The sequence below is a fragment of the Moschus berezovskii genome, chromosome 18 (genome assembly GCF_049115385.1).
Source record: "Moschus berezovskii isolate FMDL1 chromosome 18, NW_MosBer_1.0, whole genome shotgun sequence".
NCBI lineage: Eukaryota > Metazoa > Chordata > Mammalia > Artiodactyla > Moschidae > Moschus > Moschus berezovskii.
In genome coordinates, this window is record NC_142477.1 from 14,902,086 (window position 1) to 16,055,518 (window position 1,153,433).

A 1,153,433-nucleotide genomic window follows, 5' to 3' on the forward strand; every position below is an offset into this window, starting at 1 on the left:
CAGTCGTGTCCAACTCTCTGCAGCCCCATGGACTGCAGCACACCAGCCCTCCCTGTCCTTCACCATCTCCTGGAGTTTGCTCAAACTCTTGTCCATTGAGTCGATGATGCCATCCACCCATCTCACCCTCCCCGCCCACTTCTCCTTTTGCCTTCAGTCTTTCCCAGCATCAGGGTCTTTTCCAATGAGTTGGCTGCTCACATCAGGTGGCCAAAGTACTGGAGCTTCAGCTTCAGCATCAGTCCTTCCAGCATATGCTCCGGTAGAGAGGGAAGGTACTGTCGTGGGGAGAGAACACAGCTGGAACTACATCTGGGAGCAGCTAGAAGGACTGGATCCAGGGCCAGTGCTGGCTGGCCTTAGGCGACAGTGTGGACCTTTCACTGACTGCGTGTTTTCTCAGGTCTGGCTGCACCTAAGGATCACCCTGGGGACTCTGAGAAACTGCCAGTGCCCAGCCACATCTCAGATCACTTATATCGGTGCATCGATTTAATGAAATCAGCCATTGTTTGCCATGTTTCCAGATCTACTTTCAGTTCAGTTCAGTTCAATCGTGCCCGACTCTTTGCGACCCCATGGGTCTAAAGTTCCACTTTAGAATCAATTTATATTTTATTTGAACATCCCAGAGTCAGTGAGAGAGGCTGTCTAACCTAGATTCCTAGTTCACAGGCAGTGTTATTGGGGAGGGAGGCTCAGGGAGCGTCAGTTTCATTAGTGGTCATATAGTTAGTTGATTTTTGTGGCTATTGTTAGTTATGGCATTTATTTTCTTTTAAAATATTTTGACTACAAGGAATCAGATAATAAACCAGGGAATAAATGTATTCCTTGGGCTTCCCAGGGGGTGCTAGTGGTAAAGAACCTGCCTGCTGATGCAGGAGACATAAAAGATGCTGGCTCGATCCCTGGGTCAGAAAGATCCCCTGGAGGAGGGCATGGCAACCCACTCCAGTATTCTTGCCTGGAGAATCTCCTGGAGAGAGGAGCCTGGTGGGCTACAGTCCATGGTGTTATAAAGAGTCGGACATGACTGAAGCAACTTAGCACGCACAAGCACATATGTATTCCTAGTTTATTCTTATCAGGATAAGAGTAATAGCAACAACATATTCTTTATATTATATATATACTATATGATATACTATATAATATATATACTATATAATGTATAGTAACTAGTGTTATTGTACATTAACATTAGTTTTTGCTGGGTAGGGGAATTACTGGTTTTGTTTTCTTTCCACTTTGACAGCTTCTGCCATAAGCATATGTAATTTTCATCACCAGAATAAAACCCAAATGAACCTGTTTTCATTAAAAAGAAAAAAGATATGGAAAACAGTATGGCTGCTCCTCAAAAAATTAAAAACAGAATTATCATATAATCCAGCAATTCCAGCTCTGGTTATATATTCAAAAGAATTGAAAATAGAGTCTCAGATATTTGTACACCTACGTTCATAGCGGTATTATTCCTTAAGACCAAAAGGAAGAAGAAACCAAAGTGTTCATCAACAGATCATGAATACATAAAATGTGGCCAATAGATACAATCGAGTATTATTCATCTTAAAAAAAAAAGAAAGAAATTCTGACACAGGCTACAACGTCTCTGGGGACTCTCAGCTCAGTGAAATAAGCCAGGACAAAATATTGTACGAGTCCACTTGCCTGAGGGTTCTGGAGCAATCAAACTCATAGAAACAGAAAGTAAAATGATGGTTGCCTGGGGCTGGGGGTGGGAGAGAAGGGAGTGAGGGGCTGTTGTTTAACAGGTACAGAATTTCATTTCAGCAAAACAAAAAGTCCTGGAGATTGGTTGTCCAATAATATGAATAGACTTAATGTTTTGGTACTGCACACTTAAAAATTATTTAGATGGTAAATTTCAATGTTATGTGTATTCTATCACAATTTAAAAAATCTAAAAAGATAGAAGAAGGAGAATGTTAGCTAGCTGCATTTCTGGGACGTGACTGCGTCTGTAGGTCCGGTGGGCACTGGGACATGGGAACTCTCTAGATGTCCTCCGAAGATCGCCTTTAGTTTTGAGAACCTGTAAAATGCTAGAAATCTTTTCTCATGCTCAAAAAGAATTCAACTCATTAAAAGGATTTTCATCCCATGATTTGTAACCTATATTTTGAGTTAACCTATATTTTGAGACCCAGCGTACTTCAACAGCCTCATATGAATACAAGATTTGAAACTTTGGCGAGCTCAGTGAGAGGGGAAAAATGGATTTTTTTTGGATTCGTTTTCAATGTAATCTATTTTTCCAGTCTCTGGTGTACAGTGTGATTCATTTCAAAGGGGCTCTATTTCAGGCCATGCAGCTCTAAGTAGGACTTACACAAAACGAAGGCACTGCATCTAATTTATCATTTAGGAACCCAGACTTCATGATTATGTGGCCAACTACGTCCCATCATGAGTCAGCTGTGAGTCTAAATAGAAGCGTTCACCCACTTCAATGATAGAAGTCCCTCTTATTGGGAAGACTGTAATTACTCTGACAGTCCTCATCACTGGCTCTCTTTCACGTTTCAGGGGAAGCTTCTCTCTAAGAGGTGGAACCATGCTGCAGGCTCCACACTACGCTTGCTAACTCCATCACGGGTGGACCACCTCAGGACCGGAAACATGGTGGGTCTTCTCACCAAGGCATGAGGACAAGGCTCTCGCTGGCTTCCTCTCGTGGTACCTGGAATACAGACATTATTACTCAGAGGCTGCTCTTTAAGAAATGCATCCTCAAGAGGCCACACAGTCCAACCTGTTATGTATTAATATTGGAGCTGCAGACTAGACAAGAGCAGTGCAGTTTTTGTAGATTACGGGTTCATGCTTGTGTGTTTTTTTTTTTTTTTTTTAGCTACTGAAACTTCAAAAGCAATACATCCTCCCCATAAAAATTCAAACACTGCAGAAAAGTTTAAAGTCAAATTTAAAATGTTCTTGTTGGGGACTTCCCTGGTGGTACAGTGGTTAAGAATCCACCTGGTAATAAAGATGCCACGGGTTTGATCCCTGGTCCGGGAAGAATACTCATGCCATGGGGTAACTAAGCCTGTGAGCCACAACTACTGAAGCCCATGGACCCTAGAGCCAGTGCTCCACAACAAGATGTCTGAGCCCCGAAACGAAAAATAGGCCCCTCTCGCTGCAACTAGAGAAAGCCTGTATGCAGTAATGAAGACCCAGCACAGCCATAAATAAATAAAATGTTCCCATCCCTCCTTCTAACTACCCATGATGTAATTTAGGTACACAATGTAAGCAATTAAGTACATTTTTCTTCTGCACTCTTCTCTTTGCTTATACAAACATATATTTGAATATTCATTTTACTTTTACTGCATCATACTAAATAAAGTATTTATTAATTTTTTTTCCCTTGAAAAATATAGTCCTTTGACTGTATCACAGGCATCGCTTATGAAACGAATGTTTGTATCTCTTCCAACATCTTAGGTTAAAGAACTTATCCCCATGGTGATGGGATTGGGAGATGAGGCCCATGGGAGGGAATTAGGTTTAGATGAGGTCATGAGAGGGCGGCCCCAGGGATGTGGTTAGTGCCCTTATAGGGAGATGAAGGAACTGGAGCTTTCTCTTATGAAAAGGAGGTCAACTGCATGCTTGGAGGAGAAAGTTCATGAAAGCCATATGACTCTTGCCCATGACTTGGGGACCTCTCAGGGCAGAGTTGCTCCTCATGCACTTGCTGTGGAGACTGAGTGATGGCAGGTATATCACGGTAAAGTGTGAGAGCACAGGACCCCCTGCAGAAGTCAGGGCCCTGCGTCCAAGTGTCCCAGAAACGCTACCGCCAGAAAGAAGTCCATGAAAAGAGTGTGTCACAGCCTTTAGAAGTAGCACGTCTTGAACATGGAGGAAAGAGGTGACTGGTCAGATCTGGAAGGGCAACCTTATTTCTTCCAATGTAAGATCTTGCTTATTTTACAGCACATCCTGGTTTCAGAGATGGTAATGTTAAAAACACACGTCTCTCAATCAGTATTTTCAATGACTTACCCTATATTGGGGAGCAGGGAATAAGTAGACAGAACCAAGAACTAGCTGAGTTGACGTGATGAAAATATAATATATCTGCAAACAAGCACATTATTGAATACACAGCTCTGATTTTCTAAAAATTCTCATCAGGAGAGCAGGACTCTTTATATTTTAGCTTTTCGCTTTTTGCTGCTTATGATTGCCCTACACAATTTTTAGCTACTGACAGGTTCCACAGAGCACCTCATTTCAACCTGGCATTATAATGGAGCATTGTTACATTTTGTGAAATTGCCAACCTGCACTGAATTACCATTACCCAGAACCATAAAATTGACGACTGTACTAAAAAAATTTTTTTTTTAAAAATCAGGGCTTTATTTTAGGTAAAAAAGAAATTTCTTTTTTGCTACTGGACTATAGTAGACTAATGATGACTGCTCATGCTCTTGAAAACAGAAAAGATCCTGGGTGGTTTTCCCCATGTGGTGCCCTTAGGGAAACAAATTTTAAGGGTCACTATTTGCCCATGTCTTTTTCAGCTTCTACAATGAACTGAATCACCTGCCCTCCAAGCCAGAAAGTACTGAATCAATCTCCCTTTCCACATGCCCCAACCCTACTTCCTGCTCCAATAATTAGCTGGTTCTAGCACAATTTTGAAATAAGTGACATGTGTCTCCTCTCTTTTCAGATCTTCTTTATCGTTGGTCCTGATTTTCACCTTGACTTTCTAGACTCTCTGCCATCCCAGAGGGGTTGGCATTCTCCTCCGTCCGCTTTCCCATTCGTGTTCTCATCAGCCTCCACTTCCTGTCCTCGGCCTTGGCTCCTCTCCTGCTGCTTGCTTCCAGCAAAGGTGTAAATGACGGCGGTGACTCAGTGACTTCACTCTCTTCCTCCGCCAGAACATGAGTCTGTGTCACAGGAGAGACTGATGGAATGACCTCGTAGTTTTCAGCCCGGTCCGCACATTAGAATCACCTGAAGCACTTTAAAAATGATCAGAGGTCTACCCTCCCATTCATGGTCTGATTTAATATGTCCAGGGTGGGACCCAGGTGAAAAAAAAGGTGAAAGTGTTAGTCCCTCAGTCGTGTCCGACTCTTTGTGACCCCATGAACTCCTCTGTCCATGGGATTCTCCAGGCACAAATACTGGAGTCGGGTAGCCATTCCCTTCTCCAGGGGATCTTCTTGACTCAGAGATCGAACCCAGGTCCCCTGCATTGCAGGCGGATTCTTTACTGTCTGAGTCACAATAAATCCTCCCCACATGACTCAAATGCAAAAGCAGAAATTAGAAATCACTACTCAGCCCAAGAAAGGGAGACCTAGGATGACTGCAGGGCTGTGGTGAGTTAGACTGGAGGTCCGGGATCAGGAGGAGGCCTCCAGTCTCACCAGGTTGGCAACTGGCTACTTCAGTCAAAAACGCATTCGTGTCCTTGCTTATCGATAGAAGTAATTTCTTATAGGTCTCTTCTAATGATGAAAAATCAAATTATCTTTCTCTGATCAACGTCTCTATCAAAGATCTTTGAGTTGGCAAAAATATAATCACTCCCATGGCATGATACCTTTTAAGAGTTCCGTCTCTTCCAAGACTCAGGTCATCCCATCTCTTGCTTCAGAGGAGCGCGGATCTCTCTGTCTTTTGTGCTCCCCAAAGAAGCAAGTTACAAATAAGTTTTTGTTTGTTTATCCTTCTTATTCCAGAACTGGGCACCAAAGAAGACACTGTTCAGAGTAAGAGAGACCAGAAGACAAGAAGTACAGCAAAGGAAGAGAAAGTCAAACTTTTCCAGCTTCTCTGATTCCATCAGACCTCGACAAACTTATAGAAGTAGATCCAAGTTCCTTTCAGTGACCAGTCATCTTTGCTAATAATCATATTATTTCTTCAGTAGGAAATGCCTATCAAATTTTCTTTCCACTGTCTGTGTCAGCCCTACTATCAACAGCATGTAAAAGTAAAACATGGTGAAGTTGAATCCTTTTTTCACATGATCTGAAGAAATGTCATGCTCTGGATTTCCCTCCTAAGGATATTATTTGTGTCCCATATGCTGATGCCGTTTTTCAGTTAGAATTACACACCATCCTGGATCAGCTTGAACTGACATTGCTGGTGACATAGCGTTGCAGTCTTGGAATGTTTCCTGGAAGGTGAACATGCTTAATGGCCCTGGTCAGGAAAACACGACAGGTGTTAAGTGATCACATATTAGATCCATGTATTCAAAAAGCATCCCTGTGTAAACATTAAGGGGAACAGAAAGAGCTCCCAGAAAAAAACAAATGAAAACATATAGAAGGAGATTTCAAAGGATTAAAAAAGTATTCTTTCTGCATAGTCTGAAACCTTTTAGCTCATTTTCAGAGGTTTTATGAATTTCTGAAAGAGCCATTTTTAAAGAACCTTTTCTATGTTATTGCTCTACTATATCTTCCTATGGCCACTCTGTAGAGAGGGTACTAGAAGCCGTCACAAAAATATATGCTTGTATCTTCTGTTAAAATTTGTGCAGTTGAGCTGGGTGAGTTTGGAGGAACTTAACTGTTAAGAATACTGGCTTTAAAAAGTCTTACTGATAATACCTATAAATTGTCAAACTTGTGAGTCTAATTAAAGTCAATGGAATGAAAAATGAGACTTTTACACCATCTCATAGCTCGGAGCCTAAAGAACTTGTCAAGATATGATATGTGTTGTGATGAAGGCATTTGCTCTGTGAGTGTATTTATTGCTCAACCTGCCCCACTTTCTTCCATCCTCCCTCAAGTTGGTGAAATGCAAGTACATTACTGCTTTCAGTCTGAATTGAATAGATGCATTTCCTGTACTCTCCTCCCAGACTCTAGGGGTCTTTCCAGTTGTAGAGACTAGGTGTGGCAACAGACACTCCATCATTTCATGCAGAAAAGTGGGGGCCAAAAGCCTGCGGACAAAGCCTTCAGTGCTCTGATCATCGTCCACTTGCTGGCTTCCACTCTTTGCTTACTTTGTGGTTGTTCAGTCACTAAGTCGTGTCTGATTCTTTGCAAGCTCACGGGCTGCAGCGGGCCAGGCTGCCCTGTCCTTCACTATCACCTGGCCTTTGCTCAAACTCATGTCCATTGAGTCGGTGATGCCATCCAGCCATCTCATCCTCTGTCGTCCCCTTCTCCTCCTGCCCTCAATCTTTCCCAGCATCAGAGTCTTTTCCAGTGAGTCAGCTCCTCGCATCTGGTGCCCAAAGGATTGGAGCTTCAGCTTCAGCATCAGTCCTTCCAATGAATATTCAGGGTTAACTGACTTTAGAATTGACTGGTTTCATCTCCTTGCTGTCCAAGGGACTCTTAAGAGTATTCTCTAGTTCAAAAGCATCGATTCTTTGGCTCTCAGCTTTCTTTATGGTCCAAGTCTCACATCCATACATGACTACTGGAAAAACCATAGCTTTGACTCTATGGACCTTTGTTGGAAAAGTGATGTCTTTGCTTTTTAATATGCTGTCTAGGTTTGTCATCGCTTATGTTGACCTTCGGCATTGTTCCCTGTTATCCGGGTCCTTGTGTTCTCAAACACTTTGGTTATTAAAGGTCTCTGTAAGTGTTTCAGGGACAAGTAATGAGTGAGCAAGCTGAACGAGTGAGTTTTGGGGAGGATAAACCAACCAAGTTCAAAGGGAAAGGAAAACAGTGGAGTCTATTTGAACATCAGGAAGAGAATCATCAAAGCTGGCCATGGTTCCCATTACCAACAACCTTCCTCTGTATCTCAGTGAAATATCATAAAACAGACTTTCCCACATTCAGATTCCTGACACTATAAGCTGATTAATCCCAGAGCTTCTGATTTCTCATTTTTGTCATTTTCTTCTTTCTAATTACCATTTCTTCTTTGTCTTCAATGGGAATTTTTTTCTCCTATATTATCTGAGTTGGACATGCATGCCATCCATTTAAAAACTCTTTTGTAACCCTAAGTGTCAATCATGCATGGGAGGTTACGGGACTGAATAAGTTAGGAGTTTCTGGAATTTATAAATAATCATGCTTGACATTTGAACAGTGGATTGCAGTTTACAAAGCACCTTCATACTCAAGATGTTGATTCTTACCATGACCCTATGAAACAGACAAGGAGTCACTAAAGAAACAGATCCAGGGAGGTTGTCCAGGATCACGTGATGTCTGATATTACCTGTTCTGGGTCTCCTTTCTGTTCCGCCAGTCTTCTGACTTAAGAAGGCAGAATTGTCTGACAGTTTGTTGGTTGCTGTTTACTAATACCCTGATGAAGGTTCAGAATAGCAGACAGAGTAGACCCACAAGTTACTACATCAAAGATCTTTATTTCACTTCCCCTGAACTTAACAGAACTTTTTCCTCTTTGGCATTGGATAAGAATTTGTAATTCAGAAATAAACTTTTTTTTTAAATGTACTTTTTAAAATATGATACCACCCTTATGGCAGAAAATGAAGAGGATCTAAAAAGCCTCTTGATGAAAGTGAAAGAGGAGACTGAAAAAGCTGGCTTAAAACTCAGCATTCAAGAAATGAGGATCATGGCATCCAGTCCCACCACTTGTCCCACCACTTCATGGCAAATAGATGGGGAAACAATGGAAACAGTGAGGCACTTTATTTTCTTGGGATCCAAAATCACTGCAGATGGTGACTGTAGCCATGCAATTAAAAGACGCTTGCTCCTTGGAAAAAAAGCTATGACCAACCTAAACAGTATATTAAAAAGCAGAGACATTATTTTGCCAACAAAAGTACATCTAGTCAAAGCTATGATTTTTCCAGCAGTCATGTATGGATATGAGAGTTGGACCATAAAGAAAGCTGAGCACTGAAGAATTGATGCATTTGAACTGTGGTGTTAGAGAAGACTCTTGAGAGCCCCTTGGACTGCAAGGAGATCAAACCAGTCAATCCTGAAGAAAATCAGTCCTGAATATTCATTGGAGGGACAGATGCTGAAGCTGAAGCCCCAATACTTTGGCCACCTGATGCCAACAACTGACTCATTGGAAAAGATCCTGATGCTGGGAAAGATTGAAGGCAGGAGGAGAAGGGGACGATAGAGGATGAGATGGTTGAATGGCATCATCGACTCGGTGGACATGAGTTTGAGCAAACTCAAGTAATTGGTGATGGACAGGAAGGCCTGGCGTGCTGCAGCCCATGGGGTCACAAAGAGTCAGACATGACTGAGCGACTGAACTGAACTGAACTGACTTTTAAAATAATTTTATGTATTTGTTTTTGGCTCTGCTGGGTCTTCATGGCTGCACAGGCTTTTCTCTTGTGGAAAATGGGGGCTGCTCTCTAGTTGTCGTGTGCAGGCATCTCATTGCTGTGGCTCCTCTTGTTGCAGAACACAGGTTCCAGGTATGCGGGTTTCAATAGTTGCGGCTCCTGTGCTCTAGAGCACAGGCTCAATAGTTGCGGTGTACCTGCTTAGTTGTTTCACAGCTTGTAGGGTCTTCCCGGATCAGGGATCAACCCCATGACTCTTGCATTGGCAGGCAGATTCTTTACCACTCTCTCTTAGCTCAGTTGGTAAAGAATCCACCTGCAATGCAGGAGACCCCGGTTTGATTCCTGGGTCAGGAAGATCCCCTGAAGAAGGCATAGGCTACCCACTCCAGTATTCTTGGGCTTCCCTTGTGGCTTAGCTGGTAAAGGATTCACCTGCAATGTGGGAGACCTGGGTTCGATCCCTGGGTTGGGAAGATCCCCTGAGAAGGGAAAGGTTATCCACTCCAGTATTCTGGCCTGGAGAATTTCATGGACTGTATAGTCCATGGGGTCTCAAAGAGTAGGACACGACTGAGCTTGGCTGATGATGAGTTCTTTACTACCGAGCCACCTGGGAAGCCCCATATTGAATTTTATTTTTTTATTTTTATTTTTTTTCCAATTTTATTTATTTATTTTTTTCAAGTTGAACAGACTAAATTTCTTTAAACAAACTTACTTATACTCCAGAGTCCTTTAAAAACTTAATAGCATTTATACATTGAAGGTATTTGATTTTCTTGTAACTAGCACTTCAAATGCAACAAGCATTTGAAGCAACAAGCATTTGACCCAACAAGTAAAACTTTCTACAGTTCATAACTTTTATAAATAAAATAAATTAAATGTACAGTGAATAAGTTCTCTGAAATATTTCAATATTTCTGCAGGTTTAGTAACATCGTAAAATACATTTCAACTAAAATTCACAAATCTAAAAACCTGTTAGGCATTTTTAGGCGTTTTAAGATGGAAATGAAGACCAATGTTACATCGTAATATGCCAATTACAAATAGTACTTCAAATAGCAAATACTACAGTTTGTCCCAAACTTTAAAAACTATTCATGAACTCAACACTGAACTATTGATGGCTATGAGAATTGTTTCCTAGCCTTTTTGAAAATTTCAACCCATTTACGTTTAAGGTAATTATTGATAAGTACGATCCCGTAGCCATTTTCTTTATTGCTTTGGGTTCAAGTTTATACACTTTTTCTGTGTTTCCTGTCTATAGAAGATCCTTTAGCATTTGTTGGAGAGCTGGTTTGGTGATGCTGAATTCCCTCAGCTTCTGCTTGTCTGTAAAGCTTTTGATTTCTCCTTCATATTTGAATGAGATCCTTGCTGGGTATAGTAATCTGGGCTGTAGGGTATTTTCTTTCATCACTTTAAGTATGTCTTGCCACTCCCTTCTGGCCTGAAGAGTTTCTGTTGAAAGATCAGCTGTTATCCTTATGGGAATCCCCTTATGTGTTATTTGCTGCTTTTCCCTTGCTGCTTTTAATATTTGTTCTTGTGTTTGATCTTTGTTAATTTGATTAATATGTGTCTTGGAGTATTTCGCCTTGGGTTTATCCTGTTGGGGACTCTCTGGGTTTCTTGGACTTGGGTGATTATTTCTTTCCCCATTTTAGGGAAGTTTTCAACTATTATCTCCTCAAGTATTCTCTCATGGTCTTTCTTTTTGTCTTCTTCTTCTGGGACTCCTATGATTCGAATGTTGGAGCGTTTAACATTGTCCCAGAGGTCTCTAATATTGTCCTCATTTCTTTTAATTTGTTTTTCTTTTTTCCTCTCTGTTTCATTTATTTCTACAATTCTATCTTCTAGTTCGCTTATCCTGTCTTCTGCCTCTGTTATTCTACTGTTTGTTCCCTCCAGAGTGTTTCTGATCTCATCTATTGCATTATTCATTGTATATTGACTCTTTTTTATTTCTTCTAAGTCCTTATTAAATCTTTCTTCCATCTTCTCAATCCTTTTCTCCAGGTTATTTATCTGTAACTCCATTTTGCTTTCAAGATTTTGAATCATTTTCACCATCAAAATTTGAAATTCTTTATCAGGTAAATTCCCTATATCTTGTTCTTTTGTTTGTGTTGGTGGGCAATTATCTTGTTCCTTTACTTGCTGGGTATTTCTCTGCCTCTTCATCTTGCTTATATTGCTTTGCTTGGGGTGGCCTTTCCCTCTTCTTGCAGTTTGTGGAGTTCTCTTTATTATGTAGTTTCTTCGCTGTGTGTGGGGTTGGACGGGTGACTTGTCCGGGTTCCCTGGTTAGGAGAGCATGTGTCGGTGTTCTGGTGGGTGGAGCTGGATTTCTTCTCTCTCCTTTAGAAGACAATGGGCTGCTTTTCTGGGAGCCTGATGTCCTCTGCCAGTATTCAGAAGTTGTTTTGTGGACTTTACTCCGCGTTCAAATGTTCTTTTGATGAATTTGTGGGGGAGAAAGTGGTCTTGCCATCTTATCCCTCTGCCATCTTGTTCCTTCCTCCCCAGAACACTGGATTCTTATATTCCACTTGGTCGTGGAGTATCTCTTCCCAGCTGCTCCAGCAAGGCGCAGCCACTGTACCTTACCTTGGACGAGGGGTATCTCCTCAAGGCCGTGCCTCCTGCTTTGAATGTAGATCAGCTCCTCTCAGCCCTCTGGTGCCCAAGCAGCCACCACCTCCTGAACGTGGTACAGCTCCTCTCGGCCACCGCCCTAACCCTGGGCGCGGGGTAGCTCATCTCAGCCACGATTCTGCACGTGGTCGGTTGCACCGGAGCCGGGCGTCTCCCGCGTCTGCGCCGCCGGAGCCCCATATTGAATTTTAAAATCACACGCAAACATGGTTAGACTCAGTCATCTGTGAAGGGACACATTTCATCAGGGTTTCGGCTATAGCCTTCTCAAAAGTCATTGCCCTCATAAAAATTCACAGTGAACTCACTCCACATCGCTTGCCAGCAGGACCTCTAGCCTTTCCCGGAGTTACTGGTAGGATGCACAGCATCTGCTTCTATTAAATGGGCTCTAAGTTCTCCAAAAAGCAAAGGTTCCTATAGAAAATTAAAGTTAGTGGAAAGAGATAATGTGTACTATGCTTCTGCTCCGCTTGCATGCGTGCATCTCAGTCACTTCAGTCATGTCTGAATCTTTGAGCCCTCATGGACTGTAGCCCACCAGGCCCCTCTGAACGTGGGATTCTTCAGGCAAGAATACTGAAAGTGGAAGTCTCTCAGCCTGTGTCCAACTCTTTGTGACACCCATGGACCATACAGTCCATGGAATTGTCCAGGCCAGAATATTGGAGTGGTTGCCATTTCCTCCTCCAGGGGAATCTTCCTGACCGAACCCAAGTTCAGTCTTCCTGATTGAACCCGAGTTTCCTGCAGGTCCTGCATTGCAGGCAGATTCTTTACCCCTGAGCCCCCAGGGAAGCCCCTCTGTTCAACTAACCAGCCACTTTTCACCAGGCCTGCGCAGAGTTGCAGAAGTCTGAAGCCTGCCCATCAACACACGGGTGTGAGCAAATAGGCTTCCTCTCCAAGTCAAGACTCAAAGGGACCACAACAGGATAAAACCACAGACTGGCCTAACAGGATGAGCTGTCCGTTGAAGTTAGAGTTTATAAATATAAGCTTCAAAAGAGCAATTGCTCAAATACAGAATAAGACATGAATCCACAGGAATAAGTGGGGGAAAATTTCCAGGATTTCAAGTCAACACTGAGAGTGCAGTAAGAGGCAGAGTCCTGTGTCCAGCATCGGGCTGCCTGAATGGAAGTCGTGTGTCCTGAACGCGGAAGACGAGCATTCCTTCCCAACAGGACCTGCTAAACTGTGCTCGAGGGCTGGGTTTGTTTTCCGCTGTACCTTTTAGAAGCAATGCAGTCAGGACAGGAGGCATGCAGGGAATGAACCAAGCTCATCAGGCCTGACTCAATGGTGATGGTAAATACTTGTTGAATGGTTGATACACGAGGAATAAATATGAGGGATTGTAGGAGGAATTGGACCTGTTCATTCTGGTTAATGGGCTTCCCTGGTGGCTCAGATGGTAAAGAAACCACCTGCCATGCAGGAGACCCAGGTTCAGTCTCTGGATAAAGAAGATCCTCTGGAGAAAGGCATGCCAACCCACTCTAATATTCTTGCATGGAGAATCCCATGGGCAGAGGAGCCTGGCGGACTACAGTCCATGCGGTCGTGAAGAACTGGACATGACTGAGCGACTTTCACTGAAAGTGATTAACACAAGATTTGGGGAAGCTCAATAAAGAAATGATGCACTCAGATCCTTTGAGAAGCCAATGTCAAGGCAGGCATTACGTGCGAGGATTTTATCTGGGGAAGTAGCCCGCAGCTCCATAGCTTCGGTAAATACACAGCACAAAGTAATGCCCAGGGATTCTTTACACATGTGCTTAATTTTTTAAGCTTTAGGATTTTCTATTTACTTTTTGTTTATGATTTTTAGAAAAATTTTACTGAGGCCAAAGGCCATATATAATTTCTATGCTTTCAATTTTGTTGAGATGCTTTATAGCACAGAATACGGACATTCTGGGTAACTGTTTCTCATGTATTTACCATAAAGCGATGAGCAAGCTGGTAGCGTTGTAGGGTAGTGTTGTTTATGTGACAACTACTTTATATTCGTTACTCATGTTGTTTCTGCCTTGTGTCTTTGCCTTCCCCGTCTGTGCTATCATTACTGAGAGAATTTGTTAAAATCTCCGTGATGGCACATATCTATTTTTCCTTTCTAGCTTTTGCTTTATACATTTTGAAGCTATATTAAAAGTATTACAAGTGTTTCTTTATCTCTAGTAGCATCTTAACTTAAAAACTGCTTTGATGCTCATATACCAACCACAGTTCTTTGCAGGGTGGTCGATATTAATACGGCCTATGTTTCCATCCTTTTCTTTCAACTGCTGCAGTTCCTATATTTCAAGTTAATCTCTTGTAAGCAGTATTGTTACTGTTGTCATGTAGTCAAGAAGTCATGTCCGACTTTTTTGTGCCCCCATGGATTGGAACCTGCCAGGCTCCTCTGTCCATGGGATTTCCCAGGCAAGGATACTGGAGTGGGTTGACATTTTCTTCTCTAGGGGATCTCCCCAACCCAGGGATTGAATCTACATCTCCTGCATTGACATGAGGATTCTTTACCACTGAGTGACCAGGGAAACCTGCAAGCAGTGTTAGTATTATTTTCTTAATATAGTCTTTTATATTTTTCATGAAAATATTTGATCATTTTACATTTATGTAATTATTGATACATTTGATTTACAGATGCCACCTTCTATTTATTTTCCATTTGTCCTGGTTGTTTATGTTTCTTTCCTTGTCCTACATTATTTTGCAATTTTCATGTACTTTTTAACTGTTTCATTTACCCTCTATTAATTTTCTAGTTGTATATTTTCTACTATTCTTACTCTAGAGAATACTAGGTATATCCTTAATTTACTAAAATCTAAAATAACTTAATAGTGCTAAATCATTACACTATATTAGTCTACTTCCTGGACAAGGAAGCACAGTAGAAAACTTTATCTTTTAACATTTATAACATGTTATCTTTCATATTATTGTCATCCTATATTTAATTTCATATATTTCTAAATTTTATGAAACATTATTGTTATTGTTTTACACTGTTAGTATTCATGCAGATTTATTCACATTTTAGATTTTATTTTCCTTTTAGTTCTTCCTACAGTTCCATGCTTTTGGCTAATATCTTGTTTCTTCTACCTGAAAAAAATTTCTCTTTAGGTTAGTTCAGGTTTTCTGTTGAAAAATATTTATTTTATCCTTAATCTTAGTTCTGTGGTGGCAATTACTTTCTTGTATTATTTTAAATATGCCACTACATTGTCTTTTGGCTTCAGTCTCAATTGTATTAAGAAGTCTGTTGTCCATCTTTTTGTTTTTGGAAAGATAATATGTTTTTTCCATTCTCTGGCTGTTCTTGAGATTTTTTCATTGTCTTTGCTTTTCAGCTGTGATGTTCTTAAATTCAGTTTTCCATGTATTCCAGTTGCTGAGTTTATATTATTTTAAAAATCTATAGTCTGATTTCTTTTGTCATTTAAAAAAATTCTTTTTCAAGTATTTTTCTTATGTGGATATTGTAAAAGTCTTTACTGAATTTGTTACAATATTGCTTCTGTTTTATGTTTTGGTTTTTTGGCAGTAAGGCCAGTGGGATCTACGCTCCCTGATCAAGGACTGAACCCACAACCCCTGCTTTGGAAGGTGAAATTGTAACCATTGCACTGCCAGGGAAGTTCCTCTTTTGTCAGTTTTAGAAAATTCTCTGCTCTCACATCAAATATTACTCTGTTCTCTCTCTCCTCCATTTCGGAGACTCCAGTATACATATTACAGGCCTTTTCATCAGGTCCCATAGGAAATAATAAAAGGGAGGGTAAGAACATGAAAATTATGGGACCAACTGACAGCTACAGAGCTCTGATAAGAAACCAACTCTGATGACACCTTGATCTTGAACTCGTGGCTTCTAGAACTGTGAGACTGTATACTTAGGTTGTCTAAACCAACCAGTTTTTAATCCAACTGGCCCTTGAACAATGTGGGGATTACAGATGCTGGCCTTTGGCATAATTTAAACAGTTGTTTTTCATATCCTTAGTTCTGCACCTGCAGATTCAACCTGCTGCAAATCGTGTAGTCCTGTAGTCTGTATTTATTGACAAAAATTTAGGTATATGTGGACTCATGGCAGTTCAAACTCCTATTATCCAAGGGTCAGCTGTCCATCATTATGGCATCATACCTACATTTATCTTTTTCTAATCCTAAGAATTCAGTTCAGTTTAGTCACTCAGTCGTGTTTGACTCTTTGCTACCCCACGGACTGCAGCACGCCAGGCCTCCCTGTCCATCACCAACTCCCAGAGTTTACTCAAACTCATGTCCATCACGTTGGTGATACCTCCAATCATCTCATCCTCTGTCATCCCTTTCTCCTCCTGCCTTCAAACTTTCCCAGCATCAGTTCAGTTCAGTTCAGTTCAGTCGCTCAGTCGTGTCCGACTCTCCGCGACCCCATGAATCACAGCACGCCAGGCCTCCCTGTCCATCACCAACTCCCGGAGTACACTCAAACTCATGTCCACAGAGTCGGTGATGCCATCCAGCCATCTCATTCTCGGTCATCCCCTTCTCCTCCCACCCCCAACCTTTCCCAGCATCAGAGTCTTTTCCAGTGAGTCAACTCGTCGCATGAGGTGGACAAAGTATTGCAGTTTCAGCTTCAGCATCAGTCCCTCCAATGAACACCCAGGATCGATCTCCCTTAGAATGGACTGGTTGGATCTCCTTGCCGTACAAGGGACTCTCAAGAGTCTTCTCCAACACCACAGTTCAAAAGCATCAATTCTTCGGCAATCAGCCTTCTTCACAGTCCAACTCTCACATCCATACATGACCACGGGAAAAACCAGGGTCTTTACAAATGAGTCAGTTCTTTGCATCAGGTGGCCGAAGTATTGGAGTTTCAGCTTCAACATCAGTCCTTCCAATGAATATTCAGGACTGATTTCCTTTAGGATGGACCGGTTGGATCTCCTTGGGTCGAAGGGACTCAAAAGAATCTTTTCCAACACCACAGTTCAAAAGCATCAATAGTAGGCAGCTTTTTTTTTTTTCTCATGATAATAGGGCAAAATAATAAATGTTCAGAAATGTATAGGCAGAGATATATGCTTCCCCTCTGCATGTCGTTTAGTCACTCAGGGTTATTTTTCCCATACAGCAGCATGTTATCATTGTTGACATGGGGCCAGGGACTTGCCAGGGGCTGTTCTTCCAGCTGTCACCCAAACAGCTGGTATCTCCCCAGCAATGAAGGAAGTGGCTTATGGTGCATTTGTGATTCTGGAGGTTAACAAATTGCACCAGGTTTGAAAGGAGGGGATTTTGCACAGCTTGTGTCATAAATTAAATTTCTAAAAGCATCACAAAGCTATCTCTTACTGTCAACAATAGGTTCACCAGTAGAGAGAACAAAAATTGAAACGATCGAATTTTCAGAGGTTATTTATTGAAAATCGGATTCAGTGGTTTATAGACGCTACCAGAACACAGGACAAAGCAAATGCACTTTCTATTTTCCCTGAAGGTTAAAGACTATAGTTGTGAAAGAGCTGGCTTGAAGATTCTAAAGAAGGAGATGTGAAAAGTAGAAATTTGTGACGTGCTGAAACAGTGGCAGAGTTCGAAGTATCCATCTCTTCATGTGACAAGTTCTTTCATATACAATAAAAGGCTGCAAAGGTCATTCAAGGAGTTAGTTATCTGCATCTAGATTTCAGGACCTGATGTGTCTCCATCACCTTCAACAATTATTTATCCCATTTCTAACATCTGTTTGGACCAGGGGCAGCAATGACCAGTGAAAGCCTCCTGAAATTGAGGGTCAGGAAAACCAAGAATCAGGTGAAACTTTCCTTGAGCTGATGCTATGTCCATTGTCTCTCACCATTGCATTTCCACCATTTTAAATGTCTTCAGAATGTATCATCATCTCTGTCTTTTCTTTAGTGAGAGGAGATGATGAAATGGATGAATAACATTCTTATCTTACTTCCATAACCTAATGCTTCATAAAGATATTGCAAAGCATATGTAAAAATTAAATAGTATATAGATAAACCAAGCAAATAAATAACATGCAATAAATAAAATATTCACAGGTAGAATAAAACTACTAAATAATAACAGTACAACACTAGGCTGGCACCAGACGGTTCCCAGAGACATCTAGTTCCAGGGGTAAATGTCCAGGATGAGAGCTCACTTCAGTCCCCAACCAACACTAAGGGTCAGCAATGCTGGGAGATTGTGTATTTTGAATTTATTATTATTTTTATGAAATATTTCTCTTTTTTTCTTTGTTATTTGTCCACATTTAAGTTTGTCCAGTAGACATTTATTGAGCCTTTGCTATGTGTTGGGTACTGAAGGATAATAAAGGTAGCCAGTGTTTGTACTTTTCTTTAGAGCTTAAAAATACTGTTGCATATGTTCGTCTCTTGGATATAACATGGGTGCCTGTGTGCTCAGTTGTGTCCAGCTCTTTGCAACTACATGGACTGTAGCCTGCCAGGCTCCTCAGTCTATGGGATTTCCCAGACAAGAATACTGGAGTGAATACAAGAATTCTGTCTCCAGGTACAATATGAGTTCTGCTGTCCAATTAATTACAGTGACATAATGAAAATGCCCTGTGTACCTGAAGTCAGGAGCTTGAGCAAAATGAAACGGTGCTGAGAGGTGGAGGGTTTAACCTCACAAGGAGAGCAGGCTTTTAAACGCACAGAAGACAGTTCTTCAAAATAGCAAAAGGGATTAGGCTTAATGCCGCCCGTTAATGAAGGGATTCCAAATGAGTGGCCCTGTAGTTTTTAATAGACCAAGACATTCTATTCAGAAAAATGAAGAATTAAAATGACAGACAGCCTTGCTTGCTTATTTTTGTCCTTTGGAAAATGTGCTTCTTTGTGGAGAGAAGAGCAGTGATGACAACCCACAGAAGTGACGGGTGCTGGGGGTCACGGGTCTGCTTTAGGACTGCCAGGAAAGCTATTGTTTGGATTTGCTGCCGTGGCCTGCAGCAAAGCAAGTCTGTAATTTTTGCTCTGGAAATAGTGTTTACTTCAAGGTAAGGGAAAATAGTGTAAGCATCTGTCGCTTCAGCATACATTCTGCTTTTGACAAACTCTTCTCAGTTGTATCATTTGGATACACTAGGGTGGCATAGAGCTATGTAAAGTTCTTTGATATTAACTCTTAAATTAAACCTCTCTGGGAAAACTAGGGTCTTCCAAGATGGCTCTTCCTGCCAATGCTTGAGACGCAGGAGACTCAGATTTGATCTCTGGGTCGGGAAGATCCCCTAGAGAAGGAAATTGCAACTCACTCCAGTATTTTTGCTTGGAAAATTCCACGGACAGTGGAGCCTGGCAGACAACAGTCCATGGACTTTCAAAGAGTCGGATATGACTGAACAACTAATTGAGCATGGGGGAACGTAAGTTCGTGATGAGTTGAGGGCAGTGCCATGAGGGTGTCGGTTCAGTAGTACTTAGGATGCAAAGAATCTTTTTGGCAGAACAAATGAGATCAACGCATGGCAATGTATTAGGATGTTATTTCTGGGTAATTATGAAAATGCTGTGTTTGGATTTTGAAATTGGCACACGATGCTGGTTGTGGGCTCTCAGTAAGACAAGAACCCAGTGGAAGCAGATGCTTCAGGGAGGGGTTAGGAAGGGCTTGGCTGCCTGGTGGTCTAAGAAAATTCTGAATCTGGCAACTTGCTTAGGATTCTTCAAATTCAAGGAAGCTGAGTCTGCCCCCGAGGAAGCTGTCTCCCTGAGTTGAGAAGACTGAGGCTGGAGTCCAGGGAACCCAGAGCAGCTAGAATTAACAGAAGTCAAGGTGATTAGGACAATAAAGCTGTTGACAGAAAGAGGTAACCTTCCCATTGTTTCTGTCTTTGGGGCCGTAATTCTTTTTCTTTTTTTTCATATTCTTCTCCATTATGGTTTATAACAGGCTATTGAATACAGTTCCCTATGCTATATAGCAGGACTTTGTTTATCCATCTCTCCTCCCATTCTGTATATAATAGAATATAGCATTCTATATATAATAATTTGCATCTTATAATCTCAAACTCTAATTCAGCCGTCACTCCCCTCCTTGGCAACCACAAGTCAGTTCTTTATATCTGTGAGCCTATTTCTGTTTCTTAGATAAGTTCATTTGTGTCGTGTTTTAGACTCCACATATAAATGATATCTGGTGTTTGTGTTCTCTTTCTGACTCGCTTCAGTTGGTGTGATCATTTCTAGGTCCATCCATGTTGCTACAAATGATACTATTTTCATTCCTTTTTCTGGCTGAGTAGTATTCCGCTCTATTTATCTACCACATGTTTTTTCCATTCATCTGTAGATGGAATTTAGCTTGCTTCCATGTCTGGGCCACTGTGAATAGTGCTGCTGTGAATACTGGGGTGCATGCAGTTTTTGAGTTATAGCTTTGTCCAGATATATGCCCAGGAGTGGGATTGCTGGATCATATGGGGACTCTATTTTTAATTTTTTGAGGACCCTCCATACTGTTCTCTGCAGTGGCTGCACCAATTTACATTCTAACCAGTAGTGTAGGAGGGTTCCTTTGCTTCACATCCTCTCCATCATTTGTGATTTGCAGACTTTTTGATGATGACCATTCTGACAGGTGTGAAGTGATAGCTCATTGTAGTTTTGATGTGCAGTTCTCTAATAGTTAGCAATGTTGAGGATCTTTTCATGTGCTTACTGGGGGCCTTAATTCTTAAGGTGTGATGGTTAGCCTTATATTTGGGGATTTGTGAGCCAGCCACCAGCCTCCATGCTGTTTCCCATCACTCTTTGGTAACCAATGGTTTTAATGAGGCAGACTGAAGTTTATGCGTCTCCACTGAGACTCTGGACACTGCTGATGAGCAGATGTAATGGTGCTGTTGTTGTTTAGTTGCTAAACTGTGTCCAGGTCTTTGAAGCCCCAGAGACTGTAGCTTGCCAGGCTCCTCTATGAGATTTCCCGTCCAAGAAGGCTGCAGTGATTCTTCCTGACCCAGGGATTGAACCTGTGTTTCTGGCACTGGCAGGTGGTTTCTTTACTGCTGAGCCACTGGGGAATTTCGTGAAGACTATTCTGGAACTTCTACGTTTTGGAAGGTGAGGCTTGGGTCAGTGTATCTGGTTATGAATCATCCTGAATCATGCTGAGTCTAAGTGAATGTCTCAAATACACAAGAGTGAATGTCCTTGGTTTGGTAACATTTGGAGTGTTCGCTTCCGTCATGGTGCCCAGACCAAAGACAGCTTTACAAGAAGAGGTAGTTGGCTTCGTTTCGATGTAACCACCGTCTCAGCTCTAACAGCTGAGTGGGTGGTCACATGTTCTCCAAAGTTCTTTAAGAATCACATGGGGCCCATTCCTCCCTGCACAGAGGCTAAAATGGGTGAAGAAAAGAATGTGGACTTCATGACTTAGATATCTTCCAGTTCAATTATTCCATTTTTGCATGGGCTTTTTCACCCAACACAGTTTCATGTAGAAAAGGTTTTTGAGAATGAGCGTTGGAAACTAATATGCTGAGATACTGCTAGAAGCTCTTTAAATAATGAGATTTTTAATTTCAAGAGTCAGGAATAAGAAATTCAGCAACACATTCCTTTCAGGAGAAGTCACAGCTCTGAGATTTTGCCTCTTACAGTAACTTGAAGGCAGTTGTAATTCTTCACTAATTAGGAGGTGGACATGGAGACTTGTCATTTTCATTTTTCTCCTGGCACATATTGTTCATCCCTTTTTGGTTTCATCAGTACTTCAGGTTTAAAGAAGAAGGTGCATCTTAAAGGCAGGTGAGATCAAGGCTTAGTTTCTTTGCCTCAACAATGAAATGTGTCATCTTTAAGACAAACTCATGACCAGTAATGGGCTTCAGAAGCATCTCTGGATCAAGAGATGAGTGTTGAGTACAGGAATGGGTCATTTCTCATTTGGTTTTGGGAAGCATTCCTCCTTATTCTTCCCTGGAGATTTTGTGGCTGTTGTTCAGTCCCTAAGGGAAAGACAAAGTGGGACAGGAGGGACCTGGCGTCTTGGGTGGGTTGCAACATGGCCTCTTCGGTGTCTATTTCTGGTAGCTCTGAGCCCTCACAGAGGATATACAGGAGGCGTGGAGGAGGCTCAGGGTCTAGACAGAGATGATAGAAACTTCTTTAGTATCCTCTAGGTTGCATGGGGATTGTGTATTCTCCCCAAACTTGCAAGCTCACCCTAGTGCCTGACTATTTGTAAGACACACAGAAGTGTCTTGTAAATGGGGATGCAAGAGGACCTGACACAATATTCAAGTGACTTTTGAACTGTTTTTTACATTAAGAAAGAAAGAAGGACAGTTAGTCACTTGGTCATGTCTGACTCTTTGCAGCCCCATGGACTGTAGCCCTCCAGACGCCTCTGTTCATGGACTTCTTCAGGCAAGAATACTGGAGTGGGTTGCCATTTCCTTCTCCAGGGGAGCTTCCCAACCCGGGGATCGAACCCAGGTCTTCTGCGGTGCTGGACTCTTTGCTGACTGAGCCACCAGGGACTTAATTCCAATTCAGAGTTTACTGTACTTCAGATACACAGAGATAGAACTGTTGATGCGAGAATGTGGACTCAAACTCTTATTGTCTGCCTCAAGCTAACATTAGTATTAGTATTGGAAAATCCACAGTCATTTACCTCTGCATCCTATCTCCCAGTTTTCCAATGTGTATCACCAACAGTGATGGAAGAAGTAGGAAAAGAATGGAAGAGAAATCAAGAGAGAAGTGAGCACGAAAGTGAAGATTGGAAAGAGGTTAGAATGGAAGAGAAGATGAGTCTTTCTAGGATTGAAGGGAGTGAAAAAGAAGGCTGCTGGTTTTGTTGTTGTTCAGTCACTAAACCATGTCCAACTCTGCAACCTCATGGACAGCAGCACACCGACTCTCCTGTCCTTCATTGTCTCCTGGAGTTTGCTCAGATTCGTGTCCCTGGTCTCTGCTTTTCATAGCTGTCAGCTATCTTCTCAGTTTTACTATTAAAAAAAAATGAAGCCATGAGAAAGAAGATAATTTCTTTTTAAACTGAGAAGAGCCTCTCCATAGCTGAGCCCTTCTGTACTTGACATACTGTTGGGAACTGCATTCACTTGATAGTAACTGTTGTTTAGTTGCTAAGTCATGTCCAGCTCTTTGTGACCCCATGGACTGCAGCACGCCAGGCTTCCCTGTCCTTCACTGTCTCCATGAGTTTGCTCAAACTCATGCCCACTGAGTCAGTGATGCCATCCAACCATCTCATTCCCTGTCATCCCCTTCTCCTCCTGCCCTCAATCTTTCCCAGCATCAGGGTCTTTTCTAATGAGTCAGTTCTTTGCATCAGGTGGCCAAACTATCAGAGCTTCAGCTTCAGTATCAGTCCTTCCAATGAACATTCAGGGTTGATTTCCTTTAGGATTGATTGGTTTGATCTCCTTGCTTTCCAAGGGACTCTCAAGAGTCTTCTCCAGTACCACAATTCAGAAGCATCAATTCTTCAGCACTCAGCCTTCTTTATGAACCAGTTCTCACACCCGTACATGACTACTGAAAAAACCACAGCTTTGACTATATGGACCTTTGTCAGCAAAGTGATGTCTCCGCTTTTTAATATGCTGTCTAGGTTTGTCATGACTTTCTTTCCCAGGAGCAAGAGTCTTTTAATTTCATGGCTGGAGTCACCATCTGCAGTGATTTTGGAGTCCAAGAAGATAAAAGGTTTAAGAGGATCTAATCTGTGGTCTCTCCTGCTTGGCCTTGAAAGGGGTCACACGCTTTCTTCATAGGTCTTTACTTACCACCCCTCCTATCTAAAACTTATTTTAATTGGATCATAATCTTTCCTTCTTCCTTCAAAGGGAAGCACATAACTCTCCTGCAATGGGAGAAGAAGACTGGATGCAGAAGAACTTAGATTGTTTAATTATCAGAGCACTTTAGATATTTCAGGGTTTCTGTATCAGCAATTCTGAATACAAGTTGCTTTTCTCACCAGAAGCTATTTTTTTAATTAAGTTAAAGTTGTCCACTGTCTCACTGCTGGTTTTCATCTTTTTTAAATCGTGCCAGACCTTCCTGTAAGCAACTTCAGAATATCCTCTTTTCACATTTAGGGTGGCAGTAATTAGGCCCAGATTTGCTGAGCCTGTGAGAATCTTACAACCAAAGTGATCTTAATGGCATTTTAATGTCTGAACTCCTCTGTTCTTATGTGTGAGGTTACCAACCGGATAAAAGAAATGGCTTTGACATTCTGGTGGTTATTGGAGTTTGGAAAATGCCCATGAAGGGTGGAAGGTTGGTAAATTTCTCTTTACTAAATGAGAAACAGTTAAACCACTGAACCTGTATTGGTATCCACAATGCTTTAGAGGTTTCTTTTTTTTTTTGGTCTCTTCGTATTGTAGGTACATTGAGATATTGTCAGGGAAATGCTTATGTTAGAGGGAATAAAGATCTTATGGATGGCAATACCTCATAAATCAAGACGCTGTTAAAAAAAATGAAAGTTTCAGTGTTTTAAAAATAGGAGAGATATTGTGGCTTCAGAGGAAAAGTTTGTATCCTCCTAATAGAGGTGTAGTCGAGTTTGGGATTATTTGAAAAGACTTAACATAAAATTTATTTTTTATTTTATAGAGTATTCAAAAACCACCCTGTTCAAAGAATAGAGGTCAGTTTTATTGGTGTTATATCTACATATGATTGGGCTTCCCTGGTGGCTTAGATGGTAAGGAGTCTGCCTGCAATGCAGAAGATCCGGGTTTGATCCTTGGGTCAGGAAGATCCCCTGGGGGAGGAAATGGCTATTCACTCCATTATTCTTGCCTGAGAAATCTCATGGACAGAGGAGCCTGGTGGGCCACAGTCCATGGGGTCACAAAGAGTTGGACACGACTGAGCAACTAACACACACACACACACACACACACACACACAGACACACACCCCCAACATGAGATTCTGATCAGTGGTCTAAGGAAAATGGAGAATGAGCCCAAAGAAGCCAACCAAAGTATGAAGTCATCATGGTTTTCAGTCTGTTATCTCGACGAAAATCTCTCCTCCTATCTTAGGGGTCCAAGAACTGTCACCTGGCCAATTTCTAAGTCAAATGCTGCTCCTGTGCCCCAGATTTATATGTGTCACTTTAATTGCAATAGTACAGTTCCTTGCTGATTGTTTCCTTTGATATGTCCAAGTCTTCTGCATGTGATATAATTTCTGAGACCCATCTCAAGTGACCCGCCCCCGCCCAGCAATTCCACGGAGCAACTCACCATACTGAGCACTGTTAACATGCCAGGCTTCGTGGCAGAAGCTTAGGTCATCAAGATGCCCAGCGCGGACTTCAAATTGCCTTCCGTTCTGGAAAGAGCCAAGCCAACCAGTGGTTGCAACACAGAGTAGAAAGGACGTGACAGAGCATGAAGAGACACTGTAGAAGGGGGCGAAGGCGAAGGTGAAAGCTGCTCAGTCGCGTCCGACTCTTTGCGACCCATGGACATAGTCCACAGAACTCTCCAGGCCAGAATACTAAAGTGGGTAGCCTTTCCCTTCTCCAGGAGATCTTGCCAACCCAGGGATCGAACCCAGGCCTCCCACATTGCAGGCAGATTCTTTACGAGCTGAGCCACAGGGGAAGGGGAGAGAGGTCCAAATCAGATCACAGCACCAGAGAACCCTTCCTAAAGGGGACGGTGTTTAGTCTGAGCCCTGATGGACTTGAAAAGTGGCCATGGGCATTCCAGAGGTACAGGACTGCAGTCATGGGGACCACTGTGTCATGGCCAGTTGCTTGGGACAGTTGTAAGGACAGGTATGGTAGAAAATTTCTTTAATTTTGCTTTTAAAAATTACTTATTTGCTTATTTGTGTTGGGTCTTAATTGCAGCAAGTGGGATCTTTTTTTTTTTTCGGTATGCAAGATCTAGTTCCCTGAGCCGGGATTGAACTGGGGCCCTCTGCATTGGCAGCACAGAGTCTTAGCCACTGGACCACCAAGGAAGTCCTGGTAGAAGGTTTCAGGAGCTACTGTGGAAGGAAGTTCTGACCGAATTTCTTGAAATTCAGATGTTATGCTGGAAGTTCTCAGAAAGGAATTGAAAAGCAGGGCAGCAATACGGGTTGATTTATGTTGCTCAAGAGTACATCTGGCCAAAGTGTAGAATATAGGTTGGAGGGGGAGCTTCTAGAGAAAGGGAAGTCAATGAAGATGCTGTTTTCAAGAGTCCAGGTGAAAAGGAATAAAGGCTTGAAAAGGCGGATTCAGTGGGAAGTAAGGAACATATAGGACTGAGAAACTTCAAGGCAATGGAATTGATTACTGATATGGGCAGAGGAGGGAGGAGGGTTTAGAATGACTGTCACTACTGCACGGGCAGTGGGGATATCTTCTGGGCTGGGAGATGCAGGGAAGGGGAGGTTACCAGGGAATTGGAGGAAAATGAATCATTTGCATGCCTGTGAGATGTTCAGGGGAGAAGTGATGAAGACACTCACATTTAAAGTCTGGAGCTTGGGGTACAGTCTTGGCAAGAGATATGAACTTGAAGGTATCCAGTAGACAAATGATGGCTCAATCATCGATTTGTATAAACAGAGGGCAGAGAGCAAGAAGAGGTGAGGTTTGAGGATGATCAACGTTTAGGGAGTGAATGGAGGAAGAAGAATCCAAGGCAACACCAGGAAAGGAATTGTCAGGGAAATGGAGGAAGGACGAGGCTTGTTCCAAATTTCCACACCCCAGGTGGATTGCTGTGAAGCTGACGTGACTTTCTTCTCTGCCCACCATTTCCTTTCCTTTCCTCTTGTGACTTTTTAAGAAGAATGGAAATACTTCCTTTCACTGTACAAGCCCCCACACTTGGCTAATATTCTTATCCTGATGGGACCTCTCAGTGACCTATGGAATTATGTAGCTCTATGTGGCATCTGGTCCCATCACTTCATGGGGAATAGATGGGGAAACAGTGGAAACAGTGTCAGATTTTATTTTTGGGGGGCTCCAAAATCACTGCAGATGCTGATTGCAGCCATGAAATTAAAAGACGCTTACTCCTTGGAAGGAAAGTTATGACCAGCCTAGATAGCATATTAAAAAGCAGAGACATTACTTTGCCAACCAAGGTCCGTCTAGTCAAGGCTATGGTTTTTCCCATGGTCATGTATGGATGTGAGAGTTGGACTGTAAAGAGAGCTGATCGCCGAAGAATTGATGCTTTTGAACTGTGGTGTTGGAGAAGACTCTTGAGAGTCCCTTGGACTGCAAGGAGATCCAACCAGTCCATTCTGAAGGAGATCAATCCTGGGTGTTCATTGGAAGGACTGATGCTAAAGCTGAAACTGCAATACTTTGGCCACCTTATGCGACGAGTTGACTCACTGGAAAAGACTCTGATGCTGGGAAAGGTTGGGGGCGGGAGGAGAAGGGGACGACCGAGAATGAGATGGCTGGATGGCATCACTGACTCTGTGGACATGAGTTTGAGTGAACTCCGGAAGTTGGTGATGGGCAGGGAGGCCTGGCATGCTGTGATTCATGGGGTTGCGGAAAGTCGGACACGACTGAGCGACTGAACTGAACTGAACTGAACTGATGTATCCATAGTTCTTTTGGTTCTATGTCCTTAAAAAGGGCTACTTTGTCTTAGGATATAATTAAAATAACCTTCTATGGGAACAGAGTGAGCATACCAATTACTGACAATTGATAAATGCTTTTTAAAGAATGGTGCACTAAATAGAGAAAATGTGAACAAATAAAAAGTCAGCTACGGTTAGCCTGGGAGACAGCCTCCCAGATAGCTTTGAGGAACTGCTCCAAAGAGTTAGAACAGAAGGTCATCATCAGAGTATGTGATGTTAGTGAGGGAGGTACGTGTGGTCAGGCCCTCATTTTGGCAAAGACTTGTTTCCAAACACGAGGAGCAGCTGTCACCATCATTGACCAGTGCTTTCCTAACTCTGAGATAATGCAAGAATCGAGGCTGAAAAACTCATCTCCTCAGAGTATCTAACTATCTGAGAGCCCATCCTGCCAAGTTTTCCCAGAGCAAAGCGCCTCATTCCTTTCTGGTGGGTGTGAAAGATCAGCGGTCGCCATGGCTAGTGACTTGCTCCTTGTAGAGGCAGGTGGCGAGCACTGATTTTTAGCTGGCAGTTTGCAAATAAACCTTGGAAATTCATGATGCCCTTTGGCATGTGTGAAACAAAAAGCCCCAAGTAACTTGCCTAACGTCGCTCAGCATTTCTCATCCTGTTGTCCACAGAACCAGGAATGTCAGAGGCCACACTGAGAAGAAAGGATCTGTAAAAACGCCCCCGTCTTCCTGCGTGATGAGCGGGCGTTAAAGCAGGTTGGAAAATCAGCACAAAACGAGGCAGTGGAGTGATTCAATTGGTACATCAGTTCAGTTCAGTCGCTCAGTCGTGTCCGACTCTCCGCGACCCCATGAATCACAGCACGCCAGGCCTCCCTGTCCATCACCAACTCCCGGAGTACACTCAAACTCATGTCCACAGAGTCGGTGATGCCATCCAGCCATCTCATTCTCTGTCGTCCCCTTCTCCTCCCGCCCCCAACCTTTCCCAGCATCAGAGTCTTTTCCAGTGAGTCAACTCGTCGCATGAGGTGGCCAAAGTATTGCAGTTTCAGCTTTAGCATCAGTCCCTCCAATGGGTACATCAGGAGTGCTTTAATAGCAACTACTGGAAAACGCAACTTAAACCTTAGCAGAAGGGAAATTATAGGTTCATTTATTTAAAAGCTTCAGGTTAGATCTGCTTCGGGTGGGGTTTGGCCCTTCAATAGCAAGCGATAGGAAAGTCAACTCAAACGTAAGCAGAAAATGGGGCGTTACTGGTCCATTTACTAAAATCCTCAAGGTGAGACTTGGCCAAGGCAATCGAAGATAGCCATCTGAGACTTGCGTCGATCCCCTGGCTCTGAATTCTGCTTCTTTAGCTTCATTCTTCCCTGGTGGCGCTAGTGGTAAGGAATCCACCTGCCAACGCAGGAGACACAAGTGTACAAGGATTTTATCCCTGGGTCGGGAAGATCCCCCTGGGGCAGGAAATGGCAACACACTCTAACACACACACACACACACACACTCAGGAAGATCCCCCTGGGGCAGGAAATGGCAACACACTCTAACACACACACAGACACACACAGTCACACACACACACACACACACACACACACACGGAGCTTCATTCTCAGCTAGCAGCTGGTTCTCATCGTCCTTACTGCTAAGAAGCCATCAGGAATGGTCTTACATTCGCTGGCTCTGATTGGATGATATGATCATCTCTGAACCAATCAGAGTGACTAGGGAGATACCATCCTCTGATTGGTCAGATCTGAGTCCTGGGCTAGGAGAAGGGCCAACTCTCATCCCAATGTGCAGATCAGAGGGTGGGGAAGGTAGCAAGCCCCAGAGGAAAACGGTATCATTATTACCCAAAGCAGAAGGTGTTTCATGGCCAGAACCTAACATATATCCACTGCAACGGAGAGGAACACATTAGCTGGGTTGTATCTTGGTCTTTCTTTATATTTTTAAAGTAATTTAGTTTCATAGATGAGCACAAAAATTGTTCCTGAAGATTCTCAGACTGCTGCAGGTAATGATGCCTGCAGATATGTTGAAATTCAAAAGGAAGAAGATGTTGCCAGGATATGGAGCAAAGGTTACCTGCTGAAAACATGACCATCCAAAATGTACCTTATGGAGTGAGTCAGAAGTACACGTTCCTTACCAAGCTGACTTCCTTAACCGGACGTTCCACACTTAGTGACATGCTTGGAGCAGAAAGCCTGCTTAGAAGACCATTTTAGACTAAATTAATTAAGACATTTGCAGAAGAAACTCAAAGAATGATCTTTCTAAAAAGTATGACCTGGAGCACACAGGAAACACGCTTGTGCTAATTGAGGAAATCTGTAGCCTAGTAGTTGCTCCTTAATACGTCTGAAAACTGTATGAAAATCAGTGTGTTGGGCTAGGAGAAGTCCAGCCAGGGAGGGCAAGGCAAGGACTTTTCAGGGTCTTGGGAGAGGGGCACTGTTTAACTTATCTTGTGCAGTTTCCTTCTCTCCTCTCTCTGCCCACAAACTCAGATCCCCTTTGCCTCCCCAAACTTGAGCTCTCCTCAACTCAGCCAGGTTCTTGCCCTGGTGCCATCCTGGGGCCATTCTGTTTCCTTCCTCTTGTGGATGATAATCCCAGGTAGCTCTCGGTCCAAATCTTTACTGAACATATCTTGTCCAGTCTCCCAGGTGTTGACGATGGGAGGATAAACCAGGTTCCTGTCATCCTATCTCAGCCTTTAGCATTGGAACACTTTCTGTCTGGCCTGGAAGGAGGGAGGCCAGGCCTAAGGAAGGCAAATGGAATGGATGGAAGAAGCAGGGGCATCTGATAGGCTACAAGGTTCTGACATTTGGCTGTCCTACTCACAGCTTCTCCTAGCTTGCTGATGAATGCAATGGGTAGACATGATTTTTAAGAACCCAGCTGTGGTTGATTGATAATATTATGACAGTCTCACGCGCACAGCCTCAGAGTCTTCTCCATTATGGTGCTCAGTCACTCAGTTGTGACCCACCGTTTGCAGCCCCGTGGGCTGTAGCCCACCAGGCTCCTCTGTCCAAGAATTTCCCAGGCAAGAGTACTGGAGTGGGTTGCCACTTCTTACTCCAGGGGATCTTCCCCACCTGGGAATTGAACCTGTATCTCCCACGTCTCTTGCACTGGTAGGTGGAATCTTTACCACTGAGCCACCTGGGTAGCTGAATATAGTTTCCTGTGTTATACATTCAGTTCAGTTCAGTCACTCAGTCGTGTCTGACTCTTTGCGACCCCATGACTGCAGCACGCCAGGCCTCCCTGTCCATCACCAACTCTAGGAGTTTACTCAAACTCATGTCCATTGAGTCAGTGGTGCCATCCAACCATCTCATCATCTGTCATCCCCTTCTCCTCCCACCCTCAATCTTTCCCAGCATCAGGGTCTTTTCCAGTGAGTCAGTTCTTCGCATCACGTGGCCAAAGTATTGGAGTTTCAGCTTCAGGATCAGTCCTTTCAATGAATATTCAGGACTGATCTCCTTTAGGATGGGCTGGTTGGATCTCCTTGCAGTCCAAGGGACTCTCAAGAGTCTTCTCCAGCACCACAGTTCAAAAGCATCAATTCTTCAGTGCTCAGCTTTCTTTACAGTCCAGCTCTCACATGCATACATGGCCACTGGAAAAACCATAGCTTTGACTAGACGGACCTTTGTTGGCAACGTCGTCTCTGCTTTTTACATTAGCTCCTTGTTGTTTATGTATTTTATATACAGTAGGGTGTATCTGTTAATCCCAACCTCGTAATTTATCCCTCTCCCTCCCCTTCTCCCTATGGTAATCATAAGCTTGTTTTCTGTGTCTGTGAGTCTGCTTCCATTTTGTAAATACTTCCTTTGGATTATTTTTTTATTCCACTTAGAAGTGATATCATATGATACTTGTCTTTCTCTGACTAACTTTACGTAGTATGATAATCTCTAGGTTCATGCATGTTGCTGCGAATGGCATTGTTTCAGTCTTTATGATGACTAACATCCTATTGTATTTAAATAGCACATCTTCTTTATCCCTTCCTCTGATGATGGACATTTAGGTTGTATCGTGCTGCTATGAACATTGGGATACACGTGTCATTTTCAATTAAGTTTTGTCCAGCTATATATCCAAAGGTGGGATTTCGGATCATATGGTAACTCTATTTTTAGTTTTTTCAAGTTAGAGGTAATTTTAATCCTCAAGGATGTCCTAGTGGCATTTGTCATTTTGCCTGGAGGTGGGACACTCTTAGGACATCTTGCTTGGGCTGAGTCCAGCCTTCCCAAGGCACGGACTGGAATGTTCAAACCCTGAGCCATCTTTGAAGCATCAGTGCAAACATGTGACCTGAGTTCGACCCCCCCGCCTCCACCACGGAAGGAGGGTGGCTCTGGGCAGAATCCATTCTCCTAGCACAGCTGGGTGCACAGATGTTGGGCAAGATCCCTCTCTGACGCAGAAGCAGCAGAGGCAGGTGCCATCAGCGCTGCTTCCTTGCGTGTGCCCAGAGGCAGCAGCGGAAGCGTGTTCCTCAATAGGCGCCTCTGATGTTGGTTTCTAGGTATCTGGAATCTTAACCTCAATTCTGTTTCATTAGCCCTCCAAACAGTCCTGTAAAAGCATTCTTTTTCTACTCTATCAGCCAGAATCAATTACTTTTTTTTTTCTAGCCTTGTCACGGGGCTTATGAGATCTTAGTTCCACAACCAGGGATTGAACCAGCAGTGAGAGCACAGAGTCCTAACCTCTGGACTGCCAGGGAAGTCCCGCAAATCACTGACGCTTATTTTGACAACTCTTTGTCTGGGTGGTATCATTGTTTGATCGAATAGAGGGCTATAACCTAAGGTACACAAAATAATTGGAGATCACTTTATCCATAAGAGGAAAGGCTAAATTCACGTAACTTCTTCCAAGTAGATCGGAGCCCTTACTTAAAGCTCCCTGTGTTTGTGTCTGCTTCCCAGGTGGTGCAGTGATAAAGAATCTGCCTGGCAAGGCAGGAGATGCAGGAGACGTGGGTTTGATTCCTGGGTCAGGAAGATCCCCTGGTGAAGGAAATGGCAAACTTCTCCAGTATTCTCGCCTGGAAAATTCCATGAACAGAGGAGCCTGGCGGGCTACAGTCCATGGGATCGCAAAGAGCTGGACATGACTGAGCACGCATGCACATGTCTGTCATGGACAGATGCTTAAGACCAGAAAAAAAAGTGAAGGCATTACTTATTCCAGGTCTTATTTCTTGTTCTCTCCAACTATATTAATTTTCCTGTTTGAAATAAAATCTCCTGTTAGTCCAGTGATGGTTATTGGATATTTTATTGACCTGTGTCAGTCCTATCCAAGTCAGAGATTTTCTGGAACAAGTTTCCAGGATTCATCAACATTTCCATAGCTGGAACATTTGCAATCAAGTTGTAGGAGGTATTCAGTTGATAAATGGCTTTGTCTATAGGAGCTTTGGAAACAGCTGGATTCATTAATTTTATAACATCTCTTTCTTTTACGTTCATAAGCTAAACATGTACTTACTTCACTTGCTGTTCATTCTTTTGAAAGAGGAGCCAAACTTGGCATGGTGCAGAGAAAAATGGATAAATGCTCATGTTTTTAAAGCAGCATCAGTAGTGGTGCCTGGTAGTGGCAATCCTGATAGACCCAAAAATGTGTCAGCCAAACCAGAATGCTAGCAGAGAACGCAGCTCCCAGGAGTCAACTCGACAAGATGTGGTCACGGAAGATAGGAAATGCTATTTTAATAAAGTCCCATTGACTCTTTGTCTTTATAACGGAAAATAACCTATTCCTGGCCTGTAATTGAAAGCATATCACTTGGAGTTTCTGGTGGGAATTGCTTTGAGTCGAGGTATATATTCAAATGTCTGAAAGGTACACTTCAGTTATCTCTAAGAATTACCCAGAGAGATTTCTCTGGACAGGCAAGGAGCTACTTTGACGTGCAAACCTTTGAAACGAAATGAGAGGGAATGAAACAAATCTACAAGCAAGTAAATGGATGGACTGTAAATGTACTAGGTGGGACACTGAACTGCTGTTGTCTAAACTTGCAGGAAATTGAGGGTATTTTAAAAATAGTGTTGAAATTCAAAACCAAACCATGAGAGCAAGAAGTGAAAGCTTTGTTGAGCATTTGGTTGTGTGAGAAGCACAGCCAGAGATTTCAAAGAATAAATTTGCAGGAGGGGGAGCCTTGATGCCCCTGTAGGGCAATACTCTCATTTTGCCAGTGGAGGAAACTGAGGTCCTGGCAAGAAAAGGGTCTGCCCAAGATCACTTACTAGGTTGTGAGACAGCGCAAGTTCAAAAGGCCATATCATAAGGACAGAGCGTGTGACAAGGTTAAGACTAGTGTTCAGTCATTCAGGCCGACTCTTTGTGACCCTGTGGACTGCTGCATGCCAGGCTTCCCAGTCCTTCACCGTATCCCAGAGACGAGATGGTTAAGACAAAGATGCTAGTATTAATTACCTCTATAATGCATCCGTTTTGATGAGTAAAAATCTAGGAGATATTTACAAGCCAAGGAGCACAGATCTGAGCTGCAAATGGCAAGGTGAGCCATATTCCTCACTGATAAAATTTTTGATTCTGAAAAGTCACCTGCGGGGTTTGCTCCTATTGAACATGGGACCAGAATGAAGCCCTGCAGGGTCAGGTTTATGGCGCTGAGAGGTGCCTGATTCCTTGAATGCTGACTCAGGATGCAGAAAGACAGGTGAAACAGGCAAGGTGAAATCCAAGTGCAATTAAAAAGGTCAAAATTTTAAAGAGAAAGTCCTAATTATAGTAATTCATAGTTGCAAGAACAAAGATAGCAACCCCGCCCCCCAGATAAAGGAGACAGAGTTTTAATGAATTCCATGGACAGAGAAAGCCTGGCAGGCAACAGTCCGTGGGGTCGCAATGAGTCGGACACGATTGAGTGACTAACACTTTCACTTTCAAAGGAAAAATGAGGGTTTGGTGTCAAAAAGACCTAGGGGATGGAACGTACAGGGGAATGGATGCCAGTTCAGCGTAAGAGGGACCTTTCTGCTGCTCACTGGATTCGATTGGGCTGATTTTATTCTGGGTCCTTCCCTGGAAGGCTGTGAACATCTGGGAGAACATATGTGAAGGACGCTGGAAGTATGATTCTGCTTTGGGCTAAACGGCTCCCAAGCCCCACTTAACTGTGTGCATGCGTGCATGCTAAGTCGCTTCAGTCATGTCCAACTCTTTGCGGCCCCATGGACTGTAGCCCTCCAGGCTCCTCTGTCCATGGGACTCTTCAGGCAAGAATACTAGAGTGGGTTGCTATGCCCTCCTCCAGGGGCTCTTCCCATCCAAGGGGTTGAACCCATGTCTCTTGTGTCTCCTGCATTGGCAGGTGGATTTTTTACAACTAGCGCCACCTGGGAAGCTCATACCTCAAGTATATGAATCCAAACACTCATATAACTCTCTGAAGTGAAAGTCGCTCAGTTGTGTCCAACTGTTTGCAATCCCATGGACTATATAGTCCATGGAATTCTCCAGGCCAGAATACTGAAGTGGGGTAGCCGTTCCCTTCTCCAGGGGATTTTCCCAACCCAGGGACTGAACCCAGATCTCCCACATTCAGGTGGATTCTTTACCAGCTGAGCCACCAGGGAAGCCCTAAATCCCACCACTTACTGTGTGACCTTGAAGAAGGCATTTAACCTCTCTGAGCCTCTCTTTTCTTGACTATAAGATCAAATATTTTAACAAATATTTCAAAGTATATTTTAATGTTGGGATTTTAAAAAGGCTTTAAGAAATACACAGGAAAGCTCTTAGTCTGGTGCTTGGTATGTAATAATTTTTAAACAGTTTGTATCTTTAGAGCTTTCCATTCTTCCATCTATAGTAACTCATTCAGGGATAAGCCTGGGACCCTATAACAACTAATGAGATGCCCTGAGACTTTCTCTGAGGCTTCTTGGAGTTATTCTGGCTTAATGGATTTACAGTTGAGAGGACAAGATTCTTAGAGAGTTTGTGACATCTGCACCTGGTTGTTACAGCCAAAAGCTCTGAAGACAGAGTTAAGAGTTAGAGAGAAGCAGGTCCATGGTGACTTTATCTGGCTTCTGAATCCAGCCATGCCTGAAGCCTGCTGACTTCTGGAATTTCTGTTGACATGAGTAAATTAATTCCATTTTGCTTGTTGCAGTCTGGGTCAAGGTTTCAGTTACGTGCAACCAAAATATTGTGACAGATGTGGTTCTCAAGTGAGAGAGAGCCATTTTTCTTCTTTTTTTTTTTTTTTGTTGTTTAGTCACTCAGTCGTGTCCGACTCTTTGGCCATGGACTGTAGACTGCCAGGCTCCTCTGTCTATGGGATTATCTAGGCAATAATACTGGAGTGAGTTGCCATCCACTTCTTTATAGGTTTATTATTCCTACTTAATGTGAACTCTCAACCTGGCAGCTCCTCTTTTCTTCTATGCAGGGAGCGATGGAGCCACTGGGAGCACTGTTTTCCTTGATCGTTTCTTCCAAGAGCCCAGGGCAGCTGACTTTGATCCCTTAAAGAGGAGATGACCTGGAAAGTTTGCTTGTTATTTTTGGCAAGTCTTAACTTAGAGATGGTACCTTTGAAACCACAGCTGCTCCTTTAGTTCTCTCTGTTGCTGCCAAAAACCCAATCAATAATGAATACCTTGAATGTCTTCAAACTTAATTTAGCATCTGGCCCGAGGAGGTGAATGCCAAGTCCTAGACTCATGGCAAGCAGAAATTGGAACCAAAGCAGAAATGCGTCATCACCTTGGAGATCCAAAGGAGCCTTCTTTTTTTTTTATTGTTGCATTGCTGCCATCATCTGCTTGCTGATTAAGTTAACCTTGTCAAAACTTGCTAAAAATTGGGTTAAAGCTGAAATCAGATGACACCAAATCTGTGGTGCCATCATGGACAAGGTTCTCAGAGACGCTGACTGATTCTTTCTGATGTCAGCTTGTCTTAATGACCTCTAGAATTCTTCTCATGAACTGAGGAAAGAGGCAGGTCGGGTGGTGGACATGAAGGCTGGTGTCCCAGGTGTTGAAGAAAAGTTGTAGGTCCTATTGGTTTCTGTAGATGTCAGTCATTCAATGCCAGTGTCTTCCCTCTTTAGTGTTGTCTAGTTTCTCTGCAAAAGCACCAAGCACCCAACAGGTCTGATGGGAAGAAAGGGTTTTATAATCAAACGTGACTCGGAAACTCTAGGATTGAGAGTCGAGGGTAAACAAAAGTACAGAGCTGTCGTTATTTCAGGACTTCTCAGAAATTTTGCAACTTATTTTGCTTTGTGACTCCAAGAGGAAGAAGATTAATGTGCAGTATTTCCTAGATGTTTTCACCATGCAAGCTCAAAAAAAATTATTTTTTTTAAACTTTCGGACTTCCCTGGTGGACCAGTGGTTTAAGAATCTGTTTGCCGATGCAGGAGACACAGGTTCTATCCCTGCTCTGGGAAGATTTCCCATGCCTTGAGGCAGTTCAGTGCATGCCACACAACTACTGAGCCTGAGCTCTAGAGCCTGAAAGCCACAACTACGGAAACCTGGGTGCCCCAGAGCGCATGCTCTGCACCAAGAGAAGCCACCACCCTGAGAAGCCCACGCACCACACCTGGAGAGTGGCCCTTGCTCGCGGCGTCTAGAGGAAACCCGAGTGTAGAAACAAAGACCCAGCAGAACCCAAAGTAAATTAACAATAACATTCTGTAAAAGTTTCTTTGAACTTTTTACTTTTTGCAAAGGACTCATGAATGTTCCATAAGTCTTTGGGACTGAGCTTGTTTAGTGCCCTGACTTCTGAGCTGGCCATTCACTATTAAAAAATGAATTAAAATGAATTAACACCACATTGTAAATCAGCTATCCCTCAGTTGAAAACTGATAAAAGTTAATTAATAAAATGGATTTGGAATACCAAATGGCCATTGTCTTTAGAAAGAATATACAACATCCCTCACATATACTTACTATTACATTCAAGTGCATACATTATGTTGAAATAAAAAGTACTAATTTATTTCAAAGCATTAATAAATTCAGAGCAACTTTGCTATTATGCGTTTCTGTAATCACTGGATATTGAAAGTATGCTGCTGCTAAGTGAACTCATGGTCTACCTAGGAGTCTGTCCAGATACAGGGCTGAAGGGGAAGGGAGAGTGAGACTTAAAAAATGTCATCAGTGAGAGATCAAGTCTCTCATTGATGACCAACCTAGACAGCATATTAAAAAGCAAAGACATTACTTTGCCAACAAAGGTCCATCTAGTCAAAGCTATGGTTTTTCCAGTAGTCATGTATGCATGTGAGAGTTGGACCATAAAGAAAGCTGAGTGCCGAGGAATTGATGCTTTTGAACTGTGGTGTTGGAGAAGACTCTTGAGTGTCCCTTGGACTGCAAGGAGATCCAACCAGTCTGATTTCCAACTGATTTGGAACTGAGATCCAACTGAGATATGAATATTCATTGGAATGACTGATGCTGAAGCTGAAGCTCCAGTACTTTGGCCACTCGATGTGAAGAACTGATCACTAGAAAAGACCGTGATGCAGGGAAAGATTGAAGGCAGGAGGAGAAGGGGACGACAGAGGATGAGATGGTTGGATGGCATCACGACTCTATGGACATGAGTTTGAGCAGGCTCCAAGAGTTGGTGATGGACAGGGAGGTCAGGCATGCTGCAGTCCATGGGGTTGCAAAGAGTTGGACACGACTGAGTGACTGAACTGAACTGAGAGATGAAGAGCAAGGTCAGATTTTATCAGTTAAATGGAATCTTGCCTGAACAAAGTGTGTTGGTTTCCCAGGGCTCCTGTCAAAAGTTAACGCGACTCGAATGCCTCAAAACAATAGGAATGTATCCTCTCACAGCCTGGAGGCTGTGCTGTGTGCTCTGCTCAGTCTCTCAGTCATGAGGACCCTCTGTCCATGGGTTTCTCCAGGCAAGAAGACTGGAGTGGGTAGCCATTCCCTTCTGCAGGCGATCTTCCCGATCCAGGGATCGAACCTACGTCTCCTGCATTTGAAGGCAGATTCTTTACTGCCAAGCCACCAGGGAAGCTCCAATGAATATGGTTAAATAACATAAATACATTTAGCAAAAGAAATCTTAAAAAAAACACAGCTAGAAATATGTATGAGAATTGCCACCTGTTCAGTGATTTTGGAACTGTACAAGTGTAAAAATAAATGAATTTCATTCTCCACCCCACCCCCTCACCCCACAAAGCACATACCATGAGCTAGATTATTTTAGGGTCTTTTTCTAGGAATTTAGATATCAACACAGCAAGGAACTATTTGAAAAAAAGTTTTTTTTTTTTTTGGTATGGTCTCTATATGACTCTACAGCAAAGCCAGAGGTAATAGACAGGATAAAGTCCTCCCAGAGCTGTCTGCATCCTCATCCACAGGCTGGTGAGTATGTTGGCTTACCTGGCAAAACAGACTTTGCAGATGTAATTGAGTTAAAGAGAGCAAGATGGGGAGATTGTCAGTGTAATTACAAAGGTTCTTATAAGGGAGAGAGGGAGACACGAGACTAAGGTTAAGAGAGACAGAGAAAGCAGGAGAGCCAGTCAGGTAGAGATTTGTCTGAAGATACTGTGCTGCTGACTTTAAAGATGGTGCTGAGGAAAGCAGGTGACCTGTAGAAGCTGCAAAGAGTAAAGAAACCGATTCTCCCCTGAAGTCCCCAAAGGAATACAACTCTGCCCACCTATCTTGAACTTCTGACCTCTGCAGGTAACACATTTCTGTTTTTAAATCATTGACTATGTGGTGATTTGCTATGGCAGCTGTAGAAAAATTTTGCCATGAAAATCCTTTCCACTGTTATCTGAAAGTCAAATATAATTGGGTATCTTGCATTTTACCTGGCAACCCTGATTTAACCTATATTTCTGCCATTATTTTTCTGGGTAGTACTGCTTTATAGAAAAGTAAATATCAATTCCAGAATCCACTACTTGATTAATCTTCATTGTTTGATATATATACACACACACACACACACACACAAATACTGTTCATGGCATTCTAGAAGCAATAATACTGAAATGGTTTGCCATTCCCTTCTCCAGTGGACCACATTTTGTCAGAGCTCTCCACCATGACCCGTCTGTCTTGGGTGGCCCTACACAGCACGGCTCATAGTTTCATTGATTTGACAAGGCTGTGGTCCATGTGATCATTTTGGTTAGGTTTCTGTGATTGTGGTTTTTGTTCTGGAGGCTCTGGGGTTATAGTTTAAACTTCTGTCTGCTCTCTGATGGATGAGGATAAGAGGCTTGTGCCAGCTTCTTGATGGGAGGAACTGGCTGTGGGAAAACTGGGTCTTGTTCTGGTGGACAGGGCCATGCTCAGCAAATCTTTAATCCAGTTGTCTGCTGACAGGTCGGGCTCCCTGTTAGTTGTTTGGCCTGAACAACAACAGCAATATACAAATAATTATATATATATAGTTTATATAATGCTGAAAACACAGAGTTAGGATTCAAAAACCCTGTTTGAATAAGCTAGGTAATGCCTGGGTCTCTCTTTCCGTGTTAGTAAAGGGGGGTGGTAATGTATGTTATGCTCCCATCTTGCAAGTCTTGTGAAGATCAGATTGAGCCACAGTAATTCACTTACTGTAACAGCCAGAAGCAGCTGTGTATCGTTGTCACCAGGTAGCAGGAGCACTTATTTGCCTCAACACAGCCAAGGCTGGAAACAGAGTTCTACCTTATTTTTCTAAAACAAGAGGTGCCACAACTGTCATCTTTATGATGGCTTTTTCTCCCCTCCCCTGGAGGAGAGCGTGGCAATCCACTCCAGTATTCTCACTTGGAGAATTCCACGGACAGAGGAGCCTGGTGGGCTGCACAGGCCATCGGGTTGTGAAGTCTGACACAATGGAGCAACTAACACTTCCTCTCTTCTGGGCTTGTTCTTTGCAGAATCAGGTTTAAAGACTCCAGGAAAATGGGGAGCCCAGGTTCTAAATCCATCCCTGCTCCAGTTGCTCCTGGTCCAGTACTGGGTCTGGGCAGGGAGATGCCTTCCAATTCATGAATCCTTCTTCTCCACAACTCTGTTCTCTAATTCTTCTCCACATGCCTAGCCTTGGCAGCCTTCTGTTGCTCTGCCCTCCACAGAGCTTTCCAGACTCCGGGAGTTGCCCCCCCTCTCCCCTCAAGTCCATCTCTCTCTCCAGGGCAGGGCACATGCTCCTACCCCCACTAGCATGGGTGACGGCCAGCACTGCCCTCCGCCCCTTGGTTAACTGTCTCCTTCACCCAGATCTGCACCCTTAGAAAAATGTCCATGCTTCTGCATTGCACTGTTTTCCTTGTTGTGTGTTTTCCAAGAATTTTTTTAGTGTGCCTCTTACATGGTAACTTCCGTCAATGCTGGTAAATGAGTTTATAACCTATGTTTAGATTGCAGTTCACAGTGTCCTAAGCAGTCATACATAGGTCCAAGAGCTGGGCTGTGTCAGCAGGAATTTGCAAAATGATGGTTAAATGCAGCAATTATTCAGTATCATGTTATCTAGACTTAGATTAATTATGCAGCAAATAATGGTAATTATTACTTGGAATCCATCACAACCTAATTATTTCACTACATTTTACTATTACTTGTGCTCTTGAGATTATTTATTTATATCTGCTTTATCTGTACCCTGGAGATAATATATTGGTTTATTGCCAACAGAGCACCATTTTTGATTCTGCGTTTGTGACATCATACCACCAACTTGAAATTGGGTGTGTGCATTTGCGTCATAGAAACTGGCAAACACTGTAAATCAAGCAACTTTTCTTTTCATTTTGTGGAGAGTCAGTTGTCAAATATTCACCAGCGTGCTGATCATAAGCCGAATCTGATCTTCACAGAAATTGCAGAGGGGAAGCATAACATATATTATCACCCCTTGTTTACTAATAAGGAAGACAGGTTTCTGAGCCCTAACTCTGTGTTTTCACCACTATATGTATTACATACATATGTGTGTGTATATATATATATAAAATGTATAATTATGTATATATAAACGTGCTGAACTGAACACATGTAAAATAATTAAGATTAATCAAGTAATAAAGTCTGGAATTCATTTTTACTTTTCTATAAGCATTACTCCTTAGAAAAACAATGGCAGAAATATAGGTCAAATTAGGGCTGTCAGATAAAGTGAAGATGTTCAATTATATTTGAATTTTAAATAACAATGAAAAACAATTTTACTGTAAATATGTTCCAAGTATTGCATGAAACATACTTAGGTTTAAAAGATTATTGGCTATTTCATTGAAAGTTAATTTTCACTGGTGTTCTTTTTTTAATTTGCTAATTCTGGTAACCTTAATTGAATATTGGTTAACATTTTAAAAATATGAGAAGATTTCTTGCTGCAGTCCTATTAAATTATGAAAAATATAGCTCTATCTTTCAAACTGTAGTAGGGTCAAAATTAATTGCAGATAAAAGTTTATGATGTCCTCATAACTGGGCTTGGGACTGCGCTTCCAGTGAACGTCCACCCAAAAGGGACTGCCAGTCTCCTCTCTGGCTTTTTGGACATCTCTGGAATAGTCTAAAGCAAAAGAGGATTGTTACAAAACCTAAGTTTCCTTGTCCTTTCATGTCCATTTCATAGGCGCTTTGCTTTAATTACCTCCTGGGTCCTAATAGCACCCTTCCAATGCCATGAGCACATCTGTTACCAGTTCTGTGATCAACAGCTTCTTTTCAAAAAAGGTTTATGGTAAACTCTTGGGCTTCCCAGCTGGCTCAGTGGTAAAGAATCTACCTGCCCATGAAGGAGATGCAGGTTCGATCCCTGAGTCGGAATGATTCCCTGGAGGAGGAAATGGCGACCCACTCCAGTATTCTTGCCTGGAAAATTCCATGGACAGAGGAGCCTGGCGGGCTATAGTCCGTGGGGTCACAAAGAGGCATACATGACTGAGCATGCATGCACACATGGTAAACTCTTGGGAAGTAAAGATTCTGCCCTTCAGAATCTTGCGTGAGTGGAACGCCTGGATGAGACGCTTCTGTAATTGAACTTGTGAATGGTCTGGGGAGCTGTTGGCAGAGCCTGTGCTTGGATAGCCAGAGTCATTCGTCTGTAGCAACGTTTCATTGTTACGAACTTCTTTAGAGTTAGCTTTGGGTCTTCTTTAGAGGGGCTCAGGTACCAGTGTCAATGAGTTTGCCTTGAGACCGGGAATCATGGAAACAGAGAAGGCAGTAATTACATTGTGCTGATAATTTAGGTGGCATGTGTTAGCAGTAGAGGAAGTGACAAAAGGAGATGTAATGAGACATTCCCATTCAGAAACTACACATTCCCAAAGATGACACGACTCAGAAGAAAGCTGTATCAATCAACGTTCAATACATCAGACCTATGTTACTCCTTAGTTGTTTCAACCCTCTAATCAGCTTTCATTTGTTCTCATTAGATCATGAGCCCATGGAGAATACAGCTGCTTAAGAACCGGAAATTCCTCGAATACTGATAGTGTATTGAGGCAGTAACAGAATTCCAGGCCCATTCAGTTATGAAACTGTACCATATATGACTGGTCATTAAAGAACAGGACAGAACGATGACTAGAGAAAGTGTCTACAGAATGCCTTTCTGTTTACTAAAATTAACACTTAAAAAAATCATCTATTTTCTTGTCTTCATAAAAGCATATACCTATTTGGAGGATGGACTTTCCTGGTGGCTCTGATAGTAAAAATCCCTGCCTGCTGATGCAGGAGACATTAGAGACTCAGTTTCTATCCCTGGGTTGGGAAGATCCTTTGAAGAAGGAAATGGCAACCCATTATTCCAGTATTCTTGCCTGGGAAATCCCACAGATAGAGGAGCCTGGCCAACTTCTGTCTGTGGGGTTGCACAGAGTCAGACATGACTGAAGCGACTTAGCATGCAGGCAATCTGAGGACATGATGGCGTGAATATAAGTCTTGGTATTAAGATTTCTTTCATCTGTTCAGCCTTGTTACTTCATAGGAGATGGCAAGAGAGAGTTTCTAGAATGTGGGTATAACGGCTTAGTGATGGCCCATTTGGGAATATTTGGGAAAAGTGATGCCCTTCAAGTGATTTCAGAGAAGAGTCCAATTCTTTCAATCTCTCTAACCTGCTGTCCTCAGCTTTGACTTCAATTTATTCCGGTCCCCTCGTGGTTGTCTTCTGGCTGCCAGGAACCACACTTCCATGATTGCATTCAGCTGAAGAGACACACAAACCCAAGACCTTCCTTCTGACGTTAAGAATATGATTTTTTTATCCCATTTTTGTTAGCTATATTATTTGGTTTTTACTTCTTATAAGAAGACATTGCTTTTTCCATTATTAAGAAATGTTGGCTACACATTAAGGAAGATGAATTTCTTAAAGCAAAATGTTCTCAGTGTCACAGTCCACGGGTAGACTGTGTCAGAAAGACAACAGTGGTGTAGTATCTCCAGTGTTACAGCCTCTGCCATCATGTTGCCGCCGCTGCTCCCCTTCTCGCCCCAGATATGGAGCCTCTTTCCACCCTTGTCCCTGTGGAACTGAGTAATATTTTGCAATTGCATTGACTAGTGGAATCCCTCTCGGCTTGTGCCTAATTCTTTTTCTTGGGATATAGATTTTGGGAACCTTGAGATGACCTGTAAGATGTTTCTAAAGCATCTCTGCTGGACAGAGCATGTGGAGAGACCTCATAGGATGACTGTGTACATGTGTGCTTTATTGCTCAGTCATGTCTGACTCTTTGCAACCCCATGGACTGTAGCCCTCCAGGCTTCTCTGTCCATGGAATTTTCCAGGCAAGAATACTGGAATGGGTTGCCATATCCTCCTCCAGGGGATCTTCCCAACCCAGGGATTGAACCCATGTCTCCTGCATCTCTTTGGCAGATGGATTCTTTACCGCTGAGCCACCTGGGAAAACCACGGGTGTCTGAAGGGCTGCAGTTTTTCCAGCCCTCAGCTACTCAGGCCCAGGAGCTGGGTGTTTACATGATTGAGTTGTAAGTAAGTCCAGGTTCCAGCCTCTGAGCTTCAGTGGCTGATTCTGAGTGGAGCAGAGCTGACTTGTCCTCAGGGAGCCCAGCCCTGGCTGAGAATCTCCTGAGTGAAAACACCATGTCTTCTTACAGTCAAACCTCATTTCTCAGGGACATAGCTCTCAGATACAGGTAGAAAGCATTAGTCACTGAAGAAGAGCTGTAGTAAGAGAAATAAAAGGGACCAAATAAATTTGTACATGCACATGAGGGCTTCCCTGGTGTCTCAGTGGTAAAGCATCCATCTGCCAATGCAGGACATGTGGGTTTGGTCCCTGGGTGGGGAAGATTCCCTGGGGAAGGAAATGGCAACCCACTCCAGTATTCTTGCCCGGGAAATCCCAAAGACAGAGGAGTCTGTGGTCTACAGTCCATGGGGTCGCAAAGAGTCGGACATGACTTAACCACCAAACAAGAACATTATATATATATATATGAATTTAAGCACTTTCATTTTTTCCTAGCAGTTTCCCATAATGTCTGAGTCTTATTAACAAAAATTGGATAGTCACTGGTTAACGTCCTCATCAAGTATAACGTGACATCTTGGTCACCCTCATTCTCCTAAACCTGTCTGATATTTTATTGTCTAACTCATGATTGACAATGAGGACTGAACTAGTTAATTGTGGTATTAAATAAAATCAATATAAAAATCTTAACATTTTCACAGGGGTAGAAAATGTTCCTTTTAGTGTTCCTTAAAGTGGTCCTACTCCGATGAAAATATTAAGATTTTTCATACTTGGAGCTAATGGTAAAGAACCCACCTACCAATGCCGGAGACATAAGAGACATGGGTTCAGTCCCTGGGTTGGGAAGATCCCCTGGAGGAGGGAATGGCGACCCACTCCAGTATTCTTCCCTTAAAAATTCCATGGACAGAGGAGCCTGGCGGGCTACAGTCCATGGGGTTGCAAAGAGGCAGACGTGACTGAAGCGACTTAGTACACACACACACATGAAGTGTTCTATTAGGCCCTGGTGATCAAAGCTCTCAAATGAATTTTTTTTTCATATATAATGTTTGGATTTCGCATCCTATTGAATACGTTGGGTGTATCCCTGGTCCACCATAAGGACTGAGAGGAAATTTTTATTTCCTTTTTTTCGTCTCTTTTCCTCTGAAAGACACCAGTCCCATTTCAGTAGACAATCCAAGGTCTAGAGGCTCTTGTTGACCCAAGAGGCAGCCACTTATGGGGGCAGGGTCACACTTGGTCACTTCAGCACAGTGAAAGCAAAAGCAATGTTTCTTGCCACTTTGAACTTTTGTCCAATACACCCATGTTATAAATAATAAACCATCTGCTGATCAACCTTTACTGCCAAGGAGAAGGATGGGCTCTGGCCACGTCACACTTCAGATGAAGCCTCATCATCTATCATCTATCCATCCACCATCATCTCTCTATCCATCTGTTCCTCTCTCTACTTATAATCTATCATCATCTGTCCTTTCTCTCTCTCCCTGCGTTTGTGTGTGAGTGTGATAAAATGATGAAAAGAATGCAACCTGAGTAACTACGAACAATTTGAATTGACTTTCTCCTAGCTCTAACTCTGGCTCCGGAGGCTTCTAGCTGAATCCTTTCATGTCAGCCTGGTGCAATGTGCTCTCATAGGACCACAGGCAGCAGAGACATCTGTCTTCAAAGGTTGCCAATGCTGGACCACACAGGCTCAGCGTCACAGGAAATACCTAGCTCCTGCTAGGATAAGGGCTCTGGGACACACATTAACTTCTCCCTGCACAACGTAAGCCCGGGGATGTCTTACTGATTCCTTTTGGAGAAGCTACACCAGCTATTCATTTATGCAAAAATCATGTCCATACCTCGTCTCTGCCTTGATGACCTTTACTGTTTCATTCTATGACAGGAATGGAATGGAAACACTGCCCCTGAAGCTACATATTTATCTCTAGGGCTCAGACGGTAAAGCGTCTGTCTACAATGTGGGAGACCCGGGTTCGATCCCTGGGTTGGGAAGATCCCCTGGAGAAGGAAATGGCAATCCACTCCAGTACTATTGCCTGGAAAGTCCCATGGACAGAGGAGCCTGGTAGGTTACAGTCCATGGGGTCGCAAAGAGTCAGACACGACTGAGCAACTTCACTTTCACTTTCACAGGGGCTGGGGACTTCCCTGGTGGCTCAGATGGTAAAGTGTCTGCCTACAATGTGGCAGACCTGGGTTCGACCCGTGGGTTGGGAAAATCCTCTGGAGAAGGAATGGCAACCCGCTCCAGCACTCTTGCCTGGAAAATCCCATGGACAGAGGAGCCTGGTAGGATACAGTTCATGGGATCACAGAGAGTTGGACACGACTGAGCGACTAAACTTTCACTTTCACAGGGGCTGGAGCCTTCCTGGGAGGGGAGTCAGAAATGTGTCTTCCTATAGTAAACAGTGCAAGAAGGTCCAGCTTGTGAGTAACTGTAGGACAATTGATATGAAAATGTTTGTCTCCTGCTCTGTCCTGGAAATGAGTTTTGCATTTGCACAACCATGCATGAACAAGAAATCTTTTGGTTGCTATTAAATTTGGAGAAAGAACCATGAATTTTAGACTCTGAGCTGAATTAAATTATGTAGAAGCGAAGGGGAGAAAGTTTTAAAGGAAGATGGCAGCCAATTTCTTTTGTTATTTAATGTTTTATTTTTTCAAGAACAGTTAACATTTACTAGGCACCTATTGGCCTCAGTCACTTGCATCTAAAGAGCAAAGCTAAGTTACCCCCAGCCCGTGTCCTTTTGAATGGTTAGCCTTAACTTCTTAGCTCTGTTAACCACTATTCTACCATTAGCTTCAAGTTCGCTTTTAATCATCTAAATCCGTAATTGTCTACTGCTCCCTGCCACACGAACAAAAAAGTTTCAGGGGGGAATAAGGCGAGCAGTTTACATTTTCTGTGGATATTTCAAGTAATTGGCCCCAAAGTGAAATTATTGAGTTGGCCATGGTTTTATCATGTTCTGAGGGCATTAAACATGAAAGGAAATGGGCATGTAGAAAGGCTTGGTATCCAAGAATGTGTGAATATGTGAAAATCCTATAACTTTACTTCCACTGGCCTAATATCCTGAGTCACTAGATGGTCAGAGAGAGAGAGAGTACAAAAGGAACAAACTGATGTACATTTATACTAAAAAGCAAAAACAAAGTTTGTACAAGATGAATAGCAAATGAAATTGCTTCTATCAAAATAAAATCTCACACAGGTCATTTTTGTACATACGTGGACACACACCCACACACGCACAGACACACAAGCAAGAATGCGTATTTTTGTCAGATAGGTCCTTGGAAATAGACATTCTTAGCAAATATGGATGACAGATCAATTGTAATTTATTTTCTTTTAACACTGTATCATCATAAAGAAAACTGGTATAAATGAAAAAATCTATTTCAAATATCTACATCTAAAATTTTAGGCAGTGAAAAAGCACTTTGTTGACAAGGAGTGTGGAATGATGGATGTTAAATTGTCAGAAACTGCTGAATGCCTTGTTTAGTTGCCACAAACAAATTCACATATCAGAACGAACAATACTGCTAAATATTCCTTTTTTTTCCCCATTTTTTTTTCCCTGTTAAAACTTTACTGGGAGGAAGAAAAAAGAAAAACTGGAAATCCATACATCTTTCAAAAGTTTGAAATTGAAGCAATATTTAGAACCATTGATGAGGAGTCGCCGAGGCATTGGTGTAATATACACAATGCTCTTGTCTTCTTTAATCTGTAATGTACATCGAATACTTTACAACAATGCATTAACAAAAGGCAAGAAACGTCTTGCTGTACAGAGGAACCCCAATGCAACTTGAAGCCTAGAATCACAACGGATGAAGAGAGTAAACAAAGCGTGACAAGCCGTCCCTCTAAAGTGTGTGAACTATGTCACCGCCTCTGTGCTTATTACCTTCGTGCCCCGTCACCCCGACCGCCTCCCGTGCTGCCTTCGGCCACATCCCGTGGAAAGCACTTTTTAAGACTCTACAGCCCGAACTAGAAAGGTGTCGCCCGATGTCAGATTAAGGATTACTTCCTATTGACTTTCAAGTGAACGTTCATGGAGCTTTCTAAAATAGCTCTTAAATGTTTCCTTCCTGGCTATCCCAGCCTTCCTATGGAACAGGCTTTAACAAACTAAATTTGCAGGGAAAAAATAGCAATGTCTGTGGTCTGCATGCACATGCACGGCTCCCGGGGTGCCCGCCTCACACCCAGGAGTCGGGGGAGGCCGGGTAGTGGCTCGTTTCATAGTTCAGTTCGCTGTAGGGTCGGGCGGCCGAGTAGAAGTCGACGTAGTTGCCGGTGGACTTGAGCCCCAGGTGCATGGTGTACTCGCTGGCGGGAGGGCGGTGGTGGACCTGGTCCTCGAAGAAGGACTCGTCGTAGGTTCTCGTGGAATTCGGAAACGGCTGGTAGGTCTCGTAATCTTTTCTGCTGGGCTCCTGTGGGGCTGGCTGTGCTGAAACCTGCCCAGGAAAGGAGGAACACCTGGGTTAGCACGTTTACCCTTGACCCGCCCTTGACCCCCACGGCCGACGCCCTTGACCCTCCCTCTAAGTCAAGGCTCTGAGTGTCCTCCATGCGGTCAGTTGCCAGGACTGCACTTCCCTGATTGACTTTCTGTTTCAGAGTTGGCTCCTGAGTCCACGTGTTGTTATTCCAGATAACCTTTTTATAAAATTACTATTCTGGCAAAGTACACATAACATAAAAGTTACCATGTTCATCATGTTATGTATAACTCGGCGGAATCAAGTACTTAAGTTGCCTGGGCCACCATCAATACCAAACGTTTTCAGAACTTTTTCATCACTGCAAACAAAAACTTGTATCCATTCAGCATAAATCCCCATCTCCCCTTTTCTTAGCTCATGGCAATCACCATTCTATTGATATTTTCCATCTCTGTGAATTTGACTAGTCTACATACCTCACATAATTGGAATAATACAGTAGTTGTCCTTTTGTGTTTGGCTTCTTCCACTTAACCTCCCCAAAGTTATAGGTTATAATGTCCTCAAGGTTAATCCATGTTACAGCAAGTGACAACTTCCTTGCTCTTTACGACTAAATCATATTGTATGGAGATTCTGTGTTTGTTTACGTATTCATCCATAGATGACAATCGTGATTTCTACTTCTTGAATAATGTTATGAACATGGAACCACTAGGATTTGTTTGGCTCCCTGCTTTCAATTTCTGGGGGTGGTGATGTCGTAAAAGAGTTGGACACCACTTGGTGACTACACAACATCAATAGCAAACAACGTACCAAGAAGTAGAACTGTTGGATCTGATGGCATTCTATGTTTAATTTTTTGAGACGCAGCCCAAACTTCCAAGGCAGTTGAATCATTTTACCAGCTGTCGTTGTTGTTCAGTTGCTAAGTCAGTTGTGTCTGACTCTTTGTGACCCCATGGACTGCAGCACGCCAGGCTTCCCTGTCCAACACCAACTCCCAGAGGGAGTTGCTGCAAAAGGGCATCCACAAAACTCATATCCATTGAGTCAGTGATGCCATCCAAACATCTCATCCTCTGTTGCCTCCTTCTCCTGCCCTCAATGTTGCCCAGCATCAGGGCCCCAGTGAGTTGGCTCTTTGCATCAGGTGGCCAAAGTACTGGAGCTTCAGCTTCAGCATCGGTCCTTCCAGAGAATATCCATGATTGATTTCCTTTAGGGTTGACTGTTTTGATCTCTTTGCTGCCCCCGGGACTCTCTTAACCTTTCCTAAATTAAAGATGTACACACTAGATTCCACAGAACACAAACAGCTTCTATTCATCTTCCCTGCGTTTTTCTCCATCACACCTTGGGGCTGTAATCCCAGATGAAGAGAAAGTGAAGGTGTACAAGGTCTCAGGGTCACTTGGGCATCTTTCTGCCAGCTCGGAGGGCTGTGTTCAATACCTCTCTGGAGGATGGAGGCTTCTTACTAATAGGGCCATCCCATCACACCAGTGATGTACCACAGCCTTAGAAGGAATCCATTCAAAATAGTCTACGCCAGCAGTTCCCAAACTTTATGGCACCAGGGACCCATTTCATGGAAGACAATTTTTCCACAGACAGCTGTTGGGGGGAGGATGGTTTCAGGATGATTCAAATGCTTTACATTTATTGTGCACTTTTTTCTATTATTATTACATCAGCTCCACCTCAGATCATTGGGCATGAGATCCACGGTCTACACTCTGAAAGACCAAAATGTTTCCTAACTTGGTTCATTTAAGAATTGATGTGATGGGAATCCAAACAATATTGTAAAGCAATTATTCTTCAATTAAAAATAAATTTAAAAAATTGATGGGGCTCGAGAATAACATGGGATTATGAAGCCTTTGGTTGGGGGGCAGGGGTCTTCAGAATTGCCCAGTGTCCTCCAGCCCCCGCAGTGCTCCCTGTTTCCACTCTGTCCTCTGAAGGCTGTTGTCTGATCAAGGGGGCCTTGAGGGGCTAAAGGGATCACAGGAGCCTTTGGAGCAGAGAAGTCTAGAGTTAGTTCTCTCCCTTCCCCTTGGCTTTAAGGACAGTGTTCATAGGCTAGTAATTAGCACTTACATGTGGGGGCCTGGCTTCCTCTGCCTCTGGGGTCCCTTCCTAAGCTCCCACAGTGAGGATACCCTCAAGGCATGGGGCAAGGACCATCCTCAGGGTTGCTGCATAAGAGCATCCACAAAACCCACAGGGAATGATCTGTGTGTGTTGCGGGGAAGGTCTGGTGGGAATGATGGAATCTGAATGAAGAACATTTTGATCACTTTGGAGTGGCCCTGGTAATTCCCTGCTAATTTAACTAAGGCTCGGCATGGAAACATCCTCTAGACATCTTCGTTAATAGATAATGATTTGCAATTAGTACGTTGTGTGTGAATGAATGCTTCTAATGACCTGCCCATAATTCTTCTCTTAAGTAAGCAAAACTCCCTCTTTCATATGTAATTGATTTACACGAGTGAGTCGCAGAACTGCTCTTCAGAGAAGTGAACTTCATCACAGCTGCCATGCAGGAGGGCTCACACTTCCAGTTCATGGTGGCTGAAAGAATGAGGTTCCCGTCCATCTGTGACAGCCCACAGAGCTCAGACGTGTGTCAGCCTAAGAGCCTGGGCACGAAGGGGGACTTCAGGATCTGCAATTAAACGTTGCTGAGGCCAGCTGCTCCCGATCATGGGATAGGCTAAGGTGCCCTTGGCTGGTCTCTGAAAAGCTGGTGCCATGTGGAACTTCTCCACTCTGACGCAGGGCTGCTATGCAAGTGTGGAGCACGCAGAGGGTTAGATTTGGGAGGTTTGGAAAAATTACATGGGGAGGGAACTAAGACTGTTTCTACTTCAGCAGGCACTACATTCAAAATTAAACAAATTTTTCTTTATTTAGTCTTGTGTATATATATATGAAGAGTTGACTCATTGGAAAAGACTGATGCTGGGAGGGATTGGGGGCAGGAGGAGAAGGGGATGACAGAGGATGAGATGGTTGGATGGCATCACTGACTCGATGGACATGAGTTTGAGTGAACTCCGGGAGTTGGTGATGGACAGGGAGGCCTGGCATACTGCAGTCCATGGGGTCGCAAAGAGTCGGACACGACTGAGCAACTGAACTGAACTGATACACATACATATATATATGTATGTACCATTACAGATACATATTGAATGTTTATGTCTGTCTATATCTATCCATCTTTCTATTTATCCGTGTGTGTGTGTGAAGTCGCTTCAGTTGTGTCTGACTCTTCGTGATCCCGTGGACTGCAGCCTGCCAGGCTCCTGTGTCCATGGGGATTCTCCAGGCAAGAATACTGGAGTGGGTTGCATGCCCTCCTCCAGGAGATCTTCCCAACCCAGGGACTGAACTCAAGTCTCCCGGGTCTCCTGCACTGGCAAGTGGTTCTTTACCGCTAGCGCCACCTGGGAAGCGCATTCGCCGATCTGTCATCCGCCTCTTCATCTATCTAAGCTAGCTCCTCCTCTCCCTGTTTCTCCCTCTCTACCTCCCTCCTTCACTTTCTTCTTTCCTTCCTTCCTTTTTTCTCTTTTCCTTCCTCCCCCTTCTTCTCATCCATCCTTCCATCCAATCCCCACTTTATAGGTAAAGAAATGGAAGGTCAGAGAAGCTAAGAAACGTGTGCAGGATGCCACGGCTCAGGCTGGGGTAGGGCTGGGATTTGAATGCACGCCTGGCTGACTCCACGGTCCACATCCTTTCCAAGAGAGGGGTACAGTCTTGGTTGAGCTGAAGTGGCCCCCCCTCGGGGTGTCAGCCTCACTGAGTTGACTGTCAAAAGAAGGGAGGCTGGTAGACAAAGGAGAAGCGATCTGACTTTTCTGTGCTGGTCTCAGTGGCCGGGGAGGCACTGCCAACGTTTGGGGGGTCTTCTAGGAAAGTTACATGCAAGGCTTGTAGCCCTCCTCCATTGTGGCTGCTGGTTTCATTTTTTCTTTTCACAACATGTTTCAAATTTCTTTCTGTTGCTATGTTCTCTCTGGATGGTGGACCTTTTTGGCAGAAGCTCATTTTAGTCTCTTATATTGGGGAGTTACCTTCTTCAGTTCAACTGTATTGGTCATAACAGCCCATGTCAACCCCTTCTCAGGTTGAGTTCTGCAGTTCTGAGAGCTTTTGTGAACGAATCACCTAGGATGGTGATGGCAGCTGAGGCGGAAGGGATCAGATTTGCTCACTGGCCCCGTGGTCCGGCCATCGGTTGATGAGATACATTCACTGTGGAGGTATGTTGGTTGTATTTGATCATTCGGGTGGTGCCAACGGTCCAAAAACAGCACATTTCCCTTCCATGTCTCCTTTCATCTGGCTACGGCGATCAAGCAAGCAGCTTCCAGGCATATCTTTCCGGTACAACCTTCCTGACACAGGGCAGGAGTGTGGAGCTTCAGCAGAAGCCAGCTCTGACAATGAAGGCCAGTGGCCAAGAGCTATAAAGACTGTCAGTCCTTCTGTGACGACCACCAAGGGGCAGGACAAGGGAGAAGTTATAATTCAATAAAGGAGCAGAGGAGATGCCCTCCTGTTTTCACAATTCCCACAGAACCACAGAGAAAATGAGCCGTCAAGGAATATTTGCTAAATAACACACACACACACACAGATAGATTCTTAAGTGTCTACCAGCCAAGGCTCCTCAAACTTGAACAGTCACGCAAATCACCTAGACACCTAGCTAAAATGCAACTCTGATGGAGAAGACCCTGAATGCGTGAGGGTTATGAGGCCAGAGAGGTGTCTCTTCTGTGTTCCCAACAAGCTCCCAGGTGATGTTGATGCTGCCGGTTGGCCCACGTGCCTGAGCAGTGAGGCACAACACAACGCCTTTCATTCAGCTGCTCACATTCAACTTGATGTGTCTATTTCACTGGTAACTGTCACGTGCAAGGAATGCTTTCTTCTGAATGAGAACTGGCTGGGTTACAGGAGCGCCTTAATCTGCACCTAGTAATCAGACAGTCTGTCTAGTAACCAGCATCTTATGCTTGTACATTTGGGGCTTTCTTTCAGGTTTTGCATCACAGTAGGATGGTGGTGTTTCTACCACCAGATAATGCATGGGGTTGCAGTGAAACAAAGATTGCTTTCAAATTCGAGGCTGTTCTGTTGACTGCCACCACCCACGTGGATATGGTCTCACACATGAGTGGAGAGCAATGGGGGACGTTATTTTCTTTTTCTGTTTTTTTTCAGTCATGTCTGATTCTTTGTGATCCCATGGACTATAGCCTACCAGGCTCTTGTATCCATGGATTTTTCCAGCAAGAATATTGGTTGTGATTTCCTCCTCCAGGGGACCTTCCTGACCCAGGGATCGAACCCATGTCTCTTGCATCTCCTGCACTGGCAGGCAGACTCTTTACCAACTATGCCACCTGGCAAGCCCTTTAATGCATGTTAAATAGAAGCTAACTTCTCTTTTATGATTCCAAGCGATTTCACAGGAGACAAAGGCAGAAAGGAACACCAACGTGCTGCTTCTCCTTTACCTGGTTATGCTTGATGTCTTCAGCGGGCGCACCATATGAATTCCTATACAAAGTGGAAATTCCAGTAGTTTGAGCTGAAAGGGAAACAAAAGTATTAGCAAAGAACGCAGGACTTCAAAGGAGGAATGATGGTTATCGAGGCCAGGTTTTGCCCTGACCACGCTTGTTGTCACATGGACCATTCCAAATGGAAGAAGTTCTTTCGCCCTGAACACCTCATTTTACATACCGATATTAAGAAAGAAGTTATTCACTAATATAAGATCCCTACAGCCTGTCAGCCTCTTGCAATAACATTCAGCTTGGAGACGGGGTCAGGGCAGGTGCGGCAAACAGATGGTCATCTTGCCAGTGCTGTGGTCTTCTCTGTTTTTTCCTGGTGAACACCGGCAGATAATAAAAGCCTGTCACCTGCACTGAAGCATGCAGGAATCTGGGTCGGCTGTTCAGCTTTTAGCCAGCGAATGACAAGAATGAAATTTCTAATTTGAGCTCACAGAAGGGCCTGATCATCGCTGAGACAGTTCATTTCTCAGCAGTCTGATGGACAGGCAGGAAGTCCCGCCCGCGCTGGTCCCGCATGTCTGCAGCACTGGAGTCCTGTTCCATGCAGAGACGGAAGCCCCGCATCCTGGCTTGTGACCAGCCTGTGGTCTAGACAAAAGGCAGGAAAGGTCTCCTCCAGCTGCCAGCAGCATCCAAAGACCTGGGCAAGATGCCCACCTGCCTGCTTCCTCACCTGGGGCCCTCAAGATGCCTGCCGCAGGCCCTGAGGAAGGGCCCAGGGCAAGACGCCCCATTATAGCTGCCAAAAAGTCCCAGTTTAAGAAAGCTCTGGAAAACATTGCCTGTCGAGTGTCAGCAGGCTTATAAAACACTCCTGTTGTGTTTTGTCACTAAGTTGTGCCCAATTATTTCGTGACCCCATGGACTCTATAGGCTGCTCTGTCCATGTAAATTTCCAGGCAATACTAGACACAGGGTCAAGGAGGAGACCTTTGAGCTGAAGCCTGAATACCTGTATTCCTGTCCATGAACAAAATTTCACGGACATTTCCTCCTCCAGGGGAAACCTGTCATTTCCTCCTCCAGGGGACCTTCCCAGGACTCGAACCCACCTCTCGTGCATTGGCAGGTGGCTTCTTTATCTCTGAGGCACCAGGGAAGCCCATAAAACACTTCAGATAGCAACCAAAACTTACCTTTTGCTTCCAGTATCCATGGGATCATGAAATAGGATGTCTTATCATCTCTTCTCTCACAGACACCAGTCACTACAGACACTAAATCAGCATAATCTATCACTCTGCCCATGATTTTTACTAAAAGCACATAATAGCTGTGCAACAAAATTCTTCTTGGGAAATTCTGCTTATAATGTGGGAGCTGACAGCCCATTTCCCACTTTAAAGCCACTCTGAGAGACTCTGGTTGAATGCCCATCGCTCCTGTCTTTGCATTCCCATGGAAACCACCATCCCTTGCCTGGACCACTGCTACAGCATCCTCCTCAACAGCCCGACTTCCACTCTGCCTAACCTGCTCCTCCATCCACTCTGGTCCCAGCAGCTAAGCCATCATCTTGTTAGAAAGACTGGACTATGTCACTGCAATGCCCTGCTCTCTGTGATTATGGTAAAAGCTGAGCTCCCATTACTGTCTCTGAAGCTCCGTGTGATCTGAACCCCACCTGACTTCCTGTAGCATTTCCCATTCTTCTTCCCTGGTTCAGGGGGCTACCCTGGCCCTCCTTCCTGGCCTGAGCATCCAAGTTTATTTTGCATCCGGGATGTTAGACTTCCTGAGCCTTCTCCAGTCTCTGGACTACCTCTCCTTATTGGTATTCAGGTTTCAGCTCAAAGGACTCCTCCTTGACCTTGTTAGTTAAAGGAACCCCGCCCACTTGCTACCCTCTGTCTCGTGACCCCATTTATTTTCTCCATCACACCCAACGCTGTTTACTATTACCTTGTTAACAAGCTTGTCCCATTGTTTACCTTGTGTATTACTTCCTGTTACCTGGGAGACAAGAAGCTCCTTGAGGACAGAGCTCCGTCCGTCCTGCCACTTTTGTAGGTTTCCCCAGCCTCTGGGACAGTGCCTGGGCTCAGGGCATGCTCACAGAGTGGGTGCTTTATTTGCTGAGTGAATGAGTGAATGAATAAAGCTTAGAAAAATCTGCCTTTGGAGGCATCATCTGCCGATGGAAAATGTCACTTCAAGGACAAGGTGAAATTTTTTTTCCTGTTACTCAGAATAAAATGCACTTTTGGGGGGGCAGAATGTGCATTTTTATCGTCTCGGCCTCCCTCCCTGTCATGGCTTCTGAGCTACAGATGTTTCTACTGGAAGTTCCTCCCTCCTGCTCTTCGGCTCACTTCCCCTGTTTAAAGGAGACCGTGTAGCTGAGACTGAACTTGTGGCCTCTCCAGACACGTGAGGCACATGTCCCTCCCGGGTGCTCTGCCCTTCATGCATCTGAGCAAAGAGTAGACTGGTAGGAAAATGCCTTTCTTTCTTTGTAGAGTCCCCAATTTTGCTCAGTTGGTAAAGAATCTGCCTGCAATGCAGAAGACCTGGGTTCGATTCCTGGGTCGGGAAGATCCCCTGGAGAAGGAAATGGCAACCCACTCTAGTATTCTTCCTGGAGAACCCCCATGGACAGAGGAGACTGACAGGCTATAGTCCATGGGGTCGCAAGAGTCGGACGTGATTTGGCGACTGAACCACCACCACCACCAATCTCCAGCTGAATCAACATACTGAAGATTAGAATGGCTTTAAAGCCATAACAGAGACAGAGCCAAAACGGGATCGACCACTGGATGCTAAGGTATTTGGGAAGCTCAGGTGGGAGGGCAAAATCCCCAGGTGAATTCTGAAGTCAGGCTGTGCAGCTGCTGGGATCACACAGCCCTCCTCCGATGCGTGCTTCTGAACACGTAATGCTCCCAGGGAATCATGACCTCGAGAAATAGCTATAACAGTTCTGCATGCCTGAGTGAACAGCAGACTCTGGCTTTCCGAGGGCCCTTCAGTGGCAGATAAACAGGAGAGAAATGAGACGCCCCCTAAGCCAGAAAATGAATACAGAGAAGGTTGGGGCGGGGGAGCCTGGAATAAAAACCCAGATGGATCTGCATTTCTGAGAGCTCAGGAGAGGGGATGATAACCCAGGCAAGAAACTGCTTTTCATGTTAAAGCTTTTACATGGTGCATTTTGAGGGTGAAGCTTCCCATGGTTTTCCCCTGCAAGTGGGGGAACGGTCTAGGATGTTTTCTGATGCCTGAGAAATAAGGAAGATGGCAGCTTGTCAGCTATTTTTTCAATGCACTGAACTTTGAATGCCCCCTAGATTTACTGGGGAAGAAGAAAAAGTACTGCATTGGATATGCAAGTTCTAAGAAATCTGATCTGCAAGTAAACACTGAAATGACGGGTATTTGCTAAAGGGAAGCTGAGCAGAGGTTGCCAATTCATCATGTGCATTCCTACATGGAATGCTGATGCCTGCCCAGCTTGGCTGGGGACTTGTTCATACCAACCTGTGAAAGTGAAAGGTACTCAGTTGTGTCGACCCCAGGAACTGTAGCCTCTCAGGCTCCTCTGTCTATGGAATTCTCCAGGAAAGGATACTGGAGTGGGTAGCCCTTCCCTTCTCCAGGGGATCTTCCCAACCCAGGAATCGAACCGGGGTCTCCTGAATTGGAGGTGGATTCTTTACCAGCTGAGCTGCCAGGGAAGCCCTTAAAAGAGGGCAAACACACCCTCCAATCTCACCACCACCACCGTGATCACCAACAGCCTTACTCCCAATATCCCCACCTCCTCCTCAGCAGCACCACGCCCATCATCACCCCCACTATCACCATCAACGTCACAGCGATAACAACTAACTTTTACGCAGGACTTGTTGGCTTAAAGGGAACCTTCTCGTATAAATATATTATTCAGTGATGATCTCATGTACTTCTAGGCCTGCTGCAAGACTGATAGTAGAGTGTTGAACTGCGTTTTTAAGTATAGAGAGAAGGGTTTAAGCCTCTAAATAAGTTTGAAAAATGACATCTATCTCAACATTGGAGTTTTCAAGGTTCCTGCCATTTTCTAGGAAGATTAAACATCTAGAAATATGTTAGGTTTTATTTCTTATTCTCCGATGTCTGCAGGAAATGATCATATACCACTGGAACTATTTCAACGAGAACACACCCACGCTGAAAAACCTTTTGAATGATTCTACTGGGTGAGAGAGTTAAAGACAAAAGGTCAACAACAAGGCAGACGATATCACAATTATTCCCATAATTATAGTCTCAATTTTTCAGCCCTGCCTGATGGTGATGTGGTTACCTGGGGCAATAATAATCAAAAAAAGAAGGCTCAGGTGAATTTTACTCCACTGCTCTGGAGTAATCAGTACAGGATTCTCAGCTGCTCAGCATTCAGGATTCATAAGCGCCTTTGTTTATGCTCATCGACCACAGGGGGCGACACTCATGGGGATAAATGAACCAGAGAATGAGAATCAAAAGGTACAGCCCACGCTGGACTTCCCCTGTGGCCCAGAGGGGAAGACTCCACGCTCCCACTGCAGGGGGCAGAGGTTCAGTCTCCAGGGGGAAAGGTAAGATCTCACATGCCGTGGCCACAAGAAGGTATGTCCTCTGCATTGCGTTCAGATCCCCCATCCAGGAGATGTTTCTGGCGTGAGGGTGAGGAGTTCCCTGGTGGTATACACGGAGGCAGGGCCCTGAGCTAAGCATGGGGCTCACGAGCATCTGTTTATGATGCTTTTCGTTTGGCAGCCGGGTAGAATTGCTATGGAAAAACACTGCCTCTGGGGTAAATACAGTTCCCATTAGAAAAATTCATCTTAGACGCCCTGGATCCAGAAGACAAGTTAATAAATCATCCAATTTGTCTGTTCTGCTTCCCTGCAGCTCTACACCTAAACAATATCAGAGAATCACAGCTCAAACTCTTAGGAGTCTTCGGATAAGGGGGCGCTCAGTGTCTGTTTAGGACTGCACCCTGGTACCCCAGTTTTATGAACGCCCTAATCTGACCTGTTCTGTTGAAGTCCTTATGGTCTATTTTCAGGAGGGGCCCATCTCCACACCCGCTTGGCAAAGGGTGTGGGATCCTGGGTTAGAAGAGATCTCGATGGTTCTGGCAGCTCTGCTTTCAAGGCATATCCCAGCCCCTACCCCTGCCACACACACACACACACACACATATCAATATGGCAAGTCCTGCTCCCAGAGGAGGGGCAAACCTGGGGTGGGAGGGAGGTGAGTGGGACGATGGACGTGGACATGGAGCCCCAGCCAAGGAAACTGTACAGAATAGGAGGAGGGCTGCGGTCAAGGCTGGTCACTAGGCAGGCTGGCCCAGGTGGCCTGGGTGGATGGTACCAATTTTGGCCTCTGCAGAGTCTGAGCTGATGAGCCAACGGGCGTGACGGGGGGAGTGAAGGATGAAGGGCATGACAGATCAATGCCTCTTGAAGGGAAACTGAGGTCAGCGGTTCTCATGAGCCTTCTTGGGAGTTTGCCATGTTAAGAGGTTGGTTTCATGTCAAGAGGGGAAAATGTCTCAACAGCAGTTCTGGGCATTTCCCTGAGTTCCTCTTCTGTTGCTTCTCTTCCATCCCTTCCCCTCCCATCTCCCCTCCCCATCTCTCTCTTCCCCACTCCTAATGGGCAAAGCTTGACCACCATCTTGGGTTATGCCAACTGGGAAGAGATCTATGGTGACCTCCTTCTCTGAGAGAATATCATGAGCTGGACAATGGAGAAGGAAATGGCAACCCACTCCAGTATTCCTGCCTGGGAAATCCCATGGACAGAGGAGCCTGGTCGGTTATACAGTCCATGGGGGTCGCAAAAGAGTCAGACACAACTTAGTGACTAGACAACAAACAGCAGCATGATCTGGCAAAGTAAGAAGGAAAGGGGGAGGGAAAGAAAGACCGAGGAGTCTCCCAGCTCCTCCAGGAACAAGATGCTCCGTGTTACACCCCCAGCTTCATCTCATTGCCAGTCCCTGGGAACCCTGGCGGTCGAGCTCTCACATCCTGCCGAGCTGCTGAGCTGAAGCCTGATGTCCCCACCCACTGCCCTGCCCCGAGTCCCGTCAGCAGCTCCTCGGAGCGAGCTCGCACAGCTGGGCTCACCTGTCATGGTATCCTTCCTGGAAGCGTGTTCTCCTTTAGTTCCGTGGTAAGTGGCGTTGCTGCCAGTGGACTCATAGTCTGCTTTCCTTTCTTTGAGGCTGATCATTTCCCGAGGTGAAGCTGGGGCACTTGCTACATAAAGAAATCGAAAGGGTCACTTTCTGCGTGTCGTCCCACAGCACATACAGCTTCTCACACAAACACGTGAAGTCATGAGGGCACCGGGCTCAGCACAGGTCAGTATGTGTACACGGATCTGTCGATTGATTTTTATTTTTGTTCTTTTGACTCTTCTCTTTCCCCCTCCCCTTACTGCATGTCATGCAGTGCTTTCTAGTTAAGGGGCCATGCAACTTGGAGGCAGGGAAGTAAATACTATATCCTGGGAGCATCTTCCCAAGAGAGACACCCTTGTGGGGCTGTGACCTGCTCAAGGAATATGGGACAGTTTTAAGAACGAGATTTGTCTTGGCTTCTTTTTCTTTCTTTTCTCTTTTCTTTCCCTTTCTCTCCTTTCCTTTCTTCTTCCTTCCTTTTAAAAAATTAGATGTGTTTCAGAAGAGTGATGACTGATATTGAAGAATCTCTGATTAAATCAGATGAGTTTTACTTAAATTCTGAGTCATGCAGAAATGGCTGTAAAGGAAGGCAGAGACTATTTGTGGGGCCAGTGTAGCCCCACCTCCAAGATCCTCTCCATCAACCTGCAGAGTGGCTGGGGGCACGGTATGAGGAGGGCGCTGTCTTCTGATGAGTGTCCTTGCTTCATTTCAAATGCCCCCAACAATCTTGCACACACACTCTACACCCTTGATATTATCTGCCTGTCAGACCTGGAAACTAAGCCCTGTCAAACCTTTGGGTCTTCATTTCTAAAATGACAGGTGGTAATTAGACTTCCCTGGGTTTAACAAACTGGTCCCAGAACAGAGGAAAAGACTTATTTGGACTAAAGGAAACAAACAAAAAGAAGTTTTGCTTTTTAAAAAGATTAGATGGAGTGAGAGCAACTAAGCAATGTGGAGAAGTGGAGGTTAAGTGAGTGTGCTGGTGCTAAGGCAGCCATTGTGTGCACATCTTACAGGCTGACCTCAGATTGGTCTCCATGCTCCTTAGTGAGGCCACTCGCATCCCAAGCTGAGTCAGTTGCATCTCACTAGAGTGCAGGCATGGAGTCTGCCCCATCTTCCATGCCTCAGGGCACCGCTTCATAAACTTGCTTAACCTTGAGACTTACCTGAGAACCTGGGGACCCTAAAACCAGATCCCTGAAATTTTGAATCTGAATTTTCAGTCTATGGGCCTAGGAATCCATATTTAATAAGTACACTTGGTGATTATTAAGGCTAGGGAATCTCTGGGGAGCTCTGACTTTTAGGATAAATCTCTCTTTCTTTTACTGGTGTCCAAGCCCCTCCCCAGTCAAACCTCAGTTTACCCTCCTGCTTTTGGATCTACATCCTTTGCAGGGTCCCCCAGGTCCAGCCCAAGGGCTTGTTCCCTGAGTCACTTGATTCATTTCATTGAACTTAGTATCTTCTATGGACAAAGCCCCGTGCCAGACACTGGGGACAGAAACACGAGTCACGGCCCACTCTCTGAACTTGAGGAGCTCTTTGTCAGGTCAGGAAATAAAGCCAGAATAAATAAGAGAGAGAGGTTCAGTGGATGTCTCGGCCCAGTGATGGGAAGTTAACAGAAGGGGCCTTTACCCATCCTTCCCTGAAAGGCCCCTACCTACCTCTCAGACCTGTCAAATAAAATCAAGGCTCACTGCTCAGCTCTTGAAACCCTTAGAGGTTTCCAGTTCTGACTACTCATCAGAATTAATTACCTGAAATACTCAAAAATACATGGATGCTACACCTGGCCCCCTCCCTCTAGTGAGTTGGGCCGGAATCTCTGGGTGTAAATCCGATGGGAAACCAGGGAAAAAACTTGCAACTGTTCCAGGTAACAACCGGGCCCTGGGTCCAGTTTCTGCACATCCTCAGCACCCAGGCTGCTGCGTCTCGCTCACCCCTTCCACCTCTGCCCTCTCTCCTCTGTTCTCTCTCCATCTTCCTCTCCTGGGAGAGTCCCTTCCTGCCCCTGCTCCTCTGTTCCCAGGTCTACTGCATAAAGATTGACCTTTTGTGAGTCACTGCCAACAGTCACGAAGGGACAACATTTTGGAGCCTCCTGAACAAAGCTTTTAAAATGAGAATCTAATATTGCACAGGTGGTGGGCTTTATGAAACTATGTCAAGTGTGTAATTATTTCCTGAGACCTCACACACAGTGGTCCGAGTCTCCGGTAAACTAGGATGATACTCCTGGAAAAATCAAATCGCGCCCACGAGTGTTTATTGGGTGCCTTCGATGTGCTGTGCCAGGGGACTACCAGCTGGGACTCGAGCTGCATCCCAGGGATGCTGGCCTCCTGAAAGGCAGTGCTTCTCTTCCTGGGCAGCTTCAGTTTATTATATGATTCCATCTTCCTAACACGGACTGGTTCTTCATAATCAGAGCTCTTAGAAAGACAGCATCCTTGAGCTTCCCAAACTCACTGACCTTTATCTTTTTGTTGTTCAGATGCTCAGTCGTGTCCGACTCTCTGTGACCCCTGCACACGCCAGGCTTCCCTGTCCATCACCATCTCCCGGAGCTTGCTCAAACTCATGTCCCTCGAGTCAGTGACGCCATCCCACCATCTCATCCTCTGTCATCCCCTTCTCCTCCTGCCCTCAACCTTTCCCAGCACCAGGGTCTTTCCCGATGACTTAGCTTTTTGCATCAGGTGGCCAAAGGACTGGAGTTTCAGCTTCAGCATCAGTCCTTCCAGTGAATATTCAGGGTTGATTTCCTGAATTAGAATTGACTGGTTTGATCTCCTTATCTTTTTAAGAACTATGAAAATACGATGTGTAAAAGGCCACCTCTATGCTTCTGAGGCAAGTGGCACTTTCTTGAATTACACGGCGTTTCCTAATTCTTGTTCAGTGTGAAGCTAAATGTTACAAGCAATAACACAGCATTAAAAATAAAAGCTTTCAAGGGGCTGGGAGAAGGTAATTTATTTCAATCAAATACTCCCCATTCATTGCTGATTTTCCCCACTGCTCTTATGGTAAAGCATGATGTAAAGTTTCATGACAACGTGCTCAAGGGCAGAGGGGACGCCCTGCTGAGAGCGCTCTGTATTGTGTCCTTTGAGATGTGGTTCCAGAAAATATAGTTTCCCTGGCAGAAGGAGGGCAGTGAAGGGCAAGAAAAAACTTTCGTTAAATAAGGGCTTATATACCTGCATGTGTGAGTCCAATTATTCATTGCATGCTAGAATAAACCAACAATAAAATCTATGCCACTTATATACTAAGCACTATGTTCATATTTTTCCTTCAATGAGTTCTTTAATCTTTGGCATTACATAAAGTGACTGAAAAAAGGTTTAAAAACAAGGTGTCTTTACAAGCAGATAAGAAAAGCTAGTTCCCAAGTTAAGCAATAAAACTGAGACAAAGGCAGGGGTGATATAGAAGTAGGGGGTTAGAAGGTGTAAATTATTTTGTATAAAATGAGCCAGAAGGATATATTGTACAACACAGGGAATATAGCTAATATTATACAATAATATAAATGGAGCATAATGTTTAAGAATCGTGAATCACTATATTGTACACCTGTAACATATAATGTTGCATACCAATTATATTTCAATAAAAATTTTTGTAAAACAATGAAACAAAATTAGAAGAAATTGAATGTTTTAAAAGTCACGATTGGTTATAATATGAATATACAAATGACTTATCTGCTGGTTTACAGATGATAATAAAAACCTAATCAGGTATAGAACAGTTATGAAAGCGGCAACGATAGCTCTCCAAAGAACGTCATTCTCAAGGAGGGGAGACCACACCCTCTTTACCCTACTGAGTATCCCAATTACAATCAATAAAATGCAACTTAAACCACCTGAAGTTGGAGAAATGTCTATGGGAAACCCTGACCTGCAAACACTTGGCGGTTCTATTTATTCTTATTCCTCCCTGAATGAAGGTCCAGGATGTGTATTTCATGCCTATGACACCTCTTAGAGATTTATAGAACTCTATCAGAAAGATGTCTGTTCTGAGTTTGTGCATATAGAACACAGAGTCACCCCTGCTATAGAAAGAAAACAGAAATGCATTTGACATTTCTAGCAGATGTCCCAGTTGGGATGGCCCTCTGGTCTGTGGGGTCAGCTAAGGGCCAGGGAGGGGGGCTTGGATCCAAGGGAAGCAGATAGCTGGCCCCGGGACCCTCTTACCTGAGCGGTTGTTAGGGGACACGCGCACGGGGGAGATGGAGGGCGTGCGGGACGAGGAGTAGGGTCTTTGCCGATCCCTCTCGATGGTTGAAGATGAGGCTACGAAGTGATACTGTGACCATCCGTCCTGCAACAGACAGCACAGCACGCGCCCATCACGTGGGGAAGGCACGGCGATTCCTCACCTCCTGACACTGGGTGTTCAGAGCATTCAGCTTTGCAAAATGTTTCTCCAGTCTGTCAGGGTAGATCTCAGATCTCTGCTTCTCCATCACGCATCACGCAGGTTAACAGAGAGCAGTGTTCACTGAGACCCACCTCCTGCCCACTCCAGACAGCCGGATGCGGGGAGGGCCTGCTCTGAGTGCTGCTTTTCCTCTCCAGGCGTGCAGTAAGTGATCCCTTTGCAACTCTGCTTTGGCCTGAAGACTGTATTTAAATGAAAATAGGATGCTCGGAGGTGCTTCCCAGGTGGTGTGAGTGGTAAGAACCTGCCTGCCAGTGCAGGAGACGTAAGAGACACGGGTTTGATCCCTGGGTTGGGAAGATCCCCTGGAGAAGGGCATGGCAACCCACTCCAGTATTCTTGCCTGGAGAATCCCACGCACAGGGGAGCTTGGCGGGCTACAGTCCATAGGGTCGGCTGAAGTGACTTAGCATGCATGCACAAAAGATGTTCAGAATGACCCTGAAACCACGTTTTGCCTACCAGGCTCCAGCTCTGTCTGGCCCTCTTTCCAGCAACTTTAAAGTTTTCCAAAGTCTTGACACCAATCCATTGGTGATCAGAATGCCGAGGACCACTGTCCCTTCTGGTTTATCTCTCTTACCCTGTTTTGAGCCTCTTTTCTGCCACAAATGCCCCCATCCCCACCAGCTCAAGGCCTTCAGCATGATTGGTGCTGAGTAGTCACACCTAGGTTGCTATGTTCTCTGAATTATTAGAGCATATTAAAAGTCTGCTTAGTCACGTAGTCGTTTCTGACCCTTTGTGACCCCACGGACTGCCAGGCTCCTCTGTCCATAGAATTCTCCAGGCAAGAAAACCAGAGCGGGTTGCCATTTCTTTCACCTATTAATTAATTCTCCATTCACCTTCCAACATTTGGTTACTATAGGAAAAGCATATATACCATTTTTTCATTATGAAAACTAAACAAGTACATCATGGATCATTTTGTATTTAGAAAGCACAAAGAAGAAAATAAAAATAACCAACAGTTCTACTCTCTCCTCTTCCCCTGAGAACTCCTGTTAAGATGTCACAGTATTTCTTTTTTCTTTCATTTTTTTTTCTTTTTTAATTCAACTTCAGTTTTATCAAAGCAAGATATCAAACAGTACGGGCATTATCAAGGAAAATCAGAAACCTGCCCCACTCTTAACTCCTGCTTCACAGATACAACAATTTTCAACTCTTTTGCCTTTTTTTCCTGACTTTTCTTAGGGACTCAATTCTCTATAAGGAATCATTGCAAACATAATGAGATGAAAGTTAACCAAGAACAGAATTTATACTCATTTCAATATTTGTGTCTTTCTTTACATAATTCTCATTATTGCTCTATTTGACTGGTAGGATAAAGCCAAAATTAGAAATATGCTATTTTAAAAGCTATTACCTAACACTTACTGAGTGTTTACTCTACAACAAGATTTTCTCAACAGTCTCATGGGTTGGATACTATTATTATCTCCATTTTACAAAGGAAGAATCTGAGCTTTAGAAAGTTAATAGGCCACCCAAAGTCAAACAGTAAAGGAGTGAAAACTCATGGTAATACTACAATGAGACATACTGAAAACATGAAAACTCTAATTTGAAAAGATACCTGCACCTTGGGTTCACGGCAGCACTGTTTACAGCAGCCAAGACATGGAAGCAGTCTCAGCGTTCATCGCCAGGTGAGTGGATAGACAAGATGTGGTGATTACACACAAAGATGCAGTGGAGCGCGGCTCAGCCATAAAAGGGGTGAAGTAAGGTGATCTGCAGCAACGCAGATGGACCAAGATCCTCTCACACTAAGTAAAGTCAGACAGAGAAAGGCCAATATCACACGGTATCACCTATGTGTGGAAACTAAAGGACTGATGCAAATAAACTCATCTGCAAAACGGAAAAAACTCACAGACACAGAAATCAAATTTGTGGTTATCAAAGGGAAAAGCAGGGGAGGGATAAATTAGGAGTCTGGAATTAAAGATACACACCACTATTTATAAAATAAACAAGGACCTACTATACAGCAGCCCTGATTGCTCAGTTGGTAAAGAATCTGCCTGCAATGCAGGAGACCCCAGTTCGACTCCTGGGTCGGGAAGATCCGCTGGAGAAGGGATAGGCTACCCACTCTGGTATTCCTGGGCTTCCCTGGTGGCTTAGCTGGTAAAGAGTCTGCCCTCAATGCAGGAGACCTGGGTTCAATCCCTGGGTTGGGAAGATCCAGGAGAAGGGAATGACTACCCACTCCAGTATTCTGGTCTGGAGAATTCCATGGACTGTACAGCCCATGGGGTCGCAAAGAGTTGGACACGACTGAGCAACTTTCACTTTACTATACAGCACAAAGAACTATACTGTAAAAATCTATAACGGAATAACTTGTAATAACCTATAATGGAAAAGAATCTGAAATAGTATACATATATATAGAACTGAATCACTTTGCTGTACACCTGGAACATTGCAAATCAACTTCAACTCAGTAAAAAGATGTGGCCTATTGATAAGTTCCTGAAAGCAAGGTGAGAGAGTTGAGAAGTGCAGGTGGGGAGCTGCTATTCCAAGGCTTGTGGTTGGCCAAGTACTCCGGGAACAGTCAACAAGGCAGCAGGGACCTGGCCGACGGCGAGAAGCCAGACACTGAAGACACAGGCTGGGGTTTCCAAGCCAAGAGAGGAGCAGAGACGAAGGTCCTGGGGTGGGAAAGGTCTGGGCTGCTGTGAGGGGAAGAGAAAGTCTCTGTGATGGAAGGGGAGTGAGCAGGAGGCAATCAGGAAATAGGACGCCTTAAGGGTGTCAGGGCAGCCTGGGGAGAGTCAAGCAGCAACAGGGAGACAAGGTAAGGAGCCTTTCCACTAGAGTCAAGGAGAGATGAACCTGGCCTGAGTGCGGGCCAGTGGTGAGCAAGGGGCTGGTCTGGCATCTATGGTTGGAGGATCTGCTGATGCCTGGGCTACTGGGTATGGAAGTGTGTGTGTGTGTGTGTGTGTGTGTTAGTCGCTCAGTCGTGTCTGACTCTTTGCAACCCCATGGACTGTAGCCCACCAGGCTTCTCTGTCCATGGGATTCTTCCAGCGAAAATACTGGAGTGGGTTGCCATTTTCTTCTCCAGGGGATCTTCCCAACCCAGAGACTGAATCTGGGTCTTCTGCATTGCAGGTGGCTGTGGAAGAGATAAACCTGAGCTTGATGCTGCTGGTGTGAACAACGGGGGCTGGAGATGCCATTCACTGAGACAGGGGCCATGGGAAAGGGAGTGGCTTTAGGAGGTGAGATCAACAGTATCATCTGGGACGTGCTGAGTTCGAGATGCCCGCGGGACATGACAGAAAAGAGAATAAAGCAGAAGCGGAAAACTGGAATTTCAGGAGTGATGTCAGACCCGAGGCGAAATTTTGGAGTTCTGTATACAGATATCATATGAAGTTAAGAGAACAGACGGAAGCCGTGCGTATGAGTGCAAAGAGAAGAAAGCAGAGGACGCAGGGCTGGGACACTGCAATACTGAGTTGGCACAGAGAGCAAGGCAAACAGTTCACAGGACACTGGGAAGCACCAGGATAAGCTGGGAGCGGAACTAGAAAGGTGTGATGTCAGGCAAGATCAGGAAAGAAGGACCGAAAACGGACCACCGGGCTTGGGAAGATGGAAGTCAGCACCACTGAAATGAAAGCTGTTTCTCTGGTCTAGTTGGTAAATCTCCTAACTCAGGTGGGCTCAAAAGATAGTGAGAATTGATGGAAGAGAAACGGTGAGTACAGCCAGCCTTTGGCAAAGGCTGACTATTATAGGGAGCAGAGAAATGGGGCTTGAAGAGCTACAGCAGCTCAGAGATGCTTTAATACACCCCCTGGAGGAGACTGCAGTGTTTCGCATGCTGATGGGACTGTCTCGACACAGGGGAGGAAAAACCTGGGATGCAGGAGAGAAGGAAACAGTTCTTAAAAGGGGGGTCTTGTTTTCTGACATTTCCTGAAGGGGCGGGGTGGGGGGGAGAAGCGCGGTCATCTGCTGAGAGTGAGGATCAGCTGGAGTTCGGAGGATGGAGGAGGAGACGCGAAGGCAGGGAAGAGGCAGGAGGGGAGGAAGAAGAGACGCGTGAGACGGCTCTCAAGGTACGCAGGGAGCAGGGTGGCCGTCGCCAGGCGGGCCCGTGGCGGAAGCGGAGACAGAACTTGAGGCTGGTGGCAGTGAATTCATGGGTATGGGACGACTCCTACACCCAGGGCGGCGTGTTTCCTCTCCAGCCACATTCGGCTGCCCCAGAGCAGGTGTCAGGAGATGGAATTGGATGGGCGTGGTCAGGAGACTGACCTGGAAGGAGGCAGGGACAAAGAGATGCAAAGGGCAGGTCACGGAAGCTCTCGGAATCTAAGCTGGGTAGAGAGGAAAGTGGAGGTTGGGTAAGGAGATGGCGAATGCATCTCCTTACTGGTCAGTGGAGTGAGGATCTTCAGAGGGTCGGGGCACTTCACAGGAGCTGGGGGTTCCTTGATGGAAGGCAGAGGAGAACTTTCTGGAAACAGCAATCCATAAAGAGACATAAGAAACATGAGTCTGATTCCTGGATTCAGAAGATCCCCTGGAGGAGGGCACGGCAACCCATTCCAGTATTCTTGGCTGGAGAATCTCATGGACAGAGGAGCCTGGCAGGCTACAGTCCACGGGGTCACAAAGAGTCAGACACAACTGAAGCGACTTAGCACGCACGTATGCAGGGGTACTGGATACAGGGGGTCCTGTTGACAGCAGACCAAGGGTTCAAGGGTGAAAGGACGGGAGGTGGGAAGGAGGAAGGGGGAATCCCAGAGAGACGGCTGGCTGTGTAGAGCCTCTGAGTGAGACGAGTCCAGAAGTGACGGCTGACCCAGCAGTCTTGGGCAGCTGGTGGTGACCAAGGTAAGGAGGGTCTAGGAGCAAACAGCTAAAACCATCACAGGGAGGAAGGGAGCCATGGGAAGAGGCAGCTGTCTGGGTAGGAGAAGAAAATGTACTGTCTCTGCAGGAATTCGGGGCATTTCTCTTAAATTATCAGGGGGTGGGGTACGGTGGGGAGGAAGGGAAGGGACGTCTTACAGAAGCATGTAAAGTATTTCAGAAGGGAATGGACCCATTGCTCACATATGGAAACAACTTACAAATTTGTCTTAAAACGATATTCCTTTCTTTTGAAGGGAACACTTTGTTGACAGCAAATGTCCTTAAATAGGTCCCAATAGAGGCAGATTATTTTATGTTTGTCTCACCTGCAATTTCAAAGATGATGTACGGTGTGTGTATGTGCGGAGTGTTCTAGGCAGTGGCTCAGGAAATTGCTTTAACCAAAACCTTGGCTTCTTTGGTCATGAGTAACTAATGATACTCCAAAGGTGGGCACAGTACTTCATAATAAGAATACTGGCTAATATCGGATCTGTTCTAAGACCTATGGAGACATCAGGGATAAACATGGCCGAATTCTAGCCAGGTTTGACTTGGGCAGTAACACTCTATTACTCGGCATCTCCCTCTTACACAGGTAAGTACAGATGCTCAACAGATGCCAATGCACGAGGTAAGAGAAATGGGTTCGATCCTTAGGTTGGGAAGATCCTCTGGAGCAGAGCATGGCAACCCACTCCAATATTCTTGCCTGGAGAATCCCATGGACAGAGGAGCCTGGTGGGCTGCAGTCCATGGGTCACAGAGAGTCGGACAGGACTGAAGCGACTTAGTTTACACAGCAGATTCCACTGAGACCAGCTAAGTATTTAAATCTCTGGAAGTGTCAGGAAAGGGGCTGTAATAATAAAACTGCTTATGAAGGAGGAAAGGGTAAAAAAGCTTTCAAAAAAAGCTTTCAAATCCTTCATGAGATCCATTTCTGAGAATGTAGACACATGACAGAGATGAGCCATGCAGGCGACTTGTCTGTGGGCAGTGAGATCGGTGGACACTTGATGATGATAGGGGTGTTAGAGGCACCTCGAATGCCCCCCCCCAACCGGCCAGACACCTTTGTGTAAGGCCAGCGCCCATATACACCGAGCACAGAAACTCTGGATGAAGGTCGGAGGTGGGAACCTGGGGAACAATACAAGGTGGAAACCCAGTGAAGGCTCTGGGTTACAGCAGTGTCCTGAGCCACAGCTTGCGAGCCCCTGGGATGCGAGGAAGGTGACCTGGTTACCGCTTCATCTCCAACTTCCCCTCAACCACTCATGCGGAGTGAAACGTGTGATGAAAAAAACAAAGCCCTCCAATATCGCTGCAGTCACCCACGCCCAGAGGGGATCTCAGCTTTAATTCTGAAGGCACATCCTTCCACACACCATGGAAAGTGTAACCTCAGAGGCTGGAGACCAGGGCACAGACGAATCAACACTCGTCTTATTGATGCTGAATAATTTCCTGGAGGGTAGATCTCATGGCCCTACACATCTTTTACTGCATGAAATTTTTAGTCATTCAACCGAAAAAAAAAAAAAAATATATATATATATATATTTTGCTTTCTAAGGAATAAGGAACATGAAGACATATCTTCTTTGAGAAAGTTATTCTGAGCTAACATTTTCTTTTATCCAACTAGCCCTGGACATCCTTGCTGTTTAGCCAGCCTGCAATCAGTTTATGATTCATTGACTTCCCACTGTCATTCAGAAAGACTTGAAAGGGGTTTACAAGAAACACACACAACTTGGGCACACAGGCTTTGAATCATTATTTGCCTCTTTGATGACCATGTTTTAATGTTTTAACTCTCTGTAGACCAGAGGCTGTGCCCCAAATTCTACTGGGTGCTTCGCCACAGTTCCCCTTCATACCATCCCTTTCGCTTAGACAGGAAAGTTCAGGGAAGGAAATGGAATGAAGAATCGCCGCAGTAACTGGGGCGGGGCCGCTCATCCTTAATGTTGACGATAAAGGACTCTTCACGCCTGTCTTTCACCTCCAGCAGAATGACCGCCAAGCCGTGCCCTTCAGCTCGAGACCCAGCCAAGCTGTCAAAAATGTGATATGAGAGCCGCACCTCAAATTGGTTTTTATTTTTAACGCATTAAACTTAAAACTGGAGGTTGTTAAATTGTTCCAAGTATATAGAGATAGAAATCCAAAAGAGAAGACGGGTTCAAAGTCATTGAACTTTAAATTGCCACCAGAAATAATCTGATTTTCTTTATCTTACCCTTTTGCTGTCCTTCCACCACTTTCAGCTTCTGTGTGAAAGTTCCTGGTGTGTTTCTTTATGAAATTGTTTTATTCCCCAAAGCTACTCTCATCCACATCATTACTTTCAATGGTCCAGAAAGTGGGAGAATCAAGGGAACTTTCTTCACAGCCTCACGACCATTAGATCCTCATGGTTTGTCTAGATGGTGGTCACTGTATTATTTCCTACCAATCTTCCCCTTCTGTATTTTGAGGTCCCTGAATTTATAACCATCTCTGTCTTACATGCTTTTCAGTTCAGTTCAGTTCAGTTCAGTCGCTCAGTCGTGTCCGACTCTCTGTGACCCCATGAACCACAGCACGCCAGGCCTCCCTGTCCATCACCAACTCCCGGAGTTCACTCAAACTCATGTCCATCGAGTCGGTGATGCCATCCAGCCATCTCATTCTCTGTCGTCCCCTTCTCCTCCCACCCCCAATCCCTCCCAGCATCAGACTCTTTTCCAGTGAGTCAACTCGTCGCATGAGGTGGCCAAAGTATTGGAGTTTCAGCTTTAGCCCACAAACATCTCCACCAAGACTGTGCTACTGGAGAAACTTCCACCATCAGAGTTGGGATGAAAGATCTAAGTGACTTTCAGGCCTGTCTACACGAGGTTAGTACAATACACACTCACCCCGTAGTCTTTTTTTCTGGAAATTGTGCAGCGTATTCAATTTAGATCAGCACATGAATATGTTAGGTTTGTGTGGAAAGAATGAATGGAGCTGTTTGTCAAGGCTCAGAACTGCTTTCACCGTGGGTCTCTCTGTTGATAGAGGTATAATGAGACAACTGTCCAAGTCAGCCCACCTCTCCCAGGATCCACTGGGCACACGATGACTGGTCAGTTCTGTCTTCATTTCTTTTCCAGAAATTAAGGGCAGAATGATTCAATCAGCTTCAAATATAAACTATATTTTTATATATTATATATATATATATAAAGTTTTAAATATAGTTTTTAAATATATATTTAAAACATATATTTATTTTTAATAAATATTTTATTTATTTAAATATCTAAGTTTTAAATATAGTTCTGCCTAGGCCTCAGGCTCTGAGATCCTGTTTAAATTGTTCTGAGTAGGATCTGGGCATTGGTATTTTCCAAATGAAGAGCGTGGCTGGGAACAACTAGCTTGGAGTTTGTATGCATACCTGGCAGTGATTAATAGGGATATAGAATACATTTTAAAGGGCAAAATCCTAGGAGGTCCTTAGGGTTCCGACTCCATTTGGCAGTGTCAGATATGGCATTCCCAAGGTTGATTTCCACAGGAACAAAAATAAGTCCAACTCAGGCCAGAGAGGTGCCACCCCACCCCCCGACATCCCGCTCATACCTGATTACCCAACGATCACCACGTGGCTCATTTTCACAGCCTGCACCTTTGATCAGGCAGCTCTGAGACCTCACACAACACCTGCTCTTTTTCTACCTGTCAAATCTTACTCATCCCACTCAGTGTGGAGCCAGGCAAACAGGAGGTGGGGCAATACATGTTCTATAAATCACTGTTAATAAACGGATTACGACTCTGAGGTTCGGGGGAGATTTTAGCAGTGCTGGCGTGCTTTTACTTGCCTTGTTGTTGTTGATGTTGGTCCCTTGCTCAGTCGTGTCCTACTCTTTGTGACCTCACAGACTATAGGATGCCAGGCTTTTCTGTCCATGAGATATTCCCAGACAAGAATACTGGAGTGGGTTGCCATTTCCTTCTCCAGGGGAGCTTCCCAACTCAGGGATCGAACTCATGTCTTCTGCATTGGCAGGTGGATTCTTCACCATCGAGCCACTAGGGAAGCCCTTCCCTTGCCTGTTATGAACAAAATGGTATGACCTTTCATTTCTGTCTGCTGCAAGCCTGTCCGTCTGCCCAGCTGTGAGGCAGGGCTGGGCCTTGTTTATTTCCTTGCTATTTCCTGGTCTCTAGCATGGTTCCTGCAACACAGAGGTACCTAACAGATTCTGCCAGTTGAAGACAATGAATTAAGATGACCGCATTAGTTATTACAAATGCAGTGATAATCGATGCCACAGTCTTTATTGCTAACGCTACAGTTCTTACGCTCTTACAGTTCTATAACAAATGAAGGTTATCAGAGCCTTATGGGTTTTTAAAAAATATTTTAGCTGAGAGCAACCTCATCCGCTGCTATTGGTATATCTGTCCTTTCTGACATACTGCTGGGCTGAAGGCAGTGCTAGTTTAGGTAAAATGGTACCTAGAAAAAAAGAGAAAAGAAAGAGAAAAAAGTAGCCTATGTCTTGCCCACTCCACTTTTGATGGTAAAGTCTCTCTGTCCTCTGTGTTTCAACGTGAGGATATAAAACCGTCTCCTCTTTAACCAACTGTGTAGCTAATTCTAGAGCATCATTGTATCTGCCACACCTGGGCCTTGAATTGGTGCTGATTCCACGCACAGCTCTAAGAGCACATACCTCTTGCACACACTGCCCCTCCCCCAATCTCTACTGCTTATTGCATCCTGCAGCTCAGAAACCACGAGGCCCTGTCCACAGCAAAGACACTCAGTTTTCCCCAAACACAAACTTTAGCAGAACTGGGGGAAAAGGAGGAGAAGGGAGAGAGCATCCTGTTTCTCACTGGACACAGTCCGACTTCCTTTAGGTTGGATATGGCAGCCCACGTCTGCTGCGAGGTATGCCATGTGCCCACTGGAATGAAGGGCTCACCTTGGGGGAATGTTCTTGGGCGGGGACCACCGAAGACCAGAGTTGCTGCTCTGGAGCAGAAGCTGGGTGCTGTGCATGCCGACAGGAGGTGTGCAGAGCCTGTGGATGTGATGGAATGAAGTGTGTGAAGCAAGAGTGTTCCCACATCTCTTCCTTCCCTGGACCAGACCGCTAGAGAGCACCCTGTCTCTGCCAGCTGAGCAGGGCGGTGAGCCCTTCCCCCAGTGCTGGAACAGAGAAGGGATGGAGAAACACAGTGCCAGCTGGACCAGCAGGGAACGGGGATTAGGGAGAGGACTTGTTCAATGTGTGTAATGAAGAGCTTACAGCAAAAATGGAGAGGAAGGACAATATCTCAAGGATTGTTTGGAGAATCTGGTGATGAGGGAGTCTAAAGAAAAGGGGTTAAGTACCAAATCTTCATCAACACACTTCAGGAGGTGAGATGGGTGGGGATGGGGGGGGTATATGTATAACAGATTCACTTTGCTGTACAGCAGAAACACAACATTTTCAATCAACTATATGCCAATGAAATGAAATGAAATTGGGTCATTTGTAGTGATGTAGGTAAACCCAGATTTTGTCATACAGAGGGCTTCCCTGGTGGCTCAGAGGGTAAGGAATCCTCCTGCAGTGCAGGAGACCTGAGTTCAATCCCTGGGTTGGGAAGATCCCTTGTAGGAGGGCATGGCAACCCACTCCAGTATTCTGGCCTGGGGAATCCCCATGGACAGAGAGGAGCCTGGTGGGTTAAAGTCCAAGGGGTTGCAAAGAGTCAGATACGACTGAGCGACTAAGCACAAGGCCGTGATGTGGATGGATGTAGACTGTGTCATACAGAGTGAATTCAGTCAGAAAGAGAGGAAACAAACATTGTGTATTAATGTATGTACATGGAATCTAGAAAAATGGTACAGATGAACCTATTGGCAGGAATAGCGAGGCAGACGTAGAAAATGGACCTGTGGACACTGTGGGAAGGAGAGGGTGGGACAAATAGAGACAGTGGCAGTGACACACACACCCCGCCAGGTGTGACACAGAGAGCGAGCGGGGAGCTGCTGCCCAGCACAGGCAGCTCAGCTCTGTGGTGACCTGGGGGTGGACGAAGGGCTGGGAGGGAGGCTTAAGAGGGAGGGGATATATGGATCAGTCAGTCAGTCAGTTCAGTCGCTCAGTCATTTGCAACTCTTTGCAACCCCATGGACTGCAGCACGCCAGGCTTCCCTGTCTATCACCAATTTCCGGAACTTGCTCAAACTCATGTCCATTGAGTTGGTGATGCCATCCAACCATCCCATCCTCTGCCATCCCCTTCTCCTCCCACCTTCAATCTTTCCCAGCATCAGGGTCTTTTCCAATGAGTCAGTTCTTTGCATCAGGTGGCCAAAGTATTGGAGTTTCAGCTTCAACATCAGTCCTTCCAATGAACACCCAGGACTGATCTCCTTTAGGATGGACTGGTTGGATTTCCTTGCTGTCCAAGGGACTCTCAAGAGTCTTCTCCAACACCACAGTTCAAAAGTATCACTTCTTTGGTGCTCAACTTTCTTTATAGTCCAACTCTCACATGCATACATGACTAGTGGAAAAACCGTAGCCTTGACTAGACGGACCTTTGTTGGCAAAGTAATGTCTCTGCTTTTTAATATGTTGTCTAGGTTGGGCATAATTTTTCTTCCAAGGAGCAAGCGTCTTTTAATTTCATGTCTGCAGTCACCATCTGCAGTGATTTTAGATATATGTACATGTATACTTAGAGCAATGGCAAGCCACTCCAGTACTCTTGCCTAGAAAATCCCATGGACGGAGGAGCCTGGTGGGCTGCAGTCCATGGGGTCGCTACGAGTCAGACACGACTGAGAGACTTCACTTTCACTTTCACACATTGGAGAAGGAAATGGCAACCCACTCCAGTGTTCTTGCCTGGAGAATCCCAGGGACGGGGGAGCCTGGTGGGCTGCTGTCTATGGGGTCACACAGAGTCGGACACGACTGAAGTGACTTAGCAGCAGCAGCATACTTAGAGCTGATTCACAATGCAGTACAGCAGAAACTGACACAACACTGTAAAGCAATCATCCTCCAAATATAAAACAAAGAGGGCATGGGGTTTCATGCTACTTTTTCTGTGATCTCTGACCTCTGGAAGAGGAACCCTTTAGGGAATAGACAGTGATGGGGCAGAAAGTGACAAAGTTAGTGAATATTTACAGTTGTGATGGTAAGTTACATGGGGAGTGTCCCATTTGCACTTCTGTTTTCAAAGTGAGATTTGGAAGTTCTATCTTCTATACTTAGAATTTAGAAGCAACAAATCTTTTCTAGTGATAAATGACATCTCTGACTTGGACAAAAGCTTCAATAAATAATTAACCTTGAAAATGGAGACTAGTATTTCTTTCTACAGATATTCGCTGGCACCCAAAATAGACATGAGGACACTGTCAGCTAGTATATGATTTTCCTCTCTTTGAAAACAGTTTTGGAACTACTTTAATCTGGTAGATTTAGTTCGAATCTAAACAAGGATTTCTCAGTAGGCATAGAGAGACTCTTTAGTTCTGAAGTAACAAATACATGTTTTTATCTTTTGTGTTAGCTGTCCTTGAAGGCTCTTGTCGCATAAAACTTGTCAATTCTAATTTGCTATGAGTGACTTGAGATATAAAGAAAGGGTGGTGTAAATCCTTGGAGCTTTTAAGCAACTCAAGTTCATCCACTCATTCAACCTAGGACATTTACAGCTTGTACTTCAATCACTTCATCAGGAACCTATTTTTTAAATGAAAGTTAAAATTTGAATTGTTGCCATGCACTGAAAAAGGTAACCAGCTGAGACATTGCTCACTTAAGAAAAATTTGATTGCTCAAAATTGTGCCAGTTTTCCAGTCATTTTTTAAGTGGAATAAACCTGTTGATGTAATCACATGAAGCAGAGAAAGAAAAGATTCCAAATTAGTGGTAGCTATACAAACATTTGGACTGTGAAGAAAGCTGAGTGCCGAAGAATTGACGCTTTTGAACTGTGGTGCTGGAGAAGACTCTTGAGAGTCCCTTGGACTGCAAGGAGATCCAACCAGTCCATTCTAATGGAGATCAATCCTGGGTGTTCATTGGAAGGACTGATGCTAAAGCTGAAACTCCAATACTTTGGCCACCTCATGTGATGAGTTGACTCACTGGAAAAGACTCTGATGCTAGGAGGGATTGGGGGTGGGAGGAGACGGGGACGACAGAGAATGAGATGGCTGGATGGCATCACCGACTCGATGGACATGAGTTTGAGTGAACTCCGGGAGTTGGGGATGGACAGGGAGGCCTGGCGTGCTGTGATTCATGGGGTTGCAAAGAGTCAGACATGACTGAGCGACTGAACTGAACTGAAATGATACAAACATTCTTATTTCAACACAAGGTATTATATATAGAGAAAAAAAATGGAAACAGAATATTCAGAGTCTATGTGATTGAAGACCAAGCCAGAATTTCCCTGAGGATAAACTCACAGTTCCTCTTCACTATAATAAAACAAGCTTCCATCTATTTTTAAGGTAAACTGTTTGTTAAAACAGTCATTAAAACTAATTCCATCAACAATTCCAAAAGCTATTAGAATTAAATATTTAGACTAAATCTTCAAGGACCAAAAGGGAGTATTTGCCGTTTAATGCAAAAATAAATACCACCTGACACACCGCTTTCTTTCATTAGTTTGTTTCAGCTCCAGTGCTTCTAATGAAATTAATTAAATTGATTTGGCTACTTAAAGGTACAGTATATATAATGATAAGTCTTTCACAGTATGTACCGTCTTTTAAGGGCTCCCCAGGTGGCGTTAGCGGTAAAGAACCTGCCTATCAATACAGGAGACACAAGAGACTTGTGTTTAATTCCTGGTTCAGGAAGCTCCCCTGGAAGAGGGCATGGCAAACCACTCCAGTATGCCTGCTTGGAGAATCCCATGGACAGAAGAGCCTGTTGGGTTCCAGTTCATAAGGTTGCAAAGAATCAGACATGATGAAGTGACTTTACACACACACATCATCTTTTAAATGGAAATATTGAGTAAATCAGTCTTAGGAATTCAATTTAACATCATTGAACTAATTCTAAAGAATCTCTATCACTAGGAAGATTTGACAAGCTAGAAACTGATATAATTTGGTCGAAGAAAGAATGTCATGGTTAACTACCAGGAGTTAACTGGTACCAAACAGAAGCATGGTGGGATCTCTCAAAATGAAGTTTTTATTAAGAACTGGGTATAGTGATCGAGAGGACCACTGCCATCAGCGCGTGCATAACGTTCTTGGGCATAAACATCTAGGTAGACTTTCCTCTCATTTTCCCACTTTGTAATAGAAACTGTTTTTCATTTGGACCCATTTCTCAGCTTCCCTTGCTGGGAGATTTGGCCATGTGATGAAGCTCTGAAAGTATTTACAAAGGCACCCCCCACCCCCACCTGAAAAAAAAAAAGGATGCCTTTCCCCACCCTTTTCCACTGGAATGTGGACAGGTTGAGGTCAAGAAGGAGAACGCAGGTGAGGGCAACCCTCCAGAGATGGTGATCACAGAGTCTGAAGAAGCCAAAACCCTGGTCCGGAAGGTGTGATTCCAGATCCGGACAATTAGACTCTAACGTGACAGGGCGTGATTGGCTAAATAATATGCTTCCCCCACCAAAGACACCCACATCCTGCTTACCTAGAAACTGTGACAGGCTACATTATGTAGCAAAGGGACTCTGCAGGTGTGGTGAAGTTAAAAATCTTGAAAGAGGGAGAATATACTGAATTATCCAAGTGGGCCCAATGCAGCCACAAAGGTGTTCAAAGAGAGATACAGGAGGAAGGCATTCAGAGAAGGTGATGTGACCACAGAAGCAGAGACAGAAAATCAAAGAAGCCATGCTGCCTGCTTAGATGGTGGAGCAAGGGGGCAAATGGCCAAAGGGAGCAGTGACCTCTATAAGCTGGAAAAGGCAAGGAAATGGATTCTCTAGATGGTTTCAGGAGGGGGTGCATCCAGGACCAACAGTGGTTTTTTTTTTTTTACTTTAATATTATATTTATTTAATCCTATATATCTAAAATGTCTTTTAACACAATAAACATGACAAGTATTCACTAAATACCTAAAAGAAAAAAGTAAGCTAAGTCTTTGAGATCTGGTTTGTGTTTTATGCTTATTGTTGTTGTTGGGTGGTTTAGTTGCTAAGTCATGTCCAACTCTTTTGTGACTCCATGGACTGTGGCCTCTCAGGCTCCTACAGCCATGGGACTTCCCAGGCAAGAATACTGGAGTGGACTGCCATGATCTTCTCCAGGGGATTTTCTTGACCCAGGGATTGAACTCGAGTCTCCTGCATTGTCAGGCAATTCTTTACCACTGAACCCAGAACATATCTCAAAGAGGGCTAATCATATTTCAAATATTCAATAGCCAACCCCTCACTAATGGCTACTATGCTGACCCTTGGATCCCAAGGAGATCCAACCAGTCAATCCTGAAGGAAATCAACCCTGAATATTCACTGGGAGGACTGATGCTGAAGCTCCAATCCTTTGGCCACTTGATGCGAAGAGCTGACTAATTAGAAAAGACCCTGATGATGGGAAAGATTGAGGGCAGGAGGAGAAGGGGGTGACAGAGGATGAGATGGTTGGGTGGCACCACTAATTCAATGGACATGAGCTTGAGCAAGCTCTGGGGGATGGTGAAGGACAGGGAAGCCTGGCGTGCTATAGTCCATGGGGCTGTAGAGTCAGACATGACTTGGTGACTGGCTGACAACAACATAACAATGCTGAACATCTCAGCTCCAGACTTAAAGAGATGACAGGGAGAAGCAGGTGAGGCAGGCATAGGACACTGTGCCAACCGGGCAGGGATGACAGAAGAAAGGAGTCAAATCCCCCTTCTTGGCTCCTCTTCTTTTTGTCCCCAACCCAGCTGCGGGAGTTCCCCAAAGCTCCACTTTTACTCACTGCAGAGCCAACACTTTGATTTCAGCCCAGTGAGACCTACTTTTCACTTCTGCCCTGAAGAACTGTTCAGATCATGAATTTGTGTTTAAGCCACTGAGTTTGTTGTAATCTGTTAATGCAGCAACAGGAAACTAACAGAGGGTGATTAATTTCTAACTGCTGTAAGCTGTGTTTATTTGGGGTGCGAGACACAGTTGATTAGACCTGAGGACAACTTTAGACGATTAAATACCTGCAACAGGGTACTGTGACGGGATGTTAATATGATTTTCTTCCATTGCCTGTGTTTTGGCTAAGGTCCCAAAGCAGGGAACAATAGATGTCCCATTGTTCCACATATATTCTCAAAGTAAAGAATTAGATCATCCATTCATCCTTGTGAACGTGGAGAATAAAATAAGGTTCTGCAGTATTAACACATGCCCCGCCTCCAGATTACATGAGTTCAGGCTGAGAATTCACTAGTGGGTGGAGAACGCTGGTGGCGAGGGCTTCCTTGAAGGCAGTTGATGGGCTGGGCATTCCCCAGCCTACCCCTGCCCCCATCTCCTGAAGCCTGGGAAGTGAGCTCCTTATTTTGTCTGGTCACGGGCTCTCTGGAGTTCGGGGGTTGTAGGATTACCATGATCAGGGTGAAGCACAGACTCAGTGCCGGGGCGGACCAACCATGGAGCTCAAGAAGCTTAGGTTTCAGGATCGCCCACTGGATGAGCCCCCTCCAAGGCCTGTAGGAAATTTTATATTCAGAAAGTATATTCTTCTTAAACAGGAGTTCCCACACTAAGCTACGGGGTGGAAAATGTGTATCTGCTCTGGTCTCAGTGCAGGGTAGTGGAAGCCTTAGGTGCATGGAGAGCCTGGAGCAGTTAGCTGGAAGAGGTCAGGTCCAGGCCAGCAGTCCTCAGCTGGAGGTTGGTATTAAATACTGAGCCTGCCTGCTAATGCAGGAGACATGAGAGATTCAGATTTGATTCCTGGGTTGGGAAGATCCCCTGGAGGAGGGCACAGCAACACACTCCAGTATGCCTGCCTGGAGAATCCCATAGGCAGAGGAGCCTGGCAGGCTATGGTCCATAGGGTTGCAAAAGTTGGACACGACTGAAGCCACTAAGCATGAATGCATGAGCAAACCACACCACTGTCCTCATGAGAGAAGGAGCCAGCACGCGGGCATCTATTGTAGGCTGGGTGTACCAAGGCCAGGGTACAACTGTGTGGGCCAGGGTCTCTCTCCTCTCTGCTGATCCCCCTTTCCTGGCAAAACCTGGGAGGAGGGTGGGGGTGCAGGGCACTGGGACACAAGAAGGAGTAGCTTATGAGAGGGGAAGCAGGTGAGGCGGGAAGAAACAAGAAACTGATCACGTCCTTTCTCCCCAAGCAAATGAAAGTGCTGTTAGATGGAGCTCATCCCATCTACTAGAAGAAGGAAGGGTGAGCTTGAGTGTATTGCCCAAAATAACAAGAATGGTGGTAGATTTACATTAAACTTAGCTTTTTTTCTAATTCAAAAAGGGACTTGTACCTTAAAGTTCATAGTGTCACTATTCACAGTAGCCAAGAAATGGAAGAAACCTAAGTTCCATCAACAGATGAACGGATAAAAAAAGATGTGGTACATATATACAAGGAATATTTGTTGTTTAGACGCTAAGTTATTTCTGACTCTTTGTGACCCCAGGGACTGTAGCCTGTCAGGCTCCTCTGTCCATGGGATTTCCCAGGCAAAAATACTGGAGTGGGTTGCCATTTACTTCTCCAGGGGATCGTCCTGACCCAGAGATCAAACTGGCAACTCCTGCATTGTTAGGTGGATTCTTTACCACTGAGCCACCTGAGAAACCCATAGGGAATATAGACCAGCCTTAAAAAGAAGGAAATAATGCCATTTGCAGCAATATGGATGGACACAGAGAATCTCATACTAAGTGAAGTCAGTTACACAGAGAAAGACAAATATCATACCACTTGCAGATGGAATCTTAAAAAATGATACAAATGAACTTATTTACAAAACAGAAATAGACTCACAGACATAGAAAGCAAATTTATGGCTACCAAAGGAGAAATGGGGGAATAAATTAGAAGTTTGAAATTAATGGATACACACTGTTCAATAGAAAAATAGATAAATAAAAAAATAAGGTCCTATTGTATAGCATAGGGAACGATATTCAGTGCCTTGTAATAATCTATAATGGAAAAGAATCTAAATGAGAATATAAAAGTGAAAGTGATAGTTGCTCAGTCATGTCCAACTCTTTGCAATCCCACAGACTGCAGCTTGCCAGACTCCTCTGTCCATGGAAGTCTGCATTGCAGGCAGATTTTTTTTTTTTTTTTTAACAACTGAGTCACCAGGAAAGTCCTCAAAATACTGGAGTGGGTAGCCATTCTTTTCTCCAGGGGATCTTCCTGATCCAGGGATCAAACCCAGGTCTCCCACACTGCAGGCGGATCCTTTACCGTCTGAGCCACCAGGGAAGCCCACGAATATATGGTCTTCCCTGGTGACTCAGTAGTAAAGAATCTACATGCAATGAAGGAGCTGCAGGAGACATGGGTTCGATCCCTGTGTTGGGAAGATCCCCTGGAGGAGGGCCTGGCAACCCACTCCAGTATTCTTGCCTGGAGAAACCCATGGACAGAGGAGCCTGTCCATGGTTCTGCTACAGTTCATGGGGGTCACAAAAGAACTGGACACGACTTAGAGACTAAACAACAGTATATATACGTATAACTGAATCCCTTTGCTGTACACCTGAGACTCACACAACACTGAAAATCAACTGCAGTTCCAAAAAAAGAAAAGTTTAGTGAGTTTTCTAGTCCCCAATTCAATCCTTTTCCCCTGCCTTTTGTCTCTGGGGTACTTTTGGAAGTTCTGATTTAAAATGCTATAGTAAAGCCGCCTGGGAGAGCAGAGGCGGAAAGGAAACATTGAACTTAGATGCTGCTCCGGTAGAATTTCCCCAGCTGGGAGGTCCAGCCCCACAGCAGCTCTAACTTAGTCACTTCTTGTTTAGCAACTGCCATGTGCATCGATTTCCACTTCTGCACAATTGATTTTTGCTTCTGTTCCCATTTGTGCCTTTGTTTTTGGACAGATATCATATGATGAGTGTCTGAGAATGGTCTCCGAGAGGTCAGCGGACCTCATGAAGGAGGGCCTTATTTGTCGATACAAAAATCAACACGCAAACGCCCTGATTTATGGAGGAGACAGCATCATCAGTGAGTTTAACCTCAGCCTCTTTGTTTCCTACCCGAGCTTGATGTGCAGTGATTTAGAAAAGAACTCGAGCTACAGTTGTAAATCTGGAGGACACAGCATTCAGATTATTTAAGAGCCTGACCATAAGCATGGCTGATTCATGTTGTCGTAGGGCAGAAACCAACACAACATTGTAAAGCAATTTTCCTCCAATTATAGAAAATTACATCACCACATGTAAAATAGGCAGTCAACGGGAATTTGTTGTATGACTCAGGAAACTCAAACAGGGGCTCGATATCAACCTAGAGGGATGGGATGGGAAGGGAGATGGGAGGGAGGTTCAAAAGGGAGGGGATATATGTACACCGATGGTTGATTCACTTTGAGGTTTGACAGAAAACAACAAAATTCTGTAAAGCAATTATCCTTCAATTAAAAAATAAATTAAAACATTGATTAATTAAAAAATGCACGAAAGAAGACTCTGATCAAAAGTTTTCATGTGCTTCCAGTCATTTGTTGGTGAAGAATTTTCCAGTACAGTAGAAAGATGAATAAATTCCTGGTGGGCAATTTCCTTGATAGAGTGACAGCTCTACACTCAGTCATTTATTTCTATAAAGGATTTACTGCTTTTCCATCACCATCTTAACTACTCGCTAAGGAAAAACACCTATTCTTTCTCAAGATGGCAACACGCTACAGCAAGTATAAAAGTATTTCTTGCTCTTCTTGCTGCAAACCTTGGAGATAAAAAATTTGAATTTTGATCATCTTGTGTGTTTTCCTGGACAATATTTCAAAATATCTTTCTAGTTCTTGCTGCAATCCAGTATTAATTTTTAAATGTCCAGCAAGTGAGAGTCATGAGGGATGTGAACTGTGAACCGTGGCTTCAGTTCACAGGGATCAGGACCACTGACTCATCGAGGTGCAGAGGCCAGTTTCCTGGAAGCAGCGAAAGGCACCGCGAGCACTGTGTCCACTCGCTCACCCGCTGTGGTTTGGTCATTTGAGGAAATCTGCAGGCATCCCTTCCCTATCCATAATTACTTATTGATTTCTCGTTTTGTGAGTGCAACAGTGGCGGGACCAATGAAATGAATCCCACGGCAGTAGGAAAAGAGAGTCCTGAGTGATTCAGGCCGTGAAGGGCATGACTTCACCCCCATCAAAGCTCATTATTCACTGGCTGAATGGTACCTGCAGCCGAGAGTCTGTCTTCCCGACAATAAAAGGAAGGACATTTAAAGATTAGCTTTATGCTTTGTTTCTCTCATCCAGACGGTAACAGTGAATACAATATCTCTATCCACAGAAACACTACCTCGTTTGGTTTCAAGTTTTCAAGCACGGGTGGTTTGGCATTCTTTGAGACACAAGCTCACCGTGCAAGATCCCAAGGGGTAAGGGTGGGAAGGTTGCGGGGGGAGTGGGGAGGGGAGGCGTGGGAGGGTCAAGGGGTGTTGGGGAGGGGTGGGAGGGGGACCCCACAGGAGCACAACTATAAAAACACAGGACCATGACTATTCGTGGGGGAGAATGAATCTGGTTTCTAACCTTGGTGACCATCAGCAGAGTTTGATTCTGATATCTGACCTGTCTTTGATCTGATCCAGGCATTTATGAACAAAGGACTTTGTTCACAGAGTGGCTGAGTAGATGCTGTTCTTTCTGGAGCTCTTTGCGATACTTAGAGCAAAATAATGAGCCTAAGCATTATAAGCTGAATGCCAGAAAAACTGTCTCTCTCTACTTGACAACAGGGGCTGCCCTGATGCTGTGTCCTGGCCTTAAGTTCTAAGTTTTGCACAGTGATGAAAATGTAACTTTCAATTTTTAGGTTTTGCTTTTTTTTTTTGCCAGCTGTAATAATAATAAATGTTGCTATCCCTACAACTGAAAAGGGATGACCTTGTGGAGACGTGATGACTGACTTCAAAAATAGGAAGGCTATCCTAGAGAAGAGAAAGTAGATTTTTCAGTAGAGCGTTGGAGGACAGATAATACACATATGGAGATTTTTACTTCATATAAGAGTTCAGAAAAATCATAGCCACCCACAAATGGAATAATATGTCCCCTTAGTGATTTGCAATGGATAGTTAAGATACTCGGTTAGCCAGAAAGTTTGTTTGGGTTTTTCTACACGACGTTACAGAAAAATCAGAATAAACTTTTTGGCTAACCCGACATTTAAACAAAAGGAAATGATTCCTGGAGCTGATACGACACCTTCCTTCTTTTAGTAAAATAACTCCCTCCTCCTGCCACCAAGTTTCAGCAGGGTTCCTGGTGGCTCACTTTTCCTACCCTCCCTCACAGCCGGGTATGTGGCTGTGGCCACATGATTGAGTTCATGGTCATGGCAGGGGAGCAGAAGGTTGGTCCCTTTTGTATCACGTGCTTCAGAGAACATCACTTGCCCTCACTTTTCCTATGGGCTGCAATGAGAGGGGAAGAGCTTAGTTAGGGAGCTTGGTACACACAGGCAACAATGATACCCTAGTACAAGGCAGGATAACAAGACAGGTCCCAGGGTCACTGCTAACTCTGGACCACCTGCCTAACCAGGTACAGGCCCATGAAACATAAAGGGATACTTGTTTAGCTTGCATTTCTGAATTTTTGAGTCTACCTGTTAAGAGTAACTTAGTCTGTATCCCAAACAATATAACTATATATATTTTTTGAGATGTGTATATGATTAAGCTATTATGTAGGTGTTTATAAGAAATGCTTTCTGCAATTTTATAATTCTATGTCCCCACCCCACCCCAAATTTATCTTTCTTTCAAAACCAGTTGTCCCAACAAACCCTACCATCATCAAACATAATCACGCTGTCAGTCACGACCTCGACTTTTTCTTTTAAGTACCAGTGTTCAAAAAGTCAAGAACTTTCGATTGACTGCTTTTCTTTCAGCCCTCTATCAAGTCTGCTCTAAGGCTCACCTTTTTTCTGTTTAGAAAATATCCTTTGCAAAAATACAGATGATAAAGATATTTGAAACTTCTCTTTGTGGTTATCTAATCTTAAGGATTTTTTTTTTTAAAGGTGACGCATTATTTAGCCTTTGTGTGATAACATTCTTCTGTTTCTTTTCATTTAGGGGAGAAAAATCAGAAGTCCAGACCTCATTGAAGTTGAAGGTTTGGATGATGCAAATCCATTTTGGCTCACAATGTGTCTGGACTCCAACATATTGTGGTCAACACACCCAGCCAAAAGAATATTCTGATTTATTAAATGGATCTCTAAGTGAAATAAAGTAGTTGAGCTAAGGAAATGTGGTTCTGGCCTCTGTGCTTGGGTCCCAAGGAGGAAATAAGCCAATGACAGGTGGATCTTTAATTCCGTTCCATAGATACGCCATTGCTATTTCAATTTACATCAACCTGTGTTTTTTCCTCTTGTCCATACGCTCTTTTACTCTTATCTCCTAATTCATGCAAACTCTATAGATTCTTCAAGATTTTTCTCTGTAATTTTCTTGCTCTTAATTTATCCAGTAAACCCATAATACTTAAATCTGAACCTAATGCAGTTGCCAATCACTGTTCCACATTTCACTTTCATCCGCAATAGCTGCTCCACATGTCACGTTTTCTTTGGAACTCTTCCTTTCCTAAGCCTATAATAGGTATTTAATAAACAGGTTAGAAGCACGAATAATTATAGATATGGATCAGGCATTTAGAAAATAATCTCTCACTGTCAGTGAAGAACAAAATAGAAATCTATTGCCTCACTGATTAAAAACAATTCAGAAGGACAGGTGAATTTGGATTTTCTCAGCACAGAACCTTTCAAAAAGAAAAGCTTTTGTAAACTTTGAGTTTTGCCACTGTAGCACTTGTACTGAGCACAAAGTCCTCATTTCATTTCACAACTGCAAAATTTGGAAATCATTAAGAACAACAGCTCTTTCTCCATATTTTAAAATCATGGATCAACTGAAAACATCACCTTCAGCTTCTCCAGCCCGTCTTTCTTGAATCTACTCACATTAAGACACATTTTAAACCCTCTTTAGCTCTTGAGTTTTTGCTCCATTAAATTTCTGACAACATACTCTTTTCCCCCCAACCATGGCAAGTGAAAGACAATTACACTTTCTGAACCCTACTACCAACACAGAAAAAACTAAAATGGAAAACTCATACTACGATTCAACAAATAACTTGTGGGATCTCTAAAAGTCGTTTCCCTTCAATGCACAGAAGTATGAGAAGGTGTATCCCAGCAAAGAAATGGTTGGAATTCAGGGAAAGTGGAGTTTATTTGAGGCAGTAATCTTTCATTGAACTTCCAGAGCCACTGATTCAGAACGTCCAGCTCTTTTAAATTTATAGTCTGTTCTTCGTGTCTGGCTGCCTGTTTAGCCAAAGGATCCTGTCCCTGGAGGGAATTCATTTGGCTTCCGAAAGAGTCCCAGAAGGAACCAAGGGATGTGCATTTCAAACAAAACAGGCAGAATGGAACCCAAAACACTTCAGACAAATAGCAAGATATTTAGGAAAGGATATAATTAATCCAAAACACTTCTGCAATATTTCAGCCTAAACATACTTCCTCTTAAGGAACAGAAAAATCTTGAAAGAGATTTCTCAAATATATGGGCTAAACTTTAAACTGAAGTACAAAGCAAGGAGCTTGCAGGAAATAGGAAGACCTTGGAGAAATCTAGAAATAGATTCTAACTTAGTAGAGTCGGTCATTAAATGTTTCACTTTCTCCCACAGGCTTAGAAAAAGGCCAATTTTCCCTCTGGCAAGATGGATCTCACCCTCTCTTACCCCTCTTGAGCCTCTTGCTGTAGCCCCACCTTCCACCCCAAGACTGGGATGCTGGGGACCAACGTGGCAGTGATTCTTGGCTTCCCCCTCCTCCATGCAGGCTGCCAGGGGAGGCAAGGAGGTGCTCTGGGAAATTGATGATGAAGCCCTGTTTTTTCCTGCTTCTTCACTGATTTACTTGTTTTACTTGGGTTTCAATTGCTCAAACTCTCAGACAAGGTTCCTTTGTATCTGTGACACATCTTGTTACGACCAAATATTGTCTTTAGGCTCAGGGTCTGTGTGCAGTTCACGAGCCAAGAAGGTAAAGCAAACCTTACCTTTTTGTAGAGACTCCTCAGATCTCGGTACTGCCACATGCTGTTGAGGACCTGTGATGCTGCCTTGACCACCTTCGGAGAGTGTCTGATGAAGAAAAGACAGCACACACAAGTGGTGAGCGGGACAGCTGGGCTTCAAATGACTTGTCAGGAAGCAGCAAGAATAAAGAGAATAAAAGCCTCATGGCTTTTCTGACCCTATTCTTTCTCCAGTATGGACAGTGCAAAGGATGCAGGTCACCAGTGTCCAACCTCATTCTCCCCCCGACACCCATGGCAGTGGGCAGGGTTGGGGTCGGGGGAGGAAGGTATTGTAATCTGGCAAAGAACTTTCACAATGCAAACCCAAGAGAAGTGCATTGAGTCAGAATGCAGGATCAGCACTGGACTAGAAAATGGAACAGAAATCTTGACCAGGAAAGGCAAGATTACGGGGTTTTAATAGCTGTGTTGTCTAACCTGTGTAAATGGCTCAGTGGGTAAAGAATCTGCTACAGTGCAGGAGACACAGGAGACTTGGGTTCGATCCTTGGGTTAGGAAGATCCCCTGGGGGAGGGAAGGATAACCCACTCCAGTATTCTTGCCTGGGAAATCCCATGGACAGAGGAGCCTGGCAGGCAGTAGAAAGGGCTGCAAAGAGTTGGACATGACTGAGCGCAAGCAAGGAGTAAGGAGAAAAAAAGATACTCATTTTCTCAGCTGAAGCGTGACAGCGTGCATAGCGTTTGCTCTACTGCCTGAGGGGTACAGGGAACTGCGTTCCATTGGCTGAGGAAGCCAAGCACAGGTGACTGGCATGGAGATGACCTGTGCACTCACTGGCACACAGGCTCTCTTGCGTTTGTGTGGAGGAATGAAAATGGATGACAGAATCTATACACAAAGCCCTTCATGCAATTCACGTTTTGTCCTCCAGACCAGAGTGGGAAACTCAGGTCAAGTAAACCTTTGGACTAGCGGTTCTTTCCATTTTTTTTTCGAGTCATGGCTTTGAAATCCTTATGAATCTATTGCTAAATAATGGTTCGTGCCAACCTGCGTCTCAGGTCAGACTCTAGGTCGAGACACCTGTGTTGATTCAATTCAATCCGATTCTTGGAAATCACTTGGATGAGTGGTGAGGGCCCTGCTAACTACCTGCGGATTCTTTGCTCCAATGGGCTGAGTCCACAACCAGCCTCACGACCTGAGTGGCTGACATGGCATTGTGCCTGATCTCAAGGGCTGGCACACTTTTGCTATAAAGGGTCAGCTATCAAATATCCTTTGATTTGTGGGCCATATGGACTCGGCTGCAGCTACTCAACTCTGCCACTGCAGGACGAGAGGAGTCATAAATAATACATAAACGAATGGAAGTGGCTGTGTTCCAGTCAAGTGTTATTTACAAGAAAGGGTGGATAGTGGGATTTGGATCATAGCTGGCTGATCCTTGGTTCATGCGGCGACTCCTGGAGTTGGGCAGGTTGTAACTACACGTGAGGATGCCAAGGCTTTCAGTCCACCCCTGAAGCTGACCCATGGTGTAGTGGCCCACAGATTCCCCAAAGAGAACATGTGAATTGAGACCAAAACTGCTTTTAACATAAAATAGTCTTTAAAATGGAAAGTGAGCAGATGGTGAGTCAAGTTGAGGTTGGACTTGAGAGGAAGAATAAATGGATGTGTGCCTGCTAAGTCAGTTCAGTCGTGTCCAGCTCTTTGTGACCCTATGGAGTACAGCCTGGCAGCCTTCTCCAGGCAAGAATACTGGAGTGGGTTGCCGTGCCCTCCTCCAGGGGATCTTCCTGACCCAGTGACCTGACCAACATCTCTTATGTCTGCCTGCATTGGCAGGCAGGTTCTTCACCACTAGTGCCACCTGGGAAGCAAGGACCAGTATTTTGTAATGAAATGATGGGACCTTAATATGTGATCAATTAAATGCCTGCTATTTTCCTGGGTCTTCAAGTGTGCAATGTAGAATAACTACGCTTACGATTTCTTCATCCATTTACTTACTGGAAACCGGAACAGTCACTCTTACTATTATTATTGCTGACTTGGAATTCAACTTTGGCTGTGCTTGAAAACCTCTTAGTTAATATTGTATACTTTTAAAAGGGAAAATATAATACTCTTGTAAATTAAAAAAATTTTTCTCTATGAGATGAGCTATATTTAAGGAAAACACATATCTTCTTTACCTAAAATGGACAGTTGCTAAATGATTTCACATTTACGCTAGTATCATGCTCTAAATATATTGAATTCTCTTGACAGAGAATTCCAGATCTTTTCATGGATATAGATACAGGTACACTTTATTCTTTTTTTTTTAAAAAATGAATTATAATTGACCCACAACACTCTGTTAGTTGCTGGTGGTCTGATAGCTATATGCATTGCAAAATAACCACTATCGTAATTCTATTAACCGTCTGGCACGACACAAAACTATTACAATATTATTGACTATATTCCGCCTGCTGTGTGGTCTGATAGCTATATGCATTGCAAAATAACCACTATCGTAATTCTATTAACCGTCTGGCACGACACAAAACTATTACAATATTATTGACTATATTCCGCCTGCTGTGTGTTTCATCCCTGTGGTTCCCTTATTTTGCCACTGAAATTTTGTCTCCTTTAATCTCCCTCACCCATTTCACTCATTGCCCAAACCTCTCTCCTCTGGCAGCTACCTGTTTGTTCTCTGTATCTTTGAGTCTGCTCCTGTTTGGTTATGCTTGTCCTTCTGTTTTGTTTTTCAGATTTCACATACGAGTGAAATCATATGGTATTTGTATTTTTCTCACTTATTTCACTTAGCATCATACCCTCTAGGTCCATCTATACTGTTGAAAATGACAATATTTTATTCTTTTTTATGGCCAAGTAATATTCTCTTGTGTATATGTATCTCTTGATACATATTGTAGTAAATAATATATTTACTACATGTACATATACAATATATACATATATATTGTAATAAATATGCTTCCCTGGTGGTTCAGATGGTAAAGCGTCTGCCTGCAATGTGGGAGACCTGGGTTCGAGCCCTGGGTTGGGAAGATCCCCTGGAGAAGGAAATTGTAATAAATAATGCTGCAATGAACACTGAAGTTCATATACTTTTTTTTTCTTTAGAAAACTATACAGAACTGGAATTGCTGCATCAAATGGTGGTTCAATTTTTAATTTTTGAGGACCCTCCATACTGCTTTCTATAGTGGCTGTACCAATTCATATCCCCACCAACAGTGTACAAGAGTCCCCTTTTCTTCACATCTTTGCCAATACTTGTTTGTTTTGTCCTTTTTAATAGCCATTCTGACAGCCATCCTGACAGCTGTGAGGTGACATCTCATTGCGGTTTTGATTTGCATTTCCCTGATGACTAGTGATGTCGAGCATCTTTTCATGTGCCTGTTGGCCATCTGTAAGTCTTCTTTCAGTCTTCTGCCTACTTTTAATTGGGTTGTTTATTGAGTTGTATGATACATGTATATAATATATTATATATATAACTTGGATACTAACCCCTGTTGGTTCTATCACTTGTGAATTGTTTTTCCCATTCAATAGGCTGTCTTTCACTTTGTTGATGGTCTCCTTTGCTGTGCAAAAGCTTTTAAGCTTAATTAGGTTCCCTTTGCTTATTTTTGCCCCTCTCTTCTGCTCTGCAATATCAGCTGAGAGACTTATTGGAGTTCCCCTGTGCATCCTTAATTGCTTTTCTATTGCTGCTTTTAAAATTCTGTCTTTATCTCTAGTTTTTGCCATCTTAATTACAATGTGTCTTGGTGAGGACTTCTTTGGGTTCATTTTGTTTGGGACTCACCGTACTTCTTGGACCTGGATGTCTGTTTTCTTTCCCAGGTTGGAGAAATTTTCAGCTATTAATATTATTCCTTCAAATAAATTCTCTGCCCCATTCTTTCTCTTTTCCTTCTGGACCCCTACAATGCCAGTATTAGTATGCTTGATGTTGTCCTAAAGGTATCTTAAACTGTGCTCATTTAAAAATGTTTTATTTGTTTAGCTTGGTTGATTTCCACTGCTGTCTTCCAGTTTGCCATTCCATTTTTCTGTATCATCTAATATACTACTCATTCTTTCTAGTGTATTTTTTAAAAATTTCAGTTATACAAAAATATTCAAAGCTATACAAGTATACTCAAAGCTACAGTTTTTCCAGGAGTCATGTACAGATGTGAGAGCTGGACCATAAAGAAGGCTGAGCGCTGAACAATTGATGCTTTTGAACTGTGGTGTTGGAGAAGACTCTTGAGAGTCCCTTGGACTTCAAGGAGCTCCAACCTGTCAATCTTGAAGGAAATCAGTCCTGAATATTCACTGGAAGGACTGATGTTGAAGCTGATGCTCCAGTATTTTGGCCACCTGATGTGAAGAGCCACTGGAAAAGACCCTGATGCTGGGAAAGATCGAAGGCAGGAGGAGAAGGGGGCGACAGAGGATGACACGGTTGGATGGCATCACCGACTCGATGGACATGAGTGTGGGAGACAGTCAAGGACGGGGAAGCCTGGTGAGCTGCAGTCCATGGGATCACAAAGAGTCAGAAAGAAGAGCAACTGCACAACAACAGTTGTACCCTTCAGGACTGTATGATTCTTCTTTCTATTTTCTGACTCTGTGTTACACCTGTTACTGAGTTCATTCTCCTGAGCATCTTTATGATTATGACCTTCAGCTCTTCATTGGGTAGATCATTTCTACTTCCCTCAGTTCTTCTTCTGAGGCTTTATCTTGTTCCTTTATTTGGAATATATTCCTCTGTCACTTCATTTTGCTTTACTGTCTGCTTTTATTTCTACGTATTAAGCAGGTCTGAAGTTACATTTCCTGATCTTGGAGAAGCGGCCTTGTGTAGATATCCTATGAGGCCCAGGAGCATACTCTCCTGTGGTCACCACACCTGTATGCTCTTGGGGTGCCTCCTTGTGGGCCATATGAGCCCTTCTTTTGGGGGGGGTGGCAACTACCATGGGTGCACTGGTAGGTGGACTGGACCGTGGTCTGGTTGGCTGCCAGGCCCTGTATGGATGCTACTGGCCGTGACACAGCTAGCTTCTCAGCCTAGGGAGAACCAGGAGTGAGGCTGACTGGCTGGTGGGCAAGTAAGCCCCTGGTGCCAATAAACTAGAAGGAGGACTCCAAAATGGCACTTGCTAGCACCAGTGTCTGCAAGGGAGAACCTGCTTCCCAAAGAGGCTGCTGCTAGCATCTCTGTCCCCAGAGGGAGTCTCAGCTGCCCCCTGCCTCTCTGAGACACTCTCTAAGATCATTAAGTGCTCTGACCCAGGCTCTTTTCAAACTATTGCTTCAGTGTTCAGTCTTGAAATGAGATTGTGAGTGAGCCCCTTAAGAGCAGAGTCCATGTTTCCTACAGCCCTGCAGCTCTCCCATCTGGAAGCTGGTCCTCCTGGTGCTGGGGAGTTGATGTAGGCTCCTTGGGGATAAGCTCTGCAATTCTGATGATCCTCACATACTATTCTTATATAATCAATGCTGCTGCTACTGCTAAGTCACTTCAGTCGTGTCCGACTCTGTGTGACCCCATAGACGGAAGCCCACCAGGCTCCCCCGTCCCTGGGATTCTCCAGGCAAGAACACAGGAGTGGGTTGCCATTTCCTTCTCCAATGTGTGAAAGTGAAGTCGCTCAGTCGTGTCCGACCCTTAGCGACCCCATGGACTGCAGCCTACCAGGCTTCTCCGTCCATGGGATTTTCTAGGCAATAGTACTGGAATGGCTTGCCATTGCCTTCTCCGAATCAATGCTGAGCAAAGATTAAATGCTATGTTTTGCTGGATTTTATCACTCCTAGCCAGATATGTATCTATGACAAAAGTCAAGCAACTCTAGAGGAACATATCTTAATATTCAGGTGGTGATAATCCAGTTGAAAATTTTAGCATGCCAAAAGTTCTCTGATGCTAATTTTTTTCCTGCTTCTTGCTTAGTTTCAAAATGAGAATGAGAACGTGGAGTGAACTGCAGCTTTTAACCTCTCAATTAATACGCCAGTATACTACAGTGTTATAAACACTGGTGAAGGTCAAAGAAATGCTGCTTTCTTTTTAGACTTTAATTTTGATTCATCCCCTAGACCAGGCTGATGCAATGGCTACTTGAAAACCTATAACTGTTGATTGAAGGACTTGAACGACTGAGTGCTTCTAATGTGACAAGTGATTATAACCCCAGCCACAAACACAGTTCCTTACTGACAAGTAACAGTTGAGACTGTTAATGGCTTTTCTGTCTTATGACAAAATACAGTGACACAGTCAACACTATTTCCTACACAACTGTTAAAATCTGAAAAAACACAAATGTACTTTTGAAACAGATGGATATGACAGAATGTCGACGTTGTGTGTTTAAAGTGATGTGAAAAGAATAATATAAGTTATCAAGACTTCAAAAATGGTAAGTATAGGATTCCTATAAGAGTCATTAACAATTATACAATGTTTGATCTTCACTAGAGTTGTCAAATTAGGGGTGGCTGAGAATCTCAGTTGGTGTCATTTCATTGTGGGTTTTCAGCACGGTCATTCCAGCTGCAGGATTCCAGAATAATTGCTCCAGTGTATTGGCAAGATGCAATGAGTTATACAGTTCAAACACATCTTGATTGGCACTTGCAATCTGACTCATCAAAATCATAGCATATTTAAGCTTGTGCATATTTAGAAATAAAACCTATAAATACATAGAAGGGAGAATCATAGCTATACATGTTCTTGTTTTCTCATGTGGTCACAAAATTTTGAGTAGTTTTGGGAGGAGGGCAAGTCTGCAAGCATTTTATGAATTAACTAGAGCAAACTGATATTACTCCCTTTTCCAATTATTAAATCATCTTCAATTCCAAAAAATTTATTTTCAATAAAATATTTTTATTTCATTAAAACAATTCTAGAAGGCCATGGGAATCTCAGATATACTATCATGATAGAATTGAGTGACAAATGGTGAGTTTAGTGCTAAGACCCAGCGTAATTCTTCTGGATGCATTTTAAGAGCAGTGAGAAGAGAAAATCCAACTGAAGTGCAGGTGGGAGATGAGGATATGGGCAATTACAAAAACCTTGCTTTGACCCCCAAATGAGTCACTATCTAAAAGAGCTAAACCACATAATAGGATGGGTGAGACTAAGCAGGAGAATTCTAAATGGGAAATGCTTGACTCAAGTGGATTCAACACTCCTTATTAAACTCATAAATCCAGACTGCTAAGCATTGAGGGAAAAGGTAAAGAAACCATGATAGGAAATGAGTATCTATTCCATGAAGAAATTTTCAGTCAATTTAAAGCATATATTTGAGATTATTTGTAGTAAAAGGAACCTCCCGTCAGCAAAAATTCAGACAGGAACAGACCTAATAGGACTATTTTCTGGATTGGCAATGTCGATATACACGACTTCATGGATAGTTTCTTCAAATGAGTTTTTAATTAGTTTTATCAAATAATCTTCTTTGACTATAGGACTGATAAAACTTTTTTTTCTCTTTAAGGCCCAATAGGGATGCTCACACAGATGGAAGGGATTCGTATAACAACCTCCCAAAACTTGACAGTTTTTTGATTTAGGGACAATACTTTCTTCTCTGAACGTCTCATGAACATAGACAATTATATCAGAGTGGACCATGGTTTTATTGTGTATGCATGTGTGTTTGCTTAAGAAAAACATCAACATACTCAGTTTCTAATGCCCAAAACAGGTATGCATTTCAATTAGAGATGTCCAAGGTCCACTAAAGCCATGTGAAGCTAAGTGAAGGACAGGAAAGCCTGGAGTGCTGCAGTCCATGGGGTCACAAAGACGCAGACATGACTGGGTGACTGAACAATAACAACTACTGAAGCCACGTGAAAAAGAAATCTGAGGCTTCCCTGGTGGCTCAGTGGGGAAGAATCCACCTCCCACGACAGGAGACACGGGTTTGATCCCTGATCCAGGAAGATCCCACGTGCCCTGGAACAACTCAGCCTGTGTGCCACAGATACCGAGGCTGTGAGTCAGAGCCTGGGAGCTTCAACTACTGAAGCCCGCGGACCCTGGAGTCCATAGCAACAGAAGCCACCGCAATAGGAAGCCCAGGCACCGCAACTGGGGAGTAGCCCTGCCTGCTGCAACCAGAGAAAAGCCGGGGTGCAGCAACAAAGACCCAGCACAGCCAAAAATAAAGACAGAAAATCAAGCCTGTGGCACTTTCCCTGACCTTGCTGGTGGCCCCAGGATAAGCCCTGCAGGCTCAGCCCACAGGAAGCCTCAGGGAAAGACTACCCCTCGACCCAGTCCTAAAAAAATAGATAAAAGAGAGAACCACATGGTTTCCTGCCAATGGAGAAGAGCATTTTACGGTAAGTACAACATTATAGAGTATAATTCAAGTCAACCATCTGTACTGTGCAATTATTCCATAAGTCCAATGGGGTTTCTCTATATTTGATATGGAAAAGTTCAAATCCTAATACTGAACTGTTGATTGAACCTATCTGGAGGTCTCAGGGTGCTTAAACAGAACCCCTGAAACTTCTTTTTATTGCACAATGATAGTATCTCGAATTAAATTAAATGAGAGAATATCCAAAAGCCTTGAAGTGCATCCTTTAAAGCCTTTAATAACAAAAGAAAACTTATTTAGCGTTTAGATGTAAAGGGAATGAAGTCAAGAAGTAGACCCTTGATAACAAAAGGTTTGCCCTGTTAATCTTATTTGATTACATTGAGGGACTTCCAGAAGTCGAAATTTAATTAAGGTTAGTGAATGTTTTGGTAAAATTGACAGCTCATGGATATACCAGCCCTGTGACTGGTGAAGATATGTTTTAAGTTACATACAATAAAATACCACTGGTTCTTAAATCTAACTGGGAACATTACTATTTGTGGTGGTGGCATTCCTTTGACATAAACCCTTTCTCTCTATTCCATTGGCATAAAAGCCCTCCTTCCTCACTTCTTCCATCCCTGGGAAAATCCTACTCAGTATTTAAGACGTGATTATTACTTCTTCCAGGAAGTCTTTTATGACAGTCCCTCCTGCTGTCTTTAGATTGGAAAGTATGAGCATGATGACTTGTTAAATGACATAGTTTGTCCCAAACACACAGTTGGTAAGGGAAGGTGGTAGATAAGCACTAAGTTTTCTCTGACTCTGTCACTGTTTTCTCTCCCATCCTCCCTGCATGCCTTGCTACGCAGAACTGAAGAGGCACAGATAAAGGATGTGGATCCATCATCAACACTTGGATTTGTAGCCACACTGAAACAACCACCACAAAATAACTTCATGAATCTGGGTCGTCTCCTGCATATGAAAAGTGAAAGTCGCTCAGTCCTGTCTGACTCTTTGTGACCCCATGGACTATACAGACCATAGAATTCTCCAGGCCTGAATACTAGAGTAGGTAGGCATTCCCTTCTCCAGGGGATCTTCCCAACCCAGGGATTGAACCCAGGTCTCCTGCATTGCAGGCGGATTCTTTACCAGCTGAACCACAAGGGAAGCCCAAGAATACTGGAATGGGTAGCTATCCCTTCTCCAGGGGAATCTTCCCAACCCAGGAATCGAACTGGGGTCTCCTGCGTTGCAGGCAGATTCTTTACCAACTGAGCTATCAGGGAAGCCTACATGCAGGTCACTAAAGTGGATGCTGGATTGTCAAGCCCATCTTATCAACATCCCAGGAGTCACCAAGTCATGAGTTATTTGTCAAATCAAAATTACTAGTAAGACTAGCTTTCCTTGTGGGGTGGGAAGACTGGAAACCATCTGCTGTCTTCCATCTCTTGACGATCAGACAGCAATGCTTCTCAGTGACATTTAGTAGTGTTGCCCAAAACCAAGGGTCATCGGGCACACTTGGAACTGTGTCTGTGCAGGTGTGAGTGCATGCTCAGTCATGTCCAGCTCTTTGTGACCCCATGGACTGTAGCCTGCCAGGCTCCTCTGTCCCTGGGATATCCCAGGCAACAATACTGGAGGGGGTTGTCTTTTCCTTCTCCAGGGGATCTTCCTGACCTAGGGATCAAACCCCTGTCTCTTGTGTCTCCTGCACTGGCAAGCAGACACTTTACCGCAGTGCCACTCGGGAAGCCCTAGACCCATACCAACCAACACTAGCTGTACGCGTTAGGAGGCCACTGCCTGACTTACTTGTCTCCTTTGCTTTTGGAGATGCCGACCAGCTTCTCGATGCCCCCGGCGTCCCGTAAGGCCTTGGCGTTCTCCATGTTCTTGGTGATCACCTCGTGAAGGGTGCAGCACACGGCCGTCACCGTGTCGTCCGACATGGCCTTGCTCGCTGCGTTGTTGCTGTTGTTCCCGCCCGGGAGCCGGTGGACCAGGTCTCGCATGGCGTATTTGCCTTCGGGAAAGAAGATGAAGGGAAGAGCTGAAATGTGGTCAGAACAGAGGAGGCGGGGACTGGGGTGAAAAAGAGAAGACAAGAGGCCACGCTAACACAACGCTGTCTGTTTTCGCCACTGATGATCCTCTACACGGGTACTGTGGGCACATACACAGACAGAACGTGGTGAGTGCATGGCTTGCGGTACTGGAGAAATGTGGGACTGACTCTCTGGACAAGTTATTTCAGGCCTCTGAGCCTCAGCTTTTCAAATCATGAAGCAAGAAGGACAGTACACCTACCCTCACTAGGTTGTGGCCAAGATTTAATGAGTAAATGTGTGGGAAGCACTGAACACACGGCGATGACCCTGGACTCAGGACTCAGGAGAGGTTAGTTATCAGTGGGTTCCTGCTTGCTATTCAAAGAAGTCGGGAAAACATATGGTGACTCTGATACAACCTCAAAAATCCCCTGATGGGAGCTATGTTGGCAACTGTATTATTTAACAAGTAAAAGTCAAAGCCGAAAAATGTATGTATATATGAAATCTGCATTCTGGTCCAAGAGAAACATTCAAAGCAGGAGAGGGAAACTTTACAAATAATATATAAAATGAGGTGTCCTTTGAACTAGGGCAACTGGGTGAACTGTTTGTCTCTCTGATGGGGTTTAATTGAATGGCTCTGCCATATAACATTTACTAATGTGATATGTTTTACTTCCTGTGAAAAAAATAAGGTAACATACAACTTTGTTTTCTTCATTTGCTTTATCAATCATGCTCCTCCCAATGATAGAGGTACTCACAGTGACATCTTTATGGAGTACTTTTAGTTTACAAAGCCATTTAGGTATTACCAATAACCCTCAAGACAATTAATTCATCCCACCTGCAGATTCCAGTTCTGTGCTACTGATTTACTTTTGGAACTAAGTACAAGAGTGGCTGCAGCAAAGTTGGCTCTTCTTAAATTTTCCAATTGGGTGGAATTGGCATGTGTCCAAAGTTCAACTCCTGCCTTGTCTCCCACCCCCTAATCAGAAATATTTAGGTAGCTCCTAAAACCCATTTGGAATATTCTTCCTCCTTACAACTCTCTAAAGGATGACTTCTTTGGCTATTTAAGTTTCTGGCACACGGAGCTGGGGGGCAGGAAATGGAACCCCATGGGAGGAGGCAATGATATCTTAATCCTCAGCAGTAATAAATAAAACATAGGACTTCATAATTTTAGTATCAGCTCTTATCCTATGTTTAGGTGGCTTATTTTAGCTTGAACATTAAAAAAAATTGCTGAAGTCTAAATTACTGAAATAGGAAATTGTCTTCATTCAACTGACGACAGCTGAGACGTGTCTGACAGGAACTCTGCCTGAAAACCCCCAAATGCAGCGTATTTATTTTCCAATGACAGCACTTAAAACAGGCTGGAGAAGATCCTTGGTACAAGATACTCCTCTGAGCATGTTGCTTTATCTGTTTATCTTTAAACTGCACTCACCTCTGGCTGCAAGTTTAATTCTGTTGAGCTCAGCATGCTGGTGACTTTATCATTAACCCCCACAATTCACTGTCAGACAAACTTGATTTACAAAAGTGTGAAGATGGGCAGGTTCTTTTCCTTTATCATGAAATTGATGGAGAGAGGAGACAACAAACTCGGTTCTCGTGCATACAGGGGCATTCCCACTTCTGAGTGAATATGGAAGACTGGTTCTGTGACCCTGGACATTGCCAAGGTTGAAAGCAAAACCAAGGAGAGGAAGAGGATTTGACTAGAGCATTTTTTAAAAAAGTTTATGTAGTGTGTATGCACTTTCAGTCCTGTCTGACTCTTTTAGACCCCACGGACCATAGCCCGCCCAGACTCCTCTGTCCACGGGATTCTCCAGGCAAGAATACTGGAGTGGGTTGCCATTTCCTCCGCCAGGGGATCTTTCTGACCCAGGGATAGAACCTGCATCTCCTGCATTGACAGGCAGATTCTTTGTGACCCCATGAATTGCAGCACGCCAGGCCTCCCTGTCCATCACCAACTCCCGGAGTTCACTCAAACTCATGTCCATCGAGTTGGTGATGCCATCCAGCCATCTCATCCTCTGTCCTTCCCTTCTCCTCCTGCCCCCAATCCCTCCCAGCATCAGAGTCTTTTCCACTGAGTCAGCTCTTCCCATGAGGTGGCCAAAGTGCTGGAGTTTCAGCTTTAGCATCAGTCCTTCCAATGAACACCCAGGACTGATCTCCTTTAGGATGGACAGGGTGGATCTCCTTGCAGTCCAAGGGACTCTCAAGAGTCCTCTCCAGCACCACAGTTCAAAAGCATCAATTCTTCGGCGATCAGCTTTCTTCATAGTCCAACTCTCACATCCATACATGACCACGGGAAAAACCATTGCCTTGACTAGACGGACCTTTGTTGGCAAAGTAATGTCTCTGTTTGTTAATATGCTGTCTAGGTTGGTCATAACTTTCCTTCCAAGGAGCAAGCGTCTTTTAATTTTATGACTGCAATCAGCATCTGCAGTGATTTTGGAGCCCAAAAAATAAAGTCTGACACTGTTTCCACTGTTTCCCCATCTATTCCCCATGAAGTGATGGGACCAGATGCCATGATCTTAGTTTTCTGAATGTTGAGCTTTAAGCCAACTTTTTCACTCTCACTTTCATCAAGAGGCTCTTTAGTTCTTCTTCACTTTCTGCCATAAGGGTGGTGTCATCTGAATGCCTTAGTTTATGTTATTATCATTTAAAAAATTACTTCAGGCAGAAAGTATGGTTTCCCAACCCGTGAGCTCTGAATGAGAAGCAAGGTCCCCATTATGTTCAAGTGGCAGAAACTGCTACTCTCCCCAACATAAAGGTCATTCTGTCTTGCTCAAATTCTCAACAGAAATGAATCCTTGGGTCAGTTCTTCTAAGTTAGCCTCTCATGAAAATAACTTTATCTCTGACTTTTGCAATACTGATATGAGATGACTGCTGGAAGGATTACAGTTATGTTAAAAACCACACAAACTACTGCTTCTGTTAGTGAGATACTAACTGCAACCTTGTAACTTTGCTTCCCTTCCTCCTCACACAGGTGTGTGTGGGCACCTCTGTTTGTAAATTGGGAGTAAAAACTAGTTTCTCTTTCTGCTTCTTTTTTTGGGTTTCTGTTTAGAGTTGGGCACACTGAGGTGAGTGGATGGACTCAGGAGACCTGACAAAGTGTGCTGCCCCAGAAGGGCACTCCTTGAGAACTTCACAATGGGCTAACAGAGCTTTGTTCTCACCAACTGTGCCTATTTCTTGATTATTTGCTTTTAACTGTCTGTATTTCAGGACTAAGTCTATTTCTGGTATTCATTTGTGCACTACCCATTGGTTTCCCTGTGGGTGGCGGGCAACGTTGAGCAGTGAGTGGCTTTATGGTCTAACCACCTGTGCTCCTGAATCCGTTCCTAAACTGACTGTCCATCACTCTGGATCACTGATACAGTCCTCTGTTTTTTCTTTTAATTTATTTATTTTGATTGGAGGCTAATTACTTTACAATATTGTGGTAGTTTTGCCATACATTGACATGAATCAGCTATGGGTGTACAGGTGTTCCCCATCCTGAACCCCCCTCCCTCCCCTTCCATCCCTCACGGTCATCCCAGGGCACCAGCCCTGAGCACCGTCTCATGCATTGAACCTGGACTGGTGATCTGTTTCACATATGCTAATATACATGTTTCAGTGCTATTCTCTCAGATCATCCCACCCTCACCTTCTCCCATGGAGTCCAAAAGACTGTTCTGTACATCTGTGTCTCTTTTGCTGTCTCGTATACAGGGTCATCGTTACCATCTTGATACAGGCCTCTGTTACAGCTGATCTTTGTGACCATGGTAACTCAGATCTCTCACACCAGCATCAGAGGTGTGCTCATGCTAAGCTGCTTCAGTCGTGTCCAGCTCTGCGCAACCCCATGGACGGCAGCCCACCAGGCTCCTCTGTCCGTGGGATGCTCCAGGCAAGAATACTGGAATGGGTTGCCATGCCCTCCTCCAAGGGATCCTCCCAACCCAGGGATCAAACCCGTGTCTCTTACATCTACTTGCGCTGGCAGGCGGCTTCTTTACCACTAGCACCGCCTCGGAAGGCCAACATTAGAGGAAAGATGTTTTAAGAAAAAGGTCAGCTGAGAACAGCCCTAGATCAGGAACATGACAACTCTTTCGTCTATGAGGCTTTAGCACCTCTTTGACATCCCTGTTTCTAGCGCCGCTAAACCTGACCTGTGAGTTTTTGCTGAGTTGTTCCAAATTAGTATTTTTCTTCCATTTTTTATGGTGGTAAAATACACATAATAAAATTTACAATCTTTCCCATTTTTACATGTACAGTTCAGTGATTCTGAGTAAATTCATACTGTTTTGCAAACATTGCCACTGTATATCTCCAGAGCTCTTCATCTTGCAAAACTAAAATTCTATTAAACTCTACTTAACCTTTAAACAATAACTCCCCGTCCCTCCATCCACTAACAACCAACATTCTACTTTCTATCTCTGTGATTCCGACAACTCTTTTTGTTGTTGTTCAGTTGCTAAGTCAGGTCCTTGTGACCCCGTGGACTGCATGGCGCCAGGCCACCCTTCCTTCACTGTCTCCTGGAGTTTGTTCAAACGCGTGTCCATTGAGTTGACAACTCGAAGCATCTTATGTAAGTGGAATCATACTGTGTGTCTTTATTTTCCTCAGCATAACGCTTCCCGGTGTCACTCGTATTGTAGAATATATCAGAATTTCCTTTTCAAAACGTCTGGATGCTATTCCATTGTATGCATATACCATGTTCTGTTTATCCATTCATCTACTCCAGGACACTGGGCTTGCTTCTTTATTTCTTACTGTGAATGATGCTACTATGAGCAGAAGTGTAAAAATATCCTTTCTCTTTCAGTCTACGTGTCTGTGGATCTAAAATGAGTCTCTTGTAGACAGCACATAGTTGGATCATAGCTTTTTTTGCTTTCCATTCTGCCAACCTCTGTCTTTGGATTGCAGAGTTAAACCCTTTTGTATTTAAAATAATTATTGTAAGAAGGGGGGACCTTAACGTGTGTTGTTTTTCTATTTTTTTTTTCCTACATGCCTTCTAGGTTTTTTGGTCCCTCATTTCCCAAATTATGCTCCTCAGTGTTTGATTTTTTCTTTTTGCAGTGAAATGTTTTAAGCCCTTTCTCATTTCCTTTGGTGTATATTTTGTAACTATTTTCTTAGTGGTTACAGTGTGGACTACATTTAACATACTAAAATTGTAACAGTCTAATTTAAATTTATACCAATTTAACTTCAATAATGTACAAAACCCCTGCTTGTTTACAGTTACACCCCAACACTTTCAGTTACAAAACTATACAAATATATACAAACTATACTTTCAGATACAAATCTAAATCTTCACTTGTGTCCAAAAATATAAAATGATGGTTGTTTTATCAATGCATCATTTTCATAAAGTATAAAGAAAATAAAACACAGACTTTAAGCCAAAGGTACAAGAATACTAGCTTTTAGACTAATAATTTAAAAAAATGTATTATTTTCTTGAATCATGTAAAAAACAAAAAGTGGAGTTACAAACTGGTTTTACAATAATACTAAGCTACTGTAATTATCCAGTGTTTTCAAGTCTTTGTCTAGCAATTCTGCCATTTGGTCTTTCTCAGGGAAGCTTCTGTTGGTTCATTTATTTTTCCTTGAAATGGGCTATAATTCCCGATTTCTTTGTATCCACTGTGCTTTTGCTGTTGTTCAAAACTAGACATTGCAACCTAACAATGAAGCAACCCTGGAAATCAGATTCTTCCCCTTCCTGAGGTTTGCTGGCTTTTGTTTTTTAATTGTAGGATGTCTGTTTGCTGAGGTGTCAACCTTAGGTCTCAGGTCTTTCCTGAACCTGTACCTTTCTCTGGGCATGCATGGTGACTTTCTAATTTTCTCCACATGGGCATTTGTTTTGGAATGTCTTAATATCTGACTTCCAAAAGGGGAAAAAGACAGCAATGAAGGGGGAGGGAAGGGCACCAACCCCTTAACTCCCGGAAGCCAACTCAGCTGGAAAGTGAGGGGTGTTCAACAAATGGGGGTGCACAACAACAGCTGCCTCTGTGTCTGTGACTCCATGATCAGTAACAGCGATCCAAACACAGATCCCCCAATATCCGGAGGACAGAGTCTTCGCTGCCCACCCTAGCTCCCACCAGCCGCATACAAGCTGCTCTGTGAACACATGTATAGCTTCCTGCTGAGGGCTGGAGATAAGAAAAGGGTAGCTGCTACTCTGCTAAGAGCTGACAATGACCTAAAATAACCATAATCTACCATCCAAGCTTTCCTCTGATGGTTGCAAGCCCTCATCAGACTCCAGAGTTCCAAAATAGTTACACTGGACAGATTCTGCCAGTGAGGTTGCTGTCTGTGTAGGGGTACAGAATCCTACTACCCACCATCTCCCAGAATCTTCTCTCTGCTCTGAATTTACATGGCTCAGGGGTTGAACATGTGAATGCTGATTTCCCTGTGACTGTGCATCTACAGGTTTAGTGTGAAAAGAGTCTTTCTCTCCTTTGCCAAAGGAAAATTATTAGTCCTGACTAAGGATCAGGACAGCGAGGCCTGGCGTGCTGTGATTCATGGGGTCGCAAAGAGTCGGACACGACTGAGCGACTGAACTGAACTGAACTGAAGGATCAGCAGGACAGTACTCTGTGGGTGGTCACAGCTCTGTCTGCAATGCACACAGCTAGTTCCTTTTTCTCCTTCCTTTCTTGGAAAGGAGCTTTTCTTGTTTGGAGCTTAATGTTTCCTAAAAATGTGCCACTTTAAAGATATCTAACATAAACAGTTTATGAAAGCAAATGTAAAACATCTCTATTTTAAATCTGGCTTATGTGGTTTTTCAGACCAAAGAGGAGAGGCATTCAAGATGGCATAGTTGGGTTATTGAAAAAGTCTGCACACTTGTTTACACAGGAAAGTTCTGAACCGAGCTGCAGCTATCTTCTGTCTTTAGGCACTAAGAACTCATATCTTGTGTCTCCTGATAGCTCTTTTTGAAATTGCCTTCCCCAAATCTGCACCCCATAGTCAAACTAATAAAACTTTAAAAAAATGTATTTTATATCTAAACCATCTCTGGCATTTCCCAGGGTGCTACTGGGTAACATCAAAGAGCTTTCTTCATCATCTTATGAGATAGGGGATGCTAGAAATAATTAGGTACTTTTGGCATTCTGTAAGTTTTTATTTGGCTTATTACTATTGTAAGAGCTGTCCTATTTATAAAGCCTTCAGTTAAAAAAAAAAAAAAAGACCTGGCAAATGAAAAAAAGAGAAACTCAACCTCCTCAAGGATGACATGTCTTATAAAGATGCTTCAGCAGTTATGAGCCTTTCAGTTTGGTAAGAGGTATGCTCTCTTTCACGATAAAGAATGGCATGATCATGGCCAATGAGTTTTTAAAAGAAATATTCTATTTCTAGGTTTAAAAGGCCCTTTTCAGTTGGTGGGAATCCTAACACTCTTCGTGGGACAAGTTAAAAGATCCTGGAGAGTTTTCAGTGCCCTCACTGTCTGTAATATATACTAACTCTAATGGGAGTCACTGACTAGCTTCTTCATTTTTTGAGTTTTTTTTTGGGGGATGTACCAAATTTTTACTATCCTTTCCTATCATGTGTTACAAATCAACAACAAAAAATGACTCTCCAAATAAACATAGTTAAAAGTCATGAAGAAGAAATTCACAGAAGAATTAAAAAGTTCAGTCTTCTAAGAACCAAAGAAATGCGTTAAAATGATCCTCTTTCCTAAGAGTTCTTGTCACAAGGAAAAAACATATATATAGCTGAAACTCCAATACTTTGGCCACCTGATGTGAAGAACTGACTCATTGGAAAAGACTCTGATGCTGGGAAAGATTGAAGGCATGAGAAGGGGACGACAGAGGATGAGATGGTTGGATGGCATCACCAACTTGATGGACATGAGTTTGAGCAAGCTCTGGGAGTTGGTGATGGACAGGGAAGCCTGGTGTGCTACAGTCCATGGGGTCGAAAACAGTCGGATACAACCGAGCAACTGAACTGAACTGATATTATATTTCTATTTCATTAATGCTGTATCTGACCCTGATGCTGGTAAAGACTGAAGGCAAAATGAGAAGGGGGTGGCAGAGAATGAGATGGTTAGATAGCATCACTAACTCAATGGACAGGAATTTGAGGAAATTATGGGAGACACTGAAGGACAGAGAAGCCTGGCATGCTGCAGTCCAGGGAGTTGCAAAGAGTTGGACGTGACTTAGCAACCGAGCAACAATAATGTTGCAGCTATATGAGATGATGGATATTCACCAAACCCACTGACTGACTAACTTCTTATAATACTTAACTTGTCTCGAGTTTGATATTGTTGGTTGTGATGAGAAAATACTCAGAGCAACTCGGCCTTATCATCAGCACGTGGTTTCTGATTTTTTCTCACGCTCTCCTAAACACCCTGCCAGAGCCACAGGTCAGTAACTGGGTCTCTTAGAAGAAACATCAAAAGAGCCTGATCAAAGAACTCTAACGTGTACCATTAACACGACACAATGGAAAACAGGCTCTTGGTTACACACAGTCCTGTAAAGCTGACAGACTCACAACTAACGAACGTTTTTCAGACTACCAAGAGATAGAATCAGGGTTCCAGAACTCACTCACTGTGAGAATCTGGACTTCAAACTAACCCAAGATCAAGAGAACAAGGACTAATCACCTAGACTAAATGAAACAAGTTGTGGTTAATGTCTCCCATTTTGAACTAGGATTTTTATAAAATCCTTCTTTCTGGCTCCTCAGTCTTTTCTGCTTGATTTAACAGGTTATGCTTATAAAAAACTAGGTGAAATTCTCTTTTAGTGGAATCTCATTCTAATTAATTCTTCAAAATTCAGGAAAAAAATCTCTTAAAAATTTTAATACACAATAAGCTGTCAGGAAAAGGTAATAATAATAATAATCCCTTTAGTGTAATACTATATGTTGAGTGATCCTGTCTGTACCACTGAAAATAATAGTTAAATAATATAAAAAATGCCCCATGTCTAATCGACTTACCTTCTTTGACTACAAGTTTTTATAGACTGAACTAGAATCTGTCCTCCTTTCTACTAGAACATAACTGAAAAAAATCAAATCTGTATCCATGACCATACCATAGGTGTCATGTATAAAGGCATGACAAGTCCTTAAAAACAAGTAGATTTCATATATGGGATTGACATCTACAGTATCCTCCTAGGACACTAGGTTGGCTTGCGTCGCATGGCTTAAGGTATCCTAGCCCTACAGTCAACATGGCCAGGAGCACTGGACACTTGGAGCTCACAGAGATGGAATAATCCCCGAGTTACAGGTCATGGAGGCAGAGACGGGCAGAAGTGCCTTGGCCAGTCAGTGCTGGGTCACAGACCCCAGTAGACGAGGAGAAAGGAAAGAAAAGATTTCTGCAACATAAAGGAAACAAGATTACAGACCTCAGATCTACAAACAAAACAAAAGTTAACTTAAGATTTATCATCAATAGGTCATGAGATGCTTGGATAGCGTCACCGACTGACTGGACGTGAGTTTGAGTGAACTCTGGGAGTTGGTGATGGGCAGAGAGGCCTGGCGTGCTGTGGTCCATGGGGTCACAAAGAGTCGGACACGACTGAGCGACTGAACTGAACTGAACTGAAGTCTAGTTTTGATAATCATGAACAGAGGTCTCTGTGAATGAACCCACATTGTTTGATACACCTATGTCTGGACAACTGGTCAACCATCAAATTAATGGTCAGAACTGAGGAAACTGCTCAACCACAAACATCAGTGGTTAAATCTGTGCAGTCGGGTAAGAATTCCAACAGCAGGAAGGACTGAGGAGGAAGCCTAGCACCTTGTTCTGACTCCGTCATGAACGCCTACATCATGTGTTCATCAAAACTCAGAGCCAGGGAAACAGCACGGCAAGAAACCAGTGCAGGGAAAGAAATCCAAAAAGCAAAAAGGAAAAGAAACACAGGCTCACCCTTCTAGCCCTAGCCCCAATTAACCTAATCTTTAATAATTTTCTGCAATCAACTTCATCTCTGATGTTTGCAACATTGATATATGACACAGGGGCTGATTATCTTGTGAAAAAACTGCTGTCTGTTCACCACGAATGGATTAAACGTGACCTTACAAACCGTGCTAAATTTGTGCTTTTTAAATTTTAAACATGGAAGGGTGGTTTTTCTTAAGCCTGGGTCCCTTGCAACAATTTGTTATTAATAGTAAACACCCCTTTCTCTTGATGCTTTTGTCTGTGTACTTTCCTTTCTCAGACTGGAAAGTCGCTGCGGCAATACTAACCCTTGGTTTAATCACGCCAGCACCCCTTTCCCCAGAATGAGAGCCGTTCATCTCTACATCTGCCCCTTTGCTCCATTAAGTAAAAAAAAAGAAAATTAATGAAATGCACTGATTTTTAAAAAATGAACCTTCTTTTATGTATCTGCTAGTTGCTTCCATTGATTAACGATCTATCCAAATAAACAGAGAGAAAGGAAAAGTCACAGTAAGAAGAGATTAGCTGGAGACGAGGAACCAGTGGTTGCTGTGGGTAGAGGCTGAGACAAATTCCAGAAGAAACACTAAAGGTCCTTATGCTTTTTTTTCTAACAACTATGATTTGGAAACAAAACAAAACAAAAACAAGCACAACCTTATGAGACATACCAGAATCTATTTCACAGGCCAGAATTGGTAAGCAGTTAGTTTGAGAAAATGATTCAGGCAGTAACTCAACCCTCTAAATAGAAATAATGTTGAGTAAAGCAAATCTTACAGGTGTGCAGTATATAGTATGCAGTTCTTCCCAGAGTTATCACCTCCAAATGAATAACCAATTCCCTCTGTTTGGAAGACAAAAGGAATTGTATTTTTCAGCACCTTAAGATCTTATGCAAAGGATTTCAGTGAATCAGGCTCTGAGAAATTCTCACATTGTTGAAATGTCAAGAAGTAAGATAATGAGCAGAAATATGGACAAGAAGGTGGCAAAGATATGCCTGTTTAATTTGTATAAGAATCATTCTAAAAAAAAATTGCAGTTAATTAACAGGGGGTTTCTGAAACACCTTTTTGAACTAGAAATAAAGTAACAGTTGAGAAATACTGAAAATGAGGCAAGTAGCTGGTATAATATGCTTCAATAGGAAGTAAATAATTTGATGAAATATTGAGCCTGATAGCAAAAAGTTATTATCTCAGTTTGTTGCCCCATTTTGAAAGCAGAAAGGAAGTAAAGGTACAAATCTAAACACTGATGATTCTAGCTTCAGGGGAGAAACCTAGGAACGTTTTTTATTTTTAGGTAAAGATTGCTATCTAACACAGACCCAGTAACTCTCCCAGGACAAAAATTTCAGAGGGTAGTGTCAGGGCTATAGAAGTGGCTTCCCAAGTGGCTCAGTGGTAAAGAATCTGCCTGCCAATGCAGGAGGTGCAAGAGATAAGGGTTCGATCCCTGGGTCGGGAAGATCCCCTGGAGGAGGCAATGGCAACCCACTCCAGTATTCTTACCTGGGAAATCCCAAGGACAGGGAAGCCTGGCGGGCTGCAGTCTACGGGTCCGCAAAGAGTCAGACACGACTGAGTGACTGAACTGAACTGAACTGAACTGATCTGCTCTTGAGAAATCTGTATGCAGGTTAGGAAGCAACAGTTAGAACTGGACATGGAACAACAGACTGGTTCCAAATAGGAAAAGGAGTACATCAAGGCTGTATATTATCACCCAGCTTATTTAACTTATATGCAGAGTACATCATGAGAAACACTGGGCTGGAAGAAGCACAAGCTGGAATCAAGATTGCCACGAGAAATATCAATAACCTCAAATATGCAGATGACACCACCCTTATGGCAGAAAGCAAAGAAGAACTAAAGAGCCTCTTGATGAAAGTGAAAGAGGAGAGTCAAAAAGTTGGCTTAAAGCTCAACATTCAGAAAACTAAGATCATTGCGTACAGTCCCATCACTTCATGGCAAATAGATGGGGAAACAGTGGAAACAGTGTCAGACTTTATTTTTTGGGGCTCCAAAATCACTGCAGATGGTGATTGCAGCCATGAAATTAAAAGACACTTACTCCTTGGAAAGAAAGTTACGACCAACCTAGACAGCATATTGAAAAGTAGAGACATAACTTAGCCAACAAGGGTCTATCTAGTTAAGGCAATGGTTCTAGTAGTTATGTATAAAAATGCGAGTTGGACTATAAAAAAGCTCAGTGCCGAAGAATTGATGCTTTTGAACTGTAGAGTTGGAGAAGACTCTTGAGAGTCCCTTGGACTGCAAGGAGATCCAACCTGTCCATCCTAAAGGAAATCAGTCCTGAATATTCATTGGAAGGACTGATGTTGAACCTGAAAGTCCAATACTTTGGCCACCTGATGCTAAGAACGGACTTATTTGAAAAGATCCTGATGCTGAGAAGGACTGAAGGCAGCAGGAGAAGGGGACGACAGAGGATGAGATGGCTGGATGGCATCACCTACTTGATTGACATGAGTTTGAGTGAACTCCAGGAGTTGGTGATGGACAGGGAGGCCTGGCGTTCTGCAGTCCAGGGGGTCGCAAAGAGTCGGACATATCTGAGTGACTGAACTGAAATGGGAAGGAAATCATTAAAGAGGGGTTATATGTACATATATGGGCTTCCCTGGTGGCTCAGTGGTAAAGAATCTGCCTGCCAAAGCAGGAGATGAGGGCGGCAAAAGTCTCAAGTTTGGTCCCTGGGCCGGGAAGATCCCCTGGAGAAGGAAATGGCAACCCACTCTCTAGTATTCTTGTTGGGGAAATCCCAAGGACAGAGGAGCCTTGTGGGCTACAGTCCATGGGGTCCCAAAGAGTCGGACATGACTAAGCGACTAAACAACAACAACACATGTATATGTATAGCTGATTCACTTTGCGTCCAGTAAAAACTAACACAACATTGTACAGAAACTATATTCCAATGAAAATTAACCAAGAAACAATTAGGAGTCTGCATATGACAGAAAAGTTATTCTCCGAACATCTTATTATCCAGTATGAACAGTCTCTGCTAGCTTATTTTCAAAATCAGCAGAGACTTGGAGTGTGCTTGTTAGCAGGTATAGACCATTAGCTTGTTTGAAGGCAGGAAGAGTCAGTGGTCCTCCTTTGGGCTAGCACAGTTCCATGAGCTGCCTGGAGGTCTCATGGTGACAAACTGCAAAAGTCAAATGCGGGGTGCTGAGAGGTGGGCGGGGACTGGAATAAATAGCCCTGGTCGGGGAATGACTTGGGAAAGAACACAGAACCATCTGGTGGTTCTGATCTTTCTCCAGGAAGTTAGACCAGAGCAAAGTCAGAGAGGACCCCGGGACTTCACAGGGGTGTCCCCTTAGCCACCGTGGGTGATATTCTGGGTGTTAAGAGACCCATTTCCATCAGGAATTCATTTTCTCACACTTCTCCAGGCCCGAAGTCTGAAATCAAGGTGTCAGCAGCGCCACCGTCTGAGGGCTTCTGGAATTTACTGACTTGCGCCTGCACAGGGCTCCAGGCTCCGCCTCCAACCACACAGGGGCCACCTCTTCTGAGTTTCCAGGTCAAACCCAAAACCTGTCTCTTTGAGGACACATATTATTGGTTTCAGGGTCCACCTGGGTGATCAGGATGCTCTCCTCTCAAGATCCTGAACTTGATTACATTTGCAAAGACTTTTTCCAAATAAGGTCACACGCACACACTCTAGGGACTTGGACGTAGACATCTATTTGGGGATACACTGTTCAATTCACTTCTTCCTTTCTCTTTGCCCTTCATGTTTCTTAAAGAACATGCTTCCCCCGTATCTGTCTTCTCTTCTTTCTTTCCTTCCTTAACTGGAGATTCAGGACATCCATCCTTGCTGGTTCTAACCAGAAACATTAAAATGGGAGCTGACCCCTGTCCTGTGGTGAAGGGCAGAGGGGCCGCTTACTAAGCAGCTGACAGGGCTCCGTGGGGTGAAACGGGGTAGAGACAGGAATGCTGCTGCTCACAGCTGTTGCTGTGCATCTCCCTCACCCTACTCCTATGCTGAGATCCTAGACCCTGTTCCTCCAGAATGGGGTCTTATCTGCAAGTGAAGTCATGCCGATGTCATTATTGAAGATGAGGTCATACTGGAACAAGGTAGGTCCCTACTCTAGTACGAGTGGTGTCTTTATAAAAGGGAGAAACTCAGAGAAAGACACATATACAGGGAGCATGTTTGCTAAGTCGATTCAGTCGTGTCCGACTCTGTGAAACCGTATGGACTGTAGCCCACCAGGCTCCTCTGTCCATGGGGATTCTCCAGGCAAGAATACTGGAGGGGGTTGCCATGCCCTCCTCCAGGGCATCTTCCCGATCCAGGGATTGAACCCACATTTCTTATATCTCTTGGATTGGCAGGTGGGTTTTTTACCACTAGTGCCACCTGGGAAGTCCATATACAGGGAGAACACCATGTAAAGATGAAGGCAGAGATCAAGGTCATGCTTCTACAGTTCAAGGAACTCGGAAGAGGGCCAGAATATACCAGAAACTGGGGGAGAGGCCTGAGACCGATTCTCCAGCCCAGCCTCAGAAGGAACCAGCCCTGCCTACTGATACCTTCTCACCTCCAGAACCCTGAGACAATAATATCTGTGGTTCTATCCACCCAGTGAGTGGTACTTTCTTAGAGCAGCCAAAGAAAACGAATACACTGGGCAACATCCATTTGGATTTAGGCTCAGGTTTAGAGCAGCTCCTTTGACGAGGAGACCACAGGTAACAGTTAGCTATCTCGTTTTATTTGACAAATAGTCACATATCCTCTGTTGTATGTGATCCTCTGCAATCTGCAATTTCACTTTTAGTGCACTTAGAAATCTTGAAGGACCTCCCCACCTTCCAGGTCCCTAAGATTAGAGTTGGAGACAAAATAAGCAAAGTCAAATTAAGGTTACCTAAATAAAAATGATGGTTCAGCCATGACACCAGCTGTGATCATCACTGCCCTTACCCCTGGATTCTGCTTCGTCCTACTCTGTGAGAAGGAAAACTGGCTCTGCGTTCCCCGGAGTCAACAGTACACAGGTCTGGCTCAGGACACAAAGATGAGCTCCAGGCTGATCTCTCTAGAAGGTCCTGAGCAGCAGCAGAAAGCCCAGGTGTCTTCCTGGGGGTACTCTCTCACGTGACCGAGAACAGAAAGTCAAGTTCAAATTCTGTCCTCATGAATTTCAGGAGCGTTAATAGATTTCATTTGGGTGACTACCTCTGTGTAGAAGGTCATGGCTCTCTCTGGGAAGTGAGTGATGGTAAAGGGTGTCTACTCTGGAAATGAAAGGCTGAGCTCTGCATGCTGCAGAGAAGCAGAGGAAACTGCAAGGCACACCTCCACCCGTCCAGGGAGGTGATACACACAAAGGAGCTGGGACAATGATTCTGAAGGACACAGGAAATAAGTCACGTCAGATTCACTTCCCTACCAACAGCAAGACATAAAAAGTGCTTCCTGTTCCCCCCACCCCCATATGAAAGGGATTATGCCAGGCTCTGGGTTTATAGCCAGGCCAGGAACAACCAAGGGGTTTCTCATCTACCCAAGGGAGGGATGGAAGGTGTGCAGAGTTAGGACAGGAAGCATATGTCAATATTGTGACTGTGCTCATTGAGAGGGCCATAAAAACAGGAAAATCAAATCTATCTGATCTGTGGATAGATTTATCCAAATCTGCTCGATCCTGTGGAAGAGGTCTGAATATGCCTCAATAAATGCAAATGAGTATGATTTTCATCCCAGAAGAATTAACTGGGGGGCTTCCCTGATAGCTCAGTTGGTAAAGAATCCGCCTGCAATGCAGGAGATCCCAGTTCGATTCCTGGGTTGGATAGATCCACTGGAGAAGGGATAGGCTACCCATTCCAGTATTCTTGGGCTTCCCTTGGAGCTCAGCTGGCAAAGAATCTGCCTGCAATGCGGGAGACCTGGTTCGATTCCTGGGTTGGGAAGATCCCCTGGAGAAGAGAAAGGCTACCCACTCTAGTATTCTGGCCTGGAAAATTCCAAGGACTGTATAGACCATGGGGTTGCAAATGGTGGCTCAGATGGTAAAGAGTCTGCCTGCTGTGTGGGGGACCCTGGGTTGGGAAGATCCCCTGGAGAAGGAAATGGCAACCCATGCCAGTATTCTTGCCTGGAAAATCCCATGGATGGGGGAGCCTGGCAGATTACAGTCCATGGGGTCACGAAGAGTCAGACATGACTGAGCAACTTCATTTCTTCTTCTTAGAATTAACTGGGAGCATGCGTCAGTGTGTGTCACTCTGCCTCTGACCACATCCATGGCACCCCCTCCCTTACCAGATGAAACACACTCATCTGGGACTGGCTGTCAGAACCTCTGCAGGTTGTGGGAGCTCTCTCCTCCCTCCGGGAGATCCTCTTGTAATTCTGTGAATACTGCATAGGAGTTGAGTCTCCGGGGTGTAACTACTGTTGTTCCTGCTCTTGTTCCCCTGTGGTTTGTCCCTTTGTCTGGTTACCTCTGACTTGTCCAGACTCGGCTCGGGGGTCACATAGTTTAGGAGGTTGCTCCCGTATCCTCTTCTCCCAAAGATGCTCCAGCTCCCCTGCCCCCTCCAATCCAAGCCTATCTCTTGTAGAACGCAAGGGTCTGTTCATCTCAGTAACCTCCTTGAGGACCTTATCACCTGAGCTCCTGGTACCTGGGACTGGCCTGGATGGAGGCAGGCATTCCACAAACACTGCACTGAACAATGCACCACCCAAGCCCTGAATCTAAACAGGAGCCATGAATAAACAAAGCACAACCTGTTCAACCCCAACCGATGCAAATGCCAGTAAAGAAAGTGAAAGTGAAGTCGCTCAGTCGTGTCCAACTCTTTGCGACCCCATGGACTGTAGCCCACCAGTCTCCTCCATCCATAGGATTTTCCAGGCAAGAGTACTGGAGTAGGTTGCCATTTCCTTCTCCAGCAAATGCCAGTAAGGCATCCCCAAATAGGACTTAAAACTGAAGCACACTCTCTTCTCCAAGTGAAGGGAGTTGCTTCCAGAGCTTTGAATGATCTCGAATGCTAGTCCCAAATTTAACGTGATGTTGTTTTATTTTTATCATCAAAATCTTGCAGGCATATATTTTTTGGTAATGTGTTGAGTTGCCCGGGGAAACCCCAAGGGTCTAAGCAGAGCAAGAGAAATGGTTTGAAGAGAACTGGTCACAGGAAGGCTTTAGGAGCGTTCTCTCTTGGTGCCAGCAGCCACCCCAGGGATGCCCATCATACCCATGTGAGCTGCTGGAACTCCCCCTGTGCCCTGGGGTGAGCCCACAGGGAGAGGACAGTGTGCTGACTCAAGCAGGGGTGAGGGGCTACAGCTCCACCACTTGCAGGGGCCGTGCCTGCTATTTCCAGCTCAAGTCATCTGGCCTCACAAGCAGTGCTTTGAAGGGTTTCCTAGACAAAGCACCTAGTCAGAGTGGTTTCTGGAATTATCAGACAAAGACAGGAGTTAATAATGCTGTTGAGGAGAAGTGGGGTTTGCCAGGGCTTTTGGGGAGATGTCTGTACCAAACGTGGAGTCATTTCCCTCAGTTTTGGCATTATGGCTCTTTGGGGCTCAACTCCGTTCAGTTCAGTTCAGTCGCTCAGTCGTGTCTGACACTTAGCGACCCCGTGGACTGCAGCCCACCAAGCCTCCCTGTCCATCCCCAACTCCCAGAGTTCACTCAAACTCATGTCCATGGAGTCGATGATGCCATCCAACCATCTCACCCTCTGTCGTCCCTTCTCCTCCTGCCTTCAATCTTTCCCAGCATCAGGTTTTTTTCAAATGAGTCAGCTCTTCGCATCAGGTGGCCAAAAGATTGGAGTTTCAGCTTCAACATCAGTCCTTCCAAAGAACACTCAGGATTGATCTCCTTTAGGATGGACTGGTTGGATCTCCTTGCAGTCCAAGGGATTCATAAGAGTCTTCTCCAACACCACAGTTCAAAAGCATCAATTCTTTGGTGCTCAGCTTTCTTTACAGTCCAACTCTCACATCCATACATGACTGACTGCATCGTGCTTTACTGTGGGTGGGGGGCGGGGGGAATGTCCTGTATGCTGGATGGCCAGCAGCATCCCTGACCAATACATACTAGATGCCAGAAGCAAACCCACTATACCAACAAAAGCATCTCCAGATTTGGCCAAATATTGCCTGTGGGCAGGGGGGATGCGGGTGCAGCATGGTGTCTTGTTGAGAGTCACTGCTCTGGAGACTCAGGAGAAACAGATCTTCGTCATCTTGGGCTGCTGTGTGACATAATAATACAGACTGGGCAGCTTAGCTGAAGAGGGGCAGTCCAAGACTAAGGTGCTGGTAGGCAGGGTTCCTGGCATTCCAGGTCTGTAGACGGCACTTTTCTCTGTGTGCTCACATGGCCTTTCCCCGGCTTTGTGCATCCTCTCCTTGTAAGAGCACTAATCCCATCAGGAGAGCCTCACCCTCATGATCTCATCCAAACATAATCACCTCCTAGTGGTCCCATCTCTGAATACAGTCAAACTGGGGGTGAAGGCTTCACTGGATGGATTCTGGCCGGGGGGGTGGTGACACAAACATTTACCTTATAATACCAGGTAACCAGGCTTCCCACCAGGGGCTCAGAGGTAAAAATCCACCAGCTGTGCAGGAGCCACAGAAGATGTGCGTTCCATCCCTGAGCTGGGAAGATCCCCTGGAGGAGGACATGGCAACCCCGACAGTATTCTTGCCTGAAGAATCCCATGGACAGAGGAGCCTGGCAGGCTACTGCCCATGGGGTTGCAAGGAATCGGGCATGACTGAAGCAACTTAGCACACACCAGGGAACCCCTAGAGATGGGTGAAGGTGAGTCACTTTCTAAACATCATGGGACAGTCATAGCAAGTTACTGATGAGAAGATACTGTTTGCTAACGTCTCCTTGTGTCTTTTCCATACTTCTCGGTAACCTCATGAGCCCCTGGAACTTCACGCCTCATGGGCTTTGTGTGATTAGAGGGGCAGACATGGGCTGTGATTTGGTGTAACTGACATAACACAAATTGCTTGTCAAACTTCCTTTCTCACTTGTCTCCAGAGTGTAATATAAGAAAAATAAATGTCTAAACATGCATTGGCATGGCATAACTTTCAACCTGACAAATAGAAATGTTAAGACTTGTCAAATGTGTTATGATAACTCCCTTGCTCACCAGCCACAGGGAAATAGCACCCTCCCCAAGAAGACCCCAGGGAGCCCTTGAGTTTTTTCCATGCACAAGGCACATTCGCCATCTACCAATGCAAGGCTGGGGCTTCCCACATGGCTCAGTGGGTAAAGAATCCACTTGCAATGCAGGAGACACAGGCAGACACAGGGTTCAATTCCCAGGTCAGGAAGATCTCCTGGAGGAGGGCATGGCAACCCACTCCAGTATTCTTGCCTGGAGAATCCCATGGACAGAGCAGCCTGGTAGGCTACAGTCCATAGGGTTGCACAGAGCTGGACATGACTGAGCACACATATATGCAATGCGATGCTGATGCATGCGTCCATCTCTTATCTACAAGGCTTCCTAAAATTCCTTCAAGTCTGGAAATACTTTCCTTGGGCATGTATGTGTTCAATAAATAATTGGTTTCAAGACCAATTACTGTGCAAAAGGAACATAAAGAGTGCTTTTTCCTTAAGCAAGGATTATCTCACTGTGTATCTCTCCTGGAAGTTAGTCATTTCATTTAAATATTAAATTTGTTGGCCCTAGCTATTCAGTCTTAGCGAAAATATACAGTGTTTTCCCCTGTGTGATTATAGACTGCAGTTAACAAATAATAGTGGAGATATTTCCAATGCCAGGCACATAATGCGGTCCAACAAATGTTCAATGAAAGAATCTAATGACTTCAATAAAGCACCTTTTCAATAATCTCTTCTTAGCAATTTGTTTTTTAAGTGGTTTAGACAAAAGAATTGTGTACGTGTTATTAGTCTGTGGAGTTCTAACCGAATGCTTTTTCCTTCCCTCTCTACCAAACTCTAATGTATTTCTTTCTTCTTGCAAACCATACATTTCTTTCCTCTTTCTTCACCATGGTCTGCTGGTCCCTAGACCTTAAGACCAAGAATTCATGAATACCTTTTTTGCAAGAAACCATCCATACTCAGGGGTATCCACCAACCCAGGTCCCAGTGGAAAGCAGATCCACAGAGCCAAGTTATGCTGACTCTTCCCCATGGGCTAACGCTCTGGTTGGGCTTCTCAGGTGACTTGGTGGTAAAGAATCTGCCTGCCAATACAGAAGACACAGGAGAGGCAGGTTCAATCCCTGGGTCAGGAAGATACCCTGGAGTAGGAAACAGCAAGCCCGACAGTATTCTTGCCTGAAAAATTCCATGGACAGAGGAGCCTGGTGGGCTGTATTCTGGGGGGCCCCAAAGAGTCAGGTCTGACTGAGCAGCTGAGCACCCACGCATGCACACAACAGCTTGGTTCTTATATTTTCTGCACAGTTGATGCCCACTGCTACAGACTGGGCTATCTTTTGATAGAGAAGGGAGAAAAAAAAATCTATGGCAGAAAATTTACTCCAAATCACCTGGTTATGTTTAGTTTTATTTCAACTAAAATGCAATTTTTAAAATAACACTTAAAATCAGAGCTTTGTTACAAGTTTCACATATATCCCCACGGACAGAAGGAACGTACAAATGGACAGTGGTCGGACCAGATATAAAAGCAGAACTTTGATCCACAACCTGAAGCAACCTGCCCAGGAAAACAGCCCTTTACAGAGTGAACTCAGGAAGCCAGCCCGCTCTAAGGTACACTTGCAGGAAAGTGACGTTATCTCTCATGACAATCCGGAAAGCTAAACAGCCACTTCTGGAACAACTGTCCTCAAATGGCTAGTACTTGATTAATAACGAGCAGCTTGAGCTTCCCAGGTGGTGCAGTGGTAAAGAATCTGCCTGTCAATGCAGGAGACACAAGAGATGTGATTTCAACCCCTGGGGTGGGAAGATTCCCTTGGAGGTGGAAATGGCAACCCACTCCAGTATTCTTGCCTGAAAAATCCCATGGACAGAGGAGCCTGGCGGGCTACAGTCTATGGGGTCACAAAGAGTCAACCTGGGGACCAGCTGCAAACCAACCAGAGAAAGTCAAACATGCACCCCTCATTAATCACATGGGCTGGTCCACTTCTCCTTGGCCCTCCTCCAGCTTCCTCAGGGCAGCAACCTCTCATCGGGGTCCCCGGAAGTCTCTCCTTTTCTCTGCCATGAAGCTTTCCAACTACTCTGCCTGCCTATGAGTCTTGGTCAAACACAAGTGATGGTGGCTGACTCCCCTGCTACAAGATGCTTAGGACAGACAGCCTTTTTTTTTTCTCATTTGGTTGGTCTTTGTTCATTTCTATATCACCCACTCCACCAGCATGAGCAGGTGTGCATTCCTATGCAAACCTCCAGGTGGGCTGGTAGCTCTCCTTCCCAAGGGTCTCAAGGAGGTTCTTTATTAAAATATGCTGTCATCTCTAGGATGGATGTAGAACATGCAGAAAGATAAAAGAGCTAATGGAAATTGAAGAGAATTCTGGATGGGAGACAATCAGCCATACTACAACCCGACCAGGACCAGGAGCATGTGAAAGCCGGACACACAACTAACTCCACGGTTGACTTCACTCATCATGGTAGGGCGTGCAGATGAATGGACCGGAACCTGGGCCTTGATGGACAGGAGCTTCAACCACACAGTGAATCACAGATTCAATCCATGCATTTGAAACTTCTCCTGGCATGCCTACTTCTAGTGGGAAAAAAAGTGAGAAATCGAAAATACAGACCTTTAACACTAATAAATAAGTCTGTAGGGTATATGGAAATGTTCTAACATTAGGAAAACAGGATGACAAGAGATTTTTTTAATGAGAACTCAGACATTCCTTTCTGCTCTTATAGAATTAGATTTTTTTTTTTTTTTGTAGCTACAGATTCTGTAATGTGTAAGCCCTGTGAACTTAAAGCATGACACTAGTTGTTTGTTCATTCAACAAATATTTATTGATATCTGAGATTTTCTTGGCCTTGCTGTTCAGCCACTAAGTCGTGTCTGACTCTTGCAGACCCATGGGGTATAGGCTGCTAGGCTCCTCTGCCCATGGGATTACCCAGGCCATATCCTCCTCCAGGGGATCTTCCTGACCCATGGATAGAATTCGCTTCTTTTATGTTTCCTGCATTGACAGGCTGGTTCTTTACCACTAGTGCCACATGGGAAGCTCCAAACAAACTTCTAGAGAGTGTCATACGGAGTGAAATAAGTCAGACAGAGTAGGAGAAATAGCATATGATATTCCTTACAGGTGGAATCTAAACAGAAGTGATACAAATGAACCCACTTGCAAAACAGAAAGAGTCTCACAGACTTAGGGAACAATCTTATGGTTGTCAAGGGGAAGAATGGGGGAAGGGATAGTGAGGGAGTTTGGGATGGACATGGACACACTGCTACACCGAAAATGGATAACCAACAAGGACCTCCTGTACAGCACAGGGAGCTCTGCTCAGTGTCGTGTGGCCGCCTGGATGGGAGGGGAGTTTGGGGGAGAATGGATGCACGTATAGCTGAGTCCCTTCCCTGGTCACCTGAAACTGTCACAACACTGTTAACTGGCTATATCCCAACACAAAATCAAAAGTTAAGAAAAACAAGCTTCCAAAAGCCCTGATATCACCTCTCCCTCCTGAGACACCGACAAAGCTCCCCTGAGTGGTGCTGTCCTTTGCCAAACTGAGCAGGAAACAGCTTGGTTTCACTAACAACTGTTCTAACGAGATTGCGGGAACCAGCCTCAGACGCCATTTGCACTTTGCCTTCATTAGGTGTGCTATAAAAATTACCAATATTATAGAACGCTTAAGTTCTATTTTCATTAACCAAGTGTTACTTTTGGTCTGTGCCTATAGCACTTCCCCCCTGCCCATGAGTTGATTTTATATTTTTCTTATTCAGACTACGCAAGACACAAACAGGACAACAGTTTGGTTTTTGATTCGATCAGCCTCTTAACGACATGACTGGATGTACACAGTTTTCCAAAAGTTTCAAAGAGAAGTTAGAACAGGAAAAGGGTGACACACACAATGGGCTGTAAAGCTCACTGCCAGGCCAACTTCACCTTATATGGCTCATCGATTTGGTCTCATTTGAAACTTACACTAAAGGTGCTTTGCTTTTTTTCTTGTCAAATAATTTCTTTCCAGGCTTTGATGGTTTTGTAAGTGGAGGCAAGCTGATCAAAGAAGTATCAGAGCAAAAGAAAAAGCTTAAATGGTGCCATGAGTGAAATAGATGAATTTCAGTGTCTGTAGGAGGAGGCTGAGCTCTTTGGTATAAAGCAGAGCAGATTCAATACCAAAGAAAGAATTCAACTACACTGGAAAATGCAGTCAAATCCACCCAGGGAATCCTCATCTCAAAGGGATTTGCCTAAAAATGTGCATTTTACCTGCAATTTTTTTGTGGTTCACTGGAGACACCATGAGATGGTCCTTCTCGTTGCACCACAAAGATGGTACGTGGACAAGAGCATATCAAAGGGAGACACGGATGGAGCCCCGTGGAGGGTGTGAGCGAAAGTGAGTCAAAGTCGCTCAGTTGTGTCTGACTCTTTGCAACCCCATGGGCTTTCCAGTCCATGGAATTCTCCAGGCCAGAACACTGGAGTGGGTAGCCTTTCCCTTCTCCAGGGGATCTTCCCGACCCAGGGATCAAACCCAGGTCTCCCGCATTGCAGGCAGATTCTTTACCAGCTGAGCCACAAGTACCCGGTCACAAAACACATTTGATCTGCTACTTTGCACTCATGTGTCTGAATCTGTTTCAGGCATGCTTGTTTTAGTCATTAAGCCTTAGAGTTCTTGGCATTCCTTCCTCTTAAAATTAAGGAATAACAAAACAGGTTCTTTCTTTTTATCAAGCTCTGCACACGTGCAGGTGAATATAATGATAGGTACCAGGGGTTCCAGCTCCTTGTGTCGTTTCCCGTTCTGCTTTGCCAACACTTTCTCTCAGTGTCCCGTCATTTGCCAGTGGGCTCCTTGGGAGAATGGAGATATGATGGCACAACAGAAAGTCTTCGTGACAGGAGTATGTTTTTCATTGGGAAAGAAATTCTAAGCATCTGCATAAAAAAAGATTTGTGTCTACAATAAAGTGAAAAATGGGCTTTGGAAAAAAAGGCCTCATTGCAATAGGACTGAGATAACTTTAAACTGAGAACTTTTAACCTGTTTCTCATAGAACAGACACATGGAATAACCATGGCCTAGGAGCCTCCGCTGGACTAGGGGAAACCCATGCAGGTGCCAAAGCAAGTCAGACACTACTACTAGAAATGATACTAGTTAGAGCTAGTGGTGCTGCTGTTGTCATGAGGCATAAGACTAGTGATAACTCAGCTAACTAGTGGTTAATTCAGGGTCTCGAGTATGGTTCTGAGTACTCTTTATGTCTTTATTTCTCATGACTGTCCTATGAGATCGACACTACGTTTATCCCCATTTCAAACACGAATAATCAAAGACACAGAGAAGTGAAAGTAGCCTGCCCAAGTGATTTAAGCAAGAAAGTGAACAATAACACCTCCGATCACTGAGCCAGAAATAAAAGGTCAGCACGGAGAAGTCAGTCAGCTAGAGAAAGACACACACCACATCATACCACCCATATGTGGAATCTAAGAAATGACATAAACAACTGATTTATAACACAGAAACAGACAGACTCAGAGACTTAGAAAACAAACTTATGGTTACCAAAGGAAAAAGTGGGGCAGGGAAGAATAAATTATGAGGTTGTGATGAACATGTACACACCACTATGTATACAACTGATAACCAACAAGGGCCTACTGTACAGCACAGGGAGCTCTACTGAATATTCTGTAATAACCTATATGGATAAAGGATCTGAAAAAGAATGGATATATGTATAACTAAACCACTTTGCTGTAGACCTGAAACCATCCAACACTGTAAATCAACTATACGACAATATAAAATTTAAAAAAATTAAAAAGGTCATCAATAGGAAAAGATAACGAAAGATAATATCAGAGCTACTAAGGGCAAGAAACACATTTCTGGTTACCTCCATCAGGGGTCCCCTGCAAAACCCCATCTCATGGCTCCAGCCCACGTGCATCAACTCTCAGGCCCACCTCCCATCCTCTGAATCACTATTTCCTCCCTTGGAAAGAGAACTCACCCTTGGTCTGGCTCTGCTGGGAGTGAAGTTTGTAAAAGTTGAAGGCTTGCTACACAGTAAATACAATTCAGTATTTTGTAGATGATTCTGGGTCTCTGTGAGAGGCACCATTTATTTTTCTGTATTAAAAGAATATTATCATAAAGAGCTATTTGCGCCACTCTGCTGTTTAGTCACTAAGTCCTGTCTGACTCTTCCGTGACCCCATGGACTGTAGTCCTCTGTCCATGGGATTTCCTAGGCAAGAATACTGGAGTGGGTTGCCATTTCCTCCTCCAGGGGATCTTCCCAACCCAGGGATTGAACCCGCAGCTCTTATGTCTCCTGCACTAGCAGGCAGCTTACCACTAGCGCCACCTGGGAAGCCTAGCTTGAGGTCTAGCAAGACCTAAATCATCTCTCTCCCCACACTGAGGAATGAATGAAGTGGAAAGGTCTGAGGAAATGGGATTTTTTCTGAGAAAAAATGAGAAAAAGGACATAGGAACTGGAGCTACAAATAAGGCTCGCTAAACAAATACTAAGACAATATTAAAGGGGCACAGCGGAATGACACAAAGATTATTTTAAACGGGAGATGTCTGGGATTCAGAGACAAGCCTTTCAGAGCCCCCCTTATCTGACTAATCGCAGAGCTTTTTGAGAAGGAAGCTCTCAACCAAGGTTGAAGCTGCCATCAACCCTCTCTCTGGGGAGCTTCCAGCCAAGAAGGAGAATGACCGTTGGCATGGCGATGAGAACTTGCATATATACACATTACAGACGCTTGCAGACCCTCCATTTATTCCCCCTAGAAGCCCCATTTCCTCCTCCTTTCCATTATTACGCTGATATATAAATCATTATTCTTGGCTGTTCAGTGAATTACTCACATTATTGAGCACCCTGCAAGCATGTGAATAGACACTGTCTGTTCTCCTGCTACTCTATTGTCAATTAACTTGCATTCCCTCTCGTTGCCCCTGACCACTAAGACCCAAGTTGGTAGAAAAGCTTTCCTCCCACAATCTGATCTGAAGCCAGTCGCAGGGTATATCGAGGCAAGCCCGTGGTGGCTGTTTTAGAGGTTGACTGTGCTTGGTGATACCACACTAAGTGGTCTTTTGGCTTTGGAGAAAGAATGTCATGACGAGCAAAGGCTGGAGAGATCAAACTGCTACTGGCCCACATGTGAGACTGCTGGGGATGGTGATATGCGTCCGGACCACAGACAGGAATACCACAACCGTCTGGCCAGACAGGGCTCAGGGTGGGCTCACTGATGGGAGGGCAACTGCACCACCAAGTTGCTGCTGAGCTGGTTTCCTGGCTGCAGAAAGAAGCTGGTGCCCAAGGTCACAGCACAAGTGGTCGTGTGGGTTCTTAGACACACCAGCTCTTGAGGATTGGGTCCTGGGCTGGGGACCCTAGGCCATGGAGCTAGGACTGGGCTGTCTCCCACAATTCTGCCTTTGCTAAGAATATTCTGGAATTAAAATTAGGTGTCTTGGAGAAGGAAATGGCAACCCACTCCAGTATTTTTGCCTGGAAAAGTCCTTGGACAGAGGAGCCTGGCGGACTGCAGTCCATGGGGTTATGTGACTGAGCATGCGTACATGAGGGTGGTGGGAGAGGGGTTGGGAGCAATAAACTGGTAGAACTAAAAAAAAAATTAGGTGTCTGAGCAACAGATTTTATTTCTGAGAATAAGTCCTTCACATCTCAATATTATTAGTGAATCTTCTTTTGAGAATTTAAATAAATGCCATCTTTGAATCTTAGCCTCCCGGGTGGCTCAGATGTAAAGAATCTGCTTGCAATGCAGGAGACCCAGGTTTGATCCCTGGGTTGGGAAGATTCCTTGGAGAAGGGAATGGCAACCTACTCTAGTATTCTTGCTGGGAGAATTCCACGGACAGGGCAGCCTGGTGCGCTACAGTCCATGGGGTTGCAAAGAGTTGGACACGACTGAGCGACTAACACTTTCACTTTCAATCATAGCACCTAGCAGGAAGCCTTTAATATGCTTATCACTCAGTGAATATCACTGAGTGAGTTAACTTGGATTATTACTAAAGAAATATTGAAAAACAGACTTACAGATATTGAAAAACTTATGGCTACCAAAGGGGAAATGTGGGGAGAGAGGGACAAAGTAAGAGCTTGGGATTAACGTACACATACTACTTAACAAGGGCCTACTGTTAACACAGGAAACTCAATATTCTGTGATAACCTATATGAGAAAAGAATCTGAAAATGAATGAGTACATGTAGAAGTGAATCACTTTGCTCTATACCTGAAACTAGCACAATACTGTAAATCAACTATAATCCAGTAAAACTTAAGGAAAGAAATATTGACAAGTGAGATGCAGAATGAATTTAAATGAATCTGGGAAAAGTTTAGTCTTACTCCTATATTTAATGTGTTATAGAATCTGATATAGTTTATATCAGTTCAGCTCAGTCGCTCAGTCGTATCTGACTCTTTGCAACCCCATGGACGGCAGCACGCCAGGCTTCCCTGTCCATCACCAATTCCTGGAGCTTGCGCAAACTCTTGTCCATCGAGTCAGTGATGCCATCACCTTATTTCAAAATAATGACATTTCCTCTCTAAGTTGCTTGTATTTCTTTTCAAAGTCCCTGATTGTTTCATTGTTTTTAGTTTTTATACATTTTGTTTTAATAAGACCCATATGTTACAGTTGGTCAATCGGTCACTTAAATTTCTTATTTTTTAAGTTTCTTTTTAAAATTAAATTACAGTTGATTTGTAATTTGTGTTAGTTTCAGGTTACAGCAAAGTGATTTTGTTATACATATACATATTTTCCTTTTTTCAATTATTTTCCATTATAGGTTACTACAAGATTTTGACTATAGTTCCCTCTGTTACACAGTAAATCCTCATTGTTTATCTATTTTTCACATGGTAGTATGCAACTGCTAATCCCATACTCCCCATTTATCCCTCTATCACTTCCCCTTTGGTAACCATGTTTTCTTCTACAAAAATAAGAAATTCTTCACTAATTTGTGTGTCACCCTTGCACAAGGGCTGTGCTAATCTCTGTATCATTCCAATTTTAGTGCACGTATTGCAGAAGTGAGCATTGCTTCTGTATTTTAAATTCATGGGCTCCTTGAACAACCTTAGTGGCACTTGACCTAAGTCTTCTGAAGATACTAATGCCCTTTAGTAAATAAACATTTCAAAGTGGCCCAGCGAGCATGAAAAGGGCAGTATGTGTTCATAAGAGGAAATCGCTGGCTTAGTGGGAGCTAATACAGTAGAGTGACCAGGATCTCTGCCCTGACTGGTGCTAGAACTGCCTGTGGGGCTTTGGAGACAGAGATGATCAGGCTCCACACCAGAGACTCGGCCTTAAGAAGTCTGGGGTCAAATCAGGACATGTGTCCAGGCTGTTCCCAAAGGTGATTCCATGTTGAGCCTTTCTCAATTAGTCTCGGTGGGTGGAGTCCTTGTCTGGGCTGCATTGCTGTGACATAAGTCTATCTATATGCTCATGACTTCATCCTTTAATCTGCATTATGGAAAACCACATGCATCTGCCAACACCCTCCCTCCAGCCTCTTCGTATGTGGCAGCTGTTTCAGGGTGCTGTCAAGACCAGAAACAGCCTCATTCATGGAGCAGCGAGGAAGGTAGAGGAAACAGGAAGCTTACAGGGAGAATATGGACTGCTTAATGGGGTGGGCTGTGTGGACCATCAATACTGCGGAGCTGGGTCTCAATTATGAGCAAACAAACATACAAACGCTGTTGGGAATTTGAAAGTAGAACCCCCATGACGTCCCATTTGTGCACGTGTCACATGAATCTCTCAAAATGGCCTGGGAATAAAAATCACATTGCTTACGAAAACTCTGGTGGCCTACAAAACCCAGTTATACATAATATTAAGAAAATCATTCATCCACAGTCAATTAAAATTCAGATGAATGAAAACAGTACTCAATTTACAAGAAAAAGTCACAAAACTCTGCTTCTGATAGCAATATCTGTATCCATGTGTGCAGGCTCAGTGGCTCAGTCGTGTCCGACTCTTTGTGACCCCAAGGACTGTAGCCCGCCAGTCTCCTCTGTTTATGGGATTCTCCAGGCAAGAACACTGGAGTGGGTTGCCATTTCGTCCTCCAGGGGATCTTCCCGACCCAGGGAGCAAACCCACAACTCCTGTGTCTCCTGTACTGGGAGGCACCATTGGACCACCACAGAAGTAATCTCTATCTATATCTGGACCCATCTCTCTCTATCTATAAAGAGAACTATAATTTAGTTGAACCTTACTTAGAATTGCAAAAGAAAGAAGAAGCAAATTTTTTTTTTCCTGCCAAATAAGGTAAGCTTGGCTACAAGTGTCTCCAGTGGTCTTCTATCAATTAGATTTATATCTCTTGGAAGCATTTCTGTCACTGTAGGTTATTCTCACTTCTAAATGTTTGACAAACTCTCCTGCTAAGACCCGCACACAAGTGAAAAATGGAAGATAAGTTCACTACCAGACCATTTGTATGGATGGTATCAAGGGGAGGTAGCTACTCCTGCTGTGTTTATAAATGTACTAGCAAAGAAGCATTTCCATTCATTTTCATTAAAATATACTCCACGGATAAGTAACTTGGCATTTCACATATGCATCCATAAAACAATTTCTGCCACATGGAAAACTGAACAAGACAGAATGAGTAGGGATACTGTCTTATTCGCAGGGATTCATTGATTCCCAGAGGCACTATGATAAGGGATGACTGCATACACACACAAATTATTTGACAGATGAAAATTTCAGTAGTAAAATGTGACTATGCAGAATAACGAGCCTTAGGAAATAAAAGCAAAGCAAATAATACCCAAGGAGAGAGTCTAGACCAGTGGATGGAAATCCATACTGCTCACCAATCTCAGCTGACCGCCCCTCTCCCCACCCCACCACCATGTTTTCTCCTGGGATGGATCTATAGGCCTGATACCTCAACAGCAGTTGAATGTTGTGTGCGTTTAGTTGCCAAGTCATGTCCGACTCTTTGTGACCCCAAGGACTATAGTCTTGGACACTGCCAGGCACCACTGTCCCTGGGATTTTCCAGGCAAGAATACTGGAGTGGGTTGTCATTTCCTTCTCCAGAGTGTCTTCTGCACCCAGGAATTGAACGTGCAGCTCCTGATGTGTTCCCCTACATCGCAGGCAGATTCTTTACCACTGAGCTACTGGGGAGGCTGTGTATGAATAAGCTCTACTTACTGTCCCTAAACAAGTAAGACAAACTTCAAAGTGCTCCACAAATATGACCTACAGATAATTCTAAAATTATTTGAATGTATATGGTCTTATATTTGTCAGTAGCACTCACAAAAGAAACAATACTATCTCTTGTCTGTTTTACTCAAAGGGGAAAAGAAAGAATACAATTATGGAAGAAACTTATCTTTAGTTAATGAGTCAAGAAATGCCTGTCCACCTGTGGCTAGGCATTTTATTTTTGGATTAGGCTTCCTGTAGCTGCTTCTGCATTTAGGGAATTAAAATAATTGGACCATGACTTTAAAGATCTTTTTTCCCCCACTGATGATACACCTATGAATATATCAGCTATGAGTATCATAACTGATCTCCTCCATTTTCTACTGGGCATTTCCTCTTTTGCATCTAACAGACATTTCAAACTTTTAGCCCTAAACCAAACTCCTGATTCTATTAGCTTGTGTCCAGTTTCCTCTTCCTGTCTATAGTGTTTTGCATCCCATTCATTGAGGCCTGCTGGCTCCTCCCCCTTTGCTACAGCTCTGGACCATGATACCATGATCTCCTTCCCAGACTCTGAAGTCAAGTCCTCACTGACCTTCTTGCTTTCCGACAGTCTTGTCTCTGACCGGCAACCAAAGAGGACTTCAAGGACCATAAATTCCATCATGTTCGTACATCAAAAATCTTCAGGTACCCTCTCGAGGCTTAAAGTCTTCTTTCACTCACCGTCACCACCTCCAACTGCTCCTGCCTCATTTACTGAATGGAAAACACCGACCTTCTCACCACCTCAGGCACACGCCAAGCTCCCTTCTGCAGCACAGTTTTTGTTCTGCTACTTCTTTTGCCCATAAAACTCTTTCTCCAATAGTTTAACATCTGGCTCTTGTCCATCACTGAGGATTTGCTTGGATGTCACCTGGGAGAGGCCTTTCCTGAGCACTCACTCAACAGTTTCCTGCCCTTCAGTTCAGTTCAGTTCAGTCGCTCAGTCGTGTCCGACTCTTTGCGACCCCATGAATCACAGCACGCCAGGCCTCCCTGTCCATCACCAACTCCCGGAGTTCACTCAAACTCATGTCCATCGAGTCGGTGATGCCATCCAGCCATCTCATTCTCTGTCATCCCCTTCTCCTCCCGCCCCCAATCCCTCCCAGCATCAGAGTCTTTTCCAGTGAGTCAGCTCGTCGCATGAGGTGGCCAAACTATTCCTGCCCTTGTTACACTCTAATCTAGTAAACTATTTTGGTTGTATCCAATGCGGAAGGTGAATACTATTTGCTTCCTTTTGTGACTGTTTGCATTCTTGGACCATACAGTCTGGGAGGCAGAAACTTTGATGCTCTACTGGAATGAACACATAGTAGGCACACAATTTGCTGTTCCTGTTCAGTCGCTAAGTCGAGATGGACTCTTTGCAACCCCATGGACTGCAGTACGCCAAGCTTCCCTGTCCTTCACTATCTCTCTGAGCTTGTTCAAACTCATGTCCATTAAGTCAGAGATGCCATCTAACCATCTCATCCTCGGCTGCCCCCTTCTCCTCCTGCCTTCAATCTTTCCCAGCATCAGGATCTTTTCCAGTGAGTCTGCTCTTCACATCAGGTGGCCAAAGTATCGGAGTTTCAGCTTCAGCATCAGTCCTTCCAATGAATATTCAGGGTTGATTTCCTGTAGAATTGACTGGTTGGATCTCCTTGCAGTCCAAAGGACTCTCAAGAGTCTTCTCCAATACCACAGTTCAAAAGCATCAATTCTTCAGCACTCAGCCTTCTTTAAGTCCAACTTTCACATACATACAAGATTACTGGAAAAATCATAGCTTTGACTAGATGGACCTTTCTTGGAAAAGTAATGTCTCTGCTTTTTAATATGCTGTCTAGGTTTGTCATAGCTTTCCTTCCAAGGAGTGAGTGTCTTTTAATTTCATGGCTGTAGTCACCATTCTTAGTGATTTTGGAGCCCAAGAAAATAAAATCTGTCACTGTTTCCACTTTTTTCCCCATCTATTTGCCATGAAGTGATGGGAACGATGGGATTGATGCCATGATAAATATTGGCCAAATGATGAATGAGGAGATAATTAATTCCACATTTCCAAAGCCAGCAGACAAGGAGAGAATTATACTCACCCCTTGAAGCATCCAGCTATTTCTTAGTACAATATCTTGGCAACTGTACTAAACCATCACATCAGACATTTATGGTATGAGGACTGAATTGTGGAGCTTCCAGTCTGAGAGCCAGACTTCTTTCTATTTAATTAGTCCCCAGGAAGTTTCAAATACTCTGCTTATTGTCTCAATAATGATACTTTCTATGTAGATAAGAAATTATGATTGAGCATAAAATTCATACTGTAGTCTTAATTAGCTTCAAATGTAATCCTTAAATCTTGCCTGGTGTTTCTCAGCACGCAGTTGGCTGCTTTTCTCTATGTGGTAAAGCTCCCCCTAGGGAACCGCAGCTCAAAAATGGAGTGTGAGGAAACAGCTTGTCAAAACACAGCAAATCCATCAGAGAAGCACATTCTCCCAGCATCCACCCTGGCCAGGTGGGAGCAATGGGAAGGTCATATCTGGAGTCTGCCAGGGTCATGCTACCCTGTGGCAAAGGTCTCCAAACTGGGTCCTACGTGCCTGGGGACTTCGTGAAGATTCTCTGAGGGAACACAGGGCTTGAGATTTTCGGGGACTCCATTTTTCAGGTCCTTGGTTCCCCTATGAACTCTTCCAATAAGCCTGATCTGCTGGAAGATCCACCCGCATGCATGTTCACAGCCTCCCTCACCTCACTGGACAAAAGTCAAGCCCCTCCCTGCTCCTGAGTGGCAAACATTCCCTGAGTCCATTCTGCTTAAAAATGATCTAAATAGACATTTTCCCAAAGAAGACACCCAAACAGCCGGACTCACTGATTTGTTTGTCTAGTTAGATTAACTGGTATTCTAGGCAGCCGCCATTTATTTATTCTGCATCCAGTGGAAGCCAGGCCCCCAGCTTCCTTCCAGAAGCAGGAGCGGGTGGTTAGCAGATGAAGCCTGGGCCAGCGCTGTGGTTGCTGCTGTCAATGGTATTGTCTCTCGTCTGTGGTTTTGGTTTTCCTCCCCGATACTGCTCTCCAAGGATCACGCTCACTCCAAATCCCTAAATCCTCTGCTCCATCCTGCCCAGGGCCCACCTGCTCAGCTGGTTGGGGGTGATTCTGAGAGCCAGCTGGGAAGCTGAAAAGCAGGGCGGCTGGACATGCTGCCTTAAGCAGACGTGGGAAGAACACAAAGCCTGACTCGGTCGTCTGTCCCTTCCCATTTGTCTCTAATTACCATGGATGCAACCCTGTTTACACATCGCAGGTCACTTACCCTTTTGAGATGGGCTTCCTTGCAAATTGTACTTAATTATGGAATACTTGGCATGCATTGTCTGTTGCTCACAGATCATTACTATCCAGCTGAGTAGCATAGCACAGTCACTTGCTTACCATTTAAAATATTGATCCAGAGAGGTGCTCTGCTTTCTAATTCAAATGTTTTTAGTTTAGCTGTGGTCCTTTGCATCATGGAAAATAGGTAAGTGAACAATTCCTCTACTTCCCCCTATAACGATGCTTCAGAAACAATACCCTGTACCTTCACTCAAGAATTATCTTTGTCAATATTCATCCCCCACCCTACCTCTTTCTATCTCCTAGCTCTTCTCCCCCAGCCTGGACCAGTAGTGGGAACTGGCGAGAAGGGAGCAGTATTGGTTCTTGGAATAAGTAAGCGAGGCGTCACAGAGGGAGGTGTGTGTGACACTAGGATATACAGCATCAGGTCACGGGAGGAATGTGCAATGAGCCAGCGGAGCTACTCCCTGGTCTCCCCATTGCCCAACACCCCTTAGTTCAGTAGATTAGCATCCTGCCAAGAAATCAAGGTCAAAGGTGGCATCCTCAAGGGAAGCCATTAGCTTCTCCCCTTAGCCAATGCAGCCTTCACACCAAACCCCAGAGATCTCAGATTTGAAAGCAACTTAAAACACACACTGCCTAACATCACCTCTGCATATCAAAGAAAACACATTTCAATAAATCATCCAGGCAGAGGTATAAGGTAGCAGCCAAGGAGAGTATATTTGGGAAGTGATAAATAGCTTCAGCTCAGGAAAAAGCAGCTCTCAGAAAGGTAATGCTAACTCTCTCACTTTTTGAAGGATGCTTTTGAGGCTGGGTTATATCTCAAAGTATTAATTTGTATATTTTCTATTTATTGTTCTTCTTCTTTGCTTGCTCATTGGTACCCTGTGGTCATTTTTTTCCTTCAACACTTGCAGGCTTCTCAAATGATGGAGAACTCAGACACCCTGAGTGGGGAAGGGTAGTCCCAAGTGGACACCCTACCACTATCAGAAAAACTGAGACAGTCCTTGTAGTCTGCTCAGCCCTGAGCTCTACTGGCAGCCTTAGACTTGAATTTGATGTTTTTAACAGCTCTTTACACTCATCCCCATGATTCAATTAGTCTTTCGTCATAAGGGGCTTTATTAAATGGAAAAGTAAGGTTAGAATCCTTTGTCAAACTGAAGAGACTCATGACTTCTTCAACAGCATGTGTGTTATGAAAGATTATCCAACAGAAAATAGCTGATGTGCTCTGCTAAATCACTTCAGTCTGTCCGACTCTTTGTGATCCCATGGACTGTAGCTCGCCAGACTCCTGTGTCCATGGGATTATCCAGGCAAGAATACTGGTAGGTTGTCATTTCCTCCCCTAGGGAATCTTCCTGACCCAGGGATTGAACCCACATCTCTTAGGTCTCCTGCAGGCAGGTTCTTTACCAGTAGCTCCTCCTGGGAAGCCTATATATTTGCAAGAATTCATCCTTTGTTTTGACTCCAGCTATCAATCAACTTAGTGGCAATGTTAACTGAAATCAGCTATTTCAAAGTCATTATCATTACATCCAATAATGTAAGGAGGAAGCCTGAATCAGAATCATTATTGGAAAAAAAATGTCTGTGTCTCGTGCAATCAAAGAAAGAGAATGTCTCAGAGAAAATTACTCAGGCGATAATGACTTCAGGTTTAGACTGTAGTCATTATGAAACATTTCAAAATTGGGAGAAGACAGTTTTCCAGATTAGCCGGCTGTTTTTATTTCTGATGGGTCTTACAGAGCTTTCAAGCAGTAGCTCTCAACCCTGGCTAGATATTACAACCCCCCAGGAAGCTTAAAAATAAGTGCTAATAACTGAGCGTCTCTGGGGGTGGGCTTGGGTGACTCCAGGATACAACTGCAACCAAAGAATCACAGTCTGAAAAAGCGTTTTTCATCTGCTTTGGTTCACATAGCAGAAACAAGGCTTGGAGCTCCAGATTTAGGGACGCAGTGTCGATGCTGTGTTCACAGTGAGGGAAGAGAGTGAGAGTTGGTAAGTAAAGGAGTGTTAGTCCCTCAGTCGTGTCCAGCTCTTTGCGACCCCATGGACTGTGGCCCACCAGGCTCCTCTGTCCATGGGATTCTCCAGGCAAGAATGCTGGAGTGCGTTACCGTGTCCTTCTCCACTTACTTACTTGTAGGTCTCATTTGTCAGAGACGTTACGCGATAGGTTATCACTGCCAAACAATATTGAATAATCAGGTAAATTGACAAGTAACAATGGGAATTTAGTTACTGAAACTACAATATTATGACTTCAATCTACTGTGCATTCAAATGAAACCTCAGAAGTATCTGCTAGATGTTGGAACTGCCCCGTTCTGGGGCTTTCATCAACAAATAAGTAAGTATCTCCCCCTGGCTCCCTTGGAGCTCATATTCTAGCAGAACAATTCAACACCTCTCTGAGGCTGTGATCACATTCACGGAATTCGAGGCACAGTGAGGACTCTCAAAAGAAGCAAAAAAAGAAAGAAAGAAAACAGAGAAAGATGTTTTTTCCCTGTTCCTAAAGAGTTATCAGCTTGGGTGAGACGATACTACTGCACCCGAAGTGTTGCACACTCATGCGGATCTTGACCCAATATTCCTTACGTGCTAAGTTTGGGGGAATATGTTGTTCAACACAAAGAGAGTGCAAAACTAAACATGGAGTTCTCAGGGAAGCTTTGTAAAAGGGGTGGAATCTTGCATATAAGATCCACCATTTCCGTCTTTCTAAATTCCATGTACATGCATTAATATACTGTATTGGTGTTTCTCTCTCTGACTTACCTCACTCTATATGCAAGGCAGCAAAAGAGACACAGATGTAAAGAACAGACTTCTGGACTCTGTGGGAGATGATCTGAGAGAACAGCACTGAAACATGCATATTACCATATTAAAATACATGACCAGTGCAAGTTCAAGGCATGAAGCAGGGCACTCAGAGCTGGTGCTCTGGGACAACCCAGGGGGATGGGCTGGGGAGGGAGGTGGGAGGGGCGCTTGGGATGGGGGACACATGTACACCCGTGACTGATTCATGTCGATGTATGGCAAAAACCACCACAGTACTGTAAAGTAATTAGCCTCCAATTAAAGTAAAATTTAAAAAAAAAAAGGAAATAAAGGGGGTGGAACCTGAATTTGCCTTCGAGGACAGGTAAGGACTGGATCAGAGGGAGGTGTTGAAAGGGAAACTGTGGGAACTGGAGGTAGAAAAGTTCATGCGGAAAGAGAAGGGTAAGAGCACGGACAGGTGGGGAGAGCCCAGCTGGAAGGATGGCTGTGAACTAAGGAACCGTATCGGGGTTGGATGCACACTGTGAGAGCAGAATTGTTTAAGGTCTGAAAAATGTAGACGATGCAGAGATCTAGACATCTCCTCTGACTGAGAAACGCATGATTGGGCTGTGATGCACAGAGAAATATTCAGAATTCGTGTGTGCTCTGCTTCTAAAACCAACTAACTGGTGGTTAAATACTGATCATGCTCTTGAAACATTTGAACGCAGTGGTAAAAGCTGAATTTAACTAAAGCCCAGGTACAGTTAAAATACACATTAGATTAACTCAGCCCTCCACCTTAGCAGACCAATAGAAATAATGGGGTGCTTTGGTGGGGTATGTATTACCTACAACTCTACTATTTTAAGACACAATATCTAGCATAAATAGGAAATCACAAGACATGCAGAGGAACAGGAAAACGTGACTGAAAATTAAGAGAAAGGATAGTCAATACAGGCAAATCCACAAATAACCCAGATAGCAGAATAATAGACAAGTTTAACTACTATACAAATGCTAAGTATCGAGTGGGGAAATGGACAACATGCATCAAAAAAAAAAAAAAAAAAAAAAACAACCAACAAATAAATTCAGCAGAGAAATGGAAACTATAAGAAAGAACCACAAAGTAGGAATTCCAGAACTGGAAAATACAATTTAAGAAATAAAGAACTGATATGATAAGCTTTACAGAAGACTGACCCAGAACAGAGCCTTGAAGTAGAGTAGAGGAGAAAAAAACAAAGGAAAAGAAAGGAAGAAAATGAGAAAATTTCTCTTAGAAACCATGATATATGAGTATTTCACATACTTTGGAGGTTGGAGTAAGATTAAGAGAGACACGTCCAGACTAGGAAGTATGGAGACTCTTGGAGGAGCCTTAATACAAACTGCTTTATTGAAAAATAAAGTCAGGCAGCAGAGTTCACGCTGTGTCATTCATGTCATGGAAACACTGAATATTCCTTTACTGGAGGACTTTACAAAGATCAAGGTGGCAGTTGTGATTTGATGGTGGGAACTCAGAAAGGGTGAGAGCGACACAGTGACCCAGGCAAGAGACCATGGGCATGTCCTGGACTCGCCATGCTGCGGGCTGAGACTGAAAGGGGGAGTACACATGAAGGGAAATGAATTAAAGAAAACTCCCTGAAGAAGTAGCAGCAAGACATCCTGAAGGGTTTCCTGTCTAAGGATAAAGAAAAGAAAGAAAGCCCTCCCCGCTCCCCCGCCACCAGATTATCCATTTCTGTTCATTTTCCATTTCTGGAAAAATGAGGGCAGATACAAAGCTAGGGTTTGGGTTACAATGAGGAGCAAAGGGGAGGCTGACTTGAAAGTTCAAACTTCTGAGTTTCAGACAGAATGACAGAAAGCAGCTGTCTCAGGCTGGGCTGTGCAGGAGGGAGGCTTGTATCGGACAGAATTTCTAAACTGTTTCCTCAGCATGTTGAAAACGCTAACGCATCCTGGGGTCAGAGCTAAGCCCTGCTGGGGGCTACAGATCCAGGTGTTTGCTTCCAAGACCTTCCTGTGGCCCAAGCACACTCCATGGCCCGTTTGTGGCACACAGTGTGGAGAACTGCAGTCTGAGGAAGCGAGTTGAGGCACTGTTCCCTGCAGGAGACCCCGTGGTCCAAAATGATTTGCCCGTGAGAAAGCCTGTGGGTCATCTCTCTCACACACCCTCTATTCTAACATTTTAAGAGTAACAAGGTGGCTAAATAGATGTTTTTCCAAAGAAGACATAGAGATGAAACAGGCACGTGAAAAGATGCTCAACATCACTAACTATTAGAGAAATAAACATCAAAACCACAACGGGGTATCACCTCACACCAGTCAGAACTGTTGTTGTTTTAGTTCATAAGTCATGTCCGACTCTTGTGTGACCCCATGGACTGTAGCCCACCTGGCTTCTCTGTCCATGGGATTCTCCAGGCAAGAATACTGGAGTGGGTTGCCGTTTCCTTCTCCAGGGGATCTTCCTGATGTAGGGATTGAACTCTTGTCTCCTGCACTGGCAGGCAGATTCTTTGCCACTGAACCACCCGGGAAGCCCTTTCGGGAGCATCTGACAGGTTAATCTTTCCCACTCTAAGCACTAAGAATAATAATTCACCATATTAGCTCCTTAAAAAGAATAGTTGTTATCAAAAGCTCTACAAATAATAAATGCTGGAGAGGATGAGGAGAAAGGGGAACCCTCCTACACTGTTGGTGGGAATGTAAACTGGTGCAGCCACTATGGAGGTGCCTCCAAAAACTAAAAATAGAGCCACGATATGATCCTGCAATCCCATTCTTGGGCATAAACCCCTCAAAAGATGAAAACTCTAATCTGAAAAGACACATGCACCCGTGTTCATTATGGCACTATTTACATGCCAGGGCACGGAAGCAACCTAAGTGTCCATAGACAGATGAGTGGATAGAGAAGATGTGGTATGCATATACACTGGAGTATTACTCAGTCATAAAAAAGAATCCACACCAACATGGATGGACCTAACTATTGTGTTAAATGAAGTCAATCAGACAAATACTATATAGCATCACTTACATGCAGAATCTAAAACATAAAAGTGACTTTATTCATAAAACAGAAGGACTCAAGACATAGAAAACAACTTGTGGTTACCAATAGGGAAGGTGGAGGAGGGATAAATCACTAATATGGGATTAACCGGTACACACTACTATATAAAATATATAAACAGCAAGGTCCTACTGTATAGCACAGGAAACTATATTCAATATCATAATACCTTAAAATAGAAAAAGAGTCTGAAAGAATGCATCACTGAATCACTTTGTTGTATGCCTGAAACTAACACAGTATTGTAAATCAACTATCCTTCAATTTTCGAAGAGTAACCTCCTTCAGTTCAGTTCAGTTCAGTCACTCAGTCATGTCCGACTCTCTGTGACCCCATGAATCACAGCACACCAGGCCTCCCTGTCCATCACCAACTCCCAGAGTTCATTCAAACTCATGTCCATCGAGTCGGTGATGCCATCTAGCCATCTCATTCTCTGTCGTCCCCTTCTCCTCCCGCCCCCAATCCCTCCCATCATCAGACTCTTTTCCAGTGAGTCAACTCGTCGCATGAGGTGGCCAAAGTATTGGAGTAACCCCCTTGCCTCCCCCCAAAAGAAGAGAGTAACAAGGTCACTTGCAATGAATCTGACTCACAGAAACACCAGGCAGTATCAGTCTGTGAAGTTAATATTCAGTTAAAAAGTTTAATACCATGTGCCATTTCATAGCTGTGACTCTCTGATGGGTAAATTAAACTGTTGAAGTCTGCAAATGAGGACCGTGGGAATTTCTTATCCTTTAATCTACCTTGAATACCCTCTAAGGTTGATGCTGGGATATTAGTGACTCCTAATGAAATCAACACCTTGTACATTACCATATGCCTGCACCAGCCGGGTCTGTACTGTCTCAAGTTCAGTTGCCTGCATTAAATAGTCAGGATGATAAAATGTGGGATCCAAAGGATATTACATGTTTTCAGAAACAAGTCGTTTGTCTTTTTTCATTCCACGCCAAAGCCGCTATTTTACCTGACATTGTTCAAAGACATTATCGTATGCAAAATTGAATAGGGAATTTCATTTTAAGTTTGAAAAAAATGAGTGTGTCTCAGACACAGTAAATTTTTATAAACTTTCTTGGCTCTAAGTGAAGGAATCTCTAAATTGCAACTAAGCGTTTTGAAAGAACTCTTAGGACTTTTTGAGGAGAGACTTCTGGGAACTGCCTGATTCTCTTGCTCTTTGATCCCAGTCTGGCAGAAGGGCTTTCTCTTCTCAAAGCATCTCAAGAAAAAGCCTGCTTTTTCTCAAGTGGCAAAATCTATAGCTCCTGGCCTGGATGCCCAGATGCTGGGGGAGCCGCCCTTCCGTTCGGCCATCACCTCCTGGGTCCCTGGCTTCTTCTGGGCTTCGCTGGGCCCTTTTGCCTGGCCTGGACGCCTCACCACTCTAGAGTGCCTGCCTCCTCCTCATCTTATTGTCTCGTGCGTCCTCCGGGTCAGAACCACTGGTCCATTCAATTTATGGTCTATGCACAACCCTACCCCAGTTACACGTGTCCTTGTCTGCTCTGCAATTCCTCGAGATCCAGGATACCAAATACAATCAAACACAAGGCAGAATGGCTAAAAGAGTATTCATTTTCAAACTTTTAAAGTACTTTCTAATCTAGTATTTTTAGTATTCCTGAGTAAAAATAACAACTTATTTCTACATGATGAAATTCCCCCCTACCACCCACCCACTTCTGGTAAGGAGAAAAGATAGCAGTTAATGTGAAGAAGGAATACAACTTAAAAACATGATTCTATTAAAATCCTCTTTTCTGTTTCTCAAGAATTGGGGTATTTGGGAGAGGCATTTCATTTCTAACGCATGCTCTCCTTCGAAGTTTTTCTTCTGAAACTGTTTGGCATCACAATAAATGCTGAAATGGTCCAAGTAAACTTAGGTTTCTTTTTCTCTCTCTCTCTTTTCTTTGAGGTCTTTAAGCAGAGGTCCTAAAGTCTGAATCAACCGCAAATTGCTCAGTTTTGCCTTTTCCCCACATGGAATATTTCCAAGGGGCCAATCGTTAAGTCTTGTTTAATAAAATAATCATTGGCTCTTCAAATTATTTACCACGTGCCCTTCCAAGGAATTCTTATCTGCCAGACCCAGCCGCCAAAATTCCCCAACAGGTGTCTGAAGTTAATTAACAAAGAACCCAAGTCTTTGCTGGAAAGGGAGGCAGCATTCATGAGATTAGGCTCTGGGGTTTGGGAGATGAGGGTTCTAACATAGGCGCTTAATCTGAAGATACCAAGTTTTGGCCAAAGCACACAGCTCTCTGGCTGCTAGAATTTGGCTCCAGAAATCAAGTTATTAAAAATTAGTCAGCAAAGGGTGCTCTGAAAAAGGACCTTGTCTGGAAAAGCGGGCTTCTTTTAAAAATACTAATTGAAATTACATGTGTTTTAATTAAAACAACATCTGCCAGGGTCTGAAGAAACATGTTTTGAAATGCAGAGAAGGTATGCCTCTAAAAATGTCCTCAAACCTACTTAATAAAGTAAAGCTTACACATTTCCCAGGAATAAAAATAACACACTGCCTCCCAGGTTGCACTGAGGTTTTCAGAGACTCGAGTCTTTCCCCGGGCACAAGTGGGATTCCCAGGGTCGGGAATGCAGATAAAGAAGGTGCCCATGAGGCTGTGGTGAGTGGCCTGTGACAGGTCTGCCCTCCAGGAGCGGATCCCCACACCCCAGGGGGTTCTGCTACCTGGAAGCCACTGGCATGAGATGAGAAAGTAATAAAACACACACATGCGTGTACTTAAAAGGTAGTGCCATACCTCTGAAGAGCCCCAGGAGATGCTGTGAGTACACCGTGATATTCTAAAGACACAGAGGGCGAAGACCAGGACGTGATTCATTCCTACTGCTGTTCAGTTGCTAAGTCGTGTCTGGCTCCTTGTGATCCTATGGACTGCAGCCCGCCAGGCTTCCCTGTCCTTCACTATCTCCCAGAGTTTGCTCAAACTCATGCCGTTGAGTCAGTGATGCCATCCAACCATCTCATGCTTTGTTGCCCTCTTCTCCTCCTGCCCTCAATCTCTCCTAGCTTGAGGGCGTTTTCCAAAGAATTTAGACAAACTTTGAGGCACGATCTCCCAAGCAGCATCTGGAATGCAGCTTCATGGAGAAGGAGCACAGGCTTAGGTTTCTATCCTGGTCGGGAAGATCCCCTGGTGAAGGGAGTAGCAATCCACTCCAGTATTCTTGCCTGGAGATCCCCTTGGACAGAGGAGCCCGGCAGGTTACAGTCCATGCGGTCACAAGAGTGGACACAACTGAGCAAGTACCACCACCATGCCCTCATGATTCAAGAACTGGGTAAAATATACCCCAAAGTCGGGAGGGAGACCGTGCTGCCTGCTAAGTCTCTTCAGGCAGGTCTGACTCTGCGACCTCATGGACTATAGCCCCCAGGTTCCTCTGTCCATGGGATTCTCCAAGCAAGAATACTGGAGTGGGTTGCCATTTCTTTCTCCAGGGGAATCTTCCTGACCCAGGGATCAAACCCATGTCTCCTGCACTGGCAGGCTGATTCTCTACCCCTGGACTACCTGGTGAAGATCAGTGCTACCAAGTCTAGAATTCCATGGGTATACACCTTGAAATTTCAGCTGTGAGATCATTAAATAAAAGAGAATGTTTACAAAGTGGCACGACATTTAGCGCAGTTTGGATACAATGACGGTTCCCCCACACTTTTCCCCTCCCGTGTCTCCAAAAACAAGACATTTCTCACCAAGTAAAGATCTGACACAAGGGTAGCAGTTGGGGGGAAGGGGTGATTCTCATTCCATCAACATTACCATTTTCTTTATTCTGTCTTCATTTCCACTTAAAGACAACATTTTTATGGTGTCCTTCAAATATAATCAGCAACCACTGTCTACAAAGAATCATCAGAGTGGTGAGATAAAATCTTTTATCTTAGTATTTCAAACAGATTAGGGCAAGAAAAAAAAAAAAGCCAGGAAGGGAATACCCTCCCTAGAATGAATGAAAGGGATGATCAGACAGCCTTGAGGGGTGAGGGAAATAGCAGTAGATTTGATGCTTCAATAATACTTAATTCCTTGGCAAGAAACTCCGCTTATTTTGTTTGTAATTTTGTGAGTCTAGGAAAGTGTGTGATGTGCACTGCTACGTGACCCTGGAGATTTGGGGGTCCCTTCTCCTCCGTCTCTCTTGGGGGACAGCAATGTTTGGGAGCCAGCAGACTTCTCTGGGAAATAGCCCTTCCTGATGCCAGCAAGAGTCAGAGTCTGGCGTTCCCTTTGAGGCTGGATCGGGTTGAGAAGGTGTTGGATAGAAGAAGCTCGGACAGTTGCTAACATCTTATGAAAAGATGAAAAGATGGTCGGCCCCATGTCAAGAATGGGTCAGATCATATGATTGGATGGAGGCATCCGTCTATGATTCCAAATGTGGTGACCCAATCTCCAGATGATGACAGAGCACAGGGAAAGGATCACGCAGGGCAGAGAGGACGTGACTACAGGACTGAGATGAGCTGGGGAAGGAAGGGCCAGGTTCACACAGCAGCGGAAGGTCCTTCTCTTCAGTCCAGGGAGGGCAGTGAGGCAGCCAGGAGGATGCTCCCAGCGTCCGAGCCTGGCTTGCCTGCCTGAAAGGGTGGTAGGCAACCATCTCCCAGGGAAGTGAAAGGAGGGTGCTCTGTGAGCTCTGCCAATACCACCCGCGGGGTGCAGCGGTTCTTCCAACCTTTAGGAATTGTCAGGGCACACGCACAAAGCACTGCTATTTCCCACCCAACTCAAGCCTCTTCCCAAGTGGCAATGGAATGAGTTTGACTCGAGTCCAGGATTTCTGGCAGCATCTGAGCATCTTTCTTTCCTCTCTTCCCTGGATGCTGTGAAAAGAGCATCCTCTTCCCTGCCCTCTCTCTACGTGGGATTCCCCAAACCTCCTCTAGATCTGCTCTCCAGAATAAATAATCCACGTTATTCACCCACCAGAGAATTAGTTCAGCAACTGTGTCCTGAGCACAACAAAGGGCTAGGCAAGGCAGGACACAGAAATAAACATGGTGCCTGACTCCTGCTTATTATCTTGTTGGGAGGAGATGCAATGCAGTGCAAAAAAAGTGAAAGACAGCACAAAAAATAAAATTATATAATGGAAATCTGCTTCCCCGGTGGCTCTGCTGTTGTTCAGTCACTCAGTCATGCTCGACTCTTTGTGACCCCATGGACTGCAGCACACCAGGCTTCCCTGTCCTTCACCATCTTCTGAAGCTTGCACAAACTCATGTCCATTGAGTTGCTGGTGCCATCCAACCATCCTTGGTCACCCCCTATTTCTCCTACCCTCAAAGATAAATTAAAAGATTTTCTTAATCAAGTAGGTACCATCTACCTCTGTTCTGTGTTCAAGGAGCCGTGTTCATCGGGGCTCTGAGTGATGACTGGGTGTGTATGTTGGGGGGTAGGTGGGTAAATACACAGAGATGAAAGCATGGGCCAGGGAAGGGAACTGCTCAGGTAAAGTTTTATGAGCAGGGACAATGGTACCAAGGCTGGTCTGGATGAAGAATTCATCAGAAAGAGTGGTTAGAGATAAGAGGCAGTTGGTGATACCACGCCAGTATCTTTCCCATCTAGTTGTCACATGTGAAAAGCTTTTCGTTTTGTTAGAGTTTTGCTTGTTCGCTTGATGGCAGAAGAAATACCTGCCGCCTTCATCAGGAACTGTCTGTGTGCTGAAATGGATGACATTTTGGTAAAGGTGCTAGAGCAGGACACTACTGTTTGTCTTTTTGGCCAAAGCTAATTATCACCATGAAAAAGAAACCCTTTCTGAATGATGAAATAATGTTTTACACAGGAGAACAATTAATATTTTTGGTTCATTAAAAATATATATATTTTTAATTTTTAAAACTTTAATTGGAGGCTAATTACTTTACATTATTGTATTGGTTTTGCCATACATTGACATGAATCCACCCCGGGTGTACATGTGTTCCCCATTTTGAACCCCACTCCCACCTCCCTCCCCATCCCATCCCTCTGGGTCATCCCAGTGCACCAGCCCCGAGCATCCTGTATCATGCATCTAACCTGGACTGGCAATTCGTTTCACATATGATAATATACATGTTTCAATGCCATTCTCCCAAATCATCCCACCCTCCCCCTCTCCCACAGAGTCCAAAAGACTGTTCTATACACCTGTGTCTCTTTTGCTATCTCGCATACAGGGTTATCATTACCATCTTTCTAAATTCCATATATATGCGTTAGTATATTGTATTGTTTTTCTTTCTGGCTTACTTCACTCTGTATAATAGGCTCCAGTTTCATCCACCTCATTAGAACTGATTCTTTTTAATGGCTGAGTAATACTCCATTGTGTATATGTACCACAGCTTTCTTATCCATTCGTCTGCAGATGGACATCTAGTTTGCTTCCATGTCCTGGCTATTATAAACAGTGCTGCGATGAACATTGGGGTACATGTGTCTCTTTCAATTCTGGTTTCCTCGGTGTGTATGCCCAGAAGAAAATCTTCCAGCAAACAAAAGCCCAGGTCCAGATGGCTTCACAGCTGAATTCTGCTAAAAATTTAGAGAAGAGCTAACACCTATCCTAGTAAAACTCTTTGAAAATAATTAACGTTTCTGGAAGTCTGCAAAGAAGTGGATGATGTGCAGTCACCTGGACCACAGCACTACGTCATTCAGAAGAACACAAAGATCTCCCCGTAGCCTACTTATCACCTGATACAGAGATATCCACTGAACCATGGACACAGCCTGAATGGGAAGACAGGGAGAGGCAGAAGAGGTCACACTCCTTTTAGTACTACCTTTTTTTTAAGAGGAAATAAAAAATACCTGGAGAGAAATGAAAATGAAAGCACAAAAATCCCAAACCCATGGGACGCAGCAAAAGCAGCTGTAAGAGAGAAGTTGATAGTAATACTATCTTACCTTAGGAAATCAGAAAAATCACAAATAAACAACCTAATCTTACACGTAAAGCAACTAGAGAAAGAATAAATAAAACACAAAGCTAGCAGAAGAAATCATGACGATCAGAGCAGAAATAAATGGTATAGAGACGAAGAAAACAATAGAAGAGGTCAATTTAACTAAAAGCTGATCTTTGAAAAGATAAAATTGATAAACCTTCAGCCAGACTCATCAAGAAAAAAACAAAAAGGAGAGGACTCAAATCAATAAAATTACAAATGAAAAAGAAGTTAAAATGGACATCACAGAAATACAAAGGATCATAAGAGATTGTTTACTGCAAGAGCCTCTTGGACAGCAAGGAGATTAAACCAATCAATCCTAAAGGAAATCAACTGTGAATATTCATTGGAAGGACTAATATTGAAGTTGAAACTCCAATACTTGGGCTACCGAAAGCAAAGAGCCAACCCACTAGAAAAGACCCTGATGCTGGGAAAGACTGAGGGCAGGAGGAGAAGGGGGCGACAGAGGATGAGATGGTTGGATGACGTCATCGACTCAATGGACAGGATATTGAGCAAACTCCAGGCGACAGTGAAGGACAGGGAAGCCTGGCGTGGTGCAGTCCATGGGGTCACAAAGAGCCAGACATGACTTAGGGACTGAATGACAACAACTATATGCCATAAAATGAACAACTTGGAAGAAACAGACAAATTCTAAAAAGGCACAATCTCCTAAAATTGAACCAGGAAGAAACAGAAAATATGAACAGACCATCACAAGTGCTGAAACTGAATTTGTGATTCAAAAATTCCCAACGAACAAAAGCCCGGGACCAGATGGTTTCACAGGCAAATTTTATCAGCCATTTAGAGAAGAGCTGACATCTATCCTTCTCAAAAGCTTCTGAAAAATTGCAGAGGAAAGAGTACTTCCAAAGTCATTCTATGAGGCTACCATCACTCTGATACCAAAATCAAAGATACCACAAAAAAGGAAAATTATATACCAATATCACTCATGAACATAGATGCAAAAATCCTCAACAAATATTAGCAAACGAATCTGACAACATATTAAAAGGATCATACACCATGATCAAGTGGAATTTATTCTATCAGATCCTCATTAGAGCTTTATGGGGTGGAGTAATTATTGTTCAATAGTTTATTTGAATTTTTTCTTATCATGGAGTCCAAGGAAGATGAACCATTCCTTAACCAGAGTTATGGTAGCTGTCCCTCCTTCCACCCTTAATTAAAAGAACAATCTAAGAAGAGATGTAATTTAAACTGGACCCCCGTGATGGAAACAACTGGATTCCTTTTGAAATTATGAGTGTCTGTATACATCTAGTAAACTTTAGTAGGATAATGAACTGATTTTTGGATGATTTTCTTTATTAATATAAAATCTTTTTCTTTAGTTAATATTTTATTTTTGCTTACTTCAAGTTTTGCTGATTTGCAGTTCACTATAACATGATGGCCAGACAGGAAAAAATCATTAATAATTCAGTTATTCATTCAGCAAATATTGATGAATCCCTGGTATGGGTCAGGTGCTGTTCTAGGTACACGATCTACATCAGTAAACACAAAAGATGGAACCTCCTCCTTTTAGTAGGGTGGCATTCCGGTTCAGGGAGACGGACAAGAAACAAGATAAATAAATAATATGTTCCATGTCAGAGGGTAATTAGTGCTGTGAAGATCGATAAAGCAGTAAAAGGGGGAAGGATTTTAAGAAGAGGCACCAGAAAAGGTTGTTTTGGGAAAGTAACACTTGAGTAAGACCTGAGGGGTTAAGGAATAACCACATGGACATCTAAAGGAAGTGGAGATGGGGTGCAGGGAGCCACACGTTCAAGGGCCCTGAGGCAGGCTCGTGGCTTAGGTCATGAAGGGACCACAGTGAAGCAGCGCCCAGTGAGAAAGGAGGTGGGGCTGGAGAGGGAACAGAGCTGGATCGTACAGTTGCGACTGCCTTACAAAGACTTTTACCTTCACACTAGAGAAATGAGGAGCTGATGCAGGGTTTTAAAAGGAGAACACACGTGGTAAGGTTTTGACAGGACCACTCCAGCTGCTCTTTGAGAGTAGATGGTGGCACTGGGGTGGGGGCAAAAAGACCTGGAAAGTGGCCATGGTGATGACCCAGGTGAAAGAGGATGAGGTTTGCGGGGGGGGGGGGGTACAGGCAATGAAGATGAGAAGGGTCAGGTTCTGGGAAAATTCAGAAGGAAGCCAGACCTGCTGATGGATTGGGTATGAGAGTGCAGAATCAAAGGACCATGGCAAGGACAGGTCACTGCGGGGAAGCCTGTGGAAGGACTGGGCTTGGGAGAGAAGACAAGGAACTCAGGTATGGAGATATTATATTTGAGATGCCTGTCAGACCCCCCCTGCGGGTGGCAGACAGACTATTGCAGGCAGAGATGTGAGATTTATGCCAGAGGTAGCTACCTGGGAGTTTTCAGACTATCTTTAATTCCAGGTCACGGAAGCTTTGGGGCTTCCCAAGTAGCACAGGTGGTAAAGAACCCACCTGCCAGGGCAGGTAGATGTAAGAGATGCAGGTTTGATCCCTGGGTCGGGAAGAGACTCTGGCGGAGGGCATGGCAACCCGCTCCAGGATTCTTGCCTGGAGAGCCCCATGGACAGAGAAGCCTGGAGAGGTACGGTCCATGGCGTCACGAAGAGTCAGACGTGACTAAAGCATTAGCATACATACACACCCCAAAGTTTTGATTAAGTTGATAAAGAAAAGTCCAAGTTCAATTTTGTTTTGGTTCTTGGTTCAAAGTCACTGCAGCTTTCTTTTCAATAGATAAAGTTCTGTATAGCATTGTCTCATTAAAACCCATTACTTTGATACAATATTTAAAGCAAAAGAGTTAGCAAAGGTCATATTTCCTTTCTCCCAGACAGAAGAGAATAGTGTGCTGTTTTGTTCAATTCTGCTTTTCTTACTCAAGGAGAAAAGATATTGATTCCTTAAAGCCTATGGCTGAGATATTTTCACTCCTATTTTTAAACGGCTGGCTCCCTTTCCTGTCTGATGACATTTGATAGGAGAGGCTTAATTTAACATGGGCAATATGGACTTCCAAATGTTCCTGCTTCAGAGACAGTTCTAGAGAACTGACTTCCTGGAGAGAAGAGATGCCTTGAAGCTAGAAAATCAATCAATAGTTCCATACTTTGTTATATTTTAATCCACCAAAAGAGATAAAACACACAAATGCACAACACCTAGTAGTTCGTATCCAAGTAGCAGAGTGATTAGCTATTGATTTTTCCTCCATGTTACAGAGGAGCCCTAGGATTTGATTGGAAGCCACGGCTCTATCCTGTCTGAAACAAACAAGTAAGGAAAGGGAAAGCAAATACACAGAGGGCTAACGATGTAGTTTAAATATGCAACAGCTACCACCCACATTTAAATTCAAACTAAGTATAAATATCAAGTTGTGAGCTTATTTCATGCCTGATGATGCACTGCAAGCATAACAAATAACTGCATTTATTAGACACAGATTTGAAATCTGGTCCCTGTGAACGAATAAGTGGCTTAGAGACCCGCAAGGTCTTCCCCAGTGGCTCAATTGGTAAAGAATCTGCCTACAATGCAGGAGACCAGGTTTGATCCTTGAGTCAGGAGGGTCCCCTGGAGAATGAAATAGCAACCCACTTCAGTATTCTCGCCTAGGAAATCTCATGGACAGAGGAGCCTGGTGGGCTTCAGCCCACTGGGTCACAAAAGAGTCAGACATGACTTAGGCCCTAAACCAAAAGAGACTGCAAACACTTGATGTTTATTGGAGGATATGATGGGCATCGTGGGGTGGAAAGTGGCTGGTTCCCAGATCACCAAGGGCCTAGTACGTCACCCTCAGGAACCTGGATAGAAGAAATAGGCCACTGTCTCCATGCATAGTCTGTGTATGAAATTTGAACCCGTGCCTGGTGTTCCAACTGCCCCAGGAATGGAGTCATCCCTCTTCACTCACCCTCACCTGCTTCCCCCAGACCCCCTGAGAGCGCATAACCAGAACCTTTGCCACGATGCGTGGTCCAGCTCCCTGCTGTCTGATCCCCGCTGATACCTATTACCTGTGGTCAAACTGGTCAGGCTTCATGCTGCATTGATCAACCACCCATCCGGAGTCATCTCTTTCACCCCAGGAGGTCAATGGTCTATGGGGAGGTCGTGTCTCTCCCTGGGCAGGTCCTGGAGGTTCATCAGTTCTCCAGGCATCAATCAACCTTGGCCTGAGCATCCTCTCAGTTACAGGAGGAGGGATCCAGAGCATCTCTTCAACCTGGACGCCCATCACCCACTATGCACCAGGCACACTAGGCCCCCAGAGACCTTGAACCCACAATCAGCCTGCTCCCAGATCCCCTGCTGGAGGGTTGTCTGCAGAGGCCACTCCTCCAGCTTAGATAGTCTTCCCCTGGAAGAACCACAGGGCCCCATCTCATTGGCTTCAAGTCTTTGCTCAAATGTTAGCTTTGCAACAGCTGTCACCTTGACTTTGACCTCTCAAATCGACAATCCCTGATGTTAATTGAAAGAAGCTGGATACAAAAGCTCACATCTTACATGATTCCATTTACATGAAATATCCAGAATAAGAAAATCCACAGAAACAAAAAGCAGACTGCCGGCTTCCAGGGGATGTGAGGAGGGGGAAATAGGGAGTGACCACTTAATAGGTGCACAGTTTGGGGGCTTCCCAGGTGGTGCTAGTGGGAAAGAACCCACCTGCCAATGTAGAAGACAAAAGAGACATGAGTTCGATCTTGGAACTCCAGGAAGATCCCCTGGAGGAGGGCATGACAGCCCACTCCAGAACTCTTGCCTGGAGAATCCCAAGGACAGAGAAGCCTGGTGGGCTACGAGTCCATAAGGTCGCAAAGAGTTGGACACAACTGAAGCGACTTACCATGCACAGGGTTTTCTTCAGGGTCACAAAAACGTTTTGGAACTTGACACAGGCGGTGGTTGTACAACACTATAAATACTAAATGCCATCCAAAAGGTACATTTTAAAGTGATTGATTTTATGCAATGTAAATTTCACTTCAATTTAAAATGATTGCAACCTCACCAGTGACAGCGTGCCTGACCCAGCACCACTTTCTCCCACAGAACATTTCAACCACACCGTGGGATTCATGTGTGTCTTTTGTTGGTTGCCCCTGTCCAGAATGTAAACTCCACAAGGGCAAGGCCTTCTATTTTGATACCATCTCTAGACCTAGAGGGCTTCCCCTGTAGCTCAGCAGTAAAGAATCCGCCTGCAATGCAGGAGACCTGGGTTCAATTCCTGGGTTGGGAAGATCCCCTGGATGAGGGAATGGCAACCCACTCCAGTATTCTTGCCTGGAGAATCCCATGGACAGAGGAGCCTGTCTATAAGCTACAGTCCATAGGGTCACAAAGAGCTGGACATGACTGAAACGACTGAGCACTCATGAACACTAGGCATAGAACAGGCCTGGAACAAAGTAGGTCATGGACAAACATTTGTTGAATTGACAGACCTATGGATGATCTCTTTAATGCTTCATTAATGAAAGATCCTCCCTTCCTTGATTACTTAACTAAAGGGAGATGATTCTTGAAAAATAGGACTGGAGAGCCAATCTGGTCTAATGCAAAAATAAACTTTAACACAGAGAGGAGAAGAAGAGGCCTGTATCCCATTAGAATTCCAGTTCACGACATGGAAAGCAAACAAACAGCCTGGCAAGGATTTAGAGGATCAGGACAACGGTATCCAGTGCGCAGCACTTCAGTTGTTTTTAATTTGCAAGGATTAGGAATGTCAACAAGCTTCACATTTTCCTCTAAATTCTAAAAGATAAATTAGCGCATTGATTTCCGCTAGAAGGAGGGCTGGAAAAACAAGGTCTCTAACACATGCTGTGTTTCTGCATGCGCATGTATGTTCTGCATGTGGGTTCAAACACAGGAAATGCATTATACTTCGATTTAGAAGAACAAAGTGGAGACGCGGTGAGTCGGAGGGGACGTACCAATGAGCTCCTTATTCCTGACGTCCAGGGCCATGTTCCGGAGCGCGGTGGCCACTGCGCACACCACACGGTCACTGTCGATCCGCAGCAGCTCCACAAGGATGGGCAGGCCTTTCTCTTTCCGGACAGCAGCTCGGATATATACCGACCACTGCAAATGAGCGGAGGCCAAGGCATTAGAGGCTGGGGTGGGTGGAAACCCTCCAAGCAAACAGCGCCTGTGGGTGTTCAGACTGTCATCCACAGGTGCCAGAAAGTTTGAATTATCAAGACCTCCTTGTAGAATAGGTTGAGCATGTTAGACAGGTATTTAAAGGTTTTAACTTTATTTCTGCCTCCAACATATGATAGAGGGCTCAGGGTTAATCAGTTCATCACACTTCATTTCTCTGGTCCCAGGTTTCTCAGTCCAAGAGTTAGAAAGACATTTGTGTGGTGCCTTTATACCTGATACTTTAAGATATGGAGGTTTGGGACAGGAAGGGCTGGTTATTGACATGAAGAGGAAAGGAAATCCTGGAAAAAGTAGAAAATGATAAAAGGTTGCACACAGGTGATTTTAAAAAAACAAACAAACTTGAATTTGGAAGTGGGGCAGAGAGATCTTACAGAAATTACTGTCAATTAAGTTGTTTGCTGAATAATTAGGAGGAAATAATCAGAAAACAGTACGGCCGAGGAGAGGTACATATGACATCAAAGACGAAGAGTGAAAATCATAAAATTCAAAAAAATTGAAATATATCCAGGGCCAAAATTCAATGTCAAATTTATAAGGTAAGTACACAATTTGTTTTGAGTTAGTGGTGGTTGGCCTTAGTAGAGCATATCTAAGACTTTTTATGGAAATGTATTTGCCGTATCAGGACAATAAAGCATTCAGATTCATTGAACTGAATATGGGTAGGCTCAGGTTTTCTAGACATTTGAGTATACACACTTTATACTCCTGTACTGTGTTCCAGAGAAGACCGTGTGCCACAAAAATCAACCAGTATAAGGGTTTAATCCGTTGCAATTTCATTTATGAGCTAAGAAAAAGAAATTCATAACACAAGATTCCGGATTCTGTGGCAGAGTCCTCCTGGGGACCACTGAAGGTGGACAGAGTCCCCACCCTCCCCTCCAGGCCCCACCCCCCTTTCCCCATCAGGACAGGCACCCCAGAGCTGGCTCTCACCTGTGGCAGGCAGGGAGCCCCCTCTGGCAGTGAACGTAGGGCATTTGCCATGCCTGCCACATCCTCAGCCCAGCCCTGCATGAAATATGAGATTAAAAAAACACACAACTTCATCCTGTCCTACGTTAGAGAAGTCACATTCACATAGTTTCTTATCCCCATCAACTTGGACCGTTCATTTTCTCCTGACCCTACACTGTGGTTCAGTCTCTAGGAGGTGTGAGGGGGTGGGGGAGCAGAGGGAATTCACGACAGCATCTCTTGACTGCAATTAACTATTTCATAGCCCCAGTCTCAGGAAGCAAAGGAACGGATGGTCAGAAAGTCTTAGACATGGAAAAAAAAATCTCAAGGTTTGGAAACCGCTTCTTGAAATTTAGCTGTCAGGATGGGATATCCCTTCCAAGGAAAGGAGCTTCATGAAGCCAGTTCAAACCCTGCATCGTATCCATGGGAAACTTCATTTGCAATTTGACATGCTGAGACACGATTTTCATCTACCCCTCCACTATTGCTAAGCCTTCTGATTTCCGGGTCCAGGAGCAGACTAGACACCTGAGCTTCTGCAGCCCACTCACTGTTGGGTTCTTCCCTAAAACTAAGGAAAACGGAAATCAGAGAGTGGAGTCAACGTTTGCGTATGGTAAGATGAACGTCAACAGTGCGTTTTAACACTGGGGAGATATTCTGTGCCTTTTGGGAGACCAGGGTGGATATTTTTGGAACTCAGGCAGGTTGAACTCAGGCCCAAAGATGACCTCTTTCCCAGAACCACCTCACCCTAGACTCCAGATGCTGGCCTGTCCATTTTTGGTTTCTTCTAATCCCCAAATTCCTGGGAGAATGACACTATTGTTCTTATTTTATAGATGAGGAGATCTAGACTCAAAGATGTTAGCTGCCCACAGGTCTCCTGTGCCCTTGACCCCCAGTCCTCGCCCCCTAACTCCACTCTCCACAATTCTGACTGCATTCCCTCCTCACCATCATCTCATTGTCTCACCTAAACCTCTGCACTCAGACCTTTCCCTCCCTTCCATTCTTCCCAGTGTCACAGAAGAGAATCTGGCCATGTTTGAAACAAACCAGGAAAGGTCCCCTACTTTTCCTCCTTAGAAGCCTAGCTATTATATACCTTCCTGTTGGATGGAAAGATGGTTTGGTGTTTGTAAAATGATGAGTCCTTCAGCTTCACCGAGAATTGATTTGAGAGGAATACAAATGGCTATGCATGGTCAAAACCGTGCACGAGTTGTAGATATACTTTTCTGGTATGAGAAAATGGTACATAGTGATATGCTCTAGGTGAAAAGGGAAAAACAGGACAATGGGTTTGACCTTATGTGAGCGACACATAGAAAACAGCCTTTATTTTGAAACTTTTAGTTGTGAGTGTGTTTGTGTGGGTATGGAAAATCCCCAGTATTAGCTCAGCATGTGATGATTCACAATCAATTATTAACAATTCATTCAAAAGATGTTGCAAGCTTCTAAAGTTTTCTTGACATGCAAGGATTTATGATAGTGATGCTTTTTAAAAACACAATTATTTATTTAACTTTTAGCCACATCGTGCGGTATGTGGGATCTTAGTTTCCTGATCAGGGATTGAACCTGCACCCCTTGAGTTGGAAGGCAGTCTTAACTACTGGGCCCTGGGGGACATCCCAGAATAGTGATGCTTTTTAAGTAGCAGCTGAGCAGTCTTGGAGCAGGTCATGTATAACCCCCATGTGAACCTTTGTGTGACCCAATAAGAAGGAATAAAGCAGTGAAAAGAGAGCAGGGCATGACGCGATATTTGGGAGAGAGGGAATGTTTCCCAGGCGCACTGAACACAGAAGTGCGAGACTCATATAGAGTTTTTCCAAAAGAGAAGTGAGTTGCCTTGGACAGTACTGCAGCCCATGGGGTGTTAGTAAAGTATATGAGTTGCCAAGAGCTTCGTAAGTGAAACAAAAGTAGACGCATCACTGGCGTGAAAACAGATGAACAAGAAAGAAAAGGTTATGGCAATCCATTGTGACTGAGGTGAAAATCTTTGGACAGAACTTGATGTTTTTGCAAACAGAATGATAGCATCGTGTACTGAGCCCACCAGTAAGGAGGGAAGGGACAAGGCAGGTGTGGACCTGCCTGGCTTTAGGAATGGTCCATGAGCTGAAGAGAGGATGCATGATGATTCAAAAGGAGAAGAAGGAAGAAAAGGAAGAGGAGGGGGGATGAGAAAGAAGAGACGAAGAAGCAGGAGGAGAGGGAAGAGGAGAAACAGGAGGCAGAGGAGAGGAGTCAGGGGAGGAGGAAGAGGAAGGCTGGTTCAGCAGGAAACACGGCCCAGGCTAAGGACCTGAGGCTGCAGGAGGCTTCGTTGGCCAGTTGACTGGGAGGCATCGGAATGGCAGGCATTGGACTACGGCCACCTGAGTTAAGGAGAGGGTGTGCTGCGTCTCAAGGGAGCTCGACAGGGGGAAAGGCGGTGGTGGGCTGGGAGAGCATCTTGGGCCAGAGATCGTCCAATCACCAACTGCCCCACCCCAGCTGAGAACCCCACAGGACAAGGAGGCTTGTCCTGGGCAAGAGGAAACACAGGAGAGAAGCGATTCCAGACAGAAATGAATACTTGATCTCCACCCCCTGCAGGGATACGCCGGGAAGAGCCCCAGGTTTAGTGCCAACCACAGAGGGCATGAGAAGATGAAGTCTGACAAGTGTAGCTACCTGAGGGAAGTTACCAAGTCACATTCATCTCTTTATGTTAATTGTCTTCTAATTTCTGGCTCACAGATGGAAATTAAAAATGTTTAACTGGTAAAAGAAAATGTCAGGTTGATTTCTAGTACCAAGTGTGTGCTATTTAAGAACAGCATTTTCTCCACTGAAAGGAACTATATAAAAAGGACCAAGTGAAAGTTGCTCAGTTGCGTCCGACTCTTTGTGACCCCATGGACTATATAGTCCATGGAATTCTCCAGGCCGGAATACTGGAGTGGGTAGCCTTTCCCTTCTTCAGGGGATCTTCCCAACCCAGGGATCGAACCCAGGCCCCCCCGCATTGCAGGCAGATTCTTTACCAGATAAGACATAAGGGAAGCCCAAGAATACTGGAGTGGGTAGCCTTTCCCTTCTTCAGGGGATCTTCCCAACCCAGGGATCGAACCCAAGCCCCCCTGCATTGCAGGCAGATTCTTTACCAGATAAGACATAAGGGAAGCCCAAGAATACTGGAGTGGGTAGCCTATCCCTTCTCCAGGGGATCTTCCCAACCGAGGAATTGAACCAGGGTCTCCTGCATTGCAGGTGGATTCTTTACCAACTGAACTATGAGGGAAGCCCCAAAAGGACCAAAGCAACTGCAATTATAGACAGGACCAGTGAGTTGAAGATTCCTCTGGAGGAGGAAATGGCAACCCACTCTAGTATTCTTGCCTGGAGAATTCCATGGACAGAAGAGCCTTGTGGGCTACAGTCCACAGGGTTGCAAAAAAGTCAGACATGGCTGAGTGACTGAGCACAGCACAACAAGTTCTAACCGATTCTACAAAAGTGTAATCAGAGTTTGAAATGATCATACATCTCTTTGGGAGTCTCTCCTAAAGCCACACTCATCCTTAATTCTCTGTATGGGGACTTCTGGTGTAGGGTTTAGGAATAGTTGCTTGTCCTCAGGGCTGGAAGGACACAATACTGAGTTTCATGTCCTGGGCCATCACAGCTCTGATCATGTCGGGACACTCAAACTGAAGTTTGCATGTTAGAATTCCTCTGTGTCCCCACTGCTTGGGTAATTAACCATGGCAGCTCCCAGGCTAGCCCAGATCTTAAGCTGGGCTCAGAAAGGATTTCTTCTACAGATAGTTTTACAGCTGCTCTAGGAATCTTTGGAATTTCCTATGGAGATTAGTTGTACCTGCGAGGTACCAAGCCCAAATCAACTTTATACACGAATGGGCCCAACAGGTTTAAAGATGGTGCCACAGTGTCTTCTCGCTGGCATTACTGCTGGTGAAAAATCAGCTGTCATCCTTATCTTTGTATGCAACATGTCTTTTCCTCTGGCTGCTTTTAAGATTTTCTCTTTATTACTGATTTTGAGCCATTTGATTATGAAGCACCTTGGTATAGTTTCTTCATGTTTCTTAGGCTTGGATTGGTGAGTTTGTGGTTTTCATTAAATTTGAAAAATATGGAACCATTTGGAAGATTTTTCAACCATCATTTCTTCAATTTTTTTTTTTCTGTTTTCTTTCTCCTTTCTCTCACCTCTCCTTGGGGAACTTTAATTGCATGTATATTAGACCATTTGAAGCTCATGGATGATTGGTAGCTTTGTTTTTTTCTCTCATCATTTCATTTTGTATAGTTTCCAGGGTTATATTTAAATTCATTAATCTTTTCTTCAACAATGTGTAACCTGCTCTTAATCCCATTCCACGTGGCTTTTTTTCCCTCCAGTTCAGTTTATTTCAACTCTAGAAGTTTTATTTGGGCCTTTCGTATATTTTCTACATTTCTAACAAACTTTTTCAACACATGGAATAGAGTTATAATAACTGCTTGTCTGATATTTTTAACATCTTGGTTGGTTTTGAACTGCTTTTGAATGATTGATTTTTCTCCTCATTATGAATCACATTTTCTTGTTTATTTTCAATTGGATGTCAGACATTCTCAATTTTAATGCATTGGATGCTGGGTACTTTTGTATTCCTAGAAGTATTTTTAAACTTTAGTCTAGGATGCAGTTAATTTACTTGCAAACTATTGATCCTCTGCATCTCACTTTTAAGATCTGATAGGGAAGACTAGAGCATATTTAGTCCAGGGCAGCTGCTGCTGCTGCTAAGTCACTTCAATCGTGTCCAACTCTGTGCGAACCCCATAGACGGCAGCCCACCAGGCTCCCCCATCCCTGGGATTCTCCAGGCAAGAATGCTGAAGTGGGTTTCCATTTTCTCCTCCAATGCAGGAAAGTGAAAAGTGAAAGTGAAGTCGCTCAGTCGTGTCCGACTCTTAGCGACCCCGTGGACTGCAGCCCACCAGGCTCCTCCCTCCATGGGATTTTCCAGGCAAGAGTACTGGAGTGGGGTGCCATTGCCTTCTCCAAGTCCAGGGCTAATTATACCTAATTACCGAGGCAAGACTCTGAGAGTGCTGTGCTCAAGGATCCACGAATCACAAGGTTTTCCTGTGTGGCTCTTGGGAACAGACACTACATCCATTCCCATGTAAGTGCCAAGCTTCATTGTTGTCTAATAATTTCAGGAATTTTTTTCTTCGGCCTTGGGTACTTCCTTCTCATGCATGCACTGACAGCTCTCTCCTGAATATCTGAAGGGGATCCTCTGAAGATTTCCGGGGTTCTTTCTGGGTGTGATTTTCTCTTCTTTGGTGTTGTCCTTAAGCTCTGGGCTTCCCTATAGCTCAGACAGTAAAGAACCCGCCTGCAATGTGGGAGACCTGGGTTCGATCCCTGGGTTGGGAAGATTCCCTGGAGAAGGGAATGGCTACCCACTCCAGTGTTCTTTCCTGGAGAACTCCAAGGACAAAGGAGCCTGGCAGGCTATAGTCCGTGGGGTCACAAAGAGTGGGACGCAACTGAATGACTTTGACTTTCACTGTAACTTCTAGTCGCCTTGGTCTCCCTGGATTCCCAGTGGTATCCCCTTAGCTCTGAGAGTCCGCTGAGCTTCTCCTGGGTTTCTGATCTTTGTGCCATGGTCTGCAAATTCTCTCAAGACAGCGATCAGTTTCTCAGAGCTCTCTTTCTTCATTGACTAATGCTTAGTGTTTTAACAACCATTGTTTCATGTATTTATCTGGTTTGTTTATGTTGCTGCTGTTATTGCTTCTTAAAAGTACTTGGTACTCCATCTTGGCTGGAAGGCAAAATCCCTCAGTTTTAGCTGTTTCTATAATTTCTGAATGTAATTCTATCACTCAGCACTTTGCTATTCAATGACACTGATGAAAGTAAGCCAGACTGTCCAAAAATGGGCTTACTCTCTAGTCAGTTTGGATGTGTGTGGCATTTATAACACAGACGCAGCCCTTACCATCAGGACTGCTTAGTGGGGTCTTAGGAGAAACCACTAGGTACTGTGTGGTTAGAACCAGTGACCTGGTTTTGATCCTACTCCTCCCTATCTCCTGCTGAGGTTGGATCATCCTTGTCCTGACTCAGGCTGGTCATCACGTCCAAATGAACGCATTGTGTCTAGGAGCCTACTAACTGGGCAGAGTCCTCAGATAACCTCTGTTTATTCTGACCCAATTACTAACCCATGAGGCATAATGCCTCATGCCCCATTTTTTCATCATAATTGTTTACGACTCTGTTTTTTTGCATTTAAACCTTATGCTTTATACACCACTGTTAACTGGGACAACGATCTTTGTCTTAGATGTTCAGTTCAGTTCGGTTCAGTCGCTCAGTCGTGTCTGACTCTTTGTGACCCCATGAAATGCAGCACGCCGAAAGCCATGATATTTACTGTTATGTGTTACACTCCACTCATTTAGCCTGATTCATTTTTAATGATACACCAATTGCTAAGCCACACTAAATTCAATGCCCCTCTTAAGTTCCCTGTCCTTAGGAACAAGTCTCAAATTTCCCAATTCTCTTTATTTTTTATTCATTTGGGCCACGTGGCCAGAGATTCTGTTTCCTTCTCACTAAATCTACGTCGCTCTCATGTTACTTCATTAAATATTAACAGATTAATATCCAAGTATCTCTTTATTTCCTCTAACTCTGAACATAAATGGGAAAATAATAGACACTCTGAGAATAGTCACATTTTAGGGAGAAAACTAACCACACAAAGATATCTAAAATGTTTGATTTAAAAGCAATAGAACAGATGTATTTTGACAGTTCTAATCCTGAGTTTCCATAGAGTTCAACTACGATAAAAATAAACCACAAATGGGAGCATTCATTCACATTTTGGAACTCTCCAAACTACTACATCCAACTGTTTTAATATTCTGTGACAAAATCGTCTTACTGTAAATGAGGAAAAGGTAACTGAAGTCCATGTTAGCTAAGAAAAATATTTCACTTTGCTTCTGCCATTATGTTTTTCTGATGCTCACAAACCAAGTAATGAGAGTTTTAAAGTTTAAAAAGTATGTGGGGCCATTATGAAGATCTAGTTTGCTAGTCAATTTGTCACAGAAAAGTGTGCTGCACATCTCCCCATAAAGAGAAGTTATTGTTTCAGATGATGAGGTCTATAAAAAGCTCTCTCCATGTAAAATTCGGGTGTTTTACCTTCACATTTCTGCTTTTGTTTTGATCATAAAAGTTAAGGACACTTAAAGAACACCACTAAATTTCAACAGTTGCTATAAAAAACACATACTTAGAACCCTCAATTTTAGATGGCAATGTGGTCTTCATGAAATCTGATGCTGTTTGTGTGTCCTCAGTCAATCTTTTAATTGCTCAAGTTTGTTTGGTTTTGGTATAAGCTATTCTCATCTTTTGGAGAAGGAAATGGCAACCCACTCCAGTGTTCTTGCCTGGAGAATCCCAGGGACGGTGGAGCCTGGTGGGCTGCTATCTATGGGGTCGCACAGGATCGGACATGACTGAAGTGACTTAGCAGCAGCAGCATTCTCATCTTTAAAAAGTAATAACTATTTATCAGTGTTGACTTAATGACAGTCTTCTCAAATCACTCCTATAGCTTATCGATCTTCCCTTCCCACATAGTTTCCTACCATTTAACATGGTACCTTACTAAATTATACAAAGAATGATGATAATGTGATACTGAGCTTTATGCATGCTGTGTATTTGTATTTTTATAAGAAAATTCTTATACAAGCACATACATTTATAACTATGCACAAATATGCCCTAAAGGCCCTTTGCCTTGACCAAGGATTATCCCCTTTTTCTAAAGCCATCAGGAAGGCCAGTGCTCTGTATAAGCAAGGATGACACCCTGAGAGTCAAAATTCTACTTTAACCATTGGAATAAAAGTCTTTCTAAAATGCTTTGTCTTCTAAAATTACTAGTAATCATTTAACATTTTCTTGATGACAGTCAGCATTAGAACCATAAGTGATTAGAATAAATGAAATAGCCAAAACACTGAATGGCCTCTGACATTTTTAAATTTCTTGCATCCTTATATTTACTTCTTCTAACTCTTCTATCTTTTCACTTTGCCATCAGGATATCTATTTGCCCTTCTTACCACAGATCTGTGTGCCTGCTTACAAGAGTAACTCCTTGCATTTTTAAATTTGTTGCCTGAAATCTGATGAAGGCTGGGAAATCCAATGGTCACAGTTGTTAAGCTTTGTCTAAAATACAGAATGACACTTGTGATGTTGATTTTAGCTGTTGTAGACCATTCTGCCTCTAATTCAGTAGTCTCTATTAATAACAAAAAATTACCAATTCAAAGCATCTGGATATGTGGGGATGGATTTTACACTGGGGATAACTAATGTTCAGGTTAATGCACTGAAAACAGTCAGAAAGATTTTACTGCTAGAAAATTCTGAGAATTTTTATCAGACTTCTTCCTTAATTCTCATTATATAACCCAAAGCAGGAGAGAATTTTTGAATATCAGAATACTATAAATCAGTATAAAATTGTATACATTGTAAATTTATTGTTTTATTATTCCAAACACCTAAAGACCCAGACATATCTCAGCAGCTCGCCCAGCTGATCTGGTCATGTGAGACACAGAGCCTGTGTCTTTCATCACCAAATTAAATACAAAGTCCAATGCTTCAGGAATCGTGGAACTGGGCAATGACATCAAAATATGCATCCTAAAAAATACTGATGAGTCTGAAAACTGAAAAGAAAACAGTTCTCCCACAACTCCTTTCTATCAATTTTATATCCTATTGACTACATATTCCTGTCTGAATCAAAGGATCAAAAAAAGAATCATAAATTGTGATCATCTGAAGATGCACTGCTGCTGCTGCTGCTAAGTCACTTCAGTCGTGTCCGACTCTGTGTGACCCCATAGGTGGAAGCCCACCAGGCTCCCCCGTCCCTGGGATTCTCCAGGCAAGAACACTGGAGTGCACTACTAAGTGCTTAGTGACTGACGGATGTTTATAAATACAAAAGACTGCTATTCATAAGATAGACATATGGACATGGACACTAGTTCAGTTAAATGTTTGTGTCTCACCATTGTTGCTCAGCCAAGCATAGGGCTTAGCAGTGGGGTACAAAGAAATAAATGGAACCTGGTTTCTGCCCTTAGAGGTCTTACAGACCAGATTCTTTTCTAGAGGACATCCTTAGTAACTTAACAAGGAATAATTGAATAACTGGAGATATTTATCCTTAAATAGGACGTGGAGATGTACAGTTCTTGGTATGTGACATGTCTTTTTTCTCTGACTGCTTTTAAGATTATCTCTTTATTTCTGATTTTGAGCAATTTGATTATAATGTACCTTGGTATAACTTTTTTATGCTCTGGTAGTTTCCTGAGTTGCTTGGATGTGTGAGTTTGTGGTTTTCATTAGATCTGGAACGTTTTCAATCCTTATTTCTTCAAATAGTTTTCTCTTTCTCCTTTCTCTCTCGTCTTGTTTTGGACTCCATTAATACACATATATCAGGCCACTTCAAGCTCACTGATGCACTGTCCATTTTTTTCCTTTTTTTCCCTGTGTATTTCATTTGATGTAGTTTACAATCACTGTCTTTCCGTTCACTAAACTTTTCTTCTGCAATGTCTAATCTGCTATTGATTCCATTCCACGTATTTTTCATTTAAGATGCCACATTTTAAACTCCAAAAGTTTTATTTGCATCTTTATAAATTTTTCAGGTTTCTCATTAATTTTCTGAACATATGAAATACAGAACTTAACTTTTGAAGCAAAGGTTGAAGTCTTACAATCAACATCTTATAGTGCTCAAAGACATTTCTCCATTTTTAACTTGTTTTTATAAGAACCTAACTATTTGGCAATTAAAAATAATGATTCATTAAAAAAATAAAAATATGTCAAACTTGCCATCATCTAGATGGCTTTGCATTTCAGATCAGACTCTGCTCTAGAGAGCATCCCTTCCCATCCCCTTTAATCCATCCTCCAAAGCAAGGGAGGTGGGTGGGGGCTTGCAGCAACTTAGTGTTATTGGGTGTTCAGTGACAACCCTTTGGCCTCTGACATCCTGCATCTTTGAATTCAGCTTTGTGACTAACCTACATGATATAGGGGGAAGCCGCCCATGACTGCTTCTGCTTAAAGACAATGCACCTGGGACATACTGAGATGCTTTAACTTTCCCAGAGCCACAGAGCTTAGAAAAGTTTTGAACTGTGACCGGAGTCAAAGCCTCCTAACTTTAGATGGAAGTTAAGACTCAGGACAAGTTCAAGGAACTGACTTCCATGACTGTCTTTTCCCTAGCTCTGCAAGGCTATCCTCTGGCATTCTGCCTGGTGAGACTCTAATTTTCAAACTTTTCTTTGGTTGAAAGCAAAGGACAAATTCACTTTAATCTCCTCTCCACCTGAATTCTTAAGGGATAACATTAGGGATGCCTTAAGGGCAGAGAGGGAACAGAATAATTCTGTTCATTCCTAAAACTCTTAAGAGAAGAGGTGGGCCTGCCATGAATGAGTAAGTAGCCAGCTCCTGGGAAGTATCATCAGGGGCTGGGTCCCAAGATCTGCACCCCAAGAGCTGGAAGGTCACACCTGGGAAAGATGGTGCTGCAGCTGAGACTGTAGCAATGGAAAAGACAATGGCAGAGACCCAGAAGTGACAAGAGACAAGTGTCGGAAGATCTGATAAGAAGAGAAGGTGTTATTACAGGATAATGCTGAAGCCAGTATGTGTGGTACCCGTGGTACTGAGCTTCTGAGTAATCTAGAGCTGTGAGTCTATATCAATATTGTTTTGAAGAAAAAATGAATGGTAAAGAAAGGAGTGATGTATGAATACTCCAAAACTCCAAGCATTGATATTAAATGAATGGAAAATGAAGGCTGAGATTTAAACTCCCTCTCTTGATATTTTCCCCAAATTCCTTCATTCTTCTAAGAGGTTAACACTTCTTTTATGCAAAAAGGCAATTTAGCTCATGGAGATAGCAGTGACCAAACTCAAGAATTCTTGGTCATCATGAATCCCTTCTTTCTACCCAAAAGGAAGGTCATGAAAACTTTCTATGAGAACCCATCAGGAAGACTGTGTGTTTATAAAAATCCAGAGAAAAAGACCCTTCTAGTATCTTTCCCAACCATACAATTGCTTTAATTTAACATTTTGCCAAAGATAATTAGTAACACTATTCTTCCCTGTGATCCCATAATTTAAAAATGCAAGCGGTTCTTTTCCTTTGGGGACAAGACCAGCTACGATATTACAGGATTCACAGGGGTTTTTATACGAGATGTTTGGGTATCAGCTTTGTCAGTGACAGTGCTTTGAAAAGCCTCGACATGTTCCCAGTCACCTCTGAAAATAAAGGAACTCAGCTACACAGACAGGATGGAAGGCATATCACAGCATCTTCCATGACTATACTGATATCTATTCCGCTGTGTTCTGCAGGCATCTTCAGGACCTCCTTAAGAAGACTTTTTCAAAGAAATATATTTCTAAGTCCAACAGTTCAATGGAACTCTTTTTTCTCTAACATCCTTAGAAAACTTGATTAGAATAGCACTCCTCTAAACTGGACTTCTCTTATTTTCTAAGACCCATCTCGTGCTTCCAGATTTCTTTCTTATTGTAACAAACCAGTCATACCTTCCAGCTCCCTGCAGCCAAGTTCTGCAGGGCGCCCGCTGCCCCTTCCAGCGTGTCTGCATTTGAGCACTCAGAGAGCAGTGTGAGGTAGGGTTTGACTATGGATGGGTGCCACAGCATCTGGATCCCTTTTGGTGGTTCTGCACAGTCTGGAAGAGGTCCTACTCCATCCCACTGGTGGAAGAGAAATGAGAGAGTAAACGTCTTTAACATCATCACACTTCCCAACATTGCCCTCTGCAAACATCAAAGACAAAAACCCAAGCAGGGTGTCATGACATTCGGAGAACTGCAGGCAGGATACAGCATCAGCGCTCCAAGGACTACCAAAAACGGGAGAGCCATTCCTGCCCACGGAGAGCTTCTGTGGAGGGTGGAGCAGGTACACAAGTGAATGCAATTGGCAGTGGAACTGTTAAGTCCTCTGAGAACAATTCTAGCAACTGCTACAGGGAGGAGGGGGAAAAGGTACGCTAGTTTTGATTGGGAGGATGGAGGATGACTTCAGATCAAGACAGCATACTTTACAGTAAGCTAAGCATACGACAGGCATAGCATTGGAGTTAGAGACTATCAAGTGCCCTCACTTCTCACACGTAAGTGTTCACTGTGGTACATTTCTAAATCGCTTATAAAATACATATTTTGTCATTGCATCTATGAGCATCAACTAATGACAGAATGTACAAAAGAGAAAAGATTGTTACGGTTTATTAGATACTCTGCCTTGAGCTATAGGCAAATTTTGATCTTATAGAAATTCTGACATTTGCCTTGAATTGAGTCTAATGAGTTAACAAAGTATGTAATTAAAAATTAACTTCACATACATTTTAAGTTATGGATTATATGCAAAAGGCAAATGAATAGAGCCTCACAAATGACAGTTATGAAGATCATGTAGCAATTTGGATCAATGTCTACAATAGAAGTTAAATAAACAAAGCAGCACACAAAGAAAGCTGTAAGGGGTTTGTGCTGGGTACCAAGTAAAATGCATCATAAAAAAACGTGAGGATAATAAATATTTATTTATAAAGTATGTATGTCTTTCATTTTTTTCTACATTTCTAATAGCCTGTTCTATTACTCTTATAATTTAAAAAATATTCAGTTCCAATAATGATTCTGATCTTTGATCACATTTAGCCTTTATCTTTCATAAAAAATAAAGGCAATGGTCTAATGAAGGTAGAAACGAAGTAATATGCGTAGAAAATATATTCCCATATTCATTTTTGAGAAAAGCCATAGGAAAACAGAGGGATTATTTTATAGTACTACATCGGGAATATTAAGTTATTTAACTCTTTATTTGTATTTATTAATGATTGCTGAACATACAATCTAAATGACATATATATTAAACTTTCTCACAGATATTTTATGTACATATATGTGCATCTGTGTCCATATGTATGTATGTATATCTATGAAGACAAAATTGTATTTCAGAATCCGTTAGTGTCTTCATTCTGAAATTTTACCTGGAAGAAAATACAGCTCATGTTGTATCCTTGTAACAAAAATAGAAGTGTTGAAAGAAATAATAAAAGTTTTTTTAACAGCCATTAAGAATTGCAAGAATCTCATCACTTATTTTCCAAGAGAAAAATTAAAAAGCCATACCTTCTTTTTCTCTATTATGATACAGCTTAACTTAAGGCTAAAGCACAGAGATGAATGACATTCCATCAATGGGTGAGACATCTGATTAAAGGTCACTTTCAACGAGAGTGTCACTCAATCTCAACTTTATAACAAGAACACTCAAAGTGGAGACCTTCCTGTTCTTTCAACCTAAGCCACTTCTAAACTGTTCAAAGAAGACTTTACACCTGTGTACAGCCTATCAATGAAACCAGTCCATCTCTTTTAAATACATAAAAAAAAAATGAAAGTGAACCAGACTTGTCACATTGCTCCTGGTTCATTATTTGAGACTGGCTCACTGCACTGGATAGAAAGAGAGCAGTACGCAAAAGGAAACAGTCCTTTCACAGATTTGTTAACTTCGGTGCTGAAGCAGGAGTGATGTTGGCTTCTCAAAAGAAACCAGCTGTGGGGACTGAATTTCTCTGCTACCACAACAGGAAATGGAAAATTCTTTCTTTTTTTTTTTTTTCATTTTTGTAGTGACCCAAGGACAAAAGAGCAGACAAAACCAAGGGGGGTCTTGGAATGCAGGAATGGAAACAACAGACCCTTATCATCTTTCCCTCCCCCACGTTGTAACTATTAGTGGAACAGTATAACCCGTCTCCCCTCCTACCCCGGAGGGAGGAGGTATTTGCCTACTCTTCCCCCCACCCAGTATACCTGCCTCATCCAATCAGCAAATGACCCTCAAGACCCCCATCCCGCTCCTTGCACCCTGGTTATAAAAGTGAACTAAGGACCCTGTTCAATGCTGGTTCTCCCTTGAGCTGGCCCGGTGTTCTAACAGCGTCTCCCATTCTAATAAACTTTATTTCCCTCTCATTCTGTCTCATGTTTGGAAATTCTTTTCCAACCTGCGCCTGGACCACAATTTTGTCATCTCCTTAAAACTCTGAAGCTACCATGTTAGATTTCACATAAACATTCAGCTCAACATGGATGAAATTTCCCTCTCCTGTAGGAGCCAGGAGGTACACAGAAGCCATATTTGCGTGCTCATTACAGCATGTGACAGACAAACCATAAAAAGTGCAAAAGAAAAGCTCTGTTGTCATTTGCTGGGTTTCATCTGGTTCTTTTTTTCTAACTTCTGTGCAACAGAACAGGATAGACGGCTGAATCAGTGGACAGTTTTCCTCCATTCTGACGTGTGATCTATGTAGATCTTAAATACCTTTCATTACAATCCTTTCTCAGTGGCTACAGAGAGAATCTGAAGGCAATAAAAGGAAAGCTGATGTGAATACAGATAGCCTTTGACAGCAACGATAGGCGTTCAAAGGGGATTCTGTGCTGCTTCAGAACGCTGATGACACCCTGGCCCATCAATACAGAGGAAAAAGAACTATCTGAAAGCCATGGTATGCCGCCTTTATCTGGGTACTTTCCTCAAACTTTTATTGAGTTAACAGAAAAAGAAGTATCGATCGACTGTCCATTATAAAATAGATTTTGATCACCTATATAAGACGGGAAGTCTTCTTTACGAGCTGTGCTAACACCTGATGTCATGTCGCCTAGCCGGTCAGTACCCACAGGACTACAGGGTCATGGTGACACCAGAATCAGACTGAAAGCATGAAACAATCCCGCAGTTGTACACTGTTAATGCCAGCCTTCTCCTAGAGCAAAGATCCACAAGAACTCAAGGGGTATGCAACTCTTTTACCAAAATACTGGAAATACATCATTTATGAATTTAAATACAACATGCATTTATCCTAAAATTTCTTCAAAACTGCCACAGGGGTTGAAGAAGCACTGGCTAAGTCTTTAACACAGCCAAAACACTGATCACCCAGCTATTTTTAGTCCTAAGAGCACAGAACTCAAATTTATAAGTAAGCCTTATGCAAACTGTATATGTTTTTTAACTCTTTGCTTTTAACTTTTAACAGGGCATATTACCGAAGTTTTCCTAAGAACTTGAAATATGAAAATAATACATAAAGAAACAAAAGGCTGCCTGGTCAGGAGGGAGAACTTTCTGTGTCCTGAACTCAAGGCACAACCAACAGAGAAGGTATTTCCAAAAAAGCAACAGGGTTTTTGTGGATCATATTGGCTGCATCATTGCAAGTGGCGCCATACCAACACACTCACACACAGGGAAAGAGGCTCTCAATAGACATGGCGTCTGCCAGCCCCTTGGACCTCCCGCCTCCAGAACTGTGAGGAATAAACGTTTGCTGTGTAAGCCATGCAGTCTAGGCCATTTTGTTGCAGCAGCCTGAGCCGAGCAAGAGCATCACCACAGCAAAGCACTGAGTCAATGCGGTCTCAGAGACAGGAGGACCCCCAGCTACACCACGACTTTCTTGCCATGGAACTTTCCTGAGGACAGGCTGGTAGCAAAGAAGTGTGGAAGGCAGGATATTGAGAGTAGATCACAGAACAAACAGGCTGGTTTGTCATCCCAAGTAGCACCACATTCAATACCATATCATCAGAACTTTTTTTCAGTTATATGTGTATTTATCAGACTATTTTGCACTGTAAATTATTACAAGATATAGAACATAGTTCTCTGTTGTTGTTGAGTTGGTAAGTCAGACTCTTTTGTAACCCCATAGACTGTAGCCTGCCAGCTCCGCTGTCCATGGGATTTCCCAGGCAAGAATACTGGAGTGGGTGGACATTTCCTAACCCTAACCCTAAATCTTCTCCAGGGGATCTTCTGCACGGGCAGGTGGGTTCTTTATCACTGAAACACCAGGGAAACCCACAGTTCTCTGTGCTATGTAGTAAATCCTTATTGTGCTTATATTTTATATGTAGTAGTGTAGTATTCTTGCATGGAGAATCCCCATGGACAGAGAAGACTGACAGGCTACAGTTCATGGGGTTGCAGAGTTGGACATGACTGAGTGACTAGCCACATCACAGTGTATATCTGTTAATACCGTATTCCTAATTTATCCCTCCTCCATATCCCCTTTGGTAACCATAAGCTTGTCTTCTGTGTCTGTGAGTCTGTTTTGTAAATCCCCTCACTTCTACTATTTTTTAGATTCTATATGTAAGTGATAACGTAGATTTGTCTCTGTCTGACTTACTTCACTTAGTATGATCATCTGCAGGTCCGTCTATGTTGCTATAAATGGCATTATTTTGTTCTTTTTCTATATACCAGTATTTTTCTTTACTGGCTTTAAATGAATGACTGATATCAATAAGATGAATCAGTGAAATATTTATATCATTTACTTTTAAAAAATTGCCAGAATTGAAAATATGTATTCTCCCTCTCTCTGAGAGGTAGTGCCCAAATATTTTTAAAAAGGAAGAGAAGACGATGCCCCCATATTACATTCCAAGTGGCTGCTGAAATCTGTACATGATGCTTTTTGATGTCATCCTGGTTAGGGAAGAAGAGACACACTGGCCACTGACTGTAAGGAGCATCTGCTGAGGAAGAAAAATACAGAACTGAGAGAATGGGCTCTATGTGATTTTTTTTTTTAAACCTTTCTTTAGAATGGCTTTTAATACTTTTACTTCTCCTTGGGACTTAAATTCTATTTACAAGATTTTTCTCTGGACTTCCCTGGTAGTCCAGTGGTTAAGACTCCACCTTGCAGTGTAGGCAACTCGAGTTTAATCCCAGGTCTGGGAACTGGTGGCTTCACAGGTGTTACATTAGTAAAGAATCTGCCTGCCAGTGAAGGAGACGTAAGAGACTCGGGTTCAATCCCTGGGTCTGGAAGATCCCCTGGAGGAGGGCATGGCAGCCTACTCCAGTATTCTTGCCTGGAGAATCCCATGGACAGAGGAGTCTGGTGGGCTACAGTCCATGGGATCACAAAGAGTCAGACACAACTACAGCAACTTAGCACTCATGCAGGCATGGGGACTAAGGTCCCACATGCGGTGGGGCAACCAAGCCCACAAGCCACAACTACTCAGTCTGCAGCAACAGCTAGAGAGTAGCCCGTGCCAGGCAACTGAGACTTGATGCAGCCAAATAAATAAACACGTATTGAAAAAAGATTCTTCTCTCGGTGCTTTGAGGATGGAATCATGGAAGCCATCTGTTCCTCATATGAAGAGAAAGGTCTGACTTAGAGATAAAAATCGGAAAGTTAAAAAACTGGAAATTAACGACGTCCATAAAACACTCACTGCACACATGGGATTTTTTAGGGCATGGCGGCTCACAAGTCCAGTTTTTACATTCATAAAAGTCCCTACTGAATAGAAGAATTAACAAGGGAGTTTCAGCTGCGTCCTCTGCAAAAGCTTACAACCACTGCAGTCTCTACTTTCAAGGCGCTGGGCTGGGTACCATGGAGGACAGCCTACACAGGAAAGAGGTACAGAACGGTCTCGCCTACACAGAAGAAGAATTTACATTTCGGGAGGAGTGCTAAAATACACAGCTCCTTCTACCACGGATGTCACAGCCATTCCAGTCTATGTACAGAAAAGCACTTTCACTGCTGTGTCTCTGGAACACAAACAGAAAAGGCCTCTTCACCAGCGGAATGTATCTCTTCTGTCGAAATTTCTCCACCAAGGAGAGAGCATGACAGTCCACGTGTGTGTGGGTTCGCTTTTCTTTTCAAGGGATTTCAGCAAAATAAATCTGCCAGGGATACTGCAAGAGAGAGGGAGTGGATTCGCAGCAACAGGAAAATACTCGAATTTGAAAATCTCACTCCTGCCTCCCAGCTGAAGTCACACATCAGAGATGCAGGATGAGGAGATGACTCTAAAGTGGCAAACCGTCAGGGAATGTTCCTTCGTGCAGGGTTTGGGTAAATCTGGCTGCAGTCGGGACTGACTGCTTTAAAAAGCAACACCCTAGATGCAGACAGCTCACTTGGTAAAGAAACCAGCTGCAGTGCAGGAGAGCCTGGTTCAATTCCTGGGTCAGGAAGATCCGCTGGAGAAGGGATAGGCTACTCACTCCAGTATTCTTGAGTTTGCCTTGTGGCTCAGCTTGTAAAGAATCCGTCTGTAATGTGGGAGACCTGGGTTCGATCCCTGGGTTGGGAAGCTCCCCTGGAGAAGGGAAAGGCTGCCCACTCCAGTATTCTGGCCTGGAGAGTTCCATGGGCTGTATATTCCATGGGGTTGCAAAGAGTCGGACACAACTGAGCGACTTTCGCTTAGACCAGGTCTATCCCCTCTTGACCACTTCCGCTTGATTTGGTTTGAACAGCAGTTACTAAGTGATTTTGTCCTGACAGGGTTTTATTATCCCATTCAGCTAATGGGGGGAAGGGAGGTGGAAAGGGAGGGGAAGCAGGGAATAATGGTTATTTTAAAAACGCCAAGCAGGGACTTCCCTTCTGGTTCAGGGAATAAGACTCTGAGCTCCCAACGCAGGGACCCAGGTCTGCCCCCTGGTCAGGAAAGTAGATCCCACATGCTGCAACTAAGAGTTCAGTAAAAGGACAACAGTAGAAATGACAGACGGCAGCTTTTGACCACGGCAGGCTAGGTAACTCAGACTGCCTTTCCCACTGATAACAAACCGGGTCAAGTATTTCAAAATATCTGCATGCAGGAGCCGGAAAGCTCACAAGACAGTGATCTTTCGGGAGGAAAGCTATTGAGGTGGGCAGCTATTGACCCTCAAGGGCCATTCCTGACCAGAGCAGGGACTAAAAGACAGGGAAAATGACAAACAAATTTAATGACCTAAGGGCATAAAAGGAATCTAGCCTCACTTAAAAAAAGAAAAAGCCAAGTAGCTTGGCGAATCTTTCACGTTGTAGTTTAGGATCACATAGGCAGACCCTCTAGGAATAGTGATGACCTTAAATTGCTTAAATCCCTATAATAAAATTAAGTTAAACTGAGACTGCCATTGACTCAAGCCTCCTGCCAGAATTAAGCATGAAGACTTTCCAGAATCAAACATGAACACTCTCTGGAAAAGATCATATCATCCTAGGCCTCAAGTTATTTTGATAGTTTTTCATATAAAATGTCTCAGATTTAATAAAAAAATAACCAGGAACATGAGGAAGAAAGACTGTGTGGATGAAAAGTAATAAAGTCGACCACAGACATAGAAAACATTTCATAAGAATCTGGATAAGGGAGCTATTTGAACCAGACTTTAAAACAACTAAGATTATTACATTCAATAAAGAAAAGATTGAGAACTTTGTTAGAGTACGAATACAGTTGAAAACATAATCATTGGAGTTACAAAACCCCTTGTATGAGTATGAAAGAAGATTAGATGTATTTCGAGAGAAAAATAGTAAACTAAAATAAATCAGAAGGAAATATCCAGACTGAATATAAAGAACCACAATTACACACACACACAAAAAAAAAAAAAGGAAAAAGAAATATACAGAGTGGAGGGTAGTATGTATAAGAAATGGAATAAGGGAGTCTAATAAATAGGGAATTGGAGTTCAAGAGGAGACTATAGGAAGAACTAGGCAGAAGCAATATTTGAAGATATGGTGCCTGAGAGTTTCACAAAGCTTAAAAAGACATTAAGTCACAGATTCAAGAAGCTCTGCCAATGACAGAAAGAAGAAGAAATAAAAAGGTCAGAAATTCTCCCATCCCTAAAGAAAACCGTTTTCATAACATGATCTTATTGCCTGCTATTCCTTCTATCATGAAGTGTAGTGTATTGTGTAATTTCTTCAAAATTCCCCAGAGTCAACATGAAAATCATCTCTCTTTTGGCTTTTGACAGTCGGCTGGAGTTTTTTGTTTGTTCAGTATTTATTTGGCCACACTGGGTCTCAGCTACTGCACGCGTGATCTTTCATCTTTATTTCGGCATGTGGGGTCTTTCAGTTGTGGCAGGCAGAATCTTGTTTTTAGCTGCAGCATGCCAGATCTTTAGTTGCGGCACACAAACTCTTAGCATTTTGAAGAAATTCCCAAGAATTTCTTGGGAAGAAATTTCTTCTCAGGTGGCTCGGGTATCTGACTTCTCCTGGGAGATGTTCTAAAGAGGATGATTACAGGGCAGCTGGACCGTGGAAAGAGTGGACAGAAGCGATGGCCAGTGACTTGTCTTCACGCGGCACACCAGTCTCCAGGCGCTCCTTGTAAAAGATGCAGGGCGTTTTGCGCTTGAGAGATTAGAAACCTGTCTTAAAGGCAAGATTGGCGAGGGTGCTTCCCAAACAAGGCTTCAGAACAAGAGATTCAGGGACAGCCTTGCTGACTCACCTCTGTGCCCCTGTGGATGCTCGCCCCTTAGGAGGTGGCTGGAGGGAGGCTGGTGATGCTGTGGACTCCAGAGATGGGATCAAGTGGCCGCTGTGCCCACAGAGGAGTTTGTCAAGGCTGGTCCACATCACTGGGCTTGCCTGTCGTTTCCCCAAGTCATCCTGATAGAACCAGCTGGAACGCTAGTCAAGCTCACGTTGAATTCACTCTGCTCCTAACTTCTCATTCACACTTAGGAATAACTCACCCCATTACCTGCCTTTTCAAGGGGCTCTGTCCCAGACTTGCCACCTTCCTTCACGTAGTCCTGCAGTCTTGTCGGTTTATATCTTTGGTGATACATCCCTCAAAGACTGTCTAATATAGTGGTTTTCAACTGGGGTGATTTTAACACCCAAGGGGACAACGGGCAACGTCTGGAGACACTTCTGGTTGTCACAAGTAGGAAAAGGGGTGCAACTGATTGGTGTCTACTGGGGAGAAGCCAGGGATGCGGATAAACACCCCACAGCGCCCAGGAGAGTGCCATAACAGGGAACTGCCAGCGTGCTCAGTCGCTCAGCTGTGTCCGACTCTTTGCAACCCCATGGACTGTAGCCCTCCAGGCTCCTCTGTCTGTGGGATTCTCCAGGCAAGAATACTGGAGTGGGCTGCCATGTCCTTCTCCAAGGGATCTTCCTGACACAGGGATCCAAACCACGTCTCTTGCAACTCCTGCACTGGCAGGTGGATTCTTTGCCACTGAACCACTTGGGAAGCCTCACAACAGGGAACCACCCCAGCTTCTAGTGTGAACAGTGTCGAGGCTGAGACACCCAGATCTAGTCTGCAAGACAGAGTATTGATTGATGGTGTGGAGTACTGAATGATAAAGTGTAAATACAAACCAAACGGGACACCAAAAATAGAGAGCTGAGTCTGTAACGTCACGGAGACCGGAAGAGCAGCATTTCTGGGTGATGGGATCTGTTTCATACGGGAGGCGTGTAAGGAGGAGAAGCGTCTCACTCATTCATGGGGAGCGGCAAAGGTCAGTCACCAGACAACAACACGGAGCTGTGATCCTGATGGGCGCAAACGATTTAGTGCTTCGAGGACATGAAATATCACGCCTTGAGTCACCAAGCTCCTGGCATATGGTGAGGTGACAGCTGAGTGAGACGACACTGCCACCAACCATGAGGGATAAGCGGCAGCTGAAATCAGCAGATGGCTGGAAAGGAACTGGCCGCAAACGGGGAAGTACGGTTACTGATGAGGGAACGAAAGCCCCCTGGAAGGAAGAAAAACAACCTGGGATGCTAGGAAACGAGGCCGTAAGAGCATCAGGAATGTCACAAAGGGCAGACCCGTCACGTGAGGATAAAGCAAATCACGAGGGGCTCACACTGCCGCTGGCATCCGGAGCGATGAGACAACTTTCGGCTTGTGTGCCCGAAACCTCAGAAGCAGTCTTTGGTCTCAATGCTCCACTTTCAAGATTTTATCCTTGAGAAGCGATTACGCATGTTCAGTTCAGTTCAGTTCAGTTCAGTCGCTCAGTCGTGCCCAACTCTCCGCGACCCCATGAATCACAGCACGCCAGGCCTCCCTGTCCATCACCAACGCCCGGAGTTCACTCAAACTCATGTCCATCGAGTCGGTGATGCCATCCAGCCATCTCATTCTCTGTCGTCCCCTTCTCCTCCTACCCCCAATTCCTCCCAGCATCAGAGTCTTTTCCAGTGAGTCAACTTGTCGCATGAGGTGGCCAAAGTATTGGAGTTTCAGCTTCAACATCAATCCTTCCAATGAACACCCAGGATTGATCTCCTTTAGAATGGACTGGTTGGATCTCCTTGTAGTCCAAGGGACTCTCAAGAGTCTTCTCCAGCACCACAGTTCAAAAGCATCAATTCTTTGGCGCTCAGCTTTCTTCACAGTCCAACTCTCACATCCATACATGACCACGGGAAAAACCATAGCCTTGACTAGATGGACCTTGGTTGGCAAAGTAATGTCTCTGCTTTTTAATATGCTATCTAGGTTGGTCATAGCTTTTCTTCCAAGGAGTAAGCATCTTTTAATTTCATGGCTGCAATCAGCATCTGCAGTGATTTTGGAGCCCCCAAAAATAAAAGTCTGACACTGTTTCCACTGTTTCCCCATCTATTTCCCATGAAGTGATGGGATCAGATGCCATGATCTTTGCTTTCTGAATGTTTAGCTTCAAGCCAAACTTTTCACTCTCACTTTCATCAAGAGGCCTTTGAGTTCCTCTTCACTTTCTTCCATAAGGGTGGTGTTACCTGCATATCTGAGGTTATTGATATTTCTCCCGGCATTCTTGATTCCAGCTTGTGCTTCTTCCAGGCCAGCATTCCTCATGATGTACTCTGCATATAAGTTAAATAAGCAGGGTGACAATATACAACCTTGACGTACTCCTTTCCCTATTTGGAACCAGTCTGTTGTTCCATGTCCAGTTCTGTTGCTTCCTGACCTGCATACAGGTTTCTCAAGAGGCAGGTCAGGTGGTCTGGTAAGCATGCAGGCAAGACTTAAACTACATGGATGAACACGTGTACACCTGTGGTGGATTCATGTCGATGTATGGCAAAACCAATACAATATTGTAAAGTAATTAGCCTCAAATTAAAATAAATAAATTTATATTAAAAAAAACTACATGAACATTTACTACAGTTTACATTAGTTAAAATTTGGAAGCAATCTAATTTCCTGATCATCAGAGACTGGTTCGTACAAAATGGTGGACCCCTACACTGGAATTCTTGGTAGCCCTTCCACATTCTAGGACTCAGACAATAAAGAATCTGCCTGCAATGCAGGAGATACACAAGACACGGGTTTGAGCCCTGGGTTGGGGAGATCCCGTGGAGTAGGAAACGGCAATCCATTTCAGTATTCTTGCCTGGAGACTTTCATGGACAGAGGAGCCTGGCAGGCTACAATCCATGGGTTCGCAGAGTTGGACATGGCTGAGTGACGAACATTTTCCAGCTTCTGGTGCAGATGACTATTTATTGGCAAGGAGAGAGGTCACACAGAGCCAAGTGATAACATGTTGACAGTGGCACGCAGAGCGAGGCAGGGGAGGCCGGGTGGGCACTGTGCCCACACCTGTTCTTCCCTTCAGTGGAGCACCAGTCATCCGCATACAGGGAATCAGGGGCAACCCTGTCTGCAGTGGATATGCATGCCTTCTCAGTGGTGTCCAACTCTTTGGACCCCATGGACAGTAGCCCACCAGGTTCCTCTGTCCATGGGATTCTCCAGACAGGAATACTGGAGTGGGTTGCCATTCCCTTCTCCAGGGGATCCTCCTGACCTCGGGATTGAACCCGGGTCTCCTTCATGGCAGGCAGATTCTTTATCGTCTGAGCCACCAGGGAAGTTTAAAATTCAAATTCCAATATACTGATTTAAACCAGCAATAAATTCATTTTTGTGCTTTAGAACTCTGTGTAGTCTCAGAGCCTCGCTCCTGAGCCAACAGCATCCATGTGGCACAGTGGGTACAGCTGAGGTTCTTGAGGTGACCCCAGATACAACATCCTGAAATGCCAAGGAAACCTTTCAGGGGACGGGATTCCATGGCATCTAATCCCATTTATGGATGTCACATGCTGACACCTTCAGAACTAAGCATTTTGTCATCTGGCGTGATTGAAGTACTGCTTCTCCAGGGGCACTCTGAGATACAGACAGACATGCTTGTTGACATGAATTGTAAATGCTCAGATGATTATCCTGATCTAGAACATTCTTGAGGTTTGGTGGTGAGCACAGAGTCAGAATGTAATAAAATGCGGCGTTGCTCCTGGATGGGCTTCCCAGGTGGCACTAGCAGTTAAGAACCCACCTGCCAATGCAAGAGACATACGAGACCCAGGTTCGATCCCTGGGTTGGGTAGATTCCCTGGAGCAGAGCCTGGCAACCCATATCTGATACTCTTGCCTGGAGAAACCCCGTGGACAGAGAAGCCTGGTGAGCATGGGGTTGCAAAGAGTTGCAACCGACAGAAGCGACTGAGCACGCAACACTCTGAAGAGAAGGGAAGGTTTGGGGAGAATGGATACATGTACACGCATGACTGAGTCCCTTCGCTGTCCACCCGAGCCTGTCACAACGTTGTTAATTGGCTACACTCTGATACAACATGAAAGGTTTTAAACAAATAAAACAGCACTGTCATGAGAAGCTGAGGAGTAGCTTGAGTCACAGACGGAAACTTAAAGGCTATGGACTCGTGCCCACCGCGAGACACAAAAATCAATCAATATAAGAGCTACGGAGTACTCCTTTCTCACAGCGGCCCTGGAAAGCACAGTGCCCTGAGAAGAACACTGAGGAGGCAGGGACCAGGCACAGCTATGAACACCCACCGGAAACAGCCCCACAGCAAGAGCTAGAGGCCCTTCTGGACCACAGATCGACTGCCACTCAGCACAGCTGGTGCTGGGCCTTGGGCCAGAAGTCAGACGGAAAGAAGGCCCGCACAGTCCTTCCCCTTAGGAAACTCTCTCTCGAGGAGACCCACTGCTGTAAATGACTCATGATGTGAAAAGCCTTGGAGGAGATAAACAGAACCACGCCGATGTGATTAGAGAGTGATGTACTTATCTTTGGTAGAAGTCTTGAGAGCATGGAGGTGGCCTTTTGCCTGGTTTTGAAGGATGATTCTCCAAAAGGGGAAGGAGGTAAGAGGACAGAGGAGCAGCATGAGTGGAAGCTGGGAGCCTGGCCTGTGGGGTGTTGTGATGGGCCAGGAAAGTGTGCGGGGGAAAGGCCTTGGGCTTCTGCTATGTGCGTGCTAAATTACTCAGTCGTGTCCAACTGTGCCACCCCATGAACAGCAGCCCACCAGGCTTCTCTGTCCATGGGATTCTCCAGGCAGGAATACTGGAGTGGGTTGCCATTTCCTTCTCCAGGTGATCTTCCCAACCCAGGGATCGAACCTGTGTCTCTTATGTCTCCTGCATTGGCAGACGGGTTCTTTACCACTAGCGCCACCTGGGAAGCCCAGGTTTCTGCTGAATGTGAAAGTGAAGTCACTCAGTCATGTCCGATTCTTTGCAACCCCATGGACTATTGCCTACAAGGTTCCTCCATCCATGGAATTTTCCAGGCAAGAGTACTGGAGTAGGTTGCCATTTCCTTCTCCAGGGGATCTTCCCGACCCAGGGATCGAACCCGGGTCTCCCACATTGCAGGCAGATGCTTTTACTGTCTGAGCCACCAGGGAAGCTCCCTGGTTTCTACTGAGACATGTGTATTAACATGGAAGAAGTAAGGGGTCTTAGAGGCTTCACACAGAAGCCCATTACTAGTGCTTTTGCGGCTATCAAGCTGATATATTAAGTAAAACTTACCACTAATCTATGCATTTGGCATCAACAACCTAGGAAAGAGATAAAAAAGACTAATAATACAGGAAGTCCCCTATTTACCAACCTTCAAGTTGGTAGAACTTACAAGAACTTTCGAAGATGTGAATATGCGTTTGCAAGCCCAACCACATCAGGAGTGAGTGCAACTGCAGCTGGCCCTCTGGCTCCCATTGCTGCCGCTCCTTCACTTTCACAGTCTCCCACCTCCTTTCCGTCCCCTGGTCATCAACTCTTCTTGCCTGTGCACTCGATCCCAGCCCCTGTGTGCCAGCTGTTGTACTGCTACTACTGTACTTTTCAAAGTACTGTATTATGGGATTAAAAATGACTTATTTTTGTGTTTGCTTTTTACGTGTTATTTGTGTGAAAAGCATTATAAACCGGTTATAGCTCAGTGTTGTACGGCCAATTGTGTTAGTTGGAGGTCTAGGCTAACTTTGCTGGACTTACGAACAAACTGGATTTATGAGCAAACTGGACTGAACGAATGTGCTCTCAGAACAGAATTTGTTTGTATGTAGGGAACTTACTGGATACTCTTAAATTGACTTCAGCTAACTAAACAAAGATTATCAGGAGAGAGAGAATGTCTATCATATAAAAACGCTGGGCCAGAATCCTCTTTGAATCTGATAGGTTTATATACCTACCCATGTGGATACATATACGTCCATGTGAACTAAAACACTCACAGGTGATATCAGCAGAAGAGAGATGCTGAGTTCTAGGGGATCTTGCTTGTTTTTCGCTGCGGATTTCTTGGTACTCACTCAAGTTCACATAGGGCAGGCCTTGAAGGCTCAGGTGTGCTCTGGCCAGCTGCCAGTGCTGTCTGTTACCTCTAATCTATGTTTGAGCACCACTGATCCCCGGACACCATCGCAGGAACCTTGGCCATATCCCAAATGGAAAAACAAACAAAAATGCTTATTTTTACAAAAGGTGGAAAAGTAGAAAAATTTTGCCTACTGGTGGCTTAGATGGTCAAGAATCCGTTTGCAATGCAGGAGAGAACCTGGGTTCGATCCCTGGGTTGGGAAGATCCCCTGGAAAAGGGAATGGCAACCCACTCCAATACTGCCTGGAGAATCTCATGGACAGAGGAGCCTGGCGGGCTACAGTCCATAGGGTTGCACAGAGTTGGACACGACTGAAGCGAATAGGCACACACACTTCCCTGGACCTCAGCCTTCAGAGGACTGCCACTCTGCCCCGCTGTGCCAGGCTGCTGGCAGGAAATCCTGCCAGAGGCAGGGAGGACCCTACTGGGTGAGATGTGTCTCTTGGCACATGACATACACACTGCTTTGGGGGAAGTTCTACTTACAAAGAGTTTCCAGAGAAACTAACAATTTCTTATAATTTAGCAATAGGCACTGAGCACAAAGTCAGAAATTAATGAATTTGCAACATCCTTTTGGACCAAAATATGATTCATCAAAGACTTCCTTGGTGGTTCAGCGGTAAAGAACCTGCCTACTAAGGCAGGAGACACTGGTTCAATCTCTGGGTCTGGAAGATCCCTAGGAGAAGGAAATGGTAACCACTCCAGTATTCTTGTCTAAAGAATTTCATGGACAGAGGAGCCTGGCGGGCTATAGTCCATGGGGCTGCACAGAGCTGGACAGGGCTGAGTAACTAACACTTTCACTTTGTGCCTCTCTAAGGCATCTTAAATTTAAGAGAACATATGAATTTGCACAAACACTGACTTGGTCAGTTAGTGCCTTTTTGGATTTTATTTTTTTCAATAATATTTGAAAAGATCACAAATGTAATGCCCATCATAGAAAATTTACAAATACATAAGTACAAGAAGAGTCCATCAGTGTCTTTTGCCGTTGATGTTACTGCATTTTTTCTAGAAACATACATTGTTGTACATGCATGTATTTTATATTTGCCTATGCCATAGTTTTACTAAATTGGACAGGTTTTATCTACATATATCTATGTCTATATACACACCTGCTTTTACATTTTTCTTCACTTTCTATTACACACTTTCTCTAATCACTTTCTATTCTTTAAAACCTGACTTTATGAGCAGTAGAGATTCCAAACAATGCATTATATCTGATCATTTACATAGCCATAAAGCTAGAATTCTATCTATTTACATCCTCATTAAACTTGATACTGTATTTTCTGGCACTTCAAAATATTTTTGTATTATGTAGGAGCACAGTTTGAAAGAAAACCTTTTGAAAAACTATCATTTGGTTGAAGTAACTTTGAAGCCTCTTTATAAACCACAAAGTTCCTTTGTATTTTAACTTATGATGGTTTCTGCAAAACTTTCTTAAAGAAATTCTTTGTCATCCCCTGCCCCCTTAAAAGAATACTGTAAGAAGAACAATCAAACTGTACAGATTTTCATTTAGACTTCTGGAAAAAATCGTTACGATTCTATTAATCATTTTAAGCTTCCTCAACTTAGGAAAGAATCACTGATCTCATAAATTACAATGTGAAGTCCAGCATTCTAAGGTGGGAATTCACACACCATAACGTTTCATGGAAGCAGCTAACCTCATGGAAGAAGGGCTCTATCTTGGGTGATGTCCATGAGTGTTCTATTCTGACCCCTGGCTTCTCTGGCCCCTGTCAGCTATATCTGCACACCTTAGCAGAGTTGGGGAAAGGGTTTGGTGTCAGGGCAGAATCTTACTAAATGGACACCAGTGCAGGCATGGAAGCCATTAGAGGAATGTGCTTCAAAACCCAAGCCACAGACTAGAGGGAAAACCCGGAAGTCAGAGTGAATTTAACCTTAAAGTTTTTCTCCCTTTCCTTTTTCCTTCCTTCCTTCTTCTCTCTCTTTCCCTCCGTCACTCCCATACTCTCTTTCTTTTTCTCCTTCTTTCCCTCTCTCTCCACCCTCCTTTTCCCCCACCTCCCTCTCTTTCCTCTTGGCCAAGCCTAACATCATATTACCGTGTATGTGTGCTTAGTCGTGTCCGGCTGTTTTGTAACCCCATGGACTGTAGCCTGCCAAGCTCCTTTGTTCATGGGATTTCCCAGGCAACAATACTGGAATGGGCTGCCATTTCCTTCTCCAGGAGATCTTCCCGATCCAGGGACTGAACCCATGTCTCTTGCATCTCCTCCATTGGCAGGATGATTCTTTACCACCACGCCACCTGGGAGGCCATATTATTGGACTTTCACAAATTGGATTTCCAAAGTTGCCTGGGCCCCTCCATCCCAGAGGTTCTGAGTCATTAGGGTGCATGTGAGACTCAGGTGGTAATGACCACAGGGCAGACTGGAGACCACTATACTCTCACATGTAGGCTTTTCTTCCTTCTGGCTTTACTAAGCTTGCTTCCCAGGGTAAAGCAGTGTAGGGACTGGGCCCCATGATATACAGTGCCTCAAAGGAACCCAAGAGAAGAACCCATATACCTTTGTTTGACCATCTTTAACTTATTTTATAATTAACATGTTCAGAACTCATCATGGTCTGGTGCCCAGAAGTACCAGGTGGGATAACTGAGGTGCCTGACATCTCTTCGTACAACACCTGGTACGTGGTAGGAGCTGGCCGACTGGTCCATTCCCCTAGTGGGAGAGTTCTAAGTGGTTGAATTAAGAACCCCAGCTCAGGGACTTCCCCGGTGATCCAGTGATTAGGAATCTGCCATGCAATGCAGGGCACATGGGTTTGATTCTTGGTTGGGGAACTAAGATCCCACATGCTGCGAGGCAACTAAGCTTGTGCACTGCAACTTCAGCCTGTGCTCTGGAGGCTTCGAGCTGCAACTAAGGCCTGACACGAGGGAGACAAATAAATATTGAAAAAAAATATTTTTTTTCAAAGATACACCATTCAATCCTCCCAAAAGGCAAAAGCTCCTGTGAATCAGAGAGAGATGCAAGACACAGAGCACTGACCCAGGGCAGGAGAAAAAGCAGCATTGGGGGTTTGCTTCTCAGAGTGGAAGGTCACAGTCAAAGAGGCAATGAGCCTGTGTCTCCTAAATGATAGGTAAGTTTAAACAGGAACACACAGTTACAGAAGCTGTAGAAGGACCTGGAGCAGCCCTCAGGGACTGCAAATAGCTTGAGAACCAGAGCCTACAGAAATGCTAATGCTGACACATCTGGGTTACATGTAGGAATTATATTTCAGGATGCACTTCCATTAATCCTGATAAAATAGTTCCTTTAACACTCACTCAAAGTAAAACGATTTCAAAAATAGTTTAGCAAATAGCATGCTGTGATCTAAACAGATACTTTCGCATATTTATTTTGATTAAAAACCTGGCAAGAAGGCATGTTGGGGATTCCGTTCTACTTTCTCAGCCATCTACTCCTGAGTATACTCAGATCTTGGGTCCATAGGACCCTGAGGATCTGGAGTCAGAGGAGATGGAAAAACCTCAGTAACAAGGGTTTCCAGCAACCACAGGATGGGTGCTTTTTCACATTACTCCCTTATTTGGGGGCCTGCCTGGTGGGTGAGGGGTTCTGCCTCCCAGAAGAGGAGTGGAGGCCTTTCTGATGCTGCCAAGGCTGACAGTCATAGCCCATGGGCCTTTACTGCAGGGCAACCAACCGACTTACAGCTGACCTAGGTAAATGTCATTACATTTTGGAGAGGTCTCTCCAGCTGGACGGCTTTCTGAGTTCATCAGAATTGTCCCTTCTGATGTCATTCTGTTTGGAAGGGCTGTGAATCACTCCATTTCCCAACAATAAGTGCAAGACTGCATATCCAAAAGTTCCCCAAAGAGCTGTAAAATACGTTGGGTTTTAGTGCCTCTCTCCTCAGCGTCCCTCGTCAGGCCACACCTATTCTGTGCAACTGTTCCACCTGCAAGGCGCCCGCCTGAAGACCTCAATAGATTTGTAAATCAACACAAAAGAATCTGCAGCTGCATCTGACTCGATTCTGTGAGCTGGCAACTCAGAGCCTGCCCGGGACTCGAGGGCCTCTTCCTCTTTTTGAAATTTCCTATCTTGGCTTGAGATTCCTGGTGGCTCAGACGGTAAAGCGTCTGCCTACAATGTGGGAGACCCGACTTCAATTCCTGGGTCAGAAAGATCTCCTGGAGAAGGAAATGGCAACCCATTCCAGTATTCTTGCCTGGGAAATCCCATGGACGGAGGAACCTGGTGGGCTACAGTCCATGGGGTCACAAAGAGTCAGAGGACAAGACTGAATGACTTCACTTTATCTTGGCTTGGCTGGAGAACATGAGGGGAATCATTTAATGCTCCCCTGACTCAGCTGTGAAATCCCCAAGGGAAAACTGTGCAGATGCATGAGTGATTTGACCGCGTGCTAGAATCACAGAGCTCTGTACCTGCAGACACAGACAAAACAACCGTGCTGTAATTAGGGGAGGGGATAATTGCATGCAGCTGCGAGTCACCAATATCACCTGATCTTGGGATTTCTTTTTCTTCTTCTTCTTTCCCCAGCACCCGGAACTCTCCGCATCTTTGCCATTGGCCTCACCGCAGAGCAGCCCGTCCAGCTCATCGGTGCCCATGTGCTGTCCCTGAGACGTTTCTGCTGCCAGCCGGTATGAAAGATTTCTTAAAATGCACACACAGTTTTCAACGGTCTGGAGAATAAAAACAAAAAACAAAACAAAACAAAAAATGAGGAATGAATAAAAACTAACCAGTACTCCTCCACCCGCAAAAGCCATCCATCTTCACACAGACATTTTTTTCTTTGGATGCATTTAACCGTGGCTCCTAAAGGCTCCCTTGACAGCCACAATGGAAAGAATTTAGAGAAGCTTGGAAAAGTCTGAAGATCTTTCTTCCTCTCAAAGAAACCACTTAGCAATAAGAGTTCCTGATAAACAGCTATCGTTGTTGACTGAAATTCACTTGTGACCAAGAAAGAACCCATATTCAGGTGCGGTCCCAGGTGGCGTCCACTTATGGACAAGAGCCATCTGGGGACTAAGGCTCAGAACCGTTGAGAGCAAGGATAATTGGATTTGCGTTAGCTCTGGGAGGATGACACTAACATTTACTATCTACCAGGGCACTTTCTCTGAGAAGGCAATGGCACCCCACTCCAGTGCTCTTGCCTGGAAAATTCCATGGACGGAGGGGCCTGGTGGGCTGCAGTCCATGGGGTCGCTAGTAGTCAGACACGACTGAGTGACTTCACTTTCACTTTTCACTTTCATGCATTGGAGAAGGAAATGGCAACCCACTCCAGTGTTCTTGCCTGGAGAATCCCAGGGACGGGAGAGCCTGGTGGGCTGCCATCTGTGGGGTCACACAGAGTCGGAGACGACCGAAGTGACTTAGCAAGAAGTGACTTAGCAGCAGCAGGGCACTTTCTTAGTGAGGGGCAGGTGAGCCTGGTGTGCTGCAGTCCATGGGGTCACAAAGAGTTGGACACGACTCAGTGACTGAACAACAAGGGTACTTTCTGGGAGGAATACAGAGCAAGAAGTGCAAACCAGGCTTATTCCAGGCAAGCCAGGTTCTGCAGCCACCTGGGGACATACACGTTTCCAACCTACTGATTTTCTTCAAGATTGCTGGTGCTCCTATTTCCTAAGCACAAGAGCTAAGCAGTGATTAGGGATGTGGGAAGAGCTGGACATCTGTAGAACCCTAGGTCTCTGACTACTGGACATGTGACTTGGACAATCCACCCATAACATCCTCTGTAAGACGGTCAAAGTAGCGGCCAATAGCCTGCTGTGTGGATTTGGGGAATTAGAGAATACATATGTGATAGACAGAATAAAGCTCTCTGCTCCAAACATGTCCACATTTGGAACGTGTGAATGTGTTAGGTTATGGGATGGAGGGTACTCATCGGTGGGGCCTTCAGATGGCGGATTATCCTGGATTGTCCAGGTGGGCCCATGGAATCACGGGGGTCCTGTGAGCAAGAGAGGGAGGCAGAGAGAGTGAAACTGTGAGAAGGATAGGATCTGGCATTTTTAGCTTTAGAGATGGAGGAAGGGGCCACGAGCCAAGGAACGTGGGAGCCTCTAGAAGCTGTTAAAGACAAGGAAACAGATGCTTCCTTACAGTTGCCAGAAGGAATGCAGTCCTGTTGACACCTCGATTTTACCCCAATAAGACCCACTCTGGGGGCTTCCCTGGTGCTCTAGTCTGATCCCTGCTTGAGACTTCACCTTCCAATGCCAGGGCTGTGGGTTTGATCCCTGGTGAGGGAGCAAAGATCCCACATGCTTCTCAGCCAAAAAAAACAAACAAAACATAAAACAGAAGCAATATTAAAACAAATTCAATAAAGACTTTAAAAATGGTCCACATTTTTTTTTTTTAAAAAAAAGGAAAATGAAAGAAAAAAAGAGACCCATTCTGGACTTCTAAATGGTAAGATGATAAGTTTGTGTTTCTTAAATTTATTTTTGGCTGTGCTGGGTCTTCGTGGATGCATGGGCTTTTCTCAAGTTGCAACAAGTGGGGGCTACTCTCGAGTTGCAAGGCATGGGCTTTTCTGTGGGGGGGCCTATCTTGTGGAGCACAGGCTATAGGTACAGGCTTTGGTAGTTGTGGCTCCCGGGCTCCAGAGCACACGCTCAATAGTTACACACAGGCTTAGCTGTTCCTTGGCACTGGGGATCTTTCTGGACCCGGGATCAAACCGTGTCTCCTGCATCGGTGGATGGAGTCTTTACCACTGAGCCATCAGGGAAGCCCAGGTTTGTGTTGTTAAACCACCACGTTTGTGGCCATTTGCTGCAGCAGCAACAGGAAACTAACCCAGTACGTACATACTGAGAAGAGTTCCTGGCACACAGCAAGTGCTATACAAGGATTTATGTCACCAACAAAGGTGGAGATGGTCCCTCTGTGGAGTGTGCAGAGCTTGTGACCTAGAGCTAATGGGTCCGTGATGGAGTCTTGGCTCCACCATTTAATGAGCCATGTGACCCTGATCAAAGTGCTCAATCTCTTAGTGCTTCGATTTCCTCCCAAAGTCCCCACTGCCAAGTTGGAGGTGAAGTCTCAACATATAAATCTTGGAGGAATCAAACATTTAGTCTGGGACATCAACCTTTTGACCTTTGTTCTGGATTTGAGGAACCGAGGGAAGAGGGGAAAAAAAAATACCCAATTTTCAGAAAAAAATTTTTTACTGTTTTAATTGAAAAATCCTTTGGTTTTTTTCCTTCTTAAATATTCATTTATATATTTGGCTGTGTGTGGGGTCTTGGTTGTGGTACACAGGATCCTTGTTGCGGTGTGTGAGGCTGTGAAGTAAGGGGCTTAGCATTTTCAGCTCGAGAGCTTAGACACCCCTTGGCACGGGGGATCTTAGTTCCCCAACCAGGGAATGAACCCGAGTCCTCTGCACTGCAAGGTGGAGTCTTAACCGCTAGATCACCAGGGAAGTCCCCCAGTTTTTAAAAAGGACAAAATCATGGTGGAAAGTGAAACTGAAAGTTGCTCAGTCGTGTCCGACTCTTTGCGACCCCATGGACTATACAGTCCATGGAATTCTCCAGGCCAGAATACTGGAGTGGGTTGCCTTTCTCTTCTCCAGGGGACCTTCCCAACCCAGGGATCGAACCCAGGTCTCCTGCATTGCAGGAGGATTCTTTACCAGCTGATCCACCAGGGAAGCCCAACTTTTATTATTTTTTTTTAAGCTTAAGCGTTACTTTGAATTATAGTTGATTTACAAGGTCATGTTAGTTTCAGGCGTACAAAATCTCAAAAAGAAGAGACAAGTTTTCTTTTGAAAAGTATGCCAACTTGCCTGTCACTTTTCAGGCACCAAGTATGTGACAGCCACCATTCAAGGAAAGGAACATGGTTCCATTTTAGAGACGAAGGAAACGAGGTCTGAGGCTGTTGGTAACTCATCCCACTCACCCCTACAGACTAGAGACCATACCATTTTCTCTAGTCCTGGGCTGGGACTGGAAATGGGGTGGGGACTGCCAGAGTTCAGATCCTGCACTACTCCCACTTGTGATGGGGATCTGGTAAAAGGCAGCATGTAACTTTGACCTGACTACTGGAGGCATGAAAAATCAAGCAGGAAAACCAGTTTTCAGGGTGTATTTCTGGAGCCTTTGCGATTCCAGACCTTTCAGGTCAGCTTTTCAAGGTTTCATGGGCTGCTAATCCCACAGGCTTTCAGTCAACTTGATTTTTCTATTTCAAGCATCCTCTCAGCATCAAAAAAAAGGAACCAGCATGAAAGCAGGTAAACACAGGACGACACTCGAGAGAGAGCAGTCTCTCCCTGAAAGGAAAATGCTGTGGCATAAGTCAGAACGATTTTCAAATCAGCTCAGAATGATTTTTCTTACATCAAAGACCTGGGAGAATAAACTTCTTTCTCACCCTCTTGTTCCCCTTCCCTGGGGCACATGCATGCCTCTGTTTAACAAATGAGACTGCAGAATACACCCGCAGTTTCGGGAAGTGCTTTATAACCCACCTGAGGCTGAGTGATATACTGGGGAGAAGCCGGATGCAGAGAGAGAAGATAGGGAGAACGGGGGCGGGTAGGCGGTGGGGGGGGGGGCTTCCCTGGTAGCTCAGTTAGTAAAGAATCCGCCTGCCATGCAGGGGACCCTGGTTCGATTCCTAGGTTGGGAAGATCCCCTGGAGAAGGGACAGGCTACCCACTCCAGTATTCTTGGGCTTCCCTGGTGGCTCAGCTGGGAAAGAATCTGCCTGCAACGCAGGAGACCTGGGTTCAACCCCTGGGTGGGTAAGATCCCCCTGGAGACTGGAAAGGCTACTCACTCCAGTATTCTGGCCTGGAGAATTTCATGGACTGTATAGTCCATGGGGTCTCCAAAGAGTTGGACATGACCTTTCCTTTCACTTTTCACTTTCAGGAGAGGGGAAGAGAGACAGGAGGTTGCAGAGAGGGACAGAACGGGGGTGGCCCCAGGGATTGAACTCATCTCTCTCCTTAAGCCTGGTTTGGGAGGGTGACCAAGTCAAGTGCTTTTCCCTGTAAGGGCAGGGAGAAAAAGAGAATGGCCACTGCCCTTCTTGGGGATACCAGCAGACGGTGTGTGGCAGCTGGTGGTTTGGGTTTCAACATCCATTGCTGTCAACAGAGCTTTCGGCAGTTCCTCTTGGTCACCAGGGTCATTTTGAGTCCTCATTTGCTATTAGAAAGGGCTAATTTGGAAGCCGTTTGAAGAAGGCGCCACCATATGTTAGGCATTCAACAAACTGTCCCAATTACAGGAGCCGAGCCGAGCGTGAGCGTGGCATCCAGGCTCTTTGACTCATTAACTCCAGTGGCCTCAAAGACAGCATGCGCACATTTCTCCCTCCTCTAGCTTGTCACTGTGAAAGCTTAGAAGCGGCCAAGCAGAGGGCTGAGTGGAAAAACGATGGGGCAATAATAATACGTTAAAACTCAATAGCACCTTCTGGCCAGCAAAGCACTGTCGAGTAATTTATCACATTTGATCTCTCAACAGCTCTAAGGGTCCTCCTTGTCTCGAAGCTGAGGTCACTCGGGTGCTGTCCTCTGGTCATAGGGAGGAGGAGATGGTACACTTTCCAGTACGCTCCTGGGGCCACGCTGGGTGCTCTGGATACTCAATCAGGAATAGCTGAGTCTCCTTTTTGTTTTCTTTTAATTTTTAGTTTATATTGGAACATAGTTGATGAACAACACTGTCTTCATTTCAGGTATACAGCAAAGTGATTCAGCTCTACATAGACAGGCATCTACTCTTTTTCCAAATCTTTTCCTATTTAGGCCATTGCAGAACATTGAGCAGAGTCCCCTGTGCTATGGAGTAGGTCCTTGTTGATTACTGATTTTCAATACAGTGGTGTGTACATGTCAATCCCAAACTCCCAATTTATCCCCCACACCAACCTTTCCCGATTGGTAACCATAAATTTTTCACTTCCAACCATAAGTTTGTTTTCTGTGAACCTGTTTCTGTTTTTGTAAATAAGTTCATTTGTATTATTTTTTTGATTCTACATATGAGCAATATCATATATTTGTCTTCCTCTGACAATTTTCACTTAGTCTGATCACCTTGGGATCCATCTATGTTGCTGCAAATGGCTTTATTTCAATATGTTGCTGCAAATGGCTTTATTTCAAGGCATATCTGAGTCTTCTGACACCAGCCCTAAATGGTCTTCATTTTTCTGGTTTCCATTTTGTGGGGAAATGTGGTCACTAACAAAGAGAATCTTCAATGTTTTTCAAGAGTTTGAGGAGTCTGGTCCTCTGACACATCAGAAAAAAGATGTGTGTGCTTCACAGCACTCTGATTTTGGACCACACTCCTGAAGGTTGCCTTACCCACCATGATGGTGTTATGGGACCAGGGCAAGACTCATATTTTATTGTCAACTAGAAGGCCCAGACAGTATTAAAGATTGCTTGGTATCCATAAGGCTTAAAGCCCCGATGCCTTAGTATTTACCACTCTGAATATTAAGATCCTTGGCATTGCAGCTTCCATGAATTATGAATTACCTTGAGCAGCTCTTTTAAAAAATCCTGTGTCCCAATATAATATTGTAAAATAATTAGCCTCCAATAAAAAATAAATAAATTAATTAATTAAAAAAAAATCCTGTGTCTATTGTGTTAGTAGGTCTCTATAAATACTCTATAAAGGCATCTTGACTATTCCCTTTTTTAGAGACTTAATTCTGTCAGTGATATTAAAAGGTTTACAATGGCTGTTAAGGGCATTTACAAGAGAGGTTGATTAAATCTTTTCTATCATATTTCACTTTGGATATTGATGTCATGCACACAGTAAATCAATGGTTGCAAATGTCACTAACAGGCAGTGATAAGATGACAAACAGCTCATAATTGGATTCAGCTAGTACTCAAAGGATTTGAGTCCCAGAAGTACCATGGACTTCTGGTCCATGGGAGCAGGGCTCCCCCATAAGTAATTTTCTAAATTTGTCAGTCACTCCAATGTGCAGGCAAGGTTGAGAAGTGCCATGCTAAACCACCCCATGCCAAAGAGTAACTGAACGGATGCAATCACTCTTACTTATTCCTTAACTGACCTTACAACTAAAACAACTAAACTACAGTGTGCTGGGTCCCCGACTAGAGTCTATTTTAAAGCTGTATCTACTAAGGTGGGTTTTTCAATCCAAGATGCACATGGAATCATCTTATGAACTTCCAGAGGAACAGAAATCAGAGATAAGAACTAAACATCTGGATTCAGGGGGGCTGTGAAGGGGTCTAGGCACATGCATTTATCAAATGCTCCAAAGGCAATTCCAGTGAAGAGCTGGCATTAAAAACCATGGGTTTATCAATATGTTTTAAGAGGAAAGCATGCCAGGTTTAGGTGAGATGGTCTTGAAGTAAGAACCGGATGCCAGACACAGTTTATTTATGGAAACCTCAATGATTCAAGGGCCTGGAGCCAGAAGGCAGACATGTATTGTGTAGGTGGATGGCTTGCTGATTAAGCTCTGGACATTGATTATGATAAAAATGTTGACCGGAAATCATTTGATAGAGTGCTATGTACAATTAATAAATTGTGTCCTGTGCAATAGTAACCATTTGACTTCATGAATATGTGTATTGCCTAGGATGTACTAGGTTTTGATTATGTAATATCTTATGTAATATCAATAAACCAATGCACATGCATATATAAATTAAAAAACAAACTGTGGGATTGGGCTTTGGTTCACAACCAGGGCCAATATTTGGCTCCCCACAGTGCATCTGGAAATGTCGGGAGACATTTTTGTTTGGCACAACTCGGGTGGGGGAAGGAAGGTACTGGCATCTAGCGGGTGGAGACCTGTAATGCTGCCCAAAGCCCTAAAGCCCACAGGACAGTCCACAGCAAAGAAGTGGCCTGAAATACTGAGAGAGTGGCTCTGAGAAAGGACTCACTGAGGCGTCACTTTCATCATGTGCATACTTTAGTGTCTCGGTAAAGTCTGCGCTTATATCAGGATATTATGAAATTACAGATTTTTTATGTAAAGTGAACCCAAACTAAGTCAAAAGACAAAAGAAGACAAAACAAAATAGCCCAAACACTGTCAAAAATCCACCCAATTCTATTTTGGTTTGTGAACTAAAACACTGAATAGACACTGATGATCAATGTTTTGACAGGGTCATTTATGCAGCATTTTGACAGCATTTATTTAGACTTCATTGGGCATTCTTGAAATGGCATTGGGCAGTATTAAGCTGTTCAAAAGCTATCTTGTAAGAATATAGGATTATTTAAATCTCAGGTAGCTTGAATATTTCTTTTTGCCAGTGAATTTTAGAAAATGAAGCTAGAAGCTCATGGGCAACTTGCTATGTGCAAGTTTATACACTCATCTGGAACACCTGTAGCTGGAGTAATTTAATCTAAAATTTTACTTGCTGCTAATCAAGAATTAAGTGTCTAGTTCTAGGCCAGGATTAGAAGTCAATACATATTTCAGAGTGAAAGTATTAAGTGTTGCATTAACTCTCCATCCTTGTTAGCCATTGTTTGATCCCCCGGGGAATCTTTGTTCTCTAAGATGCTTCATCTATGCAAATACGACAAACCTTGCTATCGATCTCGCTGCTCCCCAGCGCAGACTGAATCACATAAAGCAGCGCGTCCGTGAGCCCGTCACATTCCCGCATTCTCCTGCGGGCCTCCTCTCCGGCTGAACTAACATTCCTGCAAAGCAAAAGGAAGTATCAGCACCCTTCACAGTGGCCACCGAAAGAACGTTCTTCCATGTCCATCTCTTCTCATTTGTTCTTCTTTAGTCCGTGACATATAGCATGCGGGATCTTAGTACCATGCCCAGAAATCCAACTCGTGTCCCCTGCATCGGGAGGCCAGAGTCTTAACCACTGGATCACCACGGAAGTCCCTTCCTCTCAGTTTTAATGAAAACACTTTGCTAGCCTTTCAGAAGGTTTACCAAGAATGTAGTTTTAATGAGGGGGGAATGGCCTCCACAAACGGATTCTAGAATTGGATGAGCCACAGATATCTGCATCAAAACAGAGAATGCAGAATTCAGAACATGTGATCCGTGAGAGTTCTGTGACCACTAAGAAAGGAGACTTTGTAAAAGTCTTCAAGGTCTGCTTCTTTTACAATCGACGAGGGAATAAGAAGCTCTTTGATTCAAAGGGCTGTTCTTCTTTGAAAAGTTTGAAATACTTTTCAAAGACAAAGTTTCCAACTTACTGACATATCTTAGAGGTCTAATTTCACCTGTCTCAAAAAATATATCTACTTTGGCCCTGACAGAGGAAAATTCTAGAAGTTTAAGGACACAGAGATTTCTCTGAGAATTTAGTCATCAGAATACCCATGGCACCTTTTATGTAGGAGTGGCCAAGCTCCTTCCTACAATGGCACGAGCTGAGCTAAAGGCAACAGAAGGGGCCTCTTTAATGGAATGCACAGCTGGGAGGGGAGTGAACTTCCATACCCACAAAAGACATCAGACGATCCAGACAAAGGTGAATCTCCTGAGTGCTTTTATTACCCTACTACCTGAGAAGGCCTTCTTCCTCTCCCAACCATGGCCAGGATTTGGTTCTAGCAGAAAACTTTTGCAGGGCTTCCCAGGTGGTGCTAGTGGTAAAGAACCTTCCTGCCAAAGCAGGAGACATTAAGACTAGGGTCCAAGCCCTGGGTCTGGAAGATCCCCTGAAGGAGGGCATGACAACTCACTCCAGTATTCTTGCCTGGAGAGTCCTAAGGACGGGGAAGCCTGGAAGCACATAGGGTCACAAAGTGTCGGACACAAGGGAAGTGGTGTGAGCACAGAAAACTTTTGCAGCAACTGATTCACAAACAGCACAGCCTGCTGGAGGGAGGCTGGAGGAGGTGAGGAGACAGAAGGTACAAAGAGGCTGAAAAGTTTAGGAACTGTGGGAAAGGGTGGTGGAAAGAGATAATGATCTAGGCAAGGCAATAATTCTCCAGTTACGTAGCATTAGAACTGCCTGGAGGGTGTGTTCATGTGGACGGTTGGGCCCCATGTTGGCATCAGAGGTGGAGGTGGATAACTTGCATATTTGGTGATGCTGACGTTGAAGATCTACACTAAACTAGAGCTGTAATGGGGAAGAGTCAATTTCGACTCATCCGTGCTAGATCTGTTTCTTTGACTTTAACCCTGTTTTTTTTTTTTTTTGCCCTTTTTTTGTTATTATAATCATACATGATGGCCTGCCTCTGAGAGTGGGGCGCTTTGCCTGACTGTTAAGCTAAAGTGCCTTTGTTCAGAATCCTGTCCACCTGTAGATGGCTGGAAGAAAGTAATTAACACATTCCCCCTGCCTGACTGTAGGAGATATTTGCAAGATTAATGGCCTTTTTTAAACTTTGTTTCCTCGCCTCCCCCTTTCTCTGATTTATAAAAGAATCTGGCATCCAGACTCTGGCAAGATGGTTATTCTGAGACCTTAGTCTGCCATCCTCTTGGTCAGCTGGCTTTCCAGATAAAGCTGTATTCCTTGCTTCAACACCTCCGCTCTCAGATTCACTGGCCTTTCCTGCAGTGAGCAGGGAGAGCTTAGACTCAGTAACAGCATTACCTCTAGTTCTAGGGGTGGGGCTGGAGTTTGGTTGGGGAGGGTACTGTTCTTTGCTGGAGCCTGCCATGTGGTAGATTCTAAGAGTCTGTGGCCACAGGAGTAGCTGAACGGAACGAATCTCAGAACCCATGCTACAGTTGACACAACTATTCTCATTTCATTTCCCCAACATCCTTCCCTGTCACATTTCATTGTTTTACAGATGAGAAAGGCAGGCTCAGATGGGGTGTCCAAGGCCCCACAGGCGGTAAAAATGGAGATGTTAGAACAAAACCCAGGTCTGTGAAGGAGAGAAAAACAAGGGGCTTCGAGTTCAACGCACAACATGGACTACAATTTTTCAGGAATTAAATCAAAATAAAATATATTTGATTCCAAAATGCTACTGAACATTCATGTTTTCTTTAATATCTAAAAAGTTCTGCAGACATGTTTAAAGAGGATCTATCAGCATTTTAATGTAACAGCACTGGGAAAGGTTATTCAATGAAAATTAGAAGTTTTGGCATTTGCTGATCTTGAAATATAATCAAAACTCCTCAGTGCCTCAGACAATGTAACTGAGCAAATGTGGGCAGCATTTTTATGTAAAGTGTTACAGATTCCACCTTGGGATGGCCAACCCTTTCCTGGCAGCATCCCTGGGAGGGAAGAAGACATCTTTCTGTGAAAGAAGTGGTGACAGGCACACTGGTATTATTATTAAAAGGACGGCCTTTGCAGGAGAGCATTTTTAGACCCAGAAGCGATTTTTACCACATTGAGTTCTGATGCTGTTAGAGCCCAGTCAGACCTCTTTGGTCAGAAAAGTGCTGAGTGCAATGAATGACTACCTTTTCCTGCCTTGACGAGGTCACGTTTCCAAAGACAGAATGACAGAAAGTTAGACTTGAAAGGACTGTAGACACAGACAGCTCATGTGCAGCTTAGTCTCAAACATCCTCTATCCCTTTTCCTTACCCATGAATACTCAGTCTTTCCTGGGACGGCTGCCTCCTAATTCACAAATAATCATCACTATGATCAGCCCTGTTTTCACTGGTCTTCAATGAATGGGCAGGGCCAGTCAATGGGAAAGATCAAGAATTAACAACTTTGTCAACATCATACCTTTTCAATACTAATTTTGCTTGCGTTTCTGTTTGATTTTAATCCAGTCTCTGCCAAAATTTTTAAACAGTTATTAACAGGCTACAATAAGAAAATGTGTAATATACTGAGAAATAAGAAAGACTGAAGCTTTTGAACTGTGGTGCTGGAGAAGACTCTTGAGAGTCCCTTGGACTGCAAGGAGATCCAACCAGTCCATTCTAAAGGAGATCAATCCTGGGTGTTCATTGGAAGGACTGATGCTGAAGCTGAAACTGCAATACTTTGGCCACCTCATGCGACGAGTTGACTCATTGGAAAAGACTCTGAGGCTGGGAAGGATTTGGGGTGGGAGGAGAAGGGGACCACAGAGAATGAGATGGCTGGATGGCATCACCGACTTGATGGATATGAGTTTGAGTGAACTCCGGGAGTTGGTGATGGACAGGGAGGCCTGGTGTGCTGTGATTCATGGGGTCACAAAGAGTCGGACACGACTGAGCAACTGAACTGAACTGAATGAGGTCCCAAGAGGGACAAGGAAGTGATTAGGACACACACCTAAATCTCCCCCCACCCCCTCTCCAGTGATGCAGGGTGGGTGGGTGGGCAGGAAGGTCCCATAGTGCCTGCACTATGATGGGGTATCATATATGTTAATATTTTTAAGTGAACTGAGGTGAGAACATGTCTCTCTTTCAATGGCTAAGAGCATCCTACAAGCCTTTGGAGTTGGGTTTCCACTTTATTCAAGAATGAGTGAAACATTTCAGAAGATTACCTTTGATCTTTACCCCCTTCCCAACACGAAATTTACTGTACTTGTGAATTTCACTGTTTAAAAATGAAAATTCCAATAACCTTGTGTGTTGGTCACTGGTTGTAGTTATGGTCCTATATAAGTGACTGCATAAGAATCTGATAAACAGCCAGTGTCCAGCCTACAAAGTTCCTACCCTCCTGCTGTACTTAAACCAACTTTTACTAATTTTGAGGGAGGTGATTTCCAAATCTGGCTAGAAGCTGGTGCAGCAAAATTTCTATCCATAAAAGTTAACACTGAAACAAAGTCTTGTAGATATTTTGTTTTTTAAAAAAAGCTCAATGATACTGTAATATCTATTTCTTAGAAATAATCACTATAATCTTGATCGAACTGTCAGTTGATACAGTCCCTTGGACTGCAAGGAGATTCAACCAGTCCATCCTAAAGGAAATCAGTCCTGAATATTCATTGGAAGGACTGATGTTGAAGCTGAAACTCCAATACTTTGGCCACCTGATGCGAAGAGCAGACTCATTTGAAAATACCCTGATGCTGGGAAAAATTGAAGGGGATGAGAGAGGGGAGGAGAAAGGGATGACAGAGGATGAGATGGTTGGATGGTATCACCAACTCAATGGGCATGAGTTTGAGTAGACTCCAGGAGTTGGTGATGGACAGGGAGGCCTGGTATGCTGCATTCCGTGGGGTCACAAAGAGTTGGATATGACTGAGTGACTGAACTGAACTGAATGTAATTTGGAAATTTCTGCTTAAAGTAGATTCTATCATCTTTTCACCTCTCTCCTTTTCTCCACCCAGCCTGATCCTTTGCATTTATAACTGGCCTCCATTGAAGGTCTTCTCATACCTGCCCCACCTCCAGCCCCTTGAGCCCTGGGTTCCACCCCTGTTAAAATTCCTCACCATCCTTCCTACAGCCCCACACAACTCTGGACTGTTGATTACCAGGCAACTTTGCCTCATCTCCCAGCTTATAATTAGCAGAGCCCAGATGTTATGTCTCTGCAGAATCTAGGCTGGGTTCCTGAGACTCTATACGTGTGAAGAGGGGCATGGGGCTGCCAGAGGGCTTCAGAGAGCAGAGCTGAGATCACTTCAAGGAACACAGGTAGTCTGGAGGCAAAACTGAAATATGAAGCCACTCACTGTCCTGATGCCAGTCCACCGGGACAGGCATGGGGAGAGACAGAATCCACAGAGATGACAGCACAGACCTGATGTTCAAGCTGGTCCCTCCCTGATGTGGGGGAGGGGTGGGGCACATTCTCCACATTGAGCTGCTGGCAGCCCAGGTGGGTTGCTCTGAGTGCCAGGCAGTGCAGCACCAGACCCTCCTCCTGCCTGGTCTAGATCAGCCGGAGCAAGCAGGTAAACACTTAGGACATTTGGGTTCCCCTGCACCTGCCTGGTGAACTCAAGTCTTTCTAGAAGCATTTCCTTCTAGTGTTGCCTTTTTCTGACATCTCACCCAGACAGCAGAACCAAGGATGACAGAGGATAAGTCCCTGGCTTTGAAACCTTGCAACTGGGATCTGCTGGGCTGGGTTTCCAAGCTGCTTTGCCCAGCACTCCATTTTATTTTCCACGTCTCTGTTTCTGGAAGTGGGATGTCTATAACTATTACCCCCTGCCTGTTCCAACACTGTATGCTGGGGGCAAATAAGCTGTTTCTTTAGAATCATAGGTTCACAGGTGGAGAGGAACTCTTCCCCAGCAGCTATACTTTATGGGTCACTCATGTACTTCATGGTTACTCATCTACACCCGATTAGATGATTCTGGTTTTGAACTTCTGAGCTGAAGAGATTTAGGACCTTAAGTTGATGTTGTAATCGGGATGAAAAGACATGGGGTGGATGTGGATCTTTGGGGACCAGAGGATGGACTCGGGTGGACCAAATAATATCCCCCAAAGATGTATGTGTCCTAATCCCTGGAAACTGAATGGATTACTTTACATGGAAAAAGGGACTTTGCAGATGGAATTAAGGTTATAGACTTTAAAATAGGGAGCCTGATAAGAACAGATACTACACTTGATCTTAGTTAATGTATGGCAAAACCAACCAATATAATATTGTAAAATAATTAGCCTCCAATAAAAAATAAATAAATAAAATAAAATAGGGAGCCTGTCCTGGATGATCTCTATGGACCCAGTCTAATCACATGAACCTTAAAAGCAGAGAACATTCTCTAGCTGAGTCAGAGAGATCCCAGCAGGAGAGCTCAACTCCCTCTCTGGTGCTGGTTCTGACGTATGTGGACCACATGCAGAGGTGAAAGAGAGAGGAAGCTGGCTCCTAGCTGACAGCTGGCAAAGAGACAGACACCTCAGTCTGACAGCCACAAGGAACTCGATTCTGGCAACAACCTGAAGGAGCTTGGAAGAAGACTCTCTCCAGAGCCCTTAGTAATAACCTGATAACCCTGATAACACCTTGACTTTAAGTTAGTAAAATCAGCATTAGATTTTCAACCCACAGAAAATGTAAGATAATCAATTCTGTTGTTCTAAGTCACTAAACTTGTAGTAATTTGTTACAGCAGCAATAAGAAACTAATACACAGCGTTTGACTCATTTGACTCAAGGGCAAATGGAATTCTTCTCAACACCATCTGTAAAATTTTCACACACAGACACACACACCCCTTCCCTTTGTTGTTGTTATGGACTGCAGCACACTAGCCTCCTCTGTCCTCCACTATCTCCTGGAGTTTGCTCAAACTCATGTCCATTGAGTTGGTGATGTCATCTAACCATCTCATCCTCTGTCGCCTCCCTCTCCTCCTGCTCCCAATCTTTCCCAATATCAGGATCTTTTCCAATGAGTTGGTTCTTTGCATCAGATGATCAAAGTATTGGAGCTTCAGCTTCAGCATCAGTCCTTCCAATGAATACGCTGAGTTGATTTCCTTTAGGATTGACTGGTTTGATCTCCTTGCAGTCCAGGGGACTCTCAAGAGCCTTCTCCAGCACCACAATTCAAAAGCATCAGTTCTTCAGCACTCAGCCTTCCTTATGGTCCCTTCCCTAGAAAACTGTTTATCTGCAGTGGGCTCATGCAAGCTTTAAGAAGGTATTTCTAGATAATCAAATAATTGTATAGATTTGATTAAGACCCAAATAACCCATGTATAAGAAAATAAAAATTATGCCTATTGGGGTGAGGTGCTACTCTTGACTGTGAAAGATCAGGAGATAGTCTATGTAACTCAGAGCATACTAAGGCCCTCTGCACAGGAAATACTGATGGAATAGGATGATGCACCTTTTGAGGCAAAAGTACGCTGCTTTTATTTATTTTGCCCCCTTGCTGAGCTGATTAAACACAAGAGTGCCACCAAGTCAGTGGGCATCAGCTTGGCCCAGCTTGCTCTCCTGCCTGGTTGACATCCTTCACTTCTTCCAGTCCTCTTTCTGGCAGACGCGGCCCCCCAAACCTCAGTCTTTACAGCTTCCAGGGAACAGAGTGCTCTGGCTGGTGCTCAGCACTGCGTGGGAAATGAGTGGACTGTAGGGAGAGGAATGAGTCAGCTTCTCAGCGCTGCTTGAGTGAAGTCTGCACTGCAGCCTTGTTGCTTTAAGTGAGTTCCCGGAACATCATCTGAAACACTAACCCTAAGTACCAAATGGTAGGAACCGCATCAGGAATAGCCTCACTTCAATAAACTTTAATTGGGTACGAATAACGGGAGGTTGAATATACTTGAAAAACTTTTGACTTCTCTGTCTACATATGTTTTTAAAATGGGTACTTCATTATAGCCAAGTCAAAACAATTTCCAGAGAAATCAATTTCCCTTTTTCAAATTTTTTTAATTTTTAAGATTAGCCGAGTCCTGCTGCTTGGATTCCTGCTATGCAACTTGCTGTCTTCTCCCAAGGAAGGCAATTTCTTTATAAGTCAGGACACTGATGGCTTGGAGATTGCTTTGCTGAGCTGCAGAGGCAGAATGCTTCGGTGGCCTAAAGACCAACTACCTCCTGTACTGGCGGTAAACCCTACTGCCAAGCTGTCCCTGATGACACCCCCGCCCACCTATGAATGGAAACCAGTGAAGACAGACGGAGGAGCCCCTCTGACGTGGACTATGCCATGCTGCCCCTTTCCAGGACTACCCAGACACGTGCCTTCTGGAATCAGCCACACACCTCACACACAGTTCCAAAGATGCCCAGAGCGGAACCAGAAGCGCCTGAGTTAACAGACACCCTATTGCTGCCAAGGACTACCTAGGGTCTCAGCTCCTCGATTCTAATTAAAATTGATGAGCACCACAGAGTTAAGTGCTCTATGAAATGTCTGCTCAAAGTTTCCCGTTGGGCTAAATTACAAGGAAATCTCAGGGAAGAAAAGGGTGAAGGCTGTGTGGCTAAAACGGTGAACTGTGGTTCTTTGGGCTCTGTGAACACCCACAATTGTTTTCTAGCTTGCAGCACTCGGGGCGGAAGCTGAGGATCTAACATCTCGATTTTAGAGCAGTGTTGGGTAGCCCAATCCTCTGGCCATGGATGCCCACCTGCCCTGTATTCCACTAACTTCTGAAACATTTCACTAGGGTATGTTTGTGGTAGGCCCTTCTTTCTAGAGCATCGACTCCAAATCAGGATGCATCTCATACTGGAGGCCCACACATCCCACCTCTGTCCTGGCACCTCAGCATCCCATCAAGGCTTTGTACCACCATCACCACCACTGCACCGAGCATTTCCAAAGAACAAAACCAAGCCAGCTCTGCCTCGATTACAAATGCAACAACAGCCAAAAGAAGATGTCACGGATCAACATGCAAATGAAGTTCAAACATGACTGGAACAATATTTTAAACATGAAAACAGCGTTTCTTCTTTTTTATGCTAAACCAATCATCGACCAGCTCGATTTAAGGTACATCACAAAACCTGAGCTTTAAAACACATTAATATACTAATATGTCAGGAAACTGTGAAGTAGAAAGTACAATATTCACTTCAGACAGCAGGCAGCTTCCAGAAAAATGAGCATCGTGGCTAAATAAATAATGAGTAATGCCAAGGCCATCCAATCCTGTGTATTCTGAGTCTTCTGTTTTCTAAGACGTAGGAGAACAAAACTGACTAATAAGGGATTGTAGCTAACTGGCTGCTTGCCTTTTAAATGTAAGATTGTGGGTTTGAAGACTTTCAAGATTTGGCATTATGTTCCAGATTATTAATAATTATTATGAAAACCACCTTTCTAACTTGCATTCCAATTTATCTCTTAATTCCCCATAGGCAGTCAGGTAATCTTTCAGTTTATTTACCTACAGGAAATTTTAGCAGATTGGACTTCAAAGACATATTAAAGTTGGGAACCCATGTGATTTTTTAAAAGCTCCCTCACCGAGATGGTACATGTTCCTCAAGCTGCAGTCTTCGTTTTCATAATTGCTTTGATCATGCATGGATACCATACTGAGCCACAACAACAACGATAAGAACACTTAAAGCACCGAACGCCACCGGAGGCAAAGGGGTGCACTTGGTCCGGGTCTCCCTCTTCCTTCTGCGTCTAACCCATCTGTCTCAGTGCAGTCCCCCAGCCTCTCCCAAATATGGTTCTGCTCTGGGTGTTGACTGTCAGACTGTTGCCATCAGCATTCCTCTAAGCTGAGGTCTCACTGTCCTTGCCCAGCAAGAGAAGGTTCAGTTCAGTTCAGTTCAGGCGCTCAGTCGTGTCTGACTCATTGCGACCCCATGAACCACAGCACGCCAGGCCTCCCTGTCCATCACCAACTCCCGGAGTTCACTCACACTCATATCCATCGAGTCGGAGATGCCGTCCAGCCATCTCATTCTCTGTGGTCCCCTTCTCCTCCCGCCCCCAATCCTTCCCAGCATCAGAGTCTTTTCCAGTGAGTCAACTCGTCGCATGAGGTGGCCAAAGTATTGGAGTTTCAGCTTCAGCATCAGTCCTTCCAATGAACACCCAGGATTGATCTCCTTTAGAATGGACTGGTTGGATCTCCTTGCAGTCCAAGGGACTCTCAAGAGTCTTCTCCAGCACCACAGTTCAAAAACATCAATTCTTCGGCGATCAGCCTTCTTTATAGTCCAACTCTCACATCCACACATGACCAAGGTTAAGTTTTTAGAAAAAGGGGCCACAGGAGACAGAAGGCAAAGCCCCTGTAACTTTGTTGCTCCAGGGCAGATGCCTGAGGTAACCATCCCTTTCTGGTTTAAACATGTTTTTTGGTTTGTTTTCTTACATTTCTTTTTTGGAAAATGTCTCCTTAAATTTGTGGCCAAAATGCTAAGAAAAATAGTCCCTGGATCAAAACTGCTTAAGCCTCATGTCCAAATGGGAAGGAAGTGATTAAAAATAAAAATACATTTTCCCTTTAATCTCTTAAAACGTACCCATCTTGTCTAATTGCTATTTCATGGCTTTAGAAGTTTTGATGACTCACTCGGCAGTCTTTTATTTGGGCCAAAGTGAAAGTGTTAGTTGCTCAATGGTGTCCGACTCTTTTCGATTCCATGGACTGAAGCCCACCAGGCTTCTCTATCCATGGGATTCTCCAGGCAAGAGTACTGGAGTTGGTAGCCACTTCCTTCTTCAGGGGATCTTTCTGACCCAGGCATCAAACCTGGGTTTCCTTTTCTGCTGGCAGATTCTTTACCATCTCAGCTACCAGGGAAGCCAAAGAACATGATAAATGATGCAAAGTCCAGACTCCAGTTAACTTGGCCAGAGATTACTATATAGTTCTAAGCTAACTGAAATGAACAAATAAAGCCAATGATTGTTTGGCCAAAAATGAACTAAAACTACAGAAGGTGTCTGTGGACCACTCTCTTTTCTTCTCGTTTTAGAATGGAAATATCTAGTGTAGGAGTGGTGGGGGACAGGAAGGAGAAAAACTCTAAGAATACATTATATAATTTGCATAAGAAAAAAAATACATACAGAAAATTCAGCAAAACTATGATCCCTTGCCTTTTAAGCTTTCTCTGAAAGGGAGAAGAGAATACATTTAATCTTATATATTGAAACATCTTTCAGTTTCTGGGAAGAAATTTATGAAGCACTTATTAAAAGAAAGCAGGAGTCAGCTTTTTAAAGATGAGTGCCAATGTGGACTTTCAACTTTATGCACTGATCTTAATCACAATTAGGAATAGTGCTGGAAAAATCGGTATCAGAACTGTTCAAAGAAACTCGTTTAAAATCAAGTTTAATTGTCTGCTTCCATTATCATTATGACTTTTTCTTCTTGGTTGTGGGAGGGAAAAATTCTAAAGATGTCTGTTCACTAGCATATGATATCACTCATATGTGGAACCTAATTTTAAAAAATGACACAAATGAACTTCTTTACAAAACAGAAACAGACGTACAGATATCAAAAACTAAACTTACAGACAAAGGGGAAATGTGCTGAGGGGACCAGATAAATCAGGAGCTTGGGATGAACACACACACACTACTATATATAAGACAGATAACCAACAAGGACCTCCTGTATAGCACAGGGAACTCAACTCAATATTCTGTAATAACCTATATGAGAAAAGAACCTGAAAAAGAGTGAATACATGTACATGTATGGCAGGGTTTCCCAGGTGGCACAGTGGTAAAGAATCCATCTGCCAGTGCAGGAGACTTAGGAAATGTGGGTCAGGAAGATCCCCTGGAGGAGGAAATGGCAACCCACTCGTGTTCTTGCCTTGAGAATCCCAGGGGCGGGGGAGCCTGGTGGGCTTCCGTCTATGGGGTCGCACAGAGTTGGACATGACTGAAGTGACTTAGCGGCAGCAGCAGACACCTTGATTTTGGACTTGTGAGACTTCAAGCAGAGAAAAACTAGCCAAGCTTCCCAGACTGCTGAGGTAGACCACTCTGAGATCATACATTTGTGTTGTTCCAAACCTCCTTTTTTGTTGTTCAGTGGTTAGATTGGGTCCAACTCTGTGACCCCATGAACTGCAGCATGCCAGGCTTCCTTGTCCTTCACCATCTCCCAGAGTTTGGTCAAACTCATGCCCATTGAGTCGGTGATGCCATCCAACTATCTCATCCTCTGTCGTCCCCTTCTCTTCCTGCCCTCAGCCTTTCCCAGCATCAGGGTCTTTTCCAATGAGTCTGCTTTTTGCATCAGGTAGCTAAAGTATTGGAGCTTCAGCTTCAGCATCAGTCCTTTCAATGAATATTCAGAGTTGATTTCCTTTAGGATTGACTAGTTTGATCTCCTTTTGGTTCAAGGCACTCTCAAGAGTCTTCTCGAACACCACAATTTGAAAGCATCTATTCTTTGGTGCTCAGCCTTCTTTATGGTCCAACTCTCACATCCACACATGACTGCTGGAAAAACCATAGCTTTGTGACTGTACAGACCTTTGTCAGCAAAGTAATGTCTCTGCTTTTTAATATGCTATCTAGGTTTGTCATAGCTTTCCTTCCAAGGAGCAAACGTCTTTTAATTTCATGGCTGTAGTCACTGTCGGGAGTGATTTTAGAGTGCAAGAAAGTAAAGTCTGTCACTGTTTCCGTTTTCTCCCCCATCTATTTGCCATTAAGTGATGAGACTGGATGCCATGATCTTAGTTTTTTGAATGCTGAGTTTTAAGTCGGTTTTCTCACCCTCCCCTTTTAGCTTCATCAAGAGGCTCTTTAGTCCGTCACTTTCCGCCGTTAGGTTGGAAACCTGCGTATCTGAGGTTTGTGGTAATTTGTTGGCAGTGATGGTAAAACCACTTCATTTGCACATTCACAGAAAAAAAAATTCATATTTTTCACAAATGTTCATTTTAACATCTGTGCCAAATTATTTCAAAACTTTGAGGCAAACCTTTTGCATCCTCCAGTGGAGGCACTTTAGATGTTTTGAATGATGAGACACCATTGTTAGGATTTTTAGATGCCTCTTGCTGCAGGAGTAGTAAGCTAAACACATCTCTCACCAACTCCAGGTAACCTCATGTGACTTTTCTTGGTTTACTACTACCAGATGGCTTGTCATCAGCACGAGTACAGGATAAGGGCACCACTGGGTGCAAATTTCCTTTAAATGCTTTAGTGGTGAAGGGAGTAATGCTTCAAAAAAATGAAAGAATTATAACGTTGCATAGAAAGGTCACACAGCAAAGACACTTTGAGCAGCCACAGAGTCTCATTAAAAGCAGCTCACAGGTTGGCAATGAAGAGTCTGGCTTTACTGTCTCTCCTCGTCACTTTAAATAAGCACTTCAATTGGAGGACCTCTTGCCTGTTACCATACCGGTGACATTCTCCTGATGCTGAGCAAATGTTAAGGTTTTATTTAAAAACTGGAGCCTTAATCAGCTCAGTGGCCACCCTCCACCATTGGCCCAGGGCACGTTGTTGTCCAGCTTCACCGACCTTTGTAAATGATAATGGTTCTCGGAATTCTGGCACAAGACACAGAAAATGACTTCACGGGGGAAAATGTCAAGCCATTGATGTACCATGAAAATAATCTAGAAAATATAATTTGGAAACACAAGTTTCCTCTAAACACTCACTTTAATTCAGTTACACTTATGATCAGTCCTCTTGGATCTGCTAATGTGGAAAGGTTTTCATCAGCTAATTACCAAATAAAAAAGTTACAGAAAAGATAAGATGATTCTGAAACAGGAGGAAGGTGGGAAGGGCACCGCATTTAAAAGAATGACAGAGCCATAGGACACAACGTAAGTGGTTAGAATCATCTAGGTCCAAGATGGCAGACGAGTTGACTTCCACTAGACCTCGAACCTCAGTGTATGCTCACTGTAAAACATCACCTTGCTAACTGACACACCTACTGTGCCATGACAGTTCCAAGGCCAACCATAAAAGGTGAAAAAGTGGGTAGTGGCCCAATTCCTGGAAATCTCCACTACCTCCCCCCCAAACAGCTAGACTACCCCTCCCACTTATTAGCCCATGAAATTACCCATTCCTATAAAATATGACAATCCTGTACCCTGACGCTGCTCCTGCTTCTAAGATGGACCATATTTTGTCATGGAGTATGTTTCTCTCTCAATGAGTCCACTTCTTACCTACCAGTTTGCCTCTCCCTGAATTCTTTCTGAGACATCAAGAACCTGAGCTTCATTAAGTCTTGGGACCAGATGTGATCTCAGTTAAAAGACTGTGGATTCATGTCCCAATCTGAGTTACATGGTTTCAACTCCATTTTTTTGTGCAAAAGGGAAACAGGGAGAGGAATCCTTCTATATTATAGAAAATCACCACCTGTTGGATCAGTAGACCCAGGGATCGAATCCAGTATTTCCCATAATCCAATAATCCCTTAAAATTCCCTCAGAGACACAATGTACTGCTTTAGTTTTAATCACAAATACTCACCATAGAGCATTTATTATAGCACATGTCAAAAATCAAATATATATAGTTTATTCCAATGCCAAAGCAGTTTAGAACGGCTGCAGGCTTAAAGTAACAATTTCCTCTTTTTCTCCTACATGGACACACCTCAAGGACGGGTGCCCATGACTGATAGCCTCCCATCAGCACTGTCCAGTGGTGGTGTCGGAGCTGTGGAGGGCTTTGGGTTACCAGCAGGAACAAGCCAGCCAGCCACAGCTACACCGCCATTCTCCCTCTGGTCTGCAGCACAGTGGGTGGGCAGAGACACTTAATGTCTACATCAGTGCTGACTGTCTCTTTCTGCTTGGTTTCAGTTCTGATTTCCCTCACCAGGGAGCCCCTGAATTATACGGGGGATGAACAGAATACGAAGAATGAGGATGACAATGAACCTCTGCAAAGTGTATTTGTGGTTCCAGTGATCAAGAGGCGAAGGAGGAAGAAATCTTAAATGCAAGGGAAAAAAAAACAGACAAAAAGTAGAGAAAGAAAAGTAGTGCTAACTGGAACCTGTTTGGGGGGGGGTGTGCTGGGACGGGGGGAGGCTTCCTTACAGGTTATTTTGCTGTGCACCAAATGCTTTAAATGTCTGGATAAATACGATGTTGATCACCCTCAAATCTTACCTTACCTGCACATCTACATTCAATCAGCCAGCACATCAGTCAGCTCCAATATCAAAGCATCTTCAGAATCCTGCTCCATGGCCACTGCTGGGCCCACAGCACTGGCATCTCTTGTCTCTTAATCGGTCTCTCTGCTTCTGTCCTCATTCTGAAACCAAGCAGGACCCTGTGGGGCTCCTGGGCACAAAAGCCTTTCTGTGTCCCCCAGTTTTCTTGTTTATAGCAAACAGGCTTCATTCAGCCTCCAAGACCTTCTCTGAGTTCTAAAGGGTGGGTTCAAACAGCTTCTGATTAGGGAAGAGAGGGGCTGCAAAGAATTGGACATGACTGAGCAACTGAACTGATCTGGGGATGCAAAGACAAAGGCAGAGCAGCCAAGAAACAATAGTGCAGCCCTGGGGCAGGGTGCTGGTTCCTGTCAAGGGAGGTACACAGAAATATCTTTGAGCTGTTTTGCAGATACTAAAACCCTACCAGGTCAAAGAAGCTAACTGTATGCTGCCCACCAGAAGGTTAATGATACTGATTCCCGATTACTTCACCACCAACCAGAAGAATGTCCATGCCCTGGTCATGCCCTCTGAACCATCACTATAAAGCTCCTCACCTCCCACTCCTGGTCAGGACACAGCACACTTTTGCGGGCATTAGCCTGCTGTGGCCCCTCTTGCCTGGCAGAGCAATAAAGATCTTCTTTTCTGCTTCGCCCAAAACTCTGCCTTTGAGATTCAATTTGGTACTGGTGTACAGAGATGGGATTTGGGCTATAATTCCCCCACATTCCAGGGAAGCTCCAGTGATTCTTCTAAGATGTACATCAGCACAAAAGTCTACCACTCTAAGACCTTCCACTGTCCTCAGAGCCAGACTCAAGGTCCTGTTCATAGCATCTGTCTGGGAACTCTTCCGTGTTTGTCACTTGGCCAAGTCCTACTCATCTTTTCTGTCTTTTTCACAGGGAGGCTTCCCCTGCCTGCTGCCCGGGTGAAACCCCTTTGTTCTATGCTCCTTCACTGAACACTCTCATAATTCTCATCCTACTTATATTACTTGCTTCCTGCCCCTTGGCATCTGATTATGGTCATTCCATACTCTGGTCATGGAGCATCATGCTATCCTGGGGAAGAGCTAGAGGCTGGGCAGCTGGCCTGCAAGAAGGGTGGCCGTGGGAATGATGGCCAGCCATGCGAGCTGACAAAGTGAATGCAATCTCTGATTAGGGTTAGGAGGGACCAGGCAGACGCCCTCGGCCAGCTGTGTCTGTACTCAGATGCACAGGCTGGCAGCAGGCAGCGCTCGGCGGTTCCACGTCTCTGCCCAGGGCTGATTTTGGCCTGTGACTAAATCCACACAGCAGCTTGTGGCTGATTTCTTTGCTTGTCAAATGGGTAATAACTTTCTAGAACAGGAAGGAGACAGAAGGACTAAGGGACAGCAATGCTAATGTACTGAAGCCACAGAGAGGACTTAAAAGTGGAAGCCCGCACCCAAAGCAGACGCCGGCTGACCGCTCCTCCTCCAGCCCTGGTCCATAGAGAGCTGAGTGACAGAGCAAGGCACATTCGTATCTCATTTAAGGAATTTCAGGCAAGAGACTCTGCAGTTGGAGGCACTGGGGATTCTTGGGGAGCCAGGGAGAAGGATGATCATAGGAGGAGGACACCCCAGGAATACCTCCACACCTATCTCTTAGAAGGTCCTGATTTCTATAATATAATGTCTGTGATTACCGGCATTTATTTGTAATGAATGGAAGTAGTTTATGCTTTGCAAGTCAGTCTGGGGAGTAGAAAACCATTGATGTCAAATTTCAGCTCTGATGCTGGAGAGGGTATGGAGAAAAGGGAACCCTCCTTACACTGTTGGTGGGAATGCAAACTAGTACAGCCACTCTGGAGAACAGTGTGGAGATTCCTTAAAAAACTGGAAATAGAACTGCCCTATGACCCAGCAATCCCACTGCTGGGCATACACACCGAGGAAACCAGAATTGAAAGAGACACGTGTACTCCAGTGTTCATTGCAGCACTGTTTATAATAGCCAGGACATGGAAGCAACCTAGATGTCCATCTGCAGACGAATGGATAAGAAAGCTGTGGTACATATACACAATGGAGTATTACTCAGCCATTAAAAAGAATGCATTTGAACCAGTTCTAATGAGGTGGATGAAACTGGAGCCTATTATACAGAGTGAAGTAAGCCAGAAAGAAAAACACCAATACAGTATACTAACGCATATATATGGAATTTAGAAAGATGGTAATGAGAACCTTGTATGTGAGACAGCAAAAGAGACACAGATGTACAGAACAGTCTTTTGGACTCTGTGGGAGAGGGCGAGGGTGGGATGATTTGGGAGAATGGCATTGAAACATGTATATTATCATATGTGAAACGAATTGCCAGTCCAGGTTCAATGCATGATACATGATGCTCGGGGCTGGTGCACTGGGATGACCCAGAGGGATGGGATGGGGAGGGAGGTGGGAGGGGGGTTCAAGATGGGGAACACATGTACATCCGGGGTGGATTCATGCCAGTGTATGGAGAAACCAATATAATATTGTAAAGTAGCCTCCAATTAAAATAAATAAATTTAATAAATATTTTTGGCTCCGATATTATCAACCTTGCCTTGGGCAACACATTTAAGTTCTCTGACCTTCAGTTTGTCCATCTGTAAAGTGGGCTCATGTTTTGAGACAATTGGACAAGGTAAAGTCTGTAAGAGGATTAGGTGGTTGTATGGCATCACCGACTCAACGGATATGAGTTTGAGTAAACTCTGGGAGCTGGTGATGGACAGGGAGGCCTGGCATGCTGCAGTCCATGGGGTCACAAAGAGTTGGGACACGACTGAGTGACTTAACCAAACTGCGTTGAACTGAAAGTCTGTAAAGTACTTAGGAGCCTATGGAGACCCAACATTCAGCCCTCACCTCTTCCCTGATCATTCCCAGTAGCTCCCAAGACTTTCACTGCATTTGCATGATGGTTACTATACAGGGTCAGCAGCCATCAGTTGAAGCAAGTTTCCTATTAGTTCAGTTTCCTATAGGCCAAGTCTTATGCCAAGCTATTAATATTTCTGTGCATGACTGCAAGGGTGAGATGCGTTAGGACTTCATTCAATGCAAAATTTGGTGGCGGGGGGGTACCAAAAAAATTCACTTATCATCAGAAATAACAGACACTTTTAAAATCTGGTAAACTATAAGTAACAAAATTTATCACCTTAGACATTTTTTACTGTACAGTTCAGTTGTGTTAAGCACTTTTACATTGTTTTACTAAATAATATTTTAATGCAATATTTCTCCATCAAAATTAGTGGAAAAAATCCATGATGAACACAATATCAAAATTTTATTTATATTTTAAAATTAACTAGTCCTTATGGGACAACTGTGCCTGTCTGTTATTAATGTCAGATCTCTGGTGCTTTTAGGCACTGGAGTTCTAGAATGCTGGTGCTAACAAGATCATTTCCTGTTTTATTCTTTTTAATGTTTTAATTTTTTTGGCCTCACCACGCAGCTCATGGGATTTTCGTTTCCCGGCCCAGGGACTGAACTTGGCAGTGAAAGCGCTAAGTCCAAACCACTGGGCCACCAGGGAATTCCTCCAAATATCAAAATTTTAAATAAAAGAGGGCTCTAACTTGGCATGTGAGTTGGAGCCAACTCTGGGAGATGGCGAAGGACAGGGAAGGGCCTGCTGCAGTCCGTGGGGTCGCAGAGACTGGACACGACTTAAGAGACTGAACGACAACAACCTGCCACGGCTCAGCCCTCCTCGCCTCGTCCTCGCCCCAGCCCCGCTTGACCACCACCACCGTCGTTCACAGATGGAGAAACAGGCTGGGAGAGGCCACCTTGGGTGCTCAAGATCATACAACTAGCAAGTTTCCGGTCAGATCTGGATTTGAAGCCAGCAGCCTCTTGGTTTGGACGTTACACTTAACAATGATATCCTGTCCCAACATCACACCGATCGCAAAGACAGTGTGTCAAAGCTTCATGTACAGTCCGTATGGGCCCAGGCTCAGCACACAGAGCCAGCGCCCTCACAGCTCCTCGGGCCCCTCTGCCTGCTCCACGATCCCCGCAGCTGGCCTCTCCCCTGCCCTCACCCATCCTCCTTCCAGTGGGCACAGCACGGGGAACACGGTGTCTGTGACTTCCTACCCTCCCGGGGGTCTCCGTGGCCTACAAAAATCAAGAAACCTTTTTGAAATGTCCCTCCCTCCCAATGCTTCTCAATTGGCTCCCAAAAGGCCCTTCCCATTGCTGGGACCTCTTGGGTCCTTCCCTGCCAACCACATCCTGACTAGTCCCCCTCAGCCACCCACCCCAGTCTGTCCCCTCTACCCCTTCCCCTGAAACCTCACCTGCCTCCCAGGGCAGGCCCCTGGCAGTCTTCCTGAAGTCCTTCACATGGAATCTGTGATTCCTTCACTCAGAGGCCCTCCAGAAATTCTGCATACACTTTTGTCATGGCACTAAGTGCAAGCATTATGCACTATAGCTCAGAAGCCTTTCTATCCTTTTAGCCATGAGTATGATGTCTTATGGGGGCTTCCCAGGTGGCTCAGAATCCCTGTAGCTCAGATGGTAAAGAATCTGCCTGCAGTGCAGGAGACCCAGGTTCGATCCCTGGGTCAGGAAGATCCTCTGGAGAAGGGAACGGCAATCCACTCCAGTGTTCTTGCCTGGAGAATCCCACGGACAGAGGAACCTGGCGGGCTATAGTCCGTGGGGTCACGACTGAGCGACTAACTCTACACTACTACTGGTGACCAGAAGAACCTGCCTGTAATGTGGGAAAGCCAGGTTGATCCCTGGGTTGAAAGACCCCCTGGAGAAGGGAATGGCTACTCACCGCAGCGTCATGTCCTGTTCATGCATCATGTCATATTCATGTGTGTTTCTCTGGTACCTGGGCACATACTAGAAGTTTAATATATGTTTGTGCGGAAAACCAGATATCACCCATGTTATTTACGCTGTTGATTTAGCACTTGGCCAAGGAGGCAATGAAGATATGGTTATGAATCTTCTAATTATTTACAAGTAAGACGGGCTGGCTGCAGGGTTGAGTGCTAACTGGCTGATTCCTAGGAAGTAATGTCATGGCAGAGCATTCTGCTTGGATTCAGAAAGTCCAGATTTAAATCCTGGCTCACAGTTTATACCATGAGCTCTGAGACACATTGCTAGACCTCTATAAGCTGCATTTTCTTCTTACTTAAAATTGGGGTGGTGGGGGAAGCATACACAATAACCTATCATACGTAAAGTTCTCATGAGAATGAGGTGATGTTTAGCGTCCATATTTGTTATCTAACTTTATTGATAAACCAATAAATGAGTGGGATGATGAATTCAGCATCTTAAGAACCCGGGGCAGTAAGAGTGAAATACAAGGACAAACAGAACTAAAGAGAAGAAAAGAAATTCTGCCATTTGGTCAAACTGATGGATGTGGCAGTTTTATTTATCAGAAATATCACAAACACACTGGAGAACGAGCAGGTAGATGGCTCTAACTAAGCAACTGATCTCCTGGGGAAACTGGTGATCAAGAAAGGGACATCATCTCTGCAACTGGCAAGATTTTATGAGCAGCCAGGAGAGTTAAAAGGTTCCTTGCTTTGGTGAAAGTTAGTACCGGACACTTTTTAGGCAGCTGCGAAGCATCATCATTCCTTCTCTCATTCAGCTAAAAGTTATTTACAGGGGTCTGTCAGGGCCAGAGGGCATTCTGGGGCAGTACAAACTATGACAATGAAAGACATGATTCTCATATAGATAAAAAATGTAGGCTGTTGGAGCAACTGACCTGACACACACAAATACACAGGCAAAGACATCACTTCAAATTGTCAGAAGATCCGATCAAGAGCCCAGTTCAGTTCAGTTCAGTTCAGTCGCTCAGTCGTGTCCAACTCTCCGCGACCCCATGAATCACAGCACGCCAGGCCTCCCTGTCCATCACCAACTCCCTGAGTACACTCAAACTCATGTCCACAGAGTCGGTGATGCCATCCAGCCATCTCATTCTCCGTCGTCCCCTTCTCCTCCCGCCCCCAAACTTTCCCAGCATCAGTCTTTTCCAGCCATTAGGGAGGGAGGATGTTAAGGAAGGTGTCTCTGAATAGAAGATATTTAAACTGAGGCTTCGGAGAAGGCGATGGTACCCCACTCCAGTACTTTTGCCTGGAAAATCCCAGGGATGGGGGAGCCTGATGGGCTGCTGTCTATGGGGTCGCACAGAGTCAGACACGACTGAAGCGACTTAGCAGCAGCAGTAGCAGCAAACTGAGGCTTCCCAGGTGGCGCTGGTGACAAAGGACCTGCCTGCCAGTGCAGGAGATGTAAGAGACATGGGTTTGACCCCTGGGTTGGGATCCTCTGGAGGAGGGCATGGCAACCAACTCCAGTATTCTTGCCTGGAGAATCCCATGGACAGAGGAGTCCGGAGAGCTACAATGCATAGGGTTGCACAGGGTCAGACATGACTGAAGCAACTTAGCACGCACAGATACTGAGCCTAAAGGTAAAGAAGAGAAAATAAAGTCTTCCAGGGGCTGGGAGTCACATGCAAAGGTCCTGAGGTAGAAAAGATCAGTGTGCAGATCAGAAAAGAGGCTGGTACTGCAAAAATAAGGAGGGCAGAGGGGTCCAGGGTGGGGCTGGAGACTCGGAGGGTCTGGCCAGCTTTGATCATGAAGCTGCAGTGAGTTCTTACCAGTCCTCAGAGTTTTAAAGTGAAAGCAGTAATACTCACATAGTGCATTTCTTCTAAGGACTCATGCAGAGTCATATAAAGATAAATGGCCTTAATAATCCAACGGTTGAAGAGAAAACCTCTCTGGAATGAATAGACAAAAGAGGAGGCAAACTATTTTGAGAGAAAGAGAATAGTCTGGCTCAGAAAATACAATGGAATGGACACATGAAATGGGTAGGTTAACAGTTTGACAGTCCTCAAAACGTTATCCACGAAAGACTGTTGCTGTTTAGTAGCTAAGTTGTGTTCAACTCTTAGAGACCTCATGGACTGCAGCATGCCAGGCTCCTCTGTCCTTCATTATCTTCTGGAGTTTACTCAGATTCATGCCCATTGAGTCGGTGATGCTATCTAACCATCTCATCCTCTGTCGCACCCTTCTCCTCTTGCCCTCAATCGTTTCCAGCATCAGGGACTTTTCCAAAGAATCGGCTCTTGGCATCAGGTGGCCCAAGTACTGGAGCTGGAGCATCAGTCCTTCCAATGAGTAATTAGGACTGATCTCCTTTAGGATGGACTGGTTGGATCTCCTTGCAGTCCAAGGGACTCTCAAGAGTCTTCTCCAACACCACAGTTCAAAAGCATTAATTCTTTGGTCCTCAGCTTTCTTTATGATCCGACTCTCACATCCATACATGACTACTGGAAAAAGCACAACTTTTGACTAGATGGACCTTTGTCAGCAAAGTGATACCTCTGCTTTTTAACAGTGTCTAGGTTTGTCATAGCTTTATGATCCAGCAATTCTGCTCCTAAACGTATGCCTACTAAAATAATGAAAACAGAGGCTCAGACAAATACAGAGATATGTTAATAGCATCATTAGTCACAGTAGCCAAAGGGCAGACACAGCCCCAGTGACCACTGGTGGATGAATGGATAAACAGAACGCAGTATATCCAAGCAAAGAAACATTCATTAGTCCACTATAACAAAGAAGAAAGTACTCTTCCATGTGCAGCATGGATGAACCTTGAAAACATTACGCTGAGTGAAAGAAGCCAGTCACAAAAGGCTATATATTCCAAGACTTCATTTAAATGAAATATTCAGAATAGGTAAATCCATAATGACAGAACATAGACTGGTGGTCAGTAGCACCACCAGGAGGGAGAATGGATCCAGTTACTCGGTCCGGAATTTCTCTCTGGGGTCCTGAAAACGTTCTGGAACCACACACAGGTGACTGCACTACACTGTGGATGGACTAAATGCCACTGGACCGTTCCCTTCTAAATGGTTCATTTTATGTTGTTGCGTTTGGTCGCTCAGTCATGTCCATATGTTTGCGACCCCATGGACTATAGCCTGCCAGCCTTCTTTGTCCATGGGATTCTCCAGGGAAGAATATTGGAGTGGGTTGCCATGCCCTCCTCCAGGGGGATCTTCCCAGGGATCTGACCCAGGTCTCTCACATTGCAGGCAGATTGTTTATTGCTGAACCACCAGGGAAGCCCAAATTAAAGCCTATGGAGTATAAAAAGTTCCTATACAAAGAAGTTTACAGGACCTGAGAGGTGACAGGTATGGCCTCCCTTTCTCCAATGGTATTATTGCCTCAGTGGCTACTTGGGTGCTTTGGGCTCACAGCTTTGCCCTTCTGAGCTGCGGTCCCCTGCTAGCCTCCGCAGAGGGATACTCAGACATTTGTCTTCCAGGGGTCTCTATCTAAGCTTGCAGGGGATCCTGGCTGAGTGCTTGAGAGGAAACAGAAGGATAATCTGTCTCAATCACCTGTCTTCAAATAGGAAGGAGCCCTGTACAATCCTAATAAACCCCAGCTTGATTTCCTTTGTGAGTTTCTATTCCCACAGGCTCTGGCTGTGGACACTTGGCTCCTTCTGATTTGGGAAGCACCAGCCACTTCATCTATTTCAGCTGCTTAAAAGTGACAGGGGTCAAGGACAAATGACATTTAATCAGGTTTTCTAGGCAGGATGACAGTGCTGCCTGCAGAGAAGAAATAAGTGAAGTTCCTTTATGTTCTAGGAAGAAACTTATCAGCACTTCCTTCATACGTGCTAAGGAAAAACAGCCCTTCAAGTCCTGATGAGCTTCTAAGTAAACACCTGAAACCAGCTTCATCTAAAACAAGAGAAGGAGGACTCACTCCATACAACAGGTCACAAGCCATGCTTCCTGGCAGGCTTCACAAGGGCATGGTGCTTTTGCTTCTCTGAAATAATTATTTTTTGCAGTAAGCGTCATTGGCTGCAACCACTTGACCTAAACTTGTGCAAAATAGAGAGCTCTTAGAGCCTTGAGTACCAACTGCAATGACAATGCTTTTATTTGGCAGGGCCCTCATTTGTTTATATAAATTAGCCTGCAATTACCAATTACATTGTTGGTCCAAAATAAGGTCAGGCCAAATGCAACCCTGGGAAGAACAGTCATCTGGACACGAAAGTCCAGACAGGGCTATTATGGAGAATTATGGGGGATGATTAATTAGGTGGCCTCTTCCTAGGGATTACCATTCTCACATAACATCTTTGTGCTAACACAGCTACTTTCTGGTGATAAGTTACTTTAAGAGAAATGTAATTAGTTGTTGGGATTCATTAGCCCCAGTCAGCGTGTCCACGGCACAGCATCTCCTTGCTACTTGAGGGCCTGTTAATAGGGAATGATGATGCATTTGAATCTCTGTGGGGTAATAACAAAGGACACAGGCTTAGTCTGAAGTCCGGGCATGTTCGTCCTTTCACTCAGCAGACTGAAAAACTGAAAGTGAACTTATGACACAGATTTATAGCAGGAAAAGCACAGTGTCCTGAAGGACCCGTGTTGACAGCTGTCAACCCATTAGTGTGTTACTACCAACTATTACTTTTTTGGCTTAAACCTTTTGGAGGCAAGAAAAGGTAGACCAACCATGCAAGCTAGACAAAGGTGCCCTCTTTTTGACTTTCCTCAGTTTAGTGGGTACTTTCAGAAGCTTCTGCCAGCTCAGAATAAGAATTTTCTAATAAGAATTGAAAAGAATTGTATTTACTTTCAGTAGCTTCCCCTGTTCTCAGGGTCTGGAATGAGCAACCTTCTACAGGATGACAAAGATCCCATCACAGAGAGACAATCTGGAGGTCCACGATGCAGGTCCCACAAGTGATAACTGTTTGTGTTCTCCCCACCTGCATCTCTGCTTCCTGTGATCCCCAAGAGGCCATAGCTCTCTGAGTTCTGGGACTCCATTTCTCATTCCTGCCTAACACAGCTCCAAGGGTGATGGAGAGGAACCCAGGGATCCAGCCATCCCACGCAGCCTGCCCCACAGCTGTCTGTCAAACGCCCTGTAGCATACAGTTATGGATGTCTGCAGGAGGAAATCACTAACCCAGGAAAGGGGGGCCCGTGAGAACGTTTCTCCTCCACTTCAAATGTTCTTGGTCACCTAAGGAAGAAATGAAATTTGTTCGAAACATTCTTTGTTAATTAAGGAACATGTGGACTCAAGGAAGAGGAAGAGGAGACCAGAAGACTTGAGAGACGGCCTGGGCAGGGCAGAATTGGACACCCAGCTCTTCACTCTGAATTTGTAAGATGGTGGCTAGGAAGGTGTGCTCTGAACTGGTGTCTTTGGAAAATGTTATTATTTTTTTGTTTTGTTTTCAATATTTAACTTTATTTATTTTTTTGGGGGGTAATTATTTTTTTATTGGAGGCAAATTATTTTACAATATTATATTGGTTGGTTTTGCCATACATTGACATGAATTTGCCCCGGGTTTACATAAGTTCCCCCTCCTGAACCCCCCTCCCACCTCCCTCCTCCCTTTATCCTCCCTCTGGATCATCCCCGCATGCCAGCCCCGAGCATCCTATAACATGCATTGACCCTGAACTAGTGATTTGTTTCACATATGACAACATACGTGTTTCAATGCCATTCTCCCAAATCATCCCACCCTCACCCTCTCCCATAGAGTCCCAAAGACTGTTCTATACATCTGTGTCTCTTTTGCTGTCTCGTATACAGGGTTATCATTTGCATCTTTCTAAATTCCATATATATGTGTTAGTATACTGTATTGGTGTTTTTCTTTCTGGCTTACTTCACTCTGTATAATAGGCTCCAGTTTCATCCACCTCATTAGAACTGATTCAAATGTATTCTTTTTAATGGCTGAATAATACTCCATTGTGTATATGTACCAAAGCTTTCTTATCCATTCGTCTGCAGATGGACATCTAGGTTGCTTCCATGTCCTGGCTATTATAAACAGTGCTGCAATGAACATTGGAGTACACGTGTCTCTTTCAATTCTGGTTTCCTCGGTGTGTATGCCCAGGAGTGCGATTGCTGGATCATATGGCAGTTCTATTTCCAATTTTTTGAGGAATCTCCACACTGTTCTCCATAGTGGCTGTACTAGTTTGCATTCCCACCAACAGTGTAAGAGGGTTCCCTTCCCTCCACACCCTCTCCAGCATTTATTGCATGTAGACTTTTGGATAGCAGCCATTCTGACTGGTGTGAAATGGTATCTCATTGTGGTTTTGATTTGCATTTCTCTGATGATGAGGGATGTTGAGCATTTTTTCATGTGTTTGTTAGCCATCTGTATGTCTTCTTTGGAGAAATGTCTGTTTAGTTCTTTGGAAAATGTTATTCATGGCTCTCTTTGCTTATGTTTCTCTTTCCTCCAAGGGCAAGCATAACCACAAGCTGGGGATCGTCCCCAGTGTTGCTGAACATGGGCTAGCCTCCACCTGTTCTGTGAACTGTACTCATCCTCTGGGCTGTTTTGTACCAACTCTGGTAAACGCTGGCTCTATTTCAAAATAAACATCATTTTGAAAAGGGAAAGGAGAAATGATATGAAAATACATGTATTAAAATATTGGAGAGGCTTAATATGTAAGCAAGAAGTAAAACTGCCAAGCTCTTTCTTCTTCAATTTATGATTAATAGACTTCTTTGTTTTTCCTCCAGGGAAGCTACTTCTGATGTAATGTAATATAATTTGGGAGGTAGAAGAAGGAAAAATTATATTCTTAATATCAAGAAATTACAAAAGATTCTAAGAAGGAACCAGCTTTTTACTTATCCTTTATAACCCAATGGTTTATGTCAATAAATATGAAGCACCATTGTCTACCAATTAAATGAAAATAAACTTCTTCATTTAATCTTTTCTCAAAGGAAGTAATCTGTTCATACTAATGGAAGATTTGACTGGTCAGACTCTAACAGGAAGTATGACTACTCATACAGAAAAGATAAAATTTAATATTTGCCTGTTCTTTTAAAAGAAGTCCAAATTTGCAACCAAATTATAGAATAAGTAATTAAATACAAATTTTAGCTAGCTCCTGCATTTTTTTAAATTTTTATTTAATAAATGGTACAAAACACAATGCCTGCATATTTTTAAAATTAAGTGGATCAGAATTTTCAGAAATAAGTAATGAAAACTTTAAGAAGGAAAAGCATGATGGGGTATTTTATATTAATCATTTACACTTAAGGTGAATTCAAACTCTCACTTTCTCTAGCTTAGGGAAATAAAATAATGTTTTGGGAGAAATGATCTATGCTATTTCATGGAACATAAATGCCAGGAAGAACCCAGTGAAATTATAGTTAGTTTTCTTGGGGCACAGAAAGGTCTTCAAAAAGAAATGAAAACTCAATTTTTTTTCATACTTTTCCTAATAGAAAAGATAAAAGAAATGCAAAATCCTGAAGAGAGAGAAAGCTTCAGGGCCACAAGATATAACAATAAACCAACTGAAGGCAAAAAGCTTGTTCAGCCATGAAAATATTGAAAAAAAAAAAAGATATGGCTTTCCAAAGCATGATTTAGGAAAAGCACACTGCAATTCATCCAGTTTTATGGTAGCCTAATGGGACTCAAAGGCATCAGGCTGTTTTAATGATACTGTCCATTGCTTTCAATGGCTAACTCCATAGACTGTCTAGCCCCTGCTCTCATGCCTCATGCCTACCAGAGGGCTTGTTGTTTACTCGTTAAGTTGTGTCTGACTCACCCAGTGGACTGTAGCCCACCAGGCTCCTCTGTGCATGGGATTTCCCAAACAAGAATACTGGAGTGGGTTGCCATTTCCTTTTCCAGGGGACCTTCCCAACCCAGGGATTGAACCCACATCTGCATTGGCCAGTGTATTATTTACCACTGAGCCACCAGGGAAGCCTACCAGAGGGCTTATCACACTGTAAAAAGAATAGATGTTGAGAGAATAAAACTTGCATTCAATATGTCTAACTCCTCTTGTTTGGATTCTATACCACCAAGCGACCTCCTAATCCAAGTGTGGCTTTTGAGTGGCTAGACTAGAATGAACAAAAGCACTGGGAAAGGATTCAGTTCAGTCCAGTTCAGTCGCTCAGTCGTGTCCGACTCTTTGCGACCCCATGAATCACAGCACGCCAGGCCTCCCTGTCCATCACCAACTCCTGGAGTTCACTCAGCTTATGGAATATCCCTGAAAATGCACCCACGCAGATTTCTTAATACAAGAGCATCACTGATCGATGCCAGCTGTCCAGCTGCTGTGCCCTGAAATCTGTCACTCTGTTTGCCTTCCTGCAGAGACCTCACCTCCCACGGATGATCCCAGTCAGCAGCTGAGCTTGGCAGTCGCGACAAGGCAAGCCCATTCCTGGGAAATGTGGGACTCCTTGGAAGGATGGCTTGGGCTCAGAACTCTCCAGTGGCCCCTTAGAGTCTAAGACATTTCAGTCACGCTCCCTCCCTTCCTCCCCTTCTTCCACCCTCCCTTCTCTCCTTCCTTGCTCCCTCTTTCCCTTCCCTTCTTCTTCCCTGCCTCCTATCCTTCCTTCCTCTCTCCCCTCCTTCGTTCCTTCCCTTGGGGTCAGACCTGCATCATGGTTTAACGGCTCCAAGCTCCTCTGGTCCCTGCCCACTTTTTTTCTTGGGTGTTGCCCATAATTAAATATTTCGCGTGGATTCTAATGTGTCACCGTCATCTCCATGCCGATGTACGCTTTTTACGGGATCCCAGCTGAGTCAGCATCATCTCCTCTGTGTAAACAAATACATGTGTTCTTCAGCTCTTTGTCATCTCTGGCTTATGAAATATGGTGAAGCGGGAAGAACCCAACTGCAGCATTCTGCATCCTGGGGCTTAACATCACTGTTCAGTCTCTTACAAGTTGTGTGACTTGGGGTAACTTAATCTTGCCCTTAGGGGTATCAGTTTCTGAGTTTGTAAAATAGGGTAGGAATTCCCACCTCAGACTATTGGGACAACTGCATTAACAGTATGCAAATTAAAGAAGCACAGTACATGATGGGCTGACTCACTGGAAAAGTCCCTGATACTGGGAAGGATTGAGGGCAGAAGGAGAAGAGGGCAGCAGAGGATGAGATGGCATCACCGATGTGATGGACATGGACTTGGGCAGACTTCAGGAGATGGTGAGGGACAGGGAGGCCTGGTGAGCTGCAGTCCATGGGATCGCAAAGGGTCGGACACGACTGGGCGACTACACAATGACGACAACATGCGGAGAATGCTCAGTCACAGCTCAGTCACCCCACGGACTACAGACCACCAGGCTCCTCTATTCATGGAACTGTCCAGACCCCTCTGTCCATGGAATTTTCCAGGGAAGATTACTGGAGCAGGTTGTCATTTCCCACTCCAGAGGATCGTCCCGATTGAGGGATCAAGCCCATGTCTCCTGCATCTCCTGCATTGGCAGGTGGATTCTTTACCCCTGTGCCATCTGGGCTTCCCAGTAGGTGCTAAACTGAGCACTAACTTCCTCCTGATGACCTTGCAGCTTGTAGGTCAAGTTTCTTACCATGTAAAGACAAAGGCCAGGCTCTAGAGCCTGTGGTGCTCAAGGGTGATGCCTTCCTTGAGGATACTTCCTTTGGGATGGTTTTTTTGGGGGGAATTCCAACTTGGGGTCAGCTAGCAAATACCCTGGCCATGCTTTACTTTTTTTTTCCCCCCATTTCATCAAGGACATCTAGGCCAAACCACTCCTTTACAGACACGGAATTTGACGCCAAGATAATGTAGCCTAGTTTCCCTCAAGACAATGGACAAGATGTATCAAAGCTAAAGCTCAAATCAGATCTCCTAATTTCAAATCAAAGGTCATTTCATGTACATTCAATAATTAGGATTTAAGATGAATAGATTTTCTAAGATTCCTCTTTGTTAAGTTACTGATTTCATCAAAGTATAAGAATGAAACATAGTTCAGTAGGTAAACCCCAATTCAAGAACAAATTCACTAATTGGCTTTTAGGATTCTTATGCTGCTATGTAATTTCTTGAAGTTAAATTAATGACAATGGAAAAAAGGAAAAGTGTCTACCTGCAGCATATTTGTATGATTACTTCCACTTGAAAATAGAGACAAGAAGCTAACATGAGCTTATTTTTTCCCCCTGACTAAGAAATAAGCTTGATTTTGGTTTTATTATACAATAAATTACAATATGCTTCACACTGGTCAACATGACCTTGCTAGAAGAATGTTTTATTAAAACTTATTTCCCAAAGTGAGAACAAACAGTGAAAGCCAACTATTAAAGAGTTTTATTATCCGCTGAATTATGTCCCTCCCAAGCTCAGATGTTAGATCTTAACTCCCAGCTCCTCAGAATGTTACTGCATTTAGAAACGGTCTTTGAAGCAGTAATTAAGATAATATGAGGTCTTTGGCCTGGGCCCTAATCCAGTATGACTGGTGTCCTTAGAGGAAGAGGAGATCAGGATGTAGACCCACAGAGGGAAGAGCAAATGAGGACATGGCCAGAAGGTGACCACCTACAAGCTGAGGACTGAGGCCTCCGGGAACCAGCCCTAACCCTCAGGACTGGGAGACAATCACTGCCTGCTGTTTAAACCACCCTGTCTGTGGCGCTCTGTTACGACAGCCTGAGCAAGGTAATGAGGAGATAAGCCACCACCTCCTTCTGATCAGGCAGGAGGCAGTGAGTTTGAAGCGCTGTGGTGAACCATGTGACGCTGGAGCCCCCATCACCAACGGAGCTGCAGGGATGGGCTCCGAAGACCCCCTGGACCTTCTGCCTCCTGTGGATTCTGTTCCCATCGTTCAAAGAGCACCTTCACTGAATCAGAGCTCGAGAAAACCATTCATCTGCAGCTAAAATAGACACACTGATCAGGAGTGGAGGACTGCTCAGGTGCTGGAGGAGCAGTGCTGGAGGAGCAGTGTGGGAGGACGGAGGGTGGGCGGGGTGAGTGGTGTCACGTCTGTTCTCAGCATCCACGTGGACTACGCCCTTCCCTTTTCAGTACCTGAGCTAGAGTACTCCATTCAGTGGCAGCACAAAACTGGGATAAATTCAGGGCTCATGCTACAAGATTTAAACATACTTCTAAAGGCAGATTCTTTTTATTAGATGCCTGATAATGGCAAGTGGCTGAATGTAAGGTAAAAATCATAACTCCTCTTCTTTCCTGCATCTAATTCAAGAGTAAACCAGATAAAATAAATTTCCTAGGCTCTTTCCAGCCAGAGTGTGATTATCACTGGTATTACTTTGTGATGGGATTTTCTCAAGGTCAATCCAGAATTAGCGGCACCACGGGACCAAGCGCTCATCCATTATATGGGTTAAAATGACTAATTGAGGGTCTGAGTTTAATTATACTCATAAGCAAAGGCACAGTGCAGCTCCTTTGACGGCCTTAATAACATTCCCCTGTACACAAAGATAGATGGGAAAAATTAGGGTTGTATATTGTTGTCCTTCAGGACAAGATGCTGAAGTGGGAATAGAATAATAGGCTGGTGCATGGGGATGACTTGGAGGGAGGATATGGGGAAGAGGGAGGTGGGAGGGGGGTTCAAGAAAGGGAACACATGTACACCCGGGGCGGATTCATGTCAATGTATGGCAAAACCAACCAATATATTAATGTAAGGTAATTTGCCTCCAATAAAATAAATTAAAAAAAAAAAAAGAAATGGGTCGGTGGCACTAGGAAATGAGCTGTGGATGTTAGCAACACCAGCCTCATACAAATACTTCAGCTGGAGATAAAGCCCTATGTGCTTGCGACTAAATGTAACACAGCCAGACGGTAAGGCCCATCTGAGTTGTCGTTTTGAGCAGGCAGACTTTTAAAGAGTGAAAAAAGGATACTCGGGAAGGCATTACCTGTAGTTCACGATGAAATGATGATCAAGGACATGAAGCGATCATTAGGATATTGATTTGTGATATTTTAAATGGAAAAATGCAGTCATGCTTTGCACTAAATCCTGAAAGCATTAATTCTGCACTCAGCCATGGGAACGGACCTCCTTAAATGAGACTTCAGTCACGTCACGTGCTCTGTGTGAGACTTGAGAATGATTGTGGACTGTCATGTGTACATACTAAGTCACTTCAGTCCTGTCCGACTCTTTGCAACTGTATGAATTGTAGCCCACCAGGCTCCTCTGCCCATGGGATTCTCCGTGGCATGGGTTGCCACGCCCTCCTCCAGGGCATCTTCCTGACCCAGGGATCGAACCCGCATCTCTTTTGTCTCCTGCACTGGCAACTGGTTTCTTTACCACTATTTAAAAATTTTTTTGTGTATTTTTCCAACACTGGTTTTAAGCAAACGGTAATAGTAGAAATTTCCTGAAACTTTTCATCTGCTGAGTCTTTCTTTATATGACAAATTCATTTTAGCCCTTTCCCAGAGCTGTTTTCTTCCCCTGTTAGTCCAATCTGCTCATTAATGTAGAATGGTTCATAAACATATTTAAATAAGAGATTAAAAACTCCTATTTCTTTGTATAAGAAGGGAAATGTAATGGAGCAGGACCCTATGGGGTCCTTCCCAGAACAGACCCTCATCTTTGTTTCCCACTGGCCTTTTGTCTGTAGAAAAACTTTAGTCAAAGAATAAATTTAATCAGAGAAGTAAGAAGATGCAGAAAGAAAGGAAAACAGTAATACAAGACAAAATAATACTTCAGCCATTAAACAAAGTCAAGGACCTTTAGTTCCTCCTCAAGGACTATAGATTATATTCTGAGCCATGTCCTTTGAGCTGCTTTGCAGATATTGAAACTCCCACCAGTGGGAGAAGTTAACTGTATGCTGCCCACAAGCACGTAGACCCTAGACCGGTTGGAACCAGAAGGTTGATGGGGCTGACTCCAGATTACCTCGCCACCAACCAATCAGAGGATGTCCATGAGCTGATCATGCCCTGCTCCTTGAGAGCGAGACCTGTTCCTTAAGACCCCTCACTATCCCTCTTCAGGGTGGGGCAGTCCTCAGGGCATTAAACCATTGTGGCCCCCTCTGCCTAGAAAAGCAATAAAGCTATTTCTTTCTACTCCACCCCAAACTCTGTCTTTGCCTTTCTATTTGGCACCAGTGAACAGAGCCTGAGTTTTGGCAACAGAAGGAGCTTAATGAATTAAGAGGGAAGTGAAATAGTCACCATATTTTGATAGACCTTACTTTGTCTCTCACATGATAAACACTGAAAAGTGGGAAAAACCCTAAGCCTGGTTTCATGTGGCTAAGAAAAGCCACTTAGGCTACAGGAAACTTTCTGAGTCAGATGTCCTCCTGTTTGCTTCCTATGAGGTGGGCAGTCCTGGCTTGAAAGCAGAAGCAGCACTGGTCAAGCCTCGTGTTTGTGAATTTGGCCAGATGACCTAGAGGGGAGCCATGAACCTTCACTAGTCTGGTTTCTTCATTTGACTTTTATCAAATGAAGCTGAATGTTCATATATCAGTATCCTTCATCCTTAAATCAAACATCATGAATATATAATTACATTACTATATAGTTTATACAGAATATTAACTGATGGAGCTAAACTGATCTTTATTAACTATATGTCTGCAGCTGGTTCTGAAGCACTTCCCTCCATGATCCTTATTAGGAACAATGACACTCTTTACAAGTCAAGGATGTTAAGAAAGGAAAACTACCAGTAATAGTTGCATATAACCAAAATAGAAAAGTGAGGTAGAAAGGGTCTGAAATGCCCATAGTTTTAGCTTTGGATGAGCTATATTTCTTCTAGTAGGGCAGGAGGTTTCTGAAGAATCATAGAATTTAAGAGGTTATAAAATGGATGTCTCAAAAGTGGGGTTTAGAGAACTATAAATTTGGCTTATGGTGGAGCCTACCCAGAGAAATCATGTCAAAAGATCATTATTTCATGACCTTGAGGAAAAGCAAAATTGCTGGAGGGTTTCCTATTCCTGTCCGTGAAAGCACACTGATATTTATGGAGGCCAGCTCTGTTTAGCTCCCTTTATGCACGCACATTCACACAAACGCACACACCCTTCTCAAGACTGGAGGCTAAGAGTATTGTTATGAATATTCATGAGAACTTTATCATTAATGTCACTGAAGTGACTTTGTTTCTTCTCAGTTGAGACTGGTACTTACACCTAGAAACTGATCAACTGTAAGAGAAGTGGCAGCTTTGAGGTGGCCCAGCTAAAGCAACTCTGTACATTTTACTTTTGAAATACAGACTATTTGACTAGGTATCTTAAACCACATTTATCCCACCATTAAGTTAAACTGGCAGAGATTTCTCACTTTCGTACAATGTACAATATCCTTGGGAACACCATTTCTAGAGATTAGAATAAGCATACCTTAATTATTATATTTTTTTTCTAAGAGCAAAAACTAAACGGGACATGTAAAACATCTCAAGAGATTTCTGGGTGATGAGTTTTAAAAAAACACATTGGGAGATAATTACAACACATTTTCTACTTTTATTATTTAAAAAAGACATTTCACACCACAGGCCTTATTAAAGAGCTATTTTTAAGAATTACAAGCTCTAGCAGTCACATTGAAAATTTTTAAAAGTAAAAAAGATACCAGAGACAGTTACTGTGATCCCTATGTATTTGTCATAGACTCTCCCAACCAGTTGGTCTGCCTGGTTATTGTATATGCATGATATGTCACAACACTTGTTTTCAATCAAAGAAAACTATATTTGGTTGTGATGACAACATTTATTTATGTATTTTTTGCCTAAGATCTAAGAAAACATGTTAAATAAGTCAAATGCTGGGGTAGGTACAGGGCAGAGGAAGATGAATATACCTCTTCAGTACCACGTTAGAAATGACTTTTGCTAGCTTCTTGCACTCTATTGCCATAAGAATGTTCCAGGACATTCTGCTCCTCAGTAAAACAGCACAGAAAAAAAAGCACCTGAAGACAGGAGGAAGTGACGATGACACGGGACTCACCTTAGGCATCCAGTGGCGTTTCGCAGCACTTGTGAGGAATGCAGCTGTATCTTCCGATCGTCCTGAAGAGGTGAGTTTTCCCAGCCTGAGTGTGGGATAATCACTGCGTTGGTCAACACTGCCAGGGTGTCCTGGATGATTGGCATTTTGAGTGCATCGCAAGATGAGAGATTCCAAAGAACTCCTGCAAGATACACACAGAGGTTTGGACGGTCACCGTTTTCCTTAATCAAGTTAACAGCATAAGCAGGAGAGACTAAGATAGTGTAAGCACGTGTTGTAGAGCGTGCCCTTCACTTTAAAGCATTTGTGTGAACCCATTACAGAAGTGCTATGAAAATCTCACACGTAGGCAGAGGAACTGTAACATGATTATATTCATCCCATCATGGACAGTAATTTAGGGTGAGAGCACCAGTGGAATTGAGGATATCAACCCTGCTTCCATTCACAATTAGTACAATGAATCCAAGTCCCAAATTCTAACCAAGACCAAAAAGTTCCGAAAGTGAGCTGAAATGGACTAGTAAGACATCTGAAATAGACAGGGAAGACATCTTTGTTTTATCCAAGATCTCAACATGCACCTGTGGTCTATTGGATTCACTTAGTTTCCTATAGAACCAGCCATCATTGTGCAGGACCTTTCAAGGATCCAGTATAGGGTCTGGTGCTCATGGGCTCAACAAGAAATTAAAATTTGCTGCCACTGGTTCTGTTAGCTTTTCTCTTAAAACAATGCTCATGGAGGACCTAGAGATTGTTCTTCCTTATGTAACAGCAAAGAGAGCAGCAGAAATGGAAGAGTGTGTCAATAACAGAGAGCTTAAACTGGAATTAATTTCAGAAAAGGGCTAATAATTACATACACATTATAATATTATTTGAAATGCTTTTAAAATAATTGCTATTTTTGTTGTTCAAAATTGTACACATAAAAATAAAAAAAAAGAAAAAAAAAAGAATAATATTCTCTTTTCCTGTGAAAGGCTGCATTTTCCCCAAGGCCAATTTAAATAGACATCATCACTGCAGATACTGAGAATAAAATATCATAGCTGTATTTAGAAACACAACTTGTAGTTTACTTATTTAGTAACTTTTCAACCGATTTTAAAATGAGATTGTGCTTCATCTATCTCGTTATTAATAAAGAGAACTCACTTATTTCTTGAATTTGTTTTATTAGTTTCTTGCTTTGCTCATATCGAACTATCCAAAGGCATTAATAATACTAACCTGAAAGTCAGTGATATCTGATTAATAACTAAAATCATACTTTTAAATCAGTTCTACAAAAATGTGACTTTAGAAACAAACTTTTCCACTGGTCTTTCAAAAGAACATTTTCTGGGAATTTTATTTAGGTAAATGCAAGAGAAACAAAATGTTTTTGGTACTTTGAATGTACAAATGAATTGTTAGCATAGGGGGTTGGCTTGAGGGTGAATCCTGTCTTCTGCTTTTATAAATAAAGTTTTACTGGAACACAGCTCTGTCTGCTCATTTACATATTGTCAATGGCTGCTTGTGTTCTACAAGGGAAAAGCTGAGATTTTGGGACCAAGATACTATGGTTCCCAAGCCTAAACAAATTACTAGTTGGCCATTTTCTATATACTTCGGTGTGCATGTTTGCATTGCCATTAGCATCCTGTATAAAAATGCTTATTGATGCACAGAAACTGCTCAAAATATATTCTGACTTGAACAGATGTGAAATTCTAGGAGCATTATCATGTGCATTTATTTTGATTTAAATAATATATGAAGCTGCTTTTTAATTCATTCCATTAGGAAACATTTTACTGAATTTTGGATGATCAAAATAATCAAGATGAATACTTTCATATATTCATAGCCTCACAACAATATTCTTATTTCTAGTAAAATAAATACTTTCCAGTTTTAAAAAAGCACATTTAAATGAAATTACTATCTACCCCCAAGTTTGAGGATAACTTTAAAAAATATCACATTAAAGGGTTTGCATATTTCTTTAATTGAAGTATAGTTGATTTACAATGTTGCATTAGTTTTAGATGTACTGCAAGGTGATTCATAGATATATATACACACACACATTTATATACATATATATACATTTTTTCAGATTATTTTCCATTATAGGTTATTCTGTTTTTCTAAGTATACAACACACACATACAGACATAAAACACTGAATTTTTCCATTACTAAATCCTGATTTGAAAGTACCAATACGGGGAGGAACAAGATGGTGGAGGAATAGGACGGCGAGACCACTCTCTCCTCCACAAATTCATCAAAAGAACTTTTGAACGCTAGTAAAGTCCACAAAACAACTTCTGAATGCTGGCAGAGGACGTCAGGCACCCAGAAAAGCAGCCCATTGTCTTCGAAAGGAGGTAGGAAAAAACATAAAAGATAAAAAGCGAAACAAAAGAAGTAAGGACGGAGCTCCGTCCCGGGAAGGGAGGCTTTAAAAAGAGAGAAGTTTCCAAACACCAGGAAACATTCTCACTGGCGATTCTGTGGCGAGCCTTGGAAGCTCAGAGGGCCACATAACCCTCTTTTTTTTTTTTAAGATTTTTTAAAAACCCACAGATTACCCGCCAAACGGTAACTCCCAGCGGAGAAGCAGCTCAGACGCCTGCATACACCATTAGCAAGCGGGGGCTGGGCAGGGAGGAGCCGGCTGAACTGCTTAGAGAGAGGACTGGGCTTGAATGCCGCGAGAACAATTTGAGAGAACTGGGGAGAGCAAAGCAGACTGTGGGATAGCTTCCCCACGAAAAGGCGGAAAGCTCTAACCTATGACTCGGCCAGCCCCGCTCACAGAATAAAGGACTGAGCAGAGCGAGCCGGCTGTGGTTGGCCCATCCCCGATCCCCCGCCGAGACAGGCAGGGAGCGCAGCCACAGCCGGAGCGGGCAACCGCGAACCCAGAAAGGCATCTGATACAAACTGCAGGCAGGCTTGTTGCTATTCAGGACTTCTTGGGCTCGGGCCGGTCGATATCCCCCTGAGAAGGTGCGCCGGTTGTACACCCAGAAAACTGAGTGGCGGGGACTGGGGAGGCGATAAGTCGCAGAGACCGCGCTCGCCAAACACCTGGTCCCCTGAGCTGCTCGGACTGGGGAAGGCACAAAACGCAGGCCCAACCAAGTCTGCGCCTTTGTGGAGTACCTGAGAACCTGAACTTGAGCCGCTCAGACCTGGGAAGTCCTTCAACCCGGTGCCGGCCTCGGACAGTTCCCGGCAGAGCAACCTAGAGCCTGTGCAGTGTAGACTGGGACAGCATACGTGCTGTGAGCGGGGGCAAACCCAGTGTGGCCGAGACGCTGCGAGCACTCCCCACAGACGCCAGAGATAATCGACTGCAGCGTTCCTCCCTTCCCAGAACAGGACTGAACAACTGAGCCTTAAAAAGTGTCCACCCACCCCCTAGTATCAGGGCGGAAATTAGACACTGAAGAGACCAGCAGACAGAAGCTAAAACAGAGGGAACCACCTTGGAAATGACAGATAGAGACGTCTAGAGACTACTCCAAGAATAAGACCAAAAACCAGAGGCAAGAGGCTTAAGCCCGAATCCTGAGAACACCAGAGAAGTCCTGACTCCAGGGAACATTAATCGATAGGAGCTCATCAAACGTCTCCATACCTACGCTAAACCCAAGGGTCAACAAGTTCCAGAGCAAGACATACCACGCAAATTCTCCAGTAACACAGGAAACTAGCCCTGAGCTTCAATATACAGGCTGCCCAAAGTCACTCCAAACCCACTGACATCTCATAACTCATTACTGGACACTTCATTGCACTCCAGAGAGAACAAATCCAGCTCCACCCACCAGAACACCGACACAAGCTTCCATAACCAGGGAACCTTGACAAGTCACCTGTCCAACCCCACACACAGCAAGGAAACTACATAATAAAGAGAACTCCACAAACGGCCAGAAGAGGGAAAGGCCACCCCAAGCAAAGCATTATAAGCAAGATGAAGAAGCAGAGAAATACCCAGCAAGTAAAGGAACAAGATAAATGCCCACCAACACAAACAAAAGAGGAAGATATAGGGAATCTACATGAAAAAGAATTTCGAATTTTGGTGGTGAAAATGATTCAAAATCTTGAAAGCAAAATGGAGTTACAGATAAATAACCTGGAGAAAAGGATTGAGAAGATGGAAGAAAGGTTTAATAAGGACTTAGAGGAAATAAAAAAGAGTCAATATACAATGAATAATACAATAGATGAGATCAGAAACACTCTGGAGGGAACAAACAGTAGAATAACAGAGGCAGAAGACAGGATAAGCGAGCTAGAAGATAGAATTGTAGAAATAAATGAAACAGAGAGGAAAAAAGAAAAACAAATTAAAAGAAATGAGAACAATATTAGAGACCTCTGGGACAATGTTAAACGCTCCAACATTCGAATCATAGGAATCCCAGAAGAAGAAGACAAAAAGAAAGACCATGAGAGAATACTTGAGGAGATAAGAGTTGAAAACTTCCCTAAAATAGGGAAAGAAATAATCACCCAAGTCCAAGAAACCCAGAGAGTCCCCAACAGGATAAACCCAAGGCGAAATACTCCTAGACACATATTAATCAAATTAACAAAGATCAAACACAAAGAACAAATATTAAAAGCAGCAAGGGAAAAACAGCAAATAACACACAAGGGGATTCCCATAAGGATAACAGCTGATCTTTCAACAGAAACTCTTCAGGCCAGGAGGGAATGGCAAGACATACTTAAAGTGATGAAAGAAAATAACCTACAGCCCAGACTACTGTACCCAGCAAGGATCTCATTCAAATATGAAGGAGAAATCAAAAGCTTTACAGACAAGCAAAAGCTGAGAGAATTCAGCATTACCAAACCAGCTCTCCAACAAATGCTAAAGGATCTTTTCTAGACAGGAAACACAGAAAGGGTGTATAAACTCGAACCCAAAGCAATAAAGAAAATGGCTACGGGATCGTACTTATCAATAATTACCTTAAACGTAAATGGGTTGAACGCCCCAACCAAAAGACAAAGGCTGGCTGAATGGATACAAAAACAAGACCCCCATATATGTTGTCTGCAAGAGACCCACCTCAAAACGAGGGACACATACAGACTGAAAGTGAAGGGCTGGAAAAAGATATTCCATGCAAATAGAGACCAAAAGAAAGCAGGAGTAGCAATACTCATATCAGATAAAATAGACTTTAAAACAAAGGCTGTGAAAAGAGACAAAGAAGGAAACTACATAATGATCAAAGGATCAATCCAAGATGAAGATATAACAATTATAAATATTTATGCACCCAACATTGGAGCACCGCAATATGTAAGACAATTACTAACAAGTATGAAAGGGGAAATTAACAATAATGCAATAATAGTGGGAGATTTTAATACCCCACTTACATCTATGGATAGATCAACTAAACAGAAAATTAACAAGGAAACACAATATTTAAATGATACAATAGACCAGTTAGACCTAATTGATATCTATAGGACATTTCACCCCAAAACAATGAATTTCACCTTTTTCTCAAGTGCACATGGAACCTTTTCCAGGATAGATCACATCCTGAGCCATAAATCTAGCCTTGGTAAATTCAAAAAAATTGAAATCATTCCATGCATCTTTTCTGACCACAATGCAGTAAAATTAGATCTCAATTATGGGAGAAAAACTATTAAACATGCCAACATATGGAGGCTGAACAACCCGCTGCTGAACAACGAACAAATCATAGAAGAAATCAAAAGAGAAATAAAAATATGCATAGAAATGAATGAAAATGAAAACACAACAACCCAAAACCTCTGGGACACTGTAAAAGCAGTGCTAAGGGGGAAGTTCATAGCAATACAGGCACACCTCAAGAAACAAGAAAAAAGTCAACTAAATAACCTAACTCTACATCTAAAGCAACTAGAAAAGGAAGAAATGAAGAACCCCAGGGTCAGTAGAAGGAAAGAAATTGTAAAAATTAGGGCAGAGATAAATGCAAAAGAAACAAAAGAGACTATAGCAAAAATCAACAAAGCCAAAAGCTGGTTCTTTGAGAAGGTAAATAAAATTGACAAACCACTAGCCAGACTTATCAAGAAACAAAGGGAGAAGAACCAAATCAATAAAATTAGAAATGAAAATGGAGAGATCACAACTGACAACACAGAAATACAAAGGATTATTAGAGAATACTATCAGCAATTATATGGCAATAAAATGAATAACCTGGAAGAAATGGACAAATTCCTAGAAAAATACAACTTTCCAAAACTGAACCAGGAAGAAATAGAAAATCTGAACAGAACCATCACAAGCACGGAAATTGAAACTGTAATCAAAAATCTCCCAGCAAACAAAAGCCCAGGTCCAGACGGCTTCACAGCTGAATTCTACCAAAAATTTAGAGAAGAGCTAACACCTATTCTACTCAAACTCTTCCAGAAAATTGCTGAGGAAGGGAAACTTCCAAACTCATTCTATGAGGCCACCATCACCCTAATCCCAAAACCTGGTAAAGACCCCACAAAAAAAGAAAACTACAGGCCAATATCACTGATGAACATAGATGCAAAAATCCTTAACAAAATTCTAGCAATCAGAATCCAACAGCATATTAAGAAGATCATACATCATGACCAAGTGGGCTTTATCCCAGGAATGCAAGGATTCTTCAATAGCCGCAAATCAGTCAACGTAATACACCACATTAACAAACTGAAAAATAAAAATCATATGATTATCTCAATAGATGCAGAGAAAGCCTTCGACAAAATTCAACATCCATTTATGATAAAAACCCTCCAGAAAGTGGGAATAGAAGGGACATACTTCAGCATAATAAAAGCTATATATGACAAACCCACAGCAAACATTATCCTCAATGGTGAAAAACTGAAAGCATTTCCCCTAAAGTCAGGAACAAGACAAGGGTGCCCACTCTCACCACTACTATTCAACATAGTTCTGGAAGTTTTGGCCACAGCAATCAGAGCAGAAAAAGACATAAAAGGAATACAAATTGGAAAAGAAGAAGTAAAACTTTCACTGTTCGCTGATGACATGATCCTCTACACAGAAAACCCTAGAGACTCTACCAGAAAACTACTAGAGCTAATCAATGATTACAGTAACGTTGCAGGATATAAAATCAACACATAGAAATCCCTTGCATTCCTATACACTAATAATGAGAAAATAGAAAGAGAAATTAAGGAAACTATTCCATTCACTGTTGCAACGAAAAGAATTAAATACTTAGGAATATATCTACCTAAGGAAACAAAAGACTTGTACATAGAAAACTATAAAACACTACTGAAAGCAATCAAAGAGGACACTAATAGATGGAGAAATATACCATGTTCATGGATTGGAAGAATAAATATTGTAAAAATGAGTATACTACCCAAAATAATTTATACATTCAATGCAATCCCTATCAAGCTACCAAAGATATTTTTCACAGAACTAGAACAAATAATCTCACAGTTTGTATGGAAATACAAAAAACCTCGAATAGCCAAAGCAATCTTGAGGAAGAAAAATGGAACTGGGGGAATTAACCTGCCGGACTTCAGGCTCTACTACAAAGCCACAGTCATCAAGACAGTATGGTACTGGCATAAAGACAGAAATATAGATCAATGGAACAAAATAGAAAGCCCAGAGATAAATCCACGCATCTATGGACACCTCATCTTTGACAAAGGAGGCAAGAATATCAAATGGAGAAAAGACAGTCTCTTTAACAAGTGGTGCTGGGAAAACTGGTCAGCCACTTGTAAAAGAATGAAAATAGAACACTTCCTAACACCATACACCAAAATAAACTCAAAATGGATTAGAGAGCTAAATGTAAGACCAGAAACTATAAAACTCCTAGAGGAGAACGTAGGCAAAACACTCTCCGACATAAATCACAGCAGGATCCTCCATGACCCACCTCCCAGAATATTGGAAATAAAAGCAAAAATAAACAAATGGGACCTAATTAAAATCAAAAGCTTCTGCACAGCAAAGGAAACTATAAGCAAGGTGAAAAGACAGCCTTCAGAATGGGAGAAAATAATAGCAAATGAAGCAACTGATAAAGGATTAATCTCCAAATTATACAAGCAGCTCCTGCAGCTCAATTCCAGAAAAATAAATGACCCAATCAAAAAATGGGCCAAAGAACTAAACAGAAGTTTCTCCAAAGAAGACATAAAGATGGCTAACAAACACATGAAAAAATGCTCAACATCCCTCATAATCAGAGAGATGCAAATCAAAACCACAATGAGATACCATTTCACACCAGTCAGAATGGCTGCTATCCAAAAGTCTACATGCAATAAATGCTGGAGAGGATGTGGAGAGAAAGGAACCCTCTTACACTGTTGGTGGGAATGCAAACTAGTACAGCCACTATGGAGAACAGTGTGGAGATTCCTCAAAAAATTGGAAATAGAACTGCCATATGATCTAACAATCGCACTCCTGGGCATACACACCGAGGAAACCAGAATTGAAAGAGACACGTGTACTCCAATGTTCATTGCAGCACTGTTTATAATAGCCAGGACATGGAAGCAACCTAGATGTCCATCTGCAGACGAATGGATAAGAAAGCTTTGGTACATATACACAATGGAGTATTATTCAGCCATTAAAAAGAGTGCATTTGAATCAGTTCTAATGAGGTGGATGAAACTGGAGCCTATTATACAGAGTGAAGTAAGCCAGAAAGAAAAACACCAATACAGTATACTAACACATATATATGGAATTTAGAAAGATGCAAATGATAACCCTGTATACGAGACAGCAAAAGAGACACAGATGTATAGAACAGTCTTTGGGACTCTATGGGAGAGGGTGAGGGTGAGGGTGGGATGATTTGGGAGAATGGCATTGAAACACGTATGTTGTCATATGTGAAACGAATCACTAGTTCAGGGTCGATGCATGTTATAGGATGCTCGGGGCTGGCATGCGGGGATGACCCAGAGGGAGGATAAAGGGAGGAGGGAGGTGGGAGGGGGGTTCAGGAGGGGGAACTTATGTAAACCCGGGGCAAATTCATATCAATGTATGGCAAAACCAACCAATATAATATTGTAAAATAATTTGCCTCCAATAAAAAATAAATTAACTACAAAAAAAACCAAAAAACAAAAACTAACCTAAAAAAAAAAATAAATAAAATCTTTGAAGTGTTTCATCGTAAAAAAAAAAAAAAAAAAAGAAAGTACCAATACATGAAAATTGAGGCTTGTAAATGTTTTAAAACATGGGTTCCATATTTTGCTATGAAATACATCTCCTCTAAAGACTAAACAGTAAAAGACTTTTCCATTTTAATCATTCAATGAATTTAAAAGACTCTAAATGACTCAATGGACATGAGTTTGAGTGAACTCCCGGAGTTGGTGATGGACAGGGAGGCCTGGCGTGCTGTGATTCATGGGGTCGCGGAGAGTCGGACACGACTGAGCGACTGGACTGAACTGAACTGAACGTACAGAAAAGAGGTAGGGAGGGAAAGGAGGAAATCAAGGATGAGGTGAAGGCCTCACATACTATCTGATAAGGAGTGAAACACGGGGAAGGAAGAGACATTTCAGCGGACTCTTCATCTGGCTGTTCTGCCCCACCTTTCTTATTAATTCATTCATCAGTGTAACCTAATTCCGAATCAGGCTCGGACAGAAGTTTCCTGTTCATGTCCCTCCGCCTCTCCAGACGGGCTCCATCTGTGTTTCACGGGCTGATCAACTTACCGCAGTGCTTGACCCAAAGCTCTAAACGTTCTCTCCTGGTTTCTGTCCACAGCCCGCACGGGCTCCCTGGACTCTGAGCAACTCGGGTATCTCCGGTCAGGGACACATTTTACCACGTCTGCTTGGATGAGGACTTGGTAAAGTGGATGCAACGCTGCAGAAGTTCTTTTGGGGGAAATTCAGCAAATCGGTTAGCGGCAGGGGGCCCTCCAAACTTGGACTTTGGTTTATGCTATTCGGACAGAGATGAGCTGGAGTGTAGAGGCAGCGGTCTCTGGGGACACTGGTTGGATGGCATCACCAACTCAATGGACATGAGTTTGAGTAAACTCCGGGAGTTGGTGATGGACAGGGAGACCTCGACTGCTGCAGTCCATGGGGTCGCAAAGAGTCGGACACGACTGAGCGAGTGAACTGCGCTGAACTGAAGTCATTATGCGGCCCTGGTAACTAACGTCCCTTCCTGTCACGTCCCTCTCCTCCTCCTCTGTCTACCGGACTCACTTCTCCCCTTCACAGCACTTTCTCCTTGTTACACTTCTCACTCTGACTTTGATTCACTCGTTTTCTAATTCTCTACAACTCCTCCGGCCTCTTCTAAAGTCGATTGTGAGAGGACAGAAGATACAGGAAGGGGCTCTAAACCTTGTAACGAAATCTAAAATGCATTTTAATTTGGGTGACAAATAATATTTAACTTTTAAGAATGTATTCTTCTTCATATCTGGGACTTACGAAATGGCCAAACACTGTCTTTACTTTGTAATCATGTTGTATTAGTCTCCTACTGCTGCTGTGACAAGTGACTGCAAATGCAGTGCTTATAATAAGGCACATGTATTATCTTACAGTTCTGGAGGCCTGGAGTCTAAAATGGACCAGTGGAACACAGCAGACAGTGCTCCTCATGTAGGCTCTAGGGGAGAATTTCCTTGCCTTTTTACGCTTCTAAAGGCTGCTCGGGTTCCATGGTCAAAGCCTGCATCACCTCAACCTCAGCGTCCATGATCGCCTCCTCTTCTCTGATTGAACCTCCTCCCTCACTGTTGTAAGGACACCTGTGATCACATTAAGCCTGCCTGGATAACCCAAGATCAACTCCCCCTACCCACTTCAAGATCCTTCACTTAATCCCAACTGCACAGTCCCTTTTACTGCGTAAGATAATATTCACTGGCTCTGAGAATTAGGACTATGGACATCTTCAGGGGTTACTGTCCAGTCTACCATACACCCCTTAAAATATTCTGTTGTGCTTAAAATAAATTTCTGACTGTAGTTTCATGATCAGGCCTCTCCCTCATTCTCTAAAATCATTTTGAATCAGGACCTTTGGTTTATTCATTTACTCCGTCCACAGAGACCCACTGTGCAGCAGGCTCTGTTTAATACAGAGGGGACATTAGTAAACAAACCAAAAAGTCCCTGCCTGCATGGCTCTCGCATCAATGCAACTCAGTATGCGTGTCTCAGTCTCATTTCTTGTCCTTGAGCAACAAGCTCATTTGTAACTCACATTTCTTGGACTTGTTCTTCCAATCTGGAACATTGTTCTCCAGACCTTTCCAAGGCTGATCCTTCCTTCTACTCACATGTAACTTAAATGCACTAAACTTAGAGAAGTTTTTTTGGCTCATTCTAAACTACCTTCCCGGGACTTCCCTGGTGGCTCAGATGGTAAAGCGTCTGTCTACAATGCGGGAGACCTGGGTTCAAGCCCTGGGTTGGAAAGATCCCCTGGAGAAGGAAAGAGCAATCCACTCCAGTACTATTGCCTGGAAAATCCCATGGACAGAGGAGCCTGGTAGGCTACAGTCCATGGGGTCGCAAAGAGTCGGACACGACTGAGTGACTTCACCTTCACCTTCAAACTACCTTCCCAGGTGGCTCAGTGGTAAAGAATCTACCCGCCAATGCAAGGGACCCAGAAGATGCAGCTTCAGTCCCTGGGTTGGGAAGATTCCCTGGAGAAGGAAATTGCAACCCACTCTAGTATTCTTGTTTGGGAAATCTCATGGCCAGAGGAGCCTGGTGAGCTACAATCCATGGGGGTGGCAAAGAGAGTCAGACACGACGGAGTGCACACAAACACACACACGCGCGCGCACAAACTATCTTTCCAGACTCTTGCTATCAGATCTCCTATTTTAATTTTTATCAGAGACCTCATCATCATCTCACATTTCCCAAGCTTTCTTCTCCCCATCCTTATTTTATGAAGATATTATTGGCATGCAGCATTCTATGAATTTAAGCTGTACAGCATAATGATCTAGCTTATATACACCACAAAATGATGACCACAATAGGTTTCGTGAACATCCATCATCTCATAAAGACAAAACATTGACAATATAGAAAAATATTTTTTCTTGTAATGAGAACTCTGAGGACATAACATACAGCAGTGTTAACTATATCCTGCTGTATGTTATAACCCTAGTACTGATTTATCTTATAATTGGACTTTTGTATCTTGATGGCCATCATCTAATTCCCCCTGCGCTTGCTTCTGGTAACCACAAATCCGATCTCTATTTCAATGAGTTGCTCTGTTTCTGAAGTATAATTGACCTACAACACTATGCTAAATCCTGCTACACAACACAGTGATTTGACATTTCTATGCATTTTGAAGTGATTACTGTAAGTCTCGCTGTCATCTGTCACCACACAAAGATACCACATAATTGCTGACTGTATTCCCAACACTATTTCATGCCTGTGACATTTATTTTGTAACTCAAAGTTCATGCCTCTCACTCCCTGCTCACCTGTTCCTCTCCTTCCTCCACCCGCTCCTATGCTTTTTCATTACTTGGTTTTCTGTCGTTCGCTCACTGCTCTTTGCCACAACAAGGTACCACCCAACAAATGAAAGCAAGGACCCTGAGCATTTGCAGCAGACAGAATATGTTCAGACACACACTCGGTGCTCACCAAACAGCTGCACAATGATCACAAGAAATAACAATGGAATTACATGACCCTTAAAGGATGATCTCACTTTTTATTTTTATTTTGAGTTTATTTATTTTAATTAGAGGCTAATTAAATTGGTTTCTGCCATGCATCAACATGAATCAGTCACAGGTATACATATGCACCCTCCCTCCTGAATACCTCTCCCATCTCCCACCCCATCTCACCCCTCTAGGGTGTCACAGAGCTCTGGGTTGAGCTCCCTGTGTCACACAGCACATTCCCACCTGCTATCTCTTTCACATATGGTAATGCAGTTATTTTACATGCTATCCTCTCATAGTAGCATACTGCTAGCAAAAGGAAGTACTGATTTGAAAGAATAGAACAGCAGATGCAAGATGCAATGTTAAAAATAACAAATCTCAATGAGAACATAGAAATGCTGTTTACGTGAGAATATAACCCTTGACTCCACAGAAATTCTACTTTTACTAAGCAGAGAAGAATTTTTATCACTAAAAAACAAGCAGTTTATCATTAGAGGGCTTATTTCTAGTGCGTTATTTGGGTAATTTTCCTATATTAATTCCCTGATAATTCTACATTAGCCAAGGTAATATTAAAATTTCAATTCATGGAAAAACTGTGGAAAAAAATTAAATTCACAATGGTTCTCAGAAGCCATAAGCCACCCTGTTTATTCTTATCTAAATATAAAATAAAGATGTTTTAGTATTTTGGTTGATGGTCACTAGCAAATTTTAATTTACCTGATGAAATAATGCTAATTTCTCCCAGATTATAATCTGTCATAAAATTGTTTTATAGCATCTTTCCTCTAATTATATGTATTCAATAGCTTTCCTTTATCGGTATAAAATTACTGCTGCTTCAAACATAATTTTGACAGTAGGTTTAGTTGAGATGACATTTAAATAACTAATTATGTATACTAAATATATTTCAAATATAGTTTATTTTTATTTCAGGCACAGGATGGCTTTTTTTTCCCTTAAGATTATCCATATTCATGAGAGGTAATTGGTTTATTAAAATTTCTTTAATAAAATCTTAATTACTTTCATTGGATCCTTTACTCTGTTTTAATAGAGGGTAATTGTGAGGTTTTTTTTCTGAAAGGAGACATGGACTCTATTTAAAAAAAAGGAATCAGATTGACTAGAAAGAGGTATTTAATAATTACAAGTCTTAAAGCATGATAAAATCAAACGCTGTCTTGTGACGATATAAGACTTTCTTATGACCTCCTCACTTTAATTTTTAAACCTGAAACACAATCCCTGAACACAGGTGAGGCTCAAGCCTTCTCTCCCCGAGAGAAGGCAATGGCAACTCACTTCAGTATTCTTGCCTGGAGAAGAGTCTGGCGGGCTACCGTCCGTGGGGTCGAAAAGAGTTCGGTATGACTGAGCGATTAACACTTTTACTTTTTAAAAACATGTTTATAAAGGAAATGTGCATTCGTCAAGATGTCTCCTCTTATGCCAAGAAGGGAAGATTCTTAACAACCCAAATGCGGTGAACACACTGACCTCAATATGCATCACAGACCTAAATATACAGCCCTTGTTCTCCATACTTCTCCTGATCACTCTTGCATAACTTACCTCCACTCCCAAGAGGCCCACACTCCTTTTCCTTTACTTACTCTAAAATGGTATATAACCCCAAGTTCTACCTTCACTCATCAATGGGTACTCCCATATTTATATGCCCTGTACACGTTAATAAACGTCAGTTTTTCTCCTGTTAATCTGTCATTTGTCTAAATTATGGGGCCTCAACTGGAGAACCTAAGATGGGCAGAGGGAAGAATTTCCTCCCCTGCAGATGTCAGCGTCTGATAGTAACCATCTGTGAAAGTCACAGTTCATGTTTGATCACAGCATTCTGTAAACGAACCATAGAATTTTCTATTTCTCAATTCCCAAGAGATCAAGTTAGGAATATAAAATTGGGCTTGTATGAAACTATATCCTTCCTCGATGACCTTGGATATGCCAGAACCTTGAAAAAATGTCACCAAAGCACCCAGACTGAGTGTTATATCCGGAAACTGGCCCTGGGCCTCTTTTTCTAAAGGTGATTGCATTTTCTAAAAATGATGTCCTTTTTCTGACAATAATCACATTCTTGTATGTGCTAATAAAAATAATTTCTTATACTTTGGTTGTACATCTCAGCAATTTTGTGCCCCTTAACTACATGCATAAAATAAAGGAGCTTAAGTCTGGGCCTGTGTGTGTGTGTGTGTGTGTGTGTGTGTGTGTGCAGGGAGGGTCAAAGACAAATATTCTATTGTATAATGATTGGGGGAAAAATGTGAGAGATAAGCCACCAAAAATTCTGATACAAACTATTAGGTATAAAATAAACTGATGGGATACACACAGGGAATATAGCCAATATTTCATAATAACTATAAATGATGTAAAACCTTTTAAAATCGTAAGCAAGAGAGTTTCAGAAAAACATATATTTCTGATTCATTGACTATGCCAAAGCCTTTGACTGTGTCGATCACAATAAACTGTGGAACATTCTGAAAGAGATGGGAATCCCAGACCACCTGACCTGCCTCTTGAGAAACCTGTATGCAGGTCAGGAAGCAACAGTTAGAACCGGACATGGAACAACAGACTGGTTCCAAATAGGAAAAGGTGTACGTCAAGGTTGTATATTGTCACCTTGCTTATTTAACTTATATGCAGAGTACATCATGAGGAACGCTGGGCTGGAAGAAGCACAAGCTGGAATCAAGATTGCCGGGAGAAATATCAATAACCTCAGATACGCAGATGACACTACCCTTATGGCAGAAAGTGAAGAGGAACTCAAAAGCCTCTTGATGAAAGTGAAAGAGGAAAGTGAAAAGGTTGGTTTGAAGCTCAACATTCAGAAAACAAAGATCATGGCATCTGGTCCCATCACTTCATGGGAAATAGATGGAAAAACAGTGGAAACAGTGTCAGACTTTGTTTTTTTGGGCTCCAAAATCACTGCAGATGCTGATTGCAGCCATGAAATTAAAAGACGCTTGCTCCTTGGAAGGAAAGTTATGACCAACCTTGATAGTATATTAAAAAGCAGAGACATTACTTTGCCAACCAAGGTCCGTCTAGTCAAGGCAATGGTTTTTCCCGTGGTCATGTATGGATGTGAGAGTTGGACTGTGAAGAAGGCTGATCGCCGAAGAATCGATGCTTTTGAACTGTGGTGTTGGAGAAGACTCTTGAGAGTCCCTTATACTGCAAGGAGATCCAACAAGTCCATTCTAAAGGAGATCAATCCTGGATGTTCATTGGAGGGACTGATGCTAAAGCTGCAACTCCAATACTTTGGCCACCTCATGCGACCAGTTGACTCACTGGAAAAGACTCTGATGCTGGGAAAGGTTGGGGGCGGGAGGAGAAGGGGACGACCGAGAATGAGATGGCTGGATGGCATCACCGACTCTGTGGACATGAGTTTGAGTGAACTCCGGGAGTTGGTGATGGACAGGGAGGCCTGGCGTGCTGTGATTCATGGGGTCGCGGAGAGTCGGACACGACTGAGCGACTGAACTGAACTGAACTGATATGTGAATTATATAACATGCATGTGTGCTAAGTCGCTTCAGTTGTGTCCAACTCTTTGCAACCCTGGACCGTAGCCTGCCAGGCTATTCTGTCCACGGGATTCTCCAGGCAAGAATATTGCAATGGATTGCCATGCCCTCCTCCAGGGGATCTTCCTGACCCAGGGATTGAATCCACATCTCTTAGGTCTGCTGCATTGGTAGGCAGGTTCTTTACTTCTAGCGCCATCTGGGAAGCCCTAAACTATGTAACACCATACAGCAACTATATACTTCAATAAAAAAATTCTTTTTTAAAGCACACCCTTAGTTTCTTTGACTCTCAAAGAAAAGCAATCTTGATGAATACATAGATGGGAGAATAAAAAACAGCTGGGAATAAGAGACTGAAATTTCAATTCAGCTCTCCCATGAACAGGATTAAAAAGAATTTGGCTTTTAGTAGGCTTTCCCTGGGTATTCCTGAAAAGATGAATAACTGAATGAATGAGCAGTAAATGAATGAAGTTCTTGGGTTATGATGAGGGTAATGTACACGGGTCTCAGATTTTCAGGGTGTGTGGTTGAGCTGCTGCTGCTGCTAAGTCACTTCAGTCGTGTCCGACTCTGTGGTTGAGCTAGGCATTCAAAATAAGATCACATTTAAAAAATATGCATAATAACAAAAAATATCTAACATTTTTGAGTTTTTGTTATACACTAGGGTCTTTGCTAATCACCTTGCATCTATTAACGCAAGTAAAATATCAATCAACTCTGTTTTACAGATGAGGAAACAGACACAGAGAAAACGCGTTGCCCTCATCCTGGGGCACTGCCTCATCCAGGGGCACTGCCCTCATCCAGGGGCACTGCCCTTGTAGGTGAAAGTGAAAGTCAGATAACAGTCTGACCATGATCCATATGAACAATCCAACAAACGTCAGGAACATAAATCCGCTACTTGAAATTGGAGACAGGTGGTGCGGCACGCAATCCTTTGAAGCAGAATACATGCACAGGAGAGAATGTTCTCCTTTTCATCTTTTGCCAGCTTCTTTTTAGCCTCAGGTCATGTAACTTGAGAAATTTCAAGAAGTCATTTGAGTTCACAGAAAGAAGTACATTCAGTTCTGAAACAACTTTTACAAATAATTTTTCTTGCAAACATTTAATTCTGCGGTCTTCTGACAAAAATATTATACATATACAGCTACAATTATCCATGGAAAATACTGAAGCAAAAATCAAACTGAGATAAAGGGTAACTTTAAAACTCAATCCTTCCTCTGTCCACCATAATAATTTTAAAACTAGGTCTTATTTGCAGTTACATCAAAATTGTCTGACACTGGGGCTTCATCGTAGTGATACTAACAGTAATCATAAGTCCTCATTTACTGGGCAAATATCAAGTCACATGCACCGTTCCATTAAATCCTTACCCCAAGCCAGGGAGGGAGGGACTGCTATTGATTTCACTTTACAGATTCATAACTAAAGATTTAAGAAGTTACAAAATCCCCCAAGGACAGGTAACAAACAAGAGAGACAGAACTAGGCTATAAATACAGGCTGTCATACTCCAAATTATCTTGCCTCTTAGAGACACTCCATTGAGAGGTTATTTTTCATGGAAAATATGACTGTGAATCAGAACATTAAGACTCAACTTTAAACTCTGATGATCATTCTCAAGTTTTTATTTCTGAGTTTCATTTCCATAACTACAAGTTTGAACTTTCATTATTGCATATTTTCCTTCAAATATATTTTCTTCTCTCTCATGTTCTTCAGGAAAATCTATTACCCAAATCAGAGATTAGGGAAAATGTGCATTTTTTTGTGTCATTTCTATGGTTTTCATTTTCAGCAGACATGCCGAGTGCCTAAAAACAAGGTATTACTAGGAACTCTGGGTAGTCTAGAGTAAATTAAGCAAAGTCTACTTGGGAAGATAAAAGTACACTTGTCTGATGAAAAATGAAATTTACACTATAGAGTTACACATGATAAAACCCATTAACTGTCAGAAATGATATACCGTGAAAATTCAGGCAACAAAAGATCACCAAGGGAGGGGATCAGAAAGGCTATATGGGGTGGGGGGTCTTTAATGAGCCCTTAAAGGATGAGAAGAATTCAGGAAATCTGAGCATGGCATCTAGGTGGACAGAAAGAGGAAGCAAATCCTTGCAGGTGTGAATAGGTAACGGATGAGAGTCAATGTCCATGGACCTACTGTATGGTAGACACCCACTAAAATGTCACTGAGTGAAAAAATACATTCCTCAACAATCAAATGGATGCTTATTTAGACAATCATAGTGGTTGTTACCCTAGACATAATGGGGAAATTCAGAATACTGACACACAGTCACCACCTCTGGAGATTCTGATATAAGTGGTCTCAGGTAGGCCCTGACAGCAGCATTTTTTTAAGTAGCCAGAGTGAAGAATCACTAGAAATTATTATATCTCAGCCTTGGTGAATATAACTGAGTTAAGGTCAATTTCTTCCGTGATGACTTCTCTTGATCAACACAGAAAAACCACCAATTATGATGAAGGGAAAGTGATTAGTGAGCTTCATAGTTTGAGATCTTTGTATGTGAACATCATCATGACCCAATGGGATCGTTCAATCCTTTTTCTGTTCATTCATTTGATTATTCTTGCATCCAGTCAACAGAACATTCTTTGTCTAGTAGACATGTTTCAAGCCTTAGAGTGAGCAAGTCACCTACAAATTTGGTTCCACAACATTCAGCAGTTTTGGAGCTGAACTGGAGAGGGGAAATACACATAGGACAGCAGAGGTCTCAAGTGTCAAGGAGTTTTGCTGGAACTACTGAGACTAGGATGCCAAAAGGTCTTGTAAAGGTCGAACCAGACAGAGACCATCCTCTTCAGGAAAGACAAGAAAGGTCTGTATGGCTGACGGTGTTTGGGTGAGACAATGGGCACTCCATTCGCTCCCTCTCTTCTAAGTGATTCTCACAAAGGACAACACAGTTGATGGCAAGACTACAGGAAGAGAGTAAGACGTAGGCATCCCATATTTAGGGTCCAAGAAAAATCCCTGTGCTTTTGTTTTCTAAGTGTCTAGATAGAAAGTGAAAAAGTGAAAGTGCAAGTCACTCAGTCATGTCTGACTCTTTGCAGCCCCATGGACTGTACAGTACATGGAATTCTCTAGGCCAGAACACTGGAGTGGGTAGACTTTCCCTTCTCCAGAGGATATTCGCACCCCAGGGATTGAACTCAGGTTTCTCGCATTGCAGGCAGATTCTTTACCAGCTGAGCCACAAGGGAAGCCCAAGAATACCGGAGAGGGTAGCCTATCCCTTCTCCAGTGGATCTTCCCGACCCAGGAATCAAACTGGCGTCTCCTGCATTGCAGGTGGATTCTTTACCAATTGAGCTAGCAGGGAAGCCCAAGACATGTTAAATGCTAAAGACAAGGTATGTGATGTCCACTTTCCTACCAAATTCATGTCTGCAGCACTATAATACCTAATGCTGTCTGTAGTCAGGGCTCATATTAAAAAAAATCACCTGTGCCCTTGTGCTGAATCTCCCAGGCACCCTTGCCCTTGAACATGCAGTTTGGTTCAGCCAGTAGAGGAATCTGTGTGAGATCAGAAGGCCTGATGCAAGAGAGCTCGGGGTATTCTGCTGTCCATGACCCTTCCGCCTTGCTCACACCTGTAAAGCTGAGACAGTCAGTAGAACAACCCAACTCCAAGGCTCCTGAACTCCTGGGGTCTGGAAACACCATTTCGCCCTACTGCTTCCACTGATGAGACATTGGCAACTTGTCCACCCCGATGCAGTCCCTTAGCACTGCCCACACCTTGGAAAAGAGTCCCTTGATATAAGACTCTCCAGCATTCAAGCTGAATGTGCCTTCCCCCTGATGAAAGCAGGTGAGCAGCAGGTACATCCTAAAAAGGGTCTTGGGGACCATGGCCAGCAGTTCCTGTTTCCTCAGTAAGTGCAGGGACACATCACTGAACAGTAGCTGTCAGGACTGGATCTTTGTTTTACAAGGTCTCATTCTCTCCTGGCACACCTACAGTATTCAAAGATGAAGTACAACACAAATTCTCAGCTGGTAACCCAGCTACTGGGTAACTTTCTTAGAATCTTTTCTTTTAATTATTAAAATAAAATTCACACAATTAACCATGAAAGTATTAATATAAATCAGTGACACTCATGATGATTTGCAAACTATCAGCTCCCTCCATTCCAAAACGTTTCCATCACCCCCAAAAGACAGTTGGTTTCTAGAGACACCATTCTGGAAGTTTTCAGCAGAGAATGGGCTAAAATGAGGTAAAGAGGACCAGATCAGGGAGAAGGCTACTCCAGATTTTCAGGGAAGACACAGCCTAGTCAGCAGAGATGCAGGTGGTCATGTCAGACATATGACGTCTGGCCTGGGTGGAGGTATTGAGGAACCAGAGATGTTTTGGCCTCGTGCAACAGAGGTGCGAAGGACTGGAGGAGAAAGAAGTCCGGAGGGAAAGAGTGATTGTAGGCTTAGACGTGTTTTCTTGGAGATGCCAATTAGACACTTTGGAGATGTCAAGAAGTAGCTGGAGATGGGAGTCTGGAGCTCAGAATTCAAGAGATAAACTTAGAGCCCTCTGCAGTGAGATGGGATTCAAACCTACAAGATTGGGTAAAGTCACAGAGATAGACTTCATGCCACGAACCGAAAGCCCATGGCTGGCTGGTCCGAAGTACTCTGATGTTTAGAGTCTGCTGGTGAAGGCATTTTGGCATGAAGAAGAAAAGCACTAGAGAAGAACTTGCTGCACAAACTCCTTTGAGTCTGAGATGACACCTTCCTCTGTGAGTTACTGAGTTTGTTTGCTTGTTTGTTTTGTTTTTTAATCCACAGGTAATCTAAAAGATCAAGTGTTCCTTTTATTATGCACACTCAAGCAAAACTGAGCCACAGTTCTCATTTAAAAGCATCTGTTTTAGGCCCATCAGTGGGTTGATTGAGGACAAATGAAAACGAGTTATCCAGCTGATCATTCCAGCATGTATTCAGTGACTATAAGCAGAACAAATGCCATGAGAGGATAAAATCACTTATTTTAGGTATTTCACGAATCAAAGCAATAACAACAAAACCAGCACATGGCAAAGCATGCATAATGGCAAAGCCTCTATTATGACTAGAATGTAAGACGTAATAGCGTTTTCAGAAAACAATTTAGGAAAAGTGACAATCTCGCTTATTTAAATGCTATGTGACATTCAGCATCGCTCCTTCAGGTAAAATTACAAAATTGATAAAATGACTTTTAGAGACACTGTTGAATATGCTAAACAAACATAATGCATTTATCTGTTGACTAACCTTTAGGTTAGTGAAAAAACTACCATTTCCTAAGAATTGAAGGCAGCTTTTACTGAGTTATTAGGCCAAAACTTTGGAGTTTCCACACTGTCTATTTCACATCAAATTTTAGAATGCATCTGTTTTTTGACATTAGTATTTTCTCTGTATGGATACATGGAGTATAAGATGAATTCTTTTACAGTGTAGTCAATTTTTATCATTTTAAGTTCCCCCAATGCACACGTGTGGCTATGGTTTTTCCCGTGGTCATGTATGGATGTGAGAGTTGGACTGTGAAGAAAGCTGATTGCTGAAGAATTGAAGCTTTTGAACTGTGGTGTTGGAGAAGACTCTTGAGAGTCCCTTGTACCGCAAGGAGATCCAACCAGTCCATTCTAAAGGAGATCAATCCTGGGTGTTCATTGGAAGGACTGATGCTAAAGCTGAAACTCCAATACTTTGGCCACCTCATGGGACGAGTTGACTCACTGGAAAAGACTCTGATGCTAGGAAAGGTTGGGGGCGGGAGGAGAAGGGGACGACAGAGAATGAGATGGCTGGATGGCATTACCGACTCTGTGGACATGAGTTTGAGTGAACTCCGGGAGTTGGTGATGGACAGGGAGGCCTGGCATGCTGTGATTCATGGGGTCGCGGAGAGTCAGACACGACTGAGTGACTGAACTGAGCTGAACTGAACTGAACTGAATATAATAATTATTATTTTTCTGATTATAAAATTAACACAGGGTAAGCTCAAAATCATGTGTATTAAAAATGATGACAGATGAAGGGGGAAAAAAGGAAAATAAATCTACCTAGAGATATTCAAATGTGAGGGAACACTTTTTTGCACATTTCTCTATGCTTATCATGCACTCACATGTGTCATTTTATCAAACACAACCACAGCAAAGCACCGTTAAAGATGCTTTTTGTATTCAACTTACGTCATGGATATATAACAGATATAAACAGAAACCTAGACACATCTTAATTTTTAATGCCTAGTAGTCCTGGATGTTCATTGGAGGGACTGATGCTAAAGCTGAAACTGCAATACTTTGCCCACCTCATGCGATGAATTGACTCACTGGAAAAGACTCTGATGCTGGGAAAGGTTGGGGGCGGGAGGAGAAGGGGACGACGGAGAATGAGATGGCTGGATGGCATCACCGACTCTGTGGACATGAGTTTGAGTGAACTCCGGGAGTTGGTGATGGACAGGGAGGCCTGGCGTGCTGTGATTCATGGGGTCGCGGAGAGTCAGACACAACTGAGCGACTGAACTGAACTGAACTGAACTGAAGTGTTCTATTTAATGTACTGCTTTTTTTCCCATCCAACTGTATACAGATTGACATTTAGAGTGCTTCTATTTTTTTTTGGCTGACATTGGAGCCTACTATGTGCCAGAGAATATTTTCAATCCCTTTCACATATTAACTTATTGTCTCTGAGGATTTTTCTTAATAGCTCCTCAACATAATTCCTAAAATTTGAATTGCTAGGTAAAGGGTCTTTACATTTTTTTTGGGGAGGGAATGCAGCATGTGGAATCTTAGTTTCTCAACCAGGAATCGAACCTATGCCCCGTGCAGTGGGAGCACAGAGTCTTCACCACTGGACCACTGGGGAAGATCCCAATGGTCTTTGCACTTTATTTATTTATTTTTTGGTCTTTGCACTTTAAATATTGAGGCACATTGACAAAATTCTCTCTAGAAAGATGGCAGTCAGGACACATTCACCAGCAGTTCCTATTCTGCTGGGCTTAGCCAACGCTGAATGCCACTAATCATCGTTATTTTTGGAGATGCAACACAAAACATATATTCCTTTAAAATAAACCATGGGCATTCTATAGCTTACACTGAATGGTGTTGTATTTGTGATCTCCAAAGAATAAAATTTGTCTTTGGGACCAAAGACGTGGCTTCAGTCACTCAGAGTTTCATGTGGCAAAAGATTTATTACAGTGAACATGGGACAGAGAAAGCTTCTGACACAGATATCAGAAGGGGGCAGGGAGGGCCGCAGTCACTGGTTATACACTTTTTCAGTTGGTTACTAACAATAGAAAGGTCTTACCAGACCCACTCCCACAACATTCATCTTAAGATAACAGGATTAGTCAGAGGTACTTCTTAAGTCCTCCAGCAAGATATATTATTGTTATATAATCATTAGTACAGAGCTTAAGAATACACAGGAGAACTACACAAAAAAGATTTTCACAACTCAGATAACAACGATGGTGTGATCACCCACCCAGAGCCAGACATCCTGGAATGCAAAGTCAAGTGGATCTTAGGAAGCATCACTATGAACAAAGATAGTGGAGGTGATGGAATTCCAGTGGAGCTATTTGAAATCCTAAAAGATGATGCTGTGAAAGTGTTATACTCAATATGCCAGCAAATTTGGACAACTCAGCAGTGGCCACAGGACTGGAAAAGGTCAGTCTTCATTCCAATCCCAAAGAAAGGCAATGCCAAAGAATGCCCAAACTACCGCACAGTTGCACTCATCTCACACGCTAGCAAACTAATGCTCAAAATTTTCTAAGCCAGGCTTCAACAGTACGTGAACCATGAACTTCCAGATGTTCAAGCTGGATTTAGAAAAGGCAGAGGCACCAGAGATCAAATTGCCAACATCCGTTGGATCATCAAAAAAAAAGCAAGAGAGTTCCAGAAAAACATCTATTTCTGCTTTATTGACTACACAAAACCTTTGACTGTGTGGAACACAACAAACTGCAAAATTCTGAAAGAGATGGGAATACCAGACTACCTGACCTGCCTCCTGAGAAACCTGTATGCAGGTCAAGAAGCAACAGTTAGAACTGGACATGGAACAACAGACTGGTTCCAAATTGGGAAAGGAGTAAATCAAGGCTGTATATTGTCACCCAGCTTATTTAACTTATATACAGAGTATATCATGAGAAATGCTGGGCTGGAGGAAGCACAAGCTGGAATCAAGATTGCCGGGAGAAAAATCAGTAACCTCAGATATGCAGATGACACCACCCTTATGGCAAAAAGTGAAGAACTAAAGAGCCTCTTGATGAAAGTGAAAGAGGAGGTGAAAAAGTTGGTTTAAAGCTCCACATTCAGAAAACTAAGATCATGGAATCTGGTTCCATCACTTCATGGCAAATATATGCGGAAACAATGGAAACAGTGACAGACTTTGTTTTTGGCAGGGGGCAGGGGAGGGGGGCTCCAAAATCACTGAAGATGGTGATTGCAGCCATGAAATTAAAAGATGCTTACTCCTTGGAAGAAAAGTTATAACCAACTAGACAGCATATTAAAAAGCAGAGACATTATTTGGCCAACAAAGGTACATCCAGTCAAAGCTATGGGTTTTCCAGTAGTTATGTATGGATGTGAGAGTTGGAATATAAAGAAAGCTGAGCACCAAAGAATTGATGCTTTTCAACTGTGGTGTTGGAGAAGCCTCTCAAGTGTCCCTTGGGCTGCAAGGAGATCCAACCAGTCCATCCAAAGGAAATCAGTCCTGGATATTCATTGGAAGGACTGATGTTGAAGCTGAAACTCCAATATTTTGGCTACCTGATGGGAAGAACTGACTTGCTTGAAAAGACCCTGATGCTGGGAAAGACTGAAGGTGGGAGGAGACGGGGACGACAGAGGATGAGATGCTTAGATGGCATCACCGACGCAATGGATGTGAGTTTGAGCAAACTCTGGAAGATGGTGAAACACAGGGAAGCCTGACATGCTGCAGTCCATGGGGTCACAAAGAGCCAGACACGACTGAGCGACTGAACTGAACTGACAGAGCTTAAGGTAAAACATACCCTTGATCAAGATTAGTTGTTTTGTTGTGTAATCATTAGCTGGGCTTAAAGAAAGTTAGTCTTAGAAGAAATAGACTGTTGCCATAACAACTCAGAACTTAAAAAAAAAAATCTTATGTAACTAAGAGTCGAAGGAATGTAGAAAAAAAAATGTTTGTCCCTTTCTACTCCTCGAGGGCCCCGGATCCCTTTCTCCTTCTCAAGGGCCCCAGACTCCTTATCAACCTACCTAAGAAATAACCCTGTCAATTCCTTTTAATTAAACTTGAGCATATGAGCTTCTTGCATCCTGCTTTCTGAAATGTCAGTTCATATTTTTGTTACTGTATTTTCCAGTTGTGTCATGCATTGGAATAAACACATAAATAAAACTACTAAAAGTTGCAAACTTGTGAAGATCCTGAAGAATTTAGATGGGATCAGAAGCAGTATTGATGCCCACAATCACTACTTATTTTTGTTATTTCTAACCCTTAACTTTGTGACCCTTAATCTACCGATACCTACATTTCACTTTTAATGGCATCTTTTAATTCATTTGTTTTCTGTGAGTAACACTTCTTTTTGAAATCCAGGTGATATTTGTCTTTGCTGTTTCCCCTGACATGATTTGAGGAACCAGAGATCAAACTGCCAACATTCGCTGGGTGATGGAAGAAGCAAGAGAGTTCCAGAAAAGCATCTATTTCTGCTTCATTGACTATGCCAAAGCCTTTGACTGTGTGAATCACAATAAGCTGTGGAAAATTCTGAAAGAGATGGGAATACCGGACCACCTGACCTGCCTCTTGAGAAACCTGTATGCAGGTCAGGAAGCAACAGTTAGAACTGGTCATGGAACAACAGACTGGTTCCAAATAGGAAAAGGAGTACGTCAAGGTTGTATATTGTCACCCTGCTTATTTAACTTCTATGCAGAGTACATCATGAGGAACGCTGGGCTGGAAGAAGCACAAGCTGGAATCAAGATTGCCGGGAGAAATATCAATAAACTCAGATATGCAGATGACACCACCTTTATGGCAGAAAGTAAAGAGGAACTAAAAAGCCTCTTGATCAAAGTGAAAGAGGAGAGTGAAAAGGTTGGCTTGAAGTTCAACATTCAGAAAACAAAGATCATGGCATCTGGTCCCATCACTTCATGGGAAATAGATGGAAAAACAGTGGAAACAGTGTCAGACTTTATTTTTTTGGGCTCCAAAATCACTGCAGTTGCTAATTGCAGCCATGAAATTAAAAGACGCTTACTCCTTGGAAGGAAAGTTATGACCAACCTAGATAGCATATGAAAAAGCAGAGACATTACTTTGCCAACCAAGGTCCATCTAGTCAAGGCTACGGTTTTTCCCGTGGTCATGTATGGATGTGAGAATTGGACTGTGAAGAAAGCTGATCGCCGAAGAATCGATGCTTTTCAACTGTGGTGTTGGAGAAGACTCTTGAGAGTCCCTTGGACTGCAAGGAGATCCAACCAGTCCATTCTAGAGGAGATCAATCCTGGGTGTTCATTGGAGGGACTGATGCTAAAGCTGAAACTACAATACTTTGGCCACCTCATGCGACAAGTTGACTCACTGGAAAAGACTCTGATGCTGGGAGGGATTGGGGGCGGAAGGAGAAGGGGACGACAGAGAATGAGATGGCTCGATGGCATCACCGACTCTGTGGACATGAGTTTGAGTGAACTCCGGGAGTTGGTGATGGACAGGGAGGCCTGGCGTGCTGTGATTCATGGGGTCACAAAGAGTCGGACACAACTGAGCGACTGAACTGAACTGAACTGACATGATTTGTCTAACTCGTGTTCTGCTAGGAGTAAGCTGAGACAATTATCAACAGAATGTGTAAAAAGATTCTGGGAACCTGCAGCCAACATTCACGTACAGGGTTGACAATGGATGCTCACATTTTCACATTGCTTCCATTGCAAACTCTTTTTTTTTTAAACGTTTTATCTTGTAGTGTGGTGTAGCCAATTAACACAACACTTTATGATAGTTTCAGAAGAACAGCAAAGGGACTCAAACATATATATACATGTAACCATTCTCCCCTAAACTCCCCATCCAGGTGGCCACATAGCATTCAATAGCAAACTCTTTCCTCTGCTGCCAGAGTCTAAGGCCATAAAGCTCTAAACATGCACATTAGTTAAGTATATCCCCGTTGCAATGTATCTGTAGGTTGAGGGTGGTAATGCTGGTACAGTTGCAGAGCAGGATGAACTCAACCCATGAAATGAGGTCCTGCTTCAGTTCAGTTCAGTTCAGTGGCTCAGTCGTGTCCGACTCTTTGCGACCCCATGAATCACAGCACGCCAGGCCTCCCTGTCAATCACCAACTCCCGGAGTTCACTCAAACTCATGTCCACAGAGTCGGTGATGCCATCCAGCCATCTCATTCTCTGTTGTCCCCTTCTCCTCCCGCCCCCAATCCTTCCCAGCATCAGAGTCTTTTCCAGTGAGTCAACTCGTCGCATGAGGTGGCCAAAGTCTTGGAGTTTCAGCTTTAGCATCAGTCCTTCCAATGAACACCCAGGATTGATCTCCTTTAGAATGGACTGGTTGGATCTCCTTGCAGTCCAAGGGACTCTCAAGAGTCTTCTCCAGCACCACAGTTCAGAAGCATCAATTCACCCGGTAATTTCTACTCCTCTCTGCACACCCTGCCACTCTGAGAAGTCCCGTTTCTCTACTCCAACTTGCAATAATGGAACTCAGGAGCCAGGATCATCCTAATTGGATTCTGCTGTTATGATTCTGATTCATTATTTCCAGCTTAAAATACCACATCGTTTCTAGCTTGGAATACCACGATAACCCAACTGTTCTCACTACCTCTGTTTATCCCTAACCAGGTTATTTACTCCAATCCATCATGTCACCACTGTCAGATGCATGTTCTTACCCAGCAGTAGGGATTCATGTCACTGCCCTACTCAACAACCATTTGTTTGTCCTCATGCCCAATCGATTTAAGAAAAGAATGATATAAAAGGGAGAAAATGACATAAGAGCAAGGTGGTAGGTTTTGCTGATATGTTTCTCATACTGGTTTCTTATATAAATTCTTAATAAGCATTAAGGATGATAACATTAAAATATAAGCTCTCTTCTGGGGTCTGAAATAATAGGGTCCAAGTACACAATCCTGTAACTGAATGTTATAGACAGAGTTTATAACACCTGCAAACTTGAGTGAGTATTATACCTCTTCGCTAACCTCAACAAATTCTTAAATACTTAGATTTTCAGCATAGAATAAAATAAGAACTTAGAGTTCACAGAAAAATAGGCTGAAGATATTGTGTGCCTTAGAAGAAAATCCTGTGCTTTGGTTTCTAGGCGTCTAGAGAAGAAAGCTGAGTGTTCAGTTACAAAACTCAAGGTATTGGATTTTCAGTTTCCTATCAACTCTATCTACAGTGTGGTGATATCTAACATGCTATCTGTGAGTCAGGATTCACACTGTTATTAAAAACTACAAACAGGAAACAAGTTCTTGTCTACTCAAGGATCAGAGGCACTACTTGGACTCTAGAGTTTTTAACAGAAAAAATGATCAAAATATATACATAACATACATGCACTGCAAATGATTAGAAACAACTTTTACCTACCATCTCCTATACACTGAAAAAATATTTATGAGAAGCAAGACACTGAGTGGTATCATTTCTTTGGGTCTTGCTCAGAGTGATTAGATGTATAGTGCTGTGATTCATGGGGTCGCGGAGAGTCGGACACGACTGAGCGACTGAACTGAACTGAACTGAACTGATCATTAAATTACATGGAATTAACTATTAGAACGAAATGTTTGTATCGTTCATTTACATTCTGAAAAGTCTCTTGCAGAAACACAGGCTGTGATCTTTGACGCTGAGTTGCTCTTTATGGCAATATTCAGACAGCATTGTCAATTATTTTCCCAAGTGAATTATGCTTTGCGATAATAAAATTATATAATTCAATGGAAAATATTCTCAATGTTATTACAGGAAAACATGCATCAATTAATCTAAACACTACGTTAAGTTGTTTACATCGGATACACGTATATAAGGTAACACACTGAACCCCGGGAGCCAGTGTACGGTGGTGGTGGAGACGGTGGCGGTGGTCACAGTGATGGCGTAGAGTGGGAGATGATGGTGCAGGTGGAAGTGATGGTGGAGGTGGAGGTGGTGGAGGTGGTGACAGAGGTAGCACTGAAAGCAGTGCTCAGAAAAGGGCTGAGGCAGACAGAAAGTTGGCCTTTTAAAAACTTAGCCGAGTTCCCACTGTCTGAAGTAGCCGTGAGATCTCTCTCTGCCCATTCTGACCCCCGCAGTGTTCCGGTGTTCTCCACAGAAGGCTTAATATACTTTCACCCAGCAGGCCCTGACTCTGAAACCAGAGACAGATGAGCAGTCAGTGGACAGGAGCAAGTCCACCGCTGCTCCGATCCTCTCTCTCAACGACTAAAAGGAGAAGAGAACAGCGGTCACTGGGGGCGGAGTGTGTTTGAGAGGAGATGCCCGGCTTAATAAGGATAAAACCAGAACAGAGTTTCCAAACAAATTAATGCAGGAGGGCTTTCCTGAGCCCCAGCTCTGTGCCGGGCTGCGCCTCGTGGGTGCACAGATGACTTCCGCCCCTGCCCTCGAGGAGCCTGTGGGTTAAAGTTCACAGGAGCACAGGATATGAAATGCCTGCAACGCCACAAAAATGGGAAATCCTGTCGTATCCACACTGGCTGGGGGGAGAACGACTGATAATGTCTCAGGATGGAAGACGGAACCCGCAGAATGAGGCTCAGGGCGAATAAGGAAGCCTGGTGGGGCTGAGAGGACAGGAGTCAACAGAGCCTTGCAGAATTTTGTGATTTTTAAAAGTGCACTTAAAATTAGAAGTTCATAGTATATAAATTTTTGTCATTAAAATTAATTAGACTCAGAGGAATCATGACATTTAATCAGTTCAACCTGGAAAAGAATACAATAATTTTTATCAAGTTAGTGTACAAGGAAGACAAATATATCATGAATCCTCTATTTAAACTTTGCTGTTCGAAAGACATGTCTTAAAAAAAAAAGACCTATGTTTTAGTGTTCTTTTTCAGACTACATAAAAACTATATTTCACAGCTCGAATGTTTTTACTTAAAATTACCCCACAGAGATAACTCATATATTTTACAATTATTTATTAATTATGGAGTTGGTTGGTATGTTCAGTAATAAGCAATTTTTCATATTTTGATTAATTTTTTTCTCCATTTCAGATGGCTATAATTTCCTCAATAGAAACATTTCAAGATAAATCACATGTACATTCATTTTAAAGATAAATGTGGAGCACTCTGCTATATTTTCTAAAACAAGACTACAATTTAAATTATAGACTATGCCTTTAAATACATATATTTACAGACACATAACACTGATATTCTGTAATACCTACAATTCTTCACACGAAGGGATGTTCTGTTATAGGAGATGTGGTTATATCAAATCATATTCTGACCTTCACTCCTAAAACTTAGTAAGTTTGAGGTCTGAAAGCATTTCATCTTATTTACATCCTCCAGTTAAATCTGTAAATAATCTGAGAATAGATAAGCCTGGATGATATCTACTTTTATATATACATGTGATTGGCTTAGAGAAAGCGTGTATTGGAGTTCTAAATTGATTTTATTGAAACAAGAAGGAACTTTTGCTTTGGGATATACGATGTTAACTTTTCAATGGTCCCTTCTCATCCCAACATGAGGATAATGACAATGACACACTTCTCACCTGCTGGGTATAATGAACTCAGGACTCTGCTTTTTGACAGGGAAATAAGTTACAACCCTGACCTTCATGGGAGGAATGCTGAGCCTAGAGCATTCATTCTGTAACTAGCAAAGAAAGTAGGATAATGGGGGCTTAAATTGTAAGATACTTATTTGGAAGGTAGTGTGTTAGTCCCTCAGTCATGTTTGACTCTTTGCGACCCCATGGACTATAGCCCACCAGGCTCCTCTGTCCATGGGGATTCTTCAGGCAAGAATACTGGAGTGGGTTGCCATTCCTTTCTCCAGGGGATCTCCCCGACCCAGGAATTGAACCTGGGTCTCTGGTATTGCTGGCAGATTCTTTACCGTCTGAGCTACCAGGGAAGCTGAAGTCTAGGTTAATATTTAAAACATTGAAAGCAAAAAAGAAAACAAGACAATTGAGGCTGGTTGAGAGCTGACTTTAAAAATTTTAGACACTGAGTCATACAAATGATGCTCATGTTTCTAGCATCTCTGCCTCATGGTGCCTGCAGAGCAGCGGGCTAAGCTACCGAGGTCCCGGCCCCCCAAGCCAGGTAACACCAATCGCTTCTCCATCTCTGCCCAAGAGCTCAGCTGGACAAGACTTTCCCAGTCCTGCTACTCCATAGCAAACATGGAAAAGCAAGCTGATTCCTCTGAGAACCAAACTGAAATAGGCACACTTGTTATGGTGTAAGCTGACCACTGCCATAAAGGATTCACATGTGACTGGCATGCTGGCGAGCATCTTAGCTGACACTCTCATTGCCTGCTGAGTTCGGACAAGACTGGGCACTCCTGGCAGCTTGGAGACGTGGGGCTGGCAGAATCTGAGAATACCCAGAAGGTTCCGGGGGAAAACTCAAGCTCTGTGCACCATGGGGACGTGGGTGTATCTGAGGAGGTCAGTCAGGCTAGGCAGAAACTGACACGTGGGGTAGAAAAGCCTCTGAGAACAGAAGTGACTTGAGTGGGAACCAGCCATCAGGTACCATGAGCAGGAGGCAGTGGTGGGGAGCAGGGACTCGGTAACCAGAGTGGAAGGCTTTACTGGATCTGTCCCCAGCCCGGTAATTGGTTGCCATGGAGGTAAAGATGGGAAAAGCTATTTTTGTAATGCGTGGGGCATATGAATCCCTACTGGGGAATTTCAGGACAAACTCGAAGCAGAGGGCAGAAGGTCATTTCTCCTCTCTGGGTCACATACCACTGCTCAGCGACAGCCTCCTGGGGGCTCAGGACAGACACCTCTGGGTACCAGCAGAGCAGGACACACTGTGCCAAGGGAAGCTGTGCTGACCAGCGGGGTGGGTGGGGGTGGGTGGGGGAACTGCAAAGCTCTGCTGGAAAATTATAAGGTCCCAACTAAGTCCAGTGTATAAAACAGCTGCACAAAGGAAGCCAGGGACAGTGGTCCTTCTAAGGCAGAACTGTGCCTGGCAAAGCAAGGGCTGTGCAAGGGACATAAATGTGTGATAAATCTGAGGTTCTTCGCATGTGTATGTCAGCGTGTGTGTGTGTGTGTGCATGCCGGCATGTGTGTGGGGGCACGCCTGTATCGGTGTGTGCATGCCTACACTTGCATGTATACCAGTGTCTTTTAAATTTTGAAGAGGGATGAGTGGAGACAGGTGGCATCTTCCATAGTTACGACTTGACATCAGCCTCTCTGTTTTCCCATCCCATGTCTGGGTAACTTTATTCTCCCACAGCCCCCAGAGCTCTCAAAACTTCCTGCAGGTGATTCCCTCAATTCCCTGCCTTCAGCTCTTACAACTAGCGATCTCTTCTAAGGATTCAATAGTGATTTTATAAAACAGATACAGCAAAAAAAAACCACAACAACTGGGGACAGTTAGAAGGAAGACACAGTGCTGAGAGTGGCTGTGGGCTAGAACCCTTGCAAATTTCGTATGTCAGACTTTCTGTGGCCTAATGATTTTTAAAAAGTAATTTGCATAGATAGAACTGTTTCTATAGCAACTCAGAGAGTGGTACATTACATCTCAGTCCTAATGGCAGCTTTAGCAAAGCTACCTAGAGATGGCAAGGGGATTCCCTGGGGTAAAAAGACTTTTAATGAGATTCTGATGTTTGGAGGTTTATCGGCAAACTGTAGTGACATACCCCTTTCTTTTCAGTGACTGCGCGGCTTAATCAGACAGTGCGTGCTTTTGGGAAAGTTCCATCCTGGAGTCATATGGTCCTTTCTTTTCAATACCATTTTCATTCAGTTCAAGTTATTAATATAAATACCTAGTTGTGTTCAAAGCGAAGTTTACACATGACAATAACATTTCACATCTGTGCTTATACACTCCAATAACTAAGTTAATAGCAGGGGCACTTTTGCAGAAAATTATTAAATTGATAAACTGCTTGGAAATCCTAAATGATCCATGTTCATCTCATAACCATAGCTGTGTGTTAAATACAAATTTCTACTTCCTGTTAATTTAACAAAGCTTTGGGAAGTCTCCTGAAAAGGGCAAGGGGCATAAAGCAAATTAACCCCATCCTGCCTATAAATGTCCTTTGTGAAGGATACACACAGTGGTGGGTGTGTGTGAATGATTACATGTATCAGAAAATGCCTCCAGAGTCAAAGGAAAAACTGAGCATCTGGGAAAGGCGCCCTGGAGCTGAGGTTCCACCGCCAAAGTAAAACAAATGTACTTGGTTTTCTTCCTCTCTCTCTTCTCTAAACTCTTTTCCTCCATTGCCCTGAGCCTGGTTGGAATCAATATGAAATTAAACATCTGCTCCATCCAGACTATAAAGTCACTTAAAAAACAAGAAACAAAACAAAATCCACCATGGTTAATGGCCAAGATCCTCTTTTTATTAATAAAAAAATGTTTTCCGACTGCTTTGGAATTCGTATTTTCCAGCCTTAGATTCCAAGCATGTTACTACCTCTTACTAACTTAAGAGGAAAAAGATTTTTGAATAAAGAATAAATGATGGGGAATAATGTCATTTATCTCAATCTAAAATGTGAGGAATGGAAGTAGCCTTTTTACTACTGATACCTATGAATGCAAAATATGAATACGCTGTGATAAGTTGCTTCTGTTTTGTCTGACTCTTTGCGACCTATGGACTGTAGCCCACCAGGCTCCTCTATCCGTGGGATTCTCCAGGCAAGGATACTGGAGTGGGTTGCCATGCCCTCCTCCAGGAGATCTTTGTGACCCAGGGATTGAACTCAAGCCTCTTACATCTCCTGCTTTGGCAGACAGGTTCTTTACCACTAGTGCCACCTGGGAAACCCTAAAATAGGGTTCTAACTGTCAAATATGTCTGGGGATCAGATTAGAGGACCAGCTCGTGTTTGCTTTTAATGAGTAACTGGGAAGATAAGCTTCGAAACTATATTTGTGACCTAAGCAGATACGCCACTTGAAGATGGAAATGAGTTTGTGAATTAAAATCCATTTTCTTGAACAAAAGAAATCCAACATGCGTGAAAGCCAAACAGAATGTAGGGCAGGTGGCTCTTTCGGCCAATATGTACCATTATTTTAAGCTCTTAATGTGTTTGTTACAGGACTGCTCAGGGTGAAGTACTGAATACTTTTATGCTCAAGTTTCCATGGTTTAAAAATTATTTGAAAAAACTGCCAAACTTTTAAGTTGGACAACTTCCATTTGCACAGTAAATGAGTTCCTAACCACTGTTTGTTTGTGAACTAACGGTGTGTGCACACTTTCTCAGTGATGAGAACAATGCTGGCCCTGGGGGGACCTCCAGCAATATTTGGGTGAAGGACGTAAAGTTATGGAGAGGGGAGCCCCCCAAGGTTTTTGGCACCAGGGTCCAGTTCCATAAAAGACAATTTTTTTCACAGAATGGGGATGAGGGGGGTGGTTTCTCAGTGATTTTCATAAGGAGTGCCCAACCGAGATCCCTCACTGTGCAGTCCACAGTAGGGTTCACAATCCTATGAGAGTCTAATACTGCCGCTGATCTGATAGGAGGCAGAGCTCAGGCGGTAATGCAAGCGATGGGGAGCGGCTATAAATACAGATGAAGCTGTATTAGCTCTTGCTCACTCACCACTCACCTTCTGCTGTACAGCCCATTTCCTAACAGGGAGTTGGGGACCTCTGCCATAGAGAATTATAAGGCACCATCCAACGATATCCTCCCCCTGAAAGGCGCTTGGCTTCTCAAAGGGTAAGAGATTAAAAGGCAAATACGGATGGAGAGAAAAGACCAGAACTCTTTGAAGTAGGTGGCGTTGGGCCTTGATCCCAGGAGGGTGGCATCAGCAAATACAGAAGGGACCATTTGTGGGGACATGTGTGCGGGAGGGTGCCTGCTCCCCATGCATATATACGAATGACCTACTCAGTTCATCCTGATTGGAGGAGAGGGGATTCTAGGTTCATATATGGGGGCTTTCTCCCCACTGCCTTTCTGACTCATGTTTTATTCTCTTGCTCCCATTACCTGAAAGCCAAACTCATGGCCATCTCTGCAACCGGATGCAGTCATCCCCCTTGATCTGAGGGGGATGAGTTCCAAGATTCCCAGTGATGAGAGACGGAAGAAGATGGGGGAGCAGTAAGATGGGGGGTCACCTGACTCCCCATAATACATTAAAAGTTCATCAGAATTTGGAACAATTCCTACCGAACAACATTTAAAGGACAGCAGAAGATCCCAAACCTCCAAAAAGGCAAGCCAATCTCCTTAGAACAAGGTAGGACCAAAGGTGAAGACATAAAAAGATTCCCATTGGATGCCTGAAACCAGATAGTAGCAAATCCTATATATATATACACCATTCATATGTTTTTTTCTATACATATGTGCAAGGATTAGTTGCTCAGTCGTGTCTGACTCTTTGCGATCCCATGGACTGTAGCCCACCAGGTTCCTCCGTCTATGGGATTTCCCATGCAAGAATACTGAAGTGGGTCACCATTCCTTTCTCCAGGGGATGTTCCTGATCCAGGGATAGAAACCAGGTCTTCTGCATTGCAGGCATATTCCTTATCATTTGAGTCACCAGGTAACTTATAAATTTGGCACTGTAAGAGAATATCTGAATTGCCAGCATCACTATTCTTCCTGAGCCAGCTGTGTGTGGATGTGTGTGTGCTCAGCTGTGTCTGACTCTTTGTGATCCTATGGACTGCAGCCTGCCAGGCTCCTTTGCCCAGGGAATTTTTCAGGCAAGAATAATGAAGTGGGTTGCCATTTACTACCCCAGATAAGCCAACTAATGGACAGGGCATGATGGACAAAGGGGCGATTCACTCCCAGGTGTGAAGATTTCATCACACTGCCCAGAATGGCACACAATTTAAAGCTCATCAGTTGCTTATTCCTGGAATTTTTAAATATTTTGAGACCATTGTTGACTGCAGGTAACCAAAACTTCAGAAAGGAAAACTTCAGGTAAGAGGGGACTACTGTTCAAACACCACTTTCCTCAGTGAAAGTGAAGTCGCTCAGTTGTATCTGACTCTTTGCGATGCCCTGGACTGTAGCCTACCACGCTCCTCCGTCCACTTCCCTCAGCTGAGAATTCTCTCTGCTCCTCTAAGCTCTTCTGGCCCTTTCTCAGTGCTTACTTTGTGCCCACGTCTCCTCTCTTAAGACTTGATTGACAGCTCCTTGGGGAAAGAGCTCACACCTACATCATCTTTATATTTTATATCGTCCACTCAATCTTGCCTGCAGTGTTGCTCAGAAGTACACTGGAGAACACAGAAAAGAAAGATGGACATGAAGACCAGCTGCTCAGGACTATTTCTTTATTTCCCTGGCATCACAGGTCTCCATGATACAGGTCCCTGTGCTAAGAAATCATTTCAGAGATTCTTCTGAGCATTCCCATGGGAGGGAACCTCACTGATAGCATCCAGCTGCCACGATGGCAAATAGACTCTCACTCATGATGGGCAGGCCACGTGCAGAGTGAGTCCCTACATGAAGACAGCTTGGCACGTGCAAACCCAAACCAAAACGTCTCTCCTCCAGGCTGAGTTTCAGCCTCTAAGGGACAACCAGGAAGGAAGTTTGTTTTTGAACATTTCATGGAGAACAACAAATAAAAACATCTGCTGGAAAGGAAACCAGGTGTTGGGCTAGGGAGGCAGACATTCTTTAATTCTCTCCTCTCCTCCAGGATCCAGTGGGGATTTCGATGTTGTGTTCGCTAACACTAGCTAATGTAATTTTTGTGATAATTGTGGAGCAAATAGAGCAAACTCTCAAATATAATTAGGGAAAAGTGCTTCTAATTAACTTGTAACTCGTGGGTTGCAAAGTAGAGTCACAAATCAGTTATGCATTGTCAGACCTAACAAGTAAAACACACTGTACATTTCCACCCGGGCAAATAAACAAAGAACGACAAAACGCCCCTGGTAAATACTTTCCTTTGAACCTTTACAACATGCGGGAATGCTCTGGAACTTAATTGCAGGTAAGCTGAGGTACATTTCACATCACCAGCAACCCGTGATCATGGTGAAGAGAAATGAAAACGACCCCAGACAGTGTGGGAACAGCCTACACGCTACCTCAGCAGCATGGAAAAGGGATACACTCATGCAATCGGCTCAGATGGGCGGACGGAGGTCCTGAGCAAACCCCAAGAGGCTTTGCAGGGAAGTAGAGGGTGAGGATAGTGGCAAACCCCCTTCCAGCCCAAAGTAACAGCAACACCAGTTACTTACTGCGGGCTCTACGTTAGGGAACCTACGTTATTGGCAATGTCTGCTACATTTGTTAGAAGTCACCCCACAGCTTCTCTGTCACAGGGCAAGCACATTAGAATAAGCAGTAACCTCAAATTATTTTTAATTTGTAAAAAATGGTAGAGGAGATACACATTTTCATCATTTAGTTACTATCAGCAACGAATTATTTTGACATTTCTCAAAAATGTCCATGTCACCCACTGAGGGTTAACTGCTGGCTTGGAGAAAAGACAAAGTGAGGTTCCTGAAACATCCATCCATGATCATGAGAACTGCTGTCGGAGCTTATTAAAAATGAGTCCCAGGCTACGATCATAGATTTCTGGGGCCTGGAGATCGGTACTGATTGCAGGGGGTTGGGGATGGGAAGTCATGGTATAAGGCAGGCGGGCTGTGGGGACAGAAGAACAGGCATGTCAGCGGTGACACTGACACTTTAAATCTGGGCTCAGGGGACCACGAGGCGTGTTGTGTTCAGGGCACCCAGCATGATGACCAGTAAGTGGTGGGTGTTCAGGAATGTTTGTTCATCCCTTTTGGGGATCCGAGAATGCGGAGAATGCCTCAATTCTCAGGTCAGGCCGGAAGAATGTAGAACACAGGAAACAATGTGATAGGACAGCTTTTGATAAATCCACTGGTGCGCGACTCTGGAATGTGTACTAAAGAAAGGCTGTGAGACGGGTACCAGTCAACAGACATTATCTTACCATAACACAAGGCCGTATAAACTCCTTTAAAACCACTGTATATCGAAATGCCTGGCTCACTGGAACACAGCTGTCACCATCCTGGTCATTAACCTAAGAGAGCGAGACCCTAAAGAAGACTATCCTCCTCCCAGGGAGGCTTGCTTTCTGAAGACAAGGACCAGAGCTGTGTGATCACCCACAACCTCCAGACTTCATTTACAGGAGCGAGAAAGACACTTCCATCTCAGTGAATACACCTTTATGGGGGGGCTTTTCATTTCTTTAAACTGAGCTTCATTCCAAGTAATGAATTCCCATCACTTTCTAGGGTCTTGAACCAGCTTCACTTTTCATGACAGAATTTGTCATTTCCCGGAATTATAGGTTCATCGTCTGTCTTGTCCACCACCTCACACACTGTCTGGGAGCAGGTCTCTGAGTTTTCAGCATGAAACATTCCACAACGGTCCTGTTGATGACATTGAAATTACACTTAAGAGTCTTGATAGTTCACTTTTTACTTAGAAATTAACTGAAATCCAAGATCTCTCTCAACTGTGCCTTTTCTTTCTCTTGTCTCCATCTGGCTCCCTGGAACATAGGTGCCACCATCTTGGCCACTGGGAAGAGTGCCACATCCTGAGGATGGTCTCTGGTGAGAAGGTACCTGGGTATTTACCCCAGAATCTCAAGCAACTGAACCTCACTGCTTCATGGCAGACATCCCACAAGCATTTGCTTAATGAATGAACGGATGAATTAGACCCAGAGCCTACAGAGCTGCTTCAGTCTCCAGGACTAAGAGTGGGGGTGGGCAGGAAGTTCATGGTCTGAATTTCCTAATTTGAATAGACTTGACCTGGTTGTAGCCAAGGAGAGGCAGAAGAGGGTGCCAGGCTATTCTCATGCGTGCCCACTGGCCCTGTCCCTCCTCTGCTTCATATCCAGGTTTTCTTCCTTGTCTGTACCTGGCCACCGAGGTCAACTTTAGCCCCAGCACCAGACACAGAGGTAGAGCCTTCTTCAAATTTCTTCACCAGCTCCCTTGGGGTGTCACGTCTCCTCTTAATAATAAACCCCCTTTCCCATGTCATTCATTCTTCTCGCTCTTCTCTGGTCAAACCCCAGCTGACACACCCAGTGAAGCCATCTAAATGTTGGCCAGATGGCAGCAATATTTACAATCCTACCTTCCCAAGGAAGAGACAAGATGTATGAATGCATGATACGCTAATTAACCTTTTGCTGGGAATTTTTTATTGTGACTCAATGTAAGTTCATCCATTGTGAACTCCGGAAGACAGGGACTGCCAGACATGGCCTCAGCTGACTCAATAAATACAAGGAGATCTTCATTTACTTGTCTCCTCTCTGATGCTGTGGTTGGCAGAATGATGGTCCTCCAAAAATAGTCACATCTTAATTCTCAGAACCCGTGAATATGGTACTTTACATGGTAAAAGGAACTTGGAGGCTGTGATTCATTTAAGGATCTCGAGGACAGTCTCTGGGATTATCCAGGTGGGCTCAGTCTAATCACTCCGGTCTTTCAGAGGACCATTCCTGGCAGCAGTCATGAGCAATGTGATGATGGAAAACTCATTGGAGACACCATGTCTCCAGCTTTTAAGAGAGTGGAAGTGGGTCACAGTCAAGGGATGTGGACATCCACTAGAAGCTGGAAAAGGCAAGATCTGTCCCCCTTAAAATCTTCAGGAAGGAACACAGCCCTGTGGACACCTTGATTTTAGCCATGTAAAAGCCCAGTATGACTTGTGTTGGGCTTCTGACCTCCAGATCTAGAGGATAATAAATTTGCATTAAGTGGCTAAATCTACGGAAATGTGTTGGAGCGGGCAATCAATATGAACTTGGTCTGCCATGGTCTTGGTATTCTGGTCCTCGGTGCATACCTGTGTCTGGGATAACTGCTCTTGTGGGCTTAGGGTAGCTTTTTCCCTAAAGGTGATGGGTACACGCTAGGATTCACATCCCTAAACAGGAAGGTGCGTGGGAGCTGACGCTGAAATAACACATCTCCTGAGGCCCTGAAAGTATGTCACCAATTCCAGTGCGAGGCAGCCCCTGCTGCTGAAGAAACCAAACCCCAGAGAACTCTTCCGGCAGGGCTGCAAATTATTTAAGAGGAAGGAAAAATCCAACTAGTCTGACTCAGAATAAAAAAGTTGGGGAGGATGGTTTTTACACTTTAGTTAACTAAAGAATTGTGGACTTTGAACTTTAACACACAATGGCAAGAGATATCGATTTTTAGACTTTAATTCCTTTGAACTTTAATGTCTTTGGACTTCAACATGAAAGTGGACTTAAACTTTGATTTTTAATTTCTCCTTGGGAATTTAGTATTTGGTGGGGATTATATTAAAATTCAAAGCATCTCTACATTGCTGGCGTTTCATTCCTGGCATATCCCTGTTCATTTTTATCTTTCGGGTGTTGTTTAATATTACTGCAAAACCTCAGATGTGCTATGTTGGATAACATGGCTGGACATTATTTGGGATAAGAAATAAATCTGGGATTTAATTTGAAATCGTGGGAAGACAGTGACCCTGGATTTGATTTAAATAACATGCCCTTCTGACCCACTTCAATACCTCTTAGTATAATTTATAAAATGCCCACCAGGAGTCCCAGATGATCCCCCCCAAAACCCCATGAAGATGGAGGAAAGGCTGTCTTGACAAAATGTTTGACTCCTGCTTTAGGAGCTTCCCTGGTGGCTCAGACAGTAAAAAGTGTGCTTGCAATGCAGGAGACCAGATTCAATACCTTGATCGGGAAGATTCCCCTGGAGAAGGGAATGGAAACCCACTCCAGTATTCTTTCTTGCCTGGAAAATTCCATGGACATAGGAGGCTGGCAGGGTATAGTCCAAGGGGTTTCAAAGAGTCAGACATGACTGAATGATTAACACTTTCACTTTCTTGCTTTGGAGAGATGAGCCATGTCTCCAGCTGATCATACAAATAAAATAAGAGGGAAACAATAAGCTGGAGGGTGTTAGTGGGGAAAAATGCTTCTCCTCTGTTCCACTGTCTCCTTCCATAAAGGGTGTTTACCCTCCAGAGTTGGTTAACATCTCACCCCAGAAATCGTTTGAAACAGTTAAGTTCGTTGGCTAGCAGACACAGAGTAATTAATGCTGCCAACTTGGCTTCTACAGGCAGTAGAGATAATGTTTAGTACTATTTACGCTTTGCCTACCAAACTGTTCAAAACTCATGCAGGGAAGATGTTATTTATTAGGGACATAAAGAAATAAAGAAGAGACCAGGAGTCATTCAGCAGATGAGATATTTCATCTCATTTCTTTGAGCTACAGAATAGATGGAGCGGAGTTGGCTGATGACACTGATGAGGGAGCCAGCACAGTGCAAGACCCGGACACAGAAGACTCCATCCTGAGGACCCAGTGCAGTGGCTGACTGTCCTTGCAGAATCTAAGACCCCTCCCTCCAGGCAGAAGAACAAATGAGACAAACAAGCAACTCAAGAAGAATATTCTCCAAAGAGATTAACTGCATTAGGGAAGAAGTAAAAAGCTAATGTGGATATCTGACGCTCAGAGAAAAACTCCCCTCATCAAGATACTTGAGGATCCCACATATAACAACTCAGCTCCTACCTGCTCACCTGAAGTCAAGCTCACAGTTCACAAACTTCACCAATGTGCTCAGAGTTCAGACAAACTCTCTACTCCTTCCTTCTTAAAAATAAGCAGAGAACTGAGTTCGTGGGTAGTAGTGAAAGCCACTCATTTGTGTCCAACTCTTTGCAACCCCATGGACTACACTGTCCATGGTATTCTCCAGGCCAGAATACTGGAGTGGGCAGCCTTTCCCTTCTCCAGGGGAATCTTCCCAACCCAGGGGTTACCATATACTTAAAGTAAGTCTGCAAAATCAATGAGGAAGGCTCCCATACAAACAGACAGAAAAAAAAACTTGACACCACAGCAAAGTGAGATGATTCATGATAAAGAGAAAACAAACCTTAGTTCTAAATAATATTCTTAGAGAAATTCAGTAATAGTCAACATTCAAAAAACAAGAGCAGAGGTAATTAAAAAAATGCAAAAAGTTCTTAGAACTAAAATGCTACTACCACTGGAATCTCCTTCAGTACAGTTCAGTTCAGTTCAGTTGCTCAGTCGTGTCCGACTCTTTGCAACCCCATGAATCAAAGCACGCCAGGCCTCCCTGTCCATCACCAACTCCCGGAGTTCATTCAAACTCATGTCCATCGAGTCGGTGATGCCATCCAGCCATCTCATTCTCTGTCGTCCCCGTCTCCTCCCACCCCCAATCCCTCCTAGCATCAGAGTCTTTTCCAGTGAGTCAACGCATCGCATGAGGTGGCCAAAGTATTGCAGTTTCAGCTTTAGCATCAGTCCTTCCAATGAACACCCAGGACTGATCTCCTTTAGGATGGACTAGTTGGATCTCCTTGCAGTCCAAGGGACTCTCAAGAGTCTTCTCCAGCACCACAGTTCAAAAGCATCAATTCTTCGGCGATCAGCTTTCTTCACAGTCCAACTCTCACATCCATACATGACCACGGGAAAAACCATAGCCTTGACTAGACGGACCTTGGTTGGCAAAGTAATGTCTCTGTTTTTTAATATGCTATCTAGGCTGGTCATAACTTTCCTTCCAAGGAGTAAGCGTCTTTTAATTTCATGGCTGCAATCAGCATCTGCAGTGATTTTGGAGCCCCCAAAAATAAAGTCTGACACTGTTTCCACTGTTTACCCACCTATTTGCCATAAAGTGATGGGACCAGATGCCATGATCTTCGTTTTCTGAATGTTGAGCTTCAAGCCAACCTTGGATTTATCTCTGGGCTTTCTATTTTGTTCCATTGATCTATATTTCTGTCTTTATGCCAGTACCATACTGTCTTGATGACTGTGGCTTTGTAGTAGAGCATGAAGTCCAGCAGGTTAATTCCCCCAGTTCCATTTTTCTTCCTCAAGATTGCTTTGGCTATTCGAGGTTTTTTGTATTTCCATACAAATTGTGAGATTATTTGTTCTAGTTCTGTGAAAAATATCGTTGGTAGCTTGATAGGGATTGCATTGAATGTATAAATTACTAGCAATACTTTTAAGGAAGCCTACACGGTCCTGCATTTATTTGCATTGTTTTATCTACCTGACCCACAAGTATCTGCTCACGGTTGGGAACAGATGGACAGCCTTGAGGTGGGTCTGCATTCATTTCCTGGGGCTGCCATCACAAAGTACCATAGACTGATGGTTTAAATAACAGAAACTTATTGACTAATGATCTCAGAGGCTAGAAGTCCAAGATGAAGGCGTCAGCAGCGTTGGTTCCTTCTGAGGCTGTGGGGGAGAATCTGGTTCATGCCTCTCTCCTGGCTTCTGGTGGTTTGCTGGCCATCTTTGGTGTTCCCTGGCTCATAGAAGTATCAGCCCAGCCTTTGCCTTCATCTTCACAAGGCATTCTCCCTGTGTGTGTCTATGTCCAAATTTCCTTCATCCATAAAGACATCAGCTGTATCAGATTAGAGGCCCATTTTACTTTAGCACCCTAACATAACTACATCTGAGTCACAATTTGAGGGTCTATGGGTTAGGATCTTAACATATACATTTTGAGGGCATATAACTCAACTTTGGAGCCATTTGGAGACTGACTGAATTAAATCAACTGACCCAATGCTAGTAAGTAAATAGTTAATTGAAGCCTGTCACCTTAATTAAAAGGAAAGACTACTTGGGTTACATGAAGCATAAAATGAAAAAATACACTCTGCTCTTGGAGAAGTAGAAGTCTTAAGGACACCTGCTTTCACCTGAAATAAAACTTATTTATTTTTACGGTTTAATAAAGACTGCTTTATTATGATTTGTAAAGCATTCTGAAATCTTTAGTTGGGCCTTTCAAAATTTAGGTTGATTATTTCCATCTTTAGAGAGAAAGAAATTGTATTAGTCAAGCCCAAATGACATGCAGCACTTCTAATAAAGTTTATTTACTTTGGAACATTTCAAGTAATGGCTAGCATATAACTGCTTCAACTGGTTTTAAATAAAATTCTGATCATCATCTCGTAATTACTGCATAGGAAGAAAATTATTTATTGCAAGGTCTAACAGGCAGTGGCAAAATATATTCTGCTGTGAAGACATAATGTAGTACAAACAGGCAGCTGTATTTTTTTTTTAAGCATGCACTGTTATGGGTTGAATGTAAATACATGTAACCACCTCAAGTTTTAACATTTTATTATTGTTCAAACAGTTTGCCAAGGAATACTCAGTAAATATTTTAAAGCTCTGCAAGATCACTTTTTTCCCTTTATCTTTCATTGTTTATAATTTGGTGCTCTCAATCCTTCTGGATATAGACCCTAAGTCTGGTTTACAAACATGCTTTATTTATTTATTTATTTATTTTGTAATCACTAAAATTGTTCCTTCGAATATTTGTTTACAAATCATCCTAGTTTGTAAATATCTAGAGAGGAATTCAAAGCATATGTCACCCTCGCTTCCCTTTTTTTTCAGTACACATCTGTTTTCACCAACTCACTAACAGGCAGGAAGGAAACTACAACAGAAAAATCTCTGCTACTAGAGGGGCCTGGAATGTCCTTGCTTCTTGCTGAACAATTAGCTTGGCTGCAAGGAGGTCCAACCAGTCCATTCTAAAGGAGATTAATCCTGGGTGTTCATTGGAAGGACTGATGCTAAAGCTGAAACTGCAATACTTTGGCCACCTCATGCGACGAGTTGACTCACTGGAAAAGACTCTGATGCTGGGAAAGGTTGGGGGCGGGAGGAGAAGGGGACGACAGAGAATGAGATGGCTGGATGGCATCACCGACTCTGTGGACATGAGTTTGAGTGAACTCTGGGAGTTGGTGATGGACAGGGAGGCCTGGCGTGCTGTGGTTCATGGGGTCGCGAAGAGTCGGACACGACTGAGCGACTGAACTGAACTGAACTGAAGGATTACAAAAGAAGTAAAGGGCACAGTTGTTACATTTGAATCAGTTGTTTTTTTTTTTAATTCATGTATGAGTGTCTGGGGGTTTCCAGGCTGCTAGGTGGTAAAGAATCTGCCAGCTAATGCAGAAGGTGTAAGAGACATGGGTTCAATCCCTGGGTCGGGAAGATCTCCTGGAGGAGGAAATGGCAATCCACTCCATATTCTTGCCTAAACAAATTTCATGGACTGAGGAGTCTGGAGGGTTGCAGTCCAGTTGGGGCCTCAAAGAGTTGGGCAGGACTGAGGACGCATGGACACACACACACACACAAGTATCTAACCTCACTCCAAAAAGGTTTTGTGCAGGGTCCTTGTGACAAGGGAAGTGAAATGATCCTTTTAACTTCTTACTCTCTACTCCACTCTTCTAGCCATCATCTCTTTTTCTGCTTGTCTCGTTAAGTTTCTAAAACATCAACACATTTGCCAGGGACATCTCTTTTAATGATCAGCAGCCAGCGATGCCAGAGTGTGGCAATTGACAACAGGGCCCTAAACCATCACAGAGGCCACCAGCGGAAGCTGTGTGTGGTTGGTCAGCTGACTGTCAAGCCTGTGTATGCAGATATGCCGGGAGAAATATCAATAACCTCAGATATGCAGATGAGACCACCCTTATGGCAGAAAGTGAAGAGGAACTCAAAAGCCTCTTGATGAAAGTGAAAGAGGAGAGTGAAAAAGTTGGCTTGAAGCTCAACATTCAGAAAACTAAGATCATGGCATCTGGTCCCATCACTTTATGGCAAATAGGTGGGTAAACAGTGGAAACAGTGTCAGACTTTATTTTTTTGGGCTCCACAATCACTGCAGATGGTGACTGCAGCCATGAAATTAAAAGACGCTTACTCCTTGGAAGGAAAGTTATGACCAACCTAGATAGTATATTAAAAAGCAGAGACATTACTTTGCCAACCAAGGTCCGTCTAGTCAAGGCTATGGTTTTTCCCGTGGTCATGTATGGATGTGAGAGTTGGACTGTGAAGAAAGCTGATCGCCGAAGAATTGATACTTTGAACTGTGGTGCTGGAGAAGACTCTTGAGAGTCCCTTGGACTACAAGGAGATCCAACCAGTCCATTCTAAAGGAGATCAATCCTCTGCGTTCATTGGAAGGTCTGATGCTAAAGCTGAAACTCCAATACTTTGTCCACCTCATGCGATGCATTGACTCACTGGAAGACTCTGATGCTGGGAGGGATTGGGGGCGGGAGGAGAAGGGGATGACAGAGAGTGAGATGGCTGGATGGCATCACCGACTCTGTGGACATGAGTTTGAGTGTACTCCGGGAGTTGGTGATGGACAGGGAGGCCTGGCGTGCTGTGATTCATGGGGTCGCAAAGAGTCGGTCACAACTGAGAGACTGAACTGAACTGAAGGCTTAGCACACACCCAACACCACAGGAATCCACATGCATTTGAGAAATGAGCGACTAAGGAATGAGTGAAGGGCCTGGACTCACACAGAAAAGCTTATTGGAGTGAAAAGCTCATCAAACTTGGGCAAAGACTGACACTGAACAGGACCCTGTAGGGCTTTTGGGCACAGATGGCTTTCTGTGTCTCCCATTCCTTGTTTGCAGGGAACAGACTCCAGCCTCCATGACCTTCCTGAGTCTGGAAGGGCAGATTAAAACAACTGCTAATCAGGGAAGGGTGGGGATGCAGAGATAACGGAGGGGAAGCCAAGAAGGAACATTGCAGCCTCGCGGCGGGGTCCTCCTTCCACCTCAGGAATGTACATGACTGTATCTTCTGAGCTCCTTGGAGAGCTAGTCAGCCAGCTCGGTTCAGTCGCTCAGTCGTGTCCGACTCTTTGCCACCCCATGGATGGCAGCACGCCAGGCCTCCCTGTACATCACCAACTCCCGGAGTTCACTCAAACTCATGTCCACAGAGTCGGTGATGCCATCCAGCCATCTCATCCTCTGTCGTCCCTTCTCCTCCTGCTCCCGATCCGTCCCAGCATCAGAGTCTTTTCAAACGAGTCAGCTCTTCGCATCAGGTGGCCAAAGAATTGGAGTTTCAGCTTCAACATCAGACCTTCCAATGAACACTCAAGAATGATCTCCTTTAGGATGGACTGGTTGGATCTCCTTGCAGTCCAAGGGACTCTCAAGAGTCTTCTCCAACACCACAGTTCAAAAGCATCAATTCTTCAGCACTCAGCTTTCTTTATAGTCCAACTCTCACATCTATACATGACCATGGGAAAAAACATAGCCTTGACTAGATGGACCTTTGTTGGCAAAGTAATGTCTCTGCTTTTTAATATGCTGTCTAGGTCACAGCTTTTCTTCCAAGGAGCAAGCACCTTTTAATTTCATGGCTGCAGTCACCATCTGCAGTGATTTTGGAGCCCCCCCCCCAAAAAAAAAAAAAAATGTCTGTCATTGTTTTCCCATCTGTTTGCCATAAAGAAATAAAACCCCAATCAATCAAAGATGTCAGCATTCTTTATTCTGGAGAAGACCACCTGAAGTCAATTAAGGAATCAGAGAAGCTCATCAAGAGAATGCTGCTGCTGCTGCTGCTGTGTCACTTCAGTCGTGTCCGACTCTGTGTGACCCCATAGACGGAAGCCCACCAGGCTCCCCTGTCCCTAGGATTCTCCAGGCAAGAACACTAGAGTGGGTTGCCATTTCCTTCTCCAATGTGTGAAAGTGAAAAGTGAAAGTGAAGTTGCTCAGTCGTGTCTGACCCTTAGCGACCCCACAGACTGCAGCCTACCAGGCTCCTCCATCCATGGGATTTTCTAGGCAAGAGTACTGGAGTGGCTTGCCATTGCCTTCTCCGCATCAAGAGAATACCTGTCTCTAAAGAAGTGCACATACCCAAATCTTAACAGCAACTTTTCCCTTGAACCTATGCTGTAAAACTAATGGAATCCTCCCAGGTTAGGACACAGAGTTTTTGAGGGTAGGAGTCCTCTTTGTCCCCCTTGGCCTGGCAAACCTATAATGCTATTCTTTTCTACCTCACCCAAAACTCTGTGTCTGATATTCTATTCAACAACAGTGCACAGAGGCCAGGTCCAAGACTCAGAAGGCAGAGAATAACACATAAGAGAAATGGAGGCTTGGGTGACCCTGAAGTTACATCAGATTGCTGTTGTTCAGTCACTAAGTTGTCTCTAACTCTTTGCAACCCCACGGACTGCAGCATACCAGGCTTCCCTGTCCTTCACTATCTCCGGGTTTGCTCAATCGCATGTGTATAGAGTCAGTGATGCTATCTAACCACATCATCCTCTGTCACTCCCTTCTCCTCCTGCCCTTAATCTTCCCCAGCATTGGGGTCTTTTCCAATGAGTCAGGTCTCTTCATCAGGCCTACTAAAATACTGGATTTGCAAAGTTCTGCAGGAGCCAACAGAACCCTAGCTTTCACAGCTCACTTTGGCAGTTGACCATGGCTGGTGCTGAAGATGAACACGAGTCTCTAAGCCTCTTGGAGCTGAATTCATTTGCCTTATTTGACTTTTGCTTCAGGAAGTGGAGTTAGCTTTGGCCTGATCTGCATCTGGATGCTCTGTCTAAACAGAGCTCAAGGAGTCTTGCAGGCGTACAGGCCCCCTCAGGTGTCAGCCAGCATGGACATTTAGAAGGCTTCGTTACCACAGACTGGGGGCAGCGGCAATTCCTTCCATGTGGGATGCTCTTCTAGATGTTTTTCTCAAGTGGGAGTTTGGCCAAGTGCTTCTTATTTTTCAGTAGTATCCACCATAGCAATTCCAGAAACCAGGAGCTTCAGCAAGTCTAAATATTTCGACAACACATTTTTCTTTGAAAAAGGTGAAACTCAAGCCTTAAGTTCAGCCAGGTACAATAAGGCGTTGCCTCTGGAAAGATGCAAGTGCGTGCTAAGTCACTTAAGTCATGTCCGACTCTGTACGACCCCATGGACTGTATGTAGCCTGTGAGGCTCCTCTATCCATGGGATTCTCCAGACAAAAATACTGGAGTGGGTTGCCTTCCTTCTCCAAGGGATCTTCCTGACCCAGGGATTGAACGTGCATCTCTTACGTCTCCTGCATTGGCAGACGGGTTCTTTAATAGTAGCACCACCTGGGAAGTTCATTTCTGGGAAGACAGAGAACATCTATTTAGAAGCAACCACTGTCGCCCTGAATGCTTTTGGCTCTGATGCTTGGACAGTGTCATGGCAGAAGACAGCACTTCTTCTAGGAGACAGTCTGGACCACCAACTCATGCTGCTGAAGAAACAGTGGGTTATGATATGACAGTGGGCGCAAACTTCTGTTCTACCCACAAAAGGGGCAGAATAAGGCATCTGTTCTCTCTGTATAACACATGTACCATCTTTCTTACAGCCAAAGCTTCACCAGAAGGAGAAATGTGCTGACATTTGGAACAATATCTCTGCTCTTGATGTTTCCAAACGGGGCTCACATAGAAATTCTGGATGTTGCTCAGGGGCACACAATGGGTGACATCCAGCATCTTTAGAAGCAGTGTTGAAGACTCAGGAGGAGCTCAGCTGTCATGTCCTGCATCACAGCTTCAAACATCCTAAGGAGTACAGGGCGTGCTCTGGTGGATGGTCTCATGGGACCACACACAGCTGCATCTCCTTTCTGATTGAAGCCATCAGTCACTTCACCCTTCTCCACAGAGCTGAGTTTCTTTGGCAATGAGCGAAGCCACCACAGACAGTGCTTCTAGACAAGGGATTTGTGTTGGAGCAAAACAAAATTTTAGTTAAATCCAATTCCTTTCAAATCAAGAACTGAAAGTGCAGGTACACAGGAGGGTGCTTCTTTGGTTGTGCTTGCCTCATAAATCCACTGGGCTTCCCAGGTGGTGCTAGTGGTAAAGAACCCGCCTGCCAGTCCAGGAGATGTAAGAGATGCAGGTTCGATCCTTGGGTCAGGAAGATCCCCTGGAGGAGGGCATGACAACCCACTCCAGTATTCTTGTCTGGAGAATCCCATGGACAGAGGAGCCTGGTGGGCTACAGTCTATAGGTTGCAAAGAGTCGGACACATGGCTGAAGCAACTTGGCAGCAACATACATCAATTAGCTTGGTCTTAAGGCACAGAGGCATCCACACTGAGTTCTTTCTCTTACAGGCATTTCCAGTTGAAACACAATTCATGACAATAGGGCAGGTGGGACTTCCCTGGTGGTCCAGGGGCTAAGACTCTGCCCTCCCAGCGCAGCGGATGCAAGTTCAATCTGTGGTCGGGGAACTAGATCCCACATGCTGCAACTAAAGATACCCATGCCACAAGAAAGACCTGACACACCAGCCAAATAAATACATATCTTTTTTAAAAAAAGGAAACAAAAACAAGTATTAATAACTATAATGGCAGGTTGTATTTTCAGTTTTTAACTCACCCCAAACTATCCTATATATCATAATATGTGCAACAGGTGTAAGTCATGTCACCCGATGCTAGTTCAGTGTGAAAGATTACTATCATAACACAACAACCCTTCACAACATCTTTTTCCCCTACAAAGATGATCTTCCACTTAGAGAAAGAAAAAATAAAAGAAAAGGAAAAGGAAAAACAGAAGGAAAAAAATATGAGAGTCTAGTTCTAATTTAGCTAAGAACATAAAGGAGCTGTGCCCATGATCTGAAAGGATGCTAAGTTAAAGACAATATGCTGAAGCTGGGAGTCTTGACCCAAGAATGAACAAATATTTATGACTCTGTCTTCGGTAATGTATTTTCTTAAATGAGCAAGTGCACATATGCTTATCAGCATAGCTTCAGGGAAATTTTAGCGCCGAGACAGAAGGTCAGTGGAATCGTGGGCACTTAAAAGATCTTTTTTTGAGAATCAGTCTTGCAATCCTCTTGACAAAGACTTGCCTGAAGGAGAAAAAATGTGTGCATACAGGAGTTTGTCCTTCCCCAACTGTGTCACCCCATGTTAGTTCAGCGTGAAACACTACTCTCAAAACATGACAACCCTTCCCAACACTTTTTTTCCCCACAAAGACAATCTACCACTTAGAGAAAGCAAAATGCAAAGAAAAGGAAACGAAATATGAACCAAAAATGAAATATCCCAAAGAACAGCAACAGCAATATGTATACTGGATACATAACATATAGACATTATATACCAGGTAGGCCAAAAAGTTTGTTCAAGTTTTCTGTAACATCTTACGGAATATACATAAAACTCAATATATAAAAACCTGGAAGAACTTTTTGGCCAACCCAGTATAATCAGAAGAGTGATTTGAAATTCCATACTGAGCTCACCAATAACCTTAGACCCCTCAACAAGTAAAACTTCACATTTAAAAAGTGAGAGGCAATAGTAAACGACTAATGCTTCCTATGTCCATACATAGTCCATGAAGGTATGTGTTAAAGGTTTACATAATCTCATGGATTAATCCCATGGCTTTATAAGGTAATATAGTTATCATAATTATGTTCAAATGAACATAATTATCTTGAAACTCAAAAGTCCTATGCTCATGGATAAGGGTTTCTCTCATGATCACTTTAGAAAGAAAACTGCTTAACCTGTAATATTATAAAATTGGAGGCTTTTACTAAGCATCAATATTTTATTCAAGAAATTAACTGTTAAGGACAATAATCTCTCTGCTGCTAAGCACAGTATTATATACCTTATTACCAATAACTCGACGCTTAGCCTTTCACCACTTATGATTAAAGTCATTCTAATGATGACTCAGGGGTATTGTAAGATGTCAATATTTAACCAAGTGACAAAGACTGAAAAGCAGTCAAAAAATCTTAGCTGGGTCATGTTTATTGGATGCTAATTATTTAACATGACACATCTACCAGTATGACACCTGATACCCTTTTACTTAAGCCTGTCATTTGCAAACATGCAAATATTTATTCCCAGGATGGCTGGTGTGATTAGCCCTTGGACAGGCCGGGACCATAACCCTTGGTTAGCACATCGCTACCATGCAGGATGATGAAATTCATCGTGAGCATCAGCCACGGTGTTAACAAAGAATTCTGACCTGTGACCAGCTCCCGGATCTCCAAGTCGCTGGTCTTGCGGAGCAGTCGCACCAGGGCTGGGATCCCACCACAGTTCTTCAGGGCGATTTTGTTGTCGTCATTGGCCTTCCCGTACACCAAGTTTCTCAAGGCGCCGCAGGCACTACGGTGGACTTCAGTCATCCGATGGTCCAGCAAGTCCACCAGGAGCTGGATGCCCCCTTGTCTCCTTATCTGGAGAAATGAAGGAGAGAGGAAGGTTTTACTACTTAAACCCCAATGGGTTTTTCGTATGAGGTCACTGCTACAATTCACTGCACTGAACAGAAGGCCTTTTGCAAAGGGAAAAGAAAACAAATTATTCTTCTCTGTAGATTCTATTGCTTTTACTTATTTTCATATCCTCCTGATAAAAATTCAAAAGCATTTCCTTTCAAGTCATAGAATTTTGAAAAGATGATTTTAACCTCCTAATGGGTGTTCTCTCTATAAAATTATGCTACATACTCAGGGCATGAAGCAGACAGATGGGCAAAAGGATCTCACTCCTAAGACTTAAGAAATGTAACCACTGTCTAAAAGGGCTGCAGGCTTGATGTACACAATGTGAAAATTATGTGGAATGGGGAGATGCTCCAACCTTTCCAAGGAACCAGAAGCCAAATGAGCAAGCAGAAGTCAGACAAGGCTATTCATTTGAGAAGACCTGGAAAATAAGAACGTCACTCACAATGACACTTGTTCTATACAAGGAACAAGTATGTTCTGCTTAACTTAGGCATTTGACTAATAACAAAAAATAACATTTAATCTGGGTGGTTTTCTAATCAAAGAAAATGTTTTAATGAGTAAATGAAGAAAAAACTTTGCGATATGTTTCTAGATGGGTTTTCTCTTGGCTGCTGCTGCTAAGTCTCTAAGTGACTAAGTCATGTCCAACTCTTTGCAACACCATTGACTGTAGCCCGCCAGGCTCCTCTGTCCGTGGGGTTCTCCAGGCAAGAATACTGGAGTGGGTTGCCATTCTCTCCTCCAGGGGAATCTTCCCAACCCAGGGACTAAACCTGCATCTTTTATGTCTCCTGCATTGGCAGGCGGGTTCTTTTCCACTATCGCCACCTGGGAAGCCCCTTGTCTACTTTCTAGAAGTATTTTAAAATTTGAACTGCAAACAAACTGTCTAGTTAACATACAGACCATTTCATGGAGTTTTCTCTTTTTTTAATATAAATTTATTCATTTTAATTGGAGGCTAATTACTTTACAATGTTGTATTGGTTTTGCCATTTCATGGAGTTTTCATTGGCAGAGCTGTATTTGAATATTGCTGCATTTGGAAAAAGAATACATACAATTCACTTAAATTCTTTTCTTTTTTAACTTCAAAAAGTTAAAAGGGTCGAAGGGTTCTAATTTGGCATGAATGAATATAATTTGGCACCTTTCCCATTTGGCTTTCTTTCTTTTTTCAGTTTTTGGCTGCACCAAGCAGCACGTGGGGGCCTTAGTTTTCTGACCAGCGAGCAAACTCACGTCCCGTGCAGTGGAAGCATGGAGTCTTAGCCACTGGACCACCAGGGAAGTCCTCCTACTTAGTTTTCTGATTATAAAAGACTCATTCATCCCACAGATGAGCAGGGACACAGGCTAGATCCCTTGACTCATTCAAAGCTTCTCAAATGCTGTGTTGTCTACAAGGTTACTCCAACCACACTATTTAAAACTGCCACCTGAACCACACCACCTCCCTAACCTAGCAGGCTTTTTTCACCTTAATCTATTACAGAATCTTTCATAGTCCTGCTGGGCTCTAACTTCTTTATTATGTTTCTTGTGATTGTCTGTCTTCTGCTAGAATGTACACTCGTGGAAGGCAAGTCTCTTTCTTTGTTCATTGATCGATCCCCATCCCTAGGCCAAGTGCAATGCCAGGCACATAATAGAAGCTTGGTAAGTATCTGAACAAATGGCGGGGGGAGCCGGTATTACTTGTTACAGCACATTTCTTTGTCAGGTGAGTGATATCAGCTTTTAAAGAGGGAATAATATTCTTCCTTGAAGGGAAAAAAAAAGCACTTGTGAACATCTCAGAATAACTCCAAGGGGCCAATGCATCTCTTTTGAAACCAGTTTACAAAAAATGAAGACATGCATCTCACACACAAGGTGGACAATCTCATGATTCAGAATATGCCTAGAGGAGTTATTTTTATCCATCAACCAAATGAAAACAGAGAAACCTGAAATCCTCCCAGAATCCATGGACTCGAACTTTCTAATTTAGAAAACATGAGTATGGGATTGCACTGCCAGTGAGATCAGGACCAAGGACAGAGGAGACGACTACCCCTCCCTCTACCCCCACACCCCACCCCGCCTCTGCTGCAGAGGGGCCAGGGTTGCAGAGATAGGTACTTATGTCCCTGAGATGCCCTACAGTCTGCGGCGGTGCCAGCATGGGGAGAAGCGGCTAAAAGGATCACTGGGTCAATCAGAATAAACTAAGAAAGGTTCAAAAAACAACTTTTCCCAACTTACAGTTTTACCCTGGTCCTGTTTGGCTTTCCATTCATCTGATAAATATTTATAGATTTCAAGAGAGATGAAATCTATCACTATATACATATGTCCCATACATACATCTGAGCTTTAAAACACCCATTTATTCCCATTTGTATGAAAAGGTTAAACTATGAATGTCATTTTATTGATGTGTGTGTCTTTGAACGTGTGTACTTTACAAATTATCTAGGTTTAACTATTTTAATAATGATGAAGCTATTGTAAAAGAGGTAATAGAGCCATTCATACAGTTCATTGATTGCTTATGTATAAACAGTAGAGTAAACCTACCTCTCTCTACCTTAGCTATTCTGTATATCACAGTTCAGTTCAGTTCAGTCGCTCAGTCGTGTCCGACTCTCCGCGACCCCATGAATCATAGCACGCCAGGCCTCCCTGTCCATCACCAACTCCCGGAGTACACTCAAACTCATGTCCACAGAGTCGGTGATGCCATCCAGCCATCTCATTCTCCGTTGTCCCCTTCTCCTCCCGCCCCCAACCTTTCCCAGCATCAGAGTCTTTTCCAGTGAGTCAACTCGTCGCATGAGTTAAGACTCCTTATTTCCCATTCATATAATTTCATGAATTAAGCTATTAAAATATTATTCCAAAGATTTAAAGGGGAAAATGAATTCAAAGTGAGGGCAATATCAATTCTTAATGGTATCATGAGACAATGATGTTTTCAGTGTGACCCTAATTAATGCCATATACCCACATGTATAATGAAATCTTCAATTCTATTTTAATCTAATTAGAGCAACACAAGTAAGATGATAAACTTTTTCATTTGCTCTTATCTTGAGGGTCACTGGATCATCAATTCTAAAACAACAACAACAACAAAAAACTTTTCTCGGGGTTGAATAATATCTAATAAGAGAGAACCCTACTTCAGCTTTCTGAAGCCAAACATCAGTCAGGGATAATGTTCACACATGTGAAATGTGATGGTACTTGGTTCTGCCTCCTCCCAGACCCACTCCGCTCCCAGCAGCACCAGAAAAGGAGCCACGGGGCAGACTTTCAATTTTCTTGCAGGGTCTTCATTCCCTGTAGGAACTCTGGGTGGGATGGATGGGTCTGCAGGCTGCCTTCTTCCCTTCCCTTCCGCTTTTCTCCTGGGTCCTCCCTCCCTTTCACTGGTCCTGGCATCCAGTTCCTCTAGTTTCTTCTTGTTTCCAGCCTTAAACTCTCACAAGGCTCCAAACAAACCCACGGCAAACATTAAGACAGCACAACTCTCTTCAAAAGATGATCAGGGGAAAGTCTCTTCTTTGAAAAGGCACCTTCACCTCCTCTCTCACCAAATGGCCAGAGATCTATTTTTCTTTAATTCTCCCCATCAGTCACTTCACATCCAATAGGTGAGGCCCTGGTGTGGGTCCACTCAGTATCATCTGAGACCAGTGTATCCTTTCTTCCTCCTCCCTTCATCATCACGCAGAATTCCCCACAAGTCAAATCTTAAAGGGAATCAGGTTTAATATTACTGAAGCAAAGTCAGCAAAATACTACATAATATTATAGTCAACATGCATAAGATGTAAGAATATCAAATCCACTAGAAGGATGCCAGTCATATGGTACTGAGCCAATAAATATTTATAAGATGAATGAAAGAATGCTGCAGTGCTTATCACATATTGGTTTCCTTCTCTCTTTTTTTTAAAAAAAATATTTTTAGAAAGATGGTATACTTTTAGAGCAGTTTTATGTTCACAACAAAATCCGGCAGAAAGAACAGAGGTTTTTCTATAGACCACTGTTCTTATACGGGCACAGCCTCCTCCATTATCACCATCCCCCAAGAGCCATGCATCTGTGAACCTACACTGACACACCATTATCACCCGAAGTGCAGAGTTTACATTAGGGTTCACTCTTGGGTGTTGTATAGGCCTTGACAAAAGTATAACAACACATGTCTACCATTACAGTATCACATAGAATATTTTCACTGCCCTAAAAGTCCTCTTTGCTCTGCCTGCTCATCCCTCCCTGCATCACCCCTCCTCCCTAAGCCCTGGAGAAATCGCTGATCTTTTTATGGTGCCCATGGTTTTGCCTTTTCCAGAATGTCACAGAGTTGGGATCATCCAGTAAGCAGCCTTTTTCAGACTGGCTTCTTTCACCCCATCCACACACTTAAGCTTCCCCCATGTCTTTTCATAGCTTGACAGCTCATTTCTTTTTAGTAGCGAATAGTATTTCACCATCTAGATGTAACATATTGATCTATTCACCTACGAAAAGACATGTTGGTTGCTTCTGAGTTTTGGCAATTAGGAAGAAGTTGTTGTACAAGCTGCTATCTGTGTGCAAATTTCTGTGCGGACATAAAATTTCAACTTCTTTGGGTAAATAGCAAGGAGAGCTGTGGCTGGGTTGGACAGTGAGAAGATGTTTACTTTGGAAAGAAACCACCAAATTGTCTTCCAAAGTGTCTGTGTCATTCTGCATCTGAATGAGAGCTTCTGTCCCTCCAGACACTCACCATCGCTTGGCGCTATCAGTGTTCTGCATCTTGGCCATTCTGTTAATACTAGACTGTGCGTGCATGTTGAGTTGCTCAGTCGCATCCCAATTCTTTGCGACCCATGGACTGTAGCCAGCCAGGCTCCTCTCTCCAAGGGATTCTCCAGGCAAGAATACTAGAGTGGTTGCCATGCCCTACTCCAGGGGATTTTCCTGACCCAGGGACCCAACCCACTTCCCCTGCACCTCTCCTGCATTGGCAAGCAGGTTTTTTATTGCTGAGCCACTGGGGAAGCGCCCACGTGACTGCAATTGTTATCTTAATGCTGTGTTTCCTTCTCTTTTCATTCTGTGTGATTCCAATTTATTTCAGTTCAGTTCAGTCACTCAGTCATGTCCGACTCTCTGCGACCCCATGAATCACAGCACACCAGGCCTCCCTGTCCATCACCAACTCCTGGAGTTCACTCAAACTCATGTCCATCGAGTCGGTGATGCCATCCAGCCATCTCATTCTCTGTCGTCCCCTTCTCCTCCCGCCCCCAATCCTTCCCAGCATCAGAGTCTTTTCCAGTGAGTCAACTCGTCACATGAGGTGGCCAAAGTATTGCAGTTTCAGCTTTAGCATCAGTCCTTCCAATGAACACCCAGGATTGATCTCCTTTAGAATGGATTGGTTGGATCTCCTTGCAGTCCAAGGGACTCTCAAGAGTCTTCTCCAGCACCACAGTTCAAAAGCATCAATTCTTCAGCGATCAGCTTTCTTCACAGTCCAACTCTCACATCCATACATGACCACGGGAAAAACCATAGCCTTGACTAGACGGACCTTGGTTGGCAAAGTAATGTCTCTGCTTTTTAATATACTATCTAGGTTGGTCATAACTTTCCTTCCAAGGAGTAAGCGTCTTTTAATTTCATGGCTGCAATCAGGAGATGGCAAGAGTGAACACAGACATTCTAGGAATCAGTTAATTAAAATGGACTGGAATGGGTGAATTTAACTCAGAAGACCATTATATCTACTACTGTGGGCAGGAATCCCTTAGAAGAAATGGATCCTTCATGGTCAACAAAAGAGTCCGAAATGCAGTACTTGGATGCAATCTTAAAAATGACAGAATGATTTCTGTTCGTTTTCAAGGCAAACCATTTAATATTACAGTAATCCAGGCCTATGCCCCAACCAGTAACGCTAAAGAAGCCGAAGTTGAACAGTTCTATGAAGACCTACAAGACCTTTTAGAACTAACACCCAAAAAAGATGTCCTTTTCATTATAGGGGACTGGAATGCAAAAGTAGGAAGTCAAGAAACACCTGGAGTAACAGGCAAATTTGGCCTTGGAGCACGGAATGAAGCAGGGCAAAGGCTAATAGAGTTTTGTCAAGAGAACACAATGGTCATAGCAAACACCCTCTTCCAACAACACAAGAGAAGACTCTACACATGGACATCACTAGATGGTCAACACCGAAATCAGATTGATTATATTCTTTGCAGCCAAAGATGGAGAAGCTGTATACAGTTAGCGAAAACAAGACCAGGAGCTGACTGTGGCTCAGATCATGAACTCCTTATTGCCAAATTCAGACTGAAATTGAAGAAAGCAGGGAAAACCACTAGACCATTCAGATATGACCTAAATCAAATCCCTTATGATTATACAGTGGAAGTGAGAAATAGATTTAAGGGACTAGATCTGATAGATAGAGTGCCTGATGAACTCTGGACAGAGGTTTGTGACATTGTACAGGAGACAGGGACCAAGACCATCCCCATGGAAAAGAAATGCAAAAAAGCAAAATGGCTGTCTGAGGAGGCCTTACAAATAGCTGTGAAAAGAAGAGAAGCGAAAAGCAAAGGAGAAAAGGAAAGATATAAGCATCTGAATGCAGAGTTCCAAAGAATAGCAAGGAGAGATAAGAAAGACTTCCTCAGTGATCAATGCAAAGAAATAGAGGAAAACAACAGAATAGGAAAAACAAGAGACCTCTTCAAGAAAATTAGAGATTCCAAAGGAACATTTCATGCAAAGATGGGCTCGATAAAGGACAGGAATGGTATGGACCTAACAGAAGCAGAAGATATTAAGAAGAGGTGGCAAGAATACACAGAAGAACTGTACAAAAAAGATCTTCACGACCAAGATAGTCACGATAACGTGATCACTGACCTAGAGCCAGACATCTTGGAATGTGAAGTCAAGTGGGCCTTAGAAAGCATCACTACGAACAAAGCTAGTAGAGGTGATGGAATTCCAGTTGAGCTATTTCAAATCTTGAAAGATGATGCTGTGAAAGTGCTGCACTCAATATGCCAGCAAATTTGGAAAACTCAGCAGTGGCCACAGGACTGGAAGAGGTCAGTCTTCATTCCAATCCCAAAGAAAGGCAATGCCAAAGAATGCTCAAACTACCGCACAATTGCACTCATCTCACACGCTAGTAAAGTCATGCTCAAAATTCTCCAAGCCAGGCTTCAGCAATATGTGAACCATGAACTTTCAGATGTTCAAGCAGGTTTTAGAAAAGGCAGAGATCAAATTGCCAACATCCGCTGGATCATGGAGAAAGCAAGAGAGTTCCAGAAGAGCATCTATTTCTGCTTCATTGACTATGCCAAAGCCTTTGACTGTGTGGATCACAATAAACTGTGGAGAATTCTGAAAGAGATGGGAATCCCAGACCACCTGACCTGCCTCTTGAGAAACCTGTATGCAGGTCGGGAAGCAACAGTCAGAACTGGACATGGAACAACGGACTGGTTCCAAATAGGAAAAGGCTGTATATTGTCACCTTGCTTATTTAACTTATATGCAGAGTACATCATGAGGAACGCTGGGCTGGAAGAAGCACCAGCTGGAATCAAGATTGCAGGGAGAAATATCAATAACCTCAGATGCAGATGACACTACCCTTATGGCAGAAAGTGAAGAGGAACTCAAAAGCCTCTTGATGAAAGTGAAAGAGGAGAGTGAAAAGGTTGGCTTGAAGCTCAACATTTAGAAAACAAAGATCATGGCATCTGGTCCCATCACTTCATGGGAAATAGATGGAAAGACAGTGGAAACAGTGTCAGACTTTATTTTTTGGGCTCCAATTTATTTACATTTATACAAATCATTGAAACAAACAAACAAAAACTATCAATAATGCGATACATATAGGGCAACAATAGCTTTAATTTGACCTGGACTGAACAAATCTCACATCTCCCACTTTTCCTGAACTTGACAGGGAATGACTGGGAAGTGCTTTTCATATACAACCTAATTAGGCGATATTATATTTGTTTTATTAAACAACTCTTTGATACATAGTTTAGTTCCTATGTCAATAGCTCACATTTATTTTTCTGCTTAGCTGGGAGCTTCAGGAATTTAGATGGAGAGAGCAGTGCATAAGAAGTAAGGAAAATGGAGCTGATGGACCCTGTACACAGAGCAATAAAAAGGGAAGCTGATGGACCCTGTACACAGAGCAATAAAAAGGGAAGCTGATGGACCCTGTACACAGAGCAATAAAAAGGGAAGCTGATGGACCCTGTACACAGAGAAATAAAAAGGGAAGCTGATGGACCCTGTACACAGAGCAATAAAAAGGGAAGCTGATGGACCCTGTACACAGAGCAATAAAAAGGGAAGCTGATGGACCCTGTACACAGAGCAATAAAAAGGGAAGCTGATGGACCCTATACACAGAGAAATAAAAAGGGAAGCTGATGGACCCTGTACACAGAGCAATAAAAAGGGAAGCTGATGGACCCTGTACACAGAGCAATAAAAAGGGAAGCTGATGGACCCTGTACACAGAGCAATAAAAAGGGAAGCTGATGGACCCTGTACACAGAGAAATAAAAAGGGAAGCTGATGGACCCTGTACACAGAGCAATAAAAAGGGAAGCTGATGGACCCTGTACACAGAGAAATAAAAAGGGAAGCTGATGGACCCTGTACACAGAGCAATAAAAAGGGAAGCTGATGGACCCTGTACACAGAGCAATAAAAAGGGAAGCTGATGGACCCTGTACACAGAGCAATAAAAAGGGAAGCTGATGGACCCTGTACACAGAGCAATAAAAAGGGAAGCTGATGGACCCTGTACACAGAGAAATAAAAAGGGAAGCTGATGGACCCTGTACACAGAGCAATAAAAAGGGAAGCTGATGGACCCTGTACACAGAGCAATAAAAAGGGAAGCTGATGGACCCTGTACACAGAGAAATAAAAAGGGAAGCTGATGGACCCTGTACACAGAGCAATAAAAAGGGAAGCTGATGGACCCTGTACACAGAGCAATAAAAAGGGAAGCTGATGGACCCTGTACACAGAGAAATAAAAAGGGAAGCTGATGGACCCTGTACACAGAGCAATAAAAAGGGAAGCTGATGGACCCTGTACACAGAGCAATAAAAAGGGAAGCTGATGGACCCTGTACACAGAGCAATAAAAAGGGAAGCTGATGGACCCTGTACACAGAGCAATAAAAAGGGAAGCTGATGGACCCTGTACACAGAGCAATAAAAAGGGAAGCTGATGGACCCTGTACACAGAGCAATAAAAAGGGAAGCTGATGGACCCTGTACACAGAGCAATAAAAAGGGAAGCTGATGGACCCTGTACACAGAGCAATAAAAAGGGAAGCTGATGGACCCTGTACACAGAGAAATAAAAAGGGAAGCTGATGGACCCTGTACACAGAGCAATAAAAAGGGAAGCTGATGGACCCTGTACACAGAGCAATAAAAAGGGAAGCTGATGGACCCTGTACACAGAGAAATAAAAAGGGAAGCTGATGGACCCTGTACACAGAGCAATAAAAAGGGAAGCTGATGGACCCTGTACACAGAGCAATAAAAAGGGAAGCGGATGGACCCTGTACACAGAGCAATAAAAAGGGAAGCTGATGGACCCTGTACACAGAGCAATAAAAAGGGAAGCTGATGGACCCTGTACACAGAGCAATAAAAAGGGAAGCTGATGGACCCTGTACACAGAGAAATAAAAAGGGAAGCTGATGGACCCTGTACACAGAGCAATAAAAAGGGAAGCTGATGGACCCTGTACACAGAGCAATAAAAAGGGAAGCTGATGGACCCTGTACACAGAGAAATAAAAAGGGAAGCTGATGGACCCTGTACACAGAGCAATAAAAAGGGAAGCTGATGGACCCTGTACACAGAGAAATAAAAAGGGAAGCTGATGGACCCTGTACACAGAGCAATAAAAAGGGAAGCTGATGGACCCTGTACACAGAGAAATAAAAAGGGAAGCTGATGGACCCTGTACACAGAGCAAATAAAAAGGGAAGCTGATGGACCCTGTACACAGAGAAATAAAAAGGGAAGCTGATGGACCCTGTACACAGAGCAATAAAAAGGGAAGCTGATGGACCCTGTACACAGAGAAATAAAAAGGGAAGCTGATGGACCCTGTACACAGAGAAATAAAAAGGGAAGCTGATGGACCCTATACACAGAGCAATAAAAAGGGAAGCTGATGGACCCTGTACACAGAGCAATAAAAAGGGAAGCTGATGGACCCTGTACACAGAGAAATAAAAAGGGAAGCTGATGGACCCTATACACAGAGCAATAAAAAGGGAAGCTGATGGACCCTATACACAGAGCAATAAAAAGGGAAGCTGATGGACCCTGTACACAGAGCAATAAAAAGGGAAGCTGATGGACCCTGTACACAGAGAAATAAAAAGGGAAGCTGATGGACCCTGTACACAGAGAAATAAAAAGGGAAGCTGATGGACCCTGTACACAGAGCAATAAAAAGGGAAGCTGATGGACCCTGTACACAGAGAAATAAAAAGGGAAGCTGATGGACCCTGTACACAGAGAAATAAAAAGGGAAGCTGATGGACCCTGTACACAGAGAAATAAAAAGGGAAGCTGATGGACCCTGTACACAGAGAAATAAAAAGGGAAGCTGATGGACCCTGTACACAGAGAAATAAAAAGGGAAGCTGATGGACCCTGTACACAGAGAAATAAAAAGGGAAGCTGATGGACCCTGTACACAGAGAAATAAAAAGGGAAGCTGATGGACCCTGTACACAGAGAAATAAAAAGGGAAGCTGATGGACCCTGTACACAGAGAAATAAAAAGGGAAGCTGATGGACCCTGTACACAGAGAAATAAAAAGGGAAGCTGATGGACCCTGTACACAGAGCAATAAAAAGGGAAGCTGATGGACCCTGTACACAGAGAAATAAAAAGGGAAGCTGATGGACCCTGTACACAGAGAAATAAAAAGGGAAGCTGATGGACCCTGTACACAGAGAAATAAAAAGGGAAGCTGATGGACCCTGTACACAGAGCAATAAAAAGGGAAGCTGATGGACCCTGTACACAGAGCAAATAAAAATGGAAGCTGATGGACCCTATACACAGAGAAATAAAAAGGGAAGCTGATGGACCCTGTACACAGAGAAATAAAAAGGGAAGCTGATGGACCCTGTACACAGAGAAATAAAAAGGGAAGCTGATGGACCCTGTACACAGAGAAATAAAAAGGGAAGCTGATGGACCCTGTACACAGAGAAATAAAAAGGGAAGCTGATGGACCCTGTACACAGAGCAATAAAAAGGGAAGCTGATGGACCCTGTACACAGAGCAAATAAAAAGGGAAGCTGATGGACCCTGTACACAGAGAAATAAAAAGGGAAGCTGATGGACCCTGTACACAGAGAAATAAAAAGGGAAGCTGATGGACCCTGTACACAGAGAAATAAAAAGGGAAGCTGATGGACCCTGTACACAGAGAAATAAAAAGGGAAGCTGATGGACCCTGTACACAGAGCAATAAAAAGGGAAGCTGATGGACCCTGTACACAGAGCAAATAAAAATGGAAGCTGATGGACCCTATACACAGAGAAATAAAAAGGGAAGCTGATGGACCCTGTACACAGAGAAATAAAAAGGGAAGCTGATGGACCCTGTACACAGAGAAATAAAAAGGGAAGCTGATGGACCCTGTACACAGAGAAATAAAAAGGGAAGCTGATGGACCCTGTACACAGAGAAATAAAAAGGGAAGCTGATGGACCCTGTACACAGAGCAATAAAAAGGGAAGCTGATGGACCCTGTACACAGAGCAAATAAAAAGGGAAGCTGATGGACCCTGTACACAGAGAAATAAAAAGGGAAGCTGATGGACCCTATACACAGAGCAATAAAAAGGGAAGCTGATGGACCCTGTACACAGAGCAAATAAAAAGGGAAGCTGATGGACCCTGTACACAGAGAAATAAAAAGGGAAGCTGATGGACCCTGTACACAGAGCAAATAAAAAGGGAAGCTGATGGACCCTGTACACAGAGAAATAAAAAGGGAAGCTGATGGACCCTATACACAGAGCAAATAAAAAGGGAAGCTGATGGACCCTATACACAGAGCAAATAAAAAGGGAAGCTGATGGACCCTATACACAGAGAAATAAAAAGGGAAGCTGATGGACCCTGTACACAGAGAAATAAAAAGGGAAGCTGATGGACCCTATACACAGAGAAATAAAAAGGGAAGCTGATGGGCCCTATACACAGAGCAAATAAAAAGGGAAGCTGATGGACCCTATACACAGAGCAAATAAAAAGGGAAGCTGATGGACCCTATACACAGAGAAATAAAAAGGGAAGCTGATGGACCCTATACACAGAGCAATAAAAAGGGAAGCTGATGGACCCTGTACACAGAGCAAATAAAAAGGGAAGCTGATGGACCCTGTACACAGAGAAATAAAAAGGGAAGCTGATGGACCCTGTACACAGAGCAAATAAAAAGGGAAGCTGATGGACCCTGTACACAGAGAAATAAAAAGGGAAGCTGATGGACCCTATACACAGAGCAAATAAAAAGGGAAGCTGATGGACCCTATACACAGAGCAAATAAAAAGGGAAGCTGATGGACCCTATACACAGAGAAATAAAAAGGGAAGCTGATGGACCCTGTACACAGAGAAATAAAAAGGGAAGCTGATGGACCCTATACACAGAGAAATAAAAAGGGAAGCTGATGGGCCCTATACACAGAGCAAATAAAAAGGGAAGCTGATGGACCCTATACACAGAGCAAATAAAAAGGGAAGCTGATGGACCCTATACACAGAGAAATAAAAAGGGAAGCTGATGGACCCTGTACACAGAGAAATAAAAAGGGAAGCTGATGGACCCTATACACAGAGAAATAAAAAGGGAAGCTGATGGACCCTATACACAGAGCAAATAAAAAGGGAAGCTGATGGACCCTATACACAGAGCAAATAAAAAGGGAAGCTGATGGACCCTATACACAGAGAAATAAAAAGGGAAGCTGATGGACCCTGTACACAGAGAAATAAAAAGGGAAGCTGATGGACCCTATACATAGAGAAATAAAAAGGGAAGCTGATGGACCCTATACACAGAGCAAATAAAAAGGGAAGCTGATGGACCCTATACACAGAGCAAATAAAAAGGGAAGCTGATGGACCCTGTACACAGAGAAATAAAAAGGGAAGCTGATGGACCCTATACACAGAGAAATAAAAAGGGAAGCTGATGGACCCTATACACAGAGAAATAAAAAGGGAAGCTGATGGACCCTATACACAGAGCAAATAAAAAGGGAAGCTGATGGACCCTATACACAGAGAAATAAAAAGGGAAGCTGATGGACCCTATACACAGAGCAAATAAAAAGGGAAGCTGATGGACCCTATACACAGAGCAAATAAAAAGGGAAGCTGATGGACCCTATACACAGAGCAAATAAAAAGGGAAGCTGATGGACCCTATACACAGAGAAATAAAAAGGGAAGCTGATGGACCCTGTACACAGAGAAATAAAAAGGGAAGCTGATGGACCCTGTACACAGAGAAATAAAAAGGGAAGCTGATGGACCCTGTACACAGAGAAATAAAAAGGGAAGCTGATGGACCCTATACACAGAGCAAATAAAAAGGGAAGCTGATGGACCCTATACACAGAGCAAATAAAAAGGGAAGCTGATGGACCCTATACACAGAGAAATAAAAAGGGAAGCTGATGGACCCTGTTATACACAGAGCAAATAAAAAGGGAAGCTGATGGACCCTATACACAGAGCAAATAAAAAGGGAAGCTGATGGACCCTATACACAGAGAAATAAAAAGGGAAGCTGATGGACCCTGTACACAGAGAAATAAAAAGGGAAGCTGATGGACCCTATACACAGAGAAATAAAAAGGGAAGCTGATGGGCCCTATACACAGAGCAAATAAAAAGGGAAGCTGATGGACCCTATACACAGAGCAAATAAAAAGGGAAGCTGATGGACCCTATACACAGAGAAATAAAAAGGGAAGCTGATGGACCCTGTACACAGAGAAATAAAAAGGGAAGCTGATGGACCCTATACACAGAGAAATAAAAAGGGAAGCTGATGGACCCTATACACAGAGCAAATAAAAAGGGAAGCTGATGGACCCTATACACAGAGCAAATAAAAAGGGAAGCTGATGGACCCTATACACAGAGAAATAAAAGGGAAGCTGATGGACCCTGTACACAGAGAAATAAAAAGGGAAGCTGATGGACCCTATACACAGAGAAATAAAAAGGGAAGCTGATGGACCCTATACACAGAGCAAATAAAAAGGGAAGCTGATGGACCCTATACACAGAGCAAATAAAAAGGGAAGCTGATGGACCCTGTACACAGAGAAATAAAAAGGGAAGCTGATGGACCCTATACACAGAGAAATAAAAAGGGAAGCTGATGGACCCTATACACAGAGAAATAAAAAGGGAAGCTGATGGACCCTATACACAGAGCAAATAAAAAGGGAAGCTGATGGACCCTATACACAGAGAAATAAAAAGGGAAGCTGATGGACCCTATACACAGAGCAAATAAAAAGGGAAGCTGATGGACCCTATACACAGAGCAAATAAAAAGGGAAGCTGATGGACCCTATACACAGAGCAAATAAAAAGGGAAGCTGATGGACCCTATACACAGAGCAAATAAAAAGGGAAGCTGATGGACCCTATACACAGAGCAAATAAAAAGGGAAGCTGATGGACCCTATACACAGAGCAAATAAAAAGGGAAGCTGATGGACCCTATACACAGAGCAAATAAAAAGGGAAGCTGATGGACCCTGTACACAGAGAAATAAAAATGAATTAACCAGTCAAACAAAGCAAAACTATACCCTGCTGTCCGTCAGTTTAGGTTGTTTACAAAGAGAACCTTCTTAAGCCTAATAGTCTCTTCGGAGAAGGCAATGGCAACCCACTCCAGTACTCTTGCCTGGAAAATCCCATGGACAGAGGAGCCTGGTAGGCTGCAGTCCATGGGGTCGCTATGAGTCGGACATGACTGAGTGACTTCACTTTCATTTTTCATTTTCATGCATTGGAGAAGGAAATGGCAACCCACTCCAGTGTTCTCGCCTGGAGAATCCCCTGGACAGGGGAGCCTGGTGGGCTGTCGTCTGTGGGGTCACACAGAGTCGGACACGACTGAAGCAACTTAGCAGCAGCAGCAGCAGATAGTCTCTTGGGGATGAAAACTGAGAGGCATGTGCAAAGAATCAGTAAAAGTTCACTCAGTTTGCACCAGGGAAGAATAAAAAGAGCTTATACACTTTTGCTATAAAATCCACTGTTTAAAGAGTTTTTATTTATTTTTTTGAATTTTGTACTGTTCTTTTATCTTTTTTTAAATTTTTAAATTGGAGGCTAATTACTTTACAATATTGTGGTGGTTTTGCCATACATTGACATGAATCAGCCATGGGTGTACATGTGTCCCCCATCCTGAACCCCCCTCCCACCTTCCTCCCCATCCCATCCCTCAGTGTCATCCCAGTGCACCAGCCCTGAGCACCTTGTCTCATGCATCGAACCTGGACTGGCGATCTATTTCACATATGACAATATACATGTTTCAATGCTATTCTCTCAGATCATCCCACTCTCACCTTGTCCGACAGAGTCCAAAAGTCTGTTCTTTACATCTGTGTCTCTTTTGCTGTCTCGCATATAGGGTCATCGTTACCATCTTTCTAAATTCCATATATATGCGTTAGTATACTGTATTGGTGTTTTTCTTTCTGACTTACTTCACTCTGTATAATAGGCTCCAGTTTCATCCACCTCATTAGAACTGATTCAAATGCATTCTTTTTAAAAGCTGAGTAGTATTCCATTGTGTATATGTACCACAGCTTTCTTATCCATTTGTCTGCCAATGGACATCTAGGTTGCTTCCATGTCCTGGCTATTGTAAACAGTGCTGTGATGAACACTGGGGTACAGGTAGGTGTCTTTAAACTCTGGGACTACAATTATCTAAACATCATCCAGGAGTAGGATGTGGTTTTCTTCCTTGCCCTTCCAAGACGAGGGAGAATATATACAACCCTTTTGATTCAGGAAACAAAAGGCTGGGCAATTAAATACAAGGAAAATGCAAGTAACACATCACTCGTTGCAAGAAAAATGAGGCCTCACCGTTTAATGGATCTAGTACTCCAAGCATTATCTGCATTTATTGAGAATAAGCTATATTTACCAAATGAATTAGCTATTATCATTAAACTGGTATCACAATCAGTGAATAATTTAGAACACATCCAAGTAAAGCAGCGGTTGTGCGTTCATGACAGGCTTCATAAAACTTTAATGATGATGATGATGTACAGAGGGTTGAAGAGTTAACAGGGGACAGAATTCCTCATGGGCGGTACCTGTCTTCATGGAGAAAAAGACTTTAAAAAACTGCTTTCTGCATTGCTTCCCTCTGTATAACAGGCTCTAGGTTCATCCACCTCCCTAGAACTGAATGAGCCTAGAGCCTGTGATCACATACAGAGTGATGTGATTCAGAAAGGAAAAAAAAAAACCCCAAGTATTATATTTGTTTTATATTATATATATTTGTTCCATATACACATATTACACGTGGATGGAATACAGAAAAATGGTATTATTTGCAGGGCAAGAAAAGAGACAAAGAGGACAGACTTATGGACACAGCGGGGGAAGGAGAGGGTGGGACGAATTGAGAGCATGGCCCTGAAATATACAGGTTACCACGTGTAAACGAGACAGCTAAGGGGAATTTGCTGTATGATGCAAGGAGCTCAGCCTGGTGCTCTGTGACAGCCTAGGGGGTGAGACGGGGTGGGTGGGGAGGGAGGGGACATGTGTATACCTGGCCACTACAAACGGGCACTTGCTAAGAGCATTGCCAGCGACTGAACAGCAAGGGCCTTTGCCATCTGCCTCTGTGCAGACTGAACCGAATCCTGTGCTGCTGCAGCTGCCGACCTTCAATGCCCCGAGGGACTTCAGGGTGGAGTGAGGCACTCTGTGCTCCAGGGAATCTGATGGAGCAGGTCGTTATTAGATAGTTGGATATTTGGGGGAACTGATTTCAGGATCCCAATCTGTGCATCTCTCCACATCTAGAAAAGCACTAAATCCCTTCATGGTGACATCAGCTCCTCATGTCTAGCAGAAAGCCTTGTGTAAAGTAAGCACGTGACTACACTGACCTTCCCCTTCACCAAAATCACCAAAATAACTAAGGTCACTTAGAGATCGACCTTCCCCCACTGCCTCTTCGGAGCAGTCTCTCAGAGCTACTTGAAGTGCTATCTTCCGGGCTGCAGTCCTCACTCTGCCCCAAATCAAAATTACTTCGCAACTCTCAAGTTGGGCATCTTTTTTAGTCAACATACCTATGGTTGATTCATGTGGACGTATGCCAGAAACCAACATAACAGGGTAGAACAATTATCCTCCAATTAAAAAATAAATAAATTTAAAAAGAAAAAATTGCTTTGAGGATTCCAAGACCCTGAGAGCATGGGCTCTAAGCGTTCATGGCAACAAAATAAATTGCTCGCCTACTCTGCATTTAAAAGGGAGCTAGAATTAAGACAAGCTGGAGTAGCCTTTTGTTAACCTACTAGTTGGTGAGATAAGGACCTGCAACAGGTCAGGACCTGAGCATACATTTCTCTGACTCTCTGGGATCTAGTCCGTTGGACGCAAATGGATGCATCTTTGGGCTTCTGTGTGCATGCTAAGTTGCTTCAGTTGTGTCTGACTCTTTGTGACCTCATAGACTGTAGTCTGCCAGGCTCCTCTGTCCATGCGGTTCTCCACGCAAGAATTCTGGAGTGGGTTGCCATGCCCTCCTCCAGGGGATCTTCCTGACCCGGGGATGGAACCCAAGTCTCTGATGTCTCCTGTATTGGCTGGCAGGTTCTTTACCACTAGCACTACTTGTGCTTCTGGCTTAGTGCTAAGAGAGACTAAGCTGGATCTGAGATGCAAAGTAAATTTAAATACTAGTCTGCAGGACAACCAACACAGTAATTCCTCTGGCTTTTGACATTTATGATCAAGTCATAATGTCTGAGAACGGGTTTATAGAAAGTTGACTAAAGACAAGTCCTATGGACTTCGTGACTTTGGTAAAATTTCGATTAACTATTACTTTCAACGGTGTTGGTTAGAAACAAAAAATTAATAGATACAGTTGTTTATATTCCTTTCTCTGCTTAAAAAGCTACTGGACAATACAAAGTTTGTGGATCTGAAACCAGAGGCTTAACCAGATGTAACTGAACCTCACCAGAAATTACAAAATTGTCAGTTTGTAAAATATCAATACATATTTTACCTCAATGAGCTCCACCCCTGGTCTTTATATTACAGTCAGCTAAACAAGCAGGGTTTGTGTATAATTTGAGTCAATGCATGGACATGTATTTGCCTTTGAGCAAAACAGAAATACAACTCTTCGAGGCCAATATCTTGCTTAGTCTTATGGTAGAAACTATTTTTGAGAATTTTGAGAGAAAATACATCTCTCTCCACAGTTGCAGGAAATGATCTACTTTCTCCATTCAAGAGGTAAACCAAGATGGATTGTCCTTCTTTATAAATTATGTTTTAGAAAGAGGGTCTATGTCAGTGTTTGGTGGTGCCAGCTTTGAAGCTGGAGCAACTGGGTTCAAATCATTCCTCCTTCTCGTAAAACCTGTGTCCCCGGCGGCAAGTCACTTAAATATCTTTAAGACATAAACAAAACGTAAACCTGTCTCATAGGGTTGTTTTCAGGGTACAACATATGATACAATTAGGGAAAGGCATATAATTCAGAGATATAACTTCATCAATGTCATTGTGTATAAACAATATTGTCAAATATGTCATTATTCCAATCTAATGTACAACTACTAAGATTATAAGGGATATAATTGTTCTAAAGTGAACTGTGTGAATTAACTGGTCATGTGAAAAGTGACATTGAAATGTGTTGCATCATTATTTAGAAAGTTCACATGTTCTAAAGAGAACTGTGTGAATTATCCTGGTCATGTGAAAAGCAGTATCAAAGTGTGTTGCATCATTATTGATGCATCAAAAGTAATATCAAAGTGTGATATTTTGCTAGATATATTTCCAGGGCAAGTACAATGAATTAATTAGCCTATATTTTAAAAAGAACAGAAATGAAATACTTTGTCCTATTATAGTAACTTAACAGACCAGAAAAAAAAAGGCGTTCAAACAATTTTGAGGTGATACCAGTTCTTGGAAAAAGAGATTTTTTTCCCCTGAAACAGAATTATTAGGCAAAAAGAGAGGACTATGTCTTGGTTTTACTAATAAGTTAGCTCTAATAAACATAAAAAATGTGACCAGTGTCAAAACATATAACCTGAAGGTTCTAGTGTCATGTAGATTTTCCCAGATGCTCCTCCTGCCACAGCAAGGGATATGCAGGCGTTTTGGTTTTATCTTGGTGTCTAGCACAAAGTTCTTTGGTTTTTTAAACTGACATGGAATGGATAAAGAAATCTATAAGTACATTATTACTGTTATTCAATTACCCTTACTTTTCTAATCCAAAAGCCCCCATATTCCTACTCTTTTTGTCACCCTGGGCATCTTTGCAAGTCCAGCTCCCACCCCACTGAACTTTACCTAAAGACCATCTAAGAGTAACCACATGAGCAGATAACAAAATGACTATCTGGAAGGGGAGAATCTGAACAGTTTTTTCCTTTTCTACTACCCTCAATTTTTTTTTTTTTTGAGAAAAATCTGAAAAATATTTTATTTATTTATTTTTTTAATTTGCATTTTTTTTTTTATTTTACAATATTATATTGGTTGGTTTTGCCATACATTGATATGAATTCGCCCCGGGTTTACATAAGTTCCCCCTCCTGAACCCCCCTCCCACCTCCCTCCTCCCTTTATCCTCCCTCTGGGTCATCCCCGCATGCCAGCCCCGAGCATCCTATAACATGCATTGACCCTGAACTAGTGATTCGTTTCACATATGACAACATACGTGTTTCAATGCCATTCTCCCAAATCATCACCCTCAATTTTAAGAGAAGTAACTGGTATTGTACTAGTTACATATTTGAAAGGTTCATATCTCTGGTTAAAGAACACTGCTGCTGCTAAGTCACTTCAGTCATGTCTGACTCTGTGTGACCCCAGATGGAAGCCCACCAGGTTCCCCCTTCCCTGGGATTCTCCAGGCAAGAACACTGGAGTGGGTTGCCATTTCCTTCTCCAATGTGTGAAAGTGAAAAGTGAAAGTGAAGTTGCTCAGTCGTGTCTGACCCTTAGTGACCCCACGGACTGCAGCCCACCAGGCTCCTCTGTCCATGGGATTTTCTAGGCACGAGTACTGCAGTGACTTGCCATTGCCTTCTCCGTAAAGAGCACTATTTTGCATCAAAATCCTGAAAAGATCTATTTTAGAACTTTCACGTTCTCATCACCATCATGATCCTATCATTTAAAGAGATAAAGGCTAAAGGGCAAAGCCCTTTCTTTTGCTTTGAATGTGAATCATTACTATCCTCAGAGATACATTTCACAGGACACTTTAAGAGGAAAAAAGAACACCTGAATCATTGCAAATAAATTACATATACCAGGGTCCTTGGCCCTTAAAATTCCCCTCTTGTTAACTGGATCATGAGCAGAGAAGTTTCCTAGACGTTCCCCAATAGCAGAATGAAATAGTCTAAATGGACGAAAAGCTGGCAGTGGGGTTCTCTATTGAAAACCTTGCAGCCACCAGCGAAGCGGGCAGGAGGTCAAAAGGGGTCTCAGAGCTGTCCATCTGGAGGCTGGGAGCTGACGTCCTCCACAGACACTCCTGGGCACTCAGAATAGCTGCGAGTTTCAACATTATTCTGCAAGAGCACTCAGGAGGCCCCCTCTTTTCTTTTTTTTTAACAAGCAAGAATTTTAAGTGATTTCACCCATTTCTTTTCTAAAGACACCATTCAGACACGTTCAACTTGTTCCAAATATGCCTAAGGGTTTCCATTACCTGACATAAGTTCTGAGCTGTCCTTGCAGATACAGGATACAAAATCACAAAATCACTAAGGAGTGACAATTACAAAGAATGCCTCCAATAAAAGTCTCCCTTGTTTTGTTCCAAACTGAACTGAATCCAACATACTGTGAGTGACAGTGCTAAATTCAGACACTGTTCAGCATCTCAAAAGAGAATTTTAGATGAATGTACATAAATGTTGAAAACACACACCTGTGTAAAGCAGATGTATAACAACTAGTTAAAAATTGTCAAAAGATCTCAGAATGTGAAGATAGGAAGCCCACAAATATTATGCCCAAAGTTTCCACTGTTGTACAGATTGGACAGTCCCCCCTTGACTAATGGTTATGGAATGCATAGTGTGTTCGGGTGCTGGGCTCAGAGGTGTATCTGTACATATATAATAGTAATAATAATAACAATCCCCCTAATATTTGGGTAAATTTGTACCCCCTAATTTTGGGTACAAGAAGATGTACCACCATGCAGTACACTGATGCCTACCTTTTCCCTATAACCCTACTGTAGCCCACATATCTTAGAGGAACCAGAAATTAAAGAAGCCAGCAAAGAACCTATGGGATCATGTCAGTAGTGAAATACAGAAGCAGCTTTACCTCAAGTTGGACCAAGCAATTTCCTAGTTAGAATCTTGTTTCTTAAAGAAGATCCATCAAATTGCAGAAACTTTAAGCCCCTCAAACCCCAGGTCATCCCTGGTGATAAGAACCATCTAGAAGACAGGGAAAGAGAAAGAGGATAGAGCGTGCAGGAAGGCACTGTACAGGGCCGATCAGGGTACCATGAGCAGGAAACCTCTGAGCAGAGACCAGAAACGTGAGGGGCTGACGGCGGATCCCCAAGGAAGGGCAAGGGGGCCAGCGTGGCTGGAGTAGAGAGGAGAGACGAGTCTTGGGGGACAGCTGGGTGGTGTCACTCCAGGGCAGGATCTGGGGACTTTTGGCTACTAGGGTATTGGATGTACTCTGAAGAAGATGGGAATTATGTTGACCCAATGAGCTTATTTTAAAACTGTGACACTGTATAGTTTGCGTTTTAAATTTCTGAAAATCAACGCAGCTGCTATTTCTTCCAGAAGTAGTCCCTCCACTCCACTTCCCAAGGAGACTGGGAAGGGCATGAAACCAGTCTCCCTGGAGAGTATTATACAGTGCAGAGTATGACCAAATTCTAAAAAGGTTGGGGAAGTCCACGCTTATAAAGTGGGTGACAAGCTACGGTAGGGTTGTAGGCAAAGAGGAGGCATCAGTGTGTTTGATGGTGGTACATCTTCTTGGCCCTTAAATTTATCCAAAGATTAGGGGGGCTGGTTAATATAACTATTATTTTACAATCAGACTTGGACACTTTATGATGTCAGAATATAAGACTTGTGAGTTTTATTTTTGAATCACTGACTTTAAGGGAATGGGACTTTTGTAGGGGGCTTCCCTGGTGGCTCAGACGTGAAGAATCCACCTGCAATGCAGGAGACCTGGGTTCAGTCCCTGGAATGGGAAGATCCCCTGGAGGAGGCAATGGCAACCCACTCCAGTTATCTTGCCTGGAGAATTTCATGGACAGAGGAACCGGGTGGGCTACAGTCCATGGGGCTGCAGTCAGACACACCTGAGCCACTAACACACCCCTACACGCCTGTAGGAAGTTTCTGTGGCCAACAGCCCAGAATTCCTACAACTTACATGGATGGATGATGGTCACGAAGAGGGCTCAGCAGTGGGAGGTGAGGAGTATGGGAGGCAAGGAGAGGGGCATGTGTCTGCAGACAGCGCCTCCCAGAGGCGGGACACAGGAAGTGCTGGCCTTCAGACAAAGGGCCAGGCAGGGGGCTGGCACAGAAAAACCACAGGAACAAGGAAAAGTTGAAGTGCTACGATCTGGAGACACTCTCATGCTTTTTGAGCAGAGGGTGTATAGGAAGTTTTGGCAATGAGGTAAGAGAATTAACTTGATCGCATTAAAAAGGCCTTATGGATCATGCAGAGGTATATCCTGGTTATCAAACATCTTCTGACACCTTTTCTGGGAATGTATAGAGTGTAACAGGCATGCTTGATTTCCCGCATCTCTCATCGTTTGTTTAAATTAACTATGATCTTCTTATTTTGCTGACCCGGGGTTCTGTGCGCCAACGAGGTAACTGGAGAAGTCCATCTTCTAATTCTCCAGTTAGCTCTGTGCCCAGAATCAGAGTGGAGGTGCAGGTTCCCAGATGCTGAGTAAAAGGCAAAACTGTATGTTCCAATACTCAGAGCTCCCCATCCTTCAGGTTCAACTGCTGGGACTGGCTCTTTTGAGAATCCACAAACCGGAACATGTCAAGCTCATTTCCTCTCCTGTTTCTCTTGAACACAAAGAAAGCTGTTACCGGGGAAATTCATCCGCAGCATGGCATGTTGAAATACCAGTGATTCAATGATACTGCTCAATGGATTCAGTGTTCCTCACCCTTCATTACGTTCATCAGCCCAAGCAGAACATTTATATGACATTTGGATCTTGGTGTAATAAGAAAACATACTTGTCAGGAGCATCTGTGACCTTTGAAATTTTAAAAATTATGTATTAAGAAATCCCATCAAGTGCAACGTAGTGCAGCCTGAACCCCTGTGTCATCCTTAATGAAGAAATAGACTTTATTCTAGGCATCACATGAATGGTTATCTCAGAAATTCTGTCAGCATGACAACTGTTCTAATAATTTTTGTAAGGTGGTAGTACGAAATCACACCTGTGTCTATAATGTTATATACATATATGTTATAATACTACACACACATAATGATACATAACAAATATTCTTGTCATTTAGTCATTAAGTTATGACTCTTCTGCAACCCCATGGACCACAGCCCTCCAGGCTCCTCTGTCCATGGGATTTCTCAGGCAAGAATACTGGAATGGGTTGCCATTTCCTTTTCCAGGGGACCTTCCTTGCCCAGGGATCAAATCCATGTCTCCTGTACTGGCAGCTAGGCTCTGTACCACTGAGCCACCAGGGAAGACCCATAATAAATATAGGTACCAATAAATATATATATATGTATAAACAAATAAGTACACACATATATACACACACATGCCTACAAGCAAACCTCATTTTGTTGCGTCAATACTTCAGCTTACTGTGCTCCTTAGACACTGTCTTTCACGAATTGAAAGTTTGTGGCAACCCTGTGCTGAGCGCGTCACAGGTCCTATTTTTCCAATAGCACTTGATCACTGCGTGTCTCTAAGCCACATTTTGGTAATTCTTGCAAAATCTCAAACTTTTTCATTATTATGATAACTGTTATGGTGATGTCTGATCAATGATCCATTACAAAAAGCTTATGACTTGCTGAAGACTTACGCACTGGCTAGCACTTTTTAGCAATAAATTATTTTTTAATTAAGGTATGGTCATTGCTTTTTTATGTACAATACTATTTCACATTTACTAGACTATAGTATAAATATAGTCTATATATATAAAACAAAACAACAACAAAAAACCTTGTGTGACTTGCTTTACTTTGATGCACAATTTTTTATGGCGGTCTGGAATCGAATCCATAATATTTCTGAGCTACATCTGTATGGATATACTTACAAGGGAAAGCCATTCAGATATGTCTCCTTTCATTTCCCCCACCAACACGGGATGAATTTCAATTATTGTATTACCATTTAAATTTCGTAGCATTGATTTTTCTTATTTTTATAACTTATCAATTGTGAGCTCAAAGGACCTACTCAGTAGGCATTCTACTTTCTAATAAATAAAAGCCACAGAGATTGAGAACATTATTTCTCTAAATTAATAATTTCAGTCCAAAGATCTTCATTCCTGGAATATACCAGATTAAATGATGCTTTTGAACTGTGGTGATGGAGAAGACTCTTGAGAGTCCCTTGGACTGCAAGGAGATCAAACCAGTCAATCGGAAAGGAAGTTGGTCCTAAATAGTCATTGGAAAGATTGATGCTGAAGCTGAAACTCCAATACTTTGGCCACCAAAGTATTGATGCAATCCAAGTACTGACTCCTTGGAAAAGACTCTGATCTTGGGAAAGATCAAAAGTAGGAGGAGAAGGGGACGACAGAAGATGAGATGGTTGGGTGGCAACTCAATGGACATGAGTTTGAGCAAGCTCTGGGAGTTGGTGAAGGACAGGGAAGCCTGGTGTGCTGCAGTCCATGGGGTTGCAAAGAGTCAGACAAAACTGAGTGACTGAACTGAAATGACTAGAATACCAATTTGAAATAATGCAGTATTCTGATTTTATTCTATTTTCAGGTTTTAGCTCATTGCATAGTTTATCAATACTCTTTTAAAAAAATCTTGAACATATAAAATACCGGGTTAAAAAAAAGGTTGTATGCCTTATTCATTGACTTTCTAATTATGCATTTAAAACATGCTAGATTTATAAATATCGTGGTTTGCAATTTTAATTCTTTAAGAATTTTCAAGTGAATTATGTGTGCTATTGCATACATTTTTTTTCCAAACCAGAAGGAAAGTGATGGCTATATACTCTCTCAGTTTTTAATGGGCTGGTAGATTTGGAGCACTAATAACGAAGCAGGGACTTAAGGGAGAATTCCGCTTTGCTTTAAAAGTTTGCACACACAGTAGTCAGAGTCCACTCAACCTGATAAACCACCAAAGACAGCACATCCAGCCCTTCCCCATCCCTCCTCTCCTGGTCCACCTTCGTGCTCTAGGTTCCTCCTTTGCTCTCATTCATCGCCCAGTACATTTCATATTCCTGCAGGCTGATTTTCTGCCCCACTCCCACCCACAAAGATATGTCAGTGAGAGCAGAGATCTCACCTGATTTGTTCAACACTGAATCCCCAGGGCTGAGAGAGGTACTTGGCACACAGGTGATCCATATAATTCTGACAGAATGCAGTTTCAGCCATGAACTTTGAAATTTGGAAATAAAGCCCAATTTTCACAGTCCATCCTTCAGGAGAAATGTCATGTGCCAAGCAAACTAGTATTACTCAGGAGCAAAGACTTCCAGTGCCTAAGAAGAGATCTTAGTACCTTAGAATATGATCCGACTGTGAATATAATGACATTGGTCCAGCATATATTATGCACATTTAAAGAATATTTTTCTTATAACCTTATCTTTTCACTTCACTGAGTAAGAGTACTTTTCCCCAAAAGTAAAAGCCAATACTATGTATAAAATGCTTCTGTGCTACATACACCTGTGTCTTGTTTATAGGAGCCAATGCTGAATATATTAGCTAATTATAGATATGCAGATTTCTTGTTTTCTTTAATGCAAAAAAATATATAAAGCAGGTGAAAGAGTGTACTACTCAGACCAATGATTGAATATCCAATTTCCATTAGATGAACTTGGGCTAAATGGTAAAGAGACAGATAAAAGTCAGAACAATAAGGAAGATTATTCATAATTCAAAATCTTCACATTCTGCTGTCACTCTTCAGGGCTTAAGACACTAAAATGGAAAAGTCTAAATTGCAAAACAAATTATCATCTATTGATTCATTTCTCAGGGTACTTATTGCAGAAAAATTAAATCCAGAGCCTGGAAGACTAGCAAAAATGGGGACAATGTTAGCTTTGCAATTTCTGAGAGATAATACGAAAAACTGTGAAATATTTATTACTATAGATATTCATACTTACAGGGGTGGGGATCTGGCAAGTTTGAATGCCAAAATTAAGAAATATTAAAATATTTCAAAGGGAATTTTCACAACAAGCTCTGGTACCTGCCCAATGACTCTTGAAAGTCCCCTGGACTGTAAGATCAAATCAGTCAGTCCTAATTCAGGAAATCAACCCTGAATATTCATTGGAAGGACTGATTCTGAAGCTAAATGTCTAGCATTTTGGCCACCTGATGTGAAGAGCTGACTCACTGGAAAAGACCCTCATGCTGGGAAAGAGCGAAAGCAAAAGCAGAAGAGCGGGGCAGAGGATGAGATGGTTAGATAGCATCAACAACTCAATGGACATGAATCTGAGCCAACTCCGGGAGATAGTAAAGGACAAGGAAACCAGGAGTGCTGCAGTTCACAGGATCGCAAAGAGTCACACACGACTCAGTGACTGAACAACAGCATCACATTAACAATGCACTTGCTTTCAAGACCTTGTGGTCATCAGGATGAAAGTGATGTGATAAAGCCAACCTAGTCACAGGGAAAAGCCATGTTATTCGGAATCCAGAATCTTATCTGTAAACAGAGAGCTCTACAGAGCAGGAGGTGCCCAGGCATCCTTCAGTCAGAGGTGTGACTTCCCAGGGTTTCTTTGCTCTAATATGTTATGTAGGCAGAATAATGCCACTATCCCACCCCAAAGATGTCCACATTCTCATCCCTGAAGCCTACGAACTGTACACTCCAGGGCAAAGGGGAATGAAGGTTGCAGACGGAATTAAGGCTGCTGATCAGCTGACCTTAAAGAATTTAACTGAGTTTTCTGGGTGGGCCCAGTGTCTTCATGAAGTTCTTTTACGTAGAGGAAGAGGGAGGTAAAATAGCCAGAATCAGGAAGATGGCAGCATGAGAAAGAGTCGCGGAGCTACCAGTGTCCTTGAAGATCGAAGCAGCCATAAACCAAGGGATGTGAGAAGCCTTAGAAACTAGAGAAGATAAAAAAAAAAGGGGGGGGTTTCTTCCCTAGAGCCTCCAGAAAGAAATGCATGCCTGGATTTAAGCCCAGTGAGACCAAGTTTGGCCTTCTGAACTCCAGAGCTATTAGATAATAAAGTTATATTCTATTAAAGTACTAACTAGGTCCGTCTAGTCAAGGCTATGGTTTTTCCTGTGGTCATGTATGGAAGTGAGAGTTGGACTGTGAAGAAAGCTGATCTCCGAAGAATTGATGCTTTTGAACTGCGGTGCTGGAGAAGACTCTTTAGAGTCCGTCGGACTGCAAGGAGATCCAACCTGGGTGTTCATTGGAAGGACTGATGCTAAAGCTGAATCTCCAACACTTTGGCCACCTCATGCGACGAGTTGACTCACTGGAAAGACTCTGATGCTGGGAAGGATTGGGGGCGGGAGGAGAAGGGGACGACTGAGAATGTGATGGCTGGATGGCATCACCGACTCAATGGACGTGAGTTTGAGTGAACTCTGGGAGTTGGTGATGGACAGGGAGGCCTGGCGTGCTGTGATTCATGGGATCGCAAAGAGTCGGACACAACTGAGCTGAACTGAACTGAAGAAGTATTTAAAGCACTAAGTTTTAATGCCTGCAATGCAGGAGACCCGGGTTTGATTCCTGGGTCAGGAAGATCCCCTGGAGAAGGGAATGGCAACCCACCCCAGTATTCTGGCCTGGGAAATCCCATGGACAGAGGAGCCTGGTGGGCTACAGTCCGTGGGGCTGCAAAGAGTTGGACACGACTGAGCAACCTACACAGAGCACTAACTCAGTGTATTAACAAGCTGTTACAGCAGCAATAGGAAGCCTACACACAGGCGGACTCAGTCAACCTGCTGTAGATGTACTATCTATCTATCACGAGTTCATGAGCAGCCCTTCAGGCTTCACTGCTTCTATCAGCCCACTTGTGGGCAGCACAGAGCTGCTCTGTCCATCTGCTTCCAATGCCCACGTTACTGTCTGTATAGTGAGGACCAACATATGATCTGCTGACCAACCACCAGGGCTTATTCTTTGGCTAAGGTGTATCTCGATCACATGGACAAATTTAAGTCTGGAAGGACCAAGGCAGTCTCGTATCTCTCTGTATAACGAAGTACCAAGGACAGGGCTTTTTCACTCTCTACCCAATTTCATGACTCAGTGGCTAACCCACTGGTTGCTTTCCACCAGTCAGTGTTATGTGAGCCTCTCTTCAGATAACTTCAAAGAGGAAGGACAGAAAGAGTCTTCCTAATGGGGCAGGTTGCACACTGGATGGTCGACCCCGTCTATACAAGCAATGAATGACCCACTATAAAACAGTATCTTTTCAGATGATCACTTAGAAGAACACAGCATGGCCAACCAGGAAGATGAACTCCGGTGTTTTGGGTTTTGTCCTGTAAGCATTATGTTTTTTAAAAACTAGGTTGGAAGGAGGAAGCCTTCCCAAAGTGTTCCTCCTCCATTGCTTTAGTGCTCATCTTCAAGTCCTATTCCTGCTGGACTTGTTCTGATAAGGAATCGTAGCCTGGGCCCATGATTGCTCTATAGAAGAGGATAAAAAAAAAAAGAGATAAAGCAGGGAATCCAGTGTTAAGGAATTCTGTTCTTCCACTGAGTGGACACCTTTGATATAACCAAATTTAGAGATCCTTGATCAAATCCTTCCACTAGAGAGTGTTTGAAGGGACCCCTTCTTATGTCAGCATTTTTTCCCAAGGTTTAACAAGAATTTCAGGCCTCAAATGTCCCTTAGAGATGAAAACAACTCTACCAGTGTCCAGTAGCAAGTCACTGACACCCTCTTACAAAGCAAATATCTAAAGGTGGAGTGTGGAAGCCAGTGCATTCAAAACTTTAAGGTTGTCCTTCTGAGGCCATAAACTCCAGCCTCATTGGGTATTTATCACTGTTTGTGTAAAGACTAGATTTTAGGCATCTGAGGTTATACTCAATACTCTTATCCACTGAAGACATTAGGGAGATTTTGTTGTTGGGATGATCTTCAAAAGCAACTCTTTTTCCTTCTTTCCTAATGGAATATGAGAATATCCCCAGATATGAGATATGATTTTCCCCAGGACCCCAGGAGTTCTACCAAATATTATGTTTCTTATTCATTTCAGGGTGGCCTCAGGGGAATATTTTTCAACAGATGAAAAATATTCCTGATTCTTCAAATATTCCCTATTGGGTCACTCCTTATAATTCTATAATTTAGAAGCCTGCTTCACTTTGTCATGAGTCACCCTAGTTCCAATTCTGTTGGCCTGCTCTTTTATAGGCCTGATAATCATTACATCATTGAAGTCATATATCAGAATATCTTTTATCATCAGTAAATGCAAGTCCCTGACAGGAATTTTGGGCACGGGTAAGGGAATTAACATATCCTTGTATGAGAAATGTGACAATAAACTGTATGATCTCTTGGGTGAAAGTCAATTGAGATTGGCTCTTTCTCAGAAATCGAAATTGGGGGAAAAAAAGAATTGCACAGATTGATGGTAGCACTGAAATTCCCTGGTGCCCACTGGCTTGTCTTATTAGCCTGAACTATATTGGATAATGTCAAAGCCATAGGGAGAACACTCTGTTTAGACCCTTGTAATCTATAAAGCCAATGGAGAAAAGCTGACTCCTTTGGTCAAGTAGGTTCTTTGTATAAAGAGGTATTGGGAGCCAGGGACCAGTTCCTAGCACCTCCTTTGCTAATATAGATACCACCAGCACCTCTCTGGAAAATCTATATTGTTTTAGCTTTGAACACGTTGGACTTTGGTTGGCCAAGGGTTTTCACTCAGTTTACATAATCACAGCTGGATTATGCCACCATTAACATGGTGTTAAAAATGTATGTGTGTGTTATGGGTGTATGAACTCACAGCAGTTACACACCCACTCCCCATGTGTGTTATGGGAGTGTGAACTCACAGCAGCCTGCATATGTGGTATGTCCAGACCGCTGGGTATGAAAAATCACCCTTTGTTTCTGAGCAACTATCTTACCATTTCTCGTTCCAAATGATCTTTAATTTTTTTAGTACAATGGCTAAATTACATCGATTAAGCCCAAATAATATGGTTTCCAGACTCTTGCCACTCAAACAAGCCACAGCTTGTGGCCTCAACTGTATCACTAGAGTGTTCCAAGGGTGACCCAGCCTCCCCACCCCCTTGCAGGAATTTGTTACAGCAGCAAAAGGAAGCCAGTATAACCTATAGAACAACTGTTTCTCCATTTCTTTTTTTTAATGACCAGTCAAACACCTCCCGAATCTAATCTGTCCTTGGCTGCCCTACCCCATTTTGTCCAGCCTTACTGTGGCCTGTGATTCCTCATCTTCTCATGGCTGTCTGCACCAGCTTAGACACAGAATCCACTAGCCTCTTTCATGGTAAGTTAATCAAGAGTGCCCTGACTTCCTCTTCGACATCTTCAACTAATTATAAAACTAAGAAATGTGGAGGTCCTCTTGAAGAGGGCTCCTCAAATCACAGTATCACCTGTTGTTTGATCCAAAAGGATACTTGGTCCCATTTGATTTGAGGCGTGGCCACAGATCAATCCAAGTTGGCATCATCTATCTATATCAACTCTCTTCAGGATCAATGATTGGATTGGAGGTAATACAGAGAATTCTACCCACTGGGGTAAGCCTTGTACACCAGGTCAGAGGGACATAGTCTTGGAGTAGAGACAAAAGCCTTAGGTTGCATGGCTACTACCTCTGATTAATTCTTATTCTACTTGAAGCCTGATATCACTAATATTCATTGGAGACTACTAGTCTTTGGTTCATTATGTCTCAATATCTCTGGTAATGTTTTTTACCTGAATCTTTGCCTATATTTATTGGAAAAATTTCTGAGTTCTTTTGTTCCCATAGAGTCCCATAGCTGTGGCTTTTCAGATATATCTATTAATGACAGATGGGTCTGAAGGAAGGCATTACTCTTTGAAGAGGCAAGATCACCCATTACACCTGCCACACTTGTCTACAATATAGATAGATACTGGCACACCAACTTCTATTTTCATGTATTTTTGCATGTCAGATTATATATATATATATCCTTGTTAAATGCCTCCAACATCTCTGCTTGCTTGGTAAGACCCAATGGAAAAAATCTTTTCTTTTTGGATTATAATTTGTACACAGTATAATGTTGCAAACCATCCAGAATCAAGGGCAGAGTGGACATATTTCACTGAAATAGTTCCTTTCTTTGACAGATGTCAAGCTGTATGGTTTCAGAATCATCTGGTCACCAAGATGGGGTTACAAAATCCTGTGAGGTCTGGGGACACAGAGCTGACCTCCTGGTCCTCACATCTGTTTATTTTCCAACCTCCTAGAATCCAGTTTTTGATCCTCGTCACCTGCCCTCCTTCATGGGGTCTACACAATGGAGTCTCAAAGATGTTACTGCTTTCCTTTCATCTGTCCCTACTTTCCTTGAGCCCCTGCCCCAGACAGTATGGTTTGTAGCAGGGGTGGTGCTCACTCCTGAAACCCACAGGGAAGGGACAGGGAATGTGCCTTCTAAGCACAGTGCTGGAGATGAGAGCCCAGAATTCCTACTGGAGCACTTTATGCTTTTCCTCATGAATACAAAGAGACAGAATATTATAATACTGTTCACCCACTGCTGCAATTTCACCCACTTGCTCTTGTTCAGGGACATTTTGGGTTAGTGAGGCTTATCTGAGCTGTCCTGGGGAGACTGGTCTCCTTATATAACCACTGTTTCCATGGAAAATACATTTCAATGGTAAGATTCTTTCCTGCAAACAATCTTTGAAAATTGAAGACAGCTTGGACAGATCCAAAGGAATGCACAAATTATCCCATACATACAATCAAACACAAATAAGAAGAGAACTAATGCCCAGTTAGTGCTTCCCTTTTTATTCCAGAGCCAAATTAATGAAGCAGGATTGTAAATACAGAAGACCTCTTTGAATTATGGAGAGTCCCTAACAAAAAATAATTTTTTTTTTCTTTCACATACATTAAAGGTTTGGTTTAAAAAATGCACAGGAGCTACCAAACATGAACCGTTATCATATAATCACCACCTGTACCTTTCCTTGAAACATTTAAAAACAGTTTTAATAATGAAGTGCACCTAAATAGGGAAGAGCTGTGACAGAACACCTACAGGATCGTTTGAGTATAAAGATACATTTCTTTCGATGAGAACCTGATTCTGAATGACTGAAATACAAGCTAGAAACCCAGATACACTTAGAATAAGTCAGAGAGGCTCTTGCTCTTCATGGTATCTGGCTCCAGTGATGTTTCCATTTCCAAGATGGTGCACATAAGCACGTGGAGCAGGGCCATTAATGAACACGACAGTGTCACCAGCTTGACAATGTCTGATGGAGTTAGAATGAATTGGAACAACAACCTTGGTGAAGCTGGAAAAGTGATCAAATGCTCAAAAGAGGTGAGAGCAAGATCATTTACTTAGAGTGGATGAATGAAACGGATCACAGCAATAGAGGCAAGCACAGAACCACAATGAAATCATGAAAAGGAAAGGTGGGCACCGTAATCTGTGTATGAGCCTAATACGACGTAGAGGCTTCTCTGTGGTTTCTGCTAGTGTTTTGAGAAAATGTTCTCTCTAGTTCTCTGTGCCAGGAAAATCAGAGACCGTTTGGAAGGGAAAAATCAAAAGGATGACAAATAAACACTATGCCTCTTCCTCAGTTCAACGATTTAGAGATTTCTCAGCCACAACAAGGTCTAATGGTGAAGAATTGGCAGCAGTACGGAAGGAAAGTGTTACCAGAACAGAGACTGGGTGTTTCCTGCTGCCTCTCCTAAGGACGCAAAAAAACGTGACTTTACTGCTGGCTGAAGAAGCTTAAGTTGGATATACAGTTGGACTATGGTCCTGAATGAGGGATTCACTCTTCAGCTAGAGGTCTTCTTTTTTTTTTAATATTTATATTTTTGGCAGCATTGGGTCTTAGTTGTGGCACGAGGGCTTCTCTCCAGTTGCGGTCCATGGGCTCCAGAGCATGCAGACAGTATTTGCGGCACTTGGGTGGTCTGTGGGCTAAGTTACCCCTCGGCATATAGGATCTTAGTTCCCTAACACAGGGATTGAACCTGTGTCACCTGCATTGAAAGATGAATTCTTAACCACTGGACCACCAGGGAAGTTCACTTCTTTTCTAAAGATATGATATAGGAGCTCTCACTTGGAATGTGGCAAGGAAAAAATGCCTGGTGAAAAATCACTCAGTTAGACTGGGATAATCGTATCTACCTGTGATACAAATGTGAATGGGCTGACATTTAGGTAGGTCATCTATTTCTTCTGTTAATTATCAAAAAGAATACAAACTGATTCAGGGCGGGCAGATAAAAAGATAATTCGTTAAAATAGAAGGAGAGCGTGGTACAAAGAAGAAATGAAAATAACCCAAGTGAATTTTAGCCATCCCAACAGGGAAACTTGAAAGATTGCAGAAAAATACCTGCTGCACCACTGTTCCTGAGTCCTGACCCAGCAGACTGTTCTCTGGCTCGTCACTGTCCCATCGGGAGGACCTTCCGTACTTGGTGGTTTTAATCAGGATGCTCACTGCAGGCTGGCTCCATTTCAACACAGGTCTGGTCTGATCGCTTCATTTTCATTCATTTCAGTTATTAAAATGGTCTCACTCCAAGTCAGAGAATGATGCTTGACCATTTTACTCCAGTCCCAGTCTCCTGCCCATCCTGCAACATCCCAGCCTCCAGGAGCTGGCTGGACCACGACCTCCAGCCCCTGGTGCTCTTCTCCCCTCCCGCCTCCTGGATCTTTCCCTTGTGCTTCAGCGGGGAGGGAGAAGAGATGTCTCCATGCACAGAGGCAGCCCAAGACCATCTCTGATGTTTGTCTTCTCTGCCCACGTGGTCCATGACTATTAGAAGTGGTGCCGCCAGGTGGCTGGAGGTCTCTGCCACCCCTAGAGGATGGCCTCGCTCAGCTTCTTCTGAGCCGGTCTTACCTCACCCTGAGCTTCCAGAGTCCTACAGGGACACACCCACATTCCCGACCTCCTGGGGTCTTCTCCTCTGCAGTGGTCCACCTTTCTTGAAGGCACCTTCAAGGAAGGAAAACAGTCTCTGCCCACTACATCTGACCATACCTCTCTGTTGTCTCTGCCTTGTGTTCTGAGGGCACAAGGCAAGTCACCATCTCGGAAGGTGAGCTGACAGCAAGCCTGGGAAGGACACGCCTATCTTTCTCGTTGCTGCAACTATGGGGCTATTCTTATCTGTATGACCATTCTCTCCCTAACATGACTGGCCTCGTTCTCCCAGTTCTCTTGTTGGACTCAACAGATAAGGGCATTGAACCACAGAGATCTCTGCAGCCTCTAGGGAGACTAGTCTTCCATCAAGAATGGGGCCATCTTTGAGCTCAGTTCTGGTAATGACCACCTTATATTATCATGGGGAACCATGTCTCCTGCAGTCTTTATTCAGCGACTCCAGCGCCAGGAGGAGGTCTTCGCTGGTACACCACACAGAATAGACACACTGGTATCTGATCCTTCCCTGACCCTAGGGAGGAGAGGCCTTTGCCAGGGGATCCTGCAGTCTCTTTAGCATTTGGAGAACGTCACCAAGGCCAGAACGAGCCTCTGGAAAGTCAATGAATGACAGGCTAAGGTGAGGAAGGAAAAGAGAAAGAAGAACGAAAGTGGGCAGGGGCTGGAGCCAGCAGGGCAGAGAGGTGCCAAGTGTCAAAGAGAGAGGTGTGCGTGGCAGGGGGTGGGCACTGTCAACAAGCCCCCCAGCACGCCTGCCAGTCCATCACTCCCATTCATCTTTAAGTGAAAAAGGCCACCAAATCATCCCCATTTACTGGATCCTTCTGTCTGCTTCTTTACCCAAATCCCCAAAGACCATGATTCTGACTTCCCCTCCGTGGCACGGGAACACAACCACAAAGTTGATATATACCCCAGTGGGATCATACCTGCCCTCGTTAGCTGTAAATTCTGTTCCAGCCTGTTAGCAATACTGCCTACTTACGATCTCCTCCACTGAGGATGACTCACGGCCCTTTCTGCTGGGAGCCCTGGTTCCATAACTCTCAATTCTGCCTCTTTCATCACCTTTCGTGTGTGAAGGACCAAGGCTACACAGAAGCAAGAAAAAAAAAAAAATACATGGGCTGTTTCCTTCATTCTTTCTGGTTTAGCTTCCAGCTGCGAAGCAACTCAGCACAGATCACTTTTCACATCGCTCCTGCGCTAATGAAGGTTGCAGCCCCTGAGAACCTTAGCTTCTCCATCTAGCCAACACCTCCCCAAGACCCAGAACCAAACCTGCTCCTCTGATTAGCACTCCCTTCTCCAACAGCACTGCCCTGTTGCTGTCTGCTTTCTCCTGCTGCCCTGATGGGACTGAAAAATGGAAACGGGTCTGTTAGGTATGGTGTGATATGATTTCAAACCCATGTGCTTATGACTTTAGTCATTTTAATGCCAGGAATATTGCCTTCTCGTCTGTGGTTGCTATTAGGCTCTTAGTGGCATACCTGCTGAGGGATCCGCTGGGAGCTTATCAATAACTTGTGGAGAGAAGCAAGGGGACATTTAGACTCTGACTCCAAGAGCTGGTGAGGAACATTCTAAGAGTTTCAGTCTGGACAAATCTGTCTTTGGCTGCTCTAGCTCTCTGAAGGTCTGGAGACACCTGCTCCTGCCGAGGCCAGGCTACTCTGGGCTGGCAGTGGTGTTGACATGATTGGCAGCGCCTTAGGAAGAGAAGGGATGGGACACTGTTACTACCTCAGCCACACACTCAGGTAGGCAATGGCAGCCCTGCAGTCATTCCTGAAGTGCTAACCCCGGCCTGCCCGCCTACTCAGGTGCCCTCACTCCCGAGCAACTGGCCTTAGCAACAAGGGATTTGGGTTTTGACCTGGCAGCTGGAAGTCAAATCCCGTTTGCTGAAACCGGCTCTCTTGAGAAAACAAACTCATATAAAAGGTACACTTCAACTTAATTGAGACTCTGATTTCTGTCAGGTCCCCTTGCCTAGAACAACAGCGTAATTAATCCATCATTTGTTGGCAGGATGTTATTTCTCTATTGGTTCATTAAGAGACATTATCCTCTCTGCTAATAGCTTGTGAAATGATTACAAACCCCACTGTGCACCTGTGTTAAATAAACTATAGGCAAGGACAGTTTCAGGCTCTGAGCATAATTTGCTACCATCCCCCCGTACCCACCCCAAATAAATGCAGGAGACATGGATTTGATCCTTCGGTCAGGAAGAGCACCTAGAGAAGGAAATGGCAACTCATCCTAGTATACTTGCTTGAAAAATTCCATGGACAGAGGAGCCTGAGAGAGCTACAGTCCACAGGTTTGCAAAGAGCCAGACATGACTTCGCAACTGAGCCTGCGTGCTCCAAATAAAACAAATTCTTAGAGCTTAGCTTGTTAAAGTCACTGCCTTCCTCCGTTTTCTTTATGCAGACCTCATGGTCACTTGTCTGCAGCTGTTTCCACCTCCTCAAGCTCCCTCACCTGCCTCTCAGCTCCTGGTCACCTCTCCCCTGTGTTGTCCTGGAAGGGCATGAGCCAGTTGCCCGGCCACCCCTCCTGTGGTCCAAGAGCCTCTTACATCTAAGTCTTCCTCCTTAACATTAGAGTCTTCCAAACACTCCCATGGCCTCTCAGAACCCACCCACAGTTCCCTCAGATCCAACGGCCACATTGTTTTCATTTCCCTCTTTCTCAATCACTTTGAGATCACCACAAGGCGCGACCTAGAAGGTTGCCTGCCTTCTCTTTCTGGCTTCTTCTCAGAAGGTCACCTTTTGTATGGTTTCTGGGACAATCCCGCCCACTTCATAGATCCACTGACCATCTCTTTTCGTGTTACTCATTTTTTTTTTTTTTTGTAACCAGTTCCCTTCTCCTTTGAAACCATTTCATAGGTTCCAAATCTCCCTAAGTCTCTTTTCTTGAAATGTACTACTTCCCAAAATACCCTTCCAAAAAGCAGGCCCCAGATTTATCTTCTCTGAAAGCAAGGCCTTTGACACGCAAAGTCTACATGACCCAACCCCAGACACTCACCCACTGCTCTCATCTCTTTCCCTTCTCCACTCTTTTCCAAGGTTCCAGCCACACTCCTTGTTAAGTCAGGGTCATGGGTTGAGTTTTGCCCTCCCAAAGATACACTGGAACCCTAAGCCCAGGTACCTTTGAAAGTGAACTCATTTTAAAAACAGGGTCTTCATGGATGTAATCAACTTAACATCAAGGTGAGATGGTTGGATGGCATCACCTACTCAATGGACAAGAGTTTGAGCAAATTCCTGGAGATAGTGAAGGACAGGGAAGCCTGGCGTGCTGCAGTCCATGGAGTCACAAAATGCTGGATAAGACTTAGCAACTGAACAACAAACAACTAGGATATGCCCTAATCCAATGTGACTGGTGTCCCTACAAGAGGAGAAGAGACGCAGAAACACAGAGAAAGGAAAAGGCCACGTGATGTCAGAGGCGTAAATTGCAGCAATGCATCAAAACATCAGGATTAAGGGCCAACGCCAGAAGCCAGGCAGAGGCAAGCAGGCATTCATTCCACCAGAACTGCCGAGGGAACCTGGCCCTGCTCACACCTTGATCTTGGACTTCTAGCTCCAGAAGTGTAGAGAATCAAGCTCTGTTGTTTTAGGCCCTCCAGTGTGTGGTACTTTGTTCCAGAAGCCAACCCTAGGGGACCAACACACTCCTGGAACACACACAGTCCAGCCTGCCCTGGCCTGCTTTGTGTACAGGGTATGGCGGGATATTTCTCCTCAGAGATTTGTGATTTTCTCACTGCTTCCAGCTCTCCTCAAACACTGTTCCTGAGATGACCTTCCTGCCCATCTTCCATGAAACAGGAGTTCATTCCTAATCTCTTCCCACCCCATCGTCCTCTCCCCTCATCTCCTGTTTTTTTTCACGGCAGCTCCCCATCTGACAAACGATAGATCTATGCTTTTGCTTCCTGTCGCTTCCTCCTTACTGATCTGATCTAGTTTGTTCACTACTATATCCCCAGGGCTAAGAACAGAGCCTGGAACTTCAGACCTGATCGGTGAATACCTGTTGAATGGACATACTCATGGACTCCACTTTCACATAATATCAACGGATTCAGCATTGGGACCTCTTTGTGTGTTCTTTTAGCTGGCATGTGCAAAGGGTTCTTTGATTCTAACTTCCCAAAGGCAGTTTTTTTGTTTGTTTGTTTCAACAATGGCTCCACACAGGGTCACACACAACACAGGCTTTTGACATGTGCTAGAGACCATAACGGATTTCGGCATGTGAACTGCAACCACTACAAGTAAGGCAGATACATTATGAGACTGTCAGGAGGAGGTTTCCTTCATCTGTGTCTCACGTGTACCAGCAAAAACCTCCAGGTCTCAGCCCACTGACTGGCTGGCACTGCATGTACATTCTCTCCACAGCGATGCAGATCCGCCGTACAGTCTGGGAGACCAAGGCTCAGAGAGGTAGAGAAACCTGCCCAAAACCACAGAGCTGGTTTGCAGGAGAGGAGCCAGGATTGAAAGGGCCCATGCTGTCAGCTCAATGGGATGCTGTCGACTGACACCTCAAAACTAATAGAGGCTCTTTCTCAGAAACTGTGGGACCATTTATGCTAATGGAAAGAGAAGAAATGATTCAAAAGTAATCACCTGAAGAGATGGATGGCACCTTCTCTTGAACTCTGTGAGGTGGAAAGAAGCAAGAATAAAATAGAAATTATGAAGCACTTTAAGTGTAGTAGACAGGAACAAGTCTGAATTTTTTTTTTTTAACACATGAAAGGTTGTCAGTCAGTCTGAGTAAAATAAAATGTATGGGAGAGGGGGACAGCTGCATATTTTAAAACTCAGTTTCTATGTTCCAGTTAATATTACAAAAGAAAACAATGATGTTGGGAAAAATGAGTATAAATGATACAAATATATTGAAACTTTATGGACATCACACACACACACACACACACAAACTCCAGAGGACTAATGTCCTTAAGTCTAATTCCTACTCTATCAAGTCTAAGTTAGTATGACTTATGCTATATTTTCTGGCAACTTCTAATTTAAATTCAGTGCACTCATCACTGTAGGAAGTAGGAATTTTTCTTTGACTCCGCAGGCTGGATTTTAAGTATTTGTAAACACTCTCACAAGCTTTTCCACGGAGCTTATTAGCACATGGTATTATACTGCCCTCTTTACATGTTGCCCATCTATGTGGGTTCATTACAAGTATGATCTGCGTGTCCTTAATATTTGGTTCCACTACTAACTCCAAAACAAGCTGTCAATAAACTCTTCTTTCTTCTAGAACTGGAAATTCCATTTCTTTAAAAACAGAAAGTATTTTACCAATAGTGAGAAGGATGGAAACTGGAAAGAGTTGTGCTGGGAGTTAGTAAAATATTGAATAAAATCAATGCTGGTTTCCTAGAGAAATTGTTCTCATCTTCAATTTGCATATCTTGACTCTCGAAGATCTACAAACACCTTGGTTACACATTTTTTGGCTGAAGACAATTTTTCATATACAAAGAGGCTGTTGGGACAAAATCTGAACTAAATAAGTGGTAGTCACCAGCCATTCATTCATTACAGAGACATGGATGTAAGTCCATCTCACATGGAACATCACATAACAAAGTCTGAGTTTTTAAAAAGGCACACTATTTAAGTGAATGGTCTTATGTTTAAGAAATACATTTTAAAATTATTTAAATGTTTAGATGTAATTGTATTAGTTTAAATTTTATTAGATCTAATTCATTAATTTAGAGTGAAACAAAGTATTCAGACATTTTAAAATAATCACTTCGTCACTTGAAAAATGAGCAAATACGTTTTTATCTCTAGACAACAGACTGCTTTGAATTCCAGCATGTAGCACCCCCATGCACACATATCATATGCCCCTGTGTGTATGCCTGTCCAGCGTGAACTCAGGGTGCCCACCTGCCTGCTCTATTTGTGCAAGAGAAGAAATGGGGAGGGAGCACAGGAAGGAGGAACATCAGTCAGTTCAGTTTACTTCAATCGCTCAGTTGTATCCAACTCTTTGCCACCTCATGGAATGCAGCACGCCAGGCCTCCCTGTCCATCACCAACTCCTAGAGTTTAGCCAAACTCATATCTATCGAGTTGGTGATGGCATCCAACTATCTCGTCCTCTGTTGTCACCTTCTCCTCCTGCCCTCAATCTTTCCCAGCATCAGGGACTTTTCAAATGAGTCAGCTATTCGCATCAGGTGGCCAAAGTATTGGAGTTTCAGCTTTAACATGAGTCCTTCCAACGAACATCCAGGACTGATCTCCTTTAGAATGGACTGGTTGAATCTCCTTGCAGTCCAAGGGACTCACAAGAGTCTTCTCCAACACCACAGTTCAAAAGCATCAATTCTTCGGCGCTCAGCTTTCTTTATATTCCAACTCTCACATCTATACATGACTATTGGAAAAACCACAGCCTTGACTAGACGGACCTTTGTTGGCAAAGTAATGTCTCTCCTTTTTAATATGCTGCCTAGGTTGGAAAAACTTTCTTTCCAAGGAGTAAGTGTCTTTTAATTTCATGGCTCAAGTCACCACCTGCAGTGATTTTGGAGCCCCCCAAAATAAAGTCAGCCACTGTTTCCCCATCTATTTGCTGTGAAGTGATGGGACCAGATGCCACGATCTTAGTTTTCTGAATGTTGAGCTTTAAGCCAACTTTTTCACTCTCCTCTTTCACTTTCATCAAGAGGCTCTTTAGTCCTTCTTCACTTTCTGTCATAAGGGTGGTGTCATCTGCATATCTGAGGTTATTGATAGTTCTCCCAACAATAAGCCCAAATCATTACAACTCATGAAAGGCACTTAGTGTTATCCCTAAATCAATGGGATGTTCTTAATATTCTTAACTGATGAAGGTTCCCAGAAAGAATGAGAAAAAGCTTTTTGAAAAAACATAAGATAATTATCAACATTTAGGTCAGTTCAGTTCAGTTCAGTCTGTCAGTCATGTCCGACTCTTTGCGACCCCATGAACCACAGCACGCCAGGCCTCCCTGTCCATCACCAACTCCCGGAGTTCACTCAAACTCATGTCCATCGAGTCGGTGATGCCATCCAGCCATCTCATTCTCTGTTGTCCCCGTCTCCTCCTACTCCCAATCCCTCCCAGCATCAGAGTCTTTTCCAGTGAGTCAACTCGTCGCATGAGGTGGCCAAAGTATTGCAGTTTCAGCTTTAGCATCAGTCCTTCCAATGAACACCCAGGACTGATATCCTTTAGAATGGACTGGTTGGATCTCCTTGCAGTCCAAGGGACTCTCAAGAGTCTTCTCCAGCACCACAGTTCAAAAGCATCAATTCTTCGGCGATCAGCTTTCTTCACAGTCCAACTCTCACATCCATACATGACCACGGGAAAAACCATAGCCTTGACTAGACAGACCTTGGTTGGCAAAGTAATGTCTCTGCTTTTTAATATGCTATCTAGGCTGGTCATAACTTTCCTTCCAAGGAGTAAGCGTCTTTTAATTTCATGGCTGCAATAAGCATCCGCAGTGATTTTGGAGCTCCAAAAAATAAAGTCTGACACTGCTTCCACTGTTTCCCCATCTATTTCCCATGAAGTGATGGGACCAGATGCCATGATCTTTGTTTTCTGAATGTTGAGCTTCAAGCCAACCTTTTCACTCTCCTCTTTCACTTTCATCAAGAGGCCTTTGAGTTCCTCTTCACTTTCTGCCATAAGGGTGGTATCATCTGCATATCTGAGGTTATTGATATTTCTCCCGGCAATCTTGATTCCATCTTGTGCTTCTTCCAGCCCAGCGTTCCTCATGATGTACTCTGCATATAAGTTAAATAAGCAGGGTGACAATATACAACCTTGACGTACTCCTTTTCCTATTTGGAACCAGTCTGTTGTTCCATGTCCAGTTCTGACAGGTTTCTCAAGAGGCAGGTCAGGTGGTCTGGGATTCCCATCTCTTTCAGAATTTTCCACAGTTTGTTGTGATCCACACAGTCAAAGGCTTTGGCATAGTCAATGAAGCAGAAATATATGTTTTTCTGGAACTCTCTTGCTTTCTCCATAATCCAGCGGATGTTGGCGATTTGATCTCTGGTTCCTCTGCCTTTTCTAAACCCCGCTTGAACATTTGGAAGTTCAATATTCAAATGAGAACTTTGAAGGCCGAAGTGGAGAAGGGTTCCATGTGAACAGCAGTTGAACATGGGTCAGTCGGTCCTGAGAGATGGGCAAGCGCCATTCCGAAGGGACGGGCGATGGCCTCCATTTCCCTCAGCCGATCAACATTTAGGCACCTCCCAAAAGATGCTTATCATATATACACACATGAGCAGATTTTCATGTCTAAAAACTACCTACATTATCTAAAACTCAATGTATGATGTTCCTTACAATTCAGGAGACAGTGTGGATGGAGACATAGTTCAAACATAACTGACAACCATCCACACCCATCACGCCTCGTTCCCTTTAAAGCAGGAGAACCTGCCTACAGATCAGTCACTCATCATCCATGGAAATGAGCTGCCCCAATACGGTGTGTCTGCTACAATGACTGGACTCTCTCCTTCCACTTTTTCTTTGCTCCACCCTATTTCATTATTTTTTAAAAAATATTTATTTGGCTGCACTGAGTCTCAGTTGCAGCTATGGGATCTAATTTCCTGATCAGAGATGAAACCTAGGTCCCCTGCACTGGGAGCATGGAGTCTTAGCCACGGGACCACCAGGGAAGGCCTCCCTCTTTCATTTTTTCAACTGCTTTTCTTCTGATCTTTTCTCAGTCTAACTTTGAACTCTTGTTTGCATGATATCCTCCTACTCCAATTTTAGGACACTTGCTGGTCTTCAAAGCATTTCCTAACTGAGTGTCCTGGCCCAGGTCAAGGCACCCAGTGGACTGCAGACTCTCCTTCGGTCACTGGTGGTTCCTCAACTGACCACACCCATTCTTCTCCCCTCAGTTCCACCTCCTTGCTGTCAGGGAACAAGCAGTCTGCCTTAAACCCAAGTTCACTGGATCAGTAGGAAAAGTTAGGGACAGTGCTTCTGTCTGCTGATTTATGGGAGTGAATTCTCAACTTTATACCTATGAGATCTGGCATCATCATGAACAAAGCTGAATTTCTTGGCTTCATTAAATGAAAACTGTACAAAGCACCGTAATAAGGAATGAGAAAGGCATGATTTATGACCCTCTACATACAGGAGATTTAATTCTGCCTTTTGCTCAATGGCCTATCCATTGTGCGGGCAAAGTCAATACCAATAATGAAATGTAGACTGAAGGGCTAAATCAATTCAATAAAATGCAATAGAAAGACTAGAGGACTGAGTAAATTTGGAAAGGCTGGTGCCTGCAAGATTAGTATTTGGACAACAGGTAATTACAAAAATCAATGCCTGTATATGAAAACATGAGAGGCAGCCATCTGTCATGAAGGGAGAACCACTACTAATGGTTTAGGCTTGAATTAGGATGAGAGAACAAAATAGATGTGCGCAAAGTCCTGAGTGTGTACACACCTGAGTGTGTGTGTGTACGCATGAGCACACACTTGTACTCCCTGGGTGACTGAAGGAGAGATGAAGGGAAACTCCACGTGGCTCACTCTGCATTTTACCTAGGCCTCCTGCATTTGCCCAGCTCCGCTGGCCCATTTTTACCAACTCTGATCTCATTTTGTCAGGCTGTATGCTACGTCACCCTTTCCTTCCTGTCATCACAGTCTCCCAGGTACCCCAGGCACCATTATCATGAGGGCCTGGCCATGTCTGCAGTCTTTAGTAGGTGGAGCAGAGGAACAAATTCCACTTGAACCACAGCTCTAAGAACCAGGTGTCAGGAGAATCTCCGGGCAGTAAGAAGTGATACAGGCAACCTCAAGGGCACCTACAGCAAAATTAAAAACTGATTACAGGTACACACAACCTACACATACATGTGCACACATGCTTAGTCGTGTCCAACTCCTTGTGACTCTATGGACAGTAGCCCTCCAGGCTCCTTCGTCCACGGACTCTTCCAGGCAAGAATACTAGAGTGGTTTGCATGCCCTCCTCCAGGGGATTTTCCCAACCCAGGGATTAAACTCCCATCTCTTGTGTCTCCTGCATGGCAGGCAGATTCTTCACCACTGCACCATCTGAGAAGCTCAGCTATATATACATATGTAAGATAAAACAGTATCTTAAATGTCTAACTGTGCTCCTGGCCAAAGATGTATATGAATGAATGAATACATCACCACTTAGCAGTTTGCATCCATTAAGTCATTTAGTCCCTATAAGGACTCTACAGGGGAGGGATCAGCATCTCTGTTTTAAAGATAAGAAAGGAGGCTTGAGTGGACAGTTCTGTTCAAGGAGACATAGCTGGTGAGCAGGGAAGTGATGTTGGATGATGTATCTTTCTGACACTGGTGAGTGTGCTGGTCACCCCCTCCTTACCACCGTTTTGTCTCCCACAGAACCCAGGGATGCTTCTAATGTGACCACACACAAGTCCATGTTGGGCACCACTGCTATGGAGAAGTTTCAAGGCTGGTAATGGCTCACACAGACAAAGGCAATGACTTTGAACTTGCCCAGGTAATGGCATCTGCATGGACCACATGACGGCCTTGTTTGATATGTGGCCTGACAGCTCTGCCCCTTCTGCTCACATCTGAGCAAGCTGATGACAAAGCTCTGATGCCTCCTCCTTTGGTACCAGTAGGAAGTTCAAACCATAGAAATCTTGTCCCCAGGTAAGAACCCCATCCAGGGGCAGGCCATATCTACCGCCTAATCCCCTAGCCATCCTTTCCCGAGCTCTCCACTCAAGTTCAGTCCCATGTGGAAGCCACTATGCTCAGCCACATAAGCCTCATTATGTGAGTAACTGGACTTTTCATACCCTCATGGGGTGTGTGTGCTGTCCTCTGTCTTGACATCAGAACCAAATTTGGGAATGAGTCCGTCCTGCTGCTGTGGTTGCCACAATATCTGTGAATCTACTTTACGTCCATCAAGGGATGAGATTCTTTCATGGCCTCTAGAGAAGCCTTCAAAGTTATAATCTCTGCAAAGTGATGGCATGTGATCCCTCAATCAGAAATCTCTCCTTCATTTTAAATGGTTATTTTGTTTTCTACTAAAGGCCGAGAATGACTAAGAGAACTGCCACTTGGGACAAGAGCCACATAATTTAATTTATCCTTAGATCATTTTAATAATATTTTTGATATCTATATTAAAAATAATTAAAAATTAAAATAGTAAAAAAATAAATAAATCTATCTTAGATGAACAATAATTTCTTTTATCTCAGCTTTGGCACTACTGATACTTAGTACTGGATAATTCTTTTTTCAGGCTGCCCCTCCATTACAGAATGTTTTGCAAGCATTCTTTGTAATTGAACAGGACCATATGGTGCCTGTTGGGGACAGATCCTCCATTTTTTTCCACCTGCTTCTTTGTAGAAAAACTTTAGCCAAAGAATAAATTTAATCAGAGAAGTGAGAAAATACAGAAAGGAAAACTGTCAAGTGAGACAAAATAATAATAGTTTAGCCATTTAACATAGTCAAGGACCTTTAGTTCCTCCTTAAGAGCTATACATAATATTCTGAGTCACATCCTCTGAGCTGTTTTGCAGATACTAAAACTCCTGCCAGGTGGAAGGAGCTGATTACATGATGACCAGACTGTAGCCATCACATAAGTTGCTCCATCTTACACAATTCCAAGAACTGACCTCAAGGAAACAGGAACAAACTGACCCTGGAAGTGAAGATGAACTATACTTAAAATAATCAAGATGATGCTGATCAGATCACTGCATGACCAATGTCATGATGACTACAGGGCGGACTGTGCTGTTTCTCCATGTAACCCCCCTCCCCAACCTGTAACCCTGGAAATCCCCCTTTAAAGCTCTTGCTTCCTGATCAGCAGTTGGGAGTTGGTTTTTGGACATGAGTCCACCTTCTCCCAGGATGCCAGTCTCCTGAATAAAGCAACCTTTTCTTTCCTGCCAACACTTGTCTCTCGAGTACTGACTTTTCAGAGGTGAACAGCCCAGCCTGAGTTGGGTAACACATGATTCAGTTCAGTTCAGTTCAGTTCAGTCGCTCAGTCGTGTCTGACTCTTTGTGACCCCATGAATCACAGCATGCCAGGCTTCCCTGTCCATCACCAACTCCCGGAGTTCACTCAAACTCATGTCCATCGAGTTGGTGATGCCATCCAGCCATCTCACTCTCTGTCGTCCCCTTCTCCTCCCACCCCCAATCTTTCCCAGCATCAGAGTCTTTTCTAGTGAGTCAACTCTTCACATGAGGTGGCCAAAGTATTGGAGTTTCAGCTTTAGCATCAGTCCCTCCAATGAACACCCAGGATTGATCTCCTTTAGAATGAACTGGTTGGATCTCCTTGCAGTCCAAGGGACTCTCAAGAGTCTTCTCCAACACCACAGTTCAAAAGCATCAATTCTTCGGCGATCAGCTTTCTTCACAGATTGCCACCCACTAAATGCTAATGGCACACCACAAAGGTTTTCAGTTCTTACACCAAAGATGGCTCTAGATGTTGTGACGTGTCCCTTGGGAGGCAAAATTACACCTGGTTGTGAATCACCGCCTTACATTCATTCCACAAAGAAATAGGACTTTTCTGATAAGAAAAAGCATGGGTCAAGCCCTTTGTAGTCCCAGGGGAAGAGAAACAGGAAAAAAAAAAGACAAAAAGCTGCTAGTCTATACATATCCCAATGCAAGCAAGCACCATCTATAATAAATTGCAATTATATCTTCAAATCTCTGCTTTCTACCCTTAAACTAATTTAGACTCATCTCCCAAATTCCTTACATGCTATGGAGATGACTCTTAACAGTTTATAAAATCTTTTTTAAAAATTTGATTACTCAGCTGCTCATATGCAAATACTTGTCCCTTGTCTAAAATAAAATCAGAGTTGGCTGTGCTGACCACTGTGATTTTCCAGAAATATCACATACCACAATTTGTGAACTTTGAAGTATTCCAAAAATTTTGAGCATGTTAACAATTGTTGACATGATGAACACAGAGAATAGATTCTTTAATGATATATCTATATCATATCCACTGGTATATTTATAAATGGTTCAGAAAGTTTGGTTATAACACAAAGGTGGTTTATTGCCTAAAATTTCCCTCTTATCAATAAGTTTTCCAGGAGGACAGATGATACCATAAACTGATGTAGCAATCTTGATGTAATTTGAGGAGAACATGAAGATGCTTTGCATTTCTTTAGAATTTAGGAGCAGACATGACTCCAGAGATGGATTGGGAAGAAAAATGCAAATTACATCAAAAGTTTAGCATTTGATACTCTCATCTCTGTGGATATTCGTGTAGTGTATATAATTGGTCCTCTACTCCTTCAGTATTCAAATATTAAAAAAGAAGAATGTATATATAGGCATGCCAAACTCTTAGATGAAAAGTGCTATGCTTCAGTCATAAGTGTGGATCTAAGTTTTGATAGCATAAGTTTAAGTTTCGAATTTTTTCCCCTCATTCAACAGTACTCTGAAACCTAAGTGATGATTAATCTGACACCAGTCATTCATGACTCCAAGTAGTGCTTACCTCGGCTTTAATTTTGTTGTCTCCAAAACACAGGTGCTGTAAATAGGCTGCAGCATTGGACTGGACCGAAGGAAACTGGTGTTGCAACATCTGTATCACTTCAGGCAGCTCCGGGTCTCTCCATCCGAATTCTCTGAACAAAAGGAAAGCAGAAGAACATGAGAGAACTCCTGCAACTGGTGGCCTGTGGCCAACTCATTTATGTGACGCCTGTGAGAGTTTACACAGGAGGATTTCACAACTGATTGTTCTGGTTTTCTTACACATGTTGTTGCTTAGTCGTTGTGTCCAACTATTGCGATCCCCCTCCCCCCAGGACTGCAGCACGCCAGAGGCTCTTCTGTCCTCCATTGTCTTCTAGAGTTTGCTCACATTCATGTCCATAGAGACAGTGATACCACCTAACCATCTCATCCTCTTAGATTTCTTACACGTGCACTGCCTTAAAGAAGGATTTGAAAGGATCTCCTTGAGCAAATGGTTTGTAAGTGTATATATATATATATATATATATATATACACACACACACACATATATATATGTATATACACATCTGGGGCTTCCCAGGTGGTACAATGGTAAAGAATCTGCCCATCAATGCAGGAGATGAAAGAGACATAGGTTCAAGCCCTGGGTCAGGAAGATCCCCTGGAGTGGGAAATGGCAAACTACTCAAATATTCTTGCCTGGAAAATTCCATGGACAGAGGAGGCTAGCAGGCTGCAGTCCATGGTGTTGTTAAAGAGTCAGATACAACTAAGTATTCATGCACATATATTTATATAATCTTAAATGTATCACTAAAGTTACCATGTTTATGAAGACTAAAATAAAAGGACTTAAACTGGCGCGATCTTATTAATATAGATATGTTCATTTGGACTTCAGTAAATAATTTACAAGATCACATTTATTTTCCAAAATGTTATTTCAACAGTCTTGTGCAGGTATACCATTTAGTTAAATTATCAGATAAGAGAAAATATAATTGAATGAGTCCAACCTAAAATGTCCTGATACCAGTTATGCCATTTTTGTTATATTTATGGTTAATATTATCATTATCATAATCTCTTCTTTTAAAAACATACAGATTCCCTAAACTATTTTCTGAAGATAAAAGTATAGTAACAAGAAGCCTTCATAAAAGGAAATTATTTATTTAAAATGTTAGGTTTATTCAAACAAAGTTTATGCATGGTACATTCGTTTTCTATATCCTCTTGTTTATATCTGAGCTACTCCAAGAAGCAAGTTGTTTATTTAATTTTAAGAAACATGCTCCAGGATACTTAAATCCATTATAAAACACAAGGGTGACTGTACCATTACGCATATGAATACTCTTTCATGAAATTCATCAACTCAACCAATTAGAGCAGCAACCCCCAACCTTTCCGGCACCAGGGATTGGTTTCATGCAAGACAATTTTTCCATGGACCGGGGGGTGGGGTGGGGTTTCAAGCACATTACATTTATTGTGCACTTTATTTGTATTACTACATCAGTTCCACCTCAGATCATCAGGCATTAGATCCTGGAAGTTGGGGACCCTTGAATTAGAACATGACACTGACATGGTTGGATGTAAGGATTCCATTTTTGAAGCAGTGAATCAATTCTTAACAGAGAAATAAAAAAGCAACCCGTGAGGCCACAGATGAAAACCTGACCCCTTGAACCACAAAAGGCTACTGTTTATCTGAAGGATAGGCTAGAAGAGACTTGAGACAGCTTGGCAGCACCCACTTGACTCCCAGAGAACAACTCTAAAGCATACATCCCATTGATGCCAGGTCAGTGCTGTCATCTCAGAAGAGAAGTCATGAAAAATGGGACAGAAATGGAGCAGACAAAGGTTAAAAGTTTCCTCGCAGATTCTAACCTGCTCTCTTTATCTTTTCTCTATCACGCCTGGTAGAGGTTGTCAAGTAAATCTTGAAGCATGTTGGTGCTGCCTTACTGCTATTGAAGACAATATGGAACAGGATTCCTTTTGAACTGGCTCAGTTCTTATAGGACTGGTTGGTGTGAGATCACGAAAGAACTGAGCCAACTGGAAAGATAAGGCATTTGACTTAATACACATAAGGTATCTCAAAATTTACATAAAATCTTAGGCAGACACACATTTTCAAAAGGGACATACTCAAATGGTTGCTGATAATGGACCAACTATTGGATCTCCTTTGGCTAGGTGATCACAGTAGAAAAACAATTATGGATGAAAACACAGGAAGCTTGTTTTTCTTTTTAATTGAATTTTCTTTCACTGCATGATTCTAAACCACCTCAATGTGCAACATCCAGATAGCACAGTCTTTTTTCTTATAATAGCAGCCTTTTAAAATTATATCCTTTGTTCAAGTGAAATAAAAACCTACAGAACACCTATAAATTAAAATTAGAAATGTCATGTGAATACACTGGATGACTAATATGAATTCAGGTAAGCCCATGCTATTGGAAAGTGATTAGTAAAGGATTCATTTCAGTCTATTTTACTAACCAGATGAGAACTGCTCTATTAGGCTTATATGGAACAGATGATAAAGTCTTTGAACAAGAGCACAGGAGGAACAGTCTGAGGGCACTTGGCTTGCTTGTATCAGTGCATATACACACAGATGCATACCAGACTACATACATACACATCGAGCCTAGGATCAACAGAAGGACAATTTCAAGAGTCACACAAGCCTCTTTTTCTGGAATGGTTTTGTTTCACTTAAAAGAGATTCTACTCACATTTTCTGTTTCCCATGGAGATGAACTCTAGAGAAGAGCTGGACAAAATAAAATGTCTGTCTTATTTGGGCCAGAATTCAGTACAAGGCATGAATTCTTTATACAAGGTCTTTTTTTTTTAACTGAAGTATAGTTTATTTACAGTGTTTTGTTATTTTCAGGTGTACAGCAAAGTGATTGATATATAATATATATATTCTCTTTCAGATTCTTTTCACTGATAGGTTATTACAAAATACTGAATATAGTTCCCCATGCTATACTTGCTCCTTGCTGGTTGTCCCACACATGAGATTTTAATCCTGAAGGACAAGCAACACTCATAAGACAAAAGAGTTCTGGTAAAAACAAAATCAGCAAAAGAACAGCACAAGGAGAGACACTGGGTCATAGAAGGCCGACAGATTCAGGGAAGGTGTGCATTCAGCCAGGATGGCTGAGACAGGAGGCTGCAGGAAGAGGGTTACCCAGGAAGGGGGCGGTGGAAATGAAGCTGGAAAGCAAGGTTGGTGTGAGATCGCGAAGAGCTTTGCACTTCAGTACAAAACGTCCAGGCTGCTCTGTGGTCAGAATCGTAACAAAGAAATCTAAGGAAATTTAGACATGTTCAGGCTAATAGAACAGACATCTTAGGTGATACTGTGAGTGTGGACTAAAAGTCAGTGCCAAGATTCCCTGTTCACGTGGTGTCATGCTTTAATCCTTAACTAGAAATGGCAACCCACTCCAGTGTTCTTGCCTGGAGAATCCCAGGGATGGGGGAGCCTGGTGGGCTTCCGTCTATGGGGTCACACAGAGTCGGACACGACTGAAGTGACTTAGCAGCAGCAGCAGCAGCCTTATGTACTTTCCTTTCATTTCATGCAGGAGGAAGTTAATAGATTTAGAGATGTTCATAAACTTAAGAGGTGGAGCAGAAATAAAACTCTGGCCATCTGCTTTCGAATAGATATAATCATATAACAATGATGCCTACTGTAATTCCTGTCTTGAAATAAAGTCTAAAAGTCTAAAAAATAAATACACCTAAAACTGTGTCCCCAGGGGACAACTGACAAGGTCAGAAGACAGTTTTGGTTGTCACAACTGGAAGATGGTGTTGACATCCAGAGAGCAGACTCCAGGAATCCTGCTCAATATCCTATATTGCACAGACAATTCCATACAACAAAGAATTACCTGCCCCAAAATATCACTAGAGCTAATATTGAGATATCCTGGTCTAAACAGGTTCTGTTATCTGATCATCTTTTTAAAAAATTTATTGTAGTATAGCTGCTTTATGATGTTATGTTAGTATCTGCTATACAGCAAAGTGAATCAGCCATATGTATATACATCACCTCCTCGTTTTTGGATTTCCTTCCATTTAGGTTACCACAGAGCACTGAACAGAGTTCCCTGGGCTATACAGTAGGTTGACATTAGTTATCTATTCAGTTATAAAAAGGAATGAAATTGTGATATTTGCAGAGATATGGATGGGCCTTAGAGACTGTCATATAGAATGAAGTAAGTCAGAAAGAGAAAAATGAATATCATATATTAACACATATATTTGAACTCTAGAAAAATGATACAGATGAACCCATTAGAAAAGTAGAAATATTTGATCATTTTTTGTTGAGCATGTTATAAATCTCTTATTTCTTGATGACTGCAGTACAAGAGGCACAGGATTTGGTATCCAAATAATTAAGAAAGACTTTAGAACTTGAACATCTGGCTTTCTCCCTTCTAGATTACAAATATATATAGGAGAGCCCCTCAGTGCTTGCTGGTATTGGTTTCCATGGATCAAACACAGAGAATAACGCCATCTATTTTACAGAACTTCCTTTTAAAAGACAGCAAAAAATATGAAAGTGAAAGTTATGGACAAACTATTAAAAGCTAAATGTGTGTGTGATGTTAAGTCACTTCAGTCATGTTTGACTCTGTGTGACCCCATGGACTGTAGCCCGCCAGGCTCCTCTGTCCATGGGATTCTCCAGGCAAGAATACTGGAGTGGGTTGCTGTGCCCTCCTCCAGGGAATCTTCCTGACCCAGGGATGGAACCCGTATCTCTTAAGTCTCCTGCATTGGCAGGAGGGTTCTTTCACCACTAGCGCCTCCTGGGAAACCCCAAAAGCTAGGTATATACTACTAACTGTTATTCTAAGACTTCTAAGGGACACACACATACGCACACACAGACACATATTTAAACTTTATGTAATAACACTTACTTTTTCTTAAAATAAACTTTTACTCTTGTACATTATACTTATCGGAAGGAATCTAAGTGTAAGAAGAGACACTGCTTTAGTCGGCAGTAAAATCTGTGCATTAGAACGTGCCACTGTGAAACAATTTTTCCACCTAGCCCCTTCAGAGGCAAATTATTAGCTCAAGAAAACTTCTTTGTACGCAGAGTTGGTTCAAATCCTGCTCCACTATGAATTCTCCTCTTCTATGTATCTTGCTTGATGTTGATCTACCACTGGCTGGCGTAAATATCCACAGAGTTCATTTGTTACCGTGAGATAATAATTCCTACCTTAGAGTATTGTGGGATGATTAGAATTAATACATATGAACCCCTTGGAGCAATGTCCAGCACAGTGTGGGCCTTCCAGAAATGTCAGGTATTACATATAATTAGACGAAGAAAAGAAGAATAGGAACTAAGAACCATCTACAGTTTTCTACAGAAGCCCAGCTCATATCTCTCATTCGTTACAGGGTTTCTCTTTAGAAACGTTTACGGAACTGAAGAATATGTAAATGTAACCTTTTCTCCATTAAAATTGTCACACAGACCAGCAATATTGTGACTTGGTCCTCACTCTTATAAGGACTCTCTGAGTTGTTAAAATTACAAGGCACTTAGCACACAGCTAAACAGCAAACAGTCTGAAATTTGTTACCATGTTAGGCTGGCACCGAAACCAAAGAGTTGATGTCCTGTCACAACATTTTTATCAAGTTTACTTCTGTGTTGCAAAGAGCCCCAGGACAATCAAGAGTCTTCGGGAATTCACACTGAGATTTTCAGCAAAGCTTTATGTCAGAGGGACAGAATTCAATTTGATTGCAAGGTCAATAGACTCCATGGGAAGCCAGGCTATGGATATTATTTAAATCTATGAAAATCTCAACCATTTAGAATCATCTGAACTCTAACTAAAAGTTTCAAAGACCATACTGGCTTTCCTTTACCATCCAGAGACCACAAGGTGAGACATTTTGTTTTTTGACTTTGTCTTGTTGACAAGATAGAGTGAAGAGGCTGCAGAGCCAGTGGTCACAAGAATAAGTTAGATGGAAAGATTTCTTTGTTTTACAAAATGGAGGTATCTTCTTGCTTGTTGATCAATAAGAACTTATCCAATGATAAACACACAGGACCAGGAATATTTTCATCCCTGAAGAGTGTGTCCCCCAAAAAAAAGCTGCTCTATATGGTTAATCACTACAAAGCAGAGACATCACTTTGTCAACAAAGGTCTGTCGAGTCAAAGCTACGGTTTTTCCCATAGTCATGTACGGAATTGAGAGTTGGACCATAAAGAAGGCTGAGCACCAAAGAATTGATGCTTTCAAAATGTGGTGCTGGAGAAGACTCTCGAGAGTTCCTTGGATAGCAAAGAGATCAAACCAGTCCATCCTAAAGAACATCAACACTGGATATTCATTGGAAGGACTGATGCTGAAGCTGATGCTCTAATACTTTGGCCACTTGATGCAAAGAGCCGACTCACTGGAAAAGACCCTGATGCTGGGAAAGACTGAAGGCAAAAGGAGAATGGGGCAGCAAAAGATGAGAAAGATGGTATCACAGACTCAAAGGACATGAATTTGAGCAAACTCTGGGAGATAGCGGAAGACAGAAAAGTCTGGCATGCTGCAGTCCATGGGGTCAGCTTATTTCAGTAAGGCCAGTAGCCATCACCTCCTGCCATATTCCTACAAGCTGCCTGGCTGCCTGCCTGACTTTGGAATTCACTCTTGCAGCCAACTGGAGAGGCCATGAGGGGTGCACAGTGGACATGACAAAACTTCCAGTCCTCGGAGAACCTTCTAATGGTAACTGGGAATTAATTACTGAAAGCAGAAATATATTATTTGCCAGATAGTGACAAACGTGCATTGGGTTGATCAATATTCCTCCAAAATTCGTGTCCACTTGGAACCTCAGAATGTAACCTTACTTGAAATAGGGTCTTTGCAGACGTAATAAAGGGTCAAGAAGAGATCTCACTGGATGAGGATGGGCCCTAAATCCAATGACAGTGTCCTTACAAGAGACAGAAAAGGACATGCAGGGACAGAGGGAGCAAGATGATCTGAAGATGGAGACAGAGACTGTAGGGATGTGGCTGCAAGTGAAGGAAGGACAAGGATGGTCAGAAGGAGAAGGGAGGCCAAGCCTGGTTTCTCTTTCAGAACATCTAGATGGAGCCAATCCTGCCCACACCTTGATTCGGACTTACGATCTCCAGAACTCTAAAAGCCTAACTTCTGCTATTTTAAGCCGCCAAGTTTGTGGTACTTTGTTACATTAGCCGCAGGAAACTAACACAAGTGTGATGGGAAAGATGAAGCTGAGCAGATATAGGCAAAACGTGTGTGTGTGTGCACGCTTGTGTGTTTGTGTGTGTGTGGAGGGGGTTGTTACTGCCAGCACAGTGGCTATGGAAGACCTCCCTGAGAAGGTGACCTGGGGCACAGACCTACATGTGGTGCTGGGTTGAAGGAATGTTCCAGAAAGGGAGAACGGTGACAAGACCCTGAGGCAGGTGCTTGCTCGGCATGTCAGAGATGAGAAGGCCAGGGTGGAAAGCCAGGGTGTAAACTGGAGCATGTCCTGGAGACCATGATGGGACAGGCAGTGGGGTCCAGATCACAAGCCTTTGTGAGCCTCAGCAGGCTTCTGGCTTTTGCTCCAGCTGATTCGGGAGCCATCCCAAAGTCATGATCTGGTTCATATTTTTAGAGGATCACTTTGTCACTGCTTGCATGAATGTATACATCTGTCAAAGCTCATACACAGCAGGTCTGATCTTATATTGGGTTGGGCAAACAATTCCTTTGGGTTTTTCCATAAGATGGTATGAAAAACCCAACCAAACCTTTTGACCAACCCAATATCTTGCTAAAGCTGGGCTTACAATGGGGATCCCTCTGCCTGTGGTGTTGAGAACAGACTCTAGGCAGGCAGGATGGAGGCAGAGGCTTCTGCAGGGGTCCTGGTGGGGGTGACGGTGGCTCAGCAGAGGGTGGTGAGAAGTGGAGGGAGTTTGGATGCATCCTGAAGGCAGAGCCTGTAGGCTGCGTGTGACAGAAAGAGACGCCCAGTGGATCCCTCCTATAAGCCCTGTCTTCCCCCAACAACTGGTCCACATGAACAGGTGACCCCTGCTGCCTTGCATCTCAGGCACAGTCTGGAGGCAACATGGGGGACTGGAGTTTATTATTTCAGAATAGGAAGTTTCAACTGCTAAACATTCCGCTAAGCTGAAGTGGAGAGAGACAAACAGTAAAATGAGAAAATTGGTTATTTCTGAACTATTATGGGTACTAGGTGCCTTGAGATTCCAGAGAGGCTCAGAGGGCTCACACAAAACCGTGAGTACATCAGGACCCAGAGACTCCACAGAGGCTGTGCTAGAACTGATGTTGAGTGCTTGGGTATCTCCTGCAGAGGCACAGGGCAGCAGCAGCCTTCCGCAGGGGCAGGGGCTCTGGGTGCAGCAGTCCTGGGTCCCACAGCATGTGGCATAAGCTCTCTTGGAGGAGGTCACCATTAACCCCACCACAGAGCCACTGAGCAGATGACCCACAAACCACAGAACAATTAAATCAAATAAATTCTCACACTGTTAAGAAAGTTCTAGAACCCACAACAGATTTCCCAACCTGGGGATCTGACAAAGGGACTGAGAAACCCCAGGAAATGTGACTTTTCAGGCCAGTGAGATTTGACTCCAGAACTTACACAGGACTAGGGAAACAGACTCCTGGAGGGCACAAACAAAACCTTGTGCACCCAAGGACCCAGGAGAAAGGAGCAATGACCCCACAAGAGACTGACCCAGACTTGCCTGTAAGTGTCCAGGACTCTCCAGTGGAGGCATGGGTCAACAGTGGCCTGCTACAGGGTCAGGGGCACTGAATACAACAATGCGTGCACAAGATCTTTTGAAGGAGGTCACCACTATCTTCATTACCTCCACCATAGTTTGGTCTCAGGTCAAACAACAGGGAGCGAACACAGCCCCACCCATCAACAGAAAATTGGATTAAGATTTATTGAGCATGGCCCTGCCCATCAGAACAACACCCAGTTTCCCCCACAGTCAGTCTGCGCCATCAGGAAGCTTCCATAAGCCTCTTGACAGAGGACTGACAGAATGAAAATCACAATCACAGACAACTAAACAAGTTGATGACATGGACCACAGCCTTGTCTAACTCAATGAAACTATGAGACGTGCTGTGTAAGGCCCCCCAATACAGATGGGTTATGGTAGAGAGTTCCGACAAAATGTGGTCCACTGGAGAAGGCGATGGCAAACCACTTCAGTATTCTTGCCTTGAGAACCCTATGAACAGTATGAAAAGGCACAAAGATATGACACTGAAGCATGAACTCCCCAGGTCGGTAGGTGCCCAATATGCTACTGGAGAAGAGCAGAGACATAGATACAGAAAGAATGGAGATGGAGCCAAAGTGAAAACAATGCCCAGTTGTGGAAGTGATTGGTGATGGAAGTAAAATCTGATGCTGTAAAGAACAATATTGCATAGGAACCTGGAATGTTAGGTCCATGAATCAAGGCAAATTGGAAGTGGTCAAACAGAGGATGGCAAGAGTGAACATTGACATTTTATGAATCAGTGAACTAAAATGGACTGGAAAGAGTGAATTTAATTCAGATGGTTATATCTACTACAGTTGGCAAGAATCCCATAGAAGAAATGGAGTAGCCCTCATAGTCAATGAAAGAGTCCAAAACACAGTACTTGGGTGCAACCTCAAAAATGACAGAATGATCTCTGTTTGTTTTCAAAGCAAACCACTCAATATCACAGTGATCCAAGTCTATGCTCCAACCACTAATGCTAAAGAGGCTGAAGTTGAATGGTTCTCTGAAGACCTACAAGACCTTCTAGAACTAATAAACAAAAAAGATATCCTTATCTTCATAGGGGACTGGAATGCCAAAGAAGGAAGTCAAGAAATACCTGGAGTAACAGGCAAGTTTGGCCTTGGAGTACAAAATGAAGGAGGGAAAAGGCTAACAGACTTTTGCCAAGAGAACGCACTGGTCATAGCAAACACCCTCTTCCAACAACACAAGAGAAGACTCTACACACAGACATCAGCAGATGTTCAATAGCGAAATCAGATTGATTATATTATTGCAACCAAAGATGGAGAGACTCTATATAGTCAGTAAAAACAAGACTGGGAGCTGACTGTGGCTCAGATCATGAACTCCTTATTGCAAAATTCAGACTGACGTTGAAGAAAGTAGGGAAAACCACTAGAGCATTCAGGTATAACCTAAATAAAATCTCTTATGATTATACAGTGGAAAGGACAAATAGATTTAAGGGATTAGAACTGATAGAGTGCCTGAAGAACTATGGACAGAGGTTCATGACATTGTGTAGGAGGCAGGGATCAAGATTATCCTCCAGAAAAAGAAATGCAAAAAGGCAAAATGGTTGTCTCAGGAGGCCTTACAAATAGATGTTCAAGCAGGTTTTAGAAAAGGCAGAGGCACCAGAGATCAAATTGCCAACATCCGCTGGATCATGGAGAAAGCAAGAGAGTTCCAGAAAAACATCTATTTCTGCTTCATTGACTATGCCAAAGCCTTTGACTGTGTGGATCACAATAAACTGTGGAACATTCTTAAAGAAATGGGAATACCAGACCACCTGACCTGTCTCTTGAGAAACCTGTATGCAGGTCAGGAAGCAACAGTTAGAACTGGACATGGAACAACAGACTGGTTCCAAACAGGAAAAGGACTATGTCAAGGCTGTATATTGTCACCCTGCTTATTTAACTTATATGCAGAGTACATCATGAGGAACGCTGGGCTGGAAGAAGCACAAGCTGGAATCAAGATTGCCGCGAGAAATATCAATAACCTCAGATATGCAGATGACACCCCCCCCACCATGGCAGAAAGTGAAGAAGAACTAAAGGACCTCTTGATGAAAGTGAAAGAGGAGAGCGAAAAATCTGGCTTAAAACTCAGCATTCAAGAAACTAAGATCATGGCATCTGGTCCCATCACTTCATTGAAAATAGATGGGGAAACAGTGGAAATAGCAAGAGACTTTATTTTCTTGGGCTCCCAAATCACTACAGATGGTGACCACAGCCATAAAATTAAAAGACGCTTGTGCCTTGGAAGATAAGCTATGGCCAACCTAGATAGCATATTAAAAGGGACAGACATCACTTTGCCAACACAGGTCCATCTAGTCAAAGCTATGGTTTTTCCAATGGTCATGTATGGATGTGAAAGTTGGACTACAAAGAAAGCTAAGCGCTGAAGAATTGATGCTTTTGAACTGTGGTGTTGGAGAAGACTCTTGACAGTCCTTTGGACTACTAGAAGATCCAACCAATCCATCCTAAAGGTAATCAGTTCTGAATATTTATTGTAAGGACTGCTGCTGAAGCTGAAACTGCAATACTTTGGGCCCCAATGCGAAGAACTGACTCCCTGGAAAAAACCCTGATGCTGGGAAAGATTGAAGGTGGGAGCAGAAGGGGATGACAGAGGATGAGATTGTTGGATGGCATCACCGACTCGATGGACACAAGTTTGAGGAAACTCTGGGAGCTGGTAATGGACAGGGAAACCTGGCGTGCTCAAGTTCATGGGGTTGCAAATTTCAGACACGATTGAATTGAACTGAACTGAACTTAGGTACCTTGAATAAATCTTAGTCCAGCAATGGGCTTCTAGGAGTTGAGAGGTGAAAATAAGGTGAAATGATCACAGAAAATTTATGCCAATATTTACCATTTTTAATCACATGTGTTTTAACTATCAGTGAATTTCTGCTTCTACGGAAGACTTCTAAAAACCCATTAGATTAGAAAGAACATTATCACTTTTATGTTAATACCTATTCAATAACAATTAAGTTTTAAATAGTACTTATTTATTCATTATACAAACATGCTTTTCCAATAAAAATATGCCCCACAATGAGAAATTAACTTCATACATACCAGCATTTAATTGCCCTGGAAATTCTAACAGGGTATGCTTAGTGATAATGGCTCAAGGATAAAAATTATAAATTAGTACCCATAGACTCCTTGCAAGCCATAATGACTTTATGGAAAATTATATTCTATGACCATGGATCCATTTTAAAATTAACAATCCATGATACTTAGAAAAATCATCTCTGATCCTTCAGTGTCAACAAGAGGGATGGCATTTGATGCCCAAGATCTAGGTTAGGACTACATGAATCAAATGGTTTTAAGCAAGTATTTTTCTTGTCAATATCAGGAGAAGATCAGGATTTTGCCTCAGGAATAGATCAAGAATTTGAGAAAAAGCCACAGAGGTGTTGATCATCCTCGAAAGATTTTACGTATTGTGTGTGTGTGTGTGTGTGTGTATTAAAGGGAACTGAATATTAAATAGTTGACTAGAAATACACTGTGTAGAAATCATAGAATGCAGCACACTTATAAATTAGGTAGTCTGACAATTCTGTGAGAGAAAATTGAAAGTGTTTTAATGATTCTTTTTATGAAAACTTCTGAACTGTTAACAGAAGTCACAGTTATACTGGGAGATGTGTTCTAAACACAGAGACACCATCTCTTAAGATTCTACAGGAAGCTCCACATTGCTGGAAGGGACAATGTGTCCCATGGCATCTGTCATGGTGTCTTTACAAAGTAAACTGTAAGCACACATGTGAGGGCTGATTGATGAGTCCAGTCTGGGCGACAGCATTTTTTTTTACCATACCCATTGTTGATTTTAGTCCTGCAAATATTTGAAGCATATTTCACACATACAATTTCATCTCTGTTACCTTATTTTCATTCTTCAAAGGATGACAACTTAATTTCCTTCAGATAACATTGAACAGAGATACTTCCTTTAAATAAACTCTTGCATGCTACATGCTAAGTCGCTTCAGTCATGTCCAACTCTTTGGAACTCTATGGACTGTAGCCCTCCAGGTTCCTCTGTCCATGGGATTCTCCAGGCAAGAATACTGGAGTGGGTTGGCATTTTCACTTTCAAGGGATCATCTTGACCCAGGGATGGAACTCATATCTCCTATGTCTTGAATTCAAGGAAGCAGGACTGTTATGGGTTGGTTCCTGCCCAGATGAGGGAGACGTTCTGTGACTGAATATCCTGAAGATTCTTACTGAGAAGCAGCAAAGTCCAAACCATGATTGGTGAAGAAACTGCATTCATTCTAAAGGACCAGAGTAGGTGGTTGTTTTCATCAGTTCTTTGGTTCAGACAATGTTCCTGTTTTGTCTGTGTTCAGACATAATTACAAGGGGTGGCGGGGGGGCTTGATTGTGTCTTGAACCATCAGTGTGGTTCATCAGAGTGGCCTCATGTAATGCTGACGTTCTGTGAAATCATTTATGCTCAAGAGGAAAGCACCAAGGCCTCACTGTGGATGCCTGATCAGCTCTGCTCCTCCCTGGCCGTGAGGTGTGGGCTGCCCATGAGGAGAACCAGGGGCTCAGAAAGAGGGAAAGCAAGATGCCAAAGACAAGTGTTCTTTCCTGACTCTGGCTGCTTCCTCAGAAGGGGCACTGTGAGGGTTAACATGGTATTCGGAAGTTCCATCAGCATGATATCAAATCCACACATGAAAAAGAAAGAAAGGAGAAGAAACCAGTGGCTCTGCCTCCATGAAGCCACCCTCCAGTTCTTTTTGTATCACTGATGGGAATCTGGTTATTTTGAAATCTTGCAGACAGCAAGTCTAACCCTTGGGTATAAACTCCTGATGAATGACTTCATGTACCACGTCTGTTAGTATTTCTACTCTTGTGGTTATTACCTCAAATATCTTAAGAATGGGAGGAAAACATCTAGGTGTTGTTCCTTAGTGGCCAGAACAGGGAAAAATACAAACTTCAACTATCAACATTTAGTTAGGTCTGCAGTTCCTAGTGTCCATGCCAAAAACATGCCTAGCTGGGTCTATTATTTTACCTTGCCCTTAGAGCGATTCTAGAGCTGTGACTACTCTGGGTAAACTCTTAGTATTAACCCTCCCTCCAAAAAACGAATTAAATATCTATGTACAAATCCACAATTATTTATCATGATTAGACATTATGTGCAAATGAATTCCATCCATAAATATTCTCTTTCATCATATTTCACAGTGCCTTTGCCACAAAACTATTAGTTTACCTCCATTTCTGATATTTGGATATATCTGAGTATAAAATGTAAGGAATAAATTAACCTTTAATTTTGAATAAAACAATCCACACTGGCTGTTTATTAGTAGTTCTTACAGATAATGGGTGACAGGAGTAGGGGCCAGACAGCTGTATACTATTATACCAGAAGATTCCATATATGGGCAACTGAATACATCAGAGCTTCTTTATAAAGTGCCATGGTTTTAAAAAAAAAAAAGGTGTTTCTTTCAAGATTATAGTATTCAATTACCTTTAATTTCTACACATTAATGAAGTCTTAGATTCTTAGACTAGGCTTTTATTGCCTCTCTGTCTGCCTAACTCTCAGTAGAATGGCTGTGACTAATTTGAAAATTAACTGAAAACTTTGCAATGAGTTTAAAGTCCGTGTCTATTATCATTGCGATAGACTTTTACTATTGAAGGTGAGGGAGATGGGTGGACAGGGCTGATGAAAGAGTTTTGATCACAGGAGAAAAGAGCAAGTGGCAGATAAATATAGTTTTCTTTAGGGAAATAATAAAAGCATACAGTATTTCTTTTATCTTTTCTTTTTTTACTAATTAACAACTATAATATAACTGAATCATTCTGCTGCACACCTAAAACACAACATTTTAAATAACTATACTTCACTAAAAAATAATTAGAAAACAATATATTTTCTTCAGTAAGCATTTATTTATTCCCTAGAAAAACATTAAGTTCCACAGCAAACTGAAGCCACAGGGAAACAAATAATTTGGCTCTTGAAGAAAACTAATTTAATATTTAATTGTATAATCAAGTTATTTTTTCTTTGTGAAAAGTGACGGGATACAACAAATGGGCAGAACTTGACTTTATTTAATTTCAGAGGTTCTCAGAGGTTCCCAAACTTCATGGCTCCCTCTGTGTCTGTAAGATTTTCCCATGGTGCCCTTGGACCAAAAGAGATGCCTGAACGTTTCATTATAAGGAATCAGGTGAGAGGGGCAGGTGGGGAAGATAAATTAGAGGTTTGGTATTAACAGATCAGATATACATTACTATATATAAAATAATAAACAATAAGATCCTATTGTATAGCACAGGGAACTATACTAAGTATCTTGTAATAACTTAAAATGGAAACAAATCTGAAAAAAGAATACATATGCATATATATACACACACACACACACACACACATAAATATATGTACACATGGAGTTTCCCCCATGGCTCAGCATGTAAAGAATTCATTTGCAATGCAGGAGTCAGAGGAGACACAGGTTCGATCGTTGGGTCGGGAAGGTGCCCTGGAGGAGAAAATGGCAACCAACTCCTGTATTCTTGCCTGGAAAATCCCATGGATAGAGCCTGGCGGGCTACAGTCCAAAGGGTTACAAAGAGTCGGACAGGACTTAGCACACAACACCCCCATGTACACACATATATATGCAGATGCATATACACGGGTGTGTATACACACAAACACACAACTGAATCACTCTGCCATACTGAAACTAACACAGCACTGAACATCTCAAACCTGGATCTCCTGCATTGCAGGCAGATTCCTTACTGTCTGAGCAACCAGGAAAGAGCCTAAATCAACTACATGTGGATAAACATTTTCTTTTTAAGTGTCTGGTCCAAACAACTTAAGAATTGTCTCTTTCCTGATGAGCTAGAGCCTTCTGGGCCACACACAACTTCTTAGACCTTGGTGTCAGACACTGCTGTCTTCAGCTCCTCTTGTATCAATGTTCACAGGGTACTTGCTTTTACAACAGAAACGTCTGCAAATCCAGGTTTGCAAAGCTATGACATCATCCAACGAGGCACAACTGAACTTTGAAACTGAACCAGTTTGAGCTCACACTTCCCTGGCATCTGGAAGATGCTGCGTCTCCCTCAAAAACGTAAAGCACCCGGAGGAGCCACTCTGAGGGTTTGCTATGTCACCCTCTGGGGATCCTTGGAACACAATTTGGGAAATCAGCAAATGATCCTTTCAACAGCTATGACCTAAACCTAACTAAAGAATTTCACCATAATGAACAACTGTTAGGGGGAAGGGGAGATGATTACACAGAAATAGGAAGCTTACAAATTTACATTTAGAATTTCACTTGCGTGACACAGTAGATACATTCCATGAACACATACGCTAGTCATTTTGGAAAATATTCTTGGTCATTTGTAGTAACTTTTCCTTGTGTAAATACTTTCCAATGTATTATTTTATGACTTTTAAAGATCTGAATGTCAGCATTACTGAATGATTCTTCAGGTATTTAAAAGATGCTTACAACAATTTAGGGAGATACCAACATTTAAAATTGCCTTCTCCCTCTCTCGCTCTTTTTCTCCACCTTATCAAGAATACGGTAAATAGACTCAAGAAATGTTCACACAAAAAAATTCCACTTTAGTGCCAGTGGCATTACTGAAAACACTTCATTTTGTTATACCCAGCATGCTCTTCACTGTCTCAAACTGCTGTTAAAGTTTGCATTCTTGCCTTGATTCTGATGGACCTCTGCATACCCACTTCCTGCCCTTGCTCCAGGGTCTCGGTTGGGCTCTGTGGACTTAAACTGCAGGATAAGAGGTCACGTGAGCAACCAGACAGACACAGAAAACAAATGGGCTCAGTGATGTGAAAACTTCTCTCTGGTGAATGTAACAGAAGCTCTTTCTAGATCTGACTGTGCTGAGTAATCAGAGATTGTACAGAGAAAATACTATATCCGCCACCTACAGAGAGAATTATAGATTTAATAATCAGGGAGAATATCTCCTTACACAACATGACTTGACAATAAACACTGGGGTGATTGTCATTTACACAAGGATACCAAGGGGAAAGGGGATGAACTGGGTGATTGGTATTGACATATATTCACTATTGATACTGTGTATAAAACGGACAACTAATGGAACCTACTGTACAGCCCAGGGAACTCTACTGAGTACTCTGTGGTGATCTAAATGGGAAATAAATTCAGAAAAGGGGATACATGTATACTTGTAGCTGATTCATTTAACAAAACATTGTAAAGCAAGCATATTCCAATAAAAATTAATTTAAAAAATGTGTATGGCTAGTATAAAGTCAGTGCTGGTATTCACTTTTTTTCCTAAAAATATATCTGTTTTTAAAAATCTAAAACTCTTTACAGTCCCCCATCAAGTACACGATAGTTTATGTTTTGTGTTCTCAAGATCTAAAGTCACTTAAATTATCAAGTTGCCAAGCAATGCTTTCTCAAAGAGATCTATGTTCTTTTTTTTATTTGTTTTATTGCATTTTTAAAAATTTATTTATTTTATTTGGAGGCTAATTACTTTACATTATTGTATTAGTTTCTCCATAAGAACAGCTTACAATTAATATTTTTTTTAGATTAAAAAAGAAGACATGTTAGGAAGCAACTGGCCCAAGGCCATAGAGAGAGCCAGAAGCATAAATACAACTCGATAACCCATCTTCCCATCCAACTATTCATGCCTTTGTTCAACTGCCATTTATTGAGACCATCATGAGGATCACACAGCAGGCTAAACACTGAAGAATTTATGCTCTCAAATTATAGCATTGGAGAAGACTCTCGAGAGTCCCTTGGACTGCAGGGAGATCCAACCAGTCCATCCTAAAGGAAATCAACACTGAATATCCATTGGAAGGACTGATGCTGAAGCTGATGCTCCAGTACTTTGGCCACCTGGTGGGTAGAGCTGACTCACTGGAAAAGACCCTGATGCTGGGAAAGACTGAGGGCAGGAGGAGAAGGGGATGACAGAGGATGAGAAGGCTGGATGACATCACCGACTCGATGGACATGAGTTTAAGCAAACTCCAGGAGATAGTGAAGGACAGAGGAGCCTGGTGTGCTGCAGTCCATGAGGTCGTAGAGCTGGCCACGACTGAGAAACTCAACACACACAAACATATACGTGAAGAAACTAATGTGAAATTGTAAAACAACTGCCAATAAAATTTTTTAAATTTTCAAAGAAAAATTAAAGCAAACAAAACAAGCAGCAAATTACAGAAGCCAACACAGTAAGAATTAATGTTTATTGGGCCCCTCCTGTATACTCGGAACTGCTCTGGATACTTTACCCACTTCATACTCACTGCTGTTATGCTGTTTGTGATGTGATAAATAACATTTTCTAGATAGAACACATTTTCCTAATTTCTATGCTTCTACTAACCTTAGTGTTCTTGTTTTAAGTCTTCATAGAAAATAAGGGATTTTCTATGCCAGTCAAAATCTGCTGGTTGGAATTAAATCCAAATATGTTCTTTAAATAAGGTCTGCTATAAAACACGATCTTTCTTTACCCAAATGATATTCATTTACTTTTATTTATTTACCTGACGTAATATATTACCTTGTCCCCAAACTATTTAGTACAATCTATCAAAATAACTAGGATGACCAGTTAAAAGCTTTCCATTGAGTGGATATTTGGAAAATGATGACTTGTTGAAATCTAATAAGCTAAAATCTTGACTAGATGTTTAAAATCTACATGAATCACCACAATTTTAATATATCTAGCTCAGCAGCGTGATAGACTATTGTAGTTGCTGAATAATTATTGTAGTCAATTCTGTTTTCTTCCCAAGGGTCCTATAAGATAGGGTCTATGATTATCTTTACTTATGCGAGATCAAGGTTCAGAGAGTTTAAGTGATCTGCCCGAAGTTGGTAGAAGGAAGTCCCAAGAATTAACTTGGGTTGCCAAGAGTCTATCCCCTGGTCACTGTGTGGAGAGCCCATGCCACCCACGACTGTGGTTCTCAGGAACAGTAAAGGAAGCTGGAATTCATCTGGGCACAAGAGAGTAGTTTATCATAGGCAGTGAAAGGAACAGTGTTCCTATTTTTCAAGACAGCATTGAACACACTTTAAGTTCCTGGTGTTCTTCAGGGAGTGCCTGACTTCCGCCTGAGTGTGAGAGCTGCAGTGCTCAGAGGCAAGATCACAGAGATCTTCCATCTTCCTCGAGGTCACAGGGGAGGCACGTTTCCTGAAGTTACGAGAGCATTCAGGTTCATTCTACAGGGGATGACAAAATGCAAAAGCAGATTTGATGTAGACTCTTCTGTTTTGAAAATTCCAATAGACGTGCGTAAGATCCATGAGATAGTTCTTGGGCTTAGTAGATGCAGGCATTGTCCTCTTCTGCAAATTTGAAAAGACTCATGACTGATTAAAATATTATGTTCAGTTTGACAGTCCAGACATCAGTTGTAAAAGGCACTACTTAGCTGAAAAACACTGACGAGACAGCTGTTTTCTCAGTGTCTTCATTTCTTAGAGCAATGCCCAGTGCTTTGAGTGGCTGTTCCAACTTAAAATTCAGACTCAGGATGATGCCAGAGCTCAGCTTAGGGATCAGTTTTAAACGCCTTTTCTTCATCCCCTATTATGTATGTGCCATCGATGAGTTTTTCTAAACATGCCTTGGCCTAGTTATGTTGAGTCTCTGAACTATTTCAGACTGTAAGTTTACTGCCTATTGTGTGATTCAATGCTCCCTTTGTGGTTAAACAGAAGAGGAGAAAGACGCTTGAGTCAGCAAAGTCGGGGAGGCAAAGAAACAAAACTAAACCTTATCTATGGAAAACGTGGGCCTTTTCATTACAGCCAAGGCTCCCAGGTCTGGGCTCCTTCCTGCTACGCTCAGGCCTCCAGCTCTTTCAGAACCTCCTTCCCAGAGAGCAGACTTTGCATTTGCTGCTTTTACATACAACCCAACTTTAAGCAGGCAAAGTGCTCATCATTCAGTCGTGTCTGACTCTTTGTGACCCCATGGATGGAAGCCTCTGTCCATGGGATTCTCCAGGCAAGGATACTGGAGTGGGTTGCCATTCCCTTCTCCAGGGGATCTTTCTGACCCAGGGATTGAACCCAGGTCTCCCACGTTGCAGGCAGATTCCTGACCGTCTGAGTTATCAGGGAAGTCTATGACAAAAAAGCATCTTTGGATCCTAGCCATTTTTGGGTCCATTTTGCAGCTAGAAGATATCAAATATTTGTTGGGGAAAAGACTCTTAGAACTAAAATCACCCTAATATTATAACACAGAGAAAAATTCATCCTTGTCTCATTTTCTCTGAAAGGTAAACACCAAAGGTTGCCATGAATGTGATGGTTACTCAATCTACAAAGTATACTGATGAATGGACCAGCAGGCACTATTATCCGGGAAGAACACAAATATTTATAAAGGACTATTTCTTCATTAACAGTTGGGAAAAAAATATCACTGTAAATAAAAGAGTGGTTATTCAGTTCCTCCATCGCTCAACAGGCAGTATCCAATCAGACACGCGAACTATCAGTTCAATTTCCATAACAGCACCATTGCTGGAGCCGAGGCCCAGGGCTTCATTACCTCTTGCTTTGAAAACTGTGATGCTTCTTAACTGCCTCCTTACTCCAGGCTGGAACCCCAGTTTACCATGAACACCATCACTGGTGTGCTTTATAAGCTACAATGCTTCTAAAGCAAACCTGAACATCTTATGGACCTTCTAGAAACTCTCCACTTACAGAATTTTGCACCAGAAAAATCCCGAGATAGTGGCCCCTGTCTCCTCCCCCTGCTGTACTGTTTGCAATTCCTACTCAGGCCTGGCAGTGTGCTTCTTCCACTGCTAAGCTGGCCCATTTCCCATCTGTCTGGCAAATGCTACTCTGCACAAGCATTGTGTGCGCGCACACTAAGTCACTTCAGTCATGTCCGACTCTTCGCCATCCTACGGGCTGTAGCCCACCAGGCTCCTCTGTCCAGACAAGAATACTAGAGTGGGTTGCCATGCCCTCCTCCAGGGGAATCTTCCCAATCCAGGAACCTGTGTCTCCTGTGGCTACCTACACTGCAGGCAAATTCTCTACTACTGAGCCACCAGGGAAGCCTTGCACAAGCCTCTAAAGGCCCTTTACTGATGACAAAGAAATTAATATTTATAGGCGATATTGGTGTGTTATCACCTGTGGATCACACCACCATGGAGAAAATGGTATCCATTTCCGACACTATGGAAATTTCCCTGGCTTCTCTTGTGGCAGGCAGACAAAATTTGTAGCATTTGTCACGCTGAAATTTTACACGCATCTGTGTGATTGGTTAATGACGGCTTTCTTCACTAGAGAAGTAAACCCCAGCAAGCAGGGATCATGTTTCTTGAGCTCATTGTCATGTTCCTGGTGTCTGCACATGGCTTATAGATGGCAGGTACTCAGTGAACAAATTAAACTATTCCAAAGTAAAAAACATCTCAAAGATAAGCAGTAGCAATGATAGAAAGCATGGAGATGCAAATACCATCTAAGTGCTAACTGATTGGTTACCTGCACCCTTGCTTACCACACCTACCTGACTGCATCCCTTCATTCTACACTATCCACTGAGAGTCAACAAGCCACAGTGAACAGTGTAAGCCCCCAGTGTAAACAGGCCCCCAGGAGCCTCTGTCTGGGAGGCTGAGGATGGAGGTAAGTGGGATTAGACACACGACTAAGGCAGGGCCACTCAGCCTTGGCTCTCCGGACTTTGGAGGCTGGAGAAGTCTGGGTTAGGGTAGGGAGGGGCTTCATTGCGCTGTAAGATGTTTTGCAACATCCCTGGTGTCTTCCAACGAGATGCCAGTAAAGACACCTCTGGGTCTTCTGAGGTGGCTCAGCAGTAAAGAATCTGTCTGCAATGCAGGAGCTGCAGGTTTGATTCCTAGGTCTGGAAGATCCCCTGGAGGTGGGCATGGCAACCCACTCCAGAATTCTTGCCTGGAGAATCCCATGGAGAGAGGAGCCTGATGGGCTACAGTCCATGGGGTTGCAAAGAGTCCGACAGGACTGAAGCAACTGAGCACACATACACAGGTACCCCCACTTTCCCCAAGTTTGCTTTATACTACTTTGCTTTTAAGAAAAACCTACATGAGTTATCTAGGAAAGATCTACTTTAGTTATCTGATTTGCCAACCGAAATAAATCCGAAGAGGCTTTTTTCTTTTATAAAAAAAAAAAAGGGAGGGGGCAGAAAATGAAAAATTCTCCATTGTTTTACACCATTTGGGCTTACAAAAGGTTTCCCAGGAACACTTTATATCAAGAGAGAGAGAAAAGCAGTATCTCCTCTCTAGTTGTTAACAACTCAAAATATCCCCAGGTATTGCCAAATATCATGGGGATAGTGCTGAAGAATCATCCCCTGTTGAGAACCCCCAATATAAGGAATAGTTTTGATGCCACCAGAGAAAGTCCACAGGAAACTAGTTGGCTGTCATCCTATCACACAGGCCTCTGGCAACTCCTTCCCTGCCGATAAAGTTGCCGAAAGAGGGAATAGGTTTCTTGTACGGGATTTCGGGGAGCTCTGGTCTAGAGTTGCGGGTTGGAAGGAAAGAGTGGGTGAAGGTGTACAGTCAAGACCTCTTTTACTTTTGGGTCAGGCACCTAAGTGAACGAACGGGCCTCAGCCCTGCAAGAGGCGCAGAGAATGACACGGGGATGGAGAGGGGGTATTCCAGGAGTTCACTAACCACTCTGGCGGCAGCCTGATGGCCAACAGGCTGTCCAGAGCACAGTCTGCCTTCTTAGAACTCAGGATAACCATGGGTGAAGGGATGACTATGTTTAAATATATATATATATATATATATATATATATATTATAAACATTTTTGGCCACATCAAGTGGCATGCAGGATCTTAGTTTCCCAACCAGGGATTGAACCCATGCCCCCAGCAGTAGAAGAGTCTTAATGCAATGAGTCTTAACCACTGGACCGCCAGGGAAGTCCCGAGAGATGACTATTTTATGCTGGTTGCCCACAGGCAGCTTGGCAGTCTGTGCATGTATCTGCAAGAAAAGGTACCTGGGTGTCCTGGTTCTAAATAACTTCATGCCTTTTTAACATCACCGTCATTCTCCCTGCTAGACCCTCCTCCATCAAAGAATAGAGCTAGGGTGGCATTTTTAATCGCTGTATTCCTGGGGTGAATAATGTTCCTCCACTGATCTGGTGTCTCAGTCAAACTTAGATCTCACTGAAAGTCAAACCCTTTTAGTCCCGCTTCCATGAGCACTGTGATGGCAGGAAGCCAGCCTGGTACCTCAGGCTTAATGGATTTCCTATAATAAACCCCAGACATCAGAGCAGCGCAAAACCCTTCCCATCAGGGATCCTGTCATATGCTGCCTGGTAACAAGGGCCATAGCTAAGACAGACAACAGACATATGGTCCAGAGGGGCTGGAACACTGGCCAAGCTGAAAGCATTTGGAGGGGCTCGCTTGGACCCTGCTCTCCTTAACTCTGTCTCCCTGTAAACAGAGTGGCTTCCATCTGGTCACCCCAAACCCTTTCAAACACTAACTTGTCAACATTGTAAAATAAGCATATGCTCAGGCACTGACTAGGCAGGTGAACGATTCAAGGTCACATAGAAAAATCTTGAAGAAGTTGAAAAAGATTTTCACGTTCTCATTCCTTCTCCAAGGCAACAGCATCTGGTCATCACATCATCCTTATTAAGAGAAAATCCCCCAATCTTGGTAAGTTTCACTTTTTTGGCTACTCTTCATTTTTGCACACAAAATTGGTCTTTAAAATTTTAATTAAAGAGGTTATACAAGACACAAAGATTTTTCATCTTTGGAATGAAAGATGTCATTGTATCTGAGATAAAGGATAAAAAAGAAAGAAAATAATCTTCACCATGATCAAGAAAAAAAGCAGTCATGCTTCTGAAGTTTGGGAAATTAAAAAATAAAATAAAATCCCAAGAATTTCAGGTCATTTAAAACTGTATTCCTATTTTTAGATTTCATTAGGTTTTAACCAAGTTTCATTTTAACAGAAAAGGTCTGAGCATTCTCTATAATCTTTTATTTTTTTACTTCTGGTTTTCCTTTGCATCCAAAAGATCAGCCAATGAGAAGATCCTTGTGTGCTTCTCTTGTTTTTTATTTAGTTCTCCTACCTGAACCACTGTGTCTTTTCCATAGACTTTGTGAAAGTTGGTTTTACATGCCAATTTGTCTACGTTACCGCATCCAGTTATTCAATCAAACACTAATTTAGGTGCTGCCTTGAAGGTATTTTATAGATGGGGTTAATATTTATAATCAGTTGACCTTGCATGTATGTCCAGTCGTGTCTGACACTTTATGACCCCATGGTCTGTAGCCCACTAGACTCCTCTGTCCATGTGAATTCTCCAAGCAAGAATACTGGAGTGGGTTGCCATTCCCTTCTCCAGGGGATCTTCCCCGACCCAGGGATTGAACTCAGGCCTCCTGCATTGCAGGCTGATTCTTTACTAGTCTGAATTACCAGGGAAGCCCTACCTGCAGGGTCGAGTGGAAGAAAAATTGGTAGAAATCTGTTTTCTTTCTTTCTGAACTTAGATTAGCAAGAGAAAATATCTGGGGAATTAATTTCTTAGACAGCCACTCTGACACTGAACCTTTTCCTCCCTGAGATGGTCACTGTTCGTCTTTGTTTTTTATGTCACTTGTCATAATAAGGCAGAACAGTAAGCACAGGCCCTATAAATCTGCTGTTCCAGCCGGCCTCACAGTCTGGTGAGTTAATGGTTCTCACTAGACAGGCATTCATTAAGACTGACTTCGCTGTGAGTTCCCCAAGCGAAAAAGCAGATGAGGTGTTTCCTTTCACTTTGCTCTGTGTCCTGAGAGCTTGGCCTTATGACCATCTGGAGAGTGTAATTACAGGACAAGAAGAGGGCATCAGAGGATGAGATGGTTGGATGGCATCACTGACTCCACATGAGTTTGAGCAAACTCCAGGAAGGATAGGGAATCTTGTCCCTGCAGTTTGTGGGGTCGCAAAGAGTAGAACACAACTTAGAGACTGAACAGCAACAACTCTGGAGACCAGTCAGAGACTAAATAAGGTTCTGAAACACAAACTCATGGGCAGCACTTTCTTTGTCCAGCTGTGCCAGTTCTTGGGGAGTTTGGAATAAGGAGATCCAATCCATTAGGGGCCTTTGCTGTCTCAGTCCATGCTGCTTTGCTAATGCTGGAAAAATCCCATTCCAGGAGCTCCTGCCAGGTGTCACAGATTAGCAGGTTTCTATCTGGAAACACGGTTTTCACTATACCATTCCTATCACCTGTTACAAGGAAGGGCTTTTACTTTCTTAGACTAACTCTCAGAGTCAACTTCTGGATCTCGTGAGGACTGCCTACTCTTCTGTGAGACACCTCTCGTATCTCCAGTTAAGCCATAACAAAGGCTCATTGGTTTGAGTCATTATTTGAGATTAATATGGGATCCTTACTTGTCAATGGCCAGATGATGAATCCTTTGAATTGGTATATTTAAAAAGAAAAAAATTTAGAGAGTTGTTACCCTAAAATCAAATTAAAAAGTGGATTAAAATATATATATATATATATATCTCCACGAACAGAGGAGCCTGATGGGCTACAGTCCACGGGCTCAGAAAGAGTCAGACAGGACTGAGCAACTAACACTTTCACTTTCTTTCACACGCATACATAATATATATGTGCTAACCTTAGGGACATATTAACTGGATGAAGGAACAAAAACTAGGCTGAAAAAAAAATCCAATGTAAATATAGCCTCAGCAATTCCCCCAGGTCCTCCTGGATCAGAAATAATCAGAAAATGGATCAGCTGGAAGCCAATATTCAAAGGTTAACAGAAGTCATTGCGTTTGTCTTGCAAATCTCTACAACCTGAAGTGCAAGTCAAGGCACACATATCTTCATCAATTCCCAAACCCTGTCTATTTCTCTCAAAATGCTTGTAGATAACCATGATATTGGAACCAAAACTGTCCATTACTGAAAAAAAATTGAATAGTAATTCCCCTAAGATTTGAGAGTAGACAAATATGCTCCAACATTCCTAGGAGAAAGCATCTTTTCTATCTCTGTCCCTTGAAGGTGTAAATCCTACTGTGTCTTTAAAATGTAAACACAGCCCACAGTTACCGGAGAATAAAAGAAAAACAAAGTGGGTGGGGAGAAAGTCTCACAATCTCTTTAAGGTTACTTGTCAAAGGTAAACACAAATCTTAGAAATATTCTCCACAAAGAATAAAAGACTTTAGCCACCACAGAGTGAACTTTATTCTGTTAGCTACAAACTAGTGAATTTCATATTGTACCTGATTCATGACAAAACTTTTAAAATGGAAAGTAAGAGATCTATGCTTCTGTCTATATGTCAACGTATGTACATTATAGACATAGTATTTTTCTGCTTTCAGATGGTATTGCCAAAATTGTTTTGTAAAAGAGCTCTATTTAATTGGCTTAAAGATAAAGAAGTGCTTATATGAATAAAGTATAAGAGAAACCAACCCAAATGCTTTACAAGTCTAAGATTAACCTTCAGTAAGCTGGAGCTAGTTTAAGTATGTTGGTTTAAATTAAAGCAGGCACACTTTAAAGTTACTGAAATTGAAATATAATGGAAATATGCAACTTTTTATACTACCTGAGCTTATTGATCAAATAAGTTCACATTACAAAATTTGTTAGCAAAGAAAGTAACTTGGAATGATGAAATGTTCATAAGCAATCTAAACCTAATTGCTGAAAACAAATAAACAGATGTAACTGGGATAAAAGGTTTTCTGGCAATTTTTAATTAATAATTATTTTATGGTATATCTACTTGAAAATAATTACCCAAATCTCTCTGGCTACTTAAGAAGTTTGCTAAGTTAAATTAAATGATAAAATTTCACTGAATATATAGAACATTTCTAAAAAGGATAAAATATTAGAACATTAATTCCTCAACATAGGTTAATCTACTTTTGGCTTTCCTTCAGAAAAGAAGTAAACATATCTGGATATAGTAAACATGTTTTATGACATACTGAGAAATCTTATGTAAGAAAGGACATCTTTCTAGAAATTATAAAGATTATTTATGTTTGCTAACTCACAGAATGTTAATGTAAAAGACAGTTTATAATTGCTTACTTTTTAGTTTTCACTAGCCATTAAAGGCTAGGGGCTAAAAATTCTAATATATGTGATTAAAGGTCCTAGGAATAATAAGAGAAGTGATTCTGTATGCAAGGAAAATAAAGTACATTTTGGGAAAAGAAAAGGTATGACATATAGAGATGCAAGGAAAAAGAAAAGTATTAAAGCTTATTAGTTTATGAATGGGAAAAATAAGGAACAAACTAACATGGACATAGAATGTTATAGAGCTTTTTTGAAAAGGAACCTTGGGAAAGAAATTCTATATGTGATGAAGTTGTGCTGCATGCATGCTACGTTTCTTCAGTCACATCTGACTCTGTGCGATCCTATGGACTGCAGCCCATCATGCTCTTCTGTCCGTGGGATTCTCCAGGCAAGAATATTGGAGTGGCTGGCCATGCCCTCCTCCAGGGGATCCTCCCAACCCAGGGATCAAACCCACATCTCCTCTCTTAAGTCTCCTGAATTGGCAGGCAGGTTCTTTACCACTAGCACCACTAAAGTTCAATAATATTTAATGAATTTGTTATAAAGGTTTTAAAAAATGTTTTAATATCATTAGTGTATTTATGTAAACATGGAATTTAATTTTTTTCAACTGCTAAAAGGATAAACTTTGCTTATACTATTGATTTGCTCCTGGTAAGAGATTATAAAGGTTTTCTTTATCTTTTATAGTAACCTGCCTATAAGCAAAACAAAAGTAAAGATTCTGTATTTTTTCAAAATAATATCTTGTGTTTGTTGTCTTTATCAGGCTTTTGATTACTTTAGTAAATGTGTCTTTTCAATATTAAAAGAGCAAAGACTTTTGACAACTATTTAATTTCTGCATTGTTTCACAGTGACTATGATCCTATTTGACCATGTGTTTTAAAACTTTTTGATATTTTGGACAAACTTCCCCTAATCAAATTTTAAATGAAGTCTTATTGATCTGGAAATAATTTGTGAGTTTCCAGATGGTTCCTGAACACTAAAAAATCTGTTTTATCTCTTTATAAAACGGACATACTAAACTAAATAGGCTTATTTGGCACATTAAAATACATGGGAAGCATTGTCAAGTAAGTGATGATAAGTCTTCTTAGGTTATATTGTGTTCATAAATGTTCAGTTCAGTTCAGTCACTCAGTTGTGTCCGACTCTTTGGGACCCCATGGACTGCAGCATGCTAGGACTCCCTGTCCATCACCAACTTCCAGAGCTTACACAGTTCATGTCCATTGAGTTGGTGATGCCATCCAACCATCTCATCCTCTGTCATCCCCCCTCCTCCCACCTTAAATCTTTCCTAGCATCAGGGTCTTTTCAAATGAGTCAGTTCTTTGCATCAGGTGACCAAAGTATTGGAGTTTCAGCTTCAGCATCAGTCCTTCCAATGAATATTCAGGACTGATTTCCTTTAGGATGAACTGGTTGGATCTCCTTGCAGTCCAAGCGACTCTCAAGAGTCTTCTCCAACACCACAGTTCAAAAGTATCACTTCTTCAGCAATCAGCTTTCTTTATAGTCCAACTCTCACATCCATACATGACTACTGGAAAAACCACAGCTTTGACTAGACAGACTTCTGTTGGCAAAGTAATGTCTCTTCTTTTTAATATGCTGTCTAGTTGGTCACAGCTTTTCTTCCAAGGAGCAAGCATCTTTTAATTTCATGGCTGCAGTCACCATCTGTAGTGATTTTGGAGCCCCCCAAAATAAAGTCTGTCACTTTTTCCATTGTTTCCCCATCTTTTTGACATGAAGTGATAGGACCAGATGCTATTATCTTAGTTTTCTGAATGCTGAGTTTTAAGCCAACTTTTTCACTCTCCTCTTTCACTTTCATCAAAAGGCTCTTTAGTTTCTCTTCACTTTCTGCCATAAGGGTGGTGTCATCTGCATATCTGAGGTTATTGATATTTCTCCCAGCAATCTTTATTCCAGCTTGTGCTTCATCCAGCCTGGCATTTTGCATGATGTACTCTGCAATTAAGTTACATAAGCAGGGTGATAATACACAGCCTTGATGTACTCCTTTCCTGATTTGGAACCAGTCTGTTGCTCCATGTCCAGTTCTAACTATTGTTTCTTGACCTGCATACAGATTTCTCAGGAGGCAGGTCAGGTGGTCTGGTATTCCCATCTCTTGAAGAATTTTCCAGTTTGTTGTGATCCACACAGTCAAAGGATTTGGTGTTGTCAATAAATTAGAAGTAGATGTTTTTCTGGAACTCTCTTGTTTTTTCAATGATCCAACAGATATTGGCAATTTGATCTCTGGTTCCTCTGCCTTTTCTAAATCCAGCTTGAACATCTGGAAGTTCATGGTTCATGCACTGTTGAAGCCTGGCTTGGAGAATTTTGAGCATTACTTTGCTAGCATGTCAGATGAGTGCAATTGTGCAGTAGTTTGAGCATTCTTTCGCATTGCCTTTCTTTGGGATTGTAATGAAAAATGACCTTCTCCAGTCCTGTGGCCACTGCTTAGTTGTCCATATTTGCTGGCATATTAAGTGCAGCACTTTCACAACATCATCTTCTAGGATTTGAAATAGCTCAACTGGAATTCCATCACTTCCATTAGCTTTGTTCGTAGTGATGCTTCCTAAGGCCCACTGACTTTGCATTCCAGGATATCTGGCTTTAGGTGAGTGATCACATCATTGTGGCTATCTGGGTCATGAAGATCTTTTTGTATAGTTCTTCTGTGTATTGTTGCCACCTCTTCTTAATATCTTCTGCTTCTGTTAGGTCCATACCATTTCTGTCCTTTATTGAGCCCATCTTTGCATGAAATATTTCCTTGGTATCTCTAATTTTCTGGAAGAGATCTCTGGTCTTTCTCACTCTATTGTTTTCCTCTATTTCTTTGCACTGATCGCTGAGGAAGGCTTTCTTATCTCTCCTTGCTATTCTTTGGAACTCTGCATTCAAATGGGTATATCTTTCCTTTTCCCTTTGCCTTTCACTTCTCTTCTTTTCACAGCTATTTGTAAGCCCTCCTCAGACAACCATTTTGCTTTTTTGCATTTCTTTTTTTTGGGGGATGGTCTTGATCACTGCCTCTTGTACAATGTCACGAACCTCCACCATAGTTCTTCAGGCACTCCATCAGATCTAAAACCTTGGATCGATTTGTCACTTCCACTGTATAATTGTAAGGGATTTAATTTAGGTCATACCTGACTGGTGTAGCGGTTTAACATAAATATTACAGAAATTATACGAAATTTCTAAAATTTGTAGGTTGTAGTATAATGTTATCATTCCCAATTGTAGTCATTGTCCTAAATAACCAAATTTCCCTGTCAGTTCCATCATAGTGAATCAGATCTTTAATAATAGATATTTAAAAATCTTTTATCATTTACAGTTATTTTTTCACTCAGATGCTTTTACCAACGCTTCTTGCTAATGGGTTTTATATTCAGAGAAATTCATGAGAGGGGACCTAAGACGTATTCTAGAATACAAGTTTCTGATAGCTTTTAAATCATAACACTGAACTGTCTAAACATTTACAAAACTCTAATTGGGAAACAATACCAAGAACAACAAACTTATGACTTCATAAAACTCCTAACAAAAGAACAAGCAGCAAGAGAATTAATTACATGGACATGAATAAACTGATGAGGATGACCATTAACCTTTAGGTTTTCTCTTTTAAATCTGAAACTGATGATTTTGTTTTGTTTTCCCAGATTTAAAGAAACTTTCTGCTCTTTTCTCTTAAACTAACTATGACTTGGAGCAATTTGGTAAATTATACCTTTGTAAGTAGAATAGAAACATTTACCTTTCTCCCTTACTGATCTCTCCAAAATTTGGAAAATCTCAGTGAGTGTTCTTATTTTCTTGAAAATATAGTTATTTACACAAATTCAGTAAGAATCTGTTCTCCTTTTGACACGGCACGATAGGAAACTGGTCAAGGCTTTGACCAAATGTCATATCTTAAAAAGACATACGTAGAATTAGATATGATGAGACAATTTTCAGAAGCTAAGACTGACATTATGAAGCCTTACAGTAAAGCCCCTTGGAAAACTGATCTAGTATCTTGCTTACAGGACTCCCAGCAGGATTATAAGTTGAATAAGGAAGGTCCCTTTCTGACAGGTCCAGGAACCTCAGGATATTTTAGAAACCTCAAGAAGAAAGGAATTCACTCAAATTTATAGGTATTGCAAGGCAAGGTCTGATGGCAAATATTTCACTTGGCTTCTTAGGTTTAAGAGCTTAATAAAAGTTCAATCTGGAGATATTTTTATTAAAAGTTCTAGGAAAACAAATTTAAAAGGGCCTATGCAATCAATCAACCATTATTTGTGCTGCACTTATGTGAATAACTAGGCCAAGCTTACTAAATCTAGACTTAACTTTGGAAAGCAGTTAGTCTTAACTTGGCTATCTTTGGTAAAAATGGAGACGATTTTAAAGAAAAAAAATTATGTTTCAATAGAAACAATAATATACATTTATGGATATCAGACTCTAGTTCTATTAAACCTCTTTCAGTCTTTGTTTTCTACCCGTAAATTGCACTGGATCCTGAACTGTTCTACTTTCCTAAAATCCCTACAATATTTGACTACGACTATCTAAGCTAACGTTTCCAATATTTTTCTCCCTTCCGCAACTTAAAGAGAAATAAACTTGAAATCACTGAGGACAAAAAGAGACCTTTTTCCGGAAGACCTGCAAACTGAAGCCAGATGAGTCAACGTAATCTTCAGAGAAGTTGTCACAAGAGTTATGTTTAGATCTCTTCTCTGTGCCTGTTGCTGTGTGAGCCACTCAGAAGTTTGCCTGAATACCTGATGACATCAACAGAGCCACTTCAAACTGCAAAAGGTGCTTTGACCCTGACATCTAGAAATCTCCTGACTAACTGCCCCCCCGGGCTCCAGAAACTGGAACAGAGTGGGCTCCAATCATTAACCTTTGTTTTCTTCTGTTTCCATAGATACACCTCTTGTTAAATACCTGATTGCTACGTAAGGCAGCTGACCTGCCTTGCAGCCTCCTGAAATGAACTGAACTGACCTACTCTCAAGCCTAGGAAAGTGATTCAGTGAAATGACAGAGCAATGTACCAGCTCAGGCTGTAATAAGTGAAACTTCCAGGAATGTTTCAGAGGAGGAAACTATTGGGGTTTAGGGCAAGCTGTCTCCAAATATGCCAAAGTGGCACATTGATTATCTTGAATTAAAATTACAATATTTAAGAAATAGCCAGTGCCAGAAGGACATTCTGACCCTCCCTTCGGTCTCCCTGAAGTGAAGTCGCTCAGTCGTGTCCAACTCCTAGCAACCCCACGGACTGCAGCCTACCAGGCTCCTCCGTCCATGGGATTTTCCAGGCAAGAGTACTGGAGTGGGGTGCCAGTGCCTTCTCCCGTCTCCCTGAAAGCAGGAAATAAATCTTCCCTCCCTGCATCAGGAGGTAGAGACATTCCTATCACTAGATAAAGGGAGTTGATACAAGCTGAGAAAACCTGTGGAAACAAACCTTGTTACTTCCTCACTAAGTTACTGTCCCCAGCTCAAGCTTCCTTGTCTTGGTTCTTCACAAATTTATTCTTTGTCTAAAAGCTTTTTTGTATAAAAGCTACCTCTTGGGCCACTTCTTGGGTTCCACATCTATGAGCTCTCTATAGGTCCAAATACTTTTTTTATTTTTCTCCGAATATGCCTTGTGTCAATTTAATCATCAAAGCAACGAAAACAACTCAGGAAGGGTAGGGGAAAACTTTCCCTCCCCAACACCCTTAGTAACATGAGTGCGTCTCATCCCATCAACTGAAAGTCTGTAAGAGGAAAAACTGAGGTTTCCGGAAGTAATTCTGTCTTAGAACTGCAGTTGTAACTCATGTCTGATTTCCACCCTCCTGGCCTGTCCTACACATTCCAGACCTGAAAACCACAATTGCATGACACGATTTCTTAAAATCTCTCTCTCTCAATGCGAGTGTGTGCGCACATGTATGAATGCACATGTGTATAATATACAGAAGTATCTACACACACACACACGCAAAGATGGAAAGAGAGAACAGGAAACCTTGGAGAAGACTCTTGAGAGTCCCTTGGACTGCAAGGAGATCCAACCAGTCCATTCTAAAGGAGATCAATCCTGGGTGTTCATTGGAAGGACTGATGCTAAAGCTGAAACTGCAATACTTTGGCCACCTCATGCGACGAGTTGACTCACTGGAGAAGACTCTGATGCTGGGAAAGGTTGGGGGCGGGAGGAGAAGGGGACGACAGAGGATGAGATGGCTGGATGGCATCACCGACTCTGTGGACATGAGTTTGAGTGAACTCCGGGAGTTGGTGATGGACAGGGAGGCCTGGCGTGCTGTGATTCGTGGGGTCGCAGAGAGTCAGACATGACTGAGCGACTGAACTGAACTGAACTGATATCAGATTTTGAATAACAGCTATATTTGTGGTGGCAGGAAGTCAAAGAAGCTGCCAGCTCCTTTCCTGTCCTATGTTCACTAACTGATCACATCAGGAGATAAAGTGTCACTGTCTCCCTGCTCCCTTCCCCCAGCACTCCCCATGACTGGGGCTGGGCTAAGTGATTTGCCTGCATTAACAGAATATGGCTCTGAGGTCAGATCATAGTGTTGTGGCTTCCATCTCCGTCTCTCGGAATGTTCACTCTCAGAGACCCCCTCTTGGATCCCAGCCACTAGGCCAAGAGAGCCCGAGCCACGTGCTGTAGACGTGCTGGTCAAGCCCCCTCCAGACAAGTTTCAGATGGTATCTGAAATTAAGTGCCTGTTTGAGAGGTACCACCTTGGAGGCCAAAGAGCAGTAGAGTGTGCCACCCCAGGAAAGGCTGCTTTGGCAAGATAATTATTTTGAGCTGATTATTTTTGAGAAATGACAGACACAGGCACCAAAGGATGTTCAAACTACCGCACAATTGCACTCACTTCACATGCTGGCGAGGTAATGTTTAAAATCCTACAAGCTAGACTTCAACAGTACGTGAACTGAGAACTTCTAGATGTAAAAGCTGGATTTAGAAAAGGCAGAAGAACCAGAGATCAAATTGTCAACATCCGCTGGATCATAAAAACAGCAAGGGAGTTCCAGAAAAATATCTACTTCTCCTTCATTGGCAACGCTAAAGACTTTGTGACTGTGTGGATCACAATAAACTGTGGAAAATTCTTCAAGAGATGGAAATACCAGCCACCTGACCTGCCTCCTGGGAAACCTGTATGCACGTCAAGAAGCAACAGTTAGAACTGGACATGGAACAACAGACTGGTTCCAGATTGGGAAAGGACAGGTATAGGAGATGCACTGAAAGCAATGTAGAAGTCGTCCTTTTGTAACAAACATTCAAATTTATAAAAGAAACCTCCATTTGTAAGTGCATCTTCCTCTCTGTAACATGAAGAGTAAGACGACACGAAACACAAGAAATGTGTCAACAGGGAAGGCAGAGACTTAAAATCTGCATTAAAAGACCTTGCCCTTACTTACCATACTTTCCTGGTACCCTCCCATATTTGATCATGTCCCCACCCCAACATCATTTTTATCTTTAGCTAAAGATGGTATCCTGGAGAAGGCACTGGCAAGCCACTCCAGTACTCTTGCCTAGAAAACCCCGTGGGTGGAGGAGCCTGGTAGGCTGCAGGCCGTGGGGTCGCTAAGGGTCGGACACGACTGAGCGAGTTCACTTCCACACATTGGAGAAGGAAATGGCAACCCACTCCAGTGTTCTTGCCTGGAGAATCCCAGGGACGGGGGAGCCTGGTGGGCTTCCGTCTATGGGGTCGCACAGAGTCGGACACGACTGAAGTGACTTAGCAGCAGCAAAGATGGTATCAGAGTGATGGCATGGGCCATCTCGGGAAGCTACTCATTTTTTCCTGGGATCTTCCATGTATACATGAAGTATACATGTCAATAAACTTTTTGTTTTTTTCTTGCTATTCTTTTATTACCAGGGGTGGGGGAGATTCAGCCAATAACTCAGAAGGGTGGTGGTTGTTGACAGTCGTGTTTGACTCTTTGTGACCCCATGGACTGAAGCATACCAGGCTTCCCTGTCCTTCTTAATCTCCCAGACTTTGTTCAAACTTATGCCCATCGAGTTGGTGATGCCATCCAACCATCTCATCCTCTGTTATCTCCTTCTCCTCCTGCCTTCAATCTTTGCCAGCATCAGGGTCTTTTCCAATGAGAAAGGTAGACAGAAAGAGAACGATTTTTCCTCCCCTACAAAATCCAGCCTTGTGAGACCATTACATAACACCAGTCACACCAGTCTCTCACCAAATCCTTATGATACCCAAGAAAACTTCTAGCAAAGCCCAGTCTACCCAGAGAACTGCAGACCAAGAATGCTTCCTGCCACATCACTAAACAAAGCCTGTTGCAGCCATCAGTAACTGCAGCCACCTCCAATGGTGAGCCCTGAGGGAACTCAGGATGAAAATAAGGAATACCTGCCAATGACTAGAATCCATAAGGCAAGAGAGAAATTTGGACACAGATACTCAGAGAAGATCATGTGAAGATGGGCACAGTGTGATGCTATGTGACTACAGAGGCACAGATTGGAGTTGTGCTTTTGCAAGCCAAAGACACCAAGGGCTTGCAACCACCAGAAGCTGGAAGAGGCCTCCCCTAGACCCTTCAGAGAGAATAGGGCTCTGCTGACATCATGGCCTCAGATTTCCAGCCTCTGAAGTGTCAGACAATAACTATCCAAGTTGGTAGTAATTTTTCATGGCCATTTTAGGAAATTACTCTATTGGGAAAAGTGTCATGATTATATTTTTATAGTCAACACTTGCTTAAATGATAAATAATGCCTTTACTTTAGAAAATATTTTTAAAGAAAAATATTCTGATTAACTTGAGGACTTAATGATACTTCATCTAATGTGTTCTTCATAGCTGATTTTCTAATGATGAAGTAGAACTGGATTTAACAGAATAATATTTAAATAATAGTTGTCAGCATATACTGAATGCTTGCAGTGTGACAAGCATTATGTTGAAACTCCTTATAAACGTATTACATATGTACTGTTGCTGAAGCCAAAGCTCCAATACTTTGGACACCTGATGCTAAGACCGAACTCATTGGAAAAGACCCTGGTGCTGGGAAAGATTGAAGCCAAAAGGAGAAAGGGGCAACAGTGAATGGATACTTGTGAACTGTGGTGTTGGGGAAGACTCTTGAGAGTCCCTTGAACTGCAAGGTGATCAAACCAGTCAATCCTAAAGGAAACCAACCCTGAATATTCATTGGAAGGACTGATGCTGAAGCTGAAGCTCCAGTACTCTGGCCACCTGATGGGTAGAGCTGACTCACTGGAAAAGACCCTGATGCTGGGAAAGACTGAGGGCATGAGGAGAAGGGGCCAACAGAGGATGAGATGGTTAGATAGCATCATAGATACGATAGGTATGAATTTGAGCAAACTCCAGGAGATAGTGGGAGAAGACAATGGCAAGCCACTCCAGTACTCTTGCCTGGAAAATCCCACGGATGGAGGAGCCTGGTAGGCTGCAGTCCATGGGGTTGCGAAGAGTTGGACACGACTGAAGTGACTTAGCAGTAGCAGGAGACAGTGAAGGATAGGGGAGCGTGGCATGCTGCAGTTCATGGGGTCTCAAAGAGTCAGACTCGCCTTAGCGACTGAACAAGAACAATGAACACACATGCATGTAGGTCATATTATACACAAATCTATTTTTATACGTTTTATACACTAACACACAAATTTAATATTCCATCTGGGGATTAGGAAACCATTCCTGTTAAGAGATGAGAAATATTTTAGAGATCGCCACACAATCTCTGTCACATCTACTCAGCTGGGCAGCTGCAGCTCAAGAGCAGCCACAGAAGAAATGTAAGAACTGGGTATGGCTGTGTTCCAATAAAACTTTATTTACAAAAACAGGTGGTGAGTCAGATTTGGCCCCAGGGCTATGGCTTGCTGACCCTGCTATAACACTTTGAGGAGGATAATCATGTTTTTACTAGTTCACAGGTGAGGTTGAAAGTTAAAAACTTTGTGCAAAGTCACACAGTTACTGTAGGGTAGTTCTGGAGACCCAGCCAGACATTAAATCTTCAGAAACTATGGCTATAATTATTCAGTGACACGGTCTCATCTCATAGGCAAGAACAGCTTCATGCCTTCCTCAAAAGGAAACTTAAAGAAACTTTCTGATGCCAATATTATCTTGGCATAAAGAAAAATAATAACATGTTACAAACAAGATGAAGACAGTCTAAATTTTATGAATTCAAAAAAGAAACTGATATAAATTCTGTAAAGAGCATACAGATATGTCAGAAAAGACTTAGAAAATTCAAGTTAAAAGTCAAGGTTATGGACGGTTAGTATCTCAAACAATCTATGTGTAAGACCACACTGCAATAATGGAAGTGCAAAAAGAGAAAATATTAATAGATATTTAAAGGAATCAGTAAAAGGTTGATGCACATCTCAAAATTTCTGATGGTTTTCTAGAGGAAAAAAAGCAATTCAAGGGGATTTTCACAGTTTCCTGGAAACACAGAAGAAATAGTGAGGTGTGACTTCCCGCAGCATCAGCCCCTTCCTTTTGCTGGACAGGCACATCCTCTGTAAGGGACTCTCTTCAGCAAGTCCTTTCAACGCTCAGTGCCTTGTTAGATTCTTCCAGACCCCATGGGTGTGCAACTGGGTGTCAAGCCATTCTGTGCAGGAGACCCGTGAACATTGCATTTTCTGAAATCAGCTGAAAAACCACTCAGTATCACTGTATGTATTCCCTATTTTTTTTTTTTTTAATATTCACTCTCATTTAGCTGATTCAGGTGACTTTGATCAATGAACACAGGAAACCCAGCTTACCGATAAGACTCTGGCCGAAAGGATTAAATGACTGAGTATTTCTTAATGTACTCACAGCGCGAGGATAACATCTCACGGATCCTCTTGGAACAAAAGCCATATGACTGCCACTTGAGCTTGTTTGGATTCTGAGCAAAAAGAATTTATTTCCCAGAATATAGCTTTCGTTGAGCTTGGCAGAATCACACTGGGAAGACAGATTCTTGGCTCATTTTCATAATGATCATAAATGCATACAGAAGCATAAATAAAGAATAAAGAATTAACTCCACATATATACTTGGGACAGGACATAAAGCGGCAGAGTGGCAACGCATTTAACTCTCTGCTGTAATAAATGCCACAGACAAATAGAGTTAAATGGGTTAATTAGTCACCAGTGGCCATTTTAATTGCGGTATTGAAATCAGAGACAAGCGCTAGAAGAATTCTCATCATCAGGGTTACCTGGGCTTTTAATGGGAGGGTTCGCCGGGGACAGCAGCATCTCTACAACATCATGTAACCGATTATCTCCCTTCCTCTCCTTTACATTTCATAATCAGCGGCACAGTGTTAACTTAGTGCACATTCATCTACAACAATTCAATTCAGACTGTGAAGAATCTTTCTAGTCTATAATTACACTTCAGCTTAATTAGCACAATCTCCATTGCACATATTTTAATAAAGAAGCTACCATGATGGGCTGGCTCGCCATGAGGGACCTCTTCCAGTGATCATCAGAAGGGAAGACAAACACCTCCTACCTGTGGACTGCCACAAAGGCACTGAGATGATCTGAAGCCTACTCTTCACGAGAGACAAACATGTGGAAGGGAACAGAGGGGACCTGAGGGAATCTCCCAAACTGTCCTGGAGTGCTAAGGGGAGGAGCAGTCCTCACCTTCCATCAGGACCAACTGTGATGATGTAATGATGTCGACAGGGTCACATGGTGCTGGGGCTTGACCTCATCAGTCTGTAAAAGTCTAGCATGGTTCCAAATCGGGAACCTGATTGGAACTTAGATGCAGAGTACATCACGCGAAATGCCAGGCTGGATGAAGCACAAGCTGAAATCAAGATTGCCAGGAGAAATATCAATAACCTCAGATATGCAGATGACACCATCCTCATGGCAGAAAACAAAGAAGAACAAAAGAGCCTTTTGATGAAAGTGAAAGAGAAGAGTGAAAAAGTTGGCTTAAAACTCAACATTCAAAAAACTACTATCATGGCATCTGGTTCCACCACTTCATGGCAAATAGATGGGGAAACAATGGAAAAAGTGACAGACTTTATTTTGGGGGGCTCCAACATCACTGCAGATGGTGACTGCAGTCATGAAATTGAAAGACGCTTACTCCTTGGAAGAAAAGTTATGACCAACCTAGACAGCATATTAAAAAGCAAAGACATTACTTTGCCAACAAAGGTCCATCCAGTCAAAGCTATGGTTTTTCCAGTAGTCATGTATGGATGTGAGAGTTGGACTATAAAGAAAGCTGAGCGCCGAAGAAGTGATGCTTTTGAACTGTGGTACTGGAGAAGACTCTTGAGAGTCCCTTGGACTGCAAGGAGATCCAACCAGTCCATCCTAAAGGAAGTCAGTCTGGAATATTCATTGGAAGGACTGATGCTGAAGCTGAAACTCCAATACTTTGGCCACCTGATGAGAAGAACTAGAAAAGACCCTGTGCTGGGAAAGATTGAAGGCAGGAGGGGAAGGGGATGATAGAGGATGAGATGGTTGGATGACATCACCGATGTGATATACATGAGTTTAACCAAGCTCCAGGAGTTGGTGATGGACAGGGAAGCCTGGTATGCTACAGTCCACGGGGTCCCAAAGAGTCAGACATGACTGGGTGACTGGACTGAACTGAACTGAGGTATGAAAACATATAAATACAGTTTATTTTGCATCTTGATCTGCAGGGGATGGTCATTTGAGTGCCTCAAATCCACCTACCACTAGATGTCATCAGTCATTAATTGAGACACAGATAAATGAAGTCTTCAAGAGATTTTAAGAACATAAGCAACTCGGTCCCTCCCCGAGGGCTCACTTAAGGGAGACCAACTAACCATGAGAGGGAGCCATCTCACCCACCTGGCACCAAAATGGCAAATACCTACTGTGTGATATTAATAATAATTAATAATAGTGCACTCCTTTCACAAGCACTGCAAATTGGTTCTAATAGTAACCAAAGCCATCTGATTTAAAGGCAAGTCTTCAGTTCTAGCAGGTCATTATATTTTGCATAGTATCAGACAACGGCTAAGAGGAAGAGTCTAGAGGGGAGAGAGAAATATTTGCTGTTGTGCCACTCAAAAGAGAAAACTCTAGAGGAAGAAGAGGAATCAAGCCTATGTTGGTGAAACCCAAGAAACTCTGTGTAAGTAAAAGTGCCCATGGCAGAAGGTGTGATTCAGAGGTCTTGTATGAAGTGACAGTTTTCAGTGCCATCCCTGATTATTCCATGAGACACACGACATGTGTCTCCTCTACTTCAAGTATTTCCATATTTCCTTTTCTAGGTGTATATTAGAGATTTAAAGAAAATTCCGAATGAGCTTTAAGAGGCACTTCAGTTAGGTGCCTAAATATTTTCTCAATCACCAAAGGAAGGAAAGAAGTGAAAGTTGCCCAGTTGTGTCCGACTTTTTGCGACCCCATGGACTGCACAGTCCATGGAATTCTCCAGGCGAGAATACTGGAGTGGGTAGCCTTTCCCTTCTCCAGGGGATCTTCCCAACCCAGGGATTGAACCCAGGTCTCCTGCATTGCAGGTGGACTCTTTACCAGCTGAGCCACAGGGGAACCAAAGGTACAACTTAAAAATAACAAATGCCTCCTACTTGAGGATTGCCACAAAGGCACTGAGATGGCCTGAAGCCTACTTTCCGTGAGAGACAAACGTTAGGAAGGGCATGGAGGGGTCCTGCTCCCCTCCAAGCATCATCACACAATTTACATGAAACAAAATGAAAATTACATAATGAAGGCTCAGTTCAGTTCAGTTCAGTTGCTCAGTCGTGTCCGACTCTTTGCGACACCATGAATCATTGACCACAATTTGTATTTTTTCACAGCGTCACTTTTTGACCAGTTAGAGCTCATGTGTCTCGTGAATAGTTACTTAAATTTGTACTTATTTCTTCCAAATTATGGGTAAGTTTGTTTTCTTATGAAAGCAACAGCGCTTTCATAACAGTGAGCAATCAAAATATTGATCTTGTTCCAATAGCATTCTCGTAAGTCTGAAGACATACCGGGAGTTCATTAACCAAGCCAAGCTGTCTTCATTCCAACCACCATATCAACACTTACTATGTTCCTTTTCTCTTTTTTATCAAAACGTTTCATTTAAAAATACATCATGGCTCAAAGCCTGGCCTCTGGAGGCAACCTGCCTTGGGTGCAACTGAGATCTTCTACTTATTGACTGTGAGACCGTGGGCCAGGTACATGGGCTCCTTGGGACTTAGCTTGCACATCAGCAAAATGGGGAGATGCCAGCACCCAGCCTACATATTTTCAGAGACGTGCAGGAAGTATCACATGGAAAGAGCTTAGAACGATGCCCAACCCAGCAAGTGACACTGAAATCACTCATCTTTCATCAATCCCTGGGCTTGAAAAATATAAGAGGACAGCTTTGTAACACTTGGGGCCCTTAAATTTGAATAATTTGCAATCTATTCTGGGTTATACTGGAAAAGCTAGAAAAAATGTTTTCTTTGGTTTACTGATCTTGACTTTAATACAGTCTTTAATTTAAAAAGGTCAGATTGTTTCCTCACTTAAAAATTTCAACTTACATTTATGTTGTGTCCATACCTCATGGACTGCAGCACATCTTGAACTTGTACTATTGTCAGAGGGTGGAATGAATTGACACAGATTTACATGTGTAATGAAAGAAACCAGTGTCCTGGTCTCAACAAAGAGTGTATGTACATGTCTGGCATAAATGTAAGCACTTACAAAAAGGGTGACTCTCTTTGAAATTGCTACCAGAGTTCCTCTCTAGGCTTGCCCTTTGAAACTCTGCAGAATAATTTTTATAGGAGTAAGGCCTCCCTCTCAGAATATGTAGGACATCATCAGCATTTGCCTTCACATAATGTAAACAAACCAAAAGGCAGAAATGTTCAGAAAGTTAGATGTCTATCTATGAACTATAGGATAAAAAAAATAGTAGCAATGGAATAGTATTAAACATGAAGCCTGGAAATGGATGATTATGTTAACCCTGGCAGTATTAATCACATAATAATTATTTTCAAAAGCTTCTATGCTTGTAAAACACTAACATTCACACTGTACTTCACCACTTCTGAATTTCAAGTCTCCAACAAAATTTTCATGAGGACCTTGAGTGAAATTTGTATTTAAAGCCTCAATTTCGAGTTCACTTTCCACAACATTGGAGTTTACTAGAATTTGTTCCTTCTAGAAGAACTTCTCCAATGTGGAGCTGTTTTTATTTTGCTCACAAAGAAAAACTGCAAGTATGGTAGAATTTTGCATCTACATTATTTCTCAAGTTCTAAAAAGCAATTGGTAATTTCACATACCCAGAGACCCACACATTAAGTAATACATTTATATGTAGTTAATACGTTGTTGTTTAGTTGCTAATTCATGTCTGACTCTTTTGTAACCCTGTGGACTGTAGTCTGCCAGGCTCCCTCTGTCCAAGGGATGTCCCAGGCAAGAATCCTGAAGTGGGTTGCTATTTCCTCCTCCAAGGGATCTTCCCGACCCAGGGATCGAACCTGCATCTCCTATCTCCAGCATTGGCAGGTAGATCCTTTACCACTGATTCACCAGAGAAACCCATGTATTAATAGTTAGTATACACTGGCCAATATCAATTGGCGAATAATTATACAACTTCTTGGGTACATTATTGCATTTCTATAAGCTTACTCTTTGTATTTATTCAAAAGAAAATAATAAGGTAGAAAACACACAAAAAAATCCACTGTAGTATTTGGACTGTGAGAATTCTCATGCTTTTGCAGTGTCGGATTTCTGGCTGGATTGATTTTTATTCAACAGGAGACAATAGATTATGTAATGCTCATAAAAAATACATGATCCCTGCTTCAACACATGGCATCATTAGAAGCAGTATTACTGAGGATTAAACTCTTTTCTCCCTAAATCAGAGTTCAACATTATACTTCCAGGCTATATCTCTTAATACCTTCTTTGATTGGTGTTACTGGATTATTGCAACCCAATCCTGAGCCTTATTATCACAAGGAAGCCTAAAATAGCAGATAAGAAACCTATAACAAGCAGCAGATAGGAAAAGCTAACTAAATAATAGTTCATGTGAATGCCATGTGGAACCAAACATATGAGTATTTGCCTAAATTAAATTATATGATGCATTTCCAGAAGTTAATGTACTAATCATCATGCTTTGGTGTTTGGCAATAAAACACACCATATTTAGGAGAATATAAGGCACATGTTAATCACTGCTGTCACTGGAACTTCGTGCTGTTTCTCAGGATCGTTTAGCAATGAGCCACAATGTGAGACATTTACACTACAGCTCTGCTCACACACACCCAGACACACAATAATGTCTATGTAAGTAAGTGGGGGAGAAGGTATCTTGATGAAGGTCCATGCATTTGACATACTCTGTTAAGTTCTTTTCAATTATTTTCCAAACCACTGTTCACGACCAATGAAAGGCTTTTACTGCCCACTAGGGATTGTGGGTGGGAGGAGATGGGGACGACAGAGAATGAGATGGCTGGATGGCATCACCGACTCCATGGACATGAGTTTGAGTGAACTCCGGGAGTTGGTGATGGACAGGGAGGCCTGGCATGCTGTGATTCATGGAGTCACAAAGAGTCGGACCTGACTGAGTGACTGAACTGAACTGAAGGGGTCATAATGTGTACTTTAAATAGCATCTATAAAAATGCTTCTGGTGTTAAAAAAAGCAAAAATTTAAATTTTAAAAAAGCATGTATATTTAAAAAGTATGTATACATACACATATATAGGTATAGAGGCACACACACCTATATACAAACATCTATGTACAAATGTATATACAATATATGTATATATTAATATATGAGAGCTAGGTAATCATGCATACACATATCACATATAAGTATTGCATATGAAATCATAATTGTTTAACAATTTAGGTGGTCATTAACTTTAAAGGCTAAAATTAGATGGGAAAAAGATGATTTTAACTTTATTTAAATTTCGAGTTTTCTCAGCACTCCTCCACACATGTGAAAGCTTTCAGAAACACATGAAGATAATGATAAGGACAGTGACAGTGATCATATTGGCCACTTCCATGTGGACACTGGCCTCAATTCTCAGGTGGGCCCTACCGTCCTTAAGAAATATCTTATACTCAAATGAAGAGCAAACACTAGGCTTCGATGATCCACATGGAAAGACCATGTTGTCCTGTTGAGTAGCTCATATTACCTGCAAATTTAGCCCCAAATACTGGGGAGTCCCTACCAAGGACTGGCTGAATAAGAAATGAAAGGCACTGTCACATGGAGTGAAGTGAGTCAGAAGGAAAAAACAAAGTCGGTACACTGATGCGTAAGTGGAATCTGAAAAAATTGGTCTAATGATCTTAACTTACAAAGCAGAAATAAAAGACACAGAGAAAAAAAGTTATGGATATCAAAGGGAAAAGGTGGGGATGAATGAGTTGGGAGATTAGGATTGGACATATATATACTATTGCTACTATGGAAAAATAAATAATGAGATAACTAATATAGATATCTAATAGATGACTACTGTAAAGCACAGGAAACCTTACTCAATACTCTGTGGTGACTAAATGGGGGGAAAATCCAAAAAAGAGAAGATATACGCTGATGCACTCTGCTGTATAGCAGAAATTAACATTGTAAAGCAGCCATACTCCAATCAATGTTCTTTAAAAAGAGGTGAATGGGAGGTTGAAATTAAGAGACAGAAGAGATTGAGCTACAAATCATCTCACTTAACAGAAGGAGAAAACAACTTTTACAGAGGAGACAAATTGTGTAAAATACGATGCCGAAACTGTTTTCAGAATGTGAACTAACATACTTAAAAATGCTTTTTTACAACTATGGCTTCTATTTTCTAATAAAGACATGTAGTTATAATTTTTTAAATACCAATTCCTAACAAATAAACAGAACAGGAGTTTAGATTATTTTTGCTCTCAAATTTGTGGATTGATTCAAAAAACACTGACAGCACTGTGAGATTATTTTCCTGACAGAATTATACCATTTCTTCCTCTGATCACTGATCATCTACTGTGGAAAACACTACACCATAGCCACTCAAATTAATAGATACTCATCAGTTATGACATAATTTATTAGCATTGGATAGCTGAGTTAGTTGATAATGTTGTTACTCTATCAGCATCTAGGATATTATTTTTAACGTATTAGTTTGAGAAAGTAAGTACTTTTCAGCATTTTGCATACATTTTGCATTAAGATCCACAATAAAAATATATCTTAGGCTTACAGAGACACACACACACACACACATATACTTCTATGTCTGACATCACTTTTCCAAGACACCAAACCAAACTTTGCTTACTATTGGCCATGTGAACACTTTAGTCTACCTTATTCAATCTTTTTAATGCTAGTCAACAACCTCTAAGACGATTTGACTGCTCACTCATGGGTGGTCCCCAGTTGGAAAACAAACTGTACTAATCCAATCAGGCCATGGATTCCTGAATTCAATAGGAGATAAACAGATAGAGGAGACTATAAAAAGAATGCATCTATAGTGGTGCTGGAGAAGACTCTTGAGAGTCCCTTGGACTGCAAGGAAATCCAACCTATCCATTCTAGAGGAGATCAATCCTGGGTGTTCATTGGAAGGACTGATGCTAAAACTGAAACTCCAATACTTTGGCCACCTCATGCGACGAGTTGACTCACTGGAAAAGACTCTGATGCTGGGAGGGATTGGGGTGGGAGGAGACGGGGATGACAGAGGATGAGATGGCTGGATGGCATCACCAACTCGATGGACATGAGTTTAAGTGAACTCTGGGAGTTGGTGATGGACAGGGAGGCCTGGCGTGCTGTGATTCATGGGGTCGCGGAGAGTCGGACACGACTGAGCGACTGAACTGAATCTCATAAAAAATCATAGAAATTCATGTTAATCATTTAGACTCAAAGGGCTACAGTATTAAAACACATGTGGGCAAAATATCTACTTTCATATTTATGAGAAAAATATCAGAATTACAAGCATAAGCAGATAAAATCAAGGATGTCTTAGTACCTGGGCCAAATCCAGGCCACCTTCTAAGTTTGTAAGGACTGCCAGATAGACATGGCTTTAAGAGATAAACATTTACAATAAAACTGATGACAGGGAACATTAAAACCTTGAACCCAGTTACAGAAATGTTATCTTTCCCTAACAGCCCCATTCTTATTAAAAAATGTTATCACTGACATCATTATATTTTGGATTTCATTAATGATGATTTTGTAGAAATCTGTTTCTGCTCTTCTTATGTAGGTATCTAAGTACCTTGTCCCTTGGCCTACAAAGACTAAAATACTATCTGACCCATTTACAGAAAGTTTGCTGATCCATGCATAAGAGTGTCATTTTTTTTTTAAAGAAAATTTTACATGGAAATCTCTCGGTGCTTTTTCCCTTTGATTTTTTAAAATTAATTTTTATTGAAGGGTGAGTTGCTATATAATATTGTGTTAGTTCCTGCTGCTGCTAAGTCACTTCAGTCGTGTCTGACTCTGTGTGACCCCATAGACGGAAGCCCTACTGCACAGCAAAGTGAATCAGCTATACATAGTATATACATCCCCTCTTTTTTGGACTTTCTTTTCACTGGGGTCACCACAGAGTACCAAGCAGGGTTCCCTGTGCTGCACAGTTGGTTCTCATTACATACATTTTATTTGTTGCTGTTGTTATTTAGTTGCTAAGTCATGTCCAAGTTTTTGTCACTCCATGGACTGTAGCCCACCAAGCTCCTCTGTCCATGGGATTCTCCAGGCAAGAATACTGGAGTTGGTTGCCATTTCCTCCTCCAGGGGATCTTCCTGACCCAGGGATCCAACCCACATCTCCTGTATTGCTAGGTGGACTCTTCACCACTGAACCACCGAGGAAGCTCTATCTAATGTACGCATTGTTATCAATAGTGTTTGTATGTCAACTCTAACATGGGAGTGTCACTTTAAAATTGTTACAGCTATTAATATTAATACTAAGTAAAATTAAACAGTGATCTGGCTGCACCCTCTGGTGCCCAGGTGAGCACACAGGTGATGGATGCTCCAGGTTCACGATAAAGCTCAGGAATCCCCCCTCCCCACCCTCCCCACCCTCCAGCTTCAGATGTGAAATAATCCCTTTGGTTCTAGGGAAAACCATTCCTCTGAAGGGGAGAATCTCTCTGCAACCAAGGCAACTCAGATGTGAAAAATAACTTTGCTTTTGTTTTATTAACAGCCGTAAGCTCAGAGGGAAGTTGGGCTTTTCTCTCAATGAAATTACTTCTCACCTAACTTCCGTGATGTCACAGAAGGGGCTCAGAGCTGCAGCAGGAGCCCGTGTATTTAATCAGCATCTCAGAAAAATGAATACTTCCTGTCTCCTCACCACGGCAACTGCATCCTGAATAACTACGGGCCCAGAAAAATGGGGTTACTGAACAACCTCATGTTTATTACATTTAAGAAATTCCCATTTATTTTCAGGTTGACATGAAGCAGCAAGCTGGTTGGGCTCTCTCTCTGTGTGTATATTTTCCACTAGGGAAAAAAAAAAGCTTGACTCTATCCTGATACACAGTAAATTTTCCTTAAAAGATGTTTTGCCCTTTTGGGTATTAAGATTTTAAAATTGAGCACCAGATAAACACGATTTGAATGAATACACAGATTTTCCAGTGAACTCCGGGAGTTGGTGATGGACAGGGAGACCTGGCATGCTGTGATTCATGGGGTCGTGGAGAGTCGGACACGACTGAGCGACTGAACTAACTAACTAAATTTACATTTTCTGCTTTTAATTTTTACCATGTTTTACTCTGACTGCTCCTGATTCTTTCTCTCCTCATCTAACATCGTCTTAAATACTTCCCTTTAGAACATGCTTAATGGAAAACCTTGAAAAAACACTGCCATCAAAATTCATCTCTTGTTCTCCTATTAACAGGGCCTCCCTGGTGGCTCAGCGGTAAAGGAATCTGTCTGTGATGCAGGAGATAGGGTTCGATCCGTGGGTAGGGAAGATCCCCTGTAGGAAGAAATAGCAACTCACTTCAGTATTCTTGCCTGGGAAATCCCATGGACAGAGGAGCCTGGTGGGTACAGTCCACGGGTTCCCAAAAGAGCCGGAAACGACTTAGCAACTAAACAACAACTCATATTAACCAGGGAGTGAGCCAAGGTGTTCCTTACTGGTATAATCAACAACCGTGTTACTTATCTTGCAGGCAATATTTTACAACTTCATGAAAATCTTAATTTTCATATGACATATATTAATTAAAGCCTTGTTACAAAGGCTTTGGCTTTACATGTATGTGGCAATCTGTACATCTGCTTTGGGTATGTATTAAATTTTTGTTGATCGTATGTCTGTTTTAACAACAAATAATAACTTTTTCCTGTAAAACCACTATGTTGTTAGATCTTCATTTTATGTGAACACACAGTGAGGCTCATAATAAAAATGTTAGAGAAAATATTTACAAACTAAAAATTGCAGTCAAACATATTTTGTAGAGCAATTAGAAAATAAACATGTATAAACAAAACAATTTCAACAAAAAGCTGCTTGTATAAAAAGACAGTAAGAAAACATTAAAAATTTCCCCAGAACAAGATTTGTTCAAGATTTATTTAACATGGTCATGGCACATAGATTAAATTAAGTGTGATCTCTCTGGAAATAGATTTTAAACTCAACTAGTCAAGTCTAATAATTAATGATTGTTTTCTCCCTGAATAAAATACAGCTTCCTTGAATAAATTATAGCTCCTGTTTGTTCTTTGGCCTTGTATAAAAATATGCTTTTTTTTTTCCCAAACAAAGATTTTTTGTTGTTGTTAAACAAAGAATTGGTTTTCTATGCCCCAGAATTAGGAAGATGTAACGCTACACGTGTAGCAGTTTTGAAGTTTTTGTTGTTCATAGCTGAGGCACATCTCAAAACTCTTTGTACTGAAATGAAAACAATACATGTTGGGCTGGACGGGCATTGGTCCTCTCAGGGCGTTCTCCAGTTTTAGCCATGTCATCATACAGGGTTTGAGGAAGAGGTCAAAGAGCCGGCTCTCACAGTCTTTACCTGAGGAAACACCCCCTTGAGAGAGAAGGGTGGCAGCAGGTACCCTCAACAGCTCTTCTCAGCCTGGTCACTGTGGCAAGTGCTTTATGTGTAACTCGATCATTTAATCTTCACACACGTCTGTGAGGGAGGTGCTAACATCATCCCCACTGTACAGATGGGGAAACTGAGGCCCAAAGGAAGCCACTCAAGGTCATGGAGAGAGCAAGCAGCAGAGGCGGGATTCAAACCCTGGCATCTCGCGCCAGACGCAGGCCTCTCAACTACCTCACAGCTCCGTCTCTTTCTCTCTTTTTTAAAATTAATTTTTGCTGGACCATGGTTGCTTTACAGTGTTTGTTTGTTTCTGTTGTACCCCAGAGTGAATCAGTTATATGTACACACGTAGCCTCTCTCTTTTTTTTTTTTTAAGATTCAGTTCCCGTTTAGGCCACCACAGAGTATTAAGGAGAGCTCCCTGTGCTATACAGTAGGTTCCTGTTAGTTATCCACTTTCTATAAGGTCGTGTGACATCTGTCAGTCCCAATCTCCCGACTCATCCCACCTCTCCTTTCCCCCCTTGGCAACTGTAAGTTTGTTCTCTACATCTGGGACTCTATTTCTGTTTTGCAAATAAGTTCATCTGTACCGTTGTTCCAGGTACCACATACAAGCAGTATTAGATGACATCAGCCCTGTCTCTTGATCAGCACTCAGGTTCAAGAGCGCGGATGGTGGAGTCAGAACAGGAACCCAGTTTCTGATTTCTGCTCTGTCTTCACCCTCAAGCCATTGAGAGCACAGATAGACAGTCATGGGTCAGAGGCACCAGGGCCAAATCCTGCCCCTGTGGGTTCCCAGCTGTGCTCTGGGCCACGTCAGGGACTCATCCCGGTTCTCAGTCACTTCAACAACGAGGCAGGTGAGACCCAATCCACCTTCCTGAGCTGTTCTGATAATGAATGAAACTCCATGGTGAGAGCACTTTTCATCAAGTCAATGCTGAATACACATCATTCCCTCCACCTGACACCACACATCATAAACCATCTCTCTGTTTCCAGCTCACTCACAAACCCCTACAGCTCTACGTTCAAGGGAAATAGTCATTTGAAACACGTGGAACTGAAGTTTGCCTTCAAATTAATCAGGAGTCTAATCCTCGCCAGCCCGTGGCGAATGCACTGAACGAAATGCATTTCTTCAAAAGACATTTTCCTGATTGTGTTTTCTAGTCAATTTACTGTCAGCAGGAGAAACATACAACTTGCAGACTGCTGAATATCTGGTTTTAATGCCCAAGTCGTCCATTAGTTATATATGATCTAGAAAATGCAATTAAAGAATGGACTTAGTTGTTTCTCTGAAACTCAAAACTACCTTATTTACTTATATAATTACTTTAAGTGGCGCAGTTCTCCAGAACACAAAATAACTGCACACAAGAAGCAAATCACATGTCAAATTACAAAATGACATGCAGTGGGTTGCAGAGTGGCCCCTGAACACGTATGTCCACATCCTAATCTTCAGTACCCACGAATGTGACTATATTTGAAACAGGGTCATTGTATATGTGGTTAATGGTCCCAACACAAAACCATCCTGGATTTAAGGTGGGTCCTCAATCCAGTGGCTGGTGTTCACATAAGGGAAAGGAGAGGGGAATCTGAGACGCACACAGACACACAAGAAGGTGACGTGAAGTTGTAGGCAGAGGCTGGAGTGATGGAGCCACAAACCAAAGAACACCTGGAGGAACCTGGAGCTGAGGGAGGAGAGGAAGGATTCCAACTTCTGGGTTCCAGAACAGGGAGGACCTAAAGTTCTCTCAGTTCCATGATAATCTGTTGTGGCAGCCCTACAAAACGAATGCACTATATTTTTGAAGAGAAAAAGAAAGAAAACATGGAATGAAAATATTCTTTAACGTACAGAATCACCTGAACATGCCTCCTTGCCTATTTTCTCTTAAATAATCCTAAAAGCATACTCTAAGTATACAACTCAGTAGACAAGCAGGTTCTGTAACATTCTTTAAGAAAATGTAAGCATTTAAACTCATTTGTAAAGACCCTGATGTTGGGAAAGATTGAAGGCAGGAGGAGAAGGGGGCGACAGAGGATGAGATGGTTGGATGGCATCACCGATTCAATGGACATGAGTGTGAGTGAACTCCGGGAGTTGGTGATGGACAGGGAGGCCTGGTGTGCTGCAGTCCATGGGGTCGTAAAAAGTTGGACACAACTGAGCGACTGAACTGAAGCATTTAAAACTACTATTTTAATGAAGAAAACAGAAATGACTGTGTGGGTTTTTCTGATTTTATAGTTTCCCTCTTTAAGGAAGAATAAATGATTGACTTAAAAAAATAAAACATGTTGAGCTCATTCATGAGTTAAAAAAAGAAAACCATAGAATAGCTTTAGTCCCAGAAACCACAAGGGCCACCTTCCCAGTGCTGCCGGGGATGGACGTGGTGTGGGTGCTCTGGCCCTTTACACTTTGCTGTTGCTGCGCTTGGGTGGCGGCGGCTTTCCTCTGCCCCATCCTCCCCGGATACCCAACCTCCCCACGGTCCCTCCCTGACCTGTGCCGAAAGCCTGTCCCCACATCCCTGCATCTCACCCTGCTCACCTCTACTCTTGCCAACCTCCCCTCCCCACCTACACTTTCTGTTCTGCTCCAGCATCTTCTCAAAAAGCCCTGCGTCCTCCCCTACCCCGGTCCTGTGAACCACAATGGACTCCTTAGTTTTTCAGCAGCTCGGTCTTCCTGTGCCATGACACCTGGACATTGCTATCAGTGGTCGTCTCCAGGGATGTGCGAACCCAGCTCTACTGTGGCCTGGCCATTCAATTCAACCTTTCTGCAACACGGATGAGCTTTCCTTCGATCAATGGCAGCCTGTGAACTACCCTTGTCTCTCTCCTGACTCTGACCCCTCTCTGGGCTTCCTTCCCAGGGCCTGTTTCTTTTCGGGTCGCTCACTTATTCAAATATATTCACAGGGCATCTGTTTTGTGTGCCAGGCATGGCAACAAATGGAGGAAGAGTCCTTCCCCATGGAGCTAGCATCCTTTGGGGGAGGCAAGAGGTAGGGGAGATATAAAAGCCTGTCTGGAGTCCTAAGCGCCAAAGACCATGAGTGGGGCTTTCCCCATGGGAAAGGGCTGCTGTAAAAGCCAGTGTCCAGGGGGAGCCTCTGATGAGGAGGCAGCGTCTGTGGAGGTGTTACCCTGGCTGCTGTCAGGATAGGAGACGGGGCAGGGGCACAGATGGAAGGAGGGAGGTCAGTTTAGAAGGTCGAGGTGTCTGCAGGTGAGTCACTGTTACACAGATGGGGACGTAAGCCTTGGGCCTGGATGAGCTTGGGGGAAATGAATGAAGACGGACAGAGAAGATGCCTAAAGCTTGTGCCTTGGGGGCCCCGTTAGTCACCGCACCTTCTCAGTGCACTGTATTCTGGGACCTGAGCCCCTCTCCCGGTCGCCTCCGTTCACAGCCCCTTTCCCTGCCTGCTTTGCTGGCCTCCCTCACTGCCTGACCTCTAAGAGACGGCGTTCCCAGGGCTCATCCCGCTGCTCTTCTCTTCCTCACCTTCACCCCCTCCCCTGGGGCTCCCATCTCATGTCACGACTTTCATCAGACTAGGGGCAGACAGCGGTTGACAGTGCAACTTGTTGTCAAAACTGGTTCACTTCTGAGACTGATAATGACACTGGGGAATGAAGACACTGGATTGTCTTGGGCACCTGAGAAAGTACAGCTGCTTGGTTCTCTATACTAATGCCTCTTGGTTTTACACTGCCGATCCAGAACTCCCTGTCTTCAAAAACTGGCTACCTGAGCCTCTGAGATCCTCCCCTCAGACACGTATGTGACATTTTACATATAACGTGACCGAACAGTGACTGTGAAATTGCCTCTGGAACCATTCCCCTCACTCTCTCCAGCATCTCAATGAATGACAGCCCAGCCTTGCAGTGGCCTGGACCTAAAGCCCACTTTGAGATGCCAGCAAAGTCTGTCTCCTCGACCTTCAAAATATACGTGTAACCTAATCACTGCTGCCCCTCAGTCCTGCACCAGAAAGACCCAAGCTACCATCAGCTCTACCCCAGATTTCTGCAACAGCCTCCTCAGCTGCAGGCCTGCCTTCTTCGAATCTTTCCTTTTAAGTCTAGTTTCAAGTAAGGCAGCTGGAGCAATCCACCCCCCAAAGCTAAGTAAGGTCTAAAAGTCTAGTGAACTTCTATTACTTGTATTATGGAACTTAAGCTTGCTTTCCCCTCTGCATCACCTCGATAAGCAACATTTATTGTAAATTTCAGAAACTTACAATCCAGAAATACCTTAGTGTACATGGCAAGGGGCACACAGAGGCCAGCAAGTATGCACATCAACCTACTAAAAGCACACCAATATCCTGGGTGGACTAACAGATGGCCTAGTCTAGTGGGGCTGCCATAACAAAGGACCACAGGCCTAGTGACTTAAACAGTACACATGTCACAGTTCTGCAGGCTGGGAGGTCGAAGATCAGGGTGCCAGTCTGATGGAGCTCTGGTGAGGGCTCTCTTCTTGGTTTGCAGATGGCCACCTTCCTACTGCTTCCTCCCAGGGTGCCGGAGGGAGAGAGCTTTGGCATATTTCCTCTTTCACAGAGACACCTGTTTCACCAGACCAGGACTCCAACTTATGACCTCATCTAACCTAATCACTTCTTCAAAGACTCTGTCTCCAAATACAGTCACATGCTGGGACGGGAGGGCTGTTAAGGCTTCTACATATATGTTTCTCAAAGAGATGGCTCGCTCCGTAGTGACAGGTTAAAATGTCCTCTTCCACGTTTCTCTTTTACCCTGTTACAGTCACCAAATGCTTTCAGTTGTGCCCCTGGGGCCTCTTGTTGTTTAGTTGCTCCGTCATGTCCGACTCTTTGCAACTCCGTGGGCTGCAGTACACCAGGGTTCCCTGTCCTTCACTACCTCCCAGAGCTTGCTCAAACTCATGACCATTGAGTCGGTGATGCCATCCAACCATCTCATCCTCTGTCATCCCCTTCTCCTCCTGCCCTCAATCCTTCCCAGCATCTGGGTCTTTTTCAATAAGTCGAGCCTCTTTCTCCCTCCAGCTTTTCTGTCAAGATTTCACTGGGCCCCAACCCTGAAGACTCTATTAACTAGCTCAGTCTCCTTCTCTTGCACAACCCCAAACCCCTTCAACTGTGTGTCTCCAACTCCCAGGACACAACAATGAGCCAACAGGGAAGGGATGTGGATAGTAGTCGCTGGAGAAAGGCTTACTCCTGACCCAGGTGGGAGCAGGTACAGCAGCTTGGTATTGCCCCAAAAATAGTGGCTAAGAAGTAACAAGAATATCAAGATTTATCCTCCTTGAAATAATACATGGTTCCCTCATGTGAAATCCTCAAGATAAGTTAGAATGAACATGTAGATTGTTGGCTTCAAAAAAACAAAAAACACTATCCAACACTTTATCTTTTGAGTCTTTCGGTAGCAGCATTTTGCTCCTTGGGACAAATGTTTTCTTTACCTTTCAGAAATAATTACACAAGCCCAGTGAATTTCCCAGGAGATAAGTTCCATGAGGGAAGGAAAGGTCATGTGTGTTTATACTGCTGACTAAAAGAGATTCAGTCAAGTCATGTTTAAGGAGAAGTTCATGAAATCCACCAGCTTTTGTAAACTGTTCCTTTGACTGACATTGTTACCCTACAAAAGGTGTTTTGTGTGTGTGTTTGTTAGTTGCTCAGTGGTGTTCTACTCTTTGTGACCCTATGGACCACAGCTGCCAGGCTCCCCTGTCCATGGAGTTCTCCCAGCAAGAACACTGGAGTGGGTTGCCATGCCCTCCCTCCAGGGGATCTTTTCGACTCAAGGACTGAACTCAGATTTCCTGCATTTCAGGCAGATTCTTTACCATATTAGTCACCAGGGAAGCCCCACACAATATGTTAGTGCTACTGAAGTCAGACAGTCATAGGAAACACCATTCCATGAAGCAACAGAAAATGAACAGCCAACGGCAAAAACTTGAAGGACTGTACAAATAAAGTCAAGCTTTGGAGACTGAATCTGTTTTCCCATTATGTGTTTTGGTTTGCAAAGGCCGTTGTAACAAAATAAAACAGACTGGGTGGCTTAAACAATGTGCATTTGTTTTCTCACAGTTCTAAAGGCTGGAAGTCCAGCAAAGACCAAGATTTCAGCAGATGTGGTTTCTTCTTTTTTTTAAATGAAGTAACATTGGTTTATAACATTATATAAGTTTACATGTACACTACACTTTGACTTCTTGATACACTGTAGCATGCTTGTCACCAAAAAATATGGATGCTTCATGAATTTGCATGGGGCCTTTGCTTAAGGACCATGCTCATCTCTGTATCCTTCCAATTTCATTACATAAGTTGCTAAAGTGAGCACAGGGTTGGTTTCTCCTGAGGCCCTCTCCTTGGCTTGCAGATGGATGTCTTCTTTCTGTGTCCTTCAGTTCAGTTCAGGTCAGGTCAGTCGCTCAGTCGTGTCTGACTCTTTGCGACCCCATGAATCACAGCATGCCAGGCCTCCCTGTACATCACCAACTCCCAGAGTTCACTCAAACTCATGTTCATCGAGTCGGTGATGCCATCCAGTCATCTCATCCTCTGTCGTCCCCTTCTCCTCCCTCCTCCAATCCATCCCAGAATCAGAGTCTTTTCCAGTGAGTCAACTCTTCGCATGAGGTGGCCAAAGTATTGGAATTTCAGCTTTAGCATCAGTCCTTCCAATGAACACCCAGGATTGATCTCCTTTAGAATGGACTGGTTGGATCTCCTTGCAGTCCAAGGGACTCTCAAGAGTCTTCTCCAGCACCACAGTTCAAATGCATCAATTCTTCAGCGATCAGCTTTCTTCACAGTCCAACTCTCACATCCATACATGTGACTCATGGAAAAAACAATAGCCTTGACTAGACGGACCTTTGTTGGCAAAGTAATGTCTCTGCTTTTTAATATGCTATCTAGGTTGGTCATAACTTTCCTTCCAAGGAGCAAGCGTCATTTAATTTCATGGCTGCAATCAGCATCCGCAGTGATTTTGGAGCCCAAAAAAATAAAGTCTGACACTGTTTCCACTGTTTCCCCATCTATTTCCCATGAAGTGATGGGACCAGATGTCATGATCTTTGTTTTCTGAATGTTGAGCTTCAAGCCAACCTTTTCACTTTCATCAGAGGCCTTTGAGTTCCTCTTCACTTTCTGCCATAAGGGTGGTGTCATCTGCATATCTGAGGTTATTGGTATTTCTCCCGCAATCCTGATTCCAGCCTGTGCTTCTCCAGCCCCGCGCTCCTCATGATGGACTCTGCATAGAAGTTGAATAAGCAGGGTGCAGTCTCTTTTCTGTGCCTACACGCCCCTGTATTCTCAGGTTCAAAATCTCAAGGACCCAACAGATTAGAGCACAGCCTAATGATCTCATTTAAACATAATCATTTTTCAAAAATCTTACGTCCAAATACAGTCCCATTCCAAGGTATCAGGGGTAAGTCTTCAAAACATGAATTTGGTGGGACCCAATTCAGCCCATAACGTAGTACCTAACAAACACTCCAAAACTCAGTAGCTTGAAACAACAGTCATTTATTCTATGTACAAATCTAACCTGGGCAGGGTTCAGCAGGGCTGGCTCCTCTCTGCTCCAGGCTGGGTCATGTGAGGAGACTCAGGTAAGGTTAGACAATCCTCTCTCCAGATGATTCAATACCACGGCTGGCAGGCTGATGGATGTGGATGTTACCTGGGCACTCAGTGTGGGGCAGGGGTGATGGGTTAGGATCTCTGTCCCATTAGCGTCAACAGAAAACATTCTTGGACCCCAAGAGGTAGCAGCTCAAACCTCCTGCCTGACAGTCCTGACCTTCCAGCAGGGTGACTGGTACGAAGCAGATGTTAAATAAACACTGGATTTTTGTTTTTAATAGATTTTATTACTTAGAGTAGTTTTATAAACTAAGTCATTAGTAAAACTGAGTAAAAGATACAGAGATTTCTTCTATGTCCCTGTCCCCATACCTGCACAGCATCCCTGGTTATCAACACCCCCACCAGAGTGGTACCTTTGCTACAAATGTTGAGCCGAAGCGGACACACATCATAATCACCCAAACTCCATAGTTTGCCTGGGGTCACTCTTGATGATGTAGAAGCTATGGGTTTGGACAAACGAATAGGGAGTGACACATACCTACCATTACAGTATCATACCATGTAGTTTCACGGCCCTAAAAATACTGGTTTTTAAATAACCAAAGAAGGTATACTTAATAGGGAGACTCAAGAGGGTTGGCCATTAATATACTACTCGCCCTTCTAGAAAGAAATGTCTAATTTGGGGGATGTTATGGGCCAGGGAATCACATGCTCTTTCAAAAAGCATTCTTTTAAAAGCATCTTTGAAAAAGTGGGTTCTAAGAAGCTCCAAGACCTCATTGAGATGAACACCGTGGTTTTGGTTTACAGAGGACGATGAGTGACCATCTGAAACCAGCACACCAAGCACCCGCTTTCACGGTATGACTGCTGTGCCTTCCAAGGGGCTAGGACTGAACACTGATTTAGGTCAACCAGGTGGGTGTGGCTTAATCTCTTTCTTTGAATCAGTTAATTGTGATTAAAAAAGAAATTAAACTTTCATGATTCAATTTTTTTTCATGATTTAAATCTAAGGCTTGCATTTGATACTTACAGAACAATGAACCATGAGGAAATATTATGTTGCTAAATTATTACTTTTTATTTTTATTTGTTGCTATATAAATTTAACTACAACCTTAACTAACAACAGCGACTATGCCACTACCGTGCCATCCACATGATAATATACTTTCGCCAGAGGACGCTCATGTTCAAACCTGTTGCAATGTAGCATTTCTTCTTCCTCAAATTTTTGAAGATGAAAGAGAGATAAATGAAGGCTCTAGAGCGAAGGTAACATGCTCCCCTGCTCTAATCTTCAATTGCTAGTCTTCAAACCCTCAAAAAATGCCATTACCTCTACAATGGCTCTTCTTTTACCTCAGCCTCTTAGTAATTTCCCACCTGTGGACCTCCTCACTCCACTCCTCGGCTATAAATGCCTCCGATTTCTTGGATTCAGAACTGAGCTCAAGTCTAGACTTGGGTCTACCTTTCTACCATTGCAATAACTCCTGCATAAAGTCTGTTTCTGCTCCTTTAACAGCGGTCAGCTCTGGTTCTGTTTGGCAAACCTCTGTCTAAAAGTTTTCCTGAACAAGGACAGAGGCAGATCAAAGCTCACGGGTACATCCGATGTCTGATGCTTAGTACAATCTCGCCTACGCTTATGAACCCACCCTCCTCCCTGTGTACACCCTCCTCACGTCCACCCACTGAATCCGCAGGACTGCCTTTAATCTGGTGGGCAGCTGTGCAGTTACAGACTTCACGTGTCTCTATCCTCTGCACTTCACAACATTTCTTTCAAAAAGGAATCAGTGTTCTTGCTGGTGGCTCCTTCTGTATTTAATGCACGCTGCAGAAGGAAAAACAAAACACCTAAGGTGGGACTAAAAGCAAAGACCGAGGTATAAAGAGGCCGTTGGATGGATTAAACCAGAAGATACTATTTTCAGAATTAACTTGTAATGATTAGAACTGGAAAGTCACATAATATGTACTAAGTTTTCTAGCCCCTGATTCTGTTACCAAATAAAAACTATATTTTAGGTTCTAATCCTCCTCCAGTATGTTTTTTCTCCTCTGCAATGTTTTATCATATGTATCATTATTAGTTTTTGGATGACTTTCACAGTCCATCCCTTAGTGTTAGGAAATAGTAGACATTTGAGAACTTTAAGAAATATTGAAAGGTGGGTGCATCAGAGCATTAGTGAAAAACACGGCTTATATCCTTTGTGCAGTGTAAGCACACAATCACTTTGGGTTTCAAAAGACAGGTTTCAAAGTAGGTATACTAGTCCGACAGCTAGGGTGCATTCAATGAAAGAAAAGTCTCTGACACAAAAAACAGGTTTCTGTAAGTCTAAACAAAAACTTACCCTCGAAAATCAAACACAAGTCTTAAGAGTTTTAGAGAAGTTTCCAAGAGCCACAGGACTGGGAGGAGTCCAAGCTGACATCGTGCCAGGACTCTCTCTGGACTGAGAGAAGGGCTCTGGAAAAGACTGGAGGAGAAAACCAAGAGGCCGTGGATGCTCCTGTGAGGTGCTAGACCATATTCTTTGCCCTTTAAGTTTAGGTTCCCAAAGAGAGGAGGATTTTCCATCTTCAATCCAGAGGCCCAAGGGGAAAAAGTGGAAGCAGTGACAGTCTTTATCTTCTTGGGCTCCAAAATCACTGCAAATGGTGACTGCAGTCATGTAACTAAAAAATGCTTGCTCCTTGGAAGGAAAGCCATGACAAACCTAGACAGCATATTAAAAGCAGAGACCACTTTGCTGACAAAGGTGCGTATAGTCAAAGCTATGGTTTTTCCAGTAGTCATGTACAGATGTGAGAGTTGGACCATAAAGAAGGCTGAGCACCGAAGAACTGATGCTTTTAAACTGTGGTGTTGGAGAAGACTCTTAAGAGTCCCTTGGACTGTGAGGAGGTCAAACCAATCAATCCTAAAGGTAATCAACCCTGAATATTCATTGGAAGGACTGGTGCTGAAGCTGAAGCTTCAACACTGTGGTAACCTGACGAGAAGAGCTGACTTATTGGAAAAGACCGTGATGCTGGGAAAGACTGAAGGCAGAGAAGACGGGGGCAACAGAGGATGAGATGGTTGGATGGCATCACCAACTCAATGGACATGAGTTTGAGCAAACTCTGGAAGACAGTGAAGGATAGGGAAGCCTGCTGCAGTCCATGGCATCACAAAGAGTTGGACACGACTTAGTGACTGAACAACAACATCAACATATCTATTTAGTATGATGTTGTTATGGTTAATTTTAGATGCCAATATGTACTCAGATATTTGGTCAAACATTACCCCAGATAGTTCTGTGAAGTTATTTTTTAGATGAACAGACTTTGAGCAAAGCAGACTGCTCTCCATAATGTAGGTGGGCCTCGTCGAATCAGCTGAAGGTCTGAAAAGAAGACTGACTTTTCAGGAAGGAGAGGAAATTCTGCCAGCAGACCCTCTTCAGACTTAAACTGCAACTCTTCTCTGGGTCTCCAGACTGATGAATTATCCTGCAAATTTTGGACTAGCCCACTGGTCACAATTAAATTAGTCAATTCCTGAAATAAATCTCTCTATCTGCACATCCTGTTGGCTCTGTTTCTTTGGAAAAGCTTGACTCACTGAGATGCTGATGGATAACTGTCACAAAAGGACAGAGTAGTTTATGGACACACATATGTGGATGACATGCCGAGGGTTGTGCAAAATGATGGTCTTTATTTCTCAGTGTAATAATGATTGGACCATATACAACCTTCATGGCACTGCAGAGAATGGTTTAAAACTCCCATTAACATGCAAGAAGTGCTGTGGGACGGACTTAGAAAATTCTGAGTGCTGCATTTCAAGTGAGTTTCATTTCTCAGGAAAGTGAATATGCCTCATTTTCCTGCATGAGAAGAAGATGACTTGATTTTCCTCAATTATAATTTAAATCACTGGACCAGTTCTAAAAACCATACTGAAGCGTTACATCAGAATATAAACTTCATGTCAATCAGTTGATTCAATCAATGCAAATTACCCATTTTCCTGGGCTGTTGTTATTTTATTTTGCAACAGAAAAAATAATTTATCTCCCGATATGTATTATATTTTACAATGTGTCTTTTCATTATGAATTAGAGAAAAATATGCTGTGCTGGTTTCTGGACCATGTCAGACATCATTCAGGTATGAACTTAAATAATTCAGTGCATTCTCAGTTATGTTACTCTAGGCAGATTCACGGCTGCAGGTTATTTCTCTTTTTACATGAAACATTATGTCAATATTTTAAGGCGATGTGGCATGAGAACCACCTGCTATATATTTAAAGCCCTATGAGACCAGAACCACAAAAGAAATACAAATGCTAAGTGACACTGACATATTAAAAATCATCTACAGTCATGTTCTTGTTTTTGTATAGAAATAGCTCATAAAATGTTTTCCAGTGTGCCTTCAAGAAATTTCTTTAAAGATGACTTGGGAAAAACAATTGCTAATTAATTTTAACACCATGTCAATTATGTTAATAAAATTCTAATTAAAATCCTTGTGATGTAAATCAGTCTTTCTTTCTGTGTTGTATGTGTATATGTCTGTTAATTATTACACAGGCTGTCAGCTGTCAGATACTTACTAGCTTTATCATGAATCTATACAGTGGGCTTGCCTGTATACAGATCTTTTGGCTTATGCAGTTCTGCCTGCTATAAGCATTGGGTAAATTAATGGTGAAAGCCGAATATTTATGGTGCCAGGGAGGTCAGCTAATTGATGCACTTTAGGAAAATGAAACAAGAAGGAGAAATTAGCTTTTTTGAAGGACTAGAAACAGAGGATAGGGCAATTTGGACATTATCATATTTCAGGTTGATTACATGTGATTGTACAATGAAAAATATATAAACCTATAGCAACTTCTATGCTGTAAGATATGAGGGTTCGGGTATTTGTGCTGCCCTGTGGGTCAACAGGTAAAGAATTTACCTGCAAGTTCAGGTTCGTTCCCTTGGTGGGGAAGATCCCCTGGATAAGAGAATGGCAATCCACTCCATTCCTCTTGCCTGGAGAAAGAATCTCATGGACAGAGGAGCCTGGCGGGCTACAGTCCATGGGGCTGCAAGAGTTGGTCATGACTTAGTGACTACACCATCACCAACAAGGGGGTAAGTTGGAATGTGTTCAGGACTTTCTAACTTGAGATGCTGCTAAATGTGGAAACACCAGCAAAGCAAGTATGTCCATTTCAGCCCCTCCTACTTGCCTGGCCCTGTGCTTGGTTGTGGGGACACCACAAAACCAGACACAGACAGACCCAGGGATGGAAGCAATAAGCTGCAAAGTGGAATACAGACTCTGCTGGGCTATAAAGAGCACCTCATTCCGGCTGAGAATCAAGGAGGGCTTCCTGGAGGAGACTGCACTTGAGCATAGTTTTAAATGTCATGGTGGCTGACAAAGATGGGGCAGGAAGGCATTTTACATAAGAAGCAGCATTTCCTAAAGGCTCCTAAGTGAGAGAGAGCAATTTTACTGGGGGAACTGATATCTACCATCTGTTGAAAAACCCCCTCTTCGATTGGCAAGTGAATTTGGAAAGCAGCATGGCTCTTGGGTGGTAGAAAAGTAACACCTGGTTTCAGGTTCCCTAGCTGCCAACCCTCATGGGTAGGAAGAGAATAGATGGGGAAAAGACCTGGCACCTCCACAAAGTAAACACTTTTTTCGATGATGGGGTAGCCAAGCGGATAGTGAAAGTGCTTATATTTATATCCACAACAGCAATCAGCTCAAGACACTATCTTGTCATGAGTCACAGAAGCTAATTAGGATAATGAAACTTCCCAGCTTCTCCACTGCACATGTGCAACTGGTCAACCCACTGTTGTCTACAAAAGTGAATTCTGGGAAACCACACACAACACATAAATCTGAAAAGCCTATAATTAGGATATTGCCACTTTTAAATTCCACTGCTGTTGGAAGAAAATGTTCAAAACCTAATGAGAGCAGAGAAGGTCACAAAGGCACTAAATCTCCTCTACGTTTATGGAAACACTCGGAATTGAATCCTCATTTCAAAAGCAGATGCGCCGGATGGACGTGTGCTCTGGAAAAGATCATCTATGTGGGCCTCTTCTCCACGAGGAACCCAAGTTCTTGGTGATTTATCCTTCCCGTTGGCAGTATCCGTAATTCCCAGGCTGCCTTTACTACTGGATTCCTGAATTGATGAGAAATCATGGATGTAATCTCTGTGCTCAGCATTCTTCCAAAATACATACATAATTCAAATATGATAGAAAGGAATTTTCTTCTGAGTAGAAAACAAATAATTTTCACTTGTAAATACAGTTTTATAATACTAAAAAATGTGGACACTCAAGGGAGTATCAGATAAATTAGTCCAACTGAAGAACAAGCCAGAAAGTCTGCAAACTAAAATCCATGGATCCTGGAAGGAGCAGGCTGTTAGGATTCAGGATGTTGCATTTCATCCCTGCTTTTGTTATTTCATAGACCTTGTTGCTGCTGTTCAGTCGCTAAGTCACATCTGACTCTTTGAGACACCATGGATTGCAGCATGTTAGGCTTCCCTTTTCTTCACCATCTCCTGGAGTTTGCCCAAGTTAATGTCCATTGAGTTGGTGATGCCATCCATTTCATCTTCTGTCATCCCCTTCTCCTCCTGCCTTCCATCTTTGCTAGAATCAGGGTCTTTTCCAATGATTGGCTCTTCACATAACGTGGCCAAAGTATTGGAGCTTCTGCTTCAGCATCAGTCAGTCGTTCCAAAGAATATTCAGGGTTGATTTCCTCTAGGATTGACTGGTTTGATCTCCTCTCAGTCCAAGGGACTCTCAAGAGTCTTCTCCAACACCACAGTTCGAAAGCATCAATTCTTCAGCGCTCAGCCTTCTTTATGGTCCAACTCTCACATCCCTACATGACGACTGGAAAAACCATAGCTTTGACTAGACGGACCCTTGTCGGCAAAGTGATGAGAAGCTCCCAAGTCCAAGGCTGTGTGACAGACACGAGAGACACGCGGGGCAGAGAAGAAGATTCTCAGTCCCTCATGTCCCACGTCTGATTTCAGCCACCACTGCAGGGGATGTCTCCCTGTAGCTCAGATGATACCGGAGTATCTGTCATGGTCTTGTACCAAACGACACCAGCCCACTTGGCTCCAAGTAAGCACAGCCCAGAAGTGCAGGGAAGTTAATGTCCCCAGGGAACCCGAAACCACTGGAGGCTGATGGATAAACAGCCGCCTCCCTGGACCACGAGAGGAAGCGTTCCTCTGCTTCCTGCAGTTCAGCCCCTCACTCAGCACCCTGGCAGTGACCTGGATGGTCAGCGCTTCAGTTACTTTTCCTCCTTCCCTGCCTCACTCTCCCGCTTTCTGGGATCACCTAAGACATACACTAAGGCTTTGTCTCAGTGTGGACTTTAGGGGTCCCAACTTTGTTGGACCAGAGCTAGAGAAGAGATCACCAAACTGGTCTGAATCACCAAGTGGCCTGGCAAAAGCAGGAGGTTTCGACTTACGTTTTGTCTAAGACTTCGGGGCAGAGAGAACAAACCGAGCTGAAGAAGCAGCAGGAGGGGAGGCTGGGGGTGGGGAGGTGAACAGCGGGCCTGTGATGAGATGCTGAGATGCTGGCTTGCAGGCGGTCAGGATTCACCTTGTCCTGAGCATCCATCTCGAATTCTGAGAACCCTGCTGTTTCCCAAGCAGCCAAGCAGTCCGCTAACCTCACTTCCGCTGGGACACAGTGCCCAGACAGCCTGCTGCTGGTTTTCCCACTTTTTTCTTGCAACCTAGGCTAGGAAATACATTTTGCTTGGCAGCCAGAGCTTATGTACATGTACACATACATATGCATATTTATATTTATTAGGTATTTACTGGGTACATAAATGAACAAAAAGGTCATAAACTTCATTCTTACTACATGTGATGCAAGTAACCCCGTCCATTCTGTCATGTTCTCTCATTCTCTCTGACTCTTGTTTTACAAAACTGATTTCACAACCCTGACTAATTGGTTGCAATCTGCAGCTTAAAAATCACAGGTCTAGACCAGTCTTCCTAGAATTCCGAGAAACCACCTCTCCTTTCTGTGCCTTGCTTGGTCAAATAATGAAGAGGAAACGGTCTGATGATAGAAGCTCTTTCTGCCTTTCAGAGAGTTTTATGTGTCGATGTCAAATTCATAATAAAATGTCAGGTCATACACCCCATATTCCATTAATTTCAGTAGCTAACAGAAGACACAATTTGAATGAAAGGGCTAGGTGCTGTGTTATATTTTTTTTCCAGAAAATATGTTTGCTAAGATGTTACATATCCTTTTAGCAGTATTATAATGGATATTCAAAATTAGGATACACAGTAAGTACCCTACACACGAATCTGCGAGCTGTAAACTTTCAAAGCTGCGAATGTGCAGTCCACCAACGTCAGGCGTGAGGGCAATCGCGGCTGGCCCTCCGTCTCCTATCGCTGATGATCCTTCGGCTCTGCCATCTCCCACCTCTTCTCCCTCCTCCAATCACTAACCCGGCCTGTTCACTCGATGCCAGCCCCAGTGTGCCAGCTGGTTTACTGTACTTTTCAAGATACTGTAAGATTAAAAAATCTTTATTTTTTGTCTCTCTTTGTTTTTTATGTATTACTTGTGTCAAAGTATCATAAACCTATTACAGCACAGTATCATACAGCCTATTGTGGGCTTCCCTGGTGGCTCAGAGGTTAAAGCGTCTGCCTCCAATTACGGGAGACCAGGGTTCGATCCCTGGGTCGGGAAGATCCCCTGGAGAAGGAAATGGTAACCCACTCCAGTATTCTTGCCTGGAGAATCCCATGGACAGAGAAGCCTGGTAGGCTACAGTCCACGGGGTCGCAAAGAGTCGGACACGACTGAGTGACTGAACAGAACAGAACAGAACATTGTGTTAGCCGGGTACCTAGGCTAACTTTGTTGGACTGATGAACACATTCAACTCATGAACACGCTCTTGGAACGGAATTTGCTTTCATGCAGGGGACTTTTCATTTCTTTATCTCTGATCTATTTGAGGCATTAAAGAAATCAGTTCTGCTTCTCACACCGTTCTCCTCACTCTTGGCCTAACAGCGATCACGTGCCTTTATAGTTAACAGTCTCCTCCGTCCAGCCACAGACATTCTGCCAGGCTCAGCTGGGAAGCTCTCCCTTCCTGCCCTCCTCCTTGGCTGTGTCCCCACACCACTGTAGTCTCATCAGATCCTGGGGTTCTTCTGTTTATGCGGCTCTGAGAACTTGAAGAACAGAACCTGTTATTCTCAGGACTCAGATCACCTAATGTAGTACCTAACACAATGCAGGGACCAGAAAACATCTACAATAGGAATGAAATACATCCTGTCTTTGATAGTTTCACTCGGATGTTCCCAGGTGCTCATATCTCAAGCCCTGATGCCATTTCTCACGGAAAGAGCAACTGTTTACTAGCACAGTGAAAATACTCTGCACTTTCCAATTAGACTGCCTATGGCATCGTCTTTATTGAATTGAATTTGGTCAGAAGAACAGTCGTTGAGTATTGGGGGAGTTATTTATAGTCTACTCAGAAGGGAGCAGCTCCGCACGCTCCCCACTGTGCCTCAGGAACATATACTCATTCTCCTGAAGTTCAAGTTCTGAAGTGTCTTTTGTGTCAATCAGGATCCTTTGCTCACAAGTGACAACAATGCAAGCAAAAAACAAAATGCAAGCAAACAACAATAGTGGCTCCCCATGCCGGGGGAGCTCACACCAGGCTCCTGTAACCTCCAGAAGGGCAGGCTCAGAAGGAGCCCACAGCCCCTCTTTCCTGGGTCCCCATCACTGCCTCTCTGCAGATGTTGCACCTCATCTCTTCTAAGGACTCCTCTGCTCCAGCTCCTCACTCTTCACCACCAGAGATAAGCGCACATCACCCTTTTTGATCCCAAGTCCAGATATTCCAGGGAAGGGCTCCCTTGGGCTCCACCCGGGTGAGCTGCTGCACTCTGGAACACCACCATCAGCAGGCGGTGGGACGCCGTGATTGGTCACCTCTGGAAAAACCACCATCCTCCTGAGAAAAACCACCATCCTCAGAAAATGGCTGCTCCCCTGGCAACCACATGGATGGAGCACAGAGAAACACATTTCTTAGAAGAGAAGCAGCTACTGTTCCAGACACAGAAACCAATGGATGTCTACAGAAGAGTCTGGGAGCGTAACTCCATTTTCACATCCTTTTATGATATTCATTCATAGCAATTTCCCCCACTATGGGCAAACATCCACTCTTTTACTATACAAGCCTCTTTAAGTAATTTAAATTTGCATCTCAGCCCTTAAACCAGGTTTTAAGCTGTATGGGAAGAAAGTGGGCTTTTAATTTTGTTTAGAACCAATCACAGTGACTGTGCCTTCTCAGCCCTTTCAATTTGGTGCCCACATGGCGACGACAGTGCCTTCTGCACCCAACTTCAGTTTCAACAACAGTCTTGGATAATTTCTACTTCCACCATGTCTTTATTCCTTCAAATAATCACTTTTACGTTGAGATACATTTTATGCATATATACCCAATCTCATAGGAATAAATATCCCTAACTTCATGGTGTTAGATAAACAAACGATCCTGAATGCAACCAGAATTGACCTTCAGAGAGGACCTTTAAAAACTACAAAAGGGGTCATATAAAAGGATGTGTCATTGAGGACATTGGTTTGACTCAATATCAGTTTTTCTACATGATTTCTGGAGTTGCCCCTCACTCTCAGATCCTTCTTTTACATGAAAAGACAGAAGTCAAAATCGGAGTCTTTAAAAAAGACTCTTATGGGCTTAGCAAAAAAGTAACCTTAGCTATTTCTTTAACTTAATGTAGTAAAGCAGGATGTGCTTCCCTTGGGGCTTGGTTGTAAAGAATCCACCTGTAATGCAGAAGCTGCAGGAGAGGGAGGTTCGATCCCTGGGTTGGGAATATCCTCGGGAGAAGGAAATGGCAACCCATTCCAGTATTCTCGCCTGGAGAATCCCATGGAGAGAGGAGCCTGTTTGGCTACAGACCACAGGGTCACAAAGACTCGGACACAACTGAAGAGACTTAGCACACATGCTCAGTAAAGCAGGATATGCTGGGCCCTAAATAAGGGACATGGGATGGCAGCTAGTTTGATGAGGTTTAAGATCCCCTGGAGAAGGAAATGGCAACCCGCTCCAGCACTCTTGCCTGGAAATTTCTAAGGACAGAGGAGCCTTGTAGGCTACAGTCCATGGGGTCGCAAAGAGTAGGACACGACTGAGCGACTTCACTTCACTTCAATCGTGCCGCTGACTTGAGCAGAGTTCCAGGGAAGTAACATTTCGCCGGCATTAAGTCTGGACACATGAAGTTAAGCTACTGGAGAGAAAGAAGCTGAACGTGTGCAGAGAAGCTAAAACAGAGGGATCAAGCATTAGCCATCTTCGGGGTGTCGTGGCTGGTGTTGGATACTTCCCTGACATCACTAGGTGGCTGCATCTAACCCAGGTTCCCTCCAAGTGGGATTCCTCCACCTGGCAGGTGATGTCAACTGAAGGCAAAAGGCTTCTTTCCACAAATCTGCTACCTCTAAATTTCCCTTTCTCAATATTTTTCCACAGTACCAGGTTTTCCCATTATTCGAAGCCAGAAATATTGGAGTAAATTTCAATTGTCTTCTCCCTGTTTATGTTCAGTATCCAAATACCATCATGATTTCTGCACAGGTCTTCTCTTCTTCTTTGGGATGATTTTTCCCTTCCTGTGGGTGAATCTATCATCTTTCTGAGTTCCCTGTGCCAGTTAGTGCCCACCATTTCCAACTCCTTATGCAATCATTTCCAAATTAGTCTTCCTAAAATGCAGTCCTGCACACGCCAATTACCTGCTCAAAGCCCTCAGTGCTTTCCTGTTGCCTTTAGAGAAAAAATTCAAGAAAAAAGTCTGGTCCTCTGCTACTTGGCTCCAACCTATGTCTCCAGATGAATCTCTTGAATTCCCTCACAGCTGTTGTCAACCCAGTTTATTCATTTTTCTCCAAACATGTCTCTAGTTTTACAAACTGTCAATTTCCCAAATCTTCGATAACTTGAAACAAAAATTACCTGAATGCCTGGCACAAAACAGTCAGCCTACAAATGTCCGTGGAATGAATGAAACGATTCATAACAATATAAGAATGAAACCATATGTCCATGACACACAGACCAAATGGTTTTATTTTTTTCCTTGGATGACCGGCAGAATTTTATCTCAATCCCATGTTTCTCATTAGGATTTCATTTACAATTTTTACTTGATATACCGACCAGATACAAAAAAATTTTCTAAATTATGAAAATAAAGTACTCCCCTGATCCCTCCAACTCTGCTCCTCCTTTTGAGTTTCTACGTCAGTCCACAGCTGTTATATTTTGATCCAGTTGTCAAAATCAGAACCTCAGGACTGTCCTTAGTTCTACCCTCGCCCAATCACATTTAATAGTTACCTACATTGCAATATGATTTAAAAAAAAACACAGAAAAACCTTATATTCACTGTGATTGTTTTTGTTCAGTCACTCGGTCATGTCTGACTCTTTGCGACCCCATGGACTGCAGCACACCAGGCTTCCCTGTCCTTCATCATCCCTGTCCTTGCTTAAATTCACATCCATTGAGTCGGTGATGCCATCCAACCATCTTGTCCTCTGTCATCCCCTTCTCCTCCTGCCTTCAGTCTTTCCCAGTATCAGGGTCTTTTTGAGCTTAGTAAATGCTATGGGTTGAGCTGTATCGCCCCCAAATCCATCTGTTGAAGTCCTAACTCCAAGTACTACAGAATGCATCTCCAGGGACATCCCAGGTGGTCCAGTGGAACCCACCTTGCAAGGCAGAGGATACAGTTTGGATCCTTAGGGAACTAAGATGCCACATGCCACAGAGCAACTAAGCCTCCACACCGCAACTGGACAGTCTGCGTGCAACTAAGATTTGAGATACCCAAATGTATAACGAAATAAAATGAAAACAAACGAACAAAGACCAAAAAAAGGCATCTCTATTAGGCACAATTAGTTAAGATGAGGTCCTCCCACAGTAGGTCCGGTATGACTGGCTGGAGTCCTTGTAACAAGGGGCCTTTTGGGCACTTAATATTTTGGCCACCTTATGTGAAGAGCTGACTCATTGGTAAAGACCTTGATGCTGGGAAAGACTGAAGGAGAGGGGGCATCAGAGGATGAGATGGTTAGAACATGACTTTTGAGCAAACTCTGGGAGACAGCAGAGGACAGAGGAGGATGGTGTGCTGCAGTCCATGGGTGTTGCAAAGAGTCAGACACAACTGAGCACCAAGCAACATGTGGGCATAGACATGCACACGGGGAAAACACCACATGCAGTCTGGTGTTTCCTGAAGCTACTAGAAGATTCTCCCTTAGCACCTTCAGGAGGAACATGACCTTGCCAACACCTTGACCTCAGACTTCCAGCTTCCAGAACTGCAAAACAGTCCATTTTTATCGTGTAAGCCCCTCGGTTCGCAGCACTCTGCTTTGCAACCCTACTAAACCGATACAAAGCCCTAGCTAGTGGGCTAGGAGGTTTTTCAGACTGACAGTTCTTTCATACTCACAGTAGCCAGGGAGTCACCTACAGTTAGGGCATCACACAACATTACCCCATTTTCTAGTTGGAAACAAATGCTCAGAAAGATTAAGTACTAAAGCTATCACCCAGATATAGATAGCAGAGCAAGCCAAAATATCTGTGATTCTGAAACTCAAGTTTTATCCACTCCATTTCTGGCCCCTGGAAGACCTCTCCTGACACTGTTCCAGGCTGGGACAAGGTCACACAGGTGACCATTCCACTGTTCCAGTTCTCTATACTACAGAGTTTCCATTTATGACATTCCTTAAGGTGGCTCCGGAGAAGGCAATGGCACCCCACTCTAGTACTCTTGCCTGGAAAATCCCATGGATGGAGGAGCCTGGTAGGCTGCATTCCATGGGATCTCTAAGAGTCAGACACGACTGAGCGACTTCACTTTCATTTTTCACTCTCATGCATTGGAGAAGGAAATGGCAACACACTCCAGTGTTCTTGCCTGGAGAATCCCAGGGACGGGGGAGCCTGGTAGGAGGCCATCTGTGGGGTCACACAGAGTCGGACACTACTGAAGTGACTTAGCAGCAGCAGCAGCAAGGTGGCTCAGCTGGTAAAGAATCTGCCTGCAATTTGGGGGACCTGGGTTCGACCCTTGGGTTGAGAAGATCCCCTGGAGAAAGGAAAAGCTACCCAGTACAGTATTCTGGCCTGGAGAATTCCGTGAACTGTATAGTCCATGGGATCACAGAGTCTGACACGACTGAGCGACTTTCCTGTTCACTAAGGTGCCGCATGGAAATAGAAACTTGAATAAGATCATTCACTGCATTTTAGATGAAGCCCATGTTCGCCAAAAGGTCCCAAAGACAACCTTATTTTTATCTAATTTATCAGACATGCTATTCAAAATGAAGCAAGTCATAAACACATTGAACATGCTTGGCTGCACCTTTTTTTACTGTTTCTTTTGTGAGGCAAACACGCTTGTGCTCAAAGAAATTAAAATGGTAGCATCGCACTGTGCAGAAATAATGAAAATTAAATTCTGAAACATCTCAAAGTTGGTATTTGGTCTTACTATGTACTGTGTGAATGAATGAAACTACAATCAACAATCCAAAGACTGATGCGCTATGTCAAAGAGAGGAAGGATGGAAACTACTGAATACAGAATGTGACTGCCTTTTCTCTAAGCATTAACTTAAATTCTACTGGAAGAAATGCGTGCTTTTTTATTTTTTTTTAATATCCTAGGGCAGAGTTGTGAGTTTTTCCGTAAACTTCTCTTTGAGGGAAAACAGTACTCAACACAACACAGACCAGGGTTAATCCAGAAAGGGCAGTTCTCAAAGCCTGGTGTAGGAACCCCTGGACTCCTTCCTGGGAATCTTGTAAGGTAAGGCTACTGTCAGATGGATAGTTAAGATTTTATTTGCACTTTCAACTCTGTGGACGTTCCCACTGAAACTGTAGAAACAATGGTGGGTAGAACGGCCAGTACCTTCAAAGGAATCAAGCCAGTGACATGACACTGTCTTGGAGCTGTTGTATCCTTCATTGTCACATGCTTGCAGTAAAAAAAAAAAGAAAGAAAAAAAAAAAAGCCAGTTCCAATTAAGAATGTCCTTGACATGCAGTAAAAGTTGATTAATTTTATTACATCTTGACCCTTGATTGCACTTCTCTTTAACATTCTGGGTGATAAAATGGAAAACACGTATAAAGTTCTGCTTTATGATGGTTTTCTCCTGGAGAAGCACTTACTTGTGTGTTGAGTTGTGAAATGAACTAGCTGCTCTTTTCATGAGACACTAATTTTACCTGAAAGAAAAGACTGACAGACAAGCTATAGTTACTCAGTCGTGGGTGGGTGCAGGCATTTTCTTATGGATCTGATGACACAGGAAGGGTCTCTCATCAAGTAACTAATAGTATTCAAGCATTCATGAGAATATTAGCATGTGGAAAAGCCTGGAATGCCGACCTTGAATTTAAACATTTCCCAGTACTTACAGACTTTCTGAGATTGTTGGTAAAACTAACAAACATGACTTGCAAAAATGTGTCATTTAATGAAATACATCAACATTTAGAATATCTTCATAAGCAGCTATATATGCCAACACACCCATGCATAAAAGATCCATTTAATGCATTTATGATACATTCAAGATACAGCAATGGATTTTAGGTAACATAAAGTTCACTGCAATATTTGAAAACTCCTTACTTCTACTAACCTTTAAGAAACTACAACTTACAGAATTTTGGTATAGTATCATAAAATATCTACCATTACCTAAAAAGCTATGAAAATAACCCTTCATTTTCCCACTATATATCTGTGTGAGATCAGATTTTCTTCTTGTATTTCAAATGAAATATATTATAACAGACTAAACAAAGAAGCAGATATAAGACCACAGTTGTCTTCTATTAAGACAGACAGTAGAATATATAAAATAATCGACAAGGACCTACCGTATAGCACAGGAAACATGAACCAGCACTCTGTAACAATCTATAAAGGAAAAGGAGCTATAAAGGAACAGATACACATATATGTATAACTGATTTGCTTTGCTGGGGTTCCCTGGTGACTCAGCGGTAAAGAACCTGCCTGCAATGCAGGAGACCCGGGTTTGATCCCTGAATTGGGAAGATCCCCTGGAGGAGGGCATGGCAACACACTCCAGAATTCTTGCCTGGAGAATCCCAGAGGAGCCTGGCAGGCTATAGTCCATGGGGTCACAAAAAGCTGAACACGACAGCAATGACTTAGCCTGCACACTTGAAACTAATACAACATTGCAAATCAACTCTAACCCAATATAATATTTTTAGAAGGCAACAGACTGAATTTTGGGGGATCCTTGTGTTAAGTTACTCAGTCGTGTCTGACTCTTGCGACCCCATGGCCTGCCAGGCTCCTCTGTCCATGGATTCTCCAGGAGAGCACACTGGAGTGGGCTGCCATTTCCTTCTCCATAGGGGGATCCTTATATTACTCCTATTTGGCTTTTTCTCGTTGGTCAGAGAAGCCCTTTCATAACCCCTAGAAAAGTTCCTAAGAAATGATTTGAAAGTCAACAATTTAATACATCTGAGAGAGTCATGTAATTTGAAAGTCAACAATTTAATATGTCTGAGAGAGTCATGTAAGTTCTAAAACCTAAGAAACTAGTCACTGTTAAATTATTATGAAAGTATCAGCAAAAAAGTCACACAGTTTTCAAAAACATAAAAGAATGCCATATTTCAGAAAATATATTTATTTTAAAAGAAATATTTACTTAGATATATAATGGGTTTATTATGACTTTAAAATGAATTCCTAATGAATATGTTACACTGCATATTTAAGCTTTTCAATTTTAACATCAGATACAGTAAATATTAGAGGCTTCCCAGGTGTCTCAGCAGTAAAGAATCTACCTGCATTGGCAGGAGAGGCAGGAGGCATACGTTCAATCCCTGGGTCAAGAAGATTCCTTGGAGGAGGAAATGGCAACCCACTCCAGTATTCTTGCCTGGGAAACCCATGGATAGAGGAGCTTGGAGAGCTATAGTCCATAGGGGCGCAGAGAGTCGGACATAACTGAGCGACTGACCATGAATGCACGGTATATATTCATAGATGTAACTCACATAGACAAAAGCTTTTTGAGTTTTTCTGTATTTATTTAGCCTGCTGTAGAGGTGGAAAGAGCAACATGTCTGAGAACCACTGACCCAGAGGATTTGGGTGGGAGGAGTGAGGGACTAGGAAGCAATCGGCTGAAGTACACAGCAGTCTGAATTTTATTCCAGGACACAGAAATGTATTAATATTGCACCCCCATCAGCAAACCAATTTCCAAGGGACCCCTGTTTTTGGTTATTTTCACCTTAGAATGCACAGTGATAATTGAGATGAAATGAAAACACCATCCACCCTAACGTTTAAAATGTTTAAATACCAATTAGCACCTTACACCCTGCAGTCCATGGGGTTGCAAAGGTCAGGCATGACTTAGTGACTGAACAACACCCTGGACAAGCTGGCTGACAGAGGAGTTTGGTGCCAAGAACAGCCTTACAAAGTCGTCTTTCTTTTGGCCAAGGACATAGCATTTCTAAGTTAACAACTTTCACATAAGGAACTAAGCCACTGAAACTGCATCCGGTCATCAAAGGTTCATACCTTACCAAAAACATGACTATTTTAAAATTATAACAAAATCCTTAGGAAGTAATTGGTTGTCTTTTGTTTTCTATATTGTTGTTTAATTGCTAAGTTGCGTCAGACTCTGCGACGCCAGGGACTGCAGCCCACCAGGCTCTTCTCTCCATGGGATTTCCCAGGCCAGAATACTGGAGTGGGTTACCATTTCCTCCTCTTGAGGATCTTTCTGACCCAGAGGTTAAACCTACGTCTCCTGAATCTCCTGAATTGGCAGGTGGATTCTTTGCCGGTGAGCCACCTGGGAAGTCCCCTTTTGTTTCCTAAATAGATGCTAAAGCTTGGTAATAAATGTATAAGTTGAAGAGTAAAATTCCCTTTCTCCTAAACGCTTTTTAAACTATCCAAATAATTAGATTAACTCTCATTAAGCGATGTCTCTCATCAAGCCAGCTCTATTAATTCTATGATCTTGTTTTTCTGGCGATCTTATCTACAAACACGTTCCTTATGGGGAATTTTGCAATTGTTTCTACCAGGTCTATTTACACAGTCAATATAAAAATGTGTTTCGGAGCACAGGTTATAACCATGAATCCAAACTCCGCTCAGCAAGTGACATGTGTGTCTGCATCTCAGCCTCCTCTGTGATGAAGTGGGGCTACTGAGAGCACTTCACAGGGTCTGCTGAGAACTAACGTGAGTTCTGTTCGGTGAGCACTTCAGAACAACGCCTGGTGTGTGGAGGTCACTTATTGCAACACAGCTGATAAACATATTTACTTGGGTCATCTTTCTATTACCAGAAACTCTTGTACAGATGGATAATTGCTCCCTCTGGCTATGAGTTAAGAGTCTCTCTAGTGGATTATGTTGGGAGAGGATAAAATGATACATTTGCATCTCCATCAGCTCCCAGTCAACTCTTTAGGCCGTCTTTCTATTTGCTTCTCGTCTTCGTTGCTGTTCAGGCGCTCAGTCATGTCTGACTCTTTGCGACCCCATGGACTGCAGCACTCCAGGCTTCCCTGTCCTTCACCATCTCCTGGAGCTTGCTCAAACTCATGAGCAAGTATCTGTCTTGTTCACTCACAGTTCATAGGCTTTGGATTGGCTACTCTGCACTGTTTTGTCTAAATTTCAATATTCAACTTGTGAAAGTTTAACTATCATTTCTGTACTTGTCACACACACGAGCACATACCAAGCTCTTTTCACATCTGTTATCGCAAGAAGCTGACACCTCAACACAGTCACCACCACCTCACAGCTGAGAAAATGAGCACAGGAAGAGTTCCGCCCAAGGTCACAAAGCTCAAAGTAGCTGACTCGAGACAGAACTCAAGCTTTATGGCTCCCAATTCACATGTGCCCAGGACACACTGTGTTGTGCTGACATTCCTGAAGAGCAACAGCCTTTCCTGCTGCCATATGTCACAGAGTCCTTGTGAGCGTTTCTATTCTCCACTTTCATCACCTTGAGAGAATCTGCCTCTGAACCTACCAGCAGGATCTGTGGGTTGTCTAGGGTAGACACCGCCATATTGTTTCTCTGCTGAGGTGGGTCTGGTTCCTAGCTGAGGGCCCTTCCAGATTAAGGCCACCAAGGAAAATAACTGCAAAGCTTTGACGATTAGAATGCTGGGGGCCTTGGCCAGCCAGGAGGAGACTGCAGATAGCTCAGATCCTTAATCACAGGGTGGTGAGGGAGATTCAGAAGGGGCAGGCACCATCAGTGTGTCTCATCACTCATGCATCTTGTAAAAACGGCGGCCTTTATGTTTGCTGATTGATGGGTATGAAACATAAACAAGAAAACATTGCACAGGATGCTTTCAAAAGGAACAGTTAGGTTTCCTGGTTGTTGTCATTCAACTGTTCACTTCTAAGCTTGATCATCTTGAGTGCTATGGAGTCTGTGGTCTCTGGGGGAGCAAGACCCCCCTTCAGGAGGAATCTCAACCACTTAGGCCTTTGGCATCATGAATCCTATGGATAACACTCAGATTCTCTGAATGGGAAAATAGATAAGATTCCCCAGTCTTATGAGAAGAGAGTAGTATGATGGTCCTGGAGGAAGAATGTGTTGGAAACTTCACTGAAAGTCACGGTAGGTAGAGGAAACACAAGGTTTTGTTATGTCTGGGGAAATTTAAGTGGAGAAAACTATACTGCCTCATGGGCCTCTAGCCCTTGGTCATCACTGGCAACCTCAGAATGCTTGGTGTCATATTTTCACGATTCCTTGGGTGAAAATTCCTCCCCACTGGCTCCATCTCTCCTGGGGGTTTCCAACGTGAGGACCAAGCTAGGACCTCCCCGATCATAGAACCCCCTCATCATCCACACCCTCATTCAGCCCAGAAGTTTCCGGATTTAGCAAATAAATATACAGGATTCCCAATTAAACTTCCATTTCAGACAAACAAGATTTTAGTGTAAGTATGCCCCATACAATATTCAGGACATAGTTATACTAAAATGTGTCTGTATTTCTGATCTTTAAACTCATGGTTGCTGGGGGGTGGGGCAGGAAGGGATAGTTAGGAACTTTGGGAAGGTCACGTACACACTGCTATATTTAAAATGGACAACCAACAAAGTTCTGCGTAGCACATGGAACTCTGCTTAATGTTACATGCCAGTCTGGATGGGAGGGGTGTTTGAGGGAGAATGAATGCATGGATATGTATAGCTGAGACCCTTCTCTCTTCACCTGAAACTAGCACAACACTGTTTATCGGCAAACCCCAATACAAAATGATTTTGCTATTAAAAAAAAATTGCATGTCCCATCTGTTGTCTGGCAACCCTAGACCCATCCACTATCTTTCCAGCCCCTCCTCCTCCTCCACCTCGAGCAGCCCCATCCTCCCAGTGCCATCCCCTGAAGGGAACAGGCTTGTGGAAATAGGGAGCAGGCAGGTATGGTCTCCTCAGACAACATGGGCCCGAAGCTCAGTCTTGCGCAGGAATTACAGATGGTGGAGGGGGAGGGAAAAAAAAAGCCAAACAATAACTAAGAACTTACTGTACGAGCCTCCCACATCTGCTTCCTCATGTGTTGCTATTGTTTAGTCACTAAGTCACGTCTGACTCTTTGCAACCCCATGAACTGCAGCGCGCTAGGCTTCCCTGTCCTCCACCATCTCCCAGAGTTTGCTCAAACTCATGTCCATTGAGTTGGTGATGCCATCCAAGCATCTCATCCTCTGCTGCCCTCTTCTCCTTTTGCCTTCAATCTTTCCCAGCATCAGGGTCTTTTCCAATGTGTCAGTTCTTTGTATCAGGTGGCCAAAGTTTTGGAACTTCAACTTCAGTAGCACCCCTTCCAATGAGTATTCAGGGTTGATTTCCTTTAGGATGGACTGGTTGGATCTCCTTTCAGTCCAAGGGACTCTCAAGAATCTTCTCCAACATCACAGTTCAAAAGCATCAGTTCTTCAGGACTCACCCTTCTTTATGACCCAACTCTCACATCCATACATGACTACTGGGAAAACCAGAGCTTTGACTGGATGGACCTTTGTCAGTGTCCAGCAAACAGGAAACAGCTTAGTCCTCTCAACTGGAGTACCTAAATGAACTAGGAGATTAAGTAGATTCACAAAGAAGATTCCAAAGTCTGTGATTCCAAGGGTTGAGGTGTGAATCACAACAGATCTATATTATCACTGGAAAAATTTAATGCAAACAACTGTGAACAGATTGCTTTTAAAGGAGTTTCTCAAACTTTATGCTCTTTCCCCTTTCTGCTCTTCTCCAAGATGCCAAAAGGGATAAAACAATATATTCTTCCTGAAGATTCATCATTGAGAAACAAGAAATCACATTTCTAGATCTTCACCCTTCACGACAATGAAGGACCATTTGCAAGCAGGCAGGGAGTGAGTGAAAACAGTTGTTCCAATGCTAAAATGTGCATTTTTATATTAAAACCGCATACTACAGGTCTATTACAAACATCAGAAGCTTTGCCTGGTCTTGCCCCTCCTACCTCAGAAAAGAAGAAAAGGTTCCATTCTTTGAAGACTCAGTTGCCCTGGATTTTCCTATCATGTCTCCTACAGAAAAGACTCTTCCCTTGGAACACATTGACCTTTCCTGCCCTGTCATGTTCTATTCCTGGTTGGTTTCAACTTGAATGACTGCGTCCTCAGGACAATGGGTAAATCAGAGGAGGGCAGGGATGATCCTCTGAAAGAACGTGAGCAGCTGGAGCCAGATCTTGGAGCGCTTGGGACTGGTACGGGAATGAGAACCCTGCTCAATCAGAAACATACCCTAAATACCACTTCCTAGACTTGTGTCTCTGGCTTTTGCTTTGTCACTAATTGGTTGGCTCCCTGTGGTTTTTGGATACAATTCCTCCCTGCAAGGTTCACCTGTCTCATCTTTTCAAGAAGGATGAGGGAAGGAGGGCTGCATTTCTCCGGGTGAGCAGTCCTCTCCTAGCACCTGGGTATGACCTTCCCCTCTGATCAGAAGGATGGCCAGCAGCACAGGGAAAGGTCCAGGGAGACAGATGGAGGGGGTGTGGTTCGTACAGAGCCCTCTTCCCTCCTGGAGATGGCTGTTCTCATCCTGGGGATTCTCTGGGCTGAAATCTGGGAGGTGTGTGTATGCAGGTTTCCAGACAGAAAGTTGTTCTTTTATATCCCACAGTCTGCTCCTATGCCAATTATTTATATGGGGTTGTGGGATGGAGCAGGAAATAGTGGACACACTTATCAGGGGTGAGACTGGAGGCTGCAACAAATCCCATAAACACTGAACGGGAGCAGAACAGAGCTCACCACCCTCTGGATGACTTAGAGACCGGCAGCAAAGCAAAGCCTCCCCAAGGTCTTCGCCTTCCCTGACCCCTCCCTTGCTCAATACCCTGCAGCTAATGGACTGGAAACCACGCTGAAGAGACATGTGTGATGACAGAGGTGGCCTCAGCACCCCAGCTCTGCCAAGCTGCCTGGGACCACTGATAGCAGCAGGTGAAATCCACCTCCTGGCAAAAGGAGGAGGTGAAAATAGCTGGCATCTGCTGCCTGCACCCTGAGGCATCGCCTGGCGGTTTCACCAATGCAGAAGGGAGTCAGGGACCCACTGCACAGGTCCCTTCTCGTCCAGGGACCCTGCCCCTGCCCTTGGAGGGATGAGGGGTCCAGGAGGGAAGCTTAAGGATGCCAGTGGGCTTTTAGTGAAGAGTGTGATTTATCTGGGGAGGTGGTGGCGAGAGCAAGAATATTCTCTCCTGCACCCGAGAGCCAAGGAGGGCTAGTCCCGGGAGAAGGGTGGGACACGAGGAATGCCCGTGGGAAGTCCTTGAGGTGGAAATGAAACCTGCCCGATGAAGGCACCACAAAAGAAGGCCTCCCAGGCTGGTTCATGATGCTCTGGGTGAAGGGGGATGGGGCACGCGGTGAGGCGAGATCCAGGCAGGCTGAGCCAGGCACAGTTTCAGGGGGTATTTTTTTGGGATTACTTCAGATCTTGATCTTAAATGTCATGGCAAGACACTGAAGGATTTGTGCTGGGGAGGGGCAAGCTGGTTTCCATAACTGCAGAGTAAATATCCTGTCTTCAGTGAGAAGAAGGGGTTAGAAAGGAGCCAAGCAAGAATCGGGAAGAAGACAGTTAGAAGGCTGGTCTGCAATAGTCCAGGCAGGTGGTCATGTCAGCTCAGAGCAGGGCCATGCAGTCCCCTGAAAGTGACTGAATGGATCTGCACTTAAGTTGGAAGGTGTTGTTATTATTTAGTCACTAAGTCATATCTGACTCTTTGGGACCCCATGAACTGCAGCCCGCCAGCTCCTCTGTCCATGGGATTTTCCAGCCAAGAATACTGGAATGGGTTGCCATTTCTTTCTCCAAGGGATCTTTCTGACCCAGGGATCAAACCCATGTCTCCTTCATTGGCAATCAGAGCCTTTTCCACTGGGTCACACGGGAAGCTCAAGTTGGGTAAATCTAGTCCAAGAGGGTAGATTTGTGCAAAACGGTTGTCTTCAATCAACATCTGTTTTGTAAATTTAATAATGGGCTCTTGGCCTAATCTTCTTCTTTTATTTATCCTGCTTCTAGATTTATATTTCTAAAATTAAGTCTGATATCACTCTGCCTGCAAGATAATTCCCACATTTCTGAAAATGGTAATTTCTAAAGCCTCAGTATTGTCCTCCAACCTGCCTGTCTTTTTTTCCCATCAGAGAACCAAGCCACCGTCAGTTATCAGCACTCCCCAAAGGGACCCCTTGCCACCATCATAGAGCATCCGTCCCACTCCACATCTGCCGGGTTCCCATTCCCCTCTACCTGTTTGCCTCCATATCCTATTCACCCTTCAAAGTTTGGTGGAAATGCCTAGTCTGTAGCTTCTCTAAGCCCCCACTGTGAGTTCATCACTCTTTCTCCTCTTTTCTCCACCAGCACATTTTCTCAAGAATATATAAGCCAAGCTAAATGAGGTGGCAGAACAGATCCCACACAATTAGTATGATGACACATGATACATAGTTATCAGATTATCTCTCTCTTTTGTCTGACTAGTTTCTTGGCAACAGATCAGAAACCGGATGCTTCCATCGATGTTGTCTGGACCAGCATCAGGTGAATCCAGGGATGTCTTCTTTCCTAAGGCCATTTTCTAATTGAAAAGGTACCAGAATCATCATTATTATCCATTGGATTGAGAATCAAGCTATTTGTCATTCTGTTGCCTTGGAAACAGAAAAAAAATTAGCGTTCTTGATCTGCTAGCTTTTCGGAGGGCACAGGTTCACCTTGGGCCCTCTTATGCAAGGCACAGCTATCTTTTACAGGAGTGTGCTTTACGTCTGCATATGTGCACAGGACTGTTTGACGTTCTGATCTTTCACCATGTTGCTAAGTCACAATGCCAAGCTGCCTCTAAGGTCTGCCTTGCACTGTGTTTAAATGAAACGGCAAAGTGGACCAAGTTCAAGCCCAAATTCATCCAATTCAGTCTTCTACCATTGGTGACAGTGCCACAGCCTGCCCCAAAACTGAGGATCGCCACCTTCCCTGGGACTGTGTTTCCCTCAGGATCCCTCTCTGGGTCCATGCTCATGGTCTGAGGGCAGGGCTCATCCAGGCAACCTGGCGTGTGTGCATGCGTCATCAATTTTGTCCAGCTCTTAGAGACCCCATGGACTGTACCCGCCAGGTTCCTCTGTCCATGGGATTTCCCAGACAAGAATACTGGAGTGGGGTGCCATTTCCTTTTCCAGGGGATCTTCCCGACCCAGGCATTGAACCCGCATCTCCCATGTCTCCTGCATTGGCAGGAGAATCCTTTACAGCCTGAACTACCTGGGAAGCCCGTGTGACCTGGAGGTGGTGTTTAATCAGTGTTCCAGGAGGTGCCCACTGATGTGACTGTCACCTCTGATGTGAATGGTCCCCTGAGAAGGCCACATGCTAGTTAAACAAGGCTATTTTGCTCAAGGTGTGACCTCAACACTCTCTCTGAACTGCTTCTAGAGTCATTATCGTTCCTCAAGGTCAAATGAGTCTTTATGGCTATAGCGGTTCTTTCTGCCTGCCAGACTCAGAAGTATGTTCATCTTGTTTCCCTGCTTTTGAGTCAGTCATAAAGTGAGCGTAGATCAGAGGTTCACGTCACTGAGAAAGTGCCACAAACCATGAAGGAGTGTGTGCCTGTGTGTGTATAAGCCTATGGCCACATGGCCACATGTGCGCGTGTGTATTCATGGGCATGGGTTACAAAGTGAAGGAGCCCATCGGTGGAGGCCACCAGATGGAAGGAAAGCCTTCGTGTTTGAGCAGGAGATAGACCACGTGAGACCCGACTCTTGACGAATGTCTTTAAAACAAAAATAACAGAGGCCAAGGGGCCGAGGGAAGTTCCATTTGTTGAGGGCTATCTATGTATGCTGCCCAATACATACATACAGATATATATATATCCACACTTCCCAGGTGGCTCAGTGGTAAAGAATCCGCCTGCCAATGCAGGAGACACAGGAGATGTAGGTTCGATCCCTGGGTGGGGAGATCCCCTGGAGAAGGGAATGGCTACCCACCCCAGTATTCTTGCCTGGAGAATCCCATGGACAGAGGAGCCTGACGGGCTATATATAGTCCGTCGGGTCGCAAAGAGTCACACATGACTAAGCGACTAACACACACTAACCCCCTCGTAGGGCTCCTGCTCCACGGAGCCTGATGCTCTCAGCGCTGTGTTCATAGCAACTCCATCGCTAGGGCAGGCGGGGCGCCTAGTGGGTGTTCAAACCATCTTTCTTGATAAACTGAGTTGCGATATCCTATTTGACACATCTGAAGAGAATCCTCTTCTTCCCCTCAAACTTAATTTCTCCTTCTGCCTTCATCGCTTCTATTTATAACCTTGTTTTCCAAGGTTTGAAACCCCGAAGTCATCATTGGTGACAGCCTGCAGATCCATCCGTTCACTCCGTCCTACTCGTTATAATAACTGTAATCTGCCTACAACCCAGCTCTGATTCTGTCAGTCCTTGTTCATAACACCTGGGGAGTTGTCCTTCACTTTCCAAAGCAAAGGCCCCTGCTCTCAGGGCTCCCCAGCGCTGAGATTTACCTGTGTTCTCCTTCCAGTTGGGGAATGGCTCGCCCTCCCACCCACATCCCCCTGGGGTCCCTCCTGTGAGACACGGGACCTCACATGCTCCCGCAGCACCTTGGACAGCCTGCCTTTTGGCACACACCCCTGTATTTTCTAAATAGCTTTTTGCTTGGTGTTTCATCCTTCGAGAATAACGTTATCTGCCTTTCAAAACAGCAGTAAAAATCAGTTTGCACTCCCTTCCTCCGTGGAGAATGGCAGGGGCTCTGCTCGCTCTCTGTCCTTATCACACCCTGCCGGAGCAGGTGGAAATCACAACATTACTAATCTCTGGTGCAAAAGTGGGAGGGCCTCTTCTTCCTCGAAATAAACTCCCACGGGTTCCACAGTTTCTCTGTGCTGGGGCTTGACACCCTCTCCCATTTGGTTTAGAACCTGGTGTCTTTGGAGTCAACTCCTAGAGATGTGTCTGATTTTCAGCCTTGTCACCCAGAGATAAACCCTCACGTTGTTGAAGAATGTCTTCCCCTCCCTCCTCTTCTCTGAGCAGAACCTGGGTCGTGGGCAGGAAGTGGGGTTCAGGTGTCCACTGTGTCTGGGTCCAAGGGCAGCACAGGCTCCAACAAGGACCCACGGACCGCACCCCTCGTGGTCTTCCTGGTGCTGACACCCTCCTTCAGGAGCCTGATACTCTGGACCTTCTACAGGGATCCTGTGGATACGTCAGGAATTCCTGCAGCTGACCCCACCAGGCCAGGCTGTCATCCTGCTGAACTACCTGGGCCCTCCCAGAACACCACACAGGAGCAGCCACCCTCTGATGGGCTTCTGATGTGGCAACTCTTACCCGTCTTGGCAGAACCTTGGCGGGTGGGTGCCTTCCCAGACTCACCCTCTCGCTGAATTTCTTGACTTTCTGATTCCTGCTCAATCGTTCAACTTCTTTCCAGAATTCAGGAAATCTGCTTCAATGTTCTCTCTGGATTCCCTGCCTGCTCTCTGGTCAGGCTTCCTGCTGTGGTTTGCTGTCCTAAGTCACTTCAGCTGTGTCCAACTCTTTGTGACCCCATGGGCTGTATAGCCCACCAGGCTCCTCTGTCCATGGTATTTTCCAAGTAAGAATACTGGAGTGGGTTGCAATTTCCTTCTCCAGGGGATCTTCCCTGCCCAGGGATCGAAGCTGTATCTCTTAACGTCTCCTGCATTGGCAGATGGGTTTTTCACCACTAGTGCCATAAATCTTGCCTCATCTGTATCACAGCCTGGCTTTTTAAAATCAAAGAATCTCACTGGATATACATATATATATATGTAAATCTCACTGGCGCACCAGAATGTCGCTAACCACTTTCGAATATCTGTTTAAAGTTTAGAGCTGAGCAATCACCTTCCAGTTCTTAGATTCCTATTTTAATGAAGGAGTGAGTGACTTGACTGCAGTGTGGGAGGGGGCAACCAGGTGTGGATGGTGGGGTTGCCAGACAAAATACAGGATGTTCAGTTAAATGTGAATTTCAGATAAACAACTGATAGATGTTTAGTACAAGTATTACATCCAAATATTGCATAGATCATAATATACTAAGTATAACTGACTGTCTAACTGAAATTTAAATTTAACTAAGTGTCATGTATTTAAATTTGGGTCTTCCCAGGTGACCCAGAGGTAAAGAATTTGTCTGCCAGTTCAGGAGATGCAGGAGACATGAGCCCGATCCACAAGCTGGCAAAATCCCCTGGAGGGAGAAATGACAACCCACTCCAGTATTCTTGCCTGGGAAATCTCATGGACAGAGAAGCCTGGTGGGCTACAGTTCATGGGGTCACAGAGAGTTGTATACAACTTAGCAACTGAACAACAGTACAATAAGAACTCTTAATAGAAACAAGTATGTCTAGCAGCAGAGGAGTCACCAGGAATTAAATACATCAGTTAATATTTTCAAAATTATGGTCTTTTTTATACTATCAGTTCAGTTCAGTTCAGTCGCTCAGTCGTGTCCAACTCTTTGCGACCCCATGAATCACAGCATGCCAGGCCTCCCTGTCCATCACCAACTCCCGGAGTTTAAACTCATGTCCATCGAGTCGGTGATGCCATCCAGCCATCTCATTCTCTGTCGTCCCCATCTCCTCCCACCCCCAATACCTCCTAGCATCAGACTCTTTTCCAGTGAGTCAACTCATCGCATGAGGTGGCCAAAGTATTGGAGTTTCAGCTTTAGCATCAGACCTTCCAATGAACACCCAGGATTGATCTTTAGAATAGACTGGTTGGATCTCCTTGCATTCCAAGGGACTCTCAAGAGTCTTCTCCAGCACCACAGTTCAAAAGCATCAATTATTCGGTGATCAGCTTTCTTCATAGTCCAACTCTCACATCCATACATGACCACTGGAAAAACCATAGCCTTGACTAGACGGACCTTTGTTGGCAAAGTAATGTCTCTGCTTTTTAATATACTATACTTAACTATAAAAAGTGGAGCAGATACAGCAAAAACCCCATATGACAATCTGTTTAATAAAAGAGTAAGGCTACTTTTTATCATTTTAGATGATATAATATAGAAATTAGCTTACACTCTAGAATAAAATTATTTTATACCCCATGTTTCTAAAATTAACTTATATACAATTCTATACTGTTGGATTCTTTTTTGTATTTGTGCCTTTCACCAACTTTTATGGTAAAAATTTACACTAAAGGAGTTTTCAGTTTAGAATTACCATTGTTCATACAATTTGACAGAGCAACTGGGAAATTATGATGAATAATCTTTTGATTTATGCTGTTATTAAAATGTAAACGAGAATATCTATTTATGTCAAACACAGGAAATTCATAGATCAATTGATGTGGCTGGGTAATAATGATAGAGGATTAGATGGTTGGATGGCATCATGACTCAATGGACGGGAATCTGAGCAAACTCAGAGACAGTGAAGGCCAGGGAAGCCTGGCATGCTGCAGTCTGCATTCATGCATGCTCTGTCGCTTCGGTCCTGTCTGACTCTTTGTGACCCCATGGACTATAGCCTGCCAAGATTCTCTATCCATGGGCTTCTCCAGGCAAGAATAGTGGAATTGTTGCCATGCCCTCCTCCAGGGGATCTTCCTGACCCAGGGATTGAACCAGCCTCTCCTATGTCTCTTGTATTGGTAGGTGGGTTCTTTACCACTAGTGCCACCTGGGAAGCCCAATGCTGCAGTCTCTGAGGTGCCAAAGAGTCAGACACAGCTGAGCCGTTGAACAACAACAGTAAGAAATTCATAGCTTTTCAACTTTTCCTCTCAGTAATTCTGAGAGCTAATTAATTTTATAGAATGTGTTGGAGTTCTGCTGTTAAATACTTCAGTTTCCGGTTTTCTAGTTCAATGACATACTCTTTGGTCTAGATTGTCAGGGTTTGTCTCCGTCATGGAAACAGATGGTTAAAGTTTGTAATCTTTGGTTGGTCCTACACAGTAAGCCTGACAACAGAGTTTGACTTGAGTGAACTTATAAATCACATTGGGCTGGAACACTGAGACCTCCTGTAGACAGAAATTAATTTCAAATAATCTTTGAGCAAATAATAAAAAAGGCCACTTCTGGCCATTACCTACCTGGACAAATGTACCTCCAGAGACTAAGCAGTTAAGAGACATTTGATTTCATTAATTTTGATTTTTTTAAAGTTCTTTTTATTAACAAGATTTCTAAATATTAAAACTGATTTCAGATCTTAACTAGAAGGTTATAGCCAAGGGGAACAAACTAGTACCTTTAGAATACCTAATTAGGTTATTTTTTAAGATTTTTTTCTTTTGATGTGAACTGCTTTTAAAGATTTTATTGAATTTGTTACAATATTGCTTCTGTTTCATGTTTTGGTTTTTTGGCTGTGAGGAATGTGGGAATTTAGCTCCCCGACCAGGTCAAACCCACACCCCCTGCACTGGAAGACAAAGTCTTAATCACTGGACCACCAGGGAAGTCCCCAGGTTTTATTTTAAAGTTGAAAATCAAGATGTAACAGCTACTATTTATGGACCCCTTATTAGCTGCCAGATATATACTCTATACTGGCTTCCCTGATGGCTCAGATGGTAAAGCGTCTGTGCAATTTGGGAGACCAGAGTTCGATCCCTGAGTTGGGAAGATCCCCTGGAGAAGGAAATGTCAACCCACTCCAGTATTCTTGCCTGGAAAATCCCATGGACAGAGGAGGCTGGTAGGCTACATTCCATGGGGTTGCAAAGGGTTGGACACGACTGAGCAACTTCACTTATACTCTATACACTTGAGATGCCTTATCTCTTTTAATCCTAAAAAAGATCTCAATGAGGTAGGTATCAAAATTGTTATTTTATCCCTATGTTACAAGTTTATGGAGGTTTATTACGAAGTTCAGGGTCACACAGCCAGTTAGTAGCAAATGAAGCTATGAACCCATTCACTGTAGATTTCCTAGTTTTACTTGCTAAACACCACTTCCTACAACTTTTTTTCCACTGATAACAGTTTCATGGTGTCTCTGGTAGTGTAGCCAGCTAGAAAAGTAATACTTTAATACCCAAGAAGCACACTTAGATGGGTACATTCTTGCATAATTTCTAAATATTATTACTACTCATTTTCCTTTTCCCTACAATATATAAAAGGTTCCAAATTACCCACTGGATTAAAATTTGAACATGTCATAAACCTTTATATAATCCTATATTGTACTTTGTCCTTTTAAAGTATAGTTCTTAAGCTAATTATATGTAATTTTTAATTATCTTTTAATTTCAACTAATAGAGCATTTCCTAGACAAAGCATTTTTCAGTTCTGATATCACCACCATTTTAACATTCAAAAGATAATCACTATTTTATGGGATATGTAATGAAGAATTGTAAAGCAAGGTTTCTCAACATGGAGTTCTATGGATAGGATTCCCTGGCCACTAGGAAACATTCACATTGTATGTGGACTTTTGACAGGATATCTGAATACATGCAATGTTGGTAACGTTAAGGTTCTCACAGCTTTCATCATATAATTCCAGAGTCCATGACTTCAAGTACTGAATGGGTTATGATATTAAACCAACATCTGGATTTAGATGTTTCTCTGTACTAGAGTTCCTGCCGAAGCTGGACATAGTCCTTGGGTTAAGAGTTAGCTGAAGCCCTTGGACAACTGCTGGGGCCATGGGTGGAGAGCTCATGCTCAGAGGTGCTCAGAGGTGCCTGGGAGACCTCTATAATTCCTGGTGAAACTTCGGGATTTGAGGCTCACGACCCCTGACTTTGGAAGACTCACGCACACACGCATGGTCAGTTGCTCAGTCATGTTCAACTCCTGCGACCCGATGAACTGTAGGTTCCTGTCTATGGGATTCTCCATGAGAGAACACTGGAGTGGGTTGCCATGTCCTCCTCCAGGGGATCTTCCTGACCCAGGGATTAAACCTGTGTCTTCTGCATTGGCAGATGGATTCTTTACCACCGACTCACCTGGGAAGACCTTGGTAGACCCAGGGAATCTGGAAAAACAAAGAAACCTCCAACCCAGGGATCCTCTCCCATATTCCCCATCTATCACCTATGCGTTGCTCCTGCACGCTGGCCATCCCCACCAGCCAACAGCCAACACCCCCATGGTGTCTGCCCCTTCACTGAGTCACCTTGCAAAACCTCTAGCCTGGTGACACTGGGCTGCCTGCCTTCTCTTCCGGGGGTCTTAAACATGACTGAAGACAAAGCCCAAACAAAACCACAGGTTCCTCCCTCCCCACTTTAGTTTGTAATCACTCACCTCAAGTGGGCTCTCAGTCCCGCCCAAATCTCATATCTGACCTCCAGTTCTCGAACCTCCTCCCCACCACGGGATGGGTAAGCACACACCTGCCCCTCAAGCCCCCAGCTCCTAAAGCCCTTGCCCCCTCCCCTCAGACTCAACTGAGGAGCTGGCGTTTATCTCAGCTAAAAGCAAAAGCAGTCGCAGATCTCCACCAGATTTTCCAAGACAGCTGTGTCTGTGCCAGTCCCCTCTGCTGATCCTTTTCTTCAAATTAATGAAGAGTCCCTGATCCCTTTGGTACCACTCCATCCCCCCCTTCTTCCACGTGTAAGATCCTTACCTAAAATCCTCCTTCTCCTGCACCACTAAGGTTTCATCCTTCTTCTAGGGCATTCCCACCAGCATTAAAACATGTTGTACAATCTCCTATCCGAAATAAAACAAAGCAAGCCACCACACATATGCACTGAACCCCATGTGCATTCCAAGTTGCTTCAGTCATGTCTGACTCTGTGACCCCACAGACTGTAGCCCACAAGGCTTCTCTGTCCATGGGATTCTCCAGGCAGGAATACTGGTGTGGGTTGCCATTCCCTTCTCCAGGGGATCTTCCCAACCCAGGGATGGAACCCAGGTCTCCTGTGTTACAGGCATATTCTTTACAGTCTGAACCACCAGGGAAGCCCTACTTGACCCCACATGGACATCTAAACACTGTGCTATTTTCCTTTCCCTGCTTTTCCTAGAAAAAAAAAAAATTCCAAGAAATGCTTAAAATGATAACAGTACCAAAAATAATAACGATAGCAAACACCTATGTCACGCAAACACTGTTTTCAGTAGTTTGCACATATTACCCTAATGACTCCACACAAGAATCCTATAATTATTAACAATAAAGAAAGAGTTATTTAATATGACATTAACATTTAACATCCTCATTTAACATGTGACCAAACCAAGTCACAAAGAACTTAACTGACTACTCCAAGGTCACATCAGCCGGGACCCAGACGAGCTAAAGTTCAAACCAAGGTAGTTCATACTCTCAACCTTCTCTATGAATTTTATCTACACTTCTTTCCTGCATTTCTTCACCCTTATTCTGGCGAATCTGATAAATCAGGATTTAGCACCCCACCCCTGAAAGCTCACAATGTAAATCCAATGGTTAATTCTCAGCTTTCCTCATAGAGGTCCTGCCAGCCACGTGGGACAATTGTGATTACTTCCTCTTTCTTTGGCTATTTTCTTCTCGATGTCAGAACCCAGCATTGTCCTGGGTCTACTGGTTTGCTTGATTTTCTCTGCTAGACCCTCTTCTCTGCAAAGCCTTTACATGCTTTAGGGGATCCTGCTCATCTCCTCTGGTCTCTGGAGATTCTAATCTCATGGGATGCACATACTGATGACTCTCACAGTTTTCTCCCACCTAGGCACTGAGTGCCGTTGAAGGCGATGGCACCCCACTCCAGTACTCTTGCCTGGAAAATCCCATGGACGGAGGAGCCTGGTGGGCTGCAGTCCATGGGGTCGCTAAGAGTCGGACACGACTGAGCGACTTCACTTTCACTTTTCACTTTCATGCACTGGAGAAGGAAATGGCAACCCACTCCTGTGTTCTTGCCTGGAGAATCCCAGGGACGGGGGAGCCTGTTGGGCTAACGTCTGTGGGGTCGCACAGAGTCGGACACGACTGAAGCGACTTAGCAGCAGCAGCAGGCACTGAGTGCCAGCTTCCAGTCTCCACTTGGATAGAAAATATTAGGTTGGCCAAAAAGCTCATTTTCAGTACCATCAAATGAACTTTTTGGCCAATCCAATAGTAACTCAAAATAGATAGGCCCCAAACTGTTTTCACTTACCCCTTCCTGCTGCCTCCCAACCTATCTCCTGGAATCTCCCACCTTAGGAAATGAAAACCCTGTTCTTCTGGTCACTTGGGACAAAACCACTGCAACTGTCTTTACCTCTTCCCTTTTTGAAAACCCTAAAGGCAATTCCCTATTACCTCGTACAAGCCCTGCCTTCAATATACTCTAATTAGCATGCACCACCCGGTCTGTGCCTCAGGGCCCTTGCACATCCAGTTTCCAGCGTCTCAAATACTCTTCTCTCTGCTGAACGACAGCCACCTCTTATATCAGTCTCTATTCAAAGGTCACGTCCATAGAAAAGCTTTCTGCACTGCTGTGTGTAAAGTAGGATACCACTTCATCCTCCTGTTCCTTATCTTAAATTATTTTCTTCAGAACCCCTTATCTATGAGTGATTGTGTTTCTTTGTTTAATATTTCTTTCTTCTGACTACTATGCAAGCTCCAACAGAATAGAAACTGTGGCTGTTTCCCAATACCTGGCAAAGTGCCAGACCCATGGTTGATGCTCCATAAGAAGTTGTCAGATTTTGTGTAATACAGATTTTTAAAGAAGATCCTCAAATAAATATTTAGAAATTAAAAAATGTACATTCAATGAACACCCTTAAAAAATCCCGTCATGTCATTTTCAAATTTTGTTGCATGACATATCAACAGTAAGTCCACAGTTCCATTCAACTTTTCATATTTGGATTTTCTTTAACTGATGGTCAGAGTGTTTTAGTATATCATATTTTACTCTGAAATGGATAGTGTGTTTCTTACTTCTATGAAGCCATCATGCCTACAGCTGTAGATGTATCCGAACCAACCTGATATTTGAAACCACTAATCCGTCTAGTCAAGGCTATGGTTTTTCCAGTGGTCATGTATAGATGAGAGAGTTGGACTGTAAAGAAAGCTGAGCGCCGAAGAATTGATGCTTTTGAACTGTGGTGCTGGAGAAGACTCTTGAGAGTCCCTTGGACTGCAAGGAGATCCAACCCAGTCCATTCTAAAGTAGATCAATCCTGGGTGTTCATTGGAAGGACTGATGCTAAAGCTGACACTCCAATACTTTGGCCATCTCATGCGACCAGTTGACTCACTGGAAAAGACTGATGCTGGGAAGGATTGGGGGCGGGAAGAGAAGGGGACGACAGAGAATGAGATGGCTGGATGGCATCACCGACTCGATGGACATGAGTTTGAGTGAACTCCAGGAACTGGTGATGGACAGGGAGGCCTGGCGTGCTGTGGTTCATGGGGTCACAAAGAGTCGGACACGACTGAGCGACTGAACTGAACTGAATCATATTTGAAGTGCAAAAGATGCTGCTTAGTTGATACTGTTCTACATGGACTTCACCTTCCTGCTCATCAGTTGCAGGCATTGCAAGCTTGCATTCAACTGCCACAGTCCACTTTCAAAAGAAGCAAATATCAAAAGGAAATGAAAATGATGCTCAAGTGCACTTTGTGTAACTCTTTTTTTCTTTTGCTTTTGTCAAGTCAGTTGATAGGTTCTGGCAGGAAAGAGCTCTTTGAGAACACTAATAGATTTAATTTTCACTCCTATAAGTAAAGTTGCTTCAGTTTTTGCCATTTTTTTTTTCACTAGGCTTTTTGTTTATCTAAATATTGGTGGCCTCAGACAAACCAGGGACTAAATCAATGATTTTTTTAAAAAAGCCTTTGTGTGTGAGGAAATAGCACAGAATATTAAACACTTAATCAGGCCACAAATTAAAAAGGGAAAGTATCTTAAAGTAAAAAGAAAAAAGGTACCCTTGAATCTTCAAAAATTCTGAAAAGTAACAGCAATGCTGAAGGTTAATGAAACAGAATTTCACATAGATTTATATAATCTATTTTCCATCTTGATAAATATGAAGGTATCCTCAAAATATTATGCAATAAATTATACCTATTATGTTAAAAATTCACACATATTATCATTTCTTTCTCAAATAAATGCAGGGCTTAACGGTGAATTCTAAAAATCAGTTTATCATCTTTCTATTATATGGGACACAAAGCTGAAGTGGTAATGGATCCACCACCAAGCAACGTAGAATTCAAACAGTTTGAGCTATCAGAAAAAGTTACAGAAAGGTAGATCATATTTTACAAAATAATGATTTCCTATGTATGACTGTTGCCGCATTGGAAAGATTTATTTTTCATACTTGCGACTCGCAGATGTGAATGATAATAAAGACGATTAGGTCAAATCAATATCACCTTTCACAGATGAACCACTGTGTTCTGTAATATGCCTGCCATCCCATCATCCTGGGTTTATCTCCATGCTCTGCCCAGGTGACAGGGATAACAGAACACAGGTATAAAAGCTTCAGACGACAGTCATAACCCAGAGAAAGTCACTCTGTTTACTGATAACATCACAAGTCATTGAAGAAAGACCTGTCATCATTGCAAAAGCCATCTCAAACTATGGCCTGATCAATGCAAGACATTTAGATAATGATGTCACAAAATGTAAAGTTACAACTGTGGAAGGCTCATTAAGAATGGAAATGCAGTTGAAAGAGAAAGATGGGAAACGGGTGAGGGAATAATTGCTTCGTTCCAGAGAGATGAGAGAAATATAGATCACACAAAGGCACACATGTACACACACAGGGGGCAGGAACAAGGGCAAGATGTGGTCATTGGTGAAGAGATTCTGCTGTGACTGGCTCGCAGCACTGTCTCCCATGTCTGATTCTAAAGCAGAGGCAAGTTCCTCAAGCCCAGCCCCATTTCCCCACCTTTCATGACCTTGATTTCAGACACAAGGAAATCTGATCACAGAGTCTCCCCACCCTGAGTCCTTCTGAGCAAAGTGAAGGCTTATACACTGTGGCCCCTGGTGCTGCCCTGCCCTCCACTTTGCTACATGCATCTGTACTGTGAAGCAATTTTCCACCATTTTGAAAATTTAAAAAATAAGTAAAATTAAAAATAAATAAGTGAATAAAATAAAATGAAAAATAAAAAAAAGTCAGCAAGTCGCATGATCTAGGAAGACAAATGAGTGGGCAAAGGGAACTAGTCATTCCGCTCCTGCCCAGTCGCTGCCTCCCAGTGGCACCATTTCGAGAAGGTTTGAAATCAATCTGCCCTCCCTGGTTTTGAACTCGCCTCCACCTCCCTCTGCACAGAGAAAGAGCATCACGTGCTGAAAACTTCCTGAGGGCAATGAATCAGGGTCGTGGCTGATAATTTTCATTCCACATTTCTTCCAAATACTTCATGTTCTATGCTTTCTTTTCCCCTTTCCTTTCAGTTCCTTTAGGAGAGTTTTAAAAGATGGTGGACAGCAAAGACATTTCTCTTTGGACTCAAAGGCTTTAAAATCAGCATGCGTTTCTCTTCTCCACCACAAAGACCTGCTTCGCAAAGGTCAATTTTGACTTTGACTTGGAGATTCTTCCACATTGTTTCATAACACCCCAAGCCTAGCAAACCATGGCGAGTTTGGGAAAGAGACGCACACTTTCTCTTATTATCATTACAGTATTAAAGTTTTCTCTATATATATTATCATAGTGTTAAAAATTATGAATGTTGTTGAATAAAATATTAGTAAAAGTGAAGTAAGAAAGAAGCTATAAAGTCAACTGTGCTCTTAGTGAATGGACTCAGACAGAGGCAAATAATAAGTTCCTGAAGGACACCTACTGCCTCTAAGTAGTTTAAAGAATATATTATAGACTCTTGAAGTATCCCACTGGGTAATCAATTAGTGTATCACCTTTTTACAATAATATAATTAACTTTTTCAAGGGCTTTTTTGAAATAAGTATGTCATACCTACAAATTGTCCCTAATGTTTTATTTAATTGAAGGATAACTGCTTTACAATATCATGTTGGTTTCTGTCATATGTGAACCACAGGTATACAAATGTCCCCTGTCCCTAATGTTTAAATCTAACAACTTTATTAAAAATCTAAATTGACATTGGCTTGTCATTACTCAGTCTCTATAAAAATAGGGTGGTCTTTAATACTACCTAGTTTCTTTTTCGGAGAAGGCAATGGCAAGCCACTCCAGTACTCTTGCCTGGAGAATCCCATGGATGGAGGAGCCTGGTAGGCTGCAGTCCGTGGGGTCGCTAAGGGTCAGACACGACTGAGCGACTTCACTTTCACACATTGGAGAAGGAAATGGCAACCCACTCCAGTGTTCTTGCCTGGAGAATCCCAGGGATGGGGGAACCTGGTGGGCTTCCGTCTATGGGGTCACACAGAGTCGGACACGACTGAAGTGACTTAGCAGTAGCAGTTTCTTTTTAATGAGCTGACCAATATTTTTATAAATATTTTCCTGATTGTTTTTGTCCTAAAAGATAAATCTGAGGCACACTGATCTCTAGTTTCCAGAATTAAATTCTGTGTGTGTGTGTGCTTGTGAAAACTGGGTATTTGCCAAGGTTCCACTTCTTCAGAAAATCTTTTTCTCTTTCACATTCCTGAATTTTTTTTTTTTTTTCTCTCTTTCCCTTTCCCCCTTCCCATCTCTTCTTTACACAAATCTGCAGGTTTCCGTAGACCCTCTGGGGGGAGCAAGAGAAGGCAAAAGATATCATACTTGAAACTGGAAGAAGTATTTGAATTTTCCAGAAGAAGGGAAAGGGCCTTTTCTGTTGAGAAGAGAGTCTGCAGGAAAAGCAAAGTAACCCCAAATGGCACAAAATGCCCTGGAAAGGCAGAACACTGGACCACACAGAAGGCAGAACGGAGGAGAAGGGTAGAGGTGGGGTCTGGGACTCGGGGTGGTATAAAACTGCAGAGTCTCTTATTTCAGAGCATGGACTTGGACTTTATTCTAGAGGCAATAGAGCGTGAGCAGACCTTGGTAGCTTATGAGTAGGTCATAAGCTGCTGAGAAGGCGAATGCCGTGATGGAGTTGGTTTTGACCATGGTGTTTTTGAGGAGCAGGGAAAAGAAGGCCTAGAACCCAGAGCTGAGGCCAGCGGGACCACCTATAGGCTCTGTATCTCTCCAGGTCAGTGATGACAAGGGTCTGCATTAAGGGAGAAGTAGTGGGGCTCAAGCCAGAGGTCTGGATGATGGGGTGTCAGAGATAAAGCCAATGGCCAACTTTGTGATTTGGGAGGAGGAGGAAGAGTCTTGACAACTCAGCCCAGGTTTTTGCTTAGGAAGTAAAAGGGTTGCAGAGGGTACAGATCTGAAGAGCCAGAACAGATTTAGGGTCTTTGGAGATAAGATATAAGGCTTCTGAGGTGTCTGGAATGATTATCCTATATATGCAAACATGGCCCTCAGGAAAGGAGTCTGGCATTGGCTTATAAGCTGGGCAAGCAGACAGCAGAGGGGAATTCTGATCGGCAAAGATCAAGGTGCTCACCCAGGACAGGATTCCAGCCTCCAAGAAGGGATGTGATTCACCAGAGCAGAGCAAGCACCTGGGTGTTGAGGCGCTGAACCAACACACAGTGTTTTCTAGGGGAGCTCAGGCCCTGGATTCAACTTGCTATTGAACTCTATAAACGGGACTGGCACTGTCTTCCTGGTTTCTGACCCCAGTGTCTGGAGGGGATAAACCTGTTTAAGAAGACAGAAGGAACTCTGGACAAGCCTGGGGAACCATTTTCTTATGTTCTATGCCAAATAGGGTCTCTATGCCAATTTGGCTTCCCTGGTGGCTCAGATGGCAAAGAGTCTGTCTACAGAGTGGGAGACCCAGCTTTGATCCCTTGGAAGGGAAGGTCCCCTGGAGAAGAGGATGGCAACCCACTCTAGTATTCTTGCCTGGAGAATTCCATGGACAGAGGACTCTGGCAGGCTACAATCCATGGAGTCAGAAAGAGCTGGACATTACTGAGCAACTTTATATGTTTGTATGCCAAATACCAAGAAGATCCAAAACAACAGTAAAGAATAATGCCCAAACTCCTTTACAGGTGGGTTTCCCATCAGACTGAAATCCTGCTACATGATACCTAGGTAACCCACCCTCCCGTGCGGTGTTCTCCAGATTACAGCCCAACCATCATTCACCAGGGCTTCCCAGGTGGCGCTAGTGGTAATGAATCCACCTGCCAATGCAGGAGACACAAGAGATGCGGGCTCAATTCCTGGGTAAGGAAGATCCCCTGGAGTAGGAAACAGCACCCCACTCCAGAATCCTTGACTGGAAAATTCCATGGGGAGAGGATCCAGGCAGACTACAGTCTATGGGGTTGCAAGGAGTCAGACACAACAGAAGCGACAACAACAATTATTTACCACCTGCTGCTGCTGCTGCTAAGTCACTTCAGTCGTGTCCAACTCTGCGTGACCCCATAGACGGAAGCCCACCAGGCTCCCCCGTCCCTGGGATTCTCCAGGCAAGAACACTGGAGTGGGTTGCCGTTTCCTTCTCCAATGTGTGAAAGTGAAAGTGAAGTCGCTCAGTCGTGTCCGACCCCCAGCGAACCCACGGACTGCAGCCTACCAGGCTCCTCCATCCATGGGATTTTCTAGGCAAGAGTACTGGAGTGGCTTGCCATTGCCTTCTCCGCCATGGACCGCAAAGATCATTAAAAGGAGATATGCCCTCTGCTTTCCTGAATCATCTAAGAAATATTCGAGTATATTTCCCTTTGCTTCTCTTTTCTTAATAATGATGAAAAAACTAAACGGTGTCCGTCCCAACAGGGTTGGGGGCACACCAGGTTACTGGCAGGAAAGAATTCTGGCTTCCCTGAAAAGATGAAATGCCCCGGGCTTCTCGGCTTGTGGGCAGCTTGCCATTGCCACCACAGCGCACCATTGACCGTGGAGAGGGTAACAGGATGGGGAGAAGCATAGTCGGCCCATTGTCTACAAGGAACTCCAGACATCCTCATTGGCTGGATATTAATTGAAAGAAACCGTTTGTGTTGTGGTTTAAATAGTTTGCTTCTTAAACTTGCTAAGGAATGGGTGTTGAATTTCTCAAAAAAAAAAAAACAACCCTTCAAAGCCAAGTTTAATTTTTCCAGCTTTCAACCTAAGGACACATTATCCTCTTTTTCTAAAGAGTGAAAGCCTTAAATAGAAATCAAAGTCTGAAACACAAGAACTGACCCCCTTTGCCTGAACTGGTGCTTGACAAGAGCCGACACTAGGCATTTCCCTTCTTCTGAGAAACTGGTTCGAAGGTCAAGCTTAATGGAAGTCTTCAGAAGCTCTATTTTCCTTTGCAGGTTTAATGAACAGCTCAGAGCTTGACCCAATAAAATCTAGATTATGAAGTAATCACAGATGTTGAAGGAACTTCCATTTTTCCCTTTAAAATAATCATCTGGAGATCAAAAAACAGTGCCTTGATATTTCATTAAAATATTCCTTAAACACATCCACACATACATATAAACCTTTTATTTCCAATGGCCATAAAGATTTAACTGTAAATTTTTTCCTAGGTCTGAGCTACCATCACGGGTATTGATAGTAAACAACGATCAAAACATTCGATGATTAGAACATACAATACTTGATACATCATTATTAAATATAAAAGATTTTTATTTAAAAAGGATCCTTTAATGAGATGGATGCAGGGTTTAAAAAATTAATTTATGACTCTATGAATTAACATTTATTTTGCTAGAATGATGTAGGTCAGGAGCAATCTTTCTATTTTTGGCTTTAACAGATGTTGATTTTGAGAAACCCGGTTCACATACATGTACGGTGAGGTTCCAGATGAATGCAAGGTTGGCCTTTCTTTGTGAAGAAGGTGGAGATGCGCTGTGAAAGGGAAGTTGAAAGGAGAACAGGTGGAGGGCAGAAAGACGCTGGTGAAGATGAGCGCCTCGAAACAGATGTCTTGCAAGGCTCAGTGTGCCTCACTTCCATCGGGACACACAGCCTCAGCCACAGTCACCAGTCAGGACTTGGGGGTGTGACTCCTATCCTCAAGCCCAGAAAGCCTCAGGACAGCAAAGACAGTCCTGCTGCTGCTTTCTGGGTGTGTCTTACTTTTTCTCTCTCCCCGCCTCCCAAGGACTCAGATCCTTGTTCTTCCAGACGCTTAGCCCCAGACTCTTCATCAGGGATGCAAACGCCACAACAGTGGGTGAGAAATACCGAGACCTTTTAATGACAGAGGATGAAAATGCCTGGGCTCTACCGACCTTCAGATCAGGGCTTCTTAGACCGAAATGCAAACTGCCTCACTGGAAATCTCGTTAAAATGTAGATTCTGGTGGGCAGTTGTGGGGTGGGGTCTGGGATTCTGCAGTCTATAAGACTTTGCTTGGGAGGCACTTTGACTGGACAGAGTGGTGTGACCTCCACCTCCATGCTGGCCAGCTGAGCTGTAAAGAGCAGGCATGACTGAATCCCCAAACAGCATGAAACGCCCACCTCCACAATGAGGGGGCTCAGGCTACAGGGAGATGCTTTGGCTGAAACTAATCAGAGAAACTGGCTGTGGCTGAGTGTGACGTCAGAGCTGCTGGAGGTCAAGGGTAGGCATGGAAGGCACAAGAGAGGAAATAATAAGGCCTGGAACACATCTAAGTGATTCTGGCCCAATACGCTCAGATGACCTTGGCTAGCTGAGGAAGGTGGATTTGGCTGGGATCTGGTTCAGCGGTAAAGAATCCACCTGTAGTTGCAGGAATTGCAAGAGATGTGGTTCCATCCCTGGGATGGAAGATCCCCTGGAGGAGGAAATGGCAACCCACTCCAGTATTCTGGTCTGGGAAGTCCCATGGACAGAGGAGCCTGGCAGGATACAATCCACAGTGTCGCAAACAATCAGACACGACTGAAGAGACTTTGCGTGCGTGGCATGCATGTTTTCACAAATTCATACTACACCATTTTGAAACGTGAGTTTAAATTTTGTTAATTATATGATCAACTCTATGAAAACCTGGCTTCCTAAATTCAGACTTTGATCAAATAAGACAAAAATCTACGACAGCTAAAGTCAAATGATTCAGCTGCCTTATTAAGCCACTAATGCAACAATACAATAAAAAGTACAAGTGCAAGCTGAAATATGACTAACATCTTAATGTCATAGCTTGGTTTCTAACTTCTGCAATAAATCGGGTGTGATATTTGAGAGGAGTTTCTTACTATATATCAGTGACTCACTTTAATGTGCCCAGAAATCATCTTATGTTATGCTAAGTTGCTTCAGCCGTGTCCGATTCTTTGCGGCCTTTTGGACTGTAGCCCGCCAGGCTCCTCTGTCCATGGGGATTCTCCAGGCAAGAATACCAGAGTGGGTTGTCATTTCCTTCTCCAAATCATCTTGGTGTCTTGCAAATACAGATTCTTATCCAGTAAATACATTTCTAACCAGCACCTAGTCCTGGACCACAGTTTGGATAACAAGGCTCTAGAGAAGGAGCTAGAAAGTGTCAATTTTGGTTACTCTAGCATCTGTAATTTTTAAGTACCAAGATATATTCTAATACAAAACTCAAAAGGTGAGACTGAACACTTTATGGCAGTGATCTTGGCACTGAAGGAATGAAACAGGAACACAGTGAGTCTTATTTTGGGAAAATGACTCCGTCCCTTAAGTGGGTATGTCAAAGCGCCAGTGATTCATTACATGACGTTGACTGCGTGATGTGTTTAATGGCTTATGAGTGAAACTACATTTTCATTTGAAATCTCACTTTCCATAACCTATGTATGCATGTTGGGGCTTCCCTGATATCTCCGTTGGTAAAGAATCTGACTGCAATGCAGGAGACCCTGGTTCAATTCCTGGGTCAGGAAGATCCGCTGGAGAAGGGATAGGCTACCCACTCTAGTATTCTTGGGCTTCCCTTGTGGCTCAGCTGGTACAGAACCCGCCTGCAATGCGGGAGACCTAGGTTCGATCCCTGGGTTGCGAAGATGCCCTGGAGAAGGCAAAGGCTCCCCACTGCAGTATTCTGGCCTGGAGAGTTCCATGGACTCCAGTCCACGGGGTCGCAGAGTCAGACACGACTGAGCGACTTTCACTTTCACATGTGCCTGCATGCTGAGCTACTTCAGTCGTGTCCGTCTCTTTGTGACCCTATAGACTGTGGCCCACCAGGCTCCTCTGTCCATGGAATTCTCCAGGCAAGAATACTGGAGTGGGTTGCGATGGCCTCCTCCAGGGGATCATTCCAAGCCAGGAAAGATCTTTCCTCCAGGCATGTTTGGTTTCCCCTAAGACCTCTTTCTTTGGCTTGCTGATGGCCACCCTCTCCCGGGTCCTCGTGTGACTCTTTCTCTTACAAGAGTATCTGTATTGTTGGACGAGGGCCCCACCCTGAAGCCTTCATCAACTGAAGCACCTTTCAAAGACCTTCTCTTCAGGTACGGTCCCATTCTCAGGCCTGGGGGCTGGGACTGCAGCATATGAGTTTGGGAAGACACGTTTGGCCGTGACAGCCCTCTTGCCGTTGTTCAGTCGCTCAGCTGTGCACGAGTCTTTGCTGCCCCATGGACCGCAGCACGCCAGGCTGCCCTGCCCTTCACTGTTTCCTGGAATTTGCTCAGATTCATGTCCATCGAGTCAGTGATGCTACTGAACCATCTCATCCTCTCTGCCCCCTTTTTCTCTTGTCTTCAACCTTTCCCAGCATCAGGGTCTTTTCCAATGAGTCAGTTCTTTGCAACAGGTGGCCAAAGTATTGGAGCTTCAGCTTCAGCATCAGTCCTTCCAATGAATATTCAGGACTGATTTTCTTTAGGATTGACTGGTTGGATCTCCTTGCTGTCCAAGGGACTCTCAAAAGTCTTCTCCAGAACCACAATTCAAAAGCATCAGTTCTTCAGTGCTCAGCCTTCTTTATAGCCGGTCACTCAGATGGCAAAGAATTTGCCTTCAATGCAGGGGACCCAGGTGTGATCCCTGAGTCAGGAAAACTCCCTGGAGAAGGGCTTGGCAACGCACTCCAGTATTCTTGCCTGAAGAACTCCATGGACAGAAGACCCTTGTAGACTATAGGATATGCAGTCTCATAGAGTCAGACATGACTGAGTGACTAACGCTTTCACTTCACTTTCCAGGCCTCGTGAGCAAGTCTGAATCCAGCGCACTCTAGCACGATGCACTGCTGATGAGAGATGCAGACGGAAGGAAGGGGAGACCTGGCGGTCAGTCAAGAAGGAGAGGGGAAGGAGGTCAGAGGGGGCTGGGGCAGGGCAGAGTGGCCGGGGCCCCACACCCACAGAGTTCCGTGGAGGCCCCAGCAAACACCTACTTCTCTGGGCTGTGCTCCCAAGTTCCTGCCATGGCCCCAAAGCAGCTTTTGTATCCGGCACCGTGATCTGGTTTTCAATGAGACCTGCCTGGCTGGGGCTGCTGAAACAGCTTCCGGTCTCTTCACCCTCCTCTGGAAACTGACAACAAGCTCCTATTGACTGAGATAACCACTGTGCATTTTTATTCCTTGTAATTTGTAAGTCCTTGCTGCAGTGAGTAAATGAATGTTGCATGCTCACACAAGCACTTCAGTACATCGTGTGGCTTGAATGACCCACACACTCTATGAGAGTTGTACATAGGCTCTTATATATGGCAGGCTTTGCCTTCATTTTTTTTTTAATCGGGGTATAATTGCTTTACACTGTTGTGTTAGTTTCCGCTGTACAACACAGTGAATCAGCTATCTGTATACATATCTCCCCTCCCTCTTGGACCTCCCCAGCACCAATCCCACCCATCTAGGTCATCACAGAGTATAGAGCTGAGCTCCTTGTACTATACAACATATTCCCACAAGCTATCTGTTTTACACATGGTGGTGGATATGTGTCAATGAGACTCTCTCAATTCATCCCCCTCTCTGGGTCCACACATCTGTTCTCTATGACTAAGCCTCTATTCCTGCCCTGCAAATAGTTTATCTGCAACATTTCTTTAGATTTCACATACATGCGTTAATATACAATATTTGTTTTTCTCTTTCTTATTTCAGTTATGAAAAACACTCTTTGACATCATTCACAGCAAGAAGATCTTTTCTGACCCACCTCCAAGAGTAACGCCTTCATTTTTATTAAAGCCACATGCTCAGTCATTCAGTCATGTCTGACTCTTTGCAAACCCTAGGACATCAGGTTCCTCTGTCCATGGGATTTTTCAGGCAAGAACACTGGAGGGGTTGCCATTTCCTCCTCCAGGGGATCTTCTTGACCCAGGGATTGAACCTGCGTCTCTTGCATTGGTAGGTAATTCTTGACTGCTGAGTCACTCGGGAAGCCCCATTAAAGCAACAGTGGAGGGTAATCAAACATAAACTCCTTTCCTTTCCAATGGACACACATGAAAATGTATAGTCACCAAGGGTTCACGGTTATTTACACAGACCAGGTCTAGCTTGCGTGTGTGCGCGCACACACTGCTTCACAGATATGCCCAGATTCTGTGTTCCTAACGACCCCTTTGACAATAATAGCAATACTGTCTGTTACTTTCAAGCTGACTTATGGTGAATTTAAATCTGTTTATGCTTCAATCATCTTCAAAACAAAGCCTGGCAAATATCTCAGAAACTCCCTGCAGAAACATTTCAGTTTATCTAAGAGAGTCCATGTTTTACAATTTCTTCTTTAAAGTCAGAAGCATTTTTACTGCAGCAGAGATGTTAATTGCCACTCTTCTTAATGAGTTCTTTTCTGATATAAAATAGCCTGGCTTGAAATATAACAAACTGTTTTTTTTGTGTGTGTGTGTGTCAAGAAGAGAGGAACAGGAGCTTGGCTGGTTCCTGGGAGAAATGAGATGCTTTTTCTTTTCTGTCTGCTTGCTTTGTGTTGGTTGCAAGCTTTCTGATTTAGGACCTTTGAGGTCTGGAGTTACTGCCTTCATCTTCAGTGTGAGAGCAAACTAACCCCAGCAGAAGTGATGAAACAGAACTCTGGCTCTGAAAGGAAAAACCACAGGAGGAGCTCCTGAGGTTATTAAAACAGAATTAAGCGGTAGCTGGAATAACCAGTCACTAAGGGCAATTTTCAGTAAAACTGGAGCAGACAGTTTTTATTTAGATTTGATTTATTTTTAAGTTCAAATGCTTTTAAAAGAGATTATTTCCTATTTATTTCCTAGTTAACATTCCTACCTCATCGCTTCTAACCAGAAGTTTCTAGTGTCAAGAATGGTGCTGGCTGAATACTGGTACTCGGTTTGTTATTGCTGTTCAGTCACCAAGTCATGTCTTACTCTTTTGACCCCATGAACTGCAGCATGCCAGCCTCCCCTGTCCTTCACTGTCTCCCAGAGTTTGTCCAAACTCATGTCCACTGAGTCACTGATGCTATCTAAGCGTCTCATTCTCCGCCACCCCCTGCCCCTTTTGCCTTCAATCTTTCCCAGGATCATGGTTTTTTCCAGTGAGTTGGTTCTTCACATCAGGTGGCCAAAGTGTTGGAGCTTCCACCTTAGCATCAGTCCTTCCAGTGAATATTCAGGGTTGATTTTCTTTTGGATGGACTGGTTTGATATCTTGGCCATCCAAGGGATTCTCTAGAGTCTTCTCTAGAACTATAATTAGAAAGCATGGGCCATAAGTACCCAACCTTCTTTATGGTCCAACTCTCACATCTGTATACTGACTACTAGAAAAACCGTAGTTTTGACTACATGGACTTTTGTCGGCAAAGTGATATCTCTGCTTTTTAAGACACTGTCTAGGTTTGGTACTCAATAAATATTTACTCAATGACTGAATGGATGAATGAAAATATATCAAACTTATTACCAGTAGGCAATATTTCTCAAATAATATTAATAATGATTTTTATTCTAGAGAATACTGTGTCATCTAATTGAAGAAACTCCTTCACATTTGTGATTTTAACTGAGTCTTATAGCTAATACATTAGCTAACACATGATTATAATACACTATTATTTTATTCAATCATAAGATTAAATATATATGCATAACCATATATTATGTATATTAAATGTATATGGATAAGTGAATCACTTTGCTATATACCTAAAACTAATACAACACTGTTAATCAACCATGCTCCAATATAATTTTTTTTTTTTAATGTAAGCCGAAGAATTGATGATTTTGAACTGTGGTGTTGGAGAAGACTCTTGAGAGTCCCTTGGACTGCAAGGAGATCCAACCAGTCCATTCTGGAGGAGATCAGTCCTGGGTGTTCATTGGAGGGACTGATGTTGAAGCTGAAACTCCAATGCTTTGGCCACCTCATGCGAAGAGTTGACTCACTGGAGGAGACTCTGATGCTGGGAGGGATTGGGGGCAGGAGGAGAAGGGGACGACAGAGAATGAGATGGCTGGATGGCATCACCGACTTGATGGACATGAGTTTAAGTGAACTCTGGGAGTTGGTGATGGACAGGGAGGCCTGGCGTGCTACGATTCATGGGGTCGCAAAGAGTCAGACACGACTGAGCGACTGAACTGACTGACCTTTATGCAACTGAAAAGACTGTCCAATATTCCAAGGTTATTTCATATCTACCTTTCCTGTGTGTTAAGAAGTGGCTAGAGGAGACTATTTGCAAAGGAAAGCCCCACCACCCTGGGCTGGCCCCCACCTGCTTTTGGATCACCATGCTATGTTTCAGTCTTGAGGTCCCAGCCCCCTGCCCCACCCCCCACCCCCACCCCGCAGGACGGTGTTCACTGTAGCATCTGTCAGTATAGAGCACCTGAGGGCAGAGAGAAGTCCTCACTTCACGGGTCTCTATGCAAACACAATGTAGATTTTTGCCCAGTTAGCAAACACAACCCGGAGAAGGCAATGGCACCCCACTCCAGTACTCTTGCCTGGAAAATCCTATGGACGGAGGAACCTGCTGGGCTGCAGTCCATGGGGTCGCGAAGAGTCGGACACGACCGACTGACTTCACTTTCACTTTTCACTTTCATGCATTGGAGAAGGAAATGGCAATGCACTCCAGTGTTCTTGCCTGGAGAATCCCAGGGATGGCGGAGCCTGATGGGCTGCCATCTATGGGGCCGCACAGAGTTGGACACGACTGAAGCGACTTAGCAGCAGCAGCAGCAAACGCAACCAGAATTTTCTTGGTGTGGTGGCTTCAGTTTTGTGTGTGTGTGTGTGTGTGTTTCTCAGTAACATTTGTGTTAAATTATTCAACAAAATACTAGCAAGTCAAATTCTATAATATACAAAGATGTTAATACAGAATTTCATGGTTTTCTTTTTTTTTTAATTAGAGGCTACTTTACTTTATTGTACTGGTTTTGCCATACATTGACATGAATCTGCCCCAGATGTACATGTGTTCCCCAACTTGAACCCCCCTCCCACCTCCCTCCCCATACAGTCTTTTGGACTCTGTGGGAGAGGGCGAGGGTGGGATGATTTTGGAGAATGGCATTGAAACATGTATATTATCATATGTGAAACGAATCACCAGTCCACGTTTGATGCATGATACAGGATGCTTGGGGCTGGTGTACTGGGATGAACCAGGTGGCTTCAGTTTTAAAGAGGCTTCTAAAACAGGTGGCCCATGGTACAAAATTTTTAAAAAATTAAAAAAAAAACAGGCATTAAAAGAGCAAAGCACATAATGAAATGCCCCCAGAAAACCAAAAAGGTAAAACCACATAAAAAGTGAGGATACTGTCTCATCTCAGTCTATGAGATCCTTTCAGCATATAAAACACTCTGTGTTGCTAGAATGCTGCACCCTGGCTTTGCCAACAAATGTCTTCTTCTTTTTCTATCTTCCTTCTACTCTTAGCAGAATTAAGTGGATGTTAGAACACACTGGGTTCAGGAAACCAGCTGAGGTAGCTGAACATGATTCTTCAGTAGATGAAAAAAGTCAAGCTACCAGATTTGTAATATATCATGAACAATGAAAATATCACTTCAAAGTACACTTTTCTTACTATAAAATGCTAATTTCCCCTCTATAGATGTCAGTGCCTCCAAATTAATGAGCACTATTAGCTGCAAAACATCTCAAGAAGCAATGGAAATTAATTTCCATTAGTCACAAATGGACAGTCAACTACCACCTGCCTTATGACAATAAGTTTTGAATGTTCCATTTTTGTCCTCAATTACATGTTCAAAGTCAGATGGTGAAACAAAGTGACTTAAGATATCCAGAACAATATTACAATTGGTTTGCACGTGAAATGACCAAAGGGGATTTTGGATTTTCCATTGCAATGGGATAAACAGGGAGGCTATGAGGATGGTTTGACTGAGGTTGGTTTTCCATAGTTACCAGGTTTCACTGGTGACTCAGATGGTCAAGAATCTGCCTGCAATGTGGGAGACCCTGCCTCCATTTCTGGGTCAGAAAGATCCCCTGGATAAGGAAATAGCAACCCATTCCAGTATTCTTGCATGCAGAATTCCACGGACAGAGAATCCTGGAGGCCTACAGTCCGTGGGGTTGGAAAGAGTCAAACATACTTAGTAACTAGCATTCACTTGCACTTTCCACATTTAAGACGGTTAAGTTCTCTAAGAAGATTTCAAAAGGTTGAGCATAACGACATGAAGGCTGATTAAACATAACACATAGACAAACAGCCAGGAGGTGCTTCCCAATATTCTCATAGCTACTGGGGTGAACTGAAATTTCTGCAAGGAAAACAGATCTTTAGTTTCTCTAGTTTTGTGAATTTACATTTCACATGGACTTGAAGAATGGAACACATTCAGAATGACTTTTTCTAAAGTGGGAAAACAAAAGCAAAACACAAGGGTTGGGCAAGCAGATTGATGGATAAATAGACAAGAAGCAAAATCAATACATCATTACTGTGTGTCTTTTGTTCCATTAATAATCATGTGTTTGTATAAGTTTTGCAAAGCTTATCTCTGGGTAAATGTGTGCAGAGCTAATTAGCAAATAGATTACATATATATTTTGTTGTTTAGGCACTAAATCCGACTCTTTTGTGACCCCGTGGACTGTATCCTGCCAGGTTCATTTGTCCATGGAATTCTCCAGGCAAGAATACTGGAGTGGGTTGCCATGCCCTCCTCCAGGGGATTTTCCCAACCCTGCATTGGCAGGCGGATTCTTTACCAATAAGCCATCAGTGAAGCCCTATGTATTCACACAAGTACATGTACGTGTATAAACACACAATCTATGCATTTATATACACATAATCTATGTGGCATATATGTAGATGCCATTTTCCTTAATAAAGCCAAAGCTAGGACTGTCAAGGTTCCCCCTATAGGAAGATAGTCCTTTACGAATTAACCAAGTGTGCCAGAAGTCACCCTGAATTTCCTTGGTTTCTCTTTTTCTCTTTTCTACTTGTGGGAACTAACCTTAAGGAAAGAGGGATGCTGCGGTCCACTTTTATAATCTTATTCATTACTAGATTCAAAGTACTTTCCTTTGATTCCTTCTGAAGCATAAACTCTTCTTCTGATTCCTTCAAACCTCCTCCTAGAGTTCTAAAAAGTACCAAATGGAAAGTGAAAGGGGAGCACTCAGATAGGAAATAAAGGCAGTGACCCCCAAACAGAGCACTGGGATTTAGGAGCATCCATTCTGGGCATGTAAGACTCTCTAACTCTCCAAGAGATTCTGGGGAAAAAGGCCTTCTCGTTTTCAGGTTCTCAGCTTGTTTCTAAGGGGCACCATTTTTAATATTCACACTCCTTTTGGGCTCAAATAAACTGATTTCTTTCACAGTGATGATGCAGAGAGATTTACTTCTTCTTTTTCACCTGCAGCTTAGCTTTCTGCTTCATCCTAAGTGATTGGCAAAGGAATGACTTCATCTGCAAGACCCTACCCTCTCTTCAGCATGTGAGAAGTCGCTTCAGTTGTGTCCGACTCTTTGAGACCCCATGGGCCATAGCTTGCCAGGATCCTCTGTCCACAGGATTCTTCAGGCAAGAATACTGGAGTGGGTTGAGGTTACCTCCTCCAGGGGATCTTCCTAAGCCAGATCTCTTCTGTTTCCTGCAGTGGGAGGCGGGTTGTTTACCACTAGTGTCACCTGTTCAGCTCAGCTCAGTCATGTCCAACTCGTTGTCACCCCATGGACTGCAGCACGCCAGGCTTCCCTGTTTATCACCAACTCCTGGAGCGTGCTCAAACTCATGTCCATCAAGTTGGTGATGCCATCCAATCATCTCATCCTCTGTCGTCCCCTTCTCATGCCTTCACTCTTTCCCAGCATCAGGGGAAGTCCCACTTATAGCACGAGAATATCTAAATCCAGTAGGTAACACAGGAACCTGGTTATCAGCAAAAAAACAGATTAACCTCGAAGCAGGAAGTAACATGAATTACTCAAATCATAGAGAGTATAGTAATATCATTGCAAACTAATTATTTGTTTTACTTAGGAATTCAATAGGACATCCCTTTAAACCATCAATTATCCTTATTTTGATGTTATCATTATACTTATCATTACAGGGGACCTTAAAATTAAGACTAAAGATGCTTGACATTTTACAGAGTCCTGACTTCTAGGGGAGCTGAGGTCCTCTGATGCTGGATGGTGTCAACAAAGTTCATCTCTCCTATAAACCTATTTGGTAAAGATTTCATGGTAATTTAACTACTGAATGCAACTTTCCACTTGTTTTGAATCAAGAAAGTGAAAGTGTCAGTCGCTCAGTCATGTCTGACTCATGTGACCTGACAGACTATAGCCTGCCACTCTACTCTGTCCCAGGGAATTTTCCAGGCAAGAATACTGGAGTGGGTTGCCATGCCTTCCTCCAGGGGATCTTCTGGACTCGGGGATTGAACCTGGGTCTCCCGCACTGTGGGCAGACTGTTAACCATCTGAGCCACCAGGGAAACCCACTGAATCAGAGGAAAAATATTATCTCAGTTCCTGGGACAGGGAGTGGGAGTAGTTGGTTTTAAGCAGAGGGGTTAAAGGCAAGTTCTGGAAAGTTTGCATTAGGATATATAATGGACACACAGGCAAAACATTAGGGACACAGGTTAAGTGAGCAAAGGTAACAGTCCTGGCTTCATAATGGACACTAAACCTAGAACCACCACGGCCATCTCCAGAGAGAATAAGCGGGGAAGGAGGAATTCCACTGGAAGGAGAGGGAGCGGGTACAGTAGCTTTTGCTTCTGTGATGGGTTCTAGAGAGCCTGGACTTGGCTTTTTGCCCCAAATGAGGCAGGGAAGTCCAGAATGCACACGGCCCACTTTACAGGGACTTGAGTTTCTCAGGCTCTTCTGCACCGCTGGGGGCTTTGCTAGTAGATTGGGACCTCAAGGAGGCTCTTGGACCAGGTGTGAGCTCCAGGCTCACCTACTGAACAGAGGGTAGAGCCTGTTTTACCAAAAGCATGTGGACTGAGGGGAAGAACTGACTGGCTGTCAAGAGGAAAGTCTGCAAACCCGAAAAACACAAAACGGACTTTTACTGTCACAACTGCTGAGGATCAGCTAATGATTCATTAACCAACTAGTTAGGACCCCAGGTAGAGTGATTCATCAGCTTTGACTACCTCTGATCCATCACTCTTACTTCTGGGATGCGGTCGAGGTCTCTGGGCCGGAACCCACTCTGGTACAGATGAGGTGGAGGGTGTCCTATTAGAAATGAGTCGCTATTCTAGAAATGCAATTGTTCACTCCTACTAGTGATGCTGAAGACAGAGGGCAACATGAGTAATTCTGGGCTCCTGGAAAATCAATAAGTGCACAGACAAGTATTGTGTGTAAATTGCACTTTCCTTTCAACTGATAAAAGGAATCCTGAAAAGCAGGGTTTCACAAAACAAACAAAATCCTTTCTGCAGGGACATCTTCTCTTCCATCTTCTGGTTGTGTGTCCTGGCCAGGAGCGCCCAGGTCTTAACATGCCCTCTCTCCTTGCCCCTTCATTGGCCTCTGCTCCCATCTCACTAGGTCCCTTCCCTTCCCTGGTCCCTTAGCAGGGCATCCCCCAGGATCTGCACCTCGGTCTTTCCCACCAGACAGCTCATGGCTTCTCTACTTTCATCACTTTCTCCATGTCCCTGACTCCGAAGGGCCATCCTCAGCACTAACCTCTGTGCCAGCAGAAAGGCAGCAGTGATAACAATGGGCCCTTCCCTGAGCCAGGAAATGTCCCAAAGACCTCAAGGTCTTAACATATTTCACGTTACAACTTTATCAGGAAGGTGCTTTTATGATTTCTGTTTTAAATACACAGACACCGAAGGGCAGGGCAGGTGAACATCATACCTGGAATCATGGCTGGCTAAGAGTGCTTTCCCCACGTACTGGATGCCCTTTATAACCCAGACCTCCTCTACTCCTCCTGCGGGAGTGGAGAGTATGCAGGGCTGCCCAAGATCATCGCCTGGGGTCAGAGGGGAGAATGCATGAATGTCTACTTAACCGACATAACCAAACAAAACAGGGTAGTTCAGAACCATCATAATTCCTCTGCACACTGGCGCCGGCCTCTCGCTGGGCCCACATTTCAGATGACAGTGTATTTTTAATGGAAGTCACAACATGCCAAGAATGACAGTGAGCACTGCAGACAGTGACTGCAGCCATGGAATTAAAAGATGCTGCTTGGAAGGAAAGCTATGACAAACCTACACAGCACATTAAAAAGCAACAAAGGTCCGCAGAGTCAAAGCCATGGCTTGCCAACAAAGGTCTGCAGAGTCAAAGCTACGGTTCTTCCAGCAGTCGTGTACGGATGTGAGAGGTGGACCATAAAGAAGGCTGAGTGCTGTAGCATTGATGCTTTTGAACTATGGTGCTGGGGAAGACTCCTGACAATTCCTTGGATAGCAAGGAGATCAAACCAGGCAGTTCTAAAAGAAATCAACCCTGAATATTCATTAGCAGGACGGAAACTGAAGCTGGAGTTGCGATACCTTGGCCACCTGGTGCGAAAAGCCAACTCACTGGCAAAGAACACTGATGCTGGAGTTTGCTCAGATTCCTGCCCATTAAGTCAGTGATGCTATCTAACAATTAATATGTAGTTTTTTGTAGTAATCCTTCCTAAGGACCACTTGACTTTACACTCCAGGATGTCTCGCTCTAGGTGGGTGATCATACCATCGTGCTTATCCTGGTCATTAAGACCTCTTCTGTATGGTTCTTCTGTGTATTTTTGCCACCTCTTCTTAATCTCTTCTACTTCTGTTTTGTCCTTACCAATTCTGTCCCTTATCATGCCTGTCCTTGCATGAAATGTTCCCTTGACATCTCCAGTTTTTTGAGATCTCTGGTCTTTCCCATTCTATTGCTTTCCTCTAATTCTTTGCATTGTTCATTTAAGAAGGCGTTCTTATCTCTCCTTGCTATCTTATCGCTCCTCTGCATATTTTTCCCTTTCTCCTTGCCTTTCACTTCTTTCCTCAGCTATCTGTAAAGCCACTTGGAACAACCGTTTTGCCTTCTTGAATTTCTTTTTCTTTGGGATGGTTTTGGTTAATGCCTCCTGTATGATATTAACAACTTCCGTCCATAGTTCTTCAGGCACTCTATCCACCAGATCTAATTCGTTGACTCTACTGTTACTTACACTGAATAATCGTAAGGGATTTTATTTAGGTCATAGAGTAATTGCCCTGTACTCTTCCCCAGTTGCATACTGGACATCTTCCAACCTGGGGGGCTTATCTTCCTGTGTCATATCTTTTTGTCTCTTCATACTGGTCAAGACCATCCCTTTCATGAATCACAGCCTTGCTGTTGTGAAGGGGCTTGCATAACTCAGTAAAGCTATGAGCCACCAGGGAAACTGCTACCTAGATTTTCCTAATGATATTAATGAGGCTTCCCAGGTGGCTTAGCTGTAAAGAATCCAGCTGCCAAAGTAGAAGATGCAGGTTTGATCCTTGGATTGGGAAAGTCCCCTGGAGAAGGCAATAGCAACCTACTCCAATACTCTTGCCTGGGAAATCCCATGGACAGAGCAGTCTGGTGGGTTGCAGTCCACGGGACCAGAAAAGAGTTGGACGTGACTTAGTGACTAAACAACAACAATGATGTTTATAAGCAGTATTTCTTAATAATATCTGGTTGGATCTCCTTGCAGTCCAAGGGACTCTCAAGAGTCTTCTCCAACACCACAGTTCAAAAGCATCAGTTCTTCGGCGATCAGCTTTCTTCACAGTCCAACTCTCACATCCATACATGACCACTGGAAAAACCATAGCCTTGACTAGACAGACCTTTGTTGGCAAAGTAATGTCTCTGCTTTTTAATATGCTATCTAGGTTGGTCATAACTTTCCTTCCAAGGAGTAAGCGTCTTTTAATTTCATGGCTGCAATCAGCATCCACAGTGATTTTGGAGCCCCCCAAAAATAAAGTCTGACACTGTTTCCACTGTTTCCCCATCTATTTCCCATGAAGTGATGGGACCAGATGCCACAATCTTTGGTGTTGGAGAAGATTCTTGAGATTCCCTTGGACTGCAAGGAGATCCAACCAGTCCATTCTAGAGGAGATCAGTCTTGGGTGTCCTGATGCTGAAGATGAAACTTCAACACTTTGGCCACCTCATGCGAACAGTTGACTCACTGGAAAAGACTCTGATGCTGGGAGGGATTGGGACCAGGAGGAGAAGGGGACGACAGAGAATGAGATGGCCGGATGGTATCACCAACTCAATGGACATGAGTTTGAGTGAACTCTGAGAGTTGGTGATGGACAGGGAGGCCTGGCGTGCTGTGATTCATGGGGTCGCAAAGAGTCGGACATGACTGAGCAACTGAACTGAACTGAACTGAATATAACATCCAATAATAATTTTAGTAAGACACTAGGTAATTCTTTAAAAGTTCATAGTTTTAGAATATTGGTCAAATATTGTGGCTTGAAGCAAAACATGGAGAACAAATTTGACAGAGCCAACTGAAAGTACAGTTGCTAATTTGGGCTCAAATTCAGCATTAAGGGTGTGTCACTGCATTTATTTTTCTGATACAATGAATAACAAAAAGAATATAGAGCTTCATTGTGAATCATGTTTGCAAAATGTTAGATTCCTTTATCATGTTTGAAAAACTTCTTTTGAGATGGTGTACGTCAAGGATTACAATACCATGAAACAGGATTAATCAAACTTGATTAAAAGATGCTATTCATGATGCAGCAGACACATTAAGCTATGTCAGTAAATGTATTAGCCATAACTTTTCTTCTTTCATGGACAAGAATATTTGTAACACCATCAGTATACCAGGTACACAAGTTTTGCTTTTTTTCTGGTTATTTTATCAATCACATTTTCAAAATAAAGACGCTATGAATGATCACTCCCAATGTTACTGAGTCCTTTCATGTAAGTTCATTTTAAGATTTATGTGACCTACATGTTTAAAAACAACATGTATTAAACTCAATATTTGGCACAGTACCAACAACATAGTAGCTGTGATGATACTTAAGAAATTCACATTTTATGGAAGATAATATGCAATTAACAAATAGTTCTCAGCATAGGCTGCTATGACGTAAATATTATATAAAAACTTTTTCCAAAGTGGTTGCTGACTTATGGAAATCAAATTCTACTACCTCTTTGTATAAAAGTTTTTTGTGCATTTTTTTGTTGGAATACACAAGAGCAGTTAAAAGTGGAAAGTCCAAAGTTTTGCTCTGATCTATATGATTCAGCTAAGCAAGCTCAGAAAAGTCAACCATTTAGAATGAATCTTTTCATGTTCTATGACTTAGAAAAATTCTTTTAAAAATTAAAAAAGAATATACATACATATATAATTTCATATAAATATATATATAAACTGAATCACTTTGCTGAACAACTGAAACATAACTTTGTAAATTATCTATATTTGAATTAAAAAAATAAAATAACATAAATATATACATACACACAAGTCATCAAAACACCAAAAGGAAAAAAGAAAAGATAACAGGAAGCTTCTGTTTTCAAGTCTTATGACTGAATTGGGGTTATCTTCATTTCAAATTCTTATTTTGAAATAGATTGTTTGCTTCAAAATTCCTCACTGAAACTCATTAATAGAAAAAAGACACTGGTCTGCAATAAGATGAATAAGTCATACATTTTAGAAAAGAAAGAAAAAGAAAACAAAGCAAAGACCACACACGCCCTTAGCAATTATCAGATGGACCAGACCTATTTAGACAATTTGTATCACTGCCTTCATTACTCCATTCACTCCTTCACATAGCAAACTGGTGCTTTCGCTCATCCCCCAAGAAAATCATAAAAGATGGTATGCAATTTCCATTTCCTTTTTATAAATATAAATGTCCATGCAAATATGTGCTTAAGAATGTGGAGTCTAGCCTGCATATACATGGGTCAATTTTTCCAATTCTCCACTTATTTAAGGCACAAAATATGCGGATATAAGTTTCCTCCCACAAAGGAGAATTACATCAAAGACGTAAGGAAAAGTGTTTTGAGAATTGTAATGTGCTCTAAAAATATGTTTGCAATGGTAAAGAGGCTTACATGGTTGGCTATTGAATAATACATAAAAAACTTTACCACACTGTCTCCAAAAATGTATGTATAAAAGTTAGAAAGAAGCTTAAAAGCTGGAAAAGCTTAAATCATATATTATAATGCTGAGATAAACTACTCTGAACCCCAGATATAAGAGATATTGGTTCTACTAACACTCACTTAGGAAGGACCAAAGTTCATTCTTCAAAAGAAGATGCAAATATACTATCATAAAAGAAGCATTAGACTGTGGACTACAATTTTAGACTTGGGATGTCTCAATTAAATCTGAACACTCTGACACATTCCTTTATTAAAAAACAAACTCTACAAGAAAGGCATTATTGTATTTTATATATTCATTTCACATGATGCCAGGTTATTAGTTCTCTACACAAAGCCATAATAATCCAATTCTGTTTCTAGATCTGGTTCTGTTTCTTTTGCTTGTATCTGACCTTAGGATAGTGGTACAATATATTTTTTTTTCAGAATTGACATCTATTTAAAACCAATGCTTAGCATTCTTTTTTTTAATTTTTAAATGGAAGATAATTGCTTTACAATGCTGTGTTGGTTTCTGCCATACAACAATGCTAATCAGCCCTAAATACATATATATATATACATACATGTACATGTGTATATATATATATATTCCCACTCTCCTGAGCCTCCATCGCAACCCCCGCATCCCACCGCCCCAGGTCATCAGAGAGCACCAGGCTAGGCTCCCCGTGCTGTACAGCAGCTTCCCGCCAGCCGCCTTACGTATGGTGGTGTGTATATGTCAGTACCACTCTCTCAAATGATCCCAGCGCCCCCTTCCGTCGCTGTGTCTACCAAGTCATTTTTCTGCGTCTGCATCTCTATTCCTGCCTCGCAAACAGGTTCATCAGTACCATTTTCTAGATTCCATGCGTGTGTGTGCTAAGTCGATTCAGTTGTATTTGACTCTTTGTGACCCTATGGACTGCTGCCCACCACGCTCCTCTGTCCATGGGGAATCTCCAGGCAAGAATACTGGAGTGGGTTGCCATTCCCTTCTCTAAGGGATCTTCCCAACCCAGCAATCACAACCACATCTCTTACGTTTCCTGCATCACAGGCAGGTTCTTTACCACTAGTGCCACCTGGGAAGGGCCCTAGATTCCTTATGTATATCTGTGTGTTAGTCGCTCAGTCGTGTACGACTCTTTGCGACACCATGAAGTATACAGCCCACCAGGCTCCTCTGTCCATGGAATTCTCCAGGGAAGAATTCCAGAGTGGGTTGCCATTCCCCTCTCCAGGGGATCTTCTCAACCCAGGGACTGAACCCAGGTCTTCTGTACTGGAGGCAGAATCTTTACCGTATGAGCCCCCAAGGGAAGCCCAGATTCCACACATACGGGTGAATATACAATATTTGTTTTTCTTTCTGACACGAGCATTCTTAAAAATAACACAGTAAACTTGCAATTCATGTAACACTGATTTGCCTGTAAGTTTACACCTACAAAGGATGGGTGGCCAATATACTCTTATTCACTCTCATTTCTCACAGGCATTTATTTATCTTTCTTGGTTTACAGTGGGCACTCATTAAATATATGTCACATAATCCATAACTTGAAAAGATGATAGTCTGATGATAACATGCTGAAAGAAGAAAAAAGGCTATAAAGGGGATAGCAATATCAAATGAAAAGGATATGTCATTTAATAAAAGTATAACACATTTAATACACAGTATGAAATAAGGAAGGTAAGTTGTAGTGAGAGAAACATCAATTTGGATTCCTATTAGGCCAAATTCCCTTAATATGAAAATTTAAAAACCTCTTCACTGAAGGTTATATACTTATCCTCAATTTATATTTTAAATGTTAAATAAAGCACTGCCAATTCAATTACGTATTTTCCTATTTAGCATTTCCTAAAGAGTGTGCTATTGTTCTATTTCTACATGTTTTCAATAACATATTTAGAAAGAATATTTAAAAATAGAGAGCTTTGGAGAAGGGATAGATTGGGAGTTTTGGATTAGCAGATGCAAACTATTACATACAGGATGGATAAACAACATGTTCCTACTATACGGCACAGAGAACTATATTTAATATATTGTGATAAACCACAATGGAAAAGAATATAAAAAACAGATTATATACATATGTATAATTGAATTACTTTGCTATACAGAAGAAACTAACATTTTGTAAATGAACTATGTCCCAGTAGAGCAAAATTTAAAAATAAATAAATAGAGAGTGCTGTGTTATCTGAAGAGCATTCCACCCGCACTTGCCAAGAATACCAAAGGATTTAGGGTAAATTTCCAGACAAAGACGATAGAGATCCTTGTTTCGACTGAAAACCTAGAAGAACAGGATGCTGAATAATGCAAATATAAGAATTTTTCTTATTTCTAGTAGTTAACAGTGAACACTTACTATAAATCCCCTTTACAATGGAGGTTTTACCGCATACAATATTCAACATAAGCCCTCCAAGTAGGTTTGAATTGTGCTAAAGAAGCTGTCTTTAAGAATACCATAAAATGGTCCAATTCTGCCTTTTATGCATGTAGAGGAGATTTCTTTTTACAAAAGAATCTATGTAAACCCCTCTATACAATACACTTGTATTGTGTGCTCTATCAGAGAAAATACCCGAAAATTCCTTGAGATGAATTTCAAGTATACCACTAGAATCAAGTCACATGCCTGCTATAAAGACATACCAGGAACCTGACATATCTATAGTATTCACAGATGCAGATATATATTTATGGGACTCTGTCTGCATAAATCAAACGCCTATGAATAAAATATCATTTAACTCTACAGGAATTCAATTCCAATTTCAGAAGTAGAGCATCACTAAAGTCTTGGCCACTGTTGAAACAAGAAAGAAAAAAAATTTTCTCAATAATAACAACTTTTTTAATACATTATATTCAAATTTTTTATCAATGTCGAAAACAACTTCAGCCTAATGTTTATTTTCAGACACAAAAATGAAGGTAACAAAGGTTTTCTAAATTTCCAATTATTAGTGTAACCTGTATACCACTTTCCACTCATGAATGGAAACATACAAGATGACAGAAAATACCTAGACCACAGTGTCTGAAGTCAAACCATACAATCTCCCATTCTCCGTTTCTACTGCATCACAGAAAGCTGCTCCAGATCTCACAACTAGCTGAAACCCTCAAGCACCTACAAATATTCTGATCAAAATATCGTCTTTGCTACTGAGACGCAGAAGGTACTAGGGACCCATGACCAACGCCTATATTCCAAATCAAACAGAAGATGATGAAAGTCAACCAAAGCCAACCCTTTCATCCTCAGCCTGAGACATGGATGCAATCAAGTGATGCAAAAAATCAATCATGCAGTTACAAGGTCTGGCTGGAAAACCTCTTCAGCAGCGATGAGGGGAGAGGAAAAGGTTGGTACCCACCTGGGATCTTTCTGAATGCTGTCGATGGATGGGGACCTGGCCAAGGTGCCTTCGGGGGGAAGGGCAGGGCCGGATTTGCTGTACGGAGACTCGACGGAAGGGCAGTACTGCAGCTGTCGGTAGGGGTCCGCGTAGCTGGAGGCGGGGCCGGCGGCATAGCTGGCCCTCTGGAAGGTGGCTGCTGCGGCGCTCTGCGGGCCGTGCTGGCTGCCTGTGCGCTGCAAGGGGACGGAGTCGACACCGGGGGAGGACGGGGCTAGGGCAGGAAAGTAGGGACAGAGTAAAAAATTGAGGACCTGCTCACAGAAACGGTTCACCAGGTCTAGGCAGGGGAAAATTAACACACATAAAAAAAACAAAAAACAAAACAAGGGTTTGAAAGAATTAACAAAATCGTTACATTTGAACTAACGCATCCAATGTTATCCACTACAATGACAATTAGCATGCTATTCCGTGGGCCCAAAACTTCGTTTGGGTTTTTCCATTCCATCTCAGGGAAGAACCTGAACGACCTCTCAGGCCAACCCAATATTTCAGGAACAACCCTTTCATCTCTAGGATGAAAATGCCTCTGTGATGTGTTTCCTGCTTACTGACTTCCAGGAAGAGGTCTGCTCATCTGGCACATAAACTCTGTATGGAGCTAAAACCCAGAAGAAATGGAAGGGATATTTTCTGAGAACTCATGGGCAGTGAGTTCTTCATTGTTTCAGCTGAGAAAATTCAGGCAATGTTCGTTCAGGGGATGATAGATTAATTTTTATGAAGGGTGTGAAACATATTTAGTAATGTGGTTAATTTTTCCCAAATTAAAAAAACAAGGAAAAGCGAGGGGGCGTGTATCCGTAGGGGTGGAGGCGGACATGGGTCTGTAATTAGCGCCAGAGCATTAAATGCAGGACTGGACAGTTCTTGTAAAGTTCAACACCCACAAAATTTTTATATGTCTCTTTTTCAACTCGAGCTGTCATACTAACAAATATACTTGGTGAAGGGTAGGCATGCCAGAGGCGATAAAGACCCACCCGACTGCAACGCAGACAGAATAAGGTGCTGACTTGGCGTTTCCAGAAGTATTTGCATCTTTTCAATAACGCCTAAATTGTCGGAAGAAGATCTGACGCCAGTTACTAAAATCGGTTTGACTATTTCCAAGCTGAATTTCAGCTTTTTGTTTCCTTCCTGAGTTCTATGGAGACCGTTTCTTTTCATTATTTTTATCCGGTTCTCAAAAATACTTGAGATCTAAGATTTAGGTGACCTATACAATGAAAATAGCATCTTCCATATTAACAGAATGTGATTTGTTAATAACTGTTTGATCATTATCCACAATTAAGATTAGATGGCACCTTTACTTTCTAGCTCAGAACGAACATATACACACTGCTGCTGCTGCTGCTGCTAAGTCACTTCAGTCGTGTCCGACTCTGTGTGACCCCATAGATGGCAGCCCACCAGGCTCCCCCGTCCCTGGGATTCTCCAGGCAAGAACACTGGAGTGGGTTGCCATTTCCTTCTCCAATGTGTGAAAGTGAAAAGTGAAAGTGAAGTCGCTTAGTCATGTCTGACTCGTAGCGACCCCATGGACTGCAGCCGACCAGGCTCCTCCGTCCATGGGATTTTCTAGGCAAGAGTACTGGAGTGGCTTGCCATTGCCTTCTCCAATATACACACTACTATATATAAAATAGATAACCAAAAAGGACCTACTCTACAGGACAGGAAACTCTACTCAATATTTTGCAATAAACTATATGGGAAAAGAAACTGGAAAAAAGACAAATATATATATTCATATATGTACATACATGAGACTGAACCACTTTGGTGTACACCAGAAACTAACCCAACATTGTAAATTAGCTATACTTCATAAAAAATATATCCTGTGTCTCCATATGACCATTTATAACATGCAACCTCTACGCAGAATTAGATTCCAATTATCAATCACCTCCTATAGCTCAGACTTTTTGAGCACTACCCAGTGAATGGTGATAAAACTTATTCTCTCTCACAATAGAAGACATATTCAAAATCAAATACAAAAGAAAGAAAACAATACTATAATATTAAAGGAAGTTAAGGATTTCATGTCAAAATGATTGAAAAAAAAGTTGCAAAGTGAACTGGAGAAATATATTCTAATATGAGAACTGATTTTAATTAAGAGGTCAGGGCTTCTCATTTCCAATGACCTTTTAAAACTTAATCTTATAATAACCAAAATCAGGAGACCAGGCACCATGACACAGTGAAGACGAGAAAAATCTTTAAGAAAACTTTCTAAACAAAAAGTGTGTATACTCCCAAAAGAGTCGGGTTTTGAAATGACAAGGGTTGCCCTGATGGATTAAGTTTCAAAGTCATTAGATTAGACTAATAAAAAATTAAGTTCACAACCAGAAAATCTGTCTTATGTCTTTATGCAGTTTCTGGAGCATTAATATTTTCTCCAAAATTTTGCAAGCATGTCTAATTAAAATTCACATTTTAATATTTATGAACAATGTGCTATATGTCATGGGAACAGGGATTTAAAATTCAGACCAGGCATAACCATGCTCTTAGAAGAACAAATGCCCAGAGGTAAACAAAGTTTCATTTTCTAGACGAGTTGTGAAAAGCCAGTCAGCAAATTAAAGGCAAAAGGGGAAACTAACGATAACCTGACATTTTTTCAGATAAATACACTTTTTTCATTCAGGAACTAAACATCTATATTAAAGCTTCCTGAAAAAGCTTTTTCTATACAGAAATTTTTTTTCAGAAAAATCATTTTCTATACAAAATTATTTGTTACTAATACCTTAAAATACAGTGGTTAACAGGAAGGTAAGGGAAAATGCAAGGATGATGATTTAAGGCTGAAACATAAAATGTAAAAAAAAAAACAAAACACTGAAACATGACACAACACTATTGTTAAAAACTGATAATATAAGTTAAAAGAAAAAACAACTCTCAGAGGAATGAATGAATTTTAAAAGAATAGGGAATTATCTAGCAATCCAGTGGTTAAGACTCCGCATTCTCAATTCAGGGGAAACAGTTCAGTCCCTGGTTGGGGAACTAAGATCACGTAAGCTGCAAGGGAGACTGGACCAAAAGGTGAAAGTAGAGTGTGAAATGCAATTAACAAAGCAGGAACAAGAAGACAATGTCTCACAGTAAGAGGAGAAGAAAAGGTGAAGGGTAGTTTATGAATGTTGCTAGGCTCAGATATATATTCTACACTGGCATTAGCCTTTTGGGGATGAAATGTCAGGGAACTCCATGTTCAGAGCTTGGCTTCTGAAGCTAACAATCAGGGCCACATCTGGGCTTTCCATTAGTATCTGGCAAGTAACTGAGTTCTCAAAGCTCCAGATTCCTGATTGTAAAGTGAAAAGAAGACAAGGTCCCAATGAGATGACTGTTTGTTTTTTTTTCTTTTTTGTATTTTTTTTTTTATTGTACATCTTTTTTTTTTTTTCACATATGACAACATACATGTACCGGGTGCTGTAGGCTTTTGTCTACGGCCATACCACCCTGAACGCGCCCGATCTCGTCAGCTAAGCAGGGTCGGGCCTGGTTAGTACTTGGATGGAAGACTTGTTTGTTTTAAAGGCAAGAAAAGCTATTAATGCTTAGTGAGTGCAAAACAACCTGAGGCAAAAAGTCGACTCACTGCAAAAGACCCTGATGCTGGGAAAGATTGAGGGCAGGGGAAGGGGCTACAGAGGATGAGATGGTGGGATGGTGTCAGCCATGTGATGGACATGAGTTTGAGCAGGCTCCGGCGGGGAGATAGTGAAGGACAGGGGAGCTTGGCATGCTACAGTCTATGGGGTGGCAAAGAGTCAGACACGACTCAGGGACTGAATAACAACAACAGCTATTATTACTACTACTTAATAATGCTGCAATCAGTTTACATTAGGAAAGCAATTGGATATAACACACGGAGTAACAAGTCCTTGCCTGATATAAAGTGTGGATATCAAACTTTATAACAACTGGAAGTGTTTAACTAGTGTCTACTCTTATTTTCTCCAACAACCCAATACTAGAATAAATTGCCAACATCCGGTGGATCATCGAAAAAGCAAGAGAGTTCCAGAAAAACATCTACTTCTGCTTTATTGACTATGCCAAAGCCTTTGACTGTGTGGACCACAACAAACTCTGAAAAATTCTTAAATGGATGGGAATATCAGATCACCTGACCTGACTCTTGAGAAACCTGTATGCAGGTCAGGAAGCAACACTTAGAACTGGACATGGAACAATAGACTGGCTCCAAATAGGAAAAGGAGTATGTCAAGGCTGTATATTGTCACCCTGCTTATTTAACTTCTATGCAGAGTACATCATGAGAAAAGCTGGGCTGGATGAAGCACAAGCTCGAATCAAGATTGTCAGGAGAAATATCAATAACCTCAGATATGCAGATGACACCATCCTTATGGCAGAAAATGAAGAACTAAAGAACCTCTTGATGAAAGTGAAAGGGGAGAGTGAAAAAGTTGGCTTAAAGCTTAACATTCAGAAAACTAAGATCATGCCATCTGGTCCCATCACTTCATGGCAAATAGATGGGCAAACAGTGACAGACTTTATTTTGGGGGTCCCCAAAATCATTGGAAGGACTGATGCTAAAGCTGAAACTCCAATACTTTGGCCACCTCATGTGACGAGTTGACTCACTGGAAAAGACTCTGATGCTGGGAAAGGTTAGGGGCGGGAGGAGAAGGGGACGACCGAGAATGAGATGGCTGGATGGCATCACCGACTCTGTGGACATGAGTTTGAGTGAACTCTGGGAGTTGGTAATGGACAGGGAGGCCTGGCGTGCTGTGATTCATGGGGTCGCAGAGAGTCGGACACAACTGAGCGACTGAACTGAACTGAAAATCACTGCAGATGGTGACTGCAGTAATGAAATTAAAAGACGCTTGTTCCTTGGAAGAAAAGTTATGACCAACATAGACAGCATATTAAAAAGCAGAGATGTTACTTTGCCAACAAAGATCCATCTAATCAAGGCAATGGCTTTTCCAGTAGCCATGTATGGATGTGAGAGTTGGACTATAAAGAAAACTGAGCGCTGAAGAATTGATGCTTTTGAACTGTGGTGTTGGAGAAGACTCTTGAGTCCCTTGGACTGCAAGGAGATTCAACCAGTCCATCCTAAAGGAATTCAGTCCTGAATATTCATTGGAAGGACTGATGCTGAAGCTGAAACCCCAATACTTTGGCCACTTGATGCGAAGAAGTGACTCATTAGAAAAGACCCTGATGTTGGGAAAGATTGAAGGCGGAGGAGAAGGGGACGACAGAGGATGAGATGGCTGGATGGCATCACCGACTCAATGGACATGAGTTTAAGTAAACTCCGGGAGTTGGCAGTGGACAGGGAGTCCTTGCACGCTGCAGTCCATGGGGTCGTAAAGAGTTGGACACAACTGAGTGACTGAACTAACTGACTGACTCTTACTTCCTCCAACAACCCAATGGTAGCATAAACGTGCTCTCACTTTACAAGTGGGAAACTGAGGCATAGAGAGATGCTGTAACTTGCCCAAGTTTGCCTTACATTTAGTAGAGAAGGAATTCAAACCCTTGAACCTTGCTTCCAGAGTTTATAATTACAACTACCAGCTTTATAAACTCGACCAGGTTTATAATCTCAAATATGTGTATTACTGAAGTGCCTAACACAGTGAGAAAACAGAAAAAATGATGAGAGGCCTAAAATTAAGTGAAATGTCTCCCAGAAGTACAGAGAAGAGATGGGTTTATAATAAGGATCAACAACTTGAATAATATAGGGAAAAATTGTTACATCTTGGTGTGCAAATTTATACTATTTCTTATTTAATTGAATATACTGACATTCAGAAAAATCTTTTTTTCTGGAAAATCAAGAATAGGATACATATACTTATCTTAATTTTAATTTTAAAGTGTTTTGAGTCTTAGTTTAAACAGTGATATTATTATATTAAGAAAAAAGTGGGTAGACTATGAAATCTAAGGCAGGTAAGCAACTTTCAGAAAGATCTTATTTAAAAACAACTACCACATTTGTATCATTTAACAAATGGCCTTTCAGATGTATCATTCCTGAAGCCATAGTTTCGGCTTCTCTTAGGTCACAATACATAGGGTACCTGATGAGAATTTCAAAATATAAAATCAGAATTCAATTGATATTGTAAAATTCAAATAAATTAGAGACTGATCAATGCAAGGAAAAATAATGCAAAATGGCAATACAAATGGGGAGAAAAACAGACTATTTTAACGGTTAGATTATATGATCATGTGGGTCTTCCCAGGTGGGTCAGGGGTAAAGAATCCGTCTGTCAATGCAGGAGATGCAGGAGACACTGGTTCGTTCCCTGGGTCGGGAAGATCCCCTGGAGGAGGAAACGGCAACACACTCCAGTATTCTTGTCTGGGAAATCCCATGGATAGAGGAGCCTGGTGGGTGAGCTACAGTCCATGGGGTTTAAAAAGGTCAGGCACAACTGAACGACTGAGTGTACATGATCATATATAGAAGAAAATGCATGAGAACTAACAGATCTCAAACTGTCAGTAATACAATGATGTCATGCCTTATGTTTTTTTAAGCATGATGTAAAAGAATGATTTCAACGGAGAAAGAATGAATTCTCCCTCTGTGCCATGCCTGTTGAGACTGTGGTGTGGCTGATTTGATTCTCTGTTAATACAGATAAGCTGATACTGATCATACAATCAACAGATTTTTTTCTTTAATACAAAATTTCACTTAATTTCTGTCCTGGTATATGTTTTCTCTCATTTGATTTAGAGGTCCATTGGCCAAACCACCCACCTTAGAGATTACTCTACTCAACTGAACCTTCTTATGGCAAACATTTGAGGTAAAGGGTGTTTTATCAGCTCTGTAAACACTCCTCTCTCATCTCACCTGCTCTGCAAACAGCCCCTTCTCCCCTCAATAAGCACTTACAACTCAATGAACCACACTGCTGGTCTCTTTGGGGAGATTTTTAAAGTAGCCTCTCCAGCAGTTGACTTGATACTTCACCTTTTCATGCTATTCATGAAATTATCTGTTTTCCGCAGAGCTACACAAATAAAGGTTTAGTGTGTAGAGAGAAAAGAAAGAAAAACAAACATGTTTTATGTGTTGTGTTTGAAAGAAGGGAAGAGAGATCCTTTTCAATAAAAATCAAACATCCTATTTTGATGAGGAGATGGTTACATGCATTATTTACTGCAAGAGGAAAAAAAGAACAGAGTAAAATACAAGACTCTGGCACCTGAAGAAACTTGGAGGACGGAATATAAAGTAGGGCTCAACAGAAGAAAGAAAAAAAAACATTTATTTATGGTTTTGTATTATTTATCTTTGCTTCTATGTATATTTATATAGATAGAAACATGAAAACATAAGATACTTTATGTTTCTTATAGCACATGCTATTAAATACAAAGGAAGCAAACAACAAGCTAATTAAATAATATTCCTCTTCAAGTTTAGAAAATAAAGATAGCTGAGGTGATAATGGGTACAAGAACACGGCCTACAATTTTTTTGTTTTTTGATGTATGTTTCTAAAGTCTTTATTGAATTTCTTACCATATTGCTTCTGTTTTATGTTTTGTTTTTTTTGGCCATGAGGCATGTGTGATCTTAGCTTCCTGACAAGGGATCGAACCTATACCTCCTGCATTGGAAGGTGCAGTCTTAACTACTGACTGCGAGGGAAGCGTCAGCCTATATACTTGTAAAGTTATTAAATAATAATGACTTTACCATTTCAGAAATGAGAAAACTTTACCTAATCTACTATATTCCCAATAGTATTATCATCTAGAACTGAACCATAAATATCTTTCCAATTTTCTGCATTCTGTACAGGTTGATCCTAAGTAAGCTCAATGGAAAGATGTGTTCAGTCACTAAACCATGTCTGACTCTTTGCAACCCCATGGATTGCAGCACGCCAGGCTCCCCCGTCCTTCACTGTCTCCCAGAGTTTGCTCAAACTCATGTCCATTGAGTCAGTGATGCCATCTAACCATCTCATCCTCTGTCGCCCCCTTCTCCTTTTGCCTTGAATCTTTCCCAGCATCAGGGTCAATGAAAAAATATCCAAGGGTAAATTTAACACGATTCTTTTAGCTTCATATGTCATGTGTGTGGGGGAGAGGCACTTAAGGCGGGATTCTCAGTAGCAGTGGGGTCATTATCAGTGTTGATGCTGATTACTGATGTTGATTGTTGCTGCTGCTCAGTTGTGTCTGACGTTTTGCTACCCCATGGACTGCAGTCCACCAGACTTCTTAATGTTGTTGCTGTCGCTTTTAAATTTTATCAACTGATCTACCAGCAAACACTCTGTTCTCCTTCAGCTGTAATTAGACTTTGTATTTCTACCATTTTGGTGAATTGATATAGCTAAGAATCTGGAAGCTCTCCTTGATTTTAAGATGATATTTATCATTAGACTTATTAAAAATTTCCAACTGGGTAATAATGTACCCCTGACTTTTTTGACTTAAAAGAGGTAAAATTTTAAACTAAGAGGTTATAGAGGATCAAATCTGACTTGTTCTAATGGGAAGCAGTCATTTTTATAATTTGAAGTAACAGCATTTAATAAGTAATAAACTGTTAATATTCTACCTTTTGTGGACTCAAATGATGATTTTAATTGAAAATGTTATTTATATTTTATTGAAAAATAGTAGTAAAATTTTATGAAAGTGAAGTAGATATGTAATCCCTCTATAACTTTATGAAGTAATAGCTATTATTGCAGAAATTTAAAATTTTAAAATAATGCTTTCACCATCCAGGCAAATATTTTCATCACATTCTTCTTCCTTTTGTAATATTCGTCAATCTCACCAGGATATTTAGCAGATTTTCCCTGTGCTATGTGCCTATGATAATCCATTCTTTACTACAAGCTGACACATTCTCCATAGAAAGCTTGTTTTCTCCACTCAGGATCACATTTATCTGAAAGGAAATTCACAAGGCTATCATCTCAGCAGATGTTGGCCATTTTTGCTAGTTTAGAAAGATGTTATGGGGGGTTGTCAGAGTCAAGTATTTGTGTTAATCAAATGACTCCTAAGTTGACAGTCACTGAAATGCTTGAGTTTGAAATAAAAATCTGTGCTATTTAGTTTCAGTTTAATAGACTGTACCACACACAAATCCCTGAGTATCACATAATCTTTGTCTGGCTATGCTCCTTATCATATAAGCTCTGATTTGGACAAGCCCTTATCTCAGACAAAAGGTATGTTTTATTTAAACAGATACCCTAGTTAAAAGAATGCCTCTTCAAATTTTCACTGTGCAAGAAGTGAGGCCTCAGACACTGGGTGGATGGTCCCAGAAGAGCAAGTGGGGGTATTTGTTCCACCATCCCACTCTTCACTCACTGGCCTGGTCTGTGTGCAGGGAGAGAGGAGGGATGCATCTGGGGAGAGGGTGCCCTCTGGGGGCCCCGATGAGTGGGGACCACTGCTGATTCAGGAACTGACCCACTTTTGGGTCACTTTGCTGCTTTGGGGCCACCATGCTGCTTCCTGTCCCAATCCTATTCTGATGCATGTGGGCCACTACTCTACTATCTCTGCCTCACTACAAAGACCCCATCCAAGCCCAGGGAGGCTGGCGGGTCATCACAGAGCCTGCTCCCTTCTGCTGGGACTGGGTAGTGTGGAAAGGTCTGCAGATCTTGTTGCCAACTAAAAACTGGCACTTGCCATCTGCCTCTACAAGGATTAAGTCACAAGATGCTGTGACTGCTGACCTTCAAAACCCCTGAAAGGAGTTCAGGGCGGAGATCTCAAATGAGGCACTCTGCCTGGGACAAAACTGGCAGAACAAATCTTCAGCTAGTTATTTTCAGGAAATGGTTTTATGAGCCCAATCTCTTCGCATAGAGAAAAGCACTAAAATCATAAATGCTGACATCTGTTCTTCGCGAATAGCAGCAACCTCTCAAAATGTGTGCTTGATTGCATGTATTCCCCTCTCACTAAAATCACACATATACTGGCTTTCCCCTATACCTCTTTGGAGATGTTCCTCAGGGCTCTCTGAGATGCTGTCTCCCAGGCCATAGTCCTCATTTTGCCCCAAATAACACTTAACTCACAGCTCTCATGTTGAGGGTTTTGTTGCTGTTGTTGACATTGTCCAGCACTGGCTGGGGTGCCTGAGCACAAAGGGTCAGCGTGAGGTCTGGGGTAGGGGCAGGAGTTACTCTTCAGGCCATACTCCCTGGCCTAGGCATGGCCCACAGAGTGCCAGCTTGGCTGAATAAAATCCAGTTGACTTTGTGTGAGTTGTGAACCCTACTGTATGCATCACCATCCACCAGCCTGCAGCAGAAAACAGGCAAAAACTGAGATCTGCCAATCCTGATCCTCCAACATGTACACAAATGTATACAAATGAACATACGTAAGTCTCTAACATCAAGGTTAGGTAACTTTTTGGAGATAAAATTGCCAACATCCATTGGATCATAGAAAAAGCGAAACCTATATGCAGGTCAAGAAGCAACAGTTAGAACTGGACATGGAACAACAGACTAGTTCCAAATAGGAAAAGGAGTACGTCAAGGCTGTATATTGTCACCCTGCTTCTTTAATTTATATGCAGAGCTGCTGCTGCTGCTGCTGCTGCTAAGTCGCTTCAGTCGTGTCCGACTCTGTGCGACCCCATAAACGGCAGCCTACCAGGCTCCGCCATCCCTGGGATTCTCCAGGCAAGAACACTGGAGTGGGTTGCCATTTCCTTCTCCAATGTGTGAAAGTGAAAAGTGAAAGTGAAGTCGCTCAGTCTTGTCCGACTAGTAGCGACCCCATGGACTGTAGCCCACCAGGCTCCTCTGTCCATGGGATTTTCTAGGCAAGAGTACTGGAGTGGCTTGCCATTGTACATCATGAGAAATGCCAGACTGGATGAAGCACAAGCTTGAATCAAGATTGCCGGGAGAAATATCAATAACCTCAGATATGAAGATGACACCACCCTTACATAGAAAGAGAAGAGGAATTAAAGAGCCTCTTGATGGAAGTGAAAGAGGAGAGTGAAAAAGCTGGCTTAAAACTCAACGTTCAAAAAACAAAGATCATGGCATCTGGTCCTATCACTTCATGGCAAATAGATGGGGAAACAGTGGAAACAGGGACAGACTTTATTTTCTTGGGCTCCAAAATCACTGTGGATGGTGACTATAGCCATGAAATTTAAAGACCCTTGTTCCTTGGAAGAAAACCAATGACAAACCTAGATAGTGTATTAAAAAGTAGAGACATTACTTTGCTGACAAAAGTCCAGATAGTCGAAACTATGGTTTTTCCAGTAGTCATGTATGAACATGAGAGCTGGACAAAGAAAAGGCTAAAGGCCAAACAGCTGTTTCTTTCGAACTATTATGCTGGACAAGACCTTTGAGAGTCCCTTGGACTGCAAGGAGATCAAACCAGTCAATGATAAAGGAAATCAACCCTGAATACCCATTTGAAGGACCAATGCTGAAGCTGAAGTTGGCCACCTGATGCAAAGAGCCAACTATTAGAAAAAGACCTAATACTGGGAAAGATTGAGGGCAGGAGGAGAAGGGGACAAAAGAGAACAAGATGATTGGATAGCATCACCAACTCAATTGATATGAGTTTTAACAAGTTCCGGGAGACAGTGACAGATAGGGAAGCCTGGCATGCTGCAGTCCATGGGGTCACAAAGAGTCAAACACCACTGAGCTGACTGAACCACAGCAACAATTCTTTGGTTAAGGAAAGCCTCGGGGACCTTTCTGACCACCCAACGGTAGACTGTGCTTCTTGTCTGAGTTGGTTCCTGCGATTGAAATTAGTCTTTGTAATAAAGTAACAGGGGTGAGAGGCTAACTATGGAAGCCAAGAAGGAGGGAGGGAGAAAGACACTGCAGGTGGGGCGCAGGAGAAAAAGCTAAGTGAGAAATTGCCTTTGGTGGGGAGATTTCGGAAGCTTTAACCTGTCTCATCTTCAAGGACTACAGCTGCTTCCTGCTCTTCTCTGTATAGTCATCTCAGGGTATCTCTCAGTTCTAGCACAATCTATAACTCAGGATGGCCCTAGCGGCGTCTGGAGTGAGGGAGGCCCAGCCTCAGTCAGCACAGGGGTGAGCAGGACAGGGAAAAAAGAGCCACAGAAGATAATGCCGGATAGACGCAGAGCTGCAGCACTGAGGGACGGAGGATGGACACTGCCCCACCGCCCCACTCCCTGCCCAGGAACCAGCAGAGAGGTATCCTGGGAGGGATCAGGAGTCACGGTACAACCCTGGCCTATAGGTTATCCAGGAAAAAAATGAGAGCACGTGTTGTTTTGTGCTGCTATTAATACTCTGTCTTCAGTTTTGTCTGGAATATTCATTTAGCCTTTAACATATTACCTCCTGTCACCTCACTTTTTCATATTGTATGCCCTTTACTGAAACTACACTGAACATGTGTGAGGACTAGGAATCGGTTTAAGCTTCTCTGGGTCTGGAGCCCATCAAGCACATGGTTTGTCTTCAATGGATACTGACTGATAGACTATAGGAGACCATTAGGCGCTCCAGATGAAAGTGGCTATATACCTATTTAGTTTTTGAATGAAGACCTTTATAAATGCAAAGTCAGCCGAAATGACTGTTTAGAGTCCAGGTTCCAGGGCAAGAGTGCCTGGGTGAGCAGGTTTAAAGACTGGCTCTGTCCAACCTGTGTGACCTCGGGCAGATCACTCGATGTCTTTATGTCTCAGTATTCTCATCTACAAAGTGATCATCATACTACCACCTCCTCCACAGGGCAGTTCTAAAGGTTAGAAATATATTCAAGGCATTTAGAGCCATCCCTGAGTGTGGCAACAGGCTCTGTGCTTTTGTCATCCTGTCTCACCTGCTTGATGCTATGGCACCAGCGAGTAATTGCAGAATTGTTTACGACAGTACCCTTGACTTCATTCCTGGGTGGTGACTCCTTCAAGACCGGCAACTGGCCTTCAATTCCCCTGCCCAACTCTCCTCAAAGTATCTCTGGAAACGATCTACAGATGGAAGTGAAGGACCCCCAGCCAGTAGCCTTACTTAATGGCAGAGAGGTAAGACTGGAGAGGCACCTTGGCGACCAACCTGAGCCCCTGAACACTTCACGTCTAACAGGCCTCCTAAGAACATGTCCTCTTCTCATAAGGAATTAGGGTATTTGCTCTGGCTCTGGAAGCTTCCTAAAGGTCTGCATCAGTGGCGGCACGAACGGTGGGGTGCATATAACATAAAGGATGTGAAAAATGACCCTCTGGATATGGGAAAGCAATCTCAAAGTGTTTCTTTATTAAAGTTTAATCTTGAATTTACTAGCCAGAATTTAATAATATTGTATAATACGTAGGTAATTTATAAGTGAGAGATTTGTGCATACTGTACGCTTTAGTCGTGTCTGACTCTTTGGGACCCCATGAACTGTAGCCCACCAGGCTCCTCTGTCCATGGAATTCTCCAGGCAAGAATACTGGAGTGGGTAGCCATGCCCTCCTCCAGGGGATCGTCCAAACACAAGGATAGAACCCATGTCTCTTAAATCTCCTGCATTGGGAGGCAGATTCTTTACCACTACGGCCACCTGGGAAGCCAAGGGAGAGACATATACCTGGACTAAAGGCATTTTCTCAACCATGCAAGTTCTCATAGAGACAGTCCCTGGAGTTGCAAGGTAAGTCGAGCAAGGGGAAGGGCTTGTGATGAATTCAGTGTATGAAGAAGGAGTAATCTGAGCTGATGGGAAGGAGAGAGGGCTTGTGGCTTTATGCCCAGGAGCTGGAGCAGTGACGTTCCCCCCACCTATCCTCAAGAGACTACCCAGGCACTTCGGGCAATTTCTGTAGCCTTGTGAAAACAGCACGGTCCCTCAAAAGTGCCTCAATTTCAAAGATGGGGGCAGGAATGGCGTCTTGGGCATGTGGATGTCACACCTCCGCAGATCTCGGCTGAGGCAAGAGATGACTGTTACGGGGAAAAGGCCGGGCAAATGGACTGTCCCCACTGAAGCATTCAGAACATTTCTGCCTTCTTTAGAGGAGAGACAGGAGAAAAAGCACTAGTTCACTCATTCAGCCTGGTTCGCCTCTGATGACTGAGGCCAGGAGGCAGCAAACTCTTCCTGTAAAGGGCCGGAAAGTGAGTATCCGCAGCTTGACTGACCATATGGTTTCTGTCACAACTATTCACCTGGGCCACTACAGGGTGACAGTAACTACAGATGATCTGAAAACAACTGGGTGTGGCTACTTATGGACTCAGAAATTTGGATTTCCTATGATTCTTACATATCACAAAATATTATCCATCTTTTGATTGCAAATCACTTTATAAGGTGATGATCACTTTTAACCGACAAGCACCACTAAAACCGGTGACCAGATGGATTTAGACCGTAAGCCACAGTTTGCCAACCCCCAGGTTAAAGAAAACACTAGTTTTTGTTGTTGTCATTGTTTCTTTAAAAGTGTGAACATCTTTCCCTTGTCTCTAACTTGGCATTGATGAATAAAATACTTTTTTCCTCTTGCAGTTGATTTTTCATTAAGCCCCCAGAAGTTTATCAACAAGAGCTAATTCTAAGAGCATATGAATATGGAACAGGGAACCAACATAATCCCTTTTGTTGTCGTTTTTCTTCAAATTAGATATTGAATGTCACCGAGATGGTTATCTTCGTCTTTTATAAGGGATTGTGTGGAAATAAAATTACCTTAGCTAATAATATGCAACAACTAAATGCAAAAATAGTGCAGCCCCAGATTGAAGAAAATTAAGCAGGCTGAAGGTAAGAGAAACTCTGACAGAAGAATAAATGGGTATTCTTTCTATCTAAACCAAGATATGTATTATTAACATTGGATGGTACTTACAACATCAAGAGTAAAATAAAGGAGTATTTTGTGCCTTTCTTCCTATGATAGAGTGAAATATTGAAATGCAAATATCAATAATCAGCTATAAAGGCAACTTAGCTTGCCTGGATTTCAAAACATATAATTTAGTGTCATAATGCAGTTTAACAGAATTGCTATGATCTACTTCTTGGGAACTGGAAGTTACAACAGTCTGAAGATGCAGAGCCTGATGCCAAATCCTGGACCACAGCTTCAGCATCCCCATATCCTGGCCCCTGACTGGGATAATCTGTATGATTAGAAATGCCGGCAGCTCTAGTGTCTGCAAACCAGCACCATAATATTCTGTAAGTTTACTCAGCCATGGGAGGCTTTAGACCAAGTGCAATTCTCTGTATCTTCTTAATTATATTGATTTTATATTAAGCTAAGTGTTCTCCAACAAATTTAATCGTGACCCTTAACTAGTTGTTTTGCAAACAGCTTCATGTTCTGGAAAACACTTGTCCTTTTTCACGTGGCCTGTGGTTGTGTTCAATTCAAAATATATATTTAATTCAGGAGAGCTAGAGAGTTGAACCATATATGCGAGTGCCAGTGACCAACCACTAAATTATAATTTCCTATGATTCAGCCTAATAGTGTGTATGAAGTAAATTCTCAGTTGGCCTTACCAAATATGCTACATTTTTAGTAAATATGATTTTTTTCCTCCCAAGGTTGCCAAAGAGGTAGAAAAGTGTTAGTCACTCAACGGTCTCCAACTGCAATTCCATGGACTGTAGCCCTCCAGGCTTATCTATGCGTGGGTTTCCCAGGCAAGAATACTGGAGAGGGTAGCCATTCCCTTCTCCAAGGGCTCTTCCCAATCCAGGGATTGAATCCAGGTCTCCTGAATTGCAGGCAGATTCTTTACCATCTGAGCCAGCAGGAAATCCCCCAAACAGGTATACTGTACCATTAAAAAGACACTTACCAGCCTTAGGTAAGCACATATGTCTTTATATGTCCTGTGCTTTCTTAAAGCAATTATACTCATTAAATACACTAATAATGACTTACAAGAAATTTAGCACTACTAGTTTTGATTTGCCTGTGTGACAAAATACACTAACCCCCACTCCCCACCTCCAGACTTCTTTCATTTACAATCTACTCAGGGAGCTCAACTGGAGTCATATTTGGTTTTTTTATCATCATCAGAAACGTTAATGAGAAAAGCAAGTCATTTCACAATGCTTCTGAGGAGAGAGGACGCCAACACACACACACACACACACACACACACACACACACACCCTTTCACAAGGGAGTGTTATTTAAGCTTCCAAGCAGACCCACCCCTCTGTGGGAGAACCACACCACTATAGACAGACCACTCCTCTGTGGAGAGGTCGCCCTGGTATGGAAAAGCCCCTCTCTGTGACAGGCCACTCCCCTGCAGACAGGCCACCCTACTGTGGACAGACCACCCCTCCGTGGAGAGGTCCCCCTGGTGTGGACAGCCCCCCTCTGGGACAGGCCAGCCCCTCTGGACAGCCGCCCCCCCGCCCCCTTGTGGACAGTCCCCCGGGGGTCCTGAGTACACACCTGTGCTCGTGCGGTACGTGCCGGTGTGTGCTGGCGGCAGAGGGTCCCCCTGGCTCTGGCTGAGACTCCTCATGGGGGGCTTCTGATAGACGCGGTCTTCATAGATGGGGTCGATGTGGTGCTCCGGGGACTGCAGGGCCCGCAGCTCGGGGCCCAGGTGGCCGTGCTGGCTGCTGTACGAGGCCCGGGACCCAGCTGGAAGGAAGGAACAAGGAGACAATCAGACCCGCCCGACGTTCAGACAGAACTTGTTTTATCCAGAGATGTTCGAATTTGGGGAGGGGGACAGAAACATTGAAATCTGCAGAAAATCCAATGAACAGCACACAACGGTAGCAAGAGGTCAAGCTCGTCAGCTTATCGGCATCACCCAGCTGCCTCACTTTGCTCCCGAGTCTGATCTCTGAATATGGGTGATAATGATGCTGAGATAAACCCACATTGAACAGGGCCAGCGGAACACATTTTTCTCAGCCTAACGACCAGAGCAGGTTTCCTCACTGAAGAAGCCAGGCAGAGTGAAGTCACCCCTAAAAAGCTCTTATGAGTCCACAGTTCTTGCACCTGAAATTTTACGGTGGCAGTTCTTATTTAAAGTATGAGCAGGTGAATAAGCCATGGAGCCAAGCCATCTTGATGCTACTCCGAAAAAGTGGGCCAGAATTCATCTTCATCAGCGGTTTTTCCCTGGACAATGAGTGAACCAAGACGTTCAGCCTTTCAGCAGCCTAAATCCCTGAGAGAAGCAGATTTAAAGAACAAAAAAAAGGTTTCTAAGTGATATTTCCTTTATTCTTACCCTCCAAATGGAAAGATTGGTATCTACCTTCCTCTGAAACGGTTCAAATGGTTGCCACAAACTGGCTTCATTTCTAAATTAAGGCTACACATTATTGCAGGATTATTGTAATCCTTGTTTGTGTCTTTGGACTTTTTCTTTTTTTTTGGTTTAGTATTTTTTGCATTGTGTGGGAAGAGGTGCGGCTTTGAAGCAGTGCTGTGGACCAGGGAATCCGCACAAGAGGAGCAGAGTCTCAGGAGGGCTAAGAGCTTGAGCTGACACACAAGAAGATGTTGACTGAGAGCGAATATTTCATCAGAGGGATGGCCAGAACCCCAGGCGTAGACATGCCAGGGGAATCATCTCTGCGGGCACAAGTGGACTGGAGAACACCTAGGGACACTGAAGGGGCACCAAGGAGAGATGGTTACCCAGCGATGCTGAGGGCAGGACCGCACAAACCCAAGTGAGGCTACAGATGATTCTAGCAGACCCTTCAGATAAATCTCCAAAGCTAATAAACAGCCTTCCTGGTACACTTGGATTTAACTGTCAGCTGCCTGTGAACAGTCCCAACTGGGAACCCTCTGTTTCAGCTGAAAGTAGGAGGGAGTTGCACGTCCGTGATTTTAGTGGTGTTCGTGGGCAGCTCTCTCCTGCCGGTCCACTGCCTTCACTGCTGGCCACTTTAAAGCCAACATCTTCAATGTGCAATGATTGGCTGCTTCTTCAGGATCGTCTGACCTCAAAGATTTTAATATTCTCATCTAGTCTCTTTGAGGATAAAGCCATTCAAAACTTTTGAAACTGCCAACAAACAAATGTTTTGCTGGTGTGTTTCACATAGGCTGCTTTACATTTAAATCAACAGAAAACAGAGCGATTCCAAAGGACTGGGGCAAGGATGGGGCTTCTGTGAATTCAGTCTTGGTAATAATCACTGAATGTTTTGAGGCAAGGGAAGGGAATAAAGTTGGCAAGTTCTTACCTTTCCTTTCGCCAGTAATTAAATAAATTCTGGTTTAGACAGCGTTCCAATGAGTGATAGATTCAAAATAACTGTTTTGCATAATTAGGTTCATTGCATCTGATTTATCAAATGCCAACATCACAGTGAATATTATCTCATGCTGGTATTTTCCAGGAATATATTTAAGTATGATACGCCTTGAGTTCCTGCTGTCAGTTCTTCCTACTTCTGAAGGTTTTGATAATATTCCAAGGACTTACAAGTGTAAAAAAAACTAGGAAGCAGTCATTATATCCAAATGTCGTATAGTTAAATATAATTTATCCATCGTAGATTTAGAGTTTTAACTTTATCACTGTTCCTTGATTCTAAGCAGTTAAAAATATCCAATGATGAACAACAGTAAAAGGACCTGTTGATCTTTTAAGTTGTGACATGAGCTGAGGGTACATACAAAAATCCTCTTCTTATAAGTGGGCATTAAGAAATGTCTTCTCTCTTATTAAGATAAGGGCTATTTTGGTGGACATCAGAATTTCTAAGTTCTGGTACCATGAAAAATGCAATAGTAAAATTATTAAATATTTGAATAGTACACTACACTTTCTTTTTTTATTAGCACGTTCTTGATAGAACTGAAAGTTCACGGTGTTTCCCTGTGGAGACATTTGTGCAAAATACCTTTGCATATTTAAGCACTGTGCACAGTGCTGAAATGAGGCATTTTAAACTGAGCATTGTTTACACTCCTTTTATCCACTGTAATCAGGTTTTAGTGGCTCATGGGTGGGCGAGCACAGTTATTGGCACAAGAGACAGAAGTAGGAGGAAAGAGGGACAAGGAATTTAAGGCTACAGCTTCTACAATTCATGCCTTTTACCACTCTTGCTCAAAAAACAACATATCAGATCCCTACTACCAAGGCCTATTTGGGACTTTTCTGGTGATCCAGTGGCTAAGATTCTGAGCTCCCAATGCAAGAGGCCTGGGTTAGATCCCTGGTCAGGGAGCCAGATTCCACATGCCCCAACTAATGATCTTCCACACTATAATTAAGACCCAGAGCAGCCAAATAAGTAAACAAATATCTTTAAAAGAATTAAACAAACAAAAATCAAGCCTATTTTATTTGGAGGCAATTTCAAGAATAAAAAATTCTCACACCACGTGTTCTGGGACTGTGCTCCAAACTTTCATGCTGCTGTTGTTGCTCTAGTCTTGAAGTCATGTTCAGTTCTTTGGGACCCCACACACTGGCTGTAGCCCATCAGGCTCCTTTGTCCATGGGACTCCCCAGGCAAGAATTCTGGAGTGGGTTGCTATTTCCTTCTCCAGGGGATCTTCCCGATGTAGGGATTGAACCCGCACCTCTTACATCTCCTGAACTGCCAGGTGGCTTATTTGCCACTGAGCCACCAGGGAAGCCCACAATATTCCATGAGATGGTATATATATTTGCTGATTCAAAGACAATACACTTTTCTTTAGTAGTAATTTTATCATTGTGACCTACTTGACAGTGAGTCCTCATCGTAACACTGGACTTAAAACACTACTAGTAAACATTTGCGTCTTTGCTAGAAACCGGAGCAACATTGCCATCACAAGAAAAATGTTAGAGGAACTCTGACTTTGTTAAAACGTCACAGATGTCAAGGCCAATTGTGGTGGTGGAGAACAGGCCTGAGAGCCTTGCCTTGAACAAGCTGAGGGCTCAGAACTGCAGTGGGGCAAAGCGCAGTGGAAACACAGATGGGCTAAAGAGAAAAGAGAAAGCAGATCCCACAGACCAGACCGACGGCATCAACTCGACGAAGGCCAGACAAGTGTAATACCCAAGTGTCCAGAAGGCACTTAAGGACTAGTTTCTGCCACAAAAAGTACGGCATCCGATGTCAGTCATCTGTCAGTGTTCTCACATGCTTTTACTCGTCCGACTTCTCCTCTTCACAAGACAAAGTTTGGGCCTAGAGAGCCCCGGCCCTGGCAATTTTCATATATGATATGTTTCTGAAATTAGTGGGTTTGAAGACTCACACCTGAAGCATCAGTGATCCGTATGCAGGCTAACAGAGGTTGTGATCCAGGAGGGCTGAAGGGGATTGTAACAGCCCTATGGTGCTCTGTGCAGGCCAGGCCCTCCTGCAGGTCCAGGAGCCCTGGAAAACTGGAAAGAACCTCACACTGATGCAGGACCAGGCTTGAGACAGTTGCTGCACAAGACCCACCATCTGTGCTAGGACCTCAGTCATCAGCTCACTGCTGCTAGCGCTGACTTGAAGAATGCTCAGATGGCTTAAATCAGGTCACTCCTGGCCACCTGGTGGTGGGGCTGGTGATGGGAGGCGAGCAGAAACGTTTAGTTCTATGGCAGAGACGTGTAACCAAGCAGGACCCTATGGGGTCTTCCTGGGACAGGTCCCACCCCACATGTCCTCTGCTGTAGTTCCTGTCTTAAATGCTAAGATAACAGTATCGGATGCACACTTCCTGAGTTGTTTTACAGATGCTAAGTGGAGAAAACTAACTACTTGATGACCAAGAGCCCCCGGACCTATGGGCACTGTTATCTCTCAGAGAATTGTTCTTGAGCTGATCACATATCCTGGGACCCCATCTTTCTCACCTGGCTTTTAAAAATGTTTTGCTAAGAAACCCTTCAGGGACCTTGGGTTATTTTGAATATGAGGCACTAATTCTCGCTGGCCCTGCAATAAGCCTTTCTCTGCTCCAAATGCTTAAATTTGGGTTTGCTTGGCCTAGCTGTGCATCAGGCACAGGAACTTGAGTTGGGTGATAGATGGATATATGCTGAAGAATTGATGCTCTCAAATCGTGGTGCCAGAGAAGACTCTTGGGAGTCTCTTGGACAGCAAGGAGATGAAACCAGTCAATCCTAAAGGAAATCAACTCTGAATATTCATTGGAAGGACTGATGCTGAAGCTGAAGCTCCAATACTTTGGCCACCTGACCCAAAGAGCCAACTCATTAGAAAAGACTCTGACACTGGGAAAGATTGAGGGTAGGAGGAGAAGGAGGTGACAGAAGGTGAGATGGTTCAATGACATCACCGACTCAGTGGACATGAGTTTGAGCAAACTCCAGGAGATAGGGAAGGACAAGGTGTGCTGCAATCCATGGGGTTGCAAAGAGTCTGATTCGATTTAGCAACTGAACAACAAAATGGACTCCAGGGGCTCAAAGGGACGGGCAGAATGGACCCTTGGAAGTGGAGGGAAACTAGACTCAGGATATCCCCTGCTGCTCTGTAGGCACCTTCACTCCAGCACCACCATTGACATGAGCAGTTCCTACACAGAATTTTAAGTAGATAGGTTAGCGGGTCCCTGGAGAAAGATAGTCAGGAAAGACTTCCTTGACAGAAAAGAACCCATTTTGGCCTAAGCCATTTTGTGATCTAAGCCTGGCTGCAATGCTTGCCTTTGAACAGGTCTCAGTAATTAACGACCTTAAGGGAGGGAAGGGAGAAACAATGGAGGGGCATTCAAGAAACAACAGTGCAGCCTTGGGGCAGGGTTCCGGCTCCTCAACAGATACATATAACGATACACCTGTGAGTTCTGCAGAAACCTAACCCGTCCAGGGAGAGGATGGGACGGTGCTGCTGACCCTCCTCACCTCAATCTACTAACGCCTGGACTCTGTTGACGTGACGACATAATTCTGCGCTGATTTTCCTCTCCTCGAGCCCTCTCATGAATATGCGTATACCTTTAGCTTAAAACTTTCCTGTTCAGATAGACAGAGCTTCGGGAAAGAGCCCTGTGTTCGTACTTACTGCAAGAAATAAATCCTTCCTTCTCCCAGCTTCTGGCTTGGTTGTGTCTATTGGCCCAACATGCACCAAGAGGGGAACCCAGTGTGGGGGGAACAGAAACTTGCAAGTATGGCTCCCCTTTCAATTCTATACACAAAAGGAGGCCTTAGGAGCACAGGTGCATAATAATGTCTAATAATTTGAAAGAAGCTCTAATAGCATCTAAGGTAGTAATTTTATGGCTCTTTACTGTGTCAGTTTTTCCCAAACACACTGAAATAAGAAGACATGGTCTGGACTCCAGAACTGTGTTTAACCATCTGAGCAAATCAAGGAAAGTCACTGAACCTCTCTGAGCGCTGGTTTCCTGCAGTATAAACATACATATGAGAACGCCTGCATTTGTACAACATGGCACTGTGGGAGGATCAAGGAGAGAGAAATCAGTGTGAAGGGCTCTGCAATTGATAAAAGCTGCATAAAAACAGGTAGTCTCATGTCATTCGATCTTAAGAGACAAGGAATTATTATGTTATCTTGTTAAAATACGTCTTTTGATTGAAAAAACAACCAAACGCTATAACTTAAACTATCAAAATATCCAAAAACAACTTAAGAGGTTTAAAAATTTTGAAATAAGCGAAAGAAACTTTGATAATTTTGTGAAGTATTACTGCAAAATGTAAATCTTACAGCTTTATTTTTCTTAAAAAATCAGTGTTGCTTTTGAGTGGATAATAGCAAAGAATAAAGGAGCAAAGGAAGTTCAAAATGGAAAGAAGCACTGACATGACCAAGGGAAGGTGGAGTCCTTTTTAGAAAAGGGATATGACATAAATGAAACCTGCAGAGGGAAGATAACAAACATCTGCTGATCCAGGAGGAAGCCAGCGACCGACTCGCAGGAAGTTCTTGACATGGAAAATAATCACGAAGCTGAAAGGGTAAAGTGTCGTCAACGCATTGTCTGTCTCATGCCTCCAACCCCACATTTTCCTTGGGCCAGAGAATTCAACAGGCTCTGTTCCATTTGACCAGCAACAGAAAACACTTATTTTTTGACTGATTTACAAATGAATTTATATTTGCTAGATTTTACATAGAGTGTGTACATGTGCTAGCTAACCTATGTTGATGGATATATTCACCGATTCAACACCTATTTACCAAGTGAGCGACTTCTAGAAGTTTTGGACACCATCATGCTTAAGGGGAGAAAGTTCCTTGTCTTGAAAATAAGTCAGTCATCACATTTAGAGATGAAGGTACTGAAGGAAAATAAAGTAGGGTGAGAAGAGTGGTCAGTGTCAGAGGGTATACTGTTTTGATAAGGTCGTCATGAATGTTCTTTTTGAGGGTCTCACATTTCAGCAGAAAACTTCATAAGGGAGCCATGCTGGAGGAAGCATGTGTGTTTCTCAGACAGAGGGGACCAGCAGGGAAAGAAAAGGCTCTCTGTAGGAGTCACTTCAGAGTATTTACAGCAGTGATTTTATCATTCATTTAACCCACATAGTCTTTAAAAAGAAATGCCAGTTAGTATGTGAACTCTTTACAAGTTCATATCACAAATGATCATAAAAACTGAACAGATATTGTTTGACTCAAAATTTCACAGTCAAAGTAGCCATATTTTAAGGAAAAGAATTTGAAATATTTAACAGGAGATCACACACAAGAAGCTCATGAGAACTGCACAACAAAGATTCAGCTCAAATATATACATATAGATATGCATTTCTCATGAGACGAGTTGACTCACTGGAAAAGACTCTGATGCTGGGAAAGGTTGGGGGCGGGAGGAGAAGGGGACGACGGAGAATGAGATGGCTGGATGGCATCACCGATTCTGTGGACATGAGTTTGAGTGAACTCCGGGAGTTGGTGATGGACAGGGAGGCCTGGCGTGCTGTGATTCATGGGGTCGCGGAGAGTCGGACACGACTGAGCGACTGAACTGAACTGAACTGAACTGATGCATTTGAATTATCATTCCTTAGAATATGTTGTCAATTTGATCTCTGGTTCCTCTGCCCTTTCTAAAACCTGCTTGAACATCTGGAAGTTCACGGTTCACAATAAACTGTGGAACATTCTGAAAGAGATGGGAATACCAGACCACCTGACCTGCATCTTGAGAAACCTGTATGCAGGTCAGGAAGCAACAGTTAGAATTGGACATGGAAAAACAGACTGATTCCAAATAGGAAAAGGAGTGCGTCAAGGTTGTATATTGTCACCCTGCTTATTTAACTTATATGCAGAGTACATCATGAGGAACGCTGGGCTGGAAGAAGCACAAGCTGGAATCAAGATTGCTGGGAGAAATATCAATAACCTCAGATATGCAGATGTGAAGAAAGTGAAGCAGGAACTCAAAAGCCTCTTGATGAAAGTGAAAGAGGAGAGTGAAAAGGTTGGCTTGAAGCTCAACATTCAGAAAACGAAGATCATAGCATCTGGTCCCATTACTTCATGGGAAATAGATGGGAGAACAGTCGAAACAGTGTCAGACTTTATTTTTTTGGGCTCCAAAATCACTGCAGATGCTGATTGCAGCCATGAAATTAAAAGATGCTTACTCCTTGGAAGGAAAGCTATGACCAACCTAGATTAAAAAGCAAAGACATTACTTTGCCAACCAAGGTCCTTCTAGTCAAGGCTATGGTTTTTCCCGTGGTCATGTATGGATGTGAGAGTTGGACTGTGAAGAAAGCTGAGCGCCGAAGAATTGATGCTTTTGAACTGTGGTGTTGGAGAAGACTCTTGAGAGTCCCTTGTACTGCAAGGAGATCCAACTAGTCCATTCTAGAGGAGATCAATCCTGGGTGTTCACTGGAAGGACTGATGCTAAAGCTGAAACTCCAATACTTTGGCCACCTCATGCGACGAGTTGACTCACTGGAAAAGAGTCTGATTCTGGGAGGGAATGGAGGTGGGAGGAGACAGGGAAGACAGAGAATGAGATGGCTGGATGGCTTCACCGACTCAATGGACATGAGTCTGAGTGAACTCCGGGAGTTGGGGATGGACAGGGAGGCCTGGCGTGCTGCGATTCACGGGGTCACAAAGAGTCGGACATGACTGAGTGACTGAACTGAACTGAAGTGAGAATATGATTCGGAGAAGGCAATGGCAACCCACTCCTGTACTCTTGCCTGGAAACTCCCATGGGCGGAGGAGCCTGGTAGGCTGCAGTCCATGGGGTCGCTGAGGGTCGGACACGACTGAGCAACTTCCCTTTCACTTTTCACTTTCATGCATTGGAGAAGGAAATGGCAACACACTGCAGTGTTCTTATCATGAGAATCCCAGGGACAGGGGAGCCTGGTGGGCTACCGTCTATGGGGTCGCACAGGGTCAGACACGACTGAAGTGACTTAGCAGCAGCAGAAGCAGCAGAATATGATTAATTCTCAAACCTTTATTTATTCCTGGCAGAATTATCTGCAAGACTCTTAAAAGTGCTGATTCCTGAACACAACACCCCCCAAATTCTAACTCAGTCCATCTGAGCAGGAGTTGTTGCTGTTTAGTTGCTAAGCTGTGTTCAATTCTTTTGTGACCTCATGGACTGGAGCCCACGACATTCCTCTGGTCATGGGATTTCCCAGGCGAGAATACTAGGTGGACATTTCCTCCTCAAGGGGATCTTCCCAAATCAGGAATCAATCCCGTGTCTCCCACATTGGCAGGTGGACTCTATACAACTAAGCCACCTGGGAAATCCAAGCAGAGAGTAGCAGTGTGTATTTAATGGGCACCACCATGATTTGCTGGTGGCTCAGCTGGTAAAGAATCCACTTGCAGTGCAAGAGACCTGGGTTCGATCCCTGGGTTGGGAAGATCCCCTGGAGAAGGGAAAGGCTACCCACTTTAGTATTCTAGTACTCTAGTATTCTGACCTGAAGAAATTAGAGTTAGACACAACTGAGTGACTTTCACTTTCGCTTTTTGCCATGACTCACCTTTCTCCTGCAGAAATCACCCTGACAGCCTCCCTGTCCCAGACAAAGCAGAGAAAGGAGGCATACCCCAAAGACAGAAATCTGTATCTAATATGTTCCTACCCTCCGTTTACACGTCTTGCTTTCTTCAAATAGTATCACTCACTACCACTAATGCCAATTACTTTACTGACTAGAATGAAACAAATTCATTCTCTTTTCATGGCGATCCATTCACATTCTCTTAATTTCTAGACTATACAATTTCTGGTTCTCTAATTCAACATGAATTCACTTGCTTTCTCAAAGGAACAAATGGTTGCATGCTTTCACGTTGGAAGTATGAATACTAGGTTCTGAAGGACACACTGCCATTGACTTGCTTCCTTCAAATTTGGAAGCCAGTTTCACATGCTCATTTGCAAAGAAATGGAAGGAGAAAAAGAAGGACCTAAATGACATATCCATCAGCGGATCACAGCAAGCTGACTCGAGGAGTGTGTGGCCAGACGGCGGAGTTGATCACTTTCATTTCTGAGAGAAAGAGCTGGCTGCAGAAGGAGAGCGCTTATCATGTTATGCAGAAAACGCCAAAGCAAAATCTAAGAATTCAGTTTTTTTTTTGGTAAACCGTGCAATCAGTTCATGCATCTCTATTTATGAGTAAAACCACATCTTCAAAGGGCAAAGCAGGACTTTTGTAGAGACGTGTAGAGCCTGGAAGAAAAGGAGATTTCCTCTCGCAAACCCCCACTATACCTCTTTCCTTGATGGGGGCTCTGACTTCCAGGTATGTTCCTACAGATACGCTGGCATCGCTAAGCGATGCAGCCAAGTAGCACGGCCAGTGCAGGCAGGACGTATTCTCTCTGTGAGTTTCTGACTTGGAACGAGTTATTCCGGTTCAAAGTGGACTAGTTCTAGTGGACTTTGAACATCTCAAAAAGTCTGGCTTGATATTTGCTATCATTAAACTCCCGGGAGAAAAAATGCCCTCAGCAAATAAGTACTATCAGAAACACATAAGTTTACATAATTTTGGTGAATGTTATACTTTGGGCACCTGATGCAAAGAGCCAACTCATTTTTCAATAAAAGACCTTGATGCTGGGAAAGACTGAGGACAGGTAGAGAAGGGGGTGACACAGGGTAAGATGGTTGGATGGCATCACTGACTCAATGGACATGAGTTTGAGCAAACTCTGGGAACTGGTAAAGGACAGGGAAGCCTGGCATGCTGTAGTCCATGGGATCAAAAAGAGTCAGACATGAGAATGTCTGAACAACAATAATAAAGTTGTAAATTGGCACAGGAGTAGGAAGTAGAGCTTGAATTTTGATTTGTGTCAAAAGCAAAAATCAAGAATTAAATAATTAAGTATTATATTGAATATTTCTCACATCTAAGGTATACTATTTGCATAGTTTGCAACTTAATTCCAGTATTTAAAAGATCCCCAAATAATTCCTGTACAACCTGAGTCAAGTCCATATGCTAAATTTCATTTGCAAACGATCATCATTTATTGAATTAACTTGATGCCTTATATTGGTATCATGTTAAAATACATGGACACATAGCCTACACTACAGGCCATGAACCATAATTATTGTAAGGGAAATTGTTAATTCATTTGTATTCAATGATGAAACTGCATTGCAGCTTAATAATTTTAGTGTAATGGGCCACCTGATGATATAAAATGATTCTATGATACGTCCGTTCTGGAAAGCAAAGAATGACTCCCCCCCCATTTCATCTCTTTCATAAGACCCTACATTTTCCTATATTTTGCTGATATAATATAGCCTTGCTGCTATCAGAAGACTACTCACACAGTCTCTGAAAAGCATTTGCTCCTGTAATTTTCTTGACAAAGTTTCCAATACAACTTATTACAATTAGGACACTTCACCTCACCTTTTCCTAAATGAATAGAGTCATCTACTGGGACTCAAACACTTTCCAGTAAGAACAATTAAGGCCAAAATCCCTGGTCAGTGTTTCCCTGTGATTTTATTCCCTTGTCTCGTCTTTTCTCCCTAACCATAAGCATTTCTTCCCAAAGCTGTTAGAAAAACGGGCTTCTATTGTGCAATTCCTTTTGCACAGGCAGGCACGCATACAGTAATGAGACAGTGGTAATGAAGTGTGAGTATATGGAATCTGGTATCACTGCACCCTGAGGATGGACCATTGCCATTTTTATTTTCAGTCCAGGGTCGTGTGGCTCCACGTCCACACTGAAGGATGGTATTCTGTGTCAAAACTCACACACAACTCCAAGTAAAGAGCCCAAGGAAACATACCTAAGATGGTACTAGGGAAACCCACAAGATACACAGCGTTGATCTGGCATCCATCTCTTTGCTTTTTTATCTCAGGGAAGATAGGCAGTAGCTGAGTAGACCAACATTGTGTTTCAGCATTTCTCAAAAAGTCCCCTGATTACTATTTAGGTTCTGACTCAACAGGTTTGGGGAAGAGCCTGAAGTCCTTCATTTTTAACAAGTTCTTGGGCAATTTTGGTGTTGCTGGTCCGCAGACCTCCCTGTGAGAAGCCAGGATGTACTGATATAGCTTTGCTTGTGTATCTCGGTTGCTAGACATTTTCAACCCTGGCATATTTCTAGAGCCTTGGACACACTTTGATACCCACACAGACACTCTTCTTTATCAACGAGATGGATAAAACTCAATGAGTGTCATTTTATTTCTCCACAGCTACTTTTCAAAACCCTATCAGTGCAATGTTCCCACAGTATATCTGGAGTCTGGCTTCAGACCCAATCACTAGGGATAATTATGAATTTTTCCAAGAAAAGGATCCAGGACAAGGTGCTCCTGACCCGTTGTTTCTGTTATATCAAGATGTAAAGACAGACTCTTGCTGCAAGGGAGGGGACGACTTCATTCTGCTTCACAAAGGCTGACTGCTGTGGGGAGACGAACACTCAGTTTTCACTTTTGTGCATATGGTTTTTGCCCAAAGGGCACAGATGAAATTCTCAATGGACGGATAAGGAGAAGGGTTGCATCAGATGAAAGTAGGCTCGGGTATGCAATTTTCTTCATAAATCTCTTTAAACATTTTGAAAAGATACCTGTACTAAGACGTTTTGCATCTCAGCATCTTAAACAGAAGACTTTTCCTCACACTGTATTAGGTATATCATAGACAGAGGCACAAATTCCTTTTCAAAATTACAAGTGTGCATGCTCAGTCATGCCCGACTCTTTGCGACCCCATGGATCGTAGTCTACCAGGATCCTCTGTCCATGGAAGTTTTCAGGCAAGAATACTGGAGCAGTTTGCCATTTCCTAATCCTTTTAAAAATTAGATATTTGTGTAAACACAAACTTCAAATATTCTCCTTGTATCATTTTTATACTGCTTTCTATGTTCCTCCAATACCCACACCAAATGGCCTTAGTGATAACTCCAGAAGAAGCAGGCATCATTAACTCTCAATATAATTTGGGGTGGGGGCAACAGGCAAATTGTTACTGTTTCATACATTAGTCATTTTCCATATTTACATTGCATAATTTCTGCATATTTATTAAAGTTTTATTACTTTAATCAACATAACACTTGACATATGAAAAAAGGGTTTGAGAGGAGAGGAATTATTCTGTGTAATAAACAGTTCCAAGGAATAAAGTTCTTCCTTGATTGTTTTCTGGTTAAAAGCTTTTAATATGTGTATGTGTATGAGTGTATTTTAGAATCCAATTAGCCACTGAACTATATATGAGTAATTACTATTTGAATACTGGTTATATTAAAACATTAATTCCCTAATAAATGCATGATTGATGAGACCCATGTAAAGTTATAATTCTCCCACCCACCTTTCATCTGTTACTTTAGAAATGGTTATTAAATCACCAATTGCTATGGTACAATAGTAATATTACAGGTACCTTCCTAGTATAGAAATTGGTACTCACTCTCCCAGTGCAAAATAAATACTACATATGCTAGAAGACTGTCAAGGTGAAGGGCTTGCCTGTGGCAATGTCAACCCCAACCAGCTAGTGACTCAGCCACGGAGGGGACTGTGGCATGACCTGCTTCTAACCAGCTGAGCTTATGGTCTGAATGCCTGTGAGCGCGTGTGTATACGTGTGTGTGCACACTTAACTCCTAGGGAGGGGCTGACTTCTTTAAGATGCTGCCAGTCCATTCAAGGAGAGCGAAGGTTGAAGCCAGAAAACACCAGGAAATGCAGACATCTTTCCAGATTAGGACAGACTCCCCCTCTTCGACAGCACAGCACCTGTGGGCCCAGGCATCATCCAGGAAGCCAAACAGGAAAAATCAAGGCTGACAAGTCTGTGTGAAGACTGCTGTTGTTCAGTCACTCAGTCGTGTCTGACTGTGCGTGACCCCATGGACTGCAGCACACCAGGCCTTATCCCTCACCATCTCCTGGAGTTTGCCCAAGCTCATGTCCATCTGCATGAAGATAATTATAAGCAAACAGCAACCTGAAGAGCTGCTCAAGTCCACTGAGTGAAGACCATTAACGGTTTTCTTTGGGTTCCTTTTCCTACCAAGTCTGGGGGTTCCTCGGCAGGTCCTTGCTGTAGGCAGACACCACAGAACAGGCACTGTTTTCATGATCATTTGCATCTTTGGAGTCAGACACAGAAAGCGGCGAGCTCTCCAGGGGAGTCTGTGACATTTCAGAGACGGCTGTCTGGGTCTCTGCTAGTATTTCAACGGATGCCTAAAAGCATAGGAAGCCGTTTCCAAAGCTTTGAGAAACTCAGTGGTGAGGGAACAGGTGACAGAAAAATGTGTACCTTACACACTTTTAGCTTCCCTTGTGGCTCAGATGGTAAAGAGCCTGCACGCAATTCAGGAGACATGGGATCAATCCCTGGGTCGGGAAGATCTCCTGGAGAAGGAAATGGCAACCTACTCCAGTATTCTTGCCTGGAGAATCCCATGGACAGAAGAGGCTGGCAGGTTACAGTCCAACAGGCAGCAAAGAGTCGGACAAGAATCAGTGACTAACAATTTCACGTTATGCATTTTTAATACTCATTGGGCCAAGTTTTTCTGTTAGCTGTTGGTAATTTTTTCATGCTTCACTCACCTTGAAGAAAACCTGGTATCTCTTTGTGTTCATACTTTACTTAATTATATGGATGGTTTTCAACTATTGATGGGGTATAACGAGTTGACTCACTGGAAAAAACTCTGATGCTGGGAAAGGTTGGGGGCGGGAGGAGAAGGGGACGACAGAGAATGAGATGGCTGGATGGCATCACCGACTCTGTGGACATGAGTTTGAATGAACTCCGGGGGTTGGTGATCAACAGGGAAGCCTGGCGTGCTGTGATTCATGGGGTCGCGGAGAGTCGGATGTGACTGAGCGACTGAACTGAACTGAACTGAACACTTTCACAAATTAGTGAGCTCTATAACAGTTGAAGATACTTGTTGAATGTCGACTAGATGAAGTGTGGTGAGGAGTTCTGAAATATGCAGAGGGTTCAGTTGCCCTCAGGGAGACTGTTAACCTACTTAAATAAATGCTCTGCCTCTTTTGTTTAAAGGAAAATTCAGTATACATTCTTTTTTGTATCAAAGTCAATGCTTTCATAATAGACATATAGATCTGCTTGATATCAGCCTTTAGAGATTTAGGTATTTCACTTCAGTTCAGTTCAGTCGCTCAGTCGTGTCCAACTCTTTGTAACCCCATGAGCTGTAGCACGCCAGGCCTCCCTGTCCATCACCAACTCCCAGAGTTTACTCAAACTCATGTCCTTTGAGTCAGTGAGGTCATCCCACCATCTCATCCTCTGTCGTCCCCTTCTCTTCCTGCCCTCAATCTTTCCTAGCATCAGGGTCTTTTCAAATGAGTCAGCTCTTCACATCAGGTGGCCAAAGTATTAGAGTTTCAGCTTCAACATCAGACCTTCCAATGAACACCCAGGACTGATCTCCTTTAGGATGGACTGGTTGGATCTCCTTGCTGTCGAAGGGACTCTTGAGTCTTCTCCAACACCACAGTTCAAAAGCATCAATTCTTCGCAGCTCAGCTTTCTTTATAGTCTAACTCTCACATCCATCCATATGTAACTACTGGAAAAACCATGGCCTTGACCAGGAGGACCTTGGTCAGCAAAGTAATGTCTCTGCTTTTTAATGTGCTGTCTAGTTTGGTCATAACTTCCCTTCCAAGGAGTAAGCATCTTTTAATTTCATGGCTGCAATCACCATCTGCAATGATTTTAGAGCCCCAAAAAATAAATTCTGTCCCTGTTTCCCCAACTATTTGCCATGAAGTGATGGGACTGTATGCCATGATCTTAGTTTTCTGAATGCTGACCTTTAAGCCAACTTTTTCAGTCTCCTTTTTCACTTTCATCAAGGGACTCTTTAGTTCTTCTTTACTTTCTGCCATAAGGGTGGTAACATCTGCACATCTGAGGTTATTGATATTTTTCCCAGCAATCTTGATTCCAGCTTGTGCTTCTTCCAGCCCAGTGTTTCTCATGATGTACTCTGCATATAAGTTAAATAAGCAGGGTGACAATATACAACCTTGACATACTCCTTTTCCTATTTGGAACCAATCTGTTGTTCCATGTCCAGTTCTAACTGTTGCTTCCTGACCTGCATACAGGTTTCTCAAGAGGCAGGTCAGGTGGTCTGGTATTCCCATCTCTTTCAGAATTTTCCACAGTTTATTGTGATCCACACAGTCAAAGGCTTTGACATAGTCAGTAAAGCAGAAATAGATGTTTTTCTGGAACTCTCTTGCTTTTTTGATGATCCATCGGATGTTGGCAATTTGATCTCTGATTCCTCTGCCTTTTCAAATTCAGCTTGAACATCTGGAAGTTCACGGTTCACGTATTGCTGAAGCCTGGCTTGGAGAATTTTGGGCATTACTTTACTAGCGTGTGAGATGAGTGCAATTGTGCGGTAGTTTGAGCATTCTTTGGTATTGCCTTTCTTTGGGATTGGAATGAGAACTGACCTTTTCCAGTCCTGTGGCCACTGCTGAGTTGTCCAAATTTGCTGACATATTGGTTGCAGCCCTTTCAGGATTTGAAATAGCTCAACTGGAATTCCATCACCTCCACTAGCTTTGTTCATAGTGATGCTTTCTAAGGCCCGCTTGACTTCACATTCCAGGATGTCTGGCTCTAGGTGAGTGATCACACCATCGTGATTAACTGGGTGGTGAAGATCTTTTTTGTACAGTTCTTCTGTGTCTTCTTGCCACCTTTTCTTAATATCTTCTGCTTCTGTCAGGTCCATACCATTTCTGTCCTTTATTGAGCCCATCTTTGCATGAAATATTCCGTTGGTATCTCTAATTTTCTTGACGAGATCTCTAGTCTTTCTCTTTCTGTTGTTTTCCTCTATTTCTTTGCCCTGATCTCTGAGGAAGGCTTTCTTATCTCTCCTGGCTATTCTTTGGAACTCTGCATTCAAATGGGTATATCTTTCCTTTTCTCCTTCGCTTTTCTCTTCTTTTCACAGCTGTTTGTAAGGACTCGGCAGACAGCCATTTTACTTTTCTGCACTTCTTTTTCTTGGGGATGGTCTTGGTCCCTCTCTCCTGTACAATGTCACAAACATCTGTCCATAGTTCATCAGGCACTCTGTCTATCATTTCTAGTCCTTTAAATCTATTTGTCACTTCCACTGTATAATCATAAGGGATTTGATTTAGGTCATACCTGAACGGTCTAGTGGTTTTCCCTACTTTCTTCATTTTAGTTATCCCAGAGCAAAGCAAAGTTTACCCATATATAAAGCACATATATTTAGACACATATAAATGTATGTACATATACTTAAGTGTATCCCTGGTGGCTTAGACAGTAAAGAAGTCGCCTGCCAGGCAGGAGACCTGGGTTTGATTCCTGGGTTGAGAATATGACCTGGAGAAGGGAATGGCAACCCCACTCCAAAATGCTTGCTTGGAAAATTCCATGGACAGAGGAGCCTGCAGACTACAGTGCATGGGATCGCAAAGAGTCAGACACGACTGAGCAACTTTCACTTTTCATATATACATATACATAGATGTGTGCATAGTGCTTTTCATCAAATACTTTTTTAAAGATTGTGGATCATTTTTAAAGTCTGTACTGAATTTGTTACATATGGCTTCTGTTTCATGTTTTGTAGTTTTGGCTGCTAGGCATGTGAGATCTTAGCTCCCCAATGAGGGATCAAACCCACACCCCCTGCATTGGAATGTGACGTTTTCACCAGTGGACCACCAGGGAAGTTCTTGTCATATATTTAAAATATAGATAATAGGCAGAAATTATAAGTATTATACAAAACTTATATATTCTGTGTAATATGGACTAAAATATACAACTAAGTTTTTAAAATTACAAATGAAACTACCATGACCTTGTAAATAGCTATACTTCACTAAAATAAATTTTTAAAAAATTATAAAAATTCCCATTGGTTAAATATCATGGCAGAAAGGACTTGACGCAGGTTGGGTAGCAAATAAACTCCATTCTGAAAGCTTCTGAGTTATTAATTATTGGAGACTATTTTCACAGCTACTAAAAGAGTTGATTCTCTCCATAATCCCTCTTGCCTAGATAAAAAGAAAAAAAAATGTTTAAAAGAAGCTTCCTATTTGCTAAGGCAGAGATACTGGTTAACTAATATCACTGAACTATGCTGATACTTAAAAGTGAGTGGCTACCACAGACACCTGTTTGCCCAAATTAATCCATACCTATGACAGAATGCCGGAGAAGGCAATGGCAAGCCACTCCAGTACTCTTGCCTAGAAAATCCCATGGATGGAGGAGCCTAGTAGGCTGCAGTCCGTGGGGTCGCTATGGGTCGGACACGACTGAGCGACTTCACTTTCACTTTTCACTTTCACACATTGGAGAAGGAAATGGCAACCCACTCCAGTGTTCTTGCCTGGAGAATCCCAGGGACGGAGGAGCCTGGTGGGCTTCCGTCTATGGGGTCACACAGAGTCGGACACGACTGAAGTGACTTAGCAGCAGCAGCAGCATGACAGAATGCAGTCCACTGGAGAAGGGAATGGCAAACCACTTCAGTATACTTGCTTTGAGAACCCCATGATCAAAAGGCAAAATGATAGGATACTGAATGAGGAATTCTCTCGGTCGGTAGGTGCCCAGTATGCTACTGGAGATCAGTGGAGAAATAAATCCAGAAAGAATGAAGGGATGGAGCCAAAGCGAAACAAATACCCAGTTGTGGATGTGACTGGTGATAGAAGCAAGGTCCGATGCTGTAAAGAGCAATATTGCATAGGAACCTGGAATGTTAGGTCCATGAATCAAGGCAAAATGGAAGTGGTCAAACAGGAGATGACAAGAGTGAATGTCGACATTCTAGGAATCAGTAAACTAAAATGGACTGGAATGGGTGAATTTAACTCAGACGACCATTATATCTACTACTGTGGGCAGGAATCCCTTAGAAGAAATGGAGTAGCCATCATGGTCAACAAAAGAGTCCGAAATGCAGTACTTGGATACAATCTTAAAAATGACAGAATGATTTCTGTTCGTTTCCAAGGCAAACCATTCAATATTACAGTAATCCAAGTCTATGCCCCAACCAGTAATGTTGAAGAAGCCGAAGTTGAACGGTTCTATGAAGACCTACAAGACCTTTTAGAACTAACAGCCAAAAAAGATGTCCTTTTCATTATAGGGAACTGGAATGCAAAAGTAGGAAGTCAAGAAACACCTGGAGTAACAGGCAAATTTGGCCTTGGAGCACGAAATGAAGCAGGGCAAAGGCTAATAGAGTTTTGCCAAGAGAACGCACTGGTTATAGCAAACACCCTCTTTCAATAACACAAGAGAAGATGCTACACATGGACATCACCAGATGGTCAACACCGAAATCAGATTGATTATATTCTTTGCAGCCAAAGACGGAGAAGCTGTATACAGTTAGCAAAAACAAGACCAGGAGCTGACTGTGGCTCAGATCATGAACTCCTTATTGCCAAATTCAGACTGAAATTGAAGAAAGTAGGGAAAACCACTAGACCATTCAGATATGACCTAAATTAAATCCCTTATGATTATACAGTGAAAGTGAGAAATAGATTTAAGGTACTAGATCTGATAGGTAGAGTGCCTGATGAACTCTGGATGGAGGTTCGTGACATTGTACAGGTGACAGGGATCAAGACCATCTCCATGGAAAAGAAATGCAAAAAAGGAAAATGGCTGTCTGAGGAGGTCTTACAAATAGCTGTGAAAAGAAGAGAAGCGAAAAGCAAAGGAGAAAAGGAAAGATATAAGAATCTGAATGCAGAGTTCCAAAGAATAGCAAGGAGAGATAAGAAAGCCTTCCTCAGGCTGAGAGAGATTGGGGGTGGGAGGAGATGGGGACAACAGAGAATGAGATGGCTGGATGGCATCACCGACTCGATGGACATGAGTTTGAGTGAACTCCGGGAGTTGGTGATGGACAGGGAGGCCTGGCGTGCTGTGGTTCATGGGGTCGCAAAGAGTCAGACACGACTGAGCAACTGAACTGAACTGATAATCTAAAATGCGTAAGCAGCACAGAGAACCAGAAGTACTTTACCATCAGCTTTCCCTTGACTTTCAGTTCAGAGGCATGGGGCCTGAGAAATAGGAGAAACTCACACCAGGGATCAGACGCAAGCCAGGCTTTCTCATTGCTGGGTTCTGGGGACCCACTAGGAAGCCTTTCTGTTTTCTTTCTCTGACTTAACATTATATATGAGCATTTTCCAGCAGACTGTTTCTACCAGCTGTCCATGTGATCAGGAATACTGAAGAAATAAGTAACTTCTGAGTCCAGGACCAGGGGGAACATGTGACTGCACATTACCTGGCCCATTTTTCAATGAGGGCAGAGGGAAATATCCTGAGAGCTGGCTCATTTCTGGGGTCGGAGAACTTGTCCCCTGCTTTTTCAAAATTATTTTTATTGGAGGATAGTTGATTTACAATGTTGTGTCAGTCTCAAGTGTACAGCAAAGTGAATCAGTTATACATACATGTATACCCACTCTTTTTTTAGATTCTTTCCCCATATAGGTCATTACAGAGTATTAAGAAGAGCTCCCTGTGCTCTACAGTAAGGTCCTTCTTTCATTTATTTATTTTTGGTGGGACTTCCCTGATGGCTCAGTTGGTAAAGAACCCACCTGCAATGCAGGAGAGTCTGGTTCAATAGCTGGGTCAGGAAGATCCCCTGGAGCAGGGAACAGCTATCCACTCTAGTATTCTTGCTTGGGAAACCCCATGGACAGAGGAGCCTGGTAAGCTATAGTCCACGTGGTCTCAAGACTTAGACACGACTTAGTGACTAAACCCCATTTATTTTTGGTCACACTGCACAATATCAGGTCCTTGCTTTAATCCATTCCTCTTCAATCTCCTCACACCCTCACCTTGCCTCCAATCTCCATGATCTCAGTCACTCCCTTGCTCCTGGGGTCCTAACTCCAAGTGAAAAGAAGCTTACAAGATGTTTCATACAATTTTAACTAATATCTAACCCATCCCTCCCTAGCTATACCCTCTTCTCCCGTTTGAACCTGTTCAGCTGTACTTTATTAAACCCAGCCTCAAATGCTGCCTCTTTAGGGACCCTTTCCCCATTCCGCCTACCTGGACATGCCTCTCCCTCCAGGGATGTCCCGAGACCCTGGTCCTCTCTCATAGCTCTTGATACCACGAGTTACTTCTGAACTGATGTCACTGTACCCCTTCCTGTCAATGGAGAACCCTCGAGTCATGAGCTCCATCTTATTTAAGTGTGAATGCCCAACAGACTGGGCTGATATCATGACTCTGCAGAGTAACAATAGTTATCAGTTACTGAGCCTCCCTTTTTTTTCACCACACAAGGTTTATTCATCTATGTGAGTCTGTGCATGCTTAGTCATGTCTGACTCTTTTTGACCCCGTGAACTGTAGCCCTCCAGGCTCCTCTGTCCATGGGGATTCTCCAGGCAAGAGTACCAGAGTGGGCTGCCATTTTCTCTCCCAGGGGATCTTCTTGACCCAGGGATTGAACCGGCTTCTCTTCTGCATTGAGCAGGCTTATTCTTTACCAACTGTGCCACCTGGGAAGCCCTTATTCTTCCATGCGTGTGCTCTGCTTAGTCGTTCAGTTGTGTCCGGCTCTTTGTGACCCCATGGACTGCAGCCTGCCAGTCTCCTCTGTCTATGGGATTCTCCAGGCAAGAATCCTAGAGTAGGCCGACGTGCCCTCCTCCAGGGGATCTTCCCAACCCAGGGATTGCACCCAGGTCTCCCACACTGCAGGCAGAATTTTACCGACGGAGCCACTAGGGAAGCCCCCTTATTTCTTATTCATTCATCAGTTCAGTTCATTTCAGTCGCTCAGTCGTGTCCGACTCTCCGCGACCCCATGAATCACAGCACGCCAGGCCTCCCTGTCCATCACCAACTCCCGGAGTTCACTCAAACTCATGTCCACAGAGTCGGTGATGCCATCCAGCCATCTCATTCTCGGTCGTCCCCTTCTCCTCCCGCCCCCAACATTTCACAGCATCTGAGTCTTCTCCAGTGAGTCAACTCGTCGCATGAGGTGGCCAAAGTATTGCAGTTTCAGCTTTAGCATCAGTCCCTCCAATGAACACCCAGGATCGATCTCCTTTAGAATGGACTGGTTGGATCTCCTTGCAGTATAAGGGACTCTCAAGAGTCTTCTCCAACACCACAGTTCAAAAGCATCGATTCTTCGGCGATCAGCCTTCTTCACAGTCCAACTCTCACATCCATACAGGACCACGGGAAAAACCATTGCCTTGACTAGACGGACCTTGGTTGGCAAAGTAATGTCTCTGCTTTTTAATATACTATCAAGGTTGGTCATAACTTTCCTTCCAAGGAGCAAGCGTCTTTTAATTTCATGGCTGCAATCAGCATCTGCAGTGATTTTGGAGCCCAAAAAAACAAAGTCTGACACTGTTTCCACTGTTTTTCCATCTATTTCCCATGAAGTGATGGGACCAGATGCCATGATCTTTGTTTTCTGAATGTTGAGCTTCAAGCCAACCTTTTCACTCTCCTCTTTCACTTTCATCAAGAGGCTTTTGAGTTCCTCTTCACTTTCTGCCATAAGGGTAGTGTCATCTGCATATCTGAGGTTATTGATATTTCTCCCGGCAATCTTGATTCCAGCTTGTGCTTCTTCCAGCCCAGCGTTCCTCATGATGTACTCTGCATAGAAGTTAAATAAGCAGGGTGACAATATACAATCTTGACGTACACCTTTTCCTATTTGGAACCAGTCTGTTGTTCCATGTCCAATTCTAACTGTTGCTTCCTGACCTGCATACAGGTTTCTCAAGAGGCAGGCCAGGTGGTCTGGGATTCCCATCTCTTTCAGAATGTTCCACAGTTTATTGTGATTGACACAGTCAAAGGCTTTGGCATAGTCAATGAAGCAGAAATAGATGTTTTTCTGGAACTCTCTTGCTTTCTCCATGATCCAGCGGATGTTGGCAATTTGATCTCTGGTGCCTCTGCCTTTTCTAAATTCAGCTTGAACATCTGGGAGTTCACGGTTTACATACTGCTGAAGCCTGGCTTGGAGAATTTTGAGCATGACTTTACTAGCGTGTGAGATGAGTGCAATTGTGCGGTAGTTTGAGCATTCTTTGGCATTGCCTTTCTTTGGGATTGGAATGAAGACTGACCTCTTCCAGTATTCATTCATAGGGTATTACTAACAAAGAACATCAGTGTGGTCAGGATACACAGCAGAGGCAGCTTGAGTGGAAACCATGGAAGTATAAGCTTCTTGATCCCCAAAAGATTTCATCAGTGAACCCACAGAGGGAGCAGAGTTCTCATCAGTACTGGACACTTTTAATATGCAGACATGCAAATAAGCAATTGACAGGCATGGTTCTCAATCTCATATGACCTTTGCAACGACAGTATAATAGCTGCAGCACTGTTATCCTCACTATAGGAAATGCGAGCAATCTCAGAGAAGCCCCATTCTGTTCCCCCAAACAAGCCTGGCATGATTTCACCTCAGGACCTTTGCACTGGCTGTTCCCTGTGCCTGGAACATCCAGGTGTTTGCTTAATGGACATCTTGCAGAGGAAAGCTTGGCCACCCTGCCCTAGGACATCTCTGCTTCTGTCAGTCCTCCTTTCCCTGGCCCCTCTCACCATCTAATACCCTATCAGCATCAGACCATCACCTGTAAGAGAACAGGTGTTTGGGCCTCTTGTTCACAGGTGTGTGGTCACACCTGAGAGGGCACCCAGTAAAGACTGACTAGGCTCAACCCAGCTATCCAGTGTCACGGAGCTGGTAAGCAATGGAATCAAGATATGCGCACACATCTGTCTAGCTCCTCAATTTATGCTGATGACCACTGCCTCCTGTATTTGTGAAACTCAATAGGACTGCAAGTAAATTCATTACTCTTACTCATCTTTCTACTTGTTCTGTTCTTAAACACTGGAATTATGCAGACTCCTCTGGAATTTCCCCAACATTCCATTCATGATCGTCCACAGTCAGGTGTCAAGTCCCACCTTTCCTGTTACCCAGCTGTCTCCCCACACTGACTCCTTCAGGGGAAACTCTTCATAGCCCTTCTGGTCAGTACACATTGCTTCTTTGGGTACCATGCTTTCCTCTTGTTTTATGCCCTTATTTAGCTAAGAATACATCATCCAATTGAGGTCACATTTAGGAAAGGGTGCCTAGGAGACAGGTTTCATGAGCACTTGCAAGTCTGAAAATATCTCATACTCTTGAGCTGATGGATAATCGAGCTATGCATAGATTTTCAGTTCAGCTGCTCAGTCATGTCCGACTCTTTGAGACCCCATGGACTGCAGCATGCCAGGCTTCCCTGTCCAGCACCAACTCCTGGAGCTTGCTCAAACTCATGTCCATCAAGTTGGTGATGACATCTAACCATCTTATCCTCTGTCACCCCATTCTCCTCCTGCCTTCAATCTTTCCCAGCATCAGGGTCTTTTCCAATGAGTCCATTCTTTGCATCAGGTGGCCAAAATATTGGAGTTTCAGCTTCAGCATCAGTCCTTCCAATGAATATTCAGGACTGATCTCCTTTAGGATGGACTGGTTGGATCTCCTTGCAGTACAAGGGACTCTTAAGAGTGTTCTCTGACACCACAGTCCAAAAGCATCAATTCTTCTGTGCTCAGCTTTCTTTATAGTCCAACTCTCACATCCATACATGACTATTGGAAAAACCACAGCTCTGATTAGATGGACCCTTGTCAGCAAAGTAATGTCTCTGCTTTTTAACATGTTGTCTAAATTGATCATAGTTTTTATTCCAAGGAGCAAAGTGTCGTTTAATTTTATGGCTGCAGTCACCATCTGCAGTGATTTTGGAGCCCCCCAAAATAAAGTTTCTCACTGTTTGCATTGCTTCCCCATCTATTTGCCATGAAGTAGTGGGACTGGATGCCAGGATCTTAGTTTTTTGAATGTTGAGTTTTAAGCCAACTTTTTCACTCTCCTCTTTCACTTTCATCAAGAGGCTCTTTAGGTTGAATTTTTTTTAGGGCATCACCTGAATGTTCTTTTTCCTCCAGCGTCACTACTGCAAGTCAGGTGCCATCTGTTTTATTCCTCTCCAGAGGTTTCAGAGTCTTTTTATGTTGGTGCTATGAAGTTTCATGATACAGAAGATGAAATATTTTTTATTCCAAGCAAAGGGTATTTCCTACGAGGACACAGGTCCCCCGGCTCTTAGGAATTGCTCTGTGTTACTCCACTGATAATTTGCTTTTCTGCATTTTTCTCTCTGAGGCTGCAGTAATATGTCAGATCTCCTGGGTTTGTTCCTTTATGGCTCTTGCTGTAGTTTTGTCTATTTCTTTCTCTTTATGTGATGCCTACCCAGTGATTTCCTTGACTATTTCCCACTCGTTGTATCAAATTTTTTAATGTGGGTAGTTATATTTTTACAGCCAGAAAAAGATTTTCTTGTTCTTTGATCCTTTCACATATCAACTCAATTCTTTCTTAATAAATATAAGATCTTCTTAAATCCTTCTCAGTCCTAAACCTAAAGTTTTAGCTTGTCTCTTTTCATCCCACGTTCCTTTTTCTATAAATCATCTCTGTTTCTTCCAAGAGACAGTTCACTTTTCTGGTTTTCTTTTTCATGCCACTAATTCACCCAAATTCCTTAGTAATCCTTGGTAATTCCTCATATTAGAGAAAGAAACCCAGGGCTGGTTTCCTCTGCTATGGCATGAACAGAAATGCTTTTCACTGTGTTTCTTTGTATTAGAACTGATGAGAAGAGTGGAACCTGTGGGCTGGCCATACTTCTGCAGAATGAGACAGTGGAGGGCAGCTCCAAGCTGGTGGGTGTCAGCTCACTACCCCACAAGCCTGTATGAAGTGAACTTTCTCTAGACCACCAAGTGCCATAACTGAAGTCTACCTTTCTCAGGCAGTTTGTTCACTTTCTTCAAGAGACCATGCCTAGTCTTCTGCCTGGAGTAAGCACTGGCCACAGGGTCGTCATCTTGGTGGGAGGGAGGGGATGAGATGGGAGGAGGGAATCATGGTCTCAAGCACTGACTTTAAATCCTTCCATCTCAAGCCTCACTTCTCTCCAGCACCCCAGCTCATAAGGTTGAGCTTGTCCAAGCATTCCACAAGAGCTGGTTCACCTCCTAGACGCAGCAGATTCCTGGGAGAAATGTCCACACTTTCATTGCTTATCACTCCTATCTATTTTGCTTTCTAGAACCTTTTCAATGATTTGCTTGTTGGTGACACCCACCTTCCAGTCTCTCTGTTCTGTCTCTTCTGTGACTTCATTCCCTGCTTAATTTAATTCTGTACTCTGTATTTCAGACGGTCTGAGGCTCGGAGAGGCTAATGAGTGGAGAGAGTCATGTCACCTTAACTGTTGTCCAAGGTTCACTGTCATTTTTAAAAGGTACATGTTCCCAGTTAAATTACAGCATGACCAATATCATGTAAGTATCAAACACTGAACAGGCCAGCCTCGAAGAGTACATAAAGATGCTGCTCTCAAAAGAACAAAAAGACCTGTTCACCCCATTTTAACTAGCAAGGTCACCAGACTGTAGAGAGAGAAGGGAAGATACTTGTTTCCATGAATCAACAAAAAAGAACCCATCAGGAAAGCCTTTGTGACCCCTAGCATCCCAAACATTTACTTCCTGATCCAGCTACTCACTGTACAGAAAACGGGTGATGAAATGATACACTCCCCCCCGTTGCTTATCTGACCTGGATGGACATCAACTGGACAGAAATCAGACACTATGTTGCAATCAGATGCTGCACAGAGTGGTTTTCAAAGGAATGTCTTGGAGTCTGGGTCTCCAGAAAGAGGGAGGCAGTTAGGGAACAGCAAGTAGAGCGGAGGTTTGCTGAAGAGATTTTAGTACCCGCCCCTCCTCGGAGAGAGTGGGTCCAGGGGACCACACATATAAACTGGGATCCTAGAATTGTAGAGCGTAAATGGCTGGCTGGCTGGCTGAATAATCACTTTGTTGGTGGAAACTGGAGAGAGTCCATGACTAGGAATCAGTCCATTCTCCCACCAAGTGTTCTGGGGTGCAGGATGGCTGAGTGCACAGGGCAGGAGACAGATCTATTTTACCTTCTGAGCCAGGAAAAGATGCTTGGGCGGGGCCTGGGCTCTGAGAGTGTGAGGTTCTGATAAGGGGCTGAGGCTGAGGGGTGTGGCTAGCAAGGAAACCACTGGAGCTTCTGCAGCTGAGGTCCCCAGTGAGGCTGAGTGCCAAAGAACCCCAGGAAGTTTTGGCTGACAGCCAGCCGTAAACCACTCTGGAAAGAAGATTAAACTGTTGATTGACATCACAGACATATCACATTCTAACTAGTAAATCTAAACTAGAATTTTTTTTTTTTTTAACTTAAGGGTGAGTTGGAAGGTTCATAAGAATTGTTCAAGTATAGGAAATGCAATTTAAAAGGGCAGAAGCAGCCAGATATCACATTGCATTCTGACCACGTCCAGTACCATGTGATAAATAAACTTGCTTATTACCTGAGGAGACCTCGGGTTTCCTCTGAGAAAATGGACAGCAGAGACTGCAAAGCTTTTAAATAGGATTAGGCTTTTTTTTTTTTTGTTTGTTTGTTTCTTAAAACAGGTGCACCTGAAAGTATTAACAAATCAGGGAATGAATCAGATCTCCAAGAATGTGGAATGTGAGCTTTACAGTGTGTGATCCCCTCTAAATTGTGAGTTTGATGTCTCTTTGGCGGGGGAACAAGAGGGACAAGCCTGGACAAATTCCTTTCGCAATTAGGTCAGTTTTGATGACAATCATTGACTAAGAATCTTTATTTAATCCATTTCATTTCTACCTAAAAATAAGCTTCTGATGTTTGACTTAACTTTAATATGTATTTACAACTCAGATGTCTATTTTTAACAGGATTAATTTTGCTCTAAACCAGAAAATGAAAGGATTATGTTATCTGCTGTACAGAATTGAACAAAAGTTGGTACTGTAATCATAGTCAACAGGATGTTGACATATTTTTGAGATACTTCTGCTTCTTCAAAATCACTAGTCATTTAAATAAGTTGAAAACTTGTATGGCATTTCTATGTTCTTGGTGTCTTTCTTCAATAACATACAATACCTCTAACCTCCAATACGTGGGCCACCCCATGTGAAGAGCTAACTCATTGTAAAAGACCCTAATCCTGGGAAAGATTGAGGGCAGGAGAAGGGAAGCAGGATAGAGGATGAGATGGTTGGATGGCATCACCGACTCAATGGCCCGAGTTTGTGCAAACTCTGGGAGACAGTGAAGGACATGGAAGCCTGATGTGCTGCAGTCCACAGGGTTTCAAAGACTCAGACAAGACTTAGCAAATGAACAACAGCAACCATATACCATGTGTACTGAAGACTACAGAGATGCTGGATTCAAAGTGATAATGACGGAGGTTCAAACTGCATCCCTGTCACTTCCAGCCAAGGTGACTCTGGGTAAGGGATTTATCTTTGATGATATGCCTCAGTTTTCAAACCTGTACAATGGAGGTAAAAATCACACTGAGCTCATAAAGTTGTGGGAAACGACAAGAGATATGCTTTTCTCTTGGTACCTAAGAAATGACACTGACCTATACTTCTGGCTTATCTCTTTCTTTTGCTTGGGTTCTTGTTCTACTCATAGATTTCTGCACTGGTGGGAGGCATCTGGGCTCAGCCCGTGGACCTCTTCTCTATGTAGAAACTCTTTTAAGATTCTCAGTCTCAAATACCACCTACTTATGACTCCCCGATTTTTTTATCTCCAGCCTGGGCTTTCCCCTGAACTCCAACTTGTGTATTCACCTGTCTACTTCCCACGTGCCTTCTGATAGACAGAAGTCCCATCTCCAAGCCGCTGACTCCAAACCCAACCAGATGCTTCTGCATCCTGTCCCATCTCAGTCAGCGGTTGATTCCATTCTGCTGGTTGTTGAGTCGGAGGCATCCTCCAGTCCTCTCTCTCTTACCATCATCACCCAGTCCATGAGACAGTCTGGTCAGCTGGGCTCTATCTACACACCCAGGCTTACATGACTCCTCACGGCCTCCAATGCGTCCATGCTGGCCCCCAAGCCATCATCATCCCTTGCTTACCTTACTGCAGGGACCTCCCAACTCGTCCTCCTTGTTTTGCCCTTGATTCTCTGCAGCGTGTTCTGTTATAGACTAAGTCATACTGTGTCACTCTGTTCAAATCCTCAACAGCTCCCATGGATAGGGGTATAGTCAGCATCCCCAAATCTTGAGGCCTCCCCTGATCTGAGCTTCCACCCCCACCTTGCTGGTCACTCACTAGAGTCTGTGTCATTTCTTTGCCCTCTTTCTCTCTGACACACCCTCATTGGTGTCCTTGCCATTCTGCAAACACATCAGACACACGTCCATTTTCCAGCTTTTGAACATGCTGTTCCTTCTGCTCAGAATGCCCTTCTGCTGGGTATTAATGTGGCCAGTATCCTCGCTGCCTTCATAATTGACTCAAAAGTCACCTTCTCATTAGAGCTTTCCCTGGTCACTCTGCTAAAAATGCCTGTGATTTTCTATCTTCTCCAGCTGAAACAAGGCCAGGGATTTTGGTTCATATTGATCAATTCTGTTTCCCTAGGGTCCAAATCAGTGCCAGTACATAAGAGGTGCTTAACAAATAATTAAAGGGATTAATGTATTCAACAGTGAAAATCACTATCTATCCCAGTGTTCACACTTCCTAGTCATCAGTGACAAATCTCCAAAGTCACAACCCTGAAATGCAAAAGCTCTTTTTCAAGCTTGCCTTTTAACTGCACTTTCAATTAGCAGACCAGGTGGCTCCAAACTTTACGATGCCTGGAACAGTATCAAGCATACACATTCAGGTATAGAGTCCATAAGCTCCAATGCTCCTGAGTTCTCATCGTTGTCAGAATCAGTCCCCACACCTTTCATGGGCCATACTTTGCTAAATTCTAAATAAGGCCAATGATCTCATGATCTCATGCAACCCAAGTATTTATGCAGAGTTATAGAATAATTTGAAACTCAAAAACCACCAGCAGCAATTTGCTTGAAAAAAATCTTCAAATGAATATTTAAAAGTATGCATTTGAAACAAAGTAACTGAAACATTAAAAGTGCTTCTTGTAGCTCAGAAATCAAGAACCATCAATAGTATGTTGATTCTTGTCCCATCAGGGAGCAAAAAATGAAATCTGGTCAGACAGTGCAAGGAAGGGGTGGAAATGAAGAGGGCAGTGAAGGCACATGGGCTTGTGATGCGCACCCGAAGGTCCTTGTTTCTGGACAAAGACTCCTGACACTCTGTCTCTCTCACACACACATCATATCCTCAGAAACATTCACTCCAGATATCAGAGTTTAAACGATCTCCTTAACACTCACATGCTTACCAAGTCACAACAGTCACGTCTGATTCTTTGCGACCCTATGGACTGTGGCCCACCAGGTTGCTCTGTCCATGGGATTCTCCAGGCAAGAGTACTGGAGTGGGTTATGATGCCCTGCTATAGGGGATCTTCCCTACCCGGGGACTGAACCCATGTCTCTTATGTCTCCTGCATTGGCAGGTGGGTTCTTACCCATTAGCTCCACCTGGGAAGAAGCCCATACACTTTTAAAGCCTCTCCCTAGGCTTCCCTGGTGGCTCAGACAGTAAAGAATTTACTGCAATGCGGGAGACCTGGGTTGGATCCCTGGGTCAGGAAGATCCCCTGGAGAAGGGCATGCAACCCACTCCAGTACTCTTGCCTGGAGAATCCCATGGACAGAGGACCCTGGGGTGGATGGGGGGTCTATGGGTTGTAAAGAGTCGGACACAACTGAGCGGCCAAGCACAGCCCAGCACTATATTCAGTGACATTAGGAGCAGTCAGGCTCTCATTCCGCCCCATCGCCCCTCCCCAGCTCCCACCCCACTGACCCCACCACCTCTCCACCAGACACACACTCCCTATTTTTCATAATGTGATTGAGTGGAACCCACCCAAGTTTAGCACATCTGATCACTGGGAAAAAGAGACGGAAGTTAAGGCTCCTGGTTTCTTTCCCCGGGTCTCTGCAGGGAACAGATGGGATTTTGGAAAGTCACTGGGACCCTCTAGGACCCACCCTCTTCTCCCTGGTGGCTGGGAAGAGGGTCCAAGGGCCTGAGTCTCCCACAAGCTCACCAGGTCCCCACGCCTTGCCACGATCTAGAAACTTATTTTGCAAACTTCTAAAACAAAGTTTCCAAACTTACCTAAACTATGTTTCCACACAGGTCTATCCTAGGCCCCTTTTCCAACCAGAAGGCCACTCTTGAGTCCCTACCTACATAACAGGCATTGTCCACTGGCACTAGGTTGACATCATGAGTGCTACTTCCAAAATTCTATTAAAGTGAGAGCAGGAGTGAGAGAAGCAGCATACCTAGCGTAATTTGGAGGCAGCAGAATTCCTGCCCGCGTCCTGTTATGCCAGACCAGTCCACACCAGCAATTTTCAAAAAGCCCTTGGACACCTGCCTCATGTATGCAACAAGTTCCTTTTCTTTATCCTGTTTATCTTCACAGGCATCCATTTATGTCAAGAAGGGGAACATATGAGAGCAGCATCTGTTACCAGAATGACACAATTACCAAATACTTCCATAAGAGGAAAAAAAAAAAAGTCAACAATAAATCTAGGGTTGTTGTCAGGTGTTTTAGGAGACAAAACATTAGTCTTTCAATCACAGTGTCTTGTTTAAGCTGAACATACGGTGTTAACCATCAGTGAATTCCCAGCTCAGCTTGGTCTTTGATGGGCATAAGGACCAGAGAAATGTCACCTCCTCCAAACTGGCAAGGAAATGCAGGTTTCATCCCCCAAACCCGTTGAGCCCAAGCTCCCCACCCCATCCCTCTTAATAAACAGGCAACACACTCAAGAGACTTCATCACTGGTTACTTTTTTCCCATTGTTGGGATCTACGCAATCTCAATGGCAGGTCTGGAAGTTCCTTTCATTTTCTCAGTAACTACACTTAGACAAAACATAATCAAGCCACTACAAAGTAGTACAAATTCCAGGCAGTTCATCACAGGTAACTTTTTCACGACTATTGAAATCTTTGGAAGTTGAATGTCTGCTCTATAGCTAAGAAAACCCCTTACTTTTTTTCTGCAACTCAATGCAGAGAACTACAGGTGATCATAGAAACACTGTCGTTTTTATTCTCTGTGCTCTTTTTTTTTTCTGGATACATTCAACAGGTCTTTGTGACTGCTGATTAAATTTGACTTAAAGGATGGATACCTGCAGATTGGGGGCGGGGTGGACAGAGAGCGCGAGAGGGGGGAGACAGAGACGGAAAGACAGAAAAAAAGCACTCGAGTTTGCGAGAATGCACGACTTCCAAACAGAAGCAACCGGTAGATTTGAGTTCAGATGCTAGTTAACACAGCCTGTCTAGGGACGCCCTCCGCTTCCCTTACCTTCAGAGGATGCTAAACACCTGCCCACCACCAAGTCCAGCCTGAGTCTACCTGCCTCCCGCACGGTCCCCCACCGCGCGCCCAGACGGCCCCCAGCACCTCCCCGGGGGTGGGGGTGCCAAGAGGCGAGCCCTTTACCTGCCAGAGTGCCCGGCCTCTGGAGGGTGGCCGTGGCATACAGCTCCTGCGAGTGCTTGCCGTAGGGCTCGGACGCGTGGACCAGGCGCTTGGTGGGCGACAGGGTGGCGTACGTGCCGATGGTGGAGCTCAGCTGGTGGATGGGCGACGAGGAGATGGTGGACTGCACGGCGGGGGGCGAGGTCACGCGGATCGGGGACAGGCCGGCCGAGGACACGACGATGTTGATGGGCGAGCTGGTGCTGTAGGACTTGGCTAGGCGGCTGGGCGACTGCTTGGGCGAGGAGCCGCGCGCCGGCGCGGCGTAGGCGGCGCCCTCGGGGGCCGAGCCTCCGCGCTGCAGCTTGGTGGGCGAGCCGCCCTGGGGCGCGGCCAGCGGGGAGCCCCCGCGCGGGGGCGCGGGCAGCGTGGAGCTCGAGTAGTAGAGCGCGGCGGCGGCGGCGGCGGGCTGCGCGTCGGGCAGGTGGAAGGCGCTGCCCAGGCTGGGCGCGAACGGCTCCCGCGGCGGCGGCGGCGGCGGCGGCGGCGCGGGCTCCGGCCCCGCCAGGTGCCCCGCGCGGCTCGTGGTGCCCTGTGCGCGGGAGAGCAGAGAACACGCGCGCTTAGCCAGCGAGGAGCCGAGGGAGCCTCCCCGCGCGCCCCGAGCCGCCCGGCCCCGGCGATCCCCCGGGCGGCTCGGGGCGCGCGGGACCCGGGAAGCCGAACCGCGCGGCGTGGGGGTGCGGGGGGAGACGCGGGCGCCCCTCGAGCCCCTCTGGAGGGGCTCATCCTCCCCCCCCAAAAATAGGAAAAATCCGGAGAGCAAAGCGGGGCTGACCAGGGCATGCGATGCGGGACCCCCTCCGACAAGTGGGACACGGATGCTGCTTATACATCTCGGAGGTTTCTGGAAGGGCGGAGGCATCGCATTTTAGCTTTGAAAAGGCCACTCAGCAGGTTACCTGAAGGCAATCAGGGTCTGTTCCTTTGAGAAATTCAGGCGTTCAGCCTTCTCTTCCCCCGCCACCGCCCCCCGACCCGCACAGGGCATTTCACCGGATACCACCATCTCTACCTCTGAGATGGACCAAGTCGCATACTTATCTGGAGAACCGTAAGAAATAAACATAACTTCGTGGAGTTTATTCTGTTGTCATTTTCCCGTTGACTGTTCTTTGTGGATAAGTTACAAGGAGGGGGAGATAATGAAGTCGGAATAAATATGCTTGGGCTTTCAGGCTTTACAAAAAGCATGTCCAGAGGAAGCAGAGCGATTGTAAATGGACAGACTTAAAAAAAAAAAAAAGTCTCCCTTTTCTAGATTTTAACGCCAGGCTCCAAATCTTTGAGCATCTCTCTCTCTCCAGCTCGCTTTTAAGAGCCCCCTGCAGCTGTGTCTTCACACTGAAAGCCAGTTGCCTCTCATTTATTAACAAGGACACAAAAGACAACAAGGGCCGGGGTGGAGCTGGAGAGACAGTTGGAGGGGAAAGCACTTTCCTTGAATCCGGTCCAGAGACAAATTTGCATTCGAATGAAAACACTACATTGTCAACCACTTCTGGGCCGGACCTCTGGGATCTTCCAGGCTTTCCCGGAGGAGCAGCAAAGTTTTTGAGAGCAGGCCTGTGTGAAAAGGAGGTAGGACTATCCACAGAAAGAGAGAAAGCGGGGAAGGCAGTATTTGAAATCAGGGGTGGGAAACAGGTGGGGAGGATGACCCGCATGAGATGGAGGTGGGGAGAGAGACTGAACAGATGTTTTCCGTTATTAAAAGTTTCAGTTTTGCCCTCCACCCGCTTTGGAATGGCAACTGGCAAGTAACAGACCAGGGACTTCCATCTGCACACAATGCCAGGTTCCAAATTTTATCTAGAATGTCAGTTTCAAGTGAAGATCCTAATTGAGCAACATCAAAATCCTCTTTTAAGAGTGTCCTGCTCCTGCTGCTGCTAAGTCGCTTCAGTTGTGTCCGACTCTGTGTGACCCCATAGACGGCAGCCCACCAGGCTCCCCCGTCCCTGGGATTCTCCAGGCAAGAACACTGGAGTGGGTTGCCATTGCCTTCTCCAAGAGTGTCCTAGAGTCTGTTAAAAAACAGTCTGTGTGAGGGGTGTGTGTGGGGGGAGGGGGGCACATATTTATTTACATAGGAATATATTGCATATGTGGGTATATGTGTGTGCATTTATACATGATGTGTGTGTCATGTATTTGTGTGTATGTGTGTGTATCAATCCACTGAGGAAGTTTCTCTTCTTGACCAAGTGTGGTCAGGCACCTCTGAACTCTCTTCTCATCATGGCTCTGCATTGTCCAGTTCTAGCAAGAATCCTTCTAAGTCAGTTTAGCCAGAATACCCTTCCCCCTGACATTTCCTCGTAATAATTATCCATCTACTGACCTGCAACCTGCCCCCCGGCTGTGTTGTTGTTGTTTAGTCACTGTGTTATGTCCGACTCTTGTGACCCCATGGACTGCAGTCCACCAGGTTCCTCTGTCCATGGGATTTCCCAGGCAAGGATACTGGAGTGGGTTGCCATTCCCTCCTCCAGGGAATCTTCCCAACCCAGAGGTCGATATTCCTCCTTTTCCTTGTTTTTGACATTGAGCCCACTTCTATAATGAAGCCTCTTCCCCCGATTGCAATACTTTAAATTTTTTTCCAAATAGAATGTATATTTATTGCTGTAACTACTTTTCAGTTCTGGTTTGTCTTCAGCATGACTGAAGAAAATTATTTTGACTTTCACAGTAAGAATGAAAGCAAAATGTAAGCTCCATGATTTTGTTCAGTGATGAACAAAGAAGTAATTAGAACAAGAAGGATTCATAGCAGAGATACCATAAATGTTTGTGGGATCAATGAAGGAATGGTTAACAAAGCTGGTCCTGAGGTTTTGACCTGAGGGATTCCATGGTGGAGAAGCTCGGCACAGCTGGTGTGCTCACCTGGATCCCCTGTCATTGGGTGGGGGAGGGGCAGGTTGCTCACATCCAGTTGTGTTTCCTTCCCAGGAGAAGTTCTGAGCATGAAATACATAGCCTACATTTCTCAGACCTAGCTGCATATCATAATTGTTGGGAAAGCTTTTGAAAACAAAAACGAAAACAACTCAGTACTCAGGCTGTATCCACTAGCGATTTAATTCAGAGACTCTGGAGGTGGGACTCAAACATTAGGCTTTGGGAAAGCTCACCAGGAGATTCCAGTGTAGAATTGAATATGAGAATGAGCCAGCCCCAGAGCAGTGGTTTTCCACGTGTGGTCCCAATCCATCGATTGGATCAATCAGAAGCAGCACCCGCATCACCGCATCTTTACAGAGTGGGAAACTCTGGGGGAGGGGCCCCAGGATCTGCCTTTTATCAGGTTCTCAAGGTGATCACGATGCTTGTTTAAAGTGTGCAAGCCTCTGACCTAGAAGAGATTCTGATTCAGGGTTCTGAAGTGGGCCTTAGGGTCTGCATTTCTAACAATCTCCTCGAAGGTGCTGTTGGGCTAAGAATTACTGCTAAGCTGCAGAGAGTGACCATCTTTCTTTACTTTCCCTTGGAAGCTCTCCTGGGGCCCAAACAACATTCTGCTGTGCAGAACCCAGCTGGTAAGAGACAGAAAAGCCTCTGAGAGGGATCATGAGGAGGAGAAAGAACCCTGAGGGTCCCTGCTCACAAGAAAGAGCCCTGAGAGTCCGCTGCTTACAACAGAAGAAATACTTTTTGTTATGTCTTGGATTTATAACATTAATAACCCTATGTGACAACAAATACCCTCTTCCTCAGTAGCGTCATTGTGGTTTAGTGCTAAGTCGTGTCCGACTCGTTGTGACCCCATGGACTGTAGTCTGCCAGGCTCCTCTGTCCATGGCATTCCCAGGCAAGAAAGCTTTAGTGGGTTGCCATTTCCTTCTCCAGGGGATCTTCCTAACCAAGGGATCGAACCTGAATCTCCTGCATTGAGAGGAGGATTCTTTATTGTCTGAACTACCAGGGAAGCCTTCCTCAGTAGCAGAGCTTTCAATAAAATAAATACTAAAGTATACTAATATAAATTAAAACAACATCATGTAGCATTCTAGTATTTAAGTATTAGAATAACATGGATCCTAGGGAAACCTTGAATAAATTGTGAAAATACTTTATTTCTCCTTTTAATATGTTGGAACTTACAGTTGGAAAAGTGCTAACTCTGCTGATTCTTATTCATAAGGGTTCTTAAATGGCTCTCAAATCTGTAAAAGTTTTGAGAACAGCCACACTATTTCCAGGTATGTTGACAGGCTACAGCAGCAATTCAAAAACCTTTTAAAATATTGTAGGATCTCTCTTGATGAAATTTTGCCAGTAGCTTTTTTATAAGCAAAACATCATAAACAATAAAATTGCATACGCATTTTAAGTTGGTTATTGTCTATGCTGGAAATGTTCTATATCTGTACTGTCCAATATGGTAGCCAATACACGCCTGGGCCCTAGACACATGCACTGGATTTTAACATACATTTACTTTGAATTAATTTAAATTTAAATAATCAGATGTGTCTAGTGGCTACTTTCCTGGATTGTACACTTATATAAGGCCCTCTACAGTTTTTAATAATTAATCTGGGGGTATTATACTCCATTGCATTAGCCTACACAAGAATAAGTGCCTAAGAATGGTTCTTTGGCTAAAGAGAAAAATTTGTTTTTTACCATCGGTTGGACAGAACAGTATTCTTTTAGGAGTTTGTCTCAACTCTTGTGTTTATGTTTTGTTCCATTATGTAATTTCTTTTTAGCAACTCATAGGGATACACTTTAAGACAGCTATACAGTTCATAGGATGGTTTATTATGACCTAGGTCACTGGATTAAAAATAACATGAGCACATTTCAACACACAGAGAATTTCATCTCTTTGCTGTCATGGAAGCTCAATTCCCCATTAAACATGTGTTAGCACTACAAATAAAACTGTAAATCAAAAAAATAAAATAAAAAACTAATGACCAAACATCCTACTATAATAGTTAGAAATGTGTGTGTACAAGTGATGTGCACTGAAAATTTTGTATATTGATGATGAGATCCTTAATAAATGGTGACATAAGAATTTTTGGAAATATTTTGAGAAGATGGAGCCCAAATATTGTCCTGGATCACACAGTATGTATTACTGACCAGGGCAGTTCCTATTGGGATTGTCACTCCCATCAGTCTGAATCAGTCTCAAACCAAAGGACTGTTTTAATTGCCTTTTCCATCCCTCCAAAGTGGGGAATCCATCTATGTGAAAGTGACAAGGAAGCAGAACATTTTTAAGTAGATGCTCTGATTAAATATTTCCCATAGGCAGAGTCCTGTGCACGTTAAATTGCTTGTTGCTCCTTTCTTGCTTCCCATTATGGAAAAATGATCAAGAGAAAAATAAGACGTTATTTCTAATTTCTATGGACATTTTATGTAGATTATACTGCAAGGGAAAAAAAAAGATCGTGTGTGTGTGTGTTAATGAGACATGAACAATACATTAACTCATCAAAGTTCTTTTATAAGATGAAGTATTTCATCTACATTATAATTTACATATGAGTGTAGATGGGTCAGATTTAGGATATACTACAGCTGTGATTTTTACATAATGTGTTTGTATGTCTATATGTGGTGTGCTGAGTCCTACTGTGTAATTATGCGGTGGATTTATGCCTATTTTACAAAAGTGTTTAAGGGGAAAATGTATTTTCAAAGTATAGTAGGAAGAATATTGAAGTAGGAATTTAGGCAATATATACATTATTCCCATTAACTAAAAGTACTCAAGTTCCATGCAGTAATTCACTCATTAATTCAATAATCCATTAACAAGAGCCTATTATATTCCATGTAAAAATATGATGCTTTCTTTTGAAATTCTCTCTGCAGTCCTCCTACATGGAATATTTTATCTTGACGTTCTTTTGGAGATAATAAAACTAAAATTTTTTTTTCAGAATACTACCGGGCTCACAATTACACTGTTTTTTATTGGGAAGTTCCAATCCCCAAAACATGGGGTTCTTGGGCCGGAACATGGCAAGACCTTAATACCCATAGAGTTGCTTATTGACCTTTTCAGGTTATATTTTCTGTAGAAGGAGCAGAGATGGCGTAAGGGCGATGAGGGGGGAAACATTCTCCAAACTTGGAAACTTATTTAAGCTTCATTCTCTGGGGATTTGGCCATGTGCAAAAAAACAAAACAAAGACCCAGTGCTTACAGCCAGTTCACTAGGGACTTGACAGCCTGAACTCTGAAGGAATCTTGACTTCAGATCACGAGTAAGCAGTGTCACCAAGCGAGACCACATTTTATAAAGCAGACCCGAGATTTACAAGCAGTCCTGGTGAAGATGCATTTAGACCTGCCAAGTTTCCTGGAAACGTCAGCAAGGCCCCTAACTCTGGGTCAAGGGGAACTCCTGCCCAGAATGCTAGGCAGCTGGGTCAGAGATGTCAGCAATGGCAAGCTGGAACCTGTGTTCCGTGGCTTCACAGACAGGAGCCTAATGACTAGCAATCAGCAGTCTGTATTCATCATGGTTCATCTTCCTGGCATCACCATCACACTCGTGAACCTAATAAGTCATTGCAGGGTTTCTCTCCTCTGGAGATGACCCCGGTTGTGGGGATGGAGGTCAGCGGCCAGGGTGGTGCTCCAGGACAAAATCAGCGTCACAAGAGGCAGAGAGGGAGAGAAATAAGGACGAGGCGTCAGGCCAGGGCCACAGAAGAGCCCAAACGTGGGACCGTAGCAGTGGGTTTGGTGGGAAGAGGTCTGGCTGGTGTTTGAAGGAGTGCAAATGCAGGGAGGAATAAATGGTGAGAAAAATAACATCAACAACAGGGAACATTCTTTCAATGAGTAAAGAAGCCCGAATAACTTCTGAAAGTAAAAACAGTGTGCATGACTTTATGGTGTACGTCTTTATGTACATCTTTGAAGAAATCCATTGCCAAACCAGAGGATCTGGTAACACGATTCTGTAATATCAGCTACGCGCTCCTGATCAACACGTCTGAGAATGTGTTGAACTCACCAGGGTAAGTCTGTGCAGAGCTCCAGGCTTGTACAGCACTATGGACAAAGCCATTTACTCTCACAACTTGGAAACAAGAAGAAAGCACCAACTCCAAAATGCCAAAGTCTTAGATGAAATGTGCCTGTAATATGCCACTAAAAGGAATCTACACCCACAAAGTAAGTTTTGTGCCTTTGAGTCTCTGGGAGAAAATCAATTTGCTTGAACACTACAGTCACGGCTCCCAGAATCTCAATAATGTCTCTTTTGAAACTGTCTTCAGAAGAAAGTCCTCTCTTTAAATAATCCCCAAGATAGAAAATCCTGGTTCTGTGAAAAAGATCTGATTTCAGAAATGGCCAAATAAAATCATCAAGTGCCTTGTCTAGCAATTCCTTTGAGGAGCACTGCTTTAGGTGAAAACTCATACGAAACATAAAATTAAGAGACAGCTTCTGTGGGGAGTCCACACGCCATCCCTGAAGTCATTACCACTGGGATGAAGTGAGGAAAAGCTGGCTTAAAACTCAACATTCAAAAAATAAGGTCATGGCATCCAGTCCCATCACTTCATGGCAAACAGAAGGGGAAAAAGTGGAAACAGTGACAGATTTTACTTTCTTGGGCTCCAAAATCACTGCTGACAGTAATTGCAGCCATGAAATTAAGACAATTGCTCCTTGGAAGGAAAGCTAGGACAGACCTAGACAGCATATTAAAAAGCAGAGACATTACTTTGCCAACAAAGATCCATCTAGTTAAATCTATATTTTTTTCCAGTAGTCATATACAGATGTGAGAGTTGGACCATAGAAAAGGCTGAGTGCCTAAGAATTGATGCTTTCGAACTCTGGTGCTGGAGAAGACTCTTGAGAATCCCTTGGTCTGCAAGGAGATCAAACCAGGCAATGCTAAAGGAAGTCAACCCTGAATATTCATTGGAAAGACTGATGCTGAAGCTGAAACTCCACTACTTTGGCCACTTGATGCAAAGAAATGACTCACTGGAAAAGACATGATGCTGGCAAAGATTGAAGGCAAAAGGGGAAGGGGACAACAGAGGATCAGATGGTTGGAGAACAACACCAACTCAATGGACAAGAGTTTAAACAAACTCCAGGAAATAGTGAAGGACAGGGAAGCCTAGCATGTTGCAGTCCCTGGGGTCACAAAGAGTTGAACACGATTCAGTGACTAAAGAACAACAAAGTGGACCCACTGCCCCAGGGCCCCTAAGCCACTCATAGAAACAGGGAAGTACAGACTTTTGTACCCTAGGTACTGGCTTTTCCTTCTCTCCAAACTCACTTTAATAAAAGGATGATTAGGGTCACTACCAATGAATATTCTCAAAAGTATTTCCTGTGGCCAATACTATGGTCTACTAAGTAGAATGGGGTGACAAAGGATGAGATGGTTGGATGGCAATGCCAACTCAATGGACAAGAGTTTGAGCAAGCTCCGGGAGACAAGAAGGACAGTGAAGCTTGGTGTGCTGCAGTCCATGGGGCCGCAAAGAATCAGACACAACAACCAATTAGCAAGAAAATAAAGAAGAAAAAATTAAAGCAATGACATGAGTCTCATACAAATTTATCTTTAAGAGGGACTTTTTGATGGCAACTCTTTCTAAGAAACATGAGCCTTGGCAAAAATACACTATGGAAAACATTTATTTCAGCAAGAGGCTCCTTTAGTATAACTTTAATAACACAAACATTTGTACAGAAGAAGAAATGTTATAGTAAATCACATACGCACACTGCCCACAGTGAGAAATGCTTCAGCTATTGAAGCCAGATTAAATATATTTCTACTGGAAAAAGAAAATGGGTAAAAATTTAAAGCAGAGCATTGAGAAAGGATTTCCAACATGTACTTATCTGAAAATGCTTTTAAAAACAAAGTGCGAGTTTCCCGCAGATATGCCAAAGTGTACAAAATGACATGATTTCTCCTATAAATACAGTTTAAGTATATACATTCTACACTAAAGATATCTCAGCAATTTTGTGTTTTCCAAGTTTTTTAGTGACTTTTCTCTTTACAGGTGCAGCAACAACTTCTTTCCTAATTCAGCAAACTGGAATGATGTCACATTAGAGATCTGTGTAACTTTTTGCATTCGGCAATCAAGATGCAAGTGTTCACTGGCGGGTTGGGTCCTCCTTGGGGCCATGTGTGTCCCTGTGTCCATCCCACCTCCATCCAGAGTTCTCCATCCCCTTGACCTTCACGGCCACCAAGCATGAAGGTGCACCAATAAGCAACGTTCAACACTCATCCACTTCTGGCAGAAGTGAGCAGATGGTGTATTTATTATTATGATATAGCACATATGAGAACTTTTTAGACTTAAAAGTCAGTGCCACATTAAACAGACAGGCCAGATCAAAAAGAAATGGCCATTTGCTTCTCAAAAGCTTACTTCTTTTTCTAATGTATCTACCATTGTTCGAGTTATTATTTTTACAGAACAATCACGCAATTCTTAATCTCCTGCAGGAAGCAGGTATTTTCTACGATTATAAGGTGCACAGGCTCACTTTAGATCTGCTGGACAACATGAAAGAGGTTTTAACATCTTCCGGTTCCTTCTTTCCCAGTGTTCTGTGTACAGGTGTATACTCTCTATTTCTTGCTTCTTTTGTCACTCAGGAATGAAATACTGGATGAGGCTACTGGAAGAAACAGCAACTTGAAGTGGTCCATTTTCGAGACACAGTAGCTAAGGCCGAGTGGGAAAGTACTAACACCTAAACTTGCGGACGTGTCAAAGTTAAGGCCTGGGCTCTTTAGATAAAGTTAGGATTGGGCAAGGGAGATCAGACTGCATCCTAAAGAGATCAGCTCCACCCATGGCCCTGGCTCTAAACTTGCCTAATGACTTGCAGGAGAGACACAGTTCATGCACCTAGAGTGTCCCGAGGCAAACAGGATGTTGGGGGAAGTGATAAGCCAGCAAGAAAGTCTCTGTTGAAAACTGCGGATGTAAGTTGGAAAGGGAGAAAGAAGGATACCCTATGAGGAAATAATGAAGCGTAGGTGACCTTGGGGAAGATTGTACATCCCATAGAACTCAGCCAATGAGGAACCGGCGGGAGGGAGGGACCTGTGGGGCAAAGCGTAACTGAATCAGCTCAAGTGACTTTCCAGAAAGGCCTTGGGATCTGATGGGAAGGGTCTTATACTCTCTCCTCCAGCCGAGTCCCGTGAATTCATCTTAGAGTCTGAGGAGAATGACTTTCAAAGACTTCAGTTAGGGTCACGCCAGAGAACTAGAGTTCTATGGTAATTTTGTGACTCAACTTGACACAGTAGGGCAAGGCAGACCGTGCACCAGGGGCTGATGTGAAGCCTGGTGGTGATAACCCCACAAACATTTATCATGCTGAATAAACTAGTATTGGTTAAAAGTCGACACCAGAATTTTTGAATATTTGTGATACTCCTTTGAAATGATAGTCTGCCATGATTTATGAGCCAGATAGAAAACCATTTAGAATTACACATTTTTTTTGTTTTTTAGGTTCCCTAAAATGAAATGTTTTTGTGTTACTTGGTTATTGACTTTATTAACCTGATCTGGCATCTGTGACTATTATCTGAACTTTCGTAGACCTTTTGGCACTTGATGATGACAGGATATTCTAAAATTTAATATAGCTTGGCAAAAGTGAGCTTGAACACTATTTAGAATGTTGAAAAGAATGTGTCCCAGGGCTCTGGGAAACCACTGGAAGACAGGGATTCTCAGGACAAGCTGAGCAAAGGAGATGTTACGGGGATGACATGTGACCTCTTATTTCAAGGGTCGCACACTAAATGCAGAGTAAAAGTGCTGGTGTACTTGTTTAGCATTTCTCTGACATGATTTTGAAATCATGCTAAAACATGCCTTTCACACTGCAGCATGCTGAAGCTGACGGTGAATCATGGTACCCAGATCCGACGCTCTGCTAAAATAAATAGGATTCAGCAATCCACCAGTAGCCTCCATCCTGTTAACCAAGTGGATTAGAACAACCCCCTTGTTCGAGTATTCAGACTGCAACCACCCACCTGTCAGATAAATGAGTGCAAACCAGTAACCTATGACTCTAACTGAAGTTACCTTGAATATGCACATTGATAGATGCTTTCAAATGCATAGCTTTGATATCTTCACAACCAAGTTACAGTTTCTGATTAAACTTTAAAGCAGACTTTTAATGTGAGGCCCAATCTGTCCTTTGAGCTGCTACTGTTTTACTCCCATGGCAACTAGTGGATGATAGAATTAACTCCAACAAGTAGAACTCCAATGTAGAAGGAGATAAATCAGCATATTGCTGGTCTACATGTGTAGAGCTTTTACTAGGATCAAGCTGTAGATACATTTAATTGAAACAGTTGATATATAAAAGGAAACCTATGAAACACTCCCTCGAAATGATTAGGCTTCAATTCCGTCAAGATTCTGTTTCCGTTCTTACTGCTGCTGCCTTAATATGGTGCCTGACAACTCCTCTAAATGCACTGAGTTTGAGTTTCTGCATATTGAAGATGTAAATGATAATTTAAATTTAAAATGTAAATGTGGTGGGGATTAAATAAGAGGATGTATGTAAAACAGATTACTTCCGGGTCTCAGAAAATGGTAACTATTGATTTTATAAGTAAGAAAACTTTGATTTAACAGTACTCACAGAGCTATGTAAGAACTGAGTGTATAAGATGCTCACAAGTTAAGCTGATAATGAGCTGATTTTTCTCTTGATACTGATTATTCCATTTTCCATGATGCTCTGCTATGGGAAATGTGATTTTTTTCATTTGACTTAATGTTTTCAACTCAAATTACACGGGTCTTAAATATTTATGAGAGGAAGCCAAGCATGAGTATTAAATGAGTTTAAGATAAAAATAAAAGAAAGGTAGAACTTTATTGCTTTACTAGCTACATGTCTTATAAGTTCTAGGAAACTGGCAAAAGCTGAATTCAGCTTCTTTTTTTAAATAAAAAAATTTAATTCAGCTGAATTAAAAGCTTAATTAATTCATAAGTTAATCTGAATATAAATTTTCCCTTATTTATGAATATTTCTGGCCCATTAGACCTAGAAGCGGATAGACAGAAGGATTAAAAAAAGTCTGTAATCATTTATATACTCCCGAAGAATTCAAATTACATATATCCCACCATGATCAGTGTATCATGCTCAGAGAGAGTTCAGTATAGATGGGAAGATTAAAAGAGAGCTCCTTTCAAGAATGGGATGCTTTTTAGAGGAAAAAAATCTGTACCTAGAGAAAAAAATCCTATAGCTTCCAATTCTTATTTTAATAAAATAAAATGAGACTAAAAAGATCTAATAACATTTTCTATGCTAATAATATCACTCAATACTTCAAACATTATATAATGTTTTTATAAAAGCAAATAAGAACTATTTTGCATATATGATAAATGAAAGTATATAAAATAATTTTTCTAATTAATTAAAAAAATATTTTTTAGACATTCCCTCTTGTGTCTTATCAGATTTCTGTAAGGGAGATAGAACAGACCAGTGTTTTCAAGAGCAGTGATCCAGGAGCTGGGAACTAGCACAGTTCCAGGATTAGTCTGTGTGTGTGGACCTGGATGCAATGAATTCAAGGCCTTTTCCTTCTCGAGCATCACACACCACCAGATCTCCATCCAAACGGGGCACCCTGTGAACTGGGGTCACACCCTGGACCCCCATGGGGCAACAGGCCCCTCTCAGTGGAATGCTTTATTTACCATTCTACTTTATCCACATAACCTTGAGATCACAAGAAGGTAAAAGTTACACTGCCACTGATGGGCAAGGTTTTGCCTGAAAAAGACAATGATAGATAATAGATAGCTGGGACAATCATTTAACTTTAATAATTGACATGCACTGAGACTTTTCAGCTTATGCTTCATTTATGTTCATAACCCCTCAAAAAAGCACCTCAGGATGACTGCACGATGCCATTCTAACTTGCCTTGCCTCCTCTCTTCCAGCAGACATTTCTTGGGGGCCATGTGGATAGTGTTAAAAAATGAAAATAGCCCTGCCCTCAAGTGGTTTTCAGTTTTGTTGGGAAATACATGGATGCATAATAGCAATGAATTGGTGACAGATGGGTTTGGTTGTTGCAGGAGCTTGGGGTAGGTAGTGTGCCTGGGCTAGTGTTTCTGGAAGAGGAACTGCCCAATAATGCAGAAGGGATGAAATTAAACTTATCAGTTTAAGGGGTGCTTTTGGGGTTGTGGGTTCTTCATTCCAGGAATGATGTACAGAGGTAAAGAGGGTCTCGTGTCCCTTTATACTAAAAAATAAGTATAAAGTAGCTTAAAACAATATAGCTCTCCAGTATATTAATTCTGCTGGGTTGACTGAATATAGCCTGCACCCCAAAATTATCAAAAGTAAAGTATTAGGTAGTACACACACATACATAAATACACACACATGTATATATCACAACATTTACAACAATTTTTTTTTAAATTGGGGTTGGCAGCCACTTCTTTTTACCAAGAGTTGATTTTAATTGCAGCTAATAAGTGTGTACATTAAAACCACAAGAGCAAGTACACATCTTAAGGATACAACTGAGGGCACATTTCAAAATCAAACTTGACAAAGTGTAACTATTCCAACTCAAACACAATTATTTTCAGAACAGTTCTGTATATGTATATGTGATGATGCATTTATACTATGTTCCTTTATATGATTAACCCCAAAGAATAATTTCACCCTTTTTTTTTAAGGAGAGAGAATGTGTTTCAGGTACCCTCACAAACTCATCATGCATGTCATATTTATAATCAACACAGAAATAGGAACTAGACACACACTTGCATATTCACCTAGGTAAGTATATATAAAGCAGAAAGAGTATGAGCAGTTGACAGACATATCCCGCAAAAAAGATGCTTGTAATTCGAGTTATTCTATAATTGTATTGTCTTATTCATTTCCTTCACTCACAGCACCGAGACCATCTCTCCAAAGTTGCAGGGCACTTGTAAAAAAGGCAGCAGGGGACACCATAGCCATTTGACAGCCCTGCTTTCCGCTTGACCCCTTATAGCCCAAGGACCAACACAGCAGAGCATCCCATCCCCAGCACTTACCTGGCTGAAACTCTGGCCTGCACCTCGGGCTTGTGTGCTGCGGGCAGGGAGCTGCGACGGGGCTGTCTCACCCAGAGCCAGGGTCTGGTTGCTATGGTAGCTGGCTGGATACTGGAAGGACCCTTCAGGTTTGGAATTGAGCTGAAGTGCACTCTGGGACAGCAGGCTGGGCCCTGCATTGAAAGTCATTTAGAGCAGTAAGTGACAGCCTCAGTGAAGCAGAAATGACATGTATTATTTATTGAGAGTAGCCTAGAATTATCACACGCGCATGATTCCAGCCATCTATGCTTTGAATTCTGAGAACTAAAATGACCATATAATTCTACTCCAGCTCTTAAATGAGATTTTTTCGTTTTTTTTTTTTTTTTTTTTGTGGTGTAAAAGTTCTCCAAAGAGTAGATTTTTTTTTCCCCAAATGATCTCATCCTGACCTACATAGAGACATTTCTTACAAGACAAATTAGTTAATCAAGTACTTATTTTTGGATCAGACAATGTTGGAAACATTTGAAATAATTTAAAAGTCTTCGTTTTGGTACATGTTAATTGCATTAATATATCTCCTACTGTATTAATAGGATGCTTGAACACTCAAAACCTTCCAATCAGTAACAAGTTCTGTTGTATAAACAGTGATGTAATACTCAAAGCTTGAAGGGTAGACAGTGTGTAAAATATTAATAGCTCTCATACAATGTAGAATTTAACCTGATCTCACATGATCTCTGAGGCCTGGTTATCTTTGCCATCACAGCAGTGCACAGCAGAAGAACAAAGAGAAGATACAGTGTTTAAACTGGTGCTGCTAAGCTGACTGACCCTACAAGAGATGGAAAAAGGAATTCCTGGCCTCATTATTTAATTATACTTTGTACGAGAAAATGTGGTTTATTTTCTTTCTTTTTAGATGGGATCTTTGCAACAGTTTGCCCATTTCCTTTGTAAGCAAATTTTCTTTAATCAAATTTCATACTCTGGGGATGAAAAGAATTACAGAAGAGTGTAAGTGTATTACCATTTTCTAGTGTGTGTGTTTGAGAGGGGACTGGGGTAAGTTGAGTTGGGTAAGGGCGAGGGACCTGGCAACTCAAGTTCTCTCCTGCTATCTCAGCCACAGTACAAAGTCACTCCTTTTTTGAGGAGGGTAACGAGTTGACTCACTGGAAAAGACTCTGTTGCTGGGAAAGGTTGGGGGTGGGAGGAGAAGGGGACGACAGAGGATGAGATGGCTGGATGGCATCACCGACTCTATGGACATGAGTTTGAGTGAACTCCGGGAGTTGGTGATGGACAGGGAGGCCTGGCGTGCTGTGATTCATGGGGTCACAGAGAGTCAGACACGATTGAGCGACTGAACTGAACTGAACTGAATTATATACATGTCTATCTTCCCTGGTGGCTCAGAGGTTAAAGCGTCTGCCTCCAATGCGGGAGACCCAGGTTGTCTGCCTCCAATGCGGGAGACCCAGGTTCTATCCTTGGGTTGGGAAGATCCCTTGGACAAGGAAATGGTAACCCACTCCAGTATTCTTGCCTGGAGAATCCCATGGACGGAGAAGCCTATGGGTTTCCCTGGTGGCGCAGATGGTAAAGAATCTGCTTGCAATGCTGGAGACCTGGGTTCGATCCATAATTCCATCCTTAATCTTCCTCTTCGGCTGTTTTAGACTGTCGTATCATTTCTAAGGAGCATAAGCAAATTTCAAGTTCCTTCTTTCTTTTTAAAATAGAACATGGCTTTTTATTTAAAATGAGACTGCACATTTGACATGATATAGGCCAAAATTTTTTTCCAGGAAAACAATTTCTTCTCTTAATAAGGATCAGTTCACATAACCTCTGCATTTAAGACCTCCCCCTTCCCTCTAATTCCCTGATGGAACTTCTAAACAATGCAAAATACTTTTTCATCATCAGAAACTGAATACTAAGATGATTAGTTAGTACAGGTAAGACTTGGTATTTTGGAATCTACACAGTTTCTGGAAAAAAAGTCAAGCAAGGAAATAAAACCATTTTCATCCAGTCCCAATTTCATCATGAAGGGCATAGCAAAAGTACAATTGCAATCCCTTTCCTTGTAATTTCAAATATAGAGTCCCAAGAAATTTGTCTATACCAGATGGCGAAGTTTGCAATAGCTTGCAAAAAGTCATTTAGTCCATACCGAATGGTATTATAGGGCTAATCACCAGGACTACGATACACCTATGGGGAGCGCATTCAGAGTTTCATTCTGGATGCCAAGAACATATTTTCCCCACTGCTGCTGTGGAAACTGTCAGGCATGAAGACGGAGTCAAGGGCTGGTCTCTGATGCCCAGGTAATGGGCAGGCTGAGACACGGCAGAGCCTTTGGAAGGGAAGAGGGATCAGTGATGGGGCAGAGGTGGGAACTGACTGCAAAATTAGAAGGATGGGGTGGGTGCTAGGAAGACAGCAGTGAATTGTAGCCAAGGGCTTTCCCCTTGGTCCCTACCCTTCTGAAGGTCACTGCTCAACGGAGGGGAGTGAGTTATGGCAGAAAAGCAGAGGCCCTTTATGGTGAGTAGCCAGCATTGTACCTAACAATGGGCAGCTTCCCCCTGAGATTTCTTTGGCTATTTCTTCCAGGACAGTCCACCCTGACACAATGCCTTGAACTGGCCAGGCACCACCCCCCCTCCCCGCCCCCTCCCGCCACAACAATGCATCTCCAAGGCAATGAAAGTCAAAACAGATATAAAAGAGTGCACAAACTTTTGGAAATGTCAATACAATTTTAAAAATTCTTTAATTTCATATAACTCGTTTAACAGTCTATAAAGCCAAAACACTGTATGTCCTGGTTATTTGCCTTTTAAAGAGATGGCATGACTGTGCTCTGCAGAAGTTACTTGCATACGTAATTAGCAAGTCAAACAAACTTGTCAGTTCTGAGTAGATTCATAAGATTATCTCTGCTGCTGCTAAGTCACTAGAAACAAAACCTACAGATGTTCTCCAGGCAGGAAAGATAGGTGGCGATTGAAAGCCCCTTTTCGAAGCAATTTCAATTAAAAATATGATTTATGTGCTCCTGAAATATACACCATGAAATAATCAAATCTGCTCTTTTATAGAATCAGTGGCGCATCTGATCAATACTCCGTGAAAACAAACAAAGATTCTCTGTCTCAGTACTTTGTTCACACATCTCAAGCATGGAGCCTAGATGTAGTCTGACAAACACAACTGCAACGATGAGCAATGTATCATAATATTACAACCCTGACACAGCACCTGGCAAGGACAAAACAGAACAACAGCCAAACCAGTGCATGCATTTTAGGATCATTTTCCCGTTGATGACTAGGTTTCAAATGAATGGCGTTTATTCACTCCAGTTTTAGAGAGCACAGATATACAAGAAGACGGAACAGGTGAAAATTAGAAGACCATTCTTAATTTCTTTATAATAAGAGTAAAATTTGTGTATAACTCACTCAATTAGCCTTATTAACATAATTGTGCACTGGGGTAGAAAACACACATTTTTCAGAGATTTCAGAAGCATTTACATGATGATTTTTTTCTTCATGACCTTACGACTTTCCATGAAGTCTTGCTTGGGTTAGAGGTAAAATGAAGCTGCGTCCGTGAGGATACGATGTGAATGCACTGGGGGATGGGGACAACGTAAGAGGATAACTTGGGATGTTCAGGAGGGAGGAAGAGACTGGATGTTAAAATTCCACCCAGGGAAATGGAATGTTGCTTTTAGTGCCATTAATTGCTCCAGAAGAATCCTGAACTACGAGCAACAGTTAGTCACCATGTTCTATTAGAGCATCAAAAGCAGACGCCACCCTCCAGCAGGTGCGCTCCAGGACACGGAACTAAGAGGGCACGGTGAGTTCTTTGTCCCCTGTCACGGGACAGTCCTCAAAGCTAAGCCCAGAGGTCTGTCCAAAACACGTCAGCCCTGGAAGCCAGAAAGCAGATAGGAAACTGTTTTCCGAGAAACAGACCAAAACCAAAGGTGTACGTGCCCTTGATTTGGACACTAGTTCTACCTGGACAGTGGGGAGACATTCCAAGGGAACTGAAGAGTTAGGGATGTGGGACCCGCCATTAAACCTCAGAGAGCATCCTGACTGTCATACCAATGTCTCCGTGTGTTTTCAAATATATGGATTAATTAAAGATCACATTGTTGTTTAGGTGCTGACTCATGTCCCATTCTTCTGCAACCCCATGGACTGTAGCCCGCCTGGCTCCTCTGTCCATGGGATTCTCCAGGCAAGAATACTTGAGTAGGTTGCCATCTCCTTCTCCAGGGGATCTTGCCAACCCAGGGAATCTTGCCGACCCAGGGATCAAACCTGTGTCTCCTGCTTGGCAGGTGGATTCTTTGCCGCTGAGCCACAAGGCAGCCCCCAAACCACATAATAACCTGTTCTGAAAAACAAAAAGCCCTCGTATCTTTGTCACTGTTCTGAGGAGTGTGAACAGGGGTGTGCAGAGGTCCGCCAGTGTCACACACTTGGTGAAACGAAGATGAGAAGCTGTTCTTGTCTTCGGTCTCCGACTCCGGGAGTTGTGGTTGGTTAACATCCAGGCAACTATTTAAGTCGCACACACACATCAACATTGATGGGGTAAACAATTCTTCCCTAAATAGAAGTCACTTTGTGAGAGGAACCTACACACCTCAGGGTGTGCCACTGCTTCCTCAAAGAACCTCTCCTTAGAGGTTCCAGGTGTTGGCAAGGGGAAGCCTGATGTCCTCCTGGAGTGGGGCAGAAGTCAGCCTCAGCAGATAGAGAGGCAGAAGTATTCGTTTCTTCCATTAAAAATTCAGAATCACTTACAGGTCATATTAACATGCACTCAAATATATAGTCAGTTTCTCCTTAAATTGACTAGATATTTTAGTTTTCCTGCTCATGTGCACTCATTTTCTCTACATGGATTTAAGAAAAAGGTTATTTCTTTGGCTGTGTCAGGTCTTAATCACATCACATGAGATCTATCGTTGTGGTACACGGACTTTCCAGTTGTGGTGCGTGGGCTTATGCTGCTCCGAGGAACATGGCTCTCAGTTCCCTGATCAGGGATCGAAGCTGTGGTCTCTGCACTGCAAGCTGGATTCCTAACCCCTTCACCACCAGGGCAGTCCCCTTTACATGAATTTAAAAAGACTCCTTTTAGAATTGGTAATTCTTATTTGCTTTAGCTAAACATCAGTTTCAGAACACAGTAAACCTTAATTAAACTACGTACTTTGCAATAACAGAGAAAAGGCCAGAGGTTTACAAAGTGGCATTCCCAAGTCATTATTTGGATTGTAATCATGCCAGCTGGAGTGGGTGTATGTTGGGAAAAATAAAAAATCCAGGGCCAGAACACAGAAGATCTGGTGGGTCTAGTCCATTTCTTCATGTATGACATCATAGATGATGAAGGCAAGGATAGCAAACCAGCTCCCCTTCCCTGAGTGTTTACTAAGTTCCAGGGACTGCCCTGAGCAGCTATACCTATTAATCCCTGGAATCCCAACAAGATCTCAATCCGTTCCGTTCCGTTCCGTCGCTCAGTCGTGTCCGACTATTTGCGACCCCGTGGACTGTAGCCTACCAGGCTTCTCCGTCCATGGGATTCTCCAGGCAAGAATACTGGAGTGGGTTACCGTTTCCTTCTCCAGGGGATCTTCCCGACCCAGGGATCGAACCCGGGTCTCCCGCATTGGGGGCAGACGCTTTAACCTCTGAGCCACCAGGGAATAAAAGTGCAGAAATCCCCATGTATGCTGACATTGCTGAGGGTCCCACTGCCTGAGAACACACAGCAGTCATGACATGCCTGGTGCAAGCAAGGCAGTGTGGCTTCAGAGTGCCTGTTCTTATCACACATTATTTGTGCTCTAAAGTTTTAATCTCTGCAAATTTGAGCACCTAATGAGATAATGGATGTGAAAGTGCTTGAAAAAATATAAACTGCTACACAAATGTCGGTTGTTAGTATTATTATCTAATTACCTATTTAATGAGCCACGTGGCCTGAGAATAAAACCCTGACTGGAATCTGTCCTGAAAACCAGATTCTAGTTCTGCCCCATCCATATATCGGTGTTTTCTTTCAACACCCTCTAGGAAAAGTAAAGTTGCCCAGTCGTGTCTGACACTTTGCGACCCCATGGACTGTAGCCTACCAGGCTCCTTTGTCCATGGGATTTTCCAGGCAAGAATACTGGAGTGGGTTGCCATTTCCTTCTCCAGGGGATCTTCCCGACCCAGGGACCGAACCCAGGTCTCCAGTATTGCAGACAGATGCTTTACCGTCTGAGCCACCAGGGGAGCCTGCAATACCCTCTGAGCGTCCCTTTCACAAACAGGACACACACGGCATAGATCCTTAAAATGGCTTGGAAATAAAAACCAAACCAAACAAAACCTAGGGTCAGAGATAAGAGATAAGGAAGAGAAGCTTCTCTCTTAACCTGAAATTCCATTCTTTGTCAACCTTGAAACCCACTCTCAAACTTGTGGTTTAAATATCACCTCCTCCATGCAGCCTGCCCTGATGTCTGATTGCCCTGGGGAAATTAACCACACCCCCATCTCTGCTGCCTTAATATTCTGAATAGACTCTGAGGAATTTCAACAGAGAAATTTGTAGTCTTACACAGCAAGTGGTAAAGAACCTGTCTGACAATTCAGGAGACATAAGAGACGTGGGTTTGATCCCTGGGTTGGGAAGATCCCCTGGAGAAGGGCATGGCAACCCACTCCAGGATTCTTGCCTGGAGAATCCCACGGACAGAGGAGCCTGGCGGGCTACAGTTCATGGGACTGCAAAGTGTCACAACTGAAAAGACTCAGCATGCACACACACAGCAATAGGTTTTCTGGAAAGAGAGTGACAAAATAAAACAAGGAGTCTGAACATTTATGTGAAAGCTGCTGCATTCGGATACTTGGAGACACTAGAGATCATGGATTTCCTGGAGTGGAGAAAAAGGAAACCAGAAGAAATGGAGGAAATCTCAATTGGGGTAATGGCCATGGTAGAAAGAAAGGGAAATCGTGCATTTCAGAGACACTTTTTAAAGCTCATTGGTACTTGGGGACTAGTAGACAGGAAGGGAAGGCCAGTCCAAATGACTGGACACTCTTTAGCTGGTCTCTCGAAGGATCTCACTGATACTGCAGTGTGTACGGGGAAGATGCCTATGGTGCAGAGTAAGTCTTTTCTAGAAAACCGAGCAGACAGGACAGCACTCTTACGATCAGGCACACACCTTCTGTTTCTACAAGGTTTAAGGTGATTTATTGGGTGATGCTAATTATGGTGTGTTTCAGATGAACATCTGTCCTGCTGCTGCTAAGTCACTTCAGTCATGTCTGACTCTGTGCGACCCCACAGACGGCAGCCCACAGGCTCCCCCATCCCTGGGATTCTCCAGGCAAGAACATCTGTCCTAGAAAGCAATAAATATTCACTAAGTGAGGTAGAAAAGCAAAAGCTCCCCTCACATGCCATTTAAAGGAGGAGGAGACCTGTGTTGGTGAGTCGATACTTTGGGGAAAGACAGGCTTCATTTTTTAAATTACAGAATTGTTGGAGATGGTAGGAGTTGACATAGAAAGGCACTCTGGGCTTGATTCTCAAACTGGCTCTACCGGACTAAATTATCTTTTGCGATCTTAATTTCCAAGATCAAAGTTTGGTGGTGGTGGGTGGTTCAGTTGCTCACTTGTGTCCGACTCTTGAGATCCCGTGGACTGTAGCCACCAAGCTCCTCTGTCCCTGGGATTCTCCAGGCAAGAATCCTGGAGTAGGTTGCCATTCCCTTCTCCAGAGGACCTTCAAGACCCAGGGATCGGACCCTCATCTCCTGCATTACAGGAAGACCCTTTACCACTGAGGCACCAGGGAAGTTCAGATCAAAGTTTGGTTATACACAAATGAAATTTTAGAACAGAAATGCAGCTATCTGAGTCATCAGGGGTGGAAGCTGAAGCCACAAGAATGAGGCAAGGTCTCCAAGTGGTGACTAAGATATCAATTCAATTCCTAGGGATTGTTTTACCATCAGAAGAAAAGAATTATTAACAAGAAATGCACTAAAATAAACAGCTATGAGATCCAGGCGATGTCTCACACAGACGCTCAATGAATGCTTTGTTAGGTTGTTAATTCAGGCTAATCAGGAATAATAAACACACAAATTGAGACAGACAAGTTTAGGACTGGATACACAGCAAAGGCAGTTTTGTTAAGATTTCCATTTATCAGGAAGTTTAGAAACATTCTTTACTTTTAGGCTTAACTGACTCTTTCAAAATGATATAGAAATCTTGTCTTTACATAGACCATGAAAAGTAAAGCCAACAAGACTCACACACATAACTATAACTGTCAGAGAATTTGACTCATTTCTACCCTCTTGTTATGCAATCTTTGTGGAAGGCTGAGAATAATTTGAAGGTTAAGTATTATTTAAAATGAGAGTAAATTTTTAGAGCAACAACAAATAAAAAGAAGGGGGAAATCTTTTAAAAGGAAAATGGTGAGTGAGTAAGAAGGAAGGAAATAGTGGAAATTATTACATACAGTAAGTCCCATACACATGAACCTTTAACGTACAAACTTTCAAAGACACAAAACACGTGTTCACATGTCCAGTTACCTAAGTTAGCTCTTGTGTCTGGTGTCCATTGTCACATGCAGGCATCTTAGTGGTTGTGCTTGTATGTGCTTTACTGTACAGAACTGTTCAGAGTACAGAGTGAAGTATTCTTGCCTGGAGAATCCCATGGACAGAGGAGCATGGCGGGTATTCACGGGGTCACAGAGTCGCATACAACTGAGCACTGGGTGATGACAAGTAGTGATAAACTGGTTGTCTTCTCCTGCCCTTCACTAGTAACTTGAAAAGGTATGGAGGAGTTTCACTGGGGCATTAAGCTAAAAACAGTATTTCAGTCCATCTACCATCCCTAAAATTAACTAAGGACAGAAACTCAAGCAGCTTGTTACATAGCAAAGCTTAGGGCTTGTTCTACTAGCAAATGTATTCTTCCCACCCGCACCTCCCCCCCCCACCCCGCCAACAGTGGACCATTTTTAAAGTCTTTATTGAATTTGTTACAATATCACGTCTGTTTTATTTTTTGTTTGTTTTTCTGGCTGCAGGACAAATGGGATCTTAGTTGCCTGACCAGAGAGTGACTCTGCACTCCCTGCTTTGGAAGGTGAAGTCTAAACCACTGGACCACCGGGGGAGTCCCAGCAAATGTGTTCTCAAACTTGATTTCTAAGTCTCTTCCTGCAGAATATCTATTTCCTCTGGTCAGCTGCTTTCAGTGTATAATGCTTTACATGAAAATGAAAACTTGGAAGGTCCCAAGAATAGAGAAGCAGTCATTTAGTTTTTAAACTAATTTAGAGTCAACCAATGCTGCTGATCTAACTAGTCTGCTTTCTCAAGTTTGACTTGGTATACGAAGAAACGAAAAATGGATAAAGCTCTTACCCTAAATAGAGTAAGTCAGTTTCTTTACATCTGTATACAATGGAGGGGAATGAACAAAATATCATTCATTACAAAATAAAAACTTCAAATATATAACTTCCCTTTAAAGTGTACAGCTCAAGACTTTCATTGTGCATGGGAATTTACATGTTGTTTTAGTCATAAAACGGTATTTTTATAGCTTGCTCTAGTCCCCAACTACTTCCCTATACAGTTTTGTCTTATTTACCATTAAAAAAACTAATGTAACACAAAAATGAGGAAAATCACTATATGTATTTCTTTATAAATTAAGTCTAAAGATAATAGATTCATACTTCTCATTATCAGTCATTGTGAAAAGAAATAGAAAACTAATACAAATTGCTTTAGAAGAAAATAAAATTTAAAAGCTAAATTTTGAAAACATTTCAATGTATTAATGGAATTACATTAGCTTAAAGAACTAATTTTTGATTTGATGCAAATCACAGACTTTTTCCTAAATATTTATATGGTTTGCTCACACATTTATTCAGATTACCAACAAGTAAAGAAAGACTTCCTGGCCCTTGCATCATTCCCTCAAAACTAGAGTGGTTTGGAGACTTCCCTGGAGGTCCTATTAAGACTGTGCCTCCACTGCAGGGGACTCAGGTTCGATCCCCAGTCAGGGAACTAAGATCCCACATGCCTCAAAGAGCTTTCATTCACCATATGAGTGACATAGAAGACTATTTAGGACACCAAAACTGGAAAGTATTTAAAAGAGAAGGTTGCATCACACACTTTCCACGAGTCATCAGAGCAAAGATGCTATCACGTGCCACGTAGCCTCCAGGAAACTTCACTGAACACTCTGTGTGTGATTCTCGGGCTGTTTTAGTTTGTTTGTTTAACTTTGTTCAAGTATAATTTATTTACAACATTGCATCAATTTCTGCTGTACAGCCAGATGACTCAGTTACACATATACATATGCTGCTGCTGCTGCTAAGTCACTTCAGTCGTGTCCGACTCTGTGTGACCCCATAGACGGAAGCCCACCAGGCTTCCCTTTCCCTGGGATTCTCCAGGCAAGAACACTGGAGTGGGTTGCCATTTCCTTCTCCAATGTGTGAAAGTGAAAAGTGAAAGTGAAGTCGCTCAGTCCTGTCCGACCCTTAGCGACCCCACGGACTGCAGCCTCTTCCTCCATCCATGGGATTTTCTAGGCAAGAGTACTGGAGTGGCTTGCCATTGCCTTCCCCGATACATATACATATATATATATATATGTATATGTACATTCTTTTTCATATTCTTTTCCATTATGGTTTATCACAGGATCTTGACCAACCTAGACAGCATATTAAAAGCAGAGACATTGCTTTGCCAACAAAGGTCCATCTAGTCAAAGCTATGGTTTTTCCAGTAGTCAGTAGTCCAGTTGTTTTTCCAGTTGGACCATAAAAGAAGGCTGAGTGCTGAAGAATTGATGCTTTTGAACTGTGGTTTTAGAGAAGACTCTTGAGAGTCCCTTGGATTGCAAGGAGATCCAACCAGTCCATCCTAAAGGAAATCAGTCCTGAATATTCATTGGAAGGACTGATGCTGAAGCTGAAGCTCCAATACTTTGGCCACCTGATGTGAAGAACTGACTCACTAGAAATGACCCTGACGCTGGGAAAGACTGAAGGCAGGAGGAGAAGGGGATGACAGAGGATAAGATGGCTGGATGGCATCACCGACTTGAATGACATGAGTTTTAGTAAGCTCTGGGAATTGGTGATGGGCAGGGAAGCCTGGTGTGCTGCAGTCCATGGGGTCACAAAGAGTCAGAAAAGACTGAGCAACTGAACTGAGCTATGGTTGTCTGTGTGCTGTACGGTGGGACCATGTTGCTTATCTGTCCTATATACAATAGTTTGATCTGCTAATCCCAAACTCTCAATCCATCCTTCTCCCACCCCCTTCTCCTTGGTAATCACAAATCTGTTCTCTGTGTGACTGTCATTCTCTGATTGTGTAAGAGCGAGCAAGGAAAGGTGGATGGTATCATGGGATTATTGTGAAAACGGGTACTTCTGCAGTTGCTGAAAAGTTCTTGAGGACCCCCAGGAATCTCCAGTACTCTATGGGAAACTCTGCCCTCCTTTACCCCCACTGGCTTTGTCACTGCTGGGAGCAATTACCTATCTGACCTTATAGTATTTAGAATGCTCAATTTCAGCCTTTTCTGCCTATTACATAAATACCAAGGGCAGAGACTCTGTGCTGTTGTTAATAAGTGCTTAAATGCTGCATGCTAAATCATTTTAGTCCTGTCTAATGCTGTGCAACCCTATTGACTGTACCCCTCCACGCTCCTCTGTCTGTGGGATTCTCCAGGCAAGAATACTGGAGTGGGCACCATTTCCTTCTCCAGGGATCAAACCCACATCTCTTACGTCTCCTACATTGGCCAGCAGGCTCCTTACCACTGGTGCCACCTGGGCTTGAAATAGACATTTTAAAAAACAATGTAACACCTATCTGTGCCTATAGCTTTACAATCAAAACCTAGTATATTAAGATTTGATGTCATCAGTTGCGGTTGAAGTGACTTATTATTTGGTCAGTGGTGATTACTTCTAGGGAAATCCTATAAGATGTCTTCATAAGGTATTACCAGGGGACCCCACCCTCCACTGTTCCCCGGGGAAAAGTCTGCTTACTTTGACTTTCTCGTGGAAGCTTCCTGCCTCTCTGTTTCTTCACTTCTACCAGCTTTCATCTGACCCTCATATTTGCATGTGGGGCACCTAGGGTGCCTTGACAATTTCAGAACCCAATTATGTTTTCATTAAAAATCTCTGCCAGGCTCTAAACCCTGTGCTTGATTCCAGGAGAGCCTGAGAACACAGATGAGAATGATGTTTTTAATGAGAAATTTGCATTTTTTCCTCCTGCTTAGGGAGTGGATCGGAGAAAGCAATGGCAACCCACTCCAGTACTGTTGCCTGGAAAATCCCGTGGACAGAGGAGCCTGGTAGACTGCAGTCCATGGAGTCACAGGGAGTCGGATACAACTGAGCAACTTCACTTTCACTTTTCACTTTCATGCATTGGAGGAGGAAATGGCAACCCACTCCAGTGTTCTTGCCTGGAGAATCCCAGGAACGGCGGAGCCTGGTGGGCTGCCGTCTATGGGGTCGCACAGAGTCCAACATGACTGAAGCTACTTAGCAGCAGCAGGGAATGGATAAGGAGCAGTTGGTATTTTAGGTGTTTGCCCATCCCTTCATTTTCTAGGTCTGCCTCTGAGCTGGTGATCTCTTTGCAGAAGCTATAACATGCTTCTCAAATGTCTATGTGATAGAAAGACATATATCTTTCTATCTATCTGTGATAGAAAGAAATATAATACGGAAGTGGGTTGCCATGCCCTCCTCCAGGGGAATCTTCCCAACCCAGAGGTGGAACTCAGGTCTCCTGCTTTGCAGAAGGATTCTCCACTGACTGAGCCACCAGAGAAGCCTGGAAAGAAATATGAGAGAAAGACACTGAACCTTAACTGAAAAAGGGGCAAAGGTCCAACCTGGAAGGAAAGACAATGACGGCTTTCTGGGAGTATTACTATACGCTGTGTGCTGCTTGGGTGTCTCCCCTCACTTCTCTTCCTACCTTCCCTGCCAACTTCCCATGGGCTCTGTGACACCAAAGGCAGGGGGGCAGGTGGGTGTGATTGAACCTGGAAGGGAAAGAAAAGGATGCATGAAGCATCAAACAACTTCAGGCTTCAATTCTGACCAACTTCTGGAGCAGAGACTGGCTTGTTTGTATTTCAAAAACTTTGGACCAAAGGGTATATGATGAAGCAATACAAGGAATGAATAACCAAGGATGTATTCAATTAACTTGAATAAATGCATGCCCAGGAAGGGACTTGGGGTCTCTGGGCCCAGGTGACAGTCCTGAACCACTTGTGGAGTGAGGGGAACAGTAGGGCTGGAATCTAGATCTTGTGGCTCCAAGGGCAGGATGGATTATCTTGGACCCCTACCTACCCAGAGTCTCTGCACCCCATTAGGTCTAACTGAGGATCTGGTTTCTACCCTATCAGATTATCAACAGTGAGTCACATTATTTATATACTTATCGTCTTGATTACTCTAATCACTATAAAAGTGTCATCCTCCCAAACCACTTCTGAATCCTTTGTTGCCATGCTTGCCAGGAATTGCGAAAATACTCACCTCCCAAGGTTGTCTCTTATCTTTATTATTATTCCATAAGAATGTAAGGGGTTATATTTTATAGCATTTTTAATAACCCAATCTCTCAATGGTTTTTCCACCTCATGGAATTAAGCATATTCACAGTAATTAAATGAAGATGACAGACTGTAAATCAGGAGGAAGTGATATATTCCTTTCTATCAAACTATATATGATCATTCTATTTAGATTTCACCTGCTCAGAATGGTAGCCTATATGATTGATTCTTAATTTTTTGAATATATTCTGAATTGAGAACTCAATTAAATAACATTCCTTTCTTTGCCATAATATTCAGAATATATTAAGCTCCTAAGATTTCCTTCCTACTGAATGCTGGGATTTTCTAGGACGTGGTAGAATTTCAATTTGTCCAAGTGCTACAGAAACAAATAATTACTGTTTCATGATATTCAACAACACTATCTATAAACACAGAAGGGGGCTTCCCCAGTGGCTCAGTGGTAAAGAATCTGTCTGCAATGCAGGAGACGCAGGAAATCCAGATTCGATCCTGGGTTGCAAAGATCTCCTGGGGAAGGAAATGGCAACCAACTTCAGTATTCTTGCCTGGGAAGTCCCATGGACGCAAAAGAGTTGGACATGACTTAGTGAATAAACAACAACAGATAAACATATAAGCTATCTCCCACCCCACCCCACAAGAAGTACATTGCCTCTCTGATTTTGACTTACAAATGTTTTTAATAATTTTTAGCTAAGTCATCATGACCTTTATCTCTGAGTTTGTATCTCCAAGGATGCGTGGATCATATAACATACTTGGTCCATGACATACAGTTTGGGTCAAGTTGTGTATTATATGAGAATCTATGGCCCTATTGCTGCTGTACAGTCACTCAGTTGTATCTGACTCTTTGTGCCCCCATGGACTGAGGCACTCCAGGCTTCCCTGTCCTTTACTATTTCCCAGAGTTTGTTCAAAGTCATATCTATTGAGTTGGTGATGATATCTAACCATCTCATCCTCACCGCCCTCTTCTCCTTTTGCCTTCCATCTTTCCCAACATCAACGGCCCTGCTGCTGCTGCTGCTAAGTCGCTTCAGTCGTGTCCGACTCTGTGTGACCCCATAGACAGAAGCCCACCAGGCTCCCCTGTCCCTGGGATTCTCCAGGCAAGAACACTGGAGTGGGTTGCCATTTCCTTCTCCAATGTGTGAAAGTGAAAGTGAAGTTGCTCAGTCGTGTCCGGCCCTGAGCCTCTGTCAATAACCTTTTTCTTTTTTTCAGTAAAACAACAGCAATTCTTCCAGTGACTCCGTGTCATGTATTTGTTAGAGTTGAAATTACACAGCTGGCAGCCATAGAATAGTGGCAGGCTGGCAAAGGTTGCACAAATGATTAACATACTGTTTATGATAGCACTTTTTTAAAAAATGCAAAGTGTTGGAAAACACTGATGTGTGGGACACTGTAGTTCATATTACTAGAGCAGTTATTGCTTGCCTTACGGTCAAGAAGGTGGGTTTACTAAAATTCAAATTTTATTTTAATCAGACCCTGGAAAGAAAAATAACAAAAGCTTTTAAACACAACGAATTACGTATTAAGTGCTTAGGGGCTGAGACTGGTTGCCACTGTATATTTTTCAAGCTGGTTTAGTGTTGTTTTGGTCTCTTTCAGGTTAGGACTAAGATTCCAGCTCTCAAGGGCAGTGTGCCAGGTCCAATTTAGCATCAGCTATTTCATGTCTGTCCTAGCTAATGAGACCATTGATTGAATCATCACAAAAACAAGGGACGGGCAGAATCTGATGGGCTTGTGCTAATTATATGAAACGTGTCAAAGCATTGGTACATATGAATGCGTTACATCTATGTAAATATAAATATGGCATGTTGTTCCAGAACTGAGTAGAATGTTGTGCCAATTATTCTCTTTACTCCACCATATTCACTCTCTGCCCTTCTCCCCACAGAGACTGTATCACAAGGGTCCCTTGGCACTTGATTTAAGACTAGACTAGGCCAGTGAAAGGCAGGAAGAAAGAGAGGCTAGAATATTTATTCTTCTGTTCCCAGCAACCGTGCCTCCTGACTCTGCTGGCACTGGTTTGTCAATTTTTCCTCTGGGACTAAGGGTGGCAAGGGTTTCCATCTGTTGCTACTCCCTGAATACTTCTTCAGGCATCGACTGTTCCCTTAATCTTGCTCACTTGTTTGTAAATGGACCCTTAATTAAATTCTCTTCGAGAAGACTCTATTTCCCATCTGGGCCCTGATACAAACACAAACAGTGATTAGGATTTTTATTTTCTGATATTCTGAGTACTTCAAATAAGCAATAATTGATCCCTCAAATGATAATTATCTACTCAATATTTTAAAATTAATTCCCTAAATTTTACTTCATTCAGTCTCAAACTGACTCTGAAAATGTTAAGAACCAATGTTCCTTAAGAATAATAATATTCCACAGTTTACTGTGATTCAGATCCTTTGGCATAAAACTTTCAAGCAGCATTTGAATCACCTGGGTTTGTTGTTTGTTTTAATTTTACTTTGTTTAAGCTCCAACTCTTTGGTCACCTGATGCAAAGAGCCAACTTATTAGAAAAGACCCTGATGCTGGGAAAGATTGATTACAAGAGGAGAAGGGGGGATGACAGAGGATGAGATCGTTGGATGACATCACTGGAAACTCTGGGAGATAGTGAAGGACAGAAAAACTTGGTGTGCTGCAGTCCATGGGGTCGCAAAGTCCATGGGGACATGACTTAGTAACTGAACAACAAAAACAATATTCAAACAAGAATCGGGGCCTTCAAAAACGAACAATTAACTAAACTCCTAGGAGTCTTCAAAAAGATAAATCAGTATATAATAATATAAACTAACTAATCTTTCTGATAATCAAAAATTTAGCAGTTAGCAAATCTATTTAAAAAACCCTTACTAGTATATTTAAATTTCCTGTAATAAAGATACATCTTTTGCAGGTAATGTTTGGACATGTTTTACAGAAATGCAAACGTGAACACTAAACATTCTGTTTCTCCTGTGTGTAGAGTGTCTCAATTTAGAAATTCATAGACTTTGTCTGTGGCTCAGTCATAAAGAATGCACTGGCCAATACAGGAGATATGGGTTTGATCCCTGGTCCAGGAAGATCCCACATGTCGTGGAGCAACTAACCCCGTGGGCCACAGCTATTGAGCCTGAGCTGTAGAGCCTGGCAACTGCAACTACTGCGCTCTCAGCTGCAATGACTGATGCCGTAGAGCCCAGCTCCACAAGAGAACCTACTGCAATGAGAAGCCCGAGCACCTAAACTAGAGAGAAGCCCCTGCTTGCCCCAACTAGAGAAAAGCCGGCTTAGCAATGAAGACCCAGCATTGCCAAACAAACAAATAAATTAAATTTAGGATGTTTGGGATTATTAGTTGACAAAGCTATTTTTTTAAAAGTTCATATAGTTATTTATCTCCTCTAATATTTATCTCTTCTACTCTTTAATTTTATATTATGTTATCTCTGCACTGCTTTTATAATTTATTTCCATCTTCCTAGCTTATTTTGATTTATTTAGCTCTTTTTATACTTGCCTTGAGAACCCCATGAACAGTATCAAAGGGAAAAGGACAGGGAGGCCTGGCGTGCTGTGATTCATGGGGTCGCGGAGAGTCGGACACGACTGAACGACTGAACTGAACTGAACTGAAGGTGTCCCAAAATAAAGGGATGCTGAGCTCATTATTATCTTTTATTTTTAATAACAAAATTTCGATTTCCTCTGAATGCATTTTTTTACCATACCGTTATGCTTTCATTATAAAATGTTGTTATTTCATTTGCTTTGTAAATATAAAAGAGTATGTAATTTTCTTCCTGCTTTCACATTTGATTCAGTAAACCCAAAAGTATGTTTCTTAATTTTAATGTCATTATATTTTTGCTTATCATTTTATTGTTTACTTTAAATTTTACTGAATTATTATAAAAGAATGTGGCCTTTCTATACTTTATAACTTTCAGAATTATCTTTACAGCCCATTAGCTGATCAATTTTTATAAATTTTCCTTGGACATATAAAGCAAATGGTTATCGTTATTCAAAAAGTATGCCTTTTAAAAATTCATTTAATGCATTGATTTGTTAATTATTTATCCAACTTTCTGTGGCTTCTTCTATTATTCGGTCTGATTCTGAGAAATGTTCACATTATTTTTAATCAATCTCTTTCATTTTTAATATTCAGATGTTATGTTGTTTAGTGTATATATGTTCACCAGATCTTACCATATGATTATAAGTTAATGTATTTTCACTATATAATTCCTTTTTGACTCTGCTTAGTGATTCTGTGGTAAATTCCACTTCATTTCACATTATTCTTCCCAATCCTATCTTTGTGGTCATTGGATTTGCTGTTATTTCTTTGTCTATTTTATTTGTCTATTTGTCTGTTAGTATTTGTCTAAATAGTAAATGTCTATTTATTTCAACATTTCCTTCATTAATATAAGTGTGTATATTAAACATACCTCATGATTTTATCTTCATTTTCTACAAATTTCAATTTTTATTTTTTTCTGAGAATTCAGCATGCTTACATGCAGTGCTAGATTGATATACTTGATTTATCACTTCTATTGTAACTTGTTGGCTTATTACTCTTTTCTTCCTTCTTTTTTCTGTACTTTCCACGAATGAAAGGTTATACTCTCTCCTAAAATCACAATAAAATATATTTATCTAGTATTATATAAAAATAACATAGCCTATATCATCCTTCCAAAAGTTTTATTTCTGCTTTCCTTCAGTTCAGTTCAGTTCAGTTCAGTCGCTCAGTCGTGTCCGACTCTCTGCGACCTCATGAATTGCAGCACGCCAGGCCTCCCCGTTCATCACCAACTCCCGGAATTCACTCAAACTCATGTCCATCGAGTCGGTGATGCCATCCAGCCATCTCATTCTCTGTCGTCCCCTTCTCCTCTTGCTTCCAATCCCTTCCAGCATCAGAGTCTTTTTCAGTGAGTCAACTCTTTGCATGAGGTGGCCAAAGTATTGGAGCTTCAGCTTTAGCATCAGTCCTTCCAATGTACACCCAGGACTGACCTCCTTTAGAATGGATTCCTTACTCTCTAATAAAATAAGTGCATGTGCCTCAAATATTAATTAAATATAATAGTTCTAACAACAACTGCCCCTACAAAGTAAATATTTAATAGGCTTTGAGAAGGAAAGGAAGCAATCTTATACTGTAAAATATAAAATACAGAGAATAAGTATAATACACTCATGCATCTTGCTTTAGAAGCTTTAATGAGAGGATGTATATGGTTAAGATAAACCAGCATCTTCATAATGATGTTATTTTAAGAGTCATGGTGTTATAAAGATCATAGAGAAAGTGAACTAATATGTGCATTAAATGGTTTTAGGATCACCATGCTATCTCACTCCTATATCTTCCCTTTATATAGCAAACATTGATGGGTTTTCAAGGAAATTATACTTTTTCAAAATTAAGGAATAAAATGCTCCACTGATTTCTGATGTAGAAATTATTAGGGTAATGTCTGTTTTAATGATTTAATTTTTAGCTTTTTGTGGGATTTTATTAAAATAGGTCAAGAGAATTTTATGATTTATTAAAATGAGGCTTGTTTCAGCTCAAAGAACTTCTAAGTTTCAGCCACTCTGGTTGAAAAACATATAATTAAGTAGAAAAAAAATCTTTAAATATTTATTGAGATTAATATAGCTATGCAAGATAGCTAAACATAGAAATGTAAATAGTTATTGCATAGTACTCTAGCATTGTACCAAACAGTATTGCATACATTATACAATTCTATTTTGCTATACAATTGCTCCAACATTTAAGATCCCTACGAACAATCATCTGTATGAGTAAAGCCTTAACTGTATGTGCTCAGTCATGTCCAACTCTTTGCGACCCCATGAACTGTAGCTCACCAGGCTCCTCTATCTATAAGCTGTAGGCCACAAGGCTCTTCTATCCATAGAATTTTCCAGGTAAGAATACTGGAGTAGGTTGCCATGTCCTACTCCAGGGGAACTTCCTGGCCCAGGAATCAAACCTGTGTCTCTTGAGCCTCCTGCTCTGGCAGGCGGATGGATACCTTACCACTACACCACCTGGGAATCTCTTGACAGTTAAGTTTAAAGCAGACAGTGTTGATAAAACAACTATATGATGAATTCATACAATTTGCTAATCTAGATGCCAAGAAGGATGTCAGAGAATTGGTTGAGAATCACCAATATGTCAATAATTGGTGATAAATCTCGATGCTAATTACTGACTTGTTACGTTAGTCGCTCAGTCATGTCTGACTTTTTGTGACCCCATGGACTGTAGCCCACCAGACTCCTCTGTGATGGGATTTTCCAGGTAAGAATACTGGAATGGGTAGTGATTCCCTTCTCCAGGGGATCTTCCCAACCCAGGGATTGAACCTCGATCTCCTGAATTGTGGGCAGATTCTTTACCAGCTGAGCCATCAGGGAAGCCCCTGTTACTGACTTACGAGAGTTTATAATCAAATGTGAATTAGTGTAGGGTAATGCAGGAAGGAAGTAGCTGAGAGTGGAATGAAATTGATAAAATAAGTATAAACATATCTTGAAGTCCTAAGGATATGGCTCATGATTTAACTATATTATTATTAATGGACTTCCCCAGTGGCTCAGCTGGTAAAGAATCCACCTGCAATGCAGGAGACCTGGATTTGATCCCTGGGTTGGGAAGATCCCCAGGAAAAGGGAACAGCTACCCATTCCAGTATTCTGACCTGGAGAATTCCATGAACTATGTGGTCCATGGCGTCAACTCCCATTCCATGGGACATGACTGAGCCACTTTCACTTCACTTGCATTAATATTAATGACATAATGCTCTTATATGTTAATTGTCTTCAAGCTTAATTACCATTTGACTTACTTTCACTTGTTGAATAGTCTTGTGGGTCAAGTATTCCTGATTCCTGTAGTGATCTAATACAGGAGTCCACCAGTTCGAGACCTGTTGTGAGCTCATCTTCGATATCTTTTTGACCATCTGAAATACAATATTTCAAAGAGATGAACAAGCACATGGTTTTGCCAACATTAAAGCTTAAGACTATCATTTAATAATCAAAAATATAGTAACTGAAACTATTCAGTTCAGTTCGGTCACTCAGTCATGTCCGACTCTTTGCGACCCCATGGACTGCAGCATGTCAGGCCTCCCTGTCCATCACCAACTCCTAGAGTTTACTCAAACTCATGTCCATCGAGTCAGTGATGCTATTACCTTTATGAAATTCTCATTAGATATCACATTGTAACCCTTGGTCAACCACTATTAAAAACCAAGACTAGCCAATTATATGTGTCCATGAAAAACGTAAAGTCACTAGGGAATTGGGAGAACTTAACAGATCCAACCAGTCCATTCTAAAGGAGATCAATCCTGGATGTTCTTTGGAGGGACTGATGCTAAAGCTGAAACTGCAATACTTTGGCCACCTCATGCGACGGGTTGACTCACTGGAAAAGACTCTGATGCTGGGAAGGGTTGGGGGCGGGAGGAGAAGGGGACGACCGAGAATGAGATGGCTGAATGGCATCACTGACTCTGTGGACAAGGGTTTGAGTGAACTCCGGGAGTTGGTGATGGACAGGGAGGCCTGGCGTGCTGTGATTCATGGGGTCGCGGAGAGTCGGACACAACTGAGCGACTGAACTGAACTGAACTGAACTCCCATGAACTCTTGAGCTTTCAAAACAACTTCACTTAATTTTAGTGTCATGTTTCATCAAATTTATTTTTATAAGTTTCTAAAGTTCTTAGGAAAATTACCAATAGAGGTGTGTGTAGAAGTAAGTATAAATGCTCATCAAGAAGTTGTACTTTAAATTTAAATGTCCATCAGCTGACAAATGGATAAAGAAGATGTGGTGTGTGTGTGTATACATATATGTATACAATGGAATATTACTCAATGTAAAAAAGAATGAAATAATGTAATTTGCAGCAACATGGATGGACCTAGAGATTATCATATTAAGTGAAGTCAAAGAAAGACAAATACTTATCATATCATTTGTGTGTGGAGTCTAAAATATGATACAAATGAACTTGTTTGCAAAACAAAGCAATCCATGGACATAAGAAAGCAAACATGATTACCAGTTGAGAAAGGGGCTAGGAGAGGTGCAAGTTAGGAATTTGGGATTAGCAGATACAACCTACTGTATGTGAAACAGACAAACTAAAAGAAACTACGGTATAGCACAAGGAACTAGATCAACTATCTTATAGTCATAATGGAAAGGAATACAAAAAAGCGTATGTATATTAAAATATATAAATGATACAACACTGTAATTCAAGTATACTTCAATAAAGAAAAGAAGATGTACCTTACCTTGTGATTGCCAGTGAAACTGCTCTTCTGCTGAACTGTAAAAAAGAGAATACATAGATATAATGAATTTGTTACAAATTAAAGGACTCTAGACTATAAGATGCAAAGGTACATTAAGTTAGTAATGGGACCTCCATGGAACTCCCTTTAATTTCTTACTGGGAAAAGGGGTCCCACTTTGACACAACCATAATTTTAATCTATTTGATATATACCTCTTTGGATTCACAGGTATTAACATATCATAAATGGATATCATTCAGTAATTTTCAAAAGAACAGCTGAGTTTTTTTACAAATCATAATCTACTATACTTATTATTTATGACAGTTATACATGAAGTTCTACAGAACTGTAGCTATTTTAAAATACAAGTCTGAATAGTTTCATGTAAACTGTGTAAGGTGTTCTAATAAAGATATAACTTTCTCCATTTTCATTATAAAGAGATAAATCTACACCTTTTCCTAGACATATCTTATAAGCAGTTCCTTTTAGCTGTTTATTATATTTCAAATTAAGTAATATGAAAATCATAACACTTTACCACCCACCAACCATACAGTTCCCAAGTTTCCACTTTAGAAATATATAATAAAAATGACCCAGGTAGAAAGGGTGGCTCAAGTAAATGATGTGCCAAAGATATTGTGCAGATTGTACCTAGGTGGGCACATAAATTTATTCTGAATGATTTATTTAAAATACATAAATTTAAAAATTCTAAATATGAACAGCTCTTTCATTATATATGCAAATAGTTCTAACATACCCTTTTTTATATGTCAATAATTTGTGGGAAATCTATATGACAATTACTGACAGGTATCATTTTGAGAATGATTTTCTACACATATTTACTAGATCTTTTACTCTGAGCAAGGCACGTCTATGAATAGCTCATCAGTTTCACAACAAGAAGTAGGTTTTAGAACTTTCATCTGTACCTTAGAAATGGTTTCTGAATACATTTGCTGGGGGAAAAGGCAATTCTGGTTTAAATGAGTGTTCAGAATAGCCGTGATTGATACACACGAATATAAGAGCAGCCCCTTAAGAGACTGCTTTAGGGCATCTTTCTCCTTAGCCAATCCATTTTAGCAAAGTGAAAAATGGTTTTGCAATGATGAACGCTATAGACAGTTGATACCTGAAATGATAACATTACAAATTCACTCTGATGCAACTTCTTGCATCAAAATGTGTGTCATTATAAAGCAGTAACAACTAAGTTTAAGGTTGAACACGTAAAATAGAAGTGCAATCCTACAGTTAATATTTAAAAAATTACAATGTATGTTCAGTTAGTAAGTGGCCTCTAATATAGGGGTGGAAAATGTTTTCAAAATTGTAGTGAATTGAATGGTATCCTTTCCCCCTAAAAGATGTGTTCACACCAAATCCCTAGAAATTGTGAAAGGCTACTTAACGGGAATGGGTTTTAAAAGATGAAGTTAAGGTAAAGATCTTAAGATGAGAGCTTCTGAAACTCAATGGTCAATGTGCTTATACAAGACACTAGAGGAAAAAGACACAGAGGAGAAGGTCTTGTGAAGGTAGAAGCAAGAGACTGGAGTTATGTATCTATAAGCCAAGGAATGACTGGAGCCAGCAGAACCTCAGGAGTTAAGAAAAGAACCTCTCTCCTTAGTACTCCTACATAAAGAAGGCTGAGTGCTGGAGAATTGATGCTTTCAAATTGTGGCACTGGAGAAGACTCTTGAGAGTCCCTTGGACAGTAAGGAGATCAAACCAGTCAATCATTATGGAAATTAACTCTGAATATTCATTGGAAGGACTGATGCTAAAGCTGAAGCTTCAATCCTTTGGCCACCTGATGAGAAGAGCTGACTTATTGGAAAAGACCCTGATGCTGGGAAAGATTGAGGGCAGGAGGAGAAGGGGGTGACAGAGGCTGACATGGTGGGATGGCATCACCAACTCAATAGACATGAGACTGAGCAAACTCCAGGAGATGATGAAGGACAGGGAAGCCTGGTATGCTGCAGTCCATGGGGTTGCAGAGTCAGACACGACTCAGTCACTGAAATGACTGAATTGAACTGAGGGAACATAGCCCTGTCAGCATAGGTGATTTTGAACTTCTTAGAGTCATTTCCTAGGTAGGTTGATAAGAAGTCCAGGGTTCCTGAGGAGGAGAAAGGGGTTTGGAGCCCTCTAGAAAGAGAAAGGGATCTGGGGCTCTCAAGGAGAAAAAGACATTTCTACATGACTGTTTTAACCAATATAACAATGTATCTTGCTCGAGGACATGTTTCTCCTTAACAAGAAGGTTTTCTGACCAATCTTGTTATCTTAAGAAGTATGTTGGGGGAGTGGGTCTGGTAATTCTTTTGAACTGTGGTGCTGGAGAAGACTCTTGAGAGTCCCTTGGAATGCAAGGAGATCCAACCAGTCCATTCTAAAGGAAATTGATCAATCCTGGGTGTTCATTGGAAGGACTGATGCTAAAGCTGAAACTCCAATACTTTGGCCACCTCATGCAACGAGTTGACTCACTGGAAAAGAGTCTGATGCTAGGAGGGATTGGGGGTGGGAGGAGACGGGGAAGACAGAGAATGAGGTGGCTGGATGGCATCACCAACTCGATGGACATGAGTTTGAGTGAACTCCGGGAGTTGGTGATGGACAGAGAGGCCTGGCGTGCTGTGATTCATGGGGTCTCAAAGAGTCGGACATGACTGAGCTACTGAACTGAACTGAACTGAGACCAGTGATGGGGGCACTCTCCATCCCCCTTCTGATGTCTTTGTCAGAAGCTTTGTCTGTCCCTTTTCTTACTTTAATAAAATTCTGCTACACAAAAGCTCTTGAGTGATCAAGCCTAGTCCCTGGTCCCAAAACTAAATCTTCTCTGGAGATCACAAATCCAGTATTGTTCACCATAAGCTATCACTTCTGGCCCCCAAACTGTGAGGTAATGAATTTAAGACACTCGTTGTAGTAATTTGTCATGGCAGCCCAAGGAAGCCAGTACAGTATTTTTCTGGTATGATAAAATGTTTTCATAATATAGCCTTCAAGATTTACTACTATCTGTATGCTACTACATTCCTTTTACCAGTTCAGTTCAGTTCAGTCACTCAGTCGTGTCCGACTCTGCGACCCCATGAATCGCAGCACGCCAGGCCTCCCTGTCCATCACCAACTCCAGAGTTCACTCAAACTCATGTCCATCGAGTCGGTGATGCCATCCAGCCATCTCATTCTCTGTCATCCCCTTCTCCTCCTGCCCCCAATCCCTCCCAGGATCAGAGTCTTTTCCAGTGAGTCAACTCGTCGCATGAGGTGGCCAAAGTATTGGAGTTTCAGTTTTAGCATCAGTCCTTCCAATGAACACCCAGGACTGATCTCCTTTAGGATGGACTGGTTGGATCTCCTTGCAGTCCAAGGGACTCTCAAGAGTCTTCTCCAGCACCACAGTTCAAAAGCATCAATTCTTCGGCGATCAGCTTTCTTCTCAGTCCAACTCTCACATCCATACATGACCACTGGAAAAACCATAGCCTTGACTAGATGGACCTTGGCTGGCAAAGTTATGTCTCTGCTTTTTAATATGCTATCTAGGTTGGTCATAACTTTCCTCCCAAGGAGTAAGCGTCTTTTAATTTCATGACTGCAATCAGCATCCACAGTGATTTTGGAGCCCCAAAAAATAAAGTCTGACACTGTTTCCACTGTTTCCCCATCTACCTCCCATGAAGTGATGGGGTAAGATGCCATGATCTTAGTTTTCTGAATGTTGAGCTTTAAGCCAAACTTTTCACTCTCCACTTGTATCTTTTGGTACCTGGGGAGTAGCTATCTTATTGATGTTAAATAACTGGACCACATATAGCTCAATATAAAAAAAATTAAATGACACAATTAAAAAAATGGGCAGAACTGAATGGACATTTTTTCCAAAGAGGAAAGGCAGATGGACACCTGGCATATGAAAAGATGTTCAACATCACTAATCATCAAGGAAACACAAATTAAAACCACAACAAGGTATCACTTCACACCTGTCAGAATGGCTATCATCAAAAAGAACACAAATAACAAATGTTGACAAGAATGCAGACAAAGAAGAACCCTTGTACACTGTTGGTAGGAATGTAAATTGGTGCAATCTCTTGTGGAAAATAATATGGAGGTTTCTCAAAAAACTAAAATATGTAGTTCTCAAAGACTCAGCAATTCCACTTCTAGGTATATATCCCCCCAAAAAAAAACCACACCCCACTAATTAAAAAATACATGCACATCCAATCTTCATAAGAGCATTATTTATAGAAGGCATTCTGGGTGTCCATCAACAGATATATGCCGTAAAAAAGGATGAAAATTTTCCATTTGTAGGAACACAGATGGACTTGGCAATAAGCTAAATGAAATAAGTCAGACAGAGAAAGACAAATGCCATATGCTGCTGTTGCTGCTAAGTCGTTTCAGTCGTATCCGACTCTGTGTGACCCCATAGACAGCAGCCCACCAGGTGCCGCTGACCCTGGGACACTCCATTCACTGGAGTGGGTTGACATTTCCTTTTCCAATGCATGAAAGTGAAAAGTGAAAGTGAAGTCGCTCAGTCGTGTCCGACTCTTTACGACCCCATGGACTGCAGCCCACCAGGCTCCTCCATCCATGGGATTTTCCAGGCAAGAGTACTGGAGTGGGTTGCTACTGCCTTCTCTGAAATGCTCTATGGTATCACTTTCAGTAAAGAATCCACCTAAACTGCAGGAGACCCAGGTTCGATTCCTGGATCAGGAAGATCTGCTGGAGGAGGGATAGGCTTCCCACTCCAAGTATTCTTGGTCTTCCCTTCTGCCTCAGTTGGTAAAGAATTGGCCTGCAATGCGGAAGACCTGGGTTCGATTCTTAGGTTGGAAAGATCCCCTGGAAAAGAGAAAGGCTACCCACTCCAGTGTTCTGTCCTGGAGAATTCCATGGAATGTATAGTACTGTACAGTATTCTGGCCTAGAGGATTCCATGGACTATATGTGGAATCAAAAGAAAAAAAAATACAAGAAACTAGTACTAAAACAAGCAATAATGCAGACTCACTGGAATAGAGAAGAAACCAGCTGTTATCAGTGGAGGGAGTGTAGGAAGGAGGGGCAAGTTGGGGGGGGGAGGGTTATCATGGGATTACACAAAATCATATACGTGAAGCTTTTCTTGAAAATTGTAAATCATTGTAGAATTTAAAAAATCCCCCATCCAATCAAAACAACATCAACAAAAAGTCATGGAGGAAAATCCACTTGCTACTTCCCACTTGAAACAATAAGATTGAATAAGTCACTGGAAGTTTCTTCCATGCTCATCAAGGCCCTGCTCTCCACTCCTGGGCACACGGAAGATCAAACTTCTCCACCACCCTGCATGTGGACGGGGCCATGTACCACCTCCTGCCCCAAGTACAGAGGGGCGGACATGTGATTTTCACACACGCCCTTGTGAAGCCCTATGTTGAGAAGGATCCCTGAGTAACCACATGAGGGGGAAATTTCTGCCAACCCAGAGAAGACACAACATGAATGAGAAATAAACCATAGTTTTGTTAAAACTCTGAAGCTGGAGGGTTGTTTTCTTGGGCAGAATAAATGTCACACTGAATAATACAGAAATATGCAAAAGTAGGAAGTCAAGAAACACCTGGAGTAACTGGCAAATTTGGCCTTGGAGCAAGGAATGAAGCAGGGCAAAGGCTAATAGAGTTTTGTCAAGAGAATGCACTGGTCATAGCAAACACCCTCTTCCAACAGCACAAGAGAAGACTCTACACATGGACATCACCAGATGGTCAACACCGAAATCAGATTGATTATATTCTTTACAACCAAAGATGGAGAAGCTGTATACAGTTAGCGAAAACAAGACCAGGAGCTGACTGTGGCTCAGATCATGAACTCCTTATTGCGAAGTTCAGACTTAAATTGAAGAAAGTAGGGAAAACCACTAGACCATTCAGATATGACCTCAATCAAATCCCTTATGACTATACAGTGGAAGTGAGAAATAGATTTAAGGGACTAGATCTGATTGATAGAGTGCCTGATGAACTCTGGACGGAGGTTCGTGACATTGTACAGGAGACAGGGACCAAGACCATCCCCATGGAAAAGAAATGCAAAAGAGCGAAATGGCTGTCTGAGGAGGCCTTACAAATAGCTGTGAAAAGAAGAGAGGCGAAAAGCAAAGGAGAAAAGGAAAGATATAAGCATCTGAATGCAGAGTTCCAAAGAATAGCAAGGAGAGATAAGAAAGACTTCCTCAGTGATCAATGCAAAGAAATAGAGAAAAACAACAGAATAGGAAAAACAAGAGAGCTCTTCAAGAAAATCAGAGATTCCAAGGGAACATTTCATGCAAAGATGGGCTCGATAAAGGACAGAAATGGTATGGACCTAACAGAAGCAGAAGATATTAAGAAGAGGTGGCAGGAATACACAGAAGAACTGTACAAAAAAGATCTTCACGAGCAAGCTAGTCACGATAATGTGATCACTGACCTAGAGCCAGACATCTTGGAATGTGAAGTCAAGTGGGCCTTAGAAAGCATCACTACGAACAAAGCTAGTGGAGGTGATGGAATTCCAGTTGAGCTATTTCAAGTCTTGAAAGATGATGCTGTGAAAGTGCTGCACTCAATATGCCAGCAGATTTGGAAAACTCAGCAGTGGCCACAGGACTGGAAGAGGTCAGTCTTCATTCCAATCCCAAAGAAAGGCAATGCCAAAGAATGCTCAAACTACCGGACAATTGCACTCATCTCACACGCTAATAAAGTCATGCTCAAAATTCTCCAAGCCAGGCTTCAGCAGTATGTAAACCGTGAACTCCCAGATGTTCAAGCAGGTTTTAGAAAAGGCAGAGGCACCAGAGATCAAATTGCCAACATCCGCTGGATCATGGAGAAAGCAAAAGAGTTTCAGAAAAACATCTATTTCTGCTTTATTGACTATACCAAAGCCTTTGACTGTGTCGATCACAATAAACTGTGGAACATTCTGAAAGAGATGGGAATCCCAGACCACCTGACCTGCCTCTTGAGAAACCTGTATGCAGGTCAGGAAGCAACTGTTAGAACTGGACATGGAACAACAGACTGGTTCCAAATAGGAAAAGGTGTATGTCAAGGTTGTATATTGTCACCTTGCTTATTTAACTTATATGCAGAGTACATCATGAGGAACGCTGGGCTGGAAGAAGCACAAGCTGGAATCAAGATTGCCGGGATAAATATCAATAACCTCAGATATGCAGATGACACTACCCTTATGGCAGAAAGTGAAGAGGAACTCAAAAGCCTCTTGATGAAAATGAAAGAGGAGAGTGAAAAGGTTGGCTTGAAGCTCAACATTCAGAAAACAAAGATCATGGCATCTGGTCCCATCACTTCATGGGAAATAGATGGAAAAACAGTGGAAACAGTGTCAGACTTTGTTTTTTTGGGCTCCAAAATCACTGCAGATGCTGATTGCAGCCATGAAATTAAAAGACGCTTGCTCCTTGGAAGGAAAGTTATGACCAACCTTGATAGTATATTAAAAAGCAGAGACATTACTTTGCCAACCAAGGTCCGTCTAGTCAAGGCAATGGTTTTTCCCGTGGTCATGTATGGATGTGAGAGTTGGACTGTGAAGAAGGCTGACCGCCGAAGAATCGATGCTTTTGAACTGTGGTGTTGGAGAAGACTCTTGAGAGTCCCTTATACTGCAAGGAGATCCAACCAGTCCATTCTAGAGGAGATCAATCCTGGATGTTCATTGGAAGGACTGATGCTGAAGCTGAAACTGCAATACTTTGGCCACCTCATGCGACGAGCTGACTCACTGGAAAAGACTCTGATGCTGGGAAAGGTTGGGGGCGGGAGGAGAAGGGGACGACGGAGAATGAGATGGCTGGATGGCATCACCGACTCTGTGGACATGAGTTTGACTGAACTCCGGGAGTTGGTGATGGACAGGGAGGCCTGGCGTGCTGTGATTCATGGGGTCGCGGAGAGTCGGACACGACTGAGCGACTGAACTGAACTGAACTGAACTGATGCCATTATTTGAGTTCATAAGGCATTTCCAACTTCTCCATCTTTCATTTCCACAGTTTAGAGCTGGAAGAAAACGTCTCAGGTCACCCTAGCACAAATAAGGCAGTGCTCCTGCATTTCACATCCTTTGAGATTTATCCACTCACCCACAGTAATGGGTGATTTTACACACAGAACTACACATCACACTGTTACATAATATTTACATTTTGTTCACTTCTTTAAAAAAAAGTTTCAATTTTATGTGCAACAGAAACAAGAAGAAACATTTTTTATTACAATTGAAAAAATAATATTGACAGTAAATATGAAACTATCTTCTCAAAGCAGGGGTATCTCCTTTGGAGTAGACAAAGAGCTTTAATCATGTAAATGGTTTCCTGATTTCCTTAGCAGACTTAAAATGCATTAAAATTATGACTGGTCACAGAAAATAGAAGTCCCAAGAGACACTGGGTTTGGATTTTGTTTCCTTTAAGTATGCCCTTTACTTTCTTTTTTTTTTTTTTAATTTATTTATTTTTTATTGGAGGCAAATTATTTTACAATATTATATTGGTTGGTTTTGCCATACATTGACATGAATTCGCCCCGGGTGTACATAAGTTCCCCCTTCTGAACCCCCCTCTCACCTCCCTCTTCCCTTTATCCTCCCTCTGGGTCATCTCCGCACGCCAGCTCCGAGCATCCTATAACACGCATCAACCCTGAAGTGGTGATTCGTTTCACATATGACAAGATACATGTTTCAATGCCATTCTCCCAAATCATCCCACCCTCACCCTCTCCCACAGAGTCCCAAAGACTGTTCTATACATCTGTGTATCTTTTGCTGTCTCGTATACAGGGTTATCATTTGCATCTTTCTAAATTCCATATGTATGCGTTAGTATACTGTATTGGTGTTTTTCTTTCTGGCTTACTTCACTCTGTATGCAATTGTATATTTATGCAATTGATTCTTAAAAGCTGCTCAAAGGTGGACAGTTTTTTTTAAAAAGCAAACTCTTTATTCATTTAATAGTAATTACCTATACCTCAGACACTCTTATTTAAGGCGTTTAGGAATTACTCATGGTGTACTTTCCCCCCATCATATCATTCAATTTAATCTAATATAAAAGTCAGTGTTGAGGCTGTTGTAACTTTCATGTATGTTCAGTTTCAGGAAATAAAGTTTTCTTTCACTACCAAAACTCTATTTCTTAAACTAGAAATAATGTCTAAAGAAATGTGGGCTTTAGTGGCACTAGTGGTAGAGAATCTGCCTGCTAATGCAGGAGATAAAAGAGACATGGGTTCAGGAAGATCCCTGGGTCAGGAAGATCCCCTGGAGGAGGGCATGGCAACCCATTCCAGTATTCTTGCCTGAAGAATCCCACGGACAGAGGAGCATGGCAGGCTGCAGTCCATAGTGTCATAAAGAGTTGGACATGACTGAAGAGACTTAGAACACACCCATGCATATTTAAATACAACTTTATATAAGTTTCAGAACTCAATTATGGTGAGAATACACATATATATTTATAACAAAGACTATCGTAAGCAACATTTAGCTTTTAAACACACACACACATAAATATATACTAGTAATGCTAGAAAAGAATTTTTAAAACAATATTTTAAAAGCACAGATCCTAGTAGCAAACGCATAGATACCTTTCACTTTACAACAGGCAATATTCTGATTTCCAGTTAAACTTTACAACAAAACTTTTGAGAGGTGATAATTTCCCATTTTATAGAGAATGAAACTGAGCTGAAAAGCACTTATGGAACTTACTGGAGACCCCACAGTCAACAAAAAATGAAGCCAGGATTATTACCCTGACCACCTGGTTCTAGAGACTACATTCTGAACTAACATTCTATTCACACACTTGACACAAAAATTGAACTCCTATGCAATTAAAGCCATAAACACCAGAAACTAAGGTGAAAAAACAAGTCACATCCTGGGAGAAGATATTTACAATGCATACAGCTTACAAAGGGTTATCTTCCAGAACATCATAAATAACTCCTATAAATCAATGAGAAAGAGATTAAGAGATCGAGTAGAAAAGAGGTCAACAAATATATGTAAAATAGATTAAGAACAGAAAAATCAAGAATGAATGGTCACCACAGACATGAAGAGACTCAATCCTATCAAAAGTTAATAGAATAGAAATTGACAGATACCTCTTTAATCCTCCACTGACTGTAAAACTACTAGAAAGTCTGACTGTGCTAAGTGTTGAAGAGGAGATGAGGAAATGTTAACTCTCATAAACTGTATGTGGGAGATCAAACTAGCGAAACACTTGGGTGAGTTGTGAGTCAATATCTGATAATGTTTTATGTGCAAATACCCAATCATCCAGGCTTCCCTGGTAGTACAGTGGTAAGGAACCCACCTGCCAATGCGGGAGATGTGAGTTCCATCCCTGGGTCAGGAAGATCCCCTGGAAGAGGAAATGGCAACCCACTCCAGTATTCTGGCCTGGGAAATCCCATGGAAGGAGAAGCCCAGTGGGCTACAGTCCATGGGGTTTGAAAGAGTCAGACACAACTTAATGACTAAACAACAATCCAGTCATCAAGCAATTTTCCTTCGAGGTAGAGCCTTCAGGGAAACTTGTGCACCTGCGCCCAGTAAACTTATACAAGACTGTTTCTACCTATATGCTGGCAGCAACAAAACAAAAGAAGCAACGCAAGGGAACAAAAATAGGAAAACAGATAAATTCTGTTCCATAATAATATAATTCCACATCCTATATGACATAACATGGAAGAACACTATTTGGCAGCTAAAGCAAATTAGCCCGATATGTAATGCATACATAAAGCGAAAGGGTTAGTTGCTTAGTCATGTCTGATTCCTTGTGACTCCATGGACTGTAGCTTCCGTGGACTGTAGCCTTCCCCTTCTCCAGGGGATCTTCCCAACCCAGGGATCAAACCCAGGTCTCCCACACTGCAGGCGGATTCTTTACCAGATGAGCCACAAGGGAAGCCCAAGGACACTGGAGCATAGCCTATCCCTTCTCCAATGAATCTTCCCACCCAGGTATAGAACTGGGGTCTCCTGCATTGCAGGTGGATTCTTTACCAACTGAGCTATGAGGGAAGCCCAGAGTCCACTAGGCTCCTCTGTTTATGAGATTTCCCAGGTAAGAATACTGGAGTGGGTTCCCATTCCTTTCTCCAGCGGATCCTCCCAATGCAGGGATCGAATCTGTGTCTCTTGTATTGCAGACAGATTATTTACCATCTGAGCCACCAGGGAAACCCAATGTATACATGGGTCAGGCTCAAAAGCAAAATATAGAGTGGAAAACATAAACTGCACATAAGACATGTACTTCAGGACTCTGATTATGAAAAAAATTTAAGACACTGACTAAATAATATTGCATATAAAGACACATGTACGTGTTAGAGGGAGAGAGACCACACAAAGACAGATTAAAAAGATACACCCACACTCATGATGGTGAGAGCAGAGAAAAATAAGTCTGAGGAGGGACAAAAAGGGAATTTCCTTTTGCCTCAAATGTTTTATGTTATGAAAAATGGAGGAAAAATAGGTTAACATGAATTTAAGAATATCCTTGATACTTGAAACCAGGAAATCACAATTCTTACATTAGAAACATGTTCAGTTAAATGTTTTCATAAATCCTTGTAACTCGGTTCTATATCATATTCTCATCATTGTCGGAATCACTCAGAGTTGAAACTCAAATGATGGGAGACAATTCTGAAATCTATAAGTGCAAATAATTGAAGGAAGTAATGGTTTCAAATATAATGAGTTTTTTCTCTATTTTGCACATGAGAAATATGATAGTATTACTTTTACTTACTATTACTTTTGCTCAAGTTTGACACAGTTTGAACATTTCAAGTGGGCAAACAATAACTTTCAAGTTCTGAGGTCATGAGGTAGGAGAAAAGTTAGTTTAAACCAAAGAATAACCTTTGAGTTCCTCCAGAAATGATTTTCAGTCTTATCATTTCTAGCATGATAGAAATATCCTTATCCAACTCTGGGTCATTTCTAATATATATATATATATATTCTTTTTCATATATATATATATGAAAGTTCAAAGAGTTTTTTTAATGTTAGGAAAAGACACAAAGTGAACCATTACTGCAGCTACTTGGTCTGTTATGAACCTGCTCAAACACATTTTTGTAGTTTCTTTTTCAACTTTTTGATGCCTGAAGCATCAGTTCCTTGCACTGTATTGTGTGGCATTTTATTGCTCACAATATCGTTCGGAATGAAATAAAGGAACTATGAGTTTTGGTTAGCTGGCTTTCAAGTTAAGCAATGTACCTAAAACATAAGCCAGAGAAACCATTGTGAAGTGTTAATCAATTGCTTCCAAACTGACATTTGATGCTCGCCTACAGGAACAAAGGACCTTTTATTTACAATGTCCCTATGACCTGAAACTGTATCCTCACATAAAGTCTTTTTCAGTATATGGCTTTTGCATGCAGCCACATCACAAAAAATAGCCATTGGTGGTAAAATAAAATCACCTTGGTCAAAAGTATCTAATATTGTAAAAATAAAACATATTTAGAAAAAATGGTGAGGCATGGTACCCGTGGAGCTCTGTTCAGGATGCTGTTCCCTTGAATGTTATGGACAGTAACCAGTCCTTATTAATCTGGTTGGTGAGTGACCCTGCTTCTCCCAGAACTTTCCGCAGAACTGATTTCCTTTCAACTTTTTGCCTTGTGGACTCTGTAAGTGTTTGTGGTCTATTCCCAAATGAATATCACAGTATCTCCACCATGCAATAAGAATGTTTATTTGCTTCTTATGCCACACATCTTCTATCTGCTTTAACTATTTTCATAGAAATATAATTTTGCAGCCACTATATTATAATAATGTTTAATGGTATACGGTGGGCAGTTATAGGACCACAAAGCCCAAATGAGGAGACTGTGTGCATGGTGTCCAGTTCTTCAAGTCATGCTTGAAGGCCAGACTCCCTTCAGCTCTGCTCCTATCAATACAGGACACTTCGGGCAAGTGACTTAAACTCTCAGGGCCTACATGGAGACATCTTGAGGCTTAAAGAAATCAGCTCATATCAAGTGATTTCTATATCAAGTGATCAGAGCCTGGCATGTCTTGAGTAAGTATGCAACTGTTTCCTATTTCACTATATTGCTAAAACGGCCACTATAGTTTGTTCAGTCACTAAGTCATGTCTGACTCTTTGTGACCTCGTGGACTGCAGCACCCCTGGCTTCCTTGTCTTTTACTCTCTCTTGGAGTTTGTTCAAGCTCATGTCCTTGAATCAGTGATGCCATTAAACCATCTCATCCTCCATCATCCCCTTCTCCTCTTGCCTTCAATCTTTCCCAGCATCAGAGTCTTTTCCAAGGAATCAGCTCTTTGCATTAGGTGGCCAAAACACTGGAGCTTCAAATTCAGTATCAGTCCTTCTAATGAATACTCAAGGGTTGATTTCTTTTAGGATTGACTGGTTTGATAATGGCTTACTATAATTTATATCATCTATCAGAATACATTGCCACCCACTGTGTATGGGGGTGGGGACAGTCAACACAGGGACAGCTCAGGGGAAATGGGAACAGGAGCCTTAGATGATACCCAGGAATAGTGGGACCATACCTAGGCTTTTAGTCACAACCAGTCCTGGAGAAAATGGTAAAACAGCGTCACCATGAATCCTTGGTAAGTGCTCACCATGGCTCTGGGCTTGCAGAACAGAGAGACTCAGGGCCAGCTCCCCATATCCTGGGAGTCTGCCTGGGGATGAGACAGTAAGGACACAGGGCAGGAAGGAACATTCACGAAGAGGTGTGTTCAGGGCACTGTTGCAGACAGGTCCATGGGACCTTGAGCAAGTCTATCACTTACTCTGAGCTTGGTTTCTCTCTTTGCAAAATGGGGCTATTACTAGAAATTTCCCCATAGGGATCTTGTGATAGTTAAGTGTGTGATGTATGTAAGACCCATAAAATAGTGCTGAGAATATTTTGTTGTTGTTGTTCAGTTGTTAAGTTGTGTCTGACTCTCTGCGACCCCATGAACTTCAGCACACCAGGCTCCTCTGTCCTCCACTATCTTCTAGAGTTTGTTCAAATTCATGTCCACTGAGTCGGTGATGCCATTCAACTATCCCATCCTCTGCTGCCCTGTTCTCCTTTTGCCTTCAGCTGGGATCATAGGAGCCATTAAAAACAAAGTAAGCTAACATTATCACAAACAGGACAGAGGCTTGAGAGAGAACAACTCATAGAACTGAAAGTTCAGTAAGCCAACGTATAGAATCCCACTTGTCCACGTTCAGTTCGGTTCAGTCCAGTCACCCAGTCATGTCCATATTGGATGCCAATTAATATCATCACACAAATATGTTACAGGCTTTGCAGAATTTAAACTGCCTCATTTTTTTCCACACTAAACTGAGGAAGGAAAAAAGGCAGTCTGTGATTTCCAAAGAAAGATGATTTGCTTTTTAAGCCTTAAGTTTTCCAGTCACCCCCGACACAGGAGGCCTCCCCTGACAACTGCTACTGTTCTCGCCATAGTAAAACCCTTAAAGACCGTTTGCTATTTTCAAAACCTTGGAAGAAAATGAATCACACCCAAATTGCTATTATTAATTTCTATTTAGTTTGAGGCAAGGGAAATTCACATTCCTAAGCTATTAATAAATCTGTTGTATGCGATGACTGTTGAAATATCCAGGCAACTGATAACCTCAAAATGGTAAGACTCCCTCGCTGAAGTCTAGATACATATGGCCCCAAAGTTTATCACAGAGGACCACAACACCGACAGGTTTGTGAGCTGGTCAGCTCAAGGGAAGCAAGGGGAATAAACAGGAGTTCTGTTTCGTCTTCATTCCTCCAAAATACATATGCCGGTTTCTAGTAACCATAGAGCATTCGCCTTAGGCCCTATCACTCTAAATGAACTAGGGACACAAAGCCAAGTTCTAACCTTGGGGAAGACACGCTAGCCAGCTTCTCTTTTGGAAATGCTTTCATAGTTTTGGAGTTGACCATAGTTCAATTACAATAGACATATTATGTGTAAAATTCAATATAGAAGGAGGAACAAATGGTGAATTATAATCTAGAAAATTCACACATTACATTTGTCTCTGTAGTCTTTTGGGAGACTTCTCACACAGGTACTAGGTATTTTTCAAGACGCTACACTAGTATACAAGAATCTTACAGTAGTTGAAGCAAAACTTCTGAACGCCAGCCACACTAGGCAGTAAAGTACTGTAATATCTCTGTGGGCATCCCATAGATTGGAACACATAAACCATAATTGAAGATGCCTGGGGATACTATTAATCAGACGACTAATAAGATCTCTCATCATATTTTGAAATGCTTTCCAAACCATCAAAAATTGAGAAGTTTGCATGATTTGTTAAGTGTTTGCTATCGTTTTATATATGGTTATATTAATAATGTTCTTTGGTACTCATCGTAACTCACAGTAAGATCTTTGATTAACCTGAATGTTTTATTCAGTGATCTTGATGGTGAACAGAAAGTTGCTGTATTTTGCAGTTTGATCATTCATAACTGATTTCTAAAGCAAGAGAAGGGTTTTTTTTTTTTTTTTGGTGTGTTTACTGGCAGAAGTGGTACCAATGTCAAGGTTCTCAGATTTTCAAGTTTCAGCTTTAGCGTTCAATATCTCAGAACTATGCCTACTGTTAGGGTCCTCTCAGTGAACAGAGTGGCTTAATCCTGGGGATACTGCCAGGCAAAAAGAAAGGCCAAGCTTGTGTTTTCCCAGCTTCCTGTGATCAGGCGATCTTGTGTGTGTGTGTGTGTGTGTGTGTGTGAACACACACATATGTGTGAGTGCATCTCATCTTTCCTCTAAAGCCCTCTGATTTGCTCACAGCTTTTCTTCCACCTGCTTTTCTGTCATTAAGCGTGTGGTCTATTATAGACACGTCAAACCCTGCGTACTGGGTTTGACTGGAATTGATATCATTTTATTAGTAAAAGTGAGGCAAACATCCCTTAGATATTTAAGAAAAATTTATGCAAATTACCAATGCCTGTTTTATAGAAAAGACAAAACTGAAACTTTGGTTTTGTGACATTGAATACCAACAAATAATCTGTGAAAATAAAGCTCAATGTTATTGTCTTTACAGAGCATAAGACAAGTAGTATTCATGAACAGCTCTCATTGCATTATAGATCCTTACTTCCTTATGATCAGTAGCAAGTTGCTTTAAACAACTTGAAGGTTCCGTTCACATGTTTAATGTTCATAACATTAAATCAGAACAAATGTTCATAGTAGTTTATGTATAATTTCAAAAAACTAGAAACAACCATATGTCCCACAATATGTGAGGTGTTAAACAAGGTGATGCATCCATACCAAGGAGACGTATGTAGCAGGAAAAAGGAAACCTACTATTGATTATGCAACAAACAACTCAGAAAGATCTCAAGTACATTATGCTGAGGGAAAAATATAAACTAACACTCTTGAAATAACAGAATTACAGAAGTGGAGAACAGAGCAGGGGTTGTCAGGGCTTTGGGAGGATGAACGTGGGAATGGATATAACAGCAGTGGCAGGAGGAGGTCTTGTGGCTATGAAACAGTCCTGAATCGTCACTGTGGCTGTGGTTACAGTAGCTACTTAGGTAATACAATTACATAGAACTAAACACACTTAAAACTCAGTATTCAAAAAACAGAGATCATGGCATTCTGTCCCAGCGCTCCATGGCACACAGATGAGGGAAAACAGGAAACCGCGACAGCTTTTATTTGGGACTCCAGAATCACCGTGGATGGGGACTGCAGCCGCAAAATTAAAAGATGCTTGCTTCTTGGAAGAAAAACTATGACAAACCTAGATAGCGTATTAAAAAGCAGAGACATCACTTTGCCAACAAAGGTCCATATAGTGAAAGTACAGTTTTTCCAGTAGTCACGTATGGATGTGAGAGCTGGATCACAAAGAAGGCTGAGCATCAAAGTATTGATGCTTTTGAGCTGTGGTGTTGGAGAAGACTCTTGAGAGTCCCTTGAACTACAAGGAGATCCAACCAGTTCATCCTAAAGGGAATAAACCCTGAATGTTCACTGGAAAGACTGATGCTGAATTTGAAGCTCCAATACTTTGGCCACTTGATGTGAAGAGCTGACTCGCTGGAAAAGACCCTGATGCTGATAATGGCTGAGAGCAGAAGGAGAGGGCAACAGAGGATGAGACGGTTGGATGGCATCACCGACTCAATGGACATGAGTTTGAGCAAGCTCCGGGAGTTGGTGATGGACAGGGAAGCCTGACGTGCTGCAGTCCAAGGGGTTGCAAAGAGTTGGACATGACTTAGCGACTGAACAACAACAGAACACACAGGCATAAATGAATACATCAAAAACTGGGGAAATCTGTGCATGGTACCAACGTCAATTTCCTGGTCATGATACTGTGCTACATAGCCATGCACGATGCTGCCACTGGCGGGAACTGGCAGAACTCAAGTACACTTCTCTGTGGATCCTATTTTGCGACTTCCTACGAATCTACCAGTTCAGTTCAGGTCAGTCACCCGTCATGTGTGACTCTTTCAACCCTATGGACTATGAATCTATGATCATTTCAAAGTAAAAAAGTAGAAAACAATTCAGCAGGGTAAGGTTTGGCTTCACTTCAGTTCTTTGCCCTGAACTGATTTTTCTATATGCAATTTGTTACTCAATTAACCTCATGTAATAAATAAGAATTAAAACAAGATTGAGAAGAGTGGAGTAAAGAAGAAGCAGAAACAATGACACCAGTGTCCACTTGTGATTATGCATTCTTGTTCTTCATCATTAGCAAGCAGAGCTCAGGTGACCCTACCCTGGGCTCATTTCTGCTTTGTTCTGTAAATGTCGGCATTATCCCTGGAGCAAAATATACCAATCAGACTGCCCACTGCCAATCCGATGCAAGGAACTGTGCTGCTTCTCAGTGAAGATGTGTCGATTATATCTGTTTTCTGCTCCTCAGGCCCCCATACCCACTTCCAATGTCATGTTTTCTTTTCTTTCTATTTTTACTTTTAAATTCTTCCCTATACTTTAAATTTCAATATAAAGTAAAAACACCATTTTAGTTTAAATAAAGCTAGTTTGTGTGTGTCTGTGAGTGTTAGTCACTCAGTCGTGTCTGACTCTTTGTGACCCCATGGGCTGTGGGCTGCCCAGGGGCCTTATTAAAGGCACAGTCGTGAATCATATGAATATACTTATGAAATCGGAGGCATTGTTTGAAGGTTTCTGGTGAATCTGCAGTATTTTTGCTGCTCAAAAATTGTGTAATGACTTATCCATTGCCTAGATTTTTAAAAAAATGCAAACTCTTTAGAATAGTTTAGAATACTTAGTTTGGTTTAGAATACAAATAAATAGTTTAGTTTAGAATACAAAGTTCTTCATTATCTAGTATTGCTTTACCTCTATTTTTTCTCTCTCTTCCTATATGAGGAAAAGTAAAAATAGTATTTTGGCTTAGAGTACTAAAGGAAAGCATACATCCTAATGTATTCTACCTGACTCTAAGAGCTCTCACATGACATAATTCACTGGCTCTCTGGAAGCAGGGTCATTAAAGTTAGGCTTTCACGTGGCAGACACACTCCTCGCCTCCTGCTAATTCACAGGGAAGTTAAAGCGGGGCCAGTAGACTTCAACAACACCCACCTCCCTTCCTGACTCAATGGAAACTGGTCTTCTTGATTACATCTGGCAGTTTCTTTCTACATTTATTGCAGTGGGGAAAAATCATACATTAAAAAATAATTTTCAAACATTTAATATCAGATATTTGAAACTGAAAATATAGATCAACCTCTCTACTTTCTTTCATTTTACCATTGCATGGCAGCTGTATTTATCCTGATCTTTCTTCTTTTTAAAAAAAATAATTAATTTACTTTTATTGGAGGCTAATTACTCTACAATACTGTAGTGGTTTTTGCCATACACTGACATGAATCTGCCATGGGTGTACATGTGTCCCCCATCCTGAACCCCCCTCCCACCTCCTTCCCCATCCCATCACTCAGGTCGGCCCAATGCACTGGCTTTGAGTGCCATTACCATACAGTAATATACATGTTTCAATACTATTCTCTCAAATCATCCTGCCCTCCTTTTAAGAAAGAATAAGGATTTGAATCCAAGGTGTAATATTCATACACAGTTATGTACGACTTTGCCACCCAGGGACTGTAGTCTGTAGTCTCCTCTGTCCATGAGGTTTGGCAGGCAAGAATACTGAAGTAGGTTGCCATTTCCACCTCCAGGGGGTCTTCTGGACACACTGCATCTCCTGCATTGCATCAGATTATTTACAGCTGAGCCATCAGGGAATGCAAGGTGTCACTAACAATTGTACTGCCTTGTATAACTGTTTAAATGTATAAAACTTAATAAACGTTATATGGCAGCCAGGATGGGAGGGGAGTTTTGGGGGAGAATGGATACCTACCTGTATGGCTGAATTCCTTCCCCACTCATCTGAAACTATCACAGCATTGTTTGTTCATCAGTTATACCTCAATACAAATAAAAAGTTTTATTTTTTTAAAGCAACAAATCAAAATATCTATTAATGTTCTTAATAATTTAAAGCAATTCTTTCCCCAAATCGTCTTCAAAATCCTTAGCCTCTACCTATCCATTCTCCACTTGCGAATGTCTCTTAAAACTCAATTTTTGTTCTCTCTCTAACCTGGAAGATGGAAGGAAGTCTTCCCACGGACAGAGATACTCCCCTTAACCAAAGTTTGGTTTGGCTCTTCTGGGCTCTGTTTGACTAGGGTCCACCTCATCCGCCCCAGCTAATGTCTGCTCACTGGCCAGCAGTCAGCCAGAATCCTGTCAGCTCTGTTCAGCCAGAATTCCTCCCTTCCTCCTGAGGCTTCCTTTTAGTGACTTTCTATCCACTGACCCCCACCCTGCCCTCTGAGCCCAATCTCTCCCCTCTATGACAAACCCCATCCTGGTAGCTTCCCTTGCATAATGTCTTACTGTTCCTTAGCAAGAATCATTGAATACATTTTTCCTATAACACCATCACAAATTCCTTCTGCCCAAAGTTGCTGTGTAACACTGGAGACTCAATCTGGTGCTCTGTGACAACCTAGAGGGGTTGGGTGGGGTGGGAGGTGGGAGGGAGGTTCAGGAGGGAAGAGACATATGTATCCCTATGGCTGATTCACGTTGTTGCATGGCAGAAACCAGCACAACATCATAAAACAATTATTCTTCAATGAAAACTAAATTTAAAATATTCCCTCTGCCCAAGAGGAAAGTGGAAGAGATCACATCCGCTCTATAATGTAAGTCTCTTCCCATGTGCTGAGATTACGTTATTAGGACCAACTTCATGTGTCTGAGACCTGTGCAGTTGTAGTTGGCCTCACGCTCAGAGGGCCCCAGGCTTGACTTAACTCTCTACCGCTAACTTCTTGGAACTGCCAATAATCTATCTTTGAACTTGTATCTTGCACAAAAATCCAACAGAACAACGAAACACATACATGAGTGGAGTCCTCTATCTCCTGCTGCCTCCTTCACACACAGGGTTTGTAATATGTGAACACTGCAGTCTGGCCCTCCTGGGCTCATGGTGGGCTGCGCAAGACCAAAGGCAAGTACAAAGCAAATGCCTTACATTTATAACCGACTCAGCAAGAGTGCTGACAGCCCCCTGCTCCCTCTGCACCAGAACTTGCTTTGATTCAAGAAGGCAATGATGTTTTAAGAAGTACGGATAATCAAGGAAACTCATCACAGAGTAACCCTTTCTTACTTGTGTTATTCAACCAAGGTTAGCCAACAGTTTATGCTGAAAATGATGACCTAAAAAGAAAGGGAAGTTAAGCCAACCCACAATTCTATTTCCTTCCAATCCTTCCTCAGTCTTTAGCTAAAAGAACATTGGTAGAATATACACAAATGGAGAAGTGAAACAATGACAGCTGAGGTAGATTTGTGTGGTGTTTCTACTCTTTGGTAAGAATGATATACATATGTATGTAGAGACCATAAAATATGAACTGTGTAATTTCTGTGATTCCGCATACAAGTTAAATGTGGTTTTATTGACATTTGCAATGATTCTGTGATTGCACAATACACAGATAAATGGTAAAGTCCATGCAAATAATTTGAAATTTTAGTTTTTCTTTACTTAGAATGACATTAAATAATACATAAAAACATGAAGACAAGTCAAGAGAGACCATGGAAGAAAGAATAAGGCTTGAGCATCTCTTTAGTACTTTAAATGGTACTTCCATTCCTGCTTTTTGGACAAAAAGCTTGAAATGTTCATTTGGCACTGGGCATTGCAGATTACACAGCCAGCTCCAAACATGAGCCATCTCAGCTTGCTGTTGTGGGATTAAATGATAATGTATGTGAAAGTACCAGGCACAAAAAGAATATCAACCAATTACCTCTGGAGAGCTCAGATGGTAAAGAATCCACCTGCAATGCAGGAGACCCAGGTTCGATCCCTAGTCTGGGAAGATCTCCTGGAGAAAGGAATGACAACCCATTCTAGTATGCTTTTTATTAAAAATAAAATTTAAAAGACTTCAATGTGAAATACAAAAGATAGGAATATATTTAAAATGTGTGTAGATTCATAGTTCAGTTCAGTTCAGTTCAGTCGCTCAGTCCTGTCTGACTCTTTGTGACCCCATGAATCACACCACGCCAGGCCTCCTTGTCCATCCCCAACTCCCGGAGTTCACTCAAACTCACTTCCATCCAGTCGGTGATGCCATTCAGCCATCTCATTCTCTGTTGTCCCTTTCTCCTCCCGCCCCCAATCCCTCCCAGCATCAGAGTCTTTTCCAGTGAGTCAACTCTTCGCATGAGGTGGCCAAAGTATTGGAGTTTCAGCTTTAGCATCAGTCCTTCCAACGAACACCCAGGATTGATCTCCTTTAGAATGGACTGGTTGGTTCATCTTGCAGTCCAAGGGACTCTCAAGAGTCTTCTCCAGCACCACAGTTCAAAAGCATCAATTCTTCAGCGATCAGCTTTCTTCACAGTCCAACTCTCACATCCATACATGACCACTGATTCATGGTAATACTTCACAAATAATTGATTTTATTTTGGGTTCTGTTTATCTAAGCACTAAGCATTTGTCTTCCAGCTCTTTCGTTCACAGTATTTTGTACTTTACTTTTCCCTTGTTGAGTTTTCTCCTCCTTTGGCTTTGCAGTCTTTTTTTTCCCCCCACCTGTATTTCTTCCTCCATTAGAGAGGCATTGGATTTCAGATACAAAGAGGCATATTTGTACTTTGTACTGCTGTGTGCTCTTGGCATATTGTCACATTCTTGCCCAGAGAATCCCATGGACAGAGGAGCCTGGCAGGCTACAGTCCATGGGGTCGCAAAGAGTCAGATACCACTGAGTGGCTTTCACACTCATTTCCCGTTCCACCCAACTGCCTCTCTCCTACTTTTCATTCCTGTCACCTTTTCTTGCTCCGATCAATTACTCTCTGTGTCACTGAAATCAACATCCTAAAGCAGAAACTAGATTATGGCAATCCCTCATTCCAAAGTCTTCTGTGATTGCCCACTATCTGCGAGATCAAAGCCCAAGCTACTTTGCAGAGCATGTTCTGCCTGCGAGGACTCCCGGCCCACCTTGAGGAGCTGGCCTCAGCTGACTGCTTCAGACATCCAGGCTGATCTAGGTTCTGCATCCTTAGAGACCCCAGAGCACATTGATCGCTTATCAAAACATGCTGTGGTGATCAGTTTTCACATTTGTCTTTGCCAGACTGTCAGCTCCTCATGCCTCCATTTCATTCTCGCCTCCTCTGTATAACATTCTCATCTGTGTTTCCGAATAGGAACTTCTGGGACCAGCACTAATTAAAATTTGTTCACAGACTCACTGGAAAAGACTGATGCTGGGAAGGATTGGGGGCGGGAGGAGAAGGGGACGACAGAGAATGAGATGGCTGGATGGCATCACCGACTTGATGGACATGAGCTTGAGTGAACTCCAGGAGTTGATGATGGACAGGGAGGGCTGGCGTGCTGTGATTCGTGGGGTCGCAAAGAGTCGGACACGACTGAGCGACTGAACTAAACTAAAACTAAACAATTAGTAAAGGTAGATGTTCACTTCATATTGAGTGTACCCTTTATTTCCCTGAATTTTGTCTTCCTTCAAATTGCACTGTGAAAAAACAGGAACTCTACCGCTTTTGTTATACTTCTGTCATAAAGCATTGCTGGAAAAAGTAAGTAATCTACTGAGTGGATGTTTTGACTTGCACAACCTCAACTGGAATAAAAACATTCATTAATCAGCTGCTAAGCTATCAGTGGCCCCATATAGTAAATAAAAACATATATTATCAAATGCTGTACCATGACAAATCCTCTTATAAAAACAACACAACATTTATTACATTGTATATACCTAAATTTACACATAATCTTTTTTTTTCCCCCCCTTATACTCAGTATATATCTTGATTCAAGGGAAAATCACAGTGGGCAAAATGTTTCTTCTTTGAGGTAAGGGATCATTGGAAAAGACCCTGATGCTGGGAAAGATTAAAGGCAGGAGGAAAAGGGGCCAACAGAGGATGAGATGGTTGGATGGCATCACCGACTCAATGGACATGAGTCTGAGCAAACTCCAGGAGATGGTGAAGGACAGAGAAGCCTGGTGGGCTGCAGTCCCTGGGGTCACAGAGTCGAACATAAGTGGGTGACTGAAGAACAGTAATGGGTTAGGGCTCAAGGTGACGTCCACAGACAGGAAAACGCATCCTTTCCCAGACGTACTACTTTTTACGCCACTCCATAACAAGCTCTCTTTTTAAAAATGGTTAGATTCCACTTATCCTACAGATGTGAACAAACTAATTTTCCTCTCCCTAATTAAGCCCATTGCCATATTTCATTCACTCAAGCTTTCTATTAAATAAAACATTATTTTCACTTATAAATGTTCCATGATGTGTTCCTAGTGGTTGCTAATTGGGGACAATTATATGAAGATCAATCAGAACTCATCAGTGGCCACTGTTGTTAGCACATCCCTGTTTTGCTTCGGATGCCTCCATGTTGAGGGCAACAGGGCAAATCAGGACTCCAGAGGGAGCCTCCATGCAGCAGCTCAGGAAATTCACAGGCAATGAGGGCATCCTTCATTTTTAATTTGTTGGTTTATTCTGGCTGGAGGGGAACTGACAAAATCTTCATCACCTAATGTGCTTAATGGTCTAAATGAAATGAGTTGGTGGTGTTGGTTTAGTTCTTATTGGACTCGTTTCCAACTCATACAAACTCCCAATAAATTACCCTAATGAGTCCTTCTCACAGAAAACGTAACATGGAAATTAGACCTCAGTATTTGATATAGATTTAAAAGCACTGAAAAAGTGAAATTCTAGAGCCTGAAGAAAGTCGGTTATCACACCTCTCAAAGTATAGGTCATTATCAGGGGGCTTCCCTGGTGGCTCAGCTGGTAAAGAACCCACCTGCAATGCGGGAGACCTGGGTTTGATCCCTGGGTTGGGAAGACCCCGTGGGGAAGGAAACAGCTACCCACTCCAGTATTCTGGCCTGGAGAATTCCATGGACTGAGGTCCATGGGGTCACAAAGAGTCAAACACGACTGAGTGACTTTCAGTGCCTTTCTTCCAACCTAGGAGAAAATGCTACCTCAACTGGAAGAAAGATTATCTTTACTTTCTTTTCTTGTTCAGAATGAGATGTCCAGGAGAATGAACATAATTTTTGTTTCATTTTACTTGTTATTCGTGGGGTTGAACTGCTTTTCTACTACTGGAAAGTAAAGTCACATTTATTTTACTGTTATGAGTTAATATTAAGTGTATATATACATGAAAAGGAAGAAAATGTTGGAATGGAGCATAAAATAGAATAAATCGATTTCTCCAGAGTCAGGGAAGTATACTTCTCTTGCTTTATTGTATAAGTGGTTAATGGTTTAAAAATAATACCTAGAGGTGTTATGCTAAATTAAATAAGTCAGATAAAGACAAATACTGCATGATTTCACATATATGTGAAATCTACAAAACAAATGAAAACACATAACTGAACAGAAATGAAGTCACAGATACAGAGAACACACAGGTGGTTGCCTGAGGGGAGGGCAGTGGGGAAGGAGAGAAACAATAAAGCAGAATGAAAGGTACATACTTTCAGTTATAAGACAACTGAGTCACACAGTACCAGGAATACAGTCAATCGTCACGCAATGTTTTTGTGTAGCGACAGATAGTAACGAGACTTACTGTGATGACCGTTTTGAAATGTATATGTCGAATCCCTATGTTGCACACCAGGAACAAACAATGTGCTGTTACTCAAACATACTTCAGAAACCAACAAGCAAACTCATAGAAAAAGAGACAGGGTTTGTGGTTATCAGAGATGGTAGCGTGGGAATGTATGAAGAATGTGAGAGCTGGATCATAATGAAGGCTGAGCACTGAAGAATTGATGATTTGAACTGTGGTGTTGGAGCAGACTCTAGAGAGCCCCTTGGACTGCAAGGAGATCCAACCAGTCCATCCTAAAGGAGATCAGTCCTGGGTGTTCACTGGAAGGACTGATGCTGAAGCTGAAACTCCAATACTTTGGCCACCTGATGTGAAGAGCTGACTCATTTGAAAAGACCCTGATGCTGGGGAAGATTGAAGGCGGGAGGAGAAGGGGACGACAGAGGATGAGATGGTTGGATAACTTCACTGATTCAATGGATATGAGTTTAAGCAAACTCTGGGAGATAGTGAATGGCAGGGAAGCCTGGCATGCCGCAGCCCATGGGGCCGCAAAAAGTCTAGATGTGACTAAGCGATTGAACAACAGTGTGGGGAAGGTAACTGGTATGAAGGTGGTCAAAACGTACAAACCTACAGTTAAAAGATAATAATGAAAGATGTAAGGTACAATATGATAAATATAATTAGAAATCAATACAACATTTGAAGCAATTTTCCAATAAGTACAAACTAGAAAAAAAAATCAAAGAGCTGTATGATTTAGCTGTTGTCAAGGCAGTAAAACCTAAGAGTTCTTATCACAAGGAAAAAAAAATTTTTTTCTTTTTTACTATTTCCTTAATTTTGCATCTAGATGATAGATATTCACTAAATATATTGTTGTTTAGTCACTAAGTCATGTCCAACTCTTTTGCAACCCCAAAACTGTAGTCCACCAAGCTCTTCTGTCCATGGGATTTCCTAGGCAAGAACACTGGAGTGGGTTGGCATTTCCTCTTGCAGGGGATCTTCCCACCCTAGGGATCAAATCTGTGTCTCCTGCCTCTCCTGAACTGCAAGTGGGTTCTTAACCACTGAAGCCATCAGGGAAGCCCAGCCAGTTAAACCAGAGACACTTATGTCAGGAATGTGAGGGGAAAAGTTAGCTGCAAATTCTTGCTACTGCATGACTTTTACCCTTCCCATCCGCTTGAATCTGAACTGGTCATGACTTGCTTAGACCACTGATATGCAGCAGAAGTCATCAGTGTACCCTCGTATGTTCTTTAGGGCGGGGACTTCAGAGATATACAATTGTAGATCTCTTCATGACAGAATGATGCTTTTGGAAGCAAGATGCTGTATGATAGGTCTGACTATCTCATGACAGCCAAGGTGCGAGAAAGCCCAAGCTAGCCAATGGCAACAGACGGGGCACATGGAGGTCATTCCTGACCTTCCTTTCATGTCCAGCCTCACTTAATGGCCACATGCAAGAGAAGAACTACCCAGAGGCACCTTGCCTGGATTCTTCATCCACAGGATCTTGAGCAAGTATAACAGGGTTTATTGTTAAAGCCATCAGGGTTTGGGCTGGTTTATTAAAAGTAACTGATCATGAAAACACGTGTACAGCACAGAACATAGCACTCCTTGGAAGCCAACAGTAGTAAAGGAAATGGAACTAATGACTGATTTTGAAATTTTCAAGGGAAGATGTATTTCTGTGTTGCTTTTATTTTTCTTTTACCTGTTAAACATTGTATTTTTTATTGGGGTATAATTACTTTACAATGGCCATTGTTTCTCAGCCTTCAGGCTGAGATCAAAAAATAATATGAGAGCTTCCCTGGTGGCTCATTGGTAAAGAATCTTCCTGCCAATTCAGGAGACATGAGTTCAATCCCTGGATTGGGAAAATTCCCTGGAGTAGGAGATGGTAATCTGCTCCAGTATTCTTTCATGAAAAATTACACAGACAGAGGAGCCTGGAGGGCTACAGTTCATGGGTCACAAAAGAGTCAGATATGACTCAGTGATGGAGTGACTGGGCACACAGTTGCTTGACTGTGTCATGTGCGTTCCCGCTACACAACAAAGTGAATCAGCTGCATGTACACATATATACCCTCCCTCTTGAGCTCCGCCCCCATGCCAGCCCCTGCATTTTGTTTTGAAAAGAAAAATACTTGCAGAAATAGGGGGTTAAACATTAACTATCTGCTTCACTGTATCCTGAGTAAATGAAACGTCTACATTATTTAAATATACAATGAATTCAAGTGAATACACAAGGGATTTGCTCAATATGATATGCTTCTGGGGTTGAGATTTTTAAAAAAAAGTAAAATACTTAAGGCCTGTTAACACTGAGTAAAAATACTGTTTGAAATGGAAATGATGTATAAAATTATAATTGGATAGTGGATAATACTAAAAGTATTATAACTTAGCATACACTGGCATAGAACCACATAGACTAGAGAAAACAAAAAAGAAGTGAAATTCACCAGGGAAACGATATGGGCAGCAATGTGTTTTGAGCCTGATGTTTAAAAAAAAAAAAAAAGAGGATAAAATTGGACAGTAGAATCCAGGGGAATACCCAGAGAGTATCGACATGGCAGATTTCTAATATGAACTAAAGATGAAAGAAAAATAAAAATCAATAACTTATTTAAGTCAGTTTAACATTTCCAGACACCACTTTAGCTCAGCTGTGCAGAATATAATTCAGCCTGGGAAATAATTCTTCTAATGTACTGCGGTGGCAAAAGAGAAGTGTGAAAAAGGAAGAGTGGTCATTTCAAAGAAACACTGATATTTAGGCTCTACTGGAAGGAGAAAGAGTATGAGAGCATAAGCCAAATGAAATGATAAGCAAAAACAAACATACAAACCTCTCCCAAACCAAAACCCCAACCAACCAACAAATAAACAAACAAAAAACATACAAAAAAGGAGCTACTATAGGGCCCCTTGCTTTGAACTGATTACTATGATTGTCTGTGTGTGTGTGTGTGTTTTGCAACAGTAAGCATTTTAATAACTCAGGTGTCCTGGAAAGAATGGGACTAAAATTAGCTCTGTAATGAAATTTAAGAGCGAAAACTGCTCTTAAAATGAAAAAGAAAATGGATGCGAATTTTCTCCACATGAAATTTTTCATGGTTTTAAGATGACTGTGTGTGCCTGTGTGGTTGCTGAGTCCTGTCTGACTCTCTGCGGCCTCAGGGACTGTAGCCCACCAGGCTCCTCTGTCCATGGGATTTCCCAGCAAGAATTCTTCAGTGGGGTACCATTCCCTACTCCAAGGGCGCTTCCAGAAGCACGGATTGAAACCACGTCTCCTGTATCTCCTGCACTGGCAGGTAGATTCTTTACCACTGAGCTGCCTGGAAAGCAGTAAATACCTAGTAGTAAATTTATTATTGGTAAATTGTTCAGTCGTTCAGTCGTGTCTGACTCTTTGCAACCCCATGGACTGCAGCACACCAGGCTGTCTCTCTATGTACCAGAGCTTACTCAAATTCATGTCCATTGAGTTAGTGATGCCATTCAACCATCATGCCCTCTGTCGTCCCCTTCTTCTCCTGCCTTCAATCTTTCCCAGCATCAGGGTCTTTTTTAATGAGACGGCTCTTCACATCAGGTGGCCAAAGTATTGGAGCCTCAATTTCAGCATCAGCCCTTGCAATGAATATTCAGGATTGATTTCCTTTAGTATTGACTGTTTAGATCTCATGCAGATCAAGGGACTCTCAAGAGTCTTCTCAAGCACCACAGTTCAAAAGCATCAATTCTTCGGCACTCAGCCTTCTTTATGGTTCAACTCTCACATACATACGTGACTACTGGAAAATACCTATGCTAAAATTATCTATAGGAAAATTTAGAAATACTTAATACTCTTGATCTTGTCACACTGTTCATGGGGTTCTCAAGGCAAGAATACTGAAGAGGTTTGCCATTCCCTTCTCCATTGGATCACGTTTTGTCAGAACTCTTCACCATGACCCATCCCTCTTGAGTAGCCCTACACTGCATGGCTCATAGTTTCATTGAGTTAGACATTGGAAAAGATGCTGATGCTGAGAAAGATTGAAGGCAGGAGGAGAAGGGGACGACAGAGGATGAGATGGTTGCATGGCGTCTCCAACTCAATGGACATGAGTTTGAGCAACTCTGGGAGTTGGTGATGGACAGGGAAGCCTGGCGTGCTGCAGTCCATAGTGCTGCAAAGAGTCGGATATAAAAAGGCAAATTAAAACCAGAATGAAATACGGATTCCTATCTACTCAAGTGGCTATGTTTAAAATACTGACACTATCAAATGCTGGCAAGGTTGTGAAGCAACTGAAACGCTGATATATTTTGGTGGAAGTGTAACACTCTGCCATCACTGTGGGGAAAGGTGAGCAGGCGTAGTTTCTTATAAAACTACACACACACCTACTCAGTGGTCCAGAAATTCAAAACCTAGGTATTTTCCTAAGGAAAATAAAACAAAACACACACACACACACACAAGAAGACTTGTACGAGAATGTTCTTGGCAGCTTTGTTTATAGTAGCCCCCAAATGGAAAGAGTCCAGAGGCTCAACGATAGGAGAATAGATAAAAATAACTATGATTCATTCATGTAATAGGATGTTGCTAAGTAATAAATAGGAAAGAACTAGTGGCACATACAACAGCAAGGGTGAATCCCAAAGAGTCATGCTTAATAAAAGGAGATTCAGGGAAAATGACACATGCTTTTTGCTTCACTGAATATGAAACTCTTGAATAGGCAAAACTAACTGATGGCAGGAAAACAAACATACACCTCAGGTTGTCTTTGAGAGAGCAGGGTGGAGATATACAGGTTCACTGGGAAGTGGGGTGAACCAACTTCCTGGGGTGATGGGCAATGTCTATATTTTAATAGAGATTTGGTTGCATACCTGTGTTGTTTATGAAAACTTGATGAATAGTACACTTAAAATTTGTGCATTTCTTTGCATATAAATTGCACTTCAAAGGAAAAATAGGAAGTGGGAAAGAATATTAAACTCTAGTTATTGACATGCTTGAGGTATTTTGGCGGAAGTGTACTTATGCCAGGGATTCTTTTGAAATGCATAATAAGCAAATAACATTTGTTATACAGAAAGTAGCATTTGAATAGAGAAATGGATAGGTGAATACATATGTGATAGATCAAATATATTAGACTGTTAGAGGTAGGATGTAGGTGGTGGGTTCATGAATGGTCTCTGTAAAGCCATTTAAAAAATCTTATTTCTACATTTAATATTTTCCATAATTAAACATCAGAAAATAATTGAGAAAAGAAGGAATCCCATATTCTTGGCTCCAACATGTTGTGTAGTACATCTGAACAGAAAAAGCAAATTCCCCAAGTAAAGGGCATATCTAATCTAATCTAATGGATAACTGTATAATAAATATAGTATGCACAAGTATAACACAAATTAATTACTGACAATTTGCTTGAGATGGTTTTTCTCTAATACGAATCCAAATAAAATATTCTATTCTACTGCAGAAATAACTGAGCTATTTAGTGTTATGAGAGGAATGTCTAATTTGGGTGATGTTCTATTTAAGGGTAAGGGGCAGATGTTTTAGGCTCCAAGGGCCATAAGGTATGTATCATGGTTACTGGACTATTGTGTTGTAGAGGCCATCACAGACAACACCTCAATAAATGGGTGAGGCTGATCTCTCATAAACTATTTACAGAAACAGGCAACAGGCCATATTTGGTCCTTGGGCTGTCACTTGCCAACTCCTGTTGTACTGGGTTGGACAAAAAGTTATTTCAGTTTTTTTCTGTTACATCTTATAAAAAACCCCAAACAAACTTATTGGCCAACCCAATATTTGAAGAATATTCATAACTGAATTATTCTGCAACCTTGCATCTCAAATTTTATACTGTTTATAATGCAACTACTGGTTTCAGAGAGTCCATTCAACTAGTCAACCTTATTTTTTTCAACTCTCCTAATTCAAAAAGGTTTTCCAAGTGGCTCAATGGTAAAGAATCTGCCTGCCAATGCAGAAGATGCAAGAGACACAGATTCAGTCCCTGGGTCAGGAAATGGCAAATCACTCTAGTATTCTTGCCTGGAAACTTCCATGGACAAAGGAGCCTGGCAGGTCACAATCCATGGGGCCATGAAGAGTCAGACACAACTGAGCAACTGAGCACAATGAATAATTCAAACAACTTTAGGAACATAGTTCTATCGTCTGATTAGTTTTTTTCCTTCAGGATACTCTTCTGGTTGGGTCTGCTTGCGGGCCCCGGTCTTGTTTCTAATTCACTGTCCAGGTGCTTACTGCTGCTGCTGCTGCTAAGTCGCTTGAGTCGTGACTGACTCTGTGTGACCCCATAGACGGCAGCCCACCCGGCTCCCCCGTCCCTGGGATTCTCCAGGCAAGAACACTGGAGTGGGTTGCCATTTCCTTCTCCAGTGCAAGAAAGTGAAAAGTGAAAGTGAAGCCACTCAGTCGTGTGCGACTTAGCGACCTCATGGACTGCAGCCTACCAGGCTCCTCCCATGGGATTTTCCAGGCAAGAGTACTGGAGTGGGTTGCCATTGTCTTCTCCACCTGGTGCTTGAGTGTTAACTAATGTGAGTTTTATTATTCATTAAAGGATGAAGCTAAAATAATAGTATTGGCTATAAGTAGGAGGCGTGTTTAGAGAACTGGGTAGGAGAAAGAAGACCTGGCTAGACAGACTGAGGGCCTTCAAATGACTTCCTCAGCGATCAATGCAAAGAAATAGTGGAAAACAACAGACTAGGAAAAACAAGACATCTCTTCAAGAAAATTAGAGATACCAAGGGAACATTTCATGCAAAGATGGGCTCGATAAAGGACAGAAATGGTATGGACCTAACAGAAGCAGAAGATATTAAGAAGAGGTGGCAAGAATACACAGAAGAACTGTACAAAAAAGATCTTCATGACCCAGATAACAAGGATGGTGTGGTCACTCACCTAGAGCCAGACAGCCTGGAATGTGAAGTCAAGTGGGCCTTGGAAAGCATCACTATGAACAAAGCTAGTGGAGGTGATGGAATTCCAGTTGACCTATTTCAAATCTTGAAAGATGATGCTGTGAAAGTGCTGCACTCAATATGCCAGCAAATTTGAAAAACTCAGCAGTGGCCACAGGACTGGAAAAGGTCAGTCTTCATTCCAATCCCAAAGAAAGGCAATGCCAAAGAATGCTCAAACTACCACACAATTGCACTCATCTCACATGCTAGTAAAGTCATGCTCAAAATTCTCCAAGCCAGGCTTCAGCAATATGTGAACCGTGAACTTCCAGATGTTCAAGCAGGTTTTAGAAAAGGCAGAGGCACCAGAGATCAAATTGCCAACATCCGCTGGATCATGGAGAAAGCAAGAGAGTTCCAGAAAAACATCTATTTCTGCTTCATTGACTATGCCAAAGCCTTTGACTGTGTGGATCACAATAAACTGTGGAAAATTCTGAAAGAGATAGGAATCCCAGACCACCTGACCTGCCTCTTGAGAAACCTGTATGCAGGTCAGGAAGCAACAGTTAGAACTGGACATGGAACAACAGGCTGGTTTCAAATAGGAAAAGGAGTACGTCAAGGTTGTATATTGTCACCCTGTTTTTTTAACTTATATGCAGAGTACATCATGAGGAACGCTGGGCTGGAAGAAGCACAAGCTGGAATCAAGATTGCTGGGAGAAACATCAATAACCTCAGATATGTAGATGACACCACCGTTATGGCAGAAAGTGAAGAGGAACTCAAAAGCCTCTTGATGAAAGTGAAAGAGGAGAATGAATAGGTTGGCTTGAAGCTCAACATTCAGAAAACAAAGATCATGGCATCTGGTCCCATCACTTCATGGGAAATAGATGGGGAAACAGTGGAAACAGTGTCAGACTTTATTTTTTTGGGCTCCAAAATCAATGCAGATGCTGACTGCAGCCATGAAATTAAAAGACGCTTACTCCTTGGAAGGAAAGTTATGACCAACTTAGATAGCATATTAAAAAGCAGAGACATAACTTTGCCAACAAAGGTCTGTCTAGTCAAGGCTATGGTTTTTCCAGTGGTCATGTATGGATGTGAGAGTTGGACTGTGAAAAAAGCTGATCACTGAAGAATTGATGGTTTTGAACTGTGGTGCTGGAGAAGACTCTTGAGAGTCCCTTGGACTGCAAGGAGATCCAACCAGTCCATTCTAAAGGAGATCAATCCTGGGTGTTCATTGGAAGGACTGATGCTAAAGCTGAAGCTCCAATAATTTGGCCACCTCATGCGAAGAGTTGACTCACTGGTAAAGACTCTGATGCTGGGAGGGATTGGGGGCGGGAGGAGAAGGGGATGACAGAGAATGAGGTGGCTGGATGGCATCACCGACTCGATGGACATGAGTTTGCGTGAACTCCGGGAGTTGGTGATGGACAGGGAGGCCTGGCGTGCTGTGATTCATGGGGTCGCAAAGAGTCGGACACAACTGAGGGACTGAACTGAACTGTGCAGGGAGAGCAGACGCATTACCTTCACTGAACTGTAGTTGGTGCTGGGGAGTGGGGAGAACCAACCTCTAACAAGACCAGCTCCTGCCCTTCAGGAACTAGCTCTCTTGGTTATTTCTGGGAATAGGGCAATGGATAGCAGGTGACTAGAAGAAAAACATCATCCATTAAAGAAAGCTTCCTCCAACTCTAGCCTTCTGATTGGAGTTTTACACTGGAGACGGATTAAGCTCACCATCCATGGAAGTAATCAAGAAGCAAATTACCCCCAGTTAGACCCCCATGCTTGTTAGAACAATGTCTCAATTAGAAGGACTAAATCCAGAATCGGATGCAGAGTCATAATTTACAAATTTAACTTGTTACTGGAAAAGAAAATACCAGATTTAACATATTATGTTAGTAACAGGAACTTGCTATTCATTGTGCACAATATTTAAGATATTTTTTTCCTTTACCAACTTTTTCTTATCTAGAATTCAGCAAACTGCAATGATCAGTTCCTTTGCAAAAGCGTTCATTAAATTCTTTATGTTTGACTGATTTATTAAAAAAGAATGAAATATTTGTAAACCACCTGCCTCTTTATCTCAAATTAGGGGTTAAAATTAGCTATGTTGCAATGGCACCCCACTCCAATACCCTTGCCTGGAAAATCCCATGGACAGAGGAGCCTGGAAGGCTGCAGTCCATGGGGTCACTGAGGGTCGGACACGACTGAGCGACTTCACTTTCACTTTACTTAGGAAAGGGAACTTAATAAAATTTTACTGTTTTTTGCTGATGTTTTCAAAATGACACAAATGGGACCGACTACTTTCAAGCTGAGTTCCCTGCTCTAGACCCCGTTATAAATTGAAAGATGAAAGCAATGGAAATTACATCTCAATTAATTGATATTGTATTTTATTTGTTAGTTCATTAGTCATGCCTTAAAACTTTAACTTACAAGTGAAAATGATGGATATCTAAAAATATGGGCTAGCTTATAATACTAAACCTACCCATGTTTGAAGCCATACATTTTCCTAACACTTTGAAATAAACTCACCATTCATAAAAAATGTATAGCAGTATCAACTGGAATCTCTGAAGCACTCTAAAAACTCAATAATATACTTGTCAATATACACAAGTGCAAAATTTACTAAATTATTACTATGTATTTTAGCCTTTTTAAGGCTGAGCCAATTAAACTGCTTCTTTATGGCTTCCCTCGTGGCTCAGATGGTAAAGAATCTGCCTGCAATGTGGGAGACCCAAGTCCAGTCTCTGGGTCGGGAAGAGCCCCTGGAGAAAGACATAGCAACCCACTCCAGTATTCTTGCCTGGAGGATCCCATGGATAGAGGAGTGTGATGGGCTACAGTCCATGGAGATGCAGAGTTGAACACGACTGAGCAACTAAAACTTTCACTTTTTTCACTGTTTGTTTTATTGAACGTTGAGTTTGAGTAGCCCTGGACATTCATGATTGATTGTTTTAATCTTTAAATCCTGCCGCACTTTTCTTGCAACCCCGTGGACTATAGCCCACTAGGCTCCTCAGCCCATAGGATTTCCCAGGCAAGAATACTGGAGTGGGTTGCCATTTTCTTCTTCAGGGGATCTTCCCAGACCAGGGATCGAACCCATGTCTCTTGCATTGCAGGCAGATTCTTCACCACTGAGCCATCAGGGAAGCCCCCTGCAGTCATGACAGCAGTTCTTGATACCTCATATAAGAAATCAGGTTTGATTTAGAGATTCATGGCTTTCTTCTGAGACAGTATTTTCCAAAGATATAACATGGGTTCACATCTAGTATCCTCTTAATGTGTCTCAACTGTGCCCTTCAGTGTGCCCATCTCACACTGGAGGGCACAAAAGATAATAAACAGCACTCCTTCTCTCAAGATGCTCAGGAATTAGCAGAGAGAACAGGCTTGTGTTGGGACCAAGCCTCGGATGTGGTGGCATTAGAAGCACAGTGTTGGAAAGGATTTGGTGTGAAGGAGGAAAATGCAAAAATGTCCAAGAAGAGATGGAATGGGAGATGGATTTTATAGCTGATTGGGGAATTTTGGAGTGGGAGTGTGATTATAGCTGGGACTGAGCACTTGAAGGAGAGAGAACATTGGGATAAATAAAGCCCTAAAGGGTCGAACAATACCCTGGTGTGCCCAAAGCAAAGAAGGTGCCTTTAAGGGGCAAAAGGGGTAGCAGACGATGCGCCCAGATGATACATTGGGAACAATTTGTGACAAACCCCAAATGGAATATTTGGCATTTATTCTGGTAGGTTTCTGAGCAATAAAATGGCTGGATTACAGAAGACTGTGGGAAGAATTTCCCACAATCAATTTCACATGAGCATCATTAGCTTACAGGTGTCTAGGCCATGTCTGAGGCACTAGAGCTCAAAACTGGTACCTGTGTGGCTCACTGCAGATTCAGTACAGGCTGTTCTGCTCTATCTCAAATTAGTAACCTCAGGGTATGTGTGCAGTGTATGTGGCAACATGAGGGAGGACACTGTGGTCCATTCATAACTGATGCTGATGAGGTTTGGTTGGGGAGGAAGGTTAAGAGGATCTCAAAGGTACAGAAAATAGCCAGATGCATAATGTTGGGACAAATATACAAAACTGGGAAAGTGAGATCTTTAATTTCAAAGGGCTTTCAGTACCAGGATGGTAAAGAATATACATTCTTTATAGTATATTGAGACTATTCAATTACCAAAATACATGTATTTCAGCTATTTTTTTCATTTCATTCATTCAAATAATCAACACATATATGTATGAGTGTCCACACTGTAACAGGTACTTTTGGAAACCAAGGATTCAATGGTGAGCTGATAAGGAGGTGCCTCTGTTAATAGAAAGTCCACATGGAATGGACAGGTTCTGTGGAAGCTTATGCAAAATAGGTAGGGGGTTTCCAGGTTCTAATACATGAACTACCTATTCACGTATTAGAACCATGATACAGAGAAAAACACATGGTCCCATAGCTCAACTGGTAAACAATACACCCGCATTGTGGGAGACCTGGGTTCGATCCCTGGGTTGGGAAGATTCCCTGGAGAGGAGAAAGGCTACACACTCTAGTATTCTGGCCTGGAGACTTCCATTGACAGAGGAGACTGACAGGCTACAGTCCATACGGTCACAAAGAGTCGGACACGACTGAGTGACTTTCACTTTCACTTTTCATATTTAAAAATGTGTCCTCGGTTTCACAATCACGCTTGCTAAAAAGTTCTGAGATTTAAAGAATGTACAAAGAAGCAAATAACTAAGAATGAAGATAATCCTAGTTAACCTTAGTGATCTGTGCTTTACAAAGGAAGAGTATTTGGATGTTCTCACATACAGGGTGAATGATTTCTTTGCATTATCCCCCATGTTGTTATTACATAGCCCAGCTGCTGTGTGTGTGTGCTCAGTTGTGTCTGACTCTTGGTGACCCCACGGACTGTAGCCTGCCAGGTTCCTGTAGTCATGGGATTCTCCAGGCAAGAACACTGGAGTGGGTTGCCGTTTCCCTCTCCAGGAGATTTCCCAACCCAGGGATGGAAACCATGTCACTCCTGTCTCCTGCCCAGTTGAAATCAGGTGATTTAATCAGCATGTAGAAAAACACGATTTAGCTCTTTCCCAAAGACATGCTTCAATTTTAACTTTACAAGAAGCACAGTACATAACTTTGCTTAAGGGTCTTGCTTCCTTTATGGAAAATCTAATCCACATATAATTCTTCTCTTTAACCTTTATTCGCATTCCCAGAGCAAGTGAATATAGCTGTGAAAAAGTGATTACATCTAAAAGTCACACAAGTTCAATAACTTGCAATGGCTCTTAATGAAATGGGGAATGTTGGCTTTGAGATGTAAATCACACCACCATGGTTGGTATGACCTACAGCTAGCAGCAGTCACACCCTCTCCCACAGAGGGAATTTACCTGACAGAGAGGACAGACAGCTCAATAATGAGGTCTCACTTTCTGAGGTGCTTGGGACCTACAGTATGGGCTTCTCAGGTCTCTGTGACCAGCCATGCATTACCATGCTGTTGAGCTTGAACATCAAGCCATACAATGCCTTTTCTGGTCACCATTCTGTCTGGGTAACTTGGCATGAAATCATCTCTTAGGCAAATCAAGCCTAGATGTCACAGACGATTCCTTTGCAGGTGATGCAGCAGAGAAGCTCCCCACAGGCTTCAACAGTTGCACAGAAAGGGTCTTCTGCCGTAAGTTAGCCAGAAGCTCTTGGTATCCTCACTGGTCAAAAGGGGGAAGACAAATACTGTTTCCCTCTCATTGTTTTAGTTTCTTATTGATAAATGTTAGTCACTAAGTTGTGTCTGACTCTTCATGATCACATAGACTGTAGCCCTCCAGGCTCCTCTGTCCATGGAATTTTCCAGGCAAGAATACTGGAATGGATTGCCATTCCCTTCTCCAGGGGATCTTCCCAACTCAGGGATCTAACCCGGGTCTTCTGCATGGCAGGCAGCTTCTTTACCATCGGAGCCACCAGGGAAGCCCAAATCCATGGAAAAGAATGGGATAAATAAAGTGAATAGAAGCAACTATTACTAATAGTAGAATCAAATTGGGACGTTATTTGATAAAGACTAAAAGGCTGTTTTTTTAATAATTATGTCAGGACAACAGGCATAAACCAACCTGTTCTAGATAAACCAGGAACAAGGTCTTCTCCCCAAATCAACCAAAACTGAAAGATTTCATTGTTAATATTCAAGTAAAATATTATTTAGATGATGACTCTTTCTAACATATTTCCCTTTATCTCTACATATTCTTTCCTTAATTTTAATGTATACTAAATAGCAACTTTGTAGCTATTCTGTTGTTCAGTCACTCAGTCTTGTCTGGCTCTTTGTGATCCCATGGACTGCAGCATGCCAGGATTCCCTGTTCTTCACCATATCCCGGAGTTTCTACAAACTCATATCCATTGAGTTGGTGATGTCATCCAAACATCTCATCCTCTATCATCCCCTTCTCTTCCTGCATTCAATCTTTCCCATCATCAGAGTCTTTTTCAATGAGTCGGCTCCTCACGTGAGATGACTGAAGTATTGGAGATGTGGCTTCAACATCTGTCCTTCCAATGAATATTCAGGGTTGATTTCCTTTAGGATTGACTGGCTTGATCTTCTTGCTGTCTTCACCAGTCACAGTTTGAAAGCATCAATTCTTTAGCCCTCGGTCTTCTTTATGGTCCAACTCTCACATCCATACATGACTACTGGAAAAGCCATAGCTTTGACTAGGCAGATCTTTATTGGAAAAGTGATGTCTCTGCTTTTTAATACACTTTATTGTCACCCTACTTATGTAACTTATATGCAGAGTACATCATGTGAAATGCCAGGCTGGAATCAAGATTGCCGGGAGAAATATCAATAACCTCAGATATGCAGGTGACACCACCCTCATGGCAGAAAGTGAAGAAGAACTAAAGAGCCTCTTGATGAAAGTGAAAGAGGAGAGTGAAAAAGTTTGCTTAAAGCTCAACATTCAGAAAACTAAGATCATGGCATCCGGTCCCATCACTTCATGGGAAATAGATGGGGAAACAGTGGAAACAGTGGCTGACTTTATTTTGGGGGGCTCCAAAATCACTGCAGATGGTGACTGCAACCATGAAATTAAAAGACACTTGCTCCTTGGAAGAAAAGCTATGACCCATCTAGACAGCATATTAAAAAGCAGAGACATTACTTTACCAACAGAGGTCTGTCTAGTCAAAGCTGTGGTTTCCCAGTAGTCATGTATGGATGTGAGTGTTGGACTCTAAAAAAAGCTGAGTGCTGAAGAATTGATGCTTTTGAACTGTGGTGTTGGAGAAGACTCTTGAGAGTCCCTTGGACTGCCAGGAGATCCAATCAGCCTCCTGGAGGAAATCAGTCCTGCATATTCATTGCAAGGACTGATGCTGAAACTGAAACTCCAATACTTGGGCCACCTGATGAGAAGAACTGACTCCTTGGAAAAGACCTTGATGCTGGGAAAGATCGAAGGCAGCAGAAGGGGATGACAGAGTATGAGGTGGTTGGATGCCATCACCAACTTGATGGACATGAGTTTGCGTAAGGTCTGGGAGTTGATGATGAACAGGGAAGCCTGATGTGCTGCAATCCATGGGGTTGCAAAGAGTCAGACACAGCTGAGTGACTGAACTGATGCTTGTCATAGTTTTCTTTCCAAGAAGCAAATGTCTTTTAATTTCATGGTTGCAGTCACTGTCTGCAGTGATTTTGGAGTCAAAGAAAATAAAGTCTGTCATTGTGTCCATTTTTTCTCCACCTCTCTGCCATGAAATGGAAAAATTTGGTTTACCCCCTGAACCAAAATTTTCTTTTAAGTGCTTCATTTTATCTCAAACTTAAAAAGAAATTATGTAGGTTTTTATTCTCCTTAAGCTCAATTTTACTTTCCTAGACAACGAGCAGTAGTGGGCTGTGATAGGTTATGATCCTAGTGTGTGGGATTCTTAGAACTATTTAATAAGACAGGCAATTTACCTTGAGAATATTGGAATTCCTATGAAAAACTCCGAGCAAATAAAAAAACGTATTTCCAGATTCTTAGGTACTATTATTGGATGAGACCATGTTGACTCTAGACAATCCCCAAATGAGAAATATTGGAAAATAATCTAGCCTTATATTCAGAAATTGAGAAGGTTCAAATATATTTTAAATTGCAACTACTGTTTGGAAATGCACAAAATTGCAACATTATAAGAGGCTAATATGTATATTTTTATATATTTATGCTAAAGTAAGTATACATTGGGAAAATATTATGCAAAAGCAGATGTATTCTCTCTCAAATTGAAACTTAACTTCAAGACAGCACAGATAAAGTTATTCCTAAAGCCCTATTATCTATACATTTGTCAACTATCTTTTAGCTTTTACATGCTGAGCACATTAGTACGCAAACAAAGGTGATGTGAATATAGGCATGCAGAGTGAGAATATATGTTTGTCAAAGCCTAATTATCCTTCAAGAAATTATATAAACTATAACGAAAATACCCATACTGCCCAGAAAGATAGTGTTTTGGATTTAGAAGACTATGTTTCTGTTCATTTAGATAGCTGAAAACATAATGTATCATAGTTATATTGATTATTTTTAAAGGATGATAGTTTTGTTTTAAGACAAAGTTTAAAAAAATGCGACATCAATATCAGCTTGGGAATTAATTGTGTTTGTCACTGAAATGTGTCACAGCATTAATAATGAATAAATTAGTGACATTTTAGAATTTTTCTTACAACTATGTATATGATCTTGTAACATTTAATTTCAGTTCCAAAGAGCAGACATGATATAGGTGTGAAAACTGCTCATCAAGCCGTTTATTACTGAGCTCATTATATTGACAATTAAAAACAAGAAAAACAGTGCGAATCTCCAACAAGTGGCGGGAGCCGGGGTAACACTCAGCTCTGTTACCATGTCTGGGGGAAGTCTATCAGTCAAACTGTCTTCTTCCTTAATCATCAGTTAATGTGACTATTAACAAGATATTTTCTCCAATATGTGCTTCCATTAGCATAATTCTGGGCCCTAATTACCATATGCTTTTTTTTCATCTTGAAATATCTGACATAAAAATTGCAGTAGCAAACAGACCTATGTGGCTTTCTAATCTAGTCTTTTTCCAAACTTGTCAGGGATGACATTCTTTTATGTGCCTTTTAATGCAGTTTCTTTTGATTACTTCTTAAGACTTTTAAAAAATAAAAGTAATACACATTAATGTAAAAAGTAAGAAATTCAGTAAAGTTAAAAGAAATAAGATGAAATCACATTAATCATGTAAGTCAGAGGCAATCATCGGGAATGTTTCATTGCATTTTCTTCCTCTATGATCCATTAATGTATATTATTTTTTACTTTATATTTTACAGAATTAAAACCAGACTCCTTTTTTACTTGCCACTGTTTTGTTAGCATTTTTCCTGGTCTTTGGCTCAGACACTAAAGAATCTGCCTGCAATGCAGAAGCCTGTGTTTGATCTCTGGGTCAGGAAGATTCCCCAGGAGAAGGGAATGGCTACTCACTCCAGTATTCTTGCCTGGAGAATTCCATGGTCAAAGAAGCCTGGCAGGCTATAGTTCATGGGGTTGCAAAGAGCTGGACATGACTGAACAACTAACACTTTCACTTTAGCCTTTAAAGAAATAACTTGTAACGGTTACCTAAAGAAGATCAGTCCTGAATATTCATTGGAAGGACTGATGCTGAAGCTGGAATTTCAATACTTTGGCCACCTGATGTAAAGAACTGAATCATTGGAAAAGACCCTGATGTTGGGAAGGACTGAAGGTAGGAGGAGAAGGGGATGATAGAGGATGAGATGGTTGGATGGCATCACCGACGCGACGGACATGAGTTTGAGTAGGCTGTGGGAGTTGGTATGGACATGGAAGCCTGGCGTGCTGCAGTTCATGGGGTCGCAAAGAGTCAGACATGACTGAGTGACTGAACTGACCGAACCAGTCCATTATAGATGTACTAAAACATTTTAAAGTTACTCTATTTTTGATCATTCATTATTCATATTTGATCATTGATTGCATATTTAACAAAATCTATAAATATATCAGCATATAAGTATAAATGTATATTATTGCTGTAATTAATCATTGTAAAATTTTGACACTTTTCCTTAATCAGATTTCTACAGGTAGCATTGTGAAGGCAAACAATAAAACTGCTTTGTTGTTCTAAATTAATTTTACAAATTCCGTTCCCAAAATAGTTTGACAAAAGTTCAACTATAGGTCATATGAAGCTTTCCCCCCAAAAAAGCTGAGTTTTGTATTAAGATTAAATTACACAATCAAATACAAACTGAAATGTCTCAATAGGTCACTTCCTAATTTCATAAAATATGGGAATATATAAGATCGATAAATTATATACAAATTAAGTCCAAATACATAAGATTGTTAAAAAAAAATACTCTGCCTCTCTTACAAAGCACACAGTAAATCTACATTTCTGTTATCCCTATTTGCCTCAAAAGAACTATAAAATTAATTTTCCATAATATTAAAACTCCACATGTGTTGTGCTTAGTCACTCGGCTGTGTCTGATTCTTTGCGATCCCTTCAGGCTCCTCTGGGATTCTCCAGGCAAGAATACTGGAGTGGTTTGCCATGCCCTCCTCCACGGGATCTTCCCAAACCAGGGACCAAACTCAGGTCTCTCACACTGCAGGCAGTTTCTTTACCGCCTGAGTCACCAGGGAAGCGCATGAATACCGGAGTGGGTAGCCTAATCCCTTCTCCAGGAGATCTTCTCAAGCCAGGATTTGAACTAGGGTCCCCTGAATTGCAAGCAGATTCTTACCCAGCAGAACTACTAAAGAAGCCCCAAACTCCACATACATACATATAATTGGCTGAATTTGCTTTTTTTCTGATCAAACTCAATTTAGCAAGAGAAAACAATCGGACTTTTCACTGGTTTATTGTTTCCTTCTTTATAATGCTCCTTAGAGGTAAAAGTTTGACATAATGCTGATAATTGTTCATTCTTTCATGTCTTTACCATTAGAGTATCTCAAATTTGAATCTAGATTTTAGGAGTGAAAAAATACCATCAATTTGTTCTTTTATTTAATAATAGCTGACTACTTATGTATTCTAATGAAGAGATATCCATGGAATACTCTTCTATAGCTGCCAAGAAATAACCATGAAAAAGGTGCAACTACATCTACAAAACAGATACAGTCTATGTGGTCCAACATATAGAATATTGAAACAAAACATGTATGTCATTAAAATAGGTTGTGTATTGATATTTTTTCTCTAAATCATTTTTTGTATGAAACTATATAGGTTAAGATACAGATATATATATTGGATAGGTTGGCAAAATAGAATTTGTTATTCATGTACCATCAGTTCAGTTCAGCCGCTCAGTCGTGTCCGACTCTTTGCAACCCAATGAATCATAGCACACCAGGCCTCCCTGTCCATCACCAACTCCCGGAGTTCACTCAAACTCATGTCCATCGAGTCGGTGATGCCATCCAGCCACCTAACTCTCTGTTGACTCCTTCTCCTCCTGCCCCCAATCCTTCCCACCATCAGAGTCTTTTCCAGTGAGTCAACTCGTTGCATGAGGTAGCCAAAGTATTGGAGTTTCAGCTTTAGCATCAGTCCTTCCAATGAACACCTAGGATTGATCTCCTTGAGAATGGACTGGTTGGATCTCCTTGCAGTCCAAGGGACTCTCAAGAGTCTTCTCCAACACCACAGTTCGAAAGCATCAATTCTTCAGCGATCAGCTTTCTTCACAGTCCAACTCTCACATCCATACATGACCATGGGAAAAACCATAGCCTTGATTAGACGGACCTTGGTTGGCAAAGTAATGTCTCTGCTTTTTAATGTGCTATCTAGGTTGGTCATAACTTTCCTTCCAAGGAGTAACCGTCTTTTAATTTCATGGCTTCAATCACCATCTGCAGTGATTTTGGAGCCCAAAAAAATAAAGTCTGACACTGTTTCCACTGTTTCCCCATCTATTTCCCATGAAGTGATGGGACCAGATGCCATGATCTTTGTTTTCTGAATGTTGAGCTTCAAGCCAAACTTTTCACTCTCCTCTTTTTCATCAAGAGGCTTTTGAGTTCCTCTTCATTTTCTGCCATAAGGGTGGTGTCATCTGCATATCTGAGGTTATTGATAATTCTCCCAGCAATCTTGATTCCAGCTTGTGCTTCTTCCAGCCCAGCGTTCCTCATGATGTACTCTGCATATAAGTTAAATAAACAGGGTGACAATATACAACCTTGACGTACTCCTTTTCCAATTTGGAACTAGTCTGTTGTTCCATGTCCAGTTCTAACTGTTGCTTCCTGACCTGCACACAGGTTTCTCGAGAGGCAGGTCAGGTGGTCTGGGATTCCCATCTCTTTCAGAATTTTCCACAGTTTATTGTGATCCACACAGTCAAAGGCTTTGGCATAGTCAATGAAGCAGAAATAGATGTTTTTCTGGAACTCTCTTGCTTTCTCCATGATCCAGCGGATGTTGACAATTTGATCTCTGGTGCCTCTGCCTTTTCTAAAACCTGCTTGAACATCTGGGAATTCACAGTTCACATATTGCTGAAGCCTGGCTTGGAGAATTTTGAGCATGACTTCACTAGCATGTGAGATGAGTGCAATTGTGCGGCAGTTTGAGTATTCTTTGGCATTCCCTTACTTTGGGATTAGAATGAAGACTGACCTTTTCCAGCCCTGTGGCCACTGCTGAGTTTTCCAAATTTGCTGGCATATTGAGTGTATCACTTTCACAGCATCATCTTTCAGGATTTAAAATAGCTCAACTGGAATTCCATCACCTCCACTAGCTTTGTTCGTAGTGATGCTTTCTAAGGCCCACTTGACTTCACATTCTAAGATGTCTGACTCTAGGTCAGTGATCACACCATCGTGATTATCTTGGTCACAAAGATCTTTTTTGTACAGTTCTTCTGTGTATTCTTGCCACCTCTTCTTAATATCTTCTGCTTCTGTTAGGTCCATACCATTTCTATCCTTTATCGAGCCCATCTTTGCATGAAAATTTCCCTTCGTATCTCTAATTTTCTTGAAGAGATCTCTTGTTTTTCCTATCCTGTTGTTTTCCTCTATTTCTTTGCATTGATCGCTGAGAAAGGCTTTCTTATCTCTTCTTGCTATTCTTTGGAACTCTGCATTCAAATGCTTATATCTTTCCTTTTCTCCTTTGCTTTTCGCTTTTCTTCTTTTCACAGCTATTTGTAAGTCCTCCTCAGACAGCCATTTTGCATGTACCATAGAGTTATTTAATTAGTTTGTTAAAGATCTGGCTTAGTGGCTCCTTATTAGGAAAATAAAATTAACACTGACATTGAACAAATATGCACAAAAATTAACTGCATTTGATGATTATATACAGGACATAATAACTAAAAGATTCTTCAGTCACCATTGGTAGAATAGAGAACAGTTAGTTTGAAGAAACTTTAAGATTTCCCTATTGTGCATACGAAATAGTTTTGGAAAATGTGTTTCTCTCTGCTGAAGACTTACTGCTCAGGGAGTGAATGTACAGTAAATTCAGAAGTATTTTGTGTTCTGGCTTTGAACCTAAACTATTTCTGAAAGAAAAGGACTTGAATTAGCAAAACAGGGAGGGAGAAATAGCTTATGTAATTGCAATCACGATATATACCATAATGGATATAGACAAAGTATATATTGATTTATATCTACACATGAAGAAAAGCCATTGATGTGACCAAATGAAAATACACTGGGATACAATACAAGCCACCTTTTCTTTTCTTAAGGGAACTAATCCAGACTCTGACTTCAGTCTTCACATATGCAACATATTATTATTATTTTATATTATTCTATATATGATATATATGTAGCATATATATGTGTGTTTATCTGTATCTGCACGTGTATATATATACATAGATATATTTAAATTTCTACTTATGGAATTTAAATTCCATAGTTAGAAATTAGCTTCCAAATTTTTATATTTATTTTCCTATTTTTGATGATCTATTTTCTTACTTGTCCTTACATTCCCTTAAATTATATACTGTCAAACCCTAAGAAAAAGTAATCAAATATGACAATTTACCAGCACTCTAAACAATGAGAATGAGACAACTGTACAACAAAGGAAATATTTTTCATTGGGAAATCACAAAAGAAACAGGTTCAAATTCAATCTGTTAGTTCTCAACAGCCTAAATTTGAGTATGATTTTTAAGCATTATAATAAAAATGTTAATGGGTGGGCTTACCAAAAAGCATGCACTGGACACACATAGGTTTCTTTCTATTTAATCCACTTATTCCACACTGACACCAGCTGTTTATCGGGCGCTTAGTAACGGCATGACTGCATTTACACATACGGATGAATAAAGTGATTAATTACTCTCCATCAATAGTGCAGAATATTGGCTTTGTTTAACTCAGCTCATTAACAGTAACTAGAAAAAGCTAATGGATCTACCCTAACATTGACTTAATGCCAGAATTCATGAGAATTAAGACACAGAACAACTCAACAACTGATATACTGCGGAAGTGAGACGGGCTACTGGAGAACAACTATCACCTAATAACTTCAGCAATTATGTGGAAAATATTGGACAAAGCTTTTTCTCTTCTTTGGAACCATATACACTGAAAAGTGTTCACAAAAATATGAATTTTCCTGACATTGCCTTAAATGACTCAGGTTAAAAACAGGAGGACAATTGTGGATACTCATAAAGCAATTCTAGAAATCATTGGTCACTGAAATGCCCCAAAAGTATTAAATTCAGTGGTTCTAGGGCACCAGTGGCTGTGCTAAGAGCAGTGGGAAATTAGGAGCTTGAGATGGGACAGGTCCATGTGTTTGAAAGAGTGACAGTAAGTAGCTGACCAGTTCTGGGAACCTGGTGGTTTGTAGGAGCCGTGTCCTTCTCGCCAGTTTGAGTTGACTGCTGGGGGCTGTGGCCAGGTAAGAGTGGGTGGAGCCCTGAAATGAACGGAGGTCCTGTTACCACGGTGGGTACACTCAGGGGAATAGGTAGGGTGTCTGAATATGGGGAGAACTGCGAAGCAGGGGTGTGCTTAGGGTAGAGCAGTCCCATTCAACCGCAAGTAAGTTTGAGGGATCCGCTTGCCACAGGCCAAGAGGAATGTCTTAGTTTCCTATGGCTGAGAGAACCAAGTGTCACAAACTGGGTGGCTTATAAGTGAAAGTCACTCAGTCCTGTCCAACTCTTTGTGACCCCCATGGATTATACAGTCCATGGAATTCTCCAGGCCAGAATCTTGGAGTGGGTAGACTTTCCCTTCTCCAGGGGATCTTCCCAACCCAAGGATTGAACCCAGGTCTCCCACATTGCAGGTGGCTTCTTAACCATCTGAGCCACCAGGGAAGCCCAAAAATACTGGAGTGGGTAGCCCTTCCATTCTCCAGGGGATCTTCCTAACCCAGGAATTGAACCGATGTCTCCTACATCGCTGGTGGATTCTTGAACAACTGAGCCACCAGGGAAGCTTATAAAACCATAGAAACTTACTTTCTGAGTTCCAGAGACTCCAAGAGTTAAGTAAGGTGTCCGAAGGACCAAGTCTCTCGGGATATTCCAGAGGGGATCCTTTCTTTCCTTTCCTAGTGTCTGGTGGTTGCTGGCCATCCTTGGCATTCCTGGTCTGCAGAGGCATCACTCCAATTCCTGCCTGCCGTCCTCACATGGCATCTCCTGTGTGTGCCTCAGGGTCCACAATGTCCTCCTCTTATAAACACACGAGTCATGTGGTGTACGGCCCTCCTTAATCCAGTATGAATTCATCCTAACTTGATTACATCCGCAAAGACCCTATTTCCAAATAAGGCCACACATGGGTTTTGAGGTGAGGACTCTGACCCATCACAAGAACTAAGTGGCAGGCTGTGCCTCCATTTCTGTTACGTCTTTGAGAGCTGGGGTTCTGAGCAAAGAGGCTTCACGTTAGTGCCACAGGCTCTGTTTGCTTTTCTTCACCTATTCCTAGGACTCCCACACTGGTGATACCCAAACAATATGACTGAAGTTCAGTGAACCAACAGAAAAGAAATATTAATATTCAAAATAGTTAATGACCAGTATGGCATGGGCTCCAGTCACTGATAATGGTCACCATAAATGCTGGAACACAGTCTAGGGGGCCATTTGTCCTTTTTAGTAGCTGAGACAGGGAGAAATGGAGGGAGGTTACTGTGGAAAAGTCAGGGGGTCCTGTCACTAGCTGGAAGTGGATGGCAGAGGCACGGTCAAGGCAGATGGCTGCTATCAACCCACGCAGAAGTGTGGGGGTATTTTGACAACCCGTTTGGCTGACAAGGACCGCCAGAGGAGCATGGGCCAAGGAAAGAGTTTCCCCTCTTAAAGGGACAATGTGAACTAATTAAAAAATGCTTGTGATTGCATCCCATGAATCTTGATCGTTTGATGTACTAGTTATTTATATTAATGAATGAGTTGATGAGAGATGGTCTGATGTCTACAACTATACCACATTCAATTTTTCTAAGGATGAGCTTGTTGAAACTGGATGGTGAAACTGGCCCCCATATCAAGCCATGAGCAATTTTTCTGGGAAGCAAGAGGAGGAAGAGAGAGGCAAAATCTTGTGAAGGTGGTAAAAAAGGTGACGGGTGAGTCCCTGTGTGGAATCACAAAGTGGTAATTTTATCCCAACTTTGCGCTTTCAAAGATTAGCCATGCTGGACTTCCCTGGTTGTCTGGGGTTAAGAATCCACCTGCCAGTTCAGGGAACAAAGGTTTGAGCCCTGGCCCGGGAAGATTCCACATATTGAGGGGCAACTTAGGCTGTGCACCACCATTCTAGAGCTTGCGAGCCACAACTGCCGAAGCCTGGGCACCTAGAGCCTGTGCTCTGAGACAAGAGAAGTCGCGGCAATGAGAAGTCCACACGCTGCAGCTGAAGAGTGCACCTCCACTCACCACAACTAGAGAAAGCCCGCACACAGCAGGAAGGACCCAGCACAGTCAAAAATAATTAATCAATTAATTTTAAAAAAAGGATTAGCCTTGCTATCTGGTTGTTACTTCTGCTGACACTGTTCAAACCAAATGATTTATAATGCCTAGCAATAAAGTGAATGTGTTAGTTGCTCAGTCATGTCCAACTCTTCCCAACCCCGTGGACGGTAGCCCACCAGGCTCCTCTGTCCATGGAATTCTCCAGGCAAGAATACTGGAGTGGGTTGCCATTTCTTTCTCCAGGAGATTTTTCTGAATCAGGGATCAAAGCTGGGTCTCCCGCACTGCAGGCAAATTCTTTACCATCTGAGCTAACAGGGAAGACCACCTAACAATAATATACAACGCTAACAACAATTGACATGTGATCTAGAATATCAGCACTTTGAACACTGAGCTTGTGGATTTTTAGGTAAGGCTTATTAAAATTATTTTAAAATTTAGTTAATATTGTTTTTTAAATAATCAGTAGGTGACAGGTGGGCTATATCTGTCCCTATCCATGAATTAAGAGAATAAAACATAATAGTATCATGATATTTCAAAATGTTCAGAGAGATTAAATTTTCTTGCTTTATTAATATTTTATTAGTGTGTTTAATTTTGTTTTGTTTTTGTATTTTAACAAACAAAAAAAAATAGCTTTTGGGTCTACAAGTGTGACTATAAGAATGAAAGTAAAGGTACCTAATTTAAATTTTTTAAAGTTTTTGTTTCACACACTCTAGTGCCTTTGAAGGTAGAAAATACTTACCCATCCATTCTTATTCTTGACTGACCTATAATTTTTATTCCTATAATTTGAGCTCTGAAGCTAACAAAGCTCAAGTGAAAAAATAAATACAAATGTCTAGGTATCTAAACTTTTCATTTAAAGTAATTCTAATCAAAACACAGTTCAGAGAGATACAGATAAATGCCATATGATATCACTTATATGTGGAATATAAAATATGACGAAAATAAAGTTATCTAGGAAACAGAAACAGACTCACAGAAATAGAGAACAGGGTTGTGATTGTCAAGGGGGAGGAGATAGATGAGAAGTTTGCCACTAACAGACACAAATTATTATATGTAGAATGAATAAACAATAAGGTCCTACTGTAAAGCTCGAAGAACTGTATTCAATATCCTATAATAAGCTATAGTAAAAAAGAATATGAAAAACTATATATACATATATATATATATATATATATATATACACAAAGCTGAATCATTTTGCTGTACACCAGAAATTAACACAGCACTGTAAATAAACTATATGTCAAAAAATCAAATTTTTAAAAAACACAATTCATTTTTATTGCCTATTGCAAGGAGATCCAACCAGTCCATTCTAAAGGAGATCAATCCTGGGTGTTCATTGGAAGGATTGATGCTAAAGCTGAAACTCTAATACGTTGGCCACCTCATGCGAGTTGACTCAGTGAGTTGACTCACTGGAAAAGAGTCTGATGCGAGGAGGGATTGGGGGCAGGAGGAGACGGGGACGACAGAGAATGAGATGGCTAGATGGCATCACCGACTCTATGGACATGAGTTTGGGTGAACTCTGGGAGTTGGTGATGGACCGGGAGGCCTGGCGTGCTGTGATTCATGGGGTCGCAAAGAGTCGGACACGACTGAGCGACCGAACTGAACTGAACTGAGGAGGTCAAATGAATATTTTCAATGCTTTATAAAAATACTATTTTTTTTTTTGTTAAGGTTAATGACATATAATATGATTCTTTATAAGAGAGAGCTAAACTTTTGTCTCACGAGCATTTCATTGTCCCTGTATTTGAAGGCAAATTAATTGATCAACAGTTTCAAATGAATACGGTATCAATGGGAAACTCAGCATTCTCAGACTTCATCAGTGAGCACATGAAGCTATGCTATCCCAGCCCAAACTCCCTCTGTTCTTGGCCACTGTGATGCCCACGAGATTAGGATCAGCTCTTCATCAAGTAACTGATCTCTCCCATCTAAAAGCGGACACACACCAAGTGGCCTTATAGAGGCTGGGCGCCAACAGAGAACCATGAAGTGGAGGCCGAAGTCGTGTGTTAACAGGACGGAGACCACAAGGAGCTCAGAAGAGCAGACCCTGAAATCTCGGGTCCCTAATGACACATGGAATCACAGCCAACCTGACTCACTTCAAGAGAAGTAAGATACTGATTAATTTGTTGTGTTGGTTAGTTCTCTTACTTGCAGCTAAACACACCCTAACTGATATATTATTATTTTTTAGATGTCCCTTAGTGCAATATGAAGTTATATTATTCATTGCCTATTTATATTATTATCACATGCTATCTGTCTCCTTCATTAGAATATACTTTTCTTGAGAGTGAAGATAGTTTCTTTATGTACATATGTACACATTTATATATAAATTTTTAACATTATGGTTTATCACATGATATTGATATAGTTTCCTGTGTTATACAGTAGGACATTGTTGTTTACCCATCTTGTATATCAGTTTGCATCTGCTAATCCCAAACACTCAATCCATCCCTCCCCTACCCCTCCTGCCCCTTGGCAACCAGAAATCTGTTCTCTATGTCTGCTTCTGTTTGTAGATAAGTTCATCTTTGTCGTATTTTAGATTCCACATGTAAGTTATATCATATGGCATTTGTCTTTCTACTTCTGACTTACCTCACTTAATGCGATAATCTCTAGTTGCATCCATATGGCTGCGAATGGTATTATTTTGTTCTTTTTTATGGCTGAGTAGTATTCCACTGCATATATGTACCACATCTGAGAATGAAGACAGCTTCTATCTCGTCCACTGCTCTATCCCCAATATCTACCACATGGGATACACAGACCCTGTAGAGTGAAAATTCAATGTCTTCTGTTGGATCCAATAAGTAAACCGTCATCCCAGGGAACTCACCACCTTTATGGTCGCCTGAAAGAATGATCCGCTATGGTTTTGTTCTGAGAGGTCTGGAAAGAGTGAGTGCTGGGAAAGCCCTTCTCATTCTGAGCTCTTTGTAAAGAGCTGGTCTGTCCCCACTGTCCCGCACAGCTCATGTCCACACTCCTTGCCTTCTGCCGACCTGGCTGCAACTTGCACATCATTTTCATAAAATAGATTTATAAAATAGGTTACTTCTTACAAGTCTAAGATATATACTGTAAATTTCACTCACAAGATTCTACCCTTGGGTTTCCATATTTGTCAAATTTGGATCAGTCAAAGGTGCATTGGCAAATTATAATATAATCTATAGAAGACATTACTCCACATGTCATCCTAACAATTTCTAGGACTCTGCAATGCCTCCTTGATGGTGTCAGTGTATAAAACTTGAAACTCTTATTTTTTTTAAACATTTTATTTAACAATGTTGTGATAGTTTCAGGTAGACAGCAAAGAGACTCAGCCATACGTATACATATACCCATTCTATCTGAAATGCCCCTCTTATACAGCCTGCCACATTAACACTGAGCAGAGTTCCCTATGCTATAGTAGGTCCTTGTTGGTTATCCATTTTAAATATATGGGAAATGCATGTTCGATCCTTGGGTCAGGAAGATCCCCTGGAAGAGGAAATAGCTACCCACTCGAGGACTCTTGCTTGGGAAATCCCATGGACAGAGGAGCCTGGCAGACTACAGTGCATGGGGTTGCAAGAGTCAGACATGACTTAGCGATTAAACCACCACCACCATTTATCTTTGATTGAGGATTAGTTTTGCATTTTTGTTATTAAATTAGAAAGTGAAAGAGGAGAGTGAAAAGGTTGACTTGAAGCTCAACATTCAGAAGACAAAGATCATGGCATCTGGTCCCATCATTTCATGGGAAATAGATGGAAAAACAGTGGAAACAGTGTCAGACTTTATTTTTTTGGGCTCCAAAATCACTGCAGATGCTGATTGCAGCCATGAAATTAAAAGACGCTTGCTCCTTGGAAGAAAAGTTATGACCAACCTAGATAGTATATTAAAAAGCAGAGACATTACTTTGCCAACCAAGGTCCGTCTAGTCAAGGCAATGGTTTTTCCCGTGGTCATGTATGGATGTGAGAGTTGGACTGTGAAGAAAGCTGATCGCCGAAGAATCGATGCTTTTGAACTGTGGTTTTGGAGAAGACTCTTGAGAGTCCCTTGGACTGCAAGGAGATCCAATCAGTCCATCCTAAAGGAGATCAATCCTGGATGTTCATTGGAGGGACTGATGCTAAAGCTGAAACTGCAATACTTTGGCCACCTCATGTGACGAGTTGACTCACTGGAAAAGACTCTGATGCTGGGAAAGGTTGGGGGCGGGAGGAGAAGGGGACGATGGAGAATGAGATGGCTGGATGGCATCACCGACTCTGTGGACATGAGTTTGAGTGTACTCCGGGAGTTGGTGATGGACAGGGAGGCCTGGCGTGCTGTGATTCATGGGGTTGCGGAGAGTCGGACACGACTGAGCGACTGAACTGAACTGAACTGAAGCATTTATGCATATTCTTTTTTTCTATTCCCTTAGGATTGATTTATACAAATTGAATTAATCAGTCAGTGCTTGTAATCATTTGTAAGGAGAGCAAACATATATTGCCAGTTGAAAAACTGATACTATATTCTTGCCCTACCTGTACTTATGAGAGTATTGAAGGTTCCTGCATCCAAGCTAGCACTGGGTATTACAAAGTGTGTATTTCTCAATTTTGTAGGTAAAATTGGTGCATCTTCTTGTGTTAGTCTGTTTGGACTGTTAAAACAGAATATCTGAGACAAGGTGCATTATAAACAACAAAAACATGTTTTGTGATTCTAGAGGATGGAAGCCAGAGATCAAGGTGCCAGCATGATCTGCTTCTGGTAAGGATGCTTTTTGGTTATAGAGTGTTTTCTTATATCCTTACATGGCAGAGAGAGGGAGAAAGGGCTAGAGAGCTCTCTGGGGTCCCTTTTATTAGGGCAGTAATCTCATTTATGAAGGCTCCACTTTCATGATCCAGTCACCCCAAAAAACCACCAGATTGGGGGTTAGAATTTAAATCTACAAAGTTTGAAGGGATAAAAACATCAATCCATAACAGTTTTTCTCATTTTGGTTTCTTGAATTTTTTAAAAGTTTGACCCCATTTTGATTGATCTAGTAAATATCTACCCCTTTCTTGGTTGTTTTATGTCATGTCCTTTGCACATTTTTCCATTCAAATGTTTTCCTTTTCTGTTGTTATTTGCAAGTACTCTTTCTTTATTAATAATATATTCCATTTATTCTCATTTTGAATGTCTAGTGTCTCTCTTAATGTGTTATTCTCATTGCTACAAGGTATCATATAGGGCAGACATAAGAAGGACATATAGGAGCAGTCTTTAACAAAAAGTACTTGTTGAAAAATTTCTGCAGTTTATAGAAACTTAAAAGGAAGGACAGAAATAACAGCATTTAGGACTACAGCCTCTTATAATGCAGATTAGGCTTATACTTTTCATACCTATCTGTAGAAACTTTTATTTCAAACCAAAAAAAAAAAAAGCTTTGTAGCTCAACTAATAGAAAAGCCACATTTAGTATAAGAGCTGAAGGCTGGAGGGGAGACAAGAAGAAAGGGTGCAAGGCACAGCCATTAAGAACAGGATATGACATTAACTGGTTAGAGGCAACTGGTGGCTCAGAGGTTAAAGCATCTGCCTCCAATACGGGAGACCCAGGTTCGATCCCTGGGTCGGGAAGATCCCCTGGAGAAGGAAATGGTAACCCACTCCAGTATTCTTGCCTGGAGAATCCCATGGACGGAGAAGCCTGGGAGGCTACAGTCCACGGGGTCGCAGAGAGTCGGACACAACTGAGCGAAGGAACAGAACAGAACAGAACAGATCCAAGATGGCAGAAGACTAGACTTCTAGGAGAGTTTGACTCACATTATTTGCTCATTGTAACCCATTAGCATCTAAATGACACACCCACCAGGGCCATTCCAGTTCTGAGGCTGCTCACAAAAAGCCAAAATGTGGGCAGTGGCCCAAGTCCCATAAAAACCAGCTACCCCTATATCCTAGGCACACCAGCCTTCTGAGACAGCTCAGAGTCAGTGTGTGGAGGGTACATCTCCCAAATAAACTTGCTATTATAAGTGAAAGTTGCTCAGTCGTGTCCGACTCTGCAACCCCATGGACTGTAGCCCACCAGGCTCCTCTGTCCATGGGATTCTCCAGGCAAGAATACTGGAGTGGGTTGCTATTCCCTTCTCCAGGGGATCTTCCCAAACCAGGGATTGAACCCAGCTCCCCTGTTTTATCTTCTTTTAGTTTTGCTTCCTTTTGGTCTTTACCCTACTGGGGTCTTTGGGAACTGTGCATATATGTAACTGCATCTACCATACCTCTTCATTTTAGCTTAGGCTGGATTTGAAGAGCCAAACAGGAAAACACTTAAGAAGACCTGAGACTCTCACAGAGAAATAAATTAGAGCTGCTGTTTCTTTTAGCTTTGCTTTCCTGTTCTTTACCATTTATTATTATTTTTTAAAGTAATCTCTCTTTTTATCAACCTTCATCATTTCATACTGTAAGAAAGTGAAATCACTAAAGGCAAATAACCTTAAGAATCTGCTGAGTGTGAAGAGAAAAGGCCATGGTATAGACAAATGGATTAGGAGGGAAACACCTAACTCTAGGGGTTTATAGTTGGTAAAATCTCAGGCTTTGTTGTACAATAAGTATCATTTTGTGTTACACAATGACGGGTACTGATTGCTTGCAGTCACAAGCATAAGCAATCCTTCAAAATTAAGTATAAATATAAGAAGAAAAAAAGCAATATGGAGAAATTCAGAAATGTCCAACTATTGCTATTTCTTGGGTGGAACTCTACTGATCAGTAGTTGGGTTCCCCAACAAAATGTGAAAACAAGAGAATTTTAGAAAGCAGCAATTTAAAAAAAATGAAAAGCTATGCAAAATGCATCGCAGTCCTTCATTATATAGTTCATAAGTATGACAAGAAAACAATTCTAGGCTGTTAATTAATTCATAATTCTGGAAAATAGATTTCCATGCAGTGAATCTATAACAATAACTGCTATTATAGCTCACTTTTAAATCCTACACGAAGCCAAGAACCCTCACATGGAGGCCTGTCCCTGGGGCATGACCATTCCCATTGTGCCCCAGTTTCCCGTACAATACAGACATTATATATGTTCCTAAACTCACCCTACTTTTGTTGTAGAATCATAGTTAGAACCAGGGGCTTTAGAAACATGTCAAGGACAGCAAAATTCTTATCCCACACTGTGCATGCCAATGACACATAAAAGCCTTATAGTAGTTTGTGAAAAACCTTGTGTATGCGCGCAGTCGCAGATGACTGCCAGCCTCCTCTGTTGTTGAGATTTCTCAGGCAAGAATACTGGAGTGGGTTGCCATTTCCCCTTCCAGGGGATCTTCCCGATCCAAGGATCGAACTTGCATCTACTGTGTCTCCTGCAATGCAGGCGGATTCTTTATCCGCTGAGCCATCAGGGAAGCCACATTATTTATTAGGAAATACATTTGAAACTTATTTTTACTTATATCATTCACATATTAAAAATCTAATATGTCTGCCTAAATCCTATAATATGCCTATATTAAATTTGTAACAGAAAACTGACTAGGGCTTATTCAAATTAAACAATGCAACAGAATAATACATTCTTCCATTAAAAAAAAATAAATGTAATGACATATCCCTCTACTTAGCATTATCCTTTAGTTATGTATAACCAAATAAGTACAACTGGCAAGCACAGCATTCCAAAGATTGCTTTTCTCTGTTGTTTGCCCCGATAGTGATAATTTCTATGGTGATTACAAGGATAATTCCAGGCATAACTGTAAATTCTAAGGCTAAGCATGCTTCAGGAAGAAACTTTAAAAATAATGGATTAGCTTATTTAATGATGTTATATGTGTGTGTGGATAAGAACTATTACATCCCTCTGGGCTAAGTTCCCAATATTAGCAGAGACAGGATGGAAAACCAGGCCATAGAACATTAATCAAAAGAAAAATGGAATTCAATATTTTTTTTATCCTAGTCTTTCAAATATTATGGCTGATATAGTTTTATTACAAGTCTCTGAATTAATGAAGAGAATATATTGGTAAATAGAAATACATTTCATGCTCCACAAAGGGAAATCGAGTTGCTATGGAAAAACATGGGCCTCTCAGGTGGTGCTAGCGGTAAAGAACCCAGCTGCCAATGCAGGAGGTTGGGACACCCAGGTTCGACCCCTGGGTCGGGAAGATCCCCTGGAGGTGGGCGTGACAACCCACTCCAGTATTCTTGCATGGAAAATTCCATGGGCAGAGGAGTCTAGTGGGCTTTAGTCTCTATATTCCCAAAGATATGGACACAACTAAAGCAACTTCACATGGAAAAATATACCCTCACATAATGATAAAGTTTTATGCTTTTTCTAAAAAAAAATTTTCAAAATAAAAAAAACGAAACCTTTTAAAAATGCCACAAAATCTCAGGTTTTTCAGCTACAAAGTCTCAAGTTTTTCAGAAATGCAAATATTTTAGTCATATAATTTTAACAATTTTACTATATATGTATATGACTAGGAATACTGATTATGGGGAAGAGTTGGGAAATTGCTGTAAAGCTGCTGTTTCCCACAGAAAATTCACTTTCTACAATGCACTCTGCTGAAACTTCAAAAGACTTTGCTTTGGAGCTCAATAATTGGTGATGTTGTCGGACAATGTCTGATCCATTATTTTTTTTTTAAAGGCAAAATACAACTAGATGCTGAGTGACTTGAACTTATGCAAGGTTCTCTTAATTCTATCAATTCTCAGTTACACCAATGAGCATGTTGACCTGTTTCCAGTAATTTATACAACACTGGCTGTTTTCAGGAAGAAAAAAGCTCAGACAGGAAACTTAAATACTTCATTTGAATGAAAACTTGAAGAATATCCTGGCTTGCAGTCTGTGTGCATACATCTATTTGAAATAGGTATGTTTGAAATTCATCATAATATAAGTATATTATGTTGATCAACTTTATGTAGAAGAAAGAAATTCCTGGAGAAAAATTTCTATTGTACTCATCAACAGTTACCAACAATGAGTCCTTGCCTGTTTAAGGTGCTTCACATATACATCTGCTGCTGCTGCTGCTAAGTCGCTTCAGTCGTGTCCGACTCTGTGCGACCCCATAGACGGCAGCCCACCAGGCTCCCCCGTCCCTGGGATTCTCCAGGCAAGAACACTGGAGTGGGTTGCCATTTCCTTCTCCAATGCGTGAAAGTGAAAAGTGAAAGTGAGGTCGCTCAGTCGTGTCCAACTGAGTGACCCCATGGACTGCAGCCTACCAGGCTGGGACCCTCTCAAATACCCAGTGCCATCTACAAATTGGCACTTCCCATGGGCACTTGCCATCTGCCTCTACAAGGACTGGACCAACTGCTGCTGTAGCTGCTGATTTTCAACACTCCTTAAAAGGAGTTCAGGATAGAGAGCAGAAGTTAGGCACTCTGTTCAGGGAAAAACTGGCAGGACAGTTCTTCAGATAGAAATTTTCAGGAACTGATTTTATGAGTTCAATTATTGTAGCTCCTCGCATCTATGCTGCTGCTGCTGAGTCACTTCAGTCGTGTCCGACTCTGTCCCTGGGATTCTCCAGGCAAGAACACTGTAGTGGGTTGCCATTTCCTTCTCCAATGTGTGAAAGGGAAAAGTGAAAGTAAAGTCGCTCAGTCATGTCCGACCCCTAGCGACCCCATGGACTGCAGCCTTCCAGGCTCCTCCATCCATGGGATTTTCTAGGCAAGAGTACTGGAGTGGCTTGCCATTGCCTTCCCCCCTCGCATCTATAAAAGCACTCAAATTCTTCATGGTGATGACCATCCCTCATGACTAGCAGAGACCTTCTGCAAAAAATTTGTGCTTGATTTTGTTTTTCTTTAACCAAAATAAAGGTAGGCTTTAGATTCATCTGGTAAGGCCTTAGTTAAACAGGCTGTGCACCAGTACAGTTCCCTGAACTATGCTTTTAATAGAATTAGGAATTAAACAAACCCCTTGCAGAGATTGACCTGAGGTAACATTTAATGCTAAAACCAAAATAAATAACCTAGCAAAGACAAAATTTTAAAAATTTTAGTAATTTAAACTTTGGAGAGAGATGTTCAAGTTCGAGTTTCATAAAATAAAATTCACCCACTTTAATGGCATAGTTGAATGAACTTTTGGTAATTGTGTACAGTTGTATGTCCACTGTAACGATCACCATACAGACATTTTCAACATCATAAGTTCTCAGTAAGTTCCTGATGCCTCTTTACATCTGATCCCTTCTCCTGACCCTTAGCCCCAGGCAACTTTCTGTCAATATAGATAAATTTTGCCTTTGTTTTTAAATTCCTTGTACTTAGTGAAATGGGCTTCCCAGGCAGCTGAGTGGTAAAGTTATACAAGAAAAGTGCATTAAAAACAGAACATTTAAAATTCTGGCAAAATTACAATTATTCTGAATATACTGACTCCAGCCCGGTACATACACTGACATTCAAAAAAAGCCTCAGTATATAAAAGTATGCATTTCTTCTTCACCAAAATCACATATGTACTAACCTATTCCCCCCAGCCTTTTTGGAGCAGTTTCTCAGAGCTATCTGAGATGTTGTCTTCCAAGCTTAACTTGCAACTCTCACACTGTGCATTTTTTCAAGGGGACACCAGAAAAGTAAGTGGCATCACCTCCATTTTACAGGCTTGGGAACTGAACAATAGAGCTGAACAATAGAGTGACAAAGGAAGCTGGCCAAGATCTCAGAGACTTCAAAGTGTGTGCCCTCCCCACTAAGTGTCTCTCCTAAAATTTGGCTCCTTACTTATAACAGACAAAACTACTGAACGAATAAATCTTCACCAACATCCTAAGGGGTCAGTGTCGGGGAAAGCTGTCATCAGAGTCTGATTTTAACACTAAAAGGCTGTTATCAGAGGCTGATTTCTAACACGGTGATAACAACATGTTTTGGAGAGTGAAACCACCAGCCACTAAAAGATGTCCCAATATGATGCAAAATATGTTAGCTCTTGGGAGAGAGGACATTGTAAGAATTTAAAACTATGTTCCTTCTCCAGATTTACTGAAACCTAACCACAGTCTCTTTCCTATTGTCCTGCAACACTTAATCACTGGAAAATTTATCATTGCTTATTGTAAATCATATGGAGTTAGAAGCAAAAAGACTAGACTCAGAATTATTTATGACAAATAGGGATAATTTTCCATCTATGCAAGATTCTATCTTAGTCCTAGTATATTGGAAGAATATATAACCCAGGATTACTTGCCATGATGCAATCCTTCTCACACACACACACACAAAACCTCATTAAAAACAAATTCAAATTTGCCTTCATATAACTTATTTTTCATTAAAGATAGAATTTGATTCTCTTTCTTTCCTTCCATTCATACTTGCACTCTTCCTTTGCAAGTTCATTCTAACCTTTTTTATTAGATTTACATTACTCTCCTTGAAAGTTATTTAAAATTTGATAAGTAACTTTCTAAAAATAAGTGGTATTGATTTATGGAGAACTGAGGCATTCTCTTATGGAGTACCGCTATTAGTAAAATTTTACCTTATCACAATTAACACTTCATAAGCTTTAACATATTTAAAATGAGCCACAGGTTGAAGAAACAGTTAAGTAGCAAATTATCTACTTGATCCTCTCCGTTTGGCACTGATGCTGGAAAAGATTGAGGGTAGGAGGAGAAGGGGCGGTAGAGGATGAGATGGTTGGATGGCATCACCAACTCAATGGACATGAGTTTGAGCAAACTGTAGGAGATAGTGAAGGACAGGGAAGCCCGGAGTGCCACAGTCTGTGGGGTTGCAAAAAGTTCGACATGACTTAGTGACTGAACCAAAACAATAATGCACCTTTAAGATATAATTTAATAGAATATATGATAGAAAGTGTCTTTTTTTCCAATGAGAAAACTCATTTTGTGGATCCCTTCTTACATAAATTTTCTGAGTATTAAGAAACTGAAAGCTGGCAAATAATTTAACTTCACTTTTGCATCATGACATTGAAGTTGGAAGTAATTGATGTTTCCCAGGTCTAGGTGGAAAAGTAGGGATGAACTTCTGGCTTTCCTTTTTTTCATAGACTTAGGAAGAATGTGGGGCCTTCCCTGGTGGCTCAGAGGGTAAAGTGTCTGCCTACAATGTGGGAGAACTAGGTTCGATCCCTGGGTTGGGAAGATTCTCTGGAGAAGGAAATGGCAACCCACTCCAGTACTCTGGCCTGGAAAATTCCATGGACAGAGAAGCCTGGTAGGCTACAGTCCATGGGGTTGCAAAGAGTCTGACACGACTGAGCGACTTCCCTTTCTTTAGGAAGAATGCATTGCACTGGGATCTGTATACTGTTCAAACACTGGCAGTAAAAAAGGCCAAGTGTAGGACTGAACTGTAAAACTGATGTAGATTTTAAAAGCTGCTTCATCCAGTTGCAGAAGAGAAGGAAGAGGAAATCAGTATTTTCCCTGTCTGCTTCTAAGGTGAAGCCTGGTGCAGAAAACCCCGTTTGTTTCATCAGGTAGAGTGATAAAACACCATGTCCTGGACTTCCTTCTAATTTCTTCCAGGTCACTATACTGTAGGGTATACACGGTATGACCAGGATTCCCCCACTGCTGGTGCAAATAATTTATCCAAACCACATATTCTTGCGTGAAGCACAAGGGGTGACACGGAGGCGGCTCACCCCCACTACTTCATGACAAGACAGATCTCGATTTAGATTCCCAAGTATCCACAGGAGATTTCAAAACGAAATGGCAAGAAGTGACCTTTAAAAGTCTCTTCCAGAGACAGCTTAGAAAGTTCTGTGGGAACCATAACCTCCTCCCTCCTTCCCTCTGCCTTTCAGTTTTGGATGTGTTGGTTTAAAAATCAATCATTTTGTCATTCAAGAAGTGATCGCACATTTCTAACAGGAGAGAAACTAAGGGCATGAGAAAAGAAGACTTCTTACTTTAAATAATGGTAACAAATGCTTATCAAGGAAGGTTTGTTCTGCTCAAAATTAAAGTCATCACATATAATAGGAGTTTAGCATTTTGCTTTCCATCCAAACCAAGACTGCTTGCTCAAGCGCCTTTGAGAAACAACACAAGATGACTTATGCTATTAGATTCTGTCAGCATAAATCTTCCCCATTGGTGATGGAAATCTACTTATTTATTTAGGAAAAAAATGAAACTTTTCCTATGCCAGGAGAATGGATGCTACTAAATGAATACAATTAAAAGCAATGGAACTTTTCTCCACTGTTATGAATTAGCCTTTGCACAGTACAGCACCCACAAGACTACAAATTATATTTCTCTCTTTATCCACTTGGCCAAATGCACAGTTATTATCATCACTCATTTAGAATCTAATTCAATCATCTGGGCAATAGATTTTAATGGGTTCTGCTACTTCCTGATGCTCCCCAAGGGAAGAAGGATTGTGTTTGGTTTTCCTCCCTGCATCAGAGAGACGTGCTGGTTTTACCCACGTGTGAAAACCAGCTTGCTCTGCATGTCTGCTGTGTAAAATAGGGCATAGTGAGTGTAGAATAGAGACTCATGTTAGGGAAACTTTCAAGCTCTACCTGCTGTTATTGGTCAGTTGCCCAGTTGTGTCCAACTCTTTGGGACCCCATGGACTGCAGCACACCAGGCCTCCCTGTCCATCATCTCCCGGAGTTTGCTCATTTCCATGCTTATTGCATCAGTGATGCTGTCCAGCCATCTCATCCTCTGACACCTTCTTCTCCTACTGCCCTCAATCTTTCCCAGCATTAGGAACTTTTCCAATGAGTCATCTGTCCACATCAGATGACCAAAATACCAGAGCTTCAGCTTCAGCATCAGTCCTTCCAGTGAATATTCAGGGTTGATCTCCATTAAGATTGATTGGTTTGATCTCTTTGCTGTCCAAGGGACTTTCAGGAGTCTTCTCCAGAACCAGAGTTTGAAGGCATTGATTCTTTGGCATTCTGCCCTCTTGACAGTCCAGCTCTCACAACCATACATGATCACTGGGAAGACCATAGACTTGACTATATGGACCTTTATCATCAGAGTAATGTCTCTGCTTTCAACACACTGCACAGGTTTGCCATTGCTTTCCTGCCAAGAAGCAATTGTCTTTTGATTTCATGGCTGCAGTCACCATCCACAATGATTTTGGAGCCCAAGAAGAGGAAATCTGTCACTACTTCTATCTGATACTGTATCTATAGCAATAGGAAGTTTTGCACGGATTTATGGTCTCACAGTGGCTAGACAGAGGTGCTGTGACACAGCAGAGAGCTATATCCCATGGGAATAGAAAAGGTTCTGCTCATGCGTGAACTTGTACACATCTACATCTCAGTCCTAACACCTGGGAAGGCAGCTTTCAATATGTTCTGTTAATTACAATTTTATCATAAATTGTTTTTCCTCAAAATATTATCCAGAGTAAAGGCCCCAGAGCTATTTTGTACAGATAGTCTCAAAACTTAAAATGTTCTAGAAGCAGAATTGCTATATATATCAAGCTCCACCATGGAAGCAATATTAATTCATCATATTATATTTGCATGACAATTGACATGTCATTATATTGTCTCATGTGAAACCTTTTGCAGTGTTATTCACATTTGTAAGGCCAAAAGAGGTGACAGCAATTATTCAAGGTCACAGAGCTAGTTGGTGGTGATGCCAAGACTTTTGACCCCACAGTTGGCATTCTTTCCACTTTTTCTTCTTAAGAAATCAGAATATTCATTGATTCGTCATTGGTAAATAAGTGAATTCTTTACCAATTTCCCCCTCAGTCTGTCTCTCATCAGGAAGCTTCCATAAGTCTCTTATCCTTCTCCATCAGAGGGCAGACAGACTGAAAACCACAATCGCAGGAAACTAACCAATCTGATCACATGGACCACAGCCCTGTCTAACTCAGTGAAACTATGAGCCATGCCATGTAGGGCCACCGAAGATGGATAGGTTATGGTAGAGAGTTCTGACAAAACGTTGTCCCCTGGAGAAGGGAATGGCAAACCACTTCAGTATTCTTGCCTTGAGAACCCCAAGAACAGTATGAAAAGGCAAAAAGATAGGACAGTGAAAGATAAACTCCTCAGGTTGGTAGGTGCCCAACATGCTACTGGAGATCTGCGGAGAAATAACTCCAGAAAGAATGAAGAGATGGAGACAAAGCAAAAACAACACCCAGATGTGGATGTGACTGGTGATGGAAGTAAAGTCCGATGCTGAAAAGAGCAATATTGCATAGGAACCTGGAATGTTAGGTCCATAAATCAAGGCAAATTGGAAGTAGTCAAACAGGAGATGGCAAGAGTGAACATCTACATTTTAGGAATCAATGAACTAAAATGGACTAGAATGGGTGAATTTAACTCAGATGACCATTAAATCTACTACTGTGGGCAAGAAACCTTTAGAAGAAATGGAGTAGCCATCATAGTCAACAAAAGAGTCCAAAATGCAGTACTTGGATGCAATCGCAAAAATGACAGAATGATCTCTGCTTGTTTCCAAAGCAAACCATTCAGTATCACAGTAATCCAAATCTATGCCCCGACCAATAATGCTGAAGAAGCTGAAGTTGAATGGTTCTATGAAGATCTACAAGACCTTCTAGAACTAACATCCCCAAAAGATGCCCTTTTCATTATAGGGGACTGGAATGCAAAAGTAGGAAGTCAAGAAATACCTGGAGTAACAGGCAAATTTGGCCTTGGAGTATAGAAAAAAGCAGGGCAAAGGCTAATAGAGTTTGCCAAGAGAACTCACTGGTCATAGCAAACACACTCTTCCAACAACACAAGAAGACTCTACACATGGACATCACCAGATGGTCAATACTGAAACCAGATTGATTATATTCTTTGCAGCCAAAGGTGGAGAAGTTCTACAGTCAGCAAAAACAAGACTGGGAGCTGACTGGCTCAGAACATGAACTCCTTACTTTTAAATTCAGACTTAAATTGAAGAAAGTAGGGAAAACCACTAGACCATTCAGGTATGACCTAAATCAAATCAAGTGACAAACAGATTCAAGGGATTAGATCTGATAGACAGAGTGCCTGAAGAACTATGGGTGGAGGTTTATGACATTGTACAGGAGACAGTGATTAAGACCATCTTCAAGAAAAAGGAATGCAAAAAAGCAAAATGGTTGTCCGAGGAGGCCTTACAAATATCTCTGAAAAGAAGAGAAGCAAAAAGCAAAGGAGAAAAGGAAAGATATACCTATTTGAATGCAGAGTTCCAAAAAATAGCAAGGAGAGATAAGAAAGCCTTTCTAAGTGATCAGTGCAAAAAAGGGAGGAAAAGAATAGAATGGGAAAGGCTAGAGATACCACGAGAACATTTCATGCAAAGAAGGGTACTATAAAGGACAGAAATGGTAGGGACCTAACAGAAGCAGAAGATATTGGGAAGAGGTGGCAAGAATACACAGAAGAACTGTACAAAAAAGATCTTCATGACCCAGATAACCACAATGGCGTGATCACTCACCTAAAGCCAGACATCCTGGAATGGTAAGTCAAGTGGGCTTTAGGAAGCATCACTACGAACAAAGCTAGTGGAGGTGATGGAATTCCAGTTGAGCTATTTCGAATCCTAAAAGATGATGCTGTGAAAGTGTTATACTCAATATGCCAGCAAATTTGGAAAACTCAGCAGTAGTCACAGGACTGGAAAAGGTCAGTTTTCATTCCAATCCCAAAGAAAGGCAATGCTAAAGAATGCTCAAACTACTGAACAATTGCATTCATCTCACACACTAGTAAAGTCATGCTCAAAATTCTCCAAGCCAGGCTTCAACAGTACGAGAAACATGAACCTCCAGCTGTTCAAGCTGGATTTAAAAAGGCAGAGGAACAAGAGACAAAATGACCAACATCCGTTGGATCATGGAAAAAGCAAGAGAGTTCCAGAAAAACATCTATTTCTGCTTCATTGAGTATGCCAAAGTCTTTGACTGTGTGGACCGCAGCAAACTGTGGAAAATTCTGAAAGAGATGGGAAAACCAGACCACCTGACCTGCCTCCTAAGAAACCTGTATGCATGTCAGGAAGCAACAGTTAGAACTGGACATGGAACAACAGACTGGTTCTAGATAGGAAAACGAGTATGTCAAGGCGAGTATGTCACCCTGCTTATTTAACTTCTATGCAGAGAACATCATGAGAAATGCTGGGCTGGAGGAAGCACAAGCTGGAATCAAGATTGCTGGGAGAAATATCAATAACCTCAGACATGCAGATGACACCACCCTTATGGCAGAAAGTGAAGAAGAAGTAAAGAGCTTCTTGATGAAAGTGAAAGAGGAGAGTGAAAAAGTTAGCTTAAAACTCAACATTCAAAAAAATGAGATCATGGCATCCGGTCCCATCACTTAATGGCAAATAGATGGGGAAACAGTGGAAACACTGAGCGACTTTATTTTGGGGGCCTCTAAAATTACCCCTGGAGAAGGAAACGGTAACCCACTCCAGTATTCTTGCGTGGAGAATCCCATGGACGGAGAAGCCTGGTAGGCTACAGTCCACGGGGTCGCATAGAGTCGGACACAACTGAGCGACGGAAGGGAAGGAAGGGGGAAAATTACTGCAGATGGTGACTGCAGCCATTAATTAAAAGATGCTTGCTCCTTGGAAGAAAAGTTATGACCAACCTAGCCAGCATATTAAAAAGCAGAGACATTACTTTGTCAACAAAGGTCCATCTAGTCAATGCTATGGTTTTGCCTGTAGTCACGTATGGATGAACAAGTTGGACTATAAAGAAAGCTGAGTGCCAAAGAATTGATGCTTTTAACTGTGGTGTTGGAAAAGACTCTTAAGAATCCCTTGGACTGCAAGGAGATACAATCAGTCCATCCTAAAGGAAATCAGTCCTGAATATTCATTGGAAAGATTGATGTTGAAGCTAAAACTCTAATACTTTGGCCACCTGATGAGAACTGATTCATTTGAAAAGACCGTGATGCTGGGAAAGATTGACAGTGGGAGGAGAAGGGGATGACAGAGGATGAGATGGTTGGATGGCATTACCAACTCAATGGACATGAGTTTGAGTAAACTCTGGGATTTGTGATGGACAGGCATGCTGCAGTCCATGGGGTTGCAAAGAGTCAGACACAACTGAGCAACTGAACTGAACTAAAAGAAGAGTAAGCCTATATTTGGTTCCTAACGGTCATGCTTGATTATTCCTCAAAAGCCCACTTTTGGTGCTTAGTCATTTAGTTGTGTTCATCTGTGACCCCATGAACTGTAACCCATCAGCCTCCTCTGTCAATGGAATTCTCCAGGCAAGACTACTGGAGTAGGTAGCCATTTCCTCCTCCAGGGGATCCTCCCAACCCAGGGACTGAACTAGCGTCTCCTGCCTCGCAGGTGGATTCTTTGGGAGTCATCTCTTAATTCATACCTGAATACGCTTTCATAGCCTCCCTTAAAGCAGATCCTTGCCATCATTTTTGGTGACTCCAGACCTCAAAACACAGCATTTGCTCCCTGCCTTCTTCCATGGCTGCAACCATGGAAGTTGCAGAATGTTATCCACTTCCAACAATGTTCAGACACTGCTGGAGTCCACTGTCATCTGACTGTAACTCCTTTGAAACTTAATCATGTTGGCTGATGAGAGGCAAAAAGAGCACAGTGTAACTCACGTAGGCTCTGGAGTCTGACCCCTAGACTTCAACCCTCTTCCAGGTCTATAGTTTATTAGCTGGGCAAGTTTTAGTGCTGTGGTCCTAAAAGAGTTGATATGATTCAACAAGTTAATAATACATGTAAAGAGCCAGAGTCTGGCATTTAGCTACTGCTGAATAAATATCATCTTTTTAAGCCCTTTGACTGTTGACCCTGTCTTTCTCTCCAGGCTTCACCAACGCTATCCTGGGGAAAATCCCTGAGAATTTGCTTCCTTCTAAGTTCAAGAATGTGGCTGTGGATCTGTGAAGGAATGGAAACCCAGTGGCTAACTTCCGTGAAAAAGAATGTCTCCTAGCCCCACAGAGATGCATGGGAGGAAGCACAGACTGTGAGGTTGACTCATACAGGAATGGGAGCAAAGTCCTAATTAGCTGTTGGATTCTGAGTAACATGAGAAAACCTGGGACACTGTGAGCCCAGGAAATACAAGCAGAGATGTGTTTTCCTAAAGCGCATTTCTACACAAGCTGGGGGATTCCAGGTGAACTTGTATATGTGAAACTCCCTTAATGAAAACAGTATCTGAGCAGACACAGGTGAAAAAATTGGGGAATGAATCAAAGAGCAAGCAAGCCTTTCCTTTCAAGTTCATTATTTCTCTGTTTGGGACCAGGGGAACAGTGTCCTGCAAATAGTCATAGCCTCTCCCTGACGTGACCACCTATTTTCTTAACAGATTCATAAGGCATATCCTCAGATTGAAGTTTCTTAGAATTCCTGCAGCAAACCAGTGAGTTTAACTGTGCCTCAGGCCAGTTCTCCTGTTCCTAATTTTTCTGTATCCTATTTTTCATTTTATCTTCACCCCAATCCAGGAGATGAGATATGAAGTTTTGTTTGGTTGGTTTTTTGGCCATGCCACACAGCATTACTTCCCCAACCAGGGAAAGAACCACCGGTGTCCTCTGAAGTCCTAACTACAGACCACAGGTGTGAGATTTATACCCTGGACAAGATAAAGTTAAGGATGTGACGTAAGAGCGTATTAGAGAAAATCAGTAGCATAACAATTCTAGGAACTTCAGTTTTGCAGAGATTGTTTAGATTTAGTGATCCACAAGCATCAAAGAAAAATGCTGGATTCCTTGATTCCACAAACCAGCCCCTAATGCGAATACCAGGGCATATAACCTCTGATCTGCATCTCAATCTGTTCATTTATACAGTAGGGATCATAGTGCTGGTCTACTCAAATATTTGTTATAAAACACAAAAAAAGAAGGTAAAAGTTACATGAGATAATACATGGAAAGTGCTTAGCAGAGAGCTTGACGTGGACTTGAGTTTTGTTTTTATTATTGTTACTTTACTATAGGGTCTACAGAGCTTAAAATGCTTAAACTACTTGGAGTACGACAATGCTAATGGTGATAAAATGAACTCTGACTTCCAAATATGAGGACCAATGTCCCAGATCTTCAATCAAGCTTTATCTCTGAAAATAGTCTTACTTTGCCAATTTAGAAAAATAAGCTGTGTCTTAACTATGAAAACTGTGCCTTAAGTTCTACTCAGCAGCAAGCAATGGAAAGGTTTTATCTTATTAACTACAACAGATTGAAAAATAATGATATTCATCTTTTTTGGACATTTTAAAAGCTGAGGAGAAAAACAACAAATAAAGTGATAGTCTTAAAGCTGCCTGACCTTCATGTACTTTGACTGTGTGTGTGCCTGTTAAGTCACTTCAGTTGTGTCCAACTCTTTGTGATCCCATGAACTGTAGCCCACCTCTGCCCATGAGATTCTCCAGGCAAGAATAGTGGAGCGGGTTACCATGCCCTCCTCCAGGGGATCTTCTTGCCCAGGGACGGAACCTGAGCCTCATGTCTACCTGCATTGGCAGGCAGGTTCTCTATTACCGCCACCTGGGAAGCCCAGTCACATAGTGCTGAGGTACTTGATCTCAGAATGGAAAATGTTCCTAGATAGCTCTCTGACTTCTCTACCATGGAAGGGAAGCATCTCTTCTCCACATATCATGAATCCCCAAGCCTGCAGAAAGATATTAAAAGATACTTCATTTAAAGCTTCAAAACAAGTGACAACTAACGATAAACCCATTCTAATATAAATTTCTAACCCATGTGGAAAGAGTGTATGCTTAGCTAACATTGTATTTCTGTTTAATATTTTATGATTTACATATGTATTTAGGTCAATATCATGTTACAAGTTGGAGAAGGAAATGGCAACCCACTCCAGTTTTCTTGCCTGGAGAATCCCCATGGACAGTGGAGCTGGGGGGCCTCAGTCCATGGGGTCACAAAGAGGCAGACACGACTGAGTGACTAAGCACCAGTACCATGCTCCAAGCACCTTCATATAAATTCAGATTCTACGTTCTTCTAACCTCTCACCAATCTTGTGGTCCATGTACCAAAAAAGTGTCTGATGGTTAATACCTCAAACAATCGGACCAAATGATATTGCAATCTTGCAAAGTTTACGCTTGGAATTTTGATGAAGCTGAACCTTTCTCAAACAATAACATTCACCCATCATCTTGACAAGATCACCCATCACTTTGACAAGATCACCCAACTGGAATGGACAGAGCTCTTAGGCCCTTTTGACAAAAGATTTAATGGCCTTGCTTCCAGTACATTCTGCCCTCAAAAGTTCATTCTACAAATAGGCAGAGGGCATCTCCAACAAGGTGAAACTCAGGCACTCCTCACCCACAGCCTGCTAAAAGCTTCCGATATCACTTAAAAACAGTAATCTAGGAAGGAAGAGAAAATGGATGTCTATGGAAGAAATTCAGTGGAAAATGTAAAGAATAAAGCTTGGAATTCAGGTCTAATATTTGTCATCTGTTTCCTTAATTGCTTGGCCAATTTCCAAGTTTAATTTGTATCAGGGTAGCCTAAAAGTTGAGTCACTAGATTTCATTCATATTTTCACATTGAGAAATGCATGTATGAGAATCCCAAATGTACCCTTAATACTGTTTTCTACTATGGTGTTCCCATAATTAACCAGTATTCTACTCCCAAAGTGACACTGCATTTTTATGTCTGTTCCTAAGTGTGGCCTCATTCCAGTCCTGTCAGTTAGTGCTGGTCGTTCAGTCATGTCCGACTTTTTGCGGCCCCATGGATTATGGTCCACCAGGCTACAACCCCCTGGAGTGGGTTGCCATTTCCTTCTCCAGGGCATCTTCCCAACCCAGAGATTGAACCCACATCTCCTGTGTCTCCTGTATTGGCAAGTGTATTCTTTACCACTGAGCCACCAGTGAAGGCCCGCATTGTTCTACATGGCTCTTCAACTTTCTTTCTCCTCTCACTGAGTGTGAACTTCCTGAAGGCAGGGACTTTGCTCATTTTGTTTAGTGCTGAATCTCAAACCCTGGAAGTATGTTGGACAAAACTGCCCCTAAGTAAAAGTGTGTTGGATCGACTGCATTCATAAATAAGTGAAGTATTTTCAAGTCTTATCTGTGCATGGCCAAATATGCAAACAGAAGGCACGACAGTCCCGATGTCAGGTCAAACCCAGTCCTTTTATAAGAACCTGAGACTAAATGCAAAAATAATTCAAGGCTTGAGAAACAGGCCAGGTGGGAGCAGGCCTGCTAAGACTTTGAGTCAGAGATTGCTCACAAACCTCTGAGCTACTAGAACCAGGAATGTCTCCGCTATTCTAGCTTCAAGCATCCTGTGGTTGACATTTCCTGGGATGGACTAAGCCCAGAGTCAAGGGGTCAAGGTCACTGTGGAGTCTCTTCCCCTGCCCTCCAGTGTGGATGATCTTAAACATCTTGAGCATATCTTAGCTTCAATGAACTAGTACTATAAAATCCCTGAAAATCAGAGCTGGAAGAGATTTGTGCAGAGTTGAGCCAACATTTCTTGTAAATAAGGAAACAATAGAGTGACATTTAAAAAAAATTCAAATGTTTGTACTCAAGGTTTGGGGAAATTATTTTCTGAGAAATAAATTTAGATCAGAAAGAAATAAGGACTGAGTGACTGCTTCCAAGAGATGCTCTGTAGCTTCTTCATAAATTCCTGGTAAAGGTTAAAAATTTACAGAAGAATAAAGTGAGGTTAGTATCAGTGTTGCATTGTTATTTGACACTCAAATTATGTTGAGTCCTGTGATCTGGGCTGAATTAACAAAAGATGACAGGTGGGTGACCAGATCATAGTCATGTCTTTGTCCCTTTGGACTGGTCTAAGAAAACCACCACAGACAGTGTGGCTTATAAACAACAGAGGTTTATTGCTGTCAGTTCTGGAGGCTGGAAGTCTGAGATCAGGATGCCAGCATGGTCAAGTGAGGAACCTGCTTTGGTCAAAGAGTTCTTATCTCGTTTTCATATGACAGAAGGGAGGAGGGAGCTCTGTGGGGTCTCTTTTATAAAGGGACTAATCCCCTTCCTATGGGCCCTAGCCTCATGGTCTAAGTGACTCCCAAAGGCCCCACACCTTCTAATACTAACATGTCGGAGGGTTAGGATTTCAACATATGAATCTTGGGCAGACACAAACATTCAGACCATAGCAGGTGGTTTCAAGGCCTCCACAGAGGGTCACAGAAATTTGACCTTGCTCACAAATGAATGCCCTGCTCCTCATTATAACCTGTGCTTACGTGCTCAATTGCTCAGTCATGTCTAACTCTTTGTGACTCATTGTGGACTGTAGCCCACCAGGTTCTTCTGTCCATGGGATTTCCCAAGCATGAATACTGGAATGGGTTGCCATTTCCTACTCCAGGGGATCTTCCTGACTCAGGGATCAAACTCTCAAATCTCCTGCCTCTCCTGCATTGGCAGGCAGATTCAGTGATATCTAAACACACTTCTGCAAGTTGTGGCCACTTGGAACAAACAGAAGACATAATTTCCAGCCAAGAACAAAGAGTTGAGGACAAGAGAGGTCACAAGTCTAAAGTCTAGGCTATTTGGAGCTCACATTTAATGACTTGTCGGGCAGAGGACTCAGGTGATCCCCTCCTCTATGTCAGGCAGAGCCCGGCTGCCTGGTATTCAGTTGGGACTAGATCTATAACAAAGCACTAATGCCTGCAAACTTCTCTCAACCTGAATCCTGGCCTTGGTCTCTTCTCCCAGTTTCCCTAGTCTTCACTGCCTACTTCCTGGGCGGGGGGAACCTTCACCATTTGTGGTCAGAGGCTTCAGTCTTAGGATACGATCTGTGCACTGATGGAAGGAATTCTTCAGGACGATAAATTGGATACTGAAATAGGCTACAATGATTTAAAAAAAAAATGTCAACAGGAAATTTGAAGCAAAGGAATTCAAATAAAAAGTGAAGTTAGAAATGGGAAATAAATTCCATTACTGGGGTCTTGGAAAGCAACTGACTTTCATATCATGGAGTGTTTTGTTTAAATAATTACAGATGTCAACAAAGAAACGAGCTGCTATGATTCCAATCTATGTTTCTTAACTTTGGTCTATAGCATGTAAACCACCACAGTGTAAAGAAACAAGCAAAAGGACAACAAAATTAACTACCCAGAAACTGCCTCTGTCCCATGTGGACCCTCCATGGGCCACCATCCCCCTGCTGAACCCCCCTCACTCCCCTCACCCGTTTTGTCTCACACGCCCCTCCCCCACCCCCATTCTCTGTATTTGCATACTCCGTGTTTCTCATTCTTGATACCAAGTGTGGACTATCCAGTGATCCTAGTCCCACGTTTAAAACTCATTAAAAATCTGTTTGCCATTCCTCGCAAAGATTAATCGCACAAGTTGAATGTAATAGCTTTGCTGATTTAAATGCTCCCGCTTTACCATTTCATTTCAAATGTACTGTAATTATATTATATTGCTTCTGGTCAAGTTAGAATATTATTCAAATAATAATCCTATTTTTGGTGTACGGTACACTCTTAGCACAATTTCTCACATTAATTATATGTAAAACTTGCAAATGTACTTGTAAGTGTCTAAATAAGTAAGATTACCTCTCTGTCTATTCATCCATCCATCCGTCTCTTAAACTGTGCAGTTATGTGTGTTAGTCACCCAGGCGTTTCCAACTCTTTGCAACCCCATGGACTATAACCCGCCACACGTCTCTGTCCACGGGATTTCCCAAGCAAGAATACTGGGGTGGATGGCCATTCCCTTCTCCAGGGGGGCTTCCTGACCCAGGGACAAAGCTGGGTCTCCTGCTTTATAGAAGGATTTTTTGGGTGTTTTGCCTTTTGTACTACCACTTTTCTATCTTTCACTTATGTTTTTAATAAGAAATTTACACCAGAGATCATATTCATTTGCTTGCTCAGGCTTATAAACAGGTGCATAATAAGAACATGGTTCCCAGTTATGTGTTTTGAGGAATCACTTGTGCTTATTCAGTCCTAGGAAGTTAGAGAAAGAAGCAATTCCTGGTATCATTCTCTATCTCTCAACTTTTGACTTATCCTTCTCGAGAATTAAGTCAGAGCAAAAACCCCTTGCCATAACTGTACTAGATACTCTAGAAAATATATAGAGATGTGTTTACAACATAAAAAAATTAATAATTTTAAGGATCCTTTCCTTCTTTGTCATACAAAAAGCAAATACAGATCCAAATTTTCCATTCTTTTTGTTTTTTAAAGAATTGGAAAGCACTGAGCAAAGGAGATAGATGTTCATGAACTCCAGGTAAAGCTAAGCTTTGGCAGCAGTAAACAGTTCCTTATAAATATGATTTTATTTAAATGAGAGAGAAAGATTTCTGGTTTTCTTTTCCATTTTCAACTGATTGGTAAGGCAAGCTCTACAGAGATTGACAAAATTAATTAGAACCAATTTTAGTTAATCATTTTGAGTTTATTTTTGTTAACTAGAAGTGACCCAGAACTAAAATTTACTTTTGAGATTTTATCTAGGAAAATGATTATAAAACTAAATTGTAAATATGTTGGAATTTTTTTTCATTCATCAGATATTTATTGATTCCCTACAGTGGGCCTAAAGCCTCTTGAAGGCACTGGGAAATTTGGTAGCTAACCAAACAGACAAAAACTCCTTCATTTGTAGTTGAGAGAGAAAGATATAATGTAAATAAGTAAATATATAGGATGTTAGCGTTAGTCGCTCAGTCATGCCCAACTCTTTGCGACCCCATGGACTGCAGCCCACCAGGCTCCTCTGTCCAAGAGATTTTCCAGGCAAGGATACTGGAGTGGGTTGCCATTTCCTTCTCCAGGGGATCTTCCCAACCCAGGGATCGAACCCGGGTCTCCTGCACTGCAGGCAGATTCTTTACTGACTGAGCTACAAGGGAAGCCCTTATAGGATGTTCAGTTCAGTTCAGTTCAGTCGCTCAGTCGTGTCCGACTCTCCGCGACCCCATGAATCACAGCACGCCAGGCCTCCCTGTCCATCACCAACTCCCGGAGTTCCCTCAAACTCATGTCCACAGAGTCGGTGATGCCATCCAGCCATCTCATTCTCTGTCATCCCCTTCTCCTCCCGACCCCAACCTTTCCCAGCATCAGAGACTTTTCCAGTGAGTCAACTCGTCGCATGAGGTGGCCAAAGTATTGCAGTTTCAGCTTTAGCATCAGTCCCTCCAATGAACATCCAGGATCGATCTCCTTTAGAATGGACTGGTTGGATCTCCTTGCAGTATAAGGGACTCTCAAGAGTCTTCTCCAACACCACAGTTCAAAAGCATCGATTCTTCGGCGATCAGCAGGTAAAGAGGTGGTGAGAGGTGGCTGATCCTGGCTAGACCATGAAACTAAGATGGCAGGACTGGTTATTGGTTAGAAAACAGGGTTTAAGGGATAAAAAGAGCCAAGACTGATATACACTTTATTAACTAAAACCATAGGAATAGTCAACCATGAGTTTGACGTAGGGTGTTCATTCACTGTGACCATGTTTACTACGAATTCCTAACAACATGAAAGAAAAAAATCTTCCTTAGCTAACTGGAGTACAGGTAGGAATCCCCAAATGATTTCTACCCATATGATTTGCTTCCCTTCCTTGAAAAGGTATTTGTCTCTTTTCCCCCAAAATTATTTTCTTTAGACTTCATGAATATCTTAGTGGATTTTTTTTTAATTTGGCAACACACTGCAGAGCATGTGGGATCTAAATTCCCCAACGAGGGATCAAACCCATGTCCTGTGCAATGGATGCATTGCCAGGAAAGTCCTTAATGGATTTGTTTGTCTTTCAGAGCACACGTTTTTTCTTAAATAATGATGTTAAAATTTACTACATACATTTTATAGCTTCACATAATTACTCTTTACATGGTTATTAATCTGCATAACTTTTCCCATTAAATTGCAAAATATTAAAAAAAACAACTCTTTCACTATGTATAGTGAAAGGTTTCCTTGAAATGGCAGTAAATGCCCCAAACTAGATATATATTTATATATATGTGTATATTTGCATTCTCTTCCACTCAGTGAATACAGTTAATGGATTGCTCTCAATTACTGTGGAGGGATATGACTGTTTTAGCAAATGGCAAAAATCTGAAACATAACAAACGTAGCAGTTGTGTACCTGGCTATTCTCACATGATCCGCATCCCAATTCTGAAATGCACGAGTTAAGCAAACAAAAGTGAGACAGCTTTCCTGTCACCTTTATTTTTGCCAAACTGACTCAAATGAAGATTACTTCTGACTGTATGTTTTCCAATCTGTAATTATTTTAGTAGCAGTGCCTGAAAAACTAAGAGCTATCTCACACAACATCTGTTTCTCCCTCCAAGATCGTTCAGACTCTGAAAATATTAAAACCGATTAAGTAGATTAAATAAATTTAGCAAGCTGGTCCAGTCCAGCCCCTCCAAAAACACTGGAGAGAAGATGATCAAATCCATCTGGAGTTTGTTGGTGTTTCTTGAAATCTCATTTAAAAATGCAGGTGCTGCTACAGCATACGGTGGCTTACTCACATAGAATGTGGTCGAAGATCATAGTCAACTTCGATCCCCAGATACAGATGGCCATTTTCAAGTAACCTTCCCTAATGGCAGACTTTATGGAAACACTTCAGGAGTACAACTGAAAACATACTTCATGGAACTTTTATTTCCTAATTTTAAATGATAAAATAATTTTTAAAAGAGACTGTTCTGTCCTACTGCATTCACCTAGAAGGTCTATAGATTATCATTGATAAAATAGCTACTGATTATCATTGAGTTCTAGACCTTTCATCTATATCTTGATGCTCATCATCACATTACTCATGGGTTTCTTTGGATCCACTGTCTTTGAAACACATTGAAGAAAATATTGCAAAGCAGACTAGCTTGTGTCTTCCAAACTCTATAATCAGATCAACACTAGACTATGACACATCACATTTAGGAGAAAGTCTACAGACTCAAGGGTAAAAATGACTATGAACAATCATAAAATTTTATCTCCTTTCCCTTCCTTTTTCAAAGTGTTCAAAATTACAGGCTTCTACCTTGCATTCTAATTTGAAGCATTAAAAAAATCATGCTCTAATAAAAAAATCAGCTCTAATAATAACAATCAAAAAGTCACTTGTTAAAAAGAGCATGCATATTCTCAGATTCCTGAGATACTGACAAAATGACAACATTTCTGAAGTCCCTGTTCTTCAAGAGATGGATGACTTTTTGTCCACTTGCTTTTGCCCATTCTCTGCTTCTGATAGACTCATCTTGGGGGCAAACTATTAGTATGTTCTATATGATGGTACATTTTCCACATATGCATGTACAGCAGTAGAAATGTTATATGGGTAAGATTAACAAGAAAAGAAAATAGTGTTATGGCCATCTTACCAGGGTCCAGGGACCCTGCTGCTACTGCTGCTAAGTTGCTTCAGTCGTGTCCAACTCTGTGCAATCCCATAGAGGGCAGCCCACCAGGCTCCCCCTTCTCTGGGATTCTCCAGGCATGAACACTGGAGTGGGTTGCCATTTCCTTCTCCAATGTATGAAAATGAAAAGTGAAAGTGAAGTCGCTCAGTCGTGTCTGACTTTTTGCAACCCCATGGACTGCATCCTATCAGGCTCCATCCATGGGATTTTCTAGGCAAGAGTACCAGAGTAGGGTGCTATTGCCTTCTCAGCCTGGGATCCTAAGTATGGTCAAAAAAGGTGCTAGGGGGGCTACACTGGTGTCTCAGTGGTGAGGAGTTTGCTTGCTAATGCAAGAGACACTGGTTCAATTCCCAATCCAGGTAGATCCTACATGCCCTGGAACAACTAAGCCTGTGTGCCAAAACCGTTTAACTTATGTCACAATTCCTGAAGCCCGTGCACTGTGGAGCTCCGCAATGACAGAAACCACCACAGTGAGAAACTCAAAGTAGCCCCTCCTTGCCACAACTTCAGAAAAGTGGTGCAACAATGAAAACCCAGCATCAGTTCAGTTCAGTGGCTCAGTCGTGTCCGACTCTTTGTGACCCCATGAATCACAGCACACCAGGCCTCCCTGTCCATCACCAACTCCTGGAGTTCACCCAAACTCATGTCCACAGAGTCGGTGATGCCATCCAGCCATCTCATTCTCTGTCATCCCCTTCTCCTCCACTCCGAATCCTTCCCAGAATCAGAGTCTTTTCTAGTGAGTCAACTCGTCGCATGAGGTGGCCAAAGTATTGGAGTTTCAGCTTTAGCATCAGTCCTTCCAATGAACACCCAGGATTGATCTCCTTTAGAATGGACTGGTTGGATCTCCTTGCAATCCAAGGGACTCTCAAGAGTCTTTCTCCAACTCCACAGGGCAAAAGCATCAATCCTTCGGTGATCAGCTTTCTTCACAGTCCAACTCTCACATCCATACATGACCACGGGAAAACCCAGCATAGCCAAAAATAAATAAATAAAGTGATGTTAACAAAGTGGGGGTGGAGCTGGACGCAGCAAAAGCACAGAGCCCACGACAGCACCCTGCTGCCCAGGTGTGAGGGCAGCATTACGCACAAGGGCACTCACGGAGGCCAGCCAAAGAACACAGGCAGAAGCGAATCCCCAAAGCTGGTACCCACACCATTGCCTGCAGTTGGTCTGAACCGCAGCCCAGATGGGCAGGAAGTAAACAAATAAGCACATTTTAATTAGCTTTTTTAAAAAATGTAATTGGGTTCCTATTGGGTTTCTCTGGTAGCTCAACAATAAAGCAAGCTACCTGTCAATGCAGGGTATGTGGGTTCAATTTCTGGGTCAGGATGATCCCTTGGAGAAGGAAATGGCAAGCCACTCTAGTATTCTTGCCTGGAGAATCCCCATGGATAGAGAAGCCAGGCAGGCTAGAGTTCATGGGGTCGCAAAGAGTTGGACACAACTGAGCGATTAAGCACACACACATATTGGAGATTTAGTTCCAGTGAATTCTAACCATTTAGTGGTCTAGCACAACTAAAATTTCATTTTTTAGACCTGAATTATTTAGGACTCTAAGTCTCTAAGAATCTAACACACACACAATATTTTTAGGGGGCATAGGGATGAGCAAGAAAAACTTCCTGTCTTTAAATTTCATTAATAAAAAGAATAGGATTTAAAAAGTACATGTTAGCTTTTAGTGATACTATACCAGTCTTATTTTAACTAAAGTAGTAGCTTTTGCTTCTTTAATTAATTCAAATTAGAAAGTTTAAAATGTCTTGGTGTAAAATGCCAATCTGGACTCACTACACTAATCTATACTAAGAAATGGTAAAAGCATCAGGGAGAATGAAACTCCAGGTTCAATTAACAATAAAGTAAAACTACAGTACTGTGATATTTTCAGGGTGCCAGGTATCCTGAAATCAAGGTGGTCCCCAGTCTGTGGAACAGAGAATGACAACGACCTTATAGATAACATGGATCTGAGTTTATGTATCAGTCAGGCCTTTTGGTCACTGGAGATGAAGGTGACAGGATAAAATAATTTTATCCCCGTGTGATCATAAAATAGAAAGTCATTAAAATAAATATACACTTCTTGCTGTAAAAAGGGGGGATTACAACATGCTTTTCAATCAAAATAAACTCAGGATAAAAATTGGGGGAGAATGAAAAGTTCTCAATGGTTCTGTGGTATAAACCACAGAAGAGATGATCCATCAAAAGAATAGCAAGATTTCTGATCACTCTGCAGGCACAGTATCCAAGGTGCTTGTCAGCTTTGAGTGCTATTCTGAAATGTTCAAGGAGCATACGGACAATCCTTGAGTCAGTCAAACATTCCCTCGAGGCTTTAATTATAGTGATTGCACTTGGTCATTTCTAGAAATTCTCTATTTAGTCCTTTTAAAAATTTTATAGTCTCTCATTTTATTGTTTCTCTCAGTTTGATCTAGTCACTCAAATTCCTGGATCCCTAATTGTCTGGCCTGCTGAAATGGCTGATGCCTTCAGGGTGGTGCATTCGTCATCTCATCATTGACATTTTAAAATTCATCCTATTGTCAGTGGGGTTTTTCTTCTTTCTTAAGGGATTCTAGCACGATGCACTGGGTGGAAAGCCTTGCAGAGAAGTGCTAATGTTCATCTAATGCTGGGGTCTTAATGGTTTCCAGGTAAGTCTTCTGATTAGTCTTTCCAGCTCAAGATTCTGTACAACTTGCTAAGTCGCTTCAGTTGTGTCCAATTCTTTGAGACCGTATGGACCATAGCCTGCCAGGCTCCTCTGTGCATGGGATTCTCCAGGCAAGAATACCAGAGTGGGTTGCGATGGTCTCCTCCAGGGGATAGTCCTGATCCAGGGATTTAACCCTTATTTTTTAGGTCTCTTGCACTGGCAGGTGAGGTCTTTACCACTAGGGCCACCTGGGAAGCCCTCTGTACCACAGACAAGACCCTGTCAAAAGTGTCTGGTTTCTCAAGGAAAAAAAAAATTCCCATTTAAGACGCAGAGAGGGCAAGCTTCTCTGGTGATTTCAAACCAGAGGAGTTTCTAGCTGTTTCCACATTGGGGCTGCCCATTCCATCTCCAGGTATGGTGCAGAGACCCTGCTCCAGCTCCTTTCTCATCCAGCCTGAGACTGTGTCCTCTCTAGGTGGATGTTTAAGTCTGCTTGAGCTGCTCAACAAAGTACCATGTACTGGGTGGTTTACAAGACAGAAGTTTATATCTCCCAGTTCTGGAGGCTAGAAGTCTGAAGTGGGATGCCAGCAAAGCTGGAGTCTGGTGAGGGCCCTCTTAGTAGACAGCCACCTAAATGGGTGACGGGTGAGGTAGCTCTCTAGGGCCTCTTTTATAAGGGCACTAATCCTACTCATGAGGGTTCCACCCGCATGACCCGTTCAATCCCCAAAGGCCCCACCTTGAAGCACATCACACTGGGGATTAGGTTCCAACACATGCAGCTGTGGGCTGCGGGTGAGGACACGGAAATATTCACTTATGGTAGTGGACCGTGAGCGTCTGGTCCTCTTTCCTCTTGGATTATATCTAGATCTTAAAGCCTTGAGTTTAAGCTGAATCAGTTTTGATTTCTCCATTTCTGGTACCTGGACATTTCCCTTTCTTTCCCTGAAGATTGCTGTTGTTGTTCCTATTTAGCTGCCAAGTTGTCTCCAACTCTTTTGCAACCCCATGGACTGTAGCACACCAGGCTTCTCTGTCCATGCCCAGGTAAGAATACTGGAGTGGGTTGCCATTTCCTTCTCTAGGAGATCTTATCAACCCAGGGATCGAACCTGTGTCTCCTGCATTGGCAGGTGGATTCTTTTCCACCGAGCCATCAGGGAAGCCTCATTCTTGCAGATGAGCTGTGTATTATATTTTTGCTCTTATCTTATTGATGATTTCTAAGAGTTTCAAGTACAGAGGAAGAAGGCCGGCCAGTAGTAGCCTGGGTCAGGCATATTGTTGGAAGTCATACAAACCCATACTGAAGCATACTGAACCCAGGACCGTCTTCATTCACATTTAACACAGAAAGCCGTAACTGGCTTCATTTATTGGAGCTACAGGGCACAGAAACCCAGAGTCATCTTCAGAGAAGTCAATCAATGGACTCTACTCTTTATGAACAGAAATTATCATGTCACAGCAGCTGACAAAAGACAGCCTCCTAAGTACTGTCTGGTTAAGACCAGAAACCCCTCAGCCACATATTTCAGGCTAATTTCTTGGAAAATTTTCCACCTCTGTCAATTTCCACTTAGGACTTTCTCAGCAGATTTTTTTCATTAGTGTTTTAAATACTTAATTAGACCATTTTCCTTTCAGTTTTGAATTTTTCCAGAATTTCATTTTCAACTTGAAAACCATGGTAGGCCAGCCCTTCCTTTCACCACCTCACCCCATTTAATCAGGGATTAAGTTCTATTAACTTCAATGCTTTGTAATTTTACTTATATTCATTCTCACTGCTATTCCTTGGTTCAGGCACTCAGCCAGGTCTCCTCTGACTTCTTAAAGTCCCCTACCTGCTCCCTTGGCACACAAGCATTCACAGGGCTTCTGAAATTTACATTTTTCAATTCAATTATTCAGAGGCTCCCAATGATAATCAAACTGTCTTCCAGATTGCTTACTGCACATTTAACAATTTTATTTACTTTTTTGCTTTCCACTAATTCACAGTTTACTTATTTATTTATTTTTACTTTACATTATTGTATTGGTTTTGCCATACAGTTACATGAATCTGCCCCGGGTGTACATGTGTTCCCCATCTTGAACCACTCTCCCACTTCCCTCCCCATCCCATCCCTCTGGTTCATCCCAGTACACCAGCCCCGAGCATCCTGTATCATGCATCTTTGTCCCCACTTACTTATTCAGTTCAGTTCAGTCAGTTCAGTCGCTCAGTCGTGTCCGACTCTCCGCGACCCCATGAATCACAGCATGCCAGGCCTCCCTGTCCATCACCAACTCCCGGAGTACACTCAAACTCATGTCCACAGAGTCGGTGATGCCATCCAGCCATCTCATTCTCCGTCGTCCCCTTCTCCTCCCGCCCCCAACCTTTCCCAGCATCAGAGTCTTTTCCAGTGAGTCAACTCGTCGCATGAGGTGGCCAGAGTATTGCAGTTTCAGCTTCAGCATCAGTCCCTCCAATGAACATCCAGGATTGATCTCCTTTAGGATGGACTGGTTGGATCTCCTTGCAGTATAAGGGACTCTCAAGAGTCTTCTCCAACACCACAGTTCAAAAGCATCGATTCTTCGGTGATCAGCCTTCTTCACAGTCCAACTCTCACATCCATACATGACCACGGGAAAAACCACTGCCTTGACTAGACGGACCTTGGTTGGCAAAGTAATGTCTCTGCTTTTTAATATACTATCTAGGTTGGTCATAACTTTCCTTCCAAGGAGTAAGCGTCTTTTAATTTCATGGCTGCAGTCACCATCTGCAGTGATTTTGGAGCCCAAAAAAACAAAGTCTGACACTGTTTCCACTGTTTTTCCATCTATTTCCCATGAGGTGATGGGACCAGATGCCATGATCTTTGTTTTCTGAATGTTGAGCTTCAAACCAACCTTTTCACTCTCCTCTTTCACTTTCATCAAGAGGCCTTTGAGTTCCTCTTCACTTTCTGCCATAAGGGTAGTGTCATCTGCATATCTGAGGTTATTGATATTTCTCCCGGCAATCTTGATTCCAGCTTGTGCTTCTTCCAGCCCAGCGTTCCTCATGATATACTCTGCATATAAGTTAAATAAACAAGGTGACAATATACAGCCTTGACGCACTCCTTTTCCTATTTGGAGCCAGTCTGTTGTTCCATGTCCAGTTCTAACTGTTGCTTCCTGACCTGCATACAGGTTTCTCAAGAGGCAGGTCAGGTGGTCTGGGATTCCCATCTCTTTCAGAATGTTCCACAGTTTATTGTGATCCACACAGTCAAAGGCTTTGGCATAGTCAATGAAGCAGAAATAGATGTTTTTCTGGAACTCTCTTGCTTTCTCCATGATCCAGCGGATGTTGGCAATTTGATCTCTGGTGCCTCTGCCTTTTCTAAAACCTACTTGAACATCTGGGAGTTCACGGTTTACATACTGCTTAAGCCTGGCTTGGAGAATTTTGAGCATGACTTTACTAGCGTGTGAGATGAGTGCAATTGTGCGGTAGTTTGAGCATTCTTTGGCATTGCCTTTCTTTGGGATTGGAATGAAGACTGACCTCTTCCAGTCCTGTGGCCACTGCTGAGTTTTCCAAATCTGCTGGCATATTGAGTGCAGCACTTTCACAGCATCATCTTCCAAGACTTATTAGAATACACTATTAAAAATAGTTTCAGAAAAATGGAGAAAAATAGTACAAAGAGCTCCCATATACCCCATTCCAATTTTTCCCTATTTTTAACACCTAATATTAGTATGGCATATTTGTCTCAATTATTAAACCTTTATATGGTACATTATCATTAAAGCCCATAGTTTCTTTAGATCTCCTTTTCAGATTTCAGGGTTCAATCCCTGCACTGGGGAGATCCCCTGGAGCAAGAAATGGCAGACCACAGGGGAGCCTGGCAAGCTACAGTTCTTGGGGTTGCAAAGAGTCAGACACGACTGAACGACTGGGCACAACTTATTTTTACAAGTCGTAGCATTAGTTTTCCTCCTATAAATTGCCTAATATATCCTTTGTCAATTTCTATTTCGTATTTTGCAATTTTGCCCTTCTAGTGGGTGCACTAAACTTTCATGTGTCCTCTGGATGTGAATCTCTCATCAGTTTTACCTGCTGCAATTATCGTGTCCTAGCTTTCATGTATGTTTATGATGTTCTTCCTCAAAGCGGTCATCTTTCATTGTTGTAGCTGAATACATCAAATTCTCAGCTAATGGTTTGGCCTTTGTGTATCTCATCTAAGAAATATTTTCTCATGGTTGTCAGTATATCAATACTAATCCAGATTATGAATGCATAGGATTTGATAGTGAGTTTAAACTAATTACTCTCAATGTACTGAGCCAATTTTCAAAATTAGGCACTGAATATCTTCTTTAACCTGTGACTTATGAACCCAAGATCACCGAATATTAATACAAATTACCTTAAGCATCCAGTTCTGATATTGGTTTCCAGTTTGGTGAGTTATTTGTTGGGTTATTAGTTATTAACTCATAACTACTCATCATACTAAATACCAGTCCTAATTAAAAAAACATAATTATATAAGTTATAGTTAAGTGGACTTTTTTTATCTCTCTATATATAATTTATTGTCTTTCAGAATCCAACCTCTCTGCATATTCTTCTTAAATATTCATTTTAATTTAGCTGTTTAATTCACTACATGTCCAAGCACCTGGTGTCCCTTGCTAACTGAACCCTGAAGAGGTAGTGAAATAGAGAAAAAGTTAAGGATACTGATCGCAGACCCCAGGGCTAAATCTTGGCCATTTACTAGCTGCATGACCCCCAGCCAGTTTTGTCGGCCATCAGAGCCACAGTTCTCTCTTCTTTGGGGGCAAATAAAACAACAGGATTAATGAACATTTATTGCATGTCCTGCTGCACAGCCCGAGGAAGCAGCAAAGATTATTACTGTCATCTTTTAGACAAAAATTTCAAGCTTGTCCAGACTTGCACAGCTAATAAGTAACTGTTAGAGTTGGATTTGAATGAAGGATGTCTAAAGATAAAAATCTGTATTCTTCCTTTTTACACTATATCCCCTTGTTTGGACCATAGGGAGAGATGTCAGTAATTATTATTATCCCAACTCCTGAACAGAGCAGAAGATCTCACCACCTTGGCTTGCTCCGTGGCTTTATGACAGTGAACCCAGAAGGAATATTCCTCATGGGAAACAGAAAATTCACTGTCTTTATCAGAAAAAAACCATAAAAATAATAATGGTTCCCAGGTACTGAGGGTTGACATTTTTGTGAAGCCCTAAGCTAAGCACTTGGATTATTGAACTCATTTAATGGTTATATTGTTCTAATGTGGGAGACACTTATATTTCCAGTGACTGAAATTTTGCTAGGTCAAAAAACTTTCCCAATTTACACAACTAGTATGGGCAGAGCTGGACTTCAACCTAGATTGTCTCAGCTTCCAAATCCTTCTATTTTAACTATTTGGTACAAAGTCTATAATTTCAAATCACGTTCTATTACTTTTCTATTTTCTTCTTATAGCCTTTAATACATATTTTTTAGTATAAGAAATAAAATTAAACACATTTAAATGCTTTTCTATGGAAGTAAAAAGTCTCTTCCAATTTTTTCTTTAACAATGTGAAACAAGGGATGATTATACTCAGAATTCATTATTTCCCACTGTTCTTAAAGCGCAGTTAGTGATGTTATCAACATCCATAAATAAATTGGAGGAAAAGAATATTGCTTTTGATAATGGTATTTACCAATAGTAAATACAAAACAAATCAGGGACACACGCTACTAATTAGGGTGTCCATCCCTACCTGACAGACACATTTTGACTATGACTTTGAAAAGCTAGGCAGTTCATTCTTTATATGCCAGAAATGGGTTCATTAAATATTGTGCCAAAATCACTCTGAGAAAAAAAGATATGGGGACTTCCTGTCATTGTAAAGACTTAATTTCCAAGTAGGAGATACCCGCGACAAAGAAAACAAATACAACTGTCAAGAATAGAAACTAGGTTTAATATTACGTTAGTTCCCAAAGTAAAGTCACAAGGTACTGGAATTTAGTACTATTTAAGTATTAACATTGTTAAGGTGAATACATCTATGTCTGGTTCCATTTCGTCTGTAATATGGGCTGGCAAAACCACTTGTCTTTCCTGTTACCATATGTAAAATGACTCAGCTTTTATTTTATTTTAATGTCCAAACGCATCCCCTAAGCCTGTTTAATTTCTTGCCTTTAAAATTAAACACTGAAGAATACAAGGTACTCCTGTGTGAGACTCTCATCTGACAGGAGTGCTTACTTATCTTGGTTATTGTAATGGTAGATTTTCATTTGAGTCTTATGACTGTTGGAAACACTGAACTTAACAGAACTCTTCGTCATGTGTTGATTTTCAACATACAGCTTATGAGACTGTGGTTGGTTCATTGCTAAGACGTGTCCGATTCTTTCGTGACCTCATGGACTGTGGACTGCCAGCCTCCTCCTCCCATGGGATACTCCAGGCAAGAATACTGAAATGGGTTGCCATTTCCTTCTCCAGGGGATCTCCCTAACCCAGGGACTGAACCCTCATCTCCTCCATTGGGAGGCTGATTCTTTACCATTGAGCCACCAGGGAAGCCCATCAAGAGATAACCAACATGTTATAGAATGCTCGGGGCTGGCATGCGGGGATGACCCAGAGGGAGGATAAAGGGAGGAGGGAGGTGGGAGGGGGGTTCAGGAGGGGGAACTTATGTAAACCCGGGGCGAATTCATGTCAATGTAGGGCAAAACCAACCAATATAATATTGTAAAATAATTTGCCTCCAATAAAAAATAAATTAATTACAAAAAAAAATTTTTTTAAATAAATTAAAAAAAAAAAAGAGATAACCAACAATAAATTTCAATAGAATTCTCTCATGCTTTGCTATCATTTTGTATAAAATTCTTCATACCAGTACCATCCTGTTCTAATAAGTTTAGCTTTTTGTTGCATAATTGAAGATAACATTTGCCTTTTACTATGCTTTTCATAAGTTTTTCCACTTCACTCACTGATTTTTTTCCAGATAAACTTTAGATTAATTTTCATTGCCTCATCCCTAATGAATTGTTTTTTACATGGAACTGTATTCAATTTGTAAGTGTGCTGTGGAAGAACTTACATCTTTTCAATGTGCAGTATTTACACAATGTCTCTCAACAGATTACACTTTTATCACATTTGTTAAGTTTCTGCTTTTGGATTTCAAGCAGTTTGGGCTGAAATAACTTCCAAGAATGTTATAGTTTTGCAGCTGCTGAATTTGAGATCTTATACTGTTTGTTTTCTAACAGGTTCTTACAGATAGTTAGGGCTGCTATTGATTTTTTTATTATAGCACATTTTCTAATTTGGAAAGATGTACTGTACGAAAGTGTTAGACTGGCCAGCAATTATGTGACATCAAGCTCAGTAAAGTGAATGAAATGGATAATACTGCAATATTTCCTAGTTTCATCTAAGAGGAGAGACCTTTACTGATTAAATTTCAGCAGTGTCACCCATATTCAAAATTTACTGACAGGTCAACATCTTCAGCAGAAAATATAAACGAATTGCCAGATCTCAAGAGCTCAGGTCATGGGATTCATTTGGTAGCCAAATCCTTTGAGTACAGGACATAAGGGGAATAGATGATAATTAAATTCTCAAAACTTTTATGACACACAACAGAGGCATGCCAAGAGCGGGAGATGGGGAAATGCAAAATCAATGAGTGACTGTGATTTGTAGCATCTTCTAGCTCACGCTCGGCACTGAATGTCCACATAGTTTATTGTAAGTAATAAGCTTTCGCTAAACCGAGTAACAAACACATAAGCAACACTTGGCATCCTAAGAGCATCCACTCAATTGAGAAGCGGACACTGAGTTCTGCATGGGACACCCTTGACAGTGGCCTCCAGAGCAAAGGAGGGAGCCCATGCAGGTTTATTCCCACTGCTGCTGAGAATTCACGGGTACTGTCAACAAAAGAAGAGGGAATGGCTCCATCACCTCTCCCAGGGAAGATGCTTGTGCTGCTATTGTTTAGTCACTAAGTTGTGTCTGACTCTTTGCCACCCCATTGACTCTAGCCTGCCAGGTTCCTCTGTCCATGGGATTTCCCAGGCAAGAACAGTGGAGTCGGTTTCCATTTCCTCCTCCAGGAGATCTTCCTGACCAGGGATCAAACCCACGTCCCTACATTGGCAGGATGATTCTTTGCCACTGAGCCACCAAGCTGTTCATATCAGGGGATAGTTTAAAAAGCCTCTCCTGCTGCACAACACAGAGGATACAGCAGGTACGCACACAGTCAGAATGCTGTTAGAAGGCCGACTGCTGAGCAGGAACTGCTAGCAAGTCCTAATGTGAACAGCAGGACAAAGGCTGAGGTCAACATATCTAAGTAGAGTCTCTGTAGGACCCACAGCTATTCCAGTGGAGACACTGGGCATAACCTTCAGGGTTCAAAGGAGCTGTGTGCAGTTCATAGTGAAACTGCAGTGACAGATGTGAACATACATTTGACCCCTCTTATAATTTTAAGCTCCTGCATGAGCGTGTGAGCAAGTCTGGCAAGAATTAAAGAACTCTTTCTTCCTTTGTAAGCAACAAATGCAAAAACCTTAAGAAAAGCATCTATGCTGTTTGGAGCTGAGGGCAAACAAACAGGAGAGATATTTGTACATGATCATTTGGTTTCCACTGAGATTTGTTTAGAGAAAATCTGAACGTTCAAAATTGCAAATATTTGCATTCTGGCCATGTGAAATTAGGGAAAAAAAATTCAACATGGTTTGCATGGTTAAGGCTTTCATTATTTATTTACAGTGGTAAAGAACTCACCTGCCAATGCAGGAGACATAAAAGACACAGGTTAGATCCCTGGATTGGAAGATCCTGAAGAGGAGGGAATGGCAACCAACTCTACTATTCTCACATGGAGAACCGCATAGACAGAGGAGCCTGGAGGGCTACAGTCCGTATGGTCGCAAAAGTCAGACACAACTGAAGCACAATGAAATTCATTACTAGTCCCTACTCTATGCATTCGACAAGATATTGCATTCTCCATCTCCCTCTGCAAAATAAGCAAGACTGATCAAAGATCTTCCAATCTATTGAGGGGAAACAAAGAAACACAAATATTTTAATACAGAAGGTATTTTTGTAACAGTGAGAATCGAGTTCCAAAAAGGATACCAGGAGATGGAACTTCCCTGGCAGTCCAGTGGTTAAGAATCTGCCTTTCAATGCAGGGGACGCGGGTTCAATCCCTGGTTGGGGAGCTAAGCTCCCACATGCCGCAAGACAAGGAAGTCCATGCACAACAACGAAGTCCGTGCACTGCTACTAGAGACGCCCACTAACCACAAGAAGAAGCTTTTGCACCTCGATAAGAGAAATCCGCTCCAACAATGAAGAACACATGTACTGCGAGGAAGACCTGGTGCTGCCAAAACAAACAAACAAAAAAACCAAAAAATTTGTTTAAATGGTACCCGGAGAACCCAGGAGGAAGAGAGAAAAATAGGCCTCTGCTTTCCCTCTCTCCTCAATGGAATTAGGTAGTAGGCCTAAAGGAGGTAATTTGGATCAGACGAAGTCATGAGGATGGAGCCCTCATGAATAGGATCAGTGCCCTTGTAACAGTCATAAGGCCATCTGCTTTCTCTTTCTGCTCTCTGCCATGTGCTGGCAATTTGCAACCTCGAAGAGGAATCCAGCAGAATCAGACCATGCTGGCATCCTGATCTCTTCTAGCCTCTAGAACTGTTAGCAAGAAATGTATGTTGTTTGTAAACCACCCAGCCTATGGTAATTTTGTCACAGCAGCAGCCCAAACACAGCCAGAACTTAATCAAGAAGTGAGAACCAAAAAACTACTTTGGGGAAAGTAGTATTTGACCCTGGCCTTGGGCACTGGGTAGCTTTCAAAAGACTGAGGTAGGGGACTAGAGATGTTCTTGGAGGAAAATTAGAGAGGGCACCAAGACAGAAGTGGCTCTGGCAAGTGCATGGCTCAGCTTGAAGCATCACTGGATGGGAATTTGCTTTTCTTTTCTGATGAAGAATCTTTGAAGACCCGGATAACTACTCCTTGGTCTTGATGTCAGTGTCTGTGTTCAAACTGAGCCCTGAGACGAGTCCCACAGATTCAGCAGGTACTCTGTGGTTGTTTACCAGCTCTTGCTATTACATCGTCAAGTACCTTACATGGCCTCCTCGAAGTGACGTCAGCACTTGCATTGTGTACACCCGCCCCTTATTGGCTCTGTGTGCTTCTGGGGCATCTTCTTGTCACCCCTTTGCATTTGCCCAGCAAAGGTGAGGTGTGATCATCAAAGCTGTGCTGCTTCCATAGAAATAATTTTCCAAACCACAAATCAGACTTCTACCGAAGTCCTTAAGGGAGGGGTTATAAATTAAGCGAGTCTCACAGATAACCACTGTTCTCTGCTCAGGTGGAAAACAAGGCAATGTGGCTCATGAGGTTTACATCACATATACAGCCTGCGTGGGGCTTTCCAGGTGGCACAGTGGTGAAGAATCCACCTGCCAATGCAGAAGATGCAAGAGATGTGGGTTCAATTCCTGGTTTGGGAAGATCCTCTGGAGGAGGAAACGGCAACCCACTCCAGTATTCCTGCCTGGAGGATTTCATGGGAAGAGGAGCCTGGAGGGCTACAGTCCATGGGGTTGCAAAGAGCTGGACACGACTCAGCGACTGAGCACAGCACACACACAGCCCGCGTGAACTATACTGAATACTGGCAGAAAGTGAGAGAATGCAGAATTGATGACGGTTTTTGTTTTGTTGTGTTTGTTTGTCCAGTGAGACCAAGAGATTAAATGACTTACCAAAGCTTACTCAAGAAGCCATGTTGCCAGAAATGAAATTTAGGATTCCAGATACACAAGGAGCAGTGAATTACTAATTCTTACTGCCTGGAACTTAAAAGTGAATGACTAATGAATGGCATTAAAACTTCCAGTAAACCATTCTGAATCAGTTTGGGTCCCATAGCATTCTTTATATGCCTAATTTGAGATTCTTACTCTCAAGGAATTTAGGGGAGCCACACATATAAAGCATGCATTCTAATCAGGACAGAAGGGATATCCAAACTGATGTGTTCAGATTTCCCAGTGCTAGCAAGGTAAACTAAGACCATGGGTATTATAAAACAGAGGCTGAAACAATTTCACCTTGATATTTTCTAATTTCCACATTTAAATTACTTTGGGTTACTTTGGGTATCTTATGTCCTATAGCCACATAAAGAAAAGAAATAGACAACTTCTTTTTGCTAAACCTGGATGGACTCAAACCAGAGAATTTGGATAATTAACTTGAATTACCCACTTAAGGACTTGTAGCCATCTCAATAGTTTTACATTATCAATGACTTCTCAGAATATCAAAATGCCTTTAAATTCCCACTTGATGTTCTCAGCTATAATTACCAATAAAAGTTATTACTTGGACAATTTATAACACTAGGTGCCAGACAATGTGCAATGTAAGTACATGCACAATTTCACTCCAACTTCTCAATAATAATGCAATATGAGTATTACTATTCATGTTTTTTTAGGTGAGGCAATGTGATGGCTCAGATGGTAAAGAATCTACCTGCAATGTAGGAGACCGCTATTCGATCCCTGGGTTGGGAAAATCCCCTGGAGAAGGGATCCAGTATTCTTGCCTGGAGAAACCCATGGACAGAGGAGCTTGGCAGCCTATAGTCCATGGAGTTGCAAAGAGTTGGACATGACTGAGTGATTAACACTTTCACTTCACAATGTAGGGCCCAGATGGGTAAGGAAATGTTCCAGTGATTCTACTGCCATATGGAGGCAAAACCAAACATAACTCAGGCTGACTCTGAATCTCTTCCACATATTTACAACTCCACACATCCAACAATTTTCCCTGTGACAGCTTTCCACTAGTTTCTTTTGCTGCAAATAATAATATCCGTTTCCTATCTTGTGCAGGGACATGCCCAGAGGGCATTGTATCTAGGTGGAGCAAGAAATACAGACTAAAATCACATGGTTATTGTTAGAATTAAATTAGAGAATAGCCTCAAACACTGAAAAAAGTAAAGTGCTATATAAATGTAAGGTTTTAATATACTTTATAGTAAAAAAAATTATACTAAACAGTTGTGCAGTACTGAAGCCACAGTTGTGTTATTAGAGTTATTTCTGTGTTTGTCTTTACTTTCCAACTAAATTATAACACTGAACTGAAAGAAAAAGTTTCCCTGGTGGCTAGATGGTAAAGAATCTGCCTGCCAATGCAGGAGACCTGGGTACGATCCCTGGCCTGGGAAGACCGCACATGCCACAGGACAACTAAGCCTGTGTGCCACAACTTCTGAGCCAGTGCTCGAGAGCAGCCCGGGGGCTGCAATTACTGAAGCCTGAATGCTCTAGAAACTGTGCTCTGCACAAGAAGCCACTGCAATGCGAGTCCATGTACCACAACTAGAGAGCTGCCGGCTCGGTGGTAAAGGATCCTCCTGCCAATGCAGGAGACCTGGGTTCGATCCCTGGGTGGGGAAGATCCCCTGGAGGAGGGCATGGCAACCCACTCCAGTATTCTTGCCTGGAGAATCCCATGGATAGAGGAGCCTGGCAGGCTATAGTACATAGAGACACAAAGAGTTGTACATGATTGAAGCAACTTAGCATGCACACACATCATGACAAGTAACACTCAAATCCACATGACTTGATCTTTAAAAAGCAAGTTATTTTGTTTTTGTTTTTTAAACAACTATATGAGGATAATCTTGGACAGAGTAGACACACACCTGCTGAGGAGCAGATTCAACCTAAGGGCAAACATTATGAATTAGTCCACACTACCCATCTTGACCCATGACTTCATGGGAAACAGATGGGGAAACAGTGGAAACAGTGTCAGACTTTTTTTTGGGGGGCTCCAAAAATCACTGCGGATGCTGACTGAAGCTATGAAATTAAAAGACGCTTACTCCTTGGAAGGAAAGTTATGACCAGCCTAGATGGCATATTAAAAAGCAGAGACATCACTTTGCTAACCAAGGTCCGTCTAGTCAAGGCTATGGTTTTTCCCGTGGTCATGTATGGATGTGAGAGTTGGACTGTGAAGAAAGCTGATCGCCAAAGAATGGATGCTTTTGAACTGTGGTGCTGGAGAAGACTCTTTGAGAGTCCCTTGGACTGCAAGGAGATCCAACCAGTCCATTCTAAAGGAGGTCAATCCTGGGTGTTCACTGGAAGGACTGATGCTGAAGCTGAAACTCCAATACTTTGGCCACCTCATGTGACGAGTTGACTCACTGGAATAGAGTCTGATGCTAGGAGGGATTGGGGGTAGGAGGAGACGGGGACGACAGAGAATGAGATGGCTGGATGGCATCACCGACTCTGTGGACATGAGTTTGAGTGAATTGTGGGAGTTGGTGAGGGACAGGGAGGCCTGGCGTGCTGTGGTTCATGGGGTTGCAAAGAGTCGGACATGACTGAGCGACTGAACTGAACTGAACCCATCTTGACATGACCACAAAACCACTGGTTACAGGTTTATCTTTTTACTGTGGTTACAATGGTCTATGAAAAATTCCTTTTCATTGGGTAATAGCTTTTTTCACTTTTCCTTAGAAAATTTAGGTGCACGCTAAGGAAACACTGGCATAAATGGTGAACCATTGGCAATTAACTCTTGTACTCTTACGCTATCAGGTTTTTAGGGATTTAGGATCAAGTCAATAGTCAAAGCTATGGTTTTTCCAGTAGTCATGCATGGATGTGAAAGTATCCCCTGGAGGAGGGCATGGCAACCCACTCCAGTATTTTTGCCTGGAAAATCCCCTGAACAGAAGAGCTGGCTACAGTCCATCAGGTCGCAAAGAGTTGGACATGACTAAGCAACTTAGCATGCATGCTGGCTGTAGATACTCTCCTTCTGAAGGCTTCCACGGATCACCATCAGCATTCTCTCTACCGGAGAGAATGGGGAAGGTAACTGCCTCCAAACCATTTTCCCCTCTGTCTGTTCCCCTGGGCTGCCACTTTAAGATTATCATACATGGAATGAAGTGACATAATTTCTTCTTGCACTTTATGAAACTGAAGCTTATGATGGGGAATCCCAGAGGTGCTCTGAAATGTCCCAGGGTGGGATGGGACAAGGAGGGGTTTGCAGAGAGACAGAGGATAGAGAGTGAAACAGGGAGTCAGACAGCAGAAGAAAGAGCGTGGTCCATCTCGTGACAATCAGAGCCCGGCGGACTTCCCTGATGGTTCACTAGCTAAGACTTTGGGCTCCCAGTGCAGGAGGGCCCAGGAACAATCCCTGGCCAGGGAACTAGATCCTGTATGCTGCAGCTAAGAGTTTATATGCAGCAAGTAAAGATCTTGCACGCTGAACCAAATAAATACATAAAATATTTTTAAAAATCAAAGAAAAAAAAGGCTGAGCACCAAAGAACTGATATGTTCAAACTGTGGTGCTGTAGAAGACTCTTGAGAATCCTTTGGATAGCAAGAAGATCAAATCAGTTAATCCTAAATATTCATTGGAAGGACTGATGCTGAAGCTGAAACTCCAAAGCTTTGGCCACCTGATGCGGAGAGCTGACTCATTGGAAAAGACCCTGATGCTGGAAAAGACTGAAGGCGGGAGAAGGGGACGACAGAGGATGAGATGGTTGGATGGCATCACCAACTCAATGGGCATGAGTGTGAGCAAACTCTGGGAGATGGTGAAGGACAGGGAAGCCTGGCGTGCTGCAGTCGATGGGGTTGCAAAAAGTTGGACACAACTGAGCAACTGAACAACAATGTGATTGATGTCAACCAGGTATGTGTTAGTCACTCAGTCCTGTCTGACTCTTTGTGACCCCACGGGCTGTAGTCCGCCAGGCTCCTCTGTCCAGTATTCAGGCAAGAATAATGGAGTGGGTAGCTATTGCCTTCTTCAGGGGATCTTCCCAACCCAGGGATCAAAACCAGGTCTCCTGCATTGCAGGCAGATTCTTTACCATCTGTACTACCAGGGAAGCCTGATGTCAACTAGCAAGGCATTACATTAAATCATCCAACTTTGGGTGAAAGAGTTTTATTTCAAATGAATTAATTTAGTCAAAAAACCAATATAACTCTGGTAAAAATTAACCTATCTGTTATTAGCAAGTTTAGTAGAATGACTTTGAAGACTTTTGTTTTCATATGTATGGATGGCCTGATACATGAATGTGTGTGCACACATTTTTTTCATTCTATTCAATAAAAGGCTGTAGTTTTTCTTAAATCTCTCCCACCTATTTTATCAATTTGTGTCCATCATACTGTGAACCCATTGCCTTTGCTATGCTTGGGGCACTTCTGAATTTGATGTCTGTTTTACTAAAGCACTTTTTATAGCACAGTTGGTTGAATGTAAAATCCTGCACTTTACCCGTAGCTCTGCAATTGCCCACGTCCCTTGCACTTTCATAAGCTGCTTTCATATCCTGTGTGAAACCTGTGAAATCTGGCGGCGTGGCTTTCAGAAGATGGGAATTGCTAGAGCGGTGGCTTTTCAGCCTTTTAAGCCCCACATCTTTGGAGTACTTTGTCAAAATACATCAGACCAGCCACATCTGTTCATTTAACCGAACCAGAGAAAACAGTTTTTCTTTCAAGATCATCTTAGACGGGGCATATTGCTGCTGCTTGATGACTTCCCAAAGGTATATATTCACTGCTCACCTTGATGGTCTGAGCTTCCCATTGGCTGCCTACAAATATGCATTTTATTCCATAGTCCTCTGAAATCTGCACTGGTCCACGGGTACCCTGAAAGCAACCAATTGTGAACTGGGAACTGTTTCACACAGTCAATCTGTTAAACTTACATCTGAATGTAAAGAAATGCAAGTAGGTATAGACCTAGGATTAGATCTAAGGTTAGGAGACTATAGACGGAAACCATATCTGCTCTGAAAACCTCCCTTGCTTAAAATCTCATTGTTGCCCAAACATGATTAATGACAACATAAAAAAAAAAAAAGAAAACCCTGGAGGATATTCAATTACACTAAACACTAGAGAGGAAAACAAACCTGGAATTTTAACTTAATGCCACACTGAACAACCCTGGGCAGGGTAAATATCTCTTTATGATTGAAGATTTCTGCCAGCAAAGCACAGAGCACACTGTGTGTATCTCCTGTGCTACCGTTTGAAGGAACTGATTATAGAATTTTCCTCTCCAATCTGTTGCTCCCACGATGTGAGGTGGCAGATGAAGAACCCTGAAAATACCCTTCAGAGTACTCTCACGCTGTCTCAGGCCAGTTCAGATAGGTCTTCATTCTGATGAAATTACTTGGATATGTATGTTTCTGTTAACTGCTGCTACTGCTGCTGCTGCTGCTGCTAAGTCGTTTTAGTCACGTCTGACGCTGTGTGACCCCACAGACGGCAGCCCACCAGACTCCCCCGTCCCTGGGATTCTCCAGGCAAGAATACTGGAGTGGGTTGCCATTTCCTTCTCCAATGCAAGAAAGTGAAAAGTGAGAGTGAAGTCGCTTAGTCGTGTCTAACTCTTAGCGACCCCATGGACTGCAGCTTACCAGGCTCCTCCATCCATGGGATTTTCCAGGCAAGAGTACTGTAGTGGGGTGCCATTGCCTTCTCCTTCTGTTAACTAAACCCCAAATAAAATGAGCCTGCTTTGTGATTTGAAAATATGTGTCTATGTGTGTCACGTAAACACGTGAATATACAATTCGATAGATTAGGGCATCTCAGGTGGCTTAAGTGGCGAAGAACCTTCCTGCCAAAGCAGGAGATGGAGGCAGGAGATGAGGGTTCAATCCCTGGGTCAGGAAGATCCCCCGGAGGAGGAAACAGCAACCCATTCTTGTATTCTTGCCTGAAAAATCCCACGGGTGGAGGAACCCGGTGGACTACAGTCCATGGGTCGCAAAGAGTCAGACATGGCTATGCATACACACATGATTTGGTATATTAACTATTAAAAAACAGAGCTTCTGGAGGAGATGAGGGACACAGAGCCCCGTGTAGGTGAGTGGGTTTCCGGGTGTGTGGGATGGTGGGCAGTCGAGGAGACTGGTGGGTGGGAGGGGTTGATATCAAGTGAACTCTCCAGGCTGTGGGACCATGGGCCCGAGGAAGGCAGGTAACAGGGCAGCTGAGTGGGAAATAAATGTGGTGGGAAGACAAGTTGTAGTCTTTGCTGAGGCATTTTGGAGCCTGGGGACAAAGAAGAAATATGCCCCTACGTCCACTCATCAAAATACAGCTCCCATATTTTGAATCAAATAGAAAAAGCTAATATATGTTCTACAATCAAAAAGCATGACACTACTACCATACTTAAAAGAGACAAAAGCAAGGTCCTCCTGTGTAGCAACGGGAAGTATGTTCAGTCTGTTGTAATAAAATATAATGGAAAAGAATGTGAAACAGAAAATATATATGCACATATATTTCGCTGTATATAAATATATAAGCTATATGTATACATATATATGGGCTTCCCAGGTGGCGTCAGTGATAACGAACTCACCTGTCAATGCAGGAGACACAAGAGCTGCAGGTTCGGTCCCTGGCTCGGGATGATCCCCTGGAGGAGAGCAAGGCAACACACTCCAGTCTTCTTGCCTAGAGAGTCCCATGGACTCTGGAGGGTTACAGTCCATAGGGCTGCAAAGAGTCGGACACAACTGAAGCAAATCTGTGTGCATGCACACGTATACACACGCATGTGTATATACATCCCCTAATCACTGGTATACACGAGAAACTAATACAACACTGTGAATCAACTATATACCAATAAAAATTTTAATTAAAAAAAAGAATGATTTTAAAGCCCCCGTGCCACTCGGTCTTCCCAGGCCATTGTCAGCCCTCACAAATCCACTTGGAGGGGACACAGGGCTGATCGTAAAGGACAAAATAACATGAGGGCGCTGCTAACACAGGGCATAAAATACAACTCCTTGCCTTTATTCGAAATCTCCACATCATAGTGATGGATTTTTTGCCTTGCTGTTGTTATTTTTCAGTCTCTCAGTAATGTCTGACTCTTCGTGACCCCATGGACTACAGCATGCCAGGCTTCCCGGTCCTTCACCATCTCTGGGAGCTTGCTCAAACTCATGTTCATCAAGTCAGTGATGCCATCCAACCATCTCCTCCTCTGTTGTCCCCTTCTTTTTCTGCCTTCAATCTTTCCCAGTATCAGGGTCTTTTCCAATGAGTCTGCTCTTCATATTAGGTAGCCACAGGATTGTATCTTCAGTTTCAGCATCAGTCCTTCCAATGAATATTCAGGACTGATTTCCTTTAGGATGGATTGGTTGGATCTCCTTGCAGTCCAAGGGACTCTCAATAGTCTTCTCCAACCACAGTTCAAAAGCATCGATTCTTCAGCACTCAGCTTTCTTTATAGTCCAAATCTCACATCCGTACATGACTACTGGAAAAACTACAGCTTTGACTCGATGGACTTTTGTCAGCAAAGTAATGTCTCTGCTTTTTAATATGCTGTCTAGGTTTGTCATAGCTTTTCTTCCAATCTGCAGTGATTTTGGAGCCCAAGAAAATAAAATCTGTCACTGTTTCCATTGTTTCCCCATCTATTTGCCATGAAGTAATGGGAGTGGATGCCATGGTCTTAGATTTTTAAATGCTGAGTTTTAAGCTAGATTTTTCACTCTCCTCTTTCACTTTCATCAAGAGGCTCTATAGTTTCTCTTTAATTTCTGCCATAAGAGTGGCATCATCTGAATATCTGAGGTTATTGATATTCTCCCAGCAATCTTGATTCCAGCTTGTCTTAATCTGGGCTTTAAAAAATATTGCCTTAAAATAGCATTGGTCTTTATTAACTGTGGTTGTTGGCTCCCTGTTAAATTCATGCCTTTCAGGAGTCCCTCACCTCCTTAGCCTAATCCTCCTCCATCAGCCTGCATTAAAAAAGCAGTAGTAATAAAATGAAAGGGAACAAAACAGGAATTATCTGCATGTCTCACTCATGGGAAGCTTGACTGTTTTTATTTCTTACAGTCATATCTGCGAGGACAGGCCTGGACAGTACAATGCGTTCCTTTCTGCAGTCACAGCCACACAGGTTGGAAAGCCACTGGTGGAGGGAGACCAAACTCTCCCCAAATCTCCTGGGAATGATTGACACCAGCAGCTGGCACAAACCTCACTGCTGGGAAAGCGCTCCGTCATGCTGTTTCTTTCCGAATTCCTTCCGTCTGTAAGGCGTAACGAACAACACGCAGCCCTGGGGGTTAAAGGGAAGGCCTGAAACCCAGCCACGGCTTCCTTGGGTCTGAGGAACACGTCTGTGTGCCCGTTCAAAAGAGTAACTCTCTCCCACCATTGAAGCCCAGCTTCACACATGAACTTGATTTTGCTCCAGCCTCTCTGGCACAGAGCTCAACATTGTAGGAATCCGTGCTGGGTGGTTTCCCAGGGCCCTTCCTATGCACGTGGCTGTACTTTGCATCTTTCTGGCAGCTCCTCTGTTTGGAGTTTGCATCCACAGTACATTATGTTTTCAGGGATCGGAGTCTGGAAAGCAAGGCCCCTTTGTGCAATGCTCCCCTGCTAACCCCCACACCATTCAGATAAGTATTACGAGCACTGACCCCAACGATATTCAAGATTGAGCGAATAGAAATTGTACTGAATGCATTTATTTATTTATTCATTAAACAAGGGATTAGTGAGTGCTTTCTATGTGTCTCATTCCTTTTGAGATACTGGGAATAAAGCAGTGAATAAAAGGATCAAAAATCCCAGCCCTCAAGGTGCTAAGATTCCAGTCGGGAAAGGCTGCCAATAAACAGATACGTGAGTAAAGCAGACAGTAAGTAAGAGACAGTAGTGCTGGAGAGAAATGTGAACTGGGGATGGGGTGGGGACCTCCCGCAGTGGGCGCATGCCATTTTAGGCAGGTTGGTCATAAAAGAAAGTCTCAGTTCAGTTCAGTTCAGCCGCTCAGTCGTGCCTGACTCTGAGACCGATGGACTGCAGCACGCCATGCCTCCCTGTTTCCACTATTTCCCCATCTATCTGCCATGAAGTGATGGGACCAGATGCCATGATTTTAGTTTTCTGAATGTTGAGTTTTAAGCCAACTTTTTCACTCTCCTCTTTCACTTCCATCAAGAGGCTCTCTAGTTCTTCTTTGCTTTCTGCCATAAGGGTGGTATCATCTGCATATCTGAGGTTATTGATATTTCTCCTGTCAATCTTGAATCAAAGAAAATCAAAGAAAGCCTCACTGAACCTAAAAATATATATATACAAAACAGAAAACAGACACAGACACAGAAAACAAATGGCAGGGGGAGGGATAAATTAGGAGTTGGGGATTACCAGATACAGCACTATAGTTAAAACAGATCAACAACAAGGACCTATAGCACAGAGAACTGTATGCAATATCTCATAATAACCTATAATTGAAAAGGACCTGAAAAAGAAATACATATATGTATATTTAAACTGAATCACTCTGCTGTATACTTGAAACACTGTAAATAAACTATACTTCAATAAAAATAACAAATTTTTTTAAAGTCTTATTGAGAATCCATTGAAAAAGTGACATTTGGAAAAAGACTTGAATCAGGTGAGGGCGTGCATGAAGAACTAGGCGGCTGGGGGAAATTTCTGCTGAATGTGAAGTCCTTGACGCTGAGCTTGGCTGGAAGACTCATTATCAGCAAGGAGACTGGAGACTGAAGTGTTGGAACAAAAAGCGGGGAGTGGCTGCTTCCAGGGAGTGGGGTTGGGTGGGAGAGAAGAACAGTAGGAAGAGGGAGAAAGAAGATGGCAAATGGGGTCTTTTAGGCCCCTGTAACTTGGAATTTTCTCTGACGTGGGAAAGCTTAGAGGGATATAAGTCAGTGGAGTAACATGATTTGTCCTTCGTTTACAGGCTTTCTGGTTGTTATGGAAATGAGTTTGCTTAGGGACAAAGGTGAAAACAGGTGGAGGACAATGGTGGCTGGGACAATGTTGGTGTCAGAGAAGCAGAAAATCTATGTTAATTCTGGATAATTGTTGAAGTTAGAGCCACTGGGTCTAATGAATTGAATATCTGATGTGGACAAAGGTGACAGAGTCGAAGACAGCACCTGAGTTCTGGCATCTGAGCAGCTGCACGTATCACATTGCTGCTTCCTGACTTGGGGAAGCAGGTGTGGAAAGTTTGGGATGGGTGAGAGTGGAAGCTCACTTCACCATGGGGGTTGTGAAGTGCCCAGCAGACCGTGAGGCCATGAGACCTGGAGTTCATGGAATTTGGAGCTCAAGAGAGGATTCTAAGCTGGAGATAGATACTTGGCAGTGGCAGAGAACAGATGGCATTCATAGTTGGAGTGGACCCAACTGGTAGGCTTGGCTCATTGCGCTGCTGGTTGTGTTAAAGGAGAATTTGTGGGCCATCAGATGGAGCATGTAACCCTTGATTTTCTCTGTTCCCATCACTCTGTTTGGCGTTATACCTGCTCGACTTCACCAGTGTGATGCCTGAGTCCCTGTAAGCGTCTCTTGAATGAGTAGGAGTCATGCTGTTTATGGTTTAACGATGCATGTTCTTGGCACAGAGGTGATTCTCAGTCAACGTCCGGCGAGCAAGTGCATGAATCTGGTACAGAATAGTGAAAAGGCTCAAAACGTTTAGAGAAGGTCAAGTGCTAGGAGCACACAGGACGATTAGAAGGTGAGGCAGGAAACAGACTCAGAAGGAATGGAGGTCCCAGAGTGGACTTTTCACCGGAAGGCAGACCCGGGGATGGAAAACTGGATTACTGGTACACGTGAAGAAAGAGGGAGGAATTGAGAAGTGCGTTAAAAAGAGGCCTAGGACTAGGGAAGAGAATCAGTCTGGGCCAACATGGCGGCAGAAATTTGTCGGCATCATAACTGGCCTCTGGAGCTTGCTTTTCCAGTTGTGTCTTAGTCACATTCAACCAGCAAGGGGCCAAACTGAGGACCACTCCACATTTGACACACATACCAACTTTGTGCTCACCTTCTCAACTGGGCTCTATTCCAGACCCGTCCTCTCCTGTTCCACCTGCGGACTCTCCATATGCAAAAACTTTGTACACATCTTCCTGTGTACTCCTAGCACTTCACATAAACCTAGAATCTGTCACACAGCGGTGTGCAGAGCTGACTTCAAGGCTGACTCAGTCATCTGGCTCATGTGTACCAAGTGGACCCGGTATACAGTACAGGCAGTATTGCAAAGCCTATGAAGGAGCCAGTCAATGTGCATTGCATTTGATGTAGCACAAACTCTAAAAACAGAGATGACATTTAAGAAAGAATCAGCCTTTCATGGGAAGGTGCTATATCCAAAGGGAGCCAACATACTCAACCAACTACTCACTAAGGAAGGCAGCATCTTTATCCTATGGGGTCCATGGAGCCCACTCATGCTGACTTAGGTCACCCAAGACCAACTCTTCCCTGCCCCCAGGTTTTATGCAGTTTTGTTTTTAATGTCACGTTCCTAAAGTGGAACCTACCACAATTCTGCAGGGTTCCCCCAACTCCTTGCCCAGTATAAAATCAAGTAGCTAATAATGAGGACAATAGACTCACAGACTCAGTGTCTGATGCACCAATGTGAAAAAAGCTGACTATATAACAACCAGGCAGCAGTCATGACATAAGCTGCTATATCTTGAGCAGAAGTAAGTCTATCACAGCACAACTCCAGGAACTGGCCTCAAGAGAATGGGATTAACATTATTGCTCATAGTAACCGATATCTTTGGGGGCATCAAAATCATTGTAGCTTGCTCTGCATATACAAATATACATACATATATATATGTACATATATATATATACATTACATTATATACACATAACACACATACGGGCTTCCCCCATAGCTCAGTTGTTAAAGAATCTGCCTACAATGAGGGAGACCTGGGTTTGATTCCTGGGTTTGGAAGATGCCCTGGAGAAGGAAATGGCAACCCACTCCAGTATTCTTGCCTGGAGAATCCGATGGACAGAGAAGCCTGGCAGCTCCACTGTGCATGGGGTTGCAAGACTTGGACATGACTGAGCGACTTTCACTTCACTAAAATACACATATACATGTACATATATCTATATGGGCAACTAAAACTGTCAGCAAAGTGATGCTACAGATCCTTGTTGACCCACTCTGAGAATATGGTGCCCTATGTCAGCATGAATAAGTTACAGAAGAGAGACCTTCAATCTCTAATCCTCTAGAAATGGAATGACGTTCTGACAAGTGGGAACCTGTAAACAGCTCTCTGCAGGAAACCACCCTCAGCAGGAAGCCCTTTTTATTGTTATTTCAGCAAAGCTACGAGAATGAGATGGCTGGATGGCACCACCGACTCTGTGGACATGAGTTTGAGTGAACTCCGGGAGTTGGTGATGGACAGGGAGGCCTGGCGTGCTGTGATTCATGGGGTTGCGGAGAGTCGGACACGACTGAGCGACTGAACTGAACTGAACTGATATTGTAACTAGCTTTTAAACCGGGCACCCCCATGCTCTACTCATCTCCTGCCCAAGCACACCTTTCAAATCATTTAATCACACCATACCTGCATAACTTGTCAGGTCTTTCCATAGATCAAAGAAGTAGAAATGAAGAATAAGCAGCTAACAGATGATCAGATCTTTTCTATACCTTCTACTTCAGTAAATACCTGAACTAACTTTGTGACCAAACCGTATGAACAAGAAAATGTCCAGAGGAAGATCACCAGGAATCAACAAGCCTGCACGTGGTGAGGGAGGGCAAAGACCTCTGCCCCCCTGTTACAACGATTAACTGAGATTACTACTCTGTTTCCCTTTAAAAGCTTTCATGGCTCAGGCGAATCTGCAGGTTGTTTCTGGGGAACGTTCAGTCCACCATCTCCCCAGATTGCCAGCATTCTGATTAAAGGCACCCTTACATCTAATCAGCAACTGTGAGTACTGACTTTGTAATTACGGGATGAGCAGAGGGATCTGATTCATTCGATCATTTGATAACAAGAGCATTCCTTTGATTCTTAACTTTTCATACCTAACACTGTAAAATAATTACCTCTAATTGAGGATAAATATTTGGTGACAACTATATTCTTCACTTGTAAAAAGGCATTTAAGGCATTTCAGCTACAGTTTAAAAATGAGCTACCTGGTTTTGGTTAGCATAGTAGAGTTCACCAGAAAAGTGAAAGTCGCTCACTCGTGTCTGACTCTGCGACTTCATGGACTATACAGTCCATGGAATTCTCCAGGTCAGAATACTGGAGTGGGTAGCCTTTCCCTTCTCCAGGGGATCTTCCCAACCCAGGGTTCAAACCCAGGTCTCCCACATTGCAGGCAGATTCTTTACTAGCTGAGCCACAAGGGAAGCCCAAGAATACTGGAGTAGGTAGCCTATCCCTCCTCCAGTGGATCTTCCCAACTCAAGGATCGTACCCAGGTCTCCCACATCGCAGGCAGATTCTTTATGAGCTGAGTCACAAGGGAAGCCCAAGAATACTGGAGTGGAGCCTATCCCTTCTCCAGCAGATCTTCCCGACCCAGGAATCGAACCAGGATCTCCTGCATCGCAGGTCAATTCTTTACCAACTGAGCTATCAGGGAAGCCCAGAGTTCACCAGAGTCTACTGATATTTGGCAAATAAATGAAATATGCTCCCACAGCAAAATTAAAAATCATAACCTGAGGCTTTCCCGGTGGCTCAGTGTTGAAGAATCCACCTGCCACTTCAGGAGACACAGCTTTGATCCCTGATGTGGGAACATCCCACCTGTGGCAGAGCAACTAAGTCTGTTTGCTACAACTATGGAGCCTGTGCTCTAAAGTCCAGGGGCTGCAATGACTGAGCCCAAGGGCCACAACTGATGAAGTCCACGCACCCTAGACCCCATGCTCTGCAATGAGAGAAGCCATCATAGTGAGAAGCCTGTACCACAACTAGAGAGTAGCCCCAGCTCTCTGCAACTAGAAAAAAGCCCATGCTGCAGTGGAGACCAGGATGGTCAAAAACAAATTAATTAATTTAAAAAAAAAAGTCATAACATGAAAAAGAAGTGAGAAAAAAAATTCTGCAATTCAATTAACCGGACAATATATTGCTTGTCTCCTCTGTGGGTTAGGAGTTCCAGGGGACACAATATAAATGCTGGGTACTCTATAGTCTTATAATCTAACTCAGAACATGAAAACTGGTGGACATGGAATAGCAGGCCAGATTCTTTATGTGATGGGGGAGGTAATTACCAAAGAGACACGTGAGAGCAGTTCAGAAACAAGATACTACTGGCACCTGCACTTAGAGACCAGGAAACGGCCACGCGGACAAACAAAGTTAACTGCACTGAGCCAAGCTGGGAGTCAGTGACGGACCTGAAACTTAAACCCAGATCTACCTCCAAACTATATGCTCCTAACCATTACACTGGCGTTTACTGAGGAAATCCCATATTCCAGGCCCTTCAGTTTTCCATGATAATTCTGCATATTATATTCTCTTATTTTAACTATTTCAGAGCATAGATAATCAGAGTATGTGTATGTGTTTGTATGGAGGAAGTATGAAATCATAAAAATCAGACAAATAAATACTATCTTATCTATGAAAAGAAAACTGAAGATTCTAGTTGAAACAGCAGCAAACCAAACAGAGCAGTATTTAAATGAAAAGCGCAACATATACTAGAGGAGTGCTCCTGCAGTTGAACTCTTTGACCTTCACCAGGGTATGCAACCCTGTCCTGGAGGGCCTACCAACACTTTCCAAAGCAAGATAATAGGAAACATGCAGAATCTTCCCTACCGATACCTGATTTTATCACAAACCTACAAGAGTCAAAACAAAAAACAACCTAAAAATATCTTTAATTATCACCTCTCCAAAGAAGAAATCAGCTTAATGACAAGTTATATATAAAAAACTCAATAGCTTTTCTATATGTTGGCAAAAGCACACTGTAATATAGACAATTATTGGGGGGGATTCATCACAGCATCAGATTATAAAACACCTAAAAATACATTTAACAGAAAAGGTGAAAGAAATGTAAAAATAAAGCCATAGAAGTCCTTTAAAGGAATTAAAACATTTCATGCAAACTGGAAACAATCATATTCCTAGATGAAAAAAGATAATGTTTTTAAATGTCACTTCTTACCAGAACATATATATGTCTTTAATGCAATTCCCCTAAATCTATATGGGTCTTTTCTTTATGGAAAACATCAAATAGATTCATATGAAATGCTATCTATAGAAAATCAATAGACTCAGTTTTGAAAAAGAAGATTTAACAGTTACTAAAATGTAAAATGATAATAAAAAATAACTTGTTACTACTGTTGACAGCAAATATATTAACAGGGATACAACTGATTGTCCATAATACCTGACAGTATGTAAGAGTTTAGTGAATATTATTTAGTAAATAAGTGTTAGGAATGTTATATACTCATTTTAGAAAAAAATACATAGATCCCTGTCTCATGATATGAAAAATACATCCCAGCTAGATTGAAATTTGAAAAAAAATTCAAAGATGAAAACAAATAACTATGAAATTTGCTGAAAACATATGAGGCCATTATTTTATTTTATAATCTTGTGTTGAGAAAAGTTTTCTTAAGCAAGATACAAAAAGGAGAAGTTATCAGAAGAATAAATCAAACTAAAATTTTGGTAAGTATCCCACCTATATCCCCCATCAAGTCACTGATCTGTTTTCCATCTTGACGGCTTTGTCTTTGGAGAATGTCAACACTTTCCTCACTTAGCAAATGTCTTAGAATTTCTTGAAGTTGTTGTTGGTATCAATAACTTGTTCTTTTTTATATCTATGAAACAGAAACAGACTCACAGACATAGAGAACAGATTTGTGGTTGTCAAGAGGAGGGTGAGTGTGGGAGGTTAACACTGGAAGTTTGGGATTAGCAGGTGCAAACTAATATATATATATATATATATATATATATATATATACAAATATATAGAATGGATGAACAATGAGGTCCTACTGTCTAGTGTAGGGAACTATATTCAATATCTTATGATAAACTATAATGGAAAAGAATAGATATATGTATAACTGAGTCACTTTGCTATACAGCAGAATTTAATACAGCATTGTAAATCAAGTATACTTCAATAAAATAAAATAAAAATAATAGTTTTTTTTTTAACTGCTGAATCGTAATTCCATCTATGAATGTACAATATTTAGTTTCAGTATTAATCTACTGTTAGAGATTTGGATTGTTTCTAGCTTCAACTATCACAAATAAATTTAACATGAAAACTCATATGGGAAGATCCTCTGGAAGAGGCCTGGCAACCCACTCCAGTATTCTTGCCTGGAGAACCCCATGGACAGAGGAACCTGGTGGGCTACAGTCCATGGGCTCACAAGAGTCAGACGTGACTGAAGCAACTTAGCACACATGAACACTCATATACACTCTTCGTATAAACATGAGTGTTCATCTCACTACAGTAAATACCCAGATGTTTGATTCCCAGTTATATGGAAACCATATATTTAACCTTACAAAGAAACTATGAGTTTTCCAGAGTTCATAGTGTTTTGCACTCCTTCCAGGAACATGTGAAAGTTCCAGTTTGCTTGTGTTCCTGACATTGCTGGTTTTTTGTTTGTTTGTATTAGATTTTATCCATTCTGATAAGTGTGCAGTGATATCTCATTATAGCTCCCATTTGCATCCTCCCAGTGGTTAATAATGGTGAACTTCTTCCCAAGTGCTGTCTGGGATTCTCATTCCTCCTGATGAAGTGTCTATTCAAGTCCTCTGTATACGCTTTCATTTTAAACTCCAGAGACACCTCATCATTTTTCTAGATAAGCTCTCTAGGCTATAAAAAAATATGGCTGGATTAGGCAATCCTTTTGAATTTCTTATGCTGTCAACTCATTCTGCTTTTATCAATTCCATAAATGTGCTCTCAAAAATCACTGAATAGAAATAAACATGTGAATAGAGGAGCTTTTCAATACACAGTTTTACTTCCTTCCAGTAAAATGCAAACAATGCGTTGGGAGCTGCATTCTGGATAATGTAACCAAATAGGCAAAGAAGAGCAACGTCAATGAGTAATAATGCAGGGATCGGCACACAGCTGCCCACACGACTTTTACATTCGCATCAATCTATCCTCTATGCCTGCTCTGGAGAAGGCAACGGCAAGCCACTCCAGTACTCTCGCCTGGAGAATCCCATGGATGGAGGAGCCTGGTGGGCTGCAGTCCATGGGGTCGCTAGGGGTCGGACACGACTGAGCGACTTCACTTTCACTTTTCACTTTCACACATTGGAGAAGGAAATGGCAACCCACTCCAGTGTTCTTGCCTGGAGAATCCCAGGGATGGGGGAGCCTGGTGGGCTCTCGTCTATGGGGTCACACAGAGTCGGACATGACTGAAGTGACTTAGCAGCAGCAGCAGCATGCCTGCTCACCGAGGTGTCCTAACACACATTCAATTGTTATTCGTTTATTTATAGGGTTTTCTTTTTAACTAGATTTGTTGTAGGGAAAGCATTTTTCCGTCTGCAGGCACAGCTGTGTGCGAAATGACAGCTTAGCTGAACGCACACAAGGCAGTCTCTGCAAACTGCATTCTAGGTTTGCTGTGTTTATTTCAACCCATCCTGGCTCACCTGCTCTATAATGGCTCAGATTCATATTCTAGAAAGTGCTTCCCAAACAGCCCCGTACCAACCCCACCCCGCACCGAAGATGCACAAAATTCCTGATGCAAAATGGTGTGGTGCGAACTTCCAAATAAAGCAGAGCCTAAACCCCTACCTAAGAATCTTGTTCTCTGGATTCTTTAAGTTAATGGTTGAATTTCTGCTCTCCAGAGCTTGCAACAGTATATTTTAAAACTCCAGTCTCTGAGATTTTCAAAATTTCCACATGAAAAAATAATGATGCACGCATTTTTGAAGCCAGATATCAAAAGTCAACGAATGGAAAAATGGTTCACAATTATGCTTTACCTATTAAAAATGATAAGCTATTTTGAGGACTGTGTGGCATTTTACTTCTTATGTTCTATTTATAAAACATAAACATTAAAAATACAGATTTCATTTCCATAGCTTTCATTTCTCCCATAGCTTTTGAAATTCGATGCATATTTATCACACATTTACTTGGGCAAAACAAGGCACAAGGCACCAACCAAGGGATATAAAAGATCCACAAAATGTCAGACAAATGTAATGAGGACTGTTTAACTATCTGAAGCCTTTTCATTTAAAATTATATATCCTAATTTTTGTGCCTGACAACAAATGCTGGCTTTGAAACAAAAGAGAAATGTGTGTATTGACACAGACTCACACACACACAAACACAGACACACTCTCTCTATGTTTTAATTTTGATTTTTCATTGCTTATATATCTGTAAACTCACATTATTCAATGTTAATAAATACACCAGGATGCATGATCAGAAGTTAATCAGAAATCCTGAATATTAATAATTTCAAACAAACGCCTTCCTTGAAAGGAAATATTCGGAGGAACACACATTAAAATAAAACCACAAAAGACTGCTGACGATAGAAACTGTAGCCATTATTAAAAAATCAAAAAGTAAGCAAAATTAATGCATGTGACAATTAATTTCCAGACTTTTGCAAAGGCAGAGTATAATTTTAGAAGGCCTGCGGCTTTTTAAATTCCATGGTCCTACACAATTATGATAATCCACCTAGAGTCCATCCACCTGTCCTGATAATATCAATACACAGCTTCCCCAGTGATGCCCAGCCACGTCCAGGCCCTTGGGAAAGCCTCCACTTTCACATTAATGACAGGATTTGGAATGTGTAATGGGCTGGATCATTTATTATATTAAGTGAAAACAATTAAACAGCTCTGATGGGGTGGGTACCAGGCATTTTTATAAGGGTTTTCCATGCACTATTTCAATCATCTTTTTAATCATTCTAGGAGATTAGAATGTTACTAATACCATCTCCCAAATATGCAGGAGCAAACTGAGGCATAGAGAGGTTAAAAACTATTTTTTTCAGGTCCCCAGAGGTAGGAAGAGGCAGAGCTGGGATTTCAATGCAGGCAGCCTGGCTTTGGGGTACACAATCTTAAAGTCTCTCCTGCCTCCTGGGAAGTAAGAAATGTCAAACATCCCACTGAGAATAACAGACATTGCTTCTACACGTAGATGCTCTAGAAGGATGGAGGATCTCTCCACCCCTCATCCTGTTAATTCCCTCCTCTTGCCAAGCACACTGGTTCCCTGTGTGTGTGTGTTGGTGGGGGATAGGGGCAGCAGGGCCAACTCTGGAAGCCACTGCTGATGCCAAAATGCAAAGATGCTACTGTGACAAGTCTGATTGCCAAGCAGATATCCAGTCAGTCAGTGCTTTAAGTAACATATTTAGGAAAGAATCTAGCAACTCAGCAACTACTTGTGACGCATTCTTTCTAATTACCATCGAACATTTGGCTCTCTGTAGACACTTTGCTGCCACCAAAATACTGCTATTTCATGCATGAGAGCTTGCTTAGCAAAAATATTTTCAAAAAGAACAAGGACAGCTGTCAAAAATGATCACAACCTTTGCAATGTGAGGAATCCTGAAATAAGCTGTTGGGGATCTTCATGTGTGAAATGGAAGCTGGGTATAGTACTTGGATAGCTACCTCAAGTCTCCTAACACATCTCTCTTGCACACATCCATAACATTTTATAACATTAGCAAGACACACTTGTGAACTCCACAATCACCAAGCAGGGCAGTTGAGTAGGTATTTTTACTTTGCTTTTTTTTAAAGAGAAAAGTTCTTCAAGGCTTAAACAGGTTTAAAGATGAATCTGGTATGACCCCATGTGGCAAACTAGATTCTAGACTAGTGTTCTTTCCACTACAGAATGCTGTCCATTCTTCATTTCTTGATGTTTCAGTGCTAGGCAAGTTTTATCCACACATTTATAAGTATGTACAATATCAGAAAATGTATATACATATATGAGTGAGACTGTCAATGCAATTCTCCAGGCAAGAATACTGGAGTGGGTTGCCAGTCCCTTCTCCAGGAGATCTTCCTAACCAGGGATTGAACTGGGGTCTCCTACATTGGCAGGCAGATTCTTTACTGTCTGAGCCACCAGGGAAGCCCACGTCCATGTAAACAGTAAGCCTATATATGTGCTTTCTGTAAATTGACTTTTCTGATACCTGTATCTATGTCTATATAGCTATGCGTGCATGCATGCTAAGTCGCTTCAGTCGTGTCCAACTCTTTGCGATCCTACTGACTGTAGCCCACCAGGCTCCTCTGTCTATGGAAGTCTCCAGGCAAGAATACTAGAGTGGGTTGCCATGCCCTCCTCCAAGGGATTTTCCTGACCCAGGGATCTAATCCGCATCTCCTATGTTTCCTGCATTGGCAGGAGGGTTCTTTACCACCCTGGAGCCACCTGGGAAGCCCCATATAGCTACATCTATATTTATATCTAGATGTTGTCTGTTTTCTGCCAGCTTTTTATTTTTTTAATGAAAGAAGACCAATATAAATTACAGTAACATAAAAAGAAATATAGGTTTTGTTTCATACAATTATTCTTACAATGATTGGGTTTGAGTTACAGACCTCAAAATTTTGAACCACTTGCCTGTTAGGTGATTAAATCCTGGCTTGCCATTTGGAAAACAAAGGGATTTGGTTAAGATGTTGGACAACACCAATCATTCAACCTAAGATCTGCAGAGTCTGGAGTCTCAAGTCTTGGGGTGTCTGGGGTTCAGAGGGAGGAGGTGAGATCCTAGGCTTCACACCCATCAAGCAACTTAAAATTCCATCTTTCTAGGCTGAGTTACAGACTGGGCTTCTTAGGAAGATTTCACTAGAAACTCAAGATCAAAAAATATCAGAAAATCTCTGATCTTTAAGGTCACTTTTTCGTCATTTGATTCCTTAAAGAGATACGTTGATTTTAATGTTGACTGTGATCTTCTATAATATGGCATTTCCATGCTCTATACATCTGTGCAAAACACAGAAAAGTACAATATCACTGCTTTAATGGAGCTGACAATCTAATGGTCTAGAAATCATTGTTATCTATCTAAAATGTGTGTGCATATCATATATACAGATATAGATATATTCAAAACTCTGACATGAGCAGTTGCCTTACTTAGCTTTCAGTTCAGTTCAGCCGCTCAGTCGTGTCCAACTCTTTGTGACCCCATGAATCACAGCACGCCAGGCCTCCCTGTCCATCACCAACTCCCGGAGTTCACCCAAACTCATGTCCATCAAGTCGGCGATGCCATCCAGCCATCTCATTCTCTGTCGTCCCCGTCTCCTCCCACCCCCAATCCCTCCTAGCATCAAACTCTTTTCCAGTGAGTCAACTTGTCGCATGAGGTGGCCAAAGTATTGGAGTTTCAGCTTTAGCTGTTTTAGTTTAACTACAGGTACTCAACAATAATGAAATTTCATTTAACACAATACTAATCTTCAGACTTTATCTGAATCAATGAGGTTTTCCATATTGCCTTACTTCAGAAGAGCAACTATTTTCTTAAGAAAAAATCTGAATTTGGCTTTGCTAATATCCTCTATAAGTCTTCATTATAAAAAAAATGTTAAGGATCTGATAAATATTAACCTAGGATTTATCTTTAGATAAATTTGTGGTTGAGAATTTAGATTTACAGATGTATGAATTATTTCTTAAAAACAATTTAAAAATACATAACATTAAACAAGTACCAAATATCACAGGGATTTAAAACTTTTTATAAAAAATACTGATAGGATTTGTGCTTAAAGAAAAATATTTAAAGAACTGTTTATTCAATGGCCACCCTTCAGGAATCAATGATCTATTTGTGGTTTTTAGGAACATGTTAGTTTTCATAATATCCTGAGAAGATTCTCAGTCTTCCAGTTGGTAACTAATAGTCATTGTTAATGTTAGGTGACTCAGTGAATATTTTCTGATCCTCAAGAAGATGTGGGTTTGTTGCTATGTCATCAGACATGATGGATCATTTGGCTGAGAAGAAGGATAAGTCTTCATTTGAAGCAAACATGTTTTGAAGCTCCATTGTATCAACATCTGTCACTGTATTCATTTCATTTGCAAAGGAAGGGAGCTTTCTGCTCTATAATGCGTATTACAACATGGCTCAACTCTGTGGGAGTAGCCTTTTGAAAAGAAATATGGCCACAAAATAAATGGAAATAATTTTCAAAGAGATGCTGCCACCTTTTGGTTGCTCTCCCACGAAGCAAACACTCTCTCCAGAAAGCCTGCAAAGGTAGGAGAAGCACGGAATGGAATGACTGAACATTTCAGCATACAAGCAATTTTGTTAGGTTGGGACTTCTTACTTAGATGGCCCCCACTCTTATTGATAGGTTTCAGAAAGACTCATTGATACGAAGTAATTTTTCCAAATGTTAATACAGCAGTAGAAAAGATCCATTCTAGAAACAGAGAAATGTTCTGAGTTTTATTGAGGTCAGACATATTAGTACTATGTATCATACCAATTGGGGCAATAAAAAGTAATTTTTATTCTACTGAACAAAAGACTAGGAAAGATCACACACACTTTCTGTACTCAGCATTCCATTTAGAAGTCTCATTTCATCACTGATTATCTCTCATATTTGTAAATATCCTTTTACTAATCCCACTAAGTAGAGTAGGGACCAAATTTCTTTTTCCTCTGAGTTATTTACAGTTTCTTTTGTTCCTAAGGAGTTAATTTGCTTTAAACCTTGAAGCAACTAGTACTTCTAAAGAAATAATTTACCTACTGTAGTCTAATCAATAATTAGAATAAGAATAGGTTCCATGATTTTTTAATGACTTCACTTAATGACTTGAAATCAGAAATCTTTTTTGAGTCAAATGGTTTTACTCATTTATCAAAATATTTTAATAAATTGAAATAATAATCACAGTGTGCTAAATGTCAATTCATTCACTTAATTGAACAGTTAGTTATCTTACAGAATATTCAGTAGGACTACTGTTATTCACACTATTTATTGGATTCCTTTAAAATAATTATCTAAAAAGAAATAAATAAAATAATTATCTAATTCAAATCAATGACTTCACATGCCAAAGAATTGCTGGGTTTCCAAAACGCACCTGCAGCCTAATGGAACATTGTCCAACCAGGTAAGCCATGGGGTAATACCAAAGGACTTAAGGAAATTGAGATTTAATCCCTTTTTTTAAATATTAGCATTGCCCTTGAACTGCCCTTCAGCGTACAGCTGAGATGTAGGCTGAGACCATTACTCCCCCTTGAGGTCTGCAACACAGTGCTTCAGACCCTTTTACTGCCCAGTGGTGGGTGGACACCCCAGGCCCTCACTGGACACTGCATATTCCAGGAGTCATGGCAGAAATTCCATCCTCGGCTTCTGCACCTCTGAACTCTTACTGCTGCCTCTCCTAACCCTTGCAGACCAAGTCATGAAGCTCAGCCCTTAAAAGATTTTTGCAACAGAAACTCACCCAATTTCTAACTCCAACCTCCCTTTCAGGGGCCTGAAGAGGGCAGAAATGCACAGAGCCCACTCCCCAGCTTCTCCTCTGCCCCTTACCCCCACACACACCTCTTCCACGGCCCCTCAACCAAGGGCTCCAAAGATGCTTCTCATCAAGAGAAAACATGAGGCCAACGGCGCCTTGAATCAGCTCCTACAACTTCCTTACCATTTCTCTCCTCTCCTCAACCTACACCCTGCCTCAGCACCCTTGCTTATTAATTCACTCACTCAGCGCCCTTCATCACAATAGTTCTAAACTTACAGGCTCACATTAAATAATCCCCGAATGCCTCCTTGTGTGGCTCTCCCTACCTGGATAAAACAACTCCCTGACTATTCTGCCAAGGCTAATTTTTGAAATTTAGTTATCTGCTGTTGCTATGAAATGTGAAAAATAGTGGGGACCGTGAAAGTTTGTGAGGTAACCTCAGGACCAGGAGGAAAGAGTAGATTTCAAACAGGCCAGGTTCAGCTGTCTCATTTCTCTATCAGGCAGGTACCATACAACGCTGGTTTCCAAACTGTTCACGGTCAGAACCGTCTAAATGAAAGTATACGTGGTTTTCACCCCAGCGGTGATTCGGGTCACCAGTGTTTTATTGTCTGATTTCTTCATGGGGTTAATACCATCCAAGCTGCTCTTTAAGCCCAAGATGCATAAAATAGGGTTGTTCCAGTGGACACAACTGCTGGCATTTTGCATTCCATCAGAAAATGCAGTCGGGGTTTTCAAAGTCCTCCGCCACCAATGTTAGGTACTTGGATGAAACACTATACATCTCTATGATAAACTGGGGAGAGGTCTGTATAATCTGGGGAGATACAGATGCCTCCATTAGGGCAAGCAGAGGAAACTCAGCACAGAGAAAAACCTTTGTTTAAGCACCATATTCCAAAAGCCCAACTTAGCCAGGTGTTTAGAATTCCAAATTCACTTTCTCACAGACAGTGTTACACATGATCATTAGTTCCATGCCCCATTCATAGTGTTACTTTCTTTTTTCAAATCAAACAGCTTTTAACTGACGTATAGTTGATTTACAACAATGTGTTAGTTTCAGGTATAGAGCAAAGTGATTCAGTTAGGTATGTATATTCTTGTTCACATGCTTTTCAATTACAGGTTTTTACAAGATACACTTTTCTGTGCCACATAGTAGGTCCTTGTTTATCTACCTTATGTATGGTACTGTGTATCTGTTAATCTCAAACTCCTAATTCCCCTAACCCTTCCCCTTTGGGAACCATACATTTGTTTTCTATGTCTGTGAGTCTATTTCTGTTTTCTGAATAAGTTCATTTGTATCATTCTTTTTAAGACTGACAGTCCCTTGAATAAATAGTACTGGGAAAACTGACCAACTATATGTAAAATAGTGAAATTATAATATTCTCTAACACCACATACAAAAATAAATTCAAAATGGATTAAAGGCTTAAATGTAAGAATGCTTACCCTAAAACTCAAGGGCAAAATACCTGTTGCCATAAATCCCAGTATTACTGGACTCAGGGTCTAAGCACACTATTTGGACTAGATAAGCAGAAAGTGCGGTGTGACAAGGGCTCTAATAAGTTTGCCAGTGTCTGAAAGTGCAGTGGGCTCCACACTCAGGAAGGAAGAAAGAGAGCAGCCTGCCCAGGATGTCTGAGTCTGACCACTTCCAGCTTTGAGCCCAAACCTTTGCACCCACTGCCTTACTACTCCCAACACACAGTGAGAGCACAGAAGGTCAGGAGGCGAACAGGGACACAGAAGAATCAAATCATTGTGGTTGGATGGAGGCATCTCTAACCACTAGAGCTGGGGCTAGTCTGTCTACGTGTCACCAAGCTTAATAAGGTCAGCACACTTGTGAAGAGGAGATCCCCTCTCCTCCAGGTGCGAACTGCTTTTGCTCATTCATTAAAATACTATCTTTTCCAGTACCAGGCTGGGTGCTTCTAAAGAAAGGACAGCAAAGACGCCACTTTTGCATCAGTGACACTTTTCATCTAACATGAAAGGTGAGAGCACATAAAGAACTATGTAAACAGAAATTATGATGGGGCATGAAGAAAGGGTGCTCCGAGCTTAAGGAGGGGGATATCAGATTCAGTGGTCAGTGAGGACCACTTTGGGAGTAACATTTAAGCTGAGACAGGACTGATAAGCAGATGTCTAGCAGGCAAAGAATTATGGGTAGAGAAGAGATGGTGGTATATGCAAAGGCCCTGAGGCACAAAAGAGCTCGGCGCAATTTAGGAAAACTGAAAGACTTGCTGAAGGTAGACAGTGGGGGAGGGGTGGCAAGGCAAAAGTGTGTAAAACTTGGCAGGGGTGAGATTAAGGAGCATCTCCAAAGGACAGAAGAATTCTATATTAGAAAATAAGAGATAGGTGACTCTTACTAAATCAGGGAGCTGTTTATTTTAGATATTGATTTGTATGTGTGAATCACCCATAAAGCCTAGTATTTTTATGTCAGAAACTACCCATACATTGAGCAAGAAAAATTAATGACATACTTATGTAATATTGTAAGAAAACGGTTTTATGATGTTAGATTATCTTCCAGGAAATTGGAATTCCTTCCCATCCCACTGAGGTGGAGAAGGCGTCCATGCCCCACTGACTTGGAGCTTGGCCAGGTGACATGATGAAAGAGGAGCGGAGGTGAGTATCAGAGGGTATGGGGACCTGCCAAGGACACAACCCTTCATCCTAGGTCCACAGAGCAAGCTGATCAGAACCTGCCTGCAGCCAGTAGGCAAGCAGAGTCAGCAAACTGCACGAATGAGGCCACTCAGCCAAGAACTTGACAAAAGTGATGTGCATAGCTGTGATGCGCATATAATGCTTGGCCTTATAATCTACTGAGTTCATGAGGCAGGTCTGTGTTGCCGCAATAGCTAACACAAAGTTTTAATATGAAAAATGCCCTCATTATCCACCCCCACAGTGAACACACATGCACAGACGCACTTACAAACACACACAGACACACAGTCATCTGCTCCACTCTGGACAACAGAAGAAGCAACAGAGAAATAACATCTAGGGGCCCAGACAGCATGCGAAGCACTTTCTTTGAGGCTAACGCTAAATGATGCCTAGTTAGACCCTGACTTTGTAACTGAATTAAACTGGGCTGCTACCACTGACTGCACTGCTCTGCTTTTATTGTGAATCTGTTGTACAGAATATTTCAGATTTTCTGCCAGATTACTGGACTTAAAGGGAAGGATATCAGTAAAATGCAACAGCAAAGGAGAAGTGTTTAGAGCAGCTGCACACAGACAATCTCAGTCGCCAGTTTAGGGAAATCTCCATCTCTTCCAGCACATGTCTTTACAGCCAATAAGACGCTGGCACTTAGAGCTATCACATCGCTCCCTTGTGTATAACTGGGGGATTTTTATGTTGCTATAATGCTTCCCACTTCCTAAGAGTTTTTTCTGAAGCAAATCTTTTAACAATGAGATTTTACTGCATAGACTCCAGGATGACAATGAAAGGTGCCCTAAAAGAGAAAAAAATTACATTGATATACTTGGACATTGTATTACTTCCTGAACCAGTCTTAAGATCCAGATGTGACTTTTTTTTTTAATGTATCTGATGGCTCTTAAACATTCTACTCTCCTGAGAATTTAAATACATTAAGATGCAGAGTTCTTGAAATCAAGAGCCAGTTTCACTGTGCAGAGAGTTCTTAAAATAGGACAACTAAATTTCTTGCTCTTCCGTATATGCATTTATAGAATTTTAGAGTTGAAACAGGCTTTGGAACTGCTGCAACCTAGTGTATCTCAAATTTTTGAGTTATGCTACCTCTCAGGATCTAGTGAAGGCTAGATGCCTCTCCAGAAAAAAAAAAAAAAAAAATTCAAATCAAAATTTGGTGTATACTTACAGAGAGTTAAGACCATTCTGAACCCCCCATCCATGGACACCTCATGAGTTCATGGTCTCCAGAGTAAGAGCTCTGAACTTATCCACATTCTAGCTGAGAATAATTTTTCCTGTTCTGTCCATATCATTCTCCATTGCCCTGTAGGCTCAGAGGCAGTTAAAAGCCTGGAGAGAGGCCAGACAACTACAGGATTGCTGTTTGTCAATTTGCTTTTGGTTTATTTCAAACATTCAGAAGTATTTAGAGGGAAATTTACTATGCCGTGGTGTATCTTTTACTCAGCTTTCAGTAACTGTCAACCTCTGGTTATTCTGTTGCATCTATTCCCCTTCCTTCACTTTTTTGGCTGAAATATCTTAAAACACACCTATGGCATCCTACTCTTTCATCCATGAAATCTGCAATGCACATTTCTAGATGATAAGGATATACCATTATCCCAATTAGTAGAAACTTCCAGGCCAATTAATAGAAATCTCTGCCTCTGTCATCTAACTCCAAATTCATATTAAATTTTCTCATCTGGAAGATTTTTCTTAACAGCTGGCTTTTTCAAATCAGGATTCAAAAATGTGCAGATTGAATTTACTTGTTAAGTCTCTTCTAGTCATTAATAATATTCCTTTCCTGAATTCTTTTTATGAATTGGTTTTTTAAAAATACTTTATTATTTTTTTTTCTTGAAGACTCTCCCACATTCTGGATTTGGTCAATAATTTCTTTGTACTCTCACTGAATTTCTTCCTCTATCCCATGAGGCCATAAGATCTGAGAATTAGAGACAGGTGGTGTTTATTTTTTGCTTTATTCTGTTTAATCTCAAAGGGAGCAAGAGTCTACGAGAATCTCTTCACTCTTGGAGAGTAGGATCAATGGAAGACATATTTTTATCTTTCGATTTGAACATTCTTCCTCTCTTTTATAAGGTACATGTTTTCACTTTTTCACTGATTCATTACTCTTCTAAGGAACAAGCCTTTCCTGAAAAAGCAACTCACATTTTCTTGCATGAGATCTGTTTGAAGAACAGGTGGGCTGTAAGAAAATGCATTCCACATGGTGTGAAAGTGTAACTAGGACAAAAAGCATGGAAGTGCAGAGCACTGTCCCCAGCCAACGGTCAGGTCTTACATACTGGCTGAAGTTGAACTTAAAGAAATCTCACTGATCACTCCCAGTGAGTGTATACCAGTTATTAAGACAAGTAATCAGTTTTCGGATTGAAGAAAACGACTCATCACAATGTAAACCAAGATAGTCTCTCTATTGACGATGGCATAAGAATACCCACCCCTTCTGGCTCTTGGTCATGTACAATGTCAACTTCTCCAGAACTGTGTGCTTATCTGGTACTAAAAACTGATAAATACACCAAACAGTTTAAAAAAAAAAAAAAAAAAACCCTGTGAAAAGGGAAAACACTCAATACACTTTAGGAGGGAAAAAAAAAATCTTAGTTTATATTGTATAGTCACAGGAAAAAGGAATCCTCCATGTACTCATCATAATTCTGTCACCCTATATATCAACCAGCTTACCCTTCCAAGAGCTACATAGTCTAACATAGATATTGAACACCCGGTTGTGAAGTATGCAATGTTAAATGCATCTCAAAGTTGATTATAATCTTATCTGAAGAACAAAAATGACACTGATTTTTTTCTGAATTCTCTCAGGTAGACTTCAAATCTGCACTCAGAGAAACTAAAGATTATTATTATCACTTCTATAGACAAACCTAACGAACCCCGAAGTGAGGTCAGCATCTGGCAGAACATAAGCATGTCAGCTGTCAGCACCTCATATTGTGAAATTAATCAACAACTGCCTTTGGATATCTCTTTCACTGAGCTTTCTTGTTGAAATTTCTGTGCTTCTCAAGCATATTTTGAAACTCCTTAAAAGCACAGAGGACTCTGGTGGAGTCTCTGAAGGAGCTGGGTTATCTGATCACTCATTCATTATCTGATGATTCAATCTTCTGTTAGACAACTTGTTAAAATACAATGCTTATAAGCTTAGCCAACAAAACAGAAAAGCATAAAATGTAACAGCTCTTGTACTCAACAGACTTACTTCTTTGCAACCCTCTTGAACCCATTCCTGGGAATCTAGAAGAAGCCCCAGAGCTTTCCGTGCTCCAAGAAGGCAGAAGCCTCCAAGACGGACACTTGACAGACAAGACCCTACTGCTCCAGGGCAATGACACTGTAGAATCTGTGCTCCTGGCAAGAGCTCTCACTCCTGGCCTCTCACCTGCCCAAGGATCATCCAAGCATGCCAAAAAGAGAAAGCAGTGAAGTCCTGCTTCCAGACACTGAAATGGCCTCATCACACAATTTGGAAGTAAATGTTACACTCATAGTTTCAACAAATACTTATTATGCACCTACTGTTGGACAGCAAGGAGATCAAACCAGTCCATCCTAAAGGAAGTCAACCTAAATATTCATTGAAAGTACTGATGCTGAAGCTGAAGCTCCAATACCCTAGCCACATGATGCAAAGAACTGAGTCACTGGGAAAGACCCTGATGCTGGGAAAGATTGAGGGCAGGAGGAGAAGGGGACGACAGAGGATGAAATTGGTATCACCAAGCTCAGAGGTTGGATGGTATCACCAGTTCAATGGACATGCGCTTGAGCAAACTCTGGGAGATAGTGAAGGGCAGGGAAGCCTGCATGCTGCACTCCATGGGGTCATAAAGAGCTGGACACGACTTAGTGACTGGACAACAACAATGCACCGAGCTTTTTTGGTGCTGGACCTGTAATGCTGAACAAACTGAAACCTTTCTTCAAAGAGACTGAAGTCAAGGAGTCGTGTGGGGAGAAGCAAACCATATACAACTCATAATATACAACCAACTCTAGCAGAAGGTTGCCCTGAGTTGACAGATGAAAGACTGGTCAAGCGATTTAATGTCAGCTGTCCAATCTACACAGGTTGTGCGATCTACACAGTGGCAGGCTAGTTATAATACTTAGCTATTGTAGGAAGTGGTGGAGACCAAGCAAAACTGTGGATTATTTATAAATCAAAACTATGGGCCATATAAAAACTTATATGTGTATATATGACTTTAGGTTTCTTTTCACTTTTTTAATTGAATTACAGTTGATTTGCAATATTGTTGTTAGATTCAGGTGTCAGCAAAATGATTCAGTTTTAAATAAATATATATATATTTATTCAGTTTTAATTTATTCAAGTATATATATATTCACTTTTTATATATATATTATTTAGTTTTAAATATCTGTGTATATATATTCTTTTTCAGATTCTTTTCCCTTATAGGTATTAAAAGATATTGAGTATAGTTTCAAGTATGTGCTTATTGGTTATCTGTTTTATATATAGCAGTACTAATACTATAAGTGTTAGTTGCTCAGTCATGTCTCTCTTTGTGACATGAGTTCTAAGGGAAAACTCAGCTTACCATCATTCCCAAGCTATCAAGTGTCTGAACAGGTGTGGGTATGTTTTCATGCATCGTGAGAGCTACAAGTCTTAATTTCTATGCATATACTACTGTGACAAAACAACCTGTCACTATGAGCTCCTTTAGGCTCTTCCATTTAATTTGGGAATACTGTTGTTGTTGTTTAGTTGCTAAGTCATGTCCAACTCTTTATAACCCCATGGACTGTAGCCCTACAGCCCCCTCTGTCCATGGGATTTCCCAGGCTAGAATACTGGAGCGGGTTGCCATTTCCTTCTCCAGATTATTTACCTGACCCAGGGATTGAACCCACATATCCTGCAATGACAAGAATTTTCTTTACCATTGAGCCAACAGGGAAGCCCGATTTAGGAATATTTGCCTTTATTTGAAACATCAATTGCCGAGGTGACTCCCAAATGTCACAGGTGACATCTTTAAGGTTTTCATATCATTAAGTTTTGCTTTCCAGATTTTCTGTTGGATGAATTTCATAAGCTCTCAACCATGAGCTAACATGATTTCAAAAATAAGCAACAATAAATGCATCTTTGTTAGAAATTCAAATGGCATAATGAAGTAACATGATATTGTTTTCATTCCAAAGCAGCAGATCCCCCCAGGTTTATTAACCTCACACAAAGACAGCTTCAGTTATGAGGGTGAAAACATGAAAAACTTTCACCCAAACTCTAGGCAAGTCAGAGAGAATTAAAGATCTCAACGTATTTTGTAATTAGATTGGACATTATTTTTCTTTCTCTAAACTGACTTAAATGAGCTTTTACCTCCACAATGCCTTGTTTATACCTTGTGACAATTATGGAACAAATCAGAATGCTCTCATGAATAGGAGGTGGAAAGAAATCTAAACTGACTTAAGATCTCCTTATACCTACTTTTCAGTATTCTATCTTGGGAGTGGGGGCCACTCAGAGAACAGCACAACATGGAAATCACTTACAGAGAAAAACCTGCCTGAATATCACATCAGTATTTCCATTTAAATCACTTTACTATTATCTCATCCTAAAAGATCATTATCAAAGCACCAAGGATATGAATGAGCCAACAACAGAAACATGACAGTTATGATCAACATTTTTTGGAAGGTGAATATTTGGTGACTATTTGTTACTTTTCCATGCGAATAAGGTAACTGCAGAGAAGGCAAACAGAGCATTCCATTCTCCCATCAAATACCCCACGCTCTCTGTGGGGCCACTTCCACCCTTTGTGTAAAATCCTAGGAGGGAATGGTACTTTGTTTCCAGCCTCCCCTTTTCCCCCTACCTTCTCCTCCGCATCCTCTTTCTCCTCCTTCTCATTCCTGCCTGGAGGCTAAGTGGGTTTGAGTTGGAGTATAAACTGGTGAATCATTTCCATAAAACAGAGTTGATGTTTCTAAGAAAACTAGCTTGACTGCTCTTTAAAGGTATTATCAAAAAAATTTACTGTATCACTTATGAAACAAAGGTGGCAAAAGATGGAAAGAACCATAAGATAAAATTTAAAATTCAGTCAAGAAGGCCTCTGGATTCAAACTGCTCCACAAGCAATGCTAATTCTGCTTCTCTTTAAAGACACCAACACTGGCAGGGGCAGGGCTGTATCAGGGGTATGAATCTTAACAGAATGGTCAGTAAGGCAATGCAACCAGAGGCCCCCATGCAAAGAAAAGGCGCAGCTCCTCAGCAACAGCTAGCAAAGAAATCCACACTGACACAGTTAATGTTAAAATAAAAAGACTAATGTACACATGTGACCAACCTTGATAGTATATTAAAAAGCAGAGACATTACTTTGCCAACCAAGGTCCGTCTAGTCAAGGCTATGGTTTTTCCCGTGGTCATGTATGGATGTGAGAGTTGGACTGTGAAGAAAGCTGATCGCCGAAGAATCGATGCTTTTGAACTGTGGTGTTGGAGAAGACTCTTGAGAGTCCCTTATACTGCAAGGAGATCCAACCAGTCCATTCTAAAGGAGATCAATCCTGGATGTTCATTGGAGGGACTGATGCTAAAGCTGAAACTGCAATACTTTGGCCACCTCATGCGACGAGTTGACTCACTGGAAAAGACTCTGATGCTGGGAAAGGTTGGGGGCGGGAGGAGAAGGGGACGACGGAGAATGAGATGGCTGGATGGCATCACCGACTCTGTGGACATGAGTTTGAGTGAACTCCGGGAGTTGGTGATGGACAGGGAGGCAGGGCGTGCTGTGATTCATGGGGTTGCGGAGAGTCGGACACGACTGAGCAACTGAACTGAACTGAACTGAACTGAACTGAATGTACACATGTATCATATTTGTGTTTTTCTGTTTGAATCAGACAGCACTGAGAGCCTCCACCCTACTCCATTGTCTCCTTGGCTCAGGCCGTAGAGTCAGAAGACGAAAAGGAAAACTCCCCAAATTCTGAAAGTGTTAGTTGCTCAGTCTTGTCTGACTGTTTGCAACCCTACGGACTGTAGCCCGTCAGGCTCCTCTGTCCATGGGATTTCTCAGGCAAGAATACTGGGGTGGGTTGCCATTCCCTTCTTCAGGGCATCTTTCTGATACAGGGATCAAACCCAGGTCTCCTCCATTGCAGGCAGATTCTTTACCAACTGAGCCACTATTCTGAGGCAGAACCTAAAACAAAACCTGTTCTCATTTTGGCTTCTCCCTTAGGTCATCCTCTCATACCTGTTTCTCATTCATGCCCCAAATTCTATTTGTCCACTTACAGCTCCACATTTGGACTCTGTAATCCTTCAAAAAATCATATAGGCTTGTTTTCATGAAGGGAGTTCATGACCCCCAAATTAAACTCCTCAGGCTTTTTCAGTTGAGGAATTTCCCAGAGTACTGACATGGGCGCCCACCCTGGTTCCTGTGATATTGGGTTGGGTTTTCTTCTCTTTCTCTGACGAATTGCTCTTCCTCTTCTTGAGTGGTGGCATCATGGATGCAAACCAAGGTCCTCTGTTTCAGCTTATTCTTTTCCGCTTGCTCACAACTCCCTGTTACTCAACTCCTGCTTCTAGGGAGTTGCCAGTGGTGTCTGGGTGCCCACAGTTCAGACCACTGCACCTGGTGGCAGGGGCTCAATAAAGGCTAGGGATAATTGACTAACTTCCATTGTCAGCCTTGACTTCTCCCAGGCTCCAAATTTGGGGGCTATGGCCGGACAGGAGCCTGGCAGGCTACAGTCCACGGGGTTACAAAGAGTCGGACATCTCTGAGAATGGGCATGACCAACAGGAACAGTTAATTAAGATTCTTCTCCTTTATCCCTGATACAGAAGTGATAATAAAATATCACTGATGATAAACATTATGTCATAAACAGGATGAGGCTTGTCAAGGACTAACAAAGTTCTGGGAACAGAGCAAGCCCTCCACAATTAGTTGCTTTGTTTAACTCCTTGTGTCACCTCAAATCGTTCAAACCGTAACCTATTTCCTCAAGTTCAAAAAGTGGTTCTCTTCCTTTGCACCTGCTTCAGTAACTGAATTAACACAGCTTTAAGCACAGGCTGCTAATCCATTTTGGAGTCGTTTTTCTACTTCTTTCTCAGGCCTTATATTTGATAAATTGTAATATCCTGCCCATTTCCCAAATCTCCTCCCCCGCCCCAAATCTACAAATTAAATCTTAAACCCGAGCTGCCTTCCTCTTTATGTTTCCACCAGCACTGACCTACTTTGGGTCCTCGTCGTGTTTTCATCTGAACCCTGCAGGAGGCCCCTTACTGTCGTATTGTGTGCAGACTTCCTTGTAGAGTACTAGCCCATAATAGTTCCCCTTGGCTTCTAAAGCACCCTTGTATGCTTGCCAGTTATGTCCTTACATAATCATGTCTTTAAATGACTCGGACACTTTCAATGGCTCTTTACTATCTGAGAAATCAATCAAGGCTTCTAAGCACTGAATGGTCTGACCTCAACCCACCTTTCCAGCCTCCTCTCCTAGGTGCAGACAGGCAGGCACCTGTGATTCCCCGCATGAAACATTTTCTCAGATTTCCGGTCCTTCGGTCACTGTGTAGAAGAGACTGCTTCCATGTCTGACCATAAAACTCTACCTGTATTTCAAAGCCCATCACTTTCCTGATATTCTCCTAAGTAAACTTTCCTTGGAATGAAAGAATTCTTTATCTGTATCCACATCTCTATTCTTTATCCTACCTTCTCCTTCTTTCTGTGCTATTTCCGCAACACTGTAATAAACCATGTATTTTTCCATGTTTAATAATAATTTATACACGTGCATATTTTGGCACTAATGGTAAAGAACCTGCCTGTCAGTTTAAGAGTTGTAAGAGACATGGGTTTGATCCCTGGGTTGAGAAGATCCCTTGAGGTAGGGCACGGCAACCCAATCCAGTATTCTTGCCTGGAGAGTCTTATGGACACAGGAGCCTGGTGGGCTACAGTCCATAGGGTCACAAAGAGTCGGACACAACTGAAGTGACTCAGACACAATATATACAAATATACGTGAATATACACAGACATGTTATAGACTAACACATTACATGCTTATGAGGGTTTAACTTATCTTAATTTTATTAGCAGTGGTAGATGGGTTTAAAAAATGAATGAATAAATTTATGAATATAGTCTACGCTATATAAATCTAACTGTGAGTAATGACAGTTTGAAAAGTATTATAAAATACGTGGCAAGAAACGTATTTTTTCAAGATTACATAAATCCCCAAAGTTGTTAGTCAACACTGGCTCACTTGTTATAAGCTTAAGTTTATTACAGTCTAAAAAAAACCCTTTTTGGTTGAACAATGAAGATCAGACTTCAGATCAGTTGGGCTCACTTGGCACTGTATTAGTCACGTGTTCCTGTTACGGGAGCGGAAATCCTATAAAATACTCTGGTGTCTTCTAGATCCCTCCCTTCCTCTATTTGAAAATTCACTGTGTTTTGGGTTTTACTCCCTTTGGGTTTTGATTGTTTCTCCCTCTTTCCGTAAGCTGTCAACTACAAATTGGCACTTGTCCTCTACTTCTGTCACAAGCTACTGCAGCAGCTGACCTTCAACACCCCCCTGAAGAGAGTTCAGGGAGGAGAGCAGAAATGAGGCCCTCTGTACTAGGGGGAAAACTGGCAGAACGGGCCTTCAGATAGTTAGATGTTTTCAGGAACTGACTTTATGAGCCTAACTCTTGTATCTCCTCATACTGAGAAAAGGGCTAAATTCCTTCATGGTGATGCCTGTCTCTTGACTAGCAGAAACCTTCTGCAAGAAAAAGAAAAAAAGAAAAAAATGTGCTTGATTACATGAACTTCCCCTTCACCAAAATCACATATCTACTGACCTGATTCTCCCTTCCCCAACTTTGGAGCAATTTCTCAGAGCTTTCTGAGAGGCTGTCTCCCAGGCTATAGTCCTCATTTTGTCCCAAATAAAACTTAACTCGCAACTCTCATAGTGTGCATTTTTTTAAAGTCACTAATTTTCAGGTACCCAGTCTGGGGACAGTCCACCTGGCACTTTTATTTGGTTTTCCCTTTAGCTCTATGTCCGCCTTGGGCCACACACTGCACTCCTAGGACAAGTAAGTTGTGTCGATCCAAAGTTTCAGAGACCAAAATCTCTCCTGGAACTCGACATCCTTCCCTCAACAGATGCCTGGAGTCTAGTAACCTGATAGAACACTCTGGTGAGAGACTCAATACATGGGTGTTAGGAAATGATCTGCCATCTGTGTATAATAAGGGGCAATTGGGTAGAAAGTTACTCTGAGAAGAAAAAGGAAAAAAGCAATGTTTTGATGACTTGCTTGGCACAGCATCAGAAAAAGAAAGCATTAGTCACTCAGTTGTGTCTGACTCTTTGCGACCCTATGGACTGTAGCCCGCTATCCATGGAATTCTCCACGCAAGAATACTAGAGTGGACTGCCATGCCTTCCTCCAGGGGATCTTCCCAATTCAGGGATCGAACCTGGGTCTGCTGCACTGCAGGCAAATTCTTTACCGTTTGAGCCATGAGGGAAGCCCAGCTTGGCAAAGTCATGAAGTATCAGCGGTCTCTTGGAAAAGAGTCCCCTGTTGAAGGATGTGACTATAAATTGTTTTCCATGGTTCAGTAAACATTCAATACCTGATTAGATTTTAAGCATATGTATGATATATAGATTCTCCACTTCTGACCATTCTCTTTATGCCACAGAGTCACATGGACCCCCCTGGGAGGCTCAGTGCTGCTTCTAGTCAAATCTCCATCACAGAGTAAGCAGCCCTTAAATGTCTGTAGAAACATAAACTTGAAAGAATCAAGGTTTTGATTCCATCTAAATGACAGCACTCCAAACTGAAAAATAAGTGCTTATTCTCCATCCTGAAAATTTGTTCCAGAACCCCCAAGTGGTCGATTCCTACCAGAGGAACAAGCTAGATGACTTTGGAAGATGCAGTCACTTTCCTGCCATGGCCGTCTAACATCCTGAATTAATTATGATGCCCTGGCTCCAAAATGATGTGTGTTCTCTTGGGGAAAAGGATCTCAGAAATTTTTAAGCCAAAATAGTATTACTCTAAGTATTGCAGGTCCTGCATTTGACAATGATAAAAGGAATTTATTAGTAACATTACAGTCCCCTTCCCTCTTGGGTAGGATATTGCTTTAGGGAGCCTTTTCAGTCACCAAGATGGTAGATAAGTATAAACCCAGCATGTGCTTCAGTCCAGGACTCTGAGTGTTGCTTAGTAATATGGACTGGGTGTATTTTTAGCTGGATGATGCCTATGAAGAGGAAGTAAGTGCTTGATGTTTCAGAGATGCTCATACTTACCCCACATAATTCTCAGAAAGTCTGGGGTAGGGGGTGGAGAGTGGGTATCAATGGTGGGCTGATCCTCTCTTAAAGAAAAATCTGTGCCTAGAAATCAGATTGAGTTTGGGCCCATATATCTTGGATTATATCGTCAGCACCTCATGTAGTTAAAATGTCTTCTTGGGTGTGTTTTAGTCATTCAGCCATGTCCGACTCTTTCTGATCCCATGGACAGTATAGCCTGCCAGATTTCTCTGTCCATGGAATTCTCCAGGCAAGAATACTGGAGTGGGTAGCAATTCCCTTCTCTGGGGATCTACCCAACCCAGGGATTGAACCTGGATCCCCACGGTTAAAATGAGGAGAGTCCAAACGTGAAACTGCCGTATTTTGAAGATCTCTGCAATGGACTTAATGTGTCTCCCTCCAACCTCTGCCCTACCTCACCCCATATTCATATGTTGAAATTCTAACCCTCCAAGTGTGATGGTTTCAAGAGGTGGGGTCTTTGGGAGGTGGCCAGGTCATGACGGTGAAGCCCCCACAATGGGATCAGTCCACTTGAGGGACTCTAGGGAGCTCACCAAAAAGGAGGGTGCTCACCAAAACCCTTCTACACTGGCACCCTTGTCTCGGACTTCAACCTTCAGAACGGTGAGAAATAAATTGCTTCTTTCAGTCACCGCCCAGTCTGCAAAACTTCAACGGACTTATTATCCAGGCTACAGGGTCCAAGTTGCGCCTTGCAGAGGCGGGCAGAGAATACTGCTCAGAGAAGTGAATGTTCCTTCTCCATCATCCAGAAGCAGGAAAGGAGCTGGGCTCCCGAGTGCAGAAGGGGTTCCTCATCCTCAGTGGCACAAGGATGGTGCCCCCCTGGGCTCACGAGTGTGACCGTGAGGCACAGCATTCCCATGACCACCTTGAGGCTGCTGAATGCCTGTCACAGGCTCATGGACGGCCAGCAGCCAGGTCTGAGAGCAGGGGTGCATCCTTTCCTTGTGGAGTTCCCCAAGTCTTTATAATGGTCGGTGCTATGGGAACCAAATGGTGGAGTTCCTGCCCCCCACCTGGAGCTGCCCAGGTCACACACGCTCTTAGGGATCGCAGCATTAACAGAGACCCGAGGACCAGAAAAGCAGAAGGCCAAGGGATGGGGGATGATTCCACAGCTCTGGCACTGAGGTCCCACGCGCAATGCTCTAGAACGTAGAAGAAGCCTGAGCAGGCTGACCTCCAACAATTCACGAAAGGATGCCTGAGACACAGGAAGCAGTGGAGTGTTTGTCAGCATTAGCTGCTGGTGAAGGTGGCGGCATTATTTACTCTCTTTGTCTTCGAGACCTCAATTTTATGTCACGGTTGCTAGGATGTAGAATTACTTTAAGTATATGAAATGATATTCTACTATCTCTGAGCAGTTATTCTAAGGAAATAATTCAACTACTGGAAATTGCTGGGCTCTCCTCCGGCCAGAAAAATTTTGCTTATACACATTTTCTTTTCTCAGGGACAAAACTAGTTTGGAGTCAAGTTTCTCTCTTCCACAGAGGCATTTAAACACAAAGCTTTAGGCTAAAGTGGATCCTGACTTTTTTCCCTTGCATTTATGTTGATCCTCAGCTAAGCAAACAATTACTGTGTTCCTCAGAATTCAGGCTGAAACAACAGATGGAGAGCTGGGGACGAAGGGGTTCCCCTCCCGCTTCTGATATGATAATGCAAAGGAGAAAATTCCTTTCCTTTAATGTAGCCCCAAATACCATATATCAACACATTATCACGTGAAATCATCTCTTTTATGTTGCACTCTGAAAAATTTTTAATATTCATGCGGAAATAAGAAACACTTAAGAGTTGGAAGAAAAGAAATGTAACATAAAATATTTCTCCAGGATGTAGCCCAATTTCCAAGTCGTCATTAAAATGACAGTAATATTGATGTTAGAACTGAAGGGAATCACTAGAAATATCATTAAGTCAGGGTGACTTTAATATGATATTAATTCAACTTGCCCTTAACGTAGGTAACTTACTGATACGTTTTGATTTTTTTGAAAGCCAAAACCAATCAAGTGCTTTAAAATACAAGAGTATTATGACAATCAAGCAACTGTTAATAAAAAAAAAAAGACATTTCCAGTAACTCTAAAGTACAGCATTCCATCAGTTTCCCTAAGGGACTGCATCAGTGAAAAGATTTGAGTTGTATTGGCTAACGGGAACAGTTCTCTGTAAATACACACATTTAGATTTATAAAAGGTACTTATGAAACAGATAGAGGATGCCAGAAATTTCACATATTGTGGAACTACTAAAAAAACCTATTTAAAAAGTCATCCCAGAGGATAACGTATAACATTTATCTACCTGGAAACAGCTTTATATTTCCTCTGATTCTCCTATCTAATAGTAGACTGGGGGAGGGGATAGGAAAAGAAAGTAAGTAATGGAAAAAGTAAGAAAGGTTTGGAGAAGTAAAGAATTAATCATCGAAGAGGAGTTTAAAAATAGGAGAATACTTACATTCAATAATTACAGGCTGGAGAAATCGACCAATAGAGAAAGGGGCCACAAAGAGTTTCAAAGTAAAACAAAAGATAAATACATAATAAATGAGTGTTGTGTTTGGTCTGTTATCTATTTTTTTAAAGTTACAACTCATATAAAATTTTTTTTTTTTTTTTTTGCTTTTGGGAGAATTTAATTTTTTTAAAAACTAAGATTTTTTTTTTTGTTTTTTACAATATTTAGGAAAAATCTCAAAAGTTGATGTAATGGCCAATTTTCCTTTCTTTAGACAGAAATGGATTTACATTATAACACAGATGACGCTGTTCCAAAGAGGCTTCACTGGGGAGCGTGTTTAAATTTCTCACCTTCTCTGTATAGTACATACATGCAATGGACTATTACCTGGCCATTAAAAACAATGGATAAATGCCATTTGCAACAACCTGGATGGACTTAGAGATTATCATACTGAGTGAAGTTAAGTCAAACAGGAGAAATATCACCTGACACCCCTTATATGCAGAATCTAAAAAGAGAACTTATTAACAAAATAGAAACAGACTCACAGACTTCGAGAATGAACTTATGGTTACCATGGGGGAAGGGTGATGGGAAGGGGTAGTTAGGGAGTTTGGGATCAATATATACACACTGCTATGTTTACAGTGGATAACCAACAGGGTCCTATTGTATCCGACAGGGAACTCTGCTCAATGTTATGTGGCAGCCTGGATGGGAGGGGAGTCTGAGGCAGAATGGATACCCATATATGTATGGCTGAGTCCCTTTACTGTCCATCAGAAACTATCACAACATTGTTAATCGGCTATACTCCAAAATACAATGAAAAATTAAAAAATAAAATAAATGTCTCACCTTCTCTATAGAGAGGGTTCTTCTCCTTAGGAAGGCAGAAATGCTGTTCTCAACTTTAAGGAACATAATCAAATCTTCACAAGGTACCAAAAAGATATTTTTTTTTTAGGTCCTGCATTTTGTACTAAGACTCAAATCCTTACTACCTAAAGGTGGTTGTTGGTTCCTGCACTATGGGAGTCACCTAAGAGCTTGTTAAAAATGCTGATTCTCCACGCTATGCCATGTGAATCTGCATTCAGTAAGACACTTCATTCCTGGGATCATTAGTTTAAGACGCACTAGTCTAAAAATGGAGGAGAAAACGGCAACTCACTCCAGTATTCCTGCCTGGAGAATCCCACGCAGGCTATAGTCTATGGGGTCGCAAAGAGTCAGACACGACTGAAGCAAGTTAGCATGCATGTACGCAGTCTAAAAAACTGTTATGAGAGATACACTGAGTTTGTTGAGGCAGGTATCATTTACAACAACTTCACTTCATGTTTATGTTTATATAATCAAAATGATATTAATTTCTCCTTTTATTATTACTGAGACTCTCTCTAGCTATACACATTTGTGACAGGCATTAAAAATCATGCAAGAAGCCAAATTCAAAGTAATAAAAAGTTAAATAGACTCGGCATAGAAACTCTATCTCTAGCCTTCATCATTAGTTCATGAAATAGGAACACATAGCAGTTTCTACATGATAAAACAGGAAACTCTGATGATGTACGAGAATTTGAACTTTAGGATAATAAGGTCTTGCACAGTAAAAGACCTGTGGTATTTCACACTGTCTTGCTGAGAGCTGATTGCAGTTATTCTTTAAAGGAATCATTACTCTCAGCCTTTCTATCATGTTTTTCTCAGAAAATGTTAAAGGTCATTTCACTTTCCTAAGGAGGAAAAATAAAATCTAACAGTTAATGAGTCAGAGACATACGCTTCTATTTGGTTTCTGTCTGTAGTAGGCAAAGATCAAAACCAAAGTTTTAACCCAGGATGTATTGGAGAATTAGAATAATTGATCCAGAGTCATGGCTTTGGGGAAGGTTAGAGATGGCAGGAATCCTACATTAGTACCGAGATGGTTTCAAGGAGGAAGTGATGGAGCCAAGGTTAGTGAATGGGGAGCCAAGGTGCTTAAAGTTCAAGGACTTCCCATTGCATCGGGCTTTCCCACATTTAGAGGGAGACGGAAAGCTCATTTGGGGACCTTCAGTAGATGAATTGTCTAATTTTGAGAAATGTAGTGAACGTTTCCACCTTATCTCAAATAATCGTTTCATCTTTCAGTTTTCTCTGCCCATGATTTTCCCCTTTATATGCCAAACACTGAGCTTAAGGCTGGAACACTGAGATGAAAAGACCTTCTAAGAAATCCTCCCCTATTTTTTTTTTTTTATTTTATACGATATCCAATCATTTTTTCATTCATTCAACATAAAATGAATAATCTATTGTGTCAGAGGCATGGAGAGCAGCCAGAAAAAATATAGTTGACCCTTGAAAAATGCAGGGCTTTGGGGCGCCAGTAATCTCCCCATTCCCACCCTCCAGACCCCCTGCACTTGAAATTCCACATGTAACTTTTGACTCTCATAAAATTTAGCTACTAACAGTCTACTGTTGAATTCCTTCCATATTTTGAATCCTGGTTCCCACAGACTTCTGTCCTTGGTCACCTTTCTTCTTATTTATATAGTTTTCCTGCATGCTAAGTTGCTTCAATCGTGTCCAACTCTTTGCAACTCTTCCCGACCCTATGGACTGTAGCCCACCAGGTCCCTCTGTCCACAGAATTCTCCAGGCAAAGATATTGGAGTGGGTTGCCACACCCTCCTCCAGGGCATCTTCCTCACCCAGGGATCAAACCCATATCTCTTATGTCTCTCGCACTGGCAGGCTGTTCTTTTCTAACCACCCTAGGCCTCACATTCAGCTCTTCATTCAAGATTTCACCTCTCCTCTTAGCTTCTGATTCGTATTTCTGACTGTCCTTGGATTTTACCAAAGAATCTTAGTTTTGAGATCAGCTTAAAATCATCAGGACAAATCTACTTTGCATTCTCATGAAACAGGATTTTTGTTTTGTTTTTCTGTTGTTCTCTGAATCCAGTTTTTACTTAATGGGTTAACGGCACTTTCACCCATTCAAACATAAACACAGGTTTCCCAGATTTATCTTACCTCTCACTCATTCCCCAACCAGGGCCAGCTTCATGGGCTCATCAATCACATAGGATCCTGTACTCAGAAGAACCCTATTTGAATACTTTGTTGTTGCTATCGCAAAATTCCTAATAATTTTTGAATAACGAGCTCTGTGTTTCTTTGTGGACTGGGTCCTATGAATTACATGACTGGCTATATCTCTGAATCCTATACATTCCATCCTTAGCCCTGCCTCTCTATAATCTGTCCCTACATGCTGCCCTTGGAATTATTTTCCTAAATCAAATCTAGGCAGCTTTCTCACCTCCATTTCTTTTGTTTTAAAAGATTAAAGTTCTGCTATCAATTTCCCAAAGAATAAAGTTAAAATAAGTGACTTTGGACCTTGACTGCAATTAATCCACCAGTGTAAATTTCCAAGAATCTTACCTCTATCTATCTCCAGGGGGTATCCCATCCTGGTTTTCACGTGTTTGTGTCACCATCATATGGACATGAAGTCACTCCCTCCTCTCTGTATTTCACAGCTCTATCCATCCTTAAAGATTCAATTTTACTACCTGGTACGTGACTCTTCTTTACCTTTTGTCACCCTTTCTGGGTGAACACTACACCTTGGGCCAATGGTCTTGCACAGCAAATGATTACCACTTGATTTACCCAGGGCTCCAGGGTAATGGGGGCTTCCCAAGAGGTCCTGTGGTAAAGAATTTGCCGGCCAATGCAGGAGACATCTGAGACATGGGTTTGATCCCTAGCTCAGGAAGATCTCCTGGAAGAGAAGATGGCAACCCACTCCAGTATTCTTGCCAGTAAAATTCAATGGTCAGGGGAGTCTGGCTGGCTATATTCCATGGGGTCTCAAAGAGTTTGACGCAACTGAGCAAACACAACGGAAATGAGGAATGACTCTCTTTCAGCCAGGGTTTCTTCCATCAGCGTCACTGAGACAAGAGCAGGAAAGGAAACCTTAGTGTGCAGTTAATCAATCACTCTGCGGGCTTCCTAGTGGCACTAGTGGTAAAGAATCCGCCTGCAACGCCAGAGACACAAGAGATGAGGGTTTGATCCCTGGGTTGGGAAGATCCCCTGGAGACGGAAATGGCAACCCACTCCAGTATTCTTGTCTGGAGAATTCCATGGACAGAGGAGCGTGGCGGACTACATCCAGGGAGTCTCAAAGAGAATTCCATGGATAGAGGAGCCTGGTGGGCTACATCCAGGGAGTCTCAAAGAGTCGGAAATGATTGAGCACTGGACTATACTACAACCACTTTGGATTTGACCAAAGTCAGAAGGAAAAAAAACATTACCCCCAAAGCACATCTTTTACCCAGGATGTCTATGTAGGCTAGTCTTTTCACACAGATCCCAATCCTTCCTTTCTCAACTTCATTCCTTCTCTGAGGTACAAAACTTTCCCATAGTTCTTTCCAGGTCTTCCTGAGGATGGCATAACTCACCCACTTCCAATCATGGCCGAGTTCATTTCATGGCTGTTTTCCTAGCTCTGTGTGAGACCTGACTCACCTCACTCCTTTCAGGGGCTGCAGGAGTATCAACAGTCCCAAATTCCCTTTTCTTTTCCATTTCTCTATGTAAAAAAATTAAGGACCAGAACTCCTGCTCCTGAATGCATGATTAAACACCATGCTTGTTCTACAAACTAGTCGCAACTAATAACAGTGAAATTCTTGGCAGCAAGGGCCATGTCTGGTATTTCTGAATCATTTCACATCTATTTCATAAGAGGGAGCATAAAATGTTTGGTCAGTTAGATGGAGAAAGAGTTAACCTATAAAAATAGGAACTAAATTTTGCTCAGCTGTTCTACATCTCCACAATTCATTTGAAAAATTATGATTTTCACTATTACATAAAAAATCACCTCTAGTAGAGGAAAAAGAGATGGGTGAAAATGTAACTGAAGATCACCAAACACATATAAATGATTTAAACATTTTTTTTTTGTAATTCAACTCTATAGTTTTAAAAATCTCTTCAAGCATCTCTTGATTTCCAAAATTACCTAAGTTGCACCATTTGATAGACAATTTATTAAATCTATACTATTGTGCTTAGACCAGAAACATAGTCCTCAGTTTAAAAATGTAGAGACATTTACAGACACATCGTAAAATAATAAAAAGAAGGTTAAGTACCAAATGCCCTAAAGACAAGCATGCCTTTGATTCAGCAGTTCCATTTCTGAGTGTTTATTTACTATTATTATTATTATTATTTTTAGCTGTGCTGGCTCCTCGGTGCCGCCCTCAGGCTTTCTGCGGTGAAGAGAGGGCGACTCTCTAGTTGAGGTGCACAGGCTTCTCCTGCAGTGGCGTCTCCTGTTGGGGAACATGAACTCTAGACGCATGGCCTTCAGTAGTTGCAGCACATGGGCTCAGTAGTTGCACCTCCCGGGGTCTAGAGCACAGGCTCAGTAGTTGTGGCCCACGGGCTTAGTTACTCTGTGGAATGTGGGATCTTCCTGGACCAGGAATGGAACCCATGTCCCCAGCGTTGGCAGGTGGATTCTTAAACACTAGACTGCCAGGGAAGTTCTCCAGGTGTTTAGTATAAAGAAATAATTTAAGAAGTGAACAAGTATTCAGCCATAATCATCTTGATTGATATATATTAAAAGATTTGAGATAAATCCTACTACTTGGCTATACATGCAAGATCATTCAGCCTTTAAAAATGATGCATCAGTTCAGTTCAGTCGCTCAGTCGTGTGCGACTCTTTGCGACCCCATGAATCACAGCACGCCAGGCCTCCCTGTCCATCACCAACTCCCGGAGTTCACTCAAACTCATGTCCACAGAGTCGGTGATGCCATCCAGCCATCTCATTCTCTGTCGTCCCCTTCTCCTCCTGCCCCCAATCCTTCCCAGCATCAGAGTCTTTCCATTTATCTTATTTTGGAAAGATGTTAGTTATGCTCTTTCCCTGACAGCTGGCTATATTCACAGAATGGATGGTGAGTTACTAACATGTTTAAAAGTATGAATATCATACAAATATTTAAAAACCGTTTTCTCTCTATATAACTGCCTAACACATTTCCAGAATGATCAGCTTCAAGCTTATTTTACTGTATCCTTTAAACTGACTACAAAATAAAAATTTTCTCGTCTTTAAATGTCACATCGTGACCTCAAAAAGCAGTGCAGCATGAATGTGCAGTGACAGTTACGCACAGGAGCTGGCATTTCAGGTACACGCACAGGAAATACTAAAACAAACCTCTAAATACCCATTTGCTCAGACCCTGACCTCACTCGAGCATAACGTGCAAACACAGGCTCATAAACAGGCACACATGCCTACAAAGAATCATATGCAGTGATTTTTCCATAGCATACATTGAAATATTTCTTGTATTGCAGTAATGAAAGGAATGCATTCTAACATTTGTGTCACATAATGAGAATGTGAAATCAATCACGTTTCCTTAAAATAAGGTAAACACAGACAAAGAAACAAAACATGCATCCCATTAATTCACATCAACAAAACTGATTCTTTGACAAAAAGAGGATGCTTTTCTTTGCTGGAGCTTTGTGGTCACCACATTCTGAAAGTGTATTTTCTCAGCAGGGGGAATACTGCAGTGCATTTCCTCAAATATTAGCCCATTTATTTTCCTCGTATAATAAAAGTGACACTGGAAGGTTAATGATGTGAAGCCCTGCAGACAAAATGAAGCTACTATCCTCTTTTCTGCTGACAAGACCATAGTAGAGCAGTGTGAAAAATAAGGAAAGAGAGGAAGAGTCTCAGATGGAAATTTGGTCTATGATGTATTTTAACCAGAAGGAGGTCCACTTTACTAGGCAGCATATAGATGTATATATTGGAAGGTCTGATGCTAAAGCTGAAACTCCAATACTTTGGCCACCTCATGCGACGAGTTGACTCACTGGAAAAGACTCTGATGCCGGGAGGGATTGGGGGCAGGAGGAGAAGGGGACAACAGAGAATGAGATGGCTGGATGGCATCACCAACTCGATGGACCTGAGTTTGAGTGAACTCTGGGAGTTGGTGATGGACAGGGAGGTCTGGCGTGCTGTGATTCATGGGGTCACAAAGAGTCAGACACGACTGAGAGACTAAACTGAACTGAACTGATAGCTGTTGAACTCATGGTGAAGAGGACTCAAGATGTTATAATCAAGGAGCAAACTAGGTTGAGTTGTACTATATTTTATACCACAATGTGGGTTCCCACGTGGTCCCAGTGGTAAAGAACCTGCTTGCTAATGCAGGAGACACAGGTTTGATCCCTGGGACTGGAAGTCCCCTGGAGGAGGAAATGGCAGCCCACTCAAGTATTCTGCCTGGAGAAGCCCATGGACTGAGGAATCTGGCAGGGTGCAGTCCATAGGGTCACAGGGTCAGACACGACTGAAGAGACTCAGCAAGCGCGCACCACAATGTATCTTTTAATTTCTTTGTATTTGGTAATCCTAGACATAAGTGAAATACAAATATGTGTTTACATAATAAACAAAATACAAAGTATGCCTTTTTAGGTACAAAGCACCACACTGGGCTTTAAAATAATATCCATTTGATTTTGAGCAGAAGTGCGTGTTAATTACATGGAATATCTATTCAAAGATACAAGTTTCTGCTAAAATGCTCTAAAATAGTTACAGAGTCAATAAGAAGCTCTTTTAATATAGTTAGTAGAAGCCTTGTTAACAGTTCGATTCAGGTAGAACATTTACTTAACTTACTAAGTACAATAATTATTAAACAAGTACGTTAACAAGAGTATCTGAAATTTCAGAGTCACCACCAATATATCTCACTACAAGCTACATCTTAAAACAAGTCATAACCCCTAAAACCAGGAACAAGAAAAGGAAGTTCACTATTGTCATCTCCACTCAACATGTTAATAGAGGTCCTGGCCAGGGTAATTAGTCAAGAAAAAGAAATAAATATTACTTAGATTGGAAAGAAGAAATAAGACTATCTCTGTTCATAGAGGATATGATCTTGCCTAAACATAGTCCTAACAATCCAGAGAGCAACTCTTAGAACTGATAATCTAGTTCAGTAAGATTACAGGATACAAGATCAATATACAAAAATTACCTGCATTTCTATACACTAGCAATGGACAATCTGAAGATGAAATTAAGAGGAAATTTCACTTTTAGTAGCATCTAAAAATAAAATACTTAGGACTAAGTGAAAAACTTATGATGTAAACATTGTATTTAAATGTTAAAAGAAATTAAAGAGGATCTAAATAAATATAAAGACATTCCATGTTCACAGATTGAAAATTTTAATATTAAGGTGACAGTACTCTCCAAGTTAATCTACAGATTTGACAAATTAACAAAATCTCAGCATCTTTTTTTTTTTTTTTTGTCTTACAGAAATGAACAAGCTGATCCTAAAATTCATATAAAATGCTAGGACATGGAATGGTCAGGTTAAAAAGGAAAAATAAATATGAAGGATTCATATTTCTCAATTTCAAAGCTTACTGAAAGGCTCCAATAATCATGATAGTGATATACTGACATAACAATATAGTTGCAAATCAGTGGAATAAATGGAATAACATTGAGAATCCAAAAATAAGTCCTTAGGTTTATAGTCAACTGATTTTTTCAATGGTAACAAGAAAATTTAATGGCAAAATGATAGTCATTGCAACATATAACCACGTGCAAAAAAATGAAATTGGACCTCTAATCTCATACCATACACTAAAATTAACTCGAAATCCATTGCAGACCTATGTGTAAACACTAAAATTATGAAACTCTTAGATGAAAATGAAGGAATAAATCTTTATGACTTTGGGGTAGACAGCGGATTCATAGATATGACACAAAAAACACAGGCAACAAAAAATGAAACTAGATAAACTGGACTTCATCAAAACTAAGATATTTGTGCTTCAAAGGACACCATTAAGAATGTGAAATGACAAACCAGAAAATTGTACGAAACATCTGCAACTCAGCAATACGAAGACAAGCCAATGAATACATGGGCACAAGATCAATACAGACATTTCTTCAGAGAAGACAGAAAAGTTGCCAGTAAGCAATGAAAAGTTCTTCAACATTTCTTGTCATTTGGGGAAATACAAATCAAAATCACAATGAGACACTGCTTCACACGTACTAGGATGCTAAAATAAAATAAAAAGATGGATACAATTATTGGCCAGAATTTTGAGAAATCTGAAGCCTCAATAATTTGCTGTTGGGAATATAAAATGATGCCATCACTTTGGAAAACAATCTGGAAGCTCCTCAAATTGTTAAATATAGAGTTATCATACTGTGGTGCTAGAGGTAAAGAATCTGCCTGCCACTGGAGGAGATGCAGAAGACGTGGGTTTGATCCTTGGGTTAAGAAAATCCCCTGCAGAAGGAAATGGCAACTCAGTACAGTATTTTTGACTAGAAAATCCCACAGACAGAAGAGCCTGGCAGTCTACAGTCCATGGGCCCGCAAGAGCTGGACTCTTCTGAGGGACTAAATCACCATCACTATATGACCCAGCAATCCCACTCTTAGAGATATACTCATGATAAATGAAAGCACATCTCCACATAAAAGCTTGAAAATAAATGTTCTTGCAGCACTATTTGTAATAGCTAAAAAGTATAAACCAACCAAATATACGTCACTTGATGAATGGACAATGTGTATACCTCACCAATGGAATACTATTCAGCCATAAACAGGAATGAAGTACCAATACATGTCATAGAATGAATGAACTTTGAAAACGTTATGCTAAGATAACAAGCCAGTTTGAAAGGTCACACGTTGTAGCAATCCATTTACATGAAAGGTCTAGAAGAGGCAAAGACAGTGACAAAAGGTTAATTCATGGCTGAGGAAGGGCTGATGCTAAAGTTGAAACTCCAATACTTTGGCCACCTCATGTGACGAGTTGACTCACTGGAAAAGAGTCTGAGGCTGGGAAGGATTGGGGGTGGGAGGAGACGGGGACGACAGAGAATGAGATGGCTGGATGGCATCACCGACTCTGTGGACGTGAGTTTGAGTGAACTCCGGGAGTTGGTGATGGACAGGGAGGCCTGGCATGCTGTGATTCATGGGGCTGCAAGGAGTCAGACATGACTGAGCGACTGAACTGAACTGAACTGAACTGAACTGAGAGGAATAGGAAGAGGGTAGAATAATGAGTGACAGGTAAATGGTACCCGATTTCTTTGGGGGTATATTATTAAATATATTGAATAATATATTTAAATATATCATGTCAAATATATAATTCATAAATAATATATTAAATATACATTTAATATATTTAAGACTCACTGAATATATTAAAACTCATTGATGTGTACATTTTAAAGTGTGATTTTTATGGCATGTGAACTTAATCTCAACAAAGCTGTTATTAAAAAAAATCACCTTGATGGCAACAGAAGTACTTCTTTGGAGAGGAGAGTGTGTAAATATCCAAAACACTCATTCTCTGCTCCTTGGCGACCTGTATAAATTGAGCCAGAGGTGGTATGGCTGCCATTAGTAAGTATTTATAATGAAGACCAAGTAGCTGCACATGGTGTGAGCTGTGTTTCACATTTTCTTGCTTGCATCGTATCAGTCTACTTACGCTGATGCTTCTCTAGACAGGAAAGCACCATGCTGAGCATCAGAAGGCCTTCCAGTCATCCGTGTGCTACCAAATGATCATGCAGATGAATACAGTCACTGTAGTAGTTAAAGGTAATAAGTGTTATAGTTGTTTATATCAACTATCTTTGACAATGAATCTTGCATATGAAATGTATGTTTCCTGGGCAGGTGCACAATAATTACGTTCTAATATCAAAAGGAATTTCAATATTCCAGACATCAGAGAGTTGAAGTTTCTGAATATACAATACTTGACCATAGTGTGTAAGTTTCAAATCAGATCCGAGGAGTTGTTGTCATTGCTGTTTTCTCACTCAGATGGGCTTTAGCCCACCAGGCTTCTCTGTCCATGGGATTGCCCAGGCAAGAATACTAGAGTGGGTTGCCATTTCCTCCTCCAGGGGATCTTCCCAATCCAGGGATCGAACTCATGTCTCCTGCATCTCCTGCAGGTGGATTCTTTACCACTGAGCCACCTGGGAAGCCCCAAGATTCACCAAGTACACACTGCTAAATTACCCAGCACAAAATACACTCAAATCATGTGATTATCTTCTTATCCCAAGAATCAGCAGCTTAATTTGATCTTCTATAATTTTATACCTACTTTAACTACTCTAAAATATATACTTACTGATAAATCTATATAAAAAAGTCAAGCCTTTTTACATCTGTTCTCATAGAAACTAACTTACTTGCATACAAAATCAAGTTCAACTCAGTATGCCTAAAACCTTGTATTTAAGAGAGGGGAACACTAATTTAAGAGATTATGTCACCTAAATAATTTTAAGATAATATAATTTTACTCGCAAAGCACCTACTATTTCTTCTCCTTTTGTTTTTATGCCCTCTCCTTACCCCAAAACACACATAGGAATGTAAGTCCATTGAAAGAAAATATTTAGCCCTCTGTGTCTTTCCTTAATAGGCATTATTAAAATAAGTATATAGATAAAGTAGCTGAGGCTCATGAAAGCTAAGCAACCAGTCCATTTAACATGGCTCACAAACAACAGAGCCAGCATTCAAGTTGGCCTAATTTTATAAGAACAGACTCTTGGTCATCACATTCTTAACAGCAACCATTTACTACTTCCGTTCACAGCAAAACTTTTTAAAATTTTGCACTTCTTTGGGTCCTATTCGCCTACGAAAAACTTTTATGCTTACTGTTTCAGTGAAATTGGTCTCTCCAGGGTCACCCAGGGCTTCCATGTTAGTAAGCCAACAGTTCCTATTCTTGATTCATCTCCCACATCTTCTTAGCTGCACTGAAATCCTCTCTTCTTGGCAGCTAGGACTAAAAGGTTCTGATGATTTGCTTTCTATTCTCCTCTGTGAGTTCTTTCCTTTGGCTCAACTGCTAGATATAAAGGTGGTTCAGTCCTAGACCATCGGTACCTTGGATGTATCTGAACTTTCAGAGGTGGAAAGAAGAAGCGAGTGAGCGTGTTAAGTCACTTCAGTCATATCCAATTTTCTGTGACCCTATGGACTGTAGCCTGCCAGGCTCCTCTGTCCATGGGACTCTCTAGGCAAGAATACTGGAGTGGGTTGCCATGGCCTCCTCCAGGGGATCTTCCCAACCCAGGGATCAAACCCACATCTCTTAAGTCTCCTGAACTGCAGGTAGATTCTTTACCAGTGAGGCACTGGGGAAGCCCCTGGAGAGAAGATACCGTATGATATTACCTGGATTTTATTTCCTCACTTACTGATTCATCATCTCCCCACATCAGTACATAAGATCCATGAGTCATGACACATGTATTCGATGTACACAGGATGTATTTAGTGCTTTCTGGATCAAAGGGTGGACAGAAGAAAAGATGGATAGATGAATGATGGATGGATGGAAGGAGGGAAGTAAGAGAGTGTGGTGTGAATTAAACTTTAATCTCTTCTTCCTGGAAAAACTGTGACCTGATCTGGCAAGGAGTGACTATAGACTATCTCTACTTTCCGTTCCGTTCCGTTCCGTTCCGTTGCTCAGTCGTGTCTGACTCTCTGCGACCCCGTGGACTGTAGCCTCCCAGGCTTCTCCGTCCATGGGATTCTCCAGGCAAGAATACTGGAGTGGGTTACCGTTTCCATCTCTACTTTAGGGCTCTCTTTTCTGACAAAGCTTGGTTGCTTTAGTCTGCTTTCCACTTCCTTGGACAAACTGCATCAGAATTGTTGATTCCATGTATTATCCCGGCCCTGCCTCTACTGAATTCTGGGATTAAAATAGATCAAAGTCAGACCAGGTCAGTTTGTGATGGCTGGTATGAGCACACATGCTCCAGAAGAGAACTGTCACGCTATATTGAACCACCCTCTCATCAAGCAGTGATGCTAAACACCACAGAGGGAGAGTGCAGAATGTACTAGGCCTACAGGGTGCAAGCACAAAGCAGCAGAACCTCGTTAACATGTATTTCTGAGAAACCTACAGTTTAGCATCGTGCCGTGATTTCAGTACAGTGACTTTTCACTTACAGGACTCTCCATGGTTTTATCTAATTTTCTTAAAGTCCTATGTTGGGACTGCTAGGTGGTGCAGCTGGTAAAGAATCTGCCTGCCAATGCAGGAGACTCATGGGCTTGATCCCATGGGCAGGAAGATTCCCTGGAGAAGGAAATGGCAGCCCACTCCAGTATTCTTGCTTGGGAAATCCCATGGACAGAGGAGCCTGGCAAGCAACAGTCCATGGGGTCACAGAGTCAGATACGACTGAGCTAGGTTGTGGTGGTAATGTGGTATAGATTCCTATCTGATGCTGTTTAGACTGACCTCCAAGTGTGGCCTTTCCAGTCCTGACGGCCTTTATCCAGTACCAAACTCATCAACCATTGTGCCTCCAGCTTTCCCCGATGAGCTGGGCAGCCCAGATCTCCAGTTGATCCTCAGCAGCTCATGTGGGGAAAAATGTATTATTTCATTTACCATATGCCAGAGCCCAGCACCCAGCAGTCTGAGACAGTCAGGATTTCTGTTTAGGACAAATGCTAATGATAACAGCGATTTTTACAATTTCACAACAGAACTACATTTCTCTGAATTTAAAGAAATAAATGAAGTTACTACATGGTGCAATCTGGTTTATGGCTTATTTAATGTAATTTTCACTGTTTTCCTATTTCCTACCTCCTATTCATGGAGAGGAGGAGGAGTCATTTGGAAGTTCAAGCAAACGATGCACTTATTAACACTAAGAAAATAAATATTCATAGCAAAAGAGAAACAATGTATCAAAGGCTTTTCTCAAAATTAAGATGGTCATATATTTTGAGGTTATTTACGTTTCAGAAGCACTTTTAATTTCATCCCCTACCCTAGCAACAGCAAGCCAAATAAATTCTGCCTGAATATCACAGCACATATTAGAGGACTCTTCTTTCCGACTGAGCCTTCCATGATAATTCTCAAGCAATTTATTTAATCTGCTGAAGCATCTATTTCCTCCTTATCATTTTTACAAAGGAATAATAATAGCTCTGACCTTTAAAGAATTGTTCTGAAGGTTGAATGAGATAATCCAGGTAAAATATTTATAATTCCATGCAGGAACGCTCAGTCACTTCAGTTGTGTTTGACTCTTTGTGACCCTACCAGGCTCCTCTGTCCATGGGATTCTCCAGGCAAGAATAATGGAGTGGGTTGCCATGCCCTCCTCCAGGGGATCTTCTCAACCTAGGGACTGAATCCATGTTTCTTATATCTTCTGCACTGGCAGGCAGGTTCTTTACCACTAGCGTCACCTGGGAAGCCGGTATTTACTCTTGGGTTGGCCAAAAAGCTGGTTTGGGTTCTTCCATAAGCTGCTTGGTTCATGGTAAACGCTCCATACATGTTTGTCCTCACCATCCTCGCTGTTATCACCACTCAACAGACACTTAATCTACACCTAATTAGAATTTTTCATTAGTATTCTAAAAAGTAGTCTGCCCCACATTATTAGGATTCCTAGTCCTAACCTAGCATCTGGCAGAAAGTAAGCATTTCGTACATGTACATGGAGTGCTGGTCAAGTGTTACCCTCTTCTGTAGCTTCCCTGAGACAAAGCTCATGCTGTATCCCTTCTGAGGCTGGATATAGTGTTAGGATCAGCAAACTTTTCAGATGAATGAGGAGTGTCCAACCAATGTTAAACATCCATTAGGAAATGACGCAGAGACCTACATCTTCCATTACAGTGACAAGTGACACCAGATCCACTTCCAACAAGAATCATTTATAAACTCTCCTCTCTTGCCCTTTACATGTATGAAGAACACTGGGCTTCCCTGGAGGCTCAGTGGTGCTTAGTGCCAAGTGGCTCAGTGCTAAGGCAGGAGACATGGGTTGGGAAGATCCCCTGGAGGAGGAAACAGCAACCCACTCCAGCATTCTTGCCTGGGAAATCCCATGGACAGAGGAGCCTGGTGGACTGCAATCCATGGCATCACAAAAGAGTCAGACCCCACAGAGGTCACGCAGCTGTCTGAGACCAGCTTCACCTGGCCAGGTTAAAGCACAGAGAAGGAGAGCCATCTCACATCAAGCCATCACAGTGTGGTCCTTGGCTATTAATTCTGGCATCAAAGAGAGTGAGAATTTAAAATATTAAATAGGTAGGTAAATGTTAGAGAGTAATCCATTTAATACTGTCACTTAAATAGATTTTTGAGTGTGTGCATTGGAATAAAGATGATAAATTTTGCATGACAAACATGATGGAGGTATAATTTATTACTCAGCCTCTGTGGGCTAGTAACTCAGTCGTGTCCCACTCTTTGTGAACCCAAGGTCTTCAGCCCACCCTCCAGGCTCCTCTATCCATGGGATTCTCCAGGCAAGAATACTGGAGTGGGTTGCCGTTCCCTTCTCCAGGGTCTGTACTGGGTGGTTTAATGGAACGGGTCCTGGACAAGAAATCACAGGAATTCAGCTATCTAGTCTTGGCTTCATGCTTCTGAACAAGTCACTTTACCTCTAGGACATAATTTTCACCTGAAAACTTTTGGTTCCTTTCCAGTTGTAAAATTCTTAAGTTTAAAATAATTACCCCATCCTCACGATCTGGTGCTTTGGTATTATCTGCCTCTGGAAGCATTGCCACAGCTGACAGTCAACAATGTTTTCCATGTAAGGATTCAACATTCTAGCCTGGCTCTATCTGCCGGGAGACAATATCAAATCGGTGCTCGCAATGAGAACTTGTCGCAGCCAGCCAACTCTTCCTCCATGTGAATGAGTGTCTCACACAGTCCAAAGATATCACAACCAGTTTCCCATTCATTCTGACCACAGCCTGCTGACAACATGGCAGACAGGGCCATAGCTGGTATCAGATCGCATTACTTAGGATTCATTAAATCCCAATATTCCCTCTAGACATAAGCCCCGTTCTTGGATGACAAAGGAGCAGACAGAACTGTTTGCACATTAGGAACATTTGATATGATAAACATCATCTCTATAAGTTACACACACCCATATATTTTGAAGAGCAGTACACAGAAATTTTAACTACCTTTAAAATCAAGTTTCTGCGGGAAAACAAGAACATTTCCAACATACACATTCTGATATTTCTGAGATGAAGTCAGAGTGGAGCTGTGTGGCATGACTGTGTGCAATGGACTGGCTTCCAATGTCATGGCCATTGAATATGTCAATTTAAAAAGAACATTTCTGGGATACTGATTTCAAACATGATCCACAAATACTGGCCACATTTAGAGCTCAATCTGGAACAAAATGATGAAGGGTAACAATTAGGTTTTCCTCAATGTTTGTTCCAGCTCTAAAGCAAATCATTTTACAATATCTGCAGTAATAAGTGGATGTGTAACAGCACTATTTTTAAATCATGTAAGATCATTTTTTATATAGTTTCTATTTTGGAGTTGTTTCTATGTTTTTGAAAAGGATTCTCCCATAGACATAATGCACAGAGTATATAGAAAGAGGCACCATTGCATAACTATCAAGAAAGTGTTAGTTGCTCAGTCATGTTCGACTCTTTTTGACCCCATGAACTGTAGCCCTCCAGGCTCCTCTGTCTATGGAATTCTTCAGGCAAGAATACTGTAGTGGCTTGCCATTCCCTTCTCCAGGGATATTCCTGATCCAGGGATCGAATCCAGATCTCTAGCATTGCAGGCAAATTCTTTACCTTCTGAACCACCAGGGAAGCCCTAACTATCAACCTGTCAACAATTACTGACCCTAAACTTCAGCCCATAGAGCAGGAACCTTCAACCCTATATTTATAATTGACCACTCTACACCAGAACAATCTCAAAGCAGCGAAGGGGCATTTCTCAGGTACCCACAGGTTTAGTGTGTTTAGGCGCAAACTGCCATAGGCTAGAGGCCACACCTTTTGCGAGAGGAATTTGCGGTGAATACAGAATGCAGAGGGATTCCCTTGTGGCTCAGTGGGAAAGAATCTGCCTGCAATGGAGGAGACATGAGTTCAATCCCTGGGTCGGGAAGACCCCCTGGAGTAGGAAATGGCAACCCACTCCAGTATTCTTGCCTGGAGAATCCCACGGACAGAGAAGCCTGGCGGGCTACAGTCTACGGGGTCACATGAGAGTCAGACTTGACTTACCGCCTAAACAACAGCAATGTAGAATATAAAACAGGAACAACGCCAGGGCATCACCAAGGGACATGTCATGAGGAGCATGGATCAGTCTGGGCACTGGAGCATGAAAGACCCAATGCATGGAAGGATCCCTAATCTCCTGTCTCTCCTCCCCTCTCCCCCTCCCCTGCCTCTGGCTGGAGTGTCTCCTCTTCACACATCCACGTGCTGCCCACCCTTCTGATTCCGGTTCACTCACCCCGCTCCTGCTCAGCCCTGCTTCGACCTGGCCAGCACACACTGACCTCTCCTAGCTGGGACTGGGGGCGAGGCACAGATCGCCCGCACCTCCCATTTTCCTTTCCACCCCATTCTGTCTGCTCTCCAGGCTTCCACCCAGAGCCCCAGGTCCTTTATCCGTGTTATTGTCACCGCGATTCTTCAGCTAATTAATCCCCTGGTTATACAAGTCCAGCCATGTTTCAGAAGCGATCCTCATAAATCATGATGGGCAGAAATGCTTGTTCAGAAAAAATATCTCTTCAGGGCCAGCTCCTTTTAGAGCCCTCTCTCATGTAGGTAAGATGCCAGACAGGCGGGAGAAAGGCCCTGCCCAAATAGCCCCTCCCTAGCAAGCTGGTATCCCACCTGCCCCCTGGACACCACCCTGGATCTCTGCCTTCCCGTGCCCCCCTACCTGCTCCCCCCAACATACCAGGCCCTCAGTCACAAGGGTCCTCTTTCACCTCCTACCAAAACAGAGGCATTTTAATGCTTTCTTTCACTTATTACGCTCCGACTTCAACACAACCACACTAAAAGCATTAAACCTAAAGTACTGCTCTAAGTTGTGACATGAAAAGCTTTTGTTCTTCGGCTAACAGAGTTTCAAGCATCAGCAAACAGGAGTGTTAGCATTGTTGGGGGCCTAGAAGGACTACTGAAGGGACACGCTGGTCCTTGCTGCTAACTGTGGGGAGGGCGGTGACAGTGACATGGGAGCATAGAGTCCCCTGTGCTGACATAATCTCTTGCCCCCCCCAAAGCCTTCTTCAAAAGGATTGTAGATAATTGGAAAACTAGTGCTAGAGATGAATGGGGTTGGGCGGGGGAGGACAGCTTCAGTTTGTTCCTTAGCAAATTCCTCTCTTAAAAACTCCACTGTTTCTATTTTCAACAGAGCACCTACGCACTTCCACTAAGTTGCTGCCCGTAACAAAATAAAGTAGTACGGGTGCTCTCTGGTGGCAATATACCCTGGGTCTTGCATCATACATCCAATTATGTATGGCTAATCAACTCATTCTGCAAAGCCTCTCTTTGTTTCCCACTGTGTGAAAGACGAAAACATTAAAAATGGGGGAAAAAAAAAAGGCTATAGTGGTGTCCTTTTACTCGAATCCTTTAACTTGCATCCTTTATATGCTGAGTTCATTGATCCACAGCCTACTCACAATGCTTTGTGTCATATGATTTGACAAAGGAATTTCAACTGAATATTTAAGTCATTTTATCTAATTTAGAAAAGCAGGTTGTCTAAAGAGGCTGAAAGTGGCTTCTGTGTTTATTATAAACAGTCTTTTCTGAGACACTGAGGAATACATCCAAGGTACTAACTTTCTCAGAAGAGATGCATGAGTGAAGGCTTTAGTACTTTTAAATATGGTCAAACATCCATATGGGAGTTACATCCATATGGGAGTATTCAAGACGATTTTTCATCCCCAGCCTAACACATAGCACTTAGAGCATGACTAGCAAGAAGAAACAGTCACCAAATTAGCAGTTATCAATAATCGTTAAATTATCTACAGGAAATTGTCTCTCCAGATACCTCCCTCCTTCACCAGGATGTTCCTGACAATCCCCGTTATGTATCAGAGTTAAACTTAACAGACTAATAGATGTGAGTGTGTATCTGTGCTCAGTCGATCAGTCATGTCCCACTCTTTGTGATCCCATGGACTGTAGTCCACCAGACTCCTCTGTCCATGGAATTTTCCAAGCAAGAGTACCAGAGCAGGTTCCCATTTCCTATTTCTGAGGATCTCCCCAACCCAGGGATTGAACCCACATCACTTGTATCTCCTGCACAGGCAGGCAGACGGATTCTTTACCTCTGTGTCACCTGGGAATCCTACATCAACAGATACACTTTTATATTATAAATAAGATGCTCACACATATAATCATAGTTGATTTTCCCAAAGAATTTAGGAAGAGATTCCACTGAAACATTTAATTTAAGGTCTCAGGTTTTGCAGGTTCAGTTCAGTTCAGTTGCTCAGTCGTGTCCGACTCTTTGCGACCCCATGAATCATAGCACGCCAGGCCTCCCTGTCCATCACCAACTCCTGGAGTCACTCAAACTCATGTCCATCGAGTTGGTGATGCCATCCAGCCATCTCATTCTCGGTTGTCCCCGTCTCCTCCCACCCCCAATCCTTCCCAGCATCAGACTCTTTTCCAGTGAGTCAGCTCTTCGCATGAGGTGGCCAAAGTATTGGAGTTTCAGCTTTAGCATCAGTCCTTCCAATGAACACCCGGGACTGATCTCCTTTAGGATGGACTGGTTGGATCTCCTTGCAGTCCAAGGGACTCTCAAGAGTCTTCTCCAGCACCACAGTTCAAAAGCATCAATTCTTTGGCACTCAGCTTTCTTCACAGTCCAACTCTCACATCCATACATGACCACAGGAAAAACCATAGCCTTGACTAGACGGACCTTTAGCATATTAAAAAGCAGATACATTACTTTGCCAACAAAGGTCCAACAAGGCACACAGAGAAGAAAAAATATTGCCTGACTCCATTTGAATAAGGTGCCAACAACTGTCAAATTCACAGAGATAGAAAGTCGAACAGAGGTTACTAAAGTTGGGGTAGAAGGGGAATGGGGAGTTCTCATTTAGTGGACACAGTTTCAGTTTTGGATGACAAGAAAGTTCTAGAAACAGATAATGGTGGTGGTTGCACAATGTCAAATGTCATGAACATACTTTGTTATATTGAACTGTACACTTAAAATGCTTAAGATGGTAAATTTTATGTTATTTATATTTTACCACCATGGGCTTCCCTGGTGGCTCAGGAAGTAAAGAATCCTTCTGCAATGCAGGAGACCCAGGTTCGATCCCTGGGTCGGGGGGATGTCCCACAGAAGGGAATGGCTACCCACTCCAGTATTCTTGACTGGAGAATCCCATAGACAGAGGAACCTGACGGGCTACATTACATGGGGTCTCAAAGAGTCAGACACGACTGAGTTACTATCATTTTCTCACTTTTCACTTTATCAGCATGAAAGTGAAAAAAAAAAAAAGCACAAAGAAGGGCAATGTCATGCTCCAAATCCCTGATCCTGTAAATGGCAGAGTTTGGCCTCAAGCATAGAGGGTCTGGATCAGACGCCCATCTCAGCTACGTGCCTGCAGGACTCAGGCATCTGCACACACGTCCACCATTAGTCCTAGTCGTGGGAATGCAAAGATGCTCTGGCACAAGGCACATCATGGCAGACTTCAGTTCACATTGGCTCAGCTGCCAAGCCTTGACAGACTCCCACAAGGGCACCTGCCAGCCTGTCCATGGCTCTCACACCCCCTCACCGATACTCTGCATCTCCTAGCATCCTCCCCACCTCAGCTAACCTCCTATACCCTCGTCCCTGATCTCCAGATTCTCAAGATCACCTTTCCTATTTCCTGCCTGTTTCACTTTGGATCAACCAAAGCACAGATGGGAGCTGTCCCATCAGCCATCACTGTCTATTCCACTGATGACTTCTACAGCATTCCAGGGTGCATCTTTGTGACTTTTTCCTTGTTGATGCTACTCCAGTTAAAGATTCTCACCAAGAATTCTGTGGCTGGATAACACTCTTCTAAACAACAATGTCACCATATTTAACAATTCCTATATAGCTTTGAGATTTTACTGTGTCTTCTTAAAGAAGAGAGGGTGATTTTATGCTTTATATTTCCCTTGGGACTTAACAGAGAACAGCAGGCACAGAGATACACAATAAGAATTTGCCTAACGAATGTCTTCTTAGTAGATACCCAAGGGTGTCATCGAGGTAATGGCAACAGTTTGTGACTTGCATACGGAGATGTCTTACAGGTCTGGAGCATTCTTTTCTAAACAGAATTAAAAAGATTTCTCATGAAAAGTAAATAAACTTGAACAGGTTCTGTGAAAAAGAAAGAAAGAACCATGCTGTATGAGATACATATAAAGATGGGCACATTTAAGATCTCCCAGGGGACTTCTCAATCAATGTCATTTTCACAATCGGTCTCATACAGGGTTCAGAAAGAATGAACATATTGTTACTCCTGCAATTGTACTTGTGTCAAACGACAACATCATCCATCAAGGAGGCATCACGGTAAATTCAAGTGAAGCCTGCCTTGGGCTGTAGGCACAGAGGCTTTTTGGAACACTGATTATTCTCAGAGCTTCAAAGTCATGCTCTTGACCAGCTTTTCATTTGTATGCTTACTTTGGGTTCATCAAGTGAAACAGAGCGGCCCATGAAATGAAGAGTATTTATTCCCAACGATTCACTTAAAATGAAATTTCTGATTAAATATATTCAGGAGTTAGTCCTCCATCTCCCAGGAGGTTTTAGAAAGTCAAAGTAATTGAAATGTATCAGAGGGATTGAAACAGCCCCGACTAGAATGAGAATCAGGGTCTCTCAGAAACCATAAAAAGGGCGGTGCAGGACTGGTACCAGACTTCTGAACTTGGCCAAGGTCCTCACAAAACTCTGTCCCAGGTGGCCAGATACACACTGACCCCGAACTCTGACCAACTCAGCCTGACCCTGCGTCAGGGAAAATGACCAATCCCAGCTGGACACATGGGACAGAGTCTGGACCAGGCTGCAGAGGATGTGAGCATCCACGTCCTTTCTCCTGTACATGTGCATATGGTCTTACGAAATAAAGTCAATTAACCCTCAGCACATGCCTTTTGCTCAGTTATGTCCGACTCTTTGTGACCCCATCAACTGTAATGTGTCAGGCTCCTCTGTTGATGGGATTTTCCAGGCAAGAATACTGGATTGGGTTGCCATTTCCTTCTACAGGGTATCCTCCCCAACCCAGGATCAAACCCGCATCCCCTGTGTCTCCTGCATAGCAGGTGGATTCCTTACCTGCTGAGCCATCAGGGAAGCCTGAACATCCACATACTTTCTGGGTAGAATAAGGCACTCAGGAATGGCAAGCATTTCTTTAAGACCAATCTGGCCTGATTTTAGTGGGGACACCAAGCAGTTTTTTATCATCAGCATGGAGGTGGCCCTAATGGCCACTGGGACCAGGCAGAGTTGCCTGAGGTTGGCAGTTTATGTCTTCAGCTGAGGTTTTGAGGCCTGAGGTTTTGATCCTCTAATAGGAGGCAGCAGGCCCATGCTGATATCAGTGCGGTGATGAAAATATTTGGGAAGAGTAAACCCCAGGCTCCCTCTGTGCAAACCATGGAAAATGAATGCTTACAGTCAGTGGCAATAAGCAGACAAGGATGCTTGGGCACACCTGCCTTTACCTGCTGCAAGATCTGGAGGAGTAAAGGTTGATTGTAAGTGGACCAAGTCTTGTCGGACTCTGCAATGGACTATAGCCTGCCAGGCTCCTCTGTTCATGGGATTCTCCAGGCAAAAATACTGGCGTGGGCTGCCAGGTACCAACCCATCTCTCTTACTTCTCCAGCATTCTCAGGCAAGTTCTTTACCACTAGCGCCTCCTGGGAAGCCCAAAGTTTGCTTATCCCTGACCAAAAGGTGATGTAAATCAAGGTTTGACTCAGGCAGAGCTGATTCTATTCTACAAGTGGTCTTTCCAATCAAAATAGGAATGTTTATTATATACACCCTGCCCAAATGAGGGAACAAGGCTTAAGCTTGAATGTGCTATTATTGTTACTGAGTCCAAACTCCCTCTGCTCGCAGCAGGAAGGTCATTAAATGGGAGACAAGATATTGAGGCATTCAGTTCAGTTCAGTCGCTCAGTCGTGTCCGACTCTTTGCGACCCCATGAATCACAGCACACCAGGCCTACCTGTCCATCACCAACTCCTGGAGTTCACTCAAACTCATGTCCATTGAGTTGGTGATGTCATCCAGCCATCTCATTCTCTGTCGTCCCCATCTCTTCCCGCCCCCAATCCCTCCTAGCATCAGACTCTTTTCCAGTGAGTCAACTCGTCGCATGAAGTGGCCAAAGTATTGGAAGCATAGAGCAAAGATTTTATTTGGAAAGCCTGCAGATAGAGAAGACGGGAGACTACTGTCTCCAAAACAACCATTTTATCAGGGTCTGGATGCCGGGTTCTTTTACAAAACAGAGAGGGAGTGGAGGTGAGGAAGTAAAGTACAAAGGTCATAAATCTTGCAAACATCTGGAATGGCCAGCCTTGGGGAGGGAATGTAATTTCTTCCTTCCTGTGGCCATCCTCGGCTGGACAGGGTCCTGAACAAAGGCATTTTGGCAGGGTTCCCTGAGGCAAACCATTATGTACAGACAGTATCCTTCTAGTAAACAAAAGAAATGGGAAACAAAGGTTAAAGTAAAAGAGACAGATTCAACACGGAGTCAGATTTTGTTCTTCCCTGTAACACTATCAGGTATGTAAAAATGTTCTTTTTCTTTTTTAAACAGAGATATTGTTATGTTTGGATTATCTAATTACTATTAAAAAATCAAATGCTACTAAGCCAAAATCTTCTTTCCATGAAGATGTTATTTGTAGCTATTCAGAGAAGGAGAACAAAAAAGGAAAATTTTCTATAGCTCATAAATAAGAAATACACACTATGGTCCTATAAACTCAAGCCATCTCTGATCTATTTTTAACTCTGCATTGGTGCTCAAGAGAAATTCAGAGGGAAAAAAATGATTCAATAAAAAGCAATATCCTCGTGGGAGCATAACCAAATAAAGCTTAGTTTGGAAATGCATTTTGTAGTCTCCTAAATACAAAGCATGCGATGGATTTACTAGATCTTTAGCAAAACCATGAATATGAATGGGAAGTTCCAAGTAACCCAAGATTATGCAGATAGATTAAGCTTTATTCAGAGCAAAATTGCACACAGATTTATAAATATTTTCATAAAAAATGTCTGTAAAGAGATTAATTGTATTTCAAACAATCTAACATCATGGATTTAAAAGATCGTGCTTTGGTTTATTGTCTTCAAAAATTACTCAGAACAATATGCACTTAAATATCTAGGACCGAATTATCAAAATCCTTTTGTACTGATTACTCTAACATGCCTACATTATTTAGAAATAATCATTTATCTTGAAAATAACATACTAGATGCCATGAGATTGCTTTTTAAGCTGGATTCTTTTCCTGAGCTCCAAGCTATACTGTACCTTGAAGGTAGCTTAGTTTCAGATAACAAAATCTTTCTACCAAATGGGCATTTTAGATTTTCCTTCAGTTCAACTGTTCCTCGGTTCTTACTCTCTAAGTGACCACATCAAACTTTTCACTGTCAAAGAGATTGTTAGAATTCTAGCTGGGAAGCCAGTGTGAGGTGAGGATTCCAGAACAGCTTATAATATCTACACACATAATGAAAACAACAATTGAAATATTCTTTTAGTAAATATCAATAGAAATGGGTAGGAGAGGAATAATCCTGTGCCAATCATGTGGTTTAAAAGAATCCAGTTTTAGAACCATTTTGGCATCATTGCCCAGCAGACACAAAGGTTACAGCCTGTGTTTATGGCTAGGGGTAGTCTTTGTTTTTAGGCTTGTGGTCAGCACTTTTCAGGGGAAAGCTGAAGTTCACGCTAAGCTGGACACAGTAGCATTTGTGTGGCAGGAATGGTCATCAACCTCCAATCAGTGCAGGAAATGGAGTCCTCTACAGCTGGGGAGATCTGAACCTACAAGACTTTAGACCTCAAGCCCTGAGCAATTCACCCCAAGTCCTAGAGTGCAGGATTTTCTAGGATCTGACAACTTGCCACACAAGGGTGGCAGGGCTTTGCAAACATTTATAACCATGCTCATCTCATCTATGAATACATGTCTCCAGCATCCCTTCTGCATTGGTAAAACTCACTGGTATGGCTCTTGGTAGCTGTTTTTGAAGGACTCAGTGACCTACCTGGATTATGGACTCTTGACTGTTATTCTTAACTGCTAATCATCCATATGAAAATATGCTAAGTTGCTTCAGTTGTGTCCTACTCTTTATGACCCTATGAACTGTAGCCCACCAGGCTCCTCTGTCCATGGGGATTCCCCAGGCAATAATACTGGAGTGGGTTGCCATTTCCTCCTCTAGAGGATCTTCCTGACCCAGGAATTGAATGTGCATCTCTTAGATCACCTGTATTGGCAGGAGGGTTCTTTACCACTAGCGCCACCTGGGAAGCCCCTAGGTGAACCTGTACTAGTTCACACTTAGGTGAACATATACTGATTTTCTGTTCCTAGGGGGAAAAATACTATTAACATAAGCAAACACACATATTTCACACAGTTTACACTAAACTATCTTCCCTAAAGGCTCAGATGATAAAGAACCCTCTTGCAATGCAGGAGATCCAGCTTCACTCCCTGGGTCGGAAGATCCCCTGGAGAAAGAAATGGCAACCCACTTCAGAATTATTGCCTGGAGAATTCCATGGACAGAGGAACCTGGCAGGCTACAGACCATGGAGTTGAAAAGAATTGGACACGACTGAGCAACTAACAATTTTTCACTATCTTTCAAATAAATTACTATATGGACAATATAACACATGCTGCAGACATAGCTGTCGTTACAGGCTTACTCCATTTGTTGGGACAGGAAATAATGGAAAAAGTGATTACCTTATTAGAACTAAAGACTCTGGACTTAGAAAAAGGACCTAATCCAGTATGCTCTGGCTAAAACAGATGATACAATCATTGTCAAAAGAGCAAGGCTAGCCAAGGAAAACAGGAATAGGGCCACAGCAACAGGTCAAGTACAGGAAAAAAAGGAAATAAGACGGGACTAAATCAACAAATCAAGCCCGAGTAGATAAAGGATGAGGAAGTGGAGAATGGTAGGAAAACCTGGTCCACAGGAGTGGATTTGAAAAGTTAGGGTGAGCCACTGCCATGGGGAATTTTATCATAAGGTGGTGACTATTAATTATTAAAGTAGGTGATCTCAGAAAAGAATGAAGAACAAAATGTAACCCACCGAACGACAACACTCATGCAATCGGTTGTTATATGATTTTCCAGGCTTCTCTTCTATGAATATTTTTGTGCAGTTGAAATACTGCACATGGAAATTTATATTCTGGTATTGTCACCAAAGATTATCTATAATATCTGTAATATCACTTAACAATGATTTTGATCAATGATTTGCCTCTCTAAAAAATCAAGTCCAGTGACACTGTTATAATACACAGTAACTGGGGTGGATGCTGTGATGTTCAGCTCAGCTACCTCCCAGGAAGGAAGCATCTATTCCCCCAGCTGCCAGACAATCCTCAACTCTCAACCCCTTAGGGAGCAGCTCAGCCGGAGAATGATGCTTCTCTCTCTTCCAAGGCTGCCTCCAACACTTGATGGGTGGAATGTGAGCATATGCAGGCCCAGCCCTCTTGCCCCAAGCAAGCCCTGCAACTCTTGTATAGGTCCCATGGGGCCTTTGTTGTAACCACACCACAGTCCAGTTTCTCCCTCTGCCCCATCCAGTGTCCTGTTGGCTTCCTTCCCTTGGGCAGTGTGGATCCCAGGAGCCTCCTCTATGCTACTCATGATGTCAGAGCTAGTTTCCTGGTGAACCACACCTAAAAGACAAGAATTTATTAGAAACTTATGATAACTAAATCTATATTTTAAAGACAGCATTCTATAAGACAATTTCAATCTCAAAACTTTAAAATACCTACTCAAAAGGATATTTAAGACCTTTGAAGTATTAAAAAAAAATTTATCAAGCTATTGAGCAACTGCTGTTTCTTCTGCTAAGTTACTTCAGTTGGGTCTGTTAGCTAGCTAGAATAGGAAAAAGGAGTCCAGAATGGTGGTGGCTAAAAGATAAGGAAGGGAAAAGCCCATGAAAATAGAACAAAGGAAGGTCTGAAGACCAGAGTGAGGACCTCAAGTGAAACAAACAGCACTCGTGGCTAGTCCAATTTACATAGGGCAGGCCCAGGGGAAGGAGAAAAAACATAAAAAGAGGAGCCAAAATTGGGCCGGGGGCTTCTCTTCTCTTCGCATCCTTTTGGTTGGCATTCCCCCACGCCTCAAGGATGTATTTTCCTTTACTTTCTAAATAAACCTGAGCTGGAGTTGTAACACTAGTCCATCTGAGGGCTGTAATACTGGTCCATTGCTTCAAATTTTTGTTGCGATAAGACAGAACCGAGGAAATTACAAACTCTCCCGGCAGGTCTGACTCTGTGTGACCCTATAGGACTGTAGTCACTAGGCTCCTCTGTCCATGGGATTCTCCAGGCAAGAATACTGGAGTGAGTTGCCATTTCTTTCTCCAGGGATCTTCCTGACCCAGGGATTGAATCCAGGTCTCTGCATGGCAGGCAGATTCTTTTACCATCTGAGGCACCAAGGAAGCCCATTGAACATCTACTGGTATAGCATGGCACCAAGGTAGAGTAGGGCATCCTCCTTGACAGGGGCTGAAAATAGTAAAACAAATATGGTCCCCGATCTGTAATTTCTATGGAGATTTAGTTCAGTTGAGTTCAGTCGCTCAGTCGTGTCCGACTCTGCGCAACCCCATGAATCACAGCACGCCAGGCCTCCCTGTCCATCACCAACTCCCGGAGTTCACTCAAACTCATGTCCAAAGAGTCGGTGATGCCATCCAGCCATCTCATTCTTGGTCGTCCCCTTCTCCTCCCGCCCTCAACCTTTCCCAGCATCAGAGTCTTTTCCAGTGAGTCAACTTGTCGCATGAGGTGGCCAAGGTATTGGAGTTTCAGTTTTAGCATCAGTCCTTCCAATGAACACCCAGGATTGATCTCCTTTAGAACGGACTGGTTGGATCTCCTTGCAGTCCAAGGGACTCGCAAGAGTCTTCTCCAACACCACAGTTCAAAAGCATCAATTCTTCGGCGATCAGCTTTCTTCACAGTCCAACTCTCACATCCATACATGACCACGGGAAAAACCATAGCCTTGATTAGATGGACCTTTGTTGGCAAAGTAATGTCTCTGCTTTTTAATATACTATCAAGGTTGGTCATAACTTTCCTTCCAAGGAGTAAGCGTCTTTTAATTTCATGGCTGCAATCGCATCTGCAGTGATTTTGGAGCCCAAAAAAATAAAGTCTGACACTGTTTCCACTGTTTTTCCATCTATTTCCCATGAAGTGATGGGACCAGATGCCATGATCTTTGTTTTCTGAATGTTGAGCTTCAAGCCAACCTTTTCACTCTCCTCTTTCACTTTCATCAAGAGGCTTTTGAGTTCCTCTTCACTTTCTGCCATAAGGGTAGTATCATCTGCATATCTGAGGTTATTGATATTTCCCCCAACAATCTTGATTCCAGCTTGTGCTTCTTCCAGCCCAGCATTCCTCATGATGTACTGTGCATATAAGTTAAATAAGTAAGGTGACAATATACAGCCTTGACGTACTCCTTTTCCTATTTGGAACCAGTCTGTTGTTCCAAGTCCAGTTGTAACTATTGCTTCCTTACCTGCATACAGGTTTCTCAAGAGACAGGTCAAGTGGTCTGGGATTCCCATCTCTTTCAGAATTTTCCACAGTTTATTGTGATTGACACAGTCAAAGGCTTTGGCATAGTCAATGAAGCAGAAATAGATGTTTTTCTGGAACTCTCTTGCTTTCTCCATGATCCAGCGGATGTTGGCAATTTGATCTCTGGTGCCTCTGCCTTTTCTAAAACCTGCTTGAACATCTGGGAGTTCACGGTTCACATATTGCTGAAGATTACTGATGTGTATTTATGTGTGTATTGTATGTATGAGTAGGGGTGAAAAGTTTACAGAGAACAGAACTATTGAAAATATGGTATGAAGCTGTTGAAATTAATGGGAAATAAGAAAACCACTGTTTATAAAAAAAATTTGTTCTGTCATTTCAAACTATTTCTATAGGTTCAAAATTTCAAAAAAAAAGAAAAAAAGCTCAGGAAGTAAACCTAAGCATTATTTCATAGAATAAATGTTAACATTATCAGGAAGAGTTGAATGCTGGCTTTCAAAGCCATGCAAGGCTTGCTTGTTCTCTAATGACAAGAAAAAAAAAAGAGGGAAGAATATGGCAAAGCATTTGAAGCAGTCATTTTGCATAAAAGGAGTATGCAATTCAGAGAAAAAGGGGAAATTATGGGAGCAATTAACGCCTCTTTATGAAATGATAAGGCAATTAGTGGAAACTTTAACACCAGCCACTAGTGTTTACAGTGAAGTGTAGCCCCAGGGGGCTCCCTGGAGGGAAAGGCGGAAATGCAGGTTCACAGAGATACAGAGCTGAGAGCAGTCAAGGAGAGCACACATTCCCATGCCTAAGAGTCGCCATCTTTGCTAAAAATACTAAATTGACATGAATTCTTGCATCAAATGGCTGAATGGAGAAGCATTTTTAATAGGAAACGACACGATTGGCCATGCTTGTATTTTTGAGTTATCAATGACCTTCACCAGCCCTGAAAAAATCATACTCAGTAACAGTTCCTGAAGTCCTAAGGGGATTGACCTCAGGACTCCTTCCACCTGGGATGGGACTTGCTAGGCCACAGCTGCTCCAGGAGGACACATACTTCCAGCAGATCCACTGGGAACTCAGGCAGCAAGCACCCTTTAGCCTTGATCACACCACAGAGGAGCCAGGAGATCACTCCCAACTGGAGCCAGGAGACACAAGGTGGACACAGCCCTAACGGAGCCCTGACTTCCACCACATTTCTACCTCTCCTGGTGGTCCAGGAAGGTTCCTTTCTGAGAAAAGGCTTCCCCAATCCAGGTCAACATCCACACCTAAGGAAGCTCTGCCTCTGGCTTCATGGAGACACTGGGACTATGAACAGTGGTTCTCTCAAACCCTACGGTAGTGTGTTAATCACTTGTCATGTCCGACTCTTTGTGACCTGTGGACTTGTAGCCTACCAGGCCCTTCTGACCATGGAATTCTCTGGGCAAGAATACTGGTGTGGGTAGCCATTCCCTTCTCCAGGGGATCTTCTCAACCCAGGGATCGAATCCAGGTCTCCTGCATTGCGGGCAGATTCTTTACCATCTAAGCCATCAGGGAAGCCCGTTCTCAAACTCTGCTGTGTACTAAAATCACCCCAGAGCCTTGAGATTCCATGTGTCTAACAAGTTCCTAAGAGACGATGTTCCTGGGCCTGGAACCTCACTTTGAAAGCCCGGCTTTGTGATCTAGACTGTGGGAGGAGGGGAAGCCTGCCAGCATTGGGAGAGCTGCCTGTATTCCCACTGCTTGCAAGAAGGAACGTGTTCACTGCACACTGGCTTCCAAACTGCAGGCACTTTTACAGGGTCATTTTCTCAAACATTTCCTCCCCTCAGTACCCTCTCTCCAGTCACTATCCATCCTTTACTTCTCAAATGGTCAGAATATGAAAACAGCCTTTCACCCTCCACGTTTAGACTGTTTCTATTTCATAAACTCTTTCATCTTCATTAAGTACTTTGAGGAGTTGGAACATCTTGTGGGAAAACTGAAAATGCCAAGGTTGTTGCAAAGACATGCAACTCCCATTGTTTCCCAGGCTTGGGAGGTGCTAGAGTGCCATATTCTAGATGGAGTTGGGAACAGTAGCTAATGGTGGGTAGGAGGGGGAGGTTGAGATCCCAGGGCTGATTCCCTATCACAGGTCCTGGCAACATGAGTGACTGGTCTTATTTTTTCAATTTGTATTGAAATATAGTTGATTCACAATGTCATGTTAGTTTCAGGCATACAGCAAAGTTATTCAATTATACACACACACATATATTCTTTTTAAAATAATCTTCCCTTCTAGGTTATCATCAGTTATTGAGCATAGTTCCTTGTGCCACACGGGAGGTCTTTGCTGGTTGCCTATTTTATATATGGAAAAAAAAAAAAGTGGAAAGTGTTAGTGGCTCAGTTGTGCCCGACTCTTTACAACCCAGGGACTGCAGCCCACCAGGCTCCTGTGTTCATGGAATTCTTCATGCAAGAATACTGGAACAGGCTGCCACTCCCTTCTCCAGGGGATCTTCCTGACTTAGGGATCAAACCCAGGTCTCCCGCATTGCAGGCAGATTCTTTACCCTCCAAGTCACCAGGGAATCAGTTCAGTTCAGTTCAGTTCAGTCGCTCAGTCGTGTCCGACTCTTTGCAACCCCATGAATCACAGCACGCCAGGCCTCCCTGTCCATCACCAACTCCCGGAGTTCACTCAAACTCATACTAGTGTATAAGTTTGAATCCCCAGAGCTAATTTATCCCCCTCCTTCCCCTTTGGTAACCATAAGTTTGTTTTCTATATCTGTTAGTCTGTTTCTGTTTTATAAATAAGTTCACATTTGAATCATTTTTTAAGATTCCATATATAAGCAGTATCATATATTTGTCTTTCTCTGACTTATTTCACTTAGTGGCATCATCTCTAGTTCCATCCATGTTGCTGCAAATGGCATGATTTCATCCTTTTTTATGGCTGAGGAGTACTCCATTGTGTATATATGCCACACTGATAGATGAATGGCAATAGGCATTTAAAATAAGAGTTGCAGACTCCTTGTCTGAAAGTAGGAGCAATGCCTCTCTTTAGTAGCTTGTTAGCTGTTTGTGGTCTAAATATTCTAAGAAATACATAAGCTATCTTTTTCTCAAAGACTTTTCTGACAACCCCTACTCTGCTTTAACTTTGGCTCTTTAACACTTAAAAAAGTAAAAATGACTACATCTACTTCTTAGGCTGCATTAATCTGCACAAATCTGAAATAAAAAAGAAATTCTAGTAAAATGGTTCACCACTGGCAGATGAATGGGTAAGGAAGTTGTGGTTCATATATACAATGGAATATTACTCAGCTAGAAAAAGGAATGAATTTGAGTCAGGTCTAATGAGGTGCATGAACCTGGAGCCTGTTACAGAGAGTGAAGTGAGTCAGAAAGACAAATACTGTATCTTAATGCATACATATGGAATTTTGAAAGACCATACCAATGATCCCACATGCAGGTCAGCAAAGGAGACAAAGATGAATAAGAACAGAGTTTTGGACTCAACAGGAGAAGGCAAGGGTAGGATAATTTGAGAGAATAGCATTGAAACACGTACATTACCAGATGTGAAACAGATGACCAGTGCAAATTCACTGCACAAAGCAGGGTTCACAAAGCTGGTGCTCTGGGACAACCCAGCGGGATAGGGTTGGGAGGGAGGTAGGACGGGAGCTCAGGATGAGGGGGTACACATGTATACTTGTGGCTGATTCATGTTGATGTATGGCTCAAACCATCACAGTATTGTAAAGTAATTATTCTCTAATTAAAACAAATTAATTTAAAAAACATAACAAAAAATACACTTTCTCAGTCTTCTCGACTACGTTTCTTTGCCATGAAGCAGGCTGCAATATGGTATAAAACAGAATTCAAAATACCCCAAATAACATACAACACTGTCCTGTGTGTGTCTTAGGATTATGGTGCATTTTCTTCTCATATTTGTTTGTTTCCTGTACAGAATTTTCCCCCATAAATAGCATCATGATGAGTATGAAATCGTGCCCTGCTTTCATTACTCTCCGTTGTAACACGAACGTTTTTTACAAGTGTAATCTTAAAAGAGGCAGCTTTCTTCCCTGTTTATTTCTTGAGTATTTATAGACTGAAGGGTAAGGAAAAGCATTGCTGCATCTGTAGTCTCACAGAAGAGTATCCAAAAGTATGGCATTGTCATGCTTGCCACATGATAGAAAAAAATGAACTTGGTGGTCTATGAAAACTATGCAGTGGGAAAATTATACAATTAGTAAAATATGTGAAAGGGTTGACCTATAAAGGTCATTTTCTTCTGGTGTTACAAGCATGAACTCTGGACCTTCATTACTGAGCTCAAATCTCAGACCTGCCATTTACCAGTTAGGTGACTTAGGAAAGAAAGTATCTTTAACCCTAATGACCTTTTATCCCATTTATAAAAGAGAGCTAAGCCCAGAATCTCCCTCATGGACTTGTTGTAAGAATTAAATGCAATTCTATATGCAGAGGGCTTACAAGAGCCCTTGATTCACAGTAAATAATAAATATGGCATTTCTTACACCCCAATGCATTTAATAGGTGACAGCAGTGATTCTCAAAATATGGTTCTCAGACCCACGATATCATCATCAGTTGGGAACTTGAAAATACAAACTCTTGGGCCTGATCCAAGACCAACTGAATCAAGAAAGAAGGGGGCAGCAATTAGTGTTTAATAAGCCTCCTGGTCATTCCTACGCACTTTTAAGTTTGGAAACACTGGGATAAAGTTAGAATATTCTGCTGACCCTTTTTATAGATATGAATTCCCAATGGCTTTTCAGTTTCGTTTTAAGGATTAATTAATTTGAGGTGGTGAGGGGAAAGTTGGTTAACAGCTATAAAGCTCTACCTAGAGGTGACCCAGGTATCTTTAACATTAATTAATGATCTCTATGAATATTAAGTCTTCAGAGACAAAATTCATCCTCAGATGAATTACTAAATGCCCAAGATATAATGTTAAAATTTTCATTTTTGTTATAATAGAATGCCAAATAAAATTAAGAGCAAATACTGGTAATGAAAACTATTTTAATCGAAAAACTTTATGTGACTGAATAGAACTTATGCACATGTACCCCTCATAGTTGTAAAATCCATTAATTCTCAGATATTAAATGATTTGTTGTTGTTCAGCTGCTAAGTCATGTTTGAGATGATAAATGATGCTTAATGATTCGTTGTGAGTTGGGCATTAGTATCTTATAGACAGAGAGTTAATACTTAGCTTAAAAATGCTGTTTCCCTTTCATTTTGTTTTGATATGGAAAAGAAAGGCAATGACCAAATGATAAAGATAGTCTCACTTAGGTTGGGGGAATCAGGACTCTTGTAGTGGGGATACAGGACTGTATTCTTCCCAAAAGCAAGAAGAAAGGTGGAGCATATATTAAAAACCTAATTTTTAGTAAATAAAATTATGAAAAGCTTATCTTCACATCCTACATCAAAATAAAGTGAAAGCAAACCATCTAAATATATTCATAAAAGCTTTATAAATCTTTCTCCATTACATTCTCCTGCAAAATAGTAGTATTGGGTGTGGAAGCACAAGTGCTACTTTTGAGCTCATTTATTACCAATTTAAGACTCTGTGGGCTACACCATGTCGGCTCAGTGCTAAAGAATCCACCTGCCAATGCAGGAGACTAGGGTTCTAACTTTGGGTCAGGAAGATGCCCTGGAGAAGGAAACAGCAAACTACTCCAGTTTTCTTGCCTAAGAAATCCCATGGACAGAGGAGCCCGGTGGGCTGCAGTCCACAGGGTCGCAAAAGAGTCACAATTTAGCAACTAAACAACAATAACAAAGACTCGCTATCATCACCAACAACGTTCCTAGAATATCCTGAAGCCACACCAGAGCCTACCTGCCATTTTTTGGACTCACCGTGAACTAAATATGAAAAAAGTTTTCCTGCATGAGCACCATTTTGGAACAGGAGATCCATCCAGGCTCACACTGGTTTCTTTCAAACAGCCAAGTAGCAGGGTGTCCATAAACCAATTCCTTCCCTGAGACTGGAAGACTGACCATAGCCTTGAATCCCACAAGAATTAGATAAACCCAATGTCTAATTATAATGAAACAGTTTAGAAGTCAGGATTTTCATCAAACAGAAATGTTTGGGGAAAGGAAGAAAACTGCATGTATCTCTGCAGGACACCCAGCAAAGCATACACATCTATGCTGATTGTGTAATAATCTTCCATCAACAAGCAGTGCTCCTGCAAAGGAAGCCCAGCTATAATTTAAACTCATTTCAGCACTCTTATCAGTGTTAATAGTTTGCTCATTTAACCAATAGCCACTCTCTTTAACAGTATTCTTAGCATATCAATGTGAAGAATTCTGTATAAATAGGGCAAAGAGAATTATTACATTAGTTTTTTCCTGATCTTCATTTAAAAGATTAATTGCTTCTGTTAATGCTGCTGCTTCTGCTATTTTCATAACACTGTCTGGATGCTAAGAAATCCAGTAACATGTCAGTTGAGCAATTTTATTTTATATATTCTATCATTACTCAGTGGCATTCTACTTGAGATATAGATGCTTAATGAAGAGACATATCAGTTATCTATTTCTGGGTGTCTTTTTAGTTACTTTTTTGAAGAGCCCTTTCCTAATCAGACTGGTTGGGAGCACTTAGGCCGATGCATCCTGTTTTATAGAGCTCTCCAACAAGTCACAGGCTATTATTTTTAATGACAAAGTTCTCATAAACAATTCTTAATAGTGTTCCAGTAGACCAGTAAGAGTTTTGACCTGGCTGCCTATAGTAAGAATTAACTGGAATCAACAAAACCCATAGATATTTCTTATTAAAATGATGTGTAGCAGGTACATTCACTGGAAAAGACTCTGATGCTGGCAAAGATTGAAGGCAGAAGGAGAAGAGGGCAAAAGAGGGTGAGATGGTTGGATGGCATCACTGATTCAATGGACATGAATTTAGGTAAACTCCGGGAGATGGTGATGGACAGGGAAGTCTGGTGTGCTGCATTCCACGGGGTCACAAAGAGTCGGACACGACTTGGTGACTAAACAACAACAGCATGTACATACTCTCAGTTTTTTAAAAAATCCCTAAGTTATTGTTATGATTAATTAAAGTGATTACTTATACTATTAACTGTTGCTTCCTATTGGCACAGTGTATACTTCAACTCAATTTATCTTAAAGTGGACAATGTTCTTTGGTGTCCTATGTTCAGACTTTGGGGAGGATACAAGGTGGAAATGTCAAGGTCACTATCAAGGTGCACCCCCAGTAGATGTGAGATACAAGATTCATTCAAAGAGTGAATGCATGTGAAGACTGTTCTTTGACTTGGAAGTTACCTAGTTGACTGCAGAGTACACCCACTCTCGAGTTCTTACTCTTTCCTGGGGACTGGTGTCTTGGGAAAGAACTCACCCACGTCCGAGGCCTAGGGTCCAGCCAATGATTTGTTTTGTTGGTTCAGTTCTATTAAGTCTTGAGAGCTCTCTGCTCTAAAGAAGCATTGACTGCAACTCTCTTCACCTATTTTAACTTGTAAATTACAAGGGGTTTAGCGACTTCTGTACTGTTGGTATTTGGGGTGCCATCAGTACAGGTTTGTGGTCTAGATGAGCAAGTTATTCAAGTGCAAGACTTGCCTGGATGTAACACTGATGTCATTAGCAAGCCATGAATGACATCAACAGCCAGAAGACATCTCAGCCCTTCTTTAAGATGATGCTATATGGTTGGTGTCTACAGGGATTCTCATGGCACTGTTCCTTGCTAGTCTCTTAATTGAAATCACCCTCTCTCAGAGGCTGAACCATATGAAATTGCCATGGCTGTGGATCAGGGAGCCTCATATCAGCAATCTCATAAGGCTGATCAAATACTTCTACAAATCTACAGCACCCTATATAACATGGCTCCAATTTCAAATGAGCTACATTCAAAAGCTCCTGTCTTAATGCTCACTTCAACTGTAAGAAATCTCTCCCTCCTGGAAAGTCCCTCTTTGGGGAACTTTTCAGTTATCAGCACAGCCCTTTATGAAGCATACCTCAACACTAGGCTGTGAAGCAGGGCTCCACCAGAAAGTTGTGCCGCTGCTATTCACCTTTGCATGTCACAGATCCCACTGCTCCTCTTAAGTATGTGCTTAACAATTCTTTGCAAGACCCAAAGGAAATCTCAGAGAAAGAGAGAAAATGGTTATGACCCTGGCCTGTGGTCATAATGCCCAATTTTAAATGCCAACATAATTCTTTCCTACTCGCTTACCTCTGCCAAAAATGGAAATAATAATCCTTTATCCTTTCCTACAAGAAGTAAATACACTGGGGAATTAAATAAGTTAACTTCTCAAAATATGCTTAAAATAGGCAAGGGTTCAGTGGATACAAACCATCATTATTTTTATTTCAAAATGACAAATTCTGCAAACTAGTCCCCTGTAGATTTAGGAATACTGAAGGCTAGACTGCAAACTAATAAGCTGTTGGTTTGATTCAAAGTCTCATGGGTCAGCAGTGGACATTATCATTGAAGGACAGAGGTTGTTTCAGAGCACAGACTAATACCCCATCTGCTCATGGGGTATCAGCTGTGGCATCTTAAAAATTCTGGATTTCTAGGCTTTTACACAGACTAGAGAAATGAGTCTCCCTGAGATTGAGGCCCAGGTATCTTCCAGGTGAAGCTCAAAGCACGATCAGGCTTGAGAATTCTAACGTAAAACACACTCGGACCACAAAACCATTCCTCGTGGCAGTTTGGCCTAGTTCCTCGGGTAACTGTAAACAGACATAAAGAAAAAGCCATTAAAGTCAAAGTTCTTTTCCAAGGTTGTCACGCACAATTAAGAAAGTATTGTCATTTCTGTTCCTTTTATTTCCTCTAGTCAGAGAACCCATTTTCCAAATTAAACTTAGGGACTGAAACTTAACAACAAGAGCTTAGGGATCAGAGTAAAAATATAACAAAGCTCCTAGCCCTAGAGAATTACAAACATGCCTGCATTTTTCTATAAAAGGCTATACATAAGGGGCAGGAAATAGTTTCCTTATCTTTGATAAGGGGACAATTGGATATGACACCTAAACTAAATTGATTTTATTATTTGACTTACAATAACCTTTCTCAGGGCATAGGAATCCAAATGCATATCAGGCCCAGCAGTGGAATTTTATATAAGACAAATCTCCAAATCCTCATGTATCATATTTTTCTGCTTTTTTTTTTAAAAATTATTGGGTACCTAAGGAATTTTTTGGCTCCAAAATCACTGTGGATGCTGACTGCAGCCATGAAATTAAAAGATGCTTACTCCTTGGGAGGAAAGTTATGACCAACCTAGATAGCATATTAAAAAGCAGAGACATTACTTTGCCAACCAAGGTCCATCTAGTCAAGTAGTCATGTATGGATGTGAAAGTTGGACTGTGAAGAAAGCTTATCGCCGAAGAAGTGATGCTTTTAACTGTGGTGTTGGAGAAGACTCTTGAGAGTCCCTTGGACTGCAAGGAGATCCAACCAGTCCATCCTAAAGGAGATCAGTCCTGGGGGTTCATTGGAAGGACAGATGCTAAAGCTGAAACTCCAATACCTTGGCCACCTCATGCGACGAGTTGACTCACTAGAAAAGACTCTGATGCTGGGAGGGATTGGGGGCAGGAGGAGAAGGGGACGACAGAGAATGAGATGGCTGGATGCCATCACCGACACGATGGACGTGAGTTTGAGTGAACTCCGGGAGCTGGTGATGGACAGGGAGGCCTGGCGTGCTGTGATTCATGGGGTTGCAAAGAGTCGGACACGACTGAGTGACTGAACTGAACTGAACTGAACTGCACTGAAGGAGTTTTTAGAATTTTCTCAAATCATTCCCACTCATGAAGTTTTATATCATATATCTGTTTACATACTATGGCCTTTGGAAGAACACAAGCCACTAAAATATCTAAGGTTTACCTCCCTCTCCCAACAAAAATCAGTTTCTGCCCCCTTGGGGACTTCATTGTTCCCAACCTGTTTTGAGAATGCTTTTTTACAACCTAAATGGCTGTATCAGCCAAGAGCATGAGCTGTGAGGGGCTGCTTCAGAGGAAACCTGAGAGAATATTCTTATATCTTGGAATCTGTGAATACTCATAATCAGTAACAAATTGTGTCAAATTCTAACCCCTCACCCATATCATGCTGCAGAATCCTACTGTGTGGTGAAAGCAACCTTCAATTGAGGGAAAGGTAAACCTGCGTAATTGTAGAGTGACTTCACTGACCCATTATCTCAAATGTCCTTTTAACATTCTGGACTTTCCTGGTTAGGTTCTGAGTAATCTCGCAAAATGAGAGTTGCGAGTATTCACTATAGTTCTAAAATAAACAAATTTGATGACTACCACTGCCAACATAAATTGGGGATATATAGCAGTTGCTGCTCGGAGAAGGCAATGGCAAGCCACTCCAGTTCTCTTGCCTGGAAAATCCCATGATGGAGGAGCCCTGTAGGCTGCAGTCCATGGGGTCGCCAAGAGTTGGACACGACTGAAGCGACTTAGCAGCAGCAGCAGTGGAAGTCAAGTCACTGAGTCATGTCCGACTCTTGGCGACCCCATGGACTGCAGCCTACCAGGCTCCTCCGCCCATGGGATTTTCCAGGCAAGAGTACTGGAGTGGGGTTCCATCGCCTTCTCCAATATAGCAGTTAGTAATGCAAAATATGTTATAACTATCCCTAACAGCTTTCATTTACATTGGACTTTACCATTTAAAAATGCTCTTGCTGCATTATCTTCTTTAAATAATGTAGAGCTGGTGAAAGAATTACATGTTTACAAATAAACTTAAGAACGTCTATAACCAAGCCAAGTTATTATACTTACACTTTTGAAATAAATGAAAAGATCACTATAGAATTCTTAGGCAACTTCTCAATAAACAGACAAACAACAGTGGCTTCCATTTTCACCCTTTGTGTGTGGATCAAAACCCACATCGCTTCTGGGAAATGACAAAGCCTTAAAAATTCATCTCCTGACCTTTGATTTACATGAACTCTGTAAACCCCACAATAACAGGAAATTGAGGTTGGGAACAGGCTTTCCCTGCCTTTATTTCTGGATTCCAGTTTTCTTATTCTTGACATTGTATTTTCACATTAAAATCTCAGGCTATGCAAGAAATGTAATTGTCTGGCATCTGTGCAACTTGGATAAACACGTGTACACCTCATCTACCTGTGCTCTGAGGCTACGAACAGGTATTTCAGGCAAGCGAAATTTACTTTTGCCTGTGAGGCTGCTCAAACATCTGCAGTCAAATCGCTTAATTCTTTTCAGGTCTAACTTTGAAAACTATTCACAGGGCCAGCCAAAACAGGTGGGACTGTCTTAGAACTTTCTATGTAGGTTTCTATGTAGGTTAAGTCATCAGACATTCCACACTCATAAAAGTGCTTTTTTAGGGCTTTCCTGGTGGTCCAGTGGCTAGGAGTCTGCCTTGCAATGCAGGGGACAGGGGTTCAATCCCTGGTCCAGGAAGATCCAAAACGTCATGTAGTTGCTGGGTGCCCGGACCACAATTACTGAGACCACAGTCTAGAGCCAGTGCTCAGCAATAAGAGAAACCATAGGAATGAGAAGCCCACTCACCACAGCTAGAGGGTAGACCTTGCTCACCACACCTAGAGAAAGCCTGTGTAGCAACAAAGATCCAGCACAACCAAAAATTAAAAAAAAAAGAAAAATTCTAGAGATTTAAAAATGCTTCTTTACGTTGAAATATAACAGGAATCTATCAGAAAGATAATAGGTGTGCTTTCCACTCAAAGTAAGTATTCTCCACATATCTAGGCATTCTGTGATAGGAAGGTGGGGTTTAGGGCAGAGGCACTTCTTTTAACTGAATACTTACAAATAAACCCAGCCCTATGTTACCGATACGTGTACAATTCACATTTGCAACCACTAAACACTTCGGAGGTGTATTGTTGTCCTTCCTTGATTTGTTTTACCTTGCTGGGTTCTATTTATTCATTTATTGATCAAAAGGCAGATGATGTCAACAACTTCTGTTTAAAGCCACGATATGTACTGGAGCAGTTAAAACAAGTATGATGTGCATCTTTTATCAGAGAATCATAGACACCACAAAACAGAGAAGTCATTACTCAGTTGTGATTAATGACATGTTTATACTACTTGTGATGGTCTCTTCAAATTCAGGCAAGTAATTTAGTTTAAAGTGGTTTTAAGTCACCAGGCTTTCTCATCCTTAGCAGCAGAAATGACACATCTTACTTGGAAGACCACTCTTTAAATTTAGACTCAAGTAATTCCCATGCATAAGCTCCTAGGAACATGAACCCGTCTTCAGAAAACACAAATGCAAGAGTAAGCAAGTCCCAATGAGCAAGACTAACTAGAAGCAATAGACAGAAGAATAAAACCCACAAAGATTGAACACAATGGAAATATCAGAGTCAGAATATGAAAAAAAAATTTAATAGGTTTCAAGATATAAAGGGGACTTTGAAATTAAAACGTAGATTATCCAACATTCCAAAGTAAATGTGAATAAGAACAGCTTGAACTTAGAGAAATGAAAACTATAAACTAGCATGTTAGAAATAGCTTAATAACTCTCATAGGCTGCTGATAGGATTGGAGACAGTACGACTACTTTGGGAAAAAGTGGCATTCTCCTGAAAAGCTAAACAAGCACCTGCCATATGGGCTAGCCATTCTGCATGCATATACTTACGTGAATCAAAAAAAGTATATGTTATACAAAGACCTGCGTATAAGACTTGTTCATAGCAACTTCATTAGTAAACGCACAAAACTATAAGCAACCCAAATGTCTATCAACAGGCAAATCAATACACAGTTTGTGCTACACTGATAAAATAGAATACTGCTGCTGCTGCTCCTGCTGCTAAGTCGCTTCAGTCGTGTCCGACTCTGTGCGACCCCACAGATGGAAGCCCACCAGGCTTCCCCATCCCTGGGATTCTCTGGCAACAAAAGTGAATGAGCTCCTGATTATCTGTAACAACTAAATTTTAATAATTCTTTATGATAATATACTATGCAAATTAGGAAAAGGAATTCCCTAACTAGGTAAAATAACTCTATCTTTCTTAAAAATTACATTGACATAGCATGACCCAGTGATTCCACCTGTAGCTATACACCCAAGAGAAATAAAACCATGTGTACACCTAAGAATGTGCACAAGAGTGTTCTTAGCAGAGTCACAGTATCCAAAAATCGGAAACAATCTAGACCTCCAGCATCTGATTAATGGACAGAGTGAATACTATTGGCAACACAAAGAAACGACATCATGACACATGGCGCACAACATGGATGAATCGTGTAAACATTATGCTAATAAAGGGCCAATCACAAAAGACCTCATACTGTAGGCTACCAGTTATATAAAACGGCTAGAGCACGTCCCTGATAACTCAACTGCTAAAGAATTCGTCTGTGATGCAGGTCACCTGGGTTCGATCCCTGGGTTGGGAAGATCCCCGGAGAAGAAATGTCAACCCACTCCAGTATTCTTGCCTGGAGAATTGCATGGGCCTGGTGGGCTATAGTCCATGGAGTCGCAAGACTCAGACATGACTGATCGACTAAACACAGCACAGAACAAAATGTCTAGAAAAGATAAATCTATGGGACTAGGAAGGGCACCAGGCTTCTTTTTGGGGGAGGTGAAAATGTTCTGTGGTAATGATTGCAAAATCCTGTACATATACTAAGAACCATGAACCTTTACATTTTAAATGAGTTAATTGAATGATATATGAATTATATACCGGTTAAAATGTTACTAAAAATGCAGTGATTCTTGTAATGATAAAGGAATCCATGAATTAAAAAGTGGCTTGGCCTTCCCTACTTACCAACACAGAAAGAAAACAAAATGAAATAAGAGTTAAAACATTTTATAAGAAAACTGAATGCAGTTATCGTCACAGACCTCTTTCATAAAACCCTGAAGGAATCTACAAACTCATTACAGAAATATTTAAAGAGGTTTTAGTAAGTTTGTTTGATATCAGATCAACACCTAAAAGTCAGCTGCATTTCTACATAAAAAAGCAGCTCTTTGTAGATGCAGCTTATAAAAAAGGCAACATTTCCAAGAGCGACAAAAACTGTAAGGAGCCTAAGCATGAATGGAACAAAGAATGCCAAGCTTTTAAGAAGAAATATATAAACTTCATTGAAAGATCTTATACAAAACGAATCGACATCAAGTTCATGAATAGGAAGACTGAAATAAAGCTGTAATTTCCTCCAATTTCCCAGAAAGTAGATCACACATAGGTGAAAATCCGACACAGGACAGAGACATTGTAAGACACTGTAAGACAGAGAGCATTGTAAGCTCATGGATCAAATGACAGTCTACTAGATGGTAGGTATTAGGGCAATCAGCTATTTATACTGAAAAAAATATAAATCTCTACCCTTTGCATACCAAACAAAAAGAAAAGAAAAATCAATTAACAAGTGAATTAAAGACTTTAATATAAAAAAGTATAGGAAGTTCCCCAGTGACCTAGTGGTTAGGATTCCAGACTTTCACCTCCAGTGGCCTAGGTTCAATCTCTGGTTGGGGAACTGAGATCCCACAAGCCACAAGGCACAGCTGAAAAAGTAAAAGCAAAAAACAACAGCATGATTCTACAACTATTAAAAGAAAATTTAGGAAATTGTTTTCATGCTATAAGATTTCTTAAACAAGATTCTCCAAAGCATAAATCCTGAAAACAGACTGATCAACCTAACAAAACTAAAGTCAGGCCTTCTGTACATCAGAGGACACCGCAGGAAAGTGAAGAAGCTCCAACTGGAAGAACACAGTGGTAAACACACTCAGCTAACAGAAGATGAGTGTCTGAATATATTGAGAATTAAAATAACTAAGAAAAAAGTAAACCAGGACTAAAAAATGTGTAAAAGACATGAATAGGTATTTAATTGAAGCACGGGACTTGCCCGGTGGTGCAGTGGATGAGAGTCTGCCTGTCAATGCAGGGGACATCGTTCGATTCCCAGGAAGATGCCCATGCCACAAAGCAACTAAGCCCGTGTGCCACAACTACTGAGCCCACGCGCTGCAACTCCTGCAGCCCTCACACCACGAGCCTGTGCTCCTCAACAAGAGAAGCCACTGCAACGAGAAGGCCAAGCACCACAAAGAAGAGTAGCCCCACTCTCTGCAACTAGAGAAAGCTTGAGTAGCAACAGTGACCCGGCACAGGGAAAAAAAAATCAAAACCCAAATACCTAATGAATACATGAAAACTTCTACAGAGCAGAAGGTAGGGAGATTCTAACTTCAAAGCTACCAGGTTTGCAACAACAGTGCCAACAAAATTTGGAAAGTAGCTAGTTTTGCTGAGTATATGGAGCAATGGCTTAGTCATTGCTGATGGGGCTATACATCTGTACAGTTTCTTCTGAAAGCTCATGGACTTTATGAAGGAAGTTGAAGATGTTCAAATCCTACAAGGCTGCCAGTGCTGCTCTGTGCGTGCCCAAGAGAAACACAAGCACGCACACACCAGAAGTCCCACACACCCAGGCCCTAAGCCATATGTTCCCAAAGAGAAACCGCAAACCCTGCAAATACTCTTCTCAGGAGAAAGGAAAAATTCACATAATCAGGTGATGAACTAGGAGGCATCAGTGAAAAACAAAACAAAAGAAAAGCCTGAACAACAAGCATCCATGTCAGCATAAATACCTCTGCAAATCAGGCAGTTGGGTGAAAAACAAAAGCAAGCTGCAAAGGATTGGTAGTATAATTACATAATATTCAAAAACAGGTGAACCAAATAATATTTTGCATATTTGGATGTTTGCATGTGGGAAAATACAACAAATTCCAAGGGAATGAATAAACATAAAGGTCAGCCAAGGGTTTATCTCTGAAATGCTGAGGAGGCAATTTAAGAAAGACAGAGAAGCGCCTCCAACAATCATTGGTCAAATTCTATTTTTCAGTAAATCTAGGGCATTTTAAAAACATCCATATAAACATGTTACATATTCTCCATCATATACATCATATATTGCAATTTTCTATATATGTGCCACTCTCTTAATATAAAATCTGTTTCTAAAAATCATTTGTACAATATAATCTCAAAAAATTCACTTCATAACTAAAGCCCTTTGAGGAAATGATAACATTAAAAAAATAAGCTATCAGTCCATTTTAATAGAATAATTTTATTTGTAAGTATCTTATTTTATCATTGTATTCAATTATCATCTCAGAGTTTTATTTGGTTTTGTGCTTTTCTGACTTAACATGAAAGAATTCTCCCTGGGAATAATGATGCAAGTTAAATCTTCAGTGAAAAATGATGAATTCAGTCCCCTGGCAGAAACACTGACAGTTTCTTTATGTTTTATTTTCTAAAATTTTCTGATTTTGAGGTTTTTAATATCTCCCTAAAAACTTTCAAATATCTATGGAGCTTTGTTTCATTAGTTTATTACTCTTTGTTCTGACCCTGGGAGTGGCACAGGAAACTTAAGTTCTGATGAATTTTCTCCCTCTGGAATGCTAGTTCATTAGCCAAATATAATAAGTGTTTGAAATGGTCAGGTTCAAGCTTAAAATACACCTCTGTATCTATACCCCAAAAGGCAGTTTAAATAGAGTCGAGCTCATTTAATTCTCTCTGAGTTTCATTCTTGCTTTGCTGTATTATCTCCATATTAAGTGGTTGATCACTCACGTGAAGTTTAGCTTGATAGACATTTTGTTGCACTAAGGAAAGCAGAGCAAGCTCTTGCTATTATCCTTGCTAAGTAAAGTAACATCCTTAAGGCAGCATGAAGACTAGGTTACTTGAGGGCAGGTAATGTGCTTTTCTCATCTAGAGCTGTACTTCCAGTTTCTGTTACACTGTGACATGTAGTAGAGCCATGATTTAAGTGTACTGAACAATGAATGGATGGATGAGATTTTGGACTCCTTCCTGTCATAACAGGACTGACTGCACAAACCCATATTCTTATAGATTTGTCCTTGCTTTGTTGACCCTAGCAACCCACTCAAATGGTTCTGGGCAATGCTACTCTGATTTGAGAAAAAGTTTGACAGATTTCAGCTTTTGGACACAAGTCTCAGAAGAAGGCTACTAGCTTCCACAATCCCCCGAAAATGCAAAAAGGCTTTAAAACAATGCTAACAATTCCAAAAATAGAGTGGAAAAGCTGGCTTCAAACTCAAATAACTAAGATCATGGCATCCAGTCTCATCACTTCATGGCAAATGGATGGGGGAGAAAAATGGAAACAGTGACAGACTATTTTCTTGGGCTTCAAAATCACTCTGGATGATGACTGCAGCCATGAAATTAAAAGACACTTGCTTCTTGGAAGAAAAGCTATGACAAACCTAGACAATGTATAAAAAGCAGAGACATCACTTTGCTGACAAAGGTCCATATAGTCAAAGCTATGGTTTTTCGAGTCGTCATGTACGGATGTGAGAGTTGGACCATAAAGATGGCTAAACCCCAAAGAATTGATGCTTTTGAACTGTGGTGCTGTAGAAGACTCTCAAGAGTACCTTGAACAGCAAGGAGATCAAACCTAAAGGAAATCAACCCTGAATATTCATTGGAAGGACTGATATTGAAGCTGAAGTTCCAATCCTTTGGCCACCTGATGGGAAGAGCCGACTCATCGGAAAAGACCCTGACGCGGGGAAAGATCAAGAGCCAGAGGAGAAGCAAGTGACAGGATGAGATGGTTGATAGCATCACTGACTCAAAGGACATGAGTTTGAGCAAACTCCAGGAGATAGTGAAGGACAGGAAAGCCTGGGGTGCTGCAGTCCATGGGGTCGCAAAGGGTCAGACATGATTTAGAGATCGAAGAACAACAAAATGAAGACGAGGGCGTTTCCTGTCTACTTACGCACATGACAAGTGAGATCATTATAAACGCAATGTCTAAAGGACCAGGATATTTCTCAAGGTCACACACTTAGAAACAGGCAGAACTGAGATTCGAATACAAAGCCGACCAGTTCCAAAGTCCATTGTCTTACACACTATCCAGAGTGAGTGAGTGCGAGCTGCTCAGTCGTGTCTGCGACCCCAGGGACTGTAGTCCATGGACTCTCCAGGCCAGAATACTGGAGTGGGTGGCCTTTCCCTTCTCTAGAGGATCTTCCCAATCCAGGGATCCAACCCAGGTCTCCTGCATTGCAGGCGGATTCTTTATCAGTTGAGCCTCAGGGAAGCCCAAACACTACCTGGACCACCTCCTAAAAATTAAACTTTAAGGAGCTTCCCTGGTGGCTCAGTGGTAAAGAATCTGCCTGCCAATGCAGGGGACATGGGTTCAGTCCCTGGTCGGGGAAGATCCCACATGCTGTGGAGCAACTAAGCCCATGCACCACAACTACTGAGCCTGTGCACTGGAGCTCAGGAACTGCAACCATTGAGCCCACATGCAGCAACTACTGCAGCCCTCGAACCCATGCTCTGCAACAAGAAGAACCACGGCAATGAGAAGCCCGCCCACCACAACAAAAGAGCACACCCCAACTACAGAGTAGTCCCTGCTCTCCACAAGCACAGAAAAGCCCATGCGGGAATGAAGACTTAGCAGAGCCAAACAGATAAATACAATTACTGAAAAAAAATTACAGCTTCAGTACTTTGGGGGCGTGTATGATACGACAGGCAGTCCAAGAATTCTAAAAGCAGAATGAAACAGTTTTTAAATTTAAACATTTATATTCATTTCAAACTCAGTTCTTAGTTGTGGCATGCAGGATCTTTAGTTACAGCAAGTGGAATTTCCGCTGTAGCATGTGGAATCTACTTCCCGGACCAGGGATCAACCCCAGGCCCCCTGCATTGCGAGCATGGAGTCTTAGCTATTGGACCATCAGGGAAGTGTCAGATTGACACTTTTTCCTTTAATGTGGAATGTCAACATGACAGCACATCTCAACAGGTGGAGACCATCTTCTCCATATCGGAGAGAGAAGGTTAATTGCTAAATTTGGAGTAAAGCTGGTAGTCAATTCCTTGGGCAGATCTTTTCAATAAAATCTTGCTGAGAGCTACATTCTCAAATCAGTTCACAAGATGAAGCAACAATGTGTGATAAGTTTTCAACTTCCTCAGCTCTTGAGGTACTAAACAAACAGATGTTTCTGAAGACTGGGGCTTATGAATACCACTTTACTGTCAACAAATTAGGCAACATCTTTGCTGCCTGCTGCTAACGCAGCAATCTCTTAAATTTAAAATTCTATGATAGTTTCTCCTGGATAAAGGGGAATTAGCATATATTCACATACCATGAAACAACAACAACAACAACAAAAATCAAAGGTTCCTTGTTGAAAATAGGCAACACTGATGGAAGAGCTGAGCTGCAGTGTTGGCTTAACCCACGGAATGTTTTCATTTTTTTTTTTTTAATAAATAGTAGTTTTGCAATCCTGCTCTTTTTCTTTCAACCCAAGTGAGTCCCCAGACCCTCCTAGCTCCATTACTCTCAAAGTGCTCAGGATCTTGGTTCAAGTTTTATGACCCACTTCTTGGATAGAGGCTACCATCTCTAACCTGGCCAGCTGTTACCAGCTTCCACCAGCTTCAATCCATTCTCCATGCAGCTGGCAGAACTAAGCTTCCTTCCAGAACATCAATTCCTTGGGGAAAGCCATCTTCCATGCTCTATTGCCCACTCAACAAAATCCAAAATCTCTAGCCTGCCTGTTTATGGAATGGTCACGTCTGTCTGCACTCTTAACCAATACCAGTCCACCTATGAGCTCACTATGCCAACAGAGAGAGTCAATTCATAGGTAGGTTGATAAGAAGTCCGGGGTCCCTGAGGAGGAGAAAGGGGCCTGGGGCTCCCAAGGAGGAGAAAAGGACAAACTTTTTTTTCTATATTCCTTAGTTTTAGTCACATAAGACATGATTTTCTTTAAGCCCAGAGAGGATGATTACACAACAAAACAGCTCATCTTAAACTCTGTACTAAGAATTACATACCACATATGATAATATACCTTCTTCAATGCCATTCTCCCAAATCATCCCACCTCTCCCACAGAGTCCCAAAGACTGTTCTATACACCAACGTCTCTTTTGCTGTCTCGTATACAGGGTTAAGGTTACCATCTTTCTAAATTCCATATCTTATCATATATGAAATGAATCACAGTCCAGATTCAACGCATGATACAGGATGCTCGGGGCTGGTGCACGGGGATGACCTGGAAGGAGGATATGGGGAGGAGGGAGGTGGGATGGGGGTTCAAGAAGGGGAACACATGTACACCCGGGGTGGATTCATGTCAATGTATGGCAAAGCCAACCAATATATTATTGTAAAGTAATTATCCTCCAATAAAAAATTAAAAAAAAAAGAATTACATAACAGCAATGGATACTAATCTTGTTATCTTACATGGGAGTGGGTCTGGGAAAGTACATAAGGCCTTGATGAGACTAGTGATGGGGGCACTCTCCATCCCCCTTCTGATGTCTTTGTCAGAAGCTTTCTTTGTCCTTTTTCACTGTAATAACACTTTGGTCACACAAAAGCTCTGAGTATTCAAGCCCAGTCCCTGATTCGGAAGTTAAATCTTTTTCTTTGGAGATCACGAATCTGACACCATTCACTGTAAGCTATCACAACCACACCGAGGCCAATCCACCCTTGACTTTCCGACTTTGCACTTTCTTTCTGAGCAGTGCCTTTAATCCATTTCTTTTCCTACCAGTGTTTCACATCCTTGACACACAAAGATCGCTTGGTGAAACCATCCCTGACACAGCTTCCTGTTCTCTTCAAGGCAACAATATATTTGATCATGTTTACGCCTGCTTCTCTGCCTCTCTCTGTATTTGACAATAACCCCCTGGAGACCAGGAGCTACATCATACTTACCCTTGAAGCACAAGGAGTACCTGCTAGCCTGCTGGTCCTTACAGCACTTCATAAGCATATTTTTATTAAGTGGAATGAATGATCATTCCTTAAAAGTCTCAGTCCATGTGTTCTGTCAATGGTCAAAACTCTGTTCTAGCTCCCTGTCTTCACTTCAGTTTTCAGTCAACGTAGAAGACATCTAGACCATTTGAGGCAGTTAAAAATATATTTATAAACTCTTTTAAATTGTGTTTAAATTGTGTTTTCCCAAATATAAAGTCCATACCATGACTTAACTGGAGATTCCTATGTTGAAAAACCAAACCCACGCAGACATCTCTCTGCCTTCCTCTGAAGCACCCATCTATCTGCCAACATCTTGCCATCCTCATGATTTAATTGTGTGTGTGCTCAGTCCCCTACTCTTTTCCGGTCCCGTGGACTGTAGCCCACCAGGCTCCTCTGCCCATGGAATTTTCAAGGCAAGAATACTGGAGTGGGCTGCCATTTCCTTCTCCAGGGTATCTTCCTAACCCAGGGATCAAACCACATCTCCTGCATTGGTAGGCAGATTCTTTACCACTCGGGCCATCTCTTTATTATTCAGGTTTAAGTAATGTCCCTATATTAAAGTATTCAGATGTGACTTGCTATGTACTGTGAAAGGTCTGAATGAGATGAAGGGCAGAGAACAGCTGGAACAGACCTAGATGCTCAATATTTCCTACTTTACAAGTGAGGAAATGGAGGCCCAGAAAACTCAAATGACTTGTCCCAAGTCACAGCCTGAGTGTTCTGGTGCCATGACCATGACCTTCCTGCCACGCCCCCACTGCCTTTACATCTTAATAATTTGAACACGCAGGGTTCATGGTGTTCAGTGACCCTTCAGTATCCAGTCTTGACAACTGGAGTTCTTCCTTCTCAAGTAGGTCAAATGCTCATTGTTTTTTGTCAGTGAAAATATCACTGGCTTCCAATCCTTTGACATGAGCATAAACAGACAAGTATACATTTAAGTAACTTGGTAAAAGCTTCTGAATGTCCAGCATCTGATCAAAGATAAGATGGGCTTGAAGGATACACAGATGTCTTCATCAACAGTCCCTTCCACATCTGAACACAGTTACACAATCATACAACTAGGAGACTAATGGCCATGCCTCTTCTGGGCAATGTATTCATCTCCTGCTGCTCCCTGTTCAAAAAAACCATCTATTCAAATAGTCACTGACTTCTATATCTTCTATACTCAGTAAAAAATTTACTATTTCCTGTCATACATATGCTATCCTTACATTACTGATTTTCTTTTGACAACTACACAATATCAAAAGTCCCATCTCCAGCCCCAGCAGTGGGTCCAGAGACGCATTAAGTTGTCCCATGTGAGAAGAAAATTGATTTGAGCTTTCTTCCATTTCATTGTGTCAATTTCCATGTGGTTCTCTAGCCCATATTAGGAAAGAGACTAATGTGATGCTATGCTGATATATTGTTTTAGCCCCTAGTGAGAGGAGCCATTTTATAACCTTTTGTAGAAAAATTAAGAAGGAAACGTCAATGAAAAAGTCATCTGTAACAGGAGCAAAAAAATGTATATGATTCACCAGTAACAGCTTGCAAGATGCTGTGTGAGATGCTTAACTTACATTTCTCATTTAATCTTTATAAAATCACAGAGGAGCATTATCACCATTTGTGTAGATGATAAAAATAAAATTCAGAGAAATTAGGAAAAGCAGACAATACAAAAAACACAATGACAAAATTTAGCTTCAACTTATGGAACCACAGATTTCACCTCTCAAACATATGCATTTAAGAAAAAAGGTTATAAAGATAAAAGAAAACATAAAGAATCTTCTACACTTATTATATTTACAAAGATTTTCAGGTTTTTTTTTACCAATTAGAATATTGTTTCAATATATATTAGTTTTCCTTAAAAATCTGTTTTACAATGCAAAACTTCTAAATAAAATTTTGTATATTAATTATTTTTAGATATAAAACTAATACTAATATTTTTGATATGTTACTTTAGAAAGACCACAGGCTTTGAATTTAATGCAAAAGTATTAAGAAACACGAGTTGATTTATGTCATTGAGTGTGTTCTGAATATGTTTTCCTCTAAGAGTTTTATAGTTTCTGGTCTTATATTTAGGTCTTTAATCCATTTTGACTTTATCTTTGTGTATGGTGTTAGGAAGTGTTCTAACTTCATTCTTTTACATGTAGCTGTCTAGTTTTTCCAGCACCATTTATTGAAGAGGCTGTCTTTGCCCCATTGCATATTCTTGCCTCCTTTGTCAAATCAAAGCAAGATCCTCTATGACCCAGCTCCTAGAGTAATGGAAATAAAAACAAAAGTAAACAAGTGGGACCTTATCAAACTTTAAAGCTTTTGCACAGCAAAGGAAAATATAAGCAAGGTGAAAAGACACCCCTCAGGATGGGAGAAAATAATAGCAAATTAGTCAACTTACAAAGGATTAATTTCCAAAATATACAAGCAGTTAATACAACTCAATACCAGGAAAACAAACAACCCAATCAAAAAGTGGGAAAAAGACCTAAACAGATATTTCTCCAAAGAAGATACACAGATGGTTAACAAATACACAAAAAAATGCTCAATATCACTCATTATAGAGAAATGCCAATCAAAACTACAATGAGATATCACGTCACACCAGTGAGAATGGCCATCACCAAAATGTCTACAAATAATAAATGCTGGAGAAGGTGTGGAGAAAAGGGAACACTCTTGCACTGTTGGTGGGAATGTAAATTGATACAACCACGGAAGACAGTATGGAGATTCCTTAAAAAACTAGGAATAAAACCATCATATGACCCAGCAATCCCACTCCTAGGCATATACCCTGAGGAAACCAAAATTGAAAAAGACACACGTATTCCATTGCTCGTTGCAGCACTATTTACAATAGCTAGAACACGGAAGCAACCTAGATGTCCATTGACAGATGAATGGATAAAGAAGTTGTGGTACATATACACAGTGGAATATTACTCAGCCATAAAAAGGAACATGCTTGAGTCAGTTCTAATGAGATGGAAGGACCTAGAGCCTATTATATGAGTGAATTAAGTCAGAAAGAGAAAAATAAACATCATACACTAATGCATATATACGGAATACGGAAAAATGATACTGAAGAATTTATGTGCAGGGCAGCAGCGGAGAAATAGAATAGATTTATGCACGTGGGAAGAGGGGGGGCGAGGGTGAGATGTATGGAGAGAGTAACACGGAAACTTACATCACCGTGTGTGAAATAGACAGCCAACGGGAATTTGCTGCATGGCTCAGGAAACTCAAATAGCAGCTCTGTATCAACCTAGGGGGTGGGATGGGGAGGGAGATGGGATATATGTACACCCATGACAGATGCATGTTGAGGTTTGACAGAAAACAGCAAAATCCTGTAAAGCAAATATCCTTCAATTAAAAAAAGATACAGGAGTTGCCCGAAGACATACACCAAATATTGATAACTATTAAATATTTTTAGGGTCTACATAGAATTCTGAAGACAGTTGACTATTGCTTATCCCACAGAAATCTAGGACAATATGTTTAATTGCACTATACAGTGAATGTTTGTGTTCACCCAAAGGTCATGTTATATGGTGAAACCTAATCCCTAATATGATGGTATTAGGAGGTGAGATCATGAAGATGGAGCCTTCATGAAAGGGATTAGTGCCCTTATGAAGAAGAACCTGGAGAACTCCCTTGTCCCTTTCATTATGTGATGACACAGCATGAAGACTATGGCCCAGGAAGTAGGTTCCTGCCAAACAGTGTATTTGCCTGTGCTTTGGTTTTGTGCTTCCCAGTCTCCAGATACGTGAGAAATAAATTTATGTTGTATATAAGCCACTCATGTATGGCATTCACTTACAGTAACCTGAACAAACTAACACAATGTGATAACTAGTATTTTATAGACTTTGTATAATTTGTCCACTGGCAATTTGCAAGAGAATACTGAAGAGTTATTTTGGATGCATTTAAAGGCAAAGATAATATATACTATTGGCTCCCATGTGGCTCAGCAGTAAGGAATCCGCCTGCAATGCAGGAGATGCAGGAGACTCAAGTTTGATTCCTGGGTTGGAAGATCCCCTAGAGAAGGAAATGGCAACCCACTCCAGTAAACTTTCTGGGAAAATCCCACGGATGCAGGGACTTGGTGGGCTACAATCCATAGTGTCACGAAAAGTTGGACAGGACTGAGTGACTAATCACACAGTATACTGTTATGTAAGAATAAAACCAGAAACACATTCAGATGAAGAACTTCACAGCTGCTACAATCATTGGGAGGGGACGTGGGAAGAAGCAGAAAATCAGTCCAAAGATGTTTTATCTCTAGGGTGAAAATGGACTGGAGACATTTAGAAGGCTTTTTTACAGAGTAATTCAAGATACCATTTAAGACACAATAACAGCGTTGCAGTGAGGCAGTTTGAATTTGTGCTTGGAGGAGTGAAGATGCCTGGGTTCAGATTTCCCTGGAGGCACAGTGGATAAGAACCCATCTAGCAATGCAGGGGACATGGATTCCATCCCCTGGTCCAGGAAGATTCCACATGCCGCAGGGCAACTAAACCCATGGGCTACAACCACTGAGCCAGCACTCTAGAGCCCATGCTCTGCAACAACAGAAGCCACCACAGTGAGAAGCCTGCACACTGCAGTGAAGAGCAGCGCCTATTCTCTGCGACTGGAGAGAGCCTGAGTGCAACAAAGAAGACGCAGCACAACCGAAAATAAATAAATAAATAATAAAAAGATACCTGGCTTCAAAATCATTATTTGGTGACTACCTGTTGGAGTTGAGAAAGCACATTTCTCACTCTGAATCTCAGTGTGCTCATCTACAAAATGAGATATTAATGAGACTTATTAACTCATAGGATTAACTAGGAGTAAATGGCATGACCTATATAAACCACTTAATATTGGATCTGGCCTACAGAAATTACTGCACAAATACTACATAATTATTGTTGAAATTATCACTATTACCATCATCTTTAGAAGAGAGTGAAAATACGAGAATAAGATCAACCACAGTTCCATAGGACAGAGGACACCAAACCAACAGACCTTGGATACCAGGGCACAATTTTAATGTAAAAACTAACTAGAATGCTTTTGATGCTTTCAAACTGTAGTGCTGGAGAAGACTCCTGAGAGTCCCTTGGACTGCAAGCAGATCATACTGCTGCTGCTGCTGCTGCTAAGTCGCTTCAGTCGTGTCCGACTCTGTCCGACCCCACAGACGGCAGTCAACCAGGCTCCACCGTCCCTGGGATTCTCCAGCCAAGAACACTGGAGTGGGTTGCCATTTCCTTCTCCAATGTGTCAAAGTGAAAAGTGAAAGTGAAGTTGCTCAGTTCGTGTCCGACTAGTAGCGACCCCATGGACTGCAGCCCACCAGGCTCCTCTGTCCATGCGATTTTCTAGGCAAGAGTACTGGAGTGGCTTGCCATTGCCTTCTCCCAGATCATACTAGTCAATGCTAAATGGAATCAACCTTGAATATTCATTGGAAGGACTGCTGCTAAAGCTGAAGCTCCAGTACTTTGGCCACCTGGTGGGAAGAGCAACTCATTGGAAAAGACCCTGATGCTGGGGAACATTGAGAGCAGGAGGAGAAGTGGGCAACAGAGGATGAGATGGTTGGATCGTATCACTGACTCAATGGACATGAGTTTGAGCAAACTCTAGGAGACAGTGAAAGACAGGGAAGCCTGGAGTACTGCAATCCATGGGGTCACAGAGAGTTGGACGTGACTGAACTACTGAACAACAACAAATCTAGAATGAATTTTGAAATGTAATACCCTGATCTGGCAAGGTCAGCATTATATATAATATTTGACATGTACAGTATAGAGATGCAAATGTGTATATATTAGTAAAACTGGTAGTTTGCCAAAAAAACAAGAATGAGAAGAACAGTAATGGAAGTACTGTATAGTCACTCATTTCTTATTCATTTAGCATTGACTGATCTGTTATCACGTGCTGGCCACTGCTTTGCCACACACGCAGAGGCTTTGCCCCTAGGTAATTACTTACAGCTGAGGCCCAGCACCTACTTCTAGTAGGCTGAGGAGGCTCACTAAGTCTCAGTGTAGTGGAGGAAGAGGCTGCAGCTTTTGTCTAGATTTTTAATATAAAACTGCATTTAACTTAAAAAAATCAAATTCATAAAAATGAAAAGTTATTCAAAAGCTAATTTTTTATTTAATGCAAAAATATTCATGGGTGGTAAGAATCTAGACTCTTATGAATTTGAGTAATCTTTGCTATTGGCTACATGACTGTTGAGGAATGTGTGTGTGTATATATCCATGCTAAGTCGCTTCAGCTGTGTCCAACTCTGAAACACTATGGACTGTAGCCCATCAGGGTCCTCTGTCCATGGGATTCTCCAGGCAAGAATACTGAAATGGGTTGCCATGCTCTCCTCTAGGGGATCTTCCCAACCCAGGGGTCGAACCCTCATCTCTGATGTCTACCGCATTGACAGGCGGATTCTTTACCACTAGCACCACATGCGAAGTCCTATGTGTTTGTACAGAAATATCTGAAAGGGCTTTCCACGTGGCACAGTAGTAGAGAATCCACATACCAATGCAGGAGACATGGGTTTGATCCCTGGAAGATCCCCTGGAGGAGGAAACGGAAACCCACTCCAGTATTCTTGCTTGGAAAATCGCATGGACAGGGGAGCCTGGCAGGCTACAGTCCATGGGGCTGCAAAGAGTCTGACACAGCTGAGCGACTGAGCATGCACATACATACACACACATCTACATAATTTGAAAAAAAACTTTATTTGAAAAACATTAAGCACTTACTTAATTATTTAATATGTCTGTTTCGAAAATGAAATATTTTGGCATGCTTCTTACTTCTTTAAAAATGGTACTATTTGTTTCAATATCATATCCTACAGGATATTAAAAAATGTACAATATGTCTTACTTGGAGAAACAATTATGTTCATATATGATTTCTTTAAAAAACTCAGTGAATGTTTTTAAATAAATACGTTTCATTCTGACATAAAGTATGTGACTACTTGACTTAAATTTCTTCACTGCTAACTAAATTAACTAGATCAGCATTTTCTTTAAAATAAGCCTTCTCCAAATTAAGACTTCTTGGTAGGTCTGGAAAAGACTTTTAGACTCTGTTTATAGAACTGCTGGCATATTGGCTCACAGAAGTTAGCTAACGAAGAGAATGACCTTTGAAAACATTTATAAAGTTAATGCTTTTTGTTTCCCAATCTCCAAAATGCATCTGACTTTTGACGAAATTTGTTTGTAAGAAACTCAATAGTTCATCTGCTGGAAAGAAAGAGCATCTTCTTATGTGGAACTAGCATTCTTCACATATATATATATATATATATATATTACATTTTGTCTTTTTAAATATATATTACTCCACTCAGGGTCTCGGGCATCTATATTATAAAAATAACAAGGCTAAAGATGATTGGTTTACTAGTTGTCCTTATTCTACAGTGAAAAATGACATCACTCCACATTCAAATCTACTTCTTAGAATCAAAGCTACAGATGATTTTAATATGTGAATCCAAATGCAAAAACGTGTGTATGAAAAATAAAGCTAGCTACAGAATGAAACTTTTGAATGGAATACAGATGGTTACAAAATAAAATTTATTTCCTCTAAAATTTTTCATAATTTAGCTTCTTCTAATATATATAAAATCATCAAATGAAAAGCATTTTATTTATTTTCTTTTACTGCATAGAACATTACCACAAACTGTGTAGCTTAGAACAACACACTTTTTTTAAGTTAACAGCTTGAGGGTTTTGTGAAGTTCAGGCATGGCATGGTTGGATCCTCTGTTCAAGTTCTCACAAGGTCATCATCAGAATTTCTGCTGGCCTACTTTCCTTTCTGGAGGTTTTCGGCAATAATATGCTTCCATGTTCATTCAGGCAATGAGCTGAATTCAGTTTCTTTTGGTTCTAAGACTGAGGTCCCCTTCTGCTCACTGACTGTCAGTTGGGGATCACTCTCAGTACCTAGAAGTCCCATGAGTTGCTATTAAAATCTTTAGGTACATCTTTAAAGCCAGGAAAGGAGAAGCTATCAAGTGTCAAATCTCTCCAGCTTTGAAATTTGACTTCCTTTGTCTCTGATCTAGATCATTGTCATAAATCATCATCATCATGTCTTCTAAGTCAAGTCTCCTTTAGAAAGAGTTCATAAGATAGAAAAGGCAGAGGAACAAGAGATTAAATTGCCAACACCCGCTGGATCATCGAGAAAGCAAGAGAGTTCCAGAAAAACATCTGTTTCTGCTTTATTGACTATGCCACAGCCTTTGTCTGTGTGGATCACAATAAACTGTGGAAAATTCTGCAAAAGATGGGAATACCAGACCACCTGACCTGTCTCTTGAGAAACCTGTATGCAGGTCAGGAAGCAACAGTTAGACCTGGACATGGAACAACAGACTGGTTCCAAATAGGAAAAGGAGTACGTCAAGGCTGTATATTGTCACCTTGCTTATTTAACTTATATGCAGAGTACATCATGAGAAACGCTGGGCTGGAGGAAACACAAGCTGGAATCAAGATTGCTGGGAGAAATATCAATAACCTCAGATATGCAGATGACACCACCCTTATGGCAGAAAGTGAAGAAGAACTAAAGAGCCTCTTGATGAAAGTGAATGAGGAGAGTGAAAAAATTGGCTTAAAGCTCAACATTCAGAAAACTAAGATCATGGCATCTGGTCCCATCATTCATGGGAAATAGATGGGGAAACAGTGGAAACTGTGTCAGACTTTATTTTTCTGGGCTCCAAAATCACTGCAGATGCTGATTGCAGCCATGAAATTAAAAGACTCTTGCTCCTTGGAAGGAAAGTTATGACCAACCTATACAGCATATTAAAAAGCAGAGACATCACTTTGCCAAAAAAGGTCTGTTTAGTCAAGGCTATGGTTTTTCCAGTGGTCATACATAGATGTGAGAGTTGGACTATAAAGAAAGCTGAGTGCCAAAGAATTGATGCTTTGAAGTGTGGTGTTGGAGAAGACTCTCGAGAGTCCCTTGGCCTGCAAGGAGATTCAACCAGTCCATCCTAAAAGAGATCAGTCCTGGATGTTCATTGAAGGACCGATGTTGAAGCTGAAACTCCAAAACGTTGGCCACCTGATGCAAAGAGCTGACTCATTTGAAAAGACCCTGATGCTAGGAATGATTGAGGGCAGGAGAAGGGGACGACAGAGGATGAGATGGTTGGATGGCATCACCTACTCAATGGACATGGGTTTGGGTGAACTCTGGCAGTTGGTGATGGACAGGGAGGCCTGGCATGCTGTGGTTCATGGGGTCTCAAAGAGTCAGACACTACTGAGCGACTGAACTGAATTGAACTGAACATAAGATAGACTCAACTATTATTTGAGTTTGATTTCTCTCCCATATATGTTCTGGCTGCCCATGAGAATCAAGAGATATGAGTAGACATCTGTTTTAAATTTAAGTAGACATCTGTCAAATTTTCAATAGCACTTGAGAAAATCCCTCATGTGCTCTGACTGAAAGCCAAAACATTCTGTGGCAAGGAATTTCTAGAAGGGTTAATAGAGTCCCATCTCCACAACTCTGTCAATGATTCCAATGATTTCCAAAGGAAGGGACACCTGGCCCAATCTGAACTGATCAAGAAGACATTCAAAAGAATGTGAGCCCTGTGCTGGGTAACTAGATCCATAGGAGCAGGTGGCCAGGTGAAAGAGGGGTCTGTGAGTAATACACCAAGGGTATGGGCACAGGCAGGTTCTGTGCAGGAACACTGCAGGGCCCCAGCCTGGCAGGGGACCATGTGGCTCCTAGGGCATCCAAACTAAGACCAACTCGACAGGTCTCAGCCAGTGGAGTGGGTGAGAAGCAAGTAGCTGCAACTGGCCAGAGGGCAGAAGTGGTCTATTAGCAAGAAGGATTTGGTCATGACCCTAAATAAAGGCCCGCCTCTATATAAATCACACTCCTGACTCAGAACTGCATGGTTCTGGGGAATTAGGGAGAAGGTATGGAAACAAACTTTCAAGGGGTAGGAGAGAGAAGGATCCAATAGGTTGGAAAGGTTTGGACTGAAACCAGTGAGGAAAGCTGAGAGAGGAAGGTGATAAAGTACATAGTAAAGTCTGTGAATAGTTTCAGACACCACAATGTTCCTATTTGCAGCTACTTATACTCTAGATTTGGCCACCTCATGCGACGAGTTGACTCACTGGAAAAGACTCTGATGCTGGGAAAGGTTGGGGGCGGGAGAAGAAGGGGACGACCGAGAATGAGATGGCTGGATGGCATCACCGACTCTGTGGACATGGGTTTGAGTGAACTCCGGGCATTGGTGATGGACAGGGAGGTCTGGCGTGCTGTGATTCATGGGGTTGCGGAGAGTTGGACACAACTGAGCGACTGAACTGAACTGAACTGATACTCTAGACACAAGGATGCAGTAGTTGCTTTGCTGCAACAATAGTTATCTCCAGATTCTCCAAATTCTTAGCACTCTCATTTATGATTTATAATTTGATCAGCTATTATAAAGTTGGCTGTTATGGGATTCCAACATGGCTCAGTGGTAAAGAATCCACCTGCCATGGGGACATGTGGGTTCAACCCCTGGGACGGGAAGATCTCCTAGAGAAGGAAATGGCAACACCCCAGAGTTCTTGCCTGGGAAATCCCTTGAACAGAGGAGTTTGGGAGGCTACAGTCCATGGGATCACAAAGAGTCGGATGCTACTTAGTGAGTAAACAACAACAACACAACCGAGTTGGCTGTTATAAATGCATACTAACAACCATCTTTTCATTAAGTTTAAACTGTCAAAGTACCTACCAGGAAAGAGGCCTTAGGAATAAGATGGAGCAATTTCCTAATACCAATAAAGGCAGAGGAGAACCAAACTATATTTTAGTCACTTTTACCATTTATGTAAAAAAAAAAAAATTTGAAAACAATTTTGATTTTGTTTCATTTCCTCTAAGAAACTCTCTTACCCCTCCCTAGTATCCCCAAGAAGTAGGAAACAACATCACAGATTTCTTTGTCTGTTATCCTCTTTCAAAAATTATTTACATTCTATTTCATTTATTTTTAAACATTCCCTTTGATGTGCTAACTAGGCTAGTCTATCACTCTTAATAAAGACTTGAATTGTTAAAGGTGCATTTCTGAAGCTGAGCAAACAACTAGGTTATGACAAAAAAAAAGAACAGTGGAAGTATTGGATTGTCTCCAGTGAAATATCAGTAAATCGCTTATAATATTCAAATGCTGATTCATACATTAGACATTTTCAAAATATAAAATAATCAAGCTTGAAGAAGAGACATCATATCGCTATATATAGCTATATAACAAGGAGAAATAATTAGATGTCATCTGCAATAAGCACTATTATTTAATATATATTTAACAAAGAATTATTGATTATGTATCACGGACTGAGATAGGAATACAAGATACAGTATAAATGATCACAAGTTGTCATGGGGTAATTTTTCTGTCTACTTTGGTAGTTCACTGATGTATTCTATTCATGAAATATTAGACCTCAGAAAAATTATCAACTCAATCAAATCAAATGAAGGAGGAGAAAAGATTTTAGGAATTTAAAAGGTAATATTATGCATGCAACATCTACATGCAGCCGGTCCCTAATGGGAACTAACCTGGTCTCTGACTACCAGGAACCAGAGTCTCTCTCTGTTGAATCATTGTGTACTACCATAGATTCCTTCACCAGCAACCAGTCCACGTGGCAACCGTCTCCTAGCACAATCCATTAGGTATCAGAGATTTGGGGCAGCCTAGTTCACATTCTCAAGAGTGCAAGACTGATTTCTTGCAGGCCGCTTACTGGATGAGTCACCCTTGGGTCAGATACCCATTCCTGATCCAGTCAGCAGTTGGAAATTAAGACAGAGGACACAGCATGGTCCCCCAGACATGCTACTACCAAGGGCTAGTAGTGGGTGAAACAAAATACAAGATGGAGAGTATGCAAAAGTATCACACAGAAATATCAGGAATATGAATGGAAATTGAAATGTGGTGTTGGAGAAGACTCTTGAGAATCCCTTAGACTGCAAGGAGATCCCACCAGTCAATCCTAAAGGAAATTAGTCCTGAATATTCACTGGAAGGACTGATGCTGAAGCTGAAGCTCCAATACTTTGGCCACCTGATGTGAAGAACTGATTCATTGGAAAAGACCCTGATGCTGGGAAAGATTGAAGGCAGGAGGAGAAGGGGATGACAGAGGATGAGATGGTTGAATGGCAACACTAACTTGATGGACATGAGTTTGAGTAAACTCTGGGAGTTGGTGATGGACAGGGAGGCCTGGCGTGCTGCAGTCCACGGGGTTGCAAAGAGTTGGATATGACTGAGCAACTGAACTGAACTGAACTGAATGGAAAAGGTGATCTGACAAACAGTGAAACAATGGGTTTCAAAACCAATGAAGATGCAGATGTCAATTTGATAGTGTTTATGGACCTAAAAATCCTGACAGACTTAGCTTCTCAGGTGATGTTCACCACTGAGAAAAGCTCCTCCGATATGTACAACCCCCTGTATTAAATCGAATACACACTTATAAATACTATTTTTCTACACACTTTAACTTCAACATCTTCAACCGGTCAACCTTCTGAAAACAATTTCAAGTGGACACAAACTACTTCTCCTTTTTCTTGTCCGTCCTGCTTCAGTTAATCTGGATGCTCAGACAAGTCTATGATGAGTTGAGGAGATCACAATGGAGCTACATCTGCGACTCTACATAGCCTAGGTACTCAGATGCCAAAGCAGATGTGCTTTCACACACCCCACATACAACTGAAAAGGATATTTCAGAGTAATTTAGTCTAACAACAAATGGTGTAGAGCAAAGAAAAGAACAATATTAAAAAACTACTGGGAGGAGGTTCTAGCAAGAAACATTCCAACTACAAATTAACCTTACAGCGATAGACTATTTTAGGGCAATGGATTCAAGGATGTTTTCATTCCACGTGGCCGTAGTTGGTTAAGACTCTTAAACCAACGTTTCTGCTTCCTGGGCAGAGTGGCCATAGACCCCAAGACGAGGAATCCCTGCCCATTTCCATCTACGAAGGGGCCATGTGACTAGTTCTCAACGATGGACTGTGGGTGCAGTGATGTAACCAATGATGCAGTTGAACAGAAGGCCAAAGAGTATGGCAGCGTTCTCAAGAGAGAAGATACCTCCCTGAAAATGTAGCATGTCAAAACCACAATATAGAACAAAATGACAAGAAAGTACAATGCACTTTTAGAAATAAAAGTTATCTTACAGAGCTTTATTTATGTTTCTTTCACACACACACTCACACACTTCTATTTTCACATACGGAAACAGGGTCCTTAGGCAGATTATTTATTTTGTGGTCAAGTGACTAAGTTTTGTTTTTAAATATTTCATAATCTCATACCAACCCATAACTGAATAGTCATTCTATCTACGAAATGTTTTCACAGGTAGAAATTGCATGCGCAGTTGATGTTTGAGGAGCAATTTCATAATGCACCATTGTATATTAGCAAACAATGCAAGTTAGATCAAAACGTTCTCTCTTCCATTTCCAGAACCTGCAACTCTTGATCATTCAGAAAAAAAGAACCAAACTGAGAGACTGTGACATAGCATCTCCTCATTTCCAGCAAATGCACTAAATGCAAAGCCTCCTTTTTGTGTACAACGACATGTAATTTGCATTCAGGGCAAGTGTTCATTTTGTGAAGAGATTCAAGCACAAATCACTTCAGACACCTTTTGAACATCTTAAATCAGGTTGGTTACGATTCCTTTCCAACATCTGACTGAGTGTTCTAATGCCACTGCCAGGCTTGTAACGAGCAGATAAACACCACAGTTTCCTTCCACTGGTGGTGCAAAGCCCAGCCGCGAGGAGCAGAGTGCCCAGTACCTGACGCTGCTCATGCTGCCCGTCTCCGATCCAAGCTTGCATCGCTCCAGTTGGCTGGCGACAATCTGGCGTTCTGCCTCCAGTTCTCGGGTCAGCCTTTCAAACTGTAATTCCTGAAATAAAACCACCAAAAAGATAAATTCTATCAGCTATTCAGAAAGTGGAAATCAGACCAAAAAGACAGGATGGTCAAGGGAAAAACTAGGATTTTTTTTTTTTTCAAGACATCCAATTTGAGAAGCAGAGGTTGCTGATGTGGGCTTGAAGGAGGATGAGAATTTTAGACAGATCTGAGTTCATAACAGTCCTGAAACCTGTCAGTCTCAGGGCCTTGAATGAGCTGTTCAGTCTTTCTAAGGATTAGTGTCATTACCTGCAAAATGGGTTTACAACACTTGTTAGGTTGAGGTGAAAATTAAATGAGACACTGCCCATGAAGAATCAGCCTGTGGTATGTCTGGCAAATGTCCAGTACCCAACAGATATTAATACTCCTGTCACAAAAAGTGAAACACATAATAAAGAAACTATTTTTATATGATTTTGAGTATTGTATTTAGGCCCTACTGGCCATCTAGCTGTCTCAATATACTAATTTCATCTCCATATTACTTACATATTACAGATGAAGGAAAATAATGCTTTTAAAGCTTCATGTTTCATTCTTTACATTTCAGTAGAACAACAAGGACAAGGATTCTAATTACAAAGGTCTAATTACGTGGTGAATTACGAAGTGAATAACCTTTGCAGTATTTGATACGTCACCTTATAAAACAGCCAACAGAATCAAGGAAGAATGTTTCTATAAAGCTACCTAAAACCCACTGTGCAAAGATTACTTTTAATGAAAAATGATTCATTCAGTACATCAAGGATTTTGATGGTTTCAACTACAGGACTCTTAAAGCATATGTTAATCTTTATGTTTTATTTTTCCATATAGGTCAGTTTTTTAATAAACATAATTGTAGCAAATTACTTATTTTATCTAAAAAAATCAGAAGAGATTTTCACAATATCACAATTAACATCTTTTAAAAAACAAATTATTTACACATTTGTGTTTTGGGGATGGGAAAACTTCTAAGAATGCGGAAAAATACTGAAAAAGAGGGTGGGGGTCAATTTGGGAGAACTAAATCTCTGAACATTACAGGGATTTGTCTTCCCAGAAAAGATGAGTTCATTTTATTTGCTACCATGGGATCCTCTAGATTGAAATCTTTAAAAAAGTAGGACCTGATGTGTCCTCTAATTGCCAGTCCAGGTTCAATGCATGATACAGGATGCTCAGGGCTGGTGTACTGGGATGAACCAGAGGGTTGGGATGGGAAGGGAGGTGGCAGGGGGGTTCAAGATGGGGAATGCACGTACACCCGGGGCAGATTCATGTCAATGTATGGCAAAACCAATACAATAATGTAAAGTAAAATAAATAAATAAATATATTAAAAATATCCTTGCTCTTTTCCACAACAGCAGATTTTATATTTTGTTTCATTTTCATTTTATTTATCTTTACTTTGGTTATGCAATGGCAATGATTTCTTTAGTTTTTTAGTACTTTACACTTTTTCACACAATCCCATTTTTAAATCCCCTACCTGAATAGTGGGGGCTTCCCAGGTAGCTCAGTGGTAAATAATTCACCTGCAATGCAAGAGATGTGGGTTCCCTCCCTCAGTCTGGAATATTCCCTGGAGAAAGAAATGGCAAACCACTCTAGTATTCTTGCCTGGAAAATCCCATTGACCAAGGAGCCTGGTGGGCTATAGTCCATGGAGTCACAAGAGTCAGACAAGACTTAGGGACTAAAGAACAACTCCCATGGTGACCCTCTCCCTCTCCTTTTCCCCACAGTTCCCAAATATTTGCAAATATTTTCTCCCATTTTGAGAGTTGATTTTGTTTTGCTCATGGCTTCTTTTGCTGTGCAAAAGCTTTTAAATCGAATTAGTTCTCACTTGTTTATTATTGTTTTTATTACTGTAGGAGGTGTATTAAAAATGAGCTTGCTGTGATTTATATCAAAGAATATTCTGTCTATGTTTACCTTTAAGAGTTTTAATAATATCCTGTTCTACATTTAGGTCTTTAATCCATTTTGAGTTTATTTTGGTGTATGGTTAGTTCAGTTCGGTTCAGTTGCTCAGTCGTGTCTGACTCTCCGCGACCCCATGAATCACAGCATGCCAGGCCTCCCTGTCCATCACCAACCCCCGGAGTTCACTCACACTCATGTCCATCGAGTCGGTGATGCCATCCAGCCATCTCGTTCTCTGCCGTCCCCGTCTCCCCCCGCCCCCAACCCCTCAAGGGAGTGCTCTAATGTCGCTCTTTTCATTTGCTTCCGGTTTCCGCACCATTTATGGAAGGGACTTTCTTTTCTTCATTCTGTATTCCTCACTCGCTTGCCATAGACTAGGTGACCGTAAGTGTGTGGGCTTATCTCTGGGCTTTCTATCCTATTTCACTTGTCTGTATTTCTTCTGGTTGCGCCAGTGCCATACTGTCTTGATTATGATAGCTTTGTAGTATAGTCTGAAATCAGGACATCCAATTCTTCCAGTTCCTTTCATTTTTCTTTCTCAAGACAGCTTTGTCTATTCCGTGTCTTCTGTGTTTCCATATAAACTTTACTATATTTTTGTTCTAGTTCAGTGAAAAATGGCATTGGTAATTTGATGGATATTGCATTGAATCAGTAGTTTGCTTTGGGTAGTACAGTCATTTTTACAATATTGACTCTTCCAATCCAAAAACAGGATGTATCACCATCTGTTTGTCTCATCTTTGATTACTTTCATCGGCATCTTATAGTTTTCTAAGTACATGTCTTTTGCCTCCTTCAGTAGGTTTATTCTGAGATATTTTATTCTTTTCACTGTGATGGTAAATGGAATTATTTCCTTCATTTCTGTTTCTAATCTCTTGTTAGTGGATAAACATGCAAGACATTTCTGTGCATCTATTTTGTATCCTGCAACTTTACCAGATTCATTGATGAACTCTAGTAGTTTTCTGGTAGCATTTTCAGGATTTTCTACGTATAATATTATGTCATTTACAAACAATGACAGTTTTATTTCTTTCCAATTTGGACTCCTTCTATTTCTTTTTGTTCTCTGCTGTGTCTAGGATTTCCAAAAGTATAATGAATTATGGTGTTAAGAGTGGCCATCCTTGTAATCTTAGAGGAAATGCTTTCAATTATTCATCACTGAGAATGATGTGTGCAATGTATCTATCATATATAGCTTTTATTATGTTGCAGTAGGTGCCCACTCTGTGCCCACTTTCGGGAGAGTTTTCTAAAAAATGGGTCTCGAATTATGACAAAAGTTTTTTCTGCATCTATTGAGATGATACTATGATTTTGATTCATCAGTTTATTAATATGGTTTGTCATATTGACTGTGTCATATATCAAAGAATCCTTGCATCCCTGGGATAAATCCTACTGGATCATGATGTATGATCCTTTTAATGTGTTTTTGGATTCTGTTTGTTAGCATTTTGTTGAGGACTTTTGTGTCTATGTTCAATCCCATGGGGTATATTTTTAATCTTAGATACTAATGAATCAAAGATCTCTAGAGCTTTAATTTGGGTATTTCTTATATCTTCCATATCCCGATTTATGAACATATGGAATACACACATAAAAATTATTTTACTATTCTGATTTGCTAATTCTAGTGTCTGTGTCAGTTTCACCTGATTGATTTTTTTACTCAGCATGGGCTCCATTTTCACTTCTCTGCACATGTGATCTTCGATGGGACATTATACATTTTGAATTTTACCCTGTTGTGTTTTGAGCATCTTCATATTTCTGCAAATGCCTTAAGCTCTGTTTTGGGACATGGTGAAGCTACTTGGAACTAATTTGGTACATCTGACTCTGGTATTTAAGACTTGTTAAGGAAACAGAACATCATTTAGTCCAGAGTTAATTACTCTACCCTACCTAGGCAGATCTTTCTGTGTACTCAATGGTCTGTGAATTATGGGATTTCCCAGCTTGGCTGGAAGGTGTAAGCACATATTTTTGGTCCCAGTGTGAGCACCAGGTACTATTTCCTACCATCCTTTCAGGTTAGTTCTTTCCCTGCTCTTTGGTGGTTCCCGCATGTACATGGGCTTCTCTGTTCTCTGCTGCATAGTTGAAGGGAACCCTCAACGGATCTCAAGGATTTTCTTTCTGTGCAGGAATCACCTTTTTCCTGTTTTCCCTGCAAATTCCAGCCACCTTTACTCCATACACCCTCAGTACCTTCTCCCCAGCTCAGGGAGTCCTCAGGGCTCTGCCTGGATCCCCCTTTCTCCACTGCTATAGGGAAACTCTCTCAAGGCAGTAAGCTGGGGCAATTGTAAGGCTCACCACATTTGCTTTTATCTCTTAAGAATCTTTTTTCAGGTTTTTTTCTTTTTTTTTTTTTTTAACTGAAGTCCTAGGTGACTCAGATGGTAAAGAATCCGCCTGCAATGCAGGAGACCAGGGTTTGATCCCTGGGTTGGGAAGATACCCTGGAGGAGGGGATGGCAACCCACTTGAGTATTCTTGCCTGGAGAATTCCATGGAGAGAGGAGCCTGGTGGGCTACACCCCATGGGATCACAAAGAGTCAGACATGACTGAGCCACTAAGCACACACACGTATTATATTGACAGGAAATAATACATGCCATGTATTTGCCATTCTTGTATAAGTAATAAAACCCTACTATTATACATTATGAGGAGGGCATGGCAACCCACTCCAGTATTCTTGCCTAGAGAATCCCCATGGATCCTGGTGGGCTACAGTCCATGGGGCTGCGAACAGTCAGACACGACTGAGCAACTAAGCACACAATTAATTTACAATATTGTGTTAGGTTCAGGTTCTCAGCAAAGTGATTCAGTTATATACATATAAAACTGAATATATATATATACACACACACACACACACACAGACATATATATGCATACATATATATATACACAAATACAACCTATGTATATAATGAACATATATCTTCCTGACTCAGGAATTGAATCCTTGTCTCTTGCGTCTCTTGCATTGGTACGATGATTCTTAATCACTGGTCCAGTGCTACATTATATATATAAAGCACACGCGCACACACACACACACACACACACACATATATATAGGTTTTTGTAACATACACCCAATGCATTTTTGAGAAATAAATGTTGTCTTACAGAGTTTTGTTTTTCTCACACATATACTCACACATTCATACCCATATACACTATAATATATAAAACAGTTAACCAACAAGGACCTGCTGTACAGGCAACTATATTCAATATTTTGTAATGATGTACAAGGGGAAATAATCTGAAAAAGTATATATATATATATATATATATATATACCTAATATACTTCAATAATTTTTTTAAAAAGAATCACTGGCCTTCATTGCCTGAAGTTCAGTGTTTTGAAAATTGGTTTTCCTAATTTTTTGGTATATATATATATATTGTTGTTGTTTTAGTTGGGAAGGTATTTCTAGGCACAGTTATTTTCTTAGCTCAAAGGCTTTTAAGAATTAACTACTATTCCATCATGCATGATTTGTAAATGCCTTTTTCCTATTGTATTTAAAAATTCATATTAAACATATTACTAAGCAGCTAAATAGTTAAGTTTTTGACCATTTTCTTAAATATTGCTCACTACTACATTATTAAAAATAGAAGTATTTTGGGGTTATTTGTTCCTTTTGACTGCATGACTTTTTAATTGGCATTTTCTCCATTTAGGAAATTGAATCAATTCATTGCCTTTTAAAAATGTCCCTTCCATAAATGTTTACTTTGTCATTGCATATGTAAAACAAGGAATTAAATGAATTTTTCTTCTGTGTTTTTCTATGGAATACATACTATATGTCAAGGTTTTCAAGGAAGAAGGAGGCTTCTCTTCTGCATCTAAAATTCTATATCTTATTATTAAAACAAGATTAAAAAAATAATAAAATTGGAGGGGAAAAATATTTACTGAGCGCTTACCACTGATTGCATTACTTGTCAGCATATAAGGAGGAAACATCTCCTGCTGAGTTGCCATCGTATATCATATCTAGGACAGTCCTGGGACATCATAGGTTCTCAAAAAATATCTGTTAAATAAATGTACCTGCACTGAGTTAAGTTCTTTACATGTGTTGCCTTGTATAGGGGGAAAGGGAAAGTGAAAGTCATTCATCTGTGTAAGACTCTTTGCGACCCCATGGACCATACAGTCTATGGAATTCTCCAGGCCAGAATACTGGAGTGGGTAGCCGTTCCCTTCTCCAGGTGATCTTCCCAACCCAGGGATGGAACCCAGGTCTCACACATTACAGGTGTATTCTTTACCAGCTGAGCCACCAGGAAAGACCAGGAATATTGGAGTGGATAGCTTATCCCTTCTCCAGGGGATCTTCCCAACCCAGGAATTGAATCAGTTTCCTGCATTGCAGGCAGATTCTTTACCAGCTGAGTTACCAGGGAATCCCTTGTATAAATATGATGAAACTGCTCTTTCTTAGGTTTTTCTTTCTTTACAAAAACACTAAGGTAATTAAGATCAAAGGATTAGCCTTGTCCTGGAAAGAAATTCTTCTTTCAAAAGTAGGAAAGAGAATGAGATCAACGATGATGTTTTAGGAGATCTGGATATAGAGAAGAGACAAGTTGAATGAAATAATTAACACTGGATGGTCTAAATATTCCCAGCACTGTCGATTATTTTGTTCCAGTGACCACAGCTACCCATTAATGTAGAGAAGACATATGATGTCAGTGTAAAATATGAGGTTCATTAACATTCATATTTACTCATCATTTAAATAGTTTTTATTTGTATAAACTCTAGAGATTGGGTTCCAAAATGCCTTACTGCATTGTCACTTATTTTATAGTCCTTTCTACTTTATCCCAACCCAAGCACCTAAGGAAGGGATGTTTTTGCCACAGCATTTGGTTGGGGATGGAAACTCTCAATGGAAACTGGACCTACTGTAGTTTTATGCTTGGCACTGAAAACTGACCTTAGAATTGGTAACTAGAAGAGCTGCAGCTGAGAAGCTCTCAAACTTGAAGCACTCTTATGATCTACAGGCATCTACCGTGTCCTCCATGGCATCATTACAACCGTGAAGGAGCTTCTGTTCCAGTGGGAGGTACTCACCCTGTGATGTGGGTGGAAAGATAACTTTTCCCAGTTCTAACTCATTTTGATGTCTGGAGGGAGAACAGACCTCCCAGGACTGAATATTTTCTGGAATTAGATACTTTGAGATGAAAGAGCATTCAAGAGAGGGACATTGCTAATAAGACCTGGTGGCTATCCTAATGGGAAAAATAAACATAGATATATTCAGTGAAATGTGTAATATTAGCTGTAAGTGAATATGTGAGATTAAGTTAATTCAGTGAAGGTGAGATTGTAAAGAGATATGAAAAGAACAATGAAGAAAGCTCTTTGAAGGTTATCTCGATTTGAAGGGTAGAGGAACAAGACATACCAGCAAAAAAAAAAATACAAGAGGAATCATAAAGCAGAAGGCCAGTAAGCCTGGGCAGTTTCAGGGGAGAAGTAGAGATATAAATTGGGCTATAAAAGATGATATACCAAAAACACAGAAGACAAAAGCAAAAACAGACAAGTAGGACTAAATCAAATGAAAAAGATACTTTTCCTTTCAGCAGAGGAAATAGCCAAGAGAATGAAAAGGCAATCTACAGGATGGTGGAAAATATTTAAAGGGGTTAATGTCTAAAATAAATAAGGAACTCATACAACTCAATCGTTAAAAAAAGAAAAGAAACCAGTTAGAAAATGGGTAAAGCACTTGAAAAGATATTTCTCCAAGGAAGACACACAAATGGCTAACAGGTATATTAAAAAAAAAAAAAGAAGGCAATTCAACATCACTGCTGTCAAGGAAATACAAATCAAAACCACAGTACGATATCATCTAATAACTGCTGGGATGGTGAGTATCAAAGGGCAAAAGATACCAAGTACTAGTAAGGATGTAGAGAAACTGCACACTGCTGATGGAAATGTAAAATGGTAAGGAGGTTCCTTAAAAAAAACAAAAACACAACTACCATATGATCTGGCAATCCCACTCCTGGGTAAACATCCAAAAGAAGTGAAATTAGGATCTAAAGGAGATACCAGGACTCCCATGGTCATTGCAGCATCAATCACAGTAGCCAAGATAGGGAAGTAGCTCTAATGTACCAGAGACAAATGGACAAGGGAAATGTGGCATACACATGTAAGGCAACATTACTCGGCCGTGAAAGACTTAGTCATCCAGTCAAGTCCAACTCTTTGTGGCCTCATAGACTGTAGCCCTCCAGGCTCCTCTGTCCACAGATTTCTGCAGGCAAGAATACTGGAGTGGGTTGCCATTTCCTTCTCCAGGGGATCTTTCCCACCCAGGGATCAAACCTGGGTCTCCAGCATTGCAGGCAGATTCTTTACTATCTGAGCTACCAAGGAAGCCCTTAGAAAAGAAAAAAAGTTATACTATATGTGACAACATGGACGAACCTGAAAGACATTATGCTAAGAGAAATAAGTCAGTTACAGAAAGAAAAAAATGTTGTATGATTCCACTTACATAAGGTATCTAAAATAGTCAAACATACAGAAGCAGAAAATAGAATGGTGTTTGCCAGGGCCTAGGGAGTGGGGTAAATGGGAAGTTGTTCAAGGGTATAACGTCTCAGTTACAGAAGCTGAACAAGTCTTTTTTTAAATTTTATTTTATTGGAGGCAAATTACCTTACATTAATATATTGGTTGGTTTTGCCATACATTGACACGAATCCGCCCCGGGTGTACATGTGTTCCCTTTCTTGAACCCCCCTCCCACCTCCCTCTTCTCCATATCCTCCCTCCAGGTCATCCCCGTTGAGAGTGCCTATATTTAACAATAGTGCTAGAGTTAACTTAAAACTTTGTTAATAGAGCATATCTCTTTTTTAGTGTTTCTATCACCCTTTCCCCCCATAAAAGGCAAAGAGACACAAGGACACTTTTTGAGGTGATGGGTATGTTTATATGCTTATTACTTTCATTGGGGAGAAGGAAATGGTAACCCACTCCAGTATTCTTGACTAGAAAATCCCATGGATGGAGGAACCTGGTAGGCTATAGTCCATGGGGTCGCAAAGAGTCGGACATGACTGAGCAACTTCCCTTTCACTTTCACTTTTTTGTAGTGATGGCATCCTGGGTGTATGCATCTGTCCAGACTCATCAAATAGTATACATTAAATACATGTATTTAAAAATGTAAATACACTAAATTATTTGTAAAATAATTATAGTAAATAAAAGTTCTAAAAAAAAAACACAAAATGTGATTTAGAAACTATTCAGGGGAATTAGGATTTTATGAGAATTAGGAACAGGAGGTGATCACTGCAGCATTGTCTATAATAGCCAAGACACAGAATCAAACTAAGTGTCCATTGACAGATGAGTGGACAAAGATGTGCTGTATATATATACATATATATATACACATATATATGCATATTATATGAATATATACCACGAAATACTACTATCCATAAAAAACAATGGAATAATGCTATCTGCAGCAATATTTATAGACCTAGAGATTATCATACTAAGTGAAATCAGACAGAGAAAGATGCATACAATACCACTTATATGTGAAACCTAAATAACTAAATAACAAATGAACCTTTATTTGCAAAATAGAAACAGACTCACACACATACAAAACAAATTTATGGTTACTAAAGAAGAAGGGCTGGGCAGGGGGAGAGATAAATTAGGAGTCTGGGATTAACAGATACAAACGACTATGTAAAAAATAGATAATCAACAAAGACCTATTGTACAGCGCAAGAAACTGTCATAACCTATAATGGAAAAGAATCTGACAAAGGATAAACATATACACATGTAAATGTATAACTGGGCTTCCCAGGTGGCTCAGTGGGTAAAGAATCCACCTGCGATGCAGGAGAGTACAGTAGACCCAGTTTCAATCCCTGGGTCAAGAAGATCCCTTGGAAAAGGGAATAATAACCTACTCTGGTTCTTGCCTAGAGAATCCCACAGACGAGGAATGTGATGGGCTATAGTCCACAGGGTCTCAAAGAGTCAGACATGACTGAAGTGACTGAGCACAGCATACGTATAAACTGAATCACTTTGCTGTACGCTTGAAACTAACACATTGTCACACATCTATACTTGCCCCACAAAAAGTCTGATGGGTGGATAGAGGGCATCCTATGATAAAGAAAGTTTTAAGAAAAAGCAAGTATTGTCAGAGAACCTTAACCTCCCTAGCAGGTGGAAATTATCTTGTTTTGGAGATCATAAAACTTTATAGAAGGAGTGGATTTATGAAACCAAAGTCCATTAAAATGCATTAAGAGTAAGATTTAAATGATTCTCTCTCCTGGAATAGAAGAGCACATTGTTGAGTCACATACTATATTAGGATTCTTATAAGAAAAATTATCACATAGTTTTATAACTTTTTCCTAAAGAGCCTGAATTAATAATTCATTTAACTTAATTAAATAGAGTTTATTAAACATTTTTAAATGGATAAAAACATGTAACGTCCCTTGAGGGGCTTAGCTAATTCAGCCTGAAAAGTGAAATCAGAAAGCACTTACACACAGTTTCATTAGTTCCTTCAATAAATATTTTATCTATTGTGGTACACTTTCAGCTGGGATCCTACACGTGAGGTTTGAAACAGTGGGAAAATTTAGACTGAACAGAGTGTTAAGCAAAACCACATTTGTCAGATTTTATTCCTGGAAAAGAGATCGGACAGAAATGGAGAATAGAGAAGATGGATGAGATGCTGGCTCATCCCAAAGGTGTTTCCCACTGTTGATTCTGAACGTTCACTGAAAGTTCTGATGCTGAAGCTGAAGCTCTGCTCCTCTGGCCACTTGATGTGAAGAGCTGACTCACTGGAAAAGAACCTGACGCTGGGAAAGACTGAAGGCAGGAGGAGAAGGGGACGGCAGAGGATGAGATGGTTGGATGGCAGCACCGACTTGATGGACGTGAGTTTGAGCAAGCTCTGGGAGGTAGTGGAGAACAGAGGAGCCTGGCGTGCCATAGTCCATGGGGTCACAAACAGTCGGACACGACTGGGCGACTAAACAACAACACAGCAACAGCAGTGTTGATGTGATTGCTGAAATCCAAGGACTTAAGATACAAACCAACTGTGCTGAAGTGGGAAGGGGAAACAGAAACAGTCCCAAGGCTATTTATGTGGACAATACATGCTCAGACATCCAGGCTTCTTTATCAACACCCCCTCCAGTAAGAGAAAATACTGAGGATCAGACCCACTAGACACACAACGGTAGTCCTGCTGTGCAAAGTGCAGGTGCCAAGTGCTCATGTTTGCTAACGAATGGTGGTGGGGATGAGCGTATAGAACAGTGAGGGGCACAGGCTTTGATCCATGCAACTGCCGCAGTGGAGGCACTCCTCAACGAGTCCGCAAGGCAAGCTTGCCCCTCCTGAACCAAGTGAGATGAGGGAAAACCGAGCGACGAGCCACACAAGGTGCCAGCCCTGTGAGGAAGACTGAAAGCCTGAAGTCTGATACCTCTAGACGTGGTCAGCTTTCCTGCTGCCTCCTACTTCTTCAGTTTGGGTCCAGACCTAGTCTTATTTTGAGAGAATTCCTGGGTCAGTAATAAAGTTAGCAATCATTTCCAGGCCTGGGGCCTTTATAGGAGCATCTTCTAAAGGAATCAAACTTCCCGGGGACTGATGCTTTGCCTCTACATTCCATTTTGGTGCCTACTGCGGGCTTTATTGGATGATCTCTTGGCCCATCCAATGAGCCCTTCAACCAATAGAGATCTCTGCTCTCCCCTGATCTCTTCCATCCTCTCCATCCAAGACTAACATCCACTGCCTAATATCTCTCTGCCTTTTGCTGGGGTCTCAGCATATTGTCTCCTTCATCCAGAGGCTTACTATGCCATCCATATTTCACTTCCCCATGTCTTGCCATCTTTTCTGCATATGAGACCTGGTTTTTAGAAGCACCAATATCAACACAATCACATCAGCTTTATGTAAAAGGAGATAATGGGAGATCACTGCTATTTCTTTTTTTAATTAATTTAGTTTTGGGTGTGCTGGGGCTTGGTTGCAATGCATGCTTTTCTCCAGTTGTGCTGGGAGGGAGCTACTGTCTAGTTGTGGTGCATGAGCTTCTCATTGTGGTGACTTCTCTCGTTGTGAAGTGCTAGCTCTAGAGTGTGTGGGCTTCAGGAGTTGCACATGTGGGCTCAGCAGTTGTGGCTCCCAGGCTCTAGAGCACAGACTCTCCACCTGTGGTGCACGGGATTAGTTGCTCTGGGGCATGCAGAATCTTCCCAGACCAGGGATCAAACCTGTGTCTCCTGCATTGGCAGGCAGATTCTTCACCACTGAGCCACCAGGGAAGCCCTCGCTGCTATTTCTTCTCAGGCTCTAAGAGTCCGTGCTTTCAGGAAATCTACTTAGTGACTCTGCTTGCAGTAGTGGAGCACAATGAGTGTTCAAGTGTTTTGAAATATTAGAGAGGGAATTATAGTCATTATCATCTTATACTGTTGTCTTCAGATGTTCCCCTCGGAGAAGATCAGAGTCTAGGAATTGTTCTCTGTTCTCTGGCTGGAATCTCTGCAGGAAAGATGAAAGATGAGTTTTCCACCGTGTAGATGAGTTTTTGCTCCCTGATGCCCTCATCTCTGCACCCATCAAGGACTCATGTTATCAAGTGATCCTGGGTGACCTTTTTTTTCACATCACTTTTAATTCCCCTTTCACATGAATGAGTTGACTTCATAGCCACACTCTGGGCAATGCTAATTTCATCGCACCGAGACAAGTTCTGAAGCGAAATCTGAAGGGAAGGTGGAACAGGTGACAGGGTAATAATAGGAAGCTTACCATAAAGCATCCGACAAGTCTGGGAAGAACAAGTCTTGATGTCAAGATGGAACGGAACAAATCAATGTCAACTGTAAAGCTATGTAAACCTCATCAACAAGTCAAAAACTACAGCAAAGAGTTGTCCTTTAAAGTTTACAAAACTGACAGACTAGTGTTTTATAGAACCATGGTGTCTCCCTGGGTCACCTAGCAAGAAAGCGGATGACAGGAATCAGTGCCCCAAAGCGGAATCATAGGCTCCTTTCCAGAACGGTTTCAATAAAACAAAATACAACAAACACCTCTCTCTGACCAACTCCAGTCTGTAAAATTCCATCAATTCTAGCCAATGACTTGATATCCAAATAAAGCTTCTTTATCACGGTGTGTGCTCACTTGCTCAGTCGTGTCTGACTCTTTGAGATCCCATGGACTGTAGCCCGCCAGACTCCTCTGCCCATGGGATTTCCCAGGCAAGAATTCTGGAGAGGGTTGCCATTTCCTCCTCCAGGGAATCTTCCTGACTCAGGGACAGAACCCAAGATTCCTGTGTCGCCTGCACTGGCAGGCAGATTCTTTACTACTGCACCACCTGGGCATTTACTTAATTCCTCTAACTGGCAGTATTCCATGAAATAAAGAAGGGCATATTTCTTGGGAATTTAAGATGATGTAAGAATCCATTAAGTTGCATACCAAGTTTAGTGATAACACTGCATGGGTGACCCGTACCTACATCATGATGATTTCCGAACTTTTTTAATGCCCGGTATGCAACTCAGAGCTACAAAATAAATCTTTACTGGTAATGGGGCCCTGATGTACCTTTTGGGAATTACCTACTAGTGATTGTTATGCCCATACCTACATGGAAATAAGCTTTATTTATGACACAGCCCACTATAATGACAATCAATACTTTAAGTGTTTGCTTACCATCTATCATACTCTACCAAATGCTTTACAGGCATTAACTTATTTCTTCCTCACATTTGACTCCATAAGGTAGGCACTTTATTTTCTAAGACATCTTAAATCTAAGGATGCTAACTAGCTTCCCCAAAGATTAACTGGGACTAGAACTAAAAGTCCGTCTTAAATAAATGTTCAGAACCCCACTTCCTGAAAACCCTGGAGCATTTATTTGTATTGTTTTAATGGAGGTTATAGAACTAGGAACAATACCATCAAAATAAAAACACAAATCTCATTAATGTAGAATGCCTCCAGCTCATTTGTTCTAGCTTTTCTTGCCTTCCCAGATATAAAACATTGAAATTATTATGTCCAAGCACAGACAGAATTATATTCAGTGCACTGCCCAAGTTCACACTACCACTGAAATATTTCCTTCTAATAATGGCCCTTAACTTTTGCCACTGCCAAAGTATACCCCATGAAGGCAATGAGGATGCTGAAGAATTATGCTCCAATGTCCTTGCCTATATTTAGCCTGTGGTGGAGAAACCAGCATTCTAATATTTAAAGAGCAAAAGAGGAAGTACCAGAGCCCTAGGCTCAGCTGAAATCAGTGACTTGCAGTACCTCAAATGACAGGTGGCGCTAGTGGTAAAGGACACACCTGTCAATGCAGGAGGGATGAGAGAGGCTGGTTCGATCCCTGGGTCAGGAAGATCCCCTGGAGGAGAGCATGACCCCCACTCCAGAATTCTTGCCTGGAGAATCCCATGGACGGAGGAACCCGGAAGGCTATAAGGTCGCAAAGAGTTGGACATGACTGACGTGACTTAATGCACGCACGCACACACAAACACACACACACACACAAAGGAACTCTGACAATGCTCACTCTACACCCATTGCTTCCAATATCTACTTTCTCTTCTCCACTCTTCCCCTGATTCCAAGTCCAGGGAAAATGCCTCTGTCTTCAGTTTTATGCTGCCAGTCTCAACACTGACTCATTTAATTCCATCTGTTCTGTACATTACTGACCTCCCCTCACTGCTTACACAAGACAAAAGATGACCAGGACTTTTAGAGTGCCAACAATGCTTTACTGAATTCATTAATTACACGTTTGGATTCCCTCATAGAATATACATGTCTTCTCGTCAGGAACGGTGTCTTTGCATTATCACCTTCCTCTCATCAAGCATTCAGTGTACTCAATGGATGGATGGATGCATGACTTAACGTATGACTCAAATAATGTTTGGGTCAATATAAGAAAGTGTGCAGCACTGTGTCTGCACAGAGCAAACTTACCAACGCCTTTGATAAAATGCAGACGGTGAGGCTGAATTATTTTTGTGGCATTTCCAATACAAAATTCCTATAACCTTTCTCATGATTTTCTCTCTCTGTCTCATGCTCTGTCACTCATTATATGCCTTTGGCACATTAAGTACCACTGTGATACGGTGATTCACAGGAAGGACTGTACCTTTGGTCTTCATACCCATTTCTGTCACAGAAACCCTTGGGGTTTCACAAGTGGTAAGAATGTGATGAAGGTGTCCTGTTAGATTAACGAGATGACTTTGGATTACACCTGAGGACGGGGGCCGGTTTGGAGCAGAAGCAACATTGCAATTAAAGGTTTGGAGAGTTCAGTTTCGGCCCCCAGACCTCTGGGAAGTGGTGGGGGGCCTGGAGATTGAGTTCAACTGCCAATGGCCAATAGCCAATAATTTAATAAACCATGCCTATGTAATAAAGCCTCCATAAAAACCCATAAGAATGTGGTTCGGCAATCTTCTGGGTTGGGGGACACTTGGAGATTTGCAGGGAGGCACTACCTCTGAGAGAGTCCTGGGCCCTTTCCCCAGACCTTACCCTGTGACTCTTGTCCATGTGGCTGCTTCTAAATTATATCCTCGTATAGTAAACCAGTGACCTAGTAAATAAAATGTTTCTGCGAGTCACTCTATCCAATTAACTGAACCCACAAAGGAGGCTGCTGGAACACCCAATCTATAGTTGGTCAGTTGGCTAGAAGAACAAGCACCAACTTGGACTTTTCACTGGCATATTAAGCGCGTTGAGAGGGTAGTACCTGGCAGGTAGGACTGAGCCTTTAGCCTGTGAGATCTGATGTTGCCATCTCCAGGGAGACAGTCTCAGAATTGAGCTGGACTGTAGGACAGGCAGCAGGTACCAGAGAATTGCCTAGTGTGGGGGAAAACCCCACACTGAATTGGACAGCAGTGCCATAACTCTCCAGTCTGCTGCTCTAATCCCCACTGACACTACTCTCATTCTGCCCACCGGTATTTTTGCCCAGAAACCTACACTTATTATCCTAATTAGAGTGTCCACCTCTTGTTCAGACCTGCCTTCAATCTCTTTTCCAGGATACAGCCCCAAATCACCTTTAAAAAAATTAATGTGATTCTGTATTCATCTACTTATAACCTTTCAATGACTATTTCCTAAGGATAAAAATTACTAGTTCTTAACATTCAATCCTCCAGTGGCTGAACACTTGATAACAGTAAAGGAAACAAGCATCATGATGTCTCTCTTAAGTCTAGATACTGAGAAATTGAATGTTTGGAATCAGTCTGTCCCTATTCATATTTTTCTTTTGTTTACACAAAAGAGATGTTAGCAAGTTACTATGCTATGATTAATTTGAAATTACAGACATGAGCGAACTAAAAATTAATCCTTTCACCACATTTTCTTCCAAATTTTACTGCTGTTTAATTACAGATATACAGTGTAAAGTTTCGGAGAAGGCAATGGCACCCCACTCCAGTACTCTTGCCTGGAAAACCCCATGGGCGGGAGCCTGGTAGGCTGCAGTCCATGGGGTCGCAAAGAGTCGGATACAACTGAGCGACTTCACTTTCACTTTTTGCTTTCATGCATTGGAGAAGGAAATGGCAACCCACTCCAGTGTTCTTGCCTGGAGAATCCCAGGGACGGGGGAGCCTGATGGGCTGCTGTCTATGGGGTCGCACAGAGTCGGACATGACTGAAGCGACTTAGCAGCAGCAGCAAAGTTTAGAAGAAAAATTATCAATATAATCAAACAATTAATTTGTGTGATGTTTATAACTCAGTTACTGCCATGTTCAAAGATATTCTCCCTCTGGCCACCAAAAAAAATGTATGTAATTATTTTCGGAGTAAGAAAGACCATTTCTCTGCTTTTGAGAAAAGCATCAGGAAGTACATGCTTTCACTGACCTAACTCTCAAAGTTCTCTTGCCAATTGCAAAATCCATATTAAAACAAAACCAAAATAAAACCCTCAACTAGAAAAATTGGCATTGTCATTTACTTAAAAAAATTTTTTTTTGTTTTCTATTTGTTTATTGGCTGTGTGAGTCATTGTTGCTGTGCAGGCTTTTCTTTAGCTGGGTGAGCAGGGGCTGTTCTCCAGCTGCAATGCACAGGTTTCTCATTGCAGTGGCTTCTCTTGTTGCAGAGCACAGGCTCTATGTGGGCAGGCTTCAGTATCTGCACTGCAAGGAGCTCAGTTTTGTGGCTCCCAGGCTCTAGTGCACAGACTCAGTAGTTGTGGCACATGGGCTTAGTTGCTCCAAGGCATGTGGGATCTTCCTGGACCAGGGATCAAACCATGTCTCCTGCGTTGGCAGGCAGATTCCTTACCACTGAACCACCAGGGAAGGCCTGCCATTTACATTTATGCTATATCATTCAAGTGGCAGAATAATCAATTTTTCCATGATTTATCATCTTCTTAACACAAAATTCCCTAAGAAGTTTACTGATAGCTCTGAAGTATTCAAAGTGACAGTCATTACTTCAGGACCAGGAGATGTGTGTCATTTCTGCAGTGGCTCCATGATTCTAGAGAGTTCGATCCTTAACTCCTTGGAAATCAAAATCTTTCTCCAATAATCTGGTAATGCTACTGCTGCTGCTAAGTTGCTTCAGTCGTGGCTGACTCTGTGCGACCCCATAGATGGCAGCCCACCAGGCTCCCCCATCCCTGGGATTCTCCAGGCAAGAACACTGGAGTGGGTTGCCATTTCCTTCTCCAATGCATGAAAGTGAAAAATGAAAAGTGAAGTCGCCCAGTCATGTCTGACTCTTAGCGACCCCATGGACTGCAGCCTACCAGACTCCGTTGCTGCTTAATTTCTCTTCAGTACTACAGTATCAGGTTTCTCTGGCACATAAATGAAAAGGAAAGGTAACACTGCTTTCTCACTAACAGCAACCTTAGGTGGGGATTGAGCCATCAATGTTGATTTGCCTGGAAACAAACAATCTCCAATTATTCTGGAGTAATTACTCCCATGATTGATTTCAAGGCAAGAACAATAATACCTTTTCCATTCAAATTTCTAGTACTTACTAAAGAGTAGGTGCCAAATAAACATTTATGGAATGGATGAATAAGTTAACAGTAGGGCAACAGATATTTGGAGAAGGAAATGGCAACCCACTCCAGTGTTCTTGACTGGAGAATTCCAGGGATGGGGGAGCCTGGTGGGCTGCTGTCTATGGGGTCACACAGAGTCGGACACAACTGAAGTGACTTAGCAGCAGCAGCAAGAGATATTTATGTGCCAAGCTTTCTGCAAGGTGCTGAATGACACAAATAGAAAAGACATGGGTACAAAATTAGTTCATGTATGGATCCTATGATGGTTAATTTTATATGTCAAGTTGACCAGGCTAAGGGATAGCTAGACAGCTGGTAAAACGTTATTTCTCCATATGTCTCTGATACAGAATAAGATCACTGTAACCAGTGCAGTTTGGCATCATTCAAGATAGTGTTAATTATAATATTCAAAACAAGAACACTCTTATATAACTTTTAAAAATACAAATGGTGCAACAGAGTCTGATTCTGTTCTTCATTTCTTATTGTACTATGGCTTCAATTAAAAAAATATGCTTTATACTATTTTCAATGTTCATGACTTGAACATTTCGTCATGATCCTTCATAACACAAATCCTGTTGACTTAAGTCTAGTAAAATTCTTTGGAAGTATATCATCAACTAGAGTACAAGTGAAATACTAAATTTTGGTGAAGAGATTTAAATGAAGTTCAAAGACAACATCCAGTTGGGGAGGATAGAAAGGGTGACAGACAGAAAGAGGGTAGAAGGGTGAGCATGAAGAAACAAAGGACAAAGGCACAGGAAGAAGCTGAACCCTGAGCTGGACAGGGAGAGGTTACCTTCTGACCATGTGAAATGGTAGAGGGAAAGCATTACAGACGGAACAGCAAGAATTAAAGCACACAAGCAGGCAAATACTGACCCTGGGCCTGTGTGTTTCAGGGTCATAAGAGTTCAGTTTAAGGGTAGAGCAAGATTGCGTATCAGGCAAATCAGCTTGGAAGTTTTGACTTAAGGAAGGGGGTGTACTCAACAACGATCCTGATTTTCATTATTTATTGTCTATGATGCAACATCACATCTATCTCCAGACTCCAAGTTAGAAGTCCTTTGTACTTTTATTGAGCTCATCTGCTTAATTGATAAGAAAACACTTAACAAAACTTAGTTCTTGTTTATTTTGTTCTTGCATTTTACATCTGAAGGTCAACAGTTTTAACACAGATCTTATATTACATAATAAAGATATTGAATAGCAAGATGCTACTCTTCCTGTCCCTGAATGTTCCTGTCAACTGCAGAGATTTTTGATGATTAGCTGGACACAGTCAAGTCCTGTGGGGTCGGGGGCACAGATGGCTACTAGCTCCTACAACCAGAGAAACAGTCTCATTTGTCTTCTGCTTCATGTATATGGTCGACATTTCTTTCTGGTGAATTCTGTATCTTGCAGAGTTCCCATTCTTCATTGCCTCCAGAGTAGGATTTAATTGCTAGTGTTACATCTACTGCTGACTGACAGACCCAAGGTAACCTATAGGGCTGACATCAGGCAAGAGGGAGTTACTCTAATTGCACCGTGATATAATAGTATAATGACTTTACTATTTGTATAATAATAGCTATTAACTGTTACTCTAATTATTTTATCTTCAAATGACCCTGTGAATGATTTAGGTTATGAAACAGAATTTATTTGTATAAAGAGGAGGGGACTGGCCATCAGAGAGGTTAAGTGAATAAGTCAAGATTACTCAATTAGTAATATATTAAAGAGCAGGGACATTACCTTGCCAACCAAGGTCCGTCTAGTCAAGGCTATGGTTTTTCCCGTGGTCATGTATGGATGTGAGAGTTGGACTGTGAGGAAGGCTGATCGCCAAAGAATTGATGCTTTTGAACTGTGGTGCTGGAGAAGACTCTTGAGAGTCCCTTGGACTGCAAGGAGATCCAACCAGTCCATTCTAGAGGAGATCAATCCTGGGTGTTCATTGGAAGGACTTATGCTAAAGCTGAAACTGCAATACTTTGGCCACCTCATGCAACGAGTTGACTCACTGGAAAAGACTCTGATGCTGGGAGCGATTGGGGGTAGGAGGAGACGGGGAAGACAGAGAATGAGGTGGCTGGATGGCATCACCAACTCGATGGACAAGAGTTTGAGTGAACTCCGGGAGTTGGTGATGGACAGGGAGGCCTGGCGTGCTGTGGTTCATGGGGTCGCTAAGAGTCGGACACGACTGAGCGACTGAACTGAACTGAACATAGCAAAGACAATAACACAGCGATAGCTAGCCCAGCAGTCTTTCCTATTCTTGACAAGGTATTTAATATGCATACCAACTCTTTCGTTTCATCCATGAAATATATTTCCCCACTGCTTAGGTAGTAGTATGGATACATTCAAAACATGAACGTTCTTAAATTAACTTGTTTAAACACAAATAGAACAAGGGGAGTTGATCGTCCTTTTCATTCCTATCATACAATACAGTTGACTTAAAAATACTCTCTTTACTAAAGTAGCTTCATGGCTTGAACATCTAATTGTGATTCTTTCTCTAATCAACTTTCAAAGACTGGATTTAAACCTATCTTCAATGTTAGTTTCTTTACCTTTTGTTTTTTTCCTTTCTGAAATTTCTCTATTGGGAAAGAATCAATGGAAATCTAACAAGGAGTGCATCCGTATTTGCATCCTTAAATTCGGACAAGAACTTGCAGGAATGCCGTACTGATGACTGTAGCACAGTTGAAATAGCCTGTTGCATGTCAAAGCAAGATGAACCATGACCCATCAATCTCTTCCCTAGTCATCATCCCCCAGTGTCTCCCCAAAGTGGAGCAGTATCTTAATGGACGTGCATTATCAATGCAGGCTTCTTTTCCACCATAAAGAACAGTATACCAGGAGCATCTGGTACACTGAATTTGTCACACTGCAGACAAGCTAATCTCATTATGGGAGCCCACAGGGGAGAAGAGAAAATATTCACATTTAGTCCATATGAACTACCAGGAGACCCATCAAGGCAGTTGGGCTAGCTCATGATACAGCAGCTTTTAGCAAATTAGCAGCCCATAACAACTTAGTCATAATGAGCTGCAAGACCCTGCACCATAAGCTCCAAGCCATTAAAGGGAATTCAAGTACATGAATTCGTGTACACAGTAGAACCTTAACATCTGTCTGTGCTAAGCCAATATTTTGCTTATGCCTTTTTAGGAACAGCAAAATTACCCTTGTGTCCCCTGAAACTAGGGACTGGAATTTTCATCAACTGCAGTTTTCACCTGCGAGACAGGGCAGAGCTGATCCACTTCAGCCTCCCCCAGCCACCGAGCCGGGCAGCAAGCTGCTCATTCTGGCAGCTGTTTTGTACGTATTAGGCCGATTTTCTCCCAAACCATTTCCTCTTGCTGTTCAAGTGGGAAAAGCAATAATGCAGTCATAAATTAAATAGGCAACAAGACATGTGGCTCCACGAATAGCCTAAAAATGATACTTAATTAAGCAAAATAACTTAAATCATATCCTACTAAACTCAGCATGGAGAACCCCCTCCCCCAACATTTTAGTCAACTTAGGCCATTGTCTCTATTTTTCCTGTTAAAGAAATGTACTCCTTTTCTTCCCATGGTGGGGTGAATATTCTTTAGGGATTCAGGAAATAAAACAGAAACACTGATAATGATGATGCTTTTAAACTGTGGTGTTGGAGAAGACTCTTGAGAGTCCCGTGGACTGCAAGGAGATCCAACCAGTCCATTCTAAAGCTGAAGCTCCAATACTTTGACCACCTCATGCGACGAGTTGACTCACTGGAAAAGACTCTGATGCTGGCAGGAGGAGAAGGGGACGGCAGAGAATGAGGTGGCTGGATGGCATCACCGGCTCGATGGAGGTGAGTTTGAGTGAACTCCGGGAGTTGGTGATGGACAGGGAGGCCTGGCGTGCTGTGACTCATGGGGTCACAAAGAGTCAGACACGACTGAGCGATTGAAGTGAACTGAATGATGATGATGCTATTGGGCTGGCCAGAAAGTTTGTTTGGGTTTTTCCATAAGATGTTCAGGAAAACCCAAATGAACTTTATGGCCAACTCAATAACAATAATACCACGATTATAATAATTAGCATTTCTATTTAATAGATGAGGTCATAGAGCAATAGATTACCCATGGATAACTGGTTGTTAAGCTAAAGGAACTGACACTTAATATATAGTTTAAAGTATTTTCACAGTGTTCTATGTACAGGATGAACAAACACTTATGTGGATAATAGAAATTCCCTATTTTTATTGTCTTAAACAGTGAATGTCTATGGATCACTTGGGCAGTGATTTCAAAATTTGTATCATTCCTCCTACCTCCAGACACTTAGCATGTAGCAAAATGGGTGCTGTAAATATTGTGCATTTTTTAGATTTTTATTAAATTTCTAGATTTTTGTTAAAATCTAGATGCACTCAACCCGCATCTAGTTCTAATCAACCTACATATAATGTCTAAACATCTCCCAGGATTGACATGTGGGTGGGACCTAGTGGGTCATTTACTTCATCATCTATCCTTCTTGATGAGTCAGCGTCTCAGTTACTGGCTGAAAGCTACGATGGACAGCAGCTCAAACTTGCATGCCACTCCATTGGAAAACAGCTCTGACTGTCAAAAACAGAATGTCTTCTAGTAAAAATCGAATAATTGATTCTGAATTCTGACTTCTAGTTGTCTTCTGATTGACTACAGCATGCCCATGACTTCTGCATTGATATTCTAGAGTGACCAATATTTGAAAACTCATCTCTTCCTTTATTTAAGTAGGGGCAATTCAGAAGTCTTATCATCGCATTTGGAGGTCTCGCCATTCTGGCCACACTTCTGTTCTGTCCCTCTGGTTTATAGATTCCCCCCAACCCTTAATTCTTAATACCCAACATTTCACACACTACTCCTAATATAGTCTGAAAAGTGCCAAGTACTTAATCATCACTTTCCTTGTAGCACTGAACTTGAACTTCCGTTGATGTAACTTAAAATACATTAGCGTTCTTCAACTTGTCAAACAGCTGTCTTATATGAAATGTGAATTCAACTATACATGTAGTACTTTTTTTGTAAACTGATGCCAAATTAGGTTTCCATACAGGATGCACCTCTGCAGTTGATACCTTTGAACCTGCAAACAAGGCTGGAGATATACCTCAAATTTTCAACACTGTTTTTGGCTCATATTTTTCAATGATTTAGGTTCCTCTTGAAGTTTAATTCTACATCAAATGTATGCATATTTCCTTAGCCTTGCATAATCTGCAAATTCTATAGGCTTGCTCTGAGGATATTAGCTCAATTCTTTGATTACAGTTTTGAATAGCACACACATAGCTCAAAGTCTCTCTAAGGCAGACCCTTTTTCAGATTCTTAACAATCTACTAAACAGCGCATCCAAAGGGATGTACAAACCCAGGTCTAATACATATCATCAGCACACAAAACACAGCATAAACCTTGGATTGCTTTCTAGTCCCTAGAGGGAGTGCACTGCGACGCTGGCGTTGTCTTACTGAGTCCCCATCTGCAGGATGCCTCGTACGTAGTTCCTATGCTGCTGCTGCTGCTGCTAAGTCGCTTCAGTCGTGTCCGACTCTGTGCGACCCCATAGACGGAAGCCCACCAGGCTCCGCCGTCCCTGGGATTCTCCAGGCAAGAACACTGGAGTGGGTTGCCATTTCCTTCTCCAATGTGTGAAAGTGAAAAGTGAAAGTGAAGTCGCTCAGTCGTGTCTGACTAGTAGCGACCCCATGGACTGCAGCCCACCAGGCTCCTCTGTCCATGCGATTTTCTAGGCAAGAGTACTGGAGTGGCTTGCCATTGCCTTCTCCGAGTTCCTATGCACTCATCTGCAAATGATGAATGATCACTCACAATTGTATGATCACCTTCATCAGTCACCCTCAATTCTGGTTATAATCAAGGCAGAGGGTCTCAAAGAGACAGATGGTGGAGCTTTACAAGTATATCTTCTCTCATATCTCAGGTTTTGAATTCGAATTTGACTGCTAATTTCCCAACACTGCTAAGCTGTGTAGCTCAGATATAAAGGCAGCTGTCTCTAAAGTGGGGTGCACCAGACAATGCAGCATGGTTGGGGAAGGAAAGGCTTGAACTGCATTTTAAATTACTGTTCTTATTTTTTTAATGAGATTTTAATATTTTCTAACATACAAGGTTTGATACAGTCATATATTTATGTCATGTGCAAATAAATCTATATATAATGGATATTCTTGTTCAAAGACTTTTATTGATCAACGAGTGCAACTGATGAAGGCTGGCAAACCTTGGGTGGGAGAAGCATACTCGTTGCCAGTTGTCCTTGATACTGTTCAGTTGCTAAATTGTGTCTGACTCTCTGCGATCCCACGCACTGCAGCATGCCAGGCTCCTCTGTCCTCCACTCTCTTCCAGACTCTGCTCAAATCCAGGTCCACTGAGTCAGCGATGCTGTCTAACCAACTCATCACCCCTTCTCCTTTTGCCTTCAATCATTCCCAGCATCAGGGTTTTTTTTCCCAGAGTGGGTTCTTCACATCAGGTGGCCAAAGTATGAGAGATTCAGCTTCAGCATCAGTCCTTCCAATGAATATTCAGGACCGATTTCCTTTAGGATTGACTGGTTTGATCTCTTTGCAGGCCAAGGGACTCTCAAGAATCTTCTCCAACACCACAGTTCAAAAGCATCAGTTCTTCGGTACTCGGCCTCCTTTCTGGTCCAGCTCTCACATCTGTACATGACTACTGGCAAACTGGAGAACCATAGCTTTGACTATACAGACCTTTGTCAGCAAACTGATGTCTCTGCTTTTTAACGCACTGTCTTGGTTTTCATCGCTTTCAAGAAGCAAGTGTCTTTAAATTTCATGGAGGCAAACCACTCCAATATTCTTGCTATAAGAACTCCATGCACAGTATGAAAATTTGGGTCAGGAACCCAGGTAAGACCTGACCTTGTAAGCGGCTCTTTGGAGTAAGCAGCTCTTTGCAAGGAGGCCCTTTGTCCTGTCAATTTAGCAAAGCTAGATTTTAACTAACCCTTATACCAGATACCCCATACTAACCTCCAGCCCAAGCACACTTTTCAAATCTTATAATCACAAAACACCTTGTCTAACCTGTTGATTCTTTTCTTAAAGAAGCAGAAATGAAGAGGAAGTAATTATCAGATGGCTAGATCTTTCCCCTCAGCTTCTCCTTCAGTTATCCCAAGAACAACCTGTGTGAACAAGACAGCATCTATAGAAACGTCACAAGAGTCAGCAGGTTTGTACAGTGAAAGATGACGAAGGCTCTGATCCTCTCCCCAAACGATTAACAGCTATTGGTTTCCCCCTTTTCCCTATAAAAACTTGCCCGTGCTTGTGTTCAGCTGCTCAGTCATTTCCAACTCTTTGAGACCCCATGGACTGCAGCCCACCAGCCTCCTCTGTCCATGGGGTTTTTCAGGCAAGAATATTGGAGTGAGTTGCCATTTTTCTCCTTCAGGGGATCTTCCTGACCCTGAGATCAAACTTGTATCTCTTGAGCCTCTTACATTGGCAGACGGATTCTTTACCACTAGAGCCACCTGCATGGCCAAACAGAATCTTTGGGCTAGATTTTTGGACACGAGGATGCTCTCTCCCAGACTGCTGGCTTCCTGTTTAAAGCAACCTTTCCTTTAAGTCAATGCTTGCTTCTCAAATACTGGTTTTAGAGTAGTGATCAGCCTAACCTGAGTTCAGTAACAACCTCAGCCAGTCTGCTCTGCTCCACAGCTAAATGGTGACAACTCAGCACCGGGAGGCCCTGTACAGGAGACAATACAATCCTGTTCATTTGGAAGGGATCACAGGACAGAAGCCTTTAATTTTGCAGGTACAAAAACTGAGGTGCAGAAGGATTAACTGGCTGGACTGAGAGCCTCAGCGCCCTTTGGCGACATGACAGGGAGCAGAAAATGAAACGAAATACGCTTAATGGCCAGAGCTAGACTTGATCCCACTCCGCTGCTCTTATTCCACATATATTACCCCAATAAGGAAGTAAACAAACAAACCAAAAGCCGGACACAACCACAAACAAAGAAAAGAAATAGAAGGAATTGGAGGGAGATATCCACTTCGCTACATCTTTCAGCATCACCCTTCTGCTGACTAACTTTGGGGGATAGCATTAGGCGCTGTCAAATGACAGCAGTGGTGACCCTTCTGAGCACCAGCTCACCCATCAGGTAGCAGTGTCATCTTCCAACTTTTACCTCCTACAGAGTTCTTCCTTCAAAAGTTGTAAATATCCACATTGTTCTAAGATGCGTGAGTGAGTGACAGTTGCTCAGTCACGCCTGATTCTTTGCAACCCCACGGACTGTAGCCTTCCAGGCTCCTCTGTTCATGGAATTCTCCAGGCAAGAATAGTGGAGTGGGTTGCAAAATAACAATTCAAGGTGTACAGTGGGGAGACATCCATTCATGACTTGATCCAGTGACATGGTCTCATGCAGATGGAAGAGGAAGTTACCACTTTATAAAAGCCATCCCCTTGCACCTGCGTACAACAAGATGTCACTATTCTCAAGGAGAAAAAAATTGTGTACAAAGTATGCCCACGTTTTCTTAAAATCTAACAACTGGAGCACACTGGGGCCTGCATGTAAAGCTAAGTCTCTGATCTCCAGGCCCATGACTTTTTCCTACTACAGCAAAGCTAAAGGGCCTATTTCATACTGTATTAAATACAGTGAGAATCTTGTTTCCAAATGAAAACACTTATTCTCAAAGTGTCTCCAAAGCAGCAACGTGACCTGCAAATAAGGACACCACAAAGATTTTTGTTGTGTTGATTTCTGATTCCTTTTAAAAAATTAAAGTTAAGAGTAAGGTTTTTTAGAACATGGGTAGTGATAAACTTGTTGGGTCTCATGCGGATGTGTGTAGCCTTAACATGAAAGAGGAATGGGACCAATAATAGTTGTTGATTTATTGCCTGCTCCTTATGGGATGACAGTTCCATGATGGTGGTGGCTTGGCATTTCTTTATTCCCAGCTTTTACAAGAGGGCTCACAAGAAGGAGAAGCTCAGTAAAGGGGGTGGAAAGAAGGCTTCGCTATGTATGCCACTTAATTTAACACATCCTTATGAGATGCTTTGGAAATATTGGAATGTGAAAGCGTATTAAATGGAGTGAAAATGGAGTGGACTGAGAAATAGGGACCACCTCCGAAGGTAAGGCCTTGGCCGCGTGTACAGCATCCACCCTCCCGGCACTGAGTGGTCCAGGCGGTATCCAGGCCACTAGAAGTTTCCCCTTAGTCCGCCTACATCCCACTCTATTCTATGCGTGTGTGTCCAAATACAGTATGGCGGAGAGTGGGCCTGGAAAAACACAAGACTGAGATTAATCACTTACCAGTGAGCCCTCTAATCTCTTATCACCTTGAACTTGTCACCTATATGAGTCTCCAAGGTGGCAGGTAGGACTGTTCCAATCCTATCCTGCCCCCAGTTCTCTGCAGAGAACTCTCAAGTTGCCCTTGAAGCTGACCTTCCACTTCCTATACAGACAGGTTCTGCATCTGAGAATAAGGTGGTTCTCAAATGCTCATGGGCCTAGCAGTTTTCTAGGGAACCTATTAAAAATGCAAATGTCTAAGCCCAGCCTTCAGGACATTGAGCCAGGAAGCTGCATCTTGTAAGAGTTGCTTGAGCTGATTCTGACATGGGGGTGGGGGGTGCGTTTACAAGCATACCGTGACCCATCCCTGAGCTCCAGACCCTGAAGGATTCCAAATAGAAATATGCTAGTGAGTGGGGCAAAACCCTTCCCAGTAAAAGGAAGAGAGGGCTGAATCCCCTGGGTTGAAGATGACAAGTTAAAAAAAATAAAAACAGAGGGAGTGACAAGCAATTGGGAATGGTGGATAACCATTAAAAGGCAAAAATCAACAAAGATTTTCCAGAATCTAAGTGAAACAGTTAAACTGAGCAGTGCCACTGGATGGAAGGCTGAAGGATATGAGCTGCAGAGGTAAGCAGACATGGATTTAACATCTTAAACTAATTTATCTCTGTGGTCTTGGACCTACCACATAACAAAACAACTTCTCAGCTTAGTCGCTCAGTCATGTTCAGTTCTTTGTGATCCTGTGGACTGTAGCCCACCAGGCTCCTCTGTCCAAGAAGTGCTCCAGGCAAGAATACTGGAGTGGGTTGTCATTCCCCTCTCCAGGGGATCTTCCCGGCCCAGGGATTAAAACCCAAGTCTCCTGCATTACAGGCAGATTCTTTACTGTCTGACACACCAGGGAAGCCCTTCTCATTCACAGCACAGGGATAACAGCTAACATATATAAGGCCTTTGAGAGGATTTAATGAGATATTGTAAGTAAATGAATAATCAAAAACATTGGATATGCTCAATAAATGTATCAATTATTTCAGAGCAATAACAAAATAATAGGGTCAAGTTAATCAGTTTTTTAAAAATTTTTTTTTTTTGATGTGCACCGTTATTAAAGTCTTTATTGAGTTTGTCACAATATTGCTTCTGTTGTTTATGTTCTGTTGTTTGGCTGTGAGGCATGTGGGATCTGAGCTCCTTGACTAGGAATTGAACCTGTAGCCCCTGCATTAGGAGGTGAACTCTTAACCACTGGATTGCTCAAGTCCCAAGTTAATCAGTTTGTAAATGAAGAAATGCAAAGTTCCTGTCTAAGTCCATATACCTGGAGAATAAATAATTTCCTAAATGGGCTAAGAGTCGGACACGACTGGGTGACTTCACTTTCACTTTTCACTTTCATGCATTAGAGAAGGAAATGGCAACCCACTCCTGTGTTCTTACCTGGAGAGTCCCAGGGATGGCAGAGCCTGGTGGGCTGCCATCTATGGGGTCGCACAGAGTCGGACACGACTGAAGCGACTTAGCAGCAGCAGCAGCAAATGGGAAATGTACAATATTTGAGAAATATCTCTGCACTATATTTATCAAAACATGTCAGAATATACCAGAGTCTGCAAAGTAGTATCAGGCACAAGGCAGGATGATGCTACAGCACAGCTTCCTGGGCTTTGAACAGTGGGGGAACAGTGAAGTGAAATGGCCCAGCAAACCAGGGGCCTGTGATCTTGTAATCACAGGCCACAGCCCGCTCAATGGTTCCCTCTTTAAGTCTTTTTATCTCTTTATGGGTAGTTTTTAATTTTTGGCAGAAGTTCTCCATGACAATGTAGGTGCAGTTAATCCCTAGACTTGGCATCCAAATTTAATTACCTTTCACATTCCCATGCCAAATATAGTATCTCCTACAAGAACCCTATTACTGCTGATGAAAATTATCAGCAATTGGTTCAGAAGAGCATGAGGGCTTGAAATGAACTAAAGCAGCTGAAACTCATGAAGATGGGCCATGTGGCCAATAGGGAGGCCATGAAATAAATAACTACATTCCGATCCTGTCACTGGAGGAAGACACATTCAAACATTACAGTCTACATGCAAATAGCAGCTGGGACTTATTGCCATACAGGAAGGTTCAAATCATCTGCCTCATACTGAAATAATCAGACAGCTGACCAACACTTAAAATTAGTTTTCGTCTCCAAAAGTGAGCTAATACCATTGGAAACCAGAGACAAACTCAAAACTTTTATTCCTAGAGGAAATAACCTTCACGTCTTTGAAGAATATTTAGAGACCAGAAACAGTCACTGTGAAATTAGCCACACTGTAGTGTTTATTAAAATCCTAGAACTTGCAGAGTTTATTTTTAAAACCACAAGTGCTGAGTTTAATTAAACTTGTCAAGTATATGATGAACTTGATAAGACAAAGGCAGGTGATTGGATCCACAATTAACAAAATATACCCAATGTTACTATGCCTTCTAGGAAACCCAGCATGAGATATGGCCAAATGACACAAGATACCACTATGGGTGTGATTACAATTGATAATTCTTGTTGTTGTTATTGAGTCACTAAGTTGTGTCAGACTAAATTTCCAACCACATGGACTGTAGCGTGCCAGGCTTCCCTGTCCTTCACTATCTCCCGAAGTTTGCTGAAATTCATGTCCATTGAGTCAGTGATGCTATCTAACCATCTCATCCTCTGCCGCCCTCTCCTGCTTTTGCCTTCAGTCTTTCCCAGCACCAGAGTCTTTTCCAATGAGTGGGCTCTTTGCATCAGGTGGCTAAAATTCTGGAGCTTCAGCTTCAGCATAGTCCTTCCAATGAGTATTCAGGGTTGATTTCCTTTAGGATTGACTGGTTTTATCTCCTTGCTGTCCAAGGGACTCAAAGAATGTATTTTATTTTGGGGGTAGCATTTTATTTAACCAAACTGATAATGAATATGATCACATAAATAACTCAGGGAATTGACTCTGTCATGAAAATAGACATTAGAAATATCAACACATGAGTTAGAGATTGTACATACTTCTTTGAGTGTATCTTATGAAAAATACTTTGGAGACTAAGCAGATAAATCACAGAACCTTAGTGAAAGCTGGACTATTACAGTGACAGCCACAACTTTTATGGTAGGAAGCAACCCAAGGCTACAGAAGCTGAAGACATTGATCAAGTTTCCAAAGCTGGAGGCTGGACCAAGAGGAGTAGAAGCTAGGTTTTCTCACTCAAAGGCCATTTGATGTCATAGACCATGCCATAGGAGGGAAACCCCCAACTCCTACTGGAGTGTTTATGCACAAGCAATTATAAATCTGCTTCTTGTATTTGGGCACTTTCACATTTAAGCTACAGTAACAGGTTGCCATTGCAGCCATGAAATTAAAAGACGCTTACTCTTTGGAAGGAAAGTTATGACCAACCTAGATAGCATATTAAAAAGCAGAGACATTACCTTGCCAACCAAGGTCCGTCTAGTCAAGGCTATGGTTTTTCCTGTGGTCATGTATGGATGTGAGAGTTGGACTGTGAAGAAGGCTGATCGCCGAAGAATCGATGCTTTTGAACTGTGGTGCTGGAGAAGACTCTTGAGAGTCCCTTATACTGCAAGGAGATCCAACCAGTCCATTCTAAAGGAGATCAATCTTGGGTGTTCATTGGAAGGACTGATGCTAAAGCTGAAACTGCAATACTTTGGCCTCCTCATGCGACAAGTTGACTCACTGGAAAAGACTCTGATGCTAGGAAAGGTTGGGGGCGGGAGGAGACGGGGACGACAGAGAATGAGATGGCTGGATGGCATCACCGACTCGACGGACATGAGTTTGAGTGAACTCCGGGAGTTGGTGATGGACAGGGAGGCCTGGTGTGCTGTGATTCACGGGGTCGCGAAGAGTTGGACACGACTGAGCGACTGAACTGAACTGAACTGAACAGGTTGCCAGTGATAACTTTCAATATTCTCAACTTTTTTTCTTCTAAAATTTAAAAACCTTTTTATTTTGAATAACTATAGACTCATAGAGGGTGCCTGAACTTTATAGGGTTCCCTTATTCTTTTATTTTTAATTGTACCGAGCCTTTTTCTTTAATATTCTTTTTACTTTTATTTACTTGAGTATAATTGGTTTACAATGTTGTGTTAGTTTATGCTGTATAACAAAGTGAAATAGCCATTGCTTTTATTCTGTTGCTAAGTTGTGTCCAACTCTTTGCTACCCCATGGACTGCAGCACACCAGGCTTTTCTGTCCTTCAGTACCTCTCTGAATTTGCTCAAATTCTTGAGTCGGTGATGCAATCCAACCATCTCATCCTCTGTGGTCCCCTTTTCCTCCTTTCCCTCAGTGTATACCAGTATCCCCTCTCTCTTAAGCCTCCCTCCAACTCAGTCCCATGCCACCCATTTAGGTCATGATCTAGATTATTTTTAAAAATCTGAAACAACAATAAAGTAAAACAATATATATTTTTGTCATCCCTCAGTATCCTTGAGGAATTGGTTCTGAGAAACGCAGCAGATATCAAAATCCACAGATACTCAAGTCCATTGCATAAAATAATGTAGCATTCCCAAGTAACATATACACATCCTCTCACATCTTTCAGTGACCTCTTGATGATGTATAATACCTCTCTCACTTCAGTCATGTCTGACTCTTTGTGACAATATGGACTGTAGCCCACCAGGCTACCCTGTCCACAGGATTCTCTAGGCAAGAATATTGGAGTGGGTTGCCATTTCCTCTTGCAGGGAATCTTCCCAACCCAGAGATCGAACCTGGGCCTCCTGCTTGTTAGGTGTATTCTTTACCACTGAGCCACCGGGGAGGCCCCTTTATAATACCTAGTACAACGTAAATGCTATGCAAGTAGTTGTAAATAAAATGTAAATATTTTATCAATAGTTGCCAGGATACAGCAAATGTGCTTTGCTTTTTGGAAGTTTCTGGAATTATTTTCCCCCAAATATTTCAATCTGCAGTTCGTTGAATTGTGAATGCAGGACTGACCAATACAAATAGACAACTATACTCAGATTTTCATTTGTTCATTCAGCAAATAGGCAGGCATGGGTCTAGGTGCTGGGGATGCAGCAATCAAAAAAATCAGACAAAAATCCCTGCCCCTTTTGGACCTTGCATTCTAGTGGAGAAAATGAACATTGAACAGAATGGAAGGTGGACTCCATAGGGCGCCATCTTTGGTAAAGGCAATGGAGAATAGTGACTCAGGAAAAGATGGGGAGGGAATTTAAATAGAGTTATCAAGAATGAACTCATTGACAAGGTGACATCTGACCAAAGACCTGAAAGAGGTGAGGGAGCGAAGCACATGTCTGGTGTGGATCTGGGGGTGAAAGGGGGCTGTTGTGTTTTAAGCAGAGATAAAGGGTCAATGCAAAGGCCCTGTGCTGGGGGCAGGAACCAGGACAAGCAAAGAGTTTTGGATGCGGGAGCAAAGTAAGCAAGAAAGAAGACCCTTAGGAGATGTGGGAGAGTCAGGGCGGCCAGCAAGAGACCACAGATGGGCCTGTTGGCTCCTATATGGCCTCTTACTTTAACTCCACATAGAGAAGTAACATGATGTGCGTGCTGCATGCTCAGTTACTTCAGTCATGTCCGACTCTTCATGACGCACAGACTGTAGCCTGCCAGGCTCCTTTGTCCATGGGACTCTTCAGGCAAGAATACTGGAGTGGGTTGCCATGCCCTCCTCCAGGGGAGTAGTAGCATGATAGAATTTACATATTCATGGGGTATCTCTCACTACTATACAGAAATAATCTTTAAAGTGATTCATTAACAGTTATTTTCTACAATCACTTAAATATTTTTTTAAATCTCAAATTGGAGGATCAAATAAACATATCTTAATGGACTGCATAAACCTCAGTGCTATTTCATGCTCTCCTTGGCCATGCCCCCATGACAGCAATGATTTTACTGGGTGAGAGTTACTAGTTCTCTTATTTGCATCCCCATCAGATTCTTCAGTTCTTGGAACCTTGAAAATACCTCTTCTCATTTTTGTACCTGGCACCTCACAGGATGTTTAGCACACAGAAGGGACTCAACAAAGATGTGGTGCATAGAAGGTATTGTGAAAAATCAGAATCATAAAAGAGCTATAAAAAACAGAACTCTAAACCAGAATTCACATGTTAATAAGCTCCACATAGAAACACAAATCTTTGTTTCAAAACTAACAAGTCTTTGTCTCAAAACCAACTGGAACTGTTGGTCATATTTATTCACTGTAATTCTGCAACTTGACAATATAATCAGCTCAGCTGGACCAAATCTGGAAACTCATGGGTAAATATGAAACTGTTCTTCTTCACTGTGTGCATACAACTTAAGAGTAAAAGAGCCCAGAAAGGATTCTGCAACTTCACATCTGGAAATTTTCAGAATGTATTTTTCTTTTAAATCATATTTTGTTTGGCTCTTTGCTTATGTTTTAGAATGTCACCTAAAGGACCTATTTAGTATGTTTAAAATAGTTTAAATGTCCTCCCCCACAAAAAATACTTATACTTGGCAATCCAGGGTAACAGAATCTCTGCAAGTCAGTTAACTTTTTATTTTTAAAAAGCTATTGGATAAAATGTACATACTATGCCTTATACTTTAATGTCACTGGGATCATCGCATTGGTGTTACCCAAAGTGAATGCCTAGAACTATATTCCTAAAGTGAAGCTTAACTATCATTTACCTTTATATTTAGGCAGTATTATTAATAACAGCCAGTATATATAGGAAACACTTTCAAAGGTCAAAGTTTTCTCAAAACATTATCCTCAATCTATACCACTCAGGTTTACTTCCATTCCTTAAAAATGAACAGATTTCTTACCCTTAATATGATAACAGACAATTTTAACTTTAACTGAAATGAAATATTTATTAAGAGGTACCCCTAGAGTATATGGGAGTCTTTGTTAGCATCTTTTAAATTTATTCATGCTAGGCAATTAAAATACTAAAACAAATATAATACAATATATTTGTGATAAAGATCAATCACTTCTTTATGTCAACATGGTCATTATTTATACTTAGTACTTGGATTACAAAGTCATTCAAATTTCAAATATTATTAAGTGCTAATTTCTGATTAACATAAATTGCAAGTCAATCTCTGTTTCTCTTCTCCATTTGAAAATAATTTAAAGAAAAAAAACCTAAAGACTTTACAAGGCATTCCATCTTCCTGCGCTCACAATTCTACAATGTCCATGTCTCTCACAAATACACAACAAACTGTACAGCAATCATAAATTGTCATCTGTTAAATTGCCAGCATTCTGAAATCAATTTGTTTCTTTAAACTCTTGAGTAGCACAAATATTTTAACTCGAGCAGTGACATAGGTAAAATCTATGAAGTCATTGTAAATTTGGTCGATGATTCTCTCAACAAGTTTATCTGAATAAAAGCAGTCTGGAAACACTTGTATGGTAAAGGTGTTCTGTAATGATGGGATGTCTGCACCCCATTTACACCTGCAGCATTTAGAATGATCAAAACATGTAATTATTATATTCTAGTCTCAATATACGCTCATCAGTGAGGACTACATTATCTCTATAAGAGACCAAATTATCTATGAAAAAAGGCTATGCAATGCAACAAATTAGCTGTCCAATATATTGAATTTCTACAGTTACTTTACACAGTGTCACTGGTTGGATGGTTTTTATGTCTTTACTCTCTATGGAAAATTTCTTTCTGGGTGAGTTTATTCATTCAATTTTGCACCGAAAGGAAAAAAAAAAAAGACGCACAATTTCCAAATCAGTTATTAATTGCTAGATAATCCTCACTTAATTATAAATATCTACTTACATGGATAATCAAAATTTCCATAATCTGAAGTATGTATCTATGACACCCCAAGTTTTACTTAAAACAGTATTAAGCAGTTATAATGGTTGGTTGAAAGGGAAATAGCACAACTGCTTTCTGTTTAATGTGGTTACTTGCCTTTTACACTTTCAACATTAATACACTGAACACAATGACAACCGCGGAGCCAGAAATAAATTCGATCCATGTTTTCCACACAGAATTCTCCACCTGCAGTTCTAAAACTTTAGTTAAAACCGTCACAAAAACAACAGTCACAGTGAAAGCATTTAGAAAACAAATAGGTTTACTCTTCACTTTTTCTCTGTTACCTTTGGAAATAAATGGTCCTTAAACACTTCAAAACTGTCCTCTAGGCAAATAAGTCACAAAGATGCAGGCTTACTTTTCCCTCCTTTCCAAGCAGCGGTGCAGGCAGCTCCGGGAAATCCCCCTTACCGGCTTCTCCCTCCCTGTACCAGGGCCAAAAGGAACCCCAGAGGAGCTCAAAAATCACGAATGGCTTGGTAAAACAGCCTCAGAAAAGCCGGGATGCTGAATAATCATAGTTTAATTTTGGCTTTCACTTGCAAACAGTTTAAGAGAAAGCAAAGCAAGAAGCATCCGAGATACCACAAGCCTAGTGGTTGCCTTCTTAAAAGAGAAAAGAATGGAGTTCAGCCAGGCACAAAGGTCTCCATGGCAACAGTGAATTTAGACCCCCTTCAGCATTATTTATGCAACATTTCATCACAAAAGGACCCTCCCACTAGCCTGCCTAGCAAATTCTAGTTTTCTAATCTTCCATTCCTTTGCCCCAAATTTGGGTCTGGATCCTTAACTATCTGTATCTCAACATTAAAAAATAAAATAAAATTTCCCACAGAATCACAAAATCATCCTCAAACTGAATCTAGACTTTGTTTCCTTGGTGAATTCAAAGGCAGGATTCAAGATTGTTTAGAGTTCATATTCAAAGCCAGTCTAGCTGTATTTCAGAGGTGGGCTCTGCACCAACACAAGTTTATTCAACAACTTTTTTTTTTTCATTTTTTGAAATGAGATTGTAATTCAAGAAAAATAAAAAATAAGGCCAAGTGTAATCAACCCAAGGCTCACAGGATAGAAAACTTGTCTAGATGCTGACTTTGAACCTAAATTTTAAATACTGACATCACCCCCGCCCACTCCCAGCCTTAAACACTTTTGAGTCTTTACCTGATTTTTCCTATTTTAACCATGACTTCCAAACACATGAATTGAACGATGCATTTTACTGAACACTGTATCAAATGGACTCAGGTCACATTTCATAATTATACAACCTGAAGCAAGTTATTTAAAAAAGAGATAACAGCCCAATGTAACTGGATAACTGCAAGTTAACAGGTGATAACTTACAGAAGAAATATTGTCATTAATTCTAAAACTTAAAGAACTATAATTGTTAGGATTATACTTGATAATGTCAAAGGGAGGTACTACTAGTCCCCATTTGAAAAGGACTGTATTTAGTATTAGCTCAAAGAACTAGAAAGGGTGACTTTTTATGGTTTATTATATTGTTTAAATTTTTTAATTGAAGTATAGTTGATTTACAATGTTGTGTTAGTTTCAGGTATACATCAAAGTGATTCCGTTACACACACACACACACATATACATATATATTTATTTTTAGATTCTTCTCCCTTATAGGTTATTACAACATGTTAAGTATAGTTCTCCACTATACAGTAAGTCCTTGTTGGTTATCTATTTTACATATAGTAGAAACGATGACTTTTTAAAATTAATTTTTGATTTTTTTAAAACAATATAAGCTTACTATTAAAATTTCAAACAGCACACACTTTTATAAAATAAAGGGTATTTCTTATTCCACATACCCTAACACCAATCCTACCCTCTCTTAATACTGCTGTATGTCCAAATCCAAATCATGCATCTTGATCTGGGTCTTGATTGACTATGTTGATCCTAAGATATTCTGGCAAGAATGCTTTATGGGGAAACCTGTGTTCCTGCCAGTGCAGATTTGATATTTTCTGTTGCCTGGAGGACTGGTAACTACCATGGGGGTGTTATTCACCTAGAATGGGGTGTTCCTGGTGCCTGTAGATGTCAGCTCACTATCATTTCTGTGAGGATGCTCCTGAATTCAGACAACTCTTGGCCCCCTACTTAGAGGTTCTATAATGTTTGTGAATGGGCTTCCCAAGTGGTAAAGTGGCTTAGTGATAAAGAACCCACCTGACAATGCAGGAGACTTAAGAGACATGGGCTCGATTACTGGGTCAAGAAGATCCCCTGGAAGAGGGCATGGCAACCCACTCCAGTATTCTTGCCTGGAGAATCCCATGGACAGAGGGGCCTGGCGGTCTATAGTCTACAGGGTTGCAAAGAGTTGGACATGACTGAAGTGACTCAGCACACACACAATGTTTGTGAATGAATCATTCAGGTATCTTCGGACACTGAAAACTGAAGAATAGAATTAAAAGCCAGGCTGACAGTCTCTCTTTTAAGAAAATTATTTTCCCAGGTGATAACATCTCATACATTAGTTCCGAGCTATTTCTCTTCCATATCGATTGCCTTCCCTTTTCTTGCTTTTATGTATTTTTTTCTCCTCTGCTTTATTCCCTCATGCCAGGTCTCTATATTCCTGCACTATTATTCTTCTTGAGGCTTCTAATGTGGTTTCATTTCAGGAAATGGCTTTATTTTTTCCTATTTTTTTCATGAGCATTGCCAGTTTATTCTTTCCACATCTTTTTTGTCTTATCATCATCTCTTTGATTTCACTTTCCCCTCATGATTTTAAATGTCTTCAGGCTATAAAAAAAGAATATGGCTAATTTTCTCTTAAGCTTTCTGGGGGTAATTTTATCTTCTGGAATTATACTTTCTCTGCCTTTTGTATATCACTGTGCTACTTTCTTTTCTTTCTGATTTGTTACTTTAAAAAATAGAGTTAACCCACTGTCTTATATTTAAACCCTTCAGTTTATTACTTATTTTTCAATTATGACAACCTTATCTTGGTCTGATTTCTACTACTGATTGGGAAGGAGAAAGTGCTGACTATGAAGGAAGTGAAAACAAAAAATGCAGTTCTTGAAACACCCCCCTCAAGATGATTCTCTCCTGTTGGAGTTTGTCCTCTATGGGGCTTTTCATCTCTCCCATTCCCCCCCATTCCCCACTGTGTTCCAGTGAAGGACGCTGAATCCTGACACTTCCTTCCTTCCATCCATCTTTCCCTCCTTCCTACTATTTTTAGAATGAAATTTGCATACAGAATGAAATCTGAAAAGCAGTTTCTAGACTCTGCATACCTTTTTTATGTGAGTTTGTGGCTAATTCTGTCTTATTGTACGTGGAATTGTATTCCTTTTTTTTTTTTTTTTGTATTCTTGGTTGACCTTAGTGTTTTCTGAAAAAAGCAGAATGAATTGAACATTGTGGAATATCCATTCTAATGGTTTAAAACTTGATCTAAAAAAGCACAAATAGTTGGTTTTCATAAAATTCAACAGTCATTTGTAATTTAAGAAACTATCTTTGCAAACTAGGCATGGAGAGTGGTCCCCTTCATTTCATAATGAAAACAATTACAATAAGAGTTAAATATTAAAAACTGCTCCTTAACCAGGAATGAAAAATCATTCACTGCTACCACTATGCTTCCTAACACCATACAAGGGGTCTTCAGTGATAGAGAAAAATTAAAAGGAAATGTACAAAAACACCCATTTTCTTTACGTATATTGTTTGCATGTTAGTAGCTTAGCTGTGGCCAACTCTTTGCAACCCCACAGACGGTAGGCAGCCATGGGATTCTGTCCATGGGATTCTCTGGGCAAGAATACTGGAATAGGTAGCAATTTCACTTCTCCAGGGGATCTTCCTGACCCAGGGATCAAACCTGAGTCTCCTGCATTGCGGGTGGATTCTTTACCATCTGAGCCATCAGGGAAGACCTTATGTATACTAGCAATAAAGAAATTAAATCAGTAATCATATTTATATCATAGAAAAGCATCCAATAACTTGGACTATATCTATGAAAGTGGCGAAAGACCGCTACACTAAACACTAGACAATGTAAGCAGCTCCTTTGCCTCTTTTCTGTTTGTTCATCCCTGTTTTCCTCAGACCTTCATTATGAAGATGAGATCACTAGGCAACATTTAAATTCCGAGAGATAGTGAAGGACAGGGAAGCCTGGAGTGCTGCAGTCCACAGGGTTGGAAAGAGTCGGACATGATTGAACAACAACAAAGGCAACATTTAACCTAGCGCCTTATTTTTGCTTCACTCAATATACACAATGCCTTGCTTAACATGTTGATTCCCTTCTTTCACCAGAAGTAAGAAAAGTGACGAATGTCTGACTTTACACCCCCAGCTTTCGCTTATTAAATTTTCAGGCAGACCATGAAGGCAAGAAAGCATCCAAAGGAAGATCAGGAGAAGTCAGCAGGTCAGCATGCAGTGCAAAAGTGATGAAGAATCTGACCTCCTACTTTAATGATTAACTGAGATTGTTTCCTCTTTTTTCACTTTAAAAATTGTCATGGCTAGCTAAGCACAATCTTCATAGTTGGTTCCTGGACATGAGTCCATCTTCTCCCTAGACTGCCAGCTTTTCTGAATAAAGCATCTTTCCTGTCTACTGACCCTGCCCCTTCGATTATTGGTTTTTGAGCAGTAAGCAGCCTAACCTGACTTGACAACAACAACCTATTGAAATTAAAGCTGACCTAAATGATTGGAGGGAAATACTGTGTTTATGGACTGACAGATAAAATATTCTAAAGATTCCAGTCTCCTTAGGTTAATTGATAGAGTTAACACAATTCCAATCCAAACCGCAGCATCTTTTTTTGTTTTTTTCCAGGCATGGGAGAGGCTGAGATAATGGATAGTGGATTGTGAAATGTATGTGAAAATGCAAGTGACCAAGAAGAGCAAGTAGCCTTGAAGGAAAGAAACAAATCCAGAAGGTGAAACTAACTGACAGGAAAGCACATTACAAAGCGGTGGCAATTAAGACCATGAGGTATCCACGTAAGGAGAGACAGAACAGTGAAATGAGATAATCTGGATACCAAGCTACACACATATCTAATTTATGAGGCTGATGACATTCATGCAGTGGAAAAGATGATGCTTTCCTCTGGATATCCATACCGTGAAAAAAATGCACCTTGATCCCCATCTCAAAAATATGCAAAAATCAATTCCATATAAAGTGCTGGTCTAGATATGAAAGATTAAACAATAAAGTTCTGAAAGTAAAATATAGAACACATGCATGATGTTACAGTAGCCAAGGCTTTCTCATGCAGGATACAAAAAAATGCTAACAATAAAACAAGTAAAAATGTTATAAGTTGGACCATATTAATCGGGGAATTCATTTTATCAAAGATTCCACTAAAAAGGTGAAGGAGCAGTAGTGGAAGAATATTCTGTGTATGTGGGTGTGTTTGTATATATGTATATATACTTCAAAATACTTGGGCATGCACTTTATAAAACAGGATATCCACATAGCCAATGAACAAATGAAAGGATGAACAACTTCCTTTCATTACTCACAAGGCAAGGAACATACAAATTTAAATTTTCATAGGATATCAATGCATATACATCAGAAGGGTTATGATGAAAAAGGGGGAGGAGAGAAAAATATAAATACTGGCAAAAAATTGGGTGTTATCATAACTTTCATAGACTGTGAATGGGAATACAAAAAGGGAAAAGAAATTTTGTGTCTTTCCATCTCTTTTAAACCTCTTTTATGAATATTTTATGTCCCAGAAATCCTGCTCTCAGGTATAGACTCAACAGAAACATGTATAAGTGCATCAGAAGACATCACCTAGAATACTCATATCTGTACTATTCATATCAGCCCCCTCGCTGGACACTACTGAAATGCCCAATTGTGAGAATGGGTTTGGCATGGTACATGTAAACCATGAAATGCTTTTTAGCAAAGAAAATAAAACAATAACCAAAGTACAGTATTGTGGTCAAGTGTTAGACACATAATCTTGAGCAAGTTTTACCTGATGGCATATACTCATTTTTGTATGTATGTTATACTTAAAAACAATAAAACCCTACATTATTTTCTGTTCCAGATTTTTGAATGTTGTAAGAGGCATGCATGTGAACAGGAACGTTATTTCTGTTCTAACGTGCTTGATTTTGTTCAAATCCCATTTCAGTTCTCGAAGTTTCCAGGAATATTCTTATAAATTTTGTTTTAAAAGAAAAGATTTTTAAGTCTTACAAAATAAAAGTAGAACCAAAGGATGAAGGACTCACTATTTTGCCTGATATCATCCATTTAAAAATAATTCACTATAGTATGGTCCTTTTAGGCAAATAATCCAATTTCTCAGACCAGATAAAAAGAAACTGCAATTTAGTATCCTGACTATTTTTATGTACTGACAGCAGGGTAGAAGAACAAGTAGCACTAATACCAGAATGGTTTAACATAAATAAGTGACAGACTTTGTAGTGATTTTTAAATAAATTTAAAATGAATAGTTTAGTTTTTTTTTTTTTTTTTTTATAAAACCTGGTCTTTCCATGAGATGTTTTTAAAGACTCTTCCAGTAATTTGGGCTGTTCATTTTCTAAGAATCAGCATTCCAGTGGAAAACTCTAATTCTATTTATTATCCCTCCAGACTCTAAGGTATAAAATTACACATGATTGGCAGCCAAATTACTGAGATGGCCTTCTGAGGGGCATGGTGAAGCTCCAGCACAAAGATTCTTTTGCAATTAAATGGTTGCAAGGAGTCATATTTTTAGAGCCAGTTCAGCATTTCATTTGCAGTCTGCAGTTATCTCTGCTGTCCATGACCAGAATGGATGGCAGGACGTGGGAGGGGAAAGAAGGGAAGAAAGAAGAGGAAGGAAGTCAGACAAACCACGCTGGCCTTTTGCCCAGCGCCCTGGTCGTGACAGCGGCTCAAATGAAACCGAAACCTCCATGCCTCCTGCTGCTGCTAAACCCTGGTGACCTGTTGCAGGACACACTCGGAAGTAGGACTCTCTGTACTCAGAGGCTGGAAATACATACCTTCTTCAGACGACTGCTCCTACGTGTGCACCGATGAGCCCTCTAACTGGGAGTGCAGGCTCTATCCCGTTCATAAAGATCCTTTGGTTCTCATTTCCCCGACCGGGATAGATACCTTTTATTTGAGACCTTTCACCCTGGGCAGGATATTCCTCTTCCTTCAATCTATACCTTAAATAAGTTCATGTCAAAGGTCTCAAACTGAAGACAAAAGGATTTCAGGGCTCTCCTCTGGCACCATAATTAGTTCACTGTATTCAAAGCACCTTGGTTTCTTACACAGGATATATACCGACCATTCGGTAACAGTTTATCAAACCCCTGGCATCCTTGATAATGCAGACTGTCAATTCATGAAATTCATATAAATTTATATTTTGGGCATAAACAAAGCTTGAAGACAGGAATCTCCAGTTATGGAATGCATAACTGCAAAGAGGGCAAGAAAATGAATTTAGAACAGTTTTTAGTACATCTGTCCATTAGAGGTAGAAACATATCTGCTGCAGAGACTACTAAAGCGCCAGTTTTACAATGAGCATATATGCACCTTCTTAGCACTATTGATAACAAATGCAGAATTCCTCATTTTTAAAGTCATCACTCTGTCTCTCACACAAGCCTGCACAATCACACACGCATACACACACACACATATACACGCTTTTTGGCAGAATGATGTAACATTTTAAATTACAAAGGAGAATTTCCTAATGGCAGGACTCAGATGGAAAGGGTCTTATTTTACCCCTTTTCATATTTCAAGCATACATCTGAAGTAACTCAATTTATCTGGCTACTGAAATTATTGCATCTTAATCTCCTAGTCTTAAAAGTAGCATTTGTTTCGATTTTTTGCATAATTAGCTCACGTCTTTACTTGATATTCTTGAACATTTCTGTAAAGTGGTGATCATGAATAATACTCTGTCAAAACAGAGTGGGCACTGTTCCTTTGGCCGGAGTTAGGTATTATGTCACTGCCCTAGGCTGAGGCACCTCAGGAATACCAATAAGAGAATGCACATGACTAAGCATTTTAAGTTCTTCCCGCAATGTGTTTGGCTAAGGCACATGTCAAAGAGAACACTTCAGAAATATTTCTTTGCAAAAAAGACTAAAGGTCAAAGAAATCAGAAGGCTGCATTTAAAACAACTATGAATCAATTCTTAAAAACATGCGTTTCAATACACCAAGTCATACCTCTCTGAATATTTTGGTATAATTATTCCCTGTGAAAGACATTCTCCTTGGGTTTTAGCATGATATCTTACATTTAGCCTGGAACATTCTGGTCTCTCACTTTTAAGATTTAACTGTATCTTGGGAAGTTAAATACTGAGGACACTGGCTACTGGCACTTCCGTCATGAAGATGAGGGTGACGGTTACACATGGATGAACAGGTTCAATATGGCAGACATTCCTATAACTCTAGGACTCAAGTATTTTTGTGTTTTATGGTTTGTCCTCAGCAGCTTTTTTTTTTTTTTCTTTTTTAAACTTAGAACAGTATTTAAATATTTGGTCAATAATCTTTCATGAATTATAGTATATTTGTTCCATTTCTTTTTGGATGCCTGACAATAATCTCTAACTTCCCTCTTTGTCCTGTGGTTTGGTTGGATGTGTGGACTCTGCAGAAAATGTAACACTCTACAGTTTTTTGTTTGTTTGTTTGTTTGTTTTTTATTGAAGGATAATTGCTTTACAGAATGTTGCTGTTTCCTGTCAAACCTCAACATGAATCAGCCATATACATATATCCACTCCCTTTTGAACCTCCCTCCTATCTCCCTCCCCATCCCAGCCCTCTAGGCTGAAACAGAGTCCCTGTTTGAGTTTCCTGAGCCATAAAGCAAATACCAGTTGGCTACCTATTTTACATATGGTAATGTAAGTTTCCATGTTACTCTTTCCAGACATCTCACCCTCTCCTCCCCTCTCCCCGTGTCCATAAGTCTACTCTCTCTATTTCTCCATTGTTGCCCTGTAAATAAATTCTTCAGTACCATTTTTCTAGATTCTGTATATATGTGTAACACTGTATATTAAACAGGATCAGTACCTTATCATTTGTTGAAATATTACTTTTGAGAATTTTGAAGAATTTTCTACAAGATGTTTTGAATACACTTCTATTAACCAACATTGCCCAAATGCAGGTATACAAAAATGGAGGTGTTTCGCTGTATGATGCAGCTTAAGTTGATTCTAGAATTGATACTGCATATCTGAAATAAGCGTGTATTAGAATGCTTATAGGCTAAAGTTATAGCCTTTAGCCTATAAGCTCCTAAATACTGAGATTGGACTTTTTGTAAGTGTAGCCCATCTAAAATGAAATGATTCCTTGGCATTTTCAAATTTTCTCAGGTCATCCAACAGACTGCATGAAAAATTAAGGCTCATTCAGCTCTGTAGATTTGTGCTATGTTCCCTATTTCTTACTATAAATTCACAAATTGGCCTCCACCAATCCCTTGCTTCCCTTAATTCACAATCAAGCTCTCTGAACAGGGGCATATTTGAAAAAATAATGAAGATGAGAAGAGCTGGCATTTTATTGGGTCTGTAACTCAGAACTGGATAACAAGGAAAACTCACTTCTCACACCCCTGAAACTGCCTTTTCCACATCCTCATGGGATAAGGAACGGCTGTCTCTTTCTCTGTATTACTGAAAAAGCCACTTAAGCACAGCGTGGAATTTTACCATTGTTTCTGCACACATTTAAGTGGAACAAGTTAAATTTTTATTTTATCAAAGAGAAAAGAGCTTCAGGAAGATTTTAAAAAATGCCTCAAATCACATAAATTTTATGTAGCGAAACTGTATGAGAAATTGAGCAGTTTGACTTCAGAATGGGTGATCTTAACCACTAGGATATTGATCATGGACAACGGTTTGTCTCCTGGAGTCATGTCTCAAAATCACAGTTGCACCATGCTTTTAAGGGGTGTCCAGAGCAATGAAGGATCAGACTGTCCACTTCCCTACGTCTCACCGAGGACGAAAGTTCTGATGAGGAGAAACTGCAGCGCCATAAGAATCAGCCACTGTGGCTTGACCAATGGCTCAGCAGGTAAAGAATCCGCCTGCAATGCAGGAGACACAGGAGATGCTGGTTTGACCCTGGGTTAAGAGGATGCCCTGGAGGAGGGCATTCTTGTCTGGAGAATCCCATGGACAGAGAAGCCTGGCGTACTACAGTCCAAAGGGCTGCAAAGGGTCAGACGTGGCTGATCGACTGGGTACAAGCACAAGAATCGCCACGTTCCCAAAGCAGCAAGTGCCCAAGGGCTGCCCTCGATCCAGTCAACCTACTGAGTAATCCTTCACCAACCAGGATTTTTGTCAACCATTTTAAAGGTCATTAAGGCCAATGTTGTACACAGAAATTTGGAAACCCTTTATCCACTTACATTTGAATGACTTATCCGAACTTCTTTAAATGAAAGGAAACATATTTTGCTTTCTCCTTTATTAGCCTCCTAGGGGAATGTCTACAAGATGAGGGAAGAAAGGAGGTGTCTATTACTTACAGCCTTGTAATATATGGATTGAAGACCAAGAGTGGAACAAAAGCATATTTTTAGTCATCACAAAATTTATCAGAAGTATAGGACTTAACCAAAATAATTTTATCAATAAAGGCAAGGGTAAAATGTTAATATTCACTAAAGCTAATATTCACTCTGGACTGGCTTATAAACATCTAAAGTAAGTGCAGTGCCTATGTACTCAGTTAGTCACTTGTGATGGACTCTTTGGGACCCCATGGACTGTAGCCCACCAGGTTCCTCTGTCCATGGGATTCTCCAGGCAAGAACACTGAAGTCGGTGAAGAACACTGAAGATTCCCTTCTCCAGGGAATCTTCCCAATCAGGGAATCTTCCCAATCAGGGATCAAACCTGCATCTCCTGCATTGGCAGGCAGATTCTTACCACTGTGCTACCTGGGAAGCCCAAGCAATATTTGGGGTACCCTAAAAAACTATAAAAATCTATGTATAATATGCATTTTGGGGGCTTTCCTGGTAGCTCAGCTGGTACAGAATCCACCTGAAATGCAGGAGACCCCCAGTTCAGTTGCTGGGTTGGGAAGATCCCCTGGAGAAGGGATAGGCTACTCACTCCAGTATTCTTGGGCTTCCCTGATGGCTTAGCTGGTAAAGAATCTGCCTGCAATGCAGGAGACCTGAGTTTGATCCCTGGGTTGGGAAGATCCCCTAGAGAAGGGCAACCACTCTAGTATTCTTGCTTGGAGAATGCCCACAGACAGAGGAGCCTGGCGGGGTCATGGGGTCACAAAGAGTCAGACACAACTGAGTGACTAAGCACAGAACAAAATATGCACCAACTTCCTTGGTAGCTCAGATGGTATAAAATCTGCCTATAATACAGGAGACCTGCATTCATCCCCTGGGTTGGGAAGATCTCCTGGAGAAGGGAATGGCAATCCATCCTAGTATTCTTACCTAGAGAATTCCGTGGACAGATCATGGGTTCACAAAGAGTCAGACAAGACTGAACAACTCACACTTCACATTTTTTTACATGTATATTAAGTACATTGTATTTTTAAAAAATAACTAAATAATTAATTACTTTTGGTTGCTCTGGGCCTCTGTTGCTGCACTCAGGCTTGCTCTAGTTGCAGCAAGAGGGGGTTACTGTCCAATGGTCAATGGGCTTGTCATTGAAGTGTCTTCTCTTGTTGTGGAGCAAGGGCTCTAGAGTGTGGCTCTGTAGTTGCGGAGCACGGACCTTCCCAGACTAGGGACTGAACCCATGTTCCCTGCATGGGCAGGTGGATTCCTAACCACTGGGAAAATCCTGTGCTTCATTTTTGAAAGCTGAAAAAATATGTCAGCAATTAAAAGAATATATGTGCATATCTTTTAAAGTGAAGACCTGCGTAGGAGATTATATTTCAAAACGACTGGGCAGCATGCTTTCAGACAATGATGCTGGTAATGAAAGGTTTGATCTGGAGAGAAATGTCAGCAATTAGCCTCACAATAGCAGCCCAGAAGCTAAGGGAATGAGAGTTTTGGTGATAAAAATGCAACAGGAACAACACTGTGAAGGTTTCCATGAGGGCCTGTCTACTGGTGAGATTGAAAGCTCACATATGAATGTCTGAATTAAATGAAAAGAATGTAAAGAATTCTAAATCTAACGAACACTGTAATTTGGCTTATGTAAACCAGCAAGAACATTTTTTTGTGTGGGTGATATACTCATTTAGTAGTACTACACATGGATGTAGATATATTTCTGAATATCTCATCTCTGAAATGAAAGAATATGTGAATATGTATTTGCAGTGATATATACATGAATAAGAGCATGCAAACATACATTTCACATGCATATAATGTTGAACAACAAATGCTTGAAGAACCATAGGAATGTCAGTACCCCAAATATTTTGTTTCTTCTTTCGATAGTATAATTTTCACCTTTTTTCTATTTGTGACCTAATTGAAATGATCAGATTCTACTCCTCTCCATTTTGCATAGACTCTTTCTTCCAATACTATGGAAAATGGTACTTTGTATCTATTTTATTTTCTTCTGCAGAAAACTGCCCTGAAAGGAAGAGACATCATCGTAAGCCATAAATAATCGGAACAGATTTAATTCAGGCTATTAAAAATAAAATTTAGATCTCTAAATTCTAATGATGTGTGTTTAAAAATCCTGAGTCATTGTAGATTAATTAAAATTATTTTATTAGATGTAAGTGCTGGTATTTAATTGTTCACCTCTCACAACTCATTAAGGGTTTAACAACTCATACTTTTCTAAATGAAAAATATCATGATAAATATATAAATATACATATTGCCTTATAGTTTACAAAATGGTTTTACGTAAATCATCAGTCTGGATCATCTTCATATTCTTTCAATTATATATTAATATAAAAAGCTGGAGAGGTTTTGTGAATTTATTAACAGAAAGCTAATGTGTATCAAAATTCTTATTTGGGAAGTTAAACGACCAAGCTAATTACAAAAAAACATTCAGGCACATACTAAAATATACTTAAGTACTTAGTGCTCATTAAAGAATTTGGCAGTGCAATGCTTTAAAACAGCAGTGGATTCCCATCAACCCCTATCGTCCCCGACCCCCACCCAGCTCTTGAGAAGTTTTGGCCAAGTAGTGAAAAGTGACCTCCCTCCCCCACTAGCCTTCATTCCCAAGGCTCAGGCAGAGAGGAACATTTCTCCAAGGGTGTGTTAATTAAGTCCCTTAACAATAACGGGGTGGAAAGCACTATGAGATTTTAATTTGTCTTTCTATGGAAATTCACTATAGGATTTCTTTTTCATCTATTTTGTTATTGCAAAGTACGTCATCACAATAATTGAATTTTTAACACTGCAAATGGCTCATAACAACACCTTGCATCACCACTTCAATTCTAATTTTATCATAATTAGGACATTATAGGTAGAGAGATAGTAAAGCAATTTTTTTTTTTCATTATCAGCACCAAGAATAACTGCATGATTTTTGTCATCTGGGAAGATTTAAGAAGCAACTCAGATGAGTATTTCTTTTCAGACAAGTTCCCATCAACATGTGTCAGTCTGCATAATAAACACAATAACGTTAGATAGCACTATTCAAATGCTTTCTTGGCAGTTGCAGCAAGAAACAAGGGCATTGCCCTTTGGCCACGGAGACCAGAGTGTCTCATCCAGCGTCTGTCTGGATGGAAGGGTGACTCACTGAGCCAGGGACACTAGGAATAACACGACAACAGGCTGGTTTGAGAAAGAGAGAAAGCAAGAGACAGCTTCACTTGCTCTTGCTTTAAATATTAACAAACAAAACATCAACAATCTAGAATATTGCTTTTCATTTTTCAAGTTGATAATATTAATGTATAATGGTGGTTTGAGGCAATCTTTGTTCTAGAATTCTCCTGTGACACTGGTAGCCTACAATCAATGGGGGGGCTAAATCAAGGACAAAGTTATGAGATGATTTATGAAAATATTTTGATGACTATAACACAGGTTAATCATTTGATAAGTTAAAAGTATAGATGGATGCTTCTTGCATTTTTCTCTACCTTATTACAGAGTAAAGAGGTGTTTAGAAGAAGGGCACTTCACAATCGGCATCTTAACAAGTGAACAAATTGTTGATTATGCCTTTATTTCCAAAATGCAACATGAACCCATCATCAGCTTATAAGGATAAAAGCCCTAGGTTCATAAATCTACTAAGCCAACTTTCAACTGCATTCAGTACATTAAAAAAGGAGTGGCGGGAACCTACTCTGGCAATATGAAAGTCGTAATTTAGTTTTTGAAATAGATTCTAAGAATACTGATTTAACATGAACCATACCACAAAGGAGAAGGAAATGGCAACCCACTCCAGTATTATTGCCTAGAGAATCCTGTGGACAGAGGAGCCTGGTGGGCTACAGTCCATGGGGTCGCTACTAGTCCGACACGACTGAGCGACTTCACTTTCACTTTTCACTTTCACACATTGGAGAAGGAAATGGCAACCCACTCCAGTGTTCTTGCCTGGAGAATCCCAGGGACGGGGAAGCCTGGTGGGCTGCTGTCTACGGGGTCGCACAGAGTCGGACACGACTGAAGCGACTTAGCAGCAGCAGTTTATCTGCATCATAATTTTAAATGTCATAGTTGCAGTTGCTTTCAACTCTGCTGCTTTTGGTCCTGTGATTGTTATTCGGACTTCATGTGCTGCCTCAGAATTCCTAAAAGTCCTCGCCTGACCTTAAGTAACCAAGATTACCTGCCGATATCTGTTTTGAAATAGATTGGATTCCCAAAGAAATCCATGGCTCAGGGCTAATTACAGAGGTGCTGCATTCTACTTCATAATCACATGATTTAATTTTTCCTTCTTTTTATTGAAGCATAGTTCATTCATTATGTCAGCAAATCTGGAAGACCCAGCTATGGCCGCAGGACTGGAAAAGGTCAATCCTCATCTCAATTCCCAAGAAGGATAGTATCAAAGAATGTGCTAACCATTGGACAATTGCACTCATCTCCCACACTAGTAAGGTCATGCTTAAAATCCTACATGCTAGGCTTCAGCATTATGTGAACCAAGAAATTCCAGATGTCCATGTTGGGTTTAGAAAAGGAATAGAGATCAGATTCCAACATTTGTTGGACTATAGAGAAAGCAAGGGAATTTCAGAAAATCATCTTTCTGTTTCATTGACAACGCTAAAGTCTTTGTGTGAATCATGACAAACTATGAAAGTTCTTAAAGAGATGAGAATACCAGACCATCTGACCTGTCTCCTGAGAAACATGTATGTGGGGCAAGAAGCAACAGTTAGCATGCTTTATGGAACAACTGATAGGTTCAAGATCGAGAAAGGAGTGAGACAGAGCTGTCTGCTGTCATCCTGTTTAACCTACACGGTGAGTGCATCACGAGAAATGCCGGGCTGGATGAGTTACAAGTGGAAATCAAGATAGGTGGGAGAAACATCAACAATCTCAGATACGCAGCTGATACCCCTCTAATGGCAGAAAAAAAAAGAGGAACTAAAGAGCCTCTTGATGAGGGTGAAGGAGGAGAGTGAAAGAGTTGGCTTAAGACTAAATATTAAAAAAAAAAAAAAAGACAAGGTCATGGCATCTGGCCCCATTACTGCATGGTGAATAGAAGGCAAAAAGGTGGAAGCAGTAACAGATTTCCTCTTCTTGGGCTCCAAAATCACTGCAGATGGTGACTGTAGCCATGAAATCAGAAGATGATTGCTCCGTGGCAGGAAAGCCATGACAAACCTAGACAGTGTGTTTGTTGAAAAGCAGAGACATTACTTGGCCAACAAAGGTCCGTATAGTCAAGGCTGTGGTCTTCCCAGGGGTCACATACAGTTGTGAGAGCTGGACTGTAAAGAAAGCAGAGAGCCAAAGAATTGATACCTTTGAACTGTGGTGCTGGAGAAGACTCCTGAGAGTCCCTTGGACAGCAAGGAGATCAAACCAGTCAATCTAAGGAAAATCAACCCTTAATACTCTTTGGAAGGACTGATGCTGTAGTTGAAATTTTAGTATTTTGGTTTTCTGATACGAACAGCTGACTCACTGGAAAAGTTCATGATGCTGGGAAAGATTGAGGACAGAAGGAGTGGGTATCAGAGGATGAGATGGCTGAAAGGCATCATCAATGCAATGGATATGAGCTTGGGCAAATTTCGGGAGGTGGTGAGGGACAGAGAGGCCTGGCAAGCTGCAGTCTGCAGGGTGGCAAAGAGTCGGACATGACTGGGTGACTGAACAACAATAGCAACAACACTTCATTTCCATAATCACAAGATTTTAATGTACAATGTCAAACTCATGAAGATTATTTTCTCTAAAAATAAAAGACAATGTAGAAGGACACAAGTTGAGTTTATGACAAATGAAAATTTTGTAGAGAAATATATTATACAGCTCAACAAAGCTGAGAAATCATTCAGTTTGTGAAGGTTTGATTTTTCATTCATTCATTCAACAAATATTAATAGTAATTAGACATCTGTTTTGCTCTCAGCACTATTCTGAAGGGTAGTAAAATACACAGATGGCTTCCTAGGTGGCGCTAGTGGTAAATAATCTACCTGTCAGTGTAGGAAACACAAGAGACAGGGGTTTGATCCCTTAGTGGAAAGATCCCCTGGACCAGGAAATGGTAACCCACTCCAGTACTCTCGCCTGGAAAATTCCATGAGCAGAGAAGCCTGGCAGGCTACAATCCATGATGTTGCAAAGAGTCTGATCTGACTGAGCAACTGAGCACCCACAGAGACAAAATACACAGATATGGCTCCACCCTCACAGAGAGTACAGTCCACCTTTATTTTGGAAATACTGAATATCTGGCAATCCACTCCTCCTTCTTCTAGAAACTCAGTATTATCTCTTTTAAGCATATCAGTTTATTTATTCCTACAATGACTTACACACAGTAAATCTTTTTAATCATGACCCAGCAGATTGAATGGTATTTTTCTTTGTAATTGACAAATGCACAACATTAAGACACATTCTAAAACTTCAAAGTTTTATGTTACTTTGCTATCACACATAGAGAGTAGAAATAAGAACACAGATATTTACGACTGACTGTTTGATGAGCATCTGTACTCCTAGACTGGTTCTGCTTTTCCCATGGAAGTGTCAACTGCTGGAATGTGGACTATGTGGGGTCAGATTTTGGAATAAAGGTAGTGGTTTCATTGAATGCAGCATTTGGCTGTGGTGACTTGTGCTCACATGTCTTCATAGCCATCCAGTTGGCCTGGGAAATTCCTAAACACTCTGCTTGTTACAGTGAGTTGGATGATAATCATGATCTAGACATGGTGCAAAGTTCTTTTACTTATATCAACAACTTTCACTGTCACAAATAAAGCACCGTTTTCCTCTTTTAAAGATGAGAGAGATTCAAGAATGGGAGTGACTGGGGTCAGGCACCAACCTGGTATGCTGTGGAGTGTGAATCTGAGAAAAAGGCTGTCTCTTCAATCCTTTTTTTAAAAACAAATAAACAAAAAAAACCCTTTTTAAAAAAAATTTTTTTTTATACAGATGACTTTTTAAGTTTTTATTGAATTTGTTACAATATTGCTTCTGCTGTTAATGTTCTGGTTTTTGGGCCATGAGGGATGTGAGATCTTAGCTTTCTGACCAGGGATCGAACCTGCGCCCCCTACATTGGAAGGTGACGTCTCGATCACTGGACCACCAGGGAAGTCCCTGTCTCTCAAGCCTTGAGTCCATCCTTGCAGAAGGTTAATTCCACGTTTCTCAAGTTCTCTCCCCTCTTATGTATGTATTTTCCTTCTCCTGTCCCCATCTTCTCCGGGCTTCCCAAATCTTAGCTCTTCCTCCCTCCCCTTGAAAGCCTGGGGCTTATCTTCTCCAGATACGTTCAGAGCTGTCCCATGAACAGACCACGATTAAACACTTCTGTCCCAAGATCTAAGAAAGCCCCTCATTAAAAAAGTCACTTTGGAATGATCATACTGAATGGGAAATTAAACGATGCATTTCTAATCCCAAGTATAGCAGTGAGTGGAGAATGATAAGGACATTTTCATGAGCTTTTCGGTCAGCTTTCCGTTTTAGAGTTTGGAAACCTGCTTGCACATTTTTACCCCAGGAACTAGGTACCATGTAACAGGAAATATGGGAGACACAGTTAGGCCTGGGTGCCAAGTAGTAGAGCAGTGACAACCCCAAAGCCCTTAGCAGGTCATCTCTGCTTTCTCCCCCTCCTTCCTTCTGATTCTAGAAAAGTATCACTTTGCGTGGTTTCATCCTGTCAGTTGTTTTCAGGCATCTTCCATAGAATTTAACGTTTGAGAGTTTAAAAAAAAAATGTCAAGGAGAAGACATTAAACATTAACGTAAAGAAGATAAATATTCACTTTTGGAAAAAAATATTGAATAATTAATTTACCTGTGATTCAAAAATGTTGTGATAAATTACAATATTGGTATGATTCAGGAAGGAATCAGACACAGAAACAACTGCTCAGAATCCTAGCCACAGACCAGACTTCCTTGGGGAAGTTATTCGGCTTCTATTCAATGAAGTTCCTTTATAAAAGTAGATTAAGATTTATACAGTCGGGTTCTAGAAAAGTTTATACAATGAGAGTAAAGCTATAAGTTTTGGGGGTTGAGGGCTTGTCTAATGTGTACAGTTCCTAGGGGAACTCCTCATCAGGAACAGGAGATGGTATCCAGCACACTGAGAACCCCACATGATGCAGAATCAATGTTTACAGAAGAAAGCAACTTAAATTCTACAGGGAAACAAAACAGCATGGGATGATCCCAACATCAATGCACTTTAGGAGCCGAAGATTTGATCCCGAGGAAACAGACAATGGTCTCACACTCTAACAGAGAATCACAGACAATTAACACCTACCACCCGGGTGGGGAAGATCCCCTGGAGTAGGAAGTGGCACCCCACTCCAGTGTTCTTGCTGATAAAGCCCCATGGACAGAGAAGGCTGATGGGCTACAGTCCACGCGGTCACAAAGAATCAGACATGACTGTGAATGCACTCACACGTGCACATAAAACACAAAGACGGCTTCTTCCAGTGATAAGAAAATAGTCTGGTAAAGTGACCAAGCCTCCAGAGGAGTAATCAGGGCCTTGGAGAGCATTTTAAAGTTTGAATTTTACTCTACAGGGAGCATTTGGGGATCTAAGTAACATGATATGACAGCTATCATTCTTAAAAGGAAATCAACTTACTATATTAAGTTAATGTGAAACCACCTGGAACAACACAGGTTATGAAGAAATAGTCCTGCTTGGATCTGACAAATCATGATTCATAGAAATCATGTAGGGTGGTCAATGATGAGAATATGGTAATAATCCAGAAACAGTGGTTTTGAGTATGTAGGGATACTCAAAATATCCCTATAGGGGATAAAGGGATAAAAGCAAAAGAGTCCCGAAATGGAGCTCACAGGACATTGGAGCTGTGAAGGGAAGAATTCTAAAGATGTCCCCTCCCTCCAAAATGCCTGGCTCTGGTTATTCAAACATGCATCTAAATTCTACCATGGAGGGACTTTGAAAATAAAGTTTCATGTGAGGTGACCAAAAACATGGAAATCATCCTGAATCTAGGTTTGCCAAATTTAATCACACAAGCCAATAAAAGTCTAGAATTTTATCCAACAAAAGCCAAAGAGATAAAGCAGAAGAGGAAAGAGATGAGGCAGAGTATAGGCCAGAGGGATTCAAAGTCATTTGCTGCCGGCTTTGAAGATGAAGGAAGGGAGTCATGAGCCTCGGAATATAGGTGAACTCTTACTTGGTGACTCAGATGGTAAAGAAGCTGACTGTAATGCAGGAGACCTGGGTTTGATCCCTGGGTGAGAAAGATTCCCTAGAGAAGGGAATGACAACCCACTGCAGTATTCTTGCCTGGAGAATTCCATGGGCAGAGAAGCTTGGTGAGCTACAGTTCATGGAGTCACAAAAAGTCAGACATGACTGAGCAACTAACACTTTCACTTTTCTAGAAGCTGAGAATGGCTCTTGGCTACCAGCCAGAAATGGAAACCTCAACACTATAACTTCATGGAAGTGAATTTGAACAACAACTTGACTGAATTTGGAAGCAGCTTATTTCTCCCAGTAGCTCCAGAAAGGAATGCAACCCTGATGACACTTTAATTATAGCCCATGTTAGACTTCTGAGACAGTGGGATAAACAAATGTGTGTCCTTCTAAGCTACTAAATTGTGGTAATTTGATACAGCAGTAGTATGAAAATATGGCAGCCATGGAATAGATGGAAGAAAGAAATAAGAAAAAGAGACATGTCAGGATGACTCAGCTCTTTAAACAGAATTTAGAGGAATAGAAGGATCATCTACTGAGGTGGAAAAGAATGATGGAAGAACATTTGAGGATGGGGATAGAAAACAAAAATTTGTTTTGAACATGATAAAATGGAAATGTCTGTCATTTATCTGGCTGGAGGTGATAAGGGAGGCAGAATACAAATTTGGACTTCAGAGTAGTGGTCAGGGCCAGAGATGTACACTGGCTTCATAAATGAGTCATAAACACATAATGGCAAGATACAGTCCATGGGGTCCCAAAGAGTCAAACATGACTGACCAACCAACAGGGCTTTCCTGGCAACTCAGATGGTAAAGAATCTGCCTGCAATGTAGGAGACCCAGGTTCCCTGCATTGGGAAAATCCCCTGGAGAAGGAACTGGCTACCCACCCCAGTGTTCTTGCCTGGAGAATTCCATGGACAGAGGAGCCTGGAGGGCTACAGTCCACGGGTGACAAAGAGTTGGACACGACTGAGAAACTATCATTTTCACTTTTTCACGTTTGTTCCTAAGTATATACATATATAAAGTTAGAAAATTCTTATGATTACTTACTAAAACTGTCTAAGGAAAATTAGGAATGTTAGCAAGGAAGAGGGTGTTTGCTATGACCAGTGCTTTCTCCTGGCAAAACTCTGTTAGCCTTTGCCCTGCTTCATTCTGTACTTGAAGGCCAAATGTGCCTGTTACTCCAGGTATTTCTTGACTTCCAACTTTTCCATTCCAGTCCCCTATAATGAAAATGACATCTTTTTGGGGTATTAGTTCTAGAAGGTCTTGTAGGTCTTCATAGAACCGAGCAACTTCAGCTTCTTCAGCATTACTGGCTGGGGCATAGACTTGGATTACTGTGATATTGAATGGTTTGCCTTGGAAATGAACAGAGATCATTCTTTCATTTTTGAGATTGCATCCAAGTACTGCATTTTGGACTCTTTTGTTGACTATGATGGCTACTCCATTTCTTCTAAAGGTTTCTTGCCCACAGTAGTAGATATAATGGTCATCTGAGTTAAATTCACCCATTCTAGTCCATTTTAGTTCGCTGATTCCTAAAACATAGACGTTCACTCTTGCCATTTTCTGTTTGACCACTTCCAATTTGCCTTGATTCATGGACCTAACATTCCAGGTTCTTATGCAATATTGCTCTTTACAGCATTGGACTTTACTTCCATCACCAGTCACATCCACAACTGGTGTTGTTGCTTTGGCTCCATCTCTTCATTCTGTCTGGATTTATTTCTCCCTGATCTCCAGTAGCATATTGGGCACCTACCAACCTGGGGAGTTCATCTTTCAATGTCCTATCTTCTTGACTTTTCATACTATTCATGGGGTTCTCAAGGTAAGAATGCTGAAGTGGCTTGCCATTCCCTTCTCTAGTGGACCATGTTTTGTCAGAATTCTCCACCATGACCCTACGTCTTGGGTGGCCCTACAGGGCATGTCTCATAGTTTCATTGAGTTAGACAAGAATGTGATCCATGTAATCAGATTGGTTAGTTTTCTGTGACTATGATTTTCAATCTGTCTGCCCTCTGATGGAGAAGGATAAGAGGCTTATGGAAGCTTCCTGATGGGAGAGACTGACTGAGGAGGAAACTGGGTCTTGTTCTGATGGTCAGGACCATGCTCAGTAAATCTTTAATCCAATTTTCTATTGATGGGTGGACTGTGTTCCATCCAGGTTATTTGACCTGAGGCCAAACTATGGTGGAGCTAATGAAGATAATGGCGACCTCCTGAAACGGTCCATGAACACACGGCTACACTCAGTGCCCCCACCCTGTAGCAGGCCACTGCTGACCCATGCCTCTGCCAGGGACTCCTGGACACTCACGGGCAAGTCTGGCTCTGTCTCTTGTGGGGTCACTGCTCCTTTCTCCTGGGTCCTGGTGCACACAAGGTTTTATTTGTGCCCTCCAAGAGTCTGTTTCCCCAGTCCTGTGAAAGGTTCTGGCGGCTCTACGGTGGGGTTAATGGTGACCTCCTCCAAGACAGCTTATGCCATACCCAGATCTACTGCCCCCAGAGCCTCAGCCCCTGCAGCAGTCCACCCGTACCTCCTCAGGAGACTCTCAGACACAGTTTTGTCTCAGTCTCTGTGGGGTCTCTGGGGCTTGGCATGCAAAAGGTATGGTCAAGCCCTCTGAGCGTCTCTAGTGGGTATGGGGTTTAATTTTAAATGCAATTTCACCCCTCCTACCATCTTGCTGGGGCTTCTCCTTTGCCCTTGGACATGGGGTATCTCCTCAAGAGAATACTGAACACATAGACATCACGAGATGGTCAATACTGAAATTAGACTGATTATATTCTTTACAGCCAAAGATGGAGAAGCTCTATACAGTCATCAAAAACAAGACTGGTAGCTGACTGTGGCTCAGATCATGAACTCCTTATTGCCAAATTCAGACTTAAATTGAAGAAAGTAAGGAAAACTACTAGACCATTCAGGTACGAATTAAATCAAATCCCTTACGATTATACACTGGAAGTGACAAATAGGTTCAAGGGATTAGGTCTGATAGAGTGCCAAAAGAACTATGGATGGATACTTGTGACATTGTACAGGAGGCAGTCATAAAGACCGTCCTGATACAAAAAAGGCAAAATGGTTGTCTGAGGAGGTCTTACAAATAACTATGAAAAGAAGGGAAGTGAAAGGCAAAGGAGAAAAGAAAATATATATCCATTTGAATGCAGAGTTCCAAAGAATAGCAAGGAGAGAAAAGAAAGCCTTCCTCCATGATCAGTGCAAAGAAATAGAGGAAAACAATAGAATGGGAAAGACTAGAGATCTCTTCAAGAAAATTAGAGCTACCAAGGGAAAATTTCATGCAAAGATGGGCTCAGTAAAGGACAGAAATGTTAAGAACCTAAGAGAAGCAGAAGATATTAAGAAGAGGTGGCAAGAATACACAAAAAACTGTAACGAAAAGATCTTCACGACCAAGATAATCATGATGGTGTGATTACTCACCTAGAGCCAGAAATCCTGGAATGTGAAGTCAAGTGGGCCTTAGGAAGCATCTCTACGAACAAAGCTAGTGGAGGTGATGGAATTCCAGTTGAGCTATTTCAAATCCTAAAAGATGATGCTGTGAAAGTGCTAGAAAATTTGGACAACTCAGCAGTGGCCACAGGACTGGAAAAGGTCAGTTTTCATTCCAATCCCAAAGAAGTCAGTTCAGTTCAGTTCAGTCGCTTAGTCATGTCTGACTATTTGCGACCCCATGAACCACAGCACGCCAGGCCTCCCTGTCCATCACCAACTCCCGGAGTTCACTCAAACTCATGTCCATCCAGTCGGTGATGCCATCCAGCCATCTCATTCTCTGTCGTCCCCGTCTCCTCCTACCCCCAATCCCTCCTAGCATCAGACTCTTTTCCAGTGAGTAAACTCGTTGCATGAGGTGGCCAAAGTATTTGAGTTTCAGCTTCAGCATCAGTCCTTCCAATGAACACCCAGGATTGATCTCCTTTAGAATGGACTGGTTGGATCTCCTTGCAGTCCAAGGGACTCTCAAGAGTCTTCTCCAGCACCACAGTTCAAAAGCATCAATTCTTCGGTGATCATTTTTCTTCACAGTCCAACTCTCACATCCATACATGACCATGGGAAAAACCATAGCCTTGACTAGATGGACCTTGGTTGGCAAAGTAATGTCTCTGCCTTTTAATTTGCTATCTAGGATGGTCATAACTTTCCTTCCAAGGAGAAGGCGTCTTTTAATTTCATGGCTGCAATCAGCATCCGCAGTGATTTTGGAGCCCAAAAAAATAAAGTCTGACACTGTTTCCACTGTTTCCCCATCTATTTCCCATGAAGTGATGGGACCAGATGTCATGATCTTAGTTTTCTGAATGTTGAGCTTCAAGCCAACCTTTTCACTCTCCTCTTTCATTTTCATCAAGAGGCCTTTGAGTTCCTCTTCACTTTCTGCCATAAGGGTGGTGTCATCTGCATATCTGAGGTTATTGATATTTCTCCCGGTAATCTTGATTCCAGCTTGTGCTTCTTCCAGTCCAGCGTTCCTCATGATGTACTCTGCATATAAGTTAAACAAGCAGGGTGACAATATACAACCTTGACGTACTCCTTTTCCTATTTGGAAACAGGCAATGCCAAAGAATGCTCAAACTACCACACAATTGCACTCGTCTCACACGCTAGTAAAGTCATGCTCAAAATTCTCCAAACCAGGTTTCAACAGTACATGAATTGTAAACTTGCAGATGTTCAAGCTGGATTTAGAAAAGGCAGAGCAACCAGAGATCAAATTGCCAACATCCGTTAGATCATTGAAAAAGCAAGAGAGTTTCAGAAAACATCTACTTCCACTTATTGACTATGCCAAAGCCTTTGACTGCGTGGATCACCACAAACTGTGGAAAATTCTGAAAGAGATGGGAATACCAGACCATCTTACCTGCCTCCTGAGAAATCTATATGCAAGTCAAGAACTGGACATGGAACAACAGACTGGTTCAAAATAGGGAAAGGAGTACTTCAAGGCTGTATATTGTCACCCTGCTTATTTAACTTATATGCAGAATATATCATGATAAATGCTGGACTGGATGAAGCACAGGCAGAAATCAATATTGCGGGAAGAAATATTAATAACATCAGATATGTAGATGGCACCACCCTTATGGCAAAAAGCAAAGAAGAACTAAAGACCTTGTGAAAGACTAAAGACATTTGATGAAAGTGAAAGAGGAGAGTGTAAAAGTTGGCTTAAAGCTCAACATTCAGAAAACTAAGATCATGGCATCTTGTCCCATCACTTCATGGAAAACAGATGGGGAAACAGTGGAAACAGTGACAGACTTTATTTTCTTGGGCTCCAAAATCATTACAGATGGTTTCTCCAGCCATGAAATTAAAAGATCCATGCTCCTTGGAAGAAAAGTTATGACCAACCTAGACAGAAGATTAAAAAGGAGAGACATTACTTTACCAACAAAGGTCCATTTAGTCAAAGCTATGGTTTTTCCAATAGTCATGTATGGATGTGAGGGCTGGACTATAGGCTGAGTGCCAAAGAATTGATGCTTTTCAACTGCGGTGTTGGAGAAAACTCTTGAGAGTCCCTTGGATAGCAAGGAGATCCAACCTGTCCATCCTAAAGGAAATCAGTCCTGCATATTCATTGGAAGGACTCATGCTGAAGCTGAAACTCCAATACTTTGGCCACTGTATTCAAAGAACTGACTCATTTGAAAAGACCCTGATGCTGGGAAAGATTGAAGGCAGGAGGAAAAGGGGACGACAGAGGATGAGATGGTTGGATGGCATCACCAACTCAATGGACATGAGCTTGAGTAAACTCCGTGAGTTGGTTTTGGACAGGGAGGCCTGGCGTGCTGCAGTCTGTGGGGTCACAAACAGTCAGACATGACTGAGCAACTGAACAGTACTGAACTGAACTAGGAAAGAAAGGAGATTACATACTTATGTGTTCTAAACTGTATCTGCCCCCAAAGATATTCTGGCATCCTAGTTCCCAGGATGTGTTAATGTGACTATAACTGGATATAGTGTCTTTAAAGATGTAATCAGGGACTTCCCTGTTGATCCAGTGGCTAAGAATCTGCCTGTCAATGTAGGGGATATGGGTTCGAACCCTGGCCTGGGATGATTCCATATGCCTCAGGGCACTAAGTCCGTGCCTACTACTGAGCCTACACTCTAGAGCCCATGAGCCCCAACTACTAGCCCACATGCCTAGCGCCCATGATCCGTAACAAGAGGAGCCACCACAGTGAGAAGCCCACACATAGCAACAAAGACCCAGCACAGCCGAAAGTAAATAAATAAATAATTTCAAAGATATAATCAAGTTAAAATGAAGTCATCGGGTGGTCCCTTATCCAAAATGTAAAAGGGAAGTGTGAACAGAGACGCTCACTGAGGGAAAACATCACTGAAGACAAATGCAGATATCAGAATGATGCTTCCTCAAGTCAAGGAACACCAACGATGGGCAGCAAACCACAAGGAGCCTGGGGAGGGCATGGACCAGATTTCCACTCTCATACTGAGAGGGAACCAATACCTTGATCTTAGGCCTTTAGTCTGTGTAACAAAGAGACAGTACATGTCTGTTGTTTAAGCCACCAAGTTGATGGCACTGTGTTACAGCAGTCCTCCTAACTAAATCACACACCTAATATTGCAAAGTTACCTCCCTAAAGAGCCACACAGATATATTTTGACATATATTTTAAGTATGGTCTCCATGTTTGGCATATATAAAATTATTACCCATTTAAAAATAAATAAAATCACTGAAAATATGGCAAGGAAAAATGATTTATTAAAATAATTGTAGAAGTAATCATATAGTTTTAAGTATTCCATTTTTTAAGAAACAACAAACACTTTATCATGTATAATTTCACTTCAAATTTAAAGTTTCTTTTATTAGATGATATTAAAATCAATTGCAATTTAACTGATATAAATTACTATTATTTAGGGGATTCCTTGGTAACTTAGAAGGTAAAGAATCTGCCTGCAATATGAGAGATGCAAGTTCGATCCCTGGGTTGGAAAGATCTCCTGGAGAAGGGAAAGGTTACTCCAGTATAATACTCCAGTATTATTACCTGGATCATTCCATGACAGAGGAGACTGGCAGGCTATAGTCCATGGGGTCAAAAACTTACTTGACTATGAAACCTGTGAAAAATTATGGAAAGAAAGGTGCCCAACTGCCTTACTTATGAACACACTTCTCCATCATATTCCTTATGTTTATTCAAATACTGTTTTATTTAACATAGACCTGTTAAGATGTCAAACTGCCAACATTCTAAGTGGAAAAAACTCAAAATCTGGGTGGAATGTCTATGAACACAGCAGGCATCAAACCCCCTCCAATTTCAAAAGGAACGTATCTTCTGCTATAAGCAGAGATTTATACATAATTAGATCGCACGTAAGGAAATGTGCTTAAAGTTGACATCATGTATTATAAAAAATTCTCAAGTTCATTCTGTTCAGTTCAATTCAGTCGCTCAGAACAACCATAAAAAAAGAACCCAGGGCACTCATAAAATATAGCACTTGTGAATTTTGTCAACAGTTTGCAACAAAACTAGAAATAGAAGCTGCCAACGTAATGTACTATGCCAAATGCAATGTGAACCTACCCAGAGCCATGGAAGCTATGAAGTATCCTGTTAAATTCTGCAAAACTATGATTCATAGAAACACAGAAAACAAATGACCAGAAGGAGAAAATTCATACGGTGTTATCTTGTCCAGGCCCAAGCCATTAAACATCATCTACATGCCATTGATGATATATGTTGGTGATGAACAGGGAAGCCTGGCGTGCAGTCCATGGGGTTGCAAAGAGTCGGATATGACTGAGAGACTGAACTAAACCGATATTCTGATGACCTGGAGAAGCGAATGGCAACCCACTCTGGTATTCTGGCCTGGAGAATCTGATGGACTGAGGAGCCTGGCGGGCTAGAGTCCATGGGGTTGCAGAGTTGAACACGACTGAGCCACTAACACACACATATGCTGATGATTCCCAGTACTTTCACCTCTGGCTCTGCTGTGCCTGCTGAGCTCTATACCCATCCAGTCAATCATGTTCCACTTTCACCGGGTATTTGTTCTCCAGACTTCTCTTAAGTTCACACACCAGAATAGGAATATTTAAAAAACTTTCTCCCATTATCCTTATCCCGTTTCTCCCAAGCTTTCCTCATCTCTGTAAAACGGAACCATCATCAATCCAATCCTTGGGGACAAAAACAGAAGAGACTCTGGACCAGATTCTTCTCCTTATATCCAACAAAAAGACTCTGCAACTGTGTGTTCTGCTCTCTTGCAAACTCTACCACTTCCCAACATTCCCAGTGATGCCGACTAGACCTTCCTCTCTATTCTGCATTTCCACAACAGCATCTTACTTGGTTTCCCTCTCTCCCTTCCTGCCCCATCCCTCTCTGTCTTGGGAGTTTATCTTCCACAGAGCAGCTAGAGAGTTTTTCCAAATTTGAATCACATCTTTTCACTCCTTTACTTAAAATGTTTGAATGGCTTCCCCATGATCGTCCTCAGCATCAGCATCAGCATCCTCACCATCAGCATCCTTATCATCATCATCACCAGCAGCAGCAGCAGCAGCAGCAGCATCTCATCCACAGAGCACCTGGATTTGATCCCTGCCTACTTCTCTGACTTCGTTTTCTTCCGCTTTCCCCTCATTTCACTAAGTTTCAAGCACGGCATTTTCTTTCTTAGACCACTGAAGCAATTCCTTTACCTGGACCATTCCTTCTTACCTGGCTACCTCCTGCTCTTCCTCTGAGTTTCAGCACACATGTTGCTCATCCAGAGAAGTCTTCCCCCACCTAATCTTGCCTGGCGCTCTTTCGTTCACCCTCATGCTGCTCGTTGTTGCTGTTCACTCTCTCAGTCGTGTCCGACTCTTTGCTCCCCCAGGGACTGCAGCACACCAGGCCTCCCTGTCCATCACCAACTCCTGGAGTTTGCTCACACTCATGTCCATTGAGTCGGTGATGCCATCCAACCACCTCATCCTCTGTCATCCCCTTCTCCCACCTTCAATCTTTCCCAGCACCAGGGTCTTTTCCAATGAGTCAGCTCTTTGCCTCAGGTGGCCAAAGTATTGGAGCTTCAGCTTCAGCATCTGTCCTTCCAATGAATAGTCAGGGTTGATTTCCTGATTGACTAGTTTGATCTCCTTGGAGTTCAAGGGACTCTCAAGAGCCTTCTCCTACACCACAATTCAAAAGCATTAATTCTTTGGCACTCAGCCTTCTGTATGACCCCATTTATTTCATTTTCTTCATAGCACTGAACTCTACCTGAAACTATATTCACTGCTTATTTATTTTTATCTTTGGTCTTATTGTTTTTACTTATACATTTATTGTTTGTCGCCTCCATAAATCAATACGGTTTAGTTTCTGTTTAGTTTTCACAAAACAGGAAGGAATGTTTTTTTCTCATTGATGAATTATGAATACTTGACCTAAGGTTACAGCTATTTTTTCCCTATTGAACACAGAAAATGTGTGCTCTTTAAGAATATAAATTTTCGTTTCACATAAGTGGATCTCAGTTGACCCTCTGTCACTATGATAGTTTTAGTACTAACTGAGGAAGAATTATTAATCACTCACACTCTAATGGGAGAATGACATTCTTGAACCTTTGAGAGGACAGTAGCCTATTTTATAATACTGATGATGGACAAAATTTTGAAACTTACTGTTTGGTCCAGCAGGGATTAATAATGTCCAGCAATGACCAGTGAGATAACAGGAAGGAATGCCTTGTTTGAAGGTTTGACTGAGTTCTAGTCCCAGGAAGATGTGTCTAGATGAAGCCTGGTCTGGACTCAGAAGTCTTTAAGGCTTGAAGCCAACTGCCAAGTGGAGACATGAATCTGAGAGCTCTTCCACCCCAACCCTAGGGTTGGGATCTTGACCTCAAAACTTGGTGATGATAAAGTTCTTCCACTTAGTGAGACTCCATTGCTCCTTTATCATTATAGTTTCTTCCTAACAAAATCACATTGTGAATCTTTTAACCTACACAATGACCTCCTTTAAACATGAGGAGAAATTTAGAACTGATTTATATGACAGCAATTTGGTTTGAGTCCTAGTATTTGTTATGTTGATTTATGAGAACAATATAAGTGCCCATGACAAAGAGTTTTATGACTGGTTGCGGACACAAAGTTCCACTTTCACTGTCCATACACTGAGCTTCCTCTAAAAGCACAGACAAATTTCTCTAGGCCAGAGCTGAGTAAGGCCCAGCCAGGCTGAGGAAGGTGGTGCCCTTCATAAATGAATCTCAAGCAAAACCTAATGCCTCGTGTAGTTTGGGAACGGCAAACATTTGCTTCGGACTGGGAAGGAAATGACATTCAAAAGCTTCATCTTGCTTTGTATATTGTATTTCAAACTACAAAAGATTTCAAATTCTTTAGTTGAAAAGATGCTGAAGGGTATTTATAAGAATAGCTGAACATTCCTTCCTGGTGGCTCAGTGGTGAAGAATTCCCCTGCCAATGCAGGAGACATGGATTTGATCCCTGTCCAGGAAGATCACTCATGCCACAGGGTAACTAAGCTAGTGTGCCACCAACTACTGAGCCTGTGCTCTGGAGCCTGGGAGTCACAACTGCTGAAGCTCACAGGCCCGAGAGCCTGTGCTCCACAAGAAGAGGAGCCATCCTAATGAGAAGCCCACACACCGTGCCTAGAGAGTAGCCCGTGATCAGCACAACTAAAGAAAAGCTGGAGGAGCAATGAAGATCCAGTGCAGCCAAAAGTAAATAATTGTTTTAAAGAAAAGATTAGTTGAACATTCCAAAATACCTGAAAATGATAAACCTGAAAGGTAAAGGTAACTGATGTGATATTCACCACAACCCCATAAAGAGTAGTCCCACTTCAGGGTGAGAAATTTTGGTCCAGAGGAGTGAAGTGTGTTTCCCAGGTTCATAAGTCACTGCATTTTAATGTCGGATGGCTGTCTTGAGTTTTGATCTCAGCCCAGGGCACCCACCTTCAAACAAACCATTTTCCTTCCTCTGCTTATCCAGCCAAACCCTTTGGGTTCCAGTTGATGGTCTCTAACTTTTAAGCAACAAAATATTATTATCATGAATGTATTGTCTGAATCAATCCTAATAAAAAATATATTACTCTGAAATATCATCTAGAGTTCTTTTTATCTCAAAAAAGTGTAATAAACTCCTATTTCTAATAGAAGTGATGAATAATGGATTTGGCTACACTATTTCCTTATTGAACTTTATCAGCATATATGTTTAGATGCAAAAAATGCTATTGTAGTCTATCAAAGAACACTCTTGTCTGTTGAATGGGGACACCTTACCTGAGGCAAATAGACTACAGGTCGACTAAAATTTAGAGCCAAGAGTTAGGATGCAAAGCTAGGGTCTCAGTCAGTAGAAAAATTCTAACAGCAAAATCAACCAACTCTAAAAACAAAACAAGGTTTCATTTTATGCAAGACTCAGGACATCCTTTTAAATCAACACTTAATCACGGGGACGGCAGATTTTCACTTTACAGATTATTGATCAGGATGCAACAATAAAGGTCTTCTTGAACCCAGAACAGATGAGGTGGTGCTTTGACTAGGTGTCTTCTTCCTGTGCTCTGCTCAGCGTGAAGGACCTGGGTACCTGGTCTGTGATGACAGACAGTATCATTCAAGTGAACACTCAGCCCTGCTTCAAGCCCTCTGCAGGTTCGGTTCCTTCCACTGGAGTCCCCTACCAAACAGAGCTTGGGTCTAGTTCAAGGATCAGTTGCCATACAAAGCTTTTCTCCTCCCAAGGAAAGGGGTCATCACATGCTCACATATACTTGGCAGATAAGTCATTTTAGTTCTCACTTCAGAGTATGATAAGTACATGTCTCTGACCACCAGTCCAGAGTCCTCTCCAGATTCTGAGCTCTTTGAAGGCAAGCATTCTCTCTAATTCATTTTTTTTTTTAATTCTTCACTTCTGATTTTTTTTTTTATTATATTAGTTGGTTTTGCCATACATTGACATGAATCCGCCCCGGGTGTACATGAGTTCCCCTTCCTGAACCCCCCTCCCACTCCCTCCTCCCCTTATCCTCCCTCTGGGTCATCCCCGTGCATCAGCTCCGGGCATCCTGTATCATGCGTCGAACCTGGACTGGTGATTTGTTTCACATATGATAATATACATGTTTCAATGCCATTCTCCCAAATCATCCCACCCTCGTCTTCTCCCACAGAGTCCAAAAGACTGTTCTATACATCTGGGTCTCTTTTGCTGTCTCGTATACAGGGTTATCATTACCATCTTTCTAAATTCCATATATATGCGTTAGTATACTGTATTGGTGTTTATCTTTCTGGCTTACTTCACTCTGTATAATAGGCTCCAGTTTCATCCACCTCATTAGAACTGATTCAAATGCATTCTTTTTAATGGCTGAATAATACTCCATTGTGTATATGTACCAAAGCTTTCTTATCCATTCGTCTGCAGATGGACATCTAGGTTGCTTCCATGTCCTGGCTATTATAAACCGTGCTGCAATGAACATTGGAGTACATGTGTCTCTTTCAGTTCTTACTTGTGTTCCTAATACAAAGAAGTGATCAAGGAATATTTGACATTAGAAGCAAAATCTCACATACTTTTCATTTCTATTGACATAGGTCCTAATTCTCAGTATACACCAAGCCTAGATTGTAAGGTGAAGTCACCACACATAGGGATAGAGAATGTTAAACCCAATATTGTGTATATAAGAGCATTGCTGATAGGAAACTGCAAATATCAGAGAGCAGGCACTCTTACTGAAATGGTGTTGACTCTGAGCATGAAGAAATGTGATTTTATGAAAGGAACATTTGAAAGTGCCATTTTTTGTTTGATTATAATCTCTCTCTTTCAGTGTATTATTACTCATGCCTTCTGAATTGGAAGTTCTGTCTTTATAGAAAATACAATTTTTCAGAGAAAATAATCATCTTTAAAACATAATATTAAACTATTCAGTATTCATGTGCTGTGTGATAAGTTGCTTCAGTTGTTTTCAACTCTTGGAGATCCCATGGACAGCACCCTGCCAAGTTTCTCTGTCCATGGGATTCTCCAGGCAAGAAAACTGGAGTGGGTTACAATGTCCTACTTCAGGGACTCTTCCTGACCCAGGGATTGAACCTGTGTCACTTACATCTGCTGCATTGGCTGGTGGTTCTTTACCTCTAGCACCACCTGGGAAGCCCATCCAGTATTCATGAATATATATAAATTACTAATGACCTGTATAAGCAGAATTATGCCCTGATATACTGAATCACAGCTATGCATCTTCCTATTCTTTCCTGGTACACATTGTATGGTAAATCTGAATATAAAGAAAAACTGTTCATAGAAAACATGGCTTTAAGATTATATAGCTTAATGAGTTGGAGAAGGAAATGGCAACCCACTCCAGTATTTTTGCCTAGAGAATCCCATGGATGGAGGAGCCTGGTGGGCTGCTGTCTATTGGGTCGCACAGAGTCAGACATGACTGAAGCAACTTAGCAGCAGCAGCAGCTTAGTAAGTCCAGGTGTGTCCTAATTCTAAAAACAAATATATATATATAAACTTTCAATGTTCTCTACAGATAAAGATTGAGGACAGGAGGAGAAAGGGGCAGCAGAGGATGAGGTGGTAAGATATCATCACTGAATCAATGGACATGAGTTCGAGCAAACTCAGAGATAGCAAAGGACAGAGCAGACAGGTGTGCTGCAACCCATAGTGTCACAAAGAGTAGGACACGACTTAGCAACTGAACAACAGCAACAACAAAGAGTCAACTAACAAAACCTTACGTTAATCCTCATATTTAATAGAGTTATGGGTTTTCTGTTCTGGGTATGTCATCTGTCTTGTAATCCCACCTTTTCTTCTTTGTTGTTATTTTTATTTTTGTTCGACAACACAGCTTGGTGTGTAGGATCTTAGTTCCTAGACCAGGGATTGAACTCATGCCCCCTGCAGTAAAAATACAGAGTCTTAACCACTGGACAGCCAGGTAATCACCCTACCTTTCCCCCTTCGAACAGAATAATGCTGTTGATGAAACTGCTGTGGAGTGTGATACCAATCTGCTTCTTTGTGACCTTTCTAATAAATGTTTGCCAATGTCAAGATTTCTTAATCAAAATCCATTTTGCTTTGAGTTGTTTTTAGTTTAATGTCAAGATGGCATTCATATAGCAATTACCCTGTTTAAGTAGCTGCATAAGTAGTGAAATTACAAACTGACTTGCTTCCTTCCCACAACCATGTAGACATATTCATGTGTGTGTATGTCTATGTCATTTGTTGAAGCTTAAGCTAAAACAATCTTTTAAAAACTCTTCCTTATTAAAATTTCCAATGACATTTACGAAAGACATAGCACACCCTGATGTTCCCTTCAAAACGATAAGAAAATATCACGAAGACCACCATGACATACAGAATCCAGAAGAGAAACGACTGCTAGGAGCCAAGCAGCTATCCAAAGCAGAGGGACAATCAGGGCATTCAAAGATATCACAATTGACCTGTTCAAAATTTAATTTTAATACATTAATTTGTTCTTTCTGCTTCAGGCAATTTATTGCTTCCAGGTTGAATTAAATACCACATGTGTACACTTCCCAGAGATAACCATATGGACATAGTGCAAGGAATTAGGTTTCATGGCCGGTGGAAGTCTCAATTTCTGTGTCATCTCTTTTCCACCAACTCCCCTATTTTGCACAAGCTGGGTAGGGCTAGGATAAGCATTAGACCTTAATCCATGTTTCCATAATAATTAGTGCATGTCTGTAGCTTCATAAAAACTGATCTGGGTATGTTAACTTTGTTTACTCTTTCTCTGGGCGTCCCAGGTGGCGCTAGTGGTAAAGACCTGCCTGCCAATGCCAGGGACATAAGAGACACAAGTTTGATCCCTGGGTCAGGAAGATCCCCTGGAGAAGGAAATAGCGACCCACTCCGGTATTCTTGCCTGGAGAATCCCAGGGACTGAAGAGTCTGGTGGGCTGCAGTCCATGGGGTCACGAAGAGCCAGACACGACTGAGGTGACTGAGTAGGCATGCACTCTTTCTCTTCCTCTGATTCACCAACAACAAAATCCCCATTTCCACTTTATTGAATTTATCAGCTCCTTTATTTTATATTCATCTTTGCATCCACAGTGACGAATCAGACTGTATATAAAACATGCAGGTATTTAGGTACAGAAAAACAAAATGGGTGCCAGTTCAAAGAGTATAATCATTTCAATACAAAATTCAATTTCTAGCTTGATGATGTACCTTTTCCCTATACTTTTGTTTTAAATTACTTTGAAGATACAATCATATTTCCAATTACTTGCATGCCATTCATAGTTTTACCAATTTACACCGATGGCTTGTTATATAGCAACCATGTTTAACAGATTAAATATTGAATAAAATATCTTTAATTTACAAAAGTACATCATAATGTTCAGAAAGTTTAAAAGTTGTGCCTGAGGTATGACATCTGAGAAGTCTGAAGGAACAAGATTTCAAACACAGAAAATTCTGTTCACTCTAAAGCCCTATTCTGCCTATGTATCAGATACAAACTTCCTTTTTCTCATTTTCACTTCAGAATCCAAGTGATTTAGAAAAATATAAAGCAGCAGAATCTCTTCTATGATTGAGAAGAATATAATTTGTATAACTACTCTGGAAAATAATTTGGAATTAATTTATTAAGATGAACTTTGACTCCTGGGTATATAATGAAGAGGAACTCTTGGAAAATGTAAAAAAAAGTCAGAGATATGTACTAGACTGTTCATGACAGTACTGTTCACAATAGCAAAACCTCAGAAACAACTCAAATAGCCATGAAGCATAAATGGATGTGTTGTGGTATAACCACATGTTTGAATAGCTTATGCTAAGTTGCTTCAGTTGTGTCTGACTCATCGCAAACCCACGGCCTGTAGTCCACCAGGCTCCTCTATACAGGGGTTCTCCAGGTAAGAATACTGGAGTGGGTTCCCATGCCCTCCTCCAGGGGATCTTCCCAACCCAGGGATTGAACCTGTGTCTCTTATGTATCCTGCACTGGCATGTGGGTTCTTTACCACTAGTTCTACCCAGGAAGCCTGAATATCCTAGAGCAGTGAAGTCAATGAACTCCGGCTGGGCAAAGGATGCAGGCATCTACATCTGTGTTTCCCTATTTTGTGGGAGTGGGTAGCATGGGGTTGAGAGTCCAGATGAAAGAGCCAGACGAGCTCTGTGACCTTGGGAAATTCTGTAACTGCTTTGTTTCTCAGTTTCCTCATCTCTAGAGTGCAAATAATGATACCCAGTTCACAGCAAGACTGTGAGAATTAATGAGTATATATAGTTACATGGAGATTCCCAGGTGCTGCTAGTGGTAAAGAACCCAGTGGAAAATGCAGGAGATGTAAGAGACACGGGTTTGACCCCTGGGTTGGGAAGATCCACTGGAGAAGGGAATGGCAACCCACTCGAGTAGTCTTGCCTGGAGAATCCCATGGACAGAGGAGCCTGGCAGGCTACAGTCCATAGGGTTGCAAAGAGTCCAACACAACTGAAGCAACTTAGCACACACACATGCATACTCACACAGCACCTAGAATGGGTAATGACACTACATAGATGCTTGTTTTCACTATTTGAATATATTTTACGAGAACATAGGATTTGAGTAAAGATTCAAATATATCCAATATTTGTAGTCATTAAATACATAGAGAAGAGATCCACTGTATTTCTTATAGCAGAAGTATTTTTGTTACATTTAACATACTAAAAGGTATGGACATATTTATTTAACTTGAACTATAGCAGTACGGAGAAGGCAATGGCAAGCCACTCCAGTACTCTTGCCTAGAAAATCCCATGGATGGAGGGGCCTGGTAGGCTGCAGTCCTTGGGGTCGCTATGGGTCAGACACGACTGAGAGACTTCATTTTCACTTTTCACTTTCACACTTTGGAGAAGGAAATGGCAACCCACTCCAGTGTTCTTGCCTGGAGAATCCCAGGGCCAGGAGAGCCTGGTGGGCTTCCGTCTATGGGGTCACACAGAGTCGGACATGACTGAAGTGATTTAGCAGCAGCAGCAGCATAGCAGCATTGCTGGGAGAAATATCAATAACCTCAGATATGCAGATAACACCCCCCTTATGGCAGAAAGTGAAGAAGAACCAAAGATCCTCTTGATGAAAGTGAAAGAGGAGAGTGAAAAAGTTGGCTTAAAGCTCAACATTCAGAAAAATAAGATCATGGCATCTGGTCCCATCACTTCATGGCAAATAGATGGGGAAACAGTGGAAACAGTGGCTGACTTTATTTTTGGGGGCTCCAAAATCAATGCAGATGCTGATTGCAGCCATGAAATTAAAAGACGCTTACTCCTTGGAAGGAAAGTTATGACCAACCTAGACAGCATTTTAAAAAGCAAAGACATTACTTTGTTAACAAAGGTCCGTCTAGTCAAGGCTGTGGTTTTTCCAATGGTCATGTATGGATGTTGGAGTTGGACTATAAAGAAAACTGAGCACAGAAGAATTGATGCTTTTGAACTATGGTGTTGGAGAAGACTCTTGAGAGTCCCTTGGACTACAAGGATATCCAACCAGTTCATCCTAAAAGAGATCAGTCCTGGGTGTTCATTGGAAGGACTGATGTTGAAGCTGAAACTCCAATACTTTGGCCACCTGATGCAAAGAGCTGACTCATTTGAAAAGACCCTGATGCTGGGAAAGATTGAGGGCAGGAGGAGAAGGGACGACAGAGGATGAGATGGCTGGACGGCATCACTGACTCAATGGACATGAGTTTGGGTGGACTCCGGGAGTTGGTGATAGACAGGGAGGCATGGCGTGCTGTGATTCATGGGGTCGCAGAGAGTTGGACACGACTGAACTGAAATTGATAGCAATTATTAAACACTGAAGGACAGTACTTATTATTATGCATCCACAGTCACTTAAAGGAAACATGTTTCCTCTAAGTATCTTCCAATCCTAATTGGATTTTTATGTAAAATACTCTCTATTCTTAAAAATAATGTGACTACTCACCAAAAAAACACTTTAGGATGACCATATACTTTTAAATTAAACACCACAATTAGACATGATAAAGATAGTTCTTAGAAATGGGAAAAAAAATTTCAAATTGGATTAAATCTTTAAAATCTTGTATTCAAAGCCTGTGACTTTTCAAATAAGACTGAGACCCAGAAAAGCTAACTAACGTATCCAAAAGAACAATCACACGAGCTAGAGATAGGAAAAGAAGTATAAACCATATGTTTGGACTGCCAGCTGGTTATCTTTCTGTCATTCACATGCATTTTAAAGAAATATAACAGATCATACAAGTGTTGAACTAAGTATGAGACCACTGACTTTCCGAGCTGCATTGTTGATGGTTGGATGTCCCGACACCTTGTGGGAGGAAGTCAGCCTTGTGGATACTTCTAGGAGGAACATTTTATTGAGAAAGTCCAGCATCCTAAAGCCCCAGTGTAGGAACTGCTCCCGACAGGGTTGAAGAGCTGCTCTAGTCTCTGAGGTCCAATGGCCTCCCAAGCTCCACCCACTCCACTCTCACCTCTACTTTCAACAGATGTTCAACTCTCAGTAACAATTTCTTACTTCCCTGTGTTTCAAAATCCTCCCAGGTCTTCAGGAAGCTTCCCCATCTTTCCTCTTACAGCGAACACTTCTCCCTCTGCTTGGGCCAACCCTTTCATTCTTGCTGGGTTTTACCAGGGCTGCCATGCTCAATGAATCCCTTTCTTTGATATTTATTCTCATTCTCTTTATTGGGCCATTCTTTCACTACAAAATGCTCCTTTTGTACAGTTTTCTTCTATTGTTTTTGTTAAGACACTTTCTACTGTGACTTTTTTGCAAACATCTCAAAATATTTCTTCTATTCTCTTTCCTCGCCTCCATCCATAACTTAGTCACTGCAAGAGTTTCTATCATTGTCACTGTAAAGAAATGATTTGTCAAACGTGGCCAATGATTGCCTAATCCTAAAGCATGACTGCATTCCTGAGACAATTTCATATCTATAATATCTGACAGTTGATGACCCATTCTTCTTTACATAGTTCACATACTTGGGTAGCCAATCCGTTCTTCCTGACCCAGGGATCACACCCATGTCTCCTGTACTGAAGGCAGATTCTTTACCAACTGAATCACCGGGGAAGTCTGGTCATGGTGTTAATACTATCCTAATTTCTATCTCTGTGTTGTTTCTTTTGGCAATCTTTCTGTCCACTCTCGCTTCCCTCTAAACATTGCCATTCCCCTAAGTTCTGTCTCCAAAGATTTATTCGTCTCTATACACTTCTTTCATTATTTTGTCTGCTCTCAAAGCACCGTCTATCATACTTATGTGCATCAACCTTCCAGCCATCTCTTGTCTCAAATTTTCTACAAAGTCCCAGGAATATATATCCAACTTTCTAGTACCTCCATGGATGAGCAAGGGTTTAGTGAAAATCATGTCCATAACAGTATTTTTCTCCCTTACACGAATGCTCCTATAGTTATTAATAGTTCCCCTATCTTAATGTATAATATTACATGGTCCCAGCCACCCAGACTCAAAGCCATGATAATAGCTTTGATCGGAGAAGGCAATGACAACCCACTCCAGTACTCTTGCCTGGAAAATCCCACGGACAGAGGAGCCTGGTAGGCTGCAGTCCATGGGGTCGCACAGAGTCGGACACAACTGAAGCGACTTAGCAGCAGCAGCAGCTTTGACACTTCTTGCTTATTTGCCTCATATATTTATTTCCAAGTTAAAAAGTGTATGTCACAGATGGCCCCGCATTTATGTCTAGTGACACTATCTTCACTATTTCTCACCCATGGAGAGAAATTCCTAGGCATTTCTCACTGGCTATATCCCTGGTTCCATTTCATCCTCATCTCGTCTAACACCCGCAAGGCACTTGGTATCATAGTCTCTAAACCTGATTCACGTTCTGCCTCCCATGCTGACCTTTGTTCAGTTCATCCACCACACCATTCACTCATCATCTATGCAGTATGGATACTATAACATGTACTAAGATGTGAGGTTTGATTTTTTTCATATAATCACTTGACGAACATTTACTGACAAGCTATTCTGTGCTCTTTGTTAGGTCAAGAACACATATGAGTAAAACCCAGCTCTTGACCTCCATTCCTGTATAATACTGGTATGCTGAGGGCTATAAACCATTTTTCTCGATGTCTTCTAGGGAACAATATTTTCACAAGAGTTATGGGGAATTAATTCTGCTTCACACTGGGTCGAAGTTAAACAAGTCTTTATCAAATGGTTCTCAGAGCCATTCAATTACCTAGAAAGGGAAAAGGGATACAGAAGCACTAATGTGTAACCCAGACTAGGGTTTCTGTCCCTCAGTGCATGGAAATGACTCACGCTGCGAAACCAGTTATGGAGGCCTCTACTTTACAGATAAACTGATGTTAGTAGAACTTATGTAATGATAGTAACAGACTGTAAAGTGATGCCTAATATTCTTCTTCTAAGTCTGCTAGAAGTATTTCTCCCCTTTATTCTGCACATATTCAGCACTTTGACAACCTGCCCTGTACTTATACCTTCCTCCGTGCCCCTCTATTTAAACCCTGTCAGAATCTTTCTTATCTTATTTATAAGTGACCACAACAGATGACTGAGGTTTTTAAATTTTTTTATCAGAGTATAGTTGCTAATGCTGTGTTAGTTTTAGCTGTACAACAAAGTGATTCAGTTACACACATACATATATCTACTCTTTCTTTAGATTCTTTTTCCATACAGGCCATTACAGAGTACTGAGTAGAATTTCCTGTGCTTTACAGTAAGTCCCTACTAGTTATCTATTTTTTATACAGTAGTGTATATATGTCAATCTCAGTTTTCCAGTTTATCCCTCCTAATCGCTGCTTGAGTTTTGAAGTTCATTTCATTCATTTGAGAAATGTTAAAGCATGCTTTCCACCAATAGGCCCAAGTGAAGTGAAAGTTGCTCAGTCATCTCCAACTCTTGGCAACCCCATGGACTATACAGTCCATGGAATTCTCCAGGCCAGAATATTGGAGTGGGTACCCTGTCCCTTCTCCAGGGGATCTTCCCAAACCAGGGATTGAACCTAGGTCTCCCACATTGAAGGCAGATTCTTTACCAGCTGAGCCACGAAAATCCTTATATAAAATGCTTAGACCTTGATGTGTTTCTGAATTGACGATTTTTGAATAAAAAGCTATTACTAAACATACTGTGGGGTCAAGGAGAAGCACCCAGAATAAGCAAACTCAAGTTTCTATAGAAATATGTGGGATTACTCACACCAAGTGGGGTTAAGGACACTATATACATAGCCTTATATTAGTTTAGGTCAGGTTTAGATTTGAAAAACAAAAAGGTTTCGGTAATTTCTCTCTTTAAAACTTTGCTGACAACATATTGCTGATTGCTAAGAAACATCACAACCCAGCATTCACCATACACACACAGCCCTCATAGATTTTGGAGTTAAATGATAATAACTGTCATTTGGGTAAAAATGCTATTTAATACGTTATATTGAAAGCAACAAGAAATAATTCTCATTCAGTGGTACAATTCACAATAAATAATTTTTTTATAATCAGATCACTATAGCCTATTCTAGTCACAAGAAACACTATCACCCGAGCACTCTTTCAGGAATCAGAAGAGCTCTACATATATTTAGCATCTTTGGCATCCTCATCTTGCTGCTGCTGCTGCAGAGTCACTTCAGTTGTGTCCGACTCTGTGTGACCCCATAGACAGCAGCCCACCAGGCTCCCCCGTCCCTGGGATTCTCCAGGGAAGAGTACTGGAGTGGGTTGCCATTGCCTTCTCCAATCCTCACCTTATCAGTACATTATTTTATCTCTCAGATATTTATTTCTTTCTGATAAAAACAAAATAGATTCTACTAAAATATTACTGATTAACCAGAAACTATATTATTCTCCGGGCTTCACAGGTGGCTCAGTGGTAAAGAACCTGCCTGCCAATGTGGTTCAGTCCCTGGGTCTGGAAGGTTCCCTGGAGGAGGAAATAGCAACCCACTCCAGTATTTTCCAGAGAAGCCTGATGGGCTACAGTCCATGGGGTTGCACAGAGTTAGACATGACTGAGCGACCATGCGTGCACATACACACACACATTGCCCTCCAATTTTTCATAAGTTATATAGTTTTAGGAGATAAATCTAAATAGGAATTTTGCAAAATTAATAAACAAGCATTTTTTAAAAAGTTATTGACTCCTTTCTGGAACTTTCTGATGGTATATGATTTTTATTCATATGTGCTACAAACTTAACACCTAAATCCAAATCTAAAACAATTCAAATTATACTCTCAATATTTTCCTCTTCATTTGCCTTGTCCTTTGTTTTTCTCTGAAAGTACAGTTGACGTGTGATCCAGTGGTTATTCATTATTTAGTCTTTTTCAATCCCATGTGAGTTCTGCTGACCAAAAACTGCACTTTCAATGTGTGTCATCATTAATATATTTTAAATTTCTGAACTTGTTTCCATGACAGTAGAGTTTAGATATACATTCCACACAAAGGGTGTAAGGATTCTGTTTAGATGAGAATATAAAAATGACATTATCAAAATATCCCCGTCTCTCAGTGTTGCACAAGGAACTCAGAATCTCTAATTCTTTCCTTTATCTTAGAGTCATAACCCTTCACCATTAACTACTGGTGCCATCTGTTGGTTCTGAGGGAATGGGCATCCAAACTGGAAGGTATTTGCATATTTCACTGAAGAAAAATCCCAAGTCACCTCATTATTTAAATTTTGAAGTTATCACAGTGTATGTCTCAATTGCTCACATTACTGCACTGCCTTGCAAAGCATGAGGGATGTCCTATCAGTTCAGTTCAGTTCAGTCGCTCTGCCCTCTATTTGGTTGGCACAGCTTATTTCCAGTTATATTAATTTGAAGTTGAGGCCAAACACTGAGCTATATATTTGTTTTTAAATATGCTTTCTGGATATATTTAAAATAATGTATCAAACGCATTTTAATATTAATGAAAATACATGTTTAATGAATGATGTTTTCCATTTCTAGATTTTAAAAATCTCCAATAACTTAAATAAAAACTACGAAAGTAGTAACTTCTATTATTATTGCTGTTATTCTTCCTAAATGTATTATGTGTCACAGGCATATGACTAATGCACTTTATTTTCTGTAATTCCTATGCTTTGACACTTCTGGAGAGATTGTCCCTTCCAGGGATAGTAAAGGACCCTCCCCTCTGCCTTTCATATGCAGATGAACCAGTCTAGATCCCTGCATCCCACTACCTTCCCTATTAGGCTCTCATCCTCAGGTCCAATATTCTGTTTCCTTGATCACCCCGCAGGCCAGGAACCAGATAATCTGGGGCAGCCCCTATGGCCCAGAGCCCCCTGACAGTATCAAGGAAGCTTGTTGTTCAGTTGCTGCGTCACGTTCAACTTTTTGTGAGCCCGTGGATTGTAGCGTGTTATTTTCTTCTCTCCTCTATTATCTCCCGGAGTTTGCTCAAATTCATGTCCATTGAGTTGACGATGCTACCTAACCATCTTGTCCTCTGCTGCCCTCTTCTCCTCCTGCCTTCAATCTTTCCCAGCTTCAGGGTCTTTTTCAATGAGTCTGCTCTTCGCAATAGGTGGCCAAAGTTTTAAAGCTTCAGCATCAGTCCTTCGAATGCGTAATCAGGGTTGATTTCCTTTAGGATTGATTGGTTTGATCTCCTTGTAGTCCAAGGGACTCTCAAGAGTCTATAATCTTGTAAGCTCAGCACATTTGAAAAGAGGAAACCCACCCCCGCTTCCAGGTTCTAATTGTTTTTGCTCATTTGCTCCTATACCTGCTTGAAACCACAACAGATGCTCCTGCCCACAGGTGTCCCCTTGCTCCCTCAGCCTCCTGACTGATCCTGGCCTTTTCCTGGAAGGCCCTTCACCATATGGCAAGTTCCTGCTTCTCTGGATCTGTGACTTTTCAATCAGCCATCTCCTGATCAGGTGGCCTCACCTTACCTGAATAATGGTAACACTTAATTTTGTTTTTTTTAAGTCTTTATTGAATTATAGCTTCTGTTTAGGGTTTTGGTCCTGAGGTATATAGGATCTCAGCTTTTCAACCTAGGATGGAACCCGCAACCCCTCATTGGAACGTGAACTCTTAACCACTGGACTGCCATGAACGTCTCCAAACTTACATTTTAAAACAATAGGTCACTGCACCCAGGTCTTAATATCTGTTTGTAAGTTTCTATGTTTGTCACCTGCAATTCCCCACCCCTCTCTCTGGAATTCTTCCTGGTTCCAGGTACATGTGCCAGGTACAGTCAGCCCAGTGACTCTGATGAGACTCCCAGCATTCCCTAACGCCCAGTGCCCAAATGGTCCTTTGGATGTTCAGCACACACCAGACCCACCAGGGCCCCAGTGAGCTATTTACGTGAAGGCATGCTCAGTTGCATCCCACTTTTGCGAACCCAAGGACCACAGCCCACCGGGTTCCTCTGTCCATGGGATTGTCCAGGCAAGAATACTGGAGTGGGTCGCCATTTCCTCCTCCAAGGGATCTTCACGACCCACAGCTTGAACCCTCATCTCTTCTGTCTCCTGCACTGGCAGGCAGATTCTGTATCCCTGTGCCACCTGGGAAGCCTAGTCTATGCTACAGAAATCATGGCCTGTTAGCCAACATTTGACCTGCTTGACACTGTCTCATGCCAGAGATTAAGGCCAAGTCCAAGTTCTGGCTCAGTGCTATTTAACCAGGATTCTCGGGAGTTCCCTGGGTGAGCACCTGCATGCATGTAAACATGCACATGTTCAGATACATGTGTACACTTCATGTATCTTTTTCAAATAAGTCTACTCTATGTAAACTTATAAAATCAACATAAAGGAAAATATGTAAAATATATATCAGATACTGGACTACCGTATTTGTCTTTCTGAGAAAATAATCTTACAATATATGTGTGTGTACAGTTCACGGGATTGCAAAAGAGTCAGACACCACTTAGCAACTGAACAACAATACACACTCACTGGCGGATAATAATAGTAATTATATCCTGGCAAAAGAAAAACAATTTATTAAACTAAAATTTCATGTTGATTATATTAATCATTAGATTTTGCTTGAATTATGAGACAAATGTAAATATTTTACTTTTCCAGGAGACAGCGTGGTGATTTCACAATTGAGAATTAATGTGGGATATGTTCCAGAAGTTTCATTTACATTTCTAGAGACTTTTGTAGATAAGGGCAGATGTACTTGAACCTGGAATTTATATATTTATTGAGGAAAAAACTGTATAAATAGCACAGCAGTACAGTTTATATCTGGAGTAGGAAATGTCTACCCATTCCAGTATTTTTGCCTGGAGAATCTCATGGACAGAGGAGCCTGGCAGGCTACAGTCTATGGGGTTGCAAAGATTTGGACACAACTGAGAAATTAACATTTTCACTATAGTTTATATAAATATGATTAAATAACACAGAGACATGATACATATCTTTGAAACACAATGTGGTAGAGCTTATTTTATTGAGACGTTTGAATAATAAATATAAAACACACAGTCCCTTCATGCAACACAGGAGAACTTGGTAAAAGGTCTGACCCAGAAGAGGAAGCAGTTTTATAATAAACATTATGGAAAGATTCTATTCAAATTGTCCTGTGAATTTCCCATCCCCCAGGGATGTAGGCTATGTACTATATTAAGGATTGCTTCATTAAGTATATGAAAGTTTGCCTGCTGTAGTTGACTTGTTCTGTAAGCTGCCTTTAATCACCTTTCCTTCCCTCATCCCAAAGCCTCTGTGGCTTTCATAGATAATCTACAGATGAAAATATACTATTTTAAAAATGAAAAATCAATCATTGATTCAAAATGAAACTACATTCAAACTCCTCAGATGGATTCTCTAAAGTCCAATAGTCTCTATATGCAAGGAACAGGGCCCCAAATACTGGGCTTAAATCATAATTAGAGAAAACAGAAAAGAGCACTTGTGTCTACTTGCAGATTTACCAATAATTACCTAACATAAAATTTTGGTAAGGAGTCATGTAAGTCATCTTCCTAGCTCTCAATATATTTTAAAGTGATAATTGTATTTAGGAATTTATACTGAATAGATTCTATTTCCCAAGTCAAGACTTACATTAAATGACCAAAAATTAGATGAAGTTATTTTCTTACCAACATAAAACATAATGAATACAGGATTGATTGGAGATATAGAACTAGACAGCTTAATATCAAATATCAATAGGAAGCAAACACAGCTAGTGAATTTTGTAGCAAATACAACAGTAATAATATAGTTTTGACCATTTTCTTGAAAAGAATCCTCGTCAATAAATAGATATCTCAGTTGTAGTCATATTGGTTCATGATCCAGACAGTTTTTGTTGATTTAGTTTTATTCCAACCATCCTAAATGGCACGATTGATTGGATTGACCATGCAGTTACAATGGCTAAAATGATAACTCTATGGCTTTGCCTAGTGCTTTCTAGAAAAACATGGCCTCAACAGAAGCAAACCTACCACCGCAAGAGCACAGATTTATTTAACCACATCATCTTAAGCATTTCTTTATATCCCGTCTACTTAAAAGTGGAGCTGAAACATCACACTCCATCAACTCCATCAAAGTAGAGTTGAAATATCAAAGAGAAAAAAAAACCTAGAAAGAGAGAAAAAGCAAACTAGCAAATTACATTTGCATTTTTCATATTAACTTTCCTGTGACTGAAACAGTTGTTCTACTCCAAAACATGTAACTTTTCCACTACTTTCAGTCTACTACGACTTTGTCCTTCAAAGTAACATTAACGAAATGACAGGTTTGTTTTTGGCACCATAAGGAGAATATTTACCTGCAAACTGCTCCCCCTGAATGAGAATGTAAAACTTAAATTACCCTGTAGGTCTCTGAAAAGAATCCAGTGGAAATATTCCTTTCTCCATACATGCATGAGACTTTTAACCTCCAGGCAGATTGGCATTATTTTAGAGGGAAAAAATGCCAAATCAGGAGAAGGATGCATTGATGAATTTCCACTGGATTATTCTTATTTCTTTACAGACTGGTAAAAAAGTGAAAGCTAAGGCTACAAAACCCTTCCTGCATTGAGTTTTTACTATGTATTAGAATAAATGCCAAAGACTTTAAGATAAGATCTCACTGGATCACCAGAGAGGATTTATTATTCCCCCTTTTAAGAAAGATATTGAAATCCATAAATTCACATGCCTTTATTTTTAATTCATTAATTGTTCCTGTGTTGCTCAGTCGCCCAGTTGTGTCCAACTCTTTGTGACCCCATGGACTGCAGCACGCCTGTCCTTCACCATCTCCTGGAGTTTGCCCAAGTTCATGTTCATTGCATCGGTGATGCCATCCAGCCATCTCATCCTCTGATGCCTGCTTATCCTGCCTTCAATCTTTCCCAGCATCAGGGACTTTTCAAATGAGTCAGTTTTTTGCACTAGGTGGCCAAAGTATTGGACCTTCAGCTTTAGCATCAGTCCTTCCAATAAATATTCAGGACTGATTTATTTTAGGATTGACTGGTTTGAGTTCCTTGCTGTCCAAGAGACCCTCAGGAGTCTTCTCTAGCACCACAGTTTGAATGCATCAGTTCTTTGGCACTCTGCCTTCTTCACGGTCTGGCTCTCACAACCCCACGTGAACACTGGGAAGACCATACACTTGACTATACGGACCTATGTCAGTAGGGTAATGTCTCTGCTTTTCAATATGTTTATTAATTAATTCATTAAGTAATAATTATTAAACCTCTACAGGTGTTTAACACAATTCTGGTGGGGATATAAACCAAGAAAGACAGAAATGGTCCCTCCCCACCTTCCATTTTATTGGAAGACACAGAGAATAAGAATTAAATACAGTTTTAAAGTTACACACTTGAGTAACGCCATGGAAAACTTCATGAAGTCACTGTGATCTAGAATAACAACAGGATCTTCTACAGCATTAGAGTTTAAGCTTAGATTTAAAAGAGGACAAGGGGAAATATATTGCTTAATTTCCACCAGTTCAGAACTGGATGAATTATCCTGCAAAAGTGTGTCTACTTGTGTGTGTGTGTGTGTGTGTGTGTGTGTGTGTGTGTAAGGATAAGATGGATGAGAATATAAAATGAATTGGGTTCAAGAATGAATTCAAACAAACAAGAATTCAAGATTCAAATAAAATAAAATAAGGAGTAACAAAAAGTATATATATTTGCTAAAAAAACTCTAATGAAAATTAGGTAGAAATGGCATGGATAATACTATATTAGCAATTCATATGATAAGAAAAAAGATTATGTCTTTTTTTGGAGTATAACTGCTTTATAATGTTGTATTAGTTTCTGCTGTACAACAAAGTGAATCACCTATATGTATACACACATCCCTCCCTTTTGACCTTCCTCCCATTCTCCCCATCCCATCCATCAAGGCCATCACAGAGCACCAGCTAAGCTCCTTGTGCTATACAGCAGGTTCCCACTAGCTGTCTGGTTCACATATGTTAGTGTATTTGTCTTGATGAAGACTGAACACTCAGAAATATGAGAACTCCCCAGTCACCACCTTTATTCTAAAGAAATAACTGGCATTGACTGGCTTGTTAAGAAGAAAGAGGCACAAATGTGAAACCTATCTGTAAGGGTGAGAAAAAAAACCCAACTACTATTTTCATTTACATAAGGACAACAAGGATTTCCTTTTAATACTTACTGACATTTGTGTCATTTTACTCATTGACAAAATATGCTGCGTAGGTTGTGTTTTGTAAAGAGATTTAATTTCAGCTGCAATATTGTTGGTGGTTTAGTCACTAAGTTGTTTCCAACTCTTGCAACCCTATGGACTGCAGCCCACCAGGCTCTTCTGTCCATGGGATTTCCCAGGCAAGAATACTGGAGTGGATTGCTCTTTTCTTCTCCAGGGGATCTTTCTGACCCAGGGATCAAACCCAAGTCTCCTGCATCACAGGCTGATTTTTTACTGACCAGCCACAGATAGATGTAATTTCAAATATAAAATTGAAAGGAGACTTGAAAGAAATGAAGGAAGAGTATTTAGAAAAATTTATATTTATTAAAAGTAATTTTTAAGGTGGTTTTTGTGAGAAGATATTAGAAAAAAAAAAAAACAAAATGATTTGCCTCCAACTAAGAAAAATTAACAGGAGGAAATTCGCAATGATAGACAATTTCTCTCTCCCAAATTTACAGGTGTTCCAAATTTTTACAAAAAATATATTCAAAAGAAATTTAAAAATATAACTACCATTGATAAACCTATATCTATCAATTGTGTATTCATTCAACAGACAGATATTTTTAGAGTCTACTGAATGCCAGGCTCTGTCCTTAAAGGTGCAGGTAATTTATTTTCCTTTCTATTTTTAGAAGTGAGGTGAAATGACAGCAACAACAACAACAAAAAAAAAAAACACCCAACAATACTAACAGCAAAAAAAAAATAAAAAGTCTACAATTAACTCCAGCAAAATGCATTGGGAATAGTGTATACAGAAATAACCACATGGCTGAAATTGCCAGAGAGTAAAAAGAGATAAAAATATTTAAAAGGAGATAAAAATGACATCTGCAAAATAGCTATGAAATCAGTAGGTCCCTTGTTTCTTCCTTGCAGTCTTCATAGGAAAGGGACTTTGTCCTGAAAAATTAGTTCCGCCAGACTTTTGTTCACCATTTTGTCTAAAATGTATAACACACAACTATACATTCACAAGCTTTACTGACAGTGATAGCAGTAAAGTGTCTCCAGTGCAGGAGACACACGAGAGACTTGGGTTAGATCCCTGGATTGGGAAGATCTCCTGGAGGAAGACATGGCTACTCACTCCAGTACTCTTGCCTGGAGAATCCCATGGACAGAGGAGCCTGGTGGGCTACTGTCCTTAGGGTTGCAGAGAGTCAGACACAACTTAGTGGCTGAGCATGCATACATACATGGTCAACTGATTTTCAACAAAAGTTCCCTTCAGTTGAATAGGGAAATGATAATGTTTTCAGCAAATGGTGCTGGAACAATTGAGAAACCGTATGCAAAAGTAAAAATAATAAATCTCTATGCTACACTTATAGCTTCCCTTGTGGCTCAGCTAGTAAAGAATCTGCCTGCAATGTGGGAGACTAGGGTTCGATCCCTGGGTTCAGAAGATCCCTGGAGAAGGGAAAGGCTACCCACTCCAGTATTCTGGGCTGGAGAATTCCACGGACTACATAGTCCATGGAGTTGCAAAGAGTTGGGCACAGCTGAGCGACTTTTACTTCACATGCTACCCTTATATCACACTATTCAAAACTGACTAAATGAATCATAGACTCAAAGATGGAACCTAAAACTGGAAAACTTGATGTCCCTCTCTTGATGGGTCTGTTTGAAAACCTGGAACATCTAGGTTTCTATCTTTCTATCTTTAGAGTTCAAGGTCTTTCTCACAATACCACGAACAAAAAGAACTATCCTTGATTATGCTGGGAAGAGTCAGTCTCTTTCTCCACCTCTTCCTTTGAGGAAGACTTCACTGTGGAAGGGACTAGCCATCCCAAGAAACTCATGAAATAAGACAGATCAATCCTCTCTGAGGATTTTGCTACCAGCCCACTACTTTGAGAATTTTTCCTGAATTACACTCAAAATTCTAGATACGATACAAATGTGCTAAGCAATCAAAATGGACCTCACAAAAATCCAGTCATGAATCATAAATAGCCCTTAGATCAGTCACCAGCAAACCCTCTCCACCATATACATTGTTTTCGTTACAGACACAATTCTAAGAAGGTCAGTCATCTCAGATGAGTACTACAAATGACCTGGAGCTTAAGGGTCATTGATACTAGGAACAGAAGCAGTGGGTAATATCAAGAAATCAGGAAAAAAAAAATGAGTCCACAGACAAAATCTAGTAACACAGAAAAAGTTGGAGACAAACACCATCTAGAAACTTAAAATATACATACATACATGTATATATCGCTTCCCTCAGTCAGTAAAGAATCTGCCAGAATACTGGAGTGGGTTGTCATATCAGCATGTTTAAAGACTACTCCAAACTACTTGGAGTAGGAAGTGGCAACCCACTCAAGTATTCCTGCCTGGAACATTCCATGGACAGAGCAAACGGGCGGTCTATAGTCCATGCAGTCACAAAGAGTCAGACACAACTGAGCATGCACACATAAACTACCAGTATATCAGATACCCAATGTGGAATAGAAACTCTGAGGCCCTAATGTAAATAAAAACCAACTAAACTCTAAGGAAGCATGGATTATGCAGTTTTCCCATTGCAAGCACAGCAAAAGGACACTTTTCTTCCACCCAAGTCTTCTGTTACCTGGTTGACACCACCTTGCCTGCCTTCTCCCAAACACTCAGGAATGTTTACCTCTTATTCCATTTGATTGCATATTTCAGGCTGATTGCTTGTTGTGGCTTCCTGATTACCTCGCTTTAAGTTTTTAATTGCATTGTCTTAAAAGCGAACACTATATAGCATGTGAGGTATTTAGTAATTAGGTAAAAACTAAAATATAAGCTTACAGGTAAGACATTTACATAATTCATTGATATTATATAAAACACTGTCATATGAGCAATGCACACATTGCTAATTACAAAATTATATTCCATCAACCATCACAAATTGGAGAATCAGGGTATTCATGTCACCTAAGTTGTTAAGCGGGCGGGTCTTGGAGTGTGTTTGCAGTTTTGCTAGACACTCTGACTTTGGTGGCTGTCACTGGGTAATTAATGTTCTCTCTTTAGAGAGGCAAAGACAGCAAGATTAGCACTAACCCAGAGAGAGGAAGTCATGACACCCCACCCACAAAAATATACTCTTGTGTGCTTTTGATGAAATACTTGCTCTAGACTATGCAATAAGTTTTATATGTAAAGAGGAAAGTAAAAGCTTTAGAAGAGTTATGCACACACACATACACAGTCCCCATTGGTGTTTTAATCTAAAAGTCATACAAAATTGTCCTTCTTTCTCCTTATTTGGTGTGCTGGAGGATCTTTCATTATTTTGCTAAGCCAGGAAACTGCTTCATCTGTATTTAGCTGCCAGGTAGAGATGGCGAATAAAATTTGAGTTAATTTGCAGAGGTGTTCAGAAAGCATTTGAAAAATTACTGGTCATCACGAGGCTCCAAAATTGGGTCATGAAAAGTGAGTCTTATAATACAGATCTTTTGTCTTTTTGATAGATGTATTAGTCCTGGAAGAACTAGGGAATTCTGCGAAGACAATGTTCGTGGACTGTAGTCAAGCATCTGAGAAGTCTGTTCATAGCATCCTGGAATGCCCTTTAACTCCTATTATTTCTGATCATTCTTTAAGACCTGCCCACATGCTGCCAGCTCTGCAAGGCAGACCCTAGTTCATCCAGGTAAAGTCACCGGCAGCTGTTCAGTAGTTCCCTAGAACAGATGTTCTCTATTATGCCATTACATCAGGAGTGCATCACAGTGCTTTTAATAATTTGCTTTAATACCATCCTCCTCTATTAGAACTCGATTCATAATATAATTTTTGGTCTGCATCAAGGTACCAAAAATATCTGTAGAGAACCCGTAGCTAAAGTCCTTCAGTTCAGTTCAGTTCAGTCGCTCAGTCGTGTCCGACTCTTTGCGACCCCATGAATCACAGCATGCCAGGCCTCCCTGTCCATCACCAACTCCTTCAGACAACATTTTAAAAATTTACTGAGATAACAGTAGATATAGGTTGATACTTAATGACAACATGGAAAAGTATCTACTATTTCAAATGACAAGGAGTTATCTTACAGTATGCAGCCGACTTTCCTTTGTGATTTGGCTAGGAAGAGTTATTACTTGGAAAGAAAGAATTCAGTGAATATTCACGATACTGGAATAATGGGTTAAAGCTTGAAAGACAGAATTTAATCAGGATAAATAAAAATGTCCTAAGCCTCAAGTTAAAATATTTTATGGTCTAATATCAAGACATGGAAGCTTAATGCCATAGTGCATAGAATACTACAATTCGTGGGAAATAGTCCCTGAGCACCATTTCTCTGCTAAAAAGGTAAGCATTCTACAGGTATCACTCACTTAGCTCAATCTTCGTAACATTACAAGGTTGTGATACCAGTTACTGAGGCAGTTGAGGCCAAGAAGAGGTTTTAGGAACCCCCCGTGGCTGTACAAAGAACGTGTGATACAACATGGAATGAGATCCACGGCTCTCTAGGTCTGAAGTCCATGGTCATGACCCACGAGCTACACTGATCCTCAAAGAAGTCCAGGTGTGACTCAGCCCCCAGAAATATGCAACTTAATGTAGCACTAACAGATGTACCACATCCAGACTAAGAAGAGTGACTGTTCTTCACTGCTTTTTTAAACATTCTAAAACTGTGACTGTCCAAATTATAGTATCTCCAGAATGGTAACGTATCCACAAAAACAAACAAACAAAAATGGTTACAACTTTTGAGAAGACTTGGAGGGACATGACTGCCATCTTGAAATATCTGGAGACGTGTCCTTTTCAAATTGAACTTTCCCTTTTTTCCCTGAACCAGAAGGTGGGACAAGACATAAATGGGAAAACTACTTAGCAACTACAAGTGCCACCAAATAGAACAGGCTCATTTGTGACATGGGAATTCCTCTACACAGGACAGTGTTCATCGGGAAGGTGCATGATGCAAGTTCAAGGAGCTGAACCAGGCCAGCAGATTCGACCAGGTGACCCCAGAGGTCCCCTGCCACTCTAAGTATCTGTAATTCTATATTTGCCAGTGACTTAGTGAAGAGGAACTAAAAAGCCTCTTGATGAAAGTGAAAGAGGAGAGTGGAAAAGTTGGCTTAAAGCTCAACATTCAGAAAACTAAGATCATGACATCTGGTCCCATCACTTCATGGCAAATAGATGGAAAAACAGTGGAAACAGTGTCAGACTTTATTTTTTCGGGCTCCAAAATCAATGCAGATGCTGATTGCAGCCATGAAATTAACAGACGCTTACTCCTTGGAAGGAAAGTTATGACCAACCTAGACAGCATATTAAAAAGAAGAGACATTACTTTGCCAGCAAAGGTCCATCTAGTCAGGTCTATGGTTTTTCCAGTGGTCATGTATGGATGTGAGAGTTGGACTGTGAAGAAAGCTGATTGCTGAAGAATTGATGCTTTTGAACTGTGGTGTTGGAGAAGACTCTTGAGAGTCCCTTGGACTGCAAGGAGATCCAACCAGTCCATCCTAAAGGAGATCAGTCCTGGGTGTTCATTGGAAGGACTGATGCTAAAGCTGAAACTCCAATACTTTGGCCACCTCATGCGACGAGTTGACTCACTGGAAAAAACTCTGATGCTGGGAGGGATTGGGGCTGGAGGAAAAGGGGATGACAGAGAATGAGATGGCTGGATGGCATCACCGACTCGATGGATATGAGTTTGAGTGTACTCCGGGAGTTGGTGATGGACAGGGAGGCCTGGCGTGCTGTGATTCATGGGTTCGCAAAGAGTCGGACACAATCGAGTGACTGAACTGAGCTAGTTAGATAGCAGAACAAATGAAAATGTCAAGGCTATGAAAAAAAAACTAGTTCTAAGTCAGTACTTTTGAAAAACATATACCAAGTATTTACTTGAGCTACTAAACATGAGTTATACTCTCATTGCCTAACCAAGAAAAGGGAATGGGGGGAACTTATATATGAGTCAATAAGCCTGAAGCCAATAAAGATAAAGAAGAGGATGGGACAAATTCCTTTGGTGCACAATGTAACAGCTGTTCTCCACAGGTGGCATAGGAACTCCAGGGGTCTCTAAAATTCTCCAGGGTTCTCACATCACTAAGAGTGACATCACTAAGTATTTCTACCTCTAAACTTATCAAAAGAAAAACAAAAAACAAACAAACAAACAAAAATGGCAGCTATTAGGGGAGATCATGAATCAGAGACCAAGAACTGAGTAACACCATTGGCTAGCTTGCCCATCTTCAGTTTTATCTATTTTATGTTTTATTTGAAGGCACGTGTTGTTTACATCTGAACACTTGTTCAATATTTTTAATGTAGAGTCAGTCCCAAACATCAAACAGGATATGAAACAAAGCTAATTAAATTGACTGAAAGTTAAACTACCTTAAATTTCAAGAAGAAAATGAGGAAATGTATCTGCATATTTCCCCTCAGGTTAAAACTCTTGTTGTGGTCTAGGAAATATGACTCTTTTTTTTTTTTTTGGTATGCTTGTTTTGTGTGTGTATTTGCTTTGGTCATCCTCCTTTTTATTTTCTGTTCTCAATTCAATTCCTCTTCTCTCACAGGAACTCATCCAAGTTTATTTAATATCAGTTCAGTTCAATTTAATCACTAAGTTGTATCCAACTCTTTGCAACCCCATGGACTGCAGCATGCCAGGCTTCCCTGTCCATTACCAATGCCAGCAGCTAGATCAAAGTCATGTCCACCGAGTTGGTGATGCCATCCAACCATCTTATCCTCTGTCATCCCCTTATACATTCTTCTAATTCATTCTCCATATGGTTATCTACTTATATGTGTACCTTTGAAAAAGATCTACTGTGTCACTGAATTCTGTTTCCTCTTTTTTTTCTGAGTAACATTGTACTTCTGAGTCCTCATGCCTGTGGAGACTTAACTCATTACTTGGGGTCTATGCAGAGTTCTCCATGAACTGCTTTTTCACTCCTTGAGGCATCTCTCCTGCTCTTTGCAATGCTAGGATGGAAGTCTGCTCAGAATGGCTCCTTGTGAGCTAGGGGAATGTTCCTGATGATGTCCACCAGAGTGGACTGCAGGACACTTGCAGCCTGAATTTTACCCAGTTCAGACACAGTGAGTCCTTCAGGGGTTGATAAGTACACATGCCAACCAGGATTGAAAGTAGGATTCTGTTTCCCCATTCTTGACACCACTTGAGATCATCTGCCTTCTTCCAAACTGACTGGTATAAAAGAAAGAAGCTCAGTCACTTAGTCATGTCTGACTCTTTGTGACCCCATGCCCACCAGGCTCCTCTGTCCATGGAATTCTCCAGGCAAGAATACTGGAGTGGGTTGCCATTTCCTTCTCCAGGATTCTGTTTCCCCGGTTCTCGGCACAACTTGAGATCATCTGCCTTCTTCCAAACTGACTGGTACAAAGAGACCATCTTTTTACTAAACTGCATGAACAAATTACTAAGAAGAATTTCTGGTTTCTCCTTTGGCAGCTTGTTCAGTTAAATGCTTTGGTCCATCTTCCCACTTGGATGCGCTCTTCTTTTTAAACTTATTTCTATTATTTCTTTATATATAGTAGGTATTAATTCTCTGCTGGTAAATAAACAAACTTCTCCCAGTCTCTCTAATGTAAGAGATTTTATACATCTCTTAAATTGTTCCTTCATGTTGTCCTCTGCAGAATAGAAATATTTTCCCTTATGACTTTTGCTTTTTAGGGGAGAAAAAAAGGCTTGTTTAAGGAAACTTTTCCCATCCTGATGTCATTAAGACACTCTCCACATTTTATTCTACACATTTTATAGGAATATCTATTACATTTAGGTATTTATTTATTTATTGTTTGGCTGTGCCATGTGACTTGTGGAATTTTACTTCTTTGACCAGGAATCACATTCAGGTCTTTAAAGATCAGAAGATTTATACACTTTCCCATTGTAAGAGAAGTTTCCTTGCAGGTTATAATACTTGCATCATTTATCAAGCTTGCATACATTCATGAGGGTCCTTTCTGGACTCCTCTGAAACAAATATCTTTTTCTTTTCCTGAACAAGCATGCACAGATTTTATTACTATGAAATAGTCTTATTCTATAGTAGAAAGGCCTTACTATTTTAATATATCAAAAATAAGATACTTAATTTTAAAACATTCCATTCTATACTTTACAACATCGAATAAAAACATTAAGTTCTTTATAATATTCAAACTATATTAAGGGGTACATTGTTAAGTTACCACAAAGACATCACATAGCTTGATTGATAAGGATTCCATTCACCATATTTCCTGTGAATGCAAACATCTATTTTTAATATAAGGGAAAGTTTTAAGGTTTTACTTACAACTAAAATCTGATGCTAAGACATGGTTTTCACATTTCTAAAATAAAATGAATGGACATGCTGATGTTGAAGGTCTGTTTAAGCTCTAAAATTTTTATGAGCCTATAAAAATCACCCACATAGAAATTTCAGTGAAAAAAGCAATTTCTATGTCTCTATTTCTGGAAAAGTTTCCTGGAAGGTAGGATTTCTCAGGCATTCACCTTCATGCCTTGTCTCAAACATAAGATTATATCTAGACCATATGATGGTATAGAAACATCCTTCAAAATGTAGGTTGATTAAAATTTTAATAGTGAAATCAGCAAAGAACTATGAAATTTTATGTTAATACTTCCTAATGCAACATGCTTTAAGATTGAAGACGAGGAATTTAATAAGAGATAAAAGAATTAAATATATCTCATCAAGTCAAAACTGTATTTCTAAAATACTATTGTCCAAATATGTTCTCAGGAATCAAATTTATGTACGGACAAAAGGATCCTCTTCGATGTCTAAACATTATAGAACATTTTATTAAAATGCTCCTTTGTGAGATCTCAGGGGTAAAATAATACATCACTTTAATACATATTATTATTTCAAAAATATTATACACAATATCACTTAATATTGGTAACTTATAATTATGCCAGTTTCCCCCTCAGACAAAACTGAATTTCTTCAGATATTTTAGACAGTAATTTTCAAAAATGTAAAAAGTTTTACTTAGGGGAATAACTATTTCATTATCACAATTTTAAAATGAGGCAACATTACACACTCTGAAAATGGCTGCAATAAAGATAGACAATAACAAATGCTGTCTGGGGTGTGGAAAAACTGTAACATTCATACGTTGCTGGGGGGAATGAAAAATAACGTGGCCACTTTGAAAAAGTTTGGCAGTTTCTTAAAAGTTAAACATAAACTCATCATATGCAGAAATTACACTCCCAAGACTATAGCACCCCCAAATGAAAATGTATGCCGTCATAAAGATGTGTATGCAGATGTTCATAGAAGCATTATACAAAACGTCGCAAAAAGCATTATACAAAACGTCGCAACACTGGAAACAACACCAATGTTCAGTAACTGAGAATGGATAAGCAGAACGTGTAATATCCACACAATGAAATACTATTCAGACATTAAAAGAAATGAACTGCTAAGGCATGCTGAAACATGCATGACTCTCAGAACCATTATGAAAAATGAAAGAAGCTAGAGGCAAAAGATGACATATTTAGGATGCCATTTTAATATGAAACGTTCAGAAAGGCGAAGCTATAGACTTAGAAAGCAGATTAGTAGTTGCCCGAAACTGAGCTTGGAAACAAGCATAAACTGGAAAAGAACATAGAACTTTTAGAGAATGGAGATTCTAAAACTGGACTTGGTAGGGAAGCCCTTCCAAGAATGGGCTTCCACCAAGAAGCTTCAAGGACCCTTCCCCCAGTGACAGATACATAACTGGTAAAAATGATTTTCTTAAAAAAAAAAAATCATTTAAAATCTCTGGAAATTATCTTAAAAGCATATAACAAATGGAGAAATTTTAACCCAAGATAATCAACTCAATCTTCGTAAAAAGAAAGTTTCTGGCATTTGAACCATTGCATATGCCCCTCCTTGCCCATAAATGAGATGGAAGCTCTACTCCAAGTGGCTGGGACCAGAAGTCAGGGTTCCCTCTCTCACTACCTCCGAGTTTAGGGCTGTACTTTCTTCTCAGGAAGGGCAAACTCCCAGCATTGCTTCTCTATCCCCTGCAGCTTCATCTTGCAAAAGTTCTACTTCAGGCAATGTGACTGAGAGGTCTGGAGCACTCTTTCCCCACCCAGCCCAAAGTAATCAATAAAGCTCTATCCCAGCGGCAGCATTCTGACAGAGTTTGGCTCTGATTGGTTTCACTCCTGTTTGTTGGTGAGGATATGGATCCATGATGGGAGAGGCAAGCTGAGAAGACCAGGAATTACCATCCCAGTTTAGCACCCTGCTCACTGTGAAGGAGTGTCACTCCAAAAATGTGGGCCATTGTCCTGGCCGCACCTCCAGAGCAGTGGTTCAGTGGTGCAGATTATCAAACGGAAAGGCAAGATATAAGAAAGAACAGAGAACTCCAGTCTTCTTTCTAATGGAATGGGCTATATAAGAAACAGAGCACAGGGAAGTTTAAACCTAAGGCTATATCGAAAACAAAGATCTTGGTGGTAAGCAATAGGCTGCTGGCAGCTCCATGATAAATAAGTGAAGTGATAGACATACTAGAAGTTTGCCAGAGAATCCAGGAAAGTGACAGCTATGAGGTCAGCTCCTGGGGTTGGAGCGGATCTTAAAGAGTCAGGAGATCAAAGAAAGAGTCAGTGAAAGACAGCCTGGCTAACCCGAAGTCAACTATGGGGAGAAGGAGGGTGGTAAGGGAGACTGTGTATATGCCCAAGGGGTACCCTCTGAGGAACAGCATCAGGCACTGACCAGAGAAAACAGACCTCACTGAAGTAGTCTACCCAGTTACTAAAAAAAAATACCTAAGCAGACAATGGAAACAAGCTCAGGCATCTGTGTTAGGGGAGGGATCAGTACTTAGAACTGCAGCAAAATATCTCTCGTATCTAAAACATCAAGGTTTCAACCAAAAGTTATGAGATACATAAAGAAACAGGAAAGCAGGACCCATAAAAAGGACAACAAAAGCAGACATTTGAAACTGTTGTTGAAGGGGCCCAGATGGGAGATTTAGCAGACAAAGATTTCTAAGCAGCTGTTCTAAACACGTACACACACCTAAAGCAAACTGTTTAAAGAATGAAAGAACTTCCTTGGTGGTCCAGGAGTTAAGACTCTACCCGCCCATGCAGGAATTGTACAGTTGCTAGGTCATGTCTGACTCTCTGCAATGCCTTGGACTGCAGCACACTAGGCTTCCCTGTCTGTCACTATATCCCAGAGTTTGTTCAAATTCAGGTGTGGTGAGTCAGTGCTGCAGCGGGCATGGGATCCATCCCTCATCTGGGAAGACTCCACATGCTGTGAGGCGACTAGGCCCATGTGCCAAGACTACTGAAGCCCACATGCCCTAGACCCTGTGCTCCTCAGCAAGAGATGCCACTTCAGTGAAAAGCCCGCACCCCACAACTGGAGAGTAGCCCCCACTCACCTCAACTAGAAAAAGCCCAAGCAGCAATGAAGACCCAGCATAGCCTATATATATATATAATATATATAAAGAATAAAAGGAATATATGCACAATGACTCATCAAACACAGAATATCACTAGATAGAAATTATCAAAAATAACCATGTGGAAATTCTGGAACTGAAAATCACATTAACCGAAATGAACAATTCACCAGAGGAGAGCAAGGGTAGACCTGAGCTGACAACAGAAAGATGGAGTAAATCTGAAGATGGACCAACAGTAAGTCTGCAACCTAAAGATCAGAGGAGAAAAAAAAAGAAAAAATGAAGACACTGAACAGAGCTCAGGGCAATGTGAACACCATGATGCATTCTAATCATACATGTAAAAGGAGTACCAGAAGGACAAGAAAGAGAGACAGAAAAGAAAAAAACAAATAATTACTGTAAACATCTCAAATTCAATGGAAAACATTAATCGACACACCTGAGAAGTCCAATATAATTCAAGGAGAATAAACACAGAGATTCACATCCAGATATACCATGGTTAAAATGCTTAATAAACAAAATAAATGAGAAACCTTGAAAGCAGTAAAAGAAAAATGACTATTTCAAGGAAATATCAATAAAATTAACAATTGACTTCTCATCTGAATCAATGGACACAAAAAGCAGTGGGATGAAATACTCAAAGTCCTGAAAGGAAAATAAACCATCAGTGGAGAATCTTATATTCAGCAAAACATCTTTCAAAAATGAAGGCGAGACAAATACATTCTTAAATAAGCAAAAAGTAATAGATTCATGGGAAATAGATGGAAAAACAGTGGAAACAGTGTCAGACTTTATTTTTTTAGGCTCCAAAATCACTGCAGATGCTGATTGCAGCCAGGAAATTAAAAGACACTTACTCCTTGGAAGGAAAGTTATGACCAATCTTGATAGTATATTAAAAAGCAGAGACATTACTTTGCCAACAAAGGTCTGTCTAGTCAAGGCTATGGTTTTTCCCGTGGTCATGTATGGATGTGAGAGTTGGACTGTGAAGAAAGCTGATCGCTGAAGAATTGATGCTTTTGAACTGTGGTGTTGGAGAAGACTCTTGAGAGTCCCTTGTACTGCAAGGAGATCCAACCAGTCCATTCTAAAGGAGATCAATCCTGGGTGTTTTTTGGAAGGACTGATGCTAAAGCTGAAACTCCAATACTTTGGCCACCTCATGCAACGAGTTGACTCACTGGAAAAGAGTCTGATGCTAGGAGGGATTGGGGGCGGGAGGAGAAGGGGACGACCGAGAATGAGATGGCTGGATGGCATCACCGACTCTGTGGACATGAGTTTGAGTGAACTCCGTGAGTTGGTGATGGACGGGGAGGCCTGGCGTGCTGTGATTCATGGGGTCGCGGAGAGTCAGACACGACTGAGTGACTGAACTGAACTGAACTGAACTGAAGAGATTTATTGCTAGCATACCCAGCTCATACAGGAAGCACTAAAGAAGGTTCTTCAGATTGAAAGTATAGGACATCAGACCTTAATTCAAATCAACATGAAAAAATAAAAAGCACCATTCAAGGTAATTATGTACTTAATGGAAATGCTTTTTATTTTTAATGTGTGTATGTCATTATAATATTTCTCCTATAACATATATAAATATAATATATTTGACAAAAAAATGGCACAAAGAAGTAGATGGGAAGAAAGCAACATTAGAGTAAGGAATGACGCCAGATGACAAGTGGAATTGCAAACAAATGGAAAATTTTGCAGGGAGGGCTACAGAGTGTGGGACCTTCCTCTGATTGGTTGGTGGGGAGGTAACTGGGTGCGTCCAGGAATCTGGCATCAGCCTTCTAGAACCTACATGCTTGCTCTCCTTTCTTCTCTCTTTCTTTTAAAAACTCAAAGTTATAAAGAATAATTATAACAATACATTGTTGGTTTTGTGATAGAACACAGATATAATAATATAATAATAAAAGCAAAATAAAATGGGAAGAAGGAAATAAGCTATATGAGGATAACTTTCCATCGCTCCCTGGGATGAATTTAGTGTAAATCTGGTAAATTGATGTGTATATTTAGGCCCTAGAGCAACCACAGTTGGCCCTCTATATCCATAGATTCCAGATCAGCAGTTTTAAGCAACCGACTTGAAAATATTCAGGAAAAAATAATTCCAGAAAGTTCTCACAAGTAAAACTTGAATTTGCTTTGCACTGGTAACGATTAACATAGCATTTACAATGAATTTATAATATTTACATAGCATTTACACTGAATAAGTGTTGTAAGTAATTTAGGAATGGTTTTAAATGTGCAGGAGGATGCATATAGGTTATATCAAGTCACATTTTACATGAGGGACTTAAACATCTGCAAATTTTGGTCTCCTGGAACCAATTCCTTGTGAAACAAAACTGCACTAAAAATGTAGGGAAAAAAAAGCATCAAAAGATTTTAAATATTATATTAGAAAATATCCATTTAGTGCATGAGAAAACAGGAAAGATAGAGGAAAGAACCAAAAAAAAAAAAAATGAGACATAAAGAAAACAAAAAAAAGACAGATAAAAATTCAACTATTGCAAACATTAAAATTATATCAATCAAACAATCCAATCAAAACCACAGACTGTCATAAAATAAACTTTACCCAAAAAATGTCCTATCACAATATTTCTAATAGACTGTACTCCAATATAAAATGAAAAGTTCTTATAAAAAGCACAAAAATGTCATGCAAGTAGAGGGGGAAATTTCTTAATAATAAAAGGGTCAATCCATCCAGAATATATAAAATCTCTACACTTACAATGCAATGAACTATTGAGCCCCAAAATACACACAGCAAAAACTGAGAGATACAGAAAATTGAACAATATTATTTGGAGATTTAAATATTCAGTTTATAGTAATCAATGGAAAATTGATAGAAATATAGATCAATGGAATAGAATTGAAAGTCTAGAAATAAATTTTGTGTATTTATGGTTAGCACTGGAATTCTTCCTTTTTCCATTGGGTACTGCTGCTGCTGCTGCTGCTGCTAAGTCGCTTCAGTCGTGTCTGACTCTGTGCGACCGCATAGACGGCAGCCTACCAGGCTCCACCGTCCCTGGGATTCTCCAGGCAAGAACACTGGAGTGGGTTGCCATTTCCTTCTCCACCATTGGGTACAGAGCTTCTTAAAACATTTCAGTCTGATTCTGGAAGGAAGTGAATTTGCTCAGTCGTGTCTGACTCTTTGCGACCCCACAGACTGTAGCCCACGAGGTTCCTCTATCCACGGGGTTCTCCAGGCAAGAGTACTGGAGTGAGTTGCCATTTCCTTCTCCAGAGGATCTTCCCGACCCAGGGATTGAACCCAGGTCTCCTGCACTGTAGGCAGATGCTTTACTGTCTGAGCCACCAGGGAAATCCCCTAGTTATATTATTAAAAATACTGTCTCTCAGTTTAAGACTTTGTTCCTTCCATTTGTGTAAAACCTTCATTTGGAATCAAATAGCTTCCTTCTTCCAATGGTGGCTAGACTTGAGGCTTTTAGTGATTTCGAGTGGATAGGGGCTATAGTTCATCATTTTACACCTGACCTTTCTCCTTGGGTGTTAACCAGGAATAGGGAAAGAGAAGGTGTTTCTTTACTAAGCTATCACTAAAAGGGAGTAATTACCTGTAAACACAATGAAACCCACTCCCCCTAAAGCTGAGTTCCTCTTCTGAGCTTATGATTAACCTCTCATCTAAACCTATTCCCTTTCTTGTCCCATACCTTTTTGGCCTCAAGATTGAGGAATATGAAGGAAGAGGGGGTACTCAAAACAAGCAGGTCCCTACAGAGACCCTTCTGTGTTTCCCATTTTTTGTTTGCAGACCTCTCCTGAGTTCTAAAGGGCAGACTCAAACAGCTACTAATCCAGGAACTGAGGGAACCCAGAGACAAAGGGAAAGCAGTCAAGAAACAACAGTGCAGCCACAAAGCCAAGTCCACGCCCCTCCTCAGGGGATGAACAGAAGAGTCTGAAACGTGTCACTGAGTTCTTCCATAGGAACAAAGGCACCCATCCAGGTGGAGGATGCAACTTTAGGCTGAGCACAAGCATGTAGGTTCTAGAAGGCTGATGCCAGATTCCCGGATGCACCCAGTTACCTCCCCACCAACCAATCAGAGGAAGGTCCCACACTCTGTAGCCCTCCCTGCAAAATTTGCCTTTAAAAACTCTTCACTGGAAACTATTGGAGAGTTCAGGTCTTTTGAACATGAGCCACCCATAGTCCTTGCTTGGCTCTTGCAATAAAAGTATCTCTGCTCCAAAGTCCAATGTTTCAGTTTGTTTGACCTCACTATGAGCCGACCGGTGAACTTGGGTGCAACAATAAGAACAATCCTACCCTGGAATTCCAATCATAGTGGAAAGATGGATATTCCGCTTGTGCTGGTCATCACGGACCACCCAGCAATCCGAGACACCTTTGTAATAACTGGTGGAGGCTGAGAACTCACAAGAGGCACAGTGCCAGGCTGAGCCCACTGGGAATGCCTTATGGAACTGGCTACCTTCTTAGTCCCAAATCCAGTCGACAGAATCAGCTTCATGCTTTTGCCGCACCTAACTCTGTCTGTGCTTAGAAGTCCCCTATCTCACCTATCCTCCTTTCCCAACCCCTTGGCTTTGGGCTACAATGGGATCAATCTTCTCTACTTTCAAGGGACCATACCCTCACCAGAAAAAGAGAACTTTATCTGGACGTACATAGCACTCTATTTTCTCAATATAATTTTTTAGTCCCAGTGGAACCAGAGCAAGACCACGGGCTCACACAAACACAGCCATGGGGCGGTTGACTGTCTCCCCTTCTTGAAGGTACTCATAAACTTTACAATGGGTTCTTTTGAGAATTCACAGCTTAAACTAAACCATTTCTATTTACATATTTATTTAATTTGGCCAAACCATGGGCATGCAGGATCTTAGTTCCCCTAGCAGGGATTGAACCCATGCCCCCTGCAGTGGAAGCGTGGAGTCTTAACCACTAGACTGCCAGGGAAGTCCTAAGAATTCAAATCCTGGGACTTTGGGCAGAAGGAAGTAGATAAGCACTATTCCCTTCTGCTTCACAACAATGTAAAATTCATGGACAGTCTCCTTTTCTTCTACTTAAACCCAATCCTGTGCACCATCTCTACAGGCCTTTTACGACTCTGGAGGAGGAGAGGTGACAAAGCACGATTCTTCCACAAGAGAAGCTGAGTTCTCAATAGTTCCTGTCTCTATGCAATCCCACACTGAATTTTGAAAGACAGGTTAGCAAAGTTGAATATTTTGATGTTTTAAGTGGGTGGTAGTTGAATACAAAGTAACATGAATTGGCCCAGAAAGTCTGTGAAGAGTGACAAGAGAATTTGGGGTAGAATTACAGGGCATTTAAGGGAAGGATGGAAGAAGATAAGCCAATGATTGAAATAAGAGTTTTGGAAATGAGAGAACAAGAAAAGTGGTGCTTGAAAATTCAGGGTGAAAACCGTTTCCTAAATGTGCAGCCTATAGTCTTAGATGCTATGAATATGCCAATAGGTTAAGAAACAAAAAGAGGCTATTATTTTGGCAGCCAAGAGATCATGAGCATTTAGAGCAGTTTTAATGCCATACTGAAAGGTTGGGGGCGGGAGGAGAAGGGGACGACGGAGAATGAGATGGCTGGATGGCATCACCGACTCTGTGGACATGAGTTTGAGTGTACTCCGGGAGTTGGTGATGGACAGGGAGGCCTGGCGTGCTGTGATTCATGGGGTCGCGGAGAGTCGGACACGACTGAGCGACTGAACTGAACTGAACTGAACTGAGGGCAGAAGATTTAGCCAATAGGTTGAAAGATCAATAGGAAATGAAGAATTAGAGACAAAGAGTATAAAGCACCCTTTCAAAACATTTGGTGGTGATGGTAAGGGAAATATAGCTTGAAAAGAAAAAAAAAAAGTCAAAGATTTTTTCCCCATATGAATACAGGATGGAGGAAATGATTTGGGCACATTTTTAGACAAAGAATATGGACCAGTGGGACAAATGTTAAAAATTTGAGAAAGAGTCTTATGAAGCAAGACTCAGAAGAATATAGACAAGAAAGAGTGTGAGGGATGGTGGCTCAATGTGATCTTTAGGAAGAAGAAGGTACCACCCCTGAAAAAGGGGTAATGATTAGACAGAAAGTGAAAAAGTAGAATCTTATGATCACTAGGTCTGGAAGATCCCCTGGAGGAGGAAACGGCAATCCACTCCAGCATTCTTGCCTGGAGAATCCCATGGACAGAGGAGGCTGGTGGGCTACCATCCACAGGGTCGCACAGAGTCGGACATGACTGAGTGATTGAGCATGAACACACATGTAATCAAGAAGCGAAAAAAGAGGGGAGGAAGCTTTAGGGAGGCAGGACACAGAGGAGGTAGAAATGGAGGTCACCAGAGCCTTGTTTATTATTTACTGAAATAATTTTTACAGGTGCTTTGGGTCGAGATTCATATGGATACTACGGAAGAAGAGGTTAGGAAGAATTGGGAGTTTGGAATTGACACATATATACTTTTGAAAAACTAGGTATAATATAGATAACTAATGAGAATCTACTGAATAGCACAGGGAACTCTACTTAACGCTCTGATGTCCCCTAAATGGGAAGGAAATCCAAAAAGGAGGAGAGATAGATATAGATAAACATACATACAACTGATTCACTCTGCTGTGCAGCAAAAAATAACACAAAGCTGTAAAGCAACTATGAAACTGTTATTTGCTCAGTCATGTCATCTGAGCCACCAGGGAAGCCCATAGTCAAATAAAAATTAATTAGAGGAAAAGAATTGAGATTGGGAGGATGAGACTTCCCTTATTCATCCCCCTTATTTCTGAAGGGATGTTAGGAAAAACACATTTCTATGTTTAACATCTACAGTTTCCCAAATATTTTTTCAGAATCATAACTTGGCCACATCTCAGCATGGTTAATATTCTTTCTTATTTTTCTTTGCTTGCTTGCTTCTTAATTGGAGGAAAATTGCTTCACATTCTCACCAGTCAGAATAGCCATCATAAAAAAAAAATCTATAAACAATAAATGCTGGGAGAACCTTCCAACACTGTTGGTGGGAATGTAAACTGACATGGCCATTATGGAGAACGGTATGGACATTCCTTAAAACCAGCAACAAACCTGCCATATAACCCAGAAACCCCACAACTGGGCATATACCCTGAGAAAAGTGAATTTGCTCAGTCACGTCTGACTCTTTGCATCCCCATGGACTGTAGCCTACCAGGCTCCTCCATCCATGGGATTTCCCAGGCAAGAATACTAGAGTTGGTTGCCTATTCCTTCTCCGGGGATCTTCCTGACCCTGGATCAAACCCGGGTCTGCCGCATTGTAGGGAGACACTTTTACCATCTGAACCACCAGGGAAGTCCCAATATATACCCTGAGAAAACCACAATACTAAAAGACACAAGTACCCCAAAGTTCATTGTGCTCATCTTATTACTAACATCTTTTGTTTCCCCCCTGCTTCTATGACAGTACTTTAGCAAATCAGCCCCTTATATTCCTCATAGGAAAGAGTTTGCTTTCTCTTCTCCTAAGGTACATAGGCTATTTTTTTAACCCCTTGTTTTCAGGCCCCTTTTTGGTCTTGCCTTGTCGAACTCTTGTCTTCAGCCCGGAGCCTCTCTGGGTTCTGCCAGCAGATCAGCTCCGAGCTCCCAGCCTTCCCTTATCCTTCACACCAGCTTTTCTTCAAGGATTCTGAATTTCTCTGTCCTCTGCTTTATGTCACAAATCAAAGCTCTTCTGCTAATTTGCAGTCTTCTAGAAACATATTCAAATTCTTCATGTTCTGAGACTCTCCTAGCATCAATAGTTTAATTCTCGTTCATTCATGATTGTACTATCACTTTAATGGGGTTTAAACAAAATCACTGCAGATGCTGATTGCAGCCATGAAATTAAAAGACGCTTGCTCCTTGGAAGGAAAGTTATGACCAACCTTGATAGTATATTAAAAAGCAGAGACATTACTTTGCCGACCAAGGTCCGTCTAGTCAAGGCAATGGTTTTTCCCGTGGTCATGTATGGATGTGAGAGTTGGACTGTGAAGAAAGCTGATCGCCGAAGAATCGATGCTTTTGAACTGTGGTGCTGGAGAAGACTCTTGAGAGTCCCTTATACTGCAAGGAGATCCAACCAGTCCATTCTAAAGGAGATCAATCCTGGATGTTCATTGGAGGGACTGATGCTAAAGCTGAAACTCCAATACTTTGGCCACCTCATGAGACGAGTTGACTCACTGGAAAAGACTCTGATGCTGGGAAAGGTTGGGGGCGGGAGGAGAAGGGGACGACGGAGAATGAGATGGCTGGATGGCATCACCGACTCTGTGGACATGAGTTTGAGTGTACTCCGGGAGTTGGTGATGGACAGGGAGGCCTGGCGTGCTGTGATTCATGGGGTCGCGGAGAGTCGGACACGACTGAGTGACTGAACTAAACTAAACTAAAGAAGATGAAAGAAAAATGGGAAAAACCTGCCCCTTAAATGAACACTACAAACGATCCTTTGATACATAACCTACTTAGCATGTATATTACACTTCCAATGGAAATTAAACACACACATATACACACATGACTGTATATAAGTTGGTTAATAGACTCTTTTATAGCTATAACTACTTCTAATTTCAAAAGTACCTTTGCCCCAGATCACTCTACAGGAAATATCAGCTTTGTCTTCCCTTTCCTTCCATTCTGGGATGAAGTATCTATTAAAGTAGGAGGTATTTTTTGCAAGCATACTGCTGTACTACCTCCATCCAGATAGTGGTTGCAGCAGAGACTTCCTGTCCTGAGTAATTATGGAGATAAAACTTTTACTAGAAAGGCAACAGAGACTTGGGGTGGCAGAATTTGGGTAAATGACTAATATCCACTAACAAGAGGCAGTGATGATAGTGCAGACAATCAGTGAGTATTTCTACCCTCTCTGAATTATTTCCTAACCTCTGATACAACTTGGCAAGCTACCTCTACTGCCTAAAAAAGCGGAACTCTCTTTATCAAAGAAAATCAGGTCCAATGTTCAAGTCTGGAAGACACTTCTGAAACATTATAAAGTGTGTCATCTTGGCAACCAGCTGGAGTGCAACCATTTGGAGCAGATCTATTTATCAATCCACGCAGAGAGCAAGCTGAAGACTTGCACACCGGTGCTGAATGGAGCATGAAGAAAGAGCAGCAGAGACCACATAAATATGAAGCAATGACCTTCCATTTGGAAGTTGGAGGCAATTCCTCACATGGACTTTTATGCATTCAGAATTTATTTCTCTAGGTTCCAAGGTGCAGGCAGATTGTACTAGGAATAAATAATATCACGATCCAGAAAACCATGAGGAAAAAAAAGGGCTACCCACAGAAAAAGGAGACCCTACCTCAAAGAGATGACAATTTCAGAATAACAAGATAGCCATTTCATTTAGTATTTGTGAAGTTTGAAAAGAAACACATCTTCAAAGTGCTGTCATGACCTTGGAAAATATGCACATTGTTTTATATTTCTAAGAACCTTCTGAATATTTAAGTAACTAATAGACGGAAAGTGTCTGCCCCTGAGTAGACTGAGTTCTTGTCAATGAACTATTTTAACAGAACACACAACTCAGGGGTATAGAGATAAATTAACAGACTGTCTTGCTAACAGCTCCCTTGAAAAAAATGAGCACAAATGCCCAAAACGGTGAAGTTGACTTTGGCTCAAACATAATGTATATCTGAAATATGGTCACCTTGAGGATATGCATATCAATACCTAGCACTTGATTTTCCCCCAGTTTCCTTTCCTGCAAACTTTTATACGACAAGATGCTTGTATTTGAAGTGCTTCTTCCTTGTTTAGAGGTGAACTACTCTACTAAGAGATTTTCATAAACAAGGAAGAAGCACTTCAAATACAAGCAGCTTGTCATATAAAAGTTTGCAGAAAAGGTAACTAGTTCCACTGGATATTAGTCACTGTTACATATAAAAAGAAATCCATTGCTCAATAATATGGAAAATTCTACGTGGAGCACACTTAAATGTATTGAAAGCTCTAACAGGCTAATATACCTTAACAATCTCCAGGAAAGAGCTATCATATGTACAATTTCCCCAAATTACTTAAACTATAGGATCTACTTTTCCTCAGAGCATTTAATAGGAAACATTTTCCTTTTCTCAGCATGAAAACTAAAGAGAAATTGATTGAAGTTCAGATTCCTGTCAATAGAGTCTTGAATGAGTTATTACCTATGACACTACATGTTGCTTCAACAAAAGACAAAACCCAAGGTTTGTCCTGACAGCAAAGAATCCCCCAGGTACCACTCCATGTTGAAAGGACAAACAGACCTTAGGCCTGAGGATGAAATTTCCTTGTCCAGAAATCATATTAAAAAGACACATGCTTTCTTCAAATTACCTTACTGCTCTGGTTACACAACACTTTCTTCAGAATGTCATAGCAAAAAAAAAAAAAAAAATTCCATAAGGAATTGTTGGGAACAAATTGCAAAGCAGCAGGTAAAAATCATGAGTAATTCAAGGCCAATAGTGACTTTATTATGCACATAAATTATGTGGAGTCACAGACTGTCTCTTTTCATCACTAATTATACTAAGGGTTATTTAAGATTCACGTAATGAATAGAATTGCCACAGCTTGCAAAAACCATGGACATTTTCTTTGCAATTAACAATCCCTTAGGAATGCTACAGACTAAATTTGAATCCCCGGCATTATATGTTGATATGGATTTATCTATAAATACAGCGTTAGCTACTAAGCAACAGTGTTACACTACAAGGGAAAAAAAGCATACCCTTGCAACTGTGAATAGTGGTTAAAAGACAGAATGTGGAGTTTCACATGGCTGGGTCCAAGCCTCAAAAGGTTCCCTTATTAAATAAGTCAGAGAAACACCAATACAGTATATTGACACACACATATATATGGAACTTAGAAAGACGGTAACAACAATCCTATATGCAAGGCAGCAAAAGAGACACAGCAGTAAAGAACACAGTCCAAAAGTTTTTGGAAGGGTGGGATGATTTGAGAGAATAGCATTGAAACGTGTATATTACCATGTGTAAAATAGATGACCAGTGCAAGTTCAATGCATGAAACAGGGCACTCAGAGCCAGTGCTCTGGGACAACCCAGAGGGATGAGGTGGGGAGGGAGGTGGGAAGGGGGTTCAGGATGAGGGGACACATGTACACCCATGGCTGATTCATGTCGATGTGATGGCAAAAACCACCATAATATTGTAAAGAAATGATCCTCCAAATAAAATAAATTAATTAATTTTAAAACGACTGATGCTGAAGCTGAAGCTCCGATACTTTGGCCACCTAATGCGAAGAACGGACTCATTGGAAAAGAACCTATCCTGGGAAAGATTGAAGGCAGGAGGAGAAGATCCCCTTCCTGTCATCCTCCATGACAGAGGATGAGATGGTTGGATGGCATCACTGACTCGATAGACATGAGTTTGAGCAAGCTCCGAGAGTTGCTTGTGGACAGGGAAAACTGGCATGCTGCAGTCCATGGTGTTGCAAAGAGTTGGACATGACTGAGGGACTGAACTGAAGTGAATTTTAAAAGGCCCCCTTACTAAGACTGAATTTCCCATACCCAGTGCTCCCCAGTCACATAAAGGACAAGGCTGTATTTTCCTCACCAAATACCTGTGCAAACGGAACAGGAGAGGTCTGAGCTATGAGAACAGGGTTACTGTACATACTAAGGCAGTGTGCTGCCAGCAATTACTATCATTATATTTAAAATGCACATTTTTAAGGCGTCCTAGCTACTGAGACGTCATGGGGTGAAGAACAGTCATCTCCTTTTATCAAAGTCATCCTCTTGGGCAGAACCCCTGAAAGAAAATTGAGTCCAATCACCTCTGACAATCAACAGTGTGATACAGGCATAATGAGCCAATCAATTCTGATCAATGTAGTGAGAAATGTCACACCCGCATTAAGAGCAAACCTTCAAGTAAAAGTACATAACTTTTACTGAGGGTAGCATTTATTCTTTAGAGAAAAAAAATCGCATTTACTATGAGATGAGTGATGAGTTCAAAGTACTGGACAGAGGTTTTTCTCAAGGTAGCCATGTAAGATTCAAGATACAGAATTTTAGAAAAGAAGAGCTGTGCTGCCCTTTTATGACTCCATGTGAAATGACTGAACAGTATGATTTTTTTAACAGTAGAGAATCATCAAGTAGGTACTTCTTAATTTTCTCAGGCATTTTGCCTTAACCTGTGCAATGAGAGTTAAGTGCATACGCTAAAAATATCACCGGTACAGGAGTGAGGTAAACCCTATTCCAGTCTCACTACTACTATGACTGTCTAGGTCCTGTTAGAAAAGTCACTTAATCTAATCTCTTTTGGCAGCTATTTCCTTCTCAGAACATGAGTAAAAGGAAATCTTCTTTTTTTCTTTGCCTCAATCACAAGATTATCGAAAGAATTCATTTAGATAATATAAAACAATTTATATGCTTAAAATGATAAAATTATTCACTGATCCCATTATATCTCCAGCAGCCTTTTCTTTATGGGGCATGGCATCATCACATCTTTCTTTCAGAGGCTTAGGTTAACTGTTGTTTGTGGGCTCAGTTGGTATTAAATTATACAAGCCTGACACGTAAGATCAGGGAATTTCTTAAAAGTAGGAAAAAAGACACACGGCTTTGAAAACAACTTTGTACCCTAATTACATACAGTAAAAATCAAGATGAAACGATTCAACAAATATTGATCGAGTATCATTATGTATTAGATGCTATGCAGCTGCTGGGACATCAGTGAAGAAAACAAAAGTCCATGACTTCATGGATCTTAGATTTCAGCAGAAGAGGCAGAAAATAAATGACTATCATAATAAATTATATGTTTTGTTGAAAATGCTAAACAAGTGTTTTTAAAAGAATAGCAGGAAGACAGCATATCAAAAAGCAAAGACATTACTTTGCTGACAAAGGTCAACATAGTCAAATATATGGTTTTTCCTGTAGTCATGTATGGATGCAAGAGTTGACTATAAAGAAGGCTGAGTGCCAAAGAATTAACACTTTCAAACTGTGGTGCTAGAGAAGATACTTGAGAGTCTCTTGAACTGCAAGATCAAACCAGTCAATCCTAAAGGAAATCAACCCTGAATATTCATTGTGAGGCCCTGAAGAAGACAGTGGCAGCCCACTCCAGTATTCTTGCCTGGAGAATCCCATGGACAAAGGAGTCTGGCAGACTACAGTTGTCCTGGTGTCACAAATAGTCAGACATGACTGAGTGACTAACACACACACACACACACACACATACACACATTCCTCGGGAGGACTGATGCTGAAGCTGAAGCTCCAATATTGGGCCACCTGATGTGAAGAACTGACTCATTAGAAAAGACCCTGATGCTGGGAAAGACTGAAGGCGGGAGGCGAAGGAGATGACAGAGGATGAAATGGTTGGATGGCATCACTGACTCGATGGACATGAGTTTGAGCAAGATTTGGGAAATGGTGAAGGACAGGGAAGCCTGGAATGCTGCAGTCCATGGGGTCGCAAAGAGTTGGACATGACTGAGCGACTGAACTGAACTATAATTGCAAAGAAGCTGATCTTGAGTTGCAGTCTATGTAAGCCCTTGGCTTTTTACTTGTGTTTCAAATTGAAAATGACAAAATAGACTGCAAACTTTAAGGTATAATTGTGTGTGTGTGTGCGTGAGCAAATTTTAGTTCACATATGTAATATTTTACTTGTTTTCAATGGTAACTGTAGCAAATTATGTTAAAATTGTTATTCCTCTTATAACTTATCAAGCTATTTTAATAAGAAGTAGTACTATTTTTATATGTTTTTGGAATATAGGTGATTAAACTTTAATATTATATATTACTGTGGGACATCACAAAGCAATAAGTTTCCTTTATAATTTTTTCCTCAAAATGCACTAATCTAAGAAATATGAAAAGATTATTTATAAATAAAAGATTATTTATTTCCCTTTACTGTTACACTTGTTTGTTTTTTATCAGCCTGAATATATATACTAAATACAAGCAAAGAAATTTTCAATTTTGTCTTTCCTGTGGTCATCTTTATTTCTGTGGTCATCTGATTTCATAATCATTATGCAAAATAACTCTTTGTCTAGAGGAGGGCAGGTTAAAAAATGACTCACTCCAGTTGTCAAATACACAAGACAGGCCAGTGATGGAGGCAGACCCTCAGTTCTATTTCTTAAGTATTCAGCGCACTGAATACAAGACAATCACTTAGTCTAGAGACGGACTTTGCTACTTTTGGCCGCCATCTTCTCCACAGTGGGAAAGGTTCATTAATAGTGGGATCAATAAACGGATCAATAGCAAAAAGTGAAAACAACCTAGATAATAGGATCTGAAAGGCATCTGACAGGGACACGTCACGCCAGATAGAGGACACAGGTAACAAAGTGTCACTTTGTGTAATATGCACGGCAACACATTAACTTACTTTCTGGCTCTAAATATCCAGAACATGTTTTAGGTAAACAACTGTAATTGTTACTTCTAGCTACAGCAACAATTAAATCATGTGAATGATATCCAGCCAGGTAGTTTCTTAAATTCTGTTGAGTTTATAAATAGATAACAACAGAGGACATCAGTCATGACGGTCTAGCATTTTATTGGTTCTTTGTGCATAAAATTAGACAATTATACTTGTCATCTATAAATCACCCTGATGATAATTATTAAAATAAACTCAAAGGTTACTTTTGTCAAGTAGGGAAAAGAGAGAAGTAACTTAGGTTCATGGCAGAAATCTAGCAGACGTATTATAAAACCATCAAGAGGCAAACCATTAATTTCCTCTGATATATACTTTTTGTTGTTTTTGTTCAGTCCTCAGTCATGTCTGAGTCTTTGCAACCCCATGGACTGCAGCACACCAGGCTTCCCCTGGGCTATAATGATTCCTTCCAGATATTGATCATATTATGACCCAACAGAGTATGAAACAGGTGAATATAGTACCAGAAATCCTGCTCATCTCCATATTTATTAAGAGATACTAAAATAATTTTCTGTAGTGATTTCTGCAAAATTAAGCCATAGATTAATAATTCTTTAATGAGATATTTGAATACATAAATAATCATTATAGACTTTCAATAAATTGGGATTCTCTTTTGATGTGACAATTAAGAAAAAGTCAACAGTGCTTCCAGACACTGTAGCAGTTTCCTTTTTAGAAAGAGGAAAATAATAGTTCCCTATACTTACTCATCATTTAAATACTGCCTCCTTACCATAAAATATTCAGAAAAGTAAATAAGAAGAAAATAATAATCATACCACCTATGAAAATAATAAAACTTCATCTGTTTCTAAACTTATTATTACTGTTTCTAAACTTATTAAATAATAAGAAAATAATCATATCACCTATGAAAATAATATAATAAAAACTTCATCTGTTTCTAAACTTACTATTTTACAAAAATCATAAACTTATTATTTTACAAAAAATAACCACATTCAGTTTTTTTTAAATGGGATCATACTATTTATCTACTTTCCACAGCTATTCTTGTCAATATGTATAAATACGTAATACAGTATTAATTTTCTCAATACACTGTATTTTATTTCACCAGTAGGCTGTGAATGATTTCTTTCTCTTCCCATCTCTTCTTTTTCTTTCTCTCTGGTCTCTCCTCTCCCTCTGCTTTTTGTTCCTTTTTTAGCACAATTAAAATAAAATAAACATTTACCATGTGAGGCCCCAGCTTCTGTGTTCTGTGTTAAGACTATTATAGTGTCATTGTTTCCCTCAAAACATTCTAAGTAAAAAAAAAAATATTAAAAAAAAACATTCTAAGTAGTCAATACTAATGCACCCATTTTACAGATGATGAAAAGAGAATTCGAGAGACAAGCACTGGCCCAAAGTCATAGTGAACAGGAGGTGGCAAGGCTTAGATCCGAATCCGAGAAGGTCAGTTTTCTACAGCCCTCCCTCAACCATGTTACTGAAACAGACCCTGAAACACAAACTGTTAAGTGTGAGGCACTGCACTCTTTTGGGGAACATTTTTCTCAGAATAAGTTTCCAGCAGTGGAACTACTCATGTGTTAACTTAAAACTTCTGACATGTATTTTCAAATGATCTTCAGTTCATGGTTTATTTAGATGTATGAAAATTCTTGCCTTTCCACTTCTTGAAACCCAATCTTGTTTATTCAATATTTAACAACATATTTGTTCAGTTTGTCTTTTTGTTCCTATCTGCTTGAGTAAGAGTCTTCTCCCCAATTTTATATGTCCTGAATGCCAGGGGAACAAGCCTACAGACCCAGGCTTCCTGAGAGTGTCTGAGGATAACGCTGGCTGAGTTCCTGATGCAGTCAAACGCTTCAACTCAAAAGGTGTCTACTGGTCCCGGGTGCTGGCCCTCGATCCTCACACAGCTGTTGATGCTTGGGATTTCTAGGGTCCCCGAGCACCTTTGGGCACTCTTCTCCTTAGAACTGACCTTCTCTTCTGATCTGCCTCACCTCGTGGATGTCAAAGCAGTGTGTGTCCCAATCACAAAGTTCAAGGATCCTCGTAAAAAACAGCCTTCTCCTTTTCTCCTATTCCACTTCAGCCTTCTAGCCTGCCAGCACCTCCATCCATCGTGTCTGGTAAAATCATTCCTGTACTCAGGGGCGACTCAACCTGGGATCAGAGCCCCCGACTCATTGCTACTTCTGCCGATCCAGCACCTCTAGTGCTCTTCACTCCTGCTGTCCCTTAGCTGACCTCCAAGCTGTATGAAAACCCTCAGCCAGCTTTCCTCAACGACTTCTTTGTCCATTTTCCTTTCATTACAAGTCTGGAAAAACATCCAATTAGGCTGTCTGTCTTCTCTATGTCTGAGTTCCAACTATATGATTTCTGCTGGAAAAATAGCCCAACTGTAGAGTTTGGTGCTCCTGAGAACCCAGGCTGCAGGGAATCCAACCTCAGCTCTCCCTACAGTACTTCTAGGTCCCTGGGGGCCTGGCCCTCTCCATCCATCACTCTGCCTTCTGTAGTCTGGCTTCCACATGAAACCCTCTGTGGACAGAACCCTTGCACCAACTTTCTGCTTATCTGCAGATGGTGACTGGAGCCATGAAATTAAAAGATGCTTGCTCCTTGCAAGAAAAGTTATGACCAATCTAGACAGCATATTAAAAAGCAGAGACATTACTTTGCCAGCAAAGATCTGTCTGGTCAAAGCTATGGTTTTTCCAGTAGTCATGTATGAATGTGAGAGTTGGACTATAAAGAAAGCTGAATGCCAAAGAATTGATGCTTTTGAACTGTGGTGTTGGAGAAGACTCTGGAGAGTCCCTTGGAGAGCAAGGAAATCCAACCAATCCATCCTAAAGGAGATCAGTCCTGGGTGTTCACTGGAAGCACTGATGTTGAAGCTGAAACTTCAATACTTTGGCCACCTGATGTGAAGAGCTGACTCATTGGAAAAGATCCTGATGCTGGGAAAGACTGAAGGTGGGAAAAGAAGGGGATGACAGGGGATGAGATGATTGGATGGCATCACTGACTCAATGGACATGAGTTTGAGTAAACCCCGGGAGTTAGTGATAGACAGGGAGGCCTGGTGTGTTGCAGTCCATGGGTTCACACAGAGTTGGACCCAACTGAGCGATTGAACAGAACTGAACTGGGATGATCATACTTCACCTCTCCTGTGGGTCTGAAATCCTCTTCTGCTGGTTTCCAAGAATTCTCACTCTCCTGGTGTTTTTCTATATGACTTTTTCCCTTTGCCCACTTTATTCTCTGGGTTTCTCTGTCTGTCCCAGGCTGGTGGTGACTCAGAATCAGAACTTGTGTGAGCATGACACTCTGTCCCTTGACAATCTCTTCTCATATGTTTTCCATCACTAGCTGCTGCCTCAGTTCTGCACATCCAGACAGTCTTGTTCCTAATTCTGAGCCTATACATCTAGTTGTTTATTTGCCTATTTCCTTAAAAGGGCTTCCCAGGTGGCCCAAGTGGTTAAGAACTTCACTGCCAATGCAGTAGGTGTTAAGAGATGTAGGTTTGATTCTGGGGTCGGGAAGATACCCTGGAGAAGGGCATGGCAACCCACTCCATTATTATGGCCTGGAGAATTCCATGGACAGAGGAGCCTAGTGGGCTACAGTCCATAGGGTCGCTAAGAGTTGGACATGGCTTAACACGCCATTTAACTTGCTATTTCCTTAAAAGTTCAGGTTTTTGTTTTCACCATCTAGATAAAACATAATTGTGTTTACAAACAAAATATTATGTGTTTTCTGGATATTGTTTTCTCTGGGAAACCTTGTATATGTGATAAATCTGGATTAAGGGCCCATGTTAACCGACAGTGGGCTTCCCAGGTGGCTCACTGGTAAAGAATCTGCCTGCCAGGGCATGAGATGTAGGAGACGCAGGTTTGATCCCTGGATCAGGAAGATTCCCCTGGAGAAGGAAACAGAAACTTCCTCCAGTATTCGTGCTGGGATACACCCATGAACGGAGGAGCCTGGTGGGCTACAGTCCATGGGATCACAGAGTCAGACACAACTGAGCACACACACTTATCTGACAATACCCTGAACATCTATCATAGCACTTCACATTCTGTATGATAATTTCTTAGTCTCTCTCAGTTGACTGTAAACTGGTTCCACGAGGGCAGAGAAAACACTGATTTTTTTTTTTTTTTCCCAACACGGTATTTGCAACACTACTCACTGCACATGAAAGGTGCTCCTATTAATGAGATGAACTGAACTGGATGGAATTAGAGTCTCCCTGGGTTTTCTCTTCATACAGAGGCCACCCAGGCTAGGCAGTTTTGTCCTGCCGTTAATCTCTGTGCCTCAGCTCTCATTTCTTAGGGATGGTTGCACAGATATCTTCCTCAAAATACCTTTCTCCAAGCTTACGGACTCTTGCAAATTGATGCCAATGAAGCCTCTGACCCATTCATTACTCAGTGAAGAGGAATCAACAGACTCACTTGGGTTCAGCTTTGTACCGTGCTACACTTTGGAGAGTCCTCCCCGTGATTACTCCTTCCAAGTTTATTTAGGTTTACTTCAGTCAGTCAGTTAGTTCAGCCACTCAGTCATGTCCGACTCTCCGTGACCCCATGAATCACAGCACGCCAGGCCTCCCTGTCCAACACCAACTCCCGGAGTACACTCAAACTCATGTCCACAGAGTCGGTGATGCCATCCAACCATCTCATTCTCCGTCGTCCCCTTCTCCTCCCGCCCCCAACCTTTCCCAGCATCAGAGTCTTTTTCAGTGAGTCAACTCGTCGCATGAGGTGGCCAAAGTATTGCAGCTTCAGCTTTAGCCGATTTGGAACTTGTTTTCCTAGAAAGTAAAGTATGGTAGCTCAAATGGTAAAGAATCCACCTGCAGTGTGGGAGACCTGGGTTCAATCCCTAGGTTGGGAAGATCCCCTGAAGGAGGGCATTCCAACTCACTCTAGTATTCTTGCCTGGAGAATCCCCATGGCCAGAGGAGGCTGGTGGGCTCCAGTCAAGAGGATCACAAAGAGTTGGACACGACTGAGCGACTAAGCACACACAGGCATACAGTGTATACATAACTCCCTGTCTAGAATAATACCTTCCTAAAGATTTCCAGTTGGTTAGTTATCCTAGCACAATTTACTGAACTCTTTAAATATTCCCTCATGATCTAAATTTTCTTTTTTTTTTTTATTGGAGGCTAATTATTTTACAATATTATATTGGTTGGTTTTGCCATACGTTGACATGAATCCGCCCCGGGTGTACATGTGTTCCCCATCTTGAACCCTCCTCCCACCTCCCTCTTCCCCATATCCTCCCTCCAGGTCATCCCTGTGCACCAGCCCCAAGCATCCTGTATCATGCGTCGAACCTGGACTGGTGATTCATTTCACGTAAGATAATATACATGCTACAATGCCGTTCTCCCCAATCATCCCACCTTCACCCTCTCCCACAGAGTCCCAAAGACTGTTGTATATACCTATGTCTCTTTTGCAGTCTCGTACACAGGGTTAAGGTTACCATCTTTCTAAATTCCATATATATGCATTAGTATACTGTATTGATGTTTTTCTTTCTGGCTTACTTCACTCTGTATAATAGGCTCCAATTTCATCCACCTCATTAGAACTGATTCAAATGCATTCTTTTTGATGGCTAAAAAATACTCCATTGTGTATATGTACCAAAGCTTTCTTATCCATTCGTCTGCAGATGGACATCTAGGTTGCTTCCATGTCCTGGCTATTAGAAACAGTGCTGCGATGAACACTGGAGTACATGTGTCTCTTTCAATTCTGGTTTCCTCGGTGTGTATGCCCAGGAGTGCGATTGCTGGATCATATGGCAGTTCTATTTCCAGTTTTTTGAAGAATCTCCACACTGTTTTCCATAGTGGCTGTACTAGTTTGCATTCCCACCAACAGTGTAAGAGGGTACCCTTTTCTCCACACCCTCTCCAGGATTTATTGCATGTAGACTTTTGGATAGCAGCCATTCTGACTGGTGTGAAATGGTATCTCATTGAGGTTTTGATTTGCATTTCTCTGGTTATGAGGGATGTTGAGCATTTTTTCATGTGTTTGTTAGCCATCTTTATGTCTTCTTTGGAGAAATGTCTGTTTAGTTCTTTGGCCCATTTTTTGATTGGGTAATTTATTTTTCTGGAATTGAGCTGAAGGAGCTGCTTGTATATTTTGGAGATTAATCCTTTATCAGTTCCTTCATTTGCTATTAATTTCTCCCATTGTGAAGGCTGTCTTTTCACCTTATTTATAGTTTCCTTTGCTCTGCAGAAGCTTTTGATTTTAATTAGGTCCCATTTGTTTATTTTTGCTTTTATTTCCAATATTCTGGGAGGTGGGTCTTGGAGGATCCTGCTGTGATTTATGTCAGAGAGTGTTTTGCCTACATTCTCCTCTAGGAGCTTTATAGTTTCTGGTCTTACATTTAGCTCTCTAATCCATTTTGAGTTTATTTTGGTGTATGGTGTTAGGAAGTGTTCTAGTTTCATTCTTTTACAAGTGGCTGACCAGTTTTCCCAGCACCACTTGTTAAAGAGACACTCTTTTCTCCACTTTATATTCTTGCCTCCTTTGTCAAAGATAAGGTGTCCATAGATGCGTGGATTTATCTCTGGGCTTTCTATTTTGTTCCATTGATCTATATTTCTGTCTTTATGCCAGTACCATACTGTCTTGATGACTGTGGCTTTGTAGTAGAGCCTGAAGTCTGGCAGGTTAATTCCCCCAGTTCCATTCTTCTTTCTCAAGATTGCTTTGGCTATTCAAGATTTTTTGTATTTCCATACAAATTGTGAGATTATTTGTTCTAGTTCTGTGAAAAATATCATTGGTAGCTTGATAGGGATTGCATTGAATGTATAAATTACTTTGGGTAGTATACTCATTTTTACAATATTTATTCTTCTAATCCATGAACATGGTATATTTCTCCATCTATTAGTGTCCTCTTTGATTACTTTCACTAGTGTTTCATAGTTTTCTATGTACAAGTCTTTTGTTTCCTTAGGTAGATATATTCCTAAGTATTTAATTCTTTTCGTTGCAACAGTGAAGGGAATAGTTTCCTTAATTTCTCTTTCGATTCTCTAATTATTAGTGTATAGGAATGCAAGGGATTTCTGTATGTTGATTTTATATCCTGCAACTTTACTGTTTTCATTGATTAGCTCTAGTAGTTTTCTGGTAGAGTCTTTAGGGTTTTCTGTGTAGAGGATCATGTCATCAGCGAACAGTGAAAGTTTTACTTCTTCTTTTCCAATTTGTATTCCTTTTATGTCTTTTTCTGCTCTGATTGCTGTAGCCAAAACTTCCAGAACTATGTTGAATAGTAGTGGTGAGAGTGGGCACCCTTGTCTTGTTCCTGACTTTAGGGGAAATGCTTTCAGTTTTTCACCATTGAGGATAATGTTTGCTGTGGGTTTGTCATATACAGCTTTTATTATGTTTATTATGTCCCTTCTATTCCCACTTTCTGGAGGGTTTGTATCATAAATGAATGTTGAATTTTGTCGAAGGCTTTCTCTGCATCTATTGAGATAATCATATGATTTTTATTTTTCAGTTTGTTAATGTGGTGTATTACGTTGATTGATTTGTGGATATTGAAGAATCCTTGCACTCCTGGGATAAAGCCCACTTGGTCATGATGTATGATCTTCTTAATGTGTTGTTGGATTCTGATTGCTAGAATTTTGTTAAGGATTTTTGCATCTATGTTCATCAGTGATATTGGCCTGTAGTTTTCTTTTTTTGTGGGATCTTTACCAGGTTTGGGGATTAGGGTGATGGTGGCCTCATAGAATGAGTTTGGAAGTTTCCCTTCCTCAGCAATTTTCTGGAAGAGTTTGAGTAGAATAGGTGTTAGCTCTTCTCTAAATTTTTGGTAGAATTCAGCTGTGAAGCCGTCTGGACTTCGGCTTTTGTTTGCTGGAAGATTCCTGATTACAGCCTCTAGTTCCGTGCTTGTGATGGATCTGTTCAGATTTTCTATTTCTTCCTGGTTCAGTTTTGGAAAGTTGTATTTTTCTAGGAATTTGTCCATTTCTTCCAGGTCATTCATTTTATTGCCATATAACTGCTGATAGTATTCTCTAATAATCCTTTGTATTTCTGTGTTGTCGGTTGTGATCTCTCCATTTTCATTTCTAATTTTATTGATTTGGTTCTTCTCCCTTTGTTTCTTGATGAGTCTGGCTAGTGGTTTGTCAATTTTATTTACCTTCTCAAAGAACCAGCCTTTGGCTTTGTTGATTTTTGCTATGGTCTCTTTTGTTTCTTTTGCATTTATCTCTGTCCTAATTTTTACAATTTCTTTCCTTCTACTGACCCTGGGGTTCTTCATTTCTTCCTTTTCTAGTTGCTTTAGATGTAGAGTTAGGTTATTTAGTTGACTTTTTTCTTGTTTCCTGAGGTGTGCCTGTATTGCTATGAACTTCCCCCTTAGCACTGCTTTTACAGTGTCCCAGAGGTTTTGGGTTGTTGTGTTTTCATTTTCATTCATTTCTATGCATATTTTGATTTCTTTTGATTTCTTCTATTATTTGTTCATTATTCAGCAGTGTGTTGTTCAGCCTCCATATGTTGGCATTTTTAATAGTTTTTCTCCCATAATTGAGATCTAATTTTCAACTCTACCATCCAGTAAAATCTCCCAGGGTGTGAAAAGAGTGTGAACTCTGGACCCTGCTGCCCAGATCCAACCCAACACTGACACTCACTAGACCTTGGGCAAGTCACTTAACCTGCTTTTGCCCCTGTAATTTGGGGGTAACATCATCATTATCTTTGAGAGCTGTTGGTGAATTTAGCTGTAAAATGGGCAAAGGGGGACTGATACAGAGCAGAACTGTAGGTATTACTGCATACTTTCACTGTCATCTATTTAGATACTTTGTCTTAATCTCTGTTTACCTGTTCATCTTTGAGCACCTGCCACATTGTTCTAACTGCTGTAGAAAGAGAACTTCCTGTCTAGAATAATCCCCCGAGTCATCTCCCCTCTTCCTCCTTCCCATGTTAAAAAAAAAAAAATCCCTTTTCTACTCTTGTGCTATTATTTCTTTAGTGAAACATCCCTCCCCTGCTCCATTATTAATAATAGCCAATGGTTACCTGTCAATTAACTTCCATGGGCCAGGCATTGAGTCAAAGGCTTTATCGATCATCAAACTTAATTACATGATAGACGTACACTTCATCAACAGACTTCAAGAAGGAATCCACGCTGACCGATTATAGTACTTGTGCTCTACTTGACTACAGGGCATAGCTTCCATTGTAAAAACTCTTGTTGAAATTGGGTTCAGATTAGGATGAAGCTCTAGATTTATTTGGGAAGGGCTGACAGTGTTGAATGCTAAGTCTTCCTACTCAGTATTATGTCAATTCTTTATCCAAATATTTGTTTATGTTCTTTATTAAAGTTTTCTACTGTCAATACAAGTAGTGTTTATAGAGTGTGTGTTTAGTCGCTCAGTCACGTCTGACTGTTTGTGACCTCATGGACTGCAGCACACCAGGCTTGCCTGCCCTTCACTGTTTCCTGGAGTTTGCTCAAACTCATGTCCAGTGAGCCAGTAGTGCTATCCAACCATCTCATCCTCTGTCACTCTGTTCTCCTTCTGCCTTCAGTCTTTCCCAACATCAGGATCCTTTCCAGTGAGTTGGCTCTTTGGATCAGGTGGCCAAAGAGTTGAAGCTTCAGCATCAGTCCTTCCAGTGAATAGTCAGGGTTGATTTCCTTTAGGATTGATGGGTTTGATCTCCTCACAGTTCAATACTGACTGCATTGTAGAAAGTGTTTAAATGCTTCACAAAATATTAACTAATCTAATTTTTATCATGACTCTACAGGGCTGGCATTGTTATTATTTCCGTTCCATAGATAGGGAACCAAGGCAGAAACAATTCGTCACATTAAGTGACTTCATATCCCACAATCAATGAGTGACAAGATTTTATATTTTTCGTCATACCATCTTGACTCCAGAACCCATAACTTTGACTACTAAGCTCTTAGATTTACCTCTCAAATAATGGGAAAAGTATATTTTAACCTGTTCATGAATTATTGTTATTTACAAGTGGAAATTTGTCTCAGGAAAGAACTGGGTTTTGTATATTATCTTGATAATCTGTTGAAAAGTTATAAATTCAAATCATTTACCAGTTGATTATTTTGGGTTTCTTAGGGATGTCATCAAAATAAACCTGGACATTTCTCAACATCCAAATTGTATCATTTTATATTCTTTTAAAAAAGTTGTTTTGGGAAATTTCCTGGAGGTCCAGTGATTAGGACTCTGTGCTTCCACTGCAGAGGGCATGGGTTTGATCCCTGGTTGGGGAAAAAAATCCCATAAGCCATAAGATGCAGTCCAAAAAAAAAAAATTGCTTTGGATAGCCCTTCTCAAACAATTTTAAATAAATAGATTTTGCATTAGACATCTTTGTCTTCTATTCTACTTTAGTAGTAATCCTTCTAGTTTTTCACTAGTAAAAGAACTTCTACTTTTTTAAGATAGGTACCGCCTAACCTGGGCTTTCCTGATAGCTCAGCTGGTAAAGAATCTGCCTGCAATGCAGAAGACCATGGTTTGATTCCTGGGTTGGGAAGATCCCCTAGAGAAGGGATAGTCTACCGACTCCAGTATTCTTGGGCTTCCCTTGTGGCTCAGCGGGTAAAGATTCTGCCTGCAATGCAGGAGACCTGCGTTCAATTACTGAGTTGGGAAGATCCCCTGAAAAAGGGAAAGGCTACGCACTCCAGTATTCTGGCATGGAGAATTCCATACAGTCCGTGGGGTTCCAAAGAGTCGGACACTACTTAGCGACCTTCACTTTTTGCTGTCTATAACCTATTTAAAAAGCAATAACATTGAAATTCTTATATTCAATGCATTAGTAACTATCACTTTCTGGATCTTTCATTATTGTGTTCAGTCGCATCAGACTCTTTACAACCCCATGGACTGTAGCCCTCCAGGATTCTCTGTCCATGGGATTTTTCAGGCAAGAATACTGGAACAGATTGCCATTTCCTCCCCCAGGGGATTTTCCCAACCCAGGGATTGAACCAGCATCTCCTGTGTCAGGCAGATTATTTACCGGCTGAACTCAGGGAAGCCATTATTAAAGGGTACCAAAGTTCTCCCACATCCTACATAATAGGACTATACATTCAATGAAAAAGGAAGCCATATATCAACCAAAAGAGCTCTGCTTCCCATAACAGGGGCAGACAACAACTGGTATATGTAAATACAGAGGAGAGGCATAAGGAGAAATTTATTCTTCATCCTTGTTATGATTAATCCTTCCTAGTTCACTTAAAATCATTCTATAATAAATTCTACTTAGAGGTAATGTTAATGCAAGACATTCATCATTCAGCTCAAGGTTATGTGTTTTTGATTGAAAGAAATCACAATCCAAATGGCAGAAGGCTTTGCCTGTATTGAATGATTATTTTACTCAGGGCTTAGGAATCAATGAGATCAATCTAAATACACTAGAAGTCAATCCAGGCAGCTCTCATACATTTCCTACATGATTACCCAGGAGGTAAACACCACACACAGTCATGGTTTCAGTCATTGAAATGGTTACTACTGTGGCTCCAAGGTTTGCAAATTTTTTTTTTTTTCTTTTTCAGTGGTGACACACACTCATTTTATGTTTAGTTATGGGAGCTACCGAGTTAACAATCTTTGTAATATGTAATAACAGAACTGTGAAAGCTGTACCTCAGAAGGTTACTCTTTTATTTAGTTAAAAAATGGACCATTTAAAAAAAAATAAACCATTTTGGTTTTAAAAGGGCTCTGAATAATTTCATCCTAAGCTTTCTTCAGGATTTTAGAACTTAGATATAGTTACACAAAATCCGAACACCTACAAACTGGCACAAGGCTATGAACTGTAGCCAAAGACCAACAAAACAAGCAAGATGAATCCAGATTTTTAAAATCAGTATTTATATATTCTTTTCAGTTTTAATTCATATGTACCTTATGCAGAAATGTAGCCAATATGGGGTTTTAGTTCTCTGCTCTTTCCTTAATTCTGTTTGCAATGTCACCCTTTGCAGTGGTTGTTTAAAACACTCAACTAAATAAAAGCAGTGTGGGCCTTAGACTTTCCTTCAATGCTTGCTCTATAAAACCTGTGCCTCTGATTAACCCCACATCTCTGCTTCTATCCTTTCTGCTGAGTGCTTCCAGAGAAAAATTCCATACCAACATGGACCAGGGCCACTGCACAAATCCATTTTAGTCCTCTGAGCATCTGTTGAAGGTTCTTTGTGTTCTGGATTCTCTGTTCCAGTCAACACAGAGGTTAATCCAAACAACCATCATGCTGTCACCACCAAGGAACCCACCAGCTCTCCATCTCAAGAGATAACTTTGCTCCAACAGACCCATGAATCTTAGACGCCTATAGACAGAAAAGCCTTCAATCTGCCCTACACAGATGAGCTTTAAAGCAGAGTCCCATAAGAGAAACAACTTATGCCTTTGAATTTTACTATACAAACTCAGTAAGAGTGACAAAAAGAAGTGAATGATAAAAGTATTGCATGATAACAATTCTGAGATGCACATTTTTCACATTTTAATATCTCTGAAATCAGAACGCATTTTCTGGCCAGTAGACTTTCACAATCACTTTTGGCCAGACGGTGGTCCTGGCATGGTTCTCAAGCCCCACACATGTGGGAACCTGGCCCTGCTGTGTTTCATTCAAAAAACTCTTGAAGGACTTTGAAGACAAAATATGATATCTGCCAACAAGGACCTACTGTATAGCACAGGAAGCTCTGCTCAAAGCTACATGGCAGCCTGGATGGGATAGGAGTTCTGGGTAGAATGGACACATGTGTATGTATGGCTGAGTCCCTTGCTCGTCCACCCAAAACTATCACAATGTTGTTAAGTGGCTACGCTTCAAAACAAAATAAAGAGTTTTTTTGTTTAATACCAGTTCTGAATCTTACCTGAAAACCTTCCAGTGACATATTCTGGTGGGATCAAGGAAAACAAACATATAGAATGTGTCACAGCAGCTAGAAAGACAATCAGAGAGGCAACAGGGAATCCCTTCTCTGGAAGGTCCTGTGCCCTCACCACGTTCCGTGTCACTGAGGATGGCAGTGCACGGACAACCAAGACGCCGACGACAGACCAGAAGTGACAGACTGCGGAAAAGCTTCCGACTGCTTCTCCAACTGAGCGAACTTGTATTTGCAGTTTCAAGAATGTTTAATGATACATGATTAAAAAAAACCAAACTGCATCCATAACGACTCTAAAAGAGGTTTCTGATAGGAATAATACAGAATTTTCAGTTTTAAAAAATAGCTCTGTGTCCCAGTCCACATCCTAATTTTCTTTCTCTCCCTCTCTTCCTCTCCCTCCTCCCCTTCCTTTACGCTGTTTTTCTTCGCTTCTTTTCTTCCTTTCTTCTGTTTCCTTTCTCTCCTAGCTGTACATAAAATCACGGTGTGTCTTAACGTTAAAGTATCTCAGATTTTATGAAATTTGTCAATAGTTTAAATAGTGCTAGTGATTCTAACAGTGAGTCACACAACAAGTGACAATGAATTTGAAGACAGGTAATACAGAAAGCAGTGTTCTGATTAACGTATGTCTCCACAAGTACACTTTAAATGGCACAGTAATCAAAATGGTTTTAAAAGTATTTCTGATAATCCTGCTGAACTGAAAATCCAAAAACTCATAAATTTAATGCTTTGTATTTTAAATGACATAAATACCCTGGTTGCTTCTTATTCACTTTGTGATTTCTGCCACACAGATATTTATAATCTTTAAAGTAGCTGAAAGTCATCTTCTCAAAACCAATTTTCCAGAGAATGTAGTTTATTTTTATTATTAATTTTTTCTTTTTAAAAAAGTACTGTATTCATCTTTTTTTAAAAAATTTGCTAGTTAACAGAACAGATGTATTCTGAATGTCAATATCCACAAGTTACAATAAACTTCCACGTTTTATAAAGAAGGTGAAACTGGAATTATTATATCTTTTTCACCAAATGAGAATCACACATACTTCCTGAAAAGATCTTGTATGTATGTGTATGAGTGTTCATATTGACACATGAGCTTGGTTCAACAAACCTTTCGTAGATAACAAAGAGTATAATCACTGCAGGCAGAGCTGAAGAACAAGAGCAAAAAAGAAAAGAAATAAACACACATTAAGGAAAGTTTGTCTGAACATCAGGGATTTTACAGAGCTTGATGGCCGTGGTATATTCTGAGTTCATTGGCTGTTCTAGAGTGGATCAGAAGGAGTCAAGTCAAACTGCTGGCGACTAACAAATAAACAGAATCCATTATCGGAAAGCTCTTATTTCCTATCTCGCTATGCTATGCTGAATTGCTGTATTCAGTGGGAAACTCACTAAATCGAAAAAACCTGACATCCCTCATCTTCGTCAAGTCCCTACAAACATTACAGTCAACGTCTTGAAGTCACTTAAGCCCTCTGGCTCTGTGCACTCAGCTTGAAATCTCTCCATAAATGACGGCTGCTTGCTGATGGGAGGAAGTGACAAATTAGTGAATTACAAATTTACACTGTGCTATATGAATACAATTAGAGCTATTGACTGCTAAGATGTGAAAAGAGGTACAGAATTTAAAATTTTTAAGTTGAAGTCCTGTGTAATAAAAAGAAGTCATGTTTTCATCTAGTTTACAAAGAATACATGAAAATTTATAGATCTACAATGATTCAGTATTATCATTAAATACCATGGGGTCACAGAGTTGGACAGGACTTAACAATTCAACAGCAACAACATAACTAGATAGCATTTCAGAATAATTTAGTGTTTTCATAAAAAGTTTAAAAAATCATTTTGGTAGATTGTGCACAATTGATAGATTCTTCAGTTCAGTTCAGTTCAGTTCAGTTCAGTTCAGTCGCTCAGTCATGTCCGACTCTCCGCGACCCCATGAATCACAGCACGCCAGGCCTCCCTGTCCATCACCAACTCCCGGAGTTCACTCAAACTCATGCCCACAGAGTCGGCGATGCCATCCAGCCATCTCATTCTCCGTCGTCCCCTTCTCCTCCCGCCCCCAACCTTTCCCAGCATCAGAGTCTTTTCCAGTGAGTCAACTCGTCGCATGAGGTGGCCAAAGTATTGCAGTTTCAGCTTTAGCATCAGTCCCTCCAATGAACATCCAGGATTGATCTCCTCTAGAATGTGCACTTAGAATGAGTCACCTTCTCCTGTAGAATAAGTTTAGTTGTAGACTCTAGACATTTGCACATAATTCTTGTATTTGTCGAGTGCTTCACAGCTTCCTATAGCATGTCCATCAATGCAAGAGCACCAGTTCATGAACACCTCTACAGTTAAAACTGGGACAGTCACCATGGGAATAAGGACTCGTAACTCCTGTTCATAGGGCTTTGTCTACACAGGTGTAATGGACTCTCCAGAACATCAAGCTTAGGACAAGCAATGGCCAAATGCAGCTGTGATTGTGATCATCACTTCCTGTGGGCTTTGTGCTTCCCCCCCGCTCTTTCTCTGATGTGTGTTTCTGCTCATTGACCTTCTGAAATAATGGTTGTCTGACTCTGTAATTTGCGTCTGGGCTGCAGTTTCAACTCTCACCCTGGGGTTCAGTCATACTAGAACTGAACTAAATTGTTCAGTTCCTTGAATGCAGCATGCTTTGTTTTCTTTGGGGGCCTTTCCACACGACCACTTGCCAGAAACACTGCTCTTGTAAATATTAGTTTGAGTCATATGCAATCGCCATTTCTATAGGTCACAAATAGTGGAATCTCAGCAATATTGTAAAGTTGTAAGGTTTACCCTAATATTCTCTCTTCAAGTCTCAATTTAAAAGTCCTTCTCTCCAGGGCATTTCCCCAGTCTGCTTCTTATATAGCATTTTGAATGGGTTTCCCAGGTGGTGCTAGTGGTAAAGAACCCAATGAGTCATAAGACATGTGGGTTCAATCCCTGGGTCAGCCTTGAAGAGCATGGCAACACACTCTAGTATTCTTAGCTAGAGAATCCCATGGACAGAGGAGCCTGGCAGGCTACAGTCCATAGGGTCCAAAGAGTTGGACATGACTGAAGTGACTTAGCACACAGCATTTGGTACATGTCTAAATTTTTAAATTCCTTATTCAGTTGTTTGACTTGAAGTTTAACTGTGAGACCCTTGAAGTCATGAGCCATATTCTATTGGACATCATTGTAGTTCTTAATGCCTGGGAATATTTGATTGAGTATGCTAGGGAATACTCTCACTTTTGTAAAATAAATGTTAAAGAATAAATGCTATTAATGGATTTGGTCAGTGAACAAATTCATGTAAAATAAAAGGAGGCTGGAATCCCAAGACAGTGTCTTTTCTTCTTAGATTTGAAAACACACAGCCCAGTGTCTGGTTCAATTATTTTTTCTTGAATGAACAGATGAATTATTTGCCTTAAGCAGTGTACATTTATGCTTTCTGATACGTCATTTATACAAATAGCTGTGAAGCACAATAATTTCTGATAGTTGCTATATGAACACACCTATCTATATCTCGTGTAATTCCTGGAAAAACCATCTGAAATGGGCTTGGAAGACTGGCAGGATTTAAACGAGAAGAAATAAATTAGAAGAATTTTAAAAGTCAGAAACAGGAGAGTTCAAATGTATTTTTCTCATTTCCTTGTTTTGCCAGGTCAAACTGACATTCTTAAAGTAGTTATTTTTTTCAAAATATGAGATAAGATTTGACTTTCTTAAGGTAGCTATCTTTTTCAAAATATGGGATAAAATGCACAAATCTTAAGTATATGACTTGATAAGTTGCTAAATACATACAACCAGGCAATTCACACTGGAGTAAAGGCACAGAACATTTCTATCACATCTGAAAGTATACTCGTGTTCTTTTTACTCATGCTTCAGCCATTTACGGATTTCTGTCACCAGAGAACAGTTTGACTTGTTCTTGAACTTTATATAAATAGATTCATAGACTGTGTCCAGGGTCCTTTGCTCAGCAGGAAGATCTTTTGAGATTCATCCATGTCACTGTTATATTTCAGAAGAGTATGTTTATACATATATGTGAATATATATATATACACACACACACATATATAGATGTATATGCATATACATGCGTATTACTGATGAGCAACATTCCCTCCTATGGTCCTACCACACCATGCTTATCATCATAGGCATTTTGGTTGTTTTCATCTTGGGGCTATTTATTCCATTCTGGTACAAATCTCTTTTCAGACAAATGTTTCCGTTCTCTTGGGTAAATATCTAGCATTCGAATGCTGGGTCATATTGTCGACATACAATTAAGTTTATAACAAACTATCAAAATTTTCTCCAGAATGGTTATATCACATCACACTCCCACGAGTAATATATGAAAAGTCCAACTGCTGCATTATCCTTGTTATAAGGGAATATTTTTGCAATTTTGAAACAGGAAGAATATTTTAGAGAGACTAGGACAGCTCCAAATATAAATTTTTAAAAAGTCAATTTAGATTTCATTACTTTTTAAAAATCTGCATACAGGAAATCTGAAAGATGTTGAGAATTTTATCCAGGGCAGTACAATAAAGCAAATATAACAAAGTGAGGGACACAAATTTATTTGGTTTCAAAATGTATGTAAACTTTGTTTTGCTTACACAATACTGTAGTGTATTAAGTGTGCAATGTCTAAAAATTGCATGTTTCTTAGTTAAAAATACTTTATTGCTAAAATATGCTATCATCTGAGTCTTTCAGTTCAGTTCATCTTTTTGCAATAATAACATGAAAAATCATAGAACACAGATCACCATCACAAAAATAATAATAATGAAAAAAATTAAGTTATTGCAGAAATCACCAAAACATGACATAAAGACGTGAAGTGTATAAATACTATTGGAAAAACAGCACTAACAGACTTGTTCAATGCCAGGTTGCCACAAATGTGCAATCTGTAAAATTCACAGTATCTGCAGAGAGCAGATGAAAAGAAGTCCAATAAAACAATTTATGCCTGTGTAATGTTTTTAAAATTGTTTTCAAAATATCTGGCCATTATATTTCAAGTGCAACTCCTATAGACGGTATATTTGAGTCTTGATTTTATACAATATGATCATTTCTACCCTTAAAATGGAATGTTTAGTCCATTTATAGTTATTTTCATTTTTAAGAAGGTTGAATTTAACTGACCATATTTCTACACTCTATATATATGACATACTTTTATACATATTACTGATTCTTTTTAGGGAGTAGTGAGTATGTTGTTTCTCTGTAAAGTGTGTCAACTTTTTCTCTAAACAGATAATTGAGCTACAGGTGGGACACTGTGGTTCTCTCAGTGTGGAATAACAGGAAGCATATATATATGCTTTTTTGTTCCAGGCCCCTGGCACAAGCTCTTAAACCCTTGAGATTTCCTGAGTGATAAGGGTGGTAGGCAGTCTTTTTCCTAATGGGGCAAACTTGACCAGCTCCTAGACAGCTTCAGGATGAAGACTGCCTATAAGACAGACCAAGTCTTGATCAGAACCTTGAAACTAGCCTCAGCCTCCAATTTTGGGGGTAGGGGGTATGAAGAGGTCCTGGGGATTGAGTTAATAATCACCAGTAGCCAATGATTTACTCAGTCATGCTTACATAATGAAACCCACAGAACACCCTCCAAGTCCATGAATGCTGAGGTTCAGAGGGCTCCTGGATGGGCAAATACACTGTGTTGGTGGGAGGGTGGAGCCCACCCAGAGAGGGCATGGAAACTCTGTGCTTACGTTTGAAATCGCTTCAGTTGTGTCCGACTCTTTACAATTCTAGGGACTGTAGCCTGCCAAGCTCCTCTATCCATGGGATTTCCAAGGCAAGAATATTGGAGGGGTTTGCCATTTCCTCCTTGAGGGGATCTTTCTGACCCAAGGATCAAACCCACATCTCTTATTTCTCATGCAAGAGATGGGAATACCAGACCACCTGACCTGCCTCCTGAGAAATCTGTATGCTGGTCAAGAGGCATCAGTTAGAACTGGACATGGAAAAACAGACTGGTTCCAAATCGGAACCAGTACATCAAGGGTGTATATTGTCACCCTGCTTATTTCACTCATATGCAGAGTACATCATGAGAAATGTTGGACTGGATAAAGTACAAGCTGGAATCAAGATTGCTGGGAGAAATATCAATAACCTTAGATATGCAGATGACACTACCCTTATGCCAGAAAGTGAAGAAGAACTAAAGAGCCTCTTGATGAAAATGAAAGAGGAAAATGAAAAAGTTGGTTTAAAACTCAACATTCAGAAAACTAAGATCACGGCATCTGGTCCCATCACTTCATGGCAAATAGATGGGGAAACAATGGAAACCATGACAGACTTTATTTTGGGGGCTCCAAAATCACTGCAGATGGTGACTGCAGCCATGAAATGAAAAGACGCTTGCTCCTTGCAAGAAAAGTTATGACCAACCTTGATAGCATATTAAAAAGCAGAGACATTACTTTGCCAACAAAGGTCCATCTAGTCAAAGCTTTGGTTTTTCCAGTAACCACGTATGGATGTGAAAGTTGTACTATAAAGAAAGCTGAGCACCAAAGAATTGACGCTTTTGAGCTGTGGTGTTGGAGAAGACTCTTGAGAGTACCTTGGACAGGAAGGAGATCCAACCTGTCCATCCTAAGGGAAATCAGTCCTAAATATTCACTGGAAGTACTGATGCTGAATGAAACTCCAATACTTTGGCCACCTGATGTGAAGAAATGACTCATTTGAAAAGACCCAGACACTGGGAATGATTAAAGGCAGAAAGAGAAGGGGATGCAAGAGATTGAGTTGGTTGGATGGCATCACCGACTCAATGGACATGAGTTTGTGTAAGCTCTGGGAGTTGGTGATGGACAGGGAGGCTTGGCATGCTGCAATCCATGGGGTCGCAGAGAGTCAGACATGACTGCCTGACTGAAATGAACTGAACTGAATGGCATGTGGGGTTTTTACCACTAGTGCCACCTGGGAACCCTGGAAACTCTGTTCAGTTCAGTTCAGTTCTGTCGCTCAGTCTGTCCGACTCTCCGCGACCCCATGAATCACAGCACGCCAGGCCTCCCTGTCCATCACCAACTCCCGGAGTTCATTCAAACTCATGTCCATCGAGTCGGTGATGCCATCCAGCCATCTCATTCTCTGTCGTCCCCTTCTCCCGCCCCCAACCTTTCCTAGCATCAGAGTCTTTTTCAGTGAGTCAACTCGTCGCATGAGGTGGCCAAAGTATTGGAGTTTCAGCTTTAGCATCAGTCCTTCCAATGAACACCCAGGATTGATCTCCTTTAGAATGGACTGGTTGGATCTCCTTGCAGTCCAAGGGACTCTCAAGAGTCTTCTCCAGCACCACAGTTCAAAAGCATCAATTCTTCGGCGAACAGCTTTCTTCACAGTCCAACTCTCACATCCATACATGACCATGGAAAAAACCATAGCCTTGTACACCTCCCCAAAAATGTACCTTGCACCATACACCTCTTGCATTTGACTGTTCCCTGAGCTATATCCTCTACAATAAATGAGGTAGAGTAAATAAAGTGCTTTCCTGATTCCTATGAGTTATTCTACCCAATTATTATACCTGAGGAGAGGCTTGTGTGGAACCCCCAAATTATAGCTGGTTGGTCGCAAGTACAGGTAACTCCTGGGACTTGCAGTTGGCATCTGAAATGAGGGACAGTCTAGAAGGACTGAACCTGTGAGCTTTGCGATCAATGCGAACTCTAGTTAGTCAGTGTCAGAATTTGCTTGGTGAACACCAGGTTGGGATCCAGACAATCTGAAAATTGGTTGTTAGAGTTATAAAAAAAAAAAACCCTGAGTCAGGCTTGATTTTATGCTTTGATAGTGTCAGTGTATTCTCTTTTGCTCCCTGGTTCTAGGACATAACTTTTATTTTTGGCTTTGGTCCTTACTTTCAGAATGTGTTTTCTCTGGGATCTCAATTGAATGTCCACTGTACTCACCAAGGCTGTTCCACTCTGGATGGACCAGAGCTCCAACATCACTCAACATCAGGAAAACTCCAGCATCAGGACAACGTGACCTCTGATATCTGCTTTCAACATTTAGTTCCACAGCAGTTGTCCTACCCAAAGTGCTTGGGCGTCTCATCCTGTTCACGCGCCCTCAGCCCTCAACCAAGGACCTGCAGGACCATCCTCTGCAAATCTTACTTTTTGCTCTTCTCTGATGCCCTGCTGTTCAATTTCCAGTTTCTGCTGATAGCTGCTCTTTCACTCACAAAGCTCCCCTTTCTCTCCTTGGGTCAGTGATGGAAACTACACCTAGGCTGAAAGGTGGGACAAACAGGAGACACTTCATACGTGCCTTTCCTCTCAGGAATCAAGTCCTGCACAACCTGTTGGTCAAAGTCTATAAACAACTGCCTTACATTTTTGTCCAGTGTTATAGTTGCTTATGCCATAAGTTTCCATATTTTACCAATTACTTCTTTATGACTGGAAGCAGAATTCCAACCAAATACACATGATAATAGTGTTTAACTAATACAATGAATATTTTCAGGTGAAGAGTAAATGCTAAAAAAGTTAAGATACTAGGAATTCATACTGAAGTAGTGAAACGAAGGACAGAAACAGATTTTGAACTCCTTTAGCTGCCAATAAGGAGACTTTACTTCATTAATTACTCCATTAAAATGGCAAAGGGGATGCTTTGAAGAATTCTGAGCCAATGGGGTGACATCAACAACTTGGTCTTGAGAAAGTTTAATTCAGTTGAGCTTTGGCAGGGACTAGAAGTGGGAATGAGATCTGCACAGATCTGCACAGTGAAGATGCTGCTACCGAGGTGGTAAGGCCTTGAACAAGGATGGAGTGGGAGTAATTTAACGCAAGGGTAATGGTAAGCACCATTTGGTGCTAGTGGTAAAGACTCTGCTTGCCAGTGCAGGGGTGCGAGAGATGCAGGTTTGATCCCCGGTCAGAGAGATTCCCTGTAGGAGGAAAGGGAAATCCAGTCCAGTATTTTAGCCTGAAAATTTCCACAGACAGGGAGTCTGGTGGCTACATTCCATAGGGTCACAAAGAGTCGGACATGACTGAGCATACTCGCAGGAATAGAAGTATAAGCCAAAGGTTTGCGGCCTGCCTGATTTGAGGGTGGGGGAAAGCACAATCACCAGAAATAAGGAATTTGGATACAGTGATTTCCTTGGAAGGAAAATTAAGACCAACCTAGACAGCATATTAAAAAGCAGAGACATTACTTTGCCAACAAAGGTCCGTCTCATCAAGGCTATGGTTTTTCCAGTGGTCATGTATGGATGTGAGAGTTGGACTATAAAGAAAGCTAAGCACCGAAGAATTGATGCTTTTGAACTGTGGTGTTGGAGAAGACTCTTGAAAGTCCCTTGGACAGGAAGGCAATCCAACCAGTCCATTCTAAAGGGGGTCAGTCCTGAGTGTTCATTCGAAGGACTGATGCTGAAGCTGAAACTCCAATACTTTGGCCACCTGATGCAAAGAGCTGACTCATTTGAAAAGTCCCTGATGCTGGGAAAGATTGAAGGCAGGAGGAGAAGGGGACGACAGAGGATGAGATGGTTGGATGGCATCATCGACTCAATGGAGATGACTTTGAATAAGCTCCGGGAGGTGGTGATGGATAGGGAGGCCTGGTGTGCTGTGGTCCACGGGGATGCTAAGAGTCAGACACGACTGAGCGACTGAACTGAACTGAACTGATTTCAAGAACAACTCTATCATTAGAGTGTGAGGCTGTTAGGGTTGCAAACATTGAGAGAGTTACCCAGACAGAAATGACCAGAAGACAACTGAAAATATTAATCTAGAAGCTCAAAATAGGACTGAATTCTACATATTAGTTTAAGAATATTTGTCTGCATGAGGAGATGGGTGAGTTACATAAGGAGAAAAAAAAATGGGTCATTATCATAAGATAAAACCTGGGAAAACCCCCAAACTCAGATAGAGAAGATGGCAACATCTACACTGTTTCAATTGTTTATCCACTGGGGCCATTATAAGTCTTTGCATTTAAAGTATTAATCTAAAAATAGATTAAAGTGTGTGTGTGTGTGTGTGTGTGTGTGTGTTCCAAGTAGACATATTAAAACTTTAAAATTTTGTTTTCACTTTTAAAATTTTTTAGTGGAGTGCGGTTGATTTCAACGTTGTGTTTTCTGTTATACAGCAAAGTGAGTCAGTTATTCCCATACATGTGTCCACCCTGTTTATGCATATCAAACCTTAAAACTGTTTTACTGTAATGATACAAAATTATCCAGGTGAAAGTAAAGTAAAACATAGTCAAAGCACACATATCTATGTAGGATTAATATCAGTAAAAGCAAAAATGAAGTTTAAAATCTTGAGGAAAAAAATAATAAATTGAAAATTGTAAAGAAGAATGTTAGTAGCATTTGACAATATGGCTGAATTTCTGAAACATGTATAGTCAACTCCTGGATTAAAGAGTTATCCAAGTAACATTTGCTTATTAACCATGATAACTTTTGTCATGAAATATATAAGATAAGAAGAAAACATAAAAAGAAAAGTCAGTCTATTATATCTGTAAAACTTAGGGATATAAATATAAGTGGATGATGATTGGTATATTTTCCAACTAAACCCAAAGAAAGCAACTGTACAAAAGTTACTAGGAAATCAATTATTAGAAAAAAAAGATTATAACAAGAAGTGACAGTGAGTAGAAATGTCTTAACTTGAAAACAGTATTAGACAAAGGCAAGAATGTTATTTTGCCACATAGATCCTAAAGCCATTCCTGGAAGACATCTTAGAGATCACTTTTTAGAAAGAAAAAAGTCTGAGGTTCAGAAAAGTAAGAAGATTTTGCAAAAGTTTACACTGAAAAAAAGTAGCAAAACTAGAACAAGAAATCTAGCTCTTGACTGCCTCTGTAGACCCTTTAGAAACTTAGTTCCAGAACTGCTAAAAGGAAAGCACTGGAACTTATGTAACCCATCACCTAAGTATCTCTTGAAATGTCAACGTTTTGAATTTTGTGACTTTCTTTAACGTGATCTCTTCAGTGGTTTAGGGATTCCCCGGTGGCTCTGTAGTAAAGAAGCTGCTTACAGTACAGGAGACACAGGAGATGCGGGTTTGATCTTTAAGCTGGGCAGATCCCCTGGAGGAGGAAATGGCAACCCACTACAGTAATGTTGCCTGGAAATATCATGGGCAGAGGAGCCTGGTGGGCTGCAGTCCATGGGGTTGCAAAGAGTAGGACACAACTGAGCATGAGCTTCAGTGGTTTATATTTTTCAAAATTAGCTTTTCCAAAACATGATTAAATTATCTCAAAATTAATTTTATATGTTGTTAAAATACATAGACGATATAATTTTATAAAAACATATATCTAAAGTCGCTGGCCAATTTTATCTTTGCAAGGTCACTGAGAAAGCCACTCATGATGTGGATACTAAAAATGGAAAGAGAGCCTCTCCCCACCTCTTTAGAAAGTAATTCAGTTCAGTTCAGTTGCTTAAAAAACTAAGATCATGGCATCTGGTCCCATCAGGTCCCATCACTTCATGGCAAATAGATCGAGAAACAATGGAAACAGTGACAGATTTTATTTTCTTGGGCTCCAAAATCACTGCAGATGGTGACTGCAGCCATGAAATTAAAAGACACTTGCTCCTTGGAAGAAAAGCTATGACCAACCTAGACAGCATATTAAAAAGCAGAGACATTACTTTGTTAGTAATTCGTTCTAATTGGAAAGACCAAATAAAGAATTTTAGCTTTCTAGTTCAGAGATGGAAATGCATGGTTTTTCTTTTCTTATTACATTTTGGAGACAGAAATAAGTTCAGAGTGTAGAGTAATTCATTCTAATTGATGCAAATAACAAGGAAAGCAAATTAAGGCTTTTACTTTAATCCCTTCTGTGAGCCGAACATGAGCACTGGCTTCTCGGGTGGTGCTAGCAGTAAAGAACCCACTTGCCAGTGCAGGAGAGATAAGAAACCGGAGTTCAATCCCTGGGCTGGGAAGATTCCCTGGAGGAGGGCATGGCAACCCACTCCAATATTCTTGCACAAAGAATCCCATGGACAGAGGAACCTGCAGGGCTACAGTCCATAGAGACACAAAGAGTTGGATACGACTGAAGCAACTTAGCACACAGGGAACATGATTAATAGACAACTGTTTAGACAAAAGCCACCAGTGAACAAAGAAAGTAATCAAAATTTTCCATCTATACTCACTTTACAAAAAAAGTACCAGAGCTTTAGGTCAAGCAAGGGTTGTTCTAAGTCATGAGTTAAAGCAAGTTTGAGGAGTCTGGAAAGGACCAAAGGGCTCCTAGCTATTTTTAAGATTATCATTTTAAAGAAATGCCTCTAATCGGTGTCTTAATGAAGGTAAGACTCAAACACAAAACGTCCTCAGTCACTGCAGATGACTTTCCATGCCAGACTTGCTGGAGAAAAAGTGACCATGGCATTCTAGAAAAACATGTCTGCATAATTGACATGAAATATAAATTTTAAATAAAAATTAGATTATCTGAATGTCCTCCACTATCCTAATGTTCTCTGTCCATGAAATTGAAAATGTTAGTCTCACAGGTGTGTCCGACTCTTTGCTATCCCATGGACTGTAGGCCCCAGGCTCCTCTTGTCCATGGGATTCTCCAGGCAAGAATACTGGAGTGGGTTGCCATTTCCTTCTCCAGAGGATCTTCCTAACCCAGGGATCAAACCCAGGTATTCCACATTAACTGTAGATTCTTTACCATCTGAGACACCCAGGGAAGCCATAGTTGGAGCTATAATTAAAGAGAATCATATTTTCCCACTAAAGAGGAAATATTCAACCATAAACTTGAGTTTCCATCTATCAGCAACTGGTATTTTATACATACAGCCTGTCTATCTACTCAATGGAAAATAGAGTCAAGTTAACTATAAAGTTGCTTAATGAGAAGTATGGAGATATTGCTGGAAGAAAATATATCCTTTCCTGTAAAATCAAATTTTTTCCCTTACAATAATAACCAGAAAAACCATTGAAATATGATGTGCTCTTGAGAGCAGAAGAATTAATATTATAGGTGTGTATGTATAGAATGTCAGAGAAGGCAATGACACTCCACTCCAGTACTCTTGCCTGGAAAATCCCATGGACAGAGGAGCCTGGAAAGCTGTGGTCCATGGGGTCGCTGAGGGTCGGACATGACTGAGCGACTCCACTTTCACTTTTCACTTTCATGCATTGGAGAAGGAAATGACAACCCACTCCAGTGTTCTTGCCTGGAGAATCCCAGGGTCAGGGGAGCCTGGGGGGCTGCCGTCTAAGGGGTCGCACAGAGTCGGACACGACTAAAGTGACTTAGCAGCAGCAGCAGCATGTATAAAACGTATGTGTTCGCAATTAACACAGGATAAAAATTCTTCTTAATTACCCTTCTAAAGTACTAAATTTAGTGCAGTATTTATAAGTGGGAGAGGATGAAGTCAATTTGAAACTCTCACAAAGTCTTGCACATTCAGTTCAAAGACTGAATAAATCAAGGATTATGTCTAATAAAATAATCCAGAAAGGAGTCAGAATTTGACTGAGGGAGAATAAGAAAATAATCACAATTAAATAATTATTTCCGTCCGTTCCGTTCCGTCGCTCAGTCATGTCCGACTCTATGCGACCCCGTGGACTGTAGCCTACCAGGCTTCTCTGTCCATGGGATTCCCCAGGCAAGAATACTGGAGTGGGTTACCATTTCCTTCTCCAGGGGATCTTCCCAACCCAGGGATCGAACCCAGGTCTCCCGCATTGGAGGCAGATGCTTTAACCTCTGTAATTAGATAGGTGAAACAATAATATTAAAAGATATTCTTTATTTCACCACTGATTTCATGGCTTATAGCATTAAGTAACTCTTAAATGATGTCCTTGAATTATGGTAGTTTGCTGAATTAATTTTAGTGATGGTAGAAGGGATTTGAATGGCAACATTCCAGAGTAGCAATTCCTAGGGAGCCAAGAAGGTAGAAACCATTTCAAGACCAGATGCCATTCCTTCTTCAAATTCCTTTAGTTGCCAACATATCTCTAAGCTACAGAGGAGTTAATTAGAAAGGTTTAGTTTTGAAGTTCATTCAGATCTGAACCCCTCAGCTGAAGCCATTAATGAAAATGCTGCTCCATACTAATAGAAATTGGTTGCTAACATTGCTATCTTTATTCAAAACGTCATATGTCCATCCAATACTTATGCACATATCAAATCATGTCAAGACAGCACTTGAAGTAAAAAGACCACTGTTGGGTCATTTGTTGAGAAAAAAAAAAAAACTTCTTCTTTTTTTTTTTAATTTTTAGGACTAATTGTATTAAGGAGACATTTAAAAATTAAAATAGATACCTTAACCTCATAACATAAACTCATGAATAAATCAAAATATCACAGAAAACCATGTGCTCATTGCCTGAGTCTCAGAAGGCTGAGAATCATTTGCATCCAAATTATCAGCTCTAATTCATCTGACTTGCTATTTCCCTCCATGAATACTTATCAGGGAAAGCTGGAATCCACGACTTAGTTTTCCATTTTCCACGGAATGAACTGCTCCAACAGCTCTTGTTCAGAGAATGAAGTATGAAGCTGCTCTTCACTGCAGGATTAAGTATGTAATTGTAGAATGAAAGCACTAAAGTAATTGCATTCTGAAACCATCGCTTTGAAGGCAGAACCCCAGTTAAAGGAATGTCTCCTTAGAATGGGAATCGCTGAAATGTTTGTATTTGGTGTCACCTGGTATCCTAGAATCCAGGGTGTTGGCTCTCTTCGGGTTAAATGGAACAGATTCCTGCCAAATAGCTAAAGTCTTGACTGTGCTTTTAGGTAACTAGGTTAATATTTGGAATTGGAAGAGAGAGCATTCCGATAGGGAATGATCTAGCTCACAGTGATGATACATAGACCACCTGGGAACCGAGGCTGTGAAGCTCAACTCCACTGCTTTTTGTTGTTCAGCTGCTAAGTCGTGTCCGACTCCATGAGCCCATGGCCTGCAGTACGCTAGGCTTCCTGTTCCCTCACCATCTCCCGGAGCTTGCGCAAACGCATGTCCATCGAGTCACTGATGCCATCCAACCCTCTCATCCTCTGTGGTCCCCGTCTCTCCCGCCCCCAATCCCTCCCAGCATCAGCAGCAATGACACAGTGAGCACCTTAATCTGAGTGGCTTCATTGTTAGAACTGCGATAATAACCCATATTTAAGAGTCGCTGCACAGGGTTGATATAAACTGCAAGGAATCTAGTTCTGGCGTACAGCAGGATACAAGCAGGACTCCTGAGATCTGTGCGTAATTCTTACTATTGAATATATTCCCACAGACACGAGGCTACTGTCGTCAGGGGTTTCACTTGAGAAGAAAGTAGTCTGAGTGCTATAGGGCTTTCGCTCTTCCAGGTGTTACAATTTGTTTTACATTTTAGTGTTCATGGGACCTTACATCAAGCATGACTATTTTCCTGGATAGTTTTAACATTCTAAAATGGCAGATTTACACAATCGAACATGTATTAAATAAAATATATCCACTTCTATCTTAAATTATTGACGTATGATTGAGAACTGAGTATGATTAAGATATGTCTTTGGGGAAAGATCGAAGGCAAAAAGAGAAGACGGTGGCAGAGGATGAGATGTTTAGATAGCACCACCCTCTCAATTGACATGAATTTGAGCAAAGTCCAGGAGACGGTGAATAGGGAAGCCTGGCGTCCTGCAGTCCTTGGGGTCGCAAAGAGTCGGACGCAACTTAGCAACTGAATGACAACCAGAAACGTCTTCAGGGAGCAGCTCGGTGACAAGGAAGGAGACGCGGCAGTCAATCCCCTCAGCCTTACCTGCCTTACCTTGCCTGATCCCTGTTTCATCCTTCCAAAGGGACCAGTTACCCTCCTGCCTCCCAAATACAGCATCAGGTTTAAGATGTACAGCAGAACTATGTCAGAAGAAAACGAAATGCAGTGTATATTTTAGATAAACACCACTTAAAAATCTATGTATTATGAGCAAAGAAATGCAAACAATTTCCAAAGATCTGAGCTCTTTACCAGGATGCAGTGAGCACAATAATTATTAAAGTTACTTCACACAAACTTAATTTGTACTAGAAAAGGATGGAGAAGAAAGATGAGATGATCCTGAAACCTATGGTTAAGGGAGATAAAGGCATTTACACAAACCCACCTGACATAACATTACAGACTCCACGTCCAGTTGAACAGTCTGTGCACTGCCACAAAAGCTTCTGGAGGAATAAGCAACTAGATGCCGAAATCTGACCCTCACCACACTGCTGAAAAATGTACTGGAGAAGGGAAAGGCAACCCACTCCAGCATTCTTGCCTGGAAAGTCTCACGGACAGAGGAACCTGGCAGCCTATAGTCTACAGGGTTGCAGAGTCGCACCCGACTGAGCACACCCGCATGCACGCACACTGGTGAAGCTCTGCGCCCTTGTCCAGGGCTATGTCTTTCTAACAGGAAGATTCCAACTCAACAGGCTTGCATCCAAGCTAGGAAACCAAAACTTTAAGACCCAGGACAGAACAAGTGCCTTAAGAAAAGGACGAAGATTGAAGGATAGAATACCTTTGCCTAGAAAGATCCACATATCCTTCTGAGAGGAAGTTTTAAAGAAGTTTTCATAGATTGGATGATCTCAATAGTTAGAAATGACAAAATTAAAAAAAAAAAGTTTCCCCACATTAAGTTGGAGGAATACGTTTGGGTTAAAATAAAAGCGTCCTGGAACGTGATTGTAAAACAGCACTCATCCTGCCTCATCAATGGAAATTGTTCTCTTTCTGCATCTGAGTGGTAGACACACAGATTGTTGCCTGGCCCTTTTCTGCATATACAAAAGAATGAATATGTCGGAGAGTCTTTTTTTGTTGTTCTTTTTTTTTCCCCACAGGAATGTTTTTATTTATTTATTTTTGACTGTTTTGCCTCTTTGTTGCTGCAAGCAGGCTTTTCTGCAGTTGTGGGAAGCAAGGGCCATTGTCTAGTGGTGGGGCACTTCTCCCATTTCAGAGCACGGGCTGTAGGGCCATCGGCTTCAGTAGTTGTGACATGAACTCAGCAGTTGTGGCTCCCAGGCTCCAGAGCACAGGCTCCGTTGCTGGGTGGCATATGGTATCTTCCCAGATCAGGGATTGAACCCATATCTCCTGCACTGGCCAGAGGATTCCTCGCCTATGAGCAACCAGGGAAGTCTCCTAACCTCCCCACCTCCCAGCTGGAGAGTCAGTCTTTTCTAGTGTGAAGCCGATGAATTATTTTGCATCTCAAGTTGAGAGCATTGGATTTCTACGTAACTGAAGTGAAGTCCACAAATTTGGGATACAAATCAGGCAACTCCCTTGCAGCACTTTAGTTGATCACTTCCATACTCACAGGTTATACAGTCAGGAAATCCAGGACCTCCATTTTGGAAACACATTCCTCCTGAAGTTTTCAGAAAGGCTGGGACTTCTGCTCCTTAGGTGGAATTAATCTGATTTCTCCACCCAAGGAGGGGAGCAGCAAGAGGGCGTAACTTCTTGCTATTGATTTCACTGCCTGTACTTATCTCTCATTATACTGATCTTTCCATCTATTTATAGATATAGCTCCTGCTATATATACAGTGAGATACAAATGCCACTGTACAGAGGCATGTTTGTGACTTTGCACTATTCTTTTTTTCTGAAAAACTGCTTCCAATATTGAGCAAAAACTTAATCGAAATTGCAGTAAATAATTATGCAGATATTTTGTTTTTTATAACTTAAAACTAACTTGGGATGTTGGGGCTTTACATCTGGGGATTATTTGGTCTAATCTTCTTTTTCTTGTATTTTAAAATCTTATTCCAAAGGCTGTGTTTTATTGTTCTGGAAGTTTTACAATGGCCTCTAGCCAAAAGCATTAAGGATTTAAGGTGATTTTAGCATGCTGATGTACTTTTCCTGATTCAATATCAGGAATAACTGATTTTTGCACGAAAATTGAAGTGACACTTTAGGAAGGACTTTATAATTTCAAATAGACAGAATGGGATACAAAATTGACTATATCCATATATCTCTATTAAGATGCTAGCTACAGGCTTTATCATTGATCAATGAGTCCTACATCGTAACCACAGAAAATAAGAGGAAAGAATCCCAGGTGTTGGCTCCAGGCAAGCTTTTTGATTTGGGCATCTCCCCTAGACTTTCTGGAGAAGGAAATGGCAACCCACTCCAGTACTCTTGCCTGGAAAAATCCCATAGATGGAAAAGCCTGGTAGGCTATAGTCCATGGGGTTGCAAGGAGTTGGACATGACTGAGTGACTTCACTTTCTTTCCCAGACCATAATTATGACTGGATAAGCCAAGATCTTAGGAAAGTCAATTCAATCAAGATGCTTGGGGCTGGTGCATGGGGATGACCTGCACGGGGAAGAGGGAGGTGGGAGGGGGGTTCAAGAAAGGGAACACATGTATACCCAGGGCAGATTCGTGTCAATGTATGGCAAAACCAACCAATATATTAATGTAAGGTAATTTGCCTCCAATAAAATAAATTTTAAAAAAATTAAATTAAAAAAAAGAAAAGTTATAAAAAAATAAACTATATTGACCAGACTTTGGCACACTCATCTGCTTTTTTTAAAAAAATGAAGCCATATATATTTATAGAGGTTTGGAAAACAGATCTGTGGAAATAGAAAATAGTGGAAATAGTGAAGTTGCTCAGTCATGCCTGACTCCCTGTGAGCCCATGGACAGTAGACTGCCAGGCTTTTCTGTCCATGGGATTTTCCAGGCAAGAATACTGGAGTGGGTTGCCATTTCCTTCTCCAAGGGGTCTTCCTCAGCTAGATTGAACCCAAGTCTCCAAATAGATGGCAGATTCTTTGCTGTCTGAGCCACCAGGAAAGCTCAAGTATCTAATTACCAGGAAAAGTCATCCACAAACACAAGCAAGTAAATGTGATGACTTTTTGGATTCCAACAAGTACAGAATTTGGTTAGTCTACGTACTGACTTTCTGAATGTCTTTTGAATGCCAAATTCAAGATAAATAAGCAGATTTTGAAGTTAAATAATATCTAGAACTTTTTTGCTTCATGAAATAATCCACTGACTTTCAAAAAGAGAGTTTTATTGAGCCTGTTCTAGTTTCCGCAGTGATAAAGAATCTGCCTGCCAATGCAGGAGGCTAGAGAGATGCAGGTTTGATTCCTCGGTTGGGAAGTTCCTCTGGAGAAGGAAATGGCAAACCCATTCCAGTATTCTTGCCTGGGAAATCCCATGGACAGAGGAGCCTGGCAGGCTAGAGTCCAGGGGGTTGCAAAGAGTTGGACATTACTGAGCACGCGTACACACAATGAGCCTGATAGATATAACATATGCCAAGTTTCATTAAGAGCTTCATAACCTACTTAAGGAAGACAGAAATTTTGAGTTCATTTAAATACTCCAAAGGCAAACTGCATATGGAACTACTCTGAAAGGCATTCAACTAAAGTACAGCATTTACAAAAACAAAAAAATCACCTGATACGCCATACACATACTTGAAATGGGAAGTCAATCAGTGTAGCAGAATTAAAGCTTGTCTTCCATAGCATCTACTCCCCTTGTTTTAATTTTGTAATCTTATTTTTCACTCTCCTCTTTCACTTTCATCAAGAGGCTTTTGAGTTCCTCTTCACTTTCTGCCATAAGGGTGGTGTCATCTGCATATCTGAGGTTATTGATATTTCTCCCGACAATCTTGATTCCAGCTTGTGCTTCCTCCAGCCCAGCGTTCCTCATGATGTACCCTGCATATAAGTTAAATAAGCAGGGTGACAAGATACAACCTTGACGTACTCCTTTTCCTATTTGGAACCAGTCTGTTGTTCCATGTCCAGTTTGAACTGTTGCTTCCTGACCTGCATATAGGTTTCTCAAGAGGCAGGTCAGGTGGTCTTGTTTTCCCATCTCTTTCAGAAATTTCCACAGTTCCTTGTGATCCACACAGTCAAAGGCTTTGGCATAGTCTTTCAAATCATAGGTGATCCTGAAGAGATTTTTAATGTAGCATCAATCAAAAATTTCCCCTGTGAATGAAACACTTGTAAATTCACTAAATATGACTTTTTTAAAAAAAAGAATGGAACCCATGCATGACAGTTTTCAAGGACTTACATAAATGACCCCCTTTTTCTCTGTCACCTTTCAGGTAAAAAGACAGCTTTCTAAAGTCGTTTGCTACCTAGAGAGACAGGCCTGATTAGATGTGGTAAGAAAGTCTACCTTACAGCTGAATATTGCCATGATTGCTGGGTCTTTCTGAAACAGGTCACAATTGTTAAGAGGTGGGAAGTTCTTAGAGAGTCATAAAATACGGAAGTGAAATAGATGTTTCACACATCTTCAGCACTGTCAATCCTGGGCTTTTAGAGCCCGATTTATGGGATGAGGAGTCAGGGAGAAGAGTGCAGAGAAAATCAGTGATTAAATACAGTAGGGAGAAGCTCAGAAATTAGAAATGAAGGTATATTTATGAGTGATGCAAATCTCCAAAGTTTTAGGGTAGCAATTAGAACACTAAATGTAGTCTAAATGGTCTTTGGATGCACATAAAAGTTAAAGAAAACTAGATGTACCTCTTTCAAGCCTCTTTCATACTTGTAAAAAAAAAAATCTCTTCTAATCCCAAATCTATGCCATATATTGGAGTTTCCCAGGTGGCACTAGTGGTAAAGAATCCACCTGCCAGACACAGGTTCAGTCCCTGGGTCTGGAAGATCTCCTGGAGGATGGCATGGCAACCTATTTGAATATTCTTTCCTGAAGAATCCCAAGGGCAGAGGAGCCTGGTGGGCTACAGTCCTTGGGGTTGCAAAGAGTCGGACATAACAGAGCACAAACTGTATTTTTTGTTTACTAAGGTTTTCTGCTATTCTTCTTGACTTCAAATACTTTTTTAAATGAAATTATTTTTACTCATGTATAGTTAACTTACAATATTGTATTAGTTTCAGGTGTGCAACAAAGTGATTCAGCTATACATACATATGTATATTATTTTTCAGATTCTTTCCCCATATAGATTATCATAAGGTATTGAATATAGTTCCCTATGCTAAACATATTGTTTCTCTATTTTATATACAGTAGTGTTTTTATGTTACTCCTAAGTTTCTAGATCATCCCTCAACTCCCTTTTCCCTTTAGTAACCATTAGTTTGTTTTCTGCATCTGCGAGTCAATTTCTATTTTATAAATAAGCTCATTTGTATCATTTTTTTAGATGCCACAGATTTGACTGCAAATTCTCAATCCCAAGACATTTCCTATGAAATGTACTATTCCAATTAATTCTGAATCTGTTTCCCTTTTATGTAAATTAATATATTATCAGCAAATGATATAAAGTTTACCAAATATTCCATTTTTTCAAAATTATCTTCATCCTCTCTAAAAAGATAGTTCTCAAATGGTTGCTTCCATCATAAACCAATCTTCATTTTCTACTTAATTGACTGTCTGCTGATCTTTTTGGTTCTAAGTGGTTTTCCAGTAAAGTGACACCAGAGAGATTATTATAGTGATGGCCATTCCCTAGAAACAGAGGTTAACATGAAAAAATATTGACAGGCAGAAAAGGCTTCTGGTGGAAATATTTAAAATCCTGATGTATAATAATGTATTTAACAAATGTGAGCAATTAAAAAAAGTGTATATGCTGACATGCTCAAACCTATGCATTCAAATAGCTGTATTTTTCCAATTACTGTTGTTCAAAAATGCGAAAAAGAACACTTTATGAGTAAATTCTACTTTGATCATAAGTACATGTCATTTCCTCACCGAATACTTAGATTTTGTTGGCGCTTATCCAAGATATTTCTAACAAGGATTCAGATTTGCAGCAAAGGTCAGGTTAATCTAATTAAAGATGTTTCAGGCAGAACACTTCAGGAGTCCCATTTATGTTGGGAATGTTTTTTTTCCTACCCTATCTAAATATTATTCTGATCCAATAAGGTACACATACATTTCAATAATGTACACATATAGTCCATATACACTATACATTCCATAAATGTATGGTGAATGAAAAAGAGAGAGAAGGATTCCTTCATCAGAGCGGAAAAAATGTCCACTCCATCATTAATCACTGATGAGCAGGAAATAGATCAAAAGATAATAAGAAGTTAAAAATTAGTTGGCATTGACAATGAAGCAAATACGTAATGTCGGAATTCCCTTCTCTGTCAGGAAAATAATCCTGATAGGTATTTCCATATCACATCAATCCTCTGCACGCCAGCTTGGAGTTACCTCCTACTCTGATAGAAATGTGCTTTCATTTACTGTTCAAATAGCTGCAGCTTAACAAAATATTCATCAAGGGGAGCCAAGATTTTCTGTGTGGTGACATCAGAAGTTCAATACTGTATTTTGCCTGAACAGAACTGGCTAGAGCTATATGCAGTATATGCACTTTGCTGGAGCGGCTGTGAAGAGATATCCCACGCCCAAGGTAAGAGAAACCCAAATAAGACGGTAGGTATTGCGAGGGGGCATCAGAGGGCAGACACACTGAAATCATAATCACAGGAAACTAGCCGATCTGATCACATGGACCACAGCCGAATGTGGTCCACTGGAGAAGGGAATGGCAAACCACTTCAGTATACTTGCCTTGAGAACCCCATGAACAGTAACAAAGGGCAAAATGATAGGATACTGAATGAGGAATTCCCCTGGTCGGTAGGTGCCCAGTATGCTACTGGAGCTCAGTGGAGAAATAACTCTATAAGGAATAAAGGGATGGAGCAAAAGCAAAACCAATACTCAGCTGTGGATGTGACCAGTGATAGAAGCAAGGTCCAGTGCTGTAAAGAGCAATATTGCATAGGAACCTGGAATGTTAGGCCCATGAATCAAGGCAAATTGGAAGTGGTCAAACAGGAGATGGCAAGAGTGAACATAGACATTCTAGGAATCAGTGAATTAAAATGGACTGGAATGGGTGAATTTAACTCGGATGACCATTATATCTACTACTGTGGGGAGGAATCCCTTAGAAGAAATGGAGTAGCCATCATGGTCAACAAAAGAGTCCGAAATGCAGTACTTGGATGCAATCTTAAAAACGACAGAATGATTTCTGTTCGTTTCCAAGGCAAACCTTTCAATATTACAGTAATCCAGGCCTATGCCCCAACCAGTAATGCTGAAGAAGCCGAATTTAATCGGTTCTATGAAGACCTACAAGACCTTTTAGAACTAACACCCAAAAAAGATGTCCTTCTCATTATAGGGGACAGGAATGCAAAAGTAGGAAGTCAAGAAACACCTGGAGTAACAGGCAAATTTGGCCTTGGAGCACGGAATGAAGCAGGGCAAAGGCTAATAGAGTTTTGTCAAGAGAACACAATGGTCATAGCAAACACCCTCTTCCAACAACACAAGAGAAGACTCTACACGTGGACATCACCAGATGGTCAACACCGAAATCAGATTGATTATATTCTTTGCAGCCAAAGATGGAGAAGCTGTATACAGTTAGCAAAAACAAGACCAGGAGCTGACTGTGGCTCAGATCATGAACTCCTGATTGCGAAATTCAGACTTAAATTGAAGAAAGTAGGGAAAACCACTAGACCATTCAGATATGACCTAAATCAAATCCCAAGTGAGAAATAGATTTAAGGGACTAGATCTGATTGATAGAGTGCCTGATGAACTCTGGACGGAGGTTCGTGACATTGTACAGGAGACAGGGACCAAGACCATCCCCATGGAAAAGAAATGCAAGAGAGCGAAATGGCTGTCTGAGGAGGCCTTACAAATAGCTGTGAAAAGAAGAGAGGCTAAAAGCAAAGGAGAAAAGGAAAGATATAAGCATCTGAATGCAGAGTTCCAAAGAATAGCAAGGAGAGATAAGAAAGCCTTCCTCAGTGATCAGTGCAAAGAAACAGAGGAAAACAACAGAATAGGAAAAACAAGAGACCTCTTCAAGAAAATTAGAGATTCCAAGGGAACATTTCATGCAAAGATGGGCTCGATAAAGGACAGAAATGGTATGGACCTAACAGAAGCAGAAGATATTAAGAAGAGGTGGCAGGAATACACAGAAGAACTGTACAAAAAAGATCTTCACGACCAAGATAGTCACGATAACGTGATCACTGACCTAGAGCCAGACATCTTGGAATGTGAAGTCAAGTGGGCCTTAGAAAGCATCACTGCTAACAAAGCTAGTGGAGGTGATGGAATTCCAGTTGAGCTATTTCAAGTCTTGAAAGATGATGCTGTGAAAGTGCTGCACTCAATATGCCAACAGATTTGGAAAACTCAGCAGTGGCCACAGGACTGGAAGAGGTCAGTCTTCATTCCAATCCCAAAGAAAGGCAATGCCAAAGAATGCTCAAACTACCGCACAATTGCACTCATCTCACGCGCTAGTAAAGTCATGCTCAAAATTCTCCAAGCCAGGCTTCAGCAATATGTGAACCGTGAACTCCCAGATGTTCAAGCAGGTTTTAGAAAAGGCAGAGGCACCAGAGATCAAATTGCCAACATCCGCTGGATCATGTAGAAAGCAAGAGAGTGCCAGAAAAACATCTATTTCTGCTTCATTGACTATGCCAAAGCCTTTGACTGTGTCGATCACAATAAACTGTGGAACATTCTGAAAGAGATGGGAATACCAGACCACCTGACCTGCCTCTTAAGAAACCTGTATGCAGGTCAGGAAGCAACAGTCAGAACTGGACATGGAACAACAGACTGGTTCCAAATAGGAAAAGGTGTACGTCAAGGTTGTATATTGTCACCTTGCTTATTTAACTTATATGCAGAGTACATCATGAGGAACGCTGGGCTGGAAGAAGCACAAGCTGGAATCAAGATTGCTGGGAGAAATATCAATAACCTCAGATATGCAGATGACACTACCCTTATGGCAGAAAGTGAAGAGGAACTCAAAAGCCTCTTGATGAAAGTGAAAGGGGAGAGTGAAAAGGTTGGCTTGAAGCTCAACATTCAGAAAACAAAGATCATGGCATCTGGTCCCATCACTTCATGGGAAATGGATGGAAAAACAGTGGAAACAGTGTCAGACTTAATTTTTTTGGGCTCCAAAATCACTGCAGATGCTGACTGCAGCCATGAAATTAAAAGACGCTTGCTCCTTGGAAGGAAAGTTATGACCAACCTTGATAGTATATTAAAAAGCAGAGACATTACTTTGCCAACCAAGGTCCGTCTAGTCAAGGCAATGGTTTTTCCCATGGTCATGTATGGATGTGAGAGTTGGACTGTGAAGAAAGCTGATCGCCGAAGAATCGATGCTTTTGAACTGTGGTGTTGGAGAAGACTCTTGAGAGTCCCTTATACTGCAAGGAGATCTAACCAGTCCATTCTAAAGGAGATCGATCCTGGGTGTTCATTGGAGGGACTGATGCTAAAGCTGAAACTGCAATACTTTGGACGAGTTGACTCACTGGAAAAGACTCTGATGCTAGGAAAGGTTGGGGGTGGGAGGAGAAGGGGACGACCGAGAATGAGATGGCTGGATGGCATCACCGACTCTGTGGACATGAGTTTGAGTGAACTCCAGGAGTTGGTGATGGACAGGGAGGCCTGGCGTGCTGTGATTCATGGGGTCGCAGAGAGTCGGACACGACTGAGCGACTGAACTGAACAGAACTGATATGCAGTTGATACCACCCTAACACAGAAAATGAGGAGGAACTAAAGAGCCTCTTGGAGAACGTGAGAGAGGAGAGTGAGAGAGCTGGCTTAAAACTCAACATTCAGAAAACTAAGATCACAGCTTCTGGTCCCATCACTTCATGGCAAACAGATGGGTAAACAATGGAAACAGTGGCAGATTTTATTTTCTTGAGCTCCAAAATCACTGTGGACAGTGACTGCAGCCATGAAATTAAAAGATGCTTGCTCCGTGGAAGAAAAGCTATGACAAAACTAGACAGTATTTTAAAAAGCAGAGACATAACTTTGAAAACAAAGTCTGTCTAGGCAAAGCTATGGGTTTTCCTGTAGTCATGAATGCATGTGAGAGCTGGACCAGAAAGAAGGCTGAGAGCCAAAAAATTGATGCTTTTGAATTGTGGTGTTGAAGAAGACTCTTGAGAGTCCCTTGGACAGCAAGGAGATCCAACCAGTTCTTCCTAAAGGAAATCAACCCTGAATATTCATTGGAAGGACTGATGCAGAAGCTGAAGATCCAAAATTTTGGCCACCTGATACAAATAGCCAACTCATTGGAAAAGACCCTGATGCTGGGAAAGATTGAGGGCATGTGGAGTAGTGGGTGACAGAGGATGAGATGATTTGAAGGGATCACCAAGTCAATGGACATGAGTTTGAGCAAACTCTGGGAGATAGTGAAGGACAGGGAAGCCTGGCGTGCTGCAATCTATGGGATTGCAAAGAGTTGAACACAACTTAGCAACTGAAGAACAAAAACAGCATGGACCTTTACTGAGTCAAGAGTTAAAAGGAAACTCAGTGCTCCTTTCTCTGGACAGCTCAGGAGGCCGTAACGCATAGGGTAGATTCTATGAAAAGCTTTCAAATGAACTAAAAAGGACGGTAATGTTATAACAGCCATCAACTTCAGTTCGGAAATTAAATATTATTAAGGCATAGCCCTCTAACAATACTGGATATTGACAGGAGCAGTGGATTAAGTTTAACATGAGATTATGATACTTTGATCCGCTCCATAGATTAATCTGGTTAAAATAATGTTAGCCAGGCAGAGCAGGAAAAGAGTTAAGGCTGTTCTTCCTTCAGTAAAATGTAGCAAACATTATTATAATGTATTGTGATAATAAGACTGTGGCACGTTATAGCCTAGTTTAAAAAAAGAAAAACACTAAAATGTTCTGACTCCTATAAATGAGAAGTCTGGACACCTGAGTTTCACACACAGCTGGTTCCAGGAACCAAGAAGATATGTCTTTTTGATCTTTTTTTCCCCCAAACACTCACTACTGTTTCTTGTCTTTACTGGTCTGTGCTTGGTCCCATTGACAAATACACATATTCCACATGGTGTCAAGGTGGAGACCAGTGTTTCTGGGGTTACAATATTCTAGAACTTTGAGATGATACAGCAGGAGTGGGTAACTTCATCTGTTCAGGATGCTACCACAAAACACCAAACTCTGAGTGACTTATAAATAACAGAAATTTATTCCTCACAGTTCTGGAGGCTGCAGATTCTGAGACCAAGGTTCGGCAGATACAATGACAGGTTTGTAGACAGCAGTCTTCTCACTGTGTCCTCACATGGCAGAAAAGACAAGGAAGGTCTCTTGTGTCTTTGTTATAAGGGCACTAACTCAGTTCACAAAAAGTCTACCCTCATGGCCTAACTACCTTCCAAAGGCTTCCCTGTCCTTCACTGTCTCCTGGAGTTTGCTCAAACTGATATCCATTGAGTCAGTGATGCTTTCCAACCATCTCATCCTCTGTTGCTCCCTTCTCAGTCAATTCAGAAACTATTTCCTGAGCCTCTGCTATGTGTCAGGCCTTGTGTGAAGCCCTATAAAGCCAGAAACATGGGAATTAAAAATGATGCTGATATCCCACTTCTATCCCAGTTAAAGTACTATAATTAATTGACGTCTAAAACCAAAGTCTAAAACTCAGTCTGCAATAAGGTCAAGGAATTTTGATCCAGGCTGGGTCTTACTCTCTCACGTGCTAGTAATATTAACTACAATCCAAAGCTTTAGGGCTGGACTTTGAAATAACTGCTTCACTGGCTTCTTTCAAATGGGATAATTCAATGGTCCCTTTCTTTTACTAGTCTCATCAGCTTCCTTACTTTCTGTACCTACATATGCTCAAGACTCTTACAAACTGTCTCTTTAAACATGCCAACAAACAGACGTAAACCAGCTCCACAAAATACGTCCTCCAGGGCTGGTGTCGTGTTTCTTTCAATCTTGCCTCTGTTGTCAAATATTTTGAATGAAGGGTGAATCTTCATTATTTTCAAGATCTTGCCTCTGTTTAACCTGATTTTTGGCTCAGTGGGTAAACAATCTGCCTGCAATGCAGGAGACACAGGAGACATGGGTTTGTTCCCTGGGTCAGGAAGATCCCCTGGAGGAGGGCACAGTAACTTACTCCAGTATTCTTGCCTGGAGAATCTCATGGACAGAGGAGCCTCAAGGGCTACAGTCCACAGGATCACAAAGAGACACAACTGAAGCGACTGAACACAGCATAGCACATTGTCCCTACCCAGTCACTGAAATGTCCCTTCCCATGTAACCAATAACCTTCTTATCAACTTACTTTGCACCATTTCTCTGGCACCTGGTACTGCTAAGCAGCTTTTGAAACTGTCATCTGTTTGATGAAGCGGTGTCTTTGCTTTATTCTTAACTAACTTTTCTCTCCATATTTGCCTAACCCGCTTCTCATCCTCCATGTCCTTCCTAAGCATCACCATGCCCAGAGCAGACAGTGATGGCATGCTTATCAGGTACCGATTCCTCCCCAGGACAAGGATTCAGTCCGGAGTCTACTTTTCCTCTAGGTCAGTGCGTGTTGAGGGGGTAATTAGAAAGGTGAAGGCAGGAGATCAGGAAGGGTCTACCAAGCAAATCATGGTCATCCCGGTCACGTTGACAGTGCCTAGTTCATTGATGTACCACTTTGAAACTGGACGGCAGACGTGTGAGGGGTGGGTGAGGCTTCTGTGATACGTGGTCTTGCTACCAAGAAAGAGACCTTTGAAGAGCTAGCTTCCTCTCCGGAAACTGTCACATCTGCACGTGCTGCAGCCTGCTCCCCACCTCCCTGAATGCTGAGTCCACAAGAGAGGACAGCAGGACTAAACGAAGAGTGGAGAGGCAAGACTTGGGACCCAACTATCTCTCTGTGCCCCGCTATAGGGAATAACGCATTATCTTGAGGTTTAAGCTAGACTCTTGAGAGTCCCTTGGACAGCAAGGAGATCTAACCAGTCCATCCGAAAGGAAATCAGTCCTGAATATTCACTGGAAGGACTGATGCTGAAGCAGAAACTCCAATACTTTGGCCACCTGATGTAAAGAACTGACTCACTGGAAAAGACCCTGATGCTGGGAAAGACTGAAGGCGGGAGAAGGGGACGACAGAGGATGAGATGGCTGGATGGCAACACCGACTTGATGGACATGAGATTGAGTAAACTGCGGGAGTTGGTGATGGACAGGGAGGCCTGGCGTGCTGCAGTCCATGGGGTCGCAAACAGTCGGAGACAATTGAGTGACTGAACTGAACTGAAGCTAGCCTGAGTGAGCCTCAGCTCCCAGCCAGCCACACAATCACCAGGGTCAGCAAGCAACACACCAGCAACGATTAGGAACCCATACTGCCACTCTGTTTTTCACTTCCAGTACAGTATTCAACCAGTTACATGACACATTCAATGCTTTATTATAAAACAGGCTTTGTGTTAGATGATGTTGCCCCACTGTAAGCTAACATAAGTATTCTGAGCACACTTAAGGTAGAATATGGGCTTTCCAGGTGATGCTAGTGGTAAAGAACCCATCTGCCAATGTAGGAGATGTGTGAGACGTGAGTTCGATTCCTTGGTTAGGAAGATTCCCTGGAGAAGGAAATGGCAACCAACTCCAGTATTCTGGCCTGTGAATGCCATTGACAGAGGAGCCTGGCAGGCTATAGTCCACAGGGTCACAAAGAGTTGGACACAACCAAAGAGGCTTAGCATACACACACGTACAATAGGCTATGATGTTCAGTAGGTTAGGTGTAGTAAATGCATTTTCAACTCAGCATATTTTCAGTGTATTGTGGGTTTATTCAGATGCAACTCTTTTTTTATGGTGTACCATTTCTTTTTTTGTAGTGAGAACACTTAAGATCTACTCTCTTAACATCTTTCTAGCTCAGTGTTATTAACAACAGTCACGATGCTTGTGCATTGTTGTGCACAAGTCATGCCCGACTCTTTGAGACCCCATGGACCGCAGCCTTCCCTGCCCTTCACTATCGTCTGAAGTTTGCTCAAACTCATATCCATTGAGTTAGTGATGCTATCCAACCGTCCCATCCTCTGTTACCGCTTCTCCTTCTGCCCTCAATCATTTCCAGCATCAGGGTCTTTTCCAGTGAGTCCGCTCTTCATTCACATCAGGTGGCCAAAGCATTGTGTATTTAGACCCCCAAGATGCATTCATCTGACAGTTGGAAGTTGGATGACCAGCATCTCCCATTATTCCCCATCCACTTACCCTGCTCCTGGTAATCCCCGTTGTAGGCTCTGTTTCTATGCATGGGGCTTTTCCAGATTTCACATACAAGTGATATCATATAGTGTTGGTGTGATTTCTTTAGCAAACCTGACCTTGTGCCTGATAGCTACTCCACAGCACCTCCACTGTGTTCTTGTTAAAGGACTCTCTCAGCGATCTTGCCTCTTTTGTAAACCAAACCACTCTTTTTCCCAACAAGGTAAGTTCATGAAGGGAGGAGAAATGCAACATAAAGTATAAAGACTCACTTCTTTGTACAAGCCAACACTGTTTACTACTACACAGTAATCTTAATTATAGAGTCATTTGTCACAAGGTAATTACCACTGACCATTCCAGAATACATGTTACAAGAGTTTCTGCATAATTCCTTTCGAAAAAAACAAAAACAAAAAAACTGGCTTACACCCCTCAGAAAGGAAGATCTTGCCAGCTTCCTGCAAGTTTACTAATTACCTGAGAGGAGAATCTCCTGACCTGTCAGGAAAGGGTTACTTTTTCTCAGCAGCCTTCCCCTGGCCACCTTTTGAAGTAATTATCACCATATAGCAGGAAACAGACAAGCTGTCTCCATAGAAATGACTGCAACAGCTTGCCGTCCTTCTGTGCAGGTAAACGCACTGCTTACTCTCCCCCCGGGCACCTGGGAACAGCACAGTGGCCTCTCTGTAGCTTCCAGACATTGAATCACAGCACAAAGTCATGTAGCATCCGAATTCTCTCTGATTTTCAGGGGGAAGACACGCAGCGGCAGCACGTTGGCTTAATGTATGGCAACCTCACATTCTCTTATGAGACAAGTAGATCTTTCTGTGAAAGTTATTCTCTCTATGTGACGCCCAGGACACTTCTGCTGGGCTGGTGACAGTATTTACTAGCAAGCAGCAGATGGAAGTACGATGACAGAGATAGGGCCAGGCGCCGAGGACTGCCCGCGCGCCCTAACACGCGATCCTCCACAGCTGATCCGAACACAATTTACTCAGGGCTATTTGCACATCAGACCCCCAACATCTGGGTACACTCATAAAACGTGAGCATGTGTAGATAGTGAAGGCATTCAAAGTCAAAGGATTCCACTGAACGTATACGAGGCCACTGAATAGACGTGGAGGAAAATAAATGAGAGTCCTTCTTTAATCTCCTCCTTAGTTCTTCTGCAACAATTATAAAGGTCAACAAACTCAGCGCCATGTGGATCCAGACACGTTTCACAATAAACACAAGGTGAAAGGCAGGAGAAGACACTGACTCGGGCCCCGTTCCTGGTCCCTTGCAGCTGTTCAAAGACTCAGTTGCAGGTAATCTGCGGCTGCCGCTGCTGCTAAGTCGCTTCAGTCGTGTCCGACTCTGTGCGACCCCATAGATGGCAGCCCACCAGGCTCCCCCGTCCCTGGGATTCTCCAGGCAAGAACACTGGAGTGGGTTGCCATTTCCTTCTCCAGAAGGTAATCTAAGGGACCTTAACTTTGGATAGAAAGGCAACACACAGACCAAGAAGCTAAATACGCTGGCACGTATACTGCTGTAAACAACAAAACAAACATCACCGAAATAAACATGTATGCAAGACAAGGAAAAAGGGAGAGGGAACTAGAATGTACAAATGGAACATGTGGAAAATGTAATAATTGAATACAGATAATTATCAATTTCCTTGGATTGGAATATGTGTCCTCACAACGTAATTTAAACCACATTTTCCACACTATTTATTTGTCAGTCAATCGTGCATTGATTTACAAAGTCACCTTTTCCTTAAGGTTGGGTTTGTATTGCTACCAGTCACATCCTTATGGTTTTTTACTTACCCTTCTCCGCACATCACTTAGAAATTCACAGACACATAGTGGAGACTCCAGACTTTTAAAAACTCTCTTAAACGCAGTGCATTAACCAGAATATTAAGCTTCCATGTCAGAATGTAAACTCCAACAAGGTGTCAAAAATTTCACCAAAACAACTTGAAGTATTCTCAGCATTGCACAAACTCCGTGTCAAACAGCAGCAGAAAATGAACAAGTTTCATTTGCTGCTAATCTGTACTTTCTCCTAAGTCATATATTTAAATCTGGATTTTAAAATCCATGGTAAAATCATTAGTAGAATATTCATAATCCAATATAAAGACAATTATTTCCAAAACTGTATTTGTCTTTTTTAATGGTTTATAGACAAGCTAACTCAATGACTCCTAATTACTGTAGGCTGCCTTTGCATTTACATGGCATTTTGCCAATAATCAGTATTCCTCATTTCTTTTCTATGGCGCCCCACTCCAGTACTCTTGTCTAGAAAATCCTATGGATGGAGGAGCCTGGTAGGCTGCAATCCGTGGGGTCGCTAAGAGTAGGACACGACTGAGCGACTTCACTTTCACTTTTCCCTTTCATGCATTGGAGAAGGAAATGGCAACCCACTCCAGTGTTCTTGCCTGGAGAATCCCAGGGACAGGGAAGCCTGGTGGGCTTCCGTCTGTGGGGTGCACAGAGTCGGACGCGACTGAAGCGACTCAGCAGCAGCACTTTATAAAGTGCTCGAAGAGAAAAGGAATGCGTATCTTCTTAAACTTGCTTGTTTGGTTGGATTTTTTGGCCGCACCGTGTGGCATGCTGGATCTTAGTTCCCTGACCAGGCATGGAACCTGTGCCCCCTGCAGGGGAAGCAGGGAGTCTTAACCACTAGACTTACCTTTAAGAAGGAAAGGCCCTTCTTCAACTTTAAAATGAAGGGAAATATGCTCTCGGAAGTAGAAATGTCATGCCTTAAATGATCCAAGGGACAGATTACCCTGAGCAGCTGCAATGAGTTTCCAATCACACTCCTATAAAACACAGCTTGAAAACACACGGGGTAAACTAGAAGTCTCTGCTGCAATCCCGCAGAGCAACAGCCTACAGAGCTCCAGGCAGGATGACGGTGTAGTTCCATCATGATGACTGAGCGACTGCCTCCAGGTCAAAGCTCCAAGTCACTGCATCCTCCCCACGTCTCCACTTCCTCAAGGGCAACATGAAGGGTTTGGAGAAAACAAACTGAGCTCTCAACAGTGCTAAAGTGTTGTGATGGTAAAAATGCTAGAATCGCGTGACTTCAGGGATGAGAAGGACACATTTTTACAAGGTCTCTGCACATCTGGGAAAAGCAGCAAAGAAATGCCACCTCTCTGTTTCCATTTGTTTCACAACAACTGGTGTTCAACACACTAACGGGCATGTCCCAAGAGATGACAGGCTTTTCAGAGAAATTTTGCTTTCAGAGAGAAATCATGAGCTCAGAATCTGTGCTTGATGCCAATAGAACTTTAAATCTTAAGACAGATAGGAATATCTATTGCCCCTTCCCTGCCCCTGCCCCAGAAAGATCCTTTCTAATTTAAATGTGAAGATGGTTCTCAAAACTATAGTTACATTTACTATATTATCAACTTTTATAAGTTGGTAGTTTTCAATTTTATAGGTTGGTAGTTTCACAGAAGGGTGGAAGATTGGAGGCGAACCCTTAGTAAAGAAACAAAAACTTCATAAAGACGGCGAAGAAAGAAGAGGACATTAGGCTTATTGTAAACATCCAGTTTTGTCTGATTCTTTGCTGCACCGTGGACTATGGCCTACCAGGCTCCTCTGTCAATGGGATTCTCCAGGCAAGAATACTGGAGTGGGTTGCCATTTCCTTCTCCAGGGGATCTTCCTGATCCAGGGATCAAAGCCAGGTCTTGTGCATTGCAGGCAGATTCTTTACCATCTGAGCCACCAGGGAAGCCCAACATAGGCGGATTCTTTACCAACTGAGCTATGAGCCAAGCCCCCTAACAATTTAGTATCAGCAATTCCATGAGGTTCACCATAAGCATATTGTTACCTTTAGACAAAACCCAGATAAACAGCAAATAGGAATATCAACAACATGCTGACTACTAAGCCCTTTTTCTTCACTAGACCTGGGGCCACTCATTCAAACGGAGGGCAGCAGATGAAGTGCATGTGTGAACTTGATAAGCATAAAAACTCAGGGGGTCATGAGGACCCAAGTGACCTGTATAACCCCTGCTCTGCCAAATGCTCTGCATTTCTTTAAAATGGAAATTAAAATGACAGCCATCACGATAAACACAGGAGCAGTCCACAGTCTCATCTTTCTTGAGTTTCTCACGACAAATTTGAATTTTCTGGTAATTTGAGTGTCAGGTTGTGCTCAGTTGTATGTAAACAAACAAATCAGGGTCATATGACCTACCATGCATGCCTGCATGCTCAGGAATATCCAACTCTTTGCACCCCTTGGACTGCAGCCCGCCAGACTCCTCTGTCCGTAGGATTTCCCAGGCAAGAATACTGGAGTGGGTTGCCGTTTCCTCCTCCAGGGGATCTTCCTGACCCAGGGATCAAACCCAGGTCTCCTGCATTGGTAGGTGAATTCTTAACCACTGTAGCACCTGGGAACCCCTATATGACCCGGTAATCTGCTGCAAGACAGATATTGGGTTTTAAGTGTAAAAATTAAATAAAGCAATTTCTTCTAACTATAGCTTACTTTACCAAAAAAACTATTTTCTTAAACTTAAACTTTTATTTCTTAATAAAGACACTCAAGACAGCCAGCTTTGCAGGTAAACACCGGAAGGTTTTTCTAGGTAAAATTATATGGATGAGTAAAACAATAATCATTTTAATGATAATACTAATCCTCTTACTCCTAGTTTCCATTTGATGAACACTTGCAATTTTATTGCTCTCTGTTCCAAGAAACTCTACAGACATTATCTCATGTATTTCCTACACACCACACCTACATGGGAGCTATTCTCCCTGGTTTAGAGATGAGGCGATGAAGATCAGAGGGGCTTATCCTTAATCCTCTCATTCTCTAAAAAGAAGTTCCATTAACATTCACATCTATTATATAAACAAGCTTAACAAATTTTAAAAAAATCGTGAAACATTGAACTTGGAAACATTCTTCTGTAGCACAAAAGATGAAATAATAAAGAGACTGTGGATAACTCTGCCAGGCATGATGAAAGAACCGCTAACAGCAGGCCGCTGCACATGTTATAATCAGCAGTGGTCCAACTTCATATTCAGGGAACTTTCTTTTCCAGGCAGACTTAGGGAAGCAACCTTTTGGAGGGTGAGCTGTTAGTGGATGGGGATGGAGGAGAAGGATTGTTATTAAATTGCATAATAATTCAATGATAATTCTATTGTTGTTCAGTCACTAAGTCATATCTGACTCTTCACAACTCCATGGACTATAGCACGCCAGGCTCCCTTGTCCTTCCTCTTTTCCTGGAGTTTGTTCAAATTCATGTCCATTGTATAAGTGATGCGATCTAACCATCTCATCCTCTGCTGCCCCCTTTTCTATTGCTAGTGAATAAACTACATTTATTGTTTATTTTTTGCCATACTCAAAGGACTCTCCCAGGAGCATTTGTGATTTCCCGACAGGCATTCTCAGAGCCAGTATCTCTGGCTCCTTCTCATGAAGGAGGTCCTGCTGATGAACGTGCGTGGGGTGATACATCCCTAAATGTTAGCACATTAAAAAGAAAAGAAAAAACTCATAGTTTTTTTTTAATTGACAAAATTCTCATTTAAAAAATCACACAACATGGTTTCTTAGTGGAACTCATATATATATATCTATATATAAAATATTTAATATTATATAACCCTGGAATAGGATATGGCAACCCACTCGAGTATTCTTGCTTGGAACATTCCATGGACAGAGGAGCCTGGCAGGCTACAGTCCATAGGGTCGCAGAGAGTCAGATACAACCTAGTGACTGAACAACAACAACGATACACTTTTAACCTAGAAATGTGTCTCCCAAGACTCTCTTTCTCAGGCTCTCCATTTCTACTTTCACTACAATTCAGTCCATTTTGCCTTAAAAGTCTTTTGAATTCGCCCTCCCTCTCCATTTCCCCTGCCATTCACCTGGATAAGCTCTTTGTCAATTTTTTTTTTTTTTGCCTGGGTTACTCTGATAACCTCCTAACTGGGTTCCCAAACACAACACTGATTCCCTTCAATTTATTTATCCTTTAGCTGGCGTGATCTTCCTGAAACCCAAGTCTGATCACGTCACCCCTGCTTTGCATCCTTCCATGGCTGTCGTGTATGAAAAATGAACTGCATCCCAAAGCCAACAGAGGGCCTTTATCACGGCCTCCCGTCAGCCTCAGCGCCTCAATTTCTGACACTGTCTACCTACAGCCATCACACCCCCATCACCAGAAGCGATTCCCAGCACTCCCAAAACATGATATTCTCTTTCCTGTATAGATTCGAGGATAAAGAATCAGCATGTGTACTCCAGCAGCATCTATTGATATTCAAAATCTGCTTGGACCACTTGTTATCAGAGGCCTGAGGAAGCGGCTATACGCTCTTGAAGCTGTAGTTTCTGCTGTAATGCTGCTGCTGCTGCTGCTAAGTCGCTTCAGTCATATCCGACTCTGTGCGACCCCATAGACAGCAGTCCACCAGGCTTCCCCGTCCCTGGGACTCTCCAGGCAAGAACACTGGAGTGGGTTGCCATTTCCTTCTCAATGCATGAAAGTGTAAAGTGAAAGTGAAGTCGCTTAGTCGTGTCCGACTCTTAGCGACCCCATGGATTGCAGCCTACTAGGCTCCTCCATCCATGGGATTTTCCAGGCAAGAGTACTGGAGTGGGGTGCCATTGCCTTCTCTGTCTGCTGTAATAGGGAGGAGCTAATTGGACCTCACAGAGCTTATTTGTAAGGATCAAATGAGATAATGCATGGAAAGTTTCCATACATTGGTTGGCTCATGCACTGGTAATCTTTACAGGGCTCTATTCTGAGAGCTCAAAATTCATTACACTTAACAGAACAGGCAGGGGAAACCCCAGTCCACATAGACCATGTATTCCAGTGCGTGCATGCAGGCTGAGTTACTTCAGTCATGTCTGACTCTTTGAAACCCCATGGACTGTAGCCCGCCAGGCTCCTCTGTCCATGGGATCCTCCAGGTAAGAATACTGGGGTAGGTTGCCATTTCCTCTCTTGGGGATCTTCCTGATTTAGGGATTGAACCCGCATCTCCTCTGTCTCCTGCATTGCAGGCAGTTTCTTTACCCACTGAGCCATCAGGGAAGCCCCATTACAGTGGAGAGAGACAATTTTTTAAATTAACGAACATTTTATACAGTATGCTGGAGGTTACAAATTCCTATGAAGGACACCAGAGCAGGGTTAGCAGAAGTGTCCTGTTAAGTATAGAAGGCAGGGAAGACCTTACTGGTTCAGTAGCATTTAATCCAAGATGTGACGGAGGCAAGGAGATGAGCCCTGTGGACCTCTGGGAAGAAAATTCAGGCAGAGAAAAGAGCAGGGAAAATCTCTGCGGTGGGAATGGGCCTGGAGAGCTTGTGACTTGCAGGAGGACCCATGAAGCTAAAGCCAGGTTTGCCTGGGTGACAGTAAAAATAAAATCAGAAAAGTCATGGGGAAGCAGATCATGCTGTGGTCTGGGGCCCTTTTAAGGAAGTTAGTTTTACTCTATTCATCTTTGTGGGAAATTTTACCCAGTCTTCCAAGCTGGGTCAGAAGCTGTCTGTCCCTACTCCCATAAAGCACCCAGTACCTTCACCATGGTATTTATTACAGCAGCCCTCCCACCTCTCCAACTCAGCCAGGCTCTGTCATTCATCACAGTATCCCTAAGCATCTTCTGGGGACTCGTCGGGAATGGTCCAATAAGAAACGAAGGAAATGATGGTGAAGTAACCAATAAAAAATAAGCAACACATTTTCAGAAAACCAACAAAAAGTGTCCATGCCATGGTGAGTTGAGTATACGATTTAAGATTCTGCCAAGAGTGATAGAAAATAAGCATATATCGCCCACAAACATCATGTTCAAATTTTCAGCAATTTCAGCAATGAGGTTCAGAGACACTAGATGACTTTGCTAAAATTATTCTGTTTTATAATTTTCCAGATTCCTGCATGTGTTTCTCAAAAATAACCCTGTGCTTTTTAGACTGAAGTATATCCATTCTCCAAGGAAGGAAACTGAGGCCTGAAATAACAGGTGACTGGAGGTCACAGCAACCCACTCCAGTATTCTTGCCTGGAGAATCCCATGGACAGAAGAACCTGGTGGGCTACAGTCCATAGGGTTACACAGAGTCAGACATGACTGAAGCGACTTAGAAGCAGCAGCAGCATCAGAGGCAGACTCAGGCCTAGGACTCAGGAACCCATGCCCCCTGAGAAGGACTTGGTCATGTGCACTGAATAGCATTGCTTCTTACAGCATAAGTGAACAGGAGAATATCCATATCAGAACAGAACAGCTGCAGCAGAGGGAGCTAGGATGAGGCAGAAAAGCTGTCACAACCATCTGAGACAATGGAACAAATCTTGAGAGTGAGGGAGTAGAAGATAAACAGGAAATAATTTCATTCTGCACCCACTAATCACAAAGGGAGTCACCCTTCTGATGAATGACACAGTGGGGACCACAAAACTAGGGACACTGACAATAGCTCCAAAGTGACTTGATTCAACAGTATTTACACCAAAACTACTACTCCCATAGTGTCTATTCTCTATAGCAATATTTTATTATACTGTACTTTTATCAGTTCTAATGCTGGCATAACAGTATGATCTGCAATGAATTAATACAATGTCGTGGAGAAGGCGCTAGCAACCCACTCCAGTACTCTTGCCTAGAAAATCCCATGGACGGAGGAGCCTGATAGGCTGCAGTCCGTGGGGTCGCTAAGAGTCGGACACGACTGAGAGACTTCACTTTCACTTTTCACTTTCACACACTGGAGAAGGAAATGGCAACCCACTCCAGTGTTCTTGCCTGGAGAACCCCAGGGACGGGGCAGTCTGGTGGGCTGCCGTCTATGGCGTCACACAGAGTCGGACACGACTGAAGTGACTTAGCAGCAGCAGCAGAGCAGCTACGTGTGCATGCTCAGTCGATCAGTCGTGTCTGACTCTTTGGGACCCCATGGACTGTAGCCCGCCTGCCTCCTCTGTCCATGGACTTTTCAGGCAAGAATCCTGGAGCAAGCAGGTTGCTCTTTCTTCCTCAAGGGGATCTTCCCAACCCAGGGAATGACGTCCCGTCTCCTGTGTCTCCTGCATTGGCAGGCAGATTTTCTTACCACTGTTCTACCTGGGAAGCCCAGGAGCAGCTATAATAAAGACAAATGAACACTGTACATGGCCTCAGAAGAGACTCTTCATTTACTACCCATGAGAGCTTTGACATGCTCATTTATTTTAATTTCAGACTCAGTTTTCCAATCTGTAAAATGAGGATGACAATATCCATTTTAAAGGCTTAGTTACAGGACAAATAATATGGTAGGGTATTAAAAATGATGATGTGTCCTATGAAGGAAAGAGATGATGTAGATCTCCCCCTCCATATATATTTGTGGATTAACTGTGCTGCCTTAAAATTACATGAAATTTTACTAAGATTTTACTTTATTATAATTATAAAATATACATGAAATAATTTTCCTACCATCTAGATAACTAGCAGAACCTAAAACCAGCATCATACTCCACTCTCATTCCTAAATTTTAGGTAAAAAAATTAGTTTGTAAATGTCAACTGTAGAAAGTGTTGAGACATACTAATCTTTTTCTCATATAATATGCTACATTTTCAGACAGATAATAATCATGGAATTGCAGAAATTGTCTGTAATTCAGCAATACCACTTCTACAATTTATCATGTGACATTTGACAAATAGTTATCGAAGCTTGTGATCATTAAAAATAAGGAATGAGCTACATCAAATTACCTGGAAAGTTAAAAATAAGGCAATATATTTCCTTCAATGTGATAGGATACTATCAACTCTTTTCAACAGAATATACTGTCATATAATAGTAGCTACTTTGTCAAAGCAGTATTACAATTCCTGGCCTCCAAGCAGGACAGCAAATGCACAATATGAGTGAACTGCCATTCTTCCCTCCTACACAAAATTGTGAAAAATATTTAGCACCAGTCAAACATCAGACAGAAATATATCTTGTTCTTTGAAAAACAAAAATCTGAGTATAAGTCTTAAAAGATAATCATTCCAAGTTTGGCAATTTTTAAATTGCTGCAATTGTAAAATGACTTAAAAGTGACAAGTCAAAACAAATTGCACTTTGGCAGGGAAATAAAACCAGCGCCAGAAGTGGGCTGGAAGAGCATAGAATCCAATGTATCAGTTCACTGGCACGTCACAAAATCGTGTAACTGTTGACCGATACTACTTAGCCACCCAGCAGCTTAAATGTACAACTGAACATTAAAAAAAAAATCTGCCAAAGTTACAAATGAATAAGAAAGCATATTTATTCAAGACCACATGGTCCTCAAAAGCTGCTTCGTTTTTACAAAAATACCAAGAAGTGAAACAAAGGGGAAAAGCACAAAGGACTCCACAGCCCTCTTTATGCACTTAAGGTTGTGGGGGCTCTGATTTAAGATGGGTGTTCTCAACAAAATACTCTCTTTTCAAAGTAATAATCTTGATTGCTTATAATTATGCTATAAAATATTGCTGTATGCACTATGGATTAATATGAAATTAGTAACTCCCCATAGAAGAATCATAGCATACTAACCTGAAAATATATCGAGAAGAAAATGTAAACCTTTAGTTAAAAAAATGTAATGATTCTGACAATGGCAGCAGGCTCATTGTTTCATGGTTTTTTTTTTAATCCATCAGACAGGATGTCTCCACAAGATAAAGACAAAAGAATGTGAATGAAGTAAATATCTTGACAGAAATGATATGTTTGGTTAATAGATCACAGAATGTAGTATTTAGGGTGAGTTTCGAAAATTATAGTTTCCCCAAATACACAAGTACTCAACAGAAGCAATGCTTTGAAAAGTGACTTTGATCTTAAAGATACAAAGTTCAAATACATTTTTTTACTGTTTTTGAAGGAAATTTAAATATAAAGAAAAAAAGAAATATTCTCGCTGTCAATTATACAACTTATTGTTAAAATGTGTTCAGTACCTTTTTCCACACAAAACATTAATCTTTTCGTTGAACTGGCTCTCTATAACCTAAAAGTTCTGTAGCTAATAATTTTAAAATATACAGTTGAAACTTTAGTTTAAAAAGTTTACTTAATATCTCAAAAGCATCATAAATATATTTTTGAATAATGATTTTATCATTAAAACCTTGTATTTTAGCAGATGAATATTTATCATTTGGAAACATGACTGAAATATACTTTTTAATTTTAATCTTGGATAACATTGTGTAATTGCTGGATATTTTAATTTTCTCCCTTTTATTCTTTTTTTTTCTAAACTCTTCTGCAAAAATTTTTTTTAAAAAGGTATTTTTAAACTAAGATATATGATTCCTAAGCCATCTTAAAAAATATAAAACTTGACCTGGAAAAATACTGGAAAAAGGATAAGGTGTTAAAATGAAACAAACCGGAAGTACATGAGACTGTTGCCATGGAGACGGCTTTGCTGAAAACTCATCATCTAGACTTTGTTTTATGGGGTAGCAGGCAAATGCTGGGCAGAGGACATAAAGACTGAGAAGGGTCCTGAGGATGCAGAAGGCTCGAGAGGAGTCTGCAGGCATAAGAGACAGCAAAGATGCTGCTGCTGACGGTAAATGCCACTGTGAAATCTGGGAAAATGATGCAGACACTGATAAAAGATTTTTACAGGCTTAACTGCGAGATGCTTGATAAAAATCTCTTCTTCCTATGGCTCTAAAACTTTAGAAAAAATCTCCGACCCTCTTCAAAGTTTAATCCTAAAAATGTCTGGGTCATCCATCTTTATGTATTGCCACTCTTAAACTCACAGTCCAGAAACCAAGAACATTTTAAAAAGATGACTCCAATTTCCACAGAAGAACAAGATGAAAAGGATCTACCAAAGGCACAACAAAATTAGTACATGATGAAATAGTCACCTAAATTACTAAAGCTGAAAAAAATGCTATTCTGTAGCATTTATTAATGACATATGAAATAAACTTTCAGTAGGCATGTGGATTTTATATATATTCTCAGCATGTTATTTCCACTAATTTAAAAATAACTGGGGACATAATAGCAAAGAATTAAGAACACAGATTTTAGATTAAGTCAACTTGCATTTGAAACTCAGTTTTGGAAGATAGTTTTTATTATTTGAATTACAGCTTCCTTTCTTTCAGATGGGGTTAAAATACCTGCTTCACAGTACTGCTGAAGGGATTATACAATACACATGAAGTGCTAGACACAGTACATTATAAAGCATTATAAAGCAATCTTTGAACATCGACCAAATATCTCTTAACCCATGAAGTACATTGGGGGCAGGGATATTTGTCTTGTGATCACTATAGTTTGTCTAGCACATACAAATATTTGTTGAATGAATAACTATTGTTACTATCAATAACTATGCTAAGAATTTTCCCTAAATGTAGGTACTAATCTAAAATATTAATAATACAGTAGATTCCCTTATGTTCTATAAAATCAATGAGAACACTTAATTAGTGACAATCAGACCACTGTTCCTAGAGGAGATAAAGGATTAGATTCCTGCAAGGTTCTGGGACATAATGTTTTACAACAAACTATCAATATATCACCTTGAGCTTCCCTGGTAGCTTAAGAATTCACCTGCAATGCAGGGGACCTGGGTTCAACACCTGGGTTGGGAAGATCCCCTGGAGAAGGAAAACGGCACCCATTCCAGTTTTCTTGCCTGGGAAATCCCATGGACAGAGATGCCTGGCAGGCTACTGTCCATGGGGTCATAAGAGTTGGACATGACTTAGTGACTAAACCACATTCAATATATATTGTGGATTCATTAACCTTGAACTTCTGCCATAATAAACTCAGGCCTGAAGCTTAACTAATACATGTATTTTCTCCGTAAGGCACATCACAGCATTCTTGCACTTAGGAATAGTAAATAGAACTTAAACACTATGCCTGGGAGCCATGTGAAAGAGCAAAATAAATACAAAAAAAGCACAAAAGTTGAAGAAAGGGCAATAAGTAGAATACAAAAAACGACACTCTGTTATAGTATAAGTGCTGGGGGGAAAAAAAAAGTAGTGTGTCACCTTGTTTGACCTCAGCTCAGAAAGTACATGTCAGGTAACTAAAAGTTTTCATACCACACGATGCAAGGCATGCAACAATTCATATGATAACATATGAATGTTATCAAGTAGGCAAATTTCACAAATATAAAATTTCCCCAAAATAAGGATTGACTATATACCTAAAAGGGAAGATGAGACTTATTAGGATTCAGTTCAGCTAAGTATAGTTCAGTTACTCAATGGTGTCCCATGAACTGCAGCACACCAGGCCTCCCTGTTCATCACCAACTCCTGGAGCTTACTCAAACTCATGTCCATAGAGTTGGTGATGCCATCAACAATTTCATTCTCTGTCATTCCCTTCTCCTCCCACCTTCAATCTTTCCCAGCATCAGTTCAGTTCAGTCACTCAGTCATGTCCCACTCTTTGCGACACCATGAATCACAGCACACCAGGCCTCCCTGTCCATCACCAACTCCCAGAGTTCACTCAAACTCATGTCCATAGAGTGGTGATGCCATCCAGCCATCTCATTCTCTGTCGTTCCCTTCTCCTCCTGCCCCCCAATCTCTCCCAGCATCAGTCTTTTCCAGTGAGTCAACTTGTCGCTTAAGGTGGCCAAAGTATTGGAGTTTCAGCTTTAGCATCAGTCCTTCCAATGAACACCCAGGATTGATCTCCATTAGAATAGACTGGTTGGATCTCCTTGCAGTCCAAGGGACTCTCAAGAGTCTTCTCCAACACCACAGTTCAAAAGCATCAATTCTTCGGCGATCAGCTTTCTTCACAGTCCAACTCTCACATCCATACATGACCACGGGAAAAACCATAGCCTTGACTAGATGGACCTTTGTTGGCAAAATAATGTCTCTGCTTTTTAATATAGTATCTCCTTCCCGTTCCGTTGCTCAGTCGTGTCTGACTCTTTGCGACCCCGTGGACTGTAGCCGACCAGGCTTCTCCATCCATGGGATTCTCCAGGCAAGAATACTGGAGTGGGTTACCATTTCCTTCTCCAGGGGATCTTTCCGACCTAGGGATCAAACCCGCGTCTCCCACATTGGGACAGACACTTTAACCTCTGAGCCACCAGGGAATCCCCTAATATACTATCTAGGTTGGTCATAACTTTCCTTCCAAGGAGTAAGCGTCTTTTAATTTCATGGCTGCAATCAGCATCCACAGTGATTTTGGAGCCCAAAAAATAAAGTCTGACACTGTTTCCACTGTTTCCCCATCTATTTTCCATGAAGTGATGGGACCAGATGCCATGATCTTTGTTTTCTGAATGTTGAGCTTCAAGTCAACCTTTTCACTCTCCTCTTTCACTTTCATTAAGAGGCTTTTGAGTTCTTCTTCACTTTCTGCCATAAGGGTGGTGTCATCTGCATATCTGAGGTTATTGATATTTCTCCCGGAAATCTTGATTCCAGCTTGTGCTTCTTCCAGCCCAGCGTTCCTCATGATGTACTCTGCATATAAGTTAAATAAGCAGGGTGACAATATACAACCTTGACGTACTCCTTTTTCTATTTGGAACCAGTCTGTTGTTCCATGTCCAGTTCTAACTGTTGCTTCCTGACCTGCATACAGGTTTCTCAAGAGGCAGGTCAGGTGGTCTGGGATTCCCATCTCTTTCAGAATGTTCCACAGTTTATGGTGATCCACACAGACAAAGGCTTTGGCATAGTCAATCAAGCAGAAATAGATGTTTTTCTGGAACTCTCTTGCTTTCTCCGTGATCCAGCGGATGTTGACAATTTGATCTCTGGTGCTTCTGCCTTTTCTAAAACCTGCTTGAACATCCGGGAGTTCATGGTTCACCTATTGCTGAAGCCTGGCTTGGAGAATTTTGAGCATGACTTTACTAGCGTGTGAGATGAGTGCAATTGTGCGGTAGTTTGAGCATTCTTTGGCATTGCCTTTCTTTGGGATTGGAATGAAGACTGACCTTTTCCAGTCCTGTGGCCACTGCTGAGTTTTCCAAATTTGCTGGCATATTGAGTACAGCACATTCACAGCATTATCTTTCATGATTTGAAATAGCTCAACTGGAATTCTATCACCTCAACTAGCTTTGCTCGTAGTGATGCTTCCTAAGGCCCACTTGACTGAACATTCCAGGATATCTGACTCGAGGTGAGTGATTACACCATCACAATTATCTGAGTCATGAAGATCTTTTTTGTACAGTTCTTCTTTGTACTGCCACCTCTTCTTACTAGGATTACACTTTTGCAATCTTACTAGGATTACACTTACTAATTTTATATCATTTTCCCCTTCTCCCTTCTCTGTTCAACAATATCTTGAACTCTGCTTTTTCAAGCAGTAAACAATCAGTGCTTGCTAAATAGGGAAATTAGCCAACGTTTGAGAAATTTTAAGTCCAGTGGAAACTAAATACACAACAGGACTAAGAATCTCACTACTTTGCTTGGCATCTTAAATATTTACCATACAGTTTTCATCCAAAAATATTATATTCAGCAGGTCATTTTGAAAGATGTTACCGACAGAGGTATGGATTTAAACAAAGACTACTGGGGTTGTGGAACAGTTAGAAGAAACTGCCAAGTGTTAGATGAGCCTGAATAAAGAGGAAGTTGCCAGAGAAAATCACTGGCTTCAATCAGGCGCTAGAAAGTTACAATCATAAAAGGTCAGATGTGGAAGAGGCAGCCTGGAAGAAGAGATCACACAGAAGAGGAAGTGGGTCTAAATTCCATGTTATTAAAAATGTTGGTTCTGTCACATCTTGTCACATCCCTTATTGTTCAGGACAAAGTCTAGTGACTGGCTTTAGAGGAAATTAATACCCTATCATAATCTAGTCAAGCTATTGTTCCTGACAAGCAATGAGGGGAAAAGATGTTTTGTCTTGACAGCTCTGTGACTTATTTGTGTGTTGGTTTAGGACTTCTGACTCCACTGAAGCTCCAGAGTCAAATTATTCTCTAGAGAATCATTAAGAATTACAGAAAGCATCCGCCATCTCTCCTTCCTCTTTTATAATGGGATGGACAAATAACAAGCAATTCAGAGATGTTTCCTGTTTACAACAATGCTTTCCTATATCTTGAGAACACATGAAATATTTTAAGCTTGCTACATTCACATTTACTTCATTCATAAAAAAGACAATGCACACTTCCATTTTCTTTACTTGGCATGAGTTTGATGTTTTTTTTTTTTTTATTTTACAATATTATATTGGTTGGTTTTGCCATATATTGACATGAATTCGCCCCGGGTTTACATAAGTTCCCACTCCTGAACCCCCCTCCCAGTTTGATGTTTTATATTATTATGCAGTCATTATTTTAAAGCTGATGCAGGCTTATTTACAATAAATATGGGCTTATTTAGGCAATAAATACAGAAAAGTAAAATCCATATTCTTTAATCTGTTCCCATTCTTTTTCATTAAATAAGTAATATTACATATTTAATATGTTATTATTAACACTATGATAAAAAATATATATGCAGTTTTGCATTATTTTAACCTCTTTTGTGATGCCATTTACTGTAACCTGCCAGGCTCATCTGTCCATGGATTTTCTCAAGCAAGAATAATGGAGTGGGGTTGCCCAACCCTCCTCCAGGGAATTTTCTGGACCCAGGGACTCTTCAGGACTCGGGGATCAAACCCACATGCCCTGCACTGGCAGGCAGATTCTTTACTACTGAGCCACCTGAGAAGCCCCAAGGATATATGGGAGTTTTTGCAACAAAGCCCAAGTGGTCAGACCATCAGGACCAGGTAGTTGGAACAAGAAAAATTACTGTTAATTAAAGAAAACCAGATATCTTAAGGTATTCAGCACTTCTCTGTATTCCTTCCTTTTGACAGGCACCTCAGCTACCCAGGCCCAGCATCCTGTGTATTCTCATCCTGAGTTTCCTCAGGGTGTACTGGGGAGGCTCTAGTGGCTGGTATCTGCAACATCCTTTGTTTCCTGATATGGCAGGCAACATTCTTAGGTCACACATGTATTGCCTGAGATATTTAAACATAGGCCACATTTATCGTAAGCTATAAAGGGCTTACCTGGTGGCTCAGTGGTAGAGTCCACCTGCCAATGCAAGAGAGGCAGGTTCAGTCCTTTGGTCGGGAAGATCCCCTGGAGAAGGAAATGGCTAGCCACTCCAGTATTCTTGCCTGGAGAATCCCATGGACAGAGGAGCCTGGAGTGTTACAGTCGTCCCATGGGGTCACAAGAGTCAGACCCAACTTAGAGACTAAAGAACCACAACATAAATCTTGGTATGCTTTTTATGGGTATCTATAATTTGCTTTAAAACATTGAGCATGGATACCTGTGTTAGTTTAAGCCACAGTCAACAAGATTTTTCTGTAAAGGTGAACCAAGCAGGACCCTATGGGCCCTTCCCTGGCCAGATCCCTGCCCCCATGCCCTCTGCATGCCTCTTGTTTATAGAAAGTTTTGTTCTCCTAGCCCCTCCCCAACAAGTCACAAAAGCCTGGCTCAAGAATTCATGATGGAAAGTATGTGAACACGGAGTGACAAGAAAACAGCAGCTGGACCAGGAGAACTGATAAGAACTTAAACAGTATGTCAGCCATATGGTGGTCACAGAAATGTGAGCTCCTCTCTGAAGGACCAAGATATGAGTATCTGACACACCTTTTCCTGAGTCATTTTACAGATTCTAAAACCCCCACCATCAAATAGTTAACCATTGAAAAAGTTAACTACTTGATAACCATGAACACACAGCTCCCAGACCTTCTGGAACCTGATGACTGATAATGTTAACGCCTGTGGACATGGCTCTGTTACCTCATCATCAGCCAGCCAAAGAATTGCGCATGAGTTGATCACACACCCTGCAACCCCCTCCCTCCTGCCTGCCTGCTTAGTTGCTGAGTCCCTCACTCATGTCTGACTCTATGTGACCCCCGTGGACTATAACCCGCCAGGTTCTTCTGTCCACAGAATTCACCAAGCAAGAATACTGGAGTGACTTGCCATTTCTTCCTCCAGGGTATCTTCCCGACCCAGGGATTGAACCTGTGTCTCTTGTGTATCTTGCATAGGCAGGCAGATTCTTTAGCACTGAGCAACCAGGGAACCCCCTCCACCCACCCCAACCTCCCTACCTAGCCTTTAAAAATACTTTCCTGAAACATATTGGGAGTTTGGGTTATTTGAGCATTAGCTGTCCCAGACTCCATATCTGGCACCTCACAATAAACACTGAACTTCCCTTTACCACAGCAGTAGTGGTGTGTGTAGACTGTGCCAGTAGACTGGCTTTACCGTGAGTGGTGCGGTTCTGGGTGAGAGGACCCAAGTTTGGCGTGGCAACATAAGCATGTGCTGTGCTTAGTCGCTAAGTCAGGTTTGACTCTTTGTGACCCCATCGACTGTAGTCTGCCAGATTCCTCTGTCCATGGGCTTCTCCAAGCAAGAATACGGGAGTGGGTTGCCATGCCCTACTCCAGGGGATCTTCCTGACCCAGGGGTCAAGCCCAGGTCTCCTGATTGCAGGCAGTTTCTTTACCATCTGAGTCACCAGGGAAGCCCAGTATAAGTATACACAGTAAATACCTTTGGATTTCTGGGTCACAAGGTCTCCGTCCCAATTACTCATCTCGGTTGCAGTAAGGCAAAATTGTGAAACACGGTTCATAAACAAATGTGTTCCAACAAAACCTTATTTATAGATGCCGAGGGACTTTCCAGGTGGCACTAGTGGTAAAGAATCCATCTGAAATGTAGGAGACACAGAGACCTGGGTCAGGAAGGTCCCCTGGAGGAGGGCACTGCAACCCACTCCCGTATTCTTGCTTGGAGAAGCCCATGGACAGAAGGGCCTAGTGGACTATGGTCCATGGCAGGGTTGGACAAGAGTGAAGCAACCTAGATGCATGCACACCTAAGAGCTGAAATTGGAATTTTATATAATCTTCACATCATAGAACATGTTCTTCTGATTTTTTCCCAACTAATAAAAAGAAAAAAAGAAAAATCATTCTTAGCTAATAGCCATAGAGAAATCAGCAGCAGGCTGGATTTGGCCCTCAGGTTTCAGTTTGCAGATCCCTAGTTTAAGCCACACCACAAATTTAGTCAGTTGCCCTGTGGAGAATTTCATGTTCCCAGGACTGATCAACTCTCTTTCCAATGAGAAGTCCCTGCCCTCAAAAGGAGGCTACTACAAGGGTGCCACAGATCTTTATATGCAATAGGCAGCAGATATTTTAAATAATTTGCAACAGAATCAGTTGTCATGGGTGAATTGGGTGGTCAGCTAGCATAACAGATGTTAGAAATGAGCTCTCACTCTTGAAACTAGAGGTCTTCAATGCCAGCTTTTAACCCTTTCTTTGGCATTCAGGTTAAGCTTCTACAGATTTCAAGAGAGGTCAGAGGAACTCTGGGAACCAGACAGGAATTATATAATACCTACCCATCAGGAACAGTGGCTCTAGTGGTAACGAACCCCCTTGCCAATGTAGGAGACATAAGACACATGGGTTCAATCCCTGGGTCAGGAAGATCCCCTGGAGAAGGAAATGGCAACCCACTCCAGAATTCTTGCCAAGAAAATCACCATGGACAGAGGAGCCTGGTGGGCTACAGTCCATGGAGTCACAAAGAGGCAGACATGACTAAAGTTGGGAATGTTAGGTAGTTAGAATAGGAAAAAGGAGTTCAAAATGGCAGTGGCTAGAAGACAAAGGAAAAAGTCCACGAAAATGAAACAAAAGAAAATCCGAGGACCAGAGTGAGAACTTCAGGTAAAACAAACAAGTCCCCTTCTTGGCTAGCCCAATTTGCATAGGGCAGGCTCAGGGAGGAGGAAACAAAATGTATAGAAAAAGGAAGCCAAGACAGATTGGGGTCTCTCCTTTGGGGTCTGCCCGCCCTCACGCCTCAAGGGTGTACTTTCCTTTGCTTGTGGAATAAAACTCGGAGCTGTAACCGAGTTGTAACACTGATCTGCTGTTTCAAACCTTTGCAGCAATGAGACAGAACCGAGGAAATTACACACTCCTGGTGTAATTGACATGTCTGGTGCCATGACTCAGATGTAACCCAGCTAAAACAACCTCGACTCAGCCCTGTGAGGTGGAGGCCAAGCACAGCAGAAGCCCAAATTGGCAAAAGCTCCCATGGTGGAAGCTGAATGCAAAGAAAACCCAACACAGTGGAAGTGGCAAGAAGCCCCGTGTGCTGGAAACTGGGACAGCAAACACTAACTCTACAGAAAGCTCATGCAGCTCAGTCTCAGATTCCAGAAGACCTCTGGTTAAGGTAGGAGGTCCTTGCGCCTACGGCTGGAAGGATATACCCCTAACAGAATCTTAATCCGTTTATAATCTCTTCTTTCTTGCTTCCTCAAACCCCCTGCAAACAGGCAGGCAGTAGTGGGTGCAACTGAGGGACTCTGGCAGGGGCTACTCCCCAGTGTGTCCGTAAGGCTCCTCTATCTGCTGTGCCCTAGTAGCTGTTGACCAAGTGGGTGAGGGTTCTTCTGCCCTTAATCTCCTTTGTGTCAAGAATGAGGCCAATGGACATTATGGACAGAGGTCAGGTATTTAGCAGATCTTCCAGCAGGTTATGAAGGGGATTCCTCAGCACATTTTTCCCACTGCTTTTTCCTCCCGTCCTTCAGCTCCTCTCTCCTTCTATGCCACTGCTTACAAAGTATTGGGCGGGTCATCATCGTTCCTAAAGGGAAAAGTATGAAACTGTTTACCTAAGATTGGGACTCGAACCCACGTCACAGGGACTCTGCGCTATGCTTAGTCACTCAGTCGTATCCCTGACTGGGACCTCAGCCCAGCCAGACCTATGGTGCCTGGTTTCAGGACCTAATGAAGCTCAGGTCCTTGATGTCTCATTGCAAAAAAATTCAGTTAGAGACACAGAGATAGGTAAGAGGTAGATTTGTTCAGATTCAGAGAGATGCACACTCCATAGGGTGTGGGCCATCTCAGAGGGCAAGCACAGCCCTGAAATGTGGTGTGGTTAGTTTTTTATGGGCTGGGTAATTTCATATGCTAATGGGTGGCAGGATCCTTCTAACATTTGGGGAACCACCCACTCCTGGGTCTTTTGGTAGTGCCTTGGAACTGTTACAGTGCCTCTGGGTGTGTCATTTAGTTTGCAGATTGAGGATCAAGGCTTAATTGAATTTGACTTGTCTGCCAATTTGGACCCATTTGATTTTAATCAGTTTCTGTTACGTCCTTGGCTATGCCATTCTATCAAAAGTTGTGCCCTGCCCCCTTCCATCCCGCCATCCTGTTTCATGCTCTTTTCCCTAGCCCCGTCTGGGCCCACAGTGTTGCCTCTACAATCTTCTGGAGGGACAACCGGAAAATAGCTGGCCCTTGTGAAGGAAATACTGTATAACACCCAATCCCTCTAGATATTCAGGCCTTCATCTTTCATGTATTCTTTTGCATACCAATGGCTAAAGAATCCCAGTATCTTTTTGCCTTCGATGGAGAGGCTCCAGGAGAAAAACACCCCAACAGATGACTTGGATGGTATTACCTCAAGGGTTCAGAGATAGCCCCTACCTGTTTGGGCAGGTTCTTGGCTGGGATCTCCTAGATCTGGACCTGGGACCTAATGAGGAAATATTATAATATGTAGATGACCTACTAATCTGTTCTCCAGATGAGAAAAGTGCCTAACAACGTGCAATTTAGGTTCTAAACTTTTTGGCAGAGAGGGGATAAAAAGTCTTCTGTGCTAAGGCACTGATGGTCGAGGCAAAGGTCATTTACCTGGGAGTTCAGATTACACACGGGTCCAGGAGGCTGTCCACTGATCGAGTACAAGGAATCCTCCAGTTGCGTTCTCCCACAACTCAAAATCAATTGCGAGCTTTCCTGAGCTAACTGGGTATTGTAGAATCTGGGTACCGAACTGCGGTCTAACTGCCCAGCCCTCATATGAAAGCTTAAAGGGACAAGATGATTCAATCCCATTGATGTGGGGAACACCTCAAAAGAAGGCAGAGGCTACACTAAAACAGGCCTTAACTCAAGCACCCGCCTTGAGGTTGAAAGACCCAGAAAATTATTCCAACTTTATGTCCATGAAAAGGAAGGAATAGCCTTGGAAGTATTGATTCAAAGGTTGGGACCTAAGCCCCAGCCTGTAGCTTACTTATCCAAGAGACTCGATCTGACTGACTGAGGCTGGCCTCCCTGCCTTCCAAATCTTGCAGCTATTGCAGTCCTGATAGAAGATGCTTTAAAACTCTCTTTTGGGGGCAAACTAACTATTTTTACCAGCCACCAAGTGAAACAACTCCTGAATGGGAGAGGCCATTTATGGATGTCTGATCAAAGGAGCCTCAGATATCAAGTAGTGCTGATGGAAAATCCAGGCTTCACTATATCTCCTTGTGAGGTTCTTAACCCAGCCACCCTGTTGCTACCCCCGAGGGTTCTCTCCCCTTTCACTCTTGCCTAGAAACCTTGGACCACTGGACAAAACCCTGAGAGGGATTATTGGAAGATCCTCTGACCAATCCTGAGGAAAACTGGTACACTGATGGAAGCAGCTTTGTCTTGGATGGAAAAAGAAGAGCCGCATATGCTGTAGTCTCAAATTTCGAGATCATAGAGGCTAAACCTTTGCCACCAGGTACTTCAGCCCAATTAGCTGAGCTCATAGCCCTGACTCAAGCCTTAGAGCTGGGAAAGGGGAAAAGAGTAGCCATTTACACTGACTCCAAGTATGCCTTTCTGGTGCTGCATGCACATGTTGCTATTTGGAGAGAAAGAGGCCATGAACTGCAAGAAGATTCAACCAGTCCATCCTAAAGGAGATCAGTCCTGGATGTTCATTGGAAGGACTGATGTTGAAGCTGAAACTCTAATACTTTGGCCACCTGATGTGAAGAGCTGACTTATTTGAAAAGACCCTGATGCTGGGAAAGATTGAGGGCAGGAGGAGAGGGGACAACAGAGGATGAGATGGTTGGATGGCATCACCAACTCAATGAACATGGGTTTGGGTGGACTCCAGGAGTTGGTGATGGATAGGGAGGCCTGGTGTGCTGCAGTTCATGGGGTTGCAAAGAGTCGGACACGACTGAATGACTGAACTGAACTGAACTGAGGCCATTTGACTACCCAAGGGTCCCCAATCAAATATGGTGATCAAATCCTTAGACTCTTGGAGGCAGTCCATCTGCCTGCTGAGGTTTCAGAGATGCTGCTGAGATGAAACCCATACCCAGGAGAGAACTGGCAGATGGACTTCACCCAGATGACAGTTTCTCAAGGATATAAATACCTACTAGTCATAATAAATACATTCACAGGATGGATTAGAGGTTTTCCCACCTGGAATGAGAATGCCAAGGAGGTGGAAAAGACACTGTAAAAGACACAGAAAGGGAGCATGCAGGTGGCATGAGGAAACCAAGCAGCTGATCAGGCAGCTAAGAGAGCAGCATTACAGAATAATGACCTAATAGGGGTTGTCACCCTAGTTTGGAGGACTAGTTTGCCAGAAACTCCTTCATATACTGAAGGTGAGACTCTTAAAGCTAAGAGTGAAGGCTTTCAAGAAGATCACATGGGGTGGTTCCAAAAGGAGGGACTCCTTTTTCTGCCTGGGAACCTCCAATGGAAGTTGGTTAACTCCTTACATGCCACCACTCATTTAGGGGAGAAGGTCCTCCAAAGATTACTAGAAAGGTCCTTCAGAGGAACAGTCTTCCAAATGACTATAAAGCAAGTGGTCTCCTCTTGTCCCACTTACCAGTTAAACAACCCCAAGGAGTTCAAAGACCCCAACTGGCCCAGCTTGTCCAACGATGTGGGACCTACCCAGGAGAGGACTATCAGATGGACTTCACCCAGATGCCAGTTTCTCAAGGGTATACATACCTACTAGTCCTAATAGATACATTCACAGGATGGATTGGAGGTTTTCCCACCTGGACTGAGAAGGCCAAGGAAGTGGAAAAAAACTGCTGCATGAAATCATTTTGAGATTTGGTCTGCCCATGTCATTACAAAGTGACAATGGGACATCATTTACTTCTAAGGTCACCCAAGAGGTCTCTGAAGCATTGGGCATTACTTATTATATCCATTGTGTCTGGAGGCCTCAGTCTTCAGGAAAAGTAGAAAGAGCCAACCAATTCTTAAAATCAGTGATAAAAAGATAACCCAGGAGACCTCCCTAGGGTGGAAGGAGGCTTTTCCAATAGCTCTCTTCTGCATCCATATTGCCCTTAAGCAACAGGATGGCCTTAGTCCTTATGAGATGCTATGTGGGAGACCTTTTGTTTATATCAATGACCTCTTCCTAGATCCAGAGGCTCAGACCCTCTGGTCTTATACCATGGCCACTGGGCAATTCCAACAGGATATAAGCTTGTGGGGTGTCACCAGGACCCAAAAGTTTCTTAAGAGTCACCACTATATACAGCAAGGACTCAAGTCCCAATTAAAGTCTGGAAAGATGTGTCCCCAAAGGCTCAACTCCAGCCCGCATGGTGGTGATTTGGGATTTTAACCTGTGGTGGTGGAGGCTGAGTCTGTGCTCTTAATTTCTAAACCTCCAGCTAGAATAACTTTGGGGTGGGAAATGTTGCTGAGGTGGGCCTTCAGGGAAAGCCTACCTTAGCAGGGATCATTTAAACTGAAGCCTAAAAGATTGGAAGGAATGAGCCATGAAAAAGGCAATTGGTACCTCTCAATTCTGGAGGTATTTTCATGACTGCATTCACCATCCACAGTGATTTTTGAGCCCATGAAAATGAAATCTGCCACTGTTTCCACTTTTTCCCCTTCTATTTGCCATGAAGAGATGGGATTAGATGACAAGATCTTCATTTTTTGAAGGCTGTGTGCCTGGGAAACCAGAAGCTGTGGTTAGGAGTTTGGCTTTCATGTTAAGCCAAAGGAAAGTCAATGCAGAGTAGGAAACTCACAAATCAGATTTAATTTTAAAAAATCACTCTAGTGGCTGCAAAGAAACCGGATAAAGGGAGTTGGGGGCAACAACATATAAAATGAGATGAGCTAGTGGTTTTGAAGATAAGAAATGATAGCGGCTTAGACTTGGATAAATGATGTAGAGACAGAAAGTGCCAGAGACCATTTAAGAAACAGTTCAAAAAAAAAAAAAAGGAACAGTTCCAAAGCTCCCAAACAGTGAATCCCACCCTAACTCACTATGAAATCAACTTGATGCTGAGGATAAATCACTGTATTTCTCATATTAAAGGAATACATTTTTCCAAACTAAATTACACATTTCCTTTTTGTCTGGTGCTTGCACCTCCCTCTCCATGGAACACTGGTAATAAGGAACTGAATTTAAATAGGAAGAAAATGTTCTGTCTTAGCCAATTGAGACACACATAAATTCATTTAAAACACACAAAAGCAATGGCTCTAGTATCACTACAAAGTTTATGGTAAAAACTGTCAAATGTAATCCATTATGCAGATCACTTTTGGAAAGCTGAAAGTTTAGAGAATGTATAAATACATTCTAAACTATAAATATAATTAATGAAGCATAATTCATACCAAGACACATTTCCTGTCTTTTACAATATTATTGCCACAATTTTGCCACAATATTGTGCTATTATTGCCACAACATTGGTGTGCAATTTTTAAAAGTAATTAGACTTATTGTGATCACATTGAAATGTATAAAAACATCAAATAACTATGGTGCTCACCAGGAAATACTGTAGTATTATAGATCAATTATACTTCAAAAATTGAATCATAGAAAATGAGATCAGATTTGGGGTTGCCAAAGGCAGGAGTTAAGGAATGGGTAATTGATGAAGGTAGTCAAAAGGTACAAACTTACAGTAATAAAATATAATACTAGGGATGTAATGTATGGCCTTTAAATATAAAGACCTCTGCTGTTTTGTTACATAGGAAAATTGTTAAGAGAGTAAATCCTAAGAGTTCTCATCACAAGGAAATTTTTTTTTCTATTTCTTTCAATTTTGTATCTACACGAAATGAGTGGTTAGCCTATACCTTCTCCAGCTTATCTTCCCTATCCAGGAATTGAACCAGGGTCTCCTGCATTGCAGGTGGATTCTTTACCAGGGAATCCCTCATGAAATGATGGTTATTCACTAAACTCGCCATGATAATCATTTTATGATGCATATAAGTAAAATCTGTAGCTGAACACCTTAAACAGTGCTATAACTGACTTTCGTCTCAACAAAACAGGAAAGAAAAAGATAAAATTATTTTAAAAGTGATTAAAATATATTGCAATTTATGTTTTAGTTAACTGAACATATAATTCAGTATATAAAATGTGCATGCATGTTCCTATGTGTTCAGTCACTTCAGTAACGTCCACCTCTTTGTGTCCCTATGGACTGCAGCCTGCCAGGCTCCTCTGTTCATGGAATTTTCCCAGCAAGAATACTGGAGTAGGTTGCCACTTCCTTATCCAGGGAAATCTTCCTGACCCAGGGATCGAACCTGCATCTCTCGCATCTCCTGCATTGCCAGGCAGATTGTTTACCACTGTGCAAGCTGGGAAGATCATATATATATATATATATATATATAATTAGTTATTTAATCATTCGTTTCCTATATTTTAAAAGACTTTATGTTTTAAGAGCAAGTTTAGATCTCAAACAAAATTTAGAGGAATATGCACAGACTTTCCATACACCCTCTACCTCCACACATGCATTTTTGTTGTTGCTGTTCAGCTGCTAAGTTGTGTCCAACTCATTGTGAACCGATGGACTGCAGCACTCAAGGATCCTCTGTCCTCCACTATCTCATGGAGTTTGCTCAAATTCATGTCCATTGAGAGGTGATGCTATCTAACCATCTCATCCTCTGTCATCCCCTTCTCCTTTTGCCTTCAATCTTTGCCTGCAACAGCATCTTTTCCAATGAATTGGCTCTAGTATCAAGTGGCCAAAACATTGGAGCTTCAGCTTCAGCATCAGTTCTTCCAATGAATATTCAGGGTTGATTTTCCTTAAGATTGACTGGTTTGATCTCCTTGCTGTCCAAGGGACTCTCAAGAGTCTTCTCCAACACCACAGTTTGAAAGCATCAGTTCTTTGCCACTCAGCCTTTTTATGGTCCAACTCTCACATCCGTACATAACTACTGGAAAAACCATAGCTTTGATTATGTGGATCTTTGTTAGCAAAATGACATTGCTGCTTTTTAATATACTGTGTGCCGCTGCTGCTGCTGCTAAGTCACTTCAGTCGTGTCCGACTCTGTGTGACCCCATGGACTGCAGCCTACCAGGCTCCTCCATCCATGGGATTTTCCAGGCAAGAGTACTGGAGTGGGCTGCCATCGCCTTCTCCCAATATACTGTCTAGGCTCATCATAACTTTCCTTCTAAGGAGCAAGCGTCTTTTAATTTCGTGACTGCAATCACCATCCATAGTGACTTCCAAACCCAAGAAAATGAAATCTGCCACTGTTTCCACTTTTTTCCCCTTCTATTTGCCATGAAGTGATGGGATCAGATGGCATGATCCTCATTTTTTGAATGTTGAGTTTCAAGCCAGCTTTTTCACTTTCCTCTTTCACCTTCATCAAGAGGCTCTTTAGTTCCTCTTCACTTTCTACCTTAGGGTGGTATCATCTGCATATATGAGGTTGTTGGTATTTCTCCCAGTTCCCAGCAGTCTTAATTCCAGCAGTGATTCATCCAGCCTAGCATTGCACCTGATGTACAAGGTATGTAAGTTAAATAAGCAGCATGACAATATACAGCCTCATACTCCTTCCCAATCTGGAACCAGTCAGCTGTTCCATGTCTGGTTCAACATTGCAATAGTTTGCAATTTACAGTTAGGTATATGATCCATATTGAGTTATTTTTTGTGAAGTATGTAACGTGTATGACTTGATTTATTTTTTTGCTTGTAGATATCCTGTTGTTCTAGCACCATTTATTGAAAAGACGTTCTTTGCTTCATTATGTTGCCTTTGCTCCATTGTCAAAGATCAGTTGATCATATTTATTAGGGTCTATTTCTGAGCTTTGTATTCTGTTATACTGATCTATTTGTCTTTTTTTGTTTTCTCCAAACCACACTGTCTTCCTTACAATAACTTTATGCTGTCTTGTATTCTGGTAGTGTCAATTTTATTCTTCTTTAACATGTGTTGGATATTCCAGTCTTTTGCTCTCCATATAAATTTCACAATCAGTTTGCCAATATCCACAAAGTAACTTTCTCAGGTATAGATTGAGATTGAATCAAATCTACCCACCAAGTTGCGAAGAACTGACATATTGACAATACTGAGTCTCCCTATCCATGAACAAGGAATATTTCTCCATTTATTTAGCTGACTTTGCTCATCAGGTTTTCTAGTTTTCTCCACATAGACCTTGTACATAATTTGTTAGACTTATACCTAAATTTTTCTTTTTTTCTGGGTCCTAATGGAAATGGTACCATGTTTTAAATGTCTAATTCCACTTTTTCATTGCTGTTATATAGGGAATCAATTGACTTTTTATGAGTCTTCTATCCTGGAATTTTACTATAATCACTTCTTATTTCCAGAAGACTTTTTTTATAGATTCAGATTTTCTATATATATGATCATGTCATGTGTGAAGAAAGACATTTTTAAGTTTTCCTTCCCAATTTGCATACTTTTTATTTTATTTTCTTCTCTTCCCATATTGAAGTAGCAAGGACTTTTAGTACACATGTAAAAGGAGTGGTGAGAGGAGACATCTTTGTCTTGTACCCAGCCTTAGCGGAGAAGCTTCATGTTTTTACTCTCATTAAGTAAAATACAAGCCGTAGGTTGTTTTCTTTTTTTTATAGTCTTTATCAGTTTGAGAATCTTCCCTTCTATTCTTAATGCACTGATAGCTTCTTATCATGAATGACTGTTGGATTTTGTCAAACGCTTTGCTGTATCTGCTGACATGATTTTCACTTTTTTGCCTGTTAATGTAATTGACTCATTGATTTTCAAATGCTGAACCAGCCTTGTATAGTTGGAATGAATCCAATTTGTCTATGGTATATAATTTTTATATACTTTTATGGAAATCAAACTGCTAATATTTTGTTGAGAATTTTTCCATCTAAGTTTGTGAAAGATACTTGTCTTTTCCAGAAAATTTGGTAGCTTCCTTTCCTTACAATATCCTTGGCTGCTTATGGTATTTGGGTAATGCTGGTCTCAGGATGAGTTAGAAAGCACACACTCTGCTTCTCTCCTCTGCAAGAGACTATAGATAACTGCCACAATTTCTTCTTTAAATATTTGGTAGAATTCACCAAAGAACCCATCTGGGCCTGGCACTTTCTGCTTTGAAAGGTTGTTTATTATCAGAAGTTTATTTGGTTCATCTTTTCCTTATGAGGTTTGGCAGACCATGTCTTTCAAGGAATTGGTCCATATCATCTAGGCTAAAAAATTTGGGGGACAGAGTTGTTCATAGTATAAATTTATTTTTCTTTTTACTTCTGTAATAAATAAAGTCTGTAGTGGTCTCCCTCTTTCACCTCTGACAGTAGCTTGTGTCCTCTCTCTTTCTTAGTTATTTCTCTTTCTTTCTTAGTTATTCTGGCTAGAATCTTACTGGTTTTACTAAAAACTGCTTTTGAAAGAACTAGTGTTTGGTTTTATTGATTTTTTTTCTATTGATTTCTTGTTTTTGATTTCATTGATTATTGCTGTAATACTTATGATTTTTGTTCTGACTTTGATATAATTTGCTCCCTTCATAATTTCCTTGCATAAGGTAGAAACTGATTATTTCATAATGAAATAATTATTTCATTATTTCTTAATGAAATATGAATATAAAATGAATATGAAAATTTCATATTTCATAATGAAATTATGAAATTATTTTATAATGAATTATGAAATTATTTCATAATTTCTTAAGGTAGAAACTGATTATTAATATTAGATCTTCCTTCTTTTCTAATATATGCATTTGAATACTATAAATTTCCCTCAAAGCACAATTTTTACTGCAATCTACAAACTTTCATAAGTTTTACTTTCATTTTAATTTACTTAAAATTTCTTTTGAGATTTCTTTTTAAACCAAACTATTATTTAGTTGTATGTAAGTATTCTATTAAAAAGAAAGCAACTTTTTAAAAATTGCCACTAATCAAGTCAATACTTATCAATGAATATCTGTAGAATAGGTTTGTCTCAATAAATCATAATATTAAGAACTGAAATGATACTTTAAGTTTTGTATTTCAAATATTTTTCTCTGTCATTGTATGAATACGTATGTTCAGTTGCTCAGTCGTATCCAACTCTTTGTGACCCCGTGGACTGTAGTCTGCCAGCTTCTACTCCCATGGGATTTTCCAGCCAAGAATACAGGAGTGGGTTGCCATTTCATCCTCCAGGGGATCTTCCCCAGCCAGGGACTGAACCCACACCTCCTGCATCTTCTGCATCTGCAGGCAGATTCTTTACCACCACCTGTGATACCCCTCACTGTATGGATAGAATGGAAGAAACCAGAGTAGAGGTCAAGACAAAGGGGAAAGTAAGGAGCCACAGAAGCACGAACAAAGTGGAGGCAGAGATGGAGGAAAGGAGATACTGAAGAGGCGACAGGGAAGGGTGAGGGCAGTTAACTGACTTGCGCACACAAGGAGCGCACATCACGGCCCTGGGCCTTTTGCTTGGGAACTGGGATGGTAACTGAAGCATCTGAGGACTTAGATGGAGAATGACGAGAGGGAAGATTGGGTGAGTGGAAAACGAGGCTAGTTCAGGGTACGCTGAGCTCACAATGTCCCTGGGGCATGAGTAACTGAATTAAAGTCTAAATAACTGAAGAAAGTGTTGAACAAAACTTTTATGTTTTTAGCAATGTAAGTGAAAACAGGGAAAGGAAAATATTCTTCAAAGATACAGTGAGAGGGATTAGAAAAGAGCCTAGAGGGGGAAAAAAAAAAGAAAAATATTAAAGGGCAAGAAGAGAAAGAGGAGCCTCCAAGTGGGTGGGGGCGGGGTGGACAACTCTGGCCCACATTCCCTTTCCCTTGTTGGCATCTCTATAAATTCTTGACACATGGACTTGTGTATAATCCACAAGCGTCTTTACAAAATGAAAAAATTGCTTAAGACAAATTTGAATCAGTTCTCTGTGAAGTTAGAAATTATAAGGGTGAGTGTGGGGACTCCCCTGACAGCCTAGTGGTTGAGATTCCTCACTTCTATTGCAGGAGGCATGAGTTCAATCCCTGGGCAAGAAACTAATATCCCACAGGCCGTGGCATACACGGCAAAAAAGCAAACAAACAAAAGGATGAACTGCTTTGTAGAAATTCATTTTATTGATCTTAAAGTCTCTGTCAAGTCACTTATACACTGGGTTTTAAAATGTTTGTGTGTGTGCTTAACATCGTTTCAGTATTTACTGAAAATTAATTTTTGATTCAAAGATTTAATTATTGAAGATGACGGCCCCTAACATTACACTTCCAGTTTATTGTGGGACGAATGACTTAATGAATCAAATCTCCATTTGGTTTTATTAAGTGTGACTGGAAAGTAACGTGCAGTGAAAATCTACCACATAGTGACACCCATCTGTGAGCTTTTAGTCTGAACCACACGGTTACATCTTGTGTCATCTTCTTGCACAGCATCTTTTTTTTGTTACCTGTCAACTCACTGAGGCCAACAGTCAATACAAATACCAATAAAAACTTGCTAGAATTTCTTAAAAATTCAACAATGCCTTCAGGCTTAAAAAGAGATAAGAGATGTGATCCACAGAACAAAAGTCCAAATGAACAACTGAGCTAAAGGGAAAGAAAGGGAAAGCCTTTTATTTTTTTTTAATGATCTATTTGTTGTTAAAACAAGCTGATCTACAGAAATTAGAGGACAGGGGCTACAATACAAACTTACTCAGTTGAAAAATACTTAAATTGGTGAAGACAGAATCTGGGTGAATTCCAGATTATTCAGAAAGGATTATGTTTCATCAATATCATATCTAATCAAATGTGACTTCTGTTTTATTAAACAAATGCTAATTTTGGTTAACTATTCCATCATCACTCCAGACCACTCTGTATAGAATAATCATCTAGGGTGTTTACCTAAGTTGTCAAAATTCTGAAAGAGGGTTTCTAAGATAATCATAAGTCACAAGGAGATATTTTTTCCTCTCATATGAAGGCACAACAGGTTTCCTGAGTGTCTATTTCTGCTTTAATAAGACCCTCCTCTCCATGATGGAATCTCTGAAGAGAAGCATCCTGTACTATGACATCAGCTAGAAACTTTCCGGGTAAGAATTCCATCATCAGACGTCAGAGACAATGGCTGCATTTCAACAGATCTGCAGGACAGACACAGGCAACTGGCAGTTGAATGTTCAAGACAAAACTGTGTGAAGTGTAAAGAGACCCAAACTTAACTGACAGCCCAACAACAACATCAAATTCACACATTACACATCTTACACAAAAGTTATTATATAAACATCTCAAAGAATTTCCATACATTCAATACATATATTCATTTTACTATTCCAGCTAAGTAGCTGGAACTATATTATGAGATACTGAATTACTGTTGTTAGGTTTCATAGGTCATTATATTTGTGATGACGATATATGAGGATGTAGTTTTACCCAAGTCATTTACTATAACATAATCTGTGTACTGAGCTTCCCTGGTGGCTCCATGGCAAAGAATCCACCTGCAGGGCAGGAGCTTCAGGAGACTCGGGTTTGATCCATGGGTCAGGAAGATTCCCTGGAGGAGGGCATGGCAACCTACTCCAGTATTCTTGTCTGGAGAATCCATGGACAGAGGAGACTAGTAGGCTACAGTCCATGGGGTCACAAAGAGTCGGACACAACTGAAGTGACTTAGCACATATGCATGCAATCTGTGTATTAATATTCACCAAAAAAATACCTGTACATAAATATAACCATGAAAGCATAAGATAAAAAGGAGTGATGTGACATATTCCTTTATATAAGTTCCCTACTGCATAAGGATGTTATCTTCCTAGGTGGCACTAGAGGTAAAGAACCTGCCAGCCAATACATGAGAAGTAAGAGATGTGGTCCGATCCCTGGGTCATGAAGATCCCCTGGAGGGGGGCATGACAGCCCACTCCAGTCTTCTTGCCTGGAGAATCCCATGGACAGAGGAGCCTGGCAGGCTATGTTCCATAGGATCGCAAAGAAGTGACTTAGCATGCATGCACATACTAGAAGTATAGGATTTTCATCATAAACTCAGAAAATGTATGGCCATAGATATTTGACATTTATATAATTTTCATCTGTGACAAAAAATACAATGCTGAAAAAATATCTAACAGTTCTATCAGTCAAGGTAGGCTGGGTTACGGTACAGTAAGAATACCCTAAGAAAACATAGTGGTTAACCCAACAAACATTTTTAATGAAGATTAATTCTACAGTGCCCTTCCACTCTGTCTCTGAGTTTGGCCAAATAATGCATAAGGGCAAACATGACACAGAAAAGGCTTGAAAAGCACTTATATGGTTGGGTTTGTCCTCTCTCTTGTGCTCCAGCCACTGCTATGAACATATGCAAAGATGAGCCTATGAGACTCAGAGAGAAGACCTGGGTGCCCAGCTGCTTCAGCTGACATCCAACTGACCCTAAGCATTTGAGAAGTGCAGCCAAAATTAGCAGAACTGAGCCAACATCACAGTGTGAAAGGGAAAGTGTTAGCTGCTCAGTCGTGTCTGACTCTTTGTGATCCCATGAACTGTAGTCCACCAGGCTCCTCTGTCTGTGAAATCGTCCAGCAAGAATAATGGGGTGGGTTGCCATTTCCTCTTCCAGGGGATCTTTCTAACCCAGGGATCGAATCCAGGTCTTCTGCAATGCAGGTGAATTTTTTACCATCTGAGCCACAAATGCTTCTTATTATGTACCTCTGAGATTTTGTGGTGGTTGTTTAGCAGCACTGTTTTGATAACAGATGACTGATAAATCAATTGGTCTCCTGGTATCTGAATGTAACTCCCAGTTTATTTTCCTTTCCTGATGGACACCATTTAAAATCAGTTTCAAGCCTACATCTATATGTCAGCTTCTGCAATCCACAGACCAAGAGTTACATAGAAGGCACAAAGGAATAGTTTGGGAGTATACTTTGTGTTATGGTATTTCTTTCCAAGATACCTCATGTTAACATGAGTCATTCTCCTTGACCCAGTGGAGCTCTACGTTTTCCACAGTTTTTAGTGTTTCTGCCACTGGCATCAACACTTCTCTTCTCTTCCTCCTGCCACACACAACTGCAAAGATAACTATGTGTCATCACCTCTAAGCCACCCTCCAAAGGTCAAGGGCTATTATATTGGATCCTGGAGGTGAAAATTCAAGGGGAAGACTTGCTTGCTCTTCTGCCTAGATGTGAATACAACCCCTTCATATATGGAGGACTTCCCTTAGACACTCTTCAAGAACACCCAAGTTGCTAACTCAGTTTTTCTCTCTACTCAGAAGTAGAGAGTCCCTCTTTTCCTACAATGCTTTCTTTCATATCTTCTTGCTCTACTCTGCAGATTCAAATAAGGCCTGACTAATGACTCCATTCTGAGCCAGACTCCCAAGCTCCCTACTTAACATCAAGGAGAGGCTGGGTACCTCATCATGTCAGCTTTAGATACAATGTCACCTGATGCAAAGACCCGACTCATTGGGGAAGACCTGACTCATTGGGAAAGACCCTGATGCTGGGAAAGACAGATTGAAGGCAAACGGAGACGGGGGCAGTAGAGGATGAAATGATTAAACAGCATCACCAACTCAATGAACATGAGTTTGAGCAAACTCTGGGAGGTGGTGAAGGACAGGGAAGTCTGGTGTCCTGCAGTCCACGGGTTGCAAAGAGTCTAACACAATTTAGCAATTGAACAACAACAACTCCAACATATACCAATAGGAGAAACCTGCCACAGGGAAATTGGGTTTCAGGAACCATAAATCAAATTCCTATAGGATCAGGTATAAAAGAAATTACAAGACACTCTGGAAGAAAAGCTATGACCAACCTATATAGCATATTAAAAAGCAGAGACATTACTTTGCCAACAAAGGTCCATCTAATCAAAGCTATGTTTTTTCCAGTAGTCATGTATGAATGTGAGAGTTGGACTATAAAGAAAGTTGAGCGCTAAAGAATTGATGCTTTTGAACTGTGGTGTTGGAGAAGACTCTTGAGAGTCCCTTGGACTACAAGGAGATCAAACCAGTTCTTCCTAAAGGAAATCAATCCTGAATATTCATTGGAAGGACTGATGCTGAAGGTGAAACTCCAAAACTTTGGCCACCTGATGGGAAGAACTAACTCACTGGAAAAGACCCTGATGCTGGGAAAGACTGAAGGCAGGAGGAGAAGGGGATGACAGAGGATGAGATGGCTGGATGGTATCACCAACTCGATGGACATGAGTTTGAGTAAGCTCTAGGAGTTGGTGATGGAAAGGGAAGTCTGGCGTGCTGCAGTCCATGGGGGTGCAAAGAGTTGGATACGACTGAGCGACTGAACTGAACTGATAGGATGAGGTAAGTAATGCACACGAATGCTGGGGGCTGGCTGGGGCCAGAGTTGACTGAGTGAGTGAGTGAAAGTCGCTCAGTCGTGTCCGACTCTGTGACTCCATGGACTATACAGTCCATGGAATTCTCCAGGCCAGAATACTGGAGTGGGTAGCCTTTCCCTTCTCCAGAGGATCTTCCCAACCAGAGATCAAACCTAGGCCTCCTGCATTGCAGGCGGATTCTTTACCAGCTGAGCTACCAGGGAAGCTCTCAGAGGTGACTAGAGTCAGCTACTCAAGCTCTTGTCAGTCCTTCCCAAGAAAAATGCTTCAATCTTTCAAATGCGCAAAAGAAATAAAATGTATTTAGTTGGCCAGTAATTTATACAGAGTGAAGTAAGCCAGAAAGAAAAACACCAATACAGTATACTAACGCATATATATGGAATTTAGAAAGATGGTAACGATGTACACGAGACAGCAAAAGAGACACAGATGTATAGAACAGTCTTTTTGACTCTGTGGGACAGGGCGAGGGTGGGATGATTTGGGAGAATGGCATTGAAACATGTATATTATCATATGTGAAATGAATCGCCAGTCCAGGTTCGATGCATGATACAGGGTGCTCGGGGCTGGTGCACTGGGATGACCCAGAGGGATGGGATGGGGAGGGAGGTGGGAGGGGATTCAGGATGGGGAACACATGTACACCTGGGGTGGATTCATGTCAATGTATGGCAAAACCAATACAATAATGTAAAGTAATTAGCCTCCAATTAAAATAAATAAATTAAAAAAAAGAAAGACAATCTTAACCTGGTACAAACAAAATATATATTTATACTAACCCTGATGCTAGGAAAGATCGGAGGCCAAAGAGAAGACAGAAGCAGAGGATGAGATAGCATCACCGACTCAATGGACATGAATTTGAGCCAACTCCAGCAGACAGTGAAGGACAGAACAGGCTTATGTGCCTGCAGTCCATTGGAGTCGCACATGAACTTAGTGACTGAACAACAGCAACATAATTTTGTTACCTTTGAATCAGGAAATGGCAACTAAGCAAAAGGGGCTGATCCAGTTAGAGGATATTTCCATTAGAAAAACAGCATCTTTAGAATAGGAAAACCTCAGAGGTACCCGAACCACGCTATTTATTGAAAGCAACACACTCCCATCTTTAACTGAGTTTTGCTGTCAGAGTGTAACACAGAGGCACTCACAGGCTACCTAGGCAAACCTGCATTGTCACTGTCAAATTGCAGCTTCTGCCAACATAAGTATGTACTGAAATAGAATCTTCACCCTCATCCTAATGCTTATTGAGCAACTGTTATGCTCGGGATATTGCTTCAGTTGTGTAAGCTATTTGGAGTGGAAGAAAACATTGTCTCTACCATCAGGAAATAGGTAACCACGCAGGAAAGTATTTAGTAAACAAAGAAATTTATGATTTTCTGACTTTAGAGTCTGGAAAAGGCAATTAAAAATGGATTTGAATTATTTATCTGGGTATCTTTTATATTGGCCAATAATCTGAATTTGGAATAAAGATATAAAATATACTTTGATTAGAACCAATCTGTCTTTGATCAGAACAAGTTAGTACCTGAAATAGTTAAGAAGGAATATTTTCCTGGAGGGAGAAAATAAAAAAGAATGGTTTCTTGTCTGAAGGATTTTTATAGAATCTTAAGAAACAATATATAGCACTTAGCACTTATATTGGGATCTTCATCTCAAAGCATCATTAGTCCACAATCCTACAATCTTTGCATGTTTCATGAGGAGGAGAGAAAAGAAGAAAGAAAATGATTTCTGAATCAAACATTTGAACATGCTGTTTTAATAGCAATGACTAGAAGACTAGATGTAGTCAAACTCCTTTTAAATTAATTATCTAAGAAGTCTCAAGAGCACCCTGCCTATCAATCTTGTTCGAGCTTGACCTCAAAGGACCACCTACAAAGGTGTGAAGAAGACTCACACTTCAGAGCAAATCCATGCCTGGCCTTGGCTGACATTCACTACATGAAGATTAATTAAGAAGGCTTCTCAGAATACAGATGCCTACCTAATGAGGAAAGAAGTGACACATACCATTTTTCACTTTGGTCAAGACACAGATGACAGAGTAGCAGATGGTTAACTTTAACATGGACTTGATGAAAATACCAGTGAGTGCCTCTCAGTTCTCACGTGGAGTGTTGAAGGCTCCACAGTTATACAGAGGGATCCTGGACCCCAGCTCTGGGCATCACGGATGCAGCTCAGGTTCTGTTTTCCAAATAACAGTGCGCATTAGTGGAAGGCACTGAGTTTTAGAACCGAACGTGCTGGTTTTAGAGGAGTCTATTTATATCAGCTCTAATGGATGTATCCCAACCTTTAACCCAGAATAAGATGAATGCACTTAAGTTCACATCTAAATGAATACACATTCAGCTTATTCCTTTAGGGACCTTCTGTCCAGCTGAATTATGGAGTAGTTTTTGCAGTTAAGTTGTGGCTTAGAGTCGGGAAAAGGGGAAAAGCTGCCTAAGTAAAGTATGTCCTCAGTCTCCTTCTCTGGAAACTGCTAGAATGAAGGAGAGTAATTGATAGAATCACATATACTAAAAACAGAAAATATCTGCAATACAAATGCAAACCAGTGAAACTCAACTAAAGGTACACAGAACCCAAAAGCTTCTCTCCAAAGCTTGACCAGAAAGTAGATTTCTCTGGAATTAAGAAAGAGAATTCTCAGAGTCTCAATCAATGATCCATTTTCAGACAATTAAACTAGAGAAACTGAAAATGAAGCCAGAAGAGAAAGAAAAAGAAAATAACTACAAGCATTCAAAGAGATGGCATCTGTCAATGGAACAGAAATAAACCATATCCAAATGACTAATCAAATACCTATAAAGGGAAAATACGACACTAACCTCTTCCTTGATGATCCAGTCCTTCACCTGGACATGGGTCTCCAGTCCAAAGAATGGTACAGATTGTGGATAGAGAAATACACACAACATCTCTGAGCACATACACCAGCCAAAAATACTTCCCCCACCCAATTTCATTCTTGAGCAAATTGTGGGCAAGATCTCCCAAAGAGATCTTTATTAGAAAAAGAAAAGATGAAAGCAGCATAAAATGGAAAAATAAAAGATGAGAGAAATAATTCAATAAGCTACAAAACCATTTATGTAGCCTGATCCCATCTATATAAATATGCATGTATATGTGGGCACAGGAAGGCAATACCTTACATGAAACATCTGAAAATATAAAGATATCTGAGTCATGAGCTAGAAGAAGGAAGGGGAAAATTCTACTCTTTTTTTCATATAGGTTCATTTTGATTCTCTTGAAATATCAATTAAAAAAAAAAGATCTGAGTTGACCTTAGTCTCTGGAGAGAATGGACAGCTCTCCAGGGAAGTACTGCAATGCTGCGTCAAAGCTGAACCTTTACCCTATCCAGCCCCTGCCAAATGCTCATCCTCACATGCTCAGTACTCCCCTGGTCCTTATCCAGCCCCCACTGTGCCATGCCCTGAACTGCTCCCCTACAGTAACAAGCAAACTCTCTTCTCTCTTTGCACTACCCCACAGGCTATGGTAGACTTTTGGGTATACCCCCTGACGTATGTCTTCTGGTGTTCATATTTCATACAATACTTTCCTCTTGAGCGTGAGTAGCACATGGAACTTGCTTCTAATAAAAAAAATATGGCACAGTGATGGTATATTCTATCTGTGACCACACTATATTACTAAGACTCTTCTTGCTAGCAGGCTTGCTCAAGAGACTCCTGGCTGACTTGAGGAGGTAACCAGTCACATCGAGAAACTTGATGTGGCCAGAACTGTGGGTGGCTTCAAGGAACAAAGGCACCCTCAAGACTCTCAGTGACTGGTAAGTAGTAATGGACACTCAAACCTATAGGTATGAGGAAATGAATTCTTCCAATAACCTGAGTGCTCCAATACTTTGGCTACCTGATGCAAAGAGCTGATGGCCAAAGACGCTGACATTGGGAAACATCGAAGACAAAAGGAGAAGAGGGTGGCAGACGATGAGATGGCTGGATAGTGTCACCAAGTCAATGGACATGAACTTGAGCAAATTCCGGGAGATACTGGAGGACAGGGAAGCCTAGTGTGCTACAGTTCATGGGGTCACAAAGAGTCAGACGCGACTTAGTGACTGACAACAATGATAATCTGAATGAACATGGAAGCAGATTCTTCCTAAGATGAGAACCCAGCCCAGCAGATACTTTTATTACAGTGATGTGAATTTCTGACTAGAGGACCCAGTTAGAGCATCCATGAACTTCTCACCTGCAGAAACTGAAATCATACATGTACTGTTTTAGTCAAAAACAGTTCAGTTCAGTTCAGTCGCTCAGTCGTGTCCGACTCTCCGGGAAGTCAAAAACAAAGTAAAGGCAAAATTCTGAAACTGAAATGATCTCCTTTGGTGTGATCTGAATCATGGTGCTAAAACGTGAGCAGGCCAGGTGGAAGAATAAGCAGGACTCTTCAAGATCTGTGCTCCCCAAACACTTTCAAAACATCAAGTTCACCGATGCAAATTTTACATTCAGTAAAATTAACTCTTTTTAATAGAAAGTTTAACCAATGTTAACAAACATCCAGAGTTGTATAAGGAGCACCATAATCAAGATGAAGAATACTGTCAGCACCCCAAAGAGACCCTCCAGTCTCTCTATCACCAGGACTCCCCAATACCCAGGTATCCACTACATGTTTTCCATCTGTAGTTTTGTCTGTTGGTGAATACCCTGTAAGCAGAATCATACATTATGCAGCCTCTTAGGTCTGTCCCCTTTCACTCAATCTAATGCTTTTGAGATTCACCCAGTTGTTTCATGGATTAGTAACTCATTCCTTTTTCATTCTGAATTTGTTTCCCAGCAAGTTCCTAAGATAAGAAGGTGAAAAGTAGGCATTCCATCACTTCTGACAACTGTGACTTCAGAAACAGAGGAGGTGTGCTAGACCCCTTCTGCTCCTGATAGGCATAAGCCTAATGAGGTCTTGTAGAAAATCCCCCATCTCCACTCAGAAGCAGAATGATACCTCCCACCTCTGTCTTCTGAGTCTCAGGGAAGTGATCCAACTGGTAAAAAAAAAACCTCAACCAAATCCAGAATTCTAATGAAAAGCAGTCTGGAAAATGTATCTTTACCTTTCCAGCCTTAGAAGTCCAGAAAAATTTCGCTTTCATTTTTATCTTTACCTCAAATATGGTCCAAAGCTCAAAACTGGGAACAAAGGTTATGTGAATGACATAGCACATAATAAATGTTAAAAGTTCAAGTTTTTAAATTCATCTTAAATATAAATAGATATTTTAATGTTCTCTTTCCACTCTCTGTTATGCAAATCACATTTTTTAAACCAATATTTTAGATTGGTAGTAATTCGTGATAACAAAGTCTATAAATTAAAAAGGGACTCTGCCTAAAAAAAGACAGAAGAAAAGCTTCATAAAACCTTGAAGATCTTCAAATGCTTTCATTGTAGATAACTCACTGTCTGACTCTAACCTCTTAGAGCCTCTGTTTCTACATCTTAAATGTAAAATGATAGAGTTAAATATTTCTAAGAACTTCCAACTGCAAGTTTCTCTATTTTGTTAATTCTAGGACTCTAGTTAGGACATTAAATGATAACTCACATATGTCCAGAGGAACTACATTACTATGATTAAAAATGTTTTAAAGGGTAATTTTTTTTTTTCCACCGAAGGAATAGCTGAGTAGGTTCATCAGTGGAAAAATGTGAAAATAAGCAGTGGCGAGTAATCAGCTGTATTTCTTTTCTGGAATAATACAAAATGTGCCCCAGCTTTTTAAAGAAGGAAAGCCATTAAACGTTACCAAAGGAGGCTGAAAAATCTCCTACAGTGAAAAGCTTTAAGTAAGAAAAGATTACATCCTTCTGCAAGGGTTTAATTATGGCTCTTTCCAGACATTAGAGAGATTCTAGTACTTCTAATAATTATAATAACACTAACTGTGATTCTTTTATTTACATACTGATATATCTGCTAGGATATGCTCTTCTGCACAATCTGAACAGCCATGTCTAAAAATCAGAGGTTTGTTTTCCTTGCATGATAAGGCTGGAGGTATTTAGTCCAGAACTCCATGCCGTGGCTCAAGGACGCTGAAGACCCAGACTGTCTTTCTCTTATTATTATTTCCGTTCCGTTCCGTCGCTCAGTCGTGTCCGACTCTTTGCGACCCCGTGGACTGTAGCCTACCAGGCTTCTCCGTCCATGGGATTCTCCAGGCAAGAATACTGGAGTGGGTTACCATTTCCTTCTCCAGGAGATCTTCCCGACCCAGGGATCGAACCCAGGTCTCCCGCATTGGAGGCAGACGCTTTAACCTCTGAGCCACCCTTTGGCTGTGCTGGGTCTTTGTTGCTGTGAGGGCTTTTTCCAGTTGTGGTGAGTAGGAGCCACTCTCTAGTTGCAGAGCACGGGCTTTAGGGCACACAGGCTTCAGTAGTTGTGGGTTCACTGGTTGTGACTCCTGGACTCTACAGCACAGGATCAGTAGCTGTGGTGCTCGGGTTAGTTACTCAGTGGCATATGGGACCTTCCAGGATCAGGGATCGAACCCATGTCTCCCGCCTTAGCAGGCGGATTCTTCACCACTGACAGGCTTTATCTTTCTTGACACTTTCCTATCCTGGGGGTGCTGCTGGCCACCTGAGAGCCATGAACTGCTGTAGTTTCAGGCATCGGTCCACAGCTGAGGCAGGAGTAATGGGCAAGGATGGTACACTGACCATTACAGAAAAGCAAAAACTGTCCCAAAAAACTCAGTGCGTTTATGCTCTTATTTCTCAGATATATGTCAGTCACACTGTAGAGGATTCTGGAAGATAAAATTCAGCTTTCCTATTTTGATAACAAAGGTTAAAAGGGGACATCCCAGTGCACCAGCCCCAGAAAGTGGTGGAACTTGGGCTATCAGTAGTGTCTGGCAGAGACCTCAAAGCTTCAAAGAGTTTTTACATTTTTTCAGGACATCAGCGGCTAAAGTTAACTCCCAGTTATATATAGGCAAGAATTATCTTTTATTCAATGATTACTGACTCTGGGAAAATGCTCAGCTACACTGTGACATGGTGTGTCTGCGTTTCTTTGTATAATTTAATCATGTAAAAGCTTCTCTTTTCTCTGATGTGTTAAGACACTTGTCAAAACGTCAGATAAAATAAGATGATGAACTAATACTGCATTCCAAAATGGTACACAATAATGCCAAGCACTTTTAGAGTTATTTTTGTTTTTCTTCCTGCTTATGAAGAACATGCAGTGAGCTGCAAAAACAATGTTCAAAGTTAAAATTTATACAGAAAGCAGAAAGAGCAGCCCAGACAGAACTGCTTCCAGCATGTCTGAAACGGTATTCAGATTACGTAAAAAAACGCAAATGCTGCTGTCAATTAGTATAAGATCGGCTCTCGTTAATATAAACAGATTTTGTAAAGAACAATATTTTAATATTAAATTCATGTTCTGTAAGCTAAAACATTCTGCAGTGAAACTTCTATCTATGTATATTTAAAAAATAGAAATTATGCTTATTTCAATAAGATTAAGCAGAGATACTATAAAAATCATACTGGTAGATTATAACCAATAGGAGCTTACTCAGGAAAACTCCTGTAGTGTTTCACTTAAATCTATGAATGCTGTGTATTCTGTGATACATGGAATATAGACACGTCTTCCTTGTAGAATTAACCTAAACCCAGAGGGCTCTTTCAAGCTAGTGAGAGAAGAGATATACACAGATAACACAAATACCAATTAGAAAGTACCATGGTTCCCAAGAGGGGTGGAGGCAAAAGAGAGATGATTGTTCCTTGGGGAGGCTTTGGGGAGCCAAGAGCAATTAATTTGGATCTCGACCAGCTTTGCTCTGTCTCTATGTCCTAAATCACCTGGAGATTCAGGCTAAAAGGATGCACTAACCCCTCCTCCGGACTGTTAACATCCAACCAGTGTTATCCAAATCCCACCACCTTCAGCTCTCTCATCCCACTTCACTCCCCAGGCTACTTCCTTGGGAGAGGGGGTTGTTTTCTCTCCCCTGGAGTTTTGAAACAGTCATATGCTTGAAACAATCATAAGGGCCCTGGGGTCATTTTTTTCCCAAAGGAAAATCTGATTATAGTACTCCCTTTCTTTAAAACACCACCACCACCATCACCACTACCATCACCTCTATCATGATTTGTTCACTGTCTACAGAACAAAAGGATGAATCTTTGTGATTGAATACACTGTCTTACATGATCCCTAGGGAAATGGCCCAGCTCTCAAGTTGGAAGGATGGAAAGGATGATCTGGAAAAGTAAAATAAAAGCCCTGAGCTCTCTGTTTTCCTTGGTAATCTCATCTCTCTGGTCCCCATGCCTGCCTGTTAATATCAGGCAGCACTTGCTGCACCATCTGGTCCCAGAATTCCTCTGATGTCAAGAGTAAACAACCCTACTGGTGCCTGCTGGCAAATTTAAACCCATTGCTTGCTCTCCGGGGACCACAGATTTTGCCCTTGGATGGCCAGTGGGAGTGGGCCACACTGGCTCTATTCTGGAGACCAGACACGGAAGCCTTAATGACTGGACAGAAACAAGAAGACGGGGTTATTTGGAGAAACTTTCATAGTCAACCAATTCTACTTCTAGGGGAACATTATCCACCAGGGACACATAGGGCTTCAATAAGTAAAAGAAATAAACCTTGTCTTTGAATAGTATTGTTAGGATTATTTCTTTGATTTCAGCAAACCCACAGAGAAGCAAAACAAGTCTATACGATCCACATGGTGAGCAGAGGCGATACAAATTAGAAAGGTATCTTAATGACTTGGTTCCTGTTCTTACCTTATTTGGGGCTTTTACTAAAATCTTCAAGGCCTGGATTCCAAGATGGCGCCCTCTTCTCATCTATTCAGGCAATTTTTAACTACTTCCCTTTCTATGATGTCATATAGCACATCTGTTATAGTTTTTATCCAACAATGTTGTCAGTCATTACATACTATTATATACTTCTTGAAAGAAGCACACATTCTCACTTGTCTTTCCACTTCCGGCATATGATATTATAATAAATGTTTGCTGACTGGCTAAGTCTATATATATTAATAGTTGAGTGAACAAATCAATGAACTTTCTCAGGACCCCGTGTATACCTAACTTTCTGTTTCTTTTTCTATATGATGTAAATATACAGCACGTTTCTTCTAAAGCTCCTCAGTTGTTCTCAAAATTCCAGCTCAATAAATCTGAAGAGATACAGGGATTAAGTCTAATTTAACTGGATGAAATCTTTCGACAGTTCTAAGGTTGAGAATTCACAGGTTTATCTCCCAGGTTTGAGATACAAAACCAAGGTTGTGTAGATTAAACTAAATACTTCTTGGAAGTTAAAAAAAGATGGAGCTAAAGGTTAAATAGTTGTGAAGAAGCCTGAAAGAGTTTTCCTGCATACTGACCTCACATATAGAAAAAGCAACCTGAAGGATGTCTGAACTTTCTCCTTCATCAGTTTATCCCTGGAAATTCTCTAGGGAAGATCTTGTGGGGGTGGGGAGAGAATTTGAAGAATATCAACCACAAACTTTAACTTTATGTAATTAGTGCTTTCAGCAAATACCTTATGATGCCCTCTCCAGCAACCACAGCTAAAGCGTGGGACAGCGGGTCACCACAGAGCATACAGTCAGCGGACAGAAGGGTTAGGATGTGATATGAGCAGAAAGGTTTTTGCAAACTTACTCTTTTATTCTTTGCCATGGCAAAACAAAATACAATACCATCTTATCCACTGGCGATTAACTTTAAACATATGAAGGCGAATAAGTTCTCATCCCTAGTCACTCCATGTAACCCATACAGATGTTACTCTTTACATTCAAATTTCTTTCTCATTGACTCAGTTCTCAAAGTGGAACCCTTGAGATTCACATTCTTTTTACCCACAGCTGGTCCTATTTGATGATACTGTTTATAATGTAGTTGGCATAGTCCTAATTTTAACCTGCAGAGCATTTTTATCTCTGGCCCCTTACAGACAGAAATGTATTTTTGTCCATTTCAAGTGGTTTAACACCAAGTTATATTACATAAACACTCAGGTTTTATGGTCCTTTAAATTAAAAATGAAAGTAGATATTCTGAGGCTAATATCACATAAAAATAATCTCATATTTCTGGTGTGCTTACTGCATATCATGCACTGTTTTAAGCTCTCTACAGATTAACTCTGAAATTCTCACAACCTCTTATGAGGTAGATAGTATTATCAATATATGAACAGGTGAGGAAACTGAAAGAGAGACGGGTTAAATAAGGTAATAAAATATGCATCACAACACTTTTAGTTATGGATAACTCTTACATCTTGAGCATTCATGCTTTGCTACATATTAGCCACAAGGGACTAGGCAAATTATCTTACCTCATTAAACCTCATCTGTCAGATGGCCATTGCAATTGTATATGCTTGTAACTGGGGAGGATTAATAAGATAATGTGTGTGGCACAGTGCCTGGCCCAGAGTGAGCCTTCAGTGATTTTCAGTTAACATTGTCATGACTAGGAATTCAAGCACTGATCTCTAGCCTTGGATCTGAACTAATAATCTCCAAACTAATAATTTTGGAGAAGATGCTTAAGCTCTGTGTTTCCCAGTTTCTTTACCTGTGGAGTAAAATGAACTAAGCTTCCTCCACTGACCATATCAGGAGCACAAAATCACATCAAACCACATTTGCAGAAGCAGTCGGTCATCTGTAAAGAACTATATCCATACAAACTATCACTTTTATTAAATCAGCTGGAAGAAAATTGCTTTAACCTTTCATTCTACAATTACCACTTCAGAAAATTTCAGGGTCCCTGGGTTCACACAGCTAAATGTTTTCACAACATTTTTAATGGCAAAGTGGGAGATGATTCAAAAAAAGAAAAGAAGAACAGATTTCCAGAATACATTCAACAAAACAACTCTCTGAGTTTGCCATGGGATGCAGGTCTGTCTCGTCAAAGTCTTACAGCCCTTGTTTCTAAAATGATGGGTGAAGTTCAGTAAATTTAGTGATCCTACAAATAACATGCAGACATCAAGAAAAATTTGAAATACTTTCAGTGTTCTTCATTCATTAAAGGAAATAGATGTTAAGATAAAAATAATTTTATAAGATAATTTATATAAAAACATTATAGTGCTGAGAAGATCAAACTCTAATTAAATACAAATTCCCTTATTTATATTTTAAACTCATTTTCTCATGGTGTTGAGTAAATGGGTAAAATTTAATATTTTTAAAAACTAGAGATAAAAGCATTGTTTTTCTATATAGCAACCAATAAAATAACACTTAGCAGTCATTCATTCCAGAAACTAGACTTTAGTAACTTCCCATAGTTGTCATATTTAATGGCTTAACATAGGTTCAAAACAAACAAATCCAAATATACTGGTTTGAGAATAAAAGTTGTATAAAGTTAATTTTTGATTAATTATATGTAGTAGTGAAAATGAGGAAATGGTACCAAAGCAGTATATGAAAGTAAGATTATTTCATAACAATTCCTTCTATATGAGCCTGAAATCATGCTGAAGGCAAATAAAAATAAAGGGATCATCTCAGTCACTGCAGAAAAGGTATGTACACACAGTTACAAATTAGGTTAAAAGAAGGAAAAAAAATGTGAACTTTAGATATTTTATATCTTTCTGTGAAAAATAATATATGACCAGGCAGAAACAGTCAATATAGTCAATATCTTATTTTCTTATTTTAGAATGAAGAAAAAGAACATGAATGGGATATCTCTCCAGCACCATTTGCTGTCTACGCCATTCTTATGAGGGCTGAGTTAAAAATTATTTACTTCTTGGAGAGATGGTTAGCACATAGATACAAGATACAAGCACTTAGAAGTTCAAATACGCACGTATCCAGAAGGGTTATTTTTCTCGTATTTTCATCAGAAAGATAAGCCCTCTATACCAACAGCCACAGTATCATTAGAATATCTGAAAACAGTTCCAATCCAATAGGGAGAAATAAAGTTTAACACAGAGTGACAATTTTGTATCTTTCCTAGGGCAGAAATTATAAGAAAATTTGTGATGGATCTGAAGACTAAAGTGGTCTGAAAAGCACAATCAATAAAAACTAAACTGGCCATCTCGACCTACTATTCTCCTGCAGAGGGGACCCAGGAAGCACCCTGAGGATTTCAGTTCAGTTCAGTTCAGTCGCTCAGTCTTTTCCGACCCTTTGTGACCCCATGAACTACAGCACACCAGGCTTCCCTGTCCATCACCAACTCCCAGAGCTCGTTCAAACTCACGCCCATCGAGTCAGTGATGCCTTCCAACCATCTCTTCCTCTGTCATCTCTTCTCCTACTTTCAGTCTTTCCCAGCATCAGGGTCTTTTCCAATGAGTCAGTTCTTCGCATCAGGTGGCCAAAGTATTGGAGCTTTAGCTTCAGCATCAGTCTTTCCAATGAATATTCAGGACTGATTTCCTTTAGGATTGACTGGTTTGATCTTCCTGCTGTCCAAGGGACTCTCAAGAGTCTTCTCCAACACCACAGTTCAAAAGCATCAATTCTTCAGCGTTCAGCTTTCTATATAGTTCAACTCTCACATCCACGTGACTACTGGAAAAACCATAGCTTTGACTAGAAGGACCTTTGTTGGCAAAGTAATGTCTCTGCTTTCAAGTTACACCCATTTAAACAGGTCAGGTCTGTGACCAAACTGTAGGTCTAAGAGCAAGCTAAATGATAGTTTAATTGTGCAATTTACTCCCTCTATTTAATTTTGTTAATCAGAAAATATATGTTTGCTGTGACTGATGGCCTAATTTATTTTTAAAGAAAACTCGAAAGATTTTTATTGTGATTATATCTGAAAACAAAGTAAACAAATCTTAAGTAAGAGGGTTCCTATGGTGCTAAAACTGGTAGAAAATGAAAAAAGGAAACCCCTGCAAAAATGCACTGGCGTCCATCTTCCAGAGAGAGAAACAAATGCTTCAACAAATCTTTAAATGTTTTCATCTTCTTAGGAATGATGACTTAAAAAAAAATTTTTTTTTTTAAAGAACATCAGTACATTTTTCTAAAGATCATTACCTGAAATTCTATTCAGGTAAGGTTACAGAGTCCAAAACCTGTTGCTCCAATTGTTTATTTCATTTAAATACATTATAGAGCAGTGTGGATGTGAACTTGCTCTCAAAGCAAGAAAATTGAGATTGGAGTCCACTCTGAAATTTACTACAATCTGAGCAAGTTGCTAAATCTACCACAGTCTTGTCTTCAACATGGGGATAAAGCAACCTTCCTCCCAAATTAGTTGTAAGGATTCAGAAAGCTAAAGAGTGAAAACTTCTCTGTACTATGGTACATAATCCTTAACTGATTACATTATTATGATTATGATGTAAGAAGCAACAATAATAACTACGTAAAAATAAAATATCTTAAGCTTTTGGGAGAAGGATTTTTGTCTTAGACTGAATATCCCCCTGTTGCCATAAACCCAAGCAGACAGAATTTTTTAAAGATTTTAAAATTTAATATCCAATACTCACTGGGCAAGACTTTATTTCATGGCCAGTGAAGATCTGAACTATACTGGCATGCATAAACTCTTCATTTCCTCATTTTACATAAGAATATCACAGGAGACTATTAAAGGCTTTATTGAACTCAGAAAGCATCACATCTTCAAATTGTCACTGCTCTTATCTCTATGGGTGCAATCTGTTTTTTGAAAAGGAAAAAATAAAATTAAAGGCAGTTTGCAAAAGTTCCTCCTTAATGAATCTTGATTGGCACTTTGTGATGACTTTTTTGTTTTTTAAATATTCACAAATAATTGACTTAATAGTTACTTTCCAAACTCTCCTCTTAGTCAAACAACTCTTTTTACCCAAGAAAAGATCCTTTAACCAACTACAAAGTACTGTCTAAATCATAGTTGCATGTGGAAAGCAGATTTCTTATCCTGCTCTTTACTGGAAACTTAGTTTTTAGAGGTCTTGTCAGGAGTCAATACTCTACAATGCTTCAACTCATTAGTAGCTTTTTTAAAGACTATTTTATGTGTCTTAAAATAAAGAAGGAAAAGTGATGGGTCTGCCTTTGAAAAGCTTACCCATCAATTTTCAAGTACATGATTTAGCTAGAACTTGATAGCTTTCAGTGAATGGTGTCAGATTCATGATCTCCGAAGATTTAGCTTCAGGACCAGGGACTAGGCTTGATCACTCAAGAGCTTTTGTGTAGAAGAGTTTTATTAAAGTAAAAAGGGACGGAGAAAGCTTCTGACACAGACGTGAGAAGAGGGACGGAGAGTGCCCCCCTTGCTAGTCTTAGCAAGGGAGTTATATACTTTTTAAATTGGTTATTACAGTAAGTCAGAAGAATGTCTCAAGGATGTAAAGGTCTTACTAGACCCACTCCCAGGATTTACATTTTGAGATAATAGGATTAGAACTAACAATAGAAAGATCTTACCAGACCCACTCCCATAATAAACATTTTTAGATGACAGGATTAGTCAGAAGGTTCTCAAGAAGGAGAAACTGTTCTCAAGCAGGATACGTTGTTGTTATATAATCCTTCAGTTCAGTTCTGTTCAGTTGCTCAGTTGTGTCCGACTCTTTGGGACCCCATGAAACACAGCACACCAGGCCTCCCTGTCCATCACCAACTCCCAGAGTTAGTACAGAGTTTAAGCTGAGTTCTGTTGTGTAATCATCAGTTCTGGTCTTAAAGTAAAAAAAAAAAAAAAAGTTTGTCCTTTTCTCCTCCTTGAGAACTCCAGATCCCTATCTCCTCCTAGAGAGACCCAGATCCCTTTCTCCTCCTTGGGGACCCTGGACTTCTTATCAACCTGCCTAGGAATTGACTCTCTCAAATTCACTTGGTTTTGGATTTCCCAGACGGCACTGGTGGTAAAGAATTCATTTGTCAATGCAGGAGACTTAAGAGACAGGAGTTCCATCCCTGGGTTGGGAAGATTTCCTGGAGGAGGGGATAGGATACTCTAGTATCCTTGCCTGGAGAATCCCATGGACAGAGGAGCCTGGTGGGCTATGGTCCATAGGGGGTCAGAAAGAGCTGGACACAAGTGAAGTAACTTAGCACACATGCATGCAACTGAAGCTCAATTTGAACTGGTTTCACCTCATGCAAAGAGTTGACTCACTGGAAAAGACTCTGATGCTGGGAGGGATTGGGGGCAGGAGAAGAAGGGGACGACAGAGAATGAGATGGCTTGATGGCATCACCGACTCAATGGACATGAGTTTGTGTGAACTCCGGGAGTTGGTGATGGACAGGGAGGCCTGGAGTGCTGTGATTCATGGGGTCGCAGAGTCGGACACGACTGAGCAACTGAACTGAACTGAAAAAAAAAAAAAAGACAAAAATCAAACATCAAAAAATAATTTATTGGAAAGATACTGGGATATCTCACCGAATTTTTCAAAAATTTGGACAACCAAGCATTCTGGATTTCTTCATAGCTCAGAACAAATCCTCAAATTATCCTAAATTCTGTATGTTAGATAATCAAACTCTATGCAGTACATACTGCTGGGACAAAAAAACTCAGAGAAGTGTACTAACGTGCCCATAATGGTTCAAATTGCCACTCAGAGACCATCTATCCTATGAGCCAACTCAAATACTGGGCAACTAGAACTTCACACAAAGTGGGGGCTTAGAGTGAACCAATCAGACATCTCTAAGCTGTCTCATCTCCAGCAGGAAACTTTTGAATTCCTTCCTACCAGGCCTGCAGTGGCACTGTGTCATTATAAAGTCATAATCCTTAAAAAAATGGAAATCCTACCAATAAATTGGGATTTAATTAGGCACACAGCTAATTAAAGTGATGAAGTCATAAATGAAGGAAGTTAACAAGGTGAAAATGAAATTTCTCATTCATTCTTCATGTGTATATTATCAAAAAAGGAAAAATTCAAGCAAATACCCAGATATATCACATTACTGTGAATAAGGAAGATGACTTAATCTGCTTCTGGGAGGGGGGTTCAGAATGGGGAACACATGTGCACTTGGGGCGGATTCATGTCAATGTATGGCAGAATCAATACAATAATGTAAAGTAATTAGCCTCCTATTAAAATAAATAAATTTTAAAAAATAATAAAAAAAGAGAAAAAACAAATCAAATGTGAGGTAGTACTGCTAATGACACAGTCACATCATGACCTCATAATTCTTAGCTCTAAAGCTATTAATTTCACCTACCATTTTCTTTCTACATATAATTCCTAGCAGTTGTTATTTACTTAATTATTTATTCATGCAGTCCACCAAAAAATGAAATCATCCCCTGTTATGAAAACAGAAAGTACAGGAGTCTTGATACCAAGAATTTCGATATCAAACAAAAATTTTTGGAAAAGGAATAAAATATGTTTCACTAAACGCAGCTACTATCACTGTAAGTATTCCAACAATTTGAATGAAATAGGTGGATTAATTTCATTTACTTCTGTAGAACAGTCCAATAGTGATAGGACATCAGAACTCTTGAAACGAATTTTACACAATCAATTCAGCTTTGGTGGTTAAGAATGAAATCTATTACTGCTGCTACTCAAATTATTATCTAAGAAAATAAGGCCAAATTTCTTCATTGTGACCACTGAGCAAAGAACAGCCTCTACATGCCAGGTATTATGAAAGGACCTTCATATAGCAAACAGAGGAAAGAAGACTGGAGCTCTTCCCAAAGTATAATTCAAATGTTGCTAATGTCCTTGATATCTGAGCAGGACTACCTGGGGTTCCTGATTTCATTTTGTGAGAATCCCCATTGGTCTAATATTTGTGCAAACCCTGAAAGTCTTCAGTTGCTCAGTGGTGTCCAACTCTTTATAATCCAATGGACTGCAGCCCGCCAGGCTCCTCTGTTCATGGGATTTCCCAGGCAACAATACTGGAGGGGGTTGCCATTTCCTTCTCCAGGGGATCTTCCTGATCCAGGGATCAAACTCACGTCTCCTGCATTGCAGGCAGACTCTTTACCATCTGAGCCACCAGGGAAGTCCAACCTTAGGGCCTAATATTCTTTCAAGTATCTTTGGCTGAACTCCCATTTTTGTAGGAAAGATCTCCCTTATCTCTTAAATATAACAACCATTCCATGTGCAGACCAAGATGAAGAACATAACTTTCTCTTCATGATTTTCCCCAGACTCCTTGATGTCAGACACTGGCTGTGCTGGGACTTTTACAGGCCTGTGGTTTCAGAGGATTTTAAGTCACAGCAACACAAAGGACCTAATTATCATGAGTTCTAGACACGTTTATTTTTTTACGAAGAGTTTGACTTAGAAAAGTGAGAGAAAAGATGATCTACATATTCTACCAGAAAGTTAAAATTTAACATAGTTAACTGTAATCAAGAAGCTTCAAAACACTTCCTACACTCTCTTTTCAGCATTATATTTATAGACCATCTCATGTAATAATCTGGCAATAAGTAAAACTCTAAAAGCTAATTTAATATATATTTTCTTAGCCAGATATTCTCCTCTCTCTCAATTTCTTAAGTAACTAAAGAAACTCCAGACTTACTTTTGGGTTTCAGGAACTCATCCAAAGTTTGAGAGGGCATATATGCTTAATTATCTAAGAAGGACTGGTGGAGAGCAATTCACCAAGTCCATATACACTAATTAAGACTATCCATTTCCATGAGATCATAATAAACTAATGTGTTTGTACAAGCTATGTTATAATTTGCACACATTTCATCATAATTCTTATATAAGATGGTCCTCATTTTACTAGGTAATCAAACTTAGTTTTGGAGATTTGTTACATATCTTGACCAAAGCTATTCAATATGCAAATGGTGGAAGAATTTGAAGCAAATCTACTGATGCCAAGTGTCTCGCATTCTTTCACCATGCCAAATATTGGGCCAAACCCCATACCGATTCCAAGTAAATCCTTAAAACAAGATGGCATGAGCTTCCCAGGTGGCTCAGCGGTAAAGAATCTGCCTGCCAATGCAGGAGACATGGGTTCGATACCTGATCCAGGAAGATCCCACATGCCCTGGAGCAACCATGTCCATGTACCACAACTATTGAGTCTGTGCTCTAGAGCCTGGGAGTCATAGCTACTGAGTCCACATGACACAGCTACTGAAGACCGCCTGCCCTAGAGCCCCTGCTCCTCAACAAGACAAGACGACAAGCCACCACAATAAGAAGCCCACATACCCCAACAAAGAGTAGCCCCACTCGTTGCAACCAGAGAAAAGCCTCACAACAACAAAGACTCAGCACAGTCAAACATAAGTAAAATTATTTTTTAAGAAATGACATACTTCGCCTCCTGGAGCCACCACTCATTCACTCTGTGCCATGACAGAAGTTCTGAGATTTTAACTTGTCCTTGAAAGCAGCAGAAACATTTCCAGCCTAGTTATGACAACTGCCTTTCCTCTTAATTATCAAAGTTCATCAAATGTCTTAGCTAAGTCTTTACTGGACTTGCTATGAAGGCAATATTTTCCAATGCTACACAATAATTGGTCTGTTGCAAGATGCCAAATATGTAAAAGTTTAGACTACTTGAGACCAGTGGGAAACGTTTCATAGCAGGTATGACAAATGTGTATATATTCAAACTTGGCCAATATTTAAAAATTACTTGTAATATTTATCTTTAGTGATGGAACACTAATAAGAAGAATTTATTTACTAGCAAATTGAAAGTCAGATTTCAAAAATAATTAATACCTGGAGAAGTCTTCAGATCATTACAGCTCAGTTCAGTTCAATTTCTTACTCATTTCTGACTCTTTGCAACCCCATGGACTGCAGCACACCAGGCCTCCCTGTCCATCACCAACTTCCAGAGCTTGTGCAAACTCATGTCCCTTGAGTCAGGTATCTCATCCACTGTCATCCTTCTCCTCCTGCCTTCAATCTTTCCCAGCATCAGGGTTGCTTCCAATGAGTCAGTTCTTCGTATCAGGTGGTCACTGTATTGGAGTTTCAGCTTCAGCATGAGTCCTTCCCATGAATATTCAGGACTGATTTCCTTTAAGAATGACTGACTTGATCTCCTTGCTGTCCAAGGGACTCTCAAGAGTCTTCAACACTACAGTTCAAAGCATCAATTCTTCAGTGCTCAGCTTTCTTTATGATCCATGATCTATATGATCTTTAAGATCAAGGCATCTGGGTATCATCACTTCATGGCAAATAGATGGGTAAGCAATGGAAACAGTGACAGGCTTTATTTTCTTGGGCTCCAAAATCACTGCAGATGGGGACTGCAGCCATGAAATTAAAATACACTTCCTACTTGGAAGAAAAGCTATGACCAACCTAGACAGCATATTAAAAAGCAGAGACATTACTTTGCCAACATAGGTCCATCTAGGCAAAGCTATGGTATTTTCCTATAGTCATGGACAGATGTGAGAGCTGGACCATAAAAAAGGCTGAGCATCGAAGAACTGATGTTTTTGAACTGTGGTGCTGAAGAAGACTCTTGAGAGTCCTTTGGACTACAAGGAGATCCAACCAGTCCATCCTAAAGGAGATCAGTCCTGAATATTCATTGGAAGGACTGAAGCTGAAATTCCAATACTTTGCCAACTGATGTGAAGAGCTGACTCATTTGAAAAGACCCTGATGCTGGGAAAGACTGAAGGCAGGAGGAGAAGGGGATGACAGAGGATGAGATGGTTGGATGGCATCACTGATTCAATGGACACGAGTTTGTGCAAGCTCCATGAGATGGTGAAGGACAGGAAAGCCTGGTGTGCTGCATTCCATGGGGTTGTAAATAGACACGACTAAGTGACTGAAAAACAATGCTGCCACCCATTTGTCAAAAGGGCTGCCATTGATTTTTGCTTGCTGATGGATTCTCTGAGAAGGCAGCAATAACTAGGTGTACTTTTTGATACTTTCCTAAATTTGTCATTTGCCAGCACCCCTGAGAACATTCCTTCCATTTTCTAAAAATTACCGCCTTTTGAAACCATCCCCAAGGTAGACTTTCAAGAAAACTGGCTATCATCATTAGCAATATGAGTCCCAAGTCTGACTACCGGGATCTTCCACATATTTCATGAGTCACCTCTGTCTTTGAGATATTCCTTTTCAACTTAAAGTTGCCTAAGTTTGCAAGCAAGAATCATGTCATAAAAAAACCAAAACGTGCCTCCTCCAGATGTTGATCCTTTCTTCTAACTCTCTTAGATGTACAAAACCTATTCAGTAGGTGTTTCCTCCTACTTTTCCATAACACATTTTTTTTTCATTATTTTTATTTGGATGCACCAGGCCTTAAGTTTCAGCATGTGGCATCTTCAATCTTTGTTGCAACATACAAGATCTTTAGTCCTGGCATGTAGAATCTTCAAGTTGTGACACACAAAATCTTAGTTGCAGCATGTGGGATCTAGTTCCCTGACCAGGAATCAAACCTGGGCCCACTAAAATGAGAGTTTGGAGTCTTAGCCACTGGGCTATCAGAGAAATTATGACGGCAGCTCTTACAGTCCTTCTTCCCATCTTACCCCATCCCTGCAAGCCAGACATCATTGGTTCTTCTGTCTGAAACTAATATGACTTGGCTTCTGGGCTCTTTACAGGACTGGGTATGCTGCCCCAGAATTACTGGGGCTTATACCAATTCCTGTTTGGGAACTTATTTTTGTCTACAGTCTAAATGTACTGCTAAATATGTTTTTTAATACAAGACATAAACATTTAAAAATGTATTATTGATGTGCCATAGGATTGTCCACTGTGTATCCTCAGGTTCTGCTCTAGCAAATCATTCTGGAAAGTTGCCTCAGTCTATGAGGATGGCTCAAATAAATAAGACAGACTAAAACAAGTAAGGGCAGAATGTGAAGAACTGGGAGCGCCAGTAGATATAGCCTCTCTGCAATACAATTTGGCAGTTTCTCAAAATGTTGATCTTAGAGTTATCAGATGACCCAACAATGTCCCTTTTTAGTTAGTTATCCAAGAGAAATAAAAATATATGTCTAGACAAAGCTTATATACAGCTACTCATATTCTAAAGGAGATCAGTCCTTGGTGTTCATTGGAAGGACTGATGCTAAAGCTGAAGCTTTAGTACTTTGGCCACCTCATGCGAAGAGCTGACTCATTGGAAAAGACTCTGATGCTGCGAGGGATTGGGGGCAGGAGGAGAAGGGGATGACAGAGAATGAGATGGCTGGATGGCATCACTGACTCGATGGACATTAGTCTGAGTGAACTCCGGGAGTTGGTGATGGACAGGGAGGCCTGGCATGCTGTGACTCATGGGGTCGCAAAGAGTTGGACACAACTGAGCGACTGAACTAAACTGAACTCATTATTCCCAATAGCCAAAAAGTAGAAACAACCCAAAAGATTATCAATAGATGAATGGGAAGTGAAATGAAACATATCCACAGAACGGAATATTATTTGGAAATAAAAAGGAGTGAAACAATGATATATACTACAATATGGGTGAACCTTGAAACATCATGGATTGTGAAACAGCCATTCACAGATGATGATATATTTATGATTTTATTTACATGAAATGGCCAGAATAAGAAAATCTATAAATATAGAAAACATATTGCTTCCTAGGGCCATGAGGTTGGAGGAGAATGGCTAGAGATGGTTAAAGGTATAGGAATTATCTTTGAAGGGACAAAAGTGTTTCAAAATTAAATGGTGGCAATGGCTGTACAACTCAGTGAATATACAAAACCACTGAAACGGGTGAAATGTACGGCTTGTGAGTTATATTTCAATAAGCTGATCTTTTAAAGATACCTCAGGTTATACAGAAACATAAGACTTAGAAGCAGAGAAAAGTAAACAGATGGTCTAATACAATGATTTTTTTATAAGCAAAGGAAAATGTCTGAATTGGTTATCTACTGCTGTGTAGCAAACCAGCCCCAACATGGCTTGAAATCATAATGGTTTACCTTGGTCATCGGTGTCCAAGTATCAGACTGTAGCTTGGGCCCCTTGACAGGGGACTCAACAGTAGATGGCTCATTGGAAAGGCTGGCAAGTTGACACTGATGTTGGCCAGAAGTTCAGACATGGCTATGAGCTCAGGGACTGAGTATTTCTGCACACAGCCAAATCCACTTTACAGTGACTGGTTTCTAAGAATGAGGATCCCAAGAGAACAAATGAGAAGGTGTACCACCCTTAATGCTCCAGTCTTAGAATTCAGTGTCACTTCCACCATAGACTCGAGTCCAAATAAAGTGAAGGACACGGAATATTGAGCCCATTTATCAATGGGAGAGAGTGTTCGACTCACATCGGAAGAAGGTCAAAGAGAGGGGAAATAATGTTGTAGACACTTTTTAAGGGTCAATATATTGTCACCTGTCTTAATTCACCATAAGGCAACATTTATATAGGGTCCACATTTCTAACAACAACCTGTTCACTTCTGAAGTTGACATGAAAGTATATTCCAATTTTATGTTTCTGTGAAGTGTTTTAAGGCCATCTTCACTTGCAAAGTTTTCTCCTGAGAAAACACTGCAAAATAAACCTTCACATGAGCTGGGGACATAATAAGGGATTTGCAACAACAGCACTTGTATATTGTCACCTTGCTTATTTAACTTCTATGCAGAGTACATCATGAGGAACGCTGGGCTGGAAGAAGCACCAGCTGGAATCAAGATTGCTGGGAGAAATATCAATAACCTCAGATATGCAGATGACACCACCCTTATAGCAGAAAGCAAAGAGGAACTAAAAAGCCTCTTGATGAAAGTGAAAGAGGAGAGTGAAAAGGTTGGCTTGAAGCTCAACGTTCAGAAAACAAAGATCATGGCATCTGGTCCCATCACTTCATGGGAAATAGATGGAAAAACAGTGGAAACAGTGTCAGACTTTATTTTGGGGGGCTCCAAAATCACTGCAGATGCTGATTGCAGCCAGGAAATTAAAAGACGCTTGCTCCTTGGAAGGAAAGTTATGACCAACCTAGATAGTATATTAAAAAGCAGAGACATTACTTTGCCAACCAAGGTCTGTCTAATCAAGGCTCTGGTTTTTCCCGTGGTCATGTATGGATGTGAGAGTTGGACTGTGAAGAAAGCTGATCGCCAAAGAATTGATGCTTTTGAACTGTGGTGTTGGAGAAGACTCTTGAGAGTCCCTTGGACTGCAAGGAGATCCAACTAGTCCATTCTAAGGGAGATCAATCCTGGGTGTTCATTGGAAGGACTGATGCTAAGGCTGAAACTGCAATACTTTGGCCACCTCATGTGACGAGTTGATTCACTGGAAAAGACTCTGATGCTGGGAAAGGTTGGGGGCGGGAGGAGAAGGGGACGACAGAGAATGAGATGGCTGGATGGCATCACTGACTCTGTGGACATGAGTCTGAGTGAACTCCGGGAGTTGGTAATGGACAGGGAGGCCTGGCGTGCTGTGATTCATGGGGTCGCGGAGAGTCGGACACGTCTGAGCAACTGAACTGAACTGAACAACAGCACTTATGATTATTACTGCTGCATTTCTTATAAGAAATCCTTAGAACATTTTCATATGAAGAATATTTCCTGTAACCCATAGATAAGACTGAAATTATTCTTCTATAAAATTGTGGACCAGTAAGAGTCTTATGTGTCCAGAAAAGTGCATATAAAGAAGCTCATGATGAAAGGAGGGATTTAAATTAGGAGGTTTGTGAAGATAAGCCCACACTACCATATATGGGCTTCCCAAGTGGCAAGAGTAGTAAAGAATCTGTCTGACAATGCAGGAGATGCAATTATCACAGGTTTGATGCCCAGGTTAGGAAGATTCTCAGGAGTAGGGAATGGCAACTCACTCTAGCATTTCCACTCCAGAGAATCCCATGGACAGAGGAGCCTGGTGGGCTCCTCTGTCAGAAATGAGTGAGCAACTGACCACATATCATTATATATAAAATAGATAAACAAGAGGAACCTACTGTATAGCACAGGGAACTATACTCAATATTTTGTAATAAGCCATAAGGGAAAAGAATCTGAAAAAGAATATATATCTGGAAAAAGACATATAAATATAATTGATATGCACAGCATATGTAAATCAGATATACTAGACATATATATATATATAAAACTGAATCACTTAGCTGTATATCTGAAATTAACACAACATTGTAAATCAACAATATTTCACGTAAATTTTTTAAATTTAATTTTTAAAAAGACATGATGTATCTTACGCAACTACATTAAAAACCCAAAAACAAAAAGCCCCACACATACGCAATACACATGGCACACCATCATTAAACAGACATTCAAAATAAACATACAGAACAACATACGTCAAAATCTGTAATAATCATAAGATTTTAACATGACCATATTGAGTTCCATCAGGTGTGAAATGGTGAAAAACCTCCTAAACAGAAAGGAAATATGAGACCAGCAAATGATTATAGTAGTTGGATTGCTCTATCCTCTGGGAAAAGTATGTTTTCAAAGAACAGTTTAAAATGACTGAAAGAGACACTCAACAAATATGAGGAACTTGGCATAATTCCTTAGAAACAAAAGGAATTAGATGTTTGTGTGTTTTTTATGAGCGAAGCTGCTGATTCATGTTCTAACAGGGGAGTTGATAGCTTTTTAAATTTTAGATGAAATAAGGCACACAATTTAGTTCAAGAAAAAAGATTTTTGTCTGACACTGCAACGCCATGAACGAAGCCCTCCAGGCTCCTCTGTCCGTGGAATTCTCCAGGGAAGAATACTGAAGTGGGCAACCATTCCCTTCTCCAGGGGATTTTCCTGACCCAGGGATTGAATCTGAGTCTCTCACACTGCAGGCCGGCTCTTTACTGTCTGAGCTATCAGGGAAGCCCAGAAAAAAGACAATCACCTATATAATTCATGAGCAGAGGTTATGTTTCAGTTAATATGCCTCATTTCAAATTGAAAATATCTCACTTCACATGGTTAAACGAGTTTCAGGTTGGGTTGTTTACAGAGGAAACTGCAATCTGGGGGCCTGGGATTCATCAGAGTAAATGGACTAATTCTGAAACAATATGCAGGTAGCCCACAGGGGAAGACACAGATCAACACAACCATTCAAAAAAGGATGGAAAGACACGATCAACCTAACAATGCAGACGAGATCCCTGAGCCACACAGCTAAACTAATGGCTTCCATCACAATCAGATGAAGCATTCACTTTTGCACTACGACAGAACAGGAAAATACTGTAAGTTTATTCATGAATGCACATCCTCAACACAAATAAGTTAAACGTGTTCTCTGGGTGTGGCACTCACCTGGATGCTGGGGACACAGTAAAGAGAGAAGACCTGGTCACAACCATAAATTTATCCATTCCATAAATTAATCAGTAAACTTAGGTGTTTTTCAGAAAATAAGCATTTTAACTATTATAAGCATTTTAAGTAAAATAAGCATTTTTAACAATAATAGTATTATATCTCTAATACTAAAATATTTCACTTCTGTTAAATCATATGACAACAGTGTGTAAAAAGTTTTCAACATCAGTCTTCCATACAATCCAGAAAAGCTCCCAGGATAGTAATTTCTTATTTCTATTCTTCCTAAGGGTTTCTCTGGTGACTGAGTGGTAAAGAACCTGCAGACCAATGCAGGAGACCCTGGAGAAGGAAATGGCAACCCACTCCAGTATTCTTACCTGGGAAATCCCATTGACAGAGGAGTCTGGTGGGCTACACTGCATAGGTTCATTCCTGGTAGCTCAGACGGTAAAGCGTCTGCCTACAATGCAGGAGACCTGGGTTCGACCCCTGGCTTGGAAAGATCCCCTGGAGAAGGAAATGGCAACCCACTCCAGTATTCTTGCCTGGAAAATCCCATGGACTGAGGAGCCTGGTAGGCTACAGTCCACAGGGTCACAAAGAGTCAGACACGACTGAGCGACTTCACTTAGCCACTAAACAACAACCCCCCCCCCCAAAGGTGGAGTCATCTCATTCAGTTCAATTCAGTTCAGTTGCTCAGTTGTGTCCAGCTTTTGTGACCCCATGCAGCACGCCAGGCCTCCCTGTCCATCACCAACTGCAGGAGTTTACTCAAACTCATGTCCATTGAGTTGGTGATGACATCCAACCATCTCTTCCTCTGTCGTCCCCTTCTCTTCCCGCCCTCAATCTTTCCCAGCATCAGGGTCTCTTCCAATGAGTCAGTTCTTCACATCAGGTGGCCAAAGTATTGGAGTTTCAGTTTCAACATCAGTCCTTCCAATGAACACTCAGGACTGATTTCCTTTAGGATGGACTGGTTGAATCTCCCTGCAGTCCAAGGGACTCTCAAGAGTCTTCTCCAACAACATGGTTCAAAAGCATCAATTTTTCAGCATTATGAAAGCCACACTCTTGGAAAGTATTACTGTGAAGGACTGAGGTGCTGTTCCTGACCTTAGCAGAGCTCCCAAATTAGAGAACTTACATTCTAGATTATTTATTTTAAGCATAAACTGCCTCTGGCTTCCAACAGGTCTATAACAGGCAACTGCAGGTCTCTGACCAGCAGCTGGAGTGAATGGTATTATTTCCTAAAAGCACCTGTGTTAGCTAACGGGTTAGGTTCAAAGCTGATCTTTTGTTTGGGTGGAGGGCTTCTCTGTTGTAGAGGTGGTGGGCATGAGTGCTGGCCAGCAGGCCTACAACTGTCCTGCAGAGGCTTCCAATCCACTCAAAGATTTAAAGATCCTTGGTGGGTTGCCCAGAAGGTGCTAGTGGTAAACAACCCATCTGCCAATGAGGAAGACACAAGAGATGGGGTTTCGATCCCTGGGCTGGGATGATCCCCTGGAGAAGGGAATGGCAACCCACTCCAGTATTCTTGCCTGGAGAATCCCATGAACAGAGGAGCCCAGTGGTTTACAGTCTATGGGGTCTCAAAGAGTTGGACATGATTGAAGCAACTTAGTCTGGTTGATACCTTGGAATCCTGCTACTCAGAACATAAGAGACAGCCATGTCCAACTGCTCATGGAATTGCTTGGACTTGCCAACAACTATGGAACAACCTTAAATTGACTTTTCTGTAATCTAATTTTAAATTCTGAACATAACTTTTTCCTCTAGGAGGTGTAAGCTGCACAACGCATCTCAGATAACTAAATCTACTGACTTGTATAAAATAGACCACTACTGAGAACTGATTGTACAGCACAGGAAACTCTACTCAGTGCTCTGTGGTGACCTAAGTGGAAAAGAAATCCAAAAGAGAGGGGATATATGTGTAACTGATTCACCTTGCTATACAGCAGAAACTAAAACAACATTGTAAAGCCACTACACTCCAATGAAATTTTTTTTAAATCTACTGACTTGGTGAATAGAACTAGTTAGCATTCGCTACAGAAATGTTGAGGATTACTTGTCCAAAGTGATTTTTGCTTGTTTGTTTTGGTATTCCTATTTATTAAGCAAGTGGTCCTAGAGGTCATGAGTAGAATGTGAAAGTCAAAACCTGCCATTAGTGTAACAGGAGGAGGCGGGACTTCACTGTTCCCTGGCAGCCACTAGATAGTAGGCTCATTTAGAGCCCAGGGCATGAACCTGCACATTCCTTCAATGACTGCAGCCCCATGACAGCAACTTGAATGTGATCGATGGAATGCCTGGGGCATGTTTACCTGTGTTGCTGATGCACACCACAGATAACGTCAGTGCAAACCACTGACTCTGAAAAACAGGGATGTTCCAGGAAAGTGATGCTATGGGATTTAACCTCTGGGACTCCCATCAGCCTACATTTTCACTACAGACAGTAATGCTGAGCTACATAAATTCACTGAAGTATGTCTGTTTTCTTGTTGTTGTTCAGCCAATTCTTTGCGACTCCATGGACTGTAGCATGCCAGACCACTCTGTCCGCCACTATCTCCTGGAGCTTGCTTAAACTCATGTCCACTGAGTCAGTGGTGCGATCTAACCATCTCACCCTCTACCACCCCCTTCTCCTCTCGCCCTCAATCTTTCTCAGCATCAAGGTCTTTTCCAGTGAGTCGCCTGTTCGCATCAGGAGGCCAAGTATTGGAGTTTCAGCTTTGGCATCAGTCCTTCCAATGAATATTTCATGGTAGATTTCCTTTAGAGATTGACTGGTTTGATCTTCTGGCTGTCCAAGGGACTCTCAAGCACCAAGGGACTCTCCTCCAGCACCACAATCTGAAAGCACCAATTCTTCAGTGCTCAGCTTTCTTGACAGTCCAACTCTTACATCTATATATGACAACTAGAAAAACTACAGCTTTGGCAATATGGACCTTTATCAGTCTGTCTGTTTGGAGTCTCATTAATGATTCCTTAGATTCTAAAAATCAAGTTGATGTGAAATGACCCACCTCCATTTTCTGAGTTAAATAAAAGCAACATACGCACAAACAACATTTAACTTGACCTCAGGAAAACTTTGGTCACAGAGAAAACCAAGCTAACTGCTCATTTCAATTCTATAGCAATTTCCTATATGGTTCCCAGATGGCTCAGAGGGTCAAGAATCTGCCTGTAATGCAGGAAACACAGGAGACACTGGTTCAATCCCTAAAGATTGAAGGAATCGGGAAGATTCCTTGGAGGAGGAAATGGCAACCCACTCTAGTATCCTTACCTGGAGAATCCCATGGACAGAGGAGCCTAGTGGGTTACAGTCCCTCGGGTCTCACAGAGTCGGACATGACTGAGCAAGACTAAGCGAGCAAGCAAGCAACTAAATAGTTTTTTACGTTTCAGTCTCTTTGGTCATAAATAGAAATATTCACAAAATAATCACTAAAGAAAAGTCATCATAGACCAGTGCAAGTTCGATGCATGAAACAGGGCACTCAGAGCAGGTACACTGGGACAACCCAGAGGGATGGGGCGGGGGGGAGGTGGGAGGGGGTTCAGGATGGGGGACACATGTACACCCAAGGCTGATTCATGTCAATGTATGGCAAAACCACCACAATATTGTAAAGTAATTAGTCTCCAATTAAAATGAATCAATTAATTTTTAAAAAAGAAAGAAAAAGTCATCATTTAATTACATATCTGATGATGTAAGTTCCACATAAACATTTTAAAGGAATATGTAATATTATTCTATTGAAATATAAAATTTAAAGAAATTTAATAACAGTCCTTTTAAAGAATTCTTGTGGCATTTTGAGATTCTATTTAACAGTGTTTCCTTGTCCTGCTATAATTCCTATGTTTATTTTGACTGTTTCTACCATGTTTGGGTCAGTTGCTCTGAACACTAAACATGTTCTTCGCATCACTCCCTCTATAATATTCTATTTGTTAATTTTCCATTCCACACAAACCCTGTACAGGGTATTACCCCAGGAGTTCCTGCTTCATACATCCTGCCTGTGGCTCTTGGTAGTTAATTATGACAGATTTTCCCAGTGAGTTTGCAAATGTTTTTAAAGTCATTCTTTAAAACTTTGCTTCAGGCAGCCTCTATCAAAGTAGACCCAATGATTTATGTACAAGAAAGTATGACATGTCATTTTTTTTTCAATCTGAGAAAATGGAATCAACTGAAGAGCTCAATTAAGGAAAAAAGATAAAATTATAATATTAAATAATTCCCAGTGTATCTACTTATATAACCATTAGAAAAAATGTTCTAAAATATTTAGTGATATAAAAATACTTGATATAATATTAAATGTACAAAGTATAAAATATAAAGAAAAACAAAAATGTGCACAAATAATTATATAGTCATATAAAAAAAAAATCTAAGAAGGAAATCTTCCCAAATATAGCAACAATTTTTAACTGCAGTGTTATCCTCAAATAAAATCTGCACGTTTACTCCATTTTGAGTTTTTTAAAACGTTTCACAATGTGCATGAATCATTTTATAATGGAAAGCTTACTTAAAACTATTAAAATACCGCATTTAAAATATTCAATGTGATTTCATATATTAATAGCAATGAATTCTAATAGCAAATATGAAAGACACATTAGACACTATAATATCGTGTTACAAAACCGCACCTATTAAGAGCTTATCTTCTAACTTAGCCTGTAAAGGGTTAGTCCATTTTTATTTTTCCCATTATAGCCTTCAGTCCCCTAAAATCTGAACAAATAACAGCTTCAAAGAGCCTAAGCAGACATCAACCAACGAATTAATGCTTAGAATAGAATCTGGGGTTATTAAAAAGATGGATGAGTACATATGTGTCTTGAGAAGAGTTATAAAGTAAAATGTTAAGGAGAAAATTAAGCTTTAGAGAAAAGAACTCAAAATAACTTACAGGCAAGACTAGAATACAAAGGAGGGAGCAGAGAAGAAGGGAGGCAGACAACGTATCCACACTTGCAGAGTTATCCAGCCATCACTAAAGCCTTCAGCATTAATTCCCCAAATCTTACACAAATAGTTTATGAGCTCTGTTCCTCCTTGATCTCCCATTTCAACCATCATTTTTGTGATTCAAAGGATCCAGGATCCAAATAGACTTGCTTCAAGCCTAGCTGATCCTATCAGTCTGGTACCACGTGACCACCCCTTTCCTTCCGAGTTAGAACTCCAGACCTCTACTTACTTACACATGCTTACTTTCTTTGCCCTGCTGGAAGACTACACACCCATGTGGTCACTGTAGCTACAACTGGCTCCCCTACTGGGCATGTTATATCTATAAGGCTTTCTGATCCTTGCTGACTCCAGGCTCCTCCCTTTCCTTGTTATGAGCTATATCACATACCCAGACCCAGTTCAAACAGGCATTCACTGCCCCTAACACAGCTCCTGTTCTAGAAATGAAAAAAGAGTAAGTCATGACCCCGTCCCTTTTTAAAAAATCTTTCAATCTATATCTGGCTAAAAAAGAAATAAATTTTTAAATTATCAATCATATAATTCTCATTTTAATTTTGATACACGGAGAAAGTTCAACTCATGTCACTATGATCTAATTCTTTTCTTCTCTGACTAAATGAATATAAAGTTCACTAGTCTTTGCAGATAATCCTTCTCCATCTTCTTGACCTTTCCTAAAGGTGTTTTAATTTCCTCTTTTTTCATGGATAATAATTTTGTCATTAGTTTCATAAAATATTTTTCCAAAATATACTTTGGAAACTGATTAGTTACATAGGTCATTTTCCACATTGTGTTATCAGAAACTATTGTTGCAGATGACAGGGACATGAATAATACTGAGAAATTCTGCAGTTTTATGCAGCACGGGAAAAATACCAATTAACGAGGCATTTTATACTGTACTCCTTCCCAATAATACTCTTGTTATACAGAGCTATGTAATTTTAAAGCAATATAAATGTAGACTCTAAGTAAAAATAAAGGCATGCTATCCTAATACATGAGTCAATGTAAATGATCCAGATTTTTTTTAGATTTTATGTAAGATAAATATTTTTAAATACTTTTTTAGTACCTTCACATGATTCGGACATATGCAAAATGCTCTGTTGTAGTGTTGTCCATCCTGGGAGCTCAGAAATGCCTCTACTCCTACTTTTCTACATTAAACATAATAACAAAAATGATTAAAAGAAAAATAATCCTGTATTATTACTTAAAAATTACCAGTATCCTAAATCATGATACTAAAAATTTCCTTTGAAAGCAATAATCTTCAATCCTTGTGGAATTTAAAGAACAACAGAATTTACTGTAGCAATAGAGCATCTACAGTTATAAACACAATCAATTTTAAGGAATATGTTTATTGTTACAAACCATTTGGAATTTTATAATATACTGACTAGAGTGTTTTCTTAAGACTTCACCCACAGGTCTTCTCTGGTGGTGGTTTAGTGGCAAAGAATCCACCTGCCAATGCAGGAGACATAGGTTCTATCCCTGATCTCGGAAGATCCCACAGCCTCGGGGCAACTAAGCCCATGAGCCACAACTACTGAGCCAGTGCTCTAGAGTCCAGAAACTACTGAAGCCAGTGTACTCTGGAACCCATGCTCCATAACCAGAGAGGCCACTGCAATGCGAAGCCAACACAATGCAACCAGAGTGTAGACACCGTTCACTGCAACTAGAGCAAAGCCCACGCAGGAACGGAGACCCGTCACAGTCAAAAACAAACAAATAAGTCACCCACAATTTTTAAAAATATTTTATAACTTTTTATATGCATTTGTCTTATATTTTTAGCTTCACTGCTATACTTGAAAGCAATAATACTCCAAATCTGTGTATCACCCAGGGAAAGCACAGTTCTAAGCACGTAGTTGGCATGTGATAAACACTATTAAATAAACACAACAATATAATATATTTGCATTTACTGTTTTATACTTAGAATTTTCTATTAATCTGTTCATTATTAAACATATTTCACTGGTAGAATCATTACAAAAAAACACATTTATCTGTACCATAATAATTTACAAAGATCAATAAACTATATGAGCTCTAAAGGTTTTTCAAAAATCTAAAGGTTTTTAAGAAGCACCCCATGGAAGAGGATCTGAAAAAGGATATGCCAATAATATATATATATATATATATATATATATCTGAATCACTTTGCTCTAGACCTGAAAGTAATACAACATTGTAAATTAACTAACTTCAATTTAAAAAAAAATAGTTAACAAAAGCCCCCATGATTTTTCTAGCTTATATAAGAAGACCCTTTAGACACCAGCTTTGAAAACACATGATGGTCAAATTAAACACTGATCAACTGAAGGGAAAGAAAAAAATATATTTTAAAACAGGTGCAGATTTAGCAAAGTCATGATATTCTTAAGAGCAAAGTAGTATACATATTGATTTAAGATAAAATATACAGATCAACATTACTTAGACCAAGAAAATGTAAATTCTTGTCTAATACTATAGACCAGCATTGGAACAATTTTTTTAAAAAAAACAAAAACAAGAAAATGAAGATCAGATGACTACTCTCAGGCAAACCGGAAGCAAACATATTTGCATTTTTTTGCAGTCACAGGGCAGCCTTGGGTCTCTCCTCTCCAGTGATGGGGATTTGAGCCACTGCCCTGCCATCCTTAGGGTAGCTTCCACAGTCAATAACAATCTTTCTCTCTCTTTTCTTGATTTGATCTTACTTCCCAGATACATAACCTAGGCCTCAACATTAACAATAATTGCTTTCAAACTCCTGATTTAAGCACATGGTTCTCATGCCACCAGCATCTGTAGCTATTCGCTCTGTGAATCCTTTGTTCCTATCAATTTTCCTGTCTTTCACCCCTTGTCACTCAGCATCAATTCCAACATCCATCATTATAGTCATTTTCTTACATCCATCATATCCAATGCCTTTCCCTCTCCACCTCCGGCTTTTCAGACTTCAAATAGGCTCCAACTCAGAATGCGCTGACCACGTCTACCTGATGACAGCAGAAGAGCAATACACACATTTCCACTGCCAAGCCACCAACCCACCTGCAGCCACGTACCCTCCTGTTCTCGTGGATGAACTGTCTTTGTTCCCTCCACTGGTACACTGGGTCCCCTTCACTCTCACCTACTCGGTAACTTTCCCCTGAAATCATACCCCCTCTGTCAAGCATCACTAATTTCTTCTCTTCCTACGGGTCATTGCCGCCATCATAGCAATTGCCTCCTATCTTTATATCCCTTGACCCTTCTCGCCCTTTTAGCCATCACATCACTTTGGCTCCTGTTTGTGATGAATGGTTGTCAGTCTCCTCTCAGTTATTTGTTCAGATGACATGACAAGAGTCATCATCCAACCTCTGTCCTCTCTTCCTCTTCAGGTAAAGGACACTCACGCACAGGGGAAGGAGTAGGAACTGAGTGTCTCCCCATTGGAGCCCCACAGGACCAGAGATTTGGTAAATGTTGGAAATGAGACCGATGTCTCTGGAACACAGAAAACTACCCAAAGAGTATAGCATAAATCATCAGTATAGCATAAATCATCATTATGTTAATGCAAAAGTACAAAATTCACCAGTAAAAAAGCAATCGAGATGGGAAATCAGAACAGAGAAAAAAGATCAATGAACACCTTTTCCCTGAACAGTCCATGACTGATGGGTGCTCAAAGCTTACAAGTGCCTCAGTCATCCCATACATGCCACACGGGACACATTCCATGGTTCAGGGTTTGGCATGATGTAAGTCCTAGTGAATGGTTATAGACTAGAATTTATTTTCATGCAATGTCAACTACCAGCCTAAGAACCCGTGTTCTTAGTCTCATTAACAGCGTATTCCAATGAACTCTTACTAGACTGAACCTTCTTTACATATTCATTTCCATTATTATTCTTTACTGTAATTTACCAGTATAACATACTCACCATATTTAATGAATGAGTAATTAAATCATGTAGCCTATTATGCCCAGTCACCTCAGAATATATGCCTGCTATGATTTAAAAAAATAAAAATCACTTCCCTCCTGTAGAAACGACTCCCAAGGAGTCAGGACTAGAGTGATAATAAGTATAATGCCATAAAACTTTTTACTTGAAATTCTCTAAATGACGTAATAGTGTTTTTACTCAAGAAAGTTATTTCTTATTAGCACCTAAAGAGGGCCAGGCAAATATCCTTTAAGTGAAAAGATTTATAAATAGATTATGTATATAATTATTAAGAACCATAGAAAGTATTAATTTTTAAAGTCATTTTCCTTAATTTCAGCTAAAGCTTTTTAAAAATATATTTAACTTAGTTTCAACTCCATAAAAAAATGGTCTATCCCTGAGAAAAAGAGAGGAAAGACGTCTGAAGAATAATTTAGGACAAAAATCCCCCAGTGAAGGAAGAGATTGGTTATTTCCATGAGGCCATACCAAGGAAGTCCATGGGCTCTGCTGCTGAGTGATTTCTGCCTTCAGACTGGCAGACACCATACATGGAACCTGACACCCATGTCTCTGATTTGGGTGTTACCACCTGTTCTATCTCAGCTTCCCAAGACAGATTTTTCATTCCTCCTATTATTTATTTGTCACAAAGAATCTCATCTATAAGCAATGAAATGAGTTTAATAATTAGAAAATAAACTCTTCACAGTAACTTTCTAAAAAATTTTAATGCTTGTTGCTTATCTATTTTCTTTATTATATATTTTTATTTTTAGGCCATGCCACAAGGCAAGTGGGATCTTTTCATCAGACAGGTCTGGTTGTCTTAATAAATTTATTTCTCATGCCTTACACTTTGTCACTACTCTAAAGCTAGTGGCCTAGCAAGATGTCCAGACTATGCCAGAATAAAAATCCACGACGTAACCCAGCGATATAGCAAAGCAGTATCTGGAGTATGAGAAGTAGCATGGACTTTCCCTCTCTGTTTCCATCACTCATGAAAAACAGCCAGAAAACGCTTATGGGTAGGCTTTTAGAAGAAATTAATCAAGCAATACAGTCTGGGCCTCCACCCAATTTCCTGATTACTTACCATTTTCACAAACTAGATTATCCAACCCATCCATTCATCTCTCCTACTTTTGCTTCACCCTTTCTGACCTGGTGACACAATTTTAACTAATAGCATCGTTGATTCCTTCATTGAATCTTTCCTTAGCTACTCCTTGATAGCTGGATCATCAACCTTTACCTAAATCAGTTCCCGTTTCTTAAACAAAACCAGTGTTCTCTAGGAAAACCAACGGCCTTCTCTTAGTTGAGTCTGTAATTGCCCCACTTGGTCCATCACTCTATTAAGATGTTCCTGGGTTCAGGAAAACTATGTCACTCTTCTTCCACTGCTGTTGCTAATTCAGCAACCCTGAATGATATAATTCAAAGACAGGATGCTTTTGCACTTAAAACAAAACACTGGTTTACATTCCAGTCCATGGTAAAGAAAAGAAGCAAATATAAAAAACTTGATTTTCCAGCTTTCTTTAATTACCACCTTTTATATAGAAGAAACATGAATTTTATGAAACAGTTACTTTTAAATATGAGACCTCAGATTTTATTTGCTTATCCATTTTTATGGCAAAGAAATGGTGAAAGAAGAATCATTTAGACTTTAGTTTTGCAGGAAAAGTTCTGAAATGTATTCTTCCAAAGCCGTCTCAGAAACACGCAGAAAATGAATTTGCTTAGCCCACAGTGCTATTCATCTGTTTTCACCCTTATCAATTTTTTAGCATCATGGATATACTTTGAAATTTTACTAGACTTTAGGTTTCCCACAGACCAATTATTTGGCTTCACATATTTAACGGTATTAAGCATTTCATCCATCAATGAATCTGCCAAAACTTCACCTGTAAGAATTTGACTAAAATTTTTGTTCTTTTTCTGTAGACTATTTTTGCAAGTAAAGCTGCCTAAATCTTGAATAAAAACTGAGTCAAAAGCTGTTACAATCATATTTTAATAACAATGGTATAATGAACACCAATATCCTGCTAGAAAATCATGATTTTCTCCCCAACATAACTAAATTAGCAGCTTTCATCCAGAAAGAACGATTTCAGAAATGTCCCAATATGTATGTCAGAAAAGCGGCATGTTTCTACCTGTTCTTTAACCGAGGCAAGGATGGCAGAGGTGGTTTCTGTTTCCGAGCCATCCCCGTTGGAGGTGGTAAGGCCAGGGCTCAAGGAGCTGGTCTTCTCCGAGGCTGACGAAGGCTGGTCTGGAACAGGCATAGCTCCTGCAATGCAAGACGACACACTTAATGGAACTGGATGCTGTCCCTGTACACAGCCCTAACTAGCTGGCGTGCTGCAGCCCTTGGGGGTCGCAAAGAGTCGCAGACGACTTAGTGACTGAATGACAACAAAAGCAGATACCTCTAAGAGGCATGCTTTGGCAAGATGACATGTATGAACCACAGAGAAAGCACGCGACATAACTGCAGAAGGGGAAACAAGAAAACAGACACTTTCTCCTATATCCACCGCCACCAAATTCCAAAATACACTCACAACTTTGTGCGTTGTCTTTGAGGTAAGCGGAGAAAGTAACGACGAGCTGGAGAAGGCAGGCAAGATGATGAGAAAGAGTAAAGAGATAAAGCGCTAAGTCTACAAAAGAAGCTAGCCAAGCTACCATTTTCTATCTACATATATTAAAATGTATATCTACATGTAGATAATATGTATATCTATATGTAGATAAATATATTTACATATATTTATTACTTGTACACCCACATACTTTCAACTCAAAAAACAAAAAAGATATTCTCCTTTATCTGGAAATCACACACAATAAGTGATCAGTAACTTATAAGTAATTAAGAAATACCACAATTCACAACTGACCTAAGAAGTTTGGTTGGTGCTGTCAAATAAAGTAAATAGCTAGCCTACTCCACAAATATTTGCTGAGTTCTCACTCGGATACTGGCAGCAGACAAAAGTTTCAAAGCTGGCGACACTTGTTTGTCACAGTTTACTCTGAGTTCACTGATGAAAGAAACGAGAGACTCAGATAAGAGCCCGTTTCATACAGGGACGCACATGCACAGGCTAAAGACCAGACTCTCAGAAGTTACTGTGCTTCTCTGTACTTATCCTTCTCACACAAATAAATAAGACTGAAGTATTTGTGACATGTATTACTTAGCAATGGTCATCAGCAGAGGAAGTCATAATTAACTGAGGGTAATTTTTGTAAAGGCACAAAAAGAATCTCTGTTTAAATAAGAGGCTGGGAGTAAATCAAGGTTATTCTCTTGCTTTAAGCTTTTATATCACATGTCCTTCCAAGAACCAAAGCTATGTGAATATTAAAAGGTATTTTCTAATATACTGTATCTGAGTATTATGGGCTTCAAACTAAGAAACATAATTTTCTTAGCAGGGCTTGTACCATATTATTAGCTGTGTGTGTGTGTGTCTGTGTGCTAAGTCACTTCAATTGTGTTCAACTCTTTATGACCCTTTGGACTGTAGCCCACCAGGCTCCTCTGTCTGTGGGATTCTCCAGGCAAGAATACTAGAGTAGGTTGCCATGTTCTCCTCCAGGGGATCTTCCCGACCCAGGGATTGAACCCGGGTCTCCTGCATTGCAGGCAGATGCTTTACCTTCTGAGAAACCAGGGAAGCCCAAATTTAGTGGGGCCTATTCAAATTCAAGCTCTGGGCCCGCATTATTATAAGTGAATTTTTTTGACAAAGAAATTGTCTGAGGCTCCAAAGTTATTAAGTAGCATAAAAGTTCCTAAACTTCAGTTTTTGCCCCTGCTCCTCCCCCCTCCCCATTTTAGTATGTTTTGATGTGTCAGCCTGTTTCTTAAAACTGGTACTGCCTTCTAAATGCCGTCGACACACCCCCAATTTTTATAAAATGTAACTTTTAAAAGTATGACAGTCACCTGTTATCATAAAATATGGGATTTAATAGGCAAAGAATCAAGATATGCCCTTAGGCACTCAATAACTTTGACCCATAGAGTATAAGGAAGGATTCCATCTGTTTCTTTACCTGACCCTTTCCCAATATGGCAATAAGAGAAAGAGAAGTGAAATCTTCAAGGTTTTTCCCACCATACAGAGAAACTGCTACCCAAGACATCCTCTATGCCCTAGTGAAAATGACTTGGAATAATTTCCATCATTGTAATTTTTAAAATCCAGATTTAATTTAACCATTGGTCATCACTATGTATAGGTCATCACTATGTATAGGTCATAAAGACTGTCAGCTTTCACTCCCAACCTTAGCTAAGAGCTTACAGGAACACCTTAACTTTGACAAAGGAGGCAAGAATATTCAATGGAGAAAAGACAACCTCTTTAACAAGTGGTGCTGGGAAAACTGGTTAGCCACTTGTAAAAGAATGAAACTAGAACACTCCCTAACACCATACACAAAAATAAACTCAAAATGGATTAAAGATCTAAACGTAAGACCAGAAACTATAAAACTCCTATAGGAAAACATAGGCAAAATACTCTCTGACATAAATCACAGCAGGATCCTCCATGACCCACTTCCCAGAATATTGGAAATAAAAGCAAAAATAAACAAATGGGACCTAATTAAAATGAAAAGCTTCTACACAGCAAAGGAAACTACAAGCAAGGTGAAAAGACAGCCTTCAGAATGGGAGAAAATAATAGCAAATGAAGCAATGGATAAAGGATTAATCTCAAAAATATACAAGCAATTCCTGCAGGTCAATTCCAGAAAACTAAATGACCCAATCAAAAAATGGGCCAAAGAACTAAACAGACATTTCTCCAAAGAAGACATAAAGATGGCTAACAAACACATGAAAAAATGCTCAACATCCCTCATAATCAGAGAAATGCAAATCAAAACCACAATGAGATACCATTTCACACCAGTCAGAATGGCTGCTATCCAAAAGTCTACATGCAATAAATGCTGGAGAGGGTGTGGAGAGAAGGGAACCCTCTTACACTGTTGGTGGGAATGCAAACTAGTACAGCCACTATGGAGAACAGTGTGGAGATTCCTCAAAAAACTGGAAATAGAACTGCCATATGATCCAGCAATCGCACTCCTGGGCATACACACCGAGGAAACCAGAATTGAAAGAGACACATGTACTCCAATGTTCATTGCAGCACTGTTTCTAATAGCCAGGACATGGAAGCAACCTAGATGTCCATCTGCAGACGAATGGATAAGAAAGCTTTGGTACATATACACAATGGAGTATTTTTCAGCCATCAAAAAGAATGCATTTGAATCAGTTCTAATGAGGTGGATTAAACTGGAGCCTATTATACAGAGTGAAGTAAGCCAGAAAGAAAAACATCAATATAGTATACTAACACATATATATGAAATTTAGAAAGATGGTAACAATAACCCTGTATATGAGACAGCAAAAGAGACACAGATGTATAGAACAGTCTTTTGGACTCTGTGGGAAAGGGAGAGGTTGGATGATTTGGGAGAATGGCATTGAAACATATATTTTATTATATGTGAAACAAATTGCCAGTTCACGTTCGATGCATGATACAGGATGCTCGGGGCTGGTGCACTGGGATGACCCAGAGGGATGGGATGGGGAGGGAGGTGGGAGGGGGGTTCAAGATGAGGAATTCATGTACACCCAGGCAGGTTCATGTGCAAAACCAATACAATATTGTAAAGTAATTAGCCTCCAATTAAAATTTTAAAAATAAAAATTAAAAAATGTTAAAAAAGAAAAAAAAAAGAGTTTCTTGATGGCTCACACAGTAAATAATCTGCCTGTAATGGAAGAGATCTGGGTTCTATCCCTGGATTGGTAAGATTCCCTGGAGAAGGGAATGGCAACTCCAATACTCTTGCATGGAAAATCCCATGAAAGAGGAATCTGGTGGGCTACATTTCATGTGATTGCTAAGAGTCAGACCTGACTGAGCAATTAACACTTTCACTTACAGAAAAGAGAGAGGGCTCTGTAAACACTGTCAGAACCAAGCCCTGGATTGTTGACTGGTAAGTAGAAAAAGGCTTAAGCCTTCCAACTGTTCAGTATGGTTAAGTCCTTTAGTCTTAAATAATCCATTAAAATTAGTAGTTAATGTGTGCTAACTCCAGGAAATCTAGAAAATATAGAGAGACAAAAACAAAAAAAAACCCAACAAAGGAAAAGCAACCACTAGTAATCCTACCATTCCAGATTAATATATTTACTTTGGCATTTTGACACAGGTTTTTCTAATTTTTTTTTTTCCTGATTTGACTTATTTTTCATAATAAACTTTACATAACGGAGTATTACTGTAATGGTTTTGTTTTTTTAAATTTTTGCTCAGCAACATATCACGTCAACAAAAATTATTCTACATTTAGTGATGTAATAAATACTTAGCACTCAATAGCTGTACGCATCATAATTCACCTGTCTTTTGTTTGTGATTTTTCCCATTGTTACATTTCTCTCATTTTCACCAGGTAAATTCCTATAAGCATTATTTGATGGAATGAGGACTCTGCAGGTATCTTGAGAACCAACAACAAGCTCTCCTGCTGCCAGGCTGGTCCAACATCTCTGCCCCCCAGCAGGTCATGAGCACGTCCCCTCCCCACAGGATGACAATACTGGCCTTTATGACCATCTCCTGCTTTCACCCACTTTCACCCACATACAGAAAAACTCATCTCTTCGACTTTGTTTTTATTTTACTACAAATATAAGGAATATTGAAGACTGAAGGCAAAGGAGAAGGAGGCAGCAGAGGATGAGAGGGTTAGATAGCATCACTGACTCAATGCCCATGAATCTGAGAAAACTCCAGGAGATAGTGGAGGACAGAAGAGCCTGGTGTGCTACAGCCCGTGAGCTCACAGAGTCACACAACTTAGCGACTCAACAACAACAACGAGGAATATTTATGGACAACACCCCTTCACACCCTTTACAGAATTCCTGAGTAAGAAGTCTTTCCATACACATTGTCCAATGAGAGTATACACACACCCAAACCGCATGTTAAACTCATCATCCACACGAGAAAAAAGACAAGATGAGAGAAAGGAAGTGTCCGATTTTTGGTGGTTCATTCTCTAGCAGACTTTGCAACTCACAGGTTCTAGGTCCAGAAAATATGAAATAACACAACCAGTCATCCCTGGTCCCCTGTCCTGCTGCTCTGCACTGTCACACACAGGAGCTGTATCATGGGCGGAACTGTGTCACCTTCTTCTTCTTCCTCCACCCCTGCCCCCAAACCCATACCTTGAAGCCCTTATGTGACTGCATTTGGAGATGGGGACTGCAGGGAGATCACTAATGTTACATGACGTCATAAGGGTGGGGTCTTAATCCAAGGGAACCGGTGACCTTATAAGAAGAGGAGAAGAGGGACTTCCCTGGTTGTCCAGTGGTTAGGACTCTATGCTTCCACTGCAGGGGGCTCGGGTTCAATCCCTCATTGGGGAACTAAGGTCCTGCATGCTGCATGGCCAAATAAGTAAATGGATAGATAATAAATGAGCAAATGATTACTTTTTTTAAAAAAAAAAAAGCAAAACAGTGAAGAGACACATCAGAGCTTTTCTCTCCACCACCTGAGGACAGAGTGAAGGTGGCCACCAGGAAGGGAGTTCTCACCAGAAGCCTCCACAGCCAGTACCTTGACCTTGGACTTCTGGCCTCCAGAACTATGAGGAAATAAGCGTCTGTTGTGTAAGACACTCAGTCTGTGCTATCTTGTCATGGCCCCAGAACAGACTGATACAGAGTTAGATAGTTCTCAGTTTCCTTTCTCTAATTATCTGAGGCAGCGGCGGGGAGTGAAGGGCCCAGGGGTCTCCAGAGTAGCAAGGTGGTACAGCTGTCTGTTAGCAGTCATCCTCGATGAACTACAGGTGTGGGGATAAGGCATGCACTTCTTCAAATCAATACACACGATAACCCAAAGCTTACAAAAGATGTGCCCCATTGCTGTGAAAAAGACTGGAGAACAAGGCACTAAAGAACACAATACCATCACTCTCACAATGTAACGAGCAACTCGAGAAAACTGGCTGGGATGACAAAATTGGGCAGCCCCCGTATAAGACGCTCTTTTTAACTTGAACTCATATCCATACATAATAAAATTTAAGGAGGTCCAATTGAATATTCCAAACTTGTATTCCCCAAACATGAGTCATTATGAATTCATATTATACGTGGTAACACCTTAAAACCTCATCTGTATTTTTTGTTGTTTGGTCAACAAGTTTTGTCCGGCTCTTTTGCGACCCCATGGACTGTAGACCACCAGACTCCTCTGTCCTTGGGATTTCCCAGGCAAAGATGCTGGAGTGGGTCCCCATTTCCTTCTCCAGGGGATCTTCCCGACCCAGGGATCGAACCCACGTCCACGGACTCGGCAGGCAAGTTCTTTACCACTGAGCTACCAAGGAAGCCCCATTTGTACTTAGGAAGGCTAAAACTCTCTTGCTGTTGATTCAAGCACCGCATTCAATGTTATATTTTATTGACCTCCAGCACACAGAAGGAAAATAAATTCTAATTTTATTTTGCAATTCAAACATTTCTTATTTAGCCAGGTCTGTCCAGCAATTAATGACTCTGCCATAAGAATAAAATTGCCTTTCAAAAAATGACTGATGAACACTTGTGTCACACAATCATCTAATTCACAGACCCATCCAGCATTCTCGCGTTAGCCTTACCGCATCTCCTCTCGCAGAGTCAGTAACAAGTTCCTTTGGCCACGATAAGGTCTTTGTTTGTCCTGAGTTGCCCAACCCCAATCCAATCCTTAACCCATGACCCCCTATCCTTTCAACTACACTCTGTTGTCATGGAGACCTGTTTCTTTTTCCTTGCAGGTTAGCAAGTCCCATCTGCTTCAAATTCCAGAATCTCCAATTCCTTGCATATGGCAGGACTCAACAAGAATTTCATTAGCTAGACTTGCACAATCTAATATGGTAGCTCCTAGCAACATGTGGCTATTTACATTGTAATAACACTAGAAGCCAGTTTATTAGTTGCACTATTCACATTTCAAGTGCTCAGTAGCCGCATGTGGCCAGTGGCTACTGTATTGGACACTGAAAACGTAGAAGAATTCTATCACTGGAGAAAGTTATATGCGGAACCCTGATCTATACCCAGTAGTCAATTCTTTCCTGTAATCTTTCATCTTCCGCTTTGATCGTGGTCAAAGAAGATGGAAGAAGTGGTCAGATTACAATCATGTTTTGAAGTGAGAACTGCCAGGACTGCTAGTAGAGTGCAGGTGGTAAGCAAGATGAACACAGAAGAGTCCAGATGAGCCCAGAGTCTGATCTGAGTCGCCATCAGCCAAGATGTTGACATTGTGGGTGGAACAGCTTTGGGGCAGCAGACGCTGACCTGGCCTGAAAGCTCACAATGTCAAACATATCTACCTGTGACTCTTCTGTGGTGCTAGCATCTGGGCAGCAGATAGCAGCTCTATCAGAAACCACACTCTGAGATGAATTGGGCAGATAAAGATGGATGATTTCCAAATACTGCTTGTCGAACATTTTTCCCCCTGCAGGCAGGTCTCCTTTCACCCTCTACTGTACGTTGCTAGACACTTCTAGAACTTTCCTCACTTTTAAGACTATGGCTTCAAGACTCTGATATTAACTTTCCCAACTTCTTGGCTCTTTCACCAAACCAGCCAGCAAAACCCATGCTGCCACCCTAGCCTGAGTTCCTCTTCCTAAGTCCCATAGCGCTTCAAGATAGCCCTCTCCTATATTCTAAAACACAAAAATATTAGCACAAATACTGACTTTTAGCTTTAGCCCCATCATTAGACATAGTTTTCCTTATACCCAAGTGAATAATGAAGCTGGCCATTAAAATGCTCCAAGCATTATATATAAATATATGTATATACAAGTATACAATATATATGCAATTTAATCATTTAAAACTGAATACAACTAACATATTGGATTTTTACAACCTTTCACTTCACAGGCAACATTTAAAAGACTGCGATTATGTAAAATTGAAGAATAAGCATTAACATTAATACTAGGGTACAGAGAATGTGTGGATTAATATAAACTCATCACCTGAACAGGCTTCCCTGGTGGCTCATACAGTAAAGAATCTCTCTGCAGTGCAGGAGACCCAGGTTCGATCCCCGGGTTGGGATTACTGAGACAAATGGACATAGCATTGTTGTCTCTTAGATGTGCTGTGCACACGTAAAAATATACCCTTGTTTTGCTTTTTCCTTTTAAAGAAAAATGTAACATTCCAACTTGTCCAAATAATATAAACAGTATTACAATTACTATTTGTCAAAACTCAATACAATGAGGGAAGAAACTCAATCTGTCTTGGTCTAGGTTTAATTTCCCACATCTAGCTCAGTATCTAATATACTGCAGCCAGTTAATAAATATTTGTTGAGTTAATGCATGAACTATTAGTATAAAGTCAATAGTGGTTGTTCACTAGAGCATGTAACATAAGTGAAATGGGTTTCGCATTAAGAGCATTTCTCTAAATGATATTTGAAGTAACATCTTTTTATTTAAACTCAAGAAAGCTGCTCTTGCAGAATCCTAGAACTAGTGTAAGGCTTTTGCCTCTGTCCACTGCTGGAAATGGAAACCCTTGGCTGCTGACTCCTGAGACAGGACCATCCATCGAGCAGGTACTGGGGCTTCTGGGACCTGATACTTGCAACTCAAAACTTACGAACAAAATCTGGGAAAAGCCATGGAAATCCTCATGCAAGGATGCGAAGAAGCACTAAGCCACATTCAGAAAATGTGACTACAGAGGCACCAGCAGGCAAAGCAGAAGGAGAAGAAATGTACAATTCCATCCGATCAGCTGGAGGTGAGATGTGAGATATTCATGGAGTCAGAGACACAAGGTCATTGACAGGTATACAATGGCAGGGTGGAGAGCCGCTGGGATCTCAGGGTTGGGTCCACACATCAAGCACAAGAGAATTGTTTTACCTGTGTTTGGAAAAGTGGGAATGGTAGGAGGTTGAACCTTGTTAACAAGAACACCTTGTTAATAATACAGAGGCTCAGGAAATCTGCTTAATATCACTGTGCTTATTCCCTCAGTCGTGTCCAACTCTTTACAACCCCATGGACAGCAGCCCTCCAGGCTCCTTTGTCCATGGGGATTCTCCAGGCACGAATACTGGAGTGAGGTGCCAGGCCCTCTTCCAGGGGATCTTCCCAACCCAGGGACAGAACCCAGGTCTCCCGCATTGCAGACAGATTCATTACATCTGAGCCACCAGGGAAGCCCAAGAATACTGGAGTGGGTAGCGTATCGCTTCTTCAGGGGAAGTTCCCTACCCAGAAATCGAACCTGGGTCTCCTGCATTGCAAGCAGATTCCTTACCAGCTGAGCTACCAATGCTCAGTTAACTGCTGAGGAAGATGTTTGCATGCATGCTTAGTCGTGTCCAACTCTTTGTGACCCCATGGACTGTAGCCCACCAGGCTCCTCTCTCCATGGGATTCTCCAGGCGAGAATACAGGAGTGGGTTGCCATGTCCTCCTCTAGGGGATCTTCTTAATCCAGGGATTGAATCAACATCTCCTGTGGCTCCTGCCTTGGCAGGTGGATTCTTTACTACCTGGAAACCTACTGAGGAGGATGAAAGAAAGTGAAATTGCTCAGTCAGGTCCAATTCTTTGTGACCCAATGCACTGTAGCCTACCAGGCTCCTCTGTCCATCGGATTTTCCAGGCAAGATTACTGGAGTGGGCTGCCATTTCTGGGACCAACCTAAATATCACCACAGACTTAAGGTCTACCTGAATGGTCCTTATTCTTAAAGAACTAAATTATGTCTGAAGGTAAAAAAGGAAGCTCCTGTGGAGACCACAGGGCAAGGTGGCCCAGCAATGCTCAGGCTTGAGAAGGGCACATCAGCCAGCAAGGTTTAGCCAGACGAAGTTGATGAGTACAGGAGAAGGTCCTTTGCAAGAGGGTCCTCTTGGCTCCTTTCTCTTGGTAAACTCACATTCCTGTCATCTAAGGCAGGGGTCCCCAACTTCTGGGATCTAATACCTGATGATCTGAAGTGGAGCTGACATAATAATAATAGAAATAAAGTGAACAATCCATGTAATGCCCTTGAATCATCCCAAAAAATTGTCTTTCATGAAAGTGGTCCCCGGTGCCAAAATGGTTGGGGACCACTAGTCTAAGGCATGATCTCGGGCATCTTCCTGCAGTTCTAACAAACACTCTGTCAACAACTTAATGCCTTAAAAATTATTGAAAGGGTGGTACTTCTAAATAAGTCAGCAGATAAAGGGGAGTCCTTGACCTTTCTGAGCACTACCCCAGCCAACTCTGTGATCTGAGACACCAAAGCCTGCATAGGTAGAGCAAAGCACAGGTACTTCGGCCTCTGACAGGTGTGTCTCCCCACAGGTAAGACTGTGACAGTGACATCTGACAGATTCCTCATCTGCAAGCAGGGTCCCCTCAGAACCCAATGGGTCAGAGGCAAAACTGAAGGAAGGCAGGGATTTGACTGGTGGACACCGGAAAGGCTGAGGGTTCCTGGCAGAGAGGAAAGGGTCAGAATAAATCTATACATTGACATCAGAGGAGCAAGAAGGGTGAGTATCAGGGTTGGGCTAACTGTTTGGCTGGAGGGAGATCCCTGAAGAGGACTGTAAGAAGCTGACCTGGAAGTAATGGAGATCTTGAACTTAAACTTGGTAATTTCAGAAAACACATGATTTGTCACATTTATTATATTATTAACAAGTGACTTGAGACATTTTCTGCCACTGTTGGTGGAATCTCAGTGGGTCAGTGAACCAAGATTGAAGACTTTGCTTTACGGGTGAATTTCTAAGGGTCCACTTCACCCGTTTCCTCTCACTGAACACCGTCCATACCTCTCTCGAGCAAAGCCATGCATATTGACACTGAATGTGCAAATAAGGACTTAGATGTTTCCTCCCAGGAGTTCACACCTAACATGCAAATATCCTACTATCTATTACAGACATAGCCCTGAAATCCCCACCAATGCACCAAATTTGGTGTGACCTCTCATTTCTCACCTGGACAGTCACAAAAACAGTCCAAATTGCCTCTCTTGCCTGCAATAAATAGTGCCTATTTCAATCAAATCCCTGCAGTATTATTGGGAGAGTCAATTTTCTTACCACCAATCTGATTATGACATTCATATTTTTCTAAATTGATTTGAGTGGATCCCAACACCAAGGACAGAGGTTTCCAATACATAACAGAGATAGGAAATGTACTTTATATCATGACTCACACATCTTAACTGAAACGAAATTTTAGGAATTATAAAGCCTTAAAACATATGATGCACCATATTTCTATTCTGCTTTATTCAATTTCATTTAAAAAAAAAACTTAATGTTCACCCACTAAATTGATGTCTACAAAGAGTTTGGAGACCAGTGACCTGGAAGATAGAGTGACATCTCCTCTGCATGACACAGGAGGCTGCCGTTGCTCCAGCTCACATCTCCATTCTGAAACCCAGTTGCTTCTCCCCTCTCCCCTTACTCTATAGATTCACCAAGCTTCTTATAGTTCCAAACACATCTTATCTAATCAAACTTTGCACACACAGATTCCTCCCATGCATGCTTTTATCACCTCTAAGAATTTGTTTGGCTAATTTGTGTGGCTGTCAATCTCTCTTCCTCCTTCAAAATTCCCCATAAGCATTTTTCCTCTTTGGAGACTTTCTGAGCTACTCCTCAATCTGAAGCACTCACTCCTGACAGCTACCTGTTTAACTCGAACCCGTCTCAAGTAGTGCCTTTATCGAATGAGCTGTGATGATCTTACCACTTCTGGTTTTTTTAAAACTTTGAAAAATTTTAAAATCAGGATGCTTCTTTATGTGACTACTGGCACCCTTTTCCTTTCAGTTATTTGGAATGGATTTTGTGTGACTTGCCACTAACGTGTTATTAAATCAATGATATACTGCTCAATATCTTAGAAAGAAAGTGGAAGTTGCTCAGTCGTGTCTGACTCTTCAGCAGTGGAGTGACTATTCTTTTTCTGAAATTTCAAAAAAGTATGCCGAGCACGGGCTTCCCTGGTGACTAAGCATTAAAAGAATCCGCCCACAATGAAGGAGATTTGGTTTCGACTCCTGGATCAAGAAGACCCCCTGGAGAAGGAAATGGCAACCTACTCCAGGATTCTCCCCTGGGAAGTCCTATGCAGAGAGGAGCCCGGAGTACTACAGTTCATGGGGTCGCAGAGTCAAACAAGACTTAGCACCTAAACAACAACAATGCTGAGTGCAGCTCCTAATCCAGTGCTCAAGCCACGTCACACACAGTGACTTCCCAGAAAACATATTGCTGCCAAACATTCCAGGCACTTGGATTCCACTCAGCACAGCTTCTAAAGACTTACCATCCATCCGCCTCGTCTTATCCTTGCAAGAGGTTGAACAACAGCATCTAAGATTATCAGCAAAATCAGCCTGTCTCCCCAAATAGGCTCCCTAGTAATATTTTACACAAACATGCACTTTTCCATTTTATATTTCTCTGCTTAATCACAGATTGACATGATAAAATTTGGTACCAAAACACAATCATACTCTAAAGCCAGTCCATAGCAATTTAAATATCATGAAGTACCAACTCTGACTGTCACAATCTGTTAAACGGAAAGTCCAGCCTCATCCTGGCCTGCAACATGATCTCACTTCATAGTACTTGAAAGTGTCCACTCAAATTATGGCAATTTGCCCTTCATATTGATTCCAAATATGTCTCTGCCACTTCACAATTCCTCAAGATACTGGAACTTGACCACACATTTTTTCTTGTTTTCCTCCAGAATTACTATCAATGTGCATTCAAGGACAAAAGCTCACACTGTAAATAGATACCTGTACTCCTGAGCCTATATACTGAACCCATCACAGCAGAAAACTGTAACCAGTGTTTTTAATGTAATTATAGAACAGTTTTGACTGCTCCTATACAACTTTAAGTGTTAGCACAGACTTGGAAATTTTTAAAACAGATCTCTCTACTGGCCTTAAAAGAAAAAAAAATAAAACAAAACCTGAATACAATCATGATCATAACTTGCAAGTTGCCAAGATATGTTGACATTTTTTCACCTACAGACAAGGAATTTTGAAATTTTAAGTGATATCTTATTACAACACACAACCTCAAGAGAAAAGTAAAACTTTGCTTAAGGAATTAAATCTAAACTATATCTGAACATTAAATGTTATTAATACACATCTGTGGTTTAAATGTCCTGGAATGTGGTCAAAAATATTTTAAATAATGAATGGTCTATCAATCTCCAGCCCTACTTTTGCAATTTGTTTTCTGTTATCCAAGCGCTGTTTCTATAATATGCATTCAGTTGTTTGTTTTTTAGATTCTACACATATAAGTGATATCAGACAGCATCTGTTTTCCTTTGTCTTACATCTCACTTGGTATAATGCCTTCAAGTTTCATTCTTGTTGCAAAGGCAGAATTTCCTACTTTCTCATGGCTGAATAATATTCCACTGCATGATGTACCACTTCCTTATCCATGCATCTGTTGATGGACACTTAGGTTGTTTCCATGTCTCCACTACTTTGAATAATGCTTCAATGAACATGGGAGGGCAGATATTTCTTCAATGTCCTATTTTCACTTCCTGATATATACCTTGAAGTGGGAATTTGCTGGATCGTGTGGTAGTTATATTTTAATTTTGTGAGGAGCATCCATACTATTTTCCACAGTGGTTGTAGCAAATTATATTTCCACCAACAGCGCCCAGGAGTTCCCGTTTCCCCCCATCCTTGCCAGCACTGAACCATCTCCTGCCTTTCCGATGACAGCGTTCTAACAGTGGTGAGGTGAAAGGCTATGGTTCTGATTTGCATTTCCCAGAGGCCTTGTGACATTTCACACCTCTTCATGTATTTGTTGGCTATTCATACATCTTCTGAGTTAAAAATGCCTACTCTGCCTCTTCCCATAGCATTATATTTTGAACTGTAGAACAAATATATAAGACAAAAGGTAGCTTCCAATCACAGAGAACTATGAGTCAACTTTCATTCTATGACTTTTCAAGGGAGTGCAATTATGTTTTCCTAAATAAAGGTTTTAAGTTCTAATTAACATTGAAAACCTTATAAACCTGTAGGAGCTATTAAAAACATTAACAAGCACTGGCAATTGAGATTTTTAGACACACACGTCCAAACGACTTTAAAAAGCACTACCCCAGAGTAAATATACATGGTACTGATGAAAAATCTCAATTCTGTGAACACCATAGGTATATGGGTTTGCATTAGAAAAATCACAAATATTCAACTATAAAAATTTTCTCTTATTTATCTTTCCTGCAATAAAGTTTCCTATCAATTAATTTTAGTGTGTCTTAGATGAAAAAGCAATAAAAATGCATATCATTGTCATACCTATCATAGCAGGTTTAAAAAATAATATTATTTATAAATTAGCTGTTGTACAAATAAGGAAATAGCTATGAAGCTATATTTAAATTTTTTGGTTACAATTGAACAAAAATGCTTTATAAAACAGTATCATAATAATATTAATGCAAATTTGCTAATTACTAGGTACTCTTGTAAGTTCTTCACCAGTATTGTTAATTAATACAACAACCCTCTGCTGGACTTCTATTGTTATCCTCGATCCCCAGATGATGAAACTGAGGTCCAGAGAGAGCTTAAGGTACTAAGGTACCAAGGGAAGCGCTACTGTTTAAAGCCACACAGCCTGTGATTCCCAGTCACGTTACGGTTCTATAAATCTATAGCATGGCTCAATGCTGATACCAACTTTAAAAATAATTCATTAATTTAAAAATAACTCACTGAGCACAAAGTGTGCCAGTACTGGGCATCAAGTACTGGATGCAAAAGACAAATAGGAAATGATCTCTTCCCTCTTAGGAGGTGCCCCAGGGGAATATAGAGACTGGATCCAAAGTGTGGATCTTTGTAAGTCAGAACATCTTCAGAGTGCTAATTATTTTGGTGTCCTAGGCTTCCCTGGTGGCTCAGAGGTTAAAGCGTCTGCCTCCAATGCGGGAGACCTGGGTTCGATCCCTGGGTTGGGAAGATCCCTGGAGAAGGAAACGGCAACCCACTCCAGTACTCTTGCCTGGAGAATCCTACAGACTGAGGAGCCTGGTAGGCTACAGTCCACGGGGTCACCAAGAGTCGGACATGACTGAGCAACTTCACTTCACTCGTGCCTAGCACAATGAGCAGTTCGTGTTCTATAAGCTTTTAAACTGCCTCCATTCCATAACCCTAGCAGACCAGTCCCTTCTGTACTCGTGGTCAGCTGTTGTCTTCAAAGCAGCTTGAGATCCTCCTGTCTTCAGTTAAGGAGCAGTTTACCAGCAGCCAGCTGTGATACTTTCAAATCCATTCATTCAAGTTTAAGTTGTGATTCTATTATTTAACTAAATAGGTGGCTCAGTGGCAAAGAATCTGGCTGCCAATGCAGGAGACACGGGTTTGATCCCTGGGTTGGGAAGATCCCTGGGTTGGGAAGATCCCTGGGTCTTCTTCCCTGGAGAAGGAGATAGCACCCCACTCCAATGTTCTTGCCTGGGAAATCTCATGGACAGAGGAACCTGGCAGGCTAAAGCCAATGGGGTTGCACAACATCTAAACCAGTGAGATATAATTGAATCAAGAATGAAAGTGCTTTTGTTTTTAATGGTTTGGTGAAACTCCTTTAAGAAAACCCATTTAAAAATGCTGTGACTTTCCAGATGATTGCAAAAGACTAGGGAACAATGATACGCATTGAGAAGGATTCTTCCTTCAAAGTGCTCCACAAGTGTCTTAATTTCTTACTTTAAATAAATGGAAACTGAAAATAATAGACGATTAATAAGGGGAGACTGGGCTTCCCTGGTTAAAGCGTCTGCCTCCAATGCGGGAGACCCGGGTTCGATCCCTGGGTCGGGAAGATCCCCTGGAGAAGAAAATGGTAACCCACTCCAGTATTCTTGCCTGGAGAATCCCATGGACGGAGAAGCCTGGTAGGCTACAGTCCACGGGGTCACAAAGAGTCGGACACGACTGAGCGACTGAACTGAACGGAATAAGGGGAGACCAGGGTGAGGAAGGGGTCTGCAAGAAGCTTCACTTGGCACCCTTACGAGCAGACCCATTTTTAAGTAAATGGACTAGATTATATAAGATTAGTGAGCAAAGGTACAAATATGCCAAAATGAAACAAATACACCTTCCATGTATTTTTTAAATGACTCTCTAATTCAAAATGAATTCTCTTTAGTGACTGGTCCCCATCCCTTGACTAAGACAACAGCCAATCCTGTTTGTCTCCCTGCTCAGTGTTCGTCTCGATGCTTATTTGTGGAGTGAATTAATGAATGGAGCACCAAGTGAGCGGATAAACTTTAACCTATTCTGTTACATGATTATTCAGTTGGTCTTTTCATTGTCTGAGTATTTGTTTTGCCTGGAATCACTTGCTTCCCAGATCAATTAGTCACTTATTAACTTCATTAAGAAACAAGTGGCTACTGGTACTTGTTGATGTCAATAATTCCACCAAAGAAAATGATGCCGGGTTTTGAAAGAACATTTGTTTTGCACGGATTCTGCCTCTGTTCCCTTGTGACTTTTTGTCTGTACATGGCATCCACATGAGGCAATGCAGTCTGATAGACTGCTTTTATGAAACAGTAATTACTCTGAGAACGATGCTAAATTTAAATTGTACAAGTGACTGAATTTCAATTTAGAATAACAAGTCTACACATCATCCTATTGGAAGATCATTATCTAATTTCTGTGTACCACACATATAATTTCCACAATTGAGGGGGAAAAAAAAAGTCTCTTAATTAACATTTTTTTAAATCTCTCTGAACTTTGAACACAGGATAAAAGTTCCACGGATACGTTGAACGAATTTAACAAAACAGGGTGGGGAACATTCATCAGAAATTAATTTACAGATTTTACTTTCAAGATTTATATCTAGTCATGATTTTAAACACTGTATAAGACCAGAGAGAAAACTGAGTAACGGTGTACTGAATTTTAATTTTACGTATTTAAATTTCTATCATATTGCACAGATACATCATTAAATTCAAGTTGTTAGAGTTACTACATAACCATTTATGAACAAAGAGTCTACCTGGCAATGCAGAAGATGCAAGAGATGTGGATTTGATCCCTAATCCAGGAATATCCCCTGAGAAAGAAATGGCAGCCCACTCCAGTATTGTTGCCTGGAAAATCCCATGGACAGAGGAGCCTGGTGGGCTACAGTCCATGGGGCTGCAAAGAGTCAGACACGACTGCATTTTATACAAACAGGGCAGGGAGGCAGGAACCCTCAGAAAGGATGCTAAACCTAGTCTGAACATAAGAAACTCTGCCATGGCCCCAGAAGACCTCATCCAGCTGCCATTTTGCATGAACAGGATCTAAAACCAATGGCTCCAATATGCAGGACTTTATTAAAAAAAAAAAAGTGTAACTTGCATTAGTCACCAAGACAACTCCCAATTTAAAATTCAAATTGACCACATAAGCTAACATGTTAGGCAAACTTGGAAACTGGACTCTTTCATAATTAGAAGAATGTGGGACTCCCTGCAGAAGAATTTCAAATGAAGCAGAACTCACTCCTTACTCCCTAAGTGTGGACTTTCTCCTAAAAATTACATTATGGAGAGACAGAAAATTTAGTAGCATTCCAGAAAGAAGGACTTCCCTGGTGGCACTGATGGTAAAGAATCAACTTGCAATGTAGGAGACGGGTTCGATCCCTGGGTTGGGAAGATCCCCTGGAGAGGAAAAGAGTTACCCACTGCAGCATTCTTGCCTGGGAAATCCCGTGGATAGTGGATCCTGGTGGGCTATGGTCCGTGGGGTTGCAAAATTTGGACATGACCAAAGGACTAACACTTTCGCTTTTTCCAGAGAGAAATCTGACAGACACTCCCTTAGTCAAGTGAGCAAGGTTTACATCACTAGTAATAAATAACCTTGAACCTATGCAACTCTGATAATTTAATGCACTTTCCCTTTGAGGTCCTGCTGTCAAAAAACTGCAATCCTCTCTGTACAACCAGCAGAAAAATAAGAGACAAATTCCAATAGAAGGCCATTCTACAAAACACTTGACAGTACACCCCAAACTTTCAAAGTCATTAACACAAGGAGTGCCTCTGACTACCAAATGTTATATGCTATCCTAGATGGGAACTGGCAACAGGGAAAGACCATAGGCAAAAACTAGAGACATCTGAATAAAGCATGGAATTCCATGTTAAAAAAAAAAGAGGAGGAATTAAGACTTGAAAAATCCAGGGTCTGAATCACATGTAGATTATTACCTGTCAAATTAGTAAGAGGGAAAACTGTGTTATTGACGCAGATATGATGACATCACTGACTCGACGGACATGAGTTTGATCAGGCTCGGGGAGTTGGTGATGGACAGGGAAGCCTGGTGTGCTGTGGTCCATTGGGTCGCAAAGAGTCGGACACAAATGAGCGACTGAAATGAACTGAACTGATATGTGACTTCTAGTAGATTTAGGTTTTAGATATGGGGAAGATAAATTTCACCTAAATATTGCGTAGGGACCTGAAATGTTAGGTCTGTGAATCAAGGTAAATTGGACATGGTCAAGCAGGTGATGGAAAAGTAAAAATCAACATTTTAGGAATCAGGGAACTAAAAGGGATGGGAATGGGCAAATTTAATTTAGATCACCATTATATCTACTACTGTAGGCAAGAATTCCTTAGAAGAAATGGAATAGCCCTCATAGTCAACAAAAGAGTCCGAAAAGCAGTACTTGGGTGCAATCTCAGAAACAACAGAATAATTATGGTTCATTTCCAAAACAAGACATTTCATATCAGAGTAAGCCAAGTCTATGCCCCAACCACAAACGATGAAAAAACTGAAGCTGAACGGTTCTATGACGACCTACAAGACCTTCTATAACTAATACTAAAAAGATGCTCTTTAAACATGAAAAACACAGCAAAGTGATTCTGTTATACATAACATATATCTGTCCTTTGTTCAGATTCACCCGAAACTAACACAACATTGTAAATTACAGGCAAATTCTTTATCATCTGATACCAGGGAAGCTCCAATATAAAATAATTTTTTTAATATGAAACATATATTTGTTGGCATAACTAAGTAAAACTTCAGTTTCACTTCATCAATGCTGGCATTCCCTACAATTGTGTGTGTGTGTGTGTGCGCGCGCATGTGCACGCATGTGTGTGCGTGCGTGTGTGTGTCTGTGCTCAGTCATGTCTGACTCTTTGTGGCCCCACGGACTGTAGCCCGCCAGGCTCCTCTGTCCATGGGATTTTCCAGACAAGAATACTGGAGTGGGTTGCCATTTCCTTCTGCAGGGGATCTTCCTAACCCAGGGGTCAAATCCGCATCTCTTGCACCCCCAGCACTGGCAGGCAGATTCTTTACCACTAGCATCACCTGGGAAGCCCTCTCCTACAATACTGACATCTAATCTATACGTTTCTTCTTGTTACATAGCACAAAGAACAGAAGCACACGGGAAGCTCTGGAACAAGCGGTCTGAGCAAGCAAGGGCTCTTGCAGATATATGTTATAAATGGGACGGTAATGAGGCACAAAGGAATAAAGTAATATTTTCAAGGTCATACCCTGAGTCTTTAATAGAGCAGAGGATAAGCCATAAGTTTCGTCTATTAGATCCACACTGTAATGTCTAGAGCAAGGGTCTAGTCTTGCACTCTTGCACAAAAGAAAGATCTGGTGCTGGGTAACCGTCTTCTGGGTAACACAAAACATGTGCATATCCAAGAAACAAAATAACCCGAAAAGGAATTACTTCCAAAAGTAAATGAAAGATGAAATAAAGGAGTACTACAATTTTCAAATGAAAGCTTGCTTTACAGTAAATGACAGCATTCAAACATATTTCTCCTTTGCTTGCTTTTATTCATATGCTCTGCAACGTCCTTGTGAGTTTAGTCGAGGGCATCCTGAATTAAAAGTTTAACTCTTAGAATGGCCAGGAGTGACTCCTTACAGGAAGTAAGTACATCCTCCATGAGGGCCATCAACCCCACACACTGTCCTGTATCCTATTTTCTACTGCTTACCTGCAAGTCTGATTCTAAAATCACACATTTAACTTTGCAAAGCAAAGAGAATTCATCAACTGAATCCTGCCTGCACAACTATTCTTAATCTAGGGAACAGAAGCCCTTTCTACTTGCTGTCAGTAAAGGCTCATAAAAGGCAATAGAAATGGTAGAAACACATTTTTACTCAGAGCTGTTATAATCTGCCCAGTTACCCAAGCCCACACAAGCCTCTGAACAGAAGCAAAGTGACTAAAAATCCTTTACGCCATTTCACTGTGTGATGGGGAACGTTTCTGTAGTACGCATTTGGCTTATTAGGGTCTCACCTGGCTATGGTTCAACTGACCAAGAAAACTCTTTTGCAAAAGAAATGCTGACTTGGCTTTAACTGTTTGGCAGAGATGCCAAACGTGGCCAACTGGCATTACAAGAGCTTCCAGTGTGAGTAAGAAATGTAACAAGTTTGTGTGAGTTTCAGGTGTACAGTACAGTGAATCAGTTTTACACAGACATATATCCATTATTTTAAAGATTCTTTTCCCATGTAGGCCATTACAGAGCACTGAGTAAAGTCATTTCAGTCGTGTCCGATTCTTCCTGACGCTATGGACTGCAGCGCGCCAGGTTCCTCTCTCCATGGGATTCTCCAGGCAAGAACACTGGAGTGGGTTGCCTGCCCTTCTCCAGGAGATCTTCCCAACCCAGGGATCGAACCCATGTCTCTTTACATCCCCTGCATTGGCAAGTGGGTTCTTTACCACTAGCACCACCTTGGAAGCCCTCCCCCGCTTGGCAACTGTAAGTTTGTATTCTACATCTCTAACTACATTTCTGTTTTGTAAATATGTTCATTTGTACCTTTTATTTTTCAGATTCCACATGTAAGCAATGTCATATGATATCTTCCTTGAATGCTATTTTAAACATTTCATATTGTCAAATTTATTCACCTAATATCAGATGTCCTCCCTGCAAGGAGAAACGTTTATCGAATGCATTTTTTAGTGTTCAAATGGGACAATATGAACTTTGATGTGTGCAGCTGAAATCTGTTCATTTTGTCTGATCTATAGCCTTTCTCGGGGCTTCCTAGATGGCACTAGTGGTGAAGAACCTGCCTGTCAATGCAGAAGACATAAGAGACTTAAGTTCCATCCATGGGTCAGGAAGATCCCCTGGAGGAAGGCAAGAAAACCTACTCCAATATTCTTGCCTGGAGAATCCCATGGACAGAGGACCCTGGTGGGCTACAGTCCATAGGGGTGCCAAGAGTCATACACAACTGAAGCAACTTAGCATCCCATTCCTAAACTCTGGCTTTTGGACATGTCCTTTTCTTCCATGAGCCTCTCTTATTGTTCCAACAGATGACTTTCTCCCCGTGAGCGAATCAGTAGTTATTTGACTGGTAACCAAGACCTTAACCAATACAGTTCATTCGGTCCAGCTACCCAACTGGCTTACAGTGATACCGCTGGTCGATTGTACTATTAAAACTGTATTTTCCAAGGACCAGACACTGTGCTGGACACTGAAAGACAAAATGTTAACAGTAAAGGTAGTTTCTACTACAAAGGGCATACAGTTTAGTAGCTGATGTTGCAGATCCAATTCACCGGAATAACAGTTACCCTCCTACTAAGAAAAATATGCCAGATGAAAAGCAAGGAACATCATCTAACGGGCACAAACTCATACTGCAAATCTGTCAGGATTCTGATGGCCAAGAGGCACTGTGCAATTTGTAAGATCTATATTCAAGAAAGGAGTCACTGGGAATTCCCTGGGGAACTCAGCACTTTCACTGTCAAGGGCCTGGGTTCAGTCCCTGGTCAGGGAGCCAAGATCCTGCAAGCCGCACAGTGCAGCCAAAAAAAAAGAGAGAGAAAAGAAAGGAGCCACTAAATCTCTTTTCAGGTGGGGCTTCCTTCCTTCCCTGCTTCCTTTCTTCCTTTCTTCCTTCCTTCAGTTTGCTCAGATAGCAGGGGGTTCATGAAGGGCCCTTGGGGTCATCTGTGTGGAAATGGACTCAATAAGGAGGTTGCTGCTGCTGCTGCTGCTAAGTCACTTCAGTCGTGTCCGACTCTGTGTGACCCCATAGACAGAAGCCCACCAGGCTCCCCCGTCCCTGGGATTCTCCAGGCAAGAACACTGGAGTGGGTTGCCATTTCCTTCTCCAATGTGTGAAAGTGAAAAGTGAAAGTGAAGTCGCTCAGTCGTGTCCGACCCTTAGCGACCCCACGGACTGCAGCCTACCAGGCTCCTCCATCCATGGGATTTTCTAGGCAAGAGTACTGGAGTGGCTTGCCATTGCCTTCTCCACAATAAGGAGGTTAGAGAAGGGAAAAGACAGCAGATGCCAGGAATCAACATCAAGAATCCCGTTTGATGGATGTGTGTTTTTCAAAGTGACTCAAAACTACTTTGGGTTAGATCATAATTTTTTATTAATGTTAGTAATTTATTAGTAATAAGTCACTAAATACTTAAAAACAATTACTAAGAGAGAAAATGTTACGTGTTGATTGCATGAAAATAGATCCACTATACATTGTGGATGTTGCATGGTTTTCTTATAACTAGAGTCATCATAGAGGTAGAAAACAAAAACTTGGATTTTCTAAAAGATGTACCATGAAGTCGGTAATATAGCACTCAATTTTGGGAAACCCTGTGGTATTTAGAGGGCTTCCCTAGTAGCTCAGGTGGTAAAGAGTCTGCCTGCAATGCAGAAGACCTGGGTTTGAGCCCTGCGTTAGGAAGATCCCCTGGAGAAGGAAATGGTAACCTACTCCAGTATTCTTGCCTAGAAAATCCCATGGAGGGAGGAGCCTGGTGGGCTACACCCCATGGGGTCACAGAGTCGGACACAACATGCAACTAACACCTATGAGGTACTTATAACAGTTATTTTAACTATTTCACTCCTGTAATGAGAACTTGGGGCTTCCTTGTGGATCAGCTGGTAAAGAGTCTGTCTGCAAAATTCTACCTGCAAAGCAGGAGACCCGGGTTTGATATCTGGGTCAGGAAGATCCCCTGGAGAAGGAAATGGCAACCCACTCCAATATTCTTGCCTAGGAAATCCCATGGACAGAGGAGCCTGGTGGGCTACACACCCCATGGGGTCGCAAGTATCTGACACGAGTTAGCAGCTAAACCACCACCAATGGGAACTCAAACTATACATTTTTATTTTTCCATTAAATTTATATTAAATAATTAAATCACATTTCAGTAAAAAAAAAATTGTTTACATATACTTGGATATTCAGCATGTCATTAGCTGGCTAAGTGAATGTACATCCCATAGGAAGAATGCGGAAAACATCAGCTCGTGATAATGCAAGTGTTGGTGACTTTGAGCCATTTGATGTTCCGAACGGGTAGCCTGTGGGACACTTAATTGACCCTCAGTTTTGACCAGGGTGTTGTGGCAAGCCCTATACTAGCCATGAAGGGAAGCTGTTTAGTTCTGTCACTCACAAACTGATCTGCTGTTAACTTGTCTTTCTCTTCATCTGTCTTCAATCTTAAATTTTAAGGCGCAGTTAACATAAAATCTCAAACCTATCATGTATTTAAGGGCAAAATTTGTGAGTCAGAAGTATTCACAGTAATATGTCCTACAGGTGAGAAGGACCAAGAACTGGCCGGTCTCTGTAACACGCAGCTATGACCAGGTGTGTGGCATTTTACTGTGAGCCTAATTCAGCCCCAGAGTTGTCTAAGGGAGGAGTGGTACCATGTGCATGGTTATCAGGGTATTCAGTACTCCTTGTGGTCAATACACCAGCAACATTTGCTATCACCTGTGAGCTGAATGAAATCAGCACTGAAAAAATCATCGTAAGCACATGTGAGGGGCATAACATCCCCTAGAGTTGTGCAGTGTACATCCTGTGCAGCTGTACTGGTAGCCAAAACACCACCAGTGCTTCAAGACTGCTTTGATGTCAAGAAAGCCACTGCCTACACAGCATCCCCTAATAACTAAGGAGCCATAACAACTACATGAGTCAGTGTGTGTCTGCCCTGTCTCTATCTCTGTCCATATACACCCATTGAATTTCTACAATTCCTGTTCCAGAAATTCAGACTGCATGTCTGAGCATCTCTGTCTCTAAGACCACCGAGTACAAGCTACGTTCAAGAGATGATTGAGAAGGAGCCACTAACAAGAATGATATCCCTTCTGCACAGTGAGTCAGACAAATGCCCATTTTATCTGTCTTTGGTAAACGCCCAGCATGTTTTCAGCCTCTCTTTCAGCATACTGAAAATTGACTCCTAGAGGATGCACAACAAAGCTGAATGCCGTAAGGCTCAATTCTCCCTGAGTCTATGCTGGTTTCCCACTAACTGGGCATGGGTGATCACTTTCAAAGGAGGGCTGAAGGTGGTGTGAAGCAAGCTCTTTATTTGGCAAACATCTGACAAACGGCACTGTGTGTTCTGTCCACAGAATCTTCATAGCTACACCCCTGGCTACTGCACTGTAGATTCTTTGGATAATATTTCTCAAATTAAGTAAAAAGAAAAATATATGACAGATACAAATAGCATGCATAATAATTCAAAGTTTTATTGGTCAAGTAGGAGAATATTCCAAACATGTTGGACTAAATTCTTCACTAAAATATAAAAATTCTAGGTTGAAATTACAGATTCCTTCTTTTCTTAATAACCCTAAATGGGAGTTGACATGCCTTGTCATTTCAATTTTTTGGTATAATTACAGTATTAAGCATGAAAAAGCTCCTTGAGGAAGCTTTATAAAACTAAGTGAACCCAGATTTCTGTGGTCTTTCATTAGTCTATCATCTTTCTGACAATCACCCTGCTGCCGCTAAGTCGTTTCAGTCGTGACCGACTCTGTGCGACCCCATAGACGGCAGCCCACCAGGCTCCCCCGTCCCTGGGATTCTTCAGGCAAGAACACTGGAGTGGGTTGCCACTTCCTTCTCCAGTGCATGAAAGTGAAAAGTGAAAGTGAAGTCGCTCAGTCGTGTCCGACTCTTAGCTACCCCATGGTCTGCAGCCCACCAGTCTCCTCCATCCATGGGATTTTCCAGGCAAGAGTACTGGAGTGGGGTGCCATTGCCTTCTCCGGACAATCACCCTAGTCTTACATTATAGACCTGTGTGCTAAGTTGCTTTCATCATGTCTGACTATTTGTGAGCCCATGGACTGTAGCTCATCAGGCTCCTCTGTCCATGGGATTCTCTAGGCAAGAATCCTTGAGTATGTAGCCATTTTCTCCTCCAGAGGATCTTCCCAGCCCAGGGATCAAACCCATGTCTTCTGCATTGGCAGGCAGGTTCTTTACCACTAGTGCCACCTGGGTATACAAAATCATGGGCAGTGAGGGCCACCCAGAACCCAAAGAGCTTCCTTCCAATCAGAATGTTTGTGAAAGGCCAAGGCATTTGGGACCCTAAGAATTTCCCAAGTTCATATAACCAGTGAGGGACTAAGCCAGACCCAGAACCGGGTTGCCTGACTGTTCATTTGGTGTTCTCAGGAGCTTGCCACCCGGTATCATGCAAACAAATACTATTATTGACTAAAACTACCTGCAGCCCCTTCCACGGACAAAGCACTACCACAGCTGAGAGACGCTCCCAAGAGAAACAGACCACTGAGGACCCAGATCCCCCGTGTCCTCAGGGTCCTGAGGTCTTTCTCTGCCTTTCAGACATCTGGAGGATTCAGTGATGGAAAGCTGTGTGGAGTTTTCCGGCCCCGATTTATGTTTCTGCAGGAAAGGGCTCACTCTGCTAAATGATAGAGTCAATTTCTCTTAAAAAGGGAAAGAAGAGTGTTTTCTATGCTTGGGTTTCCATATATTACATAACGGACACATTTCCCATCAGAATCAAAGCAGCGAGTCTCACACTTCGGTATGTAACAGAATCACATGGGGACCTTAGTAAAAATGTAGACTTCCAGGCAGCATACCAGAAAATCAGATTTGTAAGTTTCGGAATTCCTTCAGGGATCGAGTTCTGGGTCACTGCAAGGACCACCTGCCCTGCACCTCACTGTGAAAACCCAGATACAGACTTGCAGTAAGGCTGTCTCCATGGCAACTTTGTGGGGGGCAGTGCTGGGGCCTCAGGAGGCTGATGTCATCATGCCCCAATGGTATTAAGAGAAAATTACATGGAGAATACACTTATATTTATAATGAACCACAATTAAAACACATCAGTAGAAGAACAATCCTTTCACATTTATGATCATAAACCTAAATCCTTAAAGAACTTAGTTTAATATGGCCTCTGTTTGAACAATTCACACAATATACTTAAAGTGTACATTATACATTATGATTAAAATACTTACACATTATGATTAAAATGTATAATAAAATATTATACTTTATGATTAAAATACATATAAAATTTGATTAAAGCACAGCATTCTTCCAGAGCTTAAAAGTGGCAATCTATTTTATTAATCATTTCACATAGTATATATTTGCTGTAGCACTGAGTTCCCTAAAATCTGAATTCTAACTGAAAAAACTCAAATGAGATGGTACCTAGAGATACTGCATAGTATACAGCATATATGTGTAAATTCACACACACACGAAACACTTGCCCCAAGATAAGGCATTCACTTGAAATCATTACCCTATAAATGATTGGTAATTATATTTTCAAATTCCAGTAATAAGATGATTTGGCCATTCATAAATATGTATAATTTTTCTGTACCAACACTGTCGACACATAATTTGTTTTCCAACCCCACTGATTTTCTCCAAGCAGATGTATCATTTTCCAATTATGAAATTAAACATTTGATTTGAAAATATGTTGGCAGTCTAATTCCAGGTTTAATAACTTTCTGTATATTTTTAGGACTACATTCTGGTAGAACTCTGGGGAAAATTATGAAACTCAAAAGAGCTACTTGTAAAAGAATGTAATCAGCCTGTGAGACCTATTCAATAAACCACCACCATGGGTGATATTGTTAAGCATCGCCTAGACTTTGAGAATTGGGGAAGTCTTGGAGAGAAGCCGTAGTCACATGCTACAGAAGACAAAACCAGGGACTGCCTAGGGTTGGGAGGAGGTCGTCAGCATCACTGGCTCAGGGACAGAGAAGAGAAACACTGAAACCTGGTCACCACGCTTTCCAAAACACAGAACTAGTATCCATGGAATTTGATAGTAATCTACTATTCTCATCTTAAATCTGAATGTTTAGTACCGAATAAAAATAATTAGAAGATAAAAAGATCATGAAATACTGGTGAAGATTCAGATCTAGCTAGGCAGGCATTATGCAAAAGGATACAAAAAAGACTGTTTAGGATGGCACATACATTTTTCATTTGGTTGATTTTTCCCCCAATGCTGAATGAACTACTCGTGTGTGCAATGCAATCCACAGGGAGCAGGGGAGAGCTGACATGTTCTCAGATCACGCCACATCCCTGGCCCCTCCCTGGGCCAACTGTCTGCCGTGGGCATCTGACCCACACCACCATAGAAAGAGCCTGGGCCTGTTGGCCCTGGTTCCAGAAGGGTTACCCTATCTTTCTTCAACAACTACAGCCCAGTGATTGTAAAGTTTGAAAGTCTTGCATTTCCCACCATGTAGACCAGCAAAGGAAAGAGAGCGATTAAGGGATATTCAGGAGATACAGACAGCAAGAAACAGACAGACAACTGGGTGGAGAGCACAGGAAGTGTCCAAGATCGAGCAGAGAGTTGATGATGCTTATTGTTTCCTAAAACAGACACATCCCTCTTCCTGGGTTACGAATGATAGAAATCTATCTTTATAGAAGAAAACAAAAACCACATCTTTTCTTAAACATACATGAACTTAATTTTATCAGAATCAAACACCTCTACTAATATATTCATAAAGTCACTATGTTATATGAATAAGTGAATTGAATTTGCTCAGTCATGTCTGACTCTTTGCGACCCCATCAAATGTAGCCTGCCGGGCCCTTCCATCTGTGGGATTTTCCAGGCAAGAATACTGGGGTGGGTTGCCATTTCCTTCTCCAGTATATATGAATATCTGCATGTAAATAGAAATATATCTGTGAAATTATACATAGAGATATATGTGAAAATAAAAGCTTTAAAATATAAAAAAGGAGTCTGAATTTCTTACCATCTTGGAAATTACTACATTATTCATAGAGTCACATCTTTAGAATGATTTTTTAGAACTTAATATAAAGTCTCTTAAATTAAAAAAAAAATCCCATTAGCACAAGTATACAATAGAAAACAGAAAATACATATAAGCAACATAATTTTTAAAAGAATAGAGTCAAAATACTTAACACCATTTAGAGAAAAACCAATATTAACATGTTGATGTACATAACTGACACTTTTCATAGGTACACCCAAAATGCTACAATTACTTTGTACCAGGCAGTTTCCTATTAATTTCTTCTCCTGGTCCCCTTCTATATCAGCAATCCTTTTCTGCAGTATCATTTTAATGACTCCATCGTCTCTAATTAGCAGATGCATTATAATGTATCCAATCCATCTGCTGTTTTGAATAAAGTTGTCTCCAATTTCCCACTACTAGGAGAGGCTGCAACAGAAACTTTGCTTGCTTGTCCATTTTCTGAAATTTTTTCAGATGGGATTATTGCCTAGAGCCTTGTACCATTTTAGAGCTTTTGAAGCATACTGAAAAATCTCACTCTAGACAGATTGTGTGATTTATGGGCTCAGCAGGAAAATGAGAATGCCAAGATGGGTACCAAGGTTTTTTTTTTTCTTTTTTTGTCAAGTTTGTTGATTTGAAAGACAAACAGTTACCTCATAGTTTTAACTAATAGGGAAAATGAATACTGCCCCCAGTCCCCGCCTTCATCACATTTTTGTCATTTTGCAATTTGCACATTCATGGTCTTTACCGGTTTACCTACCATTGTGTCTCTGATTTTCTTATGGATTGTTCCTTATACAAGAGACACACAGACTCTCTAACTAGCTTATGTATGTATTGACTTTGCTACAAAGAAATCTGAAGCTTTAACCTTGATTCAATCTTTGACTCATTTCTGCCTTTAATTTTCTGCTATTCTATGCTTACATTTTCTCAACTACTTCTAAAATTTTATTTTTAGAGTCAAAATTACATCTCTATTGAACTCATTTTGGGAAAGTCTATAAAGTCAAGTGACAAGACGTTTTGTCTCAGGTTTTCTGATGGTAGAATTAATAAGAATGATATAAAATTTAGATAAGAATGCATAACCTGGGCTCCCAGGGCTCATTGGACTTTGAATATTTTAAATTATCTCTGAAAAGTTGTATGCTTATACACTTGTGAATTTTACTAAGAAGTCTCAAAGCTTCTATAAAATTCTCAAATAGGCATATGAAACCTAAATGGTGAAGAACTTTGTTTTAAAAAATAAAATACAGATTAAGCAAATAGTACTGAGCGACTTCACTTTCACTTTTCACTTTCCACTTCCACACATTGGAGAAGGAAATGGCAACCCACTCCAGTGTTCTTGCCTGGAGAATCCCAGGGACGGGGGAGCCTGGTGGGCTTCCGTCTATGGGGTCACACAGAGTCGGACACGACTGAAGTGACTTAGCAGCAGCAGCAGCAGCAGTCCTTTCCTAGGAGAAGGCAATGGCAAGCCACTCCAGTACTCTTGCCTAGAAAATCCCATGGGCGGAGGAGCCTGGTAGGCTGCAGTCCATGGGGTCGCTACGAGTCAGACATGACTGAGCGACTTCACTTTCCCTTTTCACTTTCACACATTGGAGAAGGAAATGGCAACCCACTCCAGTGTTCTTGCCTGGAGAATCCCAGGGATGGGGGAGCCTGATGGGCTGCCGTCCATGGGGTCACACAGAGTTGGACACGACTGAAGTGACTTAGCAGCAGCAGCAGTCCTTTCCTATAAAAAAAAGTGGTAAATCTCTTTTAATTTCAAAAGAGCAGACATAGCTGTCTGATCTTTTGACCACTGAATCTTTTTTTCCAATGAAATGTCACACAAATCCCAACAGATAGAACAAAGTTCTTCTGCTAAAGGAGGAATCAGAGATCCTGAAAATCTGGGGCAGAATTTGAAAATACTGTATTAGAATATGGTTCAAGGGAGCAAGATATGTCATATGAATTCATTTTCTATCTCTTCAAATATAAGTTCTCTGAATGACTCATCCTAAGTCAAACTTGCAATAGTTATAGAATCTCAAATAAATTATGCAATGGACTAGTTAAGGACTCTTATCTCAAAGTGCTGAATATAAGATGACCTACGTCATAATCCTGAATCAGACTATCTGGCATTAGTACAAAATTGGATTGACAGCATCACAGAGGGAGTTTTTTGTGCTTAGCAGTGACTGTCCACCATGAAATCAAACTCAAATACCAGTAGAGGCCACTGAAAATCCTCAACTTCCTGTCAGTAATTTGCTAGGCTTCACTCACCCATGTGAGAAAGTATCAGAAAAAAAAAAAAAATGCATCCACATGTAAATTTAAATATGTCTTCAAGCTGACGCAAATGCAATCGTTTTCTCAAGAGGTAAAATTCAGGTTTTATGACTTTCAAGTTTTGTGCAGTATTGAAATATTGCTTAAAACAGCTAATTTTTGTTAAATAAATAACACAGCCAATTGATTTGGAAAATATGGTGACACAGAATTATTATACCAAGCTCAGCCTTAGCCTTAGATGCTGTTTAAGGATAGAAGTCTCATAATTGTTTTCTGCTATATAACTCATGTCCATGTATCAGGCCCTAATAAAAAAGCACGAGAAAATTGTGCAAATTTATACCCAATCAATTTTAAAAAGAAATTATGTAGAAGCCATTCAATTATTATTTTTTTGATGCTAAAGGAATGAACAATAGGGTTGATTCATAGACATTATCTTTTAAATTTTGCACATGCTGTTCTGAACATTTGTTAAAGGAGATAAAATACTGAACATGTCCAGAAAAAAAGTGACAGTACATTAATCTAATGTAGGTAGAATCCCAAGCTCCGGGAGTTGGTGATGGTCAGGGAAGCCTGGCATGCAAAGAGTCGGACAGGACTGAGCGACTGAGCTGATAGGAACTGAAGTAGAACCTGGTTATCAAATAATATTGAATGGAAGGAAATTAGAGTATAACCAAAAAAGAAAAACTAAATAAACTTTAAGGTTACTATGTCATTAATTTTTCAATACACAGAAGATTTCATTGGAATATATTTCAAGCCTAAATCAATTTGCTTATTTGTCGACAGAAAACAAAACAATGCTGGCTTTTGTCTGAAACACTGGCTTCTATGCTGGTCATGGTAATTATATTTTTATACCCACTGAAATTTTCATGTGAAATGGAAATAATAATATATACATCACTCTCAGTCAAAAGAATGGATTTTTTCAACTGCAGAATACTACTTTTTGTGTGTTACCTTGTGCTTTTCAGCACAGAGGAGAGACAGTCCTTAACAACTAACTTCAAATGCTGGCAACTTTCCAACTATGACACTGTTCAGCTGGAAATGCAGTCACAGCCTCAGTTCTCACCTTCATTCTAATTCTTTCTGTACCTGAAAACACACATCTTGTCTTTGAAGGTGCAGACAGAGACAGCAAAATAGAGGAGGAAGAGGATGCCTGTGGTACTAAATACCTCTGTAAAAGGGAGGGGGCGGGGAGTGAAGTTTTTAAAAATTACCTTCTTTTTATTTATGGATTTATTTGGCTTAGCCAGGTCTCTGCAGCATGCAGGATCTTTAGTTCTGGCAAGCGTTTCTGTTAAATGAAATCCTAACCCCAAGCTTCAGCTGAGAATACAAGTGTTTCCAGAGGAACAGGGAGGGGAAAAGTTATAGATGCAACAGATGAGACTCTAAAACTAGAGCTACTATTATTTTAATACATACTATAGATAGGCTTATTGCAGTTTTATTCACAGAATCAGAAATGTAATACTGAAAATCCTAATCATTTCATAGATGGGAAAAACGAGACTTAGGAAGATTAATCAACATACTCAGTCTCACAAACAGCTGGTAAATGACTGATCGGGAATTTTCACACAAAATATATCAAATTGTAGCTCTTACATGATGCTTTATCCTAGCAAGATGTTCCCAGGTTAATCACGGAGCAAGCAAAAATTTCTCATTCCGTTTTTTTTTTAAAGGATATATTCTCGAATACTAAAGGACAGAAATATTTTACATGTAAACATTCTATAGTTTCAAGTTTTTAATAAGAAAGATCAAAATAACTGAATAACTGAGAACAAGGAAGCATTCTCTAATAAATTGTCATGAGTTTGAGTGAACTCTGGGAGTTGGTGATGGACAGGGAGCCCTGGCGTGCTGTGATTCATGGGGTCGCGGAGAGTCGGACACAACTGAGCGACTGAACTGAACTGAACTGAACTGAACTTATACTACTGACTATTGGTGCTTTCAATAAAAAACAGTATATAAAACCCAGATTTTCAAAAAGTATTATCTAGAGGATGATTATTTATTAAAAAGCATTCACATTCATAAAGTGAGTCTCAACAAACATGTAATGCTCCTGACATATAGGTGTCATATAATTTTGCTATTTCAAAAAACTATTTGTATAAGCATATCCTCCCTTTCGAATACTCTGTTTTAATATACTCAATGAGTTGTTTAAATAAATTATCCTAATTGACCTTCACATGAGCAAATTGTCGAGAAACATCTCTTGACAAGTGAATTTGCCTCTCAGCTACAAATGAATCACCTTACTCTTCAATAAACAAGGCTTTGAATACCATTACTTTAACTATAACCATCTATCATGAGTCCAAAGATGGCGTTCAGCCTATAACTACATAATAAGTTCTTTGACTATTGATTACAAAACTTTTCTTGAGTCAGGTTTACCTTGGCATTTCATATGTCCATGTTCAATACACTGAAAGTGTTAGAAGCAGCATTTATATTCGCTTTTCCCATTCAATATGCTTAACTCCAGTGAATAAGACTGACTTGGTTTATCTTTCCAGTCCTACATCCAGTTCTGAGAAAACAAACACAAGCTGGTTGATTAGCCAGGCTTGGGTCAGAGCTTCACTTGTGACTCTTAGAAGAAGCTACCATTAAAACTGGGGCAGGTGTGTATGTTAGTCGCTCAGTTGTGTCCAACTTGTTGTGACCCCATGGTCTGTAGCCCACCAGGCTCCTCTAACCATGAGATTCTCCAGGCAAGAACACTGGAGTGGGTTGCCATTCCCTTCTCCAGGGGATATTCTTGACCCAGGAATTGAACCTGCATCTCTTATATCTCCTGAATTGGCAGGTAGGTTCTTTACAACTAGCACCAGCTGGGAAGCCCTAATTTTAGACAGACTATCATGAAAACTAGGAAGGGTGGGCTTCTCTCGTAAGTATTTGGGGCTCGTGCCTGAAGTAGGGAACTGAATGCTTGATAGGAAAAAAACAGGCACCTTCTGTAGTAAAGTTACCCTGCATCCAACAATTTTAGTTCTCAAACATGAGCCATATCAAAATTCACCTAAAAATCTTAGTAAAAAAAATACAAAAGCCCAGGTCCTGGTTTTTTATTAGCTACCCCATGTAATTCTAATATACCTGAGTATTTGAGAACCAGTCTACACCATAAACTTTTAAGTTTCTACACCTGGCATTTGGTTCTAAAATGGTCCCAGAGTTAAAATAATTCAGAGCCCAAAGAGCTTAACGGTATTTACTGCATGCCAGTTCTTGCACTATATGTATCAACTGCTGCTGCTGCTAAGTCACTTCAGTCGTGTCCGACTCTGTGCGACCCCATAGACGGCAGCCTACCAGGCTCCCCTGTCCCTGGGATTCTCCAGGCAAGAACACTGGAGTGGGTTGCCATTTCCTTCTCCAATGCGTGAAAGTGAAAAGTGAAAGTGAAGTCGCTCAGTCGTGCCCGACTCTTAGTGACCTCATGGTCTGCAACCCACCAGGCTCCTCCGTCCATGGGATTTTCCAGGCAAGAGTATTGGAGTGGGGTGCCATCGCCTTCTCTGATATGTTTCAACTACCTACTACCAAATCTTTTAATTCTGGAACCAAAATCTCCAGGCCCAAGGATGAGTTATCCAGGTCAGGAAGTTGTCCAGGTGACTCAGCAGGAACTCCAGCCTGGGAATCAAGGTCAACGTCAATGGAGACAAGTCATATTGACAGAACACACTTAGAACAGGATGTGATGGAAATGGTTCTGTATCCCTGTGGTCTTCTTTCCACACCCTATGACTACAGACTACTCATGACAGAAACATCAAATAAATCCCAGTGGAAGGATATTCCAAAAAATATGTGACCTCAAACTGTGAAGGTGATCAAAAATAAGGAAGGTCAGAAAAACTGCACAGCTAAGAGGAGCCTAAGGAGACATGACTATTAAATGTAACGTGGAATCTTGGATGGGACCCTGGAACAGAAAAAGGTGAGGAAAAGTGTGAAGAAATCGGGATAAACTATGGCCTTAAGTGGGCTTCCCAGATAGAGTTAGCATTAAAGAATCTGCCTGCTAAAGCAGGAGACATAAGAGACACAGGTTCGATCCCTGGGATGGGATGATCCCTTGGAGAAGGGAATGGCTACCCACTCCAGTGTTCTTGCCTGGAGAAACCCATGGATACAGGAGCCTGGCAGGCAACAGTCCACGGCATCACAGAGTCGTACATGACTGAGCAACTGCACACACACAGGCCTTAAGTGGGTGATAACATATCAATATTGGCTCATTGTCTGTGACAAATGGAATACAAGAATGTAAGATATGAATAGGAGGGAAAATAGGGTGTGAAGCATACAGAAATTATATATTTTTATCTCACAATTTTTCTATAAATTGTAAAGCGTTCCAAAATAAGAAAGTTTACTTTTAAAATGTCAAAGAATCAGTTACGAATTTAAAAACTGACATAAATAGATACATCCCCTAATATAGTTTTAAACTTAGAACAAAATATACAAATAGTCACCCATCTTTTTTTTAAATTTATTTTTGGCTGTTCTGGGTCTTCACTGCTGCGCGCGAGGGCTTCCTCTAGTCGTGGCAAGCGGGGGCTACTCTGTAGTTGCTATGCGGCTTCTCGTTGTGGTGGCTTCTCTTGTGGAGCATGGGCTCTGGGGCGTGTGGGCTTCAGTAGTTGTGGCTCCTGGGCTCTAGAGTACAGGCTCAGTAGTCGTGGCCAGAGGGTTGAGCTGCTCCGAGTCATGAGAGATCTTCCCGAGTCAGGGATCGAACTCCAGTCCCCGCATCGGCAGGAGGATTCTTAACCACTGAACCACCACAGAAGCCCCCTAATCTCCCATCTTTCTCTGGAAGAACAGGCTACTTTGAGGTCTGAGCCTGGATCAGAAGGTCATGTTACCTTCCTGTATTATCTGTGGACATGGTGTGTGCCCTGAGTTCACATTTCATTATTTGAAAATGGTGGCTGGATGAAATAACAAGACTCTGAAATAAATTGAATGGAGACCAGTTTTGGATTTTTTATGATTTTTCTTTTAACCGTACACACACTCTAAACCAATAGCTATCTTTTAATTCTCACCATCAGCATTTATTGTGCTGTTTCACTGAAACAGTAGCTTCCACTTTGCCCTTCTATTCCACTGGTTTACATGCTATTTAGCTAAATTACCAACTGGTGGTAACATAAGTGCTTCCCAGGTTGCACCATTGGTAATGCCAATGCAGGAGACTCAAGAGATGAGGGTTCAATCCCTGGGTTGGGAAGATACCCTGGAGAAGGAAATGGCAACCCACTCCAATATTCTTCCCTGGAAAATTCCATGGACAGAGGAGCCTGGTGCGGTACAGTCCAGGGGGGTCACAAAGAGTTGGATACAACTGAGCAACTAAGACGAACACATGGTAACATAAGGGGACAAAGAAGCTCTGAGGGGAGGAGGAATCTCAGGCAATTGTACAGTGAGCACCCAGAGAGCTGCTGCTATCAATCTGCAACCTGGTTATCTATTGGATTATAACTGGGTGATGACAAGGGTCAGAACATTGGTGAGGAGTTGGCAGACCCAATAAGTCATTTAGATGGTGGTCAGCCATTATTACAGCTTCTCCTGACTTAAAACACCTCTTGGTTACATGAGAAGCTGCCAGTTGTTGATGTATAAATATCAAATGGTTTTCTTTTTTCCAGTAACTTCTACCTGCTGTGATTTGTCAATCTTACCTTTCCTGCTGGGTGGCTGCTTTGCTGCAAGACAGCTCAGTCCAATTTATTAAATTTTCATTGACTTGGTTACTGAAGCAGTCTTATTTCAGTTAATCAGACTTAATGCTTGTCGATTTTAAGGCTCTAACATCATTCTCAAGTCAATCCTCCATTTCCTACTGTACAGAGGGTGGAGGCTACACCCTGCAACCTATCCCTTCTCTCTCTTCCTTATCCAGGTTTTGGGAAAGGACAGGGGAGGATTTTTTTTTTTAAAAGGACTTCATGTGACTTTCCCTGCTGAGTGTGACATCTCCTTTCTGGAAGAGTCTATACTTGTCTAGCTCCTGGAAAGAGGAAGCTCTCCTATGCCACGTGAGAGCAGTTTTGACCAGAGTATCTGCCCTGGGCATCAGAAGATCCTGTAAAGGTGGGAGCAAGTCATCCAGGTCAGAAGATCCTGTAAAGGTGGGAGCAAGTCATCCAGGTGACCCGCCCCACCCCCCCAACCCGGCCACAACCTTCAAGTCACATGCCTGGAGCAGCATACCACTGTGTCTCCTGGGAAGACAAGAGGTCCCGTCTCATCTGCCTTCTGTAGCCCAATTCTGGGCACATGTTGGACCCACCTTTCATACCTCCTAGAGACCAAAATTCAACGCAATGGCAGAGACCCATCATCATACTTCTTCCTGAAGGTCAGCTTTAGCAAGACCAGGGAGGAGGATGTCATACTCCACTTGTGCTAGCAGCCCCCACCTCTGCCCGTCACTGTCGTGACCTCGGACATGCTCCGGTGTCCCCTCAGCAGCCCTCCACCTGGCGAAGGTGGGGAGGAATGGACTCTGCTCACACGGCACTGCCCCTAAAGCCCACTGGGAGTCCTTCTGCCACCCTCCTGACCAGAGAGTGCAGACGCCTTGGTGACTATTCTGTGATGTGGCATCTCGCATCACCTCTCAGAGACCCTAGCTGGCATACCTCTGAAGGCAGAATGTGACTGAATCCATGGACCTCCATCCCCTAGGTAAGAGATGATCCCACCTTGCATGCCCACTCCTAGTTATATAGTCACTGGCTCCAACAAGGAGAGGGATACAGAGGTGGAGAGAGGGTGGCAGGAGTGTTTCCTTGATGCCATGAAGGTGGTACCAAAAGTTGAAACTGGAGATGCTTGGAACTGGCAGGCTTTCCCTCACGAGGGCTTCCCCAAGGTCAGTCCTACAAGGAAACAGGCAGTGATATGGCCTGTGAGCAACAGAGCCCATCATGAGTTGGCTAGGCATTTCCCACTTAGGTGGAAAACAAGGATAGGAAAGTACCTGGGACCATGGATTTTTACAAGAATTATTTTTTCTTTTAATGTTTGAATATTTAATTTAAAATCTTTGATATATTGAAGTATACAGGATTTACTATGCTGTGTTAATTTCTGGTTTACAGCAAAATCACTCAGATACACACACACACACACATATATACATATCTGCTAATTACTAGAGAAATGCAAATCAAAACTACAATGAGGTATCACCTCACACTGGTCAAATGTCTATCATTAAAAAGTCTACAAATAACAAATGGTGCTAACCATCGGATAACTGCACTCACCCTCCCATGCTAGTAAGGTCATGCTTAAAATCTTGCAATGCTAGGCTTCAGCATTATGCAAACCAAGAACTTCCAGATGTCCAAGCTGGATTAAGAAAAGGAAGAAGAACCATAGATCAACTTGCTGACATTCGCTGGATCACAGAGAAAGCTAGGAAATTTCCCAAAAAACATCTACCTCTGCTTTATCAACTACACAAAGGTCTCAACTGTGTGGACCATAATAAACTGTGGAAAGCTCTTGAAGAGATGGGAATGCCAGACTGTCTTACCTGTCTCTTGAGAAATCTGTATGCGAGTCAAGAAGCAACAGCTAGAACCCTGTATGGAACAATTGATTGGTTCAAGATTGAGAAAGGAGTACGATGGGGCTGTGTGCTGTCACCCTGATTGTTTAATCTATACGCTGAGCACATCAGGACAAATGCTGGACTGGATGAGTTAGTTACAAGCTGGAATCAAGATACACAGGAGAAACATCTACAACCTCAGATAATGTGGCTGATACCACTCTAATGGCAGAAGGCAAAGAGGAACTAAAGAGCCTCTTGATGAGGGTGAAAGAGGAGAGTGAAAGAGCTGACTAAAGACTAAACATTAAAAAAAAACTAAGATCATGGCATCTGGCCCCATTACTGTAAGGCAAATAGAAGGGAAAAGGTGGAAGCAGTGACAGATTTCCATTTCTTGGGCTCTCAAATCACTGAGGATGGTGACTGCAGTCATGAAATCAGAAGACATTTGCTTCTTGGCAGGAAAGCTATGACAAACCTAGATAGTGTGTTGAAAAGCAGAGACATTACTCCATGGACAAAGGTCCATATAGTCAAGGCTAGGTTCTCCCCAGTGGTCAGGTATGGTTGTGAGCTGGACTGTAAAGGTAGTGGGAGCCAAAGAATTAATGCCTTCGAACCATGGTGCTGGAGAAGATTCCTAATAGTCCCTAGACAGCAAGCAGATGAAACCAGTTAATCTTAAGGGAAATCAACCCTGAGTACTCATTGGAAGGACTGATGCTGAAGTTGAAATTTCAGTATTTTGGTCATCTGATGCAAACAGCTGGTTCACTGGAGCAGTCCCTGATGCTGGGAAAGATTGAGGGCAGAAGGAGAAGAGGGTCTCAGAGGATGAGATGGCTAGATGGCATCACTGCAATGGTCATGAACTTGGGCAAACTTTGGGAGATGGTGAGGGATAGACAAGCTTGGCATGCTGCAGTCCATGGGGTCGCAAAGAGTCGGGCGTGACTGGGTGACAGCAACAACAATAATTAGCAATGTTGAGCATCTTTTCACGTTCTCATTAGCCATCTGTATGTCTTCTTTGGGGAAATATCTATTTAGATCTTCTGCCCATTTTATAATAGGATTGGGTTGCTTTTTTTTTTTTTAATGTATTGAGTTCTACTCTACAAGAATTTATTTAACCAATCAAGGGCTCCCCATTTCTTTCAGCTTTAAATATAATAACATCCTCAACCTCTGTCCCAAGTTATTTCCCTTTTATAGCCACTGCTTTACCTAAATATACTGGTAAACTATTTTCAAAATGGGTATGGAAAAGAACTATGTTAACATACATATGTTACTGTAGTCCTTAGGTATTTTACAAATACTATCTCACCTAAACTTCCAGGCATGTTGATAACACAGAGGACACTAATTCCATTTACAGAGGAGGGAACTAAATACAACCCAACTTGAAGTCCACCCAGATGAATAGATAAAGGCCATGCATTTTCAATTTCATGTTCCCCTTACACACTGCATCATTCTGTTCTATAAACTCCCTACCATGATTGCTTTCCAAGTATTGAGAGTTTAATGGAGAAAAAAGCAAGCATTAAGGATCTGAGAAATGCAAGAAATGAACAGTACTGGGTCCTGTCGTCTGTTTGTTTACAATCGAAGGTTGAGGGTCCCTTTCCCAAAGGTCTTGCTTTCACTTTTTACTGCACAGCAAATGTCTTTTTGCAGTTGAGTCTTAGAATTTGGAGAGTACTTGAAAAAAACTGTAGGATGCTGTCTGAACATAACCTATGTTAAGACAGGTTTTTGAAATGAAGATTAACATGCAAGAGCAAATATCTGCTTTTTTCTGAAATATGCTTAAACAATTTACACATTAGATAATTCACAGAGGTTGACAACTGATTTATCATCTGTACAACAAAAAAAATTATTCACAGTCTTTTATCCTTGAGTTTTTGCACACTGAATGGCACTCATAATGTATCACAATGAGCATATTTTTATCACATGGCCATGTATCTGGTACCCATCATGCCTCTCTAATTTCTAAACACTGACTGTTGGAATGTTACTTTTAAAATATTGCTTCACTAGTTCTTAGACTTGTCCATACACTGCATTCATGTGGATTTTTAGATATATATATTGACACCTAAGTCCTTGTCCCAACAGATTAAAGATGAATCTGGCCTCTGTACCACGACACCAAATTAAATCTTTGAGTTTTGGGTGAAGTAGAAAAACAACAGCTCCTATTGCTTTGCCAGGCAAAGGAGGCACAGCAGTCTAATGCCCTCAAAACCACGTGTCTCAACCTGGAGAGGGTAGTGAGAAGTTTTACAGTAATTGTTTAAAGAGGGTGTGATCAGCTCATGGACAGTCTTCTGACTGGTTGTTGGTGAGGTAAGTGGGAGTCAGCATCATCGATCTTAAGTTTCCAACCAGTCTGGGATCCACATACTTGTGGGCAGCAAACCATCAATAATCATTAACTTCAGTCACCTGGAGGGGGTTTCAGTATCTGCAAAACAGCTTAAAGATACTGTTGTGGGTCCTGATGGGGAATCAGGAGCCTGCCCCAAGGATGCACTATTTGTTTCTCTTGACTGTTTGTCTGTCCCTGATCATACATCCCCTCCCATCCCTAATTAACTGCTTGAATCTGCCCCTTGGAACTTAGGGAATGCCATAAAGGAAAAATAAAGGTTATTTGCTGTCATCAAAGAAAAGGGGACTCAGAAAGGCTTTGTGCCTGGGAGCCCCACAGGTCCCTGCTCGGTATCAAGATTCTGATGGAACTGAGCTGGGACAAAGACTGGATTTGGGTAGGAAACTGTAACAAGCAGCAGTGTTTAAAAGCTACTGCTCTGCTAAATGCTAACTTCTGTAAACTCACGAGATTTAGGAGAATGGCATTGTAGCATGTATATTATCATATGTGAAATGAATCACCAGTCCAGGTTCGACGCATGATACAGGATGCTTGGGGCTGGTGCACGGGGATGACCTGCAGGGAGGATATGGGGAAGAGGGAGGTGGGAGGGGGTTTCAAGAGGGGGAACACTTGTACACCCGGGGCGGATTCGTGTCAATGTATTGCAAGACCAACCAATATATTAATGTAAGGTAATTTGCCTCCAATAAAATAAAAAAATAAATAAAAATAAATAAAAAAATAGAATTTCCTTTATAAGAATAAAGATTGAAGACTAACCCTAAGTCATCCGCTGAAGAGGCAACAAATGTCTAAGGTGGACTCATCATCTAGATCCTATCCAAGTCAATCCTATGTCTGCCTGGTGGCACAAAACAAGCCTACCTATGTGTATATTTTTCTCACAAAACTTTATCCTTTGTTATCTACTGCTGGAATATTTTAATAAAGGTCACACATCACTACCAAAAATTCATTCAACCAGCATGCCAAAAAGAATCATTTGCTTGGGCTTAACTGAACCTTTTTCATCTTTGAACTGTCTAGGTTTGCCATGAAATGTACAGTATCTTCCACATATTTCATTATCATATCTCCTTATGATATTAAAATTTTATTTGCCATCTACATGTTGATCTTTCTTGTGTTTAGACAAAAATTTACCAATATCTATCGTCAGCTTAAAAAGTAGTCACAACCTTAAATTTGAGAGTTAAGCTTTATTCAGTGGGAAATTTTAGGACTTCAAACCCAGCAGACAGCATTTTAAGCATCTCAGCTATCTAGGGCCAGCACCCTGCATTTTTTTCATATCCTGAGCTCCTTACTGCTTACCACAAGGAGTGGCTGCAGCATGATAGCTCCTGGATCACAGGTGCTGATATGGCAGGAAATATTCCATCTCTCACTATGATGTGACATTTTAGGAAGCTGAGTAAACTGCACTCATGTTTAGTGCTCAGGTTTAGAACTAAAGGAGAGACTTTAGATGCAAAGAAGATGCAAAATTCAGGCAAATGGACAGAGAAACTTGACCTGCAGGCAGGCCTAGTGGACTTCGGTGAATGAGGCTTTTAGTGTGGATAAGAAGAAATCCCAATACTGAAGCATATATGTAGCTAGACCAACTGAAGCTGCCTTTAGCCAATTTAATCAGTTATGAAGCAGGACAATGAAGAGTCAGATCCCAAAGAGAGAGGTGGAATCAAATATGCACAACGCTCAGGCTCCCCAGTCACCCAAGGGGAGGGGACTGACACGCTGGCTGAGAAAAACTAGTATGACTTGTCTAGTGGGTGTTCTTCCATGTGGCAAGAGAAAGCTTGGCAAAGAAGCTTCTCCCCCATTGCATGAAAAGTGAAAGTGAAAGTTGCTCAGTCATGTCCGACTCTTTGTAACCCCATGGACTATACAGTCCATAGAATCTTCCAGGCCAGAATACTGGAGTGGGTAGTATTTTCCTTCTCTAGGGGTCTTCCCAACCCTGGGATCAAGCCCACGTCTCCCACATTGCAGGCAGATTCTTTACCAGATGAGCCACAAGGGAAGTCCAAGAATACTGGAGTGGGTAGCCTATCCTTTCTCCAGCAGATCTTCCTCACCAGGAATCGAAACAGGGTCTCCTACATTGTAGGCAGATTCTTTACCAACTGAGCTATCAGGCAAGAGTCAGATCCAATATATATGGAATTACAAGTGGACAAGTAGATCCAGACATGACATCCACTGCTAACTGCCAAGTAAGCACTACTATTTCAAGTAGGCAGGGCTTCCCATTTGCCACCTTCAATTATGTCACTTGCTCTATTTCTAAAAAAGACATTACTCTGGTACTTCCCTGGCACTGGTTAGCAACTGTGCTTTGGGAGCATCTCCTATGTACCCAGCTTGAGGTGGAATACCTGGCTCACCTCTCCCTGCTGAACCAGATCCATACTGGAAGTGTTAATGAGTACCAGGTGGGGTCCGGGGTGCCGAGACAGCTCCTGAACCACAGGGGCTGCTTTTTCTTTCTCAATCATCACAAGCCACTTCTACAACTGTTGTGATTATATTATAGAAAAGTGTAACACAGTCCTCTCAGAAGGGAATTCTTCAATTTGCATATTTCCTAGAGACTTCTTATGTGACTCTATTAATTTATTAACACTTTTTAAAGTGATAGAGCTTCCCAGGGTGCTCTCTGTTCGATAAATCATTGAAGTGGTTATAAATAAAGCATTACACATTTAGTCTCTCGGTACCCAGCCCAGAAAAGTAAACGCTTCTCATTTTCCAAAGAGGCATTATGAAAATTAACTGATGCTAAAAATTCACTTCTTTCCTCCAATTAGGAAAGACTGGAGCAAGATACAGATAAACACTTTTCAGATGCGAAACAGAACAGAAAAGAAATGGCAAAGATGATACGAAACTATCCTAGGACCATTAAAGCAAATCAGTTTATTTGGGATAAAAGAAATGGAACTGAAGCAAAAAAAAAAAAAAATGAATAACTCTTCTTCAAAATCTCTCTCCTTCTAGGTTTGGCATTTTTTCCTTGATAACTCTCATTTTTTGTTTGTTTGTTCACTTGTTCCATCCCTTGTGCTTGATTCCTTGTGACCCTGTACACTGTAGCAGGTTCCCCTCTCCTTTACCATCTCCTGGAGTTTGCTCAGATTCATGTCCATTGAGGGGCGATGCTGTCTAACCATCTCATCCTCTGCCTCCCCCTTCTCCTTTTGCCTTCAACCTTTCCCAGAAATATTTATCTTCAATTGCCCAAAGGTTTCACGTTATACTAACTAATATACACAGAGTGTGATTCCCAGTGATAATTCAGGTTTGTTGCTGTTGTGTAGATGCTTGGTTGTGCCAGACTCTTTGTGGTCCCAGGGACTATAGCCTGCCAGGATTCTCTGTCCATGGGGTTTCCCAGGCAGGAATATTGGAATGGGTTGCATTTCCTTCTCCAGGGTATCTTCCTAATCCATATTGGGGTTGGGTATCCTGCACTGGCAGGTGGATTCTTCACCACTGAGTCACCAGGGAAGCCCATTTTATGTTCACCCATATTTGTATTATTGCCCAAGAATTTACTTTTCTCTAAGTATTAGACTATCATCGGGGTCAGCAGTCAGATTATGGAAACGCCATAGGAAGAGACTCTTTACTTTCTTAATAGTTGGTTAAACAATAAAGCCATATCATAGCAACAACTTAGATGTCTTCCAGAGATAAAATCAGTTATCCACTTGTGATATGTTACAGACAGAATGATGACATCCCGATGTAGGATTTCGGGATCATATTTACTACAGAAGGAAAGTTACTGAAAATTTTTGTAAATGCAAGTCTTCAGTACTACTAATAAAATTTCTTCACTTAAACAATGGTATCTTTATATGCTGTTCCAGTTAAATACAGCTAAGCAAAATTATTATGCATATGTACACCTAGATTGAAAAGTCTGTTCATAATCAAGACCTACAAGATATTTCCAACTACATTACAACTCAGAAGAAGATAAGAAAGTGAAAATAAATCATGGATAAAACAAATGCAACAATATTAACAATCATCATTCATGATTTACTAAACACTGGACGTCAGCCACTTTTCTAGGAAATCATATATACACCACCATCAGTTCAGTTCAGTTGCTCAGTCGTATCCGACTCTTTGCGACCCTATGAACTGCAGAACGCCAGGCCTCCCTGTCTATCACCAACTCCCAGAGTTCACTCAAACTCATGTCAATCGAGTCAGTGATGCCATCCAGCCATCTCATTCTCTGTCATCCCCTACACCACCATAGGTACACTATGAAATAGGTTCTCCAGTTGTGACTATTCTAATAACATCTACAATGGATCTAATTATGTATGCATTTATAAAGTTTACTTTCTATTTCACCCTAGGCTGAATTGGGAATATCTTAAAATTTTAATTAATACAAAGGATTATTGAAATGTCATTTGAAATTTTTTGGTGTCTCTATTAGAAATCATTGAATTTTACACAAATTCCTACCACTTAATAAGGGGCTCTCGCTGCATGTGTGTACCTGTGATTGTGCATGCATGTGTTAGCATGCCTGAACAATATGGACTCTAGCTTTGAACTGAGTTAGAAAGGATTATTTCTATTAAGATTATACAGCTACCTGTGGAGTTTCAATAAGAAAGACAAAAGTGAATCCTAAAATACAGCTACATTTTGTTGGAAGGGTATTTCTACTTCCTATTGAGAACAAGTCCCATTTCTAAGGCGCTTTACATGGAAATATGTATAAAATATTACGTGGGAATATGTATTGACAAAACTCTAGCAATCAATGCCTGATATCCAAACAAATTGGCTGCTATTCATCTGTAGAGCTTCCCAAGAGGCAGAGTGGTAAAGAATCCACCGGTCAACCCAGAAAACGCATATTAGATCCCTGGGTTGGGAAGATCCCCTGGAGAAGGAAATGGCAAGTCACTCCTATGTTAGCCTGGAGAATCCAATGGACTGAGGAGACTGGTAGGCTACAGCCCATGGGGTCTCAGAGAGTCAGACACAACCGAGCAGCAGAGCACACACACACGCATTCTTCTGCAGAACACTGCTCCCTTCTGGATTACTCCAATGGAGAAGATAAGCTGAAAATCAAATTATATTTCTCTTATCCAAACCCAATTTAAAGGTATTTTCATGAGATTTTAAGCTGAACTCATTACCTGATGGCCATATCTCACTCTTAATTCTGGTTAGTTTTCTTCTGTTTGATTATCCACATTTTTGATGAATTTAAATTTTAAATAACTTAGCATGGTATTCAAGACTTTCATAGTCTGGCTGTTGATATTAATTCCTCAACATTAAAACAGACTAATGAATTTATGCTCAACATGGTGGTGAGGAAACCTAGAAGTCTGCTCAAATCCACAAGAGTACTGCCTTCAGTTCAGTTCAGTTCAGTCGCTCAGTCGTGTCTGACTCTCCGCGACCCCATGAATCACAGCACGCCAGGCCTCCCTGTCCATCACCAACTCCCGGAGTTCACTCAAACTCATGTCCACAGAGTCGGTGATGCCATCCAGCCATCTCCTTCTCTGTTGTCTCCTTCTCCTCCCGCCCCCAATTCCTCCCAGCATCAGAGTCTTTTCCAGTGAGTCAACTCGTCGCATGAGGTGGCCAAAGTATTGCAGTTTCAGTCCTTCCAATGAACACCCAGGATTGATCTCCTCTAGAATGGACTGGCTGGATCTCCTTGCAGTCCAAGGGACTCTCAAGAGTCTTCTCCAGCACCACATTTCAAAAGCATAAATTCTTCTGCGATCAGCTTTCTTCACAGTACAACTCTCACATCCATACATGACCACGGGAAAAACCATAGCCTTGACTAGACGGACCTTGGTTGGCAAAGTAATGTCTCTGCTTTTTAATATGCTATCTAAGTTGCTCATAACTTTCCTTCCAAGGAGTAAGCATCTTTTAATTTCATGGCTGCAATCAGCATCTGCAGTGATTTTGGAGCTCCAAAAAATAAAGTCTGACACTGTTTCCACTGTTTCCCCATCTATTTCCCATGAAGTGATGGGACCAGATGCCATGATCTTCATTTTCTAAATGTTGAGCTTTAAGCCAACCTTTTCACTCTCCTCTTTCACTTTCATCAAGAGGCTTTTGAGTTCCTCTTCACTTTCTGCCATAACGGTGGTGTCATCTGCATATCTGAGGTTATAGATATTTCTCCCAGCAATCTTGATTCCAGCTTGTGCTTCTTCCAGCCCAGCGTTCCTCATGATGTACACTGCATATAAGTTAAATAAGCAGGGTGACAATATACAACCTTGACGTACTCCTTTTCCTATTTGGAACCAGTCTGTTGTTCCATGATCAGTTCTGACTGTTGCTTCCTGACCTGCATACAGGTTTCTCAAGAGGCAGGTCAGGTGGTCTGGTATTCCCATGTCTTTCAGAATGTTCCACAGTTTATTGTGATCCACACAGTCAAAGGCTTTGGCATAGTCAATGAAGCAGAAATAGATGGTTTTCTGGAACTCTCTTGCTTTCTCCATGATCCAGCGGATGTTGGCAATTTGATCTCTGGTGCCTCTGCCTTTTCGAAAACCTGCTTGAACATCTGGGAGTTCACGGTTCACATATTGCTGAAGCCTGGCTTGGAGAATTTTGAGCATGACTTTACTAGCATGTGAGATGAGTGCAATTGTGCGGTAGTTTGAGCATTCTTTGGCATTCCCTTTCTTTGGGACTGGAATGAAGACTGACCTTTTCCAGTCCTGTGGCCACTGCTGAGTTTCCAAATTTGCTGGCATATTGAGTGCAGCACTTTCACAGCATCATCTTTCAGGATTTGAAATAGCTCAATTGGAATTCCATCACCTCCACTAGCTTTGTTCGTAGTGATGCTCTCTAAGTCCCCCTTGACTTCACATTCCAAGATGTCTGGCTCCAGGTGAGTGATCACACCATCGTGATTATCTTCATCGTGAAGATCTTTTTTGTACAGTTCTTCTGTGTATTCTTGCCACCTCTTTTTAATATCTTCTGCTTCTGTTAGGTCCATACCATTTCTGCCTTAAATTCCAGCAAAGACCAAGGCCTGGAAACAGTAAATTTAAGACTACCATGGATACCGGCTGAAATAGATAAAGACTATAATGTCAGCAGTTTACAATATCAAACGAACATTAAATACAGACCCCCTAACATAAATAAGCTTCTTAGTCTCTCAGAATTAACTAATCATGCAAAAAATGCAGCACCTGGACCCCCTCACCTAAAGTTTCTGATTCAGTAGTGTTGCAGTTAGGGTCTCAGACAAGCGTGTGCGCAGCCAGGGCTGAGAAACACAAGTTCATAACGTAATGCTAAAAACTGCCTAAAACCAGGAGATTCCATCAGCTGCGGAGCTTACTACCAGAGCAGAGCAAACTGCAGTGATTTCCTCTCGAAGCTCTACTCTTCCACTCTCCTGCATTTGTGTGCTCCTAGAAAGCTCTCTGGAGAAGGCAATGGCAAGCCACTCCAGTACTCTTGCCTAGAAAATCCCATGGACGGAGGAGCCTGGTAGGCTGCAGTCCGTGGGGTCGCTAAGGATCGGACACAACTGAGCGACTTCACTTTCACTTTCACACACTGGAGAAGGAAATGGCAACCCACTCCAGTGTTCTTGCCTGGAGAATCCCAGGGACGGGGGAGCCTGGTGGGCTGCCGTCTATGGGGTCACACAGAGTCGGACACGACTGAAGTGACTTAGCAGCAGCAGCAGCAGCAGAAAGCCCTCTGTTTCCAACTGGCCAATCCTACTTCTCCTGGAAGTTTTCTTTGAAGTCCTTCTCCTCCCAGCTGATCACGTGAGCCACAGGGTCCCAGACTCTCCCCAGGACTATGTTCACAGCAGTCGTATTCAGTTTCCTCCCTCGATCGCCAGTACTTTGCGGAATTCTATTTTGCTCATCTTAGGTACTGTATCCCAGTTCCCAACAGATGTTTATGTTAGCTGAAATTTTGAATTAATGAAATAAATGTCATAAAAAAATGATTATTGCATCTGACAGTACATGCACATGAAACCAAATGACCCTAGTTAATGACCATGGTGGTTGTGAATCAGTTCCTTGACCTGGATTATGCTCAGGACAGAGAAGCTCTTTCAACAACTTCCATAAAATCAGCCAAAGTGAGAGATCCATGAATGGGACAGTCCAGAAACGAAACTTTTGGAACATTTAATACAGAAATTATTAGAAATTAGCATTGGAGAGAACAGCAGAGAGAGCTGAATTGAAGGACTGAGAGCGCTTTTCTACACATACTTGATCAATTGCATTTGTAACTGACTAAGGTTAACTATCATTTATCATTATCAAGGTATATCTTATTGACCTTGAAATAGTAATTTTTTATTTCCATTCGTGTCATCCAATTGTTTAGCTGTGCCATGTTACTAGTTTTGGAGAAAAAATTCCGAATTCCAAATAAAATCTTGTTTGAATAATCAAAAATGTGTAGGACATTTATATTTCAGGGTTTGTGAAGTGAGAAATTATGAAAAACAAATCTGATGGCTTACATGACTTTAGCAACAAAATCATGTATTTAATCAAACATTCCAACTCCTCTCAAACATTCAAAACGCTCTTTCCAGAATGATCACATATATAAAAGTGATTAACTTACTCTTCATTTTTTAGAGGCCATTTTTAATGTGCTTTAATGTGTTTTAAATGTGCTTTCCTTTCAAATATGGAGTATATTTCTGACAGTCACCTGTCATCACAGAAAATTTTAGGAAAATCTGAAACCTGTTTCCCTGGGAAATATGAAGTTTGAAACCTTCTCCAACATTTAACCTGCGAACGTCAAATAATTTTTTTACCCTCAGTAACCATTACAAAGTATCAGCAAGTTTTTGTGATATTAAAAAGAAAACACACATGTTCCATTAACCATTAAACAGAATAAACATAAGACAATGAACTTTCACAGAGGTACATTATTTCATGATGGAGTATCAATTCTTCCCTCAGTTTATCATGAGTACTACACATGGCATATAGCCATGTAATATACAGAACAAGAACCCATTTGTCATCCCATTATTAATTTTTTTTCTTTCATTGGGCCATAAAAACTGCACATTTAGGCAGAATATCTAATACAGTCTCCACAAGCCCAATATGTCCTCTATGGTGTGGGCATATCCCAATTTGAAGACCATGTCACACACGCGCCGCATGCAATGGTGATTCTAGTTGGTCTACACTGGGCTAGTAACCCAGTAAGACCTTGTGTTGTGGTTTTCTTTAATGTACATGCATAAAATGCAATACTTTCTCCTTTGGAACAAATTGAATCACATGAGGTTCATAAATGGCTACTCTCCACGTCCTGTTCTATAGCTTGCTTTGCAGAAACAGTATAACTGGGCACAGCAAGGCATATAGATCCATCCCACATTATCTTAATTATAGTATATAGTGATCCATTGCATGGCTGCCATCCCTATTATTTCCCTAATAATGGCCCTAATGTTGCTTGTCAAATTTTGGCATTTGGATCACCCAAAGGACCTGCTGAACCATTAACTGCTAATTGGGTATACCGGGGGGGCGGTGCTGGAAACGCGGCATTTTTTATATTATCCCAAGCGGTGCTGATGCTGCCAGAATGCAGATACACTTTTAGAATCACTGACACAGGAAAGACACACCGCAGCATTGCTAGAGGACAGTGATGCAGCTGACAAATCTAACATAATCTCACCGAAGTTTCTTTCCAAGCAGTTGCTCTGCAGTTTGAGTCCCAGACTTCCCACACCTGTGCTAATCGTTATCCTGCATGTGAAGTTTCTTCAGTCATGTCCAACTGACTCTTTGTGACCCCGTGGTCTGTAGCCCACCAGGCTCCTCTGTCCATGGGATTCTTCAAGCAAGAATACTGGGGTAGATTTGCAAGCCCTCCTCCAAAGGATCTTCCCAACCCAGGGATGAAACCAGAGACTCTTTACCTCTCCTGCACTGGAAGGCAGGGTCTTTACCACTAGTGCCACCTGGAAAGCTACCCAGCATCAATTACCATCAACTGGATGGCTGAAAAGTGCATTTCCTTTTAGTTTGCACTTTCAGAGTGCAAGCAAGGTTAAGCATCTCTTCTCGTGTGTATTGTCCGTCTCTGTTTCCTTTTTATTAGTATACGTTACTTTGGAAAATTCATTCATGGGAGTTCTTTACACATTCACACTGCGATATGAATGATATGATACATACTACAGTATTCATTCGTTGACTTTATAAGCTCCTTGGTTTTTTTGCATTCAGATTTTTTTTTTGGAAGTTTAAGGTTCATAGCAAAAGTGAGGTTAAAGTACAGAGATTTCCAATACATCTTCACCCCTACACATGCAGAATTTTCCCCGAGTATAACATCCACCAAAGCAGTACGCTTGTTACAATGGATGAATCTACATGACATATCATAATCACCCAATGTCCACAGTTTATCTTATGGTTTAGTCTCAATGCTACACATTCTCCAGGTTGGGAAAAAAAAAAAAATATATATATATATATCTGTTATTATGGCATCATACCAAGTATTTTCACTGCCCTAAGAACCCTCTGTGTTCCACCTATTCATCCCTCCCTCCCCCAACCCCTAGCAACCACTGATCTTTCTATGGTCTCCATAGTTCTGCCATTTCCAGAATGTCATACAGTTCAAACCACACAGTAAAGCTTGTTCAGATTGGTTTCTTTCACTTCATGTCCTGTTATGGCCTTGATCAGTCCAGTTGCCAACTGGTGTGCAACTCTCTGCGACCCCATGGACTGAAGTACATCAGGCTTCCCTGTCCTTCACAATCTTCTGGAGGTTGCTCAAACTCAAGTCCATTGAATCAGGGACGCCATCCAACCATCTCATCCTCTGTCATCCCCTTCTCCTTCTGCCATCAATCTTTCCCAGCATCAGTCTTTTCGAATGAGTTGGCTCTTTGCATCAGGTGGCCAAAGTATTTTATTTCATTTTTTTATAGACAGGAGCCAATGATACCACACGTATACAAGAGCACTGGGTTTCCCTGATGACTCAGACCATAAAGAATTTGCCTGCAATGCAGGAGACCAGGGTTCAATCCCTGGGTGGGGAAGATCCCCTGGAGAAGGGCATGGCAACCCACTCCAGTATTCTTTCCTGGAAAATCCCATGGATGGAGGAGCCTTTGTATATTACAAAGAATTCCCTTTTTATGATTTATTTATGGCTGCATCAGGTCTCACTTGTGGCACACAGACGTCACTCTAGTTGTGGCAGTCACACTGAGCAGCTGCTGGGCACAAGCTGAGTTGTTCTGCTGCATGAGGGACCTTCCTGGACCAGGGATCGAACCCACGTTCCTTGCCTTGGAAGGCAGATTCTTTATTGCTTGTTTTTGATGTGGAACATTTTTAAGGTCTTTATTGAATTTGTTACAACATTGCTTTTGTTTTACATTTTGGTTTTTTGGCTGGGAGGTACTGTGGGATCCTAGCTCCTCAACCAGGGGTCAAACCCACACATTGCATGAAGGCAGAGTTTTAACCATTGGACCACCAGAGCAGTCCCAAAAGAATTCTATATGCAAGGATTCTATAGTAAGCCTTGTCATTCATGAATTTGATACCTTTCTCCTTTTCCTCTGATTTTTATTATTGACTTCTAAGAATTTAAATATTTTTCTCCCCAAAATTTTGCATATTTTTTGAGGCTTTTACCTATGTACCTTATGTTTTTATTGTTTTTTTAGAAGGGACTTCAAATCGCTTTACATTTTCTAGTTATTTATGGCTGGCACATAGGAAAGCTATTGATTTTTTTGTGTATTGAGATTAGATCTGGATAGCTTAATGGACTCACTTTATTAGTGATAGTAGCTTGTTAGTTATTCCCTTGTGTTTTCTGGGTTATATGAATGTGAAGTCTACAAATAATCGCATGTCTCTTGCTTCCCCATCCTTTAATCTCCTATATTTAGGGTTGGGTATTAGGATTACCAATATCTATTAGGGGTATTAGGACTATTTTTTGGGCTCCAAAATCAATGCGGATGCTGACTGCAGCCATGAAATTAAAAGACGCTTACTCCTTGGAAGGAAAGTTATGACCAACCTAGATAGTATATTAAAAAGCAGAGACATTACTTTGCCAACCAAGGTCCGTCTAGTCAAGGCTATGGTTTTTCCCGTGGTCATGTATGGATGTGAGAGTTGGATTGTGAAGAAAGCTGAGCGCCGAAGAATTGATGCTTTTGAACTGTGTTGCTGGAGAAGACTCTTGAGAGTCCCTTGGACTGCAAGGAGATCCAACCAGTCCATTCTAGAGGAGATCAATCCTGGGTGTTCATTGGAAGGACTGATGCTAAAGCTGAAACTCCAATACTTTGGCCACCTCATGCGACGAGTCGACTCACTGGAAAAGACTCTGATGCTGGGAGGGATTGGGGGCGGGAGGAGAAGGGGACGACAGAGAATGAGATGGCTGGATGGCAACACCGACTCGATGGACATGAGTTTGAGTGAACTCTGGGAGTTGGTGATGGACAGGGAGGCCTGGCGTGCTATGATTCATGGGGTCGCAAAGAGTCGGACACGACTGAGCGACTGAACTGAACTGAATATTTCAAGTGGAGAAGGCAATGGCACCCCACTCCAGTACTCTTACCTGGAAAGTCCCATGGACGGAGGAGCCTGGTGGGCTGCAGTCCATGGGGTCCCTAAGAGTCGAACAAGACTGAGCGACTTCACTTTCACTTTCCACTTTCACGCACTGGAGAAGGAAATGGCAACCCACTCCAGTGTTCTTGTCTGGAGAATCCCAGAGATGGGGGAGCCTGGTGGGCTGCTGTCTATGGAGTCGTACAGAGTCAGACACGACTGAAGCGACTTAGCAGCAGCAGTAGCAATATCTCAAGTATAATGCTGAATATTACATGTGATAGAAGGCATAATATATATTCCAGGTTTTTATGGAAGTACTTCTAATACTGTACTCCTAAATATGGTATTTCTGTTAATATCTTAAGAAATTAAAGACATTCCCTTCTATATTATTCTGCTAAAATAATCATTTTAAATTATGAAATTGTATTATACTTAATCGAATGTATGTTAGGTGTCAGTGGATACAGCCACAGGCTTTTCTTCTGATTAATATTAATGTACTAGGCTTCATTGTTTACTTTTCTAATATTGAGCCATCCTTGCACGTCTGAAATAAAACTCACTTTGCTATGATCCTTTCATATTGATGTGATTGAATTTCATTTAAGGTTTTTTTGCCAATGCTTAAAAGTGAGCAATAATTTCACTTACTGGTCAGGTTTAGGGTATCGGGGTCCTGTATTGCTTACACAACATTAAATTTCTCTAAAATAACCTCCCCTTGATTCATCAACTCAAATTACACTGTGTCACTAGCTTGAGAGCCTTTCCATTCCCCTCACCCCCAATTATGTTTCAAACATTTTGTGCCCACCATATGCTTACCACTGCTCACTCAAACAACGCTTTAACAAGCTCTCTTGGTTGACTGGCAGTGTCAAATACACAATGAGTACATGTACACATGTACACAATGAGTATAAACTTTTGAGTCAGATCTGACACGGCCCATCGTTATTGTGTGAAATGAGAACTACTTCTCCTCTGTAAAATGAATATACCCACTCTGCACACTGCTGAAAGCAGTGAATGATTGAATCCTCATAGAGTATCTGCTATACACAGGATTTTCTAAAAATAGTGATTGTGATGATTTTCCTTGATGAACAGAGACATAAGCATTTGTTTCTTTGGATATATCAGCCTTTGCATGCTGAGCAAGGCATAGTGTTTATATAGGAAATGCACAAAAATTACTCATAAAAGCTATATTTGAGATAATTGTGCCCCCCAAAATGGCATTTTGAAGACCACCCCACCTGCAGTGACTGTGACTGTTACCTTGTTTGGAAACAAAAATCTTTGCAGATATAATGAGTTAGGATGAGATCACACTGGAATAAGGTGGGCTCTTAACCCAATATGACAGGTATCCTTGTAAAGAGAAGGAAGATGAAGTGGAGGCAGTGGCAGCAGGGAGAACCCCAGGTCCCAGGCAGAGACTGGAGTGATGCAACGACAAGCAGAGGAGCACCTGGAGTGATCAGAAGCTCGACAAGGCAGGAAGGGCCTTCCTCCAGAGGCTGTGGAGGGAGTATGGCTCTGCCTACATCTTCATTTTACTTTTCCTGCCACCAGAACACTAAGATAATAAATTTCTGTTGTTTAAGCTACCCGTTTGGAGTTACTTTGTTATGGCCACCCTAGGGGAATCTCGTGGACCCAAACCAGGGGATGAGTGCAGGTTCAGGCTGTCATTGGAATAAACCAAGAGGATGACAATACAGCATCAACAAAAGGAAAATGTTGATATTAAGTCAAATGCTACTTGAACCAGGATGAAACTAGGAACACGTTCTGAACTGTGTTCCAAGCAGAGCACAAGGGGACATGCTTGGAAAGAGGCAGAAAATAGGGCCATTTATGCCACACTGGGGAAGGGTAGCAAAGAGACATTAAAGTTCTGTCACATGCGCATCAATTCACTGGGTAATGGGTGCAATTTAAATGTGAGAATATATTTGATAATACACATAGTGAGCGTTGCCATAGCAGCACATCTTTCTTGGGGGCACAGTATCACTCCCCAGTATAATTTTGCCAGGAAATGGAAAAGCATCTTGGGCATTGAGACTTTCTTGCCAGGGAACTCACATAATGTCCTATTCATTCATTTCTGCTAAAACTTGACTCCATATCTTTCTTGGATCATGCCAGTCTCAACCTTGAGAATTTCATCTTTCTCATCACTCCCTATTTTATGACTGACATCTAAAGCTACGTGGGTCATTACTCTACCTGATCAGACAATCTAGCAAGCAAAATGTAGTCACACTGGTTTCACTCTGGTCAAAAAGGATCAAAGATATGGATACCTTGCCAAGAAAGTGGGTGACTGCATTTAACATTCTACAAATAGAATTAATTGAGTTGCTCTACAAGTCATATGATGGAGCTGTTCTAAATCTGGGAATGAAACCAGGATTTCTCACCATCAATTTTTATTTTTTTTTCAGAACGCGCTGTCTAAAAGTTTTTATTCTCCAATGATCATCAATTTAAATGAGAGACCTCCTGCCAAACTCAATGCTCTAATTACATAGTTAGAAAGGACAGATAATAATTATTGCAATGTTCTACCCTCAAAATTGTTGAGCAATGCTGACTGATACAGATATCAGGATTTGACTTTCTTTAGAACACATATGCACCTATTTTTCAATTGTCTGTATACATATATTTTTTAAAAATCCAACATTGATCATTACCATTAACGTATGACTATCAAATTAATTCTGATGCTTGTGTTTTGCTTCATGTTTGCAAATAATTCAGAAATATTGGTTAACTCAAAGAATATATGAATATTTTCTTATCACATGGTCTGCTCCTATAAGAGAGAAAAAAGTCCCAAGACACTTCTTCCCAGTCTCTTTTTGTGTGAGCATAAAAGCTTTCAGAAATTTAAATATGATTACAGCAGGGGTCTGAGAGGAAGCATAGCAAGGCCAATGAATTGAGTGTTCAAGATATTATTCATGCTTGACATGGCTTTTTATAGGATTCTCACTTCTTGTTGCCTGGAATTTTGCTTATTCTTACTTTTAATTATCAAATTCCATGGTTACTTCCACCAATAAAACAGCAATGTCCTCTTGAAAGAAAAATATTCTAGCTGTGCACAATGCTTCTATTCTGCTTCCATTCCCTCATTCCCTAAGGAAAGCTTCCTTGCCAGATCCCATTTACAGCCCAGAAACTCTTGCCATCAAAGACTTGCAATGATAAACTAACTCAGGGACAAAACACATAAGCTACATTTATTTAAGAAAAAAAAAAAAAAAGCAGTCTACATTTGGAAAAAAACTCTTTAATACATATCATGATTAACCCTTGATGCACACTGAGAAAAATTATAAATGTTTTGGATAGTTAGAAATTATCTTATGCATTGAATATAATTTTTCCACACAAACATTACTAACATACATTTCCAGAGACAGAGAATGGAATCTTTTGTCATTTGCCGCTTTATTGGTTTATGGAACCCCCAATTCTCACTCTAAACATACACTCTTTTTTATATGAATGTGGATCATTTCTAAAGTCTTTTTTGAATTTTTTATAATGTTGTTTCTGTTTTATGGTTGGGTTTTTTGGCCACAGGGTATGTGGGATCTTAGGTCCCTGACCAGGGTGCGAAACTGAATCCCCTGCAGTGGACAGCAAAGTCCTAACTGCTACATTTCATCTCCGTTTGGGATATATTCTTTTCTATGAATATTTAGGATTGATTTCCTTTAGGATTGATTGGTTTGATCTCTTTGCAGTCCAAGGGATTCTCAAGAGTCTTCTCCAGCATCCACAATTTGAAAGCATTAATTATTCAGTGCCTCCCTTCTTTATGGTCCAAGTCTCCTATCTGTACGTGGGTCCAATACTCACGGTGTACAGCTGCTAAGAAATACGGTAAAAGGTGTGAGGGTCATCGGTTTGTGGTTTTCTCTACCTCTCTGGCTGACCATGGGGAAGCCTGTCCCCCTGCTACAGGTTTACACACCAGGCCATCCCACCGGGGGTCCAACTCAAGATTCTCCTTATTTTGATTCACAATCAAGTTTGAATATTAATTATCTTGTCCAAAGCATTTTTCTTCTGGAAAAATGATGAACAAGAAAGCCAACTGAAGTCCTCAAAATGACTAAGCACCATTATTTCTCATTTTATTTCAATACCTCCACTGAGTTTACAGTATTTCAATCAGTTTGCTGCAAATGTAGTAACTGAGCTTAGAAAAAATAGTTTGGCAATCTGAAACAGCTACTGACACAAGGCGCTGTGTAATTAGGTGCTAAATTGTGCACACAGGTGTTCCACGCTGGACAAGATCAGAAGAGCCTAAGATCAATGAGAGGACTGGAGTCCTGCTGTGCAAGTGTGTTTCTTTGGTTTGCTCTCTCATCTGTACGGTCATCTCCGTTTGGGATATATTTTAAGTACTTAGAGTTAATTTACAATATGAAAGCATATATTGGGCTTAAACATCTCTGTCCTCAAGGAATGCTGATTTTTCAACAGAACCGAAAGAAGGTAACTCGTAAAGCAGTAAGGAGAGTAAGAATTATAAACACCAGTCAGTTACAAAATTAGATTTTGTACCATCTTTTCTCCAGTGTATGAGTGATTGACAGGAAACAAGGTAAATGCTTAGGACCCATGCAAATAAGGAAAATTCATCTTCCTGGATAAGGAATATTTACCTGCATGCCCCTTTGCATTTGTAATAGTTTTAACTTTTGTATTCATTATTAGTAGGCTCAACACAGGAAAATTCATGCTGTAAGTCCTATAGAAAGCATATTCACTATCATTCATTTTCCAAATACTACTATATTTCTTTTTACCAGCTTCATATTTTCTCATGTATTTCTGACTTCTCTCTTTCACAGTGTCATTACTGTTTGAAAAAACAATGAAGCAAAATGTGCTTTGGGAATAATAAATATCCATTTATTTAGTTATTAACTCATTCAATTTGGAAACAAATATAGAGTGAGCCTAGTTATGACCAACCTTGATAGTATATTAAAAAGCAGAGACATTACTTTGCCAACCAAGGTCCGTCTAGTCAAGGCAATGGTTTTTCCCGTGGTCATGTATGGTTGTGAGAGTTGGACTGTGAAGAAGGCTGATCGCCGAAGAATCGATGCTTTTGAACTGTGGTGTTGGAGAAGACTCTTGAGAGTCCCTTATACTGCAAGGAGATCCAACCAGTCCATTCTAAAGGAGATCAATCCTGGATGTTCATTGGAGGGACTGATGCTAAAGCTGAAACTGCAATACTTTGGCCACCTCATGCGACGAGTTGACTCACTGGAAAAGACTCTGATGCTGGGAAAGGTTGGGGGCGGGAGGAGAAGGGGACGACGGAGAATGAGATGGCTGGATGGCATCACCGACTCTGTGGACATGAGTTTGAGTGTACTCCGGGAGTTGGTGATGGACAGGGAGGCCTGGCGTGCTGTGATTCATGGGGTCGCGGAGAGTCGGACACGACTGAGCGACTGAACTGAACTGAACTGAACTGAACCAGGACAGACAACTCACGAAGGGCTGTGAACCCAGTGGTGCCCAGGTAAACCTCAATGCCCATTGTCGGAACTTCAGTTCAGTTCAGTCGCTCAGTCGTGTCCGACTCCCCGCGACCCCATGAATCACAGCACGCCAGGCCTCCCTGTCCATCACCAACTCCCGGAGCGCACTCAAACTCACCTCCATCAAGTCGGTGATGCCATCCAGCCATCTCACTCTCTGTCGTCCCCTTCTCCTCCTGCCCCCAATCCCTCCCAGCATCAGAGTCTTTTCCAGTGAGTCAACTCTTTGCATGAGGTGGCCAAAGTACTGGAGTTTCAGCTTTAGCATCAGTACCTCCAATGAACACCCAGGATTGATCTCCTTTAGAATGAACTGGTTGGATCTCCTTGCAGGAAGAGGTAATGGATGCCAAATTCTCCTTTATTTAGAAGGTCAAAGAAGGTCTCTAGAGGAAGTAACATTTACCCAGGAAACTGAAGGAAAAGAGGAGTCACCAAGCTAACAGGCAAGGATACAAACCACAGAGAAGAAAGTCTGAAAGCAAGATTTACCACGCTTCAAGGCGATGCAATTTTATCTCCTTAGTAATGAGAACCCAGTGAGATGTATTTCCTTAGAGAACTGACAAGATTGAGTCTGATTGAGTTCATTACTCTAAAGATTTAGTGGGTCTCTCAAACACCAGGGTGAAACTGGAGAACAGAGACCATCTGGGAGGTGGCTTTGAGATCAAGGCTCAAAGTGGAATGACAGGGGCAGAAGAAAAGCAAAGAGGGTGGAAAAGAACCAGACTGATGTGGGATGGATTCAGAATGTGGGCGGCGCGACAACCGTGGCTGGCGGTCCATGACGGCTGAAGACAAAGGAGGCCAGGATGCCTCAGGAAGGAGAATGCAATTTCTTTAAATACAAAATGTGATTCCTTTATGGAATGGAACCATGCATGCATACATGGAAGGGCTAACATTTCTACCTCCCCTATTAGATTATTACTGCTGGTGGAAAATTCTAGAACAGACATCATGACTTCCAACACCACAAAGTTATTACATAGCAACTCTCTAGGGCAGAAGCCCAGGACAAGTCTCAGCAGGCTGAAACATGGTGCCAACCAGCTGCGTTATTTTCTGGAAGCTCTGGGGAGAATCTGGTTTCCCACCTTCTACAACTTCTAGAGGCTGGCTTCATCCCTTGGTTCCTGGAAACTCCCTTTACCTTTGAAGCCAGCCAGGGCAGGTGGAGCCCTCCTCTGACATTTCTTCAGTCACGTCTCCCTCGGACCAGAGCCAGGACAAGATCTCATCTTCAGGCCCACCAGGTAGGCCAGGTTCATCAACCTCTCTCAAGATTATCTATTTCCTCTCATGATCATAATCGGCTGCTCAGCAACATTAATTCACAACAACCCTAGTCCCCTTGGCCACGAAGCGTCACATATTCAGAATTTCCGAGGATTAGGATGTGGACATCATGAGGCATCAATCTTCTATTAATCCACACATACCATGTATCTGCCTGCACACCTGACTTCTGATCCAATTCAATTACTTCTTTGGAAATTATTTTTATGCTATTTTGTTCTGAAGGGAGCACATCTCAGGTCATATTATTCCCCTCCTGAGGGCTTTCATCTGCAGTGATATTTCAACACGCTGTTGTCATTCAATCACTAAGTCACATCCAACTCTTTCCAACCCCATGGACTGCAGCACAATAGATCTCACTGTCCTTCACTATCTCTGAAGTTTGCTGAAATTCAAGTCCATTGAGTCAGTAATGGTATCTAACCATCTCATCCTCTGACACCCCCTTTTCCGTTTGCCTTTAATCTTTCTCAACATCAGTATCTCTTCTATTGAGTCAACTCTTTGTATCAGATGGCCAAAGGACTGGAGCTTCAGCTTCAGCCTCAGTCCTTCCAATCAATATTTAGGGTTGATTTTCTTTAGGATAAACTGGTTTGAGCTTCTTTCTGTCCAAAGACTCTCAAGAGGCTTCTCCAGGACCAAAGCATCAATTATTTGGTGTTTAGCCTTCTTTATGGCCCAATTCTCACATCTGTACATGACTACTAGAAAAACCAGAACTTTGACTAGATCGATCTTTGACAGCAAAGTGATTTCAGCATGATTCCCACCAAAAAAAAAAAAAGTCCAAGTAACAGGCAGTTGGTCCCACTGCAGCCACTGAATTGCAAAAACACTGTCTCATACTGTGAACCACTTAACTTACTTCTTACAGCTTTCCTTCAACAACATTTTTAAGCATAAACATCTGCCAGTTTTCTAGATAATAAGCCCAGCCTTTTTTTAAAAAAATGAAATACTGCCCTTAAAATCATGTGTATTAGGATTCTTTGTTGGCTGGTTTCATTCTTCAAATACTCAAGTGCCAGAAAAATCATACGAAAACAAAACACTGGTTTATGCAATGCATTTTCTTCTAATTTTGTAAGAGAATAGTTCAGTAGAAAACAAATGGCTGCTAAAATTAAATGGCTTATAGAAATCATCAAAACTGCCCAGCAAAAAGAGAAGATTTAGTGATACTACAGTTGGTGAAGCTTAAAAAGAAAACTATCAAAGACAAGCATGTAATTATTATTCATTTTTGTCTCTGACTGAGCATTGGACCAAGGTCTTTTACAGAACCAATGCCCACACACACTGGGGTTGTGTCTGCATTCATTTCATTACCAATATTAGTCAAAAAGCAGGCAAACTAGAAGAGGATCCATTAAGGATCCTAAAAAAAAAAGGCAAAATTAACCAAGAAAAATTTTTTAATATAGATTGATGCTGCACATATTGTTCCTAAGTGAACGCTCTTTATTAAGTAACTGTGAAGAGACTTTTAGAGTCCCTCCATTCATTGCTGCAGTTGAATAAATGATCATTGATCGTTTCAGCTGGAGTAGCCTAACTGTGGTCACAGGGCACTAGGGACACTTCGCATCACTGTCATCATCACAGCCGTGCATACGGGCCATGATTCACACGGACAGAATAAAGGTCCTGGTCCCCAGTCAGGGCTAGCAGAATAGAAAAAGGATAAGAAGGATTATTTTTTTCCTATATTCTGAATGTGTCTCAAGAGTTCAGTGGTATCATTGTTATAGGATAAATTTATGATCAAACATAAAATATTTGTACCTCTAATACTATGCTGCTAATTCACTTCAGTCGTGTCCGACTCTGTATGACCCCACAGTTCACTAATCCCTTGTAGGCATACATTCAAAATTAAATACTGCAGTATTAAATATGCTATCTCAGGTAACTTATATCTAAACTTACATCTACACATTACTTATCTGAATAATTTAAATATAAATGTCTATAGTTATATTTCTATATGTGGAATTTTAAAGCAATTATGAAAATAATAGATTTCCTTAAGATATGCTTGGCAGTAAACATGTGCTAGTACCCTAGAAATGGGAGATTATCTAATAGCTTTAAACTTTAATTATTTTCCGTATTCATAGTATAATTTATAGCACAGTTGCCAGACTTGGAAAAAGTTGATCACACGAGTTGCCATTTCCCCCCTCAGTAACCATGAAAAAATGCAATGTTCTATTTTTTCGTTTATCTTTTAAGTAACTGTTATTAGACTCGGGATGTAGTTTAAATGTACCAAGAGCAAAAGTGAAAACAGAAAGTGTTTCAATGGCTTATATTTCTTCAAACCAAGATATGAATTTTCATCTTTAAATATTTTCAATATAACCATTTTTCTGGGAACCATTTCCATGTATACTAGAATTTTTCCCTTCTTCTGATAACTGTCAGTTTGTGAGTGTGAAAGTGCGTTGTGTGTGTAAAGTGTAAAGTGACACTACATGCTTCAACATTATTTTCTAAAATGTAGATAATTTAGAAAGAAACAAAATAAAGCCGTTCAGTTGTCTCCAACTCTTTGTGACCCCATGAACTGTAGTCTACCAAGCTCCTCTGTCCATGGGATTTTCCAGGCAAGAATACTGGAGTAGGTTGCCATTTCCTTCTCCAGGGGATCTTTCCAACCCAGGGATCAAACCTGGGTCTCCTGCACTGCAGGCAGACTCTTGACAGTCTGCGCTACCAGGGAAGCCCTTATATAGGTGTAAACATTATTCTGCAGCAAGCATTCAGCAGGAAAAGTTTTGTTTTAAAACAGATTTTCATTAAAACTTACTGAATACATTCAACAGAGCATATATAATATATTAATAGTACAAACCATTTAGAAAAAGTCTGTACCTCTCATACTATGCTGCTAATTCACTTCAGTCATGTCCGACTCTGTGTCACCCCACAGATGGCAGTCCACCAGGCTCCCCCGTCCCTGGGATTCTCCAGGCAAGAACACTGGAGTGGGTTGCCATTTCCTTCTCCAATGTGTGAAAGTGAAAAGTGAAAGCGAAGTTGCACAGTCGTGTCCGACTCTTAGCGACCCCATAGACTGTAGCCCACCAGGCTCCTCTGTCCATGGGATTTTCTAGGCAAGAGTACTGGAGTGGCTTGCCATTGCCTTCTCCGTCTCATAGTATAGATAATCTTTATTTCACAATTTAAGGGAGACTGCAAGAAGTTTCATTCATAAATAAGAATGGTGTCTCAGAATTCTGAACCACCTAAGGCTGAATCTTGCTTTTTCAATAATTTTTTTCTTGTGGAGTGTTCTTTGAGCATGTTAACATTCATAAACCTCAATTTACTCAATTGTAAAGTCTTCAACATACTAGCATTTATTTCTAAATTATAATAATAATGCAAAACCATTCCAAAGGAGCATTTCTGGGTAACATGTATTACAGAATACATTATCCTAATATATTCAATTAAATATAAAATTATGTTTATAGTTCAATATTTTCATGAAACAATGTATCACAAATATGTACACTAATTAGAATATCACTAACAAATACAAGTAACAGAAATCTGTATGCAGATTCAAACATCAAATGAGTAGGCTAGAATATAAACTATTAACCCACAAGAATCTGGAGGAGTTATGTACATTTAAATATAGGAGTTTCAAGAAAAACTCAGAGGAAGAGGTCAAATTTAAAAAATACTTCTCTTCCATAGAATTCAACTGAAGTTGTCTTCAATTTATAATAGATATTCTCAAGAAAGTGGACAATATATTTTCAAGTTGGCTTATACTTTAAAAATCCATTACCATAGAAAAACAATCTTATCCTCAAAAAAGTTTTTTTTTAAACCAATATACTGCTAAACCATTGAGAAACCATTAAGATATTAATAGCTTCATTCAAATCTAAGTTTATTAGCTTCCCCTTGTGCATTTTATATTTCATCATTGTTCCCTGAGGAACTTCACACCATACACGTTGGAACTATCATTGCACATTTCAAGTTGATTACATGAACAATAAAGATACAACTTCTCCCTAATAAAGGACCTTTGATGTCAACACAACTATTTAAAATTTAAATATGTGAAATCTCTAATTTGCATCACTTTCCTAAGAGATACTTGTAAATTTTTATCATTATTATTAAGTAGGATGAAGCAGTACCAACTATAACTAGTTCTTGAAAAGTGTGCTAAACGTAAATGTCTTCCAAGGAATTCAAAGAACAAACTCATGTAGTTTGGAGCAGAAATAGCATCCAATGGAGATAGGTCTTAATTCAGAACTTCCACTGATATAGTCAAGAAATATTTCCTGAGCACTATATTCTACCTTTTCTTCAAGGCACATACTAGGAGCTCAGCATATGTGGGTGCAAAATAAAATGGTATAGATCACCAGAAAATATTACTGAGCAAAAAAAGATTACACGTATTTTAAAATAAAAATTCTTAGTTTTCTTTAGGCAGATCATATATCCTACTGGACTAAAGTTTTTACCACTTACTACATATTTTAGTCACTATTACAAATGAGTCATCTTTCTTTCTTGCATAAATAATAGCTAATAATTATAATAATGATGGATAATAGCTCTTCTAATTTACCACATAATCATGAAGAAGTTTGCTTGTTTTATGCCATTATCAAACCCCTTTTGGTGATTCATTTCAGGTTATTGCAACTAAAAGACTGAGTAACTTTCAACAAACATTTATTTGATACAGTTCTGGAGGCTGGAAGTCCAAGATCAAGGTCCCAGAAGATCTGCTGTCTGGTAAGAGCACACCTCTTGGCTCATAGATAGCCATCTTCTTGAATCCAAACAAGGCAGAGAGCAGAATGGAGCAAGCTCTCTGGTGACTATTATAAAGGAAGGTCCGTCTAGTCAAGGCAATGGTTTTTCCCATGGTCATGTATGGATGTGAGAGTTGGACTGTGAAGAAGGCTGATCGCCGAAGAATCGATGCTTTTGAACTGTGGTGTTGGAGAAGACTCTTGAGAGTCCCTTATACTGCAAGGAGATCCAACCAGTCTATTCTAAAGGAGATCAATCCTGGATGTTTGTTGGAGGGACTGATGCTAAAGCTGAAACTGCAATACTTTGGCCACCTCATGTGACGAGTTGACTCACTGGAAAAGACTCTGATGCTGGGAAGGGTTGGGGGCGGGAGGAGAAGGGGACGACGGAGAATGAGATGGCTGGATGGCATCACCGACTCTGTGGACATGAGTTTGAGTGTACTCCGGGAGTTGGTGATGGACAGGGAGGCCTGGCGTGCTGTGATTCATGGGGTCGCGGAGAGTCGGACACGGCTGAGCGACTGAACTGAACTGCACTGAACTGAATCCTTATAAGAGACATTATGACCTCATCTAATCCTAATCACCATCTCAAACCTCTCACTACCGTCACATTAGTTGGGGGACGGGAGAGTTCAACATATGGATTTGCGGAGGACACGTTCAGACTATAACAACAACATGTTGAATTTTCGTTTCTTTTTCCTTATAATGTGGCTGACCTACTATTAAGCATCAACATTTATTAAGATACTGCTAAAGTAGAGTTTTGCTTTGTTTGTTTACATATTGCATTTGTTCCCATCAGTGTATACATAATAAATGGTATCTTTATATAAGTTGTCTTGATCACTGTCATAATTCATACATTTCCACAATAACCCCACAGCCCTCTATTCAGAAAAGAAAGTGATCCTGAATCTGTGAAGAAACATTTAAGTGAATTTTTCATTTAACATCAATTTATGTCAATAAAATAATATCAGAAATATATAAATGTGTGTATGTATATATGCAACTTATTTACACAATTATATATCCTTTAATGACATTCATGCATTCATAAATATACATGTATTATGTAAGCACATATATACATATTTATGCATGTGTGTGTGTGTGTGTGTGTATATATATATATATATATACATATATTGAGATTTGCAATTAATAGGGAAAACTTCCCCAAAAGCTGATTTATATACAATGCACATTTTTCAATTTACAGCATACATCAATCTTTGCCTAATGGATATACACGTTAAAAATAATTCTCTTTATATTAGTTTGTGTTTTTCATCTATTCATGAGAGTTGATCAGTTCAGTTCAGTTGCTCAGTCATGTCCAACTCTTTGCAACTCCATGAACTGCAACACGACAGACATCCCTGTCCATCACCAACTCCCAGAGTCCACCCAAACCCATGTCCCTTGAGTCAGTGATGCCATCCAACCATCTCATCCTCTGTTGTCCCCTTCTCCTCTTGCCCTCAATCTTTCCCAGCATCAGGGTCTTTTCCAATGAGTCAGCTCTTTGCATAAGGGGGCCAAAGTATTGGAGTTTCCGCTTCAGCATCAGTCCTTCCAATGAATATTCAGGACTGATTTCCTTTAGGATGGACTGGTTGGATATCCTTGCAATCCAAGGGACTCTCAAGAGTCTTCTCCAACACCACAGTTCAAAACCATCAATTCTTCAGTGCTCAGCTTTCTTTATAGTCCAACTCTCACATCCATACATGACCACAACTCTCACATCCATACATGACCACAGGAGAAACCATAGCCTCGACTAGACGGACCTTTGCTGACAAAGTAATGTCTCTGCTTTTCAATATGCTATCTAGGTTGGTCATAACTTTCCTTCCAAGGAGTAAACGTCTTTTAATTTCAGGGCTGCAATCACCACCTGCAGTGATCTTGGAGACCAGAAAAATAAAGTCAGCCACTGTTTCTATTGTTTCCCCACCTATTTGCCATGAAGTGATGGGATCGGATGCCATGATCTTAGTTTTCTGAATGTGGAGCTTTAAGCCAACTTTTTCACTCTCCTCTTCCACTTTAATCAACAGGCTCTTTAGTTCTTCTTCACTTTCTGCCATAAGGGTGGTGGCCATTGCATATCTGAGGTTATTGATATTTCTCCTGGCAATCTTGATTCCAGCCTGTGCTTCTTCCAGCCCAGCGTTTCCCATGATGTACTCTGCATATAAGTTAAATAAGCAGGGTGATAATATACAACCTTGACGTACTCCTTTTCCTATTTGGAACTAGTCTGTTGTTCCATGTCCAGTTCTAACTGTTGTTTCCTGTCCTGCATACAGGTTTCTCAAGAGGCAGGTCAGGTGGTCTGATAGTCCCATCACTTTCAGAATGTTCCACAGTTTATTGTGATCCACACAGTCAAAGGCTTTGACATGGTCAATAAAGCAGAAATAGATGTTTTTCTGGAACTCTCTTGCTTTTTCCATGATCCAGTGGATGTTGGCAATTTGATCTCTGGTTCCTCTGCCTTTTCTAAAGCCAGCTTGAACATCTGGAAGTTCACGGTTCACATATTGCTTGAAGCCTGACTTGGAAAATTTTAAGCATTGCTTTACTAGTGTGGGAGATGAATGCAACTGTGCAGTAGTTTGAGCATTCTTTGGCATTGCCTTAATGTCTCTCAAATTGAAAACTCAATTCCTGCCTCTTCTTTGGAAATACATAGCAATTTAGCATATGACATACTTTCTCTCACTTCGGAAACTAGTAGACCCAGTCTGGATTCCTTTACCTTTTCCTTTGAGTCCTACATGATCTGTCACCTACTTCATCTTTTTAACAAGTTTCCCCACATTTTCCAATTGTATCAGGACCTTGTCTTCTACTTCATATATTTAATTTCCAATTCTCTGTCCTTTAACAATGCCTAGAGTAGTTTTATTTCATGGAATATATTTTTTTTAATCCTGTATTGTTTTGCTTTAACCATATGCCTTGCTCTTCAATCTCTTGGAGTAAAGATCTGGCTAACATTACTTTGCCAATAAAGGTCTGTCTAGTCAAAGTTATGGTTTTTCAAGTAGTCATGGATGGATGTGAGAGTTGGACTCTAAAGAAAGTTGAGCACCGAAGAATTGATACTTTTGAACTGTGGTGTTGGAGAAGACTCTTGAGAGTCCCTTGGACAGCAAAGAGATCCAACCAGTCCATCCTAAAGGAAATCAGTCCTGAATATTCATTGGAAGGACTGATGTTGAAGCTGAAACTCCAATACTTTGGCCACCTGATGCGAAGAACCAACTCATTGGAAAAGATCCTGATGGTGGGAACGATTGATGGTGGGAGGAGAAGGGGACAAGAGAGGGTGAGATGGTTGGATAGCATCACCAACTCGATGGACATGAGTAGGCCCCGTGAGTTGGTGATGGACAGGGAAGCCTGGCCTGCTGCAGTCCATGGGTTCGCAAAAATTCAGACATGACTGAGCAGCTGAATTGAACTGAAAGATATGGATCTTTGCTGATTTAGATGTCTGTTTTGTGGCAGAATTTCATGGCTTAGAGTTCATTTTTTCACTTTTACTGCTTCCCCTCCACCTTTGAGATGTATATGTGTTTTCAAAATGTTTAATTATCCAACATTGATTTTTATGCACTTCTACTTCCCCTTTGAAGTGACATTATTTTCAATGCACTTAATTTCTTTCAGGAAATTTTAAGACATTTATGTATATTTTAATGGGAGAAGATATGAGATGTTACTGTACGTACACTATGAAATATCTCCCCTTTCTCCCCTACAAATCTCTGCTCAGATAAAGAAGGGACTGTTTAATACTTCATATGTGTAAACAATAATTTATAATGAAACAATGTTTTAACAATATAGATAGTAAAAAATATTTTTTATGTGACATCTAGATTATGTCAAACAAAGTACGGTTGGCAGATGTAAAATATAAGCTGGAAAATCTCACTCCTGGGCATACTTCTGGAAAAAATATAGCTCAAAAAGATACATGCACCCCTGTGCCCACTGCAGCCCTATGTGCAATAGCCAGGACATGGCAGAAACCTAAGTGTCCATTGATAGACGAATGGATAAAGAAAATGTGATAAATAGAGACAATGGACTACTACTCAGCCATAAAAATGAATGAAATAATGCCATGGATGGATTAGCGATTATCAAACTAAGTGTAGTAAGTCAGAAAGAGAAAGAAATATTCTGTGATATCACTTATAGATGGAATATAAGATATGACACAAATGAACTTATCTATGAAACAGAAACAGATTCACAGACACAGAGAACAGACTTATGGTTGCTAAGGGGGAGGGGTGGAAAAGGGATAGATTGGGAATTTGGGACTGGCAGTCACAAGCTATTATATATGGAATGGATTAAAAAGGTCTTACTGTACATACAGCACAGAGAACTATATTCAGTCTCCTGTAATAAGCCATAACAGAAAAGAATATTAAGAAAAAATAGATATTACTGAATTACTTAGTTGTACACCAGAAACTAACACAACATTGTAAATCAACTATACTTCAATAAGATAAGTTAAAAAAAAAAGAAAATGAGCTGGGAAAATGTATGCAATTTACTCAAAGTCATAGAACAAACAAAACATGAAGCAGGGATTCAGATTTGTGTCAAAACAATAAACCAAACTCCCTCTAAAATTATTTCCAGGAGCAACAGACTAGAGTAACAGAGTTGGATCCTACAGAATCTTGGACTGGCTGTCTACTCATCTACCTACTATGTCAACTGAATTAATTTATATTAACTTCAGTAATACTGTCCTCAAAATGTAAGTGACAATGCACCAATTTCACGGGTCACTGACACAACTGAATGAAAAGGCCTGATACACTATGGACGTTGAGTCAATATTGCTGAATGGGATTTAAACCTTCAAATAATTACTCACATCAGAGTATATCAGCTTTGGCTTTCCCTGTGTAGCCAACTGGGCTTCCCAGGTGGCATCAGTGGTAAAGAACCCGCCTGCCCATGTAGGAGACTTAAGAGAGGTGAGTCCAAACTCTGGGTCAGGAAGATCCCCGGGAGGAGCCTGGTGGCATACAGTCCATAGAGTCGCAAAGAGTCGGACACAACTGAAAGACTTAGCGTGCACACATGTAGCCAACCAATAGCCAATTTAAAACTCTTGAGAGGAGCTGAAGACGAAGATGACTCAGTAGGGTATGGCATAAAGGCATACATAGCTGGGCCTCTAGCACTGAATATTAATACTGTCTGTGGGACTCAGAATGCTTAATGACATAAATACCTGGAAAGACACACTTCAAATTTCTATACAGATACAATATAGTCAGTACTGCAGTTACAGAATCACATCATACATATTAAAGGATGGTATTGAGACTGATGATCCAATCAGAAGAATTGACAAGGGTAAACTGACCAGCATAAATTCCTTAACTTATTCATCCATCCTTCGGACACTTGCTGTGGTCCTGACACTCCACTGGATACCCTGTACACTGGGAGGAAGTGGCTTATCCTTCAGTCTGCTAGAAAAGAGTTTATAACTATTTTTATTTGATTCTTCTTCAATATATGAAACACCGATTGATAAGAATGGAATCAACTGAGATAATCAGGCAGCAACAGTATCTTTCAGGAGAATAACAGCATCTTGTCATAACCAGCTAAAGGGAAATCTGATGATTTTCCTTTAAAATTGAGTACTATATTTAAAGTCCAAAGATACAGTAGCATACAGTTTAAAATATTTATGAATCATAAAATATATTTTGTAATTCCCTTCTTGTAGGAAGTACCGCTGTTGACTCTCAGAGCATGCTAATTATCTAATGAGGACCTGCAGACAGTGTTTCCTGACTATTCTTCAGGAGGGTGTTCATTGCATCCACCAGTGCTCAAAGAAAGAAGGTATTTAAGAAGCTATTTCGCACAGGAATAATATATGGTTTCAACGCTTTCAGGGGGTGTTCTTCCACAATTATCTTTTACAGTTTATCTTCCAAAACGAACACATTCTTTTGTTGTTGTTGTTCCCGGAGTTAAATAGCACGCTGGCAAACATGTCTTAATAGCTGATAGGTACCTGTTAAGCACAGAGCTTTTGTGTAAGTTCGCACAGTGGTTTGATTTTCTGAGCCAATACAGAACAAATGTAATAATGAGCAAACTCTTACTCACCTAGGGCAAGTTACAGTGATAGCTGCATTTACTAAGTACGAAACACTGAATTGATGATTCAGTTGCTTTTGGATCTCTTTTAACTCACATCTGATTTGGCTCCATGTTTAATAAGGGAAACTGGGCTTTCGCTCACTTGTGAATGACCTAATTTGAGAAGGCACAGAGACGTGTAAAGTCAGCACTGGTTTTTTCTTACCTACAATAACTCAACAATTATCGTTTCCATTTTTTGCCATGCTGCCGGGGGTGGGGAGGGACACTGGATTTATCAGCATTTGAAATGAGAATGGCTTGAGCATTCCAGATATCTAATTGGGGAATCTCTATAGACAGCAAATGCTTTTTGTGTGTATTTCTTTGTTCTTTCAGTTTTTATATCTGCTTCTATACCCTGGGCTATATTGTATTATTTAGAATTAGAACTTTTCTTTTAAGTGCATGAGCATAAAGTTGGCATTTTTCTTTTGTCAAAGGTAAAAGGAATCCTATGAAGTCTAATCACTAAACAATAATTGGTTCTTCTGAGTTGAATACAGTGGTCTAAATAACAAAACACATTTTTAAATTGACAAGTAGTTGATCTGCAGTGTTGTGTTAGTTTTGGGTATACAGTACAGTGACTCAGCCATCTTTCTATATATAATCTTTTATATACTAAAAATACATATTGTTTTTCAGATTCTTTTCCCGTATATGTTATAAAATATTGAGTATATCTCCTTGTGCAAAACAGCAGGTCTTTGTTGGCTTTCTACTCCATATATTTTATATATAGGAGTGTGGGTAGATTAATTCCAAACTTAATTTCCTCCCTGCCATTTTCCCATGAGTTTGTTTTCTATAGAATACAAAAATACATTTTATAATGAATTTTGAGAGCTTGCAGAAAAAGCAATATCACGATTGATTATAGAATACTTGGAAAATATAGGAAAAGCATAGCAATGAAAATAATCCTGACACTCAAGACATATTAGTGTATTAATGTCCTGATACAGTTTTTCCAAATTCATCTTTATATCCATACGTGTCTGATATTAGAAATATACTATATACACAGCTTTATTTATTATTTTCTACAGTGCACGTTCTTTACCAGGCTGAACATAAGCCAAACACAATTTTAATAGTACATTCCAATTCATTATATGGTTCTACCTAATTTAATTAATAATTCTCTACTTTAGCCATTCAGATAATTTTACTTTTTAGTATGAACTGCATTATAATAAACATCATTTTATTCATTGTACATCGTTGTATTCATTCAAAAAATAACCTTTGAGTCCTTTGTACGAATGACTATATCATAAAATCAGTCTTTGCCCTCAAAAACTTACTGTCTAGTGGCCTAGATTTCCCCTGAAATACCAAACAACAGGGACCTGGACTAAAAAATGAGAAAGAGGGTATCTTGATGTATAAAAGGTTTATTAAGAGTGGATGAGTTCATACAAGGCTTTTCATCCGATTAAGAGGTTTCAACATTCACGGGAAATAGAGCTGTTGAGGAATTCAACTTCGTGTTTTTGAAACTCTTTTGGTTCCATTGAGGAAAATGGATCTGAAGCGGTCAAGATTGAGTAGATAGGCTGTTCCACCATCCAGTAATGACTGGATGACATAAACAAGGGGACTCACGGATATTTCAGATAGGGGGACTCAATAGGATTGCTGGTGATGCCATAAATGATGCCTTCATAACTGAAGGCTAGTGAAATATTAGCAGCAGCAGCAGCAGTGAATTAACGAAATTAACCCTTTTCCTTGGGATGAACTGGGAGACTGCATTGACACATATACACTATTGATACTATGTATAAAATAGATAACTAATGAGAACATACTGCATAGCACAGGGAACTCTACTTTAATGCTCTGCAGTGATCTGAATGGGAAGGAAGTCCAAAAGGGAGTGTATCAGTTCAGTTCGGTTCAGTTCAGTAGCTCAGTCGTGTCCGACTCTTTGCGACCCCATGAATCACAGCACGCCAGGCCTCCCCATCCATTACCAACTCCCGGAGTTCACTCAGACTCATGTCCATCGAGTCGGTGATACCATCCAGCCATTTCAGTGTATATGTATATGCATATGTATGGCTGATTCATTTTGCTGTGCAGTAGAAACTAACTGTTCATGGGGTTAATGGTTAGATAGCATCACCGACTCAATGGACATGAATCTGAGTGAACTCTGGGAGATAGTAGAGGACAGGGAAGCCTGCCATGCTGTAGTCCATGGGGCCACAGAGTCAGACATGACTTAGTGGCTGAACAGCAAAGAAAGAACACAAACTGTAAAGCAACTATACTCCAAAAAAAATTAATTTAAGAATAAGCAAATTTTTGTTCTAAGTTAAAAAAAGAAGAAGAAGAAATTAACCTTTTTTCTGCTTTGTGTGACTTACTCAGCTCATATTCCAGGGGTTTTTCAAGCTGTCATTGCCCAGTACCCTTCCAACGGGAGATGAGCTTATTTCTACTCTAAAGCCTATTTCTCTATTTCAAAGGAAGATCCCAGGACTCATAAAATTTTATACCACTCCTCCTAGAATTCAATGTTTTACTGCCAGTGTCCACACTTCCCTACATCTGGTCATGTCATATTGTGACATTTTTTCTTTTTTCACTCACATTTTTTTTCCTGCTCTAATCAGTTTGAAAAAAGTCTTACTAAATTTTAACTTTTGGCATTCATTCCGAGGCTTCACATGAGTCCTTCACATTTTCAAAGTTTCCACACTTTCTGGAGTAAGATTTGCAAAGACTCTATTTCAGGGATTTCTATGGACTTTTGGATGCTATTTCCAGTAAAAGCCATGGTTTCTTTTAGATAATACATTTACACATGAAAACAATGATACCACTATCCATCTATTAAAATGGCTAAAAGTGAATAACAAACCTGACAATACAAATTGCTGCCAAGGATACAAAACAACTTAGCCCTCATTGATTGCTGATGGGAATGCAAAAGACTACAGTCACTATGGAAGACAATTTGGCAGCTAAATTAATACATTAAATAAATACATAAATAGGTATGCATATCACAATAATACATGTCACTTATATCTCAGTATATCTAGGGGGGTGGGGAGAAGCCAGCATGTGAATGTTAATAGTAGCTTTATTCATTATCAAAACTGGAAGGAACGAAGATTTCTTAAGTGACCAGATAAACTATAGTACAACTACAGATGAAAATATTCAGCAATGAAAGGAAATGGAGTATTACTCAGCCATTAAAAAGAATACATTTGAATCAGTTCTAATGAGGTGGATGAAACTGGAGCCTATTATACAGAGTGAAGTAAGCCAGAAAGAAAAACACCAATACAGTATACTAACGCATATATATGGAATTTAGAAAGATGGAAATGATAACCCTGTATACGAGACAACAAAAGAGACACTGGTGTATAGAACAGTCTTTGGGACTCTGTGGGAAAGGGGGAGGGTGGGATGATTTGGGAGAATGGCATTGAAACATGTATTTTATCATATGTGAAATGAATCGCCAGTTCAGGGTCGATGCATGTTACAGGATGCTCGGGGCTGGTGTGCGGGGATGACCCAGAGGGAAGATAAGGGGAGGAGGGAGATGGGATGGGGGTTCAGGAAGGGGAACTCATGTACACCTGGGGCGGATTCATGTCAATGTAGGGCAAAACCAACCAATATAATATTGTAAAATAATTAGCCTCCAATAAATAAAAAATAAAAATAAAAAAAGGAACACAAGTAAGATTTTAGAAAATCCAAGTTTAATAGTACAGCAACTACTAAAAGGATGGGAAGTCACAGAAAACATCCATCTTCTGAATCTGCTTTATATGGTTGAAAAAAAAAGAAAGGAAATGAGCTATCATGCTATAGAAAGACATGAATGAATCTTAAATGCCGATTGTTAAACCAAGGAAGTCAAACTGAAAAGGTTACACATTATATGATTCTAAACATGATATTCGGGAAAAGCAAAACTAAAGGGATGTAAAAAGATCAGTTGTTGCCAGGGATTCTGAGGGAGGGGAAAAAGGGCTGAATAAGCACAGGAGATATTACAGAGCAGCGGAAGTATTCTGTATGAAACTGTAATGGTGGTTATATGATGCTTTATGTTTTCGAAAACCCACTAAAGTTTACAGTACAAGAGTGAAGCCTGATGTGTGGAAATTTTAAAAGTCATGTAAGAGGCCAGGGTATTCGAGGATGGAATGCAGACAGTGACAAAGCAATCTAACTGCCTGCAGTTCAGTTCAGTCGCTCAGTCGTGACCGACTCTTTGCGACCCCATGAATCACAGCACGTCAGGCCTCCCTGTCCATCACAACTCCCAGAGTTCACTCAAACTCATGTCCATCGAGTTGGTGATGCCATCCATCCATGTCATTCTCTGTTGTCCCCGTCTCCTCCCGCCCCCGATCCTTCCCAGCATCAGAGACTTTTCCAGTGAGTCAACTCGTCGCATGTGGTGGCCAAAGTATTGGAGTTTCAGCCTTAGCATCAGTCCTTCCAATGAACACCCAGGATTGATCTCCTTTAGAATGGACTGGTTGGATTTCCTCGCAGTCCAAGGGACTCTCAAGAGTCTTCTCCAACACCACAGTTCAAAAGCATCAATTCTTTGGCGATCAGCTTTCTTCACAGTCCAGCTCTCACATCCATACATGACCACTGGAAAAAACATAGCCTTGACGAGACAGACTTTGGTTGGCAAAGTAATGTCTCTGCTTTTTAATATACTATCTAGGTTGGTCATAACTTTCCTTCCAAGGAGTAAGCGTCTTTTAATTTCATGGCTGCAATCAGCATCCACAGTGAATTTTGAGCCCAAAATAATAAAGTCTGACACTGTTTCCACTGTTTCCCCATCTATTTCCCATGAATGATGGGACCAGATGCCATGATCTTTCTTTTCTGAAGGTTGAGCTTCAAGTCAACCTTTACACTCTCCTGTTTCACTTTCATCAAGAGGCCTTTGAGTTCCTCTTCACTTTCTGCCATAAGGGTGGTGTCATCTGCATATCTGAGGTTACTGATATTTCTCCCAGCAATCTTGATTCCAGCTTGTGCTTCTTCCAGCCCAGCGTTCCTCATGATGTACTCTGCATATAAGTTAAATAAGCAGGGTGACAATATACAACCTTGACGTACTCCTTTTCCTATTTGGAACCAGTCTGTTGTACCATGTACAGTTCTGACTGTTGTTTCCTGACCTGCATACAGGTTTCTCAAGAGGCAGGTCAGGTGGTCTGGGATTCCCATCTCTTTCAGAATGTTCCACAGTTTATTGTGATCCACACAGTCAAAGGCTTTGGCATAGTCAATGAAGCAGAAATAGATGTTTTTCTGGAACTCTCTTGTTTTCTCCATGATCCAGCGGATGTTGGCAATTAGATCTCTGGTGCCTCTGCCTTTTCTAAAACCTGCTTGAACATCTGGGATTTCACGGTTCACATATTGCTGAAGCCTGGCTTGGAGAATTTTGAGCATGACTTTACTAGTGTGTGAGATGAGTGCAACTGTGTGGTAGTTTGAGCATTCTTTGGCATTGCCTTTCTTTGGGATTGGAATGAAGACTGACCTTTTCCAGTCCTGTGGCCACTGCTGAGTTTTCCAAATTTGCTGGCACATTGAGAGCAGCACTTTCACAGCATCATCTTTCAGGATTTGAAATAGCTCAACTGGAATTCCATCACCTCCACTAGCTTTGTTCGTAGTGATGCTTTCTAAGGCCCACTTGACTTCACATTCCAAGATGTCTGGCTCTAGGTCAGTGATCACGTTATCGTGACTATCTTGGTCGTGAAGATCTTTTTTGTACAGTTCTTCTGTGTAATCTTGCCACCTCTTCTTAATATCTTCTGCTTCTGTTAGGTCCATACCATTTCTGTCTTTTATCGAGCCCATCTTTGCACGAAATGTTCCCTTGGAATCTCTAATTTTCTTGAAGAGATCTCTTGTTTTTCCTATTCTGTTGTTTTCCTCTATTTCTTTGTATTGATCACTGAGGAAGGCTTTCTTATCTCTCCTTGCTATTCTTTGGAACTCTGCATTCAGATGCTTATATCTTTCCTTTTCTCCTTTGCTTTACGCTTCTCTTCTTTCACAGCTATTTGTAAGGCCTCCTCAGGCAGCCATTCTGCTTTTTTGCATTTCTTTTCCATGGGGATGGTCTTGGTCCCTGTCTCCTGTACAATGTCACGAACCTCCGTCCAGAGCTCATCAGGCACTCTATCAATCAGATCTAGTCCCTTAAATCTATTCCTCACTTCCACTGTATAATCATAAGGGATTTGATTTAGGTCATATCTGAACGGTCTAGGGATTTTCCCTACTTTCTCAATTTAAGTCTGAATTTGGCAATAAGGCAATAACTGCCTTAGAAATGTATGAAATACTCTCACTGAAGGTGGTGGGGTAAAGAGGCATGAACTAATTAACTTGAGGAAGGAGTCTGCAAGACTGAAGGGAAATAATCGCTCTGAAGCACCCTCATCTAGCTGATGCTGTTTTGCACAAGGATCCAGGTTAACAATTCTGTTCCAGCTATCCATGTAAACGGCCACAGAATGGCTAAGTAAACGGATGGTGGATGGTTTGAACCAGACTCCTCGTATTCAGAGAAGGGAAGTTACACACAAGCAAGGAGAAGCGGCTACCCCCTTATCCTTATACCTTATAGGCACACCCTTTATCCTTATACCTTATCAATATGGTAAGAAAACTGAGCTGGAGACATCAAATAACCTACATAGAGCTTCATGCAAATACAGATTGTCACACACAGAAACACTTGCTGTTGGGTGAAGATATTTCGTATGTTTGCTGCTTAGTCAGCTGAGAGGGCTTAACAATAAGGACACCCCAAAAGCAATGAGCATACCCGCAACTCGTGGTCTTTGACACCACTCCAATAAAACGAACCAGGCGCCGTGGAGGCAGCTTGGAGACACAGCTGATTCCCGTACTTCAATGGGGAAAGGAAAGGATGAGCTTGGGGTATCTTGTAGTGCTAGAAAGGAAGTGCTAAAACAAACAACCAAAAACAGGAGTATGTCAAAGAGACACAAGAACACCTCCGACCAAAACTGAAGAAATCTGGGCGAGAAAATCAAGCAGGAAGGGATAATAAAACGAAGTGTGAAATAATTGTCCATGGGTCCACCCTGATAAAGGGCTGAATGAAGAAATGAGTGAGCGCAGGGTGAAGGGCAGACCTCTCATTCAAAACAACTGCAAGTGATTTACGCAGACGCAACAGCTTCAGGAAGGATGCGGAATAATTCCCCCCTCGAGTGAGGAGTGCAAAGTGGCTGGCAGAGGACAGAGAGGGAAAAGGGGTTGCTTTACACGGGAGAAATCTGATAGACACCGCCTCAGCCAGGCGATCGGATCAATATCACCCATGGGAAATCACATTACATGTACGCTACGGCGCGTGTAAGCAGGAGAAAAACACCAAATTCCAGTAGGTCTCACCCTTCCATATACCTGGACTGAACACTGGAAAAGAGTCTGATGCTGGGAGGGATTGGGGGTGGGAGGAGACGGGGACGACAGAGAATGAGATGGCTGGATGGCATCACCAACTCGATGGACATGAGTTTGAGTGAACTCCGGGAGTTGGTGATGGACAGGGAGGCCTGGCGTGCTGTGATTCATGGGGTCGCGAAGAGTCGGACAGGACTGAGCGACTGAACTGAACTGAACACCTCAAAACTGTCAACATCAACACAAACAAGAGAAGTCTGAAAAACACCCACATGCAAGAGGCGTCTAAGTGGTCCCCTGAATGCGATTCCGGAATTGAAGAAGGGCAGTAGGTAAAACCTAAACAAATCTGAACAAAGTCAGACTTCAGTTATTAATGATGAATCAACAGTGACTCTTTAGTTGTAATAAATAAACCTCATTAATACAAGAAATTCAAAACAGGGGAACTTGTTAGACATTAAAAATAATTTTTTGCATTATCAATTGTTTTGTAGAAATTTAAAAAAAAACTGTTCTAATTTTCTAAACTATACTTCAAAAAACACATTACGCTTCTAACAGTTTAAAACAGAAGTATTAGGAACCGATAACTAGAGTCCTCCCTGAAAACTAGGGGCTTCCCTGGTGGCTGAGTTGATAAAGAATCCTCCTGTAATGCAGGCACCTGGGTTCGATCCCTGGGTTGGGAAGATCCCCTGGAGGAGGGCATGGCAGCCCAGTAGAATTGCCTGAAGAATGCCCATGAACAGAGGAGCCTGGCGGGCTACAGTCCATGTGGTCGCAAAGAGTTGGACAGGACTTAGTGACTAAGTACACAAACACACACACACACACACACACACACACACAACTAGAGTCTACATTACACTCTGAATACTGAATAGATACCTAAAGGAATTTTAAAGGACCAAATATATTTCAACATATAATTTGTTGCATTTCACAAGGTAGAACTGTGCTCCATATTCAGTCATGTCCAACTCTTTTGTGACTCCATGGACTTTAATCCATCAGGCTCCTCTATCCAAGAAATTTTCCAGGCAAGAATACTGGAGTGGTTTGTCACTTTCTACTCCAGATGATTTTCCTGACCCAGGGATTGAACTCGTGTCTCCTGTGTCTCCTGCACAGGCAGGTAGATCCTTTACTTGCTGAGCCATCAGGGAAGCCCATAAGGTAGAATATATTCAATCAAAATTCAGTTGACAATCTTTTATCACTCCTCCTTATTCATTTCCAGGGTTTGTTTACAGAGTCTGCCACCTACTAGTGATGCGTCTTAAATTCTTAACACTGTGGGTTTTGGTTACCTCATCCCTCATCCTTTTGCACAGAGAGTGCAAAAGCACCTACTTCATGGGGTGCTGGGGAAATAAAAGGAGTCATTATACATAAACCACTTAAGAGGATACCTGTCATAACAAAAATATTAGTTACCGCTGTGACTATGACGATATTTATTATCATAAGGAAGTTATCATAAAAACTCATCAGCAATTACTCCAATTCCATTTTATTAAGTAACCTGTGTGGGAGGGGCAGAAGTGCTAGGATAGACACCACACTGCTAGTAGCAATTGCCTTTGAGCGGCTCGATCGCTGGTTTTAATTTATGCTCCTCTGTATTTCTCAAATTGTTAATGAATCTGTATTAACTTGTAATAAAAATATTTAAAATCCTGAATCAATTTGATATGTCAGGCCGAGGCTTACACCACCTCTTTTTAAAAGTTATAATATGAAAATAATGCATGTGCGTCCTGACACGGTAAACAGTTCAGGACGATGTATCTTAAAGGGCGGCCCGCTCCTTCTCGTCTCCTGCTACACTCGTTTCCTCATGGACTGTCAGCGACTCTCACATTTTTATGTTTGTGCTTTTCCTCTGTCACTTCCACATCTCTAAATAATACCTCAAGAATGCCTGTGATATCAAAGTAGACACTGTCTTTTGACTTCCTACTTTAATGAAGGAGAATTTAGCTCATTTAAACCATCCCATGGAGAAGGAAATGGCAACCCACTCCAGTGTTCTTGCCTGGAGAATCCCAGGGACAGGGGAGCCTGGTGGGCTTCCGTCTATGGGGTCACACAGAGTCGGACACGACTGAAGTGACTTAGCAGCAGCAGCAGCAGCAAACCATCCCAAAATTGACGCTTTTGAACTGTGGTGCTGGAGAAGACTCTTGAGAGTCCCTTGGACTGCAAGGAGATCCAACCAGTCCATCCTAAAGGAGATCAGTCCTGGGTGTTCATTGGAAGGACTGATGCTGAAGCTAAAACTCCAATACGTTGGCCACCTGATGGGAAGAGCTGACTCACTGGAAAAGGCCCTGATGCTGGGAAAGACTGAGGGCAGGAGGAGAAGCGACGACAGAGGATGAGATGGCTGGATGGCATCACCGACTCGATGGACACGGGTTTGGGTGGACTCCGGGAGTTGGTGATGGACAGGGAAACCTGGAGTCCTCTGGTTCATGGGGTCGCAAAGGGTCGGACACGACTGAGTGTGCAAAGTCACTGCAACACACTGTATATTTCCCCTTCCGTCCGTCCGACCGTTCCGTCGCTCAGTCGTGTCCGACTCTTTGTGATCCTGTGGACTGTAGCCTACCAGGCTTCTCCGTCCATGGGATTCTCCAGGCAAGAATACTGGAGTGGGTTACCGTTTCCTTCTCCAGGGGATCTTCCCGACCCAGGGATCAAACCCGGGTCTCCCGCATTGGAGGCAGACGCTTTAACCTCTGAGCCACCAGGGAAGCCCATAGGACTCTGTAATTTTCATGTACTGACACCTGTGAATGGAGGAACCCCAGTTATGTCTGCATGTTCCACAGGCTTGCCTAACCAAAAGGAAAGGTATGCCACGGTTTCTCTATGAAATATATATTAAAACAGTCATGACTAGAACTACCATCTATGCATTCATGATTGTGTCTCAGAAAGTCATATGCTGTTTCCTATGGTAGTTCTCAGACTGTTTTTCACTTTGGTACAGAAAAACAGTATTCCACCAGCAACAGTGACTCCTTACAACAGAAACTCTCATCAGACATATGCTGCTAGGACACAATAGAATTTGGATGGCTGGCATGAGCACTGTAGTTTGAAAATAAGGCCCACTTCCCAGTCTTAAAAAGCTTCTAGAAGCCTGTAGCCACTTTCTTCCCTCTCGCCAGCTCCACCACACCACAGTAAACATCTCAGGTTTAAAATGCAACGGGCAGACTGTTGCACTAGAGCATAGTCACTGGAGCATAACTAAACACCCTTCATTCACTCATGGCCAAACATTTAATGAACACCCACCACCTGGCAGGCCGTGTGCCCCAAGCTAAGACTCCTGCCTCCCACAACATAGAAACCACCACACTCAGAGCATAGGGCGCAGAGTGGGGTCCAGAGACATAAATAGGCAATAACAAGGCAATGCAATAAGTACTCAGATCAATCATTACCTAACTTTCACTGGGAATTCTTTAATTTAGAATCAGATCCTCTCAGGGATTTTCCATAGCTCTGGGCCTTCAAGCAGTTTCCTGCCAACTGTTTTGCGGTGCGCTTCGCAGCTATCAGTTGATTTCTGTTATAACTAGATGGCTTATGTTTTAATATTTCCCCCTTCCAGTTGGTCTGTTCACCACCTTGGATTCATTGGCATCCAATTCTTTCATCTGTGACATGCACTGAGGCTAAGGAAATATAAATCAAGTCATTCACTGCAGAGTTAGCAACAGGGCCCAGTGTTTCAGCATCTTCCTAGATGTAGCAAACCTTTTCTGTCCTAATCATGACCTTATCAATTTATTAGTAAAACAACTATTAACCTTCATCTTTTGCAGACTCTCAGTTGGTTATCTGAACGCTTGAAATCACAGGAGTTTTCCATGTTGGAATTCTTTTTTTTATTTTATTGGAGGCAAATTACTTTACATTAATATATTCTTTTGGACTGAGAAAGCTGCATCTTCTACCATTTTTAGGTAACACTTCAAGCAGAGTATAGCATAGTACTCATAACCAAACAACGATATTTCTGAGACAAAAATGAGTGACCACAATAAGCGGGATAAACAATGACTGTATATAACTGTGATCTGTCTAGGATGTTGGCCCAGGGGCTTTTCCATGAACATGTGAAAGAGCTCTTGGTTTTCCAAGCCTTTTCCATCTCTGAATCTTGGGTAAGGCACCTAATACTTGCACTGGCCACATTGTCAAACACATCAAATCTGATACTAAGATTTCTTCTTTAAAGTGATTTTATCTTCTTTTATTCATTTCAATCCATCAAAACATGTTTTATAAGACATATCAGCAAAATGGATTTGTACTGAAATATAAGGCACATCTCAAAACTCATGTGACCAAAAGCTCAGTGGTTATAAATAAATTTCATCATATGTATCATTACAAAGGATTTTGGAAGTGGAAACAAGAGTACTGACATCTGCCATTAAGACATCCAAAGAGATACTAATGAAATTAACTTGAGTCATTAATGATCCAAATTCAATAAGAAGAACTATCAACAATAAAGCTGCTGGGGCTATAAGCTCAGCTGGTAAAGAATCTGCCTGCAATGCAGGAGACCTTGGTTCGATTCCTGGGTTGGAAAGATCCTCTGGAGAAGGGATAGGCTACCCACTTCAGTATTCTTGGGCTTCCCTGATGGCACAGATGGTAAAGAATCTGCCTGCAATGTGAGAGAACCCTGCCTGGGTTCGATCCCTGGGTTGGGAAGATCTCCTACAGAAGGGAACAGCTACCCAGTATTTTGCCCTAGAGAATTCCATGGACAGAGGAGCCTGGCAGGCTACAGTCCATGGGGCTGCAAAGAGTCAGACATGACTGAATGACTTTCACTTTCAATGGAAATAGGGAGTAGTTTCCCAGAATCTACTTCCCTATGATGGTGTAGATTAAACATTGAGCTAAATTCTAAATGTGTATACAAAACATGAGAGCACAAACTTTACTGTGATAATGAATCCGGATGTTTTCATCTTCAAGTTTTCAACCATGGCAACCTGATTGTAAGCCTCTGAGCACAACTGAATTCTAAATGGGTTATCTATTATTATCTAGCATTCCACGGAATTACCCCACTCCAAGTGATATAAAGCCATACATAACACAATAGAACACAAAAGATGAATTTCAAGTTACCCAACTTTAAATTCAAAAAGTATATGTGTCACAATAAATTGATAGGATTCCAACTTGGTCATCTTTTCTTAGACTGTATATTGAGAAGTTAATTTCAGAAAAATTGAGGGACATGCACAATATTTCATTTTCAATCCTGGGTGTTCACTGGAAGGACTGATGCTAAAGCTGAAACTCCAATACTTTGGCCACCTCATGCAACAAGTTGACTCACTGGAAGAGACTCTGATGCTGGGAGGGATTTGGGGTGGGAGGAGATGGGGACGACAGAGAATAAGATGGCTGGATGGCATCACCAACTTGATGGACATGAGTTTGAGTGAACTCCGGGAGTTGGTGATGGACAGGAAGGCCTGGCGTGCTGTGATTCATGGGGTTGCAAAGAGTCGGACACGACTGAGTGACTGAACTGAACTGAACTGAACTGAACTGAACTAAATTTTAAATTTACTCATCTCCACTGGACACCTTTAACACATGAATCTAGGAAATGGTAAAGAAAGTGAATCCTGAAGGAAATTCATATGTTGTGGCAGGGGGAAGGAAAAACTAAGTTAGGGCAGCCTCACACGTCTCCAAAATCACATGGTACTTCCTCATCATCACCAAATACTATTTATTTCTAGGTATAAAAATCAGAGACATCACTTTGCCAACAAAGGTCCATCTAGTCAAAGCTATGGCTTTTCCAGTAGTCATGTAGTGATGTGAGAGTTGGACCATAAAGAAGGTTGAATGCCAAAAACTTGATGATTTCAAATTGTAGTGCTGAAGAAGATTCTTGAAAGTCCCTTGGACTGGAAGGAAATCAAACCGGCCAATTCTAAAGGAAATCAACCCTAAATATTCACTGGACTGATGCTGAAGCTCTAATACTCTGCTCACCTGATGCGAAGAGCTGACTCCTTGGAAAAGACCCTGATATCGAGAAAGATTGAAGGCAAAAGGAGAAGGGGATGACAGAAAACAAGATGTTTAGATAGCATTACCAACTCAATGAACACGAATTTGAGCAAACTCCAGAAGACAGTGGAAGATGGAAGAGCCTGGCATGTTGTACTCCAGGGGGTCACAGAGTCAGACACGAGTTAGCAGCTGAACACAACAAATACACACAGAGGTAAAGCTCTGTTCTACATTAAGATAAAACAATGGGTCACACTCATAGAAGGCTCACAGTTTAGTTGGAGAAAACCAAAGGAGGAGGGGGACTATGAACAACAATTAATGGTGTCTTTTGTCAAATATATGGTGAACCCAAAAATAGTTAAATAGTGCAAAGGTGCAAGGTATAAGGGAAGTCACTGCTATCCTATTGGGAAAAGTCTCTTTCAGGAGCAGTTACTTGGACCAGGTCTCCATGGAAGAGTAGAACTTAAGAAATACTATGAACTATAAATGGAGGTATCAATCGTATAGTAAGTGTATCAAAGAAAAAATATCAGTCTCTGAAGCAAGATCATGGAACTTGACAGCACTCTCTGTTTTAAATAATGAAGTACCCGTGTACCCAGAAAAACCTGACACCCTAAATATAAGAACTAAATTTAAGGCCACAGGCACCCAGCTAAACTTCATATTCTTGAGCATGTGAAATATCTGAATATAATATACTGTGTCTTATATAGAAAATCCATATCGAGTAGCTAGCACAGTAATTTTAAATGGTGTTATGTATTTTTCCTGAGCATTTGCTGAAGTTGCCATCTGAGCTATCATGATAATTTGAATTAAATTGCTAAGATTATGACATAAGCTTAGAAAGCAATTAACAATAACCATGACACTGATGATGAAAAAGAAGAAAAGCCTTCATTAAGGATGGTTGGAGAGTTTGGGATGATAATCATAATTTTGTAAAGGGTTTACTACAGGAAATTAATTTTTTAGCTTAATTCTGTAAAGCAATCTGATAAATTATAAGAAATGTCAAACCATTGCCTGAAGCAATGTTTTGAAAATTAAATGTGCATTGCATTAAGTTTTTAAATGTGGATTACTACTTTTAACAAATGTTGATTTCTAAGTTAAAAATGAGCATATTTTCCACTTACTGTAAAATATAAGTCGCAATTACATCAATTGTGTTGTGTTAGAAAAGTCATTAACATGAAAAATAACTTTGTTTCTAATGCTTATTATAAGGCATTATTGTAATTTAAAGAGCAACCAAATTACTGGGGTGTGTTTGTGGGTGTATGTGCGTATACATGTAGAATATTGATTGAAATGAAAAGCAATGAACCTCTTAACTAAATATTGTCATACCAGTTTAAATGTGAGTTTAAACCCGAGGGTAGATTAACCACCACTTGGAGTTAGCACTCAAAGGACCTGTTTTTAAAGAAAGACATTGTGACACGCGTGGCAAAAATGAAGGATATACCAGTGTTGATAACACTATGCTTTACTTGGGGCTTCCCAGGTGGCTCAGTGGTAAAGAATCTGCCTGCAAATGCAGGTGACGTAAGAGACTCAGGTTCAATCCCTGGGTCGGGAAGATCCCCTGGAGGAGGAAATGGCAACCTACTCCAGTATTCCCGCCTGGGAAATCCTACGGACAGAGGAGTCTGGAGGGCTACAGTCCATGGGTCTCAAAGGCTACAGCCCATGGAGTCGCAGAGTCAGACTCACTCAGAGCACACACATGCATGCTTTATATGAATAATCGGAACTCTACTATAGTCTGTGTGACAAGTTAGAAATGCTTAGTATAATTTAAGCCTTAAGAAATCATCTCCAAATTGAAAATTCTGTGTTCAAAAATCATTATTAGAAATATTAGGTTGGCCAAAAGTTCATTCAGGTTTTTTCATAATACGTTCTGGGAAAACCCAAACAAACTCTTGGCCAACCAATATATGAGGATTCTACTTTAGTCAACAAATACTGGATTTCCTAGGAAGCAGTCTCTCTTGGGATCTGTAAGAAATACTGAGAAAACTGAACCTGATTAATTGACTGCATCTCTTTTGTAGAAACCTTCTCAGACAATTTGCAGATGAGCTAAAATCCGACCTTGGCCTTCCAATTCCAAATTTCATGTGCTCTTCCCAGCCCAACACTGCTGCTTAATTGAAAGCTGGGCAGAGAGTGTTAACTACAGAGAAGGTAGTTAAATGCTGCCTTGGGAACTGAAAATACCAACTCCAGTGCTCAGTTTAATGGGCTGGTAAAATTGCCCATAGGTTCTGGCTGATGTTGCCATCTTAATTGCCCTGATTGAGTGCACATATGCAATGCCACTCACTAATCCTAGGTTGGATTTTTGTAAAAGACTGTCAGGAGCAAAGATGATGTATTAACACAAACAAATCTAATAGGCTTTCAGAAGTTCTCTTTGCCTAAGTCAAGAGTAAGGTGGCAAAGTTCCCATTCTGTGCATTTAAAAGTTAGAGCCAACCAACTTCAACAGGGTCCAATTGATGCCCTAGTTTTATGTCATACATTGATAAAAAGTAAATTAAGCTTGGATTTTCATTTTGGCATTTAAACATAAAGGGGAACAACCAGTCATGTTTTCCTCACTTCGAGAATGGGAGTAGCTGATTAGTATAATCATGCGATACTGAATTCCACTAGGCTTGGTAGCCCAGCCTCTTTTCAGACACTGGATCTATAGGTAAGCTGTCTGTTGCAAATTAAATGTTGGTACTCCACTCCTGTATACTTGCCCCAAATCCATGTTGAAGCCCCAACCCCAGTATGGTTGTATTTGGAGAAAAAAGTAATTAAAGTTAAATGAGGTCGTAAAAATGGCACACTGACTTGCTGGATTAGAGTCCTTATAAGTGAAACCAAGAGCTCCTGTGCTCTCCCCTGCTTTCCTGTCCCTTCCTTCACCTCTTCCCCTCATCCTCCCCTCCAAGCTGGGAAGTCTCCTCACCAGAAAATGAATCGGCCAAAACCTTGATCTTGGAATTCTAGCGTCCAGAACTGTGACTAAATACATCTCTGTTCTTTACAGTACAGTCTCAGAGATTTTGTTACGGCAGCTCAAACTGACTAATAGACTGTTCTTGGTTCAACAGAGGGAAGTTGGCAGCATCTGGGGTTAGGAACAGTATCAGACACCACATCCAGAGAAAGATATGTGAGCACTCTTCTACTCAATTAACTTCTTTAACAATCTTTATTAAAATGGCCATCCTCAGAAACGTCAAGTGCTACTGTAACATATAAAAGGATGCATGATAATGTATCCAGAGTGTTCATTAAAACACTTACCAAAGGAAGCACTATTTCATTCAATGTTCAAATCAGTCCAAAATCCCTATTCTGTGGAGCTTATCTTCTAGAGGAGAGGAATTAACACTAACACTCAAACAAACTCGTGCATTACAGGTGTCTGGTTGTGCAGGAAGAAGCAAGCAGAGAAAGTGAACTGGAATTGTGGGGAGAGACGCTGCTCTTTAAATGGAGCAGATCCTCCCTGAGAATACCAACTGCAACAAGAGGAGAAGGCACCTGAGGGGCAGGAATCAAGTTATTGCTTTTATCCTTAGGTTATATTAGAACTTAAAAAAAAATCTGTGAAAAACATATCCTTTTATAGTTAAGAGGTCAGTTTGGAGGTAGATCCATATTCCTTTGATCCTTATAGAACTGAAAGCCTGGGAAATATCCTGAGGCTGGCAAGACATGGCCCCTATTTTATCCTTCCAATTTCCCATTTCACAGTCTCCCTGAGAGAAGACACTCTTGGTATCTATTCCTTTTCTAGCCCATTTTTCCAGGGGCCATCACTTTTGCTTTAAATTGACATGATCAGCATGCATGCTCAACTATTTTGCAACCACATGGACTGCAGCCCACCAGACTCATCTGTCCAAGAGATTTTCCAGGCACAAATACTGGAGTGTGTTCTCATGTCCCCCTCCAGGGGATCTTCCTGACCCAGGGATCCAACCTGAGTCTCAGGTGCCTCCTGCAGTGGCAAGCAAATTCTTTACCACTGAGTCACCTGGAAAGCCCAGTGTGACAAAACTTAGGCAGTGATGGATTAGTATCCCAGGTCTAAACTAACCCAAGCATGTCATCCACTGACCTCTGTGGACAACTTGGATGTATACAAAATCTGCTGCTGCTAAGTCACTTCAGTCGTGTCCGACTCTGTGTGACCCCATAGACGGCAGCCCATCAGGCTCCCCCGTCCCTGGGATTCTCCAGGCAAGAACACTGGAGTGGGTTGCCATTTCCTTCTCCAATGTGTGAAAGCGAAAAGGGAAAGTGAAGTCGCTCAGTCATGTCTGACTCGTAGCGACCGCATGGAGTGGCTTGCCATTGCCTTCTCTGATACAAAATCTAACATAGAACAATTAAGAGCAAATGAAGCCAAGCATCTCTGTTTGGTGGGCAAGGACAAGAGGAGCGTACCCGTTAGCTCAGTGGTAAAGAATCCACCTGCCAATGTAGGAGACGTGGGCTCGATTCCTGGGTTGGGAAGATCCCCTGGAAAAGGAAATGGCAACCCATTCCAGTGTTCTTACCTGGAAAATCCCATGGACAGAGGAGCTGGGCAGGCTATGGTTCATAGGATCACAAAGAGTCAGACAAGACACAAGCAACTTGGGCACACACAAATACCAGGACAAGAAGGTTCCTTCCTCTGGTTGATGTATTTAGAAATGTGATGCACTGAACTGCTGCAGCCTTTATTTTATGATAATGGAACATAGCCTCAAGCTGCCTCTTAGGAGAGAACAAAGTGAAAACAATCACATAGACACGTTATGAAGCCCTGGCCAAATGATGCCTGAAGTTTATATAGCAGCACACTTTTCAGATATGATAAGCAATCAATCCATACATTATTTAATTTTGGTGTTTTCTCTTTTTTCTGCTTTAAAGAACCAAAACAACCTGAACTACTGCCTCACCACATACACAAAAATGTACACACATATTCAGATATATACAAATATGTACACACATATTCAAGCATACAACTGGACTTTTTCAGAATTTTACTTGTACTATATCCCCCCAGAATAAAGTGAAATAGCATAGCTCTGCTTCAGCCATCCAAACCCTAGAATGTCTTCACAATCTGAAGTGTTCTCTGTTAACTTATCATTTTAATAAAATAACTCTCATCCTCCACCACTTCTTGCAGAACTGTATTCTGGAGTTCTGAATTGGGTCGTGTATGAACTGACATGAATATCTAAATATTTCAGTAGCAACCAATATTTTGAGTGATACATATATCTCATTTTATGCCAGCATTTACTTTCTAAAAAAGCCCACATCCGTTTGAGAACAAATATTTTAATAAGCATTTTAATTGAAAGGTTAACAAGGATTTAAAATGAAGCTATAATCTCTAAGTAATTGATAGGCATAGTTACTGCTCCAGGTAAATCCTGTAAGAACTTGAGTGATTATTTGAGAAACATAATCTACTACAGCTACCATAAAATTGCAAATAGAATTATGCTGTTATTATAATTTGGGGACTTTTCAATTTAAGTTTGCTTATGCATCTGATAATATTTTCACCATCTATGTGTTTTATTTACTGTATTACTTCCAGCATATGTTGTTTTAACATTGGTAAATTTCCAATATTTCAGAACTCAATTAGGTGGCACCTATATCATTTTGAATGATGCCAATGCAGATTTTAAAATGAATATTAAATATGTCTGTACTGTGAAACAGGACACATTTTGGTGTACCTGCAAAGAGCAAGCAGGAATCTCATACATAAGAGTGAAGACATCTTGACTTTGCAAAACACTTAGTTCCCAGTGGACACTCATTTAATTAAAAGATGTGGTAGACAATGGCAGTTCAAGTCCATGTGGGTGGGCAATCACTGACGGATGTATTAATACTGTATGGATGGCTAATTTCAACAGTTCTGTGGCAGTAAGGCAGAACTGTCTAAAATGCACCTTAAAAGTTTGACAGCAACAGTGACAGCACATGGGCTGACTGGAGGGAAAGAGCCTCACGGTGCCCATGAAAAGTACAGGGACTGGCATCTGGCCAGCTGAAAAGAGAAAGCTATGCAGCAAATGAGGAGCTACCGCTGGTTAGAGCTCAGCTACTTTGAATCTTATCCAAGCTGCAGTTTTATCGGGCAAGTGTCAAGGATCTTGTCAGAGACTCCCGGGTCTCAAAGGTCTGAAAAGGCCTCTGCCATGTCATTGGAACAGAGAGAGCTTTCTCCACTTGATCAAAATAAAATAAAACATCAAGTAAAAGTACAGCAGAGAAAACACCGTAAATCTCATGGTGAGGTTATAATATGGATTTTAGATAAGGTTTCTTAGCAAGACAAGTGAGTTGGTGCTGGCATTATTACCACCAAATGGAGCTGTTACAATTGACCAGGGCAGATTTAATGGGTTTATATTATAAAAGTTAAACACTTTTCACAGAACTTATCTTAAGCTCTTCTCTCATTGTGCAAGATTCTCATTAATGAGAGTTTTGTGGATGCCAGGATCCTACTTGCTAAAGGAATTTTATCTACAAATTATATCTAAAACACAAATCCTTACAAAATGCAGTTTCATTAAAAGAGGACAGATATCACTAAGGTGTTATGTGGAATCAGATATAGATATAATATGAAGACTGCCATGAATGGAATGAAGATGAAAATAAGGAAATATATTTCAAAACCAAAGAGAAAGGGTGAAGTTTCTGTGACAATGAATTAAGATTAAAATTAACATTAAATCTAAACTGAAACCAAGATTAATGTAAAACTTTTATCTTTATTATTTTACTTTACACACAGAACTTGGAGGAAATATTATGAACAATAAGCCTACTTTCATAATTATGCTAGTAGAGAAACTGAGCAGGACCCTGTGGGGCTCCTGGGCACAGAAGGCTTCCTGTCCCTTTTCTTGACTCCAACCTCCATGACCTTCCCTGAGTTCCAAAGGGCAGACTCCAACAATTGTTAATCAGGGAAGGGAGGAAATGCTAAAACAAAGGAGGGACTGCCAAGAAACAATAGTGCAGACTCAGGGCAGGGTCCTGGTTCAACCTAAAGGGATACATATTCCAGTATTTTTAAGTGCTTAGATTCACGGGGTCTCAAAGAGTCAGACACGACTGAGCGACTGAACTGAACTGAACTGAACTGAAGATGTCAGCATTCTTCAAATCAGAGAAAAATCACTTGTTCAGTTCAGTTCAGTTGCTCAGTCATGTCCGACTCTTTGAGACCCTGTGAACTGCAGCACCCCAGGCCTCCCTGTCCAACACCAACTCCCGGAGTTTAACAAACTCATGTCCATTGAGTGTGATGCCATCCAACCATCTCATCAACCATCTCATTTCATCCTCTGTTATCCCCTTCTCCTCCTGCCTTCAATCTTTCCCACCATCAGCGTCTTTTCAAATGAGTCATTTCTTGTCATCAGATGGCCAAAACCACCTGAGGCCACATCAAGAGAACTAGAGAAACTCGTCTAGAAGATGACCTGAGACCAGATTAGAGGAATGCATGCCCTGCAAATACTCTAATTTTATCAGCAACCCCACCATTGTACCATTGCTATAAAACTCCTCGTGAAGTCCTCCTGGGTTGGGGCCACAGGGTTTTCATGAACAGGAGCCCACTGTGTCACCTCTTTGCCTGGCAAAGCAATAAAGCTATTCTTTTTTTCCAAAACTCTGTCTCCAAGATTCAATTTGGCACCTGTGAACAGAAGCGGAGCTTTCAGCATCAGCAACAGTAAACACTTACATGAAAAATGTAATTTGACAAATTATTTCAACTAGTTAACAGCTACTGATTACTTTTATCTGATACAATCCTTATGAGACGCAAATTGAATTCCTGGGATTACAGATCAGTTGTTCTTTGAGCTGTATAACAAACATGACCAGGCTAGGACGCCAAATTTTTAAAATCTAATTCTGTGGAAGTGGTAAATACACACCTGACATGAAAGCAGTGGTTGTGGGACTTCTCTGGTGTTCAGTGGCTCAGAGTAGGCGCTCCCAATGCAAGGGACCCGGGTTCAATCCCTGGTCAAGGAACTAGATCCCAAACACCACAACTACTAAGAGTTCACACACCACAAATGAGGATTCTGCACGCCACAGCGAAGACCTGGTGCAGGCGAATTAATTAATTAATTATTCTGAAAAAGCTCCAAAGGAAAAAAAAAAAAGCAAGCAAGCAGTGGTCCTTAGTGACAGATATGATCAAGTCAACTGTGTCACTCAGATAACAGGGCTTGTGCCAGCCATGTGTTAGCATAACAGGTTGAGGACTGGACCCTTTCCTGATGATTGGGTCTTTTAGCAGAAGCCCAAAGCAGCTTCATCCTAATTACAAAGAGAGAAGTTGATTGTGCCTCCTCAAGACTGGTTAAGAAGTAGGGAGTCTAGTCCTAAATTTAGGAGACTACAAAACAAGGCTCTAACCCCATCCCTCATGCCACTGATGCGATATCCAAGATACCCGATGAGATATAAGAGGGTGCCTGTGAGGAGAGGAGACAGCATCTCTCTGTGCCCTGCGTACCAGCTGATCTGGTAACCCTCAGATCCCATGAGCTCAGCCTGGTAACCAGCCGTGAGCAAGGGATGTGCATTACTCTGTGAGACCCCAATTAAAACATATCAGTATGATAGGAATTTTTAAAAAAATATTTAATTAATTCTGTTACATCAAGCTTCATGAGTTTGAGATAAAAGAAGGAACTTTGAAATAAAATATGGAACTTAAAAGAAAAAAAAAAACCTTTATTCTCTTAAGAGTAAAAAAAAGTTTACAAAATCTTAAGTAATTTGCTTTCCTGATACTTGACATGCAAAATTGCCTCTTCATGCTAGCTAATACCTAGTCTATTCCCCACGACTATAAATCTTCAGTTCAGTTCAGTCACTCAGTCGTGTCCGACTCTCCGCGACCCCATGAATCATAGCACACCAGGCCTCCCTGTCCATCACCAACTCCCGGAGTTCACTCAAACTCATGTCCACAGAGTCAGTGATGCCACCCAGCCATAAGGCTCAAATGTAGAATGAGCATGGTCCAGCAAGCAAGACTGCATGTAGAAATGTAAATGCATTCCTTTAATGTTTGAAAAATATTATCCATACCACATTAGTTTCTACTCCAAACGTAATCACACAGCCTGCATTGACACATAATTTTACTGTAAATTAATATAATGACAATGGTCCAAGCTCTCAAACTAAGATGTGCTCATAAAAAGTTTTGCATATTCAAACAAAATTCTCTTGACTAGTGACTCTACATACAAGATTTAATTTCTTGCAATTTACAGGTTGTCCAATTCAGACTTTTTCTATACAGTTTCACAACGTGCCACTTTAATATAAAGTCTTATGACAATATGGCACTTACTAAGTCATCTTTCAGGATTTGAAATAGATCAGCTGGAATTCCATCACCTCCACTAGCTTTGTTCCTAGTGATGCTTCCTAAGGCCCACTTGACTTCACATTCCAGGATGTCTGACTCTAGGTGAGTGATCACACCATCGTGATTATCTGTGTCGTGAAGATCTTTTTTGTACAGTTCTTCTGTATATTTTTGCCACCCCTTCTTAATATCTTCTGCTTCTGTTAGATTCTTACCATTTCTGTCCTTTATTGAGCCTATCTGTACATGAAACGTTCCTTTGGTATCTCTAATTTTCTTGAAGAGATCTCTAGTCTTTCCCATTCTATTGTTTTCTTCTAATTATTTGTATTGATCGCTGAGTAAGGCTTTCTTATCTCTCCTTGCTATTCTTTGGAACTCTGCATTCAAATGGGTATATCTTTCCTTTTCTCCTTTGCTTTTCTCTTCCCGTCTTTTTCACAACTATTTATAAGGCCTCCTCAGACAGCCATTTTGCTTTTTTGTATTTCTTTTTCTTGGGGATGGTCTTGATTCCCATCTCCTGTACAATGTCACAAACCTCCATCCATAGTTCATCATGTACTCTGTCTATCAGATCTAGTCCCTTAAATCTATTTCTCACTTCCACTGTAGAGTCATAAGGGATTTGATTTAGGTCATACCTGAATAGTCTAGTGGTTTTCTCAACTTCCTTTCATTTCAGTCTGAATTTGGCAATAAGGAGTTCATGATCTGAACCACAGTCAGCTCCCAGTATTGTTGTTGCCGACTGTATAGAGCTTCTTCACCTTTGGCTGCAAAGAATATAATCAATCTGATTTCAGTGTTGACCATCTGGTGATGTCCATGTGTAGAGTCTTCTCTTGTGTCGTTGGAAGAGGGTGTTTGCTATGACCAGTGCGTTCTCTTGGCAGAACTCTATTAGCCTTTGCCCTGCTTCATTCCATGCTCCAAGGCCAAATTTGCCTGTTACTCCAGGTGTTTCCTGAATTCCTACTTTTGTATTCCAGTCCCCTATAAAGAAAAGGACATCTTTTTTGGGTGTTAGTTCTAGAAGATCTTGTAGGTCTTCAAAGAACTGTTTAACTTCAGCTTCTTTGGTGTTACTGGTCGGGGCATAGACTTGAATTACCGTGATATTGAGTGGTTTGCCCTGGAAATGAACAGAGATCATTCTGTTGTTTTTGAGACTGCATCCAAGTACTGCGTTTCAGACTCTTGTTGATGATGATGGCTACTCCATTTCTTCTAAGGGATTCCTGCCCACAGTAGTAGATATAATGGTCATTGGAATTAAATTCACCCATTCCAGTCCATCTTAGTTCACTGATTCCTAGAATGTCAACGTTCACTCTTGTTATCTCATGTTTGACCACTTTCAATTTGCCTTGATTCATGGACTTAACATTCCAGGTTCCTATGAAATATTGCTCTTTAAAGCATTGAATCTTGCTTCTATCACCAGTCCCATTTACAATTGGGTGTTGTTTTTGCTTTCGCTCCATCCGTTCATTACTTGTGGAGTTATTTCTCCACTGATCTCCAGTAGCATATTGGGCACCTACTGACCTGGGGAGTTCATCTTTCAGTGTCCTATCTTTTTGCCTTTTCATACTGTTCATGGGGTTCTCAAGGCAAGAATACTGAAGTGGTTTCCATTCCCTTCTCCAGTGAACCATATTCTGTCAGACCTCTACACCATGACCTGTCCATCCTGGGTGGCCCCATATGGCATGACTTAGTTTCATTGAGTTATACTATTTCAAACCCTGAAAGGTGACACTGTGAAAGTGATGCACTCAATATGCCAGCAAATTTGGAAAACTCAGCAGTGGCCACAGGACTGGAAAAGGTCAGTTTTCATCCCAATCCCAAAGAAAAGCAGTGCCAAAGAATGCTCAAACTACCGCACAATTGCATCTCACAAGGTAGTAAAGTAATGCCTAAAATTCTCCAATCCAGGCTTTAGCAATATGTGAACCGTGAACTTCCAGATGTTCAAACAGGTTTTAGGAAAGGCAGAGGAAAAGACAACATCCGCTAGATCATGGAAAAAGCAAGAGAGTTTCAGAAAAACATCTATTTCTGCTTTATTGACTATGCCAAAGCCTTTGACTGTGTGGATCACAATAAACTGTGGAAAATTCTGAAAGAGATGGGAATACCACACCATCTGACCCTCCTCTTGAGAAACCTGTATGCAGATCAGGAAGCAACAGTTAGAACTGGACATGGAACAACAGACTGGTTCCAAATAGGAAAAGGAGTATGTAAAGGCTGTATATTGTCACCCTGCTTATTTAACTTATATGCAGAGTACATCATGAGAAACACTGGGCGGGAGGAAGCACAAGCTGGAATCAAGATTGCTGGGAGAAATATCAATAACCTCAGATATGCAGATGACACCACCCTTATGGAAGAAAGTGAAGAAGAACTAAAGGACCTCTTGATGAAACTGAAAGAGGAGAGTGAAAAAATTAGCTTAAAGCTCACCGTTCAGAAAACTAAGATCATGGCATCTGGTCCCATCACTTCATGGCAGACAGATGGGGAAACAGTGGCTGATTTTATTTTTCTGGGCTCCAAAATCACTCCTGATGGTGATTGCAGCCATGGAATTAAGACGCTTACTCCTTGGAAGGAAAGTTATGACCAACCTAGACAGCATGTTAAAAAACAGAGACATTACTTTGCCAACAAAGGTCCGTCTAGTCAAGGCTATGGTTTTTCCAGTGGTCATGTGTGGATGTGAGAGTTGGACTATAAAGAAAGTTGAGCGCCGAAGAATTGATACTTTTGAACTGTGGTGTTGGAGAAGACTCTTGAGAGTCCCTTGGACTGCAAGGAGATTCAACCAGTCCATCCTGAGGGAGATCAGTCCTGGGTGTTCACTGGAAGGACTGATGTTGAAGCTGAAACTCCAATACTTTGGCCACCTGATGCAAAGAGCTGACTCATTGGAAAAGACCCTGATGCTGGGAAAGACTGAGGGCAGGAGGAGAAGGGGATGACAGAGGATGAGAAGGCTGGATGGCATCATCGACTCGATGGACATGGGTTTGGGTGTGCTCCGGGAGCTGGTGATGGACAGGGAGGCCTGGCGTGCTGTGGTTCATGGAGTTGCAGAGTCGGACACAACTGAGCGACTGAACTGAACTGCAGATAGTTGCTCTATTTCCGTTAATATTCAGTGAGTTAATTCCCCAAGACTTCAGACACTGCACGAAAAAGGATTAAAAGGGCGCTCTCTCTCCACACTTGCGGTAAATGCCAGGTTTAGCTCATTCCCCAGGATAACTGACAGTAGTCTGAGAGCAGGACGATCACAGTAACAGAAATGATCCTCAATGGTAAATTAAGCTAGGAGAGGGATTTATAATTCACAAATTTACCATCATTTATTGATCAAACTACTGATGTCCATGGCATTCTCTGACAATGTCTCTCCCTTATTATAAAAATAAAATCTCAATTTATAACTATAATTCATACGCTTCTTTTAGATAACTTTGGCCAGCTGTCAAAATACACTGTTTTTTCACACTGTTTTTTTTTTTAACACATTTAAACTAAGGATGAAAATTCATTTGTCAGAATGCAAATTTATTCAAGCCATTTTAGATAAAGTTCACCTACACGACTGAGCGACTTTACTTTCACTTTTCACTTTCACACATTGGAGAAGGAAATGGCAACCCACTCCAGTGTTCTTGCCTGGAGAATCCCAGGGAAGGGGGAGCCTGGTGGGCTTCCGTCTATGGGGTCACACAGAGTCGGACACGACTGAAGTGACTTAGCAGTAGCAGCAGTAAGAAAGAATCACTAAAAAATACTGAGTTATAATTGATGGTATTCAACATTAAGCAATACTTGGCAGATATCTAAACATATAGTGAATATTGAGTGTTTAATGTACACAACTGACTTTTTAAAATTGCAGATTACTTGATTATTTTACTTTGTCTCCATGTAGGGTAACAAATTTTAGAAAAATTTGGTTACACCAAAGCTAAACTTTCTCTTTTTCTATATATGCCTCCTTTGTGATGAGAACAATTAAAATTCACTACAAGTGAATTAAAACCATATTATTATTAACTGTAGTCTCCATGGTGTATATTAGATTTTCAAATCTTCACCGTATTACTGAGTGGCAGTACCCTTTGAGCAATATCTACTGATTGATTTCTCCCCTCCTCCAGTCTCTGAAAACTACCACTCTATCCTCAGTGTCTATGAGTTCAATCTTTTGAGATTCCATACATAAGTGAGATCATGCAATATTTGTCTTTCTGTATCTAGCTTTCTTCCTTAGCATTACATCCTCTAGGTCCATCCATGTTGTCCCAAATTGCAGGGTTCCCTTATCTGTTTCTAAGACTGAATAATATTGTTGTGTGTATGTGCATGTGTGTGTATCAGTCACCCTTTCTTTATCCACTCATCTGTTGATGGACACTGAGGTTGTCTCCACATCTTGTCTTCTGTGAATAATGCTGCAATGAACATAGGCATGAAGATACCTATTTGAGAAGGTATCTCTTTGAGATACTGATTTCAGTTTGTATGCCTATGTACCCGGAAATGGCACTACAGAATCACACAGCAGTGCTGTTTTTAGAGTTTTGAGGAAACTTCGTATTGTTTTCCATATTGGCTGGACCAATTCACAATCACTAACAGTGTACAAGGGTTGCTTTTTCTCTACACCCTCACCAATACTTACCATTTTATGATTTTTTGAAAACAGTCATCTTAACAGCTGTGAGGCGATATGTCATCTGGGTTTGATTTGCATTCTCCTACTAATTAGTGACACTGAGCATCTTTTCATGTGTGTGTTGGCCATTTGTAAAGCTTCTATGCAAAAAATGTCCATTCAAGTCTTTTGCCCATTTTTCAATCAGATTATTGCTTGTTCTTGTTCTTGTTGTTGCTGTTTTTATTTATATTGGGTTATATGAGTTCCTTATATTTTTTGGCTATTGGTTCTCTATCAGATATATGGTTTGTAAATACTTCCCCCATTCCAAAAGTTGTGCTTTTTTCATTCTGTGTTCCCTTTGCTGTGCAGAAATTTTTCAGCTTGATGCTGTCCTACTCATTTATTTTTGCTTTCATTCCCTATGTTCTTCATGCCACAAGCAAAAAAAGTATTGCCAAGACCAATTTCAAGGAGTTTTCTTTCCTGTTTTCTCCTAGAATTTTATGGTTACAGGTCTTAAATTTAAGTCTTTAATCCATTTTGACTTGATCTCTGTGGGTGGTGTAAGATAGGGTCCACTTTGATTCTTCCGCATGTGGCTTTCCAGTTTTTCCAACACCTTTTATTGAAGAGACAATCCTTTTTCCATGTGTATTCTTAGTGCCTTTGTCAAAAATTAGTTACTGTATTATATGCATGGGTTTATTTCTGGACACTTTACCCAGTCCTATTTATCTGTCTATTTTAATGCCAGTACAATATTGTTTTGATTACTATAACTTTGTAATATACTTTGAAATCGGTAGTGTGAAGCCTCCATCTTTTTTTTTCTTTCTCAAGATTGCTTTGGTTGTCTTTTGTGGTTTTATAAAATTTCAGGGTTTTTTTTAATGTGTCTGTGAAAAATGTCATTGGCATTTTGATAGGAAGTGCATCAAATCTGTCAATCATATTAGAAATGATAGACATTTTGACAACACTAAATTTGAACATATAACATCAGTAATTCATCTATGGAAAATTCTCACTAAGACACGGCTCCTTTTTAGCCCACAATTTAATAATTAATCAATAATTGATCATTTCAATTCTATTTCCCTTAAGCATCACTTTAAACAATCTTACCAGTAAAAGTGTGTCCCAAAATTAGCAAACAACTTCAGTTTACTAAAGAAGAGCTAACAGGTTTTCATCAACAGGATTCCTCATTCTCCAAGTAATGATATGCATAGTGTTGATAAAGCCCATTTATGTAACAGTGTGCAGCAGTATTACATTAAGTGCTTTATTTTTATCATCTTTGTGTTATACTGTTAAAAACTATCAAACAGGATGACATTGTTATCTTCATTTTAAATGAAGGATTGAGTCTCAAAGATATGTAAGAATTGGCAAGAAAAGAATTCGAATGAAATCATGTCTTGACTTCTTCCATTATCTTCCCAATAACTGTCTTGGGTCGGTATTTCTAACACCGTGTTTTGAAAGGTGGCCACACATTAAGGTAAAATTTGAATTCAGAAAAAAAAGTTTTGGTTGAGAAGAAATTTTGGTGACATAGTAAACAAAATATGAAGTTTACAAGTTTTAAATTCTCCAAAGCAACTTCATATTAGGATAAAGAATTTCAGTTAGTTGAACAAAAGATTCAAATAATACCTGGTTTGTGTAACAAATGCTTATTTCAATGTGGAAAGTGGTAGAAGCCTCTAAGGTAGACCCCAGTGATTCCCTCATCTATTATTAATAGCTTTGTGTATTTCCCTCCCCGTGAATAACTTCCCTCTAACCAATAACAGGCAATGTTGATGGGATACCATTTCCGTGATTAAGTTAAAATTGTGACTTCATATTGCTATTAGACTCTTTTTACTGCTTCTTTGCTTGCATTCAAGGCTGCCACTGTGGAGACACCAATATGGCAAAGAACTGAAGAGGTCTCTGGTCAAAAGCCAATGAGGATAATGAAGACCTCACTCTGACAGTGTGCGGGGAATTCAAGGCTACTAACAACTCTGAGGGAGCATGGAAGTGGATCTTGCCCCTGTCTAATCTTCAGATGAGCCCACAGGTCCTGACCCAGGCCTTGTGAGAGACCATGAAACAGAGGACCCATCCAAGACCATTCCTTATCCACAGAAGCCATACAATGATGAATGTATTCTGCCTTAAGGTGTTATATTTACAGATTTTGTTACAAAACAATAGACAATGATACTTTCAATCATGCTATGTTAAAATGATTCAACTATTCTAACCATTGACTATATTTCATTCTAATATCCTTGAATCCATATTCTGAGCCTAATTTTAATACTTGTGTCAACAGTTTAAACATATATTGAACTAAATTAACACGAATTATGTTCAGAAGTAAAACAGTGATTAAAATGAGAATTAAAGAGCTATACATGGTGAAGCTTTCAAACTTTGACACTGCCCTCTAAAAAAAGAAAATAAAAAGATCAAATTAAGGACAACCACTAATGATGTCTGCAATTTTTCCCAATTACTGTGTTGTGGAGTTTGAGCTGGATTGCACTGAGAGGATTATTATAGTCTATGATAAATACTATTGACTCAATTTGGTTCTCAAATATTTTCAAAGAAAATATCTCATTATTTTTAGCTTGATGCTAAAAGCCTTACAGTCACAGTTATAGAAACATACTAGCAGCCTACCAAATATTAATCTCTGAGGATGTTTTCATGTTTGAGGGTAATGATGATGAAGGTGTAAATATGTGTCATTATCAAACCATTGAATGTTTAGCTGTTATGTAGCTCATTTTCATTAATTGATGTTATATGTTTTCTTTACATAATTAAAAAAAATTTTAAGGTAGAACAATGTTCTCATATTAGTGATTAACAAGGGAGAAGGTATTAGTCACGATATGTAAAAGGCTTCTAAGCTATTAAGTACCACTTCAGTGCAATATTATACAGTTTTACTTTAAATCTGCATTTGAAATTATGAATGACATCCAGGAAAATGTTTACATAAGAAGTATAATACATTATATGAGACACTTTTAATCACTAAGCTCCAAAGGGATACTTCTGTGCTCAGCCACTAGCATCTTAGCACAGATCTCCTTATTTGTATAGAGAAAAGACTCTGAGGCTGGAAAAGACTGACAGCAGAGGGAGATGGGGACAGCAGAGGATGAGATGGTTGTATGGCATCATCGACTCAAAGGATATGAGTTTGAGCAAGCTCCAAGAGATGGTGAAAGACAGCGAAGCCTGGCATGCTGCAGTCCATGGGATTGCAGTCGGACAAAACTGAGCGACTGAACGACAACAATACATATGAACATAAAGTTAAAAAATTTAAGAATAAAGATAGCTTTTTCCTCTCCTAAGCACTTTGCACAAAAGCATCAATAGCAAATTAATAAAGCATTATTGGTAATTTAAATAATTTGGAAATCTTCAAAAAAGAAGTAGCGATGAAGCATTTCTGTAACTACCTATATACTCAACCAAAAAACAAGCTAAATGTACAGAGTTCTCTACTCAACATATTTACAGAAGCATTAGTGAGTTTTTCTTTGTATTGGTTGCTTGTTTTGTTAATTGATAAATTGTGACTGTTGTCTCTGAGTAGGACTAAATGCATTTTAATAATTCTTAAAATGATAGAAATGTTCAAAAGATTGATTATGCTGACAGGAAAGTACATGAATGGTATTTAAAGCTCCCATATTAGAGAAATAAAATATGTCAGATTAGCTTGGTGGAGGGTTTGGAGTAGGCAAGGAAGTGAACAAAGGCATGAATCTTCAAGCAAGAGATTATACATCTCTTATATACACGCAAACAAGGGACACTATGGTGAAAACTGCAGTTTCACTATAGGTTTTACATCTTTCGAAATATATGTACTGTCACAGTTTTATATATGTATGTGAGTATCCTTGATAGTATATTAAAAAGCAGAGACATTACTTTGCCAACAAAGGTCCGTCTAGTCAAGGCTATGATTTTTCCCGTGGTCATGTATGGATGTGAGAGTTGGTCTGTGAAGAAAGCTGATCGACGAAGAATTGATGTTTTTGAACTGTGGTGTTGGAGAAGACTCTTGAAAGTCCCTTGGACTGCAAGGAGATCCAAACAGTCCATTCTAAAGGAGATCAATCCTGGGTGTTCATTGGAAGGACTGATGCTAAAGCTGAAACTGCAATACTTTGGCCACCTCATGCGACGAGTTGCTGCTGCTGCTGCTGCTAAGTCACTTCAGTCGTGTCCGACTCTGTGTGACCCCATAGACGGAAGCCCACCAGGCTCCCCCTTCCCTGGGATTCTCCAGGCAAGAACACCGGAGTGGGTTGCCATTTCCTTCTCCAATGTGTGAAAGTGAAAGTGAAGTCGCTCAGTCGTGTCCGACCCTTAGCGACCCCACAGACTGCAGCCTACCAGGCTCCTCCGTCCATGGGATTTTCTAGGCAAGAGTACTGGAGTGGCTTGCCATTGCGACGAGTTGACTCACTGGAAAAGAGTCTGATGCTAGGAAAGGTTGGGGGTGGGAGGAGAAGGGGACGACAGAGAATGAGATGGCTGGATGGCATCACCGACTCTGTGGACATGAGTTTGAGTGAACTCTGGGAGTTGGTGATGGACAGGGAGGCCTGGGGTGCTGTGATTCATGGGGTCGCGGAGAATCGGACACGACTGAGCGACTGAACTGAACTGAGTATACATGCACATATATTTGGAATTTTAAAAAACTTATTTCTAAATTATGATAAAATAGATTCAAAAATATTAGATTGCTCTTGTCAACAGGTCCCTCAGAAACCACCCAGATTTGAAGAGAAGTGAGGTATACATAAGCACTGTTTCTGTAAATGAGATGTTACTTCATAAATGCCCATTGTACACAGTAAAAAATTCAACCAACAGATAAAAAAAACACAAAAATTCAACCAGCAGACAAAACACATAAAAAACCTCATCCCCAAACCTTTCTCACACAGGAAACAGAGCATTAAAGATGGATCAGCAAGTGTTTTCACTCTAGGCTGATGGAGCTAGTAGTGGTGGGATTAGTTAAAGCAAAAAGGGTACTTTTCCTGAGGAGGCAAGAGAGTAGCCCTCCATGCTAACTCTGCGAGAAGCAGAGGAACAAAACTCACTTGACCAAAGTCAACCTCAAAAAACCTCTCTGTAAACTAAGAAGAGAAGGGAACAAACTCAACCTGATAAGGAGCTGGGGGAAAAACTAATGGCTGAAATCACTCAATGACAAAAGAGTTAATGATTTCCTCGAAGAATGAACATACAATAAGGATGTATATTCTCAGACTTCTATTTAACATTGTACTAGAGAAAATAGCCAGTAAAATAGAAACAAAGAAAATAAAAGATACATCACTTGGAAAGACAGAAATGACACATTAGTTATTCACAGACAGCATAATCGTTTATGCACTGATTCCCATGGAATCTACATCAAGATGACTAGAATAAATAAAGTTACCTTAGCAAGACTGCAGGACACAGATCAAGATGGAAACATTTATTTTTTATGTATATGCTTCCAGTGAACAATTGGAAATTGAAATAAAACAATTCTATTTATAGTATGAAAACATACACAGTATGTAGAGATAAACATCATAAAATAACAAGATTTATGCAGTGAAAATTATAAGAAAAAGAAAAGGTAGTTTTCTCATGGAAAACACCTTATTATTAAGATGTCTTCAAATTAACATTTAAATTCAATGAAATCCTAATCAAAATTCCAGCAGTCATTTCTGTAGAAACTGACAGGTTGATACTAAATTCTGTCTTTCGAGACAGAAGAACTAAGAACAATTTTTCAAAATTTTAAAAGAACAAAGTTGGAAGACTTACATTACCTTATTCAAGACCTAACATGAAACTGGAATGATCAAGGCAATATCTTTTTAGCATAAGAACAGACCTACAAAGTCAAAGAAAAGAAAAGATTTCATATGGGTCAACTGCTTTTTTGACGAATGTACCAACATAATTCACTGTCGATAAGAAAGTCTTCTCAACAATGATGCTATAACTGGACATATTTTTGGACATACATACATAAAAGGAATTTAACACCACAGGCAAAAAATCAGCTTAAAAAGATCACAGACTTAATGTAAAATTTAACATGTAGAAATTCTCAAAGAAAGCATGGAAGTCTTTAATAAACAATCGAGTTAAGTAAAGATTTCATACATATGATACAAAAGGTATGAGTCATCAAAGGGAAGAATTACAAAATAGAATTTCACTAAGATCTAAAACTTCTGCTCTTTGAGATAAACTTGACCCTCGAACAACATAGGGGTTAATTCACATAGAACTTATAATTGATTTTCGTTTCTATGGTCCCTCCATACCCACAGTTCGTCTGCATCCCTGGATTGGAGCAACCATGGACTCTGGTACTGGAGTGTTCACACTTGACCAAAGACATAATACAGAGAACAGAAAGGACATTTAACGTGGTCAACATCTGTAACTATTAAGAAAATGCAAAGTAAAGCCACAATGAAGTCCCACTCCCCATTTACTAAAATGGATAAAAGAGAAATATATTGAAACTACCAAGTGCTGACAAGGATGTGGAGAAACTGGAACCCATACACTGGTGATGGGAATAGAAAAGTTCAACAGGAATTTGGGGAAAGATTAATGGTTTTTAAAAAATTAAAACACATACTTAAAAAATGTGACCCAGCGATTCCACTCCTAAGCATGTGCTTGTGAAATGAAAACATATATCTGATATCTGTAACCAAATGGTTAGAACACCTTTATTCATAACAGTTAATAACTGGAAACCATGTAAAAGTCCATTAGTTGGCGAATGGATAAGGAAATTGTGATACGGCCATACAGAATGCTATGTACTAGCTATGTGCTATGTGCTATGTACTTTGCTATTGCATCATTAACGCAAGATACAATATAGTGGAACTCAACCTCAGTACACTCCGTAAAGAAGTGAGACCCCAAAGACTAAATACTGTAGGAATCTCATATATGGCATTCTGAAAAAGGCAAATTATAGGCACAGACATCAGATGTGGTTGCAGGAGATGGCATGGAGAGGGGATGACTACAATGGGGCAAGACAGAGCTTTATGGAAGGAGAAAAGTATTTCACATCTCACTTTGAGTGGTGATTAAAAGACTGCACACATTGGTCAAAACTCATAGGATTTAAGCCTAGAAAATTGACTTTCATTGTATGGATATTATACACCAAATCCTCAATCTATCCTGAAACATATTTACATTTTTAAAAATATGAGCCACATGATAGAGCGCCAAAGGACTAATGCCATGACAAATTCAACACATGTGGGCAAGGCAGTGAGCCTGGAGGAGGGGAAGGGGTCAGTTCAGTTCAGTTGCTCAGTCGTGTCCGACTCTTTGCGACCCCCTGAATCACAGCACGCCAGGCCTCTCTGTCCATCACCTGGAGTTCACTCAAACTCATGTCCATCGAGTTGGTGATGCCATCCAGCTATCTCATTCTCTGTCGTCCCTGTCTCCTCCTGCCCCCAATCCCTCCCAGCATCAGAGTCTTTTCAAGTGGGGAAGGGGTACTATGTTCTTAAAGCAGCTAGGCAGTAGCTTGAGGTAAAACTCAAAGGAAAAGAGGACTTTGGGAAATCAAATAAAAGCACACACCCAATGACAAAGAGCAAACACTCTTAATCCTTGCACCATCAAAATGCCTGCATAAACAATCAGATGTCCCTCAGTAGACCCGTGCATTTGAAATAAACCTTTACAAGACAAAGCACGGTCTCTTCCCTGTTTCTCTCTCTCCATGCTCACCCAGGTTTCCTTTCATCTACAACACCTGCAGCCACTAGAATCCACAGAGACTGTGTACTCTAATTCCGCTTCCCTAGACAGTGTGAGACGGAGAAGGCAATGGCACCCCACCCCAGTGCTCTTGCCTGGAAAATCCCACGGACGGAGGAGCCTGGTAGGCTGTAGTCCATGGGGCTGCAAAGAGTCGGACACGGCTGAGCGACTTCACTTTCACACACTGGAGAAGGAAATGGCAACCCACTCCAGTGTTCTTGCCTGGAGAATCCCAGGGACGGCGGAGCCCGGTGGGCTGCCGTCTGTGGGGTCACACAGAGTAGGACACGACTGAAGGACTTAGCAGCAGCAGCAGACAGTGTGAGAAGCCAAAGCAAGTAACTGTGCAGCGTTGATTCTGGAGCATAAGATAAAAGGTGATCTGAAAGCACTCGGTTAAGCGGGGATACACGAACATCTGTATCCCTGTATCCGGCAAGGTCTTGGTCTGGATGCCATGCCAGTGTTCTTTTTCTACATCACAGAGTAATAAAATTTGACTCCCACACAGGAGCAACCAGAAATACAAACAAGCAGCAAAGCTTCTAAATCTAATATCACATGTCTCTCAACTTGTCCCCTTTCAAGGTGAGACCCCCTGCTAACATGCACAGAACTGTGGAACTTCTTAAACACATGAATGAGGACAGGAAGAGAACAGAACCATCCTGAGTGTCTGCTCTGAACAAGGCTGTCCTCTTACCCTGCCCCATGCGCTCCAATGAAGCTGTGCTACTGAAGGAATCTACTCCGTGCATAGAATGCACTAAACATAATTAACTGCCATTTAATAATGGTAACTCGGCCTTCCCTGGTGACTCAGATGGGTAAAGAAACTGCCTGCAAGGCAGGAGGGGCAGGTTCAATCCCTGGGTCAGGAAGACCCCCTGAAGAAGGGAATGGCAACCCATTCCAGTATTCTTGCCTGGAGAATTTCAAGGACAGAGGAGCCTGGAGGGCTACAGTCCATGGAGTCGCAAAGAATAGGAAATGACTGAGTAATTAACACTTTCACTTTCAATAATGATAATTGATAATAATAAAAAGACAACACCACCACTGGAAGGTAAATTAATTTACCTGTTTAAAACAATTCATTTCCAACCAATTTTTCTGACAGAGGATCTAACAGGGGCTCATTTAAATTAAGTTGTTAATCTAATATTTAAGATAGAAATCAGTGATGAATAGCTTGTGTATTTGAAGTCAAAACAAGCTACTAGATTTTCTGCAGCACTTTCTATATGTATTGTCCTCCTTGATGAGTATATAATTTTTATACGATTATTTATCATGTAACATAGAGCATTTCATGCCAGAGATTGATTCTTAGAAAATGGTATATCAGCCAAATCTATTCATGGAGCACGTGATCATGTTAGAAGTGTTATGTTTCTTTAGATGACAGTGGTTGTAAAAATTTTTTAATTTGGAAAGTACACATTATTTTCATCAACTATAATTCAGCTATAAATACAAATGTGTTTGTGTGTGTGTGTGCATGTATGTTTATGTAAGACCAAAGAAGGTTTGGAAGTTATTGTGGTCTTCCCCACTAAGCATCCTTATCCTCTCTATGAAAGAGTTCTTATGGCATTTTTTTAACATAATATCTCCTTCCTTATTCTTAGGTTTCATATGTTTTGAATTTTATTTTCAAATTAACAGACAGGAAGATTACCTTTTTATGTAAAGCTCTATGAATTTTAATAAATGGATACAACCACAATGAAGACACAAAATACACCCACCACCCAACCCTCATCCCTGTCTACTGTGCCTTCCTCCCTCCCTTAACCACTGGCAACCACTGTTCTGCCATTTAAAATTTTATCTTTTCATAAATACCACATAAATGGCACCATACAATATGTAACCTTTTGAGGTTGATTTCTTTTTTTCTATTAAGATTCTCATTTTATTGATGACTTTGAGATGTAAATCTATTGGCCAAGATCACACAGCTGGAAAGCAGTAGAGGAGGAATTTAAATTTAAATAAGATCAAAAGTTTCACTCACTGATTCCCCAAAAGAAAGGAAGTGTATATACATGTATGTATATGTATGTTTCTGAGCACATACTTTTCTTGACTTACGACTCACATACAGAGGTTGGTTTCTTTTTAAAACACTTTGGAAGTAGCAAATATACAACATGAACATTACTGTCAGTGGTCAGTATCTGAGGAACAGAATTGATAAGGCCTCAGGCAAGTGAAAGTGTTAGTTGCTCAGTTGTGTCTGACTCTTTGTGACATCATAGACTGTAGCCTTCCAGGCTCCTCTGTCCATGAGATTTTCCAGGCAAGAATACTAGAGTAGGTAGCTAATCCCTTTTCCAGGGCATCTTCCTGACCCAGGGATCGAACCCGAGTCTCCCATATTGCAGGCAGATTCTTTACCATCTGAGTCACCAGGGAAGCCCAAGGCCTCATGACTTTGGCGCTTTTATGGAATCTTTAACGAATTAAATCAGACTATCTACTTTTTGTTTTAACCAGCATATGGTAAGGAAGGAAAGACTAGTCAAGGACTAGTCACTGTAAGAGGTGGCAATCTGGAATCACAATTCATAGCTGGGTGAATTCCAGCTATATCACTTCCCTCGCTGTTGGGTTGTAAGTAACTAGGTCTGTACTTGTTTTCAAGTTTTATGAGTATCTTTGGGGACCAAACAGATCCTGTGAATGAGAGGTTTGAAGTTTTTGTTCTTTTCTTCCACCAGCTCAAAGACTTTTTAATCTTTTCTTAAATCTGTTTCTTCAACTCAAAGACTTGAGAACATGTTCCAGAGTGAGAAAATAATGTACATAATTTCTCGTCATGAATATTCACAAGGTAGTTGGTTACTGGGATTCTGGGTCATATTTTGAGAAGGAATCAATTCTGAAAAGAAGCAAATGGATATACTTTTGCTCTTACTAATATTTTCACACTATTTCCTCTTCCTATAAAGGAATTTCCTAATTGTCCAAAACTGAGACCTTTGCTTCCACCAAGCAACAAGATTCCTAGGATTTCCTAACACTTATGGGAACTCTTTTCCTTCCACCTCTACATTTTTCAGATTTGCTGAGCTGTCTTTAAGGCTTTCAAAATCACCAGGCACATTTATTTTGCATTTTTTCTGCCATACGTGAAGATAAGTATATTTCAGAGTAACAGTCCTCAAACTTGGGAGCCTATGAAAGTCAGCTGAGAGATTTGCTAAAAATACAGAGGCCCAAGCCTTCTCTTTTTTTTTTTTTTTTACCTCCGTGCAAGCCACAATTTGCAACAGAATCTTAGTTCCCTAACCAGTGATTGAATCAGTGCTCTGTACAGTTGGAAGCACAGTCTTAACCACTGGACTGCCAGGTAAGTCCCCAAGCCCTTTCCTTAAATGAATGCCAGCTTTTCTATGATTTCTCAGCTCTCCCCACAAGGATTCTGATATATGTGGATGTTTGAAAGAATTTGGGGTAATATGTGTCAGCTGCCCCAGAAAGGTTCTGTTACGAGTAACTGACGACTGAAATTTTCTATTTTAGAATGAAAGTCAGGCCCTTGAACAGACTCACTCAACTCATGCGCTGCTCCCCGATGATCATCTTGAAATTTAATTTTTAATATTCTTTGCTAGAATATGAGAATATCGAATATTGCATCCATCTATGATACAAGTTTTTCCCATTTTAATGTCTTTGAGACTGGATTATGTTTTAAAGTTTGCATTCTAAAAATATCAGTCAGCATCTCTGCTTACACATTAGCACCTAATGCTGCAACTTACAATAAAAATTTAGAGATAATGAACTAAATGGGAAGGAAATAAAAAACATAATGGAAATATGTACACATAGAACTGATTCACTTTACTGTACAGCAGAAACTAACACAACATTGTAATGCAACTACAATAAAAATTATAAAAATCCAAGATAAGAAAGCCCTACTATAACTCAAGTATAAGAGAGACACTATAACCAAACAATTCAAGTAATATTGTATAAATAAGATGGTAGAAAGACACAATATTAAAATGATTAATTCAGCCCAGGATATTTAACTAGGAAAGTATTAAAAAAGTGAAATTGACATGGTAACCCATTATCTAACCACCTAGGGAACCGAAGTCTTCCCTTGCAGGGCTCAAATTGGTATGTCAGGAGGCATGAAAGGGAGAGGCTTGAACCACATTCCAGCCCTGCATTTCTTGACTTCTGGGTCAAATAAACTCAGGTTCGTCATGAGTACCTTTCAGAAAACAGGCTATTCTGGAGTTGCCTATTTCCACGTAACAAGCTACCTCAGAGTCAATCATATAAGACAATGGCAATTTAAAAAATTATTGCTCCATACCATGGCTCCAAGAGTTACCTAAACTTAACTAAGTGGGGTTCATTGGGGTCTGCATGTGGCTTCAGTCAGACCACAAGTGACTAAGGGCTGAAAGCATCTCACGTATCTGCCTGGCATGGAAAGTCACAAACAGCTAAAATTGGGACATTTGGGTTCCTTGGGCCTCTCCCTCAATCTCTATGAGGCCTGTTTATGAGGTCTCTCCAGGATAACGAATTCTGGTGTCATAGTTCTTAGATGTAGGCTCAGGGCTCCAAAGGTGGGTTTTTCCAGGGAGAGAAAAGAAAGAGGTAGAAATAGGGCTAGTAATTATTGTTCAGTCACTAAGTCGTGACGGACTCTGAGGCCTGATGGACTGTTACCCCACCAGGCTCCTCTGTCTGTGGATTCCCCAGGCAAGAATACTGGAGTGGGTTGCTACTTCCTTCTCCAGGGGATCTTCCCGACCCAGGGATGGAAGCTCCTCTCCTGCGTCTCCTGCACTGGCATGTGGATTCTTTACCACTGAGCCGCCAGGGAAACCCAGGGGTAGGAATAGGTATACAGACACGGAGAGAACAAGACATAGGCTGAGACAGAGCCAAAGATGGAAAGAGAGCCTGCAGAAACCGCTGAGCTCTTTATGATCCTGTCTAGGTAATCATGGGTCCTCTGCATTGCATTTATTAGAACTAAATCACTAAACGCAGTCTATATATTCGAGGGGCAGGTAATTAAATTAATGGATATGATTTAAAACTGCCACAAAGAGGTATTTTAAATTTTAAAAGTGACTATTCTCTAAATACTATAGTCAAGTCTTCCATTTTAAACAATCTCTATTGGGAAAGATAAGCACTGAAAAATTGATGATTTTTTTATTCTTAAAAAAGTTACAAAAGTTACTGCAATATTTTTGACTAGTAGAGAAGTCATAACTACATGTATTCTTCTGAGCAAACAGAATTCTAAACAACCTAAAAAAATTCACAGATTAGCAAGCATGCCTTTCTTGATCAATCAATACAAAATCTCTCAACAAAGTTACTTAAATACCATAAATAATATTTCTTTATGAAATATTCATTACTTACTACCATGTGTGGAAGACCATTTTCAAAATACACCATGAAAGGACTGGCATCCCTCAGAATTAATTACCTCAGGTTAGTGGAAGGTTTTATTTCTTACCTGTGAACTGCATCCAGAGAAATGTAAGGTCTAGTGATCTGAATAGGCAAAACAATAAATATGTTCTATATGCTTTATATTTTTCAGTGAAATAAATATCAAGCATGCAATGCCCATTCTCTGTGATTTAGACTCAGCCTTAAAAACCTGTACACTTGTATTTAAAAGCAGCAAGCTGAGCCTCCCAAAATAATTCTGTGTTGCTTCATGTTATTTAAGATCATGAATGCGTGTGAACGGGAATCCATGCTGTTTAGGGTAAAGAGTCTCCAGAAAAAGCATTTTGAAGTTGATTTTCAATTCCTAGTAGGCACAAGGGGAAATCTGAGAGGTAGGTAATGTTGGTAAATAATATATTCAACTTTAAAACAAACAAACCCCCAAAACTGTTGTCCATGTATCATGAATTAGAGTGATTTAATATTCCACTTTTTCATGTACATACCTATCCTAAAACCCAGCTACTGACAAACTTTAAAGATAGGTTTTCAATGTACTAGAGAAACTGATGACACTAAAGATTTCCATTAAGATATTTTCAAGGTAATGGTACTAATGAAACACATTTTATTTTAAACATCCTTCTGAGTGTCGGAAATACACCATTTCATTGAATTCTCACCACAAACCTACAAGGGCAATGATATTCTCTCAATTTGAGATCTGAGAAGACTACTGTACAAATCACCCAATTTTCTGCAAATGCTCAAGGAATCATTTCAACTCTTCACAACAATGAAAGAAGAATCTAAATAACCTTTCATCAGGCAATATCCACTCTCTTGTTTCTTGCTGGTCCATTTTAGAAGACTCCTTTCTCAAATGCCAGTCCCTTACAGAATCACTACCATCAGCCTTACAGGATATCTAACTCCAAGACCAGCAATCAATTAATCCAGACAAAATAAAACAAAAAGAGTTATGAGACTGTGGGTCCTCCCCAACCCCATAAGTCAGTGAAGCTAAACAATTAATTCAACTTGGAACATGATCACTGAATTTAAGCCTTAAATTAAGTCAATACAAATCTCTACTAAACACATATGCTGTGACAGGCAAAAGAATAAAACAGTTATACCTGTTAGCCATCTGTATGTCTTCCTTGAAAAAATGTCTGTTCAGATCTGCCTATTTTATGTGATCGTTTAGGGAGTTTATTTGCTACTGAGTAGTACGAGTTCTTTATACAGTTCAGATCTTCCCGATTGCTCAGATGATAAAGAATCTGCCTGCTATGTGGGAGACCTGGATTGGATCCCTGGGTCAGGAAGATCCCCTGGAGAAGGGAATGGCAACCCACTCCAGTATTTGTGCCCGAGAATCCCATGGACAGAAGAGCCTGGCAGGCTACAGTCTATGGGGTCACAAAGAGTCAGGTACGGCTGAGTGACTGACACTATCAGATACATAATTTACAAATATTTTCCCTGATTACGGAGGCTGCATTTTCACTTTATTAATGATTTTCTGTTCTTTGCAAAGATTTTTAGTTTGATATAGTCCCACTTTTTCTTTTTTTTCTTTCACTGCCTCTGTTTTTGGAGTCAGATTCAAAAAATCATTGCCAAGACTGGGATGTCATAGAGCTTGTCACCAGTGTTTTCTTCCAGGAGGTTTGTGGTTTCAGATCTTGTACTTTATCTAAGTCTTTAATCCAGTAAGTTAAGTTTTGTGTACAGTGTAAGATAGTGGTCCAGTTTCATTCTCTTGCATGTGGCTGTCCAGTTTCCCAGTACCATTTAATGAACAGACACAACAGACTACACTATTTCTGAACATAAGCAAGTAATTTCCAGGATTGCATGTCCTGAAAGATATTGACCAGGAAGATATCTAATTTGATACAATTATTTACTGCTCAAATCCTCATAATCTGAAAAAGTATAATTAATGAAATCAATTTCAAAGCAGAAACTCTGAATTTTTTAATGATATGAAAGATGATACTGAGGACATGGTATTAGGAGTAGGGATTACATGAAGTGAGGAAGCAATTCTGAATACAGTGGTTGAAGAACTAGCATCTGCAGTGACCTTTTAAGTCCAATTTGATGTGCTGAATCCTATAAGATATATCAGTAACAAATGCAAAATTCCATACTAGAGATTAGAAAACCAATGAATAAAAATAGCATGGAAAAGCTGCATACCAAAACATGAAGAAAATCTTCTTAGGAGTGTTAGCAGCAATAAGTATAAGAATAATCTATAATATGGGATTTTTGCAAACAGTTGCCCTAGGCTCTTTCTACCTAGAGTGTGGTCTCTGAACCAGCTAAATCAGTGTTACCTGGAAACTGGTTAGAATCTTGGGATGCACTCCAGACATAGACAATAAGACTATGCAGATTCAAAAGGTTCCCAAGTGACCGTGTATGCACGTCAAGGTTTGGGAAACACTACCCTAGGCTCTTAACCAGGTCAGACCAGATGAAACTCTAGAGACAATACACTTGCAATAGAGAAATGTCTGTAATCACACATTAGACAGGGAACAGGCTCAAACCTCTATAACTATCAGGATTATTCAAAGGCACTGGGGATGTTTAATTCAGAATGCACCATCCAATACATGGTAGCCACTAGTCAACAATATGCAAATATTTAGCACTTAGAATGAAGCTGGTCCAAATTAAGATGGTCTACAAATACAAAATACACCCCTAACTGCGAAGACTAAGTAAGAAAAAAATGAAAGTGAAATATCTCTTTAATAATATTTATATTGAATATATTGAACTAATATGTCGGATATAATGAATTAACTCAAATATATTACTATTCACCTATTTCAATCTGCATTTTTAAAATGACTTACTAGAAATTTTTAAATTGACTAAATGACTCCCATTTTATTTCTACTGGACGGTGCTGCGGTAGACACACTCAGGAGTAGGCATGGTGGTTCTCTTCAAATGTGTGAAGCACCACTGTATGGATGAAATATCAATCTATCTCAGACTGAACCAAAGATCAGAACCTATGTGATCCAGAGCAGGTAGAGAAATCACTTGTTTTCAAAAAATGCCCATAAGGAATGTCATCACTTTCACATATTCATCACTGAATCTGAGAATCATGAAAAGGTTGCACTTTCTGTCTTACAAAATAACCTGAAAAGACAGTAATGAAAAAGTGACAAGAAAACCTTCCTAGGCATCAAAAACATTGCCTCATGAGCAGTTCCCAGTGTATGCTCTCTCTGACTCAAGAGAAAAATTACAACTCATTTTACTTTCTCTTTGGAGGACTGGTGGAGGTCTAGGCAGGTTAGAGTATGATTATAAGAACTGACATCCTGCAGCTCAATTCCAGAAAAATAAATGACCCAATCAAAAAGTGGGCCAAAGAACTAAACAGACATTTCTCCAAAGACATAAAGATGGCTAACAAACACATGAAAAAATGCTCAACATCCCTCATAATCAGAGAGATGCAAATCAAAACCACAATGAGATACCATTTCACACCAGTCAGAATGGCTGCTATCCAAAAGTCTACATGCAATAAATGCTGGAGAGGATGTGGAGAGAAAGGAACCCTCTTACACTGTTGGTGGGAATGCAAACTAGTACAGCCACTATGGAGAAGAGTATGGAGATTCCTCAAAAAATTGGAAATAGAACTGCCATATGATCCAGCAATCGCACTCCTGGGCATACACACCGAGGAAACCAGAATTGAAAGAGACACGTGTACTCCAATGTTCATTGCAGCACTGTTTATAATAGCCAGGACATGGAAGCAACCTAGATGTCCATCTTCAGACGAATGGATAAGAAAGCTTTGGTACATATACACAATGGAGTATTATTCAGCCATTAAAAAGAATACATTTGAATCAGTTCTAATGAGGTGGATGAAACTGGAGCCTATTATACAGAGTGAAGTAAGCCAGAAAGAAAAACACCAATACAGTATACTAACGCATATATATGGAATTTAGAAAGATGCAAATGATAACCCTGTATACGAGACAGCAAAAGAGACACAGATGTATAGAACAGTCTTTGGGACTCTATGGGAGAGGGTGAGGGTGGGATGATTTGGGAGAATGGCATTGAAACACGTATGTTGTCATATGTGAAACGAATCACTAGTTCAGGGTCAATGCATGTTATAGGATGCTCGGGGCTGGCATGCGGGGATGACCCAGAGGGAGGATAAAGGGAGGAGGGAGGTGGGAGGGGGGTTCAGGAGGGGGAACTTATGTAAACCCGGGGCAAATTCATATCAATGTATGGCAAAACCAACCAATATAATATTGTAAAATAATTTGCCTCCAATAAAAAATAAATTAATTACCTAAAAAATAAAAATAAAAAAAAGAACTGACATCCACACTTGCAGGTGGACGTTCTCCTGAACATGCCATGAGCCCTCACTATAGTCTATGTGGATAAATCACACATCACCTGTTAGAACAAATATTTCTTTGTTGAGACTGTCAAGTTCCCCAGCCAGCCAGTTTCACCACAGCAGAAGAAAATAAGTAAATGAACACAGTCTTCTTGTTTCCACAAACCTATGATGAACACTGATAATACAGATAAGCAAAAAAATATCTATTTCACAACTAGGATATTGGAGATAATACCAAAAAAAAAAAACTCTCTTAATTCCAAAACAAAGCTACAAATTCTGACTGATAATACAGATTTAAGTAATTCATCTTCTCAGCGCCTATTAAAAATGCTAAGTGATTATTTATTGGACTTCCCTATATCTCAGATGGTAAAGAATCTGCCTGCAATACAGGAGACCCAGGTTCAATCCTTGGGTCAGGAAGATCTCCTGGATAAGGAACTGGCAATCCACTCGAGTATTCTTATCTGGAGAATCCTATGGACAGAGGAGCCTGGCAGGCTACAGTCCATGGAATCACAAAGAGTCGGACATGACTAAGTGGCTAACATGCACACGAGATTGACTCTGACCCTAACTGGATCAATGAAATCTCAAAAAGTAAATTTTTTCTCAGGCTGTGTGTTTGGTTTTAAGAGATCAGGCCTTTAAAAGGAAAATAAAATACTAAATGATTGAATCTGGCACAAAGAATCTTATCTTTGAATTTTAAAATATCAGTAGCCCAAAGCAGTTCAAATACTGCTGTCTGATTTGGATTTAGATTCAAGAGAACTCAGGTTGAGTCCTAGTTCTCACCATAGTTAAATTATGAGATTTCAGTTTGCTCAGTACTTAATAAGAGCACTGGGTGCTGTACTATCGTTCCTCCAGCCCTACTCTTCTTAGTCCATATTCCTACGTAAATGGAAGGAAAACAGGACCTCCTTTTTAACCCAAGAAAATCCATATTCATCCAAATAAAGTCTATGTGATATTTAAGATTGAATAATCTTACAGAAATATTTTAATACATATTTTTAAAAAGGATGTACAATAGCTCTCCAAAGACTTTTTAAAATTTATAAAGCCATATATCCTGAATGCATTATGAATACTAAGCAAAGGGTGGATGGACTGAAATACACACACACACACACACACACACCATTCCATGCCAGATTTTAAAGTCTAATGCGTAATTCCTGAAGCAAACTAGGATCTGTGTTTTCAGATTCCCATTTAAATTAAAGCACTCTCCTAGCTATAATTATTTCACTCTTTCTGCAAACTGAGAAATCAGTCACAGCATAAAGTAGCACAGCCAAGAACATCTATGTCACTTCATGTTTCAATGGAGAACTACGGGATACATGGAGCACCCGTTGTTTACTTTAACCTCACCTCTTTTAGAGAGTTGGAGAAGACTATTGGAGAAGTTGGAGAAGACTATTGAGAGTCCCTTGGACTGCAAGGAGATCCAACCAGTCCATTCTAAAGACCAGTCCTGGGTGTTCATTGGAAGGACTGATGCTAAAGCTGAAGCTCCAATACTTTGGCCACCTCATGAGACAAGTTGACTCACTGGAAAAGACTCTGATGCTGGGAGGGATTGGGGGCAGGAGGAGACAGGGACGACAGAGAATGAGATGGCTGAATGGCATCACCGACTTGACGGAGGTGAGTTTGAGTGAACTCCGGGAGTTGGTGATGGACAGGCAGGCCTGGCATGCTGTGATTCATGGGGTTGCAAAGAGTCGGACACGACTGAGCAACTAAACTGAACGGAGGCATTGATGGCTTTTCAGAAGTCTCGATTAACTAGATCCTTTATCTTATTAATCACAATATCCGGCTGGAAAACTACTTTGTTACTACTAAACTTCATTCACGGGAAGTCTTAATAATATCTTTAATCTTGCTTCATGGGAAGCAATGTAGTTGAACTTGCCCATGACCAAGCTTGCTGTAAATAGAATGGAAAGGTCAACATCAGGGAGATGCCCTGTAACCGACTGAGTGCCACTGTCCCCATGTACAGGGACTGATGTGTGCCCAGAACAGGGTCACCTAATGCGACACAGCACAGGGTCTGACTGTCCAGTGGCCTGATGACCAAGGACTAACTAGGGAGCCACAGCCGTGCTGGGCTATGGTTTTTCCAGTGGTCATGTATGGGTGGGAGAGTTGGACTATAAAGAAAGCTGAGCACCGAAGAATTGATGCTTTTGAACTGTGGTATTGGATGAGATTCTTGAGAGTCCCTTGGACTGCAAGGAGATCCAACCAGTCCATTCTAGAGGAGATCAGTCATGAGTGTTCATTGGAAGGACTGATACTAAAGCTGAAACACCAATACTTTGCCCACCTGAAGCAAAGAGCTGACTCATTTGAAAAATCCCTGATGCTGGGAAAGATTGAAGGCAGGAGGAGAAGGGGATGACAGATGATGAGATGGTTGGATGCCCTCACTGACTCAACGGACATGAGTTTGGGTAAACTTCGGGAGCTGGTGATGGACAGGGAGGCCTGGCGTGCTGCAGTCCATGGGGTCGCAAAGAGTCGAACATGACTGAGCAACTGAACTGAACTGATGACTTGATATTTACAAACAAATGTCGATAGTTTAACTCAAAATCAATAGTAAATAAGAGCTAAAAAGATTTTCAAGGGTGTTTATCACTATATTTAATGTTTAGAATCCTAAAAATTGCACCTAGTATATGTTTAGAAAAGCATAAACAGATCAACTAAATTAAACCAGCCCTTTGAAAGAAGACTGATCTGTACACAGACTCATCCCCAGTGCCTAAAATACAGCAGCCTAGCACGTTATGGCCAAAAACTAACTTACTGAATGAATGAATGGTTAAAACAGAGAAGTATAATTCAAAATACAGGAGCAAACTGGTGAACATGCTTAATAAAACATTAAAAACTAGAAACTCAAATCCGAAATAGGTTTATATAAAAAGCAATCGCTACTTTACCATTTCTACTTGAAGAATTTTGCTATTTTTTTTTAAAGTCAAGTCTATGTCAGTCACTAAGAAAGAAATCCTAATGAAAAAACTAGAAATAGGCCTTATGCCCTCAGCTTGAGAAAAACATAAGTACAACAACTTTTTCAACATTTCAAATAACTATCAAGTTTTTGCCTCATGCTGTGCACATGGCAAAGTTAATGTGTTTTTGAGGGGGGATTAGAAATAAACCACATGAAAATACATTCTGAAATTTTTAGTGGAAAGTATTATGTGGCAACATACACACATAAATACCTCCCCTAGTGAACTGTGTATTACACTGTCAAGTATTGACAGTATAATAAAAAAAATATTTCAATAACATAGTAATTATGCAAAAAGCTTGCCACTGTATAAAATTCTGAAAAAAGAAAAAAAAGGAGAAAGTTAACACTTTACTATACTACTACCACCAGGACACGTTGGTGACCATGTCTCGTTACAGCATACTGACCCCAGTTCTGCTCAGTCAGCAAGTTTCATCCTCTTGGCCAGAATGATTCCCACGAGACCTCAGCTGGCCCAGGGAGAGTCAATGCTAGAGTCTTCTGGAATCCCCAGGAAACAGCACATTCTTCCTGGAGTACTCACTGCCTAGAATATTCAGCTGGAGCCCACACTGACAATATTGACATTGTGTATAAAGAGCCTGCTGAAGACAAGGAAGAAAGCAGCTTAAGTGATGGAAGAGATATGTCAGGAGCAGTAGAGGGCCTGGACTTGTCAAAACGTGAGCATTTTTACTCGTGAGAGTCAAACAATTCCATTAATTCCCCATTAAGCTAGTTCAGGGTTTCCCTGGTGGCTCAAGTGGAAAAGAACCTGCCTATAATCCAGGAGACCAGGGTTCGATCCCTGGGTTGGGATGATCCCCTGGAGAATGGAACGGCTACCCACTCCAGTATTCTTGCCTAGAGAATTCCATGGACAGAGGAACCTGGCAGGCTATAGTCCATGAGGCCGCAAAGAGTCAGACATGACTGAGCAACTAACAAGCTAGTTTAAGTTGGTTTTTCGTGATCTGCAGAGGGAGCCCCAATGAATCAGAAACCTACCACCCAGGCATTAGTGACAAGCACTGAAACACAGACACAGGTGATCTGCCAGAACCTGTATGTATTGAGGATGCTTTCATCCTTGACCAGAAAGTAACATATTTACTCTCTAGCAAAACAGCTATCGGACTCCTGTCTGTGGGCTTCAGACCATCAGGTTGGAGATTCAGAGGACTTGATGAGGTGAGCCTTTAGCAGAGTCCTACAAGCAGTCATTTGTACAGACTAGAGCACTGAGAAACAGGAAAAAAAAAAGAAAGATAAACTTATGACCCCAGGGCCACGTTCTATCCATAGCGAGCAACCTGGAATGGCCAAGGCAGAAAACCAGGAGCCTTCCAGACTTGGAAAAGCCAAACCGGGACTCAGTGTCACATTTCGCTTTCTACAGATGTCTGGTGAAAAGATTTAAGCTACAAAATACTCCAAGTAAAGAATGAAATAACGCCATTTGCAGCAACTTGGATGCAATTAGAGATTATCGTACTAAGTGAAGTAAGTCAGGAAGAGAATGACAAATGCCATATGATATCACTTGCACGTAGAATCTCAATATGACACAACCATTCGTATCGACAAAACAGAAGCAGATTCACAGACACAGAGAACAGACTTGTTGTTGCCCAGGGGTAACTAGCTGGGGAAGGGATGGATTGGGAGTTTGGGATTCGTATCAATAGCTGCAAACTATCATATATAGGATGGATAAACAAGTTCCTACTGTATAACAGAGGGAACAACATCCTGTGATAAATCATAATGGGAAAGAGTATGAAAAAGTATATATATATACACAACTGAATCACTTTGCTGTACAGTAGAAATTAACACACATTGTAAGTCAAATATACTTCAATAAAACAAAATTTTAAAATTACACCAAGCAGCTGAGCCTGGGGGCTATCAGCACAAAGATAAGCAAAGAGTTTTCACTTAAACACCAAACACAAGAGACTTTCAGCACAAAACACGTTTCATTCCACTTTGCCAAAAACTCTAAGGAAATGAGAAATATAAGTGGAAAATGTAGGCTTAAATTCTACGTCAAATTTAAAACGAACATAATTTCTGTCAAGACAAACATACTTCCTAGATATGAAATTCTAAGGTAATAGGCTGGCAATAAACTAGCTACTAACAGCAGATGCTGATTGCAGCCAGGAAATTAAAAGACGCTTACTCCTTGGAAAGAAAGTTATGACAAACCTACATAGTACATTAAAAAGCAGGGACATTACTTTGCCAACAAAGGTCCTTTTAGTCAAGGCTATGGTTTTTCCCGTGGTCATGTATGGATGTGAGAGTTGGACTGTGAAGAAAGCTGAGCACCGAAGAATTGATGCTTTTGAACTGTGGTGCTGGAGAAGACTCTTGAGAGTCCTTTGGACTGCAAGGAGATCCAACCAGTCCATTCTAAAGGAGATCAATCCTGGGTGTTCATTGGAAGGACTGATGCTAAAGCTGAAACTGCAATACTTTGGCCACCTCATGCGACGAGTTGACTCACTGGAAAAGACTCTGATGCTGGGAAAGGTTGGGGGCAGGAGGAGAAGGGGACAACAGAGAATGAGATGGCTGGATGGCATCACCGACTCTATGGACTTGAGTTTCAGTGAACTCCGGGAGTTGGTGATAGACAGGGATGCCTGGCGTGTTGTGATTCATGGGGTTGCAGAGTCGGACACGACTGAGCGACTGAACCGAACCGAACCGAATAAGTTTCTTTCTTTTAAGGACTTTTTTGATGTGGACCATTTTTAAAGTCTTTACTGAATTTGTTACAATATTGTTTCCTTTCTATGTTTTGGTTTTTTGGCCGCAGGGCATGTGGGAATCTTAGCACCCCCAAGAGGGATCAAACCCTCACTCTCTGCAATGGAAGGCAAAGTCGTAACCATTGCACAGCCAGGGAAATCCCAATAAACTTCTCATTTATACACAAAGCATGAATTCCTCTGCATTATTTATAACAAATATCCAGCTTTCTGAATACCGGCATATTCCTACTGTACATTTTTAATAAGCAAGTTGACAGAAGAAACTGGACTGAGGACTGAGAAGGAAGGCCAATATTATGATGTAAGAACATAACTTTTTTCTAATAGGAAAATACTTTTGTTCACATATTTTCAAACCAATTCTGCTCCTGGGCATGAAATAAATAAAAGTAACAGCACCTAGGTAAAACTCTAAGATTGCAGCATTACACTCATATCCATTTGCCCCTGATTAATGAGGAATGAAAGTTTCCTTTTGAAACAGAAGTAATCCTTTATACTACCTCAGATAAACTCCCGTAAATCTAGCTCAGATATTCTATTTATTTATAAAGTAAATTAATACCTAAAGCTTCCCCATTCACCTGTGGTTAAGTTTATGTGTCAACTTAACCTGGCTATGGTGATCAGTTCTTTGATCAAGCACTAGTCTGCTGCTAAGTCGCTCATGTCCGACTGTGCGACCCCATAGACAGCAGCCTGCCAGACTCCGCCGGCCCTGGGATTCTCCAGGCAAGAACACCGGGGTGGGCTGCCATTTCCTTCTCCAAAGCACTAGTCGAGACGCTGCTGTGAAGGTGCCTGTGCATCTGATTAACATTCAGAGTCAGCTGACTTTCAGAAAAGTAGATTACCCTCCAGTTGGGAGATGGAGCTCCTCCAGTTAGCTGAAGGCCTTAGGAGAAGGAGTGAAGTATCCCAAGGAAATCTGCCTCAAGACTACAACACAGAAACCCACCTGAGTTTCCAGCCTCTTAGCCTCCCAGAGAGATAATGGCTTTAAGCCTGCAGCCGCTGTGGCCTGCATGTTTATGTCACCCCAAAATACATATGTGGACAACCTAACCCCCAGTATGATGGTGTAAGCAGATGGGGCCTCTGGAAGGGAATTAGGTCATGAGGGTGGAGCCATCATAAAGAGATTGATGCCTTTATGAAAGTATAAAAGGGTCCTCTGACATTGAGTGAGGTCACAATAAAAAGTCTGCACCAGACAGGGAAGACGGTCCCCACATGACCATGGTGGAGCCTTAATCTTGGACTTGCAGCCTCCAGAACTAGGAGAAATAAATTTGCTTCTAAACTACCTAGTCTGTGGTATTTTGTTATACCAGCCCAAATGGACTAAGACAGAAACATCAACTTTTACCTAAATTTTCCATCTGCCAACTTGCCCTACAGAGTTTGGATCTGTCAGTCCCCACAGTTATGTGAGCCAATGCCCTAAAATAAGTCTAAATAGATACACTGATATAATATGTATTATTTACATATCATAAAATATATCAGAGAGAGAAAGAATTCTAATACATTTACCAATGAAAATGTACATCTTCAAAGATAAGATAGAATGTGGTCACAGGGCTCACCATGGATTTCCTTTAGCAGAATGAGATTTAAATGCTATCAAAAAGATCCTGGCTTAAACTCCACCCATCAAGGGAAGAAAGGTCCTTTCTGTGAATGACTGTAAAGTCAGGTACTTGGTATTCTCAACTCTGCAGGCTTCCCAGGTGGCTTAGTGGTAAAGAATCCACCTGCCAATGCAGGAGCCACAGGAGACCTGGGTTCGATCCCTGGGTCAGGAAGATCCCTTGGAGGAGGAAATGACTACCCACTTGCCTGGGAAATTTCATGGACAAAGGGAGCGTGGCAGGCTACAGTTTATAGGGTCACAAAGAACTGGACACAACTGAGCGACTGAGTATGCACACACATCCTCAGCTCTAGTTACCTCTCAAGGTAATTCTCTGACTCCACTCTGGGGCCTGTCAGTGGCTGGTTCCACCCATCCTCAGGCAACAAGAGCAGCTGCCTCTCTGCTGCCTTGTTGATCAACACAGAGCTTGTTTGGTGATCTTACTTTTAAAGTCATTCAACAGTGTCACACCAGGACATCCTCCCATCAGTGCTGAATTCTGCTCGTGGTTCTGAATCCACCAGCAAGAGTGTTTATATTTCTGAGACTTTGCTTGGCCTGTGTGTTGCTGCCAGCTCTCCATTTTGGCAATGAACAATGCCATTTGTGATTTTGGTAAACACAATATGTTTCCTAAGGTGCTGATGGTGAAAGTGATCTCAAAGATCTAAGTCTTGATATCCAAAAACCCGGCCAGAACAAACGATTCATATTTCAATCAGTGGTAAACAAACAGGTTAGGTCAGAGGGCAGTGGAATGCATCCCATGGTTTCCAGAAAGGGTGAGAAAAAGCTTTGGGGTGAGAATGATCTCCTGGTCAAACAGCCATGGCGCACTTTCCCCTTCTACCTTAAGTCAGCCCCAGCCTCCTTTCCTTCTCGATCTCCGCCGTGGCCTCTCTGTACGCGGGTCCTGGCCTCCCTCCTTCACTCTGTCCAGTCTTACTCACTGTCTGTTCTTTCACGGTTTTCATTCATTTGCTCTGGGTTATTAACTTTACATTTTTCAGCGCCCACTCTGGGCCACCACCTTGCACTCGGCCTCAAGAACGTCACCTAGCAACTGACCTCAAGATGCTCACTACAGACTCATTCACTACAATCAAAGGTGATGTTGAAAAGTCGAAAAAAGATAGAAAGAAAAGTGCACTCTTCCCATTGGGAAAAAAGTGATAACAGAATCCCTCTTCAAGAGTGATAGATAAAACCTGATCTGTACAATTTTAAACTGCTATTTTCCTCTCTAGACACGAGTGGCGGTCTAACTGAAACACGGACAAATAACAAGAACCACTATGAAACTGAGGAAGACGTTGTGAGAACACATATTTGAGTAAACATACGGCAGCTCCAAGTATACAGCCTCATACAAAGGAAACCACCCGACAGCTTTCTTTCCGGAACGGACTATGGCAATATTGCGGGTCAGAGAAAGTAACACCACGGAGGTGGTCTAAACAGTGTCAGTTCAAAAACATGCATCTGGTGGAAAGATACTCCAATTACAAAACCTCAAAACTTTTTTTAAACCTTTTATCTTGTATTGGCATACAGCTGATTAACAAACAATGTTGTGATAGTTTCAGGCGAACAGCAAAAGAGTTCAGCCATACTTATACACGTATCCATTCTCTGCCAAACTCCCCTCCCATCCAGGCTGCCATACAACATTGAACAGAGTTCCTGTGCTATACGGTAGGTCCTTGTTGGTTATCCACTTTAAATATGACAGTGTGTCCATGTCCATCCCAAACTCCCTCACTATCCCTTCCCCTCATCTGTCCCTTAGCAACCATAAGCTTGTAAAACCACAAAGTTTTTGTGTAAATGGGGCTTGAATATAGTCTTCCCTAGATCTTAGAATTACACTGACCTATCAGAAACAGCTTATGGGATGAATCTGAAGCTTAAGCAGGTAAGCAATGTATCAGAAGCACGTATCTGAGGCACGGGTTCCCAGAAGACCCAAGTATTAGTCATCAGAAAGGAACCGGCAGCTGGAAACGAACAATAGGAAACTGATTTGAGAATACATCTGCTCTGTGCACTTTCTCAGCTAAAAGTCCCCGTGATCACAGTCACTCTTTCTGTTGAATCTCTCTTTTCTTTCTCCTCTGTTTCTTATATTTCTCTGTATCTATCTTTCAATGTTTATTTTCTCTCTCTCTCTCTTTTTGAACCTCCCTCCAATAATCAAATAACTTTCCAACCTGAAGAACCTAAACAAGACATCTCCAAATTGGAAGCTGAGTAAACAGACTTGCGTACACCATCCACTGTGCCCACAGCTCTCCCCGCGTCCTTCTCTGTGGGAAATAACTCCCTTCAGCTCTGCTCTCATCATTCCAGCAAAACCACTCTGACCAGGGTCCCAGTGACCATCCCTTTGGTAAACTCATGGTGATTTTTCAGATCTTCCTTCTTTCATCCACAAACAGTGTTTTCAGGTTTCATCAAAGCCCAGGTCATGACTAATCTTGCTTGGCTTCACGGACATCACACTCCGCTGATTTTCCTCCTACGCCACTGGCCATTCCTCCTAACTCTTTTGCTGTTTCCTCTGCCCCCCGACCATCTGATAACACCTGCGCCAGGGCTGACTGGCCCTTCCCCCCTCTCTATCTACACTAGCTTCTCGGGGGTCTCACCAGTCTGGGGGCGGTACACCTCATGCACATGCTGATGATCACGCTCTCGAGCTGGACGCAGGCTCCCCCTCTACTCAACACCGACATCCGGATGCCCAACAGGACTCCTGAACGCAGAACGGATCTCTTAAACTCGTCTACCTCTCAAACCTCCTCTGCCCTCATTCTTCCATGTCTTATTTGGTGTCAACTCCACCCTTCACTGTTTCTCAAAAATCTAAGGGACTATTCTTAACCCAGCTTTATCTCCCCCATCCTACACCCAGTTCCCCAGGTCATTCAGTTCTCTGCCTTCCAGATACATCCAGAGATCGGCCACCTCTCATCACTTTCATTGCCCTTCCTCCCTAGTCTGAGATCCCATCTTCACTCACGGGGCTCATGACACAGCATCCTAACTGGTCCTCTGCTTCCACCATTGCTCCCCTACAGCTGATTCTTAACAGAGTCACCAGATCAATCTAAGTCCACGTCGGATCGCACCAGTCCTGAGAGCAACACCTTTCATGGGACACAAGGCCCTGCAGAAATCAGACTGAGCATCAGCTCTCTGATGGCGCATGCCCGTCTCTTCCCACAGCCACATCGCCCTTGCTATTCCTAAGCCCCAGGCCCATGTTGTCTCTATCCAAGCTGCTCTCAGCACCTGGATCATCTCCTCCAGTGAGGTTCCTGGCTCACTCCCTCATCCCAGCTCCCTGCTCAGGGTCACCTCTTCCTAACTACACGGTGAAAATTTTCAACAGCATCCTCTTGCTTTGCTCTTCTTCTGTTTTATTTTCCAGAGTGCTTGCCAGCTTCTAACACACACTACAATTTACTCACTTATGTTTACTGGTTACTGTCATTCTCCCCCATCACAGAGCAAACTCCCCACAGACACTTAACTCCATATTTTGTTCACTAATATAGCCTGAGCACCCAGAAGAGTGCTTGGCTCAAAGAAAAGGTGGCTCAGTGAACACCTCCTGATAAACACTCAAAGCTCTAACTTAAAAACTATACTCAATATTTGCCAAACCTGCCCTAAAATGTACAAAAGGCATGCATTTCCATTTAAGGCAAATTCTTAGTGTAGAGTTAAATCAACGCTGAACTGAGAATCTAAAACCTGGGGCTGAACCTGCATCCCATATGGTCTCACCATTTGACCTTGAAGAATTTCTTCAACTTCCCCAAGACTCAATACTTCCTCTGTAAAGTCAGGGTAATATCTCACAGTTTGTTGTTGGTTTTATGTTTAATACCAAATATGATGATGCATGTAAAATGATAAATTCAAAAGTGCAAGGTCAGGGTTTTCCTGGCAGTTCAGTGGTAAAGAATCCACCTGCCAATGCAGGAGACACAGGTTCGATCCCTGGTCTGGGGAGATCCCACACGGCACAGAGCAACTAAGTCTGTGAGCCACCACTACTGAGCCTGTGCTGCAGAGCCCTGGAGCCCCAACTACTGAAGCCTGAGTGCCCTAGAGCCTGTGCTCCCCAACAAGAGAAGCCACAGCAATGAGAGACCCATTTACCACAATGAAGAGTAGCCCTCACTCGCTGCAACCGGAAAAGAGCCTGTGCAGCCACGAAGACTCAGCGCAGCCAAAAGTACAACTGAAATTCATGACTAACTAAATAAATAAAAATATGTTTAAAAACAACAAAACAGCAAGTGCAGCAAGATCAGGTGACAAGAGGGTCCATGAGTCCCTCTGCCTTGGACAATTTGCCGTGAGCTGTCAATTTTTTTATAAAGCAAGTGATAAAAATACACCGTGATTATAACATGCAGCTGCACCAACAGACCAAAATAAACCTGATTAAGACACAGTTCCTTTGGTTCCTTGGGTTTTCCCATTCAAGCGTGAGAACCCTGTGATGCCCAGAAGGCAGCCTTAAACCAGGGATTAACCAGAGATGCCAAAAGGATTTGCGGAGGAGGCATCAAGTCACAGGTTCAGACAAAGACGATGGCAGCTTATTTAACCTAGAGAGAGACTGGAAGAGAGTGGTGAGGTCCCCAGGCTCTGGAGCCAGATTTCCGGTTCAACCCCTGGCTCACCTACCTTTGCTATGTAAATAGCCTCAGACCAACTGCCCAACCTACCCTCATCTAAAAGATGGAGACAGTCCCTAGGCTTATCCTGAGGACTACATGAGCAATCACCTATGGAGCACTCAGAAGACCTGTATTCAACCAAGGCATTCTCGTGGGCAAGTGGGAAACAAAACAAAACTCAATATATTCACACAGAGGACTGAAGTGTTTTTCCCAGCCCATTAAGTAAAGGCCAGAGGAGAAGCGGAGAAGCACCTTCTCATTAGAAGCGAAACAAAGAAAACCTAAAGCCAAAGGGAATTCTAAAATAGACATGAAGTAGACATGATAGGCTATTTATACCTCCAGTGTGAAGATTATCCACAGAGTGGACACTCTCTGACTTGGTCACTTGACGTCAAAGAAAGAAAACAAAGACAGTGAAGTTGCTCAGCCGTGTCCATGTGCCCCATGGACTGCAGCCTACCAGGCTCCTCTGTCCATGGGAGTTTCCAGGCAATGCGTTGCCGTTTCCTTCTCCAGGGGATCTTCCCAACCCAGGGATAGAACCTGGGTCTCCCACATTGCAGGCAGACGCTTTAACATCTGAGCCACCAGGGAAGCCTGGTGGGACAGGGAAGCCACTTGAGGATAGTTCAGTTCAGTTCAGTCGCTCTGTTGTGTCCGACTCTTTGCGACCCCATGAATCACAGCACGCCAGGCCTCCCTGTCCATCACCAACTCCCGGAGTTCACTCAAACTCATGTCCATCGAGTCGGTGATGCCATCCAGCCATCTCATTCTCTGTCGGCCCCTTCTCCTCCCGCCCCCAATCCCTCCCAGCATCAGAGTCTTTTCCAGTGAGTCAACTCGTCGCATGAGGTGGCCAAAGTATTGGAGTTTCAGCTTTAGCATCAGTCCTTCCAATGAACACCCAGGACTGATCTCCTTTAGAATGGACCGCTTGGATCTCCTTGCAGTCCAAGGGACTCTCAAGAGTCTTCTCCAGCACCACAGTTCAAAAGCATCAATTCTTCGGCGCTCAGTTTTCTTCACAGTCCAACTCTCACATCCATACATGACCACGGGACAAACCATAATAGAGTGCTAGCAGTTCCTGGTCACCCTAAACCTGAGGATCTCTCCGAGGGGTTCAGGGACAGCAGGCTCCACATCGCCTGGCAGCTTGGAGGACATGTGCATTCTTGGGCTTCAGACACTGTGAACCAGAGACTGTGAGTCTGGGCCTCAGCCATCTAAGTTTCAACAAGCCTCCAGATGGTGGGGACAGGCTCCAAAGTCTGAGAACCACTACGCTCAGCCATCCACTCCCACAAGAGATGAAAAGATCCTGACGGAGGATCAAATTTGACTCTTCACTGCTTTATCTAAGAGACTAATTTAGTGTTTAGTTGCAAGAAAATGACCTTAGAAAACACTAAAGGGAAACACTATTCATGGCAGTTTAGTCACTAAGATCACGCCTGACTCTTAACCACCCCAAGGACTGTAGCCCTCCAGGCACCTCTGTCCATGGGATTTTTCAGGCAAGAACACTGGAGTTGTCAGTTCCTTCCCCAGGGGAGAAGGCTTCCCTGGTGCCTCAGATGGTAAAGCATCTGCCTGAAATGAGGGAGACCTGGGTTCTATCCCTGGGACAGGAAGATCCCCTGAAGAAGGAAATGGCAACCCATTCCAGTACTCTTGCCTGGAAAATTCCATGGACAGAGGAGCCTGGTAGGCTATAATCCATGTAGTTGCAGAGAGTCAGACACAATTGAGAGACTTCACTTTCTTTTCTTTTCTCCAGGGGAGCTTCCTGACCCAGGAATCGAACCTGGGTCTCTTGCATTGCAGGCAGATTCTTTACTGACTAAGCCACCAGTTTGGCAGGACACAAAATCTTCAACTCACAAATATCCATCCAGCCACCACCCTATACACCAGGAAAGACAGAAAGAATAAAGCATGGATCTTGCTCCCCGGGAATTTATAACATTATGAGGTATTCAGACCCAGAAATACTAACAAAAATACAAAGCCAGATGTAGCTCCTGCTGTCACAACTAAGAAGCAACTGAGCAAGGTTCTGGAAGACTAAACATGCAAGGAACACTCACAACAGCAGTTGGTCAGGTCTGGAGGGAGGCAAGGAGGTAACAAGGATATTCTTAGGAGGCTGGACATGCAATTGGCACTTGATTGTGATCCTGAGGAGTCAAGCCTTTATTTTATTTTTCCGTACAAAGTTGTTGAACGTTTTAGAGAAAGATTATGCTTCTCCATGTCCCCCAAACTCAGTTCAGGATGATAGTTTAGTAGAGATTAGAGACACGGAGGAAAAAAAGGAGACTAGACAGAAATTTGAAGAACAGACTGTTGCTCAGAGAAAGAGAAGTGATGAGGATGAAATGCAAGAAAACACACAGCACAGTTAGGACACAGTCTACAAGGGCATCAGTGACACACTACATGTGTCAAATATGGTCCTAAGGTTTCAAAGTAGAATCTGAAAGTTTTGTTTTGAAAGTGCTAGCCGTTCAACAGTGTCTGACTTTTTGTGACCCTATAGACTGTAGCCCTCCAGGCTCCTCTGTCCATGGAATCCTCCAGGCAAGAATACAGGGGTGGGTTGTCATTTCCTTCTCCAGGGGATATTCATGACCCAGGGATCAAACCCACATGTCCCGCATTGCAGGCAGATTCTTTACTGAGCCAACAGGGAAGCCCCTCAAAGTAAAATGAACCCCCCCAAATATATTTTCCTTCAACATGCCTGTGTCATTGTATATGATGCATTTTCTGATTTTGTGACTGAAACTGAACTATGTATAATATGCTTAAAATGTATATTCAGACTGGAAAAAATTTGAGCTTTATATGACAGGTTACTTGCACAAGAAACAAAACCAAAACCAAAACCGCAGCACTTCAGAGTGTCAAACTAAAATGGAAACTTGATTATGGAAACCCCTTCAATACTAAGACCGCTTTCTTCTCAAATGTATCAAATTTCCACAAGTCCACTTACAGAGTTGAAATGAGTCAGGGATAACATACCAATGTCCAATGAGCTGATTGGAGAAAATGCATCTTAAACATATCACATCCTTCTTTAGATATCTGTACTGAAAACTCATTCCTACACTACCAATGTCAGGACTAGATTCCCAAATTCTAAAGCTTGTTCTAAATGCTGAAAACATCTGTTTTCATATGTCAATGATCTATACTTGCATGTGATTAATTTAAATCTGGTACAAGAAAGTCAGTTCAGTGTCTCACTCATGTCTGACTCTTTGTGACCCCATGGACTGCAGCACGCCAGGCTTCCTTGTCCATCACCAACTCCTGGAGCTTGCTCAAACTCATGTCCATCAAGTTGGTGAAGCCATTCAACCATCTCATCCTCTGTCATTCCCTCCTCCTCCTGCCTCTAATATTTCTCAGAATCAGGGTCTTTTCTAATGAGTCAGTTCTTCGAATCAGGTGGGCAAAGACTGGAGCTTCAGAAATGGGCCTGGTACGCCCTGCTGGTCCAGCGGTTAACACTCTACGCTTCCACTGCAGGGACAAGGATGTGCTCCCTGTTCAAGGAACTGAGATCCTGCAAGCTGCTTGCTATGAAGAAAAGGAAAAGGAGGAAACAGAGAGAAAAAAAAAAGAAGGAAGGAAAGGAGAAATGGGCCTCCCTGTGGAGGAAATTTTGAAAAGAGACCAAGAAGAGGACAAATCAGCCCTATCAAGTGTAAAGTTCCACCCAAGACCTCTGTGAAGGAACACGTGGCAGATGCAAAGGCACTGAGGCAGGAACACACCTGGTCTGTGAGAGAAATGGAGACGCCACGTGGAGGTGGGCACAGACGTCAAAGGGGCAGGTAATTGCAGGTCACAGAAAAGGTGGTCTCTCTAGTGCCTGGAATTGCTGGGTAGAGTGGTAAGCAGAAGAATAACGATCTGATCACACTTGGGCCATGAGTTCATACTTATGTTGTCAGGAGTAATGCAGACCTCATCATCTGAACCCACAATAATGTAAAGAGGAAGAAAAAAAAAAGAAAGCTCTTGCCTCATAAGGTTATCAATGGGGTCAACAAGCATAAGAGTTAATATACATTAAATATGGGTTAACGCACTTAGTGTCATACTTAATCAAGTTGAGCTAAGCTACAAATGTGCATATTCAATCACTGACTGCCTATTCTGTTAAAGAAAAAAATATCATCGTCACCTAAGGGAAATTACCCCAGCCTGGTGTCTTATGTGTGTTGATACAGTACATAAGCACACAGTAAAAGGAGGAAGACACATCAATCTCTCACGACTTCAACACAAGCCTTCCAACCGGACCCACCAAAGGCTGACGAGGCCTATTCACGGTCAGGACAAAGCTGGAGGCGACAGGACTTTCTGATAGGAAACGTGTACACTGCGGGTTCCTTAGGAACACGTACTTGGGGCCTGCAGCAAGGCTGGGACCACTTACGGCACTGCCGTGGGTGTTGGGTTTCCTGCCTCGAAACGTGACAGAATGAAATTATACAGAATTTCCTGGTGCTCCAGATGTGACTGCAGGCTTCCATTGCAGGGGACACGGTTCAATCCCTACTCAGGGAACAAGATCCCATATGCTGCAGGGCGTAGCCAAGAAAATTAAAATAAAATCATCTATCCTCCAAAAAAGAAAGAGAGAGAACAAAGTTGTAGCCAACATGGCTCAAACCCAGCTCTGTACCCTTTTTTACAAGAGGTTTGCTCCTGCTTGTTGTCCACTCTTGCTTCCTCCAGTAGATCTTTCTTGTTACCCATGTCTCCCTAAAAGCCTTCTTAGACATTTTCTAGAACATTCCTGGATACTATCTAATAACAACAGAAACAGGTGGCATGGGTGGTTTTACAGGAAACCTCCTTATAAAGATGTCAGTGGAAATATGCACAAAGCAATCCTACAGTTGTGCACTGTGCGTGTGTGTGAGTGTGCTCTGTCGTGTCAACCTTTTTGACTGTAGCCCGCCAGTCTCCCCTGTCCATGGGATTTCCCAGGCAACAATACTACAACCCAGGGATCGAACCCACGTCTCCTGCATTGGCAGGCGGGTTCTCTACCACTGCGCCAACTGGGAAGCCACAATTTTACAGGTAGTTAAATCTCTAGGATTGGACTGAGGGGGTAGATGGCTGTGTAATATAGAAAACCTTTAGTGTTTGTTGAGTGAATAAACCCAGAATTGCAAGTGTAATTATATACAATACAGAAGTAAATAAAATATCAATATCGGTCCTACTTTTCTAAGGTTACCGACCAGTACTGCTCTGCATCCTATATCCTGTTCTTGATTTATTTATCACGGATGCCTATTCTTAGCTCTAAAGCATTAATTACCTGTGCTTGTCCTCCCTTCTCATTACCAACTTAATCAAATAACAATAAAAGAAAAATAGTAAAGCAGCAACAATATTCATAGCTACTATATCAGCAAGCTTAGATATTCACACTCCCGCCTGGGTCAAATGCTTTATCCATACTGTCTCGTTTGTTTGAAAAACTTAATGAATAGGCTCCATGATGGTCTCTGTTTCACAGTGAAGACTTAAAGGTGTCTCCATGGTTACAAAGCTAATTGGTGTTGGAATCCAGCCTGACCTCAGACCTACAGTCTGAACCCTGGCCTTAGCAGCTTCTTCAGTACTGTCTGCTGCTGCTGCTGCTAAGTTGCTTCAGTCGTGTCCGACTCTGTGCGACCCCAAAGATGGCAGCCCACAAGGCTCCGCCATCCCTGGGATTCTCCAGTCAAAAACACTGGAGTGGGTTGCCATTCCCTTCTCCAATGCATGAAAGTGTGAATTGAAAGTGAAGTCGCTCAGTCGTGTCTGACTCTTAGCGACCCCATGGACTGCAGCCTACCAGGCTCCTCCGCCCATCGGATTTTTCAGGCAAGAGTACTGGAGTAGGGTGCCATTGCCTTCTATGGTACTGTCTGCTAACACAGCCCAAACTCCATTCCTGTATGGAACCTTCACTTCCCCTTAACACTTCCTAGAAATAGTTGAAGCAGTTCATTTCTGTGCCGCAGGTATTATACTTAACCCACAGTGCTTGCAGCTATAGTTTGCACTTTCTGCACGAGTTAACTTCCACATGTATACCTGCATGTAGCAACAGGTCTGGAAAAACAAAATAAAATAAGATGTACGAAACAATGACAATAAGCATCAAAACATATTTCGGTTGATCATCAGACCCAATGGTCATTCATGAAATTATTACAGGAAGTATAAAATACCAGTTCTCAGAAGAAATCAAATTCCTGCGTAATCTGGCCCTCTTGAACCTCCTGGCCCTCTTGAACCTCTGGCCCTCTTGAACCCCTAGCCCTCTTGAGCAGCTGCATAGGAGATTCATTCCCTGCGGACAGAAACTCCAAAATGAGAATAGCAGGGCAATTAAGAGAAGAGGCTGGGCCCTGCTCAGACCACATCTTCATGAAGTCAGGAGACCTCCCTGACCATACATGCACAGAAAGACCCCCTGGAGGTTAAAGGGGATTGATGCTAAGGGATTCTCTACCCATAGGCCCGGGAGGCTCCATCTTGCTTAAGAGCTGTGTGCACATCAGGAAGATCCTAAAATGTACCAAATATGGACTCTGAGCCAGGCAAATCAACATGACTGGCCAAAAGAAAACCAGCAGAAATGCCCCATGAATGTAATCCCGATTGTCACAAGGGCAAAACTCTGAGTCTGCCTGTGTGTCTATCCAAACATACTCTTTTTCCTTCTAATAAATTCTGGTTTCACTACTGTCTGTCTTTGTGAAAATTATTTTCTGTAGAGCCAAAGGGCCAGGGCCTTGTCACTGACCACTGGCCTAATGGTTAGGATTCGGTGTTCTTACCACCGTGACCCAACTTCAATCTCTGGCTGCGAACCAAAGCCATGCTTCAAGCCACTGCAGGCCAAGGCCACCTGAGATCAACCTGAAGGGCCTCCACTGTCCCTACCCTGCTCTCACAGGCCTTCTTTCAAATCAAGGAAGGTCCACACTTTCTCTGTCTTTGCACATGCTCTCCTTAGAACGTTCTTCTACTATTCCCCCTGAGAACTATGGCTCACTCTGGAGGCCCACTTACATGCATGTATGTTTCTCATGCACAATCCAGACAACATGAGCCTTTGCCCAAAATTGTGTCTCCCAGCTGTCTCCTGCTGTTTTCCCACTTAGCCTTTATCTCAGCCTCACAATGAGACCAAGCACCATGAGGGCAGGCAGTGTATCTATTCTGGATTAAAGGCCCAGGCAGTGTATCTATTCTGAATTAAAAGGGCAGGCAGTATATCTATTCCGGATTAAAGGGGCAGGCAGTATATCTATTATGGATTAAACACTCTGCCCTCAAACCTGCACTCGCCACAGTATAAGCATAGTGCAGATACTACCAGCCTGAGATCGACAGATTCTTCCCAAGTCTTTTATTTGCCCTATACACAAAGAACTGTCACAGTAAGAAAACAAAAGAAATGCAGTCTGAATTGCTCTGTTTTTTAGGCAGATGTCAATCATACGTTGGCTCATCTTATGAATCAAAATCAATCAGGTGAAATCTCTAAAATATTTCTGGTTCAACTGGATTAAGCTATGATTTAAAAAATGCCAATATTAAGCAATTTTACTGGACAGTCAATTTGAAGCGCAACTTCATTCAGAAACTGGACTCTGCTTCGGATGTCCTGGGTTTCTAATCTGCCAGAAAATGCCAGAGAAACAGTGATTATATAAGTATCTCAGCCCTGCCACTTCAATTTCCTAAGAAAATAGAAATTGCAGGAGTACTAAGAATGACAAAATTGCTACTTCTTGCAACTTGCTCACCTTGGAATTAACTAGCAAGTGATTTCACTAAGTATTAATATATAGCACTGAGATGCTTTTGAATTCTTAAGAGAATATGAATGTAAGTTGTTGTCCAGTCGCTCAGTAGTGTCCAACTCTTAGAGACCCCATGGGCTGCAACACTCTAGGCCTCCCTGTCCTTCAGCATCTCCTGGATCCTTAATAGAATATGAATGCATAGATGGTGTTTGAAATGATACACCATTTTTTAAAAAATATGGATGTTTTGTAACTGAGACTTAATGGCTATACAAATGCTTTAATCTCCCCTTCAATTCTTTTGTTGAGAAGCATTACATATTCTAGCCAAAAGAGTTCTCACACTTCCTTCTCTGCAACTATTTTTTGCAGGTTTACTAAGTTTCAACCACTGGTCAATCCTGTAACCACATTTGCTGGGCACGTGCCTTCTCAGTACATGGTAGAGCACAGTTATGAATGCTATTGTTTTAATAATATCATATTCTATAGCATTTCAAAAGATACATGATCAATAACATTTAAAAGAGAGCTGAGTGAGCAATTCTCTATTAGAGTTGGTACTTTTAAGCGCATCTGTAAATTTTACTGTTTCAGAATCTTAATTGGATTTCTGGTAATTATATATAAAATCTTATAATGTACATAAGAAGTGTTCCAAATACACAATAGGAAAAGGGAAAACACATACATATAACTTTACTGCTTGTAACAATTACATCTTAAGGAAGCCAGAGGTCATTTGGTTGTTTATTTTTTAACAAGTGCTATAATTCACCTTACAACACACTTTTACAAAGAAGCTAAACCTGGTAATTTAGATACCAATTAGAACTGCTAATTTGCTTTAGTTCAAGTGGTGATCTCAGCTACTATGATGTGGCGTTTAGATATAATAGTTCTCGAAGAAGGTTGCCGAGTCTCATTAAACCAAGATCTCACATAAAACATTCCATCTCTGTAAGTACTAGAAGCACAGAAGTGAAGCATAAGATCTAACTAAATTTTCCTCTATGTTTTATTATGGGAATAGAATTTTTCTCTCAATAAAATGTAAGTTTCTTTTTGTTCTTAAACGTTAAAAAATAATGTCTTCTGAAATCTCTCTGTCGCAAATCACAATCTAAATTGTGTTATGAAACAATAGTGTTCTAAAGACTTCCCTGGTGGTACAGCGGTTAAGACTCCGTGCCTCCAATGCAGGGGCCATGGGTTCAATCCCTGGTCCAGGAACTAAGATCCTGCATGGTGAGCAGTACAGCCAAGAAAATAAATTAAAAAAAAAAAAAAAAACTTTTTTTTTTAATGACAGTTTTAAATTTCTGAGAAACACTGGAATGTTCCTGGTTCTGCTAAGTTGTAAACCACAGAAAATGACTTGGACAGAAAGCAAACTACACACACACACTTTTCCTCAATGCATACATAGCCCACTTTGATGTCGACACAACGAGAAACTACATTATGTCTATATAATTACACACATATAATGACACACCAACCACTCGCTTTTACGTTTCAGAGTCCTATGAAGCAGAGAGCTCAATGCCATACTTGCATAAGCCACAGCCTGCTGGACACCTTCACTCCAACACAAAATAAAAAATGCTGCCACGTAACACACCTGTAACATCTTAACAAGCAGAAGTGATCTACAGAACTTCTGTCTCAACCTTCACACTCTCCCTCTCACCAGAGAGCCACCTCACTCATTCCAGCTGCATCAGAAACCTGGCATCCTCGTTCATCCCTCTGTTTCTTACACCGCTGTCCAATCGGTCAGCAAGCTCTTCGACCTTCAGAACATATCCAAAATATGATCACTCCTCACCATCTCCACACCACTGTCCAAGCCACTCACTCTTGTCCCATTCCCTGCAAGAGGCTTCCAGCTGAGCTTCCTGCTTCCAACCTTGCGTTCACTCAATTCTTCCAGGGTAATGAAAGAATTATTTTAAAATGTGGATTCGACCATGTCCCTTCTATTCTCGAAACTGTTCAGAAATGACAGTAACAGTGTCCTCACAGTGGTCACTGGATTCGCCTTCCCATCGCTGCTAGACATCGTGACAACATTTCCTGTGAGTTATCCTCTCTGCTCCAGCCACAACTGGCCTCCTTGTTATTCCTTGAGGACACTGGGCTTTCTCACACCTGGGGAACCTCATCCACTGCTTCCTTGCTCTGTGGTCAGCTATCCAGAAATCTAACAGTCCCACCTTCTTGAAACTGAAGCTCAAATGACACTTCTCAACCTAGCCTACCCTGACTGCCCTATTTAAAATTTCAAACAATGCTCCCGATCTTTTCCTGGTGGCTCAGACAATAAAAAATCCGCCTGCAATTCGGGAGACAAAGGTTCGATCCCTGGGTCGGGAAGATCCCCTGGAGAAGGGAAGGGCTACCCACTCAAGTATTCTTGCCTGGAGAATTCCACGGCCAGAGAAGCCTGGTGGGCTACAGTCCATGGAGTCACAAAGAGTCAGACATGACCTAGCAACTAACACACACATCTTTTAATACCCAATCCCTCTACCCTTGCTCTACGTTATTTTTTTTATAGCATTTATCAACTTCTCCTCTAATTGGGTGAAATGAAATGAAATGACAAAAAGTGAGGCTTCTTCCAACAGCTAATTTAACCAAATATCCATATTTGTATAATATAAGCATGGAAAAATTGTTAGAAAACATTTCTCAAAGACTTCTGTTTTAGCCAATATAAACTAGTAAATATGAAGGTATTTGCAACAGTTATTCATGTTTGCTACAGCATTATAAGGACTATTGGTCAAATCTTGAGAACATTCCCTTTCAAATCATTTAACCTGCTCAAGAATTCACTAACTTCCCCTTTTCCTGCTTTGAAGGCACTATGGTTTTGCAATAAACTCATATTCCTCCAATTCAAAAAGTTTATCCCAAATGTGCATTTGTATGGAATAGTGAAAATTTCAGGAAACAAAAACTTGCTGCTTTCCTCAGCATTTAAGTACTAAAAGTTTTAGTGAGTTACCTTGTAATCCTAAAAAGTAGACATTTTGAAGAGTTACTGAAAAAAAAAATTCATACTACTGCTACTTCCTGTTCTTTCTCATTTCCACTCTTCCACTCAAAAGGAATCTTCATTTTTATCATAATTATTTGAACCTTGTTTCGTGATTACACTTCAGTCTATTTCCTTTGACGTATGGCCAACTCTCCCACTTGCCTCCTGACATCTCTCAAATGTCTTTGCATTTATGGCCAATCCATTTGAGTATTCACATAAGGTGACACAAACACGGCTGACATTGAATCAAGCATCAAAACTGAATATGAATGAAGTAGAGGGAATATCATTTGAAGACACAAGATAAAAATAAAACATCTTCTGTATCCCATTCAAAAGAAGAATTGGGGCTAAAATAAAATGTGAAGGCTAGTTAGACTTCAAGGCTCAGTGACGCTGCTCAGACCTGATTTGGAGGCTTTGTGTAGTCTAGGACTTCCCACATTAGCAACACAATCTGATGGTATCTATTTTCTCATTTTTTATTTAACCCTTAAACTGACTTTTTAAATGCTCATGTGTTTAAACGATGTCTCTCTAATGGAACCAAAAGCTTTCTCTCAAAAAGAATAAATCATGTATTGATGTCCATACACATCTTTCCTGGTACCCAGCACACTGTTATGCAAATAAATACTCAATAATAAACCTGTGGATTGTCAGACACTTGCTATTTCTTAACATAAATGGCACATTCTGAAAAATATTCTCTTTCACAATCTGAGAGCTGTAGATCTCAAAGGATTTTACTCAATGGGAATAAATCAAGTTATATGAAGCCAGCTATATCACAACCGGATCCCACACACAATAGCTTCCCCAGCTTCCAAACCAATTATTTCTCATTGATAAAAGCATTACATGGAAGGACACTACCATGGACACGACATTATTAATAACTTCCAGCAGTAAATTCAATTATTAGGACAATAGGTGCTTATGTATCTGTTACATGGCCAAAGCTGTTGGGGAGGGGAGCTCTTTCTTTTTAGTGCTGATTTTTATGAAAATAATAAAGTCTGAGCACTGGAAGCTCAACTTAACAACTGCTCGGTAAAGATCAAAGCGCTACAAGTATGTAAGCATAAAATTATAACCACCATACTTTGCTTCTTCCATCAAAGCATCACTTCTGTCCAAAATAAATTTAAAAATACTTTAATCACATTTTTGAAGACAATATATTATACAGAATATAAGTAATTAGGGATAGTCTGATTTACAGTTGTCTGAGACAAAGAAGTGGATTTATGATTCCAAATCCTAGAATTCTCTCCAACAGTCTCTCTAAAAGAGGAATGATGATTATTTGAGATCAGAAGAGGTACACCCTGGGCTAATATCCACTAATCAATCTTAGGTCTAATCTGTGGTCCACACAGAACAGGACTCTGATTTCTTTAAACCGTTTGGGTCTTTATTGGTTCATCATAACTGGATCATAAATACTGGCTATTTTTTATTGCACTGCTCAGGTCAAGATCTCCACCTCCTCATTATTCCTTGTCTTATTTTTTCTTTATTAATCACAGGAAGACATTCCCCCCAAATGAAGGGTATGGCTCCAAGAACTAACCCAAAGATGCTTCCACCAAGGGCCTTGAATGACACTCAGTTCAAGGTAAAAAGGTTTCATTCACAGAAGCAAAGAGTCATTTAATTTTAAAATCAGAGAAATGATGCTGAACTTCTTAGAAACATCGATTAAACAGCAGAAATCATCACTGTGCTACCAGCAAATGTGGAAGCCACACTGGACAGAGGCAAAACGCTGCATTTCTTTACACATCCTTGAACACAAAAAACAAATACAATAATCTTACGATGAAGAGAAACTGGAGGTTTATCTGAAAGTGTCATTTTCTTCCCTGGAATGACAGCTCAGCTTACTGCACTGGGCCCCGCGGTGGCCACCTGGCAGATGTGGGATTGGCACTCAGGGCACTTCCTAGATCTACCAGGGAGCCTTACAATCTTCAGCAGAGCTTCTCAACAACAGGAGTCTAACCTTATGGGTCAGAAAACTCTTTGCTGGTGGGGGGGTGGGGTGTTGCAGCTGTCCTGTGCCTTGAAGGATGCCAACAGCATTCCATGACTCTACAAACTAGACACCAATAGCTCCTCTCTTCCTCCACTAGTCGTGACAAGGAAAGCATCTCTCACCCCCAGATGAGCATCACTAACCTGAGAGTCCCAGTGCTATTGTTAATCTGTAAAATGGGCTAACAGCAGAAGAAGAAAAGCGTATTTACAAAGGTTTCTTTCAGGATAAATATTCTCAAGTTGCCTTTTTTTTTTTTTTTTTTGGTAGCCCATCTGCGACTGAGAGAGATCTTAAGAGGCCTGAGATGGGAAGACTTTTCTTGTTGGAAAAAGAAGGGAAATTTACCAATAACTCCACAGAGAAAAGCAAAAGAGAGAATGGGTGAAGACAGGTGGTATCACCATCAACTTCTTTAGCCCTTGATAATGTGAATAAACTCCTGATATAATTGAGATAGGGCTTCCCCAGTAGCTCAGTAGTAAAGAATCTTCCTATAATGCAGGAGACAGCGGGAGACACAGTTTCTATCCCTGGTTGGCAAGATCCCTTGAAGGAGGGAATGGCAACCCACTCCACTATTTTTGCCTGGAGAATCCCAGTGACAAAGAAGCCTGGTAGGCTACAGTCCATAGGGTTGCAAAGAGTTGGACACGACTGAAGTGATTGAAAACACACACACATAAGTGAGATAAATGGTTTCTCAATAGAGATAAGAATCATGTCAGATTTTTACTTTCAGTCGGAATCTCTATGGCAGAGAAAATGATGCTCCGAAGAGATGTCTCTACCCTTCTCCTCCCTGGACCCGCATGAATATTTTATGTTACATGCAAAATGGAGGAAAGGATGCAAATAGAACTGAGGTTGCTAATCAGCTAACATTCAAATAGGGAGATAATCCTGGATTATCCCAATGAACCCACAAGAGCCCCCAAAATTGAGGAAAGGAAACAGAAGTTGAAAGGATATGATGTGAGCGGGACTCAACGTTCTGCTGCTGGCTTTGAAGATGGGGGAAAAGGCCACAAGCAAAAGAATGCAGGCAGCCTCTAGAAGCTAGAAGAGGCAAGAAACAGATTCTCCCCTCGGGCCGGCAGAAAGCAACCACTGTGTTCACCTTGAATTTAGCCAAATGAGACCCACATAGGACTTCTAACCTAAAGAACCAAAAGGCAATAGAACTGTATAGTTTTAAGCCACTCAAGGTATGGTGTTTGTTACAGTAGCAATAGCAAAATACAGTAGTTATGTATGAATGTGAGAGTTGGACCATAAAGAAGGTTGAATAACAAAGAATTGACGCTTTAGAACTGGTGTTGGAGAAAACCCTTGAGATTCCCTTGGAGAGCAAGGAGATCAAAGTAGTCAATCCTAAAGGAAATCAACCCTGAATATTTATTGGAAGGACTGATGCTGAAGCTGAAGCTCCAATACTTCAGCCATATGATGCAAAGAGTTGACTCACTGGGAAACACCCTGATGCCAGGAAAGACTGAAGGCAAAAGGAGAAAGGGGGTGGCAGCGGATGAGTCGGTTAGATAGCATCACTGACTCAATGACCACAAATTTGAGCAAACTCCAGGAAACAGTGGAGGTCAGAGGAGCCCGGCATGCTTTACTCCTTTAGGTCACAAAGAGTCAGACACAACTTGGCAACTAACAACAACAGTCAGCTCTACCTGACGGTTCAAGTGAAGAATACAGCCTTTGGCCACAGGGAAGCCTGAACAAATGAACTATCAGGAATTTACAGAAACTGTACAGAGGAAAATGCCTACATCTCGACAGCCTTATCAATGGGAATGTGGGACACCACTCATCAGGTGTGAAAATCAGGAGCCTCAGCTGACATCTATGATACAGGAAATAAAATGAGAAATCCATCTCAGAGACCCACTGGGAGATTTTAAGGGGATTCTGTAAGTAAACTATACAGCCCAGTGCCAAACAAATGCTTACAATGGATATTCCACTTCATTTCCCCTACAGACACATAGAAAAGCTTTTCCCACAGTGGAAGAATCTTTCGTGTCTTGGCCTGATGAGAAGCTATACCTCTGCTCATGCAAAATGCGCAGGGAGTGAGAGAAATCACATGCGATTAGGTCTCTCTCTGAATCCTCAGAGAGATCAATAACTGCATGCTCTTCTGTGTGGTCCAGATCAATACACAACTGCAGTCATCATGAACTCAGTCCAAGCTGCTGCCTCCCTGACACCTTATCGGGAGCAGGAGATAAGCAGGAACCATTTTTCTGGATCCCTGCAAGCACATCTATCACTGTGACAAATGCTTGATACGGCATTCTATTTCCTCTACGGAGCTTCATTTTAATATCACAAGTCTGCATGGAAGGCCCCGTGATTCTGATTCAAGCTTGCATCTTAATGCCTTCTAGACTATCAAAGCATAATAACCTTGCCTAGAATACCCAGCTGAGTCAACTGATGCAAAATATATAGTGAAGCCAAGGACAGTTTCAACGAATTACATTACTCCAGAGAAGCGTGAACCTGCTAGAGACTGCAGTGCTAATTTTATATCATGTCCATATAAAACTTTTCCATGGCCAAGAAAAGTTGCTCAGGCTTTGTACTGACATCAGAGGGAAATGTTCAGTAATTATTTGGGGCAAGAAATAATTGCTGTTTTTGATTTTATTTGGTGGAGGATAATAGAAAAGCACAGAAAACATAATAGATGAAGAGGAACATCTCAGATTACTGTCATCAGTCAATCAGAACTTTAATAGTTAAGATTTTCTTTCTCTGTCCTCCATGGAGATGGCAGTTCTGCCCCATCGCTAGGATACTAAGTCACACTGGCAGAAAACTTAGAGGTTACTATTTGGGAGACTGACGATAATCATTTTTAGAATTATTGTGGATTAGACCTGAGAGTAACTTGAAAGAGCAATCACTTTTGCCTTCAGTGACAGGTAGGGACATTCTTCACTTTCAATAAAATCTACCCTCTGTAAGGCCAGTGCAGATCTCAAATAGTCAGATACAGATTCCTGAACAGCTCAGCAAATCAGTGACAAAGCTATGCTCCTAGGCCATGAACTTTCATAGGTCAGGGCAATAGACATGTCTATTAAAATGCCAACTTACACTGTAACTAAAGAAAATAATCAAAGAACTGGAAAAACATATTCAAGACAGAAGTAGAATCTACACAGAGTTGGACACCTAAAATTTTTCCTTGTTTCATGACCTAACCCAGCTCAGATTCTCCTCCCAGCCATCCTGGGGCTTGGGACCATTCACAGGGCCTCAGCATTACCTTGGACCATCCAAGGAAACCCAAGGATACAGAAGCAGGGACAGCAAGCACAGAGTCCCAGAATGGAGACTGACTGTGACAAACTTGACCACAAGTGATCTTTGGCAAGTCATTTTCCCATTCTTATCCTCATCATTCTCATCAATACCACAGAGCAGCCTTCATGCTCACAGGGTTCCTGGGTAGTCTCATTGGGCTTTTTTTTTTTTTATACTTTACAATATTGTATTGGTTTTGCCATACATTGACTTGAATCCACCATGAGTGTACAGGTGTTCCCCATCCTGAACCCTCCTCCCACTTCCCTCCCCATCCCATCCCTCTGGGTCATCCCAGTGCACCAGCCCCAAGTACCCTGTATCATGCATCAAACCTGGACTGGCAATTCATTTCACATATGATATTTTACATGTTTCAATGCCATTCTCCCAACTCATCCTGCCCTCACCCTGTCCCACAGAGTACAAAAGACTGTTCTATACATCCGTGTCTCTTTTGCTGTCTCATATACAGGGTTATCATTATCATCTTTCTAAATTCCATATATATGCGTTAGTATACTGTATTGTTCTTTTTTCTGGCTTACTTCACTCTGTATAATAGGCTCCAGTTTCATCCACCTCACTAGAACTGATTCAAATGCATTCTTTTTAATGGCTGAGTAATACTCCATTGTGTATATGTACCACAGCTTTCTTATCCATTCGTCTGCTGATGGACATCTAGGTTGCTTCCATGTCCTGGCTATTATAAACAGTGCTGCAATGAACATTGGAGTACATGTGTCTCTTTCAATTCTGGTTTCCTCGGTGTGTATGCCCAGCAGTGGGATTGCTGCTTTTATATTGAGAAACTTTGACACCTTCACACTGATGAGCAATGATTAGCATGAACTTTACTATAATGAGCACCCACCATAAAACGCAGAGTGGGTCCTATGATTTGTGTCAAGATTTGCCAAGCTGTTCGGTGTACCATCACAGAGACCTGGGCTCAACGGTGAGAAGGGATGCAAGTAGGAACCCTCCACTCTAAACGAAGACTAGAGGCCAAGTGTAGACACAGCCACCATGAGGTGTGAAGCGTGTGGACAGGGGTTCCCAGCCTCACTTACAGCCACTCTCCCCGCAGTGCAGCTTCCTGACCACACTAACCACAGCTAAGATCTGAGGCTGGACCAGCTGTCAGGAGAGCCTTGGTGTGTCCCTCTGTGATCTGACTTTGGCGTGAATGCCTACCTCGAGGCAGTCCCCTATTGGAGATATCGATATTAGGACAGAGTACTAGCTCAAGTGAGGGATGAAACATATTTAAACTAGATGAATCAAAATAACACCCTTGACGCAAAACAACTGGATGGTCAGGATGAAGGCGACCATGCAATTCATCTGTTCTTTAAAAGGAGCTCATTCAACAACAATGACAAAAATGAGCAAAAGTCAAGGCAGAGACATTTCTCCAAAGAAGTTACACTAATGGCCAATAAGCAAATGAGAAGATCCTCCACGTCACTGATTACCAGGGAAGAGCAAATGAAAACTATGATGAGACACAGTCTCACACCCCTAAGGTGACTTTTTTTTTTAGTTGCACTGAGTCTTACTTGCGGCATACAGGATCTTTGCTGTGGTTTGTGGGATATAGTTCTCAGATCATGGGTGGAACACAGGCCCCCAACATTGGGATCACAGAGTCTTAACCACTGGACCATCAGGGAAGTCCCCATAATCTTTTTTTTAAAAAATGGAGAATAAGTGTTGGGAAGGATGTGGGAAAATGGTAATTCTCATGTAATGCTGGTGGGAATGTGAACTGGTGTAACTACCATGGGAAACGTTGAGGAGTTCCCCAAAAAGTTGAAGAAGGAAATGGCAACCCACTCCAGTGTTCCTGCCTGGAAAATTCCATGGACAGACGAACCTGGTGGGCTACAGTCCATGGGGTCGCAAAGAGTCAGCCATGATTGAGCATATCAGCAGCACCCCAAAAAGTAACAGAACTTTCATATGATCCAGCAATCCCACACCTTAGATACACCTCAAAAGAGCTGAAAGCAGGGACTCAAAGAGACACACCCATGTCATAGCAGCATTATTGACAATAATCAAAAAAATGCAAACAACCCAATAGTCCATCAATAGAAGAAGTATATAAACAAAATGTGGCCCATACTTACAAAGAAATATTCAGCTATAAGCATCACGCAACATGAAGTGTCAGGCACAAAAGAAAAAAAAGTGATTCCACTTATAGGTTGTACCTAGAATAGCCAAATTTGCAGACTCTTTGTACCCCCACAGACTATAGGCTTCCAGGCTCCTCTGTCCATAGGATTTCCCAGGCAAGAATAATGGAGTGGGTTGTCACTTCCTTCTCCAGGGGATCTTCCTGACCCAGGGATCAAACCTGCGTCTCCTGTGTCTCCTGCATTAGCAGGCTGATTCTTTAAAGCTAACTAACTGGGAAAGCTCAAATTTATAGAGACAGAAAGTAGAACAGTGGTTGCTAGTGGCTGGGGGGATATTACTTCACGGGGTCACATCTAGTCTCCTTATGGGTTTAACAATAAAAACTATTTGGCCATAAACTTGAGAGATATTTGTTTGACACTGAAAAATCTAATTTAACTTCAATACACTGTGGGCTACCTCTGTGTGTATACAACATGTGATATTAATATTTTTAATCTTTTTTATTGAAGTGTAGTTGATTTACAAAGTTCTGAACATTTATTTACTTTTTAATTTTTGACCACAGCCTGCATCATGTGGTATCTCAGTCCCCTGACCAGGAATTGAACCTGCATCCACAGCATCAGAAGGCTGTCTTATCCACTGGACTGCTAGGGAAGTCCTAATATTAGTATTTTTGATACAAAAGGAAAGACATTTTTAACAGCAAAACTGACTACTGAGCAGGGTCATCTTTCTCCTGAAGCAGCGTGTCTCCATCTCAGCTCCAGTGGCACTGTGAGCTGAATATCTCTTGGTTGTGAAGAGCCATCCCATGCATTATAGAATGTTCAGCAGCAGCACTGGCCTGTACCCACTAGATGCCAAGAGTACACCACTCCCCCACCAGGGGTGATAACCATGTCTCTGCCTGCAGGCTTAGAAGCTTCAGTCATGTCCAGCTCTTTCCAACCCTACGGACTGCAGCATGCCAGGCTCCTTTGTCCATGGGATTCTCCAGACAAGAATACTGGAGTGGGTTGCCATTTCCTCCTCCAGGGTACCTTCTTGACCCAGGGATTGAACCCAGGTCTTCTGCACTGCAGATCGATTTTTTACCACTGAGCCAGAGGGGAAGCCCCCAACTGTATCTCTGCTGCTGCTGCTGCTACTAAGTCACTTCAGTCGTGTCTGACTCTATGTGACCCCATATACTGCAGCCCACCAGGCTCCCCCATCTCTGGCATTCTCCAGGCAAGGACACTGGAGTGTTGCCATTTCCTTCTCCAGTGCATGAAAGTGAAAAGTGAAAGTGAAGTCACTCAGTCGTGTCCGACTCCTCATGACCCCATGGTCTGCAGCCCACCAGGCTCCTCCATCCATGGGATTTTCTAGGCGAGAGTACTGCAGTGGGGTGCCATCGCCTTCTCCGACCATATCTCTCGAGATTGCCAAATGTCTTCTGGGGTTAGAGGGAGGACTCACCCATGAATGAGAACCATAATCTGGATCAAAAGAGGTTTTTACTTGGCCCAGCCCCCACCCTGGCTGTCACTGGACACGCTCCACACCGCCCAACAACCCCAAGCTCTCCCTTCTGGCTCTCTTGCTGGGGCCATTATGACAGACATGGTGGACTTGGCCATGGACTCTTTTCCCCTCAGAGTCCAGCTCTGCATGTGGCGTCTGCCACGTGGTTCTCAGGCTCCAGCAAGGTCTCCTTTTTTATAGGAAGGAGAGTTCTGGTCCTATAGTGCTTTGAGCATTTGACGGAGACTGAGTTCAATGAATTCCTCCCTTCTCTTTACTGTTTCATTTTGTTCAGAACCATCAGATTTATAACTATCTGTATTTCTTAAAAAAGAAAAGATGCTGAAGTCTACAGAAGCTTAGCTGACAGTTTATGAAGTTCTCATAAATGGAACCAAGACAGGCTTTCTGGCACCCTCTAGAAGGTTTACTTGTGTCTCTAGATAATTCCCACTGAGTACGTGGTTCCTCCTGGTGAGGCAGGTTATGTTTCAGTAACTTAAATGGAAGCCACTCTTCACAATTCATTTTGAGACCTGAGTCTGGAGAAGAATAAGAGACAATTGAGGTAGTAAGAGTTGTTGCTGGCCAGTCTCCTATCCTAGTATTGGGAAGGAGAAATGATTAAACATTTTGGGGAGGGTAAAGAACATAGTATGATTTGATGTAATAATTTCTGTAAACTTCCTACAGAAAACCTGCTCATTCCTAAATAGTTACTTAATGATCTCTTGCATGTCTGTCCAAAATTCCCACACAACAACAAAAAGCCAAAGATAGTTCCAAAATATTTACAGTGTGTAAGGCAGAACACGTTCAGAATTATTTGCAAGTTAATCACTGGGATTTCCCTGTTGGTCCAGAGGTTAAGATTTTGCCTTCCAACGCAGGGCATGCAGTTTCGACCCCCGGTCAGGAAGCCAAGATCCTACATGTCTCACGGCCAAGGAGCCAATACATAAAACAGAAGCAGGATGTTGACAAATACACTTAAGGCTTTAAGACACATAGACATAGACTTATGGTTGCCAAGGTTGGGGGAAGGATTGAGGGAAGGGCCAGTTAGGGAGTTTGAGATGAACATGTACACACCACTATATTTAAAATGGATAACCAACAAGGACCTACTGTACAGCACAGGGAACTCTGCTCAATGTTACATGGCATCCTGGATGGGAAAGAAGTTTGGGGGAGAATGGACACATGTATATATATGGTTGAGTCCCTTTGCTATTCACCTGAAGCTATCACAACACTGTTAATCAGCCATACCCCAATACAAAATAAAAAGTTAAAAAATAAGACTTTATAAATGGTCCACATAAAATAAAATATTTTAAAAAAGCAGGAAACCTTTTTAAAATAAATAAAAGTTAATCACCATCAAACTCCGGGTGTTGGTGATGGACAGGGAGGTCGGGTGAGCTGCGGTCCATGGGGTCACAAAAGAGTCAGACATGACTGAGCGACTGAACTGAACTGAATCACCATCATGATCCCACCTGAAATGACCTGCCATGACATATTATGATAGAAATAGTTATCCTAAAATATGACCATCTTTTCCAAACCAAACAAGGTAACCAGTTGGAAGGTGAACTATCACAGGTTTGCCCCTGGGAACAGGGCATGGACCAAGATATATGCGGGAATACCTGAAGATTCTTTTCACTAACCCTTATTTATCTTCCAAGGTGAACTCGGGTCACAAGGAGATTTTATTGACTACCTATGTGTTTGCTACCACTTTATCATACAGTTAACATCAACATAAACACATGGCCTGTAAGTTCCCTCTCCATTCTGAATCAGTTAGAAGGAGGGCATGGAATTTAAAACATAGTATCCACTTTGTTGCTGGTGAAGCAGAACTGTTAGCTTGAACTGGGGGCAGAAGCAGTAATTCCACAATTTCCAGTTCTGGAGTGGAACGGTCCCAGCTGACTGAGATGCTGGAACAGAGGCCAGTCCTGTGACACCTGCCCAAGGAGAAGGTAATGAGAAGGCGAGAACATGCACTTAGCAGAAGCCTTGCTGAAGGGCTGACCTTCAACACACCTGCACCAACGGGAGGACTGGCGGGTGACTCGCCCCCGCTGGTAGTAAGGAAGCAGCAAAGACAAAAGAGGCCACCTACTATTACCTCATCCAGGGAGCGCAGGGAATGGGAAAGCTAACACAGACTTAAGATACACTTTCTTCTTTAAAGTTATTTATTTGGAAAAGTTTTAGAGAAACCATCTCAGTAATCTGTATTCTTGAGAGTCCCTTGGACTTCAAGGACATCAAACCAGGCAATCCTAAAGGAAATCAGTCCTGAATATTCACTGGAAAGACTGATGCTGAAGCTGAAGCTCCAATACTTTGGCCACCTAATGCAAAGATCTGACTCATTGAAAAGACCCTGATGCTGGGAAAGATTGAGGGCAGGAGGAGAAGGGAACGACAGAGGACGAGATGGTTGGATGGCATCATCAACTCGATGGACATGACTTTGAGCAAGCTCCGGGAGTTGGTGATGGACACGGAAGCCTGGGGTCGCAAACAGTCAGACACAGTTGAGTGACTGAACTGAACTGAATCTATATTTATTCCAGATGATGTTTTTTTCCTATTGTTTTTGATAGTGTATGTGTTACATGTGGGAAAGAGCCACAATAACATCTGAACTCTTAAAGGTAATATTCAGGTTAAAGTTGTACAATGGAGATTTGATAGCATTATTTTAAATGAAGATGTACATGAAATCACTTTTACGGTATATATTTCATATTTCTTATAACTTCTAAGCTTCGTTTCTGCTAACACCCAAGGTGCACACTGTTATTCCGGTTAATGACTTTATCTTTCACCTTTTCTCTGCAGGCCCTAGTACCCTGTGACAATGCAACAGGGCTCTTTCCTTGGGAAGAAAACACTTGCACAGCTCACGTGTAAGAACATATAAAAAGCCCCATGTTTCTCATTCCACTGGGCACTGCTAGTTTTTCTTTCTAAATCTGAAACACAGGGTACTTACTTTTTCATGTTTGCTCATAAAACCCATGCCCCAAAGAAACAACTTGTGGGAAAGGTTATTATTTTAATGTTATTGTTCAGTCTCTAATTCATGTCTGACTCTTTGAGATGCCATGGACTACAGCACGCCAGGCTTCCCTGTCCTTCACCATCTCCTGGGTTTTGCTCAAACTCAAGTCCATTGAGTTGGTGATGCCATCCAACCATCCCACCCTCTGTCGTCCCCTTCTCCTCCTGCCCTCAGTCTTTCCCAACATCAGGGTCTTTTCCAATGAGTTATAAGTTTAGTTAAATTGTCATGTTTGTATATAAGTGCATAAAGTTTCCGTTTTCATAGCAGCCATATCATGACAAATATAGACCTTCAAGCCCTACTATTCTATTCAATAGAATGCTGATCACTTACAGACATGCTTTAAAGAAAAAGAGCAGGGAAAGCAAACTTTGAACTCATTAACCATACACTAAGGCTCTCTCCTAGTTCTATGTGAAAACAGCAACCTTTAATGGTAAAATTTTTTCATTCCTATGATGTTTGTGATTAAGTTGATATTTTCACTGTTGAAAAAATTGAACTATATAATGCCAAATATAAAAGAATGCATATGTACCAATGATTTATGTTGATATTTTCAACCCTGAAAAAATTATCTCATCCCAAACTGGTTTGTACAAGTGGAAAACAAATATGATTTTTTTAACCTCTTAACTGTTTATAGCTACATCCTCCATTTTTGTGAGTAATTTAGAAATAATTTTCCTATTAGAACTACAAAGCCTTTATCCACTTAAGAAAAAAGGTTTTCCAACTGTTGAATCATTCTGGTAGAAACCAGGGTTCTATTGAGTTTTCAACACTAGCTATCAGCCTACTGTCCCATCCAGCTGGCCAACTTCATAACTGCTTCCCTGACCTTAAAGCCTCAGTCGTGGCTTCCAAAACCCCGTGCAAGTGTGCTGCTTTTAGGGTTGTCAACTGAAGATATGCAACCCAATCAAAAATCTTCACACCCTGAAAAAGAAAAAATGCTGCCCAAAGCACCTCAGCACTTGGGATTAGACTCTGTGTTTTACTAGTAAGATTCTCTATTCAGTTCAGTTCAGTCACTCAGTTGTGTCCGACTCTTTGCGACCTCATGAATCACAGCATGCCAGGCCTCCCTGTCCATCACCAACTCCTGGAGTTCACTCAAACTCATGTCCATCAAGTCGGTGATGACATCCAGCCATCTCATCCTCTGTCGTCCCCATCTCCTCCCACCCTCAATCCCTCCTAGCATCAGACTCTTTTCCAGTGAGTCAACTCGTCGCATTAGGTGGTAAAAGTATTGCAGTTTCAGATTTAGCATCAGTCCTTCCAATGAACACCCAGGACTGATCTCCTTTAGAATGGACTGGTTGAATCTCTCCGCAGTCCAAGGGACTCTCAAGAGTCTTCTCCAGCACCACAAAAGCATCAATTCTTCGGCGATCAGCTTTCTTCACAGTCCAACTCTCACATCTATACATGACCATGGGAAAAACCATAGCCTTGACTAGACGGACCTTTGTTGGCAGAGTAATGTCTCTGCTTTTTAATATGCTATCTAGGTTAAGTTTCTGGTTTGTGAACAAGGGCAAGGTAGCAGTCAATGTCATCAGAGTCAAATATTGGCTCCTCACTGGATCACTGTTGCTTCCACAACAGTTTCAAGGGAGCCTTCTTGATAAGAAATTAACAAGACTAAATCATGAAGAAAGTGTACAAATTCTCCATTATCATAATTGCCATATCATGACTGAATAATGCTACACAAGATATTTAACCTGGGTCTATTCAACTAATAAATGAGAAGACCAGGTCCACTCCTACTCCTATTTGTTTGAAAGAACAGAAAGACGATATCATGTTTATGACTGTATATGCATAACATTCATAAAGTTATACATATAATCTTCCCTGATGGCACAAGTGGTAAAGAAACTGCCTGCAGTGCAGGAGACACAGGAGATGTGTAATTCCTGGGTCAGGAAGATTCTCTTGAGGAGGAAATGGCAACTCACTCTAATATTCTTGCCTGAGAAATCCCATGGACAGAGAAGCCTGGCAGGCTACAGTCCATAGTGTCACAAAGAGTGAGCATGCACACACACACGTACGGTCATTCAAAAAGGTGACTTGGGTCACGAATGCATTTCATAGAAAGGAATTCCATTTCTAAAAGTCTACAAGTTTAACACTTACTCAAGTGCAAAAATCAATATAATCATATTCCTTCAACAAACTGTATTTGTGTATACACACATATACATATGAAAATGCATATAAATATTTAAACAAAACAGAAAGCTCACTCTGCATGGAAAATGAAGCTGAGAGATATAGTCTAAGAGCCTAACTTGCATAAAAAGTTATCCTAAAAACAGCAATATTCATGAACACTTAATAATAAATTGAGATAAATATCCATAGCTAGTATTGTTTTGCTTTGCACTTTTGCCACTTTAATTGGCACTGACTTATAAACATTTCCTAGAGTTTATTACAGTATCTCAAAGTTAACTTTCCTTCTTATGTCTTTTCTTGTCTTATTGTGATGTCTGAGGTCAAAGAAGCGGTGAAAGCAGATATTCTGTTGTTCTTATGATTAAAATGGTACTATAAACTTGTGATTTCAGTAGTTTTTAGTTTAACTTCATGAATGAACTAATTCCTAGTTCATTAAGAATTGCTAATTATGACCGAGTCAATGGACATGCGGAGAAGGCAATGGCAAGCCACTCCAGTACTCTTGTCTAGAAAATCCCATGGATGGAGGAGCCTGGTAGGCTGCAGTCCATGGGGTCGCTATGAGTCAGACATGACTGAGCGACTTCACTTTCACTTTCACACATTGGAGAAGGAAATGGCAACCCACTCCAGTGTTCTTGCCTGGAGAATTCCAGGGACGGGGGAGCCTGGTGGGGTTCCGTCTATGGGGTCACACAGAGTCGGACACGACTGAAGTGACTTAGCAGCAATGGACATGAGTTTAGGTAAACTCCAGGAGTCAGTGATGGACAGGGAGGCCTGGCATGCTGCAGTCCATGGGGTTGCAAAGAGTCGGACATGACTGAGCAACTGAACTGAATTATGACCTAGCATTAAAATTTATTATTTTTAAAAAACATTGATTGAAATGATCATTAGTTTCCTTCCTTCATCTTTTAATGCAGTGATTATTCGCTGGTCCCTTTCTGGGTCCTCAGATCCACCCCTACACTTTCCTGGCTCTGCCCTGACCCCCTGGCCCTGCAGGCAGTTTTCTGTGCTTCTATAACTTCAGGCTTCCACCAGGGTTTAGATAGGAGGCTCAAGCAGGAGGCTGGATGGGAGGAGGGAGGAGGCAGAATATCTCCTCCCTTCCTCTAGCCTCCCACAGCCTCTCTGACAGCTGCTGCATCTCCTCCTTGGCTCTAAGTCCTGCTGGATGGGCTTCTCCCTCTGGGAAGTACAAACCTTGGGTTCTGGCATTGCACCCTACTATCTCTCAAGGCCATAGTTTCTCAATCTAAACAGCACTGACATTTGGGGGCCAATTAATTCTTTGTTGTGGATCTGTCCTGTGCATTGTAGAATGTTTAGCAGCATCCCTGGCCTCCATATACTAGATAGTAGCAGCAACCACACCCAGTCATGACAAAGGTTATTAGTTGCTTCTTGTGGGGAGAGGAAGCCACATAGTCCCTGCGTGGGAGACACTGTTCTAGGCTACTGGCAGTCATGCTTCCTGAGGTTGAACTCTGAGTTTTCTCGCCTTCTTATTACACTTGTCAGTTTTCCTCTCAACTAACGTAACCAGTCTCCTATATTAAATTCTCTCTGCTGTAAATACTGAAGTGGTCTGTGACAAATGAAACAAACTTTTATTACTAAATCATACTTGGATTCTTAGGAATGAATATAGTATGCATATTCGTAATAACTGACTTTTACCCACCTTCCTTCATTTGATTCCATTGCTTTTTTGTCTGATTTCTTGAGATGAACACTCAGTTCACGAATCAGCGATTATTCTTCTTTCTGATACATGCAATGAATGCTGAAAGTTGGTCTCCACATGTTACACCAAGTACATTCCTTGAGAGTTGCTATTTGCTGTTTTAACTGGTGTTCATTACACTTTCTAAGATTCATCATGATGTCTCTAAGTTAACTTTTAAAAATGACTTTGAGGACTTCCCTGGTGGTCTGGTGGTTAAGAATCCACCTACCAATGCAGGGATACAGGTTCGATCCCTAATCCAGGAAGATCCCACATGCCATGGGGCACCCAAGTCCATGCACTGCAACCACTGAAACTTGCACACTCTAGGGCCTTTGGGCTGCAAATACTGAGCCCACGTGCTGCAATTATCAAGGCCCACACACCCGAGAGCCCATACTCTGCAACAAGAGAAGCTACCACAATAAGAAGCCCGCATACCACAACGAAAAGTAGCCCCCACTTGTGGCAAATGGAGAAAGCCCATGAGTAGCAATGAAAACCCAGTACAGGCAAAAATGTTAAAAAGGTAAAACAAATAAAAATTTATTAAAACTTTGAATTATGACTATAAACCCAGCATATAACAAGTCCTATTTAATTTGCAAATGAAATATTTTTCAAAAGATAAGGAAATAATTGTTAAACTGTATTACCAATACTTGAGTATGTTTGCAGATAATCTCCAATATTTAAGATATTTATTGTTAAGAAGCTTTTATTTCCTTATTATTGCTCAATCTGCAGCTGAAAAATAAGAGGTCTGGAAAAAAATTCTCAGTTTTAATTATATCATCATCATTATCCTCATCAATATCATTATCATCATATTCTGTTTGCAAATATCACTGACTTTAGGACAAAGACTTGAGTCAAATGTGAAGGACTAATGCCTTATTTTACTTGGGAAGAAGTGCTACAGTACAAAGGGAAGAAAAAATACAACTTCAAGTTAAAAACATGCAATTCTATATGACTATATATAAACCCACCTGATATCTGAAAGCATGTAAGCACCAAGGGCAGCATGCAAAATGTTGAGACTTTCTGTTATGACAGAATCAAATAAACGAATCTCGCATATAAGCAAAGAAATGCAGAAGACAATTACCTTCTATTCAAGCTCTCTGCTTGAAAAGAGAAAGTGTTTTTGAAAGTGTTTTCTACAATAGCTTAACAATGTTACACACACACAGAGAGGCATACACAAAGGAACAGAAATTTGGTAGGCAATCAGAGATCTAAAAAATGCGATTTTGTTTTTTCCTGAATTGCTGTTCATTCCATGAAAAACTGCATAAATGTGTGCTAACACGCATGTTATAACAGAGTTATATTAAAAGACAACTCTACTATAGACATTGCACATTTTCCTGACCCTTCCCTGAAGAATTCCTTCTCAGTTCTTTTTCTGCTCTCTCCTCACCATGATGTCTTGTAAAAGTTTGCTCACTTGATGCCAGGATGAGCTCCCCAGCAAACAGGTCAGGGCAGGCTTGAGAGGAACACAAGAAATAAACAGCACTTGTTCCGCTCTTTACTTCCATCTTTAGCGTGGATCTAAGCTTGGGAAAAAAACAGCGGAAGCAACTGATGGACAGTGTTCTATCACCCAAGCGCTCAAACTGAGCAGGATGACAGGAGAAAACCCCACAGCTTGTAGAGCTGCCAAAGTGACTAGAAGCTATTTCTAGAACCCGGAGATGAAGTTTGCAGCGTAAGACCCATGGACCATGAAATTTGGTGTCTGATTCTTTTGGGGGATCATTAGTGTGGAACAGCCTGGACGCTACCCTCCCCAGATTTCCTCGGATCCCCACGGAGAACACCGGGTCTGGAGAGCAGGAAGCACCACGTGGCCGAGGCAGCATCTCCTCTGCAAGGCGCGGGGAGAGAGGCGGCCGCCTCCGGGGAGCTCCACGGAAGCGCAGACTGGCCCGGAGGTCTCAAATTAATAACATTTTTCAGTCCTATGTCCACAATTACACTGGAAGCTTTTTCCAGTGCTCTTCAAGGCCTCCGCCTCGCTCTCTGATGGCCTCGGCCAGCTCCAGCCGCCCCGCACGCTGAGAACTGCCTGCCGAGCAGCCTGCGGTTTCCATGGAGACGGTGCCTGCATGGAGAGGGAGGGCGAGGCAGATGCCAAGTGGAGCAGTGGAACCTGACCACCACATCACCGCTGCCGAGCTCCTCCCAGACAGCCGCGTCGGAGACAGGGGCAGGAAGGCAGGGGAAATGACAGGGCAGACAACAAACTGAGATGAGAGAGACATTTCCGATTGGCAAGCGTCTCTCGACAGGATGCACTGTTTCTACAAAATAAAATGATAAATCAAGTTTATTTAAAAAACGATATAGATGCACGCATATGCACCTGTGGGGTATATATAGGAAAAGTTTGATCTGCCTTTTCCCAATGTCCAGCAAACAGCATTTCTAGAACAGATAATTTTCATGGAAATAACTGAAAAACAGCATGAGGGTTTTGGAGTGTGCTACCATTTTATTTGAGCATGTTATCATAATATTTATTCCCCATCATGATTCACGCCCTAGTCTGTGCCATTAATGAGACTTTGATATTCATCATCTCCTACTTTTCTGAAATCCTTGGTTTCTATTTTATGTACAGGAATTCAGAAGCAAGATTCGTTTCACTAATAAAAACGGTCAGCTCACAAAGACTAACCCCTAAAGGTAAAGTGTATGTGCACTGCTTAACCCTCATTCAAGGATTCCACCAACAGTTCTTTTTTTCTAGGGTGTGTTTAGGGATCCTCACCAGCATCCTGCTTCTCCTCATCCTCTGGGTACATGGTAGGACTGGGCTTCCCTCTCCCTTTAAATTTAAGCATAGCCACATAATTTGCTCTGCCCAATGGAACAGGATTGAGTGATATATGACATAATGTTTCATTTCCCTTTCCCTTCCTCAAAGATCATGAAAGAACAGGTGAAGATGTAGGAAACACTGGCCTGAGTCCCAGAATAACAAGGATTATCCAAGTCACCATTCCCACTTTTCACCCACCCATGCTGTGGATGAACCAACTTTTACTCTTCTAACCAGAGATCAAATTGCCAACATCCGCTGAATCATCAAAAAAGCAAGAGAGTTCCAGAAAAACATCTATATCTGCTCTATTGACTATGCCAAAGCCTTTGACTGTGTGGATCACAATAAACTGTGGAACATTCTGAAAGAGATGGGAATACCAGACCACATGACCTGCCTCTTGAGAAACCTGTATGCAGGTCAGGAAGCAACAGTTAGAACTGGATATGGAACAACAAACTGGTTCCAAATAGGAAAAGGAGTACGTCAGGGCTGTATATTGTCACCCTGCTTATTTAACTTATATGCAGAGTACATCATGAGGAACGCTGGGCTGGATGAAGCACAAGCTGGAATCAAGATTGCTGGGAGAAATATCAATAACCTCAGATATGCAGACTACACCACCCTATGGCAGAAAGTGAGGAAGAACTAAAGAGCCTCTTGATGACAGTGAAGGAGGAGGGTGAAAAAGTTGGCTTAAAGCTCAACATTCAGAAAACTAAGATCATGGCATCTGGTCCCATCCCTTCATGGCAGATAGATGGGGAAACAGTGGACACAGTGGTGACTTTATTTCTGGGGGTTCCAAAATCAATGCAGATGGTGATTGCAGCCATGAAATTAAAAGACACTTGCTCCTTGGAAGGACAGTTATGACCAAACTAGACAGCATATTAAAAAGCAGAGACATTACATTGCCAACAAAGGTCCGTCTAGTCAAGGCTATGGTTTTTCCAGTAGTCATGTATGGTTGTGAGAGTTGGACTATAAAGAAGGCTGAGCACTGAAGAATTGATGCTTTTGAACTGTGGTGTTGGAGAAGACTCTTGAGAGTCTCTTGGACTGCAAGGAGATCCAACCAGTCCATCCTAAAGGAGATCAGTCCTGGGTGTTCACTGGAGAGACTGATGTTGAAGCTGAAACTCCAATACTTTGGCCACCTGATGAGAAGAACTGACTTGTTGGAAAAGACCCTGATGCTAGGAAAGATTGAGGGCGGGAGGAGAAGGGGCCGACAGAGGATGAGATGGTTGGATGGCATCACTGACCTGATGGACATGGGTTTGAGTGAACTCCGGGAGTTGGTGATGGACAGGGAGGCCTGGCGTGCTGCGGTTCATGGGGTCACAAAGAGTCAGACACAACTGAGCTACTGAACTGAACTGATGATACTGAAGCTGCTGACATCTGGAGTTTCTTTATTAAAGCAGCATAATCAAGCTTATCCTAAAGGATACACAACCTCCTCACTCAATCATAGATATTTTTAAATGCTTATGTTCATTTGTATGACATGCCCAGAGAATTATGACAGATTCTTTCCTAGATGACTGAAATACACACTAACCCCAGTACATGAATGCTCCCTAGTGAAAAAGAAAACAAAAATTCTGTAGCAGTTCACTTTGGGCTGAGGTTAGGACTAAAATAACTTTATTAGCACAAGAAAGGAGCATGTAAGATAATGACGATGAACAGTTAGTAAACCAAGAAGGCCTTGGGCCACAAGTAAGGTATGACGGTCTGTGATGGTGCTGGTTTAGTTGCTAAGTCGTGTCAGACTCTTGCGACCCCATGGACTGTAGCCCACCAGCCTCCTCTGTATATAGGGTTTCCCAGGCAAGAACACTGGAGTGGGTTGCCATTTCCTTCCCCAAGGGGGATCTACCTGACCCAGGAATCAAACTTCCATCTCCTGCATGGCAGGTGGATTCTTTACAACCGAGCCGCCAAGGATTCCCTTGTGACAGTATACAACATACAACAAAGGCTCAACAACTTTTATTATTATTAATGTTAAAGTCAGAAAACTGCAGGTCCTTATTGTGTCCAAAAGATTCTATGTGGGTAGGTCCGGATGAATTTCAAAAAACCAACAGTTTTTTTTCTTTTTTTTTTAGTATAAATGTGTCCCGTGCAATATGTACGATATATTTACACTGAACAACAACAACAACAAAAAAAAAACCAACGCTACTATTTATGTGCAATTCAAATTTAATTCGGTGCTTTTTCATTTGCTAAGTGTGAAAGTGAAGTTGCTCAGTCGTGTCTGATTCATCGCGACCCCATGGACTGTAGCCCACCAGGCTCCTCTGTCCATGGGATTCTCCAGACAAGAATACTGGAGTGGGTTGCCTTTTTCTTCTCCAGGGGACCTTCCCGACCGAGGGATCTAACCCAGGTCTCCCACATTGCAGGCAGACGCTTTGACCTCTGAGCCACCAAGGTAGCAATGATAACCATCGACGCAGCCTGGGAATTTCATAGGTTGTGTTAAGAGGGGTACTAGTGAGGCATGAAATGATATCAGTGTTCTTTGTGTCTATAAAAGGCACACACTAAACAAAATGTATTAAGTGAGAAATTTTAAAGATTTTGAGTTTTCTTTATCTTATGATTGTCAGCCATCCACAAACAAACAAAAAAATCTTTCTTTTGTATTGTTTTGTTTGTAATCTTGAGAAATTATTTCCCCATCATCTTAACCATAAATCCAAGAAATGATTTATCATTTAATAATTAAGAAAGCAATTTCAATAAGTATGCTATAATATCAGGACACAGTCCAAGCATTTATTAAAATCAAATGAAATCTCCTTTCCTTTACTGAGATCTTTAAAAACTTTGAGCAGCATCTTAAATATTGTGTTAAAAATCCAAATTAAAAGATAAATAACCTTTAAACTTTTAGGGTAGTCTTAGGTTTCCAGAAAAATTACAAAGACAGTGCGGATAATTCCCATATACCCCGCACCAAATTTCCCTCATTCCAAGCATCTCATGCATTAGTATGATACACTTGTTACAATTAACTGAAGAACTAGTGCTGACACATTATTATTAACTAAAGTCTGAACTTTCTCAAATTTAATTTTCCCCTAATATCCTTTTACTAATTCAGCATACAGGATAATAAGCTACATTTAGTCCAAATCTCTCAGAGTGCCTCTTAGTTCTGAGTTTCTCAGATGACCTTGAATGGTCTGAATCAGATATTTTGTAGAATGACCCTCATTTGAGATTTGGCAGATATTTTTGCCATGGTTCGACTGGGGCTAGAGGTTTCTGGGAGGAAGCCACAAAAACCAACTGCTATTTTCAACATATATCAAGGGTACAAACTAGACTTTTTTCATTGATAACTTTTATGACCTGTTCACTCAAATTCTTGGCAGTTAAATTACATGTTAATGCCTGAGCATTACCAACATGTGTAGCCTGACACTCGGACAAGAGCTTCAACTCAGGAGCTTCAATTATATAAATGAATGGTATTCTAATAAGGATTTGAACATGATACAGAATGATTATATGACATCTGAAAGTGCAGAAACAAGAAGGCATTGAAACTCAGAAAAGTCTCATGCAAATATTAGAAGGGGACTTTTATGTGCCCATTAAACACATCCTATGTAGCTTAAAGACCACAGGCACAACCTTACATAATAGCAAGGCTGCAAAAGCAGGAGAGGCAGAATGACTGCTGAGGATAAGCAGAGCAGTCGTCATCATGCAGAGTGGCAGCAGACAGCTCAATCTCCAGGGCCAAACATGCCAGCTGACAGTTCTCCAGGATCCTCAGGGACTTAGGCTAATTCTTTCTAGCCTGGCCCACCTTAAGCCAATCAATGGTTCCCCCCCCATGACCTAAGAGCTGGCACATCTCCCTTAGTACTTCAAAACGAAAGAGAATTTGAACCTCTTGTCATTAATTCACCCAACTGTGAATTTGAAGGGGAAAACAGTATATTATTTTGCAATTACTAATTAGCTCTTCAATGAATAAGATTAATGATAAGGTTTAAAATGCCATTTTCATAGGTCAGATACAGTTTTTTGTTTTTAGTTGCTAAGTTGTGTCAGAGTCATTTGTGACCCCATGGACTGTAGCCTGCGAGGATCCTCTGTCCATGGGATTTCCCAGGCAAAAATAGTGGAGTAGGTTGCCATTTCCTTCTCCATGGCATCTTCCTGACTCAGGGATCGAACCCATGTCTCCTGCTCTGCAGGCAGATTCTTTACAGTTGGCTGCTGCTGCTGTTAAGTCGCTTCAGTCGTGTCTGACTCTGTGCAACCTCATAGACAGGCGGCCACCAGGCTCCCCCATCCCTGGGATTCTCCAGGCAAGAACACTGGAGCGGGTTGCCATTTCCTTCTCCAATGCGTGAAAGTGAAGTTGCTCAGTTTTGTCTGACTCTTAGCGACCCCATGGACTGCAGCCTACCAGGCTCCTCCATCCATGGGATTTTCCAGGCAAGAGTAGGGGAGTGGGGTGAACCACCCAAATACAACTGCACGTCAACAAATTCATGTGGTCCTATCTTATACTCTCAACAGTCTAGCTATGGAGGCCTAGATCCGTATTTTCCAAATTCCCCAAAGGACTCTTAGATAAATACCTTTTCAAGTTATGCAGCACCCTTGGTAAACAATCTGCTGAAAAATGCATTTCCCGCTCTGTGTAAGATTCAACGCCGAACGTGGAAATTCTTAGACAGCGTGTTTAATGTCAACAGGACTGTTAGCACTGTGAGAAGGGGCCAGACAGCCTTGCACCAAGAACATGAGGTGACTGGCATCTGAGCATGCACACAGATGACACATTTTCAATTATAAAACCCCGAAATGTTCTCCAAGACTAAACTGTGTCAGTGAGTTTAAGACATGATTTACAGACAGATTCAAAAGCTAAAGATTCAGAAATATGTAGCCAATACAAGGCTCCAAGAGAGAAACAATATAACCCAAATTATTGCTTGAGTGGGTAGCAACAATTTAAACATCAAAAGGAACTGCCTTAAAACACTCCTGTAATGTAAGAGGAACTTCCCCCACCTGAGTACACTTGTTCTATAGCTTCAAGCATTTTCTCTGTGCAGGTGTTACGTTTCAGAGTCATAATTTGACTAATGGCATAGTTAATTTAAGGGTTTCCTAGGTGGCTCAGTCGGAGAAGGCAATGGCAAGCCACTCCAGTACTCTTGCCTAGAAAATCCCATGGATGGAGGAGCCTGGTGGGCTGCAGTCCGTGGGGTCGCTAAGGGTCGGATACGACTGAGCGACTTCACTTTCACTTTTCACTTTCCACTTTCACACATTGGAGAAGGAAATGGCAACCCACTCCAGTGTTCTTGCCTGGAGAATCCCAGGGACGAGGGAGCCTGGTGGGCTTCCGTCTATGGGGTCACACAGAGTCGGACACGACTGAAGTGACTTAGCAGCAGCAGCAGCAGCAGGTGGCTCAGTGGTAAAGAATATGCATGCAAAGCAGAACAGTCAAGTTTTATCCCTGGGTCCAAAAGACCCCTGGAGAAGGAAATGGCAACCACTCAAGTATTCTTGCCTGGAAAATCCCATGGACAGAGGAGCCTGGCAGGTTACAGTCCATGGTGGTCTCAAGAGAATCGGACAAGACTTAGTGACTAAACAGTAATAACAACAGCTAACTTAAATAAAGAGGAGATTTTGAGATAGCAGAGTTCAAACTCTAGGAAAGTTTATAGAAGCAAATGCTTCTTCGTTAATAATAACTCTGAGATAACCTCCTGTATGAAATGAAATAAAAATAAATATGAAATTACTAAAATACCACTCCAAGAGTCACATAAAATGGTTTGTGATATTTTATGCAGCATTAAAAAAATGCATATACTTAACACATTAATCAGAGAAGGCAATGGCACCCGACTCCAGTACTCTTGCTTGGAAAATCCCAGGGATGGAGGAGCCTGGTAGGCTGCAGTCCATGGGGTCACTACAAGTCAGACATGTTTGTGCGACTTCACTTTCACTTTTCACTTTCACGCAGTGGAGAAGGAAATGGCAACCCAGTCCATTGTTCTTGCCTGGAGAATCCCAGGGACACGGAAGCCTGGTGAGCTGCCGTCTAAGGGGTGCAACAGAGTCGGACACGGCTGAAGCGACTTAGCAGCAGCAGCAGCAACACATGAATATATTTTCTTTATAAAATAAGTCAAATTTTCCAACTTATATATTCAAGGTCTTTTGCCAAGATTGACAGGCAAACAATTTTACAGTAATTTAAACTCACTCCAGTACTCTTGCCTGGGAAATACCATGAACAGAAGAGTCTGGCAGGCTATAGTCCATGAGGTTGCAAAAGACGTAGACACAACGTAACGACTAAACAATAACAACAACAACAAAAATGCTTTATTTTACTTTTGGGTGACAGTGTTCCAAATCATAGATGGTATCTTCAATTTAATTATAACGTAAAATGTAATACAAGTTTACCTTAAGAAAATAAATCTTGTTGTTGCTATTGTTCAGTCGGCTAACTCCTGACTCTTTGTGATCTCATGGACTGAACTCCTGTCTGACTATGATCTCATAGACTACAGCCAACCAGGCCCCTCTGTTCTACACTATCTCCCAGAGTTTGCACTAAAACAAATCTACATCTGATAATTTTATATAATATTTATTCCCAACTTTGCCATTATGCACTATACTTGATCATGTCTTGATTAAAGAATATCCCGGATGCTCTCCTCTAAATCAACATTTCCCTGTTTTGAGTCATCTCATGGCTTTTGTTCCATGAAAACATAAACTATTTTTTGTTCTAAAAGTTTCATATCCTCCTGCAGCAAAATTCCTGACATCTTTGCATTCAATTTACTATGAGTTAGTGTTAGTTAACTCAGTTAGTTAGTGTTAGTCGGTCAGTCATGTCCAGCTCATTTGTGACCCCATGGACTGTAACCCACCAGGTTCCTCTGTCCACGGGATTCTCCAGGCAAGAATACTGGAGTGGGTTGCCATTTCCTTCTCCAGGGAATCTTCCTGACCCACAGATCGAACCTAGGTTTCCTGTATTTCAGGTGGATTCTTTACCATCTGAGCCACCAGGGAAGACCATCTGCCTTTAAAAAAAGAACCTTGAGGATGCCAGGAACTCACATGACAACAGACTTGTCAGGCACGTGCATTACATTAGATCTGCATGTGGAAAAGTAGAAGTTCTTACTAACTAATCCTTATATTGACTGCTGATCTCCATGCAGAAATAGATTAGCTGTCTTCTGTCTTATCATCCTCTTTCAACATATATCTGTGAGGTAATGATTATTATATATTAAAATTTTTTCCTACATAAGACATCTACTTAGAAGTCAGGCATGCATTAATGCTTGTAAGTTCCTATTTATACCACATCAGACCAACCTTCACGGAGCTTGCATTCTAATGCGATTAGACATAAAAGTAAACTCGCATGCCGATAAATAGATCAGATGATTTCTGGTTCTCATACATGTTGTGAAGAAGGTCAAACAGGGTAATTGTTAGGAGAGAAATCAAGGTGGGGTTCTGCTTAAGCAAAATGATCCAGTGAGGTAGAAAATGGCCAAAGTGAGTACAGCCTAACAAACAAAGGGGAGAGGGAAGGAGATGAGATAAGACAGGAAGACATTGGATGGTTTTCTGTTTGTCACTGCCGGGGTTATAAGCAAATGCAAGATGTGAGTGAATTTAAGGGAATCCTCAGGCTGTGGTGGGGATTCCGAGCTGCCCAGAAGCAGAGGAAAGGCAGGGTTGCTATCTAGAGGCTTGCTGCCAAAATTCTAGTGGTCTTGAATTATCATGATAAGAAGTGAGAGGTTCAACCAGGATAAGAGGCATCCATGCAGTTTTGGAAAAATACATATAAGAAGAACTTTGGTATACAGAAATGTGTCTCTAAGTAGTCTATCCAGCATATTGTTCAACATGTCACATTCTATATATTTTCTAAATCAAAGTGAAACATTTAAAGGTTACAGAAGAATAATTTAAAATACCTTAAAGAATGACTCACATTATCAACCAGTAATTCTTATTTATTGAGGGACTAACTCAATACCAAACACTCCAAATCTGTCCTCAACACGGAAGCCTTGCTGCTTTTGCCCTGTGGCTTCTATTATGGACGGGATGTCTGTGCCCTCCCAAAATGCATAGGTTGACACCCTAACCCCTAATGTGATGTTATTGAGAGATGGGGCCTTTGGAAATTAACTAAGGTCAGATGCGGTCAGGAGGACAGGGTCCTTATGAGGGAATTAGTGGTCTTATAAGAAGCGAAGAAAGAGACATGCTTGCACCAAGGGAAGACCATATGAAGACACAGAGGGAAGGCAGCTGTCTGCAAGTCAGGAACAGAGTCCTCTCCAGGAACTGAGACAGCAGCACTCAGACCGTGAACTTCTCAGGCTCCAGAACTATGATAAACACATGTCTGTTGTTTTAGCAGTCAGACACCTCGTCTGTGGTATTTTGTAGCAGCAGCCTGAGCAGACAAAGACAGTCTCATATAATGCTTTCACTTAGTGAAGTCCTTTCAGGGTCAGACTACACTATCAAAACAGACATGCCACTGCACATGTGTTCCCTGACTTCTGTGATTGAGGGATATGTGTGATCTCACTTTGAATGGGGTGAAAGTTATGCCACTTAGCAAGGGACTCAATTATCTACTCAGTGCTACAAAGGAGTCTACAGATCAATGTTCTACCATCTTCTCCTGGTGATCTGCAAAGAGCTTCACAAGATCCTCTGACATCATGACATTCTCTATAGCATCACACATCTGCACATCCCCACACCTGAGATCTCAGTCCACACCTGCATTGTTAGCTTTATATGTATGTGTAGCTTAGTCTTCATATGACGATGGCGAGCTTCTCTACATGCAGTCATCATTGCACAGTATCGAGTACCACATGGGTATACTGGCATGACCCACCTGCCTGGACTGTCCTTCTCATTCACTGAAATTAATGTAGAAACATCCTTACCCTTTGCCAAAGACCCAAAGTGAAGTTACTCACTTGGGTTTGACTCTTTGCAACCCCATGGGCTGAAGCCCGCCAGGCTCCTGTGTCCATGGGATTTTCCAGGCAAGAACACTGGAGTGGGTTGCTATTTCCTTCTCCAGGGGCTCTTCCCGACATAAGGATGGAACCCAGGTCTCCCGCATTGTAGGCAGACACTTTACCATCTGAGCCACCAGGGAAGTTCAGTAATACCCAAAGATAACTATCTCAAAAAGGACATATGTACCCCAGTGTTTATTGCAGCACTTTTTACAAAAGCCACAACACTGAAAAGCAACCTAAATGTACATCAACAGATGAATAAGCAAAGAGGATGTGGTATGTGTATATATATATGTGTGTGTGTATATATATATATATAGTGGAATATTACTCAGCCATGAAAAGGAAGAAATTGGGTCATTGGCAGTGATGTGGATGGACCTAGAGGATGTCATACAGAGTGAAGTCAGTCAGAAAGGGAAAATCAGATAATATATACTAACACATATATGGCATCTAGAAACATGCCAGAGATGAAGATATATGCAGATGTAGAGAATGGACATGGGGACACAGGGTGAGGAGGGGAAGCTGGGATGACCGGGAGTGCGGCACTGACATATATAAACCACCACGTGTGAACCAGACAGCGAGTAGGAGGCTGCCATATAGAACAAGGAACTCAGCTCTGCGCTCTGTGGTGACCTGGAGGCTGGGATGGGAGGGGGCGGGAGGGAGGCTCACGGGAAATGGAATATAAGTACGCTTATAGCAGATTCACTTCGTTGTACAGCAAAAACCAACACGGTACCATAAAGCAATTATACTCCAAAGATAACATAACATTTTTAAAAAGATACATTAGCAGTAAACATGCAGGTAACAATCATCTACTTATTAGGTCCACCAAATAAGAAATGGAATTCTCTCTGACAGTCCGTAAAGCAACTTATTCTAAAAAGTAAGAAGAAAAGACAAGAAGTACCAAACACAGCTAGGTAAACATAACATTAAGACAGTGACAGAAACTGTGAAACTAGCTCTGAGTTTAAGAGCATCTTCTTTGTATCAGAGCTAAAAAACTCAACCAGCCACCAAACCCTCAACCTGCCACATCTCAAATAACTAAAATGATAACTAACTGCAGGTAACAGCATGTATATTTAAATGCAGATAAAAAAAAATTCACCTGAAGAGCTTCTGAGCCTAAGTGAAAATGACAAAATCAACTATTAATTCAAAAATCTGTTATGTCGCTCCCAAAATTCTCATCCTCCCTTCCAAAAGATGAAATATAGAAAAGCAACTGTAATGACTAATATGCCATAAAACTTAAAGGAATTGCTTTATTTCTGCTTTAAATCTGCTTCTACTTCCTCCCACATCCTGTTCAACTCAAGATAGCACTTTATCAGGCTGTCCTCCAGTTCTCCCACTTGTAGGTCTGTATCACCTCCCATTCTGTAGGCATAACTACTATTATAAAACACATGATTTGTCAGGCTACCAGGGAGCCACATAAACTCTTCTTATGACACTGTGTAAATATAAAGTATTTATGCTTAGCACTGAAAGATCTTGAGTCTAGTACAAATTAGTGCATTCTGGCAGGGCTTCCCAGGTGGTTCAGTGGTTAAAAAAAAAAAAAAATCCACCTGCCAAGCAGGAAATGTGGGTTCAATCCTTGGGTTGGGAAGATGCCCTGGAGGAGGAAAGGGCAACCCACTCTAGTGTTCTTGCCTGGGAAATCCCATGGACAGAGGAGCCTGGCGGGCTACGGTCCGTGGGGACGGTAGCAAAGCACCAGACACGACTGAGTGACTGGAGAACAAGTAGAACTGGCACACGGGAGGAGGAAGGGGAGATTTCAGAGGTGTGATGGGAGCCCAGCAGCACTGCCACCTGAGTTTGAAATCCAGGTTTGAAAACGACAGAAGTAGCTACTCTGAAACTAGAGAAAACGCCTGAACGACTGCAGTGCATGCGTGCTCAGTCTCTCCAGTCATGTCTGACTCCTTGCAACCCTATGGGCTGTTAGCTCGCCAGGCTCCTCTGCCCATGGGATTCTGCTGCAGGCAAGAGCACTGCAGTGGGTTGGCCATGCCCTCCTCCAGGGGATCTTCCCAACCCAGGGATCGAACCCGTGTCTCCTGCATCTTCTGCACTGCAGGCGAATTCTTTACCACTGAGCCACCAGGAAAGACCAAGCTACTGGAGAGGGGCACGTCACTTGACTCTCGAAGTAGCATGTTGCCTGCCACTATTTATAACTTATTACTCCTTCAAAACTCATATTCAGTCCAGTTTGTTGACTGCATTTTTTAATCAGTGAACAACTGACCAGCCGTTTAAAAAAAAAAGCTATGTTGCCAAAGGTAGTTTAAGCTGCCTGCTCCTTCTCACTTAAAATGTCCACACTACTTCGCAGATGCTAGCAAATTCCCACGCCATGTATCAGAGCTCTCCAGGACATTTGTCTTGTGTGTCCACAGTCTGCCTGTGTACAAGAAGGTGAGCTGTCACCAAGTGTCAGCTTCCCCCAGTCACTCTCTTGGTCCACCCTCTCAAACTCTGCTTCTTCCTAGGGTTCACGTGTATAAGTGAAAAGCACCTCGTAATCTGGTTCCAAATAGGAAAAGGAGTACGTCAAGGCTGTATATTGTCACCTTGCTTATTTAACTTATATGCAGAGTACATCATGAGGAACGCTGGGCTGGAAGAAGCACAAGCTGGAATCAAGATTGCTGGGAGAAATATCAATAACCTCAGATATGCAGATGACACTACCCTTATGGCAGAAAGTGAGGAGGAACTCAAAAGCCTCTTGATGAAAGTGAAAGAGGAGAGTGAAAAGGTTGGCTTGAAGCTCAACATTCAGAAAACAAAGATCATGGCATCTGGTCCCATCACTTCATGGGAAATAGATGGAAAAACAATGGAAACAGTGTCAGACTTTGTTTTTTTGGGCTCCAAAATCACTGCAGATGCTGATTGCAGCCATGAAATTAAAAGACGCTTGCTCCTTGGAAGGAAAGTTATGACCAACCTTGATAGTATATTAAAAAGCAGAGACATTACTTTGCCGACCAAGGTCCGTCTAGTCAAGGCAATGGTTTTTCCCGTGGTCATGTATGGATGTGAGAGTTGGACTGTGAAGAAAGCTGATCGCCGAAGAATCGATGCTTTTGAACTGTGGTGTTGGAGAAGACTCTTGAGAGTCCCTTATACTGCAAGGAGATCCAACCAGTCCATTCTAAAGGAGATCAATCCTGGATGTTCATTGGAGGGACTGATGCTAAAGCTGAAACTCCAATACTTTGGCCACCTCATGAGACGAGTTGACTCACTGGAAAAGACTCTGATGCTGGGAAAGGTTGGGGGCGGGAGGAGAAGGGGACGACGGAGAATGAGATGGCTGGATGGCATCACCGACTCTGTGGACATGAGTTTGAGTGTACTCCGGGAGTTGGTGATGGACAGGGAGGCCTGGCGTGCTGTGATTCATGGGGTCGCGGAGAGTCGGACACGACTGAGCGACTGAACTGAACTGAACTGAACTGAATTTGTCTCAACTGCTGAAACAGGAGATATATAATCACTATACAATTTATCAGGGTATCCCAGATGGACCTGGCGGTAACGAACCTGCCTGCCAACGCAAGAGATATAAGAGACACAGGTTCAATTCCTGGATTAGGAAGATCCTCGAGAGAAAGAAATGGCAACCCACTCCAGTATTCTTGCCTGGAGAATCCCATGGAAAAGAGAAGCCTGGCAGGCTACAGTCCATGAGATCATAAAGAGTCGGATATGACTGAAGTGACTTAGCACACACATGCAATTAATCACAGCCTTCTTTCAGCTGCAGAAAGACTTTAGATTTCTGAGGGGGGAAAAAAGGATCATACCTGAGACTGCTAAAAGCAGCAAGCCAAACCATGATTAGCATCTCTTCTTGTGTACCTAAAACTTCGCTACTCACTAAGAAACGTTCTCAATATCGCATATTAACTCCCCTTCTTTCAAAAGTCATATAAGAATAGGGAACAAATTAAAGTTTTTTTTTTTTTTTTTGCTGTAACTTACACATGATTTCTTCCTATTGGCAGGCTACAGTTACAGTGATAAGAAGTCTTTGAAATTTTGTTCCAAGTATTTAAGGAAATGTGCTCAAAAAAATGGAAGCCAGCTATGGTTCACACTTCTAAAACTGTTCTGATAAAGCCTTCCAGGCGCCAGACTCGGCAGCCCACCAGGAGAGAAAATAATATTCTGGGGACATTTCTACAGACTTCAATCTCAGAGGAATAATAGGGCTTCATTCTGTTTCCCTTTTAAGCAGCAAGTATCTGTGCAAAAAAGAAAAAAAAAATAGAGGGAAAAAATTTTTTGAGCCAATTTGGTATAACATATAATTTCTGAAGTGCTGTAAGGAAAGAACAGGAATTATTTCCACGGATGGATAAAGGAGAACTCTTCCTTTAGGCAATACCCAATGGCATGAAATGTGTCTTTACAACCATCAGAGAATTGGGCATTTTATAACACTATTAGTGATGGAGGGCAGAGACTTAGTCTGAAAACACAAGAAAATCTTCTGATTTCAGTTCATGAAAATAAAAAAAATAAAACATTCTATTTTTGAAGCACATTGAAAGTTCCAGGGAATATATTTTATACTTAAATGCTTGTTATGATTCAGCCTCCCAAAGCATTTTCTTATGAATTATCATCCCACATTCACAAAAGCCCTGTGAATTTTAATCCCAATGAGAAGAAGATAAAATAGGCACAGATTAGCAAGGGCACAATAGAAAGCTAGTACCAAGCAAGGCTTGGATGCCAAAACTCGGAACTCTAATCCAGAGTCCCCTCTAGAGTGCTACAGTGCTGGGTACTCCAAGCCAAACGCAAAGAAATCTTAGTTTACAAATCATTTTATATGATGGAAACAAAAGTATGCATATAGTTCACCATGATTAGCAGACCATTTACCACGTGCCAACTATCGTCCTAGGATTTTAGGATCAGTGATAAAAAGGGACTGATTACCAATATGGACTTGGAGTGGAGAGAAGCAGGGTCCTGTGTGACAGCAGTCCCCAAACTTGTAGGCAGCAGGGGCTGGTTTTGTGGATGACAACTTTTCTCAGGGGTGAGGGGGTTTGGTTTCAGGATGATCCTCATAAAGAGCTCATAACCAAGATCCCTTGCATGTGGAATTCACAATTGGGTTTGCACTCCTATGAGAATCTAAGGCCTCTGCTGATTGGATAGGATGTGGAGCTCAGCGGGAATGCAAGTGATGGGGAGCAGCTGTATACACAGATGAAGCATCACCCGCTTGCGCGCTGCTCACCCCCAGCTATGCGGCCTGGTTCCTAACAGGCCATGGATCGGTACTGCTTGGTGGCCTGGGGGTTGGGGGCCCCTGCTCTATGATTCCGTGTACTGTATATATGATATGTGTAGATATATATGTACCTAAGCATATGATTACTAAATTACTAAAGTAATTGAAGTTCAGTAATATATGAGGTTCTCTGCTATGTATTTCAAATCCATGCTCTTAATTTGCCCACACAACAACTTGAAGACACAGGAATTACTATTTCTTCTCCATCAACCATGACACTCAGTGGTAACTTATCCACTCACTAAAAAATGGAAAAGTTCAGCTAAGAACTCCTTCTTGTTGAGATACAACTATTAAGCTACTCCCTCCATGTGTTCCACTGGTGTCCTTACTACTGAGATTCAAAGAAGCAGACAACAGAATGTTTCCATAAAGAATTTTTTCTAAAAAATGGGGATATACTAAATTATGCTTTAAAAATAACAGTTCAGAAAGTGAGGGAAAAACTGATAAAACATAGCAAAGCATAATATTATTACTATGACAGGTAATACAAATCAGGAACAAAACAAATAGAACAACTGAGAAATGTGCAGAAGATATAAAAAGATAATTCACCAAAGAATTAAGAGTGTGTCTTAAATGTATATATTAACTTCAGTCTGAAATTCAACAAGAAGCAAGTTAAACCATTGGAAACATGATATTTCCTTTGTTTAACTAGAAATTGTTACTTAAAGGGTTTTTTTTAATTATAATATCCAGTGTTATTGGGGAAATTGACACACTCCTGCCTTGCCTGAAGAAATATAAGAAGAATGTTTCTGGAAGAAAATGTGATAAAATGTATCAGAAACCCTGAAAACATCCAGTTCTAGGAAAGTATCTAGAGAAAATGACCTGATGAAAACTATGTCGCTTTAATTATAGCACCATATATATACCACCCTAAAATGAAAATGCCATCAACCTCTAAAACCGGCAAGTTATTTAACACACTGATGCTATATAAAGGTATGGAAAACAGACACTAAAAATGTGGGAAACACTGTCTTATATGTTAAAAGGTAACAAAACAGAATATGAGAAATCTTCTAAATTTCAAAATGTATATGGGTTAGCATTTCTGCTAAAAATACACTCATTTTGGTGGCTTGATATCATAAATGAACTTTAGCTTCTTTAAATCAATCCTGTATTTTCCAAATTTTAATGAGCATGCCTTTTTTTTGAACACAGAAAATAATAACAAAGCATTATTTGAAAAGAGAAAAATGTTTCACTAATGTGCTGCAGAGTTCTCAAGAAGACAACTTGCTAAAATTATTAATACTCAATACATCTCTCAAAGTTAAAAGCAGGGTAAATCTAGGCATGGCAATGATTAGAATATGTGGAACATACACTCCGTGAATGTTAACTTTAAATGAGGTTCATGGATATATTAGGTTCTCTGCTATGCATTTTAAGTCCATACTCTTAATGGACTTAAGTCCATACTCTTAAGTCCATACTCTTAATTTTAAGTCCATACTCTTAATTTTAAGTCCATATTCTTACTTGGAGAAGGCAATGGCACCCTATTCCAGTACTCTTGCCTGGAAAATCCCATGGGCAGAGGAGCCCAGTAGACTGCAGTCCAAGGGGTTGCTAAAAGTCGGACAAGACTGAGCAACTTCCCTTTCACTTTTCACTTTCATGCATTGGAGAAGGAAATGGCAACCCACTCCAGTGTTCTTGCCTGGAGAATCCCAGGGACGGGGGAGCCTGGTGGGCTTCCGTCTATGGGGTCGCACAGAGTCGGACATGACTGAACAGACTTAGCAGCAGCAGCAACTCTTAATCTGCCCATACAACAACCTGAAGACACAGAAATTACTGTTCCCCCCTCCATTAACTATGACACTCGGCGGTAACTTATTCACTCACTAAAAAAATGGAAAAGGAGAGTGAAGAATTCGTCTTGTTGAGATACAACTATTAAGCTATTCAGCTAAGTAATGAAACTTATCCCAAAGCCAATAGATAATATTAATTGCAAAATTTTAAGGGTGCAATTTTTTTTTTCTGTGTAGTGATGTATACATTACCAAGCTATATTTGGTGGAGAGATAATACATAAAGAATGAAACACTTGAAACTCTGACATAAAAACTATGTTCTTATATTTGTATGGCTATGTGAGTGAGTATGTATACAGTTTTTTGCCTTCATTTTCTTCTTAACCTTCAGGACCATGAATAATGCCCATATAATCAACTCTTCTTTGAAAAGACAACTCACAGATACATAATATTCTTTTGGATTAAGGTGCCATTGCAAGTCTATACATCTACCATGCATTTAACATTACAATAAGTCCCCTACACACAGATTTTGAAGTTGCAAACTTTCAAAGATGCAAGTGTGCACGCCAGCCCCTATATGCCAACCGTTGTACAGTTGTTGTCCAGTCGCTCAGCCATGTCTGTCTCTTTGCAACCCCATGGACTGCAGAAAATCAGGCTCCCCTGTCCTTCACCATCTCTCGGAACTTGCTCAAACCCATGTCCAGTGAGTCAGTAATGCCATCCAACCATCTCATCCTCTGTTGTCCCCTATCCTCCCGCCTTCAATCTTTACCAGCATCAGTGTCTTTTCTAATGAGTTGGCTCTTCTCATTAGGTGGCCAAAGTATTGAGCTTCAGCTTCAGCATTAGTCCTTCCAATGAATATTCAGGATTAATTTCCTTTAGGATTGACTGGTTTAATCTCCTTGCAGTCCAAAGGACTCTCAAGAGTCTTCTCCAACACCACAGTTCAAAAGCATCAGTTATTCAGCGCTCAGCCTTCTTTATGGTTCAATTCTTCAATCCATACATGACTACTGGAAAAACCGCAACTTTGACTATATGGACCTTTGTCAGCAAAGTGGTATTTCATGTTATTACAGTAGTTTTCAAGGTACTGTAAGATTTAAAATGTTTTCTTTACTTTCTTTCTACGTACATACTATTTTTGTAAAAAATATTACAAACCTATTATAGTACAGATTAGCAATAGGGCCTTCCCTGATGGTTCAGTGTTAAAGAATCCGCCTGCTGATCCAGGAGACATGGGCTCAATCCCTGGATTGGGAAGATCTTCTGGAAAAGGAAATGGCAAGCCACTCCAATATTCTTGCCTGGGAAATCCCATGGATAGAGGAGCCTGGCGGGCTACAGTCCATGGGGTGGCAAGAGAGTCATGCATGACTTAGCGACTAAATAACAACAGCTATCAGTATACAGCGGACTGTGTTATTCGCGCACCTAGGCTAACTGTTGAACTTAGGAACATGCTCTCAGAATGGAACTCATTTGCAGGTAAGGGACTTACTGCATATTCTTTTCCAGCTCAACTCAAGTTGAACAGTCTGATCCACACACTACAAGCCCCGGTCTTCCCACACCACCTTCCAAGTCCTGGGTAAATGTAGCATGATTCCCACCATCCCTGAGACTATCCACATGATACTGACCTCACCTGCGTGCCTTTCAGGAGGACTCCTCCACCTCCTCATACAGTGACTCCAAAATTACCATTTCAGCCACCAGTAAGGAATGTGTGAGAGACAAGTGGCTGGATTTCAGCTCTTTTATATTTGGAAGACTTGGTTGGCTGCCAAAGAAATTGCTCTTCCTGGAAATTAAATTATTCTGTGTTACTGAAGGTAATGACCGCTATGTTACTCTAATGTTTGAAAGTCCAAATAAAATATTTGAGAGAGAAGAATAAAATGTATTTCAAGAAGTGAGCTTTTTTTCCTTTTTTTTTTTTAGTTTGAGCAGTCATGCTTGGAGTCAAATCAAACATCATGTCTGTTTGGAAATTCAGTTTTTTTCTTCTTTCTTGATGGTGTCCATTATTGCTCTTATTCAAAGTTAAAACATGAAACAACAGCCAAACTCTAATTATCTACACTGAGGGAGAAAATGCTTGAGTAATAGCAAGCATGGGTTATCATTTATACACCCTTTGGGAAGTTAGATTTTGCCACGGTCCTTTTTATGCCCAATTCATATTACTTACAAGATCGTCCAATTACTGGCAGTCCGAGTCTAGCATGGGGAGTAGGGAAGAAGTGAGTTATTTTTAAGTTGGCAATACATAAATCAGCTGAATTTCACCAACCATACTCTCTATAAATAAGCCAGGGTATTGGACATTCCCGTGGTAATTCCTGATATAGTGTCAAAATACCATCAAATACTTGAAGAACTCAACCACCAAGCAAAACATCACTAAAGATACTATGCCAAGAATTCTACAACTAGGATTCTTTATAAACCAAGTCAATAAAGGGAATACGATTTCCGCATTTGTGATATTTCCTTCCAGGTGAAGGGAACTTAATGTAACATTTCCAGTCTCTCCCTAGCCCTTGGCTCTCTCTGAAGAATAAAGGAAATGGCTTCGCTAGCTGCTTCTGTTTTTCCTCTGGAGAACTCACTACCTTCAGAGAGCAAGGCCTGGTCTCTAGAACTCAGAGACACCTCTGTCCCTGTGGAAGGGAGGAGGGAAGGCCAAATTCCTTGGCTGTTATTCAGTATCACATCAAGCTACCTGGGCTGTTATTCAGCATCACATCAAGTTATAACTAATCAAAATGGATATTTCCCTCCATGGTGGCCACCCCTTTATCCCTTTTTCCTTCCCACATCCCAACTTTTTCAGGATCAGAGAGGGTTGAAGAGGAGGACTGATATTTACTGGGTTCCTTAGAGATACCACCAATTCACATTTCTGCACATTTTATCATCTGATGTAAATGCATACCTTTCTGTGCTTTATGTTGTTTCATATTTAAGGGAGAGAAGATGACAATAAGCATTATAAGATTATGGAGATGCTTCTAAACCAAAAGATTTAGAACATACATACAAAATGCACTCTTCTTAATACATATAGATTGAATCAAGTGTCTAATGACAGTTGTGAAAGCCACATCTATTAAGCAAAAAGTGTTATTAATGAAAAATCTCCAATCCTCACCTGTGAAGGATAAACATAATAACTAATTTCGATGATAGACTTAACTGTTCCCACCATCTAATGCTATAAACTAAATATCCCATTTTAATACATTCCATATCATTCAAAATGCATAGAAACTTCTATACTTAGAGTAACTTAACCAAACATAATTGGCTCACCCACTTACTTTGATCCAAAAACCAGAAAGGTCTTTTATGATAACGTGAATTTTACTCTGGTAACATAATTGGCAATTCCCACAATACATAAATTTGAACATAAACAGCTACATTTTTTGTTAAATGTTTCTCTGACTGAAGATGAGTTAGTCTATTACACAGGTCACATTCTGTAACAAATTCTAAAATTCACACATGTGTTTTTATCATAAAGATTATGTTGAAGGCATCCGTTCTGCCTCACAGGAGCTGGACAGAATCAAACCCACAGGAGCTCAACACTTCACTGAAGCAACCGAGAATGAAAGGACAAGCCAAAACGTCCATTTATCATCAGAAAGGCACCAATGGACACACACTTACCCCCCCCCAAGAACGTGACTGTAATTAGAGCTGGGGTGGGTCTTCTCTTGTGTAACAAATTTAGCCTTTTAAGTTTCCTCTTCCTTGTCACAGTGATGTTATGATGGGATTTATGCCCTGTGGTTCTAAACAGAGCAATTGCTTAATATTTGACCTCACGGAGAGCAACATTTATTAAACAGTTTATAATATTCCTGGTACAATGTTAATCTTTGTAGAAAATTTGATTTTAATCAGGTGAATAGAATAATGTTAACAGGGTGTGAAAATTTTACAATTTCTGACTGAGGATCTTTTTAAATTAAATTAAGATTGGAATCTTTTTAAGTAATGGTGCTGGGGGATATAATTTGCTTCTCTTTTAGCTTAACTATTATATATTTTGATATGTAAAGGACTGGCATATTATATAGTAGAAAAATTCTATTTTAAACACAAATCTACATAATAAAGCAATAATACAAAAGTAGTAGAGGGAGAATATATCTAACAGTTTTTGTTAAAGAGGGTCATGGCTTTTATATCACACTTAATATATAAATGTATTATTATATAATAAATGTACATAAAGTATATGATAATTATATAAAATTACATAAATATATTATGTGTTATAAATACATAAGTACTCGTCTTAATATGGAGATATCTATCTTTTATATTTATACAAGTATTTATAATTATAAGCCACTTACGCACTTATTTCACCCTGAGACTGGCTCTTTGAGATTTCTTGTCTTATTTTACTCCTTTTAAATTAAAACACACAAATATATTATATATCATTATGAATGATATTCTCCATGCTGGACATTTCATTCTCATGACTCAGTTATTTTGCTTGTTTAATTATTTAATGTAGTATATACTTATGTATGGGACCCATTTTACAGCTGAAACACTGAGATAATAATTGAGAATCACATAAACGGCCAAGGACACACAGCTTAATGGACACATAGCTGGGATCCCTCCAAAACCAGTGCTCTCTCTCACCTCTGCACCTATTCAAAGCAGAATCCAAAACAGCATTATACTATGATAAATACCTCTAATATCATATATATATTAAAATATGAACTATATATATCTGTTATAGGGCAAAACCCAACCTCTTCTCTAGAAATATATCTCTGATCTAACAATTAATGGAATAATAAGTTTCAATATATGTAATATATTTCACAGATAACTATTCAGGAATCTTACCAAGGGACACAGGTGAATATTTGCCTAAGATGGAAAGCTTCTAAGGAGCACTGTTTCACTTATTTAGTCATTATTTGCAATTTGCCAAAAATTAACAGATACAGAGTATAAATTCAGTATCCTAACAGAGCTAAGACTTCCTAGAAATCAACTAACCATGACACAGAGCTTGAAATTACACTCAGTTGTTTATCAAAAGATAAACAATTGGAGGTGTCAAAACTATACATTTTTGTTATGAGTCTTAACATTTTTCATGGACTAAAAGCACAGTATGATAAAATACTTCTGTGAGTTTCCTGGGCTGGTGATACTGTTTATGAACATAATTGGGTTCATTAAAGCCAACCAAGCAGTTTATTAATCAGTTAGCTAGACTGGTACAAAATGTGAAAGAAATTCTTTATCCATGATATGTTTAATATTTTTAATATAAAAGCTATTGATTTGACATATAATAAGATAAACTTGAAGCCAGCAACAAGTATAAGGAACTATTCTCACTCAAATTAATTTTTCATTCATATCCACATGCTCCTTATCATAAAGCTATCAAAGTACCATAGTCCTAAGAATACATTCACAATATGGGCCATGAAAACCATCATGGACAGCAACTGAAGAATTTGTCACAAAAACCATCATGGATATCAGCTGAAGAATTTGTCTTGAAGGTGTGTTTCAGCCAGCAAAGACCCATTGCACTACACCTTGGATGGAAGTACTAGATTTAAAAAGACCTGCTGGTCTTCTGAGATACAGATATTGAAGCTAGGTACTCTCAACTATATATCATCTTTTATTAATAAAAATAAAAATCTTTACAAAAATAAACACTTTTAAGTGTCTATTTAAAATCCTAGCATAACCAATCCCCCACTAAATAAATTAAAATAAAGGTAACACAGACAAACAACTATAAGGGGGTACTCATATCTTCTAGAGTAAATCATCAGGAAAAAAAAACACTTTGGGCAGTTCAAAATGGCAACAGTTCCTGTTTTAGTTCAACTACCTTGCTACAACCAGATATAGTGAGCCAGACAAACCATACCTCAATTTATGGAGAAACAAATTATAATAAATTACTTTAAATGTAACTTTAGTATTTTCTAACATAAAGACAACCTGATGAAACTACTCTGGAGAATTCAACAATTTCACATAAATGCATACCATATAAAAGAGAACTCTGAAAAAGCACAACAGAAACTGCCAAGTTCTTCAACACTGTCAGGAAAAGTACTTAGTATTCACTTGTATGCCAAAAGTAATGTTATATTTGAGAATACTATAACTTCATTTTTAATTGTAAAGGCCATCATGTGATACTATCCTGAGAAGTGATTTAACAAAATTATAAATCACAATTTCAACTAATATCATCAGAATTCCATTTTTCTCTCTGATTAATTATTTCAGTGACAGAAAAAGAAATTGGCTTGTGTTCTAATTGTGAAAGACGTGAAGTTGCTGGCAATACTGTAATTTGACAGTGCGTGACTATTATTTCAAACAATGAAAACATTAGTGACATCTCTAATGATTAAGCTCTACAATGACACAAACATACACCAAATTAGATAACTCCTTTCCACAAGGCTATGACAATTTTATTAGAGCAACGACCTCCTGTACTCCCTACAATTGCCATTCAATCAAGTACTATCATTTGCAACCCACAATACAACATAAGACTCACGCATCCAATATATGCAGTTTTACCCACACCCATAAGCTGCTCTCTGTGAACACATGGAGGCACAGAGTAATCTCTACTAGTCCTTTAGGAATCATGTTTAAAGCTGAAATGAGATTCAAAAGGAAAGTGAAAAGGGAGACATGAATGTGTACTTCAACGACTGCATCTTTTTGCAAGAAATTTGATATGAAAACAATGCAACAAACACAAGAGTGTGCTTGAAGTGCTCTTGGAAAGTTTTCTGAATGTGAAAAGGTGAAACTAAAGCAATATTGGTAAAAAAAAAAAAAAAAAAAATCACAATCGTCCATTAACTGGAGCCACAAAGATCTTGCTAGTCTTTCTATGATGCTGAGATATGTTAGCTGTATAAACACAGGTCTCCTAAATATCAGCATCTAACCCCAAATGCAATCATTTTCATTCATACCCTGAGATCATGAAACCTACAGACCAGTGAGAATGCCACTGAATGCTCTCCCCAAAACATTAAAAAATGGATCCTGCATGTGGCAAAGAGATTTAACCGTGCTTTAGAGCATCCAGTCCATATTAGAGGATGCCTGCCCCTATCTGCCATACTTCTCATAGAGCCAGCTCCCCAAACCAGACACAGGTGCACTCCTGTAATTCGATATGAGTCATATCCACCACTTTTTCCGTAGGATTTTAAAAGTGGCGCAGCTCTAAAGCCTCTTAGTCCTGCTGGTGAAGAGATGAACTGAACTACCCTAAGTAGCTGATGCTAGTTTAAAGCTGCTGATGGAAGGGTGCACAATGAGATAACTCTTAGGTAGTTTGAGCACCTCCCTATTTAAGTCGTTGCAGAAAATTGCAAGGAAGCATCTCAAATATTCATCACCTAGTTCCCAAAAGTGAAAACAGATACAGATCAGGCCTGATACCATGGTTAGGAGGCAACGCTTCTCTAAACCAACATATCCTCTTGGTAACAACAGGCATGAATGTTAAAAACACCTTTCAGAGTCAAAGCGAAACAGATCAGTTCGGGGGAGGGGGCGACACACCGTGGAATAACAACGCGCCGGTCTTTTCCCCCACACTCTTCCCTATCCCCAACATTTGCAGGGAAAACACAACTTTAGGCATTTTCAAAAGTAACTATTCTTGGTGGGAACCACACACACACCCCAAAACCTCTCAGACTGTTTTCCTACCACACAGACCAGGGAGGCTGCACCACCTCTCTAGCGACTTAATTCTGAACGTAGTGGCTGGAACCAGTTGAGCAGCCATCGATGGAAATACATTACACACCAGAATGAGAGAAAGGTCGGCGAACAAGGAAAGCAGCTGTGCTTTCGGCCATTAATTACCGATCACCCAAATATCGCCGCGCAGCCTCCCACTCACACGCACAGCCGTTCCGAACCTGGGTTTCAGGCGGCGCTTCCCGGAGCTTCGCTATCTATTGTCAGGACGCAGAAGCCCCCGAAACCTGGGGATCGAGCTGAAAACGCTGCCTCTGAAACAGCTAAATATAGACCCAAGGGGCTCTGGGTCTGGCAAGCAGCGGGAGACGGGAGAAACAGCCATGGACGCATATGACTAAGTATTTCCATTTTGTTCTAGCCAAACATCGTAATGACATTGAACATAAGGGCAAAAGACTGGAGGGGAGTCCTCCCCACCCCCACCCGTCTTCTCCCGTATATTAGGGACGTCATGAATGCCACGGGAAGGTTCGGGAGGGTGGCGGGGAGCAGTATTGTTGGTGTTGCCCTATATACGCCTCCTCGGGGAGAGATGGGTGGCGGGGAGGGGAGCACGCAGAGAAGCCACTGGGTAACCGCTCCGAGAAAGGCACTAACCCGGCCCCCAGCTCCAGGCTCGGCCGTCTTCCGAGCGAGGGGACCCGGCGCGATCGCGGTCGTCCCCCGGCCAGGAGCCGCCGAGGAGCAACCCCCACCAGCGGCGAGGAGGAGCACGACGCCGGGCGGGATGCGCGTGGCCCCAGCCGCCCGGCCAAGGCAACTCACCGAACGGCGCGGCGCCGGATTGCCTCCTCGCGAACATGCACCCGCCGCCAGCGACAGCTCCTCAGTCCGGGGAGAGGCGTGCGCGCCGCCGCCCGGCTTCAGGGCAAGGTCCTGACCTTGCCCAACTGCAGCATCTTCCGCTTTTGTTGTCTGAGCGCGGCCGCGGGACAAGTGATGCCGGCGGGGAGCAGGGGCGAGCGCCGCGGGGGAGAGGCGGCTCCCCGACGCGAGTGCGCGGCGCCCGGCCCGGCGGCCCCTCCGAGCGCAGCGCGCGCAGCGCCCCCTGCCCGGCTCCGCGGGCTCCGCGGGCTCGGGGCTGCTGCGGGCTCCTGCGGGCTCCCGCGGGCCGCTGCGGGCTCCGGGCGCCGCCGGCCGGGCCGGGAGAGCCGCAGCCGCCGCCGCGCCCGCCGCTCCGCTCGGCCGGTTGCCGCCGCGGGCGCGAGCCTGGGGCCGCCGCGGCGCCCGGCGCCGAGCGCTCCCGTGCTGCGCCCCGCGCGCGGCCCGCGCCACCTGTGCCGCCGCCGCCGCCGCCGAGGGCGAGGCTCCTCCCGCGGCGCGCGGCAGCCTCAGCCTCCACCTATGCCTCGGCGGCCGGCTCGGGCGCCCGGCTCGGGAGGCAGCGTCAGCCCCGCCGCCCGGACCTGCCCCGGGTGCCGAGCATGCCCAGTGCCGCCGCCGGAGCGCCGCGCTTCGCCCTGCGCATTCCACTTCTCCTGGTTTTCGCGGCAGCAGCGGGGGAGAGGGGAGGAGGCCGCGGGTTGGGAGAGGGCCGAGCATCCTTGGGAACGCACACCCCGGCCCTCAGCTGGGTGGATGCTCGCGAACCCGGCGCAAGCTGGAAGGGACCCGAGGAAGGCCTGGAACTCCGGGTTGGCCCGATGCTCAAAGGGCCGGTTCCTTCATGTACGTGCAACATGCTGACAGTTTATTGTGTGGCAGATGTCAGCGTGCCAAACAAAGGGCAGGGATGAAGGGGTTCTAAGGGAGCAGGTGTGTGCGTTGGGGCCGGCGGCAGGCTGACTGCCTGAGCTGGGTGGAGATGGAGTCTCTCGAATCCTGTGGCTCCAGAGCAAACATCGCCAGGTCAGCCACCTCCGCTGTCCCCCGGCGTCTGCCCCGTCTTCCCGTCACTGCCAGTGCCTTGATGAAACACGCTGTTCGCGGGTGGAAAGACTTTGTCCTTAAATGAAATCCCTTTGATTTGGAACCTGGAATGTATGTAACTTCCTGCTAGAGAGACTTGTCTAGTCTGGAACTTGAATAGATCGTAATGCTAAACTCCCCTCCTCCCTCCTCTTCCGTCGGCGCTCCCTCTTTGTTCCAACTTCGGCACTTCGGCCACCTCGTCTTCCTCCTCCTCGCCCCCCCCCCCACCTCCCAGTCTAAGATGAAAACCCTTACCGGTTGCTTCCCCCAAAGTTTCCCTATAACCCCCTGCATCGTTCTCTTCATTTTCAGCTTGTTTTTCTGTGTCACCTCCTGGTTTGACAGCTGATTGACTCCTTGGGGACTTCTCTGTACCTCTGTTGCTGTGAAATACAGCAAGTAGAAATCATCGCAGTGAACAGTGAAAGTCTTGTTAGAGAACAAGACCCTTGACTTGTGCCCAGGAGGTCCTCTGGGCCTTCACCCGCGTCCTCTCTTTCAAAAGTCATGACTGGACCCAGCCAGCCCTATTGCAATTACAAGACTTAAGACGCACAGAGCACTGTGCCCGGGGACCAGGGCAAACGCGCTTCCAAATAATGCCACAGCGCACCATCCCTGACCCTGTGGATCCCAGATTGACTGTGGTTATGAGCTTCTCTACTCTCCCCCTCCCCCGGCGCTGGTTTCCGAGACACAGACAGGCATGAGAGCCGTCCAGGAAATTGTCATCAGAGGGCTTTGAGGGGCTTGTGATTCTCAGAAAGAGTTGCTCTTTTGTGTTAAAAGAGATTATCCAACAAAGTTAAATGACCTGAATATTTATCCCGGGCTATTCTCTAGTATTCTTTGGAGGAAGTTAATATAATTTGAAGTAAGAGCAAAGGAGGAAAGTTTAAACAGGTTTGCCATGGTCAGTTTCATCAGACTCTTTTGCAGCCCCATGGACTGTAGCCCACCAGGCTTCTCTGTCCATGGGATTTCTCAGGCAAGGATACTGGAATGGGTTGCCATCTCTTCCTCCAGGGGATCTTCCAGACCCAGGGATGGAATCCACATCTCCTGTATTGGGCAGGCAGATTCTTTAGCCCCGAGACACCAGGGAGGTCCTTTAAACAGTTTAAATAAATAGAAACAAATGAATGGGGCAGCATATTAAGCAAGGACCTTTGACAACAGTGCAAATGTTCATTTTTAACTCTCCTACCTCAGGGCAGGGCAGGCATAGATAGATATACATTGGCTTGGTCTCACCTGCAAAAGTAGTCCTCCAGCCTGGCTCCAAGTTTAAAGCCAGCTCTGTGTTAAAATATTTCTGACTTCTCTGAGGGAGGACACTGCAGGGCCATTTTCAGCAGATGTTGAACTATATTTTTTATTTCAGGTCTCAGAAAGGCAGTTCAATTACCGTGGAGTATTTGGTACAAGACAAATTAGCAGCACTGTATCCATTAGGCCACATTATGTTTTAAAGGATGTTCTTTGTTTTTTTTTCACCATAGCTTTGGTCAGATTTGTGGGGGGAAATTTTAACTGTGCCGTTTTGTATCTGTGTACTATTTGAATCTTTTAACTCAGGAAGTCTTGGAGGGTATGCAAACTTGCAAAGTGTCAGTTACACTTTGGATTAAATCTGAGATAAGTGTACAGATATCATCCATAGAAAATATATACATCGTTTATGAATATGTAGGTCTAAGTTAGAAACATAATTTTCTGCAATTTTTTTAGTTGTTTTTGAGATGAACAATAGCAAACCCTATTCACTAACTGTACTCCTTGGAAATGACCCATAGGCAATTCCTATAGGCTTCTTTAGGCAGGTGATCTCTGTTCTTCTAACATAATGGGTACTTTAAGATATTAGTAAATGCACAATTTGAAAATATTGAAAAATAAAAACGATACTGGGTCGTGTTCCATCTTGGAATGACTCACTGCTGCCATCTCTTGCCTCTTACTTACAGATAGTTTCTGCAAATGGAATAATCTGAATTCCCTAGTTCACTATGAGACTAAAAACTATTAACTCATTACTTTCAGGTTGTAGTACTCAAGGCTAAAAGAGAAATCTTTGCTTGTTCTTCTGTGTATACATCAAGAGAGTTGTGTGATTCAGAAATCACATCTAAATATTGAAAGTTCTGCCTCTTGATTTTTCACATCACTTCAAAATTTGAAGCAAATACGTTTTTTCATCAAGTTGGGAAGATCTCCTGGAGAAGGGAAAGGCTACCCACTCCAGTATTCTGGCCTGGAGAATCCCATAGACGATATAATCCATGAGGACACAAAGAGTCAGACAGGACCGAGCGACTTTCACTTTCATGTTTTACATGGGAATTTTATTTATTGTTTTTAGGAATAAGACCAAATAGTTTAAAATATTCATATACATTAATGTATATGGAATGTTAAACTATGAGTGATTGTTGTTGCTGCCCAGCACTTAAATAGGAGTAGTAATGACACTCCTTTAAAATTTACAGTTTAAATTTTAAATAAAAGTCTTTAAAATAGGAACATAGCTCTCTCTATATATATACATATATATATATATATGTACACATATATATTTGTTGTTGTTGTTTAAGTCACTAAGTTGTATCCAACTCTTACCATCTGAGCCATGTTTATTTCTAAGAAATAAGACGACTAAAATAATCATCAATACCATAGATATATAAGGCATATAGACAATGTGCTATATGCTTATAGTATTGATGATATGCTTATGGTATTGATGAGTCTTTTATTCAATGTCTTTCCTTCCATATTTTCTCATTGTTTTTGCCTTCTCCAGGTATTTTGTGTTCTGGGCTAGGCATGGTGAGAAAACAGGACTTACAGTACTGAAGCAAAGCAAGAAGGATTCAGAGTGCGTTCAGTAATGGCTAAGGTTCTTAGAGGTCTTTAGAGATTCTTGGAGATCACTGGCGATCCTTAGAGATCTTTGGAGATCCTTGGAGATCTGGGGCTTCCCTTGTAACTCAGCTGTTAAAGAATCCACTTGCAATGTGGGAGACCTGGGTTCGATCCCTGGCTTGGGAAGATTTCCTGGAGAAGGGAACGGTTACCCACTCCAGTTCTGGACTGGAGAATTCCATGAACTGTGTAGTCCATGGGGTTGCAAAGAGTTGGACACAACTAAGTGACTTTCACTTTCACTGTCTTGGAGATCCAGTGCAACATTCATGAACTCAATGAAAGAGTCAGAGAGCAGGGAGGTATCTAGCAAGGGCACCTACACATATCAAAAGTTGCAACCTGATACTAAAATGTCTAAATCCTATGGAGGCTGGTCCTAACTAGGCAGTGAGTCAGAAGTCTATGTCAACAGGCATTTGTGAATAACACATACAAAAAGATGACATAACATTATGCAGTGTGAAGCCAGAAAGAATTTTAATAACAGGCATTGACAACAAAGGGAAATAAATGTTATGTTGTGATTTATCAGCAATGCTTGTAGACAAAATAGACTTCTAGAGGATGAAGGAACTGGCTCCCCAAATTGGTTGGCTTAATACCCACAGACAAAGGATAGGAAGGAGAATCCTGTAAAATAACACCCAAACAGTGGAACAGGGGAGTTCTTATCAAGGATTATCTAGACTTTCTAGATAAATTTTAAGGCAGAGTTGATATAGCATAAAAATGTCATCCACAAAATTTCAGTTTTTTCACCAAACATCCAGGTCAGTGGTTCTTAGTGGAAGCATTACTGTTTCCAGTTCATAAATATGTAAGAGTGTATTTTCTAATTGTCACTAGCATTTAGTCATCTCCAGCCACACATTTTAAACATTCTGCAATTATGTGACAATCCCACAGGAGGAAGAAAAAAACCTGTATCATTCACAACTTTTCATCCAAGATTGTTAAAAACCTTTTCCTATGTACCTAAGTCTACCATATTGCTCCATTTTCCATAGAAGCATAAAGAATTTTTGCATGGTTTTACTCTACATTGAATTTTACAGGAATGCTTCTAAGATATGAATTATGGAAAGATTTAACATTGTTTTATTCAGAAATTAGCCAAGATTCGTTCATAAGATTAAGAACAATACCAGTAGTATGCATGTCTGCATACAGTTCAGTTGCTCAGTCATGTCCAACTCTTTGCAACCCCATGAATTGCAGCACACCAGGCTTCTCTGTCCACCACCAACTTCTGGAGCTTTCTCAAACTCTCATGTGCATCGAGTAGGTGATGCCATCCAACCATCTTATCCTCTGTCATCCCCTTCTCCTCCTGCCTTCAATCTTTCCCAACATCAGGGTCTTTTCTAATGAGTCAACACTTCAAATCAGGTGACCAAAGTATTGGAGTTTCAGGTTCAGCATCAGTCTTTCCGATGAATGTTCAAGACTGATTTCCTTTACCATTGACTGGTCTGATCTCCTTACTGTGCAAGGGACTCTCAAGAGTCTACTCCAATACCACAGTTCAAAAGCAACAATTTTTTGGCATTCAGCTTTCTTTGTAGTCCAACTCTCACACCCATATATGACTACTGAAAAAACCATAGCTTAGACTAGATGGACATTTGTCAGCAAAGTAATGTTTCTGTTTTTTAATATGCTCTCTAGGTTGGTCATAGCTTTTCTTCCAAGGAACAAGCATCTTTTAATTTCATGACTGCAGTCACCATCTGCAGTGATTTTGGAGCCCAAGAAAATAAAGTCTGTCACTGTTTCCATTGTTTCCCTGTCTATTTGCCATGAAGTAATGGGAACGGATACCATGATCTTCATTTTTGGAATGTTGAGTTTTAAGCCAAATTTTTCAGTCTCCTCTTTCATTTTCATCAAGAGGCTCTTCAGTTCCTCCTCACTTTCTCCCTTAAGGGTACTGTCATCTGCATATCTGAGGTTTTTGGTATTTCTCCCAGCAGTCTTGATTCCAGCTTATGCTTCAATCACATCATTTACTCTGCATAGAAATCAAATAAGCAGGATGACAATATACGGTCCTGACATACTCCTTTCCTAATTTGGAACCAGTCTGTTGTTCCATGTCTAGTTCTAACCATTGCTTCTTGACCTGCATACAGATTTCTCAGCAGACAGGTAAGGTGGTCTGATATTCCCATCACTTTAAGAAATTTTCCGTTTGTTGGGTTCCACACAGTCAAAGACTTTAGCATAGCCAATGAAATAGAAATAGAGGTTTTTCTGGAATTCTCTTGCTTTTTCAATGATCCAATCAGTTCAGTTGTTCAGTTCAGTCACTCAGTCATGTCCGACTCTTTGCGACCCCATGAATCACAGCACGCTAGGCCTCCTTGTCTATCACCAACCCCCAGAGTTCACTCAAACTCATGTCCATCGAGTCGGTGATGCCATCCAGCCATCTCATTCTCTGTCGTCCCCGTCTCCTCCCGCCCCCAATCCCTCCCAGCATCAGACTCTTTTCCAGTGAGTCAACTCATCGCATGAGGTGGCCAAAGTATTGGAGCTTCAGCTTTAGCATCAGTCCTTCCAATGAACACCCAGGACTGATCTCCTTTAGGATGGACTGGTTGGATCTCCTTGCAGTCCAAGGGACTCTCAAGAGTCTTCTCCAACACCACAGTTCAAAAGCATCAATTCTTTGGCGCTCAGCTTTCTTCACAGTCCAACTGTCACATCCATATGTGACCACTGGAAAAACCATAGCTTGAAGCAGACTCCTGCATCAACCTGTTGTTATAGCCTTTATCTTTATGCTGATGCCACGCGTAGGTACAAGTGTCTAAGTATTTGGTTAGCTATTCTAGCCTAGTTGCGACCACACATTTAGATAAAGAAAAACATAATATTTTATTTTTAAATAATTTTCCAGTTTTTCTTCTTCATGTTTATGTTAGGCTATTATGTAGGCCCTTAAAAATACATTAATATCTGTGAATTTCTTTTCAAAATAACAGAATAAGCATTATGCAGTATTTTTTATAGAAATAAAGCACTGGGTTTCATTAGGTTTGAAGATGAAAAACCTAAATGATTCACTTAAGAAAATCAATAGACTCTATTATAATCATGTATACTGTAGGCTCAAGAAGAGAAGTTGGGGCTTCCCACCAAACTTGTTCATTATTCTATTTTTGTTATAGTATAAAATTTATGATTAATGATTAATCACATACATAGGCCTCAGATTGGCCTGAATGCATAGGAAGAATTTCAAATTAATCCTGATTTTTCCCTCAGTTTTATGATCTCAGATTCAGCTTCTTTCCTAAATCCCCAATATTTGTCCATATCACTATTTATTGTGTTGTTTTGCTTTAAAACTTCCATTTGGCTTTTCAGATTTATTTTTCCTCCACTTTCTCTATTCACTCTTCTAATTCAGCCAAAATATTCCAACTGATTCCAAATCGCTGGTGGTTACCTTCCCGACGTCTATCTTCTCTGCCTTCTTTTCGTACAGGGCCCAGATTTCGTTTGGCGTGGCACGTGACTGCCGATAAAACAACACTTCTCTGCTTCTGTTGCTGCTGCATGTGGTCCGCATGTAAGCCTCAGAGACTGAGGGGGTATTCAGAGAGCAGTTGGCTTTTGTGGAAAATTCCCCAGTGCTGCTTGGCCCTTCCTTCCCACAGTCTGAAATGCAGACTGCAGGCTGGATTTGGACCATGAGAATGAGAGCCACAGACCGAAAATGACTAAATCTAAAATCAAAGGATTTGAGAATTTCCTGAAACCGCTGTACCAACTTGGGACTTCTGGTCCCTGAGCTTCTTATTAAGGGAGAAAAATTAACCCGTGTTTGGTTAAGCCACTGGTAGTCGGTTTCTGGTCTGTACAGTCAAATGCTATCTCGGGTCTATTCAATGTGTATCACTTTAAGTATTTCCCTTGCAATATATTTTCTCTGAAACTTAAATTTTTTCAATGAAATGACCACATGAAAAGGTCTGAAATTACATGTATTATAAGATAAATCAATGATAAACCAATCTAACATAGGATGAGATTTTGTCACTGACCAATGAATGAGGTTAGGTTGAAAATTTTGCACAATGAGTCCACCCTACATCATCTAATGATTTTTACACTGTCTTCCAAAATGAATAGCTAGTTTTCAATTCCTGGTCTCCTTAATGTTTTCCACTTTTCCAGGGTTACTCTTAAGGTTGTATAGAGTTCATATTGTGAAATCATATTGTGAAATCATTAAAATTCTTGAAGATCCCGTCTTACTAACTAAAAAATAAACAAGATTTTGCCTCAGATTATGGTGCGAATTACATGAATGAATCAGTCTACAGCAAACATTATGGCTAATATTAATGATGACATTAAAATGTCCTTTGGCTCCTGCCATTTTAGCTGCTATAGCAAAGCATACGTATTATCTGATTGCCAATATCTTATTCAGTCATCAAGACACAGAGATGATACCATCTTGTCAATGAATGCTTTTCATATTCATTTCTCCTAATAAGCATTAACTGGATTTCTTCCACATGCAGATAATTATATCTTGCAGACTAATGATGAGAGTCTACACTGATCTTCATTTTATAAACAGGTTGTGTTTATTGCCTTCACTGAAGTTTTAGAAATTCCAAAATATAAAATATCTAGACCAAAGTTAAGTGACTATCCTCTTTGTTATATGTCATGATGGTATATATTTTATATGCTATCGTGAAATAAATATTGGCTGCTCTATACAATTTATCACTTTAGCTTATCTGTTGAAAATAACCTTATTAAATAGTTCCCATGTTCACTAAGATTTTGTCTGTGTATGTGGAATATGGACATGGCTGGTTAGAATTTATAGTTCTTGCAGTCATACCTATCAAACTTGCAGAATTATGGAGACTAAATTTTCTAAATAATTTAACATTATATAAAATTTTGTTTATGTAAAAGTAACCTCATCATAAATAGACATTAAAGGTATTCAGGCAAGAATACTGACGCTGATTACCATTTCCTTCTCCAGAGGATCCTCCCGATCCAGGGATTGAATCCACATTGCCTGTGAATACACCTTCATTGGCAGGTGTATTCTTTACCACTAGAGCCACCTGGGAAGTCCATAAACTAATTAGAAAATTCAAAACACTATGAAAAAAATCTTAATCTCGTGACTCAGAACTAAAGCAGTTTGTTTTAATTATAGTCCATAAATGTACCTCCTCTTATTCAGTTAAAATTATGTTTCTATAATTTTTCCATTTCATTTTTATAACTAACACTTTCTGATTATAAGGTTGGATCATTCTTTATATAGCCAATTTTCTATTTTATACATTTGGCTGTTATTGCATAATTCATCCCACGATACTAAAGTTTTAATTAAGATTATTTTCTCAAATTGTTGGAAACGATGAACATCCCAACTGAAAAAATAGACAAAACTTTTATTTCTGATTAAGATGGAATCATTTGTGGCAGCCCAAAACTTCTACTGAAAATAATTATAATTAGTGAATAAAAACCAAAAATATTTCTCTAAAGTATCAGAAATCTACTAAAGCAAAAATAAACAGAGGAGCCATGATTTTTGATAGGGAAGGATATGGAGGGTTGAATCAATGCTGTATATCTGCTTTTGTCCTAGAACCTTTGCCAGCACTAGATGCAGTGAGAGGCTGAGTTTTGAGAGTTTTCCCAGACAGAGGGCCATTGTATGAGATACAGATGCAAGCAGAGGTTTTGCTGATCTCCTAGGGCTTCAAATAAAAAGCTAATCACAATCCCCATGAAAAGGGGGAACAGAGAACTGAGGCTGAAACATGGCTGAGTTTCCCTGAAAAAATTTTGTTAATTTCTGAAACTGAATTAGGCCAGAAAGTTGAGAAAAGAAGGCTCTGAGAATCAGAATATAATTTTAGCAGTTTTGTGCAGAAGAGAAAAATCTTTGCAGCCAGATCTTCCTGAGACAGTGCCTTGGGAAACTCATCAAGCTTTAAGTTAAAACCCCTAGAAGGTTGCTGTCTGAGAGATGTGGAAAACAGAGATAGATGGACACTTACCAGTTTTACCTCAGCAAAATTCAGTTAAGTCCCTGATTGTATTAGATGTGACCGAGTCTTCTATCTGTTTAACAGAGGAAAGAGTGAACACTTTCAGGCAAACCTCCAAAATGTTTCATATACAGTATCCAACATTCAGTAAAATTTATTATGCAAGGATAAGAACAAATGACCAAGAACCAGTGCACAAATCTATATTAGAAATAGACTCATAGGTGACAAATACTGAAGTTAGTAGATAAGACATTTAAAATATAATAATGATCAATATGTTCAAGAAAGTATAGGAATGAAGAAAAAAATAAACATGAAAAGGTAGAACAGTTCACCAGAGAATTGGAATCTATGAAGAAGAATCCACTGGGAATTCCAGAACTTACAAATATAATAACTGGGAAATTAATTTTAGTAATAAATTTTAGTTAGCCCATTATATGAAAAACATTATCAAGTGCACATGTAACATTTGACAAAATCAGCCGCATGCTGAATTATAAACCAGGCTACAACAAGTTTGAAATGCCTGGAATCATTCAGCACATATTCTCAGACAATGGTGGAATTAAATCAGAAATCAATAACTACTGTGGTGATCATATAATGTATAAAATTGTTGAATCACTAAGTGGTACACGTGAAACAAATATAATACTGTTTGTTAATTATAACTCAGTTTTAAAAATAGAAAGCAGAAAATTCTACCTGTTGGGAGCTTTATCTATATTGAAAATGAAAGTGAAGCTTGCTTAGTTGTGTCGGACTGGACTATACAGTCTATGGAATTCTCCAGGCCAGAATACTGGAGTGGGTAGCTTTTCCCTTCTCCAGGGCATCTTCCTAACCCAGAGATCGAATCCAGGTCTCCCACATTGCAGGCGGATTCTTTACCAGCTGAGCCACAAGGGAAACCCTAATCTATACTACTTCAGAAGAAATCTACTTAAGAAATTTAAATGCTATTCATATAAATGATATGCATATGTATATCAAAACCTGTAAGATGTAACTGTGATACCTTTATGGTTATCTATAAAATCTATTTTATCATGTACAATATACATGAACTACACAACAAGTTGTAGGTATTGGACAGCAGCCAGTGTGAGGATGATATTTTTGAGAGAGAGGATACTTACAAAGGATGTCCTACATTGATACTAGTTTTCTTCCTAGGAAAATTTCTAGTGTGTGGTGTGTTTATATAGCATGCAAGCAAGAGCAGTAGTTTCGTTGGACAGAAAAGGCAGATATTAAAGTGGGGAGTTTCTAAGGTGGTTGCGATTTGGAAGAGAGGGTACCTGAAAAAACAGGAGTTGTGGATTGGAGAATCCAGAAGTTTCCGTAGAGACTCCTCTTGAGTTTCTTTGCCAAATCCTAAATTCCATTTGAGTGACACAAGACTCATAAAAGCTAGGTAGAGAGCATCTGCTGGGATGCAGCAAGCTGAGCAGAGAGCTTAGAACTTGTTTTGTATTATGAGGATTCGGTGGGAAATCTTTATAAACAAGCCAAAGATTGAGTTGAGATATAATGTTTAAGGGGGTATAGATTGAATTCTGTTCCCTCAAAATTCATTTGTTGAAACCCTAACTCTCACTGTGACTGGGTGTAAAGATAGAGCTTTCAAAGAGGTAATTAAAGTTAAATAAATTAATAAGGATTGGGCTGTAATCCAATAGGGCTGGTGTACTTACTGGTCACCTGCAAGTCAAGCAGAGAGACCTCAGAGAATCTCAACCTGTTGACACCTTGATCTTGGACTTGTAAACTCCAAAACTGTGAGAAATTAAATTTCTATTATTTAAGCCAACCAGTCTCCGGATTTTGTTATGGCAGCCCCAGCAAACTAACAGAAAAAATAAGGCTAACTATACATTAGGATTGAGGGCTACATGTTACATAGAAGTATGGGTGGAAAAAACTGTAATAGTTCTCTTTGAAGAAAACCTAAAACCAAAGCGTGATAGATCAGTGCATTCCATTGGTACTTCACTGTCTGCCAACATAAAACTCAATACATTTTGAGGAAAAACAATGCAACCCAGTACCTCTTCGAGATATTATCTGAATTTTTCAGAATGTAATTTAAAAAAACACATTATGAATGGAAAGAAAAAAGAGAAAGAACCATAAAAGAAAGAATGAAAATGACTCATCAAAATAAATTTGTTGAAAATTAAAATGTTTTAAAAATGTTAAAAGCAGCTAGAGAAAATAACACATTCATAGAGAAAAATAACAAGTGGGAAAATCCATAAACTTCTCAAAAGAGGTTATGGAAGTGTAAAACAGTGGAAGAAAATCTTAAAAAAAAAAAAAAAGACAGAAAAGAATATGAACCCAGATTTTGAAATTCACTGAAAATCCCTTTAGGCATGATGACAAAATAAAGATATCCTCAAATGAAATGAACAAAAAATAATCATTGCTATCAGTCTTGCTTTAATAGAAAAGTTAAAGGAAGTTCTTCAGGCTGATAGGAAATGTCAGAGGAAATCTTGAAACTTTAAGAAGTAAGGATTCATGTCAATGTATGGCAAAACCAACCAATATGATATTGTAAAATAATTAGCCTCCAATTAAAAAAAATAAAATAAAAAGAAGCAACCAGAAAAAAAAAATAAAAGCATTAAAAAAAAAAAAGAAGTAAGGAAGAGCAACAGAAATAGTAAATATCTGGACAAATATAAAGGACTATTCTCTCCTCAATTTTGGTTATATATGTATGACTATTATAAACAAAACTTTTAACATTTTCTGGAGTGTTGTCTGATTTACATAAATATAGCACATTTAAGAATTGTATCATAAGTGTCAGTTGGTAGTAGGATAAAAGGACTTATATGGTTGCAAGGCATCTATGTCTTTATTGAAGTGGTGCACTGTTTCCTCTAGCAACCAATAAT

General features: G+C 41.7%; 1 protein-coding gene, 2 long non-coding RNA genes, 2 other non-coding genes and 1 pseudogene across 7 annotated transcripts; 3 read left to right on the top strand and 3 right to left on the bottom strand.

The window, feature by feature from the left end:
* Positions 1 to 47,436: 47,436 nt before the first annotated feature.
* On the bottom strand, positions 47,437 to 534,473 carry CTNND2 (catenin delta 2). 3 transcript variants are annotated; one of them, XM_088827632.1, is made up of 19 exons: positions 534,419 to 534,473; positions 532,948 to 533,064; positions 512,295 to 512,467; positions 498,138 to 498,708; positions 465,490 to 465,684; positions 448,956 to 449,211; positions 329,982 to 330,114; positions 281,215 to 281,428; positions 228,517 to 228,700; positions 193,627 to 193,744; positions 185,504 to 185,689; positions 165,903 to 166,076; positions 152,959 to 153,109; positions 99,825 to 100,035; positions 89,634 to 89,718; positions 65,184 to 65,310; positions 60,890 to 61,021; positions 54,711 to 54,784; positions 47,437 to 49,173 (listed from the first exon to the last, which is right to left on the bottom strand). In XM_088827632.1, the coding sequence occupies exons 1-19, from the start codon at positions 534,471 to 534,473 to the stop codon at positions 48,913 to 48,915; spliced, it is 3,417 nt and encodes a 1,138-aa protein (XP_088683758.1). In that variant the 3' UTR covers positions 47,437 to 48,912. The 3 variants fall into 3 exon arrangements, with proteins under 3 accessions (XP_088683758.1, XP_088683759.1, XP_088683760.1); XM_088827633.1 differs by lacking the exons at positions 498,138 to 498,708; positions 512,295 to 512,467 and adding an exon at positions 154,139 to 154,213; XM_088827634.1 differs by lacking the exons at positions 498,138 to 498,708; positions 512,295 to 512,467.
* LOC148774952 (uncharacterized) lies at positions 60,773 to 64,169 on the top strand. Its single transcript, XR_016035224.1, has 3 exons — positions 60,773 to 60,897; positions 60,987 to 61,125; positions 63,464 to 64,169. It is a non-coding gene; the product is annotated as an uncharacterized LOC148774952 (long non-coding RNA).
* LOC129553452 (U6 spliceosomal RNA) lies at positions 128,415 to 128,518 on the bottom strand. Its single transcript, XR_008685475.1, has one exon. It is a non-coding gene; the product is annotated as a U6 spliceosomal RNA (small nuclear RNA).
* On the top strand, positions 179,049 to 222,020 carry LOC148774953 (uncharacterized). The gene is made up of 3 exons (XR_016035223.1): positions 179,049 to 179,420; positions 184,891 to 185,647; positions 221,854 to 222,020. It is a non-coding gene; the product is annotated as an uncharacterized LOC148774953 (long non-coding RNA).
* On the bottom strand, positions 385,745 to 385,848 carry LOC148774954 (U6 spliceosomal RNA). Its single transcript, XR_016035270.1, has one exon. It is a non-coding gene; the product is annotated as a U6 spliceosomal RNA (small nuclear RNA).
* Positions 534,474 to 1,139,358: 604,885 nt separating the features above from the next.
* Positions 1,139,359 to 1,141,379, top strand: LOC148774955 (uncharacterized; annotated as a pseudogene).
* The last annotated feature ends 12,054 nt before the right edge of the window (positions 1,141,380 to 1,153,433 follow it).

Bases quoted from the DNA above. Each gene is read 5' to 3' on its own strand.
- CTNND2 (XM_088827632.1), bottom strand. From the start codon at position 534,473: ATGTATTCTCTTTTTTACAGTTCAGCAGAAGAGCAGTTTCACTGGCAA. The intron at 533,065-534,418 runs GTAAGGTACATC...ATTGTATTTCAG, and splicing joins GTTTCACTGGCAATCACAAG to ATGGTCAAAAAGATATCGAA. The intron at 193,745-228,516 runs GTGAGTCCCGTG...TTTGCTTTGCAG, and splicing joins AACGCCACTGGATGCCTAAG to GAATGTTAGTTCAGCCGGAG.